This window comes from Lepidochelys kempii, chromosome 2 (genome assembly GCF_965140265.1).
Source record: "Lepidochelys kempii isolate rLepKem1 chromosome 2, rLepKem1.hap2, whole genome shotgun sequence".
Classification (NCBI taxonomy): domain Eukaryota; kingdom Metazoa; phylum Chordata; order Testudines; family Cheloniidae; genus Lepidochelys; species Lepidochelys kempii.
The window spans coordinates 186,093,455-187,198,422 of NC_133257.1; the positions used below are offsets into that span (position 1 = coordinate 186,093,455).

Below are 1,104,968 nucleotides of genomic sequence, written 5' to 3' on the forward strand. Positions count from 1 at the left end.
GAAGCCAGAGGTGAGCCATTTCCCTTGGAACGGACATACGACAGCAAGGGGTTGCTGAATCAGTATCCTCAGCCAGAAAGTGCAGCTCCCGCGGCTGGAGCTGGATGCACTCAGACAACAGAAGTCAGCTTTGTGCTCCCGCCTTATGGACTTGCATAGCCCAATGGAAGAGGGAGAACAATACCTTTACGAATATGCTTGTGGGGGAGGGGAAAGAGGGCTGATTCATTATGGGGCGGGGGGTGTCAGTGCTTGGGGAGTGGAGAGGGGGTTGACTGCCCTGCAATGACTTATGAAAGACTTGACCACTTATCAAATGCTGGCAGGGTTGAATCACAGTATGGATTAACGTACAGAAGCAACTGAAGTATGGACTGATGTAGCTAACTATACTGAGAAATATAGTTTGTATACTAATTCCTAATTGCCCCATATCATGTCTTAGTTTACCTTTGTTATTTTAATTACACATTTTGTATGAGGTGATGCAGTGATAGCAATAAACTTTTTTGATAAAATAAAAGGCTTTATTTATAAACATGTATTGAAAAAGTACAACATTCACCCATTGCCACACAGGCCAGCTGCCATTACCACACAAAAACACCAGTAACAACAGAATCTTAAAAAAAATAAAATAAAAATCAAAGTGCATAAACAAGGGTAAACAGTGATACCATGTACAAGACAGAACCCCACTACTGTTGCATGTTGCCTGGCCCCAGGGGACAGGGATGGAGGAATCCACAGGGGAAGGGATCAATATTGAGAACTGCCTGGGGCAAAGTTGCCCTCTCTCGTCACTCCTGGGGCCTGATTGCATGGGCCACTTAGCCACTGACTTTTCCAAACTGTTTCTCAACTCCATCACAGGGGATGCAGGTTGTGATGTGAGTGATGCAGCAGGAGCCGGTACTCTTGCAGCCATTAGTGTCACCAGCTGCTCATACAGTTCTTTCTGCTGAGCTCTGTCCTCCTCCCATAGCTGTCACTCCTGTTCCAGGAATTATGAAGCAAATGCCTCTTCCCATGTTGAACCTTGTCCTCAAGCTGTTCAGCCAATCTGAGTCTTTCCTCTTGCTATGACTTTCCTCTAGCTGTAAGTCCCCATCTTTGGTCCTCAACCTGCTTGTTGGCCCTGTCCAGAACTTCACCATAAGTTCATCATGGAAACGCTATCTCTTGGAACAGTCCATGAAGGCCGAGTCTTCTGCTGCACTGTGGGCAAGTTGTGGGGGTACTGCAGGCTGTAGAAGTTAAGGGGCCTGGAATAGGACAAGACACAGCGTGTTATTGTCTCAAATAGCTCAGTGCAGGAGCACAGAAAATATCCTTGTGGAATTTCAAGGACATAAAATGTTACTTTTCCAAACTGAACTTCAATATATTGAATATATCTCTATTGAGATGGCCCTGGAGAATATGCCCTTCCCATCCTCCTCAACTTTCTTCTCCCCCAGCACATTGCTGGACAAAATTTCAAACTCCAGTCAAATTTGGGACATATGAATGTGTCACCTATGGACTGCATGGACTACATTTAACTGAAACGAACCCCCTCCCGACCATCACCATTTTGAACTGCACATGGGAGCCAAGCCATTGGGAGACAATCCATCATTAGCAGATACATGCTGCCAGTTAGGGTTTCTAATAACTTTTGCCTTAGTTCACAGAAGGAAAATCCCTCTTGTTCTGAAATTAAAAAACATTAAAATAGAGCCAGAAACTTACCAGGCTCTGGGGCAGCTTCTCTCCCTTCTGTCTCTCCTGCAGGCTCTCCAGCAGGCTGTTCCTCTGAGGGGACACCTAAAAGCTCCTTCAAGTATGACTCCAAAATGTGCTTCTGCGGCTGCTCCTGTGGCAAAACCTCCTCAGGGACCAGTTTCAGCAACAGAGTCACTTTGCGGGACTCATTCAGAGCCTGCTGCTGGTTCCCATCAGTCCCCATGCTGGATTCTGGGGCCAGCAGGGCACCATTCCGGGTGACTGGGTCATCATGCACCACTGTCGGCTCCTTGCTCAGAATAGGACCCAGCACACAGGTCAAACTCCTCATAAAACAGTCTTGATGTCAGCAGGTTACTCAAGGTGCAGTTCTCATCCCTGGTTCTCCTGTATTAAGTCTTGAATTGCTTAAACCGCTCCCTGCACTGGTCACTGGTCCAGCAAATTTGCAATGCTGCCAGCTTCTTCACTATTTGCTGGTATGCATGATCACTCCTGCTACTCTTACTAAAGTCCACTGGTTTACTGGCCTCTCAGCAGACATTTACCAAAATCTGGCTGTGCTCCTGTGACCATGAAGCCGCACTCTTGGCAAAAGACTTCTTCTGTTCAGTCTCCATTGCAAACACCGAAGGTTCTCTGATTATGTGTTTGCAGCTCAGCGGTTAGAAGACAATGGAAGGGTTAAATGCTGACTCACCAAGCTGCTGCATTACTCAAATGGGGGTTGCTTCTGTTTCCCTGCAGTTGATTGATGATTCTTGGCATAGAGAGGACAAAGTTGGCCCATGGGACTGTAGGGCACTTCTGGCAGACTCCCAGGAGTCTGTGTCTACACTTTAAAGCAATAGGGCTCAAACTCTGGGTCCCAGCTTGACTGAGGCTCAAATCTTCCACCCCCTCAGGGTCCTAGGACCCCTAGATCCGAGTCTGAAAGATTTGTGTGCAGATGGAAGGGGATGGGTTGGGCTCAAGCCTGAGTCTGAGCCCAGACGTACACTGCAGTGTAGACATACCTTCACAGACCCCAAATATTTCTGGAATTAACTTACTACACCCACCTCAATAAATTTCCTCCAAACAAGAAGGATCTGAGATAGTCCTGGTAACTAATCCGATTATCCCCCTGAGGAATGATTTCATCAATGAGGGTAACACAACTGTTTCTTTAACAGAAGCTGGCATCTCTTCCTCCACATGGAGGTGTTGATCAGAGTGGCATCTATCAAACTCACATGTTACAGCCCACACATCTCTCCACATTTACAGAACCTCAGTGAGCGACAACACCCCAGCAAAAAAGACTCTGACTCCTCTAGGCACATTTCTGCTAGCAGAGTCTCAGAGTCTGCAAATTCCTCACAGCAATAAATATCCAGCTCTCATCAGATAAAAACTACTGGAACAGTTCCTGCTAATCAGGGCTTTGCTGGTGCTGTGATGGAAGTGAGGAAACCCATCTTTGCTTTTTGCACAGCCATGGCACAAGCTTTCAAAAATGATGTTGCAGCTGGTCAGATAGAGACAAAGACTTCCACCAGTTGGTGCTCTATTGTTCTGCTTCACCTGTCACAGATCATGTGTATATTACAGTGAACTAGAAAGCCACCGATAGAGAAGAGGGCATTTTGGTGCCATTGTACTCATCAAAAATAAGATACAACTTTTGGAACCCATCTGCCATGAGCAAGGGCCAGGTTCAAATAGTTTTAGGAGCGACCCTTAGTTAATAAACATTACCAGCTCGAGCCCCCGCACTCAGAATTTCTGAGAGCACTGCCTGTTCCTTGAGTCATGCAAGGTTTGGTGCCAATATGGAAATAAACTTGTTAAAAAAATACTGTGAATCCATTAAATTAAGTTATGCTGTATATAGTTTAACCCCTCCAAGGCAGGGGGACGTGCCCCACAGTTTGAAAACCAATAGTTTAACTGGTATGTATCTCGACTCCGACCTAATCTGCTCCATACAACTGAAATATATCATGCTAGTTAGTGCAGATTGCTTGTTACTACTATAAGTTAGTACAATAATAAAAGATAGACCCACACCAAAGCACTAAAATACAAATATCCCCAATTTGGGAAAGGTCAGAGGAATCAGAGTCTGGATTTTGCACCTCAGACTCATTTCTAGCAATGATTCACGATCATAAAGAGCCTCATCGAGAACTTAGCAGCTCTTGGAAAACATCCAGCTGATTCAAAAATAATTGTATTGAATCACCTTGTGCAGAGCAAGCGATATGCTGTACTGGTGCATGGTTATACAGCTAGCAGCGCATAAAGAAATGCCTAAAATACCTGTCTTGAGAAGACAGATTTAACAAGTTTCCTGTTTATTGTCTTTATCTTCAGATTTCCCTGAACCATTGTCCTAAATTCTGATAAAGCTGATATATCCAAATTAAGAGGAAAATTGAGATTTCCCACCCTCCCTCCGTTTCTCCAAACTGGCAAAAATTGAACACCTGCAGAGACAATTCTGTCTTCAGAGAAGAGTGCTCACTGACGTGCTCATACAGCACCCCCTACTGACCATACAGTATTTTACTGTAATCGTATTCCCTTTGTTCATGGCTCTTACTCCGCAGGAAACGTCATGCAGAGAAAAATCAAATCTTTCCTTGGACAGCTTATTTAAAAATAAAGTACCTGATTTTTTTCAAGAGAGGACGATATTACAACAATTGATACTACAGTAATTTGAAGTTCTATTGCATTGTGCTGCAGTATGCAGTGTCTTGAGGGTGCATGCTGTATATTTCTCCAAAGATGTATGGTACCAAATATTCAGTACAGACAGCATCGCGTGTACAGGCAGCATCCCTCCCAAGATCTTGAAAAATAAGTGAATGGCCCAAGAGGATTATCATGGCATTAACTACTCTGATTGTATTCCCTACAGTTTAATAACAAGATAACTATTATTGCAGTTGTATCAGCAGAACTGTAGATTCTTGGAGCAAGAAGAATTGGGGATTATTAACAGAATGTGAGAAAAGAAAAGGTCACTTGTTGAACTGTGCATCTAAGGATGCAGTAGACCTAAGTTCTGTGGGGCATAAATAACCTGCTTTCCTAACACAGTTCTCAGGAGATTCATGACACTAACAGTGACTCTCTTGGGGTGGCCCTAGATTTATTTCATCTTATTATGACAGTGTTTTGGCTGAGAGCTTAAAACCATAAGTCTGGCGACAAAAATTTGCAGTATCGGTCTCTTTTAAATATTATACTAATTGCTGGAACATAGTTTGTTAAATTACATTTTATCTGTAGATAGCTGTAACAATTGTACATGGCTCACTCTTTGATGTTTCCAAAACATCAATAACAGAAAGAATAATATATGTTTATGGAAATGAAAATGGGATCTGAGCAAAGTAGTTGCTATTAACTGCATTGTTCTTCCTTCTTTTTAAATGTTTTCCCACAGGAAATGTTCTCTCTCCATAGGAGTTTTTAGGTTTGTAGTATTTTATGCGAGAGAGAGAGAGAGAGAAAAGAGGTAATGGAACAAACTTACAGCTAAAATTACAAGCTACCAATGAGATTAAACATCTCCTTCCTAGGCACATTTACTGAAGATAATACAGAAGTTTCCAGTTCTGTTGTTCCAGCTCCCTGGGCTTGTTAAAGCGCAAAAGACAATCTGTACTTGCTTATTTTGTATCTAAGCAACTGTCAGACTCCATATCTACTAATAAGAAAGGGTATAATTATATGCTGCTACTTTAATTAGTAGCAGATGCCTATGTTTATGAAATAAAATGTAAGATTTTCTGCAGTGCAGAATCTTACTTATATGCAAATTGCAAATGCACTTTTGCAAGTTTTAAAAGCGTTGCATGACCCTGGCTATATGCATCTGTTGTTTATGATAGATTATGGGTTCAATACTCAATTGCACTGAGCAACTGATCGATGGAGCTGAGGGGTGGGACAGGTAAAGGTGGCTCTACATTATTTTTCTTCCTCCCCCAATCCTGGGGCTAGCTGGAGGTCTATGGACTGGCCCCCTAAAGACCATTATGCCAGCAAGGATTGCCAGAGCACACTGCACTCTGGCCCCACCTCCTTTGGTTCCAAAACACTTCCTCTGAGGGCTGGCTGGGGCATGAGGTGTAATGCAGAGCTGATTACACCAGCTTTACACTAATTGAGGATTCTCCCATGCAGAAGGAATCCTTAACTGCCCACTTAGGGAAGTTTTAAGGCTTCTGTGCTGTTCTAGCAGTGCAAAATGATGTTAGCAAGGCTGAAGATTTGGCAAGAGCTCTTTTATAACATTTTTCTTTAGGAGAAATAGCAAAGACAGGGCCTAGTGCAAAGGTTTGTTCTTCGTTTATCAAAGCAAACCATGACTAAATTAAAAATGAAAGCCACAGCCTTCTTCACAAAGCAATGTAAATGTATATACAAAAGATACTGTATGGGGCAATCCGGCACTGGTAGGAGCCTGGAAAGGATAGTCTAAAAAAGTATATTCCACCTCTAACTTCTATGATTCTACACTTTTTTTATTAGAAGACAATATCTAACACCAAAAATGGTATGCCCATTTACTGAGATTTCTAGTTAATAACTGCAAATTGCAAGCCTCCATGCTTGCAAATTAGAGATGCCAACAGAATAATTGATTGTTCTGTCTTTATTGGCTGTCAGTCCTTTTTCTTGTCCTACCCTGACATTTATAACTGCCATTCATACAACTAATCAGGAATTTTGTTAAAACCAAACCAATTAGACTGGTCAGCAAATGTTGTCTTCTTTGCTCTTCCATAATTGGCTACTTGTTACATACTCTATGTCTTAGAATTTATGTGGATTAAGTAATGATTACTGATCAAGATTAGGGATGTCTTACATGAATCCTGAATGTCTCTCTGTTGCTGTACTTCATACTTCCTAGTCCTTTAGCATTTCTTTGCACTCACAAATTGCTCCTCTAGTCCCATTACTCGTTAATCAAATTACAAGAATGAAACTTTGTTACACTGCACCTCAATAGTCTATAATGGCGAGTGACTGTATAATTTTTGCCTTTGTATTCTTTTTACTTCTCCTTTAAATCTGCAGGGAGTGGCAACCATTTTTGTGTTCGCTGCCCTGCAGCCTATCAGAGAAGAGACACATGGAGCACTTTCCCCTGGAGACTTGATTTTCGTTCTTTCTTGTTTTGTGGTTCTCAGTTGAAAGTCAAGGCCATTCTGACTGAAAATACCGGTTTGCATTTTGTGTGTGGAAAACCATGACAACAAAGCATGCACAGTAACACCACCATAATGATTATTTCTAAGAACATGTGTGGAGGCAGAAATGGTCTTGTTGAATGAGACACCTGGTAAGAATTTGGAACACAAGTAGTTAATCAAAACCTTTAGTAACTAGTTTATGAGCTGGGATATTTGCCACCAAGACAGTAATACTTGCTGTATACATACTTCAAAAAGCCAAATGTCTCACTGCCTCTATCACCTAGTTCAGCCATATAAAACCACTACAAGGTGCACGAGCCAGTATTTTAGGAAAGTAAACAGTAACTTTATTTAAACCTATGATAATTTTTAAGTGATTGTCGCTGGTGTTTAGCAATACTTTAAAACTCTCCTCTATGAGAAAAAAGACTTTGTACCTTCTGCTACACACTCAGCCATTTCTTAGGATCCATGCACAAGCAACACTCAATTAGACACTAAGAATTCATGAGTTTATACTAAATATCAGCACATTTTTGCTACATTACAGCTATTATAATACACAGACACTGTCCTCCCTCCCACCCCCCGCCCATGCACAGAAGGTAGATCCCTCAGGTAATCCCAAAATATGCAAAACACAAGTGGTGTTGTGCAAAACTGACATAACCTTTCACTTACATTGCCTTGATCTGATGGCTGCTCTGTACATGCCCTGCTCTATGTTGTATTAGAAAAGCTCTAAATTATACCAGCCTATACTTCAACAAGAGGCCAAATCCTAGGCCAGGATTTGCATCGTGTAAATTCACCCTAACCACGTCCCCTCTTCAGTAACCACACCCACTTTCCTGCTACATCACCGAAAAAGATGGAATATAAAAGTCCCAATACCAGCTGAACACTGCTGCAGCAATCAATCAGCTTCCATTGGTGTGATCTTTGTGGGGCCACTTACTTAGGTTTTGTGGACAAAGTTCATTAGTGGAGTGGCACTGTGCCCAAAGAGCTGGCCCACAGGGTATGTAAGAAAGATGGCATAGGGGATAAGACAATTTATATATGAAGAACTGCCTTTTCTATAGAGATTAAGATGAATGCCCTACCCTCTAATATGCAGACTTGTATTAACTGATGCCACAGGAATACTGCTACAGTATATCAGTATTTCAACCTAGCTATAATTCTTCTGCTCTTCTGTGTCAGTTGGTGAGCTATTGGGTTGGGTATTTTTCTCCATTAGATTTTTATATATATAAATTCCCACAGACGTAGCTGCTAACAATCCTGTGGTGAGGTACCACGTATTTAAAATAGCCAGAGGCAAAAAGTAAAACAATTGCCAAAGCCCAAATATCTCATTCTGCAAAACTAGCTTCTATAGATTTATAGGTTGTGTCCAGGTTTTGCTAATATATTCCCAACAATCTCCTTTTATAGCCTTTATTTTTCTTCCTTAAGCCTATATCATTTCATCTTGACCCTTAACAACACTGTTCAAATTTTTCCACACAACCAGTGATGCTACTGAGATAGAGGTTTAACAGCAGTGCAGTATATGCTGGACAACTCGGTATAATAATCAGCCCATTTCTTTCCATATAATGCCACCTAGTGTTAGCAAATTACCAATTACCCATAGGAATGAAAAGGCTCTTTCCTATGTATATAAAAACAGGGGGTCGGGCACTGAAAAAAGTTGTTTTTATTTTACTGAACTGAAAATAATTGGTTAAAGTTGGCAATATGCACACACTGGAAACCAGCACAGCAGTCTGGCAGCTTAGTCACCATGTTCTCATCTGCTAACGAAAACCTTGAGTAGATTCATTTCCCTTTCTGCTTAGGGAACTAAACAATTGCAGGCATCTGCAGACTAATGGAGAATTAATTGACAGATGATGCTGAAGCAGCGTTCTGTGGATTATCAAAAATATAATTAGTAACAATAGGTAGGGTGCATAAAGAAATGTGAAGAAAAATCTCCATCACACTCTTCTTTATGTTGTTGTCATCTACCACCAGTCCCTACGCTCCCCCATTATCACCTGGCTTTTAGATTTTGATATCTGGACACACACACCTCTTTCCCTCTCCTCACAGACTTAAAATTTCATATTGCTCCTAGTCCCTGGCCTCCTTGCCCCCAACTTTACTTACTGATGATGTTCAAGACTGGGTTACTTTCCCCACTCACCATGGTAGCTGACTCCTTGGACATTCCCATTCCTTATTTTCAAACTCTGATTCCCTCCTAAAACCCACCTCCATGCCATTTGTTTCAAATAGAAACTGATGTGATATGTTGTGATCATCTTTCCTTCCAAGACCATTCCTCCTTTGCCTGTCACTAGTTCCAAGGTTTTTTACCACCCATTTGATCCTACCCCTTCAGCTGCTAACTTCCTTTGGCCGTCACTTTCACCCCCCTCCCTCCCCAGTAGCCTCACTTTCTTCTGACTCTTTCACATCAAAATAAAACGGTGTGCCCATTTTCCCTCACCCTCAAAAGGCTACCTGTGAACCCTACCTCTCCAGCTACCGCCCCGTCTCCCTGCTTCCCTGTATCTCTAATTTCACTGAAAGAGCCATTTACAACCATTGCCTCAAATTCCTCTCCTCCAGGTACATCCTTAAACTGGTTGAACCTCGATTCTGCCCTCCTCACACCACTGGAAACTTTCCCAATGTGGTTTCTTATTATGTATTACTATTGGAGAATAAGTCTGAAATCAGCGAGATAAAATTCAATAAAGAAAGGCAGGTGCAATGTACCTGGCAGAAAGAAAGGCAGGTGCAATGTACAGGTTGGGCAAACACCTCTCAGGGATGGTGTAGGTTTACCTCAGTGCCTCATCACAGGGAACTGAACTTCATGACCTCTCAAAGTCCCTTCTAACCCTACATTTCTATGATTCTATTATTCTCCTTGGCCAAATCTCAGGATCCCTACTCCATCCTCATCCTACTCCACCTCTCTGCTACTTCCATACTGTTGATCACACCCTTCGCATCCTGTCCTCCCTCAGCTTTCATGCCATTGCCCTCTCCTGGTTCTCCTCCTATCTCTCTAACCACTCACTCCTTCACTGGGTCTTCCTCTCCCCAGTCTCTGTCCTTAGTCCCATCCTTCTCTCTCTCTTTTCACCCTTTCCCTGTATTGTATCATCTGCTCACATGGTTTGAACTGCCATCTCTACACTGACAACACACTCCTTACTTCTGACAGTCCCACATCTCTGCCGGTCTGCCATCTCCTCCTGGATAGCTCACTAACAACCCAAACATGGCCAAAACTGACCTCCATATCTTTCCTCTGAAACACTCTCCTTTCCCCTCCCTGCCACTGTCAACATTACCACTACTGCATTTCCCATTTTAGCAGTCTCCAGTTTTTTGAGCACTTCAAATCCATCAAATGTTTTGCAAAAGCCTCTTGGTAGTGGGATGCAGAGCTTTTCAAGAGGTTAAGGATGAGCATGAAGACTGATCATTCCTCTCGTCTACAGAGGATAATGCTCCAGGTCAGGCTTCCTGCGCACTGGTAGAGTGGAGCTGGGAAGTTTAAACGGGTTCCTGTGCTGTAGCTGTTCTGTGGATAAACCAGAGGTGAAAGTAAGCTGGTATGCCTGGTACAGCAGAGCAGTGGCTGGAGCCCCAGGCCTTTTAAATTGCCTCCAGAACCCCGCTGCTGGAGCCCTGGGGTAGCAGCTGCGGGGCTCCGGCGGCTATTTAAAGGGCTCAGGGCTCCCCTGCTTCTACCGCCCCGGCCCTTTAAATAGCTGCCGGAGCCCCGCCACCGCTACTCCAGGGCTCCAGGGGCTATTTAAAGGACCAGGGTGGTAGAAGCAGGGGAGCCACAGGCCCTTTAAATAGCCCCCAGAGCCCTGAGGTAGCGGGGGCCCCAGGGGCTATTTAAAAGGCCGGGGCTCCAGCTGCCTCTGCCGCCCTGGTCCTTTAAATAGCCGCTGGAGCCCTGCTGCATCCCCAGGGCTCCAGCGGCTATTTAAAGGACCGGGGCAGTAGAAGCAGGGGAGCCCCGGGCCCTTTAAATAGTCCCCATAGCCCTGGGCTGCTACTGCCGTTGCTACCCCAGTGGGGAAGAAAGGGAGGAGGAGAAGAAGAAGGAGGGGGCACTTACCTTACAGGGTGGGCTGGGGCTGGCTCGGATGCCCTCAGCCCCGCCCCTTCCGCCCTAGGCCCCAACCCTTCCAGGGGCCAGAGCTGGCCCCAACGTACCGGTAAGTCATTCGACTTAACTTGCACCCCTGGGATAAACAGACAATTCTCCAGGGCCATCAATCTGGCAGCTTCCCTGAGCACGACACATTCATTTAAATAAAACTTGGCATTGCTTAATTAAAGGTGATAGTCCCTCCTTTCCACCTCCTTAAATCATACAAAGCTGCCCCTTTTATGCATACATCAAGCCAAAAAGACCAGTTGATAATGTGCAGCAGTTTTCATTGTTAAATGATACCAGACTGCCCTCTACTGTAGATACAGTACTTAGCATCTTTCCAAGTGAAAAACTTCTGTTGTGGTTCATTATCTGTTAAACGCCAAGTATTTGAAAATTTCTAGTAACTATCGAGACTAGCTCTTATCTAACATGTATAAATATGACCCTTCTTCATAGATTTCCAGACAGAAACTTTTGTGGTCGGCATAATTGTAAGACATAATACAGAAATAAATTTCTTTTAGTGAAATGATCTGTTTGCAGACTAAGAAAAACTCCAAAATAGGTTAATTTACACAGATAAAAAAGGTCCTGCATGGCCTGACAACACTGAGACTTAGAAATCCTTTGTGAACACATAACAGAACAACAAATGGGAGCTGTAATGATCCGTAGCCACATCCATAGACTGATAACACAGTCATTAGCTGCCAGGTTATAACAGCACCTTCCATTTATATGGCACTTTCCATCCAAACTGCTTGTATTAGCTTTCAAGGCCCTTTACAATCTATCCCCACCCTTTCATCTCTCATTCACTACCGATGCTCACCTCCAATCAGACATCATGCCAGCCTCCACTGCCTGCTTTTAAAATTTTCAAACAAGCACCATCATTCTTTCTCCTATGCTGCCTCACAAACTTGAAGGCTCTCTGTAAAAATCCACAAAGCTACCTCATTACTTACTTTCAAATCCCTCCTCAAAACTCTTCTTTGCCGTGATGCCTTCAAAACACTTGTATTGTAGGCTGCTGATGGGCAGATACCACTCTGTATCGCAGATACACAGCATGATTGTCTGATTGTTTTCTTGTACTCCTCTGTTTGTGTCTGTCTGTTGCCTCTTGTTTTATAGTTAGATTGTAAGCTCCTTGGGGCAGGGACTGTCTTTTTGTTCTGTATTTGTACAGCACCTAGCACAATGGTGTCCTGCTCCCAGGTGCTATTGTAATACAAACAAACTTTGTATTGTAGCTTTTTTAATTTAAATTGAATTTAGTAATTTTGTACTAAACTACTATGGGTTCAGCTCCTGTTGCTACAGTTTCAAGCTTAACAGAGTGAAAATCACCTCTAGTGCTTTTTTCAAATTTGGAGATGCCAGGAACCCATGAAGACCAAGGTTAGCCACCACAGACACAATCACAAGTGCAAAGTCTTATTTGTACTACAAGTGTTATTAAAGCAATAAGTTACCATTACCCATGCATATATAAATCATACAAAAATCCACACTGGGACTAAGACTGTATTCATACTCCCATCTTCAAAGATATTCAAGGGTCTGATGGATCTCTCAGTAAATGATCAACAGAGGGAAGGTTCCTGCTGGGGTTTCCAGTGGGGTCATTTCTTGGGGTCTTCCACTTTTACCCAATCAGGGAACTTTTCTTATATTGTTGTTCTGATCATACCTCACACCTTATGCATATGCATGAGGTTTTCAACCCTCTTTTCCTTATCTGTTCTTCCACAGCCCATTAATATTGGGGTGTCCCATTTTTATAGCTTGTTTCTTAGTTCCTCTTATTCTCATTAGCATTTACGCACAACATGTAACCTGCGGTCAGGACAGGACAAAGTTCCATGATGTTACAATTAGGTGTCTTGTGATCTTGGACAATACATGAGCTGTAGCTCACGAAAGCTCATGCTCAAATAAATTGGTTAGTCTCTAAGGTGCCACAAGTACTCCTTTTCTTTTTGCGAATACAGACTAACACGGCTGTTACTCTGAAACCTATTGCAATCTAGTTTCTTATAACATCACCTAAACTGTGACTTTACTGGCATAGGGTTCTTTCTAGGTCACCCACTCAGGTCAAGTATTCTTAAATCTATGGCTTAATATGGATAAGCTAAAATCTTACAGGCCTCAGCATGTGGACTTTGCATTCCAGCCATGGTTTACTTATATTCCTAATACACACTTATCACTCCTAATTTCTTCTCAATCTTATACTTCTTTAATCCTACAATTTAAATCTATTGAGTTTACATTAATTATAAGGATAGGTCCATCAATGGCTATTAGCCAGGGTGGGCAGGAATGGTGTCCCTAGCCTCTGTCTGCCAGAAGCTAGCAATGAATGACAGGGGATGGATCACTTGATGATCACTGTTCATTCCCTCTGGGGCACCTGGCACTGGCCACTGTCAGAAGACAGGATACTGGGCTAGATTGACCTTTGGTCTGACCCAGTAGGGTCATTCTTATGTTTTTATATATGAAATAGCATATGAATTGACAATAACACGATGATAAATGGATGATAAAATGAACTAACTGGCTACAAATCGAACAACTAGGTTTTGCACACAGCAAATCACTTTATCTGCCACTGGAATGCAGGCTCTTAGCATCTTATTAGAATAAACAGAATCTTATTAGAATAAAATAAAAAATAATTAGCACTTTTCTTCCATTCATTTCAAAGTACTTTATAAGGTGCGTGTGCCTTATCCCCGTTTTACAGGTGGGGAAACTGAGACAAATAGGTTGATTGATCACATCAAAACTCAAATTTACTTCCATATATTCCTGCCATTAAATTAATTAAGAGTGTACAGTGATCACACTAGTGCAGGGGTGGGCCAACTTTTTGGCCTGAGGGCAGCATCAGGTTTCAGAAATTGTATGGAGGGCCGGTTAGGGGAGGCTGTGCCTCCCCAAACAGCTAGGCATGGCCCGGCCCCCACCTTCTATCTGACCCCCCCTCCTTCTCGCCCCCTGACACCCCCCCCAGGACCCCTGCCCCATCCACTTCCCCTGCTCTCTGTCCCCTGACCGCCCCCAACTGCCCCCCGCCGCCCCATCGAACCCCCCCATTCCCGACTGCCCCCCCGGGACCCCTACCCCATCCCAACCACCTCTTCTCCCTGACAGCCCCCAGACCCCACACCCCAAATGTCCCCCACTGCTGCCCCCCACTACCCCATCCAACCACCCCTCCTTCCTGACTGGCCCCCCCAGACGCCTGCCCCATCCAACCACCCCTTCTCCCTGTCCCCTGATCACCCCCAGAGCCCCCACCTGACTGCCCCCGGCTGCCCCATCCAACCCCTTCTCTCATTTCTGACTGCTCCCCCAAGGACCCCTGCCCCATCCACCCGCCCCACTCCTTGACTGCCCCCCGCTGCCCCATCCAACCCCTCCTCTCCTTCCTGACTGCCCCCCGGGACCCCTGCCCCATCCAACCACCCCTTCTCCCTGACCATCCCCAGAACCCCTGCCCCCATTCAACCCCCCTGTTCCACACCCTCTGACCACCCCGACCCCTAGCCACACCCCCAGCCCCTGACCACCCCCCAAACTCCCCTGCCCTCTATCCAACCCCCCTCCCCTGCTCCCTGCCCCCTTACTGCGCTCCCGCGCCAGCCACACCGCCCAGCTGGAACCAGCCATGCACTGCACAGCAGAGCCCCGGGTCAGGCTGGGCTCTGCAGCCCCGCTGCCCACAGCATTGCGCCCGTGGCGCAGTGGGCTGAGGCTGTGGGGGAGGGGCCGGGGGCTAACCTCCCAGGCCAGGAGCTCAGGGGCCAGGCAGGAGGGTCCTGCGGGCCAGATGTGGCCCCACGGGCCGTAGTTTGCCCTCCTCTACACTAGTGCAGAGATTCAGCACATTCATTTCAAAAGGCACTGTGGATAAGAATTGAGTGTGCTATATAAGAGATCTGATTAAATTATTAAATTAAATTATTTTTTAAAAATAGGTGAATGATGCATGCTTCCTAGGATAGCAGTGTGGCACCTTACTAAGTAAGGGCTACGAAGTGCACAGAATTAACACTAGTCAGTAGAAGAGTTGAGATTAGACTTCGTTGCTTCCAGTCCAACACACATTTTTCTAAGTCAAAGGGGGCAGAGACTGTACTTCCGGTCTAGAGTTCTGGTTTTGTGCCTGCCAGGTATGAGAGTCAGTGTGGGTTGAAAGACCATGCACTGCTGTTGACTCATAAGAAGCACTTGGAGGCTGGAGAATGCTCAGTGCAGATGAAATGTTTGGATATTTTAACAGCAAGACTCTAACCAACTACTGAGCATGTACAAGTGACAATTTTCAGAGGCTTATGAATCAACAAAATCTGAGCAGATTTTCACTGGGACAGGCAAAGGTACCCTCCTGTTCACCCAGCCCTACCCATCCTCCAAATTTCATGTTCTCGCTTCAAAGTATGGAGGTGCTAGAGCTCTCCAATGAAACCACTAGGAAAAAATGTTAACATTGGAAAAAATTCTATTTTTCCTTAACCTCATTCTTGAAATTAGCTAAACAATTTTTGCTGATGAAGAGGTACAGAAAACAGCTAAAGTCTGGTAAAGTTATAAGCAATTGAAAAGAGGGGCTTATAATTAAAATTGTTAAGCAACTTTTATGATGGGTATAACTATCTTGCTCTGCCGATAATGCTGATTTAAATAGTTTTTCAGAAAGAGTTTCCCAAATCAGTTATTTCATATCCACAGGAACAGAAGTCTGTAAGGAGTCAATGTGTGATCTCACAGCACCAGAATTCCATAATAACTTTACTTGGGAAAAAGGCCTTAACATTCAAATCTAATGTAACTATTATTGTAAGACTATTTGGAAAAATGTATGTGCGTATGTCACATTACAGTAGCAGCGGTGTCAAATCTTTGTATTTTATGTTCAGAGAAATTCTTTACTAACAGAAACACTAGTTTCCCTTAATTTAGCAATAATACTTCACTTAATAAACAGCACTGACTAAATGGAAATACTACACAGAAGCCTTAGCAATAAATGAACAACATGACTAACTGGTGGAGTTCTTGTTAAAACTATGAAAAAAATCAATTGGCAGTCATACTTAAGGTGACCAGATGACAAGAACAAAATATCGGGACACAAGGGGGAACAGCCACAGGCTCACCCCCCAACCAGGGCCGGTGAAGCAAAAAAAAATAAAAGCCAGAGTGTCGCTGACATCGGTCGGGACGCGGGACAAACAACTAAATATCGGGACAGTCGATTTTATCGCGACGTCTGGTCACCCTAGTCCTACTAGACAGTGGTGACTAATATGTAACAGCTCTGTTTCAGAAGCCTTTTCTAGCTGTACTCTTGTTTGATTCAATGCCATTTTGGGAGGTGAGGGAGAAATCTATGGAAAATTAGTGTGTAAAGAAATATTTTAAGTGATAGTAAGGCAAAACAACCAATGTTAATTATATGGAAAGTAACTTACATATGCATATACACTGTTTGTAGATAGACATACCTTTTTGCTGGTTTTATGAGTGGCAAGATTGTAAGATCTTCGGACAAGGACCATGTTATCCTATGCATTTGTACAAAAGGTTCCATAGCTGACTGGGGCCCCTGGGCACTATCACTATAGCAAACTGAGCAGTTTATAACCCAGAATTAAGTTAATTTCCTTGAGTTTATGGATCAAGACAATTATGTGATGTTGCCTTTCAAAATATTTACCACTAACGAATTGTAAGTATGTAAGTATAAAGTTAATATCACAATGTAAGAATTGAGATAGATGCCGAATTTGAGCATTTATTACTCTTGGTAGAAGACTAATTTCTTTCTCATGACAAACTGTGCTGTTAGACTTCTCAGCAGGAAAATTGAAATGAATGAGACCAAGATATTAATAGTTTTCCCCATGATACCTTGAGATAGCTGTAAATGATAGCTGTGTTGATTAAATTTGTACCCCCAGAATGAACTGAAAGATCACAGAATAAATACTGCAAGTGATTAGTCTCAGCCAACCTTGTACTGACCCTGCTACTGGCAGTAAAGTCTCATCTGTTTCCTTTTCCTTTTGAAACTGCCAGTAAAAGGAACTAACTTTTGCGGACATTTTTCTGACACCCCAGTGACTACTGAACTGTGGAGCAAGTTCACTTCCATGAGATTGTTAGGAAATGTTCTCCCTCTAATCTTCTTACAAGGACTTAAAAACACAGTCCCCTTTTTAATCACTTTTCTCCACTGACATACCACTGGCTAGCAATGAAAAACTATTAAGTGTAGCAATGGTGTCATAATCAGTTTTTTCCAATTCTATTGTAATAGTATTATATCCACTGATTGTAACAAGAAGGTAAACTTTAGGAGCCAAGACCTATCCTGGGAAGCCTGCATGCAGCCACTGATGCCAATAGTATGCACAAACTTGTATCAAACAGTATAATTTGGCCCTAATTATAAAGTTTATGGTGATTATTTTGCCATAAATAAGCTACACCAAGGCACAAAATGAACCATTTAACACAAATGAAAGAGTCTGCTTTAAAACATAAGAAACCACTATCACAGTTAAAGGCAACTGCACTTGTATTCCCCATCTATGGTAACCAGGGGACTGTCAGGTCTCTGGCTCCCCAACTGTCACCTCTCTTGGGTGGAGACACATGTCTCTCTCTCCCTTCTGATCAGGCTGCACAGTTCCCTGTCTTCACTATTATCCCCAGCAGAGCTAGGCCTGCTTGCTTTCTCTTCAGAGATGGTTAACAGTGTGAACCCCCATAGTTATAATTACCACACCGCTCATTTTATGCGCTACAGAGAAAACATAAAAAACAATAAAAACGTATGTGCAATAAGCTTCCCAGACATCACCCCAATCCTAACATGAGCTCTGGCAGTAGCAGTTCTTCAACACCCAACGCAAGGGGTTTCCTTGTAGTTTCAAGTTCATCACAGCTTCAACTCAGAACAAGCATACAGTTTTAGGGGGCCCAGTCCTTCCAATCCTTCCCTAAGGATTGGGGCCCTCTGTGGACCACAGGTCCTGTCCGATTGCTGGATCAGGAAAAAGGCATTTTAAAACCAGGCTATTTATTCAAAATCCTTTCTTTGTCTATGGGTACCTGGAGAATCCAGTCTGAACTACTATATGCAGACCTCACTGGGTGTCGGGGGTGGCTTCAAAGGGACTGATATCCAGAGGAATTACATTAGCATCCCCCTCCTCCATCTCCCTGACCACTGCCACATCAGCATGGTTCAATTTGTGTTCTGAAGGTTAGTATCTGTTGTGATAAGAAAATTCCAGGCTCCCTGTCCGTTCAAGTCTTTGCCCTTTTGCCCAGCTTAACAACATTTCCCTCTATTTACGTCAACACCTGCCCACCAAGAGCTATTGAAACAACTTCATTTTGATAGGACATTTCTACTAGCAATAAAAGGGTCTTACTGGATTTATAAGAGAGAAGTACTTCACAAAATAGCTGAGGGGATATTCCAAATCAACCACTTTGAACTGCAACAAAGTAGCTCTAGGCTGACGCACAAGTACAGATGATAAAAGTATTGGGTTGTTGTTGTTTTTTAAATAAACTACACCGGAGCAAAGTAACATTTAACCAACAAGAAAAGGCGTACTAGTGGCACCTTAGAGACTAACCAATTTATTTGAGCATGAGCTTTCGTGAGCTACAGCTCACTTCATCGGATGCATACTGTGGAAAATACAGTGAGGATATTTATATACACACAGAACATGAAAAAATGGGTGTTTATCATGCACACTGTAAGGAGAGTGATCACTTAAGATGAGCTATTACCAGCAGAAGTGGGGGGGAAACCTTTGTAGTGATAATCAAGATGGGCCATTTCCAGCAGTGAACAAGAATGTCTGAGGAACAGTGTGGGGGGGGATAACAAGGGGAAATAGTTTTACTTTGTGTAATGACTCAACCACTCCCAGTCTCTATTCAAGCCTAAGTTAATTGTATCCAATTTGCAAATTAATTCCAATTCAGCAGTCTCTCCTTGGAGTCTGTTTTTGAAGTTTTTTTGTTGAAGAAGAATAGCCACTTTTAGGTCAGAAATCCTAATTTAGTGACCAGAGAGATTGAAGTGTTCTCCGACTGGTTTATGAATGTTAAAATTCTTGCCATCTGATTTGTGTCCATTTATTCTTTTACGTAGAGACTGTCCAGTTTGACCAACGTACATGGCAGAGGGGCATTGCTGGCACATGATGGCATATATCACATTGGTAGATGTGCAGGTGAACGAGCCTCTGATAGTGTGGCTGATGTGATTAGGCCCTATGATGGTGTCCCCTGAATAGATATGTGGACACAATTGGCAACGGGCTTTGTTGCAAGGATAGGTTCCTGGGTTAGTTGTTCTGTTGTATGCTGTGTGGTTGCTGGTGAGTATTTGCTTCAGGTTGGGGGGCTGTCTGTAGGCAAGGACTGGCCTGTCTCCCAAGATTTGTGAGAGCGATGGGTCGTCCTTCAGCATAGGTTGTAGATCCTTGATGATGAGTTGGAGAGGTTTTAGTTGGGGGCTGAAGGTGACGGCTAGTGGTGTTCTGTTATTTTCTTTGTTGGGCCTGTCCTGTAGTAGGTGACTTCTGGGTACTCTTCTGGCTCTGTCAATCTGTTTCTTCACTTCAGCAGGTGGGTATTGTAGTTGTAAGAATGCTTGACAGAGATCTTGTAGGCGTTTGTCTCTGTCTGAGGGGTTGGACCAAATGCGGTTGTATCGTAGAGCTTGGCTGTAGACGATGGATCGTGTGGTGTGGTCAGGGTGAAAGCTGGAGGCATGTAGGTAGGAATAGCGGTCAGTAGGTTTCCGGTATAGGGTGGTGTTTATGTGACCATCGCTTATTAGCACCATAGTCTCCAGGAAGTGGATCTCTTGTGTGGACTGGTCCAGGCTGAGGTTGATGGTGGGATGGAAATTGTTGAAATCATGGTGGAATTCCTCAAGGGCTTCTTTTCCATGGGTCCAGATGATGAAGATGTCATCAATATAGCGCAAGTAGAGTAGGGGCATTAGGGACGAGAGCTGAGGAAGCGGTGTTCTAAATCAGCCATAAAAATGTTGGCATACTGTGGGGCCATGCGGGTACCCATAGCAGTGCCGCTGATCTGAAGGTATACATTGTCCCCAAATGTGAAATCAACCATTATTTTCTAGTGGAACCAGGATTAGGCCCTAATTGTTGGTTTAAAAATGCAGTTATCTACTCTACTTTTTTCTGGTCTATAAAGAGCCTGTGCCAACCAGATATGAGACATTGCCCTCCCTTTCGCCTTATACTGTATATTCATTAGAAAATTTAAATTCAGGAATCATGTTCCTCTCCATTCAACTGTGTTTGTGGAGAAAAAACACAAAGCGCCCATCTTAAACTCAGGTGTGTGGGAAGTGTGATTTTCACTTATATTCTACTTTTCCTGTTGCCCATCAGCGTCTGAGCATCTGCAAGTGGTGCTTCCTGTAGTTGAAACCCAATTCACATTTAACTTTTACACTTTCCCTTGGTAACAGCTAGGCAAAAAGGACACAGAAATTCAGATTTTCTAGACAGACTCATAGATTTTAAGGCCAGAAGTGACCATCATGATCATCTAGTCTGACCTCCTGCACATTTCAGGCCACAGAACCTCCTCGCCCACCCACTCCTGCAATAGGCTCATAACCTCTGACTGAATTACTAAAGTCCTCAAATCCTGATGTAAAGACTTCAAGTTACAGAGAATCCACCATTTACTCTAGTTCAAACCAGCAAGTTGCCTGTTCCCCATGCTGCAGAGGAAGGCAAAAAACCCAAAGGGGTCCCAGCCAATCCGACCTGGGGGAAAATTCCTTCCCAACCCCAAATATGGTGATCAGTTAGACCCTGAGCATGTAGGTCAGACCCACCAGCCAGATACCTGGGAAAGGTGAAGTAACTCAAAGTCCTCCCCATCTAGCGTCCCATTTCCAGCAGCGAGAGATATTTGCTAATAGCAGTCATGGAACAGACCATGTGCCATTGTAGACAGTATCATCATACCATTCCCTCCATAAACTTATCAAGTTCAGTTTTGAAACAAGTTAGGTTTTTTACCCCCACTACACCCCTTGGAAGGCTGTTCCAGAACTTCACTCCTTTGATGGATAGATGTCTAATTTCTAGCCTAAACTTGTTGATGGCCAGTTTGTATTCATTTGTTCTTGTGCCCTCTCTCTAATGGAAATACTTCACCTCATACGTCCTACGACTGTATCAGCCTTTTTCATGGCCACATCACATTGGCAGCTCATAGGCATCTCATGATCAACCAATACACCTAGCTCTTTTTCCTCTGTTGCTTCCAAATGATACGTCCCCAGTTTATAGTAAAAATTCTTGTTGTGAGTCCCTAAATGCATGCCCTTAACTATTACATTTCATCCCATTTCTATTACTCCAATTTTCAAGGTAATTCAAATCTTCTTGTATGATATTCCTGTCCTCTTCTGTATTGGCAATACCTCCCAATTTTGTCATCTGCAAATTTTATTAGCACACTTCCACTTTTTGTACCAGTCATTTGTTCTCCAATCTATATATGGAAAATTAAAGTCTCCCATAATCACACAATTCCCCATAGTATTTATTTCATTAGTCTCTCTCAAAATCAGATCCTGGGGTTCTGTAGGCAACCCCAAAGCATTTTTCTAGTGGAACCGTTACCTTTCATCCCCCTCAGTAAAACAGATTCCATTTTATCCATTCTGTCACTTCTAATTTTTTTACTCTACCTAGTCATTAATATACAACACTATTCCCCAACCTTTACCTTTATTTCTTTCCTGAACAGCACATACCCTTCAATACCTGTACTCTAGTCATGACTGCTATTCCACCATGTTTTTGTTATCTCTGTAACATCTGGTTTCACTTCCTGCACCACTCATTTTAATTCACCCTTTTTGTTATCCAGGCTCTTTGCATTGGTGTTCAGACATCTTAGTGGTTGCTGATTGGCTTTGCCCAGATTCCTTGATGCAGCATAGTGGGAGCGTTTGCACACAATATATGAACCTTGCAGGGAGAGAGAGAGAGAGCAAGCGCGCGAGCACAGGGTGGGGGGGAAGCATACATGCATATAACAGGGGTGGCCAAACTTAGTAACCCTCTGAGCCACATATGGCAATCTTCAGAAGTTCAAGAGCTGGGGCGTGCCTGCCAGGGCTTCAGCCCTGTTCCTGCTGAAGCCCAAGACCACAGGCACTGATTTTTGTTTTTGCTGGTGGATCCTTTCCACCTTCTAGTTTCACTGTGTGTCATGTACATGCTCCTGCCACCTCCCCGTGGTTTGTGTATGCTGACCATCCTCTACTGTTTTCAGTGGGTGCTTGAGCCCCCAAGCACCCACGGAGTCAGTGCCTATTTCCAAGACCCCCCTCCCCATGGGGCAGAAGCCAGAGGTGATACATGGGGGCAGGACATGTGGCTCTCATGCCCCTCCCCCTGCAGATTTTTGCCAGGGTTTGCTAGTCCTGCTTGGTCACATGGTGCCACTAAGGCCCCTCCCTGCACAGCCACTGCTGGAGCTGGTAAGCTAGGAGCTGCAGCCATGGGGAAAGGAAACTGCAAACAGTTGAGAGCTGGAGGAAGAGCCACTGCTTTTGCTGCTGCCTCTCCCCATGGAGCTAAAGCAGTAGCCCCTCACTGCAGCTTCCAGCTGTTTGCCACTGCTTCTCTACCCAGAGAGAACGCTTGGGAGCTGCAGGGAGGGGCCGCTGAGGTTAAGAGGGAGACATGACTCATTGTGTTGCAAGGTAGAGGAAAGGGAACGAACTTTTAAATTGTGTCCTCCCACTCTCAGCAGGCATCAGTCCTCCCTGGCAGAAGCCCTGAGATGCCTCCCCCCTGCCTGTCTGGTAGGTGGAGAATGGGGGTGAGGAATGTAGGAGGGCGCAGCATGCCACACTAACTGTAGAAGAGCCACATGTGGCTCGCGGTTTGGTCACCCCGGCATATAATTTACTCAGAAAAAAAAAAGTTTAGGAAAGATTTAAGATGTTTGCACTCAGATGGCATGGTGACTGGTACTCTCAAAGGCAATAAGGTTTTAATTAAAACATGCCTTAATATTTTAATCATGTGTTTATATCAGATATTTAATTTGAAAAAGTGGTAAGTTATAAAAAGTGGCAATAGAAAGATCTGCGTTAGAAGGGATACATTGTGTGAGGCAGTTCAGAAAATCTAAAATAAGTTGAGCCATGGCACTATTGCAGGATACTGTCATACTGTGGACTAAACAACAACAATACAGATTATCCAATCCCTTATCAAACATACCTCTAGAAATGCAGGCTGTCCCAAAGACATGGTTAATAGATGTTTCACAAAAACCATGAACCACAATCAACTTCCTCATACAAAATGAAATGTAAGCCTACATATATCATTGCTGGGGAAGGAAACTGAGAGTGCTGCTTCCCTTGTGTGTTCCCGCCTTGCTTCAAAGCCTACAGAAGCCTCTCAGGTCTCAGTTATGTGGCTTTAGACGGGTAGGTGAGAACACTGCAAGTAGGCCAAGCTCTACAGGAATATTCCCTAACCCAAAACCATGAGCCAAGAACAGCACATTACTATAGATTTACACTTGCCCCTTGGGAAGATCATTCCAGGTGCAGATGGCTGGAGAACCTCGAGAGGGAGCAAAGGACTGAAGAAGAATGCAGCTCAGCAGGGAATTGAGGACTGTCAAGCAAGCTCACTTTTTAAAAGTCTCCTCTTTTCTCATGCTAAAACAAGTGTTATAAAAATAATCTGTGGTGACCATTCTTATTTTTAAGATGTCTTAATTTACGAAGTTTTTCCACAAAAACTGCATTGATGACAAGCTCCCATAGGGAACTGTTTAGCCTTTTTCTTTGCTGAGAGACCTCAAAATGTAAATGGTAGAGTCTTTTTATAAAATATGGAAGATGAGTACAGTAGTCATCAGATCCCTATTTTAAGCCTGGAGTAGATGAGCCATGAAACATTGACTATCTTGTTTTGAGAAGTTGATTCTGATCAGCCCATCTTTGGTCCTATGCCCATGCCCCTGACCTTGAATAGGTGAATGCAGTGAGCAGCTAGCTCTCCTGACTTTCTGGAGGTTTAGGGGTGGAGGGGGCAGGAGGGAAGTGAGGAGGCCCTGAAGTGGCAAAAACTTCAATTCAAAAAGTATCTTAAACAACTATTTTGAGTGTGTCCTAACTCAAATCCCTTGCCAATTTCACTTCATGTTTGGTAGACAGATTCTACTAGACTTAGTCTAACCAATGCTGAGCTGGTTGTTCCTTGGTTTGCTGATTAGCAGGTGGAATAAATGGAAACTCAGTTGCAATCTTAACTATGGAACAGCTGCTTCAGTTTCGTAGACCAGCAGAAGTCAAAGGACAAATTCACAACAGTCACACAAAACATCTTTTTTATAGTAATGAGAATAGCAAAATGTTTAACAAATTTTAAACTATTCTTACCTCATTTATTTTTTATTTACTTATATGATTTACAAGGCCTTGATTAGACAAAATAGCAACTTGGTAACTAAACTCAAAACCAAAAAGAGATACAAACCAACAGAATATAGAAGGAAACCCCATGTAGTTCTGTAAAATATATCACACCCAATGCACGCACTGTTCAAATATTCCCATTACTATTGAAATGAAGATTTTTGTAAAGAAACATTTTGGTTTAGTTCAAGTGCAGTTACAGTTGAATTATGCTGTAATTTAATTCTGATCACATCGGGCCTAGTGTTTGGACTGCAGCAGCAGCAAATCTCTCAAGAGGTTTAGTGCAGTCAGAAACTGGAATACAGCTTTGAGTATTTAACAGACAGGAGCTATAGACTGCATTCAGTAGAGTATGATACATTAATTGGAGCTAAAGTTTTAGTATGCTTATTGCAAGTTTCTCTCATTTTTAACGAGCAGAACTTCTTTGCAGACATGTTATTGCTGTGGGTAATAAGGCTGTTGAGGGTAAGGGTATCCAGGTTGCTGAGGTCCTGGGTATGGTACTTGTCCAGGGTTCTGATACATTTGTGGTGCATATGGCAGATTATACTGGCCATAGGTGTAAGGATTGTAGCCCATTGGCATTGGCATCTGGCAATACCTGTGGAAAACAGCACCCATTAATTGCAAAAATTACAAGTTAAATACTGAGGTAGCAATAAGATGCAGCATGAGAGAGAAAGCTAAAAAGGCAAGGAACCCACGGCAGACAGTTGCAACTTGTTTCCCCCTTTACAGCATTTACTACTGCACATAAACCTCTAGGAAGCATGTATTAAACCAGCACAATACCTTGAAGTGAAATTCAGCAAAAGGAGAAAAACAGCAGCTTTTCATAACTAGGAAGACCATGACCCTGCTCTAAACCAATTCCCCCCCCCCCCTTCTTAGAAACAATGTTGAATATAATTGTATTTATTAAGTATTTTTAGACTGTGCCAACTCACCTGGTTAAGACAAGGTCTGCCTGGATAGCACTGTGTTCAATCAGGGGCAGTACTCAATGCAACAACAAAGGTGACTAATAGGAAGAGAGTCTGCCTCGGAAAGGGAGATATCCCATTCGATCTACTGGCTACAACAAGGTGGAAGAGAGACAGGAGTGGGAAAAGTCCACAGGGGGATAGGCAGGCATTAGCAGGAGCTGCAGCTGACAAATGACTCCCAATTCTGGCTATGCTCCTAGGGTGCAGGGGAAAAAAGTCTCATCTCGTGAGGTCATCCAGATGTTTGAATAGGATTCCCTTACTAGCCTCTTCTCCCCAGTGTCGGCTCTAGTTGCTACTTAATTCTCCATTCTTCCTTTTACATTTGTGTCTGGGGCAGTTAGAGGATATACAGGACATACATAGCAGCAGGTACCAGAGGAAAGGCTGACAAGAGGTCGTATATATATACTGCTGGTGATGACCACAGGAAAAGTAAGGGGTTCTTGGATGATGAAGACTCCTTCCCTTTGCTCTCCTGGCAGCTTTGCAGAGTGCCAGAACAAGCTATCAAAGGCTCCCTCCTGCTCTTGCTAGAGTCTTCACAGTTCTCCCCAACAAGACTCAGTCCCCACCCTGAGAGAGGCCACATGCCATCTTTAAGAAGCAGGATCACAAAGACTCTTCCTGACAGTTGACCCAGAACTGCTAATGCTGCACTCTATAGGCAGACTGTATGTCAACCAGAAAGCCAAGATAGAATCTGAAAAAGCTAAATACAATTGCAAAATTAAAAGAAATTTATGTTTTTTAAAAGAGGCTCTCTGGGATTTTAAGAGTGTAGGGTGTTGCCAATTATATAAGTGTGCTGTCATTAAGGGAGTGGCAATACCAATTCTTCAGTTCTTATGCAAAACGTACTACTTGCAAGAGCTAAATGAAAAGATGATTTTTTCTTCACGAATCTTCCCTTAGCATGTAGCAATACAAAACTCACTACATAGCTCTCATGTCAGGAGGACAGAATTGAAGGCTATAAGCTACATTTATCCATCCTGCACTCAAATCAAGTAAGGGTATTTCAGGAGGTTCCCACAGTATAGCTACTAGTCTTAAAGAGAGAAGGGACATAAGATATAAAAATGAATACCCAATACTAATTATAGAACAAGAAGCCAATATTGCACACGGAAGAGAGATCCGTAAAATTCTATTAATGCTTCTTCAAATAAGCCTTTACAAGAGCATTTCAAACTCTTCCCATCTCCCCCCTCAAAAAGTGCATTAATCAAGTCTAAAGCAGCATCGTAGACCATCATGAGTCCTCACATTTGCAACTACATGACATTGCTCTAGCAATCATTATATGTTTTAGCAGTCTTTAATACGATGCAAGAACTAGAAGCAAGGAGAGCAAGCACTTTGTGACTAGTCAGTTAAGCAAGGACCCCACAGCAGTCCACAGACCAGTTTAAGAATTGCTGTCCTATACTAACATGTATCTGAACTGTAGACGTGACAAATCGAAGAAATGTCAGATCTTAACACAGAAAAGGAAACCCCAGTGTCCACTAAAAGCAGCTTATTTAAATTCAATTCACATTTAACAAAATAGGCATTTTTTGGTGTTGTAAATTAGATTATCTATGAAGTACTTAAGCATTCTGATAGTTTACCCTGGGTATCCTGGATAGGTTGGGTAAGGGGGTCCCTGTGCCTGTGATGGTCCAGTGCTAGCTACAGATGAACCAACTGGAGAAGCAGTAGCTCCAGTGGCTGTTGATACAGGAGGGGAGAGAGTATTTGCTGTAGAAATCACTGGTGGTGGAGGGCGTGCTGGTGGTTGTGGTTTACTAGACTTTAAAAAAAAAAAAAAAATCAATTAGACCAAGTTTTTCAAGGCAAGCACCAGGTTCAATTCTATAATTTTTTTTTTGGTTTTACACAATGTTATACATTTATGTTGCTGTATAATTGCTTAATTCAAACTTTTTAGAAAGTTTGAGACAAAATGAAAGATGATAAAATGGAAACAAAGTTAACTATAAACCTTATTACTTGCAACCACTGACATTTCCTGAATGCTTTCCCGGCCCCCCCGCCCCTCCTTGATTTGGCAATAGATATTAAAATATAATACAGTAGAACCTCAGAGTTATAGACACCTCGGGAATGGACGTTGTCCATAACTCTGAACAAAGTGCAGTTCAGGCTCCAGATCCAGCAGCTGAGACTCCAGGCCAGGTTTCAACAGCAGCTGAGCTCCCTACTCAGGCCTGGAATGCATGATTGTCTCCATTCAGGCCTGCAGAGCTGTGTGTGTGTGGGGGAGGGGAAATGGGGGGGGGGGGGGGGGGGAGAGAACAGTGTGTCCCCCTCTCAGTGTGGGGAAGGGTAAAAATGGGGGTGTGTGTGTGAGAGAGAGAACCCAGTGCAAACCCCAGCTGCTTCTGCTCTGCTGGCTGGCTCTGGCTGCCTTGGGTTAGCAGCCCCAGCGTCTTGCTGTGAGTGGGTGCCCCGTGCATGTGAGGGTGGGGTCAGGCCCAGATGTGCCTACCTTTAGATGCAATTCAGGCACAGTACAGTAGCGTGTGTGCGCGCTGCCTGAGTGATTACTTCCAGTTTCATTTTGTGTCCAGTTGATCGGGCAGTCCATGACTGGTGTTTCTATCTTTAAGGTTCTACTGTACCCCAATACATTAGAGAGACTGATATGCAAAAGTTCTGATAATCAAATACTGTTACAAACCATGGCCTATCTGTAATCAACTTGTATATAACACAAGCCTTTACTTACCACCATGGTTCTGGGTGCTGGAGTTGGAGTAGTTGATGCAGCAGGTTTACTTCCTCCAGCTGCTGCAGTTTGGTATGCAGGCTGTGAAGGAACAGAGGGAGCACTGGGTTCTCTAGCAATGCTTTGTTGTAAGTCTCTGTTAAAAAGAGTAAAAGTATAGTTTAGATTTTAGCTGATTTTATATTTCTGTTCACTAACAACCTGAGGCAAGACAACTCAGGATCTGGCAGTGTCAATCTTATTTTAAAGCGTAACACTTAATATTGGACCCACTTTTGACTGGAGAATGATCTCACCTTGTTCAGTCCTTCCTCCAGCCAATCCTTTTAACAACTTGCACAGCTATTTCCTCTTCGGGCCCTTACTCAAGCTCCAAATCCACCCAGAATATAGTTTATTAAGTGAGCCAAGCTTTAGGAAAAATATACTCCTAGAAAAATCAGGAACGTTTCAGCAACTTTGAGAGTCTCTGAAAGTATGTCTACAGCCTATCTCCTAGCCCAGGCAGACAGACGCGCACAACCTTGGCTCAAGCTAGCTCATTAAAAACAGCAGTGTGGATTGCAGCAGTGGCTAAGGCTAGCTGCTCAAACTCAGACACCACCACTCCCCACCATCCTCCGTCCAAACTGGGTAGCTAGCCCACCAAGTCCAAAACTCCTATTTTTAAACATACTAGTTCAAGCTAAGCTACTGAGAATCTCTCTACCAGTGTAGATGTACTCTTGGGTTACAAAAGGTACCTCAAGACTAGGACATACTGATAAAAAAAATCTTAAGCTCTTTACTCTGCAAAGTGATTGTTTCACATACAGAGGACAAATAATTTCAGATGACATACATTTTTATTTAATTTAGGGCAAGACCGACCATGTTTCAGGGTACGATGGAAAAGTTAGTCTGCTAGATACTCCAGTGGATATGATCTTCTGCACTAAAATGAACAGTCCAAGGTTCATTGTCTACACTGGTAATTTACAGCACTGCACCTTTCTCGCTCAGGGGTGTGGAAAACACTCTTCTGAGCGCAGCAAGTTTCAGTGCTGTAATGCGCCAGTGTAGACAGTGCACCAGCTGGCAGCTAGATCCAGACAGTGCTGGGTAGCTACACCCCTCGTGGACGTTTCTTTAAAAAAAAAAAAAGTCCTGCCACAGCGCTCTGCCATGACGACACAAGCCACGTTAAAGCACTGCCTGTGTAAACTAGCCCTAAGAAAACTGGGGCAGTGGGAAAACACTTGAATAATGCAAACTGCCAGAAACTCGCAGCTCTCAGAACACTTGTTCTCACGTTCTTCAGCATGCAATCTCTATTTCTTGAGTTAAACTTTACTAAGCAAGCATCTTAAAAAGATACATAGAGAGTTCAGAAACTATAACATACTAAAAGAAACACCAAACAACTACCCTTTTCTTAGGATATCAGAGTTCCTGGGAATTCCAGCCAGAAATTTGGGGATTGAAGTCAGGTATTCTAAGAAATGTAGCATATTCAAAGATGTTGGGATAATGCTAAATATTTGAGATTTGGCCAATTCTACTGAGAGACTTTAGGAACCATTTAACATTTAAGGGAAGTCTACTTCACATAAAAGTATGTTAAATTAGGTAAAATCCAAAAGTGTCACAGCTGGAAATTTGTACGTGGCATTTTGAAACAGAAAACTGAAAAAGAAAAATGTATCATTCTCTCCAATCTCGCTAATAATAAACTAGAGTTTCATACTATAACAAATATGAATGTCAACTCAGAAGAGAGATAAAACTGGCCAACTATTGGTCTTGCTGGTTAAGTGAGAAAGAAAATTGTCATTGGAGTTAATGGAATGAGAGATCTCTTGTGAACAAGAGATCAATACTGTCTTGGTGGGTTTTTATAAAAAAAGGTTATATGAACAGCCAAACTCAATTTGCTGCAGACAGTGGAACTACTATTTATTAAATACCACATCCCAAAAGTGTCACAAACAGAATGCAACATCTTAGGTGAAGGGATTTCTAGGGGAGAAATCCAACAACTAACTAGCATTTCTTCTCTAAAGTTAAGCCCTGCACATCTGCAGCTTAACTTTATGCTTAAAAGAATTTAGGATATTTTAGCCATCTTAAAAACAATTTAAAGACTAAAAACTAGCCTTTCAAACTACAAAGTTCTTACAGTGCTAAAAGTAAAATCCATTTTAATGTTCCTCCTATACCCTGATTAACATGAAAATGAAAACTGTCAAATTATGGCTCCAAAGGTTCCAATGCCAAACAAGAAACTACCTGGGGATTTTGCGGGGTGGGTGGTGGTGGTAGGTGTTTTACTGACAACTAGGAATTTAGATTTTGCATAATGCAGAAGAGTTTTTAGTAGAGATGTACTACAAACATCCTGAAAAGTCTGATCATCTTACCCTGTCCTACTACAACTTTCTGATGGCGATCAATTCTTAGTACAAGCAACAACAATGCTAGTGACACTAACCAACTACTGACAGAATGGTAATATTTTGTTTGCACTAATTTTATAGCTTTAACCGTACACTGAGAAAGTGAGACTGTCAGACTTAAGAGGGAATTTGGTAATCCTCACCTCAAATATACCACAGTGGAGAGAGAGACTTTAGGTTTCTCTTTGTTGGCTTGATGGTGTGGGCAGGCAAGCAAACTCCACTATTAAATGTTAAGATTTACTTTACAAGCACAATTTCCACATAAAGCACTTCTTAAAAAAAAGGATAGGATAGGATTTGGGGATTAAGTGTTAACAGGGCATGTGTATTGATTAAAGTAATACATTCCCCAAGTAGTTTCAGTATCAAGCAGCCTTCACCAATGCTTTGGTGAATAAGATGATTTGGTTAGAAAAAGATAGAACATATGTGGCTTTGATAAGCTTTCTTAAGCAAGAAAAAGGCCAAGTGATTATGACCCTCAAAAAGCATATTACTGCACTAGCCTTATCCATGTACATAGCACTGTTGCAGCATGATACTGTCACCCTACATATGAAGGCTGAAAAGCTGTGCTGTTGCCAACTGTTCATGGTGTGCTTGATTAAGCTACATAACATAACTGTCACAAGATCAAACGGCAGTCCACCCTGGTACTTGGGTCTCAAGCACTTGACAATGCTAGCTTATTCACCGGAAGGAGAGAGATTAAGGCAAAGAGTCAGTCAAGGATTCTGTGATTTTTATGAGACCTCTAAAACTTCCTCAAAATTCCATTAATACAAACCTGGGGGGGGGGGGGGGGGGGAGCACTCCTTAGTTTCTGCCCTGGATCCCAGACAGTCTAATGCCTGACCTGGTTGTTGCTTATCCAATAAGGTTTTTTTTAACTGAGCAGTAAATCATGAGGAGCACATGTGTCAAGGTTCCTTCCCCACTCTGAACTCTAGGGTACAGATGTGGGGACCCGCATGAAAGACCCCCTAAACTTATTTTTACCAACTTAGGTTAAAAATTCCCCAAGGCATAAAGTCTTTGCCCTTGGATTAGATAAAACGCTGCCACCACCAAATGATTTAAACAAAAAAACAAAACAATCAGGGAAAGGACCACTTGGATTTCCTATTTCCCCAAAATATCCCCACAAGCCGTTATACCGCCTTTCCTGGGGAGGCTTGAGAATAAACAAGGTGAGCACAGACCAGTCGGATTTTTAAGACCCAAAAAACCCAATCAGATTCTTAAAAAACAAAAAACTATTAGAAGAACAAAAAAAAAAAAAAAGATAAGAACTCTAAGATCAGAATGGAAGATAATCTTACAGGCAGTCAGATTCAAAATAGAGAAACCCTCTAGGCAAAACTAAGTTACAAAAAGACAAAACCAGGAATACACATTTCCTCCAGCACAGCGAATTTCACAAGCCAAAACAAAAAAACCCTAATGCATTTTCTAGCTAGATTACTTACTAACTTTACAGAAGTTGGAGGGCTTGCATCCTTGATCTGTTCCCAGGAAAGGTACCACACAAACAGACAAAAGCCTTTCCCCCCCGCTCCAGATTTAGAAGTATCTTGTCCCCTCATTGGTCATTTTGGGTCAGGTGCCAGCCAGGTTACCTGAGCTTCTTAACCCTGAGCTTCTTAACCCTTTACAGGTAAAAGGACTTTGCCTCTGGCCAGGAGGGATTTTATAGCAATGTATACAGAAAGGTGGTTACCCTTCCCTTTATATTTATGACAACATGCGTGAGCTTTAGTTGAGTGAGAGAAAAAATGGCAACGCTAAAGTACACTGAGGAGCAAAATGAACAAAACTGCTAAGCAGAGAAGGAGTAAAATACCCAAATGGAACATTTCATGAAAGTGGCGGACTGATGTTTTGTACCGCATGCAACATTCTTGTAGATTACATGCGAAAAGCAAGCTGTGACAAACATACAGAAAGTGCTTTGCATAAACATACGGTACAAGGCCTTGAATCGGGTCTGGGCAAGAAAGCTCAACTATGAAAAATAACGAGTGACCTGTTTACTGTAAAGACCAAAGAACAGATGCATCGTAGGACAGTTGTTAACAGAGGGTTTCTGCACTGCTAACATTCTGCTACGTGTCTTAGACAACTCTGCTAAGAAAAGCTATCTGGAAAGCTCTATGAAGACTATACCTACCTTGGATCATCTCCAAAAAACATACTTGCCAAAGCTTTTTGAAAGACATGTAAATGACCTGAAAACTGCTGAATCAAAGTTTTGGAATTGGTCTCATAGCAGGTGAAACTACTGATGTAGAAGGGTGCTACATAGCGAATATCCCGGTTTGTCTTTTGCAGACACTTCAAGCCGACAAGGGGAAGGTAGTTTGGAATTGAAGTCTTTACTAATAGGGTGTGTTTGAAGATTTAACTTTAAAACTGAGTCACACAGTGGTGGAAACAGTTCAGAAATATGGAGTTCTTTTTGAAAAAGTCACTGCTTTTTGTCACTGACAATGCTGCATATATGAAGAAAACCTTGGAACAGTCAAAGCACTTTTTCCAAATGCAATGCACGTAACATGCACAGCACATCTTCTCAACTTAGTGGGCAAAACCTAGATAAAATCATTTGGAAAAAGTAAATGAAGTTGTCATTGCCATAAAAAGGGCATTTTATTCCTGCCCTGTGCACAAAACATGGTTCAGTCAATCGTTGCAGCAAAAGGAAAGTGCCTGCAATTCCAACTTCACTGGTAACCATATGGTGGAACAGCTGGTTTGAAGCTGTCCACTTTCATACCAGCCACCTGCAGGATTAGGTGGATTTTTTTTTTTTTTTTTTTTTGGAGGAATAGGAGTGAAGCTGTAATTCATCTGTTGAAGATGTGGTCACGCAGTAAAATCAATGGAAATAAAAGCAGCTATTGTAGCATTAGAACTGTTTGCACCAAGAATAATGGCAACTTGCACTGCTTATGAAAAACCAGAAATCAGATCACGTAAAGTGGCAAATGACTTGGCTGATCTTGCCAGTTGGCAAAGTCCTTCAGTGGCATGACTGACAACCTGTTAGCTAAGAAAGCCTACATGACTGGTACTAAATGGTTTTGTCAACCAGCTGCAGTTTTTTTAAAGCCTGCCGAGTGTTTGACCCCCATCAGACCACACTTCTTGATGTTGCATCACTAAATGTACTTGAGTCTATTCCCATGTTTGAAAACGAGTTGGCAAAAGCAGAGTTTTATAGCTACAGCAGTGCAGTTTCTGAAATGAAGTGCCCTGACGTAAAATTTTGGTGCAACTTAAGATCATTTTCCAAGTTTGGCCATAATAGCTCTGAGAAGTTTGTTGGTGCCCGATAACAGTGCGGACTGCTAGAGATCATTTTTGTCTCAAAGATATCTTGAGAGATGACAGACACTCAAAGATGACAGCCTGGAGAAATACAACAAGCTGTTTCAGAAACATGGAAAGCTCTAACTGTTAGCAAACTACCATTTTACACTAACAATCTTGTCAGTAGTCAAAGTTATATATGGTTTAACAGGAAATTTAAAAGCTTCTGTATTCTTGTAGTGAAAACTGCATTACTGTGTACATATTTGTTTATGGCTGGCATCCTGTCCATGACTTAAAAATACCCATGACAAAATCTTAGCCTTACATAAGATCACCAGAATGAATTAGACTGAATGGGGAGCATTAGGTTTACATTAATGGGCACACAGGGGGCAGGAGGATTTCCTGATGCCAGCTGATGATCACCTTATGACCTGACGCTTTCAGCTTGAATACTTCCCTTCAGAAGCATAGCAAAAATAAAAAGATCCAGAGAAAGGAAGGAAAAACCACTAGAGGCAACAGAGGGGTTGTGGAAGAAGCAGTGTTCTGAAAGTGAACAAAGTTAGTTTAAGAGTATATGGAATAGCAGTGTATCAAGTGACTAGTACAGAGAAGTCCAATTGGGTTATCATAGAACAAAGGTCACTTAAAGTTAAAAGGCAACACGACAGAATTTTCTCAGGGGCTGGTCCAAGATCATGGCATCAACTCCCCAGGAATCCCCTCATCACCTTTTACCCCAAGTGTGAGGGGCATTTCTTTGATCTTGCTTTCTCTAACATAAATACATAGCAACATGCATATTAAAAAATATCTGTAAACAAGACACTCCATTGCACATGCTTCTCACCATGGGGAGAGGATGAGAGCACAAAGATATGACAGAAAGGTAGTCAACGCTTAATGCGCTACTGGAATGTGCACAAACACTATGATGAGGGTGGTAAAAACAATCTATACAAAAGTAGAGCATGAAACAGATTATAGGAAACACTTTTTCATTTTACAAAGTACCGCTTGAGAATTCCCTTCAACAGGATACATTGAGAAAAATTGTTTCGTACAAGTGAACTCCAAATATCTGTCAGAGGACATCCAAAGTATTAGGACAACTGTCGTTTCTGACAAACAAATAATGAATTCTGGGGCAATGATCTTCAGCTTTAAATGGTATTTATCTGAAAATTTTAAAAAAGGGGTGGATACCAATATGAATAAGGCTAAATTATGCAGACAATAGCTAGGATAAAATGATAAACAGCATCTTGTGAAGAGATTTCTGGAAGTTTCATAATTTGTTCAACTGCCCTCCCTTTACCATCCTTTTGATGATCCTTTCAAATAATTTTAATGTGTTAGAAAGGCACAACTTATTCTTGTGAGAACTGTACTTTATCCAGAGAGCCATCCTTCCTTTCTTCCTACTCTCAGTTAAGTACCACAGTAAGCACAACCGTTGTACTTGTTATGACTAATATAGATTATTTTCGTTAATGCTTAAACAAAATACTAGATTCTTACTTTAGAAGTTCATCTCTTTCAGTCTTACGGGCAAAAACGATGTCACTGCATTTGTTTTGGAATTTCAGCAAGATTTCTGTCAATTCATTGTAAAACTATCAAAGAAAAAGTGAACACATTGCAATGAATACAGTCTTAAGAGCTGCATAAGCATAATTCACACCCCATTTAAAAAACAAGTTAATGTTTAACATTATGCATGTTTTTATAAATTGACTCAGTTATGAAGAGACATTTCATAGCCCAATCTTCTGATTCTAGTAAAACGACAACACAGAAATACATCTGCTCTCTGTTTGGAAAGCACTAGATCAATGGTTCTCAATCTACTTGAATACCACTGCAGGCCCTGCCTGAAGGCCCCTATGCCCAGTGCCCTCTCTGAGACCCCTTCAAAGAGTGGGGCCAGGAGAGGACCCCACTGCAGGGTGGGGCAGTTCATGGCAGCCCTGGACCCTGCTGCGCTGGGTGGGGCATGGCAGCCAGGGCCTGGGCTGCACCAGGGGCCCAAGATCCCGCCATGCCAGCTGGGCATCCTGGCAGCGCAGACACCAGCCACGCAGACCCTGCAGCCTTTAGCACACAGCTGGGCCACAGCTGTATGTTAATTGGGCCACGTGTTGAGAACTGCTGCACTAGATTAATCAACTAGTCTCGGCAACTGCAAATATATTATATAAATGGAAGACAAATTTGTTTCCGCTCAGAGATCAGAATATTTAAACAGGAGGTACTAGTTTAATAAAATTTTAAAAGCAGACTATTACATAACACTAGTAGTCAATACTATAGTGTTAATCTCTTACTGGTAAGCAAGCAAGACAAATTGTCCAGGAGACAACTTTCCAGTACCAAAAGTCAATATAAAAGACAATTGAGTATGGCCTTCCTGATCTCTCTCTAGACTACACAGAGAGCAATGCATACAAATAAAAGTTATATAAAGTGACCTGACATCACTTTAGATGGAGGGAAAAAAATGCCCCAAATACTAGGGCTGGTCTACAGTCTTGCACTGAATTAACTAAATCTAACTAAAAAAGATGTAATTCACACCTTTTGTTATTCTGGCACAAGTCTGTGTGTGTTAGTCTTTATACAAACATGACAAAAAAGTTTTACAACTGCAGCAATTCAAAGTTATACAGATACACATTTTAGAGAAAAGACTAAACAGTAAGCCAAAGAAAGGAATGCATCTGACAAAACTGAAAAGTTTGCTGTCATTTATTGCTTAGGTACAGTTTTGCATGGACACAGCAATGTACCCTTTCTGGCTCCGTAAGGGTTACTATACCTTTGTGCCTTCTTTTAAATTAGCTACAAGTTCCACAAAGTTGTCATTTGCTACAGCTAAATTCTTCAGAACTTCTTCTCTTAAATTAGATTCACTGTTTGATTGTTTCATCTTTGAAAATTCCTGATGTGCATTCTGCAAAAAAAGAACGAACAGTTTTGGTCCCACAGGATGCCTAAAATTCCTGAAATTTAAAATCCAAGGCATTCAAACACAGCAGTATCTCTGAGGATTAAAGGCAATTATGTGTGTTGTATTTAAGAGACTTTTGCATTTAAAATATTGGATAAAACGTTTTTGTGGAGAGATGATACAAAGAACATGACAGAGGTTCAAAATGAGGGTCCATTAAGGACATCAGCATTGCACTGAAATCCCATGTAGGAAAGGGCTCTTCAAATTGGGAGAAACAAATGAATTAATCCCTTCAGAAATTTGGAAATGGTTGGGGAGCAGGGAGGTGAGAAGAACCTGAAGGTGACAGAGATAGTGCCAATTGACAGACCCAAATATTGTAGGGACAATAAATAATCCAGAACAGAATACTCCACCAACTGAGTATGACTGATTAGCCCCTAGTGAGGTGGGTTTCCTTTTACCCCCGTGCCAGTCCCATAGCTGGATCAAAAGCTCTTGAGGATTCAGATTAGCCAGATAATTTTCTTGTTGTGAGCTGTGGAGATTTTAGCTCCAGGTGTAGCACCAGGCCTCGGTTCTGTGAAATGATGTCCAGGAGGACTGGAAGCAGACAAGGTTGTCAGATAAGGTGAATTAGGTCAGAGAACGAAAACGGATACGCCCACACAGGTGCTATCAGTGTCATTTGAATCTTGTCTTGACCTATCTTCCTGAAGACTTTGGGACTAAACAGTGTGTGTGGGGGAAGCATAAAGCAGCTTCTAACGCCCACCAGATCAGAAATGCATCTGAAGAGCCCAGACGGACTCTTCATAAAGAACGAAATATGGGACACTTCTTGGTCACATCCGTGGCAAATAGGTCTCATAGGAACCCCCAATCCCAAAATACTTACCCATGAGTTTGGACAAATGAATTCAGTGATTAAGTAAGCCCCTCCTGCTTAGGTGACCCTCTAAATTGTTCTGGACCATGGCAGATAAAGGCCTTGGAGGAACTTCTACCGATAAGTCTAAGCTGCACCTGGTTGAGTGACAAACCAGTCTGAATCATCCCTGAAGAGGGCAGAGGTGCCATCTTGCATATGGAGTCATGGAAGTACAAGTTGTCATGTGAGCCAGAATGCTTAGGCACACTTTCACTGAGGTCTTTCGTTGTGTACATAAGTTTGAAATATGAGTCACAGTGCACAGCCTGTCCTGAGGAAGGTATGTACTGACTGATACAGAATCCAACTCTGCCCTTATAAACTGTAGATTGAGATGGGGGGGGGGGGGAATGGACTTCTAGCTGATTAGGAGACCTAGATGGACAGAGAAGTGAACACCACTGTGAATCTCTGACAACTTGCTGAGCAGAGTGATCTCAAAACTCAAGCATCAAAATAGGGGTATTATTTGAAAGTCTTGCCTCTCAGGTAGTAGCAACACTCCTGAGACAACTGGCAACCATCCTTGAGGAAGTTAAGATCAAAAGGTCAAACTCTGAATTGGTAATGATGTCCACTGCGCACAACTGACCTCATTCTTCTTAATGAACCCTTCTGATAACACCTTGATGCAGGCAGAGACAGATTCTCTCCTTCAGCGACTGCAATCAACATGGTGCCTCCAGAGTACTGCAACTGAGGGCTCTATTCCCAATACTTCCTCATTCCAAAAAGGAGAACAGAAGTTGGTGTCCAATACTGGACTTCAGACCTCTCAATATATTCATCCATTGGACAAAGTTTCAGATGTTTACCCTTTCCATCATTAATTCCATCCCTAGAGCCTATGAATTGGTTCACAATTCTTATTACAGGACACTTATTTCCATGGTGCAATCCACTCAAATTCTGGATGTGACTATTTCTTTTTAAACCCCCATAGCGGAATTTGGTGTTTTCAGTTTGCTTTTTTAGAAGTTGCCAAGATCAATGCAGGGCTCTGTCACATATCTTTAGAGGATTTGAGGGCATTCATTGGCACAGCCCAGTGGTCTTATGAGACTAGATGTAAAAATGTCAAAATGTGCAAGATGTTTTTGAGTAACTTCAAAAAGTATCTCCACCATTCGTTTAAGAAAATCCTGAAATGCCTTAAAGTCAACTATTGTGCAAAGAGTAGATGGAATAATTGCTTCATCTATGAATGAAGATGCAACACCCCAGACAATTGACCCAAGGATGCTAAGCCAGTTTCCAAGAAGAATGAAGTGTCTTAAGAGATAGGAGACCTGCTACTTCCCAGAACAGCATTTCTGGTAGCCAGAGCACTGGTAGACATCAGTTTTAAAACAGGTTGTTTCCGATGAGGAACTTGAGAGTCTGACACTCCTCATTGACTTCTCTATCAAGGATACTTTTTAAAACAGGCATCATGAACTTGCTGTGTACATTTAGAGAAAGATTTACAAACTGAACATTTGCCTGCAATATGCGACTACCCTAAACAAAGACATTTAGTATGTCAATCACTTGCAGACAAAGGCGATTTGAAAGTAGGGCATATTTTAAAGCCCAGAGACCAAGACTCAGCCATGACGTACACCTTGGTACCAAGAGGAGAGCCAGAAAACAGGGTGTTTTTTTTTTTTAAACCAACAGGCACAAATAAAATAGAAACACTAACTAGAAAGAAGTATCTTAACACTATTTAAGATACAACAGGGAAATAGATGGACACTATGTAACTCTGTCTCAGTCATGGGCACTAAGATGGAAATGCGTGGCAGCTGGGGCTGCTCTGCCCTTTATGACTTGGGAGTGGAGGTGCGAGGACATACAGGGCATATGCGCTGACTCAACAGACGCTGCTGGCTAAAATATTCTCGACACACATGAGGTATATCCACCTACAACTGGAACCCACGTGGAAAAATGCTCGAAGAACGTAGTTTCTACATGGGACGTAGTCAAGAAAACAACTGTCACGGGCTCGAGAGACATGTTTCCTTCTGCTTGTTTTACCAGTTCTGCTTCCGGCACCACCTGCTTTTTGATGTATGAAACTAGGATGGAATTGTCAGAGTGAATTACAGTTTGAAAGTTATGAACTCTAATTTGCATATGACTGGTGCAACTTTATACCTTGGTGGGCTTCAAGAGTCTGATGATGAAGTGTCTAACTATAGCTGCTGGTTAGAAGGGGTGAGCTGTACCTCAGAGCCCAAATGTGTCTCTCTTACCAGATAGGATGAGACAGTGTAAGTGACAGTAGAGGCAGAACAGCCCTGTTACAGTAGGCTTCTTCCTTTAAGGAGCCATCACAATGCTGCTGAACTGGAGCAAGGGAAGGCCTTGAAGAGTTCGCAACGGAAACCTGTGGCACAGGCTGCTGGAAAACACCTATATTTTTCCCCCATTCTCATTGGGAACTATTTATCAGTCAAAGATCACTTGATCAGCTATTATTCCAGCATAGTGGGAGTCCTGAGCAGGAAAGAGCGAAGAATAAAAGGTTAAGGTATCTGCGGTCCTGCTATCTGAGAAGGTCCTGTGGGTCTGGGAAAGCAAATGAGCTAGTACTGCCAAGTTTATAAAAAAAGTCACACGGAGAAACCTACTGTTAATGTTTTGTACCTGAATGTCTTTGAGAAGTTCATCCTGCTTTTTCAGGGTCTCTTGCACTTTGTGTGTTAAACTTCCATATATCCGGTCCAATTCGGTGACAGAGATGGCTTCCTCATTTATAGCACCATCCTGTGCAAGTGCAGTCAGAAATTTGCTTGTCATGTCAAAATTTACAGATTTTAGGTCGTTCTCAAGTTGTTCTCTCTCCTTCTTCACCTCATCCAGGCGAGCTAGTAGAGATCTTAAGACACTAACAACCTATGAAAAAATTAAATTAAGTTAATATTTGGACTTAGTTTTGAAGCAATTTTGGCAAGCTGTACTCCATTACTCATCTTGCATTTCTCACAGATTATTCAATATTGGTGACCTCTGATATTCAGTTTACATTCTGAAACAACTTTCGCTACTATATCCAGTTAATGGGGGAAGCCAGCTCACTTGTGCAATACTTCATTTTCCTTTAGAAGTCTTCTCCATGATTGACAGGAGTGAGAATTTCAACATGGATCAAATGGCTTGACTAACAACCTTAGTTATTCCATAGCATATTAAATTTAAGTTATGACACTACAGCCACGAGAGTAATATCAGGTTACATGGACATTATGTATTGAATGAGGTTTTACTTTCAAAGCATGAGCTACCAGGATAGAATACTTTAATATTTTTGTTTCTTTGTATATTTAAAGCAACATTCTCCTTTAAACATAAATATCAAAGTACTAGGAAGGATTTTTAAGGATCTATCAAATAGCAGCAAACATTTGCAAAAATGCTGTCACACATACTGCATTCAAACTGCTCCATAGTAGGCAACTGATCATATTGATACAGTTGAAATATGGCTATTCTGGAAATAGAATTAATCCAATTGCTTAATACTTTATGTTGGGGGCTCTCAAGTGTTTCCATACCATGGTCATCTTAATAAACATACTGCGGATCACCTCTGTTCCCACATGCTGTCAAACAGATCACTTTTGGAACTTTTGATTTTAGGTAAACAAAAAAGAGTGAGCAAAATAAAAATGAGATCCGCAGGTTACTAGACGATAATTTCTGTAGTCATTTCTGGGAGCAAAACTTCCTTGATTTTAGTACCAGCTGTTTAACTTCCTTTTACACTCTAGAGAGGAATTAGTCTGGGAAGGAAGCAGGTCAGTTCTAGCAGTCCCTTTTCCTAACCCTTAAGGGGAACCCCAAATACTGTAAAATAGTGCAGTTTCATACACCATACCAGTGTTATCCTGTGCAAGGCAACTTATTCTAAATGTTGTCGAGATAATTGTCGATTTAGTTTCGTATAGATCCACTTTTTTTTTCCCCTTTAAGAAACTATAGACAGTCTCTAAATAACTGTTGTCCCAATGCACTGCCATTCAGTGTAGCCACTAATGTGCAACCTTCAATTTTCTTGCCTTACCTCACTTCCCTGCATCGTTTTTGCTGGATTGGCAGAAGGAATGGCTGCATTCAATTCTGGCTCTGGTTTACAAAGAAGTGAAATTGTATCCCGATGAGTCTGATAGCGTTCTTTAACATGTCCATCTGCCTGTATAGCTTTATCCAAAATATTACTGAAATTGGCTCCCTCTGGCAATAAAACAAAGGAAATATTTAGACTACTACAAAGCCGTGATTTAATCCAAGTCTTATACTACAGCAACATTTGTACCTATCAGCAATTCATTATAAATTTTCACAGAACAACATTCAAACAGAAGTCCTGTTCATGCAATGAACGTTTAAAATATCTAAATTAAAATCCCCATTTGTTGATTATTTAAGGAATTACTAAGAAAGCACATCAAAAAGTTCTGTGGTGTGAATTGCACATCAAATTTTAAACCTTGCATGTCAGTTCAAAGTTCCAAAATAATACAAATCAGGACTCAGAACATGGTGATGGGTGATAAGTGCAGTGTAAGGAACAGCTGTTTAAAAATTGGATTTTTACTGACAAAATTCCTTCAGAAAAGGGCAACAAGTGACTTTTTATAATCCATCCTAAATTTAATAAAAAGCAGCAAACAGTTATTAAAACCTGAAACATGAAGTCCGTTATACTCAAGAGTACAGACTATGTAAGTGACACAATAAGCCAGATATTCTGTCAGAAGGCCAGCCTCTTTTCACACCGCTAGTGGGATCTGGCTATACAACTAGCACATACAGACAGATAATTAATAGCGCCTTGTGTGGATACAAAATTTGCATCAGCATCTGATCCACAAAAATGATCCACGGAGATAAAGTGGATATCCGCAGATTTGCAGGGCTCTATGAATTAACGTTGTGCAAAGAGAGTGGGGGGTGTGAGGAAAATCAATCCTCTGGTGGCACAGAACCAGCAAAGAGGCTCCTATGGCTACACCCCCAATCTTGGTTCTAGTGGAGTAATGAGAGCAGACAGACCTTTCTTCAACTGAATTGATCTTGTTGGAACTAGCAGTCCCAGGACCAGAGAAGTGAAAAGGTGAGATTTACCTGCCCTCAAAGGTTTGTAGAGTTCACTGGATGGTGTTCTTTGCCAACGCTCTTTGAATTTTGTTCTTAGATCATTGTCTGTGGCTTCCTCTTCACCCAATAATCTTAGTGACTTAAAGAATTAAAAATGTGTTACATACAATATAATTTTTCCTAACTATGAAACGGCTTTACAACTATAAATTGTAAAGATAAATTTTAGAACCTAGAATAAAGTTGAAAAAAAGACTTACTAAACCTAACAGTCCAACAGTTATTTCAGTGAATAAAACTGAAAAGAGGTTACTCACCCTGGGCAGTAACTGTGGTTCTTCGAGATGTATCCCACTATGGGTACTCCACTCAAGGTGTACTTCCGCTCCATGTACCTCAGATCAGAGATTTTAGGTAGCAGCGTCCACGTGGCCTGCACATACATCCCCCGCAGTTTCGTGCCCTGCACCAAGGCTATATGCAGCTGCGCAGGCAAACTGCCCTCAGTTCCTTCTCTACTATGGAGCTCGTTGAAGAGCTCTGAAGCAGAGCGGAAGAGGACGGGCAGGGGAGCATCCATGGGGGACATCTCGAATAACTACAGTTACTGCACAGAGTAAGCTTCTTTTCTTCTTCAAGTAGTGTCCCTGTGGGTGCTCCACTCTAAGTGACTATGGAGCAGTACCCTCTGTGGAAGGGTGGGGCTTTCTTCAATCCTAGACTTGACTTCAAAGAATAGTAGAGCCAAATATGGCATCAGAGGATGAGGCATGAGTGACTGCACACTATTCAGCAAAACTATGAATGAATGTACAACTCTACATATTTCTGTGATGGGAACATTCTAAGAACTGCTACTGAAGTAGAGAGAGATCTTGTGGAGTGAGTTAATAATCTAGAGGAAGGTTGAAGATCCTAAGACTGATAGCAGAAGGTAAGGCAGCCAGATATCCATCTAGAGTCTTTGCTTGGAAATTGGAGATCATTTAGTTCCACCCGCAATGGAGACAAATCTGGGAGATTTCCTAAAGGGCTTAATCCTGTCTAAGTAAAAGGCTAATGCCTTCCTGACAGAGTATGTAAATGTCGCATCTCCTTTATATTGGTGTGGCTTAGGGAAGAAAACTGGAAGTTGATGAACAGTTGATTTATGTGGAAGATCAAAGATACCTTCGTCATGAACTTGGGATGCGGCTGCAGTGTGACTTTATTCTGTTGCGGGGGGGGAGGGGGCGGAAATGCCATGAGAGCTCCATCTCACCCATTCTTCAGAAGTCATGGCTACTAGAAATGCAGCTTTCATAAACAGGTGTAAAAGTGAGCAGGTGACCATAAGTTCAAAGGGAGGCCTTATAAGACATCAGAGTGCCAAGTTAGGTTCCATTCCGGTATAGGGCATCTGATTTGTGGGAGAGATTTCCAGTCCCTTAAGAAACCTTGTAGGATAAACGAAGACTGAAAAAACTACCATATGTTGGAAGGTCATAACAGCTGCCAAATGCTATTTTTCAGAGCTTAAAGATAATCCTATCACTTTTAGCTCTGAAATGTAAACTATTACAAAACAATAATGGAAATAATGTAGTTGAAAGATGTTTCAGGTCACACCAGTGTTTGAATATAATCCACTTTTGGTATACATGTCACGTTGTAGATTGTTTGCTGCTATGTAGCAGCACTCTCTTCACCCTCAGAACAGTTTGTTTCTAACCCTGCCCTGCAACCCATCTACAAGCCATGCCTTGAACTGAAGAACTGCAAGGTTGAGCTGACTGATTTGATTGGCATCCTGAGAGAGAAGATGGGAGACGGTCCGGAGAGTGATTAGTTGACAAAAACAACACCACGCTGAGTGAGGTAAGGCAACCACATTTGTCTTGGCCATGTTGGAACTACAAGAATAACCTTGGCTTTGTTTTTCTTTATCTTGAACAGCATGGGAAATGCAAACAGAAGGCCTGTACTCCGAAGAAGAAAGGCATCTCCCAGGAAGTGGTGACCCAGACCATTTCTCAAGCAGAACTGGGAGTACTTCTTGGCTGTGGTGACAAGTTCTATCTGTGGGACACCCCAACATTGAAGTATGCAGGGAAGTATAGTGGGATCCATCTCCCACTTGTAATCTTGCAAGAAGCATCTGCAGTGGTGTTTTGTATATCCAGAATGTAAGCTACTGATATTGATCTGGTTTTGTTTGCACCAATTCCGAAGTCTCACTGTTTCAGTGCAAGGGAATGTGATCTTATTCCCCCTTGGCAGTTTATGTAAAACATGCATTACATGTTGTCTGTCATTATCTTTATGTATTTGCCCCAAATAAGTGTGACGGAATGGATACAGGCCTGCTCTAAAGTTCAAGCAAGCTGATATGTAAGGTGGACTCAAGAGACCACCACCTTCAACAGTGAGTGTGTCTAGGTGAGCCTTCCTCATCGCAGGAGGGATGCATCTGTTATTACTGACTGAAATGGTTGAGCAAAGGGTACCCCTGTGCAAAACAGTGTGTTCTTCCACCAGAAGAGGGATTTTTTTTTTTTTTGACTACCAAAGGCATGGACAGTAGTTTGTTTAAACTTTGTTTGCTTGGTGAGAAAACAGTTCTGAGACTCCCTTGGAGGCAGCGCATGTGAAGTTTCGAGTGATCCATTACCAAGGTGCCAGTTGCTATTTGTCCCAATAATTGAAGACAATTTCTGGCCAACGTCTGAGGGCTAACTTGGACTACAGTGACTAAACTAGGTAGGGTTATGAACCTGTGTGAAGGGAGCAGTGCTTCAGCCACAACTGTATCGAGGTCAACTCTTATGAACTCCAGACTTTGTACTAGGGCTAAGGTGGACTTTTGAATGTTTAACTGTAGTCTGAGAAATAGATGTACTGCCCTCTGGGCGGCCACTAAAGCTCTGTTGAAGGACCATCCTTTGAGCAACCAATTGTCAAGGTATGGGAAAATTAGAGTTCCTTGTTTGTGAAGATGAGCCGCAATCACAGAAAGAACTTCGGAAAACACTTTGGGTGCAGACAAGAGACTGAATGGGAGCATCATGTTTTTAAGTGCTCTTGAAGCGTAGGAGGGATGGATCGCTATATGGAAGTAAACTTCTTGAAGGTCAATGGCTAAGAACCAATCCTCTTCGTCCAATGATGACACTGCTACAAGAGTTACCATTTTGAACCTCTGAATCTTTTATAAATCTGTGAGTAACATTAGATCTAGAATAGTTCTCCAACTGCTATTCTTTTTCGGAACCACAAAGTACCTGGAGTAAAATCCCCTACCTATCTGTTGGCTCTTTGGCACTTAGATTCCGGACAATTGATTTCCTGTTGCAAAAGGCGGTCATGAGAGGGCTCCCTGAAGAGTGATGGGAAAAGGAGAGAGGCAAGGTGAATGGATTATCCTGTTGAAATGATCTCCAACACCCATTTGTCCATAGTGATATGTTCCCAGTTCTGACAGAAATGAGAAAACAGTCTCCAGAGCAAGGGAGACATGCAGACTGTTGCAGCAGATAAGAATGGGTATGGTAACTCAGTACCTCAACTAACCCATCCAAATTGGTGTTTCAGAGTTGTGGGTTGCGAGGTCGATGTTTGACAAGCCACTGGTCTCTTCTTCTGGAGTGTTGTCATTTACACTGGGGTTTGTAATGTCTCTGGGAGGCAGGAAACTGGGTGGGATGAGACCGCTGTGCTGTCTAGGACTCAATGAAATTTTTTGTGCAAGGGTGTACATTCCCAAAAAGCACAAGGTGGCTCTAGAGTCAAAGTATGCAGGGATTCATCTGTTTTTTTTCTGCAAACAACTCTGAACCATCAAAAGAAAGGTCCTCAACTACGTTTTGGACTTTCCTTGAAAAACCCAAGGGCTGAATCTAGAAGGCTCTACCAGTGGTGTCCAAAAAGGCCTGCAGAGATGTTCTTGTGAGCACAGTTGGCCCGCAATGATGATCACCTGAACTACTCCCTCTGCCTGTTATTCAACTTTGAATAGTTAGGATGTCTGCATTTCACCAGGAGGGCTTGATAATTGACAAATCTAAGTTGTTAGGTATCCTATGAGCATGACTTATGGCCAAAAAAAAAATCAAGATACTTTAAAATTTTTATCATATGGAATCGATTTAACATGATTCTGTCTGCCATGTTCGTGCACAACGTCAACCAAAAGGGAGTTGGGGGAATGTATGCAAAAATAAAAATTCGGAGTCCTTGGAGGGGATGCAATATTTTTTGTCCACCTCTTACAGGTCCCTCCTCACTTGGTAGAGGTGGAGCAGTCAGAGATAGGTGGAGATAGGCCTGTCAGAACTAGGCAAATCTCCAGGGAACAAGAGATGGTCAGTACCAAGAACTCATCAGGAGAGATTCAGGCTTTTCTGTTACTGCCAAGTCCACGGAAATCAAAACTGTTGCATATTGGAACAGTGGGTGGTACTGATGAGGCAAGGTGAGTAGCGGTAACAGTGGCAGAAGGCACCTACGGTACTGAATGATCAGTAGGCGTCAGTTTGGTCTTTTGCAGAACCAAAGTGCTGGGTACTGAGATCCTTGTAGACTCAGTTGGTACAGATGTAGAAGAGCTGGTCTTCTCTCTATTGCTCTGACTTGATAGTCCTGATCTTCAAGAGCCAGAATCCTTAGTCCCTTGCTGATGGTCATGGTACTTGAGGAACCTGCAGACTCGTGGGTACTGAGTTGGATATCAGTAGGTGGCGAAACAGGTGTTTGAATTGGATACTGTCTTTGAGATAGATTCTCTACCATAGGACTTGAAGATTGCTTTCTAGGGTCTTTTTGAGAGGATTCCAGAGTCTTCCTCTTGATTCTCATGGGGACTGCTGCATCAAGCCGACCTGTTCGGAGACTGTTGTACAGCAGGGGCCGCTGCCTGGGGTCAGAAGCTGGTTGGCACAAACCCTCCATCATAAAACGGCATAGTTTAAGTTCCCAGTTCTTTCTTGTCCTCAACTTTAATTTCAGGCAGAAATTACACTTTGTAGGGAAGTGCGACTCCATAAGGCAGTGGACACACTAGGAGTATCCATCATGGACCAGGATAGCCTCTTGGCAAAAAAGGCAATGTTTAAACCCAGGAGAACTGGGAAGACCCTCCCAGAATTTCAGTTCCCCTGAGGCGAAGAAACACAGAAAAATAGGTGAAGGGACAATGGTCCTTAAGCTAAAAACGTAAGTAAAAAAATTTCTGAAGATTTTTTTTTTAAACGGTAAGAATTACTATAGCTAGCTAACAAAGGAAACTAAGAGCTAACGCTTTAAGAATCAGGAAAATACAGTTGAGTTAAGCTCACCTTTGACTCTGAGGCTCTGTCTCAGGCTGAGGCAGCTGAGAAGGAATGAGGGTGGTTTGCCCACGCAGCTCTATATACCCTTGGTGCAGGGCATGAGGCTCTGGGGAGAGCATGCGTGGGGTTGAACAGACACAGCTACCTAAAATCTCCGATCTGAGGCACACTGGGTGCAAGAGCCCCTAGAATGGAGCACCCATAGAGACACTACTTGAAGTAGCAGTAGTAGTAGTAGTGACTATAATAGGAAACATGTTCTTACTTTTACCAGTTTCCCTCCCCACCATAATCACAAACTGAAAAAAATCTGTCAAGACAATACCACCTTGACACAGGACAATTGCAGATAAAGTGTCTACCAACCTCCAAGCACATCTTTGGACTTCACACTTAACAGATAAAACCTTCACAAAATCAAGCGCTTTTATCATGTCACTAAAGTGACAAATTACTTTAGACAAATGCAAGTTAAAAAAAATTAACTATTAGAACATGCACGCTTTACTATTTAAAGAAGCTGAGTTAGATTCATAAAGTTGCACATTTTAAAGACTATTTCAGTTGTTTCCAAGCTTACTTCATCTAAGATCTCTCTGTTTCTCTGTAGCAGTTCTGGTAGATCTTTGATCAGCTGATCAATGGTCTGGATGCCTCCCTGTTCAACAACAGACTTAGACTTCTGCAGAATAGACTGAGGAACACTATCACCAGACACATCTTCAATGGCAGCAGGCAGATTGAGAGAAGCCAATACTCTGAGAAGGTCCACGTATTGCATTACAATTAGTACACCACAAAAATCACAGCATCAAAAGAATAATTTTGGTATCCAAATTAAACAGGCCATAAGAACAAGAAAATAAAGGAAACAGGGGCATAATGTAATCTTGGATAACAATTTAAAAACTGGAAAAGTTTAAAGATTATTCAAAGAACATACTTACCCAAAAAAAGCAATAGTTTTAACATTTTTAAAAAGGTAACTTAACTTGTCTATCATTTTTCCTTTGTATTTTAGTGCTTATAAAGCCATTTTAAGCAATATACAACAGTTTAGAACACAAACTGTTTATCTACTTTCATCCAGAACCTTGGCTTTATATTTAACTTATATTTACTTTTTAAGGCAAATTCTTGTTTCAAGGCATTGAAACAATATTCAAGGGCTTGAAATATTAATTTATGCAGGGGAATAGTAGGGACTTTTCCTGAGCAAGCAACATCAGCCTCTAAGAACCTAAGTTTAATTTTAAAAAAATGAAATCTTTAGTCTCATGCTTTGTTCACGAAGAAAGCCTTTAAAACCATGAGTTAAATGTAAAACTGCTCTTTTCTTATGTCTGCAGAGAAAAAATGCTAATGACTCTGATGCTTCTCATAGTTTTGCCAAACTACTGCAGAGTGCTTGCCAATCACTACTGTGATTCAGATGCCTGCAGGAAGTAGGGAGACTAAAGAATTAGGTCAATTTCACTTCAACTTTGCTCTGGAAAACAGAAGCAGAGACAGACACATTGGAACTATTTAATGGGGAGGTTTACCAAACACAGATTTGGGAAAGGGATAATGTATTGGAGACTCCCGCCTTGCAGCAATCAGAAAAAGTGGTTCTCTGGTTAATGCAAAAATTAAGGTGTCCCTACTGCTATATCCCTCTTCAGCCAAGCCATATAGCACAGAGCTGCCACTAGGAGTCTTTGAGGTGACAAGGATGAGAGAGAGAGAGAGAATGTTCCTCTTAACAGCCACAGGTGGTGGGTGGGGGCTTCAGTTTACAAGACACCTACTAACAAGACAAATACAAAATCAATGGTGCTCACAAACAGAATGTAAGGACAGCACTATGGAAGGTTACTGAGTTTCTGCCATTTCCCAGAAGCTTAGGAGGGGAAGGAAGTGGCTTCACACTTGGATGTTGCCCCTAAAACAGTGGAGCCCTCAATCTTTTTGTATCCATATGTGGCTAATGGGATTTTAGTACTCCACGCCCTATTGAGTGGCAACCTGGTTTACCTCCTACAACAGAAGAAGTCTAACTATTACAGTATTTACTGGCCCAGTCCTGTCAGATGCTTACTGCGAAGTGCTGAGCCAACAGAAATTAGAAGTGATTAATAACTTTGCGTGACTGGAACTTTATTTTAAATTAGTATTCACATATTCCCCTCCATCACCTAATTTTTGTCTAAACCAGAGATTTAAAAAATCTGAACAAAATACTTAAATAAATCTTCACTGAAGTGGATAAAAGTAAGGTTTTGATTATTACAGACAGACAGACATGATTAAAAAATGTTTTGTAAAAGATTAGAAGTCTGAATAACCAATACTCACCCATTTGCCAGATTGGTGGCTTCTCTCATCTGGGCTATGGATCTATTTACCAAGTCTGCCTTTCTCTGGTTGTAGAGGCTCAGAGACTGCTGCACTGCCAAAGGAACCATCTTCTCAAACAAATCTGTGATTAAGGCAGTATAATTATTTTAATGCAACTATAAAGGTGACCAAAAAACATGCAGCTTCTTTATATCTTTTGCTGTATCCTTAGAGAAATTTCACAAATCCAAGTTTCTAAACTGAGTGGGAAATGTTGGATCATATTAAAGAAGTTCTGTATTAAAATCACAAATGAGTTTGATTCCCCATAGTTCAAATCCCAGGGTATTACTAATTAAGAGGTCTCTTGGTTTTTGGTACTGTTTCTCTCCCTCTATGTGTGAAACTTGCAAGCTGCTAATTGTGTTAGTACATTCTAAGACAGAGTCTGTTCTCAAAGCAATTCACAGAGAGAGAGACTCAAAGCAATACTCTAACAACAGAAACAGCACCCAGAGACTCCCCACCCTTTTGTTGTATTAACAATTGTGATTAAAATAGAGATAGAGGATGTATGTGGATGGATGCTTGGTGTAGATAATAACTGAATGATCAGGGAGGTGCCAGCCTAAGAATCCAGTGTCCATCGGCTGAAGAAGGCGTCAAGTGGAAATAATCAGAGGACCCCCCCCCGGAGGGCAGACTGGAATCCACCCAACAGCCTCAAGAATGGGAGAACCAAAGAACAAGATAACATCTTGGAGCCGTCAGGAATGTGCTATCTGCTGATTGATTCAGCAACAGCATGATGAAGCAATTCCCATAGACTGGCATAGGAAGAAATTCCTATAAAAATAGACTCTAAAAAGTGAGAACTTTGGGGTCTGATTCTGCAAACCAACTTCCAGGAGCATCAGATGAGCATCTGACAAGGCCCTGCTCCCTCCTCATATCCAGGCCACCTGGCCAGTGACTTGGCATGAGCAACTCTAAGACTGGTAACTATGATAACAACCTTGCAGAACCTGTGTGTGTGTCTGTGTGTGTTTGTATGAATGAATGTGTGACTAAATATGAGATTGAATGGAATGTTATAGCTATAACTAACTAACTGCTTACTATGATTCTTTCTGTATTCACAATAAATGTGGTATTTTGCCTTTTTCCCTTTAATAAGATCCTGCTGGTTTTTATTTTATTGGTACAACATTTTGGTGGAGAATTGCGAAAGGGGGAATATTGGTAAAAAACCTCAGTTATTGTAAATATTGGTGTGCACACCGCCAGCTCTAGTGAGCTAGGCATTTCTATTAGATTAAACCAGACCTGCTGGCCTCCGGGAAGGTAGCAGGGGACCTGCTGGCCTCCGGGAAGGTAGCAGGGGACCTGCTGGCCTCCGGGAAGGTAGCAGGGGACCTGCTGGCCTCCGGGAAGGTAGCAGGGGACCTGCTGGCCTCCGGGAAGGTAGCAGGGGACCTGCTGGCCTCCGGGAAGGTAGCAGGGGACCTGCTGGCCTCCGGGAAGGTAGCAGGGGACCTGCTGGCCTCCGGGAAGGTAGCAGGGGACCTGCTGGCCTCCGGGAAGGTAGCAGGGGACCTGCTGGCCTCCGGGAAGGTAGCAGGGGACCTGCTGGCCTCCGGGAAGGTAGCAGGGGACCTGCTGGCCTCCGGGAAGGTAGCAGGGGACCTGCTGGCCTCCGGGAAGGTAGCAGGGGACCTGCTGGCCTCCGGGAAGGTAGCAGGGGACCTGCTGGCCTCCGGGAAGGTAGCAGGGGACCTGCTGGCCTCCGGGAAGGTAGCAGGGGACCTGCTGGCCTCCGGGAAGGTAGCAGGGGACCTGCTGGCCTCCGGGAAGGTAGCAGGGGACCTGCTGGCCTCCGGGAAGGTAGCAGGGGACCTGCTGGCCTCCGGGAAGGTAGCAGGGGACCTGCTGGCCTCCGGGAAGGTAGCAGGGGACCTGCTGGCCTCCGGGAAGGTAGCAGGGGACCTGCTGGCCTCCGGGAAGGTAGCAGGGGACCTGCTGGCCTCCGGGAAGGTAGCAGGGGACCTGCTGGCCTCCGGGAAGGTAGCAGGGGACCTGCTGGCCTCCGGGAAGGTAGCAGGGGACCTGCTGGCCTCCGGGAAGGTAGCAGGGGACCTGCTGGCCTCCGGGAAGGTAGCAGGGGACCTGCTGGCCTCCGGGAAGGTAGCAGGGGACCTGCTGGCCTCCGGGAAGGTAGCAGGGGACCTGCTGGCCTCCGGGAAGGTAGCAGGGGACCTGCTGGCCTCCGGGAAGGTAGCAGGGGACCTGCTGGCCTCCGGGAAGGTAGCAGGGGACCTGCTGGCCTCCGGGAAGGTAGCAGGGGACCTGCTGGCCTCCGGGAAGGTAGCAGGGGACCTGCTGGCCTCCGGGAAGGTAGCAGGGGACCTGCTGGCCTCCGGGAAGGTAGCAGGGGACCTGCTGGCCTCCGGGAAGGTAGCAGGGGACCTGCTGGCCTCCGGGAAGGTAGCAGGGGACCTGCTGGCCTCCGGGAAGGTAGCAGGGGACCTGCTGGCCTCCGGGAAGGTAGCAGGGGACCTGCTGGCCTCCGGGAAGGTAGCAGGGGACCTGCTGGCCTCCGGGAAGGTAGCAGGGGACCTGCTGGCCTCCGGGAAGGTAGCAGGGGACCTGCTGGCCTCCGGGAAGGTAGCAGGGGACCTGCTGGCCTCCGGGAAGGTAGCAGGGGACCTGCTGGCCTCCGGGAAGGTAGCAGGGGACCTGCTGGCCTCCGGGAAGGTAGCAGGGGACCTGCTGGCCTCCGGGAAGGTAGCAGGGGACCTGCTGGCCTCCGGGAAGGTAGCAGGGGACCTGCTGGCCTCCGGGAAGGTAGCAGGGGACCTGCTGGCCTCCGGGAAGGTAGCAGGGGACCTGCTGGCCTCCGGGAAGGTAGCAGGGGACCTGCTGGCCTCCGGGAAGGTAGCAGGGGACCTGCTGGCCTCCGGGAAGGTAGCAGGGGACCTGCTGGCCTCCGGGAAGGTAGCAGGGGACCTGCTGGCCTCCGGGAAGGTAGCAGGGGACCTGCTGGCCTCCGGGAAGGTAGCAGGGGACCTGCTGGCCTCCGGGAAGGTAGCAGGGGACCTGCTGGCCTCCGGGAAGGTAGCAGGGGACCTGCTGGCCTCCGGGAAGGTAGCAGGGGACCTGCTGGCCTCCGGGAAGGTAGCAGGGGACCTGCTGGCCTCCGGGAAGGTAGCAGGGGACCTGCTGGCCTCCGGGAAGGTAGCAGGGGACCTGCTGGCCTCCGGGAAGGTAGCAGGGGACCTGCTGGCCTCCGGGAAGGTAGCAGGGGACCTGCTGGCCTCCGGGAAGGTAGCAGGGGACCTGCTGGCCTCCGGGAAGGTAGCAGGGGACCTGCTGGCCTCCGGGAAGGTAGCAGGGGACCTGCTGGCCTCCGGGAAGGTAGCAGGGGACCTGCTGGCCTCCGGGAAGGTAGCAGGGGACCTGCTGGCCTCCGGGAAGGTAGCAGGGGACCTGCTGGCCTCCGGGAAGGTAGCAGGGGACCTGCTGGCCTCCGGGAAGGTAGCAGGGGACCTGCTGGCCTCCGGGAAGGTAGCAGGGGACCTGCTGGCCTCCGGGAAGGTAGCAGGGGACCTGCTGGCCTCCGGGAAGGTAGCAGGGGACCTGCTGGCCTCCGGGAAGGTAGCAGGGGACCTGCTGGCCTCCGGGAAGGTAGCAGGGGACCTGCTGGCCTCCGGGAAGGTAGCAGGGGACCTGCTGGCCTCCGGGAAGGTAGCAGGGGACCTGCTGGCCTCCGGGAAGGTAGCAGGGGACCTGCTGGCCTCCGGGAAGGTAGCAGGGGACCTGCTGGCCTCCGGGAAGGTAGCAGGGGACCTGCTGGCCTCCGGGAAGGTAGCAGGGGACCTGCTGGCCTCCGGGAAGGTAGCAGGGGACCTGCTGGCCTCCGGGAAGGTAGCAGGGGACCTGCTGGCCTCCGGGAAGGTAGCAGGGGACCTGCTGGCCTCCGGGAAGGTAGCAGGGGACCTGCTGGCCTCCGGGAAGGTAGCAGGGGACCTGCTGGCCTCCGGGAAGGTAGCAGGGGACCTGCTGGCCTCCGGGAAGGTAGCAGGGGACCTGCTGGCCTCCGGGAAGGTAGCAGGGGACCTGCTGGCCTCCGGGAAGGTAGCAGGGGACCTGCTGGCCTCCGGGAAGGTAGCAGGGGACCTGCTGGCCTCCGGGAAGGTAGCAGGGGACCTGCTGGCCTCCGGGAAGGTAGCAGGGGACCTGCTGGCCTCCGGGAAGGTAGCAGGGGACCTGCTGGCCTCCGGGAAGGTAGCAGGGGACCTGCTGGCCTCCGGGAAGGTAGCAGGGGACCTGCTGGCCTCCGGGAAGGTAGCAGGGGACCTGCTGGCCTCCGGGAAGGTAGCAGGGGACCTGCTGGCCTCCGGGAAGGTAGCAGGGGACCTGCTGGCCTCCGGGAAGGTAGCAGGGGACCTGCTGGCCTCCGGGAAGGTAGCAGGGGACCTGCTGGCCTCCGGGAAGGTAGCAGGGGACCTGCTGGCCTCCGGGAAGGTAGCAGGGGACCTGCTGGCCTCCGGGAAGGTAGCAGGGGACCTGCTGGCCTCCGGGAAGGTAGCAGGGGACCTGCTGGCCTCCGGGAAGGTAGCAGGGGACCTGCTGGCCTCCGGGAAGGTAGCAGGGGACCTGCTGGCCTCCGGGAAGGTAGCAGGGGACCTGCTGGCCTCCGGGAAGGTAGCAGGGGACCTGCTGGCCTCCGGGAAGGTAGCAGGGGACCTGCTGGCCTCCGGGAAGGTAGCAGGGGACCTGCTGGCCTCCGGGAAGGTAGCAGGGGACCTGCTGGCCTCCGGGAAGGTAGCAGGGGACCTGCTGGCCTCCGGGAAGGTAGCAGGGGACCTGCTGGCCTCCGGGAAGGTAGCAGGGGACCTGCTGGCCTCCGGGAAGGTAGCAGGGGACCTGCTGGCCTCCGGGAAGGTAGCAGGGGACCTGCTGGCCTCCGGGAAGGTAGCAGGGGACCTGCTGGCCTCCGGGAAGGTAGCAGGGGACCTGCTGGCCTCCGGGAAGGTAGCAGGGGACCTGCTGGCCTCCGGGAAGGTAGCAGGGGACCTGCTGGCCTCCGGGAAGGTAGCAGGGGAAAAACGCATAGATTAAGCTATGATTTCAGAATCTAGGCTGTGTCACTTGCTAAGTAAAACCAGCAGTGACAAAGAGATTGAAATATCCATGTTAAGATGTTTAAAAGAAAACAGGGTAAGCCAGTACCAGAGGGAGGAATGGAGTCAGAAGGAACTCCAACCTTACCTTTTGTTAAAGAAATTACACCTTTTAAACAAATCCTTCAAAAATGTGGGCACAGTCCTTGGACTAAACAAGCCCTAGCTGATGTCTGCACTATTTCGGACTTAGAGGATAGATTGGCTCAGTATATCCTCATATACAAACCTTCTAGTGCTGCCAAAAGAGATGCAGCAGCAATTTGGTTGTTGTGGGAGGCATGTAAGGCTTCTTCCCTCCGCTTGTCTTCATGTAAAGAGGAAAAGGCACAAATGGAAAAGGGAGCAGACAATTGGAAGGTGCTGGCTACAAATATCCAAAGCCAGCTGAAAATAGTGAAAGAGGCACTCCAGGAATACAAAAAGAGTGAAAAAGTTAACTCTGCAGAGGCTGGAGGGAGGCAGGTAAAGGGGGAGAAGGTCCTATGTAGGGCACCCCCAGGCATAATTACAAAGAGAAAAGAGAGTAAAAAAAAAAAAAGTTAACTCTGCAGAGGCTGGAGGGAATTAAGCAGTTAAACTTTGTATTTCACCCAAACAACTTTTAACTGAAAATGTTAAAAAGGAAAAGTGTTAGAGCATTCTTGGTTTCTTTGCAGCCATTCTGAAAGAAAAATGGGCCCTTTTCCAAAGGAATGTCTGTAAATTAGCCAGGCAAAAATAAACTGATTAAAATCATTTGACTGGACAATTTAGTCAAATTTGCTAAAAGAACATAAGAGGGTTCTATTGGAACTTAACTGCCTCAAATGTATAAAGGGACTGTAAGATGTAAAAAACAGAGCAGTGTGGAAGGGATGTTAAGGAAAAGAAAATGTGTATGTATCTGTCTGAGTGTGTGTAAATATGTAAAGTTCTAAGGACCAGTTAGTTTTGTTTTTGTTTTAAATAATGCCACTAAAAATCCATTTGACTCTTTAATTCAAAGTTGCAAAACTGACAGACCTTTTTGCTAGACACAGGTAATTAGTGTTGTTTGGCTTTGGGATTTGGCATTTAACCCTTAAAAGGTAACTCAATGCTTTACAAAATTTAAAATGTTTTTAAGTTGTGGCTGCAGCAGGGCAGTCAAAATCCGGAGAATATAAAAAAAAATATTTTGGATTCTTTTTGTTTGTTTTTTGTTTGTTTGTTTTTGTAACAAAATAGCAGATGAGAGTTGTAGTAAAAAAAAAAATTAAAAAAAAGACAGTGCCTCTCTGAAGCAACAGCAGGGGTGAGGTGCACAAAACAAAAAGAAGCAATGTTAGAAACACTGAGTCTTAAAATGGCTCTGAGTAATCAGACTGTCACTTTGATAAAGGTACATGAAAACTCTGTAAGCAAAAAAAAGAAATAGTGACACCTTATGTAAAAATGGATCTGGATAATGTTATAGAAGTTAAACTATGGAAGGAATGTGCATTTGCCCCAGAACATGTGCAGGGTATATTGTAGAAGGGGCAAAAGAAATGCAAACATACCATGCTACTTAATTAAAATGCTATTAGGGCTCCAAAGGGAGCCACAATAGGTTGGGTTTTCTTTTTCAGATTGCTGTGTGTTTTGGAAGCAGAAGTTAAAAGTAATCAAAACTCTGGTGAAAGTTGATTGTGTCCCTTTTAAGATAGACTCTCTGAGCTGCTGATGGCTTTAAATCCAAAAGCAGGAAGTTTCTGTGAAAATGCAAATTACCTAAATGATAAAGGAAGGAAAGAACTAGCAGCACAAAGGAGCTGCAGATAAAGGACATACCTGGTCAGCAAACAAATTGTCTAAATAAAAGGCATGGGATAACAAGATAATTTTAATAAATTTAATGATAATAAGTATCCCTGTAACAACGTATAGTGTGTATGATTTTTGGAAAAATCCTTTAAGGTCGTATGGTAATGATGCTTCTCAGTTATTACCTGTAAATAAAACTTAAAGCTTAACACAGCAGGAAAAACATTATAAACTTGGTCTGCTGTATAAGAAGGAAAACTCAGGGATTTAATGACTAAACAGTGGGATAATTTCCCCATAACCCTTAAAAGATAAAAGCCATTGAAACCTGGCCTGCCTATAGAACAAAAACAGGAAAATATGGGGGCAATTTATCTGTTTTGCCTGCAATCAGCAAGGGTATTTGTAAAAGCCAGGAGCATCAGATGAGCATCTGACAAGGCCCTGCTCCCTCCTCATATCCAGGCCACCTGGCCAGTGACTTGGCATGAGCAACTCTAAGACTGGTAACTATGATAACAACCTTGCAGAACCTGTGTGTGTGTGTGTGTGTGTGTTTGTATGAATGAATGTGTGACTAAATATGAGATTGAATGGAATGTTATAGCTATAACTAACTAACTGCTTACTATGATTCTTTCTGTATTCACAATAAATGTGGTATTTTGCCTTTTTCCCTTTAATAAGATCCTGCTGGTTTTTATTTTATTGGTACAACAGAAATACCACTGAGGAAAGTTAACATCTCCATAGGCCTGGTACCAACATTCAAAACTTGCAACTTCAGATTTATCACTTAAGACTCATGGTAGAGGACTGTATAGGATTTCAACATATTGTGTTAGGCAAGCTGTAAGATTAACAGTAGGGGCTGTCTTCTAGTTAAATCTGTACAAGAGCTCTTCAACAAAACTCCTTCAGAGACCAGATTGTGCTTCATTCAAACATTTTGAGATAGAACTAGCGCAGATTTGAATAACTAAATTGAAATTGCAGATTTACCCTTTACAGGGGCCTGTCAGTAATCTTTTTGACACTAAAACCAATGGCTTAAGGCACAATACAACCTTTGCTTAACTGTTGTTCTTAGAGATGTATTGCTCATGTCCATTCCATTCTAGGTGTGTGCGCCCACGTGCACAGTCGGAGATTTTTGCCTTAGCGGTATCCATAGGGTTGGCTGTTGCACCTTTGAGTGCCACGCTCATGCACTGGTATATTAGGCACTACCGATCCTACGCCCCCTCAGTTCCTTCTTGCCAGCAATTCTGACAAGAGGGGTAGGAGGGCAGGTAATGAAATGGACACGAGCAACGAATCTTGAACAGTTAGAAAAAGCAATTACCTACCTTTTCATTCAAGTGCTTGCTCATGTCGATTCCATTCTAGGAGACTCACAAGCAGTATCCTCAGAGGTGGGCTCGGAGTTCACAGTCTACCGGCTTGCAGTACTGCTCTACCAAAACCAGAATCATCCCGTGCCTGTTGCGTAAGTGCATAATGGGACGTGAACGTGTGGACGGACATCCTGGATAGGCACTTGGGCTAGGAAAGCTGCTAAGGAGGCTTGCGTCCTAGTTGAATGGGTAGTTACAATCACCAGAAGTGGCATCTTTGCCTGCATTCGCTGCTGTTACGATCAGGCAGTGATCCAAGAAGAAATTTGAGCAGGCACTGGACAACTTTTCATCCTGTCGGCCACCACAACGAACAATTGTGTCAACTTGTCTTTGTAGAAGACTGTATAGGGTGGTTCCGAGGTAAGCACCCTAAAATCTCGGAGACCTGGCGGGCGGATATTATTGCAACTAGGAATGCAACCTTTCAGGATAGGAGAAAGAGCAGGAAGCCAGAGGCTCAAAGGGGGGGTCCCGTGAGCTGTGACAGCACAAGATTCAGGTCCCATGATAGAATGGGGCCCCTGATGTGCAAGCGGGGGGCGGGGGTGGAAGGGAGGGTTGGCCATGAACTACAGGATGTAGCCTGAAGATATGTCAAGCACCCAACGGTCCGAGATCAGCCGCAACCAAGCTCACTGGAAGGGGTGCAGGTGATTGAGGAAAGAGCAGGGGAGTGGATCATGGAAAGTGACTGGGGCGCTGTCCTCAAGATGCCTGCTTCTGGCTTTCTTGGCCGCTGGAAGAACCAGACTAGGTGGAGGAATGGGAAGATGAAGGGTGATGCAGTTTAAATCCTGTGTCTCGGTCCTTCTTTCTGTAGGAGCTGTACCAGGGACAAACCCAGGGCCTTGATGAAGGTGGACAGAAAGGCTTTCTAGCCTGCTGAGTGGTGTGAAGGCCCAATGAATGAAGAAGTGTTTAAGACCATGGAGCTGTGCAACAGTCAGCTCTGAAAAGAGCCTTGGTCCCTCAAATGGAAGGTCCTGAAGGGTAGTCTGCATCTCCGGGGACAGCCCAGAGGACAGCGCCTCATGGCCACCACAGAGGCGACTATCCTGGCCGCCAAGTCCGTAGCATCCGAGGCCATCTGGAGGGAGTCTCTCACCACTGCTTTGCCCTTGTCCACCAAGGCGGCAAACTCCTGGCCACAGTCCTGTGGGAGGCCCTCCTTAAAAACTTGCTGATGGAGTTCCACAGGTAGAAGTTGTACCTGCCTAGCAGGGCCTGTTGGTTAGACACCCAAAATTGCAGGCTGGCCAAATAAATTTTCCTGCCAAACAAGTCCAGCCTCTTGGCATCTATTTTTCGGTGTGCTGCTCACCTAGCCCTGCCTGGCCTTTTCACTGATGGTGGACACGACCAGGGATCCCGCTGGAGGGTGACAGGTACTCAAACCCCTTTGCAGGGACACAGTACTTCTCTTCTGCCTTTTAGAGGTAGGCGGAATGGAGGAGGGTGTTTACCACACAGACTTGGCAATTTTAAGGACCTCTGGGTGGATGGGCCCTGTGACCTGGGCTGAGGTGGAGGAGGGAATAACATTAAAGAGGTTGGACTCCTCCGCTAGCTCCTTGACCTCCAAGTCCTCCTTGAGCCTGGCCTGGTGCTCCTTGAAGTTGTCAAGGGAGATGCTCGTTTGCAAGGGGCCTGCCACCACTTCATCCAGAGACAATCAAGATCCTGCACAACAGGGGGAGGGGCGTCTTCCCCTTGCTCACTGGGGACAGCTCCTTGGGCATCAGGGCCTGCTGTGTTGCCCGGCGTGGGTTTCGATACCGTGCTCCAACTTGGATGCCGGCCATGCCAGGGCAGCTTGTCCGATGCGACCTGGGAGGAATGGTGGGAGCACAGGACCAGCATAACAGGTAAACTCCAAGGGTTCCAGTACTGCCACTGAGTGGGCCATTGACCCTGCCTCCACACCGCTGCTGCAGAAGCCACCCCAGTCTCAGAGGCCGGTGGCTATTTGCCTTTTATAGGCGAAGGGCTGAACTCCCCTTCAAGCTTGGACCATTGCCTTTTTGGTGACCAGGGAGGAGCTGTAGATACCCAAGTCTGCTGAATGATGCTCATCAGCAACCAGTAAGGAGAAGGACTGGACTGGTTCTTGCCCGAAGTTTGTACCAGGGAGCCGGAGACTGGTGCTGTGACCAGGAACGATCCTGCACTGGGGCAGAATTGATGCCTGGGAGACCACCTAGGAGATAGTGATCTGCGCTGTGGTGAACTTTGGCGGGAGGCCAGACGGTACCATGGGTACGGGGATCAGCGTCGCGACTCAGGTATCCCATGCCATGTAGGTGAAGACCTTGGCATCAGGGACCTGTGTCTTCTAATCAGGGACCGAGGCCACAGTGATGGAGACCAACACCTGTGGTCTGGAGATCGGGTATGCTCTGCTGTTTTAGGGGGCGGTCCCATAACCGGCTTGCCCGTAGATGCTGGAGCCTTGGTGGAGTCTGTTGCTTGGCTTTGTGTCTGCAGTGCTGGTTGGCCTGCTTGAGGCACAGATGACCCTACTGGGGCCAGTACCCCCTACCACTCCCATGAGTCAGATTCTGACTCTAGTGGTACGCTCAAGGAGCTTCAGTGCGGGCACATGGCTTGACACAGGTCTTTTGCCCGACGTACCCTTTTTCTGCAGTGCCACCGGGCCTGTTGACTTCGACCGCTTCTTCAGCACTGGGGAGGTGGAACGGTACCGGGAGGGTTCTGGTGCTGGTGGTGTGCTGCATGCTGACATACCAGGTGTGGAGTCCAATCGAGAGGGCTCCGAGATAGGACAAAGCACAGCCTCCATAAGGAGAGCCCTCAAGCGGATAACTCGCTCCTTCTAATTTCAAGGGTGAAAGTTTTTGCAGATCCTGCACTTGTCCTTTCTGTGGGATTCCCCCAAACACTTTAAACAGCTCTCCTGGGGGTCACTAATGGGCATTGACCAGCTGCACGATTAACACGGCTTAAAGCCTGAAGAACAGGCTATGCCCCGCTCAGAGTTTAAGTCCCAGCCAGGACTCTTAACTCCTAAACAACTACTCCAACTAAGGTCTAACTAAGTATCTATCAACTAACAACAAAGGAGACAGAACAGTGGACTGTTAGAACCCCTAACCTTCTTGCGATGCAAGACAAGGCACTCCAACCAACCACCATGGGCAGTAAGAAGGAACTGAGAGGGCATAGGGTTGGCAGTGCCTAATATATCAATGCATTAACGCAGCACTAAAGAGGGCTCCACAGCCGACCCTACGGATACCCGCTAAGGCAAAAATCTGACAACTGGGCATGTGGACAAGCACACACCTAGAATGGAATCAACATGAGCAAGCACTTGGAAAAAAAACACTATTGGAAAATGAACATTAACTTTAATATTGTACATCTAAATCACTTAGAGCTACGGTTGAACTTTGGAGCCCATATTAATATGATATACAGGTAAGATACATTTCACCTCTAAATCTTCTCTGAATATTTTGCTTACCAGTGAACTTCTGGCTGATAGGGACAACAACTGAGGTAGATTTCACAAGACTGGCTTTGCCAATGGGATCTAGATCTTTCAAGTCAGGAACCCGGTCATGATAAATGAAGTCATTGTCCTTCTTCGCAGCTGTAAGAGCGCGGTTGATTTTGTCAGACAAATCTTTTACATTTATGTATTCATCATAACGAGATGCCACTGTTTTTACCAAGTCTGATGCATGCTAAAAATCAAAATACACACAATTACAACTCAAATAGTCTCTCCACCGAGCCCTCTTCCCAGCAGCACTCCATGTCTTTAACACAAACAATATATAAGAAAACAGCCAATTGTCTTAGTTAGCCAACTAAGGTTACTGCAAAGGCATAGGATTCAGCATTAGCAGCTCCCTGCCTACTAAGGGAATGTCCCCGTCGAAGGGTTTTGAGAAGGATCAGCACAATTAGTCCTTGCAATAAACTCACTGACCTTATATACAGTACTGTCATTACTGGGATCATGAATCCTCTGCAGTTTATACTAAGGCCTCGTCTACACTGCCACTTTACAGCGCTGCAACTTTCTTGTTCAGGGGCGTGAAAAAAACTTCCAAAGATCTGACTGAAACATATACTTTGGAATACAGACATTTCTCACCATTCCAATATAGAAGTTCAAAGAACTTTTCAAGAAGTATTTAATGTGTGGGGTTTGGGGTTTTTTTTTAGGAAACCTGTCAATCTTAACTATCTGAGTTTTGCAACTCAGAGTATATTAGATTTGTCATAGGTAGAAATTTTAAAAAAAAAGTCTTCCTACATTTAAGAGGTCTGCCCCAACCCACCTGTAGTCTCCCAATTTCTTCACCAAATTTCTTCTGCTGCTTTGCCAGGATAGACTGGTGATACTCTGCATTGGCCTGCATAATGCAGTGCTTTGCAGCCAGAACAGGAAACACCTCCTGGAAATAAAAATACTGACCAGGGGAAAGTCCAACCACATAAACCACCACAGACAACATGGGATGCAGGAAGGAAAAGGAAGAAGAAAAGGAAATTAGAATCACCCAATTAATGGTTTAGATAGGTTAAAACATTAGAAGTAAATGTTAGAGACATGTGACTGCATGGGTTGAATTCAGTCAAAATAAAAATATTGCTCTGGTAAAATTATTTCAATTGTTTAATGTTGATTTGGGGATTGCACTTCATTTAATTAAAGCCATGAAGTCACAACATTTACTTTACAAAGATTAGAAATTCAAATATGCATTAGCAAGAATAGTAGAGAAGACACCAAAGATCCCAAGACAAAGTACTTTCAAAAAGTATGAAAGAATATTTAGACCACTTCATTAACCAAGCCAGCATACTTTAGATGTAGAACTATCACTTCAACATCTACTTTTTACCCCAATGACCATTAATAAGGATAAGAAAACAATTATCCAGCAGAAAACAATGCAATAAGTTTTCATTTACAGTGACCCAAGAGTACTTAAATTATCAGTAGACCCACAAAAATAATAGTTCTTTTAAACCCCATTAGAAAGCATTAGTTTGAAAAACAAATTTAGTAAGATGTTAAACAAGCCATCCCTAAATACGCTGTCACAAGCTAACCCAAAGTAACAGTTTAATAAAATAGTATTTCAAAATAGAGTTATTTTAATACTAAAGTGATTAGCTTTCAATGAAAACTGAAGTGTGCTTCTGACAGCTGACAATACTTGAACTGGAAAGTTTTTTTCCTGGAGTCTTACAGTTACTCAAGAATTCCCAGGGTTTTTTCCCCCCCTCTTGCTACAAAAGTGTGATCATAAAAATGCTTGAGAAACCATCTTAGAGACATTTATAGAATATAATACTCTGAACTAAAGTTATGTTAGTGTATTTTGTATTTTTTTATTAGCATTACTAACCTTGGGCAAAGTGTCCTTATATTGACACTGTTTGAAAGCATCACCATAATAATCTGCAGCTTGATTAGCCAGTTTAGCTATGATAGCATCTTTCATTTTATCTGGAATTAAAAACAACAAAAACACAAAAAACATTAATATCATGAAAGGAAAGGTTACTTACCTGTAAGTGGAGCTCCGGAAGGACTCTGCACATTCACACTCACAGGATGTGGTGGCAGTGCAGCTCTGACAATAAAATACTTCATAGCAATCTCCACTAGGGACAGAAGGGGCATTGCTATGAATACGATTAAGTAGACATGCTCCGGACCAAGTTTTCAAGTTCAGAATATTCAAATAAGTTTAAAATCGCAATTGAAAGAGGCAATATTGCTAGTTTAAATTCCATTTAGTGCTGTGTTGGAAGTGAATGCTACACAGAGGTCTTCTAATGAGATTATTTAGCTAGAACATCTATTTGAACCAATGTTGTATGCAGTGCAGTTATAGCTTTATCAGTCCCAGAATATTAGAGACACAAGGTGGGTGAGGTAATATCTTTTATTGGACCAACTTGTCTCTCTCACCAACAGAAGAGGGTCCAAAAAAAAGCTACTATGTCACTTTGTCGCTTTGTTTTAGAGAAAGCATGAAAGCTTATGCTCAAATAAATTTGTTAGTCACTAAGGTGCCACAAGTACTCCTTTTCTTTTTTGATAATAGAAAGAATGATTGCTTAAATTATAATGATGCATCTTGGATACTTTTCAGACAGTTCTTTGTTAAAATCTCCTTTATGTATGAGGTTGCCGACAAACGCTCTAACTACCATGAAAGACAACATCTTTACTGTACAGAGGTCAGAAAGGAATCCATGCCTGTAAACCAGATTTCTCAGGAAGAAAGTCAGTCTCACCAAGACCTACAAATCCCAATGTGATTTGTCGCTGCCTGTGATCAGGAGGAAGATTATACATGAACATTTTGGTTCAAACGTGGGTCAGGAATATAGGTGGGAAAAATTTTGGGGGGAAAACATTAAATTGCACAAAAATATGCATATTTTCACAGGCTGTATTTGGCAAAGAGACCATTTTGCAACAGCATTTTGTTTCAACTTTTACTTTTGAAACGCATTGTGATTTGAAATTTAGGACACCCAAAAAAAAATTTAACACCTGATGACCCAAAACCAAAAAGGATTTAGTAGTTTCAAAACTTTTTGTTTGACTCAAAACTTAGTTTTTGTTTCAGCAAGAGGAAAACCCAAAAATTCAGTTTGGGTTCAAACCAATTATTCTCTTTCCCCCCCCATTTCGGTCCCCATATTGAAAAAATAATTTGTTCACCTTTAGTGAAGAATGTACTGGTAAGTTTTTGGGTGTATTCTACACAATGCACCCAAGACCCCTAGGTTATACTGTCAGTAGTTATGAGTGTAGCAAGACTGAGAGGCATCCCTACTTATTTTTGGGAAGCACCATTCTGGTCACCCCGCTTCTCACTGCAAGGAAGTGCTGCAGACCCAACGTGAGCAGAGTCTGCTCTAGCAACATACTTTAACACTGTAAATTCTTCATTTGAACATTCCTGACAGATGTTATAAAAACTTAGTTTTGCAGTTTACTAGCTGATACTTACATTATTTTCAGTATCTCATAAGATGTTATTAGTTGTTTTCCTTCAACTCTGCCTCTCTGCAATATCCAGTTTTTTAAAAAAAAGCTAGCACAACGTCATTCCTGTAGATTCAGGGCACTGAAGCATTTTGAGAAGTGAAATGTACCATTTCATCATCCCTTCTTTCTCTTCCTGAGTCTTACCAGGACTGAGCATGCTGCCTGAGAAGTGACCATGTTCATGCTGGAAATCTATCCAAGGTTTTGCATGTGGCATGGAGCACGATTTACTAGATTACTGGATGACTTGAATTCTGTTTTTCAATTTAATTTTCCTTGATAAAAATCACAACCTGACAACTGATATTCACTATGACAAGGGGTATCAGAAGGAGGAAGAATTAAAGAGAAATGTTAAGTTTTCACACAATCAGTATTTCCATTACAGTGAAAAGAACAGTTCAGGGATGAATGAGGAAGTCCTGAAAAGCCCACATAATACTAAACTTCATTTATCAAATTAATAAGTCAAAAATCAAAACATTTGTGGAAGTTGTGAAGAACACTTAAGTACATTTGTAAAATGTAAAGTTATACCTCTTGTTGCTTTTAAGAAAAAAACCTCTTGAGCTTGAGCCAACATAATAAGACTAAGGGTTCCAACTGTATCTGGAGAGATGTCCACTGTAGGCTCTCTATTCAATGCAGACAAGACCGTGTCTTTAATGTGTTGGAAGGCACCACTAGCAAACTGAACCAAAACAAAAACGAACACATTATTCTTTCTGTATTTCAAACAAACTTGTGCTTATAGAAAAGGTACAGCACAAACAGATGTCAGAGAAACAAGCTTACTTTTATAGTTAACAGCAATGTAGAGGCCAGAAAGGACAAAATTTAGAATATGGGTGTTAACTCTTGAGATCCCACCTGTACTAAGACAGCTGAACAAGGCTGACTGAGAGGATATAAACCAAAGCTATAAAGGAGAAGAGTATATAAATATGGAAGATATAATGGACTCAACTGAGGGTATGTCTACATTATAAACTTAAGTCAACCCATGTTGGGTTGACTTACACCGCTGTAATTATTGCGGTGGTTCATGTGCACACTGCCCTTCTTCTGTTGATGGTGTGCACCACCACCAGGAGTGCTTCCACCAACTTAAGAGGGGCAGGGGGTGGGGGGGAAGGGCTGAGAGACAGGGCTCTCAGCTCCATGGGCAGCTCTTCACCAGCAGCTGAGCTCCCCGCCAGCAACAGAGCAGACGCAACGGGCTTCTCGGCTCCTCACTAGGAATGTGGCAGCTGACTGGACACCAGGCATCAATCCCCCTGCCGGGAGCCCAGGTTCCCACCCCAGCCACCCCTGGCTCTCTACTCCTCACTTCTCACCAGAAGCACAGGTGCGCCCGGCGTGGACCAGGGAGCCAAGTGCCTGGGCAGCAGCCATGAAATTGACAAGAATGACAGCCAATAGATATAAGTAATGCAATGTCTAAAGGGACACTGTGTCGCCTTAACTACACAGACATAAACCCTATGCCTCTCGTGGAAGTAAAGTTATGTCAGTGTAGCTGGCCACTTACAGCGGCAGAAGCAAGGCTATAGAGTGTATACTGCCATAATTAGGTCAACGTAGGCTGCCCTATGTCGAACTAACGCTGTAGTGTAGACCAGGCCTAAGTCAAATGAAGAGGAAAGTTAGGATTAATATGAATTATATTAAGAGCATGGAGATACTGGCTAAGACACAGACTATTAAACCTCCAGGTGCAGGTTATAAAGGTAAAAGTTTGCTGTCATGGTATTGTATTCCATAGTTATGGGCATTCTATGGACATGAATAACTTCCTCTGAAGCATCTGGTCATGATCAAATAGGATACTGGTGTAAGTGGACTATTGGTCTGTTCTGACACCGCAAAGTCAACGCTTCTAAATGAAACTACTGACATGGAATTAAGGTGGCCTTACAGCAATGCTAGAGATATATGAAATAAGCAGTAAAAACAAAAGGTTCTCATGGTTGTACATAATTGAGTTTGCATTACAGCAGCATGGTATAATAAACCATGACTGAAAAATTACCTAGAGGGCTACCATCAGAAAGGAAATGAGGTGGTATAATAAGAGACAGATGCATGTAAATACTGAAGCAGGAGGGAAGGAAGCATGAAAATTAATGGATTAGCTCTGTTAGAAGTATCAACAACAGTCTGGGGAGAAGAGTTCCAAAATACAAATAACATTAAAACTGGGTTACCTAAACAGACTTTTCTGAATCTATTGTCTCTTAAAATGATTCTATGAATAAGACCATTTAAGACCCAGAAGATATACACTATCCGTAATCATGGTAATAGACAAATTGAAGTGGCTGCAGGGTTTGTTTGTTTTTTGTTGCTGAGGTGATTCAATTGCCAGGTTAACTATTTACAAACTATTGAACATGTATATATCAATTTCAGTACAAGTATAGGTTGACAAAACAGCATATACCTTTTGTCTAATGTGTACATCATCCACAATACATGCACATCTAGAGAAAGCTGTGTACATTTGACATGAATTTCAGAAAAGTTACCTATGCTTTCCACATTATGATAAAGATCTTGAGAAATACAGTTTAAGTGTTATTACACAATTTTTTTTGTACTGACAATACAGCTATAGAAGACAGGAGTACTGAGTAGTTAATGTTTTGCCTGCTGCTTTCCAACATGAAAATTCTTCAGAATTTACATACAAACTTTCAGACCAGTTGTCACCTCTCTCATGTTACTTTAAGTATTCCTCATGCACATTAGAGAAGGCACTTCTCAGTCTAGAGGCAGTGTGGAATTCTAGATATTGGGGTTCTATAGCCCCAAATTGGTCAGGGACCTACTGAGTGACTCTGGACAAGTCATGCCTCCATCTCTGTGCATCTCTTCCTTCTTCCACCCTTAGAATGGTTTTATCTTCTTAGAGAACAAGCTCTTTGGAATTGCAACTGTCTGCTGAGTTTTCACAAATGGGGCCCCGATATCTGGCTGACACGTTAGCAATGGTACTACAAATAAACTTCAAAATCAGAGTTGCACTCCTTTGAAATACTGATGACTGTACTCTGTTATCACTCCATACCTCCCAAAAAAGGGCTGTCTGAACTAAGAATAACTGACGAAACAAGTTATGAAAAATCTAATGTTTTTTTACAGCTGTTATACTTTTAGGAGAATTTTTTTTTTAAATGGGCAGTAAATTGGTATTTTAAGATGTTGGAGAACACAAAACTACATTTTTCTTAACCCTTGCTTCCCAGACACCATTTTTATGCCCCACCTCAGCTTTCTATTATAATTCACCACCTACAGTTCCAGCCCTTTGACAGGTCATTACTGTGTTACAAAACATTCTAAGGCTGACCCTAGCTGGAAGCAACACTGTATTTTTGCTGAAGATATCCTCCAGTATCCCAAACTTCCTTGTTTGACCCAAAACCAGGCAAAGTTTAATAAAGAATTCTCTTACCACAGCCAGCAAACCCAGTATTTTGACAGAACACTTGAGATGGCCCATATATTTTCATAACAGTAAAAGCAAGTCCTCAAAAATACTACTACAGATTCAAAGTTCTGGATGTGGTGGGGAATTAAACATTGTTGCAATAAACAGATTTCTTTGGACTCCTAATTTTGGAGAGGGGAGATGTGACAAACTCAATTTACAGATTTTGAAGAACTTATTACTAAGGACATAGCCAATATAGTTCAAAGGCTTCAGCAAACACAAAGATAGTTTGCCATCTATTTAGGATTCTCAAGGAACTTGCAAACGTAACTTATTCAACATAGCATTAAATCATACTTTAAAAAAAAAAGGAGTAAATATCAGTAAAGATCAGCTGCTCAACAGACCATTTAATGAAAGGCAGGGACTGGGGGTGGGGTAGAGTCATGTTTACAGGTTAAAATAGAAGATGTTTATTTGGGGTGTTCCGAGTTTGGCCAATTACAGTTCTGGTATTCAGTCAGAGGTCAACAGTTTCAAGCTTTTCTTAATGGGAGGTTAAGATATTATTTTCTTACCTGGATATTTTTAATTTTAAACATTTATAGTTACAATGTTTTGAGTCAGTACAGAGAGACTTTCACACCTGATAATGTTTAGCAGCAGTTTTCAATCCTTCATCATTATCCAGATTCTGCTCTGTTGCAATCTGACTAGCTAATGATCCACAGTTGAACAAAACGCAAGTCTTCTCATATCCCAAACTTGCCAGAGCTGAAACCAAAAAAGCCAGAGTGAGCATTCTGTACGGAAAATAAGCTTCAGCATTTTGCCCTCCTAAAGACAAGAAGGCCAACACTTAAAGAGGGTAAGGACCTTCCAAATTTGGAGACACCACCAGTAGTTTCAAACAAGAAGCTAAGGAAGCAACTGTATGGAACTTTTAACACTCAAATCACTCTGATCCTGCATGTTAAAGAGAACCACAATGGAATAAGAGTCCTTGTTTATCCAGAGAAGGCTGAACCTTGCATCTAGCACAGCATTTCCCCAACTTTTGAAAGATAAGCCCACCATTAGGAAAAATGAAGTCACAAATCTTCAGTTCCAGCATGCATTACTGTTGAAGTCCTGCTCAAAGTGAGCAGTTGCTTAAGAGTAGATTGTGTAGCTGTGCATGATACTTCCTCTTGGATGCTTTAAACAATCAGTGAAATAGTCAATTATTAACATTTAAACTATCATCACTGACATTTAAGTTAGCACCTACTGAAATGAATGGAGCATTTCAGACCCAAGAGCTATTGTTTCACGATCACTGCAAATTCTGGCAGATCTCTTTGCATTAGTTGCACTGGTTTCATGTTGTCTAGATTCTCTTTACAACCATAACAGCTAGAGACTTAGGGTATGTCTACACTGCAGCTGAGAGGTATGATTCTCAGCACAGACAGTTACTCGCACTAGCTTTGCTTGAGCTAGAATGATAAAAATGGCAATGTGGACATTGCAGCGCAGGCAGAGGCTTGGGCTGGCCACCTGAGCTCTGACCCAGAGGGTTGGTGAGTTTGTACTTGGGCAGCTAGCTTGAGATGCTGCTTGTGTCACAATATCTACGCTGCCTTTTTTTAGTGCATTAGTTTGAGCAAAACTAGCATGAGGGACACCACGCCCCAAGCGTTCCTAATCTCGAACTGTGAGTGGCTGGGACTGGATGATGGGACACATCACTCCAAATTGCCTTGTTCTATTCATTTCCTCTGAAATATCTGGTCTCTGACAGTGGCCAATGCAAGATGCTGGACTGGATGGACCATTGGTCTGACTCAGTATGGCCACTCATGAGTCAGTCATCGGAGTTGGGTATTGTACCTCCCAGCCACAGGGTAGACACATCCTTATTTAAATTAAACCTTCACTCTGGAGAACTGAGAGGCCTGTCCAACCCCCAGCAGTTCTTCACAGCCCAAGAGGATGTACCTAATCCACACATTGGGAAACACTTGGCTCTGAATATCAAGCAGCCAAGCCCATTAGTAGCCTTGGAGAAGTTATTAGTCATATGCTGCTGCTTTGTGATGTGAGATAGGGTAAACTCACTGCTGCTGGAAGTGCTTTCTCCCACCCACTTGCACTGCGCTCTTCTCTGCTCTGAACAAGACTTTCCCTTTCCCACACAATAGAACATTTTATAAACTGGGGCAGGACGGAGAAGAGGAAAGAAAGGGGAGAGAGGTCCAAAGTGATAAGGTTAGAACAACGCAGCGGCAGGAGGGAGTATATTGTTCCTTTCTTCCCCTCCCTTCTAGTAGTGACCACGAGATTTAAAATGTTTCCTCTCCATCAACTGGTGAAGTATGGCCCACCAGGACACCCCTAACAGTGAGAAGTACTGTAATAACTGCATCTGTAGGGCTTCAGTAATAAACCAAAAGTAACATACTGAGGAAGAGAGGAAGTCAGTCTTATTAATCCAGCTGAACACGGTGACTGCACGTAATGCCAAGTGGAATGGGGAAAACTTTTGTATTTTATGAAAAAATGTGAGACTTGGTTTCACTTTTGTAATATGACCTTCTAGGACTGAAGGGTTTAAATTCTTCTCTAGGACAGGGGAATAAAAGATGGGTGTTGGTCATGTACATACATCTGGGTTGGTAAGAATGGACCCCCAAGAACTGTCAAACACACTGAATTACCTCGAAGAAAAAGTGGAGGGCCAACTGCCAGACAACTTTCAACAACTACCTCCCTTGGCCAGCAGAACACAGGAAAAAAGCAAGAGTAGAGCTGGAAACAAAGAACTGATGTGTCAGGAGCTGTAAAAAGTATTCTGCTGCCCACTGCAGACACACAATCCTGGATAGTGGGGGCCAGAGAGGAAGGTAGTGCTGCCAACATGGTAACACATACAAGCTTGGCTTTTTTTTTTTTTTTAAATGAAAAAAGGACCCCAAAAATACTGTATTCCAATCAGTTAATAAAAGCTGCCTTGTTTTGAAAAGACTGTCCTGCATTGCTGCAAACACCTGCTAGTTGCATAGCTCCAAAGGGATAAAATCTCCAAGGGGAGTTCTAGTGCCTGGACTCACTGAAACAGCCACACAGTGAGAAATGGAGATGTTGAAAAGCAGGACACCATCAATATATGAATATTTTCAAAATTCATTATTAGAATTACCTACCAAGTTTGACAGATCCTCCAAAAAGCGACCCTTTATCAAAGGCATCTTTCCATGTAAAGGTCACACAGATCTGAAAAAAGGGAAGGAGAATGCACTGCATTTCATTTTAGAAAGACTTATTTTAAGAAGACATCCAGCACACAGTTTTATCTGTTTCATTCTAATTAAAGCAATGTTACAAAAATTCTATGAACCTTAAGACAGTCTTAAGTTTCACTTATACATTTTCCTACTCAACTTTCTATCGGAGCTTACAAAAATTTCTTCAATAAGCAAGGTTCACAGATTCTCACAACAGGTTTTAATGCTCACATTTTGGAAGCAGAATTATACCTGTGAATGACAGGGCAGAACCTCCTTCCCCTGAAGAAAGAAAAGGAGTACTTGTGGCACCTTAAGAGACTAACGAATTTATGTGAGCATAAGCTTTCGTGAGCTACAGCTCACTTCATCGGATGCATTCAGTGGAAAATACAGTGGGGAGATTTATATACATAGAGAACACGAAACAATGGGTGTTACCATACACACTGTAACGAGAGTGATCACTTAAAGGTGAGCTATTACCAGCAGGAGAGCGAGAGTGCCAATGTGAGAAATTTCCAAAGCTACAAGGAAACCTAACCATTCTCCAAAGTAAAGTACACTGACTTTTCTTTTTATTTAAAGACCTGTGATGGATTTGAAGATGCTCTACAATAATTTATGAATATCATATCTTGCCTGGATGATTGTGCTGCTTATGCGTGCATACACTGATTTAACTCAATAGTAGGATTGTTTGGAAATGCACCCAGGAAGGAATGTGTATGTGTGAATCCTGATACACGCTTCCCAGCAAACAAACACAAGAGCCATTCACTTTGAATTTCCACTTCTGAAACTCTACTGCACTCAACTGGTTTTGCGAAGCAGATCCAAGATCAAGGAAAAGAAAACTAAAACTATCTGGATTTTAAAAGGACACTCCCTCAACAGCAGGGGGAGAGAGAGTTAGGAGACTGAGATGCAGACACTCAGAGGTTAGGGGCCTGGGGCAAACTAGGCCTGCCTAGGAGTCTGAGTGTAAGAGACCTGTGTCTCGACCGTTTGTTGTTTTAATAAATCCTTTTTTCTTATGTTAATGTTTTGTTCCTACTGTTAAGAACAAAAAATACTTTGTTATAGGAAGGATTGTTGTTTGGATCCCTATTCACAACTGGTCAGACTCCCACAAAGAACCACCACTGGCTGCCAGCTCTGACTGAAGCTATTCTGGGAGATTCCCCCCCCGCAACAGGACATAATTTCATTTTCTTAAAATATCCTATTAAAATCTCCTGGATTGCTTTCAATAGCCACTGGGATATCAGTGCCGATTCCAGGAGACTCCCAGCCAATCCTGGAGGGTTGCCAACTCTACTGGTACCTGTATCTAGTTGGACCTGCCAGGAAAGCAGAGTCAGTACATAGGGCCTATATCCTAGTACCCAGTCTAAAAGAGAGAGAACCATAGGATTCCATCCCAGGAAAGGCCAAGTAGGAAGCCTTAGTCCTAATGGAGGTGCTCTCAGAGAGAGCAGAGAAAGGGTCAGAGGTGTAGCTAGCCTTGTAACCATGACAAAAATTACTAATACAAAATCTTTGAGAATTTCCCACTCTGAGCAAGTACTGAGAGTGTTGGATCATATTAAAGAAGTTCTGTATTAAAATCACAAATGAGTTTGATTCCCCAGAGTTTAAATTCCAGGGTATTACTAATTAAGAGGTCTCTTGGTTTTTGGTACTGTTTCTCTCCCTCTATGTGTGAAACTTGCAAGCTGCTAATTGTGTTAGTACATTCTAAGACAGAGTCTGTTCTCAAAGCAATTCACAAGAGAGAGAGACTCAAAGCAATACTCTAACAACAGAAACAGCACCCAGAGACTCCCCACCCTTTTGTTGTATTAACCATTGTGATTAAAATAGAGATAGAGGATGTATGTGGATGGATGCTTGGTGTGGATAATAACTGAATGATCAGGGAGGTGCCAGCCTAAGAATCCAGTGTCCATCTGCTGAAGAAGGCGTCAAGTGGAAATAACCAGAGGACCCCCCCCCCACCCCCGGAGGGCAGACTGGAATCCACCCAACAGCCTCAAGAATGGGAGAACCAAAGAACAAGATAACATCTTGGAGCCGTCAGGAATGTGCTATCTGCTGATTGATTCAGCAACAGCATGATGAAGCAATTCCCATAGACTGGCATAGGAAGAAATTCCTATAAAAATAGACTCTAAAAAGTGAGAACTTTGGGGTCTGATTCTGCAAACCAACTTCCAGGAGCATCAGATGAGCATCTGACAAGGCCCTGCTCCCTCCTCATGTCCAGGCCACCTGGCCAGTGGCTTGGCATGGGCAACTCTAAGGCTGGTAACTATGATAACAACCTTGCAGAACCTGTGTGTGTGTGTGTGTTTGTATGAATGAATCTGAGAATAAATTTGAGATTGAATGGAATGTTATAACTATAACTAACTGCTTACTATGATTCTTTCTGTATTCACAATAAATGTGGTATTTTGCCTTTTTCCCTTTAATAAGATCCTGCTGGTTTTTATTTTATTGGTACAACAAGAGCAGAAAAGGGTACCTGCCATATTTTATCCCCATGGAGTGTGGGATTTGTAGGCCTTGCTTCTTGAAGAGAAGAAGGTTTGAGAAACTCAGATAAAGTTCTTCAATTCTTCAGCATGGCAAAGTGCGAAGATCATCACAACAGAATTTATCATAGAGGGCAGTCCCATGCCAGAAGTTGCACTATATACAAAAATATATTCTCCCCTGGGTTCTCTTTACCATCACTTCCAATTATTTCCCCTTTACTGAGCCATCCTACCTTAGAGCACCCTTTACAGACGTCAGTAGATGCTCTCTTTGAATAAACCTTGTAGAACTTAGAACTTTTAAAAGAAGGATTAAGTTGCTGTCATACAAATCTCTTTGTAAGAAGTATGTCAGTCTTTTTGTCAAAGACATCACTGTCCAAAAGGAGCAGGCCTTGAAAGAAGCAGAAATGGTGACTTTTGCCCTAGACACTGGTACAGCCAACTCGAAATGGAGGACTGATGTCTTCTTACACCTCAAAGACTGATGTAGACCAAACAGAGCTAAAAGAACTCAAGATCTCTTTGCTCATAAAGAAAGAATTTGCAACCCTTATTAAAAATAAATCAGGTTTAAATACAGAATTTAAAATAGCGTACACTAGCAAATAAGGTGATTGCAAATGAACCCTATAGCCCAGGGGTAGGCAACCTATGGCATGCGTTCCAAAGATGGCACACGAGCTGATTTTCATTGGCACTCACACTGCCCGGGTCCTGGCCACTGGTCCAGGGACTCTGCATTTTAATTTAAATTTTAAATGAAGCTTCTTAAACATTTTAAAAACCTTATTTACTTTACATACAACAACAGTTCAGTTATATATTGAAGACTTATAGAAAGAGACCTTCTAAAAACGTTAAAATGTATTACTGGCCCGTGAAACTTTAAATTAGAGTGAATAAATGAAGACTCAGCACACCACTTCTGAAAGGTTGCTGACCCCTGCTCTAGCTGAATAAGTGCCACTGTTATTGATGGACCAGATCACAGTGACCTCCAGAAAAATCACATTTTTTCTGAGCCTGCATTTGGGCATCTGTAAAATGAGAGCAATGATAGCTACCACAGGTGAAATCTCAAAGTATCAAGATTAAACATATCTACAACCACAAGTAAGGAGACAGAGAGAGAGAGATTAATGTCTTTCCTGGGAGAAGCACTGCCTTAGACATAGGCCTAAAAGGAGTAGAAATAATATTAAAAAAAGAAGACATCCTGGTTTCCATGAACCATTGTCCCAATATAGTATATGTGAAGCCAATGCAAGTCTTTTACACCTTACCTGATTTTCAGAAAATGGAAATTTTGGCTCTATGGAACATAGCTGATCGTAGTATCTAGAGCAACAGACAAAAAAGCTGAGTTAAATACCAGATTAAGAGTTGTACTGGTTTTGTTTACATTGAGGAAGAAGGGAGGGTTGCCTCCATACCTAAATAATGGAACTCCCCCACTAATTCTGCAACATCTTGGGAGAGATAACTAGAACATGCAATGTGCCTCCAATGTGGCAGCAGCCACCATGGATCTAGGAGGGGAGGTGGATGGAAGGCAAGGGATACAGAGGACAATGTGTCTTTTCCATCCCTTCCTACATGTGGTAGGAGGAGGAAAGAGATCCTTATGCAAAGGGTCCACTGTAGGAACATATGACAGATAAGGAAACAAATTTCCCCTTGACATTCATGATCATGTTACAGAGAATTAAATTAAATTTAAAAGATCATAACATTTCATAACCATCACCATGCCGATTCAACTTGTATGTTCTCTCTCTACCTGCAACCATTTGTCTATTTTGATTGCAAGCTCTTTGGTCACTATGTTTGCCTAGCACAACGGAGCCCCATTCTCTGCTGGCCTCCCAGAACTACTTTCGTAATGAAAATAAACTAGAGTGTTGCACACTTCTATACACGGAGCTCACTGGACACACCAAGGGCTCCTTGTTTCCTTCCAGTCACCCCCGCAAGCTCCATGTGTGCCACACTCACATTCTCCTCTACTTAAGGGATTCCTTGAAAAACCCTCCACCTCCTTCCCTCATAACAAGGCCTCTGTCTCTCTCTCCCCGCCCCCTTTTTCTTCCCCTCTAATGTACCCATCTTTTCCTTGAACTGGAAGGGAGGCGCCCTCTCCTTCTCACCCCTCCACTCCAACCGAACAGGGTTTGGTGAGGCAGGGCATTAGAAAAGAAGAAATAAAGACTCTTATTCTCCACTCCCTCTGCTGGCTAAGCATCCACCCCACAGCTGTGCAAGCCTCTTTTCTAGTTTACCCAATTTTCACCAAAATCTATAGGGTTCTGCCCACTCATGCCTAGAACACTCCCTGAAGGAACTAATTTGAAACAGTGTTCAGAAGTTATGTTACACCAACAAACAAATGTCATCACTTTTGAGTAGGGCCTCACTTAGCCAATAAATACTGGATCACGGTATGGGACTTGGTTTATTTAGTACTAAGCTAAAGCAAGGAAGACAATTCTAAAATGAGGGACTCACAAATGTAAGACACTAGATTTCATGATCCACAAATTCTAGAAACACACCTTACACAAGTGGAAAGGGTAGAAATTAGCTTCTCTCTCTCGATATTTCCCTCTTGGCAGGTGACAAAACTTAAAACCAAGTCACTCAGAACAATGGCTTCCTTCTTTCCCTCAGTAACACCTCCATTATTATAGGAATGTAACAGGCTCTCTAAAAGTGCTAGTTAGAGATTAATGCTGTATACCATTTGCAAACTGGACTTCCAGGTGGATTGCAGATGACAAAGCAAGTTATTTCTAGCATTTCAAGATTGCAGTTACTAAAAATATCTTTAAGTCAAAGTAGCTAGTGATGACAGAAGTGATTTTAAAGTTCCAAAATCACACAGCCTGCTGAAGTATTTGTACTTAATTCCTGTTCACTTCTAGGTGCAATTCAAAGCGTTAGCAATTAATTTATATTACATCCTTAAAAAATACAAGCCTAGTCTACACATAAAAATTAGATTGACCTAGCTACATTGCTCAGGGCTGTGAAAAAGTTTGCACCTTCTGTGGAGTAGTTATGACAACCTAAGCCCAGTGCAGACTCAACTGGGCTGTCAGAAAAATTCTTCCCTAGACCGAGCTACCACTTCTCGGAGAGGTGGATTTCCTAAAATAGATGGAAAAACCCCTTCCATCACTGTAGGAAGCAGCTACACTACAGTGGACAGCTGCAGCACTGTAGCTGTGCCACTGCAGGGTTGATATATCACCTAGCTACCCTTATCTTTAAGTCCCTAAATGTCCTACAACCTGGCACCTAAAGTCAACTGGCCAACTCTCACCATCTTTGAATCAAATACTCTGGGAATGGCTGTGGTAGATCTCTCAGTCTATGACCCTTACACTCCCTTTGGAATTCCACAGATATACCCCTTTTTATGGGCTTCTAGAGCCTAAATCTAATCAACTACACAGCGGAGTGGGATGTGAATTTATTTAAATTTAGCAAAAAGAAAAGGAGTACTTGTGGCACCCTTAGAGACTAACAAATTTGAGCATAAGCTTTTGTGAGCTACATCTCACTTCATCGGATGCATTCAGATGAATGCTTCCGATGAACTGAGCTGTAGCTCACGAAAGCTTATGCTCAGATAAATTGGTTAGTCTCTAAGGTGCCACAAGTACTCCTTTTCTTTTTGCGAATACAGACTAACACGGCTGCTACTCTGAAACCTTTAAATTTAGCTTCTGTCAGATAGCCCGCTTTATTTCCCTACAAAATGTTGATGAATATAGTATGAAAATTGTTATATTAAAAAGGGATACAGTCAACTTGATTTTTTAAAATTAACTTAAAGAAATTCCAGTTTGATAGAAATAGGCATGTCCTTTTTTAAAATTCCTATTGAAAGAATTATTCTTTCTGCCTCCATGTTGATGTTTATAAACATTTTTTCAAGCAAAGTCAATGCTATACAGTGAAAACACTATGACTATAGATATACACAAAATCAACTGGAAAAAAAAGATTTCCTTCCCTTTCTATATTCTTCAGTTATAGTAATCGTAAGTGTTACCAAAGTAGGCACAAAATTCTCAGACAAATGAGAATCTCAAATTGTTGTGTCCCTGGCAGAGAGTTGCTGGCTCCTTTAAGGCAAGCATAGGCCCAGGCTACCCTTGCAAGACTCATTCCTCTTAAATTTGCTATTCAATTAACTGCCTAGATAAGCTAACACCAGAGCCTGTTAAAAAGCCATCAGGGCTAAGCTGCAGGATGGTGCTTGTGACACATATTGCCGTGCCATGCAGTATCTCTGGAGACCATGATGTACCAAGTGTGTGTATCACTGTTGGCCAGGAATTGTATGCAACTCCAGAGGATAAGGTTTCACAGCTCCCCGCAAGAACCAAAAGCAACCAAAAGCAGTGTGGGGGGAGGATGATTAATCTGAATCATTTTGATTGTAAACACCTCCAGAGAGATGCCAACCCATAGGGAGGCTTGCATACACTGGCTCAAACTGGGTTTTCCAGAGACCAACACAAAGAAACATGGACTTTTGGGACAAAAAGGCTGCATTGTGGACAGTCTGGAAAAACTCTGGCCTACAAAGGCCCCATAAGACTGATGTGCAACCTCTGGAAAGCTTTTAGCATGCAAATAGGAACTTTTGTTGTTATTATGTTTTCTCTGTTATGTTTTTACCTAAAGAATAAATGTGCTTCCTTAGAGAGAGCTTGTGGTAAGCGGTAACTGCTGATAATACGCAGTTCATAGCCCTTGTAGAGAAAGTTTCCCTTGGTGTGATCTTTGTGGGGTCACTTAGGTTTTGTGGACAAAGTTCATTGGTGGAGTGGCACTGTGCCCAAAGATCTGTAAGAAAGGTGGCACAGGGGATAAGAATTTATATAGGAAGAAATGCCTTTTCTATAGAGATTAAGATGAATGTCCTAAACTTTAATATGCAGGTTTGTATTAACAGATGCCACAGGAATAGTGCTACCGTTTTTCAGTATTTCAACCTAGCTATAATTCTTCTGCTCTTCTATGTGAGTTGGGAAGCTATTGGGTTTTTTTGTGTGGCTAAGTTAAAGCATCAGTGTAGACACTACCATTCATTATATTGCCAGATCTGGCCTCCTCCAGCATCCCACAACACACACCATAACTGCTCTGCTCACTGTTTTGCACTCAGCTGCCCTACAGGCCTGCTGACCTGGGGGTGGGGAGGGGGAAGAATTGCCAAGGGGCCCAGGCCATTTGAAAAGGCCAGAGGGCCCCGAGCCACTGCCACAGTAGCAGCAGGCCCTTCTAAATCGCCCAGCCCGGCTGCCCTAGGAGCTCACGGTGTGGTACCAGCAGCAGTGAAGGCAGCCAGGGCAGACATGTAGAAGCCCAGCCATGCCGGCAGCAGCTTGCTGGGCACCAGCAAGCGCAGGCGGCAGCACCGCCCAAATGTCAGACAGGCTGTTCAGGCCTGGCCCCTCCCCTTTCAAAGCTCTGGGAAGTCCTGACAGCTGAGCATACAATTCAAGCAGCAAACAGCAAATCATTACCATGGAATTTCAGCTCCCCCGCCCACTAGGAACACAACAGCAGGCATTAAGGGGGAAGGTGGGGACTGATGAACTCAGCTGCCCTGCATCTAGCTATGTATACATGCACCCCTCCCCTTTCAAAGCTCTAGGAAGCTCTGACATTTCTCAGAGTGGAGAGCTCACAGAGCTGCTGAGGATGTTGCTCCCAGCAGCTGAGGACACTGTGGGAGAACTCAGAGGGAATCACAGAACCACAGGCAAGCAGGCAGAGAGGGATGCTGCTAGGGGGAGAAGTGTCCACATACTGTTTCTGTCTCTCCCCACACACACCAGTCCCTGTCACACTCTCCCCACATACACTTCAGTTGAAAAGCAGCTGGCAATCTACTAGGATGCCCATGGAAGGATGGGATTGAGAAACCTGCATCATGTGATGCGGTACCTTCCCCAGGAGGCATTGCACACCCTTCCCAAAGCACCCTGCGGCCCCCTTGCACAGTGGGATAACTACCCACAGTGCACCTCTCTTGTGTTAATGCAAAAGCTGTTAGTGGGGATGCACTCTGTGGACACAAGGAACATAGTGTGGACGTGCAACAGTAGTTTAATTCAAGACATTTAATTAAAGCGGTATAACTTTTGTCGACAAACTCTGTAGTGTAGACAAGGCCTAAAAAGTTAGTATCTTCAAATTCTGACCATTTGTGTGGTATGTTTTACTGCGTATACCTGGTTACTTTCAACATTAAAGCATCATGTAGAAGACACTGGTTTTCAAATAATGTTTTCCATTACCACCTTCATGAGAGTCTGGTGAGTTAAAGACTCAGGTTCTTTCATTTACTTCCCTCCCTCTGAGATTTCATAGGGTACTTTCAGAACGAAGTATACAAAACACTTTGGGGTACTGATTTCTCCTTTACTATTTTGTAGTGTAAGCCTTAGGTTGGTCTAATTCACATTTCAGAGGTCTGTACCTCATATAGGCCCTTTTACAATACCTTTCGCCTGTGTAACTAGACTTGCTCTCCTGGCTGTCAAAGGAGCTTACTATTTGTGATATTTCCGAGATCTTAAAACAGGGATTTTGCACCATTAATGCAGTACTAACAATTTGCCAAAGGGCTTCACGCCATTCCTTCAATTTAGCAATACCTGTGTTACAAACTACAAGTCCCAGCATGCATGGTATCATTTGGCACGCTGAAACCTGTAATCAACCCCCACCTCGGTGTTTCCCAAGCAAACTGTGCCTAATCCAGGGGGGATGGAGCGCTTCCACGGGTAAAGGCGCAGGTGGGCGGCACGGCATCCCCAACAGTTGGCACAGAAGCAACTCAGGTGTACAGCGCTGCAGGGTAGAGGCAGCACCACAACTGCCCACGGTTCCTGTTTCTCCTTCGCCGCTCACCTAGAGTGCAAGAGTCGCGGCACAACAGGGCCAGACTCCCCTCACACCCAGCAGCGCCCACAGGCGCGCGCTGCTTGGGAAGCCGGGAAGGGGCGCAACACACACAAGATAACAACGAAAAGTTAAGAAGCAACAAACGCGACAGAAGCGAGGAGCAGGAAAACAGGAGGCGGCGACGTGAAAACCGCTCAGCTCACGGCACGAGAGGATGCGGGCCGGGGGGGAGCTGCAAGCCACAGGAAGGGGGCAGTAAGGTCCGGGACTACCGCCCGGGGCAACGGGCCGGAGACAGTGGGCGGAGAGCGGCGCCGCCAGCGCCCACGGGCTGCCCCGCTCAGGCCACCGGCGCGACGCGACGCCGCCTCGCCTCCCAGCACGGCCAGGGTGCCCCGGCGAGATGGGCAGGCCCCTGACGTCACGCAGAAGACGCCCAGGCGGCGCGAGCACATCCCAGGTAAGAAACCGCCGCTCTGTGAACGCAGCCGGGGTGGGGGCAGAAACCCCGCCAGCCCACGGCGGGGGGGGGGGGGGGGGGGCGCGACGCGCGGGGCCTCGCGGGGAAACACCGGGTCCGCTCTGCAAGGGCTTCCCACCGGTAACCCTACCGCCTGCCACCCCCCACCCGTCCCTTGCAGTTCCTGCCCGCCCGGCTGGCGCCCAGCGCCGACCTCTCCGGACGGGGCCGGGCGTCGCTCTCCTCCCCCGCTACAGTGGAGCCCGCGCGCGCTCCCCGCCTCACCGCATCAGCGTCTCGAGCGAGCTCTCGTGCTTGTCGAGCGGGCGGCCGACCGCGCTCTTGCGCAGCTTGTTGAGCTCCTCGGCGGCGCGGCAGTGCTCGGCCTGCGCGTCCCCGGCCGGGTAGGTCTGCTGGATAAACTTGCAGAGCGGCTTGGCCAAGTCCACCTCGGAGGCCTTCTTCGACTGCACCGAGATAAAGGTCGCCATGTTTCCTTCCTGCTGCCTGCGCTTGATGGGCCTGTCTGTCCGCCCGCAGCAGTACAGAGAACTGCCCGCGCCCACCCGCTGCACTTCCGGGATCTGCGCAAACTCTGACCTCAGCACGTCACGTCAGTCACGCGCCTTCCCCCTCCCTAACTCCACCCGGTTCTCCTTAGCCCCGCCCCGCCCCGTCATCGTCGAGCTCTCTCTCCCGGCCCCGCCCACTTCCCCTCCTTGCTCGCCCCGCCCCCGCCCCTCAAATTCTTCTCCCTCCCTCTATAGCCCCGCCTCTCTGTCCTTGCTGGCCTCCCGCCCCAACCACTCAATGGTCATTCAGCGCTAGGTGCCTGCGCAGTGACGCGTCCCTTCTGCTCACCTGTTCTCCGGAAGCCAGGGCGGGCGGAGCTGAGCTGAGCTGAGCAGAGCCACGCAGGCTGCGTAGCTTTTTTGTGAGCCAAAGGAAAGCTGGACCCTGGCATTATTCTTACACGGCTGTTCTCATGCCCTCCCCATGCCCCTATGTTGTTTGTTTCATCTACTTTTATGTTTCTTAAATAAGATTGCAAGCTGAGTGTTTCTTACTAGATGGGCCTTGGTCTGTTGAGTGCTAGTGTAATGCAACTAATAAAACTGAAGGTATTTTTATTTTAAAATTTGTTTTTCTACGTTATTTACTATATTAGAGAAGGAGCTGGTAATGACTTATATTTAGATTGTCTAACATTTTTCATTAAAAATATTCTTGCAATCTTTTTTTGAGACGCTCTAACAACTCCGTCCATTGTTTGCAGTTGGCTTCAAAATTCAGCAGGGAAACAAAGCCTCAAGTTAGAAATGTGCCTTCCCACTACCCCCACCCTTTGAAATTTCATTCTGGTTTGGCTGAGTTATAAACTTTTGAAAATCGCCATTTCACTTCTGTCTTTCAGAACATTTGGACACCACACTAAAATAACAACAGAAACATTTTACCCTGTCTACCCAGCACACTAAACTGTGAACACCTGGAAGCTGCTGGAGCAGCAAATGGTGGGGGAAAGAACCCAAATGGGCTCTCAGAACCCAACCCCAGCCTGTGATTCCAGCATCCCATCACATTCCATCCCCTCCGCTTGAGACACCACATGAATCAATGTCTCCTAGCTCCCATCAGGAGAGACAGCTGGGTCAGGCTCCCCTAACATAACCCCCAGGACCTCGCATGTAGTCCCACCAGTTCATCTCCATTCAGGGAACATCATATGGATCAGGATGTCTCCTATTATTTAGTTGAAGGGAAGGGAAATACTGGGCTGGGTTGGGCTTCCCTTAACCACCACTGAATGGAGTATATGGCACCAGTAGCTCACCCCCAGCTCCCACTGGGATAGTAGTCTTCTTCTGCTCCCAGCTAATAGTCCTGTAGCTTGAGTAGTAGCTATCTGTGCTGAAGGTTCATGGTTTAAATACTGCTGATAGGGGAAGGGGGGAGACTGTTACAGTGATATGTAACATAATTTTTTGTTATATTTTTCTTTTTAAAAAAAACTATAAAATTACATGTAAAATTAAAAGAAAGTTATTTAAAGCTGCAAAGTCAAGCACTCAAAAGATAGGAAATACCAGAATTCCAGTTGCTCATGCAACTTTAATTTGCTTTCCTTGTGCATATGCACTATTATACAATCTTTAACTACATGATCACATGCAGTTTTTTCCACAGGACTCCTGCCTAATTCAGTGCAAAGGTTGGACACATGATGAGGCAGAATTAAGTATGCACAAGCAATCAGAAATCTGGCATTTTCTAATTTAACATCACTTGACTTTACAATCTAAATAACTTTATTTTAACATATGTTTTGTATGCAATTATTATTAGTTATTTATCCAGCACCATAAGTGGGCATGATGCTTTCTTTACAGACAAGTAAAAGACAATGGGCCCAATCCTGCATCTACTGAATTCAGTGTGAACTGTGATACTGATGTGATGCTGGCAGACCAGGTGCCAGTTCATGCCAAGGCCCAGGCATGACAAATGCATAAATGGTTTACCTGTGGGTTAGTATTAGGGCTGTCAAGCGATTAAAAAAATTAATCGTGATTAATCGCACTGTTAAACAATAATAGAATATTATTGGATGTTTTCTACATTTTCAAATATATTGATTTCAATTACAACACAATACAAAAAGAAAAGGAGTACTTGTGGCAGCTTAGAGACTAACCAATTTATCTGAGCATTTAGTCTCTAAGCTGCCACAAGTACTCCTTTTCTTTTTGCGAATACAGACTAACACGGCTGTTACTCTGAAATACAATACAAAGTGTACAATGCTCACTTTGTTTTTTATTACAAATATTTGCACTGTAAAAAACAAAAGAAAGAGTATTTTCAAATCACCTAATATAAGTACTGTAGTGCAATCTTTTTATCATGAAAACTGAACTTACAAATGCTGAATTACACCTCTACCCCGATTATAACGTGGTCTTCGGGAGACAAAACTGACTTTGGCCCCCCCGTTCCTTGTTCCCTGACCGCCCCCTCCAGAGACCCCCATCCCTAATCATCCCCAGGACCCCACCCCATACCCAACCCCCCTGCTCCCTGTCCCCTGACTGCTCTGACCCCTATTCACACCCCCCGTGGTGGAGTGGAGCAGGCTGGGGCTGGGCTGGGCTGCTCTGCTTCCGCTGCTGCCGGTGAGTGTGGGCGGGGATCCCTTCCCCGAAACCCTCTCCCCCGAGCGACACGGCTGGGGCCGGGGCGAGGGAAGAGGAGCGGGCTGCTCCCAGGCCTCCGCTAATCCCCCAGGCCACTCTGGGACTGTGGGGCCCCAAAAGTGCCCCCCCTAGCTTCTGCCTCCCAGACCTTGTGGGGGGGAGCCCCTGACCACTCCCGAGACCCTCTGCCCCTTATCCAACCCCTCACCCCGGCCTGGCACCCTTAACACGCTGCTCAGAGCAGCGTGTCGGAGCTTTACCGCGTTGTATGCGAACCCGCGTTATATCGGGTCATGTTATATAGGGGTAGACGTGTATGTACAAAAAAAAATGCATTAAAAATAAAACAATTTAAAACTTTAGAGACTACAAGTCCACTCAGTCCTACTTCAGCCAATCACTCAGACAAACAAGTTGGTTACATTTCCAGGAGATAATGCTGCCCGCTTCTTGTTTATGTCAACTGAAAGTGAGAACAGACGTTTGCATGGCACTGTTGTAACCGGCGTCACAAGATATTTACATGCCAGATGCATTAAACATTCATATGTCCCTTCATGCTTCAACCACCATTCCAGAGGATATGCATCCATGCTGATGATGGTTTCTGCTTGATAACAATCCAAAGCAGAGCAGACCGATGCATGTTCATTTTCATCCACCACAGAAGGTTGATGCCACCAGCAGAAGGTTGATTTTCTTTTTTGGTGGTTCAGGTTCTGTAGTTTCCACATCTGGGTGTTGCTCTTTTAAGACTTCTGAAAGCATGCTCCACATCTCGTCCCTTTCAGACTTTGGAAGACACTTCAGATTCTTAAACCATGGGTCGAGTGCTGTAGCTACTTTTAGAAATCTCACATTGGTACCTTCTTTGCATTTTGTCAAATCTTCAGTGAAAGTGTTTGTAAATCAAACAACATGTGCTGAGTCATCATCCGAGACTGCTGTAACATAAAATATATGGCAGATTGCAGGTAAAACAGAACAAGGGACATACAATCTCCCCCAAGGAGTTCAGTCACAAATTTAATTAATTTTTTTAACGAACATCAGCATGTCTTCCAAAATGTTGGCTGAGCCATGAAGGGGCATACAAATGTTTAGCATATCTGGAACATAAATAACGTGCAACGCCGGCTACAGAAGTGCCATGTGAATGCCTATTCTCACTTTCAGGTGTCGTAAATAAGAAGCAGGCAGCAGTATCTCCAGTAAACGAACTCGTTTCTCTTTGCAATTGGCTGAACAAGGTGTAGGACTGAGTGGATTTGTAGGCACTAAAGTTTTGCATTGTTTTGTTTTTGAGTGCAGTTATGTAACAAAAAAAATTTACATTTGTAACTTACACTCTCATAATAGAGATTGCCCTATAGTACTTGTATGAGGTGAATTGCAAAATATTATTTATTTTATAATTTTTACAGTGCAAATATTTGTAATAAAAATAATATAAAGTGAGCACTGTACACTTTGTATTCTGTGTTGTAATAGAAATCAATATATTCAAAAATCTATAAAAACATCCAAAAATATTTAATACATTAATACAGGAAAAACAACATTAATTAAGGTAAAGTGCTGGTCCTGCACACAAGATGGACCACTGAAGGCAAATGAGGCATTGTGTAGCATTAAAGGACAGAGACCTTATTGATTGTATTTCCTACTCCCCATGCCATCAGCTTAGATTCTGGGCTGAAGGGGATAAAAATCTCCGACAAGGAGAAACTGGGATCTTTATGCTGTCTGAACTCTGGGGGCAAAGATTCCAAAACGTAAGCAAGAGATCCCCATGGTGCATGGGTCAGCCCTAAAGGACATACAGAGCTGCTTATAAAACAACTTATATTACCTTTTTAAATCTAAGACTACTCATTTGTATGTGTATGGTTCCTGTTTTAACCTTGTAAATAACTTCCTTATTTATTTTCTTATTGTTAATAAATTTTTAGTTAGGTTATTACAGGATTGACTGTAGACATTGTCTTTGGTTTGAGATCTGAGTACAATTGATCTGGGGAAAGTGACTCGTCCTTTGGGACTGGGAGTAACCTGAATATTGTTTTGGTTTGTGGTGTAAAGTGACTGTCTGTCACACAGTCCAGCTTGCTTGGGTGGCAAGATAAACTGGAAAGCCCAAGGGGACTGTCTGTGACCCCATGGTAAGACTGTTATTGGGTTGGTGAAGTCTAATTGTAGAAAGAAGGGACAACTGGTTTGGAGTTTCTGTCCTGCTTTTTGACTGTGTCCCTTGAGGATTGCATTCACAGTCATGAGCCACTCCCGACAGTGTGACAACTGACTTCAGTGGGAGTAGGATTAAGCCAAATGTCCCTGCCTCAAAGAGTTTGCTATCTAAGTCCCCAGTCCTGCAAATGCTCATAATGTGCCTTATTACTGACAGTAGCTTTATTGGAATCAGTGGGACTACTCATGGTAATGTAGCTCTCTACGCTCAGTAGTAAGTTTTTCCAGGACTGGGACTTAAATTAGTATATGCCATGATGAAGAAAAATAAATGTTGAAAGGGCATGGAGGGCAAAGGGCAAAAACTACAGCAATGAGATCATGCATTGCTTTCGAGCCCTAGTGACCTTTTGCTGGACATTGCTTGACTAATCCATTCAGTGGTTAGTATTCCTAAATCCCTCCTGACAGAACCACATAAATTATATTAGATGATAGTATAAATCACTAGAGCTTCAGACAAACCTATATACCGACACATGATTTGCTCCCTTGCCATGGATTTATTAATACTTCTTTACACTTCTGTAGTGCATTCTTTCTCAAAGAATTTCAAAAATCTCAAAGAATTTTACAAACAATGATTTGCCAATTGCCTCCTAACACCCCTGAAACTATAAGTTTCAGAGTAGCAGCCGTGTTAGTCTGTATTTGCAAAAAGAAAAGGAGTACTTGTGGCACCTTAGAGACTAACCAATTTATTTGAGCATAAGCTTTTGTGAGCTACAGCTCACTTCATCGGATGCATTCAGTAGAAAAAAAAAAACGTGTTATATAAGTGTTATTCCCAATTTCCAGATGGTTAAGCAAGACACAGGGGGTACATCTACACAGAAGCTGGGAGGTGTAATTCCTAGCTCAGGTAGACATTCACATGCTAGCTCTGCTTTAGCTAGCACCCTAAAATGGTAATTTGACCATGGAAGTGCAGGCAGCAACTCAGTGTAGCCACGCAAGTACAATCCTGTCTGAGACCGTAGGTATGTACTCAGGCAGCAAGCCTATGCCACCAATCATGCTACCATGGCTGTGCTGCTATTTTTAGGCACTAGTTCAAGCACTAATTACAACTCCCAGCTGCTGGGTAGACATACCCTGGGAGATTAAGAACTTTCCCAAAGCCACTCATTTACAAACAGAATTCAGATCTTCTGACTCAGAGTCTTATGCTTTAAACAATAGACCATATTTCCTTTTTTTAAAAGATTATATGTACTAGAATTAAATGCAAATTTATCATGGGACCTGGTTACAACACAGTCTTTTCCTAAAATAATTAAAAACTGTGCTGGTTTTTTGCAGCACAAACAGGATTTAAACATGTTTTTAGCATTATGCCAGAGCCATGGATACAGTGAATTTTAGTGTAGATCAATCATTAGATGTCCCCAGATCTCCTGTCTTCCTCCCCCAACCTAAATTATGTATAAAGAGACCACAGACCAAAGTGGTCTCAAGTGTTCTGTCCTTTTTGAAAGACAGATTTGGTTCTCATCTGAAGAAGTGTTTTTTTTACCCATGAAAGCTTATGCCCAAATAAATCTGTTAGTCTTTAAGGTGCCACCGGACTCCTTGTTGTTTTTGTGGATACAGACTAACACGGCTACCCCCTGCTACAAGAGAAATAAGGCATCAAGACTGGCACATTTCCACCGTACAAGGGGGTCCTAGCTGCAGACAGGATAGATTGGGGGATTGTGACAAGTCTGTCACGTTAGATTCAGATTCATTCCAGTATCCCAGAATTAATGGGTGCATGAAGCCTTTGGGAGCTTGGTCACAATAACCAAAATGAGCTACCCATAGTCAGACTCTACGCTGAGTATTCTAAAAAGCTGTGAAAATAAATGAAAATAGGGTGGGGTGCTTTTTACATAAGAGTCTTCCTGGTATTTTCTTGCCTTCTCCCAGCAAAGAGCATATGTCTTCTACTGCACATTATTCAATAATTCATGATAGCCTGCCCAGCCGTACTATATTGACAGTTCCTGCATTTAGAGCACATCTCTCTCTTCCTTCTGCTCAGAGTGAAAGAATGTTTAAACCTGTCCCTGACAATCCTAAAATGGCATCTATACATTACATAGGGACCTTGTTCCCCCCTTCTATACTACCATACAACTGGTATTTGAAGGAAGCTGGGTGGATAGGGGAAGGGGATGTGGCTAGTGGAATTGTAACTATGAAGATCTATTGACCAAAACATTTGTGGAAGATGGGTGTGGGGATTGTGTCTGAAGCTGCAGAAGCATAAGAACATAGGAATTGCCATATTGGATCTGACTACCATGGCCCATCTACACCAGATGTTTCAGAGGAAGGTGTAAAATTCTCATAGTGTATGAGTGCAATTTATTTCTAACCCCAGGAGGTTACTGTCCTGTAGCATGAGGGACCTGTAGCCCAGAGGAAGAGTCTATCACTTCTTCTTGCACAAAGCCCGTTTACTTATGGTTTTCACAGAACACAAGATTTGCCCATAAGGAATTATAAATCCTCTTTCACTGCATTTTAATTGATATTTATTATTGTTTTATAGTACTCAAATGTATGCTCAGCACTTAACAGGAGACAATAAGATTGCAAGCTCTTCAAGGCAGGGACCATGCCTACCTGCGTTTGTACAGAACCTAGCATAATGGGTATGTCTACACTGCAATTAAACATCCATGGCTGGCCCGTGTCAGCTGACTCAGGTTCACAGGGCTCAGGCTATGAGGCTGTAAAGTAGTGATCTAGACACACAGGCTCAGGCTGGAGTGGAGACTGAGCTCTGGAACCTCGCAAGGAGGGAGAGTCCTAAAGCCCAGGCTGCAGTCTCAGCCCAAACATCTATAACACAGTTAAACAGCTCCGCAGCCTGAGTCCCGCTAGCCTGAGTCCCGCTAGCCTGAGTCAGCTGACATGAGTCAGCCACAGGTGCTTAATTGCAGTGTAGGTATACCCGATGAGGCCCCAATTCTCCGTACTACCACCATAGAAATGCTAAATAATAAGGCATGTTCCCTTTTCCAAAGGGAAAGGAGTACTTGTGGCACCTTAGAGACTAACCAATTTATTTGAGCATGAGCTTTCGTGAGCTACAGCTCACTTCATCGGATGCATACAATGGAAACTGCAGCAGACTTTATATATACACAGAGATCATGAAACAATACCTCCTCCCACCCCACTGTCCTGCTGGTAATAGCTTATCTAAAGTGATCATCAAGTTGGGCCATTTCCAGCACAAATCCAGGTTTTCTCACCCTCCACCCCCCCACACGCAAACTCACTCTCCTGCTGGTAATAGCCCATCCAAAGTGACAACTCTCTACACAATGTGCATGATAATCCAGGTGGGCCATTTCCTGCACAAATCCAGGTTCTCTCACCCCCTCACCCCCCTCCAAAAAACACACACACACACACAAACTCACTATCCTGCTGGTAATAGCTCATCCAAAGTGACCACTCTCCCTACAATGTGCACGATAATCAAGGTGGGCCATTTCCAGCACAAATCCAGGTTTTCTCACCCCTCCACCCCCATACACACACAAACTCACTCTCCTGCTGGTAATAGCTCATCCAAAGTGACCACTCTCCCTACAATGTGCATGGTAATCAAGGTGGGCCATGTCCTGCACAAATCCAGGCTTTCTCACCCCCCCCCCCTTTTTTTTTTTCCCGGGGACACACACACACACACAAACTCACTCTCCTGCTGAGCTATTACCAGCAGGATAGTGAGTTTGTGTGTATGTGTTTTTTGGAGGGGGGTGAGGGGATGAGAGAACCTGGATTTGTGCAGGAAATGGCCCACCTTGATTATCATGCACATTGTGTAGAGAGTTGTCACTTTGGATGGGCTATTACCAGCAGGAGAGTGAGTTTGTGTGTCAGGGGGGTGGAGGGTGAGAAAACCTGGATTTGTGCTGGAAATGGCCCAACTTGATGATCACTTTAGATAAGCTATTACCAGCAGGACAGTGGGGTGGGAGGAGGTATTGTTTCATGATCTCTGTGTGTATATAAAGTCTGCTGCAGTTTCCACGGTATGCATCCGATGAAGTGAGCTTTAGCTCACGAAAGCTCATGCTCAAATAAATTGGTTAGTCTCTAAGGTGCCACAAGTACTCCTTTTCTTTTTGCGAATACAGACTAACACGGCTGTTACTCTGAAACTTTTCCAAAGGGTTTCCAGTCTAAATACAGGATGTGATCTGAGTCAGGAAAACAAGTTGGAGAGACAGGGGTGTAGCAAAATAGGGAACAGAGCAGTATGATCACGTGGTTACTTAGGTTAAGCACACATACAACATGGTAGTTCAGATAAGTTTTTCTTTTTTATACGATTCAAAACTAAAAAAGGTAATAAATATTCTTGACATGTTTATTGTGAGCATTGCACAAAAGGCAAATTTTCAGGATAGATTTAAATGAGGAGAGGCTGCTGACTTTGTGAACTGGAATACGAAGGGCATTGCAGGTATAGGGTATGATGTGAAAAAAAGGTGCAGAGATGCTTGTTGGAGATATAAATGAAGGGGAGCAAAGTGGACTGGAGAATGAAGCAATAAAAAACTAGATCAGGTAGGGAGGAAGAGGTGGAGTTATACAGCACCTTAAAAGTCAGGATAAGATGTATATATTTGATACAATGGAGCCATTGGAATAATTCAAAAAACAGGGATGATCTGGTACAGATAGATGGGTTAGGAAAATAATTTTATCTGCTGCATTTTGAATGGAGTGGAGCAGGAATCAAAGAGTCATACATTGACAATGATATTTACATGAAATAATTAAAAAATATTAGCTATAAACAGAATTGTTTCTAAACAGAATGTTGCTCAAAGTGTTCTATGAGGTGTCAGTAGCCTCCAGAGGCAGGCAGTATTACTGATTAGGTTACCGCAATGCCTGCATTTGTTATTCAAATTCGCTATGTACTGCGGATTCAAAAATACAGGAAAAGTAGCTCTTCATTAAATCACAATGCCAGCTGTAATCTTGGGTCTCTGTAAACTAATACAATCTAATTTATTTTTAAAATACTTAAAAAGAACAACCTATTCAAAAGATTTGTAGTGAAACAGTGTCAAACTCAGGTTTTTTTAATTTGTTTTTGTTTTGTTTTGCATACTCTTAAACAGCAACAAAGTAAGTACTGTACTCTTTACTGTTCTGATACAGTATTTCATACAGTCTCCATATTTTCATACAAAATTTACAAACCAAAAACCTGGTGGAGGACAGCAACAGTTTTCAGCTTAATTAGAAATAATTCAGGCAGGTACTGTCAAACACAGCGTCGTTTTTTGCAAATGTCCATATAAAATGCAAATCTGTTTCTTAAAACAAAGGATTTGGATAAACCTATTTGTAATTAGTTGTACTGATCTGATCTGATATTTGCTCCATACTAGTGAAGGATCACATTCTTCTCTCTGATACGCATGTCCAACTTAAATGGAGTCAATGAAGGACTTGTCTACATGGGGAGTATTCAGGAAGTTATACTAGCATAAGGCAAGGTGTGAATCTATACTGCAGGAGTTATACTGGTATAAATTCAAGTTAATTAATTAAACTGTAAAAAGGCCACTTTTATTCCGAAAGAGAGCATCCACATGGGGAGTAGTACACCAATAACTACTGCAGTATAGATTGACTGCTGGCATAACCCCGTAGTGTAGACTGAACCTACAATGATGGAAGGGGTTTTTCCATCACTTGAGAGAAACAAACTCCCCAGGGATAATAGTGTTATTCGACTGACCTAGCCACATCTACACTGGGGATTAGGTTGGCAGAGCTATGGTGCTCAAGGTTGTGGATTTTTCACAGGCCTGAGCATTCTAGCTATTTCAACCTAATTTTTAAGTGTAGACCAGGCCCTTGCCGTATACCAGTATGACTTCCTGATAACTTCCAGTGTAAAGAAGCCTGAAGTCATTCATAAGTATCTGGGCTTGAAATCTCTGCAGTCAACATGTATTTAGGATGTGAGCCCACATTTCTGGTACACCTAATCTCTTACATTAGTGGAAGTTTTGACTGCAAAAGGTTCAGGGCATTGGAATGTAAGTTCCTTAGAGAAGGAAAAAAGTCATCTATGTTTATTGATTGCTGAACATGCTGAAGGCCCTCAATAAACCATGAATGCTGCTACTTTGCATATATAAATTATATGTTTTAAAAAATACAGGTTTACCCATAGGACTAACTGGGAGATAAGAGACCTGTCATATTGCAATGAGGCACATGAAAAGTAAACAAACAAACAAAAACCCAACTTCCTGTGATAGTGTACTCAAAATTGCCTTACAATTCTCTTATTCTTTCTACGAACATTTCCTTGAAATATCACATAATTTCAGCAGCCCCAAACAGGGGATGAATATTATAATCCCTTTGTTATTGTTCAAATGCTATACATCTTCAAGTAAAAGTTACAAAAATAAAAGATTAATGGCACTAAGGAGATGCAACCTTTTTTAGTGTACTGTTTGGAAAATCTAGTTCCTATAATTTTGCTGTATTTTTAGGGTTGATCAATGCATCTGAAAAAATGAAAGACTGCAGTGTTTTAGTACATAGTCATTTATTCATTCAATTAAAGAGATGAATTTTTGATTTTACTAAATGCTCTATCAAACTCAGCTAATACCCCTTGAGATTACCTGTCAAATAGCTACTTTGAAAGTCAGAAAGTGTCCACTTCAAATTCCCTTGTCCATGTTTTTAACAATGCTTATGTATTAATAACTGTAAGTCACTTTTTACAATAATTGCGAAGCAATACCCCTTTGACTCTCTTAATTGTTGCACTATGGGATGTATTTAAAGCAACAGCTACATTGGACACTGTGGGACACATTTAAAGCAACAGAAAGATCCCTTTATAGACCCTATAAGGCATTTGTCAAAATGCACCAGCAATTCAACTCAAATGTTTCCTACTAAAGTTTAGGGTGACCTCCAAAGAGATGGAATGAGTTTGTTCCCTTTTTTCTTTCTTTATGAAATATAAAGAATGTCTGAGGAATTTTTCTTTGTTTGATTTAAGAAAAAAAAATTTCCCCTGTTTATATTAGAATTTCAAGGAGAACTAGGAGGGTTATGACATCAAAGATACCAACAAAATTAAACCTGATTAATAGTGAGAGGTCCTTTACAGGTCACCATTAACCCAAACTCTCATTTTAATAATATTTTACATTTATACATACAGTAATTTTCATCCCAAAATATTTTGCAAGGTATACATATAAGAATCACTTCACCCACACTAAAATACAGCCGGCATGGGGGTCAGCAACCTGCAATCAGCCTTTACATAGCTCACTACTCAATGGTTGGAGAGGAGGAATCTTGGCTAAGGACTCTTCTGAAAAATGGCACATGATGCAGACTGGAGGTCCCAGCAAAAATACCTTCACACATTAAATTACATGGAACTCAGAAGGATCAATCTCAACACTGCATGAGATTCAGTCCTGTGGTTCCAAGGAATCTGTATTGAAAACCAGAGTTTTGGGCAACTAAGCAGTCTGACCATTGGTAGTGAACTATTTCATTTTCAGCATTTTAAATAGAGATGGGTATGAAGTAAACCCCAGCTCCAAATATCCACTGCCTGCCGCTTCACTGCATGAAGCAGTCTTGTGTCCTGAAACCACAGTAATAAACATTGGTCTTCCTGTGGGTTGCACATATTTGCCCTGACTGAAACAAGCATGTTGTTTATGTACACAAGCCAAGAAGCATCTGTCCTGCAGTGGGAGTGGGAGTGCCAATATCCTTGTTTGGTCAAACATACAATCCACATTTTGGCTGTTGCTAGGTTGCCTTCCTCCCAGTCATGATAAACAGTGAAAGACTGTAGTCTGTCCACTCAGTAAGGCATTTTGTAGGGTAAAGGTAGAGTGCTTGAACAGAGAGAGTATTTTCAAAGGCACACAAGCAATTGTCCTTGGAGCACAGTCCTTGGGTCCACCCCCCAACAGCCTCATTTGTGCAAGGTTTGCTTTATGTCCATTGATAACTTAGGTTCACAACTTGACAACCCCACCTCTCAATGAAAAAAGAGAAAAGGAGAGAGAAAGTTGTCATTACAAGTAATTATTTACATGTAAAATCTTTACAATAAAATTAATACGCATTTATAGATGCTTCCCTGCATGTAGCATTTGCTGTCTTTCTCTACAGGTATAACAGGTTGGACTTGGTCTGTAGTTTAGCAAACGTTTTAAACATATGTTTTAGGAAGCAAGAAAAACATCATGACTCAGCCATTAATTGGGGCAAGTTAGAGAGTAACTACATGAGCCATCCAATGCTGTGACATTTCACTGTAGTTAATGACTTCGCAAGATATGTCAGGCCAGAATTTGGCTTATTAGTGTTCACACATGACTCATCCATGTGATGTAGTTGCTAAAAAGGCTACTATCATTCCTGGACGTATTAACAGGAGTGTCAGATGCAAGACACAGGATTTAGTTGTCCTGCTCCACTGAGCACTGGTGAGGCCTCAGCTGGAGTACTGTTTCCAGTTCTGGATGCCAAACTTTAGGAAAAATGTGGACAAATTGGAGAGAGTCCAGAGGAGAGCTACAAAAATGATAAAAGGTTTAGAAAACCTGATCTGTCAAAAAAGGTTAAAATAACTGGGTATATTTAATCATGAGAAAAGAAGGCTGGCGGCGGGGGGTAGGGGTGGGGTGGGGGTGGCCTGGTAACTGTCTTTACATATGTTAAAGGCTAATATAAAGAGGAGAATGATCAATTGTTCTCCATGTCTTCTGAAGATAGGACAAGAAGTAGTGGGCTTAATCTGCAGCAAGGGAGATTTAGGTTAGATGTTAGGAAAAACTTTCTAAACTACAAGGATTGTTAAACTCTGGAATAGGCTTCCAAGGGAGATTGTGGAATCCCTGTCTTTAGAGGTTTTTAAAAATAGGTTAGACAAACAGCTGTCAGGGATGGTTTAGGTATACTTGATCCAGTATGTGTATGTTTGTGTGTGTGTGTTTGGGGAGGGGCTGGACCAAATAACTTATTGAGGTCCTTTCCAGACCTGCATGTCTATGATTCTATGATCCTGGCCTATAAACATCATATGAAACATCTCAATGGGGCTTGGCTAATATTAGCAATGTTAGTGCAAGGAAGCTAGGATGCAAATTGTTCTATGAGCTTGGAAGGCTATGCCTGTACCTACTGCATGTACTCACAGCAGTCTGACCTGCCCTGGTTTTGTTTTGTTTTAAGCTGAACTTTCAGTATGCTACATAGCGTCTTATATGTGCCCTAAGATTTCTTAAATGAGTAACCTTTAAAGGAAAATATTTCAATTTTCTTATCTGAGATGTGAGCTTCTCCTGAATCTAAAGGAGCGACATGATTTGTTTATACAAAGACTTCTTTTGTTTCCAGTGAGTAACATACAAAGCTCCAATATGGCACTCCTTTTAATACGGAACTAGCAATTCTTAGTCAACTGTCACACTCATCTACATTGTCTACACTACATTGGTCTACACTACAAAGTTAGGTCGACATAAGCTGCCTTGCATCGACCTAGTTGTGCGTGTGTCTACTCTTAAATTTGTCTCCTACGTATGTAAGTGCCATGTTACAGCAACTCAGTAATACCACTTCCCTGAGCAGCATTGAGCCATGGTCAATCGACTAAGGTCAATGCAGCACGAATGTAGATGCTACATTACTTATGTCAACCCTAACAGTCCTCCAACAGCTGTCCTGCAATGGCTGATACTGACTACTCTGGTCACATTTGTGAACTCCACTGCCCAGAGGTCACAGAGAGTGGAAGGCACCCTTCCCCTTTAAAGCCCCATAAATTTTTTAAATTCCTTTTTCTGATTGTCCATCTTGGCAAGCACACCAAACAGCTGCCCAGCTGAGCATGCTGGCTATACACTCCACACATGCTCCAGCCTGGAGTGGACAAGAGATATTGTATTTCCTGGGCCTGTGGGGAAAAGAGGCTATTCAAACACAATTACGGACTAGTAACGGAAATGTGGACATCTACAAACAGATTGCCAGGGGGACGCAGGAGAAGGGGACCAGCAGTAGTGCTGCATGAAAGCAAATGAACTGCATTGGGCATATCAGAACTAGGGAAGTCAACAGTGCTGAGCCACAGACTTTTACGAGGAGCTGCATGTCATACTTGGCAGAGACCCCACCACCACCCCTCAGACCACCGTGGCTATCTCTGAGGAGCCCAAGTCACAGGCCTCCGGTGTGAAAAGTGAGGAGGAGAAGGTTGGGGGACATGCAATCAGTGGGTCCAGCTATGCTGCGGACCAGGACATGTTTGAGACTCCATCACAGTGCAGTCAGTCCCAGCAGTCAAGCATGGGTTAGTTGGAGGCAGGGGAAGGAATCTCGACTAAGTGTGTAATTGTATTTCCTGTGACAAAGATGTACAAATGGCACCTCCAGCTTAACAGGACACAGCTATCGACTTTTCATTAATTTACTTGTTCTTGAAGAGGTAGCAGTACAACAAAGAGAGGTGGCTTGTTATCTGCTTTTCATTCCCCTGTAGAGTTAGGCAGGAGGGGGGCATGCAGAGCAGTTTGTTTATGTACACAGCCAGGGCCAGATTAACTTTTTGTTACAACAACAAAACCAAACTCAAGATTTATCAGAGCTGCGTACTTTCAACGCTACTTTTTTATAGTCCAGAATACTGGGAAATGAGAAAGTATGACAAATCCAAACAGTCTACATTCCCTACAACCTGCCTCAGAAAAATCCTCCCTATCTTTTGGCCCAAAACAATCTCAAACCAAGATCTATTCACACAGTGCAGCCAAAAAGATATGGGCACCATCATTGCCAGGAGGCGTTGGAGATGTATTGGCCAACTGGTAAAAGTGCCAGGAACTTCATTTTTTAGCTACAGGATAAAGCTAAAATAATATACTTCATGCTGTGCCTTTGATGTAGTTCCAACTCCAGCTCCGGAGCACGCACAGAGTCGGCGCCTATGTATATATATATTTTAATTTATACTAGTGAACTGACTTGAAGTTTATATGCCATTACTGTATGTAATTTATTCCATTTAACCAATTCTAGCTGTCATCTATATCTTTTTCCTTTTATGAATAAACCTTTAGATTTTAGATTCTAAAGGATTGGCAACAGCATGATTTGTGGGTAAGATCTGATTTGTATATTGACCTGGGTCTGGGGCTTGGTCCTTCGGGATCGAGAGAACCTTTTTTCTTTTACTGGGGTATTGGTTTTCATAACCATTTGTCCCCATAACGAGTGGCACTGGTGGTGATACTGGGAAACTGGAGTGTCTAAGGGAATTGCTTGTGTGACTTGTGGTTAGCCATGGGGGTAAAACCAAAGTCTTCTCTGTTTGGTTGGTTGGTTTGGTTTGCCTTGGTGTGCATAGAAACCCCAGCCTTGGGCTGTAACTGCCTTGCTTTAAGCAATTTGTCCTGAATTGGCACTCTCAGTTGGGTCTCGCCAGAACCAGCATCGTTACAACAGGTTACGTGCAATAAACAATAATTCAAGGAAACCCGTGACCTTGTCCCTGACTTTCACTAAAAATATCCCTGACAAAATGGGGAGGTGGGTTCAGCACTCACTGCTACTGGGGCTCCTGGGTTCCCCACTACTGCGGTGAGTGGGAGCTCTGGGGTCTCCCTGCCGATCAGGGCTGGGCTGCTGTGGGATCCCCTCATACTCCAGGGTAGCTGGGCGCTGAGGGGGGTCCCCCGCCGCTCACTGTGGCTGGTAGCTGCAGGGTTCCCACCTCCGCCTGCCACGGCTGGGCAGCTGCAGGGAGTTCCCCCGCTGCAGCTGGGCATCTGTGGGTGGTTCCCCTGCCGCCTCCCTTGGCTGGGCAGCTGCAGGGTCCCTCCACCAGCATGGGGTCTGGGAGCTGTGGAGGGGCTGGCGGAGAGCTCCAGCCCCCAGGGCAGAAAATTTCATGGAGGTCAATGGAAGTCATGGATTCTGTGACTTCCATGACATAATTGTAACCTTAGGTATGGGCCCATTGTGGTTGGTTTAAACAATTCTATTTGACTAACCATTTAAAAATTTTACTATTACAAAAGCAGCCAATATAAAGCCTAAAACAAACACCATTCATTCAAGTATATATAATTTTAAAAAAACATCTTGGAACCAACAAAATACATGCAAACAGCAATCCCATGATCTTCCATTATAACCTTTGTTACCCCTTCTCATCCCTTTTCCTGATGTTAAAATGATAACTGTGCTATTAATGTTACCAGAGCCGTGCCTTGGGTATGGCGAATCAGGGCGACCGCCCTGGGCCCTGCACTTTGGGGGGCCCTGCACCTTGATAAAATCATGAGAAGGCAGGCAGGGAGGGGTGGCGGGAGGCGGGCGGGTGAGCGGAGTGAGGAGGCGAACTGGGAGGCGAGCGGCAGGTGGGCAGGGGGTGTTTGAAGGAGCCCCCCTACCAGAACCTCCCCCTCCCCCCCCAGCGCCTCCTGCCTGCCAGCGGGCCCCGCAAACCAGCACTTCCACTTCCCCCTCAGTGCCTACCACCTGCCGTGGATCAGATGTTTTGTGGTGTCAGGAGGCGCTGGGGAGATGGGAGAGGAGTGAGGGTGCAGCATGCTCATGGGAGGGGGCGGAACTGGGTGGAGAAGAGGGAGGGTGGAGGTAGGAAGAGGCGGGGCAGGGGTGAGGCCTTGGGGGAAAGGGTGGAGGGGGGGCAGGGCCTGGGCAGAGCTGGGGGGAGCATCCACCGGCAGATTAGAAACTCAGTGCCTATGTCCCTGGCCCTGCACCCTCCTAGGAGTGGCCCTGAATGTTACACTAAACTCTGGGGTCTTTATTTATTTATTTAGCATTTACAGCAATATGCTGGACATTCAAATATCTTATGTTTTAACTTTTATTCCTAATGTTTAAAATTCACCTCGTGGCAGAGGGTCAGCACAGATGCTGTACAATAACTTAAATTTAATCCCTTGGGCCCTGATCCACAAAGGGACTTAGAGAGTGTGACACTGAGCATCTGAGAGCTTAACTTTTAGGGACCTAGAACAGGGGTGGACAAACTACGGCCCGTGGGCCATGTCCAGCCCATCAGCTGTTTTAATCTGGCCCTCAAGCTCCAGCTGGGGAGTGGGGTCAGGGGCTTGCCCTACTCTGTGCATGCTGTGGCTCTGCGCGGCTCCTGGAAGCAGCGGCATGTCCCCCCTCCAGCTCCTACGCGTAGAGGTAGCCAGGGGGCTCCACATGCTGCCCCTGCCCCAAGCGCTGCCCCCGCAGCTCTCATTGGCCAGGAACTGTGGCCAATGGGAGCTGCAGAGGCGGCGCCTGCGGACAGGGCAGTGCGCAGAGCTGCCTGGCTGCACCTCCATGTAGGAGCCGGAGGAGGGACATTCCGCTGCTTCCGTGAGCTGCTTGAAGTAAGTGCCGCCCAGACCCTGCACTCCTGACCCCCTCCCAGGCCCCAACCCCCTGCCCAAGCCCCGATCCCCCTTCTGCACCCCAAACCCCTCATCCCCAGCCCCACCCCAGAGTCTGCACCCCCAGCCAGAGTCCTCCTCCAGACACCCCAACCCCCTGCCCCAGCCCTGATCGCCCTCCTGCCCTCTGAACCCCTCGGTCCCAGCCCAGAGCACCCTCCTGCACCCCAAACCACTCATCCCTGGCCCCACCCCAGAGCCCACACCCCCAGTCAGAGCCCTCATTCCCACACCCACTGCGCCCCAACCCCTGTCCCAGTCCTGTTCCCCCTCCCGCACCTTGAACTCCTCATTTCTCACCGCAACCCCAATTTTGTAAGTATTCATGGCCCACCATACAATTTTCATACCCAGATGTGGCCCTCGGGCCAAAACATTTACCCACCCCTGACCAACTAGATCACAAGAACAACACTCTGATCCACAAAACTTGAGTGAGATGCCTACGCTTCTGTACAATGAATGGGGAAATATATGTGTCTTAGACTGTGATCCACAAAGTTTGAAACCATGTCTCTCTCATCAACAGAAGTTGGTCCAATAAAGGAGATTACCTCACCCACCTTGTCTCTCTAATATCCACAAAGCCAGCATGCTAGGCAGGGGGCTGCCTAAACTAGCCAATAAGCGATGCTGCCCTGGGGGGGAGGGGGTGCTAAGCCACGCCCCTCTCTTAGAGATAGGTACCTAAATCTGGCTGCAGGGAAGCTCTTATCTCTGCTTGCAATCCATTAACTGGGGGAAGGTATGCATTTGGCTGCCTAAGTTGTGGGCAGAGTCTGAAACAAAACAGCCCAGTGTGGAGGGAGGCAGGTCCTCCCTTATAACATCCAGCCTAATGGATAGGGTACTCATTGTGGATGGAGGAGGCATCCAGTTCAAGTTCTGTGCCTCCTAAGAGGGAGAAGGGATTTGTTACCATTCAGGGAGTACCCTAATCACTGGACTACCAGATAGTCTGATATAGATCTCCTGCAATGTCTCCTGTTGAACTTGTTTCACTTTAATTTAACAATTAAATATTAATTGGGCCAGAGAAAGAGTTAGAATGACTCTATAGCCTAGTAGTTAGTGCATTCACCTGTGAGGTAACGATTCTCTTTTCAAATCCCTTGTTCCCCTCAAGAGAAGGGTGGACTTGAACTGAGGGCCTCCAACATGCTGGGTGAGTACCCTATCCACTGGCTAAAGGTTATAAGAAAGGGTCCCTTGCCCCAGGCTGTTTTGTGTGATCTTACCCAAGGGGTCTGATCTGCTACCTACTAGATCAGGCCCCTGCATATGACATATGTCCAAACACCTGTCTTCCCTGGTTTGCGAATTGCTCTGGGGCTTACGGAGGAGGGAGGCAGCAGTAGGCATGCCCAGAGGAGGCAGAAAAATTTAGGCATTCAGTGAATTTAGGTGCTTACAGGTTTAGGTAGCTGCCAAGCAGTTTTGTGGATTGCAGTGGTGCCTAAAAACATGATGTAGGTGCCTAACTACCTTTGTGGATTGAACCTGAGGGCTAAGAGCCTGTGATCCTCCTCCAGCTGCAAAAACTGTCTCTGCACTATCTGACATTGAGTAGAGGGAAGTATAGCAATATGTGTGGGCCAGCGGTGAGGCACGGGATTTTGTGTTCAGGTAAATCCCAGTGCCCCCACTGTGTTACACAAAGGGCTCCCATGAGTTATGGCTGCTACATCAGTCCACCGGCACTGTGGCATCACACTGCTGGCCAGGAGGTGGGAGTGACTCTCACTTCCCCTCCCCATCTGTACTTCTCCCACACAGAGTGAGGTTGCATGGGTAAAGTGGGTTTCACTCAAGCTTAATGTAACTGAATTTTAAATTGAGTTTTTTCCCTGAAAAGTGACTGCAAAAATAGCACTTTCTTACTCAGCAGATCTGCCCCTTGTCTGTATTCAGTCACATCTGCTTATGTGTGAAGGAGCAGAGAGATGGCTGCCAGGCACAGCAGGGGTTAAAGAAAACCTGTGGGTTCAGCTAGCCCCGCCCCATTATACCTGCAGCCAATGCCAGGCCTGGAAGAGGGAGAAAAGAAGGGAGCCCGGGTCAGTCAGGGGTTGGCTGGTGAAGAGGTAGGAGCTCTCTCTGTGTGTGCTGAAGGCAGGGATGCAACCTGCCTACCAATGCAGCCACTGCAAGCAAGCAAGCAAGTCAGTCTTCCTCAGCAAAGGGGAATCTACTGCCAAGCCCCAACTGTGGGGAAACTAGACTATCAGGGCCGTGCCCCAAACTAAAGGACTTATGTAGGGAGCAGCTCAGACAACAGGTCCTGAGTCTCCTCCATGCCCCCCACGATTGGGAGCAAGATCCATCTCCCCTGTCTAGGGGTGAGAGTGGCCCAGGACTCTTGAGCCAGGAGCTAAGGTAAAGGAGGGCAGGTCCCCCCTAACCAGTGATCGAGCCTTAGGCTGCCCAGGCATTGAAGGCCCTACCACATTATGTCCATGACAAAATAGGTTTTTTACTGCAATTAGCTCCTGTTTGTCCTGCGGAGCCAACCCAGCTGAAAGTGTGAACTGGACACAAAGCTCTTTAGCGCAGAGATTGTTTCATTTACTATGTTTGTGGAGCACCTAGTAAAATGGGTCCATGATCTAGTTGACCTCTAGGGACTAATGCAATGTTTGTATTAAATAATACAATCTTGTGTACAAAGTTGTTGACTAAATTCCCGTTACAAGACTAATTAACTGCACTTTTGTGAAATCTCATTGAATGCCATGGGAGTCCATGTTTATTGTCTGTTTCCATGTCAAATGAGGCATTTACAAGCAAAAAGGTTATTTTTCTTTCAACTGCCAGCCCTGCAAACTCTGACTGGATTCTTTCATTCTCCTACATCAACAGCAGTAATAGACTGCAGGTCAAACTCTGCCCTCATTTTGCCATGCAGGCTGTAAAAGTTGTACAGTTACAGTAGCCAGTAGAGGGAGCTCTCATACAGCCAGATAAATTGAACACGAATGTTGAAAGCGTCAAGGAAAAGAATATAAAAGTTATGTAAGTCCCAAAGAATTCACTGTCAGCTTAAATTCAGTGCAAGATGTTAATGCACATGAAGCTTAAAGCAAAATTCTGCTAAATTTATTATATATATATTGCTTCAACAATAGAATTAGAGCAAAAACCTTTTTCTCTCATTGGGACTCATCCTGCAACCCATGCTCACCTGAGTAATCCTTTCTCAAACAGTACTGTTCCTGTAAAGATTACTCAGGTGAGCAAGGGTTGTAGAATCTGGCCCTGTATAACAAGTAAAGCGATGGTATTGGCCCACGAGACTGATTACACACACACTTCCCCCGCCACTCTTATTTCTCAGCAATGGGGAGACTTGGTCATGTTGGATAAATCTCTCTACTCTGTTTCAAGAACTGCATAAGTATCAGTATCATGCATGCTAATGCACGCTCATTGGTTTCAGAAAACAGCAGATACATAATTAAGAATGTATAATCCCATATCACTTTGTATGTTAGTCATCACATACTGTACAAATGATGTATGCAAGACCTTAAAAACTAACATCCTGAATGTTTTATATAGATCAGAGATTCTCAAACTGAGGTCCGCAAGCTTCATTCAGGTGGTCTCCGGATAGTTCTCTCTAAGGTGCACACCTCGACGGCTACACACAAGAGACTGAAGGGCCGCCCATCTAATTAGTGGCTCCAATCAGATGCCTGGACCCTGGAGAAGATGGACATGTAAGGTGAGGAGGTGACCGGGGGGGCGCAGTGGGTGAGAAGACGGGGTGGGGGGGAATTTAGAATGTGCAGGACTATGGCACCAGAGAAAGAGGCAACTTTCCCCAGCTCTAGGGCTGTGGCTGCCGGGCAGAGACCCGCCCCCTGCTTCCCAGCTTGGGGGCTGCCGCAATGGGGGAGAGAGCCCCATCATCGCATTCGAAAGGTAAGACTACTGGTATTAAAATATGAGTTGTGTGCTTTTATTTATAGAACAAAAAAAGTTAATTATTACTTTTTTTTAATACATGGTGCTTTTATCAAAAGCAGTCCAGGGGTGGGACGGGGGAGTTTGAGAACAACTGATATAGATGTTAAAGATTCCATGATACTTTTTGCAAGCATAGGGGTTTTGCTGGAGTCCTTGATGAAATTTTTAACTTCCCCTAATGCTGTGCCGCATAGTGACTACTGACTGGCTCGTGCCTTTCACCCCTCAGATTGTAGTAGTAGGATTTTATGTTTGTATTTTGTCTAATTTAGAGTGAAGTCTTCTGCATTGTAATTTGATGTTCCTGTTCAAAATGTTCTGTGTAAATTAATTCTGTTTTGTGTGTGAATGAGGAATGGGTGTTAAGAGAAGTGTGAAGGCCATCACTGAACCAGATGTTCTAGGGAGCACTGGAGACAGACGCAAGGGCACCAGGAGGCTGCAACGCACCCCTATAGAAATGTCTGAGGAAGGCAGATTGACGACTCTAAAGATGAGACAGGCACCTATCAATGGGGACAAGATAGCTGTGATCAAAACCAGCCTGGGATAACTCCCTGAGAGACTTGATGAAAGAACAAGATAAACGATGAGAAGGACAATTTAAGAAAACAAGCACTTGTCAAACAACAATTGATTACAGCATAATGGTGCAAAACTCATCAGTCCCAATGAAGGAAAATCACTATATAAACAAAAAGAAAAGGAGTACTTGTGGCACCTTAGAGACTAACCAATTTATTTGAGCATAAGCTTTCGTGAGCTACAGCTCACTTCATTGGATGCATACTGTGGAAAATACAGAAGATGTTTGTTTTTATATACACACAAATCATGAAAAAATGGGTGTTTATCACTACAAAAGGTTTTCTCTCCCCCCACCCCACTCTCCTGCTGGTAATAGCTTATGTAAAGTGATCACTCTCCTTACAATGTGTATGATAATCAAGGTGGGCCATTTCCAGCACAAATCCAGGTTTTCTCCTCCCCCTCCACACACCCACTCTCCTGTTGCTAATAGCTTAACTAAAGTGATCACTCTCCTTACAATGTGTATGATAATCAAGGTGGGCCATTTCCAGCACAAATCCAGGTTTTCCCCCCCCCCCTCCACACACCCACTCTCCTGTTGGTAATAGCTTAACTAAAGTGATCACTCTCCTTACAATGTGTATGATAATCAAGGTGGGCCATTTCCAGCACAAATCCAGGTTTTCTTCCCCCCCCCCCCCAAACAAACCCACTCTCCTGTGGGTAATAGCTTATCTAAAGTGATCACTCTCCTTACAATGTGTATGGTGTTCTGTTATTTTCTTTGTTAGGCCTGTCCTGTAGTAGGTGACTTCTGGGAACTCTTCTGGCTCTATCAATCTGTTTCTTCACTTCCGCAGGCGGGTATTGTAGTTGTAAGAATGCTTGATAGAGATCTTGTAGGTGTTTGTCTCTGTCTGAGGGGTTGGAGCAAATGCGGTTGTATCGCAGAGCTTGGCTGTAGACAATGGATCGTGTGGTGTGGTCAGGGTGAAAGTTGGAGGCATGTAGGTAGGAATAGCGGTCAGTAGGTTTCCGGTATAGGGTGGTGTTTATGTGGCCATCGTTTATTAGCACTGTAGTGTCCAGGAAGTGGATCTCTTGTGTGGACTGGACCAGGCTGAGGTTGATTGTGGGATGGAAATTGTTGAAATCATGGTGGAATTCCTCAAGAGCTTCTTTTCCATGGGTCCAGATGATGAAGATGTCATCAATATAGCGCAAGTCACCGACTACAGGACAGGCCTAACAAAGAAAATAACAGAACGCCACTAGCCGTCACCTTCAGCCCCCAACTAAAACCCCTCCAATGCATTATCAAGGATCTACAACCTATCCTGAAGGACGACCCAACACTCTCACAAATCTTGGGAGACAGGCCAGTCCTTGTCTACAGACAGCCCCCCAGCCTGAAGCAAATACTCACCAGCAACCACATACCACACAACAGAACCACTAACCCAGGAACTTATCCTTGCAACAAAGCCCATTGCCAACTGTGCCCACATATCTATTCAGGGGACACCATCACAGGGCCTAATAACATCAGCCACGCTATCAGAGGCTCGTTCACCTGCACATCTACCAATGTGATATATGCCATCATGTGCCAGCAATGCCCCTCTGCCATGTACATTGGTCAAACTGGACAGTCTCTACGTAAAAGAATAAATGGACACAAATCAGATGGCAAGAATTATAACATTCATAAACCAGTTGGAGAACACTTCAATCTCTCTGGTCACGCGATTACAGACATGAAAGTTGCGATATTACAACAGCAAAACTTCAAATCCAGACTCCAGCGAGAGACTGCTGAATTGGAATTAATTTGCAAATTGGATACAATTAACTTAGGCTTGAATAGAGACTGGGAGTGGCTAAGTCATTATGCAAGGTAAGATGAAGTGAGCTGTAGCTCACAAAAGCTTATGCTCAAATAAATTTGTTAGTCTCTAAGGTGCCACAAGTCCTCCTTTTCTTTTTCTCACAGTAAACTAAGTGATGCACAGCATTATTTACATATACAATACCCTGAACAATGAATATGTAAAGATAGAACAGAGTGAATTCATAAACAAGTAACCACTTGACATTGTTTTCTTTTTGCTCTATATATTTGTGTCTGTAACAAATGTATATTGCTCTTCTTTACCCAGAACTTTGTGATGAGAGTTTCCTGAACCATTGTAAAAAGAATCTGACATGTATATGAGAAATCAGAAAAGCAAATAATTAAAGGTACCTCAAAACCAAGTTTGTATCATTATAATTGTGTACATGTCTAAAAATGTTTGACACTAAGGGCCAAATTCATGCATGAAGTAATCCACTGAAAACAGGGGAGTTATACCAGATATTAATCTGTCCCCAAATATTTAAATTAAATTTATTTAATGCAACAGGGGAAAAATATCAGACTACAAGTTTGAATTTTTGAACATTTCACAAGCAAGCATTCGTGTTCAAAAATGTCAAAACATCTATAATATGAGTTTCAATTCAAGAGACAAAGTGAGTGAGGTAATATCTTTTATTGGACCAATTTCTGTTGGTGGAAGAGACAAGCTTTCAGATTTAATAATTTTATTAAGATAATGTTGAAATAAGAAACGGTACAGAGTTCAAGCATAGAAGTTTCTGGTTGTCAGGGGATAAGGTACAGATTATCAAGGGGTACGAAATTCGATTTAGAAGCTGGTGGAGTAAGGATTACATAATAATCTGCAATCTCCCTGACTGGGGTAAAAGTTTAACCGGTCAGAGTACAGACATTGAGATATGGGGGTAAGTTATCCACATAACGGCTATGTTCAGGTGCGGAGTATAGTGAGTGGATATGATGGTGGGGATGGGTCTACCCTCATTTGGTGGGATTTAATGTTCAGTGGGTTTATGGTTCCAGTTCATACGGTCCAATGGGGAAAGCCTCTCAGTCCCTTTCCCACAGTGGGTACACAATGTCGTACCGGCTCACTCCTCCTGGTACTGTCGGTGGCTGGTGATGTGCTCGATGTAGATGTCCCTGGACCATCGGATGGTGTCCAAGACCATGAGGCGCCGCATGAGCCATGCGTAGCGTCTACCGATCCCGCAGGTCCACAGCACACGCTCGTTGCAGGGGTCCCAAGTGCCCAGGGCTCCGACGATCAGGGCGTCCAGCTGCACCTCGTAGCCCTTCGCTCTCAGGGTGTCGGCCAGAGGGGCGTATTTTTCCAGTTTCCGAGCTTGGGCTTCTCGGAAGGCCGGGGTCCTGTTCTCGAAGGGGACTGTGATGTCGACGAGGATGATCTTTTTCTGGGCCTTGTTGGTGACGACCACGTCGGGTCACAGCGGGCTGTCGGTACCGGGGATGGCGCAGTTCACGGCGACCTCCCCCAGGCGCGGTGCGATGGCTTTCACCAGGCGGTTCTGGATGGCATTGTGGCGCAGCTGCCAGGCTCTGGAGTGGGGCTTGCAGCTGCACAGGACGTGGGGCAGGGTCTCGTTGGAGTAGCCACACTTCCTGCAACGCTTGTCTCGGTTCCCGTGGCAGACGGCTCCGTTGAGCGGGACGCAGTTGAGCCAGGCGTGGTGAATGAACCGCCAGTCGGCGAAGCGGGTGAAGCCGCCCCCGGCGAGGAAGTAGTTGCTGGTGTCCCACTTGCTGGTCAGTTCGAAGGCTTTTCCCTGGTCTGGCTTACGCTTCACGGCTTCTATGTACAGCGAGTGGATGGCTGCCTTCAGGGTCCTCTCCAGCAGGCCCCTGGCGCTCAGGGTGACGATGGTGTTGTCCTCAGACCTGATCTGCGGCACCAGGACTCCCAGCTCCTGGCGCTCCTCACACCACTCCCAGTGGCAGCCGATGCGCTTCCCTAGGCGGTGCGTGGTATTGCGGGCGTGGGACCACAGTGAAGCGATGTTGCCCCCATCTCGGCCAAATTCACCATCCAGGGAACTGCTCAGGAAGCTGGTGGTGTCTTGGTTGGAGGGGGCTCTACTGATCCGCTTTTGTGTTGCGTCATGGAGGGCTTTTGCTGCGATGCTCCTTACCATGGCGTCGGGACATGTCAGCAGGCGGAAGGCGTGGGTGATCACCGCGATGTCACACAGGTCACCCATGCAGGGGACATTGGCACCGCCATGCCTGTGGGTGATATAGACTAGCTCGTTGCTGGCTCTCTGGGGAAGGAATAACCATTTCTTCACCAGCTGCCGGATGATCTTGTCTGCCTTGTTGAGGGGTACCTTTGCCACAGCGGATCCCCTTAGGACAAACGAGATGCGGGGGATCAGGAAGGTGTTCAGGGCGTTTATCTTTTGCCACGGTGCTAGCAGTGAGGTGTCGATCTTGGAGGCATCCTGTAAGATCTCTTGGATGGTGTCCTCGGGTGTCTGTTGGACACAGAAACCCATCGGTGTGCTGAGATGTCGGTAGGCCTGCCCCTCTGCCAGGGGTTACACAGAGCTCTTCTTCAGATCTGGGAAAGGTACTCAGAGTGTCACAGCTAAATACAAGGTGGAACAGATTGTTTAGCATAAGGAGTTAACACATGTTGCAAGAGACCATTTAAGGGAAGTGGGCAGTTAACACCTCTGCCGTTCTAGGACAAAGGAGTGTTAGTAGGTTACAGATTGTTGTAATAACCCATAAATCCAGTGTCTTTATTGAGTTCATGATTTTTAGTGTCTAGCAAAGTTACGAGAATCTCTCAGGCTCATCTTTTTAAGCTGTTGTGCAGGTTTCCTTCGAAGATGAGGACTGAGAAGTCAGATATCAAGTGCCCATTTTGTGAAAAGTATTCACCCACAGGTGACATGGCATTTTTGTCTTATCATTTTTCTGTGTGATTATATTTTGAGAGCATAGTGATTGCCTTGTTTCACATGGTTGTTATTGGGCATAAAATGCCCCAACTGAGGTACACTACATGTTGTGACAGGCATGTGTAGGATCCATGGATCTTGAAAAATATATTGTGGGAGGTATGGATCATCCTTAAGACTATGATTGTCACGGAAGTCATGGAATCCGTGACTTCCAGAGACCTCTGTGACATTTTTCACTTCAGCCCTGGGGCAACGGGGCTGGAGCTGTCAGCCTCACCCCACCCCCACCGCCGCAGTTCACAGCCACCAGGCAGCAGGAGGACCCCAGCAGCTGCCCAGCCACCAGGGGTGGGGGTCCCCTAGCCGCTGCCCAGCCCCCACTTTGGCAGGGATATTTTGAGTAAAAGTCAGGGACAGGTCACGGGGTTCTGTGAATTTTGGTTTATTGTCTGTGGCCTCTCCCTGACTTTAACTAAAAATATCAGTGACAAAATCTTAGCCCTAATCACCGTAGTAGTGGAGATGCATCTACAGATTTTGCATCTGTTTTTCTGACAGGGCCTGGTGCCACTTTGAGTTGGTATGTCCTATTCTGGGGGAGCTTGCTTCTGATGAGCTTGGAGAGGTTCGGGTGTTACTCCCGGAGGAATTCTGCGCATGCGCAGAATTCTTGTCGTCTGCAGATTTCTTTGCTTCCCTGCAGAAAAATGACTTTCTGACAGGGAAGCTGGCAGAGCAGTCACGCACCACTCCTTAGCTGCGCAGGTACATTATTTCAGGCACCTGGAGCAGCCAGTGGAGAGGTAAATCACCATAGAGCTGGGGACACCTCAGCCAGTAGCTCCTACCCTGAGCCGGGATCAGCTGCTAGTCCCAGCTGGGCTGGAGGCAGGAGAGGATGGGACTTTCTCTTCCCCTGCAAGGAAGCTCAGCATCCTGCCCTGCTTCCTGCCCCCACTGCGCCTCAGCTGCGGGGGGAGGGGTCACTGTACAGGGAGCTGCTCCCCCATCTGCCCAATCCCTGTGTACCCAGACACTGGTGCCAAGCCTCACCCCATACACTCAGAAACCCCCTTGCCCTCCACACCTGAACCCCAGCCCCACTGAACCTCAACCCCTTCATCTGGACAGATCCCGTGCCTCCAGACCCCCACTGAGCTCCCTGCACTCAAAACCTGACCCTGATAAGTTCCAGCCCCCTGCACCACCCTGAGCCCCCACTTCCAGACCCCCATGCTACTGACCCCCAACTAGCTGCACCCAAACCCCCACTCCCCCAGCACCCCTGTTGATACCCCCACACCCAGACCCCTCTGCTGAGCCCCAACCACCTTCACCTGGAAGCCCCTGCAGTCCCATTGCACCTAGAACCTCCACACATACACGCACAAGCCTCTGTGCATCCAGATCCCCTCACACCTAGACCCCACACTGCGCTGCCTGCACCCAGATTGTCCCACACAGAATCCTCTCACCCCACACCTGGATCCCCCCACAATGAGCCCCTCTGCACTTGAATCCTGCTGGGTTGAACCTGTCTGCCCCACACCCGGTACACAGAGGGGCAGGCCCAGGCCTTGTGCTGTGTCAGGGTCAGGTGCAACCTCACCACTGAGTCCGTGCCCTGGCAGTGAGGGGTGGAGGGGCTGCAGGGTGATCTCCCACCTTTATGGAGCCAGTGGCCTGTGCTCCCCACTGCCATGCTGAAGCCTCTGCATTAATTTACTGAAAAATAAAACCTGCAGAATTTTCAAGTACGGGGTGCAGAATTTTAATTTTTTGGTGCAGAATGCCCTCAAGAGTAGTTGTTTGAAGGCCAAAAGAGGGAGTTCAGGAAAGATTTCTTTCAGGATATGGTTCCCATCCAGTATGGGTTCCAGTGTGGGATAATAGGGGGCAACTAGGGGTGTGCGGTTGGAGGGTTCTTCTCCTTCCTTCCCCATACTGAAGCAAAAAGAAAAGAAGTACTTGTGGCACCTTAGAGACTAACCAATTTATTTGAGCATGAGCTTTCTACAGCTCATGCTCAAATAAATTGGTTAGTCTCTAAGGTGCCACAAGTACTCCTTTTCTTTTTGCAAATACAGACTAACACGGCTGTTACTCTGAATACTGAAACAGGTGCTTTTGTGATATTTGGGTGGCATGCAGGGTGTAAACCTCTGTTCAGAAGGTGGAGTTAGAAATCAGAGCATGAACCCTTAGTGATGATATATCAACAGCTGAAAACACAATTTCAGCTCAATTCATGCTGAACATTTTGTGAAGGAATTGGCAGTCTTTTAACTAGCTTGAAACACTATCCAAAGAACTTTCCTTGGCACATTGATTTTGAAATTATACTCAAGACAGCATTAACCAATTCTCTATTATGTCCCTCCTCATTTTAAAATGAGAATATCAAACGGTGTTTTTAAACTAAATATCTCCAACACAGATAAAATAGTCTGAAGTCATCCAACTTTATCCTGTTACAAATGATGAAAGAAAAGAGCAACTAGTAGGAAAAGCTGCTAAGTAAGATGGTACTCAATGAGAGAAACACAGATCAAATACAGAGATGAGTAAAAAGTATTACTGAATACATTCAAGCTACCGAGAGAGGCTATCACATGGGCTCATATCATGCTGTCAGTTTTTAAGCAGAACTCTTGACTAATTTCTGCTTAAAACCTAATAGCACAATATTCCCATGGTACTTTACATCATGAAATCAGGGTGAGAAAGGATGCCTGAATTCAGATAGTACTCTTTGCTTTATCTAACTAAAATAATAAAAGAATGTGATAAATGTTTCCAGGATACCATCTGAGATATTAAATAAGCAGTTTGTCACATCATTATGAGTAAGAGACTCTTGTATGTTACCATCACAATTGCTCATGAATCTGAGAGGAAAGTGGGGGAAAAAGAAAACATGCTCATAGATCACTGTAAGCTTAGTGTCAAGTATTGTATCTGCTTAAAATTATGAGAAATTTACGAATACAGTGATTCTAAGTTATCGTCTGTCAGCACCTTCAAATACAGATTATCAGGATTTTAATTTGGTATTACCGAATGAAGACTAAGCTCTTCCTAAATATGACAGAATGATTCTTTCATAGACTGGGTTAGAAGTACTGTAAATGGCTGCTTGTTGGAAGGAATTGCCTGGCTTGTCAAAGGAGACAGGATGTCAATGGAAGTAGTTGGATTGTTGGAAAGATTATGACAGGCCCAATGGAAGGACTGAGTTGAAGTTTAAGAGCTAGTTTGCACAAGGTTTCAGGCTACTTAATCTATTGCTAGTAAGGAAAGTATGATAAAACTGAGTATGAAGTATGAAACACCCTTGACACTGGATGTCATACTGCACCCCAGTGTCAAGGGGTGACACTGCACCCCATATTCTTCACAGTGATATTATATGATTATGGCATGGTTATGATGTATTTTATGCAAGATAAGTTATGTGAGATGTCATTGGAAAGATTATGATTAGCTGAATGATTATTCTATTTGCATGCATGCATACTTTGTATATCCAAAGTTATGAATATTGACTATGTTAGTCTCTAAGGTGCCACAAGAACTCCTTTTCTTTTTACAGATACAGACTAACAGGGCTCCTACTCTGAAACCTATCTTTCACATGTAGCTCCTTCTGGGCAACAGGCTCTGAGTCTAGATGGCTGGCTGGGAAGGGCCCATTGAAGTTAAAGGGCCATTAGGAAAACAATAAGCCTTAGGAGAAGCTTATCTCTCACCTGGGGAGCCTTCCTGAGAAAGCTACAACCAGCCTCCAAGTAATGGCTGCTGTGGCACTACAGGGACATGTGACCAGATCACCTGGTGCTGGACTCCATCTTGGGATATCAGTATTTTTTCACTGGCTGGCATGGGAACCAAGTTCTGAAACAAAGGGTTCCTGCCATATGCAAAAGCTCTAGAAGGCAGGGGAGTGATGTCATTTGGGTTCTTTACTGACTTCCCCCACTCAAGAAGACTCCTGGAAACATCTGAGGAACAAAGACTGAACTGGGGGGAAGTGCTAGACTCAGGCTAAAGGGATTTTTAGCCTGCAAAAGGAACATCTGGAGATTCCAAGCTGTAAACAAATGCAGCGTGCCCCTTAAGAATATACAGCCTGCTTGTATCATCACTGAGGGTGAGAGTTTGCTATTCATATCCAATATATGAAGTATATTAAGCTTAGTTTGGGATTTTTATTTGCCTTGATCTGTTTGCTATTCCTTATCACTTAATCTATTTTTTGTAGTTAATAAACTTGGTTTTGTTTTCTCTAAAACCAGTGTGTGGAAGTCATAACTCAGGCAGAAAATTGTTGCATATTCTTCTCCACATTGAGGGAGGGGCGTGAATTTCCTGACTTACGCCGTACAGTTCCCTGTGCTGCGCAAGACTGTATAATTTTGGGTTTACACTCCAGAGGGGGTGCGTGCCTGAGTAGCTGGGAAATACCATAGCTGGAGCCTTCCCATGCAGTAGCTGGTCATAGGGGCTGCATGTAACTGCAGCTGGGTGTGTCCCTACCTGTATGTGTGCTGGTGAAAGTGCAGTCTGGAGCCTGGAAAGAGCTTGGCAGCTTGTCTCAGTGTAAAAGGGAGCTCAGGCTGGGTCAGGGGGGCTCAGAGGTACCCCAGTGCCAGGTGGTACCTCAGGGAGAACCCTCTTGTCCCAAACTAAGAAAGAGTACAAAATTTACTGTTCCCACCCCCAGAATATTTTTCTATACGTTTTCTGCCTTTTTTTAGGACATGCTGTGGTTCTGTAACACACTTGTATGGGATGGGGGTGGGTACAGTAGGAGAATAGATGTGCAATTCAGGTTGGAAATCCACCTCATAGGGTTAGTGTGGTTTACCTAATGATTTTAAACTTCTGGCTGTTGTAGTAATGTTCTTCATCTGTACCTCCAATCCAAAAGAAAGACTGACTGAGAATTTGATCTTGAACTCAGGTGCATGGGACAAGTGTTTTCTAAAAAAGCTATGCTGCATGGATGCATAAATGCATCAGGTTTTACCACAGTTTGCATATCAAAAGGCAGATTCAAGTTCAAAGATGACAATCACCTGACTGAGAATGAGACCCTTTCACAGGGCCCTGAACTGAACAAACTGAACACAGAAGGCTTCTCTTGGGAGGCAAGCTAATACTTTCAGCTATGAAAACAACTTGGCTCCTGTGAGACTATAATGAAAGTTGAGTTTCAAACTCTGCTTTTTCCAAAAATTTGTCTGATGGACTGAAACATTCTACAAGTAGTGGTAGCCCAACAGTGCATTTTTGGAAAATTAAGCAAAATCTAGTCATCTAATCTTTTAAAACATCTGGAAAAAATAAGGAATGTACTATTTTTACTTACTTTATTATGTGTAGCACTATGGAACGTCACAACTCCCAAGTACTGCACTGAAGAATATCCTAGTTCAGGAGCTGTTTTTTTTTTTTCTTGTTTGTATATTTATTTTATCCACTGATAAGATGCACCTATCAATTAGTCTCTCAAGGCTCATTTATAATAAAAGCAATTTAAAAACTGCACCAAAAGTTTTCATAACCTAGTTAATCTTAGCTAATACAAACTCCACAGCTAGGATAGCAAACACCCAGTCACACCAAAATTAGGCGCTACTTAAAACCGCATGAAACTGTGAAGCTATTTTGATGGGGAGATCATAGTCTTCTCAAATTTAGAATTACAATCAGCTTTAATTTAAACAAATGAACTTACCCTATTTTTATTTGTGTTTATGATGATCATGCTTAGCAACCAACCAAGAACAGAGGACCATTATGCTAGGCATTGTACCCTCTGCCCCAAAGAATGTACCATAGAAGTAGACAAGACAGACAAAGGATAGGAATGAACCCATAACCAGAGTGAACTATGTGGTGACAGCAACTGTCATGTTTATTCCTGCTTTTTTTTTGGCGGGAGGGGAGAGTGTCCTTCAATCCTTATGGGTGTAGACAACTCGGGGTTGGGGAGTGACTATGGTTTGCATTAATAAATAAAGGAAACACTGAGTTTGGAACAGAAGTTCATTTATCTCACTTTAATAAAGTGGACAAGTTTAGTCATGGTACAAACTTACTCATTAAAGCAATATGCAACAGCTCTTTTTTTTATTACTTTTTAATGCTCACCCCTCCCACCCAATAAAAAAGTGTCCATGCCCCTGTCTTTCAGTGGGGTTCTACTGGGAGGGAATTAGCTATCGGTTCTCAAACTGTGAGTTGAGACCCTGTTTTAATAGGGTGACCAGGGCTGGTATTAGACTTTCTGGGACCCAGGTTTGCAGCAGAAGCCTGAGCCCCACTGTTCAGAGCTGAAGCCAAAGCCCGGGGGGTTATAGCCCCCCCCCCAGCCTAGAAATGAAGACAAGCCCTTGGACTTCAGCATCCCCCCCACTGCAGCGGGCCTCCCCTCCTGGGGTCGACAAGGGGGTAGCAGTGCAAGGAAGTTTGAGAACCGCTGGATGGAAAGAACGACAAAAGGAGGGGATGAGAGCCCATCAGCACTGGGGAGAGAGCTCTGCAATCTGTTTGATATAAAACGTCAGTGAGACAAGGTGAGGTAATAGCTTTTCTTGGACTAGTATTACCTCACCCAGCTTGCGTCTCTAATATCCTGGGACTGCCAGGGCGACAACTGCACCGCATCCATAAAACATCAGGGTCACCTCCCCGCTTGCACTGCTCCGGCACCGGGGCTGGCCCAGATTTTTCCTTGTAGCTTCTTTTCCCCCCGCCGGCAATGCTGCTCGTCCCCAGGGTGGCGGTGGTGGAGAGCGGAAATCTCAGCTCTGGGGCCAGGGGACTGTCTGGACCCCATCTGACCCCTGGCCGCGCTCCATGACTTTGGCTTTGCGGCTGGAGAACGTGTCCGCCGAGCCGGCGGTAGGGCCGCCAGAGTGCAGCTCACTCAGCCCGCCTCTCGAGGGACTCTCTGCTCATGCAAACTTATCCCTCGGTCCCCCGCTCGCCCATGGGGGGGTGGGGGAGTAGGGGATTATTGCTGCTGCTGCTGCTGCTGCTACCGCCCCCCCCCTTTCGCTGGCGTGCGCTGCCCTCTTATCACGCCTCCGCCCGGCCCCAGGGGACTGCAGCAATGAGCGCACAGCTGCCGCAGGGAAGCTAGCTGCGCGCCGGGGCTTTTAAAGCAGCCGCAGGACCCCTCCCCAGGGGTGTCTCCTGCACTGCCTGACAGCCACGGCCGCTTTCAGACCGTTTCATCTCGGTCCGGCCGGCTTTATCCTCCGCGATTTCTCTCTTCCCCGACTCAGCCCGCCCGCTGATTATTGAGGAAAAGGGCGGTACACAGGCCCTGCGGAGGCACGTAACGAAAGGGAAGGACCTTCGCTCCTCTGCCTGGGGAGGTGGTGGCCGAACAGTCGCAAGCTCAGCAGCCCACAAGCGCATGCGCCTGCTGACGGCTGTAAAGGTGGGGCCGCAAGACCACGCGCTCGCCCTGCCGCGCGAGTCGGGGAGAGGGCGGAGCGTGCGCACGCTGCAGCGCGAGGCGGGAAAAGAGGCGGAGGTCAGGCAGGGGACGCTGTATCGCGCGCACGCGGGTTTCTGTGGGTTGGACTTGTGCCAGCGGAGGGCGCGCGGGCGGCCGGCGGCGCGGGGAGCGAGCCGGGCTCGGTACTGGGAGCTGCCGCCGTCGCAGGGGTGCGCGCGGGCGGGTCGCGCGCCCTGAGAGCAGCCCGGCGGCGCGGAGGAGCTGGCGGCGGCTCGGGGAGGAGCGGGGCGGGGCCCGGAGGGTGAGTGACACCCGGAGGCGGGCGCCGGCTGGGCCGGGCCGGGGCGGGGGCCGCAACCTTCCACGGGCCCGAGGAACCGCCGCAGGCAGGAGACGCGACTGAGCGAGCCCGCGGGGTGCCGCGGCTGCCGCCCCCCCACCCTCTCAGCGAAGACCGAGCAGAGGACGCGCCAGGGCCGCTGCGGGGCGAGTCCGGAGCGGCTGAAGTTTAGACCGGGCGCGGAGCCGCATCCATCCTCGGGCCAGGGAGCATGAAAGTTCCGCTCCGGCCCCGCCGCTGCTTCCGGCTGCGATCGGCGACGGGGAGCCGCTGCCCACTGCGCTGAGAAGCGGCGGCGGCGGGTCCGTGCCGGGCCTGCGGGCTGGGGAGAGACGCCAGCAGCTCCACCGCCGGCCTCTGGGGATCTCCTCAGAAAGTGCCCGTGGCGCTGACGCCCCCAGTTGGAACTTCGCAAGAAAGGAAACTTGGGGGGGAAATCGTGAAAAACACTGAAAACTTGAATAAAAAGCAGTTCCCCGAAATCAGAGGATCCTGCAAACATCCCCTCCCCGACTGCGTCACCAGCAGCCTCACAAGGGAATCACTGGAGATTTAATTTAATGCATTTGAAAGGATTTTTGTTTGTGTGTTTCTTGGTTAAGGGCCTTGTCTTCACTTGGCGGGTTTGTCTGCGGAGAAGAACAGGAGAAAACCTCCTTTTTGCTGGGCAGGACTTGGAGGTGAAACGGTGGTGGCTACTTTTCCAGCTGGGCACTTCTCTCCACGCCACTCCTCACTTTGTGTGTGTGTGTCTTGTTTTTGGTATTGAAGCAGTTTGATTCTTCTCCTAATAAACTTTTTCGTTCAAATCCACGATGGAGTCTGGCAATATGGACTATTTCTGTGATCAGGTACAGCAGAAAGATGTGAGCCGCAGGATGCAAATCGGCCAAGAATTGCTGGAGTATCTGGCTGACCCCAGTAGATCCACTGACATAGAGCAGGATCAGCAGCGCCTTGATAAAATGATTGACGAATTAACAGGATGGGTCAACTCTAGTAATTTTAAGGTAAGAATGTTTTGTGCAGTGGTTGTAACAGGATTTTTCATGTTAAAAAGGGTTGGTGCTCTTAATTATCTTTGAATCATAAATGAGCAGAACAGGACCCCAGTTTTTCTTGCCTAACATATCTCGTTTCTTTCTTCCTTCCACACAGAGAGGTTTTTCAGAAAAGTGGATTTTGTTGGTTGGAAAGATTGTTTTACAGCGTATTTCTGGCCTATAAGAGGTGTTCCTATTTTCTGCTTTCATGTTGGATAAAAATAGTACTAGCATTTGTCATTTAAAATATTGCAGTAAGAAAAGTAATTTATGGAGAGATGTTTTGATGCATCTTTTTTTGTGTGTGTGTGGTTCTTGATTATGTTTTTCTCACATTTTATGTCATCCTGTTTTTTGACCCCTCCCATTCCATACGCCCTATATTCACTCAGGTACATATTTTATGGGGTTGCCTTTATTTTTTGTGGGCCATACAAGTGATCTTTCACTAAATGTGTATTTTATAGGGGTTAACTAGTGATTGCTGTTTCAGGGTCCATGTGTAAATTTGAGTTTATCTATGCCATCTTTTGTATAGTTTTCTCAGTATGAATAGTTATGTTGTATCTTTCTGGAGGTCTGTGATGACTCATGTTTCAGATTTTTCTTTATGTATCTTTAGCTAAAGTGTACAAGAAAGTGCTAATTCTGGGTGCATGGAGTGAATGTAGTCAATTCTCTTGCTTTTGGATACCCAGGAGAAACACTGGCAACATCGTCATATTGTCCACTTGGGCGACTATTTAACTGCAGGTTTCAGAGTAGCAGCTGTGTTAGTCTGTATTTGCAAAAAGAAAAGGAGTATTTGTGGCACCTTAGAGACTAACCAATTTATTTGAGTATAAGCTTTCATGAGCTACAGCTCAGTTCATTGGATGCATGCAGTGGATCCGATGAAGTGAGCTGTACTCACGAAAGCTTATGCTCAAATAAATTGGTTAGTCTCTAGTGTGCCACAAATACTCCTTTTCTATTTAATTGCAGTTGCTTTGCGCTTCAACTGGTGGCAGTGTTGGTCTGTAGTGCTGGACTCAAGTCTGTTAAGGGAGCATCAGGATTTTTTGTTTTTGTTTGCAGGGGTAGTTCCATATAAAAAAAATTGATTGCTGTGTACTTACGACTTTATCAGTCATTTTGAAGTGCCTCTCAAATTATTTCTGTTGCTTCAATAGTTCTCTGAAGATTACAGCTCAACAGGCAAATATCAGAGCAGTTTGTACAGTATAGTAGTACATGTTTGTGATGGTGGCACAGTAATTAAACTTTTTTTTAGCATTTATGGATGTTACAGATCTGTGAATTATTTTATAACATTTACGCCTGTTTTTTAGGATTGAGCTCTGAACACTATCAGTTTCAGCTATTTTCACAAGCACATCAATTATTACAGGTCATGTTAGTGTAGAGATGGCTCCTTATTAAATATTTAGCATAATTGTGTGTTCTTGGCCTTAAATTGCTTATTTTAGGGTAGAGCTATTTCATATAGGCACATAGCAAAATTGGGTAGGTTTGAAAGAGATAATACTTTCAGTTTGGATGATGAGCAGCTGATAACATTTTTCTTAGCAGGATGGTAGTTTAAAAAAAGTGTACACTTAAGATAGGCAACAAAGACAAGCATCACCTCTGTGTGTTCTATATAAAAGCTCATAAAAGATACCATTAGCTACAGATAAATAATGCTCTTTTCAAAGTGTAATTTCTTTCTCACATCAGAATGTTCTGTTTCCTTTAGATGTAAAGATGACTGGGTGCCTTGTTTAAGACTGGTAGAAAGGCAAGAAATATGTAGTATTTTAAATGATCAAATACTGTACTGTACAAATAGGACTCTTACAGAGCTTAATAGACTTTAATAATGTAAAAGGCTTGCAAGCTAATTAGAATTCAGTTTTGCTTTCCCTAAGTGCACATTACTCCTATTGACATTGAGTTTTATACACACAAAGGGCAGCATTCCCTCCCCACTCGACCTTTCAGAAACAAAATAAAACAAGTATGCTACATCAACACAAGGGTAGTAGGAATGTAGGAATTGCAATACTGGGCTAGTCCAATTGCTCAGTTAATCCAGTAGCCTCTGTCTATGATGATGGTCACCACAAGATGCTTTAAAGGAAGATTAAGAATTTTCTCCTTGAGCTTGAGGAGTTTGTGTCTTCTATACTTATTTTATCTGATGCAACAGCGGAAGTTATCCATTTAACTGTTTTAAGTTTATTTTAATCATACTAGACTCTTGGCTTGAATGATAGTCCTGTGTTAATGAATTCCACAGGCTAATTGTGTAAGAATATGATTTTATTCATTTTCCAAGGGACTGTCATCTTGATTCTTTCAATGTTGAATGCATTTAAAAAATCTTAATCCTTCTGTACAAAGTCATTTAAAGTGTGCCCTTCATGACCTTTTGAGCTGTGAACTGAATGTAAACTGATAAGGTGTTGGATTCATGAGACCACAGATACACAATTTCAGTGTGGTTGCTGCTGCATCAGTAGAGTGAATTGCCAAGACACTAGTCATCTTCCTTGCAGCAGTGAAACTGAGGGGAAAAAAAACTTCCTATTTATATTAATTCTTATGGGGAAATTGGATTCGCTTAACATCGTTTCGCTTAAAGTAGCATTTTTCAGGAACATAACTGCAACGTTAAATAAGGAGTTACTGTACCCCGATTTAATTTTTTTGTGGAGAAGCCTGTGGCCTCAGCTGCATGTGTGTGGGGAAGCCCCCGAGCTGCGGCTTCTGCCGTTGCTCCTGGGGCCAGCCGCATTCGCTGCTGCTCGGAGGGTTCCTAGAGCCAGCTGCGCAGTGCAGCTGGCTGAGGGGCTGCCCGAGTAGCTGGCTGCAGAGCCTCTCCCAACAGTGTCTGGTGTGGCTGTCCCCAGGACCAGCTGCTTGGGCTGTCCTCAGGTCAGTCACGCTGGCTGCTGTAGAAGTCACGGAGGGTCGCAGGAAGTCATGGCATCTTTGACTTCCGCAACCTCTGTGGCAAACACGGAGCCCTAATGATGATGCAGAAAAGGCAGAAGTGTTCAGTAAATATCTGTCTTGTATGTGGAAAGAAGCAGGATGAGGTACTCCTATCATATGATAAAGTGCTTTCCAGTCCATTAGTAATTGAGAATGTTAGTTAACATCTAATAGGGATATACATTTTTAAATCAGCAGGGCCAGATAACTTGCACCAAAGAATCCTAAGAGTTGGCTGCAGTCTTTGGTCTGATGATTTTTAATAAATTTTGGAATATGGGGGAAATTTCAGAAGACTGGAAGAATGCTAAATGTTGTGTCAGTATTCAAAAAGGGCAAGTGGGATGACCCAGGAAACTGGAGGCCAGTTAGCCTGACATAAATCCTGGGCAAAATGATGGAAAAGCTGATAACGGATTAAACTGATAAAGTATTCAAGGATAGGAATATAGTTAATGCCAGTCAACAACATAGTTTTACGGAAAATAGGAGTTGTCAAACTTGATTTCATGTTTTGATGAGATGACAAATTTAGTTGAGAAAGGTAGCTGCATGGACGTAATATACTTACTTTTGTAATGCATTTGACTTAGTATCACACGATATTCTAATTAAAATGTTAGGAGAATATCAATAGAGCACAAGTTAAATAGATAAAGAACTGGCCAACTCACATCTCAAAAGTAGTTGTCAAAGGGGAACTATCATTGAACGAGGGTGTTTCTAGTGGGCATCCACAGGGATCTGAAGCTATTCATCATTTACATCTGTGATCTGAAGTAACTATAAAGTTAGTGAAGTTAAAATTTGCAGATTATGTAATGTTGGCAGAATGGTAAATGATGATGCCAGGCAGTCATGCAGAGCTGGAACCATACAGCTGAATGTAAAGTTACACATTTAGGAACAAGAAATGCAGGCCAAACCTACAAAAGGGGGGAATGCATCCTGGTAAGCAAGAACTATGAAAAGGATTTAGGGATCATAGTGAACAAGCAACTGAATGTAAGTTCCCACTCAGATGCTATGGCAAAAAAGGCTAATGCTACATTTGGATGTGTAACAGGGGTGTAGCGAACAGGAATAGGGAGAAGATTTAGTCTTTATGGCATTGGTGAGACAGTTCTGGTATCCATGTTTTAAAAAGCATGTTGACAAATTTGAAGAGGGTGCAGAAAAGAGCCACAAAAGATTTGAGGGCTGGAAAAAATTCCTTAGTTACTTGATTAGTGTGTAGGTACCTTCACGGGGAGAAAATATCAAGCACCAAAGGGCTCTTTAATCTAACAGAGAGAGACAACAAGAACCAATGTCTGGAAGCCATAGTCAGACACATTCTAACTGAAAATAAGGCACAGTTTTGTAGCAATTATGGTAATTGACCATTGGATCAGATTATCAAGGATCTCTTGACGTAGTCATATAAAGATATACTTTAGCCAAACACAAGTTTTTGGGTTCCAATACAGGAGTAACTGGGTGAAATGTAATGGACTGTGTGATATACAGGAGATCAGACTAGATGATCTTATTATCCTTTCTTGTCTTAAACTCTACAGATCTCTGATAAAATAGTTTCCCTTGGTTCTGCCTCATGTCCATTGTATGAAGTGCCTCTTCTGGAACCAGAATAAGCGTTCAATACTGGGGTTACTGAATCATTTGTAGATTCTAGCCTCAATCGAGGGGCAAAAACAAGTAGTCTTTTTGTTTCTGTAAAAGTAATCCTAGAGTTCCTGATACAAGGTTTTTTCACAAAGTCTAAAAAGCTTTACTTCAGTTTGTCTCAGTACCGTATTGTGCCATGCACCCTGTTTTCTCCTATTGCCATGTTCAGTTGTATTTTTCACTCCTTTGTAATTTTGGCTCTTATCTTTCACTAATAGTTGTGGAGTTAGGATGTTCTAAAGTGACACTTCAGGTCTTTAGACCTGCTGTAATAGCTGTCTGGTGTCTTCCCGTTTTCTGACACTCGAGGTAATCTTCCTGCCAGAGTGAAAGCCATGAGAAAGGATTGTAGACTTTCTATTTCATTGTAGATTCTTATTTTCACTTTTGTAGGTAAAGTGATCTCTACAGACCATTTCTGCACTAAGCCCAGTTTAGAATACTGAACTTTGCAAAAAGCAATTGATCTCTTTTCCTTTATTTGGGTCATAAGCCTTTTGACCAGTGAGAAATATATTTTCATTTTCTGTGAGTAACCTGCACTGTAGCCTTCATATTAACTATGCTAATTTGTGGAAGTTCTGCCTTGTGTTTTAAGCCCCATGGAAGGACCACAAAACCCTTCAACTTCTCTTTTGCCAGGTGGATCAAATTATTCTATTTTTCAGCTAGATAAGTAATCTAGGAATCTGCTTTGAGATTTTGGTACTCATTCTGTCAAAGATAGTGTAATGTTTTGAGGGAGAAATGTCAGCTCTTACGAAAAACTGCAAGGATGTTTCCCGGTGATCAGTGTTTTTTCTAAACATTTAGAAATTTGAGTTGCTATCCTCTTAGGATATAATTTTTGGGTAACAAAGCCTGTTGTCTTTTCTTGCTGTCTGTTGGGATGAAGCTGTACATTGTATATACATTAAAAACAAATCCTTTAATTGTTGAGTTCAAAACAATGTGAGTAGCTTTTGAAGCATCTTTTAAATCTCAGGCTAATTCTAGTATGAGGGGGTTAATCAGTGGATATGTTTTGATCCACAGTTGCTTCTTGACTTCCTGTATTTTTACTGGTTATTTTTGTTTTGACAATTTTGTTATCTTCTCTCTATTGTTGATGGATAAATGGGCACTGCTGATCCAAGACAGGTGAGAATCTAGGGAGAATTCTGTAAGGGGTAGTAGGACAAGACATGATACTCTGAGAGCATTCCTCTTGGTACCCCTCTTATTTGTTCCCCACTTTAGTACTCCTATCCTTAGCAGTGTTGGCCTTACTGGATGCCCTGGGTTGTACAGCCTTATGTACACAATCCTACATCATCTGTTGTCCCCAGGATTAGATCCTCCTCCTCCCCAAAGAGGCAATATAGACCATTCCAGCTAAGTGAATTAGTGTAGTCTCAGATCCTGAAAAGACAGGAGAAAAAGGCATTCCAGGACCTCATCAGATGCCTTGCAGAGGCTGTGTGCGTTTCTTTGCTCAGCAGGTCTGCTATGCCAATAAATGAAGGACTTTTGGAGCCTGCATATAACCTATGGCATATTCCATCATCAATACTGGCCACATGCAAGTGAGTAGACCAAATGTCTCTTCCAAGGGGTTTGAATAGTTTAATTTCCACTCAGTACTAGGTTTGCTTATAGTGGCTGTGGCCAAGGCGTGTTCAAAACAGCAAGGACCTCCCGTGTCCACATCCAGGAAGAAGGACCTGAAGAAACTAGGCCTCTTTAGGAGCAAGGTTTACTCACTGGCCAGCCTCCAGATGTGCATGGATAATTATCGAGCCCTATTCTCCAAGGATACATTTACGTTGCAGCCAGAAGTGTGCATCCCAGGTTGCATAGACAGACAAGCTCACAGCTAGCACAAGATAGTGTGCCAGTAATAACAGTGTAGCCTTGTGTGGCAGCTTGGGTTAGCCTCCTGTGTACATAACGAGCGGGTCCAGACGGATTCAACTACTTGAACTGGGAAAAGCTGTCTCAATTCATAGACAAGCCACCACAGGAACATTGAGAGGAATTGAAAGCCATTGTAACTGAGGGTCACTTGATAGGCCGCACTTTCCTACGGGCTGTGTTGTATGTGCCTGATATGGTGATACATACTATGACAACATTGGTGGCCATGAGGTCTTCCTCGTTCCAGGTGTCGGGGATCCTCAGCATGGTCCAAATTACAGTCAAGGACTTTCCTTTTGAGGGCAGTGAACCCTGTAACAAATGAGGTCCACTGATCGTTAAAGGACTCCATGGCTACTTCATGTTCACTGACCCTAAATGTTCCAGCGCCAAGGACAGTAATCTTGCTTCAGGCAACGTCCCTCTGCCCAGTACTATTACCAAACCCAGAAGACCTTAGAGCCACCGAGAAAGAAAGTTCAGTGTAGGTGACCCTTTAGTTTATTCCTCTGAAGATGCAGCTCTTCAGCCAGGCAGTAGGTTCGATACCTGTGTTGAGAGTCGAGCAGAATCTCTTGAGGATTGATTCCCTTCTCTCCCCTCCTCACCCAACCAGCAGCTGCCTTTTATTTTTCGGAAGTCTGGACTTGATCATTTATGACCAGTGTGTCCTGGAAATTGTAAACAAGGGCTATTCTATCCAATTTCAGTCCTTTCAAGTCCCTTACCCTCTTCCGCATCCCTTTTCAGGGACTTTTTTCACAGGATACTGTTACAAAAAGAGGTGGACGCCCTTCTTAAACTTAGAGCAGTAAAGGAGGTGCCTTTAGAATTCAGGGGCAAAGGTTTTTATTCCCATTATTTTCTCATCCCAAGAAAAAAAGGGTGGGCAGCGCATTCTGGACCTTTCACATCTCAACAAATTATCCACTGTTTCAAGTTCAGGATTGTGAACTCATTCCCTCATTAGATCCTTATGACTGGCTTGTGGCTCTCAACCCACAAGCTCCTGTTTTTACAACTCCATTCATCCAGCCAAATGGAAATATCTCCAATTATTAGTAAGAACATCTCACTAGCAATACAGTCTCTGATCTTTCCACAGCACAGAGTATTCACCAAGTGCTTGGCAGTCATGGCAGCTTGTCTAAGGAGACAAGAAATCCGGGTCTACCCATGTGTCAACAACTAACTGATTTGAGGAAGACCACCTCAGCAAGTGACCAACTTGATCCAAGAACTCTTAAAACTCCTCACTGCCCTGGGCTTTAAAATCAACAGAGACGTTCATGCTTACTCTGACTCAAAGCATAGTTCATTGGAGCAGTGTTAGATTCCAGATCAGTGAGTTTACCATAAGAAAGATTCCAAATGATGATGAACCTCATCAACCAACTTAAAGATTACCCCAAGACACTAGGAGTAATGCCTCTCTCTTGGGACGCATGGCCTGATACACCTGTGTGATGAGATTTGCCAGACCTCACCTATGCTCCATTCAGGAGCAGTTGAAATCATTGTGTCTGTCCAGCAGGCATCACATGAACAATGATACTCGCAGACCAGGAAGAACTCCTCATAAAACTGGTGGAAAGACCTCTTCAGGTGTGGAATGGAATACCTGTACTTACTAAGAAGCTGGTGACACACACTTCCATTTAGGGATAGGGAGTTCCTCTAGATCACCTTCAAACTCAAGATACATAAAGTAAACATAGGTCCTCCCTCTGCTTCTAATCCACCTACAGCTCAGAGCCATCCACCTGGCATGCAAAGCATTCCTATCCGAACTCCATAGATCCATGTAACTTCATTATAACTAGGCATTATGCCAGCTGATGAGACAGCAAGATTGTCTCTACTCTGTTAGGAGGCCATTTTGACTTTGGGATTGGTGCACTCTGAATTGGATCACACCAGTGGCTCTGTACCTTCCCAGTGTTCAGAATATGTTGGCAGATCAGATCATCAGGCAGTTCTCAGGCAACCATGAGTGGCCCCCAAAGACAGTCCTACAGAACATGTTTCATAAGTGGGGGTGTCTATCAATATACCTCTTTGCCCCGTAGACCAGAACAAATGTCACATTTTATTTCAGAGGGCGTGCAAGTCCAGGGCTCCTTGACAGACATTTTCTCATCTCTCAGACATCTAAGCTAATTGTATGCCTTTCCACCAATCCCTATGATACTGAGGGTTCTGAGGAAGATATTACATAGCACAGGAATGATGATTATGATTATAGCCCAAGGTAGTTCTGATATTCAGATCTGACGATCATTTCAATACAGCCCCTCTTCATCTTATCTGCCCTGCCTGTGTCTCACAGAACAATGTTCAGATGAAGTTGGATAGCTGACATGCTGGCTGGATGATGTCCACCACAAGAAGCTGTTGAGCTGAAGGTCAGAACATTTTGCTCCAAAGCAGAAAAGTCTTAGCTGGTGGGAAAGGAATATAGTGGCCCCTTTAAGGGGTCACCCTCTTGGTGTGGCTGCAGACTAGGGATGGTTAGGGCAGGACGTAATCATCTGACTAGGTGGGTAGGCTGGTGGGATTCATGTAACCCATTGGCCCCATTGGGGGAAGGTACATAAACTCTGTTCCTCCATCTTGAACCAATGTCACACCTAAATTAGCAGCACCCACCATCCCACCCTGTTTTTTTGGTCTGGTGAGGAAGTTGTGCTAGTTTCCTTTTTTGGGATTGGGGAGAAGTTTTTTTCTCACTGCTGGATGGCTGGTTTTCACCTTCCTAGCAGAAGCTCAGTGATCCTATGGTGTACGTCAGAAGGTAATGTTAGTGTTGTCATAGTTTAGCACATGTCAGGTGTCCAGTGCGGGTACTGATTTCATGGGTGGTCTGGTTCCTTGATAAATTGGAAGTGAACTAGAGTGGAAGGCATCCTGCAAAGAGGCTGTGTAATGGATTTGGGGCTCCTAATATCTGGTACTCTGAAGAGACAACTCCCTTTCTCTTGCTTCTTGACCATCGTATTAGAGGAGGGTGTTTTGGGGTCCAAGCAACAGGTTGGGGATCAGTTTTGTGTGTGTCTGAAGGCTGACTGCAGCTCTTCATCTGGAAACGGTTAGAAAGGAATCATGACCCACACTGTGAATTATTGCTGGATAGTTCCCAGAATAGTTAAATTAATAAAGATGCAGCCTAATAAAATATCCCTTACATCTTGACTGTTACATGTCCAGGACAGTATTTTCTTTGTATCTGCGGAAGAGACTACTGATGTCAAAAGCTGGTTTAGCGCTTCAGTAAAATCTGATTCCAGGTGCATAACAAATTACTTACACCAGTTCAGTGCCTTAACTTTTTAAAACTTCAGCAGCAAACATATACCACTTGAATGGTTCAACTCCAACCTTGAAAATAATTATGGGTGATGTGATTTGATAGCTGAGTGTAGATGTCCATGTTATAATAGCATCTTCCTCTTCAGGAGTTAGGCATCTACCCTGGTAATTTGTGTTGAGGATATTGGCAAGAAAATGAGGTGGGTAAGTGCTTGCTCCATTTGCTTCTTCACTGCCTGAAATTTAACTTTGTTTAGTGTTGCTTCCTGCAGCGTTGCTTAAAATTATTTCCAAATTTCAACAGCATCAGCAATAGAGCAGCTATATTTCTGTAGATTGTACAAAGCTTTGGAAACAGGTTTCAGTATATTAAGCTTATCTTCTACATTTCACTTAAGTCCTATGTTGACTACTTTTGCTGTGTGTGATGAGTTCCCCGGAGTGCAACCTGAAACTGGGGTACTGCTGAGCCTTCTGGTGTACCAACCTGGGCGCTCTCTCACACTGTGATGCTGTGACAAGCTGCCAACCTCTCCAGCTACTGTACATACACAGCCATCTAAAGGCAGGGATACACCCAGCTGAGTTAAATGAATGTTTCTCTTACCCGCTCATGAACTAACAATAAAGAGAGTCCAGAGAATTCCCACAGATCCCCAGCCCAGGACCCCAGAGCTGTATCATCCTGCCTTGGTCAGAAGCCTGACCAGTGTAAGTTTGTACCCATTCTGCCCATCCCTCAATGTGGAGAGGATGTGCACCAGCTTTTGCATGCTGCACAGATTTCCCAAGCACTTCAACCAAAACACACTGTTTTAGGTAAAATATTAAACAGATTTAGTAACTACAGAAAGATAATTTTTTTTTAAGTGATCATAAGTAATAAACATACAGATCAATTGGTTACCTAAGAAATAAAAGTTAAAATTGCAATCTGAGTTCTATAAACTAGACAAGATTTGAATCAAGGAGTGTCTCACCCTGATGGTATAGTGCCTTAATACAAGCTAGGATTCTCCTTTCCAGGCTGGGACCATCTCCGCCATTCCAAATCTTTCTCTACCAGACGTGCTTTCACGGAGTTGGTGGGGGAGAGAGGCCAAATGATGATATCGCTTCTCCTTCTTTATAGGTTCTTCCAGCTTGCTGAAGCAAAGTGATTGTTAGAGAAATATTTTATAATTTGAATGTTTTACCTTACTCCTGGCATCCCTGAGTGTTTGGCTAAATTTTTTTAATTGCATGATTACTCACAATTAATTTTTTTAATTGCGTGATTAATTTTAAGATTGGGAAACAGGAATAGAAATAATCTTAAAAGTACTTGAAAGTTCTGGCAAGTACAATAAGATATTACTAAGTGATCTTCATGGTTAAAGATAGGATGTCCACGTGTGCTTTCAACTGCATAGTGAAATGCCTACGCAGCTGGCCAGAATGCTTTTAAAAATGACCTCTTTAGTCCACAGGTCATGTGACCTAGAGTGATCATAGGGCTGGGAACCTTACATCAATTATGTTTCTACGTCTGCTACTGACTGTATCTGTTGTTCCTTTAGCAAATTAATTTTAAGTAAATCATTGTCAATTACAAATGCAAAAATTAGATGACTCATTTGAGTTTAAATCCATTCTAGGTGAAAATATGAAAATGTTGCATTCCTAAAAATTGCTCCCTTTTGGCTGAAGAATGCAAAAGGTACTGAAAAATCCAAAGTGCAGCATATTATGTAAACATACTAGATCGAGCCTAAATATAGTATTAAAATTATTCACCTTATATAAAACCTTTAGAAAGTAATTGTCAGCTCTCTAATTCGAATATTGATCTGATGATTCAACATGGGTGACTACATCACTTGCCAGTTAAGGTATTTATAGACAGATTAGAATATATTTTAAAGAACTGTCTAGTGATATACTATATATATCTAATACTTTCTTTTATTTTCTACAGGTGGCGTTAGTTGGATTAGATGTCCTAGGTGCCTTTGTTGACAGACTATCAGGACACTTTAAATCCTATGTACCAACTGGTGAGTGAAGTACCAGTCAATTCTCCTTTTCCTTCAAAGAAAAATGTAGGAAAAAAGTGTTGTTTTCTTAGTAAACATTCTTATTTCAGTAACTATGTCTGACACATGGCTGAGAACTTTTGGAGGTAACTATCACACTAATCAGGTAAACACACACTCACACTAAAAAGCATATATCTGCAGGATGAGGGCCTATATGCCCCATTAGGGGTTGACTTATACATACATAATATTGACAAGTTAATATAAGTATGTACTTTACCTTAATATTTTAAGACAGCTATATCGTGATTCTTCAAGATTCCAAGAATTTTTTGGCATCAATTTCTTGCTACACAGTTGTTTACTCTTCTCCATTATCTAAAGTTGTGTAACAACTTGATTGTATTACTTTAAAATTGCATTAATAAATTGCAGTTTCTATTTGTACAAGCCTGTGTATGGCTTCATGAGCCATGGCATTAAGGGGTAGGCTGGGTCCCCAAGGATAACTATAGGCATTTCAACATCCCCAGCAGTTATTTACTGGTCTGGGAAGTAAGTCCCTTCCTGCAGCTGTTCAAACAGACCAGAGTTCTAAAGATGCGAGCGTCATGTACCTTTCCCGGCCATCCCACGTTGATGTCGGTGAAACGTCCCTTGTGATCCACCAGTGCTTGCAGCACCATTGAAAAGTACCCCTTGTGGTTTACGTACTGGCTGCCAGGGTGGTCCAGTCCCAAGATAGGGATATGCGTTCTATCGCCCCACGACAGTTAGGGAATCCCATTGCAGCAAAGCCATCTACTATGACCTGCACCAGAGTCACCACCCTTGATAGCAGCAGCTCAGTGATTGCATCGGCTACTTGCATCACAGCAACCCCCACAGTAGATTTGCCCACTCCAAATTGATTTCCCGCTGACCGGTAGCTGTCTGGCGTTGCAAGCTTCCAGAGGGCTATCGCCACTTGCTTCTGAACTCTGAGGGCTGCTCTCATCTTGGTATTCTTGTGCTTCAGGGCAGGGGAAAGCAAGTCACAGAGTTCCATGAAAGTGCCCTTACGCATGTGAAAGTTTCGCAGCCACTGGGAATCATCCCAGACCCACAACACTGTGCGGTCCCACCAGTCTGTGCTTGTTTCCCGAGCCCAGAATCGGCATTCCACAGCATGAGCCTGCCCCATTGCCACCAGGATGTCCAAATTGCTGGGGCTCGTGCTTTGAGAGAAGTCTGTATCCATGTCCTCATCGCTCTCGTCATCGCGGTGCCGTCTCCTCCTCGCCTGCTTTTTCAGGTTCTGGTTCTGTACATGCTGCAGGATAATGCGTGAGGTGTTTACAATGCTCATAACTGCTGTGGTGATCTGAGCGGGCTCCATGCTTGCCGTGGTATGACTTCTGCGGGAGAGCAGAGTTGCAGCGGAAGTGGTGGCTAAAGACGGATGCCACGAGAATAGATATTTATAGAGAACGACGAGAGGACCTGCGAGGTGGATTCATGAGAGCAGAGTTTCAGTGGAAGAGGTGGAGGATGACATTTCCAGAGGAAGAACACATGTACCCGGGAGCCCATGACAGACAACACGGAGAAGTTCACTATTGAGACAATAGCAGGAGAGCAGAGTTGCAGCGGAAGCGGTGTATGACGATGATTAGCAGCACCCGGGAGGATCAGAATGGATCCCCTGAGCTGCAGGAGAGCAGAGTTGCAGGGGAAGTGGTGGATGACAGTGGTTAGCAGACCTACTGTACCGTCTGCTGCCAGCAGCACCCAGGACTCAACAGCGGTGGTGTCGGTGAGCTGAGCTGAGCAGGCTGCACGCTTGCCGTGGTATGGCATCTGCTCGGAAAAAAGGCGCGAAACAATTGTCTGCCTCTCCTTTCACGGAGGGAGGGGTGACTAATGACATGTACCCAAAACCATCCACAACAATGTGTTTGCCCCATCAGGCACTGGGAGCTTAACCCAGAATTCCAGTGGGTGGCAGAGTCTGCGGGAACTGTGGGATAGCTACCCACAGTGCACCTCTCCATCAGTCGATGCTAGCCACGGTAGTGAGGACGCACTCCGCCGACTTAATGTGCTTAGTGTGGACATACGCAATCAACTGTATAAAATCGTTTTCTAAAAATCAACTTCTATAATATCGACCTAATTTCATAGTGTAGACATACCCTTAGTTGGTAGCTCTCATCTCTGGGCCAGAAGGTCAGGAGCTCAATGTCGCACTAAGATTTTGAGTCGTTGCCGATTTTGACAATGCAGAACAGTAAATAGTATAAATATTAATTTGTAGATGCCTATAAGTACATGCATCTGGGAGCTTTAAAATATAATTGAAAACATGATAAAAAGGCAGCTTTCTAAATCCTAGAGCATGAACACCTTCCATCATACAATAAGACAACACACAATATACTTAATATAAGAAACATGCTTAATGTAAGAAATGAGTATCAGATGTATTTGTCTTACATTTAGGGAGCGTTCTGGAGTTATGCAATAAATCTTCATTGGAGAAGGCCTTGCTTTCCATCATCTCAGGATTAAACCTGGGCTTTAATGTGATTTTTATTTTTTTTATTTATTTTTATATCCTACTTTTGGTGTGCACAGTTGAACAGATATGTAAGTCAAGTCTTTGCTCAGAAGAGTTTACAATTTAAATATTTTACTATGTTGGTGTTGGAATAAAAATAATGCCACTCTACCCTAAGCTGTGAACCCTGCATATCTGCTCGGTGCAAACAGCATAAGTAGATGCTGATAAGTTTTCCCCAGCCCACCTGTGATGCATTTTATCCAAGTTGAGCATGAGAGCTTGTCTAAACTTAACTTTCACCGGTTTAATTCCACTTAAAATGGCAGCTTCAGTTAAACCGCTTCTACTTTATGTAGAGCAGGCCTTAAATTGCCAAGTGAAATCTGCTTTGGGAGAACCATGGGAATTCCAGGAGAGGACAGAACTTTTGCCTTTATGTGTATTCACTGTTTATATGCCAGGTTGATGAGAAATAAGTTTAACCAAGAGCCAGTTTTTCTCCAGTCCATCCATGTGCAAAATCACTTCTGTGGTTGTTAATGAAGAAGGAAAGAGACCTGAATGACATGACCCTAGTAACAGGTTTCAGAGTATCAGTAGTAGTTTCTCTTTTCAGCCATCTCTCTGTAAAACACTGCTATGTTGTTGCACTGTATATTCAGTGTTAAAAGCTTCTTGCACACTTGTGCATAACTAAGCCTGAACTAGTCAAATAATGCTCTCTTGGGTGTGACCATACTGTGTTTAAACAGTCTGGGTTATAGAAGAAAATATTTCAAATCCATATCTCGGCTCTATGAATAGCAGTACTGCTTATTTGAGAGGGTGTAGGACTAGGAAATCATCCTATAAACTTTGTGGCTGAACCCAAAGCTCCCATGGTCAAGCAGTGGGAAAGAATCAAAATTATGATTCTTTGCAAACTCCAGCTGTGACATTTTAACAGATATGGCACTGCCTGTTATGGTCATAGTTCATGATGTGTGCTGATGGCCAGTTGTGTATTGCAGATTTACACTTCAGGCTGGCAGTGTGATATGGGGAGTGAGGAAGGGCTTCTATTACTAGACAGGAGAATATTAAGGGAGAGAGAAGAGCATAAGATCTCCAAATAGAAGACAAGATGGCTATAGCAACATTGAGTCTTTTTCTTAGCAAATGTGTATGTTCTCTAATATGCCTCTTTCAGTCTATGACTTTGCTGGATCTCATCATACATATAGATTAGAGATGGAGAGAGCTTTTCCAATCAACTCTTAAATATTACTTTGAAAATTGAAAATGCTGATGCAAACCATTAACTTCCCCCTCTCCTTTTTCTTCATATATATACTCCAGGACGTAGTCTTTGTGGTTTGCCATTCTTACTCGAAAACAGTGTCACGGTCTTAATGTACTCAAGTATGATCACTTATTATATTAAGCACCATTCTGTCCCATTATTGTGAGATTAAATTGGTACTATTTTTTATATAATAGTGTTGGGTATTTTTTTAAATCCACCTTATCCCAACTGGAAATTTCAGTCTGCTTTTTTGGTGTATATTATTTTGTTTAATGAAATAAGAAATTGAAGGGTTTGTCATCTGCCAAAAAAAAAAAAAAATCCTGCATTTTCTCACTTCGTGCCTTGTGTTTTTGAGATATTGGAATGTTCCTATGCATGATACTTACACTCCCAGTAATAACTGACCTAACGCATTACCTAAGCATAACCTGTCAAAACATGGGCCTGCAGTTACATTGGAATGTAGTTCTTTAAAGGTGGGGCAAGGGGAATAACTGTCATTTAAGACATTTGCTCACTTAAGAATAAACAAGGGTTTTGCTGAGGAGTGAAAGCAAAACAAATGCATTGTTACCTATATAGCTTTATGAACTACCTATATCCCATAAATTAGTTTTAGCCAGGGTCACTAACATAGGCATTTTAATATGACCTGAATTGCACATTAGTAACCTTTGTATGGAGATATACCATAGGGTAAAGGAGAATGAATTCAGTTTCCTAGGCAACAATCTTGCATTGTAGAGAGTGTGTTTTACCCTTTCTTTTCAGATTAACCATATTACACATTCTTTGCAGCTATCATTAATATTGATATTTCTGGGAGTTTTGAGAGAGATGAAATGCTGAAATGATTTTTATAAATACCTTCATTGAAGGTGATTGAACTGTTTCACTACCAAAGAGATTATTGTAGAAGTCTAAGGATACCTGGTAATAAGAACAGAGAGGTATGTTCTGGAGAAATGAAGCAAATTAAGCAGCATTTTTTAAGAAGTGTCTGTCTTTGAAACAGTGTAGGGCTCTATTGTAATTTAACAACTACTTCATGAAGATGTGATTAAAACAAAATGCAGAGATTACATAAACATGCATTTCTATTTTTTCCACCACATTCCATGGCTTGCAAAAATGATTGAAGTATTTTTAAAGGAGTGGTACATAAGAGGACAAAAAATAAGAATAAATGTATGGAGAAATGTCACAAAAATAGTGCTTTGAAACTCTGTATAAGTCCTCGTTCACCAGAGTTAACTCTGTTTTTTCTATGCTGCACTGCTCACAGCCAAAGATCAAATAAGAGTCCCAACATCTGTGAACTGCTGAGATTCTTCAGTACAGTGATTATGGTTAGAGGAAGGGGTAAGAATTAATTTGAGGGATGAGGTTAACGGTTTTGCCTCCTTTTGGGGGGAAAAAAATGTTCTTCTGAGAGTACTTAATGAAGACTATAGCTTTCTAACATACCGTCAAAGTTAAGACTAAGGTGTGCAGAAGTGACTAGTGATTCTGGGTGCCTCAATTTTTCTGTAACCAACTTGAGACGTATGAAAGGGGCCTGATTTTCAGAGAGAAGGTTCTCAGAAAATTGGGGCTTCCAGAATTGCTAGCCATTTTTTAAAATCTTGGCCTAAATCATATCCTGCTTGAATGTCGCTTTTCCTCACCTAGTAGTTCAATATTTGTTAATATGGAACCAACGTAACATCAAAATATAGTTAGGAAACAATTTCTGGTTAGGAATTCTTTTGTTGTTGCCACAGATAATGGAGAGAGTAAAGAATAACAATAGAGGACTAATTAATATATCCAACCTTTCTTAGTAAATATGAAACCCTGCCTTGAACAAACTTCTTCACTTGCATTCCAGAATCTGTTAGATTATTTCAGCTTTAATTTACAAGAGACTTTTCTGTGTTTATTAAATTGTTCTTGAGGCTGTGATATGATATTTCCTGTTAAATTCCATGTGCAGCCTTACAAGACTTGTCATGAAATACGTCTTAAGAATCTGCAAACTGAGTAAGGGAGAAACAGAATGAACCAGAAATCATTTTAAGCACTGTGTAAAAACCTCATTTTATTATAACAGCTTGAAAATTTATATATTTTACCATCCCAGGTACCATATCTACTTGTTAACATTTTACTTATAATTCTGATTAAAAAAAAGTCTTAATACTTTTTAATGAAAAGGAAATGTTTAATATGGGCTAGTAGATGAGAATAATCCTTTTAGGTTATATATAATTGTTGCTTGCTTCAGAGTGAGACAGCAGATGCTGGATATTTAAGTTTTCTGTAACATGTTGTAGGATAAGCAGTCATTGGATAAGAGGGAAGGTCCTCCCACGTATTGATAACTGGTTAAAAGATAGAAAACAAAGCGTAAGAATAAATGGACAGTTCTCAGAATGGAGAGAGGTAAATTTTGGTGTCCCCCAGGAGTCTGTACTGGGACCAGTGCTGTTCAACATATTTATGAATGATGTGGAAAAAGGGGTAAATGGTAAGGTGGAAAATTTGCAGATGGTACAAAATTACTCAAGATAGTGGAGTCCAAAGCAGACTGTGAAGAATTACAAAGGGATCTCACAACACAGCGGCAGATGAAATTCAGTGTGGATAAAGGCAAAGTAATGCACCTTAGAAAACATAATCCGAACTATCCGTACAAAATGGTGGGGTATAAATTAGCTGTTACCACTCAAGAAAGAGATCTTGCAGTCACTGTGGATAGTTCTCTGAAAACATCTACTCAACATGCAGCAACGGTCAAAAGTAACAATGTTAGGAACTGTTAAGAAAGGGATAGATAAAACAGAAATATCATAATGCCACTGTATAAATCCATGGTATGCCCACATCTTGAATATTGCATGTAGATCTGGTCTCCCCAACTCAAAAAAGATGTATTAGAATTGGAAAAGGTACAGAGAAGAGCAACAAAAATTATTAGAGGTATGGAACGGCTTCCATATGAGGAGAGATTAAAAAGACTGGGACTTTTCATCTTGGAAAAGAGATGAATCAGAGAAGATATCATAGAGGTCTATAAATTCTTGACTGGTGCAGAGAAAGTGAATAAGGAAATGTTATTTACTCCTTCACATAACACAAGAACTAGGGGTCACTTAATGAAATTAATAGGCAGCAGGTTTAAAACATACGAAAGGAAGTATTTCACACCACATAGTCAACTTGTGGAACTTGTTGTTGGAGATGTTATGAAGGCCAAAACTGTAACAGAATTCAAAAAGGTTTCAGAGTAGCAGCCATGTTAGTCTATATTCTCAAAAAGAAAAGGAGTACTTGTGGCACCTTAGAGACTAACAATTAAGGTGCCACAAGTACTCCTTTTCTTTTTGAGAATTCAAAAAAGAACTAGATAAGTTCATGGAGGATCAGTAGAGCCCTGCACAGATACAAAATTTATATCTGCAGATATAAATTTTGTATCTGTGTGGCGCTGTAGGGATCTACTGGGAACCACAGTGGCGAAAGCAGCAGCCTATCAGGCCGCCACTCCCAGGAGCCAGCGCCCCGAGCCGGCAGCTCCTCCGGCATGGCTGTACTGGCCCCAACCCTGCTCACTGGCAGCTGTCCCTGGTTGTGTTAGTGCATTGGGTCGGGCTGGGGGCAGTATAGCCATGCTGGAGGAGCTGCTGGCATGGGGTGCTGAGTCCTGGGTGTGGCAGCAGGCTGCTACTTTGGAAATTGTGGTTCCCAGTACAGCCCTGCAACTCCAGGGATGCTGATTTATATCTGCGGATATCTGCATCTGTGGACATAAATTTTGTATCCGTGCAGGGCTCTAAGGATAAGTCCATCAGTGGCTGTTAGGCTAAGATTTAGTCAGGGTATTTATAGTACAAATCATGGACAGATAATGGGAAATAAAACAAAAATTCACATCCTGTGACCTGTCCATGACTTGTACTAAAAATACCTGTGGCTAAATCTTAGGTGGTCTGGGGGGGCCCTTTATGGTTGATGCTGCTCCGGGGCAGGAGGGGAGCAGCCTGGGGGACTGCTGCTGCTTTCTATTTTTTACTGTGTTGTTTTAAAGCTCTTAGAGTCCTACACTTGCCAGTCAGGTGTCTCTTACTGTTGAGAATCAGTTTTTCTTGAAATGCTTCCTTCCAGAATGATAGGTTCTCAGCTAACTTCATCTGCTTTTAGATCTGTTGTGGATGAACAGCTCAGTGAAGACATCTGCCCAAATGATGTAGTGATAATTAAAAAAACAAATATGATGCATAAAAACGTATGACATCAAATAAAATGTTCTTAAATGACTTTCTTGATTTTGATTTGATTCTAATCACCATTATTGCTTGAAATATTTCTGCAATAGTTTAAGGGCTTGTCTATACTACCGCACAGGGTTAATCTAAGATATGCAGCTTCAGCTACATGAATAGCCTAGCTTACGTGATGTACTTAGATCTGCTTACCACGGTGTTTTCACTGCGGTAAGTCGACAGCTGATACTCTCCCGTCGACTCTGCTTGCCCTTTTCATTCTGGTGGAGTACTGGAGTCAACGGGAGAGCGCTCAGCGGTCAATTTCTTGCATCTATACTAGACATGATAAATCGACCCCTGGTGGATCGATCACTGCCCGCTGATCTGGCTAGTAGTGTAGACAAGCCCTAAGCCTAGTCAAAAAGCTGACATTTACTTGTGCCCTGCGCTGTCCCCCTTCTTTCTAGTCTCCTGCTGGTAAGATACATGCTCATCAACTTTATGGTTGAAGACCTTGCTCTTGTGCTGGCTAACCCCGTGTCTTCCCAAAGGCCACACATCCATTACTTAATACATTAATCCTCCCTTCCCCCCAAATAGTGCTAGGCAGTGTCCTCCCCAAAAATGGATTTATGCTTATACCACAGAGTCTGCTGCTGCAATGGAAGGAGGCCTTATGCACATAGTACCCTCTGCTGAGGTGTCATGAAGCTGAGATTTCAGTCTTCCGGTCCCAGCCCCTATCTTCCAAAAGAAGAGCAGTGGGCTAAGGAGCAGTTATGTCCTGGGCAGTCTGAAGACCTGTGAGAAGCTCCCTGCTACGTTGTTGGTCTTTTGTATTGGGTGGCCTTGCCAAGATCAGTCTGCCAAGCAGAAGGTTAAGTGTATTGGCCCCTGCCATCAGCCACCCCAGCAGACCCTGTGGTGGGGTAGTGGGATCTTTGCAGTACAGAGCCCTCTGTGAGCCCTCCCCTCTTCCCATGCATCTTACTCAGAATAGCAGTAGCTGCTCAAGGTGAAGAGGCAGCTGGCAATCTCCCCTCTTTCTAGTAATAACAGTCATCTCCCACTGTTGTATGCAGCATTGTTGTAACCCTCTTGGTCCCAGGATGTTAGAGAGACCAGCTTCTGTTGGTCATAGAGATAAACTTGGGCTTGCACAGAGCTCTCTTTCAGGTCTGGGCTGAAGAACAACTCTGGGTGAGGTTCTGTGGCCTGAATTATGCAAAAGGTAAGGCTAGATCATAATGGTCTCTTTTAGCCTCATCTATTCTTTAGCTCAGAAACTGAAGTTGGCACAGAAGCAGCAGTATAACTCGCCAGGTACCCATAGTAGATTTTAGATCACAGTGACTTCCAGGTGGAGTTCCAGGAGTTGGATATGAACTAAAAAGCACTAGATGACTTGGTAGCTGCTTAACTGAGAGACTGGCTCTCTCTCAATCATACCACCACAGCTGTGATCAGCACTCTTGAGAGAGAGCTGCAGGCAGAGCCTTCTATGTGTTAGCCCCTTTGACTTTGAAGAAGTTGCTGAGACCATTGGATAGGAGAAAATGAGTCTGCTACAGAACACATTTAGGTTATGAACAGAGTACTGGGAATCGGCATAGCAAGATAACTTGCATAGTTTTGGTCTAGCAGTTCACCCAGGAGGTTGCTGCATAATCTTAAAACTCTGTTGTGTTGCTGCCTTTTAATCAAGTGTAAGTTGCAATTTGGTAACACAGCTAATCAAAGATTTTACAGGTCTGATATTTATTTCCATTACAGCTTGTTGAATTTAGGACTTGAAGATAGTCACATTAGTTCAATTAAATAGTAGTAAGGATGCTTGTGCTCAATATTGTGCCTTCTTGTACCCTGATTCTTGTGGGAGATAGAACCTTATTTCAATAATACATTTTGTCATTCTGTATAGATTTTAGAATTACTGAAAATGGCATGCATAATTAGAAGAAAACCGCATCTAAAAACAATTTCCAGGCTAGCTTTTTGAGGTCTGGCAAAGTGTTCTATTTCTGAAGCGTTACCTGCACACCTTAGGGCACCCCACCTCTTCCCAGTCTGTAGGGCTCCAGTCAAAAAGCACCTACCCTTACCCAATTCATAGGGCTCAGGGTGTAACTAACTTGGTCAATTTTAAGTACCCACACCCTTTCCCAATACGTTGAGCTCTGGGTGTATACTACTTCTCCAGGTGTGCAGGACCTTTTACCAGTGAAAGAGCCTTACCCAGTAATATGCTACATAACCTCTCTATATTAACAGTCACCAAAACAGACTGCACATGCTACATACACAATTCTCACCACTCCCAATAAGACAGATGAACTTTTCTTGATGGTCAGTCAGGATCAGGTCCATCTGGGGGACTCCAGTTTCTGCACGCTGTCATTGGCAGATTGTTGAGGTCTGGCAGTTCTGATCTTTGGGGCTGTGTCCTGGAGTTGGTGTCTCGGGTTTGGTCACAGAGACTCCCTGCGGACTGTCACCTGATGTGCTGAGACTACCTCTAAGCCCCTTTTCTCTGCCTGTTTGGGCCTCCAGAACCCTGTCTTGTTGAGCTAGATAAGTTAATCTGCTGCAACACAGACTCAGACAAGCTGCAGACTTAACTGAAAACGGCTTAGCAAGTGCTCGTGTTTCCAGCACCAAGACACCCAGCTCCCAATGGGATCCGAACCCCAAATGAATCCGTTTTACTGTGTATAAATCTTATACAGGGTAAATTCGTAAATTGTCCGCCCTCTATAACACTGATAGAGATATGCACAGCTGTTTGCTCCCCCAGGTATTAATTACTCACTGTGGGTTAATTTAATAAGCAAAAGTGATTTTATTAAACATAAAAAGTAGGATTTAAGTGGTTCCAAGTAATAACAGACAGAACAAAGGAAGTTCCCAAGCAAAATTAAAACAAAACATGCAAGTCTAAGCCTAATACATTAAGAAACTGATTACAGAGAAAATCTCACACTCAGAGGTGTTCCAATAAGCTTCTTTCACAGACTGGAATCCTTCCTAGTCTGGGCCCAATCCTTTCCCCGGTACGGTTCTTGTTAGCCTCACCTCAGGTGGTAACTAGGGGATTTCCCATGACTGGAACTTCCTTTTTTCTGTTCCACCTGCTTATATAGCTTTGGCACAAGGCGGGAATCTTTTTTGTGTCTCTGGATCCTCATCTCTCCTTCTAAATGGAAAAGCACCAGGTTTAAGATGAATTCCAGTACCAGGTGCCATAGTCACATCCTAGAATCATAGAATATCAGGGTTGGAAGGGACCTCAGGAGGTCTTCTAGTCCAACCCCCTGCTCAAAAGCAGGACCCATACCCAATTAAATCATCCCAGCCAGGGCTTTGTCAAGCCTGACCTTAAAAACTTCTAAGGAAGGAGATTCCACCACCTCCCTAGGCAACACATTCCAGTGTTTCACCACCTTCCTAGTGAAAAAGTTTTTCCTAATATCCAACCTAAACCTCCCACACTGCAACTTGAGACCATTACTCCTTGTCCTGTCCTCTTCCACCACTGAGAATAGTCTAGAACCATCCTCTCTGGAACTACCTCTCAGGTAGTTGAAAGCAGCTATCAAATCCCCCCTCATTCTTCTCTTCTGCAGACTAAACAATCCCAGTTCCCTCAGCCTCTCCTCATAAGTCATGTGTTCCAGACCCCTAATCATTTTTGTTGCCCTTCGCTGGACTCTCTCCAATTTATCCACATCCTTCTTGTAGTGTGGGGCCCAAAACTGGACACAGTACTCCAGATGAGTCCTCACCAATGTCGAATAGAGGGGAACGATCACGTCCCTCGATCTGCTCGCTATGCCCCTACTTATACATCCCAAAATGCCATTGGCCTTCTTGGCAACAAGGGCACACTGCTGACTCATATCCAGCTTCTCGTCCACTGTCACCCCTAGGTCCTTTTCCGCAGAACTGCTGCCTAGCCATTCGGTCCCTAGTCTGTAGCGGTGCATTGGATTCTTCCATCCTAAGTGCAGGACCCTGCACTTATCCTTATGGAACCTCATCAGATTTCTTTTGGCCCAATCCTCCAATTTGTCTAGGTCCCTCTGTATCCTATCCCTGCTCTCCAGCGTATCTACCACTCCTCTCAGTTTAGTATCATCCACAAATTTGCTGAGAGTGCAATCCACACCATCCTCCAGATCATTTATGAAGATATTGAACAAAACCGGCCCCAGGACCGACCCCTGGGGCACTCCACTTGACACCGGCTGCCAACTAGACATGAGACATGACATCCTATGAGACCCAAAGCCTTCATTCTTTCTGGCCTGACTCACAGGAAGTCTTGCAAGTAAACAGTCATTTACAACCAGTTGCCGTAGTTGCTGGGAGCCATCAAGATTCCAGACCACCATTAATGACCCACACTTTGGATAATTACAATAGGACCTCAGAGTTATATTTCATATTTCTAGTTTCAGATACAAGAATGATACATTTATACAAATAGGATGACCACACTCAGTAGATAAGATTTGTAGTGATAACTTATAAGAGAGATTTTGCATGAAGCATATTCCAGTTACATTATATTCACACTCATTATCATGTTTTCATAAAATCATATGGAGTCCAACATCACAGTTGGTTCCCAAAGAACTTCCTTTTGGACCCCAGTTTAAATAGTGAAATTTGAGTCCTTTTTAGCTGTACCTTAACCAATCATTATACTACAATTTTACTAACCAGTTCTAACATAGTGTAACAAAATTCTCTAACCAATCCTACCCCACCACCGTAATTAATTTACACCTAGCAAAAATGATTATGTAACAGACAGAAACAATTAAAGAACCAGACACATACCATACAGATAAACAATAGGGGAGTAGGGACCATAATGACAAAACAATAAAGAAATGAGGATTTCACAACCACAACTATTGATAAAAGAAAAGGAGGACTTGTGGCTCCTGAGCATAAGCTTTCGTGAGCTACAGCTCTCATCAGATGAAGTGAGCTGTAGCTCACGAAAGCTTATGCTCAAATAAATTTGTTAGTCTCGAAGGTGCCACAAGTCCTCCTTTTCTTTTTGCAGACACAGACTAACACGGCTGCTACTCTGAAAACTATTGATAAGTGATTTCTTGACAGGATGCTATCAGACTAAGTTTTCTTTAACCATCTTAAGATCTGTTTCTTTATCTGGTGATAGTGGGTGCTACTAGGACAGGGTCTCCTTCTTAACAGCCTGATATCACATTGCTTTAATGTAATATAGATGTAATGTGAGGATGTGACTTCCTACTTCTCAGCTAATGACTGCTGCTTGGCTGCTCTTTTAATCTGGTTGCAGACGGATACCTTTGGCACCAGGCCTTACAATATGGCTGCAGACAAAGGCCTTATCCTTATAAAGTAATATCGGCTGAGAAGCCTTTGTCTGACATTCTTTTTGAAGATCAAACTGAAGTAATGTATATAGTTGGCAAGAAGGGAAATATTATCTGTGGCTTAGTTATTTTGATAGCATTCTGCTTCTTAATTCCAGTCCAACTCATTGTTCTTAAACATGTGACAGAAAACTGATTAGCGACTCATTTAAATAATTTTTTTTTAAAAATCTTTCTTTAAAATATTTTGGACTTGTTTTGGACTTGTTTTCAGTCGTGTCTTGATTTTTGAACTAGAAAAATCTTAATTGTTCTCTAAGAAACATTTCTTAGAAACTTGTTAGTCTTAAATTGATTAATACATATTTTGTTAATCCTTTTTTTGGTCCTCTAGTTCTTCTAGCATTGATTGATCGAATGGGAGATGCCAAAGACCAAGTTCGAGAGCAAGCACAGACTCTTATATTGAAATTAATGGACCAGGCAGCACCACCAATGGTATGAACACTTCTGGAAATTCAGAGTTAGGCTCTGATCTTACAAACATTTACATGTGATCTTAACTTGAAACACAAGTCATTCCAATGAAGTCAGTTGTTAAGTGTGTGTGCAAGTTTTAGCTGGATCATTGTTTTAATGTGTAAACAATATTGGATTGTTTTGCATTAACTGAAGATACAACTCTGACACTAAACATACTGTTTTTACGTTATATAAATCAAAAGCAGATGTTTTCGTACTAGGATGGCAGAAGTATTTTAATTAAACATGTTTGAAACTTCCAGATGGGCTTGAATTTTAATTAATACAATGGAAATAAGCTTGACCCTCAACTTTCCCAAAATCAAATTAATTAAAAGCCTATAGGGTGAATAATACATCCACATAAGGATAGTCTTGTGGTTAAGACGCTGGATTACAGCTCAGAAAATCTGGGTTCCTGGATCTGCCACATACTTCCTGCCTGACCTTGGGCAAAGCAGTTAATCTCCCTGAGCTTCAGTTCCCCACGTATAAAATGGGCTAAAAATACTTTCCATCTTTTGTCTGTCTTGTGTACTTAAGCTATGTCTACACTGTGCACCTTACAGTGGCATGGCTGTGCTGCTACAGCCGTGCCTCTGTAAGGTACACAGTATGGCTGCTCTTTGTCAGCAGGAGAACTCTTGCCTGCCGACAAAATAAAACGACCCCCAACAAGGATAAGTAGTTTTGTCGGCAGGAGAGCATCACCTGCCAACAAAGCACTGTCTACACAGGTGATTTTTGTCAGTCAAACTTTTGTTGGTCGGGGGTGTTTTTTCACACCCCTTAGTGACAAAAAGCTTTACAGATGAAGGTGCAGTGTAGACATAGCCATAGACTGTAAGTTCCTTGAGTCAGAAACTGTCTTTTACTATGTGTTTATGCAGTGCCTTGCACAACGGGACTCTGTTTATGGTTGGGTTTCTGGGTGGTTCTGTAAGACTCCTATTAATGTAAGTCTGAAAAATGAAAGATTGCCTAATAGGATTTATCACTTAAGCAGTATTATTGTGGAGTCTTGGAACAGGGGTCATCAATAGGAATGCTATTGTTACTCAACTACTACTAATTCCCTCTTAAGGAAATCCTCTTTATAAGTTTAGATATGGAGATGAATAGGGAGACTCGTTTAGTTTTGCAAACCAGAGCAAGGTACTTTAAACCTCTAAAACTGGCATATGTTTGTTCAGAGATGTGGGGATGAATGTGCAGGGAACTTGGATCTACAAATCGCATCCACAACTAGAGATAATGTTTGAAAATTTGTGAGACAAAAAGTATTCTGGTGTAATTTAAGCAACCTTAAAAATGCATAGTTCTCTCCTGCACTCCTCCTGTCCCTTTTCCTCAACCAAAAAAGACTTAGTCGCATGTGTTTCTTACTGAGCATTTAATCACTTCTATAATAGCCTGTTCCCAAGGATCTGTTGAGTTGCTTGCTGGTAAACTTCCTTTTCTTACATTGAGATGTTGAGGATGCTTATTTCTGAAAAGTAAATAAAATACAAAAAACCCAAAAGCAATAAAACACAGAACAAAACATGGGAAGATATAGTAGCATAATTTTAAAAATACAGCAAGTAAATGCATGGGTTTGGTAAACCAAATACGAGAAGGAGATGTTAACTATTGCTAGAGAGCAGATTTCTCAGAGACCTATGTGATTAAGTCCCTTTTTGGAGGGATGAGTGGTAGTGGAGGGGGTAGCCTAAATAATCCTAAATTTCTGTTTGAAGATGTTTGTTTTACTACCCTACAATGTCTTGCAGTTACTTCTCTGCCTATTTCTTGTCTGTCTGTCTGTCTGGCAAGAAGACTTGCTTATTTTCTCTCTTACCTCAGAAGATGGGCTAGTTGGAGATGGATGTTTTCTTTCTTGCCAGCGTATGCTTTATTGTTCACCTGTGCTGTTTTGGCAAGGAAGTAGTGCTTGTCTTCTCTAGTTTGTTCTCTTTACAATTTATACAAGGTAAAATGTAAAATTTGTCAAGTGAAAATTTATTTAAAAATTTTGATTACTGTAACCTTCTTATAGCTATTTTAAAATGTGCTACATAATAATGAAAAAGGATGTTATCTAGTGTTTAGTACTTCTTACACTACCTCTTTTTGATTAGCATTGTTGCTTTCAGTAACATGAATGCAATTTGAATAGTTTACATAGGTATGCCACAGTGTGCTGTTTGGTGCAACTATGCTACATCAGAATTGTGGTACTTGGAGAGGCTTAATTATAGAATGCTGCATACACTGAAAAATATGCTATTCCTCAGGCAGTGTGCAGTCGTTGCTAGGCGACATTCTCAGATGCCTGCTCAAAGATGGCAGCATTGCAGCTGAAGGGGCTTGCAGTTTGTGTCTATGCACTTGCTTTTAAATATCACTGGAATTCCAGAGTTTTGTAAGCTCCAAGTTGCAGCATTAACAGATGATGTAGAGCTCCAGAACTCCTGGAAAATGGAGAATTAAAAAAGATAAAACGAGAAGGGAATTAATAAAGACAGATAAGACACTGAAAAATAACATGCAGGAGAGCAGATGAGGGATTGTTTAGTGTAAGAAATTCAGTGTAAGAATTTGGTGTAAGAAAGTAAAAGAAATGGCAAGAGATCAACGCAAAGCATACTGAGAAGAAGAGACAAATGGAATTGGAGAGAAAAATAGAACCAAGATAAATGAATGGGGAAAAAATTAAAATATAAAATGAAGAAATGCAGAAGAAATTTAATGCAAGTGTAGAAGAATGAGTACTGGAAGAGACTAAAAACTGGGAATGGGAGGAGATTTTGATCGGGAAATAAGTAAACTATTGGACAAAATAAATAAAGAAAAACCTTTGCTTTAAGCCACAGTAGTAAGTTTTAAAGTTTTGCGTTGGCTTTGCAGTTGAGTTACAAAAGGAAAAATATTTCAAAATATATAGAATTAGGGGAATGAAATATTGGGAGTGTATAAAGACAAACCATTTTAGAAATGTTTCTGGTGTGAGATATTTTCTGTTGCTTATTGTAAATAATCCAATGATTGGGAGAGGAGGCGGAGTTGGTTAGTGTTCCATGTTGTAAAGCCTGTTTTAAAAAAACCCCCAAAACCTCATTTTTGTTCAAAACTTTCCTCTACTTTACAAAACAAAACTTCAGAATATTATCATCATATCAATAGTTTCTGATGAAGTTTCGATTTAAACATTATAGACGGTGAACAGGTTGTATTGTGCTACTAGTGATTCAAAGCAATTGTTTTTGTTTTAATAGTGTATTTGGGACCGTCTTGCTGTTGGTTTTAAACACAAGAACTACCGATCCCGAGAAGGAGTGTGTTTGTGTCTTGTTGCAACCTTAAATATGTAAGTTTTTTGTTTTTATGGAGACATAAAATATTAAAATTAGCATTCTATCCTGTTTTGTTTCTGAATGACTTTTCCATCTGACTTTATACTGTAAGGTGCCTAATGCATTTAAAAAATGCTCTTACTAAATTGGATGATCTGAGCAATTGACTCGTCCAAGCTTTCTGGAGTTAGCTGAAAGAATGTTCTTTTGGCGCGTGCGTGCATATGTGTATGTATACTGTGACAAAGTTCCTGCTCTACCTTGGTGGGTCTTGCACTTATTGGCGGATTTGGTCGCCTGGGAGCTTCACGGCAGCCCTCAGCTTGGCCGTTTTTCTGAACCCACAGTCCAGGTCGACTCCTCCTGTGTCTGACCAGGAGTTGGGAGGATTTGGGGGGAACCCGGGCCCGCCCTCTACTCCGGGTTCCAGCCCAGAGCCCTGTGGAATGCAGCTGTCTAGAGTGCCTCCTGGAGCAGCTGTGCGACAGCTACAACTCCCTGGGCTACTTCCCAATGGCCTCCTCCCAATACCTTCTTTATCCTCACCCTAGGACCTTCCTCCTGGTGTCTGATAATGCTTGTACTCCTCAGTCCTCCAACAGTCCGTGTTCTCACTCTCAGTACTTAGTGCCTCTTGCTCCCAGCTCCTCACATGCACACCGCAAACTGAAGTGCGCCCCTTTTTAAAACCCAGGTGCCTTGATTAGCCTGCCTTAATTGATTCTAGCAGCTTCTTGATTGGCTGCAGGTGTTCTAATCAGCCTGTCTTAATTGTCTCCAGAAGGTTCGTGATGGTTCTGGATCCTTCCCTGTTACCTTACTCAGGGAAAAGGGACCTACTTAGCCTGGGGCTAATATATCTGCCTACTGTTACTCTCCTGTAGCCATCTGGCCTGACCCTGTCACAATACATCTATCTATCTATCTATCTATCTATAATACACACACACACAGTGTGTGTGTATAAATATATATACACACTCTGTGTGTGTGTGTGTGTGTGTATGTGTGTGTGTATATATATATATATATATATATATATATATGCGCACCAAGAGCTGGCGATCCATGAAAATGTTTACTTTAGCAATGCTAAGCTACAAAGTAAAACTTCTGTTTTGGTGTGGAAAAAGTGTTTTTCTCTTTCTTAATTGATTTATTTCATTTTTAGTTATGGTGCACAACCACTAATCCTCAGTAAGTTGGTACCACACTTATGCATCTTGTCTGGAGACTCCAATAGTCAGGTAAGGATTTTATTGCTATATATTACTAGTACAGTGTGCATTTTGATATTAAAAAAACATGGTAAATTGATGTTATGTCCTGAAAGAAAAATCTTTATGGATCTTTTTTATGCTGTCTTTTAATTCCACCTATTCAAGCCTTACCTGTTGGCTTTTTCTCCCTGAGCCTTATGTGTTGCCAGATGGACACAGTGTTGTGGGAGAACCGTTACGGTGTGCCTGCCTCCGTGGGGCCTGTTGGCTCTCTCATCTCATTTGTTTCCTGTCTCCAGTAGCTTAAATCAAATCACTGTTTGATAGTCATTTTCTGTAGAACATATTCAGAGAAAAGCAACAAAAATAATTGAATGACAGGAAGGATTAACCTCAGATGGAAGATTAAAATGAAATTTGTATAGCTTGACTAAGGAAACATAACAAGTACAAAGTGAACACATCTTGCAGAATGCAGACAGGTGAGGCGAGATATTTAGGGAGGTATAAGGACTATAGCCAAGGCTAAGATTTTGTCAGGGTTATTTTTAATAAAAGTCATGGACATGTTGCAGGTAATAAACAAAAATTTGCAGAAGCCATGACCTGTCTGTGACTTTTGCTGCTGCGGCTCAGTGGTTTCCCCCCTGGAAGCTTCAGGGAGTCCCCTCTCCACCTACTGCGGCTGGAAGCTGCAGGGGTGACCATATTTCCCAAAGAGAAAACTGGACACCCCCAGCTGCTCGCCCGAGACGTTCCCCCTCCCTGTGCTAGGCTCTCGCTCGTTGATGGAACCCTGAGGAGGGCCCCCTCAGGTGCATGTCACCTGTTGCTGGAACCTTGAAGGGGGCCCTGTTGCCTGTCGTTGGTGTTGTCTGTCCTGGAGCCCTGCCAGGGCATCGCTGGCTACCAGCTCTAGAATCCTGCAGCCCCAGAGAATGTCACAGAGATTTCTGAAGTCACGGATTTCATGACCTCCATGACATAAACATAGCTTTAACTACAGCTAGTAAGGAGATGAAATTAAGCAAAGAGATCGCTAAAATGAAAATGAGGAGAAAAGTTCTGAATAGTGACATCTGCACTATTGAATAGCCTTCAGATTGAAGTGGTTGAAGCCTCACTTGTGGTTTGTTTAAAATAGGACTTGAGAAAGCACTAGAAAATACAGTAAGGAAAAAAGTTTTGATAGGGTACCGACTAGATTAGAGGTGGGCAAACTACAGCCTGCGGGCCACATCCGGCCAGTGGGACCGTTCTGCCTGGCCCCTGAGCTCCTGGCCTGGGAGGCTAGCCCCCGGCCCCTCCCCCACACAGCATCAGCTCACTGCGCCAATGCTGTGGGCAGCAGGGCTGTGAGCTCCTGGGGCAGCGCAGCTGCAGAGCCTGGCCTGACCCGGTGCTCTGTGCTGTGCGGTGCGTGGCTGGCTCCAGTTGGGCGACGCAGCTGCCTGTCCTGGTGTAGTCGTGCCGCCAGCCACCAGTGCTCCAGGCAGCGTGGTGAGGGGGGTTGGATAGAGGGCAGGGGAGTTTGGGGGGTGGTCAGGAGCTGGGGACGGTCAGGGAGAAGGGGTGGTTGGATGGGGCAGGGGTCCCTGGAGGGGGTGCAGTGAGGAAGGATGGAGGTTGGATGGGGAGGCAGGGGGCAGTTAGAGAGAAGAGGTGGTTGGATGGGGCGGGGGGGGCAGTTAGGAGTGGGGGGTCCAGGGGCAATCAGGGGGACAGAGAGCAGGGGGTGTGGATGGGGCAGGGGTCCCGGGTGGGCTGTCGGGGTGAAAAGCATGGGGGGGGGCTGGGCTACGCCTGGCTGTTAGCGGAGGCACAGCCTCCTCTAACCTGCCCTCCATACAATTTCTGAAACCCAATGCAGCCCTAAGGCCAAAAAGTTTGCCCTCCCCTGGACTAGGTAATGGGTCTTCCATCTAATTTATATGCTTTTGCTTTCAATTAGGCTGGATTCCTGTCTCCTAATAGCATAGGGAGTTGTTTTGAAGTCTGAAAGAAGCTCTGGCATTTTGTGGCTCCTTTTTTTTTTTTTAAACAAGTCATGGTATGGGATATATCTTAATAAAGTGAGTGTGTTGTGGACCGCCTGCTTTTCTGTTCACCGATCAATAGGGTTCCTGAACCAAGTACATTAAAACTTTACATGGAATAGTAATACAGTATTAAGGAATTGTTTGTTTTTAGCTATCTTTAATATGATAGGTATGATGTAGTTTTTGGAGATACTCTTTCTTCTTTCTCTTCCCCCACTCCTTCTCTGCATATATTTCTCTACTAGCTGGTCCCCTTATTCTTTCCCTACCTGTGATTCTTTGTGGTGGTGCTATTAGTGGAGGCAGGAAGGCTGGCTTTTGCTTGTTTCTGGCTGCTTTTTCAGGCAATCAGGTTCTTATTTATGGTGAAAAGCAAAACTGGATTAGAAGCAGCTGGCAACAGAGGAACCAGCACTATTTGATCAGAATATATGGAATAATGTTTGGGATTGTTGATCTAGTGTAATAGGACTTTGAAGAAATTACTTCCCCCACCCCGCCCGTTTGATATCTGTGTCATCCCCTCCAGTGTTTCTGTTTGTAGTGTCACTGGGATGGCCACCTCCCCAGTGCCCCCTCTTGGCTAGAGGTCACTCTGCAGGTGGGCCTGCCTCAGTCTCCTCCTTCCCCTTCCCCCTTTCAAGGGGGTTTCTTGGCTTTTTGAGAGTCCAGTGAAACAACCCTGCTTAGGGTATGGGTTTATTAACTTAGAGTTCAAAACTGAACACAAAAGCCTTCCCCCAGCTTTAAGCTGGCCACAGCCTCAAACTCCCCTGGTGTCTCAGTGTCATTCCTTCCTTAGCAGGCTACTTCCAGCCTTCCTGCCCCCATAACTGAAGCGACTTCCCTGGTCTCAAGATCTTCTCTGCAGAAGCCTTTCTCACTCTTTTTGTAGTCTTTCTAAGCATTCCCCCATCTTTGCTGCTTCCTGCTGCTCTTTATAGGAGAATCAACTTCTTCATAGCCAGTTGGTTCTACTAATTAACCCCAGGCCGCATTCCAGGTGTGGTAGGCTAATTGAATGGGGAATGGCTGGAAAGGTCCTTGAAATAGCTTTTTGTTAGCCACCTCTTCCATCCTCATGCGTCCAACTATTTGTGGGGCAAACCTGCATGTTTGGTTGTCATAGGGGCTCTGGAAGATTGCTTATTCATTGTGTTACATCAAATATGATCTTCTATAATTTTTTAAAAATCTTAATTAAATATGCATTCACAGGTGAGAGATGCTGCATTATTGGCAATTGTGGAGATTTATAGACATGTAGGAGAGAAAGTAAGAGCAGACCTTAATAAGAGGGGAATTCCCTCTGCAAGGTAAGTAATTTTTTTTAATTTTGACCACTTAATTATTTTGATCAGTGCCTAGAATGCATTAAAATCCTGCTGCTGTTAAATATGCAGTGCCATTTTTTACACTGTCTGACAATTGCTTTTGTTTATATTATAACATCATTGCTGTTCCTAATTCTGCTTGTTATGTAACAAATTATATGTAACCAGAATTGAAAACTCCTTACTTACTTTTCTGCTGGAAGATGCATGGCCTATATGATGCAAACAGCTTTACATCCAACAATCAAATCAGATTTTTTTTAAAGTAGACCTGGGCAAATAATGGGGAAAAATCCTTTAATGTAATAAAAAAAATCATAATGAACTTTGAACAAATTATTCAAATATATTGTGTCCAACTGTAAATTTGGGTGAATAGTTGTGTGAGAAATTATTCATTGGAAAATATTTGGAAATCATCCAGTAACCTATTCTACAAATATTATTTAACCTGTTCTAATTCTAACATATTAGCAGAAGGATTTCTTTCTTAAGGATTAAGAGTACAAAAACTGGAGAGATTTGAAAGAGTTGCTTAATTCATATTCCCAAACAGTTCAAAAGTTGATATTTAACTATCCAAAGTCACAGCTTGTCCGCACCAGGTAATTGGAATAGGTAGGAGCAAGACATGGCTCAACTAAACCCCTTCCTGTGTCAAGACAGGATTCAAGGCATCCCCATTCTGATAGAAAGGATAAGCATAAGCTAATAGGTGACAGTTAAGACCATGCTGCAAATGGTGGATCTGATGACTGCAGCTATATTCCTAGTACCCGTCTCCTCCACATTTTCATGAGAGGCAACCTAAGTGGACCTTAAGTTCCAAGTGGAAGCAAACATCAAAGGGACTTACGTTTTATCTGGGTGATAAATTATCTTTTGGTCTCTCTATCCTGGTGACAGTCCAGGGACAAACTGCAATTAGGAACGTATTTCCGAATTCCTACCTTTTAAATTGTAGTGACTATGGATGTGTCCATTTTGAAATGGGTAAACCACACACAAATATTCCACTCTCAGGGAACTTGGTTTCTCCAGGAGCAGCATCTGCATGTAAATGTACCTGAGATGAGTGGATGCACATAGGACCAATAGCTTCCTGTTTTCCCAAAAGGTTTTCCTGGTTCAAACGGGCAGTTGGACCATCATGTTTTGCAAAAACTAGCAGAGAAGTACTGGTGCTTCTTATGAAGCCCTTCAGGGGAGGGGAGTTGGCTCTGTTCCACAAAACATTTTACAGCCATTCTGTATCTGGCATGCAAGGAGAATACAGTAGTAGCTCTTGCAAGTGGTCGCTGGATCAAAGAGGGGTAGATGAAATCATTCCCCTCAACATAAAGCTATCATTTTCTGCTCTGGTACTGACAAAAAGCAAAACTTCTGTGTGCCTGTCTATTCCAGTAGCAAAACTCAGGAAAGACAAACGTTAAATAATCCTGGTAAGTTCTATGCTGGTTTAGACTGACATGGTTCTCGGTTCTGTTTGTAAATAGTGAAGGCCAATCTTCATCATATTGAGAGTCTGACAGCTGATCATTACTCTTATAGAAACTTATTTTTACTGCTGTGTGGATGATTAACTTTCATTATTTTAAAGTACTATAGATGGTCTACAGTTTGAATACAACTACTTTAAATTGACTCATTCAGAGCTTCTCAACTATTCCTTTATGACAGTGACTTACAAAGTGGATCATGAAGTTGTAAAGTTAATACGTAACTGAAAATGTTTCCCTTTAGTATTTGTACACATATATAGTTTAGAATGTCTGTATTGTTTTAGTGTGTGTGTGTACCTGCTTAGTTTGCATAAAAAATTATTCATGTAAAATCTTACAGATGATGCTTCAGTTCACTCTGCTCTAAAGCACTGGCAAAGCAATGCTTGCGTCCTAAGTTGAGGAAGGCAGAAAAGTTAATTAAGCGCAGTTTGTAAGAAATTTTGTGTAACTTCATTAATATACGGGGCATATCACATGTAGATAATGCCAAACAAAGTTTGTAACACTTCTAATTAAGATTCCACTAGGTTTAAAAGGTCCAGTAATCTGTGTTTTGGGGTTTGTTTTATGTCTGTCTGGTGGTTCATTTTTGCATTAAATATGGAGGGGCTTTATAAAAACTTAAAAATTTTCACGTAAAGTACAGCTCTCGGTTGTTGCAGGGTAATTTGTATACAAGGTTGTTTGCACCTTCTGCCAGGCTGGATCTAAATTCTGTGTTAAGACTCTGGTTTCTAAGGCAAATGGGAAAGTCTGCAACGTTTTCATTGAAATGAAGTAATGGAGATTTTTATTGAATTAAACCTGAAGACCAATACAGTCAGTACAGTACACCACCTTGTGTTTGTTGTAATACGAAATGCAGTTTATTGTACTAATCCATCACAGATTTCTGCATGCCACAGATTTTTGTATTGGCAACTCATAATTGTATCCAAGAAGTTGAAGGGAAGCTGGGAATTTTGACAGATGTGTTGAGGGCATTGTTGGGGCTTTTGACACACACAAAAAAAAGGCTTGGGTGGTTTCAGTTATGAGGTAAACACATAGGTTGGGTACTTTGCTGAAATAATTTTGTTTTTAAATTTCCACCATTCAGGCTTCAGAGATTACCCCACTGAAATAAATGACACAGCTTAAACCTTTCAGAGCTCTGTTTCAGGCGGTCTGCATACTTGGGAGGACAGCTCAGTATAAGTTTGCATTGAGAGTTATCTTCTCACCCATGAATGAAAGAGAGCCACTTTTTAAAAATGAAGGCTGTAAATTGTGGCGCAAGCTTAATTGTGGAATATAGTGTCCTGTTCATGTATAGAATTGGTCAGGGTGGATTTGATTTAAATCACTAGTCAGAAAGACTCAATTTAATCATGGATTTCTACATAAAAGTGCATTCTTGTTGGTTGTTATAACCTTAATACATATTCTTCACAACTCCGAGATAGATGTAGGTTTCATTTTTAGAAGGTACTCATTATATATTTTTTAAGTGATTTATTCTGAAAACTTTTCAGATTGGTTTTACAGCTATATCAGAAAATGAATGATTGTTTGGTTATTTCATTTACCAAATGTAATTGAAGCAGATATTTATGAAGTCATTGGGAGGTGAACTATCTCCAATTCAACAGGTTAATCATTAATATTTGGAGGATTTTCTTGCCATGCTGTATTAGGAGGAGAACATCACCAGACAGACATTTAAATTTGTTTAACTAAAACAACAAAGTTATGTATTCTGGATTTTTTTCTTCAACAGCAAACCTTAAAATATTAACCAAAGAAGCATATGAATTTTTGAATTTAGTTAAACATTCACGTTTTTTAAAATCAGGTTTGTTTTTGTTAAAATTCTTTTAAACTAAAATAGTTAAATGAAATTTAAAAAACAAAAATCAACATCAGCCAGGTCAACATAAGAAACTTAAAATATTGGCTTCTGCAGCTAACTCAGTCATCTTCACCTTCATTTTCTTGTTTGTTCATAATCTGGAAAGAAAATCAAGATTTCCTGCTTTTTCAGGTTCCCAGTGATTTCTGAATTTGGCATGAATTAGTCCAAAGGAAGAAAATATTCTTTCTACATCAGCAGAAGAAACTACTGCTGTTAAAAGTGAGATTATCACTTCAGCGGTCTCTAAATCCAAGTGCTTAAGTGAATTCCACCAGTTCACTGGTGTGACTTCCTTTAAAACATCAGCAAACATATATTTCTTGAATGGTTCACCCTTAGCTCTGAAGTTTATTATAGTTTGCATTATGGAGGGATGACGGCAGTTAAGGTTTGACCCTGGTACCAAGTGTTGAGAATATTTGTAAGACAATGAGCTGGAGATAGTGCTTGTCCCATTTGTTTTTTTAATACTTGTAATTTAACTCTGTCATTGCATATTTCTCTTTTTAAGATCTCACTCAGTGCCTTCCAAATTTCAACAGCATCAGTAATAAAACAGCTATTTCCCTGCATTTTGTTCAAGGCTCCGGAAATAGGCTTCAGGTTACTCAGCATGTGTTCAGCATTTCTCTTAAGCCCAATGTTGAGAACTTTGGGTGTGACCGTGCCATCTGTTTTTTCACAATTTTGTTCGCAAACTGTCATCAGATTAGGCCAGTTCTTGATCTAGTGCTCAAAGCAGTCCACTGCTGAGTTCCATCTCACATCTTGTGGGAGAGTTAGCTTCGTTCTTTCCACTTTTTTCAGAACAGCTGCTGCAAAGTAGTTGTTGTGGAAGTATTTTGCAATTTTAACGTTAGCCTTTATTTCTGGAACACTGAAGTCTTTGGTTAGGAGGTGCATCAAATGAGCACTGCAACCATATGTTAGCTTGGGACTCTCTTCTAAATAATTTCTTCTCATCTTGGATACATTTGTAGCATTGTCTGTGACCAAGCTGTGTACTAGACATTTGAATTTTTTTTTCACAGTTTGTTATAGCTCTTACTGCTGCTACTTGTAAGTATTCTGCTTTGTGAGCATTTCCTGACATATTGATGTTTCTGTAAGGAAGACATTCCCTTCTTCTGTGGTCACACAAGCACATACAACTGGATCATTGTGGACGTTGCTCCACCCATCAAGACTCAGGTTAACAATTTTACCCTCTAGACCTTTTGCACACTGCTCAATTTCTCTTTCATACACTTTATCCAGCAATTTGCCTGTGACATCTGTTCTGTTGGATGGCCTGTATCCTGGTTTTCATGACTGAATCATGTTAATGAAGTGTGGGTTATCAATCATCTGGAAAGGAGAGTTTGTAGCATAAACAAACCGGGCAATTTTTTCATCAATTACCTCTTTTAGTAGTCTGCGGTTCTTGTCACAAACTTATCTGTGGTTGTTTCTGAATGATGGAGATTTTTTTTTTTTTTTTTTTTTGCTACAGGTGATACACTGTGGCTATGTGACATACATGATGTGACTGAAACACTATCATTGGTAGATAACTCTGAAACTGTAGAAAATGATGGTGATCTTGAAGGTGGATAGTCTTCAGAATCCTGTATGTTGAGGATGGATTCTCTTAAACAAAATAAGTCAATGCAGTTATTTAATTATTATTCCCATACTGCTCATTTAGTATTACTCAGTACTACTTTAAAGGTGAAATTATAAAAGGAAGATTTGCCTATTTCAGCTATTTTTTTATCACAACTGCATCTAAAATGATAGTACCATAGAGTAACAACTATATTTTTTGCTCAAACATGAGAATTCAAGAGTAGTCCAGAAGGAAGACAGTCAGTCCTTAAGGAAGAAGTATGGAATAAAAAAGTTTACCAACCTGAAGATCCTGCATGTTCAGACATGTTCCTTTCATCATCTTCAACACAGCTTCCTCCTGAGAAGGAACGCTTCTCATGATGTTTCATTCGGGCAACCAGGCCTTGCATTTCTTTGTTGCACTGTTTGCATTTTGCACGCATGCCTGTCTCATCCACAGGTAGAGGAACTTCATTAAAATATTCCCAAACTGGGTCTCTTTTACGGTAGGCTACCATTATAGGTTTTCCCTTCTGGTGAGAAAAGGGTATGGTAGATCTCAAATCCAATGAAGGCTACATTCAGAAAGACCTCAAGACTTCTGAAATATGCTGCTCAAACAGTGTCACTTTTGTTTATACTGCCTGTCCCTCCGTTCTCACTTTTATCTCCAGACTTCTCATTGTCCAGATCTCTTTGAACTTTTTCATTGAACATTCATTGAACTTTTTGAAACTTTGCACTTTTAGGGAGAGGTAAGGGATTGACTCTGTGTACACAAATTTGCAGAGGGACAGTAGGGTTGAGGTCTGTTATTTCTCACCTCTAGCTAGTTATTTATTTATTTATTTTAAAACTTTTTTTTGCTGTAAACAAGCATGTTATGTCGGGAGACACAAATCCACAGTTTGAAAACTGCAAAACTAAACATCTCTGATGGTATCTTCCAGACTGAGCACTGAGTCCCATTGGGTAGATAGAAAGATTAACCTAAATAATCTATACAGAAGCCTCTGGAACCCGATAAGATTGGTTCCTAATCCATAAACTATTGGAACTCATTTACAAAACTTTTCGTCAACATTACATGAATATATTGTCTCATACTATAGAATTAGAATTTATAATCCCTATTCCATGATGATATATCTTTGAGCTATAATGTATCTTAATTGAAACTATCTTTAGATTGGATTTTTTTGATAAAACGCTTTTTGACGAAAAAACCTATTTTAAATAAAAAAAAATTGATTTTTATCCACCCTGGAATGGGTTATAGTAACATTAGCATGTGAACTTTCTGTGCTAGAAATATAGACAAAAAAAATAACCAGCACGTACATGATGAAGGGAAAGACCGATGTAAAATGCAAGAGGTGGCAATAATTGACCCTTCAGCACTGAAGTATTAAATTACATCTTTCTTAGCAAGAGTTGCTGCCAAATCTAGGATAAATTTTCATTCCAGTATAGCCTGCCAGAGGTGAGATTAGGGATATTTCAGGGTTTATCTATCTGGGGATATTAATCAACAGAATTCTAGCAATATAATTATTACTCTAGCTATGTTGGTGTAACTCCCCATGTAGACACTCTTCTTAAACCCAAAAGAAAATAGAATAGTTGTGTCAGTGCATGTATGTAAAGAGAATCTTGGAAAAAACACTTGCTTAAAAATTATTGCATAGGTGGTTGAACCAACATGAAAAGAATTGAATGTAGTTATTCTGTATAGTGTATTAATTTTTTTATGAACTTGCAGCTTGAAATGCTTTCGTAAAAATTTCTTTGAGGTCACACTGTGACCTAATTAAAAATGTGAGGTTCAAAATTAAAACAGCATAATGTATGGTTTTTGTGAATTACTGTTGTCTCAAACATATTGTTCTTGTTCTGATGATTACAGTGAAGTGACTGTTCCAAAATGAAGAGTTGTGCGAATAAATCAGAAAAACTGTGCAAACCTACTGCAAAAGAAAAATTAGATAAAATTTTGGATGAGGTGGAGTTAAGGTCGTAAAACACACACAACCTTTCCCGCCCCCCAAGAATATTGGATATGGAACACTGCCTAATATAATATAATATAATTAATATACGTGAAGAACTGTATGAAATGTGGCAGGTCTCTACCTCATTCTGTGTAATCTTATATTGTGCCTTCTCAGTGAGTACACATGGAGAGCAGGACAGGGTGGAGCATTCCACTGCTGTATAGTAAATAGTTCAATATAAAAATATTAATAGTTATTTGATTTTTTTTAAAAGGTTTATTCTAGGTTAAAAAAACGTTAAGATTGCAAAGTCAGAAAATGCTGAAGTTAAGGTTTTCCACGTGCTGATAACTTTGTCCTTGGCTCTTTATACACCATGAATATGTTCTTTGAGTATATGAATACTTTTTTTAACCACGTGATTTATTCATTATTCAGTGTGCAGGTTGGATGGTGAATGAAATGGGTATGCGATGAATGAGGTGAGGGTCGAAAGGCAACTTTCGTCATGAATTACAGAGGTTGAATTGTGTACAGTGAATGGGCCCACATGTTGAACAGTGAGGAAAAGTGATGCATTCATAAGTCAGGAAATGCCAAGTTAAGTTTGCTCCTGCAGTGTTAATTCTGCCTTCATGTGTGTATGCAAGGTAATAGTTTTCAATTACATGATAAAATACTGTTTTTTAAATAAGACTGCCTCATTCAATGCACAAATGGATTGATGACTAGGAAGTATTTATTCTTTTAACATACGTTTTGTATGAAGTAATATGTTGTTGGGAACTGTTGACATTTGGCCGTAACTGAGTTGTGCAAATGTACAGCTGCACAAGGTGTCATGTAAGTTATGGTTGTGCTTAAAACTAGGATTCAAGGTAACCAGTATTACATCTAAAATTGAGGCTTATGTTAGACTCAGTTACCATATTGAGACTAGACCATTGATCCATTTAGTTGGGTATACTGTGTCTAACAGTGGCTATCAGTATGAAGAATGATTCAGAGAAAGGCATAAAAATCAGTCTCCAGTTGTGCAATGTTATTCCATGGAGGCAGATTTCTTCCGAAACCCATCTAGCCATCAGTTTCTGTCCTGAAGTATAAGGACTAATAAACCATTGAAGTTTTATTCTAGAATAGATATACAAGTCTCTTCTGTTTTGCATAAACATCTCACCCTTATTTAATCTTAGTAAGTTTTAGAGGGTGAGTAATACCGTGTGGCATTAAATTTCACAAGAAGGTTGCCAGCATTTCCGTAGGGATATCTAAATTTACTAATTGCTAGTAAGGTCAAATGGTACATGTGAAAATTCCATAAAAGGTATGATACTATCATGGGTAGTAACTCAGGGTTTTGTCTCATTCTTTCATATATACCTGACATTTGTCACTGCTATACTTTTAGTAATGTCACTTAAGTGTATATGTAGTCTGAGATTTATGTGCATAACAGGGTAGATGACCATGTACACACCCATACGTGTTCTTCATACCCACACCAAATGTCCACGTATGCTGTGCTGGATATGGGCAGAATGCTTTCTAAACACATATTCCCACATTCACACTGCTGCTTTCGCTAGCCAATGTTAGCGCTGTCATTTCAGGGCCAGTATTCTGGGATACTGTGCATCGCAGGAGATGCTCTAGGAACCACATGGCTGTGTGGTCTTGGTACTGGCTACCTCCTTCACACATTGGCCAGTGGCAATTCCTGCTCACCTTTCCCTCCTGCCAAACTATATGGAAGAGATGGAGCAACTGAATGATCATCTGGCTCTACTCTTGCTCCTTATTGTGGGACTAATGTTTATGCAACAGCATAGGTGACCAGCAAGATGCTGGGTGGAATCTAGGCAGAACTTTCTGACACGCCAAAGATGGGAGGCCATGAAGTTGAGTGACATTCCGTTCAGGTCCCTTGAAACAGATATGGTGATTTCCAGTATTTCCCACAGATTGCTTCTGGTACAGGAGAATCACCACAGTGTAATAGGATCAAATTGTTTTGGAAACCTGGGATGACAAGCAGTGGCTTCAGAACTTCTGAATGAGGAAACAGACCTTCGTGGAGCTGTGTGAGGAGCTTGTACCACACTTCCAGTGCTAGAACATTTGATTGAGGAAAGCCATACCAGTGCAGACAGGCTGGGAAGTCCACTGTTGGGGTCGTGATTGTGCAGGTTTGCAAGGCTAGTAATGGTGTGATCCCATGAGTGGCTCCCATAAGCAGAGTTCTTCCAGTGATTGCACATGTGCATTCTTCTCTAGGTGTGCGCATGCCCACCCACAGTTACCGTAATTTTTCCCTCTGTGGTACCGGTCTCGGTGGTTCAAGTGTCCTCTGTTGCCATGCAACTTTAGTACCGGTATAAAGCACCCAGCTGACCCCGCATCCTCTCAGTTCCTTCTTACTGCCTGTGATGGTCACTGGAACTACTCTCCTTGCATTCACAAGTTCTTTCAGTGGACTTCCTTTGTTGTACATAGTTTTAGTGAAGTTTAATAAATTAGTTACCATGTTTTTCGGGGTTTTTTTGTCTGTTTCCTGGTGCTAGAGAATGCCTTGGTCACCAGGAGTCAAGCTCTGCACCTCTTGCAACAAGGCTATGCCCCTGTGTGACCCACACTCAAGCTATTTGAAGTGCCTGGGGGAAGGTCATATTGGGGACTATTGCCAGATTTGCAAGGACTTTAAGCCTTGCACAAAGGAGGATTGGGAGGCCAGGCTGATGTTCCTGCTCTTTGAGGTGGCACTGAGACCTCCATCTGAGCCAGGCCAGTCAGACTCGGCACCAAGTGCCTCTGTGCTAGTCAGAAGTGCTGCTTCTATTGTACCGGAGTCCTGTCACTGATCACCATGCATAGTGCCTGAAAAAGGCATAAGAAACAGCCTGCCAAAAGGCGGCGATTCCTGGCACCAAATATTGCCAGTTACAGGGGTCAGAGTAGAATAATATCTAAGCCAAAGCACTTCTTTGCCTTGGTACTACAGAAGCAGAAATGGAGAAAGAGCACCCACATCTAGTGCTGGCCTCCTCCTAACAAGACAGTCTCCTCGGATGACTAAAGGGCGTACCAACAGTTAGAGAGTGGCCTTAGATCTGGGCATACAGATGGAGGTAGTGAGAGTGTCTGTCTTCCCGGAGCCTGGTTGACATGTTAGCCACTGTGGGCCCTTCAAAAGTGAGGGTGTTGTAGATTCAATTAAGTCTCTTGCATCCCTTTCCCCTACTTCAAAAAGGGCTGAACAAAAATACTATGTTCCCCAAGGTTGAGTTCCTTTACACCTCCTCTTCCCTCCCTCCCCCCCGAGATCCCTGTTGGCATCGGCTGTCAGTGAGAGAGGGTCCTTAGGGTACCACCACGAACTCAACAAATTAGACTTGTTCAATAGGAAAGTTTATTCTATCATGGGGTTATAACTCAAAATTACAAACCGGCAGTAGCTGCTGGGCAGGTACGATTTTAATGTGGGACTCCATGCAAAACTTCAAAGACTTGCTCCCACAAGAGGCCAGGCAAGAGTCCTCCTCACTAGTGGACAAGGAACAATCATGGCGAGGGCCTCATAGCTGGTCCAACAAGACTATTCAGGATCCGCCTTTCGAAGGAGCTTTGCACTTTTTGTAGCAGACGGATTTGAAGCTTCATGGACAAAGACTCAAGAGCAACCGTTAAGTCCCTTGGGTTGTATACCAAGCACAGTAGAAGTGGGATACACCCTCCAGTTTATTTCTAATCCTCCTTCCACTCTCCCTCATCGTTCATCTTCAGGGACCCCTCTCATGAAGAACTTTTGGTCCAGGAGGTTCAGTCTCTTCTTTGGGTGGGAGCCATGGAAGAGGTGCTGTGGAATTTGAGGAAGGGGGTTCTACTCCCATTATTTCCTAATTCCGAAAGACAAGACCTATATTATACCTTCAGCAAGTCAACCACTATGTTAACAAGCTAAAGTTCCACATGGTCACCCTGGCATACATTATCCCCGCTCAGGATCTCGGAGGCTGGTTTGCCACCCTCAGTTTGAGATGTTAATTTTCATGTGTCAATATACCATAGTGAACCACTCACACTGCCAATTCATGGTACCCCTGTTCGGCCTGTCTGCAGCTCCTTGGGTGTTCACAAAATGTATGGCAGTAGTGGTAGCTTTCTTGAGGACCTTAAGGGTGCAGGTCTACCCTTATCTACGTGACTGGCTAGTCAAGGGCTGCTCCAGGGCTTAGGTAGGGTCCAACGTTCGACTTATCCAGTTGACATTCAAGGTAATAGGCCTTCTGATAATTGAAGTCTACCCTCTTTCCAGTGCAAAGGATAGAGTTTGTTTGGGCTGTGCTGTGCTGTACTCTACCCAGGCCAGGGCCTACCTCCCAGAGATTCAATTCCAACCAATCCAATCCTTGGTAGCGCATCTCAAATGTCATCCAATCACAATAGCCTGAAATTGTATTAGGCTCCTAGGTCATATGGCCTTGTGCACATATGTGGTACAATATGCAAGGCTGCATCCCAGATCCCTCCGGATCAGTGTATTCACCAAGCTATAGCCATCTGGACAGTGTACTTGCATACCTCCACATGTTCTCCTGTCCCTAAATTGATGGTTGGATCATCTTCTAGTTTGTGTGGACATTCCCTTTATACGCCCAAAACTGTCAATGAGTTTGGTCTCAGATGTGTCAGTGTTAGGATGGGGAGCTCACCTACAGCCCCTCGGAACTCAGGGCCTTTGGTCTTTGTTAGAACTTTCCCTTCACATAAACATCAGGGAACTCGGAGAGGTTTGCCTTGCCAGACAGGCCTTTCTGCCCCACATTAGGGGTAGAAACTTTTGTCTCACAGACAACACTGCAGCCATGTTTTATGTCAACAGGCAAGGAGGCGCTTGCTCTTCCCTCCTTTATCAGGAAGCAGTGCAGCTATGGGAATTTTGCATAGCCTATTCAATCAATCTTGAGACCTCTTATCTTTCAGAGGCACAGACTGAGCTAGCAGATCACCTCAGCAGGTATTTCTCCGGTAACAATGAGTGTTCTGTTTTTCCGGATGTGGCGAGAGTCATTTTCCAGCAGTGGGACACTCCCCAAATAGACTTATTTGCAAACAGATACAACAGAAAGTGTCAGCAATTCTGCTCCCTACAAGGCCACAGTATGGGTTCCATCACAGATGTGTTCCTGCAACCTTGGATGGGGCAATTTTGATTTGCTTTTCCACCTGTCTTACTCATGCACAGAGTACCGCTAAAGATCAAGCGGGACCAGGCCTGGGGTATTTTGATTAGTTCCAGCATGGCCCCACCAACACTGATATGCCACTCTGCTAGACCTCTCAGTGGCGACTCCATTCCCATTTCTGTTGCACCCAGACCTGATCTCCCAGGACTATGGTCAGCTGCTCTACTCGAACCTGAGCTCCTTTCATATGAGGGCCTGGAAGCTTCATGGCTCAGTCTCAGAGAGCAAGCTTGATCAGAGCAAGTTTATAAGGTTCTTTTAGGCAGTAGAAAGCCCTCCACCAGAGCTACTTACCTCTTGAAATGAAAGCGGTTCTCTGTCTGGGCATCCCAGTGTTGAGTCTCGCTTATGCGTTAAGCCATATAAGACATACATAAATATTTATTGCACCTGAAACAGCAAGACTTAGCAGTCTCTTCTGTCAAGATTATTCTGGCAGCAATATCCACTTTCCACCCTCAGATGGATAACCAAGCTGTTTTTTCAAATGACTGATTCCTCGAAGGCTTAGAAAGGTTTTTACCTTCAAGTAAGGAAGCTGGTTCCTCCTTGGGACCTGATCCTGGCCTTGTCAAAACTTGTGGGACCACTGTTTGGGCCTTTAGCAACATGCTTCTTCTTATGCCTCTCCTGGAAGGTGGTGTTCTTTGTTGCTATCGCTTTGGCCAGAAGAGTGTCAGAACTTCGTGTTCTGACATCAGAGTCACCGTACACAGTCTTCTTTAAAGATAAGATGTATTTACGTCCTCACCCCAATTTTCTCCTGAAAATGGTTTTACATTTTCAAAGCAATCAGGCAATTTACCTATGTGTCTTTTACATGAAACCCCATGCAAATAGGAGTGAATAATGTCTTCACTCATTGGATGTTAGACAGATTCTAACTTTCTACATAAAAAGAACTAAACCATTCTGGAGGTCCACCCAACTGTTTGTGGTCATAGAAGACAGGATGAAAGGTCTCCCAATATCTTCACAGACAGTTTTGTCCTGGATAATTTCATGCATTTTTTATGTTCAGGCAGGTGTTTTGCTGCCAACTAACCTGACTGATCATTCCACAAGATTGCAAGCATCCTTGGAAGCATTTTTTAGTGCAGAGCTCTATTCAGGAAATGTGTAAAACAGCAACCTGTCTTTAGTGCACACCCTCTCATTACGCCATCAGTCAGCATTCAAGAGATGAAGCCAGATTTGGTCGAGCTGTACTGCTGTCTTTGTGTATGTGAATTCTGATTCCTCCGCCTATTTAACTGCTTGGAAGTCACCTAGAGTGGAATGCGATTATTAACCTTTTGTAACGGTTGTGCTTCAAGATGTGTTCCACTTGTTCATTTCACAACCCACCCTCCTACCCCTGTACATAGAATCATAGGACTGGAAAGGACCTCAAGAGGTCATCTAGTCCAGTTCCTTGCACTCATAACAAGACTAAAGATTAGTCGCATAACACTCATCTAGACCATCCATGACAGGTGTTTGTCTAGCCTGCTCGTAAAAATCTCCAATGATGGAGATTCCACAATCTCCCTACGCAATTTATTCCAGTGCTTACCTACCCTGACAGGAAGTGTTTTCCTGATGTCCAACCTTAACCTCCTTTGCTGCAATTTAAGCCCATTGCTTCTTGTCCTATCCTCAGAGGTTAAGAGAACAATTTTTCTCTCTCCTCCTTGTAACAACCTTTTATATACTTGAAAACAGTTATCATGTCCCCTCTCAGTCTTCTCTTTTCCAGACTAAACAAACCCAGTTTTTTTTCAGTCTTCCCTCATAGGTCATGTTTTCTAGACTTTTAATCATTTTTGTCGCTCTTCTCTGGACTCTCTCCAATTTGTCCACATCCTTCTTGAAATGTGGCTCCCAGAACAGGACACACTACTCCAGTTGAGGCCTAATCAGTGTGGACTAGAGCAGAAGAATTACTTCTCGTGTCTTGCTTACAACACTCCTACTAATACATTCCAGAACGATGTTTGCTTTTTTTTGCAACAGCATTACAGTGTTGACTCATATTTAGCTTGTGGTCTAGTATGACCCCCAGATCCCTTTCCACAGTACTCCTTCCTAGGCAGTCATTTCCCATTTTGTATGTGTGCAACTGATTGTTCCTTCCTAAGTGGAGTACTTTGCATTTGTCCTTCTTGAATTTCATCTCATTTACTTCAGACCATTTCTCCAGTTTGTCCAGATCATTTTGAATTATAATCCTATCCTCCAAAACACTTGCAAGTCTTCCCAACTTGGTGTCATCCGCAGACTTTATAAGTGTACTCTCTATGCCATAATCTAAATCATTAATGAAAATATTGAACAGAACTGGACCCAGAACTGATCCCTGAGGGATCCCGCTTGTTACGTCCTTCCAGCATGACTGTGAACCACTGATAACTTTCTGGGAACAGTTTTTCCAACCAGTTTTGCTCTCACCTTATAGTAGCTCCATCTAGCTTACATTTCCCTAGTTTGTTTGAGAAGATCATGTGAGACTTAACTGAAGTCAAGATATACCACGTCTACTGCTTCCCCCCATCCACAAGGCTTGTTTCCCGTCAAAGAAAACTTATCAGGTTGGTTTGACACGATTTGTTCTTGACAAATCCATGCTGACTGTTACTTATGTTATCTTCTAGACATTTGCACATCGATTGTTTAATTATTTGCTCCATTATCTTTCCAGGTACAGAAGTTAAGCTGACTGGTCTGTAATTTCCTGGGTTGTCCTTTTTCCCCTTTTTATAGATTGGCACTATATTTGCCCTTTTCCAGTCTTCCATGACTTTTCAAAGATGATCGCTTATGGCTCAGATATCCCCTCAGTCAGCTCCTTAAGTATACTAGGGTGCATTTCATCAGGCCCTGGTGACTTGAAGACATCTAATTTGTCCAAGTAATTTTTAACTTGTTCTTCCCCTATTTTAGCCTCTGATCTACCTCATTTTGACTGGCATTCACTGTTACATGTCCAGTCACCAGCAACCTTCTTGGTGAAATCTGAAACAAAGAAGTCATTAAGCACTTCTGCCATTTCCACATTTTCTGTTATTGTTTCCCTCCCCCCCTCGCCCCATTGAGTAATGGTCCTCCTCTGTCTTTGGTCCTCCTCTTGCTTCTAATGTATTTGTAGAATGTTTTCTTGTTACCCTTTACGACTCTCACAGCCAAGGCATGTACTTACCCCTCAGGTGTACTAGTTTACTGTCCTCTACTCCCCTTGCTCCCTTCTACTTACATGATTCTGGGGTTGAGATGTGACCGTAAGGGGATTATGACACAGCTAGGTGTATGGATAAGTGTACAGTCACTAGTTTAGATGTACCTAATTATTCTGTGCTCTATTCTTTTTGTAAAAGGTTGACATATTATACTGATATATTCCAAGCCTGGAAAATGTAAATATGATTTTAATTATTTTATATTAAACTGCAATTGCCATCCATTGCGTTCACGTTTGTCTGTTTCAGTAATACATAGATACAAGTACATTTTATCTCATAGCACTTTGGACTAAATGAGGAATATGGACGATACTAACTGAATAGAGTAAAAATTTTGTTATCCGGCATGTTGCAGAAATGGGGGTGCCGATAAGTCAGAAATTCCAGTTAGTTACTAGGGAAGGAATTTGGGCCTGGGCGGGAGCTCTGGGCTGGGGGCTGGGGCACGGGAGGGGCTGTGAGGTGCTAGATCTGGGTGGCGCTCGCTGCAAACGGCGACATGTCCCTGCTGCTCTTAGTCGGAGGTGCAGCTAGGCTGCTTTGCTTGCTGCTTCCACCTGCAGGCGCTGCCCCCGCAGCTCCCGCTGGCCTTAGTTCCCGGCCAATGGGAGCTGTGGAGCCACTGCTTGGGACTGGGGCAGTCCCAGGAGCAGTAGGGACACGTTGCTGCATGCGGGGAGTTGCCGAAGGTGAGCACCACCCGGTCCAGCACCCCGAAACCCCTCCTGCGCACCAGCCCCCTGCCCTGAGCCCCCCTCCTGCACCCAAACTCCCTCCCAAAATGCACGCCCCTTCTCACCCCCTACCCCCCCGTGAACCCCTCGTGGCCGTTCCTCCACCTAGGAGCAGCAGGGACATGTCTCTGCTTTTGAGGAACCACATGGAGCCAGACAGGGAGCCTTCTGGCCCCACGCCAACTGGACTATAAACTGGGGTTTCAATGAAGATCAGAAATGCTCGTTTATAGAGCTTTCCGGTTGGTAAAGTGCCGGATAACAGAGCTTTTACTGTAGTTTCTTTTACTGTCTATTTACATGCACTTAGAGCACTCAGCATATTTCTGTTATTTTTGTAATCCTACATAAAATATTGTTACCTTTTACTTTAATAAGAGTAAAATGTTTAGTATGTTTTGAATGTGAAATATAACTACTTTTTTCCTACTACTGGAAAGCAAAACTACTCTTACGAACAATAGTTTTATTAAAATAAAACAGATTTTTGAGAAATCTGTTAATTGCCTCCAAATAAATTCAATCTTATCCTTAATTTTTACAGTATACCCCCTACTTTAAAATAATTACTTTTTAGAGCTTTACATAAATATGCTAGTATGTTCACATAAAGCCTAATGTATGCCATTAATATAAATGTAATGTAGTAATAGACTTCTATTTTTTTTAATCATGTTATTTGGAATATACAATGTTAATTGCTAAGTGAATTTTGTTTTTGTTTGAATATGTTGAATTTATTCAAGAGGAAAAGTTGTTCAGATGTTGTTTCCATAGATTTCTGCTGGCTGGAATGATAAACAGCTTTAGTTTTAACCATTCATCTATAAATCTGCTCATGAAGAAAACACAGTTAGAGCTGAGTTGGAGTTTTTAGTTTTTATTTTTCATTTTGGGGGTTGGGGAAATATCCCTACTTCATTCACATAGACGTTAAAATTGATCTTTTCCCTTATTTCCAGATTACAAACAATATTTGCAAAATTTGATGAAGTGAGAGACTCTGGAAATATGATTTTAAGTAACATCAGTGGTAAGTATGCACCTATATATTGCTATTCAAAGTCGTAGGTTAATGTAACTCAGATTTAACCTTTGTTAAGCACTGTAATCTGTTTTGTGGAACAACTAGCATTATAAAAGTGAAGTTCAGGTTAATCTGTTGTAGAAATATGCGTTTAAGCCACAATCTTAAAGTTAGACATTAGTGTAATTCTAACAAATGCTTACTCTCTCATACTGATGGTCTTTTCTTGAAGTCATTGTTTAATATCTTTTTCTGCACAGCACTCTTGTACCCCACTATGTGAATGGTTAAAATGTCTGGCAGTGGTAGCAATAATTTCATTACTTACTTCTCTGCACCATTGCAGTGTGAAGTTGGTAAAAATGGTTAATTTGCAGCACCACTAAAAGCAATTTATGTCCTCAAAATATGTTCAGAATAATTACTTTTGTGCTCAGTAAGGGGTAATGAGAAGATTTCAGAATAGCGATCTAAATAAGTGTGTGTAATTCCTTATTACATTTTCATACATTACATATATTTAACTTAGATCATGTCTCTCTCCAGGAATTAAACATAAATGTATGGACAGTTTTTTTTTCTTTAAAAGAAAAATATTTCAGTGTCTATAAACAATTGTAAGAGCATTTTGAAACTGTTGTAGCTATTAGAAAACTTGGCGTGTGTTGAAGTAAGGACTCTGTGATGTTACTCAAGTTCACTGTACTAGCAATTTACTTCACTACTTCACTGTTAGTTTTGATTCAGTTCAGTGAAGCAAACTGGTGTGCATTGAATTCCAGTTGTAAATTCCACATTGTGGTTCTAGTATAGTGTTTGGTTGTAGTGAAAGAACAGAAGCATCACTCATTGTTTTAATTAACAAATTACTTTGAGCTTTGTGTTTTAAGTGAAAGCCAATTTATAAAAATTAATACTGCAACTAAAAAGGTGCTGCATCAGTGGCTTCAATAAAACTGTTTTTTGTAGCTTTTAACATTCTTGTTGTGTCTCATATGAAAGAAAATCCTGATTTATATTTATAGGATTTTTCTGATCGTTTTTTGTGACAAACCTAGATTGCTTTAAGAGGGCATTCTAATATAATTTTAAAAAGTAAAGAAATTAGAGTTAATTTCACCCTGTTTTATTATATATAAATACATTTTCCAAAAAGTAGTATTGTGATACAGCAGGGCCAGGGAGCAGTGAGAGAGTGGTAGACGGGAGATAAATAAGCTGTAGGCTAATTAAGGTGTGGTTCCCTGTGGACTAGGAAAGGTTACTACAGGCTAATTGGAGCACCTGTAGTCAATTAAGGTCCTGTCAGGAACCTAATAAAAAAAACCCTGCTTCAGGCAGTCAGGGTTGGTACAAGGAAGGAGAAAGGATCCAGGGTAACCCTACCCAAGGGGGCAGAGGGTAAGAAACCCGTAGGGGTTGAGAGGGGCTGGGCTCAGAGTGAGGAGCAAACCCAGACCCCTTCCCCGCTTCCCTTCTCTACCACCTTCCCGGGTCACTAGCAGGGCCTTAGGCGCCCAAAGACCAGGGACAAGGCGTGGCGTCCTAGCCCCCCACCAAGAAAAGCGCACGACTCCTCATACCAACATTGGCCATTTTGCCACACGATGTATTCACTTCTGAAATTACCGTATCTAGTCTAAATGAAAGCAGAAGACTTCAGAAAACCTGCCTCCCTATGAATTGTATCTACATCTTTTCCCTCTGCCCCTTATTCTCTATTGCCCAGGGGTTTAGGTGTGCTACATCATGAGATGAACCTAAATCTTAAAGGTCTTGTAGAACAGTAAAAGATATTCTCTAGAGAGGAATCACTTAATTTGTTTTCAACAAATCCCTGTTGGAAAACTTCTTTTCCATAAACTGTATTGTAAAAGCAGGCCTATAAATGACCACTAATGTGGTAAACAAATTTATTTTGCTATGAAATAGATACCGCTTGAGAAGTTTTCAGAGTTACATTTTGCATATCTTTTTTTTAATATATATGGAGAAAATGTCAACCTTTCTGAGGAGAGCTGTAGTCTAGTAGATTGAGCACTTGAGTGAGACTGATATATATATCAATACATTTAGGATATGTCTACACTGCAGTGTAAGCCTAGCATTCAAACGAAGCTCCAGTCTTCACCAGCCTTCTGTCGACATACAAATCGCGCTGACCCATGGTCGTCCCCCCCACCTTCCCCAGGGGCCACAGGGATGTGGTGCCAGCCGCTTCCGGGAGTGGCAGGGCCAGGACAAGCAGGGAGCCCTCCTTAGCCCTGCTGTGCGCCGCTGCCACCCCGGAGCCTCCACCCTGAACCCATCCTGCACCCCAACCCCCTGCCCTGAGTCCCCTGCTGCACCCTGCAGCTTCCTGCACTCCAACCCCTTGCCCTGAGCCCCCTGCTCTGAGCACCCTCCTGCACCCCAACCTCCTTCTCTGAGCCCCTTCGTACACCCCACACCCCTCTTGCTCTCCAACCCCTTGCCCTGAGCCCCTTCCTGCATACTGCACCCCCTCTCACACCCCACACTCCCTTCCCCACCCCAGCCCTCTGCCCCAGTCCTACATTCATGACCCTGCATGCAATTTCCCCACCCAGATGTGGCCCTCGGGCCAAAAAGTTTGCCCACTCCTGGTTTAACAGTTCCTAACCTGGAGTTAGAAATAAGTCTAGATGCCGAAGCCCCAGGTTAACAAAACCCATGGTCTGCTAATTTGAGTTCTTCTAACCCTGGGCTTACATTGCAGCGTATACATAACCTTAGGGCTCAGACGCCTCCTGGGGTCATGCCTTTACAGCGCCGGTTATAGGGCCTTGCTGACCCGCCACGCCCTCATTTCCTTCTTACCTCCCATGATGGTTAGCCGGAATGCTTGCTCTTACTTTGGTAGGCATCTCTCTAGTAGTTGAAGTTTCATTCTTGTATATAGTTAGTTGATATAGTAGAGGGTAGTTTTACATACAAGTTTCATTTGGAGGTTTGCCTCCACTTTCTTCCTGGTACCAGGGCATGCCTCGGTCTCTGGGTTGTAAACCCTGCGAAGCCAGTGGCCAGCTTATGCCCAAGAGGGACCCCCCGTTCTTCTTGTTTAAAGTGTTTCGGGGAAGCTCATCAAAAAGAATGCTGCAAAATTTGCAGAAGTTTCTGTCCAAGGACACGGAAGGGGAGAGATCAGTGTCTCAAGTTAATCCTCACGGAGGCAGCTCTCCGTCTGCAATTGGAGCCAACCCCGAGCATCTCATCATCTGTGTGGAGCGCACTGGCCCTGCTGACGTGTGAATCGGTGCCGAGGAAGGACTCGAGTAGAGACCCTCGGCACCGACAGGACAGGAGCTAGCACTGCTCACATTCACCGGTGCCTCATAAGAAAAATAGACCTGAAAGGGGTTGCTGCCCTATGCCCAGACGGGCGCAAAAGGAGCCCGCCGCCCTGAGACCCATGTCGGGCTGCACGACTTCGGTCTCGGCTTCAAGGGTCACGTCGACTCCTGCCCCTACGTGGGACCAGTCGAGTCCAGGCCCCCAATCTTTCACTGGTCAGTGAGGGCTGTGATCTATGGATACTATACATGCCGGAGGCATTCAAGGTGGCAAGAGACCTTATCGCCCTCACGGTGCTGCCCTCCTCCCCTTCCTGGTCTGAAATGGGACAGGGCGTGAGGTCCCCGGTGCCCTCCAGGGGTAAACCCACAACGATTCTGCGCCAGTTGCCATTCCCTCGGCCCCAGTCTCCGGTGCCATTGACGAGCACATGCACGGCAGAGCCTCATCGGTCACCTAACCCTAGATGACGTTTTCCGGAACGGAGTGGCACCGCTCCTCCCTGGTCCTCCTGTACAGAGTCCTCACAACTGGAAGTGGAGTCCTTTCAATCCATATCCAGGAGAAGCAGGAGCTCCAGATTGGACAGGCGGAGATGACACCAGCTGGCTCCGTGGCCGAATCAGTGGTAGCCCCCTGCTCAGTGGCCTTTTTGGACCCCCGGGGCTTTCCGCCAGAGCCAACAGTCCTACTTCAAGTCGGCTTCCGTTGCGTCAGCTGCTTTTTCTGCTCCACCATCCCGGCGCGACCAGGATATTACTGCACTGGCACCAACGCAGTTGGCAACGCCTACATTGATACCAGCGTCCCCATCAACCAAGCTGGCTCGGACGTCGTTGCCATCAACTGCGCCAGCTCTGGCACGAGGGGCCGCACCGGAACACTGAGTGCCCCGAGATCCCCTCGGTGCCTAGGGCAGGGAACAGGACCCGCTTGTAGCCAGCGCCTCGTCCTCTCCCGATGAGGCAGTTGCAGGAATGTCAACGGCCCCTGCTCTGGAGGATAGCAGAGTGCTCCAGCAACTTCTCAGGAGGGTGGCACAGAACCTGGCAATGCAGGCTGAGGAAGTGGTGGAGGCATCGGACACTGTGGTCGACAAACTGGCCTTTTTGGGTCCCTCCTGTTATGAAAACAATTAGTGACAGCACTAAAACTCTCTGGCAGACTCCTGCCTCTTTGCAAAGAGAAATGAGTGAAAGTACTTTGTTCCCTCTAGAGCAGTGGTCGCCAACCCTTCAAGTGCGACCAGCTGGTCTTTCATGGGGAGTCTCCCAGTTGATCGTGATCTCTGGCTGCGGCAGTGCAGTGGGGCTGCCAGTAAGGCAGGCTCCGTGCCTGCCATGGCCCTACGCTGCTCCTGGAAGCAGCCAGCACACCCCATGGCAGGGGTCTCCCTACGCTGCTCCTGCATGCAAGCACTAACCCCGCAGCTCCCGTTGGCTGGGAATGGGGAACTGTGGCCAATGGGAGCTTTGGGGGCGGTGCCTGCAAAGAGGGGCAGTGCGCAGAGCCCCTTGTCCCCCACTCTTCTCTCCCCCGGGACCTCAGGGGCGCGTTGGCCTCTTCCGGGAGCAGTGTGGGGCCGGGGCAGGCAGGGAGCCTGCCTTAGCCTCACTGCGCTGCTGACAGGGAACTGCCCGAGGTAAGTGCCGCCCGGCGGGAGGCTGCACCCCAACCCTGAGCGCCCTCCCAGATCCAGCACCCCATACCCCCTTTTGTACTCTGAACCCCCTCCTGCACCTTGAGCCTCCTCCCAGAGCCAGCACATCTCCTGCACCCTGACCTCACTGCCCCAGCCTTGACCCCATACCTCCTCCTGCACCCTGACCTTGCTGCCCCAGCCTTGACCCTTCTTCACCTTTGCCCCAGCACCCCCTCCTGCACCCAAACACCCTCCCAGAGTTTGCACCCCATACCCCCTTCTGCACCCAGAACCCCCTCCCATACTGCAAACCCCTAGGGCCCCAGCCCAGAGCCCACGACGCCTCCCAAACTCCACCCCCCTGCCCCAGCCTGGTGAAAGTGAGTGAGGGTGGGGGTGAGCGAGCGATGGGAAGAGGGAAGGATTGAATGGGCGGGGCCTCAGGGAAGGGGAAGGGTAGATCCTGGGTTGCCCTTAAATTGAAAAAGCGATCTGGGGCGTAAAAAGGTTGGAGACCACTGTTCTAGAGGCTGTGAGTACCTTTATACCCACCTACCCTGCCGGCGATGTTCCCTCTAATTTTTTCCATCCATGTGTGGAATACATTTTATGTGCATCAAGGTATGTCCAGATGTGCGACACCAGTAGAAACAAAAACCCTAGAATTAATGTATATTTTAAAAAAGTTGCCATTGGGATAATTACTCTAGCCAGGACAGGTTAGGTATTTTAGAACTTACTACTGAAAATTAAATTTAAGTGTAAAAGAAATAAAAATTATGAAATGCATAGACCAGTCAAAACACGGAAGTAACACACTTCGAAAGAATAAAATTACAAAGAATATTTGTGCATTGCAGGAAGTACCGAGAAGTAACAACGATAATAATACAAGTATGTGGTTGGAGGTGAGTGTGAAAGAAACTCTGTGTGGTGGGTGTGTATGTGCGTGTGGTGGGTGTGTATGTGCAGAGACCCTGTGTGCGTGCGTGACCCAGAGACTGTGTGGGCACGCTACTGGGGAAATCTCAAACAGTGCACTGCCTCTTTAAGAAAGGCGCTCAGTCACTCAGCATTCACCACAGCAGCTCTGAGTCTTGAGCCAGGCTGTCCCCTCTCCCTGCCCTGCAGAGATAGGGTGCAGGGGTGGGGGAAGAAGGACACACTGACATCAGTGCCTCCCCTCTACTTCCCCCACTGTGCACAGCCAGCAGGAAGGTCCTGGGAGCAGCTGCAGGACAGAGGAATGTGGGGGGAAGAAGCACCTGAACACATGGTGCCAGCTGTGTGTGCTCTGCTAATCAGCTGGGCGGCATTTGACTCTCTCATGGGCAGCGGCCCAAGCATGCAGCTTACAGGGAACACAACCGGCCGGACTCCCTAGTGGTGACTGCGGCAAATGAGAGGGAGTGCGAACACCTGTCCACAAAAAATTGGGAAGCAAAAAAATTGGACCTCTTTGGGACGAAAATGTATCCAGCTCCATATATCTAACCGCCGCGCTGTCCTCAGCAGGTACACCTACAACACCTGCAGAGCGATGGCCAAGTTTGCGGAGCTGTTACCAGAGGACTCTAGGGTGGAGTTTTCCTCACTCGTGGAGGAAGGGTAACTGGTTGCCCATGCTTTGCTGCAGGCAGCCCTTGATGTGGCTGACTCAGCATCCCACACTGTGGCCTCAGGGATAGCCATGAAAAGGAGCTCCTGTCTCCAGGTCTCTAGTCTCCCTTACGAGGTCCAGCAGACAATACAGGACCTCCTCTTTGGGGGTTCGGCCCTGATTTCAGAGAAAACAGACTCCTGGCTCCATAACCTGAAGGACTTGGGTCACCCTCAAGTTCCTCGGCCTTCATACTCCGGCTAATCAAAGGAAACACTTTAAGCCGCAGTCCCTGCCTCATTTTTACCAGCAGCAAAATAGGCAAGACTTCTTCCACAGGAGGAATAGAAACAATAGAAGGAGGCCTCATCCTTTGTCAGGCCAGGGCTCTGGTCAGACAAAGCAGTCCTCTGGCCAGAAGCAGAACTTTTGAAGATGTGCCCAGGGGCGACGTGCCAGTCTGGATACTGGATCCATCCCGCCTTACCTTTTTGTGCCAGCTGTCCCCTTTCTACCCTGCGTGGGCCCGTATTACATCAGATCGCTGGGTACTCTGCACAGTAGAAAGGGAATAGTCCCTCCAATTCTATACCCTTCTGCCCTTCCACCCCTACTTCCCCGTCCCTCTTCAGGGACCCTTCTCACGAGCAACTCCTTGCGCAGGAGGTGCACTCACTTCCAATGCTGGGGGCAGTGGCAGAGTTTCCTCAGGCGCTAAGGGGCAAGGGCTTCTATTCCCAGTTTTTCTTAATACCGAAAGCCAAAGGCAGCCTCAGGCCCATCCTAGACGTGCAACATCTCAACAGGTTCATGGAGAAACTGAAGTTCCGCATGGTTTCTTTGGTCTCCATTATCCCTTCCTTGGATCCAGGGACTGGTATGCTGCCCTCGACTTGAAGGATGCTTACTTTCATATTTCAATCATGCCGTCCCACAGAAGGTACCTTAGGTTCATGGTGAACCACAATCATTACCAGTTCAGTCATCCCTTTCAGCCTGTTGGTGGCTCCTCAAGTATTTATCAAGTGCATGGCAGTTGTGGCTGTGTTCCTGTACAAGCGTTGTGTGGAAATCTTCCGTACCTCAATGACTGGTTAATCAAGGGCCGCTCCAGGGCATAAGTGCAGGCACAAGTCAGCTTCATAAGGGCTACTTTCTATGACTTGTGCCGCCTTCTGAATGTACAAAAATCAACCCTATACCCTGTGCAGCAGATAGAGTTTATAGGGGCCGTATTGGACTTTACACAGGCCGTGGGGTACCTCCCGGAATTGTGATTCCCATCCCTGGGTGACATCATTCAAAGCCTCAGGCAGTTCTCTACCACCACAGGAAGGAATTGCCTAAAGCTTCTGGGTCACATGGCTGCTTATAGCTATGTAGTAGAACACGCCAGGCTGAGATTCCGGCCTCTTCAGGCGTGGCTGGTCTCGGTGTATTGCCTGGTTCGGGATGGTCTAGACGAGGCTGTCACTCTACCATGTCCTGTCCTCGAATCCCTCCTGCAGTGGCTTGAATCACAAGCCATGTGCGCCTGGGTTCCCTTCACCAGACCACAACCAGCCCTCTCACTGGTGATGGACGTGTCAGCGTTGGGGTGGGATGCACTCTTGGGAGACCTCAGGACACAGGGCCTCTGGTCTCAGGCAGAGCTCTCACTTCACATCAACATCAGGGAGCTGAGAGCGGTCCACCTAGCATGCCAAACATTCCAAGTTCATCTGGAAGGGAAGTGTGTATCGGTTATGACAAACAATACAACAGCAATTTTTTATATAAACAGACTGGAATGCACGTTCCTCTCCCCTGTGCTAGGAAGCCCTCAGACTGTGGGACTTTTGCATAACTCACTCAATACACCTGGAGGCATTGTACCTCCCCGAAGTACAGAACGAGTTGGCGGACTGTCTCAGCAGGTCCTTTCATGGCCACAAATCTGTCCTTACGCCTGGATGTCGTGAACACTGTCTTCCAAGAGTGGGGGTTTCCCCAGATAGACTTGTTTGCCATGCAACGCAACAGGAAGGTCCTGAAGTTTTGCTCCTTCTTGAATGACAGCCCAAGCTCCATCATGGACACGTTCCTCCTTCTCTGGAACGGACATCTCTTGTACACGTTTCCTCCCCAATTTCTGGTTCGCAAAGTGCTCCTCAAGGTTTGGAGGGACAAGGCCTCGGTGATATTAATAGCTCCATCCTGGGCCCGTCAACACTGGTACATGTCTTTCCTGGAAATGTCCATGGAAGCCCCAATCACCTTGCCATTCTTCCCGGATTTGATAAGTCAGGATCATGGCTGTCTCCAGCACCTGAACCTTGAATTGCTGCACCTAATGGCTTGGAAGCTCCATTGCTGAATCCAACGAAGCTTGTATGTTCGGACCCAGCCAAACAAGTCCTCCTTGGTAGTAGGAAACCTGGCCAAGTGGAAGAGATTCTCAGTTTGGTCTTCACAATACCTTCCATCTTCAATTCTAGCATCTATACCTATCATTAGATTACCTTCTCCACCTCAAACAGAAAGGGCTTACCCTGTCATTATTAAAGGTACACTTGCCCGCTACCTCGGCCTTCCATTCAGGCGTGGAGGGTCGGTCGGACTTTGTCAACCCGATGGTGAGTTGTTTCCTAACGTTTCCTACTCTCATGCACAACAGCCTGTCCCAGCCTGGGACCTTAACCTGGTCCTTTCCAGACTGATGGGGCTGCCCTTTGAACCGCTGGAGCCATGTTCCTTGCTGTATCTCTCATACAAGATGACATTCCTGGTAGCGATAACATCAGTCAGCAGAGTGTTGGAGCTCAAGGCACTAACTTCTGAGCTTCTGTACACGGTGTTCTATAAGGACTAGGTTAAGCTCAGACCTTATCCGGCAGAGTACTGAATCCTGCTAAACTGAGAAGAAAACATTTGGGCATGACCAGAAATATGCTGAAGTACATATTTAATGCAGAGATTTTGCCTCCATGATGACAGAGTTGAAAGGAATGTAATAATTTGCACTCATATAGCATTTGCTATCCATAGGATCTCAAAATCCTTCACCAAGGTGCATAAGCATTAAAAAACGGTTACTTACCTTCTCGTAACTGTTCTTTGAGTGTTCATGTGGTGGTCATGTACATTCCAATTAGGTATGCATGCACCACGTGCACAGCAGCCAGAAAGTTTTTCCCCTAGCACTATACATTGGCTCAGGCACCCCCTGGGGTTGCGCCTTTATGGCGCTGGATATAGGACCCTGTCAACCCGCCATCCCCTCAGTTCCTTCTTGCTGGCTGCTCCAACAGGGGGGTAGAAGGATGGGTATTGGAATGACATGAACACCACATCTTAAAGAACAAAGTAGAATTAAATTTGCTTTAAGAACCTCTGAACTTTTTTTCAAAAATGTTACAGGCCTTCTTTATCAAACCGTAAACAAGCCAAATAAATAACCCCAGTCTTTTCCCTTTTAAAACCTTAGGGGCTGTGTTTCTACCAAATAACATCTCTGTTGCATTGAATAAGAAAAAACAGAGTTAGAGCTGACATAAAATAATTTTGCTGTGGATGTGAACTCTCTTTCATCTCCTGCCCTATCACGTTGTTTCCCTGTCCTTCCAAAAAAAGAACAAAAAACAAAGCAAAAATCTGATAACATCAGTTTCAACCACCCTAACCCAAATACTAGCCTAAAAAAGTAATCTGAGGCCTGGTCTACACAAAAATTTGCACCAGAATAACAAAAGGTGTGAAATTACTTAGTTATTTCAGTACTAGTCTGTGTTGACACGAGCCACTCTGATTCCAGCATAAGTGTTCTCACATGCCCTTGCACTGAATAACCTATATAATTTCAATCCACATCTTTTCTACTTCAAGGATGGGTGTTGTGGTGAAGTCAATGGTAAAGAGAGGCAGAGAGAGTTTTGTGGATAAATGAAGTTCTGGTTTTGTCAACTTTAAATTGATGCTATGATTCAGAAGAATTATATAGAAGCCAAGACAGGGGCTTTTGGAAAGAGAGAGTTAGGAGGATGATGACAAGTTTAATGACATAAAGGCAACAATCAGACATGTGACGAGGTGAAATCACTAAGGGAAAGGATGTAGCAGGAGAAGAGGAGTGGACCACGGACAGAATTATGTGGCATCCTCGTGAGGTGAGAGAGCTGAGGAGGACCCACTGAAATGGGAAGTGAAGCAGCAATAATTGGAACGGAGTCTCAAAAGCCAAGGGAAGGAAGGGAAGAATGAAAGGTCTTGCATAGGCAAGAGAGCCAAGGCAGAGATATATAGTGTTTTTGCTTTTATCAAGGGTCTTGATCCCACTTGTCTCCAACCTTAACTGATGTTGTACCATTCATTCTGTCTTCAACTGAGCTTTTCTTTTCCTGGCTATGCCTCCAGTAGTACTGCAATCATTCAGTGGTTTCTTTCCTGTCTTCTGTCAGTCAGCTATTTGGTAGGTGATAGAAATAGGCATCTTTTCTGCAGCATGTATAATAAGGATGAATTAGCTACTATGAAAACCTTTACCTTTGTGATTTGGGTTTTTGTTTACATTTGTAGTATTAATATTGCAGTTTTGTGCTTAATACTATGGTGGTATAAATTTTTGTCAGTTATACCAACTCATAGGTTTACTGCCAGCTTTTACTCTCCTTCATTCCCATGGAAATCGATGTTGTATCGCTTCAAGCTGGAGAAGGTGATTTAAAGCACCTCCCCATTTTCAGCGAATAATTGACCATTTCCATGGAAACAGGAGCGACAGCCAACACTAGAGCTGTTAGAACACTTGTTCTGCTGGCTTAGGTTTGTAAATGTGATTTCTTTGAGGATCTGACAGACTTCTAGTTGGGAAATGTAAATGCTGAGAAGAGGGAATTAAAGTAAAAGTAATTTAAAAAAAAACAACCCCAAACTTAACGTTCTTTATTTCTTTCTCCTCTTCAGTGGGCGAAAAGATTTGAGGGTAATCTGAATTGGCTGTCTAGACACAATCTTTGCAGTTATCCCACTTAAGAGCATGTCTCCACTCATAATGCCCATTTTATAAAAATAAAATGTGATAGTATGAGGTGGTGTGTTTAAAGCTTTCTGTATTACAATTTTAGGACAGATATGAGTGGAGAGGCGATGGATGAGTTTATATAGGTTTTTCCAAACAAGTGTCAATAAAAACTTTATAGTATCCCACATCACAAATATGTTTGTTTTGCCACTTATTTTGATTATTTTTAATCTTTTCCTGTGTTTCTCTCTATTGTCTCCATGTAAGTATAGTTGCTGTGGAAGCATTGATGTTACTGATATTTGCAAAGCTCCCAAATGTGGTACAAAATGCATTTATATAAAGGTTTGGGAAATATAGGCATTTGCTGAGACTGCCATGGCTATATGTGTGGTATAAATTATTACATTCATTTTATGACTAGCAAACACAATCCAAGTGGCCAAGAGGTAGTCATGTGATTTTTAGTATTCATTGTTGTTGTCCTAGCTAGCTAATAGTTTTAGGCATCAAAAACTATTGATCAGCAAGACATTAGCTGAGACAGGTTAATGTAACCCTGTGACAAAATATAAAAAAAGACTCTTGGTCTGAATTTTTTTTCTTCCAGAGTTGCTGAATACCTGCATCTCTCACTGATGTAATTTTAATTAAAATTGTTCAGAACTGTCCTTAGTAAATCAGTGCCCCTCCCTTCATATTTGAGATATTTAAAATTATTCCACAGTTAAATGCATATTACACTTGAAGCACCTCTTCTTTCAGGTTTGTCTGCCATGCCATAGGAAACAAATTGGGTGTTGGGGTCAGTTTTTGTTTAAAAAAATATAGGGAATGTACCTTTTAACTACTTACACATTTATTACTTTTTTACAATATTACACTCTTTATACCTGTATTCTTATATTATGTAATATGGAATGTAAGAATATTAAAAAATAACTAAGGACAATAAGTGGAAATAACTCACTTTTCCAGTAGACTTCTTTGGTAGATACGACACCGTTGTAGTCTATATGTATCAAGTGGGAGCGAGCAATCTGTTGCAGGTCTCATTTGAAAAGAAAGGGAAAGATTTTCTTAAGTTTCAAGTAGATTTGAATGCCCCAAATTAAATTATTGTGCATATATCTCTTAAAGCAGTTTGCTTTAAAAAAAAAAAAAAAAAGTTTGCAAGTTGTCATCTTAAAAATGCCTATTTTAATAAAGGGACTTCAATATCAAATTAGAAGAACCTTGTATCACTTTTTTGGGCACAAATTTTATATAAAAATCAGATTGTTTTTTCTTTGTATGTAGTTGAGTAGCATGAAGTGGCGTCCTTGTAAATAAGGAAACAAATAGCTATGTTCTTCCTGCATGGAGGCAGATTTGTATGCATTTTTGATCTTTTCTGCTACGAAGCACTTGTCTGTCTGTATGGTACTGGAAAATAAAACTGTTTTGTTTCTTTTTGACAAAAGGTATATTACAGACTCTCTGCAGCTGCATGGTTAATTGAATTTCTGTCTGTCTCCACCAGAAGCAATTCTTGCTTAATGTGACACAGCTTTTGTGCACACAGAAAAGCCTTTGACAAACTGCCTTTGACGTGATTTGTTTACAGCAACCAAAATATTTTTACACAATAAGAGGTTAATTGAGAAGATTTGGAATATTATTTGTGTGCTTCTTGTTTTCTATTTGTAAATAGTAAAAAATAATTATAAAGGCATAAGAATGCCTTTTAAAAGCTGCAAATCAGATAATCCATCAGATCATGTGATGGTCATTGACTGCAAAGGCATCTTTAGGGAGTAGATGCAGAAAGTGATTACTGAACACATGCCTTGTGTTTTGATGATTGCATTAAATGCTTTCTATGGGACAACGTTCATTGGCTATGAGAGATTTATTTAAATAAAAAACAGGCCAGACCCTTCGTATAGTGGAGGAAAAAAAGAACCGAAATCTACCAGTCTGTGCACCATTATTGTTTAAGATAGAATGATAGTGGATATGCTAGTTTGAAAGCGGTTTTCTGCAAGAGATAGGACTTGTATTTTGAAATGGTGTAGCAGCTGTTGGCTATTGCAGCATAGAGCTGCAGATCTGACAGGGTCACACAGTACTCTGTCTTTATGCTGCACTGGATTGAGGGTGGCGCAGGCACCTACAGTCACTCAGATAGTTGCCGTTACCTGATCTGTTGGTTCATTCAGAAAGCTCCAAGTAGCATCTAAATTGTATAATGGCTGTTGGGGATGGTGAGTAAGATTTTATGGTTATACATGTCCACTTTTTGTGTATGCTTATGTGAGCTGAAACCACCTTTTAATCTTTAAAATATTTTGGACAAATACTAATGTATGTTTTCTGTGGACTGATTGTTTTTTGTAGCTTTGCCATTTTTAGTATATTTAAACTGATAAAATAGAGAATAACCATTTGATTTGCAAGCCAAATACTTAAGTATGTCATTATTTTGTGTGGTGGTTGGGGGGAATGGGGCTGAAGAGGATGTGTTGTGTGTATGTAAATGATGGGGAAATATCCAAATGCTTTATAGTGAGAAGACAGCTTCTGAAGCAAAACCCGATTCTTTTGAAGCAAGGTTTGACCGTATTAAGTGCATCAAAGTCTTCAGTATGCAGGTTGACATCTTATCCTGATGTGCTTAGCATCAGCTGAAGTCCCATCATGCAGGATAATACAAACACCTAAAGGGTTTCTTTAGACACTAAAAATTTTAACCTTAATAAAATATTTTGGTAAATTCTTATTGTAAAATCAGGTCTTTGGACTTTTGTGGCATTTTCTGTAATTGGAATAGTTATTTTAAATAGGTTAAATGTTTCCCATGTGCATTTTGTGTTGACAGTTCTGTTCAACAAATAGAAAAAATGCTACTACCTAAGTGTTTATCTTAACAGAACTGGGTGACATCTGCTGAATCTACTGTGTTAATAAAAAACATGTAAAAGGAGAAGAAAAAAACGTAACCAAACCAATGGTTTACTTTTAGAGCTAAGATATAAATACAGGAAATAAGTGGCAAGTGCTGCTGTATTTTCTTCAGCTACAATAGCATTGTTACATAAACCATTATGAATGGACCAGTATTACAAGAAAGATGCAATAAGTTGGTTATACTTTGATTTGATATAGTGCATGTGGATAAAAATGTGGCATTGCTTGGCTTTGTTTACTTTTGCAGTTTTTCCTCAGGTGCTTGTATAATTGGATAGCCTTGGTAACCTTCTTCTGATTGTTCAGACAGACTTTTAAAAGGCTTATCTGACTTACAATAGATTTTTATATCTCAATACTCAAATTTAATTTAATTTAAATATTTATGTGCTTCTATGTGTGAATATGCATATGTATACTTTTAAAAAATCGTCTTAGAAGACAAGCTTATACTTTAACCTTGCTAAAACATCTACATGTGAATCCTGAAAGAGATCTTCTCCTTTTCTAAGTCACCCTGAAAGTTTTCTGTAGAATTTGAGCTTTTTGATATTCACCTTTTCAGCTAGTACAGTATTGCAATCAGAATAGTAATTAAAATGGCTGTATTATATTTCTAGAAATATTGTCTATTACTTATTAACATAAAAGAAAAACTATTCCAGTTACACTTGTTAGATTTTTTTTTCTTGAGCATGAGGGACACTTCCTCTCCCTCGGTCCCCACACCATTGATTCAAATTGATTTTGACCTTTAAACACTGTTGTTTTACTTCTTCTCTGTAACACCGGCAAGCTCCATTATTTTCCTCAGAAAAAGACCATGGTTTTATTTATGGAACTCAGATTGTAAACAGTTTCACTCAGGTTTTTATATGATGTACCTTTAATTATATTTGTTTTTCATGTAAGGTATCTCTCATGCATATTATAAAAATGGTTTGTGGTAACTTATAGTTCAAGGGCACAAGCCGGAGCATGTTAACAAATAACCATATTCCCTCAACAAGGCTACAGGATTTTTGCAGCTCTATGATGAATGCAGGTTTATAGAGTTGGGGGTTGTTGTGGAGCTCTTTTCTGTATAAATTCATTAGTCATTAACACAAGAACTAAGAACAAAGTACTGTTCAAGCAGGCAGCTGACATTCTGTGTAGGAGCTTTGAACAATAATGTCAGATACAATTAACAATGTGTAGGATGATTATGTAGCAGTTTGTCTTGCTTAAATCTACTGCTTCATACGTTTATGAGGAATTCAGTCTTCTGATATTGCATAGTGGAATGATTAGGATAAAGAAAACATTAGTAACTGTGCAGTCAACTTGATCCTTTTTAATAATTTAAATTTAGATTTTGCCATGTTGATTTTGTGTGTTCTAGATAACTTGTGCCTACGGGCTAGTAAACACTTCGAATATATTTTTAAGAAACTAAATGTAATCCTGGTTTTAAATCCTCATGCTACAGAATATAAACTTTTTTTCTTTTGCAAGAAAGAGAAGGAAATATATTTCACTAAGTCAGTTGGAATATTGATTTTGTTTATTTGAAATTTGTGAAGATCTATGTTAAAATTCTGGAAAATGTTCTACAAATACAGAGAATATTTATTAAATTCACTGTCCTGAATTTGTACTGTTGAATCAGCTTCAAATTGGATTAAAAGCAAACCCTGCGATATCTGATATTAAAGTTCAGCTATAGATACATTGTAAAGATAAGGTGATTATCTTACAAATTTTATTTGGGATACTGGTATTTCAGAAATGAATCTTTGGTGGGCAGTCTGGCTTATTGCAGTAGGTTTTTGGCAATTCTGCAGTTTTGCCCAGAATACAGACAGAAAGGTATATTTAAAATATGTGATTACTAAATTTTGAGCTATAATCTTATTTGCATTTACAGTTTTAATCACCGTAATGGATGTGGGGGAGAGTTAGGGGTTTTTATTTATTTTCAAGTCAGTTGTCTCAAGCTCTCCAGTGTTTTGTTTGTATGCAAATCTAAAAAAAAAAATTACAGTATATCTCAGACAACATAAATGTTTCAATTTTCAGTGTATGGAAAGAGTGCCAACATGACAATAACGTGTCTTATTTCTGAAGGCATTTCACATATTTAGGTGATTGTAGGTGCATGATTGCTTTGCAAATCAGATTCTGAGGCTGCTGAGGAGAATAAGTCAAGAACTGTTTTTGGCACTGGATTTCTTGTGAGCTGTTGCTTGAAGAGGATAATACAGCTGTCTTTATCTGCTGGTAACCAGATTAGGGCTTTTAGTATGTAGCTAATATACTTGTTGTGTACTACATCATCAATTTAGGGTGGTACACACCCTTCTTCCTAGTTTGTACTTCAGTGGTTTCGTCAAGATTTTGTCACAATATTGGCTGCTAATTAGTGCAGTAGTTTTTGTCATTTCAAAGGCACTGGGCTGCCTTGCTCAGATTTGAACAGAAAAATTGGGATATGGATAAAAATTCATTCACAGATAAAATTAGATCTGTGAAAGCGGGGAGGGGATTAAAGCCACACTCTGATTTTCCTCAGATAATAGGTCAAACATATTGTACTGACAGACCTAGGGCATTGAGGACTATCTAAAAACATAATCAGATTTGTGAGAGAACGCATTTGTCCACTCTAATGTATTTTTATTATACTTTACTTTTGTTGTGCTACACAACAGAATTAAAATATAAGGGGAAATGTATCTGCTGATCAATGGGATTTCTTAGTAGAATTCCATCTTACTTACAAGATACTTCAGTGTTAACTTTTGTCAGTTGTCACATGCCAGAATGTATGAACTCTGAGTATAAAGTAAGTTCATGCACAATTGGTTTGGGGAATATGGAAATTTACCTTTAAATCTAACTAAATATACTTGAAATATATGTAACAATTTATGCTTTCCCCTACTTTCAAAAATATTATTGTATTAATACATACGTAATCCTAGAGCACAAGTGCACTTACCTCTTATCTTACTGTATCCTGATATTCTTTCTTAAACAGCAGTGACTTTAGTAAGTCCTTAATCTTATTTACTGCTTTCTGTAAAACTTGGATGCTGTACAGTTTAATGATATTTTATTTCTGGTTGTAAATATTTTACATTAAAGATTTATGTAGCTTTACATATATTTGAAGATTTTATTGGAATTTTTAAAAAGCATCCAATGGGAATGCACATCAAAAATGGACATAGCCTAGAAGTTATTTCATTGGGAGAGAAGTCAGTTCCCAGACAACGGAGTTCACTTTATGTGAAAGAGGGGTGTAATAATCTCTTCTTCATGCTTGTACTAAAGTATATTTATGGGACATAGCTATGTTGCTAAGGACCAGCCCCAGCTCACTTTCTAAAAAAAATATTGCAGATAATGGAAATAAATCAGAAAATTCCCACTTCAGTTCAGTTCTTTTATAAACATGATGTTCCCTACCCCGCTCTCCGCCGCCACCCCGCCCCACACGTGTTAATTGTGCTTACACACTAGTATTTTCCCTAAAATATCCTTCCATTGCTACCACTGCTGCAGCTCCCTCAGTGTTAGCAATGCTGGAAGCACTAACGTTGTAAAAGGCTCCAAGGTGGCTGGCATTTTAACCATCCTGTCTGGAGCTGCAGGGCAAGTCTGGATGACATCAGGTTTGATCCTGCTCGAGTACAAGTTAGAAGAAAAACTCCCATTGACTCTAATGGAACAAGGATCTTATGATGATTGGAATGCTGGTTGCTGCTGGCACCTTGACTATACTAGGGCACCTACAATTGCTGCCAGCAATGTAGCTGCACAGGGGTTAGCAACAGTGTAAGAACTTGAAGGAAAAAAGTGTGGTGTAAACGAGACCAAAGGGAGTATGAAGATTTATTGAGCTAAAATTTTAGTTAGAAATAATTATTGAACAAATAAGCATATCCATTTACAAATATTAATATGAATGTAACTTCTTCCTTTTTCTAATTTTTTATGTGTAATTAATAATTATACCCTGAGTAGCAAAGTAACTGGAAGAAAAAGGAAAATGTATTCTGACAAGTTCCCATAGCTCCAGGCTTAAAACATTTGTATTTCATGATACAGTGAGGGAAATTATTCAGAATATTATAAAAGTGTAAACAATCTTTGTGGAATTAGACTAATTCAAAATTATTGATTTTGGTGTGTATATGTAATGTTTTAAATATAAGATTTCTTGATGAGTGAATTAAACGCTTAATTCTTTATCACAAATTCTACTTATTCCTATCTATGGAAACACTAAGTTGCACAGGAATTGTACTTAAATAAATAAAAAGGATAAAAATAGGGGGGAAATCCCTCAGTTAATTCTGTGGCTTTGTTTGAAAAATTTCCCCTATTCTCAAGTCCTTAACTGTCTCATTCAGAGGGTAAATTTACAAGTTGTGTAGCAAGAAGAACACTTACCAGTATGTATGTTGAGAGAAAGGCCGGTGGGACAGAACGGCATGTGCTGAGGAACCTCTCTTCTAGAAATGTTGCAAAGAGCACAGGGCTAGAATATAAGAGTAGTCAGCATCTTTCTTATTCCTAAGTGTTTTGTTTTGTTTTTTTAAACACAGTGGAACCTGACCGAACTAGAGGTTTCTAAAATACTCTGGCAAATCCTTGTTTCTGCTGTCAGTTTTCTAGTCTGCCTTTTCATTGCGCTGAACACTCATCCTCTGAAAATCAGGCCACATTAAGGTGAGTCTAGTTGGGCATTGAAAAGTACTAGTCACTTCTGAAAATTTAGGCCAAATTATATGGGGAGAAAATTTTTTAATTTCTGCCTCACCTTATTTAGCATCTTTTCTAGCCTTAAAACATCCATGTTTATTTCAAAGCTTTAATTTTCAAAAACTTTGAAAAAATCTGTTTCGCTCTGCATCTCACTCTTTTAATTAAAAAAAAAATAGTTGAGGATATTAGAGCAGAATAGGAAATGGTTCACACAAAATACATCTCCTATAGGTAGGGCCTACTTAATTTTTAAGCTTTTATCTATTATAATTGGAGCCGTTTAATTATTCTCTCTAGTACAGTATGTAAGGGGTGATATAAAACTAGGGCAACTGGAATTGGGTGAAATCTGCAGCATTTTTAAAGCGAATTAACTCAAAGCACATACGAAAAACTACTTCCTTCAAAAACTATGTATTTGAATAACTTCTAAATAAAATTTATATATTTTGATCTTGTCGTTTTTTAAAAAAACAAACAACCTCAATCCTGACAGCTTTTGTTTTCCTCCTCAAAATTTTCCTGCAGAGACCTTGTAATTCCTGTACCTCTTTCCATCCCCTCCTTCTGGCAAGTTTATAGTGCTCTTAGATGATCATCTTCCTTTCCAGAGTACTTGGGGGGAATGGGGATTGAGGGCACACCATGTACATGTTACAGCATTCTCTATATTTGTATTTTAAAATTTACCTTATTCCAGAGAAACATTTTTTTCAATTAATTTAGCCACACTGATGCATACCATCTAGATACCTCTAGCAGAGATTACCAGCAGTGAAATAGCTAATTTTGAGTTTTAAATGGTTATTATGAGGTAACAAAGTCAACACTCATTATGTAAAATGGGGCAGTTCAGACTTTTCTAGAGCTAGTGTTTCTACCTGCAATCTCACCAAGGCAGAATGTAAATCCTGTTTAATAGTCCTTTTTAGGACTGACAAGAAACTTAGATTTTAAGTGCAAAATAACAGTCAAAATGGTGTTTGGGGCATTGCTGTTTCTTTTAGTGACTTTCATATGAAATTTACTCTGTTTTCAAAATATAATCTGATTATTTTGAATAGCTAACCCTGCAAACTCAATATGAGATCTGAAAGTTGACAGCTATTGTTTGATGCATGTATAATCTACAGCAATTGTTTCTATGAGCCATGTTCTGCCCTCAAAAAGAAAAGGAGTACTTGTGGCACCTTAGAGACTAACCAATTTATTTGAGCATGAGCTTTCGTGAGCTACAGCTCACTTCATCGGATTATATTTGTGGAACCCCAATGGGATGAGAGAAGTCTGGCCCAGCTCAGTCTCCAATAGCTTTCTAGCTGTACAGAACTAAGGAGCAAATCTGTTGAGGAAGAAATTGCTGTTGATATTAAATAACATTTTAGGATAGGAACATAGGTTAAATTTTGAAGAAAACATGGGGAATTCCACAAATCTATGGAGAGAGAACCCACATCCACACGCTAGCATGGATTTTCTGTGACACTTGTTTCAAGTGGCCTTGCTTCTGACCAGCTGTGTAGTTGCTGTGTAAAGGCAAGGCTGGTCGTTTATGATCTAAGAAATAAGAGTAGCTCACAAGCCTCCCCATTATTATACAGTGTCCCAGTTATCGAATAATCAGATGGTAAGACCCCTTAGTCCTTATTGATATAGGTCAATTTAGAATACCTTGTTTAGGTGTGAAAGTTCTTTACAACTTTGCCTGTCTGAGCCATAAACTCCACTGAACATACCACATGATTACTTTAGAAGTATTTTAGCTTTAAAGGATTGAGTACAGGATTTTGTATGGCTTTTATAGAATATCCCCACCACCCCCAAACAGACAAAATAGCATACAAGTTGCTATGGGGAAAGCAAAAATGGTCCATTCTGTAATAGCTTCCTTTGAAGAACAAGTCCTTGTAGTCTCTTAAGACACATTTTTTAAAAAAGACTGTGTGTGTGTCTAAAACAAGTATTTGTAATTTGTGAACCAATAAATATTTAAATAGTCTCAAGTTTGCAACACGTATGGTGGCATTTTTGCGGCCATTGGCATGTTTTCTTCTGTCTGTTAGCTTTCATTTTTAAAAATAATGGTAATATGTGTTAACCAAAAAAGTCTTTACAAATAATTAAAAAATTACACATTTAAAATGTTTTCTATTCATTTAAACAAACAAACCCAGAGAAGCTTAGACTATTGATGGTTTTTGGGAAGAGGGACTGGGTTTGGGAATAGTTAACTAGAGCCTGAACTGTTCGGCATCTTTCAGTGGGAATTGTACTGGTGTGCATTAGGCCAGGTCTAGACTAGAAACTTTTGCTGGCATAACAATGTTAGCTAGAGGTGTGAGGGTTTTTTGCAAAATTTGTATGTTGGCAAAAGCCTTCGTGTAGATGCAGATATACTGGTTTAAAGGTGCTTTAGTCGGCGTAGTTTATTTTGCTTACCAAACTGGTATAATCTGTATTGGCAAAAACACTTTTTTTTTTTTTGGCCAGTATCAGCTTTACCTACACTTGGAGGGTTTTGCCAGATATCCATAAGGCCAAACTTTTTAGTGTAGATTAGGCCTGAGTCTGAAAACCCCTGTATATAGAGTGGTATAAGAAAGATAAGGTATGAAACAAACCTTCATTAAGCAACTGCTTAACTGATGGCCCATATCACCTTTCTTACGGGTCTTTTAATTTTGACTGCTTAACTCCTGGGAAAAAAAGGAGTTGAAAATGTAATTTAGTTCTATAGTTTTATGTTTTGTGTTTACAAAGGTGAAGTTTTATCCTTAACAGAGCTAATAGTATAGGATGTATAAGAAGACAAAAATAGTATTGGTCTATGATTCAGTAAACAGAAAAGCAGAACAGTTGGTCATATTAGCCATTCAGGTTTTCAGAATTAAATTACACAACCACAATAGAAAATAACACTTATACTCAGTTGCTGTCTGGGGAAGGTGACTTTGTTTAGATTTTTGACCAAGAGTTCCTCAGAATAGGGGCTCACTTGTGCCAACTGATCATCATCTCTGGTGGTGTTAACACAACAGAGAAAAAACAATTCAGGCCAGCTCACAAGACGGTTTGGTTAATTACTTACATGCCAATTTACCAAGGTCTCCTTCCCAATGGATTTATAATAGTCAAACCTTTTAACTTATTTTCCAATTATATTAGCCCCAGGATTAGATTAAAACTAACTACCGGAGACACACTCCTGCATTTGACAGACTGCATAGACTGAGGACAGTTCAAGAAGCTTACACACTTGGTGTCCTCTTATATTTGTATACACCTACACCTTGAAAGGAAGCTTGAAATCATTAACTATGATACACATGTACAGTGTTCTAAAATCTTAGTTAACAATAACCTGTTCTGCTTCATAGCTACAATCTTGATTGGAACCTGTTACAAAACAAGGTCATACACTGTAACTCTTTGACAGTCTTTAAAACACAAGCATGTGTGCTTCCTTACTAGTTAAGAACCCAGTTTCAGGGAGTAATCAGTTGACTGATTTGGGTCATTACTCAAGAGAAGGTCTCTGTGTTACTTATTGCCAGAACTTTCTCCAGCCATCAGCTTTTAGCTCAGTTGTTGTTCACAGCAGGAGTTGATACTGCAGACACGGGTGGAGCAACGGATGGACACGACTGTAGTCTTTTTCTTGTGCACTAGCCGGCAATGTGAATTGCTGGAAAATAGAAAGAGCCAGTTAAAGGTGTCTGTCTGAGATAGGTACTTGGTGTCGCAAGGAGGACTCCCAGGTGGCCACCCAGGACTGTAGTCTTCTCCTTTCCAGGTGTCTTCAGCTTTTGGAAAGTGATCTGCTGAAGGAGACAGGTTGTTTTATCCTATTTCGTTTTGGTGGTTTCATAGTTGTTCCTTTTCTTGGAGGTGCTGGTGTGAACCGGTGAGATGGTGATCCATACTTACAAAGGTTTAAGATGTCTAGCTAAAATGAGTCATCCTCTCTCACTATCCAGTCAGGGAATGAGACATTAATTTTTGGGTTCTTGCAGCTGGGACTGGAATTTTCCAGTGTCTGTGCAATACATCTTTTCACACTAGCTTGTGTAAGGCAAATTAGGCCATAACTGTTGGTACAGCCATATTGTAATATATCTTGAACACCATAGCAATCTGCCCTTCCCTCTATATGATATTCATATTTTGGTATTCCAATACTGAATAAAAATATTTATCCCATCCCTAAGTTAAAGTGAATTAAAACGAATAAAAATAAATTGGCTTCCTTCCTTCTCCTCTTCCCAACTATCTGCCACATTGATCAAAGGAAGTTAACAATTTTTAACATGTACATGACTGTTCATTGTGGCATGACTTCAAACTGCCAATTAGATTACTCTTCAAGCTTGTTCGTTCTTCTTCTTTTTTTTTTAGCATGCCGTGTATGTTAAAAAATCTCATACTATAATATCCCTTTAAAATAAGGGAAACAAAAACATTCATTTTGTTACTAGAGGAATGCTTTTACTCATAAATTGATATGCTAGTTCACACTTTCAGCATCTGTGCAAACTTGAGTTTGATTTTATTTAACTTCTCCTTTGAAATGGTCCATAATTACTCTATTAATTGAGGCTGTGAAAGATCAATTTAGCCTGTCTGCACAGATATTGTTGAAAACATCTTGTAATTTTAGTAATAAAAAAAATGATTTATGGAAGCTGTGTTTGTAAATATTAACACTGATTTTATCATGAGATATTTTGTCAGGGTAACAAGCCAGAAAGATTCTTAGCAGTGTTTTGAATAAAGTTGCTGTGGCTGGATTGCATTTGGCAAAGCAAGAGAGGAGGAGATCACATTGGTCAAGATGCAAAAGGAATTTTAGCTTTGGGGACTGAGGAAAGGCAGGACTGTAAAGATGTTTTGTGGAAGGATTTGGAGACAAGGTAGGTGTGTGTGTGTGTGTGTGTGTGTTGAAAGTGCTGAGTGAAAGAACCCCCAGATTAGACCGAATGAAAGTAATAGTATTGTCTATTGTGATGAAGAAAGGAGAACACAGTACATAACTGTTTTGTCATAAAATTGCAGTGGGTTTAACTTTTTGTTGCTTGGGAATGTAGTGCACGTGCTTCACTCTCTTTACCAGGCTTAATAATTGGGGTTGTAGGTGTGTGGTAAACTTGTAAGCAATGACATGGAGAAAGACTTCTTTGGTAGGAATAGAGAGGAAAGGTTATCTTTTTGCCAGGGTTATAGAGGGAAAAGTGATGGAATGTTGAAGCTTGGATGTGTAGGAGGAAGAAGAGATGATGTGTTTAATGCTAATAAGCATGTGGTACTGGTAAGGTGCTTATGAGTTTGGGAGGAAGATGCGATTCAGCATGCCAGGTCCTGTTATTGACACTTGGATTTAATCTCACCAAGTTCCTGTTGTCTGTGTAACTACTCTGTGGCAACCACTTCTCCAAATTTGCATCCTGGTTATCAGGCAAAGCATATTTTTACTGCATTCCGTCAAAATCAACTGAAGTATGGTGAAAGAGGCATGTGTCAGCCATGCTTATCTTTATGTGAAATCTGAATCCAGGTTTATCAGAGTAGTTTGGAATATGGCAAAGAAATACTCGAGGAGGAGATGGGGATATATTTATTAAAGATATACTGTGGGAGGGGGGAGAGAACATATTTACTATAGTGTGTTACCAAATCTATTACAAACCAACCAAAGTAAAGTTGCCCCAAAGAACTGGGTTAAGAATCTTTGATAAACTGTGTTTCCAGCAGTGGTATTGTAATTTGTCATTCTCCCTCAAGAACTCCAAGCAAGAATGAACATGGCAAGGTGAAGTTCAGGAAAAATGTACATTGTATTTCATCAGCAATTTCCCAGAGCCTGTAATTAACAATGGGTGAAAAATCCATTTGTGCATTGAACTCCAGATCTGCAGCACATAGACAGTCAAAGCCATACTTTAACTCCCCCCTCCATTTTTGATATGATTTTTCAGTAGGCCATGCTGAGACAGATATTGTGCTCAATGCATCAAATGAAAAGGATAGTAACCTCTCTTCAGTGCCTTGTACTGGACCAAGGCAAAACAGGGCAGAGCCCTTTAACTACTGTAGGAATATGCCATAGGAAAAATATTCATTAAACTATCCAGGGGAAGAGAAACTGACAATGAAGATGCAGTTGGAAAACAGAGAGAATGCAGGAATATTATATTGAGACAACTCCTTTGTGTTCTCAGCCTACTCATGGTCCCCCATGCACATGCTTCCTATTCCAATCGTCCTCATATTGTTAGGACCCCACAGACCTCCGTGACGTTTATGTAATAGAATATTTCTTCTGTTAAACCCACTGTGATTTTTCTTCTTTACTGGGATTGTTACAAAATTGTGTAATTTTGACAGATCAACAGAAAATGCTTTCATACATGAAATGTTTTTATAACTGTCAAAGCAGTGCAAGAATTATACCATTCTCTTGCTCCCACACTCTTCTTCATATGAGAATTAAACATAATCAGGAAGCTGGTGATAAATTAATACAGACACCTGCTTAACTTATGTCCCACAACAGCTATGGCTTGCAATGGATATCAGTTTTTCTTCTTTGAGGAGTGTCCTTGTGGGTGCTCCATTTTAGGTGTCTTGACGCCCTGCACTCGTAATCGTAGATTTGTAGTAGCAGTGCCCGGTTGGGTCGCGCACATGGTGTAGCCATCTCGCGCCACTCAGAGCGGTTACATAGTGGTGCACAGCCAGCCGTCCCCCAGTTCCTTCTCTACTGTCTTTGGCTTGAGTTGGAGCGATTAGCAGAGCCCTCTCTTAACCTCTGATAAGATTTATAATAGGTGGTTCATACTGATAGTTTTAGCTTAGTTGTAGTTAGTTTCGCTATCCACTTGCCTTACCATAATTTCTTTAAAAAATTTTTTAAAAAAAAAATCCCTTTACAATCCCTATCTACCCCTACCTCTCTAGCAGGTGTACATCCTTAGCCTCAAACAGAGTTTATCCCTTTTTCTCCTCTGAGACTGACTCTCTCATGCACGGTCGGCTCACCTGGCTTTAAATGCTGCCTGACTTGCAGACTCTCCATACCAGTCTCTGACAGTCACACTCAGTGTCTGCTGCCTTGGCGAGACGCACGTTACTCAAAAGTGCCCACACTGCAGAAAACTAACAGCTAGGACAAGAAAAGCCAGGGATCTCCAAGTGAAGCTCCTCATGCTGGGGAAATCCCTCAGACCAGCCTCTGACCCAAAGTTTGAGTCACCCCCTGGCCAATGGTCACCAGCAGCAGACTCTGACAGGGGTGTTTCACTTGAACAATGGCTGCCAAAGAGCCTACTTCTAGAAAAGCTACCAAAAGTGGTCGCAGACATCCCTGCACTGAGAATCGCCTAAAAGAAAGTGATCTCCAACTGAAAAATCTGCCCTGGTACTGACCGCTCCGAGAGCTTGACTGTGAGGCACTGTGAACGTCCGATGCTGACAGTTCCCAAAAAGCTAAAGACCCTATGCAGGCAAGCTCTAATGAAGGTTCGCACACTAAAGTTAAATCTTCCAGCTTGGCACCCAAGGAGCTGAAGAAGATCTTGGCACGGAGCACTACAATGGCACCACCTGCTGTACCTATGCCTCACAGCTTCAACTGATGCTCCTGGTCTGTCCACAAAGCTGTATCTGGCACTGAGCTTCATGGTTCTGCAGCAATTCATGAGGCATGCGGACCTGATAATGGCCTCAACACCTGAATCTCCTTTACTCAGCATGGAGGATACCCCATCCAGATCAGTACCAACCCAGATGACTGCTCCCCTTTCATTACTGCAGATCAGCCCCCCCCAATCTCCAGCGATGAGGAAGAGGATGATGATGCAGTAATATATACTCCTCACCTCTCTTCACCCAAGCCAGGACCATCTCATCACCAACCATCTGCAGATATACGACGATGATATGATCACCCCGAGGCACCGTCCCCCATACTATTCCCACCTAACTGGTCATACTGGGATACATGGGCAATATATAGGGCCCAAAACTGCAGGCTCCCTAACCCACCTAAGTCCAGAACATCCCCGTCCCCTTCGCTAACTGTCCCGGCACCCTCAGAAACACAAGAGGAAGACGCTGAGGAACCTGACGCCACAGCTGAACATGAGACTTTGTCACCTACTCACCTCTCATCTTTGTCACCGGACAAAACCACAATGCGACCACCATGGGGGATGATTTCAAATCCTTTCAGGACCTCTTCAAAAGGGTTGCTGAATCCATGGACGTTTTGTTGGCTCAGCTACCAGAAGCTCAGTACAAGCTCACAGACATACTCCAGACATCCCCATCGGCAAAGATAGCTCTGCCAATTAATGATGCAATCATGGAACCTGCAAAAATAATCTGGCAGACACTTGCTACAGTACCACCCTCATGTAAAAGATACGACAAAAATTGTTACATGCCCGCAAAAGGGGCTGAGTTCCTATTTACACACCCTGCACCAAACTCTTTAGTAGTAGAGGTGGTCAATCAAAGGGGGAAACAACACCACTCTCGAATGACCCCATATAAGGAGGACTGGAAAAAGCGACACGTTTTCGGGCAGATAGCTTACTCCTCTGCTATACTTCAGTTCCGCATAGCCAACTATGTGGCCCTTCTAGCCAAATATACACACAATCTGTACTCCAAAATGTCAACTTTCATTGAAAATTTACCAGATGTCAAAAAAGAAAAGTGCAAACCTTTCCGAAGGGGGTCTCATCAACAGGATGGCCCTCCAGGCCTTCCTTGACTCCGCAGACATGGCAGCACAATCCATTGCGACATCTGTGGTCACGTGCCATGCATCGTGGCTCCACCTCTCACCCCAAGGGAGGTCCAGGCAACAGTCAAGGACTTACCCTTCGAGGGGAAGAAAGTATTTCCAGATAAAAACTGATGTCTTGTTACACACCCTAAAAGACTCAAGGGTGACCTTAAAAACCCTTGGGATTTACCTACTTGCAAACAAAGAAACAGAGGAGCTTTTACAATCAGAGATTCCGGTGTATGCCATACTCTCAGCCCCAAAGACAGTACAACCTATGGTGTAAACAAAGACCGAACAGACACTGGCAGAACCAAGATCAGACTTTGATGTGTCAACTATCCACTTCTAGACAATCATTTTGAAGCGTGGTCGAGGGCATGAGACCTCCACACTCTCCTACTCCAGAACCAGAAACGGTCCCCCGCCCATTTGGAGATGGTCTTTCACCATACTATCCAGTCTGGCACACCATCGTGACAGACAAGTGGGTTTTAGAGATTATCCAGAAGGGCTACTCCATCCCCTTTATTTCTGTCCCACCTACCCACCCACATGCCGCGTCCATCTTCAGGGACCCATCTCATGAGTACCTGTTACAACAGGAAATAAATGACTTCATACAATTAATTGCCGTGGAACCCGTACCATCACAACACAGGGGGAGAGGTTTTTATTCACATTACTTTCTAATGCAGAAAAAGACTGGCAGGTGGAGACCCATCCTGGATTTAAGAAAATTCAGCAGATTCATGAGAACACATTTCAAAATGGTGACTCTAACCACAATAATTCCGGCATTAGAGAAGGGAGATTGGCTCTCAGCCCTTGACCTTCAGGACTCTTATTTTCATCTTACCATCCAACCGTCTCACAAGATTCCTGAGATTCACCCTAGGGAAACAGCATTTCCAATACAGAGTACTACCTTTCAGCCTATCCACTGCCCCAAGGGTTTTTTCCAAGGTTCTCGCTGCTGTTGCAGTTCACCTACGCAGTCAGAGTAATGATATTTCCATACTTGGCCAACTGCCTCATACAAACACCAACATGGCAAGAAGCTATAAACGCCACGCAGAGCACAATAACCCTTTTCACAAACCTAGGGTTGCAAATAAATGTGCAAATGTCCACACTGGTTCCTGTCCAAAAGTTGGAAGGCATAGGAGCCTGTCTCAACTGTCTAACAGGAACACTACCCCAACAGCACATCCTCACCCTAGTCAGCCTAATTTCAAAAGTGAGGAATAGCCAACAAACATCCGTCAGAGCATGTTTACAGCTCTTGGGGCACATGTAGGCAACTACGTTTGTTGTCAAACATGCCAGATTCCACATGAGATGCTTGCAGGCCTGGCTTTGAACAGTGTGTATACCTCACAGACACACACTCACCAGACGCCTCACAATGCCACGCAGAGTAAAAGACTCATTAACATGGTGGACAAAACCAAAGAATGTCTGCTCAGGAGTCCCTTTCCAACAAAGAACTTCAACCATGACAATCACAAAGGTGCTTCTCTAATAGGTTGGAGGGTGGGGGGGGGTGCACATCTACTCAACAATACGGTCAAGCGGAGTCCAACCTGCATGTAAACTTACTGGAACTAAGGGAAGTTCGAAATGGATGTGAGCACTTTTGCCGTCTAATCAAGAACAATGCCATTAAGATCTTCATGGACAATATAGCATGTATGTTTTATATAAACTACCAATGGGGAGTACGATCATACTCCGTATGTACAGAGGCACTATGCTTTTGGAATTGGTGCATCACCAACAACATACAGATATCAGCATCCTATCTGCCCGGAAGCCAGAATACAACAGTAGATGTACTAAGCAGGGATTTCTCAAAAACCCACAAGTGGGAGATGGATCCCGGAATTCTCAAATTCATATTCAAACTATGGGGGTTGCCCAACATAGGTCTATTTGCAACTCAGAACGCCAGTTGCCCACAGTATTGCTCCAGAGCGGGATTGGGACACCACTCCCTAGGCGACACCCTCCTCATAAAATAGGAGGCGCTACTGATGTATGCATTTCCTCTGACCCCACTCCTAAGACGAATCATTCACAAGATTATGCAGGACAAATCCAAGGTTACTCTCATAGCGCCCACATGGCACAGACAAACATGGTTCCCATACTTGCATCACATGGCAGTGAAACTGCCTCAAACCCTTCTCTTAGTACCTCACCTTCTATCACAAGATGCGGGACGTGTCCGTCACCCAAACCTCGCAGTACTGCACCTCAAGGCCTGGTTACTCCATGGTTGACTTGGGTCGAGAAGGCCTGTTTTGAGGAAGTAAAAGATATATTACTTAGCGGTCGGAAACTAAGTACAAGTAAGACACATATCTATAAGTGGAAATGATTCTGCACCTGGTGCCAAGATAAACAGATCTTGCCACAATCATCCCCCCTACCACAGATCCTGGACTATATACAAGGACTTAAAAAAGTGGGGCTATCCACAAGCTCCATCAGAGTACACTTGGCTGCTGTTATCTCCTTCCATGACAAGATGGACGGGGTCACTGTTTGCTCACCCGATGATTAAATGCTTCTTTAAAGGCATTGAATACACTTATCCCACAATAAGAAACCCTACACCCATGTGGGACTTCAACCTTGTTCTACGTAGACTCATGGGAAAGCTATTTGAACACCTTGCAACCTGCTTTTTGTTGCACTTAACCATGAAGGTGGCTTTCCTCATTGCCATCACATCTGCCAGACGGGAGGGAGAATTAGGTGCCCTAATGGCACACCCACCTTATATAACATTCTTTAAAAATAAAGTAATCCTATGACTGCATCCTAACTTCATACCCAAAGTCGCCTCCCCCTTTCATTTAAACCAACCTATTTTACTTACCGGTATTTTTTCCTAAGCCACATGTGGATGGGAAAGAGGCCTCACTCCACACATTAGATGTTCGCAGAGCATTGAAAGAACAAAAACATTTAGAAAATCACCTAGACCAAACCATCTCAAAACAGAAACTATCCAAATGGATATCAGGATACCAAAACAACGATAAAGGGTGGGGTGGACTGACTGCATCCCCAGTTCCTTCTCACAGCTGCATGGTCTGGTTGGAACTTTCAGTGATCATGTCTGTGACACATTTCAAAAAGATCATAGTTGTCGTTAGTTTTACCAGTTTTATCTGCAGTTTTTTACTAGTTTGTCTTTCCTAGTTAATAGTTACGTTAGTTTTAAAATAGCTTTGGGTTTTTTCCCCTACACTGAACCTGAGTGTGGGTGCTGGACTATGCCCAGTATCCCAGGCTTGAAACTTTGTTCCTCATGCCCACCATCTTTTTTGGTCAGCGACGACCATCAGCGCTGCCTCTACCGCCTGGGAGAAGCTCACATCGTGGCTAGGGGTAGTATTTGCTAATCCTTTCCGAGACGAACCCGAGAAGGCTGAGACCTTCATCTCTGAAGAGCTGGCCATGAGACTGCATGTGGACTTAGACCAGGGAACCCCTTGCGTACATCGGCTTGATTCAGTGAGGAGCTTGCTTCCTGCTACTACATCCAATTCCAGTGCTGGTAAGATCACCCCCACTGACCCCAGGGTGGGGGCTTAATCAGGAAGTTTGAAAGCACTCCTACAAGCATGTAGCTACATCTTCATCTAAGTCCAAGAAAATGGACATTCCCTCCACTAGCTCAGGGATTGAGCTCATTCCAAATGCCACAGGCATGAGAAGAAGACTCAGAAACTATGGGAGCCAACTGTCCCAGGCATTGAACCGCCAGTACTGCCATCACTGGCACCCCACAAGGCATGAGAACTTCAGGGAAAGTCATTAGTGCCAGTACTAATGTCTGGGAAGGAAAGAGTGCCCCTCACACTGGGAAGATCCTGATCCATGGCTGAATCCCAAGAGGTCTTTGCCTTATCTGACCCAGTGTCCCTCCTTTGTTGGCTGCCTCCCTTCCAAGGAGATCATATCTCCTCCATGGGATGTGCCTGGGGCAGGAGTGGGAAAACTATGGCCCACGGGCCAGATCTGTCTTGCCAGCCATTTTAATCTGGTCCGCAAGCTCCCCCTGGAGAGCGGGATCTGGTGCTTGCCCCGCTCTGGCACTTCAGCTGTGGAGCAGGGTTGGGGGCTGCTCCATGCGGCTCCTGGAAGCAGAGGCATGGCCCCGCTCCACCTCCTATGCATAGGAGCAGCCAGGGGGCTCTGCTCTGCACATTGCACAGCCAGTGGGAGCTGCAGGGGCGGTGCCTGCAGACAGGGCAGCATGCAGAGCCGCCTGGCTGCGCTTCCGCATAGGAGCCAGAAAAGGGACATGCCACTGCTTCCGGGAGCCACTTGAGGTAAGCACTGCCCGGAACCTGCACCCCACGCCCCAACCCCTTGCCCCAGCCCTGATCCTCCTCCTGACTTCTGAACCCCTCGATCCCAGCTCGGAGCACTCTCCTGCATGCCAGAGCCTGCACCCCTTCCTGCTCCCCAGCCCCTTCCCCAGCCCTGATCCCCTCCCACCTGCTGAAATCCTTGGTCCCAGCCCAAAGCCCCCTCCTATACCCCAAACTCCTCATCCCCAGAGCCTGCATCCCCAGCTGGAACCTGCACCCACCCTGAACCTCACTCCCCCACCCCAGCGCCCCCTTCTGCACCCTGAACTCCTAATTTATGGCCCCACCCTGGAGCCTGCACCCCCAACCAGAGCCCTTATCCCCTTCTGCACCTGAACCCCAATTTTGTGAGCATTCATGGCCCGCCATACAATTTCTATTCCCAGATGTGGCCTTTGGGCCACAAAGTTTGCCCACCACTAGCCCAGGATATAGCATCTCTTGCCCTCCTCACAGGTACTATATTCGGTTCCATCGGCTCCAACAGCGCCGCCATTAGAACCAGAGTCCGCCTTCTCCCCTTCTGATGAATCAGAACCAGGAGAAGAACAACCTCTTCCATACTGCTCCTATACGCCATCACTGAGACATGCACATCCGAGGGAACTGCTACCCCCATATCCTCCTCGGAACCACTGTTACCCCATGCCATGGGGCCCTCTGCAACCTCTGGTGGATCTGGTTTACTGACCATATTAGGGGCACTGGGCACAGTATCCTCTCTCAGAACCTGCCTGACCTGCAAGAGAATCATTTCCTGCTTCCCCCCCAAAGGGAACTATCAGACAGGTTCATAAATCCAATAGCGGAGGAAGAATTTTACACCCTGGCCTGGCAGTTCTACTGGAGCCGACCAGGGTTCCCATCCTCCTCACCGGATGAAACGGTAACTACATTATCTCCCTCCCCACCAGGTGACTTCCTAGAGTTCCAGGAGCTTCTAAGGAGAGTTGAGGGAGAATTACACATCCCACTGGAGGACATTCAAGACTCTGTGTAAGCTCCTGGATATCCTACACACCTCAGCACCTGCAAGAATAGTGCTCCCAACTAACAATGCCATATTGGTTCCAGCCAGAGCTGGATGGCATACTCTAGCCACATGTTCTAGCCTAAAGGAACTAAGAAATGTTACTGTTACCAACCAAGGGGTCAGAATTCCTCTTCTCTCACCTTGCTCTGAACTTGCGGATGGTTCAGACTGCTTCAGAGAGTACCAAGCAGCAACACCCTCCATCTACTGGGGGCAAGGAATGGAAGTGCCTCAATCTTCTGGGGAGGAAAATCTTCTCTTCCTCCAGTTTGCAATTCTTGATTGGCAATTATCAAGCACTATAGGCTAATATGCCCTAGTATAACCTGCTTCCAAACCCTTGTCAAGGAAGGGAAACTCAAAGCTAGAACTGCCCTCCATTCGACAATAGTCACTGCTGATACCTCCTCTGGGGCCATGGCCACAGCTGTCATGATGCATAGGGAATCCTGGCTTCATGCTTCTGGTTTTCCTAGGGAGATCCAGAACACCATCAAGTACCTCCCCTTTGAGAAATCCCATCTTTACAACCACAAGACAGATGAGTCTTTACATACATTGAAAGATTCTCTGGCTGCCCTCTGCTGGTTGGGCATATGCACTCATGCCCCAAAAAGGAAGTTCCACTCCCCGTCATCCACACACAGGTACAGGTCTCCTCAGTTCTATCACTAGAGGCCTTACAAACCACCACAAAAATGCCATCTTGCCTCGTTGGCTTCCTCGTCTCAAACCCAGCCTGAGGCCAAGAAGTATTTTTGATACAAGCTCAAGAGCTGCCAGCCACAGACCTAACACCTTGTGACCCCTCTCTCTTTTATCACTCGTGGAGTGCAATACTAATGGACAGATGGGTGCTTAATGTCATCCGCCACGGCCATACAATCAAGTTTGTCACACTATCTCCTCCAAACCCTCCCTCCCTCATCCCCCTTTGGGGACCACTGTCATGACAGTATTCTCGCCCAAGAAGTGCATTGGGGAGCAATTGCATTGGGGAGCAATAGAGCACATTGCTCTGGAATTTCAAGGAACAGGGTTCTACTCCACTTACTTCCTGCCCCCCTCCCCCCCCAAAAGGGCAGTTGGAGACCAATCACCAACCTCTGCCACCTCAATTGCTTCATCTGCAAACTCAGGTTTCACATGGTACTGCTGGCAGTTATAATTCCATTCCTAGAAAAAGGCATGTGGTTTACGGCTCTCGATATGAAGGACACTTACTTCCATGTTGACATTCATCCCACCCACAGACGTTTTCTCAGATTTATGGCGTGTGCTGATTTCCAGTACTGAGTACTTTCCTTCGGAATAATTACCGCTCCCAGAGTCTTCACCAAAGTATTTTCCATAGCAGCAGCTCACATCAGGTGTTATGGTTTTCTTGTTTTTCCATACCCCGACAACTGGCTCCTGTCAGCCAAGCCCTGCCGGGAAGCCCTTGTATCAACCTCCAAACTACTCGACTTCCTCGCTTCACTTGGAGTCAGCGTCAACATTGAAAAATTGATCCTTAACACTATGCAGTCACTAGACTTGATTAGGGCTACCATAAATTCTATCATGGCGCTGGCGTACCTGCCCACAGACAGGTTTGGGGTGATGAACACCATCATATCTCACATCATGAACAACCTACATATACCAGTCAGGACTTGCCTGTCTCTTTTGGGCTACGTGGCTTGCACCTACATGATTCCTTTTTGCAAGACTTCATTTTTGCTGCCTTCAGACGTGGCTCCAGTCTGTGCACTTGCTGAACTGCCACTCTGTGGACCTCAGGCTTGACATTTCTGGCCAAGGTACTGTCATCCCTTCTGTCATGGACAGACCCACATCACATGCTCCTGGGAGTTCCCTTTCTTTCCTTCTCTCAGAGCAGAATTATCACCAACATGACCCTGGTAGGCTGGGGAGCTTGTATGGACAACCACACGGGGCAAGGCATGTGAATGCATTGTGAATCCAGGATGCACATCAATATCCTGAATCTTTGAGCAGTGTGAAAGGCATGCAAATCCTCTCTCCCACTCATTCACTCTCATCATGTCCTCATCTTGTCAGACACCACCACCATGATTTTCTATATCAAGAAACAAGAGGGAAGGGAGATCTTCGGCTCTCTGCACAGAAGAGATCAATCTCTGCAAAGCTATAGTGACTGTTACAAGATATATCAAATAATATGAATTTAAGGCCAACTAGAATAGTTTATATTTTGGTAACAGCTGAGTAGCCCTGTCGTCCTTGTCCGTTCCCTTTGACAAAACAGTGTTGATACTTTATTCTGTTATTAAAAGATTTCATTATTCTGCTGTCCCCAGACTTCTACATATCCCTCATCGTTTTATAATGAAAACATCATCTTGCTCTGTGTAATAATGTTACTTTGAAAACAATAGATTTTGGAAAAGATCTTGAATTATTTGTGAATATCAAGGTCAATTGTAGCTGCTTATTTTCTGGTATATCTGAATGCCTTTTAAATCACATGTTGCATGTTCAAAATTTGGCAGTTTAAAAGCTCACAAGTACCACTACCTCAAGATTACAGCATATTAGTCTTACTTTAAAAACTTTCCATTGATTTCTATCAGTCACATTGATTTTTTTTTTAAATTTGAATTGGTGTTTAAGACTTCATATGGACTTGGTCTGTAACATTTGCTCTGATCTTTTTTCAGTTTATTTTCAAAATTGGCCTGTAAGATCCAACTTGACCAATGACCGCAACACACCTTAAGTGGGGGAAGGGCATTGTCTGACTTGCTGGGGAAAGGGGTATACCTCTTTAAGGGCAGGGGCATAAATGTTGCTTGAGGATGCTGACTCATCCCTCCCAGCTGACTGAAAGAGGGCGGAGAGTACTAGGTGCAAGCAGGGCAGGGGAAGCCCTCTTTTACTTGGACCAAGCAGAGCAGCACCCATCCTCTGAACCTTGAAAGTGGTAAAATACCAGATTTGGTCAGGATCTGCTGTAGGCACTCTGCTACCTACTCCTTTCTTGTGGGGGCTAGGAAGGAATTTTTCCCTCACCGCCAGGTTGGCTAAGGAAAAATGGGGGGATTATTTTCCCCACTGTGAGTTTGGGTGGGGCTTATTTGTGGCGAGCATGGAATGGAGGTCAGACTATGATGTCGCAACTCATTCTGTAAACGAGGGGCAGATATCCAGTGCAGGTGCTCCGTAGGGAAGGGAAACAGTGATCAGATAAATGGTTTGGTGAAGGATTTAAAGGAGGTGTTTGTTAAAGGGGCAGAAACATGGAGGTTTGTGGCTTCTATAACTGGAACGGCAGGGAGACTACCTTCCCCTCCTCCTTTATAGCCCACCTTACCCTTCATTTGAAGGGGTGGGAATGGTAAGGGCCCAGCAGTGTGTTGGGTGGGACCAGGTTGGAAAAAAGGGGGGCACTGATGGAAGCCCCCCGGGTAGATATTGAAATGATCATGGAGTTACTGACACTGTGTGTACACTCTTTATCTGCCAGGTACTCCCAGACAGTTGTTAATAATGTTGCAGCCTCATTAAACCACATCTAGTGTCTCCTGGCCTTCTTTCGGTATAGTCAGACAATTGCCTATTTACTTTGCCCTGAATTTAATCTCATGATGATAGAAGCTAGTGTTCTGTGATTATGTGCTTGATCTGTGGCATACTCTTCTTCCAGCTATTAGAAACTGTCAAACTCATTCTGTGCTTGTTGTTGCTTTCAGTTGTTCAGCCTGTATTGTAGAAATATACAGGACTTCACAGGTGCCAGGTGACTCATTACATACTGTGTATGGTATAATAGTCATGGGCAGCAAGAACAACTCAGGACAGTCAGTCCATGCTAATTGCCATGTCTGGATTTTAATTAGGTACCCAACTGTCACTGAATTTCAATGGGGTGTTGGGTGCCTAAAGGCTTGTCTACATGATGGGGTAATGCACTGTATGGGAATGTAATTTCTAAAGCGTACTAACACGTTGCCCATGAATTGATCCATGTCGATACTGCTAGTGTGCTTTAATGTGGTGTTTGAAGTAGTACGTTAATGCACTGTAATGAACCTTTAGTGCACACCAGCAGGGTCTACATTAACCTACTCTGCATAACACATTATTGCGCTTTAGAAATCATACCTTCCTAGAGTGCATTACCCCACTGTATAGACAAGCCTTGACTCCCTTTCTCTTTAAATAGCTCACCTGTATTGATTTAAAATAAAGTTGCTGAGTCACCAAACTGCAGTGAGAGAAATGACTGAAATTTGAATTCTTTCAACCCATTAATTCTCCATTTCCTTTGCAACTTAATTCTATTCATTGCTTGCTTCCTGAAAATTTGATACCTTGTACAAATGAATTGAACATGTGTATTATTATAGAATATCAGGGTTGGAAGGGACCTCAGGAGGTCATCTAGTCCAACCCCCTGATCAAAGCAGAACCAATCCCCATTTTTTTTTTTGCCCCAGATCTTTAAATGGATCACTCAAGGATTGAACTCACAACCCTGGGTTTAGCAGGCCAATGCTCAAAACCACTGAGCTATCCCTCTGTACGCTACTCTATGTTATGGCAACATTCTCTATTTAAAGTTATGGATCAGCTTGCATAACTCCTGCTTTCAGTAACCTCCAAGTTTCTGGAAAAAATATTATTTAGGGTTCTGGTTTCTTGGTCCCAAAATGAATTGTGTGTGTGTGGTATTTTGTGTGTGAAAATTGTTTGGCCGTTTTGTGGTATCCCAGAATGGAAGAGCTGTTTTTGTTTTGTCCGTTGTCCACCTCCCCCCCTTCACATCCTGAGGTAATTTTTCAAACAATTTAACTTTAAAACTTCATATATACTTTAGATATTATCCCCAGTTATTGCAAGTTCCTATACTTAGTGAAGAAATTTTACTTGGAAATAGTGAAATTAATTTAAAAATGAAAAATAATAAAATAAATTTGAAAACTGCATGCATAGACATGACTCCACCAGGGCTGCTAATCTCAAGATGACCAGATGCAGTGTTTCAGCTGTACGCAGTAGGCTAAATTATGGCCAGGAGTAAGTGGATTCAACTCAGCTGATTTTTGTGGAATTATACCCTGCTGAAAAAGGTGCCCAAATCCAGAGTGTTGCAGATGGAAATATATACAGGTGTATTTATTTTCATGATTCGGTACTCAAATGTCTGTGTATATATACGTGTGAAAAATGTGAATTTTACATAATACTTGAAGTAAATGTAATACATTTATAGAAGCCTTGACAATTTCTGTAAACACAGATTTGAAGCTTTGGATATATGCAAATGCTGTTGTATGTCTTTCTAGAACTGGAGCCTCCCTAAAGATCAGTGGGGGTTATATTGTTAATAAATTCCAAAGACACAAAAGCATAAATACACAAAAGGCTGGGGGAAAGTTGCAATTCCTATAAAAAACTATAATTAAATTTTGACTTCATATATTATAAAATCTTAAATGTAATTATTTTATCTGAGATTTAAAATTTCTTATTAAACTAGGTATTGTTTCATATTCAGTTTATGTATTTGTAAGATTATAGAGTAATTTGTGTGCATTTTTAGTAGAAATCTGTCCAATATTCTTTTTAAAGTCCTTGCAGCTTCATATATACCCTGGAATAAGAACCTTTACAAATGTAAAATCTTACTATTACTTTTTAATTGCACTGGAAACAGTTTTATTTTTTATAAAAATTGCTTTCTCATACAATATTTGCAACTCAGACTGCAGTATTGTTCTTTTGACTGACAATATGAAAGTCTAGCCTGTTTTCACAGTCAAAGCTGAAAAAAATGCAGTCTGTATGTATTAACAGTGGAAAATTTAGAGTTAAATTTTAATAATCAGCTACTTCTGGTATCATAATTTAAGAAATTTTAGGTGGCTATTCATCGTATTGTTTTAAAAAAGACGTTAAAAATTGGCTTCATCTACAGCCTGTTTTTAATACTATTTTGAAGTTACGTTGTTTCCCTGAGTCAGAATCCTCAGTGTTAATCGCTACCATTAACATTTATTTCATGCAGCATTAAGTTTATAAAACTTAATCATGTGATTAGATTAATGGATGTAAAAGGTTTTTTTTTTAAATGGTGATGTTTACAATTACATTTTTAAGACACTAAGAGTTAAATCAGTGTCTTTTCTTAGTTAGAACTGAAGTGTATTCTCCCAGTTCTTGTGTGAGGACTGAGTACTGTTTCCATGGAAACTCCTGGAATAGTGTGTGTTTCTTCACTGCCCTTCCTCTTGCATTCTGATTTGCTTACATATCCATACACAGAAGTATTCTTAATCACATTCTCTTAAATGGTGGTTGAAAGGAAACAAGCATGTTGGAGAAAATTTTCAGATACACAGTTACTGATATTTTCTAGGTTTTTGATTGTAAATGAAAGTAGAGATTAATAGTGCTATAAGTTGTTTTGGTTAAACAAAAATATTTCTGAAGTCATACTGTCGTTAGGAAACTAAAGTAAACCCCAGAATGTTCAGTGTTTTTACATCAGCTGTCGCTATAAATGCCATTTGGAAAAACATGTTTGCTTTGATATGATAGTGAATGTGTCTTCCCCCAGGAGATTCTTTTTAAATATAGTTCATTTTATAGGGAACAGTTTGCCATTCAGTGTACACCAAGGTTAAATAAACATTAAAATTCCTGAAATAAAAGCAGTGCTGTGATATTTTTTAGAAATGGCAGATTACAGTGAAGAAATATTTGCTAAATTGGCTTATATCATTGTTATGCAGCTGCGTGTCAGCCTCACCCATCTTGTTTATGATATGAACTACAGGTTTGTTTTTACGTGCATTGCAGGGCTCTAGATAAATCCAACTTTTTCTACTAAATTAATTACAAAATGGTCCCAGTTTGCTTCTGGAATTCTTTTTTATTAAAAAATTAATTTAAAAACCAAGTGCAGCACATCCTTTTGAGAATATTTTAACTGTTAGCTGGAGATGAGTTTCTGACTTGACTGAACAAAAGACAAGCCCTTGTATTTTTGGGGTACGTGTGAAAACCCTTGAGCAAAGTATGGGTATGAAATTTTTAAAGGGTTGAAATTGTGGCTGCAAATATTGTGTGTGGGGGAATGAATTTATATGTATGAAGAATTTTCACCTTTTCATCTGGCAGTGGCTACCAGAAAATGATGTCACCTTGAAGCTGATTGGTTGTTTCAGCACCTAGTGCAGGGAAGAGAGAGGAAGATGCCGGCACAAATCTCAGTGGTGGAGCTATGGTGTTTTCTGACAGTTTTGGATAGAATCTTTGATTGGTATTGAGAATCTATTGTGTGTGGCCATGTGAGGTATTGGGAGCATCCTGGTGTGAGGGGAATTAAGAGCTATCAGAGGAATGAGGCGGTTGATCTGCAAGCGGATCTGTGATTGTAAGTTGCAAGATCTGGGTGGAAGGAATAAGACGGAGTGTTGGTAGACACATTATGGGAGGATGTGTAGCAGAAAATGCATGCATGAGTAGAGGAAAAGGGAGAAGCATTGCTCTTGGATAGCCTGGAATGAACTGAAAATTATATTCATTTTTGGGAAGATGATGGACAGGACACATTTAAACTGTGCAGAGAATTTTTCTTTTTGTGATGTTGAATATGTAGGATTCATTTTTGTGTTTAATACTGTAATAATTGCGAATCCAAAGGCAGTATTGTATAAAATCTTGTGGTGTTAAAATGCTTTTTATTTTTCTTTGTCATCTGTTTCCCATGCCATAGACAAAGGGCAAAATAATTAGTATTAAATTTTATTTGATCTTTTGGTAAATTTCTGTGAAAAGTGCAGCAGAGCAATTTTTTAAAAAAACCCTCTGTTCTCCTAAGTAAATTTCTTTTATGCATCCTTTTGTAGATAAAAGCTTTGATGATGAGGAGTCAGTGGATGGAAATAGGCCATCGTCAGCTGCTTCAGCTTTCAAGGTTCCTGCACCTAAAAAACTCGGGAATCCTTCAAACAGTGCAAGAAAACCAGGTTCAGCTGGTGGGCCTAAGGTTGGAGGTAATATAAATCTACTCACACTCTGATATGCTTTTCCTCCAATCCTGACATAGCGAGCACAAATCAAATAACTTTGGAGGGTGATTGTTTATATACAATTAACAAAGCTTTATTAATGAATTCTTGGTTTTGCTTATTCAATGGATGCAGTACTTTAGCTGCTATATATGTGGGTATATAAGCATACAGTTAACACATAAAGGGCTACAAATGTTTATCTGTCATAGAATGGGTGTCATAAATCAAATGAACATGTTGAAGGTGGAAATCAGATTGATGAAAGCTCTGAATAGATGTGTGGGTCTCTGTTAACTCCCAGGACAACCAATTATTGCAAAAAACATGCTTATAAAATCTGCAATAGATTTGTAGAATTCAAGTTGTAATGGAGGCCCACACCTTTTTCAAATGGTTGAAGAACCTTCATGTACCTCAACAAAACAGAGGGGCGTGTGTATCTAGTACACCTTTAGAGTTTTTTGCCTTCTTAAACTGGCTACGATAACTATGAAGTATATTGAAAAACAGAAAAAGCTGGGCAATATACAAAACTGTTATCATGATTTATGTGTAATAGAAGTAAGCAGTACATAGCTTGTTCTTATTATGTATGGAAGTTAATCATTTTGGTTAGAGAAATGTGTTTGTGATCTGTGGTATCAGACTCATTGCATGGAGTTCATTCCAATTCTGTATCTAAGATCTAACCAGAAACATAATTATTACTTTTTTTCAACCATTTTACGTAAGAATAAAAGTGAATATTTACTGCTAGAAGGATGACAGTTGTCATATTTGCCCACTCATGTATTCAGTAAATGATATAGTTTGGGAAAACATTTTCCATTTCTGCTTTGAAGTACCTGAAAATTAAAAGGATCTGATTTCAGCCTGCTGAGAGTGAAATTTTTTAATATGCCAGTTTTTAGATATTAAAAGCTATGAATAGCTAATTATTTTTAAGTGTTGGTTTTTTCAGATAAGCATCACTGTTTTGTTTGCTACAGCCTGTCTGCAAGATTTTTTTTCAATTCTAGGTTGCTCATCTAACATTGTTAAATGTGAACTGCCCAGTGAAAATGAATTAGCACTGATATATGATTTACATGTACTCACCAACCAAGTTGTGAGGTTCATTAGCATACCAATAAGATACAACTAATGTATATATTTTCTCCCTTCCAATATAATCTTAGTACTTTCTTGTTCACTGAAGATATTCCCAAAAGATGACATCATATGTACTGGCATAACAGTTCAATTTACGATGATGTCAGAGTGAACCAGGAAGTACGTAAACAAAAGGATTTCACACTTGTTTTATTTTTTAAAGTTGCTTAATATTTACCTTTTTTTGCTGAATACCTTTCTCATGCTGGTTCTTGTGGACATTTCGTATGGGTATCTAGACTTAATTAAAAATTTAGTTTTTTAGGTCCTTTATAGGTCCTTTTTATGATAAACTGATTTTTAAAAGGAACAGGTTTGTACATTAAGAGCATTGGACTATTTTTTTTTCTTTTCAAATGTTACACAGATGTGGTACTAGAACTGAAGTTTTAAGATCCAAATTCCCTCCGTTGCAAAGTTCTTACCAAGCTTTTAAAACTGTAATTCTATTAACTATAGCCACTCTACTAGTATAGTAAACAGTTAACCACTCTACTAAACTATCTAAAACTTCATCACAGAAGAAATATTAACTATAAAATAATAAATTTTAAATCGCTGAAACTTTATTTTGCTTTCTTCCTTTTCCTGATTGACTGCCACACTTTAAAAAACAAGTTACAGGAAATTAGACTGTACAAAAGTAATAGCACTAATTTATCAAAATTGAGACATGTCAAAAATAAATGTAACAGTTACTTTGCTTTATATATTTGCCTTTTCTATTGGTCTTCCTTTTTCAGTTCTGGGAACCGTAAAGGTGTTTCTTCTCTCTCTTTCTGTATAGAATCATAGAATAGAATAGAATATCAGGGTTGGAAAGGACCTCAGGAGGTCATCTAGTCTAACCCCCTGCTCAAAGCAGGACCAGTCCCCAATTTTTGCCCCATCCCTAAATGGCCCCCTTGAGGATTGAACTCTCAAACCTGGGTTGAGCAGGCCACTGCTCAAATCACTGAGCTATCCCCCTCATACCTATAGTCAAGGTTTTGAATATGTTTTTAAAAAACTGTAGGCTGGCATATCTGATGGAATAACTTAGTCTTCTCTCAGAGAAAGATTATACAGTTACTGGTTTCAGAGTAGCAGCCGTGTTAGTCTGTATCCGCAAAAATTAAAGGAGGACATGTGGCACCTTACAGACTAACAAATCTATTTGAGCATAAGCTTTCGTGAGCTACAGCTTCATGGATGAAGTGAGCTGTAGCTCACGAAAGCTTATGCTCAAATAGATTTGTTAGTCTCTAAGGTGCCACAAGTCCTCCTTTTCTTTATACAATTACTGTGAATGCAGAAATATTCCTAGTACACACATACTGTTCCCATTCATTTCAGGCTGCTAAAGATGACAGAGGTTCTTGGCTTTTTTGGTTTTGTTTTGGTTGTGTCTTTTTTACTGTAATCAGGCTAAGGATTTTTTGTCACCTTGGTCATGCGAAAAGGAAGTGTTGCCTCTAAAAGAAGAAAATTAGCCCTGGTCTACACTACAGAATTAGATTGATGCAAGGCAGTTTACATCAACCTATGTCTGTAAGCGTCTACACTAAAATGTTGCTCCCGCCAATGTAACTCAACCATTATGCCGACTTAATAACTTGACCTCCACAAGAGGCGTAGCACTTAGGTCGATGTAGTTAAATTCCATTACCTGTTTGCACTGCGTGGAGAGCTCACATAGCAACTGCCCAGCTGACCATGCCAGCGCCACGTAGCAAACGCCCTCCTACCTGGAGTACACAGAGGTAGTGGATCTCCTGGGTTTGTGGGGAAAAAGACTGTGCAGGCATAGCTCTGATCCAGCAGTAGAAATGCCAATATCTACGAGCAGATCGCTCAGGATATGGGGAGAATGGCTACAACAGGGATATGCAGCAGTGCACATGAAAATCAAAGAGCTGCAGCAGGTGTACCAGAAGGCAAAGGAGGCTAACAGTCACTCTGGAGCAGAGCTGAAAACATGTTGCTTCTACAAGAGACTGCATACCATCCTTTGGGGAGGCCCAACTGCCAAGAGCCCTTGGATACTTCGGGGGGGCCCCTGTATTGCACAGTGACGAGGAGGTATTGGATGAGGAAACGGAGGAGGAGTATGGGGAACAGGTGACTGGAGGATTCAGTGGTGTGGCAAGCCAGGAACTCTTTCTGATGCTGGAGCACTCGAGCCAGTCCCTACCGTACAGCACTGGCAAGCCTGATGTAGGGGAAGGAACTTCTGGTAAGCATGCAGTTTGCTTTGATATTGCAGTTCATTTACTACTTTTTAATCAGGGTAGAAGATGTAGTGAGATAATCAATAGAGGTAGACTTGCTATCTGCTTCTCGTTCTCCGATATAGTGAGGTAGAGGGGGTCCTGGAAAATAGTTTGTTTATGCGCACCAGGATGTCCCATGAATCCTCAAGGAAACTTTCCTGGAGGTAGTCTGCAATCCTCTGCTGAAGGTTTTGGGGAGGGCTGTCTTATTTTTTCCACCATGGTAGGACACTTTCCCAAGCCAGTCAGTAATTACTTCAGCTAGCACCATTTCAGCACACAGGCTAGCAGCATATGGACCCGGTCTGCGGCCAGATGCGTGCAGGGGGTGTTCCCTTTCAGGAGTTACCCTTAGGAGTGAGATACCAGCTAAAATCACCACCACCTGTGGAAAACGGTGCCAGGATTCAGTTCAGTTGCCCTATTCCACATATGCTGGTGCCCATGTGCTCCCCCACACTTACTGTCCCAAATTGCCCCCTTCTCCCTGAGCTGTACTCACTATGGCTGCAGCTGCCACCGTGCTCTATGAATCCCAAGTGCAAGTGAGACTGTAGTACTTGTAACTTTTGTGGATCAAGGGGAGTGAAAACACTCTAAATAGTACCTCTGTGCATTGTGTCTTTTTTAGCTGGAAATGTGGCTTTGAGGGGTCTCGCCATCCACACCAGTGGAGTGGTTCAGCCAGATAAGGAGGAAAAGAAAGAGAGCATGGGATGATATGTTCCAAGAGATCCTGCTTGGAGGAGCACCCTTCTGGACAGAATGGGAAAGGAGAGTGCGGAGAGGAGAAACGTGCTGCAAAAGGACAGATGCAGCAAGATGTGACAGTGCTTCTCAAGACCGGACGGACATGCTGGAGACTCTTACAGACCTTCTGGTCTAAGTGACCTGTGGTGGTCATCTCCCACTGCAGCCTATCGATAACTGCATTCTGGGACCTCCCTATCCATCCCACCCGCCCCATATGTTCCAGGGCCGCTGCAGTACCACTAACCCTCCATCCTGAGGAAAGAGTACAGACAATCACAGCCACACGTACTCTGACCTGAGAGAGAGACTGTTGGTGTATTGTTTGAAATGAGAACGAATGTTCTTTCCCTTTCAAAGGTTCTTTTCCCTGTATTTACATAGTTTCGTTCAGTTACAATTGTTTTTGTTTGCATATGTTTGGAATAAAAGTTGGTTTATGGAAAATTAATTCATCTTTATTAGTTGACAGCATAAGGTGGCGGGGGCTGACCTCATTAAAAGATAATAGCAATAGGTGCATTCACAATATTATGTTATCACACACAGAGCACTTTTTACAAGGTTTGTACCAGGGTTCTAAAAAACAATGCCCAGCAAAGCACACTACAACAACAACACATTACTGTGGCTCACTATTGAAATCATCTTTCAAAGCCTCCCTGAGCTTTATAGCTCCCTGTTGAGCTCCTCTTATAACCCTAATATCTGGCTGCTCAAAATCAGCAGCCAGGCATTCCACGTCTGTGCTCCACCCTGGTGGAAACATTGCTTCACAGTTATTATGACACACACAGCAGGCAGCTATAACCATGGGGATATTTTTTTCACTAAAGTCTAATTGCGTGAGTAGACAGTGCCAGTGCCCTTAAAAACGGCCAAAGGCACATTCAACAGCCATTCTGTACCTGCTGAGCGTGTAGTTGAAGCGTTCCTTGCTGCTGTCGAGGTGGCTGGTGTACGGCTTTGTGAGCCACGGGAATGAGGGGTAGGTTGGATCTCCAAGGATCACTATTGGTGTTTCCATATCCCCAATGGAAATCCGCCAGTCTGGAAAGAAAGTCTCTGGTTGCATCTTTCTGAATAGCCCTATGTTTTTAAAAATCATGTGTAATGCACCATCCCTGCCCATCCCACATTGGTGCTGGTAAAACATCTCTGGTGATCCACCAGTGCTTGCAATGCCATAGAAAAGTTGCTCTTTCTGTTGATGTACTCGTTGGCAAGGTTGTCTGATGCCAAAATAGGGATAAACATGCCATCTATCGCCCCATCACAGTTCAGAAACCCCATTGCTGCAGAACCACTCAGAATGTACTACACTTTAAGTGTTACAGTCCTTTGCAGCAAGACCCAATTAATGGGCCTGCACATTTGCATCACAGCAACCCCCACGATGGATTTCCCAACTCCAAATTGATTCCGGACTGATCGTTAGCTATCTTGCGTGGCCAGCTTTCACACAGCGATTGCTTCTTCACCGTGAGTGCAGCTCTTTTTGGTATCTCTGTGCCGGAGGGTGGGGGCAAGCTCTGCACACAGTTCCTTAATGTGTCCTTGTGCATCCAAAAGTTCTGCAGCCACTACTCGTCATCCCAGACCTGCATAATGATGCGATCGCACCAGTCTGTGCTTATTTCTCGGGCCCAGAACCAGTGCTCCACCATCTGCAACTGCTCCAAATGCCAACAACAACCTTGAATTGTTTCTTTCTATATCTGTCAGCAAGGCAGCCTGCAAGGCATTGTCATAGCCCTCGCGGCTTCTCTGGCAACTCTTAAAATGCTGAAGGACCAGGCGTGTTGTGTTCGTAACGGTCAACAAACCACTGAAGAGCAGTGCTGGATCCATGCTTTTCACAGAGATGGCAGATGCATGGGTTTGTGGGGCTTTTGAAAGAAGATGCAAAACATTATGGGATGCAGATAATATGGGATGGAGAAAACAGCAACATTGGCTGTTGAAACCGAGTTCCTAGTCACCCTTGCGTGACTCATTTGCCACCATGAGGCTTTGCAAACCATTCTCAAAGCAGCCTATGCCAGATAGTGGCAACTTGCATAGTGGGATAGCTACCCATGGTGCACTGCTCTCTGCTTCGCTGCAAGTGCTGCTTGTGAGGATGCACACGACCGGCAAAAGGACCTTAGCATGGATATGCAAAAGCAATTTAATTATTGCGGTGGCTGTGTGTCGACGCAGCTTAGGGTGACTTAATTTTGTCGTGCAGACTTACCCTTAGTAATAGTAGAAGATTTAATCTGAGGATATGTGTAACTGTCTCCTTTTTCTTTATTCTTTGGTGACATGAAAAAGAGCTAAATTTGTCACACAATATCTGAGCAATAGCCATAGTCTCTTTTCTGCAGCCCACTCTCTCCCACAATTTTGAGACATATGAGCTGTTGCCCTCCTTTCTACAGTTTGTAATGTTCTAATGTACCCCATGTCGGCTGCGCCTCCTCCTCCAGCTTGCCATCAAATCTTCTGCCTTTATGGCAGTAGTTAGTGTTGGTTTGCTTTGCTTCTGACCATTTCTTTTGCGAGCTTACTTCTATATTCATTTTTGCTTCTCATCCTCCTCTCCTGGATGGGGTAATTAGCAGTGTGGGGGTTGTCAGCCCACTGATTCTGGCACGGCAACCCCTCCCTTTCAAGATTCTTCAGCCCGTCCCCCTTCAGCATGGCTGAGCTCTCCTGCGAACACCAAGCTAAATCAAAGTGGTGGTCCGTATGTGAGGCAGCATTCACCAGCTCTTCAGTAGGCAAACTATGTCCTATCTGTTCACAGAAGAGCCCTGCAACAGGACTGGGATCCCGCAGGAACCACTACCATAACAATGGGAGCGGGTAAAATCTACTTTGTTGCAGGTGGGATAGGGTAGAAAAAATAGACTGAGGTAATTTGCGGGAAAACACCTTAAAACTTTGTAATACTTAAATTCAGATGAGGGCTAAAAAGAAATTTTATGTCTATTATAACAGGAGTTATATTTTTTACATAGTTTTTTTTACATAGTTTAAACACGATTTGTTTCATTTTTTAGTGGTAAAAATTGTGTCTGAATTCAGTGTGTGTGTGCGCGCGTATGTATGTGTAATTATATATATAAAAATAAAAAGACTCCTGGGATTTTTTTTTAGCAACCTCTAGCAAGAGCACTTGAGTTTTTATGCCCGTGACCTGACTCTTGTCCCAGCAAGTTATGTCTTTTATTGGAACCAGTGGCAATAGGTTTCTTTACTACTTCCAATTGATTCATTTTGTCTATCTTCACTTGGTTGTAATCAAAGGCTGCATGTCTAATGCCCCATAAGTAACTTGTTTTTCATGTGGTAAAGCTGTGAGATCTCTTGGACCCAAGTCATCTCTCTGTGCCTTAGTTTTTCTACTAAGAAAATGAAGTTCATACACTTACTCACTGTGCTTGACTTTCCAACCTTAATATTCTTATAATGTAGCTTTTTAATGTGATCACGTGCAGTACTTGAGTCTTACACTACTTAATTTCTAATCTTAAACTGGATGGGATCAGCTGAATACCAGTGGGGGCATTCAGAGCACAGGATAGACAGAGCCCCTGCTCTCAGGTTCTGTGCCCAGTGCCACAGCTTCCTGCAGCAGCTGGGATGAACAGTTGCAGGAAAAGTCCTACTCAGCCTCTGCTGCCCTGGGATTCAAGATGCTCAGTCACTTGGTGGGGATGGTGCATGCACAGTGTGGTTGGCACATGGGAACTGTGAGGGAACAGGGCATGTCCAGTGCAAGCGGAGTCTTTAGAGAAGTTAGTTGACAACCTCTAAAGTCTCTGCACAGCATGAGTGAAATCAGATTTTTCAGAGGCTTATATTTGAGAGGCATTTCACAGGAACAGCAAAAAGCACACCTCTGTCACAAAGGCAGCCAATTACCTGCCAAATTTTCAAGTCTATGCTTCAAAGCATGAAAGTGCGTGAGCTTCTCAGTAAAAATGTAAGATTTTTTTTTTAACATGGAGAAAATATATTTGTCTACAATCTTATTCTCAGAAACAGCTGAACCATTTTAGCTGAAACCTATATCAGCCGTAGGCAGACATCCAGCATGGTAAATCTCAGCCCAAATGGTTCAAATTTGGCAAAGTTATAAGGAACTGAAAATAGTCTTACAGTGAGCAGTGTTGGGCAACCTTAATAGGTGTTGCTACCTGCATTGCCTATAGTAATCAAGATTACAAAATTGGGGAAGAAATGCGTATAAACTCAGCTCAACAAGTTCTTGCTATTTAATTTTATTTCACTTAAGTTTAAGGGTGGTTGATTTTAGTTAAGTTTGATTTTTTCTTAGAGAATTAAACCAGAGTGTAAAAAGTGTTTTACACAACACTTTAACAACATTGATTTAAAACTGTACCTTTAGCTAATCCAGTGCTAGCTTGTTCTTAAGCAAGGCTTTAGACAAACATAAAGGCTAGTCTACCAGTGTAACTTTCTTGGGTATAAATTGAACTGGCTTTTAAACCAATACAAAAGATTCTCTGGACACTCCTGTATCAGTCTGAATGACTTACTAGGTTTATCTTAAAACCATTCCTTACTGACTTATACTAAACTGAAGTAATGGCAGATTTCAGAGTAGCAGCCGTGTTAGTCTGTATCCGCAAAAAGAAAAGGAGTACTTGTGGCACCTTAGAGACTAACCAATTTATTTGAGCATAAGCTTTCGTGAGCTACAGCTCACTTCATCGGATGCATGCAGTGGAAAATACAGTGGGGAGATTTTGTATACACAGAGAACATGGAACAATGGGTGTTACCATACACACTGTGACGAGAGTGATGAGGTAAGGGGAGCTATTACCAGCAGGAAAGAAAAAAAACCTTTTGTAGTGATAATCAAGGTGGGTCATTTCCAGCAGTTGACAAGAACGTCTGAGGAACAGTGGAGGGGGAAGGGGGAATAAATATGGGGAAATAGTTTTACTTTGTGTAATGACACATCCACTCCCAGTCTTTATTCAAGCCTAATGTAATGGTGTCCAGTTTGCAAATTAATTCCAATTCAGCAGTCTCTCATTGGAGTCTGTTTTTGAAGTTTTTTTGTTGAAGAATTGCCACTTTTAGGTCTGTAATCGAGTGACCAGGGAGATTGAAGTGTTCTCCGATGGTTTTTGAATGTTATAATGCTTGAGGTCTGATTTGTGTCCCTTTATTCTTTTACGTAGAGACTGTCCAGTTTGTCCAATGTACATGGCAGAGGGGCATTGCTGGCACACGATGGCATATATCACATTGGTAGATGTGCAGGTGAACAAGCCTCTGATAGTGTGGCTGATGTGATTAGGCCCACCTATGATGGTGTCCCCTGAATAGATATGTGGACATAGTTGGAAACAGGCTTTGTTGCAATCCACAGCCTCAGAAACAACTCTGACATCATAATCAAAAAGGCTGACAAAGGAGGTGCTGTCGTCATCATCATGAATAGGTCAGAATATTAATAAGAGGCTGCTAGGCAACTCTCCAACACCACATTCTACAAGCCATTACCTTCTGATCCCACTGAGGGTTACCAAAAGAAACTACACCATCTGCTCAAGAAACTCCCTGAAAAAGCACAAGAACAAATCCACACAGACACACCCCTAGAACCTGAGACTGAAGCACATTTGTTGTTTTTGTCATGTATCCTGTCATTAATGCCATATTCTGCCATTTTATGTTTTTAAATGCAGGGCCACAGATCATCTTTAAGTACATTTTACAACAGTATGTCAGATGTGGTGGCTACGTACTTCTCCTTCTGGTGGGCCTGGTAACATCATCTCCGTCTTTTAAGATTGCAAGACACTTCCCATTATAAGACCCCATATTCAGTTGCTTATAACTTTGCCAAACTTCAATAATTTGGGCTGAAATTTTCTATGCCAGTTGCCTGCTTCAGGCTGATTGGTTTTTTGTTTTTTTTTGCGGGGAGGGGGGGTCAGCCAGAATGGTTCAGCTGCTTCCGAGAATGATGGTGGGGTAAAAACAATAGGGAAAACTTTTGTTTTTTTAAAATATTTTTTTAAAAGATCTGGTGTCTGCCTTTGGAAAGCTCCAGGGCCCCCATGCTTTGGAACAGGAGCTTGAAATTTGGCATTGGGGTGGCCTCTGTCAGGGTTGTATGATTTACCATCCCTGTGAAATCTACCCAGACCTGGCCAAATTACAAGCCTTTGAAAAATTGCAGTTAGCATTTGCTCAGTAGATAGTTTCTAGAGCTTAAAAGTCAAAATCTCTGTAGAGTCTAGCCTCATTGAGCATGCTTCATCCCCTCACTGCTCCTAGTGTGAACCGGACAGTGCATGCAACACCCCCCTGGATAGAGTAAGTGAGCATGCTTTAGCCCAGGGCTACAGGGGTAAAGCCTTACTTCTAAGTAATGGCTGCTCTCTGCTGGATTGGGTCCAGACACCAGAATTGAGAGCAGGGAGCTTTTATCTCACAGAAGCACCCCAGTTGTTGGGATCCTACCTTGTTTGTGGAGTCAGCAGGCATCCATCACTGTGCTGTCAGTGATCCCCACTGTTGGTAACCAGGCAGTGTGGAAGAGGAAGCAGTCTGATTCAAATGCTAAAGAGACAAGAGCTCGACATAAGGCATTATAAGGAAGGGCCGGGGAGTAGATTGGAATAAGGTGCCCGGGGGCAGGGGTGAAAACTGGGACTGGAAGCTGGTGGGGGGCAGATTCTAGGTCTGGAGGCCAGGGAGGGAAATGAGGGGAGACAATGTGTGGAAGGGGAAAATTAATTGAGAGCAGCTGAGGAGCTAGGGAGGAAACTGGGACTGGGAACCAGTATTGGGAGGGAGGGAGACTGATCTGACAAGGAGCCATGGTCCAAGGGGGAACTGGGACTGGCAGGGAAAAGAGACAAGGAGCTGGGGGAGGTGAAGAGACAGAGATTGGATGAGAAGCCCTCAGAGGGAGACTGAGAGAGTGCGTGTCCTTAATTACATGTTCACATGCTATTTTTTCTACCCTGCTTTGGGGATGAATCACAGTAGTGTACTGAAAGAGACTGTTGTCTGTAGGATCCCTGCCTCAGTTGTTGCAGAAGTTGGAAGATGTAAGGTGAATGAGGCACAGGATTGCATGAAAAGAAGGGATGGTCTTATAGCTTTGTCAGTTGAATACCATCCTGGAGAATGTAATTCTATTCCTGCCTCTGCCACATATAACTTTTGTGATTCTGGGCAAGTCACTTAAAGCGAACTTCTCACAAGTGATCGCTAATTGCATGATAATTTTTAATTGCTCAACTTAGGACTCTAGGGTCTGATTTGCAGACATGTTGATCATTCACAGCTGCAGTTGAAGTCAATGGAAGCTGTACTTTGAATATATTAAGGTCCTAAGTGTCTGAAGTTGTGCACCCAAAATTAATAGATACTTTTGACACTGATCTTTGTGTGTCTCAGTTTGCCATCTGTAAAATGGAGCTAATACCCAGTCATCTCACAGGTGAGTTGTGAAGATAAATTAATGTTTGGGAAGCACTCAAATACTGTGGTGATGAGAACTGTAGCAAAAGCCTATTAAGAAATTAATAGATCTGTTTACAGCCCACCGTTAGTTACTGCACGCTATTCAAAGGCATTGAGCCACATATGGAATGTCGAAGATGAAGCAAAATATTGAACAACTTCTCATTAAATGGGCACTGTCTGTTTTGAGGACTGAAGGAGGCAGGGGTTCTATTGAAAAAATAGTATGTAATGATGTAATTAGACTATATAAAAATGCATATGTACAAGAGTACTAAATTAAGGTTGCACAGGTAACCTTAATTCTGGCATTTCTCAATTTTTGAGTGCTTAACTGTCATAAATATAAAGGGAAGGGTAAACCCCTTTAAAATCCCTTCTGGCCAGAGGAAAAATCCTCTTACCTGTAAAGGGTTAAGAAGCTAAAGGTAACCTCAATGGCACCTGACCAAAATGACCAATGAGGAGCCAAGATACTTTCAAAAGCTGGGAGGAGGGAGAAAAACAAAGGGTCTGTATCTGTCTGTATGCTGCTTTTGACGGGGACAGAACAGGAATGGAGTCGTAGAACTTTTAGTAAGTAATCTAGCTAGGTATGTGTTAGATTATGATTTCTTTAAATAGCTGAGAAAAGAGCTGTGCTGAATAGAATGACTATTGCTGTCTGTGTGTCTTTTTGTAACTTAAGGTTTTGCCTAGAAGGATTCTCTGTTTTGAATCTAATTACCCTGTAAGGTATCTACCATTCTGATTTTACAGAGGTGATTCCTTTACTTCTATTAAAAGTCGTCTTGTAAGAAAACTGAATGCTTTTTCATTGTTCTAAGATCCAAGGGTTTGGGTCTGTGGTCACCTATGCAAATTGGTGAGGATTTTTACCAAACCTTCCCCAGGAAGTGGGGTGCAAGGGCTGGGAGGATTTTGGGGGGGAAGACGTGTCCAAACTACGTTTTCCCAGTAAACCCAGATAAAGTTTGGTGGTGGCAGTGGAAATCCAAGGGTAAAATAATTTTGTACCTTGGGGAAGTTTTAACCTAAGCTGGTAAAAGTAAGCTTAGGAGGTTTTCATGCAGGTCCCCACATCTCTACCCTAGAGTTCAGAGTGGGGAAGGAACCTTGACATTAACTTTGCAACTTCAATAATGTTCTTTGAAAGTTGTGTTCTTGCATATAATTTATGTGAATATGCCAAGCCCTTTACGTATATCAAGTTGATTTAGCTGATTCAGTGGTTATTTAAGAGAAGACTGAAAAGTTTTGAAAATATGAAATCTGTGTTCAGTATAAACTTTACTCCATACTTCCCAAAAGCCTGTGAAATAGGCTTGCAGTTTGTTCTAAAAGTCTACAAATTTGGTGTATTTCAGACCAATGGAGAATGTAACTCCAGAGCCTCCATTAATTGTATCTGTGGTGGTTTGGCATCTGGAAATGGGAGTTTCTCTCGAGCAGGCAAAACTTAAGCCATTTAGAACTTTATAGGCCAAAACCAACATCTTAACTTCCACTCTGGAATCAAAAGGCAGCCAGTTCAGATCATGAGAAACTTGTGATGTATGTTAGAATCATAGAAGATGAGGGTTGGAAGAGACCTCAGAAGGTCATCTAGTTCAACCACCTGCTCAAAGCAGGACCAACCCCAACTAAATCATCCCAGCCAGGGCTTTGTCAAGCCAGGCCTTAAAAACCTCTAGTGCTGGAGATTCCATCACCTCCTAGGGTAACCCATTCCAGTGCTTCATCACCCTCCTAGTGAAATAGATTTTCCTAATATCCAACATAGACCTACCCCACTACAACTTGAGGCCATTGCTCCTTGTTCTGTTATCTGCCACCACTGAGAACAGCCAAGCTCCATCCTCTTTGGAACCCCCCTTCAGGTAGTTGAAGGCTGCTATAAAATCCCCCCTCACTCTTCTCTTCTGCAGACTAAATAAGCCCAGTTCCCTTCGCCTCTCCTCATAAGTCATGTGCCTCAGCCCCCTAATCATTTTTGTTGCCCTCCACTGGACACTCTCCAATTTTTCCACATCCTTTCTGTAGTGGGGGCCCCAAAACTGGATACAGTACTCTAGATGTGGACTCACAAGTGCCGAATAGAGGGGAATAATCACTTCCCTGGATCCACTGGCAGTGCTCCTACGAGTGCAGCCCAATATGCCATTAGCCTTCTTGGCAACAAGGGCACACTGTTGACTCATATCGAGCTTCTCATCCACTGTAATCCCCAGATCCTTTTCTGCAGAACTATCACTGAGCCAGTCGGTTCCCAGCCTGTAGCAGTGCATGGGATTCTTCCATCCTAAGTGCAGGTCTCTGCACTTGTCCTTGTTGAACCTCAACAGATTTCTTTTTGGCCCAATCCTCCAATTTGTCTAGGTCACCCTGGACCCTATCCCTACCCTTCAGCGTATCTACCTCTCCCCCCAGCTTAGTGTCATCTGCAAACTTGCTGAGGGTGAAATCCATACCATCATCCAGGTCATTAATGAAAATGTGGAACAAAACTGACCCCTGGGGCACGCCGCTTGATTCTGGCTGCCAGCTAGACATCGAGCCGTTGCAACTGACAGAAACTATTTAATACGTTGGCTGTTGTGTTCTTCAACCAGTTTTTAAGTGTATTTAAGGTGTGTTATTTAGAGTGTATTGCGGTTCTAGTGAGATGAGGAAGGCATGAATTCCAGTAGCAAGGTCTCCATATGAAAGAAATAGGTACAATTTCCAAGTCAGACAAGATGGAAAAAAACATTCTTGTCATTGCTTCTGTGTGATTGTCTAATGGCAGCTAGGAATGAAGTAATTCCTAAACTGCAAACTACTGACAAATGGCAGGCACATAAATTCAGTCAGAAGATTAGATATGCTCTTTGCCATATCTTCCTGTTGCTTCATCCCAACTGCTAGTATCACCACAGTCTTGGCCAGATGGAGCTTCAGACAGACAAAGCCTTCACTCCCATTCCAGTCTCTGGGCCAGATGTTTGACAGCAGTTGTTCAGTTAGGTGAGATACAGTTAGAGAGCTGGGTGTTTTCAAGGGTACTGAAAACACTGGAGCCCACACCTTACTAACCTTCTCCAAATACATGTTGAAGAAAGGGGGCAAAATAAGATGTGGAACTACGGAACCTTTAGGGATGAAGAGCTATTGTCCAATACCACTCTCTGGCAAAGTTCATTGGCATATTTATCTCTGCATTTGGGAATTACATTTTGGATTGAACATATTTCTGATTCCGGGAACTCTGTTTTTTAGGGTGACCATTTAAGAGGGAAAAAATGAGTTAGAAGTAGTTTAAAGGACTACAGCTGCCCTAAATTCCGCTACCAATTTTTGTGTGTTTTTTCAGTGACATTTTCCTATTTTAAAAAAATGATTTTTTCACGGATGCATCCATTCAAAGAGGAGATATTGAAGAAAGGGGATACTGTGAAACTAATATCCAGTGGTGGTATATATGCAAATTAAAAACAACTTTTTTCTCACTTTTATTACAGTACTCATAGGTATTGTAACAATAGTAAACTATTTTCAGTCAGAAGTGTGGTTTTAAATTGACTCTATGCATTTATTCAAAACAAAAATGTTACCAAAAAAGTCATTTATGGATTGACATGTCCACTGACCTTTTCTCATGTATTGAGCTCCATTTCTGAAGTCTTTAGAAGCAGCTAGAGCTATGAAGACATGATGGCAAAAATAATAGAACTCATTCCAGTACTTAGTAATCAGAGGTTCCTTTCTCTGCAGGAACTGGGGATAGCAACTCTAGAACTCCAATTTTATTTGGACTGTATTTGCTTTTGGAAGAACTCAAGAGACTCCTTCCCACTTCTTTTCTCCTTCTCCTCCTCTGTACTGTTGTCTTCTTCCCTCTCTTTCACTTCACAGCAGGGAGTCTCTGTCTGGGGAAGCTGTATAGCCAGCATCAGGTTGGTAGAGAATGGACAGTCTTATCAAAGGCAGCTTTTATATAACAGAAGCACCCAATTTGTTGAGATCCTACCTTGTTTGTGGAGTCAGCAGGCATCCTTCTCACAAAAGGTTCAGAAATTCCTGCATAACACTTGGCACATTTTTGTACACTGAGTCTTTGAAAAATAGTATGTAAACTCAGAGCCTTCCATGTTGATGGCAGAACACGTGAAACATACTTCAAAGGAAGAGTCCTAGAGACACACAGAAGGCAAGAAATCTGGTAACTTGAAGATTGCTCTTCTAGTACTGTCCAGGAAGTAAGACTTGTTTTCCTCGGCCCTGTGTCAGATCCCAAGCACCTCAGGAGCCATCTTCATTCCTAAACGACAGCCTAAATTATGCTGTCAAACCTTTATGGCAAAAGCAGGATTTGTTCCTGGTGCTTCAGCCTGCTCTTCAAATGCTACCAATATGTAATTTGGGTTAGAGTTGATCCATCATTACTAGGGCTAATGAATTCCTTAAAATACCAAATGCTAAAACCCCCTTAGAGCTAGTCTACACTGGCAACGCTGAAGCGCTGCCATGGCAGTGCTTTAATGTGGCTTGTGTGGTCACGGCTCTCTCCCAGTGCTCTTAAAAAACCACCTCCATGAGGGGTGACGCTACCAGAACTAGGAGCTTGGCTCCCAGCGCTGGTGCTCTGTCTACATTGGTGCTTTACAGCACTGAAACTTGCTGTGCTCAGGGGGGTGTTTTTTCACACCCTTAAGCAAGAAAGTTGCAGTGCTGTAAATTGCCATTGTAGACAAGCCCTTAAAGGCAAGGGATTCTTATTCTGAATAAACTTATTTTCCTAAATCTAAAAAAACCCAACCTCCATACACACATGAAGTGCAGCAAGAAATTCAAGATGCATAGGACCTCCATCTCTAGTTCTTCACTTCTGAATTAAAGAAATTGTCCATTTTGAGGCACTGAATAATCTGGAGCTAATGCTTAGAACAGGCATTCTCGTTCCCCAGTAAGAATGAAGATGACCAGCCAAGTCGCCCTGGTCTTGGGTGTGAACCAACCGCTGAGCAAAATTCAAACAAATTCCTCCAACCAGGATTACTTTCCCTGAAGGAACAAGAATGATCCAAGGAAAGCAATCAAATCAGAATGGGAGCAACCAGCAAAGGGTAGGCAAATGAATAAAGTAGTGATGAAGTTTTACTCAAATATAGCACTGTCCCTGACCTAACTTACAAAATTACATGTTGCTCTGGCAGCATCAAGCATGGAAATTGTTACTCTTGGGAGGAGAATTCTTGCCAAAATAGTTTTGACTTGGTTTTCTTTTATGAGGCACCTGCTAAGTGTGTGCAAGCCTCATCAGATATTTTCTAAGTAGGGGTAATCATGATCTAGTTTGAGAATCTAAAAGAACTATTGCTGCCCAAGGACAAGCTTTTAGGCCATCCTTAATAAAATCTCAACCACAGCATAATATGTAATGAATGCCACAATGGATTCTGTCAGGTTTTCCTCCATGGTTTTGGTTTTTAACACACTAACTAGGAGATGCTTGTGGCTCCAGGCATGAAAGAGAAACTACTTGTCTGGATAATTAGTGAGCTCCACTCCATTTCTGGGAGGGACTCTTCTTGGGAGTCCTTCTTAGACAAAGTGGTAAGGGGGAAATTCAGGAAAAAATATTTGATATGATGTCCCCTATTACCAATACTGAACAAGGAAGAGTACAGTTCATGAATAAGAACTGTTATAATTTTCTGCCTGCACATTCTCAGGATTCAACAGAAAGACTAGACTCCCACTGGAGGAAGATCAGGAAATGTGGATATTATTAGAGGAAGGCTGAAGACAATCAGTTTTCACCCTCAATAGCCTCCAACCATTTGGCATAGCTACTGTGCTCTTAGTAAGGACCCTTCTCACAGTTGGTCCAGCATACCAGCTATTGTTATCCAGAAAAATTAAAGTGGAAATAAGAATCACAGTCATTAACCAGTCTCCAACTCTCTTCTTAAGCTAGTAGAAAATTGTTCATCCCATTTAAAGAAAGGTGAAACTTCTTGTATCTTAATGCAGTTCTGCCAAACACTTAATTGCAACTCATGCTAAATACAGTGATCTGATGCTTTTGTCAGCCAATAACATCATCACACCAATATTGGTCAGTAGGGTAGGACCAAGGGAACCACACTGCACCAATAAAGTATGTACATTTTCCAAAGGGCCTTTGACTGCCTGGCTGAAAAAGGGATGGCGCAATTTCAGTATCTCTATTGCTTTTCAGTTACAAGTAGCAAAATAATAATACTTACTTTTTATGTGTAAACTATTGAGTCTATGCTGCTTTTCTGCTCGATATCAGATATTGTCTCTGCTGTTAAAACAATATTTGTTGCATAATTCTGAAAAAGAATGTTGATAGGAACCTTATAGAGTTACTGTTTGAAAGTGTTACTGAATAATTTTATTTTGGTAACAAACTACAGAAGCCCTCTATAAACTATGGTACCATGTGATCTTTAAAATTTTATTTCAGAAGTACAAGTAGATAAGCTCAGACAGCCTTTTGAGCACATGGTTAGATTGTTAGTTTTAGCTTGTTTCTTAAACTTTTTTTGTTTGTTTTCACTTGTGTGTGTTATTGCTGTGTATTGAAATGATCACAATTAGTCTAGTCTTTCTACATGCAGCTTTCCCTTGACTTCAGTGGGCATTGTGGAGTGGCTGCAAGATCGGCCCTATATTTTGAATCTTCATAACAGGGGAATTACTTAAAATGAAAAGTTTCAGAGTAGCAGCCGTGTTAGTCTGTATTCGCATAAAGAAAAGGAGTACTTGTGGCACCTTAGAGACTAACCAATTTATTTGAGCATAAGCTTTCGTGAGCTACAGCTCACTTCATCAGATGCATACTGTGGAAAATACGGAAGATGTTTTTATACACACAGACCATGAAAAATTGGGTGTTTATCACTACAAAAGGTTTACTCTTCCTCCACCCCACTCTCCTGCTGGTAATAGCTTATCTAAAGCGATCACTCTCCTTACAATATGTATGATAATCAAGGTAGGCCATTTCCAGCACAAATCCAGTGTTTAACAAGAATGTATGAGGAACAGTGGGGGGTGGAGGGAGGTGAAGGAATAAACAAGGGGAAATAGATTACTTTTTATAATGAATCAACCATTCCCAGTCTCTATTCAAGCCTAAGTTAATTGTATCCAATTTACAAATTAATTCCAATTCAACAGTCTCTTGCTGGAGTCTGTTTTCGAAGTTTTTTTGTTGAAGGATAGTCACTTTGAGATCAGAAATCGAGTGACCCCAGAGATTGAGATGTTTTCCGACTGGTTTATGAATGTTATAATTCTTGCCATCTGATTTGTGTCCATTTATTCTTTTACGTAGAGACTGTCCAGTTTGTCCAATGTACATGGCAGAGGGGCATTGCTGGCACATGATGGCATATATCACATTGGTGGATGTGCAGGTGAACGAGCCTCTGATAGTGTGGCTGATGTTATTAGGCCCTGTGATGGTGTCCCCTGAATAGACATTTAACGTTTAACGTTCTTGTTAAACCCTGGATTTGTGCTGGAAATGGCCCACCTTGATTATCATACACATTGTAAGGAGAGTGATCACTTTAGATAAGCTATTGCCAGCAGGAGGGTGGGGTGGAGGGGAGAGAAAACCTTTTGTAGTGATAAACACCCAATTTTTCATGGTCTGTGTGTATAAAAATATCTTCTGTATTTTCCACAGTATGCATCTGATGAAGTGAGCTGTAGCTCACGAAAGCTTATGCTCAAATAAATTGGTTAGTTTCTAAGGTGCCACAAGTACTCCTTTTCTTAGAGACTAACAAATTTAAATAGGATTTTTAAATCCACTGTTAGTTTATTGTGTGATACATGTTCAAGGAAAACCTCTTTTATTTCAGTAGATAGTGGAGGCATTCTGTACAAGCATGTTGTATGGTGATGGGTGTTCTAGGGATTAAATATTAGAGCAGGTTGGAAATGTTCAGGGGATTTTTTTTGGCAGAAAATGTGGTTTCAGCAAAAATGAACGTTTTCACTGTAAAATGTTGACTTTTGTGGGGAAATTTTTTTCTATGGTAAAATGGAAAAAATATTTTATATTCGGTTAACAAATCTAAATGTCTCAGTTTGAGGATGTTGAAATATTTTGTTTTGGTTGAAAATGTCAGAAATTTGACATTCCCACATCAAAATGTTTTGTAACTTAGTATTTTATGAAAAGTTTTGGTATTTTGATTCTGTCCAGATTAAAGATGAAAACAGATGTTAGAATATTAAAATTTCCTATATAGTAGAAATTCCGTGTTTATCAGTTCTATGAAATTTTTCACCTTGCCTTACCAGGTACTAAAGATTACACTATAACTAAAGTTAAATATAAATTGAATATATTTGAACTGGAAAATCTTTGTAAATTTGAAATGTATTAGACAATATTAAGCAGTTTTTTGTTTTAAAACTTACATAGGTGCATCTAAAGAAGGAGGAGCTGGAGCCGTCGATGAGGATGATTTTATTAGGGCATTTACAGATGTTCCTTCTGTACAGGTAAGACATTGTCATTCGTACTCAATTTTATTTTCAGAAGAAATGTCTTATTTTTATGTGTTTTGATTTGCAATACTGTATGTCAAAAAGCCTCTTTAATCGTTAATTTTTTTCTAATTATGCTTTGTTGTCATGAAATGATCCGCCTTAGCTGGGTATTGTTAACATTTCCCCTTCAAATTATTGCAAGTGCCTGCACATACATACTAAAAATGGGTGTTGGCTTCCATTATATTTTTAGGCTAGAATTAGAAGTTAGCTATAAGATTTGTTCTGCACTGAACTTTGGTATATTGGTCTGGTCTAGGGAATTAATATTATTTCTAACATAGGCACAGGACAGTTTGTCCTGAGTGTATTAAAAAACCTAAAATAGGTTTGTTTGTATTTTTGGTAACAGCTTTCTTGTGTAATTTGAGTCATGGAGGGTTTGATTTTTAAAATAAGTTGACAAGAGGTTTGATTCACATTGCTAGTTTCCTTTCTGTTCTTCGTGAATAGTGGATTACAATTTACCCAGACATTAACTTTAGGAATTGTTTAATACACTCATACAATGCCTGTGTTTACATATGTCTGTCATTACTTGCATTCAAAATGAACATGTAAACGTTCTGTGTCACGATCCCTATCATATGAATACAGGTACCCTCTTTTTTTAAAAAAAAAAGTGAAAATATGTATTTTTTGGATACAGCAGCTAATCATGGAAATATTCGCTTTGGGAATAAGTGCAGATGTATAATTGAGTCCAGTTTTGCGTCCTAGTAGGATCGATTCCATCATCATTGCATTGTTCCTCGTAAATAGTGTCAAATTAGTCCTCAAGTTTTCCATTGATGGTTATTTCCTAGCCTCTCTTGGAAACTGTTTGTTTCAACTATTAGTTACTAATTAACCTTTATTTTTCCTTTTCAGGTTCAAGCCCATTGTTGTTTTACTAATCTTTTCCCAGTAACTGCTGAGAGAAGTGACCTTGTTCTCATTGAAGTGTTACTTTACATGTTTAATGCCGATACATGATGTGAATGAAAGACAGACATGATTTTATGGAAAACCTAGGGTTGTAACTTTATTAAATGCTGAACTAGACAAATGGTTTAAAAAAGCAAGGCTAATGTTTTCCAAGTTGGGTGTCTAAAATTTGGGACCTGAATCTAGCACACACAGACAGATTGTCAAAAGTGCTCATCTCTAACAGAACTCTTTTGAAAAGTCTAGCCTCTTACCTGAGTGCCTAAATTAGGGGTACTGAGTTCTTTCTAATATCTGACCTTTAATTAAGTGTTCTGAATTATCAGAGTGCTGAACTATGGGTATTTGGTGCTTTTTGTGGTTGGGCCATTTGTTAAGTGCACTCTTGTTGGAAAAAAATTATCTAAACCCCCAACGTATAGTAGAACACTGAGAACTCATTGCAGGTTGTGACCACCGTAAAGGATCCTCTGTATGACCGACCCACAGTGGTGTACAGTGTTCCTTCCATATGACAACACAGCTGTTTGTTAGGTATGCTTCTGGGAATATCTGTAGGCAAAGATGCAGCTGCCCATTTTTGTGAAGGGAATAGTTTATTGCAGGTATCTCCATAACACTCTGACCCCACCCGTAAGCAAATCTTTGCAGAATTTCAACCCTTATGCTGCAAGAGTGTTTTGTTTTTGTATCTCCCCCCTGCCTCCCCCATTTACATCTTGCTACTGCATGGATGATTTTGAATGCAAATACACCACTCTTTCTTACTAGCATTTATCCCCACTGTGTTGGAAAGGGCCATGCTCTGCAGCACAGGGTTTGGTCAGTCTGTATTGGTTCTATAACACTTACTATCCTAGACAGATTCTTCTAATGACTCAAGAGTATCCAAATGGTAAATATCAGAATCTAATTGAAACAGATCATCCTCTCTGGGTTGTATAGGTCGGGATAGCGGTTCATGATGTTAGCATGGCAAATGAGATGGTCTCCCTGCCAAAAGACAAAGTGTCATGTGTATTGACCATTTCCCACAACTGCATAGTGTGACTGGAATGAGGATGCCTCTCTAAATGTAATATGGTAGCAGGCAGACTAAATAAGAATATTTTCTCCTGCAAGTGCTTGTTGGAGAGTTTTAGGGTTTATCTACACTGCAGCTGGGAGTGAGCATCCTGGCTGAGGTAGAAAGACTCCGGTTAGTGGAGCTTGTTCTAGCGTGCTAAAAATAGCTGTGTGGACATTCCAACACTGGCAGAGGCTCTGGCTAGCCACCCAAGCATGGATCCATGAGGTAAGGTAGGCTTGGTTTGAGTTCGGGTGGCTAGCCAGTCTCGTCCAGTTCCATCATATCCTCAGAGCTATTTTTAGTGCATTAGAGTGAACCCCGCTAACACTAGTCTGTCTGCCTCAGCTGGGCGGCTCACTCCCACCTGCAGCATAGACATACCTTTAGCAAGCAGTACATGTTGGGACGGTAGTGTTAAACAAGGTTTGATATACATAGACCTCAGCCTGTTTAGTACCATTGCAAACACTCCGTTAAAAATCCTTTTAACCTTTTATTAAATATACAGAAAAGAAGGAAAAATAGTTAAAGCATTTGAAATGTAAAGCATTAAATAAAGCTATAATTTTAACAACATGCCCTGTTCCCTTTCCCATTAGCTGGAGATAGTCTTCAGAAGGAAAAACCCTGTTTGACAGTCTCTTCGATCAGGGGTGGGCAGAATACGGCTCCGGGCCGGATCCGGCCTGTCGAACATTTCTCTCCGGCCCGCCAGCTCTTTGGCTGCCCCCTTGTGATCTCCATGCTGCTATAAGTCCCACGGCGCAGTGGGGCGCTCAGGCAGGCTGCCACACCATTCCCAGAAGTGGCAAGCTGCTGCTGATGGCATGTCTTTGCGGGCCCCTGGTGGGAGGCAGGGAGGGGAGGTGGCTCTGTGCTCTGTGCCAGCTCCCAGCACTGTCCTCACAAAAGTGGCCAATGGGAGCTGCGGGGGCATTGCTTGTGGGCGCAGGCAGCTCACGGAGACCCGCTGCTCCCCTTCCCCCAAGGGACGCACAGAGACGTGACATGGTGCTAGCAACCGGCCGCTTCCAGGAGTGGCATGGGGCCACGGCAGGCACTTAAGCGGCTGCCAGCTGGGAGCTGCCTGTGGTAAGTGCCTCCCCGCCAGAGCCTGCACCTCGCACCCCCTCTTGCACCACAGGCCCCTGCCCCTGGTCAGAACCCCCTCCTGCATCCCAAGCCCCTGCGTCAGCCTGGAGCCCCCTCCTGCACCAAACTCCCTCCCAGAGCCCACACCCCTCACTCTCTCCTGCACCCCAACACTCTGCACCAGCCTGGAGCTCCCTCCTGTACCCAAACTCCCTCCCAGACCCCACACTCCCTCCATTAATATAGTAGAAATGTGCGGCCCATGACGACTTCGTGGAGTGGTCCCTCTGCAAAATTTATTGCCCACCCATGTCTCAGCTGGTATTAAAGATGGTAGTAATAACTGTCCTTTTGGAGAAAGGAGAAGTTGAGTGAGAGAGACTGGAGCTGTTGCTGCTTTTCTAAAAGTCCAACCCTGTTTCCTAAAACACAGAACAAGACAAATGCACACAAAACGTAAGAGAAATGAACAGCAAAGCTAGACAATGCAGCCTCTGTCTCTGGTGTAGGCTCACGGCTTGATCTCTCCACTAGACTTTACTGACCTTGGGCCAGGCTGTTTTGGTTCATCCTTATCCAAAGGTTGACTCCCCTTTCAGATTTGTCCACAATGTCAGCCTCCATCACCCGTTGGTTAGTTTTTGAAACAAGCACCTTTCTCCCATCCTGCCTCTTGTGCCTGGGAAATGCTTCCCATAAGAATCTGCTAAACTTACTCATTATCTTTCATGAAAATACTTGTTAAAATTCTCCTTTGCTGAGAGGCCTACAAAAAACTTGACAACAGTTAGGTGCTGAGACCACATGATGCTGACCAATATTGTCTCATTGTTTCGTTGTACTTTTCCGTTGGTCTGTCTGTATCTCGTGTCTTATGCTTAAAACATCAGCTCTTTGGGGCAGGAACTGTTTTTTTCATTCTGTGTTGTACAGTGCTTAGCACAGTGGGATCCTGGTCCATGACTAGGGCTCCTCAGTGCTACAGTAATACAAATAATAATGTTGATCACTCTATATTTCTGTTCTCTAGAAGAAATTAGCTTTGTTTTTTGTTCCGTATCTCACCTAAAGAACAGTTGTAAACTCATGTATGCTTCTGTGTGAATTTTGCTGATTTTTTTTTTTTTTTACAGTGAAGCCAGGATGACTATGTTGTTAGAGCCAGTTGGAAAACAGGGATTTCATTTCACAAAGGATTTTGAAATTTTTTGTTTCAATATGGAACAAAACCAAGGCCCTTTGAACTTTTTCATGAAGAAACTTGAGAGAGCACCCATCCCTCCCTAACATCGCCTGTAGCCACCCAGGTGGTTAGGACACTCATTTTGGATGCGAATGACCCATGTTCAGGTCCCTTCCCTTTCTGATTTGAGGCAGGGACTGGAATCTGGGGCTCGCAAATGCAGTTTCTGCCACTCCTTCACTCCTTGAACTCGTGAGAGACAAGAGCTCCATATATGGAAGCACCTCGTGGAGCAGGCTATGAGGCTGTATTCGTATCTGGGCCAGTAGACCTCCTGTATAGTGGCCTTAGATTGCAAGCAGTGCTGCTCCGAGCATGATCTCTGGAGTAGACAGTAAGACTGTTAAGCCTAGAAATCCTCACGTGAGAGCAGGCAACATGACCATAGATATAAGGACAGATCCCCATCCAGATCTGCCTCTTAAGAAAAAGGATCCTTCCCCATCTCAGTCCAAGGTTGAGTCCTCGTGCGCAGCTCCTAGGGAGTTAGGTCTGCATAAACCTGCCATTCAGGTTTGCCTAAGAAGGCGAAGTGCGAAGGAAGAAAGATCTGACCGTCCCAGTTTTGGCTTCTTCCCACAAGCCAAAAGGCGGGTACCAACCAGACCCATCTGGGAGTTCCACCTTGGGACTCCATTCAATGGTTCCGACATACTCTGTGTGGGATCCTTTGAGTACTAGACCTGGATCTCCCAATCCACTTCTCAGGGGTTCCCCAGACATCAGGGAGGACCAAAACCTTTACCTCATTTGAGGATATTTTCACTCTGTTGTATCCACAATATCCTCTTTTGTTGGTCCTGGATCTCCTTGGAGAGATCCCTACACCTGAAGAAATCACCTTGAGAGGAAGAGGCTCCTTTCCTAATGTGTCCACAACTCACATTTTCCTCCCATTGGTATCGATGTCACCTCCAGTAGAGCAGGAGCCTATTATTTCATCAAGAAAATCTGTCGTTCCAGATGATGCTTCCCTCCCACTCTGAGGAAAACAACCATAGATAGAACCCACAAGAGGTATTAGATCAGTCTGCCTCCTTCAGAATACAGCTACCCAGAGAACCACTTCCCAGCAGGGAAGTCTGGCCGGCAACTCTATTCCGATTCAGTCTTCTTGCTTCCTGAACCTGTTGTCAATCACAAAAAGTCTACTTTAATGCCCACAAGATCCATAGATTTATTAGGAGCCACCTAGACTCGACTACAGTAAGAGCCTATTTCCCCCTTGGGAGATTTGATGCCATTAATGATCTGATAAAGCAGGTCACTGGAGAAATTCAGGTAGGAGTTCCTTTCCTCACACCTTCACCTGAGAAGACTGTTGTTACCCCTGGGAAGCCCAGATGAACAATCATACTGCAGAAGGCAGGTGGACTCTTCAGGAGACCAGGGTGCATATTAATTTACTAGAATTCAGAGCGGTCCATTGGGCCAGCAACACTTTGGATGTCACTCATCCAATCCTGGCATATCCAAGTAATGCTGGATAATATGATGGCTGTCTTCTACATAAACAAACAAGGGAGAGCAAGATCCCTCTGTGTGTAGAGATTGACTATCGGAAGCCACATAACCCTCTCAGCAGTATACCTATCATGTGCATGGAACTCACTAGCACTCAGTCTCAGTAGGCATTTTTTCACAGGCCACAAATGGGAGATTCATGATTCTGTTCTGAACAAGATCCCCAACCAGTGGGAAACACCATTTTGGGATCTTTTCGTCTTGCAAAAGTACAAGGAACTGCTCCTGTATTGCGCTAGAGCAACTCTGGGCTGCAGCTCAAAGGACGATGCCCTGTCACTACCCTGGACAGACCACCTCTGATACTTTTCCTCCCATCCCCCTAATATAGGAAGCCCTGTAGAAGAACTGGGCTTGGGTAAGCCTCGTTGTGCCCAATTGGCCAAGACAGTTCTGGTTCTTGGAACTCCTGAGATTTTCACCCCCATCCTCCCATTAACATCTGACCACTTCCAGGTCTGCTGACACAACGACAATGCTATAGTCAGGCACCTCAGCCCAGTACACTACATCTCAAGGCGTGGTCTTTGAATAGGGATCAGATGCAGAGCATACATGTTCAGTGGCAGTTCAATCCATTCTTAACCAGAGGAAGGTCTCTACCAAGAGAAGTTCTTTGACCAAATGGAAGTACTTCTCTTCTTCGTTACAACAACACCAGCCATCTCCAGATCCTCTGGAATCCCTGTTTTTGTAAAATACCTACTTACCTGTAAGACATCAGACCTCTCTATCAGTTCCCTTCAGGTAAACCTGCAGCAATCAGAGCTTTTCATCCTCTAATTGAGGATTATCTGTACTCAGCCCATGATGACTAGATTCCTGAAGAGACTTATTAGAACTTTTCCAGCAATGGTGAAACCAACACTTCTGTGGGACCTCAACCTCATCTTTCTGGTTCTCATCAAATCTCACTTCGAACCATTAGCCACCTGTTCTTTGTCCCATCTCTGGATGAAAGTTGTCTTCCTAGTCACCATCACATCAGCCAGGAGGATGAGCAAGCTGGGAGCACTCATGATAGATCCACCATAGACCATCTTCCATAAAGTCTTTCTTTGCCTCCATTCCTAAAGTCATTTCAAAGTTTCACATGTATCAGACTATTCACTTATCAGAATTTTTTCCCCAAACCACATGCCTCTGATGCAGAGAGAAGGCTTCAATCCCTAGATGTCTGATGGCCTTTTATCTGCAAAGAACAAAAGAAATTAGAAAAACACCTAGGCTTTTTATTACCGTAGTAGAGTGATCGAGGTGTAAAGGTCTGTCTGTGCAGAGACTCTTTAAATGGATCTCAGGCTGCATGGAGGAGGTGAAAGTCCATTCAATTAGCGCTCAAGCAACCTCTGCAGCATCTCTGTAAGACGTACTTTTACTAGATGTATGTAGGGATGTAACCTGGAGCTCCATACATGCCTTTACAAGACATTATGCATTAGTCTAGACCGGGGTGGCCAAACTGGCTCGTGAGCTGCGTACGGCTCTTTTACAGTTAGTGTGGCTCCTCCTCTCTCCGCCCTCCCCCCCCCGCCTTTTCTGCCTACCAGACTGAGGGGGTGGGGGGAGCTTGGGGCTTCTGACAGAAATGACTGGTGCCAGTTGGGGGGAGGGCACAATTAAAAGGTTTGGCCCTCCCAATATCTTGAGTCACACACCCCCAGTTTCACCTTCCTCTTTCGCTCAGCGTCCCTTCCCTTCCGCTCCCAGATGTTAGCTCTGTGTGGAAAGGTAGCGGCAAACAGCTGGGAGCTGCACGGAGGGGCCTCTGCTTTAGCTCCTTGGGGAGAGGCAGCAGCAAAAGAAGCGTCTCTCTCTGCAGCTCCCAGCTGTTTCCCGTTACCTCTACCCAAGGCAAAGCCCCCAGCTTGCCAGCTCCAGTAGCTGCAGTGCAGGGAGGGGGCCTGGCAGCACATGACCCCACATGTCCTCCTCACACATCTCCAGAGGCGGGCCTCAGCTCTCAAACTTCTGAAGATGGTCATATGCGGCTCGGAGGGTCAGTAAATTTGGCCATCCCGGTCTAGACTTTTACTACAGTAAACGACCTCAGTTTTCAACATACTACCACTTTCCAGCAACAACAAAATTTGTCAAAAAATTATTGCAAGTTGCTTAAGAGGAACTTACTCAGAGCTCTGTCTCTGACCTACTTCCCTCTGTTGTCTGGAGAAAAACCTGAACTTCAATTTAGCATGTTTCATGAAGGTAGAAAGCAGCATGTTCTGGTTAGATCTGGGGAGCAGAGAAGGGTATGTGAGTGTAGGGGATGGAGTAGAGCAGCGTTTCCCAAACTTTTTTGGCCATGGAACACTTTTTAGCCTATTACGGAACACTTATTATTTTGTAGTCTTTTTTCAAATAAATTGCGTTATTTATGCTCAAATATATTTTATTTTATAAAACAAAGCAAAAATACAAATTTAAAATAACTTGAACTAACAATTTCTAACTGGAAAGCACATATAAAGTAGTACAAAAGTGCAAGAGTCAAAATTAAATTCTAGATTCTTTCGCGGAATACCTCTTCACATCGTGTGGAATACCAGTGTTCTGTAGAACACAGTTTGGGAACAGCTGGAGTAGAGAAATCAGAAGGACTTTGTTAACTTGGTTGTATATGAAAGTGGGTGCTTTCATCACAAAAATTTTCTTAAGCTTCTAATTTTCCTCCTTGTGAAATCTTCCTTATACGTGAACTCTGGAATTGACAGCGTTAATTAACAAGTTGATTTTTGTTTTGTCGAGTTGTTGATTTGTTGGTCAGTCAAACCTTTTTTTTTAAAGGTGAAAAGGTAACCCAAACTGAAAATAGAGGCCTTCTTCAAAATGTATTTTTAAAAAATGTAATACATGTACTAAATGCATTTATTAAAGGAATGTACAAAAGGAACATTGAAAAAAACCCAATTCTAGCTAAGCATCACTAATATACATATTCCTCACATAGATGTGACTGAGATTCTTAAAGTATTTTTCAAACAAATTGTTGGTTTTATTTGTGTCGTAGAGTGCCTAACAATTCAGTCAGGGCTCTATATGTGTACTATATACACATAATGACAGGTTTCAGAGTAACAGCCATGTTAGTCTGTATTCGGAAAAAGAAAAGGAGTACTTGTGGCATCTTAGAGACTAACCAATTTATTTGAGCATAAGCGTTCGTGAGCTACAGCTCACTTCATCGGATGCAAACTGTGGAAAGTGTAGAAGATCTTTTATACACACAAAGCATGAAAAAAAACCTCCCCCCACCCCACTCTCCTGCTGGCAACAGCTTATCTAAAGTGATCACTCTGCTTACAATGTGAATGATAATCAAGTTGGGCTGTATCCAGCCCAAATCCAGGTTTTCTCACCCCTCCTCCCCCCAACACACACACACAAACCCACTCTCCTGCTGGTAATAGCTTATCTAAAGTGACCACTCTCCTTACAATGTGTATGATAATCAAGGTGGGCCATTTCCAGCACAAATCCAGGGTTTAACAAGAACGTCTTGGGGGGGGGGGGGTTAGGAAAAAACAAGGGGAAATAGGTTACCTTGCATAATGACTTAGCCACTCCCAGTCTCTATTCAAGCCTAAGTTAATTGTATCCAATTTGCAAATGAATTCCAATTCAACAGTTTCTCGCTAGAGTCTAGATTTGAAGTTTTTTTGTTGAAGAATTGCAACTTTCATGTCTGTAATTGCGTGACCAGAGAGATTGAAGTGTTCTCCGACTGGTTTATGAATGTTGTTATTCTTGACATCTGATTTGTGTCCATTTATTCTTTTACGTAGAGACTGTCCAGTTTGACCAATGTACATGGCAGAGGGGCACTGCTGGCACATGATGGCATATATCACATTGGTGGATGTGCAGGTGAACGAGCCTCTGATAGTGTGGCTGATGTTATTAGGCCCTGTGATGGTGTCCCCTGAATAGATATGTGGGCACAGTTGGCAACGGGCTTTGTTGCAAGGATAGGTTCCTGGGTTAGTGGTTCTGTTGTGTGGTATGTGGTTGCTGGTGAGTATTCACTTCAGGCTGGGGGCCTGTCTGTAGGCAAGGACTGGCCTGTCTCCCAGGATTTGTGAGAGTGTTGGGTCATCCTTCAGGATAGGTTGTAGATCCTTAATAATGCGTTGGAGGGGTTTTAGTTGGGGGTTGAAGGTGACGGCTAGTGGCGTTCTGTTATTTTCTTTGTTGGGCCTGTCCTGTAGTAGGTGACTTCTGGGAACTCTTCTGGCTCTATCAATCTGTTTCTTCACTTCCGCAGGTGGGTATCGTAGTTGTAAGAATACTTGATAGAGATCTTGTAGGTGTTTGTCTTTGTCTGAGGGGTTGGAGCAAATGCGGTTGTATCGCAGAGCTTGGCTGTAGACGATGGATCGTGTGGTGTGGTCAGGGTGAAAGCTGGAGGCATGTAGGTAGGAATAGCGGTCAGTAGGTTTCCGGTATAGGGTGGTGTTTATGTGACCATCGTTTATTAGCACTGTAGTGTCCAGGAAGTGGATCTCTTGTGTGGACTGGACCAGGCTGAGGTTGATGGTGGGATGGAAATTGTTGAAATCATGGTGGAATTCCTCAAGGGCTTCTTTTCCATGGGTCCAGATGATGAAGATGTCATCAGTGTAGCGCAAGTAGAGTAGGGGCGTTAGGGGACGAGAGCTGAGGAAGCGTTGTTCTAAGTCAGCCATAAAAATTTTGGCATACTGTGGGGCCATGTGGGTACCCATAGCAGTGCCACTGATCTGAAGGTATACATTGTCCCCAAATGTAAAATAGTTATGGGTAAGGACAAAGTCACAAAGTTCAGCCACCAGGTTAGCCGTGACATTATCGGGGATAGTGTTCTTGATGGCTTGTAGTCCATCTTTGTGTGGAATGATGGTGTAGGGGCTTCTGCATCCATAGTGGCCAGGATGGTGTTATCAGGAAGATCACCGATGGATTGAAGTTTCCTCAGGAATTCAGTGGTGTCTCGAAGGTAGCTGGGAGTGCTGGTAGCGTAGGGCCTGAGGAGGGAGTCTACATAGCCAGACAATCCTGCTGTCAGGGTGCCAATGCCTGAGATGATGGGGCGCCCAGGATTTCCAGGTTTATGGATTTTGGGTAGTAGATAGAATATCCCAGGTCGGGGCTCCAGGGGTGTGTCTGTGCGGATTTGATCTTGTGCTTTTTCAGGGAGTTTCTTGAGCAAATGCTGTAGTTTCTTTTGGTAACTCTCAGTGGGATCAGAGGGTAATGGCTTGTAGAAAGTGGTGTTGGAGAGCTGCCGAGCAGCCTCTTGTTCGTATTCCGACCTATTCATGATGACAACAGCACCTCCTTTGTCAGCCTTTTTGATTATGATGTCAGAGTTGTTTCTGAGGCTGTGGATGGCATTGTGTTCCGCACGGCTGAGGTTATGGGGCAAGTGATGCGGCTTTTCCACAATTTCAGCCCGTGCACATCAGCGGAAGCACTCTATTTAGAAGTCCAGTCTGCTGTTTCGACCTTCCTCAGACATTCTTGTTAAACCCTGGATTTGTGCTGGAAATGGCCCACCTTGATTATCATACACATTGTAAGGAGAGTGGTCACTTTAGATAAGCTATTACTAGCAGGAGAGTGGGTTTGTGTGTGTGTGTGTTAACCTGGATTTGGGCTGGAAATGGCCCAACTTGATTATTATTCACACTGTAAGGAGAGTGATCACTTTAGATAAGCTATTGCCAGCAGGAGAGTGGTGTGGGGGGAAGTATTTTTTCATGCTTTGTGTGTATAAAAGATCTTCTATACTTTCCACAGTATGCATCCGATGAAGTGAGCTGTAGCTCAGAAAGCTTATGCTCAAATAAATTGGTTAGTCTCTAAGATGCCACAAGTACTCCTTTTCTTTTTGTATATACACATAAGAAAAAGAAGTCCCTGCCCCAATATTATTTCCATAGTAGAACAATTTTATATTCATACTGGGAAATTAGATTGAAATTTAAACACAATATCATATTGACCTACTGCCTAAACATTTCACTCATGTTGAATTGTAGCTGAATCAAAAAATTAAATTACTAAAATTAGTAAGTCACTGGGGTTGGTGATTTACTTGTTCTATAGACTGAGACTGAAATCTTTCCTGAGATAAAATGTTTATTACAAAATCAATGTTAAACGTTTGTATTAGAAGGCCTTGAATTACAGTTATGTATATAAATAAAAATTTGTGCTAAAATGGACACTGCATTACAAGCTGCCTATGTGAAATTTTGTCCTTAATGTTTTCAAAATTATAGTTCAATTGTTGTCTCTCTCCTCAGGTAAACATGGAAATATTAAGTATCAGGGGATAGCTGATACAGTGTTAGTCTGTATCCACAAAAACAACAAGGAGTCCGGTGGCACCTTAAAGTCTAACAGATTTATTTGAGCGTAAGCTTTCATGGGTAAAAACCCCACTTCTTCAGATGCATGGAGTGAAAATTACAGATGCAGACATAAATATACTGACACATGAAGAGATGAGGAGGTGTCAATTCCAGGAGAGGCAAAACTGTTTTTGTAATGAGCCAGCCACTCCCAGTCCCTATTCCGGCCCAAATTAATGGTGTTAAATTTGCAAATGAATTTTAGTTCTTCTGTTTCTCTTTGAAGTCTGTTTTGTTCAAGTGTAGCTACTTTCAAATCTGTTATAGAATGTCCAGGAAGATTGAAGTGTTCTCCCCCTGGCTTTTGTATGTTACCATTCCTGATGTCTGATTTGTGTCCATTTATTTTTTTACGCAGGGACTGTCATTTGCAAATTTAACACCATTAATTTGGGCTTGAATAGGGACTGGGAGTGGCTGGCTCATTTCAAAAGCAGTTTTGCCTCTTCTGGAATTGACACCTCCTCATCTGTTATTGGGAGTGGATTACATCCACCCTGATCAAATTGGACCTGTCAGCACTGGTTCTCCACTCGTGAGGTAACTCCCTTTTCTTCATGTGTCAGTGTATTTATGTCTGCATCTGTATTTTTCACTCCATGCTTCTGAAGAAGTGGGGTTTTTAGCCATGAAAGCTTATGCTCAAATAAATCTGTTAGTCTTTAAGGTGCCACTGGACTCCTTGTTGTTTTTATGGAAATATTAAGTCTACACTTTATTTGTTTTTAAACAGATCTATTCTAGTCGGGAGCTTGAAGAAACATTAAACAAAATCAGGGAAATTCTCTCAGATGATAAACATGACTGGGATCAGCGAGCCAGTGCGGTATGTTTTTTATCCAAATAGATTGTCCAAACATTGTTCTAAAAAAGCTTTCACAAAATGGTGAAGTATTGACAATTAAGATTAATTCAAGAATTTTTCATGTTAGATACACTTTTAAAGATTGAATTGTTTCTCATATTTTTAAATGGTGTTTGTGTATTCTTACAATATCAGTTTGAAAAAAATAGCCAGACTATATATAGAAATATATTTCTAATGGTGTTTAAGTGGTAATTTTTCCAAAGGACCTCTTCTGAGTCTGTGTGTGTATGCACAAAATTATGTGCACACACATATGTATATGTGCCTTGCAGGTAGCGACACTTGCCTGTAGGCTTTACATATTTTAAAACCTCTGTGTCTGTGCAGTCAGGATAACTGTCTTAATTTTGTTGTAGCTCAAGAAGGTTCGGTCGCTGCTTGTTGCTGGAGCTGCACAGTATGACTGCTTTTTCCAGCATCTACGGTTGTTGGATGGAGCTTTTAAATTATCAGCTAAGGATCTCAGATCCCAGGTGGTTAGAGAAGCATGCATTACTGTAGCGTAAGTACTTGCTTAGTTTTGTATGACCTCAGTTTCAAATGGCACTAGATCTAAATAAGGTATATGGTTAATAACATCAAGATTTAAAAAAAAAAAAAGTCTCAGCTGTGCCAATGCACCATCAGCTAAATATCTGTGTTGAGTTCCTGTGTACAATACCTGTTTGGAGAGTGAAGTCAGGATCTGAAGCTGTAGAAAAATGCATATAATCTAAAGCAGCACTCTTCATTGTAACTGTGGGTGTATTCCATGATGTAGAAGATATGCTATACCGTGGCTGAATAAGACATCAGCTTGAAAGGAGAGGGTTTATATAGAAGAGCAGGGGAATATTTTAGTAAATGAAATATTTTTACACTTAGTAATTTACTAAAGCTGTTCTGAAAAGGTGCATGAATGTATTGTGAATTAAGCATATTAATAGTCATGTTAGCGTTTCATTTGAATTTTCTATTGAGAATAATTCATGTGCTTTATATTTGGATAATGCCTTGTCAAAATGATTTTTTTTGAACAGCAGATGAAGTGTTGCGTGACCTTCAGTGTATATTCACTTAGGTTGGGACAAAGTTTATGTTCTCTTTAGATCATAAGTGCAATTCTTTCATAGAAAAGAAAATCACTTATACCAAAACAAATGAGCCATCATTTGAGTTATGCATTTCAGTCCTTTTGATAACCAAAGTGGATGTGTTTACACATTACAGTCATCACTGTTTACTCATAAAGTTGGGTTCCAAGCCTGAAAACACTTACTCCTGCGTGCTTGTTACCATGACTTCAGTGCGACTACTCATGGTAACAAGCACTGTGCCCAGTAGCATTTTCAGGAGCAGGCTCTTACATTTAATAGTCTAGTCAATTGATTGAAAATAGAAGTAAAATGAGGAACTTCAATATCATATCATATACATGTAAGTGGTCAAATATATTTAATGTAGAGCTGTCAGTTAATCACAGTTAACTCACACCATTAACTCAAAAAATTAATCGCAATTTAAAAAATTAATCACAATTAATCGCACTAAATAGAATACCAATTGAAATGTATTAAATATTTTTGGATGTTTTTCTACATTTTCAATATTGATTTCAGTTACAACACCAAATACAAAGTGCACAGTGCTCACTTTATATTATGATTTTTTTAATTACAAATATATGCACTGTAAAAATGATAAACCAAAGAAATAGTATTTTTCAATTCACCTCATACAAGTACTGAAATACAATCTCTTTATTGTGAAAGTGTAACTTACAAATGCAGATTTTTTTTATTATATAACTGCACTCAAAAACAAAATAGTGTAAAACTTTAGAGCCTACAAGTCCATTCAGTGCTGCTACTTGTTCTGCCAATCACAAAAACAAACAAGTTTGTTTACATTGACGGGAGATACTGCTGCCTATTTCTTATTTACAGTGTCACCTGAAAGTGAGAACAGGCGTTTGCATGGCACTTTCATAGCCAGCGTCACAAGGTATTTACATGTCAGATATGCTAAACATTTGTATGCCCCTTCCATGCTTCGGCCTCCATTCCAGAGGACATGCTTCCTTGTTGATGATGCTCATTAAAAAAATACTGCATGAATTAAATTTGTGACTGTACTGCTTGGGAGGAGAATTATATGTCTCCTGCTCTGTTTTACCCGCATTCTGCATATATTTCATGGTATAGCAGTCTCGGATGATGACCCAGCACGTTATTCATTTTAAGAACACTTTCACAGCAGATTTGACAAAACATGAAGAAGGTACCAATGTGAGATTTCTAAAAATAACTACAGCACTCAACCCAAGGTTTAAGAGTCTGAAGTGCCTTCCAAAATCTGAGCGGGATGAGGTGTGGAGCATGCTTTTAGAAGTCTTTAAAAAGAAAAAAGAAAAAGAGTACTTGTGGCACCTTAGAGACTAACCAATTTATCTGAGCATAAGCTTTCGTGAGCTACAGCTCACTTCATCGGATGCATACTGTGGAAACTGCAGAAGACATTATATACACAGAGACCATGAAACAATACCTCCTCCCACCCCACTCTCCTGCTGGTAATAGCTTATCTAAAGTGATCACTCTCCTTACAATGTGTATGATACACATACAGTCATACACACTGTAAGCTATTACCAGCAGGAGAGTAGGGTGGGAGGAGGTATTGTTTCATGGTCTCTGTGTATATAATGTCTTCTGCAGTTTCCACAGTATGCATCCGATGAAGTGAGCTGTAGCTCACGAAAGCTTATGCTCAGATAAATTGGTTAGTCTCTAAGGTGCCACAAGTACTCCTTTAAAAAGCAACACTCTGATGCGGAAACTACAGAACCCAACCACCAACAAAGAAAATCAACCTTCTGCTGGTGGCATCTGACTCAGATGATGAAAATGAACATGCGTCAGTCCGTACTGCTTTGGATCATTATCAAGCAGAACCCATCATCGGCATGGAAACATGTCCTATGGAATGATGGTTGAAGCATGAAAGGACATATGAATCTTTAGTGCATCTGGCATGTAAATATCTTGCAACGCCAGCTACAACACTGCCATGCGAATGCCTGTTCTCACTTTCAGGTGACATTGTAAACAAGAAGCAGGCAGCATTATCTCCTGCAAATTGTAACCAACCTTGTTTGTCTTAGTGATTGGCTGACCAAGAAGTAGGACTGAGTGGACTTGTAGGCTCTAAAGTTTTACATTGTTTTATTTTTGAATGCAGTTATTTTTTGGTACATAAGTCTACATCTGTAAGTTTAACTTTCATGGTAAAGAGATTGCACTACAGTACTTGTATGCGGTGAATTGAAAAATTTCTGTTTTTTTTACAGTGCAAATATTTGTATTCAAAAATAAAGTGAGCACTGTACACTTTGTTTTGTGTTGTAATTGAGATTAATATATTTGAAGATGTAGTAAACATCCGAAAATATTTAAAATAAATATTGTTGTTTAATAGTGCGATTAATCACAATTAATTTTTTTAATTGCTTGACAGCCCTAATTTAATGTTCATGGTATTCTCAGAGATGCACAAACAGAAATAAACATTTTTTTCTATGGTGCTGGGGGCTTTCCCTCAACAAATTAAGAAAAAAAAATCCATATTTTACCACAGGGTAGACAGACACACTTCCTTTTAAATGCGTCTTCACAAAATACATTATTTAACCCTTTGGTACTCAGCATGTCACTTGCTTCTGATTACAAGCGCATCTTGCATTTGCTCTGCACTGGTGAAACCTTTGCTCTGAGCAGTGGAGAGTTAAATTGCTATGAGTATGGAAATCATCATCTACTCTGAACTTATGGCCACAACCCTTGAATAAATGAGATGGGGAGGGACTGCAGATTTCATGCATGGGTAACTATGACACATTTTATAGTTTGCCTGTGGCAGGATAAATTATTATGTGAACTCAAAATGTCACTTAATGTCATTAGAATAAATACTGTGTTAAATTACTTTTAGATTTCAATTTTAATATATTGCATTTACAATGAATGCTTTATGTCCTTGAGAATAGTCACATGAATGTTTTGTTTTCCAAGTTATACTGTCATGGTATGGTGAGAAACAAAAATAACACTGTAAGTCCTAAGTAACTGTACACATTTAAACTTCAAGTTTTTAAAATGTGATATTTTATATGTAATCTTAATTGTGAGGAAGCCTAAGTCTGAGAGAGAAAATTACTTATTAATGTTTAAACTTTCAAGTTGTCTGCAAGGTAAACAATGTGGTGTTCATGAATTCCATTGTTTGGAAAAATCAGTCTTTAAAATGTGTGATTAACTTTCCATTTCTTATTTTGAGGCCATAAAATTATTTTTATTAACTAATTTTATTTCATTTCCTGAACAGTCATCTTTCAACAGTTTTGGGAAACAAGTTTGACCATGGGGCTGAAGCCATTGTGCCTACTCTTTTTAATCTGGTCCCTAACAGCGCCAAAGTTATGGCAACTTCTGGCTGTGCTGCAATCAGATTTGTCATTCGTGTAGGTATTCCTCTGATGGTATTTTATGGATTTGTTTGATAAAAAGTAACTCTACTCAGCTAGTCACTCCTAGCAAAAATCTGTTGCCAGTTTAATATATATTCCATATTTACATAGTCATTGTTTTAAAGACTGAACTGTAAGTTTTGCCCTGGACAAGTAATTTTTTTGACAGATGAACAAAATGTCTTTATTCATCATCCATCACCACCATCATGGTAAAGGGAGGGCGAGGAGATATTGTGAAGGGCAAGTGCATTTTCATAGATGCATAGATTCATAGATATTTAGGTCAGAAGGGACCATTATGATCATCTAGTCTGACCTCCTGCACAACGCAGGCCACAGAATTTCACCCATCACTCCTGCAAAAAACCTCACTCCTATATCTGTGCTATTGAAGTCCTCAAATCGTAGTTTAAAGACTTCAAGGAGCAGAGAATCCTCCAGCAAGTGAACCGTGCCCCATGCTACGGAGGAAGGCGAAAAACCTCCAGGGCCTCTTCCAATCTGCCCTGGAGGAAAATTCCTTCCCGACCCCAAATTTTTTGTTGTTGCAGTGTTTGCATACCCTAAGGCACTTCTGAAAAACCCCACCCTTAGGCATCTAAATAGGGACTTAGGAGCCTAACTTTAAGCTCCTAGTTTTGAAAATATGGGCCACTATCTTTTTTTTTAATTGAAAATTGAGAAAATCTGCACCACTTTGTAGTCCTCATTCATTAACATTTTTGTTTCACTGTGGCCTTCATGACTGTTTTGCGAGGCTGGGCTATCTGTTAAGTGTATACCAAGAAATAACATTATCTTGAGGGAATGGCAAAGTGAATTAAACTGTGGATTCGCTAGTAATCAAAACATCCATTTTATTTAAATAAAAAAAATTGGACTGTCTGTAGTTTATATATAAAAAGCTCTGACCCTCTTTAGCTTTTACAAGTAGTACTTACTATTTTACACTGAGCTTATCCACACTACAGCTGGAGCTGGGGTTGTTTGTTTTTGTAAACTGTTAGAGATCCACTCAGCTTAACTAGCTACAAGTGCTTCTGTGGCATCCACACCTAGTACTCTTCCTAACCATGGAGTATTCTGGGACATCCTGGGCAGCTGTCTGTTAGAACCCAAGGAACAACTGCTTGTGCTAAGGACCATGGGTGGTGGTCTTCCAGAGCATTCTGGGATGTCTAACTGCACAATTGGGAGAGGAGGAGGGAGTAGTTTTTCCAGTTACAATGGCATGAGTTGGGGTGTCTGTACACCCCAAAATTATTATTTCTGGTTGCTCACAGAAGCCAAACTATATATCAGGCTAGTTAGGTGTCAGGGGGTAAGATACAAAAAGTGAATATAACCAATGATTTGCTTATAGCAATTTAATGGGGGAAAAAGCTTATGACCGTGCTTAAACTTACGTCCACATAAGAATAACAGATGATAACATACCAGGTAATAAATTTGACAGTCAGATAATTCCCATCCCAGTGTGCCCCTAAGCCTTATCAAACAGATAGCTTTTGCAGTGTGCCTTTAAGGTCAGCAAATTTGAGCTCTTTTGTACCAGACACTGGAAATGAGCCAAAGGACCCTCACAGAAAACACCCTACCCTCTGGCTTGTCTCTGTAATCACGAAGGGTCAAGCACCTTGACTGATATTATTCATGGCGGTAGGGTACGGGGGGGTGGGGGGAGGTGATCTGTCGGGGCAGGTCCCAGGCTATTTTGGACTTAATAGGTCAAAGCTAACACTTCGAACACCTCCTAAAAACCAGCTGGCTGCCAGCGTAGATGCTGGGGTACTGGTGTCTTGTGCTGTTAGTGAGAGATCCCACTTATTCTGCAGCAGTTTCAGTCACTGAATGGGCTTAAGGAGATTTACTCCCACCTCCAGTCTTGTTTGCCCTTTCATTGTGTTTCCTGTTCTCTGCCTTGTCAGTGCTTAGTGTAGTCTGTTTTCCCTTTGAAAACCAGTAGAAGCAGATCATGGCAAGAGTGGACATCAGGGTGAGGAATCTTTTCCACCACCAGAGAGGTGGGACTTAGCTCAGGCAGTTGAGCACTGGCTCCAGTGTTTAAGCTGTTGAAGTGGGATTCTGTTAAAAATAAATGTATCTGTGGACAACATTAAAGTTGTCTTATTAATGCAATCTTGAAGTCCAATTTAAAGGAAGCCCTAGGCCAATGTTCCATGTATTTCAGAAATATTTGATTACCTAAATAATTTTGTGCATTTTTCTAATTCCTCTGTAATGCATTTTTCTGAAAGGCCTGTGTCATGATGTAAATAGCTCTAGAGACCAAATATTGTAAAACAAGGTTGTTGCCTCTATTTAAAACATCGTGTTCCTTCCCCAGTAGGGTCTCATTACCACATGCCTTATATGTTGATCACATGCCCTTATTCATTGATGAAAACAGTACAAAGTACTAATGAATTGATATTAATTTTTAAAAGTCAATGTTAAGTGAAAAATACAACAAATCAGTTGCTGTTCTGGAATTTTCTATGTCTGTGTAATTTTCTATATTTTTAATGTTGAAAGTAGGCAGTGCATTGAAAACTGAGAAGAATCCTGCTGTTATGAGAGGTTCACATGGTCATGTGTCACATTCACAAGCTATGGGGAAAAAAATACCATGCACTGAATGGGTTGCTGATAATACAGTTTAAAAAAGGCCATGCAGTCTTTATATTATTTATAACAGTTTACTTTTTATGCTACACTTCTGCATGCTTTACTAGGCACTGCCTTGAATATTTTCATATGCATTTAATAGGTTAATTTACTTTTACATAGGATGTATTTACAACCCTACCAAATTCATGGTCCATTCTGATCAGTTTCATGGGCAGAGGGTTTTAAATTGTTCAGTTTCACGTTTTCACTGTTTACATCTGAAATGTCATGGTGTTGTAACTGGGGTGTCCCGACCCAAAAGAGGGTTGTGTGTGTGTGGGGGGGGGGGGTCGCAAAGCTGATGTAGGGGGATCATCGGATTGCCACCATCACTTCTGCCCTTCTTTCAAAACTGGTCTCTGAAGGCAGCAGCCATGCAGCTTGCTGCAGCTGGGGGAGATTCCTGGACGTCGAGGTGGTGCTGGGAGCACCCATGCTGTGGGCTCCTAGCTGCTAGACCTGGCCAGGCTGGAGAGGACTTCCTCTAGCTCTGCACAGCTGCTCTAGGGGGGAGATCAGACCCACCTTTGGGTTACCTCCCCCAGCTGCAGGAAGCTCCACGACTGCGCTGCTTTCAGAGTCCAGCTCTGAAGGCAGCAGCCACCTAGCTTTCTGCAGCTGGGGGAAATTTGTGGAGGTGGGTCTGATCTGCCCTGTGCTGCTGGCAGCAGCCACAGAGCTTCCTACAGCTGGGTAAGATACCGGAAGGTGTGTCTGATCTCCCCCCGAGAGCGGCCATGCAGGCGAAGAGGAAGTCCCGTGCCCTCCCTGGCTTGGTGGACTAGCAGCTGGAGCCTGGTGAATGGTAGGAGCTCCCGGCTGGGGCACCCCTAGCCCTGCCATTCCCCCACCCCCTCCAATAGCTAGATTTCACAGGGGAGGGTCTGATTTCATGGTCCTTGACATGTTTTTCACAGCCATGAATTTGGTAGGGCTCTAGATATATTACATGTAGTTATTACTTCAGTTATATATTTGGCAATGAGGTAAATTCAATCTTTTAACAGAATGACCTCTCTTGATTCTAGCAAAATGATACCCATAAAACGTTCCAAAGTACCTTCATTTACTTTTCTGCTTTAATGTTTTACTTGTATACCTCACTGTCGTATCTGTTGCTGTTTCATTAAAGGTGTTGATTAGAATAATATCTGAAATTGTATGGAAGCAACATCAATTTAGATTTTCTCTGGAGAAACAGATATGGTACATTTGAGCCTTTAAAGGTTTCTTTTGGTGGCTAAATGTTACATAAATGAGAAAATTGGGTTATAGTCAAAAATGTTTTTCCTTAGATTTTTTTTATATCTTAATTTTACATATGTTCATGACCTAGTTAGGAAAGTGTACTTTTACAGACATTCTAAATTTGGATTAAACAATTAACATTTAAAATCCTATATTTTATTATCATTATTTTATCTGTTGCTGAAAAACTATTTACTATGTTCATTTGAAATTTAGCACTCTGATTTCAGGAATGTTTTTGGCATTGGCTATGTTGTGTTATAACATTTATGGATTTTTTTCAGCATACCCATGTGCCCAGACTCATACCTTTAATAACGAGCAACTGTACTTCAAAATCAGTTGCTGTCAGGAGGTAAGTATTTTATAAATAACAAATTGTTAAAACTGTTAGTTTGTATTCCTTAATTTTATAATAGACTACTAGCAAAATTATCTTCAAAATGGTATATTTTTATTGCAGTCACTGTAGATATAATGTGAAAATCTGTTATCTAATATGCTACCACGCACTACAGATAATTGAGATTCAACAAAGTAAGCCACTTGTCCACATGCTGATAATGAGTGAAAAACTTTCCCTAGCAAATATGTGAGGGGGCCTCAACTTTCAATTTCTGCAGAATTGAAGCTTTCATTTTTTTTTTTAAGTTTCAAGCTTATTTTACGCAAAAGTAACCTTCCAAATGGAACCTAAATGTAAATAAATAAAGTTTTTTCCAAAACTGCAGAGCTCCAGTGCTTTTGCTGCCATAGATTTCCTAAGCAGCAGTAGACTGAAATTAACATTACTCTGGTCAGTTTTGCTGCTGCGGTTCAGAACCCACTGAGCAACCGTGAATGTGTCAAATTTATGTCACTTTTGTGCTAATGCCACTACTTTCTAAATCTGTGAACAGCAGCAGAGGCAGACACAGAGGTTATTCATGGGGGAAGGGACAGCTTAGAAGCATTATAGATTTTTGCCTCCCACTCTTACAGCTCCCTGAAGGGCTTCAATGGAGTAGTGAGACCTGCCCTTCTGTGGAACAGGGGAGGGATAGAGTAGCAGAGACCCTCCTCCACTTGAAGCAGTCAGAAGTTTATGCAGGGGGACAAAAAGATGGAAAGTTCCTTGCATCTTTCAGTGCGTTGGTGATTGGACTTTTAAATTTATAAGACACCAGCTAGCTACAGACTGTTACAAAAGATGATCCTACCAAGCAAGGAACAGGACTTGCTGTCTTGTCAAAAACCCACCAACCTCCTTCTCCTCAACAGGTTTGGTGTGGTTGATTTTTCTCACTGGGGAATTGCCATTTGACTTAGCTGGTGGGCCTTTTGTGCTAAACATGTTAAAGCAGATGTATTTGTAGTAACGCCTGTTGAACGTCAAGTGGTCATATGAACCATTTCTGCTTTTTAAAATGTAATGTGATTGCATATAAAGTGGTAAAATATAAACAGTGTGCAAAGTAATAACATTTTCTACCATTACAACATAAGAAGCCAAACAATTTCCTAGTATGCTAAGTGTGAGATATTTTATTATATGCAGTTATTATTTTCCAGGAGGAAAAAGAACAAAGCTATCACCTATTATTTCAGCAAAGTAGAGAACTGCAGGTTTAAAAAAATTTTTTTTTCTATTTTGTTTTAGACGCTCCTTCGAATTTTTAGACCTGTTACTGCAGGAGTGGCAAACTCATTCACTGGAAAGGTAGGAGCAGAGTGTTCCTTTTTGTCATCTAGAAAAGTTTTCAATGAATTTCAAAAGAAAAATCCCTTCATTTGAATCCTACAACTAGACCACTTAACTAATTTGTGAAATAGTATAGTTATACAGAGTAAAAGTCTATTTGCTCTTATGAGTTGTCCTATCAGTGTTTTATTGCTGCTGTTTAAACTTACCTTGGGATTTAGAACTGGTATACAAATACTTACCTGAAATTAAAAGGTTTGTTTAAATTTTGTATTCATAGATTCATAGATACTAAGGTCAGAAGGGACCATTATGATCATCTAGTCCAACCTCCTGCACAATGCAGGCCACAGAATCTCACCCACCCACTCCTGCGAAAAACCTCTCACCTATGTCCCGGCTATTGTTTCTCTTAGCATTAATGTGATGAAAACATCAATTTATGCTCCAGTAAAACAACTGTATTTTGAAGAGAACCTATTTTTCTTCAAGTTATTGTCCCTAGAGGTGTTGTATGTCATATGTGTGCACACCCATGCACTTTACATCAAATTTTTTGTCAGCATGCCCTCATGACCATGCCTTTGACCTACTCATCTGTATGCTCCATTACAAGTATATATAGGGAGTGATGGTCCTCCTCAACTGCTTGCAGCTTGAGACAGTGTTGTGGTATCTGCTATATAGCTACACAGCTTGTTTATTGTTTTATGAAGTATTTCTTTTTGTTAGTTAGCTTTTCATTTATTTTATAGTCCAAACGTGTGCTTGGCGGGTGGGGGGTGTTCCCTCTTCCTTTTTTGTGGTCGGGGCCTCTGTTGCCCTCAGCCCATGTTTTTTTGTAGCCTTTCCTACACGGATTATGAAAACTCAGGACGTCCATTAGTGTTTGTATTAATCAGTGTTCTAGTGATTTTAATTGTAATTTGGTTGTTGAGATGTTAGCTATGTTTTTTTTTTTTTTGTGGGGGGGGGAGGGGGGATGCAAGAAGGACCTGTAATCTCTTTAAAACATTATTACTATTCCTTCAATAAATAATGGTTACAAATTAAGTTCTGATGATACAGTGTCTCTGGAATTTTAATCCTAACCTTAGAAAGAAAAGAAAATAATACAAAATTCAATCTTGTTATTACCAGAAGTGCTTTCCAGATTGGTATTGTTGTACAATCTGTGTGTTTGGCTGCATAGATGCAAGATTGTTCTATCTTCTCTCCCAATAAACTAAACAGTTACACAACTTTTTTGTATAGAGCGCAAAATAGGATCATGATGTTGGAAATACTGTGACTGAATATTTTTTCTAAGGAAAAGTATGTTACGCACCAGTGGCCTAGATTAGTCTACAGTAAAATGAGCTGGAAAATATTTTACACTTTACTCAGTGATACACAATAGACTATGTATTGCTAGCATGTTGAATCAGAGAGGTAAAAATATATCTCAGTTCCCTAAGAAAAGACAAAATCACTATTTTGCTGTGACAGTATTTGATAGGTATTATACTGACTGACAATATTCAGTGATTTTAAATCCAGTCAGAAAAGGATGTAAATAAAACATATTAAGCTAGGTACTTAATCACCATAATCACAGTAGTATCTGAGCATCTACAGACTTAAATGTATTTAACCTCATTAACACTCTGGTGAGGTAGGAAAAGTAGTATTTGTCACAGATGGGGAGCTGAGGTACAGAGCGATTAAATGATTTGCCTAAGGTCAAATAGGAAGTCTGTAGCAGAGCTGGGAACTGAACCTAACCTCCTAAATCCTTGTCCAATAACTTAAATGCAAGATCATCCTTTCCTAATACTGTGGTGATAACTTATAAGTAATGAGAATTCTTTGCTTTCAACTAGTAGTACAGTATTTTTGAGTAAATAATCATTTTCAATCCAGTAGTATGGTATTTTTATTCTGCAGTAATTGATTGATTGATTCAAAAGACTGATTATTCAAAAACTAATTTTTAGGGAATACAATGGACAGACACTTTATCTTTGTACTTATTCAAGATAAGAGAAGGGTTTATTAGCCTATTTTCTATCACTGTTCAATATATTGACTTCTTTACTATACATGCATCTCCTTAAAATTGAAAGGTACTTTCAAGCATACCTGTCTTTAACAATGAGCCCTAGTCAGCAAGCAGGCACAGATTCCATCTTCCGAAGCAGGAATAGCTGGGGCCTGACAGCCTACCTGTGCATCTTAAAAAGGGATTGTTATGTCATTATGGCTCTGATGCCTTTCGTGACTTGCATCTGCGAGAAGGAAGGTCCAGGCCCAATATCAGGATCACTGTGGGTTGGTCTACAGTATAATAAAAGACCTTTGGCACAGCCGCAGCAGGTCCAGGTCAGTTGACTCATGCTGTGGGGCTAAAAATTGCAGTGTAGATGTTTGGGCTTAGGCTGGAGCCTGGGCTCTGAGTCCCCGCGACGGGGACAGGTCTCAGAGCTCAGACTCTAGCCCGAGCCTAAATGTCTATACTGCAATTTTTAGCCCTACAGCTTGAGCCCCTTCAGCCTAAGTTATTTGACCCAGCTCCGAAACTTGGTGCTGTGTGTTTTTAATTGCAATGTATATGTACTCTGTATGACTTAGAGAAAATGAATTTACAAGTATGTAATTACTTTGATATAATTAAATTTGTAATAGTAAAAACTAGTATGAGATATGTTTGTCTTCTAGGCATGCAACTGTCTTGGTTGAAACCATCAAGAAGGGCATTCATGATGCTGATGCTGAGGCAAGAGTGGAGGCAAGAAAGTAAGAATTTTGAGTGAACTTGTAACCTTGGTTGAAAGATTCGACATTTTATGCCAAGGGGACGGAAGTCTATGTATTGTAGTATTCTTAAGGTATTTAACTGTTAATCTCTGAATAATCTGGTTGAAATTGATCATTTAATATAATACCAAAATGAACATTTGTTTCCATGCAAAGCTCCCTACCTAATTTAGTAAAGCTTAGAACAGTTACTGGTTTTTGTTTTCGAAAATCTGATGACTTCAGTAAAATAGGAGTATTGTGGATCAGTATTTCTGCCTAATCGGTCCCTTACATCCATTAGTACAAAAAATCATTGAACAACTAACAGTTCTTCTGTTAAAACAGAAAATAATTCTGCTCATCCTCCTATGCCTGTTTTCTGCAGGGACAAGAAAATAAAATAAATTATACCTATCTATATTTTGTCAATAAAGGTAACGAACAGTTCTTTGAAATATAATAAGGAAGCATATAAGTAGCATGAAAATGACCATTTAACGTTGGTACCTTTTTTCATGCAAGGTTTTAACTTGGAATCTGCCCTTCTTTGTGACAAGAATGCTTTTTATTTTCTGTTATAAAAGATGCTTTTTTCTATAGGTGGTTCACTGCTTGTCACATATGGAGTCATACAGTTACACAAGAATAAAACACAAGTATAAGAAGTAAAACTGAAAATTAATGGATAAGGCTAGTGTTCAACCCCTACTCTTTTCATAATCTGTTTCAAATACATTAAAACCAAATGCACAAAAATACCCTTCATCAGATACTAAATTTACAGATTTAAATGCTCAAAGTTTAGTAAGTGAAAAAGTTAAAATCCTTATTGCAGCACTACCTCACATAGCACACACTTTTAATTTCTAGTTACTGTTAAATATAAACTGAAAAATGTACGGTGTGTGCAATGTGAGAGTTTCTTAAAGAACCATAAGTTTATTTTCTTTTGGTAGATTAAATCTGTGAACATAATGTGTATCAACATAGCTTTGTGACATTTAATTTCCTTGCTTTCATTTCAAGAACACTGAGCAGGGAAGACAAAATTACTCCTACTTTGCCTGTCAGCCGGTGGTGGTACAGACCCATGGAACATGTGTGATTGGCACAATTTTCACAAACTAGCTGGCCAGGCCTGACAGACCATTTGGTTTGAAATCAGAGTTTTCCTTCTCCTAGGTGAACTGCCTGTGCTGGGGGATGAGCTCCATCTGCCTGATAGAGGCACAGAGAGGTGAAGTGACTTGCCCAAGGTTACCCATCAGGTCAGTGGCAGAGCCAGGAATAGAACCCAGGTGTCCTGAGTGCAGTCCTGTAGCCTCTCCACTGTACCACCTTGCCTAGCAGTGAAAATAAAACTTCCAGTACTTATTGTTAGCATTCAAATGGTCCCAGTTAGGATTTGAAATCCTCACCTGATTGTGATAAATGGAACTGGGGATGGCTAAATTCACTTCTGATGGCTGCTTTAGTTTGGCTGTAGACCGTTAAGGCAGACCACTGCTGCAATGCCACGAGGCCAGTCTTTTACATTTGGGTAATGTGCAATGAATTCTGAATTACATGAAAAGTACATCTGTTTAAAATGCAGAATCAATATCTAGTATTTCTCAATGTTATTTCTCAAGCACCTTCTGTTTTCCAAAATAATAATTTACTTCAAAGGCAAACTCTGAAGCAAAATTAAATCACCATAAATCTTAACTAACATTTAAAAAAAAATTCCCTTTTGAGAAAAGCCCTTTATATTCTGCTGGTTCACTGAAAGTTTCTTAAACTGGATCATTCTGTGACATCATAGATACTATTGACTGCTAATATTTGATGGTGTATTCTGGGGTATCTTCAGTGAGCAGGAAATATCAAAAGAGTTTCACAGAGAATGTGATGGGAGGACAGAAGTTATTTTGGAAAGATTAGTTCAGACTTTCGTGCTAGATGCCTCCATAACCTGGCTAGTGGGGAAGCATTCAGCACATATTTCAGTGCTGGTGTGACTGGGGTCCCGGGGGAGCCACTCTGAGATTGCTCAATTAGGGCAAACTGCAAAGAATGGGGCAGAGAATCCCCAAGACTGGTGGTTATTCTGATACTTAGATTTACCAACCCAACAACAGAACAGCTTCTGCAGTACCTTACTGGTTACCCAGAAGCCAAAAACAGTTCCCTAAAAGCAACCCAGTCTTTGGGCTCCCAACCAGACAGCCAAGTCAAATATGATGAGGTGTATTGAAAATCTTGTACATCATCTGAAAAGTTCTACGATTCCCAAAAGATCGGACACATTACCCACCAAGTTAATGAATATTTCAGATCTTACCCAAATACATGCTTGTAGCCCATTTCTTATTAACTAAACTAAAATTTACTAACAAAGAAAAGAGAGACTACTGATTTAAAAGATCATTATACATACAGACATGAATGTTGTTGTTAGGTCAATTTCGTAGTGGAGATGGTGAGCTTTAGAGTTGTACAGAGTTCTTTTAGAATTAGTCCATAGGTTCAGTCCAATGTTCAACGTCAGGGTGATCCAGATTGCACTGGAGATCTCAGTCTTGTGGTCCAAACTCCCCCAATGAAGCATAAGCAAATTTGAGATGAAAGGATCAGGTCCCAAGAGTTTTTATAGAGATTTTTTGCAGCCTCTTGCCAGCCTGCAGTCCTTGTGTGAACAACAGTCTTTTGAAGTAACCTTCTCTTTCCTAAGCATCACTGGTTGTTGGCTACATTGATTAGTATAAGATAATTATTAATTAAGCAGTTCATAGAAGGTTTACTACTAACTTCAAAGTGAAATATAGGCAATGACGTTGTCACATCCAAGTTTCATCTAAATGTTAATACTCCCTTTTGATCTCTGAATCAATAGAAACTGTCTGTTTACATGGTTAACATTAGCAAGATATAAGTAAACACATTCAATTAGTATTACCTCTAATTCTCTAACAATACAGGTTTCCATTTCAAAGCTCTAGTCTATATAACATGAAATGGCCCTAATTACCATTTACATACTTTTTTAATGTGTTTCTAAAGGTTGAATTTGGGTCAGTTAGCCTACTAGTTGTGTAACCCTTTCTAGCCTGTGTCACAGCTGGATTTTCATTTTTTCTTAGTAGTTTAAAAAAAAAATTAACAAACAAAAAACAAACCCTGTAACAATTCTACCTGGCTATTCTTTTATTTTGTAGGACTTACCTGGGTCTTAGAAGTCACTTTCCTGGTGAAGCAGAGGCCCTGTACAATAACCTTGAGCCGTCATATCAAAGAAGTCTCCAGACTTACTTGAAGAATTCTGGCAGTGTAGCATCTCTCCCTCAGTCAGACAGGTCATCTTCAAGTTCACAGGAGAGCCTCAAGTAAGTGTCAAATGATTCCCAGTTTGAAAGAATAAAAATTGTCTGGTTCTAATGTGCCTACACTTCATCTGAACAGTGGAGTAGTGAGAGTTCCATGATGAACAAAAATGAGTTAATTTTATCTTCTCAAGTACTGCTTCAGTTTTCTTTTTCAGTATTGTTCTAATTGCCAAAATGAAGTTGAAATTGGCACTTAGCTGAAATTGACACAGTACTGCTATCCTCAATAGGTACACCTTCTCTTCATTTAGAAGCCTCATGGGAAAAGGACTGGCCTTCATAAATAGAAGCTGCATGTGGTGATGGAAAGAGTAGTATGTGGTGGTTCTATCCTTCAAATTATGGAAGACATCCCGAACATATGAGGTTCTGTTCTTAGATCACATCTTCTATAGGCTACAAAAGAAATCTGTATGGAAAACAAATATACCATTTCAGTTCTCAGAACCAATCTGCTAATGGTGCCAAATTTTGGGAAAACGAAACTGTCAAGACCTTAGTCTAGATAAGTGATTTCCTAAATGAGTTAACTTGATTTCACTGATTTTGTTTGTGGGCCAAAGGGGAGTAGAAAACATGCCCACCCAAACACTGAAACGTTAATTTTTTGGCAGCAATACTTTTGACTGGTAGCCTTAAAAATTGAGTTCCTTCCCTTTATCCATTCCAAATTTTAGCTGCAATATGTCATTTGTAATTATCTAAACATTTTTAAATAGAAATTTATAGGAAATGGTGTTGGCAACACTGTATCTTCAACAATGAATATGTACATTCACAGATGGTTTGCTTACCCTTTGCTTAAGCTAATGCATAATCACTACTAGGAACTTCATTAGTAATTAGTTCATGAAACTTGAAGGGTTGCATGTGGACTGAATATTAAATTATGGATAAGATGGAATCTTATCAAAGGACTTACCCTTGCTGGGTAGTAGCTTTACATCTGTGTTTTGGAAGCCATGTAACTCCCAAACTATTTAAGGTAAATTGTGTAGGAATGTTGGGAGCTGGAGGAGGAAATACGAATATTAAAAGCAGTTGAAATAAAAACAAATGAGTGATTTTTTACCTTTTTACCCTGAAGTTACTACTCTGGCTTTTATTGTGATTGTTCACTTCCCTCTTCCCTACACTGAGCTTGGGAGTCTGCCAAATCAGTATGTCACCTTTTACCAGTATATGTGATTCTCTGTGGTTTTCAACATTATTAACTTACAAGAATCTTAAATAAATATAAATCTTACAGATCCTTTGGGCCCAAGATTAATTGTACAGTATACTGTGGGCACTATTGTTCTGTGAATAAGTGATATTACTTCTGCCAGCATCCTTACTAAAATAGATTCGCAAGATTGTAAAGTAAATTTTTGATGTGAAATTTTGATTACCTACAAAAGGAGAATTTTAAAAGTTAGAAGGATTTTTAGTTTTAAATGTCACATTTCTCCCCGCCCGCCCCATTTAATTAATAGCCTCTAGTATTAATGTTATAATTTTTTGTCATGGAAAAAATGTCCTGTGTAGTTCATCCAGTAGCCAAAGGAGTTGAGAACTAAATATTTTCTTTTTTTCAGTTATCATGTCTCTTATTATAGAAGCTTTACAAAGCTTGGTAAATGGATTCCTTCAATCTTACAAGGAAACTGATTTGAATTAAATTAATTAGATCACTTCAGAAAGGGAAGATCTGCAACATACTAATCAAGCTACTCCGAGACCAGCACTTACCTAGATTACCTTCCTGACTATGCTGTTTTAACTTTTATGATCGTGGCAGTTAGGGGTAGAATTGTGTGGGGAGTTGCAGAGAGTACTCTTCTGAGTTCTGCTCACAAAATAAGCTTCACCCATGTGAGTCATTTAAAAAAAAAAAAGACATTAAATTAGATTGTGCAAGTGTTCAAAATAAAATTGGGCCTCCTGACTAAACTCCACTGGGCTTCCTGAGCTTGGCTCCCCCTCACTGGGGCTGAATATGCCCATATGCTCTGCTTGGCTCCTTAAGTTTAGTTGGCTAAAATAAATGGCAGTATCTTCCAAACACCACCTAGCTATGTCACAAAAATGAGATGTCACTTCCAGTAAATTGTGCAGATCTGCGATCTCCATTTCCTTTCTCACATGAGGAATGAAATAGTTAATTCTGACATTTAAATTATCACTGGACATCTGAATTATCTCCTGAATCAAATGTATGGGTCAATTCACAACCTTTCAGAGCTATTATTCCAGGCTCTGCGCACTTGCATAGAAATCTCTGCATCACTTTAAATACTTGCATATTTGAGGTTTTCTTTGCAACCAAAACAGTTAAAGATTTTCTTATAAAAGCAATATAGCAACTTGACACAGGTGTCAGTACACCATACTGTCATGTACCAGCACAATACAAGCCCTACCATACTGCCAGCCAGCTTAAAGCTTAGGAGCTGTATATATTTGTCTTGAGTAATAGAATATTCATAGAATCATAGAATATCAGGGTTGGAAGGGACCTCAGGAGGTCATCTAGTCCAAACCCCTGCTCAAAGCAGGACCAATCCCCAATTAAATCATCCCAGCCAGGGCTTTGTCAAGCCTGACCTTAAAAACTTCTAAGGATGGAGATTCTACCACCTCCCTAGGTAACGCATTCCAGTGTTTCACCACCCTCCTACTGAAAAAGTTTTTCCTAATATCCAACCTAAACCTCCCCCACTGCAACTTGAGACCATTACTCCTCGTTCTGTCATCTTCTACCACTGAGAATAGTCTAGAACCATCCTCTTTGGAACCACCTCTCAGGTAGTTGAAAGCAGCTATCAAATCCCCCCTCATTCTTCTCTTCTGCAGATTAAACAATCCCAGTTCCCTCAGCCTCTCCTCATAAGTCATGTGTTCCAGACCCCTAATCATTTTTGTTGCCCTTCGCTGGACTCTCTCCAATTTTTCCACATCCTTCTTGTAGTGTGGGGCCCAAAACTGGACACAGTACTCCAGATGAGGCCTCACCAATGTCGAATAGAGGGGGACGATCACGTCCCTCGATCTGCTGGCAGTGCCCCTACTTATACATCCCAAAATGCCATTGGCCTTCTTGGCAACAAGGTCACGCTGTTGACTCATATCCAGCTTCTCGTCCACTGTCACCCCTAGGTCCTTTTCCGCAGAACTGCTGCCTAGCCATTCGGTCCCTAGTCTGTAGCGGTGCATTGGATTCTTCCGTCCTAAGTGCAGGACCCTGCACTTATCCTTGTTGAACCTCATCAGATTATTGTTTGTGTTTTTCTCCGCCAAGCTGTGTCCTAACATAGAAATGGTTATAGATGAATCAATGAACAAATATCCTGCCATCAGATGTCGTCTCATTTTGTTAGTGTTCTACTAGTCTCCTTTTGTCTTTTAGTCTCTCCTTTTCTCACTTGTGAAGCATATAGCCAGAACTGGAGGCTGAGCACTAATAAAGGGAGTGTTCCTTGCTCTTGAGAACAAGAGAACTGGTTTTTGGCTCCTTACTCTGTGCCTGTGTGCCTCAGGGAGAGGAGAGAGTTGACAATTAGTGATTGAGGGAGAGGAGTGCACCAGAAAATTTTGTTTGTGCAGAACTACTCACCAAGGCAGGATTGGAAGAAAATGTGGAACAAGAGTTGGAGCAGGGAGTAGGTTCAGAAGAGATTTTTTTTTTTAAAAAAAAGTGGGGTTTATGTGTGAGGAGGTGTGGAAAGCAAAGCAAGAGAAACCGAATCGAGCCACCTTCAGCACCCAACATATTTTCCTCAAGCTTCTGGATGGATCTTGATAGTTCTGTATGCCTGCCGTTTATATTAAAGGGTTTATATTATGTCTGCAGTCACCAAAGTATTAAATAATACTATAGCAAGGAATTAATTTTGTAATGTGCAAAAGCAGATGATGTATTAGGATGAGCATGCTTTATGCGTCGTTCTATATAGTATGTGTGTTACACGAAAACACTCCAGAAAGTAGAAACAGAAAATGGAGGTAAAAAGATGAAGGACTGAAAAGTGTTTTCGTAATTTTCATTTCTTACTAATATAGTTATTGTTTGCTTTTCTTTCAGTCGTCCTTTATCTTCTAAATGGTCCACAGCCAGCCCAGCAAGTATAGCTGGCAGAGGTATGCTCTCATTGCTATACAATTCACACAAATAGACTTGTCTTATAAATTGACCATCTAGAAAGTTATGTTCCTATTTTAAATTAGACTTAGCTGTAATTTAAGATTTTTTTTGTATTTTTCTGTTTATTCGAATACAGAATTGCATTATTATATGCATTGATGCCAGTTCCACCTGTAGTTTAGACTGCTATCATTTTTCGTAAGACTCTATTTTTTCTGTAATAGAAAAATGAACACATCAATTATCTATGTACCCAGCAAAAATAGACCCTTAGATATGTGGCTACCATATTCAATGCTTAAAGTATGTTTGCCTGCCAAAAAAATGCACACCTGCCAATTGTCTTAATATTAATGTTTGATAGACATGCCTGATTTGATAAATATGAGCAATTGGTAGTTTCGCTCAGTTTAATAAAGTTACCAGAAATATCACATCCTGGATTGTGTAAGGAGGCTCACTCTGTAATAAGGTAACATTCTGTTAGTGAGATTTGAGGATTATATTGCTGCGTAATTTTTCTCTAAACAAAAAAAATAAACTCACTGTTGTAATTATCCATTTGTTTCTGATATTTGCATGACTGTGATTTGTAAACCTGTTAAACTTTCTAAATAAATAAATAGATTTAAAAAAAACCACCACCCCCCCATATTAGGTTGAAACTGTAAAGTTCAAAGGGTGGTTAAATGCAAGAATTTAAGTTACCTCTGCTACCTTAGTTTACCATCTTGTGTGTATGCGTTGATAAGAATCTCATACTATTCTTTTATGCAGGACCACTGCGTCATTCAGTGAGCAAGATGGACCTGATCAGGGAATGAGTCAGGGTTGTGTAGTGAATGAGACTGTTGTTGTCTGTAGGACTTTTGCTTAATCTAATGCAGAAATTGGAAGAGTGTTTTGAGTGAGGCAGGAGACTACAGGAAGAGAAAGGATAGTCTCATAGGCAAGGTAGTTGAATTGTGCCCTAGAAAATCAAATTCTATCCCTGTTTCTGTCACAGAGATCCTATTTGATGCTGTCTAAGTTACTTAAACCACACTTTTTTACCGGTGGCCATTATGTCTCTCATTTTCTGGATGCCAAACTTGAGACCCAGTGGTCTGATTTGCAGAAATGCTGAACACTCACAGCCATACCTGAAGTGAACTAGAGCTGTGCTGTGAATATATAAAGTGCTAGAAAAATGCTAAGTACTCTTAAAAATCTGGTCCTAGTTGTATCAAGTTGCGCGTTTTAAATCAGTGGACAAATTTGTCCTTCTCTCTTTGCCTCAGTTCTTCAGTTGGAAACTGGAGATGATAATATCACCTAATCTCACAGATAATGTGAAGATAAATTAATGTTTATGAAGCACTTGGATACTATGATGAATGGACCACAGAACTGCTTATGTGGAAATTAGTGCTTTTGTACTTCGTGCACAGGGCAGGAAGATGGAATGGTGTGTATTAAATAAGGCCTGTGACAGTGCATTGAATGAGGAAGATAAAATAAATGAATGATCCCCCTTCCGTGAGCACTGTCTATTCTATGCACTGAATAAGGCAGGGATCCTACTGGAAAAAATAGTATGTGATTCTGTAATTAAAGATTATATCGTAATACAGGCACACAGAGGGGCCGAATTAAGGGTGCACAGGCAACCACAATTCTGTCATTTTAGTACCTTTTGTGGGCTTGATTTTGCAACCTTAGCCTTCTCTTAATATAGTTACTTTTTATATTATTTAGGATTGTATTGAATGTATTGAATCAAGTTAACCGTATGGTTTATAAGACCATATACTGGATAGAGATGGAAAATCTTAACCTAACTTTTGATAATAAGTGGGCTTAATTTAGATTTAATTTTACCATCTTTACCCTTTTTAGTTTCAGGAAGTAGCAGCAAGACTGCTCCAAGTCCAGGAACACTGCAGAGGTCCCGCAGTGACATTGATGTTAATGCTGCTGCAGGTGCAAAGGCACGCCATGCTGCTGGACAGCCAACAGGAGCTGGGCGCTTGTCTGCTGCTGGTCTACCTCCTGGATCCTATGCTTCACTAGGTGAGAGATTCTGTTTTACTGTAAACTATTTCTTGGAGTTCATAGAAAGCAAATGGTAATGAAAAAATACTTCCGTTATTGGAAAGTACTGTGTATGGATATTTGGTGCACGCATAATAGTAGTACCTAGGCACCAAGTGCTTGAATTAAGAGACATCAATATTGTCTGACTAGGAGTTATTGTCTTGGCTCCATTTTTTGATTAAACTGGGTTTCTATGGATGATTTTAAGGGAGAGCTAATTTTGAGGCATGGAAGTGTTCTTGATGCTTTAGAGCAGTGTTTCCCAAACTTGGGACGCCACTTGTACAGGTAAAGACCCTGGCGCGTCGGGCTGGTTTGTTTACCTGCCACGTCCGCAAGTTTGGCAGATCGCGGCTCCCACTGGCCATGGTTCGCTGCAGCAGGCCAATGAGGGCTGCAGGAAGCAGCGTGGGCCGAGGGACATCCCAGCCACCGCTTCCTGCAGCCCCCATTGGCCTGGAGCAGCGAACCACGGCCAGTGGGAGCTGCGATCGGCTGAACCTGCTGACACGGCAAGTAAACAAACTGGCCGGCCTGCCAGGGGCTTTCCCTGAACAAACAGTGTCCCAAGTTTGGGAAACACTGCTTTAGAGCTTCCATTATCGAAGAAGGTCAGTGCAAAGAGTGTTTTCATTATGTTCTTAAAGTATATGAGACACTCTCATTCTGATCTCCAGCGACAGATAAATGGACTGCAAAAGCTTTCAGTAGAAGGGAGCAGTCATGGTTTCTGTCAAATTTTAGAGGCAATATATCAATCACTGTTAGAAATCTCAAATTCCCATTTTATTTAAAAAAAAAATCTAAAATACTTTTGTAACTAAGGCATGGTGAAATGTTTCAAGCTGTATTCCATATTTTTCACTGTTCTGTACAATTGTGTACAGTGTTGGTTTGGAAGAGTTGGTTTTCCAGCACTTCTGTGTATATTTTCACCTAAGTTGCATTTTTGTCAATGAGTAACACTACTTCTGTCTGTTAGACGTAAGAAGTGCTACCATGATATCTTTCTGAGGAGAGGTCTATCACTGATAGCACTTCTGGTGTTGGATGCTAGAAGTGTTGCGAACTCCAAACATGAACTCTGAGTCATAATCTGTCCATGATCTGCTCCTGGATGCAACAACAACACATTCTTCTTCAGGGCTCAAGGCAAGGCCGAGATTTAGCCTTACTCTACAAGCATTGTGGGAGGGAAGAGCAAAGGAAAGAGGCATGGTAGAGACAGAAGAAAGAAAAAGAAAAGGTCAAATTAAAATAGTGTTGGAGGAAGAGATACAGAAGAATGACGTTATCCTGCCTATGATAAAGTGAAAGGATTACTTTGGTCTTTTGCTAAATTAAATAGAAAAAATAAATTTTTTGGTTAGAACAGTGTTGTGCTTTCAGAACATATAAAGGACTACATTTTTCATTCCCAACACCACCTAGATAGGAGTTTAAAAGAACACACAAATTTTCAAGAGGGTAAATGCTGGAAGTTGTATGCAGGGGAATGACTAGGAGGAGGATTTACTCGTGCTGTTAGTTTCATAGCTATTCTTTTAGTGGATATATTCGGGATCCGTTCTAACATATTCTTTAAATCTTGCTTTGATTAGCTGGAAAGTATTGTCTCGCTGGCAACTGTCATTTGGAGTCTTTTTAGAAAAACAAACCAACCTATCCCTTTGTGACACACCTGGGGCACATTCCAGACTAATGAGTAGCTGTGTTACCCTCTAACCTGGGGTGCCCTTTACAATGGTTTGCTGCTGTAGCCTCCAGCTTAGAGACTGCTCACAATCAGCCTCCAGCATGTAAGTCACTCCCAGCTATGTCTGTCTGTCTACTGCAGCCAGTCTGCCACACCTTGGCTCTTACCAGCCTGGGTTATACTGCAGGGTTTCCCCAACACACTCCTAGTCTTAGATTTCCCCCCAGAAATGTATGCCCTGAACTGCCCAGTCTTCTCCTGGACCATACATATTTATATAAAGTCCATTATTTCTTTAATAGAAATAATATGCACAAAACCTGCCACCCCAAATGGAATTTCCCAGACACTTCATTTTAAACACATTGGATTAGATTAAAAAAAAAACAACCCCACAAGTTTATTAAGTACAAAGATAGAGATTTTAAGTGAGTACAAGTAATGAATCATAAAAGTCAGAAATGTTTACAAGAAAAATAAGATAAAATGCAACTAGTGCCTAACTTAACAAACTATGTTAAATTCAAAGCCAAGTTTTCTCACCACATGCCTTCAGCAGTCTCACTGACAAAACTTCTTAGGTCAGCATCCCATCTCCCAGTGTCCAACAAATGCTTCTTTCGTCACTTCTGGTGCTGTGAATGTGATGGGCAGGGAGAGAAAGAGGGGTGCCTGGGGGTGTTTGTCCCTCCTTTTTGGAGTTGCGGTTCCCCTCTTGAAAACCATTTTTCGCTGGGTAACAGGAGACAAAAGACTATGGGGAAGCTTTTCAGTTTCCTTTGTTTCACTTCCTGCTTGATGGCTCTGTTTACTGCGTAAATGAAAATTAAGTAGAGCACACGTTCCTTTGTTTGAGACAGACCTGTTTGCCAACCTTAGTTTGGAACATGTTAATAACACCACACGGTGGAATCTTATAACTTCACATGCAGTGTTGCCACAAACATTTTATGATAATAATGACCACCAAATTGAGTTTTCAAATGATACTTCACAAGGCGTACATTCTACAAAGATTATTACAATGGTGTGTAGGGTGTGGACACGAGTACATTCTGTCACACCTTCTTAGATTAAAATGGAAAAAATGAACATTGAGATGTATGTTTGATGGAAGAATTCCGATAATACTGTTCGTGACATTGGTCTAGGGGGTTAAAGGTAAAACAGAATATGAATGTACATTAGTCCAAATGGAATAGCTATTATTTTGTCTTATTCTCTTTCTCTGAATGATTAGTGTTAACTAGTAATGCAAATTAGAAAGTGTTCTTATAATCAAGCAATAATTGTAAAAAGGTTGTTTCAGCCCTTTCTTTGTGTTCTGGTAGTGCCAAACAATAGATTCAATTAATAGAGAAATCTTACACAAGAAATATAATTTAAAATTCTACATATTTTTATTTTTGTCTATGGTATGACATTCTTATTTATGGTGTGTCTGAATCTGTGTAGTATCGTAATAGCACTAATAGGCTGAGGTATTTGAGTTTATTATGGTATCCTTGTACTTTTAAAAATATAGTGTTTATAAACTGAAAATGTAGAAGTCTTAGAATTGTGAAGGAAAGAAGGGATGAGGGGAGAGTAAGAAAAATGTACCACATACTGCAAAATATTTTTTCTTTATTGTTCTCAGCATATAATTACGATTATACATTTTTTTTATTTTCCTTGCCACATGTGGGTTCCTTGTAAATAGGTCTTAAACTATGTTCAGAATAGCTGGCAGCTTCTCATAGAGAGAATATTAAATGCATAATGCCAACTATACTGATGTGAAGGAAAGATAGGAATAATAATGAGAGGCCAGTATGGCTCCATCAGGAGCTCTTTAATGACTTGAAAACTAAAAGGAATCCTTCAATAAATGGATTTGTCAAGAACAAATCATGCCAAACCAATGTAATTTCCTTGTTTGACAGGGTTACTGGTGTAGCTGATAAGCAGGAAGCAGTAGACAAGATCTTGATTTTAGTAAGGCTTTTGATACAGTCCCACATGATGGTCTCATAAGCAGACTAGGGAAATGTGATCTAGATGAGGGTAGGTGCACAGGCTGGTGAATAAACCATATTCAAAATATAGTTCTCAATGGTTCTCAGTCAAATTGGGGAGGATGTATCTAGTGGTGTCCCGCAGGGATAGTCCTGCATCTGGTCCTATTCAATATTTTCACTAATGACCGTGATAATGTCATGGAGTGTGTGCTTATAGAATTTGTAGGTGACACAAGGCTGGGAGGGGTTGCAAGCACTTTGAAGGAAAGGATTAGAATTCAAAGTAACCTTGACAAATTAGAGAATTGGCCTAAAATCAGCAAGATGAAATTCAGTAAAGTCAAGTGCTGAGTATTACACTTGAGAGCTCTGGGATCCTTCCAGACCACAGGGTCCAGCCTGAGCCTGACAGTCCACATAGCAGTTAAATAGGTCCGCATCCTAAGCTCCATGAGCCTGAGTTGGCTAGCATGGTCCAGCCCTGGGTGTCTAGTTGCTGTGTAGATGTATCATATAAGGGTAGTTAAACCCTGGAATTAGGTTTCTAAGGGTGGTTGTGGAAGCCATGCCTTTGGAGGTTTTTAAGAACAGGTTGGTCAGGGACACCTGTCAGGGATGGTCTAGGTTTACTTAGGCCTTCCTCAGTGCAGGGGATGGATTTGATAGCCTCTCAAAATCCCCTTTTCTATGTTTCTGTAAAATATTAAGAGAATACTGTCTACTTTTTATGTTTTAAATTTATTTCATCGTACTTTTTTTTTTTTTTTTTTACAATAACCTCTTAAAATAAAATGTTTTTCAAGAAATTACCATTTCTGGGTCTATGCTTGCAGCATGACTGATAGGAATTTCTGAAGATTCAGAATTCTAAAACTTAGTAAACTACTGCAACAGTGGGTGGTATGTGCCTGCCCCTTCTAAAGATGTGTGACCTGGGATCCATATATTTGCTGGCTGTGGATTCACCGTAGGATCTGCCTTGCAGGAAGGTGCTCCAGAGTCTCAGCTCTTGAAAATAAATAAATAATTTAGTACTCTTAGTTAAGAAGATACCCTTGAAAATATGAACTGAGTGTAAACTGAAGCAATGTAGCATGCCAGAATGTGCTGGAAGCATGAAACAGTACTGAGTAAACTGTCCCTTTCATCTCAGTGGGGTGGTTGAAACCTAAAATGACTGTTTAAATGGGCAAATTTGTTAATTATTTCATTGCTGAGCATCTTACCAGAAATGTCCTACAAATGTGCTTATCCTGCTTCCAGTTTGGTTTCTGTGTCTTTCCATGTGGAGAGTTTAATATAAAAATAAATACCAGGGCCACTGTACTGACAGTGTTGTTCGTGTACATATTTAATTATTTAATTAGAATCTTTTTTTAAAATTTAAAGTAGCTGTAGAAATCAGGACCAACTTACCGGAGCACACAGGTCTCTACTTACCTCTACCTGTCATTGCTTGTTGATTATTGATGAAAAAGGATCTCCCCTGTGCTGTTACTGCATTAGAACATATGTTTGTTTTTGTAGCTGTAGAATCAGGAAGACATTCTCTGCCAGACTTTAGCCATTTTGAGGTTAGTTCTGCTGTGAGGCCTGAAATTACTAGCATCCTTATAAGCAACATTTAGCGGATTATACATATCTCACTTGTACAGGGGTTCTCACAACAAATTTTTTGGCAGCCTCTGAGTGCAGCCACCAACTCTGGTTGGTGGACAGTCTGACAATTTATTTCCTAAAATACTTAAGTAACTTCAGGAAAAACAAATAAATATGCATATTTATGTGTCCAAATCATTGTAATTGATTGTTGTAGGGTTTTTTGTAGACTCAATAGTAAAAATAATTTACAGTTATAATTTGGTGCCCCTGGCCCCCTGCTGCCTTCCTGGCCCCATTGCTTCCCCCCCTCCCGCATTGCCTTAGGCTCCCTTCCATGGTCTCAGACCCCAGGCTCACCCCATTTTTTGCCTCTGGACCACAGCGCCCGGTAAGGCCGGCCCTGCAGAAGCCCAGAGCCAGAGCCCCATGGGTGGAGTCGGGGATGGGCTGAAGCTCCAAACCCACGGGCAGAGCCCTGCTACTGTGGGGAGGCTGAAACCCAAAGCCCTGAAGTTGGTGGGGGGGGGGGCGCTGAAGCCCACCTCAGGAGGCCTGCAGCTGAAGCCCGCTGCCAGAGTCCTACCCTGTAGCCAGGTGACGGGGGACTATGGCCTGTCGCCCGAGCCTCTGGCTGAACCGGGGGGGAGGCTGAATTCCACCCCTGAGCACTTCAGGGTGGGGCTACTGCTTTTCCTCCTCCCCCATCTCTTCACAAGAGGCTGTTGTGGCCGCAGGAAAAAAACTCTGGTGGCTGCATGCAGTCATAGTGACCACATTTGAGAAACACTGCACTAGTAAGTATTGTAGTGGTACTCAGCCTTTATTTTGCTTATATTATACTCAAAATCTGGGTGCTCCTTTTTTGCAATACACCACACTCCATGCCAAATGAGTAGAAAAATCTTTAATTGCTTTTAAGCTGTATGTACTAGTCGACCTTCCTTTTTTTCTTCCTTTACTGTGCTGGCCTGTTTTTTCTTAAATTTCTACTGCCTCCCCTTCTGAGGTTTCAAGTTAAGTGGCAGAATTTCAGAAGTGGGGTCACTGTGGTTCAGTAACACTATAAATGTATGTAAATTTGAATTCTCATTGACTGTTGAGCACCAAGCAGTTGATGTATCCTGAAAAAGTTCATAAAATTTGCTTCCAGAGTTTGCTCAAATCTAGATAATGCAAATAGGTTCCACATCTTTTTGAGGGGGTCTTGTACCCTATCTTATATTTTTGCATACATTAGGTTGGGAACCACTGACTTTTCTAGAGTTTACACACATGAATTAGATCTACAGATGTTCGCAGTGTTTACTATTAATATAGTTTCTTTAATGAATGTTTTATGACTCTGTGTTATGAAAGTCTTCATTCTAACACACTAAGTTTTCCCTGTTTCTTTGCCTGCTCTATCAACAAAGAGGATACTTCTGACAAGATGGATGGTAAGAACTTGTTTTGTCTGCCCTCTTCTAATGCTACTAAAACATTTTTGGAAATTGCATTTAATGTAAAGTTCTTGATGTTTGTACTGCACAGCTCTATTGATTAATATGCAAAATGTCTTCATTAACCCCTCTGTACACTAATTTTAGTCTTAAAGTGGTTGTCTTTCGTATTATTACTGTATTTGTCAATATATCTTGACGTTATGGATGTCAGGTGTCCAGCTTTAAAAGAAACTTCGTTTATCTTAAATCTGATGTTATTTCTGTAATGACCAATCATTGTGAATAGAAGCTTTTGTCCTTCTTTATTTAGATGCTGACTTTACCAGCTAGGGTACCATCAACTTGAAAACTTAATCTTTAAAGTTTTGTATATGGTACTGTGAAAAGTTTGTGTATTTGGCAGTACCTTGTGTTTCAGAGGTTCAGGGGTTTCACAATTTCTCCTGTATTGTCAGTCAGTTTCTTTTTTGTGAAGAAGACCTTTATAAACATCAATAAGGGAGCAGAAAATTATTGTAAAATATTTTAGATCTTTTAAAAATCAGATGTATTATGTAAAGAATGCTCTGTCCATACCTATATTTTAAAATAATCAAATTAGGAGACGTTTAACAAGACACTGTCAACTTTAATTAAATTAATTCTTTTTAAAGATAATTATTGCTGAGTAGGCCTACATTCATGGATTACGTAGCCTCCAGCATGTTTAACAGAATGTTTTAAAGGTTTATAGACTTTCCCTCAAATTGCATTTTAGTATTTATTTGTTCTAGCTATGTATTAAACCGTCTTTAGCTAGTTGTCCGCTATATCTCCTGTCATAATTGAAAAGGCCTTCTGAGAAGCAGAATTCTTCTAGCAATTGTTACTATGCTACAGCTAGATGCTTCCAATAAGTAGCTAGAACTAGTGCTTCATCTGTTTCCTGCCTTGCCATAATAGCTGAGTTTGATATTTGTTCAAGGATGTTACCATTGGCCATGTTGGCTTGAAAGATGCTGAAAACTCTTTATATAAACTTTTGCCACATGTATTGTAACTATATCCCAGTGTTTAGAAAAATGAGGAACAATAGCTACTATCAACAAAGCAGGCACCATTCCCTACCGTCATCCCTATCTTTTCATCCATTATTGAGTCAGATGAGCAAATAATCATATTAAATACACACTCATTTTGAACCACATCGTAAAGGCCATCAGAGTCTAGCAGACTTCAAGAGGGATTGAATTCCAGAACCAAGGTCTCCATTGAAAATGCAGTTAGGTGGCACACAGGAGAAGAGATTAGTAAAATACCAGAATCCCAAACCATTTGAAGAATTATGGATAACGAGCATGGTGAATTGCACTTTGCAGCTAATTGTAAGCCAGTAAAGATCATGGAGTACAAATGATGTTCTTCAAGTGGCTTTGCATATTCCTATTTACGGGTGTTGCACCCATTTGTGTTGCCTTGCGGTAGAATCCACCTGCAGGAATATCAGCTAGAGTGCTCTTGCACCCCATCCCTCCACTTGGCATCCTGATGCACCGAAGGTGGAGGCTATAAAAGGGGTGGAATGCCCTTCTCGCCTCTGTTCCTTCCAATTACATGCCAGGATGGATGTGAACTCTCCAGTTCCTTGAAGCCAAGAGTTTTCTCCTCAAAATTAGTTAGTGTTAGCTTTCAGTTAGCTACTAACAGTTAGGGTACTTCCCCAGTTCTGAATAATGGTGGAATCGAGGAAGCCAAAGGAACCTGATTTAAGAGATACGCTTTCTGTCCAGCCATTTTCCTGGTATCAGATGATGACATGTCCCTAAAGTGTCTATGTGAAGGTCACTCGCCATCTGGGTGTTTTGATTTGCTGGACCCTTACCCCCAGAGCCCTCCAGGATGGAACGATTCATCTCCAACTACTGCTTTAAGGAGGCCCTTAAGGTTAGACCCTCTTAAGGTCAGACTTTGCTTCCAAGGACTACCAACCTCTGTGCTGGTGGTCTCTGGAGGTTCCAGCAGACTGCAGGGTTTCAAAAAGCCACGTCATCTGACAGGGCTGGATTGGTTCCTGTGCCTCTCCCCTTCAAACCTTCAAGGACATGTGTGTCCAAATCAAGGCCTATGTGATCACATCCCTCCACCTCGGTTATAGAGAAAATGTCAAGGACCAGTCTGGCCGCCCTCACCAGTGCAGTATTTCATGTCTTACAATGGTCCAACTCTGACTGGGCCCCCACAGCTGCAGAATTGGCTCCGACTGCATCCTCCAGGATCTGGAAGATGGACATGAGTGGTACCTCTGAACAAGGATCGTCAGCCTGAGATGCTGTGGCACTGAGGAAAAAGAAGCACAGGACAAAGACTGCCAATGTTAGCAGTGCCAGTTCCCATGCATCAGAGTTATTGGTTCTGCTTATTTCAGCTAGCACTGCTATGGTTCCTAAGTGGAGATCAGCCCCATCCCCAGTCACAGCAGTGAGGGAGATTAGCCCATGTGGACCATTGGATTCAGTGTCACAGCCAGATCTTGCTCCTGTCTTGACCCCAAGTACCTTCCTAGTTCCAAAGAGTTCCGCCACGGTGATGGCCCTAGTCCACCCTCTAGCTCCGGAGCAGGTCTCGGATTTTTGAAGTGCATGGCACGCAAGAGGGGAGGCATGTGCCTTCAGTTCATGGATCCTCCCCTTCATCCCCAGTTATGAATTTGAGAAATTAGGCAGGGTAGCTCCAGCAGCTTGCAAACTGCCCCAAGTAAGTGCAGGTGCCATTGCTGCAGAGTTGATTGCCAGCTCCCATGTGCCGATGGATAAAGACATAAGGCAGCAAGTCCACAAACAACTTTACTGCTCAATAAAGTAGTGCCAGTTGTATTCACCCCTTTCTGCCCCTTAACAGTAGATTAAACGGACAAAGGTCTCTTCAACACTAAGCCCAGGAAAGCAGTAGGTTTGGATGGATTCCTGAAGAACCTGGGCCGGGTACTGGCCTTAACCAGCTGCATAGAATCTGTGAAATCTATCAGTTAAAATTAAAAACAGCTGCAGGATTAATTGACCTTTCTTCTGCAAATAATACTGTATGGCTCAAAGGTCTCTGGCTGAAGTTGGCATGAGAAAGCTAATGATAATCAACAATACTCTCCTCATTAAGATGCCGAGTAATAGAAGATTCACTGTACATGTTGGTGAATCTGCTAGCAAATCACAGAGATTGAACAGTGGCCTTCCACAAGGATCTGTTTTAGCACCTGCACTATTCAGTCTCTATACCAGCGACATTCTGGTCACATAATCCTGTAAATTCATCTATGCAGATGATATTGCACATTGCTCATGATGCCCCAGAACATTATAACCTCACTAGACTGGTTGTCAGACAGGACCAACGAGCTCAAAGGTATACAGTTCAATCCCTCGGATCCATCCCAGACAGTGATTTCATATGGATCATCCAAAAGTTATGGGGACATAGAACCACTTAATGGTTTAAGGACATTTGTCTTCTCAAGAACGTTTCACATCAACGTACTGGAACTAAGAGCTGTTCATCTGACCCTCAGATTGTTCCTCCCTCACTTTCAAGGGAAGGTCACGCAAGTAGTAGCGGACAATATGTCAGCAGTGTATTATATCGTCAGACAGGTGGGTGCTCACACCACCCCTTCTGCGTGGGCGGTAAAACTATGGAATTGGTGCATCCGCCATGACGTTTGCGTAGCAATACATTTGTCCGGGAAAGACACTGTAAAGTCAGGCCTCGATTTACACTGTGGTTATGTTCTTAAAAAAACAGCGTGCAAATAGAAATCATGTAAAAAAGATACCAAGGGTCTATGGGAAATAAGGGTTTAGGTTTTAGGCTCACAAGATGACCTCCCTAATTTATACAATACAGTACAGTACTACAGGTTTTATTTAAAAAATTTAATGAAATTCAAACTCACTACAGTACAGGTACTAACCTTTATTCATGTTGAGGATGAACTTGATACAGTATCAGCATTATCATCATGTTATTGAAGTCAGAACTCTGAGGGTTCATCTGGGAAGGTTGGGGAGTGTGGCGCATTGGGATGGGCAATGACGGGATGGAGGAGGGGAGGCAGGAAGGATCGGGGATGCCTCCACTCACCACCTCCAGGCAGCTGTGTGGGGGGCCATGGACACTCTGGCAAGGAACCCCCCAGGCATGCTCCTGGGGCAGAGGGTTGGAGCGCAGGGGTTTGCACTGCTCTGCCCAACCGACTGGCTCTCCTGCCAGAGAGTGGGGTTGGGGGCTTGCCCCACTCCTCCTGTCCACCTGGCGCTCCAGCCAGGGAGTGGGGTTGGAGGCTTACACTGCTCCACCCGGTGTTCTAGCTGGGGAGTGGGCTCAAGGGCTTGCCCCTCTCCACCTGTCTGGCGCTCCAGCCAGGGAGTAGGCTTGGGGCGTGGAGTCTTGTCTGCTTCCCAGCTGGAAGGCCAGGCGGATGGAATGGGGTAAGGCCCCCGACCCTGCTCCCCAGCTAGAGCGCCGGGCAGGCAGACTGGGGCAAGCTCCCAACCCCGCTCCCTGGCAGATGTGCTGGGCAGAGTGGGGCAAGCCCTGGACTCCACTCCTTGGCTGGAGCGCCAGGTGAGTGGAGCGGTTCAAGCCCCTGCACCTTGACCCCACACCTGGGGCCCCAGGCCAGCATTTCAATGGCCCCCACAAGGCTGGCTGAAGAGGGGGAGGGGGAGGTGCCCCATCCCTCCTGCCTTCCCTCCCCCACCCCCATCATTGCCCACCCACCCGAAGTTGGGGCCCACCCGGTGTAGGGTCCTGGCTAGGCCACTGATTTGTGCATCTTGGTAACAGCACTGCACCATGTAAACGTGAATCTCTACTGTGTACATATATAAAGGGTCACAATTAATTGACCGTGCGTAAATGAAACCTTGCCAAAACAAAACAAAAAAAATATGTAAATCGCGGCCTGACTGTAGTTGCAGATTGCTTCAGCAGGAATGCCTTCCTGAAGGACCAGTTAGTTCAGACCCTTTTTTCCAGATGGTGTCAACCAATTGTGTATCGGTTCATGACAAGATTAATCAGAAAAAGTGTCATCTTTTCTGTTCTTGAGTAATTAGGGATAGTCTGTCTTTCTTGGGTGCTTTTCTTCTGCACTGTTGGAGGGGTTTGATATATGCCTCCTTTTCCCGGATACAAAAGGTGACAAGGAAGATACATCTGGACAGAGCAAGGAATAATACTGATTGCCTTGGCTTGGCCACATCTGCAGTGGTCCACAGCTGTCCGGCAAAGTCTTTATACGTCTCCCCCTGTCTCCAGATCTTCTGTGCAAGAAAGGGAGCAGGATTTTTCACCTGGACCTGCAGACCCTTCATCCGATGGGATGGGTGAACAGACTTTGACTCTGTCTGCACTTGAGCAGTCGTGTTCTTCATCTGTGCAGTATATAGTGGTTAAATCCAGGAAACAGTCTACAGGAAACTGACTGTCCCAAATGGTCTAGATTTCAGGCATGGATGAAGAGGAAGCCTGATCCTATCTAATTCACTGATAAAGGTTCCTTTGGCGTCCATCTCCACATATCATATTTGAGCTGATGATAGATTGCTGTTTGTTCATGCTTCACGTAAAAAGGTTTGTCAAATGTGTACCCTTCTGCTAAAAAACGCATCCCTTCTTGGGACCTCGGTTTGGTCTTCACCACTTCGATGAAATCCCTCTTTGAGCCCATAGCTGAAGTATTCGTTGCATCATTTATTCCTGAAAGCTGCTTTAATTATTGCCTTTACATCAGCCAGTAGAGTGAGTGAACTGAATGCACTCATGTCTGATCCACCTTTTACTCTAGTTTCAGAAGGAAAAGGTAGTCTTTAGACATGGTCCTTAGTTCTTGCATAAGCTGGTAGCTGATTTCCACATTTAAAACTTCTAGACTGTTCTTCTCAATATTATGAGGCATTATGAGTTCTTCCCAGACTATTTCATGGTGAATCAAGCTTCTGTATCTTTTAGTGATATGCTAGTGAGAGTTCCCGTGCCTGTTTCAATCAGAAGACATTATGCTACAGCTGTGGCTACTTCCTTTGCTTGACTGAGGCTGATGCCAGTTGCTGAAATCTTCAGAGCTGCAACCCAGATATTTGTACACACCTTCACCAAGCATTGGCCTCTGAATTTAGTTTCTAGAGCGGATGCTGGGTTTGGCAAGGTGATACTTCAGTCTTTATTCAACTAGGACTCTGTTCCCATCTCCAGACTCTGCGCGGGTCTCAGCACTGCTTATCAATCTATCCTATAAGTTGGAATATGCGGAGCCACTCAAAGAAGAAATGAAGGTTACTTACCTGTCACTGGAGTTCTTTGAGATGGCGCTGCATATTCACAATTCCCACCCTCTTTCCCCTCTCTGTCAGAGTTCTTGTAATTATCTTCTCTGGCTGTATGGTGGAAGGAACTAAGGAGCAAAGGGTGCTCTGTCCCCTTTATAGCCTTTCCCTCTGTCCTTTGGGACGCCAAGTGGAGGGGGGATGCGAGAACACTCTAGCTGATACAGCTGAAAAAGGCTGCCGCCGCAAGGTGGTTCAATACCTATAACTGGGAATATGTAGAGCCCACTTGAACTCCAGTTACAGGTAAGTAACTGTCACTTTTTGCTTATAGCAGTCCAAATTCCATAAGGTATTGGTCTGCCCTATTAAACAATATTGGACGGTTCTGTATTCTTTTCTCTGATTTCCAAATCAAAATTTGATTAGGTTGCATATAACTTTTATAATTAGCAGCATCCCATATTCACCCTGAACTCTTGCGATCAAGCTGTTTTTTTTGTTTGTTTGTTTTTTCCATTTTGTGTATCATCACAAGTAATCTGGGCTCTGCAGGCCAAGTTCTGCTGTCAGGTAGACCTGTGCAACCCTTTGGTCTTTAGTGGATTTTCAAAGGTGTCTGGAAGAGAATGGGACTTCAGATATATCTGAAGATATAATGTGCTCTTCAGGACTTCTGTTACTTGTGATGATTTGCAAGATGGAATAAACACAACTTGATAAAAGTCCAGGATGAATTTGCAGCACTGGCAATTTTTTTAAAAAATATTTATATGCAAACTGGGCAGACTTGATTTGGAAAACTGAGAGACACTCCCAAAACTCGATTTAAAAAAAGTCATTATTAGGATAGGGTGGCACTTTAAAAGACCAGGAGGGTTGCAGTTTGTACTAGCTGTAGCTTCTGAGGCTTCAGTGGTGATCCTGCTGTGAATAAAGTGTATAGAGTAGCTCAGTCTAGAAACAGCAAAAGCATGCACAGTCCTAGCAAGGTTTGCAGAGAGGGTTAACCTCCCACAACCTCTAGATGAGGTGAAGATGCTGAATGGCTTTTTTGATTACTATAGTCATCTCAGTATTCAGAAACAGCATTGGATTAGAAAAAAATTACCAACCAATAGCGGGAATATTTTTACAAATCCTGTCACTTCCCGAATATATTCACCCAGAATCTGCAGACCATGGTTTCAAGGGAGCCTCAGTGCAGGGTGGAGAAATGGTGCTTCCACAGCTTTTCTCCTCTTCCCACGCTTTGGTTTTTAGGGCATTGATGTGTGTTTTACCTCAGATTTTGTCTTAACTGTCATGTATGGGTATACTTTGCCTCATTAAACTAGCATACACACTCCAACTGTGACCCATTTTCAGTAACCTTGTTTTTCTCACAGCTCACTCTTCCAGGCAGGACTTGGTCTAAAAGGGTGTACATTTTTTGAGGCATCAGATTGAATTTTGTTGGAATGAATCTTCCTTTCTAACATCTTCCATCAGCTTCTCTCTGCCCAATGTTTAATGCACTGGGTCTGTATTGCTTACTTCAACCTGGAGCTTGTATTGGAATTCTATATGCAAATGTGCACCATGTGCATATGTCACCGACTTTCCTTAGCAGTTGCTTATGATAGTATGCTTGATATCAAAGTCTGTTCTTGATATGCTACTTAATTGTCTTAAACTCATATGCATGATTAAAACTTCAATTTTTCTTCAATATTCCATGTTTTTTCAAAGAAAGTTTGGCGTCTAGCAGTGCATTATGTATTTCTACAATCAGCTCACAATGTAGCCTTTGGCTTTCCATTGTAGTTTAATGATGGAGTTGTAGTGCAAGAGAGCAGAGGTTAAGATCCATTCTTACATAAACATATTTTGTCAAGGTACTCTAATTTCATATAAGTAGGAATGAAAAGGAATTGAATCAAAGAATAGTGCTGTTTGGAATATCATTGTTTTATTATTTTTTCTATTAGGAACAGCTTCTGAAGATGGTAAGAAAAATTAATCTTTTGTTAGAATAGCAAATACTTTCATCTTCATGCTTTCATTTATACGAACTAAGTTCTAGAAGTAGAATTAGCTCATTGTGGTGGTTGGGGGTCATTCCATTTGGCTTACACATCTAATATTTGGTTATTGAAGTATATTTTTGTAAATTCTTTTACATTGTGATTTTGGTTCTCAGGCAATCATTTTCAATAAAAATGTCATTGCTTAACATTTTACTATAAAATTACAGGAGTATTATGTTTTGATCTTTTAAATTATAAGCTAATTAGGAAAAACTCATCTGTTGAACAGATGTGCTCACACTCAGGAAGCAGGTGCTATTATTAATTATCTATTTGGAACATGGAAGAACATATTAAAATGTATTGTTAAAACCCTTCTAAGCTAGCGCCAGAAAACATTGCCTCATAACATTCAAAAAGATTTTTGTTTTTTATTTTAATGGAAATTACATCAGGCCTTTAGTGATAATTCAGCATCAACCAAATTGGTGGTGCACTATATTCCTAAACTCTCTGGGCCAGATTCTGCACAGAAACCCTGAAACCTCATTACAATTAGTGGGGAAAATATTGTCAATGCATGGGGTGACTGAGGGTAGAGTTTGTCTCAGTCAATTTAACCAGTAATGGTAATACATTGCTTTCTAGTAGCTAAGTGAATAACCTCCTTTATCCTGGCTCTCTTCCCATAGACTTTCTTCTGTGGACTGTTCCCTCTACTTGGATGAATAATATTAACTTGGCTGGTCTTGAAATCCTGCTGTGGAAAGCCTAAAGGGGCTGGAAACTAGATATAATGAGCCTGTGTGCCTAATTCTTCTGGGTCAAGGATTGACCCTATATGTCTGCAAAACTTTTTTATTGTTAAAGTTAATGCAGTCTTAAAGTGAATAAATTGTTGTGCTAGAATGTCACTTCTCAAGCAGTTTCCTCTTGCAACCTTCCAAAATTGTGTCCAACTTGTTGTTTCTAGGTTTTGTTTTTGTGTAGCGCTGTCATGTTGGTTTAGGACCTGTATACAGAATTCTGGCTATTCACTTTTAAGAGTAATCTGCCTAATAACTGTCATTCATACTGTTGGAATCCTCCCTTCTTTGGTAATTTCATTGTGTTGTCTAAACGTTGAGGAGTAGAGATGATGTCACACAAAAGATGATCTTATCGGTTGGCAGTCTGGAGAGAGCTGAATTCTATTTGAGTTCTGCCATAGACTTCCTGAGTAACTTCAGACAAGTCCTTAAAATCTCTGGGTCTCAGTTCTTCGTTCTGTAAAACAAGGGTAGTATTTCTCTACCTCATATGGATGTTGAGACTTATTCATTAGTCTTTGCAAAGTTCTTTTGAAAACCTTGTATGGAAGGTGCTATAAAGTATAAAGAATTACTTTTGTGTCCACATCCATGGCCATGAGTATAGTGGTATCCTGAGGTACAGAGAAATTAGATGGCAGGTCTCTGAAAAACGGAGCAGTGCTGCTCAGAATTGTTGGCAAGAATCCTCAGTGGCTTGTTCAAAAGATAGCCAGGGATGGTTTTGTTACCTAGAGGACGAAAAAGGAAAGTTAGTAAAATTATAGCTTTCAAGTAGTAGTGAGTAGAGTTTGATATTTGTTACATTAGGTACTTCTCTCCTCTTAAATTATAAAATATTTTCCTTGACTCTCACTTCATAAGCTTTACTTTTAAAAAATATAAAATCAGTGTATTTCTGGAGAAAACTAGAGTTATCTAATTTGGTGTTGATGAAGACGAATTAGTTTTAATTTTAAAAATTGATTGTATATAAATTCTTTATTGAAGTACTTACAGTCAAAAAGAAAAGTGTTCGTTTCTTAACTTGCAGTTAAATCTATTGCGGTATTTAATTTTCTACTCTGAATTGTTTTTTTTCAAGTGAGGTTTGGATAATTGAGTTTTCCAGTATGTAAATCTTCAGTTTTCAACTACAGCAACGTAATAAAATATTCATTTACACTATGAGGTCTCTGTTCATGACGAAGACTATTTTCTTAATGTCATTTTTACTTTATAGGTCGTATACGAACAAAGCTTTCAACACCTTCTGTTGGAATTGGAAATTCAAAGACCGATTCTAGAGGACGTAGTCGAACGAAAGTGGTCTCTCAGTCTCAGCGTATGTATTGTTCATTTGTCAGTAATATTTGATCAAAAGATAGGCCATATGCTTAGCATACATTCATTGACCAATGGCTATGGTCAAAGCTTATTTAAAAAACATAAGCCGCATACTGAGTTGTTGTTCTGTGCCTTAGGTTCATCATCGCCAGACAAAAATGAAGGTATTTTTTTTTTCGGTGTTTTGGGTCAGTAGTATTTGCATGCTTTTGAAATAAATCTTTGATGATTTGTGTTGTCATACTCTTTTGGAGAAAAATTAGGGCTAATGGGAAATAGGTTGTGTAACAGGAAATTAAATCTACCACTGAGGCCAGTTTGTAGTCTTAAAAAATCCTCAACAAAATCTTCTGTACTAACTATCTACAAATCTTAGAAATGTAATATCAGAAATTAGGTAAAGTGGGGGGTGTCTTTTTGTACTTATAGATGACCTGAAAATCCTAGTTCTTCGGTACCCAAATCCTCTTTTTTTTTAGTTAATAATAGTCTAAAAGTATAATTCAGTAATTGTGTTTTCCCCTCCACCTTTCACGATAAAGTAGACACTGCCATTCTCACATGAGTGCACTCTAGTTTCCCAAGTATCGCCAGTATCTTTACTCCTCAAATTTCCTGTTGTTTTGCATTTAATATTTCTTTTTAAATTCTTCACTGAGGGTTTTTCACTGGGACTTTTTTCTACCTCAGCAGCAATAGAAATAGTTTAATTTTGGAGCGAAGATGCTGGTTGTTTAAAATATACAATGTTTAAAAGTGATTTATGCTATCTAGGCTTTAAATGATTTCTAAAATTGTGAAATGACAGTGCATTCTTCAGGTTTGAAACTGACAATATGTGTAGGTTTGGAAGGATTAGATATTTATCAGTAAATGTCTATTTCGCTGTATACATATAAACCAATGAAAAAATATTTCTACTGATGATGATTAAAACTTACAGACAGACACTAAGAAAAATGCTATTTGAGAATTTATTAGTGTTTGACTTAAGGATATTTACTTTGCATATTTTGACATGTGATGTTGACAGTTTGTTTTTTAACAGTTATAAATATTTAACTTCTTCGAGTGATGGTCTCTGTTGTATTCCACTGAGGGTTTACGCATGCATCCAGAGCCAGAGAATTTGAAAGTAGTGTCCATTGGTCCATGCGTGAACCCTGGTTTGCCTCATGGTTTTGTCAGAGGTGATAAAAGGCGAGGCGGAGCAACTTCGTCTTCAGTTCCTTCTCATCACCACCTGATCCAGATCAGAACTTTCAGTGTCCTTGTCTCTGAAGCACCTTTAAAAATATTGTTGTACGTAGTTTTAGAATTTTACAATTTATAGTGTTTTTAGCTGTTTTGTCATAGTTTATCGTAATGTTTGTGATTAGGATAGATAGTTTAGGGGGGTGTTTTCCCTACCGTCCCTCCTGCTCTTCCCTGTACTCTCACGCAGGTACAATGCCTAAGATGCTGGGCTTCAAATTCTGTGCCTCCTGCCCATGTTCCTTCTCAGCCAGTGACAAACACCAGTGCTGCCTCTACTGCTTGGGAGAAGCTCACATTGCATCACGGTGCAATATTTGCCAGTCTTTCTGCAGCTGTACCCGAAAAGGTTGGGGCCTTTTCCTCTGGAAGCACCTTATGGAAGTCTCCATGAGGCCTCGCTTGGACTCTGGCTGGGGAAATCTGCCCCGCCCCACCCTAGTGCATCGGCCTGAAACAGCTAGGGGTGCATCTCCTGCTACTGAGTCCAGATCCGCCACTATGGACCCCACACCAGGGACTAGTCTGGAGGTAAGGAAGCATTCCCATAAGCGTGGCGTTAAGTCTTCCTTGAAAACAAAGAAAGGGGATGCTGCTTCCATGAGCTTGAGTCATGGAGAGGGCGCGCATTCTAAAGTGCATAAACAAGAAAAGAAGTCCCAGAATCAAGGGGATCAGATGGTCTCAGGTATCAAACTGCAGGTACTGTCAACATTGGCACCCCATAAAGTGTGGGACCCGTTCAGTCCAGGGAAGTCCACTACTCCACCACCACTTACCCCGAACATCAGGGAGATTGGGAAGAGCACGCGAGCCCCAGGATATCTTTATTTTAGAGGAACCGAGATTGCCTTGCATGATGGGACCCTCAACCTCTAGGGAGACTCTTTCTCCCCCTCATGACATGCCACCCCTTGCCTCCTGCTCCAACGGTCTACACACGTCTGCCGACTCCGATGGTATCACTGAAGAAACTGTAGTCCACCTTCTCATCTTTGGAAGAGTTGGATGATGGAAAGGGACCATCAATCCCCTATAGCAGTACGGGTATTCGAGAAGGCAGTCTGGATCGTGCAATACCATACAATGCAACCACCATGGACCCACTGGTTACCCATGCCAGGGGATCTGCCTCAATTCCCTCCAGACTGAGCATACTGGCCTTATTGGGGGCCATGATCCCAATACTTCCCTCTCAGAACTCACCTGGTCCACAAGGGAGACTTTACCTGTCTCCCTGTTAAAGGGGCCGTTGAGTAGAAGCTCAGATCCAATCTTGGAAGAGAAGCCCTTCAGCCCGGTTCCGACAGTGCCACTGGAATCAGAGAGATTCCCTTCCTCTTCCTGAGACAAGGCAATGACTTCAGCGTCCCCTTTGCCTTTAGGTAATTCCGGGATCTCCTGGTGGGGGAGCTTCACATCACCTTGGAGGAAATCCAGCATATACAGCATAAACTCCTGGATATTCTCCATTCATCTGCACCAACTAGTGTCACACTGCCCATCGATGCCGTCCTTGAACCCTTTAGGATGGTATGGCACACAATAGCCACATGCACACCTACCTCCAAGGGGGCAGAAAACCAATGTTATGTTCCAGCGAAGGGGTCTTAGTTTCTTTTCTCACCCACCCCCCCCAAACCCATTTGTGGTTCAAGCAGCAACTGAACAATCCAGGCAACAACACCCACCTTCCACATCATCCATCAGAGAGGGCAAGCAATTGGACCTTTTGGGCTGTAAGGTCTTTTCCTTTGTCAGTCTCCAATTCAGGATTTTGAACTATCAAGTATTACTAGCCAAATATGTTTTCCCGAATTATGGCAAACTGGAGGCATTTGCTGACAAACATCCTCCGCAAGACTGGGCTCATTTCCAGGTGATCATAGAGAAAGGGAAGCGGGTGGCAAGAACAATGCTCCAGTCAGTGGTGGTTGTGGCAGATACTACTACTAGGACTATTGCTGCTAGCATAGTCATGTGGAGGGGATCTTGGCTCCACTCCTGTGTTTTCCCTCAGGAGGTACAGAACACTATAGAAGACTTCCCTTTTAATGAATCCCATCTTTTTAATCAAAAGACAGATGATTCCCTTCATACTCTCAAAGACTCCAGAACAACACTATGTTCACTGGCTATGTTTATGTCTGCTCTGAAGTATAAGCTCCACTGCCTGCCACCCGCACAATGCTACAGGTTCTCCCAGTTTTTCCACCAGAGGCCTTATGGGCCTCCACTGACAAGACAAAAGACAGAGATCCCACCCTCTGGGACCACCTTCACAGGAGATGCAACCCCCAGCTAAAAGGTATTTCTAAGATATTCTAGAGAGCCGTCAGCCATTTTGCGTACTGCCATGCAACCATCTTACCCCCTTCAGAGGCACTCTTTTTCTAAGCTTGGAGTGCAATAACAGACATGGGTGCTAAATGTCGTCCACCATGGCTGTATGATCGAATTCATCATGCTACCTCCTCCACAGCCCCCCAATCCCTCCTTGGGGACTACTCTTACAACAGCATCCTCACCCAAGAAGTGAACTTCTTTCTACAACGGGGAGTGATAGATTGTGTTTCCCTGGAATATCACGGGACCGTATTCTATTCAGTTTACTTCCTGATACCCGAGAAGAAAGGCGGACAGAGACTAATTCTAGACCTCCAGCTTTTCAGTCACTTCATTCGCAAGCCCAAGTTTTGTATGGCCACACTAGCAGCAATCATCCCATCTCTGGAAAAAGGCACGTGGGCTCTCAGTATGCAAGACACTCTCACATAGACATCCATCCAGCCCAGAGATGATTCCTGATGTTCACGGTCTGTTCTATTTCCAAAACAGGGTTCTCCCTTTCATGCTAACGACTGCTTCCAGCATTGTCGTCAAGGTTTTTGCAGTCATGGTGGCCTACATCAGACGTCATGGAGTCCTGGTAGTCCCATATTTCAACAACTGGCTCCTGGCTGCTCAGTCCAGATGCAAAGCCTAAGTTTGAACCTCCATGTTGTTCAGCCTTCTTTCGTCCCTTGGGGTCAGTCTCAATGTTGAAAAATCAATCTTGGACCCCACACAATCCCCAGATTTTATAGAGGTCCCATCAACTCAGCCATAGCACAGGCCTACCTATCAAAGGGTAGGTTCCATACACTGAGAGAACTCATAACTTGCATCGCTAACAATCCTTATGTCCCTGCCAGGACTCGTTTGTCTCTCCTTGGCCACATGGCTTCTTGTACATATGTCACCGCCTTCACTCAACTCCACCTTCGCTGCCTCCAGATTTGGCTTCAGACTGTTTACTTGCCCAGCCATGACGCCATGGACCTCGTGCTGACAGTTCCTCCAGGATACTCTCAGCCCTCCAGTGGTGGATGGAACCACATCGTGTCTGCATAGCTGTTCCCCTCCTTCCCAGACAAGATGATCATCACCAATGCATCCCTCATAGACTGGGGAGCACACACCCAGGCTGTAAGAAAAGCCTTTCTCCCTTTTATCTGTTCCCATCATGTTCTTATCATGTCGGACAACACTGCCACTGTTTTCCACATCAACAAACGGAGGCAAAGGTCAGCTGTTCTACGTGTAGAAGCAGTCAACCTCTGGAATTGGTGCATCACCCTCTTGTCTGTAGACTCTTTTCCAGGGACACACAACATGATTGCGGACTTGATTATCAGGCAGTTTGCAATCGACCACAAGTGGGAACGCCACATCTGCATAACTCACTACATCTTCAACCAATGAGGGATGCTGACCAGAGACCTCTTCACCTCTCACATAAACAGCAAATGCAACATGTATTGCTCTGGGGAGGTCTCAGTCACCATTCTCAGTGCAATGCTCTCATACTGTCCTGGTCAGACCAAAATAACTGTTCCTCACCTCCTCTATTGCTCCTACCACAAGTGTTCCACAAGATCAGACAAGACAGAGCAACAGTCATTCTGATAGCCCCCTGCTGACCCAGGCAATTCTAGTTTCCCAACCACCCATCCATCAATTCCCATCCCCACCGTCCCTGATCTGCTGATGCACTACAACAGCTAGATAGACATCCCAATCCATAGGTGCTCCACCTCACAGCGTTTTATTTGATTGGGCATCTTCTCTAGAACCGGCCTGTTCCGCAGACGTGCAAAACATCCTCTCCAGCAGCAGGAAAGAATGCAGTAGACACTGTTACTGGGCCAAGCAGAAATGTTTTGCCTGCTGGGCCTAGCAAAAGGAACTTCCCCCAGAATTGGTGGAGATCCCCCTCCTCCTGGATTACCTCCTGTCCTTGAAGGCATCGGATCTCACCCTCATCTCTCTAGAAGTCCACCTAGCTGCGATTAGCACCTTCCACTCTCCTCCCTCCCCCAATGGAAGGGCACTCCGTCATTACACACCCGTTAGCTGTTAGTTTCTGGAAGGGCCTCATCAGAACCTTCCCGTCCATCAAACCCTTCGCTCCCCAGTGGGATCTTAACCTAGTTCTATTTGTACAACAAAACCACCCTTTGAACCGTTGGCATCGTGTTCTGTGGTCCTCCTTTCAATGAAAGTCGCCTTTCTTGTTGCTATCACTTTTGCGAAAAGGGTCAGTGAACTTGGGTCCACGATTGTGGAACCCCCTTTCATGATTTTCCATAAAGATGGAGTCTCCCTGCATCCCAAATTTCTACCAATGGTCGTCTCCCAGTTTCGCATTAATCCATTCACTTACCTGTTTTCTTCCCGAAGCCACACACATCTGCAGAGGAAGGATGATTCTACTCCCTAGACATCCAATGGGTCTTGGCCTTCTACCTACAGAGGACAAGCCTCATCAGGAAGTCCCCCAGACTGTTGGTGGCAGTAGCAGAAAAACTCAAGGTCAGGACTTGACAGCAGATTCCTCCTTCAGCACAGCAATCCTCTGCTCAACAGTTCTATCTTCATCCTTGCATCCTCCTCCGATTTAGGTCCTCCTTATTATTCACCCTCAGTTGAATACAATAGGGACCATCACTCAAAGAAGAGGAGGAAGTTATTTACTTGTAACTGGCGGTTCTTTGAGATGTGTGGTCCCTATCTGTATTCCACTTTCCACCCTCCTTCCCCTCTGCTATGTATCTGTTGGATTCGTGGTGGAGAAGGAATTGGAGCTGCTGTAGATCCACCTTACCCTTTTATCACCTTGGATGAAACTATGAGGTGAACCAAGGCACATGCGCGGACCAACGGATACTACTTCCAAAGTCTTCGGCTCCAGACACATGGTGCACATGCAAAACCCTCAGTGGAGTACAGATAGAGAACACACATCTCGAAGCCCGTCCAGTTACAGGTAAGTAACCATCTCTTTTTGGAATCTCAGCGTCTGTTGTAGTTAAATTATTGTCTGACTCCCCATTGTCTTACACCCCCCCCCTTAATTTCCCACAATTGTAAACATTTAAAATTGATAAAAAATAAAAAATGCTTGAAACCCATATTTATGCACAACTATGAAAACATAATTTGATAAAATAATGCTTAAAAATAAACAATATTATCCATGAAAATTATTAAAAAAATCAGATTCTGCCACACCTAAATATATGTGGTCATTAAATGGGCGGGGGGTCTTTTTACATTATCAGTTTTGATTTAAAAAATGTTATCCCATTCCACTCCATATGCATTTTTGTACTAAACATTTTTTTAAATTAACAATTTGGGGCCTGATTTTCAAACATGCACCTGCACTTATATATGGCTAATTACTATGCAGTAATCAGGACAGCAAAAACAAATACTGGTCAGGTGTCAGTAGTCAGTATGTAAACTTTTTGTGAGTAAAGTTGGCAAGCTTGTTATGAAAATGGTGAGACGTACGACATCCCCCCATATACTTTTAACCACTTCTCAGAGTAGAAGGATGCTTTAAAATGCACAGAAAGTGTAGTAACTTTGAAAGGTCATTAGTCCATAACATACCCTTCTTTAGATAGTTATGGAATAGACTAAATTAAAAGCGAACAAATTCATTTGATTATCAAATCTTCCTTACTATAAGTTTGCATTAATTTTTCAGTAACAATTTCCTGAAGGCCTTTTTATTTTCAAAGGGATGCTGGTCAAACTTGGCCCAGAATTTGCAGATTCTGTGAAAACAAGCTTTTACAAAATCTAAAGACCAACAGACATATGCATTATACTTCTAATAAATTCCCATAATAGAGCTTTATTAATTAAGAAATTTTGATGGGAAATTACTCAAAATAAATGGCAAAAAAGGGTTATGCCTAAATCATTGATGGATATTCAGTTTCTACAGAGGTGGTCACTGTTAAGAGGTTTGTATTCTAATTCAGTTTTAGATAATTAATTCTTCACGTTCAATAAAATGTAAACTTAAGCATTTAAATTGTATTTTACTGGTGATAGTGGTGGTATGCAAAAGAACTCACTTTCTGTCTGGATCAGAGCCTGAAGGGATGAGTTGGGTAGAACTCCCTGATGTTCTACTGAAATAATTGGATGGTTTTACATATGGTGGTATAGAAAAGTAAATCCCCCCCCCGACTGGCAGCCGTCCTTCCACTCGGAGCTTAATCCTTCAGCAGAGCTCATTGTTTACAAATCTCAGGAGTGTGACAAATAAGAATTCCTAGACAATGTAAAAGAGGACTAGTAAAGCAAATAAACATAAGAACATAACTTAAGAACGGCCATACTGGGTCAGACCAAAGGTCCATCCAGCCCAATATCCTGTCTTTCGACAGTGGCCAATGCCAGGTGCCCCAGAGGGAATGAATAGAACAGCTCATCATCAAATGATCCATTCCCATTGTTGCCCATTCTTCACTTCTGGCAAACAGAGGCTAGGGACACCATCCCTGCCCATCCTGGCTAATAGCCATTGATGGACCTATCCTCCATGAATTTCTCGTTCTTTTTTGAACCCTGTTATAGTCTTGGCCGTCACAACATCCTCTGGCAAAGAGTTCCACAAGTTGACTGTACTTTGTGTGAAGAAATACTTCCTTTTGTTTGTTTTAAACCTGCTGCCTATTCATTTAATTTGGTGACCCCTAATTCTTGTGTTATGAGAAGGAGTAAATAATTCTTTCTTATTTACTTTGTTCACACCAGTCATGATTTTATAGACCTCTATCATATCCCCCCTGCTTTGTCGTCGTCTTTTCCAAGCTGAAAAATCCCAGACTTATTAATCTCTCCTCATATGAAAGCCGTTACAGACCCCTAATAATTTTTGTTGTCCTTTTCTGAACCTTTTCCAATTCCAATATAAATAAAAGTTCACAGGAGAGGGGCAACTGAAGCACAAGTGTGCCTGATGTTTTGTGGCATAATTTTTCTAAAATTCTAATTTAAATGAGAATTATTGACATGAAACTGTGAGTGAAAAGTTCCAGACTAGTCAGACCATTTTATAATGGGTTACATATTAGACTTAGATTCCCACCTTTTACAAACAATTGTAGTACAGCGTTCCCCTTCTGTTGTCTTAGACCAAGTGTCCATATTTTAAAAATAGGTCATTTTAAAACAATACATTGTCTCATCTGGCGGGATAAGTTTTTTTGAAACCAAAACCATTGTGCAAATTTAGGGGTAGAGATGTACTTCAAGTTTCAAGGATATGGGTTTAAAGGCTACGATATTTGACTCATACTTGCACTCGCAAGGTTGGGTAGTTTTGGGGGGGAGGGCAATACATAATTGTAACTAGGGATTTTGGAGGAACTTTCCTCCTACTCCCACCCTCAGAGTTATTTGTAAATAGACAGTCGTATTAAATACATGTATACAGATCTGTACTGCGGTTAAGTCATGAATAGAAAAGTGGCTACTCTTGTTTTCAGTTTGGTTCCGGCTAATTTATGAGGGTTTGCATGGTGTTACTATGTTTATCTCTATTAGAGAAAAAGAATAAATTTTCTGATTTGAAAAATTGCTTTTAACCCTCAGACGGATTATCATAAAGGAAATAATAGAAAGTTAGAATGACAACATTTAGTTAAGTTTAAACTTTTTGACTTATTTTATAATTATCTGAAAGTGTCTTGTCAGATTACAAATGTGTACCTGTGCTTCCCCTTTTGGAGCACCCCACTCCCAGCCAAATTTTCCATCACTGTTTTTGTCTTGAATAAGAAAATATTTGTGGCCTTTCATGAAAATTGCTTTCTTCAGTTTTTAAATCTTTATTTTTTTTTGCTGTCTAATAATACTTGAAAATATTCTGAAAGTTGAGTTCATATTTAATTGAAAATAATGTAATTCTTTAGTATTATGCAGTTAGAAAGATGGAAACTTGTAATTTGCTTTTGCAGCTTTGCTTCATCTGATTTATACACAAGCATCTGAACCTAATTCTTTAGTTATGGAAGCTACTAAAATGCCTTGCTTTTTGCATAACACTTTTGTGGCTTTTTTCTCCTGTGTGAACTGACTAAAGCTTTCTTGTTTCCATTTGCCATCCATTTTTAATCTGCTCTGCTCCCTCCCTCTTCATGGATTATAAACCTTTACCCTAATCCTGCCTTTTACACTTGTTCAGGATCACAGTCTGCTAACCCCATTGGTGGTAAGACTCAAAATTTGTGTGTGCATTGTTGTTTGATCATTTGTCTACATATCCTTAACATAGAACCCTATTCAGCAGAAATTCCAGCTCACTTTCCATGGTCCTACGACTACTTAATTTAATGTAATTCTTAGAAGGAAAAAACATTTCTTCTTTGTAACTGTGGAGTATCATCTTTGTAACTTTTTTCTTCCACTATCAAAATAGCACTGATTGCTTAAATCTGCAACTGCTCATGCTACTGTGTGTAAGGTGGACAGTTCTGAAGATACCAGACTTCGCTGAACATGTTAGGAGAGTCCAGTGTACCACACAGTAGTGGTCAAGCAGATGTAACAAACATCTATACACAGCAGAGTGATGTATATAACTTTATATTGATCGAGCACATTTTTTGCATTTAGCGAAGGGGAAGGGTAAAGGATTATCAGGTTTTGCAAGCTACTTCAGGGAATCTGCTGGAAATTCTCTAGTACAGAAGACCGTTATTCTGTATTCTGCCAGGTCTTTCTGAATCAATTGGGATGGTCTGAATGATATGCAGAGGCTCTGCATGAGCTCTTAATTCTCACAAAACTACACAAAGCTGGTAGAAATGTCGTCTGTTCATCTCAGTAACAGAAGCTAGAAATATCATCTGTTCATCTCAGTAACAGAAGCTAGGTTCGTGACTTCGTGCTGCACAATATTGCATGTCTCATTTTTGCTGAATAGGCCCATAGATAGAAAAGGGCATTTTGCTAAATAATCATTTCAAGTCTCAATTCAACCAACAAATCATATAGTTTATGCATGGTGCATTGTTTTCAGTCCCCTCCCCCCGCCACACACATTTTTTCAGTCATTTCTTGCTATCAAGCTTTAATCATCTTGTGGTCCTAAAATATGCCTGTGGACTTTTTATTGTTATAGCATCTTTGCTTTTTGGTTGACACTGGTAGTCCTTGTAATGTAAGAGTACTATGAAACGTACTTAAGCTAATAGACATCTTATAGCGTTCCTATGCTTACACTGTTTTCTTCTTTTAAACAGGGCTAGAAAAATTATTATAGGCTTCATTTCACTAAGCTAATTTTGGTTAAAAATAGCTTTGCTTTTTAATTAAGATTTTTAGGTGAAATTGTTTTTATTCTGCATTTGGCAACAATGACATATAATTAAACTGATTATTGCTATAAAATACAGTTTTAATTAGAGTATCAGTAAGGGATATGAATGGACCATTTGTTAGGTATTAAAATGTAAGTTCCCCACAGCTGAAACTTCGAAGGATGAAGATAGTCTAGGTAAAAGTGACCAATTTCTTCCAGTGGATGCAATATGTTAAAATCAAAGATCAAATTTCTAATAAATGTATAATTTTTATGAATAACGTTTGCTAAGACACTTCAACAAAGAATTTTAACATCTTGATCAGGTGTGTTTTTTCATAATGTGTTCCAAAGGTTGAAAATCTTAGTTTTAAAAAAGCTTTCTAAATTAAATTTTTAGAATAACTTCCATGGAAGTCAGTGGGATTCTTTCCATTGTCTACAGTCAGTGTTAGATGATTGGGCTCCAAGAGAGTAGGATTTGAAGAAATACCAGGGCCTACTTCATCTTTTACATGTTTAAAAAATACAATAGTTATTTGTTGTGTTGTGAAAACCAAGGTGATCAGTCCAGGGATGTTACAGAACAAAATTATCTATTTGGTTTAACTGTTGGTAGTTCAGAAAACAGCAATATGTGACCAACCATCCCATATAATTTTAAAAATGAACACACAGTTGTTGTTCTACTATATGATCCCTCTGGGTGCCCCACCATAGGATGGGCATATGCCTGTGCACTCTCAGTCAAAGACTGTGAAGCGTCCATGGGCATGCGCAGAGAGATGCCTCGTGCTTTAAACAGGGAACGTAAGGAGTTGCAAGCCTGCCACCACAAAGTTCCTTTTCAGCCACTTGTGACTCAAAAGAGTCTGCTGTATTCAGCTTCCTACCTTCACTTTGTGAATTCTTTACTTTGTTTATTTGTTTCAGTAATTCCTTTTAGTTATCTATTTTCATTGTTACCTTTATTTTGCATAGCAACTGTTGCGTTGGTTGGGGGCAGGAGAACTTCTTCCCCTCTTCTTCCATCTTCTGTTTTGTGTTGGAGCACAATTTGTTATGCCCCAAACCCCAGGGGTTGAGACTTGCCACAAGCCCTTTCCCCATATTGATGGACACTTGAGCTGCCTGCGGTGTTTGGGGGGACTCTCACAAGTCACAACCCTTCTAAATGCAAGGTTTGTCTGGATTTCAAAGGCAGATCCAAGAGGACAGGAAGACTAGACTAGGACTAGACTTAAGCTCCTGTTAGTAGGACTTGCCCTAGCTCTGGAGGTGTATGCTTCTCCCCCTCCAAGTCCCAGTACCTTAGCTTCTATGTTGCAGACTGCCTCAGTCACAGTTGCTTTACAGCCCTGGACAATAAAAAAAGTGTACAGGAGGAGCAAGAGTCTCAGGCTGAGGAGATCTCACCTCCATCTCCAAAGTCCTCTTCATCTCCAAATGAGGTGCTGTTGCCACCACTGCCCTCCTATGCTGATGATTTTGGCTTTCCTGGATCTCATGAAAAGGCTAGTGGATTCACTTCAAATCCCACTAGAGGAAGTCTAAGAATTGGTGAACAGAGGTCCAGGCAGCAATGTCCAGTCCATTAAACACTATTCCCATCTTTGGGACTCCGCATCAACCACAAAAAATACACACTATCTGCAGTACAGAGAGGAGACTTTATAGGAGTTACTCTGGACTTCACAACAGCAAGATCCTACCTACTGAGGAGAGATTCTTCACCCTATCCAACCAAATCTCAACATTGCAGTGTAGCCTGCAAACAACAGTGAGAATTTGTCTGTAGGTCTTAGGCCACATGTCAGCCCCCAGGCATGTGACACCCCATGTGAGGATGCACCTCAGGTTGCTTCTATACATGGATAAGGACAGCATATATTCCAGACTGACATAGCCTTTCCTAAAGTATCACAATGTCTTAGAAGGTGTTGGACTGTCTTACATGATGGAGGGTCTGTATTGGAACCCCATTCTTTGTATCCAGCACCTTTGAAGACCCTCACAATATATGTATCTTTGGGATGGGAGCTCATCTACAGGGAGACTTAGCACAGAAATCAGTGCTCCAAATCAGTGTTCTGGAGTTAAAAACTGATCGATATGCTTGCCAACACTTCTCTCTCACCATACAAAGTCACTCAGTCATGCTGGAGTAATGCTGGACAAAGGGGCACCGATGTATTATGTCAATTGCCAGGGCAGAGCAAGACCCCAGTCCTTATGTGCATAGTCATTATGGCTGGAATCTGGTCTCTCTCTCATCAGATAGAAATATCGGCAGCCTGTTTACCAGGTCTGCACAATACAATCGCAGACTCCTTGAGCAGCCACTTCTGGCAAGATCATGAATGGAAACTCAAGGACTCTGTCTTCCACAGGATCTGCCAGACCTGAGGTATACCGGTCGGTAGACCTCTTTGCTACCCTGAACAAAATGAAATGTTTCCTGTTCTACTCCAATGGAAGTTACAGCCATGACTCTCTGGGGAGTTATGATAACAACATGGCCTTGTTCCCTTCTTCGTGCTTCCTACCTATATCATTAATCCTCAAGACTCTTCTCAAGGAGTGAGAGCTAGCTTCGTATTATCTGCTTGGCTGAGACAGGTGTGGTACTCAAACCTCATCCACCTCTTGGAGGTAACATTGCTCAGATTTCCTATTACAAAAGACCTATTGACAGAGGTCTTCATCCATCCCATCCCCTTCTCCCTGAATCTGAAAACCTGGCTGCTCAGTGACTCTCAAGTATGGAATTGACCTTTTTGGATAGAGTTTAGTCAGTTTTCTTATCTAGTAGAAAGCCTAATACTCATAAAACTTGCTTGCAAAGGTGCAAGCACTTCCAATCATTGTGCTCCCTCATATCTTCTAAAGCCTAGAAAGTTCTGCTTTCTAAAATGCTGGGCTACCTATTTGAATTAAAAACATAGGGTTTCTCAATGAGCTCTATCAGAGTACATCTGTCATCATCACAGCCTTCCACTCACCTATTCAGGGCTTCTCAGTCTTTGGCCCACCCTACAGAAACCAGATTTCTTCAAGGCATATACAGCTTGTTTCTGCCCATTCGACACCAGGCTCCCAAGTGGGATTTCAACCTGATTTTGAGTGCCCTAAAAAAATCCCCCTTCAAACCAATGGCAGCCTGCTCTCTCACCCCAAAATTTTGTACCTAATTGCCTTCACCTCAGGAAGGTGAATGGGTGAGTGGGAAGATCTCCTGGTGGACCCACCATATACCACCTTCTACAAAGACAAGATTATATTACATCCCCATCCTTGCTTCCTCCCAGACGTTATATTCCTCCCTTGGAATATGACATTAACCAGGAAATTCGCCTACCAGTTTTCTGCTCAAACCTTGTGCCTCCAGAGAAGAATCAAGCCTTTGTCTGCTGAATGTCAGGAGGGCCCTTTCTTTCTATCTAAACCATTCCGGGTATCTCCCAGACTATTTGTATCAATTGCAGATAGGATGAAGGGTCAACCGATTTCCACACAGACTGTCTAAGTGGGTTTTGAATGCATCCTGACCTGCTCTGAAAATGCTGGTGTTCACAGAGTAACAGCACATTCCATTAGTGCTCAGTCCAGATCTGTAACTCCACTGAAGGATGTTGCCAGAGCAGAAATCTGCAGGACTGCTATTTGGTCTTCTGTACATGGCTTTACCAAACACTACTTCATCTTATCTGCTTCCCGAGATAACTCATTCAGTAATGCAGTTTTTTTGTATGTCCTGGACCTACCTCTTCACTGAGCTTCTGCTTGGGTGTCTCCTACAATGGAGCACCCATAGGGACATATTCTCGAAGAAGGAAAGGTTACTTCCTTACAGTAACTTGAGTTCTTTGGGATATTTTGTCCTTAAATGTGCTCCACCTCTGGTCTTCCTTCCCCTCTGCTGTGGAATTCAGCTTCGCTTTCAAGGTAACTGAGTGGTGGCAGGCTGACGTCTCCCTAAATGCACTTGTTCAGAGCAGGAGGAAACACTCTGTAGAGGCGGGGTTCACAGACACTACTTTGCAGTCTCCAATCGAGAGTGCATGGGCTTGCATATGTCCTAGGGTGGAGCACCCATAGGGACAAAACTTCTTGAACTCAAATTGCTGTAAGGTAGGTAACCTCTCAATCTTCGGATTCAGGAATATTGGATGCTTTTGAAAATACTAGTGAAAAGAATAATTTTTTTTTTTTTTTTTGGTGTGCGGTTACAATTGCTTGCTATGGTGCTCATATAGTCCTAAATACCGTGATAAAGTTTTCAGACTTGCACAGATATTTTTATCTATACCTTGTGAGAGGTGCTTTATTTTTAAGACTAGATGTAGATCTTACAGATTTTCTCAAATTTTACATTTTATCTTGGAAGTTCTTCCAAACTCTTTTTTCGAACCATTTCAAACATGTTGTTTTTCTGTCTTTTTATCCTTGCTATTTATCTGAAGTTATTTATTTTTACTTATTTTGCCTTCAGCTGGTAGTCGATCTGGATCTCCTGGAAGAGTTTTGACTACAACTGCACTTTCAACTATGAACACAGGGGTTCAGAGAGTGTTAGTCAATCCAGCAACAGCACAAAAACGGAGCAAGATCCCACGAAGCCAAGGATGCAGTAGAGAAGCAAGTCCTTCTAGATTGTCAGTAGGTAAGAACGATCAAGTAACATTCTTTACAGATGATGTTACTTTATGCATTTAGTGCCTAGTTACAGATGGTGGGGCTGGAAAACCCATAATTGAAACTCTAAAATCTGACTGGGGACCTGCAGAGCCAACTCCCAAGGGAGGCCTACGATTTGCAACACACTTCATATTTAAGGTGGGACTATGAAGTTTGCTGTTCTCGAAATGCACTGATCTATGCCTCCATGCTTACTCTTAAACTCCTCCCAAAAAGAGGAAGGAGCAAGTGAATCGGGCCCCTATAAATATTCAGCATTGTTGGGAACCCTCAAAATCTTTATGGCAGCCTGGAAACACTGAAAACTGGGAAGAAGACATCAAGACAGTTAGCATCCTTGAAATACTTGTTTTATATTGTGTGTGTGGTGTAAAAATGAATGTATTATGCTTAATATTTCCCCCAAGTACAGCCTCATGGTATAACTCAATTATCTATACTCTCTTGAAATATGTCAATAAATAAAACTGAGGTTACTGCTATCCGTAACCTGATTTTCTGTAGTATTTTTATTTAATTTTACCTTACCTTTACCTTAAACTGAATTATTTTCCCCTTTTTAAATAGATTGTTGTACTGTACTTTAGTGTAGCAAAAGCAATATTTATTTCCACATTAAAAAAGAAAGATTAGCTGGAACTAAACTGAGTAAGTTCTGAATGAACTACTGTTTGTATGCTCTTCACAGGCTGTACTGATCAATGTTTCAACTATAATCTGAAAAAAGTTACCATTCTTTTAAAGCATTTTTCAATTTTCTTTAGAGAGATTCCAAATTCATGTTAGTTTATGTTGTGGAGAAGATACTTTCATCTGAACTGGCTTCATTTAGTGCAATTTGTCAAATTCATAGAATGTCAGAAGATAATACTGTAATGCTACATGAATAGAGGCAACGTCTGTTCTTAGAAATACATAATTGATCTGATTTATTGCACAAACAAAATTACATTAAAACTACAACTTTTCTTGTGTCTTCTCCCTTTCTGTGCTGCTGTTTCTCTGTACACTGAATCATACTAGCACGAGGCAGCCGCATTCCTCGACCTAGTGTGAGTCAGGGGTGCAGTCGGGAGGCCAGCCGTGAAAGTAGCAGGGACACAAGCCCTGTCCGCTCTTTTCCACCCCTTGGTAAGTACTTGGAGACTTTGTTGTGCCTATTTATGCCTTTCATTATCTGCATCTAATGAACCCATGCCTTCTTCGTTTAGCTTATAGTAGGTAACCATTATTTTCCCTTCCTTTGGACTCATTTGCCATTTACTTTGCTAGAGTATCAATCAACACGTGAATGAAATGCACATTAAAAAAGTAAATGTCACACTGGTGTTAGTCTTATCCTTTACACCAAGAACCCGGGAAGATAACCTCGCCACACAGTTCCTAGATTGAGACTTTAGAAAGAGCAGTTCTGCTCAGAAAAGTGACAGTAAAAATGGCATTGTAAGATTATAGGTTTTTGTCTTGATTTCAATATCAAATGCTTACATATAAATAAAAACCTTACTGTGACTCTGTTTTCTTGTGCTCAAAACCTGGGGTTTTCTTCCTGGTCCCTGGATCAGATAGAGTGGATTGATAACTGGTTTTATATTACAGGAATAATAGGAATTATAGTGCAGTTACTAAACAATTCTGTTGATGGAAAAGAAAAAAATATTGCTATATTGTCACTCTAGTGCTAATAGAAATAAAACAAAAAAATTAAAATTCTATTTTTTGTCACTAAAGTAAGTCAGTATGAATCTCTGTGCAAATTGGTAACAGATCCATTGAGTTAGAAGATGCCAGTTTCATGCAATCATTTTTCAAAACAGACTTTTACTGTAAGAATAGTCTCTACATTTTTTGGAAATAAATGGAAGCAAATAGTAAGGGCTCTTGCCAGAGTGGGTGAACCTAAATCCAGTTTTGAAACCTACCTTCAGCGTCTCAAAAACAGCATAATGCACAATTAACATAGGTCGCTACATGGGGGAGAGGAGGCTGGCAACTTCTTTACATTTCAGATTTGCACAACCACAGATACTTCAGACTTCTTTCCTAGAGCTACTGTAAACAATGACACAGCTTTCACATGTAATACTGCAATTTACTGGCCTGACACTTAAAATATTTGCAAGTGTCAAACTGACATCTCTTTACAAAACCCAAATGGAAGTACGGGAAGCACATAGTTGGCTTTAAAAAAAAAATCAGTAGATTCTAATCATAAATCATTACATCTGGATGAAAGTTGCTATGATTTAGGTAGCAAAATTTTCTTCAAAAGATTATTTTAGTTGGTTTTGGGCTCCTTCTGTAAGGTAGAAAATGTATCACTTGAAGGTTCTATTTGAAATTTACCTACTTTGTATGAATTTATAATAGATTTTTAGTTCCTTTTTAATTTCTTCCCAGTTCAGTATAGTCTATAGCAAAGATACCTTGCTTCCAATTCCTCAGCTCACTCCCAAAATAAGATCTTTACTCTATTTTCAACCTCAAATTGAGGCACCCCAGTATGTTCCTTATTAGCATCTGAAAGTCTGATCCTTATTTTGGGCTGTTAAGGCAATTTGCTCCTGTCAGCTGTATTTTTACTGGCAAAGAGTTGGGTAAATAAATGGAAGCTGTCTCAGTATCTGATGCTAATTTAACCAGATGCTATTTAATCAGGAAACCTAATGAATGGCAAGTTATATAGGATCCACTAGTCAACTCTTCATTAAAATGCAACTGATAGGTTCTGTGGTGCATTACATATATGTTTTCAAAAAGCAGAGTGTTTTCAGATACTTCTGTGCTGCTTTTGCTACTCCGCAGCTTGAATTTGAACAGTTTAATTGCTTGCATGTTGTATATAATTGACATGTTATGCCAAGCCAAATACTCCATATTTTTAAGACATCGTTATTAAAATAACTCCATAATGTTGTTAGACATTGGGTTACTGGGAGAGCTGTTACTTGAAATGTTATTTCTGTTGTTGTTAATGAAGTTTTTAACCTCTGTGTTCAGATGCCAAATACCACGAGTAGGTTGTATCTATTGCTTGTATCAAGAATGTAGAATAACCTCTATGGAAATCAAGATTTAGTAAAAATGTCTGTTCCTGAAATAAATATCACAGGACTTCTTACCTTTCTATTTCCTGATTTTTGTTTTCAAATTTCCCTAGTGATTAGTTAAGCCAGTTTGTCTTCTTCCATATAATTAGTCTGTTGTCAAAAATGTATTTCTTTAAATAATTCTGCAGACCTTAGTCTCTCGAAGTTTCCACTGATTCCAATGGAACGTAGATTTAAGTAATCAATTGTCTCAGTGATTAGTTTTCTTTTATAATGTATGTGACAGTTTTACATATAACCCTTCTACAACTGTACAGTGTTGTTAATGGCTCCCAAAAAAGAATATTTTGTTTGTGTAATGTCCCAAGTTTATGCCATCTCTATGTATAAACCTTTTTGTAATCCCACATCACGGTGGGATTACAGATGCTGATATCAAAGAAGTGAGGGGGGGCACCTATTTTAATTCACTGCTCTGAGAAACAAGTGATTATTGATTTATTATATACAGTTAATTTTAAAGGTTTATGTTTTTCAAGATTGCCTTCTAACTTCTTTTGACCAGAAAGTACATTATTTTTTAGTCCTTTTCAACATTTATCATTATAACAAATCTTTAAAAATTTGGTAGAATAATAACCAAATTGAGTAATTCGAGATGGTCCATTATAATATCAGGAGTACAAAGAACACTCTTGAAGAAGAGATCGTGGAATAAAGTCACCTTTACCTGTTATAATAGGTTACAGCCATATTTTAGCATATTTTTGGCTTGCTTGTTTGATGTATTTGTGGAGAGAGAGGTTGTTTTAAATAGAATTCCTAGTGATATTACGAACTCTTAATTCATATCCTGAGTGGAAGAATTGAATTTTCAGTGGAAGATTGTAGAGAAATTGGTCCCAATATTGCATGTGTTCAAAGCCCTGCAGATAGCATGTGTCGCTGCCATTGATTTTTTGTTGTCTTTTGTACTGCTGAGTGTCTAGTCAAGTATGCTGGCATATGATTGCCAAAGAACCAAGCATACAATAATATAGTTAGTGGGGGAGAAGAAACCATACTTCATAGTTAAATAACATAAGCATATTTATGTTGATGCAAAATATATTAATCATTGCTTAGTGGATTACAAAAAATATAATGAAAAAATGTCATCTATTGCATACTAAGGAGGCTTGTCTTCACTGTAAAGTTATAAGTGGAATGTTACCCATAACTCGAGTCCTGTCCATACCAGGACTGATTGATTTAAATAACAGATTTTATTCATTATTTAAATCAGCGAGCAGGGAGGGAGGGGCGCCTGTGAGGGGATGTGGATAGGGGTTGGGGCAGTCGGGGGAGAGGGTGGTTGGATTGGGGTGGGAGTCCCAGGGAGGTTGTTGGGGATGGACAGGGGTCGGGGCAGTCAGGGGACAGGGAGCAGGGGGGGTTGGATAGGGGGTGGCATTCCGGGGCGGGGGCAGTCAGGGGATAAGGAGCAGGGGGGGTTGGATGAGTTGGGTTTCTGAAGGGGGCAGTTAGGGGGCAGGAAGTGGGAGGGGTGGATAGGGGGCGGGGGCCAGGCTGTTTGGAGAGGCACAGCCTTCCCTACCCTGCCCTCCATACAGTTTCACAACCCCAATGTGGCCCTTGGGCCAAAAAGTTTGCCCACCCCATCCCAGCCCCTAGCCCCTCGCCCGGGGTCCTAGTCTCCGACCCCAGGTCCTCCCCATCCTTCCTGAAGCTTGAACGTTCTGAATCAGCTGTTTGTGGCACTCCGTCAGCACTGGGAGGGAGGAGGAGGAGGAGTTGGTAAGGGTGGGGCCACCAGCATGCAAGAGGGGAGCGGGGGAGCTTGGCGCTTGGCATTGATGAATGCTCCGCTCCCACTAATTTTTCCTTGTGGGTGCTCCAGCCCCGGAGCACCCATGGAGTTGGTGCCTTTGCCGGACCACGGATGTTGCTGGACCAGGGAGTGCCGGATTAGAGAGGTTCAACCTGTACCAATATGCACTCCATTGTAAAGACTGAAAATAATACAGATCCTTAATGTAATACGTGACATTGTGACGTATTTATAAAACTTGAGTTGACTTCAGAAATTAAAGAAATTTTCACCTGATTCTAAATGTAATTTAAAAAGCAGCACTCTTTAATCTCATTAAAGTTTGAAGAGACTAATTGATTTAGCATATATTTATTTATTTAAGTAGAATAATTGTAAATTTAGGCCTTAATAGAGGTTTTATTTTCAAATTTAATTTTAGAAAGGTTTATTTTTAATACTTTATTTTTTAAAATTAAATTAAAAGTGATTTATTAAAAAAAACCCCACAACACTTTTTAAATCATTTTTTTTATCCAGGCACCAAAAAAACATTAATTTGAGCCTAGTGGTAATTTTAACTTGAGTTAGCTAGCCTTTTCAGGGTATAGGCTACAGCTCAAGCTAGCACAACTTGTCAGCTGTTAATACAATAACTCTGTGCAGTAATCTAATTAATCTGTGCAGCTCTAGTATTATTTTGCAGTGTGGCTGCTGTCATTCAAGCTAGGCCCTCCAGGGTAGACAAGTCAAGTTAACTTTGCAGTTAAGATACAGACTTAGTGAGCTGTTTTGAAAGGTTCGTATGGGGTGTATATGTGCGTTTTGCTTTGAATTAAAAAAAGGAATGTTGGCTTTTAATTTTCTTCAGCATGAATTGGCTTCTGTACAATAAGCCACTGTTATGTAGTTGAAGGACTTGTTTTCTGAAACTTTATTTCATGTTTTCTCTGTTAATTTGTTCTATTTCATGCACTATTGCTACATCTGTTTCCTAAAAAGTATTCTCTTTTATCTATACAGTTATCACTGTATCTTGCTTCCATAATAATAGATAGGGTTTATATGATCCTGTTATTGCAGCTTCCAGGCATCACTCCAGATCTACTGGTGCCCTCTACACTCCAGAAGTATATGGGGCTACAGGTGAAGGATGAGTACACTTTGCTGTCATCTGTGCAGTCATCCTGGATATTTTTTCCCATTTGGTTTTCCTTACAATCCATTTTTAAAAACCATTATTTACATTAATTTGAGTTCTGTGTTTTTGATAATGAAGGTAGATGTGTACGTATTGCAAGTTTTTCTTTCCCAAGGTCAACCCTCCGCGCCCCCCACCCCCCCAACTCCCCACAATAATGTATTTATAGTTATTTTTACTGGCAGATGTATTTTATTTTAGTTTCTTATTATTTGGTATTTGTAGCACTTTTTATGCATGTAGTTCTCTAACATAGCACTGTTGGTAGACCTCCTTTTATATTTGCTTTTTATTTAAAAAAATAATTAAAAAAACCCAAAATGATTAATATATTTTGACAGGTGCTCTTCAAAAGAAAAATAGCTCTGTAGTGCAGTCCCGACACCTCAGTTGAGTCTCTTGATTCCTTTCTCTCATAGTACAAATATTTATCAAATATTCTATTTAATCATTGATTAATTTTAGTTTATTTTTCCCATTCTTTTGCTGCAGAAATACAAATCAAGTAATTGCCACATAATTTCATTTAACTGAAAATTTAAAAAAAGAATTGAAGTAGATCAGAGCACTTGTCATTTACTATCCTTCTGGTTGGGTTTTTTTAAGTGACTAAAATTCTATTTTCCATGTTGCTTTTCAGATTGAAATTTTTATTATTTTCTTATTCTGTTATGACAGGTACAGGTTTTGGGATCAGTCAGTCAAGTAGATTGTCATCATCGGTTAGTGCTATGAGAGTTCTGAACACAGGTTCTGATGTAGAAGAAGCAGTAGCAGATGCATTGGTAAGAATCCTCCATTTATCATTTTAAGTAGACTATAAACTTTGAATTATGTGATCACTTATGTAGATATATATATAATATACAATTTATAGTGTTTATATGCATTCTGAACTGTGAAGCAGGTTTAGTTCCTTAGGTTTGAAATTACATTTGTTTACCTGAGCTAGCTCATTGAAGTGGAATTTTGATTAAATGATAGCATGAACAGCTAGTGTAATAAAAGACGAGTGATTGAAATTTGTTTCTCGTTGAATAAAAACTAAAGCTCTGAACAAGCAAATTAGTGATGTGTCCAAAATCTGAAACTGTTCCAATATCTTCTCTAGATTGTAGATTCTTTGGGTCTGGTTTCCATTTTCTGTGTCTTGGCTCATAATTATGTTAACTACAGAAATTTAAAAAATAAAAACAAATGTTGAAAGTTAAGTTGCTCTGCCATTGTAACTCTGTAGAACAAAAGGCAGACTTGTTATTCGAAGACAGACTTGGCTATAGTTTGATATCCCAGCTATTGTCAAGTTTACCGATCCACATGGTACTCAGTCTGCAAGGAGATCCGTTTGGAATTTGCCATGATAATGACTGTCAAATTGATACCACAACTTTAAACTTATTAAAACATGGATAATAGGACACCTGTTTACCTTGTAGATCAGCACAATACAACCGGAAAATAAATATATATGCATATAAATTTGGTAACGTCATATTTATCGTATGCTTTCTAGTATCTAAATGTATTTTGCCTGTTATACAAAAAATGAAGAACCTGTTTACTGGAGCTAAGCAGCATTGAGATTTTTGTTCCATGAAGAATTCTAGATTTTGAAAAAATTTCCATTCTGTAGCAGAATCGAGTAAAAAAACTTAAAATATTTTGTGGGGAGCTGGCCAGGGGGTGAATCAGTCAGACAGGGAACTGGCAGCTCACCTCCTCAAGAGGCCCCAGCTCTGCAGTGCCCGATTAGGCAAGCTAGCGGGAGCTGCCAAAGAGCTGCAAGCCTGGGAGCCAGGGGCATGGAAGTCTGGGCTCCACAATTATCTCCAGCTGGGCTGCCAAGGAGCCCAGCAAACAAGCTGGCAGAAAAACAGGTAGGTGGGTTTCTGTTGGAAACGTGCCTGATTTTCCATCGGAATGTTAACAAAATGGACACAGTCCCACAGATGTCTCAATTTCAACTAATTGACGCTTTCTGATGAAAGAAGTTCCATTAGTGAATTTCCAACTAGTCCTACTTATTTACCTTTCTTCGATATCTTTAACCACCCAAAAATAAGAAGTTGATTTAATATTTTGAAGGGATTTTCTTTACTTTCTTCCTCTGTTAAATCAAGTCAGGTCTAGGCATATTTTACTTTTTTGTTGTTTCTGTATTTTGTTAGCCTTAATTTCACATTAGCAAATGTTCAAATTCAGATTAACCTGAAATCAAAGGAGGTCTACTGTGTTTTGTCTCAAGTTGGTATTTAGCATGTTACGTATTTAAGGCACCTGTTGCCAAGGTATCTAACTGCTGTGTGGAACTTCCACAGTTTTATGGCAGACAGATTGGTGTTGTTTTTTTTAAATAGTGTTTTAAACAATGTGCAAACAAACTGCAAGCATTTAAATACTGTTGGATCCAGTTTTGAGTTCTCAAAGGAAAAGTAATTTGCATTGAAATCCCATTCTGTCGAGGGCCTGTAGTACGCCACTTATATTCATAAAATCATCAGTTAAATGACTCCTTGCTTTGTTTCTTTCCTATCCATTACTTTCATCGGTCATTGTGCTTTATAGATTAAATGTTTGGAGGACATAGGTTGGCAGAAACCACTCTGAGTCAAAGTTATTGTATCATAGCTTTTTAAAACTCCTATACCTGTACCTTGGCTGAGATAGAAGTCAAGAAAATTTTCTCCCCTTCCTCCATTGCATCTGAAATCCTGTCAAGCAAAACTGTTCAGAGTGTGACTGACAGTTTGGTAAATCCTGGCTACCTGCACTCAGAAACTGTCCAGTACCTCTGATAGTGCAGAACTTTCTGTCAGCTTCATGGATAAGAACAATTAAGATTCGGTTTGTCCGTGTGTGTGATGGGAGGGTGGTGTCTTGCAGGGAGTCAGGTTTATGAATGTCTGTTCCTGAATTTTGTCTTCTGCTACTGTTTCACTCACTGAGGTTTTAGAAGGCTGCCCACCTGAATGAGAAACTTCCAGTTTTGTGCTTCTGGTACTAGGAGATCACACTAATAAGGAATGCCTCTCCAGCCACTGGAGAAGGAAATGTCATCTGTACGTCTATCCACCATAACTTCTTGTAGCAATGCCCCGGTATGGGTGGTCCCCAGTCTTGCTCTGATTGGTAGTGACTATCCATTTGGATGAGAATCTGGCTTTGAGTTTATTTTGCTCTGATGCAGTACAGGAGTCTATCCCTCTTCAGGTTCTTGAAAAGGTAGAACTCCAATGTCATGACATCTATTTGTAAATATAAAATATTTGTAATGTAAATGGACCTAATTCACTCCCCCACCCCACAGAACTGCTACACTACCATTTCAATTGCGAGGCAGATTTATTGCATTGCCGTTTATTTGGCAACTTTTTTGGGCTATCATGGATCAGTTGAATTTAAAGAAGTATCTCTGCAGAGCTTGATCATGTGATTCACGTGGCTCTTTAACAAGTTATTTCTAACATGTAATTAATAAGCCCCCCTCCCCCCCCAAAAAAAATACCAGGTTTCTTTTGCAGAGGTGTGGTTTTTTTCCTCTAGGGTGATAAGTCTGTTTTTCTTAATCCCTTGGCCTGTTTGGGTTTCATGTTTTTGGTTATTTTTGGGGGGGAGGAGGGTGTTTATTGTTTTTTGTTTTTGTTTTTTTGTATTTTAAAATTACTTCTTATAAGGCATTCTAGTAATTTGCTTCTATAGGGAGTCTTTGCAATTCCAGAATTGGGTGGAAGTTTCCAGATGCTGAGAGCAGAGCTGGTCAGAAAACTTCCACAATAAAAAAAAGGGGGGAAAACATTTTGACAAAAAATTCCAAAACCAGGAACATTGGTTTTGTTGGTGCTGAGATAGTTGACTGTACATAACAGGGTCCTCAAGATGAATTACCATTTTATAAGAGAGCCAGAAAGCTTTAAGCAGGGAAGTTTGTGTCTTATCTTGGTTTGTGAAGACCTAAAAAATTATATTATGATGTATTTTTCTGGAAAAGTATACATGGGGTAAAATTTCTTATTGGTAATGCATGATATGGCAGTGTTACATATTTTATATCAGCGATAGTGAGGACAAAGAATAAATAAAGTTGCATGCTAATAGCCATTGTCTTCAATATATTTAAAAAAAAAAAACTGTTTCTACTGACAGGTGATACCATAATGAAAATTAGTTATAGTTCTAATACATGGCAATTATCCTCAATGTTCTCAATTTCTCTGTTTCTCTTTAATAATTTACTGCTATCAGCTCTTAGGAGACATACGGACTAAGGTATAGAAATCCACTGTTTTCCCCTTACTTCTGATAGTTTAACATTTTAATATAGTATGTACTAAGATTGTACAAAACTAAATATAAATAAAGAAGTAATAGAAAATGTCATTTTAAACTCAATATTGTTTGAAGTTGTGTAAGGTTGAGTGACATGACTAAATTTCAATATCTCTGTTCTCCCTCTATTATGATAAATATTCGTATTTTTCACAAGTAAAACTTATGCAGAAGAAAATTGATTAGGTGGATAACCTGTCATGTGCTATTTGCTTCATTTTTACTTTTGGAATTCTATATAATCAATCTGGCGTTAAGATATTAATGTTGCTTGACTTGTAGAACAATGAAATTGGAGCCATAACGTCAATGCAGGTGATCAGTGAAGGTGTTAGCCTTTGTATAGATCTAAGTTTGTGCAAATACAAAGTTTGACACCTCTTTGTGATCATTGCTAATCTGGGAGTCTGTATGTGATAGAAAAAGCCTGTACGAAGGAGGTACGAGTCGTATGGAATGTACTCCGATGATGATGCCAACAGTGATGCATCCAGTGCCTGTTCAGAAAGATCATACAGCTCTCGCAATGGCAGCATACCTACATATATGCGGCAGACAGAAGATGTGGCAGAGGTCCTCAATCGCTGTGCTAGTTCCAACTGGTCAGAAAGAAAAGAAGGTCTTTTAGGTCTACAGAATTTATTAAAAAATCAGAGGACTTTAAGGTAAGAAAATGTCTTTTACACAAGAACAGTTTTCCTGCGGGGGCGGGGAGGAGCAGGGCCACTGTTTTGCAGCTGACGCTCATTTTCTCAGTCAGCTTTGTGTTGATGTAGCCTTCATTGTATTACAAGTAGAATTGGAATTTCAAATTACTGAAATAAGCAAAGTAGTATATTCTTCTGAATAAATAATGCAGATTGCAGTGTTTCTGTGAGATCTCTTTGCATTATCCTGTAAATGGACAAAAATGATTATGATCAGTTTCTTGGCATGTATTATAAGATTAGGTGCATCACTTATCACCATGTAAAAAAAAGTATCTAATTTCTTGCTTTCTTGGGACAATTTTTCAGAAACACAGCTAAAAACCTAAAGTTTTTACTTGCTGAAAATGTTGACTTTATCCAAAGTAAGGTTTCCTTAGCTGTTACTTTCCTGGCATACACATTTGTGGATGCCCAGAGCAAGGTCCATGTCTTTCATTGACGTAGCCTGGAGGAACCTGTGAATGTAGATCTAGATATTAGATTCACACAAATCAAACTGTATGAACTGTGTAAAATTCACCAGTGACAAATTCTTTTAGCAAGGAGGAGGACAAGGTACTTGCAGACACAGAAGAAACTGCAAAAACTGGCCTCAAACCAGGGAGGAAACATGCTTAAACCCTTTTACCTGTACAATAAGTACCAGAGATCCTTGTCCCTCATCCCAATACTCTTAGGCTATCGAGAGTTGAAATTCTGGAAATTACCATCATCTCCCATTGCTCAGAATGGAGAGTTAAGCCAAGCTACCCTCACAGAAGAGTGAGGATTCTTATGTGTTGGGATTCCCTCTGAAAGTGTTTCCACTTGGCTTATCCAGAACACCTTGTCTAGTTCTGGGAGAACACTTCATCCAGTTCTCTGGGATCCAAATCACTCAGTTTGACACCAGATTTTGTCGTTCAGGTTCCTGTATTTGTCATACAGCAAAGCTACACCGCGTTAATCAGACTCAAACATAGGGCTTGGATTTAGGGCGTACCACACATCCAGAGTTGCACAGAAAACCTCTTTTTATATACATTTACACGTTACATTGCATTTTCTATACATTACATCACATCACATATTTTTGGATTGGCTTGGTTATTTTGCAGGAACCAATCCCTGTGCAGCATGTTCTGTCCATGTGCTGTTCATGCAGAACATGATCTTCACATTCCAGGTTTATCTTGTCCATTGTCACTATCATTAAGGTTTTGCTGCTTATTTTAGCTAGTACAGACATCCCGACTCCAGCATACTGCTTGTCAAGCCTCTGTTTACAACTTAACTTTCCATTCACCTTCCCAATCATGCCCAGTAAGAAATGAGGCAAGTTACTTCTGTCAAGCTAGGCCTACACTATACTATTTTCAGGGAGCTAGTGGTTACTTCAAAAAGGCAGCTTAGGACAGCTGTGGCTGTTGTTTCATTGAGTCCAATAGAAGATGGGAGCCATTTTGAAAAGGGCATATCTTGAAGAAATTATTTGTAGAAGAACACTATTCTTTAGCTCCTGTTAAAGAAGAAATGCTCAGTTATGAAAAATAATGGCAAAAGTGACTGTTAGTCTTAAAAAAAAATTTTTTTAAGTACCCTTGTACCAGATTTACTCAACAAGGAGAGCAGGAGGGGAAGTATTGAGGGGCGATGTGCAGGGGAATTTGGAGCATAGGAGAAAGGGGAAATTGGGGAAGGGACAGGAAGGAGGGAAAAGCTGGTATGTATGTTCTGTCTGTTTTGTGCTCCTCCAAAGTGAGTAAGTCATCCAGCGCATGCTGGTTAATCTGGTCAGAAAAGTTTAAATAAAATATAGATCTTGGGGTTATGCTGCAGATCTTCAAATCAATAGAAATACCACATGGTTAACACTATTCGTGGGATTTTTTGTTTAGTGAGCAAGTATGAAGGTTTTTTTTAAAAGTGAATCATAGATAAGAACTTAGATTAAATTGTAGTTAAGTTTGACTGTATATTAGTAAGGTGAGGAAAAACATTACATGTAAGTATCCCAGAAAACAAGCAGTAGAAACATAAGAGATTCAGATTTAAGATTAAATTTAAAAAAAATCCAAACATGTTAAAATATGTAAATACAAAGTTAAGGCACCCAAAGAACCTTATCTCTGCCTTGTAATGACACCATGATGGAAACATTTAAAAAAAATGATCAGATGTCTTTAAAAATCAGTTTAGTTTAATCTGGGACTGTAATGCAGTATTCATAATTGTTAGTCATCACAATGATATCTTTACAAAGCAGAGTTAAGGTTTTTTTGTTTACTTAACAGCATTCCCATACCTTAACATGTTTCGATTTCTTTTAAATTTACTCTTCACTCTTATTTTTCTGGGTTTGTATTGCTTATATGGGGGATAATTACAACATCCCGGTAATATTTTTATCTTTAAGTTACTGATATATGTTCTAGTTTAACATAATTTTTATCTGGGAACCTTGTACGGTGTTGAAATTATTGGTGGCACTAAAGAAATAATAAATAGGGGTAGAAGTCCTTATTTAATAGCATTAGAGACCAAATTTAAACCAAGAGCTCCACAAGACAGAAAAATTCCTAATCTGTGGAGTCCTAATTTGTGTCAACTGGAGATGCAATCCTGTGTTCAGCAGAAACTATTTGATACTTCTAGGGTATATCTACACAGCTGCTGAGAGGGTGCTTCCCAGCACAGGTAGACAGACATACACCAGCTCCGCTCAAGGTAGAGCACTAAAAATAGCAGTGTGGTCACAGCGGGCCAGGCTGTGGCTTGGACTCGCCACTTGAGTACAGTACAATGCCACCTGTCCCTCTGGGTGTGTAGAATGGATAGCCTGAGCCTCCACCAATTGCTTTCATGGCTACACTGCTATTTTTAGCATGCTAGCTCAAGCAGAACTAGTTCATGTCTGTCTACTTGCTTTGGGAAGCACCTTCCTAGCTGCTTTGTAGACATATCCCTAAAGACTAAGAATGTCTCTAAATATACCCTGTTTCATATTTTAGTTGTCATAAGTGGAAATTTAAACAATGTTTTGGTTATATAACGTTTTATAAGTGTTACTATAAAGGGACATTATTGGATTGTCATATTTAAAAATAAATTTTATCTGTATTAACATTAGATTATTAAAACTGAAAATTTTAAAATGACCTGTATTATTTGAGATGTTTAATAGCTACCACTTTCACTTGGGCTTGTAGTCCGTTTCACTGGTTGTTCTGTGCTAGTACAATGCTGTGTTATTTTGGTTGCAAATAGTGCTTAAGAATATTTAAACTGAAGTTAAACTTCATATTAGATTTTAAGCAAAAATGAAATATTTCTATTGAAAAGGTATTTTTCAAAACCTCTTAACCTGAACTTTGGGCTTGAAGTATCCAGTCTGTGTCCTTTTAAAAGAATTCCTTACAGTAGCCCATAGTTGACTAATTGTTACATCATTTTAACAGTCGCGTTGAATTGAAAAGATTGTGTGAAATCTTCACAAGGATGTTTGCTGACCCTCATAGCAAGGTATGTTTTATTTTTTTCTTTTGATATTCCTCTGTTTACTTGTAGTCAGCACATTGAAATCTCGTAGATTAATACTACAGAACAATTTCTGTAAATGATATTAGTAAGTATTCATTTGCACACTTAAAATATTTGCCATAAAGGTATATTATAAGCATTGAATTGTGAGAGGTAGTCATATGAGTTATTTAGGAGCTCTTTGCAAACAGGTGGTGAGGCATAGGTATGTGTTCTTAATTTTCACTGATAGTGTTAATTGGTAGAATGTAAGGAAACTGGTGCTTTGATCCACTTAATTTGAGATTTGAAACAAGTTCTTTTTCTTTTATTGATACAGGATAATTGAGATAAAGTAAATACTAATTTATTGTATGTAAATAGAAATTTATTCAACATTTAGAGAGTGTTCAACATTCTTAAATATTCTTATAAGCTCATAGTGTTTCTTGCAAAGGTAAAATGAAAAGTGATTCTCACTCAGGTATATATTGAGTTGATCTGATGCAAGAAATATTTCAGTTAAATTGTACAAAATGAGGCAGATTAGGAACCCCAAGTGTATATTTCAGATGCTTTCTAGCTTATATGTTTTTGAGTGATAATGCATTATAGTGTGTGTCTTCCTTTATTCTCATTGATAAATGACTGGTTGGAAATTAAGGCTCTACAGATAGTTTATATGGTTATTAATATTTAGTAAAATACACGTAAAGAATATATTGCTATCAATAATAAAACAATATCATGTTTTGTTCACATTATATGACTTTTTACCAGGCAAATATGAACCAGTACCTCATAAATCAGGATGACATTGTAACAATTATAATATTCTTTTGGGTTTCTAAGAGCAATTTTAACTAGCTTATTTTACTGAATCTCCACTTGTGCGTTATATTTTCAGTTTTGGTTGTTTGCCCTCTCTCTCTCTCTTTCTTTCTCTCTCTCTGTCTCTCAAGTAGATGGACCACTGTGCCTTATTTAATGCTCCATTAAAGAACTTAAAGTGAAATGTCTCAGACAACTGGGCACAGCAGTACAGTTGCTGATATGAAATAAATATAAAACATTTTTAAAACTTCATGTTTATTTATAATTTAGGGCTTATCTTGAATTGTAGGTATTCTGCCTATTGAAAGTAATAGGTACTCATTTTGTCTGAGATAACTTCTGTCAATCTGTCAGTATTGATTAAGTGATAGCAAAACACTCATAAAGTTTCACAGCAAAACAGAAAGTAGTTCATCTCAGTATTTTACAACTCTACTATAAATGTGTCAACTGATGGCTGCTGCTAATAGAATACTGAAAAATGCCCATAAAAATGTTAATGTACACTTGATAAACCTTCAGAACTGGGTGATATGTTAACTGTACTGAAATCCTGACTAATTTAAAGTAACAGTAAAGCACCAAATGAACTTGTCAAATTTTGTCTGCTGTTTGCCCTTTTTACGGATAAGGCAGAGTAGTAGCCACCTGTGGCAAGATTAGAAATTTGGGAGTTTTGGGGTACACATGAGAACAGAGGCCTGAACATGAAGCGTAAAGGCCTTGAGGATCATAGGAAGTCAAGAGAGGAGGAAGCAGTGAAAAGGGAAAAAGTTGAAGAACAGATGCCCCAGAGAGATCAGGTGAACAGCCGGAAGTAGAAGAGGGGAGAAAGAGAGAATGACCCCCCCAAAAAAGTACTGAAAAATATAGAATTCCAGGAGATGGATAATGGTGGTGGGTACTGCTGAAGCAAAGCAGTAAATGTATGAGATAAGCATCTTGTGTAAACTTAAGCATTATTTTGCTTGGTCATGCATATACAGTTTTCTTTTAGCAATATCGATCTCTAGAGCATTTATGTAGATTCCATAAATATACCAATGTTGATGAAATGGCATATTGCTGATTTTTTGTCACTATTTGACTTGGAAGCTAGTTAATAAGAGTTTGGATTCTGGATTACAAACATTACATCAGTTCGTATATTGAACTAATGTGTGAAAATTTTCTTTATATTAAAAACTTTCTTTCCTTTGCAAAATATGCAGAATTAAAAGTATTCCAGCTTGAAATTGTATATGCGAAATATAGCATTTAAATTATTTCATGACAAGAATGTACAAAAAAACCAGAAGTGACATTATAAGCATGCATGACATCTTTTTTGGAATGAAGATTACTTTAAAATAGACACTGAGATGTCATAAAGAATTATCGCATTCCATATGTATATAATATGTCTCTTCTTTTCATGTTTACTGGACACATTGATATAACACGTTTTGTTTTGTAAACTGAGGTATCATCCATATTATAACTAAACCAAAGTTTGTAACTGTACAGTAGTGATTTTAAAATATTTACAATTAGCTCCTAGTTCCAGTCACTGACTGTGTTGCCACCACTGGATATTACCAACCATTAATTGTCCAGCAGCGCATTTCACAGCAGGATACCCCAACTTTAAGCATCAAAGAGTTAATGGACAATTAGGTTTTTATATTTATGTGTGAGGTGACCATATAAAATCTTTTCCAAGAGTTTTTCTCCCAGCTTCTACAGGAATTATTATGACTACAGTATGTAAAGGTGTGAATGTCTAATTTTTTTTAATGTGTTCCAGTACGTCTTTAACCTAAGTACAGTAACTCCTCGTTTAACATTGTAGTTATGTTCCTGAAAAAGGCGACTTTAAGCGAAACGATGTTAAGCGAATCCAGTTTCCCCATAAGAATTAATGTCAATAGGAGGGGTTACGTTCCAGGGAAATTTTTTCACCAGACAAAAAACTACACACAGTATAAGTTTTAAACAAACAATTTAATACTGTACACAGCAATGATGATTGTGCAGCTTGGTTGAGGTGGTGAATTTAGAGGGTGGTATATTTCCCAGCGAATGCCTTACTACTAAATGAAGAACTAGCAATCAGCTGAGTCCTCAAGGGTTAATACATTGTTGTTAATGTAGCCTCACACTCTACAACAGGGGTCTCAAACCCGCGGGCTGGGCTATTTTCTCCGGTCCGCCAGCTCCCCATGGCCCCCCCACCCCCTCCAGCATTTACCTAGAGTGGCTCCGGCTCGGCGCACACCGGGGACAGGGCAGGCTCCCTCCCTCCCTGCCTGCCTGCCCTGCCTCTGTCCTGCTCCAGGAAGCGACCGGGACCTGGGAGGGTGGAGGGGGGGGCACAGGGGTCTGTGTGTTACCCTGGCTGCTCTTCCAGGTACTTCCCCCGAAGCTCCCATTGGCCACGGTTCCCTGTTCCTGGCCAATGGGAGCTTATGGGGAGGTACTTGAAGGAGCTGCCAGGGCGACACACAGACCCCTGTGGCACCCCCTCCCCCAGGTCCCGGCTGCTTCCCAGAGTGGCTGGCCCGCACCCGCCCCCCAAACTCCTCCTGTAGCTGAGCCCCCTGCTGCACCCCACACCCCGACCCCCTTCCCTGAGCCCCCTGCCACACCCTGCACCCCTCCTGCACCCCAACCCCCTGCCCTGAGCCTCCTGCTGCATCCTGCACCCCTCCTGCACCCCCTGGGGGCAGGGAGGGGATGGAGTTGGGGTGGGGATTTCAGGGAAGGGGTTGGAATGGGGGCAGGGAAGAGGTGGGGAAGGAGTGGAGTGGGGGCAGGGCCAGGGCAGCAGGGGGGTGTGGTCAGTGGCACGGCCCTTGGGCCAGTGTGGCCCTCGTGGTCATTTGAGTTTGAGACCGCTGCTCTACAAGGCAGCACGAATGGAGGGAGGAGAGATAGCATGGCGGACAGAGATACACACCCTGAGTGTGGGAGAGAGAGATGCGCATTGCCCCTTTAAGTATGCTGACCCGACTCTAAGTACATTCCCTTTAAAAAGATCCGAAAGTTGAGACAGCAGATGCGGTCCTTCCATCCTGAGCCCTGTCCTGTCCCCACCCTGCTCCATATGGAGAAGGGGTAAGCGGGGGGCAGGAGTAGGGGGAAGAGGGACTCCCTGACATTAGCCCCCCTCTGCACAGCAAGCAGGAGGCTCCCAGGAGCAGCACATGGCAGTGGCGGGGGGGGGGAGGGAGGGAGGGACAGCTGAACTGCTGGCAATTGGTAGCCTGCTGAGCAGCTGCTGCACAGAGAACTTAGGGGAGTGGTGAGCTGATAAGGGGGCTGCCAGTCCACCCTGGTTCCAGGCCCCACTAGCTAGCTGCAACTGGCTTGCTCTTCCTGCAAGCAGTGGACAAATCAGGCAACTGTCAAACAACATTGTAAGGGAGCATTGTACAGTTTTAAATGAGCATATTCCCTAATTGATCAGCAGGTAACAACGTTAACCGGGACGACTTTAAGTGAGGAGTTACTGTACAAGGAATTGCATAGGGAAAAATTAATGTTGTGGTGTTCTTCTGGAAAAAAAAATTGGTTTTAAGGAGAAAAATAAACGGGAGCAAACCAACTACTTATTTCCAAACTATTCTAAGAACAGTTAGAAACATAATTTTAAATTTACTGTGCAAGTTTGAAATACCTTTTTTATTTTTTGTGTTTTTTTCTTCCATACAGGAACTTTGCATTGATGGCAACTAATTTGTGTGTTTTTATCTTTTTCCCCCTTTTTTCTTTTTGCATGCTGTCCCCTGTGTTGGAACTCTCTTTAGAGAGTAAGTTGGATCAATATTTGCTGGAAACCTAACCTTATTGCATGATTGTGAAATTAACGCTTTTTCTCTATTTTTTTCCTCCCCCAAAGAGTTCATGCAGTGTCAAGCCTTTCGCAATTCATATAGAATTATGCGTGGTAATGTTTTGAGATGTGTTTTTTCTACTAATGAACTGACCTTATTTGGTTATGCACTCCTGTTCTACATTGTGGTGATTGGCGCATCTGAAACTTAATTCATTTTAAAGAAAGATCTCAATTATACTTATTTTTTCTTACAGTATCTGTTTATTTCTCCACTATCAACATGTGATTAAGATGACTGATTTCAGAATTTAAAATTGAATCATGAAAACAAAGACTGTATCTAGAGAAACTATAGCATGTGTGGATTGTTCCCACTATAATTAAAGTTTGAATTCTAGCTTCCACTCTAATCTCACTCTTTTGTTTTGATGCTCATAAAAGTTTCTCAAACAAATTGTCCATGCTTTGTCTCAGATTCAGAGGTGTGTGGGTTTTTAGTTTTAGGGTTTTTTGGGAGCCTTGGGGGGGAGACTTAGACAAGACAAGGTTTGAAGATAATTCATTAAATTTAATATGAACATTTATTTTGGGCAATCTGAGGTGCTCTATGAGCATATAAATGTTTAACCAACTTATTCAGCCTGCAGATTTCAGTATAAGAGGTACCAAACCAAATAACTCCAGATCAAGAAATTTATGAACTCCTGTGACAAAGAAGGCAGAGTTTGTCAGCTCCTGGCTCAATTTCTTAATCTTTAAAAACCACAAAAAAAAAATCCACAATTAATTGTTATGATGGAGTATCAAGCACTCAGAAGTTAAGGTTTCCCATAATAGTTGTCTGTGCTTTATATGTGTTGTGTTTCATATTTCTGTTTGCATTGTTAAATGTAAATATTAGAATATTATTCTTATTAACAACTACTATTCTATAGGGAGATCTGGTAGTGACCGCTGTATTTAATTTGCGTTAAACTTCTCATTATAATAGATACTTGTGACCTTTTTGTTAAGAAGCTCATAACACTTCCATTGTTTGCTGCAGGCCTTTGAAAGCCTTTGTGTAGAGAAGTCTGGCTTTGGCCCTGCACCTGCCTCAGTTTTCCCTTCTGTCATGTGTCAAACAAAACACCGTATCTCATGTTTTCACAATACTGCTTCCTCTTCTGGGTGTGGCTTAGTACCATAAAATAATATACACAATCTTCTAGCCTTCTTTTATGGGTTCATTTAGTCCATTCAGTTTATAATGGGCTTTGAGATCCACATAACCCTCCATCTTGGCTTAAAAGTTCTTCCTGTCCTTTACCCGGGCTTCCCCTTCCTAACAGACCTCAACGTTCTAAATCCTTTACATTTCTTTCTCCCTGCAGGTCCCTCAGCTGACGCTTGTCCCTCAACAAGCTGGTACTGTTCTTGCAGTTCTCTCTTCTAGGCCTTTTGTCTGGGAGCTCTGAAGAGTTGTCACCTCCCCAGCAAGCTTTTTTTCCATACTCTGACTGAATTCAGGCTGCCCTGATATTCCCCAGAAAACCTAGTTTCTAGTCAGATTCTCCCCTAATGGTGACCCCTTATGCCTTTCTCTTAGGGGAGGTAACCTAAGCCTAGCACAGTTGAGGCTGAGTCAGAATCCTCTTAAAGGGCCAGCGTACCCTGTGACAGTATTATAGTATGCAAATTTAGATTCTGCTAACTGGTAGCAAAAGAGGTATCTACCAAAACAGTAATTTTGACTTTTTTCCAGTAGTCCCTTATAAAATTAATTTCTTACTTTTCTATGACGTCCAACAAACTGAAATATGCATCTTGTCCTTATGAAAGGACATTTGATGTAACAGTGTGCTTGATTTTAAACTTAATTGTGTGTGTACATATATGTATTTACAAGTAGTAAGACAGAGCAAATAATTTTGTGACTATCTTTACATTATTTCTTCAACTTCAGAATAACTGAACTTGAAAATTCACATGCACTGTACGACATGGATCTTGCTTCACAAAGATCAGTCACAATTTTCTTTGAGTTTTCCCCCCCAACCAAGCTTCTTCTTCTTTTTTTTTTTTTTAAGGAAGGAAACTCAGACAAAACACTTAATGTAATGTCATGGTTGAGAATTGAAAATGTACAAAAGCCAAGAAATTGAAAGCTATAATTTCCCCAGCAATTCTAACTCTATCACACTGCATGTATATAATGGTATAGATGTGTACACAGCAGTACAAAATATTAAGTATGTGCTGGTGTCAGATTTATAGTTGATGTGGAAACCATAACTTCATAAACTCCTTTTGTACATTTAATTCTCAAGCATGACATTAGCAGAGTTTTCCCCTTCCCTCACATTTAATAAATTGGGCTAGATGAATTCTCCATTGGTAAAAGGAGAGGTAAATTTCACCTCCCTTCATCATGAAGGGCCATACCAGCAACAGGAAAATTCATCCCCTTGGAAAGGACATAAGAATTGCCATACTGCATTAGACCTGAGGTCCATTTAGTCCAGAAACCTTTCTATGAGGGTGATCAATGAGCTTCAGAGGAAGGTATTAGAACCATGCAGTGGGCAGATGTGTGGTAATCTTTCTCCAACATTAGGTTTCATCCTTTTCTATAGTTAGATACTGGCTTAAGTCCTGAAAAATGTTATTTAATATCCCTTCTGTAATTTATCATAAACTATGACAATTCCAGATATTCTTGCTGTCTGTAGCAATGTCCAGTATCCTTTCCTTTTTTCAGTCTTGCTAAATTCTTGCCCTCAACAGTTTTGTGTGGCAATGAGGAAAGGCAGGCAGTGTTTCCATGGAAGCACTCCCTCCTTTAGGGAACAATAGTTTTAACCTGTGCTGTGTTCCTTATTTATTCCCCTGGCTATAGTGGGAATGCACCAAATCAATAAATGCCCAAATCATAGTGTCTAATACCTGGTCTACAACGTCAACACACCTTTTTGGGGTTGGCTGTGTTTCCCCTAGCAAAAAAAAAGTTGTGTTCAACCATTGCTGTTAAACCATTTTCTGAGACCAATGGAAGCTGGTGTAGACTAATGAATTTCTACAATGCAAAACAAAAAAAAAGGTAGTGTTAACATACGGTTAAGTTTGAGAAACAAACATTCAGAAGTCAGGTAGTTCCAAATATTACAGCTGAGAGAACAATCTTAATTCAGCCATGTTGCACATCCTATCTATATATAGATATTTATATTTACAAACAGAAATGCTACTTTAAGGGTGTTATTTAGATTCCAAAGTTAAATGCTCAAAAGTTAGGAAATGCCTGATGTAAGGTTAACCATAACCCCTTAATTTTTCCTCCTTGGGCATCCATCCTGTGCACTGAGGCAGGGGTCCTGGGGGTCGGGGGAGTGGAGTATGGGATCAAGTAATAAAGGACTGTGGATAAAATTTTCAAAAGCACCCGAGTCCCATTTTCTAGAGTTTTTATAAGTCTATGTAGAAATTTAAGGCCCATGGATTATCAAAATTTCAAATTACAATTTTACCCTTACTATAATGTACATGTACAGGGAGCAGAATTCCCCAATTGATGTTAAATATCACATTTCTGAACTTTTGCATGCTCAACTTTGCAGTTGAAGTAACACTCTTTAAAATAGTTTTTTGTAGTAATTTTCTAGGTTTGTTGTTTTGTGTTTAAAGAGGAAAAAGGTAAAGATGGGCAACTGGAGCTCTGTGTTGGGCCTGGGGGGAGACCAGCTTGGCCCTCTTACCACCCTTTTCCCCACTATAGCTATTTTGACAGCTATTTTGGTATTCCCAGGGATGTGTGCACTGCTGCAGTGGTAGCATGGGTCCAGCTCTTTAGAATGCTCATGTTCTGTTATTTTGACATGTTGCCAAAATATTCCTGAAGAATGCAAGTGACAGCAGGGAAATAGTGATATTTTAACGGTTGGTATTTCAGCCAAATCTAATGGAGTTTCTGGGACAAAGAAAAGGCACTTGGAAAGCCCTGTTACAAATCCAGTTTGCTTATAGTTATATGTAACTCAGACAGATTAATTGACATAATTTGATCATTTGACTTTCCAGTACTACTGTTTGGAGATTTGTATATCCAGATACAATAATTCTACAAAACACATTTAGAATGGCCTACACAGAAATCTGTGTGCTATTGCTTATGTGGAATCAGAGTTAAAGTCTTGAGCTTGATAGCTTATTTTCTTGTTTTCAGAGCCCTGGAATTATCAGTGGGTAGGAGTGCTGGGTGTGGGGATCTTCTAATGTGGTTCTTGAGTAACTGCCCGACCAGGAGCAGCACTGGAGTAATGTTCAGCCTTCACCCAGTGAGAGAAACATCAAGGACAATAGATGGAAGGGAGGAGAATATACCCTACAATATTTCATTTTAGAGTGGGAAGAAAATGTTTTCTCTTGAGGAACCTTTTACCTATTTGGGACAGGAAGATGGTTTTTAATAGTTAAAATATTTAAAGTAGTCCTGAAGATTATACTGTTTGGTGTCTGTAGGATCCTGAGAGAATTTGAATGTATATGGCATCCAGTGCCTATTAATCAAGTGCCAGCCTCAAATACCTAATAACGGACACTTGTAAACTAATCATATGGATTTGCACCTTTAGTGTGTTGGGCATATTTACCTTAATGACCTTATGACATCGGTGTTAAAAGTAATTTTAGTGAACTTATGCAGCAGTATGTGTTATGGCCTAGATTAGGCTGGAATTCTGGCAGAATACATACCTTTGAAATTGTATATCTAGAATATGTATGTTCCACTCCAGCATAAGCACACACAAATCCAAAAGCTAGTGAAAGATCCTAAAAAGAAAAATAATGCCACCTAGCGGTAAATTTTATATACAGACACTTAAAAAAAAACAAAAAAACCCAACCCTAAAATACTTCTTGATCTTAAGGTTGTACTATAAGTTTAGAAATTTGTAAAAAAAAAAAAAAAAAAAAAATTGTCATCCACACTCACATTTGGTGCAGTTTGCAATGTACAAATTGACAGAGGGTACATCTACACTGGATAAAAAAGTGCAGCAGCAATTCTCAGCCCGGGTCAACTGACTTAGGCTCATAGGTCTTGGGCTAGTAGAGCTGAAAATAGTGTAGATGTTCCCACTCAGTCTGGAGCCCAGGCTCTGAGATCCTGGCTGAGTTTCAGAGCCCAGGCCCCAGCCCAAGTGGGAACATCTGTGCTGCTATTTTTAGACTCAGAGCATGAGCCCCACAAGCCCAAGTCAGTTGACCTGGACTCTGAGAATTGCTGCTATGGGGGGGTGGGAGGGGCACCATGCAGCATAAATGTACTCATAGATCATTTTCATGAATATTTGCTTCCCAACACCACTCTTCCAAAATGTCATAGATAGTAGCTAATATGTTTTTAGAAAGATTAACATTCCATATATTTCCAAAGGACATCATAATCAGAAATGTACTGCCGTTTTTCCTCTACTGGTGTGAATAATTTGTTTCAGAATGCTGCAAGAACAGAGGAGCCTGTTCCATTCTCCAAATCTTCTGTGGAAAGGAACAAGCATTCTCTTGATGCAGATCTCCACAGCTCATATTTTAATTAAGCTTTCTGTGGCCTCTTTGCTTTTTTTAAAAAGAGAAGCCAATTTTATTGTCAACGTAGAACTGACTTAATTACATAAAGCTTGAAGTGGAAAGAATTTTAAAATTAAAAAATAAAGTTGTGCCAGCCATCACAGTAAACATTTCTTTACCCAATGATACTGCATGGAATAGCTAATTGTCAAACTTCAGCTGAAGTTGAATAGCAATATTCTCTTGTATCACGGAGACCAATGAAAAGCAAGACAGATTGTTTTCCTGCTTGGCTGCAAATCACTGCCTCTGTTTGCCTTTGATTCCCCTACTGCTTTCTTCATCATTTGTGAGTTCAACACAGGTCAATGTCATTTCCTTTTCTTCCCCCCACCCCTCTCTCTTTTTTCCCTTCTCTGCCTCCTTTAGGTGTTCAGCATGTTTTTGGAGACCTTGGTCGACTTCATCCAGGTCCATAAAGAAGATCTACAGGATTGGCTGTTTGTGTTGTTGACACAGCTGTTGAAGAAAATGGGTGCTGATTTGCTTGGGTCTGTACAAGCAAAAGTTCAAAAGGCACTTGATGTCACAAGGTAATACATTGCTGACAAAAATGTGCATGCAATTTTGATTGGCACCAGAGTATATTCCCACACCTCTCTTACTGTACTGTAAGGATATTGGCCCCAAAACAGAATCTGTTGATGGCTTTAAAATGTAACAAATGTAATAATGGTGGTTTTCTAAATATCAGCTAATTTAAAGAATTCAGATTGTCCCGGCCGTTTTGAATGCTCAACATTGAAAGATGAATACAGAATCAGTTTTGTAGATTATGAAATGCACATCCTAGCAGGATTGGATTTAATAAGCCATACTCTCTTCAGAGAGTTTTAGTTTGTCTTACATGTTATCACATGTAATTGCTTGAAAGAAGTAGGATCTTTTGATATATGTTCTTTCTACGTTAGCTGAATATTTCTGAAAGTATGATATAGCATATCTACCCAGTGATTAAAACAAGTAGGCGTATATTGTAGTTTGAAAGGGAGATGAAGTTTTGATTAGTTAATATAGAGAGAGCCTTTAAGTTAGAGCGACCACCTCTACAGTTACTAAATGCATGCCCTGTGCAAGTAATGCATTTTGCCTGATTTCTTTATTTTGCAGGGAATCTTTTCCAAACGATCTCCAATTCAGTATTTTAATGAGATTCACTGTCGACCAGACCCAAACACCCAGCTTGAAGGTAAGAATTTACAAGTCTAAATTGCAAATGAAATATTTGTTGATAGAAATTTGCTTTCTCTTACTATTTGAATTTGTATTGTAAAAAAGGTTTTCACTTGGTGGATTTTGTTTTTATAAACTTTCAGACAGTCAAGCCAGTGCTGCAGGACCAGCTTCGCTCTTTTTGGAGCTCCAAGGTTTTTTGTCTGCATTATTGCCTTTTTTAACCCTATGTAAAAACTTTACAATGTTTGATAATTTTTATTTGTATGCATCTGTCTATGGCTACTAACCTTTGCAAGAAACTTTAAGCATGCAGATATTCAAGTTCAAATGATATACTAGTGTCAGAGCATTTGTTGCAAAAACAGCCCTGATAAGACCACACTTCAGTGAATACAGAAGCAACAAAAATATGGCCGCCTAACACCAAGCTGGTTATGCGAACTCACTCTATCAAGTCTTTTCTCATTTTATGTTTGTGATTTCCCAATCTTCTTTTCTGGATGTAGTTCTGACAATGAAGGTTTTTCCCTAAACTACTTTCATCTTGTAGGTTATGGGCATATTTAAAATTTAAATGTTAATATTAACACATGTACCTAAATTTTCATTCAAAACATATTACTTTTATATTTAGTGCATTATTTTATTTGTTAAGCTTTTCTAAAAGTAATGTGTTGCATTATATATGCACGCATTTTCACAGCTTAAGAATATGTTGACATAGAAATGGTGGTACAACCTAAAATTAACTGATTTCTGTAGGACGTGTACAATTAGAGAAAAGGTTGACTTTGGTATAAATGCTGTAAATCCTAATAAGATTTACAAATAAGGCAAATTGGGGAAATAACAAGCATATACGAAACTGGAATTTTCTGCTCTATCCTGCACGAAATTTTTTTACACAATTTGGAATGTTATGCAACATAACAATGCACAAGATTACACTTTTTTCCTGTACACAGTGGGGCTGAAGTCACATGCAAATACCTCATTTTTTTGTTTTTGTTTTTGTTTTTTGTTTGCAGCACAGTAAAATGTATACTATTACTCACTCTGAGGACAGTTCATACTTTGACTACTATTACTTTGTGGTGGTGTATTAAACAGCGGGTGCTATCTCATGATCTGATTAGAGTTGTTGAAGAAAACAGATGAAGTAGTAATGAAATCACACAATTTGTTCTGTAACATGTCCTTAAGACAGAGGTTTATTGCAAGAAGATTAATGCGTCGATTGCTGAGAGTTACTTTCTCCATAAAATTCTGATGTAATTACTAAAGCACGATATGCTCCCTTTTGTGAAGCTTATGCTGTAGATTTGAAAGAAAGCATGGACTTCCGGTATGAGGATGAGGTCCAAAGAGTGGAATTCCTTAAAGACTTGGAGCCAGAGCTTAAGACTGAGGAAGCCAAGGCCAAGACCATTCTCCTGATGACAGAGAAGAAAGTTTAAAAAAAAAGACTGATTTAGGGAACCAATATTGAGCAGTTATCATAAAGATTCATCAGTGTTAGAGAAATCTTATATTTCTCTAATAGAAGTTGGCTGGAGAAGCCACCTCTTTCTTAGAGCTGTGGCTTCAAATGATTGTCTCAATAGGAGTAGTTTCAAACAGATTTTTAAAGAATTTTTTAAATATTGCCTTTTTTGTAAAGTGTGCCATTAACAGGCAATAATCTTGTCTTCAAAAATCCAAGAACTTATCATACCCCATTCCCTACCCCTCAACTTCTTCCTAAAACTTACTACTATCACTGAAGAGCCAGAGAACATACTTATTAGAAGTAATCAAAAATGTAATATAGTAATAGTGTTAAGGATTCTACCTACCTGTGTTAGTATTTTGTACTGGTACCGATCCCCATAGTACCAGAGTGCTTCCTAGGGTTAACTGGATTGGCATAGCAAGATTCCTTTTGAACTTGATGGAGTCCAGCTCTTCTCCCTTCTCTGGTTTTCAGAAACTCTTCTTGAAGGGATGGTTATGTACCGGTGAGAGGGAGTGGACTTTGTTGGAAATATCATTCTTGTTATGATGGCAAAACTATATCCAAGAGGAAAGTCTTTTAGCATGACCTACTTGTGATCAGATTCTGGATAGCTCATCTCTTCTGGAATTTGTTTTACAGCCATATCTCCCTGAGCCAAGAGTGCCTTGACTGGCTCACACACCGTGTGTCCTGGACTTTGTGTTCTGTGTTTTGTTCAAAGGAGCACAGCTGTCTCCATGGTTCATAGCTATATGGTTTCTGTTGAAGCTGGGACATGACCCATTAATGGCTTTGAAAATTAGAAGCAGGACCTTGAACTGGCCTCAGAGGTAGACTTGGCAGCCAGTGGGAGATCCAGAAAACAGGAATGATGTGCTTCTGCAGACTCAGTCCAAGTAGGAGGCAAACAGCCAGGTTTTGTACCAGCTAGTGTCTTTACAGTATTTTCACATTCAGCTTCACATACAATGAATTAAAGAAATACAGTTTGAAGGTGACAGATACATAAAAAATACTGGCCAGGTCTGGAAGGAAAAAATGAAGGTTTTTAGCAAATATTACTTGATCAGGGACAGTGATAAATCATGTAGGACCATTTTGGCAAATGCATCATGCTTATGTAGTAGTTTGAATAGGATTTTAATCAAATAAATAAAATGCATGACCAGGACTACTCAGTGTATTTACTTTACCTCTAAGTAAGTTGTTTTCCCAGATTGAAGTTTTGAGAGAGGAGCCATTCTAGTATGCTTTTATGGATTTATTACAAAAATAAGAAAACAAATACAAATAAGTGATATATGTTACTAATTAATTTACTTCCTATTTCTCTAAACTAATCTAATCTAACACAGTGCAATGATCAGCTCAAGATTACAATTGAAATACAGTCAATAAATCAGTGGTTCAATTTATCTGGCTCCTCCCCAGTTACTATAATGATTAATTAAATCAATGTATAAGATTAATAAAAGAATAACTTCAGTACTTCACAAGAAAATTAAAGACAAAAACCTTTCTTAAATCCAATCAATTGAGCTAAGAGCTTGCTAAAGACAGAGGCGGACTCTTGTTTTAAGGAAGTATAGCACTTAGAATGATTTCTGTGTAGTTTCCCACTTTAGTGTTCCACCTTAAGTTTCTCTGAACGTACAACCTGTGTTAAAAACTATTTACTTAGCTTATTCCCCTTTCTACACTAATAGTGTCTGTTGTCTTCCTGACACTGTTACATAAATGCAAAAGTGATTCTTAAATCAAGCACTTAGCAGTTTTGGAGCTTGTAACCCAAACTAACTTTTTGTACTAATAAGATTTGTGTTTTTTAGTGTCTACCTGTAGAAACTGCTAGTGACACACACATACAACCCTGTCTTTACTGGAAAGTTGGAGAATTCAGACATTTCTAAAAATCTAAACGAAAACACTTTCACATCATTGGCGTCTTAGAGTCTCTAAATCATGTGGTTGATTTTAGTTGAGAATTAGTTGTTGCAAATAACTTCAGCTTGTTTTGCATGTGGGGAAGTAACTTCAGGCTTTGTTTAACTCAGGGGTCTTAAAGACGTGGCTGCCCGCAGAGTTATTTCCTGCGGCCTGCCATAGGCACCGACTCCACCGGCAGCCAAGCTCTCCTCCCTGCCCCCTGTTTGGCAGCACTTAAGACTTTCCAGGAGGGAGGAGCGGGGATTCGGCACACTCAGGGGAGGAGACAGGGCTGGGGTGGAGATTTGGGGAAGGGGTTGGAATGGGGGTGGGAAAAGGTGGGTCAGGGGCAGGGCCTCATAGACTAGATGAGCAGTCTGAGGTATGAAGTTCAGCATGTTTGATTCTTTGCTGTGAGTAGTTGGGAAGAATGTTCGTTAAAAGTGGCAACGTATTTTATATGAAAAGTTACTTTAAAAAGTTCCTGCCATTACAGCTATGTTGATAGACTGTTAGTGTAGATCATCATCAGTGTTACAGACCACATAAGGAATAGTTACAGCTGTTTATATTTTATTAAAACCCCTCTTCGCATTACAGTTTTAAAAAAATTAATACAGTGACTTTTAATAACATACTATATTATTCTTCATTTTTTTCATTTTTGACTATACTTTTGTATCGTTGTATGAAGAGGTTTCAGTGATGCAGCCCTCGGGTCAATATACTCGTCCTCATGTGACCCTCATGGTGATTTGAGTTTGAGAACCCTGGTTTAACTGATTATTAGGGTCTTTCTCTTCCCCTTGTCTGGTCCAAGGAAGAGAGCAGGATACAACTTCAGGTGTCGTTCGTGTGAGAGCCTCCACCCCTCCCTTTCTTTCCATATTCTTAGTCTTTTGAGGGTTCAATGTCCGCTTGCTTCGCCTCAGGGACAATCCATGTTCAGTTAGAGATTTTAACATGTTGGCTGTACTCATCATGGACCAATAATTTTTCTCAATCGGAGGTCAGAGTACAAGATTCCAGTCTGAGGTGAATGCTTTCTTGCAAAATTTCTTGGTGACCACAATCAGATGTCCTCTTCGTGAGCAGGACATGTAGAGGACCACATGAGAAGGGATTGGTAACATATTTCCACTTAAGCCAGACATAAGTGTGTTAATTGTTTAAAAATAAGTAATGGCTAGTCAGCATTACACATTCCCACATATTGTCATTATAGTAAGCATAGTGAGGGGAAAGGGGCTCTGAGAGGTAGGGGCTCAGTCTAGGGTTGAGTTTCAGCCAGCTACTCTTTATCCAAGAACTGATCTCTTGTGTAGGTATTGTGACATATAAATAATGGCATTTTTTGAATCTGTAGAAAGAGATACACAACTTAGTGCTGCCAGTATTTAGTTGGCAACAGAGCCAATGACATCTCATCTGTGGCCTCATGTGGAAAGCTATTTGTTAAATGCTCTACAATAGTTTAAAATGCAGCTTGTTTATGTATGAGTAATTACAATATTATGGAGGTGCTGGTAACAGCTTCCTGATTATTATTATTTATTTGTATTACCATAGTGCCTAGGAGCATTAGTCATGGGCCAGGATCCCATTGTGCTAGATTCTGTACAAAGAACAAGAATATGGTCTCTGCCCTAATGAGCTTACAATCCAAATATAAGACAGGAGACAACAGATGGATACGGACAGATCATGGGGGAGCACAAGGAAACAATAAGACAATATTGGTCATTGTGATAGGCGGTGGTCTTAGAATACCAGTAATAGTTGTCAAGTTTTTTGTAGGCATCACATCAAAGGAGAGTTTTAAGGGGGAATTTGAAGGAAGATAATGAGGCAGCTTTGCATACAGGGAGTGTCTACCACAATTGAGAGGTGACATGGTAAAAAGCATGAAGGTACTTGTTCGGGGGGGCGGGGGAAGTATTTAAATTTGAGTTGAGCTTTGTACTTAAAGCAAGCATGTGAGGAATACACTGTCTTCCCCAAACCTACAGTATATAATTCTTTCAATACTGAATGAATTATCTGAGAATAAAATTTAATTTGAAATTGGGTTCTTTACAAAATGTAGCACTCTTATATACGTGTGCATACATTTTTTGGGAGGGGTGGGGGGGGTCCAGAATGATCTCATGTCAGGAGTTGTATGTCTATCAAAAATTGGAAGAGAGGTGAATATTGCATAGATATGGTACAATGGGTAGTATGTTTTTTTTTCTTCAATAAAATTTTAGATTCTTCTTCAGGTGATGTCCCTATGGGTGCTCCACTTCAGATTCATATGCCTGAACATGGAGCCCCTGTGCTGATGAGTGAGAAAAGACTCTTGGTACAAGAACCTTGCCTGTCTCTAGTATCACATCACCCCTTGGTAATGGGACGTTCTCTGGTACACTCTAGGGCAGACATACTCCATATTTCAATGCCCCGTCTTCTTCCTCCCCTCTAGAGCAGCAGTTCTTAACCGGGGGTCCATGGCCCCCTTCGGGGGCTGTGAGCAGGGCCACATGAGACTGGTTCGGCCCAGGGCAGAAAGCCAAAGCCTGAGCCTTGCTGCAGTGGGGCTGAAAAATAGTTGTGACGCAGGTGGGCCCTGGAGTTTTTATACCATGTTAGGGAAGGGGCTCAGAAAGAAAAAGGTTGAGAACCCCTTCTCTAGTAAATGACGAGGGCAGCTCCTCTGACCCTCCAATTACTGTCCAGTGTTTGCTCAGTTATCAACCTAGAGCTCAGTCTCTTGACACTTGGTCTGTGAGGGAAACTTCAAGGCATGGGTCACCTTGCACTCTTCCTGGTTTGAACAACCATGAGTTACTCTCCCTGCCCCCTCCCTTTCCTATATAGGGAAATAGTCGTTTTAGGATCTGTGGGCAGCCTATATGGAGCAACTCTCCAGAGCACCCAGTCCCACTTGTGGGGAGCATCAGAGAAGACATCATGTATTCTTCTCTGTCAGCCTCTCCAGGAATAATCCTTTGAGGATCAGGAAAAAAGGGCTAATGAGGAAGCTGCAGTACAGACTAACATCTCTTCCTCTCCACCCTGTGATGCAATAATGCTTTCACCGGCATCGTATGCAGATAATGTCAAGCAGTTCCAGGAACTGATGGGGAAAAAATTCATATCCCTTTGGACTCGTGAGATCGAACACAAACTAAGAGTTGTTCTCCATACTGCCTCCTCTGGTAGGTTAGCCTTATCTGTAAACATGGCTTTGCTGGAACCAGCCAAAATCACTTGGTAAACCCCAGCTATTGTACTCCCAACTTGTAAGAGGACAGATGAGAAATACTATGTTCCTGCCAAGGGTTATGCGCTCCTGTTCATGCACCCAGCCCTGAACTCACTGGTGATCGATGGTGTGAACGAATGAAATAGACAGCACTGCTCTAGATCCACACCACAGGACAAGGATCAATAACAGCTAGACTTGTTTGGCTCCAAATGTTGCTCTTCTGTGTTGTTACAATTTAGAATAGTCAATTATCAAGCCATACTCACAAAATATAATTACATTAATTATGGAAAGATCAATTTTTTTATTGACCACTTACCACAGAAGCAGTGAGAGCAATTTCAAGTGATCATCACAGAGGTACAACTGTTGGCAAGGACTTCGTTGCAAGCCTCCCTGGATACATCTGGTATCTCGATACATAGTGCCTCGATCTAGATGTATGGTGATTATAGATACTCACGGTATCTCGCATCAAGCTAGCTCAAGTATAAATAGTAGTATAGCCACGATAGCATGGGCAGTGGAAACAGAAGCACAGCTAAGCCATGCCAAGTACAAACCCATCTAAAAAAAGTGGATATGTACTTGGCAGGGCTCAGCCATGCATCTCCTGTTGCTACCCGTGCTGCCGCGGGTACACTAATGTTTATACTTGCACTATCTCAGTGAGAGCTAGCTTAAATACGTGTACACAAGCAGGGGAATCACTCCCCTAGCCTTAGCATCGATCCCTTGAAAGGACTTAAAACCACTAGATTGGTGGAAAGTTCCATACGTGGTCTGCACAGGAGTCCCCTTCACACTGCCTCCCCCCACAGTGACCATAGAAATAGATGCACACACTAATAGGATGGGCAGCGCATCTTCATTCATACCATTGAAGACAAATATACTGCTTAGGAATCTACTCTCCATATCAACTTGGTGAAGCTCAAAGCAGTCAAATATGCATGCAAATATTATCCAGCTATGATCAAGAGGCAATCCATCAGAATTATGACAGACCAACAGGACCAGCATTGACTACATAAGTCACCAGGGAGGAGCAAGATCCTCTTTTTATGTAGAAGCTCTAAAGCTGTGGAACTGGTGGGAACTGGTGCATTGCCCATCAAATCTTCATCTCAGCCATACTTACCAGGTCTCCAGAATACTATAACAGACAAACTGAGCAGGTACTTCTGCCAGGATCACAAATGGGAACTCACTTAAGGGGGAGATAACTTATTTGGGGCTATCTGGGAATAGATCTCTTCACCACTGCCACCAACAGAAAATGTTTGCATCATCATGGCCAAGACAAATATTGTTCCTGTACTTTGGTTCCCTTCCTCTCTCATCCACCATTACACTTAATAATGACTTGCTGGCTCAAGACTTGGGGAAAATTAATCTCAACCTCGCAGCACTCACCTTAAGGGCTGGCTTCTAAATGGCTCTTACCTTTTTGAAAGAAGTACAGGAGGTGTTGCTGAACAGTAGGAGGGCTCGTACTAGGAAAACATACCTGCAGAAATGGAAGAGATTCCACCAGTGGCATACCCAGTGGCATCTGTCCCCTGTTGACTATTCCCTATTACACATTCTGGATTATCTTTTGCTTTGAAGAACTCGGGTGTCTCTCTGAGTTCCATCCATTTAACAGTTGTCACAGCTTTCCATTGCCCAGTTGAAGGGTTTTCAACATTTGCTCACCATACCACATCTTGATTCATCAGAGGGTTAATGAACCTTTTTCCCCATGTCACTGAACCCACCCAAATATGGGATTTGAATCAGTTCTCTAATGAAACCACCCTTTGAGTCACTAGCTAGGTGTTCCTTTCACCACTTGTCCATGAAGAGTGCCATTTTGGTGGCTATTACCTCGTTTGGCAGAATCGAGCTAGGGACTCGTATGTCTGAGCCCGCCACACCATTTTTTGTTTTTATAAAGAAAAGGTACTTCTCTGGCCACAGCCTTAGTTTTTACCTATGGTAACCTTGGATTTCCATATCAGTCAGGATGTTTAGCTGCCACTTTTTATGCTAAGCCTCACCAGACTAGAGAATAAGGCACGCTTTACACCTTAGATGTCAAGAGAACATATAGTTTTTTTTATTTGGACAGGACTAAACCCTTTAGGGTCTCCCCAAGATTATTTGTCTCTTTCATGGACAGAGTTAAAGGGACCCCACTCTCACCCCAAAGACTGAGTGGTTTCTGGTTGAATTCTTTCTTTCTATGAGGTGACTAATGTCTGTCCTCCTCCTCAGGTTATAGTCCTTTCTACAAAATCAGTGTTTGTCGCTATCTCTATTAAATGTTCCCATTGCAGAAATCTGCAAAGCTGCCATATGGGCTTTGATTCGCACCTTCTCAAAACATTACACTTTCATGCATGCCTTTAGGGCAGATGCTGCTTTTGGTACTGCTGTTCTTCAGCAGTTGTTGACTGCACTCCAAAGCACCCATCTCCTTTAGGGAGTACTGCTCAGGAATCACCTAAAGTGGAGCACCCATAGGGACATTACTCAAGGAAGAAGTTACTTACCTTACACAGTAACTGGAGTTCAAGTCATTTGTCTTTTGTCCTTGACTACCTGCCATATTTCCCCTCTGCTTTGGAGTCTTTGCTTTTGCGGGACTTTGTGGTAGAGAAGGAATTGAGGGTAGCTCGTCTGACACTGTCCTATATACCCTCAATAGAGGGCACAAGGTTAGCTAGGGCACATGTGCGGACTGAATTGGCACTACCAAAAGTCCCCAATCAAAAGGCTCAAAGGGAGCATGCCTGCCTGAAGTGGAGCACCCATAGAGACAAACATCTTGAAGAACTCCAGTCACTGTACAATGTAAGTAACTTATCTCTAATGGTCATCTTTTCTTGTTCTTCAACATAGAAAGTTTCCAGACACCAAAGAATAATGTTCTCTTTCAAAAAAAAAATTCATGAAGAACTAACCTCTTTCAAAATGACTGCCATCTTTTATTGTTCATAATGGGACTGAGGTCACAAGCTGCCCTTTCGATGGTTCCTACTTCTGCTCACCTGCTATTCAGTACTCCTCCCGGTCTGTAGACCACATAGGGGCCACCATCTTTCCTGGAGACAGTTTGACTCTACTTCCATTGGGAGTGCTTTTCTTCACAGTTTTTAACTGTTAGTAAACCTTATATCTTGTTCTTAGGAATTTTTGTGTACAGATAGCTGGGTGCATTTTTGCACCGTGTTATCATTGGTTTCTAATTGCAGCATCTGGTTTTAAAGGTATATATACATTTAAGATATCATTAGCAGATGGACACAGCAATGTCACAAAAATGCTCATTAGCCTTGTGGGGGAGGAAACAGTATATGCACACAATTATATTTGATTGGATATTAGAACGGAGATGTTTTGTTTTTAGTATGTGTTTTGAAATCTACATTTTGCAAAATATAAGTAGTTTTAAGATTTGTATCTCAAAAGGAAAAAATTTTAGCTGCCAGGTTCTCAACAGTATTTTCCTTTGATTTATGTATCAGAAAAAGCTTCAATTCTTGGGTTATGTGTAACTTCAAAGAAGGCAAGACTTAACAGCCAGCATGAGGGAGAAAAAATTAATATGGCTAAATTACATCTAGTTTCATTGCCTGCCACTAACATATTTGTCACTCAGTGCATTGACACACTTTATTTTTTATATATCTGAAATATTAGGATGACCAAGGGAAGCTTTTAAATGATCCAAGTTTATTCAGAACAGTTATCAGTGCAAGCCATAAACACATTTTTTAAAAAAATCTTTCAGATTTTACTGTGCACAATCTCAGATCTAGCACCAGAATTAATGGAGATAGAAACAGCTAAAAAGTTAAACCAGATCATCCAAATAATCACCCACCCCGTTTCCTTGTCTCATTTTTGCCTATTCATAAACACACTGGCATTCATTAATGTAATGAATTCCGTCAAAGAAAAGTGTGTGTACTGATTGCCATGTGTATTGTTGCTTGCTTACTGGCACTGCTTTATTGTAACAGTTATATTTCCCTTATGGTTTATTTTTAATAGGAAGATGTTTTACAAAATTTATCCCCTAACAAAGATGTTTAATGCTCAGCATAGATTTCTGCTGCTAAAGGGACTGCCAGGGGATTCTGAGTGCAAATTATATACCGTTTACTGGAGGAAGCCAATTACATCTGTATATATCCTCTCCAATTCATCAGGTGGTGCTCCCTATGCCAAATATAAACAAACTAAATACAAAGTGAATGGCTAAACACTTGCACATGCAGTATGCTAGTATTTTTATTTAATGTTAGTGAGAATTAAGATGTCTGTTAGTACAGAAGACTCGTTTACAGATTATAGATATGATATGGATATTAAACAAAAACATTGACTCCAGGTAATTGGTTTTAAAATCAGCTAAAAGACTTCTGATAAAATTGCCAATATTTAATTCACTTTAAAAAAGTATCTCATTTTGTCCCATTATATTAGCCATTCTGGATTATTTGTTCTAAATAACTAGAACCCTGTTTCTTGAGTACACTCACATTTGCAGCATACTTTTGTTTTTATCTATTTACCTGACTCTGCTTACCGTTGCAGGTTAAAGTTGCAATTCTTAAATACATAGAGACTCTTGCACAGCAGATGGACCCAGGGGATTTCGTAAATTCAAGTGAAACTAGGCTGGCGGTATCTCGGATCATCACCTGGACAACAGAACCGAAAAGTTCAGATGTTAGGAAGGTATGTCCATTCATGCTAAAATATGTAGTTAGTCTTTCACAGTTTTTCTTCAGTAGTTTTTAAAGCTGAAACTTATTCTGATTGTCCTATCAGAGTTAGGAGGTATTTGTATGTGGGTTGTTACCATATTCTTAACTAATGCTTTAACAAAAAAAATTTCTTAGGGTTTTGTAGTTTGACAATTTTTCCAACAAAAGACTCCTACAAAAAATTCTTTGTAGGTTCATTCTTCAAAAGTATGGAGAACCTACTCCATTTCACGATACACAGATTACATTAAAGCATGTCGTGTCAAAATAGATAAATTAAAGCCATGTCTAGACTAAGATAAAGGTGTGTTTTTTAAAATATTTGAGCTTAAATGTCATACAGTTTAAAGCTCTAGACAGTACTAGTTATATTTTAGGTGGTTGGGAGGAACCTATCTTAGGGTAAAAGGAATACTATTGTTTAAAACACTTTGTATGACAGTTAAATTTACTTAAGTGGCCGTCTCTAGACAGCTTTAACTAATATTACTGCAACAAAGGCCACCTTCTAGCCCGGTAATAATACATTGATCACAGGAGGGGTGAGTAAGAAACTAAAATTATAGTTCATCTGGTTGAATGTTTGCATCTGGTTTTGCACATTCTTTGTATTTGACAAAAGGATCTAAGGAGTAATTGTTGAGTTGGTGACAATAGGAAGCTGACATTTTAATAAAACTACTACTTTGGCATCAAAGAACTCTTCATACAAAAGCTACTGTTGGTAACATTTGCTGTGGAAAACTAAAATACACATTCTACAGAGATTTTTTGCAGGAAGTGAGAGGGGGTTGTGTTTCCCAGTAAAAAATTGATTAAAAAGAAGAGATTTGGTTTTCACTAACAGATTATTCTGTGTTGTTTATCTTTTTGGGTGACCCCTTTCTTCTTGAGATTTTATGCCAACTTCCCACCACCAGACTTCAGAGACTTCTCTGACTGCTCCTTTGACAGTTTCTCCATCCCTTAGAGCTTGGCACCTCTCTCTCTTTTTTTTTTTTTTTGTCTTTTGCTGGGGAGACATAATCTGATCACATGATTACAATTATCTGGTCTTTGCTGATCATTTGTAGATCTACCTCTGCTCTTTCTCGCTTTTTCTTCATGGCGGACCTATTACTAACCTACATTAAAATAATTTCTCCTCAACCTACCCTTTTCTATTCCTGTTAGAAACTCCACTATCATCGTTGTCCCTCTGGCGCTGACTGTCTTAGTATCATTTTTCTCCCATAAGCATGTAAAAGTATACAAATTTACAAAAAGAGCAGATTTCACAAAGTCTGTAAAAAGAAACTTCATTCGTTGTGTGCAAACAAAAATTGGTGCTGAACTTTAGGAAACTTGGTACATTTCTCTGTGAACTAGATCATCATTTAGCAAGAAAATGGAAAGTAACTTTTTTAAAAGGCGAGTATTGTATTAGCGTATAGGTTTATGATATTCAATTATGTTCCTAATTTCGGTGTCCTCTTTCAATCATTTTTTCCACTTCTTCCCCCCTTTCCACTTACAGTAACTGTTGAATCCTATTTTTCCTCAACTGCTCAAAAAAGTCCATCATTCCGTGCCATTCCCATTGTTGAGTCTTGTCCAAGGCTTTATCACCTCAACTGAACAATCCCTACTTGCCTAACTCTAGCCTTATTGTCCATCAGTCCATCCAAAACACTGCTCCCAAAATCATGTACTTTGCCTGTTGCACCAGCTCTGTCCAGACTCTTCTTCAGATCCCTTTTCTTAGCTTTCCTTGTCCTCCCAGGTCATGCTGAAACTCCTAGTCTGTTAAGCTACTGAGAATCTGGAGATATTGAAAACAAAGGATGTGGGGGAGTCTAACAAAATGCTCCTGCTTACTGGACAATCAGCTGAATTAAACTGCTCATTAAAATAGTGAGGAGGATCTCATCAGTCTACTCAGTCATCAAAATATATAGCAGTATATGGCAAAAAGTTGGTCAAGCAGGCGTTCTCCAGACAAGCATAATATTCTTTAACCATTAAGACTTCATTGAAGTTGCTTATCACTCCCCCCACCTTTTTTTAACTAACTTTATAAAAGGGGAGGGAGTCATTTTAGTAAAAGATGAGGTATTTGAATCCTTTTCTAATTTTGTATGATATATGCTGATATCCAGCAGTTGTTTTTAAATGAACTACATGTAAACCCTTTTTGTCTGTTACAGTTTTAAATCTTTTTTCAAACATTTTCAGAAATTTATTCTCCTGTAACTTGGTTGCATAATAACACTAGCTAGAGCCCATTAAAGAACACTAATAATAAATAACAATCAGTTTGAAAACTTAACCCAAACCTACAAGTCCAAGGATGAAACATACTAACCATGTGAAAAATACTTATGCTACCATACCTCCTGAAATTTAAAAGAAATAAAAGTTTGTTTTGTCCTTCGTTTAATTGTAATGGATTGTCGGTCAACTTTCTTATTTATATAGACTTTCAAGAAATCTTTGGCAAGGTTTCTCACAAGAGGCTACCAAAAAACTAACTAGTCTTGGGATGAGAGGCTAAACAGTACCATGGTCAAAAATTATCTAAGAGACAGGGAAAAAATTATAGGAATAGATGGTCAGTTTTCTTCATGGTAAAAAGTTAACAATGGGCCTCAAGATTCCATATTAGTTTCAGTGTTTTAATATGTTTAGTAATGACTTAGAAAGAGTGTATTTAAAAAAAAAATGAGGTGACACAAAGTTAATCAGTTATTCAAGTCTAGAGAAGGTTGAAGAACTTCAGAGTGTGACTTAACCAAGTTTGATGAATGGTCAACATGATGGCAAATGAAGTTCAGTGTTAACAAATGCAAAGCAGTGCACACTGGCGGGAAGACGTAAACTACTTTTACACCTCACAAGGTTCTCAATTAACAGTATCAACTCAAGAAAGGGACTGGCAATCATTATGTAAAGCTTAACGAAGACTTCTGTTTAATGTGTAGCTGTGGTCAAAAAAGCAAGCATTATGTTAGGGTGCATAAGAAATGGCATGTTGAATAATGTGGAAAATATTGTAATGCCATGATACAAATCAGTGGTACAGCCTCATCTGGAATACTGTGTGCCATTCTGGTCACCCCTTCTCATAAAGGATATTGCAGAATTATAAGTGGTTCAGAGAATAACAAATAGTTAGAGGTATGGATAAATTCCTATGAAGAAAATGAAAAAAATTGGGATTGTTTACCTTAAAAGAAAGAGATTATTAGGGGGGAATATGATAAAAGTAGCTGGAAACAAATTCTGTTATTAAAGATTCCTAACATTTCCTGCCCCAGCGCCCTGTTTTAAGTTGCTTATAAATTTGCCAAGCTTTGAGTTTTTGGACTGAAATTTTACATGCTGGGTGTCTTCCTCAGGCTGAATATTTTTGGAAAAATTCAGCCAAAACTGTTCAGCCATTTCCAAGAATGAGGTAATGCAGAAATACATTTTGCCCATGTTAAAAATTTCTGGTGACCATTTCCTTGAACAACATTAGTGTCCATGGGCTTTGGAGCAGGGGCTTGAAATTTGGCAGAGGCGTTTGTTTGTGTCAGGGATATGCCTTTCGCTGTCCCTGTGAAAATCTGCCCAAATTTGGCCAAGTTATAAGCCTTTGAAAATTGTAGTTTGCACATGGCTGATTTTGGCAGCTAAAATCTCCAAAGATTCCATCCTCGCTGAGCATGCTTAAGCAGCTCACAGCTCCTCGTGCTCACCAGACTGAGCATGCACCATCCTCACAGAAAGAGAATGTGCTCCAGCCCAGGGCTGTGGGGATTTAAAAGGACTTTTCTTGTAATTGCTATTCCCAGGTGGTCCATTCCAGGGTGGTGTTGGGCATTAGAATCAAGAGCAGAGATGTCACAGCTTGGTTGGATGCCCAGCTTGAGACTCTGTGATCTGATATGCTGAAGTGTTGAGCACTAACAGCAATGTTTAATTCTGTGGAAAGCTGTGTTTTGACCATATAAAGTGCTTAATACTGTGAAAAATCAGGGTCCAATCTTCTCAGATTAGTGGTAACTTTTTACCTTAATCTTGCTGCCTTAGTTCCCCATCTGTAAAATGGGAGTAATACCCCCTCATCTCAACGGAGTGTTGTGAAGTTAAAATTAATGTTTATGTGAAGCACTCATCACTATAGTGTCTAAGTGCCATAGAAAAGCTCATGAGGAAATTAATAATTCTGTCTTGAGAGCAGTTCGAATAGTGTGCAGTAAAAGCATGGGGCCACACATTGAGCAATGACTAGAAAGCAAAATACTGAATAGCTCCTCATTAAGTGAACACTATCCATCATGTGTACTGAATGAGGCATGGGCCTTGTGGAAAAAATAGTATGTGACCATGTAATTAAAGATTGTGTCATAATACATGTGCACTGGGGGGCAGAATTAAGATTGTGCTGGCATTTCCTTACTTTTGAGTACTTGACTTTGTAACACTGATGTTCTTTTAACATAGTTTTTTGTGTGTAACATATAATAAGAAATGGCATAGAGAAAGTAGGTTGGGAGCTTCTGCTCTCTGTCTCATAACACAAGAATAAAAGGACATTCAATTAAACTAAAAAGTACGAAATTTAAAAAATGCTAAAAGTAAATGCTTTTTCATTCAGCATGTAGTAAGACAGTAATACTCATTACCACAAGATGTTGTTAGGCCTGATATTAGAGAGTTTCAAAGAGTTTAAAAAGTATGGATTGGATGAATGGACTGTAAGGTGGATAGAAAGCTGGCTAGATCATCGGGCTCAACGGGTAGTTATCAACGGCTCACTGTCAAAGTTGGCAGCCGGTATCAAGCAGAGTACCCCAGGGGTCAGTCCTTTGGCCGGTTTTGTCAAACATCGTCATTAATGATCTGGATGATGGGATGGATTGCACCCTCAGCATGTTCATGGATGACACTAAACTGGGGGGAGAGGTAGATATGCTGGAGGGTAGGGATCGGGTCCAGTGTGACCTAGACAAATTGGAGGATTGGGCCAAAAGAAATCTGATGAGGTTCAACAAGGACAAGTGCAGAGTCCTGCATTTAGGATGGAAGAATTCCATGCACTGCTACCGGCTGGGGACCGACTGGCTCAGCGGCAGTTCTGCAGAAAAGCACCTGGGGATTACTGTGGACGAGAAGCTGGATATGAGTCAACAATGTGCCCTTGTTGCCAAGAAGGCTAACAACATATTGGGCTGCATTAGTAGGAGCATTGCCAGCAGATTGAGGGAAGTGATTATTCCCCTCTATTCGGCACTGGTGAGGCCACATCTGGAGTATTGCGTCCAGTTTTGGGTCCCCCACTCCAGAAAGGATGTGGACAAATTGGAGAGTCCAGCAGCGGACAAGGAAAATGATTAGGGGGCTGGGGCACATGACTTATGAGGAGAGGCTGAGGGATCTGGGCTTATTTAGTCTGCAGAAGAGAAGAATGAGGGGGGATTTGATAACTGCTTTCAACTACCTGAAGGGCATTCCAAAGAGGATGGAGCTTGGCTGTTCTCACTGGTGACAGATGACAGAACAAGGAGCAATGATCTCAAGTTGCAGTGGGGAAAGTCTAGGTTGGATATTAGGGAAAACTATTTCACTAAGAGGGTGGTGAACCACTGGAATGGGTTACTTAGGGAGGTGGTGGAATCTCCATCCTTAGAAATTTTTAAGGCCTGGCTTGACAAAGCCCTGGCTGGGATGATTTAGTTGGGGTTGGTCCTGCTTTAAGAAGGGGGTTGGACTAGATGACCTCCTGAGGTCTCTTCCAACCCTGATATTCTATGATTCTATGACTTGGGCATTTATATGGATAACAAGAATATCCAGAATTATTACATTTAATGCTAACACATTTTGGAAGGAATACAATTAATAGAAAAACATTTTTAAACAATGTTTGGCAAGTTTCAGTGGTATTTTTCAAAGACTATATTTGCAAGAGTAGTTTGACACACAGTATATTTGTCAAATAAATTATTTGGCAAATACTAGTGAAATGCAAATACAGTAATATAATCTCCAAGTATTCAGCAAGTCTACTTTTTTCGTCTCACTTGTTTTGGTTCCTGTCTTATTTCCATTCCTGGTTAAACTTCGCTTTTTCTTACTATAGTAGATCATACTGTTTCTAATCTTGCGTTATCTTTATTGTTTACTTTTTTTGTCCTCCGCAACTGTCTCTCTCCCTTTACCTCCTCTTCAGTATTTTTCTCTCACCACGTTTCTTCTGCTTCTCTCTCTCTCTCCAGAATCTTGCTGCAGTATTTCTCTGTTCTGATTTCTCATGTTTGAAAATGTCAGATATCTACTAGCCACAAACTAATGTAAAACACTGGGGGTCTTACTGCCCATAGGCAGTGCCCAAATGAGAAACCAGTCCCTCTAGCATCTTGGAAGGGGGAAGTTGAGGATTGTATTCCTCCTGGGTGGTGTCTCATAATGCTAATTATTGTTCAGATTTGCCTCTGTTTAGGTGTTAGAGCTGCTTAGGTTTTCAGTCATTGAACACCGCAGGCTGCTGGAAGGGAAGAGGAGACATGCGTACTCTGGTTCTCTTCCCCCACGCTGTCCTTCCTCCCCAAAACCTTAGTTGTTACAAGGCTAGGTGGGATTCTGCAGTACTTGACTCCATCTCAGTCTCCTTTTTTGATTCCTCGCCTGCATCAGCTAGCTCCAGTGCTTGCCTCTGCTTCTGCTCAGAGCTTTCAAGCACCAGCAGAATGAAGTATGACCCTATGCTTGTAGATCTCAGAGCTGCACACAGGACTCTTAATAACATTAATGAAAACTGATCAGACTCTGGTCAATTTTCATTCTGCTTTCGCTTGGCAAAGTTTTAAGCATGGGAGGTACAGGAGCAGACTGCTGACTAAGGGAGACAGCATTAATTCACTTTGCGCTTGGTTTGCATTTGGGATTTTAACTTCAAAACCGCCGAAGCCTAGAAACATAAGCCAATCATTTCAGAATCGGGTGCCTGAAGTTAGGTTCCTATGTTCATATTTTAGGCACCTAAAGTGCCTGATTTTTTTGAGGAGTAGTGACCATCCAGTAGATCCATAAATAATTATTTAGAAACCTAACTTTAGGCATCATTTTTGAAAAACCTGGACTTTATCTTTTTTTAAATGAAAGCTTAAGATTCTGTAGGGTTTGGTGGCACTTGCCCAGAGAAGTTTCATATTCACCCTGAGCTAGTGAATTTTTCACGACCTGATAACACTTTTCTAGAGCTTTATATTCAGGGGTCTCTTTCACCTAAATCAGTAAAGTTTAAGTCGTAAGGCACGTGGCATTCTATCTGATCTGATGATTAAAATCTCTCGTATGGGTTCTTATGTCAATAGTTAACTGAATCATGGAGGAGCTGCCAATGAGCTTTATCATCTGGAACACTACCTAGTTTTTGTTACCATCAGAGAGCCACTTGCAATAGCCAGTTGCCCTGAGCTTCAAGATTACACCAATAAATATTTGAAAGTGATATCCTGACATTATTAAACTATGGTTTTTAAATGCTTTTCACTTAAATAGATTTGAATGAAAAATTAGATATATCATATCATAAACATTCACAGCAACTTTCTCTATTTTTAATAGGTGGTAACTTTTTTAATGAACTTTTCTATTATATTAAAACAAAGCAGCTTTTTTTCCACCTACTTTGTACAAATGACCTTTTCCCAGTGTGAGCATTTCCAAAGGACCATTTGCTATTGGTCGTTGAACTGGGACTTTTCTCTGGAGGCTAGCATTCAGTGCTCCAGAATCTCAGTTGTGTTTTGAGTTTTATTTTGGGTTTGTTTTTGTTTTTTTTAATGAAAAGTCTCTAGCAACCTAGTTTCTAAGGTCAAATTTTTAAGGGCTATAGTACATAAACCAAAGCAGTGATATGTGCATCAATATACAGCCAGCCTGAAACAATAGTTGCGAGAGGGGTGGTTTACTATGAAGCAAAATAATGATTAATTAAACATCAAAATTGATAACTCTTTGATTGGTGGTCAAAGCATGTAAGAAAAAAAACAGACAATCACATTATGAAAATCTGCTGTGAATGTAGCTCCACTTGAGACACCAAAATAAAACTTCATTTGTGGGGAGACCTTGGGAATATCATTTTTATTTCCCAATTTGACCCCCGATTATAGGAACATGTTGACACATGCTACTTCTCAAAGTCGCCTTCAGTAGCCAAATGTGCATAATTAGAAGCCACACTACCTCGAGATGGCAGGATATGAGCCTTATAGTGATGGGCTCTGTACAAGTACAAAATACAGTTCTACCCCAGAAAGCTAAAATTCTAAATCATTTTGAATGATGCCTGGGGGTAAGGGCTTAGAATACAACAGAGAAGAGAGAGAAGATAAGAGTGACAGTGATAACACAAGGTTACATATAAGATTAGCAACAGGTACAATCTGGAAACTTTAAAGTTCTGGGGGGATTTATGTCTCAACTGGCAGAGAGATCAGTGAATCACTTCTATTCTAACCAGTTAGGAGTTGATGAATCTGTCAGTTTCCCTTTGTTTTTTATTAACTCAAATTGCATTGAAGTGAAGAGACTAGGACAGGAATGAGAAAGAGATTTAAACATGTAGCAATTCACCAGTGAAGAGCAGTTGTTCACAGCAAATTTATGTTTAAGATTTTAATGTTTTACTTAATTATATTTAAACACAACCATGAATATGTGCTGATGTATGTTTTCAATGTTAGCTTTCCACTTAATTTAAAGTTACTACAGTTCATTACTCTGGAGAGAAAAAGAGAGAAATAAATATCTGAAAGAATTTTCTAAATTACTTGTTTAAATATTTTGGTACTTAAGCAAGTTGTCTATCATTTTTTCAAACATTAGGCGCTTGTTCTGTCCAGTGCATGGCAGACCTTGTTGGTGAGCTGATAGATTTAAGTAGTTAATCTGGAATCAGCTTCATACCAGAATTAAAATATTAAATAAGTCTGTGTAATTCAACAATATCCTGCCTTTCATTGATATGTGACTGGCCTCTTGCCACACTGACAAACCTTTTGGCCTCTCTAATCAGCACTGACTAAATTGTGTAAATGATACTAAATCAGCTAAAAAAAAGTTAGCTAAAAATACACTGCATAACTAATTACATTCTACTGTCATTAAAGAGATGTGCTTTTGATACAAGACAAGGAAAACAATTTTAAAACACCAGTTTAAAACCAAGTATTTACTCTCTAAATGGGGGGAGGATCTATAAATTGCCTAACTAATAAAAACTTAAAATCAGAAAAATTATGCAGCAAGGCAGATGCTCTAATATTAATATTTCAAATTTTACTTTTAATCTTCAAAGTGTTTTCCAATTTGCTAAATTAATTCTAATGACATTTACCTCACAAGGTTATTGTTCATTTTTTATAGATAAGGGAAACTGAGGAAGAAAGAGTTTAAATGACTCCCCATGTGATCTTGGGGGAGTCTGTGTAAGTTAAAGACCTATGATCAGACCACAGAACTATGCCTACTGTACTCCAGGTTAACACATCTATTTGCTAAATTTTAAAATAAAAAATAAGGATTCTCAGTTGATAAACTTGTGGGTCACAACCACTTGAGAGCTCACCAGAAAGTTTCTGGGGAAGAGGCAGATATAGCAAGCTGGCTCCCATCATGTCTGAGGTATACTGCTAAATATGAGTCTTCTGTCATTTGGAAATGATTCTGTTTTAATGCCAAAATCACTTATAAGTCATTATGCCATTTTCTTTGTCATTTCATTTGTCTGTTGTTACGAGCACAAAGCACTCTGGGAGAATATCTCAAAATGACTTGTTGCTAGGAGGATCATGGGAAGTAAAAGGCTGAGGATTCCTGACCAGAATCATCAGTGTGTGACCAGCAAATGTCCATTGTTGGTTTTTTAATCCTGTCTGCCGATACCTTTATTCTTGAAGTTTTTATCTAATTAAAATAGGTAATCAACATTGCATTTCTTCCATCATTTTTGATTACTCCTTTCTCTGGAATCCATACTGGTCAAATAAAGCAATTTTCAATATCTAACATTTTTAAAACAAAAATTCACATATAGTTTTCATTAATATTTTTTTGCTCTAGGCTGCACAGTCAGTGCTGATTGCCCTATTTGAACTCAATACCCCAGAGTTCACAATGTTACTGGGTGCTTTACCAAAAACATTTCAGGATGGAGCAACAAAGCTTCTCCACAACCATCTCCGGAATACGGGCAATGGTGGTCAGGTATTTACACTTTTTTTTTTTTGGCTCTGAAGTTACTAATACATACTTTCATCTTCGTCTTAATATAGGTTGTTCTTCTTCCTGGGCTTGCTCATATCAATTCCAAGTAGGTGTGCGTGCGCTGCGTAGAGTCATCAGAAGACTTTCCTCTAGCCATACCCGTTGGGTCGGCTGTGGAGCCCCCTGGAGTTGTGCCTTCGTGGTGGTGTATATAGGTCCCTGCCAACCCGCCGTCTCTTCAGTTCCTTCTTACCGCCCATGACAGTCTTTGGAGCTGCGTTTTTCTCAATCCTCTAGTGGTCTTTCTCTTTGTATCTGTAAATAGTTAACTTAGTGTTAGTGTTTCAAGTAGTTTTTATAGTTAGATATGTTTCTGTTGGGGTTTCCCCTACTCCAGGTCCTGCCAGAAGCCTATGCCCATGGTGACCCCAACAACTCTTGCTTAAAGTGCTTGGGGAAGGCCCAACAGACCAACAGGTACAAGATTTGCGAAGATTTCTGCCCAAGAACCAAAAAGGAGAGAGACTTTAGGTTAAAACTACTCCTCATAGAGTCATCTCTCCATCCTCAGCCGGCACAGCCCACATCGGACTCAAAATCTAAGGAGGCAAAGAAGCTGAACCTCTTTGGCTAAAAGGTCTACTCTAACAGAGGGCTCCAGCTTCAGATTTCCAGCCAGCCACTACAATTTCAATTCTTGGAACACTCTCTGACTAAGTTTAAAGAGTTGCTTCCAGCTGAATCCCGGTCAGAGTTTAGGGTCATCATCAAAGAGGGCAAGGTTATAGCAAGGACCTCATTGCAAGCCACACTTGACTCAGCAGACTCGGCAACCCGCACGAAGTCAACCAGTATAGCCATGTGAAGGAGCTCGTGGCTGCATAGTTCAGGCCTCCCACATGAGGTCCAAAAAACAATTCAGGACTTGCCCTTCAATGGATCAGGGCTGTTCTTGGAGCAAATGGACTCTAAGCTCCAGTCTCAGACTTGCAAGTGACATTAAAATCTCTTGGCACCATACACTAGCCCCACAAAGGAAGCATTTCAAACCTCAGCGTCCCCTATGCTTCTGCCCAACTCATCCTAGACAGGATTACAACAGGAGGCAGGGCAGAAATAATAGGAGGAGGCCACCTCAGCCCTCTTCCACCCAGAGCCAGGGCTCGGTGAGGCAGTCTTCTGACCCCAAGCAAAACTTTTGAAGGCGCACCTGGGGGCGACCAGGCAAAATCCCGGATACTTTCCTCCATTTCATGAACTGTCTATCCCATTTCTACCATGCCTGGGCCCAGATCACCTTGGATCAATCTGTCGTATGCATGGTCGAATTGGGATATTCTCTCAAATTCTGTTCCATCCCTCCCACCCATTCCCCTTCCCTCTTCAGAGACCCTTCTCACAAGCAACTTTTCATACAGGAATTACAAACGCTCCTATAAGCTGGAACAGTAGAGGAGGTCCCTCAGAATTTCTGGGGCAAGGGGTTTTATTCCCAATATTTCCTAATCCCGAAAGCAAGGGCAGGCTCAGGCCTATTCTAGACCTGTGAAACCTCAACAGATTCATGAAAAAGTTAGTTTTTCATGGTCTCCCTGGCTTCCATTATCTCCTCCCTGGATCTGGAGGACTGGTACACCCCCCCTCAACTTGAAGGACACATACTTTCATGTGTCGATATTCCTGTCCCACAGGCGGTTCCTCCAGTTTGTGGTCAACACCACCCATTATTTGTTTATGGTTCTCCCCTTCGAGCTATTGGCGGCCCGTTGGGTGTTCACCAAATGCATGTAGGTCGTAGATGCCTTCTTGAGGAGGCAACAGATACAAGTATTCCCATACCTAGATGACCTGCTAATCAAGTGCCGCACCAGAGCTCAGGTGGAGGAGCATGTGAACCTCGTACGGTTAACTTTTGACAGGCTCTGGCTGATCCTGAATGTGACCCAGTCAACTCTAACCCACACTCAGAGGATAGAGTTCATTGGAGCTCTCCTAGACTCGGGTCAAGCCACAGCAGTCCTTCCGGAATTACGTTTTCTGACCATGGGTGCCATTAGGGGGCTTACAATGATACCCCACTACTATGGCAAGAAATTGCCTGAAGCTGCTCGGTCATGTGGCTGCTTGTACGTATGTAGTTCAGCACGCAAGAAGACACTGGCTCTACAGGCCTGGCTGGCCTCAGTATACAGGCCAAACCGAGACCACCTAGATACAATAGTCAGCATTCCTCCTTCAGTTATTGAGTCCCTCCTGTGGTGGCTCAACCCGCAAGCGGTGTGTGCAGGAGTACCCTTCTCCAGGCTCCAACCCTTGCTGTCTCTAGTCATGGAGGCATCAGCAATGGGATCGGGGGGCGGGGGGGGGGGCAATACACTCCAGGCTCTCGGAACAAGCTGGCTGATCATCTCAGCAGGTCCCTTCATAATCATGAATAGTCTGTCCTTCCAAATGTCGTGATCAACATCTTCCAACGATGGGGGTTTCCCCAGATAGACTTGTTCTCAACAAGGCACAACAGAAAGTGTCAGCAGTTTTTTTCCTACCTGAATCACACCCAGGGCTCACTCACGGACGCTTTTCCCCTCACTTAGAAGGATCACCTGCTGTATGCATTCCCGCCCTTCCCACTTGTATACAAGGTCCTGCAAAAGGTCAATGATCTTAATAGCACCAGCATGGCCACATCAACACTGGTTCACCTTGCTCCTAGGCCTGTCAGTGGACACGCCCATAACCTTGCCCCTGGTCCCAGTCTTGATCACGCAGGACCACAGCCGCCTCCAGCATCCCAATCTAGAGTCTCTCCATCTCATGGCTTGGAAACTCCGTGGCTAAACCCCTGGGAGCTCACATGTTCAGACCTTGTTGGGGAGGTTCTCTTTGCTAGTAGGAAACCATCCACTAGAGCCACTTATTTGGCTAAGTGGAAGAGATTATCTATTTGGTCATTACAAAAGGAAACTCCGCCTTTACAGTCATCAGTTCCCTTTATCCTGGACTATTTACTACATTCGAAACAGCAGAGCCTGTCAGTATCGTCAATAAAGGTGCACCTGGCCGCTATCTCGGTTTTCCATCCCGATTTGGCTGGCCGGTCGGTTTTCGCTAATCCTATGGTTGGCTGCTTCCTCAAAGGACTAGATAGACTGTACCCTCCAGACAGCCAATCTCACCATGGGATCTCAACCTGGTACTCTCAAGACTGATGGGTCCTCCTTTGAGCCCCTAGCAACGTGATCTCTTCTCTACCTTTCCTGGAAAGTAGTGTTCTTGGTGGCTATAACTTCAGCTAGGAGAGTTTCTGAGCTTAAGACCTTAACTTCTGAGCTCCCATATACTGTCTTCTATAAGGACAAGCTGCAGTTGCACCCCACCCACCTTTTCTCCCAAAGTTAGTTTCACAATTCCACATGAACCAGGATATATTTCTTCCAGTGTTCTTTCCTAAGCCACATGCTAGCAACTGGGAGTGAATGTTTCACTCCCTGGATGTCAGACAAGTGTTAGCCTTTTACATCAAAAGAATGAAACCATTTGGGAAATCAAGATAACTCTTCATTGAGATTGTAAAGCAAATGAAGGGGCTTCCAGTGTCTTCCCAAAGAATCTCTTCATGAATCACGGCCTGCATCAGGGCATGCTACGACCTGGCAAAGATACCTGCCCCCGCGCTGATGGCATATTCCACATGGGCCAGGCATCCTCAGTGGCGTTCCTAGCACAAGTCCCTATTCAAGATATCTGCAGGGCAGCGACGTGGTTATCGATCCACACCTTTACATTGCACTGCGCCATGACGCAGCAGGCCAGAGACAATGCCGCATTTGGCAGAGCAGTCCTGCAGTCTGCAATCTGCTAAACTCTGCCCCCTTCTCCTAGGAGATGCTTGGGAGTCACCTATTTGGAATCGACATGAGCGAGCACTTGAAGAAGAAAAAACAGTTAGCTACCTTCTCGTAACTGTTGTTCTTTGAGATGTTGCTCATGTCCGTTCCAAGGAGCACCTGCCTGCCCCTCTATCAGAGTACTCCGAAGAAACTGAAGAGGCGATGGATTCACAGGGACCTATATATACCGCCCTGAAAGCACAACTCCAGCAAGCTTCACAGCCAACCCGATGGGTACTGCTAGGGGAAACTCCTTCTGTCAACTGTGCACATGGCATGCGCACACCTCCTTGGAATGAACAAGAGCAACGCATCTCGAAGAACAGTTATGCAAAGGTAGGTAACTAGTTTTTTTTATTATAATAATAATAATAATAATTATTATTTTGTTAAGTTTGGTTTTATTTATTTGCAAGTGGCTTCTAATTTGGAGTCTCCTTTAATTTATAGTTAACAATGTTATTTTAAAAAGAGGTGTGTATATATATATTTCAAAAAGTTGAGAATTCTCAGCATTATTACTTTTAAGTAAACTGATCATGTTAGCTCTTGGTGCTCTTAACTTTCACAAACAGTAATATATCTCATGCCTATTTCTTTAGTTACTGAAATTACTTATATCTCGCTAGGTTTCAGGGTGGTATCCATGTTAGTCTCTACCAGCAAAAACGAGGAGTCCTTGTGGCACCTTAGAGACTAACAAATTTATTTGGGCAGAAGCTTTCATGGGTTAAAACCCACTTCATCAGATGCATGGAGTGGAAAATACAGTAGAGAAGTATAAATACACAGCATAGGAAAAGATGGGAGTTGCCTTACCAAGTGAGGGATCAGTGCTAGGGAGAAAATTCAATTGAGGTGGAAGTGGGCTATTCTCAACTGTTGACAAGAAGGGGTGGAAATCGCTTTTGTAGTGCTAATGAGGCCAGTGTAATCAAGGTGGCCCATTTTAACAGTTAACAAGAAGGTATGAGTATCAGCAGGGAGAAATTAGTTTTTGTAGTGACCAATCCACTCCCAGTCTTTACTCAGGCCTAATTTGATAGTGTCCAATTTGCAAATTAATTCCAGTTCTGCAGTTTCTCGTTGGAGTCTGTTTTTGAAGTTTTTTTGTTGAAGAATTGCCACTTTTAAGTCTGCTATTGAGTGTCCAGGGAGACTGAAGTGTTCTCCTACTGGTTTTTTAATGTTATAATTCTTGATGTCAGATTTGTGTCCATTTATTCTTTTGCATAGAGACTGTCCGATTTGGGCAATGTACATGGCAGAGGGGCATTGCTGGCACATGATGGCATATATCCCTGGACACTCAATAACAAACTTGCTGATACTAACACCTTCTTGTTAACTGTTTGAAATGGGCCACCTTGATTACATTGGCCTCATTAGCACTACAGAAGTGATTTCCACCCCTTCTTGTTAACTTTTGAGAATAGCCCACTTCCAACTTATTTGAATTGGCTCGTTAGCACTGACCCCTCCACATGGTAAGGCAACTCCCATCTTTTCATATGCTGTATATTTATACCTCTCTACTGTATTTTCCACTCCATGCATCTGATGAAGTGGGTTTTAGCCCACGAAAGCTTATGTCCAAATAAATTTGTTAGTCTCTAAGGTGCCACAAGGGCTCCTCGTTGTTTTTATATCTAGCTAGCTAATCTCAGAACTTTTCTGGTGTTAAAAATTAAATATAACATAAATTTAAAAGGAAATATTATTTTTTACTAGAATACCATTTTTTCATAGGGGTCAATGGGAAGTCCTTTAACAAGACCTACGCCACGTTCACCAGCCAGTTGGTCCAGTCCTCTCACTTCCCCAACCAATACATCACAGAATACTTTGTCACCAAGGTAATATAAAGCTACGTTATAACTTTACATGATAACTTGGTGTTATGGGTTTTTTGTGTGTTCTCCTGAATTCCAAACCCATCAAAAAGTGCAGAAAGACTTTTACCCAGTTAAATCAACCACTGGATACTTAGAATAATCACTTATTAAAAACTATTAACTCGGACTAATCACCAGACAACTTAAAATTCTGGAGGGTAAAAGGCACTAACCAATGAAATGCTCTACAGCTTAACTGCCATTTCTACCAGTCTAGAGGATTTCATAGGTCATGTTTTTGATGGTGATGGATTTAGTAGTTTGACGTTTTAAATGTTAAAATTGTAGGCAAGTTCACTATAGTAGTTTATACTTTATATTTAATAGAGAAACTCTGCAGAAGCTCAAGGCATTAATACTTTCAGCAGTAGAGAATGGAGCAACAGTCTGCTTCCTCCTGCTGTTGTTCCTAAATAAGCAGACCCCTTGTTGGCCATTCAGTTCCACCACTTGAAGAAGTCCCAAGTATCAGTCATTGGTGATCTCCTTGTCAAAGGAGGGGAGGGGTGCCATTGAGAGGCAGCCACCACAGATCACACAGGAGTGTGGTTCCACTCCTGTGGCCTCACTCTCAGTAAAATACCAGAAAATAAATTGAACCTTTTATCCCCTTCTTCCATGTTTCCCTGGATCTACAGTGCATTCGATTATGACACAGAAAACATGAATTCTGAAGATATTTATAGTTCTCTTCGTGGAGTCACTGAAGCCATTCAGAACTTCAGTTTCCGTAGTCAGGAAGATATGAATGAGCCTGTGAAACGGGATTCCAAAAAGGACGATGGTGATTCAGTGAGTGTTTGAATGACAGCCAACGCGAGGAGCTGATTTAGTACAGCTGAATTATCTTTTTAAATGGATTTGTATATCAAGGGTAGAATTTTCAGAGCACCTAAGTACCATTTTCAAAAGTGCCGTAGGCCTTTAGGATCCTAAATCCTGTTGACTTTCAGTGAGACTCAAGCTCTTAAATGCCTATCCATGCTTATCAACCTTTTGAAAATGGGACTAAGGCTACTTAAGTGACTTAGGTGCTTTTGAAAATTGTGCTCCTGGTCTTAAAGTAAAGTAACCTGTTTATGTTAGAGATGTCAAATTTTAATTACAAAAAGCCATGCTGCTAATCAAGTCTATGTAGAATGCCAGCACTTTAAAGCCTGTTGGACTATGGCTTTAGTTTTAACTTGCAGCTGCTTATTAGTGTTACCTGTTTTAGACAGAACGGTCTGCTTTATATTCTTGCTGTTGTACTGGAAGGAGACTGTATGATTTCTGTCCCTGAATAATGTCATTTGAATAAAATATGTCTTCATTAAATCTCTTCCAGAGAGCAAAACTTTGAGGAAAAAGAATTCTAGACACCTTTTGATGTGTGTCCCTCAAAAGGAGCAAGTCCAGACAAATGCTTTATAGTGTCTAAAAGCTGTGGGCAAAATTTTCAAACTTGGATGTCTATGGTTCTGAAACTCAGGCTCAATAGAACTGAAAATCAGGCTAATTATTTAGGTGCTTAAATATGGATTTAAGTCCCTAACTTTAGGCTTCCGCTATGAAAATGTTGCTGTTTTTGTGTTCAGTTCAAACACCTAAGTCCGTTTTAGGCAATGTTCATACTCACCATTTGAGACAAAAGCTAAGCTTTCTGAGAATGAACACTTATTCTCATTTCTCAGTTCACAGCAAAGTAGCATTTAAAGCTATCCTGCACTAGCGTGCTGTGGATCTAGGAGTTTGTTTGGACCCTACTTCTGTGCACTAAAAGTTCCCTAGGGCAGTGGTTCTCAAACTTTTTTTTTTTGTGGATCACTTGAAAATTGCTGAGGGTCTCGGCAGACCACTTAATGATCTTTCCAAATGTTGTTTGTACCAATAGCTAACTATTGTAAAGAGCTTTGGATAAAAGCACTATATAAGAAAAAAACTTAATAATAATTAGCCATTTACTGTTCTACAAATAAAAGCACACAACTCATATTTTAATATCAGTAGTCTTACCTTTCTAATGTGATGAATGTGCCCTCTCTCCCCTGCTGTGGCAGCCCCCGAGCAGGGGCTGGGAAGGAGTGGGGGGGTCTCTCCCCCACCACAGCAGCCCCCAAGCAGGGGCTGGGAAGGAGGGCTGTCTCTCCCCGACAGCCGCAGCCCTGGAGCTGGGGAAAGTCACCTCTTTCTCTGGCCGCTGCAGCTCTGCACATCCCAAATTCCCCTCACCCCTTCTTCTCACCCCACTTCCCCCTCCCACCTATGCCAGATTCCCCCCCCCCAAAGCCACCACTTCACCAAACGTGCATCTTCTCCAGGGTCCAAGCACCTAATTAGCGGAGCCATGCCTGAGCGGCTCCACTAATTTGGTAGATGGCTCTTCATTCTCTTGTGTGCGGCCGCCCAGGCATGCATCTTAGAGGGAACTATCCACGGACCACCTGAATGGAGCTTGCGGACCACTGGTGGTCCATGGACCACAGGTTGAGAACCTCTGCCCTAGGGTGCTCAATGCATGGCAACAGGGTTCAGATGGACACTTAGTGAACGGCAAAGTAGTATAGGGTAGGTTTACAACTCAACCTGCTGCAATCTAAGTGTTCATTTACATAAGCCATAAGTGTTGAGAAACAATGAGCCAATTTGAGATGTATGTTAGTACTCTGTGGCACCAGTGGAACCTTGCAAACTTTGTAGCTTGTCTTTGATATTGTCTACATGAGAACTTAGCACACAGCAATTTTAGGGTGTGCATTTACAGCACACTGCCTACTCTGTACAACCCCCACATGTGGACACTGTTACTGTGTGCTAAGAGGGCCATCAAGCGCTTTAGCTTACTACCGTTTAGTGTACTGGATTTTAAAGTATAAAGAGCACTTTTAGTGCACAATAGGAGTCTCCACAAAAGAATTAGTGTAGAGTAGCCAGAGTGTGGTAAATTGACACCCAGCTTGCTGCACACTAACTTCCCTATGTAGAGAAGACTATTATTTGCTACTGTTAACCTAAGAGGAACAGTGAACTACAAAGTGAGTGAGATATTAAATATGTTTATGGGGAGGGGTGTTTTTATTTTTTCCTGGCAGATTTGCAGTGGCTCTGGAATAGCGGATCTAAGAGCAGGAGGTGGTGCAATTGATACAGGCCGAACAGCTCTTGATAACAAAACATCATTACTTAACACAATGCCTCCCCACTCTTCTCCACGTTCACGAGATTATAACCCGTACAATTACTCGGATAATATCAGTTCTTTTAACAAATCTGCTTTGAAAGAAGCTATGTTTGATGATGATGCAGAGCAATTTCCTGATGGTAAGTTCTAGATTACATTCTTTGTTAGAGGGAAAATCATAAGATTTGTCTACATTTGTTGCGTATAGTCTTTAAGGTTTTTATGTAGTAAATAGAGGCTGAGCTAAATTAGCTATACATAAAAGTATCTGAAGGAACCAGACTGCTGATGCAGTAAATCATGTTTTTCGGACTAGGTTTATTGAATTGCAAATCCTATCTGAATATTGTGAAAAGCAAGCAGTGTTACAAAAGCTATCAGACAGAATTGCAATGTAATGGAATATTCCAGCATTAATGTTCTTCCTCATAAATACAAAATTATAGGAAAAGTAAGGGACTGGAATAAGAGAATTGCTAACTGTAGCGTATACTGTATATTTGGACTTAAGTTGTAGTAAGTATATTTTAGTGTATGACAGTCCAAAAAGAAAAAAAAAATTTGTAGATATGTTGCTTTATCTAATTTTTTTCAGTTTGTCAAGGGAAGAAAAGATCTTTGTGATTACCCAGTTTCTTTTTTCATTATGTAAAACTAGTTTTGGCTACAGATGAAAGATTAACAGCACAGAGTTTTGGTGGTGAAATATTTTTATTTGAAACACAAGTCTGGGATATTTTGTGTTGACTAAACATTTTTTTAAATGCAAATGCTGAAAAAGGAGGCTGTAGTCAGACCATTTTGACATAGTTATTCAACTTGCTGCTTTATAAGCTTGTTAAGCTAAATTTTAATCTTTTCCAGTGTATTTTCTTGTAATGTTTATAACCAAATGTTTTATTTTGCATTTGTTTCCTTCACTTATTCTTTCTTGCTCATTTTTCTTCTCCAATTCTGTAGCTTATAATAACGTTTTCTAGAGATATGGTACTGGCTGTGAACTTTATGTTCCCAATTATTAACTAGTCTGAATTGAGGCAAAACACTGATGACCAGCTGAGGATCTGGCCCCACATTCTTGAAACAAAAAGATGATGACCATTAAGTTATCATCCTATTGAGAGTTTGGTTTGAAGCATGTCCATATGTCCCCAGGATTATGCAGCACTGCTTTGTCTACCTTGCCTTCTCTTAATCACTACTTTTTCATCCATGTCAATCAGTACAGTATCCTCTGTTATTTATTTATATTGATATTATATTCAATTTATTTTACATTACCCCCAGATATTCAGTGTGCCCATTTTTGTATTGAAGTTGCTTGGGTTGGGGGGAATGGTGGTTTAACAACTGGATAGGGAACAGTTGTGGCTTTTGGTATTCCGTTCCAGTGTAGAATATGCACAGCTCAATGGTAGATGGGCGATAGCAGTGGATTGTGGACCAGTGGAGAGATTCCTCTTTAAGTAAAGGAGAAGGAAGCTTGTAGTACATGTACAAGTTTACTAGTGGCTGGCAAACAATCTTTACTGTCCTACCAAGTAGACCTGAGACACTTAAGTAAAATTATAAATGATTTGAATTACTCTTTCCTTTTGATCAATACCTCATGTTCATTAAAAATAAATTTATAAAAGCTTTAAAAGTCTAATTCTAATGGTGTTTACCTTATAAACTGCTATCCATGCTCAGAAACAAATTCAAGTAGGTAGAAAAGTTATTTTGTGAAATTTGTTCATGATGAAATTATTTCATATTAAGTTGAATACACAGATTTGTAATGAAGTCTTAACTTTTCACTTTTCTTTAACGTTGAGCATACACCAGCAAAAGTCCGCTGGCCTCTTGACACTCCCAGTTGTACATGCTGTACACCTTACTGAAAATCTCAAGGAAACCTTGAAAAAGGTGATGGCAATGCAGAAAAACTGGTAGGGGGGATTGTTACTGTATTGCTTCAGAGATAGCGAATATTTTGAAATGAGTATTCAGTTATAGTCTAATCTTTATTATGTTGTTAGAGCCTGGTGAGAAGGGAATTCTTGCTTCTGTCTCAACTGTAGTTCTGTTATTAAGCAATGATTTGCCATAGGAACTACCTGAAAGAAAACAATACACTCTCTGGCATTGTTTGTATGCAGATTTAGTAATTGCACTCAGAGTGAGATTTACGAGATTCTCTACTTGAAAAATTTACTCTTATTCAGCTTTATTTTCTTGAAACGTCACCATTTATATAGCTAGTTGTCAGCATTAAGAGCCACTGTCAGTCTTCAATTATATTTTATGTAAGATAAAAAGATATGATATGTACTGGATCTAACCTAAGTGCAGTTCTACTTATTGACATAGCTTTTTGCCAAGTGATGTTTGGGGTAAGTAAATGGCCAATGTTCATGTTTTACTATTTACATGGCCAAATACAATTTTATTAATTATGGGAAACCCAGTATGTTTCTGGAACATTACTGGAAATACAAAAAGAACAGATTCAGACCATTCTTAGAGACAGTCAATTAATGGCCAGACTGATCCTAGAGACACCACTGGATGTAGCTGTTACAGCTGCCCGCCCGGTCTCCATGACAGTGGTACTGAGGTGGATTGTGGGTTTTTTTTTGTTGGCTACGCCTCTCTAGATTGCCCAAAGAGCTACAGACTTCCAGTTTGAAGGGCCATAGTCTTTGCGGAAAAGATAGATTTTTCTCTCCACATCCTGAAGGATTCTCGGACCATGTTATGCTCCTTAGGAATCTACACTATGGGACAGAAGAGAAGATGTACCTCTCAACCACACCACAGGTCACAATCTTCTCAATACCCACCATCTCAGTGCTGTTATGAGCCACAGTGTAAGAGGCCCAGGGCTCAAAAGTAGGAACAGTCTGCACCCCAGTCCATGACCTCTCAAACTGCCTCTTATAAGCACTTCTGATGAGCTGGTTGAGGTCCTGAACAATGATACCTTACGGCATCAGCTGCTATCTATACACCTGTCACGCCACTCAGTGCAATCTATAGAGCAACGACTTGGGCCTCTGCCCATACTTTCGCAGAACATTATGCGATCACTGAAGATTTGGCCGCTGACATCATCTTCAACTCCACAGTACTCTCTGTAGTAAAAGATTCCACTTCAAAGTTCCAGCCTCCAGTGGTGGGTACTGCTTGGGAGTCCCCTAATGTGGAGCACCCATTGGGACACTACTCAAAGAAGAAACAACGCAACTTGTGCAGTAACAATGGTTCTTAGAGATGTGTGTCCCTATGGGTGCTCCACAGCCCACCCTCCTCTCCTCTACTTCGGAGTTCTCTATAGGGGTGTGTGGTAGAGAAGGAAGTGAGGGGGGTTCGCCCATGCAGTGCTAAATAGCCTTAAGGCAGACCATGAGGGAGGAAGAGCACATGTGCGGGATCAACAGGACACTGCTGCCAAAAATCTCGATTAGAGGTGCAAGGGCACACAGGCACCTAAAGTGAAGAACCATCGTTACTGCACAAGGGAGTAACTTCCTCTTCTGATTGTCCTGACATTTTATTGACTGCTTGGTAAACATTTTATTTGTCCTCAAAGTCCTTTTTTTTTCTTTTTTTTTTTTTTTTTTGTGGGTAAGTAAAATATATCCTGAGCTGTAATCTAATCCCATTGTGCCACTTTGGCACAGGAAAAATGTGAGAAGGCACATAGATCTTCCTAGCTGATTCCCTTACTGTCATTTATAAGGCTTTACATCACTGTGGCAATGTAAGGTCCTTAAAACATTTACAGGTTTTATGCTCCTGGAGGAATGGACTAAGAATGGGAACAGTTAACGAACAATCGGAACATTAACAGTGTTACTATGCAGGCAGGCTGCTACATTTCTGACTCAGAGAATGAGATCTGTTAACTAGCAGGCAGGCTGCTATTTTCTGGCTCGGGGAAAGAGCCTTCCTCCTCCATAATAAAAAGACCTACCCCTGCACACCCCTGGTGAGCCGCAGTAGCTAGCAAGAGGGACAGAGTCTATCTCGTTTGTTGGCAGGCATGCACGCCCAGCTCTGCCCCCGACAGATATCATCTTCCCCACAGGGACGCACGCCCAGCCCCTCTCCCCCTGCAGTGATTTGCATCTCTGAGGCTGCTCTGGGTACTCTGGAACAGAAGTGCTGCCTGGGCTGCTGGGGAAGAGGCGCGTATCCCACCGCAGATTTGCATTTTTCTGCACGGGGGGCACAGAAATATGCGGGCCATACGAATTCTGCACCCCCACAGGGGCACGGAATTCTGTCAGAAGTAAAAATCATCAAATCTCTCTGTTTAGCAGGATGTTACCGTATTACAGAGTGAGCCTCTTTCACCACTCAGGACATGGTGTTTCTGGTAATTTTAGTAAATTGAATGAAACTACTGACTTGACTTGCATTGATCATTCCAGGCTTTACTTGTATTGATCATTCCATCATAGTAACATTGTTAATGTTCCTAATGTCTGTCAAACATTAGTATTCCAAAAAATTGGACAGGCATGCTGGATTTTTTTTAGCATAACATAAGAATGGCCATACTGGTATGGTGGCAGGGAGGAGAGGAGGCATTGGTAGGATAAGACTGAACTCTTTTCAGGGGATGGGAGATTGATTACATTTGCCTGGTGGCCAGTTTCTCATGAGAATGGGACTGGGGATTTGGTTCCTTCACCCCTGGGGATATAGGATCTGCTGGTCTGGTCCATACATCTGGCACCACCATGCTGCCTCAGTAGGACTTTTTGCCGCTTTGGTTCTGTGAGCTAAGCGGGTTTTATTGTTTTTAAAGTAGCAGTGAGCTTTTACTTTACTTCCAGGATTCATCTCTAGCTGCAGCAGCCACTCCTCTTGGCAGTTCTTATTCATTGCCTGAGGTGCTTACTGCTGTTTAAACAATAAACATAGGAACTGCTCAAACTTGTTTGTGTGAAGAAGTGAAAATGGGGTGGCAGATTTTGCAGTCTGATTCCTGCCATTTTCTTCCTGTCAGGGTGAAAAAGCCAACTGAGAGTCAGGACTGACACCTTGTTTTATTGTGTGAAAAAAGGACAGAGATTTCTCAATTAGCTTTAACTGCTGCTTGCCATTATATGTTTTCCAGGATCCATGAGGGGGTCAGGGCACTTGAAAAGGCCGTTTTGCGGGCTGCCTGCATGTCAGCTATCAGGGTATATCAAAAAACCTGTGACTGACATTTTTTATTCCCAAGTTTAATGATTTTAATTAGGTACCGTTTGCATGTTCAAACACCATCTGGCACACAGTGGAAAACATGCTCCATTTTCTTTAGAAAGAAATTGCAGAAAAGTGAAGGGCTTTTTTCAAATACGTTGTTTTTTTCATTTGCTTGGTTTCAGGGATTTGGCTGGAAGGGGATGCGTGCGTGGTGAGCAGGGAGGGTGAGGGAAGAGAGGAGAGAGACAGTGGGGAGGGGGTGGGGCTTGGGGGAGAGCAGGGGTGGAGTATGGGTGGGGCCACAGGCAGAAGAGGCTGTCTGGGGAGCTACTGCCTCTCCAAGTGGAAGCTTCACCCACCGCCCATGTTCTTTACTATAGTTTCAACCATTTTGCCTGGTACTGAAGTTATGCTTAGCGCCCTGTAATTTGCATGATCGCCTCTGGAGCCTTTTAAAAAAATTAGCGTTGCATTAGCTACCAATTCATACTATGCATTTAATTTATTTGTTTGGTACCCAGAGCAGTATTATACAATGTCAGTCCTTCAAAAACTGCTAAATTTTTTAGGACATGAACTTATGCAATAACCTTTGAATGTGTGACATCAGCAAGGTTGATGAGAATATCATGCTGATGAAATTTATACTGTGGAATTAACCTGTCAGGGCAGAGTATATGCCTCATTTCCCTAATATAATGTCAATATGTTTTCCCAGTAATAAAATTTATCATGGGAACTTATCTTCAGTGTGTGTGGTAGGACTTGCTGTAGCTCACGAAAGCTTATGCTCAAATAAATTGGTTAGTCTCTAAGGTGCCACAAGTACTCCTTTTCTTTTTGCGAATACAGACTAACACGGCTGTTACTCTGAAAAATGTAATAATAAACTCAGACTGATTAACATGTGATTTATCTGTATGTGATGTCATAACAAATTTTGTTGCAGAAATATTTCACTTGTAGCTTAGTGTCAACATAAAATAGTCCTAGAGAAAGGTACAAGACTGTCTCTGCTTAATCGCCATGTTTTGCAGATGTGAGAAAATTTGACTCCTTCCATTATGTGCCTTGTAAAATAGAAGTTTATTTGAGAGAGAGATTTTTTTGTTTGTATCTTTTACCTTTTTTCCTTCAAAAGTACTGTGAGGTTCTTAATCTTCTACCTGGACAGCAAGACACAGGCAGAAGAGTTCCCTTTTCAAAGGCCAGAGATGTTTTACTATTTGGTAACGAAGTAAAGACAACAACTTGATGTTTGAATTTACATTGGAGACCAGGTTTTATTGAAGTTTTGCAGGCATCTTGGGTTGACTGCCCAGTCTGTATAAGTATCAATCTAGTTATTCATGCCTTGCTCATCATTATGGTATCCCTCCCGTATATTTTTTAGATTCTCCTACACAGAGAGAGCTTGTCCTAGGGTCAGCAGCGGCAGCCCTGTGGAATTCTTAGTCTAATCAGCTTCACGTACCTGTTCAGTCATTGGAAGATTCAAGCTGCAGTCAGTTCATTTACAAGTTGTTTTTTGCCATGATGCCAGACATTTGTTGCTCAGGAATGCTGACCACACTGAAAATACAGTATTTGTGTTCATTTTGAGAGTAAAAATGTCCTTGCAGACAGAGCTGAGAAAAAGAAAATAGTTTTAAGGCCTGTCAGCCTAGAAAGTATCACTGCATTATGTGATAGGAGTTACTTTTTATCAACTCTACAGTTTGAGGAATATGTCCATTTATTCCTTTTTAATAGAGCCTCCCATGGACCATTCTGATCTGGTTGCAGAGTTACTGAAGGAATTGTCAAACCATAATGAGAGAGTTGAAGAAAGAAAGGCTGCTTTGTATGAGCTTATGAAATTGACTCAAGAAGAGTCCTTTGGTGTTTGGGATGAGCACTTCAAAACGATACTACTTCTGTTACTTGAAACTCTTGGGGACAAAGAGGTAAGTTCAGACTAACCCAAAGTTGACCATGCACGGAAATTGCTTTTGACATTAGGATCCATTCTTCAATAACACTTCACATGGATGAAATTCATATTGCGTTTAAATGGTATCTCTAGGAGGGGATAGACAAGTATCAGGTAGCAGTAAAATGCTTTTTAATGACAATCTACAAATGGCACTAAGAAAATGCCATTAAATTTCAAATAATCTCAGTGCCCCAAAAAGTAAAAAGAGGCAGTCCTCATGTTTACTTTACAGGGTTTTTTTGTCTTTTGGGTTCTCCCAGTGTCCAGTCTTGTTGACTCCAACTCTGTCCAGTGTTCTGTGCATTAGGCATATACAATCTAGCATCTGGTAATGGACTGGATAGGGGTCAGGTACATGGCTTTTTCTCCATACTACATATTTATGTTGAGCTAGCAATTTAAAAAAATAAAATAAAAAATAACTGAAAAATATACACCCTTTCGTATCAAAAGGGCATTTCTCTGGTTCTCCCTCCCCTGCTTCCTATACTGGCTTCATGTTTCAGGTGATTTTTGTGGTGGATGACAGTATAATGCATATTATGCACAGTGGGTACTATTCATTTGAACTGTGGGATGGGAGTTATGGAAGCTTAAAATTGGTTGCTCATCCTTTTTTTACCTTAGGGTTGGGGATATTCAGCTAATTACTATGAAATTCAAAGTATTCTTATTTGTAGATCACCTTCTAAGTGGGCCATGCAAAGCTTGCCTTTAAAGAATGTCTAAATAAGAAGTGTGTGTATAATACGGACGTAAATATCGTTTAGAAAGATCACCATTTAAACTATAAAATTATATTGTTTAACCGGATAGCCAATTAAAAGGAGAGGGGACCAGGTACCTAGTTTGTCCCGATGCAGCCAACACAGTCACTCCATGCCACCCCAGCAGCAGCTTTCCTTCCCTTCACTGACCAGTGCGCCATCCGCCTCCGCAGCCGAACCCTTCCAGTGGCACTGGGAGGCCGGGGACTACTTTACACACCCCTTCTTCCCCCCCCCCCCCCCCGACTGGGCTGGGGGCCGCTGCTGCCAGCACAGCTGGGGCTTGGGTCAGTCTCTGTTGCAGGAGAATTGGTTGAAGACCTGCACGAAGCGGATTAACGGTTACGGTGGGTTAATGGTAAGACTAACACTTACCAGTTAACCATTTAACCATTGAATATTTTACATCCCTAGTGTATACATCTCCCTCCTATCCCATATTCTCCTCTTTTGGAAAGGAGGTTTCCCTAGCTTTCTGGGAGGATACGAAACAGCTTTTGCTGGCCCCTGCTATGTTCCAAGGTATAAAATCCTAAAACACGTACAACATTATGTATAGAAAATAAATTTTAAGTACTTTTGGAGGTTTCTAAAATGTAGTTGTTATAATTGGCAAGTCCCTTTCAGTCTTGTATAATTAGACTTACTATAATTAGTATGCCATAGTTAGACTTGTAAGTAGACATGTCTTCTCAATCAGAGGTACTCAAAAATTGCAATAACATTTTTGAAAACTAAAATATTTCTAAGCCATTTTTTGGTAAAATAAGTGGTTTAGACAAAATATGGCGGTAATGTTGTGTAAAGGTTTTATTAGCACTCGCTTGGGATGATCTGCATATGTTGCTTGTGATTTTGCAGGCATGCATTGTATCTACATATATTGCTTAGTAAAAACTTCATAACTCCATGTAAGATATATGTATAGAGAGGGGGTGAGAATATGGGTTGGGATGCTGTAAAGATTTTTCTGAGAGTTCCATGTGCTTCGAGCTTGAATGAATAGGCTTGTACTGTATGCATTTGGGGGGAGCTTATTATAATTTACATTATATTTCCACTATCAAACATGTTTGTGTCCAATTGCTGAGCTAATATTAAAAGCACATTGTCTGTTCAAAGAGAAATAACTCAATTATATACAATATTTAACCTTTAGCATGCAATCAGAGCTTTGGCATTGAAAGTTTTAAGAGAAATTCTAAGGAACCAACCAGCAAGATTTAAAAATTATGCAGAGCTTACAATTATGAAGACACTAGAAGCTCATAAGGATCCTCATAAGGAGGTTAGTAAGTGGCTCTGTGTGTTTTGTGTATTTGAGGATATGACACATGTCAAAGCACAAATCAAATGTAATGTTCAAAGAATATGCTTGATAAATGATTCAAATGCCAGTGGGGAAGTAATTGGTTTGATAGTCAAGGATTCAGTAAATATTGGTTAATAAAGGCATGTTATAGTAGGAAGAATTACTGATTTATGGACCCTGAAATGCACAATTTCAACCCAAATAAAATGGATACCTACTTAGCTATTGTCCCCAAATGAGAGACACATGCACCCAACTCTGAGCATCAGATGGATCACTTTCAGGACTACTAGAAGGATAAAGAAGATTACCTTCCTTTTAAGCTATAGGTCCTGGAAGAAATGTGTACACAGGGAAACATTTTTATATTGTATCATCACCATCATGTTTTTGCTTTTCAAAGTGTATTTCTCAGAAAAGCAGAAGCATTAAATGTATGCTACATCTAGTTCAACAGAGGGAAAGGTGAAAAAAGATACATCTTGATATAATTTTTGTAAACAGAAGAAAAGGAGTAAATATCATGGTTGTCATCATTTTGGTATGTCTCTAAAACAACTAAATTAATCTGACAGCAAGTTGTGTCTAATATGCCACCTGGAGATGTAACTGCTCTTTAAAAGTAAATGAAAGGTGTCAATGGAAAACCCTATGAGAATCTACTTGTATGGCATGGTGTTGTTGCAAACATCATATATGATGATCAGAGATAGAAGAATTACCAGGTTCTATGTCCATTGATGAATTCTAAAATGTTTTGTAGCAACATGGTTAATCCAGAGCCTGGTAATCCATTGATAATCCGTTTTAATAATATACAGAAATGCTCTCAATTATGCATAAAAATACCAACACTTTAGAAATTCCTTGACATGTTGTTTGCTGTAACATAGTGCTGTGAATAGTGCAACTTCATAGTTTTAAACTGTTTGTGCAGTCCCGGGGGTCATGCAGCTTTAAACATGCCCCTTCAAACAGAAGAACGCTGCCCTGCCACTGGAATCAGTGCGGCATGGGACCTCAGCTTTTTCCCTACCTAGTATCTTTGGCCAATTAGTGGCTGGGTAGAGTGTTGGGGGAGACAAGTAATTTCAGGGGGACTCTGCACGCTGCCCCGGCCCTGAGCTCTGGCTCCACAGCTTCCACTGGCCGGGAACCGCAGCCAATGGGAGAGGCGGGGGAGGCCCCAGTGGGCAGAGGTAGTGCACAGAGCCACCTGTGCCTAGGAGCTGAGGGACATGTCACCACTTCTGGGGAGTCGCCTGAGGTAAGCGCCACCCGGAGCCTGCACCCTGAACCTGCTGCCCAAACACTGAGGCCTCCCCCACATCCAAACTCCCTCCTGGAGCCCGCACCCTGGCCCCACCCAAGAACCCTCACCTCAACCCATTGCTCCAGCCCGGTGAAAGTGAGCAAGGGTGGGTGAGAGCAAGCGACAGAGGGATGGGGATGAAGTGAGTGGGGAGGATGGCCTCAGAGAAGGGGTGGGGCCTCGGGATGGGGGCAGGGCAAGGGTGTTCAGTTTTGTGTGATTAGAAAGTTGGCAACCCTACATAAAATTAAGCAATTCACATAAATATTGCTTTTGAGGTCGGCAGACAAAGAAAGAAGTAAACATTCCTCTCATTTTTTAAAACTTAACTTTCACCAGTGTTTTTTTTCCAAATTTTTTTTTACACTGTGTGGAACTAATTGATTGCCTGAGCTCAAGTTTTTGAAACTTGTGACTGCAATCTCTCCCACGCCCCTGCCCTCTCACATTAGTCTCTCATTGTTTCCTCTTTTTCTTCCCTCCCCATTTATTCCATACAGTATATTCATTATTACATTCTCTCCATCACTTGTTTTCACTTCCCCATTCCACACCCTTTCCCTAGCTGTGTTCATGAAAGAGAGAAACAAAGGGAGAAAGGGGGCAGAGTTGGGGACAGAACGAGAGCTTTGTAGACTCTTCCTCCTCACCACTCCCGTGAGTCCCCGCACACAATCGCCAGAAGTGGCAGGGAGAGTATTGGTGCATTCACCCCTCCTACTTCCCTGGAAGTGGACAGGGAAAGTGCAAGCCCTGGCATGTGAGTTCAAACTCACCCTACCCCCTCCCAGAAGCAACCAGTGAAGGGGGACGTTCTAGAGCTTCACGTAGCAAGCAGCACTCTGTACATCACAAACCTGGCTGTGTGTAGTGCCATCCAGCAGGGAGCACAGTTGCAGAAGCATGCCTTTTAGGGTAGAAACCTGTCCAATATCCACATTTGTATCCACATCCTCTTGATCTGCAAGCTGTTAGCACACAACTAATTACTGTTTTGTTCCCTTACTAAATCCTCTATTAGTTGAAGATTCTGGTGCTAATTTTTGCTATTTTTTTCTAACTTTTATGCCTAACTTCTAGACTTAATTTCTAACTTTTATGCGTAACTTCTAGACTTCTAGCCAACGTAAAAATATATGTGCTGTTATCTAAAATAATTTTCTTGAATGAATGGAAAATCTGTCTCTCTGATCAGCAAGGACCTACAAGAAGTAGAGACTAGCAGCTGTGTTAGTCTGTATCCGCAAAAAGAAAAGGAGTACTTGTGGCACCTTAGAGACTAAGCTTATGCTTAAATAAATTAGTTAGTCTCTAAGGCCATGTCTACACTACGAAATAAGGTCGAATTTATAGAATTCGGTTTTGTAGAAAGCGTTTTTATACAGTCGATTGTGTGTGACCCCACACAAATGCTCTAAGTGCATTTAGTCGGCAGAGTGCTTCCACAGTACTGAGGCAACCGTCGACTTCCAGAGTGTTGCACTGTGGGTAGCTATCCCACAGTTCCCACTGCCCATTTGAATTCTGGGTAGAAATCGCAATGCCTGATGGGGCAAAAACATTGTCGCGGGTGGTTCTAGGTACATATCATCAGGCCCCCCCTTCCCTCCCTTCCTCCATCTGTGAAAGCAATGGCAGACAATCGTTTCGCGCCTTTTTTCCTGGGTTACCTGTGCAGACGCCATACCACGGCAAGCATGGAGCCCACTCAGCTCACAGTCACCGTATGTCTCCTGGGTGCTGGCAGACGCGGTACTGCATTGCTACACAGTAGCAGCTCATTGCCTTTTGGCAGCAGACAGTGCAGTATGACTGGTAGCCATCGTTGCCATACTCCAGGGTGCTCTTTTAGCCGACCTCAGTGAGGTCGGTCAGGGGCGACTGGGCAAACATGGGAGTGACTCAGCCGGCCATTTCCCTTTTAAGTTTCGTCTCATGGCAATTCAGTTCTGCCGGCCGTCCTACTGCACCGTCTTCTAATGAGCAGCCAGGAGATGACCGATGGCTAGCAGTTGTACTGCACCGTCTGCTGCCAGCAAGATGTATAAAGATAGATGAAGTGGATCAAAACAAGAAATAGACCAGATTTGTTTTGTATTCATTTTCTCCTCCCTTTCTTCCTCCTTCCGTGAAATCAACGGCCTGCTAAACCCAGGGTTTTGAGTTCTATCCTTGAGGGGGCCATTCTGTTTCTCCTTGATGCAAAGCCACCGCCTTTGTTGATTTGAATTCCCTGTAAGCCATGTTGTCAGTTGCCCCTCCCTCCGTCAGAGCAACAGCAGACAATTGTTTTGCTCCCTTTTCCCTGGATTGCCCAAGCAGACGCCATAGCACAGCAAGCATGGAGCCCGTTCAGCTCACCGCAGCAGTTATGACCATTGTAAACACCTCGCGCATTATCATGCAGTTGTGCGGAACCAGCACCTGAAAAACCAGGCGAGAAGGCAACGGCAGCGCAGTGATGAGGACATGAACACAGATTTCTCTAAAACAGCGGTCCCCAGCAATTTGGAGATCATGGTGTTACTGGGGCAGGCTCATGCCGTGGAACGCTGATTTTGGGCCTGGGAAACAAGCACAGAGTGGTGGGACCGCATAGGGTTGCAGGTATGGGATGATTCCCAGTGGCTGCGAAACTTTTGCATGTGTAAGGGCACTTCCTTGGAACTTTGTGACCTGCTTTCCCCTACCCTGAAGCGCAAGAATACCGAGATGGGAGCAGCCCGCACAGTTCACAAGCGAGTGGTAATAGCCCTGTGGAAGCTTGCAACGCCAGACGGCTACCGGTCAGTTGGTAATCAATTTGGAGTGGACAAATCTACTGTGGGGGTTGCTGTGATGCAAGTAGCTAACGCAATCATTGAGCTGCTGCTATCAAAGGTAGTGACTCTGGGAAATGTGCAGGTCATACTAGATGGCTTTGTTGCAATGGGATTCCCTAACTGTGGTGGGGTTATAGATGGAATGCATATTCCTATCTTGGGACCAGACCACCAGGGCAGCCAGTACATAAACCGCAAGAGGTATTTTTCAATGGTGCTGCAAGCACTGCTGGATCACAAGGGACGTTTCACCGACATCAACATGGGATGGCCGGGAAAGGTTCATGATGCTCGTGTCTTCAGGAACTCTGGTCTGTTTAAATGGCTGCAGGAAGGGATTTACTTCCCAGACCAGAAAATAACTCTTGGGGATGTTGAAATGCCTGTAGTTATCCTTGGGGACCCAGCCTACCCCTTAATGCCCTGGCTCATGAAGCCGTACACAGGCACGCTGGACAGTAGTAAGGAGCTGTTCAACTATAGGCTGAGCAAGTGCAGAATGGTGGTAGAGTGTGCATTTGGACGTTTAAAGGCGCGCTGGCGCAGTTTACTGACTCGCTCAGACCTCAGCGAAACCAGTATTCCCATTGTTATTGCTGCTTGCTGTGTGCTCCACAATCTCTGTGAGAGTAAGGGGGAGACGTTTATGGCGGGATGGGAGGTTGATGCAAATTGCCTGGCTCCTGAATACGCGCAGCCAGACACCAGGGCGGTTAGAAGAGCACAGCAGGAAGCGCTGTGCATCAGAGAAGCTTTGAAAACCCAGTTGCATGACTGGCCAAGGTACTGTGTGACACTTCTGTTTGTTTCTCCTTGATGAAAACCCGCCCCCTTGGTTGCCTCTAAATTCTCTGTAAGCCACCCACCCTCTCCGCTTCGATCACAGCTTGCTTGCAAAGGAAATAAAGTCACTATAGTTTAAAAAACATGTATTCTTTATTAATTGATTATAAAAATAGGGAGATAACTCACAGGGTAGCCCAGGTGGGGTGTGGGAGGAGGGAAGGAAAAGGCCACTTTAAAACTTGTTGAATGCCAGCCTTCTGTTGCTTGGGCTGTCCACTGGGGTGGAGTGGTTGGGTGCCCGGAGCCTCCACCCCCGCGTTCTTGGGCGTCTGGGTGAGGAGGCTATGGAACTTGGGGAGGAGGGAGGTCGGTTAAACAGGGGTTGCAGCGGCAGTCTGTGATCCTGCTGCCGTTCATGAACCTCCACCAGATGCTGGAGCATGTCCGTTTGATCCCACAGTAGCCCCAGCGTTACCTCATGCCACCACCTCTCCTCACGTTCATCGGCCACTTTCCTGTACTCTGCTATTGTGTACCTCCACACATTCTGCTGAGCTCTGTCAGTGCCAGATGACTGCATGAGCTCAGAGAACATTTAATCACACTTGCGTTTTTTTTCACCGCCTGATCTGAGATAGCCTTTGGGACAGAGGAGGGAGGCTTGAAACATTTGCAGCTGCTGGAGGAAAAAAGGGGAGTGAAGTATTTTAAAAGATACATTTTACAGAACAATGGGTATACTCTTTCACGGTGAACAACACTATTCACATTACGTAGCACATGTGATTTTTGGTACAAGGTCGCATTTTGCATCTTATATTGAGTGCCTGCGGCTTTGGTGTTAGAGATCTCACACACACAGTGCTAGGCAACAGAATTCGACTTGCAGGCGGCCAGGGTAAGCCATAGTCTTTCGGCTTCTGTAACCTTCATAACAGGAGCGCCCTCCTCTCCCATACCAAGCAAAGCACGTTGAGTTGGCCATTTAGTGCTGCAGTTTTCCTGTTAACGTGCAGCAGCAGAAACCAAACTAACCCCCCCCACCCATCCAACTTTCTGGGATGATCGCTTTACCCCTCCCCCCACCGCGTGGCTGGTATCAGGGAAGATCCCTGCTAGCCAAATGCGAACAGCTCAGCGCCAGTGCCACGCCCCCGCCCCCCCCGGCGTGGCTGACTGCGGGGAGGATTTCTTTTCAGCCACAGGCCACCTCTGAATGTTCCCTTAATTCCCCTATTTCAACCAGGTTAACATGAACGATATCACTCTCCTGAGGATAATACAGACAGATAAAGAACGGATGTTGCTTGAATGCCAGCTAACACCGGGACCATACGCTGCCAGGCTCTGTCATGCAATGATACCAGATTACTTGCTACTAGCATGATGTGGTAAAGTGTCCTACCATGGAGGACGGAAGAAGGCTGCTCTCTCCAGAAACCTTCTGCAAAGGCTTGTAGAGTACCTCCAGGAGAGCTTCATGGAGATGTCCCTAGAGGATTTCCGCTCCCTCCCCAGACACGTTAACTGACTTTTCCAGTAGCTGTACTGGCCACGAATGCATCCCAAGTCCTCAGGACTACTTAATCATTAAAAAACGCTTGCTTTTATAACATGTATTATATTTAAAAAGGTACACTCACCAGAGGTCCCTTCTCCAGCTTCGTTGGGTTGGGAGGGTATTTCAGTCAGGGTGAGAAAAAGATCCTGGCTGTTGGAGAGAATGGTGTGCAGTGTGCTCTCCTCAAGCTCATCCTCCTCCTCATCTTCCCCATCGCAAAGTCCTCAGGCATGGCGGAGAGAACCCCATCATCAGAATCCACGGACAGGGGTGGGGTAGTGGTGGTGGCCCCCCTAGAATTGCATGCAGCTCAGCGTAGAAGTGGCATGTCTGGGGCTCTGTCCCAGAGCATCTGTTTGATTCTTTGGTTTTCTGCTAGGTTTGTTTGAGCTCCTTAAGTTTCACGCAGCACTGTGTTGCGTCCCTGCTGTAGCCTCTGTCCCTCATGGCCTCGGAGGTTTTTTTAAATGTTTTGGCATTTCGTCTTTTGGAACGTAGTCCTGATAGCACGGATTTCTCTCCCCATACAGTGATCAGATCCAGTACATCCCGTTCGGTCCATGCTGGGGCTCTTTTTCGTTTCTGGGACTGTATGGTCACCTGTACTGATGAGCTCGCCTGGCCAAACAGGAAATGAGAGTCAAAAGTTCTCGGGGCTTTTCCTGTACACCTGGCCAGTGCATCCAAGTTCAGAGCGCTGTCCAGAGTGGTCACAATGGTGCACTGTGGGATAGCTCCCAGAGGCCAATACCTTCGAATTGCGTCCACACTAACCCTAATTCGAAACGGCGATTTCAGCGCTAATCCCCTCGTTGGGGAGGAGTATGGAAATCAGTTTTAAGAGCCCTTTATGTCGAAAAAAATGGCTTTGTTGTGTGGATGAGTGCAGGGTTAATTTGATGTAATGCTGCTAAATCCGACATAAACTCGAAGTTTAGACCAGGCCTAAGGTGCCACAAGTACTTCTTTTCTTTTTGAAGAAGTAGAGAGTTACAGTAGGGAAATTGTGTGTTAAAAATATTAACTGAGACTTCAGCAGTCTGTCAAGGGTGAATGTGGAATAGCAATCACTAAAGAGATTCCAGGCTTGACTCAGCACCTATTGCCAGGGAGACGTGGGGAATGTTGATGTCTGTATTGCCACAATGCAGAAGTTAGGCCTAGATTATTACCCACATTTTCAGAAGAGCTGCTTCCATTTAGGAACTGCTGGGTGCTGAGGATTTTTGAAAATTTGTTTCCAATGGTCTCTTCCAGTCCAGATCATTTTACAGTACTGTAGAGCTGTAAATAAAACTAAATAAAAATATATTGATTTCACTGCAAGGTTCAAGAGCAGAACTGTCAGAATTTAGACTGCACAAGCTTTTTTTAAAACTATTTTCTCCATTGTTTTATTTAATCTTTTTTTAGGTGGTGAGATCTGCTGAAGAAGCTGCTTCAATGCTGGCGACTTCCATTAGCCCAGATCAGTGCATCAAAGTACTTTGTCCTATTATCCAAACTGCAGATTACCCCATTAATCTGGCTGCAATCAAAATGCAGACAAAAGTGATAGAGAGAGTATCTAAAGAAACGCTTGCTCAGCTTTTACCAGAGATTGTGCCAGGTCTAATACAGGTAAGAAACCATAGCAGATGTAAAGAATTAAGCAGAAGTTTAAATCTCTTTAGCATATCACTTAGCTCTCATGGAAAACTTTGATCCGATGAAGTGAGCTGTAGCTCACGAAAGCTTATGCTCAGATAAATTTGTTAGTCTCTAAGATGCCACAAGTACTCCTTTTCTTTTTGATTTGGGTAGTAGATGGTTGCATTTGTGGCCCTGTGATGGGGTATACAAAGCCCACGCTGGCCCAGGAATGGTTAGAGAGAGCTTGAGAGCTCCATCTGGTATACCTGGAGAGGGTGTAGTCAGGTTGAGGGAGGAACTCGAAAGAGTGTGACACAATCTCGTGGGAGGAGAGGCTGTATAAGGAAGGGTGGGGAGTGGGAGAAAGGTATAGTTGCAGGAGACAGCATTAGCTATGTAGTGAGCCCAGTGAAGGGGTAGTACTCGCAGGAAGTTTCTCTCAGGAGATTGAGTCACAGGGAAGAACAGAGAAATGGAGAGGCAGAAACTTCAAGCCCAGCAGAGGTGAGACAGGTCCAGTGGTATTTATAGTGTAGACTCTATTTTTGTTGGAAAGGCGGACCAAAGGGAAGCCTTTGGGGTTTGCTGTATTTGTTTCAATGCTGGTGTAGGACATTATTGCCCTGGCAAAAGCAGCACTTTAGAGGAATCTGCCAGAAGCCCAGGTCCCAAACACAGGAGACCCTCAGAAAAAAAACCACAATGGGGTGCTCAGAGATAGGTCCAAAATATCTTTGTTGTTTGGAGCAACGTCATTCTGATTCTCAGTCAGCTAAAATTAATGATAACTGTCTAGGATTTTAAGAAGATACATTAAAATTTAATGTGTTCCTAAAGAATAAAACTATTAAATTAAATTTCAGCTTTTGGGGCTGCTATTAGATTACTTTTAAGTAGTGGTTCTCTTTGTGTTTCAAAACTGCCCTGTAAAGCTCTCGCTTCATTTCTTAAAATTAAATATTTTAAGAACGAGGGGGGCAGGATTCGGTTTTTGGAAAGAGAGTCTACTAGGTGACTTTTTTTGTGTAAAGTTGACCAAAGAATGAAAACATTGGAGAATCTGTTTTGGGGCAACTGAAGTCTGGTTTTGTATTGATGTGCAGAATAATCTAGCAGTCATTTTACCAAATTTAGTTATTTGCAGTTTTTAATTGTGCCGTTGATTAGAAATGGCTCTCATTTACTTCAACAGACCACAATGCATGGAAGCCCTAAGATCTTAGAAACATTAAAAAACATTTATCTAGATGCAACACGTTTTCAGCCTTTAGAATAGATTAGATGATTTGAAACCGTTTTAGTGATACTTTATTTTCAGGAAGATTTCACATTTCTTAATCTAGTGGCCGGTGATGATATACATTGAAATTAACATTTGAGAAGTCCTGGTTCATGTTAAATAAATAATATTATGCAGTCATCATATTTATGGTTCACATGCTGATCTCTGCTAAATCATTAAGAATCTTGATCCAGTGAGGTTCTGAGTATCACCTATTAGATGCTCAGCACATTGCAGGATCTTATCCTACATTTGGGTGACTTAAATTGGCTCTACTAATTCAGTTTAAATGCTTTGTATATTTAAATACCATGTAATATTTTTCCCTGTTCCTTTAAAATAATTTTTATTTTCTTTTTTATAAAATCCACTGTTTTAAAAATGAGAAAGAAAAGAGAAGACAGGGCCCCAAAGCATGTGTCTACACTGCAATAAAACATCTGTGGCTGGCCTGTGTCACCTGACTCAGGCTCTGAGATCCCATGACGGGGAGGGGCCCAGACTCCAGCCTGAGCCCAAACATCTATACAGCAATTTTATAGCCCTCCCAGCCCAAGCCCCTGTGAGTCCCAAGTCAGCTGACACAGGCCAGCCATGGATATTTTATTGCACTGTAGACATACCCAAATGGTCTCATAGCCGAGCTGAGGTTTGGATAGGGCAGAGCTGAGGTTTGGATAGGGCAGACTGAAGTATAGCTTAAATGTTTTTAAACTTTGCTTTATGTTAACCTGTGTATTAAAATGGAAAATATTGTACCAGTTCAGCTGTGCTTCTTTCCAATATTACTTTTTTGGCACAAAAGATACTTTTACAGTGCCATCATAACCCTCCTTATAGGAAGTGCAGAAAATGTTGCCACAGGTAAGGTTGCCAGATACTTTCCATTATAAGAACCTGTTTTCAGTTACTTATAATTTTGCTAAACTTAAAAGTTTGGACTGAAATTTTCCGTGCTAAGTGTCTCAGGCATGTGTGTGTGTTTGTTTTTTGTCTTTGTTTTTTTGGTCAGGGAGGGGAGTTTTAGTAAAAATGATTCAGCGGTTTCCAAGAAATAGATTAGGGAAAAGTGCATTGTTTTGCCCATTTAAAAAAAAAATCCTGTAACTGTTTTGCTCCATGCTTTGGACCAAGGACTTTAAATTTGGTCCTGTTGAGACGGGAGGAGTCGCCCTCTTGTGAGGGATCCTTTTTTTGCTATCCCCATAAAAACTTGCCCATATATGGACAGGTTCTGAACCTCAGAACACTTCTATTTGCTCATGATCTGGAGAAGCTTGTTAGACTTTAGCTAAATTCTCCAAAGATTCCACCAATACTCGGTATATTCTAGCCCAGCTCCGCAGGAAGATAGAAGTGAAGAGCGGGATACAGACAGCGGGAGCTGGGGAAGGGCAGGAATAGAGGAATGGGGGTAAGAGCAGGAGCCAGGGAAGGAATAAGAGCAGAATTGGGGGATAGGAGCCAGATGGGGATGGGGGGGAAGAAGCTGGAGAAGAGAGGCTAAGAACAGAAGAGGACAGGGAGAGGCTGAGTGAAACGGGGAAAAGGGTCTCTAACCACTAGCAAACACTCCCTTCAGAACCTGGAACTTAATCTGGTAGTCCTGAGTCTGCATTCTTCTGCTGTCAGCTGTGAAACCTACTGGCAAAGTGTGTGTGTCATCCTACTCTAGTGTTGGTCCACATGGAGGATGTCAACCTGCTGCTGCTGCCAGTTACTCCGTGAGCTCAAGTAGTAGATATCTGTGGACCAAATGGTCCAAACTCTGTTGATGAGTTAAGTTGGGGGTCAGTCTGATTCCACAATATTTGGTGGGGAGTGTTTAAAAGAATTAGAAAGTTACATTTTAAAGAAACATACATTTAAATGGGCATTACAGTTAATAGATTCATAGATATTAAGGTCAGAAGGGACCATTATGATCATCTAGTCTGACCTCCTGCACAATGCAGGCCACAGAATCTCACCCACCCACTCCTGCAATAAACCTCTCACCTATGTCTGAGCTATTGAAGTCCTTCCTTACTCTTTTCATCCCCCTTCTACTGAATATTTGCATTTAACTCATTGCTTATATGTAATACCAATTATTTTAGTATCAGGAATGAAGACTGATCTTTACACAGGCAAATATAAATGTCAGAACAGTAAGCCATAGCATCAATCTTCTAACTTTTGAGTGCAAGATTTTACCACCTTAAAAATGTGGAGGTTTTTTTATATATATAATACCACTTTTTATTAATGTGCCTATTCTCCAATAGAGAAAATCAGAATGGCTGAGCTCCAAAGAGCTTGAATATTTGCTTCAAGCAAACAATGCCCAACTTTATGCTTCAGACAATTTTGTCTTCACATCCTTCCCACAGTGACCTCTATCTTCTTCTATGCCAGCCCTACACCTGGAAACGTCTTCCTTGCGTGGTCCACAAGGTCATCTCCCTTTCCAAATACAAATCCCTTCTGAACTACTTCCTCTGTGAAGAAAACAACTGTCTGCCAAGGCCACAGAGCAGTTGGGGAGTTGTCATATTTATATAAACAAAAAATCATTTTATCAAGAATTTTATCATCAAAAGTGACTCTTTATAGCTGACCACTCTTAATTTTGTGTTTTAGATCAAACCATCTTTTCAAGCATCACTTTTTATGTAGTATGCAGTGCATTGATATCCAGCTTGTAGTCCAGAGGTCACTTGTGGCCTTTGGGGCTCTAAATTGTGACTTCTGAGGGTGAATGTATGTATTAATGAGTATTTGATAAGGTAAAACTTGTGCTCCCACAGCCAAGCTCTGCAATGTTAAAATAGTTGTGACGTCAAGCTCTCAAAGGTTAGGAAATTCCAGAAGTAGGGTTGCACAAGCAACCATGTGGTTACCTCCCTCTTTGGGGACCTCTCATAGGAGAGAATCCCTTTGTAAGATGCTGATTCCCTTCTTAAGAAGAGAGCCAAAGTTGAGGTTCCTTCATAACACCAAGGGAAAGGATTTTACATCTATTTCCTGATCCCCAAGAAGAATGACCGTCTGACACCCATTCTGGACCTCAGAAACCTCAACAAGTACATAAGAAAATTCAAGCTCATGACGCTAACTCCAGGGGACGCTATCCTTTCCTTGTTCCAGGGAGATTAGTGTGTGACTGTCAACTTAAAGAGTGCTTACTTTCATGTGGCAGACAACATTTGCTTCAAGGGCCTGAGGCACTGTGTGGAGATGTGATTTATTAGTTCAGTCTTTCCTGTTGGCTTGTCCACAACACTGAAAGTCTTCACGAAGCACCTTCTGGTAGTTGATGTGCTCCTCAGACATCAGGGGAAATTGTGGTCTGTACCAGTTGTTTTCTGAGAGTAGTCACTGAGGAAAAGCCCTGTTGTGAGCGGTGCTTAGCAGCCAGTTGTCCCAATATAGGTAGACAAATATTCCGAAGGCTATTAGAGCTGATAGCCTTTTTGACCAACATCTCATTCTTTGCTTGCGTGAATATGAACAGATCATTACACACCAAATATACATGACCTTTGAAGGAGACTGTTCCTCCTAGAGTGCTCAACAGCTTGATTGATGAGAAAACAAGGACAACAGCCACTGGGGGCGGGGGAGAGGTATCCTTTGCTCCCCACATCAGTCGCCATCATTGCCTCCAGCCTAGACTGGTGTGTGCATTTTGCCAAAACCAGAAGTTCTCAAACTTCATGGCACCGCGACCCCCTTTGGACAATGAAAATTACTCCCCCCTGGTTGAAGCCTGAGCCAGCCCAAGCTCCCAGATGGGCGGGGAGGGCAAAGCCCAAAGACTTCAGCCCCAGGCAGGGGGCCTGTAACTTGAGTCCTGATGCCCAGGGCTGAAGCCCTCAGGCTTTGGTTCTGGGCCCCAGAAAGTCTAAGTCAGCCCTGGCAACCCCAATAAAATGGGGTCCCGACCCACAATTTGAGAACTGCTGGCCTAGACCATCAGGTATGTGGCCTTTAGAACACCTGGGAGTCCAGACTTCATATGAGTGTACTGGAACTCAGTGCACTGCAGTGATCCCTCAAAGCTTTTCAGCTATCTCTGCATCATCATGTAGTACAGGTGCTTACAGACAACACCACGGCCACATACTTCAGCAATAAACAGGGAAGAATGCATTCTTAGTGGAGGTAAGAAAATTTTGGATGTGGTGCATGCAGGTCCAAATCCACCCAGTAGCTCTTGCATCTTGCTGGGCAGAACACGAAGGCAGACTTCCTCAGCAGGAGGTCTCAGGATCAACTTGAGTGGTCCTTGAAACCACCACTAACCAGTGCCATATTTTGCAGAAGGAGCTACAGGGTAATAGTCCGGTATGCTTGCAAACAGAACAAATGGCAAGCATATTGCACAAATGCACACAGATAAGTGCTGTCTCTGAAATGTTTCCGCTGGACAGCACCAACTTCCTATTAATAGCCCCAAAAGGTATGTCTACACTGCAATTAAAAACCCACGACTGGCCCAGGTTTGGGCTTTGGGGCTGTTTAATTGCAGTGTAGCCTTCTGGGCTTGGGCTGGAGCCCAGGCTCTAGGACCCAGAGTGGTGGGAGGGTCTCAGAGCTTGGGTTGCAGCCTGAGCCCCACAAGCCTGAGTCAGCTGGCATAGGCCTCACAATGGGGCCTTGTGATCGCTAGTATTCTGATCCCCTGAAGCTAGTCAGAGAAACCCTGTACTTATTGCCTCTGTCTTCAGCCCTCCTGTCTCAACCGCAAGAAAGGATTGTGCAAGCCAACCCAGACACTCCCCTTACAGTGTGGAGGATAACCTGTTGACTTATGTGGATCATTTCTCCTCTTGGAGGATGCAGGCCATCCTCCTACAATCCATGAACGGTTCTACCATAAAATGCTGTAAACAAAAATGGAAAAGGTTTAGAATCTGGGCCACTGGTAGAGGACTCACGCCATCCTGAGCTGGAGTTCCTGCACAGCTAGAGTTCTGTACCTGATGTCTCAGGGCTTATCCTTAGCCTCTTTAAGGTATCTGCTTGCCGCGATTACGTTAAGGATAAACATCTTCTTTCATCTTGTTGTCGCTAATTTACTTATGAGCATGGTAAATGCATTTGCCCCCATTAGGCAGCCCCCACCTTCATGGAACATAAATCTTGCCTTAACAGAACTGATGGTTTGACCCTCTTGCTTAAGCGTCTCTTGAACATTTATTGATCAAAATGGCCTTTCTTACAGCAATTACATCTGCTCGGAAGGGGACTGAGCTTAGTGCTTTTGTGTCTGCTACATAATGAAGCCCCATCCAAGTTTTGTGCCTAAAGTGGTCTCAGATTGCCACCAATCTCAGTATATTTCTCTCACTGCGTTCTTCCCCATTTCCACCCTGGGAAAACTTTTTCTCCATACCCTAGATGTAAAGAGGGTGCTCTGTTTTTTACCTGTAAAAGATCAAGCCCTTTAGAAAATCCAGTAGGTTATGGGTAGCATATGGGAAGAAATGTCAGGAAGTACTCATTACCAAACAGACTTTCACATTGGATTCGGAGATGTAAGGAACACTGCTACATTTTATCTGGAAAATCAGTATCCTGTGGTTTTAAGTCCCTGTCCATGAGAACCAACACAGCTTCTATGGCGTGCCTTAGTAAGGATCCCCTCATGGAGACTTGTAAAGCAGCAAGTTGGAGTTGAGTGCACACTTTCACAAAGCACTGCTCCTCAGGCTTAGGCCTGGTCTACACTGTGGGGGCGTGAGCTAAATCGGTCTAAGTTACACAACTTCAGCTACGAAAATAGCATAGCTGAAGTCGACGTACTTAGAGCTACTTACCGCGGTGTCTTCACTGCAGTAGGTCGACTGCTGCCGCTCCCCCGTCGACTCTGCCTATGCGTCTCACTCTGGTGGAGTACCGGAGTCGACGGGAGAGCGCTCGGCGGTTGATTTATTGCGTCTTCACTGGACACGATAAATTGACCCCCGCTGGATCGTTCACTCCAGAGGTAAGTGTAGACATGCCCTTAGAGTTGCATTCAGATGCTCAGTTTGGGAGAGTAGCACAACAGTCCATATTTAACTAAGAACTCCTCACCCACCAACATCCTGCTGATATCCCACAAGTGGGAGTTTACAGAGACTCTTGATGAAGAAAGAGATTACTAACCAGTAACTATTGTTCTTCAGAAGTCACCTCTGTATATTTATACTACGTACTCCCTTCCTCTCTACCTCAGAGTTCTATATAACATCCAGACTCAACAGTTAGAGAGAAGGAATTGAGGTGGTTGGTGGACGCATTCTTGTCGAGTAGGGAGATGATGTTGCACGCATGCAAGATCTCTCATGCTTCTCAATGGACAAGAAGAAAAGGAGTACTTGTGGCACCTTAGAGGCTAACAAATTTATTTGAGCATAAGCTTCCATGAGCTATAGCTCACTTCATCGGATGCGCTCACGAAAGGTTATGCTCAAATAAATTTGTTAGTCTCTAAGGTGCCACAAGAACGCCTTTTCTTTTTGCGGTTACAGACTAACACGGCTGCTACTCTGAAACCTGTCAATGGACAAGGATTTTCAAGGCAGTTCCACAGTTCTATGCTTGGGGCACCATATTCCACAAGTGTAAATGCACGGAGGTGACTCTCAAAGAACAACAGTTACTGATAAATAACCTCTCTTTATCTGGGCAAGTTTAATTTTGGCATTTTCTAACTTTGGAGTGCTTCTCTTAGTAACCTTACCGTTCATTTAGTGTGATTTATTTTTTGGGGGGAATGTATCTATAAAAAGAAACCTCTCTTGGAATTTTAATCATATGCTAGCTATTAATGTTAATTTTCTTGCTTTCCAGGGTTATGATAATTCGGAGAGCAGTGTTCGTAAGGCTTGTGTTTTCTGCCTTGTAGCTATTCATGCAGTAATTGGTGATGAACTAAAACCACATCTCAGTCAACTCACAGGCAGTAAAGTAAGTGGAGGATGCCATTTACAGAAATCCTAGTCCCTAATTGCATGTATATGTTTACAGTGTGAGCAACTATTAAAATATTTAATATTTAATATTTAAATAACAACTAAGAAAATATATATATGAAGGAATAATAACCCAGGTTGCTGAAGCTACAAGCAAGCAGAGAGGATCAAGGTGACTTTCATACGTGAGACTTAAAAATATGCGAGACTCAAAAATATGCAAACCATAAATCCAGTCTTCATGCAAGTGAAGTTCTCATTGATTTATAAGAAATGCTGAATTAGGTCCCATGTTTTGCTGTGTTAGATTAGATTTGGTTATATTATAAATTAGCTCAAAAGCACAACTGTGCCTCAAAATATAAAAAAAAAAAATCTCCTTGAAAAATTAGATTAAGGAACCTTTGCATAAACATCCTTAAGATGGTTGAGAGTACACCTTCAAAATCAGTGTATTGACTTAATGTTGTGTATATATTATACGAGATGGTAGGTAATTCCACAGTGAACATAATCAGTGTGCTGACTTTCATCTCCACCATTGCTCCATATGGTGGTTTGCCTTTTGAAAATTTCATTGTTTAGTGGGAGATAAATACACATTAGAAGTAAATAAACCAATTATGCTTCTCTCTGTTCTCCTTAATTAATTTGCATGCCACAACCTTTTTAGTACATTTTATTTTTGTATTACTTGAAAAACAGAAAATTTTTACTGCATCTTTTTGGATGGCTGCACATTTGCAGAAAATTTTAATTTAAAAAGAGACAATGGAACATTAATTATATATGATCTTGTCCTCAGAAATACATAAGATGACTCACTTTTATGCATTATGATGCATGATAAGATCCAAAACTTCAACTGTGTGGATATTGCCTGCTTTTATTTTACATGGTTTTACCTAGGGTGACCCAAAACAGAGGATTTTTTAGGGAATAGAAAACCCCACTTACCCTGAGCATTAAGGGCTCCCAACACCCTACCAGTGACTAGAATCAAAATGGGTTTTCTCCGATACAGATAACACCAACTTATTCACAGTGCCTCTAAAATTGAGGAATAAACAACATTAACCCCAGCTCAACTACTTCAGCTCCCCTTTTTTGTGTGCGTTTAATATAACTTGAGCAATATAACTCCTTGTGAAGAATGTTGGTCTGTTTTGAGGTTTTCATTTGCAGGTACATAAAAAGATACTTCTTCCTTTATTTTAAATTCACCACCTAAAGATGTTTACTTTCAGTGAAGGGAAAACAGCTCAGTTATTAAAGTTGGATGAATATTTTTGGTTACTTAGACCTCCCTTATAATCTTTAGCTTAATGGTTTAGGGTACTGTGCTGAGTGTGGGAAACTCAGGTTCAATTCCCTCTACCTCATGAGGATCAGTGACTTGTACTTGGATCTCTCACATCCTAGGTTGGGTGCCCTAACCACCACACAAGAGTCGTTCTCACGCTCTTTCCCTGGCAAAATGACTATCTATTGTCATAAATGACCATGAATATCTATTATAAATGACAATGGGTAATCATTGGGCCAGGGAGAGAGTGTGAGAATTACTCTATAGCCAGGTAGTTAGGTCATCCACCTTGGATGTGGGAGACCCCCAGTTCAAGTTCCTGTTCCACATCAGGAGAATTGAACCTGGGTCTCCCATGTCTCAGGAGAGACCCTAACCACTCCGCTACTCCTGGGGGAATTCTGTGCCACTGTGCAACGCAGAATGTTGCAGAAAATAATGTTGTGGACACAGAATTTCCTTCCGCCCCCCACAGAAATAGGCTCAGAGCTGTTGGCCACCACTAGGGGCTGCTGGACCGGGCAGAGCCCAGCTCACAAATAGAAGACAAGGCTGGGGGAGAGGGAGGAAGAGGGAATTGGAGGGTTACCAGCAGCTGCAGTTCCCAGAACACCCTGAAGGAAAGAAGTAGTGGCGCGTGGAAAACTCCATCCAAGCCTAGGACCCAGCATCAGGCTGTTTCTCCCTCTGGATTCCTGGACTCTAGGGGGTAGGGGGTGTGAGTGTCATGGGGGGGGGGGGGGGCTCAAGGTGGAGGAAGTATGGGTGTCTTGGCTGGTAGGAGGCATGGCTGGGCTCTGGGGGACGGGGGAAGTTGTGAGTGTCTGGCCCCCCGGCTGGGCTCTGGAGGGAGGAGGGGGCAGAGGAACTGGGTTATTGTAGGGTGTCTTGGCTGGGAGGAGGCATGGCTGGGCTCTGGGGGGCGGGGGAAGGTGTGAGTGTCTGGCCCCCCGGCTGGGCTCTGGAGGGAGGAGAGGGCAGAGAAACTGGAATTGGGTTATTGTAGGGTGTCTTGGCTGGGAGGAGGCATGGCTGGGCTCTGTGGGGGAGGAGGTGTGAGTGTCTGGCCCCCGGCTGGGCCTGGGAGGGAGGAGGGGGTGGAGAAACAGGAAGTGGGTTATTGTAGGGGTTTCTTGAACACTCTACTTCTGGGGGAAATTTTGTGTGTGTCTGTATTGTTACACACATACTTGCTGACAGCTGTTCTGAAACAAATTACCAGTTGAAACTGGCATGATTATATAGTGTTGTTCTGAAAAATAAAATTTGCAGAATTTTAAAATATTGTGGGCAGAATTTTTTGGTGCAGAACTCCCCAAGGAGTACACTGGGGCTAGAGGTTATAAAAGAGGTCCTCTTCTCCCCTCTCCTCTCCCCCAGGCATTTTGTGATTCTAGTCCTTTATTTTTGTAAAACTGCCCAAAACTGAAATGAAAAATGTTGGGTTAAACTGAAACGTTTTGTTTCAACTTTACTCTAAATTTTTCAGACTTTTTGATTCGCCAAAAAAATTCATTTTCAGTTTGACCTGAAACAAAATTTTTTTGGGTGTTTCAGAATTACCAGCGAAGCAAAAAGGCCATTATTCACTCAGCTTTAGTTAGAACTTTCTTCACTGTATTCTTACCCATGCTGATAGACTGTTTTAGAATTTTTACTATTAAACTGTTTCTGATAAATGTTAAACGAATGCATTTCTGAATTAAATCTGCAGATGAAATTATTGAACCTTTACATCAAACGTGCACAAACAGGCTCTGGAGCAGGTGACACAGTAGCAGATGTTTCTGGACAAAGCTAATGAAACTGACGACAGTGAACCAGGTCTCCTAAAGAAAGGACAGGCACTCTGATATCAGTGAAAGGAAAATTCTCACACACGTCTTTGGAACTCTTTTTTTTTTTTTTTCCCCCCCCTTCCCAGTTTGTTTTTTGTTTTGTTTTGGGTTGTTTTTTTTTTTTAAACTGATGGCTACCCCTCAGCCTGCATGCAACTGTTGCAGTAGAATGATTCAAATCCAAAGAGAAAACAGTATTAATATCAGCTGGTCAAAACACAATAAATTTTAAAAATCTAATCCATCACTTTTCCTGTTCGCACTCCTCTGTGTGTCTTCCCATTAACTTTTACCAGTGTTATGACTGTATTTAAAAAGAATTTTTAAAAATGCTAATTAAACAGGAATGCTTTAAGCTTTAAAAGTTAAAATCTAAATTCTTTTGCTTTTTTATTTTTGGCTGCAGAATAACATGCCATTTTTATTGCAGTTTTGTTTAAATATCCTATCCTTTCCTAGAAAGCAGAAATTATATGAAACAAGGCAGGACTAGTCTGAACTGGAACTAGACTCAGTCACTCTGTGGGTGGCACATTATCATATTTGCATCTTGTTTGGGATATTCTGGAATATGAGAATTATACCCATAAAAAAACTGGATTGATCCAGTTCTTTGAAAGTGATATTGTTCATTGGTTGTATGTTCGTCCCATAAATAAGAATTTAGTGTGAGCAATAGAGGACTAGTACAGCTAGCACATCCTAATGTGGAAGACAGCCCAGTTCAGGGTCCAGTGTTGCAGAACTGGTGATAGTGTGACAACCTGCTTTCTAGCAGCAGAGAAAACAATTACTTGATGGACCTGAAGCATCCTTGTCACCATCCTTTCTTTAAGCAGGATGCCTCAGAGTGGAGTGCTCTGCCCAAGCATGCTCAGTATGTATTTATCTTTATCACTAGAATGTTTCCTCTCAACCTAGTTGCTGGAACCAGTAGTGTTGTATTGTAACTCACATGGGGGGGTATATGACAACAGTGCAGTTCATTGGTTGTCTTTTTAAAAGCACTACAACATTCTGCACTGAATTTTTAGGGTTGGGGGAGAATCACAAGCACTATGAATCTTGCCACTTTTTCAAAAAAAAAAAAAAATGTTTTGGATGAATTGGGAAAGATGCACCAAATTATTTGCATGGTTTTCTTGAATAGCATCATCAAGACCCATCTGGATTTAAGGCGTGAAAATGTTTTCAAGTTGTTGTTTTATTTTTCAAATTTTAGTTTATTGTTAATAATGCTTCTTTGTATTTATAATAACGGAAAGAGAGAACAAAAATCAAGTAAATATATGTCCTTGAATGTCTTCTGTTTCTCAGATGTAATCAACAAGCTACTTAGCTGAGAGATGGGGTAAAACAGCACCCTGTCCAGGAATGATGGAACCTGGGTTTTTTTACTATGGTATGGTCTAGTTTTAGGAAATGTGTCCTGGTAAGAGAGAAAATAGCAGTGCCAAGGATGATGTTCTGTGCTAGACTAAAATTCTCTCTACTTCTTCAGGGTGATTACTTTTGACTGAGCTGCTGCCCATAGTGTCTTGTGGAAAAACTGTCTATAGAAATCTTTTTTTAATTATTTTTTCAAATCACCATTTGCTACTGTGTATTCGAAGCCCTGTTCTTTATCATGTAGCCAAATATAAGGAACTGCTAGTGTACTTCAATTGCTAGTTACCTTGAAAGACAAAACTGAATAAAAGTGGAGCTGGATACTTGCAATTACATTCTTTGAGAGGTCATTTTCACTTAATCAGAAGTGAAACTGACAGAGAAAGTTGAGACATGGTTATTAAAGAAGCAGTTTGCTGTTGTTGCAGAGATTTGTTTTCTTTGGGCAGGGGGAAATGTAGAAATGTATGTAAAAACTTTAAAAAAGGAAAATTCTCATGATTTGTCACTGGCCCTTTTTTTTAGCAGCTGCATCAGGAAAGTAGTGTCTCCCCTTTCTCTCCTCCCTTGTGTGCAACATTCTCTTTGTTTTCTACTGTTTAACTACATTGTGTATTTATAGTTCTTTGCTTACCATTGTGCATATACTGGCAATAAAATGTACATAACATTACTTGAAAAAAAATTAACAATGTATACGGGCTATTTTTCTGTTTTATTTAATCATGTTATATGAAAGATTATAGATGTCATAGGCACCAATATTGGTTTCAAAAGATTCTGCATAATTGCTGTGTGTGCGGAATGCTGCTTTTTTAGACATTCTAAGTATCCCATTTTTTATAAAGGATTTTGCTATCTTTATTTCAGTGGTACAGAAAACCCCTCTTTTTTAAAATTGTCACTCAGATTACAGTTTAACAGCTCTACTTTAACCCTTCTTCATAAGTGTGCATGTATAAGGTCTTAATTCTGTTTGTTCTGAAGATTGTTCTTTTAAGGCTTGACCTCAGGAGGACTTTGCTGTTTCCATTCTTTCCGAACATGGAGTCTGTCCTATTTACACTACAAAAATAACCCTCTTTAAATATGTTTATGGCCTAATGTTATAACTCTTTTTTTCCTTAATGGTGTGGACAGGGAAAAAAAAATAAAAATCAGTCCCTTTGAGAGAGAGAGAGAGAGAGAGAGAGAGAGAGAGAGAGATGTTATCTTCGGTACACAGATAGCAAGGCTAAAAGTTGGTTCTTTACTTTTTTGGCGGTGGGGAGGAATTGTTTATCTTCACAGAGACAAAGAAATCTTGTTTTTATAAGAAGCTTGGACCACAGTCATGTGTCACACCATATTTAAACATCCCATGTCCTAAAAAAACTAAACATAAATTTAAAATTTTTTAAACATTTTAAATTTATCAATAGTGACCTGATATCAACTTGACCATATCTGCTAATCACAGGGAACAGATTGCTGAGCATGCACTTTCCTGTGAAAAGCATTTTTTATATTCATTTAATCATAGGATAGGAGTGTGGAAGTTTACAATAAAAATGCATGCTGCTCCCATTAACATTGGACAAACTACAATAATCCTTTACTTGGGCTTTATTTCCTATATTGTAAATAAAAGCTAGCTTGGTTTAATTGCAACTGTAATCAATGGTGTCTTATACATGTTAAACTGGAGATCTTTAATGAATGCACATAAAGATGTAGTGCAGTGAAAAGAAATTTTACAGTGTTGTTGGTCAGCAAAAAGTTCAGATAGTTCTAAGGATGATGTCATCTCTTAATAGCCTTTCTTTCCTTGTAAGGTGATAATGCAAAACTTTTAAGCTGGAAGACATTGTATTGTACCTGTGGTTCTTAAAAAGTTTGATTTTGGGGGTAGAATATCTATATTTTGCAGTTGAATGTAAAAATGAAACCACAATATATCCAGAGTCAGAATAATAAATGTAAAGGTCATTTGACATGCCAATTGTCTTAAAATAAAATTTGATTGTTGTGTTGTGCTCAACCTAAGCCCCAGCCAGGAAGTTGGGGTAATTAGTTGAAGGCACACTGTAAACTTAAATTGTGTTGATTTTTAATTTTGTTTATAATGTTCCTTTAAAAACTACAGACTACAGATTTGTTTTCAGTGTTTTAAGGGCTGAGTCCTAGGATAAGGATTAAATACTTGTGTTCTGGGAAAAAATATTTCAGGAATATCCATGCTAGCCTTTACACACGTGTTAGTTACCTTGAATTAATTGGCAATAAATTAATTCAAGGTAAAAAGTCTATTGAAGACAAACCCCAACTGTCAATTTTCAGTAAAGGAAGCATTTTAAAAGAATTCTCAATTATAAATTTCAAATATAATGTTTTCCTTTTGAAAACAAATACATGCAAGGCAAAGCCAGACTGAGGAGTAAGTCTGGTGAATTACGCAGCAATAATTGTATTTGATGCTTAATGGTAACAGGAATTTTCTGTTTGTTGTGGTAATGTTGTTGTGGCGAGGTCAAATCTTTTGAGCCATAGACTTAGAATATGGTAAACATTAAACTAAGCAAGAAGGAAATAAAGTGGGGAATTTGTGACCAGCAAGGTTATCAGGAGAATGAAAACTAGTGTTTTTCCATTTTAGCAAACTCTTACCAGTTTTGCAATTGCAACTATCATAAAATAGTCTAGTGCCACTGAATTTTTAATTAGTTTGTTTTCATAAAAATTTTCTTCTAAATAAATTGTAAATAAATACCTTTCTAATTGTCCAGTGTAAATTTTGCCCCCAACCTTTCCAGGCATGCAACTTTGTAGACTGAAAAGATGTACCTCATTGATCAAAAATGTTCTCTTAAAATTCATTGAATGATATATAATTTTAAAAAGTTTGTCTACCTAAATACAGGGAAGATTTTCAGAAGGACTTATAGGATATACAAGCCCCATTTGAATCTTTATGCTTCTTAATACCTTATACACTGAATATTTCACTACACACCTTTAATAAATGTTTGTCATTTACAAATGCCCCAAATACATGTTTCTGGACTGTTTCAGTCTCATGTAAACCTTCCAAAACTATGGAAGTTAATGTTGAGTTCAGGATGAACTCAGCCTAAAACTGTTGAAAATAGCCAAAACATCACTGTTTCATAGATTAGGGGACTGGTAATGCAATACAGAGCCTAGGTTGCCAGTCAAAGTCCACTCCAGGTTAATGATGAGAGATTGATAGAAATAAATTAATAGTCTATCTCCTACATATAAATATTTATATTTCAAAAAATGCTGTCTGCATCACATTGAGCTCCTGTGCTGATAATTTCTGTACACATGCCATGGACTGAATGGGTAGAAATTGCAATATCCTCTCACCATTAGAGATCATTTCTTCAAGTCAGTCTGAGGCATTTTGATGTAGTCATGTGGGAACATTTGAGGCTGCCCAGGCCTTATTTGTTTTATAGATTAACAGAGCATTTCACATTGGCTTCTTTCCCTGACACAAGCTCTAATTTGGTACCCACGTTAACAAGTGCCATTTTTCTCCACAAGTCCTTTTCGCCAGGTTTGTCTCCCTCTGCAGTGGATTAGGAGATAGCACAGCCAGTCTCTTCCTCTTACCATCCATACCTCTTCTGGAGACCCCATCCTGAATTTGGAAAGATGGAACAGATAATTGACAGGCAAGCAAGAAGAAATCCTTTTCCTCTTACTTTTGTTATAAGTATAAAGCATTTCTGTATGTATATTTGTGAAAACACTGTCCCAAAGAAAGTTTTACATGTTGGCTAACCTCAGCTATGTAAACAGTTTCAGAAGAATGATTGGGACAGTAATGCTTACTCCCTGTTAAGTACTGAAGCAAATTTCCAGGTGGGAAACTTCCAAGTTTATTAAGACTGTGACTGCCACATTATTTAACTACCGTAAGACAAAGCTGAACAATTATTTTAATACTGTCAGATTTCAAAGAGGTTTGTAATCAAGCTAGATCCTCTGAGAAACTATTGCAAGAGTATACACTTTTTATAACTAGTTTTAGAGTTCTTAAATGATTAATTCTGAAACTTTGATCAGAGACCACCGTCAAAAAATCACCAGTGAAAATTGATTGTATTCACAAGTTTTAGTAAAATATATATTATGGGATGATTTAGTTGGAAAATTCCTATAGTGATATTTACAAAAGCATTCTTTAAAAAACTATCAGTGGTCTGTTACTGTTAAGCAGTAGTGACTGATAAGAACATAAGAATGGCCGTGGTGGGTAAGACCAATGGTCCATCTAGCCCAGTATCCCAGCTTCCAACAGTGGCCGATGCTAGATGCTTCAGAGGGCGTGAACAGAACAGGGCAATTACCAAGTGATCCATCCCCTGTTGTCCAGTCTCAGCATCTAGTAGGCAGAGGTTTAGGGACACAGAGAGCATGGGGTTTTGTCCATGATGACCATCTTGGCTAAGAGCCTTTGATGGACCTATTCTCCATGAACTTCTTGTTCTTTTCTGAACCCAGTTATATTTGTGGGCTTCACAACATCCCCTGGCAACAAGTTCCACAGGTTGACTGTGCATTGTGTGAAGAAGTACTTCCTTATGTTTGTTTTAAATCTGCTACCTATTAATTTCATTGGGAGACTCCTGGTTTATGTGAAGTGGTAATTAACACTTTCTAATCACTTTCTCCGCACCATTATTTTATAGACCTTTATCATACCCACTCTTAATCTCTTTTCTAAGATGAATAGTTCCAGTCTTTTTAATCTCTCCTCATATGGAAGCTGTTCCATACTCCTAATAATTTTTATTGGCCCTCTGTATTTTTTCCAATTCTAATAGATTTTTAAGATGGACCAACCAGAACTGCACACAGTATTCAAAAAGTGGGTGTACTATGGATTTATATAGTAGCATTATGGTATATTCTGTCTTACTTTCTATCCCCTTCCTAATAGTTCCTCACAGTCCTAGCTTTTTTGACTTCCGCTGCACATTGAGCAGATATTTTCAGAGAACCATCCATGACGACCTGAAGATCTTTCTGGAGTAGTAACTGCTAATTTGTAACGCTTCGCAGTCAGCTGTGGACTTAACTATCTTGAGTAGGTTAGAACTGTCTGCAAAATTTGCCACCTCACTGTTTACCTTTTTTTCCAGATAATTTAAGAGTATGTTGAATAGCACTTGTCCCAGTACAGATCCTTGTGGGACCCCAATCTTTATCTCTCTCCTCTGTGAAAACTGACCATTTATTCATGCCCTTTGTTTTCCTACCGTAACCAGTTACTGATCCATGAGAGGAGCTGCCCTATTATCCCATAATTGCTTACGAGCCTTTGGTGTGGGACCTTGTCCAAAGACTTTCTGAAAGTCCAAGTACAGTATATCCACTGGATCACCTTTGTCCACGTTTGTTGACATCCTCAAAGAATTCTAATAGATTAGTGATGCATGATTTCCCTTAACAAAAGCTGTGTTGACTCTTCACCGACATCGTGTTCATCTGTGTGTCTGATAATTCTGTTCTTTACTATAGTTTCAGCCAGTTTGCGTGGTACTGAAGTTAGGCTTACTAGTCTGTAATTGCCAGGTTCACCTCTGGAGCCTTTTTTAAACATGAGTGTTATATTAGCTATTCTCCAGTCATCTGGTACAGAGGCTGATTTAAGCAATAGGCTACATACCATAGTTAGTAGTTCTACAATTGCATATTTGAGCTCTTTCAGAATGTTTGGGTGAATACCATCACCTCCTGGTGACTTATTACTGTTTAATTTATCAATTTGTTCCAAAAACTCCTCTATCAACACCTTAATCTGGGACAGTTCTCAGATTTGTCACCTAAAAAGAATGGCTCAGGTGTGGGAATCTCCCTCACATCCTCTGCAGTGAAGACTGATGCAAAAAATTCATTTAGCATCTTTGCAAGGCCTTGTCTTCCTTGAGTGCTCCTTTAGCACCTCAATTGTCCAGCGGCTCCACTGATGGTTTGGCAGACTTCCTTCTTCTGTTGTACTTTAAAAAAAATTTTCAGTTAGTTTTTGTGTCTTTTGCTAGTTGCTCTTCAAATACTTTGAGAAAATATTATAAAAGGTATAGTATGCTAAATGTGCTAATGTTTAGAGGCACAGAGATAAAGTATTAAACACTTGTGTAATTTCCATCAAGTATAAAGTTTCTGCAGATCTTAGTGTGTTTAGAAACCTTTGTATCTGTGTTTGAACTGAGCCTGTTTCAGGGAAGTGGCAATGGAATAAATAAAGGGAATGTAGAGAGTTCTGGGGAATATCCTTCTGGAGGGGAAAAAAGTAAAATACGTGCCACTTTTGGTGCAAATTGGCATGTTCTACATACAAAAAATTTGCTTATCAAATGTACCCTTATAATCTAAGAATGAGTCCTCACTGGCAAGGGATTAGAAAGGCAACTGAAGTCCATCAGAGACTTAGAAAGTTCCTACGTACTCCATCTGCTTCATTTTGAACATTGCTTTGTAAATAAGCACTATGTACAGTTGATTGTTTTATGTTCTTATGTATCCAGTTATTATTCGAGTGCTTGCTCATGTTGATTTCATTCTAGGTGTGCGCCCGCCCACATGCACGGCCGTCAGCTTGCCTCAGCATGACCCATAGGGCCGACTGTAGTGCCCTCTACAGTGCTGTGCTCATGCCGCGGTATCCAGATGCTGCCAGCCCACGCACTCTCAGTTCCTTCTTACAGTCCATGGTGTCAGTCAGAGCGCCTCTCTTGCTTGTCAAGAGCTAGCGGTTTCTCCTATTGGACTTCAGGCCTTTGTTCGATTGTAGTTAGTGTTAAGTAGTTGTTAAGTGCATAGTTAGCTGATAGTTAAGGTCCCAGCGGGCACTTTGCCCCAAGCTCCCGAATTTAAGCCCTGCTCAGTCTGTGGCAGGCCTATGCCTGTGAGTGACCCCCAAAATAGCTGCTTTAAGTGCTTGGGGGAATCACAAATCAAGGAGCGTTGCCAGATCTGGAAGAACTTTCGGTGTCTCATCCAGAAGAAGAGGGACATTTGCCTCAGGGATCTCCTGGTGAAATCTGCTCTCCTCCTAGCTTCCGAGCCCTCTATGCAGGCTGCACCGAGTACTTTGGCCTCCGTGTGCAGTGCACCATGGCACCCGCACCTCTTGGTGCCAGCACCAGTGCTGAAGAAGAAGGCGAAGAAGTACTTGCCAGCACCAGGCAAGAAGGACGCTGGGGTCATCCAGTAGAGGGATTGGGCCTGTCCACCAACCTTCTCCAGAGTATGCCTCCCTGGCTGGGGCTCTTAGCACTCTTAAAGGTCTGTCACTGATTCTGGTGAGCAGTATGGGACCCACCATCCTGCCTGCACCATCGTCCTCGCAAGCCCAGGCGCAGGAGCACAGGTCTCCATCATCTCCTGTGATGTCTCCGTTGCCACAGGACCAAGCTAAGGCGCCCTGAGAAGGCAAGCCAGCTGTTAAGACCCCTCTAGGGGTGGGGGAGCGCTGTAGGTCGCTGGACAAGCAATCCTGTGGCAGGTTGCAACCGTGCCACCAGTCGCCCAAACTCTCCCACCCCGGATGCCGAGACGTTATTCCCCAGTGCGAAGTTGATGCTCCCCATATTATGATGGGCACCGTTCGCCTTCTCACGGATCCACATCTAGAGGTTGGTCTCGATCGCCAACACCGTGGAACAACTCGCCCCTCATGTTACCGGTCTCCGCAGCACCGTTCCCACTGATGCCGATGTCCCTGGCACGGGGACCGTTCTCCCCAGAATAGCCACTGATCACACCTGGTCAGCGCTCACCACTAGCCACAACCAGTAAGCAGACCCAGGCGTCGATGGCTCCTCCCTGGTCACTGGAGAGTGGTTCCTCTGAGGCAGAGGCCCAGTTCAGCCCATCGCTCTGGTCTCTGTGATCGGACTGGGCACCAGAAATTATTCTGCCATCCACAGTACCGCAGTGGCAGCAAGGCCAGTGGCCAACACCATGGCTGTATTGAGGCGCATGGGGCGTTCCGGTGTGCCAGCCAAAGGTTTTGAGTACTTGTATACCCACACTCCCTCGGGCTCGCTGGTTGCGTTGGCAGCCAACAAGAAGGATAAGCAGGTCCCCACCGCCTCTACCCCCAAGTACAAAGAAGCCGAGAAACTTAATTTATTTGGCAGAAAAATGTATTCAACAGCCAGCTTACGATTCTGGGTGGCGAATCATCAGGCCCTGCTGGGCCAATACAATTTTAACCTCTGGGACAGCCTCCAGAAGTTCCAGGACTCCCTCCCTCAGGGTCAGGCTCAGAAGTGTGGTACCCTGTGTGACAGGGTCAGGCCAGATGGCTACAGGAGAGTGATAGAAGGCAGATATATTAGCCCCAGGTTAAGTAGGTCCCTTTTCCCTGGGTAAGGTAGCAGGGAAGGAGCCAGAACAATCAGGAACTTTCTGGAAAAAATTAAGGCAGACAGGCTGATTAGAGCACCTGCAGCCAATCAAGAAGCTGTAAGAATCAATTAAGACAGGCAGGATAATCAGGGCACCTGGGTTTTAAAAAGGAGCTCACTTCAGTTTGTGGTGTGCATGTGAGGAGCTGAGAGCAAGAGGTGCAAGAAGCTGAGAGTGCGAAAGCATACTACTGGAAGACTGAGAAGTACAAGCATTATCAGACATCAGGAGGAAGGTCCTGTGGTGAGAATAAAGAAGGTGTTGGGAGGAGGCCAGGAGCTGTAGCTGTCACGCAGCTGTTACAGGAGCCACTGTAGACAGCTGCAATCCACAGGGCCCTGGGCTGGAACCCGGAGTAGAGGGCGGGCCCGGGTTCCCCCCATCCCTCCGACTCCCTATTTGATACCGGAGGAGTTGAACTGGACTGTGGGTTCCACCAGAGGGGAAGATCTCTGGCCTGTTCCCCGATTCACTAGGTCCACAGCAGAGACTGCGGGGATTGTTCTTCCTTTTCCCCATGCTGGCCAGCGATGAGGCTAAGTGAGTGAACAGCAGTTTTGAGCCATGAAAGTGGCCAAACTGAGGGCTGCCGCGAACCTCTGAGGCAAGCAAATCCGCCAATAAGCACAGGACCCACCAAGGCAGAGGAAGAACTTTGTCACACCTGGTAGAGGAAGGGACCTCGGCAGCCATATGTTCCCTGCAAATGGCTTGGGACTCGGCAATGAGGGCGGTCACATTGGCAGTGGTTATGCGACGAAGCTCCTGGCTCCAAGCAGCGGGCCTTTACCAGGAGGTGAAGGCCTCAATTCAGGACCTTGCCTTTGACAGAGTTGGGCTCTTCTCCAATCAAACGGATGCCAGGCTACACAGGTTGAAGGACACTAGAGCTATGTTTTGCTCATTGGGCATGCATACCCTGCAGTCTGCCAGAAAGCCATTCTGGCTTCCACCACCATCGAGGCCTTGGCAAGCACATCAGGTATCTGCAAGGAGAAGGGACACCAGGTTTAGCAGTCACTGCCCTTCCTTCTCTTGCTTGCCAACCCAGCCTGGACCCGCTAAGCACCCAGGGGGCCAAAAGAGATTGTTTTGAGGGTGCGCTTGAGAGCCCCAGTCAGCTGGCCAGATCCTTCCCATCCTTTCCTCAACTGCCTTTCTCTCTACTGCTTGGCCTGGTTGTGGGTTACCTCAGACCCCTGGGTCCTGGACACAGTAGCTTGGGGCTATACCCTACAGTTTGTGGATACCCCACCTTTCTGCTCCCCTGCTTCCCTGTCCCTCTTCAGAGACCCTTCTCACAAGCAACTCCTGGTTCAGGAGGTCAACAGGCTCCTGCAGTTGGGGGTTGTGAAGCCAGTTCCTTGGGACATGGAAGAGGATTCTACTCCCAATACTTCCTAATCCCAAAGACCAAGTGGGGCCTCAGACCCATCCTGGACTTGCGTGGCCTCAACAAATCTCCCAAGAAGTTGAAGTTCCACATGATCTCCTGGCTCTATTATCCCTTCCCTGGATCCAGGGGACTTGTACATCACTCTCGACTTAAAGGACGCTTACTTCCATGTTTCCATATTTCCAGAACACAGATGGTTCTTGCGTTTCTTCGTGACAGGGCGCCACTTCCAGTTCATGGCACTACCCTTTGGCCTCGGCCCCCAAGGCATTAAAAAAATGCATGGCGCCTGTAACGGCTTACCTCAGACGCCGGGGGGGGGTCCAGATCTTTCCGTACCTTGGGGAAAGATACCGGAGACCTGGTTCATCAAGGGCAGGTCTCCGGTACAGGTGCAGAGAAACCTCGATATGGTACGCTCCCTTTGCAATGACCTGGGCCTGTTGATAAGCACGGAAAAATCCACGTTAACGCCGGTCCAGCGCATAGAGTTTATCAAAGTGGTTCTCGATTCCACGTGAGCCAGGGCCTATCTTCCGGAAGCACGCTTTCAGGCCATGGTGTATCTCATTGCCCACGTGAGGAGACATCCGATCACTGTAGCCCACACTTGCCTATGGCTGATGGGCCACATGGCAGTGTGAACGTACATGGTCAGGCACGCCCGGCTTCATCAAATGGTTCAGGACTGTTTAGAAAAGCTGGATGAGCACAAGTCCATGGAGCTGGATGCACTGCATCTGAGGGTGCTAAAGGACTTGGCGGATGTGATTGCAGAGCCATTGGCCATTATCTTTGAAAACTCATGGCGATCGGGGAGGTCCCAGATGACCGGAAAAACGCTAATATAGTGCCCATGTTTAAAAAAGGGAAGAAGGAGGATCCGGGAAACTACAGGCCAGTCAGCCTCACCTCAGACCCTGGAAAAATAATGGAGCAGGTCCTCAACGAATCAATTTTGAAGCACTTCAAGTTGAGGAAAGTGATCAGGAACAGTCAGCATGGATTCACCAAGACCAAGTCATGCCTGACTAACCTAATTGCCTTCTATGATAAGATAACTGGCTCTGTGGATGAGGAGAAAGCAGTGGACTTGTTATTCCTTGACTTTAGCAAAGCTTTTGATATGTTCTCCCACAGTATTCTTGCCAGCAAGTTAAAGTAGTATGGGCTGGATGAATGGACTATAAGGTGGATAGAAAGCTAGCTAGAAAGATGGCTAGATCATCGGGCTCAATGGGTAGTGATCAATGGCTCCATGTCTAGTTGGCAGCCAGTATCAAGCGGAGTGCCCCAAGGGTTGGTCCTGGGACCAGTTTTGTTCAATATCTTCATTAATGATCTGGAGGATGGCGTGGATTGCACCCTCAGCAAGTTTGCAGATGACACTAAACTGGGAGGAGTGGTAGATATGCTGGAGGGTAGGGATAGGATACAGAAGGACCTAGACAAATCAGAGGATTGGGCCAAAAGAAATCTGATGAGGTTCAACAAGGACAAGTGCAGAGTCCTGCACTTAGGATGGAAGAACCCCGTGCACCGCTACAGACTAGGGACCGAATGGGTCTGCTGCAGTTCTGCAGAAAAGGATCTAGGGGTTACAGTGGACGAGAAGCTGGATATGAGTCCACAGTGTGCCCTTGTTGCCAAGAAGGCTAACAGCATTTGGGGCTGTATAAGTAGGAGCACTGCCAGCAGATCGAGGGATGTGATCATTCCCCTTTATTCGTCATTGGTGAGGACTCATCTGGAGTACTGTGTCCAGTTGTGGGCTCCACACTGCAAGAAGGATGTGGAAAAATTGGAAAGAGTCCAGCGGAGGGCAACAAAAATGATTAGTGGGCTGGAGCATATGACTTGAGAGGCTGAGGGAACTAGGATTATCTAGTCTGCAGAAGAGAAGAATGAGGAGGGATTTGATAGTTGCTTTCAACTTCCTGAAAGGGGGTTCCAAAGAGGATGGCTCTAGACTGTTCTCAGTGGTAGCAGATGATAGAACAAGGAGTAATGGTCTCAAGTTGCAGTGGGGGAGGTTTAGGTTGGATATTAGGAAAAACTTTTTCACTAGGAGGCTGGTGAAGCACTGGAATGGGTTACCTAGGGATGTGGTGGAATCTCCTTCCTTAGAGGTTTTTAAGGTCAGGCTTGGCAAAACCCTGGCTGGGATGAGTTAGTTTGGGATTGGTCCTGCTTTGAGCAGGGGCTTGGACTAGATGACCTCTTGAGGTCCCTTCCAACCCTGATATTCTGTGATTCTATGATCTGCGACCCCTGCAAACGTGGCTAGCAACGGTCTACTTTCCCAGTGGGCACCCCCTAGACTGAGCGGTTATGGTGCTGACCTCGTCCTCTTGTCCTTGAACTGGTGGCTAGACCCCAAGTCAGTGCTGTGGGGAGTTCCTTTTGTGTCCCCCATCTCCATCACTCACCCTGGTCTCGGACATGTCCAATCTGGGCTGGGGAGGCCACCTGGGTGAGCTCAGCATCCAAGGTTGCTGGATGGAGCATGACCTAGCTCTTCATATGAACGTCAGGGAGCTCAAGGCAGTGCACCTGGCCTGTCAGGCGTTTTTGCCCCACCTGAAAGGCAAGGTGGTGCAGGTCCTCACAGATAACACGGTCACAATATATTACATCAACAGACAGGGCAGCGCTTGATCCTTGGCCCTGTGTCAAGGGGCACTCAGCCTCTGGGACCTTTGTGTGCAGAATGCCATCCACCTCGTGCCACTTACTTACCTGGAACCAGGAACGTCCTGGCAGATCACCTCAGCAGGACTTTCTTCTCTCATCACGAGTGGTCACTCCATCCAGAGATGGCCAACCTGATCTTCCGATGGCAGAACAAGGAAGTGCCACATGTTCTGCTTCCTATACAGCAAGGACAAGGGTTCCCTGTCGGATGCCTTCCCGCTCCCATGGTTGGAAGCGCTGATGTATGCCTTTCTGCCAGTGCCACTTATCCACAGAGTCCTGCTAAAGGTGAAGCAAGACACAGCGAGGGTCATTCTCATTGCCCCAGCGTGGCCTTACCAGTACTGGTTCAGCATGCTGCTGAGTCTTTCCGTGGCCAACCCACTGCAGTTACCCTCTCCAACCTGATCTGCTGTCCCAGAACCACAGCAATCTGCTGCACCTGAACCTGGCATCACTGCACCTAACAGCATGGCTGCTCCACGGCTAAGCACGGACAAGCAAGAGTGCTCCACGGTGGTCCAACAGGTCCTGCTGGGCGGCAGGAAGCCTTCCACCAGGGCTACCTATGTGGCCAAGTGGAAACGCTTTGCATGTTGGACCTTCAACAAGGTTCGTCCTGAGGACATTGCCCGACATCCTGGACTATTTGCTGCATCTAAAGCTCCAGGGCTTGTCGCTGTCTTCGGTCAAGGTGCACCTGGCGGCCATTTCTGCATTTTATCCGCCGCTTCAGGGCCGGTCTGTCTTTGCCCATCCCATGATGGCATGATTCCTGAAAGGTCTATAGCACCTATACCCGCATGTCCGAGACCTGGTTCCCGCGTGGGACCTGAATCTGGTGTTCTCAAAGCTCATCGTCCCTCCTTTTGAATTCCTGCTCCCTCCTGCTCCTTTCCTGGAAGGTGTTCTTCTTGGTCACTGTAACATCAGCACAGCAGGTGTCCAAGATCAGGGCATTCACCTGAAGCTCTATATTGTCTTCCATAGGGACAAGGTCCAGCTGCGCCCGCATCTGGCTTTTCTGCCCAAGGTTGTTTCCCAGTTCCACACAGGCCTGGACATTTACTTACCAGTTCTGTGTCTGAAGCCTCACGCATCAGATGAGGAGCTCAGGTTCTATATGCTGGACATCAGATGGGCGCTGGCCTTCTACATTAATAGAATGCGACTATTCAGTAAGTCAACATAGTTCCCCGCCCTCCTGCCCCTCTGTTGGAGCTGTCAGCAAAAAGGAACTGAGAGAGTGTAGGGCCGGCAGTGCCTGATATACCGTTGCATGAGTGCAGCACTCTGGAGGGTGCTACAGCCGGCCCTACAGGTACCGCTAGGGCAAAACTCTTGATGGCTGTGCACGTGCGTGTGCGCACACCTAGAATGGAATTGACATGAGCAAGCACTCAAAGAATAACTGGATACATAAGAACATAAAATAATCAATTGTACATAGTGCTTATTCACAAAGCAGTGTTCAAAATGAAGGAGATGGAGTGCATGGGAACTTTCTAATCCCTTGCCAGATAAAGATATGTTTGAGAAGCAAATTTTTTCTCTGTAGGATGTGCCAATTTGTACCAAAAGAGGCATGTATTTTATTTTTTTCCCTCCAGGATATTCCCCAGAACGCTCTACATAGCCTTTATTTATTCCATTGCCACTTCTCTGAAACAGGCTCAGTTCATACACAGATACAAAGGTTTCTAAACACACTAACATCTGCAGAAACTTTATACTTGATGGAAATTACACAAGTGTTTAGAACACAGTGTCCAATACTTTCTCTCTGTGCCGCTAAAGATTAACATACCTAGAATGGAATGGACATGAGCAACAAATCTCAAAGAACAATTACGAAAGGTAGGTAACCGTTTTTTTAAATTGTTCATTTCCTAAATGGATATAGCATAATTAGGGTCACAGATTTATTTTCTTAGCTCTCAGTCTTGTATTGGGATCCACAAGCATGGACCCCTGTACATGCATGAAGTCCTACTGAAGTTAGGGTTCTGTGGTGGTAGATCCTGACACATGGCTGGGGACTTAGGGCTTGTCTACACAGGAAAATTAAACTAGTATAACCTAAGGTGTGAATTTAAACTGATATAGTTATGCTTGTATAATACCCCCTGTGGACACTTATTCTGGTATAAGTGGACCTTTATTCCAGTATAAGAGGGGCTTTTCCAATTGAGCCTATGCCACTTGGGAAGGGTTTTAGCAAAACTGAAAAAATTCACTCTTACAGCAGGTTATAACTTTCCTATATAGACAAGCCCTTAGTTTCTTCATCCCTCAAATAACAAATGTAACCATACCTGAAACCATTAAGTGAAACCTTTTTGAACCCACCAATCCTAATTGTTCCCTTAAAGGAGGTTCCATAAAACACTATATACCCTATATTACCATGAGAGAGAAAGAGAGGGGGAAAATGTTATCAACTGTTATATGGAGTTTAATTGTTAAACTTGAATTTTTTTAAACATTTTATTCAGACCCTAATGAATCTCATTAAGTTTATTATCCTTTTGATAGGTACCTAACATTCCTACTTGGGGGAAATAGACCCCACATCTTGAAAGAACCAAAATTTGACATTTTATATGCACTATTCATTGTCTTATAATTCTGCTTGAGAACTAAGTACTTTTATGCTGCAAAAATGTACTTCTGTCCAAGTCAGAAACTAAACTAAACTATCATTCTAAGTTGGTATTGTAAAAAGCAAAATATAGATGTTACGTAGCTATTTCACATTTGTATAGTTCATAATGTATTTTTTCATATCTTTTTTTCAATATAAATTAAGTCAAGGTACAAATATTGTTTCTATGTACTTAAATTTTCACTTCTGCATTTACAGGCTGTGTTGTACTCATTTATGTTTTGTATTTGGCATTGTTAATTTTGCACTTTCTAATTTTCTTTGGAAACAGTATTGCTGCAAATGATTTCAGTCAGTATTCTGTTTTGAAAATAGCTTATTATTATTTTTTTATTAGTTACTACTGTAGGAATTTTCTCCATTGTTTCCTTAAAATATCATTAAATGGAAGAAGGGAGGGCAGGAGAAATGGGGATAGAGTTCTCTTCTATCTCATCATTCTGTGTTTTTCCCCTTCACCTGCCCCTATCCTCCTCCATGCAATATTCAGCCCTTCTTTGACACAGAGCAATCGCTTGGTGGCTTGTTGCAGTCTAAGGGTATGTCTACATGACAACTACTTTCCCAAATTCTCTCAACACGTAATTTCAATTAACGCTATTATCAAGGATCTGTATAGATTTCTTATTAAATTGTTGCTGATAATAAACAGAGATCCACCTACAAGTAACAGTGTAACATAGAACCTAAACATTCACCTCTGTAAGTGAATCATGGTACTTGTGTAATCTGTAATTAATGTGTCTGCCAATTCCATCTAAATTCTGGAAATGTTTTGCCTACAAACAGGAATTTTGCCTCACTTCTTGCTGGAAACCTCCTCTCTTGGTCATGATCTGTCTGTCAGACTTTTTCAGCTGCACCTCTTTTCCTGAAAATACTGCAGGCAGTCCAGACTTGTCCATGAGCCTCCAGCAATACAAACAGCAATGGTTCGGAGCTCTTGCCTTATCCATTGCAAATCTTACTTAAAACAAGCAGAACCTCTCCTCTTCTCTCTCACCCTCGCTCTGAATAAGTTTCCTGGCTGAACACCTCTCTGTTCACCCCCTGCCCCATGCTCCTCTCAGCAACAGAAACAGAGCAAGCTAAAAGTCAAAAGATGCTCCAGTTGCAAAGAGACCTTTCAGGAGCCAAAGAAATGGAGTTGTGTCATAACTGCTCCCAGCCCATGAGCACTTGCTGTGCCATGGGAAGGTGCTCAGATGGCTCATTGTAGCTTCTGCTTCCCCCAACTGACACACACTCCCCCCCAGAGGGGAGTCTGTCAGTCATCTTCAGTGATTAAGACTCAGAAAGTAGGACCATCTTCACTAACTGGTAGGACATATCAGGGGTAAATCCCAAACTCCCTCTGAATCCTCAAATCCAATAAAAGCCAGTTTCCTATGCTAGGTTATTAAATGGATAATTGAGTTACCTGGAGCAGGATCTGACATAAAGGACTGAGTGGCCCAATTGCCACTCAGTTCCTTCACTATTGCAGAATCTGGAATTATAGGACTCCAAAGTAGCAGGGAAGGAGAGCAGGTTGTAGGATACACAGACAACACATCTTAAAAGAACTCCAGTTACTGTAAGTGAAGTAACTTTTTTCTCTTCATTTCATGCTTGTCTGTAAATTCTCCATTCTTGCAGAATCCTAGAAAGGATGGAAAGGAGGGTGATGGAAAGGAGGGTGGGTTGGGGTGCTTGGAGTCCACTTAGATCGTGGCACAGTTCTGGCAAAAGAAGCATCAGGCCTCAATGATTCTACCCAGGAGCAGTGTTTTAGTAAAAGTGTGTATTGAACTGCAAGCGGATGTCTGATAGGTATGCTTGTCAAGGAAGCCACAGAAAATGCCTGGGACCTACTGGAGTAAGCCCTAAACTGATCTGGGAATCTAAACAAGCTAATTTTTAGCAGATTTTAATGCATCCCAAAACCCATTTGGGTGACCCCTGGGCTAATGTCATTTGACCCTTCATTTTGTCCACAAATGTTACAAATAGTTTAAGTGAAGAGCTAAAGGATTTGATCCACAGAGCCCTATGAACATCCGAAGCATGCCGTCTAACCTCCCCTGGGTGAGAGTGCAGGTTAGGGAAGAATATCGGTAGAGCAATCATTTTGATTTAAATGACAGTCCATAACTACCTGACGTAAGAACTTGGGATAGAGTCTGAGTAATAATTCAACCCTGTGAAATATAGTATAGGGAGGCCTGCCAAAAGATCTGTAGCTTTCAGCAGGAGAGGATGATATGCCGAAATGGCTGCTAGGTGCACTCTCTTAGAGCTAACTGATAGTCCAGAGCTTTTTAGTGACCATAAATAGTCCAAGACAGCAAGATTTTGAGAGTCATCCCATGGTAGTTGATACTGACCACACCAGATCCCAAATTATATCCAATTGGCAACATAGACTTGTCTAGTTTGAATCTTTTCTACTTTGCAGTGGAATGTTTTGGACATCACCTTAATACAATCTCTCTGTCTGACATCCATCCAGTAACCAGGCCATGAGATGGAGGGAGAATGCAAGATATTCCCATGGCCATTAGATGTTAAGTCTGGCGGAAGGAGTAATGGGTTCAGTGGACAACTTGATAAGATCATCAACTCCAGGTACCACAAGGGGCTCAACCAGGCAGGAGCTATCATGACCCTGCCAGCATTTTTTCTGACCTTTCTGAGTACTTTGGAGAATTAAGAATTGGAGGGACACATGCTTCCTCTAAACAAAAGAGGCATTTAGTGTGCCTCTCATTTACTGGAATCGCCACCTCATAGGCGTGTATCAATACTTAAATCCAGGAGACTTAAGGTGGGGCATTAATAAATCCCAGTACCAGAAAACTCCATCAGAAAACAAACAAAATAAAATAAGGAAGTAAAAACTTCCAAAAGTAGTGAGAAAAAAACATCTGCCATTGGGCAGTTATGGCTCAATATATTCACAGTTATTTACAGGTAAGAACAAATAGGAATGTGAGAAGATGCAGACCCTGAGGAGCCCCATCTTGCTGCCACAGGCAGTGAGAAGAGACTGATTGGTGGTTGGGCCACTTTGGCCATTGTACCCGCAATATAGGAGCATGAGGACACTGTGTGCATGTGTGCACCCCCAACAGACACTGCTGGCCAAATGACTGATCTCAGGCACATGTGGTGCGTGGAATACATATGGACAAGCACTTGGAGAAGAAGCCACTCTTACACGAGATATCTGAATCTTCTTCAGCAGCCCTTAGAGTCTCCCTGGCTGTCACATGCTTTGCGTAGGCCATAATGTTGTGATGCAATTACCTAAAAAGCATTGACCTCCAGAACCATGATGAATTCAAGTTTGTAGTAAATCAGATGTCCCTAAGCACTGTATTAGTGGCTGGTTGATCTGTGGATTTCAGGAGGCTGGCAGCAAGAGCCAAGGCAGCTAATTCAATGGCTGGGCACCAGCTCTGGCTTTCACCCTAGACAACAGTTAATTCTTCAGAGAAATCATGTATGTCTCAAAATTCTCTTGTAAAAAATTAAGGGGGAAACATGATTACACATGAACAGAGACAAGCCAAAGCATTTGTTCCTCACTCTAACAAAGCTGCAGTCCATCCAAGAAAGCTTCTATTCTTAGTGGACCTGGCAGAAGCTTATTAGTGGGTTTTATGCAAGCTATGTCAGTGGGTGAATCTTTGGTTCACTAATGCAGTGGTTCTCAAATATATTTGATCGCGGCCCCTTTCTTTGTATCTGTAATTCTTTATGCCCCTAGTGCCTGGCCGGCAGCCGCTGCTCTCTGACTGCCCAGCACTGAAGGCAGAGTGGAGAGTAGTGGGTGCTCCGGGGCTGGAGCACCCACGGGGAAAAATTAGTGGGTGCTCTGCAGCCACCGGCAGCTTGCCCCCGTGCCCCAGCTCACCTCTGCCTCCGCTCCACTCCACCGCCTCCTTCCCTGAGCACGCCACTGGGTCCTGCTCCTCCCCCCTCCCTCCCCGCGCTTGCACCACGAAATAGTTGTTTCATGTGGCAAGCCTGGGAGGGAGCGGGGAGGAGGGGAAATGCGGTGTGCTTGGGGGAGGAGGCAGGGATTTGGGGAGGGATCCAGTGGGGCAGGTGGGGGTCAGGGGGTGAGCACCCACAAGTGCTGCCAAAAGTTGCCACCTGTGGCTGCCTTCAGAGGTGAGCGCCCTGCCAGCAGCCGCTGCTCTTCAGCCGCCCAGTTCTGAATGTGCACAGTAAGTTATTTTTTTTCCTAATGCATCTCACACCCCTTTCCCCCCCAAAATATATGTTGAACCCCCCAATTTGAGAACCTCTGCGCTAATGGAAATCACCCCTTTAAAAATATTACTTCTGAGTTTGTCCCGACTTATATGTTCACAAAAGAGAAATGTTTTAAAGCTTTCTTGAACTTTGAACCCTTATGGCTAAAGATTCAGAATCCTCCATATGAAAAGAGAAATGGGAGCTCTGTTTATAAAGACATACATCTTCCAGATGGACTTTCTGCATTTTTCAGTAGTGAAGAACAGAGTACCATCTAACTACATTAGCAAAATGTTATGTGGTAGAGACATTTCAGTTACTGAGAAAGGACTACATCATTCACATATCCAGAAATACATTAATTGAGGGACTGGATGTTTCAGGCCACTAGGAATAAGCTACAATCCCATTTACTTCTGTGTATTCCCAATTCAAATCCAGTCTAGGCTAATGCCTAATATCATGATTACCTGATGGTTATTCAGTAGCATATGTGAAATTAGACCATAGTCTCAAACCAGTGCCTAACTGATAGGTATCTCCATCCCAAAACTGCCATCATAATTGGCAGTAGTTTCGGACAATTTCAAGAAAAAGCCCAAAGACTGAATGGGGACAGACAGAAATAGAACTACTTCCTCACCTCCAGGCCTGGTCCACCCCACATTACAGTTGAAGAACTGTGCCACACTGCTGTTGCCCGTGCATACCAGTTCTGTGTTTAAATAGAACTGAAGTTTCTAGGACTGTCAGTCCAACATCTTTCCATTGCAGTAAAAGTTGCTTAAATTACAATTAAGTAAATTGTAAAAATAAGCTTCAAAATGTCTGCATCATCCAGCCACAGCTAGATGGATTATAAACTGCTCTTGACTGGTTTAATGATGGAAATTTACATAATTTCCTAAGCTCTTCAATGTGGTGTGAATATAGTAATTGTTATAAATATTCAGTTTTAAATCTCAGTGAGTATTTAGTGTCCAAACCTCCAACTGCCAGAAGCTGGATCACTCAAAATTGCCCTGTTGTTTTCGTTCCCTCTGAAGGATCTGGTGCTGGCCACTGTTGGAAGACAAGATACTGGGCTAGATGGACCATTGGTCTGACCCAGTATGGCTGTTCTTATGTTCTAACTGTCGTTTCATAAAAAAGAGCAATCTAATAATCAGCTGAAGACTGTGATCAGTCTACTGGTTCCACATACAAATGGATTCCACAGACTCAGTATGACACATAGGTACGGCTACAGTTCTGTCAAAGTGGTCACGGATTCCATGACTTTCCAGGATCTCCATGACTTCTTCTGGGGCAGGGCTGGAGCAACTGTCAGCCCTGGGGGCTGCTGGAGCAGCAGCTGACTGAACAGCTGACTGGCGGCCAGCGTCAGGGCTGCCGGAATAGCAGTCCACGGCCAGCAGGAGCAGCAGCTGAGGTTGGATGAGTGCTCCTGGGGCTGGAAAAGCTGCTGTCAGCCCCTGCCACAGGAGCAGCTGCAAACCCCGGCGGCACTGTTTGTCCCCCATCACTCCCACCCAGGGTATTTTTAGTAAAAGTCCGGGATAGGTGAATATTTTTCTGTGAATTTTTGTTTGTTGCCTCTGACCTGTCCCTAACTTTTACTAAAAATAACTGACAAAATCTTAGCCTTACACATAAGTAGACAGCAACACATTTGAGTCAAACTCCTGGGGAAAAATCCAGCCATTAAAACTTTCATACACTGTCACTGAAGCACGTACAGAACTACATGTCCACCTATTCACAAAACATTCTCACATCTTGGATCTGAATCTTTGTTTACAAAACATAAGCTTTATAGTTAAAGGTGTTTTAAATAAACAATGCTTCGTTGTTGATGTATACAGTGCTCCTTTGAAGAAATGTATGTGGTTTATAGCCTTCCCAAGAAGTGCTATAAAACAAGAAAAGTCCTCAAACAGTAAACAGGACAAAGCTAAGAACTTACTGTATGTTCATTCTTATTTGTCTCCAAACATCAGGACAGGCAAGAATGAAAGTTGTTAAAAAAAAAAAAAAATAGCAGCTTTCCTTTATGTTTAGAGGTTAGTCGAGCAATAGGAAGTGTGTGCAGTTTTTCATACCGCAGTACTCCAAAGAGGAGTAAATAAATTAAAGTTGGAGGCAGAATAGTTTATCCCAATACAAAGTAACTAACATTTTGTTGGCGATAAGTGCTGATATATTGTTATGCTATTTTGCTATAACAATGAGTCAAAACAGAGGAATTTTAATTAGAAGAAAGTATTGAAATAGTAACCACTGATCAGCTAGACTGTTCCATATGCTATTGCTCAGTGTTCTGTTGTACCACAATAGCATTTTACTTTGCAGTTTTTATAGTACCTTTCCTCTGAGGATCTTAATACACTATGAACAATGAATCAATACTCTCAACACCCCTGTGAGCTAAAGAAGAATTATTCCCATTTTACAAAGGATTACACAGGCTGGGAATTGGAAACTAAATATTCTGAGTCCCAGGTTTCATACTATAATCTCTAGACAATACTCCTCTAATTTTAGACCATCATATTATGTATCAATGGTACTCTTTAGGTTTTCATGTGTATTTTAAAAAGACTAAACATATAATGGTTCACTGAATTGTAATATACGTAAATAATACAGTCTGAAGCATCTATTCCTTTATTGACTTGAATGGGAGTTGGGGTCATAGTATTTGAAATTTTTACCTACACTGGCTCATTGCCCCCCCCCCCTTGTAATATACATGCACACTGCTACATATCGTGTAACCACAGAGGCCCTGATGCAACCAAACATTTAAGTGCCAGCATATTAGCAGTCTCATTGAAGTATGTTGTTTTACCACATGGTTAAAGTTGGCATGTGCATAAATGCTTGCCTATGACATGATTATATGAAGTGCTGATGAGCACCTCTGAGTTCTGTTGAAGTCAGAATCAAGGTCTTACACAGTGGTGCAGATAGATCTAGCCTGGTATTAATACAGGGCTCAATTAATATCTGCGGGCAGTTAAAACTGTACATCATGGTTAGGCTTGGGAAGGATTAGATTTTTATTGGTAAATGCTGATAAATTTTGAATTCACCAGACACACACAAACTGATGAAAAAATAGTTCCATCAGTAATAATTGAAATGTATACATAAGAAATGAAAGAAAAATGCTGCTTGAGAGCTTATTAGATTTTGATTTAAGGTTGGTTTCTTTGTATATTTTGACATGTGATGTTGACAATTTGTGTTTTTGATGGCTTATAAAGCTTTAGCTTTTTTACTCTCAACATCTACTGTCATTAAATAATTGTCGGACACCCCCACAGTTGCCTGACCTCCCCCCATAATTTCCTGTAACTGTGAAGGAGGGAAGAAGACGAAATGCTTAATTTCCATAATTTTGTGCAAATTTGAACATTTAAATCGATAAAAATAAAAAGCTTAAAAATAAGCATCATATATATTGGTCAAACTTATTAAAAATAAAAATTGAATTCTGCCAAGCCTCATCGTGGTGCTTGGCTGTCTACACCTTTGGCTAGAATATTTTGCGTCTAATACAGGAGTTCTAAACTATATTTGTGAAAAAGAGGAATAAGAAAAAGGCATTAGAGGTAGAGACTAGCAATGTAGATCCAAAGAGAGGGAGAACCACTAAAATCAATGCATAAAGAGATTGAAACAAGAGACTTTTCATGTTCCAAATAGGAACTATTTTGTTAAATAATCAGAAATAATAACTTTTGATTAAAAAAAAATATGCTTAACCCTAGGGGAGAGGAAAGAGATGGTAGAATTGTGTTACACTATGTAGTAGCCTGCCATTGAAACATGTAGACAGTGAATAGATACAAGGGATAAAGTATCAAACACTATAGAGAAGGCAGATCCTAGGCAAATATTCGGTGCATTCTATCTGCCTCAGATACCTAAGGCTTCCCATTTCTCTCATTTCAGCAGTATTTTTGTTGCTTATGTTGATCAAGTATTTTTAGTGGACTGCACAAAGGGAGAGCTGCAGCTATAACACTGGGGTCTGCAGCTTCCCATGCCTTGTTGGGGAGAGATCAAAAGCTACTTTCATTTTTCCTTTATCCTCATCCGTAGTGAAGTGGCAGCAACTTTGCACAGGGAAGCACTGAGAGTGAGGAATAGAGGGGAGGAGATCAGTAGCTGGATGCTGCTGACGTCTGGGCTGCACCTGATGACAGCATAGCTAGTAATAAAACGTGGCAGCTGAGAGCAAAACAAACTGGTGGAGAGCGGGGGGGAGGGGGGGGGTAGAAGGGTAGAGGGAGAAACGGCTGTCGCACTACTGCTGCCTGCCTTCCTGCCCCAGAGACAGTGACCCCTGGCAAACTCACTAGCAACAGCTGAATTTAACAGTGTAAGAGGAAATCAGCCAACAGCTTTAATCTGAATTTATTTCTGACTTTGCTTTTCTTCTTCCTCATCACAGCAGTGACCATCTCTTAGTAGAGCACAGTGCATCATCTCATCCTAAAATGCTTTTCTGGCACAACCAGCCTGAACACTATCATCATCACCAGTATCCCACCAGTAACAGCAACTCTCTGTGGTAAGGAAACAATGGACAGGGGTTCTTCATTTTTAAAAAATGAGGGTTTTTTTTCCAAAAAAGTACATGTATAGAAGAAAGTGAAATATATACTAAAAGAACCCTCCAAATCCAGTAATTCATATAAGAAATCAGGTGGCTTTATTCCATTTACCAGAAAAGATTTAATAGCAGTCTTTGTAGTGGAGTCTTTCATTACTAGAACTTCATTGTTTTTGCAAACCATACCACAATACATATGCTAGTAACAGGAATATCGATATTTTGCCACTAAATATATTTATAAATATTTATGTGTGTGTGTGTATATATATATATAACTAATCGTAAAATTTAATTTACAACAATTGAAACATACAATATGGGCTAATTCCATATCCAGTTTATATGAAGTGTGTGGGTTTTTATGTATATGGAATAACCCTATAAATTCATAAAAACACTGAGATTTCATGTGTACTGTGGAAGTGCATATTATTTATTGAAATTCAATTGATCTGCAGCAAAAGTATGTGTGGGAGGGTATAATGTAAAGTTCAACACATGCCAATGGAAATTGTACATAGTGAAATTCTGATGCAATATATAGCCAGTTTCATCAGAATCCTTCCACAGGCTATGAATTTGCTTTACCTGTTCAGAAATTAAATATTTTCTGGTATTCAAGCTGTTTAAAACTAAAAATTAATATTTCTAATAAAAGGAGTAAAAGCTTTTAGAAGAACTCAGATAAGTTCCTTTTTATGCAACAGACTTCCTGTGTGATTGTGGGAAAATCCCTTTGCTCATCTGTAAAATGGGGATAATATTCCTATTCTCTTCCACCTTTGCCTGTCATGTCTATTTAAATTGTAAGCTCTTTGGGGCCATGAGTGTGTCTTACTATGTGTATGTAAAGCATCTTGCACTGTGAGTCCTCGTTCTTGGTTGGGGCCTCTAGATGCCACTCGAATACAAACAGCTTGTATTAGACAGGCAGTGGAGAGCTCATGCTGCCCAAAGACTTGTATTGGGCTAGTTTGGCAAGGAACAGATGGTAGAATTGAAAAGAAACAAGGAGGTGGAATAAATGCTGAAAGGCGCCCTGAAAACTAATTCTGTTTTAGTTCGTGTAATGGCGATGATGGTGACAACATATCTGGTTGCTCCATTCTTGTTATGTAATACATACGGTATGTGGAACAGATCACCTGTATGTGAGGTTCTCCTTCTCGTATGTTTCAGTCTGGATCCTACTGCAGGTGCACATATGCCTCGTGCCCGTGAGATTGGATTTTTTTTTAATAGCAGTATTCATTGGGGCGGCTTAGGCACCTCGTGTCACCTCGTGCTCCTGTGTGAGGGCGTAAAGGACAGAGCAGGTGAAACTGTCCCTCAGTTCCCTCTTGCCACCCATGGCAGCGAGATGGAACCCACCGAGTGTCCCACCCTCCTATTTTTCTCGGAGGTTCAAACTCGTCTTCTAGATTAAAGGGGAAGGGAGGACTTGTGGCACCTTGGAGACGGGCCAATTTGTTTGAGCGTGGGCTTTCGTGGGCTACAGCATCCGATGAAGTGCGCTGTGGCTCGCGAAAGCTCATGCTCAGGTGGATTGGTTGGTCTCTTGGGGTGCCACGGGTCCTCCTTTTCTTTTTGCGAATACAGACTAACACGGCTGCTACTCTGAAACCTGTCTTCTAGATTAGTTTGTGAAGAAATACTTCACCCATCATACCTTTGTTAATTTTTAAAATTTGGATTCCTTAAAAGAGCCATCTAAACAGAAATATATCTCCCTGTGAAACGGGGCAAGGTGCCTTGTGCCAACCTCCATGGTGGATTCTAAATCAGACCCAGAGGAGACATGCACCTCCAAGGAACCAAAAGGGTTGTCTGTGAGGATGACCCCATAGGGTGCTGGTCTAGTTAGGGTCCAGCAGCAGAAGGAAGTCAGGGAAGAAAACACAGTTGAAATTGATTTCTGGTCACATTGATGCTGATCACCCTGGCACCAGGGCATTCAGCACTAGTGCTGGCAACCACTTCAGTACCAGAACTAGAACACTTGGCACTGACCATGTGTCATTGGAGCCAGCACCACCACCCCAATCTTGGGGCAATGCCAAGAGGAAGGGCTGAATGAAGACCAGAGATGGCTCTGAGCATAGAAAGGCACCGCCTCTGAGAGAGGAAAAGAGGCATCACTCCTCTAACGATAGGTGTCTACATCCAGTGCCAAAGGAGTGGTGCAAAGTATGCTGACACTGCTGGCATCAGCACTTGTAAAGACATCAGCACCAACCTTCAGCTTGCTCCAATTATGGGACCAAGGTATGCCTTAACAAAACTGTCAAGATCCCCGCTGGGGACAGCATTGGCATGGGAACTGGAGCAAAGATATTATTGAGACATCATGCTCAAGGAGACACACATCATCTATTTCCTGTGTCATCCATGCTTGACTGTCATCCAGTTGGGAGCCAGTCTTTGGTAGCTACCTTGCCCCTTTCCATCAGGCTTGGTCCGATATCTCCTCAAACAAATGATGGTTTGAATGTAGTTGCCCATGGATGTTCCAGTCATTTCCACAACCTTCTTCCTGCCTAATCCCTTTCCCTATCTCTTCAGAAACCCTTCTTACAAGAAACTCTTACAAAAAGAAGTGGCCTTGTCACTTCATCTAGGATGTTCCTCAGGAGTACAGGGAAGAGGCTTCCACTCCTAATATTTTTTTTTTCCTGAAGATGAAAGGAGATCTTCATCCTATCCTAGACCTGCGAAGACCAAACAAATATATACACCACCGCAGATTCAGTGCTTGCCTCCCTCATTGCATCTCTGCAGGCTGAAGACTGGTTTGTGTCATTTGACTTACAATATATATATCTTCATATAGTCATCCACCTGGCCTACAGGAAATACTTGATATTCATGATGGGATCAAATCATTACCAGTATAAGGTACTGCCATTTGGACTCTTCATGGCACCAAGGGTTTTTATGAAATGCCTAGCAGTGGTGGCAGCCCTCCTGAGAAGGCAGGGCATTCATCATACTTGGCTGTTGAGGGCAGATTGTAGTGGGAAATGGTGGCAAGCTGGAATGTACGCTAGTCTTATTCACCCATCTGGGCCTAGTGAACTACAAAAAATTGTCACTCACACCATTCAAGATGATAGAGTTCATAGGTACTGTGATTGACTGGAAATTGGAAAAGGCACACCTTCCCAATTTAGTGCTTCTGAGGCTCATGGAGCCTGTCTTCGAACCACTCTCAAAATGTTCTTTTCATCACCTTCCTCAGAAGTCAGTCTTCTTAGTGACTATCACTTCAGCAAGGAGAGTGAGTGAGCTTCAGGCATTTATAGCCTGAAAGACAGAGTAGTGCTGCAGCCCCACCCAAAGTTCGTTCCTAAAGAGGTCTCTGATTTTCATCAGAACCAGTCAAATCGCCCGACTTTCCTTTTCCCCAGAGACACAGTCAGCATAAGGAAAAAAGAAATTACACACATTAAATATATCCAGGACTTTGCTTTATTATAGTGACAGGGCCAAACCATTCAGTGTGTTGCCTTGTCTGTTTATAGCTATAGCCAGACAAAGCCCTGGCTGGGATGATTTAATTGGGGATTGGTCCTGCTTTGAGCAGGGGGTTGGACTAGATGACCTCCTGAGGTCCCTTCCAACCCTGATATTCTATGATTCTATGATTCTAAGTACAGTGTCTCAGGATAGTCTTGCCTATTGTATTTGAATCACAATTTATAACTTGGTTTACTTTTATTCGGAATAAACTTTAATTTACAGTGGTGTTGAATATAGTGTTCCTTTACTAAAGGTTTATATTATATACATATCTTAAAATATGTTTCTGAAAATTCTCAGACCATGTAAAATGCTATTTTATATCACAACAATTTTACCCTTATCCTTTTTGGACTATTGAATAAGATGTTTCTATTAGAAATGTGTTTATAAATTTACATGATTAGAAATGTAAAAAAGAAACCCATATTTGGATCCTGATAACAAAAAAGTGGAATTCAGATGGTCTGTTACAGAATCACCAGAATCATTCAGTGAGATTTTATATAATCAAAATTCATTTCAATACAAAAATTTCAGGGGATCTGAAATTCAGGTAATAGGAATTTGGCTAATAAGAGTTTTCCTGTACTATATTAATAAACATACAATGTAATGGGTGAGGAGGTCCTGTACAGAAGGGCTACTCACATGTGTTAAAGAAAGCACATGCATAGATCTTTTCAGAAACAGGGCCTAAGCTGCAGCGTTAAGTACTCAAAATAGTCCGGAAATGAAAAAGTCAAGGCAGCCTGCTCAAATTTAGGTTACAGTCCTGCAAGTTGCTCTGCACTGGCAGGCCCCTGCTGAATTGTTGGGCCCCAGTCCTGGAACTGGAAGTCAACAGGGTTCCCTGAGGAAGCAGCGGTGCAGCTACACAGACTCGATTGAAAGTTCAGGCTGCTCCCATGTGAGAATGCATTATGAAAGTCTGTAACTACATGATCCACATTATTTCTCAATTATATTTCATAAAATCTTTTCTTTGACCTTAGGGATACATATGTAGCAATCTGTTATATTACTAAACTCTGTGCGGGTGGGTGGTGATGGTGTTGTATACTTATGCTATCTACTTTATCAGTATATCTTAAATTATTACTACTTTTTATATAAATAGTCCTCTCTCTTATGTTAATAATCAGTGGTCTGATCCTGAAACCAGTGGCAATAGGATCAGGCCTTTAGGCAACAACCAGATACTCTCTACATTTTCTTTTCATGCAGGAGCAGAGCACAGCTTTCCTTAGGGCAACTGATGAGCTGAAGTAGTTAATTATACAGCTATCAGACCTTGACTAGATGGCAGCGGTATGTAGGGTTTGTGTAGCTACCTGTCACACTGCAAGGAAAAGCTGCATCCGTGCTCACTGTGCTACATAGCTACACGTGGCAGTGAAAGGCTCCGGCAGTGGGGAGGCAGCAGGATACTACACTGCTAAAAATAGCACTTAGACGTGGGAGGCCCTGCTTGGCTGTGTAGAGAGCCATGTAGTGTGTATACTCTAGAGTTCAGGCATGTAGGACACTCTACTTCACTTGCCTAAGCCATGCCTCACTATCAAAGCTGCTATTTATACCCAGGCTAGCTGAGCGTGCAGGTCTGTACTCTACATGCTGCTGTAAGTGTAGACGTACCTTTAGATGTAAACTCAGATGGCCTATGTATACTAGCAATTTTTCACTATTACTCTTGATTGTTACCCTTAATCTGTATATTACTGACCTCAGTTTGGTGGGGAGCAGGGTATGAATCCTGCACCTTCACAATAAAAAGCATGAGCCTCTGGCACTTAAGCTAAAGGACTAAGTCCTGTAGTGGAAAGCTCATAAACCTCTTATATAGGCAAACCATTAGAGTGGGACAAAGACCCGTGTTCTCCTAGTATGTGTTTTATGTAATAAGTGATGTAGGTAGTGTTCGCTGTGTGCTGTTCCTAAATATTTTTTACTGATTCACTGGCATACACGTTACATCTAAAGTTGTAGGGGAAAAAAGTATGTTTGAGAAATAGTATGTGATCATGTAATTAAAGACTGAATTGTAATGGCTATGCATAAGGAGGCAGAGTTCAGCTTGAGTGTGCAATTTCCCAACTCCATGCTTAATTGTGCAACCTCAATGCTCTCTTAATCATAGAAGCATAGGACTGGAAGGGACCTCAGCAGATCATCTAGTCCAGTCCCCTGCACTCAAGGCAGGACTAAGTAATAACTAAACCATTCCTGTTTGTCTAACCTGTTCTTAAAACCCTCTAATGACAGAGAGTCCACAACCTCCCTAGGCAATTTATTCTAGTGCTTAACCACACTGACGGGAAGTTTTTCCTAATGTCCAACCTAAACTTCCTTTACTGTAATTTAAGCCCATTGCTTCTTGTCCTATTCTCAGAGGTTAACAAGAAAATGTTTTCACCCTCCTCCTTGTAACAACCTTTTATGTACTTGAAAACTGTTACCATGTCACCCCCTCAATCTTCTCTTCTCCAGACTAAACAAACCCAGTTTTTTTCAATCTTTCCTCATAGGTCATGTTTTCTAGACCTTTACTCATTTTTGTTGCTCTCCTCTGGATTTTCTCCAGTTTGTCCACATCTCTCCTTAAATGTGGTGCCCAGAATTGGACACACTACTCCAGTTGAGGCCTAATCAGCATGGAGTAGAGCGGAAGAATTACTTCTCGTGCCTTGCTTATAACACTCTTGCTAATACATCCCAGAATGATGTTCGCATTTTTTGCAGTGGTGTTACACTGTTGACTCATATTTAACTTCTGATCCACTATAACCCCCAGATCCCTTTCTGCAGTACTCCTTCCCAGGCAGTCATTTCCCATTTTGTATGTGTGCAATGGATTAAGTGGAGTACTTTCCATTTGTCCATACTCAATGTCATTCTGTTCACTTCAGACCATTTCTCCAGTTTGTCCAGATCATTTTGAATTTTGTTCCTATCCTCCAAAGTACTTGCAACCCCTCCCAGCTTGGTATCGTCCGCAAACTTTATAAGTGTACTCTCTATACTATTACCTAAATCATTTATGAAGATGTTGAACAGAACTGGGCCCAGGACCAATCCCTGTGTTTTTCCATGTGGAATTTATTATTTTTTTTTTTAAGAAATGAGATGTGGGGCAAATATAAACATATAAAGGAATTTCGTTCTTACACATTTTTTTTCATAATGTGAATAAATTCTGGTCTGGTACTGCTAAACTGTCATCACCAGAACACCCTGATTCCTGGGCCACAGGAGGTCTGGAAGAGAGAGCTCCTCTCCTGTGAATTGTAGGTGCTGCAGAGTTCTAAAGATGTATCCAAGAGTGGAGTTCCCTCCTGCGCACCTTATAAAGTACATAGAACCCTCCCTCGACCCCTTTGTTCCTGTTCTTAGCCTCACTGAGTACTTTGAGTTTAGACTCCAATCGTGCAATATGATTTAGTTCAGACCCCTCCTGTGTCACAAATTTAGTGGGACTCTGTCTCGGTATAAGAGTTAGATTGTAGGACTGAGATCTTATGAGGAAATGCACACAAAATGTGCTACATGTGCACAGTATATGATTTCCTAAATTTTGTAATTTAGTTAAATCAAATCCAGTTTTCATTGGAACACTCAGTCACTTCTAAATTATGACTATTTACATACTAAGCTTAAACTTTCTACTCCATCCCCCCATTCTAGCTGCAGAGCCAGTCCCCTGTTAACCAGTGTGCACTCAGTGCACTTGCACAAGATCCCCCTCTCAGTCCGTTTGTGTCTGAGCCTGCGGAGCCACATGTCCACTTGCACACAAGAGGTCAAGTTCACCAGGTTGCGCGTGCGCCTTCTTGAGATGTGGCTCAGGATGGTTTACTCCTCTGCCCTGCATTACCTGGACAGATTGATTCACCTTCCTCAACCAGTCCTAAATTCCTTGTGCTGGTGGGAGTCCCCATGCAATGTGTGCCAAGGAGTCCCCTTCACTCTGCCCTCTCTGACTAAGTCAGTGGTTACTGATATTTCCCTTCTGGGTTAGCGGGCGCATCTGGACTCATGGAGGGTGCAGGGCTTGTGGCTGGAAGAGGAAGCCTCACTTCATATCAATATGCTGGAACTTCGGGCCATCCACAATGCATGTTGTGCCTTCCAGGACCGCATCAGACACTCATTGGTTCACATACTCACTGACAATACTACCATGATGTACTATGTGAACAAGCAAGAGGCGGTGCATTCCAGGTTACTCTGCCTGAAGGTGATCAACCTGTTGAAATTTTGCATCAAAGAAGACATCATCCCAATAGCAATCCATTTTCCAGGGGTTCAAAATAGTCTCATGGACCATCTCAGCAGGGTTTTCTCCCTGTGCCACGAGTAAAGGACAGTATTCTCCAGGTCATCTTTGCAACATGGGGCAGCCTCACAATCAATCTGTTTGTGACGAGGGAAAACAGGAAACGTCGACTATTCTGCTCTCAAGAGGGCCTCAGCTGGGGCTCCCTCTCAGATACCTTTCACTGCAGCTGGTTGTCTGAATCTTTTGTATGCCTTTCCACTTTCTCCAGTCATTCCTGAGGTCGTCCTAAAGCTCAAAGCAGATTGGGTCAAGCTCATCCTCATTGCTCCAGCATGGCGAAGACAGTGCTGGTTCTCAGATCTCCTTCCTCTGTCAATTCAGCCTCCCATATTGCTTCCTCTCCATCCCTATCTGCTCACTCAGAACCACTGCTGCACCCTCCATCCTGCAATCAGCTCCCTGCACCTCACAGTATGGCTGCTGCATGGCTAAATGAAGAGGAAGAACAGTGCTCGGGGACTGTCCAAAAAGTCCTACTCAACAGTAGGAAGTCCTTCACTAGCACGGTCCAGTTAGCAAAATGGAAGAGGTTTTTGGTGTGGTCATTGGCCCATGGGACCCAACCAACAGACGGTTCCATCCAGGACATCTTGGAGTACCTGTAACATCTTCAGAAATCAGGCCTTGTGCTCACTGAAGGTGCATTTGGCAGCAATATCAGTGTTCCATCCGCTGATACAAGGGAAGTCAGTTTTTTCCAATGCCATGGTGATCAGATTTCTGAAAGGGCTTCTCCACTTACATCCTCCGGTCCAAAAACATGGTTCTGTTTTGGGACCTATACAAAGTTCTTGCAGCTCTGATGGGCCCTCTGTTAGAGCCCCTTGCATCCTACCCACTGCCCCTCCTGTCTCAGAAAATCATGTTCCCGATAGCCATCATATCAGCAAGAAGAGTATGAGAGTTGCAGGCCCTAATGGCTGAGCCACCTTACACTCAGTTCTCCAAGGATAAGCAATGCTGTGATCACACCCACAGCTTGTGTTCGTGTCTTATGCGGACCGCATAAAGGGACCAAGAGGTCTCTGCACAGACCATCTCTAGAGGGATAACATCCTGTATCAAAGCTGTGTATGAGATAGCTTTGGCTACGCCTCCTTGGTGGATACGGGCTCTCTCCACGAGGGCAGAAGCAACATCAACAGTGACATCCTCGGTGACATTTCCATATTGGACATATGCAGGGCAGCCATGTGGTTGTCCATACATACATTTACAGACCATTATGCTATTACCGCATCTTCCAGAGCGGACACAGACCTTGGAAGGGTGGTCCTGTGATCCCTATTGCAGTAGACTCCAAGCCCTGCCTCCAGACTGGGGAATCCTCATGAGTCACTTGACTACACAGCTAAGTGGACTACACATCTGCATCGACTCAAAGAAGAAACCATTACTTACTGTAACTGTAGCTCTTTGAGATGTGATGCAAATGTGTATTCCATGACACATCCTCTGTCCTCTCCGCATCAGAGTCTCCTCTCAGGGGCTTTTGTTGCAGAGGAACTGAGTGGGGTCGGGATGGTGCTGCCTCATATATAGTCAGGGGAAGGGAGACGGCCATGAGGCGCAAGTGCCATAAGTGCTGACTCTGTGGGTACTCTGGGGCTGGAGCTGGTGAAAATTAGCTGGTGCCCCGCACCCACCGGCAGCCAAGCTCCCCCCTCGCCGCCTCCTCCCCCACTGAATGCACCGTGTCCCTGCTCCTCCCCCTCCTTTCCACCCACGCCACCAAACAGCTCTGTGGCGGCACTTAGGATTTTCTGGAAGGGAGGGGGAAGAGCAGGGATGCGGCACGCTCAGGGGAGGAGTCGGGGCAGGGGATGGGAACTTTGGGGAAGGGGTGGAATGGGGTTAGGGCGAGTCAAGCACCCACCGGGCAGAGGGGAAGTCGGCGCCTACGGCAAGTGCCACCCCTCTGTAGGTATTGCTCAGCAAAAGTCTCTGGCTCTGGCACACTGGGCGCACGCACACCTAAGTGGAGTATGTGTCTGCATCACATCTTGAAGAAGCACAGTTACAGTGAGTAACAATTTCTTTGTCTGAATGCTGTTTATTTTTGCAGTAAGAAAACAATAATAGTATTGCCAATCCCAGGCATTCATAAATCATGCATCAGGCCCCCAAAAATCATGAGATGGGTTTACAAATTCTAGATTTTTTTTAATGGGTTATTTTTATTTGCCTTTTGAACCATTAGAGTTCATGTTTTCAAACTTTTCTCCACAACAAGGGCTAGAAACTTATTTTTTCTTTGTGAGAATCTCAGCTTTCTTTAAAATCATATAATTTGAGTAGCTAAGGATTTAAGAAACACACCAGGTATCATAAGCATTACAGTAACATTACAAGAATTGGCCACATTGAAATACAATATGTGAGAGAACAGAAGTAAAGTCTCCAGGAGAAAGACCACAGTGTGTCTTGTTTGAAAGTCTGGTCTGAGCTCTAAAAAACAAAACGGCTGCTGCTCACTATTCTCAGAGCGGGGATGATATACACATAGGCGCCAACTTCCTCTCTTTCCCGTGGGTGCTCAATGCCTCCTCTTCCCCAGGCACTGCCTCCACTCCACCCTTTCCATGAGGCCCCGCCTCTTCCTGCCCCGCCCCCATTCCAACCCTGTCCCCAAATCCCTGCCCCGGCCCTGCCTCCTCCCCAAGTGTGCCACTCCTTCCCCACCCTCCCAGAGCTTGCTAATGCTGCCAAACAGCTGTTTGGCAGTGGCCGGGCAGGAAACTCTGGGAGCGGGAGGTAGGCGGAGGAGCGGGGATGCGGCATGCTCAGGGGAGGAGGAGGTGGGGGTGGGGTTGAAGGTGAGGGGAGCTTGGCTGCCAGGGGGTGCAGAGCACCCACTAATTTTTCCCTTTTGGTACTCCAGCCCCGGAGCACCCACGGAGTCTGTGTCTATGGATATACATTTAAATTAGCAATACACAGAAAACAAAAGGCATCACAGTTTCATAGCTACATACATCACATAGGTAACCAACCATTAGGGATGCACGAGGAGTCACTAGGGTCCCTAAGCTGTGTCAGCCACATGCCTTTAACGGTTGGGAAAAAATTAATGTTGGTATCAGAAGGTTTCATAGATGACATCTGGAACTGAGCAGTTGGTGAGTGAGAAATCTAAAGTATAGTGATCGCTGCAGGACCTCCCTGAGAAGGAGAGTCAGGAAAGTGTAAATGCAGTGAAAGTGAAAAATAAAGACTGAGTGAGCAAAAGAAGAAACTAAGAGAATAATAGAGGGAAAAGCAAGATGAGAAATTCTCCTGACAGGATACAGTGAATGAGCTCCTGGTGTGTGTGCTTGCTCTTGTTGCCCTGAATTAAGAGTTTGAGTTATATAATGAATTAATGAGGTGAATCTGCTAATGTCAGACAAGATTCTGCAACTGCCCCTGACCTCCTGACCAAGGGATGATGGATCACCAGCGAGGAAGAGCTCCATGGTAGTTGGGAGAGGGCGGTCACAGAGGCAGACAGTCTGGAGCCCTGCAGAGAGCCCCTGAAAGCAACTGGGGAAGGGCATATTTGGACCCACTAGGTGTTCAGGCCAATGAAGCCTTAGCTGCTTAAGCACCCCTACAAGACTTCCTCAGCTGTGGTACACTTGGCTTTCAAGACAAGACCCGGTGTGTATCCGGGCTCTTGAGACCCTGCAAGAGGCCGACGCTTACAGCTGTTTGACCCATCTTTTGTGTAAATTTTGAAATGAAAACTACTTTGTTTACTGTAGTGAGTAAATGCTTACAAGTGCCTTCTGTAAGGCTGTAATTCTGCTGAGAGGGGTCAAGAGGTTGAGGGGATAAAACTATTAGTACTGAGGTACTGATACATTATGGTTTGGGATAAAGAGTTGCAGCCCTAACTACCAAAATCGAGTACTCCTCCTCATATATGTTGAGTTACAACTTGGTGTAGTGCTCTTGGTGATATCTGGACTTAGGGACTGAAATTGATGTGGGGATAGGAGAGGAACAAGTTTCTGCAACCTGAAGAGAGAAACCCACAGTACATCTGAATGCATGTCCCTCTCCCATTCCCACCCTCCTTCCCCATCCCTCTTCAGGGACTCTTCTCACAAGAACTGACTTCACCAGGAAACAGATCATCTGTTATGCCTACTGGCCATAGAACCAGTCCCTGCACAACTCAGGGGCAAAGGGTTTTACTCCTGTTATTTCCTGATTCCCAAGGCAAAGGAAGGCTGGAGGCCCATTCTAGATTTAAAAGCATTAAATAAATATGTGAAGGTGCAGAAGTTCAAGATGGTCATGCAGCAGCCATTATTCCAGCTCTAGAGCAAGATTGGTTTTTGGCCCTCAACCTACAAGATGGCTACTTCCACATTTTGATATGACCATAGCACAGGAGATTCCTGTGGTTTACCTTTGGGCAGGACCATTGTCAGTACAGAGTGCTCCCATTCAACCTCTCGTCTGCATCCAGAGCATTCTCCAAGGTTCTCTCTGTTGTAGCTGCACACCTGAAAACATTGGTCATTGTGATTTTCCCGTGCTTAGATGACTGCCTCCTCAGGCCTCCCTCATCTCAGGATGCCATATGAGCCACTCAGGTGACCACGCACACATTTGTGCAGCTGGGTCTACAGCTCAACTTACAGAAATCAACACTGACCCCAGTACAGTGACTGGAGTTTATCAGAACTGACCTCGACGTTGTACAAGTGAGAGCATTCCTCCCACTACACAGACTAACCGCCCTTACGAGTCCCATCCAGGTTGGCCCTCAAACATCAGCCAGGAACTGCCTGCAGCTGCTAGGTCATATGGAAGCATGCAACTTCATCACCCCAAATGCCCGGATGTTCATGAGGTGTGTTCAGATGTGGCTCACTTCTCTCTATTCCCCAAATAGGGACAGACTAACCAGACTGCTATCACTGCACTCCACAGTAAGGCACTCCCTGGACTGCTGGAAAGACCCATCCAATGTTAGAGCAGGCGTTCCATTCGTGCAGCCATCACCGACGCGGACTCTGAGGGATGCCTCTCTAAAAGGATGGGAAGCTGACCTACACGACTGCAAGGTTCAAGGCAAGTGGACTCCCACAAAATCAACCCTCCACATCAATCTTTTGGAGCTAAGGGCCATCAGAAACATCTTTGCACACTTTCTGCCTTTCATCAAGAACACCCACACAAAGTTCATGATAAATAATATGCTCTTTATGTTTTATATAAATTGCCATGAGGGTGTCTGACAATGTTCTCTCTAATTTTTTACATCCATGCGTGGAATGAATTTTGTTATGTACACAGATATGGAGGTAATGTGTGGCGGTGTTGGGGCTGAGGGGTTTGGGGAGCAGGAGGGGGCTCAGGGCTGGGGCAGAGGGTTGGGATGTGGGGGGATGAGGGCTCTGGCTGGGGGTGTAGTCTCGGCTGGGGCACGGGTTTGGGGTGTGGGAGGGGGCTGGGGCAGGGGTTTGGGGTGCAGCAGGTGAGGGCTCCGGCTGGGGATGAAGGCTCTGGGGTGGGGCCAGGGATGAGGGGTTCAGGGTGTGGGATGGGGCTCAGGACTGGGGCAGAGGGTTAGGGTGCAGGGGCGTGGGGGGTGAGGGCTCTGGCTGGGGAGTCCAGGGATGAGAGGTTTGGGGTGCAGGCTGCCCCAGGGCTGTGGCAGGGAGAGAGGACTCCCCCCAGCCCTCTCTTGCTGCAGCAGCCTGGGGCCGGGGGAGCGGCGCCTCTCCCCACCTGTGCGGCCCTTGATTGCCGGCTGCACAGCTTAGAGGGAACTTAGGTAGCTGATGTCCTTCCCTCTGCGAAGAAGCATTCAAACTTTGGAATTGGTGCAACCATCGCAATGTGCTCATCTCAGCTGTCTGTCTACTAGGAATACAGAAGATGACAGCCAACAGTCTCAGTTGGAACTTTTCTCATGACTACAAATAGGAACTGGACTCAGAGGTGCTTCAAGACATATTTGCCATTTGGGGAACCCCAACTACAGATCTCTTTGCTATTTACCGGAACAAGAAATGTCCTCATTACTGTTCCAGGGCCAGCCTGGGGAAACATTCACTGGGTGACGCTCTCATCTTCCTATGGAACAGGGACCTCTTGTGTGTCTTTCTTCCATTTCCTCTTCTATCCAAGATCCTGTTGAAAATTTGACGAGCCAAAGTGAGAGTTATTCTGATAGCCCCCTTCTGGCCAAGACATGTCTGGTTCCTTTAACTGACACAGATAGCAATATGTCCTCTGGTTCCTCTTTGGCACATTCCCGACATGCACTTTCAAAGTGACGGGCTGATCCTTCACCCCTGTCTGCATCCTCCATCTCTAAGCCTGGCTCCTTCTTTGTTCCAAGACTTAGAGATAGAATGCTCTGATGAGGAGAAAGACGTGTTGCTGTACAGACTAAAGTTGATCACTGATGTACTTATCTACAAAAATGGGAATGATTAAAAGTTTGGTGTCATTCTAAGCATCCAACCTCATCTTCCCTCCCTCTTACTTTACACTACATTTTAGACCTCAAAAGGTCAGAACTCTCACTCAGCACCTTTACAGTACATCTTGTGGCCATAATGGCTTTCCACCATCAGATAGACGGATACTCTGTTGTTTGCTTACCCGCTGATGCGTAGATTCCTTAAGGGCATTGGAAATCTCTTCCTGCACATGAGACCACCTGCTCCAACCTATGATCTTAACCTAGTTCTCAGAGTTTTGACTAGACCTCCGTTTGAGCCCATGGCAACTTTCTCTCTCTTACACCTGTCCGTTAAGACAGCATTTCTAATTGCCATCACCTCAGATAGGTGCATAGGAAAAATGGGGGCCCTAATGGCACACCCACCATACATGGTCTTTTTTAAAGAAAAAGTAACCAAGGCTGCATCCCAAGTTTCTCCCTAAAGTTGCCTCCACTTTCTATATGAATCAACAGAAGCATCTTCCTGTTTTTTTTTCCCCTAAAGCCACATCGTGACAACAGGGAGGCAATTCTGCATATGCTAGATGTTAGAAGAGCACTAGCATTCTACGTGGACAGGACTAAGAACTTCAGGAAGTCCCCATAACTCTTCCTTTTGTTCACAGAAAGATCCAAAAGCTCTGCAATATCAGCTCAAAAACTATCCAAATGGGTCTCTGTGACGTTCCTCTCTGCTGTTATCTGGACCGGTGATCTGCTAGGTCACGCCAATCCTCAACTCTGGAAGCCAGCCTTACCTTACTCTGCTTTGAGAACCCCCACTGCTGGGCTGTTCACACACAGCCTCTGGCATGTAAACTGCTCCCAGCTACTTGCAACCGAAAGACACTAGCCGATATCTCCGGTCCCAGACACAACCTTAGGAACCTCCGTCTTGCAGTGTCCAGTTATGCCTGCTGGACTCTGCAAGTTTATATTAGATCGTAAATTTAACAAAGAAATTGATACATAGCAGGCTTGTTACACAGTTCTTTCTCAAAACTTGGGTCACAGGCTGAGTGCCTGGGTGCACAGATGCTGACTCAGCCATCCTCACAGTGTCCTGGGCATCCTGCCCCAAGTGACTAGTGAGGAGACATTCCTGTACCCCCATTATTCCTTCCCCAGTTTCCTCCTCTGGGCCACCTCCTAAGACACATTTCTCTGTGCTCCCTTGGAAGGGTTCTGTCTCTTGTTCATCTGCAAAACTCTGCCAGCTAAGAACTGGGACAGTTTCCTTAATCACTGACAACACCTCTCCTGCCCCTGTGCCTAAGGGCACGTTGGCTTCTGCTAGAAAGAAGCTGGTCTCAGCCCCTCCCATACTTGGAAGCACACTGCTTCCCTGTGGTACAGAGTCGCAGGAATCCTCACCCACCTCAGTTATTTCTGAGATCCCCTGCCCCTTCTCTGGGTTCTCCTCTGGGACACATTTCTCTATGCTCCCTAGAGCTGGGTTTATCTCCAGTTCAGCTGTGACCTGCGGGCAGCCAATAACCTGGACACTTCCCTCCCTGGCAGACATTACACCCCCGTCCCTTCCTGAGGTGGTGTTGCCTCAAGCTTATATTAGTTTGTCAATTTAACAAAGAAATTAATATATACCAGGCTTGTTATGGACACTGCAAGTCTCTGACACTCCTCAAACCAAACGCACTGCTTCAGGTAGAATAAACAAATTTATTAAGTAAAAAGATAGATCTTAAGTGATTATAAGTTAAAGCCCAACGAGTCAGATTTGGTCAGATCAGCATTCTAAACTGATCTCAACACTTTCAGTGCCCTTTACAAACTTAAAGATGCTTCTCACAACCTGTCTGAAGGGCTGGCTGGTTTGATCAGTGCTTCAATCGCTTTGGTTGTGATGTCTGTAGATGGAGGTGGGAGAGAGAGGAAGAGCATGGCAAATGTCTCTGCCTTTTATCATGTCCTTTCTTCCCTCTTGGCTTTGCCCCCCCTTCAGAGTCAGGTGAGCATTACCTCATCGCAGCCCCAAACTGACCAAAGGGATGGGGGTGACTCACTTGAGAGCCCAACAGATCCTTTGTTTCTCTGAGGCTGGACTGGGTTTGTCCCATACATGCCCTGATGAGGTGTGAACTTCCCCTCTGCTCTTGGAGAGTTTTTGCTTGGGCTTGCTTTAAGCCATGAGGACACATTTTCAGCCTCATAATTATATACATGAAATTACAACCTATAACATTACTATAACAACTATTACTATGACAACAATGCTCAGTGCATTATGAGCCTTCCGAAGACACCCGACATGACAAACTTTGCATTGAATACTACACAATCATATTATAAGGATGAACACGGGGGTGTTCGGTGTTCCCCCGAGGTACAGAGCATGTCAGTCTCAGTTTGCATTAATCAGTGTTATGAAGGGCACAAACCTGTTGCCTCCATCTGGAATCTGTACACATTGCACAAGGTTAATTTCTACTTCTGTTGCATTCCTTAAACCTGTCCCTATCTTGGAAATCTGCAGAGCAGCGACGTGGGCCTCTGCCCACACTTTCGCAGAACATTATGCGATCACTGGAGATTCGGCCTCTGATGTCATCTTTGGCTCCCTAGTACTCTCTCTAGTAACAGACTCCACTCCCAAGCCCCAGCCCTCCATGGGTAATACTGCTGTGAAATCACCTACAGTAAAGCACCCATAGGGATACTACTTGAAGAAGAGGAATTTACCTTGTGTAGTAATAATGGTTCTTAGAGATGTCCCCCTATGGGTGCTCCACAACCTGTCCTACTCCCCTCTACTTCAGAGTTCTCCATAAGGGGTTTTGCAGTAGAGAAGGAACTGAGGGGGGTTTGCCTGTGCACTGCTAGATAGCCTCAAGGCAGATCATGAGAGAGGAGAACACGAGTGGGCTGAAGGGACACTGCTACCTAAAATCTACTGTGGCGCTTCCTAAGGAGGACACATCTCAAAGAACCATTGTTACTGCATGAGGTAAGTAACTTTCTCTTGTGTCATACTACAGAGTCGGCAATGAATTATCCGCCGGTGATCATGCCTGAATGTGGCAAGATGCCTCTAGCAGAGGAACTGGAACCATAGAGATATAACTTGAACAAAATAGTGGCAGAGCATGTAGACCAACTCGAGTTACAGACTTTACTTTTCAAGCATGCGGATGCCTTTGCCAAACACAAACTTGACTGTGGATGTATGACCGTCATTATTGTTGTGGAAGGAGGAAATGTACCAGTCCCAAAACAATATCTTTACCAGATCAAGCCAACGATACATAGACAAGACTATTAAGTCCTTTCTGACCCAGCAAGTTCTACATCGATGTACTTACTCTGCCAATTCCCCTATTTGGCCTGTTAAGAAACCAGATGGTTCCTGGCATCTAACCATTGATTAGGGATGCCTAAATCAGGTCACCTACTTGTGCCCCTACGGTGGGCAAGCTGCCAGATCTCATTAAGTCCTTTGATCCAGAGGCCACAGCGTTTACTTTCCTCAACATCAGCAATAACTTTTGGATGTTATACTGGCCAACGTTTCCTAGTACTGGTTTGTGTTTAGTTTTCAGGGGGTCCAATATTCCTGGAACCATTTATACCAGGGGTACAAAAATTCCCCTGCGTTATTTCATGCTCAAATTAGGCAGGTACTGTCACAATTTTCTAAACCAATAATGGTTCTATTCTAGTACGTAGATTCTGTCTAGTGACCCATCCCAAGAAGTAGTATCTGGAAAGGCTTGAGGAGCTGTTGCGGATCATAAAGAAAGTAGGCTTGAAGTGCAATCCTGCTAAGGCACAGTTAGTGGCCTCTCGTGTCTCTTTCTTAGGTCTCACCCTGACAAAATGGGGTAGAACCTCAGTGCAACAGAAAGTGGACACAATCCAAAAATTGCCTCAACTGAAGGATCCAGTGGCTTTAAGATCCTTTCTGGGTTTGACTGGGTACCACAGAGATTTCATTCCCAATTTTGCTTCCACTTAGGTACCTTGTACCAAGTGCTGCAGAAGTGTGTTCAATGGGAATGGACTGAGCAATGCACAGAAGCAGTGTCCCCGTTGAAACAGGCCATTGTTGTGGCTCCAGTGTTGATCACTCCAAATCCTCACACTTTATCAGCTGGAGCTGGCGGTGAATGTTAATGGGTTGGCAGTTGTGGCTTCACAAGAGAGAGGCATGGGAAAATCAGACCTGTGGCCTATGCCTCACAGTTAATGTCACTAGTAGAGCTCAATATGACAATTGTGAAAAGTTACTTACTGGCCACTAATTGGGTCATACAACATTTTTCTTTCCTGATTAACCTCAGCCCAATCCTATTACACTCATCACACACTCCCTGTTAGAACACCATAGGTGTTACCAACTGACCTTCTGCACCAAGGACAGCCACGTATGTCTGGATACTGACCAATTGAGTTTAAGGGGGAAGGCGAAAAGGAAGCTTTTTCTACCATTGATTCAGTAGAAAGATTCCTTCAAAAGGTATCATTTCTTTGTAGATGGCTCTAGTTATTACAATCAAGAGAAACCTTATTTTGGGTTTGGGATCTATACCGTTCCACCTGAGGGAAAAAGGAGAGCCTTAATGTAATGTAATTATATATTTTTTTTCTTTCTAGACGAACACACATTTACAGAGTTATCTGGAAAATGAATATTGTATCCCAAGCCATCACAACCTCTCTCCCTCGATAAAAATTTGCATTTTCTGTTTTATTTCTGTTCTCTTCAAGGATTCTGAATCTGGTATCTGTGTAAGGCCTCATGACTTCAGTATACTGTGATATTTTAACATTCCTACCTCTTTTGCCATGTTTCTCTGTCCTTACTATTTTTAGAAGTCATTCCTTAAACCCAGCACAATATTCCAAAGCTCTCCAAAGGCTTGCTGTCAGTTCAGCTTCTTTTTACAGCTTATGTATTAGTTGGCTTTAGAACTACCCTTTCTCTTGATTGTTGAATAGTATTTTATCCAGTATATTTTAGTAGTACCTCAGCAGTAGGCTGTCAGTGGTTTTCAGTAAACTAATACGTAGTGAGCTGACCTAGCTCTAAATAAGCATTTGTTTCTTATTGTTAATTTGCTTCCTTTTATTTATATATATATATAAAACTGTTTACACTTTTTATTCTAGAGTGGATAATAGCTGCCTGTACCTAGTTGACCATTGCCGGAGATGAAGATGCCCAGACGTTCTGATTTTACAGGGACAGTTCAATATTTGGTGCTTTGTCTTTTTAGGTGCCTATTGTCCGCCCGCCCGGCTCTTTGGTCATCCTAGGGGAGACGAGGAGGAGGCGGCACATCCCTGCACCAGACCCAAGGCACAGCCCTCCCTGCGGGGGGGAGAATGACACGCTGCCTCCCCCGTGCACTGAACTGGACGCGCTCTCAGCCCCGCCCTTGCTGTAGCCCACAGGCGCCCTGGTTGCCAGGCCCTGCCCCACGCAATGACTTACCCAAGCTGCTCTGCGGAGCTTCCTTTGCACGTCGCCCTACTGCCGCCCGTTTCTTTTCCAGCATGGATTGGTTTCTGCAGCGGTCAGTCTTAGGCTCCAACCAATAGCGAGGGCAGGGTTAACGCAAGCGCTGTCCGTGCATATACGTCACAAATCAGCGTCGTCAATGAGGGCGGGCTGTAATACTGGTCACCATGGCGACAACAGTTCCCTGCACGCCCCGAAGGCTTATCGCGAGGCGTGGGGCACTGCCTTTTGATTGGCTACCGTCAAGTTTGCCTTTCTTGGAGGTCCCAATTGGACAGTCCTGCTGCCCGCCAACAAGCTCTAGCCAATCTTCCCTCTCGCTATGGCTAAGCCCCGCCCGGGGACCTGAACGGGGAAGGGGAAGTAGCCAACCGCCATGTTAGTATAGGTTCTGTAGCCGCGCTGGAGCGGAGACCCCAGAAGAGCCCAGTCCCCCGAGCGCCTGACAGGGAGCAGGGCCGCCTCTCGGAGCCCGGCCCGGGACGCGGGGACAGCGGCAGCGGGGCCGGGTCCCCGCAAGGGCTGTAGCCGGCGGCGGGTCCCCGGGCGGGGGGCGGTGCTGCTGCCTCTTCTCCCGTGAACGATGCGGCACCAGCCGCTGGGCTGGGTCGGAGCTCGGCCGGCGGCGGCCCCTTGCTGTGTCCGGGCCGAGGCCGCTGGGCCTTGGGCCCCACGCGGCGGCCGGGCGAGCGCAGGATGCTGAGAGCGGCCCCGCGCCCTGGTGCTGCTGCCGCGGGGAAAGGGCCCCCGCGGGGCTGAACGCGGACTCTCCCCTTCCTCTCCCGGGCTCTCGGCGCCTCCCCCGGGCCCTACCCGCCCCCGCCGAGTCACCGCCTCCCACAGGAGTAACAGCGGCGGTGGGTCTGCTCCTCCCCTCCGGCCGCGCCGAGCGGCGGAAGATGGCGTGGGTGCTGAAGATGGATGAAGTGATCGAGTCCGGGCTGGCGCACGACTTCGATGCCAGCCTCTCCGGCATTGGGCAGGAGCTGGGAGCCAGCGCCTACAGCATGAGGTACCCGCCCCGCTGCGCTCCCCGGCCCGTCGCGGCCAGGCAGGCCCCGCTCCGCAGTCAGTGTTGTACCTACCGCTGCTGCGGCGCTCCCGGTGACTGGCCACATGTTAGCGTATGCTGGGGTGGGGACGCGGACGGGCAGATGGCACCTTCTAGAGTAGCCCATGTTTGCAGAGACTAGTATAGGGTTGCTCTTGTGCAGCTTAGCTTTAAACGTTTCCAGGGATGGGACTTCTGTAACCTGGGAACATTTCCTATTAAGAAGTCTTTCCAAAGTGAAGTTTTAGATCTGTGGTCTACCGTAAATCTACCTTTCTTGGTTTTTTGCATCCTTCAGAGTGGTAGTCCGTCATGTTTCCCAGAATAGGTGTTACTCAGTTAAGCTGTTGTTTAGTGTTTCATTAACTGTCTTTTCCAGTTCCCTAATAACTTTTATTGCTCTTCAATGAGCTCTGTAATAGCATTTTTTTCAGCATAGTATCTAGTTGTACTTTTATTAGGTAGCTCATCTTTTACTTGATGATAGTGACTGTCTCTGTGCAACCTAAAATAGTGATGGCTTTTATTGTTTGTTTTTTCTACCAAGTCACTTTTCCAATTCATACCCAGTTTTACAGTCTGTTCTCATTAGGTATATTTCCCCATTATGGGCTTCTAGGTGTTGTTTTCCTCTGAAAGTGTTTAAGGTGCCCATCACGATGGCATCTGGGTGCACTTCAAATTTAAATGTTTATTTAGAATAAATAGGTTATATTCCATCTTCCCTCCTTTACTAGTAACACCAATCTAGCCAACCTTGAAGGGCAAAGATGGAGTAGTGGAAAACCAAGCCATAGGCTCAGTGCCAAGAGGTTCCAGAACTTGGTTGGGAAAGCTTAGACAGAGACAGATCTCATATTGGTCAGTAAAGGCAACCAGGCGTGGACATGTATCCAATAAGACCTAATTTCAGAGCTGAGGGCCTCCTGTTGAGAATGCTGTCCTCCTGTGCATATCATCTTTGGACCAGACAAAGTATTTTGATAAAAACAGATTACGTACTGGTGCATATGTGATAACTGGATTTTATTCAGTTTAAGGTTTTGTCAAGTAACAAGTACCTTGAATTTAATCTACGATAGAATTGGTATCGAATACAGTATGTAAAGCACAGGTGTTTATATACTCTTGGTAGCTTACCCTAATCAGAAGGTGTGTGGCAAAACTGAACATTAGCTGAAGCTTCTGAGTGGTCTTCAAAGTCCAGGTATTCTAGTGTGTATACCTTTTAAGGTGATTTTCATTTAACTCACTTATCTGCACTTTTAAATAGCAATTTTTGTTAAAGGTCTGCCAATCTGAAAAATTAGATACTTTTTTTTTTTTATCATCAAATTCACAGGTAGCTCCTTTCCACTTGAGGTTGTTGGTATTTATTCACTCAGCTCTCCTGTGTAGTAGCCCATTTTTCTGTCAAGATCTGAGATGTTTCATTTCATGGGGATGAAGTTGTGTGCCAAGTGGTGCAGGGCCTGCAGCGCTTGCCTGAGCTGTTTTTGTAATAAATTATTTCTGTGAGGTCTATTTTCTTATTGTCCATCTGTTTATTTTTCTTAGTTAAATTATTTTTTTTAATCATTTATTTCCTGAAGCTTATTAGTTGTTTGGTTGCTCTTCTCTCAGGTATGTTTTTAAACACTTCTTATTCCCTGTAACCAGTCTGGCTAGCATTAACTCATTCTCCTTTTTCTTTATTTTTTAAGATTATTGTTCATGCTTCCTCTCAAATGTCAGCTGATTTTATATGCCCATTTTTTGGTGCATTTTCTTGTTTTGTTTGAAAGAAAAGGTGTGTTATAGGTTTAAAAAACAGACTTTTGAGTAGTCATGTTAAAATGCGTTCTCTTCTGGTTCTTTGTATTATCTTTCTGAGGAATTCTGATCTGAGCGTTGTTTATGATGCCTCTCCTTCCATGCTTATAGATTTTAATACTTCATATTGAATGGTATTGTTTCTTAGCTCCAGTACTGCTGCATCCTGTGAATCTATTCCTTACTATGCTAATGCTCCTCTTTTCCCAGCCACATCTTCCTTTGTGTTGGGTACCCATCCTTAGATTTTGCTGTTTATAGATGATATAAATCATGATCTCATAAGAAGTTATCACTCAAATAGTAGCCATAGCAGCAGCACTTAAAACATTTTAAAATTAAAAATGTGTGAGTTGTATGTAAGAATTTAAAGTCAATATTGCATATATTTTTAGGGTTTCAATAAAGCACAAACTAAGTATTTTTGGATAACCTATGGGCAAAAATATTAGCATTATTTTGCAATTTTCATCCGTAAGCATATGATCAAAGGAATTATCTAATTGTATTATTCTTTGGGTAAAGTTCAGAGTCAGTTACCCAAATATGCTGGGTTTTTAGGTACCAACAACAGATATGTTAGGTGTTGTACCTGCAGTAGGACATAGGGTATGATTTGGGTTAATGATGGTGACATAAATGGAAAAATAAAAGCAAGTGATGGAATGTAAAGAATGTGACCATATGAGTCTCATTCTGTTGTGCCTGTTTTCTTATGAGAAGTCCAATATTTCCTGTAATCTCCGGAAGGAAGTGACAAAAGAATGTATTCATCTTCTGAAAAATAGGCTTGCTATATAGAAGTAAGCCTCTAGATCATATGTCCATGCTCTGCACCTCTAAAGGAAGACTAGCATGGGCTTCCTGCCCCATTGCCAGTCTTCATTATATATTTGGTTTCAGAGTAACAGCCGTGTTAGTCTGTATTCGCAAAAAGAGAAGGAGTACTTGTGGCACCTTAGAGACTAACAAATCTATTTGAGCATAAGCTTTCGTGAGCTACAGCTTATGCTCAAATAGATTTGTTAGTCTCTAAGGTGCCACAAGTACTCCTTTTCTTTTTGCGAATACAAACTAACACGGCTGTTACTCTGAAACCTGTCATTATGCAAGGCACTGCATTTAGCCGTATGGAGTGGAAATCTATCAACCGCATGAAAAAGCTTGTACAGATATAGACAGACATCTTCCTTTCCAGCAAACAGATAGACATCGTACCAAAAGGACTGAAGGTAAAAAATCCATTACAACCTGTATACCACACAGACTATGCTGACAGCTTGTGCCACCGCTCTCAAAGAAACTGCGGAACCACCTGATCAACATCCTCTATAGCAAACAGGGAAAGATAAAGAATGAGCTCTCAAAAATGGATACTCTCATAAAAAAACAACCTTCCACACAAACTTCCTCATGGCTGGACATTATATATTTGGTCAACTGAACACTATTTTTCTGTGTGGGGATTCTCACCCAAGTTGATGGTCAGTTTATGTCCATAAGTATAAGTTGTCAGCCAGTCCAGCATTTATCCAAATATAATAAATGTGGATGTCTATTGATCAATGACAGTAGGTTTTAAAGAGATGTTGTCAACCTGAAATTGACTAATTTTAAGAATTTCCAGGTTTTAATGATACTCTTTAAATAGTAGATCATGAAATTTAAAAATATATTTAAATATCTTTTTCTGATCATCTGTTTAAGCATCTTTTATGCTACAGAGAAACTGACTCTACATATGAAACAGTGACACTTGATATGTACCTAGTGCTGTTAAATGTGCGCGCGCACGCGCACACACGCGCACACACACCCTACCCCTGAACTGGGGGACGGAATCAAATATTTTTTGCTAAGTTCTTTCAGTGATGATAATTTTGCCTGTTACAAGTAACTATACTAGGTATGATACTCTCACAGAAACATGACTTAACTGATTTTAAAGCAGGTCCTGTCAAAGTTCATGACCAAAACCAGTATAGTTCTGCAGCCCTATGAAAACTGCATAACCTCTGTAAATGCTTAATAATCTGAAAGAGGGATAATGTAATCCAGATGTAAAAAATTTGGTTCTTTTGGGGTAAATGAGGTATTTTTTTGTTGTTGGGTTTTTCTGTTTTGTTTTGTTTTTTAATAAGGTATCAGGTAGTGAAGGCTGTGTCAAGAGAGAAAATGTTTATCTAAGAAACTACTCACTGTTTCTGTGGTGGAATGAGAATTTTTTTCTTTCCATATCATAAGAGCCTTGAGCCTTCATTTAAATTAAATCAGAGTGCTAATATAGTTTTTTTTTTTTTTTCATGTTTTATACTTAGTTTTTTCATAACTGGCTAATTCTGTTTAAAAACTACAGTTTTCAGTATTCATAACTTACCTGCCAAAATATGGCCTACCATTTGGGGATTTGTATATTTAAATGCTTTAACTGAGAGCCAACTATAGCCATTAACAGTGGGCTAGAAAAAGAAATCACGTAAATTCATGTGGGAAGTGTAATGCTTGTCAGTTAAATTGCTACTATTCAAAACTTTGTGTGTGGTAGAGAAACTAAGGTTTTGTCTACCTTTGGAAATTTACCAGAACAGATATTCTGAAATAGTTACTTTGCTATAAACCCCATGTGCAGATCTTTATTCTAGAAATGGATTATGCTAAATCAGGAAAAAGTACTCTTACTCTGGAACAAGAGTCTTCCCACCAGAGTTTATACCAAAATAACTATTCTGGTACAGCTATTTCAGTGTATTTCCAATTGTAGACAAGCCCTTAAAGGATCTGTTCATCTTGACTTTGCTGCAGCTTGGGAAAGTTAGGAGTGGCCTTGGGGTTGGAACTGGGTCTCTTCTTGGGAATAAGAACCAAAACAAAGAATGGAGGTTGAGGAGCTTAAATTAACAGTCACTCTTTCACCCTGACAGTATCTGAGGGAGCTCCTTACAGCCTGGGGTGTTGGAGATTTGTGGAACTTCAAAAATAATCTATTCCCTTGCTAAGCAGAGGCCTTGCAATTGAACAAGATCCATGGACGCTAGCTGGCTAGGACTCCCAGTCCAATTCCCCACTAATAGTGTGTGTGTGTGTTTGGATCTCACAGTTGGGGGTCCACCCTCCCCTTGTCGGTTATGTTGGTGCCTGATAAACTTTTCAAGCTCTGCACTAACAAAATAAAAAATATAGGCAAGTGATTCAGTCCACTCTTCTCCTATGTATTTGCAGGCACTGTTACTTTTGACAGATCAAATTACTGTTTAATATAGTTCCTATAACATTACATCTCTTTCTAAACAATCTTGAATCTTTGTCCAGACTTGTATAGTTACTCACACCAAATTTTCTAAGTCAGCAATTCTCAAGCTTTAGCAACCCGAGGACCCCCATTTTGATTTTAAATTTTTCGAGGACCCTCAAGCCCCTCACTAATCCCCAGGCCCCGCCCCCATTCTGCCCCTTCCCCCAAGGCTCCACCCCATCTGTCCCTCTTCCCCTTTCTTTCCGCCCCCTTGCCCAGTGCACCCTGTCCCCACTTCTCCCCCTCCCACCCGGCGCCTCCTGCATGCCTCTGAACAGCTGTTCCCCAGCATGCAGGAGGCGTGGGGGTGGGGGTGGGGGGAGTTGATCAGTGTGGCCCACGGACCCCAGTTTGAGAAACAACTTTTGCACTTCTTTTCTTTAAATATTATTTTTTGTGTTTGGCTATTTTCTTCCACATACAAATGTAAAGCACAATTTATATGAATATAACCTTATTTTTATTGTGGTAGAGCCAAAAAGTCCTGCTCCAATTAGGATTGCAGTTTCGTTATACTGGGTGCTGGCAAAACATAGACACAATCCATGTCCTGAAGAACTTACGATCTAAAAATGTATAGTATAAAAATGTCATACATAAAACAATATTCATTACATATTACAAATACCTTTTTTATAGAATGATAAATTTGTTTACATCTTTTGTTCTGTTGTACATTTTTATTTATGGTAAAGACACCTGTGTTCTAGATCAGTGGTGTCCAACCTTTTCAGCCTGATGGCTGAACACATTTCTAAAAGGCTCAGGAGACACAGCTAGTACTTTAAGACAGATTCTGTTGAGCTTGCCTAGCTAGCTCCTATGCCTCCCTCCTTACAACCCCTGATGAAAGGTGTGTGTGGGGAGCAGAGTGGCTGTTGCATACTGCTTTTCAGTATCCCCAGATGGCATTGATCCCATGACCATAACCAGCTGGCACAAGTTGGGGCAGCCAACTGGTTTCTCTAACCTGTGCTGAGATGGGCAGAGAACAAGGGAGATTTAACTGGTGGCTGATTCTCAAATTCTCCTTGCTCCTTTTCTTGGGTTGCTATGGGTTGTATGAGAAAGGGGAGCCATCCTTTGCTAGGTGCTCTCCTTGGCTCAGGCTCATAGCCAGTTGAGTTTCCATCCTGCTGTCTCTGAAGCTCCCGCAGCCTGTCAGGGAAGAAGGCAGTGGAGTAGCCAGTGTTATTGTCCTCTCCTCTATAATGCAGCAGGGGACTTTCTCAGCAGCTGCTACAGGGAAGGGCTAGGGGCTGCTTACTCTGAGTGCTCCCAACTCTCATCAGAGCTGTTCCTTGGGCTGCAGGGAAAGAAGCTTTGGGAGGATTTGGGGATGTGATGCTTTCTACCTCCTTCTCGTAGTTATGTGGCTGATTCAAGCACTTATTTTAACATTGCAGAGCTTGGCTGTGGGAGCACAAGTTTTACCTTATCAAATACTCATTAATACATACATTCACCCTCAGAAGTCACAATTTAGAGCCCCAAAGGCCACAAGTGACCTCTGGACTACAAGCTGGATATCAATGCACTGCATACTACATAAAAAGTGATGCTTGAAAAGATGGTTTGATCTAAAACACAAAATTAAGAGTGGTCAGCTATAAAGAGTCACTTTTGATGATAAAATTCTTGATAAAATGATTTTTTGTTTATATAAATATGACAACTCCCCAACTGCTCTGTGGCCTTGGCAGACAGTTGTTTTCTTCACAGAGGAAGTAGTTCAGAAGGGATTTGTATTTGGAAAGGGAGATGACCTTGTGGACCACGCAAGGAAGACGTTTCCAGGTGTAGGGCTGGCATAGAAGAAGATAGAGGTCACTGTGGGAAGGATGTGAAGACAAAATTGTCTGAAGCATAAAGTTAGGCATTGTTTGCTTGAAGCAAATATTCAAGCTCTTTGGAGCTCAGCCATTCTGATTTTCTCTATTGGAGAATAGGCACATTAATAAAAAGTGGTATTATATATATAAAAAAACCTCCACATTTTTAAGGTGGTAAAATCTTGCACTCAAAAGTTAGAAGATTGATGCTATGGCTTACTGTTCTGACATTTATATTTGCCTGTGTAAAGATCAGTCTTCATTCCTGATACTAAAATAATTGGTATTACATATAAGCAATGAGTTAAATGCAAATATTCAGTAGAAGGGGGATGAAAAGAGTAAGGAAGGACTTCAATAGCTCAGACATAGGTGAGAGGTTTATTGCAGGAGTGGGTGGGTGAGATTCTGTGGCCTGCATTGTGCAGGAGGTCAGACTAGATGATCATAATGGTCCCTTCTGACCTTAATATCTATGAATCTATGTCAGAATTAAGGTTGCCTGTAAAATGAGAGTTTTCTTGGCAAAAAGTAGAGATTATGACTGCCACCTGTGTGAAAAGTGTAGAGTGTCCAGAGTGGTTAAAAAAACCTATGCTTTTTATTGAAATCAGATTTTTTTGTTTTATTTTCTTTAAAAAAATAAGCTTGTTTAAAATTAAATTTGAAATTTTGACTTAGGTGCTAAGCTTATGGTAATGTATAAATAAAAATATGTTGAATTAAGGTAAGAAACCTAGAAGAGGATAATAAAGTGAACCTGAAACCTGTAATAGATGGGTGTAGGGTCAAACATGTACATAGTCCAGGAATAAAACAAATTTTTGAAATTGTAAAATACTTCTGCAAGTCACTTTGCTTCTGCTTCACTGAAGACAGGAGGAGGATCAAAACTAATTCTCCCCAATGATGCAAGATGGAATTCAGAGGTTGACTATTTTGAGCTGTTTATTAAAAACTTGCCTATGCAGATGAAAATTTGTGAAGAAAAGCAGGGCAAAATAGACGGAACTATAGCAGCCAAAAGTAATCAACGTAAGACTGAACATAAGACTACAGAGAAATGTAGAAGATATGCTAAATATACTGAAACCTGTTTCTGTAGCCTTGGACAAATTGCAGAAAGATAGTTGATCTATTGCTGATGCTGTTGAAATTTGGAAAGACCTTCAAGCAACACTGCAGGATATCCAACAACAAATTTAAATTTTGTAGTCAGTGAGCAAGCAGATGGAGCAAGCATTTATTCCACCTAATTTTCTTGCTAGTATGCACAACACAAAGTACCAGGGTAGATGCCTAACAGCCAAAGAGGAAGATACTGTCATAGATCTGAGCATCTTATAGTCATCCATCCATCCATCTTGCCATCCATAATAAATACCAGGGGTGGAAGGGACCAGTGTTCAAGCAGTACATGTATACTACTGAAGTTCTAAATTGTATTTAGAAATACATTGTATCCTGGTTAGCAAAAAGCATAAAACTTAGTGTGAAGTTAGTTAAATTTAATTGCAAAGCAAGGTTTTAATGATTAACAAATGAGAATGAACTTTTCTTTAGAAAAATTAAAAAGTGCAAATGTAAAAAGAGATTAAAAATGAAGGCTTATATCAAGGTTTCTGCTTGCCGGTTTAAATCATTATTATAATTGGCAATTTAAATCACTTTGATTTAAACCAGTCCATTCTAAAAGCTTTAGCAATTTTTTTTTTTTTTTTTAGCCAGACTCTTACAAATTGTAACTGAGGTTTACTGGTCTATGAAGTTATGGATTCTTTCCATGTGGGCATGGTTTCCAACCCCGTCTCTGCGTTAAATAAAACCTGTGGGAATATTCAGTCATAAAAACTGTGAGTAGTAAATAGCATTGCTTCCTCAATTATTGTGGAGAAAAATTTGAATAGCAGCTAGCCTTAAAGGCGATTTGTAAAGCTAAAACAAAAACAATTCATGCATGGATGCATACTGAATGCCATCACTAACCAGAGTATGGAAGGCTTATATAAGGACATTAATTTAATTTACCTTGGGGGGGTGGGAGAAGGAGCTTCCTTCTAAGTATCTTCTGTGTTTTGTTTTTAAAGCTAAGCTATTAACCTACATCTGTACTGTCTGGCTGCTGGAGGCATTCAGTTTGTATTTTCTGGGCTTAACTAAATTTTCATTGGATTTATCCAGTTCACCTTTAATTATTGACAAGCTCTTTGCCACTGATAAGCATTAGTCCCTGGATTCTGACATTGTCAGCACCAAATGCCAGATTCTCGGCTTCTGATAATTCCTCAGCACAAAAAACAATGTAGTACATATTAAATGAATTTTAAAAAGTTGCTAACTGATAGATCTCAAACAGTAATTGTATATTGTTAATCGCCATCTCTTGGAGGTAGAAAAAAAGACATGTTTAAGTGATGGTAATTATCTATTTGAACAAATAACTGAAAGTGTAGTGGATTCTCCGTCACTTGAAGTCTTTAAAATGAAATTGTCTTTTTAAAAAAGAAACTGTGGCTTAATCAGAAGTTATGGCTTTGTTGCAAGAATTATGGAGTAAATTTCTGAGACCTGTGTTGTGCAGCAGATCAGAGTAGAGTATCATAAATGGGCCCTTCTGGCCTTCAACATATTTGAATTAATACATCTTTTCCTAAAAGGTGCTTTCCACTATATGTAGACCATGTGTATGTAAGCAATATTTTAACAATGGCACAAGTTGCTACCTTGCAACAATAATTTTTTTTAATATGGCACCTCTAGATTCTAAAATTATCTGAACTTTTTTCAGTTCTGAGTGTGAGGTTACTGTTACCTGGGTATTGTTGTTTTTGCCTTCCATTTCCCCTCAAAAGGATTGTATGCCTTATGGGATATCCTTGTGGATTGTGGGGCAGATGGCATTTCTCCATCTGTCTTCAGCTTTTAAACTAATGGTCTAAAGATATCTTGAGTTAAACACTTTCCATTACAGTAGAACCTCAAAGTTATGAACACCTCAGATATGGAGGTTGTTCACAACTCTGAACAAAATGTTGTGGCTTTTCTTTCAAAAACTTTTACAACTGAACATTGATTTAATACAGCTTTGAAACTCTACTATGCAGAAGAAAATGCTGCTTTCCTTTTTTAGTAGTTCACGTTTAACACAGTACTGTACTGTATTTGCCTTTTTTTTTTTTTTTTGGTCCCTGCTGCTTGATTATATACTTCTGGTTCCAAATGAGGTGTGTGATTGACTGGTCAGTTTGCAGTTCTGGTGTTTGTAATTCTGAGGTTCTAATGTATTTTCTTTCATCACTTCCTGTTCCTTTTCTTGATCTGGGAAAGCCTTTATATACCTAGAGTTGACTGTTTTAGACAAGAATCAGCAGAATTTACTAAACACTTAAATGAAAATACATGCTTGGTAGCTGCATCCATATTGAAGGTGGCCTGAGTAGGAAGATTCACCTAGATGTGTGTAAGTGACTGCCATCAACCTTTGTTCAAAATTATGGGCGGAAAAGGAGCCTTCAGTTGGATTCTTTTGTATTTTCTGAGCCGTATTGTCTGTGATTGCCACACTGGCAAGGTAAATCATCTTACCAATTTAGTGTATGTACAGTAAAGCAGGCCACAAACTTCTTTCTTTCTTGATGTTCACTTTGAAGCTTGGCGTCCTAACTTCCTCCAGTAATCCTTCTTACTGTCTTTGGCTGCTGAAGTTTCACTCATTACTTGTCCCTTTAAACCTTGTCTATGCTGTACTTCTAATAGAACCTCCAGGAACTTGGTTACAGCCTGTTTCCAATTTATAATGTAGATAGTTTCTGTTTGTCTCTGTCTGTTTGGCAGTAATTTCACTAGGAAAGGGACTGTTGGTTTAGGTGCTTGAGATAACAAGTTGCATTGTAGGCGCTGTGACAACACTCTTCTTATTGCAACTATAATGGCTTTAGAAATTTGAACTTAGAGTTTTTTCACCTAGGAGTGTGAACCCATAAGCAGTATATCTTATAGAACCATTCAAGTAGGCATAATCTCTTAACCTTGCTTCCCAGATGGAGAAACTGAAGCAGAGCAGTCCAGTGACTTCAGAAGGCCAAAGTATATTAGTGGCAGATGAAAGAATAGAAACCATGTCTCGTGACTCCCTCCCCAGTTCTAGACCTAGTCTTATCTGCATTGGTAGTTTTGGGGAAAGCTTCCTGTGTCTCACTTCCATCTGTCCAGCTCCACCAGAGTCTAAAACTAGCAGATCTCATTCTTCTATACACCTCAGTTTTATTCATACATTGGAAGGGGAAAACAAGTTTTTTCACTGGATCAGCTCTCTTTAGTTTCTTAACTTTGAATGATCCTAGTCCAGGGGTGGCCAACCTGAGTCTGAGAAGGAGCCAGAATTTACCAATGTACATTGCCGAAGAGCCACAATAATACGTCAGCAGCCCCACATCAGCTCCCCCCCCTCCCCCCCATGCCTCCTGCCTGCTGTGATCAGCTATTTTGCATGCGCAGGAGGCCCTGGAGGGTATAGCGGAGGAGGGAGAGTACAGCATGTTTGGGGGAAGGGGCGGGGGCGTTGGAGGAAGGGGTAGAGTGGGGGCAAGGCCTGGGGCAGAGCAGGGAGTTGAACAGTGAGCACTCCCAGGCACACTGGAAAGTTGGTGTCTGTAGCTCCAGTCCCGGAGTCAGCGCCTATGCAAGCAGCCGCATAATTAACCTCTGAAGAACCACATGTAGCTCCGGAGCCACAGGTTGGCCACCCCGATCTAGTCAGTGACTAGTTAAATGAACTGCAATGAAGAATGACAGGTTTCAGAGTAACAGCCGTGTTAGTCTGTATTCGCAAAAAGAAAAGGAGTACTTGTGGCTGTTTCATATTCTCTGTGTATATATAAAGCCTGCTGCAGTTTCCACGATATGCATCTGAGGAAGTGAGCTGTAGCTCACGAAAGCTCATGCTCAAATAAATTGGTTAGTCTCTAAGGTGCCACAAGTACTCCTTTTCTTTTTGCAATGAAGAAAACATTCTCACTAAACCTGCACAAGAGGCTACTGCTATCAAAAGCTGATTTAGCACTTCAGCAAACTCTGGTTCCTGGGGCTTGGCCAGTAACTTCAATCAGTTGAGTGGTTTGACTTTCTTTAAAACTTTGCAGCAGACATGTATGGCTTAATATTTTTTAATTTTAATTTAAATTATTAGATTATGCTAAATGTGGGCCTCATAATAGATTATCATTTAAATAGATTTATTTTTAAAAATTTAATCTCTATTTAATTTTTAAAAAATCTGATTTAAGTATATTTCTGATTTTTTTAATTGATTTTTATCCACTCAGCTTTTTGAAAATATTTTTCCTAAGGTGGTGGTGGTTCTAATTTTGCCTTTGTTTTGTAAGATAAATGCTTCTTTCAGACTGACATTGTCGGGTTTTTGTTTCAGTGATGTTTTGGCACTGCCAATTTTCAAGCAGGAAGATTCCAGCCTTCCACCAGACAGTGAGACCAAACATCCACCGTTTCAATATGTTATGTGTGCTGCAACATCTCCAGCAGTAAAATTGCATGATGAAACTCTTACTTACTTGAACCAAGGTTAGTATGCGTCTTCTGCATATGTTTACCGTGGATGTAGCTTGATGAATGTTGGGATGCTGGAAAGTATAGGGATGGTATCTTCATCTTTAGAATTTCCATGTGAAAATGAAAGACCAAGAGTGTTGGGGGAGGTTTCTGCTTACAGCTTATAGCTTTGGCTGTCAATTTCAGTGACATCTAGCAGTGCTCATGGTATTCCTCTTATGTCTTTCCTGACTGGCATGCATGCCAGTATGTCCGACCCTTGTGACATAGGTCCATTTCAGCAACTTACCATGGTCTAAGGGCAATATGTAAATATGCATTTTTTTAATTAAAAAAATAAATGTGCATTGCATCATATTTGCTTTTATCTACATATTCCTTGATAGTTTAATACAAATTGCTTGAATTTACCAACAATAAAAACGTACAGTTGGATCATTTCTTTGGTCTGCAGTTATATGATGAAAGTGGCCTGCGGCTGTATTCCATCACTTTTGTTATGACATTACTAAAAAGTTACAGCATGTCTAATGTTCAAGTTGACTTCAATGGGAGCTGCTTGGTGCTTCACACTGTAGAAAATGAGGTAGGTAGGCAGGCATCTAACTACAGGCACCCAATTATGAAAATCTTGATATTGATGTCACAGATATCTGATTCGTCATTCTGCGTTTCTGCTTGTGGAGGGATACATAAGCAAATCCTCATTAGATGAGTAACTCTCAAGACTGCACAGGATGCTACTAAAATAAGGCTTTCGCAACCGCTACATAGGGATCAGATAGGACTTGCCACTACCGATCGTATTTTAATGTTCTGTTCCCCATTGGCTTCCTAGGAAGTCTCCTTCTACCTTAAACTTAAAGCCCAAGCACTAGACCACTGGGACAATCTAAGAACAGGTAAGAAGAGGTGGTAACAAAATGCATCATGAAATTTCAGGGTTGGGGGCAGAGGAGTTGGAGAAGCCAGCATATATGCAGAGGGTAGTAACTAAACGTCCAGAAGGTTAAAAGTGCACCCAAAACAGTAAAGTAATCTTTTAGGTATTACTCTACAAAAGTATTTTGGTAGCTACAAAGCAGTAGGAGCACCTAAAACCAGAGAAATCTAAAAATTTAATATTAATTTAAGTTTAAAGGCGGAGGGAATCCTTCTGGGAGGGGAATGTGTAGGGATAGAAGAAATACCACTACTAAGAGGAGACTCTGCAAGTTATTGGAAAAAGATACTGAAATTATTTTGCTTCATGGAAAACAAAGGTCAAGCTTACTTATATGTAATGAACTAGATAATCAAGCTTAAAAGACCTGCTACCGTACTAATATGACAGTGAAGTGTTATTTCACATTTTAAAAGATACTGTGAATTTTTTTGTACCTGCAGGTAGCACTCAAAATGAATATAAATAGAAAGATTTGGTATAGGTGGGATACTTCACAATTTTTTTTAACTTCATTCATTTGACAACATTTTATATATAATAGGTTTACTTGTCTCCCCTTTTTAGCTGATCAGTTTCTCTTTGTGTGGTTTTTCACCCAACAATAAAGGAAAGAGACATCATTTTTAAGAGTATGAAAATGTGATTTGTAAATGCCCTCAAATGGGGAAGGAGACATAGGGACAGATGTTACTATCTGAAACTAATTTTAATTAAAATTGAAAAAATTGACTAGACTTTAAGGTGGTGTCCTTTTTTATATACGGTTGGTTAGGTTAGTTACTTGGCTTTTTGTATTGAGTGTTTGTTTTTTGAGATACTTCAAAAGTTAAAATCATTGTGATCTTAAATGGCAGTTAGCCAGGGCTCAAACATCTGTGTAACAATGTAGGTTACTGTCAAGTCTTGGAAAGCTATTTATGTCTAACGTATATTTGAAAGGTAAATGCAGAATGTTCTATCTGGGCAAATGTTTACACAATAACACCAAAATAAAGTACTTTACTGTCTGTCTCACTTATAGGAAGCCAGTTAGATTATTTGTCATGCGAGTCTCGCCATTTTATCTAGTAGCCTATGATAGAAAGATCTGGGGAAGGCCTTTCCACTAAACTTCACCAGTGAGTAGACAAATTTGGGAAGTTTTTCTCTTGCTGAGCTTAAGGGAAGAAATGCTGCCATAGTGGGTAAGTTAAAAATAAAACCTATAAGCCAGAGGTTCTCAAACTGTGGTCCGTGAGCTCCATTCCCTCTAAGGTGCGTGTCTGGGCGGCTGCACATAAGAGAATGAAGGGCCACCCACTTAATTAGTGGAGCTGCACAGACATGGCTCCACTAATCAGGTGCCTGGACCCTGGAGAAGAGACACGTGTAAGGTGAGGTGGTGGCCTTGGAGGGCAATAAAGGGCAGGTGGGAGGGGGCAGTGGGGTGAGAAGGGGGGGGGGGGAAATTTGGGACATGCAGGGCTGTGGCGGCCAGAGAAAGAGGCAACTTTCCCCAGCTCCAGGGCTGTGGTGCCAGGGAGAGACTGTCTCCTTCCCAGCCCCAGCTCAGGGGCTGCTGCAGTGGGGGAGAGCGGGCACATCCGTTGCATTAGAAAGGTAAGACTACTGATAATAAAATATGAGTTGTGTGCTTTTATTTGTAGAACAAAAAAGTTGTTTATTATAAAGTTGTTTTTTATATATATATATATATATATATATATATATATATAGCGCTTTTATCCAAAGCGCTTTACAATAGTTAGCCAACATTATAAACAGCATTTGGAAAGATCAGTAGGTGGTCCGCCGAGACCCTCGGCAATTTTCAAGTGGTCCGTGAAAAAAAAGTTTGAGAACCACTGATATAAGCCATTAGCAGTCTACTAATACCTTATGCTTTTTGCTGCAAGAAGGTAGCCTTTTGCATTTTGTTATTTCCACGTCATATGATGGTTTGGTGCTTATTGTTTTGATTAAAAGAAAAGGCAAGGAGAATTAGATTTCTTTCCAGTGATATTCCCATTTTTTTGCTGTTTGTTGGTTTTGCAGTTTTGGTCCAATATTCTGCGTGAATACAGGTACAGGCTTTAAATCTGTGAACAAATTGTCAGAGTTCAGCATTTCTATATAAATAAAATGTCTTGACTTTTTTTTTGGCCATTCACTGATACCAGCCTTCTGTGTTTGATTGTGAGACAGTTTTACTGTTACTAAATTCTTCTGTGTAGTCAGTTTATCTTTGTATGCTATCTATTAAAATTTAAAAAGGGTAATAGAACAACCAAGCCGGGTTAGGAAGTTTCCTTTGGTGTGAGGTCTAAGTAAACTGTTGGTTTTACTCTTGCAGTTTTCGGAAAGGGTGAAGGTAAATTTTTCTGAGTGGTGGTTCACCTTCACAATATCTTGTAAGTTCCAAGGTTATTCCCTTTCCTCCCCTCAAGTTCGTCTCTTCAGGAACCCTTTTTAGTGTACCTAAAGTTATCCTTTCATGATCTTTCTAGTAGGCTATTAAAAGACCTTGATAAATGCAGTAAACTTATTTTGAAACCTTATTTGAAGTGAATGACTGATACAACCACCACTGTGCTCCTCCGTGTTCTCCTTTTTTTGATATTTGCCTTCATCCCCTGCTCCAGTTCTTCTTATTCCTGCTATGTCTGTTAGTTGATCTTAGTGCTTGTGTTAGGACATGTTTAAGTAGCATGAGACTGTGCTGTTGAAATTCAAGTTAGTAGATGGAAATGTTTTTAACTGTCTGAGGCCCAGAATCTATGTATGCAGACTGTACCTACATTTAATACTGGCATGATGACAGATGATATCTTCGGATTTCCACATGAATAAGGTCACTGTGGATCTCATCTTGTGGTGTTTATATTTATAACCTACTTTCTCTGTATTTGTTTTAAGCACCTTGAGAGTAATAGCAGTTTTTACGTGATTTGAATACAAGACCATAATATATTCTCTGTGTTATGTAAGAGGTCTGATTAGATCATAATGCTCCCTTCTGACCTTACAATATTTGGAGTGGGGTATGTGTGTACTGCATGTATTTGTTTTGGATCTTCCAAGATGGAAGGGGCCACATATAATCAAGAAGGATTTAACTGAAATAAATGCTTCTAAGAAAATATTTTACATGTAAGTACATTGTTTGGGTTCTAAGTACAGAATGTGAAAGGGAATTTGTGTGGGACTATCCTGTCTGGGTCTTTCAGATTGCATTTCCATCACTGGTATCTCAATGAAGAATATATGTAATTTTTTTATGAATAGTTCAGGAAAATACCTAAATTTATTATAAAAGCAATGGGCAATATTATGAAGGGGCTGTGTTGTGCTAGGTGTTGCACAAGGTTAGTAGATATGAGGTCCTTGCCCTAAAGAGCTTAGTCTAAAAGAAATATAAATTGTTACAGCTTTGTGTAGTTTTGTAAATAGCTTTGTTGGCTAGTCATACATTTCTTTTGATCCTCTAAGCTAGTGTTTTGGAATCCAAATGTTTAAAGTTATTTGTCTTTATAAATACTTGATTAAAGTTTCTGGGATAGACCAACCACTAATTGAAAGGGTTCAGAGAAAACTTCCTCCGTAATTGTCCATTGCAATGTTCTTACATTTTCCTTTGAAGCGTCTGGTACTGGCCACAGTCAGTGTCTCAGTATTTGATAACATGGTCTGATTTTCTGTGTAACAACATTCAAGCACTAAAAGCTTTGCTCCTGGACTTCTTTGGAGTAAATGTAGTAACGTTTAATGTTTGATTAGATTACTGGGTGTGAGTATACATTAAAACTTTCAGTGATTTTAATCTAAGTGAATTCTATGCATCTTGGGTATTAATATGGTACCAGTCACTGTAGTATCTAAGCAAAGGAACTGAGCTGTGAATTTAGCTGATTGTCAGTTATGTCTTAGTTTCATACATCACTGGTTGTCCTGAATATGTGGTTAGGAAATGCCAAAGCATGGTAAGTTTTTTGCCCTGAATCTGCTAGATATGGCATCTGCTAACGTAATCCTTAGATAAACCCAGACTTTACTCTTAATTACATAATGCTTCATCCAACCCGACCAGCTGACAAGGTGATATAGGCAAGTCTGATTCTCAGTTGGTGCTGACTGAAACCTCTCCGGGCTTGCCTACACTGCAAAGTTAAGGCAACGTAAGGCAGCCTACGTCGACATAACTATGGAGTTGTACAAACTGCAATGTTCCTCCCGCTATTTTTACTGTTCTACTGTGCCGACATAATAAAACCACCTTGACAAGAGGCGAAGCACTTAGGATGACATAGTGTCAGTGTAGACACTGCGTTGCTTATGTCACCCTATGTGGCCTCCAGGAGGTGTCCCACAATGCTCACTGTGACCGTTCTGGTCACCATTTTGAACTCCGCTGCTCTGCAGCCAGTATACAGGCATGCACCCCTATCCTTTTAAAGCCACAGGAAGCTTTGAAATTGCTCTCTTTGCTTGGTGTGAAGAGCTCATATAGCTACTGCCCAGCTAAGCATGCCAGCTCCACACAGCAAATGTGCTCCTGCCAGGAGTATACAGGAGGTGCTGGATCCCCTGGGTCTGTGGGGAGAGGCGGCGCTGCAGGCAGAGCTCCGCTCCAGCCGCAGGAACTTGTTCGGGGACTGGAGGAGAAGCCCTACAATCGGGACATGCAGCGGTGCTGTGTAAAAAGTCAGAGCTGCGGCAGGCATAGCAGAAGGCAAATAGTCACTGTGGTGCAGAGCTGCAGACGTGCCGCTTCTACAAGGAGGGGTCTGGGATCAGGATTGTGGAGTTGATGGGAGGAGCAGTCGGGGTGCTTAACCTCTGCCTCTGGGAAAAGAGGCATGGTTTTAAGGAAGAATGAAAAGAAACAGAATTAACATTCCCTGGACAAGTAAAAACAGACATCACTGGCATTCACGTTTTCAAACAGATGTCAATTGCATAGGGTTAACTTTCTGATGGATGGAGGAGGTAACACAATGCAAACAAACAATACCAGACTCAGCACCCTACAGCAACACACATTACTGTGGTTCATTGTTAAAATGCTCCTTCAAAACCTCCCTCAGCCAAATAGGTCCCTGCTGAGCTCCTCTTTTATAGCCTGGTGTTCATAACACTCAACAAAATACTTAAGAACAGTGCAGGATCCATACTTTCTGGCAGAGATGGCTGGCCCGCAGGTTACCAGAGCAGTTGAAAATCAGCTGGAAACCTAGTAGGATGCCCATGGAATGATGGGATTGAGAAACCTGCATCATGTGACATTGAGCCTGTCCCCATGAGGCATTGCAAACCCTTCCCAAAACAACCTGCGGCCAGTTGCACAGTGGGATAGCTACCCACGGTGCACTGCTCTGTGTCAGTGCAAGAGTTGCTACTGTGGATGCGCTTCACTGACATAAGGAGCATAGTGTGGACATGCAACAGCAGTTTAATTACAGCGGTGGCTGTACGTCAACATAACTAAGGTCAACTTAACTTTGTATTGTAGACATAACCTCAGATATTGAAACAGTCCTGGTTATTGCCTCCTGGGATTTTGAAAGGCTCAGATGAAAGAGGTAAAATTAAGATCTACTGAGTAAATCTGTTAGGGTAGTGGCTTAGAGGTGTAGGTGGGAATTTTCTGAGTTGTGTGCTTTGCAATAGGATGTGGGCTGGATGGATAGACTCCAGAATGTTGTTTGATCCACAGATTTCATGTGAATGCTATGAAGGGTAAGCATACTGCATGAACACAAAGTTCTTTGGCTTCCTTAACACTGCTTGCCTAATAGCTTCTGTGAAGGCAAAGGAAGGTTTGATTTTTGTGTGTTTATGATAGACCCAGGGACTTCTTGTTATGTTGCCTTTACTCTGGTGGTATGAAGAGTGGAGATGGAGTACAGGGAGGGGCAGCCAGTAAGACCAGTGCTCCTCCCAGTGCCCTTCTAACTATACGAGTGGATGTGTGCCCAAAACACTCTATATAAAATTCCCCCAGTATAGGTACAGCTGCACCATTGCAGTGCTGTATGTGTAGACGTGGCCTTAAATTTTGTTAGAACAAAGTAAAAGATACATTTGACTTCGATTTCAACAAAAAATAGACTACTAGGTGTGATTGAAAGAAGAGGTAGCAAAGGGTATTTAAGAAAGAAAGGAAATTGTTTTTAGGAATAGTATGGATTCATTTTCCAATTTACTGAATACTGTAACATTTTAAACTACTAGATTTACTGTAACAAATGCTTGATCTGCTTCTCTGGTACACATAACATCATAAAGTGCTTACAATGTGAAAGACCACCAGTGTGTGTGTGTGTGTAGAATATATATATAAAATAAAAAAAAATACAGGGTTCTGGTGTACACTAAGTGTCACGCTTTTTTAACTGGAAACTCATAGTGGGGAGTAATTTCTTCCTAAAAGTTACGGAGCAGCGGCATGAGTGTGGGATGAGGAATTGATTCTCGAATTACTTGTTCTGCTCTTTCACTGTTTATGAAGGATGTAAAGCTGATGCTTTTCGCTTATAGCCTTTGCTGGTGGTATCTGGTAAAACAAGCCAGTAAATATGATGTTTGTGCAGTTGATGTTGGGGAATAAAGAAAGTTTAGGAGAACTCAAAATGGTGGAATAAATCCAGTGCATCCAAGTGAACCTTTTAAGATCTCTGTTTACTCCTGCCTCCTTGAATAGGAACAAATTTAGCCTTGCCAAATATGTAGTGTTTCAGTCTAGGAGGAAAAATGCTCCTTATCAGTTTTAGATAAATTGCTCCTAGCTTCTTTTGTACTGAGAAAAACTCAGTAAAGCACAGCATGACTCATCAAGCTCTTGCTTATTGAAATAACTCTTTTAAAGACTGCCACTTTTAGAAAGTTATAGGAAGGGATTTTACCCCATAGGCAGCATGTGTTTAAGGCAAGTTAAAATACAGGCAATCAGTACATAAATGCAGCTGTAAACAGTATACATGGTACTTGTGAGAATATTCTATTTTGTCATCAACATACTGCCTTTCAGCTATTTCAGATAAAAAGGAATTCAGCTTTCGGTGTGGTCTATGTTCTTTTCTTCCAAATAGGAATAAACACTTGCACTAGACATAAAGTAGGATACCTAGGGTTTGGAAGTATCAGTAGTTTCAGCAATATTGTAAAAGTTTCACTTTATTCTTATGCAACCAGCTAGAAACTGAAAACTCCCTATGAGAGTTCCTTAACCTTATGTTACTACAACATGCTGAATATAAACCAAATGTTCTCTGCGTTAAACAGAGAGAGAAGCTTTGTATGTCACCATATCATTGATACAAACTTTTTTCTCTAAAGGTCAGTCCTATGAAATACGGATGCTAGATAATCGGAAGATTGGAGACATGCCGGAGACCAGTGGAAAGCTAGTGAAGGTGAAGTAGAGTTGTTCTCTAGATAATAGTAATGAGATTGCTGCTGGTTGCCAAGTTAGTCCATGGTTTTCAACTTTTTTTCTACTCTTACTCCACATTGCAACAGGAAAAAAATTTGGAACCCTTTCTCCCCCAAACCTCTTAACCTAACCATAAAGAAAGTAGAAGCAGTCACAACCTGCAGGTTGAAAACCTCATAGCTTACTCTGGTTGGGAGCCAGGGAATATTAAAGGAAAATTAAGTATTTTCCTTCTAGTTAACATGGCTGGATAAAATCAAATCTGAGTGACTTGACATAACAACACTTAAGTGGTATCTTAAATCCATGGTGTGCACGCATGTTTCATACTCTGTCCACTTATAGTCGCCCCATCTCAAAGGATATAGTGGAACTGGAAAAGGTTCAGAGAAGAGCAACAAAGATGATCAGGGTTATGGAAGCTGTTCCGTTGTGGGAAAGGGAAAATAACATTTGTCTATTCACTTTTTCCACTCTAGTCATATTTGTTTAGACTGCTATCATATCCCATTTTAGTTGCCTGTCTTTTTTTCTAAACTAAACAGTCCTAATCTTTGTAGTCTCCCCTGGTATGGAAGCTGTTCATATTTTGAAGGAATGCTATCAAGATGGTGGTTCTAAAAATCAGATATTCTTTTGGTCTGCATATTTGGTTTTTACCTTCAACTGACCTGCCCTGCTGACAGAAGAGAAGAACATCCTATATGTATATAGGAAGGCCCATAAGAAGGCAGTTTTAAAAAACCCTAAATGGTGTCTCACCTCTTAGATTTCCATTGCAACCCATCTTCTATCTTGCAGGATTCAGTCTCTTTGGGATAGAGACTTCATTATTTTGATTACTGTGATCGTGACTGTACATTGTCTGCTCTGAATAACAAATAATTTTTTTAATCACAGTTGAGCATTATTAGGGAGAACGGTAGCTGCTCCATAGTTAAGATTGAAGACTTGTTTTCTATTATAAGCCAGTTAAAGGGCTTTGGAATTTGCAAAGTGCAAGGTAGCAGGCATCAGCAGGAGCCCAGCATAGGTAGCTTACAGAGCTCTGCATACTTTTTCTGGCACCAGAGGATCAATCAGTCGTGCAGGTCTCTGGACCTAATTCCCAGATGGCTTCCATGAGCCCCTACTTCCCTTTTACTTAGAAGCTTTGCAGGGTGTTCTCCTCCTTACCTCCCTGTAGCTGTCATAAATATTTAAAAAGAAAACAATGAGGAAACCAGACACAATCATTGTTTGTTTAAAATTAATATTGAGAGTATGTCATAACATACTGTTTTGTTTTTTTTTATGTACAAGACTGTTGTAGTTTAAACAAAAAAAACAGACAAAAGCCCTTTGGAATTCAGAACTGAAGTTAAACTTCAAGAAACCTAAACGTCTGAAAGTATGAAATTAGCACTTTGACTCTGTCCCGTATAAAGCTTTGTGTTTTGCTGTCAGTTATCGCATTTTGCAGATAGAGGAAGCTGAAGCACAAAGATTTATGGGCTTGATTTTTTTCAGAAGTGCTAAACACCTGCAACTTCAGTTGAAGTCAGTTGGAAGCTGTGAGTACTCATCACCTTAGAAAAACAGATCCTAAGTGTCTTGCCGAAGGTAACGCAAGGCAAGGATATGAATTAAACCAAAACACCGTATTTGAGTGCTTTGTGCATTTGGCAGCCCTTTGTGAACCGGCAATTTCTCTTTCCCCCGTATAGTAACTTTCCCTGTTCCTGTACATGTTCACACAACTGGGTAGAGAGAGACTTTTGTATTTTTTGAGAGAGAGAAGATGTGGTTGTAAAACCACAGAATTTAGCAGGGCTACTCAGGGGCATGCATAGTATTTGAAACCTATTTTTAACTTCTTAAAAAATTGTCTAGATTTCAAAGTAATGGTGTCCTTTTGTAATCTTTTAGGTGAATATTGTATCTAGAAGAGTGGGAATAGTTCTAGAATTGGCAGTTTGTCAGTGCTAACTATAAATTGAAGTCCTCCTTGTGTAGTACAAGGTCTTAATGTTTATCTAGTAATACATCTTTTTTACACAAACACATTGATTTATCCATTTATTAATTTTCTGAACTGTTGGAGTCACAATTATACTTTAAATATTTCAACTAATGCACTCCTGTTTAGAAATTGTACAAAACACTTCTTTGCAGATTTTTAGGTGACTCATTTAAGTTTAAATATTGAATTTTGTGGATTACTGCAGGATTTTACCTTTATTTCTGATTTTTCCAGCAAATTCTTCTATAAATTTGGTTCAAACCATAGATTAGTGCTATTCAGAGTGAGTGAGTGAAACTGAAGTTATAACCTTTCTGGTTGACCTGTTCTATGATTTTCCTAATGCTTGCCTCACTCTATCCATGTAATTTGGCCACTGCGCTGTGTGAGAGCCTTATCCTCTGCAGTTCACATAATCTGTAACAGCCTTTTCGGGCAGTGTCTGCCTCAGCTCTCCATTTCACTTTATATTGCAGCTGAACCATACTCTGTTTCTTGTCCCTTCTTTACACCTTTTGTTTCTGTATTACTTAGTCTAAAGTGTTCTGAGACTTTATACTAAATAAAGTTGGATTAGGTGCTTCCCATGGATTTTGTTCTACAAGTGTGTGGTATTTATCACTGGTACGTATTTCAATCTCCTCTTTAATGTGTACAGATTCTAAGACTAATCTTTAACTTTCTTCCTCTGACTAGAGTATCATAAGAGTTGTGTTCCATGACAGAAGGTTGCAATATACAGAGCACCAGCAACTGGAAGGTTGGAAGTGGAATCGCCCTGGGGACAGACTTCTTGACTTAGGTACGTCTCTCAGTTCCCTTATTATCTAGGGTTAAAATAAGAGACTCAGTCTTTATATGAATAGCATCAATTTATATATCAACAGTGGGGATAGCAAAAGCATACATACCAATGTCTGTATGCTGCTTGTTGTGTTAGGATACTTGAGATTTATATAAATGTTTTCAATAATGTTACATTGTGAATTTTCCATGAAAACCTCTAATGGCCTTCATCTAACATTACAGAAAACAACAGCAACACTAAATAATTCAATTAATAACCCTTTTGTTCTTTGAGAGCAAAATGTGTTCTGGTAGTCAGGGGAACACGAGAGAAATCTCTTTATTGCTAATATACTGTAAAAATGTAATTATTGTAATTTCATAAGATTTACAGTAAAACCCATGAGACCACCTCACATTATTCCCCAGAAATTAAGTACACATCTCCATCTTTATCAGAAAATCACTGTCATTAAACAACCAATTTTTGTCATCCCTTGTGTGGTAATTTACAGTACATTTCACTGTAGATGAGTTTGCAGATTAATGGGTTTTTATTCGAAACAAACCATTCAAATCCTCGCTGTGTTCCTATAGCATATACTTTCATTTTTATGTAGATATTCCAATGTCTGTTGGAGTAATTGATCTAAAGACAAATCCAAGCCAGCTCAATGCAGTCGAATTTCTGTGGGATCCTGGAAAGCGTACATCTGCCTTTATTCAGGTTTGAGATTTTGCTTTACTGGATGTGTACTGATTTGGTCTTTGTCAGGTCATGAATGTGATGGTAGTTGTGCTATGTGATTCTTTCCTTTATAGATCCATCATTTTTGGAAACTTAGATCCATGCAACTGCTTCTTCTGTAGGTGATGCTAGCTGAGTTTTCATCTTGATATGAGAGTTTTAAACATAGCTTAGAACAGAAGCAGCTTTTTAAAACCGATCAATAAAATGAATATGAAAGTGTGTTTTAACTGAAAATTAATGATTAGCTCTTGCATCTTGTATGGATAAATATTTAGGGAGGTGTATTTTCAAAGCAGTTTTTGTAAATAACTGTTGTTACTTCAGTTCCAGTTAATAGGGCTCCTGTATGAGGACACAAACAGAACTGAATCTGCTTTAACAATAGAGAAAGCATTTGAAATCACTGGATTTCAAAGCAGATTTTCAGTTCTCTTATTTACCTGATTGATAAGATGTTAGCTTCTTGACAGATTGTTTATTATATTCAAGACAGGTTTTTTTTCTAAGTGATTTATTCCATGGAATTAGATTTCATTAGAATCCTTTGTATTATGCTATAGTCTTCCTTCTGGATAATTTTATCTCAAAAATCAGGCATTGGTATGAAGAAAAGTACAAAGCGAGAGGTGGCAATATTCCTTAGCCTGCTAAATCAGGTAGATTGTTTCCACGTTGGCAGTAGATAATGTTGTGCTACTGTACCTTGACAGTAATAATTCTTCCTTTTGTCAAGGAATTACACAATTGTTACAATGTCTGCTTCCATGTCAGGCTTTGCTGCAAGGGAGTAAAGAGTGTGTAATGAGCCATCCATTTTATGTTTGTTTGTACAGTTATATTTTCAACCATTCAGGATGTGCTAACAGCATGAAGAAAAGCTTAGTCAACTCTTACTGTTTGGAAGGTGGGAGTGCGCAGTGTGGTGGCATTGGTGATATACTAAGTATTTAATGCCCTACAACATTGTAACTGTTGTATTGTTTCCTAGTATAGCACTCTGTTCTTATTGGACCTTTTTACTGCCATGGTATTCACATGTCTCATTAAACCCAATGCCTTTATTCTGGTATTTTCAAAAAGCTGTAGGGAGTTGGGTATCAATTCCCACTGCCATTCATTGACACTTGGGCACCTACCTCCATTAGCATCCTTTTTGAAAATCCCAGCCTCAAATCAGATTTAAAAATCGTTCCAGTAAATGGTTTTGATAGAAATTGCAAGACATTATATTAAAGAAAATATACTTACTGTTCAGGCTAGCTAAATTATACCATTGTATACTGGAAAAATCTTTGAATTTATTCATCATGATTCATGTAGTTGTTCTGCTCTTATATTTGTCTTAAAATCTTGTATGAGAACTTGAGAGGGATTATTTTAGTTACATTTGATGAGGATCCACAACAGTTCTTTAATTTTGTGAAAGATATAGGAGTTAAAGTATTACTTTTTTGGGATTATATAGGTGATGTATTGATAGGTTTAAACCTGTCCCTATTTACTGACTTCCAAGCCTGTGCGGCTGGCAAAGATACAGGAATTTGTTCTTACCTGCCTTGGATTTCCAGTTTCATTTCCTGGATAAGCCATAAATTGTTGCTCACCCTGTCAGAGAAATTTATATAATGATGGTGGCAAAAGAATTAAGAATATGCCCAGAATGGAATACAGGTTCACTTTGTTTTTCAGGTACATTGCATCAGCACTGAATTTACCCCACGTAAACATGGAGGTGAAAAAGGAGTTCCTTTTAGGATTCAGGTTGACACTTTTAAGCAGACTGAAAATGGAGAATACACAGATCATTTGCATTCAGCCAGCTGCCAAATTAAAGTTTTTAAGGTAATAGTTGTAAATAATGGTCCCAAATAAATTTTTTGTTTACATTATAATGGCTGATTTTTAGGCCCATATTTCAGTTGCAAAGCTGTTTTCTGTCTGCTTGCTCATGTAACTATTCATTTTTAGCCAAAAGGAGCAGACAGGAAACAGAAAACAGACAGAGAAAAGATGGAGAAGCGAACTGCACATGAAAAAGAAAAGTATCAACCTTCGTATGACACCACAATCCTCACAGAGGTAACAAGATGGAACTGCATGTATTTATGAAGAAAATTTATCTAGATACAATATAAGAAATATTAGCAGTAAATTATATTCTTAAAAAGGGGGGAGAATTACAGCATAAACATATAGACAGAGGTAGGCTTTTTAATATAACAAACTTGTCCCAAAGAAAAACACAAGTAACCTTTAAGATTCTGCTGATAAATTTCACTTGGCTGTATAGCAGATATGGTACTCAAATACCCTTGGCTAGAGCACTGTTTGTGCTAAATTCTAAAACAAGTCTCATGTACAGATCTAAAAACCTTGCAGCTAAAAAACAAAACCTGGGGTTTAGGATTTATTTATACATGTCAAATCTGAGCTCAAAACCCTACTTTTAGAGACTACTGAGTTTATGGCTAGAGCCTCACTGGGTTTTTGCATTTTCTTTTTATTTAAACACCAGTGAGTTCTATACAGTTTTCTAAAGATTGCAAAAGTTTTTAAAAGGCTTTTAGATCTTTCCTCACTGTATAATGAAAAGAAATTGATCCAAATCTTTGGTGTTTGTCCAGATGAGGCTTGAGCCTATAATTGAAGATGCAGTTGAACATGAGCAGAAAAAGTCCAGCAAGCGGACTTTGCCAGCAGACTGCGGTGATTCTCTGGCAAAGCGAGGCACTGTAAGGGACTTCTGCTTACCTTTTCATTGTGCAAGATACCTTGTGCAGTGTTAGATATAGGAGAAACTTCCATGATCAAAAATAAAAACATATTTTGACTGCCTTGGCTTAATTTCATTCACTCTCGTTTACACCAATTACTCTGTTTCAGTGAGGAATGCTTCCTAAATCTAACACTTAAGACAAATTGTTGCAGAGGGACTGCGTGACTCTTTTTAAAAAAACCCAAGAGCTTTCAGTTTACACCTGCATTTCTTTATTGAAATAGCTAGATGTTTTTTAAAAGCTATTTGCTTTCTTTATATATATGTAATCAGTGAAAGTAAAGGTAATAGCAAAATTTAGTTAAAGCATGTATGTTTTGTCCCATATTTCCACCTGTGTTTAATGTAAGTTTCCATATACATCTGTACTTTTAAAGCCCTATGTATTGTTGCAGAGAGGTTGTCTATAGTGATATTACTTTGTTTCCTTTGGCCATTTGCATCTTGTTCTCCTCATGCTTAAGTCAGATACAGCGAGGCTTAATGTTATTGAGCACTACTTTTCTCACAGAATGTGGACCCTCTGTTTAATCCTGTATCTATCTGCTTTAAAGAGGCAAATATGTATATTTTACACCTTCCCTATCAAGTTTTAACCTGCCAGGTGTTTAAAATGACACTTATGGTGAAAGATAAATATTTTCCGATATCTTTATTTCTAAGGTAGATCTTAGCAACTTATTTGTTTGGGCAAGTCATGGTCCTGCATCTGCCTCTTGGTGAATTTGGTCATATGTTAATGTCCACCCGTGAAAGTCAATTATTTGACTTAATTCACTGAACAAGCAAGTTTTGTTCGTATTTCCTTGACCCCTCTTCTTCAAAATCACTTATGTGACAATTAGCTGACTTTTGTCTATCAGTATTCCCTTCCCCACTTTGTCATCCCTTTGTGTGCTATTCAGAATTCAGCTTGTACATTTCTCAAGGCAAGGGACCTGTTCATTCTTTCATTATGAAATGCCACTCACAACTGAGGCACTATAATAAAGCGAACACTGTAAACAGTAGGATGAATTCTTTGGAGAATTTTGTTTTACTTGATGCTGTAGTAAACACTGGGCTGTCTGGAATTACTTAAAGTTCATAGTAAAATACTGGCAACCTGGAATATGTAGTTCCTTAGCTGAAACTGTTACATTTCTTCTGCAGTATCCTTGTCAACCCAGACATTCTTCTGCTGTTGGGCAGGATGTCCATCAGCAGATGTATATAGGGAAAAAAAAATTGGTGCTCAACATGTGTCTCTCCTTATAAAGCATGTTAACATTTCTAATTAGGTGGAGGCAGCTCTTCAGATGGCAAGGCTCAACTTCCAGTGTGTGTTTGTTTTTCATCTTTTTCCTTTCTGACTAAATTAGGCATTTTAGAGTATGGTAATGCCCAGGGAGTTTTTTCTGCCTGTACTCAGCAGGTGCTAAGTGCATGTTGCTGCTGCTGCTAGTTGTCAGGCAGGTGTCGTCCTGTGGGAAGGAGCTCTCCAGTTTGCATCCCTCTTAAGTGTTGGAAAGCCAGAGCTTAGTCTCTAGAAGAGAAAGACAGAACTTTCCTTACATTTGGCAAGAATAGACCTAGCCCTTTTCATAATGATTTCATTAGGTCTTCACTGCCCTCTTTCTTCCCTTGTAGTCAACACTCTTTAAGCCCAGGAGACACTTCTTGTTTTAATCCTTCAACTCATGTCCTCTCTGTCTCAAGGGAGGTCATGTAGAACTACGGGCTGAAGGCTTTCAATGATTAAAGGGCTCTATATTATGAGCCATACTCCTCGAACTTTATAATCTTTGCAAATGTGGAGTTTATAATATGCTGAACGTTAAGTTTTGCAGGTGTAAGGCTTGTACTGTACAGAGCTTAATTCTTTTAAACAAAAGTTAATTGAAATACAAAATTAGACTACAAAAACTTCAGTTCATAGTACGCTTCACTTTTTGACTTGGTGTTTATGTAATGGGGAACATGGGCTGCTCATGCAATATTGTGTCTAACTATACTGCACCTCAGCTTAGCTCTTTGCTGAAGCCCAGGCTAGAGTTCTGTCTTTTAATGACTTCAAAAAACATGACTGTTAAAATTCAGGGCTATTTTATGTAAACCTTGATAAATGGATGCGAATAGTTCCCAGTCAGCTTCAGAGAGAGCACCATACCTTTTCTTAGTAAAACAAACATTTAATGTGCATAACATGGTAAATAGTATTTGGAATGCTGTGAATAATTTTTAAATAAAAGCTATTAAACCGTAGTCTGCTGGTGTTCCTTATACAGACTTCCCCCTTTTATTTCTGTTACAAACATTCAAATACAAGGTTTTAACATAATGTTTTCTGTACATTAGTGCACCTATCAAAACACATTCCCCTCTGATCTTCAAACAGGTGCTTTCTCGCTCTTTGTAGTGTGACCACAGTATGTCACCTGGACTCTTCAGAGCTTGAGAAATGGCAGCATTTCAGTCCTTTCAAACACTTCAGAACCCTGTCAGCAAACAGTGGGGGCCTCAACAGCTAGCAGCATTGTAAGCCTTGGGTTAATAGCTGACAGGTGCTCTCAGTTGTGAGGAAACGGAAATCTGCAGCCCATGTCCAAAGTGGATCAGGGCTTGGGACCTAGCCCTCACAGCAGATAGTCTCTTGGTTCTGTGTCAGTCACCTGTTGAGTCCATGGGGCCACTTTTAGCACCTCTGTTTATGACCACCTCATCTAATGCTTTATGATTGGCTCAGCTCTCCAAGGGTGACTAAAGTATGATTGCTGGTGAGTAGCCCACAGTGAAAACTTCCTATACAGCCTCAGAACAGCAACCGAGTGTCTGATATCTACTACTCTGTTCTGGAAGTTTCTGGGTCTTTCTGAGTTACTATGCCGTACTCTCTGCACATGTGCAGACACTCAGTATCCAAGTAAGATCCTCCATGTTACCATATCTCCTTCCTCCACACTGCTGCATTCTCTTCTGCTCCTCTGGAGAAACAAAGCCAAATGATGCAGTATAAAGCATATGTGTGGGTTACACTTAATTTTAAGGTTATCATAGTAACCTTTGGTTGGCTCTATCGCATGTACCTCGTACTTCTTTGTGTTTGTTTCTTCTTAAATGTATCTTTTAATATATCCAAGTTAAATGCCAAAAGTACAGGATGTGCAGCATAGCTGATTTAGCATTATGGGGACAGTAACTTCCTCATTTTCTGGCTCTGTGTTTAAAGTAACTTACAACACAAACAGAATTTTTACTTTTATATGGTCATGTTAGACTAAAAGCTATTTGGGACAGGAACCCTATATTTTTATATGTTCTTTGACATGCCATTATGGGGGCTCTATAAATAGTCATGCTGATCAAGCAGCACACACTCTTAAATCTGAAAAGTGACTTTGTTCCTGAGAATAAGGATCTTATTTAGGGTAGTCATAAAAAGGCCTCTAATTCTTTTTTCATTCATTGCTGTAGTTATGATACTTCGGATAGGGAGTGGACTTCTCCCAGGACCCACAATCTTTGACTTTTTAGGTAACTTTGTACCTTCTCAAAACACAAATTCAGAGTGAATTTCAGTGTTTTGGGAGTAGGGAGAAAACAGCTCTGGGAAGTGGCTCCAAAGGACCTGATGAACTAGAAGGTATCTGCAGTGCTTAAGAGTTTGTGTTCAGGGGCATCTGTGTGCAAATGGCTCTCTGACACATCCTGGACCTTTAAAAAGGTAGTTACAAACCTTGGAAGATGATGTTGAGCCTTCTTTCTCCAAGGCTGTCTTCATTTTAGATCAGATGGCAACTTCTCAAGACCCTAACTGAGGTATTTGGGGCTTCCCACTGTAGTATGGCAGCATCTCTAAGTACTTACTGTTTGTTTGTTTTTCTGACAATGGATTTGGTCCAGATTTTGTCAAGAGCAGTCTTTCTATTTTCTCTGAGCAGAATACTACTTTTGGGGAATTACTTAGCTCAGATTATGAAATTTAAGAATCTGAGCATGGGCTTTTAGGTCCTCTTAAGGTTAATCCTTTTGTCCATGGTCTGAGCCATGATATAATGAAGGGAACCAGAGTCTTAGTCATGTTCCTTCTCATTTGCAAATGTATCTTTGTGCATTGCCTAAGTCAAAGGGGAATTCCAGCATCCTTATTCCAAGGCTGCAATAAATCCATCAGAATATGATCTCCAAATTTGTACAGCAGTATCCTCTCTGTAATCCTGAGTTCAGACAGCACTGCTGTCAGGGTCACTTCAGTGCTGCTTGCTTTTTATTTTTTTTTTATTTTTTTAGAAATTTCACTTTCTATAGCATGGAGGCGTTTCATTTGGCAAAAACCTCAGTTCTTAACCAAAACATTTGAAACGTTTATTCTTTTGATATAATACGAAAGGTGCCTTCTTACTTGGCATCCCTTTGAGTCTCATCTTGTAAGTTGGTCTCCAAGCACCTGGGACTTCAGATCTTGGTTAACTATTTCATCATGTTCCTGCCAAAGCTGTTCAGCTAACTTCAGTTTCAGTTAATATTTCAGAATGCCCGTGTAGTTCTGAATTTGCATAATTCTGTAATGCAAGCAAATGGTAAGAAAATGACCGAAGAAAGCTGTGAACCCATCACCCCAGGTCTTTAGGAAACTGAAGGACTGATTAATCTGGAAGACCTCAGGGGGGCCCTCCAGCTGCAGTGGGAAGCCCTTACTGACCAATATTCTCCTCCTATTACCTTACCTTATCTATTGTGGAGGGCAGCCTGCTATGGCACAAGGGTTTATCTGTTGAAGGGTTAAATAAACAAACTATGTCTGTATTACGATCCCTTTGAGTTGAACATTCCAAGGAAGGTTAGGAAAAGAGAACCTACCTTCAGGGTGCACGCTACAGAGTTGGTTTTTCTTGTCCATTCAGTTGCCCTTATTTTAGAGATCTGAGCATTCTTTTAAGTGTTGATTAAAAGAGGGGGAGGGATAGCTCAGTGGTTTGAGCATTGGCCTGCTAAACCTAGGGTTGAGAGTTCAATCCTTGAGCGGGCCATTTAGGGATCTGGGGCAAAAATTGGGGACTGGCCCTGCTTTGAGCAGGGGGTTGGACTAGATCTCCTGAGGTACCTTCCAAACCTGATATTGTATGATTCTATTTGTATAGTATTATCTGGTAACAGGAACGAAGGCAGCTCTGCAGCTGCCCATTGGAAGACTGGAAAATAGTTAAATTGTCTAATTCTGGCTTTTAGTTATTTGCTGATGGTTAATTGGTGGCACCTTTATTCATGGTATGGGCAGTAAGGTGTGTTAATTAGGGGCGGAGCAAAGGGAGGAAATGTATACATAAGAGAAGCTGCGGGGGGCGGGGGAGGGCGGGTGCTTACACTTGGTTGGAATATTCTGCCCTCTCCCAGGAGTGAATTTAAAAGGTTTGCAGTCAGACCTCTAGCTGGGACCGAGCAACATTTGAATGCAACTGGTGCCTTGGAGTGGTTCAGAAGTTTATTAAGACAAGACCAGGCACAGGACAAGTTCAGGTTCTGCCAAATTACCTCTTAAAGTACCTTTTAAAATCTACATTTATTCTTCAATATGTAGATTGTCTTCTTTAACCTACTAGAGAAAATGAAAGAGGCAGAACATGCTAATGCCGCATTCCATGCAACTCTCGAAAATTTTTGTGCAATAGCTGGGAATAAACAGAAAACATACTCCACACTGCTTCTAGAAGCCCTCATTATGAATGGGAATTATGAATGGTCACTTAATAGACCACAATTCCCAAGAGAAAAAACAGAGCTCTTAGCAAAGGGCAACAGAGAAGATGAGAGTTCGATCATTTGCAAAATTATGCAATTATCACCGTATGTGTATCTCAACAATTTTCATCCCTCAGAATGATGAGCTGCTGAAGCTTCAGACTGCAAAAACTTGAACAAAATTTCACTAGCAACTTTAGTTGCTGAGATTAACTATATGGAGCAGAATTTGGGTTTGATTGCTGGAATGAGACTCCAAACTAGAGATTTACAACAAACTACTGCTTGGGTGGGAAAAGAACTCAAAATGACTAATGGTCTTTCTCTCCTTGCACAGACTGGATCACTATAACAGAATATCTTTTCTGTTTGGGGAGAATTCTTATCAACATCCCAACCCTGTAATTTGTAAAATTCTCTGTAATGCTGCTTGGTTATCATGTCCTTTGATATTTAAACTGTATTTAAAAGAAATACGGTCAACCAAGCAGCTTTATTTCTGATAGCCTTATTCAACAGGACCTGATGTTCTTGTGAAGGAAATTGAGGCTCTTTGGTCAGGCATACTTGGACCCCAGAATCTCAAAAATTAAAGCATGCTCTTGCAATTCTATTTCCAAGCAACTGAGAATGAGTCTTAACAGGGTGGATTTGATTTAAATCCTGATTTAAATCACTAGTCAGGAAGACTCGATTGAATCATGGATTTCCACATAAAAGTACATTCTTGTTGGTTGTTATACATACCTTAATACATATTTTTCACAACTCAGAGATAGATGTAGGTCTCATTTTTAGAAGGTACACACTATACATTTTTAAGTGATTTATTTTGAAAACTTTTCAGATTAGTTTTACAGCTATATCAGAAAATGATTGTTTATTTCATTTACCAAAAGTAATTGATGCAGATAGTTCACCTCCCAATGACTTCATAAATATCTCCAATTCAACAGGTTAATCATTAATATTTGGAGGATTTTCTTGCCATGTTGTATTAGGAGGAGAACATCACCAGACAGACATTTAAATTGTTTTCTTTAACTAAAACAATAGTGTTATGTATTCTGCATTTTTTTCTTCAACATCAAACCTATAATATTTTAACAAAACAAGCATATGAATTTTTGAATTTTAGTTAAACATTCAAGTTTTTTTAAAATCAGGTTTGTTTTTGTTAAAATTGTTTTTAACTAAAATAGTTAAATGAAATATTTAAAAAAAAAAATTAAATAGACTGTCAGCCAGGTCAACATGAGAAAATATTGACTTCTGCAGCTGACTCAGTTGCCTTCACCCTCATTTTCCTGTTTGTTCATAATCTGGAAAAGTAAAGCAAGCTTTCCTGCTTTTTCAGTTCCCAAACGATTTCTCAATTTGGAATGAATTAGTCCAAAGGAAGAAAAGTATTCTTTCTACACTGGCAGAAGAAGCTACTGCTGTTAAAAGTGAGATGATCACTTCAACAGTCTCTGAATCCAAGTGCTTAAGTTATTTCCACCAGTTCACTGGTGTGACTGTCTTTAAAACGTCATCAGCAAACCTATATTTCTTGAATGGTTCACCCTTAGCTCTGAAATTTATTATTGTTGGCATTATGGAGGGATGATGGCTGGATGTCCATGTCAGAGCCAACTCCTCTTCTTCAGCAGTTAAGGTTTGACCCTGGTACCGAATATTAAGAATATTTACAAGAAAATGAGCTGGAGATAGTGCTTGTCCCATTTGTTTTTTTAATGCATGTAATTTAACTCTGTCATTGCATATTTCTCTTTTTAAGATCTCACTCAGTGCCTTCCAAATTTCAACAGCATCAGCAATAAAACAGCTATTTCCCTGCAATTTGTTCAAGGCTTCAGAAAAAGTTTTCAGGGTACTCGGCATGTGTTCAGCATTTCTCTGAAGCCTAATGTTGAGAACTTTGGCTGTGAGAGTGCCATCTTATTTTTTCCCGTTTTTGTTCACAAACTCTCATCAGATTAGGCCATTCTTGATATAGTGCTCAAAACAGTCCCCTACTAAGTTCCAGCACATGTCTTGTGGGAGAGTTAGCTTGGTTCCTCCCACTTTTTTCAGAGCGGCTGCTGTAAAGTGGTTGTTAAGGAAGTATTTTGCAATTTCAACAACATTAGCCTTCATTTCTGGAACACTGAAGTCTTTGGCTAGGAGGTGTATCAAATGAGCACTGCAACCGTATGTTATTAGCTTGGGACTCCCTTCTAAATTTCTTCTCATATTGGATATATTTGCAGCCTTGTCTGTGACCAAGCTGCGTACTAGACATTTTGAGGTTTTTTTCCACAGTTTGTTACAGCTTTTACTGCTACTTCTTGTAAGTATTCTGCTGTGTGTGCATTTCCTGATGTATCAGTTGTTTGGAAGGAAGACATTCCCTTCTTCTGTTGTCACACAAGCACATACAACTGGATCATGGTGGACATTGCTCCACCCATCAAGACTCAGGTTAACAATTTCACCCTCTAGACCTTTTGCACACTGATCTATTTCTCTTTCATACACTTTATCCAGCAATTTGCCTGTGACATCTGTTCTGTTGGGTGGCTTATATCCTGGTCTTGATGACTGAACCATGTTAATGAAGTGTGGGTTCTCAATCATACAGAAAGGAGAGTTTGTTGCATAAACAAACCGGGCAATTTTTTCATCAATTACCTCTTTTTGTAATCTGCTGGTTCTTATCACAAACTTATCTATGGTTGTTTCTGGATGATGGAGATTTTTTGCTACAAGTGATATACTGTGGCTGTGTGACATATATGATGTGACTGAAACACTATCATTGGCAGATAACTCTGAAACTATAGAAAATGGTGGTGATCGTGAAGGTGGATAGTCTTCAGAATCCTGTATGTTGAGGATAGATTCTCCTAAACAAAATAAGTCAATGCAGTTATTTAATTATTATTCCCATACTGCTCATTTAGTATTACTCATTGCACTGACACTCAGTACTACTTTAAAGGTGAGATAGGCAGATCTTCCTTTTACAATGTCCGCTTTTTATTTTTTATCACAACTGCATCTAACTGTACTGTAGAGTAACAACTATATATTTTGCACAAACATGAGAATTCAAGAATAGTCCAGAAGGAAGACAGCCAGTCCTTAGGAAAGAAGTATGAAATAAAAGTTTACCAACCTGAAGATCCTGCATGTTCAGACATGTTCCTTTCATCATCTTCAACGCAGCTTCCTCCTGAGAAGGAACGCTTCTCATGATGTTGTTTCATTCGGGCAACCAGGCCTTGCATTTCTTTGTTGCACTGTTTGCATTTTGCACGCATGCCTGTCTCATCCACAGGTAGAGGAACTTCATTAAAATATTCCCAAACTGGGTCTCTTTTTCGGCAGGCTACCATTATAGGTTTTCCCTTCTGGATCTCAAATCCAATGAAGGCTATACTCGGAAAGACCTCAAGACTTCTGGTATATGCTGCTCAAACAGTTTCACTTTTGTTTTTACTGCCTGTCCCTCCGTCCTCACATTTCTCTCCAGACTTCTCATTGTTCAGATCTCTTTTGCCCCAATAATCTTCTATTCATTGAACTTTTTGAAGCTTTGCACTTTTAGGGAGAGGTAAGGGATTGACTCTGTGTACACAAATTTGCAGAGGGACAATAGGGTTGAGGTCTGTTATTTCTCACCTCTAGTTATTTATTTTAAAACATTTTTTGCTGTTAACAAGCGTGTTGTCTCTGGAGACACAAATCCACAGTTTGAAAACTGCAAAACTAAGCATCTCTGATGGTATCTTCCAGACTGAGCACTGAGTCCCATTGGGTAGATAGAAAGATTACCCTAAATAATCTATACAGACCCGATAAGATTGGGTCCCTAATCCATGAACTATCGGAACTCATTTACAAAACTTTTCTTCAACATTACATGAATATATCTCATACTATAGAATTAGAATTTATAATCCCTATACCATGACGAGATATCTTTGAGCTATAATGTATCTTAGTTAAAACTATCTTTAGATGCTTTTTGAGGGGGAAAAAACTATTTTATCCAAAAAATTCGATTTTTTTTTTAATAATTGATTTTTATCCACCCTGGGATATTACAAAATGGAATAATGAAGGATTGTTCCATGGATAACATTTTTAGTTATTGCAGATATGATTAAAGCAACTCTGGCTTGTTGGAAAATATTTCTGGTTCTTCTGCAAGACGACACAGTTGTATATAACAATGCTGACCTCTATCTTGCTGTTGTCATGTAATATTAATCCATTCTGATACAAAAAAAACTTTCTATAAACAAGGCTTTTTAAAGAGAAATGAAGTTCATGTGAGACTCTATAGTCTGAAGTCAGTGGCTTAAGAGAAAGTAAGGGTGAATAAATATTAGGCCATTGAAAGGTTGAGAATGTTTAATTGGTTGAAATTAGGGATATCATTTGTTTTACTATTTTGATATCAAATAGAAGATGTTTAATAAGTAGCAACCACTTTACTGTGCAGTGGTGGACACAAATATCCTTGTCTTGCCTCTGACTGGCTGTCTCATTTATTCATTTTCTTGATCATCTTAATATATTATGAACAGTAATTGCAGCATGGCTTAATGTAAAGTGCTACAGTGAGAGCAGCATACAACTCTTAATGTGCATATTGTGTAACTATTAGGGCTGTCAATCACAGTTAACTCATGCAATTAACTCAAAAAAATTAATCTTGATGAATCGCACTGTTAAACAATAGAATACTAATTGAAATTTATTAAATATTTTTGGACGTTTTTCTACATTTTCAGATATATTGATTTCTATTAGAACAGAATGCAAAGTATACAATGCTCACTTCATATTTTTTATTACAAATATTTGCACTGTAAAAATGATAAACAATAGTATATTTCAATTCACCTAATACAAGTACTAATGCAGTCTCTTTATCATGAAAGTTGAACTTACAAATGAAGAATTATGTACAAAAAATAACAATGTAAGACTTCAGAGCCTACAAGTCCACTCAGTCCTACATCAGCAAATCGCTCAGACAAACAAGTTTGGTTACAATTTGCAGGAGATAATGCTGCCCACTTCTTGTTTACAATGTCACTTGAAAGTGAGAACAGCATGGTGCAGTTGTAGCCGGCGTCACAAGATATTTATATGCCAAATGCACTAAAGATTCATGTCCCTTCCTGCTACAACCACCATTCCAGAAAACATATGTCCATGCTGATGACGGGTTTTGTTCAATAACGATCCAAAACAGAGCAGACCAATGCATGTTCATTTTCATCATCTGAGTCAAATGTCACCAGCAGAAGGTTGATTTTTCTTTTTCGATGGTTCGGGTTCTGTAGTTTCTGTATCTGAGTGTTGCTCTTTTCAGACTTCTGAAAGCATGCTCCACACCTCGTCCTGCTCAGATTTTGGAAGGCACTTCAGATTCTGAAACCTTGGATCGAGTGCTGGATCTATCCTTAGAAATCTCACATTGGTACCTTCTTTGGATTTTGTCAAATCTGCTGTGAAAGTGTTCTTAAAGCAAACATATGCTTGATCATCATCTGAGACAACTATAATGTGGCAGAATGTGGGTAAAACAGAACAGGAGGCATACAATTCTCCCCCAAGGAGTTCAGTCAAAAATTTAATTAACACTTTTTTTTTTTTAAGGAACATCATCAGTATGGAAGCATGTCCTCTGGAATGGTGGCCGAAGCATGAAGGGGCATATGAATGTTTAGCATATCTGGCACTGTCCTTGCAACGCTGGCTACAAAAGAGCCACGCGAACACCTGTTCTTACTTTCAGGTGACATTGTCAATAAGAAGCAGTCAACAGTATCTTCCGTAAATGTAAACAAACTTGTTTCTCTAAGCGATTGGCTGAGCAAGAAATAGGACTGAGTGGACTTGCAGGTTCTAAAGTTTTACATTGTTTTGTTTTTGAGTGCAATTATGTAACATAAAAAAAAATCTACATTTGTAAGTTGTGCTTTCACGATAGAGATTGCACTACAGTACTTGTATGTGGTGAATTGAAAAATGCTATTTCTTTTCATTTTTACAATGCATATATCTAATAAAATAATATAAAGTGAGCACTGTACACTTTGTATTCTGTGTAATAGAAATCAATATATTTGAAAATGTAGAAAACATCCAAAAATATTTAAATAAACGTTATTTTATTGTTTAACAGTGCGATTAATCGAGCGATTAATTTTTTTTAATCACTTGACTAAATATTCCTCATTTTGTGGGGGGAACCTTGAAAATTTAAGCAAAACAAATATGTTGTAACTATGTTCAGAGTACTGGAAAAAGACTGAGTAAGCATTATCACTAGTGCCCTACCAAATTCACAGCTGCGAAAACATGTGTCAGACCCTGAAATCTGGTGTTTTGTGCACTTTTACCCTATACTATACAGATTTCACAGGGGAGGCCAGCATTTCTCAGATTGGGGGTCCTGACCCAAAAGCGAGTTGCAGCAGGGTTACAAGGTTATTTTAGGGGGGGTCCTGGCATTGCCACCCTTGTGCACTGCCTTCAGAGCTGGGTAGCTGGAGAGCAGTGGCTGTTGGCTGGGCACCCAGCTCTAAAGGCAGCGCCCTGCCAGCAGCAGCGCAGAAGTAAGTGTGGCAATACCATACATATAATCTTTACTTCTGTGCTACTGCCTTCAGAGCTGAGTGGCTGGAGAGTGGCAACTGCTGACTGAGGACCCAACTCTGAAGGTAGCACCGCCGCCAGCAGCAGCACAGAAGTAAGGGTGGCAGTACTGCAATCCCCCCTACAATACTTTGCAACACCCCCCCACCACCACCACCACCCTGCCTCCATAACTCCTTTTTGGGTCAGGATCCCTACAATTACCACACTATGAAATTTCAGATTTAAAGAGCTGAAATCATGAAATTTTAGATTTTTAAAATCCTGTGGCCCTGAAATTGACCAAAATGGACCACGAATTTGGTAGGGCCCTATCATATAGTATTTTATCACAAATTATGGTGTCAGAAAATTCAGGTTTTTTGAACAATAACTCTTCAGGAAAGCAGCCAAAGAGTAAGACAGATGTAATTCTTGTCTTATTTGTAGTGGAGTCTCTTGGACTTTGGAGGATGAGAATTTGAGAATCTTCAAAGGAAATTACCCCACTGTCCCAACTGAACTGAGTGGTTTTTTTATTTCTCCTTAAAGTTAGTCAAAAGCCCACTGTGCAGTGTTACTTCCAGAACTCCAGAGTCTCAGGGTATTCTGATTTGGTGTAAATGCTAAAAAGTTAAAATTAAAAAATCTTTGGCAGCTTTAACTGAAGAAATTCACTATAAGCTGTATTAAAATCAAAACCGTTCAAAAGACAATGTCCCAGTGGTAAGTATATACAGAAAATTGCCTCACTAGAGCACAGGCAGGAGGTAGTATCCTGGCCGTGTGATGTTTTAGGGATGTCAGAAACCTTCCACCCTCTAAACTTTCCTCTTAGTGCTAGAGAAATAGATGGCTCGTTAGTTTTATTATTTGTATTGTGGTCGTACCTAGAGCTCACCATTAGAGATCAAAGCCCCATTGTGTTAGGTACTGTACACGCATATAATGGAGTCCTTGTCCCTGAGAGCTTAGAGTCTTAGTTTATGATGAGAGGCGTCAGGTAGATATGACAGAATGGGTGGGGGAGTACTGGGTAACAGTGAACGATCATGTTTAGTATGAGTGAAGTCGCAGTCTAGTATGCCAGCATTGGCTATATCTGTACACGGTAACAATGTGACATTCTTTGTATTAATAAAATGATAAGATCACAAATCCACCTCTAGAGTGAGTCCACTTTATATGCGATTTCCAAGTTTTCCAGCTTTTGAGGCCCCAAGCCAGTGTCTCTAGGAACGTTAGCCGGTTTTAGGATTTTTGGTGTACCCATTGCTGGCAAGTGAAAGCCAGACTTCTCGTACAAAACCATTAATAAGCATGTCAAAAAAATGTGCAGGCAGCATAAGATTTTTCTCATGTTATTGTGGTTCCTAGTCGATAAAAGGACCTTTCAGTACTCAAACCTATGAGGCATTTCAAGTTCACTGAATCTTCCATTTTGAAGTGTAGACTCCTGTTAAATTCTGGGACTCACTGTTTAGCTCTTGCTTCTCAACAAATAGCTTTAAAAACTGCCTTAGAGAAACTTTAGCTGATATTTGGGTTAACAGACAATCTTGGAGAGTGTATCAGAAACCTGTGTTGGCATGTCTAGCATGGTCTTGACCTTCAGTTCATTTAATCTCTCTTTGGCTGCTTGTTTTAGAGTTTATCCATTTGTCCTTGCACGTTTCTTTATTAAAACCTAAATCTTTTTTAAAAATTAATTTAATTTTTAATAGATTATGATAAAGCATTTGGAGCACTAAAACCAGTGTAATTTTAAAGGGCCTTTATCCTGGCTGGTAGATTTTTTTAAAAAATTGACCTAACTTGACAGTGGGTTTATCAGTAAATGCTTGTGATGAGTTACTTCATGAATGAAACTCCCAGCTTAGCATGAAACTTAAGAGAAAGCAAAACTGCATGGGGGCATCAATTTAGTCATATACTAAATAACTTTTAAATTTCAGTCCAAAGAATGATAGTCTGAAAAAGAAATACTGCTAGACATCTCAGAGTAACAGCTGATGTAAGCACTGTCAGGGTAGGCACATTTTAAGCTTATTGACTGAGTGCCATTTTGAAATCTAGTTTCTCCGCTTTGCTTATACTCACTATTCCTGAACCTTCTGTAGCCATTTGCAGCCGACTGGGGTTGTTTTGTGCAGATTTCAGATGTGTTCATTTTAAAAAAATTTTTTTATTAACTGAATAATCTCTGCAGTCCTTCCATCAGCTCCATCATCACCACCTTCATTGTGTCATTAGAAAGCAATAATCAAGTTGTTAATAAATAGGAATTTCCTTCATGGAACAGGGAAAAAAAAAAAAAAGCTTTGTTTTAGTTAAAATTCCTGGTCAGGATCAGATAGATGCATGGAACAAGTGGGGTGGAGGAAACTTAATTAAAATTAAGGTTAAAATTCTACAAGAGTGAATTTAGGGCTTTTGAGTGTAAGACTACATGCCAAAGTGACATAGGTTTTAGGATAAATGTATTGTTTAATTCTTTTCTGTATCATCAGTGCTCACCATGGCCTGATACTCCTACAGCATTTGTAAACAACAGCCCTACCCCAACACCAACTTTTACCTCTGCTCAACATAGTACCTACAGTGTCCCAGACAGGTAAGTTTCTTTTCTGTAGTTTAATCTGAGGTATTTTTAAAAAAATCAATCTTATGCTTAAAGCATTTTCCTTTAATTTGAATGTAGATCATATATAAATATGAAAGCTTGATTACCCGTCCCCAAAATTAAGCTGCAAGGGGGGGGGGGGGGAATGTAAAACTGTGGCCAACATTTTTCAGAACTCCGATACTTTTGGCATTTTTTTTCAATTGTAAAATTATTCCTCCAACCCCAGGAATCATATTTTCCCTCCTCAGTATCCACTGCTGGAAACTTTAATTTATTGACCCTAGCACAATTAATAGTAAATATCCCAGTTAAAAGGAAAAGTACTTGCTAAGGCCTTATCTACATGAAAGTCGGACCACTTAAACTGTATCAGTGAAGTTATAGCAGTACAACCCCCTCTCGTGTGGACAGTAATATTGGTATAAAAGTGCTTGTACCACTATAACTAATTCCTGTAAGAGAAGGGGGATATTACAGTAAATCTAATCTAAGAAATTCAAAGTGAAATACCAGGAATAGCTGCTAAGTAGTTAATCAATCTTCCTTCCTTCATTTAAACCAAGGGGAGTCAGGTGAGATAGCACAACTAAAGATGAGGGACCTAGGGGAAGATTTATGATCAAGAGTGTTGTCTTTCTCTCCATGTTTTTCTTTTGTCTTTCTACTTTTTTATCTTCAAGGGTGGTGGCTTACTGGTAGTAGGTGCTGTAGTTGAAGCACTTACAGAAAACATTTAATATGCATCTCTTTGCTTATGATGGTATTTGGGAAGGAGACGCCATGACAGTGACAGATTACAGATTTTACCCTTCAGACCTGGCCTAATGGGGGTGTTGGGGGGGGAGAAGAATGTTTGACAGAAGCATTTTCTGCAGAGAAAAGCTTTAAAAAGTACACAGGTTAGCTCTGAAACCTATAGGCTCTGCTGGAAACGATTGCTTAGTAATCTAAATATCAGGTTTTAAATATTTCATTTGTCTTGTAGACATGTGTTTCACATTTTGGTATGGTTGGCACATCCTTAAGTCTAAGCCTCAGAATAGAACTCCAGGCCAGTATCTATATCAGTCTTTCAGATTAGACTTTAAAAACGGAACCTATCTGAGCTGAATGTTATGTAAGAGTAGAGGTTAGCCTACTATTCTATCTCATGTTTTGCTCTGGTTGACTGATGCCCTCCTTGTCAGAGGCCTCTGCAGTGGTGCCATATGTATAAAATACAAGCAACTGGGTTGAAAGGTGCTATATAAATGTAAAGTATTGGTGTAATTTACTGTCACTAATGCAACATTCAGGAGAACCACTAATTTTTTTCAGGGTGTTCAGAAAGCTGATCCTGGCATCTCTACCTTTTTTGTGACTGACCTGTGCATCAGAGGATGGACAGCACCTCTCTTACCTCTTCAATCCTGTGACCACTATTCATTTCTTCCTTTTAAGATAGATGGTTGGATGTGTGAGTTTATTATGGGTGCTGCTTTTTCAGTTGACTAGCAGGGATTAGATTAGGAACCAAGTGATTTGCACAGTCTAAGTGATGATATTCCTCTTTCTTACAGCATATCTCCACCAGACCAGTTTATTCCCTAAGTGGTCTTTAACCTAGGAATCATGCTGCTGCCATAAAATAGGGATTTTTTTTTATCATTTTGGAAATTGAAGGTTACTTTTATCAATAATGCTTGAATGGTTTTATTCTCTTAACTTTTAAAAATCCAGTAATATCATTATTTTTGTTCCACCTCTCCACCATAGCAATTCTTCCTCCCCAAATCATCAAGGAGATGGAACTTCTCAAGGGTCTGGAGATGTGAGTATCTAGTTTCCTGTTCGGTCTTCATTACACAATGCAAACCTTGTACCTAATTGCTGAATAATCGGTGAAGTGGAGGCGATTCATACTGATTTAATTATTGCTGTGTTCTGATGAAAGGAAATTAGATACTTAATTGTTTTTAATAATGTAAAAAAGTAGTTGATTTTATTTGTTTTATTAAAAAAAAATTAACGTCAAAATTGTCGTCTTCAACCCTGTTTCTCACAGCAACTTCATCCTTCAGCCACAATCCAGGAAACTCAGCAGTGGTTACTCAAACATAGGTTCTCTACCTATACAAGGCTTTTTTCAAATTTCTCAGGTATTTTTTTTTAATGTCTATTTAGAGTTTTCCCTCAAGTTTTGAGTGAGAGTCTTCTCTGAAAAATTACTCTGTAAAAATGGGGTTGAATAGTTACTGTCTTTCTGATTTCTAGGCCAAACATTCAGTTTACAGGGGAAAAACTGCCTTTAACTGCCAGCTCTACAAACTCAACCTGACACTGAAAGTGAAACTGGGTTCTTTCTTCTGCATTACCACCAGTAATAATGGTTCACAGACTCAATTAAATGATGATTCACTCCTTATTTAGGAAGAAAATGAATTGACACACTGGATTAGATCCGTGGTCAGTGTCCTGTCTCTAACATTGGTCAGCACCATGTTCTTCAGAGGAAGGTGCAAGATAATGTAGGCCCTTCTTCTCCCCAGTTAGGTCTCTTCCTAATTCCTAGTAGTTACAGATTGGTTTAAGCCCTAAAGCATGAGGCTTAATCTCTTCCCAAAATTTGTTAGCATTAACTAAAACAACTCTGGATATTATTATTCTTCATATGTATAGCTGATCACTTTTTGAATGTTAATATTTTTGGCTTCAACAACACAATGTAGCAGTGAGTTCTAGTTTCATATGGTGTGTGAAGAAGTATTTTTTTTTATTGCTTTTGAATTTCCTACTTCTCCATTTTATTGAAATCTCCCTTGTTCTTAGAGCATGTGTCAGTGTAGATCCCACTGTAGACATGCATGTGACTGGAATTTCTTGAGTAGCAGTGTCTGTTGGGGCTTCATGTACACCCTGTGCCACACCATGCTCCCATCTGAGCGCATAAAGAATGGAATAGCCAGTCCGTTCTTACCACCCGTGGCAGCAAAATGGAACATGGTGAATGTCTGACCATAGATGTGGCTCAGCCTTCTTCAAATCTTGTGAACTTCTTCAGAACTCCTTTGATTATCTTCCTCTTCAACTGCTGGGATATTGGAGATTATTGGAGGTCAACCCGCCCTCTAAAGAGCTCCTTAACATGACAGACTTGAAACCTGCAGGCTTCAAGCCCTGTTCATGCTGCGCTGGACTAGTCCCCCTAAAAGATTTAATGCAGTAGGTGTCTCTTCTGCCTTGGAGAATCACACATACCAAGAAGATGTTCAATGTGCCTGATGTTTCTTGCTAGATTATGTTAAGTCATAAAACACAAGGTTCAAATGCCACTTTCCAGAACAATCCATAAAGGTCTGTCTTAGGGCCTGAGGAGAAGAGTTCCAAATCCTGCTAGAGGACAAACCAGGCTCATTCAGCACCCTCTGCAGCAGACAAGATACCAGTGTGAACAAAACAGCACCACAAAAGAAACAGGGCACAGCTGCTATGGCACCAAAGCACATATCAGCATCAAAACAGGGACCACCAACTACAGCGTCAAAGTCTAGCACCAACAGGTTGCTTAAACCATAGTGGTAGAGACTCCAGACAGAACTTTTGGTGTCCTCCCATAAAGACAGTAATGCAAAGCCTCTGCAGAGAAATCCACCAGGTCTTGCATTGCATTGAGGGCTAGGGAAATGGAGCAGCCTATGGCACCCAAGACCACACCAGCACTGACCCTGGCTCCAGGACCTACCCCCTCAGCATCAACACCAACCACGGTGAACGAGCCCAAGGTAGACTTGGAAAAACCACCAGTGCCGAAGCACCTGCTGCTACTGGTACAGACCGTGGTACTGAGAGTGCCATGTAAGTCGTTGTTGCTCGTAGAGGAGGTCGTCTCCTCCTCACTATAACCTGAGCATACATTCTCCCCATCTTCAAGCTGAGAACCCCTTCTCCTCAGAATGGAGGTCAATACCATGGAGTGGCTTGCCAAAATCCCCTACAGGGATCAGCCACCACCACAAGACTGGCAGTGGACTGGTCAATGCCCAAGAGTCAACAGTAATGCCACCATCTCAGGCATTGGGGAACCGGTCTTCACTGTAATAGAGGAAGAGGTCACGTTCCCAGTCAGCATCTCTGGCTAGACCATGTATGCTGGAATATTGGGAGGAACCAGATCCTAGGGTAGAGCAACACCAGCACCCCATATTGCCACCTACGGAACCTCTTAGCTTCATCTCCTGAAAAGGCAGTATCCTTGGCATTGGTACCAATGCCTGATGACTTTAAAGCGTTCTAGGCACTCCCTCTGGAGATAGAGACAGCAGTGGTAGAAGAGAAATACCAAATTATATGACATCTTATCAGTTCTTGGCCTGGATAATATTACCATCCCAAGAAAGAAGGGGCTGCTTGATCCAACCAGGCCCTGTGGCAGGTGCCAGCCACAATAATGCCCACCATGAAACAGGTTGAGAAGAGGTACCAAATACCTTTAACAAGGTTTGAGTATTTCTGTACTCACCCCAACCCAGGCTTCTTAGTTCTGTTCGTGGTACAGGAAAAAATCTGAGTTGAGCAAGAGTACCATCCAAGACCTGGACTTGAAAAGGCTTGACCTCTTTGGGAGAAAGTCTCACTTTTCTGCCTCTCTCTACAATTGCATGCAGCCAACTGCCAGGTCTTACTGGCCTAATATAACTTCTTAACGTAGTACAAGGTGACCCCCCCCCCCCTTCTTCCAGTGCTCCACAAGATGCCAGAGAGGTGGTAAGAAACATAATCAAGGGTTGAGGTTGTGTCAACTGGTAGCCTGGATGACACACCAAGTAACAATGAACATCTCCAGCACTGTGGTGAGATCTGTGGTAACCACAGTGATGTGCAGAACTTTGTGGCTCCAAGTATTGGGTATCCCGAGAGAGGTAAAAGTCACAATGAAGGCTTAACCTTTGTGGGCACAGAGCCCGTTAGCCAGCAGACTGCTCTGTACTCATTAAGACTCAAAGGCCACCTTAAATTCCCTGGGGAATATCACAAGCCATACATCCCCATATCACAAGCCATACAGTCCTCACCTGCAGATGAGGCCTTGGATGCCTGCATACCAGCACAGGCATCCTGAATACCAGGCACAGAAAATACCACGGTATGACAGAGGGGGGCGCCAACCTTCTTCCTCTTCAGCAATGCGCACCACTCCCATGACATGCCAGCAAATTTGATTGCACAACTGGGAACCACATCAGAACTGGTCAAATGAAGGTCAAACTACCTTCCAAAGCCACCGTCCCTGTTCCACTGGGCATGGTCTGCCATTATATCGGACAGATGGGTGTCAGAGATCCTTTCCATGGCTACCCCATCTAATTCCACTCTTGACTCCACCCACCACTTCTCTGCCCCTCTCATGCAATCAGAGGTGGCCTCATTGCTTTTAGGAACCATAGAGGAGGTTCCAAAGGAATGCAAGGGAAGAGGCTTCTACTCTCAGTATTTCCTAATTCCAAAGAGGATGAAGACCTTCTCCTTCTTACCTTAGACCTGAGGAGACTCAACAAATACAGACACCATGGCCCTTCAGTGTCTTCGTGGCAGCTAGAGTGCAAGGCAGTAGTAGGAACATATTTGAGGCGAGGGAATCCATGTCTATCCTTACTTGGATGTCAGGCTGATCAGATGCAGATCCCAACAGGAGAGTGCAACAGCCTTGGATAAGTTTTCTCTCTGTTCCCCCAACTAGAACTCCACATGAGTAATGAGAAATAATCCCCAACAACATCTCAGATGAGAGGGTTTATAGGAGCTGTGATCAACTCCCTATTAGTCAGTCTACCTGCCATAGAGCAGAGTCCAGTGTCACCAGTTGATGGTAAACTACCTGTAGTCAAACCCAACTATGATTGTGTGTGCATGTCTGGAGATCTTAGGCCATATGTTGCCAGGTATATATGTAACACTGCATGCCAGAATTCATCTTCAGCCCTTACAACTGTGCCTAAGGTCTGTGTATGCCCTGTCTGGACACTACATGAACAAAAAAGTCACAGTCCTGTCCCACATCCTACAAGAGCTGATGTGGCTGGATCCAGTGAACATACAAAAAAGGATCTGACTCTGTCCCCTCCCTGACTGACATTTATCACAAACAATCCAGGGACAGGGTGGGATGGCCTCATGAACCACCTGCAGGTCCAAGACACACGGGTCCAGGATCTGTGATTATATTTGACCATCTTGAAGCTGAGGGCCATCAGTCTAGCCTGCATAGTGTTCCTGTCCTCCTTTGGAATTCCATGGTACCAATCCTCACAGACATGTCTGCTATGCACTATATTAAAAACAGGGAGGAATGTGGTAATCCCCTCTCTACCAGGAAGCCATCAGGCTCTAGAAACAGTGCCATCACCACAGAATTATCCCATTGTCTATACACCTCCCAGAGGTCGTCCTCAACCTGGGAGACATTTTATGGAGGCATGCAGTGGTCAGATATGAGTGCTAGCTGAAGTATGTTTTAGATCTCATATTCCATCAATTAAGAACCCCTCATTGTTCACAGAAGACAATACCAAATGCACGAACTTCTATTCCAGAGAAAAAATTAACCCAGGCTTGTTGCTGGATGCCTTTCTTCTCTGGTGGTCTCTGACTCGTATATGCCTTCTTGTTCCCTTTAGTCTGTAGTGATCTAGCAGACCTCACTGATTCTTTTGCAATCTTTCTGCTTCTGATGTACTAAACTTTGTGTTTGTTTTTACATATTTAGCTATTTGCTCTTTGAAATCCATTTTGGCTCTTCTTGCCTGCTATAATTTATGCTGCTGTCTGACTAGTGTCAAATTTCCAAATTTTGAAGGATAGCTGTTTTGGTTCAAGTAACTTCATTAACCTTATCATTTCACCATGCTGCTTTACACTTTACTGCCTGAGTTCCCTTTTTGTTCAGTGGCATGCAGGTCGTCCGAGTCTATTGTTTTCTTTAGTATGCATGCCACTTCTAAGGATTTTACTTTCTTTAAGTTTTGCCTTTAGGGACTTTTTGACTACTCTCAGTCTATTAAAATCGGTCTTTCTGAAACTGTCAGTGTGTCACTTTTTGGTATCTTGCATCCCCCTAGAATTTTGACTCTAATTCTATTGTGATCACTCTATTACTTAGCAGCACAGCTAATGACACTTTCGAACTAACTCTTGTGTGTTGTTTGAGAGTAAATTGAGAATAGCGTCTCCTCTTGCGTTCCAGAAATAAGCAATCGCTTAAAATGTTGAAAGTGTTTCTCTAAACTTTGCCCCATTGTGCCATTTAGTTTATATGTGAATAGCTGAACTCTCACTTTATTATTTTTTTAGGTTTTGCTGCCTCTGTGTTCTCTCAACATTCTGCATTAGGTTTCCTTTTTTGATCCAGAGGCCAGTAACATAGCTGTACTAATTTATTTACATTCTTAAAGCTTAGGATTTCATATCAATACAAATTCAAATGCATGGTCCTCTCACTTAGAATGATTATCTCACTAGACTCTATGGAATCCTTAAGATGCAAGACTACTACTCTACCTAATTGGCCTAGTCTGTCTTACATAGTTTATAGCCAGGTATTACAGTATTCCACTAACTTTTGTCATTCCACATCCCTAATATCTATTATATCAGAATCGTCTTTTGTTCTGAGGAATTCTAGGTGACTTACTTTTGCTTTTTTAGCTTCTCATTTGTACATAAACACTTGTAAGGTGGTTGTGGGTTTTTGGGTTTTTTGACATTTTGTTTTTATTATTATTCTATTATTATTTCTCCAAAGTTTCCTCTGGTTTTCCTGTCCCTCTTCTAGATCAGTTGCATTTTGTGCTACCCTTTATTGGCTACATAGTACTATTCCTTATAATTACTGATATCTTTGAAAGATGTCCCTGTACTGCTCGGCTCCTGTCCTCTTCCCCCAAGCTCCTAGTTTAAAAACTCAGTCAAAACCTCATTTATTTTGTGCCATCAGTCTGGTTCCATTTTGATTACAGAAGGAGTGGCTCCATCTTATAGCTTCCCTTGGCTAAAAAAATCCCCAGTGTCTAATAAATGTAGACCTTTCTGCACCATCTTCTCCACTACACATCAAGACCCTGAAGTACCTCTGCCAAGCTGGAGCTGAATTTTCAGACTATGCCCTCAGTGACATTTGTGTAACCTCTTCTTCAGTAGATTTGCAGAGAGACCTAGGCCTTAAAATCAAATTCAATACACAGTTCTGTTGCCCAAGAAAGAAATGGAATTGAACATGTTATGTTACTGCTGTGTTGGCTCTGCAAGGCTAATAGGATTAAAAAATGGGGAGGGGGGGGAATTGTCATGTAAGATGATCTGACTCTGAATACACCCTAGGATGCAGCTGTGTCTATTAGGAAGGTGTCATTTTTGCATAATCATTTTTCAGAGTAGAACTGCACTTAACATTGTGGTCTTTTTATTGGTTGGCAGATGGTAGAAATAGTTATTCCTCTGTAAATGTGGATTCTTGATACCATTTGTGAGACTGTTCTTTGGTAACTGACTCAAATTAGAAAAGGTTGGAGGTAAAGTAGACAGCAGCTGATCTTGTGATATAGCATTCATTACATGTTGCCAGAATTTGGTAAATATATGCTGAAGCCCTACTCTCTGAGGTTCTTGATACAGTTAACATATGGACATCTAGCGACTGTGGTGGGTGTCAGAGGAACTTCTTTTTCATCCAAATTTTCTGATATGCATAATGTTTCTAGTGAACAGCAATGTAACCAGAGCATTTTCAGTGCACACAGTCTAAAATAAATGGTATCACAAAAGCTATACTACAATACAAGGATCAGCAGGCCGCGATAAAACAATACTTCTACTGGTGTATTTTTTCCTCCATTTTGCATCTGACTGAAACATTAGCCCAGGTGTAAATCTCTTAACCTTTTCTTAAGCCAGTTAAACTATGATTTATCTATAGAGCAGTCTAGTATTTTAAAACCATTTTTACTAAAACCGGTGACGTTTTGCAGTCATATTACCTGATTTTCAAGGGTGCTGAATTAAGCTGGAGCTAGGGGTGCTACTTTCTCTGAAAATCAGGTAATTATTTGTTGTGTGTTTTGCAGTGTTATCAAAATCATCTTAGTCTTTACTGTTGATGTTTATCTTTCAGTGTTGCATTGTTTTTCAAGGGCCAATTTTGTAACTTGTTTTTAATGAATATTGGATTCTTTTGAGCTTCCTTGTCCTAAAAGAAACTAGCTAAATCCTGCTCTTCTGAATTTCTCCAGGTGCTGATTTATTAAAGCTGACAAGAGAGGACCTGGTACAAATTTGTGGTCCAGCCGATGGTATTCGGCTATATAATGCACTGAAATCCAGGTAAAATGCCAAGTTTACATTTAAGTGTTTTTGTCCAATCACAGTAATGTGCCTTTCTTAGAATAGGGATTTGGGAGATATGAATTGAGAATTAGGGTGGCATATGCCTGTTTAGCTGTCTCAGGAGTTGGCAGTAATGTGCTCAAAAGAAGACTGTTTTGTGTACACCTTCAGGGCAGGCTACAGATATGATGCAGGCACTGATGAGTTCAAAGGTAGACTGTAAGACTGGTAGCAATGCAGTTGGGCAGTACTGATTTCTTGAAGACGGATGGGTTTGTTGCCAAGAGACAAAACTTCTCATTTAGGTGAGCTATAAAGAACCTAAATTTTTTGAGGTCATGGCTGCTAAATAATTAACAAATACAGAATTCTAATGACAAACGAAACTGATAATACATATTTAGTAACATACTGTCTTTATAAGAGCTGTAATTATTGCTATTCAGTAGCTGTGTTCCAGGATTCTGTTGTAAGCAAGTCTTGTGTCTGATTTTAAATTGTTGAATTAATTTTTAAAATTAAATTTACCAGCATCTGGCATCTCAATGGTTCTGAGACTAGACCATTAGATTAAGCCACTGGTGACAGTTTGTATGAGGTGTTTTTTGTTTGTTTTTAAATAGCTTGTAAAGCGGCGAAATTTTAAATACATTGTTAATGCAAGGAAACTGAAATAAGATGGATATAAATCTTCATACCGTTTTTGGGCAAGTGTGTTTGTTTTTAAAATTATATGTATCCTTTGTAAATTGCAGGTCCGTTAGGCCCCGTTTAACAATCTATGTCTGCCAGGAGCCACTGAGGAGCATACAACTGGAAAGGCAGCAAGATGCAGCCAATGGTGATAACAGCAATGGTGCAATATATGGTATGATCATACAGTGCTCTTTTTATAACTTACTAAGCAATGAAAAGGTTTGAAATAAACACGAGGAGAGGAAAAAGAGGAGCTGAGAATAGATTTTCAATGAAATATAATAGTTTAGACTAATTTATAAACTGCTAGAATTATGGCTTTACTCATGTGCATAGCATCAATAAAAATGTATCCAGAAAGTGAATATGCAGAGGAAAGTGGATTAATGGTGACGCACAGTTTTAGCATTGCAGAGATGACTACACTCCTAAGACTTTAAGCCAGAAGTAGTAGATGTGCTTCTATGGTGGTACACATCACACCTTCAAGAACAGAAAATTCAATATAAACTAGGCTTTTAAGTGGCTTGAAAAAAAATTTTAGGTTTTGTTTTTGTTGCATGGATAATGTAGTTAATGAGCATTCAGATGATCCATGGTGGTCTGCCAAGAAATTCACTTTAGGTGAATGTACAACTGTAATTGAAGGAACTTATGTTCATATCCATTTCAAACTGATAGGACTTTATATACTTGAAATGAAACTAGTGTGGTTTGGATAAGGAAAAATAGCTGAGGAGTATATTAAAGCATGTGATCTTGCTAGTGTTTGTCTGGCAGGTAACGGCTCTGTTTCCACCACTACTGAGAATGTAACTGAGTACGTTACAGAGCAATCACATTAAAGAACAAGTAAATCCACATTGCTTCTATTATTAGTCACTGGAACTACCTGAAGCTACGCTTCTCTTTCACTTATATCAACTTTTTGGAGAGAGTGGAGACTTTCCACAGAAAATCTGATTGGGGGTGAGGCTGGGGGGGGAGGGGGAGGAGGAGGTGGTATGACTGACTGAAGATCGTATACCAGCACTTAAACGTTTCCCAGTCAGGAAACTGGGACAGAGAGAGGCAGTATCTGTATGGAGTACAGTAGAACCTCAGAGTTACGAACTACCTAATCAACCACATCTCATTTGGAACCAGAAGTACGCTATCAGGCAGCAGCAGACACCACCCACACCCAAAAAAGCAGCGAGTACAGTACTGTGTTAAACATAAATTACTAAAAAAATAAAGGGAAAGCAGCATTTTTTCTGCATAGTAAAGTTTCAAAGCTGTATGAAGTCACTGTTCAGTTGTGAAACTTTTGAAAGAACCACCATAACATTTTGTTTAGAGTTACAAACAACCTCCGTTCCCGAGGTGTTTGTAACTTTGAGGTTCTACTGTATGTCCTATGTTAAATAAGCTAGAACTTCCTCTTGGATAAGTGTAGTTCCTCATTAAATTTGATAATGGCTAACACATCCAAGGTTCAAAATTGCTGTGAAAAAAGGAGGGGGGGGAAGGCATAGCCAAATATGTAACTGCTAGACACTTCTGCCTCTTTTCATTTATTAGAGCATTCCCAGCAACATGTACAACAAATCTGACCAAAGATTGATATCAGTTGTTAAGTGACATTGGAATAAAGTTTTTTTTTTTTTTTTAATTTTCATCTCTGGGAACCCACAATTGTATAAATCTGTAACATTCAAAACCAAGCATTAAACTGCCCACAGCCATGCTGCTGTTTGGAAAATAAGAAACTTTGACCATGGTTTATTTTGCTGTACACCCTCACTTTTACCATATCAAGTTATATAAAATTGAAGGGGGAAATCATCTGGGTGGACTCGGTAGAGAGCTTTCTTTGCAAGAAAACTCATGAAGCAAAGTGATTACAGTCTTGTAGCTCAGGCCAAATTTATTATCTGCCTTAAAAATAGAATATGGTAGATAATGTGATGGTTTAAAAGTTTTCCAGTAATTTTTGTAGCAGAACTAAAATGGATTTTTTAAAGGTAATTTTATACATGATACTGTAAAATTTGTCCTACGGATGCTTTGAAGGTGGTTTCAGTATCAAAACAAACGCAAACTAGCCCTATTCATAGAACTGTGCTGAAAATTGATCACTCTGACGAGATTAAAGGAAAAGTCATGGTTGTTTGTGCACATGAATGAACTAGAGAATGGGAAGAATCAGTGTTTGCCAAACAAAGGACAGCACTGTAGAAAAAGGTATTCAAGTTTCTAAGAAGGTATTGCAGACCAAGAACAGTTTAAAACCAACCCAAAAAAGGTGAACTTTAAAGTGGGGGGATGTAAATTTTACAACCCTACAGGAATGTGTTTTCACCTAAATGATTATCAATGACAGTATAATTCTTATTAAAAGTAAAAAGCTTTTTTCTTCTAGTTTATCATGCAATCTACTTAGAAGAAATGGCAGCCTCAGAAGTCACTCGCAAGCTTGCTTTGGTGTTTAATATTCCTTTGCATCAGATTAATCAGGTTTACAGACAGGGTCCTACTGGTATCCACATCCTCGTTAGTGATCAGGTAACGAAATTTTTTTGTTTTTAAAAACTTTTCCATTGTTTCATTTGTTTCTTAAAATAAATTGTTATTTCAAAACTGACAAGTTTACAAATTAAAAGTTGGTAAGTTTTAAGAGTTGTGGTTTATTTTAAAACACATTTGTATCCACACTTTCTTTAGGCAGGTTTCTCTGAGCAGCACTGCTTTTTTCTCTTGCAGAGTATGTAGCACACCCTTAATGTCTTCTGATACTTAGACCTTGTGTTTTTCATAGCAACAGTGTGACTGGAACGAAAGATTGAAGTTCTCCTTTCTTCACTCCCAAAGGTCAAAAAGACATTCCATAAAACTCAGAGTAGAATGTGGCTTAACCAGATTATGGTGTGAGTGGTTATCCTAGTACAGAATTCATTACTGGCAGTATAGTAATGACTAGGGCACAAGGGATCTGAGAGAAGGTCCCAGTAGTATATAATATTTGAACATTAATATTTTCATGATGTTGCATGTACATCAATTGTAATAATATGAAGTCTTTACCTTGCAACAGTAAAAAAAAAAAAATCGAAGAGTTAACTGACACTTTGGTTTGTGTAATTTATCTCTTCCTCACAATTAGTAATTTAAGAACTGAAAGATTATGGGAATGAGATTTACTATGTAGGCAGTTAATTATGAGATGCAATTTGTCGTCTTGTCTAGATACGTATTGAAGAAACATAGTATGCAAGTAGCAAGGTTTATTGTTAGCTGCAAATTACTTAAGCAGTTCATGCAGACAAAGATCCTAGCCACATAATGCTGGAGCCCTTTAAGTAGTGATGTTGTAAATGAAATATCAATAAATTATGCTTGTACTTAGACATTTTAGTAGCTCCTTTTGGGGAAATCTAGTACGTTGTACTAGTATGTTTTGTCTATAACTACATATACTGAGAAAAATATTATGAAAATAGTTGCATAGAGTGCCTGTTTAGAAATATTTATGGATCACTTTGGCATTCAAATTGCTTAACTGGCTTGCTGGCCTCCTAGATCAGGGGTGGGCAAACTATGGCCTGCAGGCTGGATGCGGCCTATCAGGGCTTTGGATGCCCTGGTGGGATTGCCATCCCAGTGGCACCGCGGGCTCTACACTGCTCCCAGAAGTGGCCGGCACCATGTCCCTGCAGCCCCTGGGGGGGCAGAGGGCATTGTGTGTTGCTCTTGCCTGTAGGCACAGCCCCTGGCAGCTCCCATTGGCTGGGAAGGGGGAACTGCGGCCAATGAGAGCTTTGGGGAGGTACCTGCAGGCAATGGTAGTGGGTGGAGCCCTCGGTCTCCACCCTGCCCCTCTTCCTGCGAGGTGGCAGGGATGTGGTGTGGGCAGTTCCTGGGAGCAGCGCAGGGCCAGGGCAGGCAGGGAGCCTGCCTTAGCCCTGCTGCACACCGCTGCCACCCTGGAGCTGCTCCAGGTAAGCGCCTGAACCCCCTGCACTAAGCCCCATGCTGCACCCCTCCTGCACCCCAACCCCGTGGCCTGAGCCCATTCCTGCACACTGTACTCCCTCCCTGCCCCAGTCCTACATTCATGGAATTGCCCCACCCATATATGGCCTTCAGGCCAAAAAGTTTGCCCACTCCTGTCCTAGATGGTACAAAATTGGGATTTTAATATCTCCTTTTTCTTTCTAGATGGTTCAGAACTTTCAAGATGAGAGTTGCTTCTTAGTCACTGCAATAAAAGGTATATTATTGTTTGTAATAATGGAGATAACTGGTCTAAATAGCTTCTAGATTTTAACTAAGAGGCAGAGTTTTGCTCATAGACATGCCAGCAGTGTTGTTTCTACAGACAAGTAACAGTGCAGCCAAGTAAAGTAACTTGAGGGAAAGAGGTGGAAACTATTGCTTTCAACTCCAAATTAAGAGATTTTATAATATGAAAGGTCTAATGCTTTTTCTTTTAGATAAACCTTCATCTAGAGATTGTTACTTATTAGATATAAATTCATGCCAGTACAGCTGTCTTGAAAATTTGAGTGAAGTAACCTGATCCAAATCTAATCCCCAAATGTCACTTTAAAACTAACAGTTCACAGGATTTAAGTGTGATTCTAAAGCACTGTTGTATCAGTGCTCACTAGTGTTCGAGATACTCCAACAGTACTTTAAGTTATATAGGGATATATTTTAAAGTTTCAAAGATAGAAATATGCCACAGTGGGTAATAAAAATTGAAGGTTGCAGCCTGATGCAGGACAAATTTACAACGGTTAGAGAGCCAACAGATGGAGCATTATTTTAGGTAGGGTTGCTACAAATCCCTCTTGTGATCTTGGTGTATATGCTACTCTAGCTGGCTGTCCCAATTCACATTTGTATAAAACTAAAAAAAAAAAAAAATCATTTAGTGGCTGCACATGCTTAGGCTGGCATTACATGCATACTTCTTCCTGCTTTCCAGCTTGCTTCATCACTATCCCTAGTCTGGTCTCCTCACACTTCCTGGTGTTGCTTACATGCCTCAGATGTGTTTTCCAGCCCCCATTCCTTCCATATTTGCGCACTATATACCATGTCTTACAGCTAATACATAACACATCCAAATGCCTTGGATTCATCACTTTTACATCTACAAGGTGTTAAAATTTATTTGTAGGGGGTCTCTTAACATCATACCAGGAGGTTTGTGTCTGTGGCTTGTCATTAATCAGATCTCTCTTACATTCAGATCTTCTGGCTAAAAATAAAAAATAGCAGCAGGTATCTGTCATAAATCCAGCTTTTCCCCCAAAATTTTGTGGTGTTGTGTCTGTAAATATATTCAGTCACTAATTTCTACTCCTAGTGAATCTGCGCTCTTCTACGGATATTAACATTGTTTTGAAAAATATTTTTCAGAAGTTCAGTAACTATCTACTGCATTTGTTTCAACAGGCCCACTGCTTTATCTGCATCCTGATGTTCTGGGCTACAGGGCAAATGGGCTTCTTCCTATTCTATATATTCACACACTTGTTTTGCTAATTTACCTGCTTTATTTTAGGATAACTAACCCAGAACTGATGAGAGAGATCAAAAACAGGAAAGAAGGAGGACTGCGTGCATTGAAATGGGAATAAAAGTTGTAGAAACAAAAGTAGCAAAGCAAGTGTCTAGATATTTAAAATTACATTCAAGATAATTTGAGCTCAAGTTATTAGTGTGTCAATATTGTTGGAAAGTGGTGCAGAATGTGTTCTGCTGGGAAAGTTTGCTGTTTTTATTCCCAAAATGGTCTGGTCATACGATAACACAGTATCAAATTAGTAGTTAGAAGTTTGCTTTTCAATATGAGTGTCAATAACTTACATGAATTTTAGACTGTTTTAATACACTGGTTAGTATCTGGGGTCTTGGATAAAGGGATGCCATTCTTTCATCTAAACCTGTGCTTTTTCTTCTCTGCAGCTGAAAATGGTGAAGGTTTCCATATAATTCTGAAATGATGTCATATATATATATAGAGAGAGAGAGAGGATATATACTGGACTGATATTCCAATGCAGAATGAAGTTATGCTTAATGACGATGAAGAACATCCAAAAACTCTTAGGATTGGACTTCACCATATAAAATGTTTCATATTGAAAACACAAGACCTTTCTAATGAGCTGTTTGATAGGTGAACTTTCTTATCACTGCCATAGCTAAGTGTCCTCATAAGAGGTATAATGCCATGACAGCCTATGTACAGGCATGGAAGACAATATAAGCAAAGGTGCTTGCCCTTTACCGAAATAAGGCAAATTATGGCCAGTAGATACAGTTTCTAGAAGCAGTATTGCTTTCCTATTATACTGTGTCCAGTTTGGAGATGAATGTAAACTTATTCTGGGGCATTTACCTTTCTGTGCCAGTTTGTCTATTACTTGCTTGTATCTTGCTGATTTTATTTTTTGATGTTAGCAGAGCACATAGTAATCTGTGTGGAGATGAGTAGTTAAGATGATAGTGATCAGGTTGTTGGGTCTTTGAGAGGGAAATTGTCAAAACAGCTTCCCTGTGTAAATTGTGTATGTAAGAAATGTAAATGCCAGAATAGGATTTTAATAAGTCCTAGCCAGATGCAATATATGCATGCAGCAAACTGCATTATTGACAGTACCTTGTTGAAAGGATTAACATAAATCCTGTGGGGTACGAAGTAATTGTTTTGCTTTTAACAAATTTAATGGAAACATAATTGCCTATGCATCCTTAATTTTTAGTTTCCAGTTTCTCTAAGAAGCACTGCTGCAGGGTGGTTGTTTTTTGTTTGTTTTTTTTTTTTTTCTTTTTAAAATGGTGGATTTAAAAACAACAAACTGCCAGTAATGATGGGGGGTGGGGGGGAGGTTGGTTTTTGGGGGGGAAATGTGACCCACTGGCACCAAGGGGCTACAACACAGCTTTAAGTACTGTCAATTACATTGCTCAAGAAACACTAAATATACACCACTTAATCTCTTTAGTAGCAGGTATGTCTTGCTATAATTACTCTTTATGGGCAGGTATCTTGACCTTTTCTGTGATTTCTTTATTCTCAGATTGATACTGTAAATTTTTTTCTTACAGTGCCTCTTCCATATGACCAAATAATTATTTTTGAAATAGGCAATGTGCTTTTCAAAATTGAGTTTTTCCTTGAAATTGTCCAATGTATGGCACTGCTATTCAAACATTTAATATTAATGTCCACTTATGAGTATGTATTATTATTTTGGTACTTTGGGGAAGATTTTTCAAAGGCAGAAAAATCCCCCTTTTACTCACAGTATCCCCCCTCCCTTTAAATCAATTTGAAAGTTTTGAATGCTGTAGTGCAAAATCATTTATAGAGAACAAAAACTACTACAGCATGCAAAATGCTACTTTGATATTATTTAATTCCTTCTTTAGCTGGGTTAAGTGCTTACCAAGAAAACCTTTTTAAAGCTGTAGTAATTCTGCAAATTTAAATGTTTTTCTACACTGATAAAATGGAATTTTGTGGACTTAAGTTCAAGTTTCTTCTGCCTATAAATTGTTCATCTTTGGGTACTGGTAGTTTATTGAACTGACAGTTGTCATTTCACCTCAGCACCATTTTCAAATCCCAAATGTTTTATAAGAGTGGAAAAATCCTTGATTGGAAAGTATCCAACTAAATTTAAAGGAAGTGTATAGTAGTTTGTCCAGCTCACTTGAAATTGGAATTAAATTATGGCACCAGCAAATTGCTTTTATTTTAAGATGTACACATTTCAATTTAAGTATAATAAATGTTTTTCAATAATTTTGTAAATGTGCTTATTTTTCTGTTAAGATAGAATTAACATTGTTAGTAGGAGCAATGCACTTCAGAGCAGGTAATTCAGCTCCCCAGCAATATTTTAGAAAACAAATTGAAAGAACTCATTAATTTCAGCTTGACCAAAATCACACTCTTTTTTTTTTTAAAAAGAGTAAAATATTAATGGCTTTCAGTGAAACAGAAGTTCAAGTAAATTATCAGCTGATTGTTTATTTGTTTCCTATATCATTTTTCTTAGTGTAAGCATATGTTAAATTTTGGTTTTTGTACAACTTTAATGCCCTCACAGTAAGATCCATAAAAATGAGCCAAACCTAAGGCAACACACAACTACTCATTCTGACAAGTTGCACTGAGTTCACATTTAATTTTGGTCTTCCCCCAATGTTCTGCTAAGAAAATTCCATAAATGAGAACCTTGATAATACAAGTATATACATAATATGAAAACTAATCCAGGAATTTTTGCTGTTGCTGCAAAGCTGAACCCCCCAAAGTTTAATACTAGGTCTTTATACCATATTCATATAGATTTTCAGCTATGTCAGTATCTTAAGTTCACAGATCTGCATACAACAGAAGTGCAGCTGTCAAAAGCTGCCTTAAATTTTCACATAAACGTTTTAAAACATAGTTCTAAACATTCCAGATTAAGATCAGTTTTAAGGGTGAGGTGTAAACGTACATACTGCATTCAGCTATGTTTTGCCAATAACTTAGGCTACACATACTGGAAATATTGCCTTACCATTAAGGGGGGGAATGTCTATTAGTTTTTGTCAAATTACATTACATCATTTTCAGGACTTATACACTATATCAGTTGACCAGTCTTTTTTAAGCCCAAGATATTTTCCTTTCAGGGGCTAATGTTGAGCTTGGGTGCCTAAGTGAGTATACAGAGAAAGTCCGTGCACACTAAAAAATGTAGCTTCCCCCTTAGACTTGTAGTTTTACATTCAGATTTCACTCTCCTTTGTAGAAGGCTTAAATCTACAGCTGAAATTCTGGCCTGCTGATGTCAATGAGGCCTTGATGTCACCCTACCAGATTAAAAAAAAGGTTAAAGGTATTAATGTAATTGTCATGTTGAACGCTCTCTGTTTCTGAAAAGTCTGGCTTCAAAACTTTCCTTCTTTAAGGAAACAAAAACCACTGCTTGTTTGGGCTCTCAATCTGCTCAGCCATGTCAACTACATTAAATTACTTAACCCAGTGATTTTCAACCTTTTTTCAGTTGCAGACCCCTTTGGAAATCTGAATAGTCTATGGCCCCCAAAGGGGGTCCATAGACCACAGGTTGATAACCACTCAGCTCATTGGTTAGGGTACAGGCCTGGGATGCAGGAGCCTAGCATTCAGTTCCTTGCTTTGTCACAGATTTAGGATATGACCTAGGGCAAATTAAGTTAACTCTGTAAAAAAGGTAGTAATCCCCCCCCCCCCCCACAAACTGCTGTTTAGGACTAAATATATTAAATGGGGAGATGCAATGCAGGAAGTATAAGTACCATACACAAATATTCTTTCAGCCACTATTAGTGTAAACAGCTCTACCTACTCAGCTAGAGCATATAAAAAGACCTGTGAACAGGGCACAAACTGCCATACCTTTCTTAGCCTAACCTACTTGGTAACACTTAAGACTCTTTAGAGAAATATTCAACAATTTGAGGAGTGCTCTTTCGTATAAAACAAAGTTTAAATTAAATTAAATAGTTTTCTGGAGGTTTACTACCTCTTAACATGGTGGGGAGTTTTTGTAGAAATTAAAAACTGTAGCAAAATAGGAAGCTATTTTTCATGATTACTTTCCCTTTTTTGGTCAACTTCTGCTAAAGCTGATTTGTCCTTAAACCTGATGATGTAATTGGTTGTGTGTATTGTACAACAGCAGTTTGGACTCTCATGCTGGATTGAGACCCTGAATTATGCTTACAAATAGGAACTAATATTCCAGTTTAGTGAGGCGTACAGGGTTGGGGCTTTCACTGAGTATCTACAACTCTGCAATACCCCACTCTACATTAGCAAATGGTACTCGGATTGTCCTATCAACAGCAGGGATGGTGGAGTAGATGTAATTAAAAAAAAGAGAGAGAGCATCAGTTACTCCACATCCGCATGTAACATTAAGACTTTTTACCTGTGAAAACACCTTTGAGTACCAGCACAAAATTGGGTGACGGCAACATCACTCCTACGGCAGTTAAGAAACTGACACTCTGCAAGCCATTTGCAGTCTGATTTTGTTTCCACAATCTTCCTTTGCTGATGCTCCTACTGTCAAAGAATAATACAGCACCTGCAGAGTCGCTGTCGACTACCTCCTACAGAAGGAGGAGGGGTGACTGGAGCAAAGTAGGCGTGAACTTTCACATCAGGTAAATGAGCCTGTAGATGAAAATTCAAATGAAAAATGTAACCACAAAGTATGAAGGGCAAAACCAAACTATTGCTGACAGATCACACTACTGTCAAAGCTTTTCTTCCTGCTCATATCTACAGATAGTGCATCCAGGCAAGCCATGTTTTAAAAAATGGTTTACCCTGCATTACGTGGATGCCAAGTCCCAGTGCTTACGTCCAGTAAAACTGGACAAGTTAAGGCACTGTAATAATCCAGAACCTGGCCATTCACTCATCCAAAAGCTATCATCTTAAATCTCAGTGTATCAGCGACGGTTGAACTGGTATTTACACTGCAGATGTGGGCTGGCTAACTTTCATTCTGCTGTTAATCACTAGAGGGTGGATTTCTTGTCAGTGAAGAAATAGAAGCAAGACTTTTAATTATATGTCTCCCCTACAACCATGCGTGCCTCAGCCCAGAAATCAGCAGGGCAGGGAGTGTTGGTACCTTTAGCAGCTCCTGCAAGGGCAAGAGGCAGACTTCATCGGTGCAAACTGATTAATTTGAAAGTGAATTAGCACAGCATTACTGTGTCCATGGATCAGTACTATGCCCTAAATATTGCCACATGCTCAGCAGAAAAATTCCTGTGCTTAAAACACAGGGAGTTACATAGAGGAGGGGAGACAGATACTACAAGGGCAGGGGATGTTAGGTCTGCTGTTACTAGGTAGATCCACAGGCCTAACTGCCCCTACTACCCAAATGTCCTATGCTTCATTATATCTGCATTGTAATGAGTATGCATGGTTGGTAGAATTTAAAGAATTCTACAGTCCTACAAAAACACAACTGTCACTTAACAAAACCCTGAGGGAATGGGAAACAAACATTAGAAAATAAACGAAAAACTACAGCTGGACTTTACATCAGTGGGAGAAAAGATCAGCATGGACAATTATTCTGATACCAACAGTAGCTTGGACTAAAACTGGAATTAGGCACCACATGGTGATTTTTCATCATATACCCATGGTACTTCTAATGCCTAAAGTTGGGGATCTTATAAAGTATGTTAATCAACATCCTTAGTCCAAAGCAAGGGAAGGTACGATGAAAACTCTGTTAAGCTACTGTAAGTGTATCCGATAGGATCAGGCTCCCTTGACTGCACAAATAACTGTCTCTCCCAAAGCTGAACCTTTAAAAACACAACACATACTCTTATTCTTTTGATTCCTGCTCGTGTGACTTGCTGACAGTCATATAACTCAATTCTCTCCAAACTGTGGCAGTTCTCCAGGTGCTCTAGGGTCACATCGGTGATAAGAAGACAATTGTCTAACTCGAGGACCTGGAGCCTTTCATGACCACAGGTACTGTTGCTCAGATGCAGAATCCCATCATCTGTGATCAGCTCACAGTGAGATAAGCTCTACAAGACAAAAGGACAATGTAATGTTTCAGTCCACACTCTTTTTTTAATTATTATATCTAATGGAAATGATCAGGACTAGGAACAACCTCAAGCGACTCTGTATTTTTGGATTACCCTGTTCAAAATACTTGTACTGTTAGCTTCTGCAAAAGGATTAGTAATGAAATGGCACTAAGAGGCATATTTAAAATGCTATCTCCTTAAACCTGAAGAGCAGGAGAAGCAGTTGCCAAAATGAGCCGCTTAGGGTTGCAGCAGTCAGAAAGGCGCACTTAAATCATAATTTGACTTCATCATTCCAGACCCAGGGAAGGCACTTTGTAGCAACGGCCAAACTCAGCACTCCCCCTTTGCTCTCTAGAGATGTAGAAATTCTGTTTAGGTTGTTGCACAGTTGGGTGTCTGTGATAAGCCACATGAACACTGCATGCATGTATTCGTGCATACTCTGTGTATCCATGCAAACAATCACCTCAAAGACCCAGTTACTATGCTGAAGTAAAAGACAGTTACCTGTTCCGTAACTGGTGTTCTTCGAGACATGTTGCTCATGTCTATTCCACTGCAGGTGTCTGTGCACGCCATGTGCACCAGTGCCGTAAGTTTTTCCCTTAGCAGTACCCGGGGAGGGGGGGAAGCACCGCTGCTACCCCTGGAGTGGCGCCTCTATATCATGCTATAAGGAGAGTGGGGAGCTACAAGATTTACAGAACAGTTTAATCCGATCCACGTAGAAGGCCAGTGCCCTGCGCACATTGAGTGTGTGGAGGCAGCGTTCCTCATTGAAGGAATGGGGCTTGGGACTGAGCATGGGAAGGAAGATGTCCTGTTCCATATGGAAGGCAGAGACTACCTTTGGGAGGAATGCAGGGTGTGGGCGAAGTTAGACCTTATCCTTTTGGAAGACTGTACGTGGAGGTTCCAAGGTCAAGGCCCTGAGCTCTGAGACACGTTGGGCCAACGTGATTGCTACAGGGAAGGCTACCTTCTCGGAGAGGTGAGACCAGGAACACATGGCTCAGGATTCAAAGGGAGGCCCCGTGAGGCAGGACACCACCAGGTTTAGGTCCCATTGCAGTACAGGGGATCTAGCATACAGGAATGAATGGTCAACCTCTCAGGTAGCGGGAGGTCATAGTATGGGAGAAGACAGAGTGCCCTTGCACCGGTGGGTGGAAGGCCGATATGGCTGCCAAGTGTACTGATAGAGGCAGGAGCCAGCCCTTGGGTCCTAAGGGACAGGAGGTACTCAAGGATAAGCTGGAGTGGTGTGGACAATGGGGAGACTCCTCGCTCCCTCGCCCACCTGGAAAATCTGGACCACTTCGCCAGGTACGTCCAGCATGTGGACGGCATCCTACTTTCCAGGAGGACCCGCCTGACTTCCTCAGAACTCCTCATCTAGCCACTGAGCAGCCACACTGTCAGGTGAAGAGTGGCCAGATTGGGATGAAGGAGGCGGCCCCCGTTCTGGGAGAGGAGGTCTGGGCGAAGCGGCAACCTCCTCGGAGGGGCCGCCAACAGGTCCAGTAGGGTCCAGTACCAGTGTTGATGGGGCCAGGATGATACGTGCCTTGTCTGTTTTCACTTTTCTAGAACCTTGCCTATAAGGGGAAATGGTGGAAAAGCATAGAAAAGCTGGTCTGACCACTGCAGGAGGAAGACATCTGAGATCGCGTCCCTTCCCAACCCCACCCCGGAACAAAACAGGGGGCAACGCCGGTTCCGGCAGGTTGCAAAGAGGTTCACGTGGGGAATTCCCCACTCTCGGAAGAGCCGGTGAGTGACCTCCGAGTGGAGCGACCACTTGTAATGGAGGGAGAAAACCCTGTTGAGGCAATCGGGCTGTGCATTGCGGGCGCCCAGTAGGTGGAAAGCCCTCAGAGAGATGTCATGGACTATACAGAACTCCCATAAGCTCAGGGCTTCCCAGTTGCCCTACGTTGCCTATTGATGTAGAACATCGCAGCAGTGTTGTCCGTAAGGACTCTGACCACCTTGCCGTGAAGCTGCGTGATGAAAGCCACACATGCGAACCGTATCGCCCTGAGCTCCCTGACACTTATATGGAAGGACACGTCCGAGGTTGACCACATCCCTTGGGTTTGCATGTTCCCTATGTGGGCTCCCCAGCCCATGTCCGACACATCAGACACCAGGTCTACTGACGGGGCCGTCTCCCAGAAAGGAACCCCTTGAAGCATGTTGCCCAGGGAGGACTACCATTGTAGGGAGGCAATTACCAGGACCATGAGGACCTTGTCCAGGCCGTCCTGTGCTTGGGAGAAGTGGGAGGCTAGCCATAGCCGGAGGGGCCTCATTCGGAGCCTGGCATGCTGGACCACATACGTGCATGCTGCCATGTGTCCCAGGATCTGAAGGCATGCCTTGCTGTTGTCATCGGAAAAGCCGTGACTGAGGCGATGAGACCTTTCAGGATTTCAAACCTGCCCACTGGGAGAGAGGCTGTGGTCCTTAAGGAGTCCAGTAGTGCCCATATGAATTCTATGCGCTGCACCGGGACCAGCATTATTTGGTCTCGTTTACCAACAGGCCGAGATTGGCGCATGTAGACAGGAGCAGATCCACACGGGCCCTCACCTGAGACAGTGAGTTGCCCTTGAGAAGCCAATCGTCCAGATATGGGAACATCTGTACCCCTTCTCGTCTGAGGTAGGCTGCCGCCACCACCATACACTTTGTGAATACCCTGTGCACCGTGGATAGGCTAACCGGGAGAGCCGTGAACTGGTAATGATCGGGCCCCACCAGGAAACGGAGGAACCGCCTGTGCCCTTCAAAAACATGGATCTGGAAATACACGTCCTGAAGGTCCAGGACCGTGTACCAGTCCCCCGAGTCCAGGGAGGGGATAATAGAAGCCAGGGACACCATGCGGAACTTGGACTGGACCATAAACCAATTGAGATTCCGCAGATCTAGGATGGGCCTGAGACCCCCTTTCGCCTTTGGGATCAGGAAATATTGGGAGTAGAAGCCCCTGCCCTGGAACTCTACTAGCACTCTCTCCTCCGCCCCCAGGCGTAGTAGTGGTTCCACCTCCTGACCTAAGAGGTGAATGTGCTCTGGGTCCCCTGAGCCCGCCAGGGACGGGGGGTGGTTGAGCAGGGGTGAACTGAACTGCAACATGTAGCCCTTGGAAATGGTGTTGAGGACCCAGCAGTCCGAGATTATTCGTGACCATTCCCCATGGAAGGCAGAAAATCGGTTGCTGAACACAAACTTTATTAGTAGGGGGATTTCCATGGCAACTACCCTGGTGCCCCCCTGCAAATAGTCAAAACCGCTTCTTTTCCTGCCTCTTGCCCTTAGAAAGCCCAGGCTGTGGGGCAGAACGGGACTGTCACTGAAGCCAGCACTTTTGGTCTCTTGGCCTCTTGTAAGGGGGCTCATATCTGCTCTGTAAAAAGCTGACGTCTGTGGTTTGGCATTGTCCTTAGCCGGAGGGACGTATAGGCCCAAGGTCTGCAGGGTGGTGCGAGAGTCTTTCATCCTATGCAGCCTAACATCCATCTGTTCGGCGAACAGGGCTTTCCCGTCTAACAGCAGGTCCTGCATGAGGGACTGGGCCTCTGCCGAAAACCTGGACAGGAGGAGCCATGATGTCTTGCGCATGGAGATCGGGGAGGCCATCGAGTGAGTTGCTGTATCCGCCGCGTCCGATGCTGCCTGCAGGGCAGCTTTGGCTGTCATCGCCCCCTTGTCCACCAATGCCTTAAAGTCCTTCCTATCCCGCTCTGGGAGGAGTGGCTCGAACTTTGGCAGGGACTCCCATAAATTAAAATCATATCGGCTCAGTAAGGCCTGATGGTTGGCCACCCTGAGCTGGAACTCGAAGAAGAGTAAAGTTTTCTACCAAAAGAGTCTAGTCTCCTGGTGTCTTTATTCTTGGGGGTGGGTGCAGGCTGGCCCTGCTGCTCCCGGTGGTTCACAGATTCCACCATCAGAGAGTTAGGTGCTGGGTGGAAGTAGAGGTATTCATGGTTCTTGGCCGGCACAAAATACTTCCTCTCAGCCTTCTTGGAAATCGGGGCCAGAGAGGCAAGAGTTAGCCACAAGGCGTTGGAGATGTTGGCTACTCCTTGGTGAAGGGGTAAAGCCACACAGCCAGGCACCAAGGGGGACAGTACATTAAAGAGGGAATCAGACGGGCCCTCCATCTCCTTGGCCTGCAGCTGGAGGCTTGACGCCACCCGCTTTAGCAGGTCTTGATGCGCCCTGAAGTCTTCATGTGGAGCAGAGGGCAGCAGTAATGTGATGGTGTCATCCAGTGCAGGAGAGGAGGCTGGCACGGGGTTGTGGGCCTCAGCTGGTGCCGGGGGATCAACCCCCAGGTCGGAGTCCAGGCACGGAGCCAATGACTCATGACCTGTCCACTTGTCCCTCTGCCTAGATAGCGAGGCCAACAGGGCCTCGGACGCCCTTGGGTTCCTGCCTGGGTGGGCATCAGCAGCCACGGTGCCCATTGACACCACTGTCCCTGCCATGGGGCTCCTTGCCACTGACCATGCTGTGGGCCCGGTAGCGCTATCTGCTCCGGCTGAGCGGTATGGCCCAGTGAGGGGCGGCTGGGTGCCGAGGCAGAGGTCACCACCGACCGAACAGTACCATAGGAGTGGCGGTGCCTACGATGCTGTCTTCCATGGGACCGGGACCTCGACATCGAGGACTGGTACTCGCTGGAAGTACTGTCCCGAGACTCGCTTTGGCGCCTGGAGCTGCGATGCCAGTGACGCGCGGCAGGAGCCCCGTGTGCGACGCCTGACAGAGCGGGAGCTTAAGCAGGAGCGTTTACGCTGGTCACGCTGATACCAGCTACGATAGCTGCATCGTGAAGAGGAGCGCCTTCGACACCTATCCCAGTGCCTGCATCCGCTGCAGTATAGCATGGAGGGACCCGGGGACTCCTGCCCGGATGGAACCCTGGTTGGCATCGAGGGTGGTGGACGTGAGCTGCGTGTGGACCAGTTGCTGCGTACTGAACAAGGCAGAGAGTGGTCTTCAGAGTGAGAGCTGCACTGTGCTGGGGAGGCCTGTCGAGCGCCCAGCGGTGGTTTGCCTCGGGACCAGGGGCCTGCCACCAGCAGCGACCGGCAAGCTCAGAATGTCTCGTATGGCCTGTAGAGCCTCCAGCGTCTATGGCATCCTGACCGCAGGAGAGGCGGGTGTCGGCGCTGCTGGGCTACTCCGCTCAGAACGAGTCAGAGATTTCAAGCCTGGGGACTGGGGGGGGGGGGGGACAGGGACGGACCGAGGGCTGCCCAACCTGGGACCAGCCTCTTCCCCCTTCCTTCTCTTGGCGCCGCTGCGAAGTCTAGCTCTTCCTTTGTTTCTTGGAAGGGGAACGGTGCCGACTGGTGGAGCGGGCTTCGCTGCGCACCGACCATGTGGTGCCCGGTGTCGAGTCTGCACAGCGTACCGGAGTTGGAGTGAGCACTGATTCCATGAGGAGAGCGCGAAGCCTGATGTCTCTCTCCTTCTTAGTTCGCAGCTTGAAAGATCTGCAGATCTTACAGCGTTCACTCACGTGAGTTTCACCCAAGCAGTGAATCACTCCTTGGCATGGAACAGCAATAGGAGTCGTATGCCTTGAAGCTAAGAACTGAGAAACTACTTTCCACGAGTTACTAACAACTAGCTAAAGGTACCACTAAGATCAACTGGAAAGGCTGCAGCAATTTTGGAGCAAGATGTGCCTTCACTGGCAGCAAGAAGGAACTGAAGGTGGGGGGACCTCGCGGCTCCCCTTATAGCATGATATAGAGGCGCCACTCCAGGGGTCGCAGCGGTGCTCCCCCCCACCCCCACGGGTACTGCTAAGGGAAAAACTTCCGGCACCAGTGCACATGGCACGCATGCACGCCTACTGTGGAATACACTTGAGCAAGCATTCGAAGAACTACTGCTCTTTTGGGAGAGTTTTCTCCTCAGCCTTTTGTTTTAGCTTTCATTTACTTATAAAACTCTAGTTTTTTCACCAAGGACTTACTGACACAGGCCTTATACTGAAGGTGGTAAGAGTAGGTTTAAGAATTGTATTTCAAGCATTCAAAGCACGGGCATTCCCTTAAAAGATGCCAGCTTGCATATGTTTACCTCTCATGTTTGAAGAGAATGGAAAAAGCCTCAAGTCCCCCACTCCAGAAAACCATTTCAAGCTGAGCTGGCTCCTGCCTCTTTCAGAGGATTCATGACCTTCACAGAAGCATTGTCAGGATAACAAGACACCCTTGAATTTTCACTGCAGATACTTTGAGGCCATTGTCAGCTACCTATAAAACAAATGCTCTGCACTGTCATCACCTCTGCAGAAAGTCTTGATGTGTTGAGTTGATTCCATCTTTCACTCTGGGCTCTGACCCAGCTCAGCACCATGAATTGTCCAGAGCTACCTGCTCTGTGTGCCTTTTTCCTTGTCTAGAGAGAACTTCTGTCAGAGCAACTCTGGTGTGGAGACAGTGAATGGAAAGTGAATGGAAAGCACTGGCAGGACTTGGCAGTGAATGGAAAGTGGGTACACTTTCAAAATCCTCACCAAAGGCAAACAGCAGCTCTTAACAGTCCTTTAGATCCAGCCACCTCCCACTGAAAGTTCAGATCCAACAATTGGGAGAGCTATGGGCTACCTGTATCCTTACCTCAGCCTGTAGCACGTTAGACCTTTTACTCCAGCAGGACAACAAATTTTGAGGACTACTAGTCTGGCACTGGCTGGATAAAAATGTATTTAAAAAATAAAAATGGGATTTTATTAATTTAAATTAAATACAAGGTTATTTAAAATAAACCTATTAAAAATCCACTTTGAAATGACAACCTATTGTAAGCACTAAATTTACTATAATCTTAAAATCATTTAAATTAAATAAAAATAATATTAAGCAGTATGTTTTCTGCCAAGATTTAAAGAAAGTCAAACCACTGAACTGGGGGAAATCTCTGGCTAAGCACCTGGAACCAGAGTTTATTAAAGTGCTAGTCAACTTTTGACAGCAATTAGTCTCTTCTGCAGATACAGAGAGTATATTTGCTTCATTTCAGTTTATTCAACAAGTTCAGTTCAATGGCTAGTTCATTCAAAGTTAAGAAACCAACTGAGAGTTGAAAAAGCAGAACAGCTTGTTTTCCTCTTCTAATCAATGAATAAAAATTAGGTGTGAAAGAATGAGATCTATCAGTTCTAAAATCTGAAGGACATAATGAATTGAACTGCTTGTTTCTAGTTACTAACTACAGATATTTTCTTTGTTTAATCAGTTTTAAATGGAAAACGTGTTTTGATAAACTGATTTTCTTACGTATTCAGCGCTTTTAAGGTAGTTTTATTTATTAAAAAAATTAAATGGTATATTTTAACTGAAGTTGAGTTTCCATCCAAATAGAGCTTGACAAGGTGGGTGAAGTAATATCTTTCTTTCATTGTGGCTTGAAAACTTGTCTCTCTCACCAACAGAAGTTGGTCCACTGAAAGATATTACCTCAACCACACCTTGTCTCTCTAATATCCTTGAACCAACATGGCTGAAACTATACTGCATCCACCAATCATCATTTTCTGTAAAAATTAAGAATCTGAATAAAGGTAAATTAAGCTATATAATTGCTTAAATAAAGGCATATAGATAAATTGTATCCTCCTGATTAACAAAAAGAAGTACCTAATTTTAGTGTGAAGTTTATAGTTGCAAACATATTTTAATGGTTACCAACCTTTATTGGTAATGAACCTTTGCTTAGCAAAATAACTTTAATTTATTTTAATTGTGATTTATAGTTGTACTTTTTAAAGTTGCTTATTTAAATCATGATTTACAGTGATAATTTGAAACTTTTTGATTTAAATCAGTGGTTCTCAAACTGATTTGATTGTTTCCCCCTTCTTTGTGTCTGAGTAGTTTAGGCTCCCCCCACCACACAAGTACATAGACAGTTTTTAAAAAAATTCAACATGCAGCTCTCACTAAATATTAAAAACAGTAAGGCATTGATTCAAACAGAGCCACCGATCCACTGTAATAAGAGCAAAAGCAAAACTGTGATTGTGGTCAATGCTTACAATTAAATGTGCTCACTGCGTCATAGCAAATGAGGACCTGATATGTCTGGAAGAATCAGCTTTGCTAGTTGTTCATTGCTGTGGGTAAAATGTGCAAAATATGTTTGTTTTTCCCCCCTAAAGCTTCTTCCCCCTTGCCCCCCAGTTTGACCACCTCTGATTTAAATCAATCCGTCCTGCTGTGGCAAACCCTTATGTACTTGCTTTGGTTTATGAGGGATTCTTGGCCATTAACAGGCAGACACTAGCCTGTATATCAGGGGTGGGCAAACTTTTTGGCCTGAGGGCCACATCAGGGTTCTGAGACTGTATGGAGAGTAGTACCCCATAAGTAGCACATTCCTAAGGGGAGCAATTTAATACACTACACCTGGGTAGGGAAGGCTGTATCTCCCCAAACAGCCTGTCCCCTGTCCCCATCCATCCCCTCCCACTTCTCACCCCCTGACTGCCCCCCCTGAGAACCCCCGACCCATCCAACCCCCACTGCTCCTTGTTCGCTGACCGCCCCCTCCCAGGACCACCTGCCCCTAACCACTGCCCCCCTGGGAGCCCACCTCCTATCCAACCCCTCCTGTCCCCTGAGTGCCCTATCCCCACCCCTGCCCCCTGACAGGCCCCCCCAGATTCCCATGCCTATCCAACCCCCCTGTCCCCTGAGTGCCCCCCTCCCCAAACCTCCGCCCCTTGCTCCCTGTCCCCTGACTGTTCCCTGGGACTCCATGCCCCTTATCCAATCCCCCCGCTCCCCACCCCCTTATCATGCTGCTTAGAGCACCAGGACTGGCAGCTGTTAAGTAGTACACCATAAGTAGCACATTCCTACAGAGAGCAATTTAATACACTACACCTGGCTTCTCTCACAGCCATGCTGCCTGGCAGGAGCAGGCAGCCCTGCTGCCTAGAGCCCTGGTAGCATGGCGAGCTGAGGCTGCAGGGGAAGGACTGGGAGCTTGCCCACCTCTGGTGTGAGTAGCATCCTCCTCATCTGTTTTTCCCCTTTACTCAAAGTTGCAAAGGAAGAACAGAAACCAGAAAGAGAGGGAGGACTCAGAACTCTCCAGCTCTAGAACTTTCACTGAATCAGTCTGATGGAGCGAAGGGGGATTTCATCCACTTCTCCAGAGGAACCATCTCAGCATTTCCTCTTCAATTCCAGCTGCTCTGTGTTGTATTTTCATTTTCTTCACCCAACAAGGTGCAGCATTATTAATGTGTTGTGTATTAGCACATCATGTAATGTATGCATATATTATTATTTTTTAAAAGTCACAAAATGAAAGTGCTTACTCCTGTCAACTCTCTCTTATCTTAAGGTCTGCGTTTACATTCTTATCTCCGGTTCAGTCTTTGGATGTTTTGGATCTCATATTTGCCTTCTCTCTGTATATACTTGTATACAAATCCTCCTGAGCACTTATTTGGCTGGCAACCTGGAAATTATCAGGCATCTAAGGGTTAAAAGCACGGGGGTTTGTGTCCTCCACGGCAAAGTCTATTTAAAATAGACCTGTGGTTTCAAGGAAGGAGGGAAGGTTATATGAAGACAAATGTGACCTTTTGGCTATGGCAACAATCTACTGCCTAATTAAGAGAGTTTCACATCCTATGAAATAAGCAGCTTATAAAATTCAGGTTTCCTGAGAGATTGTACTCCAGTGACTTGAAACTGAATAAGACAATCAAGATAGACAGCTGAATTTATGAGGCAAACATACAATAAATTGGTTAGTCTCTAAGATGCCACAAGTACTCCTTTTCTTTTTGCAAATACAGACTAACACGGCTGCTACTCTGATACCTAATGTAATATTCTGTATTAAAGCACAAGATCCTTCAGACTTGATAAATCTGGTGGACATAGTTAACAAGGTAGAAAGTGTCAGGTTTACAGTTTTAAAATCTGACCAGCCTTCTTTATTCTATGTACAAATTAAATTAAGACAAAATTTGTTGAGCTAGCTGAACAATGAATTATTAACAAACAGTATAAACAAAATAACTGATGAGATAAGATTATTTTTCTGCTGATGGAATATCCATAGGCCAATTACAATTTCTCTAGTGTATTTATTTGTTTAAAAAAAATCACATAAAACTGTCAAATGCTTCTGAACGTCTACGAATTGATTAGATAAAGTATTGGAGTGTTTGAATTCTGCCAAGTAAGTGTGTGTCTCTGTTCCCTGATTTGCTCTGTAAGGAAACACTTCCAATATAAATACTGGTGAATTTAAAATTTGATTTCTGCAACTTGGAAATGCACTTTTGTAAATATTTGTGCCACTAACGTTCAATTGGATACATGTTCACAGAAAGCAATCACAAAGAGTTCACAGCATAGTTAAAGTGAATTAATTTAAAACTTTAAATTCAGATTACTGAGCTTCCCCCCACTCCCAATTCACCTGGTGGTGTTCGCTACACAATCTGCCTGAACATTTTGTAATGTTCTCTGCTACACACAGGATAGCACTGGGCAGGAAACTGAATTTTTATTACTAAACAATCACAGAATACATGCTTTCTGTACTATAAAGATGCCAAAATATATATTAACATTGTACCGGTTCTCAGCCAATGGACTGTGACCTCCAAGTAGGTCAGCAGCGGTTGTCTGAGGCACAGGATATCACAATGGATATCACAATCCTATTACCTGTGAAGTAGATTGTTAAAGGAGGAATAACATCCAGAAACCATGACTGCTAATTCCTATGACATCTCCTTTGAAGTACTGGGAGAGGCACCAAAAAATCCTGTATGTACCTAAGGAGGACTGGTTATAAATGGGATTATGATATAAAGAAGAATACAATGCTGTGATTTCTATAGTAATTGCTCCTCTCCATTCATTTTGATCCCTAAACTGCGTTTTATTTCTAAACTTCCTTTTCCATTTCAAGTAAGTGATGCTATAGCATATCGTTCCCAGCCACAGGGACAGATGGCTTTATCAAGAGTTCTTTATAAAATGCTATCTCTAGTCATACCAAATAGATAATTTGATACAGTCTAAGTAAGGCTACAATGAGACTATCAAATGGAACAGTAATTCTTTAAAAAGTAGATTCCCTCTACTGAATGTGATTTCTAAATTACAATATATGTTCAAGTCCACTATTTAATAGGAAGCCAATGAATATTTTGGATTGACTGACCAAGATTTGTGCAGTTTAAAATATATATTTGGATATAAATGATCCTATGAAGATTCAGAGATGGGACTGAAGCCATTTTCAATACCGTGGCGCACACAGGCAAAATATTCTTATAAAGGCTCACATGTAAACAGTTCCTTGTCTGATTGGTAGACTACTTAATTCACTGAACTAAAGCGTACGGTATGTGGAATTATGACCTAGGAATGGGATTGGATGATTAATCTGCATATAGTAGTAAATTCGGTTCCTTTTTAAAGCCAAATCTCTTCCTGAGCCTGCTGCTGCCTTAGTAACACACTTCCTCGAGCTGAGGGTGCGGAGGAAGTCAATGACATGGCCACACAATTAATGAAGAAGTAAACATTTCCTTAATCCCTTCTAAGCATAGATTATAAAGTAGATCTATTTTCTTCAGGTAGATTTAAGGCAGTATATCATAGTGAACAGTGACCTGCCACACATGAAATACAACACCCTTCCTTATGCCAAATGGTAGTGTGACAGTTGGCTCCAAATGCCTAGGCCTAAATTTTCAAAACCCACTAGTGATTTGGGGTACCTCAATTTCAAAGTGGCCAATCTGAGTCACTTTAAGTGGCCTGATTTTCAGAAAATGAGCACCCACCCTATGAAAATCAGATCCATTAAAATATCTCAAGTTGGATTCTTTAAAAATGAGGTACACAAAATCCCTAGTCACTTTTGAAAATGTAGGCAACAAAAACTGACATTAGATACTATAAACCCACTGCTGCAAAAATCACACACATGACCATTTACAGGATTGGGCCATATCTGTATACACTTTTGCTAAGCAATTATCCTTTTTTTAATTAATCATTTGATCTGTTTCAAAATATACTGTATATTAAAATTTCATGATTTCCTAGAAAAATCTTTAGAGGTAAAATATGTAAGACAGCATCTTTAAATATTTTTAAACTGTCTCATGTAGCTTTTTATTCTGACTAATTGCTCACAAGTAAAGGACGGTTACAGGTTCCTTATAACATTTAAGCCATTTTTCTGATTATGTTGGGATTCATAGGTTGCTTTGAGACAACCTACTTACAGTACTTGATGCCATATTTAAAACAGTCTTAGAAATAAGCTTCATATAAAACATATTTTGTAAAAAAGTATAAATTGTACAGTGTTGCAACACAACAAAAAACTAGTAGCTACAGGCTGAGAGCTAATCCTTATTTTGTATGTTTTTTTAAAAATATTTCATTAATAGATACATTATAAGAGTTAAACTCACCAATGCTTGCAGTTTAGGACAGTGAACAGAAAGTTGTATCAATGTGTTATCGGTTATCTAGAGAAGAAACCAAACAATTGGCTACATAAATGCAAAGTTATAGACTGGCTTATACATAATAATAGAGCTGACTAGCTGAAAAAAATCCACTTTGTTCAAGTAGCTTAACATGTACACTGGGGTTTAATTTTATTCCATTCATACCCTTCTGATCTATAAACCCATAAAGAGGATAAAAAATAAAGTCTTCCCCTTTTCCCAAATTTTATCTGAACAGATGGATGAAGAGCTTAAAACATGGTAGCTTTCAGGAAAACAGTCACTACATGCTGAATTGAACTGAGTCTACCACCAAGCTATCTGGATAGATTTAGTTCACCTTGCCAATTGTCAGAGAAGACGTGAGATGAAAAAAAACCCGCCACCCTTTTTCCAACAAAGTGAGTTTTGTAGACCTTCTTAAAGGTCCAGTACACTCTGCCACGTTTTGTTCCTTTGCTCATTTTTATCATTTGATACCATAAACAACAGATTTGTAACCCAATCCCTACATCAAAGTTAGGCATTTCTCTCTGCCAGATGAAGGTTCTGAAATAAACTCGTTTATTAGACACTTCTCTGGGAAATGGATAAATGTTTGTAATCACCTTTTTTTGAATTCCCCTTTATACAGACCTCCCAATAATTATCTGCATTTACTATCAGAAACAAAAAACAAAAAAATCCACAAAGCACTGATGTTCTGAATGGCATTACAGGTTCTTATAATGGACTTATGATGAATACTCCTTGTAAAACTGATTCTCACCAGAATGCACTCTTCTAAGTCCATCTTTTCCAGTTCATGGCAATTCTAAAAAATTAAAATAAAACAAAAAAATACCACAAGTAAGAGGAAGGGTGGCAGTTTGATCTTGAATTCTAACAGATGGTCCTAACCGCATCACCATTAATACTGGGGCACAGACAAAGGGAGAAAGAACATTTGATTATTACAGTGTTTCAGGCATCCATGCATGCTTTTGCCATTATAAAAATGGTTACATACCTATTCGGTAATTGTTGTTCTTTAAGATGCATTGTACATGTCCATACCACTTTAGGCAAAACTTGTTAGGGCAGCACATGTGACCTCTGCACGCTTCTGCTGCTAGCTGAAAGTATAACAATATGGAGCTGCCCTGACTCCTCCCTCAGTTCCTTCACACTGGAAGCAAGTAATTGCTGTACCTCCAATGTACAAGGGAAGGAGGAAAGGTCGTGGAAAGAACACATGAACAATAGTTCTCAAAGAACAATAGTTACTGAACAAGTACGGAACCGTGTTTTCTTCTTTGCGTGATTGCACATGTCCATTTCACTTTAGGTGGCTAACAGGAGTCTGATGGAGGAGTGTATCAGAGTCTACTTAAACAAGGACTGCAGCACCACTCTCCCAAACTTAGCATTGTACCTAGAGGCCTGGAAGAGAGCATACTGAGCAACGAACATATGAGCAGATGACCAAGAGACAGTCTTGCAAATGTCACTGATGGGAACATGACCCAGGAAAGCAGCCAAAGCTGCTTGACCTCTTGTAGAGCGTGCTAAAACACTTTGAGGTCGTGGACCATTGGCAATATCATTACAAGGATGGGGGAGGGAGGAGATCCAGGAAGAGATCTTCTGTGATGTAACGGGCTATCCTTTCACCCTATCAGCAGAGGCGGCTAATAACTGCAGTGTCCTAAACTCTTTAGTCCTGTCCAGGCAGGAAGCCACAGCTCTGCAAACATCTAAGTATGGAGCTTTTCCTCAACTTTGCATGAGTGAGGTTTGGAGGGAAAAAGTTGATAAGTAAAGTCTGATGCATATGAAAATCCAAAAGCACTTTCGAGAGAAATTTAGGGTGTTGATGCAAACCAACTTTGTCCTTGTAAAATAATATCTAAGGAAGGTCAGCCATCAAAGCCTAAAGTTCTCCTGGCCAAAGTAATAGCTACCTGGCATGCTACATTCATCAAGAGGTGAAACAATGAGCATGTAGCAATAGGTTCAAAGGGGGCCCCATTAAAACTGAGAGAACCAAATTTAGCTTCCAGGATGGAGTTGGGTCTCAAATACATGGGAAAAGCCTACCCAAACCTTTCAAGAACTTTATAGTTATAGGGTTGAAGAAAACAGCATTCCACTATCCTATAGATGAAAGGGTTAAGATAGCAGCCAGATTAACCCGCAGGGCACTGACAGAAAGACATTTCTCCTTTACGTGAAGCAGGTAATGAAGAATAAACTGAATGGGAACCCATAAATGAAAGGTATCTTTCTGCTGGGACCACACAGAAAACATCTTCCATTTTATGAAGTGTACCTAGTGGAGGGCTTTCCGCTATCAAAAGAATGTTTCAAATTGCAATAGAACAAGTAGTTAACTACTGAGTAGTTAACCACTGAACATAACCAATCAGGTTCAGGCTAAGAGGGTTGGGATGCAGTTTGGCCATGGTTCTGGGACACTATGTCTGGGACCCGAGGAAGGATTATGGCAAGGGTGGCCAACCTGTGGCTCTGGGGCCACATGCAGCTCTTCAGAAGTTAATATGCAGCTCCTTATATAGGCACCTACTCTGGGGGTGGAGCTACAGGTGTGCTCACTGCTCAACCCCTGGCTCTGCCCCCACTCCACCCCTTCTTGCCCCATCCCCTGAGCCTGCAGTGCCCTCACTCCTACCTCTCCTCACCAAAGCCTCCTGCCCCCCACAAAACAGCTGATCAGGAGGTGCGGGGAGGGTGGGGGAGGCACTGATCAGCGGGACTGCCGGTAGGCGGGAGGTGCTGGGAGTGGGGGGCGGGAGCTGATGGGGTGCTGCTGATGTATTACTGTGGCTCTTTGGCAATGTACATTGGTAAATTCTGGCTCCTTCTCAGGCTCAGGTTGGCCATCCCTGGATTATGGGATTTCAAACTGAAAGGTTTAACAGGTCTGAAAACCAATGCTATCAAGGCCAGGCTGCTGCTATCAGAATTAAACAGCATGATCTTGCCTGAGTTTGCCCACCACTCTCAGCACCACAGGGACTTGGGGGTGTGGGAGGGAAGCATTAAAAAGTTTCCCCTTTCAGGATAGTAGAAAGGCATCTGATACACACCTTGAACCAACACTCATCCTGAAACAGAACTGGTGACATTTCCTGTTCTGTCAGGTAATAACCATGTCCATTTCTGGCATTCCCCATATCTGAAAAATGGACTCTGCTATGTCAGGTCTGAGGGGACCATTTGTAATCTCTTCTGAACAATCTCCTGAAATGGTGCACTAGACAGTTCTGAGACCCAGGAAGGTGAGCTGTTTTGAGCATAATTGTGTTCTTGATGCAAAAAGACCAGAGGTTCATTGCTTCTTGGCAAAAGAGGTCTGATCTGGTACCTACATGCTTGTTAAGGCAGAACATAGCAGCAGTGTTGTCTGAGTACTTGTATGGAACAAGCCACAATGTGGGAAAGAAAAGGAGAAAAATGCATCCGATGAAGTGAGCTGTAGCTCACGAAAGCTTATGCTCAAATAAATTTGTTAGTCTCTGAGGTGCCACAAGTACTCCTTTTCTTTTTGCGAATACAGACTAACACAGCCGCTACTCTGAAATGTGGGAAAGAAATACTTAACAGGCCCCAAAATTACTGCAATAAAATCAAATAACCCAGAGACAACATAAATACAACAAGAACTAACTGACCTCCCCATATAGATCATATAGCACTATTATCCAGCCCTACCAAACCCTGCACATGCTAACAAATTCGGGATATTACAGCCCTGATAAGGAAGCATGTTCCAAAGGTCTAGAGAGTACCCTGCCAGCTGCCCCCTATGCCCATGGAACTAAAATAGCTCTTGTTCATATCAAATGTTTGTTACACGACTCCTATTTAAATAAAACCATTTTTGTGCTTCGTTATATTTAAAAATAAACCTTACAAATGTTATAAAAGAGTGAAACAAAAATTAGATCCATTAAAATAGAAACCTTTTTCCTTTAAATATTCAGTTCCATCCAGTCCCTAAATCAACACAGTAAGTCTGCATCTAACTTTAAGTGCTATAGAAGTGTCACTGAAGTCAATAGGCATGAGTTAAGGCTTAACTGAAAATATTATCTAGATATATTTTGCAGCAATAACTGATACACAGAACAATCTGCTATAAGGAGACTTTCTGTACTTAGGAAGCCTGCTTGCATTATATTTTATAGCTTTCGGCTTTAAAATTATTGTTCTATGTATGAAAAATACAGGTGACTATATTTAAATGCATTTTTAGAAAAAAATTAGAAGAGCAGGGGCGGGGAAGGGAGAAAGCCACTCTAAAAAATATTCCAAGCTCCAGTTATTTGTAATTACGTTCCAGAAATAAAATCAATTATTTTGGTTCTTTTCTGGCCACCTCCTGTAAGGAGCCTCCCTTCTACTCTACTTTCTTCTCATCCTCCCCAGCATGACTGGATAAATTCAGATATGTACAGTAGCAGTGAAAATTAGGTAAACTGTACATTTTTAAAATAATCCTTACCCGTGCTAAAAGTGTAAAACCTGCATCCGTCAGGTGGGAACATCTTGCAGCTTCCAAAATCCTGAAAAAATAATTGTTTTCAACATAAAAATATTACTGATACAGTAATGAAAAGCAATTATTTCTTTTTATTTCAATATATTGTCAATATATTGTAACATAAAACTGATTTAGAACCAAAGTCGTAAGTCCATTTTCATAGTATTTTGCAATTTTAAAAAAGGCAGGACTAATTTTTGATTTAGCTAATCAGAAAGATGTTCAGGCTACATAGCACAATTAAATTATGTACAATTAAAAATTATACCTATGGACATCTGTAAAGAAAAAAATTTACAGTGAATTCTTGTACTTCTAAGGCTATGTATATACTTATTGTAATTCTAAAACTGTATTTGGAAAAATACCATTTTCACTGCATATCTTATTCCCGATACACAAAGAAATAAATGCATTAGACAGTTTGTTGAGTTTGTATATTGTGGAAGAGTACAGAAAGAGTATAGGGAGGAATTTAGGAAAGTGCAGGTCAAGCCTTCACAATATGCCTCCAATGTTCTATTTATTGTCAAGTTCTTATATTAAGCATTTTGGCTTCAGGTATCAGAAAGCAAGGAGACAAACAGCTGTCAAAACCAAAACGTAAAGCCAAACCTACCTGATTCAATCTTCCAGAAACAGATATAGAAATATATTGGGAAAAAACTCATTACCTGAGAAGCAGTCCCTTAGGAGAGGTGTGAGTGAAGTAAGATAAGAGAAAAAAGGAAACTATAACAATACCAGTACGTATAGTTTTCATTGTAGTACTTCCGCTCTTCCCTTGTTCAAGTTTACACTAAGCAGATGGTAGTGAGTAGCGAGACTAACAAGGAGAGAATGTCACAGAGTAACCACGTGCACAAACTCTCCCATTCAACACAACAGCCATTTCCTTTATGTTTGACACACAAATTCATAAAGGAGAGATAAAGGAAATAGACTAAGAGACTGCTGATTTAGATTTCTCAGTATAAACTAGCATAGGTATCAAAGCTTAGAGGTAGGCTATCAAAATGTGCCTTTCTACCATAATGCATTACACATCTAGTTTTCAAAGTGCTAACCATAAAGCACTATTCAGAAATGCCTCAAAATCTCATCTCCCTCTCAGTAGGGTCACTGAGTAAATACTCTCTTAGTACAGAAACCCTCTTCTGTCAGTAGGGTTATATTGAACATCCATATGACCTTCATAGGCTTCTCAGGCCCACATTCTTCTTCAAGTGATGGTCCTTACATGATTCCAAACATGGGTGCGCAGTTTTTGTAGTAGTTTGCGTTGACCTGCACATCAATGTGGGTCATCCACATGCTCGCATCTGAGGCGATCAGAGGCCGTGAAGGTTGACACCGCTCCAGTTCCCTCTTATCGTCGCATGGCCAGAGTCAGAATCCCTGTTCCTCAGTGCTCCTAGCCTTGCTAAAAGACACGCTTGGCTGTTTTTCCAGTAGCTAGAGTTGTATATAGTTGTTTATAGTGTAGATATTATTGTTTAGATTCCTAGGTGATTAGTATCCTCATTGAACCCTTCCCCCATCAGGGAGATCCTCCCTCCAGGGATTATGCCCTGGCAACCAGCTTCAAAACCTGTGCTTCTTGCCTGCATTCCTTCTCTGTGAGTGACAAGCACCAACGGTGCCTCTACTGCCTCAGCAAAGCTCAAGTCATCACCTGCTGCTCCATCTGCTGCTCATTTCTGCTCAGAATGAGAGAAGTGAGAGAACTTCGCCTTCATAGCTTTCTAATGGAGGAGCTTATGTGCGCACATGCACAGTCAGATCCAGACTGGCAGATCTGCTGGAATGACTCCCATCACCACCAATGAGTGCCTCTCCATCTTCGTCCAAGGCACCAAACCCAGGGGTACCGCCGCAGCAGCCCACTGTGAGCTTAAGAAACACGGACATGGGCATAAAGTTGGCTCCCCAACAGGGACTGCCCCTAACCACAGTGTTGCCTTCCTGAGCCATGCCAAGTCGGGTGAGAAGTCATGCACCGACCCAAACTGCTCCAGCTCCCAAGAAACCCCAGAGAGAGCATAAGTTGAAGTACCGATCCGATCTGCTGGTGTCGCCTCCAGCCGTGGTCACTGGTCCGGCTTCCTCATCACTTCTGGCACCATTGATGATGCCAGGCCCCTCCAGGCCACCATGCATAGGTCCCTGCGCACCTGGAACCACTGATGCCTACTGCGGAGCTGTTGCTCCCATATGTTCCCAGGTTCCCCGCTACTGTCTGGTCCCCCAACCACCACCGAGCTCCCTTCTCTGGTGGATGAACCCCTCCTTCTTTTCCCAGCACAATGCATATCTTCCACCCACCTTGCACTGGCGGCTCTGCCCCATTGGACCCGTCCTCCAACTCAGAGGACTTTTCAGAGCTGGATTCCCTCATTCTCACCTGCACATATCCCAGGCACCGACCATCCTATCTACTGGTGTATGACCTTACTTCCAACACATGGCTCCACTATCCCTGGTGCCTGCCAATGCCCGACAACCTGTACACTTGGCCTCACTGGCCTTCTTGGGACTGTTACCAGGACTGTGGACTACCACTGGTAGCCTCTTAACAACCTTCCCCGGCCACACACCAGGCTTTTCTCAGTTGACAACAAACCAGAGGATGCTACAGTACAGCCGGTACTATCCGTACCACCGGTCCCACTGTAGCCTCGTTGTCACCGGACGAGGCACTAATTCTGCCTTCCCTTTCCCCGCTGGATGACCATAAACAATACCACAACGTGCTTCAGCAGCTCTTGGCCTCCTAGTGGAGGAAGATCAAGACACATTAAACCAGGTCCAGAATATCCTGAAACTGCCGGGACCCTCCCGCACTGCCCTCCACATCCATGAAGCCATGCTGCAACCAGCACAGTTGGTCTGGCATACACTGGTATACACCCTACTCCTTTAAGCAGCAGAGTGATGCTACTTCGTCTCATCGAAAGGAACAGACTTCCTTTTCACTCCCCCACCCCCAACTCACTGGCGGTTCACGTGGCGATGGAATGCACTCACCAACACCACCTGAAGTCCACCCTTACACACACTCACAAAACCCCAGACAGAGCGGCGAAGAAGCTGGACCAGTCCTGCATCACCAATTACGAGGCCATGTTGGCAAAGTACAACTTTCTCACGTACTCCAAACTTTCATAGTTTCAGGGTTTTCTTCTGCCAGACAAACAACATGAGTTCCAGACACTATTTGATGAGGGCAAACTGGTTACTAAGGTGAGCCTCCAGGCAGTGGGTGATGCTGCTGACATCACCTCACGCTCCCTGGTGACCGGAGTCATACTCCGATATGAATCCTTGCTCCAATTGTCCAGACCTCTCTTGAGGACCTCCCCTTCAATAACCAGAAACTTTTTAGTGACAGGACGGAAGAGTCCTTGCACTCACTCAAAGGCTCTCATGCCCCTCTGCAGTCACTTGGCATTTACACCCCAGACTCTTCCCTCTCTACTTCCAAAGACAACAAGTGCTATCATGACATCAGCAGCATGCTCAATAGCCCCATTACTCTGCCACTACAACCTCTGCTCTCTCAACCGTCCTGCTATGTCAGTCTAAGCAACAATTTTGACACTCTCACCAAGATCCGTAAATGTCTCCCTACCCCTCCGTCTTGCCCTCTTTCCCCACAATTGGGGCAAGACCATCACAGACCACTGGGTACTGGACATCATTCACCAGGGGTACTCTATAGAATTCCTCTTTCCCCTCCCCCCCCCCGCTGGCTGTGGAGATCTTCTCTGAGAGGAAGCAGATGCCCTTCTCATTGGAAGCTTCTCCACTTTATGGTTGGTCACTCCCACTGTCAGTTCCATGACCTTCCCTTCGGTATCACCACCAATCCATATGTATTCACAAAAGTCTTCCCCATTGTCACAGCCCACATGCTATGCCTCCGCCACTCCGGGTTTCCCTGCCTAGACGACTGGCTCCTACTGGCCAGGTGGTTAGGTGGTATAGGTGGTTAACAACCATTAATGAAAGGTCTAAGTGTGTGACAGAGAGCACTATATGGCTACACCTGCCATTATCATATGCAGTTGAACAGGAAACACAAACTATTCCCCCCTTTTCAGCTAAAGTATAGTAGATCACTGAGGCAACCACCTCCTCTGAGCTATACAGACTCTTTGCGATATTTATTTATTTATTGGGGCATGCCTGGACACTCTGGTGGGCCAGGCTTTCCTCCTGGCAGATCCGTTTACCATCTTTACTTCTCGCATCACTTTACGCCACAAACCACACACCTGCATCCACGAATGCCTCTCTCTCCTCGATCACATGGCAGCCTGCACCTCTATAATTCCCTATGCCCACCTCCATATGCACTGCCTTCAACTATAGATCAGATCAACCTACAAACCGCAGACAGACCCCTTGGACAAGTCCGTCCCTCTCCTCTGTTTCATCCTGGCCTCCCTCACCTGGCAGACTGACTTGCCCAAGGTACTGATAGGCACCCTGTTACACCTCCTGCCTCCTGCACCACTCTAACTATGGACACCCCCTTACAGGTTGGGGTGCCCACCTGGATGCTCATACGGCCCAGGGCCTCTGGACACTAAGAGTGGCCAGGATGCATATCAACATCCTGGTTTTGCGAGCTGTCCATTTTGCCTGTCAGGCATTCCTTCCTCTTACACAATCACATCACATTCAACTGCTATCCGACAACATGGTGGCAATTTTATATATCAACAAGCAAGGCAGTGCCAGATTGCCCCCTCTGTGTGTGGAGGCCATCCAACTCTGGAACTGATGTATCAGATAAAATGTCATGATACAGGCCATGTACTTTCCAGGCGCCAGCAACTCCCTCGCGGACATGCTCGGCAGGTCATGCTCAGCGGGTCCTTCTATGCTAACCACGAGTGGGAACTACACAATCCCACACTATGCTCAGAATTCCACTGCTGGGGCACCTGGCGTCGGGACCTGTTTGTGACCAACAAGAACCAAAACCTCCCCCTCTTTTGTTCCAGAGCAACACTTGGGATAGACTCACAGGGCAATGACTTTCTCCTGCCCCCCAGTGAAGTCCACTATGCCTTTCTACCCATTCCCCTCCTGCACAAGATTCGATAGGAACAAGTGACGTTCATACAGATAGTCCTCTTTTGGCCTTGCCAAGATTGGTTCATGGACCTCCTCCACCTCTCTGCTCATCACCGGATCCACCTCTGCCCTCACCCAGATCTCCTCACACAGACGCTAGGCCAACTCTGACATCGCAACCTGAGCCTGGTCCATCCCACGGTATTTGGATGGAGCTCGCAAGCAAACAGAGCATGCTCCACCCCAGTGCATGACATTCTCAAGCACAGCAGGAAGCCACCCACCAGGGTCTGCTATCAGGTGAAACAGAAGTGTTTCACCACATGGGCACGCTGACAACATCAGCCACTAGACTCCATCTCCATTCCTATCCTCCTGGACTACCTTCTCCAACTTGAGATGTCGGGCCTATTTGGCTTCCAATACCCACCCTCCATTGCCTCTGCTATGGCCTACTTTGCTTACCGGTAAGAGGGATACTGGAGCAGCAGCAACCCACATGGCCTCTTATAGCCTCGGATGCGAGCTTGCGGACAATGTGCTTGTGGGTTAATGGACACTACTAAAAAAACTGTTCCGGCTCCAGCACAGGGCACACACGCACACCAACGTTTGGAATCCAAATAGGGACCACACATCTCAAAGAAAGCTCCAGTTACAGTAAATAACCTCCTCTTCTGTAGTTTTGAGCAGCTCATCATAGGTGATTAGCAATCCTTAATGAAAGCCTGGATAGAGCAAACACATAACTGGTGCGAAAATTATTTAGAATGTCAAGCATAAGGGGAAACATGTTTTAGGATCACCCATGTGTTATCCCTTTCTTTGTCTGCATACCACTTATCTTTTTTTTCAATTCTAATTATGTGTGTTACCTCTGCCTCTCACCAACCCTGCAAACCTCTTCTCTAATGCTCCATAACATAAAAACATGCAAAGTGATGGGATATGCTTTAAAAAGAAAGAGCAATCACGCAACTTACTTGCTACACATCTGGTTGAAAAGCACTGAACACTGGTGCACGGGCAGCAGTGGGTGAGAAAGGAAAAGAATGGCAATTCCACCTTCAGATTTGTTGTCCCTGGATCTAATGACGGGGTGTGGAGAGGTGAGCTAACAGCTGTCCTACTGTGTCATTCAGCTAGGGAGCCATGATGCAGACTAGGTTGGGCAATAATACTGGGGCATACTGATCACAGACATTGCACTGATAAGCATAAGGGTGAGTGAGGTTCTGATGTTGGTCTGTTTTGCTGATTGCACCAGATTTGATGCGGCGGTCTAGTGAAATCCTTTCTAGGCAGTGGCTGACATTTTCTCTGTTTATTTCTTTATACTGTGACTAGTTTTGGAGGGGGATGCAGGTGAGTGGCCATCTTAACTGGCAATGGTGTGTGACAGATACATAGATACTGGAACTGAGTTATGGTGCACTCTTGGTGAAGATCTGAGGACACTGTTTTTAGGAAACTACAATTACAGTTAAGTAATTTTCTCTTTCTTCCAAGGTAAGCATCCTCAGAATAGTCATACTCTTTGGAAACTACAGAGGTAAAGTGAGGTACCTCTGCTAAGGAAATAGAAGAAGAAAAACCAGGACAGACAGACACAGTGAGAGATTCCAAGCTATGTAAGACAAACCAGAGGGAGGAAAGAGTTGTAACTAAACTTGGAAATAAATATTATAGATTAAATTTTAATTCATTCATGACACCTGAATAGCAGTGCATAGGGAGCAGCCATGACTGCCTTGTAAGAGTAGAGCTATCACTGAAGGCTGCCTAATGTCACGTGTGTGTCAGAATGCATTTATGATTAATACAATTCTTGACTGAGATCATTCTAAATAATCCTTACACAGGTAAGGTTTAAGTAGTTGTGTGTTTCAAAGTGCTAACCATAAAGCACTACTCAGAAATGCCTCAGAATCTCATCTCCTTCCCAAGTCTACCCAGTGTAGGGTCACTGAGTAAATACTCTCTGTAATACAGGAACCCTCTTCTCTCAAAAGGGCTATATTGAACATCCATGAGCAATCCTTTATAGGCTTGTTAAGTCCATGTTCTGTGATCTTGAGCAGCTCATCATAGGTGGTTAACAACCGTTAATGCAAGGTCTAAGTGTGTGAGAGAGAGCACTATATGGCTACACCTGCCATTGTCATATGCAGTTGAACAGGAAACACAAACTATTCCCCCCTTTTCAGCTAAAGTATAGTAGATCATTGAATGCTGATTTTACTCTATTAAGTACATAGGATATTTTCTACTTAGAAGTATTGCAGAGTTGGTAATACTTGAACTGTTTTCTTCCCTTTCTCCTCAAGAGAGGGTGCATGCATTGCCAAAGCACCTTTCTGATTCATTGGATTCCTTACTCTTTCCTAAAGTAGAGAGAGAAATAGATGCTAAGAGCGTGAATAAGAAGCAAGGCACTGGCAATCATGATCTGAGTTTAATCACCATAGTACATTTTTGTTCCCAGCCTCTTGAGGTGGTCCCAGCAACTAGATTAATTGCAAACAGAGAGGAGTTGGAAAGAGCTGAGATCCAGGACATCCTGGCACACAGGCATCAAGCGGATTTAAATGTGCCTCCCCACCAAGACATATGACTCTATCTCTGCTTCCAAGATGCTTCAATGCCTCAGTCTCTGAACTGGAGTTAAACATCACCAGGGCCCTTCAGCTCATCATAGCTCTGCTTTGATGTACCAGTCTTATATGCAGTCACACTCAACTCTGCTCTCCTTGAGAATTTCTTCCATCAGACTTTACAAACCAAACTAGTTTCAGACATCTGGGGAACCCTGAAGGAGACTGTAGCGGGGTGGCCACCCGCTCCTGCCTGGAAGGGCCTAAAACAGCCCTGGGAGAAGGCTGGGGCAGGGGAAAAGCTGGGCTGATTGGCAGAGCAGCCGTAGCTGGGTGCCACGCCCCAAATGGACCAGCGGGCCTTATAAAAGTCAGGGAAGCCAGGAGCAGAGGAACTCCCTCTCTAGCCCTGAGAGGGAGGGACCTGGCTGCAGAGACCTGAATAGAGGACCTAGTTTGGAGCAGGGCTGGGGAAAGGCCAAGGGAGCCGGGGAGCTCTGGCCTAGGAAAGCCCCAGGCTGCAGGCCTGGGAAGGCCTATTAGGTACCTATTAGGGAGTTGCAAGGGCAGCCACAGGTAGGCAGAGGCAGCAGGTCCAAACCCCTCGCCTGTGATGAGTGGCTTATACTGCAGTCTGCCCCAGGAAGCAGGGGCTAGTTGGTGACTGGCAGTAGCCTAAGACTGAGGCAAGATGGGGATAGTGGAGGGGGTTCCCCTGGGAGGGGGAGACCCAGAACTGTGGGGGTACTGCCAGGGAGCAGCAGGTAAGGGGGCACCGGGATCCTGAGAGGGACATGGGGGCCAGCAGTGGTGGTGAGACACCGGCCTGAAAAGGGCGCTCCGGAGGCTGGAATGTTAATTCCCTGAGATGACCAGCAGGAGGCGCTGCCGGTGACTCTGAGCCCGAGCCCGGTTACAGAGACCAAAGCACTTGTCAGAGGATCTGACGGCTCAAAGTGATAACCTACAGCAGATCCCACACCTCATGCAAGTCATGATCATCCCTCAGGCAGTACAAAGACCAGACATGTTCACTGTTGGCAGGCATTTTGTCTGTTGAGGCATCTCTGGAAGTCAGTGTGGAGTTTCTCCATTCCTGTTAAGACAACTTGAACTAGAGGGAAAAAACCCACTAACAATAATCTGAACTGTCACCTTGGATAAGCCAAGCCAAACAAAGGCATTATGGAAGACTAGTGCAGGGTCACATCAGCAAACCAGCTGAACTTAGACAAATACCAACATTTTCTTTAAAAGAAAATAGAAAAAAATACAAAAAAATTGAATATCAGCACTTAGCTGAGGGAAGAGAGGTGGAAAGGGATATCTAACCAGGTTAGCACTAAATATAGAGCAGCTGCTCAGTGGAGTTCTGAACCATTATATGGAAAGAAAGGAAACTGGCTAGAAGTTATTGGCCACTGGATTGGGCAGGAAGTTATGTGGCACCAGCTGGTAAGGTGGAGCTTTGAACTTCTAACATCTGATCTGTCATGTGCCAGAGACGAGATCCACACAGTGGGGAGAGGGGAGCACTAACAAATGGTAATTCTGCAGAAAGCCTGAGAACAGCATGCGGAGTTGTAAGACTGATCTCTGGATAGCAAATATTCTTATAAGGCCTGCCCCTAAATTGGCCAGTGAGTAGATCAGCTGATCCAATTTTGGGAAGAGAGTTAGAAAGTTTCTGCAGGTTTTCTAGTTCTTGAAAAGATGTCATTTAGGAGGTACAAAGAAGAAGGGAGTTGTATCTCCAGTTGATTCCCCAACATGAAAATTTTAATACAGTACAATTTTAGTACATAGTCTTGAAGCTCAGTCTATGGCAATTTGCATTATCCTTACTTTGGATGAGAGACGGATCTATGGGGTTCATTTTGTCAGATTCATTTTCCTTGCTAATATCTTGTTACTGTATGAGAAATGGCTGAAGCCTGTCCCCTTGTGGCACTGAGGGAGACTAACAAGCTACAGGATAGTAAATCAAGCTTGCTTAGCTAGCAGTACATTTTATGGTGCCCCACGTTAGATGCTTCCTTACATTTTTCTTGAGAGATTTCTCATGAGAGTTGTCTTTCCCTTGAAAGGAGGAGTGTGGGACTGATAGGTATTTTAGGCCTCTTTCTTTGCCTTAGAAAGTGAGCCAGGAATGATTTCAAAGTACCTATATTTTTCTGACATCAGTTAGAGAGAGAGAGACTCAGATTTGTCCTAACTAGTGGCAATGGGTTTAGATTTTTTAAGGAGTGTGACAAACCAGTTTGAAAATACTCTTGTGACTGAAGCAAGAGCATGCATAAGCACTCATAGCTATTTGCATAAGCAGTCAAATTTGGATCAGATACAGACATTGACTTGAGGAGAGTCTTTGTAAATTAAACAAAAGCTCTTTTTTTTTCCTACCGATCACGTTAAAAATGAACTTGGCAGAATGTGCATGGTAATTACACACAATACTGGCATCCAAATATAGTTTGTCAGAATTCTTTTTGATACAAAGTTTACTGATATATATATTTTCCCTAATGGTCCACAATTAAAGTTTAATTGGTCAGCATCCCTAAGAACTGTTATGACTCTTGAATCTGTTTCTGTCATAATTAAGGTTTTAACTTCATCTTAAGAAGCTTAATATTTTTGTATTAAAAAATCAACCTTTAATTAAAAGTGTAAGATATTTTCCTTTTGAGTTGCCCCATAACAGAAATCTTCTTCATGACTAGGGTGGAGGCAGATATCCATTTCTGCGTTAAACAGATTCTTCAAAATATTGAGAAATGAGGATTAACTGTGCAGTGTTACCATACACTATCAAATAGCTATATTTCACTCCTGAGACGGCTGCATTTTCGTGGTTCGTGAAATAAAATCTATGTTGGAACTGCCCATAATTGCAGCACCTAACATGCACATAGAGGTTTGTGGCTTGAGATTACTCTTAATACCATTTATCACTTTAAGAAAAGTAGGGAACCCAAGGAAAGGAAACTATAGTGAATACTTACCCTTTAGAGAAAGTTTCCTTAGCATTAAGAGTTACATGAAATTATTTTGGTTCATATAGTGGGCAAAGTGCAGCTAATACCACTATAATATAAAAAGTTAACAGCAAATTTATATTGTTTCTGAATTGGCAGATAATTTACTTATAGTAATAACATTATGAAGATAAATTCAGATATACTGAACCAGATTATTTTCCTTGTTCCAGACCCTCTGTGTTGCTCTGGTGGTGTAAAGGGGCCAAAAGCAAAAACATCTCTAGAGCTGAGCATTGTCCCATTGTGGGAGAATCACCAGCTGGCTTTAGGGCAGGCACGGCCAACACCTGTGCCATTCCCACTGCAACCCTCAGCGTAAGGGCATTACAATCTGAAGGAGGGAGAGGTGTAGCCCAAGTGCTACTATACTGTAGCTATTCTTGGCTGGCATATTGGACCTAAAGGCTGTTCTAAGTACACTAGTGCCAGGAAAGAACAAGACAGAGGATCAGGGAGTTGCAACTAGCTTCATTTTGAGCCACCCCACCTCAGCTGTGCCCATCAGATACTGGGTATAGATGACAATTTAGCCCATTGTGCATTTAAGTCTAACAGTGCTGGGCAGCATAGCATACTAATGGCAAAACACACCTAAAATGTCACCTTAGTGTAGTTCTAGTTAAGTATTTCAGGTATGATTAACAGTACTATTTGTAAGGCAAAAGAAGAAGATACCGAGCCATAAAATGTAGTATCTATTGGACAGATCCTCAGCTCATGGAAATTGTCATATGACAACTCACAGCAGCTGAGGATCCTTTGTATGTATCTATGAAGTAATATAGAGTCAGTTAGTAACTGTGACTTAATTCTTTTTCCTCTTTTCACATGATATGCAGGGGTTGGGGTTTTGCCCTGATGCTGAACACCCTTAACTCCAATGGAAATCAATGGAAGTTGAAGGTGCTCAGAATTTCATAGGAGAAACTTAATCTCCCAGGATCAGGCCAATGAGGAATACAAAAATTGTGACATACTCACTTCAATCTCGGACAGTTTAGACCAAGGGCTGTGAGAGAAGCATCTGTAAGGTTGCTACAACCAGAAATACACAGTGACTGAAGTCTGTGGCATCCTCTACAAATTTTTACAATGCCTTCATCTGAAATTTGCTGCAACAAATAAAAAAGGTTGAAGTTTATCCTGCTATCAAGTAATTTGTCTAGGAATAAAAATAGAGCCATGCAATATGACATCAGATCAACAGTGTGCAACCATGATAAGTTGTCTATTTTCATCCACAAAACATCAGCAGGAAATCACACACCAGGAAAGCACACACTGCTTCTTTGAGACAACCACCACACAGGATTCCTGCTCACCCACATCTTTTTGTAGATTTGAGATTCTGTTCTAAGGCAGTGTGAAGCTAGGTTTTCTCCCATCGTTGGCATGGTTTTCATATGGTAAATATTTTAATTTACAATCACATGCAGTTTGTATTTTTAGGGGAGCTTTTCCTTCCCACAAATTTAGGGATTAACTAAGAAATGTCTAGAGGGAGTTGAGGCACTAGCAGTTAGAATGAAAGATGAGGGAGGGGCTCATGCCCAATGCCACAGACTGCCAAAAACTAACAGCGATTACCACCTGTCTTGCACTGGGGATGCAAAACCCAAGAGTGGGAATCCTATAGTATGGTATCTTCAAAGAAACAGAATTACAGGTCAGCAGCTATTCCTTATCCCCATTTTACAGAAGGTATGTTGAAATACAGAGATTTGCCCCAAATTACCCAGGAAGCCTGCAGCAGACCCAGGAAAAGAACCTAGACCTCTCATTTCCCTGTCCTTTGAGTTAATCTTTCATTATAGTGTTCTGGTTTAGCCACTCTGATAGAGAGAACTAACTTATGTTCTGAATTGCCTGCTGTTGAATTTGCATGGTCATTTTCTGAAACAGGCATAATTGAAAACAGCTCCTCAATACTAGTTGCATGCATGATATGAATAGTCTTCTAGGACACAATGAAAGATTATAATATTTAGAAACAAGATGAATTGTGTCAGTTCTTCTGGATCCTCCTGTCTGAAAGAAGTGTTTTTCCTACTTTGGTAACTTAACATCTTCCAAATAAATTATCCTTTGTGTTAATACAAGCTCATTCCTCTTTTGATTGTCATTCCCATGTGATGAAAACAGTGATTTCTCCTGCCTTTTGAGATGACTGTGTTTATTGTTTTTATGAGCCTATCATCTAGATATGTTTATATGACCTTATTTCTGAAGCTAACCACTACCACAAACATTACTTTAGGTAGCAAAAAAAAACCCAAAACCAAAAACACCCCAAAAAACAGTCTTGGAACTTAGATTAGCACAGCCCAGAAAGATATGCATTGGTAATATACTATATTTTCCCATCTGAAAACCTGAAGCAGTTTTCATGATTCCAGAATACTAGCAGATTAAAAAACAGGTACACCTCATAGCTACACCTGATGTAAATCCCCCTGGATCCACAGACAGGAGAATAGATTTTAGAGTTTCCATCTTGAACCATTTTAATTTGATAAACATATTGAACCATTTTAGACTTAATATTGGTCCTGCACCTTCTGGCATTGTGGCAAGAGTGTATATCTTAAATTCTTGACTGAATGGCTCCTACTATTTTACTTGGCGCCAACGATCTAGAATTTTTCTTATTTTTGTCTTTGAAAATGATATTATTGTGACAGTAGTAAGAAGATAATTGAACTTGATTCGGTGACCACTGGAGAAGGATACATTAATCCTACATTAATTTGTAAACCAAACCCCCTCTCTCTGAAATTATCCAAGATTTCACAGCACCTAGTTCCTTTTCATGAAAGAGCATAATTAAATCCACAGTGCTCATAAAGATGTTTGCAATCCACAGACCATATAAATTCTAAATACAATACCTCTTGAATATGAGGTATAATAATAATCTCCATGGGCAATGCCAGTTCACTTTATTACCAAGTCAATGCCATGCTAACTTCCAAGAACCACAAAAATGAACCTGCAATCTTGTTAGGGATGGATCGCACTTCTGAGTTTAGTAAGCTCCATAGTGCTAACCTGTGAACCATGTAAGCAACAGGCTGCACCAGTACCTCTGAAAACATGCTTCATAGCAGTAAGCTATTGAGCCAGATTCTTCAAAGCAGTGCAAAACCACCAGTCCAATATGCCCCAAAATTGACAACCAGCTTACGGAGAATTACCCTACTGTAAAGGTAATCTTCCAGTGACAGAGTCAACGTAGGGGCTCTTATAAAACTCATACTTTCAAGTACTAATACAGCAGAGAAGATGAGCGGGCATGGAATGTCATGCACTACACTGGATCTTCAGCAGCACTTTGGGGCCCCCTGTGGCTGTTGTAACCTAGTGTAAGTTAGCACAGAATTCAGACAAGTCCAGTTGTCACCAACCAGTCGATCACAATCGACTGGTACATCCTGGAGACTCTCCCAGTCAATCACGATCTCTGGCCACTAAAAGTCCGGCAGTGCAGCGGAGCTGTCTCTACGGCAGGCTCCCTGCCTGCCCCAGCCCCATGCCCTTGCGGCCCCAGGGGAGAGAGGGGACAGGGGAATCTGTGTGCTGTTCCTGCCTGCAAGCACCACCCCCGCAGCTCCCATTGGCCGTGAACGGGGAACTATGAGCAATGGGAGCTGCGGGGATGGTGCCTGCAGAGAGGGGCAGTGTGCAGAGCCATGTACCTCTTCCTGAAACCAAACTCCTTTCCAGAGCTTGCACCCCTCATCCCCTCCTGCACACCAACCCCCTGCCCCAGGCTCAGCCTAGAGCCCCCCCCACATGCCGAAGCCCTTGACCCCAGGGCAGAGCCCACACCCCCTCCTGAACCCCAACCCCCTGCCCCAGCCCACTGAAAGTGAGTGAGGGTTGGGGGAGAGTGAGTGACGGAGAGGGAAAGGATGGAGTGAGTGGGGCAGGGCCTCAGGGAAGGGGCGGGGTAGATCCTGGGTTGCACTTAAATTCAAAAAGTGATCTTGTGAGTAGAAAGGTTGGAGACCACTGAGCTAGTCTAACAGTTGCTGAGGGACCAGCCTGCACAGAGCTACATCAAGACCAGGTAAGGCCCCCAAACTGGTGCTCCATGTAGGCTAGCCACATCCCAGGATCTGGCCCATTGTTTTGTGAAGCTTCTTAATTCCTTGAATCAGAATATTTGTCTTACTGAGGTTTACAATCTCTGCGGATGTATTATGCTACTTGAACTAAAGATATTTGATTTATGAAGCTTAGAAACTATTCCATGAAGCTTCTAAACACTTGTGGTGAATGCATATTCATTCAATCAAATTTAGTTTTATAAATTTTATTTATTCTGCTTTTGAATGCAAAGCTTTTAAGTTCTTTGAAGCGTACCTCTTGGATTAGAAAGGTTATCCCAACTCTTCAAGCAGCAATTGAAGAATCTCTACATTCTGCAGAACTCCAGAAGTTCAAATAGTCAAATTAGCCACCCAATCTTAAAAAAATAGTCCTATGCATTAAATCTTACAGAGGACAAAAAAATCAATTATGAGGGTCCCATTTTAGAAGCCAGATTGCCAAAGAATACTGAATTATTTTTGAGTTTGAATTCAGATCCCATATAGGCTGAAGAAATAGTGGAACGGTGATATCACAAAAGTTTAGACACTGAATGTTTAGCAGCTGAGCAACTGAGAGGGACAGATTCTTAGTCAGACTTCTTGGGTTTTGTTGTAGTAACATCTAATTATGTGACTAACATTTTAGATGCAGAAAGATTGTTAAAAGCTTCTATACCCTTGTCCCTTCAGTTAAGATGTTAGAGTTCACAATAAACAACCATGAGACCTCCCAGAGGTCCTGCAGCAAAATCAGATTCAAACAGAAAAAAAAAGTTCAGACCTCCTTTATATGGCAAATAAAAAAGGAGAAAAGCTCCATTTCCAACCTGAACCTTTAAAGAAAATAAGCATGCAAAACTTCAAGAAGAAATGGATAAGTTGTTTTTGCTGTTTTTTAAGAAAGTTAGAGACTGAAAGAAGTAAGGATTGTAATGGAAATTGCCTCACCGTCACAACCTAGACATTCATCTCATGGAAGGCACAAGCTCTGCATTCACAAAGTTTTTAACTACTGCAAGACTTCTAATATAGCTTATAATGTTTGCAGTGTTCTAAGATATTTAAGACTTTAGCATCTAATAAGTCCACAATTTCCCATCAAACCTTAATACAAATGGTCCCATGCTGGAGTACTCATTGAGGAATAATGAATAAAACAGATTTGAAGGTTTCAGACCAAGTAGTTTTTGTGATATGCTCTTGCAATAAACAGCAGAAAACTTTTTCAAAAGTAAAAAACTACAGTTTTTCATAGTTCTGTAACCAAAGAACGGATGGGCCAATTCACCTCCCGTTTCTCTCTCTCTTTTTTTTTTTTTTTTTTCAGTTCTCTTCTCTGAAAGTAACCATTAGAAATTTCAGGCAAAAAGGAGACTTCCCCCATCTTACAGAGTTAGATTGGAGTAAATCAGGCTTATAAAATGATACCATCAAACAAATATATTTTCAGTGCAGTGTGGGATGCACTGAATTAGATAAACAGCAGCAATTTCCATTCATAGGTAAATGAGCAACATTATGTTGAGAATATATGCTTTTCTCTCCTGCTATCAAGGACTGTCCTGACATAATCTAGCAACTGTAATGCTACTAGATATTTTTTTTTAAACTATCCAGCACACAAGAATGTGTTTAGCACCTCATAGACATGGTCTCTGCCCAAAGAACTTACAATTAAAAATGGACCACAGATGACAGACTTTGGGGCTTGGGGCCTGGAAGAACAGGATAACATAACATCAGTAAGACTGCATGGTTACTTTGATTGTATACAGTCCATGGTAGTTGACTGATTCCAGTTACTAGTTAAAAGCTAAAGCTATCTACAACTAAAAATAATGGAATGCCAAAGGTTCCAAATCTTCATTCAGCTGTGGAAATATTCAGCTGGTTTATGGCCTCCAGGCAGCACAGGCCATGTTCCACTCAGCTATTTTATCAACACTGTGACTGAAATATTCTGTGACTTGTAGAAACGTGCTGTCCCAACTATGCAAAAGCATAAGACTTGAATTCATCAATGTCTGAAAAACATTTTGAGATCCTTAGATAAAAGGTGCTATAAAAGTAGAATGGACTCTTTCAAAGCTTAAAATACATACTGTGCATGACTGCAAGTTCAGGATTATAAGTTCACGACAGTGATTTTGAATGTGTTTCAGTGCTTCGTCTTCCAACTGTATTAATGAAAAAAAATAGCAAGAAAGGCATTAAAAGTTAAAAGCACTACAAATGTACACACCTTATAGTGTTAAAAACAAAAAGACACTAAAACAAAAACATCATCATCTAAATTCAGGGAGGTTTTCAAAATACCAAAATATAAAGTGTACTCCTAAAGGATTATCTTGACACGCAAGCAGTTATGTACCTGTGTGCAACCTCTAAGAAACAGTGCTTTTAGTCCACTGCACCCTTTCACCAGTGCTTCAATACCATCCTTCGTAATCTGATCACACCAGGAAAGATTCAAATGTTCCAGATTTCTGCAACCCTCACTGGGAGAATTTAAAAAAATGCATAAAGTTAAATCCAACCTTAGAATGGTGATAACAGTGAAAAACCCAAATGAAACACGGTGTTACAAATTCATGATGGAGAACTGTGCCAGGGCTCTACAGAAAAGACATGGGAAAAGACCACACATAAGCACTATACATTACACCTTTAGAAATGCTAGGTATAGTGCATATATGAGGCTGATACATAGTATTAAGTTTCAAGACATATTGAGAAATTTGTGATTTCAGTAAAATGTTCTTCAAAATAGTTTTTTAACATGAATAAATATTCTTACCTTAAACCTTTCAAAGAGCTGTTTGTAATAGATACACACGATGTCAGATCCAGATGTTTCAGCTTGGAACAGAATTTGCTAAGGCTATAACACGTGCTGCAAAACAGCAGACACTCTAAAAATATCTTCAGCTACTTCTCTTTTCAAATTTCACTATCACATGAAAAAAGCTTTTCACCTACCTGTCAGTAATTTTTGTACATCCGTTTAGATTTAAATGTTCAATGTTTCTACAGTTCTGTGCAAATGTCCTAAAACAGCAATAAAAAGTTAATGAAATTTTATATGGAGTAAGTTATAATTGAGCCACTAGAGCGCACTCTCCCCTCAACCTCTTCTAAAATACAGAAACAGCCAACAACCTTGAGATGTGGGCCACAAAGTAAATTTCAGATCAAATTGTCACAGGGGCTGCTTCTTTCTTTTGCCAGAGTTCTTTTGTAAGTTTTTGTCTCTGTTAACTGGCAAAACCAATGTAGTTCCTATCATTTTCCCTCAAACTTGATTTTAGGGAGAAGTCTACTTCTGTTGTCTCCTAGATCTGTCCTGCTTTACACCTATTAACTCAAAACATTAACAGGAATAGGAGAGAGCAAGTATCACCACATTTGGATATTTGACTCTAGTTAAGCCGCTGGGCAGAGGATCACTCATTTTTCTGTTGTATTACTGAATCCTCAAATGGGTCACATTAGGGGCCGATCCTTCCTAAGTCAAAGGGAAGTGAAGATGCCCAGCAGTCTACAGGATGAGGCCCTGAAGCTACTGGATTATCCATGTAGGTCCCCTAGACCTATACTTTGGTCATTCATAAACTATAATATATGCAACTGGATGAAGTACTACCATCAGCTGGGTCTGAATTGTAAAGATGATTGTTGTCACTATCGTGTTAAAAACCTGTATAGAACATTACCCTAATTACCTGGAGGAAATACATAAATATCAGACTGCACAGATGAAAAGAAAATTTACAGCTACACAGCCTTTGAGAACAGTATTTTTATATCTAGGTTTCCTCCAACTTTATTAATTTTATGGGCACAGTTGGAGGCACACACACAAGAACAGCTCTGCCTGGAGTTTTGCCTTGGTTAACAGATGCAACTACACACACCGCTGGTAATAGTTGCTGGCTCTCCAATGTGGATTGAAAACAAGGGGGTTGGGGGAGAGAAGAAACAGCTGGTAGTTATATGGTTGATAGTTTCCACTTGAATCGTCAAAACGGCTATTCCAAAGTTTAAGTATTTACTGGAGGGAAACTTACATTTATGAGACAAACGAGACTTCTGTAGATTACTCTCAACATTTTCTCCAGTCTGCAATAAACTGTAGGAATAGTAAACCTATTGGGAAAATTGTGTCCTGCAAAACCCATGTGTGGATACAGGTACCTCAACTAAGCAATATTTATGCATCTGACACCTCTTTCAGTGACTGGGAATTATTTTTAACATAAGCATGGTAAAACAAAAGGGGTGAGAAAGCAGATCTGAAAACAGAACAGCACTTCCTAACTATTTCCCTAAAGAAAGCTTAGATCACTTACTATTTACTGGATTTTCTCTGACTTAGAGTGTATACAGACTACTCCTTTTCCCACTAGTTGCTGTCACCAGTGCAGCTCCACCAATGGTAGTCACTGTGGAAACACTAGGGTACGCGGGCCACCAGCATGTAAACCATGTCATCTAACTCTCTGTTATTTCCTGTTTGCATCATTTACTTGAATGAGCTCATGAATATTCTGTGTACTTCTTTAATTTATCTGTATAACCTCATACATCTTTTCAGCACCTGCCTGTAATCTGAACCACAAATAAACAGTTATAAATGTCAACACTGTTAGTATTCATAACAGGGAAGGGGCGGGGATGGTAGGGAACCTGATTCTCTCAACAAATCCCAACATTTGAAAAAAGACTAAACCAGCCTCAGGATTTGAAGAGACTCAGTGAGGTTATTTAAGTACTCTTAAATGAAATTATGGCCCATCTCACTTCTCTGCTATGGGCCTCACGGCTCATCCAAATGGAAGCACACTAAGATGTCAAAGTTACAGTGCAGATAATTGACATAAAGTAAGTTATTCCAGAAGGATAAGAGCTTCTCACTGGAAAAAAAAAATAAGGAAAAACTAAGGTTTCCTCTTGAGAATATTTTAGTAAATTATAAAGTTATTCAGTTTTTAAAACAGTTGCAAAGGTTGAAAAAGTTTCCAGACATCTTCATAGAGAATATTAATGTTAGGTTTAACTGGTCTTTTCCTTTCCTTTTTATGCTCTGGAAAACAAGCTTTCCTTTTATAAAACATGGCTTTTTTCCTTAAAAGACGTTGTTTTGTTCCTACATGATTTTTGTTGTAAGTTTTATATTTTTATTGATTCCAACATAATTTTTCATTTTAAATAGGAAATTTTTGACTGATTCCAGCAATAACTTTGTTTTACAAAGCAGAGCATGTTCTATTTGAAACAGAAAATTTGGTTGCTTCTTGTTTTTTCCCCTACTCTTTATAAAGAAATTCTGTTACTAGTATGGGTTTTTCATTTTGAAAAGAATGCATTGTTTCTTGCCAACTCTTTTTTTTATGTTGAAAAGAAAATTTGGTTGGTTCTATATATGGCTTAGCTATTTAAAAGCAACAAGGCTTCTATTGAGAAAACACAGTTTATCTTTTAAGACTAGTCATGAAAAGGAAAGAAATAAACTGTTCACCACGAATTTGTTGAATACTTACTCCAGAAAACTTTTTTTTTCCAGGTGCAAACAACTAGTCAGCAGAAATATGTTCCATTGTTAAGCATTTAAAATATTCAAAATCAGTAATAGCTGGGAAAACTAAAAATGATCTCTCACTCTTCTCGTTACTTAATTCATTTCAAGAAAATATTAACTATTCTCTGCCCAAACTGGAATTCACATTGAGTGATTACATTAAGTCAGAAAGATTTGTACAAAGATGTCTAAATCAAGTTGTGGATAGATTACTTACTTCAAAGCGGAGTCTCCAACACCAAGACATCCTCTCAAACTAAGCTGTCTCAGGAACCCACCACACCTTTTGGAAATATTTTCCACCACACGACCCTTAAACCATATAAAAGTAAAGTTTTAATAAATGCTGTTTTGACACACCTAATATTATAAACAAATATGAAATCTCAATGCTGAGTTCCCACCCCTGCCATCCTCCTCCAGAAGGAGATTTCTAAAGTATGTAAGGAAAAAAGTACTTCTCACTAAAGATCTGTACCAACTCCAATTGAAGTAAATGGCCAAACTCCTGCTCACTTCAGTGGTTTTGGACTGAGACTTCAGGCAATCTGGTGAAAAGAACTACTATTTGCTTCAGCAAAACTCAATGGTAATATATTGCTGAAACAGTTTTTTGAAACAGATACTTGTACACTTAGGCCCCAATCCTGCAAACACTAATGCACATTAGTCATCTCATTGAGTTATTATATATTTAAGACCTTGTCTACACTACAGCACTGCAGCTGTGCTCCTGTAATGCCACATGGTAAACATTTCCTACAGCAACAGAAGGGATTTTTTCACTGTAGCTAATCCGCCTCTCCAAGCGGCAGTTCCTAGGTCGACAGAAGAATCCTTCCTTTGACCTAGCCGCATCTACTGCGGGAGTTAGGTCAGCTTAACTATGGGGCTCACACCTGTGTTTACAAAATCTGATTATTACTGCTAAGCTTAGGTTTAAGTCCTCAAAGATACACATACTTTATACACCTCTCTGCATTTCTAAACTTACAGGCATTTGCTCCAGAACACTATTTATTCATGTCTCTCTACTGAATGGCATGATTCAACATGCAGACTGAAAATAGCATTACCGTTAAAAAATGCCCCTTAAAGAGAATTATGGTATTACACCCCTCTCTTCCACCCTGATTTTTTTTTTTTAGTGGGGAGGAGGGTGATACATTAGTTCAGCGGTTCTCAAACTGTGGTTTGGGATCCCAAAGTGGGTCTCAACCCTGTTTTAATGGGCATGGGCTGCTGTTAGACTTGCTGGGGTCCAGGGCTGAAGCCCAAGCCCAAGCCCCACCACCTGTGGCTGAAGTCCAAGCCCCACTGCCTAGGGCCAAAGCCCAAGGGCTTCAGCCCTGGATGGCGGGGCTCAGGTTACAGGCCCCCTGCCTGCCTAGGGCTGCAGCCCTAGAGCTTCAGCTTTGGCCCCCAGCCTGGGGTGCTGGGACTCGGGTGGGCTCAGGCTTCGGTCCCCCCCTCCTGGGGTCGTGTAGTAATTTTTATTGTCAGAAGGGGGTCGCGGTGCAATGAAGTTTGAGAACCCTACATTAGTTTATACCAAAAGGCAGAAGCATTATATATTGTTGACCACACCACCACTTTGCTAAGTACTTACTAAGTGGAATAATTTTAAGGGAGCAATTAAAACTTTAATAACTATAGAAGCCAAAATAAATATAATTACAAAATTGATCATTTTATTTATTAAACAAATGTATATTTAAGTGCACAAGAAAAGCAAGCATTTTTAAAAACAAAACATTTAAAAATTAGAGCAGATCAAATACACAAAGGTTTTATGTTCCTTCTCTATCTTGAAAGGAAGTTATACTGAAATACGGGCAAACAGACAACTTCCCCAAATACAGTATTTTTAATATTTTATTATTCACTGCTAATCCAAAAGTACTGGCTAACATTATGTGAAAACATTTTACTCTATTATGAGGCATCATTTCTCATTGTTAAGCAACAGAATGTTTAAATTCTATACGATTTCTAGAGTAAAGACGACAAACTAAATTTGATAATACACTTCCTGAGATGCTCTGATTTTTTAATCTAGGCTCAGATTAGTCACAACTGCTTCCTAACTGAAGCTAATTACCTCTAATGAAAAGAAGAAAAAACATCACCAAAATAAACGGAATATAGTGTAGATACATAAACCACGAAAATGCACAAATGCCAACTGTAACATGTAATTATTGAAGAAAAAGCTCCAGAACAATAATATTTCAGATTTAATCTAAAGTTAAAAGATGCACAAATAAAAATATATTTTAAATTTTCCAAACCCAACTGTTTTAGGAATGTTCAAAATATTACCAACTAAGCTGTATATGGTTGGCCACAGAGTTGTGAACCAATAGGTCATAATGACATGGCCCCAGAGTGCTCATTGTGTACAATGCTTAAATTGAATTATAAACCTCATACTAAAAGTTGCCTCATGATGAAAGTTATTAAAAATATGTTGCATCAGTTATTGATTCTGTATTGAAAATATCTTTCAGATAAGAGAAAGGCAACATATAGTTCTTCTTGAAATACAGTCCCACTTCATTAGTGGCCTCAAAGTATAGATTATGGATCTACAAATTTAAATATATCCACATGATTTTTAACACGACTAGCTATAATTACTGCCTTGTGGGACAAACTTTCAAAAATATATTCTAAAGACTTACCTGAAATTTTGCACACGAATTTTCATGACTAAACTTGCATATGTAAAAACCATATTTGTCTGCACAAACCTGGTATGTCTAACTACCCAATCTGGATACACAAAAGCTTAGACAAGAAAACATCGGAATGGCCATACTGGGTCAGACCACTAATTGATCTAGTGGACTATCCTGTTTTTTAACAGTGGCCAACGCCCAGATGCTTCAGAAGGAACGAACAGAACAGGGCAATTATTTAGTGATTCCATCCCTTGTTGACCACTCCCACCTTCTGGCTGTCAAGAGGTTTAGGGACACCCACAACATGGGGTTGCATCCCTGACCATCTTGGCTAATAGCTGTTGATTGGACATACCCTTCATGAACTTCTCTAATTCTTTTTTGAATCCAGTTAAACTTGACCGTCACAATATCCTCTGGAAACGAGTTCAACAGATTGACTGTGCAGTGTGTGAAGTACTTCCTTATGTATATGAATTTTATTGGGGGACCCCTGTTTTTTGGGGGGGAGGTATTTAAAGGGATAACAACACTTCCTCCACACCATTTCTAATTTTATAGACCTCTAGCAAATCCCCTCTTAGTCTCTTTTCTAAGGTGAACAGTTCAGAAGAGGGGGTTCAGGGAAAATTTTCTTTCAGGATGGGGTCTGCATCAAGTATGGCCTTCAAACAACCCCTAATCTCTCCAAGCTCATCATCAGAAGCAAGCTCCACCCAGAGAGGGACACATCAACTCAAAGTGGCACCACACCCTGCCAGAACAACAGATGCAAACCCTGCAGACATATCTCCACAGCTACAACGATCAACAGCCCCCCCTCGCCCCCCCCCACACCTTTCAAGATCCATGGGTCCGACACATCCTTATCAAAGCATTTGGTGTACCTCATCCAGGGCTCTAACTGCCCCAATAGCAACTATGTGGGTGAGACCAGACAATCACTATGCTCTCAAATGAACTCACACAGAAAATTGATAAAAGACAAAAACACTGTCACTTGTGGGTGAACACTTTTCATAAAGTGATCACTCTGTACCTGATCTATCAGTCCTCATCCTAAAAGAAAACCTGCACAACACTTTCAAAAGATGAGCCTGAAAGCTTAAATTCATAACTTTGCTAGACACTAAAAATCATAGACGGAATAGAGACACTGGGTTTATGACTTACTACAACAAACTGTAACCCACCAACAACTCCCACCCCCAGTTATGTCTCTCCTCTCCCCTTCCCTTTCCTCCCTATAAATGGAGGAGTGTTAACAGGCCTCTTCACCTTGAATAATCCCTTGAAATGTGAGTTATCTGCTTATGCTAAACAGTCTGTTCAAATACTTGTATTTGGCAGTGACACTTTGAGTCAGTTTCCCAGACCTGAAGAAGAGTTCTCTGTAAGCTTGAAAGCTTGTTTCTCTCACCAACAGAAGTTGGTCCAATAAAATATATTACCTCACCCATCTTCCCTTTCCAATATCCTGGGATCAATACAGCTACACCACCACTGCATTATGTGGAGTAATTTTGTACTGTCTTCAAACTTCGTCACCTCCCTATTTATGCCCTTTTCCAGAACATTTATGAGGAAGGCTGCGTGTCTGTCACGGAAGTCACGGATTCCATGACCTCTGTGACTTCTGCAGCAGCCAGTGTGACTGGCTCTGGGGCTCAGGCAGCCCCTGGGCCAGCAGCAGCAGTTTGGCTGTGGGAGGGGGCTCAGGGCAGGGGCAGGGGCTTGAGATTCGGGGCAATGCTTACCTCGGGGAGGGGCTCCCCAGAAGTGGCCAGCATGTCCCTGCAGCTCCTAGGCGGAGGGGTCAGGGGGCTCTGCATGTTGCCCCTGCCTGCAGGCACCGCCCCTGCAGCTCCCCTTGGCTGCAGTTCCCAGCCAACGGGAGCTGCGGAGACGGCACTTGTGGCGGGGCCAGCACATGGAGCTCCCCTAGCCTTCCCTCCCCCTAGGAGCTGCAGGGACATGCTGTCTGCTTCCAGGGAGCTGCATGGAGCCGGGCAGGGAACCTGCCAGCCCTGCCAACCATGCCTCCCAGCACCAGCAGGGGTCCCAGCCTGCATGCCGCAGCCTGCCCCCGCCCCCAGCACCAGCAGGTGGTTCCGGGCAACCTCCTCCAAAACGTGCGGAGCTCCTGGATGCTCTCCCAGAGCACCCGCAGCCCCCTAGCCCAAGTTTTAGTTAGGGGTATACAGTACAAGTCATGGACAGGTCATGGTCCATGAATTTTTGTTTCCTGCCCGTGACCTGTCCATGACTTCTACTAAAAATATCTGTGACTAAAATGTATCCTTATTTATGACTAAGGCTTAGTTTTTGTCATGCATATTTTTAGTAAAAGTAACGGACAGGTCACAGGCAATAAAGAAAAATTCATGGAAGCCCGTGGCCTATCTGTGACTTTTACTAAAAACATGCATGACAAAATGGGGAGTTGGGGGGGTCCCCACACCACCTCGGGGGGGTCCCCCACTGCTTGTGGCTCCAAACTCGGGACACCCCCGCCGTCCACGGTGGCTGGGAACTCTGGGGCAATCCCGCCACATGCAGCAGCGTGGAGCTTGGGGCCCGCACAGTTCCCAGGCACCACGGGCAGCGGGGGGCCTTGTAGCTCCCATACGCCGCAGGCTCAAGTCACAGAGGTCAAAGAATTCTAATAGATTGGTGAGGCATGATTTCCCTTTACAAAAGCCGTGCTGACTCTTCCCCAACATATCGTGTTCAGCTGCGTGTCTGATAATTCTATTCTTTTCCACAGTTTTAGTCAATTTGCTTGGCACAAGCTTAGAGGATGAATTAAGGCCCCTTTGAAAGACTATGCTGCAGTGATGATCTGTAAACAGGTGAATTAAGCTTTTGTGGGGCCCAGGGACAGAGCAAGTGGCGGCCCCTCCCCACCCCTTCTGCCTGCAGTCCCCCCACCAGGGAAATAGGGTTGGGGCACGGGGACTTGCCCTGCTCCGCCCAACCAATGCTCCTGCCGAGGAGTGGGGTTGGGGCGCGGGGACTTCCCCCACCTGCACTGCGCTCTTGTCAGGGAGCAGGGTTGGGGCACAGGGGGCTTACCCCCACTTCCCGGCAGGAGCGCCAGACAGGCTGAGTGGGTTGGGGTGCAGGTGAGCCCATTTTTCCGGAGCCCCCAATTGGCCGGGGCCCCTGGGAACAGGCCCTGTTGACCCAGTAGCTAATCCGTCACTGTCTTCAAATGTATTTAAAAACAGACAGGCAGTTTCAGTATTAAGAATTAAACGCCCTGAATAAAACATGAGGTATTTTGGCGCATTATTTTAAATTTACTTTTTTCCTGATGTTTGTTTATGAGACCAGCAAAGTGCAATTCCCTCACCATCGCCAGCTAGCATTCAGCACCACACCCCAGCACACACTCTTTGGCATAAGATTGATAAATCCTTAAGACAGACGCTTATAAAGGTAAGGTAGTCTATTTTTTTTTCCTCTGGTATTATGTATACAAGACCAATATGTATATTTGTTTTATACATTAAAAAACAGTGTACTATCTTAACCCAATGGCAGACTCAAGTCTTTGATATTGTTCGATGGTGTATATGATGCCAACAAGGGCATATTGTGAAGTTATGCTGAGCAAAAAGATCGTGTGTACAGGGACTTTGCAATTTGTGGTCCTCAAACACAGTAATCCAAACAGATGCTGTTTTGAGATGGAAAGACATCAAAAGAGCTGTATTTCTTCTTCTGAGATCACTGGCCCTGGGTGGGTGTCTGTTTAATATTCTATTAAAACTACTTTTAAAAAGTTTTTTTAGTGTGCCTTAGATAAACAGTGAATAAATGAATTAAAAGGTAAATTTAAATTACTATTGAGCTGAAATTCAAAGTATAGCAGCCACTGTATTGTTCTAAATCTAAATGATAAAGGGATAATCTATACTGAAAATCAACTACATCCTGCGACCAGGTTATAACATGGTTGTCCCAGGACACATCAAGAACACAATACTGACTTGTAGCACATAGGTTATGGTACAAATCCATTATATATATAATCAAGGAATTAGAAAAACTATAGCATATGAAAAAAGTATGTCCCAAACCAAAAGCATAATAATCCAGTACTATCCTTCTAAAAAACAGAATCTGCAAGCATCATATACGTTTATCAGATAGAAAGTTCATAGTTCTAAAATACATTTATTACTGCTCAGCAAATAAGAAACAAAAATATTTTCAGCCTTCTATGTGCAAATAAACAGGAGTAGCAGTTAATCCCTCCCAACCTGTACAGATATGTTTAAATGTTTGCAGGCTCTGGAATCTGTTCTCCACTTCAGTACAGATCCTCTTAATAAGCAACATCTATTGTTGGCTTTTAAAGTACCAAAAAGAAGCTGACAATGAAGTTTCAAAGTGCTGTTGACAGAATTTACCTCTAAGTTAAATTAGTGAATTTCTATGCTTTGTATGTTTGGACAATGTTTAGCAAAATTTATCCAATGATTACCATATAGATTTTATTCATATAAGACGAATTTAAATATGGGGCAAGAATGCCAGAGGAGAATGAGACTATTTTCTTCTAGGTTTTAATTCCTAATATGACTCAGTAAATATACCATTAATGTGTCAGTGAAGTAATTTTCCACAGGATTGGTTCCTAAATTTCTCTCAACACTAAAAACATTCAGAAGAGGTCTTTTTTTGTTACATACATTAGAAAATTTTAAGGGGAGGCCTAATATAATGGCAGAGGGCAAGCATCAGCGTTCCTACACTGTAGAAGAAAAGCTAGCTGCAATAGATCAAGTAAATAGCGGAGAAACCCAGGTCAAAGTTTCAAAAGATATTGAGATTGCCGAATCTACTCTCCGAGGATGGCTAAAAAACTAATCTAAACTGAATGGCTTTGTACAAAATATCGATTCTGCCACGGGGCTTAAGCAAAAATGTGCGCACTATTCAGCAAAACCCACAATAGACAAAGCCATGCACACGTGGTTTGCTCAGAAAAGGCTGAAAGGAATGCCGCTAAGTGGGCCAATTCTTCAAGCCCAAGCAACAAAATTTGGAAATTTAACGGGGGATGAATCATTCCAAGCCACCAAGGGGTTTATAATTTGTTTTAAAAAGCATCATGGTATAGTGCAGGTATCGATTTCTGGAGAAAGCCGATCAGCCAATGAATCGGCCACGAACACATTTCCTGTTGAGTTAAAATCTATTTTACAAAATGAAGACTACCATGAAGAAGAACTTTATAATTGTGATGAAACAGCTTTATTTGCAAAACTGCTACCTGATAAAACTTTAGCCTTTAATTACGAGACACAGAAAACAGCTGGATTTAAGAAGATAAAAGATCGTGTGACTCTTTCTTTTTTGTAGTAATAAGATGGGCAGCCATACGCTTGCCCCTCTTCTCGTTGGCCGCTGTCATAACCCTTGCTGCTTTAATCACCTCAACAGAGCCAAACTGCCAGTAATATATGCTAACAGCAAAAATGCTTGGATGACAAGACACATTTTCGAAGACTGGTTCCACAACAGCTTTGTTCCAGCTGTTTGTAAGCATCTGCAATCGAAGAAACTCGAAGCCAAAGCACTTTTGCATTTGACAATTGTCCAGCCCATCCTCCAGCCAAATCACTGGTATCGAGTGATGGAAAAATTTGAGTGCTATACCTACCATTCAACACAACATCAAAAATTCAACCTTTAGACCAGGGCATTATTCAGAATTTTAAAAACAATTATCGACAGGAACTGATTTTGGCGATCGTGTCATGCACATCTTCAGGCATTTCTGAATTCCTGAAACAGTTAAACATGAAAGAAATTATTTATTTAGTTAAAAAAGTTTGGGACAATGAAGGCTCTCAGTGATGCCTTTTCTGTCAAAGATGGCTCAGACTCGGAAAACTCCAGCAGTGGCATTGATTCAGAGCCAGACTTTGAAGGATTTTTGGAAGAAGACGTCCTACAAACATGCACACAGACAAAAGAGGGTAACGGTAAACTTCTCTTTCAAATGATAAAAGATTTTAGTTTGGATACGTTGCTGAAAATCATTACTGAGTGGCTGGAGATGGATGAAGATTGCACAACTTCAGAATTTCTGTCCGAGGAAGAAATATTAACGGGCTGCGAGACTACGTCAGACCACGAAAGTGATGGCGAGGATGTCGTTGAAAAGGTCAGAATTTCGCCCACAGAAGCCCTTAGTGCTGTAGAAACTGTTGTAAGATTTATGGAGGCACAAAATGTGGAAAATATCTAAATCATTCATCTGCGGCGAATGACAGACTTCATAAGAAAGAAAAAAAGTGCGAGCCAGAAAGAGCAGAAAATAACAGCGTTTTTTTCTAGGTGAATCAGAGACACTTTTTTCAGCATGGCCCTCTTAACCCACAGTCTGTTAACATGCGGTCATGATGGCTTGACTCCCGACATCCGCGCGTAAACGGGTCTGTACTGTAAATGGCGCTCTCAGCTGAGAGGCCAGAGAGCCAACAGACATGGAAATTAAACTACCCTCTCACTCCCAGAAGTAATTCTGAGAGTCTCAGTCAAGACTGAGGAACCTTAGAGGGACATTTTCACTGTCCGTATGATACCTGTTTTATGAACAGAAGTCTTGAGTCTCCGGAACAGTCAATCCCATACCTTTTGTGAACAATGTGTGCACATGAATTACTTAAACCAAAATAAATAAATTATTTGTCACTTAGCTGAAAATCAAAACTCAGATACAATTCCAAGGTAAAAAGTGAGCCAAATACAATTATCTGCTTTTTCTACCTGTTCCTTCACAGCATTACCATCTTGTATTTTAAGACTGAGATATTTGTACTGTGAATAAGGTCTCTGGGATAATTAAGACAGTTTATCCTTTTAACATCCAATGTAAAGACAAAAAAAAAAAACTATAGTACTAACCTCTATATCTGTCTGAAAGTTAAAAAGATCTATTCTTTGCCAGTTACTTCCATCCAGAGCCAAGACATTCCATGCCTAGAAAAAACATACATATGTTTAATAAATCTTCTCTATCAGGTACTTAATAGCCCTCCCCTCATCACTATAGTATGAGTGTCTTGAAATCACAGACATGACACAAGTATTCCTTCAGAATGCATTATTTTGTATGTAAATCAAAAGTAATTTAGGCATTGAGGCTTATGAAAAAGTAGATTGCTAAAAACAGATTTTGCTGGACTGATTCTTTTAAATCCTGGGATTGCATGTTTTCAGACTGTAAGGGCCAAATTCTGCCCATGGATACGTGCATGAACATTGACTTAAATGCAAGCCACACGCATACACAGTATAATGGCAGAATTTTAACCTCATCATTTAAAGCAATTTTAGTAAGTTCATTGTTCAATAAATTATTTTTATTAGAGCTGTATGTAAAGAAGAAGAATTTAAAACTTAGCTGCTTCTAGTCAAAGAATAAAAAGGAAGAGCTGGGAATGCTGAAATAAATGTATTTATATAGAGGTTTTCAACTCCAAAATTCTTTATAACCTTTACAAACTATTGGCTCAGTCCTGAGAGGAGCAGAATGCCTTCTGCAAGATGCTGGCTTCTGAACCCCCCTATTTTCATGGGAATGGAGGCATTCAGCCCCTCTCAGGATTGGACCATATTTCATTATATAGTACGCACATGCACACAAATTTCTTCATCACCACTGGGATGAAACATGGCAGCTGTTAAACAGCACACATCATCTCTACACAACAGTTCCGGCTAGAAAGTGAAAAGGCGTTCCTTATTCAATAGAAACTGCTGGGACATGTGGTTACCCAACCAGTTCAATACTGACTCAGAGGGAAGAATACCACCTACTGATTCATCAGCATTATTTTCTGCCGCACCCTAGGTTTTAGCTGGAGCTATTGACCAAGATTGATGCTGCTTAGCTTATTAAATCACAGTTTAGGGTGGGATGGAAGCAGGAATAAAAGAGTTATGTTCTGAATTAGAAAAAAAAAATTTGAATTTCACTGAAAAAAAAAGTGAAGTGAAGATTTAAAAGCCTGCCTTTTGAAATAATACAGAAAAAAGTTCACTATGGTAGTTTGGTTGCATATAAGGTTTGTTTTTGTACACACTTCATGTAAGAATAAAATCTATTTTATTTTAATTCAAGCAAAACCACCCAGATGAACATAAAGATGTATTTAGATATGCCTTTTCAATTGTCTTCACATGAGTGCCGTTTTCTCTATTAGTAGTAGATTTACTTAATACCTTCAGCATTTGGCAAACACCATGGATACACTTCTTAAACATATGTTGAATATTAACAGAGCTACATGGACTTTTAAGCACAAAATACTTCTGAAAAATAGTGTTATAAAGTCACAAACTTTAAATAGCAAATGCCACTATGCCAAAAAAGGCCTAATTCTTTCTGCAGATACAAAGCATGTATCATTGTACATCTCTTGCCCCGACCCCGCCACCCCTTAAGAGAAAACTCCAGACACACAGTGATTCATTCTGCATATCTGATTGCAGGATTGGGAGCTCAGTTTCTTATCCACTGCTCAAAGTCAACGGTAAGATTCCCTTTGATTTCTAAGAGCCTAATCTAAAGCTCATTTTTTGCTGGTAATTAATAAAATAGTCCTTCCCAATGCACAAAATGACCCAAGTAAAGCAAATACTGTACCTTAGAAACTTGCGCACATCGGCACAAAGTAACAATATCCAAGAAGGAAAATATTCTAGGAAGAAAAGGAACAGAATCAAATTATGCTGATGTTTTATTACTAATCCAGTCTAATATACAGGTTCACAGTTTCATAATCATAGGAAAAAATTCAAGTTACATAAAAAGCTAAATTACATTTAACTCTGCAATACTACAAAATTGTACTGGATAGGCTGACAACAGTTATATATACACTGACTAAGAACAATCATTTGGAAATAGGATACATATGCTATTTTTGATCAGCCCCCAGTTGAAAAATCTAAATACTATTGAAGAAAAACAGTCCAGTTTTCTAATAAGTCACATACTGCTCACTAAGCCTGTGAAATTCAATCATTTAAAAAAATTAGATTTACTCTATAAGAAAGAATGACACAGGAGTTCAGTATTCACCATTACTATCTAAACACGATACCATTTCTGTAAACCTGCGTACTCTAACTGTTCAGTTCTGAAGGAGATTTGCATTGGCAAGATGAACACAAGTTCCAAATATCAATAAAGACAGCTCAGGGGATGTTCTCAGGGGAGGAAAGGATATTGGTGTAAGCACAAAAATGCAGATTCTTTTCCAAAACTATTTTCTACAACAATCACTCACAAGAATATATACTAAAGTTAAAAAACATTACCTGCTCACAAGGCCATCAACCTTTTTTATGCTCAAAATTATGAAAATCTTAACTTGCTATCAGTATCATCTTGTACTAAAATCTTAACACCGATGAGTAAATACAGCTGATTTGTTGGTGAAGAGATAATGATTAATAAAAATGATCTAAAAAAATCTGACCAACATTTTCAAACTTCGAAGCTTAAATCAAGGCACCTAAACCCATAATTAGGAACCTAAATAAGTTGCCAAATGTTCAGTTCAGTACCCATGGAAGTTGACAGGATCTACAAATGCCACTTGGATGCCTAATTTTAGACACCCAGGTTTCAAAATGGTCCTGATATTCAATGATATTCTATTATCACATTTGAACACATTCTATTTTTCAATACATAAAAATATACATGAATTAAAATAGATCCATTTACCATGCAAACTCAGAAGAATGAGCACCCTTGTAAGGTATGAATTGCATTTTTTACAAAAAAGCATTTTTGACAATATTTATTGTGATTGGAACACCCATTTGAAGCTCAAGGCACTTTATAAAACTAAATACCAACACCATGTGAATGGATTTCGAAGGTCTCAGATTTATACATTCGCATTTCAAAACAGTTTTCCAAATTATTTCAGTAAATTTGCCTTCACATTCTATCTAGTCAAAAAATAAAGGGCGGTGACAAACCATTTTGGGGCACTCTTGTTTTGAAGGGAGAGGAGGAGGACTGTTTTGGCTTTCATATTAGCCTTATTCATTTTGTCATAGGTAACATTATACAGAGATCTGGGAACAGGAGAAGGGGAAAGGAGTTTGTAGATCCCATTACTTTGAATTGTCTAATAGTTTGTCCTAATGATAATCACTATTTATGATGGTGCACATTAATATATCGATATTCTCTTTTAAAAGAAGGAAAGAACACAAAGGGCAAACATACAGTTAGGCTTTTATTTCTTTTTCCTCTGGCAGTTGGCCATTACTTTAGCGGAGAAAACTTTCTACAGGGAGTTGCTTTGCATTACAAGGAGATTCTCTTTGATTTAACCTTCAATTGGAGAAGTTTTTAGTTTTATCTGATGAAGTCAACTTTTCTTCCATCCTTGGAAGTCAGTCAAGTTGTCCCCATGAAACAGACAACTTAAATAATGGCAACAACAGAATATATGCATCATACCTCATCTTTTCTTTACAGGCATTAATGCTTGTCAGCACTCTGAAGATGTAAAGTGCTATGCAATTGTTATGTATTATAGCTGATAGCATGAGATACCATTGACATGTTCAGCTATAATTGCTATGAGTCATTCCACCAATGCCATAATTTATCCACTGCCATTCTTTTTGCTTGAAATATTAAGCGAAAAGATTTCAATTCTTCTTGCTTATTTCATTCATATCATCTTGAAAAGTCAATTATCTGCCTTCCGTATTATTGACCAATCTAACAGAAATTTGTTTCTGCAGATACTGCTATAAATGTCTGATTCAGAGTTCATTGAAGTCAATGAAAAAGCCCTCAGTAACTTCAAGTAGGCTTCTGACCAGGTTCCAGGCCTCCTGGAGTTGGCTAATCTCTATCCTAAATAGGGACTCCCTTCTCCCACTGTGTTTGCGGAATGAATGCCAAATTAGGCAATTAATGCCATCTCCTTCTCAACAACAGAATCTAAGTAATTTCTCACCTAGCTCAAGTGCAAAATATAGCAAATAAAGTCTTGGGAATGACAGCAAGAGACTCCGTGAAATGAACAGAATCCAATGTGCTCAAAGTCAACAGTCAACCATGGCAAAAGCTACTCTCATTTCTGCCTATTCTCCTATTTTTCCTCCTTCCCTCTGTCCAGTTCTCTCTAACCTCTCCATTTGTCTCTACCACACTGCAGTTTTAAAATGATTTTAAAGACCCTTTTGACTAGAAGAGCTTTATAATTCCTAACACCAAGCCCTGGTCTACACTAGGACTTTAGGTCGAATTTAGCAACGTTAAATCGATTTAAACCTGCACCCGTCCACACAGTGAAGCCCTTTATTTCGACTTAAAGGGCTCTTAAAATCGATTTCCTTACTCCACCCCTGACAAGTGGATTAGCGCTTAAATCGACGTTCCCAGCTCGAATTTGGGGTACTGTGGACACAATTAGATGGTATTGGCCTCCGGGAGCTATCCCAGAGTGCTCCATTCTGACCGCTCTGGACAGCACTCTCAACTCAGATGCACTGGCCAGGTAGACAGGAAAAGAACCGCAAACTTTTGAATCTCATTTCCTGTTTGGCCAGCGTGGCAAGCTGCAGGTGACCATGCAGAGCTCATCAGCACAGGTGACCATGATGGAGTCCCAGAATCGCAAAAGAGCTCCAGCATGGACCGAACGGGAGGTACGGGATCTGATCGCTGTTTGGGGAGAGGAATCCGTGCTATCAGAACTCCGTTCCAGTTTTCGAAATGCCAAAACCTTTGTGAAAATCTCCCAGGGCATGAAGGACAGAGGCCATAACAGGGACCCGAAGCAGTGCCGCGTGAAACTGAAGGAGCTGAGGCAAGCCTACCAGAAAACCAGAGAGGCGAACAGCCGCTCTGGGTCAGAGCCCCAAACATGCCGCTTCTATGATGAGCTGCATGCCATTTTAGGGGGTTCAGCCACCACTACCCCAGCCGTGTTGTTTGACTCCTTCAATGGAGATGGAGGCAATACGGAAGCAGGTTTTGGGGACGAAGAAGATGAGGAGGAGGAGGAGGTTGTAGATAGCTCACAGCAAGCAAGCGGAGAAACCGGTTTTCCCGACAGCCAGGAACTGTTTCTCACCCTAGACCTGGAGCCAGTACCCCCCGAACCCACCCAAGGCTGCCTCCTGGACCCAGCAGGCGGAGAAGGGACCTCTGGTGAGTGTACCTTTTAAAATGCTATACATGGTTTAAAAGCAAGCATGTGAAAGGATTACTTTGCCCTGGCATTTGCGGTTCTCCTAGATGTAGTCCTAAAGCCTTTGCAAAAGGTTTCTGGGGAGGGCAGCCTTATTTCGTCCTTCATGGTAGGACACTTTATCACTCCAGGCCAGTAACACATACTCGGGAATCACTGTAGAACAAAGCATTGCAGTGTATGTTTGCTGGCATTCAACCAAAATCCGTTCTTTCTCTCTCTGTGTTATCCTCAGGAGAGTGAGATATAATTCATGGTCACCTGGTTGAAATAGGGTGCTTTTCTTCAGGGACACTCAGTATAGCCCATTCCTGCTGGGCTGTTTGCCTGTGGCTGAACAAAAATGTTCCCCGCTGTTAGCCACAGGGAGGGGGGAAGGTTGAGGGGGTAGTCACGCGGTGGGAGGAGGCAAAATGCGACCTTGTAACGAAAGCACATGTGCTATGTATGTAATGTTAACAGCAAGGTTTACCCTGAAAGAGTGTAGCGACTGTTTTATAAAATGTGTCTTTTTAAATACCGCTGTCCCTTTTTTTTTCTCCACCAGCTGCATGTGTTTCAATGATCACAGGATCTTCTCCTTCCCAGAGGCTAGTGAAGCTTAGAAAGAAAAAAAAACGCACTCGCGATGAAATGTTCTCCAAGCTCATGCTGTCCTCCCACACTGACAGAGCACAGACGAATGCGTGGAGGCAAATAATGTCAGAGTGCAGGAAAGCACAAAATGACCGGGAGGAGAGGTGGAGGGCTGAAGAGAGTAAGTGGCGGGCTGAAGACAGGGCTGAAGCTCAAATGTGGCAGCAGCGTGATGAGAGGAGGCAGGATTCAATGCTGAGGCTGCTGCAGGACCAAACCAGAATGCTCCAGTGTATGGTTGAGCTGCAGCAAAGGCAGCTGGAGCACAGACTGCCACTGCTGCCCCTCTGTAACCAACCGCCCTCCTCCCCAAGTTCCATAGCCTCCACACCCAGACGCCCAAGAACGCGGTGGGGGGGCCTCCGGCCAACCAGCCACTCCACAACAGAGGATTGCCCAAAAAAAAGAAGGCTGTCATTCAATAAATTTTAAAGTTGTAAACTTTTAAAGTGCTGTGCTTAAAGTGCTGTGTGGCATTTTCCTTCCCTCCTCCACCACCCCTCCTGGGATACCTTGGTAGTCATCTCCCTATTTGTGTGATGAATGAATAACGAATGCATGACTGTGAAGCAGCAATGACTTTATTGCCTCTGCAAGCGGTGATTAAAGGGAGGAGGGGAGGGTGGTTAGCTTACAGGGAAGTAGAGTGAACCAAGGGGCGGGGGGTTTCATCAAGGAGAAACAAACAGAACTTTCACACTGTAGCCTGGCCAGTCATGAAACTGGTTTTCAAAGCTTCTCTGATGCGTACCGCGCCCTCCTGAGCTCTTCTAACCGCCCTGGTGTCTGGCTGCGCGTAACCAGCAGCTAGGCGATTTGCCTCAACCTCGCACCCCGCCATAAACGTCTCCCCCTTACTCTCACAGATATTGTGGAGCACACAGCAAGCAGTAATAACAGTGGGAATATTGGTTTCGCTGAGGTCTAAGCGAGTCAGTAAACTGCGCCAGCGCGCCTTTAAACGTCCAAATGCACATTCTACCACCATTCTGCACTTGCTCAGCCTGTAGTTGAACAGCTCCTGACCACTGTCCAGGCTGCCTGTGTACGGCTTCATGAGCTATGGCATTAAGGGGCAGGCTGGGTCCCCAAGGATACATATAGGCATTTCAACATCCCCAACAGTTATTTTCTGGTCTGGGAAGAAAGTCCCTTCCTGCAGCTTTTGAAACAGACCAGAGTTCCTGAAGATGCGAGCATCATGCACCTTTCCCGGCCATCCCACGTTGATGTTGGTGAAACGTCCCTTGTGATCCACCAGAGCTTGCAGCACTATCGAAAAGTACCCCTTGCGGTTTATGTACTCGCCGGCTTGGTGCTCTGGTGCCAAGATAGGGATATGGGTTCCGTCTATAGCCCCACCACAGTTAGGGAATCCCATTGCAGCAAAGCCATCCACTATGACCTGCACATTTCCCAGGGTCACTACCCTTGATATCAGCAGATCTTTGATTGCGTGAGCTACTTGCATCACAGCAGCCCCCACAGTAGATTTGCCCACTCCAAATTGATTCCCAACTGACCGGTAGCTGTCTGGCGTTGCAAGCTTCCACAGGGCTATCGCCACTCGCTTCTCAACTGTGAGGGCTGCTCTCATCCTGGTATTCATGCGCTTCAGGGCAGGGGAAAGCAAGTCACAAAGTTCCATGAAAGTGCCCTTACGCATGCGAAAGTTTCGCAGCCACTAGGAATCGTCCCAGACCTGCAACACTATGCGGTCCCACCAGTCTGTGCTTGTTTCCCGAGCCCAGAATCGGCGTTCCACAGCATGAACCTGCCCCATTAGCACCATGATGCATGCATTGGCAGGGCCCATGCTTTCAGAGAAATCTGTGTCCATGTCCTGATCACTCACGGGACCGCGCTGACGTCGCCTCCTTGCCCGGTATCGCGTTGCCATGTTCTGGTGCTGCATATACTGCTGGATAATGCGTGTGGTGGTTGATGTGCTCCTAATTGCCAAAATGAGCTGAGCGGCCTCCATGCTTGCCTTGGTATGGCGTCCGCACAGAAAAAAGGCGCGGAACGATTGTCTGCCGTTGCTCTGACGGAGGGAGGGGCGACTGACAACATGGCTTACAGGGTTGGCTTCAGGGAGCTAAAATCAACAAAGGGTGTGCCTGTACATCAAGGAGTATTTCAGGCAGGACTGCACGGAGGGTTCCAATAAGAAATGGTGCACCAAAGTTATCGTTGTTATTGGAACAAGGAGGTTAGCCTGGCCTCTGATTGATACATGGCTAGATTAACCTCGCTGCGCCTTCTCTGTGACTGACTGCAGTGTGATCTAGACAGGGGAGGAGGAAAATGAGTACAAAACAAATCTGGTCTATTTCTTGTTCTGACCCACTCCATCTATCCTTTACATCTTTGGCTGGCAGCAGACAAAAAAGGCGCGAAATGATTGTCTGCCCTTGCTTTCATGGGGGGAGGGAGGGTGGGAACGGGGTCCTGACGATATGTACCCAGAACCACCCGCGACAATGTTTTAGCCCCATCAGGCATTGGGATATCAACCCAGAATTCCAATGGGCAGCGGAGACTGCGGGAACTGTGGGATAGCTACCCACAGTGCAACGCTCCGGAAGTCGACGCTTGCCTCGGTACTGTGGAAGCGCTCCGCCGAGTTAATGCACTTAATGCACTTAGAGCATTTTCTGTGGGGACACACACACTCGAATATATAAAACCGATTTCAAAAAAAACGACTTCTATAAATTCGACCTAATTTCGTAGTGTAGACATACCCCAAGTAATTTCTTTTGTAGCCTTCTAATCCTGCCATAAAAATCTACATCATTCATGAAGCCTCACAAATCTGATGCAATCACTAACAAAGTTTACATGCCATCTTGCATCTGAATTTAATACATATTAAATTTGTTCAAGTTCGATTTGAGTTCCTCAGAGTAAGGGCTTTGTCCTTTATGCACTTGCAAAACACTGTGTGCTTTCACACTGACTCTTCCTTAGCGGACAATTCCTTACCAGAATTAACCAGAGACAGCCAGAAAAAGGACTTCGGCATCTGAATGAAAAAAAGATTGAGAAGTACAGACTCTCTCTGCACTTAAGTGTTTTTTTGTTTGTTTTAAATGTAAAATATACACAATAGGACAGCTGATAGACCTGCAGCACACCTGTCCTTCACAACCAGAGCTATGCAGAAGTTAATGCAGCCAGCAGGAAGATTAATTTCCTCTTAGTACTTGGACACGGATTAGCACAGGGGTGCTGGAAATGAAGTTCATGTTGCATAGATTCTCCTTTCTCCTGGACAGCTCCATATCTGAACCAATGGGCAGATCTGGGTGGATAGTTCTTTACATTACTTCAACACATCAAACTGTGTAAGGTATGGAGTGAGAAGCTGAGTTGAACATAGGCAAAACAGCCTCTCCTCCCAGGCCCCTGAGGACTCCTCTCAACTTGGGGCCACCTGAAATCAAAGTTTCTGCAACTTGTCAAAACCAGCCCTGCATACAGTAATTATTCATTCTCTACAAAAATAGATTTTCTAGTGCTAACTTGTGCTATGCATAGGTGCACCATTTGCCTTAAAAACAAAATAAACAAAAGTATCAAACATGTACATGCATACACCACCGACCCAAATTTTGGTCTAAAAGAGCCCAAATTTGACATCTTTCTGGGCACAATGCAAGAACTATTTACTTTGTTTTGTTCTAAAGAAGTGGTCTGAATTGGGACAGTACCAGTTTTCTCTTTTCTTTGGCTGATTTGGGAGTAGTTTTTCCCCCCATATTAATTTGGATTATTATTTTTGAATGCATGTGAAAATCTGTATTGTTCTTACGCCTGGAGTGATGGCACAAACTATAAATCCAAATATCAAGACGCAGCAATGGTGAGATGTGACTGACTTAGTCAAAACACAAATATTCATAGTATATTTCAATGATATCTCTTAGGAGTACCTCTTCACTCCATTCACTAACTAATCGAACTCTGGACTGTGGATGATGAGAAATATCAAAGTTGAAAGTGTATGGATATTTGAAACCAAAAATTGCCATTCACCTTTTAAGGTTTAATTTTTATAATGTTTACCCTGGTTACGTCATTTTCAGTACAGATGCATCTGAAAAAGCTGACATCAGCCTTGAGTCTTAAACTGTATACTCAATTTTTCCTGATAGGTGAAAATAAATATCCATTTTTATAGGGCACTGTGGATACTGTGTAGTTTGTGCCTAGTAAGCATCAAAGGCAGCTACTGTTGCTGTGCAGTGTTGACGGGGGTCCAGCTCCCTCTTCCCTTTTAGTTTTTAGTTTGCCGGAAAATAACAGTTCAGAGTTCAGTTTGCAGGCAATTGATGGGTTTATTGGGGCTAAACAAGCAAGCATATTTTGAAGCCCTTTACATTGACTGGGCTATTTTTATACGCCGATAGAGTTTAACCATACTTCGAACCCCTTCACACCAGTTGGGTTTATTTGTATATGCCAAAAGAGTTTTCCTCTTCCCCTCCCACAACTACAGTTCTATACGCCGATAAAACCCCCTTCTTTTCCTAACCCCTAGCTCCATACGCCAACGGAGCTCCCTCTTCCCCTCCCTTTTCTTGGCAAACTTAATTATACTTGTACTTGTAGTGTCCCTTCCCTGGTACCATCCCTTTCAATATATGAATCATAGAATCATAGAATATCAGGATTGGAAGGGACCTCAGGAGGTCAGCTAGTCCAACCCCCTGCTCAAAGCAGGACCAATCCCCAACATATGGTTCTGTTCTGTTCTCGGGGGATCTTTTTAATTCTACCTTTAAACTACGGATGCTGACCTTTTTAGTGTATCCAAGAAATAGGCCTGTTTATAACAAGCATGATGCAATGACATGATCTCATAAGAATGGCCATACTGGGTCAGACCAATGTTCCATCTAGCCCAATATCTTGCCTTCTGACAGTAGCTAATACCAGGGGTTTCACATGGAATGAACAGAACATGCAATCATTGAGCGATCCATCACCCATTGTCCACTCCTAGCTTCTGGCAGTCAGGAGCTAGGGACACTCAGAGCATTGAGTTGCATCCCTGCCCATCTTGGCAAACAGCCATTGATGGACCTATCCTCCATGAAATTATCTAATTCTCTTTTGAACCCCATTATGCTTTTGGCTGTCACAACATCCCCTGACAACGAGTTACACAGGTTGACTGTGAGTTGTGTGAAGGAGTTCACAGTCATACAGCTTGCAATACTGCATTACCAAAGCCAGCATCGTCTCGAGCTTGCTGGATAAGCGCATAATACGATGTAAACGTGTGGACGGACGACTAGGTGGCAGCCTTGCAGATATCCTGGATCAGCACTTGGGCTAGGAAAGCTGCCGAAGAGGCTTCTGCCCTGGTTGATTGGGCAGTTACAATCGCCGGAGGGGGCACCTTGGCCTGGTTGTAGCAGTAGCAGTTACAGGCAGTAATCCAAATCGAGATCCTCTGGACCGACTCTGGATGATCTTTCATCCTGTCAGCCACTGCGACAAATAACTGCAGCGACTTATGAAAAGAATTGGTCCTCTCAATGTAGAAGGCTAGCACCCTTCTGACATCGAGCGAGTGCAATCTGCGCTCCTCCGCCAACTTATGAGGTTGAGGAAAGAATACAGATGAGAATATGTCCTAAGTCATATAAAAAAACGAAACAACCTTGGGTAGAAAGGCCGGATGTGGTCGAAGTTGGACCTTGTCCTTGTAAAACAGTGTGTAGGGTGGCTCCGAGGTAAGTGCCTTAAACTCGAAGACCCTGCGGGAAGATGTTATTGCCACCAAGAAAGCGACCTTCCAGGAGAGGAGGAGGAGGGATCAGGAAGCCAGAGGGTCGAAGGGTGCTCCCGTGAGTCGCGACAGCACAAGATTTAGGTCCCACAGAGGGTATAGGTACACTAGGTGCTTGAGGAACCTGACCGTCATGTTGTGGGTGAAAACTGACCTGCTCTCGAGTGGAGGATGAAAGGCCGAAATAGAGGCCAAGTGGACCTTAACAGATGAAAGAGACAGACCCTGGAGTTGAAGATGCAGGAGGTAATCCAGGATTAAATGCATTGAGGGCCTCTCAGATCAAATGCCTTTATCTGAAGTCGGGCATATAAACTGTTTCCATTTGGCCAGGAAGGTTGCTCCAGTAGAGGGTTTTCTGTTGCCCCGCAGGACCTGGACACCAGCTGAGCACAGCCGCTCAACCACATTCAACCATGCAGCAGCCAGGACATCAGGTGCAACGCTGTCAGGTTCGGATGTAACAGTCTGCCATTGTCTTGAGACTATAGGTCTGGCCAGAGTGGTAGCTGTAACGAGGCCAGCTGTAATGAGCTGTAGAGGTCCAGCAATGTGCCAAACAAGTGCTGGCGCAGCCAAGCCGGCACAATGAGGATTACTTTTGCTCTGTCCTGCTTGATCTTCATGAGAACTCTGTGAATTAATGACACTGGAAGGAAGGTATACACCATAGTCCCCGACCACAGGAGCAGGAAAACGTTCAACAGGGTGCCTCTGTCAGCTCCCCCGAATCAAACAGAAAGCATGGCACTTTCTGTTGTGCCTGGATGCAAACAAGTCCACCTGGGGAGTCCTCCACCTTTGGAAAATGATGCTGACTAACTCAAGATGGAGCAACCACTTGTGGCAAGACAAGATGGTCCTGCTGAGGTGATCTGCCAGAGTGTTCCTGTCCCTGGGAGGTGAGTGGCCACAAGATGAATAGCGTGCTGAACACAGAAAATTCCAGAGCCTGATGGCTTCTTGGCAAAGGGCTGAGGACCAGGCTCCGCCTTGCTTTTTGGTATAGAACATAGTGGCAATATTGGCCATCAGAACTTGAACCACTCTTTTATATGAGGCAGGAAATCTTAACAGGCCAGGCTTACCACTTTGAGCTCCTTGACATTTATGTGTAAAAAGTGATCATGACTCAACCAACAACCTTGCATGCCGAGGTCATCCAGATGGAATTCCCACCCCAGATCCAAAGCATCGGAAACCAGGGTGACCGACGGGGTTGGGTCCACAAAGGGGACTCCCTCCAACACCAATGCAGGTCTAATCACCAAGCGAGTGACGACAGTATGTGGTCCGGAACCTTGACTAACTGGTCTATGTTGTTTTTGTTGGGGACATAGACCAATGCCAACCACGCCTGTAGGGGCCTGAGATGGAGCTGTGCATGCCGAATCATGTAAGTGCAGGCCACCAAGTGGCCCAACAGCCTCAAACACATGTGAGCGGTGGTGAGAGAGTGGGTTTGCATATGTGAGATTAGGTCTGACATCACGCGGAATTGGGTTTCAGGGAGGAAGGCCCTGGCCCGAGTAGAGTCAAGAACCGCTCCTATGAACTCTATGCATTACACCAGAACTAACTTTGATTTTTTCTCATTTATCAATAGACCTAGATCGCAACATATGGAGCAAACCAGCCCAAGGTGCCGCCTCACCTGATGCCAAGACCGACCCTTGATCAGCCAGTTGTTGAGGTACGGGTAAATTTGAACACCCCGACACCTCAGGTAAGCATCCACTGGTGCCATGCACTTTGTGAACACTCTCGGGGCTGACGAGAGACCAAAGAGCAGCGCCGTGAATTGGAAATGGCACTGGCCAAACACAAAACAGGAACCAGCTGCGTCCTGGGAAAATGGAAAAATGCATCATTCAAATTGAGGGCAGCGTTCCAGTCTCCTGGAATATGCGAAACTTCAAGTTCTTGAAATGCTTGTTGAGGCAACGCAGATCCAGGATGGGTCTTAAGCCCCCTTTTGCTTTCGGGATTAGGAAATACCAGGAGTAGAATCCTTTTCCCTTCATATCAGGAGGGACCTCCTCCACCGCGCGCAGCCTTAGGAGGTTTTCCACCTCCTGAGCAAATTGCACTTGAGAAGGGTCTCTGAAGAGGGAGAGGAAAGGGAGGGACAGTTGAGAACTGTAGGGTGTAGCCCAAGGATATTGTGTTGAGCACCCAACGGTCTGATGTCACTTATAACCATGCCAATTGGAAGGGGAGTAGGCGGTTGAGGAAAGAACAGGAGGGTGGATCCAGGTACTTGACTGGGGCACTGTCCCCAGTCACACCTTCAAAACACTGTCTCTGGCACCCGTGGTGTTTCAAAGGGCCAGGTTGAGCTGGTGAGCAAGAATACGAAGGGCAGCGGCGCTTAAATCCTTTTCCTTTGCGCTTTCTCCTGTAGGACACCTGCTGGGAAGATCCCCAGGACCAAGATGGAGGAGGAGGAGGCCAGAACTGCTTTCTGGCCTACTGTGTAGCGTGGAGGCCCAGCGAATGCAGGCTTTCAGGCCATACAGCCTTGCATCAGTGAGCTCAAAGAGCCCCGCGCCCTCAGACGGGAGGTCCTGGATTGTGGCCTGCATCTATTGGGATAACCCAAAGACTGCAGCCAAGAGCTGCACCTCATGGCCACTACCGAGGCAACCACCCTGGTGGCTGAGTCTGTAGTGTCCCAGGCCATCTGGAGGGCACCCTTCACCACTGCTTTGCCCTCCTCCAGGATCATGGCAAACTTGAGGGCTAGTTCCTGTGGAAGGGCCTCCCTGAACTTCATAAGGGAGTCCCATAAATTAAAATTGTACCTGCCCAACAGGACTTGGTGGTTGGATACCCGGAATTGTAGGCTGGCCATCGACTAAACCTTTCTGCCAAAGAGATCTAGTTGTTTGGCATCTTTATTTTTTGATGTTCCACTCACCTGGCCCTGCCTGGCCCTCTCGTTAACAGCGGACATGACCAATGACGCCGCTGGTGGGTGCATATAGAGATCTTCAAACCCCTTTGCAGGGACAAAATACTTCTTTTCCACTCTTTTGAACGTGGGTGGAATTGAAGATGGGGTCTGACACAGTGGTCTAACAATCTTTAGGACCCCTGGGTGGACAGGTAGTGCAATGTGGGTCAGGGTGGAGGACAATATGACATTGAACAAGTCGTCTGATTGTTCCTCCAGCTCTTTGATTTCAAGGTTCAAGTTGGCAGCCGTCCTTTTAAGGAGAGCCTGGTGCTCCTTAAAGTCGTCGGGGGGACTGCCAGACCGGGACGGCCCGGCCACCGTTTCATCTGTCAATGAAGATGATGAGGGCAACACGGGGGAGGGAGGGTTCCCCCTACCTTTCTGGAGACAGGTCTTTGGGCGTTTGCACCTGTTGAGTTGTCCCCACAGTGGATTCCTCACCGTGTTCCGAACCTGGTGCTGGCGGTTTGTTCGAGGCGGCCACAGAAGAGCGATGAGAATATAGAACTGGCATCACCGGTACTCCCCTCCTCCCCGCCCCCCGAAGGCTTCCAAGACAGCCATTGAGCAGGCTACTGTCCCTGCTGCCACGCCGCCGGCGTCATGCTGGTCTCATGGGCTGACAGGGATTTGTACTCCACTTGGCAAAGGGCTGAACCCCGGCTCCAACTCAGACCAGTCCCCTTCCAGTGACAACGGTGGGGCTGTGGAGGCCTGCATGTGCCAACTAACTCTTGCCAGAGACCAATGTCTAGAGGGCGGGGATTGCAGCCTGTTCCTCAAGTGGTAACGAGGCAGTAGAGATCGGTGCCACAATGGTGAGTAGTCCCACAACGGTGGTGATCAGCACCTACGAGACCTCCTGGGTGATAGATCTGCACCAAGGTGTTCTTAGGTAGGAGGCTGGTTGTTATCAGGACTGTGAGGACTAGTGCCTTGATTCCAGCGATCCATACCTCATGGAAGGAGAGTGCAGTGCCGGAAACCTATGCCATATAGCCAGTGACCAGGGTTATGGGACCGGTGTCCTAGGCTATGGGGACAGGGATGAATGCCTGCGATCCAGGGACCAATGGTACTTCCCTGCCCTTTGGCGAGGTCCCATGACCGGCTTGCCCTTGGGCTGCAGGGCCTTAGCCATTTCTGGCACCTGGCACAACATTTGCAGTACCGTTAGGACCACCAGGTCTTTGGCCGCTTGGGCCGTCCCAGACAACGAAGGTCTCTATGGAAGCCAGGATATCCCCTACCACTCCCAGGAGTCAGAGGCAGATCCTTGGCTAGGCAAGGGGGTCCGATCTTAACGGTACTCCCTTGTAGCTCTGGGGAGGGCATGTGGCCTGAACTGGGTCCTTTGCCCAAAGTTCCCTTCCCCTCTTTGGACGGTGCCAGGGAGCCTTTTTTCTTCGGCTGCTTCTTGGGCATTGGCAAGGGGGGGCGGTGCCAGCAGGATCCTGGTGCCGGTGGGGTGCTCTGCACCAATGCTGAGGTGCTACGAGCAGAATCCAGTCAGGAAGGCTCCGACACTGGGCACAGCACAGCCTCCATCAGGAGGGAGGGTTCCCCCTTCCGTTCTGGAGATGGCTCTTTGGGCATTTGTGCCTGTTGAGTTGTCCCCACGGTGGATTCCTCACCGTGTTCCGAGTCCAGTGCTGGCGGTTTGTCCGAGTCGGCCACAGGGAGTATGGAACTGGCATCATCAGTATTTCACAAGGCTTCCAAGACAGCTCTCAGGAGGGTTCTCAAGCGGATGTCCCTTTCCTTTTGGGTTCTGGGATGAAAGTTTTTACAAATCCTGCACTTATCTTTTACGTGGGATTCCCCCAAGCACTTCGACAGCTGTTGTGAGGGTCACTGATAGGCATCGGCCTGTTGCAGGACGAACACAGCCTGGAGAACGGGGCATGCTCCACTCCAGAGCGAAGTCCCAGGCAGGTCTCTAACCACTAAACTAACAACTACTTAAAATGCTAATCACTTACTTAAAATGCTAATTAAGTACCTAAAACTAAACAGAAAGGGAACAACAATGGGCTGTTAAGAACCGCTAACTCTTTTGCTATGCAAGACCAGGCACTCCAACCAACTGTCACAAGTGGTAAGAAGGAACTGAGAGAGCATAGGACCGGTGGCGCATAATATACCGACGCATGGGCACAGAACTCCAGTGGGCATCACAGCTGACACTATTGATACCATTAAGCCTTTGTTTTAATCAACTTTTCCTTATACTGTAAGACCGATGTCTCTATTGATAGTTCAGACACTGCTTTTAAAGAGTACAGAGCTCCACATTACAATGCCCTAAAATAATGTTTTTGCTTATAAAATTAATGTATACTGTAATATTAAACCTCAATATGTACAGTAACTACAGCTTTAACATCTAAAGTTCCAAAAGCTCTAACAATATATTTGAGAAAAGGATTTAATACTCCATCTGGTCAGTCCATCTTATGACCAAGTACAGAGTATCAGAAATGCTGTATATATATATATGAAATGAATGCAGTATCAATTCTACACACAATGGAAACCCACTAAGTTAAGCAGATCAAAGCTGAAGTGCAGCTGTAGTCTGAAAGCTGAGCACAAAAGGCATTATAATAGGTTCCATCTCCACTGACTTTTAATGGCTTTTCAAATTCGTTCAGTTCACAAGTAAAAACACACTGGAATACAACTAAAAAGCAATACTTAATCCAACTTCAGACAGGTCAGAAAAACTGAGCGGCAAAAATTAGGTACACTTGATTTCTTACTGCTCAAAGGTAGTGATTTTAGAAAAGAACCTCAAATATATTTCAAACTAAAAAATTTAGAAGTTTCCAACAGGAGTACTGGAACAATTTTTATAGTGGGGGTGCTCAGAGTTATTGAACCAAACTGTAAACCCTGAATACAGTGGAAACCACTTCAAGTCAGAGGGTGCAGCAACACCCCCAGCTCCAGTACCTATGGCCTCCAGTGATATTGGTTGGGAAGCTCATGGGAGTGTTTCCAAGAGGGAAACTCATTAGTTAGTACTGCCTCTAGAAAAAAAAGGGTTCAAAGGAACACATTAAGGCAGAAATAAAAAACTGAAAATTCCCACAAATGCATTCTAAAAATATAGTCATGGAACTTATTATTAGATGCCATCCATTTAAGTGTTACTTTTCAAAAAGGCATAGGGTGTGATCCTGTGCTGTGCCTCTAAGAGGAGCAGCCCAGGACTCACAGCCCAAGGGTAGAGGAGCTAAGGTGACTTCAAACCACCTTTGTGTCCTCACGATCCTGGGCTGTGGTGAGGGCTGGAAAGGCCCACAGTGTAACTTTGATAACCCTGAGGGCCTGTAAATTTACAGCAGTCTCCCTGGGCAGTGCTATGAGCCTACTGTGGCTCACAGAACAGCTACAGCAAGCCTGTAATTTCCACAACATTGCATGTTTCAACTAATTTCATTCTTAACTTGGATGATAAGATTTTTGCCAAAGTTCCAGCTACGAGGATAGAACCTATCTTACCTAGATTGGTGAACAGAGATCAGACCTGTTCTTTTCAAGGCATCAACTGGCACACAATGTAAGAGGTCGGCCGGAATGATCCATTGAGCTCAGTTGTAGGTCCCTAATATGAAGAAAAGTCTTTAATCAAGTTGTTGAATTATTTAAAGAGGGAAATTCAAAGCATAAATCTGGGGGATATAATGCACCAGACTAAGTTACTACACAACACTCCACAGGCAAGGTTATAGTTTGGGCACTAAAACAAATTAATTGTTTGCACAGTGGAACTGGGCAAGAGTATCCTTTGTCACTTCTTTTTGCTGTATTGACAGAACTCTTTGCACAGATAACTAGGAACAAGAGTGGCATTCCTGGCACATAAACTAGAGGCTCAGAGAATAAATTAGCTTTATATGCTAATAATGTTTTATTGGAGACACCTGAAACCTCAGTTTTGATACCTGCTGTTAAGCAGAAATTGTGGAGTTTTAAGGTGGTTTCCAGTTTCAAGGTAAATTATTAAGGCTCCAAAGTGATGGAACTAGGCCTTGACTAGTGAACTCAAAGATTCTTCAGTTTAAATTTAAATGGGCAAAGTAAAACATAAAACACCTAAATATAGAGCTTATGTACCTGGCAGTGATCTATTTGATATCAATTTTTCTACCCCTTATAATACAGTTTAAAAGTATCTCATCAACTGTAACTTTCTCTCCAGTATTTGTAGGATCACAGCAATCAAAATGCTTACAGCTAGACACTAGAAATCCTGTCACCTATGGTCTGTTTTCTCTTTCACGCAAAATTCCCATAAAAGTACTCTGAGAGTTTCCCTCTATAGTAATACAAAATTGGCGAAAAAATAAGCTTGCAGTTACCTCATCTACGCTGAATATGTGTTGCCATTAAAAAAAAGGTGACGTTTCAGTGGTATCTTTCTTGCTCTCAAATTAAAAAAAACATGTATTAAAGTTCCTATGATGCCTGTTAGAAACTGCATGAGAAAATATACCTTTCTCCATACCTGGTGGGAAGGTTCAAAGATGGCCAATTTCTCGTGTATCTTAGATTAAATTTCTGAAACCACTTGATCTAGACTGCCCAACTAGTTCTCTTTCAAACTCCGGTAGGAAAAGAGCTGACCTACTGAAAAACTACTCCAGACTAATTTCTTATCTTCTGGTTGGGGAAAGATTATCTTTAACTGAATACTGAAAAAAAAGGAAACCGCCACCTAATATTAATTGAGTTAAAAGAGTCTGAGGCACATGGAGAAACTCAGATATGAAAATAACTAGGATTTTTTTAAAAATCAGGCTTCTGTTAGACTATGAATAAAATAATTTCTCAAACATCCATGAGGACAAATACAAATGCTTCACTTTATTAGGATATATACATTAGGGCTGTCCAGCAATAAAAAAAATTAACCATAATTAATCGTGCTGTTAAACAATAATAGAATACCATTTATTTATATATTTTTGGATGTTTTCTACATTTTCAAATATATCGATTTCAATATCAGAATACAAAGTGTACAGTGCTCACTTTATATTTACTTTTGATAACAAATACTTGCATTGTAAAAAACAAAAGAAATAGTATTTTTCAATTCACCTAATACAAGTACAATAGTGCAATCTCTTTGTCATGAAAGTTGAACTTACAAATGTAGAATTATGTACAAAAAAAACCTGCATTCAAAAATAAAACAATGTAAAACTTCAGAGCCTACAAGTCCAATTAGTCCTACTTCTTTTCAGCCAATCGCTCAGTGACACAAAAGTTTTTTTTACATTTTCAGAAGATAATGCTGCCTACTTCTTGTTTACAATGTCACCTGAAGGTGAGAATAGGCATTTGCATGGCACTGTTGTAGCCGGCATCACAAGGTATTTACATGCCAGATGCACTAAAGATTCATATGTCCCTTGATGCTTCAACCACCATTCCAGGGGACATGAGTCCATACTGATAATGGGTTCTGCTCAATAAAAATCCAAAGTAGTGCAGATAGGCGCATGTTCATTTTCATCATCTGAGTTAAATGCCACCAGAAGAAAGTTGATTTTCTTTTTTGGTGGTTCAGGTTCTGTAGTTTCCACATCAGAGTGTTGCTCTTTTCAGACTTCTGAAAGCATGCTCCACACCCAGTCTAGATCAGATTTTGGAAGGCACTTCAGATTCTTAAATCTTGGGTTGAGTGCTGTAACTATCTTTAGAAACCTCACATTAGTACCTTCTTTGTGTTTTGTCAAATCTGCAGTGAAAGTGTTCTTAAAACAAACATGTGCTGGGTCATCATCCAAGACTGCTATAACATGAAATATATGGCAGAATGCAGGTAAAACAGAACAGGAGACATACAATTCTCCACCAAGAAGTTCAGTCACAAATTTAATTAATGCATTATTTTTTTAATGAGTGTCATCAGCATGGAAGCATGCCCTCTGGAACGATAGCCGAAGCATAAAGAGGCATATGAATCTTTAGCGTATCTGGAACGTAAATATCTTGCAACGCCAGCTGTAACAATGCCAGGTGAATGCCTGTTCTCACTTTCAGGTGACATTGTAATTAAGAAGTGGGCAGCATTATCTCCCGTAAATGTAAACAAACTTGTTTCTCTTAGAGATTGGCTGAAGAAGAAGTAGGACTGAGTGGACTTGTAGGCTCTAAAGTTTTATATTGTTTTGGTTTTGAGTGGAGTTCTGTAACAAAAAACCCTACATTTGTAAGTTGCACTTTCATGATAAAGAGACGGCACTAGAGTACTTGTATGAAATGAATTGAAAAATACTATTTATTTTGTTTATCATTTTTACTGTGCAAATGTTTGTAATAAAAAATAATATAAAGTGAGCCACTGTACATTTTGTATTCTGTGTTGTAATTGAAATCAATATATTTGAAAATACAGAGAAACATCCAAAAATATTTAATAAATTTCAATGGGTATTATATTGTTTAACAGTGCAATTAATTGCGATTAATTTTTTTATCGTGATTAATTTTTTTGAGTCAATCGCGTGAGTTAACTGTGATTAATCGACAGCCCTAATATATATACACATACACATATGTTATGCAGACAACACTACACAGGATCATTTCAGGGGACAAGACAAGATGTCACGTTTATTATAACACAATTTGATTTAAGACCAATAACTAATATCTAATACCTATGTATATATATACACACACACACACACACACACACACACCCCAAATGTTCTGCAGCTGCTGTATAGTTATCAGTCCTAAATGTAGCTTGAGTTCGTGGCTTGGGTTCGTAGCTTGTGGCTGCTAACTGGCCAGGAAAGCCAGGCACAAGGAAGAACTGGGTCTCTGTTGGGCATGCACTGATGCCCTTCCATGTTGGCAGCAGAATGTTACCCTCCAAAATCTTCCATCTCACCCATCCTTTTTGTAGGCTTTAGTTTGAATCCAGAGCCTATAGGTCTTGCTGTGTCACGCTGCCTCTGGGTTCGGTGTGATTGATCACCCGTGAATTGCAGACATGACTTTCAGCCTAGGACCTGGCTTTGATGTTTCTTCAATTGTACTTTTGTTCTTTTCTTTTTAGCGTGGACTCTTCTTGCTTTGTCAGGGCTGTTGTCTGCATCTTCAGCCGTTGGTGTTTACACTTTATTTCATCAGGACAGGCTGGGGCTTGAGGCTGATTCCATCAACCATACATTTCATTCACACATCTAAACTAAACTAATAAGATTACAGCAGGGTTTAGCAAAAATGAAGTGAGCATTTTAAAACGGAGTTTGGGACAAGTTAAAATGGAGTTTGAGTTACAATATGGACAAGTGTAAGGAATGCAAACAGGGAACAGAAGTTCCAATATAGACAAATATAATAAATGACAAACAGTGAACAGAAGTTACAATGTTGAAGCAGTGCAAGTTTTAGCGATTTAAGCAGCAATTGGATTGAAAGTGAAACTCAATTAGCCAGTTATTAGGGTAACCGGTTTTATGAATTAATGTTGTTTCATTCATAAAACTTTGCTTATGAAGTTACATTATTAAAGTGAACAATTAAAAACAATTTCATTGATCATTTCTACACATACACCCATGCATATACACATTTCTCCTGTTAAGTTAGGAGATTCCACATTTGTATTTGATTTCTCTTGTTTTCATACCTGTTACATTTTATAGATCTGTATTGTGTCTCCCATTCTGCTCCAGCATGTTCTTTCTTTAAAAAACTAAAAATAAAAGGAATAAAAAGCTTCTCACTTGCTTAAATGACCAAAAAACGCTTATACCGCTTTTTATTCCTGTTAGGCCTGTAGAGCCAACTAAGATAAGAAAGCGAGCTGCATCATCAACAGAATTGTAAAGTAGGGTCTGCTTTACCCCGCAGAACCTTTACCATCAGTGATAAAAAAAAACCCAGGTTGATTCATGGAGCCCAGGTAGAATTTTCAAGGCTGGCAGTTAGAAAAAAAAACTTTACTTGTTAACTGAGCATATTTAACCAAAATAACAGAAAATAAATATAGGTTTCAGAGTAGCAGCCGTGTTAGTCTGTATCTGCAAAAAGAAAAGGAGTACTTGTGGCACCTTAGAGACTAACCAATTTATTTGAGCATAAGCTTTCGTGAGCTACAGCTCACTTCATCGGATGCATTCAGTGGAAAATAAATATGGATCTCTACAATTTCAGTTCTACTTTTCAGAATAGAAAGACATAGGATTAAACATAGGATTTTGAGTAAATCAATGTTTTTTCAATACCTAATGTATCAGCTTGTCATTTACGTATATTCCTTTTTATTCATTTTGATTTGTTTTAATATCAAGATTTGTTAGTACCGTGCGTGAAGTGTTTTTACAATAAGAATTAACAATAACAACAACAACAACAACAACAAAAAAGGACATGAATTGCTAAGCACTAATTGATCAACTTGCAACTGAAAATAAGACCAACACAGACAAGCTCCATATAAAGGTGGCAGGAATTCCAGCATGGAGACAATTCATAGATTTTTGCATTAGAAAATCTATTCTCTTATAAAAAAAATTAAATAGAGGGTCTAAACTAAGACAGATGATAGGGTTCAACAGCAATGGAGAAAATCTGCAAAAGAAATTGACCTGGAATTCTTGTTCTTTACATTATATTCCTACGTTGACCCAATCCTGACAATCAGAAGCTCACTGGCTAAACTGTAGATAATCACTCCTACTGTCAGGTCAGATAATCACTCTTGCTGGCAGTCCACCTGAGGCCAAGTATGGTGTCCTTCAGAGCATAGATGAAGAACACACAGAAAACATGACGTCTTTGTTTAGTGCAGCTTTTGGTTGCATTAATTTTGGTTTTGGTTTTGCTAGATTTCGTCAGAGTAACACTACCAGTTTATTTGTGGCCAGTGGTCTGCTCTGGTTTCCAGCTGCCAGTTAACTTTCTATGACGTTTCAGTTAAAAACAACTCAAATGGTGCAGGATCATGCCTTTGAAGTTAATGAGTTTTATCACTAACTTCAGTGGGAGCAGACTGAATCCCAAGGGAACAGAATAGGCAAGTGAGGATTATGTAAGTAGGAACCAGTGTCTTTTGCAAATAATCACCATGGGTATAAAGTTCTTTTTATTCCAAAAAAAGGTGAGAGACAATGGATCATTGCTTTTTAGCAACTGATAAGCTACAGAAGTTTCTCCATAGCCATTTGGCATTATTTACATATTATGTATTAATAAGAGTTTATCTGAAATATGTACATTTGACCAAAAAAAGATGATGGGATGGCAATGGAAGGGAAAAGAGTAATGAGCTTTTAAAAACAAAGCTATAAAACCTCATATCAAAATAAGTTAATTATGCGAATTGTCTTCATCAGGACGAGTCACAGAAAAGTCTGAAAAGTCAATATTTGTCATGTTATTTAAAAGCCGTTTAATTTACTCTACAATGTTACACAGTAAACAGGGCTTCAATAAAACTGAGTGAAAAAATCTGGGAAATATTAGTGCATTTGGGCACTAAAACAAAATAAATTCTCACTGACCACACAAGATGGAGGAAGGAGTGGTTAAGAGACTAGCATTTTACCACTTTCGAAGACTCTCAATATATGGATTAACAGATAAAAAAGCACATCATACAAAACAATATGTAGTGCCTGAATTTCATAGATAAACCAATCATATTCTGAGAAGCATCCCATATGCCAATGTGACTAAAGTGATATTTTCAGCTATGCATTTTGTAAGATAATCTATGCACACAGTCTTTCAGCATTGTAAGTATTAGACAAGTAAGTTTCAGACCACGCATACAGTTATATTTATCATAGCAGTTTGTGCTAATTTAAAAATGTTTAAAATAGGTGTTTGACATCTAGACAATCCTACAATGTTCCTACAAAGATGATTTACTTGTCAACCACTTATGCTGTTTCATTTTCCTACTTCAATAGACTCAAATAACACAAGGCACTGTTTCATGTTCTGGTCTGAATGGTGAACAGAGCTATGGGAATGCTGAAGTCCCAACAAAGCCATTTTTAATTCTCATGAAAAGACTGGTTATGTTTTAGAATATATATACATGCATAAAACCAAATCACAGAAAGACCCTACCTAATAGTGTGGTGTATATGGCTTGTCTACACAGTTTTTGTACTGATTTAACAACTATCAGTTCTAAACACATGTAAAGTTGGTTCAATTCCCCAGTGAGAGTGCAGTTATACCAGCACAAAAGGTGCTTATATCACTAAATAGTATTTCCATTAAATGGATACAAAAATTATGTGAAGACCAGGCTTAAGATAACAGCTTAAAATGCTTTTCCTGCATTAAGAATTAAGCCAGACAACAATGATAGGATGCACATAAGTATATTAGGACTATTAAAGGTATATCAACTTCAATTTCACTTCTCCTGTACACTCAGCCCTGGTCTACACGACGAGGTTAGGTAGAATTTAGCCATGTTAGGTCGATTTTATAAGCAATGCAACTACACAACCAACCCCGTTCCATCGACCTAAAAGGCTCTTAAAATCGACTGCTGTACTCCTCCACAACGAGGGAAGTAGCACTAAAATCGACCTTCTTGGGTCAAATTTGGGGTAGTGCAGATGCAGCGTTGTGCAATTCGACGGTATTGGCCTCCGGGAGCTATCCCAGAGTGATCCAGCATGACCACTCTGGACAGTACTTTCAACTCCGATGCACTAGCCAGGTACACAGGAAAAGCCCCGGGAACTTTTAAATTTAATTTCCTGTTTGGTCAGCGTGACAAGCTCAGCAGCACAGGTGACCAGGCACTCCCAGAATCGCAAATGAGCTCCACCATGGAGCAAACGGGAGACACTGGATCTGATTGCTGTATGGGGAGAAGAATCTGTGCAGGCAGAACTCCAATCAAAAAGAAGAAATGCTAATATATATGCCAAAAACGCACAGGACATGGTGGAGAGAGGCTACACGAGGGACACACAGCAGTGCCATGTAAAAGTTAAGGAGCTCAGGCAAGCCTACTACAAGACAAAGAAGGCATACGGTCTCTCTGGGTCAGAGCCCCATATATGCCGCTTCTATGATCAGCAGCATGCCATTCTAGGGGGGACCCTACCAGTACCCCATCACTGTCCGTGGACACCTGCAAGGGAGGAGTCTCACGCAACACGGAAGAGGATTTTGTGGATGAGGAGGAGGAGGAGAATGCGCTGCAGGCAAGCGGAGAATCCATTCTTCCTGGCAGCCAGGATCTTTTCATCACCCTGGAACCAATATCCTCCCAAGGCAGGTTCCTGGACCCTGAAGGCGGAGAAGGCACCTCTGGTGAGTGCACATTTGTAACTACACTACAGGGGTTAAAAGTAATTGTGTTTCATGTCTGATTTGCCCTGAAGAATTGGGATGCATTCGCGGCCAGTACAGCTACTGGAAAAGTCTGTTAACATGCCCGGGGATGAAGAGGGAATCCTCCAGGGACATCTCCATGAAGCTCTCCTGGAAGTACTCTGAGAGCCTTTGCAGAGGTTTCTGGGGAGGGCTGCCTTATTTCATCCTCCACGGTAGGACACTTTACCACGCCAAGCCAATAGCAAGTAGTCTGGAATCATTGCAGCACAAAGCATGGCAGTGAATGGTCCTGGGTTTTGGTCACATTCATGTAACATTCGGTCTTTATCTTTCTGTGTCAGTCTCAGGAGAGTGATATCATTCATGGTCACCAGGTTGAAATAGGGGAATTTTTGTAAGGGAACAGTAAAGGACCCCGTTCATGCTGGGCTGTTTGGGCTTGGCTAAAGATGATTCTCCAGATCATCCAGGAGAATAGCCATGCAGTGGGAGGAGGGGTGTGCTGCGCATCCAACCCAAATCCGCAGCCCCTCCTTTTAAATGGCAAACCCAATCGGCATTGCTTGCTATGGCAAAGGAGGGTGTTGCAGTTTAAAACCATTCCCATATGTTATGAAGGCGGAAGAAGCCAACCCTGCGTACCCTTTGGCTTACCATGGCTGCCTGGAAAGGGAATTCTGTTGCCCAGCCATGTGTGATGTGTCACCATACCGGCAGGCACTCAATATAAGAAGCAAAATGCGACCTTGTAACTAAAGCACATGTGCTGTCTGCTGTGAATTGCTTGTTTCACTGTGAAAGTCTCCCTTTTGTTCTCAGAAATTTATATTCTTAAATTTTACTCTCCCTTTTTATCCCCCTGCAGGTGCAAATGCTTCTATACTCCCCGTATCAACTCCGTCCCTGAGGTTATCACAGATTGGAAGGCAAAAAAAAAAATGCACTTGCAATGACATGTTTTCCGAGCTCATGCAGTCCTCCCGCACTGATAGGACACAGCTGAATGCATGGAGACATTTGGTGGCAGAGACCAGGAAAGCATTCAGTGAGCATGATCAGAACACGCAGGAGGAGATGCTGAGGCTAATTGGGGAGCAAACTGTCATGATCAGGCATCTGGTGGAGCTGCAGGAAAGGCAACAAGAGCACAGACCGCCCCTGCATCCATTGTATAACCCCACCTGTCCTCCTCGCCAAGTTCATATCCTCCTCACCCAGACGCCCAAGAACGCAAGGGGGAGGCTCCAGGCACCCAGCCACTCCACTCCAGAGAATGGCCCAAGCAACAGAAGGCTGTGATTCGAACAGCTTTGATTTGTCGTGTGGCTACAATAAGCAATGCAGCCTTGTCCTTCCCTCCTCCCCCATCCCACCCGGGTTACCTTGCCAGTGATCTCCCTTTTTAAAAATAATTAATAAAGAATGGATGGATTCAAAACAATAGGGACTTTATTTCCTTTGCCAACTGTGGTCGAAGGAGGGAGGGGGATTGGCTTACAGGGAAGTAAATTCCACGAAGGGGCGGTTTTGCGTCAAGGAGAAACACACACAAATGTCACACTGTAGCCTGGCCATTCATTAAACTGTTTTTCAAAGCCTTTCTGATGTCAGCACACCTACCTGTGCTCTTCTAATCGCTCTGGTGTCTGGCTGTTCAAAATTGGCCGACAGGCAATTTGCCTCAACCTCCCACCCCGCCATAAATGTCTCCCCCTTACTCTCTCAGATATTATGGAGCACACAGCAAGCAGCAACAACAATGGGAATATTGGTTGCGCTGAGGTCTAACCTAGTCATTAAACAGCACCACTGAGCTTTTAAACATCCAAAGGCACATTCTACCACCATTCTGGACTTGCTCAACCTACAGTTGAACTGCTCCTTAATACTGTCCAGGCTGCCTGTGTACGGATTCATGAGCCATGAGAGCAAGGAGTAGGCTGGGTCCCCAAAGATAACTATTGGCATTTCAACATCCCCAAAGGTAATTTTCTGGTCTGGGAAGTAAGTTCCTTCTTGCAGCTATGCGAACAGCCCAGAGTTCCTAAAGATGCGAGCGTCATGCACCTTTCCCAGCCATCCCACGTTGATGTCAGTGAAACGTCCATTGTGATCCACCAGTGCTTGCAGTACCATTGAGAAGTACCCCTTGCGGTTTATGTACTGGTTGGCAAGGTGGTCCGGTGCCAAGATAGGGATATCAGTTCCGTCTATCGCCCCACCACAGTTAGGGAAACTCATTGCAGCAAAGTCATCCACTATGACCTGCACATTTCCCAGAGTCACTACCCTTGTTAGCAGAAGGTCACTGATTGCTTTGGCTACTTGGATCACAGCAGCCCCCACGGTAGATTTGCCCACTCCAAATTGATTCTCGATTGACCAGTAGCAGTCAGGCTTTACAAGCTTCCACAGGGCCATCGCCACTCGCTTCTCAACTGTCAGGGCAGGTCTCATCTTGGTATTCCTGCGCTTCAGGGCAGGGGAAAGCAACTCACAAAGTTCCATGAAAGTGGCCTTATGCATGCGAAAGTTTCGCAGCCACTGGGAATCATCCCATACCTGCAACAGTATGCGGTCCCACCAGTCTGTGCTCATTTGCCGGGCCCAGAATTGGCGTTCCACTATATCAACCTGCCCCACTGCCACCATGATGTCCCAATTGCCACAACCTGAGCTTTCAGGAATGTCTGTGTCCATGTCCTCTTCACAATTGTCCTCACAGGCGTCTCCTAGCAAGGCTCTGCACATACTGCAGGATAATGCACAAGGTGTTTACAATGCTCACAACAGCACCGCTGAACTGAGCAGGCTCCATGTTGCCGTGCTATGGCGTCTGCACAGGTAACCCAGGAAAAAAGGTGCGAAATGACCGTTTGCCGTTGCTTTCAAGGAGGGAGGGAGGGGAGACTGACGACATGTACCCAAAACCACCTGCGACAATGTTTTTGCCCCATCAGGCATTGGGAGCTTAACCCAAAATTCCAATGGGCAGCGGGGACTGTGGGATAGCTACCCACAGTGCACCACTCCGTGAGTCGATGCTAGCTACGGTATTGAGGATGCATTTCACTGACCTACTGCACTTAGTGGGGACATACACAATCGACTGTATAAAATTGCTTTCTAAAGATCAACTTTTATAAAATCGACCTAATTTCGTAGTGTAGACATACCCTCAGTTACTTAGTCCTTCTGTTTGCATGGGTCTTTCAGACTGCACCAAGGAAGTGTGAGATGGTTTTGTTTGCAGGTGGGGGTAATGTTTTTTTTTTTAAAGGAAAACATGGTTATAAAATGACAAAAACTGGCAAGCTAACATACAGGTAAAGCTTCTGAAACTACTCTTAACTAAATATATTGAAATTACTATATTAAATCCACAGTGTCCCTTTATTATTGTTTATACAGCACCCTAGAAAACATACTACGTGCTTTATAGAACAAATAGGTGTTTTACACAGTAAATACCCTAATGGGATTAACAATAAGGATGATACCATGAGGAAGCACCAGGGTTACATATTCAGTTCCATTAACTATTTAAAAATTCTTTAACACAGTTTTTGAAAGTGACAAGGAAGAACTGTTATTAGGTTGGATATGAATGAAGAGAGCATAATGGCTTAGTGAACTGGAACTTGTATGGTGTTTCAGACATGAGAGGAGGGAACAAGAAACACAGATAGGAGTAGCAAAAGATGAAGGGATGCTCTGGCTAACATCACAAGGAGAGCAGAGACAGCAAAGGAAATACAATAGACAAGGTCAGAGTTGCATTTGGGGCCTTGAGAACAAGAAATTTGATTGGACAAATGAATTTAGCAAACTGATCATGAAAGTCAGATCTTGCGAAGGCCTTTAGAATTTAATTTAATGTTTTATTCCTAAGAGTTTCTCTTCTGGCTACAGCACTGGAGTGCATAAACCTATAAAATAATCACTTAAGTTCAGAGATCTGACTAACTTCTATTTCTGTGCAAGGAATAAAACAAGAGAGGATCACAGGAGAGGCAGAATGCTCTAGCAGTTCAAGCACTTGTGAAACCTGGGTTCAATAACCTGCTCCAGAGACTTCTTGTGTGACCTTGGGTATGCCACTTATCCTCTCTGTGCCTCAGTTCCCCATCAGTAAAATGAGGGTAAAAGCACTCCTCTATCTTAAAGGAGTGTTGTGAGGATAAATACATTAAAGATAATGAGGCACTCAGAGATACTAAAGTGATGGGGGCCATATAAGTAACTAAGATAGATAAGAAACACTAAGTGCATTATGACATTTCTTACTGTATCCTGCCCCAGAGATCACTCTGAAAAGAGACAGGAAACAATTTAAAATGATTAACATCAGTATGATAATATACCACTTAAATACAAATTGTAACACTACACTTTAGCTCACTTTATGCCTCTATCAATTTTTCCTCTTTCCAATAACAGAAGTAATAAGGAAAAACTGAACAGAATGGCAAGTTGAAGTAATGAGAGTATGAACAGGAACAGAACATGGAAGCATATGTACCATTTAGTAAGGCACTTCAAGAGCAGTATACTCTCACATACAAGAAAAATCACTAGCAGTTGTCAAAAGGAGAGTCCATCTACCCACTTGGGTCCCATGGATGTATTTCTTTTGCGGATTGTAAACCTTTAGCTGGATAGGCCAATTTTGACTCTGATGTCTAAGGTATGAGACCCAAGCATAAGTATCTGTTTTGGATTGCTTACCTTTGGATAGCCCAATGTTTTGTAGGGCATGTAGCTGAATCTATGTTTTTGCAGAGTTTATAAAGATCGATAACTTGGAGTCATGAAGGAACTGAAAAGCACAATTCAAGTAACAAAGGAAGAGCTGTTTCCTACAGATATTGACTCTGGTTTTCCCTTCTTGACTCTCAAGCTTTCATGTCAAAATAAAAAAATAAATTGTGAAAACTAGGAAAACTGAGGGAGACTACCTCAGGATAGTTTAGGCTTTATTAGTAAACCCTTGACCTTTGATCAGTGCCTTGCTAAAGGCCATGAGACTCTAGCCCCTGGACCTTTCATCAGCCCAGCTGTTTGAAGTCTGTGTGGTTAATCACTACTTGGTGGTCAGGGTCGGAGCCTACCTAAGCAAGGGAAACTTGGTATAAAAAGTGATGGAATGGTGGTGACCCACAACAGATGTCCCATGTTCTCTTTTCTGCTTGAAGACAGAAGCATTTCCTGTGCATAAAGTGTGAGTTGGGGCTGTGCTGAAAGAAAAGATTCATGGATTGGAGGGACAAGTTGCAAAACTGCTAAGAATCAAAGAAGCTGAAGAGTTCCTAGACAACCAAGTTCATGAAACACCAATACCTCAGATTCAAGAAAGAATGGAGCTGGCCACAAAGGAATCAGCGAGAGAGGAAGTCAGAGAGGAGGCCTGGTAATTTGTAACCACCAGAGGCAAGAAGTCATGGCAGCACTCTACATGGTTGGAGACAGATGAGGTTAGGCAGACTATGGCCAACAGAGGACAGGGAATTCTACACAGTTAGAAGTTTTAAATCAATATCAGGTCCTGAGCATGGAAACTATGGATGATAACTCAAGATCCAACAGGTCTAAGGGAACATAAAATGTAGAGGATACGTGTGGATGGCAGCTCAGACCAACCTGTATGAAAATCAAGCTTACCTGCAAAGAGTTTTCCAATCATCCAAGACAGACTATTCTTGTTGGAGAATCAATAGTCAAAAGAATCGAAAGAAAATTCTGCAAGGGACAGGTGGACAACAGGACAATGTGCTGCCTTCCTGGAGCTAAGACACAAGATGTCACTCTAAGATTGGATAAGCTTCTGAAATCTATAAGCAAGGATCCACTGGTGATGGTTCATATCAGCACTAATGACACTATGTTGCAGGATATCTCACAGATGACTTCAGGGAACTCAAAAACATGTTGAAGGAGGATATCTAAGCAATCTTTTCTGAGATCCCTCCTGTCCCACAAGAAAAAGATGACAGAAGGCGGAAGATTCTGAAAGTTACTCCTGGGGGAATTCTGTGCCACTATGCAATGCAGAATTTTGCAGAAATTAATGTTGTGCACACAGAATTTCCTTTTCCCCCACAGAAATGGGCTCCAGTGCTGCTGGCCGTCACTAGGGGTTGCTGGACCTGACAGAGTCCAACTTACACATAAAAGACACCGCCGGGGGCAGGGGAGGGAGCTAGAGGGAAGGAGACAGCAGCATGCAGGAAACTCCACACAAGTCTGAGACCCAAAGCTCTGAGGGGTAGAGAGCGGATGTCTGGGCTGGGGTACACGGCTGGGCTCTGGGCGGGAAGGGGAACCCTGCAGCTGGTCTCTGCGGGGAGGGGGTGTGGGTATCTGGGCAAAGGGGGCCCTGCAGTTGGGCTCTGGGAGGAAGAGGATGGTGTCTGGGCTGGGGAGGGGGCCCTACAGTTGGGATTGGGTGGGGAGGACTGTGGTATCTGGGCTAGGGGGACCCTGCGGCTGGGCTCTTGGGGGGTAGGGGGTGCGGGTATTTGGGCTAAGGGACCCTATGGTTGGGCTCTGGAGGGAGGAATTGCAGTTATCTGGGCTGGGGGGACCCCCAGGGCTGTGTTCTGAGGGGAAGGGGTTGTGGGTGTCTGGCCCCCTAGTTGGGCTCTGGGGGGGCATGGGGGGAGAAGGGGGCAGAGAAACAGGAACTGGGTTGTCATAGGGGTTTAACTCTCTACTCCTGGGGGGATTTTTGTGTGGGTCTGTATTGTTACAGACATACTTGGTGACAGGTATTTTGAAATAAATTACCAAAATAATTGAAACTGGTGTGATTATGTAGTGTTGTTTTGACAAATAAAACTTGCAGAATTTTGCAGTATTTTAAAATACAGAATGTTTTATTTTGTGGCACAGAATGCCCCCAGAAGTAGAAAGTTCATCACTGGCTAGGTAAGTGGTGTAGGGTGCAGGGCTTTGGTTTTGTGGAACATTGATCTACCTACTATGGAGAGAGAAGGCTGTATGGCTGTCACCTCAGTAGAAGGGGGACCAATCTCCTTGGGGAGAGGCTGGCCAGAGTAGTCAGGAGTGGGTTAAACTAATAGCAACAGAAGAGGGTAAAAAAAAGGAAAGATATGAGCACTCAGCACAAAACAGATCTTGAGAACAAAATTAAAAAAAGGACATGAAGAGAAGAAATTCCTGAATTGCCTATATGCTAATACTATGAACATGGATAACAAACAGAAGGAATGGGAATTGCTCATTCATGAGCATAAATTTGATCTAGCTGGTATTACTGAAACCAGGTGGGGTGATTCACACAACTGAAAAGTTAAAATCAATGGTTATAACCTATTTAGAAAGGACCGAGTGGGCAAAAGAGGAGGAGAAGTTGCACTCTACATCAAAAATGGCCTTACTTGTTTGTGAGTCACAGATAACTCAGAAGAAAATCATCTTGAATGCTTACGGATCCATGTCCTAACAAATAAACCAGAAGAAGGGGTACTAGTTGGTGTCTACTACAGACCATCAAATCACATTTGGAAACAAGATGAACACTTCCTATCTACAATGTGTACAAAAAAATCTGAGATCATGTGGAACTTCAATTTGAGTGACATATGCTGGAGGTCTCATGCTGCCAGTACTAAAACACCCTTGGAATTTCTAAACATGATAGATGATAATTTCCTAACTCAAAAAGAGTTGCCTTCCCAACTCAAAGTGTTGCAGCCGACACAGGGGAATTCTACATTAGACCTTGTCCTAACACACAAAGAGGAATTGATCACAGAACTAAAACTGAATGACAGGTTTCAGAGTAACAGCCGTGTTAGTCTGTATTCGCAAAAAGAAAAGGAGTACTTGTGGCACCTTAGAGACTAACCAATTTATTTGAGCATGAGCTTTCGTGAGCTACAGCTCACTTCATGGGATGCATACCATGGAAACTGCAGCAGACTTTATATATACACAGAGAATATGAAACAATACCTCCTCCCACCCCACTGTCCTGCTGGTAATAGCTTATCTAAAGTGATCATCAGGTTGGGCCATTTCCAGCACAAATCCAGGTTTTCTCACCCTCCACCCGCCCCCACACACAAATTCACTCTCCTGCTGGTGATAGCCCATCCAAAGTGACAATTCTTTACACAATGTGCATGATAATCAAGTTGGGCTATTTCCTGCACAAATCCAGGTTCTCTCACATCCCCCTCACCCCCATACACACACAAACTCCGTCACAGCACGTTTCACGCTCGGTGGCAATTCGGCGGCAGGGACACAACTCTTCTTCGGTCGCCGGCAGCAATTCAGCAGCCACACCATCACTCCGCCTCTGTGTTCGGCAGCAAGGTTTTTTGTTTTCTCTTTTTGTCACTTGGGGCGGCAAAAACGCTGGAGCCGGCCCTGGCCAGGGATCAATACCGGAGAGACAGAAGCTGAATGCCAGAATTAGAGGGTAAGAATCGTAAGCCAGAAGCAGAGCTGGGGATTGAAGCCAGAAGTCTGAGGCCAGAGGGGAGCAGGGACTGGAATAAGGAGTGGAACAAAGCAGGCGCAGGGACTAAAATAAGCAGGAGCAGGGACCGAACAAGGGCAAGAACAGCTGTGGGCCTGGTATGTGTTCAGCAGCTGCTGGTCTGCTGTGGGGGCTAGGCTTCTAAGCAGGGCTGATAAACCAGCAACTAATGGGGGTTAAGGCCACTGTCAGGTCCAAAGCAGCAAAGGGCTCACTAACTGCGCTGCTAGACAATCAGTCAGGGAGCAGGCCAGCAGCTGGCCCTAGCTGGTCTGGTCCCCAACAATACAATAGCACAAGGAAAAGAATGTCCCTGGCCAAGTGGCAAACTAACAACACAACAGCTGACAAATATGGTAATTTTTCTTTTGGCTTGGACAATGGCATTAAGCAGCAATTAACAATTATAAAAGCAGCTTGTTTTCTTTGCAGAATAAGTCTACCCAAATATCGGTTTAAGATCATAATGTCATTAAACAAGAAAAGGTACACAAAGTAGACCACTTTCCACATAGATCAGCCTCCTTCCCACCTGGAATTGAAACAATGATATCCCTTGTCACGGTTCCTTCCCCACTCTGAACTCTAGGGTACAGATGTGGGTACCTGCATGAAAGACCCCTAAGCTTATTCTTACCATCTTAGGTTAAAATTTCCCCAAGGCACAGATTTCTTTCTTGCCTTGGGAACCAGCTTAGGTTAAAAACCTGATACGCTGCCAACACCAAGAGATTTAAACAAAGAACAGGGAAAGAGACCACTTGGAGACGTCTTCCCCCAAAATATCCCCCCCTCCCCCAAGCCCTACACCCCCTTTCCTGGGGAAGGCTTGATAATAATATCCTCACCAATTGCTTCAGGTGAACACAGACCCAAACCCTTGGATCTTAAGAACAATGAAAAATCAAGCAGGTTCTTAAAAGACGAATTTTATTTAAAGAAAAGAATCACCTCTGTAAAATCAGGACGGTAAATACTTTACAGGGTAATCAGATTCAAAACATAGAGAATTCCTCTAGGCAAAACCTTAAGTTACAAAAAGACACAAAAACAGGAATATACATTCCCTCCAGCACAGCGAATTTTACAAGCCAAAAAATTTTCTAGCTAGATTACTTACTAACTTTACAGGAGTTGGAAGGCTTGCATCCTTGATCTGTTCCCAGCAAAGGTATCACACAGCCAGACAAAACCCTTTGTCCCCCCTCTAGATTTGAAAGTATCTTGTCCCCTCATTGGTCATTTTGGGTCAGGTGCCAGTGAGGTTACCTTAGCTTCTTAACCCTTTACAGGTGAAAGGAAAGGATTTTATAGCACTGTATACAGAAAGGTGGTTACCCTTCCCGTTATATTTATGACATCCCTCCATACAAAGAATGTCTTCTTGGAGACACTCATTCCCTCCACATGTCTTCTTGTTGCCCTGCCCAATCCTGTGTGTCTGCATCCAATGACTTGAAGAGGTCTGTTTGATTTCCACCTCAGACAGACCTTCCCCCCACTCAGTACGGCTGAACTTTTCTGTTATTTACAATAAAGTGTGCTAGGTACTTTGTAAATCAAATATAAAGACAGTCCTTACCCTGAAAAGATTACAGTCTAATTTCAGATGCGACACAAGTGAGGGGAGCATGGTAATGAAGCACAACATATCCGGTAAGAAGATCGCTTGGTTACTCTGTCGTAGCTGAACATCTTAGAAGCTATTTTTTTTAACTGGCACCTGCTTCTCCTAAATACTATGTTAGAAGTGGAGTTTTAGGTGAAATTTTCATGAGGAGAGGGAGATAAGTAGTTTCATGAAACAAGCTAAGTTTAAAGAAAAAAGAATTCAATATGAATAAAAACAAGATTTTGATTGTCTTCTGTTTATACAGTCCAAATATATCAATATTGTAAGAAAATACAATAGCTTTTATTTTTAAACATTACTTTTTTTTGGACATGTGGAAAATAGAGAACGGTCAATATCATATTGTTATAAATAACTATAAATGGGAGAATAACTAATTTTGTTATGACAACTAGCAATAGAGCATTTGATATCACTTTACTTTCAGCAGTACTCACTGTCTAATTCCTAAACAGTGAGCAAAGTCTTTCTACTAAGATTGAATTACTCCTTAATTAAAGGAGGTGATATAGAATTAATTTAGTGAAAAATAATGAGGATGTTAATTATAGTCTGTAGAGCAATTTGGAGTCTCTGATGGTGTAGTAATACCGAAAAACAATAAAAAAATTTAACACTACACACAGACACAACCTGTGCCTTTGGTTTTTCAGACTGTGTATATTTTGGAGAACGTTAGTTATCTTAACTGAACTTTCTGAATGCTGCTGGTTGATGTCAATATTAATTACACTATTTTTGGTTCATAAATTTATAAGACTTCAAATAAATGCTTATTCTTGGTTAAACCGATAATTATATACATTTTAGAAGGTATGATCTTTACCAGATCATCAAAACAGTTCTTTAAGAACAGTATATGTTGGCCATGTTAGTAGTTGACACACCCCATAGAAAAAAAAATTAAACCCTATAAATAAGACACACTTCTTTATACCCAACAGTCAAAATCTGTTTTCGAAATCGGAAATTCTCAGATTGACATGGGAGACCATTTTCTGTAGTTTCACTGGCATTATATAATTTTGGGAAGTGGAACAGAAGATTAATGACCTTAAAATCAAAAAGGAATCCTACAATATGTGGATACATGGACAAATTGCTAAAGATAAGTATAAAAGAATAGTGCAAGCATGTAAGGATAAAATCAGGAAGGTTAAGGCACAAAATGAACTATGCCTAACAAGGGACATAAAAGGCAATAAGAAGAGTTTCTATATATACACGTTAGCAACCAGAGAAAGCCAAAGGAAAGTGTACATCCACTCCTAAGCAGAGAAGGAGAGCTAACAATAGATGACACCAAAAAGGCAGAGGTGTTTAATGCCTATTTTGCTTCAATCTTCACTAAAAAGAGTAATGATGACCAGATACTCGACAATTAGTATTAATAACAAGGGGAAGGAACACAAGACAGAATAGGGGAAAACAGGTTAAAAATATTTAGATAAGTTAGATGTATTCAATTTGGCAGACAAAATTCACCCCAGAGTACTTAAGGAACTAGCTGAAGCAATAGTTTTGAAATTACCTTCAAAAACTCATGAAAGATGGGTGAGGTCCCAGTGGATTGGAGAAGGGCAAATATACTACCTACCTTTAAAACAGAGAACAAACACAACCTGGGAAGTTATAGACAAATCAGCCTAATTTTAATACCTGGAAAGATACCGGAACAAATTATTGAGCAATCAATTTGTAAGCACCTACAGGATAATACATTATAAGCAGTAGTCCACACAGATTTGCGAAGAACAAATCATGCCAAACCAACCTAATTTTGTCTTTGACAGGGTTACTGGCCTAGTGGATGGGGGGGAAGTTGTAGATGTGAGACATCTTGATTTTACTAAGGCTTTCAACACAGTCTAACAGGACATTCTCATCAGCAAACTAGGTAAATGTGGTTTAGATGAAAATACTATAAGATGCATGCATAACTGATTGAAAGCCCATACTCAAAGAGTAGTTATCAATGATTTGCTGTCAAACTGGTAGGAGTTTCTTGCAGGGTCCCACAGGTGTCTGTTGTGGGTCTGTTACTATTTGATATTGTCATTAGTGACTTAGAAAATATACTTATAAAATTTGTGGATGACACCAAACCAGGAGGATTGCTAGTACACTGGAGGACAAGAATAAGCTTGCTGTGCCACTGAAGTTGCTGACATCTCTTTCCCTGTCTCCCTTCGATTTCAGCACCGGAAATCTGGTCTTCTCTTATTGCTTGTGGTACTTCTGCTTAGGAACCGGGGACGGTGATCAGCACGGAGAGTCCTGGATCACTGGAGGAGCACTCCGCACCGAAGCTGAGGTACTTAGTGTTCAGTCCAAGCGCAGCTCCGAAGCCGGTCTTAAGGCTGCATCCATGTGGAGGACCTTCAGTCAGGCTTCTTGGTCATTTTTGGTCTGGAACCTGAAGTCCCAGCAGATTTGGCAATGGTCTTTCCCATGAGCTTTCCCCCAGGCACTTGAGACAGTTCGAGTGAGGGTCGCTCAAAGGCACAGGCTTACCACAAGCAGTGCAGGGCCTGAAACCTGGCAACCAAGGCATGCCCCAGCACCAGGAAGGCAGACAAGCCTGCAAGTTAAGTGCGGAGGCGTCCAAGCTATCTAAAACCTAGAACTACTAAAAACTACTCTAACCACTAACTATAACAATTATTTACATTAAAACTGGTATGAAAAACCACTAGGAGAGAATTGCCTAAGCAATGAAGGATTCCAGCCAACATCACGTGCAATAAGAAGGGACTGAATGGGAACGGGGTCAGGACAGCCCTTCATAGAGGGCACTAGAGCCGACCCGATGAATACAAAAAAATTTCTGTCAACTGTGCTCAAGGTGCAAACAAACCTATGTGGGTAAAGACATGTGCAAGCACTCAAAGAAGAATGTGGTAGCACTGCCTGGTTAGCAAGCAGCTCCCTCCCCTACTCCTATTTCTTGCCTTGGGCTCACCCTGGTGGGCCTGCCCTGTACCCTTGGTGCTACAAGCCCCAGCCCACAGCCACCTCTCCCCAAGGCTCGCCCTGCTCTCTGCACTGCCTGCCAGGCTCCAGAGGAAGCATGCAGCAGGGAGTGGCCAAGAGTCTGCCACTAGTGCCCATTCCTTCCCCACCCCTCAAACTCAGGAGCACAGCTGTGGACAAAGCTTGAGTCACTTCAGTGGGCACACGGTGCAGGCTGCAGCTCTTTAAAACTGAGATGCTCCTCCAGAGTGCAGCGTGCCAGCAGCAGCTCAGGCCCCGACCACACGTGCTGACTTTCCAAAGTGCCAGGAAGTGCTTGACCCCCAGCTCTGCCCCAGGCCCTGCCCCTATTCCACACCTTCTCCCAAGGCCCCACCCTGCACCACTCTGCCTCTTCCTGCCCAGTTCCATCCCCTCCCCTGAGTGCGTCATGCCCTTGCTCCTCCCCCATCCCCCCAAACCTCCTGCCTGCACGCCACAAAACAGCTGATCATGGTGAGTGGGAGGCGTGGGTAGAGTGGGGTTGCACTGATCCACAGGGCCCGCAGGCAAGCAGGAGGCACTGGGTGGGGTGGCGGGAGAGCTGATCGGGGGGCTACCCATTTTTTTCCTGTGGGTGCTCCAGCCCCAGAGCACCCACAGAGTCAGCACCTATGGCTCCAGCAGCTCAAGCTCCAGGCCAGGTTCTGCTCCAGCTGCAAGAGCAGCAGCTCCCGCCCCTTGCCGCCTCAGCAGCTCGGTCTGTGCCAGCTTCTTTCCCGGGCTTGGAGTGACCTGTGCAAGCTTGTTCCCCTCCGGGCAGAAGGGGGGCGGGGGTGGAAACAGTGCCCACAGATTACAGGAAAGTGGTGCAGACCACAGTGCTGCTCCTGCTCTCCCTGCTCAGGCTGCCTTCGGCTGGCAGTGGGGGCTCAGCGAGGCCTGCTAGAAGGTGGCAGAGGAACTGCCGCCCCTGTGTCACTGTGAGTAGGACAGGATGCTCCTCAGAGCAGACTGCGTGGACTGGGGGGCTCACAGGCAGCTGGTTTTAGCCCCCGAGGCTGATAGTGCACCTGGAGAGACTGCAGGCGACAATCTCAGAGCCAGTTTCTTAACAAGAGTGCCGTGAAAACCCAGATGTGCCTACCTTTAAGATGCAATAGAGGTACAGTACAGTACCTGGTTGTATTTTTCTCCGCTGCTGCCTGATTGTTTACTTCCAGTTGCTCACTTCCGGTTCCAAATGAGGTGTGTGACTGACCAGTCAGTTTGTAACTCTGGTGTCCATATCTTTGAGGTTCTCCTACTGACCTAGGCTTCAAAGGGAGATTGTGGAATCCCCGTCATTGGAGTTTAAGAACAGCCAAAAACCTGTCCAGAAATGTCCATGCTTACTTTGTCCTGTCTTAGCACAGTGAGCTGGATTATATGACCTCTTGAGGTGCCTTCCAGCACTACATTTGTATGACTGACTGCACATCAAATCAATATCTATACTGTAAAACAGGCAGACTACACACTGGAAATGATTGATTGGTTGTTAGGTGATTAGCTAAGAAAATATTATTTCGGAAGGGAATAGTGGCTGCAAGGAAAAAGGTGCAGGAAAGAAATTTTGATAAGTGGGGTGTGACCAGGCATGAAAGTAACATTCAACACTTAACGGTATGGGGGGCAGCTCCAGCCCTTGGAAGGGGCGGGGCCTCGGGAAGAAGGGGCAGGACTGGGGGCTAGCTTCCCCCAGCCAGCCCATCCACACTGCCTGGCCCGCACCGCCCGGGGCTCCAACGGCGAATTAAAGGGCCCGGGACTCTGGCAGCTGCTGCTGTAGCAGCCGCCGGCCCAGAGCTGCAGGCCCTTTTAAATCGCAGCCCCAGGGCAGCTGCTCCTTTTGCCCCCACCCCATCGGCAGCCCAAGGGGGGTGCAAAAGGGTTAACGACATTAAAGCATGGTCCTTTGCTGCCACAGCACTTTAATGTCGCTGCCCCTTTTGTGCCACCCCTGGGGCAGGGCCACTGATTGGGATAGGGGGGCACAAAAGGGGCAGCGCTTTAACCAGGACCTTAAAGCCCTGCCGCGGCAGCACTTTAACATCAGCTGAGTACAGACCGGTACCACCAGCCACTTTTTACCTATACACCGTACCAGCTTACCTTCCCCCCAGGTGTGACAGCAGTGGTCTTGAGGCATCAGGAAAGATACCTGGTACAGTGATGTGTTTGGTTATTGCTATAATAAAGGCAAATATATTTGGAATGCAGAACTGAAAAAGGAAATGGGAAATCATGAGACTCATAATCTTACTCTGAAGATACAATTGGCACATGGACTATTCAAAGATCACTGTATCAACTTTATAAATGTTATGTGTATCTTTATGAACGGGCTCATAATTGCATTGCTGGCTCAATGAATAAGCTAAAAATTAGTTTCTGAATGAAATAAAATCACTGGAGTGGTAATTAATGCAAATCCCTTATGCAGGTAACAAATCTGTAGAAGTCTTTTTCCCTGGGAAAATAGCATATACTGGTATGACCTGGTTCAAGAAGCCTCGCAGATAGAGAAACTGAAGCCATATAAAGTTACTGCCCTGACCTAGGGAGAGAAGTCACTCACCACTCTATCCAAGAACTGATAGAAAACTGTACAAGAGACAGGCCCTACAGAACGGGCCTGAAATACATGAATTCTATCAGGGTCTCCATGTGGAAAATGGATGACTGCCTGGTAAGCTAGACCTACATGTAAACTGTTTATTGTTTGTATTACATGATTTCTCTGTAATGTTTTTGTTCTCAACAAACAGTACTTTGCTTAGTGAACAATGGCTAATTACCGGACTGCGGGTGTTAATTAAAGTCAGACCTGCTGAGATAATCATAATGAATTGCAGAAGTCTGCTGCTTAAGTCCCTGGTCTGGAGGCAGAGACTTGTGAGATCCTACCATAAGAAAGATGAGGCCTGAGACTTACGTGGATGCCCTCAAGGAGGGCATGAGAGGGTCAGATGTGCAGGTATCTCAGGAACATGACAAATCTTAAGATGTAAGTATCTGCTAGAAGGAGGACAGGACAAATTATATTTTAACAAGTAGTCCATATACAGTTATGATGCTTTCTTGGGGTGCCTAAGAGAGTCACCTTGTTACCCTCCTGCCTTCAGTGAGAGACAGGCTCGCTCATGCTTAAATGTGTGCCAGCATCCTGACACCACCAAACTGCTAGCCATGGACAGAATCTCTTTGGGGCAATGATAGCCCTCACTTTGCTTTGCAGGTCAGCAATAGGTATACCCCAACCCCCAAACCCCTTTGAAGCATTCCCCTGTGATATCCAACCCATCACTGGCTACTCACAGAAATACCAAGTTTGCTATCCCCAAGAGAATAGTGTACACACCAGCTTGTTTGACTCAACTGAAGATAAGCTCCTATATAATATCACAGCACTGAGCTACATTTATAGTGAAAGCAAATCATAAGTAAGACTCTACTTAACTTGCTATACTGCAGAAATTGTGGATTCCACAATATTAGGCTTCCATAGCAATTCTGACAGTGGGAGCCCCCACTCTCAGCCCCTGGGCGGCCAACAGTGGAAACCTGTGGAAAAGTAATAATGGACTTTACTATCACAAATAATAAGGTCCATTGTTACTTATCCACAGCTCAGCCTCAATTTTTTTGGCAATCATCCTGCAATTCAAGTAGGGCCCTAATCATAAAGTTTGTCATCAAAGGTTAAGACTTAAGAGATCGTGAGTATAGATAATGGAAACAGAAAGTTACATATAAAACAAAATCAGTGTATACTTTCTCAACATTAAACTTAACAGGCTAACTTTCTGCCTAAAGAAGTTTCTCTCACGTCAGAAGTCTTTCACAGTGCTTTCAAACAGTGCAGGTTGGGATCCGGTTATCATGAATGTGATCGTACTCCCTGATTACTTCCTCAGGTGCAGGATAAAGAGGTGTCTTTTTGCCTTACCCTTACATTTCTCAAAATCATTGTTTGTCCCCAGAGTTAAGAAGACCCCCCCTATTCCCTGGTGTGCTGTCTCCAGGAGGACTTCATATTCTCATGTTGACTTTGTATGCTAACAAGGCTTGGCTTCCATGGCGTTGGCTTATGATGTTTAATTTACACGTGAACCAAGGCAGAAAGGTGAATATACATCCTTTGTTTTGCAGAAACCCCTTTGTCAACTCTGCCTTGGATATAGACTTTAAACTGTATTTTCAGTACATACACACAACTCCTTAAATATCATCTGTAAATACATGTCACAATCATTCTGAGGATCAGTATGAGAAACTTTTATTAGAGACTTCACATGACATAATTTATGGATAAATACCATGAAAGCAGTATGCTAGCTATAGTGAATTTGTCAGGCCTGTTAGGAATTGCTGTTACAGAACTTTGAACCTTCTGACAGCTGGCACTAATGGGCCTCTGGGTCACAAGTTTGGAATGCAACAATACAAAATGAAATTGTTGGAAATTTGTTCTCATATCAAATCTCTGCAATTTCAAGATGTGAAAAATATTTATGACAATAAAAAATGTTGACAAATTGAAAGTTCATATGCAGACGTGAAATATTTTAAAATGTATTAATATAGCACACTGTGAAATGTGCTGTGTGTTAATATAACAGCCAGAGATTTTCTAACAAGTCTGTAGATGCAAGCTACACCACGTTCACTGTGAAGAATTAATTTTTCCCTTAAAGAAAATTCAAGCTTACTTGAAAAAAATTAGTCTAATTTCTTTAAACATAAATTAGTTTCTTTGTTGCCACAAGAATAGCAGTGTTCTAGCCAATGGACACATTTGAAGCATGCATAATATTTTGGGAACAGTCCTTTTAAAACAAGATAGAAAATACAAAGCATTGCAAGCATTCTTCCACTTAAAATTCGGAAGGACGTGAGGACACATTGGTTAACCTATGCCTCTCTTCAATGTATGAAGGCTGTAGTGTGAACTCAGTGCTAGTGACACCGCCACAAAGAATGGCAACTGCACCAAAGTATATATTGACAAGTTAGCATAAAGGAAGTGCTGTAATGAGAACTACAACCATGTCAAGCAAACTACTGAGCTGTCTGTTTCAGGCCAGGTTTGGCTTCATACAAAAATGGAATGTCTTCAGATATTTCAGCACTGGATGTTGTCATTATAGGTGGTTAAAGTTTTATTTGAAATAAAGTTCAATTCAGGTGTGAGAGCTGGGACATCCATCAATTCTTTAACCACATATTGTATTTTTTGAGTATACACTGTAGCTAACTCCTGTCCAGAAGAGACAACGACACTCCAGCAAGTCTAAGGCTGGCTGAATTAGCATGAATAAAATCTCAGTCTGCTTGTTCTCTCTTTTCATTCCCAGTCTGCTTGAACTATATGTAGCACACAGCAACAAAAAAACAGTTACAGGAGGTGTCTCATTAAAAGAACTTTTTGAAAGCTTTCATGTTTTCATTTATTTTTAATAACAAAAGAGATTTTATAACAAAAAGCCCAAACAGCCACTGGAATAATTGCATTAAGGACAGAATGCTATTCATATAGAATATGAAGGTAATACTGTGTGACAAGGAAAAGTTTTTAGTCTATTCAATATGCAGTTAACAGAGCAGACAAACAATATCTGCACTTTTGTTAGATCCCCAAAAGTTTGGGTTTTTTTGTTTTTTTTAAGAATCCTGTATCAACCAAAGCTTTCCAAATATAGTCTCTTACTGCTTTATCTGATAATACGACCAGATTACCAATGCATAAATTGGCACTTAACAGTATAATGTAATTACCATACTTTAAAACAGATTTCCGGAGCAAAGCCATATATTTTGCTACATTCTCCATTCAGAATAAAATGTAAGTTCAAGGACTGTCAAAAAATAAAATCAGATGAACTATTTATTTTGAATCATAGACTTACATAAGAACAGTATATTTCATTTCACTAAGCCATACAAATCTAAGCATCACATTCAAATTGTAACTCTTTATGCACAAGTTAACTAGAATTACCTTAACAGAAGTTCTTTGGGTAACTTTTTGTTAATGAGGGCTTCATCATTGTTTGAGAAAACCTGAAAAAAGAAACAAAGTACATTATGAAAAAAACACTAGTTCATTAGGCCAAGAAGAAAATTCATGCATTGTGTCTCTCTTTTTTTTTTTTAAACTCAACAAATTCTGCAAGTTTAGGCGACATCACTATACCTAGTATCTAATAGCCTCCTTTTGATACCCATAATTAAGGCTAAGATTTTGTCACAGTTATTTTTAATAAAAAAGTCACAGACAGGTCACAGGCAATAAACAGGTTTCAGAGTAGCAGCCTTGTTAGTCTGTATTCGCGAAAAGAAAAGGCGTACTAGTGGCACCTTAGAGACTAACAAATTTATTTGAGCATAAGCTTTCGTGAGCTACAGCTCACTTCATCGGATGCGTTCAGTGGAAAATACAGTGGGGAGATTTATATACATAGAGAACATGAAACAATGGGTGTTACCATACACACTGTAAGGAGAGTGAACACTTAAGGTGAGCTATTACCAGCAGGAGATCGGGGGAGGGCGGAGGAACTGGTGAGTCACTGACATCACAGTGTGTCCTCGGATTTCCTTTTTCCTGGTCACTTGTGTTTTCAGCCTGGGTATGGAAACAATGCTATACTCTTGTGGCTGTCCTGTCAGTGGATAACTGTCACTGGTTCACCATGATTCTTTCAGGTGTGTTGTCCCCCTTCAGTAGCCCTCAGAGATGTTTCAATAAGCTTCTATCACAGACTGGACTCCTTCCTAGCTTGGGTCGAATCCTTTCCCCTGGTACAGTTCTTGTTCCAGCTCAGGTGGTAGCTAGGGGATTTCTCATGACTGCAGTTATATATACATTATGCATCCGATGAAGTGAGCTGTAGCTCACGAAAGCTTACGCTCAAATAAATTTGTTAGTCTCTAAGGTGCCACTAGTACTCCTTTTCTTTTTAGGCAATAAACAAAAATTCATGGACGCCCATGACTTGTCCCTGACTTTTACTAAAAATAACTGTGACAAAATGGAGATGGAAGGGGGTCCAGCACCCACCACTGCTGTGGCTCCAGGGTCCGTGTCCCCCCCCACCTGCTGGGAGCAGTGGAGTCCCCCCCGGCTGACAGCTCTGTTATACCAATAAAATAAAAATCAGCAGGATCTTATTAAAGGGAAAAAGGCAAAATACCACATTTATTGTGAATACAGAAAGAATCATAGTAAGCAGTTAGTTATAGCATTCCATTCAATCTCATATTTATTGACACATTCATTCATACAAACACACACACACAGGTTCTGCAAGGTTGTTATCATAGTTACTAGCCTTAGAGTTGCTCATGCCAAGCCACTGGCCAGGTGGCCTGGACATGAGGAGGGAGCAGGGCCTTGTCAGATGCTCATCTGATGGTCCTGGAAGTTGGTTTGCAGAATCAGACCGCAAAGTTCTCACTTTTTAGAGTCTATTTTTATAGGAATTTCTTCCTATGCCAGTCTATGAGAATTGCTTCATCATGCTGTTGCTGAATCAATCAGCAGATAGCACATTCCTGACGGCTCCGTGCTGCTAGATGTTATCTTGTTCTTTGGTTCTCCCATTCTTGAGGCTGTTGGATGGATTCCAGTCAGCCCTCCGGGGGGTCCTCTGGTTATTTCCACTTGACGCCTTCTTCAGCCAATGGACACTGGATTCTTAGGCTGGCACCTCCCTGATCATTCAGTTATTCATACACCAAGCATCCATCCACATACATCCTCTAACTCTATTTTAATCACAATTGTTAATACAACAAAAGGGCGGCGAGTCTCTGGGTGCTGTTTCTGTTGTTAGAGTATTGCTTTGAGTCTCTCTCTCTGTGAATTGCTTTGAGAACAGACTCTGTCTTAGAATGTACTAACACAATTAGCAGCATGCAAGTTTCACACATAGAGGGAGAGAAACAGTACCAAAAACCAAGAGACCTCTTAATTAGTAATACCCTGGAATTTAAACTATGGGGAATCAAACTCATTTGTGATTTTAATACAGAACTTCTTTAATATGATCCAACAGCTCCAGCTCTGCTGCCCCAGGACTGAAGTGGAAAACGTCACATAGGTCTCTGGAAGTCACGGATTCTATGTCTTACGAGACCTCTGTTACATAATCTTAGCCTTACCCATAACACACACACACACTACTAGGTCTGAATAAGGCTGCTACAACTCCTGATTCCATCATGGATTGTTACCCAGATCTCTGAGACCTAGCTAGATAATGTTGCCAGCCCAATTTTGGCACACACAGGCCAGGTAAGCATTGTATCATCCACCACTCTTATAAAAATGAAGAGTATGATTTTTTTCTGTTCTTGCTTGCAATGTGTACTGGGGCAAACAGCAGATGCAAGTTTATTTAAGCATCCATTCCATTTCTTGTGGCTCTGGAGCAGGGGTAGCCAAACTGTGGCTCAGGAGCCACATGCAGCTCTTTAGAAGTTAATATGCTGCTCCTTGTATACATACCAACTCCAGGGCTGGAGCTTCAGGCGTCAACTTTCCAATGTGCCAGGGGGTGCTCACTGCTCAACCCCTGGCTCTGCCACAGGCCCTGCCCCCACTCCACCCCTTTCCGCCCCCTCCCCTGAGCCTGCCCTCACTCCTCCCCCCCACCCGCCCCAGAGCCTCCTGAATGCCACAAAACAGCTGATAGGGCGGTGCGGGGAGGGGAAGACACTGACTGGCGGGGCTGCTGGTGGGTGGGAGACGCTGGGAGAGGGTGGGGAAAGCTGCTGGGGGGCTGCTGACGTATTACTCTGGCTCTTTGGCAACGTACATTGGTAAATTCTGGCTCCTTCTCAGGCTCAGGTTAGACACCCCTGCTCTGGAGAAAGACTCTGTGGGTGTACACAGACTAAAACGTCACATGGAAGATTTCCAGTTCTGAGATGCTGTTGGAATTATTATGAATTACTGTCCTTTCAGATGTCAGACTGCACATTGATCACGGTTCCAGTGGGCCAGCCCCTGCTACCCAGGAAATGATGGACTGTAGATTTTACTCTCAGGGCTGAGAGCAACTCCAGCAGGACTGACCATACACTCACCCTAATCTTTGATTATTTCTAACCATCAGGTCACTGCTGTTGGGTGGTTATTTTCAGCTCCTTGCACTGAAACACTATAGACCTCAGATATCAGTGCCTAAGCTGCTTTATTGCTTCAGAAGCCTTGAGATTAAATACACATATGTCAGTGTCATTTTTAGCCGCTAACGTGGTAAGTAGCCCATAACACATAATCATCTACTAATTTGTATTATAGCAGCATTTAAAAGAACCAAACAAGACTCAGGCCCTATTAGGCTAGGTGTAGTTCATACAGATAGTAAAAAATAATCCTTGCAGCAAAGAACTTAATATAAATAGACAAGACAGTCAAAGAGTGAGAGAAAGAAAGTACTATTCCTGTCTTACAGATGGGGAAATGAAGCATAGAGAAAACCTGAGAACTGAACCCAGATCGCCTGATTTACAGTCTGGGGCCTTAACTACACCACCACTTCATAATTCTATATCTGCAAAATTCTTCCAGAAGAACTGTAACACCAAAGAAGAATGAGGCTGAAAGAATGACACTTCTTGTTATGTAGGATAGAACCACCAATTTACATATATGTGCCACTATTTTGTTGTATGCAAACGCTGACATTTATTTACCATTTAACCTAATAATTCCCCACATGTCCATTAATATGGGCACACACTTCTTTTATGCAAATGCATGGCATTTAAGTAAATAAGGCATCAGAATATTAATACATATTTAAAGCAGCTAAAACACATGGCTCAGTACTTCAGCAATTTTTAATTCTCCATCACTTTCTGTATCAAAAAGCCATATCATTATTAAAGACATACTACAAATTTGGGGAACTAAGCAATTCCTCTTTTAGATCTTAAAAATCTAAAACTGCATTCAAAATTTCTGGCAACGCTGCAAGGAAAAAATACTTATAAGATGGATTTTTTAAAATTTACAGCTAGATTGACAAATTGTACATCACATTTCAGCCCAAAGTCATCTATGGGGGCCAAGACATTAATCTTCAGGAATCCTGGTTTATAATGGAAAAAATGTTCAACTTTTAGTATTGCACATAAGAAAGTTAACCTCCATGAGTGGTTCAACTACAAGTGAAGTATCCACTTATATAGTACATCTGTTAATGAAAAGTAAGTCATACCTCAGTCATTCTGTTACAAAGTTTTCTTTACATAGTAACAGGTTTCAGAGTAACAGCCGTGTTTGTCTGTATTCGCAAAAAGAAAAGGAGGACTTGTGGCACCTTAGAGACTAACCAATTTATTTGAGCATGAGCTTTCGTGAGCTACAGCTCACTTCATCATGCACCTTAGAGACTAACCAATTTATTTGAGCATGAGCTTTCGTGAGCTACAGCTCACTTCATGATGAAGTGAGCTGTAGCTCACGAAAGCTCATGCTCAAATAAATTGGTTAGTCTCTAAGGTGCCACAAGTACTCCTTTTCTCTTTACATAATATGTATTCTTGTGTGCCTCAGTTGCAAATGTCATATAATATAGTATTGTTTTTGTGGATGCAGAATATGTAGCTGAATGAAAATAAACACTTAAAGTGCTCTTTTACTCTGAAAAATATATTTTAAAAGATCTACAAAAATGGTATTATGCAGGGCTCCACATTTGTGATTCAGGGACACCAAGATCAAATCTGCTCACTTTGCAAGCAAAAAAACTTTTTAAAACCTCAAGTTCCCGATATCCAAAAGTCAAGTTACGCTCTCTTGCTCATCCATTGACCAGTAATCCTACCCCAACTAATACATACTACAGGTGTAGTCATGGGACAAATGAGGTAGAATTCTTTAACTAGAATTTAATTAACTTATTGATGTGAAAGCCTGAAGAAGGAAAAAAAAAGTATATTGCCTCTGTAAACATGTCCTGCAAACCTAATAAAATCAATTAAGTCAAAGCAGCTATTTTCTTACTGAAATAAACAAATACAGTATACGTGCATGATTATTTCTGACTTGGAACAGATGCAATCTGTTAAAATAAGAGATTAAGAATGGAAACTATACCCAAGTAAGAAAATGTTGGCCTACAGGCCTCAAGTACTTAGAGCACCAGTTTTCTTTAAAAGACAGTTTTTTAAAGAAAGCCAAAACTACCTACAAAATTATTCTTGCAGTTTGTGGTGTCAGGATCGTGCAGCGTCACCTTTAATGTTTCAAAATTTTCATATGTAATAGTTAACTGTTGTATAACAGGAATACAAAAAAATTAAGTAAGAAAAAAAGTAACTTTTACAAACCTCAGCTGATATAGATCCCTCAGTCTTCTTCATTCTGTATACAGACATTAAAAACCATGGACTAAATAGAGGCACCACTTGTTTCATGGCTCATTACAACCATTTGCAATGTGCACTACTGCCTGATAACCATTAATTGCCCAGTTCATTTTAAGTGGTCACCTACAGTATGCATGATCCCCCTGCACTTAACAATCTGTCCCAACTTTAATTTAGCTTAACCACTCTGGTTAACTTCCCCAGACCTGAAGAAGAGCTCTGTGAAGCTCGAATTCCTAAGAGCCTTTGGATGAATAACATCTGGTCCTGCCAAACTGATAAATAAACTGTAATCAATTTGAATCAGAGATAACCCTGCTGATATGACCAGGTAAAGAGTGGAGTTGTCAATTGTGATAGAGAAAGTATGGAGAAGAGAAGGGGCACTGAGTCACTGATATTGAGATGACATTAGACTACAGGAGCAGAAGTCACCCACCGGGCGGGGCATATAGGGAAGGAGACTGATCAGTTGTGGTGGGTGGGAGAGAGATAGGGAAGGAGGGGCAAAAGGATCTATCCAAGGCATGGCTGAAAGAGCAGTTGTGAAGTTACGAACAAAACTAGGGAAGGGTCAGTGTAGTAGAAACCAAAGGAGACAGGATATTGAAATTAAATGCATAAACTTCCCTTCCCCTGCTATTGACATAACAGCAAAGTTGATAGCAAATCACTTAAATGTTAAATATTCCAGTATGTTAACAGCATCAAATCTATGAGGTAGTCACAAGTAGGATAAGCATTGCAATGCAATAAGCTGTTTGTATTTTGAGTGTCCCGACAACTGCCTATTTTAGTAGAAGGGTATATTATTTAATATTTGTAGGGACACTATCATACTGAATTTTTAAAAATAAGTATTTAAATAGAGCACCCTATAAATAGTATGTACTGAAAATCCTCTTTAAAATGGTTAAGTATTCTTTTGTTGATGTTCAGAACTGCAACAAACATGATGCAGAACCTCTCTCTGCTCTCTCCCCTCCATTTCTGTGCACTTGTCAGATTGCTGCCTATTCTAATTGTGCTTTGCTGCTGGTGAATTACCACTTTTAGACACTGACAAGAGAGTAGATTAGCTCCCCCAAAGTCAGTTCATGAGAGTGATTAAATTAACCAATAATAGCATAGTGAAACCGTCTATACACAAAGTTGGCAAACAGATAAAAAAAGAAAGCATTTTTCTTTACTATACATTAGAAATCAGACACCATGGATCCCCACTTGAACCTGACAAGTAAATGATGCAGCAGATTTAGGCAGAGAAGCAGAATCATTTACTGCCATTCTGAATAATATTAATAAATAGATTCATAGATATTAAGGTCAGAAGGGACCATTATGATCATCTAGTCCGACCTTCTGCACAACGCAGGCCACAGAATCTCTCCTGCGAAAAACCTCTCACCTATGTCTGAGCTATTGAAGTCCTCAAATCGTGGTTTAAAGACTTCAAGGAGCAGAGAATCCTGCAGCAAGTGACCCGTGCCCCATTCTACAGAGGAAGGCGAAAAACCTCCAGGGCCTCTTCCAGTCTGCCCTGGAGGAAAATTCCTTCCCGACCCCAAATATGGCGATCAGCTAAACCCTGATCATATGGGCAAGATTCACTAGCCAGATACCCAGGAAAGAATTTTCTGTAGTAACTCAGATCCCACCCCATCTAACATCCCATCACAGGCCATTTGGCCTATTTACCATGAATATTTAAAGATCAATTAATTACCAAAATCATGTTATCCCATCATACCATCTCCTCCATAAACTTATCGAGTTTAATCTTAAAGCCAGATAGGTCTTTTGCCCCCACTGCTTCCCTTGGAAGGCTATTCCAAAATAAATGTAACAGCATCCAGGCTTCAACAGGAGTGCTGGTCAAGAGAACAGACATATAATCTGATTGCTTATACTGAAAACAGAATTGTAGTAATTTATACCAAACCCGAACAGTTGAGAGCATGATGAAATCTCATTACAACTAAATGAGAATATATGATAAAAGCTTCTTGCATAAACAATAAGAAAAAAATATGGAAAACAAGACAACCTCTAACACCAGCACCATGTGAAAAAAATTCAGGCTGATAGCCTTTCAAAGATAGTGGAGTCAAATAACTTGTCATTTTTAAAAAAAGAAAAGGAGTACTTGTGGCACTGTAGAGACTAACAAATTTATTTGAGCATAAGCTTTCGTGAACTACAGCTCCTTTTCTTTTTGCGAATACAGACTAACACGGCTGCTACTCTGAAACTTGTCATTTTTAGTGGAATGGGTACCACAGCTCTTTAAGTTAAACATTATGGAGAACAGTATATAATATATAAGAGAGCCAGCAAGTGGATGAGTATGCATCGTATGTCAAAGGAAGGTGCACAGGTAAGATAAGGACCTGGACATCAGCCTATTGTTTTCACACACTGAAATTTACATAAAAAATGGTGGTTGGCTGCAGCTGAAAACCTCCAAGGCACTGTCTACTTCTACAACCAACACAAAAGACAAAAATATTAATTCCTGAATCATAGTTCTAGCAACCAAGTAAAAACAAAGCATCACGCACACTTTCTTATTCATTTATAAGAATCTCCCAAGCCCTACAAACCCATTCCCTGCCAGACTCATTAGTTTGGGGAACATTGGGGAAAAGGAGCCTGCCACTAAATTGCTGATTAAACAATTCCAGCTTCAAAATAAGTTTGACACGTCTAGTCTTACCCTTAGGCCATGTCTACACTACAAAGTTAAGTCAACTGCATGTAAGTCGACATCAAGCCTCCAATTTAAGCAAGTCGATTTTGCATGTCAACACTACTCATTGTGTCCGCAAAGTGCATCCTCACTACCAGGGCTTGCATCGACGCACGGAGCACTGCACTGTGGGTAGCTATCCCATAGTGTACGTAGCCAAGTGGAATTTTGGGTTGGGCTTGCAATGCCTTATGGGACCAAAACATAGGCACGGGTGGTTATGGGAACATGGCGTTAGCCTCCCATGATGCACTTACCTCCCTCCCTGAAATCAACGGCAAACAAACCAAGCCTTTTTCACACCTTTTTTTGTAAGCCTGGATTATCCGTGTGGACACCATAGCATGAAAAGCATGGACCCTGCTCAGTTGTACGCTGTTGTTGTGAGCATTACAAACACCTCGAGCCTTATCCTGCAGTATTTACACAGCTAATACAGGAGCCACCACACGGAACTATGTGATGCCACGCAAGCAGCCCTCCTGGAAGACAGAGCAGAGCAATTCACAGTTGCTGGTGACATCACCTTGACATGGTTGAGTGCCATTTCTGGGCCCATGAAACAAGCACTGACTGGTGGGACCGCATCGTTATGCAGCTATGGGATGACAAGCAGGGGCTGCAGACCTTTCGAATACATAAGGCCACTTTCCAGGAACTATGTGAAGGGCTTTCCCCAGCCCTGAAGTGCAGCTATACTAAAATGAGAGCTGCTCTGACAGTGGAAAAGCGAGTGGTGATAGCTCTGTGGAAGCTTCCAGACTGCTACCCATCAGTGGGGCATCAATTTGGAGTGGGTAAATCTACTATGGGATCTGTTGTGATCCAAGTTTTCATGGCCATCAACAGACTTCTGCAAAGAGGGTAGTGATGCAGGACATAGGGAACCCATCACAGCAAAAACATCCACTAACTGTGGTGGGGCGATAGATGGAATACATATCCCTGTCTTGGCACCAGACCACTTTGTTAAAGAGCATATAAACCGAAAGGGGTACTTCTCAATGGTATTGCAAGCACTGGTGGATCACAGGGGCATTTCACCAACATCAATATTGGATGGTCAGAAAAGGTGCATGACGAGTGCATTTTTAGGAACAAAGATCTTCAGAAAGCTGCAACCAGGGACTTTCTTTTTCAGACTGCAAAATAACCATTGGTGACATTGAAATGCCAATCATGATCCCCAGGGACCCAGCCCAACCCTTGCTCTGATGGTTCATGAAGCTGTACAAAGGCAGCCTGGACAGCAGTAAGGACCCGTTCAACCATAGGCCGAGCAAGTGCAGCATGATAGTGGAATGTGCCTTTGGACATTTAAAAGGTTGCTGGCATTGTTTGCTTTCTCAGTTAGACTTCAATGAAAGCAATATCCCCATTGTTATTGCTACCTGCTGCGTGCTCCATAACATCTATAAGGCAAAGGGAGAAAAGTTTCTGCCAGGGTGGGTGGTTGAGGCAGATTGCCTGGCAGCCAATTTTGAGCAGCCAGACACCAGGGCAATAAGAAGAGCACATCGAGGGGCTCTGCGTCTCCATGTGGCTTTGAAAAACAGTTTCAGCAAAGAGCCAGAGTAATGTGATACTTATCTGTGTTGTTCCGTACCAAACTGTCCCCTCTATTGCATTTTCCTCCCTGTAAACTCCACCCCGATCAACCACTGTGTGTTCAATTAATAAAGAGCCTTTTCTCCTCAATCCATTAGGATTTACTATGCACACAAACACACAGAGACAGCAAAGAAGACTAAAATAACCTGGGGCAAAAGGACTGATAATACTGGGGGGGAAGGAAGGACAAGGACAGCTTGCTTACAGATGCACTGCAATAACAAAGGTGTGGGAATAGGCACCTTCTGGTCCTTGGACCCTCCCCTGCTATTGAGTGCAAGGGATAGCGAACTTTCCCCCCACCTCACAGAATGTTTCAGGGAGGAGAATGTAGAACTGGGTGATGATGGCATCAGGTCCAGCATAGGCTGCAGAGGGACTCTAGCATCCAGCAGCTGCCTTTCTTGAACCTCAAGCAGATCCCTCAACATGTCTGATTGCTCCTTCATAATGTGCAGAATCTCTTCCCATGTGGCATGCTCTTGTTCCCTGCATGTTCTCCTGTCCCTGTCCACGTCCAGGTTGTCGGATAGTGTAATCCTCCATACTCTGAGCTCCATCTTGTCACTCTCGAAGGCGCGCATTAACTCATTGAACATGTCCTCCCAAGTCTTCTTTTTCTGCCTTCTAATCTCAAAAAGTCTCTGTCCCAGTGTGGAGGATGCATCAACGGACAAGGTTTCAGCTGCAAGGAATGCAACTCACAAGGGTAGCATTGACAGCGCATACATTGTTTCTGATGCACAGTTAATATTTTTAATTAAAAAAAACACCCCTCAGTACACTTCACTGCAAGCCACAGCGTAATCACAACTGCTGGTTATTGGAAGAGTCAGTTTGCTGCTCTAGCCATGGTGAGTAAGGCAATGAGGCATGGGCAAGAGGTCTTCTGCTGCTGCTTTTGTGAAAACATCCTTGCAATCAAAGGCTGGAACTTGAGAAAAGCCCCCTTTCCCCTGGATGGTGCTTGAGGACAGGCACCAGCATAAAGCCCCCCAAACAGTTCATTTTTTACAGAAGCAGCACTGGGTTTGGGGGGGGTGGGGACGGAGACAAACAGGAAGCCGCTACCACAGCCCCCCCCCCCTTTTTTTAAATGCTGCTTGCAATACGCAGTGATCCCTTCCAACCACAACCATGGCATATTTGGGAAAGCGTGATTGTGTGACCCAGATTTCACCAAACGGGGCCAATTACTTGTTGAATTGTTTGTGGTTTAAGGGCTAGCAATGAAGACTTTCCCCGTTTCCCCTAGGTGATTCTGTGTGATATCACTCTCCTGAGGGTAACAGAAGCTGCAAGGGAGCAGATGCTGCAAGCGTCTGGGTACAGACCTGGTCCTTATCCTGCAATAGTGTGTGTTGCAATGATGCCAACAGAATTAATACTGGAGTGGCGTGGGAAAGTGTCCTACCATGGTGGACGAAATAAGGCAGCCCTTCATGAAATCTTCCTAGAGATCTCCAAGGAGGATTCCTGGGTCATCTCTGTGCACATAAACAGTCTTTTTTGAAGAGCACCCTCTGCGTAGCTGGAGTGCCAACAATACCCACTACACCTACTTTTTTGTTCAGATTTAACATAAAAAATAATAGCACATAACCCCTACAGCTTGATTGGAAATGTGTATTCATCAGATGTGCCTTCCCGGGCATCACGCTCCGCTGCCAACTGCTCCTGTGAAGGGATGGGCTCCAGGGTTAAAAACAGTTCTTGCCTGTCGAGGAGGATCGATCCTCCATCTACCTGCCTCAGATTCTCCTCCTCCTCTTCCTTGTCAACAATGTCCTCATTGTTGCTCAAGATTGCCTGGGGTTCTTAGGAGGTATCCACAGATCATTTTGGGGTAGTGGTAAGGTCGTTGCCAAGAATCGCATGCAGCTCCTCATAAAAGCAGCACGTCTGTGGGGCAGAACCAGAATGACTGTTGACCTTTGTTGTCTTCTGGTACGCTTGCCAAAGCTCCTTTATTTTCATGAGGCACTGCTGAGTCTCCCTAGTGTAGCCCTTCTCCCCCTTGCCCTGTGCAATCTTGGCATAGATATCAGCGTTTCTTCTGCTGGATCGGAGCTCTCCCTGCATAGACTCTTCTCCCCACACAGCAATAAGTTCCACTATCTCCTGTGTACTCCATGCTGGAGCGTGTTTGTGGCCTTAAGTCTCCATGATCAGCTGTGCTGGCGAGCTCTCCACACTGATCAAACAGGAAATGAAAATTCAAAAGTTCCTGGGTCTTTAACGGGGGAGCTACTATTTCCTGTGTACCTGGCTGACGTGCAGTGGAGTTCAAAGTGCTCTCCAGAGCAGTCACAGCGGAACACTATGGAACACCTCCTGGAGGCCAATTTCATTCAAATTACACAACACAGTGTTTACACTATCCCCATATCAACCCATGGGTGTCAAATCAAGCACTATGCCTCTTGCACAGGTGGCGTACAGAAGTCGACTTTACAGGCCACTTAGGTCGGCGGAAAGGACTCAGTAGTGTAGATACATAAATTATTAGATCGATTTAACGCGGCTTATGTCGACATAAGTTTTTAGTGTAGACCTGGACTTAGACTCAGATTAGTTGCCTTGTAAGCCATAAACATTTAGTTAGTCAGATTTACAAATATCTCCTTTTTCGTACCCCTGTTGTGACAATGTTTTATATAGTTTTTATTTTTTTTCATGATGTCAGGGCTCCCTCCCCACTCTGAACTCTGGGGTACAGATGTGGGGACCCACATGAAAGACCCCCTAAGCTTATTTCTACCAGCTTAGGTTAAAAACTTCCCCAAGGCACAAATCCTTCCTTGTCCTTGGATGGTACTGCTGCCACCACCAAGTGAGCAAGACAAAGATTCAGGAAAAGGACCACTTGGAGTTCCTGTTTCCCCAAAATATCCCCCCCAAGTCCCTTCACCCCCTTTCCTGGGGAGGCTGGAGAATCATATACCAACCAAATAGGTAAACAAGGGGAGCACAGACCAGATCCTTGGGTTTTTAGGACACTAAAAACCAATCAGGTTCTTAAAAGCAGAACTTTATTATAAAGAAAAAAGTAAAAGAAGCACCTCTGTAAAATCAGGATGGAAGGTAATTTTACAGGGTAATAAGATTTAGAACACAGAGGATTCCCCTCTAGGCAAAACTTCAAAGTTACAAAAAACAAGAATAAACCTCCTTCTTAGCACAGGGAAAATTCACAAGCTAAAACAAAAGATAATCTAACGCATTTCCTGGCCATTGCTTACAATTACCGCAATTTTAGATGTATCATTTCAGTAGAAGCTGGATTACTTGCTTGGTCTCTCTCTTTGTCTCGAGAGGGAACACACAGAAAGCAAACAAAACCTCCGCTCCCCCCCTCCCAGATTTGAAAGTATCGTCTTTCCCCATTGGTCCTTCTGGTCAGGTGCCAACTAGGTTAATGGAACTGATTAACCCTTACAGGTAAGTGATTCTGTACCTCTGGCCAGGAGGGATGTGATGTTACTGCATATATAAAGGTTGTTACCCTTCCCTTTATATGTATGACACATGGCATCAGTATTATTGTTTAAATCAGGTGTTCAGATACTCTGGTGATGAATACAGTATAAATACCTAACAGTAACCACAATTATCTACTGCTACCAGAGCTCAAGAAAGCTCTTTCTTCAGTTCTACTCAAAATGCATACCACTCAGATTATCAAATTATTTTAGAACATGTAAAACACCCACAGTAAACAAGACCAGATGTCCCCCTAGACTCTCTTTTCCTGTATAGTGGAAAGAAGGTTATTGTACTTATAATACCAGATTATCCAAATGTATTGGGAGGAGGCGGCAATCAGAAACTATTGATAATCAGAATTTCAGATAAATTTAAACATTCTGTGGGGAGGGGGTCCGAGTGTTAGGAAAGGGGGGCCCACACCTGGCGTCTGGCGGAGGTGGGGATGCGAGTGTCTGGGCTAGGGGGTACCCCGTGGCTGGAATCTGAGGGGCAGGGGTAGGGAGTACATGAGAGTGTCTGGACTGGGGGGGCCCCACGGCTGGGATCTGGAGGGTAGGGGGTGCATGCGAGTGTCTGGACTGGAGGGCGCCAAGCAGCTGGGCTCTGGGGGGAGGGGAAGGGGTGTCCGGCCCCCTACTGGTCTCTAGGTGGGGTTGGGGACAGAGATACAGGAACTGGGTTGTCGTGGGGTTTTCCTTAACTTTCTATTCCTGGAGGAATTATTTTGTATCTGTACTGTTACAGACATAGTTGTTGGGACATATTTTGAAATAAATTACCAAAATAATTGAAACTGGTGTGAATATACAGTTATTTTGACAAATAAAATATGCAGAATTTTAAAATACTGTGCGCATAATTTTTTGGCGCAGAATTCCCCTAGTAGTATATGTATACATCTTTGCAGACAAGAGCTGCTGCAGATATATACCAAACTGTGGACAATGAGGGATAATTGAATCTTCATGACTGCTCGACAAATATGCTAAGAGAATTTGTTGGGAGAAGACACTTCCTCCTCTGGTCTTGGGTGAGAGAGGAGAGGAGAGCTGGCAGAGTGGAAAGTTACTGAAACACAGAACAAAGAAAGCTAGGTGTTGGAAGGAAGTTTGGGCAGGAGGAAGGGAAGGAAGAGCACGCACAGACAGCCAAAGTGAGAGGAAGTGAGCTGGGGGAGAAGAATCCATGTTTCAACACACAAACCATGCTCTGCAGCAGAAGGATCTGAACAACCCAGAGGATCGAGCCTCCATCCCAAAGCATGCTCTGGAATGGTGTGAAAACAGGTAGGGAAGTGTGTATAGGGTTTATTATTTTGTATGGACCTGTGTATATCTCAGCCTACTAAAGAGCAATAATGTGTTAGACTCTGGGCAAAGAATGTGCTGTATGCTTTACACTTACCACAGGCCTCCTAAGAGTGTTAAAAGTTAACCCAGAATGTTCACACCTTTAGGTGGAGTTCTGGGAGAGGGTGTGTTTAGGCTACAAGGGAGTCAGGCTAGGGAGCAGGACCATTGGTTCCAGCACTCAGGAACAGATGCTTTAACAGAGTAATCTTGGTGCAGAGAGGGAAGAACTACTAGATATAGCAGTCATCTTAACTTGCTCTAGATATCTAATATACTTTCACAAAGTTATTTAAACAGCACCATAATTCATTTAAACTGCAAAGGAAGGGCTTATTTAGCACGTTAGTCTTGTACACATTGATATAAGCTGAAGAGGCATGAAACAATCATACTGAAAGTTATATACATTTTTCACCATTACTGTGTTAACTTTTCAGGAGAGAGCTGTGAATAATTAGGTGACTGATTCAAAAGCAGTCTAGGTCAGTAATAACCAATATTTAGTACCATTTGACTGTTTGGTGGCCTACGAGTTTCAGTTGTGGACCTCAGACCTGTTCCTAGTACTACAGAATCCACATCAGTACTGTGTTACCAATATTTTAAACAACGGGCTCTCAAAAAATTTTCCCGTAACCTATAAATCTACTCTCTCTCTCATAAACAAGGAGGGAGGCAAAATAAGTGGGCATATGTTTAATATAGGACATAGCATACTGGATCAGACCAGTGGCCCATCTCATCCAGTATCCTGTCTCCAGAGACCAGCATAATAACTCTGCAGTCGGCATATGTGAAATAATCTGTCCCCATACAAAGATTTCAACTTGATGTCTAATAATTAGGGATTTGTTTAAGCCCTAAAGCACAAGTTTTAAAGTTACTGTCATTACTTATGATTGTCATAGTTTCAGGGTTAAGTGCATCTTTGACACAAACACCCCAGGTCTTCCTTGAAGGCACCCACTTAAGGTTTTGGGCTTCCCAGCCATCACCTCTCTGGGGACAGAAACCCATTTCTTTCCTCCTTCAGACCAGGGGTTTAGGCTTGCAATCCTTCTGCACTTCAATACGAGTTTGAAGCAGGTCTGACCTGGTATCAGCACCTGTGGTTATCTCTTTCTCCAAGGGCTAGCATAGTGTACACCAATTACCAACCAGTCTTCAAAGCATATTACATGTATTCTTAGGGCAAAAGCATTACAAAGAAAACACCTAAAAACCTACATGCATGCTGAAAGATTACCAGAGGTCATCTCTAAGTCCAGTGTAGGACTCTAGTAGATATCAGTCTTTCAAATCCCAAAACTGAGTTTGCCCCCTTGATTACAAGTTCATATCAGTGTTTAGATCAGGAACCAGACACCAACTGGACAGTTCAGCTATTTCTTTATACAGTTCAGGCTGCTGATGTCCAGTCTCAAGGAACAGGTAATCACTAGTCAATGGCCCTATCCTCAGGATGGAGCTTCAAGATGCTGGGTTTTTGCATAACTGCAGTTGTGTAATTTGCATAAACTAGTCCCTAGGGATTTCCCAGAAAACCCATTTTATACTTATTACTCCGGAAGTCCATGCTTCTCTTGCACATTTAAATATAGTAGTTGAACTTACACTCTGAGTTCTCACATCTGTTGCAATGTGATTTTTGGATATTTTTAATATCTATGTAAATATCCAATTGTTTTTGAATGGTGTTAAGTTCTTGGTTTCAATGACTTCCTCTGGCATTGAGAGCCACAGTTTAATTACATGTTTGTGGGAAAGTATTTTGTATTATCTGTTTTGAATTTCCCACTTTTTAATTTAATCCAATGTCCCCTTGTTCTTGCATTACTCTTCTACTCTTGTCATTGCTCGTGTTTAATACTTGCTGAAATGTTTACACATTATTCCTGAAAAACAACAAGTACAAATTTCAATACAAGTAATCTGCTCTGTGCTGGCAGAGATTAAAGGGACATTTGAACCTGGAAAGTTTATTTACATGTTTTGTTTTGCTTTAAACAAATGACCCTTAAGATTATGACTGAAAAAATAGACTAAAAATAACTTCAATTTTTTTTTGTTTACACAAAGTGCTGTTAAGTGCAGGAGTTTTGTTGATGGTCAGTTGTACCCATCTCATGTAAACAGCATGCCTCCATACATTTCTAATGCACAGCTCTGGGGATGAGACAGCTCACATGCAATTCAACTTGACAGTCCCTATAAGGTCAAGGCAGCAATAGGGAAGGGGCAGAATCCCTCCCACAGAAGATTTTTTGAAAAATAGCTTATTACATTTCAGAAGCAAAGAGCATATATTCTTCAAAAATATTTTTTCTGAGCCCCAAATATAAAAGTGTCATTCGTTACAGGGATGATTCTGCACTATCCAGAGAATGACTGAACCCCAGAAGCAGACAAGTCATCCCAACTGTCCCTTAGGTTTCAGAAGAAGCTTCTCTGACCACACTCTAAAACATCACTGATCCACTTTACAAACTCACCACTGTAACTCACATCCTTGTTGATACTGAAAGCAAGGATTGAACTGGTAGTGTCCTATTACTCTTACCCCTTGTCATAAATATAAAGGGAAGGGTAAACCCCTTTGAAATCCCTCCTGGCCAGGGGAAAGCTCCTCTCACCTGTAAAGGGTTAAGAAGCTAAAGGTAACCTCGCTGGCACCTGACCAAAATGACCAATGAGGAGACAAGATACTTTCAAAAGCTGGGAGGAGGGAGAGAAACAAAGGGTCTGTGTGTCTGTCTATATGCTGGTTTCTGCCGGGGATAGACCAGGAATGGAGTCTTAGAACTTTTAGTAAGTAATCTAGCTAGGTATGTGTTAGATTATGATTTCTTTAAATGGCTGAGAAAAGGATTGTGCTGAATAGAATAACTATTTCTGTCTGTGTATCTTTTTTGTAACTTAAGGTTTTGCCTAGAGAGGTTCTCTATGTTTTTGAATCTAATTACCCTGTAAGATATCTACCATCCTGATTTTACAGGGGGGATTTCTTCATTTCTATTTACTTCTATTTTTATTAAAAGTCTTCTTGTAAGAAACTGAATGCTTTTTCATTGTTCTCAGATCCAAGGGTTTGGGTCTGTGGTCACCTATGCAAATTGGTGAGGCTTTTTATCCAACATTTCCCAGGAAAGGGGGGGTGCAAGTGTTGGGAGGATTGTTCATTGTTCTTAAGATCCAAGGGTCTGGGTCTGTAGTCACCTAGGCAAATTGGTGAGGCTTTTTACCAAATCTTGTCCAGGAAGTGGGGTGCAAGGTTTTGGGAAGTATTTTGGGGGGGAAGGACGCATCCAAACAGCTCTTCCCCAGTAACTAGTATTAGTTTGGTGGTGGTAGCGGCCAGTCCAAGGACAACGGGTGGAATATTTTGTACCTTGGGGAAGTTTTGACCTAAGCTGGTAAAGATAAGCTTAGGAGGTTTTTCATGCAGGTCCCCACATCTATACCCTAGAGTTCAGAGTGGGGGAGGAACCTTGACACCCCTAGAGGTGGTCCTTTCAGAACAGGAATCTGAATGAGCAGGGTAGTGTGAACCTTGCACTCCCACAACCCATGGTTGTGACATTATCTGATTAAAATATGACCATGTAGATCATTATATGATCATTGTTATATAATTGCAACATCTCTTGTACAAAGTATGTCATGTAAGGTGTCGATGAAAACTTATGATTTGCTGAATGATTGTATGCATGTATCATTTTTGTATCTGAAGTTATGAATATTGACTATGTACCTGCATTTCAAATATGTTTGTTCCTGTGGTAATACCCACAAGGTAATTTACACACAGTCTAGGCAGCACATTGTGAATGGAGTATTCAAGTTAATGGCCCATCAACAAACGCAATGGGCCATAGTAGACGCCTATCCCCACCTAATGGGCTTTCCTGTGGAGGATTCTAGCTAAAATATGGGTAATGGCTCTGCTATGACTCATTGAAGCATGCAAGGACATGTGACTAGATCATGTGATACTGAACTCCATCTCATGCCTGTACTTTTCCACAAACTGTGCTGAGGGCTTTGCTTGGAACAATGAGTTTCCCTCCAAATGGCAAAAGCTAAAAGGCACGGGAAACAACTCCATTTTGCCTCTTTCCTGTTCTGATCTCTGGACTATGGACTCATACTAATGGGAGCATTCTAACCAAATGACTGAGGACCTTCCACTCATCTGAAGCAACCAGAGACTTAACTTGAGCCAGCAGTTTATGCATCACTGCTTCAATCCTGATCTAATAACTTTGCAATTGTTGTATGTATTTGAGTCCCTTAACCAATTTTAGCTCTCACTTCTTTCTTCTTATAAATAAACCTTTAGATATTAGATACTAAAGGATTGGCATCAGCATGATTATTGGGTCAGATCTGAGTTATATACTGACCTGGGTATGTGGCTGCTCCTCTGAGAGCAGAACCCCCCCTTGGTTGATGAAATTGGTTTTAAATAACCACCCATCATTAAGTCATATCTCTAAGGAGGCTGGCTAACAAGTCAGAAATTCAATGTGGTGAGATAGAAGTTTACTTTTGTTGCTGGTTTAGTATACCATATGGAAGAATAACCACCAGTTTTGGGTTGTGCCTGCCCTCTTTCTTAGCAGTTTGTCCTGAATTTGGTATTCTCAGTTGTGACCCACTGAAGCACAGTCACAACGGTATACTCATTCTGCCTATAATATAATGGCCCTCAGTTACAAGGGCACCTTTTCATAATCACAGAGAAATCACAAAATAGAAATTCTGACTGACATCACTGGGAGCAGGATCAGACTCAAGCTTTCAAAAAATATTTTTAAAACACTCCAACAAAGGTAAGAAATTGAGAATTGGAGGAAATGCACAACTTTTATGTAACTTTTTACACAGTTGACCTTTGTCTAAATTCCAAGGCTCTGAATGGTAGAAATAAAAGATCCTAGTTATTCTTGCCCTAACCCCAATATAAATAGAGACAAGTTTCAGAATTGCAAGCACACTAAAATATTATATCCCTTTACATTTGACTAGCATTCCTATTCCACAGCAAACTGAAGTCATAAAATGGAAGGAGATTTTTTCCTTAGTGAAGCTCTGACCTCAGTTATCAGCCTCTAAGGATATCTACACTACAGAGTTTTTTTTGACAAAAGTTATGTCGACTATCAAAAAGCGCTATAATTTTATCATTGTATGTTCACATTACGCTCTCTGTTGGCAGAGCACGTCCACACTTGGTGCTCTAGCATCGACAGTGAGAGCAGTGCACTGTGGGTACCTATCCCAGTGTGCTACTTGCCACCTTCTGCAGCTAGGACTTGTGGGAAGACAGAGTGGATTGCATGACATTATGGATGTTGAGTCAACGTCCCATGATGCATATTTTCTGTCCCAGCATTCCAGTCTTCTGACTTTTTTTAAAGCATTTTTCAATGGCCCCTGTTTATGGTGTGCCCGCCATCTCTGTATGAAAGGATGGATCCTGCACTGCTCTCTACTGTTGTGGTCACTGTTATTAACACATCACAGATGGTAATGCAGTTAATCATGAGCTACCAATCTTACCAGGAATCAGAGTTGCCTGACCTGCTTTGTGCGATGGAAAGAAGCAACACCAGATTACTTTTAGCATTCATGGAGCAGCTGCACACAGTGGACATCGCTTTTGGGCTCAGGAAACAAGCACTGAGTGGTGGGACTGCATTGCTATGCAGGTCTGGGATGATGAGCAGTGGCTTCAGAACTTTTGAATGCAGAAAGCCACCTTCCTGGAACTGTGTGTGGAACTCACCCCAGCCCTGAGGCACAAGGACACCAAAATGAGAGCTGCCCTTTCAATGAAGAGGCATATAGAGATCACTGTGTGGAAGCTGGCAACCCCAGACTGCTACCAGTCAGTCACGAATCAGTTTGGAGTCAGGAAGTCAACTGTGGGGGCTGCATTAACACAAGAGTGCAGCACCATTAATCACATTCTGCTAATCACATGACTCTCTGCAAAGTGCTCTGAAACAGTGGATGGCTTTGCAGAAATGGGATTCCGTAACTGCAGCAGGGCAACATATGGAATGCATAGTCCAATTTTGGCCCTGGACCATTTTGTGACAGAATATGTCAATAGAAAGGGGCACTTCTCCATGGTATTGTAGGTGCTTGTGGATCACACGGGTGTTTCACGGATATCAATGTGGGGTGGTCTGTGAAGGTGCATGATGCACACGTCTTCAAGAACATTGGCCTCTACAGAAAGCTGCAAGCAAGGGACTTTCTTTCCAGACCAAAAGATTACACTGGGGGGGGATGTTGAAATGTCCATAGTGATCTTGGGATACGCAGCATACCCCTTACTCCCACAGCTCATGAAGTCTTACAGGGAAACCTGGACAGTAGCAAGGAGTGCTTCAACAACAGGTTGAGTAGGTGCAGAATGACTGTGGAATGTGCCTTTGGCAGATTAAAAATGTGCTGGTGCTGCCTTCATGCGGGTTAGATCTAAGTGAGGAAAACACTTGAATGGTCATAGCTGCATGCTCCATAATCTTTAGGAGGCTAAGGGTGAAAAGTTTGCCCTGAGTGGAGCTCCAAGGCGTATCACCTGGCTGCTGATTTCGAGCAGCCTAATACAAGGGCTATTAGGGCGGCACAAGGAGGAGCAATTCGAATCAGGGAGGCTTTGAGGCAACATTCTTACAATGAGCACCAGTACTCTGCTTTTTCTATACAGCAGTCTGCCATGCATCATTAAGCTCAGTCATCTTATTTGGCCTAGCACTTGTGATGATTCCTGACTGGGATTTGTAGTAAGCAAATTATTAGAATCCATGTATATGTTACCAGCAGCAGCAATCACTACATGTAGGACACAAATAAAGATTGGTTATCTTTCAGAGAGTTTGTTTTTATTAAACACCAATTAACTCACACGAAAGGGTTGGTGGGAATGGAGGTAAGAGTGCTGAGCAGTGGAGGCTCTCATAGCTGTGCATAAATCCAGCTATCATTTTGGAAGGTGTCTCAAGGGCTGGAGTGAACAGGATATCGAGATGTTCGGGGAAGTTGCAAGGAATGTATGGGAGGAGTTTGGGGAGGGTGTGGAAAACAGTTCTGTATAGGCTGAAGGGGGGAGGAGGGGTGAGCATGCATCTATTCTGCCTGGAGTGTGATTAGGGACTTCAACATCTCTGTTTGCTCCTCTATCTCTTATCTGCTCATGGGCCTTTCAAATGCACTCCTCACTATACTTTCTATCCCGTCTTTCCATTTCTCTCAATTCCATGGTGCTCTCTTTTTTCTAACTCGGAGGATTGGAACACCTTTCTGAACATGTCCTCCTTGCTCTGTCTTGGTTGCTTCCTTATCTGGCAGAGGCGCTCTGCCAGTGTGCAGGGGGTTCCCTTGAAGGCCACATCTGCAGAAGCACAAGAAAATTCACAGAAGCATGATTGTTAGTTCACTCACAGCACTGAATCATTACAGTAAAATACACCTCTTAACTTATCACTTTCTCTCCGTCCCTTGGCATGCACACATCTCAACGAACACCCTAAACTCTCACAGCTCTTCGGAGACAGACCAGTCCTCGCTTACAGACAGCCCCCACAACCTGAAGCAAATACTCACTAGAAACCACACACCACACAACAAACACACTAACCAAGGAACCTATCCTTGCAACAAAGCCCGATGCCAACTCTGTCCACATATTTATTCAAGTGACATCATCATAGGACCTAACCACATTAGCCACGCCATCATGGGGCTCGTTCACCTGCACATCTACCAACGTGATATATGCCATCATGTGCCAGCAATGCCCCTCTGCCATGTACACTGGCCAAACCGGATGTCTCTACGCAAAAGAATAAATGGACACAAATGTGACATCAGAAATCATAACATTCAAAAACCGGTAGGAGAACACTTCAACCTCTCTGACCACTCAAGAAAAGATTTAAGGGTGGCAATTTTGCAACAGAAAAGCTTCAAAAACAGACTCCAACAAGAAACTGCTGATCTTGAATTAATATGCAAACTGATACCATTAACTTGCGTTTGAATAGAGACTGGGAGTGGCTGGGTCATTACACATATTGAATCTATTTCCTTAAGTTAAGTATCCTCACACCTTCTTGTCAACTGTCTAAATGGGCCATCTTGATTATCACTACAAAAGGTTTTTTCTCCTACTGATAATAGCTCATCTTAACTAATTAGCCTCTCAGTTTGTACGGTAACTTCCAACTTATCTGTATGTATGTATGTGTATATCTTACTATATGTTCCATTCTATGCATCCGATGAAGAGGGCTGTAGCCCATGAAAGCTTATACTCTAATAAATTTGTTAGTCTCTAAGGTGCCACAAGTACTCCTGTCCTTTTTGCGGATACAGACTAACACGGCTTCTACTCTGAACCCTAAACATGGTGAGTTTGGCCTGGGTGGACATTCAAAATGGGGCAAGGGTGTTAGTGATGCTTTCAGGGGATCAGTAAAAGCGACTGGGGACAATATTTTAAATTCTGCCACCATTTTCCACAGGCAGGGGTCACTGAAGCTGATCTCACTCCCGAGGGTGAGCAAAGATACATCTACCGCACGTGTCTGGGTTCAGACCCAGTCCCTATGCTGCTCACCTGTGTGCTGCTTTGGTCCCTGCACAAGCAATTGCAGAGTGGCACAGGAAAGTTTCCTACAATGGGGGAAGGAGCAAAGCAGCTTTCCCACGGAACCTTCAGCAAAGGATCACCAAGTACCCCCAGAAAAGTTTCCTAGAGATCTCTCTGGAGGGTTCCCGTGAAATCTCAGTGTGTATCAATACACAGTTCACCACACTGCTTAGCTGCGCAGGGAAATGTGGAGCACACTGAAACACAGCTAGTCTTGTAAATTTCTATCCCTTCCTTCACCCACTTCTACAGTATTCAGAGCAAAGGACAGCTGTACGCCATGTAACCAAACAGCATCAACTCAAAAAGATTACTTACCAGGGTCTCCGCTCCTGCATCATGCTTGCCGGAGACTGAGTGCTGGGACTGGCTACACCCCTCCGGAGTAGGAGAGTTCCTGACCCACGTGGTACCGGACCACCCTGCAGTGGGCTCCACAACGTCCTCCAACTCCATCTCCTTGTCCACAACTTCATCCTCGGGGTTAGGTCCACTGTCCTCTGTCTCCAATCCCACCAAAGTGTCCATGGGCCTCTTGGAGGTAGAGGTGGGATCATTGCAGAGGATGGCGTCCAGCTCCTTGTTGAAGCGGCAGCTCTTGGGTGCAGCAGCGGAGTGAAGGTTTGCCTCTCTTGCCTTCTGGTATGCCTGGCTCAGCTCCTTTATCTTTGCTATACACTGCACCGTGTCCCAATCATAGCCCTTCTCACACAAGCCACAAGAAATCTGCCCATAGGTATTGAAGTTCCTACAGCTGGAGCGGAGCTGGGACTGGACAGCCTCCTTTTCCCATATACCCAGCAGATCCAACAACTCTGCAGTGGTCTAAGTGGGAGAGCGTTTGCCACATGGAGCTGCCGTGGCCAGCTGGGAAGATACGACATGAGCTCTCCAGGCCAAGCAAACAGGAAGTGAAATTTCAAAAATTCCCAAGCCTTTAAAGGGGGGAGCGGTGGATGCTTGTTTGCCCAGCTGCAGGGCAGCAGAGTTCAAACTGCTGACCAGAGTGGTCAGGATGGGCATTGTGGGACACCTCCTGGAGCTATTTACAGCGACAAAACCATGCACGGTGTCTACACTGGCACTTTGTGGACAAAACTTTGTTGCAAAAAGCTCTCTCTCTCTCATTGAGGTAGTTTTATTTTGTTGGCAAAACAGGAGAGTTTTGTCACCAAAAGTGGCATTGCAGCTTGTACACCTCCACTGTTCTGGCATCAAAGCTTTCTTTTGTCAAAAAATCTCTAGTGTAGACAAAGCCTAAGGCCATGTCTACATTACAGTAGCAGCACTATGGTGCTGCAGCAGTGCTGCTGTAGCATAGATGCTTTCTACATCGAGAGAAAATGTTTTCCATTGATGTAGGCAATCCACCTCCCAAAGAAGCAGTAGCTATGTTGGCGGAAGACTCTTAATCAATCTAGCTGCATCTATAGTGGGGTTATATCCACCTAACTATATCACATGGGGCATAAACTTTTCACAGCCCTGACTCATGTAGCTAAGTTGATCTACTTTTCAGGTGTAAACCAGACCTTAGAGACAGAAGTCTGGAATACTGACTGAGTTTAGCAATTATGCAGAGCTCCTGATGGCTGCTTATTGATTTAGATTTTCAGGACAGAACTGGTTAGCCAGTTTATCACTAATAAAATCCAACAGAGAAAAAAACTTCTTGTTTCAGTCTGAAACAGGATAGGAAAAAAAAAACACACTGGGGCAGGAAATATTTTTCCCCAATCAAGAAGCATCTTTTCACAGAAATTCAGAAAGTGATATTTAAAGCCTTGTGTACTCCCACACAGTTTTTTTCCTAAAGGCAAGTATACTGTAGACAACGATGGGAGATGACGTAACCACATGAGGAGTCAAGGTGACAATAAAAAACAAGTTGCACCCTGAACCTTAAGAAGTGTTCAAAAAATTAAAAAGTAATATAAATTCAAAGTGGCACTTGGCAACTGTTGGATTACTCTATTGTAAAGCAGAACACCACACAAAACTGTCCTTTGTAAATGTTGGTCCTTATCTGTGTCTTGATTGGGCTTTTACCTTTCCTTGTGCTCCAAAGAAAGAATGGAGGAATCTGACTTTAGCCCCTCTCTAGTAATGGCCAGAACTCTGCTGGGAGCATTATTATCTAGAATCAGGAACAGTAGAGCTCCAATAAACATACTGAAAACCTGTGTTTTCTTTTAAAGGGATTATGCTGATCTGACATTGTCAATCAACTCCTGAGAAACCATACCCATGAAGTAAGTTAGTACTCAGAGCAGCATTCAGTATTTAACTTATAACAGCATGTTATTCAAGTGAGCGGTCTTCCACACTGGAGCACCTTCATGCCTCCCAATAAGGTGACGTAGGTTAAGGTCAAACTCCATGTATAAAAATGATAACTTTTATTCCAGATTTAGGGTTAGATTCCACAGCCACTGAACTCTGGAAGCCATTGAAATAATTTTGTTATTGATTTAAAAGCAGCAATTCTGGCAGAGAAGTCATAGTCACTAAGAGAGAGAATGTATATATAAACTCACACACTTGCTATGCATATATTCTAATATATTCCCCCCCAAAACAAAACATAAATCGTATCTTTAAAGCACAGATCTAATGGCAAAAAATTTAGTCCCAATGTACAAACACACTCAACTGTTTTATAGTTCTTTAAATCAAAGATAGCCCATTAAGATATGTTTGTTTTATTTGGGGAATGACAAGTAATCTACCAAAAACGAGTCGTAAATTACAAATCTGTTTTAATTTCCTATTTCAGCTTTTAAAATGGGATATTATTCTCAAATTATAACAAAACCTCAACAATTTCCCATTTTACAGTATTTGGTTTGATTTTAGCAACAGCAATTTGTTAATGTTTTGAATCTTTTTAGATTCAGCTGATTAAATTGAAGTCACACTAACTGCAATTAATAATTTTGATCATCTAATAGTCAAGCAAGGGTTGCATGATTCTAGAACCTCTCTTGCATCTGTTATCAGATTCCATTAGTTTGATTTTCTATTCTGACCAATAATGATAAATTGAGTAGACTAAAATTAAAAACTTATGTACACCTGAATCTGGATTTCAAATATTTGAAGATATTTCCATTGACCGTTCAAGAAACTTTATAAGTACAAAATGAATACTTGTTATGGTATCCAGTTTCAGAAGCAATCTGCACCAGAATGCTGTTCAAAGGGACTATAATAATCAAATCCCAAGGATCAAAAATAGTCTAACATCAACTTCAGCTGCATGAAAACATGCCATTTGCACATCCTCTCACATTCATAGCATTTTACAATACTGAGCAATGGATCAGAGAGCATGCTTTGTTCTTCATAAGCAATCAATAAAATATTGCACTCTTTAAAAGAGAACTTTTTAAAATATCACTAAACTCCAACTTTGCATGAGTTAAAACAGGAAAGCTGGATTACGTCACTATTTCAGATGACAACTGGAAAAATCAGTTTTACAAAATGCATAAGTACTCTCAGAACAGGGAAAGTAATTTTAAATAGGAAATAAAAAGGTTATTAGAAACAAACAGATGTGGCATTTCACTAGAGAATGAAATTAGAAATCTATGAGAAATATGTATTGTAAGGAATGTACATGAACTGAGTGGCTAATTGGCTGCAAGAGCTCCAAGATGAATCATTATGAAAAAACTCACTAATTATGAAATCCATCTCACTCAACTCTTTGTTATCTTCCTTTTCTGTATCCAAAAACTCACATGAACAAGGGCAGAATTATTGTACATCTAGTTAACAAGTTATACCAAGTTATTGACTTTTAGTTCACAAAGCACCTGAAAGACTGCTAATATTCACCACTTGAGTGATCTAAGATTACCATTCAAAACAACACTGCTATAATTCTGAAATTAGTGTTGCTTTTCTAGACCAAGCTAAAAGAGCTGCTGTGTATCAGTGGAAATCTGACTCTGGCTCTCATTTAAAAAAAAACACACACACAGCTTTCCACATTTAGCAGCCCTACCTTATCTCAGACTAACTCTAAAGGCACTTCTATAGCCCTAATTTACTTCCCTTTTACTATTTTGCAGGGAACATCATTGTTTCATCATTTTAACACCTGGTGTTAACTGGTCAACATAATTTCTTGCTCATTCGATTTAACAGCAAACTATTGAAATTATGCAGATCTGAAAGAAAGTGGGGAAACAACAGCCTTACTTGTTATAATCTTTATAAAGAGAATGGTCCATGTAAAGGTGTTCACACAGTGACTACTGGAAAATTAAAAACAATATATTCCATTCATTAATAGACCTTTTTCATTAGCCTTCCAATTAAAAGTATGGGGCTGCCCAACAACTAGACTCAAATTAGAACAGCAAGAGGGCTTATCTAGCATCATTAACTTGATTTCACCTGTGAACTACATTGCCTGTTTACTTTCCAAATCACATGTCTGTTGCAATGAGACTGCAAAAAACTTTTAATTAGAACCTCTACCACCAGCAAAGAGGGAAAATCCCTTACGACATTCTTCAAAGAAAGTCTATAATTGAATCTCAGTAGCTAGAAGGCATCTACTTACACAATACATTCATTTATACGTTAACGTTTTATTTTCAAAATCTTAGTTTTCCCTACATTTAGAAGATGAGTTGTGCCTATTTTAGACTTATTTGGAAGCACTCCATCAATGCAGCTCCTCTGTTGGAAGTGATAATGAAACACCAGTGTAGACAGGACACATTTTTCGAGGGGGAAGTGGAAGGGGTGCACATCAGGTCATCGAATACTGCTCTTAGCAGCACTACATGAAATGGTAGGAAAAGTGTCAGCAAACATCTGAAGTCTGTCTGGTAGTGGTGTAATGGAGATTTCCAAATCAAACCTAGCGTAAAGAAGGCCTCCACAATTAACTGTTTTCCTCCCAGAAACAAAAATGATTACACAGAACAGTGTACTGCAGCCAAAGGAAATCTCCTTTTTTCCCCCCCAATAGCTTTTTATTTTTTGTTTCTTTTAAATGAATACACATTTAAAATGTACAGACTAGTAGCAGGGTTGGAGAGAAGGAAGAGAGGATGGAAATGCTTGGGTGTGGAGGAAAAGGAAAGAAACCTTTCACCAGTTATCACTAACTAAAAGCCCTATAGAGAATCAAAGGCAACAACATACAAGATACATCCACACCTCTCTTCTTCCTAGAGCTCCTCCTACCATTTAGATTTTTCACACATATGAGGACATTACAGGATTATATACAACCTCTGTGTATATACCACATTTGATTAAACCTGTACAGATCTCTCGTTATGCAACCTTCTGCCTTAGAAGACAAGAGTATCCTCAAGTATATCAAAGAATGGCAGAGTTTTGCTCCCCTTCAACAGGAAGCAACCACAGTGAAAACAACTGAGGTTCAGGATCCCTTCCAGGAGTCAGTAGAAAAGGGCTTCATACTCACACCTTCCTCCTCAAACACAGAGATACATACCACAGTGCACACAGCCCTCCCAGGACATAAACATACTCCCATTCCCTTCCCTCCTACTCACTTACCGCAACCCCTTCTCACTCACCCCTGGCTCCTCCCCTCCCCCCCAACACCCCTCAGCCTTCCCCGCCACACCCCTCAGCCTTCCCCCCCTGCACTGTACCCCTCCCCCCACCTCCCCTCAGCTTTCCCCTCCCACTTCCCCCACACGCCTCAGCCTTCCCCCCTGCACTGTACCCCTCCCCCCTCAGCCTTCCCCTTCGCACCACCCCCCACACGCCTCAGCCTTCCCCCTCGCACCGCACCCCCCACCCTTCAGCCTTCCCCACCCTTCAGCCTTCCCCCTCGCACCGCACCCCTCCCCCCAACACTGTGCCTTCCCCCCAGCCAGGGCGCTCGAGCCGCGGAGTGGGGGGAGGGAAGACACTCACCATGGCAGACGCACTACGGCGGGGCCGGTTGTCCTGGTGACAACGAGCCCAAAGCAGCCACTGCCAGGTGCAGCGTCTGCGCGCGCAGCCGAACCCAGTGGGCGAGCCTCGTGGGGCACGTGACCGGGAACACCCCTGCTGATTCGGCCCATCCCCTTCACGTGACCCGAAGGGGCGGAGAGGGGAAGGGAGAGAGGGGTGGGGTCGGGGTGTCACGTGCCCACATCAGAGGTCACGTATCCGCGGGGAGGCGGAGCCCGAGGGAGTTGGGCGGGGCGGGAGAGGACACGCGGCTTGAATGCAGGGTGGCCGGCGGGGCAGGCACTCTGCTGGCCGCAGCGCCCCCTAGAGGTCTCTGCAGCTCGCCACAATGAGCCGCTGCGGGAGGGGACGCGCCACGTCTCATAGGCGCTAGGCAAAGGAGGCGCGGGAGTCCCAGAGGCGAGCGCGTTCCCGGGCCAGGCGCACGGGCGGTTTCTCCCTGTCCCCGTGAACCTGGCACCTTGTGCCCGTGTAATCCTGTACCAAAGATGTGTAACAGCAGGGGGCCTGTTGGGACCTCCTTTGTGCCTCGCCAGGATTTCCAGGCGCCTGCCCTCCAAGGGTTTTCACTCTCAGGATTTGAAAGAGACCCTCTAATAAGCAATGTAGGGGTCTCCCCCACGGTAGGAAAGATGGGGGCTGGGGGGAGGGAATATCTTTTATTGGACCAACTTCTATTAGAGAGAGAGAGGGAGAAGCTTTTGAGCCAAAAACATCACTTCACCGACCCTCAGCACCTTAAGATGGCTCAAGGGCTAAGTAATGACAGGATAGTGTGGGTACCCTATGCATAAAACTAGCATTAAAGCCTATGATAACATTCCCGTAGGACCCTTGCACCTTACATCCATTTGGTGTCCTTGCAGGCATCTTGCTAGGGCCTAAAGTCTGAAATCTGGGAGATGAGGCTGGTAGAGACAATAGGTCTTAGCAGGTGTTGGTCCATCTTGACCTTTACATTTTTAAGAAACAAAAGACCACAAAAGAAATACACGAACTCACTATTCCCACTTAGGAATGGATTTTTATTCATTCCCTTTACATTAATTAACAATACAAATAGTTTTGTATACACTAGGCCAGAGTCCATAGGGAAGTAGCCTGTGTAACCTTTGGATGGGCTAGAGTTCATTTCATTGCCCTTCTCTAGAGCTTAAAAATTCCAGCTAGGGTTGCTAATTTTCTAATTACACAAACCCAAACATCCTTGCCCTTCCTAAGGCCCTGCCCCACCCCTTCTCTGAGGCCCTGCCCGCATTCACTCCCCCTGCCCTGTCGCTTGCTCTACCCCACCCTCACTCACTTTCACTATGCTGGGGCTGGGGGGCAGGAGAGGGCTCTGGGCTGAGGCCGAGGGGTTTAGAGTGTGGGAGGGGGTTGGGGTGCAAGAGGAGGTGAGGGCTCTGGCTGGGCAGCGCTTACCTCAAGTGGCTCCCAGAAAAAAACGGCATGTCCAGCTCCTAGGTTCGTGGGCAGCCAGGCAGCTCTGCATGCTGCCCCTGCCTCCAGGCATCACCCCCGCAGCTCCCCGGCCAATGGGAACTGCAGAGTCAGCGCTCCAGACAGCACACAGAGACCCCCTAGCCACCACTTGCCTAGGAGTCCAAGGGACGTGTCGGTCGCTTCCAGGAGTCGCACGGAACCAGGACAGGTAGGGAGCTTGTCTTGGCCCCGCTGCGCCACAGACCAGACTTTTAGCAGCTTATTAAAATCTCCTGGATTGCTTTCAATAGCCACAGGGAGATCAATGCTGATTCCGATAGACTCCTGGCCAGTCCAGGAGGGTTGGCTACCCTAAATCCAACTCCCATAGAAAAGCAGCTGCAGACCCAGAATTTAGCCTAAAGAAAAGGAGTACTTGTGGCACCTTAGAGACTAACCAATTTATTTGAGCATAAGCTTTCGTGAGTTACAGCTCACTTCATCGGATGCATACTGTGGAAAGTGTAGATCTTTTTATATACACACAAAGCATGAACAAATACCTCCTCCCACCCCACTCTCCTGCTGCTAATAGCTTATCTAAAGTGATCACTCTCCTTACAGTGTGTATGATAATCATGGTGGGCCATTTCCAGCACAAACCCAGGGTTTAACAAGAACGTCTGAGGGGGAGAGGGAGTTGGAAAAAACAAGGGGAAATAGGTTACCTTGCATAATGACTTAGCCACTCCCAGTCTCTATTCAAGCCTAAGTTAATTGTATCAAATTTGCAAATGAATTCCAATTCAACAGTTTCTCGCTGGAGTCTGGATTTGAAGTTTTTTTGTTGTAATATCACAACTTTCATGTCTGTAATCGCATGACCAGAGAGATTGAAGTGTTCTCCGACTGGTTTATGAATGTTGTAATTCTTGACATCTGATTTGTGTCCATTTATTCTTTTACGTAGAGACTGTCCAGTTTGACCAATGTACATGGCAGAGGGGCATTGCTGGCACATGATGGCATATATCACATTGGTGGATGTGCAGGTGAACGAGCCTCTGATAGTGTGGCTGATGTTATTAGGCCCTGTGATGGTGTCCCCTGAATAGATATGTGGGCACAGTTGGCAACGGGCTTTGTTGCAAGGATAGGTTCCTGGGTTAGTGGTTCTGTTGTGTGGTATGTGGTTGCTGGTGAGTATTTGCTTCAGGTTGGGGGGCTGTCTGTAGGCAAGGACTGGCCTGTCTCCCAAGATTTGTGAGAGTGTTGGGTCATCCTTCAGGATAGGTTGTAGATCTTTAATAATGCGTTGGAGGGGTTTTAGTTGGGGGATGAAGGTGACGGCTAGTGGCGTTCTGTTATTTTCTTTGTTAGGAGACTTCTGGGAACTCTTCTGGCTCTATCAATCTGTTTCTTCACTTCCACAGGTGGGTATTGTAGTTGTAAGAATGCTTGATAGAGCTCTTGTAGGTGTTTGTCTCTGTCTGAGGGGTTGGAGCAAATGCGGTTGTATCGCAGAGCTTGGCTGTAGACGATGGATCGTGTGGTGTGGTCAGGGTGAAAGCTGGAGGCATGTAGGTAGGAATAGCAGTCAGTAGGTTTCCGGTATAGGGTGGTGTTTATGTGACCATCATTTATTAGCACTGTAGTGTCCAGGAAGTGGATCTCTTGTGTGGACTGGACCAGGCTGAGGTTGATGGTGGGATGGAAATTGTTGAAATCATGGTGGAATTCCTCAAGGGCTTCTTTTCCATGGGTCCAGATGATGAAGATGTTATCAATATAGCACAAGTAGAGTTAGGGGCGTTAGGGGACGAGAGCTGAGGAAGTGAAAGAATTCAGCCTAAGAATTTTCAGCAAGGATTGCACAGGGTCAACCTCCCTCCCCACATTCAAATCTCCAAAAGAACAAAAAGAATTAAGTATCAACATTATAAATCTTAACATAAAGAAAAAAACAAATAATAATAACAATGTTTACAACATATCATGGCTATTATCTTCAGTTATACATAAACTTAAAGAAAACTAAATATAAACAGGTCAGTCCCCACAGAAACACAGTGAGAAGAAACTCAGAGTTCCCAAAAGTTTTTGTTGAGCTCACTTGAGTCTCAGTTAGAGTCTTTGATCACCAAATCTATACAATCTGCTGAGTCAAAAGAAAAATCTTCCCTCCATTTGCTTGTAGGAATCTTCAGCTGCAATCCAAGCAGACTCTTCCACTTCCTCTGCTGAAATCACTGTTAGCCAGTCAGCTAACTGATTATCAACCACTCAGTTATGTGTATATATATATATATTTTTAAACACCTGTTACAAGAAAATACAAAACTGAGAGTAGCAAAATATAAATGACTCTGTTGCCGGCACCCAGTGCCGAGAGGCAAAACAACAGCAGGGGTTGGTTCGCTACCCGGTGTGCTTCACCCAATAATCACAACGGGGTGGAGAAGCAGAAAAGTTTATTTGACGCTTCAAAAAGGTACAGGGAGAATAGAATCTCAAATCCTGCACACAGAGCAAGAAGTTACACAGGCTTTTATACATCCTTTCTTCAGCATACTTTTCCAATAGCAAGCTGCCCTAAGTATCCATATAGCCAGCCAATCCAGTTACCAGCTAGTTCCCTTGTTTTTTGTATAATTTGTTAAACTATACATAAAGCTGCTTTATTCAGCATTGTTCTTCCATATCTGCCCTGTTTGGCCTTGTTTAGTTTTGTTGCAGATCCTCAGCATAACTGCTGTGAGTGCCTCCCAGGCGGGGGGGCCAAGGACACTTGGACCTAGTACACAGAGCTGCTGCGAGTGCCTCCAGGCGGGAGGGGGTGGGCCAAGGACACTTGGGCCTAGTGCGAGGGGGCTTCATCGACACTCGTGGTCTTCCATCCCCTTGAGTTACCTAGTGGCCATGCCCCAGTGTCCCCACCAACTCTTTCCTTATTATCATATTAAAGAGAAGTTGGTGAATCAGACTAGCTGAGACAATTTAACTAAAACAGTTTGGCTAAAATCAAACAACATTCAAAGTGTACAATTAAAATAAAAAATGAATTTTCCCTCCCAGTTTCCCCTTTCTATAATTAACATTGCCCATGCTTTCCTGTTGGAGGGTTAACAATAATCACTAACCTACTTCAAAATGCATCAGAGTTAAGGTAAACAGCCTGCTTTCTACTCCTGGGTTCAGCTTCTCTCAACTCGCACAGGGCACATGGCCTTTTGCAAAGTAGCTGCCTTGATTACTTGCCCTCATAGAGTCTGATCCCAGCAACAGGGAACCTAGTGGAGCATATCCAAAACCACCATACCCAATTCCAGCAACTTCTGGGTGTGGAGTCCTAAGTCTGCCTAGCAACAAAGACCCAGACACAACTCAGTCCTACCCAGCCTCCCACCATAGATATCTTAAAGAGATATCTCCCTATTAAGCACGTGGGTTACACATGCACACACCATACAGCTACCTTTCTAAAGCCAATCTCTTGTTTTCCAGAATCTGAATTTTCATTTAATAGATTCATAGATTCCAAGATCAGAAGGGACCATTGTGATCATCTAGTCTGTCCTCCTGTATAGCACAGGCCATAGACCTTCCCTAAAATAATTCCTAGAGCAGATCTTTTAAAAAAAGATCCAGTATTGATTTAAAAATTGTGAGTGATGAAGAATCCACCATAATCCTTGGTAAACTGTTCCAATGATTTACTATCCTCACTGTTAAAAATGTACCTTATTTCCAGTCTGAATTTGTCTAGCTTCAACTTCCAGCCATTGGACTGAGTTATACCATTGTCTGTGACTGCTAGATTGAAGAACATATTATTAAAGTTTTGTTCTTCATGTAGATAGTTATAGACTATGCTGAAGTCACCCCTTAACTGTCTCTTTGCTAAACTTAATAGAATGAGCTCACTATAAGGCATATTGTCTAATTCTTTAATCATTCTCATGGATCTCCTCTGAACACTCTCCAATTTATTAACATTCTTTTCTAAGTGTGGACAACACAATTGGACACAGTATCCCAGCAGTCACACCAATGCCAAATACAGATGTAAAATAACCTCTCTGCTCCTACTCAAGATTCCCTTTTATACACCCAAGGATCACATTAGCTGTTTTGGCCACAGCGTCGCACAGCGAGCTCATGTTCGACTGATTATCCCCCATAATCCCCAAGTCTTTTTCAGAGTCACTGCTTCCCAGTATAGAATCCCCCATGTTGTAAGATTGGCCTGCATTCTTTGTTCATAGGTGTATACATTTAGCCACATTAAAATGCATAGTGTTTGTGTGCAATCAGTTTACCAAGTGATCCAGATCCAGTGAACTCCCCTCTTCATTTTTTATCACTCCTCCAATTTTTCTCTCATCTGCAAATTCATCAGTGATGATTTTGTTTTCTTAAAGGTCACTAATAACAATGTTAAATAGCATTCCTGTGGCACCCCACTAGAAACACACCTGCTTGATTATCATTCCCTGTTTACAGTATTATTTTGAAACCTATCAGTTAGCCATCTTTTAATCCATTTAATATATGCCATGTTCATTTTGTATGGTTCAAATTTTTTTTAAAAGTCTCTAGCTCTTATAGTTGGGAGAAAACCTCAGAAATGTGAACCAAGTAGAAATAATGCGGAGATATTTAGGAGACCTTAGACCAATAGCTCTGATGTGTGAACTGCTCCATTCATCTCAGTGAGGTGTTAAGTCAGACACACAGTGATAATTTAGATGTCAAAATTGTTAACTATTTCATTCCTCCTGTAAGAAAGACCTGCACAGTTGACTAAGGCCTTGTCGACACTATACAGTTTTGTCAACAAAAGTAAATTTTCATTGACAAAACAGTGGAGGTGTACACACTGAAATGCTCCTCCCACCGATGTAATTCCCCTACTACACCGACATAATAAAACCACCTCAATGAGAGGCGTAGAGATTTTTGCAACTAAGCCCTGGTCTACACTGCGGGGGGAGGGGGTGGTATCGATTTAAGTTACGCAACTTCAGCTATGTGAATAGCAATGTACTTAGATGGACTTACCATGGTGTCTCCACCACGGTGAGTCAACTGCTGCCACTCCCCCGTCGATTCTGCCTGCGCCTCTTGTGGTGCTGGAGTACAGGAGTCAACAGGAGAGTGCTTGGGGGTCAATTTATCACATCTAGACTAGACGCAATAAATCTATCCCTGCTGGATCGATCACTGCCCGCCGATGCGGTGGGTTGTGAAGACATACCCATAGTTAGAGCGACACAGCGTCAGTGTCAACAGTGCACTCGCTTAGGTTGGCCTCCAGGAGGTGTCCCACAATGCTCATCATGACCGGTCTTGTCAGGAGTTTGAACTCCACTGCTGTGAAGTTACACAGATATGCACTCCTCCCCCGTGTAAAGGTCCGGGAATTTTTGAAATTCCTCTTCCTGTTTGCTTGGCCTGGACAGTTCACACATCATCTTCCCAACTGACCATGCTGGCTTTCTGCCTCAGAGACACTTCAGCGTGGAGTACAGCAGAGCTGTTGGATCTGTGGGGAGAGGAAACTTCGCTTCAGCCTTAGGAACTTTGATACTTACAGGTGAATTGCTAGTGGCATGCAGGAGAAGGGGCGTGAAAAGAACACGCAGCAGTGCTGTACGAAGATCAAGGAGCTGAGGCAGGCATACCACAAAGCAAAGGAGGCCAACCATCGCTCTGGTGCGGCACTGAAGACATGCCATCCTTTGCAGCGATCCCACCTCCACTGCCAAGAGCCCCATGGATACTTCAAGGGGATTGGAGGCAGCAGCCAGCAGAGTCAACCCTGAGGACAAAGTGTTAGACGAGGGAGTGGAGTTGGAGGAGGATGTGAACACACGTCAGAGTCGTCTTGTGGTGCAGTGTGTCAGGACCTCTTTTTGACTCCAAAGGGGTCTAACCACTCCAACTCTGGTGCACATGAAGCAGGGGACACAAGCTCTGGTAAGCACACATTTTGCTTTGATACTGCATAGTGAGAAGAGATTGAGCTGTCATGTACTTTGTTATATGGTAAAAGAGGGATAAGGAACAGAAATTAAAAATAGAGCCTATGCAGCGGGGGCCCGGTGGAACAGTTTGTTAATGTACACCGGGATGTCTTAGGAATCCTCCATAGAGAACTCTAAGAAACTTTCCTGTAGGTATTCTGCAATCCTCTGCTGCAGGTTCCTTGGCAGAACTGCCTTGTTTATTCCCGGCTGTAGGAAACTTTGCTGCACCAACCAGGATTATTTCTGCAGGGACCAGAGCGGCACACTGGCAAGCAGCATATGGAGCTGGCCTAAAGCCACATGCATGCAGGAGACGTACCCTTCCATTCTGCGTTACCCTCAGGAGTGAGATATTGGGTTCAACTACCCCAGCTGTGGAAAAAGATTCCAATATTCAGAATAATGTCTCTAGGGGCTTGTAGGAACCTCCTTTGCAAACCACCCAGACGCTTTGTCCCTTCTTGCCCATTTCCCCTTCTCACCCACTCCCCCAGTGAACTCACCATATTTGGGACTCATGCTGACTCTTACCATTTTTCATTTCCTGGACTGCATTTCTCACCACCTCCTCTTATCTTATGTTCAGGCACCACATTAGGATCACAAGTTGGCAACTCCACCCTAAAGGGATTTATCTCATTTAAGAGACTCTCAAAGTATTGTTTCCATCTCTCCTTCACTTGTTTAGGTGTTACCAGCAGTCTCCCTGATCATCATTTATATTTCCATACTTCTCTTTGCATCTCATTTTTGCAATGCTGTGTATCTTTTTGCCAGCCAACTGTGTGTTGTTTAAAAGCTTGGCATACTAATTCTCTAGGGCACTCTTCAGCCTCCTTCACTGCCTGCCTGGCAGCTCACTTTGCTTCTTTGTATTTGTTTACACTTGTTTACAGTCTCAGTATATAAGCAAGCTGATGTTTAACAAGGTGCTTAAATACGTAGACTGATTTCACTTGGAATACTCTCATAAAGTTGGTTTTACTCCTGGAAAGAAAAAATCTCTCTTAACATAAGCATTGGTCAAATAAACTAAAAATCAAGCTGTGTTGGCCATCAAAGGTAAACCATGATGAAACTTTCCTGGATAGAAGTGGAAGAGAAGAAAAATGTTAGACTTTTGAGAGGGCAATGAACTATATTATGTATGAATGCGTCAGCAAAACCTCTATGCTTGAAATACCTGCCATTACATTGGTAGGACAGACATTTTTATCCTTCTACCATTTCCATTATTATTTCTTAAGCACCTTTACAAGACACAAAGGTCCTGATCCAAAGCCCATTGAAACCATTACGCTTTGGATAAGGCAAAGGCCAGACAACACAGAAAAGACAGGACATACTGGAGAGCCTAGAGGAAGGAATAACCTGGAGGTTGTTTGTTACGTTGCTTTGACTGGTTCAGAAACATTGCTCATTTCAATAATGTTTGCTTCCCAAATTAATAATTTCCATTGGGTGTGGAAATGCTTTACTTTCTTTTTTTAAATCTCCTTGCATATTTCATCAAGTTTAATTATTCTTAAAGTTCCATAACAGAGATCCCAAGGGCCTCTTACATAATTTCTGAATAGGGCTACATCACAAAACTCACTGTAACTTCTACTATGTAGCATAAGCAACTAGATAAACAGGTTGTTTTGTATTATTTATTGTGGTATGATAGTGTGTTCTGTACAATTGGCTTTTGGTGATTGAAATATTAAGTAAATAAATAAAGATTCTTTGCATTGATTGGGCCTAATTTTCAAAACATAATTTGTATGTGTGTGCAAACAACTTTGAACACTCAATCACTTGGACACAATTTCTGTACACTAACACTTTTGCACACAAATGAAAAAAATGTACACACACAAACCCATGTTATGTGGACAAATGAAGCACAAATGGATTTTACATATAAAAATGCTATGACGTATATGCAAGTTATAGTATATGCTCCTTAGGACAGGGGCCATCTTTTGTTACACATTATGTTCAGTATAATGAGAACCTGACTGGGGCCTCTAGCAACTTCTGTAATGCAAATAAAAATACTTACGAGTGCAAATATTGTGCATGCATAAATGAAGGCTAGGCTAAGGTTTCTGAAAATTTTACCTTTAAAATAGTGCTTTTCAATCCAAGGATCTCAAAGCATTTTGTCAAAAGATAATTAATCAATCCTCACAATACCCCAGTGAAGTATGCAATTTATATCTGTTTTACACCAGGGTAAAATGACAGAAAAGAGATTATGTGACTTGTAACAGCAGGTCAGAGGCAGTGTAATAAGCCCTGGTCTACACTAGGACTTTAGGTCGAATTTAGCAACGTTAAATCGATTTAAACCTGCACCCGTCCACACAGTGAAGCCCTTTATTTCGACTTAAAGGGCTCTTAAAATCGATTTCCTTACTCCGCCCCTGACAAGTGGATTAGCGCTTAAATCGACGTTCCCGGCTCGAATTTGGGGTACTGTGGACACAATTCGATGGTATTGGCCTCCGGGAGCTATCCCAGAGTGCTCCATTCTGACCGCTCTGGACAGCACTCTCAACTCAGATGCACTGGCCAGGTAGACAGGAAAAGAACCGCAAACTTTTGAATCTCATTTCCTGTTTGGCCAGCGTGGCAAGCTGCAGGTGACCATGCAGAGCTCATCAGCACAGGTGACCATGATGGAGTCCCAGAATCGCAAAAGAGCTCCAGCATGGACCCAACGGGAGGTACGGGATCTGATCGCTGTTTGGGGAGAGGAATCCGTGCTATCAGAACTCCGTTCCAGTTTTCGAAATGCCAAAACCTTTGTGAAAATCTCCCAGGGCATGAAGGACAGAGGCTATAACAGGGACCCGAAGCAGTGCCGCGTGAAACTGAAGGAGCTGAGGCAAGCCTACCAGAAAACCAGAGAGGCGAACAGCCGCTCTGGGTCAGAGCCCCAAACATGCCGCTTCTATGATGAGCTGCATGCCATTTTAGGGGGTTCAGCCACCACTACCCCAGCCGTGTTGTTTGACTCCTTCAATGGAGATGGAGGCAATACGGAAGCAGGTTTTGGGGACGAAGAAGATGAGGAGGAGGAGGAGGTTGTAGATAGCTCACAGCAAGCAAGCGGAGAAACCGGTTTTCCCGACAGCCAGGAACTGTTTCTCACCCTAGACCTGGAGCCAGTACCCCCCGAACCCACCCAAGGCTGCCTCCTGGACCCAGCAGGCGGAGAAGGGACCTCTGGCGAGTGTACCTTTTAAAATGCTATACATGGTTTAAAAGCAAGCATGTGAAAGGATTACTTTGCCCTGGCATTTGCGGTTCTCCTAGATGTAGTCCTAAAGCCTTTGCAAAAGGTTTCTGGGGAGGGCAGCCTTATTTCGTCCTTCATGGTAGGACACTTTACCACTCCAGGCCAGTAACACGTACTCGGGAATCACTGTAGAACAAAGCATTGCAGTGTATGTTTGCTGGCATTCAACCAAAATCCGTTCTTTATCTCTCTGTGTTATCCTCAGGAGAGTGAGATATAATTCATGGTCACCTGGTTGAAATAGAGTGCTTTTCTTCAGGGACACTCAGAGGTGCCCGTTCCTGCTGGGCTGTTTGCCTGTGGCTGAACAGAAATGTTCCCCGCTGTTAGCCACAGGGAGGGGGGAAGGTTGAGGGGGTAGTCACGCGGTGGGAGGAGGCAAAATGCGACCTTGTAACGAAAGCACATGTGCTATGTATGTAATGTTAACAGCAAGGTTTACCCTGAAAGAGTGTAGCGACTGTTTTATAAAATGTGTCTTTTTAAATACCGCTGTCCCTTTTTTTTTCTCCACCAGCTGCATGTGTTTCAATGATCACAGGATCTTCTCCTTCCCAGAGGCTAGTGAAGCTTAGAAAGAAAAAAAAACGCACTCGCGATGAAATGATCTCCGAGCTCATGCTGTCCTCCCACACTGACAGAGCACAGACGAATGCGTGGAGGCAAATAATGTCAGAGTGCAGGAAAGCACAAAATGACCGGGAGGAGAGGTGGAGGGCTGAAGAGAGTAAGTGGCGGGCTGAAGAGAGTAAGTGGCGGGCTGAAGACAGGGCTGAAGCTCAAATGTGGCGGCAGCGTGATGAGAGGAGGCAGGATTCAATGCTGAGGCTGCTGCAGGACCAAACCAGAATGCTCCAGTGTATGGTTGAGCTGCAGCAAAGGCAGCTGGAGCACAGACTGCCACTGCTGCCCCTCTGTAACCAACCGCCCTCCTCCCCAAGTTCCATAGCCTCCACACCCAGACGCCCAAGAACGCGGTGGGGGGGCCTCCGGCCAACCAGCCACTCCACCACAGAGGATTGCCCAAAAAAAAGAAGGCTGGCATTCAATAAATTTTAAAGTTGTAAACTTTTAAAGTGCTGTGCTTAAAGTGCTGTGTGGCATTTTCCTTCCCTCCTCCACCACCCCTCCTGGGATACCTTGGTAGTCATCTCCCTATTTGTGTGATGAATGAATAACGAATGCATGACTGTGAAGCAGCAATGACTTTATTGCCTCTGCAAGCGGTGATTAAAGGGAGGAGGGGAGGGTGGTTAGCTTACAGGGAAGTAGAGTGAACCAAGGGGCGGGGGGTTTCATTAAGGAGAAACAAACAGAACTTTCACAGCGTAGCCTGGCCAGTCATGAAACTGGTTTTCAAAGCTTCTCTGATGCGTACCGCGCCCTCCTGTGCTCTTCTAACCGCCCTGGTGTCTGTCTGCGCGTAACCAGCAGCTAGGCGATTTGCCTCAGCCTCCCACCCCGCCATAAACGTCTCCCCCTTACTCTCACAGATATTGTGGAGCACACAGCAAGCAGTAATAACAGTGGGAATATTGGTTTCGCTGAGGTCTAAGCGAGTCAGTAAACTGCGCCAGCGCGCCTTTAAACGTCCAAATGCACATTCTACCACCATTCTGCACTTGCTCAGCCTGTAGTTGAACAGCTCCTGACTACTGTCCAGGCTGCCTGTGTACGGCTTCATGAGCCATGGCATTAAGGGGTAGGCTGGGTCCCCAAGGATACATATAGGCATTTCAACATCCCCAACAGTTATTTTCTGGTCTGGGAATAAAGTCCCTTCCTGCAGCTTTTGAAACAGACCAGAGTTCCTGAAGATGCGAGCGTCATGCACCTTTCCCGGCCATCCCACGTTGATGTTGGTGAAACGTCCCTTGTGATCCACCAGAGCTTGCAGCACTATCGAAAAGTACCCCTTGCGGTTTATGTACTCGGCGGCTTGGTGCTCCGGTGCCAAGATAGGGATATGGGTTCCGTCTATAGCCCCACCACAGTTAGGGAATCCCATTGCAGCAAAGCCATCCACTATGACCTGCACATTTCCCAGGGTCACTACCCTTGATATCAGCAGATCTTTGATTGCGTGAGCTACTTGCATCACAGCAGCCCCCACAGTAGATTTGCCCACTCCAAATTGATTCCCAACTGACCGGTAGCTGTCTGGCATTGCAAGCTTCCACAGGGCTATCGCCACTCGCTTCTCAACTGTGAGGGCTGCTCTCATCCTGGTATTCATGTGCTTCAGGGCAGGGGAAAGCAAGTCACAAAGTTCCATGAAAGTGCCCTTACGCATGCGAAAGTTTCGCAGCCACTGGGAATCGTCCCAGACCTGCAACACTATGCGGTCCCACCAGTCTGTGCTTGTTTCCCGAGCCCAGAATCGGCGTTCCACAGCATGAACCTGCCCCATTAGCACCATGATGCATGCATTGGCAGGGCCCATGCTTTCAGAGAAATCTGTGTCCATGTCCTGATCACTCACGGGACCGCGCTGACGTCGCCTCCTTGCCCGGTATCGCGTTGCCATGTTCTGGTGCTGCATATACTGCTGGATAATGCGTGTGGTGGTTGATGTGCTCCTAATTGCCAAAATGAGCTCAGCGGCCTCCATGCTTGCCTTGGTATGGCGTCCGCACAGAAAAAAGGCGCGGAACGATTGTCTGCCGTTGCTCTGACGGAGGGAGGGGCGACTGACGACACGGCTTACAGGGTTGGCTTCAGGGAGCTAAAATCAACAAAGGGTGTGCCTGTACATCAAGGAGTATTTCAGGCAGGACTTCACGGAGGGTTCCAATAAGAAATGGTGCACCAAAGTTATCGTTGTTATTGGAACAAGGAGGTTAGCCTGGCCTCTGATTGATACATGGCTAGATTTACCTCGCTGCGCTTTCTCTGTGAGTGACTGCAGTGTGATCTAGACAGGGGAGGAGGAAAATGAGTACAAAACAAATCTGGTCTATTTCTTGTTCTGACCCACTCCATCTATCCTTTACATCTTTGGCTGGCAGCAGACGGTGCAGAAGGACTGCATGCCATCCACATCTCATGGCTGCTTGGCAGAAGATGGTACAGTACGACTGCTAGCCATCTTCATCTCTTGCCTGCCTGGCATAAGATGGTACAATACGACTGCTAGCAATCCTCATCTCTTGCCTGCCTGGCAGAAGATGGTACAGTACGACTGCTAGCAGTCCGTATCGCCTGCCCGCTCACCATAAGACGGTTCAATAGGACTGCAGGACTAAAGAGAATGACCTGCTCAAGTCACTCCAAATTTAGTCCCTGCGCCCATGTCTGCCCAGGCGCTCCCAGCCGACGTGGCCAGGAGCACCTCGGACACGACGAGGACGACTACCAGTCGTATTGCACCGTCTGCTGCCAGAAGGCAATGGGTTGCTGCTACTGTGCAGCAAAGCCGTACCGCGTCTGCCAGCACCCAGGAGACATAGGGTGACGGTTACCTGAGCTGGCTCCATGCTTGCCGTGGTATGGTGTCTGCACAGGTAACTCATGAAAAAAGGCGCGAAACGATTGTCTGCCCTTGCTTTCACGGAGGGAGGGAGGGAACGGGGGCCTGACGACACGTACCCAGAACCACCCGCGACAATGTTTTAGCCCCATCAGAGTGCTCCATTGTGAGTGCTCTGGACAGCACTCTCAGATGCCCGATTGTTTGCCATTGCTCTGACGCTGGGAGGGGCGCTTACAGGGTTGGCTTCAGGGAGCTAAAATCAACAAAGGGGGTGGCTTTACATCAAGGAGTATTTCAGGCAGGACTTCACGGAGGGTTCCAATAAGAAATGGTGCACCTAAGTTATCGTTGTTATTGGAACAAGGAGGTTAGCCTGGCCTCTGATTGATTCATGGCTAGATTTACCTCGCTGCACCTTCTCTGTAAGTGACTGCAGTGTGATCTAGAAGAATGAGTCCCCTAGACAGGGGAGGGGGGGAAGCAAATCTGGTCTATTTCTTGTTTTGATCCACTCCATCTATCTTTTACATCTTTGGCTGGCAGCAGACGGTGCAGAAGGACTGCATGCCATCCACATCTCATGGCTGCTCGGCAGAAGATGGTACAGTATGACTGCTAGCAGTCCGTATCGACTGCCCGCTCACCATAAGACGGTTCAATAGGACTGCAGGACTAAAGAGAATGACCTGCTCAAGTCACTCCAAATTTAGTCCCTGCGCCCATGTCTGCCCAGGCGTTCCTGATCGACCTCACAGAGGCGACCAGGAGCACCTCAGACATGACGATGACGGCTACCAGTCGTACTGTACCGTCTGCTGCCACAAGGCAAGGGGTTGCTGCTACTGTGTAGCAATGCCGTACCGCGTCTGCCAGCATCCAGGAGACATAGGGTGACGGTTACCTGAGCGGGCTCCATGCTTGCCATGGTATGGCGTCTGCACAGGTAACTCAGGAAAAAAGGCGCGAAATGATTGTCTGCCCTTGCTTTCACGGGGGGAGGGAGGGTGGGAACGGGGGCCTGACGATATGTACCCAGAACCACCCGCGACAATGTTTTAGCCCCATCAGGCATTGGGATATCAACCCAGAATTCCAATGGGCAGCGGAGACTGCGGGAACTGTGGGATAGCTACCCACAGTGCAACGCTCCGGAAGTCGCCGCTTGCCTCGGTACTGTGGAAGCGCTCCGCCGAGTTAATGCACTTAATGCACTTAGAGCATTTTCTGTGGGGACACACACACTCGAACATATAAAACCGATTTCAAAAAAACCGACTTCTATAAATTCGACCTAATTTCGTAGTGTAGACATACCCTAAGAAATAGAACACAGAAACCTAGAATGTGGTATAGACTTGTAGCGCAAAACTATGTAATGTCAGAATGTCTTCCCCAAAATCAAACAAATGCTTGCAACCTCCTGCAGACTTTTATAACCAGGTAAAGTGCCTTCAGGAGGACTATGGTAATAAGCACTGCACACAGTAGCAAGTGTTTTCAGGATGGGTCTCTAAATTATTTCTGATGGCATACAAACAGAACAAGAATTATGAAGACAAACAACTGCTAAATCTGTTACTAATGGCTGACTGGAAACATTGCAACATATCAAAAAATGCTTGCAACATAGAAAAATATGCAACATGAAAGCCAAGACGGTATTTTTAAACAATTCCCATAATCTACAAATCTTTATGGAACAAAGTACATTTGAAATATTGAATAAATGGGATCTAAAAATAATTTTTATTTTCTGTTAAGTTAAATCTTGGTAAAGTCCTAATAACAAGTTCTTCAGATGTCTGCCCTAAAATACTTATTAATAAAGAGTATAATAAATTATACAAGGGGAATCACATTAATTTCAGATTGGATACATTGTTAGGACAATTTATGGATCCCTACAGAATATATTGTTGCATCTTGCAGACAGTGGTATTGTAATCTATTCAAAAGAATAATGAAGATATGCCAATATATCCATATTGTGCTTTACCAGCTTCTTTCTTGGACAGTCACAGAGATAAATTAATCCCTGTTATAACTCCATTGACGTCAATGGAGTTAGTTCAGGGATGAATTTGGCCCATGAATTTCCAAAAAATTCTCTTAGTTACATTTTATGTGGAAAACACTGACAACCAATCAATCATAAGTGATTTCTTAGCACAATCATGGAGGTTTCAGCTTACCTACTAACTTGCTCAGGAAACAGATCCAGCAGAAGCTATTCCTTACTTGTCTGGCACATGTCTAAAGAATATGTGGTTGTAAGAGGATGGCCTTTTAAAATGAATTGGGAAAATGTAGATGATTTACATGAATAAGGCCTCTTCTGAAATACAACAAATATACAGTATGTAAAAATATAATGAACCCTTAAAATGTATACCTGAAAGGGCCTGATACTGTAACTTCTCTGCAGGCAAAATCATGATCCCATGAAGCCAATTAGCAAAACTACATTGATTTCAATGAAACCAGCATTTGGCTCTGTGTGTGGAACTCTCATAGAAGTTCATGGTCATTATGCATATGGTGTTGCAGAACCAGATCCTTTTCTGCAGTACTCCTTCCTAGGCAGTCATTTCCCATTTTATATTTATGCAATTGATTATTCCTTCCCAAGTGGAGAACTTTGCATTTGTCCTCATTGAATTTCATCCTATTCATTTCAGACCATTTCTCCAGTTTGTCAAGCTCATTTTGAAGTATAATCCTGTCCTTCAAAGTGCTTGCAGCCCCTCTCAGCTTGGTGTTATCTGCAAACTTTAGAGAGTACAGTTATATGACATTATCCAAATCATTTATGAAGATATTGAAAAGAATCAGACCTTAGACAGATCCCTGTGGGACCCCACTTGATATGCCCTTCTAGCTTGCCTATGAACTATTGAAAAGTACTCTAAGTTTGCTTTTCCAACCAGTTGTGCACCCACTTTTAGTAGGTTCATACAGGCTATATTTCCCTAATTTGATTAAGAAAAGATCATGTGAGAGAGCACCAAAAGCTTTATTAAAGTTGAGATATATCACATCTACTGGTTCCTCCTATCCACAAAACTTATTACCCTGTCAAAGAAGGATATTAAGTTGGTTTGACATTATTTGTTCTTGATAAATCCATGCTGACTATTACTTATCACCTTATTATATTCTAAGTGCTTACAAATTGATTGTTTGATGATTTCCTCCATTATATTTTTGGGTACCACAGTTAAGCTGACTGGTCTATCGTCTACAATCAGCACTAGTTAATATCATGACTATGCAAAACTCCTGAGATCCATTCACTGGAGACCCCATCTTGTATCATTTCTGGCAGTATTACTGTTGACTTCAGTAGGATCAGGACTGGGGCCAAACATAGTAATTTCCTTACTATACTATATATTAATGTATACTTTGATTTTATGTGATAAGAAAACAATTAATTTTATGCCCTGTTCTATAAATCCTTAAAAGATGGCAAACAGGATGATTTTATTTGATGGAGGAAAAAGTACTGTATTTCATTGAAATTACATCATCATTTACAAAACATTACTTTTTATAGAGTTCCACCTTATCTACTCTTTATGATGTATTCACCATGATTTTATACAATTGTTCAGGGGTAATCCACTGTGATCCCTTTTCTGCATTCCTGACGCTCATTGACTGCAATACAAGAGTACAGGGTGGGACTGCAGGAGTGGGGGCAATGGGGAAAGAAGGTGAAAGGGTCACAGAGCTTTATAACTTTCTCAAGAGGACCATTTATGTACCTTTATCAACTAGAAAGATAGCCCTGATTTTACATGATTCCTGTCATCCTTTTCCAGATGTTCACCAACTCCAAGCTTGCAAAATTAGCTTGGGGTACCTGAGAATTTGGGGACATCAGAATACTAGTTTAAAATAATTTAAATGAAAGCACCACATTAAGCAACTTTAAGGAACATTGAAATGCAAAATTGCCCTGCATTTAAACAAAATTCACAAAGTTTCCAAAAACTAGTGTAAGCAGTGTCAGGGTGAGCTCCACCCTGACATCTGGTGGTGAGGTGTGGCAAGTTGTGGAAAAGAACTTCAGGGGCTGATCTCATTTGCATAGGCACACCCACCCCACCTAGAATGAGGCCATAGCTGCCCAAATGGTCACTTTGGCTGCTGTGGGATCCCCAGTGTCTCTGTTATTGGGGCAGGAAGAATAAATTATTACCCTGATTATAGGACCTGTGCTTGGAACTGTACTTGGCCTTTTGTTATGATGGAGGGACTCACCATCAACTAAGTGGCACTTGCTAGGCAAGGGTCATAGGTTCCAAAACTCTGTGAATGGAGAGAGGTTGGGGACAAGTACTAATACTTGGTGGCATGGGCCCCTTGGTGAGGGCCTTACATGCTAATTGCACTTCCTCCTCTCTCCACTGTGGAATATCAGAGCTAATTTTGATTCTATTAGGAGTCTAGTTACAGACTGCTGAGCTCACTTTGGGCTAATAGTGCACCAGCACTGAGGCTTCCCTACTGCAAGCTGAATTCACCTAAGAGCTAAACTGACTAAGAGCTGAAATCCCTGAGCATTGTGTTAAGTAGTGGGGGAGCCTGAAGATATATTGTGGAGCAGTTTGTGGGACAGCTGGAGTGCCTCGTGGACAGGCTGGTGGAGCAGTTCGTAGGATGACGGGAGCTGCTTGTGGGCCGCGGAGCGAAGGAGTTTGTGGGGCAGCTGGGGGAGCGGAGCGAAGGCCTATGGAGCTGTGGGGCGGTCAGCTTCAGATCATGTAAGGTGCCTCTTACCCCCGTCCCATCTCCACCCAGGTTGGGAGGTAAAGCTCCGCAGATAAACTTTCAAACTCTGGGGCTGCCCTGACCAGGGACAGAGACTTTTGGGTCATTGGACTTTTGGGACTTTGGGTGATTTGGGGTTGCTGGACTCAAGAACCAAAGGAAAAGGGGCATACCCCAATTTGCTTGGGGTGGGGTTTTTTGCTCATGGGTTGTGTTATGAATCCTGTTGGTGATGTTTCCCCAACATAATGCCACATTGTTTCTCTCTGTTATTAAAAGGCCTTTTGCTACACTCAGACTATGTGCTTGCGAGAGGGGAAGTATTGCCTCTTGGAGGTGCCCAGCAGGGATGGTATATATTTGTCCCAGGTCACTGGGTGGGGGCTCGAGCCAGTTTGCATTGTGTTATTGGAATGGATCCCCTAGATATTGAACCCGGCCCTTGTTGCTGCCAACTCTGATGGGCAGAAGGGTTACACTAGATTCTAGGTGTTCACCAAAAGCTGTATGTAATAATTTACATGAGCATTAACTGTATCTGTCATGCAAACATCTGTTTGTATACACAAATCAGAGAGGTGCCCATCTATCCAGTTTCTACATGTAAAGCACTATTTGTGTAGACAAATGAAGTAGTTACACATACAAATAATTGTACACATAACATTTGTGGATGGACATTTAAATCAAGGTTTTAAAAACAGGAATAAATAAATTAGGCTCCTAAATCCATATTGAGGCACCTAAGTAGCCTGAATTTCAGAACTGCTGAATACCCAGGAGCTTCCATTGATTTTACCACAGTGGAAGACTCTGCTTAACATCTTAGATAGCTTTATACAAATGCAAGGAGAATGGGAAATAAACAGGAAGAACTGGAAGTCTTAGTACACAGAGTAGATTATGACTTAATTGGCATCACTCAGACTTGATGGGATAAATCTCATGACTGAAATATTGGTATAGAGGATTATAGCTTGTTCAAGAAGGACAGGCAGGGGAAAAGGCAGATGGTGTTGCATTATTCATCATCAAGAATATATTTCCTTGTTTTGAGGTCCAGAAGGAGGTGAGAGGCAGATCAGATGAAAGTCTCCGGGTGAAGATAAAGGGGGGAAAAAACAGGGGTGACATCATGGTAGGGGAGTCCAATAGACCATCAACTCGGGACGAGAAGGTGGATGATCCTTTTCTAGAACAAATAACAGAAATATCCAAATCACAATTACTGGTAGTAATGGGGGACTTTAACTACCCAGACATCTGTTGGAAATATAACACGGCAAAACACAAAATCTATAATAAGTTCTTGGAATATATTGAGGACAACTTCTTGTCTCAGAAGGTGGAGCAAGTAATGGGGGTCAGCCATTTTAGGCTTGATTCTGTCTAACGGAGAAGAATTGGTTGTGACTCTGAGGCCTGGTCTACAGTACGCGATTATATTGAAATTAGCCATGTTATATCGAATTAAAACTAAATCAGTCCACACAACCAACTCGGTTTTGTCGACTTTTAGGTCTCTTAAAACCGATTTCTGTACTCCACCTTGGCAAGGGGAGTAGCACTAAAATCGACATCGCTGTTCCATATTTGAAGTACTGTGGACGCAATTCAACGGTATAGGCCTCCAGGAGCTATCCTAGAATGGTCCATGGTGACCACTCTGCACAACACTTTCAACTCAGATGCACTAGCCAGGTAGTCAGGAAAAGCCCCGGGAACTTTTGAATTTCATTTCCTGTTTGGCCAGCATGGTGACCTGATTAGCACAGGTGATCATGCAGAGCTCACCAGCGCAGGTGACCATGCAGTTCCAGATGCGCAAACGAGCTCCAGCATGGACCAAGCGGGAGGTACTGGATCTCATTGCTGTTTGGGGAGAAGAATCTGTTCAGGCAGAACTCCATTCCAAAAAAAGGAACGCAAACATATTTGTGAAAATCTCCCGGGGCCTGATGGACAGAGGCTACACCAGGGACACACAGCAATGCCATGTGAAAATCAAGGAGCTCAGGCAAGCCTACCAAAAGACTAGAGAGGCAAACGGGCGCTCCGGGTCACAGCCCCATACATGCCGCTTCTACGATGAGCTGCATGCAATTCTCGGGGGGATGCCACCACTAGCCCACCACTGTCCATGGACACCTGCAAGAGGGGACTCTCACGGAGTAGGGAGGATGATTTTTTGGAGGAGGAAGAGGAGGACAGTGCACAGGCAGTAAGCAGTGAATCCGTTCTCCCCGTCAGCCAGGAACTGTTCATCAACCTGGAGCGAATCCTCCACCCCCTCCCAAGGTGGGCTCCGGGACCATGACACTGGAGAAGGCACTTCTGGTGAGGGTACCTTTGTAAATATGATACACGGTTTAAAAGAAAGTGTGTTTACGGATTCATTTGCCCTGAAGACTTGGGATGCATTCATGTCCAGTACAGCTACAGGAAAAGTCTGTTTGCGTTTGGCTTAAAGGGTCAGAGCCCCGCAGTGCGGGGAAACCTGTCCACGCTGACCTGTTGGTGTTTGGCCTAAAAGGCATGTGGTGGTGTGTGTGTGTGTGAAGCGATCATCCCAGAGAGATGGCAGGCCCTCCTTTTAAATGGCCAACCCACCAGGCATTGCTTGGTATGGGAAAGGAGGGTGCCGCAGTTTGAAAGCATGGCAGTGAATGCGGAAGAAGCAGAACCCCGCATGCCCCTTGGGTTTACCATGGCTGCCTGCAAGCTGAATGCTGTTGCCCAGCCGCGTGTGATGCAGTCACACCAAACTGGCAGGCACTCAGTATAAAAGGCAAAATGCGACCTTGTACAGAAATAACGTGCTCTGTACTATTAATTGCTTGTTTCACTGAGAAACAGTCTCCCCTTTGTTCTCTAAAATGTATCTTTTAAACTTCTGCCCTCCCTTTTTCTCCTCCCACAGGTGCAAATGTTTCAACGCCCCCCATCAACTCCGTCCCAGAGGCTGGCCCAGATTAGAAGGCAGAAAAAATGCACTTGGGATGACATGTTTGCTGAGCTCATTCAGTCCTCCTGCACTGATAGAGCCCAGCTGAATGCGTGGAGGGAAACCATGGCAGAGTCCCGGCAAACAATCAATGACCACAATGAGAGGAAGGAAGTGCGCGATGAGAGCAGGCAGGATGCCATGCTCAAGCTGATGGGGGAGCAAACTGACGTGCTCCGCTGTCTGGTGGATCTTATGAGGGAAAGGCAGCAAGAGCACAGACAGCCGCTGCAACCCCCATATAACAGCCCTCCCTCCTCCCCAGGTTCAATAGCCTCCTCACCCAGACGCCCAAGAACTCGTGGGGGTAGAGGCTTCGGGGACCACCCACTCCACCCCAGAGGATTGCCAAAGCAGCAGAAGGCTGGCATATCCTAAATTTTAATTTGTAGTGTGGCCTTGTCCTTCCCTCCTCCCCCCCACCCCACCCGGGCTACCTTGTGATTTATCTCCCTGTGTTTTTAATCAACTAATAAAGAATGCATGGTTTTGAAATAATTTATTTTTTCCTGTAAATTGGCTTACAGGCAATTAGAGTCAAGAAAGGGGGCGGGTAACATCAAGGAGAAACAAACAGAACTGTCACACCGTAGCCTGGGCAGTCATGAAACTGGTTTTCAAAGCTTCTCTGATGCACAGCACACCCTGCTGTGCTCTTCTAATCGCCCTGGTGTCTGGCTGTGCGTAATCTGCCGCCAGGCAATTTGCCTCAGTCTCCCACCCTGCCATAAATTTCTCCCCCTTACTCACAGATATTGTGGAGCACACAGCAAGCAGCAATTACAATTTGAATACTGGTTTTGCTGAGATCTAACCTAGTCAGTAAACTACGCTAGCGCGCTTTTAAATGGTCAAATGCACATTCTACCACCATTCTGCACTTGCTCAGCCTATAGTTGAACTGCTCCTTACTACTGTCCAGGCTGCCTGTGTACTGCTTCATGAGCCATGGCATTAAGGGGTAGGCTGGGTCCCCGAGGATAACTATAGGCATTTCAACATCCCCAACAGTAATTTTCTGGTCTGGGAAGTAAGTTCCTTCCTGCAGCTGTTCAAACAGACCAGAGTTCCTGAAGACACAAGTGTCATGCGTGGAGCCCGTTCAGCTCACCGCTGCAGTTGTGACCGTTGTAAATACCTCACACATTATCCAGCAGTATGTGCAGAACCTGCAAAACCGGGCGAGGAAGCAACGACAGCACGATTATGATAGTGATAAGGACATGGACACAGACATTCCTAGAAGCATGGCATGTGGTGATTGGGACATCATGGTGGCGTTGGGCAAGGTTCATGCTGTGGAACACCAATTCTGGGCCCGGGAAACAAGCACAGACTGGTGGGACCGTATAGTGTTGCAGGTCTGGGATGATTCCCAGTGGCTGCGAAACTTTTGCATGCGTAAGGCCACTTTCATGAAACTTTGTGACTCGCTGTCCCCTGCCCTGAAGCACAAAGATACCAAAACGAGAGCAGCCCTCACAGCTGAGAAGCGAGTGGCGATAGCCCTCTGGAAGCTTGCAATTCCCGACAGCTACCGGTCAGTTGCGAATCAATTTGGGGTGGGCAAATCTACTGTGGGGGCTGCTGTGATCCAAGTAGCCAATGCAATCATTGACCAGCTGCTATCAAGGGTAGTGACTCCGGGAAATGTGCAGGCCATTGTGGATGGCTTTGCTGTGATGGGATTCCCTAACTGCAGTGGGGTGATAGATGGAACGCATATCCCTATCTTGGCACCGGACCACCTTGGCAGCCAGTACGTAAACCGCAAGGGGTACCTTTTCAATGGTGCTGCAAGCACTGGTCGATCACAAGGGACGTTTCACCGACATCAACGTGGGATGGCCGGGAAAGGTGCATTGCCGTGCTATGGCGACTGCATGGGTAATCCACGAAAAAAGGTGTGAAACAAAGGAGAGCAGAGTTGCCACAGAAGTGGCGGCGTACAGTTTACGATGGCTTTCAGGCCTTCTGTACGAGTTGCAGGACAGCAGAGCTTTGCAGACCTACTGCACTGTCTGCTGCAGGAAAGCAGGAGAGCAGAGTGGCAGCGGAAGTGGTGGTGTACAGTTGACAATGGCAGAAAAAAGGCGCAAAACGATTGTCTGCCATAGCTTGCACAGAGGGAGGGGTGACCGATGACATGCACCCAGAAACACCCGTGAGACTGTTTTTGCCCCATCATGGATTGGGAGCTTAACCCAGAATTCCAATGGGCGGTGGAGACTGCGGGAACTGTGGGATAGCTTCCCACAGTGCACCGCTCCAAGAGTCGATGCTAGCCTTGGTATTGTGGATGCACTCTGCCAACTTCATGCACTTATTGGGGACACACACGATCGACTGAATAAAATCTCTTCCGAAAAAATCAACTTACATAAATTCAATATAATTTCGTACTGTAGATGTACCCTGAGAGTAGAAGGCAATCGGAGTGAAAGTGACCATGAAATGATAGATTTCATGATTCTATGCAAAGGAAGGAGAGAGAACACCAGAATAAGAACAATGGACTTCAAAAACACAGATTTACAAACTCAGAGAACTAGTAGGTAAGGTCCCATAGGAAGAAAATCTAAGGGAAATAGGAGTTCAGGAGAGCTAGGAGTTTCTCAGAGACAATATTAAAGGCTATCTTTATGTAAAGGATAGATAGAAAGAATACTAAGAGGCCAATAGTTCTCCATCAGGAGCTCTTTAGTGACCTGAAAATCAAAAAGAAATCCTACAAAAAAATGGAAACACAGAAAAGAATAGTGCAAACATATAGGAACAAAATCAGAAAGGCTAAGGCACAAAATGAGTTATACCTAGCAAAGGACAAAAGGCAATAAGAAGAGGTTCTATAAATACATTAGCAGACAAAAAAAGATGAAGGGAAGTGTAAGTACACTACTTAGTGCAGAAGAAGAGCTAATAATGGATGACATCAAAAAGGCTGAGGTGTTTAATGCTTATTTTGCTTCAGTCTTCCCTAAATAGGTTAATTGTGATCAGATTCTTAACACAATTAATATTAACAAGGGGAAAAAACACAAAACAGAATAGGAAAGAACAAGTTAAAGAATATTTTGATAAGTTAGGTTGATTTAATTTTGTAGTGTAGACTTGCCCTTAGGGTGAATTTTGTCAGGCCCTACCAATCTGAATACACCTAAGTTACGTTGACATACAGCCACCTCAGTTATTGAATCAGTTTTACACATCCACACTATGCTTCTTGTGTTGGTGGTGCATGTCCACACCAGAAGCACTTGCACCAAGTTAACTGCCAGTGTGGAGCATCGTGGGATGGTTTCTGAAAGGCAGCAACAATCAATGTAAGCAACACAGTATTTACATTGACACTGCGTCAACCTAACTACATCAATTTAAATGCTATGCCTCTCAGGGCAGTGGAGTTAAGTCGGTGTCGTGGGCAAGTTACATTAGTGGGAGTTACATTTTAGTGTAGATGCTTACAGAGCTAGATCAATGTAAGCTGCTTTATACTGACCTAAGGGTATGTCTACACTACGAAATTAGGTTGAATTTATAGAAGTTGATTTTTAGGAAGCGATTTTATACAGTCGATTGGGCGTGTCCCCACTAAGCGCATCAAGTCGGCGGAGTGCGTCCACAGTACTGTGGCTAGCATCAACTTTTGGAACATTGCACTGTGGGTAGCTATCCCACAGTTCCCACAGTCTCCGCTGCCCATTGGAATTCTGGGTTGAGCTCCCAATGCCTGATGGGGCAAAAACATTGCTGCGGGTGGTTTTGGGTACGTCGTCAGTCACCCCTCTGTGAAAGCAATGGCAGACAATCATTTTGTGCCTTTTCTCCCGTGCAGATACCATATTGCTGTCAGCAGACGGTGCAGTAGGACTGCTAACCGTCATCATCCACTGCGTCTGCTGCAGCTCTGCTCTCCTGGTGCCATGAATCCACCTTGCAGGTCCTCTCGTCGTTCTGTATAAATATCTATTTTCATGGCATCCGTCGTCATCCACCGCTTCCGTTGCAACTCTGTTCTCCTGCTCTCCTGCAGACGACATACCACGGCAAGCATGGAGCCTGCTCAGCTCACCGCTGCTGTTGTGAGCATTATAAACACCTTGCACATTATCCTGCAGTATGTGCAGAACCTGCAAAAGCAGGCGAGGAGGCGATGACAGCGCGATCACGATAGTGATCAGGACATGGACATAGACTTCTCTCAAAGCACGGGCCTTGGCAATTTGGACATCATGGTGGTAATGGGGCAGGTTCATGCCATGGAACGCCAATTCTGGGCCCGGGAAACAAGCACAGACTGGTGGGACCGTATAGTGTTGCAGGTCTGGGATGATTCCCAGTGGCTGCGAAACTTTTGCATGTGTAAGGCCACTTTCATGAAGCTTTGTGACTTGCTGTCCCCTGCCCTGAAGCACAAAGATACCAAAATGAGAGCAGCCCTCACAGCTGAGAAGCGAGTGGCGATAGCCCTCTGGAAGCTTGCAATGCCTGACAGCTACTGGTCAGTTGCGAATCAATTTGGGGTGGGCAAATCTACTGTGGGGGCTGCTGTGATCCAAGTAGCCAATGCAATCATTGACCAGCTGCTATCAAGGGTAGTGACTCCAGGAAATATGCAGGCCATTGTGGATGGCTTTGCTGTGATGGGGTTCCCTAACTGCGGTGGGGCAATAGACGGAACGCATAACCCTATTTTGGCACCGGACCACCTTGGCAGCCAGTACGTAAACCACAAGGGGTACCTTTTCAATGGTGCTGCAAGCACTGGTGGATCACAAGGAACGTTTCACCGACATCAACGTGGGATGGCCGGGAAAGGTGCATGACACTTGTGTCTTCAGGAACTCTGGTCTGTTTGAACAGCTGCAGGAAGGAACTTACTTCCCAGACCAGAAAATTACCGTTGGGGATGTTAAAATGCCTATAGTTATCCTCGGGAACCCAGCCTACCCCTTAATGCCTCGGCTCTTGAAGCAGTACACAGGCAGCCTGGACAGTAGTAAGGAGCAATTCAACTATAGGCTGAGCAAGTGCAGAATGGTGGTAGATTGTGCATTTGGAGGTTTAAAAGCACGCTGGCACAGTTTACTGACTAGGTTAGATCTCAGTGAAACCAATATTCCCATTGTTATTGCTGCTTGCTGTGTGCTCCACAATATCTGTGAGAGTAAGGGGGAGACATTTATGGCAGGGTGGGAGGTTGAGGCAAATTGCCTGGCGGCAGATTACGCACAGCCAGACACCAGGGCGATTAGAAGAGCACAGCTGGGTGCGCTGTGCATCAGAGAAGCTTTGAAAATCAGTTTCATGACTGGCCAGGCTATGATGTGACAGTTCTGTTTGTTTCTCCTTGATGAAAACCCACCCCCTTGGTTGACTCTACTTCCCTGTAAGCCAACCAACCTCCCCCTTTCAATCACCGCTTTCAGAGGCAATAAAGTCATTATTGTTTCAAAATCATGCATTCTTTATTATTTCATCACACAAATAGGGGGAAAACTTGCAAGGTAGCCCAGGAGGGGTGCATGAGGAGGGAAGCACCGGATGGGGTGGTGGATGAGGGGAGGAGGGAAGGACAACGTCACACTACAATTCAAAACTTATTGAATACCAGCCTTCTGTTGCTTGGGCAATCCTCTGGGGTGGAGTGGCTGCCTGTAGCCTCCCACCGCGTTCTTGGGTGTCTGGGTGAAGAGGATATGGAACTTGGAGAGGAGGACAGGCGTTATTCGGGGGCTGCAGCGGCGGTCTGTGCTCCTGCTGCTTTTCCTGCAGCTCCACTAGACGCCAGAGCATGTCAGTTTGCTCCCCCATTAGGCTCAGCACTGCATCCTTCCTCCTCTCAGCATGTTCCTCCCTCCTCTCATCGTGTTCATTAATGCTTTTTTGGACTCTGCCATTGTTTGCCTCCATGCATTCTGCTGAGCTCTTTCAGTGTGGGAGGACTGCATGAGCTATGAGAACATGTCATCACAAGTGCATTTTTATTGCCTTCTAATCTGCACTAGCCTCTGGGACGGAGATGATAGTGGAGCATAGAAACATTTGCAGCTGTGGAAGGAAAAAAAGGGAGAGTAGTATTTAAAAAGATACATTTTGGAGAACAAAAGGAAGACTATTTCACACTGAATCAAGCGATTCACATTACATAACACATGTGCTTCACCCCCTCCCCTCCACCGCCTGCCTAGTGTCAGGGAAGATCCCTCTCAGCCAAACGCAAACAGCTCAGCATGAACGGGCCTCCCCCACCGCATGACAAAGGCTTTTAGAGTACCTCAAGGAGAGCTTCATGAAGCTGTCTCTGGAGGATTTCCGCTCCATCCCCAGACACGTTAACAGACTTTTCTAGTAGCTATACTGGCCACAAAAGCATCCCAAGTCTTCAGGGCAAATTAATCATTAAACATTCTTGCTTTTAAACCCTGTATTCTATTTACAAAGGTACACTCACCAGAGGTGCCTTCTCTGGCTTCATGGTCAAGGAGCCTGCCTTGGAAGGGTTGGGAGGGTATTGGCTCCAGGGTGATGAACAGTTCCTGGCTGCTGGAGAGAAGGGATTCTCCGCTTGCCTGCTGTGCGCTATCCTCAACCTCCTCCTCCTCATTTTCCTCATCCACAAAATCCTCATCTCTGTTGCGTGAGACTCCCCCCTTGCAGGTGTCCATGGACAGTGGTGGGGTAGTGGTAGGGCCCCCCCCTAGAATTGCATGCAGCTCATTATAGAAGTGGCATGTATGGGGCTCTGACCCGGAGCAACTGTTTGCATCCTTTGTTTTTTGGTAGGCTTGTCTCAGCTCCTTAACTTTCACACGGCACTGCTGTGTGTTCCTGTTGTAGCCTCTGTCCATCATGCCCTTGGAGATTTTGGCAAAATATGTTGGCATTTCATCTTTGGAACGGAGTTCTGCCTGCATGGATTCTTCTTCCCATACAGCAATCAGATCCAGTACCTCCTGTTTGGTCCATGCTGGAGCTCTTTTGTGATTCTGGGACTCCATGGTCACCTGTGCTGATCAGCTCGCCACGCTGGCCAAACAGGAAATGAAATTCAAAAGTTCCTGGGGCTTTTCCTGTCTACCTGGCCAGTGCATCTGAGTTGAGAGTGCTGTCCAGAGTGGTCACAATGAAGCACTCTGGGATAGCTCCCAGAGGTCAATACCATCGAATTGCATCTACACTACCCCAAATTTGACCCAGCAAGGTAGATTTTAGCGCTAAACCCCTCACCGGCGAGGAGTACAGAAATCGATTTTAAGAGCTCTTTAAGTCGAGAAAACAGGCTTGGTCGTGTGGATGGGTGCAGGGTTAAATCGACTTAACACTGCTAAATTTGACCTAAACTCGTAGTGTAGAGCAGGGCTAATTCTGTAGCATAGACCAGGCTTAGGACATGTAAGGAACTAGCTGATCCATTCTTGGAATTGTTAGTGATTATCTCTGAAGCTCATGGAGGATGGGTGAGGGTCCAGAGGACTGGAAAAGGGTAGACACAGAACCTGTCTTTAAAAAGTGGAACAAAGAGAACTTATAGACCAGTTAGGAATTATAGACCAGGGGAATTATAGACCAGTTAGCCTAACTTCAATACCTGGAAAGATACTGGTACAAAATATTAATCAATCAATTTGTAAGCACCTTGAAAATAATAGGGTTATAAGTAATAGTCAACATGGATTTTTCATGAATAAATCATGCCAAACCAACCTTATTCCCTTCTTTGATAGGGCTATTGGCCTAATGGGTGGTGGGGAGCTATTGACTTGATATATCTAGATTTTAGTAAGGCTTTTGACACAATCCCACAGGACAATTTCATAAGCAAACTAAGGAAATATAGTCTAGATCAGTGGTCCCCAAACATTTTACCTCATGACCTCCTTACCCCACTCCACACCCCTCTACTCCCAGCCCCTGAGCTGGGGTTAGGAACCAGGCCACGGTTGTGGCTGGAGCCATGGCTGGGAGCTGGGCCACAATTGGGGCCAGGGGCTGAGGCTGGAGCTGTGGCTGGGCTAGGAGCCAGAGCCACAGCTGGGAACAGGGCTGGGGCTGCGGCTGGGCTGCAGTTGGGGCCCAAGGCTGGTGGCAGGGCTGGAGCTGTGGCTATGGCCAGGAGTGAAGGCACAGCCAGGCCAGCAGGCAGGACCACACCCAGGTACAGAGCTGTGGCCAGGCCGGGAGCCAGGGGATGAGGCAGGGGCCGCAGCTTGGGGTGGGGCAAGGAGTGGAGCAGGAGGAGAGCTAGGGGATAGAGCAGGATTGGATGGTGTCCTCTTTCCCCTTGGGGGCTAGCCTGGGCCTTGCCACACGCTCCCGAATGTTCCTCCATTACCCACTAGGGGGCATGACCCACAGTTTGGGAACTACTGGTCTAGATAAAACTACCATAAGGTGGATTGAAAGCCCATATTCAAAAAGTAGTTAATGGTTTTCATTCAAACTGGGAGGACATATCTAGGGCGTCTCCCAGGGAGTCTGTCCTGAGTCCAGTACTATTCAACATTTTCATTAATGACTTTTACAATGGAGTGGAAGTATGCTTATCAAATTTGTGGAGGATACCAATTTGTAGGTTGCAAACACTTCGGAGGACAGGATTCAAAATAACCTTGACAAATTGGTCTAAAACTAACAAGATGAAATTCAATCAAGACAAGTGCAAAGCATTACACTTAAGAAGGAAAAAAAATCAAATGCACAAATATAAAATGGGGGATAGCTGGTTAGGCTGTAGTAGTGTGTCATGGGCCAGCCCCTCTTCTTCTGGGCCTGACTGCCCTCACAAATAAGTCCAGGGGGACTTCAGCTCTGTGCAACACTTGTGTCCTTTATTCTTTAAGCTTTTTCCCCACCACCAGCGTCTAACTATATACAATCCTTATATGTTTCTCACCTACCATAGGCTGGGCAGTAACCAACTCGAGGACTTCTGCTTGCTTTTGCTTTTTCCCTCCCTCTCCTTCCCAGCCTTTGTAGCTCCTGGCCTATCAGGCTGGCAGGTGTTGCATCGTCCCTTGTCTGTTGGGTAATGGCATAGTGTGACGTGAAGGTGTGGATGGAAGACCATGTTGCTGCCTTGCCTACGTCCTGGATAGGGACCTCCACCAGGAATGCTGTAGATGAGACCTGCATTCTCATGGAGTGTGCCGTAAGCAGAAGGGCTGGAATTTTTGCCAGGTTGTAGCAAGTCCTGATACAGGATGTGATCCATGATGAAATGCACTGGGATGAGATCGGGAGCCTCCTCATCCTTTCTGCAATTGCAATAAAGAGCTGTGGTGACTTACGAAATGGCTTTGTGTGCCCAATGTAGAATGCTAGGGCACGCCTAACATCCAGGGAATGGAACATGCATTCTGTTATTGGCATGGGGCTTAGAGAAGAACACAGGTAAAACTATGTCTTGGTTCACATGAAACTGGGAGACTACCTTTGGCAGAAATGCAGGTTGAGGGCATAGCTGCACCTTGTCTTTATAAAAGACCATATAGAGGGGCTTGGAAGTCAGCACTCTGAGCTCGAATACCCTTCTGGCCAAGGTTATGGCCACCAGAAAGACCACCTTCCAGGAAAGGTAAGAAAGAGGGCAGGTTGCCATGGGCTCAAAAGGGGGCCCCATGAATGCAGACAGGACCTGGCTGAGATCCCACTGGAGAACGGGCCGTTGTACCTGGGGATAAAATCTGTCCAAGCCCTTGAGAAACCTGCCCACCATGGGATTACCGAAGACTGACCTACCTGCTGCCCCTGGGTGAAAGGCCGAAATGGCAGCCAGGTGTACCCTGAGAGATGATATTGCCAGCCCCTGCTGCTTAAGGTATAACAGGTAGTCCAAAATAAGGAGAATTGGCACTAGCTGCAGTTCGGTTCCCCTCTGCAGAGACCAGATGGAAAAACGCTTCCACTTTGCCAGGTACCTGGCATGAGTGGAGGGTTTCCTACTTCCCAATAGGACCTCTCTCACTGGGTCTGAACACTGAAGCTCAAGAGGGGTCAGCCATCGAGTTTCCACGCCATGAGGAGGAGGGACTCCAGATTGGGGTGTTGCAGACGGCCATGGTCCTGTGTGATTAGGGTCGGGCACACAGGAAGTGCTACTGGTCTCTCCACTGAGAGGTTCCTCAACATGGTGAACCAGTGCTGGCAGGGCCACGCTGGTGCTATGAGGATCAAGGAAGCCCTGTCCCAGCGAGTCTTGAAGAGGACTTTGTGTATGAGAGGGAAGGGCGGGAACGTGTACAATGGGTGACTCGTCCATGAAAGCTGAAAGGCGTCCGCAATGGAGCCTGGGCTGTGGTTCAGGAAAGAGCAGAATCGCTAGCACTTCCAGTTGCTCTGTGTGGAGAACAGGTCTATGTAGGGAGAGCCCCACCTCTGGAAAATCGAGTGCACTATGTCCGGCCTGAGGGACCATTCATGACCATAAAACGAGCGGCTGAGACGATCAGCTAGCTTGTTTTGGGCTCCTGGAAGATGCGATGCCTCTAGGTGTATCGAGTGGGCAATGCAAAAATCCCACAGCTCGAGGGCTTCCTGGTACAGGGGAAAGGAGCGAGCACCACGCTGTTTGTTTATATAGAACATCACTGCAGTGTTATCCGTCAGTAGCACCGACACACATGCATAGGTGCCAACTTTTTCCTGCGCCGGTGGGTGCTTGCTTCCTGCCCTGCCCCCCAGCCCTGCCCCGACTCCACCCCCCGCCCCACCCCCTCCTGCCCCTGCCCCGCCCCCATTCAACCCCTTCCCCAAAGTCCCTGCCCAAACTCCTCCCCTTCCCTGCCCCTTTTGGACTCCTTCCTCAAATCTCTGCCCCAGCCCAGTCTCCTCCCTGGAGTGCGCCGCGTTCCTCCTCCTCCCCCTTCCCTCCCAGCATTTGCTGCCGCTAAATAGCTGTTTCATGATGCAAGCGCTGGGAGCTAGGGGGAAAAGCGGGATATGGTGCATTCAGGGGAGGAGGCGGAGGTGAGCTGGGGGGCGGGGGGCGAGCTGCCGGTGTGTGCAGAGCACCCACCAATTTTCCCGTGGGTGCTCCAACCGTGGAGCACCCACGGAGTTGGCGCCTATGCACACATGCACCCTGCAGGAGGGCTGGAATGCTTGCCAGGCCAGACGAACTGCCCTCAGCTCCCTTACGCTGATATGCAGCAATAGTTCTGTGTGGGACCATAGGCCTTGGGTTCTGCTATTGCCCAGATGCGCTCCCCAACCGCGAGCCGAGGCATCCGTGACTAGGGATAACGTAGGTTGGGGTTTGGCAAAGGGTATTCCCACACAGACAACTTGCAGTTGCAGCCACCAATTGAGAGACTCGAGGATGGGAGGGGGGAGGGTAACTATCGTGTCCAGCGGGTCCCTACCCGGCCTGTGCACCCGAACCAACCACGCCTGGAGGGGCCGAAGGCATAACCTGGCATGCTGGACCATGTATGTGCAGGCTGCCATACGCCCCAATAGTTTCATGCAATTTCTGGCCATGGTTGTGGGAAATCGGCGAAAGTTTTCAATAATGTCCATCAGTGCTTGGAAGCGCAGCTCGGGCAGGAATGCCCTGCCCTGTGTGGAGTCCAAGAGAGCCCCTATGAATTCTATTCTCTGCATTGGGGCTAGTGTGGATTTGGGCACATTCAATGTGAGGCCTAGCTTGCGGAATGTGGCCCAGGCCAGGGACACATGCTCTGAGGCCCATGCTTGTGACTCGGCCTTGACGAGCCAGTCGCCTAGGTACGAGAATACTTGCAACCGTCATTTGCGGAGGAAGGCTGCCACAACCACCATATACTTGGTGAATACCTGGGGAGCCACTGACAGCCCAGACGGGGGCACCCTAAACTGATACTCCTGGCCACTGACCACGAATCTCTGGAATCGTCTGTGGGCCAGGATAATGGATATATGGAAGTATGCATCTTTCAAGTCGAGGGCAGCATACCAGTCCCCTGGATCCAGGGAAGGAATGATGGCGGCCAGAGAGATCATGCAAAACTTCACTTTCCTTATGAATATGTTGACATCTTGCAGATCCAGGATAGGCCAGAGCCCACCCTTGACCTTGGGGATGAGGAAATAGTGGGAGTAGAACCCCTTGCCCCTGAACTCCTGAGGAACCTCCTCTATTGCCCCTAGAGCGAGAATGATTGCACCTCCTGCAAGAAGAGTTGTTCATGAGAAGGGTCCCTGAAGAGGGATGGGGAAGGGGGGTGGGAGGGAACAGAACTGGATAGAATATCCCACCCCTACTGTGCTGATGACCCAGTGATCTGATGTGATCTGGGACCAAGCATGGTAGAAGTGGGAGAGTTGATTCACAAAGGGAGGATAAGGATCTGAGACTGAAACTGATGCTCCATCCTCAGGCGTATCTTCAAAAGTTTGGCTTTGGGACAGGGGGCTGTTTGGCTGAATCCTGGCCTTGGCCTGAGGAGCACTGTGGTGGGCGCCTCTTATTATTTCTGCCCTATCTCCTTGACGAGTCTTGCCTAGGAGGCCCAGAATAGGAGCAGGGTAGAAGCAGGACAGGGGCTGAGGCTTAAAAAGCTTTCTTTGAGGTGCAGGAGTATGGATCCCCAAAGATTTCAAAGTTCCCCGCGAGTCCTTAAGGCTGTGCAGGCGAGAGTCTGTATTTTGGGCGAACAGGCCCGCACAGTCAAGGGGAGGTCCTGGACTGTGTTCTGGACCTCAGGTGGTATCCCAGAGACCTGGAGCCATGCACTGCACCTCATTGTGATAGCAGTGGCCATGGTCCGAGCCCCCCAGTCCGCCACGTCTAACGCGGCCTGGAGGGAGGTTCTGGAGACCACCCTCCCCTCCTCAAGGAGTGCACTAAACTCCTTGCGCGAGTCAACCGGGAGCAACTCCTGGAACTTGCCAGCAAGCTCCAAGAGTTGAAAGCATAGCAGCTGAGTACCGCTTTCTGGTTGGCCACTCAAAGCTGGAGCCCCCGAGTCAAGTAGACCTTTCCGCCGAAAAGGTCCAGCTTCTTAGCGTACCGTGACTTAGGTGTGGGACCTGGCTGTCTTTGCCACTCTTTGTGATTTGCCATATCGACCACCAGAGTCCCCAGTTAGGGGTGGGTGAAAAGGTGTTTGTACCCTTTCTGCGGCACAAAATAGAGTCTTTCCACCCCTTTAGTGGTGGGCGGTATAGAGGTCAGAGTTAGTGATGTTTTGGATTGTTCTTATTAGGGGCAAGGCCATCCTAGAAGGACCCCCCGGGGCAAGGACCCACCATTAGGTCAGACTCCTCCATGACCTCTTCTGCCTGGAGATTGAGGTTTAGGGCCACCCTCCTAAGAAGGTCCTGGTGTCCCTCGGTGTTCATCACTGGTAGGGTGGTGGTGGTGCCTGCCACCGCCTCGTCTGGCGAGGAGGAGGCTGGTGGGACAGGGTCTTCCTGCCCTTCTGGATCTCTGGAGGCTGGATCAGGAACCTCGGAGCCTCCCATGACTGGAGGTGGCTCTAGTGTCACTGAAGGCCCTGATTTGGGTGCTGCACCTGAGCGTGATAGCCCAGAGTCCCTGTCTCGTGCAGGGTCCTCAAAAGCCCTGGGAGTGTGGCAAGCCAGTGACGTTGCTGAGGGCGGGACACGGGGTGCAGATGCCACTGATGCCAGCCTGGAGCCCTGACCCTGAGCCTGAGCCTGATGGTAGGCCCAAGGGGTCCAAAAGGACCATTTGACTGGGCCCTGCCACTGGGGCAGCCAGGCAACTGCTGGTGCCAATGGTTCCACTGGTCTGCGATGCCGGGACCAGTGCCAGGACCAGGAGTGGCAGTGGCTGCGTCGAGAGACAGAAGATTCGGTGTCTGACTTGGACGAGTAGTCTGTGCCTGACCACAGGGCAGCGGAGCCTGACAGTGCAGGGAAGCAGTACTAGGGAGATGGTGAGCGGCGTCATAACATCATAGGCTCGCCACAATGATGAAACAGAGGTGCCGCAAAGGGTGGCGGAGCCACATGCAGTGCCGGGACAGACGCTGCAGCCGGTATTGCTGCCAGTGCCTTGGCTTGCGGTGCTGGGGCCCGCACCTGCGGGGCCAGGACGGAGCCGTCATGGCAACGAGGTCCCGTGCTGCCTCGTAGATGTCTGGAATGGAGGGAAGGTCGAGCTTTTCATCCAAATCCTCCCAAGCTGGGGAGTCCACCAGCACCAGACTCAACGGGCCTCCTGTTGGGGCCAGAGTCAACGGCGCCGGGTCTTGAGGCCCAGACCTTGGGTGTCCCGCCAGAGGACGCACCCTGTTGGAGTCCCCTTATGGCTTCTTGACAGAGGAACATCCCCTGTCTGCCTTCTTTTTCTTATGCGGCACCGTGGAATGTAAGCGGTGCCACCTGGTGGCACTGGCCTTACGAGTCGGGGAGCGGCACTGGTGCTCCTTGGAGGAGTCCTTCCTCGGTGCCGGGGTGCTGTGCACCGATGATGCTGGTGCTGCTTCCCATGCCAGCTGTGGGCGGAGGGCCGACTCCATCCGGAGGAGCTTCAAATGATAGTCCTGCTCTCTCTTAGTTCTGGGTCTGAAGCTCCTGCAAATTGGGCACTTATCTGTCTGATGGCCCTCTCCTAAACACTTGAGACAGGCAGCGTGTGGATCGCCTGTGGGCACAGGTTTTGCACACCTCTTACACACCTTAAATCCCTGTGACCGAGGCATGCCCTGATGCCTGGGGAAACTAGGGCATGGGGGAAGCCCCCCGAAGTAAGTCCAACTAGCCACAAACTACTATATAACGAACTAACAACTATGTGGAATGAAGAACAACAACAATGAAGAAAAGGGAACCACTAGGTAAGCAGTGAATGCAAGAGACTGAACTTGTGAATGCAAGAGACTGAACTGCTCCAATGACCATCACTGGCAGTAAGAAGGAACTGAGCAGGCAGCAGGTCGGCCGGTACCTATATACACTACCATAAAGGCGCCGCTCCAGGGGTCTCCACAGCTGACCTGATAGGTACCGCTAGGGGAAAAACCTTCCAACGATCATGCACATGGCGCATGCCTACCTATTGGAACCTATTGGAATGCACATGAGCAATCACTCGAAGAAGAACTTATGCTGCTCAGGAGTGTGAAAAAAACACCCTCCCAAGCGACATAAATTACACCGACACAAGCGCCGGTGTGGACAGCGCTATGCTGGTGGAAAACGCTCTCCCACCAACATAGCTACCACCACTCGTTGTGGTATTTTAATTACGTCGACAGGAGAGCTCTCTCCTGTTGGCATAGAGTGGTTACATGGGAGATCTTACAGAGGGGCAGCTACATCGATACAGCTGTGCCACTGTAAACTCTGTAGTGTAACACTGAGATAAATCCCAAGAAGCCGATTAGTTTGGAGAGAATCAGAGCCATAATTTGAGTCCCAGGTGTGCACAAAATCATGTTATATAAATCAGGTGATTTTGTAAAGTGCTAATTTGTGGCGGGGGAGCTGTATCTCAAGAACCACTTATACAAATGACCACACATTTGAACTATTAATCCTACCCCACATCCCATAAGACACAGTAAATCTCAAGACAAATAAAGCATGTGGTTTGTAGAACACTTAGAACTAGGGGTGACCAGATAGCATGTGTGAAAAATCAGGACAGGGTGGGGGGATTAAGAGGCGCCTATATAAGACAAAGCCCATAATATCGGGACTGTCCCTATAAAATAGGGACATCTGGTCACCCTACTTAGAACAGTTGTCTTTTAAACAGTAAATGAATCTTAATATTAACTATAGCCAACTGCCACTCTGCTATTATGACAGGTTTCAGCGTAGCAGCCGTGTTAGTCTGTATCCACAAAAAAAAAAGGAGTACTTGTGGCACCTTGACAATGCATGGATCGAATGAAGTGAGCTGTAGCTCATGAAAGCTTATGCTCAAATAAATTTGTTAGTCTCTAAGGTGCCACAAGTCCTCCTTTTCTTTCTGCTATAATACAGGCCCGGTTCCTAGTGCTCTGTGCAGCACTAGAGGGCAGCATTAACTCTGCTAATGAGAAGTAAAGGATTCCTTAAAGTAAACCACTACACCTGAAAGAACATTTGTTACTCTAGTTTCATTGCCCATGCTGAGTGAAATGCAAAAAAGAAATCAACGGATGAAAATAAATTAGATTTTTAAAAAACTTTCAGTTTTCATAATTTAAGGATTTATTATAAAAGCGCAAAATAGTGTTCTTATTAATACCTTTCTTCAAATGATTTCAAAACAATTTACAAATATCAAGCCTCCTCATCACATCCCACTGAGGCAGGCAAGGGTCTGTGCACTCTGTGGCACAATGAGACCGTTTGGCCCCCTGATTATTACAGGTCGAGCCCGACTGGGCAGAGGGTGTAGGCGGGTGGCTTGGGAGGCGCTTGTAGCCCTTGGCTCATTTATGGGGCTGGTCCTGTCGAGGCTGACTCCCTTGGCCCCGTGGCTGCTGCAGTTTGAACCGCTTACGCACCAGGCTGGGACGTAGAGACCCAGGGTTTTTAGGGTGGTGCCAGAGTCCATGAGGCCATGCGATTTGCTGTCTGTTTTTTCTGCAAATAGGGCCCAGCCATCGAAGGGCAGGTCCTGCAATGACTGCTGAGCCTCGGTAGACAACCCAGAGAGAGCAGCCAAGAGGCTCGTCACATGGAGATAGTGGAAGCCATGGTGCGGGCAGCAGCATTCACAGCATCTGACGCCGCTTGAAGGGCCGTCCTGGCCAAGGTCATGCCCTCATTGAGGATCACTCTGAACTCCTTCTTGGAAGACTCAGGGAGCGCCCCTTCGAACTTGGCCATGGCTTCACTGACATATTGAAGTCATATCGGCCAAGGAGGGATTGGTGGTTGGCCACTCTCAGCTAAAGGCTGGAAGACGAATAAAACTTTCATCCAAAAAGATCCATCCTCCTCAAGTCTTTATTTTTGGGGGTGGCCCCAGGTTGTCCCTGCCTCTCCTTGTGGTTAACTGCCTCAGCTACAAGGGAATTGGGGGCTGGGTGGGAGTATAAGTTCTCATGCCCTTTGGTTGGCACAAAGTACTTGCATTCGGCCCTTTTAGAGATGGGGCCAAGGAAGAGGGGTTCTGCCACAGGGCATTAATGATCTTAGAAACCCCTTCATGAAGGGGTAGAGCCACCCTGGCAGGAGCCGAGGAGCAGAGGACGTCGAACAGAGAGTCAGGGAGCGTGCACTATGATTCGGTTAACTCCCCTTCATAGGAAAAGCTAGAGAGCAAGAGGCTGCTGCAGGAAGGTCCAGCAAGGCAGGAGCACAAAGAAACAAAATGTCAGGTGTTTGGGGAGGCATATATCACAAATTCTTAGAAAAATCACAGATTCCACAAGCGGAGCATTGCAGAGTCCACAGAGCCCTGATTGGGGCAGCTCACAGCTGTGGAGCTGTTGTTCCAGGCTGTGTGCAGACTTTGGTGAGCATCACTGCACTGGTTACGCTTTGTTTGCATTTTCAAAGTTCTGTATGCAACCAAAAGGACTAAAACCATTATTTAAAAAAATGAAACCTGAGATTCTGGAGCACAATTCTGGTGCATGAGGTGAACTCCCTGGCAAATGCAACAGAATCCATGAGGTTCTAAGGTGAGTAGTATTATATTCATAGAATCATAGAATATCAGGGTTGGAAGGGACCTCAGGAGGTCATCTAGTCCAACCCCCTGCTCAAAGCAGGACCAATCCCCAACTAAATCATCCCAGCCAAGGCTTTGTCAAGCCTGACCTTAAAAATATCTAAGGAAGGAGATTCCACCACCTCCCTAGGTAACGCATTCCAGTGCTTCACCACCCTCCTAGTGAAAAAGTTTTTCCTAATATCCAACCTAAACCTCCCCCACTACAACTTGAGACCATTACTCCTTGTTCTGTCATCAGGTACCACTGAGAACAGTCTAGATCCATCCTCTTTGGAACCCCCTTTCAGGTAGTTGAAAGCAGCTATCAAATCCCCCCTCATTCTTTTCTTCCGCAGACTAAACAATCCCAGTTCCCTCAGCATGTCCTCATAAGTCATGTGTTCCAGTCCCCTAATAATTTTTGTTGTCCTCCGCTGGACGTTTTCCAATTTTTTCACATCCTTCTTGTAGTGTGGGGCCCAAAACTGGACACAGTACTCCAGATGAGGCCTCACCCATGTTGAATAGAGGGGAACGATCACGTCCCTCGATCTGCTGGCAATGCCCCTACGTATACATCCCAAAATGCCATTGGCGTTCTTGGCAACAAGGGCACACTGTTGACTCATATCCAGCTTCTCGTCCACTGTAACCCCTAGGTCCTTTTCTGCAAAACTGCTGCCGAGTCATTCGGTCCCTAGTCTGTAGTGGTGCATGGGGTTCTTCCATCCTAAGTGCAGGACTCTGCACTTGTCCTTGTTGAACCTCATCAGATTTCTTTTGGCCCAATCCTCTAATTTGTCTAGGGCCCTCTGTATCCTATCCCTTCCCTCCAGCGTATCTACCTCTCCTCCCAGTTTAGTGTCATCTGCAAACTTGCTGAGGGTGCAATCCACACCATCCTCCAGATCATTTATGAAGATACTGAACAAAACCAGCCCGAGGACTGACCCTTGGGGCACTCCACTTGATACCGGCTGCCAACTAGACATGGAGCCATTGATCACTACCCGTTGAGCCTGACAATCTAGCCAACTTTCTATCCACCTTATAGTCCATTCATCCACCCCATACTTCTTTAACTTGCTGGCAAGAATACTGTGGGAGACCGTGTCAAAAGCTTTGCTAAAGTCAACGAACAACACGTCCACCGCTTTCCCCTCATCCACAGAGCCAGTTATCTTGTCATAGAAGGCAATTAGATTAGTCAGGCATGACTTGCCCTTGGTGAATCCATGCTGACTGTTCCTGATCACTTTCCTCTCCTCTAAGTGCTTCAGAATTGATTCCTTGAGGACCTGCTCCATGATTTTTCCAGGGACTGAGGTGAGGCTGACTGGCCTGTAGTTCCCAGGATCCTCCTTCTTCCCTTTTTTAAAGATGGGCACTACATTAGCCTTTTTCCAGTCGTCCGGGACTTCCCCGGATCGCCATGAGTTTTCAAAGATAATGGCCAATGGCTCTGCAATCACATCCGCCAACTCCTTTAGCACTCTCGGATGCAGTGCATCCGGCCCCATGGACTTGTGCTCGTCCAGCTTTTCTAAATAGTCCCAAACCACTTCTTTCTCCATGGAGGGCTCGTCACCTCCTCCCCATGCTGTGCTGCCCAGTGCAGTAGTCTGGGAGCTGACCTTGTTCGTGAAGACAGAGGCTAAAAAAGCATTAAGTACATTAGCTTTTTCCACATCCTCTGTCACTAGGTTGCCTCCATCATTCAGTAAGGGGCCCACACTTTCCTTGACTTTCTTCTTGTTGCTAACATACCTGAAGAAACCCTTCTTGTTACTCTTAACATCTCTTGCTAGCTGCAACTCCATGTGTGATTTGGCCTTCCTGATTTCAACTCCTGCATCCCCGAGCAATATTTTTATACTCTTCCCTGGTCATTTGTCCAATCTTCCACTTCTTGTAAGCTTCTTTTTTGTGTTCAAGATCAGCAAGGATTTCACTTTAAGCCAAGCTGGTCACCTGCCATATTTACTATTCTTTCTACACATCGGGATGGTTTGTCCCTATAACCTCAATAAAGATTCTTTAAAATACAGCCAGCTCCCCTGGATTCCTTTCCCCCTCATGTTATTCTCCCAGGGGATTCTGCCCATCAGTTCCCTGAGGGAGTCAAAGTCTGCTTTTCTGAAGTCCAGAGTCCGTATTCTGCTGCTCTCCTTTCTTCCCTGTGTCAGGATCCTGAACTCAACCATCTCATGGTCACTGCCTCCCAGGTTCCCATCCACTTTAGCTTCCCCTACTAATTCTTCCTGGTTTGTGAGCAGCAGGTCAAGAAGAGCTCTGCCCCTACTTGGTTCCTCCAGCACTTGAACCAGGAAATTGTCCCCTACCCTTTCCAAAAACTTCTTGGATTGTCTGTGCACCGCTGTATTGCTCACCCAGCAGATATCAGGGTGATTGAAGTCTCCCATGAGAACCAGGGCTTGCGATCTAGTAACTTCCGTGAGTTGCAGGAAGAAAGCCTGGTCCACTTCATCCCCTGGTCCAGTGGTCTATAGCAGACTCCCACCATGACATCACCCTTGTTGCTCACACTTCTAAACTTAATCCAGAGACACTCAGGTTTTTCTGCAGTTTCATACTTGAGCTCTGAGCAGTCATACTGCTCCCTTACATACAGTGCAACTCCCCCACCTTTTCTGCCCTGCCTGTCCTTCCTGAACAGTTTATATCCATTCATGACAGTACTCATATTCAGTTTGCTGAATGAGAAACTGAGGGCAAAAATCCATCCCATTGCAGAAGACCTGCACGTGCTTTATGCCCCAAGACTCCTAGTCCTATTTTCTAACCACTAGAGCATGCAACTTCCAAATTTGTAACAGAGGCCCTCATAGCTTCCTCTTGCAAGAAAGCCTGTAGCTGCAGGGAGCTAAACTGGAAATACTTTGTTTGAGAGTTTCCTCCCAGATATTTCTCCCCAATTGTTTAGGGAGGAAGGTGTGGCTTCATGCTGGCTCTGGGTCTCTAGTCAATTCCGCATCTCTGTGCCGCAGCAAGGGTGCTATGTAGACAGACTACTGCAATCAAAAACTATGCCCACGTATCCCACACCGCACAGATCCTTTAAAGGGATTCCCAGCAAGGCTTGGACTAGAGCTGGGTAAAAAATGGTTTTCTCTATATTTTTTTTGCCATTTTGCATCAGGATGAAACTGAGACCTTTCAAAAATTTTCTCAGTGAGTGCCCTAACCACTGGGTTATTGGCTGTTCTGATCTCTCTCTCACACTTGGTCCTTGTGACAAGAAATTCAATTCTGGAGCTGAGGAACCCTCCCAGAGAAACTGATATATTGCCACAAAAAGTTTTGGTTTTGATGAATCAGCATCTTCCAACAAAACAACATTTTGTTAGAAAATTCCCGACCAGCTCTAGTTGGAACCTGCCCAAAACTGTATTACCTTTTTGCCCTGACTGTTACAAAGGGGAAGTGGGAGGATGCAATGCATCCCCTTGACTTGCCCACTCCTCGTCTGACTCACTTGCTGCCTCCGCTCATCCCCAGAAGCCAATGAATTCCTTTCCAGGGCCTAGGGAAGGGGGAAACAATGAAATAGAGGTAGCTGACCCCTCCAACCTCCACAGAGGAGGAGGAAATTCATGTGCAGAAGGTGCACAGAACTAGGGGATACAATTGGGTTAAATAAAGTACCTTTTAAAACGCTGCATGATTTTCATCTCTTTTAACCTTCTAAGAGGATATTACAAACAATGGAGAGGAAAGCAAAGTAAAAATCTAATAACAAACAAACAAAATAACCCTGATAGTGTCTTGTACATTTATGTTCTTCAGCAGATTAAACTGATCTCAATAAAAAACATGTGAACTTTATATTTTTAGTAATTATAGATTATTATTAATATTATTGCTTACTGGCCTGGCATCCTCTGCTTTCTCTCCCTGAGTCTGCTCAGTCTTCCAGGAATGAAGTGTGATTTTTACAGTTTACATTGCATTGCAATGATTTATATGTGGGTCCTGGCCTGTCACATGATGTCCTTTGACCTGTACAACATGATGTAAGTGTAAGAATCACACCCATTCTCACAGAACCAAAACACAGTTTTCACCACACCACCCACAAACTGGGGTACATGCCTTTTTATTTTATTTTTGGCAGCTCCCTGAATTACTTTTAGGTACCTCTGCACGTTCCTACTTTTCATTTAACGAGGTGCAAACACTCTGTATAAATAAAATAAAAAGCTCCCTGTGGCTAACAGACTGCTGCTGACTGCCACACACTGAAAAATGTTTGTCTCCATTGCTGTTGCTTAATAATTCAAATTTTATAAACAAAGAAATCATTCTCTCTTTCTCTCCCCCTCATCCCTCTCATCTGGTTTTGGGGGTTAGAAGCTTGGATATAGCTGCAAAAAAACCTTCAGCTGACAGTATACAGTGCTATCAATGCATACAATAGTTGTACAGTACTACCAGAGTTTTCCGAGTACCTCAGGCACACAGGCTCCACATCCCTTAGGATCCATATGTCCACCATTGCAGTGCTTGTATGTTAATGCTGCATTGTCTGTCGGATATTTCAGTTCCCTTTACATAAGATTTGCCATCCAAGGCCAGGCACTTTCATTATTGTCTCATATCCTGTTTCTGGCATCAGCTGATGCTGGAGGCTTCAGAAGGTAAAAATTTGCCACAATAACAATGTAATATTACTGAGTTATCGATTAAGATGCCCAGACAGGTTACATGAAGTTACACTGAGAGTCAGTGACACAATCAAGAATAGAATCCAGCTCTTCCGGGCTTCTATTCCTCTAACTACTAAAAACTACTATTTCTCAAATCTCCTCATAGGTGATTAGGGGGACCAGATGTCCTGATTTTTTAGGGACAGTCCAAAATTTTTTTTTCTTATATAGGCTCCTATTACCCCTGTCAGGGTTCCCTCCCCACTCTGAACTCGAGGGTACAGATGTGGGGACCCACATGAAAGACCCCCTAAGCTTATTTCTACCAGCTTAGGTTAAAACTTCCCCAAGGCACAAATTCTTTGCCCTTGGAGGGTACACTGCCACCACCAAGTGATTTAACAAAGAATCAGGGAAAGGACCACTTGGTGTTCCTATTCCCCCAAAATATCCCCCCAAGCCCTTCCATCCCCTTTCCTGGGGAGGCCTGAGAATAATATCCTAACCAATTGGTTACAAAGTGATCACAGACCCAAACCCCTGGGTCTTAGGACAATAGAGAAATCAGTCAGGTTCTTAAAAGAAGGATTTTATTTTAAAAAAAGGTAAAAATCACTTCTGTAAAATCAGGATGGAAAATAACTTTACAGGGTAACAAAAGATTTGAAAACACAGCAGGACTTCCTCTAGGCATAGTTTCAAAGTTACAAAAATGGGAATAAACCTCCCTCCAGCAAAGGAAAAATTCACAAGCAAAACAAAAGATAATCTAACACGCCTTGCCTGGCTTTTACTTACATTTTTTGTAATATGAGAGACTTTTAGGATGGTTTATAGAAGGAGTTTTCTGACCTGATGTTTCTCTGCTTCCCAAGAGAACACACAAAACAACCCCCCCCCGCCCACAAGATTTGAAAGTATCTTCTTTCCCCATTGGTCCTTTTGGTCAGGTGCCAACCAGGTTATCTGAGCTTCTTAACCCCTTACAGGTAAGGAGGAATTCTAGGCTACCCTTAGCTGTATGGTTATGACAACCCCCTATTCCCATCCTGATTTTTCACACTTGCTGTGTGGTCACCCTATTGGTTATCAAATCTCTCCATCCAAGGACTAGAATCTTTCACAGGCCCTTGTTTTCAAAGGCATCTATTTTCTAGATAACATTTTAATAGGTCTTCAGCTCTTGCTACCATATGTTAGCACTGAGATTGCATTCCAGTTGAAAATTCTGTTTTGTTTTGGTACTGTGTATCTTTCATGTCCATATGTTGTTGAATTTACTGGATGCTGTGGATGCCTTTCCTATTCTTAATGTCACTTCTTTCTTGAGGTCTCCATTCACTAATATAGTAATGACCAAGTAAATGAACTGTTTCAGCCTTCTTGATGTTTTTGCCTTCTATCTTCCCTTTTTGAGAAAGGTTATTCAGAAGATGGTGATTGAGCAGCTTCAGTCCCATCTGGAAACAATTATATTTTCTGACACCTTTCATTCTGGATTAGATCATCCTACACCATGTAGAAAGACCTTAACATGATGGATCACCTTCTCCTAGCAATGGACAAAAGAGATATGTCTTTGCTACTAATGCTATATACAGGCTTCCACAGGAGGTTGTGGAATCCTGTCACTGGAGGTTTTTAAGAACAGGTTGTTAGACAAACACCTGCCAGGGATGATCTAGATATATTTGGTCCTGCCTCAGCACAGGGGCCTGGACTTGATGACTTCTTGAGGTCCCTTCCAGCCCTACATTTCTATGATTCTATACCAGCAAGAGAGAAAATCATAGGGTTTTGATATATAAAGGCTGCCCAATAAGGGGGAGAGAAGGGCTAGAAGGTACAAGTTATGACATGCCCTAACACAGTGGCTCTTAACCTTTCCAGACTACTGTACCCCTTTCAGGAGGCTGATTTGTCTTATGTACCCCAGGTTTCACCTCACTTAAAAACTACTTGCTTACAAAATCAGACATAAAAATACAAAAGTATCACAGCACAGTATGATTGAAAAAAATGCTTATTTTCCCATTTTTATCATATAATTATAAAATAAATCAACTGGAATATAAATATTGTACTTACTTTTCCATGTGTAGTATATAGAATAGTATAAACAAGTCATTTTCTGTATAGAATTTTAGTTTGTACTGACTTCGCTAGTCCTTTTTATGTAGCCTGTTGTAAAACTAGGCAAATATCTAGATGAGTTGGTGTACCTCCTGGAAGACTTCTGCATACTCCCAAGTGTACATGTAACACTGGCTGAGAACCACTGCCCTAACAGATGTGTGCTGGAGATAAAATTTCTTGACAATAAAACAATATGCATGTGTTAGGACATAGTGAAGCCTAGCTTCTTGTTTCCTCCAGATGTGATATGACTCTTTGCATTGCCCAGAGACAAGCCAGGGCCCCTTACCAATGGGACATCCTTAACATTATTATTATTACTAATAATAATACCTAGTTCTTATATACCACTTAAGCACTGTATATTTGCATGTAGCTATATATGTGAATCATCACTGTCGGTATACTGTTCTGGAATATTTAAAAGGTTAACAGCACACTAAACAAGTAACACCTCAATTCTGCAGGTCTGATGGATGATCTTCAATTTAGCATTTTAAAAGAGTAGCAAACTCCTCTTTTGGAGGCAGGAGCCAGGAAGGAATTTTTTACTGATCTTGTTTTTACCCACCCACAGACTGGCGTGCTTATTCTCCTTTGGCACAAAAAGATTTTAGAAGTTTAATAGAATGTTTGTTAAGGACTTAAAGATTTTAAAATTAAAAATGTACAGGATACCATTTAATTACTATCTCATGCAGATGTAAAATTTAATACTTTCTAATGAATTTTTTAAAAATTCCAGGCTGCGAAACTAGTCCCCAAGAAGGCAAATATACATATACACGCTCCCCCCTGAAATAATTTAAATAGTTTATACCTAAACATTGGTGGTCTGTCTTAAGACAGATGGCCAAATCCTGCACACTGTAGTTATGCATGTATTTTGGGGCCAATAGGATTTTTTTTTTTGCATGAGTAAGACTACCAAAATATAGGCTCCTTTAGAAGGTTAACAAATAGCAAATATCAGGTTTGTTTTATTTCAGTAGCTACATCATTAGTAAAAGAATCAAATGAATAAATCCAAAGAACTCCAAAAGGTTCTTTTTCCCCTTGCTATCATGTTGTACATTAATATCTGTTATATTTAGCACACATTTGCTGTAATAAATAAAGTTATCAAATAATGACATTAGGCCAAGGACTGAATGGGCAGGAAACTGACCTAACTTCTAACCCCTAGTAGTGGTTGTCCTTCCAGGTTAGGTTTGAGACAGCTTGGCAGAGCAATGTAGAGAAGCTCCCTTCTATGTGTTTTCTGTGCATAAATAGAAGACTTCAAAGCTATCAATCAAAACCCTTTGCAAGGATAAATTCACACAAGCCAGAGAGAGAGAGAGAGAATGCTGAGGGAGAGCATTATGTATCTAGATTAATCAAATCCATTCTATTTAAGATATTTCTAGGGCATCCAGCACCAAAGTCTCCTTTGAAGCTCACACACAGAGACTCTTGAGCTTGAGCCATTCCAACTAGACTGTGAAAATAACTTGCTGCAGGTTCAACACAGTAGCAACGTAGTCTGCACTGCAGCTAGGTATCAGCCCCCTTTCATTTACTACACTGGGGGAGGGGGAAGGCAGCGCTGGCCTCCGCTTGCTGTTTCCTCTCTCGATGGCTCTCCGTTTCTCCAGCAGGCTGGCGCGTTCCTGCCCAACCTCACATGTCTGGGGGGGGAGGGGGGATCTTAAGAAGCCGAAAAAAACCCATCCCCAAACGAGACTATGAAAAACAACATTTCTGAGCTCTGCTCAGTTCCAATAGCAACACGAAACTATGTGCCGTTTATGTATTTCACGAAATGGCTCCTGGCACAACTGTCAGTCCCTTTCGGTCTGCATCCATTCCTGGGGGCTTCCTTTTAGTCTTATTTGGGCACGTGCTAGGGTGCGGGAGAATAAGGGACCGAGGAGTGCTGACAGAAGCTGCAATCTTCCCACACAAAGCTCTGTGAGTGCCCTTCATTCCCCAGCGGCCCTAACCCGTTAGTCTGTGCATAGCTGGCTGATATACTTCTATCTTGATCTGCAGCCCTCACCCCAACCTCCCCTCCAGACCTCCAGCCAATGCACCTGGCTCCTGACCTGCACTAGCCTCTGCTCTGCCCTTTCAGTCCTGGGTTCCCACACAATTTAATCAATTCACCTCAGCCTGACCTGCAGCATCCCTCCTGCTATTCCAGCCCTAGGAATCCACGGTGCTCAGCCCAGGCACTCAGCCCTGATAACAGCACCCCTTGCTATCCCAGACCTGGACCTCTTCTGAGCTGAGGCTGCCAAACTGCGTGGTGATGATTATGCGGTGCCGACCACACAATCTCCATACATTTGAACCCAAATCTCCAGAGATGAAAGGCCCCTCCGTGAACTCACCACTCACAGCACCACCCGCTATCTAACTCCCCTTCTCCTTTCAGGCAGGGATTTCGCCCGCTTGATGCTTGCAGCTTCCCCCTTTCTCTCCCTCTGGGCTTTTATATTTCTTCCACTCTGACCCATTAAGTATTTACTGACAGCGCCATGTGACTTTTAACACCGGTCCTCCATGTGCACTGCCCTGCAGAATTGGGCCAGATAAAACCGCTCCCCAAACCCAGCTGGCGGGACATTTTCCTCCCCCTCCACTCTCTCACTGTAGCAGCCAAGCGAAGGATTCCTCTTTCTTTCCCTCTTTCTTTTCCCATCCCTCCCTCCTTTCGTGCAAGCCCAACACGCAGGATCCTGCCGAGGAAAAGTGCCCATTGAAATCATCACCACCACCGATCCTGCGCCTGAGGCTCATAGAAGAAATAAAACCCCTTTATAGCCAACCTCCTGCGGCTGAGGACTTAATAGCATGGCAATGGCTCCAGGCTCTAAGAGATTCACACTCACCTTTGTCCAGTACATGGGATCTGTCTGTTTCCTCCTCCAGATCGTCTCTGTTGAGGCTGATGGTGAGTTCAATGCAGTTCGGGCTGAGTTAGTATTAGTGGAATCCGATTGGTATGCTGTTATTGAAACAAACAAAAAAACAACTTAAATATACGCCCCATTCCGGGTTAAGGAACGTCTGATTCTATTTTTTGAAACTCTCCAAATATCCTGGGGTTAAACAGAGAAAGGAATTAAGATCTCATAAAGATGAGATTATGGTATTAGAACAAAATTATGTGACAGGGAACTTGTCCGGGGGAAATAATAATAAAAAGGCAGGATAAGAAGAAGAAGAAGAATTAGTTAAATTTTAGAGAGCTTCTCCCACAACCAGTAATGTCTCCCCAAATACCGAACTTGACATCTCAGTACAGGTCCCTCTGGGTTGTAAGCATCAGGTACCTGAAAAACAGGAAGACAAAAGTCAAAGACTTTCCCCTGTACCGTCTTCTCTCCGTTACTACACACGCTCACGACATCTGCCAACCTTACTGCATGAGCGTAAATTGCTTCATTTCACTGCGAGGTGATTTCAATGGAACATGAATTTGGCTGAAAGCACCAGCTACTAGCTACCCTGAAATGATCCGTTTTGCTGTCTGACAATAATCTGAATGGACTGTACGCTTTTCCTTCCTAAAAGCCTGTACAGTTTTAACTATTTCACCTTAATTAATGGTGATCAAACTGCCTTAACAAGAACATGATTTATTTTAAAAACAAGTCTGTTTTCCTGGGAGAGAGCAGTGCTGAATGGCTACGCTTGTTTCTTCATGCTCAAAATCAGGGTAGAGTTATGCCTGATTTCAGTTTTTTAAGTACACTAACCTCATTCCACTGATGTTTGCTATGTGATTACAGAGGATGTTAAGACAAACATTATTGAATAACAAGAATGTTTTCATTTTGCTCCGAGAATATTTCGTCTCAGTTTTTTGTCTTCGATTTTCATTTATTTCATTTGATAATCGAAATAAGAGAAGGAAGAAAAAATGGAGACAAACTTTCCTTGCATGTGTACGTTTATTGCATGCGGTGTATAATAAAGGTTTATGTAGCAGAACCCACTGTCATAAATTTGGTGACAATGAAATTGAGTTAAGAATGAAGAAGGAAAGGTCACATCCTTTCAAAGCACTGCAGCTTGCAAAACTGCAATTCCAGTTTTAGTGAAGGAACCTCTTATAGCAAAACTGCTTTGTGGGGAGAAAAAATACTTCACTATATTTGGAAACATGGAGACAGAGAAAAGAATAATTATTTTGCTTGGTTAAGAAAGCTTTTTCTTAAGTATCCGTCAGTGGTAGCTATCCCAGAGACCTTCTGGTTCCATCCTAAACTGACCTCCTCTGAGATAGCCAAGAGAAAAGGTGGGTGAGATAATATCTTGTATTGGACCAACTTTTACTGGTGAGAGAGACAAGCTTCGGAGCTTTTACACAGAGGAAAAAATGTTGTTGAACAGTATTTCAGTGACCATTTCTAAAGGCTTACTTAAGGGAGTTCATGACATATTTTAATGGGCATTCAATAGTTTGTCACATTCATCTTACACATGAAATGTACACAGATATGGTAAAATAATTAAAAATTACAGGGAAGAAGATGTAAAGAACAATATAAGTGCAAAGCATTATTATAAAATGATAAATAGTCTCCATTTTTATTTAACTTCTTCTAAATGACATTCTGGAAAACTTGTTGGTTCATTATTACCAAGCTATTCAAAGTGTTTTCTTAATATCGTGATTTAAGCCAACTCCTGTAATGCTGAGAAATCACTTTATGTGAAGTTATGTCACTATGTAGAATTGCCAGGTTTAAATAAATCTGAGAGTATAAACCAGGAACAATATTTCCTTTCATAATAGATTCTGAACTGGCCTGAACAGGAAACCATCTTCTCATTTGTGAAAATTATAGATGAAAATTTAATTTTGCAGACAATTCCTGCTCTGTAAGGTTTGCAGATGTGAGTGGTGACATGACAAGGAACAATTCTGGATAATATATATATTTGTTACTTTTAACAAAAAATAACAATGTTTTGCAAACTGCTCAGGGGATTTAGAGTATACTTTGTAAAAACCTCATGAAACCAAGCCTGGTCTCTGTATAGGCAAACCTCAGAAACTTGTTACAATATATTACCCTAAGGGAGACGCTGGCTTTATTCTCTGACATGTAAATAATGACATAGTGTAGACAATATAACTAGAGATCATACAGGCCTGGTAGAGGTGTAAAGCCTCAAGCATTTTTTGATCTCTTTTGACTAATAGTTTTCCACAACACACATGGACGTGGTGTAGCTAGAATCCATGAAGATGTAGGTAGAAGCTAAAATAAAATATAATTTAGGATTTCTGTGTGACTTTTATAAGTTGAGGCTATGTCTACACTGGCAACTGAACAACAAAACTTTTGTCTTTCAGAGGTTTTAAATACCTCCACCTCCAGAAAGACAAAAGTTTTGCTGACAAAAAGCACCAGTGTGAACAGCTCTTTGTCAGCAGGAGCACTCTCGTTGGGGATGGAAGTTTTTTGTCGGCAGGAGAGTGACAAACAGCGGCTACACTGTGTGCCATTTAGCGACACGGCTTCAGTGACACAGCCCTGTTGCTAAAAGCTGTGTAGTGTAGACATAACCTAAATGTGTCTGCTAATGGCACCTGGACTGAGGTCAATCAGCTAGAAGCTTCCCTAAGACCATTTATCCTTTAATTTACACTGGTGTAAATCAGGAGTATTTTAACTCCATTAGAGTCAGTGGAGTTACTACAGAATAAAACAAGGGTAAATAGAGAACTAAGCCCTAAGGCTGTTCATCCATGACAATCACAGGTAGATTCCAGATTTGTACATGGAGGGAACGTATATTCACAAGGATTTACATGGATAGCTTGCATTAGTACAACTACCTGCACATCAAAATAAACTCTAACCCTCACCCTTGTAAAGACGGAGATTCTAGCTATGTCATTATGATCATGACTGGCCTCAGCTATACCAGTATAAATGGGGAGTAACTGGAGTTTGCATTTACACTGAGTTAAATGAATCAGGCCCTGTGGAAGCTGTATAAGAATTAACACTTTTACTCTGTTTTACCTTTTTCAGAGCTGCCAAAATGTCCATATGTACCAACAGTAGTTTTCCATAGAACATTGGTCAGATGAACAAAATGTTGTAACAGTGTGACAATAATTAATCAGTACAATTAATATAATATTGAAGTGAACATCAGTAGTTTACTTTTGGCAAAAGCTTGCAAAATTGCTCCAGCAAGAAATAATTTTATTTTTTAAGTTTTGTGTTACATGCAAAACATTTTGCCCACTCCACTAATTGGGTCAGTACATAGACTGCAAGTGGAAGAAATTCCAGGAATTCTGAATCCATAAAGTTAGACACAATTAGACACTGGCCTGAGCTACAAAATTCTGACCTCAAACCATATCTAATGTTTCTAAAATTAGGCTTTGTGGGACTCAAATATGGGGTTTTGGTTCATTTCTCAAATACAATTGAGAGTATTCTCATCTCAATATGTGCTTACAAAACTGTCATTAATGTTCACACACACACAGAGAGACAGAGTGCAGGTTAGACCCCACTATTTCAAATGTCAGGTTTCTTCTTATGGAACCATCAGTAAACAAAAAAGCCAGAGGAACTAATGGACAGATGAAAAACTGATACATTTCAAAGAATAAGGGGAAAGTAATAAGAAGCAACTTCCTGTACTGAAAATGGATTAAGAAAGCTGTGACAAAGGCAGCTTCCAGTTCCCTCCTGAGCACTTGGTTCCTGTTGCTTTTATCTATTTAGATGGAAGGGGAAATTATTTTTAAAAAAGGTAAAATAATAATAATAAAAAAAGTGACACTGATTCTTTACATTTAGGGTGTAAATCAAACCCAAGAGAATGAATGGGAATTTTCCTTTATCCTATTCTAGATGGTTTAGTGGTCTCTTCTGGCCTCAAACTCTATGATTCTATTTTTGTTTTATTATCTCCAGGCACTTGTGCATGAGCAGCACATGCAAGCAATTCAGGTTTCCATTTACAAAGCACAGAAAATAAGTTTGTCAGCTGCATCAATAAATAAATAAAAATCCAGCCCTTATTATGGTAAAACAGAAGGTAAAATTGAATTTACCTGAGTAAGAATTGCAGAGTTGGTCTCCCACTTTGCTATTTCTCCAATTATGCAATATTTTAAGCAGTTTGAATTAAATAAGAAGCAATCAATCCTTTTAGATCCTTACAGAAATAAACTCTCCATTCATGAACAAGCACAGCTGATAATTGCCAAAATCTTGCTGTCTGTATTTGAACGCTCCACCCTTGCTATTACAGCCAAGGCCATTGTACTCCATAGCCATAGAAACAGCAATAAAATTGCTTTCTCACTACAGATGGAATAATGACCCCCACAAAATGTACCTCTCTCCATTTCCAAATGGTCACCACCTCTGGTTTGGTATATAACTTTAGGGGACCAGTCTGCCGGCATCAGGTCATGGGGTCAGCAAACTAGGTGGGCATTTTTGGGGAGTCAGCAGGTCTGCATTGGATAGGCACAAACTGGGGGTGGGATTGGAGGAATCCATACCACTGGCCTACTGGTTTTTGGAGATTAAGCAGGAAAGGGGCTGTATTATTGTTCAATGGAACTGCTCTATGGTTGGGAACCCTCTATAAAAATGAGCTGCAAAGGATTTTTTGAATGCTAAGTTTTCGGCTTTTCTTGCTTTGCTTTTCTCTAATGCATAAAGAAAGCCTGAAAAGTGTTGGTCAAAGAAACAGGGTTTTTAATTGTTGTTGTTTTATTTTTGGCTTTTTTTATCTTGGAAATGTTAGGAATGTAAAGTCTGTTCTGGCCTTAAGTCATACCCAAAAGAGCTCAATCTATTTAGCTCATCAAAGAGAAGGTAAGGGCAATTTGATCATGTCTGTAATCACCGGCAGAGGGAGAAGATGTCTGGAAGTAGAGAGCTCTTTAATCTATCAGACAGAGGCATAAAAAGGTTCAGTGACTAGAAGTTAAAGTCAGCAAATTTCAAATGGAAATAAGGTACAGTGCATGTAAGGACCATTGGAACAGATTACTAAGGAATGAGGTGTAAATTCTTCATTTCTTGGAGCTTTGAATCAAGGTTGGATGTCTTTCTAGCTGACATATTCTAGTTCAGCCACAAATTATTGGTCTGGAGACAGGAGTCACAGGATGAAAGCTACATTTTGTTACACAGGAGGACAGATTAGATTATCATAATGGTCTCTTCTGGCCTTAAAATCTATATATCTCTGGATACTCCAAGGCATCTTGTCTTCTATATATCAGAATGCATTATTTTTATTGTAAACTATTTGGGGCAGATATTATCTTTACATTTGTGTGCTACAGGGTGTTGAATATATTATTCATGCTAATCAAATAATAAATAATAACTTTCATAAGAACATACATAAGAATGGCCATACTGGATCAGAACAATGGTCTATCTAGCCCAGTATCCTGTTTTCTGATAATGGCCAGTGCCAAATGCTTCAGTGGGAATGAACAGGGCAATTCTGAGCGATCCTCCATTCCCTGTTGTCCAGTCCCAGCTTCTGGCAAAGCTTTTCTTTTTCCAACAGATCAAAAGCTAAAAACAGAATAGTGTAATAATATCAGTACATTTACAGTAGAGGCTAAAAAACCAATGCAATGACTGTGAAAACGACTCACTTACCTTTGCTTTATAAGATGCAAAGTGCAGCAAATTAATCAAGCATCAAGAACACTACAATTGTCAAAAACAAAGGCCATTTAAAATACTTAATAATTTTGATACATATGCTCGTGTTTTTGTGAACTGTGTTGTCTTATGCATTAGGACAGAGAAAACAAAAAATCTGAAGCAGAAATCAGCATCTACTACAATGGGATTTGTTATGTTTTACATACACAAAGAGAGACGTACATCACAGAATCCAACAATACCTGCTATCAGGATAGACCTTTACGTGCTGTGAAATTCTAAAGGTCCTAGACATAACACCTTTTCTTATAAAATGCTCCCAACTATATCTAACTGGCTGCTCTTACTATAGAAAAATATTGCCTGTAAATGGAAAGTCATTAAATATTAATGTCTTGCACTGTTTACTAAGGCTAGACTCCTACTGGCTTCAAGAAGGAATCTTGCCTGAGTACTAAAGCACTGAGCCCATTACTACTGATTAGTGATTGGAAGAAGAGACCCAAATTTTTGCCCAAAACTTGAAATCAGCTTTTTGAGGTTAGAAAAAGGTTGGTTTATGTCTCTACTCCTACTGGTTTCAGCTGGGACCTGAAGAGGAAGTACCAAAATACTGCAAGAAAGACTATTCTCACGGTATTTCTGAACTTGCCAGAACCAAGAAGTACATGAAATCTCTTGAGAAAGTCTCACAAGAATTCCAGATCAATTTCTAGGCCAAAGAGGGGTGACTAGTTTGAACAGGCTAAAAATAAGCATGCAAAATTTAGGGAGGGATTCTGTCTCCACACTAGTCCCCCTGGCTAGCCCTGGTGTGGGAGCATGGTGGGACAGAGATCAGATGTGAGGAAGCATGTTAGGGGTAAGAAAGAGTGGGGGAATAGCACCAGAATGCTAAGAGGAGTTCTGGGCTGCTCTAAGTGCACAGAACACCTTGTGGCTAACTAACTGATGCCAGAGCCATATTGATGGCTTAAAGCCACCTTTGCCTCCTCAGCCCATGGGCTATGCCTTTTGTGCTGTACCTCCAGGAGGCTATCTAAAGCAGAATGAACATGTGAACCTCCTGAGGTTATCAATTCAAAAGGATTAACTCCATCTATCTAGTACTTCTGTCACAATATTTTAAGCTCTCAGCCCTAATGTCAGTATTCGTGCCCCCAGAACATTAATGTTTTCCTCATTTACATTTTATGTGCATATGAATTTGCCCCTGATAAAAGTGAAGGGCTCATAAGCAGTTACTACACTGGTGTAAAAATCCTCAATGTAGATAAGCCTTTTCAACCAGCAACCTGAAAAAATCAAAATTTTATTAATTATTAATTATTATTATTACTCTAGTGCCCAGTAGCCAGAGCCCCGCTGTGCTAGGTGCTGTATAAACATATAACAAAAAGGCAGGCCACGCCTTAAAGAGCTTGCAGTTTCAACAGGTGAAGATGCACTTGAAATTCTATTCATATATATTTTGCAAGCCCTCCATTAGAAATGTTTCTAGGCCAGATTCTGTCTTGGGATATGTGCAAAAGCCATCCACTGATTTAAGAGCTGCAATTTTGTACTTGAGGGCTGAATTTGACCAAAAGCTACTTTTACAATTTTGATTATTCATTTCAGTTATCAAATGACGAGGCTCCCAAGAATGCCCACCTATAAAATAAAATTATATGTTGATAGCCCCAAAAATTTTTGTAACACCATTATAAGATGTGGAATTCAAAATCAATATCGTAGTTTTGATTTATATAAGGGAACTTACCAAGTAGGTGTACTAGTATATTTTTTCTTTCATTCCCCAAAACACTGCTCTAATGTGACACTACTGTGAATGATGTAGACACATTGGAAATGCCAACTGTCTTGCAAGTCAAATACCAGAGGATTAAAGCTTATTCATTTTATTTCATTTTAAATGAGAAAGCAAATAAAACTGAGAACGCTTGTTGCAAATTAGGCAGATAGCCATAATGTTCTTGAAAACTTTAGAAAAAGTATATAGGTCAATCTGGTATCCAGGTCAGTCTTGTTTATTTGTACCCCATCTAACCAAAGCTTCCTAGTAACTTTCCCCAACACAATGGATCAGTCCCATGTCCCCCATAAATCTATTTATCCAAATATTTTGGACATCCACAAAACCTTTCAGACAGGTAGGACTGTATTATATTTAAAAAAAAACAAAAAAACTAAATAGGCTGTCAGAATCTTCAGAATTTTCAATAAAGCCTCATTGAAGAGCAGTGCTTGATTAGCCATAATTACCAGCACACTAATAACAATAAATAAGGAAAGTTGTCCTTTAGCTCTCAGTCTTGGTTGGCGGAAAAGGAAACAACCTTTGCTGCAATCCTGCAAAGCTGCAATTGATAGGGACGGCTGGTAAAAAAATTAACGATGAGCGGCACTACCTCAGATTACATTTTGATGGAGCCTGATCACTTACCAACTTAGTCTTTTCCCTTATTCATTTAATTAAAATGTTTGTGGATGAAAGTAGTGCTTATTAAGGAGGAGGACTAACACTTAGTGCTCAAGCCAGATGCTGCATATGATTGCTCCAGACAACTCTGCTGGTGTACCTCAGTCCTGAACAGAGACCTTCAACTATGCTGACCTGTGTGATGGCTTGTAATGTGGACAAATTCCCTGCTGGAGGAGAGATCCCCGATGGTGAAAACATGCTCTTCTTCCCTTTGGAGGTCTCACTGGAGACATTATCACTGCTAGATTTTCAGGTGGCAGCTGTGGCACCTTTTTTTCAGGCCATAGTTGGTCGCAGGTCTGCCAATGTCTCCTCTGACCAAGACCGTGACACAGTCATCTGCATATTTGTGACCATCAGGCTACATTACTGCCATGCATTCTATCTGTTGCCTTTGAAAAGTATTCAGAAGTTTCAGTAGTAGAAAATATAGAGGCTTGCTGCCATCTCTGCTCTGCCCTGGCTCCAGCTCATTTCTGATGGGAATTCAAGGTGTATATACAGTGCCTATCACATTAGAGACCAAATCTTTGATTGGGGTCTCTGTGTGTTACCTGAAACATAACTCAACATTTCTCATTGCAGGAACTGTGATCCTGTTGATTGATCTCATTGTCAGTTACTGAGTTAAAATCTCTGCTGCTGATGGCAGGATGTTGTCAGTCATACAGCCACATCTCTGGAAGTTATTCCCGCCAGCAGTCTGCTAGAGCCAAAGTTTCGTTAGATCCAGGTTGGGGTTATCTGTTTGCTAAAGCCAGAAGTGCTTGAGGAAGGTGATGGGCCTGGCATACAATGTAGGATGGATCACCTGAAGGATTCCTGATTTAGTTTAGTCAGGGCCCATGTAATCTGGGATGAGGGAATTTGCTACCTAATGCCCCAATTGCTGTCGAATTGTGCAGCAGAATCTAAGATTTTATTTAAATAAAATGTTACTTACGATAACAAAGAAGCCCTTCCTGACATAAACTGTTGTAATCTGATGTACTGCTGTCTTCCTGGGTCTGCCGACATCCAAAAACAAATGCTCCGAGACTTGCGTTAACTCAGTGGGGTGTTAACTTCAAAACCTAATTATGAAAATGTAAATGTCAACATTGTTAATTATTTTGCTGCTTATCATTTTTTGCGGAATCATCTAGCAAATATGCTTATTCTACAAATCAGTCATGACCTAGGCTGCCTTTGATGCAAAACCCTACCTGCCCTCTGCCCAACTGCTACAACCTCCAGCTACTACCCCGATAAAGTCCACAATGCAGGAGTGAGTTGTAAGAACAAAAATCTACAGTGCACTGAAAATTTAAAGTCAGGGTAAAATAAACTGAGTTTAAAACAAAATCAAACAGTAAGGAATACTCTGCTGATTCTATTAGTCATTTTCATATTTCATTCAATAAAAGCCTTCCACTTTTTAAAAATGTACTTGAAAGTTCTGCATAATTTCCAGTCTGCAGCTCCAGTATGATATGAAAACCATGGTGATTTGCAGCAGAATTTAGGTCCAGGTTATTGCAAAGTATATGAAACCTTTCCTTTCCTAGCAGAGACTGGGAATTAATTTGTTGCTGATATGGAAGAGCGAGTTACATTGCTAGCTTTTTAAACTGGTATTTGTTATTTTATAAATTTGATTGATTTTATAAATTAAGTGTAAGGCATCCAGGTGCCTTTGTAATGGTTTCCGTTACCAGTTCCTATGGGATAGATTCTGACTCTGACTATACACCCATATAAGGGATTAAGAACCCCTATTTACACTTCAAGAGCTGTACAGACTTTGGATCCAGGCATGTAGGAGTAAGGGGAGCCACTCACCTGGATCAGAAATATGTGGAAACTTAGCCCCACTTCTCTAATTACTGACCAAGGTAGCTAAACCAAGCTATGTGTATGTGTGCGTGCACACGCTTGTATACAGGAGTAGTAATTTACTAGTGGTACAGGCCAGAAGCAAGGACCAGATCCTTGAAGGTGTTTAGATGCCCAGTTCCCATTGATTTCAATAGACATTAGGCACTTAAATATCTTTGAAGATCTAGGCCTAAGTTACTAGCTCCCAAGATCAAGGAGCTCAGTTAAAATTAAACTGAGATCATAAAAGAAAATAAGTTTAATTTTGCAGTTGATAGGTTTGTCACAATCCACAATATATTTGTGTATTTATTTAATACAACACTGTGACATGTGACACATTTTGTTGTTATGTATGTCTGTCTTTGGTGCTGCAGGGAAGTTGTTCACAGTTGAATCCAGAAACAGCTCTCAGGGTCTGGACCTAACCGCAGCTCAGAAATTGTGTGCTGACCTGGGCGCTCGCTTAGCCACTGCAGAGGAACTGAGACGGGCTGTAGTGGACTGTTCTTTTGCCGCATGCACCAGAGGTTGGCTGGCCGACGGTACCATTGGGTAAGGAGAATGGAAGCAGCAAAATCCACCCTAACCAGCATGAATGATTGCTCTCAAACAAGCTTTCCCACTTTGGGTAATATTATTACCGAGAAACACTGGGCACAAAGAAATGCTTATGTAACCAAGTCTCGGGTGTTTCATTCAGATAAGCTAACTATGCTGTTACCTTGCACAAAATCAGTCACGTACAGCTGATGCTGCAGAGATGTGAGTGTACATAGATCACCTAATACACAGTTCTAAAATATATTCATCTTCCTTTTAATCTTAGAAATACATTGTTTCAATCAAATTCCCTGTGGCCCACAAAATATCTTGTTTAAATCCAGAAAATATTGAGTAGCTAGCTGTCAATATCTTGGATGTTGTCATTCGCTATTATTTGTTGAATACCAACAGTGTACCAAGCTCTAAAGGAATGTAGGCCCAGATCCTCAATTTAACTCCCATTCTGAGAGTTAGGTTAGGTACCTAAATGCTTTAGAGGATATGAGCCTTACACTTTACAGGCCCAATCCTGCGGCCACTGAAGTCAATGGAAAAGCTCTCATTGACTTCAGTAGTGCAGGGTCGGGCACCCTGTGGACAAAATAAATAACAAACACAGGGTCTGATCCAAAGCCCATTGAAGTCAATGGGGGCCATGCAGCGTAAATTTATTAGTTATTATTAATTTTTATAGTGCCCAAAGGAGTGTTAGGTTCTTCACAAAAACAAATTGAAAGACATGTTCCCGTCATAGGGAACTTACACTTAGAGCTGACGTGATGAGTGCGGTTAACAAACCGGAGGGAATTGGATGAAAAAGGACATTGCTTCAGCTATATGATCACACAGTGACTCAGTTTAGGCATCTTGATGGTTTAGATAACTGTGATAATTGATGGACTTCTTGTGGGCACTGGGAAGAACTACACAATTTTTGATCAGTGGACCAAAATTTACAGGTGTAATTTATCTAGATGGTAAAATTGTTGGGGCAAGGGTGCCAAACTATTGGGCCTAACATAACGGGGACATTATCTCACTTGAGGTCTCTGGGTGTTCATGTTTAAATGGAGTCACTGTGTGATCATACTGCTGAAGCAATGTTCTTTCTCATCCTATCCCCTCCTGTTTGTTACCCTCACTGGTCACATGATATCTAAGTGTAAGTTCCCTATGACAGGACCATGTCTTTTTATTCATTTCTGTGAAGAACCCTAGTACACCTTTGGGCACTATGAAAATAACAAAACAAATAATAAATATTAAGAAGGGTGTATTAGGGAGAGACTCTCAGAAGAATGTTGAATGCATGGTGGATGAGGTCAGGGAGCTGGTCCCAGACATGGGAAAGCCATATGGAAAAAAAAGCACAAAGACAAAAATGGAAGAAGGGGAAAGACTGGATAGTTATGTCAGGGACAGGCAAGCTGATAAAAATAAAATAGAGTTCTCAAGTGTCAAATAAGTTTCTTCAGGAAACAAGAGAGCAGTAAGTTAACACTTCAAAGCCTTTGAATTTCAAGGTGCTTTGCAAACATTCAGGAACCTTCCCAACACATGATGTGAGGTAAGGAAGTATAGTTACCCTCATTTTATAGTTAAGAAAACTGAGACATAGAGACTTATTTAATGGTACATATCTATGTAGTCATTAGCGACATGGGAACAGAGGCCAGGTTTTTTGGCTCCAAATCATGTGCGTTAAGCACAAAGTCATTCTTTCCTTCCCTCATCTAGTAAACCATCTGGCCTTCATTTTCAGAGGTCCTGAGCACTCAACAGTTCCCATGGACTTCAACAGGAGTTGTAGGTGCTCAGCACTTCTGAAAGCTAGACTTTGAGTGTTTACCATCTTCACAACAAGCAAAAAAGTGTATTTTCCTGTATGATGTATGGATTGGGACACTTTAAATTAGGTTTGGTTTAATCTAGAGTGTTTTACTATAGTTCTATTGTATACAAAAATAACTAAAATTGACACATGGGAACAGGGACCGATGTACCTGACTGAATAAAACAGGCTGGTGTACAGCCAAGGTCTGCATGGTGGAGGCTCCCTAACAATCCCTCCCTACCCCAAAAAAACCCTGATCCATCCTTCACTCACCCACACCCAACAACCTTCAAGTTCACACCCAGGCTCTTTCGCAGCAATTACTTCCCTCTCCCTCAGCTCCTCCATTACCCCTGTCTCCCCTAAGCCTTTGCACTGCTTCTGAGGGGTGCAGGAAATATATTTCTGTATTGTAGTTTAAATGAATTATTACTCAAAGTTCTGTATTAATATGCCTAGGTTGGAATCTATTTGTCAAAAAATATTTCCTGAATCTTTTTTGTTGTCTGTATTGTTACAGACATAGTTGCTGACGGGTATTTTGAAATAAATCACCAAAATGATTGAAACTGGCATAATTATATTGTGCTATTTTGACAAATGAAATATGCAGTATTTTAAAATATTGTGCACAGAATTTTTAATGTTTTGGTGCAGAATTCCCCCAGGAGAAGATATAGGTTAGTCTTATCCCTATTTTACAGATGCAGAAACTGAAGCACAGCAACATCAACATGATAATCCCACTTAAGAAAATGGAAGAGTGCAAAATTCTGTCCTCCTGGACAGAAACATAGCCACATTTATTTTTGCATGTGGCACATATCAGTAGATACAATACTATGGCCAGTGGTGCATTATAACAACATAGGAAAGAAACAGTGACTTGCTCAAAGTCACACAGCAATTCCATAGCAAAGCCAGGAACAGAATCCAGGTCATCTGATTCCTAGTTTTGAGAGTTAACCACAAGAACATCTTTCCAACTTGTGAACTCTGCCTTCAGCTGGTTTCTCACCTCTTTAACCTTGCTCTACTCTACTGCTTCCTTCAATTTGTATTTGCAAAGTTCACTTGAATAAAGTACATTAGCCCATTTACTGTCAGTGTCTAGTGTTGACAAAGTTATGTTTTTCCACAGAATACTGTCCCCTTAAAAATTCTTAAACTTTAGGGAATTATTAGCTTTGGTGACTGTTATTAGTTATTTTAGATAGCATTGGGCTATATGCATTTTTAATGATAAAATACAGTTTCCAATTATTTTTTTCCAAAGGATAGAAAATTTTACTATAAATGAAAAAAACTTCAAATGAAAGTAATTATTTCCGGCACTCTGTTTTGTCCAAATGAAAGTATTTAAAATTAATTTTAAAGTACTTTTGAAATTAAAAAAAAATCCAGTTTAAAAAAAAAAGGAATAAGATAGGTTCCGTCACTCAAACTTTCTCTTTTTTTCTCTTACCAACCCAGTCCCTGAAATAGGTTGCAGGCCTGAAAGCCAAGAAAACTATTTTCATCCCGACAATGTACATGGCAGGATTATTAAACGGGTCCTTTTATACAACTTTTCAGTAGTATTAAATGAGGAAGTGGGGTGCGTGGGGTGGGTGAGACAAGAAGTGTCCCCATTCTTCCCTCTAAGCACTGTCAGCATTTTAAAGGTGCAAGAAGACAAAAATATTTTCTATTTTCTGAGCCACAATAGGCTGACAGGCTGATCTCAACTGCTCATTGAAGACAATGGTGCTATGACAATTTACACCAGTTGGGGATTTGCCCTGAGTACGTGATTATGAAGAATGCTAAACTATTCATAATTAACAGCAGTTTGCTGCAGCACATCAGAATGCAATAGCTCTGTAGGACTGAATACCAGCAGCTCCCATTAAAATTACTAGGAACTGCTGGATCCTCAGCACTTTTGAAAAATTAGGCCACCTGTTTAGATGTTTAAATAATTTAGGCACCAAACCTTGGTCTCACTATGTAAAATATTAAGAATACAAAGAACCCCCAAAACAACAAAAGCATGTCTTGAAGCATATGGAATACATGTAACTCTTATTTTATGAGGGAAAATAGGACACTAGGGTCATATGGCAAACCCTGACAGAAAAGTACAATTAAGATGTGTTTCTTAAGAATTAGAGAAAAGAAAACAAAAAATGCAAGTCCCAATGAAGTAAATGGTCGCTCTTAAAACCATTACTCTGCTTTATACCTGAGGGGGGCTCTTTTTTGGTGAGGACTCCCACTGTGTTAGACACTGTATAAAGACATAGTAAAAGACTGCCCCTACCTCAAAGAGCTGATAAGAAAGGGGAAAGAGAGACCCAGAGAGGTGAAGTAACTTGTCCAAGCTCACCCAGCTAGTGAGTGGCAGAGCCAGGAACAGAACCGAGGTCTTCTGCATAGGGCTAGGTGGAGTGGAAAGGGTCTCATTCTCTTCAAGAAGACAATGAAAATTAGGGAAGGAGATGACAGCTGTGGTGGGGATGAAAGGCAGCTGTGGAGAGGGGCTGGGAATGAGTATATTTGCCCTGAGAACTTCAGTACAGAACACCGAGAATGATTATAGGGTTTTCACTATAAAGAATAGCTATTTTATAATATACTGTATGTGAGCCCCACCATGCTTGATCATCAGAGATTCGAGGAAGACAGAATAATCTGTGGGATGTTCATTTTCCAACTTTCAGAAACCTAAAAATAAACACAAAGAAGAGGCTGGAATGAAAACCTAAAGAACATACTGTACCGTGCTGGAGGGCTTCACACAGGGCTTTCAGATTGAATGTTTAAATCCAAAAAGTAGTTGCAAAAGATCATCATGCCTTCAGAAAGCATTGCACCTCTTTCTTCCTTTCATTCACTGGCAGCTCACTTACTGCTTTTATTGGGTCATTAATCTGACAAGCAAATATGTCACAAGAGTGTCATTTTGTTGCAAATAGCTATTAGCACTTATTCCAAGATGACAAATGAGAATTACAGCAGGGAGGCTGGAAAACTTAACACCACTTCACTTCCTAAAATATAAAAATGTATACTACCTTATTTCCAGAAGGTGCTAAATATTTTAGAATTCATTTTAGAAATGTTTGTGAGCTTTTTCTTTGAACCCACCAAACACCACTCTAAATCTTCACATGTGAAAAACGGATTTTCAAAAATTAAACTGACAGTAACCTGAAAAGCATCGGCTTGATCTCTCTTAAAACCAAAGTCCTCTATTTATCCACACAACAGGTAAAAGGCAATGGCAGTGCAAGCTCCCCAATGCTGCCCTGCTGATGTGCCCCAGTCCTAAAAAGAGCCAATTTTGGGAGTGAGAGGGTTTCTGTGAGCTTTGAATCCTTGATACATATCTGCTGAAATTACCAATTTCAATTGTGGACATCAATTTACTCGGAACTGAACTGTGACCACCCATTAAGATTGCAGCATTGCTATCAGATGGCAACAACTTTTGGTCACTACCAACCTGGGCTAAATTTGAAATAGTGATCTGGAGATGAAAGGATCCACATAATATTGCTTGATGTAATGTTCTGGTATGTGTGTGTGTGTGGTAGAAGGAGAGAAGGATGTGTCACGAAACCAATGACTTTTTTATTTAAAATGAAATCAGTCATTCAGACTGTTTCTTTTCTGCTCTGGCTGCCAATATCTAATCTAAGTATTTCCCAAAGGAGCACTAGGCACCAAATAAATATGTAAAAATATTTTCTTTCCAAAAATAGGACCTAGACTTTTCACTCTGCCCTCACATCATGTTCATTGTTGTTGTCTAGAAGGCTAAACCATTTTGTATAGCTCCACTACTGGAAGGCTTGACTATACAGAAGGGTCTTAAAAGTAGTAAGGTTTGGGATCGTCCAGATCTTTGTTGGCAGGGAACACTGCAGCTCGGGCTCCCCCTCGAGAACACCCTGCCTCCAGCATTTGAATTTCATCTCTGGGACTCCCAGCTGCAGTACCTTTCGTGATCAGAGTTATCCCGTGTCACAGAATCAGTGCTGATCTCTGAGACAGATCAGACCTAGACCCACCAGGGATTTAAAGATTAGGACAATACCTTGAATAGAATATTGAACTGGCAGTTAAGAGGGCAGAATGTGTGAAGCAGAAGATCCTCCCGAGGCAGGATTTTACAAAGTTGGTCAGCAATAGATTGAGGTGTTCCCTACTGGCTTTCACTATCAAGAAGGACATGGCTCTTTTTGACCATGATGGCACAGTTTGTCAGGAAATTCACATCATCCAGGTGCCCTGTTCCCACACCCCACCACCAGGGAATTCAGTCTTTTTTTTTTAATCCGAGGTGAAGGGATCATGGTTGTTGACACTTCTCTCTGGTTGAATTTCCCAACTTGGAGTGGTCTGTGGGAGAAACAGGACAGTCAATGTGGTGCTCCTCGTCTGATAGATCAAGGAGTGTTCTGTCAGAAGTTTGGACAGGACCAGCCATCACAATTTCTGAGGTCAGGGTCATATCAGCAGATGGTACATGCTGCATCCTCTGACTAGCAAATGAGGATGGCTCCATTCAGATATCCTCACTCTGTCCCCATCTTGGATGTCAAAAAATGTATTTCTCAATATAAGAGTGAGAGCATAACAGGAATAACTGGCAAATAGGTAGTACTCCATCTGATCACCTGCATTTCAACATCATCAAAACTATTCATGGCATCCTACATACTGAAGTCCTCCTCTTGCAACAAGCTCATGCCTGTTCATGTTAGGGTATATGTACACTGCAATTAAAAACCGAGGGCTGGCCCATGCCAGCTGACTCAGGTTTGCGGGACTCGGGCAAAGCGGCTATTTAATTATGGAGTAGACCATCAGGCTCAGGCTGGAGCCTGGGCTCTAGGACCCTGCAAGATGGGAGGGTCCCAGAGCTAGGGCTGCAGCCCAAGCCCGAACATCTACACTGCAATTAAACAGCCCCTTAGCTCGAGTCCTGCAAGCCCCTGTCAGATGGAATGGGCCAGCTGTGGCTTTTTAATTGCAGTGTAGACATACTCTTAGTGTCTCAGACCTACCCATTGCTAAACCCTAGCCTCCTCCAGTAAAAGCTGCAAGATTAAATGGGCATTATTTGGCTACACATAATCTTGTTTCAGGGTTAAACCCACTTCCACATGCTTCCTTCTACAGTCATTGATATTACAATACTGTATCTTGTATATTGCATACAACTTAAAAGATTAGATTTCTTTAAATATATAATAAAACAAAGATGAAGTATAATTATACTGCAATATAACATTAAAATAATCATTATTACGTTAATCAAACATTCTTAACTATTCCCAGACAAAAAGCTAAGGCAAGACAGAATGAAGCTTGAGGGTAGTTTGAAGGTAAAAAGATCACCACAGGAAGTTTTCAATTATCCTAAAAGCAAGCATTACTAACCCAGTGAATTCAAAGGTAAGGTTAAACTATTAAAGATTCCAAACATGTTAAAGTATGGAAATACAAAATTAAGATCCTCAAACAATTCTGATTCTCCCCTATAGTGATACTATGAAGGGAAAATATGGTGAAAAAAATCTGTACTATCTTTAAAAATAAGTTATGTCTAATTTGAGGCCACAAACACTAAAATGTCTTAATCATAATTGTATGATTATTGAATGGCATCAAAACTTACTAGCATTGCTCTTGGGACATTATTTCCACCGGGTTGATCATTTGATACTTTTATGATATACACTACAACACAACCACAATAAAGTTAACATTTAACAAGTAAAAGAGGAGTAGAAAATACATATGTGCAATTTAGCTGAGTTAATACAGCAGAAGCAGCCTTAACTTTTCAATTTCTTGACTTGGGCGTGCTTGATTTCTCAAGCTTAACAATGAAGTATTTTTATATTTAGTTATCTTGTTTCCTTAAAGGAAAAATGAAAAAAGAAATCTGGAGCTATTTGGCATGGGGAGATTACAAGCTGCACTTGATTCACTTCAACATTCCTTGAATAGGGCAAGAACTATAGTTAGCACCACTGCCACTAAAACGTCTTCATCTCATATGCATGTCTCAGCTAAACTCTCAGTTTAAGGGCACCACTAGAGCTGAAGGGCTGATTGGCAGAACCAACATTTTAAAAGCTCCATGACAAACCTTAAATAAAAATTCTAATGCCTACGTGTGAAACCGGCATCTCTAAATGCTCGTAACTGTAAAACCACAGAACCATATTTTGTCTTCAAATTTGGCTTGATTTTTTTACTTTAATTGAGATGTACAAGACAACCACAGAGTGAACCTTCTACTTGAAACTATTTTGTTATTTATATAAGTGAGTTAATTATAACATATAGGAAAAATATATTTTTCACATTCGGGTAACTAAGGAACAATTAAAACAACTTTCCTTTGCAACCCAAAAAAGAATTTGTTTGAGAGAGTCATGAGCAACGGAAGAAAGTGGAATGTACATATGGAATCTGGATTTAATCCAATATGTTATTAGTGCCCTCCAGTGATGAGCTGCCAAAATCTGAAGAACCGGTTCCTTCAGTCACTCTGGGTCTTCGGCGGCACTTCAGCAGCATGTTCTTTGCTTTCTCTGGGTCTTTGGCAGCACTGAAGCACCCACTGCCAAAGTGCCGCCGAAGACCCGGAGCGTGGCCGGGTGAGTAAAAATTAAAAAGGGATTCTCAGCCAGGGAAGCCTCCCCAGCCAGGAGCTCAGGCGGGCTGGACAGGACGGTTCTGTGGGCCAGATGTAACCTGCGGGCTGGAGTTTGCCCACCCTTTAACAACCGGTTCTAAACCGGCTTCAAAATTTAACAACCGGTTCGCGCAAACTGGTGCGAACCGGCTCCAGCTCACCACTGGCGCCCTCTATATAATAATTGTATGGATGTTTTTTTCCCCTAATGATGATTGGAGGAACAGTTTTTCTGTATTCATGGTATAGTAAGAGGTTTTCAGAAATAGCTGACATCCAGGTCAGATGTTTACCAAAACACATAATTATTACAGCTGATCAGTATTCTCACTCATTCTGTTCCTTTTATGTATATCTAAGTGTTACACAGACCTCTGCAGAGAGAAGAAAAATTGTACCTACTTGTGAAATAAATGGGTACAATCACACAACAGACTGAACTAAGAAACAGACTAAAGGACATGCTAAAAAGATGTAGAATTCCACATACATCTGGGCTCAAATCAGAACTGAAATAATCCACTCAAATTCAAATCCCACAGGGTATGTCTACACTGCAATAAAACACCTGTGGCTGGCCTCAGTGAGCTGACTCGGGCTCATGGGGCTCAGGCTGAGGGGCTATAATATTGCAGTGTAGACTTTCAGGCTTGGGTTGGATGCTGGCCTCTGGGACCCACCCCCCCTCACGAGGTCTCAGAACCTGGGCTCCAGTATGAACTCAGATGTCTACGCTGCAATTTTATAGCCCCCCAGCCCGAGCCCTGCAAGCTGGAGTCAGCTGACCCGGGCCAGCTATGGGTTTTATTGCAGTGTAGACATATGCAGAGTGACCCCCCTCTTCCATTCTATTCCGTATTCAGAGTGTGGCATGCATTCGATGAAGTGAGCTGTAGCTCACGAAAGCTTATGCTGAAATAAGTTAGTCTCTCAGGTGCCACAAGTACTCCTTTTCTTTTTGTGGATACAGACTAACACAGCTGCTACGCTGAAACCTCTTAACCATTGTGACTCTTAAGCAGCAATAGTTCTAGGACTGGGAACGGTAAATAAAAAACATACTGTGTTTCAAGTTTTACCATCTCCTATGAAAGTGCTGGAGCTAGTCCAAAAAAGTGGCAAACAATTAATGGGAAAAGTATATGATTTTCACACTTTCTGGCTCTGATTTCAGCAAAGCTTTGCTGTTTTTGCACAAACCCTTTAAAATAAATTCATATATTTTAGTCCCAAAGGGAAAAGTTTAACAAAGGTACAAGCATCTGAAAATGACCCTTTAGAATTGAGATACATGTACAGCTTTTGTTATCAGCTCTGCTACATGCTTCACCAATAACTGTTTCTATAGCAGTTGGCACTTTACAGACATGTAGAAAGACATATACCCATCTGTGACAGGCGTCGGTCGGTCCTCCGAGCCCCTAGGGGCGATGGAGAGCAATGGTCTCCGTGGCAGGCCTCGGCCCCACCTCCCGGGCATTGGGGAATTAGCGGGAAGGTGTGCCGGCCGAAGTCAGTAGCACGCCCCTCCGGCAGGGGCGTGCCGGCAAGAGTCAGTAGCGCGCCCCTCCGGCAGGGGAACGCTGGGGTAGGGGAACGCAGGCCCACCCAACTCCACTGTGTTCCAGCCCAGGGCCCTGACAGTGGCGGGAGGTGAAGGTCCCGCCGCTGGGTCAGCGGGGCAATCCGCACCCGCTGACCAAACACACCCACCCCACGGTGTAGTTGGGTCACTGGGCTACTTCCTACCCGGTCTCTCTCAGGCGGGTCGCTCCGGTCCCTCCATCTCCTCCGGGTATTCCGCTGCGGGCAGCTCCGGATCATCCATCTCCTCCGGGTAATCCGCTGCGGGCAGCTCCGGTTCCTCCGGGTATTCCGTTGCGGGCCACCCCCACTCCCCCTCGGTATCAGACTCACGCTGGCCCGGGCTGCAGTCAGGCCCCTCCAGGTCCTCTGGGTATTCAGCGGCCGGCAGCCCTGGTTGCCACAGGCCTTCCCCCCGGTCAGGCTCCTCCTTGCCCAGGGCTTCGCCTGGGTCAGCAGCAGGATCGCAAGGGAGGAGCCAGCAGCCTGTGTCTGTCTCCCTCTCTGGTGCTCTCCTCATTGGGCAGAGGGCCCCGCCCTTTGTACTTCCTGTCCCACTCTTCCCCTTCCGGGGATTGGCGGAAGCTTAGCCTGGCCCCGCCTGCTCAGACTCAGAGGGTGGCTCTTTACCCTCTGGTTCGGAGGGGAGCCACCCTGGCTCCCTACACCATCCCAAAGAATTTACAGAAAAGGCCCTGATTTTGCTACTCTCACACAAGTAGGCCTATTGACTTCAAACAGTCAAGTAAGGCTTTATAGGCCAGCTGGATCCTTAAACCCAGTGGTATAAGGTGCTGAGCCCTCTCATTTGAAGGGCTCAGTGGGGGTTGAGTGCAGTCAACACCTCACAGGAAATGCTCAGCACCTTGCAGGATTGGGCTCTAGGCAGGAAGCATACAGACAGAGAATGTGGAGTTGGAAGAATCAAATAGGCTTTTGTTATTTCCCTATTTACATGAGACAGGATTTCTTCATTCCCAGAGAAATTGTATCTGGATGTTTTCAATTTTAATCAAAACAAATTCATAATTCTAATTTTATAATATACAGTACCAAGTTAAACTCTTAAGTGCAGTGTCACTTAAAATCTTGTTTGAAGCAGGAATGAATTAATCTACAGGAAGAGCATTTCATTTTTTAAATGTAATGAAGGAACATGGTTTAGCTATAAATCCAACCGTTTGGATCTTTTTGTAAGGGATTCAAAAGGTCAAACACACTGGAGTCTTACTTTGTGTATAATGGTAAAAATTACTTACTTCATAGCCTTTTTATTAAGTCTTATTTCTATCAACAGTAACTAATAAATGCTATTCTAAGAATTAACAAGTCAATGTACTATATTAGATTTCCATCACCTATATCCTTGCAATAGCAAACCACACAGGAACTTTATATGGCATCTGAAAAAAATTAAAAAGCACTTTGTTTTTTAAACACACAATCCTACATATGATTCACAGCATCCTATTTTGGACATGATAGCAAAATTCCAAGGATCCATCAGCCAAAGAGAAATTTTTAGTCTATCCCAGAAATAGCACACTGACTAGTAGTGCTTTGGGCTGCAGTAGTGGATAATAGCTAGAACAGAGGATTAAAAGTCAGAAAATGCAGGCTCAAATTTTCAGAACTGGATGCCTAAGATCAGGCATTGAGTCCTTACTTAGGCACACACAGAGTACGCCTACACTGGAGATGTAAGGTGTAATTTCCAGCTGGAGCAGACATATCCGTGCTAACCAGAGTGGTGCAAGTGGCACTAATCACGTGAATATATATCTAGGGTCTTGGATGAGACTGTATTCCGGGCAGTGCCCATCCTGCCACTTGCACCACCACACCTACCTTCTGTTTTTAGTGCTCTAGCTTGATCAGAGCAAGCGCAGGTATGTCTCCTTGAGCTGGAAATTACACCTTCCAGCTCCAGTGCTGTCAGAGCCAAAGGGACATGGATTGATTTTCAGAGATCAGGAGTGACCAAAATTCCCACTAAATTTACTGTGGGGCAAATTTTCACTCTCTAATTCTGATTGCCTCAGATTTTGGGCACTAAACTTTAGACACATAGATCCAGACTTTTAAAGATATTTAGACGTTTCGCTGCTCAGCATTGCAAAGCCTAAGTGATTTAGGCAGTTAAATCTAATTTTCGTCCCAATGACTTTCAGTGAGACTCTGTTTGCATATAAAATGATGCAAACAAATTGTTACAGTTGAAAGGAGCAAACAGCTAGGCACAGACGTTGCAAGACTAATTTATTACCATGAGTAATTCCATTTATTTCAATAGTAAAGTTAAGCATGGGCATAAGTCTTGGCAGGACCATGTCCTTATACAGTAGGAGGGAAAATCTAAAGATTTCCTTCCTACTCACACATGCATGTGTGAATGCACATGCACACGCACACATATGAATGCTTTTTATGTAAAATGAGCCCATTAAGTGCAGTATTGTTTCTCCAGGAGGAAAAAATGCATCAGAAGGGTGGGATGTGGGGTGTGTGTGAGGGGGACTTTCTGATGAGGTTTTCCAAGTTTTCATTTTTTTGAACTTCTGTATGATGAAATATTTACATGAACATAACTTGTATTTTGTTTATGGTGCCAGAAATTAGATTCTGATATCAACTCGTAAATGACATTTTTAACTATTCTAGAAAGTTAAAAGGAAGTAATGAGACCATCAATTTTTGTGATGTAGTATATTTGAATAGTTCATTAATATTGTTTTAAGTTTGTAAGCATTCAAAACAATTTTTAAGAATAACAATATTTTGAACACGTAAAAACATATACACATATAAGTATGATAGGAAGACTTATCAGTCTCCCCTCAGGCTTCCTTTCTCAAGAATAAATATAGCCAGTTTTCTTTTTAACCTATCCTCATAGGTCAGGTTTTCTAAACCTTTTAGCATTTTTATTGCTCTCCTCTGGTCTTTCTCTAATTTATCCACATCTTTCTTAAAGTGTTGTGCCTAAAACTGGACACAATACCGCAGCTGAGGTCTCACTAGTGCCAAGTAGAGTGGTACAATTGCATAGCCCCTGCATCTTTGGGATGGAGCATACTCAGTGAAGATGGAGTCTTTGGAGAACTTAGCTGCCAAAGTCTAACAAGTCTCTGCTAAGCATATGGGAAAAGATTTTTCAGAGGCTTTCAACTTGGCCAAATTCAAGCAGATTTTCAAAAGAACGGCAAAAAACAGAAAACAAAACCGACCCCTGCCATCTAGTGTATCCTTGCCAAAATGTCATGTCCCTTCTCTAAAGCATGAAGGTGCTACAGTTTCTCAATGATTTTTTTTAGCTTGGGCAAAACAGTGTATTTTTCCCTAATCTAATCCTTGGAAATGTCTGAACCAATTTTTGCTGAAATTTTCCAAAAAAATTCAGCCTAAGGTAGACACCAGCATGGGAAGTTTCAGCCTGAACAGGTAAAGTTAATCAAAATTATAAGCAACTCAAAATAGGATCTTATAATGGTAAGTGTTGGGTAGCCATAAGTATAGGCAGTGCTAACAGCTTCATCTATAATATACTACTGATTGCTCCTCTTAGTTCTGTAGAGACACCATATCTAAGAGGGAGAGAGATGGATTCTATGCCCTTTTTTGTTCAACATCAACATAATTGTATACTTAGTTCGAATTTGTCACTTTTGTTAAAACTCATTTAAGGCAATAGGATGGAATAGGTGTTACTGAGGGCCTAACTGGAAGATGGTGGGATTGCATAAGTGCCAATGAGGACATAATTTGTTCTACAGAACCTTAATTGTTGGTGAGGAAGATGTATAAGGAAAAAAAGAGATTAGCTTGACTACAGGGTCTCGAGCTGAGTTTTCAAGGCTTGCAGGGAGGGAAAAACAAAACACATATTCTGCTTGTAAATGGAGCATATTTGATCTGAAATCACAGACACTAAAAATGTGGGTGTCAGTTTTCAAGAGTCACTTTTCACAGTAGAAGTGCACTTTGTACCATTTTTGTGCCTATCCACTCACCCAGTAATGGCCCCTAAGCACGTCTTGTATCAGTCTTAGAAAGGTTTATATTGTTTCCCAGATTCACAGCTGCAGTACAATAACAACTACTTGTCTTTACTTTTAAGACCCTCCTTTGACTATTCACCCTATTTATCATTTTTCATATTCTATCAGATGTATATTCCCATCTCCACTGTCTGATGCCAGACTTTATTGCCTAATTGTCTAATTTTCCACTAAGCACCTTCATGCTCTTCTGTCCCCCATTACACTTAGAAAGAGCACCCTGTAAAAATCTGCAAAACCACCACGTTGCTTCCTTCAAATTGCTTCCTAAAACTCACCTCCGCTTCAACACCTACAAAAAACTCAACAATGGTTAGCTGGTGTGCTCTGACTGCTGCTTATCACGTTGATCATAATTGTCTCATTGTTACCTTTTATTCCTCTATTTGTTTGCTTTCTCCCCCTACTGTAGGATAATCCAATAGTTAAAGCATTGCTCTAGGACTCAGGAGATGTGGATTTAATTTTCTACTCTGCCACAGACTTCTTGTGTGACCTTGGGCAAGTCACTTAGCCTCTCTGTGCTTCAGTTCCTCTTCTATAAAATGGGGATAATGGCACTGCCCTACCTCACAAGGGAGTTGTGAGGTGGTCAGATACTACAGTGAGGAAGGCCAGATCTACTTAAGATAGATTTTGACCATCAGCTTTTCGGGGCAGAGATCACATTTTTGTTATGGAGCTGATGCCTTTAGACATTAGAGATTAATTAATCCTCACAACACTTCTGGGATATAGGTAGGTGAGTAAATATTATTGCCATTCTATAGGTGTAGTAACTAAGGTACATATATGCTGCAGCTGGAGGTGTAATCTCCAGTTTGGGTATACAAAAACACACTAGCTATAATCCAGGTAGTGCATTAAAAACAGCAGCTTAGCCAAGGCTGCACAGCTGGTGGCATGGGGCAACCTTGTGAGTATACACAAAGGATCTTGGAGGAGATTATACTTGGGCAGCTAGCCCATGCTGCTGCTTGCGCCACTGTGACTACATTGCTATTGATAGCATGCTGGCTTGATCAAAGCTAGTGTATATACATCCACTTGAGCTGAAAACTGCACAGTGTAGATATACCCTGAGACAGAAAATTGAAGTGACTTGCCTACAATGTTGCAAATCAGTGGCAAACAGGGATTAACTGAACAAACATGATAAAATCCTAAAGGTATTATTTTAATAAATTATTTTGAATTATTGGTGATAATAGGAAATCCTGGAATCTTTACCTAATTTGTACTCAGACAAAACTCCTATTAAAGCCTATTAAACTCCCACTTTAATAGGTGTTTACTTGAGTAAAGAACTAAAAAAGACAGAAGGCCAAATTCTGCTCTGATTTAAACTGTTTTCAATCTGGAGCACACTGTGGAAGCCAACATTGTTGCTGTGGATTTACACTGTTGTAAGTGAAGCAAAATATGGTCCTTAGGCAGGACTTGGGATTTGTCCCAATGTTTAGACATACTGTGCACAAACTGAAATGTGCTATCACTCTTTCAAATGCCAGTCCTAAACTTTTAGTGCTTCCTGTGGCCTTGAATTAATATATGACCCGGCATTTTAAAAAATTACTTGTCTCTCTTATCTATTCTTTCCCAGAATGGTCTTTTCCACATTAGTACCCCAGTGCAAGCCCCTCAGAAGTTCAGTGCTGACAATATAAAGACGGATGCAATGCTATTCCCTGACTGAAGTGATATAAGGCCAACCAATTTCACCTATATGTGCAGTACACTTCCTGCAGAACTTCTGATTTTTTTCTCCTTCTTCTCTATTTTAGGACAATGGTGTGCAGTAAGACAGGCAGCAACCAGCAGAGTGTGAAAGCTATCGATGTTAACATTGAAAATGATCCCTCTCCAGGTGGCAGATACAATGCACTTTGTGTGAAAGATCAAGGTCAGCACTAATATGTCATTGAAACAATGTACTGTCACCAGTAAAAAGGACTTTTTTCTTAAATTTTCCTATTAGTGGGAGCAATGATGGGAAATTTTACAAAATAAATCCTTACAGTGTGTCTCCATTAAGTGAGGAATCTGTTGCAAGGACATGAGTTGCATGACATGATGGTCAAACTTATTCTTGCAGGAATTTAGCAGGTTCACACAGCAACAAAGCTTCTGACAGAACCATTTTGGTGTTCACATAACACATCTTACAACCTGAGCTGGGCTAGTTCTTTCTGTCCAAAACTTTTTTCTGCCAAAAAAATTCAGATTCAGCAACACAAACACTTTGCAAAGTAGTTTGCTAAATTGTTCATGTCAAAAAACAAACAAAATCTCAAGAATCTGAACATTTATTTACATTTGCAAAATTAAATGTTTTGATTTTTTGGTTCCTTTAGAAATTGCCTTCCAACTTATTTTTAAAACACTCAAAATTGAAATTACACTTTTCTTTTCAGTATGAACAAAATACCTCCCCCACTTTTTTCTTCTTACTTTTTGATTTACTGAAAATTTCAAAACATTTTTTCTGTTTGACCCAAAATGATTTCCCCCCCCCCCCATTTTTTTGGAATTACCCATGAACAAGGGCTGGCTCCAGGCACCAGCATTCCAAGCAGGTGCTTGGGGCGGTAGTGCAGCAATTCGGCGGCAGCTTCTCCTCTTTGCCGGCTGTGGTGGCAAATCGGTGGCAACTTCTTCCTTTTGCCATCCGCGGCAGCAGTTTTTTTCAGTGCTTGGGGCGGCAAAAACTGTAGAGCCGGCCCTGCCATGAACCAAAACAAATAATTATTCACACAGCTCTACTTACAAGCATGGTTGTACCAATACGTTCTGGGATTCCTGAAGCACTAGTAGTGCTCAGCTGTGTTGTTGGCAGCAGAGGTTTTTGGATAATTTCCCAACACAAAACATTGCATTGTTGGTTGGAGTTAGTCTAGGAAGAAATCATCCAATACTACACAGCTAAAGACCTCATCTCAGGTATAGCAACAAACCAGTACAACTAATATTTGTGAAACACTTATGATGGCTATTATGTGTTGGCATGAGGTGCTGCACGCATGTTATGATTACAAGGTATGCCAGTCAGTTGGTATAGACCAGGCCTGCTTTGGGGACTCTGGATGTCATGGTTCATGCTGAATGTGAAACTAAAGTACTGTGCTAGAGGTTAACCTCAGTTGTAGATACTCAGATCCCAGGGCCCACCAGTAAAGATGTATTATGAGAAAAATATTTTTATTGATAGTAAACTTATCATACTTTCAAAAACCAGTTTCCAGAATGGAAATTCAGTCTAATTCAGCAGTACACGGAACTGGATAAACTCAGGAATTCAAATTCTGTGCAGTTGGGAGTCACACTGGCCCTTACAGCTACTGGAAGACTTTGGAAGCTAGGGAGTCAATATTCTGAACTCAGCATGTGGAATTAAATCTAAAATCTGTGTTCCTCATTCAGACAAAAAACTGAGGGACAAATTGTGCTCTCAGATACACCCTGTACATCCAAACTAACTCCATGGATATTAGTGGATTTTCTCTATACATATGCTTGTGTAACAGAATAATTTGGACCAGAGAATTCTTATGTAAAATATAGACTGTACAGTTGAGATGACGGAATAGTGGGGATGACCTGTTAAGCCCACAATGAGGTTTTGTGTGCCACTTCAAAGAAGGACAGAGCTAGGCAGATGGCATTGACTGACACAGTACTTGAAAAACAGTAAACTCACACAGCACTTAGGGTGTTTTAACAAATCTTTAGTAGGGCTATTGATTAATCGCAGTTAACTCACACAATTAACTCAAAAAAATTAATTGCGATTAATCGCACTGTTAAACAATAGAATACCAATTGAAATTTATTAAATATTTTGGATGTTTTTCTACATTTTCAAATATATTGATTTCTATTACAACACAGAATGCAAAGTGTACGGTGCTCACTTTATATTATTTTTATTACAAATATTTGCACTGTAAAAATGATAAACAAAAGAAATAGTATTTTTCAATTCACCTCATACAAATACCGTAGTGCAATGTCTATCGTGAAAGCGCAATTTACAAATGTAGATTTTTTTTGTTACATAACTGCACTCAAAACCAAAATAATGTAAAACTTTAGCGGCCACAAGTCCACTCAGTCCTACTTCTTGTTCAGCCAATCGCTAAGACAAACAAGTTTGTTTACATTTATGGGAGATAATGCTGCCTGCTTCTTATTTACAATGTCACCTGAAAGTGAGAACAGGCATTCACATGGGACTTTTGTAGCTGGCGTTGCAAAGTATTTATGTGCCAGATATGCTAAACATTCATATGCCCCTTCCTGCATCAGCCACCATTCCAGAGGACATGCTTCCATGCTGATGATGCTCATTAAAAAAATAATGCGTTCATTAAATGTGTGACTGAACTCCTTGTGGGAGAATTGTATGTCTCCTGTTCTGTCTTACCCACATTTCATGTTATAGCAGTCTTGGATGATGACGCAGCACATGTTCGTTTTAAGAACGCTTTCACAGCAGATTTGACAAAATGCAAAGAAGGTACCAATGTGAGATTTCTAAAAATAGCTACAGCATTTGACCCAAGGTTGGACTTCAGTACAAAATCTGAGAGGGATGAGTGTGGAGCATGGTTTCAGAAGTCTTAAAAGAGCAACACTCCGATGCGGAAACTACAGAACCCGGACCACCAAAAAAGAAAATCAGCTTCCTGCTGGTGGCATCTGACTCAGATGTGAAAATGAACAGGCATCAGTCCGCTCCGCTTTGGATCGTTATTGACCAGAACCCATCATCAGCATGGACACGTCCTCTGAAATGGTGGTTGAAGCATGAAGGGACATATGAATCTTTCACGCATCTGGCACGTAAATATCTTGCTATGCCGGCTACAACAGTGCCATGTAAACTCCTGTTCTCACTTCCAAGTTACATTGTAAACAAGAACCAGGCAGCATTATCTCCTGCAAATTGTAACCAACTTTTTGTACATAATTCTACACTTGTAAGTTCAACTTTCATGCTAAAGAGATTGTACTACAGTACTCGTATTAGGTGAATTGAAATATACTATTTCTTTTGGTTTTTACAGTGCAAATATTTGTAATAAAAATAAATATAAAGTGAGCACTTTACTCTTTGTATTCTGTGTTGTAATTGAAATCAATATATTTGAAAATGTAGAAAACATCTAAAAATATTTAAATAAATGGTATTCTATTATTTTTTTAATTGCTTGACAGCCCTAATCTTTAATCAAGCCTGTGAATATAATGACATGACAATATCATGCTGAAGTGACAAAAGGTGTGCAGCATATCTGATCTATTGTTAGACAATAATATATTGCAACATTTGACTTGAAAAGGGTCCAGTTTTCTATCTATTCAATAACTTCTGCAAAGATCATTGTGTACTTCATCACTTTGACCATGTCAATCCTGTCTTTGAATCCTTCCACTGGCTCCCCCTTCTCAATGGCACCAAACACAAACTACATGTCTTCACTTTCAAGGCTCTTCACAGCCTATCCCCAACCTTTCCTATGATTTGTCATGGATTATCACAATGTCAACTTTCACCTGCCGCTCATTGATGCCATTTTCCTCACCCAATTGTTGCATTTTGAAACAAGCACCTTTCTCCCATGCTGCCTGTCACACAGAGAAGCTCTCATAAATATCCACCCAACCATCTCATCTTCCTTCTTCAAATCCCTCCTTAAAACTCTCCCTTGCTGTGTGGCCTATAAAAACTGGGCAATGGTTAAGTAGTTGGGGTACTGATACCACTGCCTGTCATGCTGGCCAATACTGTCTTATTGTTTCATTGTGCTCTGCCTGCCTGTCTCCACCTGTTGTCCCTTGTCTATAGTAAGGTCTGTGGGGCAGGGAGGGACTCTGTTTTGTGTTTGTAGAGTGCCTAGCCTAATGGGGTCCTGGCCTGTGACTGGGGCTCCTAGGCCCTACTGCAATACAAATACATCATAAAAACGATTTTTCAAAACATGGAAGAAATTGTTTTAGGACACTGTGGAATTGCACAATGAAAACTGAGGGAAATGAAATATTTATACAGAAGAGACCATTTCTGAGCAGCTCATTTGTGCGGGGCAGGGAGGCTCCTGATGAGAGAAAGGAGGACTATAACAACACACTCATCTAACAGTGTTTAATTCAACAATATTTCCAGATGACCACAAGGTGCCCTCATGCTTGAATATTCAACAGATATTGGATAAACAGTTTATGTTTTAACAAGCACTCTTAAGTAAAGGTTGGCTGGCCTGAGACCTAAGCCTCTTCATAACAAATTGTTCCACTTGGCTGGTTGCCTGTGAAGTTCTTTTCAAAAAGTTGAAGCCTTTTCACACACAATACCCTTTGTGAAGTATATTAATTAGCATAAAACAGGGCTGCTCACTATATTTCTGCATAACAGCTGTATGGAGCCAATCACTGTTTCAGTCTGTTGCTAATTGTCTGAAATGTAATATCAACATTCTAATGCTTATATGATTTTTACCTCTTTTTGAAAAAATGATTTTAATATATGTTTGCTATGGGAGAGTTACAAAAAAATACTAAAAGACAAATCCTGATCCTATTAAAATAGGGCAAAAGCCCACTGGCTTCAATGGCTTTAATAATTTAGCTCTAACCTGTGGAGCCCTCTTTTTAATCTCCTATCCTGAATATACTAGATGCACAGAGTTGCCCAGAGCTGGGTTTAGTGTTCGTATAGTTTTTTGTGGATTGACGCCCATCAATCCTCATCCCTGTGCTATTTCATGTTTTATCTAACCCTAGGCCCAAACGTATATACTCCGATTCTTTTCTCACTTATGCTGGTGTAACTCAGAAGTAACTCCACTGAATTCACTGGAGTTAGAATGGTGTATAACTGGTGTAAAATGAGAGAAGAATGATTCCTGTAGGATATGGGACCTGAGTACTCACTGACATCAATGAAAGTTGAGCACCTTCTGTCCTCCCAGGAGGCGCTCAGCACTTTGTAGGACTGGACACCTACAATGTAAGATGGGACTGTATCTTTTATTTGCATATAAAGCATTATGCACATCTGTGACACTGTATAAATAATAATGATAGTAGTATTAAGTAACTGAATTATTGCTAAAAGAATATCCTAGATTTCAGAAGCAGCAGTTTCACCCCAGGAGAGTAAAAACACTATATTTATTATATTATTAATTATTATTATTATTATTATTATTAAGCTCCTACAAATATGCTAGGTACCTCACAGTAACAACTACAGACATGGCCCAAGACCAACCTGTTTTGCAGTTTTGTCAAAAAGACTAACTACAGGTCTAAATGTTTCAATTATTTTACTTTTCACTGAAACCTATTAACTAAGGTTTTGTCTACCCTAACACTTTTGTCGGTCAGAGATGTGAAAAAAACCACATCACTGACTGACAAAAGTTTCACCAACAAAAGCACTGGTGTGGATAGCACTATGCCAGTGGGAGACGCTTTCCTGCAGACATAGCTACCCCCACTCACTGGAGGTGGTTTAATTATGCTGGTGGGAGAGCTCTCTCTCACTGGCATAGAGCAGCTACATGGGAGACCTTACATCGGTGCAGCTGCATCAGTACAACTGTGCCGCTCTAAGGTCTGTAGTATAGACATAGCCTCACTTGTTAGAGAAATATCATCATCACCTTTAATCAACAGGATTTTAATAGTGTTGAGGCAATATAATCATTAATGTTAAATGAATAAAGCTGGCAGACTTTTAAGCAGAGTTCAACCTTTATGGATTAAAATAAAATCTTTAAAAATAAGGCATTTTCCAACCCTTAATGCTATATAAAACGCATTTGAGAGAGTCACAACAGATTCCAGTGTAAACCATTCCAAAATTTTCTTCTAAGACCCTGATCCTGCATTCACTTATACATGTGCTTAACTTTAAGCACGTGACTAAGTTCAGTAGGACTGCTCACATGCATGAAGTTTGGCCCATGTATAAGTATGTATTTGCAGGATTGAGGCCTACGGACCATAATGCTCCATTCCTCGCACACTCAACGCTCATTAATGAACTCAGTAACAGTGTTCTCTAAAATTGAAGAGGAGTTTTGAGTGTAGAAGGAATGCAGAATCAATTACTAAAATTTTCTGAATCAGAACCTTTCCCTCTGCACTTCTAGAATTCAGATCTATTAAATTGCACAAAGTCAGGTGGCAGTCTTTGACACTGAAGGTTATGTTTTACCAGTGAGAGATGTAGCTGAAATATTTTAAGAATGCTGTTTTCACAGCAAAGTGAGGTATATCTCATCATTGTGGCATTTGCTGTCAAAAAGACCCCTGTATGGAATGAAAAAGACAAACGTAATAGTTTGAGGTTTACTGCAGCTCTGAACACAAAATATGTTTATGTGTATCTGCAGACAGCCCCAAAAGTAAATTTTAAATAAGTACAAAAAATAGGTGTTAATGCAAGAAAAAATAATATATTGTAATGGCTAGAATGGGAAAGAAAAGAAAAGCCAAGAAGAAACAGAAGAGGAAAAAATTACCACCCTCGTGTTATATTTCTTTATATGTACTTAGGGTCTTGTCTATACTGGCAAGTTTCTGCGCAGTGAAGCAGCTTTCTGTGGTGTAACTCCCGAGGTGCACACACTGCCAAGCCACTTAGTGCGCAGAAACTGTGCAGTTGCAGCGCTGTAAAAAAACCACCCCGACGAGAGGCGTACGGCTTTCTGCGCCGGGCCTTCAGCACCACGGTGCCAGTGTAGACACCCTGGTCGATTACAGCGCTGCGATTGGCCTCCAGGAGGTGTCCCACAATGCCTGTTCTCACCTCTCTGGTCATCAGTTTGAACTCTATTGCTCTGCCCTCAGGTAACCAACCATGAGCCCCACCTCTTAAATTCCTTGGGAATTTTGAAAGTCCCCTTCCTGTTTGCTCGGTGACGCATGCAGCGGTCTCAGCGCATCGTTCCAGGTGGCCATGCCTGTTCCACGCACCAGGCGATCCCCCACTTGGAGTAATGCCGAGCTGCTGGACCTCATCAGCATTTGGGGAGAGGAGGCTGTCCAGTCCCAGCTGCACTCCAGCCGTAGGAATTATGATAGCTATGGACAGATTTCACGATGCATGACAGAAAGGGGCCATGACCGGGACACACTGCAGTCCAGGGTCAAAGTGAAGGAGCTGTGGAATGCCTACCACAAGGTGTGGTAGGCAAATGGCCATCCAGTGCTGAGCCCACAAGCTGCTGGTTCTACTAAGAGCTGGACACAATACTCGGTGGCAACCCACCTCCACTGCAAAGGCCACTGGATACTTCAGTGGCTCACGGGCCAGTCAAGGGTTGACTGAGCCAGGAGGAGGAAATCTTGGACGAGGATGTGGAGGGGGACCCAGAGTCAGAGGATAACTCAGAGGTCAGAGATGCATGCAGCCAGGAGCTCTTCTCTACCCTGGAGGAGGTTAGCCAGTCACAGCAGTTGGAGCTTGGTGAAGCGCAAACAGGAGAGGAGGCCCCTGGTAAGTGGCTTTGATTTTAGGAATCGTTGAAGCAAGTTGTTGGAGGCAGGAGGGTTGCAGAAAGCAGGCTTGTGTCTGTATGATGCGCATACCACCACATGCCTAGTTGGAGCGGCGGAACAGGGTGTTGGTTGACTCACTCACTTCACAGGAATCTGCCTCAGAGATCTCCACAAAACTCTCATGGAGATACTGGGCAATCCGCTGCTGCAGGTTCTTTGGCAGAGCTGCTTTGTTTCTTGCCCCATTAAGAGTAACTTTCCCACGCCACTCTGCCGTCACAGGGGTGGACGGTCCATTGCTGCACATAGGCGAGCTGCATAAGGGCCAGGGTGGAAGCCGCAGTCTTGGAGAAGACCCTCCCTTGATTCCCTGCTCACCCTCAGCAGCGAGATATCTTCCATAATGAACACAGCCTGTGGAAAATGTGGGGACAGGAATGATTATAAGGCCCCACCCTACAGTGCTGGCTCTCCCCAAGAGCCATGTGCCCAGTGTACAGTTCGGTCCTGGAACTCTGAGTTCCCCTGCCCCTGCAGTTACTCACCATTTTCGGGGTCTTGTGGCTCATGTGTGCTTGCCTGGGTCAGCCAGTTAGTGACAAGTATGTAAATAGTGGCTGTGTTTTAAATCACTGAATCAGCAGTCTGCTTCTGTAAAATGTTGCATTTTGGCTTCACAGAGAGGACCTTGGGAGCCCAGCCTCCCATTTTGTTATCGCTGGCTGAATGGCTGCGTAGAATTAGAAAGAGGCCACAAAAAACTAAAGAGGACTTTCTGCGTGATGTCATGCTGCATTCTGTGGCCGAAAAACAAGAATCAAAGGAGTGGAGGGACAGCGAGAAGAGAACGCGGCACACCAGAATGAAGCCACGGAGCGGCTTTTAAACGTTATGGAGCCCCAAGCGGACACACTCCAGGCACTACTAGCACTGCAAACCAAGCAGCTCCGCACCCACCCTCCCCTGCAGCCACCGTTGCAAAACTCTTTCCCATGCGCCCCCCAGACCCCGCCAACACACTCTTATCAACCTCCTGGCTCCAGTCTGTACCCGCTGCATTCCACTCCTCCCCCATCACAGTCCAGCCCTGCGGACTCCCAGTACCTACTGCACTCAACACTCGTCCCTCTGCAGTTTAGCCCTGCTGAAGTACAGTACCTGCTGCACTCCAAAGGACAAGATTGAATATGATCCCTGGACATACATAAATCTTTAACCGTCCCGGGACTCCACCTCTGCCTGGGACCCTCCCTTCCCCCATTCCCCATAGTGCTGATGTGTTTTTTTATTTGTCTCTGTGCTCCGGTTGTTGTTTTTTAATAAAAGAATTGTTTTGGTTTGAAAGCAACCTTTATTCCATTAATTGAAAGCAAACAGAGACCTGCAAAGCAACAGGCAATTTTCTTACACCTTCATAGTGCATCATCTTCACCAATCACAGTCACCTCCTAGCATTACAAGTACTGCACTCCCGAGCAGAGCAACAAATATTAGTGGCTTTCAGCTTCAGATTGCTGCCTCAAGGCATCCCTGATCCTTATGGCCCCACCCCGCGCCCCTCTAATAGCTCTGGTCTCTGGCTGTTCAAATTCAGCCTCCAGGCACTGAGCCTCAGCAGTCCAGCCCTGAGTGAAGCTTTCAGCCTTCCCTTCACAAATATTATGGCGTGTACAGCACGCGGCTATAAGCAAAGGAATATTATCATTGGCCAGGTCCAGCCTCCCATATAGGCAGCGCCAGTGGCCCTTTAAATGGCCAAACGCACACTCAACAGTCATTCTGCACTTGCTCAGCCTGTTGTTGAACTGCTCCTTGCTACTGTCAAGGTTCCCCATGTATGGCTTCATAAGCCACGGCATTAAGGGGTAGGCAAGGTCTCCCAAGATCACAATGGGCATTTCAACTTCCCCTACAGTAATCTTCTGGTCCGGGAAGAAGGTCCCTGCTTGCAGCTTCTTGAACAGGCCAGTGTTCCGAAAGATGCGTTTGTCATGCACCTTTCCAGACCAGCCTGCGTTAACGTCCATGAAATGCCCACGGTGATCCACAAGCACCTGGAGAACCATACAGAAATACCCCTTCCGATTAATGTGCTAGGTGGTCTGGTGCCAGAATTGGAATATGCGTGCCATCTATCACCCCTCCGCAGTTAGGGAAGCCCATTTGTGCAAAGCCATCCACAATGTCACGCACATTATCCAGAGTCATGTTCTTTTGGAGCAGGATGCGATTAATGTTCCTGAACACTTCCATCAACATGAGTCCAACGGTCGACTTTCCCACTCCGAACTGGTTAGCGACTGATAAATAGCAGTCTGGAGTAGCCAGCTTCCACATTGTAATCGCCACGCGCTTCTCCAACGACAGGGCAGCTCTCATTCTCGTGTCCTTCCACCGCAGGGCTGGGGCAGGCTCATCACACAGTCCCATGAATGTGGCTTTCCTCATCCAAAAGTTCTGCATCCACTGCTCATCATCCCAGACATGCATGATGATATGATCCCACCACTCAGTGCTTGGTTCCCAAGCAGAAAAGCAGCGTTCCACTGTGGTCAGCACCTCCGTGAATGCCACAAGCAATCTCGTGCTGTAGCTACTACATGTGGCGAGATGAATGTCAAACTCCTCTCTTGCCTTTGTAGTTTGAGGAATAGCTCCACTGTCACTCGTGATGTGTTAGTGAGAGCGAGCAGCATGTTGGTCAACAGTGCGGGATCCATTTCTGCAGACCAAAGAGGCAGAGTGCACAGTACACAAACCACTGAAAGATGGCGCCAAATGTGGACGGAAGCACAGGGATCGCTCGGATGCGAAGCAATGTATCACGGGGCATTGGGAAAGGACCCAGGATGCCACGCAACCCCCTCCGTCTTCCCACAACTCTTAGCGGCAGAAGAGGAAGAGATGCTCTGTGGGATAGCTGCCCAGAGTGCACTGCTCCGAATACCGCTGCAAGTGGTACAAGTGTGAACACACTATTGCGCAGGCAGCTGACAGTGTGAAAACACAACAGCGGTTTCCCTTCAGCACTCTCTGAGAGGTGATGTAACTGCCAGCGATGTAACTATGCCAGTGTAGACATACCCTTAGAGTACTATTCAGGGTGCTTAGTTTAGTAAGGGTATCTGAATTACATTATTTACATCACTGCAGGTTGCTGGTATTTTTAAAGCTTCAAGGGTCAAATCAAGCTCACACCTCAGTCACTGTTTCACGCTGTCTGCAGACTCAGGATGGCAGCTCATTGATTTATATTCAATTCACATTTGAAAGGTTATCTTCTCAACACTTAGGGATAGAAACTTCTTTATTTTTTTTTTAAAAAGAGATTACATTCTGCGGGTTCCAGATATGCCATGTGATCCTCATGCAGGCCAGATCTGGCCCAGAGGCTGTATGTTAACACAATCTGTTTTAAGCCATTCCACAGCAAAGTTCACAAGAATACACATAAATACAGAAGAAATAAATAAAACAGGAATAATCATCGTAGGGTTCTGCTATCAAGAGGACTTTTCCCCAGGGAAACATAACATGAATTTTCAATATCATATTTAAATAACAGTTTTGGTTCACTCTAACTTTCCTGTGTAATTAAAAAACAACAAACAACAACAACAATAGAAAGACACCACCACCTCCACTACCTCCTATCAATAGTTCCTGAGCTTTACTGGTTCCTTCCTTGTTTGAATCATTGATTTTATAAGCAATGAGTGAGATCTCTGTAGTGTTCCACTGCAGACATGCAAATGAAATTTTGTTAGGCATAACCTCTGACTCCAAATATTCATCAAAAGTTGATGGATTATGTAGTTATCTCAATTTGTTTTTTCTTCTGCAATAAAGGGAAAATGAAGTTTTGGTTGGAATGTTCTAAGGCAAACATTTTAAAGTTTACTTTAAAAGAGTAAACTGTAGATTGCTGTGTGTTCATGCTATTTCATTTTATTTTCTATGCTTTACCGTGAATATGGAGGTTTTTAAATTTCTGTAGTTTTCTTTTCCAAAGCTTTGCATTTAGCTGCCAGTGAATTTCTAGCTACCTGGTGATATCATTTAAACTAATAAATGAAGTTATTTTTACCAGCCATTCTCTGATGAAAGAGGTATTGGCATCCCAACAGCAGTAGCTTACAAGGAACACTTATATTGGTTGTGTTTCGGTTCTTTGCATTTCATTTTATCTCAGTGTTTATCTGGAAAAAGGAAAATTCTCCATTCTTAAGTATCTCCAAGATCAAGAAGGAAAGTAAAGCAGCCACCCTCATCTTTCAAAGAGATTTGGCATCAAGAGTGAGCTCTTCTAAACTCTTAATGATAGGACAACTCATCACAAACCCCAGAGAGCTCTCTGGGAAAATTCTCCTGGCTGATCTTCAAAGAAACCAGAAGACAGATGTTTCATGGTAGCCTCCAGAATCTGGGAATCAGTGAAACATATGGAATGGTAACTGGAAAGATTACTAATCCTCCCAAAAGGAGATTTACTTGTACGAGGAAACTGAGGTTTGTGTCTTTATTGAGTTATTTGTTTGTTTATTTCAGATTGTTCTTTATTTGCATATTTAAGTTTAGTCAAGATGTCTCAGAAAACCTTTACAGATTCAACAGTTGCATCTAATTTAAGTCAAGAAAGTTTCTTCACTCGAAACTTGGGATTTCTTTTACCCTATAGAGACTTACATGAATGCTACTGAAAAATCACCTGCCACTAACCTCTTCCCAGGAATGGTTTGGGGTTAACTTTCTTCAGATGGTCATTACTCCTGAGGTGCAAGTCAAGACTGAGTATGCAGTCTGAAGTAATTCAGGTCTCTTAAACCTCTTTGTAAAGAAAAGGCTACTGAATCTATTGCGTTCTGTAACCAGAGCTATCACTGGCCTTAACTGATTTGTTGGTGCCAAACAAACACTCTTAGGGTATGTCTACACTACGAAATTAGGTCGAATTTATAGAAGTCGGTTTTTTAGAAATCGGTTTTATATATTCGAGTGTGTGTGTCCCCACAGAAAATGCTCTAAGTGCATTAAGTGAATTAACTTGGTGGAGCGCTTCCACAGTACTGAGGCTAGAGTCGACTTCCGGAGTGTTGCACTGTGGGTAGCTATCCCACAGTTCCTGCAGTCTCCGCTGCCCATTGGAATTCTGGGTTGAGATCCCAATCCCTGGTGGGGCTAAAACATTGCCACGGATGGGTCTGGGTACATATCCTCAGGCCCCCGTTCCCTCCCTCCCTCCGTGAAAGCAAGGGCAGACATTCGTTTCGCGGCTTTTTTCCTGAGTTACCTGTGCAGACGCCATACCACGGCAAGCATGGAGCCCGCTCAGGTAACCGTCACCATATGTCTCCTGGGTGCTGGCAGACGCGGTACTGCATTGCTATACAGTAGCAGCAACCCATTGCCTTGTGGCAGCAGACGGTACAATAGGACTGGTAGCCATCATCGTCATGTCCGAGTTGCTCCTGGCCGTGTCAGCCGGGAGCGCCTGGACAGACATGGGCGCAGGGACTAAATTTGGAGTGACTTGATCAAGTCATTCTCTTTAGTCCTGCAGTCAGTCCTATTGAACCATCTTATGGTGAGCAGGCAGGCGATATGGATTGCTAGCAGTCGTATTGTACCATCTTCTGCCAGGCAGGCAAGAGATGAGGATGGGTAGCAGTCGTATTGTACCATCTTCTGCCGAGCAGCCCTGAGATGTGGATGGCATGCAGTCCTTCTGCACCGTCTGCTGCCAGCCAAAGATGTAAAAGATAGATGGAGTGTATCAAAACAAGAAATAGACCAGATTTGTTTTGTACTCATTTGCTTCCTCCCCCTCCCCCGTCTAGGGGACTCATTCCTCTAGGTCACACTGCAGTCACTCACAGGGAAGATGCAGCAAGGTAAATCTAGCCATGTATCAATCAGAGGCCAGACTAACCTCCTTGTTCCAATAAGAACAATAACTTAGGTGCACCATTTCTTATTGGAAGCCTCCGTGAAGTCCTGCCTGAAATACTCCTTGATGTAAAGCCACCCCCTTTGTTGATTTTAGCTCCCTGAAGCCAACCCTGTAAGCCGTGTCGTCAGTCGCCCTTCCCTCCGTCAGAGCAACGGCAGACAATCGTTCCGCGCCTTTTTTCTGAGCGGACGCCATACCAAGGCAAGCATGGAGGCCGCTCAGCTCACTTTGGCAATTAGGAGCACATTAAACACCACATGCATTATCCAGCAGTATATGCAGCGCTAAAACCTGGCAGAGTGATACCGGGCGAGTAGGCGACGTCAGTGCGGTCGCGTGAGTGATCAGGACATGGACACAGATTTCTCTGAAAGCATGGGCCCTGCCAATGCATGCATCATGGTGCTAATGAGGCAGGTTCATGCTGTGGAACGTCGATTCTGGGCTTGGGAAACAAACACAGACTGGTGGGACCGCATAGTGTTGCAAGTCTGGGACGATTCCCAGTGGTTGTGAAACTTTCGCATGCGTAAGGGCACTTTCATGGAACTTTCTGACTTGCTTTCCCCTGCCCCGAAGCGCATGAATACCAAGATGAGAACAGCCCTCACAGTTGAGAAGTGAATGGCGATAGACCTGTGGAAGCTTGCAACGCCAGACAGCTACCGGTCAGTTGGGAATCAGTTTGGAGTGGGCAAATCTACTGTAGGGGCTGCTGTGATGCAAGTAGCCAACGCAATCAAAGATCTGCTGATATCAAGGGTAGTGACCCTGGGAAATGTGCAGGTCATAGTGGATGGCTTTGCTGCAATGGGATTCCCTAACTGTGGTGGGGCCATAGACGGAACCCATATCCCTATCTTGGCACCGGAGCACCAAGCCACCAAGTACATAAACCGCAAGGGGTACTTTTCAATAGTGCTGCAAACTCTGGTGGATCACAAGGGACGTTTCACCAACATCAACGTGGGATGGCCGGGAAAGGTACATGACGCTTGCATCGTCAGGAACTCTGGTCTGTTTCAAAAGCTGCAGGAAGGGACTTTATTCCCAGACCAGAAAATAACTGTTGGGGATGTTGAAATGCCTGTATGTATCCTTGGGGACCCAGCCTACCCCTTAATGCCATGGCTCATGAAGCCGTACACAGGCAGCCTGGACAGTAGTCAGGAGCTGTTCAGCTACAGGCTGAGCAAGTGCAGAATGGTGGTAGAATGTGCATTTGGACGTTTAAAGACGCGCTGGCACAGTTTACTGACTCGCTTAGACCTCAGTGAAACCAATATTCCCACTGTTATTACTGCTTGCTGTGTGCTCCACAATATCTGTGAGAGTAAGGGGAAGACGTTTATGGCGGGGTGGGAGGTTGAGGTAAATCGCCTTGCTGCTGGTTACGAGCAGCCAGACACCAGTGTGGTTAGGAGAGTACAGGAGGGTGTGGTACGCATCAGAGAAGCTTTGAAAACCAGTTTCATGACTGGACAGGATACGGTGTGAAAGTTCTGTTTGTTTCTCCCTGATGAAAACCCCCGCCCCTTGGTTCACTCTACTTCCCTGTAAGCTAACCACCCTCCCCTCCTCCCTTCGATCACCGCTTGCAGAGGCAATAAAGTCATTGTTGCTTCACATTCATGCATTCTTTATTCATTCATCACACAAATAGGGGGGTGACTACCAAGGTAGCCCAGGAGGGGTGGTGGAGGAGGGAAGGAAAATGCCACACAGCACTTTAAAAGTTTACAACTTTAAAATTTATTGAATGCCAGCCTTCTTTTTTTTGGGCAATCCTCTGTGGCGGAGTGGCTGGTTGGCCGGTGCCCCCCCACCATGTTCTTGGGCGTCTGGTGTAGAGGCTATGGAACTTGGGGAGGAGGGTGGTTGGTTACACAGGGGCTGTAGCGGCGGTCTGTGCTCCAGCTGCCTTTGCTGCAGCTCAACCATACACTGGAGCATACTGGTTTGATCCTCCAGCAGCCTCAGCATTGAATCCTGCCTCCTCTCATCACGGTGCCGCCACATTTGAGCTTCAGCCCTGTCTTCAGCCCACCACTTACTCTCTTCAGCGCGCCACCTCTCCTCCCGGTCATTTTGTGCTTTCCTGCACTCTGACATTATTTGCCTCCACGCATTCGTCTGTGCTCTGTCAGTGTGGGAGGACAGCATGAGCTCAGAGAACATTTCATCATGAGTGCGTTTTTTTTTCTTTCTAATCTTCACTAGCCTCTGGGAAGGAGAAGATCCTGTGATCATTGAAACACATGCAGCTGGTGGAGAAAAAAAAAGGGACAGCGGTATTTAAAAAGACACATTTTATAAAACAGTGGCTACAGTCTTTCAGGGTAAACCTTGCTGTTAACATTACATACATAGCACATGTGCTTTCGTTACAAGGTCGCATTTTGCCTCCCCCCACCGCGTGGCTACCTCCTCAACCCTCCCCCCTCCCTGTGGCTAACAGCAGGGAACATTTCTGTTCAGCCGCAGGCGAACAGCCCAGCAGGAACGGACTCCTCTGAGTGTCCCCTGAAGAAAAGCACCCTATTTCAACCAGGTGACCATGAAATGATATCTCACTCTCCTGAGGATAACACAGAGAGATAAAGAATGGATGTTGTTTGAACGCCAGCAAACATACACTGCAATGCTTTGTTGTACAATGATTCCCGAGTACGTGTTACTGGCCCGGAGTGGTAAAGTGTCCTACCATGAAGGACGCAATAAGGCTGCCCTCCCCAGAAACCTTTTGCAAAGGCTTTGGGAGTACATCCAGGAGAGCCGCGAATGCCAGGGCAAAGTAATCCTTTCACATGCTTGCTTTTAAACCATGTATAGTATTTTAAAGGTACACTCACCAGAGGTCCCTTCTCAGCCTGCCGGGTCCAGGAGGCAGCCTTGGGTGGGTTCGGGGGGTACTGGCTCCAGGTCCAGGGTGAGAAACAGTTCCTGGCTGTCGGGAAAACCGGTTTCTCCGCTTGCTTGCTGTGAGCTATCTACAACCTCATCATCATCATCATCTTCTTCGTCCCCAAAACCTGCTTCCGTATTGCCTCCATCTCCATTGAAGGAGTCAAACAACACGGCTGGGGTAGTGGTGGCTGAACCCCCTAAAATGGCATGCAGCTCATCATAGAAGCGGCATGTTTGGGGCTCTGACCTGGAGCGGCCGTTCACGCCTCTGGTTTTCTGGTAGGCTTGCCTCAGCTCCTTAAGTTTCAAGCGGCACTGCTTCGGGTCCCTGTTATGGCCTCTGTCCTTCATGCCCTGGGAGATTTTGAGAAAGGTTTTGGCATTTCGAAAATGGGAACGGAATCCTGATAGCACGGATTCCTCTCCCCATGCAGCAATCAGATCCCGTACCTCCCGTTTAGTCCATGCTGGAGCTCTTTTGCGATTCTGGGACTCCATCATGGTCACCTGTGCTGATGAGCTCTGCATGGTCACCTGCAGGTTGCCACGCTGGCCAAACAGGAAATGAGATTCAAAAGTTCGCAGTTCTTTTCCTGTCTACCTGGCCAGTGCATCTGAGTTGAGAGTGCTGTACAGAGTGGTCACAATGGAGCACTCTGGGATAGCTCCCGGAGGCCAATACCGATGAATTGTGTCCACAGTACCCCAAATTCGACCCGGCAAGGCTGATTTAAGCGCTAATCCACTTGTCAGGGGTGGAGTATGGAAATCGATTTTAAGAGCCCTTTAAGTTGAAATAAAGGGCTTCATCGTGTGGACAGGTGCAGGTTTACATCGATTTAAGGCTGATAAATTCGACCTAAAGTCCTAGTGTAGACCAGGGCCTAGGCCTTGTCTTTGATGCACAGTTGACTGGAGTTGACACTTGACTGGTGCCTCTGACCCAAGTTCCGTCCATACACAAAAACCTCTTGTTCAAGCATGATAGTACTTTTCACTGAACATCAGCTGGCCCAAGAGGCAGTATAGGCTCTAGTACTGCTAACACTTGAGCTATGAACATAACCACTCTGCAGTGTGAACATGGGCCTAAGCCCTCGAGTGCTGTTAGTTCTCCAACGTCTTCCCACAATTCCACCTGAGTTTAGGGTTGCCAATTTTAGTTGGATGTATTCCTGGAGATTTAATCACATGACATAATCTTTAGTTAAGGATTAATCTTTAATTCCTGGAGACTCCAGACCAATCCTGGAGGGTTGGCAACCCTATCTGAGCTGCATTTTCTTGCCAGATATTCACTCCCTACCTGTGCACCAGAAGTCACCTACCAACGTATTTAGCCTGGTTTGGTGTTTGACCCCCACATTCACAGGCAACTCACTGCACCAGTACCATTGCTTGTACAGGAAATGGTGTCCAGGAGGTTGTCTTCCAGCGTGCTGCCAGCTGGTGACATGGGGGTTCTTGTGGATCTCTGGTGGGAGGCCCGCAAAGGCTATGAATTCAGGACCAGTACTTGAAATTCACAGTTCGATTATGTGCTTTCTAGGAAGCTGGCAGAGCAAGGGATCCACCAGACAGGACCTCAGGACAGAAGGGAAATAAATATCAAGTCCATAAAGATCACATATGGGAAGACCAGGGACCACAGTGCTCAGTAACTCACTGAGAACAGGCCAGTTCTATGAGGAGATGGACTAGGTGATCAGCAATGTCCCAAGCACACAGTCCTATTTCAGAACTGCCAGTCAGCATAGGGAGATTCATCGGCTATTAAAATCTGCAACAGCTGTCCCCACTCCTCTATTTCTACATCCATCTTCCATGATCTCCTTAGTAAGGCATATTGCTGCTTTCTCCTAGTGACCCCCATTCTCTCACTGAGACAAGCTGCTGCAGAAACACCCTCTACCGGCTTTCATGCCCTATACCTGCGTCCTCTTTCCAAAATGAAATTTGCATTAATGCCAACATTTGGTACAGACCATTGTTCCAAGTTGAACCCAGGCCTTCCCACCCGCTGGAACAGTGGCCACAGAGAGAAGTCTGAAGCATGCCAAGCTGCAGTGGTTTACTTTAATGAGTTGCTAGCCAAGACCACTTCTGCACAGGTGCCCAGAAAGGACAGACAAGTTATCTCACAATACAATGAAAGAATTCAGAGGAAGCAGCTCAGATTAGTGCAGCTAGAAGTCCTGCTACCTCACACAAATGAGTGCAGCACCTTTATGGATGCAGTAATTCAAGTTTGTCTTTGCAGCATTGGCTCTCTCACTCAAGCTAAGCGAATTTGAGTGGTCACACTCAGATGCCCCATCACTCGAGTGAACTGGCCAGTGAAGGCAAGACCATGGAGCACAGTCTCATTCCAAGGGTTCACATATTCCACATCCAGGGTTTGTGCATCAACATCACCAAGATCTGCCCCTTTTCTTTCCATTCCTACAGCCAATTCTTTCATGCAGGCCCTCATTATACTCCACGTTGACTACTGCCGCCTCCTTTGAGGTCTGGAAACCCTGCTTTACAGTGAGAGATTAAGGGCATGGCTACACTGGAAACTTTCAAAGCACTGCGGCGGGAGCGCTCCCGCGGCAGCACTTTGAAGTGAGAGTGTGGTCGCGCGCGAGCACTGGGAGAGAGCTCTTCCAGTGCTCCTGGTAATCCACCTCCATGAGGGGATTAGCTCAGAGTGCTGGGAGCGCAGGTCCCAGTGCTCGGAGCCTGTCCACACTAGCTCTTTAAAGTGCTCAGACTTGCTGCACTCAGGGGGGTGATTTTTCACTCTCCTGAGCCAGCAAGTTAGAGTGCTATAAAATGTAAGTAAAAGTGCTATAAGTAAAAGTAAGTAAAAGTAAGTAAAAGTAAGTAAAAGTAAGTAAGTAAAAGTAAGTAAAAGTAAGTAAAAGTGCTATAAAATGTAAGTAAAATGTAGACAAGCCCTAAGAAGCTCAATCAATTTAGTTTAACAAAGAGAAGATTAAGAGGTAACTTGATCATGGTCTCTAAGTACGCACACAAGGAGAAGATTTCTGACAGCAGAGGGATTTTTAACTAGCAGACAAAGACATAGCAAGATCCAATGGCTAGAAACTGAAGCTAGACAAATTCAAACTAAAAATAAGGAACAACGTTTTACAGTAAGAGTAATTAACCACTGGAATTACTGACCTAGGGATGTGGTAGATTTTCCCTCACTTGAAATCTTTAAATCATGATTGATGTCTTTCTAAAAGATATGCTCTGACTCAAATCAGAAATCATGGGCTTGATGCAGGAACTACTTGGTGAAATTCTATGGTCTTTTTTTATACCAGAGGTCAGACTAGGTAATCATAAGGGTCCCTTCTGACCTTAAGATCTTGAATCTATTAAGCTTGACCCCCCGTTCTTAAACAAAGAAAGGTGTTTTTGCTGGTGTTAATGTGCTTTAACATCTTGAAAGGCTGGTAGAACTCTCTCTAACTTTACTCTTCAGGAGCAAGGTAAAGTATAGAAAATTTCCCCATAATAAAAAGAGTTACTGACCTGTATTTAAAAAGGTCTTTTAAAGTTATGAATGATTGCTGGATGTACACTCACTTGCATTATCCTTTTCTTTGGGAGTTGGTTACCAACTGCTTAAGGTAGGATGTAGAGTGACATCTCAGTGCATCTATCTTAGGTATTTCTAGGGCACCCATCACTATAGTAATTTACTTTTACATAGCATTGCACTTGGACGATATCACAGCTGACTGTGCTCTTCAAGAACCTTGCCCAGGTTCTTGAAAATTCTCTCCTTTTTTTTTCCTTTTAAATTGAGTGTCGACTAATTCTTTGTTTACGGTAGACAGGTTACGGGAAACAAGCAGACTTTGCAGCATGCTCTGAGGAAGGACAGGCTCCATTTTATCTCCTCCATTAGGCTGTTCTGTAGCTAGGGCTGTTTTTAGGGTTGCCAAACTTCCAGGATTGGCCTGGAGTCTCCAGGAATTAAAGATTAATCTTTAATTAAAATTATGTCATGTGATGAAATCTCCAGGAATACATCCAACCAAAATTGGCAACTCTAGCCCTTCAACTCTATCTCCTGGAAGGATATAGTGTGCATATCAAATATGTTAAGCATAAGGTATATTTAAAGTATGGAGATGCTAATTCTCCCTCCGCCCCATGCCCCTAAATTAAGCAACATGACTGTAGGTTAGGATACCTTCAAATAAGTAACTCTATTACTAGAATGCTTTGGGATCAATTCTTTTCTCAGTGCAAACACATAACTCTCTTCAACATTAATTAATGTAACTACACAAATAGAGTACACCTATTCCAGTGGTCTGTAGCTTTCCCATATGGCAGCCAAATATTTTTTATTCCTTTCATCCATGTCAATCTAATCACTCTTATCAGTTCACAGGAAACACATTAGCTGCTAACGGCTCTGTACTTCCTCAGGCGCTAAGCCTAAATGACACAGAGCATAAACTGAGCCTTGTGTGGCTCAAAGAGGTAGGTGTTCCTATCAATAGATGTATATATAATTCCCACTAACTTCTGAAACTTGAATGCTGTATGTGTGTATTATAAGGGAGAATAAATTCCAAAGCTTTAACCTTGCTCATGTCTCCTCTAAATTAGTGGCTGATGGTCTTGCAGCACACCTGATTCAGAAAGATTTAGTGAGGGCCATAAAGCATCCCCATACTGAAAGAAAATGCTGTCAAAGGAGTATCCCTCCACTGAATGCATCTTCATGTAGCAATAGTATTTTCTGTATGACATTAAGTTCCACAATAAGGCTAATAATTCTCAACATAAAAATTATATATCATTAATAACAATGTATTTCCCTATAGCCTGTATCATAACCTGGATAGCCAGTAGAAATACCCATGGGAGTGGATCTAGGGGCAGGAAAACTCAACAAGGATCTTGTGGGATTTTCCTAGGATTGTTGAGGTGTCTTCTCCTGCAGGATAACCAGTGGTCCTGGCCCCACAGGCTACAGGTCCCATAAGATCCTCAAGAACAGTGCCATCTGCACCAGCTCCTTGATAATGTGGTTTCAGAGTAACAGCCGTGTTAGTCTGTATTCGCAAAAAGAAAAGGAATATAATGAGGGCCTGCATGAAAGAATTGGCTGTAGGAATGGAAAGAAAAGGGGCAGATCTTGGTGATGTTGATGCACAAACCCTGGATGTGGAATATGTGAACCCTTGGAATGAGACTGTGCTCCATGGTCTTGCCTTCATTCCACACAAAGATGGACTACAAGCCGTCAAGAACACTATCCCCGATAATGTCACGACTAACCTGGTGGCTGAACTTTGTGACTTTGTCCTTACCCATAACTATTTTACATTTGGGGACAATGTATACCTTCAGATCAGCAGCACTGCTATGGGTACCCGCATGGCCCCACAGTATGCCAACATTTTTACGGCTGATTTAGAACAACGCTTCCTCAGCTCTCGTCCCCTAAAGCCCTTACTCTTCTTGCGCTATATTGATGACAACTTCATCATCTGGACCCATGGAAAAGAAGCCCTTGAGGAATTCCACCATGATTTCAACAATTTCCATCCCACCATCAACCTCAGCCTGGTCCAGTCCACACAAGAGATCCACTTCCTGGACACTACAGTGCTAATAAACAATGGTCACATAAACACCACCCTATACCGGAAACCTACTGACTGCTATTCCTACCTACGTGCCTCCAGCTTTCACCCTGACCACACCACACAATCCATCGTCTACAGCCAAGCTCTGTGATACAACCGCATTTGCTCCAACCCCTCAGACAGAGACAAACAGCTACAAGATCTCTGTCAAGCTTTCTTACAACTACAATACCCACCTGCGGAAGTGAAGAAACAGATTGATAGAGCCAGAAGAGTTCCCAGAAGTCACCTACTACAGGACAGGCCTAACAAAGAAAATAACAGAATGCCACTAGCCGTCACCTTCAGCCCCCAACTAAAATCCCTCCAACGCATTATTAAAGATCTACAACCTATCCTGAAGGATGACCCAACACTCTCACAAATCTTGGGAGACAGGCCAGTCCTTGCCTACAGACAGCCCCGCAACCTGAAGCAAATACTCACCAACAACCACATACCACACAACAGAACCACTAACCCAGAAACCTATCCTTGCAACAAAGTCCGTTGCCAACTGTGCCCACATATCTATTCAGGGGACACCATCACAGGGCCTAATAACATCAGCCACACTATCAGAGGCTCGTTCACCTGCACATCCACCAATGCCATCATGTGCCAGCAATGCCCCTCTGCCATTTACATTGGTCAAACTGGACAGTCTCTACGTAAAAGAATAAATGGACACAAATCAGTTGTCAAGAATTATAACATTCATAAACCAGTCGGAGAACACTTCAATCTCTCTGGTCACGCAATCACAGACATGAAGGTCGCTATCTTACAACAAAAAGCTTCAAATCCAGACTCCAGCGAGAAACTGCTGAATTGGAATTCATTTGCAAATTGGATACTATTAATTTAGGCTTAAATAGAGACTAGGAGTGGCTAAGTCATTATGCAAGGTAGCCTATTTCCCCTTGTTTTTTCCTACCCTCCCCCCCCCCCGACGTTCTGGTTAAACTTGGATTTAAACTTGGAGAGTGGTCAGTTTGGATGAGCTATTGCCAGCAGGAGAGTGAGTTTGTGTGTGTGTGTGTGTGTGTGTGTTCCCCCGGGGGGGGGGGGCGTGAGAAAGCCTGGATTTGTGCAGGAAATGGCCCAGCTTGATTACCATGCACATTGTAGGGAGATTTCAGAGTAACAGCCGTGTTAGTCTGTATTCACAAAAAGAAAAGGAGTACTTGTGGCACCTTAGAGACTAACCAATTTATTTGAGCATGAGCTTTTGTGAGCTACAGCTCACTTCATCGGATGCATACCGTGGAAACTGCAGCAGACATTATATACACACAGAGGTCATGAAACAATACCTCCTCCCACCCCACTGTCCTGCTGGTAATAGCTTATCTAAAGTGATCATCAAGTTGGGCCATTTCCAGCACAAATCCAGGTTTTCTCACCCTCCACCCCCCACACAAATTCACTCTCCTGCTGGTAATAGCCCATCCAAAGTGACAACTCTCTTCACAATGTGCATGATAATCAAGGTGGGCCATTTCCTGCACAAATCCAGGTTCTCTCACCCCCTCACCCCCTTCCAAAAACCACACACACAAACTCACTATCCTGCTGGTAATAGCTCATCCAAAGTGACCACTCTCCCTACAATGTGCATGATAATCAAGGTGGGCCATTTCCAGCACAAATCCAGGTTTTCTCACATCCCCCCCACCCCCATACACACACAAACTCACTCTCCTGCTGGTAATAGCTCATCCAAAGTGACCACTCTCCCTACAATGTGCATGGTAATCAAGGTGGGCCATGTCCAGCACAAATCCAGGCTTTCTCAACCCCTCCCCCCTTTTTTTTTTCCCGGGGACACACACACACACACAAACTCACTCTCCTGCTGGCAATAGCTCATCCAAACTGACCACTCTCCAAGTTTAAATCCAAGTTAAACTTGGTCACTTTTTAACAATGTGGCTTCGTTGAAGCTATTCTGTCAGCGGTATCCCTGAAGCCATCAATGCCTCTGGAGTGAGTGAAGGGAAGTGTGGAAGGGGCTATGGAAGAGTTAATATGTCCTGCGGCTGTATTCACTGTCCATTGTGGTTTTGGTAGGGCTTGGCCCGACACTTTTGGCCTTCCAAGGGGGGCCTATGGAATCTGAAGCAAGAAGGGATGGTGACATGGATGTGACTAATCCTTCTCTTACAGGATGTTCGTGAGGAGGGGAGAATCTGCAAGGAAAGGACACTCTGTGTTCTTATTACTACCTGAATAGTCTGGCCCTATGCTATTGACACCTTCTTAGATTATTAAAACTGTATAAATTTTTAAAATGCAGTTTGCTTTTCACTATGGCTGTTGTTTATTTACTGTTTGCATTTCTCTCAGGTAGAAAAAATAAATTAAGTCAATTTCATGTATGTTTATACTGTATTCATTTTCACTTTCAGGTTCTCAGTGCTGCATACACAAGTACTGTCAAATGAGTTATCCAATTAAATGCATTTTATATTTTATTTCCTGACAAACATGTTGATTTAGCATCTCAGCTTTCTCACAGGAGAGTTCAGCGCTTTTTTAACCCAAACTGTCTTTGTGAATTTGAGAACACAGGTCACTGCTTCACAGGTTAGGTTTCCCCTTTGGAAGCCAATTTGAGATTGTAAATGAGTTCCCGTTATGAGAAGGAAAAGGTTAATGAGAATCCTGTAGATTATGTATGCTGTTTGGTAGGGGACTGGATGGCTCAGAAGACTGCAAGCGGCCTATTGAGCTTGTCATTGCAGGTTTTAACTTGGCTCAAGTCAGATCTCACCAACTGACAACTCTTTAGAGGACTATATAGAATGAGCTGGAAGTCTCAGTCCATTTCCAAGACTTTGTCTTGACTCAGAAAAAAATGGTTGAGTTTATGTCAGGCTTAACTAACATGCTATCTAGGCCTGACCAAAATTAGTGTTGATACAGGATAAGACTTTGTAACCTTGATTTAGTTGGTTGATTTATAGTGTAGGCAAAAGCCCTACTAGATATGGGTCCACACACATCGCCATCCCAACAGGTACTGACACGTCCCCAGCAAAGAACCCAAAATTGCATGGACATGAAGATCAGACTACTCTTTTAACTCTACATATGCCTGTCCAGGGCATGACTGAAGCATAATTATGAAGTACTGTGGGGAGCGTGTACCATATGTGGTGAACAGTGTATGTGTTCTGTGGATATACAGGCGATGGTATCTAGACTTACCAATCTAACACCATTCTTAGCAACATACTTCAATATATTACATTTTCTCCTAACGATACTTGTTTCTTTTTCTTCTCAGACAAACCATGTGGAGACCCCCCATCCTTTCCTCACACGATCCTGCATGGTCACACTGGGTTTGAAATGGGGGATGAGCTGCTTTATGTTTGTGCTCAGGGCTACGTCATGGGCAACAAAGAGGCTGCTTTTACGCTGCTCTGTGACAGCTGTGGGGAATGGTATGGGCAAGTTCAGGCCTGTGTCAAAGGTAAGCTTATCTAGCATACACACCAAGACTCCTCTCAACCAAAGCTGTCAGCAAGTCCTGGTCTGGCTGATAGTATCCCAAATGGTACCAGACATTTTCAGTCCCCAGGACTTGACTTCAACTGTTGAAGGTGTCTATAGCACTGCTGTGTAACAGTGCTTCTCCAGCTGCTTATGCACCAGGTGATCCTCCACAACTTGCTCTCCCAGTGGCCCTCAGAGCCTTTAACCATACAGTAAAACCTCAGAGTTACAAACACCAGAGTTACGAACTGACTAGTCAATCACACATCTCATTTGTGTACTTTGAAACCAGAAGTACACAAATCAGGCAGCAGCAGAGACCAAAAAAAGCAAATACAGTACAGTACTGTGTTCAATGTAAACTACTAAAAAATAAAGGGAAAGTTTAAAAAGAAGATTTGACAAGGCAAGGAAACTGTTTCTATGCTTGTTTCAGTTAAATAAAGATGGCTAAAAGCAGCATTTTTCTTCTGCATAGTAAAGTTTCAAAGCTGCATTAAGTCAATGTAAACTTTTGAAAGAACAACTATTACGTGTTGTTCAGAGTTACGAACATTTCAGAGTTATGAACAACCTCCATTCCCGAGGTGTTTGTAACTCTGAGGTTCTACTGTACCAAGCCAGTCACCTCTTGGATATTTTCAGGGGGAGCTCAGGGCAACTGCTTTCACTGAAGCTGTGCAGCATAATGTAGGTGCTGGGCTGGAGTGGGGAATATACACTCTATACTAATATCAGAAGGCTGGGCTCAGAGCTACATTAGGCAGCAATAGGATACTCCTCCAGAGAGGAAACAAGGGTGTGGGGAGCACAAAGTAAGGGCTAGTGAGAAAACAAATTGAGCACAGCAGGGGTGCTGTGTGGAGGGGAGCACAGAGGAGTGCTATGAGAGAAAGTATGGGAAGCATTTGAAATAATCAAGGGACAGTTTGTCAAATAACCTGGTGGTCTGGAAGGTCACCTCAGCATTCCACAACACATTGGTTGTTTTCTCTGCCTCTATCACCCTTATACAAGGAATAATTAGGAAAAATGATATAAAATTCCCCAGGATGCACACAAAGGTCTACAGCAACTCCCAGACCCTACCTACCTACCTCAAGACCTCCACCGTATCACTTTATCATCAGACCATAATAAAATGCATCATATAAGCAAGATAAATGGAAAAATGGACTAGTGGATGCACTCAAACTTAACAACATAAAGTATAAGCAGCTAAATAACTTAATTTTCCCAGGCAACACTTTAAACACAGAGTTCCATATCACTTTATAATATGTCAAAAGTTCCAGGGTGACCATGTCTTCTAGTGTTTGTTCAACAACCAGGCACTGTGGGGCCCCCAGTCATTATTAGGGCCTGTGGGAACTACTGTTACACAATTAATAGATAATAACAGTAACAAGGCAGAGTGTTAAATATACTAGTACCAGTATGCTCTGAAGTCATCAGCAGAAGCTTCCTTTATGGGAAGCAAAGACTAATTAAAATTAAATATTTTAATCTTTAGTGCTATGTTTATCCCCGGTGCATAGCCTTTAAAACCAATGGAGCTACACCAATGGTGAATTTGGCCCTACAACTTACCATCTATGTATTTTTTGCAAAAGAGTCTGGATCAAACTCTTCATGCTGTTGCACAGCGAGGTGGAATGGGTGTAACTAAGTGCAGGATTTGGCCCTACATATTGTTGGGATTCCCTCCAAGACATCTTTCCATTCCGCTTCCAAAGAACTCAGTTTGACTCCACCCTTTGTCACTCAGGTATCTTTATTTGGCATACAGCAATGCTACGTTGAGTTGATCAGACTCAAACACAGGGGGGAGGGAGGGTGGCAGTGGATGGATGCAGGGTACATCACAGCTCCAAAGTTACAGAGAAACCTTTTCCCTTTTTATACATTACACATCTCGTTGTATTTACAATACATTGCATCACACATTTTTGGCTTGGCTTGGTTACTTTGCAGGAACCAATCCCTGTGCAGCACATACTGACCATTATTCAACTTCCTCTTTACCTCATCTCTACATTCCTTGTCCCTTGTTATCTAGTTCATAGTAAATAGTTCCCTGCATGTTCTCCCTCTTATCTTAGGCTATGTTTACACTACAAACCTTACAGTGCACAGTTGTACCTCTGCAGCTGGGCTGCTGTAAGGTCTCCAGGGTAGCCGCTCTATGCCAGCAGGAGAGAACTCTCCCGCCAGCATAATTAAACCACCCCCAACGAGCGGCGGTAACTATGCTGGCAGGAGAGCACATCCCACTGACATAGCGCTGTCCACACGGGCACTTTTCTTGGTGAATCTTATGTCAGTCAGGGGTGTGTTTTTTGATGTTAGAACCAGCCCCTTAGTAGTGATCTGCTGTTTATTATTTTGTATTTGCTACTTCTGATGTGGGACGTGACTCATAGGTCTTTAACATACTTGTTTTATTTACTTAAGGAAGGGAATTAACTGCTGATGTTATAACAAAATCAGAGGTTCATTTTTCAAAGCAGTTCAAGGTAGTTAAGCCCAGAGACTGTTAGTGAGCCAAATACATTGTTTACCAGATACAGTGCACAAGATGTGAATGCAGTATTTTGTATGTCTTGTGCTATGTTTATTTTCCACACTGAGCACCAGAGTTGCTACAGCCTGGGGTACTGGAATGAAAAACTGGATTTTGCATGTGCCTTTGGATACTTAAAGGAAGTGTACAGTACATATCTGAAAACCCTATATCCTTTCATAGTAAAGTTGCAAGAGTTGCATATATAAAACATGGTTCTCTCAACTATAGATATCGCTGTGTTATCCATACCATTATTATGTTGTCACTGTTCTAATATGACTCCATCTTGAAGCCTGTCAGAAATTTGTGCAGAATTTGTGTGAAATTTGTGCAGAATGCACCTGTCTGCTAATTTTTTTGGCCCAATCCTGCAAAGTGTTCAGTTTCTTCTATAAAGAGCTTAGTGCCTTAGCTCCCATTAATTTTAGAGAGACTTGGGGCCTGATCCTGTGAAGTGTTTATTACCTTTTTATTACTCTCTAGAAAGACCTGGGCAAACTGGAGGGAATTCAGAGATGCTCAGAATTAAATCCTACAGTCTAGGTTTGGAATCGCCAAAGTTGAGCAGATTCTCTCTTTGAATACATCCCAAAACCACATCCATCACATTTGTGGTGTTATATTACATTGCAATTTTATTTTAAATTTGTTGTCCAGTATCACCTCTAGGTTTCTTTCAGGATTACTGATTTCCAAGTATCAACCTTCTAATAAATCTGTGTTCCATATTGTTTTTTTCAAGATTAGCTTGCTTGCATTTGTCCAAGTAAAATCTCATTTTGTTATTTCTTTCCTGTACTTTTACCTCATCTGTGACACTTCACATAATTTCTCTGTCCTCATCTTCCAAATGAGTCTTCACTGCAAAGCTAATTAATACACTTTACTCCTTCTTCCAGTGCATTAATGAAGATGCTAAATGAGACCAGACCTAAAATTGATGCATATCACCCCTCTTTAGACATCTCTCCTGCAAAAACAAAGAGCTCACAGTTAGACCTGGTCTACACTAGGATATTTGATCTAAAGTTTCTCAGGCTTTGTTTACACTGGCAACTGAACAACAAAACTTTTGTCTTTCAGAGGTGTTAAAAAAACATCCCCCTGAAAGACAAAAGTTTTGCTGACAACAACCACTGGTGTGAACAGCGCTTCGTGGGCAGGAGCGCTTTCCTGACGACAAAGCTAAGGCTTCTCGTTGAGGGTGGAAGTTTTTTGTCAGCAGGAGAGCCGACAAACAGCAGCTACACTGTGCACCTTTTAGTGGCATGGCTGTAGCGACACAGCCGTGTCACTAAAAGCTGTGTCATGTATACATATTCTCAGATATTCAGCTCCACCAATGATAGGAGCACTAGTGTAGACAATGCACCATTGACATCTTAAGCATTTTGTCACATATTTCTGCTTCCAGCAGGCTTAGACAACACAGTTCTTAAAATGCTTGCAGCCCTTTCTACTCTAATGCTTTCATTATTGCCATTGCCAGTGGGAAATTTTGGGGCAATATACACACCTGTAGACAGCCAACCAAAGCTGGGGAAACTGAATTAGTGTTTGGGAAGGCTGAGAAAGAAAGGAGGGTAGAGGCGCAGAGAGAGAAGAACCAGGCATCTTCCACCAATAGATTTTGAATAAAGTTTGCACAATTTTCTGAATTTTAGAAAAGTTATAAAAACTTTAAAACTTGGAACCAAAAAAAGTAAGCTTATCTATATCTGTACTTCAATAAATTGCCACGTGGCCAAAATTTGTTCCTTTAAAATGCTAATTTTCCTGCACCAGAACTAGCACACCCACAGGGTTCTTAATACTATCATACATTTCTCATCAGATGCACACAGAAACACAGAAAAATATACTGAAGAAGTCAGCATCATTGTTAACAACAAAACAAAGCATGTTACCCCCATACATAGGATACTGGGGTTCTAATACCCATAGAACCAGACCAACCAAACACCCCTGCTTCCGTACAATCATATCACGTGAGGGTTCCTGCTATATAAAAATCAAAGTGTTTTCAGGTAATCTTCTGGCACTAAGCTTTCTTTAAACTTATAGTAATAAATCCAAACAAAACGTCAATTGTATTGGTTTTCGTCACTACTTATTTTCCTTCAATTATACATTGCCTGTGTAGTCTGTGAGGTCTTTAGGGCAGGCACCTTCAATTTACACCAGTCTGTAAAGTGCCTTGCAACTATTGGTGCTAGCCAGATAAGAATAATAACTTACTGTGTCTCCTATGATTTATCTTCTATTCCTTTTCAACTGTCATTCAACATTTTTATTTCCTTCTGTCTCTTCATCTGTCTCTTTCTTTCTGTTATTTTCAGCATTTGTTTTTCTGCTGATTAATTTTTCTGTCCTTCCCTCCATCCCTCCTCTCTCTTGCTGCCCTATTCTCTTCCCTCCCACTAGGTTGCATCACTGTGGTCTCACTCCATCTCTTTCCTCCTGGAATCTCTCTCTTCACTGACAGCCTCTTACTGGAGTGTCTCCTCTTCTAGGGGTCTGCCCTAAGTCCCCTTCCCCCACCCACTCGGTTTCATTCCTCTCTCCCTCCTTGGGTACTTTTCACCATTTGATCATCTGCTTCACTGCCTCATCCTTGTGGGTCTCTCCACTTCCCTCTCCCATTGGGTGGTGGCTCTCACCTCTCTTTTCCCCCTTGGGGCTCTTTTTGCAGTTGCTCTCTTCCTCCCTTTGTAAGTGTCTCTCCTTAGGTCTGATTAGAGGTTCCTGTCCCGCTCTGGGGTCTCTCTCCACTGTCTTCATACTTGGCTCTCCTCATGGCATTCCCCACTGGGGGCAGGGTCTCTCTTTTCTTCAGTGGAATCTTTTTCCACCCTGTTCCACACACTTGGCGGTCTCCATTTCCCTCTCCTGCCCCCCTATTCTCCTTAGAAGTTTGTTTTATTAGCAGTCTCATGACTCATTCACAGGTGCGGGGAGGGTCTCTATTCCCCTTTCTTTTGCTCCTGAGGGAGGTGTCTTATTCCGCTTCACTGCCTCCACTTGAGAGGCACTAATGCCCCATCAGAGGGTACCCAGCTTCACCTCCACCCCATGGGTCATGTTCCTCAGCTGCTCCCTTGTTGGAGAAGATGGAGAGAATTTCTGCATTTTTCCTCCCTGTTCTCCCTTCCCTCTGGCACTCCCCTACATTTAGCACCCTTTTACTGTGGGATAGGGAGCCTCCCTCAGTCTCTTATTCCTGGGGGTGGGCTCTCAGATGTACCCCAGACTGTCCCTCTTTGCCGGGGGGGGTCACTAGGTCCTCTCGTCCCATCCATTCTTCTCTAGCTGGGAGCAGGTGGTCACCTTGTGGTGCTGGGTTGCCCTTCTCTGCTTTTCACTGACAGGAAGCAGAGGGAAGAGTCCAGGAAGGAGCAGCACCACAATGCCCCCTGTTGCTAGGAGGCCGAGGAGCCGCATGCTCAGTGCTATCTGCAGGACCAAGGCAGCTAAGTGCGGTTACAAAGCGAAGCAGCAATGGCCAGACTACACCCCTAGAGCTTCTGTCATAGGAACAACCGTGCACCCACCTCAGTTTCCCCTCTCAGGTAACCCAAGAGTTCTACACCAGGCTCTCTTGCCTCCACTGAACACACCAGTGCATGTAGTCATGAAAATCCCAAAACATCTCACCCTTTGATGCCTCACGTACCACACATCAGTGCCTCCTACCACACCTGGACTCTTTTTCAGTCCTCTTCTGTCTTTCTGCTAGGGTAGCCTCCCCCCAGCCCTTCCAAATGGAGCACAACCCCACTGGGAACCACCATAGCCTCTCTGCTGGGAGATCATCCTAACCAGGGGAGCATCCCCCACTCCTCCAGCCCTCTTACTGTTACTCTGGGCCCAGCTCTCTGGTGTGAGACATCAGCAGGTAAGCCCCTCCACTGCCCCTCTGCGTTAAGTCCTTTCTGGCCCTCACCTTCAGCCTCGGTATATACGGTAGCTACGCTTAAAATGCATCAGTGCCACAGCTGTAGCACTTCAGCGTAGGAACTTACTACAGTGACCGGAGGGATTCTCCCATTGTTGAAGGTAATCCTCCTCCTCCTCCTCCTCCCTGAGAAGTGGTAGCTAGGTCAACAGAATGGCTAAACTCGAGGTTAGGTCATCTTAATGATCTCTCTCAGGGGTGTGGATGTTTCCATGTTTCTCAAAATAAATGAGTTTTCAAATAATAATAATTTGCAATTATTCAGCACCTTAGATTGGAGGAGCTCAAGTATTAGTCATGCCAAATATTCCTGTGGATAGGCTTTATTCCAATTTTATAGGTTGGGAAAGCTAAGACACGGATAACTTAACCTATGTGCCCAGGTCTCACAGGAAGTCTGGGGCAGAGTCTACAGTAAAACCATTCCTATAATACCAGGCCTAGAGAAAAGGGGGGAAAGGGGTGAAGAAACCCTAGAGCCACCTCCTCCCAGGCCTGGGAAAGGGGAGAAAAGCACCTGCAGTGTCCCCCCCTCTCCCTGGACTGGGAAGGGGGTGAAGGACCCCAGAGCTGGTGTGGGGCCTGGGGGGACAGGCAGATGTGGGGGCTAGAAGTGTGTAATTAATTACTGGGCAGATGGACAGATGTGGAGATGACGGGGTATGGACTTAACTAGAATGTTGGGGTTTGAGGAGAAGCTGGAAGCTCTGTGCCATCAGGCAAATAGGGATTGGTCCTGAAGTGGGAGCCAAAGTCACTTTACTCAATACATTTGAGAGAGTGGGCAACACTAATTCTCTCTCTCAGATATAGTGGGTATGGGTATGGGGAGTTCAGAAATCAACAGACACCCCTCATAAAAAAGACAACAGTCTTTTTTTAAAAAAGTCTTGTGATTTTTGGGGTCTGGCTCATGATGTTTTAACTTTTAGGGTTGACAATGCTGCACTAGTAAAAATCTTGTCTTAAGTAGGAGCAGAATTAGGCCAACACTCATCCCTCTTGGAAATCCCATCCTACACATCCTTGCCCCATTAAAGTCATTGGGAGATATGCCATTTACTAGAATGGAGCCAAGATTACACTGTTGGCTTTTAACCTTTAGAAAATGTATGGTGTCTCGTAACTAATACTTTCAACTAGTCTACATAGTATCTTATCTCAACCCCTCCACCATTCCAACATGAAGTTAACATACCCCCACCTGCAAAAATCATGAAATTAGTGCAAAAATCATGAACTTTTTTAAAATTAGGATTCTTTTTATTTTCCTATTTTCTTAAACATTTAGAATAGACTTGGGACATGTTTTCAAAGCTTTTCTGTGCAACCACAAAGGCTAGATATTTCCTTTTTTTCAAAGTGAAAGCGGAGATTCTCACTAAGTGACATTACTCCAGGAATTAGTGCTTTAAGAAAACAAATGAAACATTGTAAAACTCATGATAAAATTATAAGAAGTGCTACTGATTTAATTTATTCTAGCTGAGGATCTGTCCCCGCAACCAGCTTTATTTCTAATTTAGATAAAAATAACTCAGCCAAAGTGACCCACTGCATACAGTTTCTGACATAATTTTCAAATGAGTTCCTTTGCTTTTTTTCTCTACTTTTGTACATAATTCCATTCAATAACTAAAGCTTGGGACTGGAACAGTATTCAGAATTTCCTTGTCAACATTTCACTGCTTGTTCAGAGAAGTATCAAACTTCTAAGAAATTATTTCTGGCAGAACTTTCCACTTCTTTAAAAAAGGATTGGGCAGTCATGACACAACTGGGACCAGACAAGTAAAACAGAAAGAGCCTCTCAAAATTCCAAATGGAATGAAAATGGTCTACACTGATTGGCATTACTGTCCCCATTTCAGAATACACATGCCTGGAATGTTTGGGATCTGCTCCGTTATTTAATGTCATGAATAGACACCAGCAAATACTGGGTAAAAAGGAGGAAAAGTCAAAGCAGTTTTCCGTAAAAGTGAGTCATCACTAGTACTACAGCCGTTACATTTTTGAAAGTGCCCAAGTGATTTGGGAACCCAAGGCCTTGTTTACGTGAGGAAACTTTAGTGAAATAAACTAGGATGTGATTGTAAAGTGCAATAGCTATTCCTCACTAGCTCTGCATGTAGACACTCTTATTCTGGACTGAGTGCTTTCTTGTGGATTAACTTAATTCACAAAGGCTCTTTTACTGTGGAATAAGAATGTCCACATGAGGAGATAGTGAGGAACAGCTATTGTGCTTTACATTCACATATTACCTTTTTTCACAATAGCTTCCTGTGTAGACAAGCCCTTAGGCTCCTATATGCATAAGTCACTTTTGAAATGTAATTTAGGCTTCTGGGATGCCTGTTTTGCAACCTTAGAATTAACTATAAAAAAATTGAGAATTTAGTATAAAGAATTAATCAAAAGAATTGAATTAGAATTAAAAGGAAGCTGGGTTATATGTGGTTGTTGATATTTTCTGGTACAGCAGAGAAAAATAATCACTAAATGTTTTTGGGGAACATGTTCCAGCGGAGGACCATGAACAGAGCTTTTCAGATGCTTTGATGCTGGAAAGTGATTCTATTTCAGTGAAGGTTTACTTTTGGAAACATGTATCACAACTTTTATTGCACCTGATTCCTGTCAGAGACAGGAACCACAAAAAAGATACTGTAATGCATATCTAATTCCTGTGTGGAAAAACTGTTACATTAAAATGACATTTCCCAAACAACTGGCTTGATTCTGAAACTGCTCTGAGTGACTAGATACATAATCAGCCTTAATGCTTTTACACATAGAGGCCACATAGACCAATAGGGAGGACACAGGTCTGATAATCAAAAAAACAGGTTGTTAGTCCCAATTCTGCCAATGACTCACTCTGTGAGTTTGGGTAAATGACTTCACCTCCTTGTGCCCTTTTTTTGCCTCCATCTGTAAAATGAGAATAAATTATTCTCACCCAGCTTTGCAAAACATTTTGAGATTTCTAGACAAAAAGTGCCATGTAAGAGCTACATAATATTATGATTACTCTACAAGCTTTGTTTGTCATATATTACTATTGCCCAGCTTAAAAATAATTAATTAATAAGGGTACAATCTGAAAGATTTTGGAAGAATTAGCACAAGCGCATTGAACAAAATAATCTTAAAGTTTGACATTTGGTTGTCGTCAATGGATTATGGATACAATGAAGTACATCAAAAATTAATAAAGAATATGCTGCAAGAGGCCTAAAATGTTTTACACACTTGAGGTAATGCACTATACTTTTTAATCAAGATATTCTTGAGGGAAAAAATGCTTCTATATAGTTACTGTTTCTTGCCATTTCCCACTATGAAAGGGCACTGTGTTAAAACTGAAAACACAGGAATTTCAACCCAAACAAAGCAACCTTAGGCAGAGAACAGGAAAATACATTTTTGCAGTTTATTATTTTTTCTTCTGCAGTGAAGAGAATGTATTTGTTTCAGAAAATATATCCTGAAGCTTGGGATTGTAATAAGGATCTGAAAGCTGGTATTGTGTGACATACTCTGGCTGTCTTAAAGGGGGAAAAGGAAACCACCACTTGCTAAGTGACAATGTTCCTTTTTTCTGCCCTAAACCATTGGTTTATTATAGACCAGTGGTTCTCAAACTGAGAGTTGGGACCCCAAAGTGGGTCACGACCCTGTTTTAATGGGGTTGCCAGGGTTGGCGTTCGACTTGCTGGGGCCCAGGGCCAAAGCCCGAGCCTATTACCGGGGGTCAAAGCTGAAGCCCAAAGGCTTCAACCCTGGGTGGTGGGGCTCAGGTTACAGGTCCCCTGCTTGAGACTGAAGCCCCAGGCTTTGGCCACCCAAGCCACAGGCAGTGGGGCTCAGGCTTTGGCTCCCCAAACAGGGTGGTTGGGCTTGGGCTTTGGTCCCTCCACCCGGGGCAGCAGGATCTCAGGCGGGCTCAGGCTTTAGTTACTCCTGCTGGGGTCATGTAGTAATTTTTGTTGTCAGAAGGGAGTCACGGTACAATGAAGTTTGAGAACGCCTGTATACACACAAAACTGATACGAGCATTAACATTTACATTGTGAAAGCTCCTAGAGGCCTCATTGTACCTGGCACTGGTCAAACAGAATAAATACCTCCAAAAGCTTATGTTCTAAAAAACAAGTCATAACAGATATATGAGAAATCATATCAATTCCCTGTCCCCAAATTTGAACTAAAATGATGCTTGCCAGCCTTTACTTTTATCCTTTTGCTTGTATATTTTATTGCTTTCCCTGGTCTGTTTTTTTGTCCTTTTAGACTGTTAGCTCGTGAGAGCAGAGATCACATCACCTCTGCTTGAAAAGGACCCATGCTGGGCACTAAAAGAAACATACAAGGTGGGGTTTTCAAAAGCATTCATCTTTGACCTGGCTTTGTTCCCTTTGGAGTAAATTTTACCATTGACTTCAGTGGAAGCCGAATGAGGCCAACACTAAGGGTATGTCTTCACTACCTGCCGGATTGTCAGGTAGTGATCGATCCAGTGGGGATCGATTTATCGTGTCTAGTCTAGATGTGATAAATCGACCCCTGAGCGCTCTCCCATCGACTCCTGTACTCCAGCGCCACGAGAGGTACAGGCAGAGTTGACGGGGGAGCGGCAGCAGTCGACTCACCATGGTGAAGACACCACGGTAAGTCGATCTAAGTACATCAACTTCAGCTACATTATTCACGTAGCTGAAGTTGCGTAACTTAGATCGATCCCCCCCTCTAGTGTAGACCAGGGCTAAGTGTTTTTGAAAATTCCACTCATAATAAATATCTGTAACAGCTTTCATCCCAAAGCACTATGGGCCAGATTCTACAACCTCACCCTTTCTAGCATAGTCCCACTACAATCATTTTTAAAAACTAAGATTGTTATCAATTCACATTAAGGCAGAATAGGATGATGAATAAAAGTCAGTACACTTTTTTATTACTATTATTTTGGGACATGTTGGGACAAAAGTCTATTCCTTTGTGGGGGGGGGTGCGTAGGGGGAACAGGGTGGTATAATCTCACAGGCAAAATATTTCACAGGCCTGTCAAAAAATATTGTTATCCATGGTTCCTGTTTTCAGCTCTGCACTCACTCACTTTGTGGCCTTAGACAAATCACTTCACAGCTCTATACCACAGCATGATCACCTGTCAAACAGATATCACTATACCCATTTCAGAAGGATTGTAAGAGACTTAATTCATTAATGTTTGGAAATCAATTTGGGATTTAGATTAAAGGTACCGTATAGAAATGGAAGGTATTAATTATTATGATTTCCATAGGGTGAGATTCTGTTATCCTTAGTCACATTAAGTAGTCCCTTACTCTCATTAGTCCCTGAGTCCCCAGCAGTAATGTGGGGGGCAGGCGTTTGGGACTCTGAATAAAAAAAGACTTGGATCTTGGACCAATGCTTTTCAATACGAGCATTTTTAAAGCCAAGTCTGCCTAAAAGGAAAGGTACAGCCACTTTAAAACCAGCTGGTAATTGGTTTAAATGCAAGTAAATAAAGGCTACAGCTGTTTAAATAAGGGGTGGACTTTGGTCACTACTCTTCAGTTATGATCCTATAACCAGGAAGGTAGAAAGCTCCAAAAAGTGTTTAGGTAGTGGGCAAAACTGAGTGTAAAAAGTAAGCTCCAGTGCCGGCAACATAGGGCCCACAGCTGCTAAAAAGGCTGTCCTCATAACATTAACTTGCTAAATACCAAATGCAGGCCTCATCTAGAGGTCTAAAACCAAGAAGAAAGAATGGGCTACTACTACTACTACGGGAAGCAATCCAGGACTATATGAGGCCAAAGCTTCAGGGCAATGCTTCCTTTGATGTTTAAAGAGATTAATAGATCCTTTCATTCTGGCATCCCCTAAGCTAACATTAGTTATGTATATAGTCTTCTTTGCTATAAACTGTACAAACACCAGACACTGCATATGAGAATATGCTATAGCAGCTTTACAACCTGGACCACAATGATTATCTAAGGGCTTGTCTACACTGGCAATTTACAGTGCTGCAACTGGGCCCAAAGAGAACAAATTCTGGGTCCTTGATAGGAGACCAACATTTTATCAAGAGCTCATGCTATTACTTGGCTTAGATATTTCAGTAGGAAAATCCTTCTAAAGAACAGAAAATGTATTTCAAAAGAGATTCTGAAAAGACAGAATTTCACTTTATGTAGCAAGGCCATTTATTACTATTATTTAGCATTGACAAAGTGATCTGTCAATACACAAAATAAAGCTGTTCAATACACAAAATAAAGCTCCTGGCCTGAAGAACTTCCTATCTGAAAAACAGATAATGATGCTACACCACCCACAGAAAAAGAGAGAGAGAGAGAGAGTACGGAGAGGGTGGCAGATGGGTTGGTTAAACACCAACATATAAAATCAATGTTACACCCTCACCTCACCTGGATTACTGTGGTCCCCCTATCTCAAAAGGGATATTTTAGAAATAGAAGGCTTTCAGAGCCAGGTGTGAAGACTGATTAGACACTTGTAAAAATTTCCATATGAAGAGAGATTGGGACTGTTTAGAGAAGAGATGAGTGAGAGGGAATACAGGCTTCCAAAATAAATAATGGCAGACAAGGTAAACTGTGTGCTCCTATTTGCCCTGTTTCATATCACAAGAACACGGGGACATAAAGCGATCAAGCATGCCAGTGGAGCACACTGCAGAAAGAGACAGATTGTGTGGAAGTGCTTCTCTCTCTGTGTGAATCAGAGCCATCTATCTCCACGGGCCAGCAGACTGGGCTGGAAAGAGAGAGAGAAGGCAGGAGGGACTCTGCCTAGCCTGAAACACTGACAGGACCTGCTCTGCCTCACAGAATGGGTGAGATCAGACCGGGGTGGAGCAGGAGCTGCATCTCAGGACTTTTATTTTGCAAAAATCTGTTAATCTCTAGTGCTTTTTAAGAACAGGTTAAGAAATTCCCTTATAAATTTGTTAGTCTCTAAGGTGCCACAAGTATTCCTGTTCTTTTTGTGGATACAGACTAACATGGCTGCTACTCTGAAACCTAATAAATTCTGTGTTCCTTGCCTTCCTACCACACTTTCCCCAAAAGAATTAAACTAGAAGTCAGAGTGGATCTCTGGGGTGGTGGGGGAGCATGTGCAGGCAAAAAGGAGGAAGTCTATACAGCGTTTTGGACCCCCTGGGAGCAAACCTGAGAACCTGCATTGACAGACTCAGATAAGCGGGCCTCTAAAAGTAGTTGCACAGACAACGTTTTGAAGTTTAGTGTTGGGGTAGAGCTTAGACTCTAAAGCCCACACCCTTCCCTATGCTTAAGGGTTGCCAACCCTCCAGGATTGTCCTGGAGTCTCCAAGAATTAAAGATTATGTCATGTGATGAAATTTCCAGGAATACATCCAACCAAAACTGGTAACCCTGCTAGGCTTCAGAACTCCATCCCAACCTGCAACTTCAAAGTGCCGTCAATGCAGCTACTTTTAGAGCACCCAGCATGAGTCTCTGGGCTAGGAGGCGCATTCCCACATGCTCCAAAACGCTGTGTAGACAGGCCTAGGGGGCTCAGAAGGTCTGAGGTCCTGGTTCCAGGGTCTGGGGCATGTAGGGTTGCCAAATTTCTGACTGAACAAAACCAAACACCCTTGCCCTGCCCCTTCTCCGAGGCCCCAGCCCACTCACTCCATCTTCCTGCCTCCCTCTGTCGCTCGCTGCCCCTCATCCTCACTGCAGTTGGATTGTGTAGTCTACAGTGGCTTAGAAGCATGTTGGGTCTACTTACAGAGGATGACTGGGCCAGGTTGTAACAGGCATCACACAGAGATTTTTTAGGAGGGATTTGAATAAGTAGGAGGTGGTGACTTGGCAAGCTGGCGTGAGGCATTCTTTCCAGAGGGCACTGTGGTAAAATTCATGAGTGGGAGAAGGGAATTAAGGCATCGAGGCTGGCATGTTGTAGCTGTTTTATATTTTGTTGACAGTTTATATGTGATTTTATTTTACAAACCTGTTGATTAAATATTCTGGTAATCTTCCAAATACCAGTTAAGATATGAAAGATTGCACGAGCACATTTTTATGAATAGTTAGAAGAATTTGTGTCCTACCAGAAATGTTTGTGCTTCAAAGGGCTGAATTCTCCTGTCTGCTAAATCCACTCTGCATCGCATGGAAGTTTTCCCATGTTTTCAACTGACCAGAGAGGGCCATTGGAGAAGTTTCTCTGTCTGGGGAAAATTCTCTGCTGGTGTATCGGCTTCCTACACCAGACACATCCTAACCCTTTGTTATGAGGGGAAGCAGGGAGCGTGTTGGGGGAAGGGGTTCGGGAGAGTGAAGCTACACATTACCCTCATAGTGTAAGTCAGCACAAGGGTGCAGCTCTCTTACATGCTTTGGGTCCAGGGATGGAGCCCATGGAGATTCTGTCACTCAGAATCTGAGAGAGGCCCCAGTCAAGAATCTCACCCGAAATTGTTAGCCTATAACAAGACAGTAAAAACACAAGACTTTGTACATTATAGACTGATGCATTGAAAGTTTCCTGTTATTGATTTCTTTCCTGCCTCTCGCTAGGCTCAGGTTCATTGCTTCAGTATCTCCACTGAAGGTTAAACAGTCTCTGGTTTTTCTGCTTCAGTTTAGTTTCCAGGCTTGTATGCCAGCACGAACCAGGAGCAATTGCATCTACTTTCAGTTGAGTAAAACTGATGTGAGCTCAAAATCAGGCATCCTGCCTAGATAGCAAAATTTTCATTGGACTGTAATTATTTCTCAAATAACAGCAGAAATATAAATAGTAATGCAGTCTTCTATTTTTTGTCTTTAATTGAAACTTTTGTTTAGTGTTGTAAGCCTTGATTATTTCAGGCTGTTGTGCAATGAGTAGTGGGGATGAAAGGGCTGGGGGAGTGTCTCTGTATCAAACTCAAAAATGATGTTATTTCCTCCATACTGCACTTGATTGTTCTTTGGTAACCATAGGTGCTGGAACTAGGAGTGCTGGGGGTGCTGCAGCACCTCCTGGATTGAAGTGGTTTCCATTATGTACAAGCTTTAGTCTGGTTCAATGGCTCTCAGCACCCCCACAGTAAAAATTGTTCCAGCAGCCCTCTTGGTAACAATCTATTTATTGAAATAGATGTGTAGTCCAAATGGTGATGGCTGAGGGTATTATTCTGAATTCTAGGTATCAGTATTTAAATACCTGGCACCATAGTTTTACATCCCAGCAGGCAAGCCTTTCATTCTTCTGAGGTGCATAAATACAGCTCCATATCACATACAGTGAGTGTTTTCCAGATGAGGTCCTGTCTGCTCTGTATTGGACAAAGTCCCATGGCACATATCAGAAGATCAAAGGTTTCTCTGTGTATCCCTAGCCAGAATTTCCCCTACTCTGTTATTGTGCAGAATGCAAAGGGCCCCAGGGCTGCTACCCTTCCACTAAAGAGCTGACTGTATTTCAGTGGCAATATCGTTCCTCTGTGTTTATAGGGCCTAATCTGATAGTCCTTTTTGAGGCACACTCCCATTGACTTCAATAGTCAAGACTTAGTTTGACTCTTCAGGTCAAATACATCAAATACTACACCTCTTCAAAAGTAGATTTTTAGCAATGTATTCTAGAAATTGTTTTAGTCTTTCCTTGAAGGATACCTTGATAGGAGCAAGCTGTTTTTATACAATCAGCAGTTATATACTTTTTGTTGCATACGGTGGTCTAGCATTAGAGATTCAGAGTGAAATCCTGACCCTTTAGAAGTCAATGGCAAAACTCCGATTGACTTCAACAGGCCCAGGATTTCAACACCATCCCTTTGTCTTGTTGATATTTGGTATAAAAACAGCATCAGGTTTGACTTTTATAAATTTGGCAGTGCTAATCATTGGGAAGCAGTTTCTGACAATGGAATATAGTTCCCAGAAAAAAGCTTTAAAGAGGTATTATGGTTGGTAATATTAAATCCCAACACTAAGAGAACATTTAATTGAAATATCAGTGTTGGCAGTGTAAGGCTTCAAAGTAAAACACTCAGGGATCAGGAAATGCCTGTAAACCTTAACTTTACCTCTTTGCATGTATACATCAGTCAATTTCCAGATCACATATGGATGAGAAATTCCTACCAATTCACATATGCACAAGCACAGTGTCAGTGGAACACTGGGACGTCATTAAAAAAAATGATAAAAATTGTGCATAATAGACGACATTATACACACACATATATTTAAACCTTCATAAATTGGGCAAATAAAAATTAATTTTCACCAGACCACTGGAAGGCATGTGTCCCAGGGAATATTTTCCTGTAAATATTTAGGACTATTTTTAAAAATTTGAAACTTTTGAAACAAAAGCAGAACAGTCTCTTTTCCTCCCATTTTCCCCTCTGCTTGAAAATGGCTGAACTGTTTTGCTCAAATTTTTAAAAATGTTGCCCTCAGGGAGCAGAGTTGGAAAACAGTCCAAAAGGTGAACACTTGATAAAATTATAAGCAACTGAAAAGGCTCTTTAGAGTGGAAACATGTATGCAACTTTAACTGGGGGCATAATAAATTGTGTGTGTTTTTTTAAGAGTGTTGGAAAGTCAGTAAATTTAAAGTTAAAATTGTAGCAACTTTATCCACACTGTATATAACTTGCTATAATATATCAGAGTTGTGGTGATCACTTATATTTCAAGGAAAGGCAGAACTACATGTAAAATATGGTAAGCCATGTTTTAAAGGACACCACTGCACAACACTTAATTCAAAGCATAACAACAAGTCCTCATTCCAGGAGCCCAGTGTTTTTTCTACCAAATTAAACTTTTTTAAAAAACTTTTTCAGATGAAACTGAGGCACACATTGACTATGAAGATAATTTTCCTGATGACAGATCGATGCCTGTGGCTGAGCATGAGGAAGAGCATGGCGAAGAGGAAGGGGTGGAGGAACAAGAGCAGGAGTTTTCCCACCCTAAAGATACAGAGGCAGAAAGAGTTGGAAGCAGCAAAGATGTTACTCAGGATATAGATTCTACTGAGAAAGGAAGCAAGGCATCAACTGAATCACCTGTGTCACTGCTGAGCCAAAAACACTTGTTTTGGTTCCCTGCAGAGTCTTTCAATGAGCCTGAATCTGACAAAGACACAAACGATGCCACTAAAACACAATTTTCTGATGGCAACAACCACATTGTAGTGAAAACCATCTATAATGAACCTGGCAACAAAATGATTTATGACAGCAAGGATTTCCCCATTGGACCTGTTCTTGTGAACAATGATACAAAGGCAATGAAAGATACAGTCACCAATACTGATGAATCCTGGTTAGATGGTTACCCTGTAACTCAGGAAGCAGTGGAGGATGACGAAGAGGAGGATAAGGTTGATGGATCGATGGGAACAGAAGATGACATTATCCTTACAACTGATCAACCAAATCATGTTGAAGTTAGAAAAGCAGGCAACAGTAATCCAGCTCCAGACAAGGACTTAACACAGATCATGGCAGCCCCAAAAAGGATACGTGATTATGGGATCAAAGAAGTACCGTTAGTACTAACACCAACAAGTGCTCCCGAGAACGTGAGTGCTAGCAAGGGCTCTGAGGATGTGATCAGGTATCACCCAACTACATCTTTGGGATTTGTGACTCAGGAGTCTACTACAACAACTACACAGCATGACTACCCCACCTTGAAAACTGCTACATTGAAAACCTCTACAACAGTCAGTCCCATTGACCACATTCCATATCCAGAGGCAGAAAAAACAACAGCATACCCAACACAAGCAGCAACCACTACACCAACTCGGGATGTCTTTTCTGACTCATTGTCTAATGAATTACTTGAGCAAGAAAATCTCACTTATGGCACAGGAGAAAAACTTCTCCCCACTTCTGAACCTTGTGTAGGAGAGGATTGTCCTAGCCCAAGTAAAGGTCCCATGATAGCTATCACTGTGATTGTTCTATGTTTATTACTGTTTGCATGTATACTGGCAGTGTGGTGTTTCAAAAAACGGCAACAGAAGAGTTCTGTATATAAATTGAATGGAAAAGGTCAGGCTAGACATCCCCATCACCACCAACAGATTGAAATGCAGAAAGTCTAACCTGCTACCTGTTTTTGGGCAGACACTACAAAGCAAGAAAAAAAGTCACATGAATGGTGGACACTAAAATCCATCAGTGCAGGAAACAGGGGGCAAAAAAAACCCAAACAAAAAAACCTGTGTGGGACATAAGGAAGTTCAGCTGTTCGAAATAACAACTTAATATATCTTGACATTTCAGTGTTAAAGAAACTGTACATTTTTACCACAAGGGTCTTTTTGGAGATCTCAGCAAAAAAGAATGTGTTTGGTAGCGCAACTGGAGATCATTCAACATTTACATTTTGCTCATATTAATTAATAAAAGCAAATTCTTTGTCTATGACATTGTCTGGTTACAAGCCAATGGCGTGACTGGTCAGACCTTTCTGCTTTACTCTCAATGAAACAAAAGAGATGGGGGGCAAAAGTCTCTCTTTGAGCTACCACATATGTTGGCATTTGTTATTTCTTTTAGAACTAACCACATTTGTCAGGGTAGACCAAAACCAATGATTACATGGCATATCATGTGAGGAAAAATATTTGGTACAGTATGTTAATGTAATGGGTGATATTGCATTTGGAGAGATGATCACTAAGGTACTTTTCTTCAATGTTGTGAAATTTTCTTGAAGCACATTAACCAAACATGTAGGACATTAGGATACTTTGGGGTTGGTGGGTGTTGTTTTAACCTTAGGAAAGAAGTGCCTTTTTTTATATTAATCTTTTTTTGTGGAAGTAATGCTTTCTCACTGGAATTGAGATAATACAAATACTAGAAAACTCCATTCTTCCTTTAAAATAAGTAAGCACTGTGATAGTCAGTGCACTCCTCCTTTCAGGTGCTATGAGTAGCCCCTTACTCATCAAGGAGTCAGACAGGAATAAAGCCCTTGGCAGGAAAATACATCAAAAGTAATTTGTTCTTCTGAGTAATAGTGCTTTAAGACCAACTGATCCAGATGTTGAATTTAAATACACAGTCTATAACGTATGAATTAAAAATGTTATGTAGAATATATTTGCCACATTATTCTGTGGGATGACTGAAGTACACTTGTATATTCAAATATGGTAAAAAAAAAAAAAGATCTTGGGGTCATCACGGATGGTCCTCTGAAAAACTTCTGTTCAATGTGCAGCAGCAGTCAAAAAACCTAACAATATTAGGTACCATTAGGAAAGGGATAGATAATAAGACAGAAAAATAATGTCATGATATAAATCTATGGTACTCCAATACCTAGAATACTGTGTGCAGTTCTGGGCATCCCATCTCAAAAAAAATATTACAATTGGAAAAAGCATGGAGAAGGGCAACAAAAATTATTAGGAGTATGGAACAGCTTCCAGATGAGGAGAGATTAAAAAGACGAGGACTAGTCATCTTAGAAAAGAGAGGAGTAAGGTGGGAGATGTTAGAGGTCAATAAAATCCTGAACGGTGTGGAGAAAGTAAGTGTTATTTACCCCCTTTACCTAATACGAAAACCAGGGATCTCCCAATGAAATTACGAGACAGCAGAGTACTTCTTTGCACAATGCACAGTCAACCTATGGAACTCATTGCTAGGTGATATTGTGGAGACCAAAAGAATAACTGTTCAACAAAGAATGAGATAAGTTCATGGAGAAAAGGTCCATCAGTGGCTATTAGCCAAGATGGTCAGGGAGGCAACCCTGTGCTTTAGGTGTCCCTAAACCCCTGACTGCCGGTAGCTAGCACTGGACAATTCAATAATTGCCCTGTTCTGTTCATTCCCTCTGAAGTATCCAGCACTGGCCACTGACAGAAGACAGGATGCTGGGCTAGACGGACCACTGGTCTGACCCAGTATGGCCATTCTTATGCTTTTATTCTCTGATGAACTGAAGGGGAGTAGAAAGTGGTCAAAGAGATTATGTGGAACAGTGGGAGATACATACGTTCATAAAAACTGCTTATTTGGTTTGAAATATAAAAACAAACCTAGGCAAGAAAGATCTTGCCTAATTGTTACAATGAAAACTCTTGCCTTTTAGATTCAATGTTGTTTCAGTTATTGCAAACATGGAGGCTCTTCCAACATAACATCCTATTTAGAATTGTTAAGAATAAATATGGGAGTGAGAGAGATAGAATATGGTTTCTATCATCCCTGGAATAATTTTGCTTATTTAGGAATGAAAAAAATTTTACTGTTTGTTCTTACTTGTCCTAATGACAAAAGTAGTACTTGTAACTATGAATAATCTGCAGGTAAGAAATGAGCTTGTCTTCTACTCCTTACAGTGCAGTCTCAGCCAAAATACTCAAGTTATTAAATAGATCAAAGCATGAAGGGGGAAAAAGGTGAAATATTGAAAGATTAATCAGTGGAGATCATATAGGACCAAATTCTGTCTTCAGTTACAGTGGTGTATATTCTGAGTAATTTTGGCCCCATGTTGGGTAACTCAACCCCTATATACTGGTAACAAAAATTAAAAACAGGATTTTAAAAATATAGCTACACATTTTGTGAAAGAATATGACTTTATAGAGAGCAAGAGGAGTTGAGTATTGTTGCCTGGATATAGACAGCAAGAACAGAAACTGTGTAAATAGTGTGTTTCCTGTTATACTGCATGATTTTAATGTGTTCTAGAATATAAAATAAACTAGGATTACAGTTGTAAAATATTTTTATGAGGTAACTTTTTTTAAACAATGGATTTAGCACTAAGTAACTTTATGGAGTCTGTTAACTCAACTAAAACATACTGTGTTATCTGTGTGGAAATATACTGCAAAATAAATGCAAAAAACATAAATTTTTAAACTTTTTTTAATCTTAAATTACCAAATCAGTGTTACAGTTTTGCATAGTGTTATTTGAATGAAGTACAGCTCAACAAGCTAAGTAACAAAGTCAATACTGTTAGTGTCAGGAAACGTACATGATGTAAAAATCATACACAAATAAAGTTACAAACACAAACTGCATGGGGCTCTTGTGAGACTCTCAGATGCTTGTTATTCATGAAAAGGAACAAAATGTACATTAACATAGTACTCTGAGGTATCTACAAAGGCAGGGAGGAGAAGGATGGCAGTGTGTGGTGTTGTTCAAATAACTGACTAAACAAATTTGTTTGTAGAGGAAATACTGGTCTATCTATCAAGGATTTCTTGGAGCAGATATTTTGATATTAGAATTAGTCAAAAAGTGTTAAGTCCAGGTCATCAGCCCAATTCTATTCAGCAAAATGGCTTTTCCTCCTGAAATTTACATCCTGAACTAGAATGCTGTTTGCACTTGTGGGTACTTAATTACCAGAGAGATACTGACCAAAATAATGGGGGGCGGGGAGTAGGGGAAGGGGAGGAGAAGAGGAAATCAAACTTTCCTCTCATGTGTAGCTTGGCTGATCAACTAAGGCAGGGTGTGGAGAGCATAATAAATACAAATACTGGAAGGATGAAAAGGCAAAAGTGAGGGGAGAAATTACTTAGCATAGTAAAAGTGTATAACTAGCAGCAATGGGCTGAAATTAAGACAGGGAAAATTGAGGTGGAATATCAGGAAAAACAATGACAGTGATATCTGGTAGCTGGCAGAGCAGTCTGTCTTCTTATGTGACCATCGCTGTAGTGTTTTCCTTAAAGGAAGCTCTACAATTTGACATTTTAAAACTAGATTGGACAAAACACTAGAAGATTTACACAAGGGAAACTGGGAGGGAAACTGAATAGATGGCCTATAAATCAATCTCCCGCCCTCCCTTATCTTTAGACTCTATAAGGGTATGTCCACACTGCAAAGAAAAACCTGCAGCAACAAGTCTCAGAGCTTGGGTCAATTCATCGGGGCTCAGGGTTAAGTGCAGACGTTCCCACTTGGGCTGGAGCCTGGGCTCTGAAACCTGGTGAGGGGGGAGGGTCTCAGAGCCTGGGCTCCAGCCCGAGTTGGAACATCTACCCTGCTATTTTTAACCCCGCAGACCAAGCTCCGTGAAGACGAGTAAATTGACCTGGGCTCTGAGACTCAAGACTCTGAGACTTTTCTTTGCAGTGTAGACATAGCCTCTGACTATGGACTCTGGACTCTGAGACTTTTCTTTGCAGTGTAGACATAGCCTCTGAGATCTACTTCTTGTCCTCCATTCTATAAAAAACAACTCCCAAACAGTAGAGGCAAGCTATCCTGAAAATATTTACCACCACGAAGAGAGGTTAATACTTTGAGGTGTTCCACTGAAATTAATGAGGTTCCTCACAGGAGCAAACCCTAGTTCTGGTAAGGTTTGTGGGATCAGTCTCTTTAGTAGAAAGGGTCATGCTCTCTCCTCCCCTAAACAAACATATAAAAAAACCCCGATCTCTGGACTCTCTCTCTGTAGTTGTCTTAACATTTACTGACCATGTCACAACACATTATTTACCTCATTGCACAGCTTCATGAAGTAGTAGGAATCCCCCAATATGTACCCATATCTACAGAGAGATTTTTATGGGCTTCTTGCTAGGGATGATGGATTGATAAACTGCATCAGTTTTTAAACTGTATAGACCTGGATTTACATATTCACTAATTTGTAATGCTAAGAAACAACATGGTGCTATCAATGGAAGATCATGTTAAAATAGTTAAGACAAAAACTGATGAGGCAAATATATGACTCGTCATTTTACAGGATTATGCTCCAGACTGCAAATAAATGTCCCAACACTTTTTGCAGATAAATGGTAGAGAGACTGACACATAGGAACAAAGCCAATTTTAAAACAGTAGTTAACAGTTATATGCAGTTACAGCTCTGACTCCCATAATCCCATTATTTTAAAATAAGTAAAAATTCCATGGCTTTCCAAATGTAAAAATTAATCATATTAATCACTTAATGCCATTTAAACAGACCAATCCAAAAGCTATATTAAAGGGGGTAGGGAGGAGGTCAAAAATAATCAAAGAAACTTCTACCCAAAGGTTAGCATTTATAAGCTTTAAAAACCAAGAACTCAACAGAATTTTGTTTCCATATATCACCAAACGCTTTTAGAGAGGAGAGGGGGAGGAGAGTCTAAGCAATTTAATATCTCCTTTAAAAAAAAGTCTCCATTTATTACATTTTTCTGTAGGCACTGAAGAGGAGTTAAGATACAAAAACCCGATCTGCTGGTGTGTGTAGTCTGATTTACAAAACTTTTGGCTATTTCTTACTAACATCTCTTTTTGTATGTAGCTTAAACTCTCCACACTAGGTCATTCACGCATTGAGTCACCAGAAAAAAGAAGTCGCTGTTTAAAGGATGGCAGACAACCAAAAGTTCAGACAGCAGCAATGAAGGATTAGTTGTGGGTTTTTCTCACTGCCCTGCTGCAAACTGCATCACAGCTCTATGTTCAAACATTATTAAATGAGTATGTTTTCTCTGGCATCAGCTACTTCTCTCCACAGTTTAAGTATTGAATTTTTTTCTGAACTGAAGTAGTTTTGGTTTACAGCCCACATTAGAACTTAAAAAACATATTTCCATAGTAGCTGGCATATGCAGGCAACTGTTTACCCTCAATTGCAGCCATCATAAACATGAGTACATTTACAGTCCAACACATCTTTGTCTGTTTGTAACTCAGTATTTAGAGCTGTAAGAAGTGCAGGTTATTAAAAATCACTTTTTAATGTAACCCCTTTAAAGGGACAGATTTCCTGTGTTCGCCTTTGCTGTCAATATCCACCAATATTAACTTTCTTGAATGCAGGGATATGCAATGGAGGTTAGTTACAGCAATGGGGTAAGCCATTTAAAGCAGAATGTTCTAATATGGTTTTAGACGGAATAAAGGAATAGTTTGTTTGTGAGGCACATCTTTAGTTATATCTGTGAGTGTGGGTCTATTCTGTAAAACATGAATGTAAAAATGGCACTCTCTTAGTCAGAAGTATTTCCCCAGAGATATTCAGAATCACATCTGCTTTAATTATTAATTAATTTTTTAGTCTTGGTAGCATTGCAAAGCAATACAGCTCAGGGGGAGAGAGAAAGGGAGAGAACTGGATTCTGTTTTGCCTCTGAATTGCCCAACAGAATCATTAATTAAGGTTTCATGGCAGAATCTTTATTGCTGGCAGTGTGAGAGAAAGAACCCAGCTTAACTTTCAGATTCCAGGTTGAATTTGCAGGAACTGACAGTTAGAAAAAGGTTTTTTCCTTCTAAACTGAACATATTTAATACAGAAATCATTGAGACACAGTAAATATGAAATCCATTATGCCATTGTATAGTAGCTTTTCAGAACATAACTACTCTAATGTTTGAACAATACAAGAAACCACCACCACCATTATCTATTTTATTTGAATGAATGTTGAAGCTTATGAAAGTAAGTTACTTAGAAGCAAGTGAGGCACTGTAGTAGCTAGAAAGAGTCCATGCTAGAATACTCATTACAGCTCTGCCAAATAAACTCACTCCCAACTTGCAATACTGCTAATAGTCCAGTCCTGATTCACAGTCTACAGATTAATAGAGATTGTCACTATACCCAACTGTCTGATAGTTTAGACATGTGGACAAATACCCATTGGGAACTAGACTGTGAAAGCCAAAGTCTGTGACCCAATTTGAGCTAAAACTTCCAGGAAACTCACTATCCTGCAAAAGGCCTGTGCAAAGCCCTCTGTCCAACATAAGATCTTAACATAGAGCTTAAGTGGGGCAGAAGGCCTGGTGCTAACCATACCCTCTGGGATCAGTTTCATTCAGCGTTCACCAGTAAATGCTGACTACATTATTATTTGTGTAATCCGCAACAGGCTATTACATAACTGCTTGTGGGCAGCAGGAGGCGGCTCAGAGAGACTAAGAGCAATCATCCAAATATCTTGCTGGCTTATTAGAAAAAGCAAGCAATTATAAAAGGCTTGATACTACAGTTCTGTCACAGGCAAGACCACCACAGAGGTCAGTTGAGTTATGCCCACATATGGGTGGTAAGATGAGGTGCAAGATGGCTATATGCACCAATGCCACATGTTAAAGTGATATGGAACACACTTCTGTCAAAACTCCCACATGTACACAGTAGCTTGAATGAGATGCAGTCCAAGAGAAGGAATGGAGCATAAAATAAGCCTTGAATAAATATTAAAAGAAAATGAAGATAAAACACCAAAATCTCACCAACTAGGCAGAAGCTGCTAGGACAAAGGCACTTGCAGGAATTTTTTGTTGTTGTTGTTGAGAGCAGGAGTGGAGGGAGGGGGCACTGCCCTGCCCACCTCCTGACCCCAAGAAGAAATGCACAGATTTATTGCAGTAACACAGTGTTGGCATTTACCAATAGAAGCAGAGGAAAAATCACTTGAAAGAACATGAGAATGCTGAAAAAAGCTGCATTAAGTACTAAAGGACTGGAAGAGCAGCTATTTCTCATTAGAAAAGAGCTGGAGCTTGAGAACTCCCTGTACTTGTTAAAATTGAACTGGCTTGAGACCATATGTAGTGGAAATTACTAAAGTCATAAAAATGCACATGAACGAAATGAAAACAGATCATTGCCATTTTAGAAGGGTACATGCATTTTTACATACCTAGTTTACAGTATAGAACAACACTCATAGATAAGGCTCAGATTTTGTCATGGATATTTTTAGTAAAAATCAGGGACAGGTCACAAGCTTCCATGAATTGTTGTTTATTGCCCGTGACCTGTGATTTTTACTAAAAGTATTAAGGACAAAATGGGGAGGGAGGAGGGTCTAATCCCCACCTGCGCGGCTGGGCTGCTGTGGAGGAGTCCCCCACTGTGGCTGGACTGCTGCAGGGTTCCCTGCTGCCCGCCATGAGTGGGCAGCTGCATGGGAGCTCCTGCCTCCTGCTGTGGCTGGGCAGCTGCGGCAAGCCCAGCCTCCCGCAGCAAGTGGGAACTGCTGGGGGCCTCTGAGAGAGAGAGCTGTTGCCTGCCGACAGCAGTCTAGCCCCGGGGCAGAAAATGCCACAGAGGTCTCTGGAAGTCACGGATTCCGTGACATAATCGTAGCCCTACTCATAGATAGAACTAAAGATGTACATCATAAACAAATAAATTGTGGGGAAAGCTAAAGGGAAAAAGACCAAAATGATCACTTAGATGCAAATAAAATTGGAAAAATCAGTCCCAATAAGTCAAATTGTGGGCATCCATTCCTGAAGAGGTCTTTAAGGCACTTTATTATTTATTTATTTTTGTATTACAATAGCACCTAGAGGCTCCACTCAAAGATTAAGGCTCACTGTGCCAGGCATCATACAAACAAGTAACAGGAAGACAGTTCATGCTCCACTGACCTCACAATGTAGGTTTACGAAAAGACAACAACAAGAGGGAGAGAAGAACTGAAAACATAATTAACAAGAACAAGACAACATGCATGGAAGTATCTATCCCAGAACAGCCCCATATGACTCACATGTGATTTCTGAAGGAGAGGCTGAGAATCTCACTGAGGAGAAGGTATTTGGGCAGATGACTTTAACCTTGGATGTCAAGTTTCTAATAGGAGAGATTGGAAACTCTCCTTCCATACATCTTTGAGAGTCAGAGGATACGAGATAACTCCAGAGTAGCAGCCTCTCCTCAAGATCTTGTACTAAGCATACATAAATTTTCTAGGAGATAAAATATCCCAGTAGGGTACAGGCACTCATATACCATGAGGGGTATATTTTAGTGTGGAATGAAAACTAGCTTATAATAAGCTGCTACATATTTTAAAAGCAGAGTTAAATTCATGCATAAACATACAATAAATAAACCCTAACATTGTGAAGCACAAGAAGAAGTGTATGGAAATCTGAAACATTCCACATATGCTAAAGCACCCAGGCAAAGAGTGGGCCAAATTCTGCTCTCTTTACAAGGGTAGCTGCACTGAAATTAATGGGGCTATTACGCTGGATATACAACTGTGTAACACAAAAGAGAACTTGGTCCATTGACTTCAGTGGATTAAATTGGGAATAAGGGATTGCTTAAAAGAACATTCAGCAACAAACTGGGGTATGAATCTACTTCACCAGCCTGCTGTGAACTAACTGTTCATGTGGACCCTGCTGAAAAACTTTGATTGAGTCCTCTTTGAAATGAGACTATATCAAAGTGCATTAACTAACTGTTAATACAGGTCAGCAGGGTCCAAACAACAATTAACCTGCAGCAGATTAGTATGAGGATTCACTCCCCAGATTGCAGCAAACTAAATGTGCTTCTAGAAAAGCAAGAGAAACAGCAGACAGAATCTGACCCTATACATCTTTGGTTATATTTTAAGGGTTTGGTTTTTTTGTTTTTGTTTTTTTTATGACTAGGGATTGCCGGACAATCTAAAATGATTCCTCAACTGTGGATTTCCTTTTTTATTCCTGATACAGCTTGGAGCTAGCGTATAGCTGGTAAATGTGCAGTAATGACTGTTCAGCTAAATAGCAGGGTTCAAGTTATTTTTACTGACCATGCTTCTCCAAATTTACTAGCACATACTGGAACTCCATAGCTGAGTTAGGGCTCAGCCATAAAAGGGGCTGAATGCCCATGCCTCCCATTGAAGTGAGTAGATCTCAAGCACTTGCAGGTTCTAGCCCTTAAAGAAAGACCTGATATCCTGGCTTCACTGAAGTCAATAGGACTTTTGCCATTGACTTCAATGGGGCCAGGATTTCACCTATTATCTTTAAATACAATATTTTTCATGGTCTTCAAAATATTTATTTATAGGGCAGGATCATATACATAACAAGGAAAATACACTAGTGAAAAAGATAGGAGTTCAGTTTCCCAAATAGTCGTCACACCTATGGTCAAAAGTTGGTATAGATGTATTCTTCATGATCACATCCCATCTACCATCAACAATGGGTACAGAGATTATGATTACATCTCAAGTTTGCTCTTAATAAAGATAAATGGTTCTTCAAACAGATACCTTTATCTCTACTTCCTTTTGGGTATGAAAATATGCACATTGCCAATCAAACTACAGAGCATGAAAACCCTTATCTAGATGAGAGAATACAAAAACCATATTTTTTTACCTGATTAGCTCTTACTCACACAAGAAGAACCATTTTAATTCAGTGAAACTACTCACATGGACAAGGACTACTTGTGAGAGCAGAGGTATGCAGGATTGGGCCCTAAAGGAGCAAAAATTGAGAAAGAGAAATTTAACTACTTATTGCATTAATTCTGACTGATCTCCTGCTTCATACCATCGAACCTAGTGCAATTTTCAAGACAGATCAAAACTGCTGACAGAAGGAACTTCTCAGAACAGTTTTTAAAAGGCCATTAGTTAAGTCAGTGTAGTTGTAGCCCAGTCAGTCCCAGGATATTACAGACAAGGTGGGTGAGGTAATATATTTTATTAAAATAAAAAAAATACTACCTCACCCACCTTGTCTCTCTAACTAGCTAAGTCAGTTAAACAAAGCACATTTCAGTTATTTTTTTATTATTATCATATTGCCTGGGAACGCTAGGTATGATCCAAGACCCCACTCTACTAGGGATTGTACAAACAGAACAAAAGGAGAGTCTTTGCCCAAAAAGTTTACAATCTAAATTATGGAGTAGTCTGTTTGATGCATTAGCATCTTCTGATTCACTGAAATTTAGTGTAAGTTTGTTACTCATCATGGGGAAAGCCATATACAAAATACCATTACATGCCTCAGAAAAATCTGGAGAGTTGGTATGCCCTATTCAATTGCTTGGTCCATATTCTGGCAAAACCTCTTCAGAATTTAGCCAAGCTGTTACAATTTAGCTGAGCAGACTGAAGGAGGCTCAGTGACAGGTGAGAGCATCTGAATAGCTCTCTTTTTTTAAAGTACCATTTTAAAGAAATCAAACACAAGATTATACCACATATGGCTCAACTTTGAGAGCATACAATGAAAAACCACACTCATGAAAAGATCAGTGCAGTGTAGCAGTGATCTCACAGGAAAGACTCATGACATTTGACTGAGGTTAAAGATACAGATTTGAGGTATCTCTAACCTGAGCTACAAATGATTATATGAAGGCACAACAGTGGGTCTTTATTTTTTAAAAACTATGCCTTGTTTTTGTTCATCAGGATTCACTGTTTTCATCCACTTCAAGGAGTTCATCAAGGAATTCCACAACTTCACCCTAAGAGAGATTAAAAGATAGCAGGACACATGTTAATTACTTACAGTGGAATGGATGGAAAAGGCTTTACATCTTATCCTAGAATTAGATTGTAGCAGAAATTGTCAAGAACAGACTGATTTTATATAGTACCTTTCATTTGCTTAAGATAGTGCAAAGAGCCTTCAAAAGTAATGAGATAGCCTATTTAAGTGTAGAGCACATGGCTGTAGTAATGACTCCATAGTTATGTGCCAGATTTTACAAACTCAGGACCCTGAGTAGTCCACTGACAGATCCAGATTAGTTTACTCATTAAGGTCCTGATTGAGCAAAATACTTAAGCATAAACTTAATTTTAAATATGAGTAATTCCACTGACTTCAACAGAACTACTTGCATGACTAAAGTTAGGCATGTGCTTAATAGTTTTTGGAAAGATGGGTAGTTAATTTTACAGTTATATCAATCTTTGGACTTTAGAAAAATACCTCAGATCTTAGCAGAGGTAACAAATTTCAAAAGCCTAGTGGAATTAGAAGCTCTGCCAACCAGACCACTTGGGTTCAGAAAGGTTACAAACCCCTCCGCGCTAAATCATTGATTAGAATACTGTGCCGTCTTGTTTTTCATTTAACATATGTTGTTTTTACACTTGGTCTATAATTACAGCAAAATATAGACCTTATCAGAAGAAAATATTACAGTTCACAGCAAGTTTTCATAAATAGTTTTCTGTAGTTAAACACACCTGGGATACGTCTACACAGCTGCTGAGAGGGTGCTTCCCAACACAGGCTGACAGTCAGGCACTAGCTCTGCTCACACTAGCATACTAAAAATAGCAGTGAAGGCAGTGTAGCATGGGTGGCGGTTTGGACTAGCTGCCTGAGTGGGTACTCAAGGGGTCCAGGTGGGTTTCTACTCAGATGTCTACTCCAAGCTGCTGATGGACTGCTATTTTTAGTGCACTACCTTGAGTGGAGCTAGTCTGTCTGTCTCTACGTGCACTGGAAAGCATCCTCCCAGCAGCAGTGCAGACACACCCTTAGGAAACTCAGATTAAAAATGCAGCAGAATGTTCTTTAAGGATGCATTAAAATATCCATTAAATTTGGACGGACGCATCAAGGATTCTCATATGCTGCTCCTCCTCCCCACCTCTCTTGCCTTGTTTTCCACCACTGACCTTTGTTCCTGCACGACCTACTCTTCTTTTTACCTACCTGCTAGAGCTGGTCCAATATTGGAATTTCTGTTAGGTGTGAAATTCCAACTTATTTTGAGAAAAAAATATTCCGAATCAGAATGAAAAAGTTGAAATTTCCCATAAAATGAAATTTCCAATAAATAAATAAAAACATAATTTTGGGACAATCAAAACATTTTGATTTTGACTTATTTAAAATTTTAAATACAAAATAAAAAATAAAATAACTTTCTAAACAAAATGTTGTTTTGAAATGAAAAATCTGAACACTTTGTTCTGATCAGGTTGAAACATTTAGTTTCAATTTCCACCTTCTCCCCCAAAAATGAAATTTTGTTGAAATTTACACATTCCTGTGGAACATGGTTTTGATTAATGACATTTTCCAACAGAAAAACAATGAACTGGAAAAAATTCTGACCGGCTGTGCCTCGTTCTCAGTTTTTAAAAATCAGAATTTATAAGATTTGTTTTCAACACATTTATTTGAATTCTCCTCTCTCTTTTTTGTATTCCCATTCTTTGTTCACTATGTTCATTTTCTAGTTTGTCAGATGTAAACTTTAAACTGTTTGGGGCAGGGACTGTTTTTCCTTCTCTCTGTGAAGTGTCATGCTAAATTATGGTACTACAAAATAATAGTTTAAAACCTTAACTAGATTTTAACCAAGTTTCTGTCTGGGAATTTATGCATTGGGCACACAGCACACCCAAGTTTGTTTCTCAGCCTGGATATTGCTGCAATCTTCTGTACAGATGGGAAAAGGGCATTATATCCTCTGTGGTCAGTGAAAGGAATTTAAAGCAGAAAGAGGCTCTGTTTATTTTTAATGCAATAGTCACTGTGGCCAGGATTAAAAAAATATCAAGTTCTTCAGAAGTGTGAATTACTAAGGACAAAAAAACCTCCAAAAGTGGGATGACAGCTAGCTGGAATAACTGCTGCTCCTATTCCCAAATTCACAGTTCCTTCTTACAGCTGTGTTGGCGTTCAAGCAAACTGTGAAGTGATTTCAGCAGCTTCTGAAGGAAGACAGTTTATTTTGCATTTCGCTCACTTGAAACATAAGTATCCAAGTCAATAAAGGTGCAAGAAACAAACATTGCCAGTTCTTTTATATTCTCTATTTGTCTTTCTGTAGGCAAGCAGTTTGGAGTTATGGAAAAGGGCATTAAAAACATCTCTGCATAGCAAGGAACTAGTTATTCTTTGTTAAAAATAATAATTTGCACTTCTGTAGAGCCTACCATTTGTGGACCTCAAGATACTTTATAAATGTGAATGAATAAAGCCCCACAACACCCTTATGGCGTGAGCATTATCATCTTCAATATGGAAACTGAGGCACAGAGAAGTTAAGGCCCAAATCTTTAGGAATGACAACACTACATAATGTATTTGTATCTTTACTGTGGAAAACTCAATAATAATATATAATAAGTAATCTTTTTTAAAGAAAAGAAAGTACTTTGTAGCAAGTTGGCGTTAATATTTTCTGTCACTCCAAGTACATAAAATATTTGAAACAGAGGTTTTCATTTCCTTGTGTAAAAGCATTAAAAAAGTAACATGAATGAGGCAGTATTTCTTGTAGTGACATATGCAAAAATTATTAGTGCATATTCAGGCCTCTAACTATTGCATTATATTGTTAAACAAAACAACATGTTTGCACTTGCTTTACTACTAGGATTTAAGACGTGCTTTGTTTTGGACAGGAGAGCACTGCAGAATCTAAATAAAGAGCTAAACGATTTGAGAGAAAGAGCACAGTCCATCTAGGAAGAGGCCTACACCCTATTAATCCCTTTGGCTGGGAATCATTCACTCAAGGACTGATGAAGTGGTTTTCTTCCAAGGTTACAGTAGGGGGTTGGTGGCTTATAGCTCACTATAAAGACAGCAAGCTTGGTCCAGTACACTTCACAGAGATGTGGTCCATGTCATAAGACACTTGCAGATGAAACAGATGGACAAGCGCAAAAGGAAGATTCGTTCCCCCAGCTCAATTTTTAATATAACGATTTTTCCTGTAACATATCCCTATTTAATGTTGTCTTCTACTTTACAATGTTTGTATAGAATAAACTGTCCTGTCAATACCGGGTGAAGTTTTTGAATTTTCCCAGCCTGCTTGTTTCCAAGTTCTCTTTTTTTTAAGGACTTCCTCACTCCCATCCCAGCCATCCTTAATCAGGTGGGCAAGACATGGAGCACCAGAGGCCTTGCATCTGTCCTGACCAGCTATTTTCTTTAAAAACAGACTGTTTGCAAACAAACTCTTTGGCCTGGATCCTCCCAGAGACCTGTGCACAGAGGGGACTCCCCACATGCAAATCAACTCCTCCTGGCATGGAAGGTGGATTCAGTCACCTGTACCGCACCATCTCCCTTTCTCTAGACCTTGCAGCCTCTGTCCTAGAATCTGTGTAGGTGGAGAAGTGGTGACTGGAGGGGTTGGAAGAAAACATAACCCTCCCCTTGACAAGCAGAAATGCTGTTTTATCTTTTCCATATGATCTCTTCTGGGGATCTCAGAAGCAGCAGTGACCAGGGAGAGCTCCTGGTAGCCAAGGACATAAGGGGTAAACCAGTAGAGGCCAGAACCAATGCAAAAGCAAATGGACTTCGTGTGGATGGCCTTGGCCCCCTGTCGGTTCCTCAAAATCTGTAAGGGAAAAAACTGAAGGGTTTCCCGGTCAACCATGGAAGGAAGGGAATGATGGCCCATATTGTACAATGAGGATGTATTCATTTATTTGGGGATAGCGGAGGAAGACATCTTTGAAGTGATCTTCAGAGATCACATGGCCCTTGATGGTGCTGGTTTTTACCCAAAATGTAATGCCCACTAAGAGTTTAAACTAAGGTCCTACTGCACCTGCCAACAAAGATTGGCCTGACCACCTCCTACAGAACCCAAATGCAACCAGAAAAAGGTCATTCACTGTTTTTGGATTCATAGATGTCAGGGGCAGAAGGGACCATTTTGATCATCAGCACAAGCAACAGAACTTCCCAAAGTAAGTTCCTAGAGCAGATCTTTTAGAAAAACATCCAATCTTGATTTTAAAATTGCCAGTGATGAAGAATCCACCATGACCCTTGATAAGTTGTTCCAATGGTTAATTACCTTTACTGTTAAAAATGTACCCATTATTTCCAGTCTGAATTTATCTACTTCAACTGTTGGTACATGGGATCTGTGATCAAGTCGCCCCTTAACTTTTTCTTTAAGATAAATAGATTGAGCTCCTCGAGTCTATCACTATAAGGCATGTTTTATAATCCTTCAATCATTCTTCTGGCTCTTCTCTGAAACCTCTCCAATTTATCAATGTCCCTCTTGAACTGTGGGCACCAGAACTGTACACAGTATTTCAGCAGCGGTTTAACCAGTGCCAAATACAGAGGGGTAAAATAACCTACCTACTCCTACTCAAGATTCCCCTGTTTATGCATCCTGGGGTTGCATTAGCCCTTTTGGCCATAGCGTCACATGTTCAGCTGATTATCCATCATGACCCTCAAATCTTTTTCAGAGTCCAGCTTCCCAGGAGTCCCCTATCCTGTAGTATGACCTACATCCTTTGTTCCCAAATGTATACATTTACATTTAGTGACATCAAAACACCATTTGCTTCTGCCCAGCTTCTCAAGAGATCCATATCCCTTGAATCAGTGACCTGTCCTCTATGTTACTTACCACTCCCCAAGTTTTTTGTCACCTGACAAACTTTATCTGTGATTATTTTTATGTTTTCTTCTGGACATTGATAAAAATGTTAAATAGTGTAGGGCTGATCCATATTGGACCCCACTAGAAATGCACCTGTTTGATGACGATTTCCTGTTTATAATTACATTTTGAAAACTATCAACCATCTTTTAATCCATGTACTGTATGCCACGTTAATTTTATACTGTTCTAGGTTTTTTAATCAAAATATTGTGCGATACGAAGTCAAATGCCTTACCGAAGTCTAAGGACATTAAATCAACACTTGCCTTTATCAACCAAACTTGCAATCTCAGATTTCAAATTAGTTTGACAAGATGCATTTTCCATAAACCCATATTGATGGACATTAATTATATTACCCTTCTTTAATTCTTAATTAATCGATTCCCATAACAGCTGCTCCATTTTCCTGCCCAGGATCAATGTCAGACTGACACGCCCATAATTACCAGGGTCTACCCTTTTTAAAATACTGGCACAACATTAGCGTTTTTCGTCTTCTGGATCTTCCCCAATGTCCAAGACTTATTGAAAATCAACATTAATGATCCAGCGAGCTCCTCAGTCAGCTCTTTTAAAACTCTTGGATGCAAGTTATATGAACCTGCTGATTTTAAAATGTCTAAGTTTATTGGTTGCTGTTCAACATCTTTCTGAATGGAAAGAGTGTTACTATCATCAGTCATATAAACTGCATCATCTATTTTTTTCCCAAATAGAAAAATATTTATTGAACACTTCTGCCTTTTCTGCATTATTATTGATAATTCTACCATTTCCATCTAGCAATGGTCAATACTACTCTGCAGATTCTTTTTGTTCCTGATATACTTTAAAAACTTCTCCTTATTGTCTTTAACTCTGTTGGCCGTAGATTTCTCCTTGTGTCCTTTTGTATCCATTATCAATTTTCTAAAATTCCTAGCCTGATTTCTATTCGTTACTGTCAACTTCCCCTTTCTTCCATTTTTTTTTTTTTTTTAATAGCTGCCTTCACTTCTCCTCTAAACAAGGCTGGTTTTCTAATATGGCCTTCTTCCTTTATTGAAGCTTTTTGAGCATCTAGTAAAGTGCTCTTAATCAATTTCCAATTATCACTCACATTTTTCAGCTCATATTCTTCCTCCCAGCTGATTTACCTCACAATTGTTTATCCAGCTTTGTGAAATTGGCCCTTTTAAAGCATAAAGTTTTAGGGGAAAATTTAATGAATATATTACATTACTGAATGAATTCAAGGAACAACAGTCAACAACTATTCACTCCCATTTATTCTATGTACTGTGCCTAGGGTGATAGTTTGTCTCCATAATTTCTGCTCTAAAAACACACCTTGAAGACCATCATGGAGGAATGCTTCTCCACCTCCTTCATTACCCTTCCTTTCAGTTATAGTAGCAGATGCAAAGTGAGAGAGAAATTACAAAAGAAATTTATTTTTATGTCCAACATTAAACTTTATGGGCTAAGTACAGTATTTTACGAGTCAGCTGGGAAACATAAAAAGTGCCCAAATGTTTGCAATCTCTGAGAAAACCAAAAACACTCTACAGATACAGGAAAAATACCTTTTGAAATAATATATTAACCAAGCAAGATCTCTAAATCTTACCTAAACTTAACCCTATAGAGAGCCTTACCAAGAACACATCACAGAGATAGATCACAATAGAACAGTGGTTCTCAAACTTTTGTACTGGTGACCCCTTTCACATAGCAAGCCCCTAAGTGCTTATAAATTAAAAACACTTTTTTATATATTTAATACCATTATAAATGCTGGAGGAAAAGTGGGGTTTGGGGTAGAGACTGACAACTCACAACCCCACATGTAATAACCTCGCAATCACCTGAGGGGTCGTGACCCCCAGTTTGAGAACCCCTGCAATAGACATCTTCTGGGCAGTCTTTTCAAGCTTTCTACAGTCCAATCTTGGAATGGAGCTTTACTTCTAGTACAGGTTTTTAGGTCACTCATATAGGTGGCATTGCTTCTAAGATGTAAAATATTTATCCTTTCCTTTGTGTCACACACAGTCAAAATCACAAGGTAACAATTTCATTTTATAAAATGGTACACCTTCCCTCCATTTTCAGTTCTAATGAGGGCACACCCTAACAGTGGTCATTGCAAGGAATATTTATCCTAGTTATATGATAGGTTTCAACCTAGTCCTAGGCCAAATATTTTATACACTGCATTTATTTTGATGCCATCAGTGGGCCGTTCCCTAACTTTAACAGAAAATTAAAACAAACATATCCTTTCTGCCTGAAGGGTATCTTCTTTAAACACATGATTTATACTTTAATTCCAGCAGTGGGGAAGAAAAAATTGGTCTCTCAACAATTTAGCCATTTTTCCTGCACTGAAGAAAATACATAAATAATTTCATACCTCATAGTAGTCAATTATGTATCATTTGTTCATGAACTCTAAGCAATTAAGAAATAAGACTTGATGACCAAAATTTAATGGTGTAATAAGAATTAGCAAAGATAACAGGACTATCTGCTGAAGAAGAGTTAAATTTTAAAAAGTGGTTATTTCTAGACAAAAATTAGAATAATAATTTTTAAATCTAGTTTTAAGTAGATTAAAAAAGACTAAGAAAATGTCAAGTTTAGATATACAAGCACCAGCGGCGTATTAATGCCTAGGCCAACAAGGCCTTGGCCTAGGGTGGTAAATTTGTAAGAGCAGCCAGAGGCACCAACTTCCCCTGGCAGTGGTGGGTGCTCATGCCCCCCCGGCCCAGCCCCAACTCCACCCCTTCCCTGCCCCTATTGGTCCCCTTCCTCAAATCCCCGCTCCGGCCCCACCTCCTCCCCTGAGTATGCCACGTTCCCGCCTCTTCCCCCCTCCCTCCCAGCTATGCAAAGCTGTTTTGCGCACAAGTGCTGGTAGAGAGCATGGAGAAGCAGGACCCGGCGGCGTGCTCAGGAGAGAAGGCAGAGGCAAGCTGGGGTGGGGAACTGCCGGGAGGTGGGCGGCAATTATTTCAGGGCCTAGAGGCGGCAAAATCATTAATCTGCCGCTGACAAGCACCACTTTTGTGCCCCCTGGTGCTCCTGTTTTGAAGAGCAGAAAATCTTAAAGTCATTTTTGTCTGCTGAACATATATAACTTCTACATTTGTGTCAACAGTGTTACTTTCCCATATTATTTAAAAAGATACATATATACACTAGATTTTCTGGGTCTTTTTCTATTTTCACTTGTCAAAGAACACTATGATAATCTGGATAATTACTTTCTTTACAAAAGAGCATTTTGTCATATCCTATGCATGCCACAGAATTATATCTATGATACCTTATAAATATGTCACATATCACATTTATTTTAGTGTCACTAGTGGTATATATTACTATACCGTCAGTGCTCAAACACTCACCTCATCATCATCCATTATATGCCGCTTTGCAAATTCGTACATTTCTGTCTGAAGTGTGGTTATGTTATAATATCGAACTGCTTCCTATCAGAACAAAATGTCCAGATTATTTTTTAGGGCAATAAGACATTGTGAACTTATTTCTGAATTTCTCCCAAGGCATCAGACATCACCTGTGACTCTTCCAGCAAAGCCAGTTCCAAACTCAGCACTATTCTGGATTAATTTCAAGATTGCCCCATGTTTGTGAAAGAAAGATGGAAGTAATGAATGAACAAATATGCTAAGCAGAATATATAATATTTTCTGTGAATCCTTCAAATTGTGTCATCCTTTTGAATCTTCTTGCTGTCTTAAAAATTGGCCAGTTTGAAACTAAATGAATGAGATCTCAAAGTAAGCAGCTATAGGGTCAGAACATACCTGGCCTTAGTGTACGTGTTCATGAAGAGACACAAAGTGAGTGGTCAGTGCGCTTGACGAAGCCCAGGTCTCCTTCCACATCATTCTATATAAAAAAGAAAAGGAGTACTAGTGGCACCTTAGAGACTAACCAATTTATCTGAGCATAAGCTTTCGTGAGCTACAGCTCAGTTCATCGGATGCATTCAGTGGAAAATACAGTGAGGAGATTTATATACACACAGAACAAGAAAAAATGGGTGTTATCATACCCCGGGGAGGGGGGGAGAAGAAAACCTTTTGTAGTGATAATCAAGGTGGGCCATTTCCAGCAGTTAACAAGAATATCTGAGGAACAGTGTGGCCCACCTTGCTTATCACTACAAAAGGTTTTCTTCTCCCCCCTCCCCGCTCTCCTGCTGGTAATAGCTCATCTTAAGTGATCACTCTCCTTACAGTGTGTATGATAACACCCATTTTTTCTTGTTCTGTGTGTATATAAATCTCCTCACTGTATTTTCCACTGAATGCATCCGATGAAATGAGCTGTAGCTCACGAAAGCTTATGCTCAAATAAATGTGTTAGTCTCTAAGGTGCCACAAGTACTCCTTTTCTTTTTGTGAATACAGACTAACACGGCTGCTACTCTGAAACTTATCATTCTATGGAGTTGGCCAACCATGGAGAGAGATGCATGCTGACAGTGGCTCTGGAACACTTTTTATAGTTGGCGTACCGAAAGCCAGCTAATGAAGCTGCAAACCATGTGTGTTCAAAAGCAACTTGAAAAGCGCAATTCCTGCTCATACCACACGGGTGCAGCACAGCTCTGGGATTCTCAAGAATCACAAAATAATAGTAGCTTTGTTCTGACAGCACCAGCAAACTTTTCACAGTGAAACCTGGGGGTGCTGCAGCACCTGCCACACCCCTAGTTCTCACGCCTCTGCATGTTGAGGTATAGTGCACTGCCCTCTACTCAGAGTGGTGGCTGAACATCACAATCTATCTTATAGTAAACAGTTGCTATGTTTGGTGGTATTACCAGCATCTGCAATGTTTGGTCCATATAACTCTTTCAGGCAGGGTAACAGGAGAAAGGATTCCTCCTCCTTCACAAGGGTGTCCAAAGCATAGCGTAAGGTCAAAATGCAGCCCCAGGCCAACTTAACCCTGTGCAACTCCTAGGGGAATGCAAAGCAGGTCAACTGTGGGATTTTCTGCTGGGCAATTCAAACAAAAAGCAATTTCTAATAATTTTTGGAGGATCAAAGTACAAGCACAATGTAGTGGTATACATTTAAAATAGTACATAAACATAGAGGTGCTGCAGGATTTGAGCTCCTGGAAAGCAGTCAATGAATCCTACAGTCTCAAAGTATGGGTGTCTGTGCTTCTTTCTCTGCATTCCACATCCTAAATGCATTTGCAGGTGGCTAATTTCTTAGAAATTTTACTTTTATGGCCATTACATAAGTCACTCCCTATGGATCTCGCAGCCATGTTGAAGACCAATGCTGAAGTTCACGTCTACTTTGAAACGGGACTACATAAAAATGGCACCTTCTCACTCACCAGATCTGTTCCCTGTGTGAGCTGAGACTCATATTTGCTGACTGTAGAGACAATGAGATTTTACTGCATTTTGCTCCTGTTAGCCCTGCAAAGCCAGCACAGTTCAGGGCTTGTCTTAACTACAAAGTTAAGTCGAGGAATAACTCGCGTGTTGTTCCAACTCAAGTCTCATCCACACACAAAACCCTTAAACTCGAGTGGTCATGCTTTTAACTTGAGTTTGTTGACCTGAGAGGAGATATAAGCTCAAAGTTCAAGTGAACACAACTTGTCAGCTGCTAACATGATCACTCTACAGTGTGGATACAGGCTAGTGTCATTTGAATACCGCTTTTCCTCCAATGCCTTCCCACAATTCTCCCCTATGTGCCCAGAAAGGACAGACAAATTCTCCTACAATTCATGGAGCGGTTCAGGTTATTGCAGTACTAAGAATCATATGACATGCACCTAGATGTCTAAGTGACACACATGAATGAGAGCAGCACCAGTGTGGATGCAGCACCTTGATTGTTGTTTCAGTGTGGCTGCTCTCACTCCAACTAGACTAACCCAAAGTAACTGCAATGAAGACAGACCCTAAGTGAGTGTGAGCCAGATTCTATTCTGGATCATGCATCATCAACAGAAATGTTAACTGAATTCCAGTCAGTTATACATATGCAAACCCACTGAAACTGATGTGGTTGTGCACGTGTCACTAATGATGTATTTTGCATGCAGAACCATTGTACTGGCAAGAAGGCACAAGAAAGAACCAAGCTTCATTCTTGGTTCCCAGGCTGAGTTTGCAGAGCAAACAGTCTACAAGTAAAAAAAAAAACACAACAACAAAGTTTTTTACTTGTAAATTGGGAACATTGGATCTGGAAGTTAAGCTGAAGCTAACAACACAGAGCCCCATTATACCATTTTTACAGAGTCACTTTTCAAAGTATTGCTGCACTTTATCTTGGTTCCTTGCTAAACTGAATTATAACATGGCTTGGCTGCCCTGTTTGGAGGAAAGCCACGTTAAAAGGTTTTTCAGAAGGCATTCTAGGTTAGGTGGCTAGGTGTAATACACCATAGGTATATCCCAGCCACCCTGGCTATAAAACTGCTTTCTGAAAAACCTTTTTAATGTGGTTGTTCCTGTCCACAGCAACCAGACAAATGTGTTCTGAAATGGTTTGTGGAAAATGGTGTAAATATGGTTATTAAATATAGCTACATTCCAGTGCTTACAGAACTTAGAAGAAAAACAGGCAGCCTTCATGACCTGGGAGTGATCTGTTGACAAGCAGTAAGTGACCAACAAGAGTCCCAATGCTGTTGTGGTGCCACTTAGTTTGGAAGTCTCCAGATCTTCAGTGACTGGTTAGGTAGCCCTCGCAGGCAGATAAAATAAACAAGTGTAGATAAGGTGGTAAACATGCATGTTTGATATCTCAGTGAATTAATGTGTACCTCACTATACTCCAGCAGAGAGGGAAGAATTGTAAAATCCCTTCTCTACACAATATACAGATATTTTTACAACTCTCTGATTCTAGTAAGTGAATTGTGTTCGACACAAAAATCTCTAAACAATCCTTCTCTGCCATAACTTCCACTCTGTTGGATTCTGGGGTAACATTAGGAGACATCTTGCAAGCAATTTACCCACTCAACTTACTGGTCTGGGCTGGAAATCTTCCTCTGTGAGTCCCCATTTGTCTTTATGGTATTGATAATAGACCATGTTCTGTTTCATCACTTCATCTTTCTGGTCGAAGAGCATGTAGCTAGCAACACAAGGGGCTGCATTCTTCATGTCATTCACTGAATTAATAAAACAAACATAAGCCTGCAGAGAAGGTAAATGAGCAACAGCCCACATTTCCCTTTATTATCCAAACTCAGGAAATTCAGGTGACAACAGGTGCAGTATTTCTCCCAAATCTTCCTTCTCAACTGTATAAAATAAACAACCCCCCATAAAGGACTTAAAACACAAAAACAAAAAAATCCCCATCCTGGCTGACTCTGAAAAGCTTTCACAGAACATTACCTGGCTACAACTTTGCCCAGTAACAGGATGAATGATGTGTACCACTCAGAGGTTATTTCATGAGATGACAATATGCAAGGCATGCTCCAAAGAGCCCACTTCTTAACTCTGGAGATTGTTTGAAAGATTTACAATTCTCTCACCATAAAAATACAAGAGATAATCTTAAATCAAAAGTCTACGATCAACACAGAAAAAACTCTGCCATGATTTGATTTTTATTTTTTAATATTATATAACAACCAAAAACTCTTCCCTGCATTCCAACAACCAGGGCAGTATTGACCTGTATTGGTCATCTTCCCCATTTTGTGGCATTCTTTATGGTAAAACTGAGTTAAGAGGGTGAGGGAAGAGGAAACAGGAAGGTGGATAATCAAATGGCAAAAGACCTCAACTCAAGCTGAATTTTACCCTCTGACGGGAGTCAGCAGAAGCTAAGCATGCATCCAAAGGCAGAATTTGGCTCTTAAAATGCAGGTCTTTGCCTAAAAAGAGACTGTAAAATTCTCAGTGATCTTCTTACTAAATGTGTTCCTTCTAACTACCAGCCCTCAATGTGGTCTTGGAAAGTCAAGCCAGGCTCTTTCCTTTTGTCATGGGGTGCGTAGCCCATGCAGATAAGGAATAGATTAATGTGGGCCTGCAAAGCCAATTATACTACCTGTTTGCACCCAGAGGATGGGCCTGTCTTAATTAAAGCTGAAGCTCAGCTGGGGAAGGAGCTGGTCACGGTGATTATAAAGAGTGGAAGCATATCTTAAAAGGAGACTTTCTTGGTGTTAGAGAATGGAGAGACCAGCAAGGTCACAGGTGAAGGCCAAGGGAAGAGTTAGCCCAGGGGATCCTCTCCTGAGTAGTAAAGTCTAGCAAGAGGCCAGGAAACATACAGAGCAGCCATCAGGCTGGCACAAGCTCTGGTGAAGAGGTCTGATAATAAGGCAGGATCTGGACTTCCACACAGAGAGCCCTACAAGGTATCCCACTGAGGAACAAAGAGGGATGGAAAGTCACACCTGAAGAGGGCAGAAGGCGATTTAAGTTGGTACTTTTAGCTTGGGGATTTTGTTGTGGGATTCTGGGGTGGGAGAAAGAGTCCTGCAAGTCCTGGTCCTGAGAGAAGGGTAAACCTGGAGAAGCCTGCTGACAGGCTATGGTAAGAAGAAGTCTAATGAGGCAGCATGAAAGGAATTGGATAGAGCAGACCTTGGCTGCTGGTTACAGGGTCCCTGGAATGAAACTCACAGTAGTGGGAAGGCCTGGGTTCCTCTACCAGGTCCTGGGGAGGATAGTGACAGGCACCTGACAACCCCAAGAGAAGGGTGGTGAGGACTACCAGGGCCCACTGGGGCCAAAGCCCTTTTGTAAGGATGCTGAACTTTTTCCATTGGACTTTGTTACTCTGGAAATGGTGAAACTAAAGCATGACCTGGCTGGAGGGCTGAGTCACAAGAAGAGGCAGACTACTACAAGGCCAGAGTGGCTGTCAGCAATGAGCACAAGAGGAGGAGTCTGCTGTGCCATATCCAGCCATGACTGGGTGCACAGTATGTCAACCCTTCTACACCTTTTCACATATCCACAGCAATAAAAGTTCAGCTGGTCAAATTAGGATTTTGTTACACCTGCCTTCAGAGGGCTGCAAAGGTGTAATTGACTGGAAATTAGTAAACAATAATTTTCTGAACAAAGAACAGAACCTAGCTCAGTCTCTCAGCTGCATTGTCTCTGCAGAGTTGGCAGAAATTTAAAAAAAAAAAAAGGCAAGGAAAATTCTTCTAGTCACTGAGTCAGCAGATGTGATTCTGAATACATGCAAGGAGAACATCTGCTGAGAAAGCAGGGGCAATGTTTACAAAATCACTTTTCAGAATACAACTGCACTTTAATAATTGAGGAGTATTCACAGAGTCCTCCAAAGACAAATGAAAAAATATCCATCATAGAAAGTGTGCAGGGAAGCTTCCATACACAATTGCGGCCATATCAGCAGTTCCCATACCAAGTACACCATATGAATACCTCATTTACCCAAATGCCTTTATAAGAACTATCATTTCTGATACACAGTTTTCAATAATAGGTTTCCTCTTTATGCATGTCCCCAGTTCTAGTCAGATGAATGAGGTCCTACTATGAAAAGAAAAATGTATGGAACAGTTTACAGTCCCTTGTGATGGAAAAAATACTACTTGTATAATTAATTTTCAATGGTTTGCATTATATTTGATGCACTGCCTCTAGGTCATAATTTCTCTTCTTCCTAGCTGTAATAGTTGGAAGTCCCTATATAACAAAAAAAGCTCTCTTGTCTTGGTAAAACAGCACATCTCTCTATTTAAAAAGGCTTTGCGAGCCACAGTGTGGGACTGAAGGCGTGTCTGTACTGTATAACTATAATAATCTAGCTGTACCAAGGCAAATGCCTACTGTACATGCGCTGCACCTGTGTAAATAATAGACTGCACTGAGGCAGTTTAACCCAGAATGCACCAATGCCAGCCACTGTACATTAGAGAAGCTTGTCTACAATAGGGGGAGAGGAAAGAAAGGATAGTGAAGTGGTCGGGACAGTGGCTTGACTACTCAGAAGACCTGAGCTCAACTCCCGCTTCCCCATACACTGCCCATACTACCTTGGGAAAGTCGCTTGGTGTCTCTGTGACTCAGTTCCCTATCTGTAAAATAAGGATAACACTATTTCCCCACCTCACAGGGGTACTGAGAATAAATACATTAATGATTGTGAGCTGTTTACGCACATCAGTAATGAGGGCCATATAAGTACCTAAGATAGATTGGTACAGAAGTCCGCAGTGTAGATAAGTGCTGAGAAGGACCAGTAGATTGTACCAACAGGAGTCAAAGGGCTTGTCTACACTGGCACTTTACAGCACTGCAACGTTCTTGCTCAGGGGGGTGAACCCCCTACCCAAGCACAGCGAGTTTCAGCATTATAAAGCACCCGTGTAGACTGTGCTGGGAGCCGCTGGGAGCTCGTCAAGGTGGATTTTTTACTTTCTCCCAGCGCTCTGCTGCAGCCACACAAGTCACATTACAGCGCTGTCACAGCAGTACTTTAGTGTTGCCAGTGCAGACTAGCCCAAAGGACTGCAGCAGAATGTGACAAATCAAGTCATGCTTATTCTGTAATTGTCTAAGATGCAAGTCTTCATTTCTCTAATAGAAACCTGATTAGAGACCATTAACAGCCAAGCACCTCCTACAATTTCTGTCACTTCAGTGGGAGTGGAGCGGGCTCCGCACTTGACAGGATCAGGCCATAAAATGCTTTTCTCCCAAATCAATTTCATATGGGGGCTATTCACCTCTCCTCACATAGGTTTGTCTCGCATAGATATCAATGGCACTTACACATGCCCGGGGAGAAAGAGGAGACTAGAGGTCTCTGACTTTTAGGTTCAAAATAGATTAATTGCAATTTCAAGATGCTATAAATAAAATATTCTAAACCATTGTCACTGGAGGAGGCTTGCCAGTACCATCCTAAGCTTATTTTTTAAAAAGACCCAAAACACTACTTACATTTATAATAGGCAAACTGTAAGTAATGGTACATGGTTGCCACAAACTTCTCTACAACAAAGCCTCCTATGACCGGAGTCAGGCTACTTTCACACTGCAGTTTGCACTCAAGGACTTCAGTGTAGTGATCTAAAGGAAAACAGAGATAGAACACAGTTAGCTGTTTCAGAAGCACTCCTGCAGCCAGCTCCCCTATACATCATGGCTCCATATCACTCCCCTGGGTCCTGGACACCAAGATCCTGATGTTCAGAGATCCTGAGCCCTCACAATTCCAGCTGAAGTCAATGAGAAGTGTTTGTGCTCAGCACTTCTGGAATGCAGGCCCCAATGACTTCAGACCAAAAGCTTCAGTCAAAGTAAACAGCTATGTTATGTTTTACAGACACATACAGGCAGCCTGTGTTGACACATTTTATATACAATGATATTTATATCTATTAAATTATTGAAATGGAGTACTGCTGTATTTCTACCTGTGACCTTAATAGTGATTTTTTAAAGTAGTTGATACCTTTGCAGTCTTATTTAATTGTTTTGTCACAAAATAAAAGCTGATACTACTGGATATTGTCATGCCAAGGAGAAAGGTAAAAGGTATTCCAAAACAACCTTACAGTTTGTAGCTTTTTGCCTTTCTCCGGTATTTGGTCTCAAGAAAATAGATGCAAATATGCTAACTTATTCACAGAACATCTTTCATCCTATAAGATCCTAAATTCAAGTTCACAAACTCAATTACAAACCACTCAACAGCTCAAAACAGGTTAGAACCAGAAGTAATAAATCATGTTGAGATATACTTCTTACAGAGCCTTTTAAAGGATCTCAAAGTCCCAAACATTAATAACTCTTTAAAACTCAACACCTAGGTAAAGTAGATATTAGCACTTCAGTTCCTTTGTCAGCAAAATGGAAGTGACAGGTAATACAGTGAGTCAATGACAGACGGTAAAAGATCAAGAACTTGGCCCCTCAGTTCCTTTTCTCTATCCGCTAAGCCCCCTTTCCTCCCAGAAGTGAAGACTACTGTATCCATTGAAAATACAGGATGAACATGGGAAGGCAGAATGTAATTACCCACATCAGAAATTGATTAGGACATCAGGGCTTATCACTCCTACTTTCACAAGAGATATGGTATCTCTGAACGCAGTGGTTAGCAATTTGGTGTTATGTCTTATCTAAACGACTTGAGGCAATCAGCAAATTGATTTCTGGGGCGCATATCTGTATACAACATATCTGTATGCACATTCATGCATCCGATGAAATGAGCTGTAGCTCACTAAAGCTTATGCTCAAATAAATTTGTTAGTCTCTAAGGTGTCACTAGTACTCCTTTTCTTTTTGTATACAACTATTATCCATAATTCAGGACCCCCCAATATAAAAGTGTTACTAATAAAATTAGGAACCCACTTTCCCATACTTGTTGTCAATTATAATTCAATTAAAAACGTTATCTTCACTGGTGGTGCTGAGACATTTCAGGATACAAGGTCAAGCTAGCAATCCTTTTGGCAATTTAGAAATTCTGCTGCATTTCTAGTGCTGTTATCAGACACCCACCTTTAAAAAGAAGCATGTCTGCAACCACTTTACTGAGGTTCACATAGTTCTGGGGATGGTATTTATTGCCATTGTTACTGAGAAGCAAGGGAAACTTACATATGCCATTTTGATAACACAAAAACTGTGGCTTTTCTAATTATATCCTGTGAGATGCAGCATTTTAATTTTTTTTCAAAATTATATGAGGAAAAATATTCCTCCTCAATGAACAGTCCATATCTCTACTGCAGAGCATGCAACAGAGATTCACAATACAAACTCGAGAGGAGAAATTTTCCAGGTCAAATGTTGAGGCTGTGATGTTGTCTAGCAGGTTTCCAGCTCAAATCAGAGCTAAAGGTCAATTCACTTGTGTTAGCTGAGTTGAAAGGGAATGTTAATGGCATTGTCTTCACTCATCTATAAGTGGTTGATTGCAATCGCATTACATTATGTATGTCCCTGTAATTAAATAACCCCAGATTAAAGTGTATGTATATTCAAGTGTCAGAACTTCCTGAATGCTAATAAACACTTGTATTGTTTCATTTATCTATCCCTATTATAATGTAATGGCAGGCAACTGCATTATGTATATCACTGTATGGCTTTGTCTATCCTTAAAACTTTTGTCAATCAGGGGTGGGAAAAATACACACCCCGACCAACATAAATTCCACTTACAAAAGTGCTGCTGTGGACAGCGCTATCCTGCCAACATAGCGAATGCCACTTGTTGGGGTGGTTTAATTAAAGAGCGGCTACATGGGAGACCTTACAGTGGCATAGCTGTAGCGGTACAGCTGTGCTGCTGAAAGGTCCGTAGTACAGACACAACCTGACTAAATTACTTGTGAATGTCAGGAAACAGAATGTTGACTTGAACACAATGACCCTTGCTTTGAATAATGGAAATTCAATCTGCAATTGCTACTCATCAAAACCCACTTGGGTGAGGACACTGTTCAGGTGGTCTTCTGTGAGCAGAATCTATAAATACTGGTTAAAGGGAATGATACTGCATCTCTGGATTGATGGATTCTGACAGGGTGGAATACTGAGTGACTGGACAGAGATCCCCAAAGTTATTTTGGGTAACCCTGAGAAACTTATAGAAAATTAGCAGATTACTACTTCTCTGCTATCACCTTGAACTTACAAACTTGGACTCACCTATAATGTATTTTATCTGCTTTAACCTCTCAATAATTCTAATTTCTTTTCCTTAGCTAATACATCTTTAGCTGGTTTACTAGAGAAATTAGCTGTCGGTGTTGTCTTTGGTGTGAGATCCAGAGTATCCACTGACCTGGGGTAAGTGACCAACCCCTTGGAGTTAGAAGTAACCAAAATTGAGGTGACTTTTTTTCATTTCAACACAAAGTCTAGTTTGCCTGGGTGGTAAGGGGACTGTCTGTGGTTCCATGGTAAAACTAATATAGTGATCCAGGAGTGCACATTTGTTACCGGCTTGGTGAAATCTAATGATAGAATATACTACCAGTTTGAGGTGTCTGCCCTGTTTCTTGACAGTCTGACCTGAGACTGGCACTCTGAGTTGTAAGCCATACCAGGCAGGGTGACAGAGGCTCAACAGCAAACAAAGTTACTGGTGAGAAATGGGTCTGGATTAATACTGCTAATTAAACAGAGAAATTCCTACCATTTCCTAGAAGGCTACTCAGATATTTAGAAACATCAACACATTTCACTTTAATATTTTTCTCTATATTAACGCCGTCCATTATGGATTTCCTATAGTACCTATGTTTTCCAAGGACAAGATAGCCTATTGATGAGGCCAACTATAACTCTTCTTTAACATAGGCCACAATCTAGCATTGATGAGGCATCATGTTGTGTATGTCACCATGCAGAACAAGGAGCATGAAAAGCAACACCAACGACACTCATTTAGAAACTAAAATACGTATTCAAGACTCCTTGTCTGAGAGCAGGGGTGAACAAACTATGGCCCGTGGGCCAGATCCGGTCCGCAAGCTCCTGCTCCAGTGCTCCAACCGGGGAGCAGGGTTGGGGCTGCTCCACGTGGCTCCTGGAAGCAGCGGCATGGCCCCACTCTGGCTCCTATGCCTAGGAGCAGCCAGGGGGCTCCGCTCTGCATGCTGCCCCTCCCCCAAGTGCTGCCCCTGCAGCTCCCACTGGCTGGGAACCATGGCCAATGGGAGCTGCAAGGGCAGTGTTTGTGGACGGAGCAGTGTGCAGAGCTGCCTGGCCATACCTCCGCGTAGGAGCCGGAGAAGGGACATGCCGCTGCTTCCGGGAGCCGCTTGAGGTAAATGCCACCTGGAGCCTGCACCTCTGAGCCTCCCCCCTGCCCCAGCCCTGATCCCCTCCTGCCCTCCAAACCCCTCGATCCAAGGCCAGAGCACCCTCCTGCACCCGAAACCCCTCATCCCCAGCCTCACCCCAGAGCCCGCACCCCCAGCCAGAGCCTGCACCCCTTCCTGCACTCCACCCACCCCTGCCCTGTCCCTGCACCCTGAACTCCTCATTTCTGGCCCCACCACGGAGCCCGCACCCCCAGCCACAGCCCTCACCCCCTCCTGCACCCGAACCCCAATTTTGTGAGTATTCATGGCCTGCCATACAATTTCTATTCCCAGATGTGGCCCTTGGGCCAAAAAGTTTGCCCACCCCTGTCCTAGAACTAAGGTGCTGCCGAACACGAACCTGCTATTGAAAGATAAAAGTCTTTAAAATCTTTGATCTCCCGGGAGCCTTCACAGGCTGCAAGGCAGTCTTCATAGGCTTTGAAGAAATCAGGAAGTGCCAGCTCCATATCGGAGATGGAGGTCCTCCAGTTATCCCCATTGTATGCCCTCACAGCCCTGACAAAGAGAGTCTGAAAAACAAGCAGGAGTGAGAAGTAGCAGTTTTTAACCTGTGGAAAAAGTAGTTGCACTATGGGCTCCAGTGAATAAAAAGAAAATGTTGAATTATGGGGATTCAAATACAATGAATGCCACTTATTTCTCAATCTTAATACAATCTCATTTATCCAAGTAACACGTGGGAATAAGTAAGTAAATGTAGATAATCAAGAGAGATTTCAAGGTATTTACTAGAGTGAGGGACATGATCCTATTTCAGATAGCTGATAGATAAGTTTGTGGAAGAGAGATTTCAGTGTGACCCTGATGTTAGAATACAGATCTTTAAGCCTGTTTGTAAAGGCCTATACTTTAAGAATTTAGGTATATGTTTATTATTTAGCTAGTTATAGAGGTATAAAATAGAGAATTTGTGTAAGGGCCTTTTTTTACTGTGACAGTTTGAGGCCCCGTTTTTAGACCCTGTTAGGCTAATGCCTTTGGCCAAGCAGCAGAGGCAGCCATAAGCTGGGAAGTGTATAGTTACATTTTTACATTTTAAACTAGTTATATTGAAATAAGGCAATCTGGGGTTGTTAGGAAGGTGATTTGATTTATTACCTTTAGAGAAAGGGAAGAGCCTAGAAGATGTAAAAGGAAATTTAGTTTGATAGTTTTTTTATTTGGTAAGAACTTACTTATTAATAGACACAGCTGGGAAACCCTATGTCTTTATAGATGTAGTTGTGAAATTTTTACTTTTGTATTGTTTTGTTATTATAGTTTTTACTTTTCTATGTTTATAGTTTTTCTCTGGTTTTGTGATTGTTTTTGTTTGCTGTATAATTAATTTTGCTGGGTGTAAACTAATTAAGGTGGTGGGATATAATTGGTTAGCTAATTATGTTATAATATGTTAGGATTGGTTAGGTAAATTCAGTAGAATGATTGGTTAAGGTATAGCTAAGAATATTACTATATAAATTAGGGGCAAACAGGAAGTAAATTGGGATTTGAAAATAAAGAAAAAGGAACTTGGATTTAAGCTTGCTGGAAGTTTACCCCAATAAACATTGAATTGTTTGCACCTTTGGACTTCAGGTATTGTTGCTTTTTGTTTAAGTGAGAAGGACCAGGGAAGTGGGAGAATGAAAGTATAAGTTCTCTAACACCTGAGCCACAATCAAATTTTAAAAATATATTTTTTCAGCAGGGTCCAAATGACCTAACGAGAGTTCTAGGATATGTCTACAGTGCAAAGAAAAACCTGTGTCATTGTGTCTCAGAGCCCAGGTCAACTGACTCCTACTTGCAGGGCTCAGACGGCAGGGGTAAAAACACCAATATGGAGTTCCTACTTGGGCTGGAACTTGGACTCTGAAACCTGGCAAGGGGGGGAGGGTCTTGGAGCCCCAGGTTCAGCCCAAGCGAGACCATCTACACCGCTGTTTTTAGCCCCACAACCCATGCCCAAATCAATTGACCTGCGCTTTGAGACTCGGTGCTGCAGGTTTTCTTTGCAGCATAGATATATTTCCTAATTGTTTTAGGCCCTGATCCTGCACTTACACACCTGAATAACTTTGCATACTTGCCTAGTCCTGTTGAGTTCACTACTCACATGCACAAAATTAAATGGTGGTTAAATCTTAGCAGGATCTGGCCCTCAGCTTGCACACTATTATATAAAGGCTGCTTTGACTTCATGGTTTACTATAAGAGAGTTGGATGACACTCCTACGGGCATAAAGTTCCAGGTCAAAAGGAGCAAGCTTTCAAATCAATGTACTAGTGTTGTAGCTACATTAACTGTAATGAGGTGAGGGTACGAGACAGCATGCTTGAGATAAGTTATAAAAAGGGATTTGACAGAGGAGAAAGGAGATTTTTGGCAGATGAAAAAAAGGAGACTGCCCCAGACACAAAGGATAATATAACAGGATGTGAGGAACAGAAAGTAGCAAACGGGTGACTGGGAAGATGAGAGGGAATGGGATGGAAAATAGAGATAGAGTTCAGAGCAAGATTATATAGAAGAACGAGAACCTTGAATCTAATGCAATGAGAGAGAAAGTCAGTGGAGGTATTCAAGGAGAGCGGACTGCAGGTAGAGAACTTACTTCATATGGCTTTGTCTCCAAGTCTTTAATATGCTCCTCGGCATCAGGCATGCTCTTGTAATAAGCCATATTCCTCTGCATCATCTCGTCATTTGGGTGCTTCAGCAGAAATGTATGAGCTGCTGCAATGGCTTTTGGAAAGTTATTAGCCTAAACAGGAAGAACAACACACAACAAGCTGCTTTTTTAAGTTATTTGATTTTTGCCAGCAAACTTTCCTTCCATCTCATTGTACATATATTTATTTCCACTTTGCAGAATCGATGAATGACCCCTGGAGACTTTTCACTCTGCATGCAAAGCAATACAACTCCAGAATCAGCAAGTTCATATAACTGACTGGCTACGAGAACCAGAAGGTAGATTTAGTGGTAAATACCGAACAAAAAGATGTATTTATTTAAATAAAGAGAACCAACTTCAACTCTGAAGGAGAATAACACACACATTAAACATTTTCTTTGCAGGTCTGAAGAGGAATTGTACCCAATGTTCTTTTTCAACAAAACTGTGTGGTGTGGAGTTACACTATTTAAAAAAAAAAAAAAAAGTGACTGATTCCTGGCATAAACTGGAGGAAAAAAAATGTGCATTTACCATGTGTATTTACCATGAATTCACACCCTAAGTGTTGCAAGGCACTAGAACATGCCATATTGCTCAATTACAATAAATCACTCCACTGTTTGACTGCTTAAAAGCCACATACTCCAGATCATTAGATTTCTGGATGCTATTTTGTAATTCAAGTTTTACATTTGCTCTGGTGTCTTACTTTTTATTTCTTAAACACCGATAATCTGCTCTACAATCTACTGTACAAAACCCAGAAAAAAAAAAACCACTGTCTATGAGCTAAGGAGCTCACAATCTAAATAAACTGCAGTAAGGTGTTACATTGTAGAACATGAAGAATTTAATCAGACACCCACTATGCAGAGAACAAAAGATAATGGTGGGAAAGGAGGGCAATTAGTGAGGCCACAGCTCCAGTGGGTCTGCTCTGCTACTCGAAAGCATTGCCAAGCATCAGCAGAGTAAAGGTGACATGATTCTGGTGAGTTTTACTGCTACCAACACAGTTCTGAACTGTTCATTCTGTCTTAATGGTTACTACCTATTGTTACAAGTAGCAGCTATGATTATTATAAATCAAAGAGACCGGCAATTTAAAAAAAAAATGTTTTCTCCCAATTCATATAACGGTCAATGCATAACATTAACAGTTTCCTTTGCATAGGGCTTAATCCTGCACCACATTTGTGCATAAATGGATGCTGAATTGGGCTCAGTCTGCCAGCTTCCTTGGCTGTTTGTGTAATCATTCACACAGCAACAGGGGACAGAAAAATATTAAAAAACAAACAAAAAAAAGCACCTAGGAAAATCCTGTTATAAACCCACAACAATTGGGTAGTGGACTGATAGGCCAATACACTACCTGGTCATTTCTTTAATTGACCAGATTTCAAACTGACATTGTCCCTTTGAGCCACATCAGAGATATTTAGCTGGAAATGGCCCACCTTGATTATCACTACAAAAGGTCCCCCCCCCACCCACCGCCCGCCCAGCTGGTAATAGCTCACCTTACCTGATCACTCTCATTACAGTCCGATGAAGTGAGCTGTAGCTCACGAAAGCTTATGCTCAAATAAATTTGTTAGTCTCTCAGGTACTGCAAGTACTCTTTTTCTTTTTGTGGATACAGACTAACATGGCTGCTACTCTGAAAACTCTCGTTACAGTGTGTATGGTAACACCCATTGGTTCATGTTCTCTGTGTATATAAAATCTCCCCACTGTATTTTCTACTGCATGCATCCGATGAAGTGAGCTGTAGCTCATGAAAGCTTATGCTCAAATAAATGTGTTAGTCTCTAAGGTGCCACAAGTACTCCTTTTCTTTTAGCAAAATATGCATTTGGTACCTAGAACAATTTATATGCCAAGTTAGCTGGAGGCGGGGTGCGGGGGAGGGAATCATCTCACATTTCTGGAAGTGCTAAACCATTTTCTCCCCATCCCATGCTATGATAAGCTAAGATCCTGGCCAGCACAATCCAGTGGGCTCTTCACAATGTCTGAAGTAGCTTATGCAAATATACTTATGAAAAAAAAACCCAAAACAAACATGCACAAAACCCCAACATTTTTGCTTATAGGAAGAAAAATTTCATTCCTACTGACTAAAACAAGAGGAGAAAGGGCACAAAATTGCCAGTCCCACCGTTAAGTATATCCTGGCTGCTGTGAAGCTATAACTGTCAAGGAGCTGGAATGTTGCCAGTAGCATTTATTAGCCTTCTCCACATATTATATGTGTAATCAGGCCAGACATAGCAAAGGCCAAGAATAAACTCAGCTGCACTTTCGTCAAATGTCCAGTTCTGCTTTGTTTCTTGTGCTTTACTCTTCAAACCTGTTTGGTGGTTAGGCTGATCTTTATTTCTCTTTTGCTTAGTCCATGATTTATTTGTAATCTCAGTGTGCTTCATTTAAAAATAAAGTTATATACATATTGAAGAAAGTAAACTCAGCAGAAATGAGAAAGACAAACCTGACCCTTCAAAGGAGCAAATGCGGGAATAAGAATATCTGCTCCCAGGAGCTGAGACGTGGCAAAGTTTCTTTTCTACACTCACATGAATAAATACTAAGTCACCTGAAAAATTTCATCCAAAGTTTCCCGTCAGTGGTGTTATGGAGAAAATAAATGACAAACATTCCTTCCTTAACAATCAGTCAAGAAATGGCTTGTGGGGCCTTCAGTGATCTTTAGCTGCAAGATGCCTAGAATGTAGAAGCCACGTAAAGCTCTTAAAGCTGATGACTGAATCAAATTGCAAATTATAATATATTCTGCAAATGATCTCTCATATACTTTTGTTGTTGTTTGAGTTAAGGCACTGACGTTCTCTAGGAATTTACTGAATACTTTATGCATAAACATTTTATGAATCAGGCATGCTTGCTATCGTGATCAAAAGCACTTTGTAAAGACTGCATGCTCTGTAAAGGGAATGGGTGGTGAAGACAGGTTGGGGGGACAGGTGGATAAATTAGGCCTGGTATGGTCAGGTATATATTGGTTTGGGAATTAGGAGTGTGAATATGAGTTGAGGGAAGAAGAAAAGGAGTACTTGTGGCACCTTAGAGACTAACAAATTTATCTGAGCATAAGCTTTCGTGAGCTACAGCTCAGTTCACTCCCCATTCATTTTTAAAGAAATGTATTCGGTACCTCATGTCCTGCAACTTGTATCTAATAAGGAGTTACTACGTTACTTCTCTACACTTGAATTTCTGTTTGTTTGTATTAGGTATGAATTTAAATCAACCTAGTTATGTCGAAATAGCTCCCCACCCCTGCATGAACACTCTTATTCTGACATAAGCGTTTTGTTTTTTGCCAGTTTATTTCATGACAATTCGGAAGATTTCTGGTTTAGGTTGTTACTTCACAAGGGGTTTAGCTTATACTAGAAGAAGCCATTCTTATAATGGAATAAGAGTGTGCACACAGGGTGTTATGCTGGTGTAAATGGTAGAAATTTCCCATGCAGACGAATCCTAAAAAGCACTTTATCAGATAAAGAATATGCTTTCAAGCAGCAACCACCAAAAAAAAAAAAAAAATCATATCATGTACTACAAGTGATCCTCCTGAATAAAACATTATAGGGCAGGGGTTCTCAAACTGGGGGTCGGGACCCCTCAGGGGGTTGCAAGCTGTCAATCTCCATCCCAAACCCCGCTTTGCCTCCAGCATTTATAATGGTGTTAAATATATAAAAAAGTGTTTTTAATTCATAAGGGGGGTCGCACTCAGAGACTTGCTATGTGAAAGGGGTCACCACTAAAAAAGTTTGAGAGCCACTGTTATAGGGTGATGTCTCTGAAAAATAAGCTCCTCTTTTTGATATTGTTGTCCTATTTCCTTGAAATAGGAAACGTGAAATAGCCGCATCTTGCCCAGCACAGGACAGAATGTGAGCATCCTGGCTCTCGCTGTATTTGGCCAAGGGAATGAGAACTTGGAAATCCACTCCCCTGCCCCCACCCCCTCCTCCCTTGGGCCCTGCAGCCAGGCCTGGGTCTGCTGTGCTGCCTAGCTTGGGGTGAAGAGTGGCGGGGACAGGGATGCCCAAGGGGGTGGGAAATCAAAAATTCTTCAAGAAAAAATAAAATTCTGCGAGGAACATGAATTTTGCACAAAGTCTGCATTGCGCAGTGGTGCAGAATTCCAGCAGGAGTAAGGCAGTTGGTGAGAGAAGACCTGAGTGGTGTAATGCAGGTGGGGTGATTTGGGGGAAGACTGAGAAAATATGGGGTTGTGATGAGAGCTGCATTATATTATAGGGGCATGAGATGGGAGCATATGGGAGTAGTGGGCTACAGGATTTGAGGGTGAGATGGCACAGGGAAGTCAGAGAGTGGGGACAAGGGATAGGATGGCCTGGGGAGCCAGTAGGGAGATAACATGTAGGTAAGGCAGTGAGAAATGGAGCAGGATAACCTGTGGGAGAAGAGAATTGTGGGGACTGGGGTGGGATAATCTGAAATGGTGGGGGGGAGGGGGGAAATGTATGAGAGAGTAGACTAGGTTATTTGAAGTTCAGCTGGCCTGGGGGAGGCAGTGCAAATTGGAATGGGATGGCCTGGGTGAAGGCAGCGAAGAATGAGATGATGCAATAGACGGTAGGATGGGATGGCCTGGCAAAGGCAGTTGGCTGAGATTGAGGTGTAACTGGTAGGATATTGGGTACACATACTTGGCATTGGGGTGTACAAGAAGCCAGTAGTAGGATATATATGGGGAGATAATGGGCAGGGGTGCAGTATTACCTTCAAGAAGGTGATTGGGTGAGGGGGACAGGCAATAGGTAGGAAGCAACCCAAGTACAGGGAGGGGTGTGTGGGGGTGTGCATCCAGGGGCACATTGAGGTGTGCAATGAGGCGGTTGGACATCCTGGGAGAGGGAATGTACAGAGGGCGGGTGCAGCATTACACTGAAATACAGAGTGGAGTACATGAGATAGGAAATGGGAAGGGAGGAATGTGAGTTCAGGCAGAGTGTGCGTGTTTGGAGGAGGGTGTAGAAGACATTACACTGCAAAATGAGACTGTGGTATAGGGCTGGGGGAGGTAGTGGGGTGCAGGGCCAGGGAGCACTGGGGTGTATGACAGGGTGGGGAGGCAATGGGCACAAAGTGGGGTGAGGGCAGTGGGGACACTAGCTGGATGGTAGGGCAGTAAGTGCATGACACAGCAGCGACCATGGTGTGTGTATTGTGGCAGTATAAGGTGGTAAGCAGCACTGAAAATATGATGGGGCAGTGGTCATGGGCGGTAGTGAGTCTGTGACGGGTGGGAGGCAGTGCAGGCACTGTGGGTGAGATGGGCACTCAGGTGGGGGCACAGTATCTGTGATGGGGCAGAGGGGGCAGTAAGTGTGTTGGGACACTGGGTGTGTAATGGGGCAGTGAGGGACAGAGGGAACACTGGAGTGTCATGGGGCAGCAGGTGTGGGGGCAAAGGAGGGGCCATGGAGGTGCAACAGGGATGGTGGGTGTATGATAGGGCAGTGGGCACTCCAGGTGCACAGGGTTGTAAAGGGGGCAGAAAGTGTGTGGGGCACTGGGTTTATTCTAGGGCAATGGGGCATGGGTGGGCAGTGGGGCACTGGGTGTATGACAGGGCAGTGGGGCACTGGGTGGCAGTGAGGCAATGGGTGTATGATGGGGCAATGGGACACTGGGTGGCAGTAGGGCACTGGGGTATGACGGGGCACAGAGCACTATGGGGTAGGGTAAGGCAGTGAGGCACTGGGTGTATGACAGGGCAGTGGGTCACTGGGGCACTATAGGGTAGGGTAAGGCAGTGAGGCACTGGGGGTATGACAGGGCAGTGGGTCACTGGGGCACTATAGGGTAGGGTAAGACAGTGAGGCACTGGGGGTATGACAGGGCAGTGATGCATTGGGGAGCAGGGGGCAGTGAGGGTACGAGAGGGCAGTGGGGCACTGGGGGGCAGTGAGGGTATGACAGGGCAGTGGGGCACTGGGGGAGCCCCGGGGCGGCCTCACCTTGTAGTAGGCGTACTGCAGGAACTTGTAGGGCTCTCGCCTCTGGAACTCGTCGAGCACCTCGCGGCTGGGCTGGGACTGGCGGAAGGCGGGCAGCCCCTGCTTGCAGCGCTTGAGGCACTGCGCCCGATGCAGCACGTCTGCGAAGAGGCGCAGCTCCGGGAAGCCGTCGAAGCGGGCCGGGGAGCCGCGTGGCGGCAGGCGGGCGGCGCTGCAGTTGAGGTGGCAGAAGGCCTCGCTGTCCCGCAGCAGGCGGTGCAGCCGCATGCTCACCTCCAGGTAGCTGACGCTCTCGGGCCAGTTCTCGCTGCTGTACTGGTCCAGGCCGTAGCGGTACGCGGACTCCAGCGGCATCAGCTCGTCCCGGGGAAAGCTCTTGAAGCTGTAGCGCTCGTACTGCGCCCGCGCCCCGGCCAGCAGCAGCCCCAGCAGCAGCCCCAACCCCATTGCTCCCGGCCGCTCGCAGCCCATCCTGCCCGCCGCCAGCACTGCACCCCGACCCGGCACCACAGGACAGCGACCAGCCCGGGCGACGCTCGGAGAGCGGGCGAGGCGGAGCCTAGGAAAAATGGACAATAGGCCGTCCGCCCGCTTTGCACGGGGGGAGGAGACGGGCCGGTAGGCAGCAGGGGAGGGGAAAGAAGCACTGCGCCTGCCCGTCCAGCAGATGAGGTGTCAGAGCCAAATATGGGAAGGGAGAAGAACCGTCAGGCACCCTACTGCTGATCCTACACAGCAAGAGACACCTTAGCAGTACCAGGTTTACAATGGCACCAGTGGCTCTATGGAGCCTTGCCCATGCTCAGAAAAAGCCCTGGTCTGCTCCACTTATACTGCACCCTGAGACCCCGCTGGCTCCCCACCCTACTTGCTCCTCTGAGCCTGGCCGCCAGCTGGTCAAGGCCTCCTAATCTCTGCCCCCCTGGCCTCACGCCGCTGCTCCTCTCTGCCCCCTCGCCGGACCCCAGTGAACCTCTGGCTCCAAACAGTCACTGCTACCTACCACTTGTGGGACAAACCTGTCTGCCTGGAGCTGAGCCACCTCGGACTGCTGCAGACGCCTGGCCAGTCTCAGCCAGGTAGCGGGTGGGGGGCCAGTGGACAGTGTGGGGGGCTTGGCTAGGCACCTCCAGGTAAGAGCGTCTTGAGGGAGCTGAGCCCAAAGCAGACCCACGCTCAGACCGCTACCCGGCTGCAGGTCTCCCTCCGGTCACAGGCTTTTGCCGCCTGGTCCTCGCTTACTTGCGCAGAGGTCTCGCAGGCCGTAGCCACCTCGCCCGCCGCAGCCCAGGGCGAGGGCTTGGGGCGCCCGGCCCCGTGGCGTCTTTGTTTTTCTTACCAGGCAGCGCTCTTGCCCCCTTGGCAGCAGGTGTGGGAGGCCAGGTGGCCGAAGCGGCGGCAGGCGCCCCAAGGCCTGTCTGCCCTCACGCTCCCTGCCCGCCTCTGGAGGCTGGGAGAAAGGAAAGCCAGAAGCCTTGCCGTGCGGCGCAGCCCGGGCCTTTGGGCTGGCTGGTTGAGGGAAGCCCTTTGCCAGCCTGCCTCCTTGGCAGCTGGCCCTTTGAAAGTGAGGGGAGGGAGGCAGCCGCTGTCCTTTTGGCCGGGAAGGCTGCCTGCGGGCCTGGAGCAGTCCCTGCCTCGGCTTCGAGGCCGGTAAGTGGGAAAGGTGGGTGCTGGTCGCCTCTGGGCTGGTCTCCCTGAGGAGGCGGCGGTGGCCCATCCTGCCTCCCCCGGGGCCTTGCGAAGCGGGAGACGGGTCAGGGGGAGGCCCCCGGGGGGCGCGTCCCGGGTTTCCCGGAGCGAGCAAAAGGCAGGCCAAGTGCGGGAGGGCGTCCCCAGGGAGGCGTGAGAGCTGTGTCGAGGACCGGGAGCTGTGAGGAAAGGCGAGCGGGCTGTGCGGGAGCTGCCCCTGCGAGGTGCGTGCAGGTGAGGGGCGGGAGCGGGCGTGCGGGCGGCAGCCCCGTCCCGGGCGGTGCGCTTCCCCTGGGGGTTTTGTGTCGGGGTGTGTGCGTGCGTGTGTGTGCGTGCAGTTTGTGAGGGCGTCATGTGAGGAGGGAGTGCGTGGTGAGAGGGGAGCGGGGGTGTATTTGTGGGGGGTGGGGAGGAGGGTTCGTCGCGGTGCGTGTGGGCCGGGGGTCGTGGGGTGCGTATGGTGCTGCGGGGCGTGAGCCTGGGTGTGTGGAGGCTGGGGTGCGAGGCCGGTGTTGCGTGCGTGCGTGCGTGCGTGAGTGAGCGCGTTGCGGAGCCGGTGTGGGGGCAGGGGGTGAAGGCGTGGAGCAGGCAGGGCGGTGTGTGTGGGCCCGCTTAAAGGCAGGCAAAGCGGCAGGCAGCAGCGTCTACGGCCATACCACCCTGAACACGCCCGATCTCGTCTGATCTCGGAAGCTAAGCAGGGTCGGGCCTGGTTAGTACTTGGATGGGAGACCTCCTGGGAATACTGGGTGCTGTAGGCTTTTGCCGGCCCCTGCCGCTGCCCGGCTGCAGGTCTCCCTCCGGCACAGGCTTTTGCCGCCTGGTCCTCGCTTGCTTGCGCAGAGGTCTCGCAGGCCGTAGCCACCTCGCCCGCCGCAGCCCAGGGCGAGGGCTTGGGGCGCCCGGCCCCGTGGCGTCTTTGTTTTTCTTACCAGGCGGCGCTCTTGCCCCCTTGGCAGCAGGTGTGGGAGGCCAGGTGGCCGAAGCGGCGGCAGGCGCCCCAAGGCCTGTCTGCCCTCGCGCTCCCTGCCCGCCTCTGGAGGCTGGGAGAAAGGAAAGCCAGAAGCCTTGCCGTGCGGCGCAGCCCGGGCCTTTGGGCTGGCTGGTTGAGGGAAGCCCTTTGCCAGCCTGCCTCCTTGGCAGCTGGCCCTTTGAAAGTGAGGGGAGGGAGGCAGCCGCTGTCCTTTTGGCCGGGAAGGCTGCCTGCGGGCCTGGAGCAGTCCCTGCCTCGGCTTCGGGGCCGGTAAGTGGGAAAGGTGGGTGCTGGTCGCCTCTGGGCTGGTCTCCCTGAGGAGGCGGCGGTGGCCCATCCTGCCTCCCCCGGGGCCTTGCGAAGCGGGAGACGGGTCAGGGGGAGGCCCCCGGGGGGCGCGTCCCGGGTTTCCCGGAGCGAGCAAAAGGCAGGCCAAGTGCGGGAGGGCGTCCCCAGGGAGGCGTGAGAGCTGTGTCGAGGACCGGGAGCTGTGAGGAAAGGCGAGCGGGCTGTGCGGGAGCTGCCCCTGCGAGGTGCGTGCAGGTGAGGGGCGGGAGTGGGCGTGCGGGCGGCAGCCCCGTCCCGGGCGGTGCGCTTCCCCTGGGGGTTTTGTGTCGGGGTGTGTGCGTGCGTGTGTGTGCGTGCAGTTTGTGAGGGCGTCATGTGAGGAGGGAGTGCGTGGTGAGAGGGGAGCGGGGGTGTATTTGTGGGGGGTGGGGAGGAGGGTTCGTCGCGGTGCGTGTGGGCCGGGGGTCGTGGGGTGCGTATGGTGCTGCGGGGCGTGAGCCTGGGTGTGTGGAGGCTGGGGTGCGAGGCCGGTGTTGCGTGCGTGCGTGCGTGAGCGCGTTGCGGAGCCGGTGTGGGGGCGGGGGGTGAAGGCGTGGAGCAGGCAGGGCGGTGTGTGTGGGCTCGCTTAAAGGCAGGCAAAGCGGCAGGCAGCAGCGTCTACGGCCATACCACCCTGAACACGCCCGATCTCGTCTGATCTCGGAAGCTAAGCAGGGTCGGGCCTGGTTAGTACTTGGATGGGAGACCTCCTGGGAATACTGGGTGCTGTAGGCTTTTGCCGGCCCCGGCTGCAGGTCTCCCTCCGGCACAGGCTTTTGCCGCCTGGTCCTCGCTTGCTTGCGCAGAGGTCTCGCAGGCCGTAGCCACCTCGCCCGCCGCAGCCCAGGGCGAGGGCTTGGGGCGCCCGGCCCCGTGGCGTCTTTGTTTTTCTTACCAGGCGGCGCTCTTGCCCCCTTGGCAGCAGGTGTGGGAGGCCAGGTGGCCGAAGCGGCGGCAGGCGCCCCAAGGCCTGTCTGCCCTCGCGCTCCCTGCCCGCCTCTGGAGGCTGGGAGAAAGGAAAGCCAGAAGCCTTGCCGTGCGGCGCAGCCCGGGCCTTTGGGCTGGCTGGTTGAGGGAAGCCCTTTGCCAGCCTGCCTCCTTGGCAGCTGGCCCTTTGAAAGTGAGGGGAGGGAGGCAGCCGCTGTCCTTTTGGCCGGGAAGGCTGCCTGCGGGCCTGGAGCAGTCCCTGCCTCGGCTTCGGGGCCGGTAAGTGGGAAAGGTGGGTGCTGGTCGCCTCTGGGCTGGTCTCCCTGAGGAGGCGGCGGTGGCCCATCCTGCCTCCCCCGGGGCCTTGCGAAGCGGGAGACGGGTCAGGGGGAGGCCCCCGGGGGGCGCGTCCCGGGTTTCCCGGAGCGAGCAAAAGGCAGGCCAAGTGCGGGAGGGCGTCCCCAGGGAGGCGTGAGAGCTGTGTCGAGGACCGGGAGCTGTGAGGAAAGGCGAGCGGGCTGTGCGGGAGCTGCCCCTGCGAGGTGCGTGCAGGTGAGGGGCGGGAGCGGGCGTGCGGGCGGCAGCCCCGTCCCGGGCGGTGCGCTTCCCCTGGGGGTTTTGTGTCGGGGTGTGTGCGTGCGTGTGTGTGCGTGCAGTTTGTGAGGGCGTCATGTGAGGAGGGAGTGCGTGGTGAGAGGGGAGCGGGGGTGTATTTGTGGGGGGTGGGGAGGAGGGTTCGTCGCGGTGCGTGTGGGCCGCGGGCCGTGGGGTGCGTATGGTGCTGCGGGGCGTGAGCCTGGGTGTGTGGAGGCTGGGGTGCGAGGCCGGTGTTGCGTGCGTGCGTGCGTGAGCGCGTTGCGGAGCCGGTGTGGGGGCGGGGGGTGAAGGCGTGGAGCAGGCAGGGCGGTGTGTGTGGGCTCGCTTAAAGGCAGGCAAAGCGGCAGGCAGCAGCGTCTACGGCCATACCACCCTCAACACGCCTGATCTCGTCTGATCTCGGAAGCTAAGCAGGGTCGGGCCTGGTTAGTACTTGGATGGGAGACCTCCTGGGAATACTGGGTGCTGTAGGCTTTTGCCGGCCCCGGCTGCAGGTCTCCCTCCGGCACAGGCTTTTGCCGCCTGGTCCTCGCTTGCTTGCGCAGAGGTCTCGCAGGCCGTAGCCACCTCGCCCGCCGCAGCCCAGGGCGAGGGCTTGGGGCGCCCGGCCCCGTGGCGTCTTTGTTTTTCTTACCAGGCGGCGCTCTTGCCCCCTTGGCAGCAGGTGTGGGAGGCCAGGTGGCCGAAGCGGCGGCAGGCGCCCCAAGGCCTGTCTGCCCTCGCGCTCCCTGCCCGCCTCTGGAGGCTGGGAGAAAGGAAAGCCAGAAGCCTTGCCGTGCGGCGCAGCCCGGGCCTTTGGGCTGGCTGGTTGAGGGAAGCCCTTTGCCAGCCTGCCTCCTTGGCAGCTGGCCCTTTGAAAGTGAGGGGAGGGAGGCAGCCGCTGTCCTTTTGGCCGGGAAGGCTGCCTGCGGGCCTGGAGCAGTCCCTGCCTCGGCTTCGGGGCCGGTAAGTGGGAAAGGTGGGTGCTGGTCGCCTCTGGGCTGGTCTCCCTGAGGAGGCGGCGGTGGCCCATCCTGCCTCCCCCGGGGCCTTGCGAAGCGGGAGACGGGTCAGGGGGAGGCCCCCGGGGGGCGCGTCCCGGGTTTCCCGGAGCGAGCAAAAGGCAGGCCAAGTGCGGGAGGGCGTCCCCAGGGAGGCGTGAGAGCTGTGTCGAGGACCGGGAGCTGTGAGGAAAGGCGAGCGGGCTGTGCGGGAGCTGCCCCTGCGAGGTGCGTGCAGGTGAGGGGCGGGAGCGGGCGTGCGGGCGGCAGCCCCGTCCCGGGCGGTGCGCTTCCCCTGGGGGTTTTGTGTCGGGGTGTGTGCGTGCGTGTGTGTGCGTGCAGTTTGTGAGGGCGTCATGTGAGGAGGGAGTGCGTGGTGAGAGGGGAGCGGGGGTGTATTTGTGGGGGGTGGGGAGGAGGGTTCGTCGCGGTGCGTGTGGGCCGGGGGTCGTGGGGTGCGTATGGTGCTGCGGGGCGTGAGCCTGGGTGTGTGGAGGCTGGGGTGCGAGGCCGGTGTTGCGTGCGTGCGTGCGTGCGTGCGTGAGCGCGTTGCGGAGCCGGTGTGGGGGCGGGGGGTGAAGGCGTGGAGCAGGCAGGGCGGTGTGTGTGGGCTCGCTTAAAGGCAGGCAAAGCGGCAGGCAGCAGCGTCTACGGCCATACCACCCTCAACACGCCTGATCTCGTCTGATCTCGGAAGCTAAGCAGGGTCGGGCCTGGTTAGTACTTGGATGGGAGACCTCCTGGGAATACTGGGTGCTGTAGGCTTTTGCCGGCCCCGGCTGCAGGTCTCCCTCCGGCACAGGCTTTTGCCGCCTGGTCCTCGCTTGCTTGCGCAGAGGTCTCGCAGGCCGTAGCCACCTCGCCCGCCGCAGCCCAGGGCGAGGGCTTGGGGCGCCCGGCCCCGTGGCGTCTTTGTTTTTCTTACCAGGCGGCGCTCTTGCCCCCTTGGCAGCAGGTGTGGGAGGCCAGGTGGCCGAAGCGGCGGCAGGCGCCCCAAGGCCTGTCTGCCCTCGCGCTCCCTGCCCGCCTCTGGAGGCTGGGAGAAAGGAAAGCCAGAAGCCTTGCCGTGCGGCGCAGCCCGGGCCTTTGGGCTGGCTGGTTGAGGGAAGCCCTTTGCCAGCCTGCCTCCTTGGCAGCTGGCCCTTTGAAAGTGAGGGGAGGGAGGCAGCCGCTGTCCTTTTGGCCGGGAAGGCTGCCTGCGGGCCTGGAGCAGTCCCTGCCTCGGCTTCGGGGCCGGTAAGTGGGAAAGGTGGGTGCTGGTCGCCTCTGGGCTGGTCTCCCTGAGGAGGCGGCGGTGGCCCATCCTGCCTCCCCCGGGGCCTTGCGAAGCGGGAGACGGGTCAGGGGGAGGCCCCCGGGGGGCGCGTCCCGGGTTTCCCGGAGCGAGCAAAAGGCAGGCCAAGTGCGGGAGGGCGTCCCCAGGGAGGCGTGAGAGCTGTGTCGAGGACCGGGAGCTGTGAGGAAAGGCGAGCGGGCTGTGCGGGAGCTGCCCCTGCGAGGTGCGTGCAGGTGAGGGGCGGGAGCGGGCGTGCGGGCGGCAGCCCCGTCCCGGGCGGTGCGCTTCCCCTGGGGGTTTTGTGTCGGGGTGTGTGCGTGCGTGTGTGTGCGTGCAGTTTGTGAGGGCGTCATGTGAGGAGGGAGTGCGTGGTGAGAGGGGAGCGGGGGTGTATTTGTGGGGGGTGGGGAGGAGGGTTCGTCGCGGTGCGTGTGGGCCGGGGGCCGTGGGGTGCGTATGGTGCTGCGGGGCGTGAGCCTGGGTGTGTGGAGGCTGGGGTGCGAGGCCGGTGTTGCGTGCGTGCGTGTGTGAGCGCGTTGCGGAGCCGGTGTGGGGGCGGGGGGTGAAGGCGTGGAGCAGGCAGGGCGGTGTGTGTGGGCTCGCTTAAAGGCAGGCAAAGCGGCAGGCAGCAGCGTCTACGGCCATACCACCCTGAACACGCCCGATCTCGTCTGATCTCGGAAGCTAAGCAGGGTCGGGCCTGGTTAGTACTTGGATGGGAGACCTCCTGGGAATACTGGGTGCTGTAGGCTTTTGCCGGCCCCGGCTGCAGGTCTCCCTCCGGCACAGGCTTTTGCCGCCTGGTCCTCGCTTGCTTGCGCAGAGGTCTCGCAGGCCGTAGCCACCTCGCCCGCCGCAGCCCAGGGCGAGGGCTTGGGGCGCCCGGCCCCGTGGCGTCTTTGTTTTTCTTACCAGGCGGCGCTCTTGCCCCCTTGGCAGCAGGTGTGGGAGGCCAGGTGGCCGAAGCGGCGGCAGGCGCCCCAAGGCCTGTCTGCCCTCGCGCTCCCTGCCCGCCTCTGGAGGCTGGGAGAAAGGAAAGCCAGAAGCCTTGCCGTGCGGCGCAGCCCGGGCCTTTGGGCTGGCTGGTTGAGGGAAGCCCTTTGCCAGCCTGCCTCCTTGGCAGCTGGCCCTTTGAAAGTGAGGGGAGGGAGGCAGCCGCTGTCCTTTTGGCCGGGAAGGCTGCCTGCGGGCCTGGAGCAGTCCCTGCCTCGGCTTCGGGGCCGGTAAGTGGGAAAGGTGGGTGCTGGTCGCCTCTGGGCTGGTCTCCCTGAGGAGGCGGCGGTGGCCCATCCTGCCTCCCCCGGGGCCTTGCGAAGCGGGAGACGGGTCAGGGGGAGGCCCCCGGGGGGCGCGTCCCGGGTTTCCCGGAGCGAGCAAAAGGCAGGCCAAGTGCGGGAGGGCGTCCCCAGGGAGGCGTGAGAGCTGTGTCGAGGACCGGGAGCTGTGAGGAAAGGCGAGCGGGCTGTGCGGGAGCTGCCCCTGCGAGGTGCGTGCAGGTGAGGGGCGGGAGCGGGCGTGCGGGCGGCAGCCCCGTCCCGGGCGGTGCGCTTCCCCTGGGGGTTTTGTGTCGGGGTGTGTGCGTGCGTGTGTGTGCGTGCAGTTTGTGAGGGCGTCATGTGAGGAGGGAGTGCGTGGTGAGAGGGGAGCGGGGGTGTATTTGTGGGGGGTGGGGAGGAGGGTTCGTCGCGGTGCGTGTGGGCCGGGGGCCGTGGGGTGCGTATGGTGCTGCGGGGCGTGAGCCTGGGTGTGTGGAGGCTGGGGTGCGAGGCCGGTGTTGCGTGCGTGCGTGCGTGAGCGCGTTGCGGAGCCGGTGTGGGGGCGGGGGGTGAAGGCGTGGAGCAGGCAGGGCGGTGTGTGTGGGCTCGCTTAAAGGCAGGCAAAGCGGCAGGCAGCAGCGTCTACGGCCATACCACCCTGAACACGCCTGATCTCGTCTGATCTCGGAAGCTAAGCAGGGTCGGGCCTGGTTAGTACTTGGATGGGAGACCTCCTGGGAATACTGGGTGCTGTAGGCTTTTGCCGGCCCCGGCTGCAGGTCTCCCTCCGGCACAGGCTTTTGCCGCCTGGTCCTCGCTTGCTTGCGCAGAGGTCTCGCAGGCCGTAGCCACCTCGCCCGCCGCAGCCCAGGGCGAGGGCTTGGGGCGCCCGGCCCCGTGGCGTCTTTGTTTTTCTTACCAGGCGGCGCTCTTGCCCCCTTGGCAGCAGGTGTGGGAGGCCAGGTGGCCGAAGCGGCGGCAGGCGCCCCAAGGCCTGTCTGCCCTCGCGCTCCCTGCCCGCCTCTGGAGGCTGGGAGAAAGGAAAGCCAGAAGCCTTGCCGTGCGGCGCAGCCCGGGCCTTTGGGCTGGCTGGTTGAGGGAAGCCCTTTGCCAGCCTGCCTCCTTGGCAGCTGGCCCTTTGAAAGTGAGGGGAGGGAGGCAGCCGCTGTCCTTTTGGCCGGGAAGGCTGCCTGCGGGCCTGGAGCAGTCCCTGCCTCGGCTTCGGGGCCGGTAAGTGGGAAAGGTGGGTGCTGGTCGCCTCTGGGCTGGTCTCCCTGAGGAGGCGGCGGTGGCCCATCCTGCCTCCCCCGGGGCCTTGCGAAGCGGGAGACGGGTCAGGGGGAGGCCCCCGGGGGGCGCGTCCCGGGTTTCCCGGAGCGAGCAAAAGGCAGGCCAAGTGCGGGAGGGCGTCCCCAGGGAGGCGTGAGAGCTGTGTCGAGGACCGGGAGCTGTGAGGAAAGGCGAGCGGGCTGTGCGGGAGCTGCCCCTGCGAGGTGCGTGCAGGTGAGGGGCGGGAGCGGGCGTGCGGGCGGCAGCCCCGTCCCGGGCGGTGCGCTTCCCCTGGGGGTTTTGTGTCGGGGTGTGTGCGTGCGTGTGTGTGCGTGCAGTTTGTGAGGGCGTCATGTGAGGAGGGAGTGCGTGGTGAGAGGGGAGCGGGGGTGTATTTGTGGGGGGTGGGGAGGAGGGTTCGTCGCGGTGCGTGTGGGCCGGGGGCCGTGGGGTGCGTATGGTGCTGCGGGGCGTGAGCCTGGGTGTGTGGAGGCTGGGGTGCGAGGCCGGTGTTGCGTGCGTGCGTGCGTGAGCGCGTTGCGGAGCCGGTGTGGGGGCGGGGGGTGAAGGCGTGGAGCAGGCAGGGCGGTGTGTGTGGGCTCGCTTAAAGGCAGGCAAAGCGGCAGGCAGCAGCGTCTACGGCCATACCACCCTGAACACGCCCGATCTCGTCTGATCTCGGAAGCTAAGCAGGGTCGGGCCTGGTTAGTACTTGGATGGGAGACCTCCTGGGAATACTGGGTGCTGTAGGCTTTTGCCGGCCCCTGCCGCTGCCCGGCTGCAGGTCTCCCTCCGGCACAGGCTTTTGCCGCCTGGTCCTCGCTTGCTTGCGCAGAGGTCTCGCAGGCCGTAGCCACCTCGCCCGCCGCAGCCCAGGGCGAGGGCTTGGGGCGCCCGGCCCCGTGGCGTCTTTGTTTTTCTTACCAGGCGGCGCTCTTGCCCCCTTGGCAGCAGGTGTGGGAGGCCAGGTGGCCGAAGCGGCGGCAGGCGCCCCAAGGCCTGTCTGCCCTCGCGCTCCCTGCCCGCCTCTGGAGGCTGGGAGAAAGGAAAGCCAGAAGCCTTGCCGTGCGGCGCAGCCCGGGCCTTTGGGCTGGCTGGTTGAGGGAAGCCCTTTGCCAGCCTGCCTCCTTGGCAGCTGGCCCTTTGAAAGTGAGGGGAGGGAGGCAGCCGCTGTCCTTTTGGCCGGGAAGGCTGCCTGCGGGCCTGGAGCAGTCCCTGCCTCGGCTTCGGGGCCGGTAAGTGGGAAAGGTGGGTGCTGGTCGCCTCTGGGCTGGTCTCCCTGAGGAGGCGGCGGTGGCCCATCCTGCCTCCCCCGGGGCCTTGCGAAGCGGGAGACGGGTCAGGGGGAGGCCCCCGGGGGGCGCGTCCCGGGTTTCCCGGAGCGAGCAAAAGGCAGGCCAAGTGCGGGAGGGCGTCCCCAGGGAGGCGTGAGAGCTGTGTCGAGGACCGGGAGCTGTGAGGAAAGGCGAGCGGGCTGTGCGGGAGCTGCCCCTGCGAGGTGCGTGCAGGTGAGGGGCGGGAGCGGGCGTGCGGGCGGCAGCCCCGTCCCGGGCGGTGCGCTTCCCCTGGGGGTTTTGTGTCGGGGTGTGTGCGTGCGTGTGTGTGCGTGCAGTTTGTGAGGGCGTCATGTGAGGAGGGAGTGCGTGGTGAGAGGGGAGCGGGGGTGTATTTGTGGGGGGTGGGGAGGAGGGTTCGTCGCGGTGCGTGTGGGCCGGGGGTCGTGGGGTGCGTATGGTGCTGCGGGGCGTGAGCCTGGGTGTGTGGAGGCTGGGGTGCGAGGCCGGTGTTGCGTGCGTGCGTGCGTGCGTGCGTGCGTGAGCGCGTTGCGGAGCCGGTGTGGGGGCGGGGGGTGAAGGCGTGGAGCAGGCAGGGCGGTGTGTGTGGGCTCGCTTAAAGGCAGGCAAAGCGGCAGGCAGTAGCGTCTACGGCCATACCACCCTGAACACGCCCGATCTCGTCTGATCTCGGAAGCTAAGCAGGGTCGGGCCTGGTTAGTACTTGGATGGGAGACCTCCTGGGAATACTGGGTGCTGTAGGCTTTTGCCGGCCCCGGCTGCAGGTCTCCCTCCGGCACAGGCTTTTGCCGCCTGGTCCTCGCTTGCTTGCGCAGAGGTCTCGCAGGCCGTAGCCACCTCGCCCGCCGCAGCCCAGGGCGAGGGCTTGGGGCGCCCGGCCCCGTGGCGTCTTTGTTTTTCTTACCAGGCGGCGCTCTTGCCCCCTTGGCAGCAGGTGTGGGAGGCCAGGTGGCCGAAGCGGCGGCAGGCGCCCCAAGGCCTGTCTGCCCTCGCGCTCCCTGCCCGCCTCTGGAGGCTGGGAGAAAGGAAAGCCAGAAGCCTTGCCGTGCGGCGCAGCCCGGGCCTTTGGGCTGGCTGGTTGAGGGAAGCCCTTTGCCAGCCTGCCTCCTTGGCAGCTGGCCCTTTGAAAGTGAGGGGAGGGAGGCAGCCGCTGTCCTTTTGGCCGGGAAGGCTGCCTGCGGGCCTGGAGCAGTCCCTGCCTCGGCTTCGGGGCCGGTAAGTGGGAAAGGTGGGTGCTGGTCGCCTCTGGGCTGGTCTCCCTGAGGAGGCGGCGGTGGCCCATCCTGCCTCCCCCGGGGCCTTGCGAAGCGGGAGACGGGTCAGGGGGAGGCCCCCGGGGGGCGCGTCCCGGGTTTCCCGGAGCGAGCAAAAGGCAGGCCAAGTGCGGGAGGGCGTCCCCAGGGAGGCGTGAGAGCTGTGTCGAGGACCGGGAGCTGTGAGGAAAGGCGAGCGGGCTGTGCGGGAGCTGCCCCTGCGAGGTGCGTGCAGGTGAGGGGCGGGAGCGGGCGTGCGGGCGGCAGCCCCGTCCCGGGCGGTGCGCTTCCCCTGGGGGTTTTGTGTCGGGGTGTGTGCGTGCGTGTGTGTGCGTGCAGTTTGTGAGGGCGTCATGTGAGGAGGGAGTGCGTGGTGAGAGGGGAGCGGGGGTGTATTTGTGGGGGGTGGGGAAGAGGGTTCGTCGCGGTGCGTGTGGGCCGGGGGTCGTGGGGTGCGTATGGTGCTGCGGGGCGTGAGCCTGGGTGTGTGGAGGCTGGGGTGCGAGGCCGGTGTTGCGTGCGTGCGTGCGTGCGTGCGTGCGTGAGCGCGTTGCGGAGCCGGTGTGGGGGCGGGGGGTGAAGGCGTGGAGCAGGCAGGGCGGTGTGTGTGGGCTCGCTTAAAGGCAGGCAAAGCGGCAGGCAGCAGCGTCTACGGCCATACCACCCTGAACACGCCCGGTCTCGTCTGATCTCGGAAGCTAAGCAGGGTCGGGCCTGGTTAGTACTTGGATGGGAGACCTCCTGGGAATACTGGGTGCTGTAGGCTTTTGCCGGCCCCGGCTGCAGGTCTCCCTCCGGCACAGGCTTTTGCCGCCTGGTCCTCGCTTGCTTGCGCAGAGGTCTCGCAGGCCGTAGCCACCTCGCCCGCCGCAGCCCAGGGCGAGGGCTTGGGGCGCCCGGCCCCGTGGCGTCTTTGTTTTTCTTACCAGGCGGCGCTCTTGCCCCCTTGGCAGCAGGTGTGGGAGGCCAGGTGGCCGAAGCGGCGGCAGGCGCCCCAAGGCCTGTCTGCCCTCGCGCTCCCTGCCCGCCTCTGGAGGCTGGGAGAAAGGAAAGCCAGAAGCCTTGCCGTGCGGCGCAGCCCGGGCCTTTGGGCTGGCTGGTTGAGGGAAGCCCTTTGCCAGCCTGCCTCCTTGGCAGCTGGCCCTTTGAAAGTGAGGGGAGGGAGGCAGCCGCTGTCCTTTTGGCCGGGAAGGCTGCCTGCGGGCCTGGAGCAGTCCCTGCCTCGGCTTCGGGGCCGGTAAGTGGGAAAGGTGGGTGCTGGTCGCCTCTGGGCTGGTCTCCCTGAGGAGGCGGCGGTGGCCCATCCTGCCTCCCCCGGGGCCTTGCGAAGCGGGAGACGGGTCAGGGGGAGGCCCCCGGGGGGCGCGTCCCGGGTTTCCCGGAGCGAGCAAAAGGCAGGCCAAGTGCGGGAGGGCGTCCCCAGGGAGGCGTGAGAGCTGTGTCGAGGACCGGGAGCTGTGAGGAAAGGCGAGCGGGCTGTGCGGGAGCTGCCCCTGCGAGGTGCGTGCAGGTGAGGGGCGGGAGCGGGCGTGCGGGCGGCAGCCCCGTCCCGGGCGGTGCGCTTCCCCTGGGGGTTTTGTGTCGGGGTGTGTGCGTGCGTGTGTGTGCGTGCAGTTTGTGAGGGCGTCATGTGAGGAGGGAGTGCGTGGTGAGAGGGGAGCGGGGGTGTATTTGTGGGGGGTGGGGAGGAGGGTTCGTCGCGGTGCGTGTGGGCCGGGGGCCGTGGGGTGCGTATGGTGCTGCGGGGCGTGAGCCTGGGTGTGTGGAGGCTGGGGTGCGAGGCCGGTGTTGCGTGCGTGCGTGCGTGAGCGCGTTGCGGAGCCGGTGTGGGGGCGGGGGGTGAAGGCGTGGAGCAGGCAGGGCGGTGTGTGTGGGCTCGCTTAAAGGCAGGCAAAGCGGCAGGCAGCAGCGTCTACGGCCATACCACCCTGAACACGCCCGATCTCGTCTGATCTCGGAAGCAAAGCAGGGTCGGGCCTGGTTAGTACTTGGATGGGAGACCTCCTGGGAATACTGGGTGCTGTAGGCTTTTGCCGGCCCCTGCCGCTGCCCGGCTGCAGGTCTCCCTCCGGCACAGGCTTTTGCCGCCTGGTCCTCGCTTGCTTGCGCAGAGGTCTCGCAGGCCGTAGCCACCTCGCCCGCCGCAGCCCAGGGCGAGGGCTTGGGGCGCCCGGCCCCGTGGCGTCTTTGTTTTTCTTACCAGGCGGCGCTCTTGCCCCCTTGGCAGCAGGTGTGGGAGGCCAGGTGGCCGAAGCGGCGGCAGGCGCCCCAAGGCCTGTCTGCCCTCGCGCTCCCTGCCCGCCTCTGGAGGCTGGGAGAAAGGAAAGCCAGAAGCCTTGCCGTGCGGCGCAGCCCGGGCCTTTGGGCTGGCTGGTTGAGGGAAGCCCTTTGCCAGCCTGCCTCCTTGGCAGCTGGCCCTTTGAAAGTGAGGGGAGGGAGGCAGCCGCTGTCCTTTTGGCCGGGAAGGCTGCCTGCGGGCCTGGAGCAGTCCCTGCCTCGGCTTCGGGGCCGGTAAGTGGGAAAGGTGGGTGCTGGTCGCCTCTGGGCTGGTCTCCCTGAGGAGGCGGCGGTGGCCCATCCTGCCTCCCCCGGGGCCTTGCGAAGCGGGAGACGGGTCAGGGGGAGGCCCCCGGGGGGCGCGTCCCGGGTTTCCCGGAGCGAGCAAAAGGCAGGCCAAGTGCGGGAGGGCGTCCCCAGGGAGGCGTGAGAGCTGTGTCGAGGACCGGGAGCTGTGAGGAAAGGCGAGCGGGCTGTGCGGGAGCTGCCCCTGCGAGGTGCGTGCAGGTGAGGGGCGGGAGCGGGCGTGCGGGCGGCAGCCCCGTCCCGGGCGGTGCGCTTCCCCTGGGGGTTTTGTGTCGGGGTGTGTGCGTGCGTGTGTGTGCGTGCAGTTTGTGAGGGCGTCATGTGAGGAGGGAGTGCGTGGTGAGAGGGGAGCGGGGGTGTATTTGTGGGGGGTGGGGAGGAGGGTTCGTCGCGGTGCGTGTGGGCCGGGGGTCGTGGGGTGCGTATGGTGCTGCGGGGCGTGAGCCTGGGTGTGTGGAGGCTGGGGTGCGAGGCCGGTGTTGCGTGCGTGCGTGCGTGCGTGCGTGCGTGAGCGCGTTGCGGAGCCGGTGTGGGGGCGGGGGGTGAAGGCGTGGAGCAGGCAGGGCGGTGTGTGTGGGCTCGCTTAAAGGCAGGCAAAGCGGCAGGCAGTAGCGTCTACGGCCATACCACCCTGAACACGCCCGATCTCGTCTGATCTCGGAAGCTAAGCAGGGTCGGGCCTGGTTAGTACTTGGATGGGAGACCTCCTGGGAATACTGGGTGCTGTAGGCTTTTGCCGGCCCCGGCTGCAGGTCTCCCTCCGGCACAGGCTTTTGCCGCCTGGTCCTCGCTTGCTTGCGCAGAGGTCTCGCAGGCCGTAGCCACCTCGCCCGCCGCAGCCCAGGGCGAGGGCTTGGGGCGCCCGGCCCCGTGGCGTCTTTGTTTTTCTTACCAGGCGGCGCTCTTGCCCCCTTGGCAGCAGGTGTGGGAGGCCAGGTGGCCGAAGCGGCGGCAGGCGCCCCAAGGCCTGTCTGCCCTCGCGCTCCCTGCCCGCCTCTGGAGGCTGGGAGAAAGGAAAGCCAGAAGCCTTGCCGTGCGGCGCAGCCCGGGCCTTTGGGCTGGCTGGTTGAGGGAAGCCCTTTGCCAGCCTGCCTCCTTGGCAGCTGGCCCTTTGAAAGTGAGGGGAGGGAGGCAGCCGCTGTCCTTTTGGCCGGGAAGGCTGCCTGCGGGCCTGGAGCAGTCCCTGCCTCGGCTTCGGGGCCGGTAAGTGGGAAAGGTGGGTGCTGGTCGCCTCTGGGCTGGTCTCCCTGAGGAGGCGGCGGTGGCCCATCCTGCCTCCCCCGGGGCCTTGCGAAGCGGGAGACGGGTCAGGGGGAGGCCCCCGGGGGGCGCGTCCCGGGTTTCCCGGAGCGAGCAAAAGGCAGGCCAAGTGCGGGAGGGCGTCCCCAGGGAGGCGTGAGAGCTGTGTCGAGGACCGGGAGCTGTGAGGAAAGGCGAGCGGGCTGTGCGGGAGCTGCCCCTGCGAGGTGCGTGCAGGTGAGGGGCGGGAGCGGGCGTGCGGGCGGCAGCCCCGTCCCGGGCGGTGCGCTTCCCCTGGGGGTTTTGTGTCGGGGTGTGTGCGTGCGTGTGTGTGCGTGCAGTTTGTGAGGGCGTCATGTGAGGAGGGAGTGCGTGGTGAGAGGGGAGCGGGGGTGTATTTGTGGGGGGTGGGGAGGAGGGTTCGTCGCGGTGCGTGTGGGCCGGGGGTCGTGGGGTGCGTATGGTGCTGCGGGGCGTGAGCCTGGGTGTGTGGAGGCTGGGGTGCGAGGCCGGTGTTGCGTGCGTGCGTGCGTGCGTGCGTGAGCGCGTTGCGGAGCCGGTGTGGGGGCGGGGGGTGAAGGCGTGGAGCAGGCAGGGCGGTGTGTGTGGGCTCGCTTAAAGGCAGGCAAAGCGGCAGGCAGCAGCGTCTACGGCCATACCACCCTGAACACGCCCGGTCTCGTCTGATCTCGGAAGCTAAGCAGGGTCGGGCCTGGTTAGTACTTGGATGGGAGACCTCCTGGGAATACTGGGTGCTGTAGGCTTTTGCCGGCCCCGGCTGCAGGTCTCCCTCCGGCACAGGCTTTTGCCGCCTGGTCCTCGCTTGCTTGCGCAGAGGTCTCGCAGGCCGTAGCCACCTCGCCCGCCGCAGCCCAGGGCGAGGGCTTGGGGCGCCCGGCCCCGTGGCGTCTTTGTTTTTCTTACCAGGCGGCGCTCTTGCCCCCTTGGCAGCAGGTGTGGGAGGCCAGGTGGCCGAAGCGGCGGCAGGCGCCCCAAGGCCTGTCTGCCCTCGCGCTCCCTGCCCGCCTCTGGAGGCTGGGAGAAAGGAAAGCCAGAAGCCTTGCCGTGCGGCGCAGCCCGGGCCTTTGGGCTGGCTGGTTGAGGGAAGCCCTTTGCCAGCCTGCCTCCTTGGCAGCTGGCCCTTTGAAAGTGAGGGGAGGGAGGCAGCCGCTGTCCTTTTGGCCGGGAAGGCTGCCTGCGGGCCTGGAGCAGTCCCTGCCTCGGCTTCGGGGCCGGTAAGTGGGAAAGGTGGGTGCTGGTCGCCTCTGGGCTGGTCTCCCTGAGGAGGCGGCGGTGGCCCATCCTGCCTCCCCCGGGGCCTTGCGAAGCGGGAGACGGGTCAGGGGGAGGCCCCCGGGGGGCGCGTCCCGGGTTTCCCGGAGCGAGCAAAAGGCAGGCCAAGTGCGGGAGGGCGTCCCCAGGGAGGCGTGAGAGCTGTGTCGAGGACCGGGAGCTGTGAGGAAAGGCGAGCGGGCTGTGCGGGAGCTGCCCCTGCGAGGTGCGTGCAGGTGAGGGGCGGGAGCGGGCGTGCGGGCGGCAGCCCCGTCCCGGGCGGTGCGCTTCCCCTGGGGGTTTTGTGTCGGGGTGTGTGCGTGCGTGTGTGTGCGTGCAGTTTGTGAGGGCGTCATGTGAGGAGGGAGTGCGTGGTGAGAGGGGAGCGGGGGTGTATTTGTGGGGGGTGGGGAGGAGGGTTCGTCGCGGTGCGTGTGGGCCGGGGGTCGTGGGGTGCGTATGGTGCTGCGGGGCGTGAGCCTGGGTGTGTGGAGGCTGGGGTGCGAGGCCGGTGTTGCGTGCGTGCGTGCGTGCGTGCGTGAGCGCGTTGCGGAGCCGGTGTGGGGGCGGGGGGTGAAGGCGTGGAGCAGGCAGGGCGGTGTGTGTGGGCTCGCTTAAAGGCAGGCAAAGCGGCAGGCAGCAGCGTCTACGGCCATACCACCCTGAACACGCCCGGTCTCGTCTGATCTCGGAAGCTAAGCAGGGTCGGGCCTGGTTAGTACTTGGATGGGAGACCTCCTGGGAATACTGGGTGCTGTAGGCTTTTGCCGGCCCCTGCCGCTGCCCGGCTGCAGGTCTCCCTCCGGCACAGGCTTTTGCCGCCTGGTCCTCGCTTGCTTGCGCAGAGGTCTCGCAGGCCGTAGCCACCTCGCCCGCCGCAGCCCAGGGCAAGGGCTTGGGGCGCCCGGCCCCGTGGCGTCTTTGTTTTTCTTACCAGGCGGCGCTCTTGCCCCCTTGGCAGCAGGTGTGGGAGGCCAGGTGGCCGAAGCGGCGGCAGGCGCCCCAAGGCCTGTCTGCCCTCGCGCTCCCTGCCCGCCTCTGGAGGCTGGGAGAAAGGAAAGCCAGAAGCCTTGCCGTGCGGCGCAGCCCGGGCCTTTGGGCTGGCTGGTTGAGGGAAGCCCTTTGCCAGCCTGCCTCCTTGGCAGCTGGCCCTTTGAAAGTGAGGGGAGGGAGGCAGCCGCTGTCCTTTTGGCCGGGAAGGCTGCCTGCGGGCCTGGAGCAGTCCCTGCCTCGGCTTCGGGGCCGGTAAGTGGGAAAGGTGGGTGCTGGTCGCCTCTGGGCTGGTCTCCCTGAGGAGGCGGCGGTGGCCCATCCTGCCTCCCCCGGGGCCTTGCGAAGCGGGAGACGGGTCAGGGGGAGGCCCCCGGGGGGCGCGTCCCGGGTTTCCCGGAGCGAGCAAAAGGCAGGCCAAGTGCGGGAGGGCGTCCCCAGGGAGGCGTGAGAGCTGTGTCGAGGACCGGGAGCTGTGAGGAAAGGCGAGCGGGCTGTGCGGGAGCTGCCCCTGCGAGGTGCGTGCAGGTGAGGGGCGGGAGCGGGCGTGCGGGCGGCAGCCCCGTCCCGGGCGGTGCGCTTCCCCTGGGGGTTTTGTGTCGGGGTGTGTGCGTGCGTGTGTGTGCGTGCAGTTTGTGAGGGCGTCATGTGAGGAGGGAGTGCGTGGTGAGAGGGGAGCGGGGGTGTATTTGTGGGGGGTGGGGAGGAGGGTTCGTCGCGGTGCGTGTGGGCCGGGGGTCGTGGGGTGCGTATGGTGCTGCGGGGCGTGAGCCTGGGTGTGTGGAGGCTGGGGTGCGAGGCCGGTGTTGCGTGCGTGCGTGCGTGAGCGCGTTGCGGAGCCGGTGTGGGGGCGGGGGGTGAAGGCGTGGAGCAGGCAGGGCGGTGTGTGTGGGCTCGCTTAAAGGCAGGCAAAGCGGCAGGCAGCAGCGTCTACGGCCATACCACCCTGAACACGCCCGATCTCGTCTGATCTCGGAAGCTAAGCAGGGTCGGGCCTGGTTAGTACTTGGATGGGAGACCTCCTGGGAATACTGGGTGCTGTAGGCTTTTGCCGGCCCCTGCCGCTGCCCGGCTGCAGGTCTCCCTCCGGCACAGGCTTTTGCCGCCTGGTCCTCGCTTGCTTGCGCAGAGGTCTCGCAGGCCGTAGCCACCTCGCCCGCCGCAGCCCAGGGCGAGGGCTTGGGGCGCCCGGCCCCGTGGCGTCTTTGTTTTTCTTACCAGGCGGCGCTCTTGCCCCCTTGGCAGCAGGTGTGGGAGGCCAGGTGGCCGAAGCGGCGGCAGGCGCCCCAAGGCCTGTCTGCCCTCGCGCTCCCTGCCCGCCTCTGGAGGCTGGGAGAAAGGAAAGCCAGAAGCCTTGCCGTGCGGCGCAGCCCGGGCCTTTGGGCTGGCTGGTTGAGGGAAGCCCTTTGCCAGCCTGCCTCCTTGGCAGCTGGCCCTTTGAAAGTGAGGGGAGGGAGGCAGCCGCTGTCCTTTTGGCCGGGAAGGCTGCCTGCGGGCCTGGAGCAGTCCCTGCCTCGGCTTCGGGGCCGGTAAGTGGGAAAGGTGGGTGCTGGTCGCCTCTGGGCTGGTCTCCCTGAGGAGGCGGCGGTGGCCCATCCTGCCTCCCCCGGGGCCTTGCGAAGCGGGAGACGGGTCAGGGGGAGGCCCCCGGGGGGCGCGTCCCGGGTTTCCCGGAGCGAGCAAAAGGCAGGCCAAGTGCGGGAGGGCGTCCCCAGGGAGGCGTGAGAGCTGTGTCGAGGACCGGGAGCTGTGAGGAAAGGCGAGCGGGCTGTGCGGGAGCTGCCCCTGCGAGGTGCGTGCAGGTGAGGGGCGGGAGCGGGCGTGCGGGCGGCAGCCCCGTCCCGGGCGGTGCGCTTCCCCTGGGGGTTTTGTGTCGGGGTGTGTGCGTGCGTGTGTGTGCGTGCAGTTTGTGAGGGCGTCATGTGAGGAGGGAGTGCGTGGTGAGAGGGGAGCGGGGGTGTATTTGTGGGGGGTGGGGAGGAGGGTTCGTCGCGGTGCGTGTGGGCCGGGGGCCGTGGGGTGCGTATGGTGCTGCGGGGCGTGAGCCTGGGTGTGTGGAGGCTGGGGTGCGAGGCCGGTGTTGCGTGCGTGCGTGCGTGAGCGCGTTGCGGAGCCGGTGTGGGGGCGGGGGGTGAAGGCGTGGAGCAGGCAGGGCGGTGTGTGTGGGCTCGCTTAAAGGCAGGCAAAGCGGCAGGCAGCAGCGTCTACGGCCATACCACCCTGAACACGCCCGATCTCGTCTGATCTCGGAAGCTAAGCAGGGTCGGGCCTGGTTAGTACTTGGATGGGAGACCTCCTGGGAATACTGGGTGCTGTAGGCTTTTGCCGGCCCCGGCTGCAGGTCTCCCTCCGGCACAGGCTTTTGCCGCCTGGTCCTCGCTTGCTTGCGCAGAGGTCTCGCAGGCCGTAGCCACCTCGCCCGCCGCAGCCCAGGGCGAGGGCTTGGGGCGCCCGGCCCCGTGGCGTCTTTGTTTTTCTTACCAGGCGGCGCTCTTGCCCCCTTGGCAGCAGGTGTGGGAGGCCAGGTGGCCGAAGCGGCGGCAGGCGCCCCAAGGCCTGTCTGCCCTCGCGCTCCCTGCCCGCCTCTGGAGGCTGGGAGAAAGGAAAGCCAGAAGCCTTGCCGTGCGGCGCAGCCCGGGCCTTTGGGCTGGCTGGTTGAGGGAAGCCCTTTGCCAGCCTGCCTCCTTGGCAGCTGGCCCTTTGAAAGTGAGGGGAGGGAGGCAGCCGCTGTCCTTTTGGCCGGGAAGGCTGCCTGCGGGCCTGGAGCAGTCCCTGCCTCGGCTTCGGGGCCGGTAAGTGGGAAAGGTGGGTGCTGGTCGCCTCTGGGCTGGTCTCCCTGAGGAGGCGGCGGTGGCCCATCCTGCCTCCCCCGGGGCCTTGCGAAGCGGGAGACGGGTCAGGGGGAGGCCCCCGGGGGGCGCGTCCCGGGTTTCCCGGAGCGAGCAAAAGGCAGGCCAAGTGCGGGAGGGCGTCCCCAGGGAGGCGTGAGAGCTGTGTCGAGGACCGGGAGCTGTGAGGAAAGGCGAGCGGGCTGTGCGGGAGCTGCCCCTGCGAGGTGCGTGCAGGTGAGGGGCGGGAGCGGGCGTGCGGGCGGCAGCCCCGTCCCGGGCGGTGCGCTTCCCCTGGGGGTTTTGTGTCGGGGTGTGTGCGTGCGTGTGTGTGCGTGCAGTTTGTGAGGGCGTCATGTGAGGAGGGAGTGCGTGGTGAGAGGGGAGCGGGGGTGTATTTGTGGGGGGTGGGGAGGAGGGTTCGTCGCGGTGCGTGTGGGCCGGGGGTCGTGGGGTGCGTATGGTGCTGCGGGGCGTGAGCCTGGGTGTGTGGAGGCTGGGGTGCGAGGCCGGTGTTGCGTGCGTGCGTGCGTGAGCGCGTTGCGGAGCCGGTGTGGGGGCGGGGGGTGAAGGCGTGGAGCAGGCAGGGCGGTGTGTGTGGGCTCGCTTAAAGGCAGGCAAAGCGGCAGGCAGCAGCGTCTACGGCCATACCACCCTGAACACGCCCGATCTCGTCTGATCTCGGAAGCTAAGCAGGGTCGGGCCTGGTTAGTACTTGGATGGGAGACCTCCTGGGAATACTGGGTGCTGTAGGCTTTTGCCGGCCCCTGCCGCTGCCCGGCTGCAGGTCTCCCTCCGGCACAGGCTTTTGCCGCCTGGTCCTCGCTTGCTTGCGCAGAGGTCTCGCAGGCCGTAGCCACCTCGCCCGCCGCAGCCCAGGGCGAGGGCTTGGGGCGCCCGGCCCCGTGGCGTCTTTGTTTTTCTTACCAGGCGGCGCTCTTGCCCCCTTGGCAGCAGGTGTGGGAGGCCAGGTGGCCGAAGCGGCGGCAGGCGCCCCAAGGCCTGTCTGCCCTCGCGCTCCCTGCCCGCCTCTGGAGGCTGGGAGAAAGGAAAGCCAGAAGCCTTGCCGTGCGGCGCAGCCCGGGCCTTTGGGCTGGCTGGTTGAGGGAAGCCCTTTGCCAGCCTGCCTCCTTGGCAGCTGGCCCTTTGAAAGTGAGGGGAGGGAGGCAGCCGCTGTCCTTTTGGCCGGGAAGGCTGCCTGCGGGCCTGGAGCAGTCCCTGCCTCGGCTTCGGGGCCGGTAAGTGGGAAAGGTGGGTGCTGGTCGCCTCTGGGCTGGTCTCCCTGAGGAGGCGGCGGTGGCCCATCCTGCCTCCCCCGGGGCCTTGCGAAGCGGGAGACGGGTCAGGGGGAGGCCCCCGGGGGGCGCGTCCCGGGTTTCCCGGAGCGAGCAAAAGGCAGGCCAAGTGCGGGAGGGCGTCCCCAGGGAGGCGTGAGAGCTGTGTCGAGGACCGGGAGCTGTGAGGAAAGGCGAGCGGGCTGTGCGGGAGCTGCCCCTGCGAGGTGCGTGCAGGTGAGGGGCGGGAGCGGGCGTGCGGGCGGCAGCCCCGTCCCGGGCGGTGCGCTTCCCCTGGGGGTTTTGTGTCGGGGTGTGTGCGTGCGTGTGTGTGCGTGCAGTTTGTGAGGGCGTCATGTGAGGAGGGAGTGCGTGGTGAGAGGGGAGCGGGGGTGTATTTGTGGGGGGTGGGGAGGAGGGTTCGTCGCGGTGCGTGTGGGCCGGGGGTCGTGGGGTGCGTATGGTGCTGCGGGGCGTGAGCCTGGGTGTGTGGAGGCTGGGGTGCGAGGCCGGTGTTGCGTGCGTGCGTGCGTGCGTGCGTGAGCGCGTTGCGGAGCCGGTGTGGGGGCGGGGGGTGAAGGCGTGGAGCAGGCAGGGCGGTGTGTGTGGGCTCGCTTAAAGGCAGGCAAAGCGGCAGGCAGCAGCGTCTACGGCCATACCACCCTGAACACGCCCGGTCTCGTCTGATCTCGGAAGCTAAGCAGGGTCGGGCCTGGTTAGTACTTGGATGGGAGACCTCCTGGGAATACTGGGTGCTGTAGGCTTTTGCCGGCCCCGGCTGCAGGTCTCCCTCCGGCACAGGCTTTTGCCGCCTGGTCCTCGCTTGCTTGCGCAGAGGTCTCGCAGGCCGTAGCCACCTCGCCCGCCGCAGCCCAGGGCGAGGGCTTGGGGCGCCCGGCCCCGTGGCGTCTTTGTTTTTCTTACCAGGCGGCGCTCTTGCCCCCTTGGCAGCAGGTGTGGGAGGCCAGGTGGCCGAAGCGGCGGCAGGCGCCCCAAGGCCTGTCTGCCCTCGCGCTCCCTGCCCGCCTCTGGAGGCTGGGAGAAAGGAAAGCCAGAAGCCTTGCCGTGCGGCGCAGCCCGGGCCTTTGGGCTGGCTGGTTGAGGGAAGCCCTTTGCCAGCCTGCCTCCTTGGCAGCTGGCCCTTTGAAAGTGAGGGGAGGGAGGCAGCCGCTGTCCTTTTGGCCGGGAAGGCTGCCTGCGGGCCTGGAGCAGTCCCTGCCTCGGCTTCGGGGCCGGTAAGTGGGAAAGGTGGGTGCTGGTCGCCTCTGGGCTGGTCTCCCTGAGGAGGCGGCGGTGGCCCATCCTGCCTCCCCCGGGGCCTTGCGAAGCGGGAGACGGGTCAGGGGGAGGCCCCCGGGGGGCGCGTCCCGGGTTTCCCGGAGCGAGCAAAAGGCAGGCCAAGTGCGGGAGGGCGTCCCCAGGGAGGCGTGAGAGCTGTGTCGAGGACCGGGAGCTGTGAGGAAAGGCGAGCGGGCTGTGCGGGAGCTGCCCCTGCGAGGTGCGTGCAGGTGAGGGGCGGGAGCGGGCGTGCGGGCGGCAGCCCCGTCCCGGGCGGTGCGCTTCCCCTGGGGGTTTTGTGTCGGGGTGTGTGCGTGCGTGTGTGTGCGTGCAGTTTGTGAGGGCGTCATGTGAGGAGGGAGTGCGTGGTGAGAGGGGAGCGGGGGTGTATTTGTGGGGGGTGGGGAGGAGGGTTCGTCGCGGTGCGTGTGGGCCGGGGGTCGTGGGGTGCGTATGGTGCTGCGGGGCGTGAGCCTGGGTGTGTGGAGGCTGGGGTGCGAGGCCGGTGTTGCGTGCGTGCGTGCGTGAGCGCGTTGCGGAGCCGGTGTGGGGGCGGGGGGTGAAGGCGTGGAGCAGGCAGGGCGGTGTGTGTGGGCTCGCTTAAAGGCAGGCAAAGCGGCAGGCAGCAGCGTCTACGGCCATACCACCCTGAACACGCCCGATCTCGTCTGATCTCGGAAGCTAAGCAGGGTCGGGCCTGGTTAGTACTTGGATGGGAGACCTCCTGGGAATACTGGGTGCTGTAGGCTTTTGCCGGCCCCGGCTGCAGGTCTCCCTCCGGCACAGGCTTTTGCCGCCTGGTCCTCGCTTGCTTGCGCAGAGGTCTCGCAGGCCGTAGCCACCTCGCCCGCCGCAGCCCAGGGCGAGGGCTTGGGGCGCCCGGCCCCGTGGCGTCTTTGTTTTTCTTACCAGGCGGCGCTCTTGCCCCCTTGGCAGCAGGTGTGGGAGGCCAGGTGGCCGAAGCGGCGGCAGGCGCCCCAAGGCCTGTCTGCCCTCGCGCTCCCTGCCCGCCTCTGGAGGCTGGGAGAAAGGAAAGCCAGAAGCCTTGCCGTGCGGCGCAGCCCGGGCCTTTGGGCTGGCTGGTTGAGGGAAGCCCTTTGCCAGCCTGCCTCCTTGGCAGCTGGCCCTTTGAAAGTGAGGGGAGGGAGGCAGCCGCTGTCCTTTTGGCCGGGAAGGCTGCCTGCGGGCCTGGAGCAGTCCCTGCCTCGGCTTCGGGGCCGGTAAGTGGGAAAGGTGGGTGCTGGTCGCCTCTGGGCTGGTCTCCCTGAGGAGGCGGCGGTGGCCCATCCTGCCTCCCCCGGGGCCTTGCGAAGCGGGAGACGGGTCAGGGGGAGGCCCCCGGGGGGCGCGTCCCGGGTTTCCCGGAGCGAGCAAAAGGCAGGCCAAGTGCGGGAGGGCGTCCCCAGGGAGGCGTGAGAGCTGTGTCGAGGACCGGGAGCTGTGAGGAAAGGCGAGCGGGCTGTGCGGGAGCTGCCCCTGCGAGGTGCGTGCAGGTGAGGGGCGGGAGCGGGCGTGCGGGCGGCAGCCCCGTCCCGGGCGGTGCGCTTCCCCTGGGGGTGGGGTTGCCTCGGGTGTGGTGACGGTGTGTGTGAAAATGGCATGCTGAAATTGCCAATGTTTGGAATCGTAGTTTCGTTTCTTCTGGTGTGTACCGGGGCCGGAGAGGTCCCGGCTTTGGGAATACCTGTTAGGGGAGGGGAAGGAAGCGAGGCCTTGGAAGTGTGGTGCTGTTAGCTGCTCCCGCCTTCCCTTTCCTTTCGATCAGGAGCTGCAGTGTCCTTTGGGCCACGTGCGGGGAGGTGCGGATCCCTCTGTCCCGCCCCGTGCTGTGCGTCTGTGCCGGGGGCTTTTATAGTCCTGCCCTGGGTGAGCGGCGCGGCGCGGCGCGGCAGGCAGGGGGGCGGCGCAGCCGCGTCTCCCCGTCAGCTGACTCCGGGGAGTCCGGAGACGCGGCTGGGATGGGGCGGGTCCCAGCGGCCGGCGGCTCCGGACGACCATGCTTCGCCTTCTGCTCCGCGCCGCCGCGCTGGTCGTGCTGCTTCCCGTGGGGCTCGGCGGAGCTGTAAGTGTTTCCCCGCGGAGTGAGCGCGCAGAGCTGCCGTGCTGGGGCGCGGGGCTCCCGTCCCTGGCTGGGCTCCTGCGGAAGCGGGCACGGCCCGTGCCGTCCCCTTGCGCTGCGGGAGGTGGAGGGCGCCTTGCGGGTGCTGAGTTGCTTTGAGGGCGTCCGTGGCTGCGCAGGGGGATCATGTGTAGAGACGCGGCTGGGGAGCAGGGGAAGTACTCCCTGGAGAGGAATTTGGAGCCCCATCCCCTCCCATTTCTTTTTATTTACACGCACTGCAAATATGGAGGGGGCTGAGTTGGGGCCTAGGTACAGTTGTTTGGCTCCCCACCACCTCCTCCTCGGGGCTGACTGCAGGAGGTGGGGTGCATGAGTTGGATGTGTGGCAGGCACTCCTCGTGTCCTCTGAGCCCAGATTCCATTCTCTACCTGGTGGGTTGGCTAGAGGGTGTAAAGCATATGGAGCAGGGTAGTGTCTCGGGGCAACCAGGTCTGTGTTTTCCGAGAACAGGTGTGTCTGTGTCTCCCCACTCCTCAAGCTGTGCAAATGTGCAAGGGGCTGTCTAACTCTCCACCCAAGTCCAATAGGGACCTGATGCCTGAGGAGATGGCTGGAGCCTACTGCTCCTTTATTCAGCTTGGTTGGTGGACAGGACAGATGCGGGTTGCTACGGCCTTGTCTACACTGCCACTTTACAGTGCTGCACCTTTCTCGCTCAGGGGTGTGAGAAAACACCTTGGTGAGCGCTCCAAGTTTCCGTGCTGTAAAGTGGCAGTGTAGACCATACCGCAGCGCTAGGAGCTGCTCCCCTTGTGGGGATGGTGTTTTGGTTTTGTTTTCTTACACAGCACTGGGAGAGCTCTCTCGCAGTGCTGGTGCTGCGACTCCACAGCCATGTTAAAGTCCTGCTGTGGCACGGCTTTAATGTTGCCAGTGAAGACATATCCTTAAACACTGTTACTTTTCTTAGTAGAATCCTGCCCACTTTCTCCTCGCTTGGTTATGAAGCTTTGAGGCTGACCTTTTTTGAGGCAGTGTTTGCAATTTTTTGTCTTACAGCAAGCAGATTTTGTGGCACCTTGTTTAGTGATACACTTAGGGTATGCCTACACTGGCAACTTTCTGCGCAACAAGTTATATGACTTTTATGAAAGTGCTGGAATTAAACCTCTGTTGTGTGTCCACACTGTGCTCCTTGTGATGGTGGAGCGCATCCACATTAGCAGTTCTTGCAATGGCAAAGAGAGCAGTGCATTGTGGTAGCTATTCCACTGCGCAACTGGCCCGCAGGGTGCTTTGGGAAGGGTTTCCAATGCCTCATGGGGCAGGCACAGCATCACATGATGCAGGTTTCCCAATCCCATTGTTCCATGGGCATCCGACTACATTGTGAGCTGCTTTTCAACTGAAGGCGGGGCTGGGGCAGAGTGTGACAGGGAGGGGGGGTGTGTGTGTGTACAGAGGTGGGAGGAGAGACAGTGTGTTTTGGGGGACAGTGTGTGTCAGCAGACAGTGGCAGGAAGCAAGCAGTCCTGAGGCAGGGGGTGGGGGAAACCTTGATATCAGCCCCCGCCTCCCTCCCCAGCTTGGGAGGGGTGCGGGTCTCCAGCAGAATTCAAAACAATGAGCAGAGCAGCCACAACACTTCCGGAGGCCAATTGATTGCTTTGTGCGCTGTAATGTGTTTACACTGCTAATACAGTGCAAGAGCTTCTGAGCTTTAAGGCTTACAACTCTCATCAAGGTGGGTGTTTGTGGGTGGGTTGTGGGGTTTTTTTTGTTTTCTTTTTCAACGCTGCAACTGAGGAACTTCGGCGCACAAAGTGGCTTGGCAGCGTGTGCACCTCAGGAATTACACCGCAGAAAGTTGCTTTACTGCGCGGCGACTTGCCAGTGTGGACAAGGCCTTAGCTTTGCTCATTGCTTTCTGAACTCTCATCCAGAATAAAGAAAAAATCGAGGATATCCTGAAAGCCATGAATTGTCATTAAAAAAGCCCCCTGCCTCTTGGTAGGCATATTTTAGCCTTTATTATTCAGAATCTATCGTGACAAGTTATACATTAGATGACTCTAGATCTTTAATTGTCTGTCTTGAATTTGTTTTTGTGCTGTTCTGCACTTGTCTGATGGTGTCAGAGTTCTGACAATATACCAGGTAGAAAACATTAATTTACTAGCGTGGGTTGAGAACGGGGAAGGGTATCTGCCTTTTCTCTGCCTTTTTTAACATGCTTTATCATGCTACTTGCTCTTTCTATATAGATTTGCATCAGATTGCATCCAGAGTTACACAGTCTTGCTAATGGCCTATATGAGTTGCAATACTTAAGCTTAAGGCCTGAGTGAAGAGTACTATGGGAGTTCTAATGCAGCATTTCTTCTGGGTTTATGCATTTGAAGTAAACCCTTAGCATTTTTTTAAATAATCGTCTGTTTTAATGTTGTATACATATTCTAAAGAATGTTAACACACAATAAAAAGCAAAGTAACTCCATGAGAAGTTCTGGTTTAAACTGACAGCAGCTTCTAACACAGTATGTGGTCTTTTTAATTATTTTGAAAAAGCAAACACTAGTTTAAAACTTTAAATAATCAGTGTCGTGGCCTCTTGGCTTAAAAATAAAAAGGGGGTGGGGGAGAGACAGAATATCATCAGAATGCATATAAATGGGGTTTATTTATTGAGGCTGCAGGGTATAGACAAGGATGGTCTAGGTCTCAGTAGTTCTTTAGCTCCCAGACCAGGTTGATACAGAGTCTCCATAAATCCTGGCCTAGAATATGCAGGTGTGGAAGGGACTGGTGACCGTACTAATTATATAATTTAAACTAGCTTTCAAAATTCTGCTCACCATAAATGAGTAAACTATCATCTTGAGAAGTGCAGGGCTGTATATTTTTCGGCCTGGGCTGGCAAATTTTCATAACAACTTTACCAGGCTGTCTCATAGGGATTTTTGTGCATGTGCAGGTCTCATTTTTTCCCCTATGGCTCATCTGAAGAGCAGAAGTAAGGGATGAGCTGTGGGAAGTGGTTTGCATGCTCTGTGTTTGTGCTCCAGTGATCCTGAATGGCTGAAGGCTGGAACTGAATGATTGATGGTTATGTCATTATTCTGAGGTGAATGTAGTCACCATCATGGGTCAGTGATGATTTTTTTTTTTTTTTTTGGTTGGGCTCTTGAGACCGCAACATTATGTACCAGTGACACCTACTCTCATGGAATGGTGTCGTGTTGGAATGGAGATGGTGTTGTGCGAGGGAAGCAGATTAGGTAGTGAGTGCAAAGTGTTAATTAACTGTAGCTGTGTTTCTTGGATGGAGTAAGCAGGGTTTGGTAATATTTTATTGGTTATTGGAAAGCAATCATCACTGTATGATTTGTGAGACAATATCCCGAAATTGTGAGGAGAATTCTTATTACTGGTTTAGTATTCACAGGTTTTTGTGCTAACTTATCAATGGGAATGTTGAGGATGGGAGACTATAGAGATCAGGACTGGGTTGTCAGAGTTCTAGATGCTTTTTATTCTAAGTTGTTAAATCTTTTATAGCTATCCTTGATAGTGATAGTGGTCTCTCCACCAGCCTTGGTGTCCTGGGTGGTGGGTGCCAAATAATATCTCTCTCTGGTTTCTAGACTGGGAAGGGGGGATTGTATGTCTTAATATCAAAAAGCTGTTGTTGGTTCCTGGTTGCAGGCCAAGTTGACCAAGAAGTCCCTTCACAACCACATTCTTACCTACTGGAAACTCAAACAGAACAGGAAGGTGCAGGGACTGTCAATCGGTAGAGATGATCTCCTTCAAGCAATTGCCGCTTGAAGCAAAGGCTGCAGTGGCTGCTGGAGTTGTCTTCTTCTCCATGATGATATCCCAGACCTTCCTGGCAGAGCAACTTGAGTTCGGTACACAGAGGTGGCTGCGGAGATTACAGATGGCACTGTTTGTTAATGCGCTGATGCTCATAGGTTCTCTTTACATCTGGAGATGTATAGTGACCACATTCTACAGGCTTTCAGCTGCTTACTCCTATTGTTTCCTACCATGGAAAATAGCTGTGCTAACGTTTCTAGCTTTGGCACACTCAAGCTTTTTTACATTGCTGTTTCTTGTTGCAGAAGAGCCCTATTTCTTTTCCTTAGCTTCTTACACATGTCTAGGAGCCTATATAATCCTTATTTTCTTTCTCTTCACTCTGGGCTCTGTAGAGCAAGTTTATAAACTCTTGGTCAGCAGAGGTGCTAAGACAAGTGGTATCAATAAGAGTAGTAAAACTGTGATGAAACCTGTTTTGGTTGTTATGGTGACAGTTGCTCTGACTGCTGTTGGGTTGTTGAATGCCTCCCAGCCTCCTGCAGTGACCTCAGTGGTGATTCCTGTTCACAAACTGCCTTTGTCCATGGATGGCCTGAAGGTGGTGTTGCTATCAGATATCCACCTGGGACCCACTGTAGGGAAGACTAAACTTGCAATGGTTGTGCAGATGGTCAAAGCTTTAAAACCCGATATCACTGTGATTGTAGGTGATCTATCAGATTCTGAAGTGATGGCCATCCGACCTGCTGTTGAACCTCTTAGTGAGCTTAATTCCCCATTGGGAACTTACTTTGTCACTGGAAACCACGAGTATTATACTTCTGATGTCAACAGCTGGTTTGAATTACTGAAGTCATTTAACATTCATCCACTCCACAATGAGAATGTGAAGATCTCTTCTCCAAGGAGCAGCAATGATTGGTTCTGTCTGGCTGGGGTTGATGATATTGAAGCTCAGGTTATGCGCTATTCTGGGCATGGCATGGATTTAAAAAAAGCCCTAGTTGACTGCAGTGCTGATCATGCAATAGTACTTCTGGCTCATCAGCCACTGGCTGCAAAATGGGCTCTCCAAGATCGCCCAGACATAAATTTGATTCTTTCTGGCCACACTCACGGTGGGCAAATATTCCCTCTGAATGCTGGTGCCTATTTGCTGAATCCCTTCTTTGTTGGCTTGTATAAAGTTGGGCAGAGCACTTTCGTATATGTCAGCCCGGGGACTATGTATTATGGAATTCCAATGAGGCTGGGCAGCAGAGCTGAAATAACGGAGATCATCCTGCACTCTCCCTGAATGGTCTGCCAACTTAAAAATTCTGTGTCATCTATCAGCCAGTATAACTGACGGTTTGATTCATAAGTCCCCAAGCCAAGTCCATCCCTGATGTAACTCCGGGGAAGCCAGTGAAGTTAGAGCAGTGATGGACTTGGTTCTGTAAGTCTGATGCTGATCTTTGTGCAGAAAGCACTGTTTCTTCTGCCACATAGTAGTAAGCTTATCAAACACCCATCACAGATGAGTGGAAGCGATGAATAAATCAATCAGATGAGTTATTTGTGCTATTGATATCCTGCATTTTAAAGAGATCACCATGAGATCAGTGTTTCGTTTTAAGTGTGCTTACTGTGCATGTTTAATATCTGTAATCTGTTATTAGTTCACATTCCATTTTTCACTTGTTTATTGGTGGAGTGCCGCCTAACTCATGATGATGATGTAGAGTTCACCCACTGGGAAGTGTGGTGAAACTGTGGATGCAAATTTTGCACAGTGCTCTACAAAGTCTTCATTGAGGTTTATCGAGTTGTCCTACAATGGGAAGTGAACGGGGTATTTTTAGGTGATAACAAGGATTCTGTTTAAAATTTGTATGGGGTGCCTGTAGGTGCTACTGCAAAATGACCAGTAAAGTACGATGCCTGTGCTAGGGTTGCCAATTTTGGTTGGATATATTCCTGGAGGTTTCATCACATGACCTAATCTTTAATTAAAGATTAATCTTTTAATTCCTGCAGACTCCAGAAAAATCCTGGAGGGTTGACAACCTTAGGCCCTGTGCATTTGCTCCTTTAAAATCTAGATAAAAACCTAAATCATAACAATTGGAGAGACTTTTATAGTGGGGCCGGGTGGAAACAGCTTCCTTGTTTTGCCTAAATGTAACCGGTCATCTAGTGAGTATCTAATAAAGGTCTTATAAAAGGGACATTGTTAACTTAAAACTCCCACTTCAGTGTGAGCATTCAGTACTTTACCATTGGTATGAGTAACACTTACGCTATGTCTACACTAGCCCTTTTGTCGGTCAGGGGTGTAGAAAAAAATACCCCCGACCAACATAAGTTTCACCAACAGAAGCTCCAGTGTGGACAGCGCTATGTTGATGGGAGACACTCTCCTGCCGACGTAGCTATCGCCACTCGTTGGGGGTGGTTTAATTAAGCTGACAGAAGAGCTCTTTCCTGTCAGCATAAAGCAGCTACACAGGAGACCTTACAGTGGCACAGCTGCAGAGGTACAGCTGTGCCACTGTAAGGTCTCTAATGTAGACATAACCTTAAAATCTACAATTGAAAGAATTAGTGGTGGGGACGGGACTTTTTTTCCCCAGTTATATTATTTGGGTAGGTTTAGTTAGTTTCTTTCCATTGTATATAGTAAGTTTCTTCTTTCTGTTTTGGGTAGGTTTTTTTTACCCAGCAACTGGGGAGAGAGAGAACTTAAAAACAAAGCTGCTGTGACTCAAAGGAAAGGTACTTGAAACTTTGAACTTACTTTAACATTATCTAGATTGTAAATTAATGTTTTCCCTTGACCAGAACTAGATTAGATAGCAAGTACAGTAGAACCTCAGAGTTATGAAAACCTCGGGAATGGAAGTTGTTCAAACTCTGAAATGTTCAAAATGAACAAAACGTTATGGTTGTTCTTTCAAAAGTTTACAACTGAACATTGACTTCATACAACTTTTAAACTTTACTATGCTGAAGAAAAATGCTGCTTTTATCCATCTTAATTTACATGAAACAAGCACAGAAACCTTTTCCTTACATTGTCAAATCTTTTTTTTAAACTTTCCCTTCATTTATTTTGTAGTTTACATTTAACACAGTATGTATGGTATTTGCTTTTTATTTTTATGTTTTTGTCTCTGCTGCTGCCTGCTTGTGTACTTCTGGTTCCAAAATGAGGTGTGTGGTTGACTGGTCAGTTCATAACTTTGGTGTTTATAACTCTGACGTTCTATTGTAACTTCTGTTTGTGTATAGACTTCCTAGCGCCCTGACCTCTAATTGTTCTGCTATGAAAAAAATGGCCTTTTTTTGTGTGTCTCTTTAAAGAGCACTGTCTAGAGTTTGAATCCGTACTTCAGTCTGGCATGTTTCTTAGTGCAGTTTAATATAGATAAAAAATTAATATTTGTTTGGTTTTTAATATAAATAAAACCAGGTTGTTTTCGGTTCTCCCACATTTTTCTAGGGCATGAGAATCAAAAATTGAAGTAGAATTAATTTATATTTACTGTCCAAGCTGACTGAAGTGCAAAAATAAATAAGACTTTTTTTCACTGTTTTCCCAGGTATTCTAATCTGAGATGCTATTAGTAAGTATAGATAAGGGATTTTTAATTTTTTTTAAATCTGACAGTGTCCCTTTAATTCTTTAAGCTGATACAGGATTCTCTCTCCTCATATAAACACTGTCCAGCTATTTCTCTATTCTGTTCCCACCCACCAAAACTGTGCACCCTCTTGTTCTTGAAAATTGGCTCTGGGCAAACCAACATCTTTATTAAATGGTTCTGTGCCTCTGTCTAACTCAGATGGCCCTCGTTATTGGGGTATCTGAAACACCTCACAATCTTCCTCACATCAACCCTGTGAGAGTAGAGAAGTTCTAGCAGATGAGGAACCGAGACAGAGGAAACTTGTGGCAGAGATGGGGAATTGAATCCAAGTCCCAAGCTAACCCCCTAACCACTGGACCACTTCTCCCCAGTTTACCAATGTCTAAAACAGTGATAATACACTGCACCTTCACAAAATGCTTTGTATTCATAGATTCATAGATACTAAGGTCAGAAGGGACCTTTATGATCATCTAGTCTGACCTCCTGCGCAACGCAGGCCACAAAATTTCACCCACCCACGCCTGTGAAAGACCTGGAACACCTTTCATCTGAAGGATCCCAAAACATGTCTGGGGCTCAAGTTATATCATACACTTTTTGTGTGTGTGCCTTATGTTTCTCTGACTGCTCTTTCCCTGGCTGACTTAGTGTTGCTGCTACCTGACCAGCATGAGATATGTAGATAGCCCCCAATGATAGCCTCCAGCCCCTGTTGTTTAACTCAGTGAAAGACCTGAGTTAAAATCCATATCTCCCCCTTGGTAGTGCAAAGCATTCTCTCTTGACCACTTTTTTCTAATCATTAAATTATTTGAGGATTATTGCTATGTTATGCAGCTAATTGTCTAGCTAATTACCTCCCATGGGAGGTGGGCACTGTGGTTGTTTCTGTGTTTGACATTTCAGTGCTCACTGAGAAACTGTTTATCTAGATTCCTCTCTTGCCCTTCCCAAGAAAACACATATGTGTACAAAAATCAGTATGGAAAATTGACTCCTACCACAAATAAGTAGGTGATTTTTAAATTGTTCTGTGAATATTTTCACCATTTTTTGAACATTTTTCATCTATTTTTGTTGTTTTTAATTGTGACTGTATTTCTTTGGGGTTTAATTAAATATTTTTGTTGATCTTGATTTCTTTTCTACTAGAATGCAAAATTATTGAAAAGGCTACTCGGAGCACCATTGCAGCTATACCCAAATCCTACAATCAATTTTTGTGAAAGTTATATTAGAAACCATATAAATTGGAGAATCAGTATGCATGTTTATAAATCCATAGTACTGATATAATGAATGCATTTGTTATGCTTATAAAAAGCACACGGGATCTTTTCAGGGGAGAAGGCAATATGCCGCATTTACTGACAATATAACAGTTCGCATATGCATGCACACGCACACGTCCTGCAGATGGTCTTAATAGTTACCAGGCTGTCAATCTAATGGCCAGTTAGATTGGGCACGAGTGAGGAGTTGGGTTTTGTCGGTCGTGATCCAAAGCTCCGAGGCTTTGGGGAACTGAACCCAGAATTTCATGGCAAAACTTCCCATCTTTATAGTTGTAAATTCCCACTTGAGACCATGCATTTTGTAATGTCATCCTGTAACAGCAGACAACCCCAAGATTAACACCATTTAAGGACTAATGATTACAGGATGACATTGCAAAATGCATGAACTCAAATGGGAATTTACAGCTATAAAGATGGGGTGTTTTGCCATGAAATTCTGGGTTCAGTCCTGCAAAGCCTCAGAGCATTGGGTTGTGACGGACAGAACCCAGCTCCTCACTCGTGCCCAATCTAACTGGCGATTAGATTGACTTGAGGTACAACAGCCTGGTAACTATTAAGACCATCTGCAGGACCTGTGTGTGTGATTGAATGCATATGCTGACTGTGTTATTTTCAATAAATGCGGCGTATTGCCTTCTGCCCTGAAAAGATCCCATGTGCTTTTTATAAGCATAACACATTGAATGCTAAGATTGTTACTGTGCCAAGCAATTAATAAAAAGTTAATATTGTTCACTGGTGGAGACAAGTGTCTTCTGTAATGATCATTCAATTTACTTTGGAACTGCCTACTGATATCTATTTAGGAGTTACCTTTTTAAAAAATATTTTTAGTGCTACAATTAAACTTAATCAAGCACAAATGCAAAGTAATGTACCATGTGTCCAGGCCACTCTATGTGCTGAAGGTTTTGATATTCCTGAGTGCAAGTGAAAAGGGAATGTCACTGTATTAAACCTGTGTGTAACATGGAACATCCAAGCTGAGAACAGTGAGTCCAATGTTATCAGGTTGAGGAGATGAGTCATGTAATGTGATTGCAGGGACGGAGATGAGGAAAATTGAAGATCAAGGGGAGGGAGAGCAGAATGCATGAGTGGTTCTTAGTTGGGTTTTATATTTGAGTGGTGGTGGTGAAGACAGGCTGAGGGGGAATCTCTCTGTTGTTAAGGAGGGTATCTAATGTGTTGTGCCTGGAGTTGGATCATATGTTGTTTGATGGTCATAAAAAAGATGGCTGCATCCTCTTACCACACCTCAGAGCATTAAACAGAACAGTAGGAGAGGCAGATCAACATGTCCATGTTGATTGATATGGTAGGGGCCATATTCTGCAGGAAGAATTCCATGGACTTAAATGAGAGCTATGCCTATGTAAGGACTATAGGATCAGCACGTAAGAAGATCGTCCCCATTAATGGAATAGCTCACGTGAATAAGGTTAAGCATGTGCTTAAGTGTTTTCAGGATCAGGGCCTAAATAGCTTCCATTATCCAACTATTCATTGTCTCCTTGTCTATAGTCTTGCTTTAGAGGGAGATGAGGTGGGTGAGGTAATACCTTTTATTGGACCAAATTCTGTTCACATCCTATGGATGGGTTTTTGATTGATAGGAGTTAGATGGGAAAAAGACCCATTTGATCGTCCATTCCAGTTCCCTGTCAATACAGGATCACTTTAGCCTATCTAGTTTTAAATCTTCTCTCAAGTGATGGGGCTTCAGCTACTTCCCTTGGGAGGCTGTTCTAAAGCCTGGTCTACACTGCAAAGTTAGGTTGACATAAGTTACCTTGCGTCATGTTATTTGTGCATGTGTCCACACTCCAATTTGTCTCCAGCTGACATAAGTGCCCTGTTATATCAACACAGTCAAACCACTTCCCTAGATGGTGCGGAACCATGGTTGTCCTACTGAGGTCAATGCAGTGCGAGTGTAGACACTGCATGGCCTGTGTCAACCCTAACAGTCTTTCAGCATCTGTCCCACAATGCCCCATTCTCTGCAACAGTGACCACTCTGGTTACAATTTCAAACTCCACTGCCTAGGGGTCACAGAGACCAGAAGCCACCCCCACCTTTCAACATCCTCCCTCCCCATCCCGTGTTGTTGAAATGCCTTTTCCTGAGTGCCGATGTTGGCAAACGCACCTTGTGTTAGCCCAAAACAGTTTAACTGTGGTCTATGCAGATCAGAAGATGGGCTGTCTGCAGATGCCACCCCCTCCTGCATCTATCATTGGGTGATTTATTAAGACCGAGGCAGAATAAGATGTAACACACAAATATTTATTATGCTACTAGTCAGTAAACTAGACAAGGACACCCTTCAGACAAGCTAGCTTGAACTGTGTGGGCCACTGGCTGCCACTGAGATGGACAGTCCTGAGTGACAAGCGTGCCACTCACTAAATAACTTGCAGTTGCGAGGCAGATTATGGCTGTCACATGACTCTAATTTCCCTGACCTTTCCCCTCCTTGATTTGAAAAAGGCTGAAAGGGCACTAAATCATCCGAGGAGAAGGGTATCCAAGATGGAGGCTTAGCTGTCCTTTTTACAAATCCAAGATGGACATTACATAAAACAGATCAGAAACAGATTTTACCCAGCACTAGCAGCTCTCCCTTCTTGTGTGCAGCTACCCAGCCGACTGTGCTGGCCCCACACAGACTGAGAGGTACTAGATGCACTCCAGCCTGGAGTAGACAGGTGCTTTGGATCTCCTGGGCCTGTGGGGAGAAGAGGCTGTGCCGTGTGAAAGCAAAGGAACTTCACGGGATGCCAGAAGCCCAGGGAGCACCACAATAGATCTGGTGCTGTGCCTCAGACCTGCTGCTTCTACAAGTTACTGCATGGCATACTTGGCGGAGACCCCACCAGCATCCCACAGACCTTTGTGGGTACCGCCAAGGAACCCAAGACTGAGACCCATGGTGTGTACAGCGTGGAGGAGGAGTGTGGAGGAGACACAGCAGGGGATTCCAGCCATGCCGCAAGCCAGGACCTGTATGAGACTCTGACGCAGTATAGCCAGTGCCACCAGGTGAGCGTTGATGAGCCTGATGACGGGGAAGGGAACTCGGTTAAGTGTGTACATGCATTTTTCTGTGCATTCTTTAAATTTAATGATGGGACCTGGCCCAACCCCAAGTTAACAAGACACCGGTATTGACTTTTCATTTGCTCATACAAGAGCAAGTAGTGGTACAAAAAACATAGGTGGACTTCAGACTAGCAGCCGGGTTAGTCTGTATCCGCAAAAAGAACAGGAGGACTTGTGGCACCTGAGAGACTAACCAATTTATTTGTGCATAAGCTTTCGTGAGCTACAGCTCCCTTCATTGGATGCGTTCAGTGGAGTTATCTGCTTGTCATTACCCTGTAGGGTTAGGCTGGGACATGTGGAGCACCTTGGTTTTGTGCATAGGGATGTCCCTTTTATCCCCCTGAGAGATCTTGATGAAACTTTCATGGAGGTACTCTGCAGTCCTTTTCCAGTGATTGCTAGGGATGGCAGCCTTATTTTGTCCTCCATGGTAGGACGTTTTCCCATGCCATTCTGTGATGACTTTGGCTGGGACCAGTGGTGGGCTGGAGCCTGTTTGCTGGAACCGGTTGTTAAATTTGGAAACCCTTTTAGAACTGGAGGGACAACCGGAGCTCCAGCCCTGGAGCACTCACGGAGTCGGCGCCTAAGGCGCCACTTTCGATGTGATCAGTGGGGGGAGCGGTCGCTCCGCCTGCTCCCCCCCCAGCTACGCTCCCCCGCCCCTAGGAGCCAGGGGACCTGCTGGATGCTTCCTGGGAGCTGCCCCAGGTAAGCACCGCCGGGACTCCCCACCTCGCTCCCTGGCAGGTCCCTCTGGCTCTTAGGGGCGGGGCGTGGTGGGCACCCACTACGGTGGCCCACAAGACCCTCCTGCCCGGTTCTGGGGGCAGTCAGGGGACAGAGAAAGGGGGTGGATGGGGCAGGGGTAGGGGGGGCGTCAAGGAATGTGGGGGGTTGGATGGGGAAGGGGTCCCAGGGGACGGGCGCGGGCCACGACCCCCTTGTGGGGTGAGGAGGGAACCGGTTAAGATTTTGGCAGCTCATCACTGGCTGGCACCATTGCAGTAAACAGGCTAGCAACATACGGGTCTGGGTCGCTTCAGGAAGCCAGTAGTAGCTGTGCTCTCTGTGCCTTTGATACCTTCCAGAGTGAGACATCCGCTTAAATCACCACTGCCTGTGGAAAATAGTGCCAGTCGCTCGGTGCCCTATACTCCTACTTAGGGAACAGGGACCAAAATTATATAGCTTTATACGACAGAATGTCCCCCGCCCCTGACAGGCCACTATGGCTGGGATTGGAGAGTGGTGCTGTGCAGAGGTGCTCCACAGCCGAAGGGCCAATAAGCATGTATTTTAAAAATGTTTATGGAGAATAAGGGAAGGGAGTTTTGAAACTTATCTTTCCCTTTCCCTTGTATCTGTAAATCCAGTGGTACATCTGTCTGTTTTTATCAGCACCTTCTAGGGTGGTGGTCTTGAGGAGTTCCCCCTCCACACCTGCAGAACGCGTGATCCTGATGAGGAGGAAAAAGAAGAGGACTGGGGAAGACATATTCTGCAAGATCCTGCCAGCCAGTGCTGCATCGGACCACAAACAAAGGGCTTGGAGGGCTCATACAACCAACAACATGGAGAAAGACAGAGAGGACAGGAAAAAGGCCCAGGAGTCTAAGCAGGATAAGGAGTGGGAAATGCGCTAGGACATAACGGATCTTCTCAGGCAGCAGACTCAAATGCTGCTGGTTGTCCTACAGGTCCCAAAATCTTGGATTCTCCATCCTTTGCACTATTTGGAGAACTCCATGGTTACTGTTCCCTACACCCCACAATGTATCATGGTGCGGATCATTGCCTCTATCTTTCCACACGGGGGAGGAGGGAGGTGGGGCAGCAAAGGAAACAATAGCTTCACATACACTGACCTATGAGAACCATGACTGGTATGCATGTTTCCACAATGGACTACATTTGTGCATTCAAATGGACATAAAATTAAAAAGGAAGTAAGCCTTTGTTTTCACCTCGTTATGTTACACATTTGTATTGCATTGCTTGTGGGGATTTTTTGTACATACTTTTGTTATGTTTTTCCCACTTAATAAATGTTTGTTTTTGGGAGAATCAAATGATCTTTATTAGTTCGCAACAAATATTGCAGAATGCATAGCGGTACTCAAAGCAAACAGTCCTTGTAATTGTACAGCAAGCACCATAGAATTCACAACTTCAGGAAAACACCCAGTCATATTTATAACTATACAGCAAGCACTACACAGTTCTGAGCAGCACCTAAGATTCGAGGCCCAGAGAACGCTATATCACAGAACACCACTGTGACTGATTGCTAAAGGGCTCTTTCAAAGCCACCCTCACTCCATAGTGCCATGTTGAGCTCTTGTAATAGCCCTTGAATCTGGCTGTTCAAATTCGGCATGTAGCTGATCCCCGTCTGTCCTCCACCCTAGCAGCAGCTAATTCCCCTTTGTCTCACAGCTATTATGCCAGACACAACAGACAGCAGTAACCATTGGGATGTTTTTCTCACTGAGATCCTATCTAGTGAGTAAACACAGCCAGCATTCCTTCAATCTACCAAAAGCACCTTGAACTGTTGTTCTCCGTCTGCTGAGCTGGTAGTTGAATCTTACCTTAGTGCTGTCCGGGTGGCCTGTGTACGGCTTCATGAGCCAGGGGATCAAGGGGAAGGCTGGGTCCTCCAGGATCGCTCTTGGCATTTCTGTATTGCCAATGGTAATCTGCTGATTGTGAAAGGAAGTCCCTGCTTGCATTTTTCAGAATAGTCCTGTGGTTCTCAAAGATATGAGCATCATGCCCCTTCCGTGACCAGCCCACGCTGTCAGTGAAGCTCTCCCCAGTGATCCACTTGTGTAACCATAGAAAAGTAGCCCTTTCTGTTGATGTACTCTGGCAAGCTGGTGCTGCCAAAGTAGGCATGTGTGTGCTGTCTTTGGCCCCACTGCAGTTTGAATTCCCCATTGCTGCAAATACATCGGCTGAGTCTTGCACATTGCCAGGAGTCCCTGCATAGCAGGACGTGATGCAACTGTGCAGGGCCATGAATGACAACTGTGTATTTCCCAACTCTAAAAACTATTTCCCACTGACCTGCAGAAATCCAGCACTGCAAGCTTTTAGAGCGCATTCGCTACTCAATTCTCCACTGTCAATTCAGCACTCATTCTGGTGTCCAGACGCTGGGGGGCTGGGGCAAGCTTGCCACACAGATCCAGGAATGTGGCCTGGAATTCTGCAGTCATCCCAGATTTGCATTATGATGCAATCCCACCAATCAGTGCTTGACTCTCAGGCCCAGAAGTGGCACTCCACCCTCTGAAGCTTCTCCATGACTGCCGCCAACAAGCTTCAATTGTTTTTCACTCTGTCCCTTGGCAAACTGTCCTCAAAGCCATCCTCATGTCTGTGGTGGTTGTGGTACCTCTTGCAGATCTGCAAATACAGGAGAACCATGCGTCCTGTATTTGCAGCCTTCATGAGAATAGCGCAGAGCTCTTCAGGCTCCATGCTTCTGTCAGAGATGGCAGACACCAATAAGTGCCGTGGGGGTTTGTGGGACTTAAAAAAAAAAAAGGGGGGGGGGTGCTGAAAATTAGAGCATAGGGATGGCATTATGGAATAATGCATTTTGGAAACTTGACCCCTAGCTTCCAGAGAGCCCTGAGTGAGTCATTTCCATCCCACAACATATTGTGAAAATTTCCCCAAAGGCATTGCACTGGATAGCAGTGTTTGTCACACTGAAATATTTACCTATAGTGCACCGCACTTTACATCAACACAAGCACTACTGGTGGGTAAGCGCAGCAGCAACACAAGCAACAAAATGTGCTCCTGCCCCAGCGATACACAAACTTCAGTGGTTGTACATCAAGGTAACTTTCATCAACCACAGTTTGTAGTGTAGGCATGGCCTCGTTCTGAAGTGCTGCCCGGATGTTTTTCCTCAAGTTCATTTTAGATTTTCCTTATTTGCACTCTTTTATCCTACAGCACCTCACTACATCCTCCCCCACCCTTGGAATTTTGCACTCATCACATTTCCCACTCCCTAAGTGGTACTCTTGAACTGTGTGTGTTTGCCTCTCAATCTTTCCCTTTAGCATTCTGAGAGTTCTTGTTGCTCCTCTGAGCTCCTTCCACTTCATCTTTGTTGCTCAGTTGCACTTCAGCTCATCTACTACATGGAGTTGTTCCTGATTAACTGTGAAAGTGGTTAAAACTAAATGGGAACAAAGCACTCTAATTCCATTTGTGGGCACTCTTTTTTCTGGAGTGATTTAGGAAGAGTGATTTAGGAAGAGCTATTGCACTGTAAATTCACACCCTACCTTAATCCCCGTTAACTGTAAGTGTGGCTAGGCTCTTTTTTCTTTCTAGTAATATTGTGTCCTGCACTGAACATACTCCAGGCGCTGTCATACCAGAGCCATGTTAATTGTTACCTTTTTGGTCTGTGACATGTTGTTTGTGTAGACAGCCTGAAAGCGCATTGCCTCCTTTTGCTGTCATGTTGCATTGCAAATACACATTTAATTAGCTGTTCATTATTATCCCACCCACTGTCTAGCCTGTGGACTCCTGGAAGGTTGGTTGGCTTTTAAATAGTGACATGCAGGGATCCCAAAGTACCCGCCTGCACCCACAACAATGGGATCCTAGAACTGGCCCAGTCCCTAGGTTTCTTTCTCTAGTGCTCCCATCACCATAGTCTCTCAGCAGCTCTGTTTCCAGGTTACTCCTGCCCATTGAATGTACATATTTGACTCATTCCCTTCCTTCCCCTCCCCAGTGTACTAGATTTCATTTGATGCTCTCTCTCTCTTCCCTCCCCAGCCCCCCAAAACCCTTTTCCTTCTTATTTCCTTCACTTCCTGCTACAGTCTTCTCTCAAAATAGACTTTTAGGATTTTTTTATTTAGGTAATATGGTCCCTTATTTCCTGATAGCCGCAGTAGAGAATTTTAAAACACAAACTACACTTAAAAAGAAATTGGTACTGCTCTTGATTGGAGAGAGTTTGCTTGTTGGAGAACTCTAGAGCCAAATGCCAACAGGGAGAAGACAGCAGTAACTTTTGAGAAGCCTGCAAAGGTTAAGAATCCATCAGATATCCACACCAAATGCACTTTAGTTCCCACAGATGTCAGCCATGATATTGACACTGTTTTTGTGAAGTTCTCTGGCAACTGCCCTGTTTTGCAGCATGGGGAAAACCTTAGTACATGCCTACCTGCACCAGACCCTTGTTCTGCCTCCTGCTGAGGTGCTGGCTGCACTTCCCCACATCTTTTCTTTTATGGATTCCTTGTCTGTGGCCACACAAAGTCATGGGACCACCACATTCACCTCCTGGCATTGGCCGGGATGGCCATCTATGTCTGGGAGTGGATGCTCAGTGGGGAGGTTTTCTGTTGCTGTGGGGCCTATTTCTGTTCCCTAATTGTCTCTCACGTCTGGGCAGAATTCCACTATCTCCTTTGTGGAGCAGTTCGTGGTGTTTAGGGTTCACTACTTGGTGCCCCCATCCAGTATCCTTTTTTTAATCTCTCCTCTCTCCCCCCTCCCCCCACCAGCTTTCCTGATCTACCATTTATTGTTCCACTGAATCTATTTTCTGTGGTCTGTGGCCCCTCCCTCAGTTGAGGGTGTGAGCATTTTGTCCTATGATGACTTAGGCCCATCCTTCCAGAATTAAAGTAGGCCATTGCCTTTCAGCTGCATTAAATTCACTCAATTTAAAAGGTCTGTTTCAACTGGACAAGTATGCTGCTTATTTGTCCATTTTGTGTTTTGACGATTTCTGACCTACTACCTGATGCTACATGAAGATCATATTTTGTGTTTGTGTGCGTGCATGTGTGCAGAAATGTGGAAAGGGTCATGCTTGAAGGTGAATGACCTAAAAACAATACCCTCATGCAAGGAAACTGGTTGAAAGAAGGAAATAGGCGTACGTGGGAACAGGAAAGCGTCTGTCTAGTGGTTAAAGTGGCACTGTTAACTCAAAAGTAATATGTTGTAAACAAATATCTGTATCTTGGGGCTAACAGCTTAGACTATTAAAAGTGAAAATTATAAAAATCCAGTTCATTGGTCAGTTTGTTATCCTCTGCTTAGAGAATGGAAATAAACTCAGTATCATTTTTATGTGCGCAGTCAGTTTCTCTTTCAGGTTCTCAGTGTTGCAGGGTTTCAGACACTCTGGGGAGGCAAAGTAAAGGGGTTGATAGCCTTAAAAATATTTTTAATTGATTCCGCCCCCCCCCCCTCAAAAATACAAAATTTAAAATGCAGTGTCTCTTTACAAGCACAGAAGTAGGATTGTAGAACAATCTGGATTCTGTTCCTGGCTCTGCCAATGACTTCCTGTGTAATCAGTTTTTGCCAAGTCACTTAAGGTCAGATTCTAGTACCCTTTCTGAAGCTGGGTAGCACTTCACTAAAGTCAGTGGAAGCCCTTGAGGAGTGAACCTATATTTATGGAGTTAAGGTATCAGAATCTGTCCCTTAACTCTGCTCTAGTTTTTCTGTCTGCTAGATGGAGCTATTACCATACAAGGGTGTGATAAGGCTAAGCTCACTGCTTGTAATTGCTTCGAGATCCTCAGGTGAAAGGGGCTACAGAAGTACCCAATATTACATGGAGTGCTAGTGGAAATGTATTAGTAATTGTATAATGTAGGGGTTTGGTTGCAATATACATTGCTTTGTCTTTCTAATTTCATAGATAATATATCTTATTTGGCAGAAATTTGCTGTCTTTTTTTGGCTGTGTGTCTGAACAACTCTCCTTCCATCACCTCTCCTGAAAATTGATTAAATTGTTTAATATAGAGACTAATAGAAATTTAAGAGCATGGGCAACTGAACAGCCCCCGACCTATTAGAAACTAAGCTCTTAAACCCTTCAGATAACATATTCTTGCACATGGAGTTTGTGACATGTCTGTGTCAGTACTCGGGGTGGTTGTGCCTTTTAGTTTTCAATGTGAAATTTAGCAGGTGAAGGGTCATTGCAATTTGTTTCCTTTCCAAAGTGTGAATGAATTGATCAGTGACTCGATGTGTTGAACGAGTCTTTAGAAGTCTCTGAATCAGTTCAGGTTCCTTGATCCTGACTCTTACTGTCCTGTACCTTGTGCAGTCCGGTAGACCTGTGCAAAGTGATGCTACCAGCACAGAGTGGTGATGCTTTACGTTTGCTTCATGCAAATGAAAGACTATCCAAGGTGTAAGGCAGTAGTGGAGAACCAAACCACTTCAATGCAGCATTAAATATTGCCATCACTGCTTGGCCTACATGTCTGCTATGGTTCCTTTGATCATGCTTAGCTCAGCTCATTTGGCATGTGCTGGAAGCAAATCTTGGGAGCTTCATATTAAAATTCTGTTGCCAACTGGAAGAGAGGGGTGGGATGGTTTGTCAGCCTCTGAAGCAGTCCCTTGAAATAGTACTGACCACTGAAAGGTCTTAAAATCGTGTCCTACTGAAGAGCAACATCTTGCCTTTTTGAAGTGGATCAAATTGCACCAAATGGGGCGAGTAGTCCAAAAATGCCCCCCAGAAATGGAGACCCAGGAGTGACCATTCCCCCCCCCCCCCGATCTCTGCAGAACATGTGCCCTAACAGGCTGAGTCCACTAGGTGAAAGTGGATTTTTTTTTTTTTTTTTTTAGCAAAGGTGGGGTGGACAGGATCTTGTATTGTCAATATGCTATCCCTGCAGGTCATGCTTCAGAACATTCCAGAGACCTAGAGTACTGAAGAGTTTAATAAGCAGGATGTTTTAACAGAAAACTATTGTCCTTTTCATGGAGGTTGAAGCTCACACCTGGTAATCTTCTTGATACACAGAATGCACCCCAGAGGAGTTTTGGGATCGATTATGACAACAACTATTTCCTCAAGGATGGGAAACCATTCCGCTACATCTCGGGCAGCATTCATTACTCCCGTGTGCCCCGGTACTATTGGAAAGACCGTCTGGTGAAGATGAAGATGGCGGGGCTTGATGCTATTCAAACGTAAGTAATTATTGACTTTTGGGAGCAGTCTTAAACTAGAACAATGAGGGAGTGGTAGGTAAGCTAAGTGTACAAGGCAACCTCTTTTAGATTATAGCTGACAACACCCTAGAGAAATATGGAGCTGAGCTGAGCTGACAAATGCTCCACTTCAAACTCTGTGTTTTGAGATATGGGTGCAGGCCTTCTGTAGGCTGAATTTTAATTTTTGTTTAACTCAAATATGAGCAATGTTGATCTGGAAAGGAGTAGTTGGAAGCTACATACATTTGTTTCTTATTCCATAATTCTTGTCTGTCCTACCTCGCTAATATTGCCTCCATTGTAGGTCAGGCAAGGTCACAGAACATAACAGGCCTGGGGAACGGGGCTAAGACTTGTGTGAATCCTCAACAAGGGAAGAGGTGTTGTGGAGCGATTTATGGCATTAGGTTAAATCCACTTGAGACTTGCTTAGTTTTGGGGATCATTTGTACCTAGAACTCAAGGATTGTGAGCCCCCTGCAAACTGAAACAAAGTTATATAGCACTCTACTTCTAATCTACAAAGCTTTTTATTATTTGGATCCTGTATCTTAAACTGCTTCTCTCCTTGTATTACAACTTGGCAGTTGAGATAAATTATGACACTCTAGCAGACAGTCAACAGATATGTTCATGAGCAGGCATGGTTTGCTCAGTGGGGAGTGCCTGCATATCTGGAACTTACTCCCTCTCATCTGAGTCCGATAGTTTGTTGACACTGCACAGCTTGTCTGTTTTCTAAGGAGCCCTCTGAGGGGGATGGGTGAATGAGTGTAGGTGAGTGGATGAAAAAAGAGAGGATTTGTTTGATGGTTCCGGACTGTCTTGTTGGGGAGGTTGAGTCCATCTTTATTTTGTGAGTTACAAAAACATGCTTGTGCTTCCAGAGCCGTTGGACTGCTGCTCTTTTATTAATCTAAGCCAATAGCCAATGACTCCTGTCACGCAAAAAAAGAGGGATTAGTAGAGAAGTTGCTGGGTGGCTCCTGGAGATGTTGCTTCAAGGTGTACGAATAGTTACTTTTAAATTTGGTTCTAAACTGCAATAACAGTAATCTCAAATTGTTAAATTAATCTATACAATGTCAACAGTTGGTCTGATTGCTCTTCTTTTCCTCTGTTTCCTAATCTTGACTACCAACCTAGGTGTAGTGCTATGCACTGTCTCTACAGTTCATGATCTCCAGAGTTTCTTATATGTTCCCCTTTGATTCTCTCTCACTTTTCTGCTCTGTTTCTTTCCTTTAAACCTTTTTGTTTCTTTCCTGTTCTTTCAAATGCTTTCTCTTTCCTGTTCCTTTGAGATCCTTTATCTTCTTTCTATTATTCTGTACAATAGGTCATTGGTTTTTCTGGTGGCTCTTCCTTTGTGTGATGGACTGGCAGATGGGTGGCTCCTTCATACCTCTCCTCATAGACTTTAAGGTCAGAAGGGACCATTATGATCATCTAGTCTGACCTCCTGCACAACGCAGGCCACAGGATCTCACCCACCCACTCCTGCAATAAACCTCTCACCTATGTCTGAGCTATTGAAGTCCTCAAATCATGGTCCTCAATAAGGATAAGTGCAGGGTCCTGCACTTAGGATGGAAGAACCCAATGCACAGCTACAGACTAGGGACCGAATGGCTAGGCAGCAGTTCTGCGGAAAAGGACCTAGGGGTGACAGTGGACGAGAAGCTGGATATGAGTCAGCAGTGTGCCCTTGTTGCCAAGAAGGCCAATGGCATTTTGGGATGTATAAGTAGGGGCATAGCGAGCAGATCGAGGGACGTGATCGTTCCCCTCTATTCGACATTGGTGAGGCCTCATCTGGAGTACTGTGTCCAGTTTTGGGCCCCACACTTCAAGAAGGATGTGGATAAATTGGAGAGAGTCCAGCGAAGGGCAACAAAAATGATTAGGGGACTGGAACACATGAGTTATGAGGAGAGGCTGAGGGAGCTGGGATTGTTTAGCCTGCAGAAGAGAAGAATGAGGGGGGATTTGATAGCTGCTTTCAACTACCTGAAAGGGGATTCCAAAGAGGATGGCTCTAGACTGTTCTCAATGGTAGCAGATGACAGAACGAGGAGTAATGGTCTCAAGTTGCAGTGGGGGAGGTTTAGATTGGATATTAGGAAAAACTTTTTCACTAAGAGGGTGGTGAAACACTGGAATGCGTTACCTAGGGAGGTGGTAGAATCTCCTTCCTTAGAGGTTTTTAAGGTCAGGCTTGACAAAGCCCTGGCTGGGATGATTTAACTGGGAATTGGTCCTGCTTTGAGCAGGGGGTTGGACTAGATGACCTTCTGGGGTCCCTTCCAACCCTGACATTCCATGATTCTATGGTTTAAAGACTTCAAGGTGCAGAGAATCCTCCAGCAAGTGACAAATGCCCCACGCTGCGGAGGAAGGTGAAAAACCCCCCAGGGCCTCTGCCAATCTGCCCTGGAGGAAAATTCCTTCCCAACCCCAAATATGGCGATCAGCTGAACCCTGAGCATGTGGGCAAGACTCACCAGCCAGATACCCAAGAAAGAATTCTCTGTAGTAACTCAGCTCCCACCCCACCATTGGGCCTATTTACCACTAATAGTCCAAGATCGATTAATCCTCATGCTGTGTCCTGGCAAAATTATTGCATTTTTATCCTGCCATTTTCTCTTTCGTCTGTGTTCTTTTTCCCTACTTATCTTTTTAAAATTTCTCTGCATGTTGGTTTTTTTCGCTGCTTTCTTGTTTTGTGCCTCCCATCCTTCCCTTTTCCCTCACTTAGCAAAAGGTACACAGGATGTTTGGAGTGCTAGTGTCCATTGGTGGCTCTATGAGGCATATGCTCTTAAAGAAAGGGAAGTAGGGCTGCAGAGGTATTGTCTGAGTATGTAGCGGTTGCTGCTAGTTCAGGGATGACTGATAGGTACCTTCTTAAAGTACTTTTCTTACCTGTGCCGCAGGACCACGTTTACAGTGGGATGTGGGGTCACACACAGGTGCTGACTTCTGTTTTTGCCTGTGGGTGCTCCTCTCCGCTCCCTCTGCTCCCTTCCCCCGGTGCGAGTGCAGGCCTCAGAGCGAAGAGGCCGAGCAGAAAAAGAGGTTGGCGGGGCCATGGTCCGGGCTCTGTAGCCCACGAAATATTAATCCAGCTCTGCAGATGCTGAGTACCCCCTGAAGCACCCATGGAGTTGGTGCGTAAGGGGGTCACATAATTTTACTGCTCTTTTCCATATGCTTTCCTTGGACTAGCCTCAGGTGGGTGGGGCTGCTGCCTTTTAGGTTGGAGGATGTCTGCAGTAAGTCCCAGGAACTCTGTTGCCGTTGTCTGTGTGTGTGTGTGTGAGTGTCTGTGTGTTTGTGTGTTTATATATACAATCAATCAGAAACTTTGCAGTTAGCCAGGCAAGCAGATTTTGATTAACGGGACTTGGTGGTAACTTTTCACACTGACCAAGGAAAACTTGGATATGGCTTCTGTGGGTTTTTAGTTAATGGGAGGGTGGGGAGGAAGATTGAGTGGATTTCTTTTTTTCTCCACTAATAAAACTTGGCTAAGATGAGTAAACTTCAAACAGATTTTACAAACTGTCCCCCTGTGAAAATTAGTGCTTAGTTCTAGTTTTACCATTAAGTAAGTACTTTACTGATTTAGTTAACAATGTAGACTGTGTGGAGAATTATTTTTATGGAAGCTCAAATTCTAAGGGATGTAGCTGTCCTCAAGGAACTCCTTGCACGCCCAGCAGAGCTTCCATGTTTCATGGGAGGAATGGCTGCAGCTTGATTCTTGGAACTTCAATATTCCATGGAGATTGCAATTGCAGCTTGACATTGATCCCATAAATTACAATAGGTGCTAGATGTGCTTGTTTTAGCTTTAGGCCAGGGGACTTGGCTGGTCCTGGCTACAGAGCAACTCCTAATGCAGCTCACCAGGGAAGAGGAAACTGAATCCTTGTGCTGTGTGGTTCCTCATGAATCCCTTTCAGTGAAAGTAAAGCAGACCTTCCCTTCTTCTCATTCCTTTCTGCCTCCCTTCAGAAATGGCCAGCCAATCCTTGCTTTCCATCTTGACCATGACTATGCAGGTTAGCTGTCTGAGGCTCTCAGAGAAGAGAGAGAGTTTAGTAAGCCATTAGTGTACCTCCAACCTGTAAACAATGACAACAGGACATAAGAGAGCACCTGATTCTGCAAGTAGATTGGTCCTGTAGTTAAGGTTTTAAATCTCCATGATAAAATTTCAAAAATGCTTCCAAAATAACTGATTAAAGTTGGATGCTATAATCCTGGTGATATTTCAAAATGTAATGGTGTCTGAAGGGGTGAGAGGGTAGGGAGAGTTGAAGTATAGATTAGTAACACTATAGTCAAAGGTTTAAAAAGGTCCAGTTTAATTGATATTAACTTAAACTGACTATTTCAGACTCTGTAGTGTGATGACTGGTGTGCCATAGAGAACTGCCTAGCCACATGTGCCCATTGTCTTTGTTTCCGGCTGTATTCAAAGACAGCTAAAAATAAATACTTTCCTGACATTGCCTTTCTGTGTAAACTGTTGGTGTAGTTGCCAAAGGGTTGTTAGATGATCGTGAACTGGAGAGAAGATAGCATGTGTATTCATGCATTGGAGAAATATTGGTCCATAAGACAATCTCTCTTACAGTGTTGTTTGCACTATAAAAAACAGGAGTTTGAAAATCCCTGGCTGAGACTACAGGTGATTTTTCTGAAGATGCAGTTAAGTAACTAACCACTAGATGGAGCCAGATATTTACAACACAGGATAAAAGAAAAGGAGTACTTGTGGCACCTTAGAGACTAACTAATTTATTTGAGCATGAGCTTTCGTGAGCTACAGCTCACTTCATCGGATGCAAGGAAACACAGGATAAATTAGTAGCAAAAAGGCTTCTTTGAAGAACCAATGGATACTGTTGGCTGCTCTGAATTTATATGACGGATGTTTGAACATTATAGTCTGTTTTTTTGGGTTTTGTTTAAATTTTGTTAGCTGGTGGGCAGATACATTTATACCTTTTGGAAACTCTTTCTCCAAGAAACAGCTGCCTCTAGGAACCTAAAGTTTCAGTACTTTTTTTTTTTTTAAATGTAGATATTAGTTCTTAAAATAATTCCAGGAGTTTTGTAAAAACCCTTGTAGCCTTTTAAGGGCTTTAATGTTGCTCTGTTGGTTTTTAAAGTGACTACCCCACTTTGTAGGCAACTGGAAGAGAGAACATAGAACAGATATTATGTGGCTGGTTCAGCAACCTGGGATGTGCTACTGTTCTCCACTTCATAAAGCATATAGTCTAAGCGACAGCAAAGTGTTTTAATGTAGAAAGCAAAAGAACCCTTTTCAGCAGTAGTAGTGACCTTGTAAACGATGAAAAAAACACTGATTCATCACGATAGTGGTGGTGGTGTATGTGTTCTTTCAGTGGCTTTAACTTGTGGAATGGTGGATGTGTTTTAAAAGGAAGGGTGTAACTTTTTATTTATTTATTGTAATTGTCAGCTTTAATGATCCTATCTTAAATGGAAGCAGTCAGCTTGTACCTCACTTGCCTTTAAAATCCAGGCAAGAAAACAAAACTGACATTGAACGTGTTTCCATTCATATTCAAATCCTTGGCTATAGAAGAGCCAGGTAATAAGGATATTGGAAACATTATAGATAGGTTGGGAAGGCAATTAAAATTACTTTGCAAAGCTGAAAGGATGGAGCTCGGCTGCACAGAAAATTGGGCAGATTCCTCCCTTGTGTTACAAATCTGAGAATTTCTGTATCCGAACACAAGACAGTGTCTGTTATAGCATCTGGACACCTGTGAATAACTGCTTTAATTAAAATGCTTGAAATTGTTGAAGATTTTGATATTTTGTAGGTAGCATGTAACTTTTAAATACATACATTTATGTAATCCACGCATGTACTGGTTCTTGTTTTTCCTCTATCGACAAAAGGTATTATTGGCACTGCATTGTTCTCTTGTCTTGTTTTAAAAAACATAAAATCTCTTTTAAACTTTTAAAAAAAAATCCTAGAAGTGCTGTGTGAGAGGCTTTCTGCTTGACTACCTACCACTTCTGTTTCACAATGACTTTTCAGAGTTATGAAGCAAGATAACGAAGCACAACTAATTATTTTTGCCTTTAATATGTTTTTATGACATTGATGCTGTTAGAAAGGAAGAGTGTATGGAAAAAATACATGACTACAAGAAAAAATAGAGACATCTGTTTCCCGTCTAAGTGCCTGATCATACTTGGTGCTAATCTTAGCACCTTCAGCTTCTAGAAGTGCCTTACAGGAGCTAGGTCCTAAATTCATTTTGTATTCCATTAGTTTGGAAGTAAATGCACCTCAACTTTACAGTTCTGTAAAGATGTAAATAGTTTGTTTCCTTGGAATTAGATTAAGTCATTATTTGGAGTTCCTTTTTCATTCTAGTCTAAGTCACTTCTTATGGATGGTGTTTTCTTCACAGGTATGTGCCATGGAACTATCATGAATTCAAACCAGGAGTATATAACTTCTATGGTGACAGAGATATAAAATATTTCCTGGAGCTAGCTAATGAGATTGGCTTGTTGGTAATACTAAGAGCTGGACCTTATATCTGCGCAGAATGGGATATGGTAAATTTGTATTTAAACTTTCTAATTTCTAGGCAGAATTAACATCTGATCTCTGTCTAATGTAAGTGTCCTCCCATTTGTGGGGGGAAGTAAGGGGGGTACAGTAGTAAAAGGATTCCCTACCGCTGAACATATGGCACAAGGCAGGATTCTTCATCTAGAATACTAAAAGTTGTGGGTTCAAGTCCTGCTTAAGTGACTTCCCTTAGCCTCAAGCGCATTGGTCCTTAAATTGTGATAATTTTTTAATATGATCTTGGGTACTATAGGTCCCCAATGACTAGTACTTAATTGGTAATATCTATATAGTTCTGGGATAGCTGGTTAAACTTATCCTTCTAATTCATGAAAATGGTAATTGAAATGGTTTGCTTTCCCTTCATAGGGGGGTCTTCCAGCATGGTTATTAAAGAAAGAATCTATTGTTCTCCGATCTTCTGATTTAGGTAAGGAGCTCAAAAGGATTTATAAAAATGTTTCAAGGACAAGCAGACTTGGTGGCCAGACTCTCGGGTCAGGCTGTATTTTCAAGAATGGTATTGTGTTACTGTTTCTACTAAAAGTTTGGGAATAACAAATGTGAATGCTCTCTGAATAAGGTTTTCTTACTCCTTTTGCACTGTGCATAAATATATGGACAGAATAAGGTTGGAACAGGGTGGAAAACAGCAAGACTACTTGTGTAAGGATTTGCAGGGCTGGACCCTTAAATTGTAAAGGATAATGTTCTTGAAGGTAACTGTATATTTTTCTGTTGTGTGGGGACATTACCACCTGTTTTTAGATTGTACTATATTGGAATGATTTGGGTGTGGTCTTTGAAGTCACTTGACTTCCCTACATACCGAGAGGCTGAAGTTATGAGCAAGTACAGAATGTCATCAATTCATTTTTTGTTGCTCTTATACACATTGTGCATACCCAGTGTACTGGTTACAAAAATATCCCATTTGTAGTTTGTTTTTGTTTTTAAAGTGGATAAACTCTGGTCTGCCCACAACTTTCTCTTTGTATATTCCAGATTACCTGGAAGCTGTAGACCGATGGATGGGCGTCTTGTTACCCAAAATGAAGCCTCATCTCTATCAGAATGGAGGGCCAGTTATTATGGTGCAGGTAATCCATTTCAAAAATCAAACAGGAACACTAACTATGTGAATGTAGAAGGCCTTTTGGTCACCATTATTGAATTATTAACAGTGCTTCCACAGGTATGTTTCCAGTAATGTACATGGGTGCTCTTTAAAATTTAAATCATATTTGCTCTCCATGATAACTGGAATTAAAATTAGTTTAAACTATATCACAAACAAAAGGGTCTGGTGGTGGTGTGAGGTACCTGGAGATAATATTCAATTTTAGTATGTTATCCTTGCATCTCCAACATTTTAACAAGTGCAGCTTTGAGTTTCAGCTTTTAGTCCTTAGTGTAGATGTCTCTTTACCACTTGGAAAGAGACTGTGCGTGAGGCTGAGGTGAGCATGGCTACTCACACAAGTGATGTATTACTAGCCAACCTGCTTGCCTGTATTGTTGATACATAGCTCATGTTGAAGCAGCTCAGCTGAAGCCAGCACTTCCTGAGACTCAGGGACTCTTGAATCCAACAAATTTCTTAACATCTCTTCTGCTTCCCCCTCTCCTTATTCCCCTTTTCCTTACTACATACAGAATCACCTGCAGGGCTTCCCTGCAACTCCCCACTGAGAGTATGAAATGCTGGCTCCATTGAAGTCACTGGGAGTTTTGCTGTTCACATCAGTGGACCCAAGATTTCACCCCAGGTCTTTTTCCCCTGAGGCCTGTTGGAGATTTTCTTGCCAAATCTTCTGTGCACTTGCAATCCCTTTATCTTAAGTCACTGTGCAAAGCTGGATTAGTCATGTTATCACCATTCTACAGGTTGGGTAGATGAGGCCCAGAGAATGAGTAGCAGAGTACGAGTAGAACCTAAATCTCCCAGCTTTGTGATCAGTCCACTTTAATGGGTTTGTTTGTTTGTTTCTTTCTCCTCATCTTGTAGTATCTACAACTTTGTTAAGTGCTTCACAGAGAAGACTAAACCACAGCTGCCCTTCCCTTCCCTCTTCCTTTGCCTCCTGCCACCCTCCCATCACGTATTCCCTTGTTTCCTCCCATCCCGCCCTGCATGACTTTGTCATTGTTTGCAAGAATTGGCAGTCCCTGTTTAGAACAGGAGTCAAGAGTACAGCAAGCCTGCCTCAGGGCATGTCTACGCTTACCTCCGGAGCAGTCTATCCACTGGGGGTCGATTTATTGCTTCTAGTGAAGACGCGATAAATCGACCGCAGAGCGCTCTCCTGTCGACTCCAATACTCCACCGGAGCAAGAAGTGTAGGCGGAGTCAACAGGGGAGCGTCAGCAGTCAACCTACCGCAGTGAAGACACCACAGTAAGTAGACCTAAGTATGCTGACTTCAGCTACCTTATTCACGTAGCTGACATTGCGTAACTTAGATTGATACCACCCTCCCCCCACAAAGCGTAGACCAGGCCTTAGAGTGCTGTGGTAAAGCCATGTGGGGAGACAGGTATAGGATAATCCCCCACAATGCTGGGTTCTAACCAGTGCCATCTGTTTTAGTAGCCCCGGCACCACAAGTTACTCAAAAAAAGAGGCTGAAAGCTACACCGTGACACAGTTCAGTGCTTTTTATTGCCATTAAATGGAACATTCTCTTTACTTAGCTTGCTAAAGGTCTAGAGCAGCAGTTCTCCACCCACAGGCCGCATGCGGCCCAATGAGCACACAGCTGCGGCCCAGCTCAGCTGTGTGCTAAAGGTTGCAGGCTCCGGGCTCTCGGCTGACTTGCCGCGGTGCCCTGGCTGCCCTGCCACGCAGTGGGCTCCAGACTCCCAGCAGGGTCTGGGGCCTGGGCAGCTGGCTGCCACATGCTGGGGCTTGGGGTCTGGGCAGCCAGCTGCTGCCCGGTCCCACACAGTCGGGGGGGGGGTCAGAGTCCCCATGCAGAAGGGTGCAAGGTCAGGGTCCCTGCCCTATGCCCAGCTCTCCACACCTGGCCCCACTCTGTGGCGGGGTCTCTGGGTGGAGGGTGCTGGGCATAGGGGTTTGTGTGTGTGGGGCGGGGGTTAGGAGGGGGACACCGTGGTTCTCAACCTGCAGCCCAGCTAATACTTTCTGTGCCACATCTGCATCCCACAATGATAGATAGGTTGAGAACCACGGCTCTAGAGTATCTAGCCTGACAAGACCTGCTGTAGCTAGGAATGAAAGAAGAATAAAATACCTTAAATATTTGGCCCTGGTGCTTCCATTGGTTATTACACTGAACAGATTAAGCATTAAGGTTCAGATTTTGAAAGAAGGTTTCAAAGACTCACTTTCAGGGTGGATTGACTTAAATCAGCAATTTAAATCATGATTTAGCTCACCCAGTGGAAAACCTCGATTTAAATCATCCAATTGAATCAATTTTTCAATTTGTACTTCAGTTATTTTCTAAAGAAAGGTGCATTTTCATTGGTTGATATAACATAAAACATGTTGATTTACAACTAAATTTGGTCCATCTTTTTGCTACCTAGGTGGGTACACTATAACTCTATATATTTATTTATGCAGTTATGTAGCTTAACATTTTCAGATTCTTATTAACTGTACAGTTTTAGTATGTTAGAAAATAGTGAATGATAATTAACTTTTTGCTCATGATTTGTGTTAAGCCGCATTAGGGTGGTAACTGGAATTTAATTAAGGATGCAAAACAGCACATAACATTTATTTTTATTAATCAAAACAACCTTTAGGTGGTTTGGATATATAAACTTCACTTCTCAAAACAGGTTTCACATTTACAACTAAATTATGTTTAATTTACCCTTAACATATTTTGTATTATATTCAGACTTAATTTTAAACAGGTTTATTTTTAAAAATATGGAAACATGGAAACTCTGCTCCCACCCCCCCGACCCCCACTGGCTTCAGAACTCCTCCAGAGCTCTGTTGTGCAGAGGTTTGTACTCCAAGTTGTCCAAGTGTTAGACCTGCAGCAGGAGTCTCCCTATGAGATAGGGGAGCAGGCAGATAATAGATACAGTGTTGGTATATAATCCACAAATACTCTTTATTGCTTACAAAATAAATTACTCACTCCACATTCATAACCCAAGCAGACTACACCAGAGTCTGAAGATCAGAATTGAAGTCCTGATGGCCAGTCGACGTTCAGTCTGATCACAAGATGCGGGGAGCCAGCATTACCACACCTTAATCTAAACAGGGCTCTGGATCCATGAATGACTCCAAATTGCAAGTGTATCGAACATCATTTATAATCCACTCGGTCACGTCATCAGTTTTGTTGGCAATTTCAAAGAAACGGTTCTGGGCAAATTGCCAAAACCCAAGATGTTTAGAAACAGTCCCAGGCCCAAGATGTTCTTCTTTGGTTAGTTCTGCTTTACAACTGCAGCGGATACATTGCAACAGATGCATTGTCATGGCAATACCCCCAATATTTCCTTATCTGGTATTTCTCCATCTTTCTCATTGTAAAGTTATTTTTCACAAACAGCTCTTGACCACCTAAAACCTCAGATTCTTGCTTTGGTTGTCAACATGCAGCTCACATCAAGCATACTTCATCTACAATAGGCCTATAACATATTACATGGATATATGGATTATGTATATATATATATATCCCAACATTTGGTAACAAAAATTCAAATCAAACTGTTATAAAGAGTTGTTTTTATAAAAAACGTGTAAAAGGGTGACAAAAATACTGAGTCAGACTAAACAAAAAAGTCTAATACCACCACCCATGGACTGTGTTAATATCATGATTGGTAAACAAGAGGCGAATGGAACCAGAAATGAATTAACTAAAACTGGTTAGGCCTAATTGGTGAACAAAATCATGAGGGGATGGGTTACTCCACCGTTTACTCCCTTTTGGAGTGCTTAAAAAGAGACTTTGGGGAGGCTCAAATAGGCTAGAAGATGGGTTGACTGAAAGGAGCGAGCTTTGTTATCATGACTGCCAACCCCACCATCTCCAGGGACCCTGGAATGTGCCATGACGCTGTTAGACCTTCACCGTCCTGATTCTGAGAGAGGTCCTGACTAGACCAGGCCAGAGAGGGGGACCCAGATGACATCACCACCTCTGGCTAAATCCCTAACGCTACCTGGCACTAGGAATTTTGGTTTCTGCTGTCACTGCGCTCTATGTGTCCTTTTCCTTCCCCACCTTATTTCTTCTTTTCCCTATCTCTCTCCCTTTGCCTTCTGTGAGTTTGGCTTAGCCAAACAAGACAGCATCTCTTGCAGCAATGCTGTGAGCTTTTTCCCAGTAAGGCAACCAAAAGCAATGCCTTAAACAACCCACTGCTGGTACAAGTTTTCCAGATCTTGGAGTGACTATGTGCTGTGCCTGTGTTTCTCCAGTAGTGAGGTTGCAAGTGAAAATCAGCACCAGAGACAGAAGTTGCATTTTCTATCTTTGCTGTTCCTTTCACTCCCATTTTGCATGTGTGCCTTGTTTTGTCTTTACGAAAACAGGATTGGACTTCAGCAACAGCAGTAATAACAACAGCTGCAGCTCATCTCAACAAGCTTCTCTTTTCCTCAAAAAGAATAGTTGATACCATCTAAAAACTGGCAAATGGGTTTTTTCCCCTATAAAAGCTCTGTACAGGGAATAAGGGATATTGTAAAGTATTAAGTAAGGCTTTAATTTGGACATTTCAAATGCTATTACTTTTTTTTCCTTTCCAGTATCTTTAATACTGAAGATTTTTAATATTGGTGTATTTGCCACAGAACTAAGCAGGCCGAGATCTCTGTACTTGAACCCCCGAACCATGTTTAACTCTCTAGTGTTGTGCAGTGACAGGATCGTGTTAACTTCTTTGACTCTCTAGGCCCATTTATTCCATCAAAATTAATACAACATCTCCCATCCCCATGTTAGCAGAACTACAATAGAGCTTTGTCTGTTGTACTTGGGGCACACCGTTTACGAGTGAGATAGTGCTTAAGCTAACATTGTTGAAGCCAGCATTAACTGAGGCAGGGCATTCTTGTGGAACTAGGAGGCTGATGCTTTGGAATACAACCCCTCTCCAGATAGGGGTGGAGCTCCTGCAAGAGAGGCTTCTGGGAGGTGAGAAGAATGATGCTGCCGGTGTGGCATCTTCTCCCCACATCCCATGCATCTTCTCTGGACTTTCTGTTGGGCTTTCATTGTCTCTCTGCAAGGAGGAGGCAATCCAGGTTAGGCTTTTATGGTGTCATGTTGAGTGGCTTTTTCCATTTTCAATACGAAAAGTCTTCTCCCTGTGATGGGTGCAGGCCTGGTTATCAGATGTCAGCTTTGCTGCTGATCTATTATTTTTATTGCATAGGTTGAAAATGAATATGGAAGCTACTTTGCCTGTGATTATGATTACCTTCGTTACCTTCAGAAGCTCTTCCATCACCATCTTGGAGATGAGGTGGTACTGTTTACAACAGATGGGGCAAGCAAATATTACTTGAGATGTGGAGCTCTGCAGGGTCTTTATGCAACGGTGGACTTTGCACCAGGTTAGTGGCAGCGGTTCTGTAGCAAGATAACCAGGCCAATGTTTGTTTGCTTGTAGCAAAGTTGATGGTCTCCCTGACTCCTGGGTTTAAGTGGTGATCTACATATTGCCATTTGATATATTCTTAAACACATAGAAGGAACCAGCTGGTGCTATTCACTAGGTAGTCACCTCTGGGACTATCAGTGGCCAGTTTGGTCTGTTTACAGTGCAAACCTACTGAAAAAATATAGCCATGCTCAGCAGTTTTTCAAGGGCTCTTAGTCCAGCCCAAATTCCAGCTCCATCAGATTATCACCGTGCATTCCTCTGAAGAAAATCTAGAGGCAGAACATAGTTAAAATGGGACACATTGCCTCAGTCTGTGGTACTGTAAGCATGCAGAATTAAGTGAGTGTCGTGCTTGTGAAAAGTGCCCCGTCCGAATAGGGGACTTGATGTAATTTATCCCTAGAAATGGCACAGTGTGGGAGGTTTCCTGGGCCTCAGTCCAACATGAGTGTAGTCCAGTTTCCAAGTGCCTTCAACCTGGGACCTCCCTTGTGAATTGTCCTTTGTAGTAAGGTATGTTTGTAGTCTCAGTCTGTTTATTAATGGAAAAAATCCACATCACACACACCTCCTACTTCCTGGAGGTCATCCATCAAATAGTAATGACTTTCAGTCACTCTTGGCTTTCAGACCAATGACTTAGAGGTGAAACTCCAAGTCTGGTTTGCCAGTTCCCTGACTTTTACACTTCCCACAAATAAATCTACTTTAAACTAAGGCCGACGTTTTCCAAAATCACGAGTGATTTTTGGGTGCCTTCGTTCTTGGTGTTCAGCTTGAGGCTCCTGAAAGGGGCATGGTTTTCAGAAAGCACTGAGCACCCACACTCAGATAACTAGGCCCCTTTCTGGTGTCTCAAGTTGGGCACCCAGAATCATTAGCCTCTTCTGAAAATTTAGGCCCAGATTTCCACCGAGGTTGTTGCTGATACAGGAGGGGAGAGGTACAGCATCCCAGCTTCTGTTCCTGAAGGCAAAGGACTGAAATAGGATGGATATTACAGCTCAGTTTTGTGTTTTATTTGCAGGTGGTAATGTCACAGCAGCATTTTTAACTCAAAGAGGCAGTGAACCCAGAGGCCCCTTGGTATGGTGTTTTTTTTTTTTAAATTTCCATATAGTCTTAATTTTATGATAGTAATGAAAACCGAGGGATTGACAGCAGCAGTACATTGTGCTTCTTGGGGTGCCTGGGTTCATGGGACATTGGAACTCTTCTTGCTTCATGGCGAGGCAGAGGTTGGGGACAGTGTGTACATGTCTGTGCCACGCTGCTGTTCTGTGATCCCTGACTGCTGTTCTGTGGAGTAATTTTTGGCCTCAGAAGATCCCAATTTGTCTTGATTTTACCCAGCCTAGGAAAGTACGTAGAAAGCAGCCAAAGCAGTAGAGTTGCTTAGACGAGTGACTCAAGTGTGTGTGGGAGTGGAAGTTAGAGGCAGAATTAATAGGGTAGGTTAAAAATCTGCATCCTGTTTTTAAGTACTATAGATTTTTACACAAGTTAATGGGATGTGAGCTGATTAGGAGCCATTTTGATGCCTTAGCCACTCTGAGAGAAGGACTTAATCTTAGCTAAAGGGCTACCTCATCTCCTGTGGGTGGCTAGCTTTTAACATATTTCACTGTATTTATAGTAATTATTTGAAAATGATTCAAATGCACTTAGCTGATTTTTTTCTTATTGCTAGTGACATAAATTGAGTATAAAATAACTTAACCTCTAATTCTGATATTACTTCCTTTTTATATTCCTCCTTCTCCCCCGCTTTTCATGTTCTCTCCCCAACTCTCCACATTTCACCCTGGGCAGGTAAACTCTGAGTTCTACACTGGCTGGCTGGATCACTGGGGTCACCCTCATTCTGTTGTGCCAACAAATACGATAGCTAAAACTCTTGATGAAATCCTGGCACGTGGTGCTAACGTTAACATGTAAGTGCATGTTCATGAGAGGATTTGTTTTTAATGAAAAATGTGAGTAAGGTGGCAGTCAGCAAAGCCTGGTTTGAGTGGCTTTATTTGTTTTTCTTTTTAGGTACATGTTTATAGGTGGAACCAATTTTGCCTATTGGAATGGTAAGAAACAATTAGAGAAAAGTGACTTGCTTTCCAATTACAGGTGAGGCCTACACCTGTCATTTACAGTATATTACAAATTACACACACTCTAAACTTTCAGCCTTTAGGTCTGCCATGTCCTAAATCAGTTCTGTATTCATTTTCTCAAGACACACAGATAAGTATTCTAAATGCCAGTGGGGAAGGAGGATTGGGTGCCAAGGAGCCCTTGAATTAAAAAGTTCCAGAGCATATCACCTCCTGTACTTCAGCAGCATTACATCTCTGCTAATCACCACTTCATTATCCAAAGCCCTCATTCAGGAACACACTTAAGCATATGCATAAATCCATTCCAACTGAGGGTGTTTCTTAAGCATGTGCTTAACTCCAACAGACTTCAATGAAATGTAAGCAGGTGCTTAAGTTCTGTCCTGATTAGGGATGGTTTCCTGAAGGGGACCCAAGCTGAATCACTAGACTTAGAGATGCTATGAACAAAGAAATTTGTGGGTGGAAAGAAACACGTCTAAAAAACTATCCCATTGGGGAGGGGACTGGAGAAGCTCCATCAATTGTTTTTGATTTCTTAATTTTTGATTTTCACAGGGGCAAACATGCCATATTCATCACAGCCTACTAGTTATGATTATGACGCTCCACTGAGTGAAGCAGGGGACCTCACCGACAAATATTTTGCTCTGAGAGAAGTCATTGGTAGGGTGAGTGTTTGTAAAAGACATGGCTTTTAGAATGTTTCTTTAAAACCTCACTAGCTTATTGTGTGAGCTCTCCTGGTTTTGCATTGGTGTGGATTGCCTAATGCATCCTGATTTATTACTAGGTTTGGAAGGTTTAGGTTTTTTATCAGTAAATGTTGATTTCACTGAGCACACACAAACCAATGAAAAAAGATAAGAACAGAAATGTACAGATAGGCAAAGTTAGAAAAGTGCTACTTGAGGACTTATTTAGACTTTGATTTAAGGACGTTTACTTTGCATATTTTGACAGATGATGTTGACGATCTGTGATTTAGAGGTTATAAAGCTTTAACCTTTTGAATCTCAATCTCTGCTGTCTTTAAATAGTTATTGTCTGACTCTTCCAAAATGCCCCCAAGTGTGAAAAATTTAAGTAGATAAAAATGGGGGGAAAATGCTTAAAAACAAACATGGATGTTATCTGTCAAAATTATAAAAAAAAATTCTGCCAATTTATTTATTATCCACTTCAGGCACTGAAATATGCTGCTGGTTTTTGCTGCTGCTGAGTTCTTTGATTATTGTATAAAAAATCACCCAAAGTCTGCTTCCAAACTTTATGTTGTGCACTCTGGTGTTTGGGGTCTCTAAGAGTGGGAAAGCTAACTCCGATGAACAGACTTGCCCTTCATAACTTTACAAACAAGAGATGAGGCTGAGCTGCGGAATTTGAATCTGGTCTTTGAACACCCCAAAATTCAAGACTGTTCAATCCAAGTATTTGCTTTGGGCCCCTGTCTGTGTTTAAGCACAAGTCAAGTTGGGTTTATTTTTGTCTCCATTGAAAGGCTACTGTAGAACATTCTCATAACCTTCTCTATTGTTCCCAAGCTTAACTTGCCAAGTCTCATCATAGTTTGATAGCTTTATATTGCCTCCCTTAGAGTATAGTTCACCTCAGTCCTCACATCTTTGTGGCTTCCCTTGCCAATGAACTTCACAAAAAAAGTACTGCTCTTGAGTTCCTTAATTAAAGCGAGTGCCTATCTGAAATGTGAGCTTTAGTGTTTGCATGCATGTGAACCGAGGGAGATACGACTTCATGCAGAGAGCTGGTTTTGATAGCATCTGAAGTGTTGGCGTAAGCACTGCCAATTTCGGTAGGCCAGACTGGTGTATGCAACTTTTACACTGTGGTTTGTTTAGCTTTTCCCTGCATATCCAGAGCATCTAAACAAAGTCTTCCTGTCTGTGCTGTGGGTTCTAAACCAACAAGAGTCTGTCTGCTCAATCACATTTTGAGGTAAAGTTATGTTTAAAAAGCGAGTTGTCCTGTAATGAATACCTGCTTTCAAAATGATAAGATTTGTTGTAAGCTGTCAAGGTTCCTTCCCCACTCTGAACTCTAGGGCACAGATGTGGGGACCTGCATGAAAACCTCCTAAGCTTACTTTTACCACCTTAGGTTAAAACTTCCCCAAGGTACAAACTATTTTACCCTTTGCCCTTGGACTTTCGCTGCCACCACCAAACGTTTATCTGGGTTTATTTATTAGGAAAGCGTTGTTTGGAAACATCTTTCCCCCCAAAATCCTCCCAACCCTTGCACCACTTCCTGGGGAAGGTTTGGTAAAAATCCTCACCAATTTGCATAGGTGACCACAGACTCAAACCCTTGGATCTTAAGAACAATGAAAAAGCATTCAGTTTCTGAAAAGAAGGATTTTAATAGAAGTAAAAAGTAAAAAAGAATCACCTCTGTAAAATCAGGATGGTAAATACCTTACAGGGTAATCAGATTCAAAACATAGAGATTCCCTCTAGGCAAAACCTTAAGTTACAAAAAGACACACAGACAGGAATATCCATTCTATTCAGCACAACTTAATTTCTCAGCCATTTAAAGAAATCATAATCTAATGCATATCTATTTAAAGGTGTTTACCCTTCCCTTTATATTTATGACATAAGCATAACATGTAGTGAGCCCCTATAGGCTTTTTTGCGGGGGGGAGATCATTGTCTGTTTTCCTGACCTAACAGGCCTCTTTCAGTTTGCTTATAACTTTCTGCTTTTGGACTGAAACGATCCATGTTTGGTTTCTTTCCTAGTGTGAAAATTGTTTGGAGTGGATTTTATGAAAGCTTGAGCAGAACTGGTTGAGCCATTTTCAAGTACAAAGAGTGAGGAAGAATTGGAGTTATGCCATTATCTAGGGATCTAAATAATTCTTTTTTTAACAGCTCTACCAATTAAATGGTTGAAACTTGGCAGGGAGATATGTCAGATGTAGGGATTGCTTTGTCATGGTCTAGTAGACAAGCTGCTTCAGTTTGGCTTTTAAAAACAGGCTACTTGTTCTGACTGTCTCCTGGCTTTTCTGCCCCTGATTCCCTTGGTCTGTTCTGGTGCTTCTTTGCTACCATTGCTGGCCATGTCCATACTATGGTGACTATAGTGGCACAGCTACAGCACCATAGCTGTCCAGCAAAAATGTTATGCTTATAAGAAGAAGCACATGTTTTTTTCAGGGGAAAAGGCAATGCACCACGCTTATCGAAGATACAACAATTAGCATATGCATTCAATCACACACCACACACACACTCTCTCTCTCTCTCTCTACCCCCCCCCCCCCCCCGCCAGTCAATATTATACTTACCGGTCCAGAGTCCGGATCAGTGTAGTGGCCAGCTAGGTTGATCACGGGGAGGTAGGAGCTGGGTTCTGTCAGTCGTGACACGATGCTCTGGGGAAGTCTTGGCAGATGAACCCAAAGTTTCATGGCAAGGCCCCCTGTTCATGTTGTGATTTTTCTTCATTGGGACTAATGAGTTTTGCACCAGCATGCTGTAATCAATTGTTGTTTGACGAGTGGTTGTTTTCTTAAATTGTCCTTCTCATCCTTTATCTTGTTGTTTCATCAAGTCTCTCAGGGAGTTATCCCAGGCTGGTTTTGATCACAGCTATCCTGTCGCCATTGATAGGTGCCTGTCTCATCTTTAGAGTCATCAATCTGCCCTCCGCTGACATTTCAACAGGGGCGTGTTGCAGTCTCCTGGCGCCCTTGCATCTGTCTTCAGTTTCTCCCTATACCATCTGGCTCAGCGATGGCCTTCACACTTAACTCTTAACTCACACGTTCCTCATTGACACACAAAACAGAATTAATTTACACAGAACATTTTGAACAGGAGTATCCAATTGCAGTGCAAAAGAAAACAACCACTGCATTCTTTTGCTTATTTTAAAATGCTAAACCTACAACTAAGTGGTGACCCTAAAAGGTCTGTCACTGCCTTGAAATCAGCACAACCACAGATTCTGGTTGATGCATCTCTCCCAATGACCCATTAGGCCATTCCTTTCTGCTTTCAGAAAGGATGGCTGGCAGGATATGGTCAAATCATACACCAATACATGCTACATTATTATTCTTTATCCTTCATTCTAAATTATACAAAATACTAACATAAAACCCTACTATTACATAACATAGCTGCAGACTGCATGGACGGAAGGAGTTTTTCCATCGCTGTATGAGCTCTGTCTCTTTGAGTAGCAGTAGTTCAATTGACGGAAGCATTCTTTTGTCAATATAGGTGTATCTGTACTGGGAGTTAGTTCGGTTTCAAACCCACTGAGTGCTATAGCTATGTCAACCTAACTTTTCAGAGGAGACCAGACCTTGGTCTCTTTCTGTGGCATTACTCCCGCTCTTTGAGAGACACACAGACCTTCACAGAACAACAGCCAGCGCAGCTTCTTTTGCTTACCTGTGTCTTTGTTTTGGGCAGTAAGGTGTGCCTTTGTGGCGGAGGCCGCCATTGTTTCATTCATCTGGTTCCATAAAGGAACTTAACTGTTTATTACAACTATCTTAAATGAAGGGCAGCAATTCTTCAAGTAATGTCCCTATAGGTGCTCTACTGTAGGCATATGTGCAGGTGCGTCCCCGCGGTTCTGATCAGAGACCTTTGGTAGAGGTGTCTGTTTGGCCTGCACATGCACTCCAAACTCTCCCCCGCATGCTCTGCCTCGAGGCTAATTAGTATTTTGCAGGCAAACCCCCCTCAGTTCCTTCTCAACTGCCCCTGGCTAGAGATGGCGCAATTAGCAGTCCGTTCACGGATACTTTACTTTAGAAATGCTTTCTGAGGTGGTTTTTAGTACTTTTGTTCTTTTCTTACTTTCTTTGTGTTTTTTTCTTCCCCTGTTTAAAAAAACAAACAAACTTAAAATAAGTTATTTACTTTAACACTCCCACCCCCACCCCCCCACCCCATAAGAGACCTTCCCGGTTTAAGAATTCTCTCCAGCAGGGAGGCCATTCCAGTATGGGACAGCCATTCCCCCTGTGTCTTTTGCCTTGTTGAGAGCTGCGTTCCACAGACATGTCAGCAGCTGAAGGCCAAATTCTGAAAAAAACGGAAACTGAAACTGCTCCTTATGGAGGGAGCTCTTCATCCTGCGACTGACCCGCGGCCTGTCTCTCTCAGGTGATGTGAGTGATCTGTGCAACCTTCCACTTCCAAGGACGGTGAACCAAGGAAGAAATCCTCAGATTCCCTATGTAAGACCTCTTAAAAAGAAAGCTTCGAGCCCCCAGAGAGAGAGCCCTGAACCAGCCAGAGGAGATCCCTGGCACGTTCAGTCTCCTTGATACTGAAGGTGTCTAAGCACGGTACCCACAGATTGTGTGGGCCTTCTCCTACGGATGCCGCTGGTAAGCCTAAAGAACCTATGGGCACAGGCACTGAAGCACTGGTACTGCAGGTCAGGAAGAGAAGCCTAGATCATACCGCCTCCGGACAGATGGCACCAGTAGGGACGCCCCCGGTACCAATGACTCCAAGACCATCATAATCGGACCATTTCGTGTGGCCAAGGTTTCTGGTCCCTTTGGTACCATCGACTCAACACCAGCAACTGGCACCAGTTACTGCTGCACTGCAGGAGTTTAGATTCTCTAAGAACCTCATGGTATCTGAGGCACCAGAGTCTCCTCTGCTTGGTACCAGGGCCCCGGCATTGGCTCCACCACTTTCCAGTGGAGATTCGGACAGTGTCCAGGAGGAGGTTCTCTCTCGTCACTCCCACTATGCTCCCTACCCCTACCTGCTGGCCCTTCCCCATCATATCCTCACTCTGGATAACCCCCATGGTATGACCAAGCATGGGGATCTGCCACCCCAGTGGCCCTACTGGGATCTGTGGGTGGCCTATAGGTATCATGCCTCCTGGGCGTCTAGTGGCACACACCAAGAGTCTGTGAGGCGTTCTCCCACAGCCACCACATCTATGGCTTCAGACCCTCCTGAGGAGATCCTGGAGGAGCAGGAGGTTGGACTAGAGGGGGATGTTAATCACATACTAACATCTCTTCCTCCCCTTCAGAAGAGACAGTTATGCTCCCTCCACTATCTATGGCAGATGATTTTAAGCTCTTCCAAGACCTTACGAAGAGGGTGGCAGATACTTTACTAATACTTCTGGAGGAGATAACAGACACTCACCATAAGCTGCTGGATATTTTACATACATCCTCCTCTTTGAGGATAGCTTTTGGACCCAGTTAAGCTTGTATGGCAACCACCAGCATCGGCCACACCAATAGGCAAAAGGGCCAATTAAAAAGTACTATGTACACCTCCTCCCCCCCACCCCCCCCAGATACAGAATTTCTTTTTTCCCACCCTCCCTCTAATTCCATCGTGATATAAGCGGTTAACTCATGTGGCTGCCAACATCGTTCCAGATCCACCCCTTATGATAGGGATTGGAAGTGCCTTGTCTTATTTGGAAGGAAGGCCTGCTCTTCTGCTACTTTGCAATTCAGAATTGCAAACTACTAGGCCTTAAGGACAAAGTACGTCTATATGAATTATGCCAAATTCAGCATCTGTATTGACCATCTACCGGAGTCACAACGGGAACAATTCTGAGCCATTATCGATGTGGGGTAGGTGGTGGCCAAAACAACACTGCAGACAGCACTTTATGCAGCTGATACAGTGTCCGGTTCCATCTCAATGGCAGTTGTGATGCGGTGAGCTTCATAGTTGCATCTTTTGGGTTTCCCAAAGGAGATTCAGACAGTTGTGAAAGACCTCCCCTTCAAAGGCTCTAAGTTGTTTGCTGAGAAGACCAATGAGTCGCTCCACACTCTAAAGGACTCCAGAACCACACTTTGGTCAGTGGGGATCAATGCACCCGGACAAAAAAAGACTGTAGCCCTCAGTCTTCTCACAAACTGCGTACACCGCAGTTCCCCACCACAATGCTATTATGAACCACAGAGGAAAAAGGTCCAAGTTTCTGAGGTGCAAACCATCAAGCCCTCAATTTTCAACATTGCAGTCTTCCACCTCAAAACATCAGTTTTGACACCTTGGTCAAGGCCCTGAGAGATCACTGCCTTTGACAGCAGCTGCCACTTTCCAGGTTCTCTCGTCCTTCTGGATACGGCCTTGCTCTGTTCCGTCCCAACTGGGAATCCATCCAACAGATGGGTTTTGGAAGTAATCTCCCATGTGTATTCAATCCTCTTCAGGGATGCTTCTCATGAGAGACTGTTGTGACTGGATCACCTCCTCTGCTTAGAAGCCATAGAATCCATCCCACTGCATCTCTGAGGCAAAGGTTTTTACTCTCGATATCTCCTGATCCCCGAGAAAACTGGAGATTGGAGACCCCTACTGGATCTCAGAGCACTGAACAAATATATCAAGGCTCAAAAAGTCAAGATGTGTCACATTAGTGGTGATTATTCCATCTTTGGAACAGGGAGATTTGTTCTCGGCCCTCAAGTTTCAGGACATGTATTTCCACATATTGATCCTGCCGTCCTACAGACAATTCCTCCAATTTACTCTGGGTCAGGATCAGTACCAGCACAGAGTACTCCCTTTTGGCCTCTTGTTGGCTCCCAGAGTATTTTCCAAGGTCCTCTCCATAGTGGCAACCCACCTGCGTACTCAGGGGATCATGATCTACCCAGTCTTAGACAACTGTCTCCTTCGAAGAAACCCTACGGGCCACCCATGGAACTATGGACGTATTCACGAAACTGGGCATACGAGTCAACATCCAAAAATTGACTCTAATTCCAGTGCAATGCTTGGAATTTATAGAGGGCGATCTCGACTCACTGGAAATGAGAGTGCTCCTTCCACAGCACAGATTTCCCAGCTTGTCGGCACTTAGAGAGACAGTGCAAACTAGCCCTCAAACATCGGCCAGACATTGCCTCCAGCTTCTGGGGCACGTGGCGGGGGGCATGTTTGTAATATCTCCTGCCAGACTTCACTTGAGGTGCCTGAAGACGTGGTTCAGCTCAGTTTACAGGCCAAGCAAAGGCAGGTTAGACAAACCTCTCTCAATGTCTTTCTGGGTCAAACACTCCCTGGATTGGTGGAAAGACTCAACAGCCGTTTGCACGGGGGTCCCACTCACACAGTGCCCCTGATACTACTAGTCACGACGGAAGTGTCCCTGATAGATTGGCATGCACATCTCAACAACCTCATGACTCAGGGCAAATGGTTGCCCATGGAGGCGACTCTCCACATCAACCACCTCGAACTCAGAGCCGTCAGGAACACTTATGTTCATTTTCTTCCACTGATCAGAGGTACACGCACAAAAGTCATGACAGACAACATCGAGTGCACGTACTATATAAATTGCCAGGGAGGCACCAGATTGTCCTCCCTCTGTGCAGAAGTGCTAAAGCTCTGGAACTGGTGCATTTCCCATAATGTTCTATTATCCGTGGCCTGTCTACCGGGAGTGCAGAACGCAACAGCAGACAGTCTCAGTTGCAAGTTCTCACACGACCACAAGTGGTAAATGAACCCAGTAGTACTTCACAGCATATTCAGTCAATGAGGCACACTGACGATATACTGGTTTGCCATTTACCGGAACAAGAAATGCACACGCCACTGCTCCAGGGCTGGCCTTGGACAGCACTCATGAGGGGACACTCTTCTTCTTCCAAGGGATGAGGGCCTTCTATACTCCTTCCTCTCGTTCCTTCTGCTGCTGAAGGTCCTGTCACACATAAAAAGAGAAAAAGCAAACATCATACTGATTGCTCCCAACTGGCCAGGACTGATGTGATACCCATAGCTGTCACAGCTGGCGGCGTGTCCATCAATCCCTCTTCAACCCACTGCTTACCTCCTCTTGCAGAATGAAGGATGCACTCTCCATACCAACCTGTGGATACTCCGGCTCTAGGCTTGGCTTCTTCAGGGTTCCAACACATAGAGAGCTTCTGCTCTGAGGAGATACAGAAAGTGTTACTATACAGTAAGACATTGACTGCCCATTGTACTTACCTGCAAAAGTGGACCAGGTCTCAAGTTTGGTGCAATTCCAGGCAAATTGTCCTGGTATCTGCTACTCTCCTTGTGGTGTTAGACTACATACTCAAGATGTCAGGGTTATCTCTGAGTTCGCTCAAAGTATGCCTGGCGGCCATACTGGTTTTCCATCAACCAACAAAGGGATACTCAGTTTTCTCACACCCAGCTACAAAGAGATACCTCCAGGGCATAGCGAACCTCTTTCCTCAACCCAGACATCCCATATCAACATGGGAACTGAACTTAGCTTTAAAGAGCCTGACTAGACCGCCCTTTGATCCTGTGGCCACTTGTTCGCTTACACACCTGGAAGACAGCATTGCTGGTCACCATCACCTCAGGGAGGAGAAATGGGGGAGATAGCAGCACTGATGGCGCACCCCCGTTTACAGGTTTCTTTCATGACAAGGTTACACTCAGGCTGCACACAAAGTTCATACTCAAGGCAACCTCATCTTTTCACATGAACCACCCGATTCACCTCCCAACCTTTTACCCTAAACCTCACTGCAATAGCAGAGAGTCCATACGTCACACTCTGGATGTTAGGAGAGCCCTGGCCTTCTACTGGGACAGGATGAATGCTTTTAGGAAATCTAAACTCTTCCTTTCCATTCCCGATAGGTCTAAAGGCACAGCAATATCGGCGCAAAGACTCTCCAAATGGGTCTCGAACTGTATCAAACACTGCTATGAGGTTTGCAATGTAGTACCCATCTGGAATCCCCACACACGTCACGAGGTCACCTTCCTCCTCGGTCACCTTCCTCAAGAATGTCCCTATCTTGGAAATCGGCAGAGCAGCCACCTGGGCATCCATGCATACCACTGCAGAACACTACATGATTACTGGGGACTCTGCTGCCAATGCTAGCTACAGCTATGCGGTATTACTATCCATAACAGACTTGATTCCGAAGCCCCAACCTCCCATCTGGGATACTTCTCGGGAGTCACTTCTAGGGACACTACTCAAAGAAGAAGAAGGAGAGGAAGCTATTCACCCTGTGCAGTAACGATGGTTCTTTGAGATGTGTGTCCCTATGGGTGCTCCACAACCCACCTTCCTCCCCTCTACTTTGAAGCTCTGAACAGAAGGAACTGAGGGTGGTTTGCCCACTCAACACTAATTAGCCTCGAGGCAGAGCAGGGCGGGGTGTGTCGGGGGGAAGCGTATGTGTGGACCAAACAGACATTGCTACACAAATCTCTGATCAGAAGCGCAGGGACACACACCTATGGTGAAGCACCGATAGGGGGACACATCTCAAAGAACCATCGTTACTGCACAAAATGAGTAACTTCCTCTTATGCCCACCCTATACCAACTAGGGTGCCTGGTGTCTGGTTTTCAACAGGAACGCCCAGTCGAAAAGGGACCCTGGCGGTTCCGGTCAGCACTGCTGACCGGGCTGTTTAAAAGTCTGCTCGGTGGCACAGCAGGGCTAAGGCAGGCTCCCTGCAGCTCCCAGAAGCTGCGGCATGTCCCCTCTCTAGCGCCTAGGGGCAGGGGCTGCCTGAGGTAAGCGCTGCCCAGAGCCTGCACTCCTGACCCCCCCACATCCGAACTCCCTGCCCCAGCCCTGATCACCCTCCTGTCCTCTGAACCTCTCGATCCCAGCCAAGAGCACCCTCCTTTACCCCAAATCCCTCATCCCCAGCCCTACCCCCAGCCACAGCCCTCATTCCCCCCGCCACCCCTGCCCCAACCCGGAGCACCCTCCTACACCCCAAACCTCTCATCCCCAGACCCACCCCAGAGCCTGCACCCCCAGCCACAGCCCTCATTCCCCCCCGCCACCCCTGCCCGAACCCGGAGCACCCTCCTACACCCCAAACCTCTCATCCCCAGCCCCACCCCAGAGCCTGCACCCCCAGCCACAGTCCTCACCCCCAGCCCCAGAGCACCTTCTCGCACTCTGAACCCTTCAGCCCCAGCCTGGAACCCCCTCCTGCACCCCAAATCCCTCATCCCCAGCCCCTCACCAGAGCCTGCACCCCCAGCTAGAGCCCTGATCCCCCTCCCCCGCACTCCAACCCTCTGCCCCAGCCTGGAGCCCCCTCCCACACCCTGAACCCCTCATTTCTGCCTCACTGCCTCACCCCGGAACCCCTATGCCCAGCCCAAAGTCTGTACCCCCTCCCACACTGCAACCCCCTGCCTCAGCCCAGAGCCCCCTCCCATACTCTGAACCCCTCGGCTCCACCCTTCAGCCCAAAGCTACTTCCTGCACCCCCAGCCGGAGCCCTCACCCCCCATGCATCCCAACCCACTTTAGACCTCAACCCAGAGCCCCCTCCCATACCCTGAACTCCCCATTTCTGGCCCCACCCCAGAGCCCGCACCCCCAGCTGGAGCTCTCACCACCTCTCGCACGCCAACTCCCTGAGCCAGCCCGGTGAAAATGAGCAAGTGAGCGTGGGAAGAGCAAGCGACAGAGGAAGGGGAGATGGAGTGAGCGGGGGCGGGGCCTCAGAGAAGGTGCAGGGTCTCGGAGAAGGGGTGGGGGAGGGGGGTGTTCAGGTGTGTGTGTGTGTGTAGAAAGTTGGCAACACTAATACCAACATTTTGTGCATGTGCAATTATTGTGTTTTTCAAATTCCATGAGCTATTTTAGTATCTCCCAACAGTCTATTAGTATTGTGCATGCAGAAGTAGGTGATATGAATGAATTTTTACCTCCACAAGTGCATAAGAGATGAGGCAGAGCTTTGAGCATGCATCTTGTGCAAGACATAACAGCCTGGTGCTGAATAGCAAATAGGTTCACAAGATGGAATTTTTTATTTAAAAGAAAACAACAAACCTAGGAAACTTAAAAAAAAAAAAAAAAGGTATTAAGAAATTTAAAGATGCAAAACTAAGGACTCCAAAGTGAGGAAATGGTTAAGGCTGTGCAGGCAATCGTAATGAGGCCCCCTCGTGCACATGTAAGTATGCATCTCTTCTTCTGGAGTTCTGCCTCTTCAGTGCACAAGACAGGATCTTGTTCAATGAACAAGGCAGGGATACAAAGTGAATGAAACGGGTTCTGCAGAGCTCTGCCTTATTTTTGAACAAAGTCTGTTTGCAGTTGCCACTGTGCTTGTCTGGAGTAAATAAGAACTTGTCTGGTGGCACTGAGAGTGGATTTTGGCCCTTAGTGGACAGAAGGCGTGATGTGTATTGGATGAGGCAGAGACTTATAGAGACTCTGGCAGGCCCAGGCTAGGTATCATAATGTACAAAAACCTGCTCGGAAGACTAGATGGTTTCGCAAACTGGGAATGATTTACATGAGATTTGAAGAGAGGGCAGTCTCAGACAACTATTTGTCTATTTATCTAGGTTCTTATGAAGGCTCCCATTTCTGAGTTACTGTTGAAATCATGTGTAGTATGTAACTAAATCAGGTGGATTTTAACACTTCTGTTTTAAGATCTACTGCAAATGCATTCCTACAGCTCTATGAAAAATTTTACTTTTGACCAAATCTGTCTTTAGTTTGCTGTCTTTATTCCCCTTAAGTTACAAAATGTTAGATGAGAATTTGGTTACAATGTGTTTCAGATTCAAGTTTCATGTGGTCTCTTTTATTTTACTAGTATAAGCACTTACCTGAGGGCCCTATCCCGCCAACAACACCCAAATATGCATATGGGCAAGTGGCAATGGAGAAGGTAAATGTTCATTTGTTACCCTGTAGGTGTATCTGTGCATGCATACTTTTTTCTTCGTAAGGAACATTTCTATGAAGTTGGAATGTCCATCTACGGGCACTATATAAAGGAGCAGGGAGGAGAGAATAGAAACTCATAGATAAAAGGCTTCTTAACCCTCTTGAGGAGAGGAGGATATAGGGCATGAGACTAGGAGAAAGGCTTTCTGACTTCTCTTCCTGGCTCAGCCATTTTCTTGCTGTCTGACTTTGAGTAAATCAGTGAACCTCTGCCTCTGTTTCCCCTTCTGTAAAATGGGAGGATGATAATTTTGTTAACCTGTTTGAGATCTGCAGATGAAAAGCGCTATGGAAGTGCTAAGCCATAGGACTAACACTGCTTTGCCAAAATTAGCTGTGTTAAAATCGGGTTTATTCAGTTTGACAAGCATTTTGACTAATAAAATGCAATATTTATAATATACACTGTGCTGTGTGTTAAGTCTCACTAAAATGAGTGATATTTGTATAGCTGTAGTTATCCAGCCTTTGGATAACTCAAAGTTTGGGTAAGCCCTTGGGGTTTATTTCACAGCCTGCTGAAGAGAAAAGTTTAAGGAGAGGCTGCTTTAGCTGCTGGTGGATTGAAAAGAAAGAGAAGGATGGGAAGAGAGGAGGTGCTGTGTGTTGCAAATAAATACTCTATATGCCATAACAGACATTTTTTTTGTTTGGGGGAGTTGGTAAGTTGGATGTAGTAATTCGTAAGTTTGGATGGGGCTCTGTAATTCTTTAGTTTTGGCCAGACAGCATTTTTGATTGATAAGCCTGATCCATTTGGCTATGGCATATGAAGTGTTGCAACATTCAGTACTGATAACAGATAATACAGCACAGCCTGTCTTAAGTCATCCAGCTCAAGTGGTCTGCAGAAGTGAAATTTTTCACAGAAATGACTATCCAGTGAAGGTGAAGCAGAACTGCCCCATCTGTCTAAGCATACTTTAGGGTGGTCCCAGAAGACAAGAGGCTGCCTTATAAGGTTTCTCTGAGCTAGTATATATTCAATAGTGAGTAATATTACACATAGCTATGTGTACATCGTGGCGGGCCGGAGAAGCCCCAGCACCAGCCTCGCCGGCCGGAGCAGCCCCATGACCTGCTGGCTGGCCGGCCAACGCCATGGTGATGTGCATGCCATAGAACTGGTAAATTATAAAATTTTATTGTATGAATAACCCACTTATATCCAGACTACTGTCTTTGAGTAGTCACTCTATTTTTATGTACAAAATAGGCCCAATGGCCTGTGATGGGATGTTAGATGGGGTGGGATCTGAGTTACCCAGGAAAGAATTTTCTGTAGTATCTGGCTGGTGAATCTTGCCCATATGCTCAGGGTTTAGCTGCTCGCCATATTTGGGGTCAGGAAGGAATTTTCCTCCAGGGCAGATTGGAAGAGGCCCTGGAGGTTTTTCACCTTCCTCTGTAGCATGGGGCACGGGTCACTTGCTGGAGGATTCTCTGCTCTTGAAGTCTTTAAACTACGATTTGAGGACTTCAGTAGCACAGATATAGGTGTGAGGTTTTTTGCAGGAGTGGTGGGTGAAATTCTGTGGCCTGCGTTGTGCAGATGGTCAGACTAGATGATCATAATGGTCCCTTCTGACCTAAATATCTATGAATCTATGAAAATCAGTGCTCGCACGTGAATAGATGGTTCAGGTTATCCTATGGCACGTGTAGGAACGTGCATACATAATGTTGATGTTTGTTTTTAATGTTGCATTCTCATCTTTGAATGTGCCTGTGCAAAAGCTTGCTCTTTTCTTATTTTGAAACACCCAGCATTTCATTGTTGTCTTTTTACTGTGAATTTGTATAAAATATATATCAAATTCTACAACATTTGAAGTGCTCTTTTTTGTAGTGGCTTTTCTGCAGCACTACTTGAAAGCAAATACTGACTTTTTGGAAAATATTTGGAATCACCAATGTACAATTTACACTGGGCCCGTGGAGACACTTGTGTAAAATAGACTAAAATTCTGATGCTCTTATTCAAAAAATCCCAAAACACTTGAACCTTTGAGCCTATAGAGGGTATTATGCATATTGTGTGCCTCCTGACTAATACATAGAATCCACAGCAAATGTTGAGAGAGAAACATAGTCTGAAAGAGAGCTCTTATCATCTCAAAAAGAGATCAGAGGGCACCATAGGTATGTTAACCTGCAGTATAGTTGTGCCTATTGGACCGATTCAGAAAGGTACTTAAGCACATGTTTAACTTTAAACTTGTGCATTGTCTTAATAAAGTCAGTAGACTGATTGCATGCTTAAATTTCAACTTGTGCCTAAACATCTTGCTGAATTGGGGCCTTACTGCTTCAAAAATAAATGTGGGTTCAGTTATTTTAAAAGTCCTCTTAGATGATACTTGACAGAGCCAAATTCTGCTCCGAGCTACCTCAGATAATAAATTTGGAGTAATTCATTGGAAGTCAATAGTTACATCAGATTTACAACAGTGTAACTGAGAGCAGAATTTGGACCATATTGTTGTCTTATTTAGCTACTAATTAAATATTGAATTTTATGACCAGTCTAAATCTGCTTTTCCTGCATTGCAGCTAGGCACAGTAGCAGAGCTTCTTGATGACCTGTCACCCTCTGGGCCAATAAGAAGCACTTACCCCTTATCCTTTGTTCAGCTGCAGCAGGTAAGACTTAGAATCATAGGCTATCAGGATTGGAAGGGACCTCAGGAGGTCATCTAGTCCAACCCCCTGCTCAAAGCAGGACCAGTCCCCAATTTTTGCCCCAGATCCCTAAATGGCCCCCTCAAGGATTGAACTCACAACCCTGGGTTTAGCAGGTCAATGCTCAAACCACTGAGCTATCCCTCCCACAATAACTCCTCATGTAACTACTAAGTGATCATTTTCCAAATCTTATTACATGAAATTTAGCCTTGATATCACTGCATTGGGGTGAAAGGTCTTAAACCAAGTCTGAACGTGGTCCTTTAAATCTTGCAGTGTTGTACTTCTTACAATAGTTGTTCCCAAGTTCCTTGGGTTGGAGACCCCTCCGCATTTGTGACGCCATCTGTTCCTGCGGCCACCATATTTTTGGCTTCACTGCTGAATCTCACTCGGGGTTTTTTGGCTCATTTTCTCTCTCCCTCTTTCTGTATTTTTGTTATCTCTACTTTCCATTTTTTATTCATCCTCACTATCTTCCTCCATTTCTCTTGCTCTTTCTCCCCCTTTATAGTCTCTCTGTGAAGCACTCGGTTTCAAAGATCCCTTCCACCTTGTTCCTCCCTGTTTTCTAGATTTTCCCCACTCTTCCTCTCTGTCTGTTCTTTCTTTCTCTCTGATGTATAGTTGATGCATCAAAACATCTGCCAGGGACAATTTTCTTGATAAACAGGGCAGGAGATCTGTGGGGGCGGATGGGAGGAGGGTCACAAGGTTAATGTTTTGTGGGTATCTTATTCATTTTTACTTCCTTTCCTCTTCAGAATGTAGGTAGAAAAAATTCTGAGAGTAGTCACCCAGAACTCATCAGAGTGCACTCATCCCATTCACCAGGGGGCCTCTACACCACTGGCTGATTTAGAAAAATACCCCTTGAAAAAGCATCTTGCTCCAATCTTCCTCTTCTTGCCATGGCTTCCTCCTCCTCCTCTCCCCACATCTTTTGCCCCTTCTCCCCGACTTCTTTTCTGTTCCCCTCCTGGCTGCTCAGTGGCCCCACCTTTCCGCTGCATGCGTCTGGCTCCCAGATCACCCCTTCTGCTGAGCTATGTACAGATTAGGAGCCAGTTACCTGCAGCTGAAAGAAGCAACCACTAGGAAACGTGTGGTGGGCGGGACTGTTGAGCAGCTACCTGCCCCATAGTCCCAGGACACTGGATGGGATGGGTTCAAAACCCAATTCTGAACGTTAGCTGGGCTGGGTTCAAAACCCAGATCTGCCCTGGCCAAGCTACAACTACTGGCCAGTAAGCTGGATGTCTTTCCTTCTCTGCCTCTACCTGCACATACCAGAGGGATCCAGCCAGGAGAGAGAGGCTCAGGAGCTGTCCTGCTACTTGTGTGCTTCTGTGGGAGCAGAGAGCAGGCACTCTAGTCAGCTGCTGAAAGACCCTATGAAAAGAAACCAGGCAGGCGGTTTAAAAGGAGCCCCTGACCAATCAGCTCCCTGGTTTCAGCATCCCCGCTCATGGGGTGATGTTTCAAATAGTTCACCCTCCATGCATTGCTTCTCTTCTCCACACTCTGCTGGACTTTACAGCTGTTACACCCTGTCACCTGCCTTGGTCTCATGGGAACCTCAGAGACACGTCAGGAAAAGGGGCGGCCCAGAATGGTCACAGCCTCCTCTGTTTTGTTTTTTCCTGCCATCTGTGCTGCTGGTTGAATGCATTGGTGGTCACATGTGGCTGGCTCGAACTGCCATGCTCCCACCTCTTCTTGCCCCAGAGGCTGGGAACCAAGTTAAAATCCAATTCATGTCAGACAGTGGTGTTATGTTAATGCTACTGGGGAAAAACCGAATGGTTTCAATGTGTTTGTTTCATTTCTTACAGGAACAAATCCAGCAGCTCTGATTTTATTGTCCCCTGATGGCAATATGTCACATGAGAATATTCCTAATTGTTCCAGTAACATAGCAGCTGGTTCTCCTATACAGGCAGTACCGGCATCAGTTTTTGGCTATAGGGTGCAGTTTTTTAGCTTGTTATCTAAGCTTCAGTTGCAACGTTTTTTCCAGTTGTCATTTTTATCAATTTTCAGTGAACTAATCAATGGATTCAGTTCATGACCCTTTACTCTTATTGAGGTGCAGAGGAGGAGAAATCTTAACTAAGATCTTCATCTTTAAGGTCATGTAAAGATATGTAGGAAACTTTACGAAATTTACATTGAGTATTAAAAATTGAAATCACTTGACAAGGTATTAACTAGGACATCTGAAACCTTTTGTGATTATCGCTCCAGACAGGGTATGAAAATTGAAATTACTCTTCCAGTGTGTAGGCCGAAATTCTGGTTATTGGTTTCCATTGTGTGACCTCAAGTGTAGCCTCAATGACTTGGTTCTCTGATTTTTTTCTTCCAGTATTTTGGGTTTGTGCTGTACAGGACTACCCTGCCAAAAAATTGTAGTGAGCCAACACCACTCTTTTCACCTTTAAACGGAGTCCACGACCGTGCTTATGTCTCTGTAGATGGGGTAAATATTGACCTTACAACTACCGATATCCATGTCTGTCACTTGCCTTCTTTGGGTAACTATGATTAATAATTGTATTGTGTACTTTGTGGCTTTTTTCCCCATGTACACAAATACAGTTTAGTTTATTTAATTTAATATGAAATGTAAAGAGAAAGAAAGGGATCATACAGTTGGTACATTCTACACTTTAGTAAAGTTTTTAAAACATTCAAATCTGTGCACACCATTTCTATGGTCTACTTGAAAGTCTTATAATTCGTATCAAGACAATTGAAAATTGGTCTAGGGTCTTCATACAAGTAGAAAAAAAAATCTGTAAGCTGGGTTTGCTTCCTACTGGTTTGATACAAATTAGAAGTTGACTGTATTTGATCAGCTCCTGCAGGTTGTTTCAATTGATTATTGCAGGAAACTTGAGTCTACATCTTTGCTTGTGACATTGGGTTATTGACCACAAATTTAAATTTTTTTTTACAGGATGTAGATTCCTCCCCCGCTTTCCTTCTTGAACTGTGTACAGCACAGCTTCGTTCCTGCTCAATAAGGAGAAAAATCAATTTATGGACTGTCAAAGCGCAGCTTTCATTCTTTATTCCGGCATATTGCTTTAATGAACTTTGTTTTCTATATAATACATCAAGGATGTATTGTATAGTAAGCAGTAGAGTCTCTATTGGCAAAACCAAATTATTGTTTGGTTTTCTATTCAGAATCTTAGTGTTTTTACAAAAAAAATGCATCAGAGCTTAATCTGAGAATGAGTCATATTTCACCTATAAAGCGTGCAAACTGTTTTCAGTCATCTGAACAGACCTTGACAACTTGAGTTTTTTAGGAATGAGAAGCCTTGCAGAGCTTTGAAATTTAAAAACCAATAGAATTAGTGAACGAAGTGTACCACACTTTTGAGGAAACTGATAATTTTCCATTATTTGAATAACTGAAACACTACTTAGCTGAATATCTTACTGATCAACTTAAATGATAGTTGAAGGGGTTGAGGTGAGCAGGGCAGCAGGGGGATATTTTCCTCTGTATAAGCCAGTAAGTCTCAAAAATGAGTAATCCAGTTTTGTCCTCTGTTTGAGCCTTACATTATTTTCTCCTTTTGGTGTTATGCTTACAGGTTCCTCAGGGAGTCCTTGAACGAGGCAAATCATACATGATAAATATAACCGGGAAGGCTGGAGCAAATCTGGATGTGTTGGTAGAAAACATGGGTCGAGTAAACTATGGTAGATACAACAATGACTTTAAGGTAAATTTAGTCACTAATGATTAGACAATGGAACTTGTCAAAGCACACCAGAGATCAGCTTTTCTTCTATTGGTAAAAGAAAATCTTAATGCAATAGTAAGAGCAAAGGGTTCGGGAATATGCTGGTGCAACTCTACCTAACTCAAAATACAACTAATACTTTTCTTATGAGTCCTGCTCTCATTGAGGTCAAAGTGGCATTAAAAGCAGACAGACACCCTTTAACTTTTGGTGGTTTTATATCACCCACAGGTCTCTCAAGAGGTGTTGAGTCTTCTAATGTATCATCTAAGGATGCATGAACCAGTTCAAATGAATTAAAAACAGCTGAAACATCATCTAGAACTGAAGCTCACTGGAGCAGCTTGATTTTAACGCTGTTTTCTAGTCTCCACGGTTGCAGAGAAAAGCTTGAAAATGTGACCCAAGTGTATCCTAAAGGCTCAAAACCCAGAAAGCAAATAAAAATGAGGGGTTCCTTTAGGGGTTTTTTGTTTTGTTTTTGCTTTTTTAAAGCTAATCCTTAATTTTGGGGGACCTGACACATGCGTTTTGAACACTTGGGGTTGGCAATACTGGTGACTACTGTAGTTCAGCCAAGTTTTTATTTCTCTTATCTGTTTTGTACTCAGGACAGTTGGAGATAAATAACTGTAATGAGATGAGATTATTGATTTTGTTAACACATTTAATTTCTTTGCAGGGTCTAGTGTCAAATTTATCTCTTGGCCAAGTTACACTCGTTCATTGGGAGATCTACCCACTAGACATAGACAGTGTGGTGGGCCAAGGCTTAAACGGCAAAGGTGGTGAATCAAAAATGTCTGGTGGTAATCCCTCAAGCTATGCAGCTCCTGCTTTTTACACTGGCAGATTTTCTATTCCCAGTGGAATACCTGATTTACCTCAAGACACCTATATCAAGTTTCCTGGCTGGACAAAGGTAGGTTTCTTTTTCTAAGATGTTTACCAAAAAACCTGAATCTGATTCTAAAGTCACCTTAAAATTGCTATTAAAGGTCAAGAACAGTCCTTTATTAGGGGTGGAGGACTATATAACAACCGTGTGGTCGTTTTGAAGGGTCACTCACATATATCAAATGATATTCAGAGATGTTGAGATCTTATAAGTGACTAGTCAAGATTTTAACTAAATCTTGAATAAATCTGGGGATAGGAAACTAAGATGAGGGAAGCTCATATTAAGTAGTCATTCAGTGACGTTGGCTAGGCAAATGGTGTGCCACGTAAGTATGCAGCTATTATAGATATAGTGAGTAGGACACAAAGATATGTTTGGTCAGGCCTGTTTAGAATACGGCATTCAGTTTTTGTCTTTTTTTCTTGCGGGAATGGAGAGAGAGCTGCCCTCTGGAGAAGGGAAGTGAATACAGGCTTTTTAAAGGCTGCTTGTTCTGGAGAAAGTGTGGTACTGGAAGTTGGCCTTTTGGGGAAGAGTGGAGTCAGGCTGGCTGAGCAGAAGTAATAAAGGACATAATTGATGAAGTGGTGCTAGGAAAACTCTTCATGCCGAAGAGTGGAGAAAATTAGCCAGTGTCTTTGTATGGAGAGTTTAGCTTTTTAAAAAAAATTAAAAATTGCTCATTAACAAAGGACACAATTCTGATGGAGTCAGAAGATGAGACTTGCTAGCTCAGAGGAAGGGTCCCAGCAGGAACAGTCATGACCTAACTTGTAACAAGGTTGCCTAAATGATTCTAAAACCTGTCGTCCCACCCACAGTACCCACAAAAAAATCCCGTTGGAATGCAAAAATCCCTAATTGTGTGTCACAACTGGACATTGGCATGGCTTCAAGTTCTGAGCCACATTGCTCCCCCTTCCATCAGGTTGGTGATTGCAGCTGGTAAGCTGCTTTATAAGATAGGTGCTGATCCCTTGTTCAATGATCTTTTAGCCCACCACCTACACATCTTTCAATGACCTTTTAGCCCACCACCTACCACTGTGGTTGAGGCTGCCACGCCAAGATGTGACAGCAGAATCCCTGTGGTGGGAAGACTGGTGCTTAACACCAACCAGTTCCTCGTCACAGACCCTACTGCTCGCCTGCCCGGCTTCCACCTGCCAGTCGTCAGGCCCTTCTTATCTGATTCCTGACTGGGCAAAGCCTCTGTGCAGCCAGCAGCACCACTGGGGTCTTCGAGACAGTCCAAGCTGTGGCACAGGTTGAACAATGATACACGTTGTCGAGGAGCGGCCACTAACCAAATTCAGCGGTGGGCTCCGAGAGCTGCACTTGGCCACTAAGAATGCTAATGCTTGGCTCGGTGAGTACACAAAGGCTAAATAAATAAATTGGCATGGTTAAATCTGAATGGGTGGGATTTCCAACAGCTCTCACTGCTGGCTTCTCTCTGCTTCCATTGAAGCCAATAGTAGAATTTACATTGACTTCAAGGAGTGCGAGAGGCCAGTGTTAAGTGTTTATGGAAATTGCACCCATAGCATAGCTGGGCCCTTTGGTTTTGATTACAAGCCCCAATTTCTATAGGGATTTAGAACTCCATTTTAAATCCCCATCTAGCTGAGATTGTATGTGAGCTGGTGGCATGCAGCAGTTATCTATCTTCTCAAGGAAATCACTTGGATTGGTTTAGCATCCTCCCCCAACAATTATTTCCCCCTTCTCCCCCATAGTTCAATTTTATGTCCCCCTCCCTGACTGAGCAGGCCCCTCACTTTAAAAATGGACTCTGCAGATAGTGAGGCTTTCTCTGTACCTAGGAACAGCAGTTCAGTGATCCCAGGACATATGAATGGCCCAGTGTGCCTGCTCCAAGGTTTGGCCCTTCCTGGCCTGCACAGTTGGTTTGGGTTGTTTTGTACCGATTTGTTCGATGTGATATTTAGACTATCCAAGTAGCTGCATCAGACCCAACTCCCTAGTATGGATGCACCTGTAGCTGTATAAAGATGCCTTATACCAGTACATCTGATTCCCCTTCCCATATGGGAATAAGCTATACTGGTATAATCACCTTTATACCACTATAACTGCATCCATGCTAGAGGGGTTGTACCACCTTAGAGGTCTGCCCAGACCTAATTTTCAAGCCTGACCTGGACTTGAACCCAGCCTGAGCACAGCCAAGCCAAACCTGATCCAAAAGGGTTAAGTCATTTTCAGGCCCGACCCACACCCAACTCTCACTCCATCCCACTCCCGAATCTGTTTCAGTGCTGTCGTGTGGGCTTGGTGGGTCATCCCGGGCCTGCAGTCTGTTGCCAGCCACCTCCTGCCCTTAGGGTTGGTGCAGCAGCAGCTGCGTGAGCTGCTCCTGCCGGCCGCCACCTGACTGTGTGCTGTGGAGTGAGTGTGACAAGGAGTTGCAGCACCTCTTACCTGGCAGCACACAGAGCAGTGAGGTGGCAGGAGCAGGGCATGCAGCTGCCACCGTGCCAACCCTGCAGGCAGGAGGAAGTGATCAGAGCTGACCCGAGCCTGAGAGTGTGGGCTGGTTTCCAACCCAACCCGAACCCCACACTTGTAGTTGGGTCCTGTTGGGTTGCAAGGCTCTGTATCACTTTACCTATATTGGTATAGTTAAAGCAGTACAATTTTGTGTGCAGACAAGCCCAGAATTTCTCCCTAGCTGAGGGGAATGAGTCCTGGGGATGGCAGTCAACTGACCAGCCAAAGTACATAAGGAGAGCCAATAGCCCACTTTGAGAGTGGAGGTGGGGAGAAAGCATGTGCAGGGTGAAGGTTCCCCCTAACTCCCAGGCAGAGGGCCTGGGGAGCGAGAGTGCTGGGAGCAGAAGCCTGCTGGGAGAAGACTCAGCTGAGAGACCCTGGGAAGGGGGTTTATATAGAGGGGAAGCTAGAGGAAGGCTTATGGAGGAATATGGCCTGGGGAAAACTGAAGGACAAGGCTAGAGCTTGAGTGACTAAAGGCAAATAACCCAATTATAAGATGGAACCTGTAGGAGAGGGTGGGCATTAGTCCCCTTCTGTGCTGCTACTATGGGATGTGGGAAGATTAATTAGAGGCAGGAAGCTGAGCCTGGTGGAAGGGCTGAAGATTGCCTAAGACCCTCGGGGAGAACTGCTGTGACCTGGAAGAGTGTAGGGCAGAAGACTGTGAGTTGCCACTGGACTTTGTTTTTGATGCTCCGGAAGTGGTGAACTCTGACTTAGCCAGAGAGCGAAGTCACCTCAATGCTGCAATGCAGTAAAGACTCCTGCATGCAAGCACTGCAGCAGCCTACAGGTTTCTGAGAGGGGAAACTGGAGCAGTGGAGATGCCTAATGCTGAACTGGTTAAGCCCCAGCTATCTTGGGATTCAGCCATAGCAACCTGTGTAGCTGCACCAGCACAAGCCCTAATTGTAGTCAAGAAAAACAGTGATTTGCATGGATTGAGGGTTACACAGGCAACTGGTGCAAGTCATGGCTCTCCTTGGCAACACTTGGGGTTTGCACGGATGCAGGTATACCAGTTGCTGATTTGGAGCTAATCTCGCACCTAGAGGAGGGCATGTAGGGTGATATGTTTTCAAAGAAGGAAGCAGAATGACCACAATGATGCGTCTTTATAAAAGAAAATGTGGATCTTCATTTTTCACTCTTCAAAGTTCAGGCCATTCACAGGTTCCAGATCTTTTGTTTATCCCACAAATGGAAACATAGGCCAATTGCTAAATTCTGATTTGGATTCTAAAACCTACTAACTCTCAAATTTTGGATGAACTTAGATCCAGGGTTTTTGTTTGGAACAGAACCATTTAAAAGTGCCGAAACCTAATGCTTCTTAGGTAGTTTCCACAACCTTTCTGTCTTTGCCATTGAATGACATGAATGTGATTTGAGAGATTCCTGCAAATTCAGTAGAATTAGCATCATGGCCAAAGATTCCACATACCCACCCTTTACAATGTCATGGTTCACTATATATGCATAACCGTGAATTTGTTAATGAAGGACTGTAAGGATTTTTTGACATTTTTATCAAGTCCACAGGAGCCTTCAGAATAATACAGTATTGGTAGAAGTTGAAAATAGTTTTCTGCTATGAAATTTTTGTATACTTCAGAGCCATTATTGGGCAATCTTAGTCTGAATGAATAAAATTTTAAAACTTCATTGAAAACAAGTAGCAATTGTTCATCGTGAGTGAGATTTTGAAATCGCTATGAAAATAAGACAAAATAAAAGTACCTCCCTCCAAATGAGTGATAGTTGCAACTCTGTGCTATATCAGTGTACTGTGCATGGTCAATCATCATTACACTGGCAGTCTTTTTCTTTCATACAGTACTCTTGAGAATTTTTTTTTTTAAATGTGTAAGACTAACATTAAGAAACGGATTGCAATAACTGTATTAGTGGCCAAAAGAGTTATTTTGAGAAAATGGCGCTCTGCAATTCCTCAGTCGTACACAGACTGGCTTAGTGAGTTCTCTATTACTGCATTCATGGAAAAGATGACTCTGTCTAATAGAAATGCTTGGAAAAAATATGAGGCTGTCTGGTTACTCATGAAACTATTGCATATTTGTGCAGTTTAGTATATATTAGTCCTCAATACTCATAGGTTATGTTCTCACTTATTTATCTATTTAGTCACTTTAATAATTGATGCCCTGCATGATCTCTACAGGTTGTTTTTGTTTTGTTTTGTTTTTCCCCATGTTTTAGAAATAATGTTGTATTTTGTTCTTTATATGCTTGTGCTTGTATTTATATATGTTTTGTTTCATTATGTTTTAATATTTTATATAAAAACAATAAAGATAAAGTTTAAAAAAAGTCTAAGACTGTCAATCTAGCACTGTCAGTGGTATTGAATTTACTCCTAAAAAATTGCACAGGCTTTAATTGACCGAGTGCAAAGTTAAGTTGTTGCTGTGTTGTAGCATATCAAGGGTGCTGTATCTTGTTTAAAAAACAACTACAGTGGTTTAGAGACTCCTGTCTGTTGCAGAACTTAATGGTATGGTCTAAAGAAGGGTTTTCAGAGTTGAGATAGTTCACAACTCAGCAGAAGTTTCTAGTTCAATATCTAGTCATATAAAGGAAGTTTTCTGTTTCTAATTGCTGGTTCTTCCGTTTTTATTTTGTATAACATATTATTTAGTCTATATGGATGTTATAAATTAGTAGATTTGGGGGCATATATGGACATATGATTTCATAACCATGCTGCATAATCTGTAAACTTAAGAACAGCTCCTTGCAAATTAACCTTTGAGCTCATATTTTCCAAGAAATTGTATGAAGTAAACAGTCAGACTTGAAGATCAGAAGGGATCATTATGATCATCTCATCTGACCTTCTGTATAGGTCTTAGAATTTCCCCCACTAAGTCCTGCACCAACCCACAAGTTCTCATTGAGCTAGAGCATATTTTACATTACAGTAATGAATTCATCCTGTGTGTGGAACAGTGACTTATAGCAATTCTCATGCCCTCTTTCACTCTAAAACGATCACAGAAGTAAAGCACTGAGGCAGAATATTTTCTTTCTCCCTGCAGACCGCAAAAACAAGCCACAGAATGAGATTAATTTGATAAAAAAAATGTTTGGGGTTAAAGTTTATTAACACCTTGAGCAAGATAGGATCTTAGGCCACAGAAGCAAATGGAAAGTTGCACTCACCCTCATTTGCGAATTTACCGGCTTTTTGAGAAAAATTATGAATTTGACATAAATTGATTTATAAAGATTTTAAATGAATTTACAGAAACACAACTGCAGTATAACCTTTTTCTTTTTAATATTCTACTAATGATCAATGTTTGAGAGAATTTGCCTTTCATTTTTCATTGCAATTTCACCTACCCTAAGTTTTTCGGAAGCCACCAACGATGCTGTTAAAGTCCTACCTTCCCAATGCCTTATAGAAACCCTTTTATTTAGTCATCATTCTTCCTTTGTGCCGTGCATCTTATATTTTTTCCCCCTGGTCTTAACTTAAGAATATTTTATATGGGGGAAAATTGATGCTTTAATTCACCTGCTCCTGTTGAATTCTCGTCCATTGAAGTCCCAGTGTTCTGAGCCAGTAGCTGACTAACACAGAAAGGGCGTTCATGAGACAGTGGAGCTGGGTGGCATGTTAAACCTCAAAAACACGTGGAACTTTCCTTTTTGTTATGAACTCAAAACAGCCCAGTTCAGTCGAAACGTTCATGAACCGAGATTCAGTTTTGAGTGAATGTGGGTCCATTTACAATTCCAGTGAAATGGTATGAAATGTCACAGTTTTAAAGATGACTTACAAAGATTTTTTTCTAAAAATAATGAGCTTGGGGGTATTTTTTTTCTGCTTTATGATGTGTTTAAAAGATGAAATATTTTGAATGGCTTTCTTAAGCTTGTTTTTTTTACGTTAGAAACATCAACAATGTCAAGTCATCCCTCTTTTTGCAAGAGGGCTTCTTGGAGGTCTCAGATGCTTGTGTGAGATCTCGCATTACCAGATGCGGTCTGGGTCTTTCAACTTTAACAAGAGTATTATTTTTTCTCCTAAGTCTTGGTGGTCACTAGAACCTATCTTTAACCAAACAACAACAAAACCCACCAGAAACACAGTTTAACAGTCTAACTAAAAGTTTAACTTTTTCTTCACAGTTGCTCAGGTTTCTCTTTTGTGATGTTATTTGTCAAGTTCTCCTGTTGCCATAGAGACTTTGAGGGTAGGAAACGCCTGAATTTCTGATATCCAAAACAAGCTGCAAATAAATACTTTTTTTGCACAAAAACTCTCAGACCTTTGTTCATTGCCCTTTTTCAACAAGTCCCCTCCCCCCTCCTTTACCAGTTACCTTTAAGCAAATATAATTTTGTTTTCAGGTTTGTTTTAACCTGAAACTTAAAGCAAAGTCAGGGCTGGGAGAGGGGAGGACATTATGTAGCTCCCTCTTGAAATAAAACCAAAGGGAAGATTTTCCAGAAGCTCCTGACGACTAAAATATTGAGCTTCACAGAGCTCTGCAGAGAATGGCTTCAGGTGAGACACAAACTCAACAGCCAGAAATTCTGTTGCTCCCAAATGTCTCCAGTTAAACTTGCCAAGAGTCACTTTTTCAAGCTTCCCAAGAAGTATTGGCTGGCCTGGGACACAGTTGTTCTCTGTCTCCTTGGTCTTTTATGCATACTGCTAATTTATTTTCTTGGCTTGCAAGTCTTCATTTTTTAGTAAAGGTAAATTTTCTTTGAACATCTCATTTTTAAATGTTGATGCTGTTTTTAATTAATCAAGGAACTATGATTGTTTTGCCTGTTTTTAAAGTATGTTTTGATCAGGATTTAAATCCCAGCATATTTTATCCTGATCAAAATATAGTGTTTCATTATATGAAACATGAAGGCTCAATTCCTGTCCACAGTATAGTAGAGGTTAAATAAGCTATTAATTTAATAATTTTTATTTGACTTAAAAATTTTTTTTGTTTCTCTTTTGGCAGGGACAAATTTGGATCAATGGCTTTAACCTTGGTCGTTACTGGCCAGTCCGTGGTCCTCAAGTGACCCTATTTGTTCCAAGCAACATCCTAGTTTCATCGTCACCAAACAATATCACAGTGTTGGAACTGGAGCGGTCTCCTTGTGGCATTCAGAAATGTGCCATAGAATTTGTAGACAAACCTGATATCAATGCAACACTGCAGTATGAAAGCAACACCCGGAACCTGTTCACTAAAGATTTATGGCTGGACCCTCTATGATTATTTAGGAATGTGTCCCCTTACCTTCTCCTGTTTTTCTTCCCCACACTCTCAAATCCTACATTCTTCGGGGGGAAAATCAGTGTTAAAAATCGATAAGTATGTTTAACTGTGGAAATTTTTTCAAAGCACTGAAAGAATAGCTGTTTGGTAACAGGAGATACTAAATACAGGGTCTCCTTTAAAAGTGAAGATTCTAGCGTAAGTTGTTGTGCATGAGACTTGACTTAGATGGAAGATAATATTTAACATCAAAGTCTTAGTAAACAGATAGCTTTGGGAACTATGACAGCATGAAAAGGAACCTCTTAAACTAGTCATTTTACCATCTTCTGTGAACATAGAGAAATTTACCTTGCTAAGAACTGAGTGGCCCCACTACCATGCTTATAAACATTTAATGTCCACAAACAAGTATCCAGAGGGTTTGTGTGTGCTAAGTACCATTTGGATTTGACTTGTTTCCCTCCAGGCTTAAATACCTGGTTAGTGTAGCTACTGTTTCAGTCTGCAGTAGCTTACTGCCAGCATGATCAGTCCTCCCCCCTTCCCACACCTTTAGAAACCTTCCCAGTGACCTTTAGAATTCTCCCAGAATCTGCTGCTTCTGGGACCTGTGACAGGAATTGTGGGGTAGATACCTAGAGTGCATTGCAACTGAAATGGTGAAACAGCACTGATGTGGATGTTAGCAAGTGGCTTCTGGTCACAGGTCTGCCTCAGTTTCCCCTTGGGCTAACTCACTGACTCCCCTGCAGGTCCCCCAGCTCCAAGTCCTGGCATGATTTAGCTGTTTGGCTAAGTGACAAAGTCCACTCCTTTTGGAATTAACAAAACAAATCCACAAACAGGGTTTTTGAACCAGTTAGTCTTACCTGACTTTAGCATTCAAAAATCATGAGTCTAAAATCATGATATTGGTGTAATCATGAGACTTGAAGAAAAAACTACTTTTTCTCCCCGTTTTGGCTTCTGGTTTTTGACCTTTGAGGTACACTTGAGTCACGTTCTCAAGCTTTTCTCTGCCACCATGGGGGTTAGATATCTTGAAACCTGAGCTTCATGTAATAGTCTCCAGGAGCGGAGGCTCTTAGAAAAATACCCAATAACATAAGAATTGTGATAAAATCACAAGAGTTGGGACTCGCTGGGGCTCAGTAGTCCTCCTCCTGGAGGCACTGCAGAGTTGAAGAGGAATTTCCACGCCACCTCTAGTTCCATGCCACCTCTAGGCGTTCTCTCTACTCTGGGTTCTAGTTAGGTGACCATTCGACAAGCAGAGAAAGTCCACTTACACGCCTTGTTTCATCTCCCTAGGCCTCTCTCTCTGTCTTTCCTACTGTCCTTTCCTGGACTTGCTCTCACTGTCTCTCTCTTTCTAGGTCTCCTCCTTGGGCCCACGAAGGGTGGTGACCCCCTCCCAGGTTCTCTCCCAAAGCCTGGTCTCTGCAGGTCCCAGCTGGTTTGTCAGTCAGCCTTCTGCAGTTTTTTCTAGATTGGCTTAGCCTCTAGACAGCCTTTTCCTGCTCCTGTCTCCACCCATGACTATCCCCATACTATCAGCCCCAGATTGTTTGTTATGCTGTTGTAGTTGGTCACCTGACCCACCTCCTTAATCCCTGGGGTAATGAGGTCTGCTTTTAAAGAGGCTACTTGGCTCTGGTACAGTGGACATTAGGAGCTGGTTGGCAAATTATGACCTTTGTCTTGTCAGAAAAATTGACAAAAACAAAATTAACTTTTCTTTGTAAACCCCCAAACTGATTTTTTTTTTACATAAACCTGAAAATGTTGACAAAAGCAGGGGCGGGGGAAATCCACATAGTCAAAAAGGCATTTTCTTTCCAAAAAATGTGTCGACAGAACATTTTTAAGCGGTTTTAATGGGCATGAAGCAAAACTGCAATGGTTCAGAACACAAGTAAACATGGCTAGTGTGAATTCAATAAACTGTTTATGCTTAAACCAGGGCAAGCTGGTCAATAAAAATAGGTTCCGTTCTCCAGGGCGCGCACAGCTTATGGGCCTCTTTCTGGTATCCTTTACGCTGGTTTCATGTCCGTGTAACACTGCTGACTTTAAGGGAGTTGCTTCTAACATACAGTAGTGCAAGGGAGATCAGATCAGGGCCCAAGTGTGTCATTGCTGTCCGGATGGAACATCCATGGCGTTGTGATGAGACACACTGTCACAATGAAACCGATGACTGACTGGAAACGTAAAGAAAAAAATTTTTAAATAGGCCTGAAACGTGATTGTGTTTTCCATCGTCTGATGCCACAGATGAAGAAGATTTTGCATCCAATAGTTTTCGCTCTTCCTCTGGGAACATATTACAAATCACTTGTTGGGGTCTTCCATTCTCTTCCAGTTAATTACTAATCATGATGTAAGCCCCTGATTTTTGTTTGCAACCATGCAGAATCTTTTCTTGTTGCTGTCAGTGAAAGCTGGCTTTCTATAGCAGTCTATGTCTCTACTTATTGCTCCCCTTTGGTTTTAATTCAGTCTTGCAAACTCTGTGTGAAAGGAGGAGCCTTAAAGAACAAAGGATTGAGATAGTGACTTTAAATGTTTTAATAAACTATCAACTTGCTTCCTTTGAATTTATCCAAAGTGAGTCAAGTCTCTTTCTTTAAAGAGGGAGTCTTCCCTCAACTGTAGGCATGCTGAGAGCAGAGAGAAAGCAGAAAGAAGATGAGGACTTGATGACTTGTGTAATCTGCACAATTTATGAATTCTGGTTCATCTGATGAAATTGCTGTATCATTGAATCCCTCAGTGTATATGAAGTCAGCCATATGGTGTTGGACTGTGTCACATATTCCCTGGACCAGGGACAATGGAGAGTTGTTAAATCTTGATGAGATGGTCACATAGGTAAATCCAATTTTCTCCAGCCTCACTGCATGGGGACTAGGGTTTGGAACAGTGGAATTTTCCCACAAGCAGAACAAAGAGATCAGGTGTTAACACTGGATCTTAAAAAAACAGAAATTAAGGGTAGGTCTACACAGCAAAGAAACCCCACTGCAGCAAGTCTCAGAGCTCAGGTCAGTGGTCTTGGGCTCCTGCTGCAGGGCTAAATATAGCAGTGCAGCTGTTCACACTTGGGCTGGAGCCTTTTAGAGCACTGAAAGAATAGAACAGCTATTCTTTCAGTGCTCTGAAACCTGATGAGGGGAGTCAGTTGACCCAGGCTCTGAGACTTGCTACAGTGGTGGGGTCTTTTGCTATGTAGAAGTACTCCGAGCAACTTGGATGGAGAGACTCGCAGAGACAAGGAAGCTTGGGCAGGAGCAGAGGGGCATGCTTTCATGGCAGAGGGGTCCTCCTGAACTGCAGGACCATCCGAGGAAGAGGGAACCTGATTGCAGCGGACTCCATAATTGAGAGAAGAAGCCATGTGCAGGAGGAGGGATCCTGGATTCTTTGGACTCCGACCTAAAACCAAAGAATGCTCAAGCAGGGAGGAAACTGAGACAGGGAAATGCATACAGCTGTACTGTTGTGTCTAGATTTGTCTATTTCTTGCGCTAGCTAAAGTAAAGAGCAGTTGTATTTTGAAAGTCTTACAAAGCATATGTGTCTGTCTGCTTCCACTATCATGTGTCCTAGAAGAGGTGGAGTGTAAATGCAGCGTACCCACAAGGTTGGAAATGGTTTGCTTACTCTATTGGAGAATCTGGGGGTCAGCAGTGGTCCTGGAGACCTAAAGCAACAGGGTTGCAGGGTCCTGTTTCTTTGAAGGGGTAATAGGCAAGAGAGTCTGGTCCTCAGAATCATGCCAGAGAGACCAAGAAAAGATATAGTGCTATAGCCTACTCAGTTGAAGGGAAGCTAAGGAGCACCCAAGCACAGCAGCCTGGTGAATGTGCAGCTGGGGGAACTCTGTCAGGGCTGTGGCAGGGCCCTTAGAGTAGTGTGGGAGGAACTAGGTTTAGTATATCTAAATATAAGGTGCTCAAGGAACATTTTTGATTAATAGCTGCATTTATAAGATTTGTCTAAAGCAAAGAAGAACAATAGGACTGGGCTGCGGAGGTCCAGGAATGGTTGCTGTGTCAGGAGAATCATAGAATATCAGGGTTGGAAGGGACCTCAGGAGGTCATCTAGGCAAACCCCCTGCTCAAAGCAGGACCAATCCCCAACTAAATTATCCCAGCCAAGGTTTTGTCAAGCCTGACCTTAAAAGCATCTAAGGAAGGAGATTCCACCACCTCCCTAGGTAACCCATTCCAGTGCTTCACCACCCTCCTAGTGAAAAAGTTTTTCCTAATATCCAACCGAAACCTCCCCCACTGCAACTTGAGACCTGTTCTGTCATCTGCTATCACTGAGAACAGTCTAGATCCATCCTCTTTGGAACCCCCTTTCAGTTAGTTGAAATGCAACTATATGCCCTCTCACCTAGTGGTGATGGCTACCGATTTCAGTTACTGTCTTCTCCTCTAGTCAATGGCTCTGTCCTGTCCCTGCCCAGAGATGCATGTGAAGAGAGAGCAGGAACGGAATGATGCCTCTCCTAGTGAAGGTCCTCTAGTCCTCAGTGTTCTAGTTTTGTAACAGTCCTTTTCCCTTCACTAGCAGTTGACCTTCCTCCAGATACTCTGGCCATTGTTGCTTTCAAAGTTCAGAAGGCTCCAGATAAGGTGGACTGGATAGAGAGTCCCTGAAGTTAACATAGAAGGGGTTAATCCCTTTATGTGCAGTCCTTCATATGCAAAATACAATGGTTTAGGGACTGTTTCACATGTTGGCCCCTGGAGTATTTAATTTTGGGGATACAGTGTTCCCAGTGTTTTTTGTGGCACCTGTGTCTGTACAGGTCTTGGAACATATACTCTGAGTTAAAGAAATGGTTAAGTGTTATTAATACATCAGAGCCACATTTTGAGAGTACGGAATGGAACAGAATGAGTTTCACACCGGTTGTGGGTTTTGTGGGTACAAGTGTTCACAGAATTGCACTTCCATTTAAATATATTTTCATAGCGATTCAGCACTTTAACTATATGACAGCCATATGGCAAATCATTCCCAGCCATGAAAGAAAATATGTGCTGGGACATAAATGTTGGGAGGCTAATGGTGAATAATTCCAACACCTAGCTCTTGTAACGGTTGCCACTGGAGATACTGTTAAATCTCTCAGATTATTTGGCTTCATTTTATATGCTGTGTGCGAAGCATAATATAATACCTATTACCTTGGGCCTTTACTCAACATGTGGCCTCACACAGGCATTGCCCCAATGACCTTACAATCTAATATTGACAGATACAAACAAGTATTAGGTGTAAGGGAGGGTATGATGTTTTACATGTAGGAAATAGACATAATTTCAGCTATTTACCTGCCCCACTCATTGCTGTTTTCAGTGTGGACTGTGATTTGTTGTTAAAGAAGGGAACTGTAAAGTGGGGGCCCTGGGTTCTATTTCTACTTCTCTTGCATGTAACACTATTAGGAGACATCAGATGGTGCTGTTACAGATAGTAGTACAAGTTTTATTAATCTGAACATACAGAATTTAGACCGTGATGAAATGCCTATTGTCAGATGTGGTACAGTTTTCCTTTCTAGTAATATGCTCAGAACAGATTTTAGGAGCTGCTTTAATGTCTCTTTAAGTCAGAATCACTTTCTTAACCTATAGGCAGAAAGTATACTTATGTCCACATACATAACTGAAATATTACAGTCCTCAAAAATTACATCACTGGCTTGCTATGTGACCTAGTCCAAGTCCTTGTAGCCTCTCTCTGCCTTTTGTTACCCTTCTGTAATACAGGGATACCTACCTAACTACCTCATAGTGGTGTTGCGATGTTTACTTAATGTGTCTTAAAGCTTTGTGCAACCTTTGGATTAAATGGTGGTTGTTCAAATATGTCTGTGTGCTCCACTTCAGGTGCACGTGTGCCCCATACAACTTTGATCAGAGATTTTTGCTAGCAGTGTCCTTTGAGCCCGCACATGTGCCCTACACAGTCTTGTGTCCCACCCTTAGGCTGTGTGGCAAACCGCTCTGTCCCTTTACAACTGCCGTGGCTTGAGAGGGAGCTTTAGTGTGTCTGCTTTGAACCTGCCTCAGCTAAAAGTTTTTTTTCTCCTGGTTGTTGTTTAGTTTTAATTAGCTAAATTGAGACAATCCATTTTATTCCTCTCCCCTCCCTCCGGGAGTCTTGCCTTCATTGGAAGGGCATACTCAGCTCACTGGGGTTGAAATGCTACCTCACTTGCTGGAAGCTATCCCGATTAGTGACACCCACCCCAAGTGCATTCGCTGCCTTAGAGAGTCACACATTCCTCAGAAGTGTAATTTAGGTCTGGCCCTTAAATCCAAAGCAAGGAAAAACTGGGAGATTAAGTTGAAGCTACTAATGGTGGAGCGCTCCCTTAAGCTCACTTCAGAGCCAGGTGAGGAGAACCGCCCTGAACACTGGTCTCTGGGCAGATCCAATATCTCTGTGACCTTGGCTCGCCTCTCCCCGGTAAGGGAAAGACTCAAGGGACCTCATAAGAAGAGGAGCTCTGACTCACTTCCTAAGGAACCTCCTCCTAAAAGACCGCTTACAAGCTTAAAACGTCTCACCTTGAACGTCCACCAAGACCCACTCGATCACCATACTCCCATCTATCTCTGGTACTGTCTGATTCACCACCCTTTTCGTCTGGGGCTCCTCCACTGGACAACACATCTAGGGGACAATGATAGAGAGCTCCTTTTGGTCTCTTCTGTCTCAGTGCAGGGCTCTCCTACCTGTCCATACAGGAAGCCACTCTTTGATACCTGCAGAGGGAAACAATACTTTTGGAAAAGACATCATAGGTAGAGGGACTAGCCTTAGATGCCACCTCCTCTCCCATATGGCCCCCCACAATGGCCATACTGGGACCCTGGGTGGCATACAGACAACAAGTTTCCAAGGCTCCAAGTCTTGCCCACCAAGAAAAGAGAGAGATACACAATCCCCCTTCACCCCAGCCCATTCTTCAGGATAAGATATTTGAGGAGCAGGAATCCAGGGCAGATAAAGAGGCTACCACTCCAACTTCTATATCCTTGTCATCTCCATATGAGGTGGTTATGCCTCCACCACTGTTTGTGGCCGATGATTTCCAGCAATTTCAGGTCCACATAAAACAGGTGGCAAATGTTCTGCAGATACCACTTGAAGAGTCAAAGAATCACAACATAAGCTGCTGTACATTCTACAGCCGGCAACATGCCCCAGAGTTGTGTTACCTATCAATGAAGTGTTTTTGGATCCAGCAAAGCCAGTTTTTGGCAGACCCCAGCAACAATACCGCCAAGTTATAAACACACAGATAAAAATATTATGTCCCCACCTAGGACTCCAAATTTTTATTCTCTCACAGCTCCCTCTTCCCCCGACACCTAATTCTTTGGTGGTGGATGAATAAGGGAAGCAACCCACACCAAGGTGACCCTCTGTGAGAAAGACCAGGAGCACTTGAACCTTTTTGGATGGAAGTCCTACTCATCTGCAACCCTATAGTTTCAGAGTGAAGTACAAGGAGATCATGAAAAATGTAATTACATAAGTTAGACAAAATTTACTGCTTTTATTGAGCACCTTCCAGTGGTGCAAAGAGAGCAATTTCAGGCCATCATTGCTTAGGGACGGTTACTGGGCTGGACATCCCTTCAAGCAGCCCTAGATGCAGCAGACACCTTAGCATATTCCATTTCTATGGCAACGGCAGTTATGCACAGGGTGTACTGGCTCCAACTGTCTGGCTTTCCCAGAGAGGTCCATAGCACTGTAGAGGACCCTTTGATGGTCTGAAGTTGTCTTAAGAGGCAACAGATATGGCCCTGCATGCTTTGAAAGACTCCATGGCCACATTATGATATCTGGGAATTTACACCCCTGTGAACAAAAGAAAATTCCTGTCTGGTTCAATTCTCTGAGTTCCAAAGACCCACTAAACCCCCCAGAAAGAAACATAGATTCCAGAGAGAGAGAATCGCTCATCCACCTGGCCCAAATACTCAGCTGGCATCAAAACATCAGTTTTGATGAGTTGCTCAGGGATTTGAATCTTCCCCATTCTTTATCTGAGATCTGCAGAGCTGTTACACCATCTTCAATACATACCTTCTCCAAGCACTGTGTCTTGGTCCATGCCTCTAGATCTGATGTGGCAGTTGGCAGTGTGGTTCTGTCCTCAGTTCCGGACCCAATTCTGCAGCTTACTCCTCCCTGAGGAGATACTGCTTTGGAGTTATCTGAAGTGGAGCACCCAGAGTGACACTGTGACCCCTAAGTATACCTATATTCACACCCTCCACACTATTGTATTAATCTTTGCACCAAATTTGCCTAGCGTGGTGTCATTTGAAAACTAATAACATCTTGGTCAATAATATGTAATGAAATGTAAGTAGCAACATTATATGTAAAGTTATGAACTCCCCTGTATGATGATACTAGCACATGTTCAAAACCAGATAGCTTTGCCTAGGTAAAGATGCGAAACAGGTCTATCCTAAACAAAGGAATGTAGGTTTGCCCTAATTTGCATATTAGCAGTAAACAGGGCCATAAAACTAGCAAGGGGAGGAGATGGCAAGAAACAGAACAATTTGCATTTTAGCAAACACCAGTGGGGGCGGGGGGGGGGAGAGGAGAGGAACAGCATGGAGCTTCCTTCAACATCAGACTCCATGTCGCCTTTTGCACAGCTTGAATAAACTTTACTTTGAGGGGTAACCTTCAGAAGAATCCATTTCAAAGGTTCACTGGGCTATAAAAGAAAGGGGCAGAGAACCCCAAGTTCTCTCTTTTACCTAGGAAGACAAAGGAACCAACGCTTTGGACTTCTGGAGGAGATCCTGACCAAGAGGGTTGTCAGCCATCTGGCTGGGGTGCCGTGGGTGAGAAAAGTAATCTTGAACAAAGTCTGTACCTTGCTAAATTAAGTTTTAGACTCTTAGATGTGTGTTTTCATTTTTATATGCTTGTAACCATTTCTAACTTTATCTTTTATACTTGAACTTGCTTAAAATCCTTTCTTCTTTTGTTAATAAACTTGTTTTACTTTTAATCTAAACCAGCCATGCTATGTTTGAATTAAAGTGAATGTTAATTCTAGTTAATGTGGCAAGATGTTGGGTTTTGTCTCTTTAAGGTAACAAATGGACCTTATTATTCCTCTGAATGCTGCAAGAGAGAAGTGAATATTGCAAAGCACATGGGTTTGGGAAAGTTAGGGACTGGGGGTGTGTTGGGGTCACCTGCTAACATTAACCAAGTCTGATAAAGACAAGTGTGTGTCTGTGATGACTACTGGCAGGTTGTTGGATTCAAAGTGGTTGAATCAGAGCTATACAGCTACAGAACACAGAGTGTATGCTGGCTGTGTGTGTGTCCCAGCCTGGGAGCCACAAGTATCAGAAGCATTTTGGGGCATCCAGGGTTATAGTACAAGAGGTGACACAACCTATCACTGGGCTGAATTGCATCCCAAAGTGTTACACTACGCGAAGAAGAAGATAAGGTTTCTCACCCTGAGCAGTAACTGTGGTTCTTCCAGATATGTCCCCCTATGGTGTTACCCACACACTCTAGGACACCCACCTTTACCTTTCCATGGGCTCAAGGCATAACCCCATTGATTTAGGCACCCCAATTTACCTTTCCTTTCATGGGCTCCAGCTGAAAGGAACCCACCCTTACCTGTCCTGGGCTCAGGGCGTACTCTTCTGCACGATCTTTCACCGGTGAAAGAAACTTACACGTTAATATCTTTATTCTCTGTTTATTAACAGTTACCAAAACAGAATGCACATGCTAAGCATACAATGCTCACCACTCCCAATAAGGCAGGTGAACTTTTCCTGACAGCCCATCGGGATCAGGTTTTCTGGGGACTCCAGCTTCTGCACAGTGTAATTGGCAGGGTGTTATCATAGAATCATAGAACTGGAAGGGACCTCGAGAGCTCATCTAGTCCAGTCCCATGCACTCATGGCAGGACTAAGTATTATCTAGACCATTCCTGACAGATATTTGTCTAACCTGCTCTTAAAAATTTCCAGTGATGGCGATTCCACAACCTCCCTAGACAACTTATTCCAGTGCTTAATCACCGTGACAGTTAGGACGTTTTTCCTAATGTCCAACCTAAACGTCCCTTGCTGCAATTTAAGCCCATTGCTTCTTGTCCTACCCTTTGAAGTTAAGAACAGTTCTTCTCCCTCCTCCTTGTAACAACCTTTTATGTACTTGAAAACTGTTATCATGTCCCCTCTCAGTCCTTTTTCCAGACTAAACAAACCCAATTTTTTTCAATCTTCTCTCATAGGTCATGTTTTCTAGACCGTTAATCATTTTTGTTGCTCTTATGTGGACTTTCTCCAATTTCTCCACATCTTTCCTGATATGTGGCACCCAGAACTGGACACACTACTCCAGTTGAGGCCTAATCAGTGTGGACTAGAGCGGAAGAATTACTTCTCATGTCTTGCTTACAACACTCCTGCTAATACATCCCAGAATGATGTTTGCTTTTTTTGCAACACTGTATTACAGTGTTGATTCATATTTAGCTTGTGGTCCACTATATAACCCCCAGATCCTTTTCTGCAGTACTCCTTCCTAGGCAATCATTTCCCATTTTGTATGTGTGCAACTGATTGTTCCTTCCTAAGTGGAGTACTTTGCATTTGTCCTTATTGAATTTCATCCTATTTACTTCACATCATTTGTCCAGATCATTTTGAATTTTAATCCTGTCCTCCAAAGCACTTGCAACCCCTCCCAGCTTGGTATCATCCACAAACTTTGAGTGAACTCTCTATGCCATTATCTAAATCATTGATGAAGATATTGAACAGAACTGGACCCAGAACTGATCCCTGCGGGACCCCACTCATTATGCCCTTCCAGCATGACAGTGAACCACTGAAAACTACTCTCTGGGAACAGTTTTCCAACCAGTTATGCACCCACCTTATAGTAGATCCATCTAGGTTGCATTTCCCTAGCTTGTTTATGAGAAGGTCATGCGAGACCGTATCAAAAGCTTTACTAAAGCCAAGGTATACCATGTCTACTTCTTCCCCCCTATCCACAAGGCTTGTTACCCTGTCAAAGAAAGCTATCAGGTTAGTTTGACATGATTTGTTCTTGACAATTCCATGCTGACTGTTACTTATCACATTATTATCTTCGAGATGTTTGCAAATTGATTGCTTAATTATTTGCTCCATTATTTTCCCGGGTACAGAAGTTAAGCTGACTGGTCTGTAATTCCCCGGGTTGTCCTTATTTCCCTTTTTATAGCTTGGCACTATATTTACTGTTTTCCAGTCTTCTGGAATCTCTCCCGTCTTCCATGACTTTTCAAAGATAATTGCTAATGGCTCAGATCTCCTCACTCAGCTCTTTGAGTATTCTAGGATGCATTTCATAAGGCCCTGGTGACTTGAAGACTTGTCTATGTAATTTTTAACTTGTTCTTTCCCTATTTTAGCCTCTGATCCTACCGCATTTTCGCTGGAATTCACTATGTTAGATGTCCAATCACCACCAACTTTCTTGGTGAAAACCAAAACAAAGAAGTCATTAAGCACATTTCCACATTTTCTTCTATTATTCCCCCCCACACCCTCCATTGAGTAATGAGCCTACCCTGTCCTTGGTCTTCCTCTTGCTTCTAATGTATTTGTTTTCTTACTACCCTTTATGTCTCTTTCCAGTTTGATCTCGTTTTGTGCCTTGGCCTTTCTAATTTTGTCCCTACATACTTGTGTTTATTTCTTTATATTTATCCTCTGTCATTTGACCTAGTTTTCACTTTTTGACTTTTAGATAATTGAAGATCTCGGTCTCTTGCCATACTTCCTATCTTTCCTACGCAGTGGGATAGTTTGCTCTTGTGCCCTTACTAACGTCTCTCTGAAAAACTGCCAACTGTCTTCAATTGTTTTTCCCCTTAGACTTGCTTCCCATGGGATCTTACCTATCAGCTCCCTGAGTTTACTAAAGTATGCCTCCATTGTCTTTATTTTGCTGTTCTCCCCCCTACCATTTCTTAGAATCATGAACTCTATCATTTCATGATCTTGTTAGGGAAAAAGGGTTCCCCTCCCGTCTAGGGTTAGGAGGGTAGCCTTCCCTGGACTTCTGTATTAGCCAAACAAAACACAGAGTCTTGGCTCTTTGATAAAGTGAGGCACTTTATTGCTAGCAAATACGACAGCTGAAGGGCTCACCAATTCCTTTTCAGAGGAAAATGGTGAAGCCCCGAACAAAGAACAGGGATGAGCTTTTATAGCTTGGTTCAACATACATTGTGATATCTCTTCCAGTTCGAACCGGTTAACCCAGTCTGTTTGAAGTTCTGGGGTAGGTACGAGCATGGAGGCTTATCTGTATAAGGAATTCTCTCCCCAAAAGCAGGGAGTGCAGGTTACACACAGTTCACATTCTTTCTATCCATAAACAAAGTAGAAAGGACAGATAAGCATAGAAAAAAGACAGCAGCGTAGCTTTACATGATTATAGGGTCGTTTTCTGGGGTTTTTTTCCTATCAATCTCATTCACCCAAGTTGCCTTCCACTTTCAAAGTCTCAAACAATTCCTCCTATTCGTAAAAATCACATCTAGAACAGTCTTTCCCCTAGTATCTTTCTCCACCTTCTGAAATAAAAAATCATCTCCAATACATTCCAAGAGCTTGTTGGATAATCTGTGTTCTGCTGTGTTATTTTCCCAACAGATGTCTGAGTAGTTGAAGTCCCCCATCACCACCAAGTCTTGTGGTTTGGATGATTTTGTTAGTTGTTTAAAAAAAGCCTCACCCACCTCTTCTTCCTGGTTAGGTGATCTGTAGGAGACCCTACCATGACATCACCCTTGTTTTTTACCCCTTTTATCCTTACCTAGAGACTTTCAACAAGTCTGTCTCCTATTTCCATCTCAACCTCAGTCCAAGTGTGTACATTTTTAATATATAAGGCGACACCTCCTCCCCTTTTTCTCTGCCTGTCCTTCCTGAGCAAGCTGTACCCTTCTATACCAATATTCCAGTCGTGCATATTATCCCACCAAGTCTCTGTGATACCAACTATGTCATAGTTGTGTTTATTTACTAGCATTTTGAGTTCTTCCTGCTTATTCCCCATACTTCTTGCATATACAGACATCTAAGATACAGATTTCCCCCCAAGTTTTCCATGTTCTTAACTTACCTGTGGTCTTTGGTCACCTGCCCCCTTCAAATCTAGTTTAAAGCCCTCCTCACTAGGTTAGCCAGTCTGTATCCAAATATGCTCTTCCCCTTCCTCGCTAGGTGGACCCCATCTCTGCTTAGCAGTCCTTCTTCCTGGAACAGCATGCCATGGTCAAGGAAGCCGAATCCCTCCGAGCAACACCATATTCGCTGCCAGGCATTCACCTCCAGGATTTATCTGTCTCTGTCTCTTCCTGGGCCCCTACCCTTGACTGGAAGGATCGAAGAGAACACCACCTGCACTCCCAAATCCTTCACCCTGATTCCCAGAGTCCCATAGTCATTTCTGATCTGCTGAGGGTCATACCTCGCAGTATCATTAGTGCCCACATGGATGAATAGCATGGGGTAGTAATCAGAGGGCTGGATGATCCTCGACAATCCCTCCGTAATGTCTCGGATATGGACCGCTGGCAAGCAGCATACCTCTGGGGAGCCTCCGTCCCCCTCAGAAAAGAGTCACCAACCACCACTACCCTATGTTACCTCCTGGGAGTGGTGGCTGTGATCCTCCCAACCTTGGGGGTACATGTCTTCTCCTCCTCCACCTTTGGGGTAATTTCTCATTGCTAGTTGCCAGAGCAGCATATCTATTTTCCATCACCATCGTGGTTGGGTTGGGAGTAGGGGTTGAACATTGCCTGCTGCCAGAAGTAACCAGCAGCTGGTATCCTTCCTGTGACAGAGCCATATCCTCCTGCCCCGGTGGTGTGACAGCAATCCTGGATTGTAGCTGGATAGCTTCCTCATCCTTGGATGTCTCTATGTGAGGAATTCCTCATGGGCATGGATGCTCCTCAGCCTAGCCACCTCCTCCTGTAGCTCTCCCACGTGCTTCCTGAGAGATTCCAGCAGCAGGCACCTTTCATGCTGGATAGTCCGTGTTCCCCTTCCCCCCCACCCCCCGGCTTCCTGAGAGTGGGAAATGCAGGCCACAGTCTCTGCAAATCCACACCAGGATCTGGGTAGAGGTATCCATGGTTAGGTTGTCTGTCTGGATGCAGGTGGAGGAGACAGGAGCAGCGTTGGCACTGGTGATGCGGCCCTTCCTAACCATAGCGATTATATTACAACTCCAACTCCCTCTCAAACTCCCCTGTTGGCGGACCCTAGTTGGCTAGCTCCCTTTGGTTGCTTAGCCTCTGGCTTTTAAGGCCTTCTCTCCTAGGTCAGCCCTACTCCCTCGTTAATCACACAGGGGGAGGGTGATCACAAAGCTGACTGAAGCTGATCAAAGATGATCAAGGATGATCCAGGGAACAAAGGCTCAAACAGTCCCCAGACACACAATCCCAACTGACCCAGTAACTGAAATAACCTGAAAGAGAGAGAAAAAAACAAACAGCCAAGCAAACTCGCTCACTCCAAAGTTAGTACTTGCGTCTTGTTAGTGCAGCAGGGGGATCTCCTTCTCTCCCTCTCACACATGCCTGTTTGCGGTCCTCTGTTGAGGTCTGGCCGCTCAGAACTAGGGGCTGTGTCTTGGAGTAGGTTCCAAAGAACTTCCTTTTGGACCTTCCTTTGTGGGATTTTGTAGTAGAGATGAAAGTAATGGCTGTTTGCCTTATGTAGGCTTGGTGTGGGGCACGAGGCTGGGTAGGGCACATGTTTTGGCTAAAGGGACACTGCTAGCAAAGAACTACAGTTACTGCACAGATGAGTAACCTTTTCTTCAAGGGTGCACACATGTAGGCCCACAACTTTAACCTTTTAAAACCCGTGAGACTTGGCCAGGGGTGACAGAAACTCCCTTAAAGGTGGGAGAGCCACCGGCGCCCGAAACGTGGCCCTGCCCTCGCACTGTCCCTTCTCTCTGAGGCCCTGTCTCTGCCCCATCTCTTCCCCCAAGACCCTGCCCCCCGCTCACTCCTCTTCGCCTCTTTCACCCTGTCGCTCAGCCTTTTGGCCAGTAAAAAGTGGTGGAGCCATGGCCCCTGGTCCCCTGTGTTCCGGTGCCCCTGAGCTTGTCAGTAATCACTGCAGTCCAGACAGATGGCAGCTTGGACACTTAGAGAATGGCTGTTACCAAAACAATAATCTTTGTCAATTAAAAGCTCCAAGCCACATGATGTCAGTATTGCCAAAACTGGTCATATGGAAAGCTGAACACACACATTTTCCTTCAGCCAGTAGTTTTTGTGCCTAGAGAAGTCCATGTGAAAAGGGGATAGCTCACTTTGTTATAATGAGATCACCAGCTAGAATATTGGAAACGTGGGATATTTTAATGTTTTAGTCATGTCAAAACCATAAGTGTCAGAGGTAAGTCAAGTATCAGGGGGTAGCCGTGTTAGTCTGTATCCACAAAAACAACGAGGAGTCCAGTGGCACCTTAGAGACTGACAGATGTATTTGGGCATAAGCTTTTGTGGTTAAAAAACCACTTCTTCAGCTGCATGGAGTGAAAATTACAGATGCAGGCATTATATAATGACCCCCCATGTGTCATTATATAATGCCTGCATCTGTAATTTTCACTCCATGCATCTGAAAAAGCTTATGCCCAAATAAAAGAGGTAAGTCAGCAATTCTCAGTTGTGTATCATGTGAACATTCTGCTTTTTATCCTTTGGAGCCCAGTCCAGACAGAGCTATCTCTGTTTAAATCTGAGTACATGATCCAAATTTTGAGCCAACAGACTGCGTATAGTGCTGATGGAAGCTAATCAGATGCTCTGTGGGTGACTTGTGCTTGCACTGGGCACAGTTCTCTTTACCCACAAGAACGGATATTGCACTTGAAAGTAGTATTTGTTTGTTTTGGTCCTGTGGCTTCATAATCACACTTCACCCTCTCCTCTCCATCACGGCTTACGAATACTACAACAGACCATTTCTAAAAAAAAAATACCAGGCCAAAAATGGTACTGAAGCCTTGATTCATGCGCTCTCACGTTCTCCTTTACTGGTGTATGGTGATGTATAACTTCCTCCTTTACTAGTGACTTAGTGTATGTCTACATGTATTGATGTTGAACTGCAAACTCAATTTTGTTTTGTGAGCACCATTTTGGTTGTGGGACTGTCCTGGGCCTTCTCTGATGTCTTTTTGCCTCCATCTTGGACTGGAATTCCACGAGGTGTTGAGAGAGGGTGAATAATGCAGCGTGTTCAAGGTCACTAACGATGAATGACTTTGCCCTGGCAATACGACTATGCTAAAGAGGGTGGCCAAGCTGCAAGAATCCAGTTTTTCTTGTCTGGACTTTAAGTGGGTGGTAATCAAGCAATGAATTACCTGATAGTAGCTTTGGGGCTCACCAGGGGGTCCAAGATAGAGGGGCCTGGAAGTTATAAAAGGACATGGCTTGCTCTTAGTAGGTATCTCTTACCAACCAGAAGAAGGAGGCAAGACTAGGCAGGAGAAGAAGAGAGACTTGGAACTGTGAAAAGACTGACCCAATCTCAAAGGGCTCTTAGAGTGGTGAGGACACTAAAGGGAAGAGTTTTATGTACATTTGTTTATTTTTGCCTGCATCTGTAAGGCTCTCATGCTTTATCTCACTAAAGTGTGTGTTTAGAAATCCGTTTCCAGAATCTGTTACTTGCTTTCATTGTCACACAGTCCCCAAAGAGGGAAACAGTAACCGAGTGGGTCCACAGCTTTGGTGGAATTCAGGAGCATGCCCCAGCTACTAGGGAGGTTTGGGAGAGCTGGCACTAGTTGCAGGACCCAGGCAATTTGACCACATGGTTCCCACTGCCAACAACTGGGTCAGATACAGGGTCTGCACTTGGAATGTGTGCCTAGAGGTCCAGAGCCTAAACTCTGCCCAGCCTCAGTACGTCCCTCGGCCCGTGCCGCTTCCAGCAGCTCCCATTGGCCTGGAGCAGTGAACTGCGGCCATTGGGAGCCGCGATCGGCTGAACCTGCAGATGCGGCAGGTAAACAAACCAGCCCGGCCCGCCAGGGGCTTTCCCTGCACAAGCAGCGGAACAAGTTTGGGAACCACTGCTCTAATGTATTTCTATTAAGTACCCTTACAGTCATTGTAATGGTTCTTAGTCCTGTATTGTACCATATGTTTTTACTCAACATCTTGTCAGATCTCCTACCTTCCTAGTAAATCTAGCTGAGAATTCACAGTGGTTCCTGAGGAACTGAGCAAAGAGAGGGTCTGAGCACAAATTGCACGTCAATATGCCAAGTAAGATGCCGAGCAAAGGGATTAAATTAGTGAAAGAATCAATTGCCAGTGGTCTCTTCTTCCCATTTCTCTTTAGAGAAGCTGATTCTTCCCATTGCTTTTGGGAATGAAAAAACTGATTTGGGAAAAATGAAACTCTTTTTTAATGTTTTTCAGTCCTACAAACTGAAACTGAAGCTATGCCTACCCCTACCCTATCCGTTTGTATTTGGTTGGCTAAAGATCTCTTTGATCCTTTCTCCCTCACTCCCTGCATGCCTGTGGCCCCTTCTTTCACCCTCAACTCAACTCTCAGGTCCTAATATGCATTCTCACAACTCCCCTTACCCCTGGAGATCTCATGGTAAAGTCCAGCGTTTGTTAGCTAGTTACTGGTCTCTGGATCTACTTTGGGGTATACAAACTCAGCATGCAAAAAATTCACTCCCTAAGCCTAGTAAAAAGGCTAACCAAGCTATAGTGCTTTGCAATGGGTTTTTCAAAGGTGTATGGAATCTCTAAGTGGAAAGTGTTGAACAGAGGTGGGAATAGTGAAGGTGGGGAATATGTTTATTGCAGGATTATCAGGGGCAGGAATGTAAAGTCGGAACAGCTGCGAGGCATTTCTTGATTAGGAGGAAAACTAAGTGGTTTTAGCTTATTCAGCACTCCTCATGCCATGCCTCAGCTTTCTGGACATGGGATCACTGAGCTTAAACAACAATTCTCTGCTTATTTTCTTCTCTGCATGGAAAATTTGGAGCTAGATACTATGGGACGCTTCCCTCATGGTAGCCTGAATCAAGTTAGCAAATCATGTGCTCTTGTGGACATCAGGAGGAAAATTCATATAGACTTTTTTGGCCATCTACATTTTTATGTAGCACTCACTTGAATTTTAACTCTGGACACTATTTTCCTTTATACCAGGAAAGTCTGCCATTGGATCATTGGTTCAGAGAGCTGGAGAATTGTCCTACCCTCAACAGCCTGTAGGTGGCCACTGCAGACTTTCTAGCTTTTTTTTTTAAAATGGCCTTTCAGTTTTAGGATGTGGTTTGTAGTTCTCATGAATATGCAAGTCTGATAGCAATGGGTACAGCCAAGCATGTGAACCCAGAGCTCAAGTCATGCAAGGTTAGTGCTACTTTCTGCACTATTTAGCTCTACTGGTGAAGGTTACTTCAGGGATTTCTGCCGCAACAATCCCTTCCTATGATACTATTCTTGCCCTTTTGATCCACAGCCCTATGCACTTTAAATATGAAGGACAAGGTTGTATAAACCATTTAATTAAAGCCATATTTGGACACCTGAATAAATGGCCTGATGTTGAAAGTTATTGAGGTCAATATAATTGTCTGGCATCTGTTGGGGCAGCCTCTTGTTTAGTGCCTAACTTTGCCCATCCAAGTTTGTCCAGTTTGGTTTAAGCTCCTAGGTATGGCAACATTTTCCACATCTAAAGGGATGAAATATTGCAAAAAGCCTGATTTGAAGGTTCTGATCAGTTCTAGCAACCCTACATTTATCCTTCAACTGTTTGTCATAGACTTTATGGTCAGAAGGGACCATCATCATCATCTAGTCTGACTTCCTACACATTGCAGGTGATAGAACCTCACCCACTCACTCCTGCAATAGACCCCTAATCTCTGGCTGAGTTACTGAAGTCCTCAGATCATGATTTAAAGACTTCAAGTTATAGAGAATCCACCATTTACACTAGTTTAAACCTGCAAGTGGCCCGTGCCCCATGCTGCAGAGGAAGGCAAAAAAAACCCCCAGGGTCTCTGCCAATTTGACCAGAGGGAAAATTCCTTCCTGACCCCAAATATGGCAATCAGTTAGACCCTGAGCATGTCAGTGTAACCCTTCTGCCCATCAGAGTTGGCAGCAACAAGGGCCGGGTTCAATATCTAGGGGATCCATTCCAATAACACAATGCAAACCGGCTCGAGCCCCCACCCAGTGACCTGGGACAAATATATACCACCCCCACTGGGCACCTCCAAGAGGCAATACTTCCCCTCTCGCAAGCACATAGTCTGAGTGTAGCAAAAGTCTTTTAATAACAGAGAGAAACAATGTGGCATTATGTTGGGGAAACACCACCAACAGGATTCATAACACAACCCATAAGCAAAAAAAACCCACCCCAGGCAAATTGGGGCATGCCCTTTTCCCTTTGGTTCTTGAGTCCAGCAACCCCAAATCACCCAAAGTCCCAAAAGTCCAATGCCCCAAAAGTCTCTGTCCCTGGTCAGGGCAGCCCCAGAGTTCGAAAGTTTATCTGCAGAGCTTTACCTCCCAACCTGGGTGGAAATGGGACAGGGGTAAGAGGCACCTTACGTGATCTGAAGCTGACCGCCCCATAGCTCCATAGTGGCGCTCCACTCCGCCAGCCGCCCCACAAACTCCTTCGCTCAGCTGCGCTCCGCTCCGCTCCGCCAGCCGCCCCACGAACTCCTTCGCTCAGCTCAGCTCCGCTCCGCTCCGCCAGCCGCCCCACGAACTCCTTCGCTCAGCTGCGCTCCGCTCCGCTAGCCGCCCCACGAACTCCTTCACTCAGCTCCATGGCCCACAAGCAGCTCCTGCCATCCACACACTGCGCCTCATCGAACTGCTCCACAATATATCTTCAGGCTCCCCCACTACTTAACACAACACTCAGTGATTTCAGCTCTTAGGTGAATTCAGCTTATAATAGGGGAGCCCCAGTGCTGGTGCACTGTCAGCCCAAAGTGAGCTCAGCAGCCTATAACTAGACTTCTAATAAAATCAAAATTAGCTCGGATATTCCACAGTGGAGAGAGGAGGAAGTGCAATTAGCATGTAAGGCCCTCACCAAGGGGCCCATGCCACCAAGTATTAATACTTGTCCCCAGCCTCTCTCCATTCACACAGTTTTGGAACCCATGACCCTTGCCTAGCGAGTGCTACTTAGTTGATGGTGAATCCCTCCATCATAACAAAAGGCCACATGCAGTTCCAAGCACAGTTCCCATAATCAGGGTAATAACAATTTATTCTTCCTGCCCCAATAACAGAGACACTGGGGATCCCACAGCAGCCAAAGTGACCATTTGGGCAGCTATGGTCTCATTCTAGGCGTGGTGGGTGTGCCTATGCAAATGAGATCGGCCCCTGAAGTTCTTTTTCACAACTTGCCACACCTCACCACCAGATGTCAGGGTGGAGCTCATCCTGACACTGCTTACATCAGCAAGGCCCACTAGCCAGACACCTGGAAAAGAATTCTCTGTAGTAATTCAGAGCTTTCCCCATCTAGTGTCTCATCAATGGCCACTGGCAATATATGCTGCTAGCAGTTGCAGATCAGCTACATGCAATTGTAGGCAGTCTCATCACACCATCTCCTCCGTAAACATATCTCAGTCTTAAAGCCAGTAAGGTCCCTCCGCCCCCACGTTCTCCTTGAAAGGCGGTTCCAGAACTTCACTCCTCTGATGGTTAGAAAACATCATCTAATTTCAAATAAACTTGTTGATGGCCAGTTTACATCCATTTGTTCTTGTGACCACATTAAATAATTTCTCTCTCTCTCCCTGGTATTTATCCCTTTGATGTATTTATAGAGAGCGATCATATCTCTCCTCAGCCGTCTTTTGGTTAGGCTAAGCAAGCCAAGCTCTTTGAGTCTCCTCTCATAAGGTAGGTTTTCCATTCCTTGGATCATCCTAGTAGCACTTCTCTGCACAAGTTGCAGCTTGAATTAATCTTTCTTAAACATGGGAGACCAGAATTGCACACAGTATTCCAGATGAGGTCTCACCAGTGCCTTGTATAATTACTCCTGAGGGAATTCTGTGCCACTGTGCACATGCAGAATTCATGTCCCCCGCAGATTTTTTTTCTCCACGGAAAATACATTCTGCCAGAGAGGTGCTGTCATTATGCTTTTTACTCATCAGGAGCTGCTGTGGTGCCAGAACAGAGATGGCTGGAACAGCCAGCAGCTGATAGAGAGGAGGAGAGGCTTCTTTCCTCACAGGTGGAGGATGAACAGGATATTGGCAATACTTCCCAACTTTGTGTCATCTGCAAATTTTATTAGCACACAACCACTTTTTATGCCAAGGTTAATAATAAAAATGTTAAATGAGATTGGTCCCAAAACCGATCCCTGAGGAACTCCACTAGTAAACTCCCTCCAGTCTGACAGTTCACCTTTCAGTATTACCTGTTGTAGTCTCCCCTTTAACCAGTTCCTTACCCAACTTTCAATTCTCATATTAATCCCCATCTTCTCCAATTTAAGTAATAAGTTCCCATGTGGAACTTTGTCAACTGCCTTACTGAAATCCAGGTAGATTAAATCTGCTGCATTTCCTTTGTCTAAAAAAATCAGTTATCTTCTCAAAGACGAAGATCTGGTTGGTCTGGCATGATCTACTTTTTGTAAAACCATGTGGTATTTTATCCGAATTACTGTTCACCCTTATGTCCTCAACTACTTTCTCTTTCAAAATTTGTTCCAGGAACTTGCATACAATTGAAGTCAAACTAACAGGCCTGTACTTTCGTGGATCACTTTTTTTCCCTTTCTTAAAAATACGAACTATATTAGCAATTCTCCAGTCATAGGGTACGACCCCCAAGTTTACAGATTAATTAAAAAGCCTTGCTACTGAGCTTGCAATTTCATGTGCAAGTTCCTTTAATATTCTTGGATGGAGATTATCTGGGGCCCCTGATTTAGTCCCATTAAATTGTTTGAGTTTAATTTCCACCTCAGATGTGGTAATTTCTACCTCCAGATCCTCATTCCCATTAGCCATCTTGCCACTACCTCTAACACTTAGCCTTATTAAAAACTGAGGCAAAGTATTTGTTTAGGTCAGTGGTTCCCACACTTGTTCCGCCACTTGTGCAGGGAAAGCCCCTGGCGGGCTGGGCCGGTTTGTTTACCTGCCGCGTCCGCAGGTTCGGCCGATCGAAGCTCCCAGTGGCCACGGTTCGCTGTTCCAGGCCAATGGGAGCTGCTGGAAGCGGCGCGGGCTGAGGGACATACTGGCTGCCACTTCCAGCAGCTCCCATTGACCTGGAGCAGCGAACCGCGGCCACTGGGAGCCGCGATCGGCTGAACCTGCAGACGCAGCAGGTAAACAACCCGGCCCGGCCCGCCAGGGGCTTTCCCTGCACAAGCGGTGGAACAAGTTTGGGAACCACTGGTTTAGGTGTTGGGCTATGCCTAGATTATCTTTAATCTCCACCCCATCCTCAGTGGTTAGCGGTCCCACTTATTTCCTTGTGTTCTTTTTATTTATATGGCTATAAAACCTTTTACTATTGGTTTTAATTCCCTTTGCAAGTTCCAACTCCGCTTGGCTTTTAGCATTTCACACTTTATGACCTCCAAGAGGTAGCTTTCCTTGCTGATCCATCCCATCTTCCATTCCTTGTAGGCTTTCTGCTTTCTCTTAATAACTTGTTTGAGATGCTTGCTCATCCAGGTTGGTCTGCAACCCTTCTCTATAAATTTTTTCCCCTTTCTTGGGATGCAGGCGTCAGATATTTTCTGCAACTTTGACTTAAAGTAATTCCGAGCCTCCTCCACATTCAGATCCTTGAGTTCTTCAGTCCAGTCCAGTGCTAACTAATTCCCTTAATTTTTTTAAGTTTGCCCTTTTGAAATCAAGGATCCTAGTTGAAGACTTATTTTTGTTTATCCTTCCATTTAGTTTAAACTGAATTAGCACATGATCACTCGAGCTAAGGTTGTCCCCTACAACCAGTTCTTCTATGAGGTCCTCACTACTCACCAATACCAAATCTAAAATGGCATCTCCTCTTGTTGGTTCAGTGACTGTTTGGTGAAGGAATCTGTCAGCGATTACGTCCAAGAAAATCTGAACCCTACTATTATTAGTAGCACTTGTCCTCTAATCTATACCTGGGAAGTTAAAGTCTCCCCTAATCACACAATTCCCAGTAGTATTTATTTCCTTAAAAATATTAGAGGTCTCTATCCATATCCAAATCAGATCCTGGGGGTCTGTAGCATACCCCAAGCACTTGCCATGGGGAACCTCTAGTAGCTTTCTTCCCCAAAGTGATTTTGGCTCAAGCAGACTCTGTCTGATCCATTCCATCACTTCTAATTTCTTTACAGTCTATCTCATCATTAATATCTAGTGCTACTCCACCACCTTTACCTTTATTTCTGTCTTTCCTGAACAGCACATACCCTTCACTATCTGTACTCCAGTATTCCCCCATGTTTCTGTTATCCCTGTAGTATCTGGTTTCACTTCATGCGCTCCTAACTTTACTATTAATAGACAGGCATGTTGCACTCTCTTACCTTTTATGCCACCTTCTTTATCCTTGTGCTGAAAAGAGTATGAAACCCAAACACTATGCCATGGGAAATCTGTGGTATCAAAGGTAGAAAATGAGGTAAACTTGGTTTGAAGCTGTCAGTAATTCAAGTGCACAGGCACAAGCCGATGACGGGTGACTCTCCAAAAGATTAGTTGCTGTAACTTTTCCAAATGAGCCTGTGCTGCGGACATTGCCATCTGCCTGCATCCACCTGTTGGCTCTAGGCTCCTACTTGGAGTGTAAGCATTTTTCAGTAGAGGCCATCATTTTGTTCTGAGTTTGTACAGCACCTAGCACAGTCAGGACCTGGTCCAGGACTGGGGTCTGTAGGCACCTCTGAAATAGAAACAATTATTAATTTTCATGGCTCTAGCTATAGTCCAGATAAGAAGGCATGTGAAGGTTTTTTGGTGGGTAGAGGGGAGCAATGTATCAGGATGTGATGGGGTGTCCACCCCACAGAGGACTGGAAGGGGTTAAGGTAGCCAGGCAGGCCTATTAACTCCACAGGCTGCACCTGGTGGAAGAGCCACGAAGCAGAGAATTGACTGAAAGCATGTTTAGGTGTGCAAGAAGAGGTGGGGGCTACAAAGCCAGGAAACTGGCAACAGATGTTCTGTGAGTGGGAAAGTCTGCAGTCACTCCCTAGGATAAGGCAGGTGCATTTGGGCTGGCAAACCCAGAGAGGGAGAAGCCAGGAGAGTAGGACAAGGCTCAGGGAACAAGCCTTGATTGCTGGCTAGAGGTTCCCTGAACTGAAACGTGGGGTGGAGGTAGGGCTCGGGTGCCTCTGCCAGCCATTGAGGGAGTGGCACTATATGTCCGTGAATGGGAAGACTACCCAGGATTGCTGAAGGAAGACTTTGATACCCTGAAAATGGACAACAGAGATAGTGACCTGGCTGGAGGGCTGAGTCATGAAGAGGCAGCAGCTGCTCACATAGTGAGAGAGGAGCTGCAGACCCCCAGAGAGAGGCTGAGAGACAGCGTGCAACGGGTGTTGACCTTGTGAGCTATTGACCAGGAGGAGGTGCCATCCTAGCGGTGAGTGGAGCACCCTGTCACACAGGGGATTAGTAATGGCTTAGAGATTCCTTTCCCTTTAGTCTGCTGGCTCAAATCTAGTTCAGGTTGGGATTGAGCAAAAATCAGTGACCTTTTCTGATGCCTCCTACTTACATAAGAATGGTCCTACAGGGTCAGACCAAAGGTCCATCTAGCCCAGTATCCTGTCTTGCGACAGTGGCCAGTGCCAGGTGCCCCATAGGATATGAACAGAACAGGTAATCATCAAGTGATCCATCCCCTGTCGCTCATTCACGGGTTCTGGCAAACAGAGGCTAGGGACACCATTCCTGTCCATCCTGGCTAATAGCCATTGATGGACCAATCCTCCATGACTTTATCTAGTTCTTTTTTGAGCCCTGTTATGGTCTTGGCCGTCACAACATCTTCTGGCAAGGAGTTCCACAGGTTGACTGTGCATTGTGTGAAGAAATACTTCCTTTTATTTGTTTTAAACCTGCTGCCTATTAATTTCATTTGGTGATTCCTAGTTCTTGTGTTAAGGAAGTGTTGTTTACTCCTTCTCATCTCTACTTTCTCTACACCAGTCATGATTTTATAGACCTCAATCATATCTCCCCTTAGCAGTCTCTTTTCCCAGCTGAAAAGTCCCAGTCTTATTAATCTCTCCTCATATGGAAGCCATTCCACACTCCAATCATTTTTGTTGCCCTTCTCTGAACCTTTTCCAATTCCAATATATCTTTTTTTGAGATGGAGCGACCACATCTGCACGCAGTATTCAGGATGTGGGCATACCATGGATTTATATAGAGGCAACATGATATTTTCTGTCCTATTATCTATCCCTTTCTTAATAACTTCCAGCATTCCACATTGAGTGGATGTTTTCAGAGAACTATCCACAATGACTCCAAGATCTTTCTTGAGTGGTAACAGCTAATTTAGACCCCATCATTTTATATGTATAGCTTTCCAATGTGCATTACTTTGCATTTATTAACATTAAATTTCATCTGCCATTTTGTTTCCCGGTCACCCAGTTTTGAGAGATCCTTTTGTAGCTCTTTGCGGTCTGCTTGGGTCTTAACTATCTTTAGTAATTTTGTATCATCTGCAAATTTTGCCACCTCACTGTTTACCCCTTTTTCCAGATCATTTATGAATATGTTGAATAGGACTGGTCTCAGAACAGACCCCTGGGGGACTCCATTATTTACCTCTCTCCATTCTGAAAACTCCATCTATACCTACCCTTTCTTTCCTATCTTTTAACCAGTTTCTTCTACCCAACTCCCAGGGGGTGGCCCTGAACACAAGTGAAAGGTCGAGGGTGCATGCTGTTTGGCTGCTGCTTTCTGATAACATTTTCATGGCCAGAAAGGGGGAATTCAGGCTAACAGAAGAGCAGTGGGTTACGGGTGAACAGTTCAGGGCTGTAGGCTGGATGTGGGATGGGGAAATTTATTCAAAATGTATATAAACTACATTTGTGTGGATATGAGAACCTTCTCTCTGTAATAATCCTACTTCTCTTGGGTCTTGGCTTATCCAGATTGTAAATTCTGGTGTAGGGAATGTACCTTTCATGGTTTTAGGTGTTCAAAAACTAGCTAGACTGGCTGATGCCTTGTACCAAAATGAGTTGGTCTCACTCCAATACCCAGTCAGCGTAATCAGAACCACAACTGGTGAATCACTGGCTCTCTCGTTAGAGAGGTGACAGAGTGAATGGGTGTGGAGCCTGAACTGTTCTCTCCAGTAATTCCAAGTCAGGTTCTGACACATTGACGGAAGAGTGTGAGGTTGCTTGCACATGTATCTGTTTGGATAGCGGACTTCAGTACCCAGATACTCTGTTGATAAGAGTGACGGTAAACCCTAAGAAAGCCAGACTACAGCCTTGAGGGCGGACTGGCATTTTCTGTGGGTCTCTCATGCATGCTTAGAAGGGGGGAAAAAGGCTCGTTTTTCAAAGATACTAAGCACTCACAATTCTAGGTGAAGTCAGTGAGCGCTCTGTGCAGGGCTGGATGAACTTTTTGTGGGTCCAGCGCCAAACATATTTGTGGGCCCCCCCGGGGAATGGAGGGGACAGGGGCAAGAGCACAGCAGGCAGGGTGGATTTGATTTAAATCACTAGTCAGGAAGACTCAATTTAATCATGATTTTCTACATAAAAGTGCATTCTTGTTGGTTGTTGTAACGTTAATACATATTCTTCAGAACTCAGAGATAGATGTAGAAGGTACACACAATTCATTTTTAAACAGTGATTTATTTTGAAAACTTTTCAGATGAATTTTACAGCTATTTCAGAAAATGAATGATTGTTTGGTTATTTCATTTACCAAAGATAATTGAAACAGATATTTATGAAGTCATTGAGAGGTGAACTCCAGTATCTCCAATTCAACAGGTTAATCATTAATATTTGGAGGATTTTCTTGCCAGGCTGTATTAGGAGGAGAACATCGCCAGACATTTAAATTGTTTTATTTAACTAAAACAACAACATTAAGTATTCTGGATTTTTTTTTCAACAGCAAACATAATATTTTATCAAAAAAGCATATGTCCCTCACTTCTCACATTTATCTCCAGACTTCTTCTCCTTGTCCAGATCTATTCTGCCCTCAATAATCTTCTATTCATTAAACTTTTTGAAACTTTTCACTTTTAAAGAGAGGTAAGGGATTGACTCTGTGTACACAAATTTGCAGAGGAACAATAGAGTTGAAGTCTGTTATTTCTCACCTCTGTATATTTATTTAAAATATTTTTGCTGTTAACAAGCCTATTACCTCTGGAGACACAAATCCACAGTTTGAGAACTGCAAAACTAATCATCTCTGATGGTATCTTCTAGACTGAGCACTGAGTCCCATTGGGTAGATAGAAAGATTAACCTAAATAATCTATACGGAAGCCTGTGGAATCCCATAAAACTGGGTCCCTAATCCATGAACTATTAGAACTCATTTACGAAACTTTTCTTAAGCATTGCATGAATATATTATCTCATACTATAGAATTAGAATTTATAATCCCTATTGCATGATGAGACCTAGTTTTTAATTAAGATACATTATCTTTATATAGGTGTTTTCCTCAAATCCGATTTAAATAAAAAAATTGATTTTTATCCACCCTGACAGCGGGGCATGGTGAGGGGGAAGGATTGGTCCCCAGCTGGAGCAAGGCAGGGGCCAGGGGCAAAAGCACAGCAGGGCAGAAGCTAGGGTTGGTTCCTGGAGCAAGGGAGGGGCTGGGGGTAAACTGCAAGGGCAGCAGGGCTGGGGAGAGGGTAAACAGGATCCCCCCCGCCCCTGCCCACATAGAGTGGGTACCTACCTTCTCCCTAGTTCTAGCCCATTCTCTTAATCTCTCTCTGCACTGAGCTGAGGGTGGGAGTGCACTGAGCACAGGGCTGGGGGTGCAGGGTCTGGGAGGGAGTTAGGGTGCAGGAGCAGGTTGGGGTGCAGGGTCTGGCCAGGAGCTAGGGTGAGGGAGGGGGCTCAGGGTTGGGGCAGGAGGTTGGGGTGTGGAGCACTTACCTGGGGCAGCTCCCATTTGGTGTGAGGGGTGCAGGTGGGAATGTGGGGGTGTGTGTGCAGGAGCTCCCATTTGGTGCTCATGGTAGGTGTGGGGATGTGGGGGGGTGCAGGAGTCAAGGCATGGGCTGTGGGGGAGCTGGGTATGTGTGGGGGGGTGCAGGGGTCATGGCTTGGGGGTGTGAAGGGGTGCGGGAATCAGGGCACGGAGTGGGGGGCTGGGTATGTGTGTGAGGGGGGTGCAGGAGTCAGGGCAGGGGTCGTGGGGGTGCTCCCAGTCCCCTGTCCTGAGTGGCTCATGGCAGGGGGCTGGAGGGGGTATGCCCCACTCCCACCCCCCTTCCTCAAGGCCCCGCTCCGCCTCCTCCCCTGAGTGGTGAGGACGCTGCGGCTCCGCTCTTCCCCCTCCCTCGCGCGGGCGATCAGTGGATCGATGGCAGGGAGAGGGGGAGGGGCGGGAACGCAGCACGCCGGGGGGGAAGAGGTGGAAGAGGAGCTTGGGCTGCCAGCGGAGTCTGCCCTGCAGCAGCAGAAGCCCCAGGAGGGGGCAGCACCAAGCTTCTGCCCCCGCAGGCGGGGGGCGGGGAAGAGCAGGCCGGGCCGGGGTAAATCTGGCACTGGCTCTGTGCTCTCACTCGCTTCAATGCTCTCAGCTGCCATTCAGCGGGGGATACTCCGCTTCTGCAGTTTCCACAGTGTGCATCCAATGAAGTGAGCTGTAGCTCATGAAAGCTTATGCTCAAATAAATTGGTTAGTCTCTAAGGTGCCACAAGTACTCCTTTTCTCTTTCCGCTTTCATTGCTGATTGAGCTGTGAGGGGTTCCATGGCCATGACTGAGTTGGCAAAGCCCTAGCTGGCCTGTTCAGGAATAGAGTAGCATACTCAAGTGTTTTCAACCCTGACTTTTTTTCTAAAAGCCGAGAGCTGTGTCACCCAGCACATTCTGGCTTTCGCTCATTTCTGTGTTGGTGGCTTTTGAGATTTCACAGTGAAAATGACACTGACCTGATTCAAAGGGAGACAACCCTGAGGTTCTTAGTAAGTGCTCAGTTCTTCCCCGTTACCTGTTTAGTGTGGTCATGCAAATTGGCAAAAACCCCTGCTGATAACAAATGTCAGACGTTGAGCAGTACAGCATGCAAGTAGGGTGAAGAGGATTAGATATTTATGTTAAAAACATCCACAGTTACATTAGACAGGATAAAACTGTTATGGACCTTCATGCTTCAGGGCACAAGCCAACAATTAACTGATTGGAGGTGGGGGGTGTTAGGAAGAAACTTCCTCAATGGGAAGGCTCTTATAGTTAAGGTGACAAGATAGCAAGTGTGAAAAATTGGGATGGGAGGGGGGTAATACTTGCCTATATAAAACAAAGCCCCTAGTAGTGGGATGGTCCCAATAGTATTGGGATGTCTGGTCACCCTACTGGTAATACTCCAAGATGAAGTTGCTTGCACTTTCCTCTGAAGCATCTGGTGCTACTCATGACAATCTGCACCACAGGTATGACTTGGCATGGCAGCGTCCTTATGTTCCTAAGTAGTGAGATGGGATAGTCTAGCCCTGAGCACACAGATTTTGCCCTTTTAAAGGAACTTTAGACCAGGAATGTGTAAAGAATGTAAGTGAATGTGCTGCAATCTTTTTCTCAAAGTGCAGCTCGACTCTAGAGAGTGACTGTGTAAAAATGGCACCTTCCTGCTCCCAACTGTGCTCCCTGTATATTTGGAGTCCTGGCTATTATTTCTGTTACAGTAGAACCCAAATTGTGCTCGGCACGGTACAGACATGTAGGAAGATACAGTTCTTGCCCTAAAGAGGTTACAACCAAAACACAACCGACGATGGCTGGGGAAAGATTTGCACAGCACAGAAGCAGCGCGGTCAAGGTACTGCCTGGCACTAGGCTTGTTAGTGCCACATCTTAATGTCTTTTCAAAATGTTCTCTGCTTTCACTTCAGCTTTTCTCCTTTTTTGGGGGTGCAGCAGATCCTGAATGTTGCTTAGTCCTGTTTGTACTTGCAGTTAAATTGCAGCGCTGCTTCAGCGTCACCCTCTTCTGTTACCTATTGTCAGCAGCAAGTAAAAAGTGCTAATATAGACAAAGATTAGAGGGTCCCTAGTGGAGATCTAAAAAGTCCATGTCTGTTGCATTGATTCCCTTCAGCTGATATGCCCTGCTTATCTCCTCTTTACTGACAAGAATATGTTGCTCTTTTGATTTTGTGTTTTTAATCTTCTTTTCCCTTAGTTACACTGATCTTTTTGTCTCTGATTTTGCTAGACCAGATTTTCAGTTAGACACATGCAAATCTTTGTGCATTTAATGACGACAGGTTTCAGAGTAGCAGCCGTGTTAGTCTGTATTCGCAAAAAGAAAAGGAGGACTTGTGGCACCTTAGAGACTAACAAATTTATTTGAGCATAAGCTTTCGTGAGCTACAGCATCCGATGAAGTGAGCTGTAGCTCACGAAAGCTTATGCTCAAATAAATTTGTTAGTCTCTAAGGTGCCACAAGTCCTCCTTTTCTTTTTGTGCATTTAATGTATGTGCACAGATATCTGATACCCATGTATAAATCAGACACACCCAACAGACATTCAGGTACATACATCAGGCAGATATTTTCACATACCTAACTGGAAATCTAGTCCATGTTTAGTCATAGTGTTGGGTACTGTACAATATAGACAATACCAATAATTTTGTTGTAAAATGGTTTACAATAAAATTATCAAAATCATGTTTATAATATTGTTTGTGGTTTCACTGTACATGTGCAAAGGCATTCCTGCAATAGAAATTTCATATAAGGAAAATAAATTCTGCATCAGATCTAGTAAATAATGAAATATCACATGGGGATTATTGACATTTTACATTGTGGCTCTAACAAAATCACCTGTTAAATGCAAAGCCATCTAACGTTTTAATATTTCATGTAAATTTGAGGTTTAGATCACTTAAATTTTCTGCACACAGTATCATTTTTTACATAATCTTCAAAGCAGAGACTTTTCAGAGCAGCAGCAAACAAAGTTAATTTGCTTGGCAGATTCTTTTGAACAAAAACAGAGTGGGTGGCTTTTGGTAAAATGTAACAGTCCTAAATCTGCTCTCTGGGACTCTGCTGGTTCTTCAGCTCTTCCACATGAAAAATCTATAACTCAGTTGAAAAAGATGTGTCCGAAAGAAATTTTTTATCCTATGAGTCATCTTAGTGCTGTTCTATTACTGCAGGCAGATAGAACTGACTGCTAATGCATTCACAGTTTTATGCAGTAAAATTATTCCACCACTGTATAAATTGAATAGCAACAATGAAAATATAATTTCCTTTTTTAAAAATTTGTTTAGTTAAAAATTTTTACAGGCTCACAAATCAGTGCCATGTAAATATCAGAGACAAAATGATGATCACTGTAACAGGGAGCTTTGGTTTGTGGAAACATTTTACGTTAACGTACATCAGATATCTCTGTTTAACAAGTTTACCATATTGCTGAGTGAGCCTCTGTGCTATCCAGAATATGTTGTTTCTGCTGATTTAACTAAAATGAGTAAAACTTCTGATTACTGTCTTATCAAACGTTAATATTAAAAAAAATTGGACAGATGTTCTGGGTTTTTTTTCCAGGTGAATGTGTTTTGTTTGAGTATTAAATAAATGGTAACCAAATAGCTAAGTATTTGTTTTCTGTCTGTTTTGCTGGGTACATAATTGGGACATTAATTTTTTCATAACCTCCCAAAGTTTTGTTTTTTAACCATTCCTCTAGGGTCAGACCTACTGGGTTTCTTAATGTTCTTTACATATTTTTAAAAGTGAATTTAACGTGCAATTGGCAACACTAAAATCCTCTAGCCATAGTACTGTCCTCAGTTCCCAACCTGGCATCTTTTCCTCCTAGGTTTCCAGCTCCCCTCCTTCCTAAATGAAGGGGTTTCACTTGTGAGTTTTTTCCCCCCGTAGGCATGAAGAGAGCTATCAGTTTTGAGAACATATCCATTTTATGTGGTCCTCAGGCCATCAACACTGCCTGCTTTGCCTATTTGTAATCTTTGATCTTCCCTTGAAACAGCCTGGAATGAACATTGGTAAACATTATTATGAGATTGCGTCCCATTTTGGGCCCCCCCACCACAGAAAGGATGTGGATGAACTGGAGAGAGTCCAGCAGAGGGCAATGAAAATGATTAGGCGCCGGGGGAACTTAGTCTGCAGAAGAGAAGAGTGAGGGGGGATTTGATAGCAGCCTTCAACTACCTGAAGGGGGGGTTCCAAAGAGGATGGAGCTTGGCTGTTCTCAGTGGTAGCAGATGACAGAACAAGGAGCAATGGTCTCAAGTTGCAGTGGGGGAGGTTTAGGTTGGATATTAGGAAACACTATTTCGCTAGGAGGGTGGTGAAGCATTGGAACGGGTTACCTAGGAAGGTGGTGGAATCTCCATCCTTAGAGGTTTTTAAGGCCCAGCTTGACAAGAGGTTGGGCCTGCTTTGAGCAGGGGGTTGGACTAGATGACCTCCTGAGGTCTCTTCCAGCTCTAATCTTCTATGATTCTATGATAGTAAACATACTGTGGGTAGAGCTGGCACGAAAATGGAATTTCCATTCTGCAGGCGATTCCAATGCTTGAAATTTGTTTTGTTCTGCAGGAAATTTTTACTTTTGTACCAATTTAGAACAGAAACTCCAAAACAATTATTCTGAGAAACATCAAAACGTCTGGTTTTCATGATGTCACAACATTTTATTTAACATTTGATTATATATTGAAATATGCAATATTATAACACTGATACCAAATTAATCAAAACAATAGCCAAGTTAAATGTTTTGACGTTATCAAAAGAGGAAATGATTCTTTTTACTTTCTCCCATTGAAAATTTGGCTAAAATCGGCACGTTCCTGCAACATGCTTTGATTTTGATGAAACTGTATTTTCCTACAGAAAACTGTTCTGTCAGATTTTTTTCAACCAGCTTTAACTCTGAGTAAAAAGGTTTAAGGGCCAGTGGCTGATGCCTTGTAGAGAGAAAGGCACTACTGATAAGTTGTGGAATGCTGCTGGAGAAGCATGTAAGTCAATGTTACATTGGCATGTATGCTCCCTTACCTCAACCTCCCCCCCTTTTTTTAAACACATTGTTTTCTGCTTGTAGTGTTGAGAGGATTTCTTGCCCATATCATTGTATTTTTTGTTTTACCCTCAGGTGGTTCTATTCTGAGAAATGAAGAAAGGGAGATTGCACTGATAGGGAAGCTGCAGAATATGAAGCAATTCTTGCTCAGCGTTGGGGTGCCAGCAGTCATGCTTATAGGAGACTAAGAGTTCGTTATTCTTGTTCCTTTCAGTCTGTCGTCCTTGTTTCTTCTTTTCCTGTAATCCCTCTTCGGTGTTAATTCCCCATTTGCTTTCAGTGAGTACGTGGATCATAAGCATTAGGGAACGTTATCCCCTCCCCCCAATACTCATGCTCCTTCCCCAGGTGCTTTTAGTAGCAAAATAGCCACTCTTCCTCATATGCAGGTTATGTTTATCAGCCGTACACTCAAAGTTGTGTATACTGGTATACTGGAAGGACCAAGCACAAGTGTCCACCCCTGGCTTTATCTTGGTTAAGTCCCTCTAAAGGCTTAGCTAGCCAGTGCTGCTTTGTTGGTTCCACAGTGTTTACTTAAGGTTGCAGCATATTTTCAAAACGAAATAGAAACGAAACCAAACCAAACAAACCCAGGACATTTCTGTGGAGATATTTTGAGGGTCAAGCAATGCTCCCTAGGAGAGTCACATACTTTTATAAGGCTATGGCTACACTTGCAGATGTAGGGCTCCGGGAGTTAAACCAGCCCTCGGACAGAGCAGCAGTGTGTTCACACTGTCAGCTGCAAGCGCACTGGCGTGGCCACATTTGTAGCACTTGGAGCAGCATTAGGAATGGTGCATTATGGGCAGCTATCCCACAGAGCCCCTCTTCCCATTCTGGCCCTGAGGCTTGTGGGAAGGAGGGGGGGGCACCGGGCATCCTGGGTCCTGTCCCAATGCTCCATGATGCATCGCTTCGTATCCCAGCAATCCCTGTGCTTCCACTCGCATTTGGAGCCACGTTTCAGCAGTTTTTGTACTGCGTGCTCTGTCTTCCCTTTCTGTCTGCGGGACTGGAGCCCGAACTTGTGAGGAATATGCTGATGGGTCTCGCCAGCACATCACGAACTGCAGTTGAGTTACTCCTTAAGCTACAAAGTGACAGTGAGGAGTCCAATGATGATGTTGACACGCATAACACATACGACACGAGATTGCTTGTGGCATTCATGGACAGGCTCACCACCGTGGAATGCTGCTTTTGGGGTTGGGGTAGGGAGGAAAGCACTGAGTGGTGGATCACATCGTTCTGCAAGTCTGGGATGACGAGCCGTGGCTGCAGAGCTTTTCGATGAGGAAAGCCGCTTTTATGGGACTGTGTGCTGAGCTCGTCCCCACCCTGTGGTGCAATGACACGAAATTGAGAGCCACCCTGCAGGTGGAAAAGCATGTGGCGATTGCAATCTGGAAACTGGCTACTCCAGATAGCTACCGATCAGTCGCTAACTAGTTTGGAATGGGCAAGTCTACCATTGGAATTGTGTTGATGCAAGTGTGCAGGGCCATTAATCACATCCTGCTCAGAAGAACCGTGACTCTGGGCAACATGTGTGACATTGTGGCTGGCTTTGCACAAAGGGGTTTCCCTAACTGCAGAGGGGCGATAGATGGCACACATATTCCAGTTCTGGCACCAGTCCACCGAGCCTCCAAGTACATAAATCGGAAGGGGTATTTCTCGATGGTTCTCCAGGCACTTGTGGATCACTATGGGCGTTTCACGGACATTAACACAGGCTGCTCTGGAAAGGTGCATGACGCACGCATCTTTTGGAACACTGGCCTGTTCAGGAAGTTGCAAGCAGGGACTTTCTTCTTGGATCAAAAGATCACCTTAGGGGGAGTCAAAATGGCCATTGTGATAGTTGGAGGCCCCACCTACCCTTTAATGCCGTGGCTCATGAAACCCTACACAGGGAGCCTTGACAGTAGCAAGGAACAGTTCAACAACAGGCTGAGTCAGTGCAGAATGACTGTTGTGTGCTTTTGGCCATTTAAAGGGCCGCTGGCACTGTCTGTATGAGAAGCTGGACCTGGCCAATAACATCCCTACAGTTATAGCCGCGTGCTGTACCCTCCATAACATTTGTGAAGGGAAGGGTGAAAGCTTCACTCAGACATGGACTGCTGAGGTTCAATGCCTGGAGGCTGAATTTCAACAGCCAGAGACCAGGGCTATTAGCAGGGCACAGCACGGGGCCGTAAGGATTAGGGATGCCTTGAGGGAGCAATTCGATGCTGAACGCCACCGGTAGTGTTTGGTGCCCTGCATGGGAGTGAAGTGTAGTGGTTCTAATGCTAGTAGGCATCTGTGTTGGCTACATATGAGGAGGCACTGACTAGCAGCGCCTGTTGCTTGCCTGGGCTATGCTATCTTTTACTTAAAGCAATAAAGAATGTTTCCAAAGCCAAAAAATAATTTACTGAAAAGAAACCCAACTACTTGAGAAACACACATGGCATGACAATCTGTGCTGTGTGGGAGGAGGGAAGGGGGTGGGGTGGGGAATGGAACAATCACAGATTTGCGTATGTCCTGTTATCGTATTCAGCCTTCCTGTCTGGAGCGCTGTGCAATGAGTGCTGCACTGCAGGCTGGCTAAAATGCATGGTGATGGGGGTTGAGCACAGTGGGTAAGGATTGTAGTCTGCAGGGTGGGGCGGTGAAGCTACAGGTGTTGGAGGCAGCTGGTGGTGATAAGAAACAGGATGTTGGGGAAACTGGGTTGGCGGTGACATGGGGGGTGCAAGGGAAAGAGTTCTGGAACAAGGGCTGCAGGGGTGGGTAGGTGCGGATCTACTCCGTATGCAGAGCTACAAGCGCCTGCATCAAATCCACTTGGCGCTCCATAATGCTTAGGTGCCACTCTATGGTTTGTTGCTGGTGATCCGCATTCTCCTGGTGGACCCTCCTTTTGGTCTCCCACTACTTCTGTGGTTTTTGATTTTCAGTAAGGGACAGCTGCATGACTTCATGCAGAAGGTCTTCCTTGCTTCTTCGCGGCCGCTTCCTGAGTCTTTGCAGGATTTCAGCCATTGATAACAGGGACGGCTGGGATCTCAAGGTTGCATCTGTAAAGCCAAAATGCAACATTTAATAGAGTCAGCATTGTTAACACTAGACAGAGGAATGATTCTGCCAAACTTAAAGACCAGCACAGTGCACACAATAGCACAAGCTGCCTGTCCCAAGATGAACGCACATAACCCACAAGAGTCCCGAAAAGGTGAGTAACCACAGGGGCGGGGCAGAGGGGGACTGATTGTTCCAAGGCTGTACTGTCCTCTGGGGTCCTGTGTCTTGGAGAGAGCCAACAGCTGCAGGGGGCCCTTATACTCAACACTGTTCCCACATTTGCAACAGGATGGGTTCGTCCTGGAAGATATGTCGCTGCTGAGGATGACCTGGGAAGCAAGGGAGGGTTTTTTGTAATGATGCAGTTTCCACCCTGGCCCTTATGCAGCTTGCCTGTGTGCACCAATGGTTCCTCCACCCCTCACGGCACAGAGGTGTGGATATGTTAGGCTTACTGGGACAAGGAGCACAGTAGCTCTCCCAAGGAACCTGCGCAAGTAGATTGCCCAGTTTCTGCATGAGACCTTCGATGAGATCACTGAAGCAGATTACTGCGATGTGAGAGCACATCAACGCCCTATTCCGCATCTAGGTATGCACACAGCCCTAACCATTCTTTCTGCAATCCTCCTCGCCCCAACAGCCCGCACCCAGCAACTCCCTTCTCAAAGTAAAAGCTGCTTAGCGGGCACCTCCTCTGCTGTTTGTTCTTCCCCAAGCACCGTCTGCTGCAACTGGCTACCTTCTTCCTGGCTTGAAAACAGCTCCTGGCTGCATGCATCTATGGATGCTGGGCCATCCCCTGATTCTGGGTCCCTCTCCTTCTCAGCACCCTTGCTCCCACTTTCCTCCTCCTGCCTTTTTGCACTCTGGGCTGCCACAGCCTCTGAAGTGTCCCATGCGCTCTTCAGAGTGGAGCTGGGGTCGGCCCCAAGTATTTCGTCCAGCTCTTTGTAGAACCGGCAGGTCACAGGGGCAGCACTGGAGTGGCTGTTTGCCTCCTGCGCTTTGTGGTAGGTGTTCTGCAGCTCCTTCACTTTAACCCTGCACTGCAGTGTGTCCCAGTCATGGCCCCTTTCTATCATGGCCCCTTTCTATCATGGCCCTTAATATCTGCCCGTAGGTATCGCAATTCCTACGGCTGGAGCGCAGCTGGGACTGGACAGCTTCCTCCCTCCAAACACTGATGAGGTCCAGTACCTCGCCATTGCTCTATACTGGGGATCGCCTGGTGTGTGGAGGCAAGGTCATCTGGACAGATGCGGCGAGCACTCCATGCCTTGCTGAGCAAACAGGAAGGGGACTTTCAAAATTCCCAGAGAATTTAAAGGGCGGGTCTGACAGTTGGTCACCTGAGGGCAGGGCAGTAAAATTCAAAGTGATGACCAGAGTGGCTAGAACAGGCATTGCGGGACACTTCCTGGAGGCTGATCAGAGTGCATTATAGAGCAGGGCATCCACACTGGTGCCGGGGCACAGCAAGCTCTGTTCTCGTGGAGGTGGATTTCCAGGAGTGCTCTAGCCGCAGAGTCCAGGTGCTCTATATGCCTTGCCAGTGTGGACACCTCAGAAGTTATGGCACCCGGAGCTGATTTAATGCACTTTAACTTGCAAGTGTAGCCAAGCCCTAAATGTCTGCAGGTGTTGACTGCCTGGCTTCTGACTTAGTAGCAACATGTGTGAATTTCTCAGCATAAAGAGGGTTTTCCTCCAGTACTTTAGTATCTATGTTTAACATGAAATCCTGAGTGGGTGTCACTGACATACATTTGAAGCAAAATAAAAAAGCAGCTTTGGTAATGTCTATACTTATTCAGCTTTTCTCTTCACTTCACTTCAGTCCCTGCTGATGACACTAAGCACTCACTGCACTAGTGACTGTCCCTGGTAAACAGAGAGCATATTCTTCTCTTTGTAGCAATATATCTTAAATAGTTTTGCAGTTATTTAAAAAACAAACAAGCAACCAAACAAAAAACCCCCAGTCATTTTTGATAAAATGAAAAACTGACACATGTCAGTAACCTGGGAATTTTGGGGAGTGGGTGTGGGGGGGGGCGGGGAAGAGTGTTGGTCCACCTGAAATCATGTGAAAAACTGAAATGTGTGGTTACTGTACACAAACTGCATCCTCTGTATTGCTCAGAAGCAAAAAGTTAACACCTGTCAAAACTTCAGAAGCAGATTCTTCAAGATTAGTTGAAACGGAACCACCAAAACAAAAAGATAAGCTCTTTCATACTATTAGCTGTGATAATTGACTCATGCATAGAAAAGAACTGGCAGGTGCTCCGTACTGAGCAGAGGATGAAATGATCTCTATCCCATATACATACATGCAACAATCCTGGCCCTGGCTTACTTGTACATTCTAAAGTCAGGCAATACCAGTAAAACACACTCAACACTGATTTTAGTGGGAGGTAGGTTTACCCAGGGGAGTGGGCAGATTTTTTCCCTGCCTTTTTTTTTTTTTTTTTTAAAAGCATGTTAAATGTAACAAGAAAGTGGCCGTAGCCACAAAGTTTGGCTTCTGAGTTCAGGGAAGCTCAGATTTGTGGTACCAGTGAGGGTTCGTTCTAGAAAGAGACCTGATCAGCAAATTTTGGTGTCAGGGGTCCAGATCTGAATCAACAATGCCCTGTTGTGTTCTTGGTTGCCTACGTTTCTGGCAGTGGCATGTGCTTTCACTGTTTGCTGTGTTACAATAAGATTATCAGCATTACTATGGCTATGATGTGGTGACAAGATTTTCTGCGCCTGCAATTTTATAATGCTTATATCAACCATTCCTTTCCAGTCTTGTGCTTATAATAAGCCCTTAGTGTCTTTCTCTAATGAAATCATTGAGGTGCTTTTATGCATTTTAAGTGCTTTTCTCAATAGTTTTAAATGCTGTTGCCAAATAACTTTTAATTTATAGCAATAATGGCACCTAACTGGCTTGAACAAATAACCGTATGTTTAAACTCAAGCTAAGAAACCGGGTGGTGGAGGGGGGAGATGCTGCTCTAAACGCAAGTGTTAGGAGTCCTGGTAGAAAAGGACTATGTATGTCCTGGAGTTGGGGCATGTCACAGTTATGGGTCTCCTGCTGATGACAGAGGAGCACTGATTTTGCTGAGGCAGCCATGCATCCTCACAATCTAGCTAAACAGATGACAGGACAAAGGCAAGAATATGGGCATAAAATGAGCAATCTAGGACAAAGAATTGGATAGAAACTTTGGCTCCCAATGCTGGAATTTCCCCTGGCTGACTATAAGGGCTTCATCGCAAAATCAAAAGGGACAGATACAATGTAATTTGGTTGTTCAGAATAAAATTTATATTGCTGTAACTTTCCTTTGGTTTCTGTATAAAGAGTGCCTGAAATGACGCAAGCTTCTGGAAAAACCATGCCAGAACCCCCTGTTTCTAAAACCACTGCACTTAGGTTTCTGTACCTTCTTCACATGGTCTTCAAGTCAACTAAGGAGAGGATTAAATACTACATAAAATACCAGATGAGTGTTCTGTGGAACTGAGATGTAGAAACACCAGTCTAAGAATAACTCACTCAAGCATCTGCTATTGTCCTTTGTGGTTCAGTAGCTCTGGACACAAAAGAATGAACTGCTTGGAAACTATTGTGCAGTTAAAGTGATTCTTCATTCATGTTCTTAGTGATAGTGACACATTGAAAGCCACGCTTTATTTTCGGAGCTGTTCTTAATACCTAGCTCTTATATGGTGCTTTTGAGGAGCAGGTTGCCAAGTGCTTTACGAGGAAGGTCACCATCATCATCCCTATTTTGCCAATGGGAGGGATGATCATCTAGCTGGGACAGAGCCAGAAATAGAACTCCCGTCGCCTGAATTCCAGTTCAGTGCTCTATCCACTAGGCCACTCCCTCAGCTGTACAGAACTCTGGCTGCTGATCCAGCTGGTGCAGTGAATAATTGACTCTGATCACATCATTCAATGGTGCCCTCAACACTCTCCAGTCATCCTCAAGAAAAGCTGACAGTGCCCAGCTTTCACATATGTAGGTTTCTCTAGGATCAGTTTTACAGTGCTTAAAATTCTCTCTCCACTGAACAGTTCGGTGGTTGTCAACTTCATTGGCACCTGTGGTCCATTAATTACTGTGGCTGACATTCACTCCAGCAGGGAGATTGCACACAAAGCAGTCTCTGTGCCAGCTAAACCCTGTCATGCCCCGAGTGAGTGTGTGAGGGGTCAGACTGAACTGCCATGGAAGTGGTTGCCTCTGAGTTCTGGAAAAAAAAGGCTCTATTCAAGTCAGTGTTGAAATGGGAGGTCGGTGCAGGCCTAGGGAAGGGGTTGCTGATTCCACATGTGTGGATCCAGTGTTCCAAACTCTCCAGAAGAGTGTGTGCAGAGGGACTGTTGCCCGTATTCTGCTCATAGGCTGGAAGAGCAGCTGTTGAGCGCCTGGATTTCATTCCCTGGTGGAGCTCTGGGCACAAGACCCTTTGATTTGGTGATTGCACAGTGATGAAGGAACTTCAGTCTGTGTGAATAATAATCCCACATTGACTGAGTGTTACCATCCATTGTCATCTGCTTATAGTCCATTGATTTCACTAATCCTTATTTTACTATGAAGGGTAGCAAGTGCATGATTTTTCTCAGCAATAAACAAATTCCATTATCAGCCCCAGATTATTTACCTTTCCAAAGAGCATGCTCACCCTTTTTTCACCTGATTATAAGGGTTGCAGAGTTTGGTCCAGAGAGAATAATTCTATCTTGCAGTCCTGCTTGCAGGCTAGTCTTATTACAAAACTGGTAAATGAATGTATGCAGATCAGCATTTACCGTGGAGTTAATATCATGGAACCAATGCATCATTGGTGTCTTGCATGTGCTTAGGAACATATGAGTTGCCCAAGTGGATCAGATCCATGGTCCTTCTAGCTCAGGATACTGTCTTTGACAGTAGCCAGCATAAGATGCTTCAGAAGAATGTGCAAAAAACTTACTGCTGGTCACTTATGAATTAACTTGCCCATAGTGGAGGTTTCTTCTTAACCCAATAGTCAGTGGTTTGCTAATGCACTGAAGCATGAAGGGCTACAGCCTTTGTTCAGGAAAAACATTCTATCTAATGCGCAGTAACATACTACATGGAAATTCTCATTGTCCATATGATATTCTAATCTTTATGTGGAGATCTTGGTTTCAGTGGTATCTGATGGTATCACAGGTTAATTCTGAAGTGGTTTTTTTTTTTAAGTCTTTTAATCAGTTTAAAATCTGTTGCTGTTGAATTTAACTGAATAGCCCCATGCTACAGGGTGTCACTGGCCCTTTAAAAGGGAAGAGACCAGCGCCTATGACAGTCAACTGACCTCCTGTTAGACCTCAGGCATCTGGGCCCTGGAGGGAGGAGAGCTGGGTGAGTCAGACAGGAAATGGGCAGAGAGAATTGCTGACATGGGGCTCCCAGTGCTGCTCCCTGGGAACAGGGAGACAGGCCAGAAGCCAGGAGACCTGGGTAGTGGGAGAAGGAAGCGCTGGAGCAAGAGAGGCCACTGCCCTGCTCAAAGGGCAGGGAGCTGGGAAGGCTCCCAGGAGAGATGTGAGACTTCTATTATGCCCAAGGACAGAGTTTGCATTAGTGACTTGTTTGAGCTTTTGCACATTGGTGGATAACCCTGGGAGCCCTCCAGCCGAAAGGACAAGTGAGACTGATGAAGAGCCTGGTGTCGCAGAAGGTGGTGGAGCCAGAATCCTTTGAGTCATGGTATTGAGCTTCAATTTGTGATCTGAGGTGTCAAAATTAATAAATTAACCTGTTGCAAGTTCCTGTTGAAGCTGGAGATTCTTGAGGGGCCCCAAGAAGGGGAAACTGATGGTGGGATGCCTGCAAGACCACCCCACACCAGAAGAAGGCCTTTCCAGGTGGTAATCCTATGACAGCCTGTCTTGTGAGAGAGGATAGATAGTAGGGAGGGGCGTTGTCCCCCAAATTGTATAGATTGATGGGGGGGGGCAATGTAAAGGTTCGGCTGCCCCTGAACAGCTCGAGTCACATACAGGCCCCGCCTTACCTTCAGTCTTCCCTCCTGGAAAGCAGCGGCCCCTCCCTGCACTGCCCAGCTGTTGCTTCCCACAGGCAGCTCGCAGCACATTTCACCCAGTCTTCAAGGTCACTTATCCCATGTCATTTTATTATGTTTATTACAGTAGTGCCTAAGGGCAGCTCCAGAAGGCTAGGCACTGTGCAGGCAGAGTAGTGGAAGGTCTCTGTCTCTAAAGAGAGGGTAGGAGAAGGATTCTAGCCCGCCAGCAGAAGGACCCATGTGATGGCAGCAAACGCCAGGTTAGTGGCACCATTTTTTTTAATGGTTAGGTTTAGTTAGTCGGGGATCAGTTAAATGGGAAGGGGATGAGGGGGGCAGGGCAGGGGAGAAGGGGATAAGAGGGGCATGTGTGAAGTCACGCTGAGGTGAAGAGACTGTGAGGGAGAGGAAGGGTTGGAGCAAACAGCACAGGGCAGAGAACGTCCAGTCAAAACTGCAGAAAGTTCTCTGAATGTCTAAAGGTCCCTGCTTCGGAGCAGAAGCAGCCAATTAGCTGTGCCAAGGCCACACTGGGCCGGGGGGGGGGGAGGGAGAGGCATCCCCTAGGTCCTGGTCTCTCCTGCGCAGTACTGGGTCCAGGGGGATGCTCGGAGGAGGGGTGACCCTGGCTGGGCCCTCTTTTCTCCCTCACCCCTAATGCAGTGGTCCCTACTTTGGCAGCTTCTCCCCCTACCAACTGGAGACTTTTGTTGCTTGCTGTCTTTTTGTGAGGGGGCATTTTTCAAAGGCTTCTTAGTCTTGTTTTTTAAAAAGGGTGTTTAAAGTAATTTCACTTAGAAATGTGACTAGGAACAAGATGTTTTAAATGATGTGCATAGGATGCATTGTAGGTTTTTAAAAAAAGCCTCATTTTTTATTTAAAAATATTTCTGACAATGTCCATGTTAATTATTATATAAAACTGCTATTCTAGGTAACAACATGATGGCAGGTTCATTCAAAATGTCTATATATGTGTGAAGACTTGTATAAAAAAGTATACATATGTGGTATAACATACTGTACAATTTAGGTCTTGGTGAACAGCAAGATTTTAAATATATCTTGTTTCCGTTTTCTTAGACACAAAGTATGTATTATCTAGGAAATATTCACCGAGAAAGCGTGCTAAAGAGACAATTATACTCTAGGACTCTGCTCTAACAAACCCTATGCCAATAAGTGGATTGGGCCCAGTACACTAAATATGATGATCCCTGAATATGCCAAGATTTCCAAAGCATTTTGTTAAGACTGTTGATCTCCGCCCCCTCCCCTTTTTCTCCCCCTAGTGGGGCTCGCTGTTGGTGCTGATGAAGAGCAAAAGGCACAGCATAGCACTGTAAATGCAGGTGGTGTTACCACTTGTTGGCACTGATTTGTAATATGAAATGAATTTTACATTTCCAAAAGCCTAGCCTAGGTTCCACTTCTCAAACATTTTTCTCTTTTTTTCTCACTACATTCAAAAAATTCCAGAGGCAGGACTGAAAGCTTATGGTCCATTTATTTTAAGGTGCTGGCTTATTTTTAAATGCACATCTTTTCAGCTTAAATGAGACCCTTTTTAATGTTGTGGTGATTGTTAGTTTTTCTTGTAACTGTGGTAGACACTGCAGGATCTTTACAGAGCATCTTGATCCCTAGTAGACTGTGTGTGGAATGAACTGGTTGATTCGGCGTGGTAAGTGGTGAGAAGTCCACAGCGTTTAAAAAACATTCTAGGTACCCCCCAGCTCTTAAAGAGCAACTTCACATACTTCTTGAATTTTTCCCCCATAAAGAAATAGATAATGGGATTGAGACAACAGTGGAAAAAAGCCAGTGTTTCTGTCCCTTGCATTGCATAGTCCAAATCTTTGCTGATTTTACACTTTGTAATGAAACCCAGGTCTAGCAACAATTGTAAGAAAAGCACAATGTTGTAAGGGGTCCAAAAAACAAAAAACACAATCATGACAGCAAAGATCATCTTCACAGCCTTATTCTTTTTCTCACTTCTACAGTACAGCAAGGTTTTAATGATCATTGAGTAGCAAAAAATCATAACCACTGAAGGTATCATGAGCCCTAGGACATTGACTTCCAAAGAGGAGAAAATCCTCCAGTTTGTGGAATTACCAGGGTACCGTGGTTTGCAGGTGGTATGATTGCGTTCCTTATAGGATTCACTAAATATCAGCTCTGGAACTGAGGCTGAAATGGCTACTAACCATACAATAAGACTGGTAAAGATGCCATAGGTGACTGTTCTTGCTCTCAAGGCAAGCACAGCATGAACTATTGCCAAGTATCTATCTATGCTCATGAGCATAATAAAAAATATCCCACTGTAAAACCCAACCAGATAGATCCAAGAAACGATTTTACACAATCCGTTCCCGAAAACCCACTGATCTGCTGCATAATAAGACCAGAAGGGAAGGGAGAAAACAAACAGCAAATCTGAGATTGCGAGGTTGAGCAGATAAACGTCGGTCATGCTCTTCAGCCTCTTGTATTTTAACAGGACCAAAATGACTAGAGAGTTCCCTACCAAGCCAAGCAGGAATACCAGAGAGTAAAGAGTGGGCAGAAAATGTGATCCAAACTTCTTGATGCCTTCTTTACTGCAAGGTTTTGAAGAATCATCATAAATGTCAACATAGACATATGGAAACGAATAGTCATAGACTGTTGGGGTTGTTCTTTTCATTTTCCACTTCCTGAGAAGAAGCAGATACAAATGTTAATAGATTCTCAAGGGGGAGTTAAAAATCTTTACCTGAAATAGAGGCAACTTTGAAACAGTATCACCAAAAACAAAAGGAGTACTTGTGGCACCTTAGAGACTAACCAATTTATTTGAGCATAAGCTTTGCTCAAATAAATTGGGTTAGTCGCTAAGGTGCCACAAGTACTCCTTTTCTTTTTGCGAATACAGACTAACACAGCTGTTACTCTGAAAAAAGTATCACCAAAGAAGTCTTTGAAAAGAACTTGAATAAGAATGAAGTCTTTGCAGTTCTAATGCACGTTTCGTCTGAGGTTTGAAACTCTAGGTTTTTGGTGGATCCAGATCTCAGTTAGCATTAAAGATTTACAAATCCATACTGGACAGAAATGGGGGCCATTCCCTGATATGTTAATGGACACTTCTAGCACTATTTAGCGCTACATAAGAGTTTAGGGCAGGGGTGGGCAAACTTTTTGGCCTGAGGACAATTTGGGTTTCAGAAATTGTATGGAGGGCTGGTTAGGGGAGGCTGTGCCTCCCCAAACAGCCACACATAGCCCAGCCCCCACCCCCTATCTGACCCCCCGCCGGTTCTCGCCCCCTGGTGGCCCCCCCCCCAGGACTCCTGCCCCATCCAACCCCCCTGTCCCCTGATGGCCCCCCCGGGACCGCTGCCCCATCCCTCCCTCCCTCCCTTTCCCCTGACTGCCCCCCACCACCCCATCCAACCCCTCCTCTCATCCCTTGACTGCCTCCCGGGACCCCTACCCCATTCAACAGCCCCCCCATTCCTGACTGCCCGGACCCCTATCCACACCCCTGCCCCCTGACCACCAACCCGAACTCCCCTGCCCTCTATCCAACCCCCCCACTCCCTGCCCCCTTATCACGCTGCCCAGAGCACCAGCACAGGCAGCCGTGCCACCTGGCTGGAGCCAGCCACGCCACCGCGCAGCACAGAGCCCTGGGTCAGGCTGCAGCTCTGCAGCTGTGTGGCCCAGCAAGAGCTCGTAGCCCCGTCGCCCAGAGCATTGCACTGGCAGCGCAGTGAGCTGAGGCTGTGGGAGAGGGGAAACAGCGGAGGAGGGGCCGGGGGCTAGCCTCCCGGGCCGGGAGCTCAGGGGCCGGGTTGGAGGGTCCCGCGGGCTGGATGTGGTCTGCGGACTGTAGTTTGCCCACCTCTGGTTTAGGGCATGCAGTGGGGCTGTTTGTTTTCAGTTGAAACTGCAGCTTGAAGGGAGGCAGGTGGAGTTTAATTAGCAAAATAAGTGACAGAAATCCTTCAAACCTTGGAACCAAATCATAAGAACTGAAATCCTAGTCCCAATGAAGTAAATGATAAAACTCCAATTGACTTCCACCCACTGTATTTACTCAAGCAAACGTTGACTAAGGACGAGTGAAAAATAAATGCAAAAAGAAAAGGAGGACTTGTGGCACCTTAGAGACTAACCAATTTATTTGAGCATAAGCTTTCGTGAGCTACAGCTCACTTCATCGGATGCAACTGTAGCTCACAAAAGCTCATGCTCAAATAAATTGGTTAGTCTCTAAGGTGCCACAAGTCCTCCTTTTCTTTTTGTGAAGACAGACTAACACGGTTGTTACTCTGAAACCTGAAAAATAAACAAGGACCTGAGCATCTGACTCATTTTTAAAGCACTACTCCTTTTTAATGCAATGTTTATGCAGTTCCTGAATATCAGCAATAGGTCTCTCTTACGTAACAGTACCAGCACTTAACTTGCTGTCCAGAAAATATATATATGTATTTTCAGTAGTCTCTTTCTTCAGTGGCCAAGTGAATTTGTCACATTAATATGCATGTTCTGTTTTAATAGATGTATTTTAATTGGCATTATTTTAAAAAGGCTACACTGCTCAGTTGGTGAACACAACATAAAAAGACTGCATGTGAAAAGGTAACAATAGCATTATTCATCCAAGCATTTCCTAGCTTTTTGCCAAAGTGAATTAAGTCTCTCCACATTTTTGGAGGTTGGTAAGTATCCCCATTTGTAGAAAAGGAGAAAATGAAACTGAGTAGAATTAAGTGTCTTGTCTAAGGTTGCACAGTAAGTTCGTGCTAGGACCAGGGACAGAATCTGTAATGGCTGTTTCCAAGTTTTATGCTCCAGGCAGAAGAGATAACTCCTGTCCACCCTGTAGTTGTGTTATATTGCAGATAGATATTGACTTCTTAAGCTGAAGTACAAATTTCATTAAACACCAATAAGGGGAAAAAAGAAGGACTTTTAAACCAGTGGTCTATAATTGCTTTTAGTGCCAGAGTATATAAACTGAACAACTCACAAGAATTAGTTAGGAGTCATTTCAACTAGATTCAGACATTTTAGTTAATTTTAAAATGCAAATTCTACCCTTTTGTAATAAAATAAAAACTAAACATGAAAATTTTGATTATGCCCATGTTTGAAAATTGTTCAATTTCAAAGTAAGCAATAGCAGAAAGAAAACTCCTTAAAGTATATGAATACTTGCATAATCATATATACAAAACAAATGTATAAAATATACAAAATCACTGTTTCTGAATTGCATTTTGTAAATTGTACCTTTTTTCTCCCCCTTCACAATTGATCTGAAGAAACCCTTTGCCTGAAAGTGCAGAATCTCCTGTTTTCTGGGTAAGTAGGTGGCTTGCTCACTGCAACAGTGAATGTGATGTGGCATAATCTGAAAGGAAGTTCAAGGTTTTCGTTGGGGAGTCCGTCCCAGAGCAGAAACATCTAATTCTTGTGATAATGAGATGAGATAATGTGCCTTTAAAATATATGTATTGAAACAACCTTCACTTCCCTGTGAATGCCGTGAGGCAGGGATTAGTGTGTCTTATTCCTTCTAGCTTTCTCCATTTCCAACTGGTGATTGGTCTTCTGCTTGTGTCTCTTTCTGAATTTACTTGAACACAGTTGCTCCCTTGTTTTCATTTCTCCCAACTATTCCTCAAGGACCTGAGAGGTCATGAAAGTTTTATGGGATCTTCCTGATGTGAGTAGTTCATTGACTCCAGTGTAATATCGACCCAAGAGGATTACTCCTATGAAAAGAGACTAAAGGATGAGTTAATTAAAAGCTGAGAAAAGTGCCTATAATATACACTTTGAGCTGTTTAATAATCTGTTTGGTTTTATTTTTGCACTTGGGCTTTCCACATTTTGCTTTAACATAATTCTCTAAAGCAGGGGTTTTCCAATGCCTTCCATGTGTGTACAATGTCTTAATAGGGAGATTGCCACCTGGTTCACCTAGCATGGCATTGAAAAAGCATCGATCGCCTCCCTCTTATTTATGGTGGTGTGGCCACTTTTCCCTCATTTACAAACACATCTAATTCCTTTGGCAGCTGCAAGAATTGCTTAAATGGAAAATAATATCAAGAAATTACTGTGTATTTCTAGCTGGCTTTAATGTAATACGTCGTGACTGAATGCTCCCCTGTATTCACACCCTAGTCACTATTGTAATAATCTTTGTACAAAATATGCCTTGTGAGGTAGCATTTGAAAATGAATAATGTGTTGGTCAATAATATCATGGTGAAATGTACATTGTCATTGTCATCATGTTCCTATTACGCCTCTGGAGTTTAGGGCAGTGACGAAGCTCCTCCACGGCTGTCGGTTTCTGGCAAGTCTTTCAATGGTTACCCAGCTGTGCCCCAGGTTTTTCAGCTCAGCTTCCACAGCTCTTCACCATGTTGTTTTCAGGTGGCCTTGTTTTCGCTTGCCTTCAGGTGTCCATCTTATTGCTAGTCTGGTGATGGAATCAGTTTCCATCTGAAGCACATGACTGATCCATCTCCAACGCCTCCTGGCAATGATGGTGCTCAGATCCTCTTGGCTGCATTGTGTCAATAGATCTTGGTTTGAGATTGGTCTGGGCCAAAAGATACGGAGGATTTTTCTGAGGCAGGTTGTATGGAATGAAGACAGTTTGGACATGTCATACTTTCTCATTCCTTAGCATTCTGCACTATAAAATAGTGTTGAAAGTACGCAGCTCTGATAAATCTTGCGTTTGGTTTTGGTGTTGTATTTTGATGATTTCCAGACTGTATTTGAGCTCCTGAAGGTGTTCCTGGCTTTATTGATTTTGTTCCAGATGTCCTGTCTTGTCCTGTCGTGGATGATGGTGCTGCCCAAGCATGTGAATGTTTCCACACTGGTGAGAACATAATCATCTATCCATACTGGTGATGGTAAGGCAATATTAAAAGTCATGATATCTATCTTCTTATTGCAGTTGATTTTCAGTCCAATTTACTGGCTGAATGCATTGAGTCCAGTTGTTTTTTCTTGTATGTGGTGTTGGGTATGTGATAGGAGAGCAAAATCATTTGCGAAGTCCAGGTTTTCAAGGGATGAGAAGGGTGTCCATTTAATGCCTCCTGGCATGTCTTCTGTTGTACGCCGCTGTGACGTTCCCCTTTGGCGTTATCTGGTCCGGTGATCTACTATACCTCTACAATCCTTGACTCTGGGAGCCAGCCTTACCCTGCTCTGCTGTGAGAACTCCCACTCCTGGGCTGTTCATGCACAGCCTCTGGCATATAAGCTGCTCCCAGCTACTTGCAAACGACACTAGCCAATATCTCCAGTCCCAGTTACAACCCAGTTATGCCTGCTGGACGCTGCAAGCTTATATGAGTTTGTCAATTTAATAAAGAAATTGATATATACCAGGCTTGTTACCCTAAGGGGAGCCTCTGGCACACTTCAAACCAAATGCACTGCTTCAGATAGAATAAAAAACAAATGTATTAACTGTAAAGATAGATTTTAAGTGATTATAAGTCAAAGCATAACAAGTCAGATTTGGTCAAATGAAATAAAAGCAAAACGCATTCTAAGCTGATCTTAACACTTCCAATGTCCTTAAAAACTTAGATGCTTCTCATCACAGGCTGGCTGGTTACTTTTCAGTCAGGCTTTCCCCTTTGATCAGAGTTTCAGTTGCTTGGTGGTGGTGGTGGTGCCTGTAGATCTAGGTGGAAGAGAGAGAGCATGACAAAATGTCTCTCCCTTTATTATGTCCTTTCTTTCCTCTTGGCTTTGCCCCCACCCCCACCTTCAGAGTCAGGTGAGCATTACCTCATCACAGTCCCAAACGACCAAAGGAAGGGGGTGACTCCCTCAAGGGTCTAACAGATTCTTTTGTTGCTGCCTAAGCCAGTGTCCATTGTTTCTGTGAGGTTGGGCTGGGTTTGTCCCATCTATGCCCTGATGAGGTGTGAACTGCCTCTCTTTTCTTGGAGAGTTTTTGCATGGGCTTGCTTTAAGCCATGAGGATACATTTTCAGCCTCGTAACTATATATATAAAATTATAACCTTACTGTAACAATTACTATAACATCACTATAAAAACCATGCTCAGTGCATTATAAGCTTTCTGAAGTCACCCAGCATGACAAACTTTGCATTGGATACCATACAATCATTTTATAAAGATGAACATGGGGATGTAGGATGTTCCCACGAGGTACAGAGCATCACAGCTGCATTACCCAATTGATGGCAATGTTGAAGAGGATTGCAGACATGACACACCCGTGATGTATTCCTGTTTTGACTTCAAAACTGAGCTCACTGTGATCAACACTATATGTAAAGTTGAAATAGAAGCTGTCAAGGTTCCCCCTCTGAACTCTAGGGTACAGAAGTGGGGACCTGCATGAAAGACCCCCTAAGCTTATTCTTACCAACTTAGGTTAAAAACTTTCCCGAGGTACAAACTTTGCCTTGTCCTTGAACCGTATGCTGCCACCACCAAGTGTTTTAAACAAAGAACAGGGAAAGAGACCACTTGGAGATGTCTTCCCCCAAAATATCCCCTCCCCCCAAGCCCTACACCCCCTTTCCTGGGGAAGGCTTGATGATAATCCTCACCAATTGGTACAGGTGAACACAGACCCAAACCCTTGGATCTTAAGAACAATGAGAAATCAATCAGGTTCTTAAAAGAAGAATTTTATTTAAAGAAAAGGTAAAAGAATCACCTCTGTAAAATCAGGATGGAAAATACTTTACAGGGTAATCAGATTGAAAACATAGAGAATCCCTCTAGGCAAAACCTTAAGTTACAAAAAGACATAAAAACAGAAATATACATTCCATTCAGCACAACCTATTTTACCAGCCATTTAACAAAAGGAAATCTAACGCATTTCTAGCTAGATTACTTACTAACTTAACAGAAGTTCTGAAGAGCATTCCTGATCTGTTTCTGGCAAAAGCATCACACAGACAGACAGACCCTGCAGTAGACCTCCACAGACTACCAACAAATGATCCGCGGACCACAGTTTGGGAAACTGTGCTCTAAAGTGAGCTGTAACCTAAACCCATCCAATGGGTCTATGTACACTGTGTATTCATCGTTGTGTATAGCTTTAATGTATGTGTAGGTGATTAACTGAGTTTAGAAGCTACTGTACATGGGGGCATGAGAGGTATAGTTTCAATAAAGGGAGGACCTCTTTTAGGAGCAAGAGGCTATCAATCCCTTCTCCTCCAGTTATACTCTGGCTGTGACTTCACTAGGAAAAATGGTTTGTTCTTAACTCGAGTTAGATTAATATAACTAGGGCTATATCTTTGCTGCAAAGTTAACTAGAATGATCTACACTGGAGTTACTCCTCTCAAGTCAGTCCAGCATCACTGAGAGTGGCCACATTGTGACATAACACTCAGGTTTCTGTGTTTACACTGGCACTGACTGAACTCACTTGTGTGTGGCACTAAGACTTCTGGGGACACACCCCACAATTCTTAGCACTGCAGTAAGCTGAACTACACTATGACTCATTTCCCAGTAAATTATGAAGGAACTTGTCTGTCCTTTCTGGGCACACGAGGGAATTGTGGGAAGGCACTGGAGGACTAGCAGCACTGGTTGTGGAGCTAGCTTGCGTCCACACTACAGAGTGGTTGTGTTAGCTGATCATAAATTGTGCTAATTTGAACTTTAGAGTATAAGCCGGATGGGTCAGCTAACTTGAGTTAAAAGCACTACCACACTCAAGTTAAGAGGATGGGACTCAAGTTAGGGGCAACACTTGAGTTAAAACCTGAGCTAACTTTGCAGTGAGGACAAGCCTAACACAAGGTAAAATCCTAGAGAAGATAAGGCAACTTGCAGTTTTCACACGAGTTAACAAATCAAGTTGAAGACTGTGGAGGAGCTTAGGGTTTATCTTACCCTTGTAACTCATACTTAAAATTTTTATTAAAGCTAATGTTAAAAAAATTATATCATACATAAAAAAAGTGTCTGTACGCTGAGTATAGTGCTTAGATTATCCACAAATACAAAGTTTGTTTTTAAAGTCATTAGATACATATAGTGCATAATCAGCAATGACCCAGATGTAGGTGAATGAATTTAAGGATACAGTTTAGATATTTAGCATCCATGCATTTGGATATATTACTCATGAAAAAAGTTATACAGAGAGTTGGTTGTGGAAAGCACATATATCAATGAGTGAAGATTGTCCCTCCGTAATTGAGAATTTAGGGTTGGTTGTCCATTTAGAAAATACAATCTGTCAGGAAAGTATATGAGTTACTTTCCCAAGTGCGCTTCTCATTGGCATTCCAGCTCATCCCTTCTGGTGTTGCCAATGTCTGGTGATGTGTTCTATGTAGATGTCCCTTGACCATGTGATGGCATCCGACATCATGAGTTGCCGCATCAGCCGAGCATAACGTTGACTGACTCCACATTCTCTCAGCACTCACTCATTACCAAAGTGCCATGCACCCAGGGCTCTGACGATCAGTGCATGTGTCTGAACCTGGTAACTCTTACGTCTCAAGGTTTCGGCCAGAGTGGCGTATTTCTCCAACTTTTGAGACTGGGCTCGTGGAAAGCTAGGGTCCTGCTTTCAAAGGGCACTGTGGCATCCACCATGATGATCTTCTTCCGGTCCTTGTTGGTGATGACGATGTCTGGTTGCAGTTCGCTGTCTGTTCCAGGGATGGTAGAGTTTATTAAAACTACAAACTGACTTCACTAGGATTTTACCTTGTATTAGCTAACACAAGTTAAGAACACACCCTTTTCTTAGTGAAAACAAGGACCAAAAGTTTTTGTTTCATTAAAGAAAGAGAAGATTGAATTGGTGGTTCACTGGCCCATTGGCCCCTCATTTCGAGTCACAGAATTAAGGAAACTCAGTAAAACCTGTGACTTTGGGAGTTGACCGTCTCAGGTTAAAGAGAGAATCATTTGTGGCCTTAAAGATAATGTGTTAAGAGAGAGACTGCTCTGTGAAGGAGATCTAATTTTAGAAAAAACTTTCCAGACATGCAGGGCAGCAGAAACTGTGAAAGCACAAGCCAAAGAGCTGAATTCACCAGAAGGACTTATTCGTGTACTGAGTACAGAAAAATATAGCCAGAATAGGTCAAATCAAAAAGTCCAACCACTTGCTACTAAAACAATTGCTAGGGTTATGTGGAAGGTGTGGATCACAGCATGGCCCCAAACAGTGTGTTGCCTTTGGGAAACTCTGTCATAAATGCGGGGGAAATAATCAATTTTCAAAATGCTGCAGATCCCAAATGCAGAAAAGATAAGTGCATTCAGTTGAAGACAACCTGGCTGAGGAGTTTTTCATAGACGTACTGGGATCAAGCAGTCCTGGTGAGAGGCACTGGATACTGCCCATGAAAGTGAATGAAACAATTATTCCACTGAAACTGGACACAGGAACTCAGGTTAATATTCTGACTGAACAAGATTATGAGAGACTGAAAATAAGACCAAAACTGGGAACAACAAAAATAAAAGTAACTGGTTATTCTGGAATAAATATACCAGTCAGGGGGAGGTGCGTTGCTAGCATCCACCATAAAGACACTATGTACAGGTTCCTGTTCATTATAGTGCTAAAGGAGGTGACACCAGTTTTAGGCCTGCCTGCTTGCATGTGGAAAAAACTCAGTCTGGTAAAACAGGTGTTCTCACTACAAGGTCATATTGAATCTGGCTATGAGGCACTCATTCGGGAATTTCATGATCTGTTTCAAGTGTTGGGTTGCTTGCAGGGTGAACATAAAATCCAGGTAAACAAGCAGGTCCCTCCAGTTATCCATCCATGTAGAAAGGTCCCATATGCACTCAGAGATAAACTCAAGGCTGAGTTTACAAGATGGAAGCGATGCAAGTAATACAAAAAAATTGAGGAGCCAACAGAATGGGTGAGCTCCCTAGTCATTGTGGAGAAAAGTAATGGCCAGCTACACATATGTTTAGATCCAGAAGACCTCAACAAGGCTATAAAAAGAGATGTTTCAAAATACCAACCAGAGAAAAGACTATGGCTCAATTTGCAAATTCACAATATTTTAGTAAATTGGATGCATCTTTGGGTTTTTGGTAGCTAAAATTAACTGAAGAAAGCTCAAAACTATGCATGTTTGATACCATTTGGAAGGCACAGATTATTAGGCTTACCCTTCCTTCAACATAACTTCAGCACCAGAAGTGTACCACAAAACCATACATATGATCTATGACCAAATTAATGTTTTTGATGCCACAATGGATGACATCATCATCTGAGGCTCAACAAAAGAGGAGCATGATTGTAGACTTTGGGAAGTCCTGGATGCAACTAGAGCTGCAAACCTCAAAGTAATTATAGAACTGACTTTTGTTGGGGACATTATTTCCAACAAAGGTACAAAACCCAATAAGAGGAAGATTTCAGCCATTGAAATGATGCTACCTCCCCAGTCAAAGAAAGATGTCCAACAGTTACTGGGAATGGTTAATTATCTTGCAAAATTCATACCCAAGCTATCTACCAAAGCAGCGGCTTTGAGAAAACTTTTAGAGAATAAAATTGAATGGTAGTGGGGTGCAGAACAGGAGGAATCATGGGAAGGCTTAAAACAACAACTGATACAAGAACCAGTGTTGAAGTTCTATGCACCAGGAAGGCCTATTAAAGTCTCAGCAGATGCTTCACAGTTTGGGTGACATGCAGTGATTTTATAGAAGCATGAGGATTGTTGGCAACCAGTAGCGTATGCATCCAAATCACTGATTGAGGGAGAAACCAGATATTCACAGATTGAGAAGGAGCTTTTGGGAATATTTGCCTGTGAGAGATTCAATCACTATATTTATGGCCAGACAGTGGCAGCTGAAATGGACTGCAAGCCCCTGATAGTGTTATTTAACAAACTGTTCAATGACTGTAACTTAAAGATTCAAAGAATTATGATAAAGCTGCAAAAGTATGATTTGGTTGTGACCAACACGCCCAGTAAATTCATGCTCACTGCAGAGGCACTTTCCAGAGCAGTGACTCCCACTATAAAATTAGAGAAGACTTTAGAGATAGAGATGCAAGCCTATGTTAAGTCATTTCCTGTAGCTAACAGGAAACGGAAACAAATAAGAGGGGAAGTGAAGACAGATCACTCTTTGGGGATCATTGAAGAAGTGATAATTAAAGAGTGGCCTGAAGAAATAAGCAGTTGCTGTCCAAGTATAAGAGACTATTGACCCGCAGACATGAACTTACTGTGATAAATAGGTTGATTTTCAAGGGCAACAAGGTTGTAATTTCAATGAACCTCCAAAAAAGAAATGCTCCAGAAGATCCATGAGGGTCATTTAGGAATTGGGAAGTGCAAACAACGAGTATGAGAGGTGTGGTATTGGCCGCAGATCAATCACAACATCAGCGGCACTGCTATAGGTACCCGCATGGCTGCACAGTATGCCAACATTTTTATGGCTGACTTAAACAATGCTTCCTCAGCTCTCGTCCCCTAGTGCCCCTACTCTACTTGCGCTACATTGATGACATCTTCATCATCTGAACCCATGGAAAAGAAGCCTTTGAGGAATTCCACCATGATTTCAACAATTTTCATCCCACCATCAACCTCAGCCTGGACCCGTCCACACAAGAGATCCACTTCTTGGACACTACGGTGCTAATAAGCGATGGTCACATAAACACTACCCTATACCGGAAACCAACTGACCGCTATACTTATTTACATGCCTCCAGCTTTCATCCAGACCACACCACACGATCCATTGTCTACAGCAAGATCTACGATACAACCGTATTTGCTCCAACCCCTCAGACAGACAAACACCTACAAGATCTCTATCAAGCGTTCTTACAACTACAGTACCCACCTGCTGAAGTGAAGAAACAGATGGACAGAGCCAGAAGAGTACCCAGAAGTCACCTACTACAGGACAGGTCCAACAAAGAAAGTAACAGAATGCCACTAGCCGTCACCTTCAGCCCCCAACTAAAACCTCTCCAGTGCATCATCAAGGATTTACAACCTATCCTGAAGGACGACCCATCACTCTCACAGATCTTGGGAGACAAGCCAGTCCTTGCTTACAGAAAGCCCCCCAACCTGAAGCAAATACTCAACAGCAACCACATGCCACACAACAAGAACACTAACCTAGGAACCTATCCTTGCAACAAAGCCCGTTGCCAACTGTGCCCACATATCTATTCAGGGGACACCATCATATGGCCTAATCACATCAGCCACACTATCAGAGGCTCATTCACCTGCACATCTACCAATGTGTTATATGCCATCATGTGCCAGCAATGCCCCTCTGCCATGTACATTGGCCAAACCGGACAGTCTCTACATAAAAGAATAAATGGACACAAATCAGATGTCAAGAATTATAACATTCAAAAACCAGTCTGAGAACATTTCAATCTCTCTGGTCACTCAATTACAGACTTAAAAGTCGCAATATTACAACAAAAAACTTCAGAAACAGACTCCAATGAGAGACTGCTGATTTGGAATTAATTTGCAAACTGGACACCATTAAATTAGGCTTGAATAAAGACTGGGAGTGGATGTGTCATTACACAAAGTAAAACTATTTCTCCATGATTATTTCCCCCCACCCCTACTGTTCCTTAAATGTTCTTATTAACTGCTGGAAATGGCCCATCTTGATTATCACTACAAAAGGTTTTTTTTCTCTCCTGCTGGTAATAGCTCACCTTAACTGATCACTCTCGTTATAGTGTGTATGATAACACCCATTGTTTCATGTTCTCTCTCTCTCTGTGTGTTTGTGTGTGTGTGTGTGTATATATATATATATATATATATATATATACACATCTCTCTTCCTACTGTATTTTCCACTGCATGCATCTGATGAAGTGGGTTTTAGCCCACGAAAGCTTATGCTCAAATAAATTTGTTAGTCTCTAACATGCCACAAGTACTCCTGTTCTTTTTGCGGATACAGACTAACACGGCTGCTACTCTGAAACCTAACATTACTAATGTGGTAGGAAACTGCTTTTCATGCTTGAAATACAAGCCATGCCAAAAAGCAGAGCCACTGAGACATCATCCAGTTCTACAAAGACCTTACAAAGTGCTAACTTATTTACTTGGCAATCAAAGGATTATTTAGTAGTCACAGATTACTATTTTCTGTATCCAGAAGTTTGCACACTGCTCAGTACTAATAGTAAGTCAGTGATCGCCGGCATGAAAGGAATCTTCTCCAGACATGGAATTCCAGATGAAGTCTTTAGTGATTGCGGGACACAATTTTCCAGTGCAGATTTTAGGCAATTTGCCATAGATTGGGATTTTCATCATAAAACATCAAATCCAAATTATCCTCAATCAAATGGACTTGTGGAAAGATCTATTCAGACAGCAAAGAACCTTATGAAAAAGATTTTCGACAGGGGACATGATTTGTATAAGGCTTTATTGGTTTACTGAAGTACACTTCTGGAGAAGGGCTTTTCTCCAGCTCAGCTGTTAATGGGCAGAAGGATCAGATCTAATTTACCAATCACTGGTAACTTGCTGAAATTTCATGACAATGAAACCATATGGATGATGAAAGAAAATTAGAAGTGCAAGCAGAAATATTATTTTGACAAAGGGGCCCATGATCTCTCCATCTCTTACCCAAGGAGATAGTGTGCCTGAGGAATATCTTGTCTAATATTTGGGGCCAAAAGGGTACCATTAAAGAACAGCGGCATTTAAGGTCTTATGTAGTAGAGACAAATCAGGAGGACACATTAAAGGGGTCTAAGAATAATCCCAGAGTAGACTGTGGCATTTCTCATTTGACTGATCCTTTATCATCGACACACAGAGGAGAAACCATCGAGGAACAAGAGAAAAACTCAGGGTATGTCTAAACTTACTGGGGATCCATGCTGTGGTGATTGATCCACCGGGGGTTGATTTAGCAGGTCTTCAGTAGACCCGCTAAATCGACTGCAGATTGCTCTCCCGTCAACTCCGGTACTCCATCAGAACGAGAAGCATAAGATAAATCAATGGGAGAGTTTCTCCTGTCGACCCAGTGCGGTGTAGACACTGCAATAAGTCGATCTAAGCTACGTCAACTCCAGCTACGTTATTCACAACTCCAGCTACGTTAGTCACGTAGCTGGAGTTGAGTAACAATTTAGGTCAATTTAGCCCCATAGTGTAGACCAGGCCTCTGACTCTAATGAAAGGCTGATACTGAGACAATCAGAGTGAAAGATTAAATATCCTGAAAGATTCATAGAGACTTGCTAACCTGCCTAGAGAAGGAGTATTGAAGAATGTGAGTGGTAAAGACTCAGGGCTTGTCTACACTGGCAATTTACAGCACTGCAACTTTCTCGCTCGGGGGGGTGAAAAAACACTCCCGTGAGCGCAGCAAGTTTCAGTGCTGTAAAGAGCCAGTGTAGACAGTGCCCCAGGGGTAGTAGCTACTCTTCTCATGGAGGTAGGTTTTTTTTTTTTTTTAGAGCTCTGGGAGAGCTCTTTCCAGTGCTCTGCCGTGACTACACAAGACACGTTAAAGTGCTGCCGGTGTAGACTAGGCCTCGCTCCAGAGTGACGTGCTGGTAACCTCTGCTCTCTAGGTAGTTGATACATTGGGTTCATGGAAATGTACTGGATGGGTTGAAAATTTCGCTTATGTGTTGTTAGATACTTGTTAGCTGTTTATATAAGAGCTAGTTGGTTTTTCTATAACGGGGGGATGTAGAGAGATGTTTGTGGAAGATTATAATTTAGAGACACTCTGTCAAAAGGGATAATATTATGAATATAGGAATTTAGAGATGTGCTCTGGAAGCTGAGGGGGTTGTTGTTTAATGACCCCCAAGGTCACTACATTGGGTAGTAGAGTGGCACGGGGATGAAAGGGGTAGAGAGGGGTAGTGTGCATGACCCAGCAAGGGGAAACTGCCTGTTCATTTTCAGGAGCCAAGGGGTGGTGGTCCTGTTGGGGGAGGGGAGGAGCCTGGGATTAATAGATTTTAGGGGCAAAAGGGACTATTAGATCATCTAGCTAGAGCTCCCGTATAACACAGGCCATAGAATTTCATCCAGTTAGTGAACTCGATAGCATCCTGTCTTCATGTGAAGTCAGCAAGAGATGGAGGATCCATCACTTCCATAAGTAGTTTGTACTGTGCTTAATCACCTTTATTGCTAGAAATTTGTGCTTTGTTTCTAATTGAAATTTGTCTGGCAAGAAGTCCCACTCCTTGTTATGCCTTTTCCCCACTAGATTAAAAGAGCCCTTTAGTACCTGGTATTTTCTCCCCATGAAGATTCTTGTGCACTTTAATCAAGACACCTCTTAATCTTCTTTTTGACAAACTATGCAGACTGAGTCCTTTAGGTTTCTCACTGCAAGGCATTTTTTCCAGCCCTCATATCATTTTTGTGGCTCTTCTCTTCACCATCTCCAATTGTTCACTCTTCTTTTCAAATTTATGGACAACAGAGCTGTACACAGTATTTTAATCTCAGTCTCACCAGTGCCACATACAGAGGTAAAATCATCTGCCTACTCCTATTCACTACTTCCCTGTTTATACACAGGGATGGCTCTAGGATTTTTGCCGCCCCAAGCAAAAAAATTTTTGGCCGCCCCTGCTTTTTTTTTCCATGCCCCCCCCCCCCCCCGGCTCCACTCCTTCCCAACCCCTTCCCCAAATCCCCAGCCCCGCCTCCTCCCCCAGGCATACTACATCCCCCCCCCCCCCGCGCATTGCTTCCTGGAGCTCCCCCCCTGCAACCCCCCAATCCACTCCACCTGCTCCCCTGAATGTGCTGCCGCTCCGCTTCTTCCCCCCTCCCTCTCAGGTGAGGGAGAAGCAGCGCGTTCAGGGGAGCAGCGGAGCGGAGGTGAGCAAGGGTGGGGGGGGGAGAAGCAGGAAGTAACGGGGGGGACGGGGAGAGGAACCGCTCCCCGCCCCAGCTCACCTATGCTGCACCACCACCGCCGACTCCCCCAAGCGCGCCGCCAGTCGGCTTCTCCCTCCTTCCCTCCCTCCCAGGCTTGCTGCGCAGGAAACAGCTGTTTCGCACGTGGCAAGCCTAGGAGGGAGCGGGGGAGAAGCCGAGCGGCGGCGGTGCGCTCAGAGGAGCAGGCGGAGGTGGAGTGGAGGCGAGCTGGGGTGGCGGGGGCACATTTCTAGGGGCAGTATGGCTGGCGCCAGAATGCTGCCCCCAGAAATGTGCCGCTCCAAGCACCTTCTTGTTTTGCTGGTGCCTAGAGCAGGCCCTGTTTATACACCCCAGGATCACATTAGCCCTTCTTGCTACAGCATCACACTGGGGGCTCATGTGCAGTTGCTTGTCCACTATGACCCCCTAATTCCTTTCCAAAGTCCGACTTTCCAGGAGACAGTCTTTCATTCTGTAGGTATGGTCTTTCTTTGTTCGTGGGTGTATGATCTTGCAGTTGGCTACATTAACTCACATTTTGTTTGAATGAGCTCAGTTTACCAAGAGCTCCACATCACTCTGTATGACTGCCCAGTTCTCATAATTATTTATCATTCTGCTAATCTTTGTTATCCACCAGTGTTCTGCTGATAAAAATATACAGGATCTTTTCAGGGGACAAGGCAATATGCCACGTTTATTATGAGAACACAATTTGATTTATAACCAATAGCTAATACCTACCTACACACACACACACATCAGATGTTGTGCAGCTGCTGTATAGGTACTAGTCCTGAATGTAGCTTGAGTCCGTAGCTTGGGTTTGCAGTTCGTGGTGGCTAACTGGCCAGGAAGGCTGGGCACAAGGAAGAGCCAGGACTCTGTCGGGCGTGCGTCAATGCCTTTCGATGTTGGCAGCAGAACATTACCCAAAATCTTCCATCTCACCCATTCTTTTTATAGGCTTTAGTTTGAACAAGAGTCTGTGGGTCTTGCTGTGTCATGCCACTTCTGGGTACTGTGTGATTGATCACCCGTCAATTGCAGCCGTGACTTTCAGCCTCGGGTCCGACTTTGATCTTGTTTCAATTGCACCTTTGTTCTTTTCTTCTAGGGTGGACTCTTCTCACTTTGTCAGGGCTTTGTACTGTGTCTGCATCTTCAGCCATTGGTGTTTGCACTTCACTTTATCAGGACAGGCTGGGGCTGGACGTTGATTCCATTATCCATGCATACCTCATTCACACATCTGAACTAAGTTAATAAGGTTACAGCAGGGCTTTGCAAAATGGAGTAAGCATTTCAAAATGGAGTTTTAGTTACAATATAGAGTCTTATTAAAACAAGTGTAATGAACAATTTACAATGTTGGGAGGCAAACAATAAACGTGTTACAATGTTTCAATAAGCGTGAACTGTGGGAACTTAATGAGCGGCTTTATTGCCATTTAGCTGGTTATTGCAATAGCCGGTTTTATGAATGAACGCTGTTTCATTCATAAAACTTTACTCATGAAGTTCTGTTTGTTCATTTGATACAAAATAAAGTCATATTAATAAAGTCTTAATAATAATAGTAATTAAAAAGGAACAATTTCATTCTTCAGCTCTACACCAGTTTGTCAGCAGTAATTTTATATTTCCTTCCAGATCACTGAAGAAAATATGGAATAGAGTTGGGCTTAGAGCTCATTACTGTGGAACCCCAGTAGAAACAACCCCATTCATTGCTGATTTTCCACTGACTACTACTTTCTGAGCTGTCAGCCAGTTCTTAATCCATTTAACATGCTTTATTTCATAGTACTAATTTTGAATCAGAATTCCATGCGGTACTGAAGCCAAATGTCTTACAAATATTAAGTATATTACACCTACGCAGTTGCCTTTGTCAGCTGACTTGTAATCTCATCAAAGAAAGAAATCAGGGTTGTCCAAGAAGACCTATTTTCCATAAAACCAGGTTGACTGGCACTAATTATATTTCCATCCTTTAGTACTTTATGGATTGAATCCTGTCTCAGCTTTTCCATTATTTTGTCCTGGTCTGATGTCAGGCTAACTGGCCTGTTGTATCCCACTTGCCCGTTTAGAACTTTTGGCACAGCATTACTTCTCTTCCAGTGTTCTGGAACTTCCCTAGAATTGTTTAGTTGGTTGGCTGATTGTATTTGGTGGCAGTGTTGTAATTTCTGTGGGGTAGGGATTTGGAGGATGGAAGGGTCTCTTGTCATCCGTCCCAGTTCCACCACTTATTTTGGCACCAGCCACCACTGGGCTGTGGAAGATAAGCCAGGTGGCAAAAGTAGTGAGAGAGGCTCACCCAGATATGGAAATCCTCCATAGAAATAGATACTAAAGATGTCCATGACCTTTGATAAGAGATGATAAGCTTGTGGGTGTGTATTCAGAGTTCTTGAAAGAAACAAAACACCCCTCCCCGCCAACTCCCCTGAAACGTAATGTCCTACACAAGATGTAAACAGTGTTTGTTTTTGCCAAATTTTACTAAACATACAAATTCACTGATGCAAAAACACAAGCTGTACTCTTGTGAAATGCCTTTTAACCACATTAAGATCTTTATTTGTGGTTGCTCACTGAGGCTGTATCTACAGAAAGATAAAAGCTACACTACCTCCCACCCCGACAAACTATTGACAATAAACACCTGAGATACAGGCTCTTTTCCTCACTGGACACTGCCCAAAAGCTACTATTTAGGTCTGAGGGCAGTCTACTTCATTCGCTGTTTCCTTTCTCTTTTTCTACAGAAGAGTTTAATTCTTTGTCAGGAGGGGAGCTGAAATTTTTTTGGATACAATAGGCTGCTGGTGTTAAAAAAACAAACAAAAAAACCCCCAAACGAAAAACAACAACAACAACAACAAAAACAGGTGGGGCTCAGGGTGTGGTGGTTTTTTATTATTTTGCAGTATTGAGTAGGAATCCTAGGCATGGAGCAGGACCTGATAGTGCTAGGCATTGTACAAAAAGACAATCTCTGCTCTAAATAGCTGCACAATAGGTGTCTGTATTAACTCCATGTACCCGATGTTCAGTGGGGACTTGAGTCAAGATTTCAAAAAAGTAACTAATGTGAATATTTGTATTGAATCAAAACTGATGGGGATCCCAGGGCATCACCTTGGCGATACCAGTTATTGGTGGAACACTTTGGTATGTGGTAATGCAGACCTAATTACTGTAATATAATGTGCTAAAAACCATTTCAGTCTGAGCTCTACTAGTGTCAAAATGGGGTAGATAATATGCACACCAGTTTATTTCACTTTACTATAGAAGAAGCAAACCACACAGTACTGTATTGCATAACTGTGGAATCTGGTAGGAACAAAGGGAAATGCTTTGTGTGAATGTGTTGCCTTTTAATGCAACTTAATTCGTTTGTAATTCCTAGGAATTTTCAAGTGCTAAATTAGCTGCAAGTGGACTCCCCAGTCATCTGCAGAACAATAGAAATTTTCTACCTATCCAGCCTGGCATCTATAGTGAGCCCTCTCGCCTTGGTTAGTAACCAAAGACTACACGAGTGAATGACAATGACCACTTTAAATCTGTTAGAAATATTAATTCAAGTTCAGTTGTAACAACTTTTTCTTCCATTGGTGAGATTTATAGATTAATTCTTCCTACTTGTATAAAGACAAATATTTTTAAAAATAATAAAGCTGTGCAAAAATTACTCTCGCCATAAGACACTCCAAATCCAGCTGTCCTGTTTGTTAAGGGATTACTATTAACTACTGTTGTAGTTGGGTAAGAACACAGTCAGGTCTGCCGGAGTTTAGCAGCACCATCTTGTGGAAAAGCACAGAAAATAGCAGCACTAGAGGTGACCACGGTGAACCCTCAACACAGCAAAGATGTGGTTTGAGCAAACTTGAAACAAAGGGTGGTGAAATGAGCAAGATGAACTCCAAGAATGAGGTGAGATTAATGAAAGTAGGTGTTAATGCTGGACGGCCTGTAATAGCTTGAACTCTTTGGCTCTAAAATGAAAAGAAAAGGAGGACTTGTGGCACCGTAGAGACTAACAAATTTATTAGAGCATAAGCTTTCGTGGGCTACAGCTCACTTAATCTTTAGCATTAGATCAAAAGGGAGCTTTTGATGGGATGCACTAGTGTCAGCCCCTGGTCTCTCTGCTGCTCTGAGGCTGCATCACTTCTTCCACTCCCTCAAACTAGCAGCTTTCATTCATTTCATGTTTCCCTCTTCTGGCTCCATCTCCCATGTTCTCCCCACTAGCAGTATCCTTGCTTTAGCTCACCCCTCTCTAGTTAATTCATAGAATCCTAGAAATGTAGGGCTGGAAGGACCTTGAGAGATCCCCTAGTCCATCCTCCCTGAGAGGCAAGAACAAGTAAATCTGGACAGATGTTTGCCTAACCTGTTCTTTAAAACCTTCAGTGACAGGGATTCCACAACCTCCCTTAGTCACCTTTTCCACTCCACCCTACCCTCACCTTAGCTACCCTTCTAGCTAGAAAGTTGTTCGAGGTATCTACACTAAATCTCTTTTGCTGCGGAATAAACCCATTACTTCTTGTCTTACCTTCAGTGGACATGGAGAACAATTGATTACCATCCTCTCTATAACACCCCTTACCCTATTTGAAAACTGTTCTCAGGTTCCCCCCTCAGTCTTCTTTTCTCAAGACTAAACATGCCCAGATTTTTTAACCTATCCTCAGTTTTAAACCTTTTATTATTCTTATTGTTCTCTGGACTCTCTCCAATTTGTCCAAATCTTTCTAGAAGTGGGGCACCCAGAACTGGATACAGTACCTCAGCTGAGGCCTCTCCAGTGTCAAGTAGAATGGGTCAATTACCTCCTTTGTTTTACATACAGCACTCCTGTTAATATACCCCAGAATAATATTAGCCTTTTTCGCAACTTCATCACATTGTTGGCTCATATTCAGTTTGTGATCCACTATAACCCACAGATCCTTTTCTGCAGTACTACCGCCTGTCCAGTTATTCCTCACTTTGTATTTGTGCATTTGATTTTTCCTTTCCTCCCACTGTTCTGCTCCATTGTTCACAGGCCTGGACCACAGTCAATCTTCATTCTTCATTGGATCCAACACTCCTCACACTTGGCACTCCATACAACACTGCTGTTCTTTCTGATGAAGTGAGCTGTAGCTCACGAAAGCTTATGCTCAAATAAATTGGTTAGTCTCTAAGGTGCCACAAATACCCCTTTTCTTTTTGCGGATACAGACTAACACGGCTGCTACTCTGAAACCTGTCCTTTCCTCAGACTCTCAAGAGTGGCCAGACCCAACTGCTCCTTCCATTTCCCCCAGGCTGAGGCGCCTGCAGCTAGAATCTCTTGCTCTATGCATCTTTACTCTTCCTTTCTCTGCAGGCTGCTGCTTAGGGCTCCCTTTATATGCCTTCTCCTGTTTTTCCATTGCTGCTGTCCCTCTTCTTAGGTCTTCCATGTCCCACCCACTCACGTAACATTTCCCACTGGAGCTGGCGCCCATATAGACTCATCTGTATTAAATTCAGGAATGAGGGGGTTAATGAAACAAATGACAATTGGATGACTGCTTACCACAGGGTGAAACCTTTACAAGCCTAGTGAATGGCAGAGAAGTATTTGTGTATTCTCAGAATGGCTGAAAGATAACTGTGATAATGACTCTGTATAGTGGGTTATTAAGCCGCTATTACAACATGGCTTAATTTCTGAAGGAGAACTCTATTTATTCTTGGAATTCTGACCTTCTTTAGGAGCCGGTAGCAGGCTGAGTCTTCCCTAGTGCCCAGCTACATTTAAATCATGGAAGTAAAGTTTTATGATTGCTCTAACATTATCATTGAGCAAGCCAGTCAAAACTGATTGAAAGTTGTTCAGTTCAGGCTGGTATTTTAGTACAGAATCTGCCTCTCTGATACAAAGATAATTCAAAGATGAAGATACTTTGCATGCCCCAGGAAGTCCTGTGGAGTCTCTCTAGGTTTCTGAGCCACCTTAGTGAGTTTTTGGTAGAGCTCTGGGCCTTTGTTTTGATAACGAATTTGAAGGATCAGTTGGGCAATGTGAGATCCTTGCCCTACAAGCAGGGCTTAAATTCAGCCAGAGCCATCTGGAGAGGAGCCATCTGGTAAATATTTTCAAACCCACGGGAGCCCAGGCATGCCCATCTGTGATTTCTGACCCAGGAAATCCCATCTTTGGTCCATTTTCAATTGCTATTCTAGACTTTTTTGGTCTAGAATTTTTCGTTTGTGGTAGAGTTACCAATATGCTCTGTAATTCTAGAATTTATTCTACATTATAATGGCAGGTTTGGTTGGATCTGAGACTGTTTTTTTCTGTAATAGTTTCACTTTGAACAGGCTGTGTTGATTCAATTTGGGGCAGTTTAGCTTTAATTTTCTCTTTTTGTTGCAGAAACATTACTTATTCCATATCCTGCCACTGTTATACCAATAAAATAAAAACCAGCAGGATCTTATTAAAGGGGAAAAGGCAAAATGCCACATTTATTGTGAATACAGAAAGAATCATAGTAAGCAGTTAGTTATAGCTATAACATTCCATTCAATTTCATATTTATTCACACATTCATTCATACACACACACACACACACACACACAGAGGTTCTGCAAGGTTGTTATAGTTACCAGCCTTGGAGTTGCTCATGCCAAGCCACTGGTCAGGTGGCCTGGACATGAGGAGGGAGCAGGGCCTTGTCAGATGCTCATCTGATGGTCCTGGAAGTTGGTCTGCAGAATCAGACCCCAAAGTTCTCACTTTCTAGAGTCCATTTTTATAGGAATTTCTTCCTATGCCAGTCTATGGGAACTGCTTCATCATGCTGTTGCTGAATCAATCAGCAGATGGCACATTCCTGACGGCTCCATGCTGCCAGATGTTATCTTGTTCTTTGGTTCTCCCATTCTTGAGGCTGTTGGGTGGATTCCAGTCTTCCCTCCGGGGGTCCTCTGGTTATTTCCACTTGATGTCTTCTTCAGCCATGGACACTGGATTCTTAGGCTGCACCTCCCTGATCATTCAGTTATTATCCACACCAAGCATCCATCCACATACATCCTCTCTCTCTATTTTAATCACAATTGTTAACAGAGCGAGATGAATACAACAAAAGGGCAGGGAGTCTCTGGGTGCTGTTTCTGTTGTTACAGAGTATTGCTTTGAGTATCTCTCTGTGTGAGTAGTTGTTGTTACAAAGAATTGCTTTGAGAACAGACTCTATCTTAGAATGTACTAACACAATTAGCAGCTTGCAAGTTTCACACATAGAGGGAGAGAAACAGTACCAAAAACCAAGAGACCTCTTAATTAGTAATACCCTGGAATTTAAACTATGGGGAATCAAACTCATTCGTGATTTTAATACAGAACTTCTTTAATATGATCCAACATCATGCTAGCAAGTCTTCAGCCTACAATTCTTCCTGACCTCTAAGAACTTACACAGTTCAGACAGGAAGCAACAGCTTCCTGCAAGCTCCCTCCTCTTCTCCCTGACATTCTGTCCCTGAGCCCTGTGACTGTCCCCTCCTCCACTTTGTGGAGAGGGGGTACGGAGCCGGGGAGGGGGGGAAAGGCAGGAACAGGGGGACATTTTTTAAGGTCAGGCTTGACAAAGCCCTGGCTGGGATGATTTAGTTGGGGATTGGTCCTGCTTTGAGCAGGGGGTTGGACTAGATGACCTCCTGAGGTCCCTTCCAACCCTGATATTCTATGATATGATTCTATGACATTCTGACATTAGCATCTCTCTCCCACAGCAAGCAGGAAGCTCCTGGGAGCAGCTCCAAGGCAGAGGGCAGGGCAGGAGCAGCACAGTGGTGGGGGGCGGGCCACCTGAACTGCTGCTGAGCAGCTGCCAAGCCACATACCTTATAGGGAATTTAGGGAAGCTGATGGCAGGGAGGGGGCTGCTGCTCCCCCCACCCCCCAGTTCTAATCCCCAAAAGGAGGGGCTGCTCTTCCAGAGAATCCTGCAAGCAGTGGACAAAGCAGGCAGCTGCCAAACGACGTTATAAGGGAGCATCGCACAACTTTAATGAGCATGTTCCCTAATTGATCAGCAACGAAACAACGTTTACTGGCATGACTTTAAGTGGGGAGTTCCTGGAGCACAGTCATTAACACCCAGTCAGGGTAAAGTAAGGCATGGTGTACCTGTAGGGCCACACCTGGCCATGACGGGGCTCTTGAGGGTGGCTCCTCCCTTTACAGGAGCCCTTTTCCTCCCTGCTTTGAATATGAAAAAAGTTAAATGTTCAGTTCAGGGATGGACAAAGGTTCAGGGCAGTTCTTATTTTGTGGGAACGGTTTTAACCATCCATGCTGTAGAGAATGTATAGGCTTATTGATGTGCATGTTTACCTCTGTAGGAGCCACTAACTCCCATCATGAACTTCCCTGGTGGTGGTTAGAGGAATGTCCTGCAGATATGCAGGACCTGTGAATATTCAGTGAGCAGTCAGGGACCAGCTGGCAACATCTCTCAGTAGGGCGTGGTGGGGTAGTTGGTGGCATGGCTACCTTTATAAAATGCCACTTACGCCCTGTCAAGGTAAATAAAGGTGAGGATGTCAAGGTAAATAAAGACTGCCTTAAAATAAACCTTTCTGGGGTGGGTGGGGCTTGTCAGCCTTGGCAAGAAGCTCTCCTAGGAGAAGGAAAACTCCAGCGTCAAACTAAACTTGTCAGGCTTGCACAGCCGACCTGTAACGTTCATCCAGTAGATATGCTCATGTGAACTGATGTGCAGGTAAAGTGTATCCCAGAGGGCTAGGGCATTCCCCACAACCAACCTACAACAGCCTTGCCTGACATAACTGGCCAAGGGCTGCTAAAGTTAAAGAAGTGAGTGAATATGCTGAGTAGCTGAGATCTGCAGGTTGGAATGCAGGAAGGCTGATTGGAAGCAGCTTGGAGCTATGTGAGGTCTGAAGGAGGAGGAGAGTAAATGTGGCATGTGTACAAACAGCCAGATGGAAAGGTTGCAATGCCATGATGCTAGTGGAGGGTTACACAATCTATTACTCAGGGAATTCAACCTCCTAAAATAGTGTTGGCATTATTCTGGATGAAATTAAGCAGAGGCATGTGATAGAGGTTATTAGAAGGTTATCTGATAACTGATGATGTGTTAAACTGTGTTGGGAAGAGAAAACTATTAGGGCTGTTGATTAATCATAGTTAACTCACATGATTAACTAAAAAAAACAATTGTGATTAAATTAATCACGATTAATCGCATTGTTAAAGAATAGAATACCAATTGAAATTTATTATATATTTTTGGATGTTTTTGTACATTTTCAAATATATTGATTTCAATTACAACACAGAATACAAAGTGTACAGTGCTCACTTTATATTTTTTATTACAAATATTTGCACTGTAAAAATGATAAACAAAAGAAATAGTATTTTTCAATTCACCTCATACAAGTACTGTAGTCCAATCTCTGTATCATGAAAGTGCAACTTATAAATGTAGCTTTTTATGTTACATAACTGCACTAAAAAAAATGTAAAACTTTAGAGTCTACAAGTCCACTCAGTTCTACTTCTTGTTCAGCCAATTGCTAAGACAAACAAGTTTGTTTACATTTACGGGAGATAATGCTGCCCACTTCTTAATTACAATGTCACCTGAAAGTGAGAACAGGCATTCGCATGGCACTATTGTAGCTGGCATCACAAGATATTTATGTGCCAGATGTGCTAAAGATTCATATGCCTCTTCATGCTTCGGCCATCGTCCAGAGGACATGCTTCCATGCTGATGACGCTTGTTAAAAAAATGTGTTAATTAAATTTGTGACTGAACTCCTTGGGGGAGAACTGTATGTCTCCTGCTCTGTTTTACCCACATTCTGCCATATATTTTATTTTATAGCAGTCTCAGATGATGACCCAGCACGTATTGTTCATTTTAAGAACACTTTCACTGCAAATTTGACAAAATGCAAGGAAGATACCCATGTGAAATTTCTAAAGATAGCTACAGCACTTGACCCAAGGTTTAAGAATCTGAAGTGCCTTCCAAAATCTGAGAGGTATGAGGTGTGGAGCATGCTTTCAGAAGTCTTAAAAGAGCAACACTCTGATGCAGAACCTGAACCACCAAAAAAGAAAACTAACCTTCTGCTGGTGGCATCTGACTCAGATGATGAAAATGAACATGCGTCGGTCCGCACTGCTTTGGATCATTATCGAGCAGAACCCATCATCAGCATGGACGCATATCCCCTGGAATGGTGTTTGAAGCATAAAGGGACATATGAATCTTTAATGCATCTGGCATGTAAATATCTTGCGACGCTAGCTACAACAGTGCCATGCCAACACCTATTCTCACTTTCAGGTGACCCTGTAAACAAGAAGCGGGCAGCATTATCATCTGAAAATGTATACAAACTTGTTTGTCTGAGCGACTGGCTGAATAAGAAGTAGGACTGATTGGACTTGTAGGCTGTAAAGTTTTTGTACATAATTCTACATTTGTAAGTTTAATTTTATGATGAGATTGCACTACAGTACTTGTATTAAGTGAATTGAAAAATACTATTTTTTTACAGTTTAAATATCTGTAATAAAAATAAATATAAAGTGAGCACTGTATACTTTGTATTTTGTGTTGTAATTGAAATCAATATATTTGAAAATGTAGAAAACATCCACAAATATTTAAATAAATGGTATTCTATTATTGTTTAACACCGTGATTAATCACTATTAATTTTTTTAATTGCTCGACAGCCCTAGTAACTATCCATATTGTAAGTGGTTATGCAATACAGTTAGGAGAGGAGTAAAAGGTAAAAGAGGATTTTTTTGGTGAGTAGTTGTGCCTTACTGGAAACATACTATCCAATGAAAAGGTAATTACTGAAGCAGCTCTAAATGCATATGTAGGCACTGCAAATGCTGGACATGACCCAGTCCCCGGAGGCATAGGAGCCAGGAACTCTGAGGGGGATAATGTCTTTCCGACTTGTCTGGCACTGGACTTGGTGGTTGCAAACACACACTTTCAGAAGAGGGAAAGCCATCTCATAATTAATGCCAGTGGAGGACACTAGTCCCAGATTGACTTATTTTTAATAATAATAAGAGGGCGATCACAAGTAGTTAATTGTTAGGCGATACCTGGTGAGTACATTGTGAGAGAGCACAAACTTCTTCTTATAGACTTCAGAGTGCAGAGACCTATGAAGCATCCGAAACCCTGCGCACAGGAAAGGCCTAATTGGTGGAAACTTTAAAGATGGGAACAAAAAAACTTTCAAACAAGGAGGAATGTGTCTACTTGCTGACCCCACACAAGGATGTGCAGAGAGCAACTGGTTCAAACTAAAGTCAACTTTGCTGGAAACGGCACATGAAGTCCAAGAGTGATGAAACCAGCTCTGAAAAGGTTAAGTAGGGAGACTTGGTGGTGGAATCCTCAAGTTAAAGAATCTATTGAGGGGAAAAAAGGTAACCTTCAAAAAATGGCAGGCCAGTGGGTTGAGCAGTGATAAGATGGCACAAATGGGAGCCAAAAAAGGAGGCCAAAAGATGCGTCATGGCAGTTAAAAATGTGGACGGTGCTGCGCTGTATAACTGAGTAGGACATGAGGGTCAGCCCACCCCCTGGTTATTTTTAGTAAATGTCAGGGACAGGTCGTGGGCTTCCATGAATTTTTGTTTATTATCCAAGACCTGTCCATGACTTCTATTACAAATAACCATGACAAAATCTTAACCTTAATGATGAGGGATGTGAATGAGTTTGCTTACATTAGAAAGAAGTATGGTATATTGCAAATGAATGGTGAATCAATGAACAAAGTTTGGAGTGATTATTTTGAAAAAAATGATGAATAAGGAGAACTGGACGAGGATGAGCAGGACGTCAACCTGGGCCCGAAGCAACCAATCTCCACACTGCCACCCAGTGGCAGCTATAATCTGGCATGCAACCTCTATGGATTGTGGGTCAAAGGGAGCAGACCGGTTACAGCTGCTACTGGGTAGCAATATGAGGAGGTTGGTTGCCTGGTAGCCACAGTCCCAGATTCCAGTCTTGTGGAGACTTACAGAACCCAAGGGAGGAATTGAAAACATGTAAGCTGAATCAGGGCATGATAGATTTCATACAGGACAAAGAGATTGCAGAGGCTTTTGGGAAATGAAAAAGAAGAAATGACCTGAGCCAGATGAAGTACCAGTGGATGCAGTGAAGTCACTGGGAAGGGAAGGCACCAAGTATCTTCTAAGTTTGTTCCATTATATTCTTAAGAAAGGGAAAATGTTGTATGAATGGCATAAAAGCTTTGTGGTGCCTATTTTTAAACACAACGGAGATATTACACATACACTGTGTGCTAATTATCACCCAATTAAGCTGACATCACATGCTATGAAAGTATGGGAGAAGATTATTCAAAGGCGTCTGTGTGGAATGGTTGAAATTTGGAAAGGTTAGAATGAGTTCATGCAGTGAAGGAGCACAACTGATGCCATCTATGCACTTTGAATCCTCTTGGAGACATTCAGGGAAAAGAGATTGCAACCAGGATGGTCTTTGTGGACCTGGAGAAGGTGTATGATAGTGCACCAAGAGAACCAGTTTGGAGGAGTTTGTGATGGAGAGGTGTGCCAGAAGGATATATCCATTTTATCCAGAGTATGTGTGACGGAGTGACTACTGTAGCTCTCCACCACAGAAGTGAAGATGTTGAGATGGTCAAGTGATTGGATACTCCATGTCAGGAAACAAAATGAGGTTGTAAGGGGCACAATGTGGGTTGCTCCAATCGAAGACAAGCTGAGGGAGGCTAGGCTATATTGGTATCGGCATATCCAGTGGAGACTGGAGCACTATATTGGTAGGATGGCTCTTGCAAAGATTGTGGATGGAAGGCAACCAAAGAGGAGTCCACAGAGTTGGTGTATGGACCAGGTATTAGTGGATCTCAGAGAGACCAATCTAGGTGACAGACTGGCATATTATCATGAAATTTGGAAGAAGATACAAAAGTCACCGACCCCGAATAGGGAAGTTGCAAGAAAAAAGATGATTGATGTGCATGTTTAGAAATAAAAGCAGTTTTAAACTGTTTTAACTTTACCAGAAAGAGAGACAGTGCACATCACCTGTCAATATAAAAGGAGTACTTGTGGCACCTTAGAGATTAACCAATTTATTTGAGCATAAGCTATCCGATGAAGTGAGCTGTAGCTCACGAAAGCTTATGCTCAAATAAATTGGTTAGTCTCTAAGGTGCTACAAGTACTCCTTTTCTTTTTGCGAATACAGACTAACACGGCTGCTACTCTAAAACCTTGAATTAATATAGTGCCTGATCAGTGTTAGAATGGTGCCACCTAGTGGCTCCTGATAGAACGGCAGTGTGAAATTTCTTTTTGTCTCATTTGGAAATAGATGATCTGATTTGTCTCTTGTCCTGGTGTGAACAGTGAATCACAAGCAACTCCACTGAAGTCGGTGAAAAACAGAGGTGTAAAACCAGTGTAAGCGAGAGGAAACAGGTCCTTTTGCATTGTGCTATTACTTATTTTTACTTTAGAGCAAGAAATGGAAAACATATGGGCCAAATTCAGACTTAATGAAGTGAATGCATGGTTTGACCTGCTTGCCTTACATCTAAATTTTGGCTCTATTCCAATGTAACTAACTTTTAAAACCTAAAAGTTCCTGGAGTCAGGTGATTACACGAGAATCGCATATTTTACTAAAAATAAAAAAGTAAGCTTCTAACTGTCATGCTTATAGAGAAAAGCTTGATATCATGAACCCTAAAGGCTCAATAACCAGAGGGAAAAAAAATGACCCAAACATTTATTATTTTTTTAAATCTCATGATTTTGGAGGTTTTAACTAATGATTTTCATGCTTGGGGTTTTCATGCTGCAAGTGCTTATGCTAAAAATTTAGATCCCATTAAAATTAGTTTTTACAAGATGAAATATTAATATAAATGTCTTAAGGAAAAAAGATCTTTTAAAAAAAGGTCTGGGAAGGCAGTTTTCTGTTTGTCTTATATAAACCTTCCACAGTACAATGACTGAAACCCAAACATTGTATTTGCTTGAGAATCAAAGTATGAAGCGGTTTAGGAACAAAAGTGCAACTGATTAGTTTATTTCAGTGCTGAAGCAGAGAGAAATGCAAAAAGCAAACAAAGTGAAAAAACAATGACATATAAATTAGTTTAAAAGAATTCTTTAGATTTTAATGATCTAAATGACAAAGCAAAACTTTGAGAATTCTCAGCACCTAGTAGGATCCATCCCTATGTGTGTAAAGAAGATACACACCAAGGACCACCCAGTAGTTTTCTCATCTATTCCTTGTCTCCAAAATCCTACCCTTGGATGAAGGTTAGGAAGATTCCTTTCCTGAAATATGCAATAGGCTGAGGAATACTGAAAAAACCCACCCTGGATACTTTGGTTCTAGTCAACCACTGCCCTGTGTCAAACCTTCTTTTCTTGAGCAAGCTCATAGAGAAGCTAATTAAAGGCTGTGACTACAGGTCCATGTATTGGAAGTTGTTATCCTGGATGATAAAAACAGCTTCAGTCTCCTGTGGTCGATGGGTGTCTGCCCGCCATCCATTTTTCTCCTGGACACCTCTGCAGCATCCAACACAATCAACCATGTGACACTGCTGTCTTGCTTGAGAGTAGCGACAAAGGTTCCGGGTAATGCACTGAAATGGTTCAAATCCTTCCTGGAGGGGCGCACATCCAAACAGTAGTGACGGGAAAATACATCACCACTAGACCTGTCACTTGTTCAGTCCCACAAGGATCAATTCTTTCTCCAGTTCGATTCAACAGCTTCATGCTGCAGCCACTAGTTGATCTGGTCAAACAACAGGGACTCAAGTGCCAATAATATGCAGATGATTTATCACATACATCCATACCTCTGCGACCAAGTTGGCCCAGTGTTTGGACAAGATCAGCTTATGGGTGAAGAACAGCTGGCTGAAGCTAAACCCAGGCAAGACAGAAGTGATTCTGTTGGGTGTTGTGGTACCCTGTTGTGGAGTTGACTGTATTCCAGGCCAGCAGTATTGATTAATGGTGATACTCTGGGGGTGTAACACCTAATGGCAAGAATCCAAGGGTTGATTTCCCTGGCAGTTGTGGTAGTGTTGCCCACTGGTGAGAGGGGGGAGGACTGGGGAACCCAGACCCACTGTACTCTACCAGGTTCTGACCTAGTGCCCTTGGAAAGAATAGCTCTTGCACAGAACTCCAGGCCTGATGCCCCTAACTGCACTCACTGAGTCGCTTCCTACCTTTGTTCCAGTCCATTCTGACGTTGGACTTGGGGTCTCCCCTCTGATTCATCCCCGGATTCTCTTCCATTGACCACAGTGAGTTATCACCCTCAGCTGCCACAGTCTACAAGATTCCAGTGAGTCCTCTATGAGGCTTGGTCCCAGTGGTGTGGAGCTCAGATGGCTTCCCGGCAGGAGGCTGCTGCACCCAACTGCTCTCATCCTCACTCAGCCCAGACAGAGCTGAATTGCTCCCTTTTAAATGCTCCCTCCACAGGGAGCATACTCAGCAGAGGCAAGCAGGTGTGGCCTCTTGGGCCCAGAGTAGCTCTTTAACCCTCGCCTCACCAGTGTGGGGTCGGGACACCCCATCACACAGCCTCCAACTCAGTTTAGGATCCAGTGGTGGTCCTGGTCCCTGCTCTTCCCCTCCCACTTATGAGAAGAAATTGGTGTCAGCCTGCACCTTCCCCGGGTGGTGGAATACTTGAAAGTTGTATGGCTAGAGGGAGAGATACCATCTCAAGATCTGGGCATTGGTGTCTTTCATTTAATTGAGCCAGTGAAGAGGGGGCCTGGTCTGTAATGAGCTGGAAGGGGTTTCCTAGAAGGTAGTACTGCAGGGCCTCCACTGCCCACTTCATGACTAGAGCCTCCTTTTTGATTGTTGAGTATTTGGTTTCCAGAGGGAACAGCTTCTTGTTCTGGTGCAGCACTGGGTGTTCCTTGCTGTCTACCTCCTAGGACAATACGGCCCTGAGGCATCTATCTGGAGGAGGAACTGCTTTGTAAAATCAGGGTGGAAGAGAACGGGCCCCCGACTTAATCGGTCCTTCAAGGTCTGGAAGGCTCTTTCGCAGTCTTCCATCCATTGCACCTTCTATGGTCTAGTACCTTTTATGAGGCCTGAGAGGGGGACGGCTATCATGGTGAAATCGGGTACGAAATGCCTAAAATAGCCTCCCAGACCAAGAAACTGCTGTACTTGTTTCGTGGTTGTGGGGACTGGGCAGTCACTCAATGCTTGCAGTTTGTCCATGAGGGGACGTAGTTGTCCGCACCCAACGTACATTATCTCTCTTTGCCCCAAGCAATGTTTGGCTGGGTTCACCGTTAGTCTTGCCTCCTCAAGGGCTCTCAGCTGGCTGTAAACAACTATGTCCATCAATATATGCGGCTGCATACTGGCCATGGGTCATAGCAGTTGATCTGTTAGGTTCTGGAAGGTGACAGCTGCTCCATGCAGGCTGAATGGCATTGTCATGAACTGGTAGTGCCTGTAGGGCATAGAAAAAACTGTCTTCTCCCTGGATACCCTTGTCAGGGAGATTTGCCGGTACCCTTTCATCAGGTCCAGAGTGGATATATATTTGGCATAGCCCATCCTGTCTAACAGTTCATCTACCTGGGGCATAGGGTAGGCATCAAAGCGAGATATAGCATTAACTTTCCTGAAGTCAATGGAAAATTTTGTTAAGCTGTCTGGTTTTGGTACTAGGATGAGTTTCTCCACTTGCTCTGGGATTCTTCAAGGACCCCAGGGCTAGCATTGCCTCAAATTACCCATGGACTGCTCCCCATATTTTCTTCGGCAAGGGTCGATGGTGGTCCCAGACCTTCTGTCCCAGAGTGGTGGCAATCTGATGGTGAGTCAGGCTCATCCTCCCTGGTTGTGTTGAGAATACCACAGGGAAGGCCTGGTACAGAGGACTCAGTTGGGCTTGTTGTTTTGGGCTGAGTTCCGGACGCACTGGTAAGGAGGTTATGTCTGGTAGGGCCAATGCTTGATGTCCCAGTTCCAGTTCCGGGTGGTATGGGGTTATCAACAAACCTTCCTGGGCTTTCCAGGCCTTCAGGAGGTTGATGTGATAAATCCGCGTCTCCTTCCATCGCCCTGGCAGGATGATTTCATAGTCCATGTGCCCAGCCTCTGGATCACTTCAAATGGCCCTTGCCACTGGTCCAGGAGCTTTGATTCCAAGGATGGGAGTAACAGTAATACCCAGTCACCTGGTTCAAATGGCCGCAGTCGGGTCCTCTGATTGTATAGGTGTTCTTGGGTTTCTTGGGCTCTCAGTAGGTTCTCCCTAGTGAACAGTCCAAACATCTTGTGTCATTCCTGTAGTTGGAGTATATACTGTACCAAACCTATGACCTGGGACTCTTGCTCCTCCCAAGTCTCCTGGAGGAGGTCCAGAATCCCCCCGGGCTGCTGCCCACACAGGAACTCAAAAAGAGAAAACCTCATAGGGGCTTGGGGTACCTCGTGTACGGCAAATAATGACACTGGTAGTAGCCTATCCCAGTGTCGTGGGTCAGTGTCAACGAATTTCCTTAGCATGGACTTTCAGGGTGCCATTAAATCGTTCCACCAGCCTGTCGGTCTGTGGATGGTAGATTGACATTTGAGGTCCCGGATTTTCAGTAATTCACACAACTCTTTCATCAGCTGAGACGAGATGTTGGACCCTCTGTCCGTCAGAATTCCATCCCTTGTGAAGACCTTCATTTGCTCACCCACTATGGCAGGCACCTTCATCATGCTGAGTGGGCTGGCCTCTGGATACTAGGTAGTGTAGCCTATGATCACCAGTATAGACCAGAACCCAGACACACGCTCCTCCAGGAATCCCACCAGGTCCATTCCTATTCACTCAAACTGTACCCCCACTAGGGAAAGTGGGATCGGGGTGCCTTATTCATCCTTTTGGACCCCATCAGCTAGCACTTAGGGCATAAGACATGAAAAGTGTGTACCTCCTTGTGGATGCCTGGCCAAAAAACCTTGAGGGCTACCTATTGCAGAGTCTCCTCCCTCCTTCAGTGTCCAGCATGTGGCACCAAGTGGGCCAGGTGTAAATAGCCCCCACTGGAACCTCTTGAGAACTCATAGCTCCTGCAGGGTCTCCTGGGTTTAGAGGTCTTTTGTTACACAATACAGTCACTTGTTGTGGATTTTGAAGTGGGGTCCCTATGATATCTGAGGGGCACCACTCCCCTCCCTGTCAGGGGAACTGTTTCCAGGTGTGACTTAGAGTCTGGTCTTCTTGCTGCTCCCACACAAAGAACCCATTGTCCATCAATCATTCCTGGCCTGTCTTGTCTAATACCTTTATGCCCATGAGGCATGACACCAGCAGCTCCTCCTGGTCTGAGGGACCCTCTCTTGGGTCCTCCATCTTCCCTTGGCTCAGGAACCCCCTCACATGTGGGCCTGGGTTTGTTTCTGTGTGGGTGGTTGCTGCTTCAAGATCTCCCCAAACCACCTTCAGACCCTTCCAAGGATTACAGGATAGGCAAAGGTGATCACTAGGCCAACCCAGCATGTTTCCTCCTGGCCTTCTACTTCGAGCTGTACCTTGGTCACTGGGAAGGACCATACATCACCTTGGGTGCACTGGAGGTAGATGGGGGCACTCACTGTGTCAGGGGATCCCACCAGTCTGGACCGGAGAATAGTATGGCTGCAACTGGAGTCTACTGTGCCTTTGACCCACACTGGAACAATAGCCTGGATGGGCCCCTCTTCTGAGCTTGGGGTCCTGCAGCCCATGCCTGGACATAGCTACAATCCATAAAGGGGGCACTCCCGCCTGAAATGCCCCTCCTGTCTGCACTCGAAGCATTGGCCGCTTGGGGGCCCCATCAGCGTGCTCCTTCCTGGGACAGTGAGCCCCCAGGTGGTGTGTTTTACTCTTACCAGGGTTCTTGGTCTCCCCTTCATAGCACCTCAGTACTCAGATTCTTCCCTCTGGCTCAGGGTACCTCCCACAGGATTGGTTGGGTCAGTGGTTCCCGTTGGTTTCTCCTCACCCGGCCTCTGCTGGAATTCGTGGCCTTACTCCCAGGGCTTCCTGGTCTTGGGAGCTGAGGGCTGGGTCCTTGGTGGCCACGTAATCTACCATGAATATCACCGCCACAGACAAGGTCACTGGCTGATGGCATTTCACCCACTCCCTTCTTCTGGTAGGGAGAATTTGGGCCAACTGCTCTACCACAATCCTCTCTGCTACCTGCATCCCAGTCTGTCTCTTGGGGTTTAGCCAGCACCAGCAGTGGTCCTACAGACATTGGGCCACCATATGGGGTCAAGCTCCGGGGGGTACTTCCCCTGACAAAACCTCTGTTGGAATATTTCTGGACTGATGCCTAGGTGGTTGAGTATGACTGCCTTCAGCTTGGCATAGTCCAGCTCTTCCATAGTGTCTACGTTCTGATAGATGACCAGGAAGGCCTTGGGGTCATGGGCCCAGGCCCATCTTCATGAGCCGTACGGGCAGCCTAGGAAAAAGGCTGTCTCCTATTGACCCAGGCTTGGCAGTGTGGGATTTCCCTTGTGCTGATATCTGTTGGATCAGATGTTCTTGCTGCAGCTGGTGTTGGGCCACGAGCTCGCACCTCAGCTGTTGCTGCTGTTCTTGTCGCTGGGCCACTTGTTGCTGCTGCTGCTGCTGGGCTGCAGTCTGTTGTAGCAGATCCTGCTGTGGCTGTTGGGCCCCCTGTTGCTGCCGGCTCTCCAGCAACCCCTTCAACAGCTTTTGTGTGTCCATGATTTCCTTGCCACTCCATCTCCTCAGCACTCTCTCTTTTCCCTTCTAACAGGACCTGGCTGGTTCCCACTGTGACGGGTTGTACCAGATGTGGTACAGCGTTGTGGAGCAGCCACCACTGAAAATGCCAAGGTCAGGGCAGGCTGCAAAAAGGAGAGTAGATACTCCCACCACTAAAGTTAAACTCACCAACCAGTCACAAACTGTGCTCCTGATCCACCCGCTGTTTATTGACAAGCTGAAAAAGAAATCACACAGTCCACTTTATTGCATGCCAGTTCTCTGGCTCCTGATCCGCACCTAGGTCCAGTACAGCGAGAAGTTATTTAAAAAGGCTGCTCACATATACAAAATGTTCTTCTGACCCCAAAGGGCCAGCCATGTTACCAGGTCAGTATGAGTTTGGATCTTACCCAAAATACCATGCTGCCAGGTTTAGTGTCTAAAACTAAAGGTTTATTGTAAAGAAAAAAGAACAAAAAGAGAGTTGTTAAATAGTAAAGCAATCAAATATATATAGAAACTTCAAAGTCCATATATCAGGTTCTTAGCAGTATTGGTGAGTTTTCTGGTTTGAAAGTCTCTCTGGAACACGTTCACAGCTTGGATGGGTCATTCAGTCCTTTGTTCACAGTTTCAGTTTGTAGAAAAGTCACTCCAGAGGTAAAGAAGCAGGATTTAAGATAAAATGGAGATGATGCAGCTGCCCTTTATATTCCTTTTGCCATGTGGCTTGTACTTCTCTCTGTGCCCCAAACACAAGCTTCACAGCACATGGCATGGAGTTTGCTGTCCACAGGCATACCCCTACAAGTCCTGCTGAGTCATAAGGTGTACTTCTGGTTCCTTTCAATGGGTTCATTGTACAGTTGATGACCCTTGATGGGCCATCGAACAGGCTAGGCAGTGCTGATGCTAATCCATCTGGGGGTGTCACCCAGAAACACAGCACAAGGTTGGAAATACGGATATACCATACATATCTATAACTCACAATACAGAAGTGACACAAACTTTTAAACAAGATCATAATACTTGGCAAATTATAATGTTTTCACAGATACCTCACGTGGCATATCTGTTTAGCTTCCTTGCAATTTTATAATATTGGTATCAACAATATCATCAAGTGTCTCCCATATTCCATACAGTGTTACACTGGGCTCTTTAGGGTTGTCAACCCTCCAGGATTGTCCTGGAGTTTCCAGGAATTAAAGATTAATCTTTAAAGATTATGTAATACAATGAAATCTCCAGGAATACGTCGAACCAAAATTGGGAACCCTACCATTGAGGGCCCCTGCTGGAAGTCTTGTGGTCCTCCCACAGCCCACCCCAGAAAAGGAGCAGTAAAGGTAGGTCTGCCAGACCTGTCTAGAAAGGGTGCAGGGAAGCAGCCAGTCAGCACCCACCAGGCTCAGATAAGAGTTGCTGCAGGGGCTGAGTAGGTCAGTTTCTGGCTGGGACCAGAAGGTGGAAGAAGGACTGGAAGGCTGCAAAACTCCACAGGTAAAGAGGCCTGAGAGAGACCTGGCTCAAGCAGGAAACAGACAGAGAACCCTGAAGTAAGGGTAAAGAGGAAAGGCCTATGTGTGAAGTGGCCCAGGGAATAGCAGCATTGGACTTAAGGGAAGCAGCATGGGACTGGTCTTTGTAGGGTTCCTGGGTCAGGACCCAGAGTAGTGGGCAGGCCCATGTTACCTGACCGGCAGGGCTGTCCTTACCCGTATGCAAAGTACGCAGCTGCGTAGGGCACCAGGAAATTTGCACAATTTCCTGGTGCCCTGCGCAGCTGTGTGCTACTCCAGCTCCTGCCCCGCCTCTTCCCCAGGGCCCCTGCTTCCCCCCAGCCCTACCTCTTCCCACCTCTGCTCTGCCCCAGCCCAGCCCCCACTCCACCCTTCCCCAAAGCCCCCGCCCTGCTCTTCCCCCTTCCTGCCCTTGCTCCGCCCCAGCCCTGCCTCTTCCCACCCCTGAGGTCTGCAGCAGGTCCGGGCCTGCACTCACCGGCAGCAGGAAGTGCAGCGACCTGACCCCAGCTGCACCGCCAGTGAGTGCTGGGGGGTGGTTCTCCCCTGCCTCCCAAGCCAGCGCCAAAGCTCTCATGCCTCCCTGGGGACGCCCTCCCGCACTTGGCCTGCCTTTTGCTCGCTCCGGGAAACTCGGGACGCGCCCCCTGGAGGCCTCGCCCTGCCCTATCTCCTGCTTCGCAAGGCCCCGGGGGAGGCAGGATGGGCCACCGCCTCCTCCTCAGGGAGACCAGCCCAGAGGCGACCAGCACCCACCTTCCCACTTGTTACCGGCACCCAGTGCCGAGAGGCTGAACAACAGCTTGAGTTGGTTCGTTACCTGGTGTGCTACACCCAATTATCACAACGGGGTGGAGAAGCAGAAAAGTTTATTTGAAGCTTCAAATAGGTACAGGGAGATTTGACTCTCAAATCCTGTACACAGAGCAGGAAGTTACACAGGCTTTTATACATCCTTTTTCCCAGCATACTTATCCAATAGCAAGCTGCCCCAAGTATCCATATAGCCAGCCAATCCAGTTCCCAGCTAGTTCTCTGGTTCTCTGTATCATTTGTTAAACTATACATAAAGCTGCTTTATTCAGCATTGTTCTTCCATATCTGCCCTGTTTGGCCTTGCTTAGTTTCAGGCAGTCTGACTCTGAAGCATATTGTTGCAGATCCTCAGCATAACTGCTGTGTGTGCCTCTAGGCGGGGGGCCAAGGACACTTGGGCCTAGTACGCAGAGCTGCTGCGAGTGCCTCCAGGCGGGAGGGGGGGGGCGAAGGACACCTGGGCCTAGTGCGAGGGGGCTTCATCGACACTCGTGGTCTTCCATCCCCTCGAGTTACCTAGTGGCCATGCCCCAGTGTCCCCAACAACTTCCCCCTTTGAGAACACTCAACAGCCTTGGCTCTGAGTTTTCTCACTTGGGCTACTTATTTCTTTACAGTAGGACTTCGCATAAGCACTTTGTGATAGCCCTGAAGAGAATGACTTATTAACTTTTGCAAAAGGGCCCTAACACATGATACTGCACAGCATAATATCAGTAATACAAGCAATACAGGAAAGAGAAGTTTCAATAACAGGCTAAATAAACCACCAAGCCAAGACGACAAACCCCAGCCTGAAAACAAGGTTTGCAACCAATCGTTCTCTGGGGCAGTATAGGCAACCTGTGCTCTGGCTCGGGCATGGGCCTCAGCCTGTACCACCTTTTCATAGATCTCATAACTGCTATCATTTACATATACACAACATTGGGGCCCGACAAGGGCACAAACCCCTCCTTGGGATGACAAGAGATAGTCCAAAGCCAGCCTGTTTTGGAGGGAAAACGTCCTGAGCTGCTGTACCTCTTTATTTAATGTTTTTACTGCTGACCCTAAATCACTAACTGAGTCCTCTAACTCTAAGGCCACTTTCTCAAGTACCATCTGCAGCCTTATAGTATAGCGGCCTATGCATGCCATGGCTGGCCCGGAAACCAGTGGCGCTATTCCCAGTACAGAGCACCCTACAAGCTTCTCGGTTGTGAGGGGATTCTTCATATTGCCCTCCAATGCCTTAGTCAGTCGCCGCAGGGTCTTTTCTCGTGACTTAACAGAGGTGTCTCGGGCATTTCTAATCTTTCCTTTGGGCAGTGTGGCAGTTATGGAAAGATGAGGAACTCCGTGAGCTATATAATAGCTACCTGTCCAGTTGGCTGGCAGCACCTTGTAAGCCTTTCAGCCACATACAAAATAGTGACCCTGTAGGGCCCAGTAAGGACTGTTTCTTAAGGGGATTCCTGGGATATTTAAGGCTGCTTTGGCTGCTTTTTTAAACAATTTATATACCCCTAAGGGGCATCTTATTTTTTTGATTGGGTACAAGTGGGGGCGTTTCTAATTGTGCTGTTCAAATTACACTTGCCATAGGGACCACTACAAACCCACCATTGGCTTGCTACATTGGAGATGTTAACTGGACGGCAAGTTACATTTCCAAATCCCTCTTTTGTGGTAAGATTATTTGTAAGAGTTTCCCTAAAAGGGGAGGAACCATTACACCCACACTGTTTGGCCTCCCCTGTTGGTCTTTATCCAATACCCATCAACCCACTGTGTAATAACACAGGAGCTTTTTCCCCAGGACGCCCATAGTGATCAGATTGGTTTCGGGTAAAACATAACACTCCCTCAGTGAGTACTGCAACTGAATACTCCTGGTCCTGATAGGTGGCATGCTGTAAAGAGGTCTTATTCCAGAATGGCGAATCCGTTCTTTCCTGCTCTTGGTGGTGGCTAATTCTACTAGGGTCAGGGGCAGCATGTCAAGGGGCATTCCCGTTTTGGGGGACAGTGGAGTTGGAGCACATACCCAGCAATCAGTCTGGTTTGTTAAAGTAGCAACATGGTGCGCAAGCGAAACAAAGGAGTTATGCTCCCGATATGCACAGTTTGGAAATACCAATACAGAGAATAACAATGTTACCCAATTAATTATCACAAGAGTCTTCCCAACCCAGGGTCTCCAGTACCTGGGTGGGCCCATTTTAGCATTAAGGTGCCCGCTATTTGTGTCTTTTAAACAGTAGCTTTAGCCCGAGATCATCACTAGATGAGGAGTCAGCAGTTTGGACGGTCCACTGTTCTGCTGACGAGGGGGCGGGTACTGCCTTCAGACGAGAGTGATGGATCCAGTTCTTGTGTCCCTCGATCTTTGCCGCTGTATGGGAGATCAGCAGGACGGTATAGGGTCCTTTCCACTTTTCCTGGAGAGGCTCGTCTTTCCAGGTACGAACAAGCACAGAGTCACCGGGCTGTAAGGAGTGAATGGGAGAGTCCAAGGGGAGAGGCTGGGAATCCTTGGTATACCTGCGAAGAGACAAGAGAACAGCAGACAGGGAACACATATACTGTGACAAAAACCATTACCCAACTCCCATTCCCCTGACAGAACCGGGGTGCCATTCATAGGCCATGCCCTTCCAAACATAATTTCAAAGGGACTGAGCCCTAATCTACCCTTTGGGAGAACGCGGATACGGAGTAGGACGAGGGGCAAAGCATCAGGCCATCGCAGTGATGCTTCTTGGCACACTTTTGAGAGATGCCGTTTAAGGGTCTGATTGGTACGCTCCACTACCCCACTGGCTTGCGGTCTCCAGGGCGTATGGAGTTTCCAGGGGATCTGTAAGGCAGGTGAGATGCTTTGAATGATTTTTGCCATGAAGTGTGTCCCGTTGTCAGATTCCATCCACAAGGGGAGTCCAAAGCGAGGAATGATCTCCTTACCAAACTTGAGGGCCACTGTTCTGGCAGTGCAGTTATGGCATGGGAAGGCTTCTGGCCATCCGCTGAACCGATCCACTATAACAAGGAGATATTTGAACCCTTGGGTCCGGGGAAACTCAGTAAAGTCTGTTTGCCACACTTGTCCAGGGCCCGGAGTGGGTTCTAGGGCAGCTGGTGGCACAGGATGTCCCGGTCGGGGGTTATTCTTTTGGCAGACTAAGCAGTCCACTTGTACCTGGGCAGACAGGGGTCAGAGTCTGGAAGTGATAAAGTATTTTCCCATTAGTTGGATAAGTGCTTCCCTGCCAGCATGAGTGGTTTGATGTAGTTTCTGCAGCACTGTCCGGATTAGGCCCTTTGGTAAGAGGACCTTCCCTTCTGGGGAATGGAGCCATCCCTCCTTTTCCCGGAGACCGAGTTTGTCAATTAGCTGTCTCTCCTGTACTCAATGCTTTTTTTGCCTCTGTTTTCACTAACAAGGTCAGCTCCCAGACTGCTGCGCTGGGCATCACAAAATGGGGAAGAGATGGCCAGCCCTCTGTGGAGATAGAGGTGGTTAGGGACTATTTAGAAAAGCTGGACGTGCACAAGTCCATGGGGCCGGACGAGTTGCATCCGAGAGTGCTGAAGGAATTGGCGGCTGTGATTGCAGAGCCATTGGCCATTATCTTTGAAAACTCGTGGCGAACGGGGGAAGTCCCGGATGACTGGAAAAAGGCTAATGTAGTGCCAATCTTTAAAAAAGGGAAGAAGGAGGATCCAGGGACCTACAGGCCAGTCAGCCTCACCTCAGTCCCTGGAAAAATCATGGAGCAGGTCCTCAAAGAATCAATCCTGATGCACTTGCATGAGAGGAAAGTGATCAGGAACAGCCAGCATGGATTCACCAAGGGAAGGTCATGCCTGACTAATCTAATTGCTTTTTATGATGAGATTACTGGTTCTGTGGATGAAGGGAAAGCAGTGGATGTATTGTTTCTTGACTTTAGCAAAGCTTTTGACACGGTCTCCCACAGTATTCTTGTCAGCAAGTTAAGGAAGTATGGGCTGGATGAATGCACTATAAGGTGGGTAGAAAGCTGGCTAGAGTGTCGGGCTCAACGGGTAGTGATCAATGGCTCCATGTCTAGTTGGCAGCCGGTATCAAGTGGAGTGCCCCAGGGGTCGGTCCTGGGGCCGGTTTTGTTCAATATCTTCATAAATGATCTGGAGGATGGTGTGGATTGCACTCTCAGCAAATTTGTGGATGATACTAAACTGGGAGGAGTGGTAGATACGCTGGAGGGGAGGGATAGGATACAGAAGGACCTAGACAAATTGGAGGATTGGGCCAAAAGAAATCTGATGAGGTTCAATAAGGATAAGTGCAGGGTCCTGCACTTAGGACGGAAGAATCCAATGCACCGCTACAGACTAGGGACCGAATGGCTAGGCAGCAGTTCTGCGGAAAAGGACCTAGGGGTGACAGTGGACGAGAAGCTGGATATGAGTCAGCAGTGTGCCCTTGTTGCCAAGAAGGCCAATGGCATTTTGGGATGTATAAGTAGGGGCATAGCGAGCAGATCGAGGGACGTGATCGTTCCCCTCTATTCGACATTGGTGAGGCCTCATCTGGAGTACTGTGTCCAGTTTTGGGCCCCACACTTCAAGAAGGATGTGGATAAATTGGAGAGAGTCCAGCGAAGGGCAACAAAAATGATTAGGGGACTGGAACACATGACTTATGAGGAGAGGCTGAGGGAGCTGGGATTGTTTAGCCTGCAGAAGAGAAGAATGAGGGGGGATTTGATAGCTGCTTTCAACTACCTGAAAGGGGGTTCCAAAGAGGATGGCTCTAGACTGTTCTCAATGGTAGCAGATGACAGAATGAGGAGTAATGGTCTCAAGTTGCAGTGGGGGAGGTTTAGATTGGATATTAGGAAAAACTTTTTCACTAAGAGGGTGGTGAAACACTGGAATGCGTTACCTAGGGAGGTGGTAGAATCTCCTTCCTTAGAGGTTTTTAAGGTCAGGCTTGACAAAGCCCTGGCTGGGATGATTTAACTGGGAATTGGTCCTCCTTCGAGCAGGGGGTTGGACTAGATGACCTTCAGGGGTCCCTTCCAACCCTGATATTCTATGATTCTATGATTCTATGATTCCTCCCCAGAGTACTGAGGGGTTGGAAGCTCCCCTACTGATGGGATAAGGGCATGCATATGGGTGTTCTCAGTTTGAGGGGATGGCAGGGTGGCAACATGCTTAGCCTCTCTATCTGCCTGGGCGTTACCTCTGGCCACATCTTGATCCTCCCTTTGATGGGCTTTACAGTGTACCACCGCCACTTCCGAGGGAAGTTGTACGGCTTCTAGGAGCCGGAGGATTTGGGGCCCGTACTTGACTGGGGAGCCTTGGGCTGTCAGCATTCCCCTTTGCTTTCATAGGCCAGCATGAGCATGCAGCACACCAAAAGCATACTTTGAATCAGTAAACATGTTGACCTGCTTTCCTTTTGACAGTTCAAGTGCACTGGTCAGGGCTATTAGTTCGGCAAGCTGGGCAGAGGTCCCAGCAGGCAAACCTTCAGCTTCCACAGTGTCATGGAGGGTCACAACAGCATAACCTGCCCTCCTTTGCCCATCTATTACAGTACTGCTACCATCAGTGTACCACTCATAATCTGCAATTGGGAGGGGTACATCCTTTAAATCCGGACGGCTGGAGTACTGGACATCTATGATCTCTAAACAGTCATGTTTCTGTTCCTCTGTTTCTGGCAAGAGAGTGGCTGGGTTAAGGGAGGGGCAAGGCTGTAAGGTGACTTCAGAGTTCTCTAAGAGCTTAGCCTGGTACCGAGCAATCCAAGCCTTGATGAGCCAAAGCCCTCCCTTTGCATCCAATAAGGCTCGGACCATATGGGGAGTATAGATTTGCATAACCCCTCCCAATGTTAGCTTCTCGGCTTCCTCAAGCACTAGGGCAGTAGCTGCGACCGCCCATAAACATGCCGGCCAACCCTTTGCAACCTGATCCAATTGCTTAGACAAATAAGCCACCGGACATCTCCATGCTCCTAACAGCTGTGTGAGCACTCCTAGGGCCACCCCCCTTCGTTCATGTACACACAACTGAAATGGCTTAGAGAGATCTGGCAGGCCCAGAGCCAGGGCTTCCATCAATTTTCTTTTCAGGATTTTAAATGCCCTGTCAGCCTCTGGGGTCCAATAGAAGGGGTCATGATCTGCTCCTTTTACACAGTCGTACAGGGGTTTAGCCCACAGTCCAAACTCTGGGATCCATATCCTGCAAAAGCCTGCCATACCCAGAAATGCCCTGAGCCGCTTATGGTTACTTAGGTAGGAACTTGACAGATAGCTTCCTTTCTTTCGCTTGAAAGCTGACGCTCCCCTTGCCATATGTGAAACCCGAGGTATCGTACCTCTGGGAGAGCAATTTGAGCCTTACTCCGTGCTACCCGATATCCCCGGAGTCCAATAAAATTCAGGAGGCTCATGGTGGTTTTAAGGAAGGGTGTTTGGCCCACAGTGGCAATTAACAAATCATCTACATACTGCAGAAGGAGGGCCTCCTCATTATCCCACTTCTCTAGGTCCCTGGCCAGAGCCTGGCCAAAGAGGGTGGGGGAGTTTTTAAATCCCTGGGCCAACACTGTCCAGCAAAGTTGCTTTTAAACCCTTTTTCGGTCCTCCCACTCAAAGGAGAAGATCTCCTGTGACGGGGTGGCAACTTGGATGGTAAAGAAAGCATCTTTCAGATCAAGGACTGAAAAATGGGTATACTGTCCCCCTATAGAAGCCAATAAGGTATACGGGTTAGGGACAAGAGGGTGCAGAGTCTTAACCCGTTCATTGACTGCCCGTAGGTCCTGTACCAGCCGATACGTGCCATCAGGCTTCTGTACGGGTAGAATGGGAGTGTTCCAGGCTGACTGACATTCCCAGAGAATACCATACATAGGAATCGATCTATAGTTTCCTGTAAACCTTCTCTGACTTCCCTCTTGATTGGATACTGTTTTACTTGCACTGGGCCTTTCCCTGGTATGAGCTGAATAGTAATGGGGGTCTGGTGGGTGGCCTTTCCTGGAATCCCTGATGCCCACACGAGGGGGTACACCTGGTCTTCCCACGGGCTCCATTCTGGGGCTTGCATGGCTGAGGGCTCAACTGCAAGGGTCATGATCCATGCATTCTCAGGGGGTAAGGTAAGGGTTATTTCATCCTCAGTAAAATGCAGGGTGGCACCGAGGCGACAAAGTAGATCCCATCCCAGCAGAGGTGTTGGACACTCAGGGAGGTATACCAGCTTGTGGGATATAGTCCTATTTCCCAAAGCGCATTCCGCTGGGGCGTACACTGGGCACTTAGTGTCCCTGCCTGTGGCTCCCACCACAGTAAGGGAATCTGCTACTGGCAACTGAAGAGGCTGATTTACGGCAGTTTGGGCTGCTCCAGGGTCCACTAAAAAATCTGTTTCTGAGCTTCCCACCCACATCTTTACTCGGGGTTCCGGGGGTAGGGTGGTCCGTCTCCCCTGACACCCCTATTCCTGCTCCGCCATCGCCATCATAGGGGAACCCCCCTTTTCTTTCCTCTTTGGGCACTCATTTTTCCTGTGTCCCTCCTGTCGACACAGGGCACACTGGTTGCGACCCAGTCGTCTCTCCTGTGGGCCCGGACGGTCACGTCCACGCCCCCTTCCTCCCCGGCAACTTCTCTTAGTGCTGGCCTGTACCGCTGTTACCATCAATCTCACTTGCTTTCTCTCCTTCTCTGTCTCTCTCAGGCTATAAGCTCGGTTTGCAGTCTCTAAGATTTGTGCCATGGTCATGCCCATTAAATCCTCCTTTTTTTGTAACTTTCTCTTCATATCAGGGGCTGCTCTGCTCGTAAAAATTCCCTTAATAATTGACTCAGTTGCCTGATCATCGGGGTCTGCATTAGTGTTCTGTCGAATGGTGTCCCGAATATGCTGTAGAAAGGCCCCTGGGCTTTCTTTTAAATCCTGCATTACTTCATATGGCTTTGCCCAATTATTATGTCGGACAGCCGAGTGACGGAGTCCATGCAAAAGCAACTCCTTATAGGAGGTAAGGCGGGTCATATCCCCATGATCATTTGGATCCCACCTGGGGTCTGCTCGGGGGACTTGTGCATCCGGGTCAGGGACATTAATATGATCCCGGTCGTACCGTCTCTGCGCCTCCTCCCTTGCCTTGGACACAACCTGTTGTCTTTCAACCTCAGACAATAGGGTTCGCAGGAGGACGTTACAATCATCCCAGTCCGGCTTGTGACTACTGAGGCACCCCTCAAAGACTGATATAAACCTGCTTGGGTTGGTGGAAAACTCTTCTGCCTGTGCTTTGAAAGCAGCCAAATCCACAGGATTAAAGGGCACATGAGTATAAACCTGCATAGTCGTGGCCGGACGCCTGTCTGATCCACACCGGGCGACTTTAGTTTCGGTGATTAAGGGGTATAGGCCAATCATTGGGGACTTACAAGGTGTGGGTGTAAGGGCTGAAGGGGACACCGGCTCTGCCATTACAGTGGGGGTGGGGGTCTGGGGACTAACATTAGCTGCTACTGAACCAGTCGGAGTCAGATTGCAGTGCTGTAAAATATCTGGTCGAGTACATAAAGTCAGAAACAAATGCGCATACATATGTTCATTCCATTTCCTTGTTCTCTGACAAAACAGGAGTAACTGAAGGATCATGTTGTAATTAATTGACCCTCCTGGTGGCCACCACTCCTGGTCCTCTAGTTGATATTGAGGCCAGTCAACTGTACAGAATCGTTTTAATTGGCTCTTAGTCATCGGATCCGCACCAAATACCTTCCAGTTTGCTAGAATGCACTCTAGGGGCATACACCGTGCCCTAACCCCTGAGCTCTGTCCCTGTCCCATACCTACAGGGTAACTCTGGGCGTCCCCAGGTTCCAACAGAGCATACAATCCGGATTTAAAAAGGTTCCTACCTTATCCAAGGGACCAGTTCTTCACCGTTGTGCACCACAGCTACTTCTCCACTATATGAGTGCGTTGCACTGTTGTGCCCTTCGGGGTCGATCAAATTGCGTCTCCTCCGAGGCCCCGGTGAACTCACCGGTGCGCACTGGGAGTCGGTTCTCGCCGCAATCCTCGACCTCCAGGAAGGGTCCGGGCAAGGCTAAATTGCAGCCTCGTCGCTCACCCAGGGACGCCAAAAGCTGTTACCGGCACCCAGTGCCGAGAGGCTGAACAACAGCTTGAGTTGGTTCATTACCCGGTGTGCTACACCCAATTATCACAACGGGGTGGAGAAGCAGAAAAGTTTATTTGAAGCTTCAAATAGGTACAGGGAGATTTGACTCTCAAATCCTGTACACAGAGCAGAAAGTTACACAGGCTTTTATACATCCTTTTTCCCAGCATACTTATCCAATAGCAAGCTGTCCCAAGTATCCATATAGCCAGCCAATCCAGTTCTCAGCTAGTTCCCTGGTTCTCTGTATCATTTGTTAAACTATACATAAAGCTGCTTTATTCAGCATTGTTCTTCCATATCTGCCCTGTTTGGCCTTGCTTAGTTTCAGGCAGTCTGATTCTGCAGCATATTGTTGCAGATCCTCAGCATAACTGCTGTGTGTGCCTCCAGGCGGGGGGCCAAGGACACTTGGGCCTAGTACGCAGAGCTGCTGCGAGTGCCTCCAGGCGGCGGGGGCGCGCCAAGGACACCTGGGCCTAGTGCGAGGGGGCTTCATCGACACTCGTGGTCTTCCATCCCCTCGAGTTACCTAGTGGCCATGCCCCAGTGTCCCCAACACATTTACTGGCCCTGAGCCGAGCCAAAGGGCCACCTTAGGGAAGCAGCTGCCTCTCTCCCCTCACTTTTAAAGGGCCAGCTGCCAAGGAGGCATGCTGGCAAAGGGCTTCCCTAAAGCAGCCACCCCAAAGGCCCAGGCTGTGCCCAGGGCCGGTGCAAGGCTATTTTGCGCCCTAGGTGAAGCTTCCACCTTGCACCCCATCCCCCCACACATTGGTTCATTGAGGGGCAAATCCCTACAAGCCTTTATAGCTGTAACTGCACCTGTTACCTCTTGATTATTCAAAAGATATTTCTTAATGATCCGTGATGAATACAATCATACAATACAAGGGCAGAGGGAATATTTTATTATTGGATTATAAATCTTTTTCTCTTATAATATAAATCATACAGGCTGCTAAGAAGGAAGGTCTTGTGTGTGCGTCACATGCCTAGGAGTGAGCAGATCCATGTTCTATTCCCAGCTTTTCCTCAGAATTCCTGCAACACACAAATTCTTCTCCCTTGGAAGGCAACTCAGAGGAACATCTAGAAGAGCTAGCTCTTACATAGGCATATGCTTGGGCCAACATGACACCCATATGCCTCATTTGCAAGTGAATAGGCACATTGCCTCCCAAGAACTCCAGAGAGCAGGGATAGGGCATGTGCATGGCACACCATCCCTAGAAGACATGCTACCATATTTGCAACCAATGTAGAGAAAGGTGTAAGGGGAACATGACCAAGTCTGCCCCCCAGCACCTTTTGAGGGAACTTGTGCACCAAGGGTCCCCACAGTGAGTCCCTGAAGCAGGACTACTTGCAACCATGTACTATGTGTCCTAGGGTGCAGGACAACACAAATCTGTCTGTTTGTGGTTAAAGAGCACTTCAAATGCCATTGCATTTACTAACTGATGATTAGACAATACAGCACTGAAGCGCTTGCATAACTTCAACCATGTGAGTAGTCCTGCTATGTTTAAAGTTACTCATATGCTTCAATGTGTGTAGCATGGGGGCTGGAAAAATGCTGCTACTCTGGATAGAGTTATGTATTACCCTTCCCATGGCACTTGTGTTTTAAAAATATTAATATTAAAGATGTATATTTCCAGAGGAGTCAACCAAGTTGGGGCCCCATTATGCTAGGAACTAAATTGATTCATAGTAAATGATAGTCCCCAGGTGTTTACAGTCTAAAGACACAACAGGTGCATAGACAAACAACTGGGCAGGTTGTCAGTGGTGCGTATGGCTATGGGATGTTTCTTTTAGAATGAAATCCAAATTAATAAATAAAGTCACTTGGCATAGCCTACCAAGAATCAACTTTGCAGTTGACAAATCCCACTGTTAATTGCTCATCTAACTTTCATGAAAATTTAGGCTCTTTATCTCTTAGATAAAAAATGTATTTCTCTCTCCCCATCCTCTTGAAACTTAAGTACTTGGTGGCTTAGTTGATATGAGTTCATTGTTTTTCATTTGACTTTCAAAATATGCTGTGCAAATATTTGAGTAACAGTACCTCAAAAGGCAGAAAAGGGCAAAAAAACCCCAAAAAACAGGTTGTTTTTCTATACTCAGCTTTCAAAATCATTTTCTTTCTTTGTGAATTTTTAACAATATTAAAGTTAGTAAAACGACTTTTTTTAAGATGTTATGGTCCAAGTATAAACAAACTCACTTTGTATAAACACATTAAAATACTTTATATTCACTTCTCAACCATGTAACTGGTCTTCTATCTGAAAAATATTCCCATCTTGCAGGATAAGCTATAATCTAGGGCTTCGTTTGAATTCTGTACCATTGTTCTGGAATGTAACCAAGATTTTCAATGGTGAACACAGAATCTGCTTTTCAAACACAAAACACAAAGGGCCAAAAATGCAATGTTATGGGATATCAAGTTATTGAAGAACCCTAAATACGCATTTATGCACCGGCCCCCGTGCACCCCCCCGGCTCTCCCCTCCCCATGCTGGGGCTCTGCGGCTCCTGGGCATGTGAGCCGCCACCGGGGCCCTGAGCCTGCTCCAGGAGGAGCAGTGGCGGCTCACACTCCCGGGAACAGCAGAGCCCGAGCGCGGTGAGAGGGGAACTGGGGGACACACGCCGCAGGCATCCGCTACAGGAGCCCCCGGGGGGGGTTGCCGGGCCGCGCGCATGCGTGAGGGATCCCCCCTCACCATGCTCGGGCTCTGCGGCAACAGGGAGTGTGAGCCGCCGCTGCCCCGCCCAGAGCAGGCTCAGGGCCCCGGCGGCAGCTCACATGCCCGGGAGCTGCAGAGCCCGAGCGCGGCGAGGGCGGAGCCGGGGAGTGCACGGAGGCCACCACCTGCATGTATCTGCTGCAGCCTGCAGGAGCCCTGTGGGGGGCGGGGGGTGGAGAGCACCGGGCCGAAGCCTGGGCAGGAGGGGCGGGGGTCGCAGCTGCTCCCCGCTAGCGGTGCCATGGCCTTTGCAGGGCTGCTGCCCCCCCTGTGCCGCAGCGGCTCCTCCATGGCTGGGGCTCGCCACCCCCGCAAGCTGACGCTCTGGCTCTCCGGTGCCTCCGGAAGGCGGCTTCTCCCTGCCGAGCCAGGGCACCGCTTTTTGGCACCCCCCAACCACTTGGTGCTCTAGGTGACCGCCTAGTTCGCCTAGTGGTTGCAGCGGCCCTGGCAGTACTGCACGGCAAGGCTTCTGGCTTTCCTTTCTCCCAGCCTCCAGCGGCGGAGCTGAAGCGGCGGGCAGGGAGTGCGAGGGCAGACAGGCCTTGGGGCGCCTGCCACCGCTTCGGCCAGCTGGCCTCCCACACCTGCTGCCAAGGGGGCAAGAGCGCCGCCTGGTAAGAAAAACAAAGACGCCACGGGGCCGGGCGCCCCAAGCCCTCGCCCTGGGCTGCGGCGGGCGAGGTGGCTACGGCCTGCGAGACCTTTGCGGAAGCAAGCGAGGACCAGGCAGCAAAAGCCTCTGCGAAAGGGAGACCTGCAGCACCCAGTATGTCTCCCATCCAAGTACTAACCAGGCCCAACCCTGTTTAGCTTCTGAGAAGCAACAAGGTCAGGTGTGTTCAGGGTATTATAATCCTCGATGCTAATGTTAGCTGCTTTGCCTGCCTTTAAGCGAGCCCACAGATGCTCCCTGCCTGCTCCATACTGCTGATCCCCCCCCCAGACCCACAACGCGCTCACACACGCACCACCAGCCTCACACCCCAGCCTCACCACACCAAGGCTCACGCCCTGCAACACCATCCGCAGCCCCCGACCCCTGGCCCGCACGCACCGCACCTAAGCCTTCTCCCCACCCCCCTCACAAATACCCCCCCCGCAGCTACTCCCTCACCACGCACTCTCTCCTGAGATGGGACCCTCACAAGGCCACCACACCCACCCCCGACACAAAACCCCACACACCACCATCCCCAGACGCAACGCACTGCCCAGGACGGGGCTGCCCTCTGCACACCTGCTGCTGTGCCTCACCTGCACACACCCCCCAGGCCACCGTGGAAGTGACCTAAACCCCAAGAAGGGGATAAGACTCAGTACTAAAAGCCCAAGAAAGGGGCTGGAACTTAAACATGACATCCGAGAACCACTGAGGACAAAGAACCTCCAGGGAGAAAGCCCTGGGGACAGTACTTAAAACAGAGCAGTGAGAGACTTAAAGCTAGCCCAGAAGTGGCTGAGAACTAAGCCAGAAACACAACTGCAGACACCAACCAGGGCATGGTGGTAGTCCTTGTTGACCTTTGTTCCCTTGGAAGGGGTTCATCCATTTTAGACTGCGCATGACTCAGCCAGAGGCTGAGCCACTGAAGACTTATCTGACAAGCGCAACAGCTGGCATGCGAGCAGAGAGTGCAGGTTTGCACCCAGCTGACAGGAGGCGCTCAAAAGAGGTGAGTGAATCACTGTCTTGGGGAGGCTAGCCTCCAGCCCGGCCCACCCCTTCTGCCTGAGGCCCTTCCCCTTTCCCCTATCCCCCTGAATCCTAGAGGTTCCCCTCCCCATGGCCACCAGCTCTCCCCTGAAGCCCCAGGTCACGCCAGTGCCTCCAGCCCCAGAGCACCTTACGGGCAGTGCATTCCCCCCACCCCCAAACCCGAGAGCACCGGGTTAGTGGGCAGCGCACTTGAGCACCCAGCAAGCAGCCCTCCTTCCCCCTAGGCCTGGAGTGCTGGGCAGCCCCGGCCGCCCCAAGTCCAAGCCACCCTAGTCCTAGCCCCAGCCCCAGCCCCAGCCCCAGCCCCAGCAGGCTTTCCGGAAGAAGAGCAGCCTGTCTGGGGTGGGGCCAACTAGCAGCAGGAGGGGACCTCAGGGTGGAGCATGGACGGGGCCACGCAGGGCTGTTTGGAGAGGCAGAGCCGTGTAATGCCTTATAGCAAGAGTCCAAAGGTCAATTTCCCTGGCAGTTGCAGTTCTGGGTGGTGTCACCCACTGGTGGGGTGGGGAGGAGGTAGGGGAACCCCGGGCTCACCCTACTCCACCAGCTTCAGACACAGGGCCCTTTGAAACAGTGGCCCTTGCTCAGGACCTGATAACGCTAAGCGTGTTACCTGGGTCACTTCCTAGCTTTGTTCCCGTCATTCAAACATCGTCACGGGTTGGACTTGGGGTCCCTCCTCTGTTCCATCTCTGGAGTCTCTTCTGCTGGCCACAGTGAGTTGTCACCCTCGGCTCCCATGTGTTTCCAGTGGCTCGGCTATGAGGTTTAGTCCAGGTGGAGTGGAGCTCTGATGTGTTTCCTGACAGAAGGCTGCCGCACCTGACTACTCTAGTCCTCAGTCATCCCAAACTTAGGCAATATCTGCATTACAAAATTATGTCAACCCAAGTTACGTTGGCATTCAGCTGCCACAGTTATTACATCACTTGTACATGTCCACACTACACTTCTTGTGTTGGTGGTGCATGTCCTCACCAGGAGTGCTTGTGTCAATGTAGAGTACAGTGCACCATGAGTAGCTATCCCACCTGTGCAGCTTGCTCTCATCCAGAGCAGGGTGTTTTGGGAAGTTTTTGCAAGGCCTCCTGTGGCTGAAACAAGTAGCGCAGGGATGACTGGGAGCATGGGTTCAACTTCCCATAATGCAGTGTTCTCCATCCCATAATATGCACCACATAATACTTCTCACTTCTTTTCAAAATCACACACACCCACATGTCTCTCCTCACTGTTTGTTGTCTCCAAAAGAAGCATGGAGCCTGCACAGCTCTGCACTATTGTCATAAGTGTTGTGAGCATGGGCCCCCTGATCCTGCAATATTTACAGACCTGCAAGAGGAGCTGCGGGAAACATGTTGATTCCTTAGAGGCTAGATTGCGATTGGACATAGAAAGAAACAATTCAGGGTTGTTGGCGGTATTCACAAGCAGCTTCAGATGGTACAGTGCCGGTTCTGGGCCTGAGAAACAAGCACTGACTAGTGGGATCGCATTGTCACACAGGTTTAGGATGATGAGCAGTGGCTGCAGAACTTTTGGATGTGTAAGGCCACATTCCCGGACCTGTGTGTTGAAATTGCCCCACCCCTTCCAGTGCAGCGACACCAAAACGAGATCTGCCCTGACAATTGCTACTGATCAGTCGAGAATCAATTTGGATTTGGAAAATTCACCACGTGGGCTGTTGTGATGCAAGTGTTTAGGACCATTAATTGCATCCTGATATGCAGGACACAGTGGATGGTTTTGCAGCAACGTGGGGTTCCCAAACTGCAGTGGGGCGATAGATGGCATGCACATCCCCATTTTGGGGCAGAGTACATCAACAAAAAGGGCTACTTTTTCATGGGAGTGCCAGATTAGCAGCCAGATACCATGTTTTATGATAATGCAAGTGCTGGTGGATCATCAGGGATGCTTTACTGACATCAGTGTGGGCTGGTTAGTGAAGATGCACGATACGTGCAACTTTGAGAACACAGGACTGTTCAGAAAGCCCCAAGCAAGGACTTTCTTTCCTGACTGTGAGGTCTGAGGTCTTTTTCTTTAGTAAACAGCCACAGCCACATTAGGGCAGCAGCAGCCATGAGCTAAGAAGCAGAAAGTCACATCTTCACATTCCATCTAAATTACATTGAAACAATGTAATATCAGACTGTTAAGAAGTCCTCCTTTTCTTTGTCCTAATTGTGTATGCCATCCCCAGATAAAGAAACAGAGCTTAAGATCTTTAAAGAAAACTTTGTTTGATAGCATTCTGTCTGGCAAGAAACCTCTTATCAACAGTTGTGATCGTCAAATCTATATTTTTATTGTTTTGCTGTTATGGTTCCCCACTTCTCTACTGTTTATCTGTGTGGTCTCTGTCTGATTCTTTGAGTTTTCTGTCTGTTGCATAACTAATTTTACAAGATTGAAATCAACCAAGGTGGTGGGGTCTGATTGGTTAAAGAATTGTTTTCCTGATGGGCTAGGATTGGTGAAAAATACTGTTTTGTAGCACTTTAGTTTAAAATGATTGGTTAAGGTACAGATAAGCAGGAATCAAGTTTGACTAAATAACCTGGGGTCTGAAAGGAAGTTCTTTGAAACCAAATTCCAGGACACAAGATCAAAGCTACCAGACCTCAACACCCTGCCAACCATATTGTGCAGAAGTTGGAGGAACCACAGATGACCTATCCTGACTGGCCACCAGGAAAAGTTTGTCTGCCTTATTGGGAGTGGGGAGCATTGTATACTTAGTGTGTGTATTCTGTTTTGATGACTGTTAATAGATAGAGGTTAAGGATATTATGGTGTAAGGCTCTTTCACTGGTAAAAGGCCCCACAAATCCACAGAAGATTATGACCTGAGCCCAAGGAACTGGGTAAGGATGGGTACTTAAATTAACCAGGTTACACCCTGAGCCCTAGGAACTGGGTATGGGTGTCCCTGAGCTCTAGGAATTGGGAAAGGGTGGGAGTGCCTAAATTAACTGTGTTACACACCTTGAGCCCACAGAAGGGTAAAGGTGGGGTGCCCCTGAGTGTGCGGGTAACAGACTGGCAGATTACCATTGGTGATGTTGAAATGCCAATAGTGATCCTGGGAGACCCAGCTTGCAGGGCTCATGAAGCCGTACACAGGCCACCTCGACAGCACCAAGGAGCTCTTCAACTAGACGCTGAGGAGGTACAAAGCGACAGTTGAATGTGCCTTCGGTCGTTTGAAGGCTCGCTGTGCTGTCCACTCATGAGATTGGACCTCATTGAAAAAAATATCCAAATGGTTAGCTGTCTGCTATGTCCTGCATAATATCTGTGAAGCAAAGGGGGAAAGTTTCTGCTAAGGTGGAGAGCAGAGGTGGAGCAGCTGCTTGCTGATTTTGAGCTGCCAGTTACCAGGACTGTAAGAAGAACTCAGCACAGAGCTATATGGCATAGGGGGGTTTTGAAAGACCATTTTAATAGTGAGCAAGCGTAGTGTGTGTTGATGTAGTGTGCTCTGCCTATCTTTGCTCGTTTGCAGGCCTGTATGAACCCAGTGGTGAATGCTGTGTATGTAGTAATATAACATTGCCAATGCACCTATTAATATTGCTTGTGACTGACGTTAGCACCAGCTACCATACCTTGTGAACTAATAAAAATGAATTATGTTTCCAAAAACAGACTTTTATGCCATAGTAATGCAAATAGAAAAACATTTATAACTTAAGAGACAAGAACTTATGAAGGGGAACGAACAGTCATTTCCATTTCAGATACACATACACCAACCATACCTTTCACGGGTCTGTGTGTGTGCGGCTGTGAATGTCTTTAACGTCCCCAGGGGTGGAGTGGTAGGAGTAGTGCAGGGGCCCCTGATGCCATGCTGACTGTGGAGGTGGTGTATGTAGGGAGGTCCCGCTATGCAGTTCTCTAGGGACTGCAGAGGGAGGCAAGCATGGGATTGTTGAATCTGCAGGTCCACCTGTGTCTGCAGCATGTTTGTTTGCTGCCTGAGAAGTGCAAGCATCTGCTGCTGCGCTTCCCTCTTCCTTTCCTGTGCCTTTCTCTGCTCCACTCTATCCCGGGTCATGCTGTCTGCGAGGGTGATCCTCCAAGCCCCGTGCTTGTTACCTGAAGCAGCAGAGCCTTGCAGGCTCTCTTGGAACACGTCATCCCAAATCCTCTTCCTCTTCCTTATCTGGCTCCGCCATTCCACTGGTGTGGATGGAGAGACCCTCAAGGCCATATCTACAACTGCTGAAGATACAATACAGAGATACCATTGTCAATGTAGTCATAAGATAAATCGAAACTTAGGATACTGAACTCACTCCCCTTGATCCATGCATGGTGTAAGCACTACAGTCTCACCTCTCCTTGGGATTTATACAGCACCTGTCATGGTGAGTGTGGCTCTGGACACTGCGGGGCTTGGGGATATGAGGGGGGATAGCTCATGGGCATGAGTACATGTGTATAGGGCAATTGAACTGAATACAGGCACCATTTTTCACAGATGGTGGTGATTTTAGCTATCTTACGCCTGAGGGTAATGGAGGCTGAAAGGGAACAGCTCCTGCAGGTATCAGGATGCTGCCCAGGACCATATGCTACTAGCTTGTGTGTGCTGCAATGGTTCCCGCTGAAGTAATCAATGAGTGGCTTGGGAAAGTGTCCTAGTGCGGCGGAAGAAATAAGGATGCCCTCTCCAGGAACCTTCGGCACAGAATTGCAGGCTACCTCCAGGAAACTTACATCTACGGAGGATTCATGGAAACATCCTGGTGCACATAAACAGAGTGTTCCTCTGCCTAACTCTAGAGGGGGATGAGAAGCAGATAGCAACCTTTATTGGTTATTTCAGTGTCTCTTCTTGCATAAGTAAAATAGTGTAAATCAACAGATGTGTCCTGCTACCTAGGGGGTTCCATCCCTGTAATTTCAAACCAAACTGCATACTTGCCAGAGGTTGCTTCTCCTGCATCAGGATCACTCCTACTGGACTGTAGTGACTGGCTGGATGGCGTTGGAGTCAAAACATGTCCTGGCTCGCTGAGCTGGAGTCAAAACATGTCCTGGTCATAGAATCATAGAATCATAGAATATCAGGGTTGGAAGGGACCCCAGAAGGTCATCTAGTCCAACCCCCTGCTCAAAGCAGGACCAATTCCCAGTTAAATCATCCCAGCCAGGGCTTTGTCAAGCCTGACCTTAAAAACCTCTAAGGAAGGAGATTCTACCACCTCCCTAGGTAACGCATTCCAGTGTTTCACCACCCTCTTAGTGAAAAAGTTTTTCCTAATATCCAATCTAAACCTCCCCCACTGCAACTTGAGACCATTACTCCTCGTTCTGTCATCTGCTACCATTGAGAACAGTCTAGAGCCATCCTCTTTGGAACCCCCTTTCAGGTAGTTGAAAGCAGCTATCAAATCCCCCCTCATTCTTCTCTTCTGCAGGCTAAACAATCCCAGCTCCCTCAGCCTCTCCTCATAAGTCATGTGTTCCAGTCCCCTAATCATTTTTGTTGCCCTTCGCTGGACTCTCTCCAATTTATCCACATCCTTCTTGAAGTGTGGGGCCCAAAACTGGACACAGTACTCCAGATGAGGCCTCACCAATGTCGAATAGAGGGGAACGATCACGTCCCTCGATCTGCTCGCTATGCCCCTACTTATACATCCCAAAATGCCATTGGCCTTCTTGGCAACAAGGGCACACTGCTGACTCATATCCAGCTTCTCGTCCACTGTCACCCCTAGGTCCTTTTCTGCAGAACTGCTGCCTAGCCATTTGGTCCCTAGTCTGTAGCTGTGCATTGGGTTCTTCCGTCCTAAGTGCAGGACCCTGCACTTATCCTTATTGAACCTCATCAGATTCCTTTTGGCCCAATCTTCCAATTGGTCTAGGTCCTTCTGTATCCTATCCCTCCCCTCCAGCGTATCTACCACTCCTCCCAGTTTAGTATCATCCGCAAATTTGCTGAGAGTGCAATCCACACCATCCTCCAGATCATTTATGAAGATATTGAATAAAACCGGCCCCAGGACCGACCCTTGGGGCACTCCACTTGATACCGGCTGCCAACTAGACATGGAGCCATTGATCACTACCCGTTGAGCCCGACAATTTAGCCAGCTTTCTACCCACCTTATAGTGCATTCATCCAGCCCATACTTCCTTAACTTGCTGACAAGAATACTATGGGAGACCGTGTCAAAAGCTTTGCTAAAGTCAAGAAACAATACATCCACTGCTTTCCCTTCATCCACAGAACCAGTAATCTCATCATAAAAGGCGATTAGATTAGTCAGGCATGACCTTCCCTTGGTGAATCCATGCTGGCTGTTCCTGATCACTTTCCTCTCATGCAAGTGCTTCAGGATTGATTCTTTGAGGACCTGCTCCATGATTTTTCCAGGGACTGAGGTGAGGCTGACTGGCCTGTAGTTCCCAGGATCTTCCTTCTTCCCTTTTTTAAAGATTGGCACTACATTAGCCTTTTTCCAGTCATCCGGGACTTCCCCGGTTCGCCACGAGTTTTCAAAGATAATGGCCAGTGGCTCTGCAATCACAGCCGCCAATTCCTTCAGCACTCTCGGATGCAACTCGTCCGGCCCCATGGACTTGTGCACGTCCAGCTTTTCTAAATAGTCCCTAACCGCCTCTATCTCCACAGAGGGCTGGCCATCTCTTCCGCATTTTGTGATGCCCAGCGCAGCAGTCTGGGAGCTGACCTTGTTAGTGAAAACAGAGGCAAAAAAAGCATTGAGTACATTAGCTTTTTCCACATCCTCTGTCACTAGGTTGCCTCCCTCATTCAGTAAGGGGCCCACACATTCCTTGGCTTTCTTCTTGTTGCCAACATACCTGAAGAAACCCTTCTTGTTACTCTTGACATCTCTGGCTAGCTGCAGCTCCAGGTGCGATTTGGCCCTCCTGATAACATTCCTACATGCCCGAGCAATATTTTTATACTCTTCCCTGGTCATATGTCCAACCTTCCACTTCTTGTAAGCTTCTTTTTTATGTTTAAGATCCGCTAGGATTTCACCATTAAGCCAAGTTGGTCGCCTGCCATATTTACTATTCTTTCGACTCATCGGGATGGTTTGTCCCTGTAACCTCAACAGGGATTCCTTGAAATACAGCCAGCTCTCCTGGACTCCTTTCCCCTTCAAGTTAGTCCCCCAGGGGATCCTGGCCATCCGTTCCCTGAGGGAGTCGAAGTCTGCTTTCCTGAAGTCCAGGGTCCGTATCCTGCTGCTTACCTTTGTTCCCTGCGTCAGGATCCTGAACTCAACCAACTCATGGTCACTGCCTCCCAGATTCCCATCCACTTTTGCTTCCCCCACTAATTCTACCCGGTTTGTGAGCAGCAGGTCAAGAAAAGCACCCCCCCTAGTTGGCTCCTCTAGCACTTGCGCCAGGAAATTGTCCCCTACGCTTTCCAAAAACTTCCTGGATTGTCTATGCACCGCTGTATTGCTCTCCCAGCAGATATCAGGAAAATTAAAAAGAAAAGGAGTACTTGTGGCACCTTAGAGACTAACCAATTTATTTGAGCATGAGCTTTCGTGAGCTACAGCTCACTTCATCAGATGTTTACCGTGGAAACTGCAGCAGACTTTATATACACACAGAAATCATGAAACAATACCTCCTCCCACCCCACTGTCCTGCTGGTAATAGCTTATCTAAAGTGATCAACAGGTGGGCCATTTCCAGCACAAATCCAGGTTTTCTCACCCTCCACCCCCCCACACAAATTCACTCTCCTGCTGGTGCTAGCCCATCCAAAGTGACAACTCTTTACATAATCAAGTCGGGCTATTTCCTGCATAGATCAAGGTTTTCTCACATCCCCCCCACCCCCATACACACACAAACTCACTCTCCTGCTGGTAATAGCTGATCTAAACTGACCATTCTCCAGGTTTAAATCCAAGTTAAACCAGAACATCTGGGGGGGGGGGTAGGAAAAAACAAGAGGAAACAGGCTACCTTGCATAATGACTTAGCCACTCCCAGTCTCTATTTAAGCCTAAATTAATAGTATCCAATTTGCAAATGAATTCCAATTCAGCAGTTTCTCGCTGGAGTCTGGATTTGAAGTTTTTTTGTTTTAAGATAGCGACCTTCATGTCTGTGATTGCGTGACCAGAGAGATTGAAGTGTTCTCCGACTGGTTTATGAATGTTATAATTCTTGACATCTGATTTGTGTCCATTTATTCTTTTACGTAGAGACTGTCCAGTTTGACCAATGTACATGGCAGAGGGGCATTGCTGGCACATGATGGCATAGATCACATTGGTGGATGTGCAGGTGAACGAGCCTCTGATAGTGTGGCTGATGTTATTAGGCCCTGTGATGGTGTCCCCTGAATAGATATGTGGGCACAATTGGCAACGGGCTTTGTTGCAAGGATAAGTTCCTGGGTTAGTGGTTCTGTTGTGTGGTATGTGGTTGTTGGTGAGTATTTGCTTCAGGTTGCGGGGCTGTCTGTAGGCAAGGACTGGCCTGTCTCCCAAGACTTGTGAGAGTGTTGGGTCATCCTTTAGGATAGGTTGTAGATCCTTAATAATGCGTTGGAGGGGTTTTAGTTGGGGGCTGAAGGTGACGGCTAGTGGCGTTCTGTTATTTTCTTTGTTAGGCCTGTCCTGTAGTAGGTAACTTCTGGGAACTCTTCTGGCTCTATCAATCTGTTTCTTTACTTCTGCAGGTGGGTATTGTAGTTGTAAGAAAGCTTGACAGAGATCTTGTAGGTGTTTGTCTCTGTCTGAGGGGTTGGAGCAAATGCGGTTGTATCGCAGAGCTTGGCTGTAGACGATGGATCGTGTGGTGTGGTCAGGGTGAAAGCTGGAGGCATGCAGGTAGGAATAGCGGTCAGTAGGTTTACGGTATAGGGTGGTGTTTATGTGGCCATTGTTTATTAGCACTGTAGTGTCCAGGAAGTGGATCTCTTGTGTGGACTGGACCAGGCTGAGGTTGGTGGTGGGATGGAAATTGTTGAAATCATGGTGGAATTCCTCAAGGGCTTCTTTTCCATGGGTCCAGATGATGAAGATGTCATCAATATAGCGCAAGTAGAGTAGGGGCTTTAGGGGACGAGAGCTGAGGAAGCGTTGTTCTAAATCAGCCATAAAAATGTTGGCATACTGTGGGGCCATGCGGGTACCCATAGCAGTGCCGCTGATCTGAAGGTATACATTGTCCCCAAATGTGAAATAGTTATGGGTAAGGACAAAGTCACAAAGTTCAGCCACCAGGTTAGCCGTGACATTATCGGGGATAGTGTTCTTGACGGCTTGTAGTCCATCTTTGTGTGGAATGTTGGTGTAGAGGGCTTCTACATCCATAGTAGCCAGGATGGTGTTATCAGGAAGATCACCGATGGATTGAAGTTTCCTCAGGAAGTCAGTGGTGTCTCGAAGGTAGCTGGGAGTGCTGGTAGCGTAGGGCCTGAGGAGGGAGTCTACATAGCCAGACAATCCTGCTGTCAGGGTGCCAATGCCTGAGATGATGGGGCGCCCAGGATTTCCAGGTTTATGGATCTTGGGTAGTAGATAGAATATCCCAGGTCGGGGTTCCAGGGGTGTGTCTGTGCGGATTTGATCTTGTGCTTTTTCAGGAAGTTTCTTGAGCAAATGCTGTAGTTGCTTTTGGTAACTCTCAGTGGGATCATAGGGTAATGGCTTGTAGAAACTCGTGTTGGAGAGCTGCCGAGCAGCCTCTTGTTCATATTCCGACCTATTCATGATGACAACAGCACCTCCTTTGTCAGCCTTTTTGATTATGATGTCAGAGTTGTTTCTGAGGCTGTGGATGGCATTGCGTTCCGCATGGCTGAGGTTATGGGGCAAGTGATGCTGCTTTTCCACAATTTCAGCCCGTGCACGTCGGCGGAAGCACTCTATGTAGAAGTCCAGTCTGCTTAAAGTCACCCATGAGAATCAGGGCATGCGATCTAGTAGCTTCCGTGAGCTGCCGGAAGAAAGCCTCATCCACCTCATCCCCCTGGTCCGGTGGTCTATAGCAGACTCCCACCACTACATCACTCTTGTTGCACACACTTCTAAACTTAATCCAGAGACACTCAGGTTTTTCTGCAGTTTCGTACCGGAGCTCTGAGCAGTCATACTGCTCCCTTACATACAGTGCTACTCCCCCACCTTTTCTGCCCTGCCTGTCCTTCCTGAACAGTTTATAACCATCCATGACAGTACTCCAGTCATATGAGTTATCCCACCAAGTCTCTGTTATTCCGATCACGTCATAGTTCCTTGACATCACCAGGACCTCCAGTTCTCCCTGCTTGTTTCCAAGGCTTTGTGCATTTGTATATAAGCACTTGAGATAACCTGTTGATCGCCCCTCATTGCCAGTATGAGGCAGGAGCCCTCCCCTCACAGACATTCCTGCCTGTGCTTCCTCCCGGTATCCCGCTTTCCCACTTACCTCAGGGCTTTGGTCTCCTTCCCCCGGTGAACCTAGTTTAAAGCCCTCCTCACTAGGTTAGCCAGCCTGCTGGCAAAGATGCTCTTCCCTCTCTTCGTAAGATGGAGCCCGTCTCTACCCAGCACTCCTCCTTCATGGAACACCATCCCATGGTCAAAGAAACCAAAGCCTTCTCTCCGACACCATCTGCGTAGCCATTCGTTGACTTCCACGATTCGACGCTCCCTACCTAGGCCTTTTCCTTCCACGGGGAGGATGGACGAGAACACCACTTGCGCCTCCAACTCCTTTATTCTTCTTCCTAGAGCCACATAGTCCGCAGTGATCCGCTCAAGGTCATTCTTGGCAGTATCATTGGTGCCCACGTGGAGAAGCAGGAAGGGGTAGCGATCCGAGGGCTTGATGAGTCTCGGCAGTCTCTCCGTCACATCACGAATCTTAGCCCCTGGCAAGCAGCAGACTTCTCGGTTTTCCCGGTCAGGGCGGCAGATAGATGACTCAGTCCCCCGGAGGAGAGAGTCCCCGACCACCACCACCCGCCTTCTCCTCTTGGGGGTGGTGGTCGTGGAACCCCCAACCTCAGGACAGCGCATCTCATGCCTTCCAACCAGCGGAGTCTCCTTCTGCTTTCTCGCCCCAGACATATCATCTGGTCCACTCTCCGCAACGATACCTGTGGAGAGAACATGGTATCTCCATGAGAACATGGTCACCTGTCCCCCATACTCCTCCTCTTCTGTCTTTTAGTTCACTGGCCTGTTTACTAATCCTAGCACAAACATTCTGTTTTTAGGCTGCTGATCTCGCTACCTCCCTAATCCTGTCTTCCAAGAAACAAGGCCTCCCTGTGTTTAATACTCGTGCCAACCCAGGCCTACAGTGGGCAAAAGAAAGCATTTTGAAGAGTTTACAGACACAGTGCAGTCTCCTTTGGTGAAGGCATGGACCCACAATTCAGTCTGTACTTTAGGAGTGCTCTTGCTGACATCCATGTCCCACACAGTAGCATCCATGAATAATGCTTTTTATCATTTCCGGTTGGTGAGGAGATTCCTGCTTATCCTGCGGAACTATGACCTGGCCTTGGCTATGCATGCCTTTGTCACCTCACCTTAGATTACAGCAATGCAATATTCCTGGGAATGAAGCCATCAGCACATCTCCTCAACAGCACTGGCTATAGTGTGCATATCACATCTGGCCTCTTTTCTCTACACTATCTTCTCATACGGTATTGAGTCAAGTTCAATGTCTTGGTCCTTACCTTTAAGGTGCTCAGTGGCTGACGCCCAGCATATCTAGAAGATCACCTAAAGCTCTGGATTAAGGACCATGCTTGACAACTTCTCTCCTTAGTCACAGTGGCTTCCTACCATAAGGGTAAAGCTCATCTCTGAGGAGACAGAGCTGTTTTGGGGGTTTGTGTGGAATGAACCTCATTATCATTCCAAGTGCCAGGTACATATCTTCGACCTGTCTTCTCTAATACAAACACAGAGCAGCGTGCACATATTTTAAACAAACAGCCCCCATCCCCCAACAGCAAAAACACTACACTGCACACAATTCTACCACTGCGAGAATGATCCGCATGAGACAGATGTTAGTCATATCACTTAATGCACCACTGGAAGGTGCTCAAGTACTACACTGAAGATGGTATAAGACTCTCTCTAAAACGGAATAGAAAGTAGAAATCTTTGCATTTCTGTAGCATTGTTTGCCTAAAGGTCTCAAAGCACTTCACAGACATTAATTAAGCAAGCCCCAAAACACTTCTATAAAGTGGGTAAGTATTGCTAGACCCATTTAATGACAGGCATGTTGAGACAGTAGTTAAGTGACACACGGTGTCAGAAACAGAACCTAGAAGTGCCTACTCCCATTCAGCACTCTGTCCACTAAAACAGTGTGAGTCTTCAGTGGTGTCCAAATGGAGTGGTGGGGGCGGGGAGGGGAGGGGAAGAGTCTGCTCTGATCATTGGGGCAAATTTGGGCAACACAAACCTTAACAATAGTTTTGGAATGTGCATATAGCCCTGCCCATTCCCAGCTTACAATGAGGTTACTGAGCATGGAGCTCAGTGGTGGCATTAGTGGTAACATGCTGGTGAGAGGGTGTGGTAAACTGCAGCACTGGTTGTGTCTGTGGTAAAAAGTAGGCATTTAAAATGTGCAAAACACATGTTATCACGAGTAACTGGATGTTGGCCCCTGCTCAGAGCAAGTCTCCCAAGGTGAGAAACTCGAGCCCTCATGTGATGCCCAAAAGCTCTGATTCGCTGCCTTGTAAAGGCCTGAAAACATTAAGTAAGGTGGGGTGAGTTGTGGCCCCTGCTTTAGGGAGCAGCCAGCTTCGTGTTTGTCTGGCTTTGGGTTCTTGTGCTGAGGTTCTGGATTTTAAGAAATCTAGTGTTATGGCCTTCCAGCAAGAGTATTCTTTGGTTTTATCTCCCTTCTCTGTTTGCACGCTGTGAACATAATCCCAAATTTATTATGTTTACAATCTCATGATTTTAAAGCCAATATCATGGTTTTGGGGCCTGAAACATGATTTTTGAATGCTTGGGATTGGCAATGCTGAAAACACACATTTCTCTCTGCGTGCCCTGGTCCCAATTATTCAACGCTGCTGCTTCTCACCCCAGTTACAAGTACAGTAGAATGAAGAAGTGCTATTACTGCCACGGCACTGTAGACAGACTAGCTGGGAAAATGTTATATAAATAAGAGTCTAGCAACCTTTGAAACAGGAACAAATATGGGTGATTAAAGAAGAAAATCCATGTAGTTGCAATAGTATTTCCCTTTTTTTAAAAAATTGCTTAATTTCCTGTCTTCCTTTCCCCAAATACAGAACAACTAATATACATCAAAGTTGTGGTGGGAAGAGCAAGGGTGTGTATTTATAGTTTACTTGCTAGAGCTGGTTGGAAAATACTTTTTCCCACCCCCTGGAAAATTTCAGTTTCTCAGTGAAAAATTGACAAACTAGATCAACGCTGGTGCTGCAAGGGACTTGCAGTTTGGGTGTGTTGTGCTCCCATAGTCATCTGTAGGCCAGGCTCCCTGGCTGGACTACGTATCCTACAGTGGCGGATTTAGAGTTAGTGGGGCCCTGTGCTCAGCTTCATTTTTGGGGGCCCCTGATGGGACCCAGCCAAGAAAAAGAACATTCTCTCTTCTCTCCCCCACCTCTGTTTTTCATTCTTTTTTTCTTCATCCTCCTCCTATATTATAAGCAATAGGAAGTAAATGAAAATAAATTGTTTTTGTAGTCTAACTTTTTTTTCACAGACCACTTGAAAAGTGCTGAGGGTCTCGGTGGACCACTTAATGATCTTTCCAAATATTGTTTGTGTAACCCTTCTGCCCATCAGAGTTGGCAGCAACAAGGGCCGGGTTCAATATCTAGGGGATCCATTCCAATAACACAATGCAAACCGGCTCGAGCCCCCACCCAGTGACCTGGGACAAATATATACCACCCCCGCTGGGCGCCTCCAAGAGGCAATATTCCCCTCTCGCAAGCACATAGTCTGAGTGTAGCAAAAAGCCTTTTAATAACAGAGAGAAACAATGTGGCATTATGTTGTGGAAACATCACCAACAGGATTCATAACACAACCCATGAGCAAAAAAAAACCCACCCCAAGCAAATTGGGGCATGCCCTTTTCCCTTTGGTTCTTGAGTCCAGCAACCCCAAATCACCCAAAGTCCCAAAAGTCCAATGACCCAAAAGTCTCTGTCCCTGGTCAGGGCAGCCCCAGAGTTCAAAAGTTTATCTGCAGAGCTTTACCTCCCAACCTGGGTGGAAATGGGACAGAGGTAAGAGGCACCTTATATGATCTGAAGCTGACCGCCCCACAGCTCCATAGGCCTTCGCTCCGCTCCGCTCCACCAGCCGCCCCACGAACTCCTTCGCTCAGCTCCGCTCAGCTCCGCTCCGCGGCCCACAAGCAGCTCCCGCCGTCCCACAAACTGCTCCATGTCCCACCAGCAGCTCCCGCCATCCTACGAACTGCTCCACCAGCCTGTCCGCAAGGCACTCCAGCCGTCCACAAACTGCTCCACAATATATCTTCAGGCTCCCCCACTACTTAACACAACGCTCAGTGATTTCAGCTCTTAGTCAGTTCAGCTCTTTGGTGAATTCAGCTTGTAGTAGGGGAGCCTCAGTGCTGGTGCACTGTCAGCCCAAAGTGAGCTCAGCATCCTGTAACTAGACTTCTAATGAAATCAAAATTAGCTCTAATATTCCACAGTGGAGAGAGGAGGAAGTGCAATTAGCGTGTAAGGCCCTCACCAAGGGGCCCATGCCACCAAGTATTAATACTTGTCCCCAGCCTCTCTCAATTCACAGAGTTTTGGAACCCATGACCCTTGCCTAGCGAGTGCCACTTAGTTGATGGTGAGTCCCTCCATCATAACAAAAGGCCAAGTACAGTTCCAAGCACAGTTCCCATAATCAGGGTAATAACAATTTATTCTTCCTGCCCCAATAACAGAGACACTGGGGATCCCACAGCAGCCAAAGTGACCATTTGGGCAGCTATGGCCTCATTCTAGGCGGGGTGGGTGTGCCTATGCAAATGAGATCGGCCCCTGAAGTTCTTTTCCACGACTTGCCACACCTCACCACCAGATGTCAGAGTGGAGCTCATCCTGACACTGCTTACATCTGTACCGTTAGCTAACTATTGTAAAGTGCTTTGGATAAGAACACTTTATTAAAAAAAACCCCAAAACAACCTTTCCTCAGTCCACCAGAATGGAGATCTCGGATCACAGTTTGAGAACTTCTGGTCTAGATGAAAGCTTGTATTTGCATTAAACTAACATGAAAAATGCGTAAAAATAAAAAGTATAGGATGAATGGAAAAATAAAAGTTAACTTCCTCTGAAGAAACTTATTCAATTTGAAAAAAAATATTTATTCAGATAGCTTGTTTTCTACACTTTTTCTTTACAAAATCATCAATTAAGTCAACATAAGTAATATTTCGTAAAGAGGCACTTTCAATTGTCAATGTTGCTGAACTTGTCAAATGTTCCTGACTCATCATATTTCGCACATAGTTTTTAACTCATTTCAATACAGAACAAGAATGTTCACCAGAAGCATTTTTGACAGGTATTGTTAAAAATATTTTCAGAAAGGTTTCTACGTTTGGAAAGGTTGCCTGCAAACTGTCACATACAAGTCTATACAAATCAACTGGTGATCTCGAAGCACAGACCTCATCATTTTCGATAAAATGAATGAAATGTTTCATTTCATCTTCAAAAAGATTTATGTCTATGTCCTCTGGGTAGAATTCACTTAATTTCTTACTATAGTGGCTTTTAGCATTTTTGTCCATACTTCTGTCAAAAAACATGCAAAATAAATCAACAGTTTCCTTTAGAGATTCACCTCAACTCTGCAATTGAACTATTATTGTGTCACAAATAACATCGACTGTCTCAACAATGATCTTCTCTTTCCCTTTTAAATTGATTTCACTGTCTCTAGTTTCATCGAAAAATAACTTCCTGTTTTTTTTACGCTTCTCATCAGATATATCAGAGGAACCTATATTTTCTGTTAATGTCAGTACCTTTTCCACCAAGCTGTAGTCATTTCGAACTTCCATGACAATTCTTGTAAGTGAGGCTAACAATTGTGCAGCATTCAATAAATTTGTATCAACCTTTTTCAGCGATTTGCTGATGGCATCAATTCTTTGAAGTAAATGGTTCCACAAAAGAGTAAAAACAGCAATATCACACTTTTCAAACTTTTCTGCTAAGGATTTTGCTTCAGTTTTCGCATGTGGTTTTTCAGAATGTGATGTGACGATGTCTAATAAGGTTTTCTTTATAACGTCATAGCTCATATTCAAAGCCAAAACAGCATCTTCACGAGCAGACTACTTGGTGTCACAAATTGTTTTGACTGTCAAATGTTTTCCATTTGCCTGCTCCAAGCATGATTGTAGCATACTCCACCGATGTGTGGAAACTGTAAAAAAGGCATACATGTTTTGAACAAAGTCAAAAAAATGTGTAGCTCCCTCACAAGATTTGGCTGCAGTGTTGCAGATTAAACTTAAGGAATGGTTGGAACATGGTATGAATAAAGTGGAGGGATTTGCATTGTTCAGTCTTGCCTGTAGGCCTGAATATTTTCCTGCCATATTTGCGGCATTATTAAAGCTCTGCCCATGGCAATTTTTGATGTCCAAACCTAAATTTGCAATGATTTCCAAAACAGTTGTCTCTGGACATTCAGAAGTGTGGGATTTTAGCGGGACAAAACAAAGAAATCACTCTAAGACTTCACCATTGCTGGTCACATATCTTAAAATTAATGTTAATTGGTCTACATGACTCACATCTGCTGTTAAATTGACTTTTATGGAATAGTACTTGGCATCCTTTACTTCATCAGTGAATTGGTTTCTGAGCTGTTCTGCAGTTATAGTGATGAATTCATTGTAGGTTTGGTGCATTAAAAAGTTGGTCTTCCCTGATACTGAGAATTTTTCAAATGTTCATTGAGAAAATTGTCAAATTCACTAAGATATTCAAGGCAGGTTAAAAAATTACCTTTTCGATTTGACAATGATGAGTCATCATGTCCTCTTAGAGATAGTCTCAAAGAAGACAGCAGTTTGACTGTGGCAACAACACGTCTCAACACTTTCCTCTAATAAGAACACTCCTTTTCAAACTGAGCTGGTAACACAGAATCAATTCTTCCAGATACTTTACACTTTTGAATGAACTTACACATGGCATTAATCTGAGCTTTGGAAGTTTCATGATTAGCAACATGTCCTGCAATATTTTTCCAGTTATAGTGCCCGTTGACAAATGTTTATTTTCTTTTACTATGGTCAGGGAATAATTTGCAAACATAACAGTAGACTGCCTTGGTGGTTTCCGAAAAAATCAACCAATTTCTCATTTCTGTCGTCCCATTTTTCTTCATCCTCAGAAAATGGGACTCATGAAGACCTCTAAACTGCTTTCGTCCTCCAACCTCATACTCTTTTCTCAAATTTTCCATATTACCTAAGTTTTTCGGTTTATTTACTAAGAAAAATTCTATCATATCCAATGAAACAGATTTTGGCCATAATGCAATGTCTTCAGGGTAGACATTGTCTTCTCTTACTTTGACAAAATTACCAATATTTTGTAGTTCCATTGACACTTTAGAGTCCACTTGTTCAACTTTTGCAGTCATTGTGGTATCCGCACAGCTCAGCAAGTGATCAGGTAATTCAGATGTGTCCTTGCCCATACATTTTGATGAATGGCCACTATTCAATACTTCAAGCTTTTTAAAATAAGATGACAAACTATCTTTTTGCTTAGCTTTGTCTTCTTGCCTCACCTTCATTTTCTTGCTTTTTTGACTGCCAGACTCATAGTGTTGCTTCATTATTGCTAAAAAACTGACCTTGATTTTAGGCAGATTAAGAATGTCTGAAAGAGCAGAGGTGTAGACATAGGTGGACCTGGGTCAGCCATGGACCACTCAAATAGGTTTAACACCAGTGGCACTGGAATGTTTTTAATAGTGGGGTGCTGAAAGCCAGCCCCTGTCCCTCCCAGGCACGGGTCCAGACCAAGGCGCAGGTTGCAGGGCTGCAGCCAGGACCATAGGCACAGGAACTAGGGGTGCGGGCAGGGCTGCTGACAGAATTGCCAGGCTCCTGGGCAAGGTGTCAGGGGTTGGCTCTGGGCCCCCAGAAGGGGTAGGGCTTCAGGTGGAAGGGGCAGGGCTGGGGGCCCAGCACATGAGCAGAGTCACCATGGAGCTGGAGAAGAAGACACGAGAGGAGAAACCAAGATCTCCATGGCCACCAAGGACAGCTTTGGGTGCCCTGGTGGCCCCACGCTGGCTGGCCCAGAGAAGCAGGCAGAGACCCGAGTGGGGGGGTGGGGGTGGGCACAGTTCCATCGGCGGCCACCTGAGCGTCCTGCTGCCTCTGTGTGCTCATCTCTGCTCGCCTCCTCCTGCTGATCTCCCCTGCCCGTGGGCTCTGTGCCAGTTCTGGTGGCCAGCCCCATTTCCCCCCTCCCCCCCATGTGCGGCACCCAGCAGCCACTCACCAGGCAGGAGAGCAGGGAACGAGGCTCACCTGCAGCCTCAGGAGAGCAGGTGGGAGGTACGGGTGGCGGTGAGCAGGACGAACACGGGCCGGAGGACTCAGGAGGAGCAGGGGACAGCCACGCAGCCGGTGGCCAGAGAGAAGCGGCAGTTTCCCCTTCAAAGTGCCGCTTCTCTCCAGCCAGCTGCATGGCCGCTCTGTGCTCCTCCTTCATCCTCTAGCCCGCGTTCATGCTGCTTGCCACCACCCATACCTCCCGCCTGCTCCCCTGAGGCTGCAGGTGAGCCTCGCTCCCTGCTCTCCTGTCCCCCACAGATTCTGCCCCCACAGTCCACCCCCCTCACCCATGGAGCAGGCTGTCCAAGTGCCCAGCCATGGGGACCCCTGTCATTGGGGCCCCCGTACCAGGGCATGGTATGTTTCATGGTAAATCCGCCCCAGTATCCCATGATGTACCACAGTTTCCCCCACTTGGTAAGGGGAGTCAATGCATCATGGCAGTTGTATGGCCATAATACATCCTGGAAGATGTAGTCAGATTAGGGAGCCTGGCCCATAGAGATCAATGGTGTTATGCTTATAAGAAGCATACGGGATCTTTTTCAGGGGAAAAGGCTATACGCTGCATTTATTGAAGATACAACAATTAGCATATGCATTCAATCACACCACACACACACACACACATACACACTGTCCCGTCAGTTGATGTTATTGTTACCAGTCCAGAGTCCAGATCAATCTAGTGGCCAGCTAGATGATCACAGGTAGGTAGGAGCTGGGTTCCGTTGGTCGCGGCACGATGCTCCAGGGAAGTCTTGGCAGGACAAACCCAAAATTTCATGGCAAGGCACCCTATTTATATAGTGATTTTTCCTTCATTGGGACTAATGAGTTTTGCACCGTCATGCTGTAATCAATTGTTGATTGATGAATGCTTGTTTTCTTAAATTGTCCTTCTCATTGTTTATCACAGCTATCTTGTCCCTATTGATAGGTGCCTGTCTCACCTTTAGAGTCATCAATCTGCCTTCCTCTGACATTTCAATAGGGGCGTGTTGCAGCCTCCTGGCGCCCTTGCGTCTGTCTCCGGCTCCTACCTCGTACATCTGGCTAGTGATGGCCTTCACACTTATCTCTTTACACACATTCCTTATTCACACACAACACAGAATTAATTTACACGGAATATTTTGAACGGGAACATCAAATTGCAATGCACAAGAAAACGATCATGGCATTCTTTTACTTATTTTAAAATGCTAAACCTACAACAAAATAGTGACCTTAAAACATCTGTTACTGCCTTGAAATCAGCCTAGACACAGATTCCAGCTGATGTGTCTTTACCAAATGGCCCATTAGGCCATTCCTTTCTGCTATTCAAAAAGGGTGGCTGGCAGGATATGGTCAAATCATACATCAATACATTTAATACATGCTACATTATTATTCTTTATCCTTCATTCTGAATTATACAAAATACAACCATAAAATGCTACTACTACATGAGGCAGCATGAGGCACTGTGGCAGCATTTCAGTATCAAAATATTTTGGGGGTTGACTGTAATGTGTTTTTGGATGAAAAGTGAAAATGTTTTGGTTTTCAGGCATTCAGTTTTTTTGATGAAAGGTCAAAAATTTCCATGGAAAGCACACACTTTCCATGGAAAAATTTCTTTATTTGAAAACATATTTTCCCTGAAACAGGGTCAGTGGAAACCTTTCAACTACCCCCGTTACTCTGCTTCGTGCTGGCACTTAGCTTTCATAGATCAGAAAGAGTATGTGTGGAGTCGCTCCCATTGTTGTGGAAAGTAGTGGGGATGCGGCTGCAGAAACTCAGGGCTGTCTTCCATTTTGGAATACACAGTGCTAGCTGCAGCTTACCATGGGCTCTGATTGCCCGACTGTGTAAAGTGTACATAAAAATAATGCAGTGGTCAAATACAAGCTCATGGTGCCTTAATAAGAATCACAGAAGGTCTAGGGAAGGGTTTCATAGCCATGAAATCGCTGGCCCAGTTAATACTAGATTTGATATTATACATTCACATGGAAGGAGAGTTACATATTTAGGCCAGGATTCTGAGTTGCACCTCCAAGAAATGCAGCCTGGTCCATGCGGTTCCAGGGAGGAAGTGAGCAGGTAAAAGTGGCTTTAAGCCATCATTTGAAATCTTCTGTTCTTACCTTACCACAGGCTGATGTGGCCCCTGGAGTAAGGTAAAGTGCAAACAGGAGCTGCCATCTCCCTCCTCCTGCCCCCCCACCCCATGGGGTGTATATTACAGGGACTCCCCGCCTGTTCCCAGCCCTGCTCCCAGCAAGTGCCCTGTGGCCCTTAACATATCCGACCAGCTCCAGCATGAGGACACTTGGGATAGCCGGATGCAGTGTCTGCACGTGGAGCGTTCTCCCCCTGCTGGCTGTAGAGCTTTTATAGCCCTTGTTGTAGGGCAACAGCGGGTGCCAAAATCTGCCCGTAATCTATGGCAGGCAATCAGTACTTTATCTGATCCTGCCGGAGTGCTTCATCTGTTCACACTCCACATTGCAGTATGTAGTGGGTTGGATACTGGCTAGGCCTGGTCCTGTGGGGTGAGTGTTGATCCTGGCTGGTCCTCAGGGTTGAGAGAATCTGTGCTAGTGAGTCAAGTTGCTTTAAATTTGCTGCGTGAATGTCTCAGTTGGTAGGTTTTAAGCTTTAAGTAACTGAATTAGCACACACCATTTTAGCATCGTGATGATTCTGAAAGAGAGCTAACTTCTTTGTGTGAGGGTTGCTTGTTATTGAGAGCATGATTCAAAGCTCACTGAAGTCAATGGAAAGATTTCAAGTGAATTCAGAAGACTTTGGATAAGGCTCTAAATACATAAAGAACATATTGGGGATGGGAGCATGGAATACAGAATGAGCAGAAATGCACGTAAGCGTGCAATGTAAACAAACTCCTTTGGTTATTGGTTATCTTTATAGTGGAGATGTGTTAGAAAAGTGGTGATAACAGCAGCACTTTTACTGCTAGAGCCATGAACATTGTGCAAGCAAAGCAAATGTAGTTATTTTGGGGGAAGCGGGGGGTTCGCCACTTCTCCTGGTATGAGACATTTCTGAGATTTCAACCAAGCGTCACTGTAGTAAAAATGAGTGTCTGTAAATGGAACCAGCATTTTCAATCTAGCAGAACACTTGCCCTCTTGTAGCACCTTCCCTCCAAGGCTCTCCAAGTACGGTACACCAAATTTGGTGAAATTAGCTTCATAAAATCCCTGGGCGATTCCTGTTTCACAGAGAGGTAAATGAAGACACAGAAGGGTGGTAGTATCATTTGTCCTTGATAAGTGTAACTAAGGGCATGTCTACACAGTCCCACAGCTCAGACTACAGGAGTGTGTGAATAGAAATGCACACCAAAGTGCTGCACAATAACTCCCTCGTGTGAACATTGCAGGTGTGAATTAAAAAGTTCCTAGTTCACGTTAATGTAATCGGAAGAGGACTATATTAATGCGAACTAGGAACCTTTTAGTTCATGCCTGGAGCAGCCATGCGAGGGAGTTACAGTGCAGCACTTCGGTGTGCACTGCTATTCACACACTGCTGTAGTCTGAGCCCTGGTCTACACTAGGACTTTAGGTTGAATTTAGCAGCGTTAAATCGATGTAAACCTGCACCCGTCCACATGATGAAGCCCTTTTTTTCGACTTAAAGGGCTCTTAAAATCGATTTCCTTACTCCACCCCTGACAAGTGGATTAGCGCTTAAATCAGCCTTGCCGGGTCGAATTTGGGGTACTGTGGACACAATTAGACAGTATTGGCCTCCGGGAGCTATCCCAGAGTGCTCCATTGTGACCACTCTGTACAGCACTCTCAACTCAGATGCACTGGCCAGGTAGACAGGAAAAGAACCGCGAACTTTTGAATCTCATTTCCTGTTTGGCCAGCGCGGCAAGCTGCAGGTGACCATGCAGAGCTCATCAGCACAGGTGACCATGATGGAGTCCCAGAATTGCAAAAGAGCTCCAGCATGGACTGAATGGGAAGTACGGGATCTGATCACTGTATGGGGAGAGGAATCCATGCTATCAGAACTCCGTTCCAGTTTTCGAAATGCCAAAACCTTTGCCAAAATCTTCCAGGGCATGAAGGACAGAGGCCATAACAGGGACCCGAAGCAATGCCGCGTGAAACTTAAGGAGCTGAGGCAAGCCTACCAGAAAACCAGAGAGGGGAACGGCTGCTCCGGGTCAGAGCCCCAAACATGCCGCTTCTATGATGAGCTGCATGCCATTTTAGGGGGTTCAGCCACCACTACCCCAGCCGTGTTGTTTGACTCCTTCAATGGAGATGGAGGCAACACGGAAGCAGGTTTTGGGGATGAAGATGATGATGATGATGAGGAGGAGGTTGTAGATAGCTCACAGCAAGCAAGCGGAGAAACCGGTTTTCTCGACAGCCAGGAACTGTTTCTCACCCTGGACCTGGAGCCAGTACCCCCCAAACCCACCCAAGGCTGCCTCCTGGACCCGGCAGGCGGAGAAGGGACCTCCGGTGAGTGTACCTTTTAAAATACTATACATGGTTTAAAAGCAAGCATGTGAAAGGATTAATTTGCCCTGGCATTCACGGCTCTCCTGGATGTACTCCCAAAGCCTTTGCAAAAGGTTTCTGGGGAGGGCAGCCTTATTGCGTCCTCCATGGTAGGACACTTTACAACTCCAGGCCAGTAGCATGTGCTCGGGAATCATTGTACAACAAAGCATTGCAGTGTATGTTTGCTGGTGTTCAAACAACATCCGTTCTTTATCTCTCTGTGTTATCCTCAGGAGAGTGAGATATCATTCATGGTCACCTGGTTGACATAGGGTGCTTTTCTTCAGGGGACACTCAGAGGTGCCCGTTCCTGCTGGGCTGTTTGCCTGTGGCTGAACAGAAATGTTCCCCGCTGTTAGCCACGGGGAGGGGGGAGGGTTGAGGGGGTAGCCACGCGGTGGGGGGAGGCAAAATGTGACCTTGTAATGAAAGCACATGTGCTATGTATGTAATGTTTACAGCAAGGTTTACCCTGAAAGAGTGTAGCCTCTGTTTTATAAAATGTGTCTTTTTAAATGCCGCTGTCCCTTTTTTTTTCTCCACCAACTGCATGTGTTTCAATGATCACAGGATCTTCTGCTTCCCAGAGGCTAGTGAAGATTAGAAAGAAAAAAAAAACGCACTCATGATGAAATGTTCTCCGAGCTCATGCTGTCCTCCCACACTGACAGAGCACAGATGAATGCGTGGAGGCAAATAATGTCAGAGTGCAGGAAAGCACAAAATGACCGGGAGGAGAGGTGGCGCGCTGAAGAGAGTAAGTGGCGGGCTGAAGACAGGGCTGAAGCTCAAATGTGGCGGCAGCGTGATGAGAGGAGGCAAGATTCAATGCTGAGGATGCTGGAGGATTAAACCAGTATGCTCCAGTGTATGGCTGAGCTGCAGCAAAGGCAGCTGGAGCACAGAGTGCCACTACAGCCCTGTGTAACCAACTGCCCTCCTCCCCAAGTTCCATAGCCTCCACACCCAGATGCCCAAGAACGCGGTGGGGGGGCCTCCGGCCAACCAGCCACTCCACCACAGAGGATTGCCCAAAAAAACAGAAGGCTGGCATTCAATAAATTTTAAAGTTGTAAACTTTTAAAGTGCTGTGTGGTATTTTCCTTCCCTCCTCCACCACCCCTCCTGGGCTACCTTGGCAGTCATCCCCCTATTTGTGTGATGAATGAATAAAGAATGCATGAATGTGAAGCAACAATGACTTTATTGCCTCTGCAAGCGGTGATCGAAGGGAGGAGGGGAGGGTGGTTAGCTTACAGGGAAGTAGAGTGAATCAAGGGGTGGGGGGTTACATCAAGGAGAAACAAACAGAACTTTCACACCGTAGCCTGTCCAGTCATGAAACTGGTTTTCAAAGCTTCTCTGATGCGTACCGCACCCTCCTGTGCTCTTCTAACCGCCCTGGTATCTGGCTGCGCGTAACCAGCAGCCAGGCGATTTGCCTAAACCTCCCACCCCACCATAAATGTCTCCCCCTTACTCTCACAGATATTGTGGAGCGCACAGGAAGCAGTAATAACAGTGGGAATATTGGTTTCGCTGAGGTCTAAGCGAGTCAGTAAACTGCGCCAGTGTGCCTTTAAACGTCCAAATGCATATTCTACCACCATTCTGCACTTCCTCAGCCTGTAGTTGAACAGCTCCTGACTACTGTCCAGGCTGCCTGTGTACGGCTTCATGAGCCATGACATTAAGGGGTAGGCTGGGTCCCCAAGGATAACTATAGGCATTTCAACATCCCCAACAGTTATTTTCTGGTCTGGGAATAAAGTCCCTTCCTGCAGCTTTTGAAACAGACCAGAGTTCCTGAAGATGCGAGCGTCATGTACCTTTCCCAGCCATCCCACGTTGATGTTGGTGAAACGTCCCTTGTGATCCACCAGAGCTTGCAGCACTATTGAAAAGTACCCCTTGCGGTTTATGTACTCGCCGGCTTGGTGCTCCGGTGCCAAGATAGGGATATGGGTTCCGTCTACGGCCCCACCACAGTTAGGGAATCCCATTGCAGCAAAGCCATCCACTATGACCTGCACATTTCCCAGGGTCACTACCCTTGATATCAGCAGATCTTTGATTGCGTGAGCTACTTGCATCACAGCAGCCCCCACAGTAGATTTGCCCACTCCAAATTGATTCCCGACTGACCGGTAGCTGTCTGGCATTGCAAGCTTCCACAGGGCTATCGCCACTCGCTTCTCAACTGTGAGGGCTGCTCTCATCTTGGTATTCATGTGCTTCAGGGCAGGGGAAAGCAAGTCACAAAGTTCCATAAAAATGCCCTTACGCATGCGAAAGTTTTGCAGCCAGTGGGAATCATCCCAGACCTGCAACACTATGCGGTCCCACCAGTCTGTGCTTGTTTCCCGAGCCCAGAATCGGCGTTCCACAGCATGAACCTGCCCCATTAGCACCATGATGCATGCATTGGCAGGGCCCATGCCTTGAGAGAAATCTGTGTCCATGTCCTGATCACTCACGTGACCGCGCTGACGTCGCCTCCTTGCCCAGTATTGCTCTGCCAGGTTCTGGTGCTGCATATACCGCTGGATAATGCGTGTGGTGTTTAATGTGCTCCTAATTGCCTAAGTGAGCTGAGCGGCCTCCATGCTTGCCTTGGTATGGCTTCCGCACAGAAAAAAGGTGCGGAATGATTGTCTGCCGTTGCTCTGACGGAGGGAGGGGCGACTGATGACATAACTTACAGGGTTGGCTTACAGGGAATTAAAATCAACAAAGGGGATGGCTTTACATCAAGGAGTATTTCAGGCAGGACTTCACGGAGGGTTCCAATAAGAGATGGTGCACCTAAGTAATTGCTCTTATTGGAATAAGCAGGTTGGTCTGGCCTCTGATTGATACATAGCTAGATTTACCTCGCTGCACCTTCTCTGTAAGTGACTGCAGTGTGACCTAGAGGAATGAGTCCCCTAGGGGGAGAGGGGGAAGCAAATGAGTACAAAACAAATCTGGTCTATTTCTTGTTTTGATCCACTCCATCTATCTTTTACATCTTTGGCTGGCAGCAGACGGTGCAGAAGGACTGCAAGCCATCCACATCTCATGGCTGCTCGGCAGAAGATGGTGCAGTAGGACTGCTAGCAATCCGTATCGCCTGCCTGCTCACCATAAGATGGTTCAGTAGGACTGACTGCAGGACTAAAGAGAATGGCCTGGTCAAGTCACTCCAAATTTAGTCCCTGCACCCGTCTGCCCAGGCGCTCCTGATCGACCTCACAGAGGCGACCAGGAGCACCTCAGACATGACGATGACGGCTACCAGTGCTACTGTACCCTCTGCTGCCGCAAGGCAATGGGTTGATGCTGCTGTGTAGCAATGCAGTACCACGTCTGCCAGCACCCAGGAGACATACGGTGACGGTTACTTGAGCGGGCTCCATGCTTGCCGTGGTATGGCGTCTGCACAGGTAACTCAAGAAAAAAAAGGCGCGAAACGATTGTCTGCTGCTGCTTTCACGGAGGGAGGGAGGGAGGGAATGGGGACCTGACAATATGTACCCAGAACCACCCGCGACAATGTTTTAGCCCTATCAGGCACTGGGATCTCAACCCATAATTCCAATGGGCAGCGGAGACTGCGGGAACTGTGGGATAGCCACCCACAGTGCAACGCTCCAGAAGTTGACTCTAGCCTCGGTACTGTGGAAGCGCTCCGCCGAGTTAATTCACTTAATGCACTTAGAGCATTTTCTGTGGGGACACACACACTCGAATATATAAAACCGATTTCTAAAAAACCGACTTCTATAAATTCGACCTAATTTTGTAGTGTAGACATACCCTGAGGGCCTGAGCCTATATCCATTGACATTTAATGGGAAGACTCCTATTGATTCAATAGGCACAGAATCAGGCTCTGTGTGTCGGGTGTACACGCAAAATGGAAGTGATTGCATTATCAAGTGTGTCTTCTTTGCTCATGTCCAACCACATTTCATGCATGTGCACAGAGCTTTCCTAACATTTATTTTTAACCTCTTTACTTTGGTGTAATTGTCTTTGCCTGGGAGAGACTTCTCATTTTACCCCGGGTGTTTCCTCTTTTTTCCTGCACATTCATCATGTTTTAAAAGGGAACTATTTGCTTTGGGGGAAAGGGCAGAGATCTCTTATCTGGCTTGTTTAAACATTTAGGCCAAAATTTTCAAAGTAATCGAAGATATCTGGACACCCAATTCCCATTAGAATGAATGAGAATGGGTGTCCACATGCCTGTAGTCCAGTGGTCTCCAAACTGGGGTGCGCGAGATGATCCCAGGGGGTGCGCGGCAGCAGGAGTGCCGCTGGACGGCACTCTGCCTTTTTTTTTCTTCAGCAGCAGCTCTGCACGTCCTCAGCTGGTGTTCCCCTCCGGCGGCCCACCTGCGGCAGGTCTTCCATTCTTCTTCCATCAGCAGCACGTCTGCGGCAGGTCTTCCGGTCTTCACCCTGGGAGAGCGTGAGCCAAAAAGTTTGGAGACCACTGCTCTAGTCAATGTCTAAAACATCAGCTGTAATATTTTGATTAAATCTAGTGCATTTAATTAGAAATTTTTATTTCATTATTAATCTGTGCTGGTTACACAATTGCAAAAATGGGATATTAGTAAAATTACATGTAAAGAAGAAAATATTCCAGGTGGTTCTGTGGCTTTAAAGTATCATGTTTATAGGTGGGTCCAGATCCTAACTTCCTTGCGGTTCAGCGGTGATGAGCTCCAGAATTTTGGGTTCCAGTTCTCCAACTGACTCTGCATAGGCAGATCTCTGAGCCCTCCCACAGCCCCATGAAAGCCAATGAATGCAGCTAATTGAAAAATGGGAACTTTTTTTGTGTGGAAAAGAAAATTTCTGTTCAAAATTAGACATATTTTTGGACCAGCTGTATCAACGAGGATCCATGAAAATGCAGGGGTCCACCGACGTGGGCTCATTTTGCAGGACTGGATCCTTGGTTTTGTCAGACATTGGCTCAGCTGTATTGGAACTGTATTGGAACTCTGAAGAGATTAAGATTCTAATTGCACTACTTCTTGTTACTCATCACATTTACCTATATACTGTTCATATATTATTGTGTTGCCATTTATTCAGATCATTTTTATAAGTGCAATGCATAAAATATGTTAGCTGACTCTTGGGCAGGTAGTACATGCCATAAATCCAACAGATCTAAAATGCTCCTTACACACTCAGACTTCAGACAGAAAAGTTGAAATCTGTAAATACTTTAGGGTTCACATGTATCCTTGGTTCCAGAAAACTGTGGTGTTGGAGTTGCTTTAATCTCTTAAAAACAGTCCAATGTGATATTTAAAGTGATTAGCGGGGCATGATTAAGAGTCATATATTTACAATGCCCTGAATATGGCCCATTTCCTCTACTCTTGAATAGCTGGTGTGAACTCAATCATTAAGTTTATAACTTAAATGATGATGCTTTCAAAAATATCCCAACCTACTTATCCCCGCTCCAGGTATGTCTTCTGTGTGTCAGCTTTTATTCAACAAAGCGTTTAAGCATGTGCTGCAGTGCTCGGCTGAATTGGGGCTTAGGGCTGTAAGGCCGTGATCCACAGCCATTGAAGTCGATGGAAGGACTCCTTTTGATTTTAAGTGGGTTTTGGATCAGGAAACAACTTAAAGCCAGTCTCTGTCCTCATTTTTACATATTGTATAGTGCTGAGCATATTGTTGGTACAAAACTAATAATAATAGTTAAAAAGAACTTTTTAAAACCATTAGTATTTTATTAGCTATGCATTAACAAATAAAATACTTGTAGCAACCAGCAATAAGTAATCCAGAAATAAAAAAAAATTCTTTACACACTGCTTTAGAAATGTACTGGGTGCTTCCCATAAGACATAAGAAGAGGTTCTTGCCCCAAAGAGCTTTCAAACCAAAAATATACTTATATACAGTATAAGAGAACATGCTGCTGTATCAGAAAGAGTGGAAAAACAAAGGCATTCCTCAGTTTACACTGGCCTCTAAGAGTAACCCAATACACAGTATATCAAATATTCCCCATTACTATCAATCAGCTGGACCATTGACTTTACAGAGATTGCTTTTTCCTTAAAAGTGTGCATGTGTATGCATAGCGGTATATTTATATTCACAAACACACTTTTATTGTCTACATTTCTATCAAATTATCTGTCCTTAAATTCTTCTTTTCTTCCTGGTGCTGTTTTTTTCTTTTTTTCTTAACTCCTCTGCAATATTATTTTTATGTGTTGTTCAGTTGTCATCATTAAAGCTGTACTTTTAAAAAATAATTAATGCTGAGCAAAAGAAATACCCGGCATTCAGGTACACTCACATGTTATATTTGACTCCCATCTTTTCATGTGCTGTATATTTATTCCTGCTTACTGTATTTTCCACTCCATGCATCTGATGAAGTGGGTTATATCCCATGCAAGCTTATGCCCAAATAAATGTGTTTGTCTCTAAGGTGCCACAAGGACTCCTCGTTGTTTTTATTGATACAGACTAACATGGCTACTCCTCTGAAGCCTGGACAAGGTGTATTTCTAAAGGTATGCTAACAAAACCTTTCACAGAAGGGCAGAGACATCCTGGTCACTGGTATTCTGGGTCTGGTTGCCGCTTAGCATGCTTTCTGGAGTGGTAGTTAGAGAGCTAGCCTGGTATTGGTGGCAGGGCCCACAGGGGCACATGAATGAGCAACACTTTAGAAACAAATGACAAAGGTACTTCCTGAATTTTTCCCCAGCAAAAGCATAGATAAGTGGATTGAGACAACAGTGACTGAATGCTAGTGTTTCAGTCACATGCATTGCATAGTCCATAAATTCGTGGCATTGGTTAACCAATTTATAGTGTCTTAAAGTTTCCAGAAAAATCAGTACATTGTATGGGGTCCAAAAGAGGAAAAACACAACCACCACCACTAAAATTAGTTTGATGGCTCTTTTTTTTTTGTGATTTTTGCAGGAGAGCAATGTCCTGATGATCCCAAAATAGCAAAAGCTTATGACACAGGCTGGGATAAGGAACCCTAAGACATTCATTACCACATTGCAGAAAATAGGCCAGATTTCCTTAAGATCATCAGGGTACCTAGCGGTGCATTGTTCCTCTGTCTCCTGGGTGAACACAAATTGTGGCACTGAGACTAAAATGGCCACCATCCACACCCCAAGAGTGGTAAGAGAGCCATGGCTGACTGTTCTGGCTTTCAGAGAAAATGCTGCCCGAACTATGGCCAGGTATCTATCAATGCTTATGACAGTGATGAAAAACATGCCGCCAAAGAAACCCACATAATAAAGCGAGGAGATGATTTTGCATGGAATGTTCCCAAGCATCCATCCACGCATCACATAGAAAGTCCAGAAAGGAAGCGAGATCACGAAGAGCAGGTCCGAGATAGCCAAGTTCAAGAGAAAAATGTCTGTGATGCTCTTCTCTCGGCTGCCCTTCACGATGGCAAAAACCACCAGGAGATTCCCCACCAGGCCAAGAACAAACACAGGGGCATATAAGGCTGGCAGAAATACTTTCCCAAACTCCTGGATGTTTACTTGGTCACAAACAGCAGCTGCTTCATCATAGGTAAATTCAGTCGTCACCTCAGGAAATTCCTGGGTCATGATGAGTGATTGCCTTGCAAAAGAAAATATAAAAGGAGGAAAAATAGTTATCAGAGAGGTAAATCTAGCAACCTTCAAAATACAGTTAAGTGAGCAAGGCAAGTTCTCTTCCTGGAGACAGTGAATCAAGAGTTGGCCCCCACAAATAATGCCTTAAATAAATCTGTTTGTCAGCATAAAATGTAGGACACTCTGAGCGCTGGTAGATGTAGCATTTAAGGATTTCTACAACCAATTCTGTTTGTGGGGAATGATTAAAAACCAGTGAGGTGCCCACACTGCTTGCATAAAGCATGTGTTATTTTAATGGGTTGGTGCCTTTGTTTGATTGCAAATAACCATTTTTTTAAAATGTAGGAAACTCACAGGAATTTTGTATACCAAGAATACATGACACAGAAGCCTGGTAACATAACACAGAAAGAATGGCCTGTGAAAGCCCATGATGAAGGGGCAATTTACTGGTGTTCAAACCAATCTCCAGCTCAGAGGAGCTACCCCCTGAATCATGCTCCCACCATCCTCTGACAAACAAAAAGAAAAGGTAGATTGGAAATTTGCATGCTTCATTGTTGTTCATTTGTATAGCAGTGTTGCCCAGAGGCCCCAGTTTAGATCAGGCCACGTTGTGTTAGGTGCTGTGCAAATGTAGTAAAAGACAAAGGCTTCAGATAGTTCAGTAGAAGTCACAAGAAACTGCACTATTGACCATTAGGAATTCATTTGCCCACAGAGGATGTTTCCTTGTAATGCCATGTCATTGGTGATTGATTTCTGCCATGCAGCGGGAGGTTTAGCTCTTATTTTGTAATAATTTATCAGCTATTTTCTGTGCTACCTGGAAGCTGTGGCTTTGTTTTACAACATCTCACTGTGCAAAGTTCAAACCTGCTCTACTCCAAAACATTTGACATGAAAAGTCCTCTTACACATTTAAAACCTCTTTGGGGTTTTGACACAGGAAAGCAGGCTGGAGAAAAGCTAATGACGAAGGATTCTCTGACTGCTGCTAGCTGCAAAGCTAGAGCTGGGAGTAGGTGCGGCAATGTTAGTAATAAGCAGAAATCACCCTTAGCCTGCTCTTGAGGTGCCAATGCAGGCAGCATTCTCACTTAAATCAATGGGCTGGCCTGCAGAGCCCAAACAGCAGCCACATCTGTGTCGCTGTATTTTAATTCAGTAGTCTCTATGCATTGATCATTCTATGAAAACTTAAATGGGGAGAAGAAATCTGTTGCTAGCAAAGGCATAGTAAGCACCAATGAAGTTAGAAAAATTCTAACTGGAAATGCGCTGTAAATCTTCTCCAGTGGGAGTAATTATTGGAACAGTTTACTAAAGGGATATGATACATTCTTCCTTACTGCATGTATATGCACTAGTTCCGCCACAAGGTATGGGGATGCTGTAGAAATTACTGAGAGAAATCAATGGCCTCTGTATGCAGGAGGTTAGACTAGGTAATTATGATGGGCCCTTCTCATCTGATCTGATTTTTTTTATTTGGTTACACAGCTCTGTGATGGACATTGCAACATCCTGGATGGCAGGGTGAACAATGGCTGTAATGCTCAAATCATTCTCTCTGACACCATAGGAAAAGTGATCTTTTCTCTGCTCTGCCTGGTCTCATGATGCTGAGGCTTCTCTCGGACGTCCGCCCATCACACAGTAAGTCACGTATTACTCTGATCTATGGGGTAAGTTCATCCAGCTATTCCCAAATATATGATCAGTAGAACTTGTAAATATGGCTAACTCCTGAAGCTGAATCTTGAGGTTTAACAGCATCTGCTGGCTACCCCCTCATCTCTATGCTGCATTTGATCCCCAGGTGTGTCGTTTGACATTCACTATTTTGAGATAGGGAACTTGTGGGTTTTTTTAACTTTCTCTCCCCCTTTATGGGCCTCAGCTGCGCTGACCCTCTCTTAATGATACAAGCTTAACCACTCTGCTTGTGGGTTCCTTTGGAAAGTTTCAATACCATGCCGCACAAACAGCTGTGTTTGACAGACAGTGGCTTTCACACCATAGGGCATGCTGAGTCTTGGGGGGAATTGCAGACCCAGGCGGATGGTTGTACACTCACTTACCCATATTGCACATGCAATTGGAATGTGTGTGTATGTAGTCACCTCCTTGTGTCCTCCCACAGCTTCCTATTTTGTGTACATAAAGTGGGCGCCTCTTTTTTGAAAAATTGGCTCTTATGGTAACATTGTATTCAATTAGGCCAGTGCCTCTCAACTGGTGGTTCGTACCCGCCCAGGAAAGCTCATTATGATGAGTAGTACCAGTCTCTAAGTTTGTTAGTCTCAAAGGTGCCACAAGTACTCCTTTTCTTTTTAGTAGTACCAGTAGGTATTTATTTATTTATTTATTTGTGTTATGAAAGGCAATCAGGGAGGATGCTGAAAATGTTATTACAGCCTAAAGCTAAGAGAATCTCCCTCTCCCTGCACACCCTTACCCTTTGCAGTTGGGATTCTTGGTCAGCCCCTTGAAACACACACAGGTAAATTCTAGAGGCTTATCATTGCTATATTTATTGCAAATGTAAGGGCATTTTGAAAAATGTTGATCCCTAGTAAGGGCTCCCTAATTTGAAGAGGCTGAGAAACACTGAACTAGCTATAAATGTTTGTAACAACCCCTCACGCAAACACTTGCCCCAGTATAATACAGGAAACATTAAATCAGCTTCTGCTTCTTTCTCAAACCATCTTTCTTCCTTTTTTTTTCTCCAGCTCATTTTATCATAGTCTACTTCCTCTGGTCCCAACCACAGCCCTGCTCTATTTTGTGCCTACCAAGCTTCCAGAAACATAGCTGTAGAGTATATTCTGCTTTTGGTTGCAGGTAACAGGTGATATACTGCCTTGCCAACCAGGGCCGGATTAAGGCAGGGGCTTTAGGGGCTGCAGCCAAGGGCCCTGGCTCAGGGGGGGCCCTGCAAAAATAAATTAAAGGCAGTGATCTCCAATTCTGTGCCGCTAAAAGTCCCGCGGTGCAGTGGGGCGCTTAGGCAGGCTGCCTGCATGCCGTGGCCCCACTCCACTCCCGGAAGCGGCCGGCTGCTAGCATGTCTCTGCGGCCCCTGGCAGGAGGCAGGAGGAGGCAGCTCCACGTCCTGCCCCTGCCCCCAGCACCGTCCCCGCATCTCCCATAGGCTGGTTCCCAGCCCATGGGAGAGAAGGGCTAGCAGCTGGCTGCTTCCAGGAGCAGCGTGGGGCTCTGGCAAGCAGCTTGCCTGAGGCCCGCTGCGCTGCTGTCTGGGAGTCGCTCTGGTAAGCACCTCCCAACCAGAGCCTGTACCTCACACCCCCTTCTGCACCCCAATCCCATGCCCCAGGTCAGAATCTCCTCCTGCACCCAAACTCCCTCCCAGACCCCACACCCCCTCCTGCATCCCAATTCCCTGCCCCAGCCCTCTCCTGCACCAAACTCCCAGCCCAGGAAAACGACTTGTATATAGGGGCCCCACAAAGTCTAATAGCCCCAGGCCCACAGGAGAGTTCATCCGGCCCTGCTGGGAACACACTCTTTCTCACATCAGTGATTATCAAGCATTCTATCCTGTAGTGTAGTGGTCTCCAACCTTTTTATGCCCAAGATCACTTTTTTGAATTTAAGAGCAACCCAGGATCTACCCCGCTCCTTCCCTGAGGCCCTGCCTCTTCCCCAAAGCCCCGCCCCACTCACTCTCCCCCACCCTCACTCATTTTCACCAGGCTGGGGTAAGGGGTTGGGGCTGGGGTTGGCGAGGGGTTGTGGGCTCTGGGCTGGGGCCGAGGGGTTTGCAGTGTGGGAGGAAGCTCTGGGCTGAGCCTGGGGCAAGGGGTTGGGGTGCAGGAGGTGGGGAGTGTGGGCTCTGGAAGGGAGTCTGGGTGCAGAGTGTTGGGGTGCAGGAGAGAGTTTGGGGTGCTGGCTCCTGGAGGGGGCTCAGGGCTGGGGGTTGGGGTGCAGCCTCCCACCAGGCAGAATTTACCTCCGGCAGCTCCCAGTTGGCTGTGCAGCATGGCTGCCGCTAAGCCAGGCTCCCTGCCTGCCCGTCCCCACACCACTCCTGGAAGGGGCCAATGCGCCCCTTCGGCCCCTGGGGGAGTGGGGTGTGGGGGCGGGTGGCACATAGCTCTACACATGGCTCTGCAGCTTCGATTGGCCACAGCTCCCCGTTCCTGGCCAATGGGACGTGCGGGGGCAGTACGTGCAGGCAGGAGCAGCGTGCGGAGGGAGACCCCTGCCCCCCATCCACGGGGCCATGCTGGCCACTTCTGGGAGTGGCGTGGGGCCGGGGCAGTCAGGGAGCTTGTCTTAGCAGCAGCCGCACCGGAGATGGCTATTGAGCGGTTGGTGACCACTGCTGTAGTGTGTATGTGTATAAATGTAAATATACACACATACTATATAAATTGTTTTGCAATCTGTAGTGGCCATGAACCACACGCCTGGTGAAAAGAGCAAACCCAGTTTTTATTTCTCATCTTTCCAGTCAAATTGCTCACTCATTTCAACATAACGTTACAAACACTCATGCTAACCACTTTTAGACCATGCTAAGAGCCTGTAGGGGTTGTCTCTATGGTACAGAAATGTGCAATACGGGGGCATGATTTCTACATCTCACTAATGTGTTAGGTATTAATTGGTCCATGTAGACCATGCTGGTGTGCACTAAAAGTTCCTTAGGGCTCTTTAATGAAGTGCTGTTGTATTATGTTAAAATGCACAAGGGGACTACAGATCAATTAATGAGCAAAATGTTAGTGTGCTTTAGAAATCACAGCTCTGGAGAGCACATTATCCCTCTATGTAGAGGTGCCCTGAGTTACAGACATTACTGCTGACAAGTCAAAGGCAGACCTTTTAGCCAAAGGGCTATTTTAGATGTTCTCAGTTGGGTGCTAATCTAACACCCTGCTGAGACAGCGAGTGTAGCACTCAGAAATGTAACCCTAAAGGATTTTTCACACCTCAGTCACACCCTTCACACTCTTGTTTGATTTGCTCATCTAAACAAACCATGGCTTCAGTGCACCCAGAACAGATATGGGTTTTCTCCCTGAGACCGGGTTTCATAGCAGGGAGGTATATTTAGCTAATGCCAAATAATTTATGCATGCAGTGGCCCTGAACAAGCCTTAACTTATAGTGGAGATGTATGTGAAGACATACGGATGCCTAGCCAGTCCCACCCTAGTTATTTTCTGCCACCACCCTTCCCACACACAGATGCACCCGCTTCTGTATTCTCCCAACTACACCCATCCTCCTCTTGCCTGCCTGAGAACAGCTTGCAGGTCTAGTGTGTGTTTCTCTTTCACTACTTGATGATATGGCTTCTGGTGACGCCTCTGTGATGCTGGCAGGCCAGGTGCCAGCTCTTGCCAAGGCTGCAGGCATTATCTAAGAATGGACAAACTCCTAGTTGGAGACCAGACCAGTTCACCTGTGTGTGTTGAGTTGCTCAAAATAGGTATCAGTTTTAAAAGAATGTATGTAGTATTTAGACTCTATCCAATGCTTGTCAGTCGCTGCATGCAGTAATCTCACTTGTACTGTCTGTATTCCATGCTAGAAGGAAATATGTAAGTTTTGCTATATAGCTTTTTGAAAATGTTTGTTTTAAACCTGTGAACTCAGATGGGAAGAGTGATTCCCCTTGCCTGTCCAGAAGAACTGTCAAAATCAGGTGGGCCGCCAAGAACCAGTGCAATACAAAGGATTGGATAATGGCCTATCACACCTTGGAAATGCTACATGCAAGGAAGCTCATCCTTGGGACTTAGGCTATGTCTACACTGGCAGTTGAACGATAAAACTTTTGTCTTTCAGAGGTGTTAAACCCCGCCCAAGACAAAAGTTTTGCCGCGGCAAGTACCAGTGTGAACAGTGCATTGTCATCAGGAGCGATCTCTTGCCAACAATGCGAACGCCACTCGTTGTGGGTAGAAGTTTTTTGTCGGCAGGAGAGCCGACAAACAGCCGTGTCGCTAAAAGCTGTGTAGTGTAGACATAGCCTGAGAGACTGAATGAAGGACTAAAACAAAGACACAGGAAAGTTTTCCATCTCTTTGCTGTTTGAACTCTCACAAGGCCAGAGACACTAAACTGAAGTCAAAGATCCCCAGGGGTTACTCCCTGGATCCACTGTGAAAGACACTTCGACTTGATAAATCACTACAACTGTCACTTTTAGGATTTAGGCTATGGCTACACTATGCAGCTTTTAGTGACACGGCTGTGCCGCTTCCACCATTTCGCTAAAAGGCTCGCAGAGTTTTAGATGTCAAAGTCCCATCTGCAAAAGTAACTTAGGGTAGGTCTACACTTAAAATGCTGCATTGACGCCGGTGTGCCGCTGTAGTTCTTAAGTGACGATGCTTCTCCCATTGGTGTACTTAGTTCCCCTCCCTAAGAGATGGTAGCTATGTCAATGGGAGAAGCACGAGGGGTTAGGTCGACCTAATTACATCGTTCAACTATGTGGATTTTTCACAGCAAGTGGCGTAGTTATCCTGATATAGGTCTGTAGTCTCTCTTGTGTCTCATTGACAGTCAGTGGGACTTAGATTCCTAAGTCCCAAAGGATCAAATTTAAAGGTATTTAGGTGTCTAAAGATACAGATAGGCTCCTGATGGGATTTTTACAAGCACTCATGCACCTAATTTCCATTGATTGCTTGATAATTCCATTGAGGTGGTTGGTGTTTTGTTGTTAGCCTTACAGGATGATAATTGCTAGGCTCACTCCGCTTTTCTTTTTTGAAAATGTGAACTCTATTTCAGTGGTTCAATGGTCGGGGGGATGTCTAGAGGGCCCAGCTCCCTCCTCTCCCCCTATTGGCCACTGACCAGAGCTGGGAGGCATAACAGCAGAGCCCCTTCCCTGCTGGGATGACAGCGGGTAGCCAGGCTAAATTTGAGGGGCATTGTGAGCTCGTGCTCCTGCTTGGCCCCCACACCTTTGACATCTTTCCTGCACCTATGGGCACTGGGCACCCCCAGTCTCTGTGGAGAAGAGGAGCAGGGCCACTGGGAAACCCCAGACAGGTGGAAGGGTTGGATCTGGGCTTTTGGTGCTTCCTAGGGAAGCAGAGAAACAGAAGTCTCCCAGAACTGCCTGGCCCCTGGTAGGGGTGGTGCTATTCAGCTTGACTGCCCCTCTGGGTAGGAGCTTGGCTGTGGGGGTGGAGAGACCACTGGGCTGGGTGCAGATGGGAGATCTTGGAGCTGGGTGCAGGGCAATGTGAGGGAAAGAGTGTGGAGCTAGGTATGGGGCAGCAGGAGGGGATCGTGTGTGGAGCTGGGTGCAGGGCGGAGAGTGCGGGCTGGTTGCAGAGGCAGTGTGAGAGAGCTCAGGACTGGGGTAGGGGAGCAGCAGGGGGAGTGCTCTGGGCTGAGCAGTGAGGGGAGACTGTTGGGCCCCCTCCTTACAAAATTTCTGGTTGTGCCCCTGCTACATTTGTTTCCCCCAGTCTGCTGACCTCCCCCGAGCAGTCCATACTTTTTAGAAATTAATTTTCTGTGGGAAATATGTATGTTGGATAATTCCTTGAATGCTTTTAAGATGCATGTAGACTGGATGGGCCAATTCATATAGATTCAATTTTTTCCCTGAGTTTATCTTACCTGCTCTTTGTCAGTAGTTCTTTTTACAGGGTCTTCCCTCCTCTCTAATCATTCAGCTTTCTTTTCTATGTTCTGTTGAAGACAAGTTTTCACATGGAATTCATTATCTTGCCCTTTTGCAAGACTGTTAATTCCACCCTCTCATTCTTCCTTAATACTGCACCTACTTACTTCCTTGCCCCTCTTTCCCTTGTTGTTGTTTGTATGATCATTTGAAGGATGCCACCCTTGAAATTAGAGATGAAAGACTTGTTAAGTCAGCTACTTCATCTGCCTGTCAATGAGGTACATTGCAGCCTGTCTTTTCCAGAACTGTCTGCCCAAGTTTTCAGTAATGGGGATTCCAACCAATCCTTCCTTTTAGGGATTATTCCACCATCTAATAGGAATTGAGAAATCTTTCTTGGTATTCAGCCTTAACTTTCCTTAAAACAACTCCTTTCCCTTCTTGGTATTTTAATGAGAGACTTGTAGATAGTGACCGCATTTCTCTTTCGTTATAGTTTAACCAGTTCACTGCCAGTAACCACTACTACTTCGCTTATTGGTGGCTTGTCGCAAGGGAACATATTTGGAAGCACTTATTCATCTTTGTGGAGGTGCATCTATCTGACCTACATCATCATATTAGAGAAGCATATCACAAACATAAATACATGTATCTCCACAACCCCCTGTGAGGTAAGCCTGCCTTTATTTATTAATTATCCCAGTTTTTAGAGATGGGAAGCTGAGTCATAGATAGATCAAGCAATTTGCCCAGGGTCACATGGAAAGTTTGTGGCAAACCATGAATCAGATCTTCTGGGTCAGTGTCTATACCGTAAGATCATCCTTCCACACCATGCTTTCTCGCTTCCTTTCTCCTCTCTGCCATCTTCTCTGTATTAAAGGGACTTGCGTAGATTGATGTTGTGTGGTGGTTGTTTTTTGGACCATGTTGGGCAATAATATACCCTGGCACCTTGTGTATTTGTAAAATCTTAATACAAATCTAAAATAAAAACAATACCCAGAGACTGTCAGATGACAGGGTAGACGGGTCCTTCAGTCCATCCCTCTGCTCTAGTGCTGGACTGTCCTACACACTAAATCCATGAGTGTTTCAATGTGTCCTTAAAGATCTATGGTGGTGGTGCTTAATTATTTCTCACGGCAAATTATTCTACTGTCTATCTGATCTCACAGCAAGATTTCTCCCCTCCACCTCCATAATGACTAACCTAAACTTCCCCTTTTCTAGTTTCTTGTTTGTTACCCATTATACTGTCACCTTTAAGAACCTTAAATGTCAACTCCGATACCGGGAGGTTGGTACCTACAGAGTTCCTTAGATACATAAGAGACCATTAGTAAATATCCCTCTTCTATGGTGTCGCCTTCAAATTCTGCATAAAGCATAATTCTCTCTTACCTGAGTGTATGCTGCCATGGAAAGTGAATATGTTCTTCTAGCTGACCCTGATTGTTCCTTAAAAAGATTTCTACTTCTTCTGTTGTCCTTTTGTGGTATTGGCACTGCACAGCAACTACACAACCAGCTGACAATCAGCAGGGGAAATGAACATTTCCTGGGCTGAACTGCAAAATGTTCTTGGGCTATTCATCTACTCATGCAATAATGTATTGCAGAGTCAGCTCTCTGCTCAGGTCCCACACTGGTAGTAGGTGGAATAATGAAGCAAGGCGGGTGTCATGTTTTGGGGTGTGACCCAAACCAGAGAGAGGTTCTGCCACCACTTGTCCTGTGACCCCGAGTGCCTTAAAATGCTCTGCTGCTCTAGCTCCCTGTCTGGATGCTCCCAGCCAGTGTACAAGCATGCACCGAATGTCCGTGTGTTAAGCAGCCCTGGTTCAGCAACTCTGGCTCCACCAGCCTGCTCAGAGAATAAATATAAAACATTAGAATTAGCTTAAGCTTGGTTAGAGAAATGTGTGTTGTAAAGAAAAGCCCTAATTAGCAAGTAAAAGGCCTTGAAAGTAATGAGTTGTAAGATGAGAAGGAAAGAAGTATGGAGGAGGTCTGGTTCCAAGACTAATGAAATAAAGGGAAGCTTCTAAACAGAAGGCCTCTGACCAACAGCAGTGACTGAAGATGGTTTTAAATAAGACAGAGAATCTGGCTTAAAAAGAGCCAGCATGGCCCTTCCCACCCCATTTAACAGTGTTATCTCCAATATTAGGGCCTATGTGAACCCGGGTGCAAAGGGAAAACTGTTGGTCACCAAGGAGGAGGGAAGAGATAGGGAGGAAAGGCCTTGAGGAGAAAAGGAGATGATAAATTTTATCTGGATTAATACTGAAAATAAAGGTGAATTTTCTCCAGTTGTTTTTTAGCTGAAGTCAGTAATTGGCAGTGACATCATTGCTTGTTAAAGGGTATAAAAAAGTAAACTCTTAAAGGGTTCATTGCTAATACCTGCCTGACCAGGTTGGAGCTGACCAACAAGGGTCTAAGAACCCCTGGGTACAGTCCAATTTGTAAGTACCTTATCAAATGCTTATAAACGTTTTGCTACCGTTCAGATGTAGTAATTGCTTGTAAGTTCAGCTTTTTAGGCATGTTTAGAGCAATTGTGTAAATACCATTCAGACTTCATATTTAATAACAGAATTTATGGTTACATCAGTGTCATGATAATATCCTGCATCAATAATTATAAGTCCAACATGGCTTGTTACACTACAGCCATACTCTGGTCTCCACCAGCCTTGGTTATTACTAGCCAAGTGACCCCCCTCCGGGGTACCACCTGATGTATTGGGGTACCACTGAGCCCACCTGTTCCAACAGCCTGAGCTTCCTTACACTGTCCTGCTGAACCAGGCCATCAAGCCTCCTCCAGCACACACACCCAGCTGCACAAAGACAGAGACACTGAAATCAGCACTGCATGGGAAGGCTTCAGCTAAGAAATTGCCCATCACTTAAGTGCACCCCTGCTCTGGAGTGCAAACGCAAAATCGTATTGTGAAAATTTTAAGTGAAAACTTTCTTTAAGTGAAAGCTTAGTGCTGCCCAACTCTCTGGCAAGGGGTAGGTTGCAGAGTGCATGGTGCCCTGACCATGTGTAAGCTATTTTATAGGCACTGCTTTCCCCCTTTCTTTTGCATACTGCAATCATCTAAGCCCTGGACTATATGGTATCTTGTTCAAAGTCACCTGAAGTAATCTCAGGTACAAAGTGCCACAGTTCAGGACAACTGCAGCTGTGTTCCCCCTCTGTGGTCCAGCAAGGGCACCTGCTCTCAGGCTTCCAGCTCCCCAGCCATCACCTCTCTTGGGTGGAGACCCACATCTCTCTCCCTTCTGACCAGGGTATTTCCAGGCTGCACAGTTCCCTGATTGCACTGTGAGTTCTCCAGCAAGACAGATGGCACACACAGGCAATGTCTCTGCTTTGCTTTCTCTTGGAAGGCTACAAAGAGCATAACTGCCACAGTTGTAAGTTATCACCCAACTCTTTCTAAGCAAGCACATTTATTTTTAAGGTAAAAGCATTATCATAGAATCATAGAATATCAGGGTTGGAAGGGACCTCAGGAGGTCATCTAGTCCAACCCCCTGCTCAAAGCAGGACCGATCCCCAATTAAATCATCCCAGCCAGGGCTTTGTCAAGCCTGACCTTAAAAACTTCTAAGGAAGGAGATTCCACCAACTACCTAGGTAACGCATTCCAGTGTTTCACCGCCCTCCTAGTGAAAAAGTTTTTCCTAATATCCAACCTAAATCTCCCCCACTGCAACTTGAGACCATTACTCCTTGTTCTGTCATCTGCTATCACTGAGAATAGTCTAGAGCCATCCTCTTTGGAACCCCCTTTCAGGTAGTTGAAAGCAGCTATCAAATCCCCCCTCATTCTTCTCTTCTGCAGATTAAACAATCCCAGTTCCCTCAGCCTCTCCTCATAACTCATGTGTTCCAGTCTCCTAATCATTTTTGTTGCCCTCCGCTGGACTCTTTCCAATTTTTCCACGTCCTTCTTGTAGTGCGGGGCCCAAAACTGGACACAGTACTCCAGATGAGGTCTCACCAGTGTCAAATAGAGGGGAACATACTCTAGAGAAAACATATTAAAAACAATAAAACAACCTGCTGCACGCATGCTAATAAGCTTACCAGAGATCATCCCACCCCATCTCCACAAGGGCTCTGGTCGATGTCAAGCCCTCCACCACTTCCCTACAGATTGCCCCTTCCTCCCGCGTTGGCCAGGAATTCCTGTCTGTTTGCTGGATCAGAACAAAGGCCCTGAGTCAGGTTGAACTCAGGCTATTTAGCCAAAAGATCTTTCTGTGTCTGTTGGTCTCTGAAGAATCAAGTCTGAACTAGGATATGCGAGCTTCCCCAGGGGATGGAAACTCTCTCGCTGGAGGGACAAGTGGTTGCAATCTGTCTGATTTGCCTTAATCACTTAATTGACCCCAAGTATCGTGTCCAGCTCTTTGTAGAAACGGCAGGTCGTGGGGGCAGCACCGGAGTGGCTGTTTGCCTTGCGGGCTTTGTGGTAGGCATTCTGCAGCTCCTTCACTTTAATCCTGCACTGCTGTGTGTCCCGGTCATGGCCCCGTTCCATCATGTCCCTTGATATCTGCCCGAAGATATCATAATTCCTATGGCTGGAGCGCAGCTGGGACTGGACAGCTTCCTCCCCGCAAACACTGATGAGGTCCAGCACCTTGCCATTGCTCCATACTGGGGATCGCCTGGTGTGTGGAGGCATGGTCACCTGGAAAGATTCACTGAGAGCGCTCCATGCCTGGCTGAGCAAACAGGAAGGGGATTTTCAAAATTCCCAGAGAATTTAAATGGCGTGTCTGACTGTTGGTCAGCTGAGGACAGGGCAGTAGAGTTCAAAGTGATGACCAGAGTGGCTAGAACAGGCATTGTGGGACACTTCTGGAGGCCGATCAGAGCGCACTAACAGACCAGGGTGTCCACACTGGCGCGGCAGCGCTCCAGCGGGGGTGCACAAAACTTTATTCCACTTGCCGAGGTGGATCACCAGGAGCGCTCTAGCCGCAGAGTCAGAGCACTCTACGTGCCTTGCCAGTGTGGACGGGTAGTGAGCTAGTGCCCCCGGGGCTCCTTTATTGCGCTGTAACTCGCAAGTGTAGCCAAGGCCTAAGGTTTCAATCCTGCTTCCATTGACTTCAGTGGTGCCAAATTGTCTTATCGTCTGCTGCACTGACAGGAATAATCTCCTCAGACAGAGATCACCAGAACATGACACACTCTAGTCATAATCCACCCTACTTCTAGCTCTCCCCTGACAAACACGCTATCCTGGGGGAAGTAGCTGATATAGCAGATACTTCAGCTTTACACCACCAGGGGATTCTTCTGCACTAGGGTATTGCCCACCAGTCCCATTAGGGTAGCTCTCCAGCTACTTGATTGTCTTTGAGCAGTGTCTGGCTCTGGGAGTCTAAGGGCATGGCTACACTTGCGAATTAGAGCACATTAAAGCAGTCCCGGGTGCCCTAACTCACGACCTGTCCACACTGGCAAGGCACTTAGAGCATCTGGATTCTGCAGGGCATCCACCTCCACAAGAAGCATAACGCTTGGTGCGCCTCGGCTGAAACGCCCCAGTGTCAGTGTGCACAAGGTATTGCATTACTGTGCTCTGATCGGCCACCGGACACGTCCCATAATCCCCTTAAGTCAAATGGCCACTCTTGTCATTGTTTGGAATCGGCTGTAGGAATGCGGATATGCCCTTTCAAAGCTCTGTTTCTGACAGCTGGCTGCTTATCTGCTCTGGGACAAAGCAACCATTCATGTGGAATGTTGCTTGAGAGGCGAGGGGAGGGGGGGTCTGCTGCTGTCTGAACTTACAAGACAGCATGCTGACATGCTCTCAGCCCCCCAAAAACCCACCCTCTCTCCCCCCCACATACACACAACACACTCCCTGTCACACTCCACCCCACACCCTACATTTGAAAAGCACGTAGCAGCCACTTGCATGCTGGGATAGCTATCACAATGCACTGCTCTCTGTGGCCATTGCAAGAGCTGCTAATGTGGCCACGCCAGTGCGCTTGAATCTGACAGTGTGGACAGACTGCAGCTCTTTCCCTACTGTGCTCTCCGAGGGCTGGTTTAACACACAGCACTCTACATCTGAAAGTGTAGCCATGCCCTAAATCTATTAAGGAGATAGTTGGTCCATGCCAATAATCTCACACAGCTGGGAGTTAACACAGTGAAATATTCAACATGGTATGCTGTACTTTGTAAACTGTCTCACAGGTAGATGCCAACATAAACCTGACATGAAGAGTATTTTGATATTGTCTTTTTTTTTTTTATCTTAGTGCGAAACAAAGAGAATTTTCAATGGAAGTGCCAATGAAAAATAATGTTAAAAAAAGATAAAAAGTTCTTATATCTCCTCTATGACTTTTATACTGTAATAACATGCAATATGGAGCATTTGCTTGATTTAATTAAAACTTAACTAAAATAAAGACAGTATTGGGCCAACATCCAGTTAAGTTAGAGAAGGGCCTAAGCTGCAAAATTTGGAACAGGATCTCAGGTTTCGGTTCAGCCCAGTGTTTCCCAAACTTGGGACGCTGCTTGTGCAGGGAAAGCCCCTGGCAGGCCGGGCTGGTTTGTTTACCTGCCGTGTCCGCAGGTTCGGCCGATCGCGGCTCCCACTGGCCGTGGTTCACTGCTCCAGGCCAATGGGGGCTGCGGGAAGCGGCGGCCGGTATATCTCTCGGCTCGCGCCACTTCCCGCAGCCTTCATTGGCCTGGAGAGGCTAACCGCAGCCAGTGGGAGCCGCGATTGGCCGAACCTGCGGACGCGGCAGGTAAACAAACCAGCCCGGCCCGCCAGGGGCTTTCCCCGCACATGCGGCGTCCCAAGTTTGGGAAACACTGGTTCAGCCAATAGTAGAGATAGAGACCAGCTGTGAAATTTTGATCCTTATCTGAGTTTGGATTGTGAACCTGCCTCCTCCCATTCAAAGTTCAGACATGTTCAGATTCAGACTTTTAGTTTGGGTCCATCTCTAAAATTCAATAATTTTCCAGAGCACTTAGGTTAGGGGCAAATCTCCCCTTGCTCTTCTGCAGGCACAGGGGCCGTGACTGCAGCCAGACCAATAAGGTTCCACTGCACAGGGGTTATGACGGGATATGGGGACTGTATGCTGGGGGTTTGCATCACAACACTGAGCTGTCCCTGGGTGTAGTTATGGATAGGGTTGGCAGAATTAAATTTTTATTTTTTTATAATTTCCTGATAATATCAATGTTTATTTTAAAGAATTTTTACTATTGTTAATCAATTTGAATTTTCACAGTTGCAAGAAATTATGGAGAGTCAAGCAAAAATGATTTACATTATTAAATAACATCAAAAAACGTGAGTTGTAGAGTGTTGGCAGACTAAAGAGGAAGGAAGGAACAAGAACTTAAATGTTTCCCATTGACTCAGCAAAATGTGTATGTTCTGAAAGAATCATTCTGTGTGTGTGCGTGTTTGGGTTTGAGAGAGAGAGAGAATAACCACACACAACATATAGTGATACTTGTATGTATATGTATTTTTTGTATATACCTATTTCATACCAGGTTTTCTGTCCTTAAAAGCGAGATGTATGAGTGGAAGAATAAACAGCAATAGTCATTTCTTGAGTTATTCACATTTTTGTTTTAATATAACAGCCCATTTTCACATTTTGCTTTTGCTGTATCCAATTAATTCGGGTGAAATTGGAGAAACAGGTGTTCCAGGGGAATCTGGATCCAAAGAGAACAGAGGAAAAATGGCAAGCACCCTTTTATAGTCTTTTATGAATATTGATTTTTCTTGAGCTTGGCTTGTTAATATATTGCAGAAATCACGTCTTTTTACATCCTCAGGTGATAGAAATCTGCTTTGAATGGATATCTTTTAACATGCTGAATATATGTGTATTACATCTATTGTAAGCACAATAGTCCAGATCCTGCACTCTTGCAGTTGCTTTGTACACCACTAGTATGTCTAAAACTGGTGTAGCCAGCTATGGAAGATCAACCTAGTACAAGAAGCAGCCTCCAGTGTCCTATAGCTGGATGCCATGTCTATCTCTTGGGACCAATGTAATGGGCTACTGCCTTGAATGGTCCGTTACAATATGTGCTAACTACTTATGCTAAACAAGCTGTTCCACCGTGAATTTTGCTGTGACACAGGGAGTATCTTTCCCAGACCTGAAGAAGAGTTCTGTGTGGCTTGAAAGCTTGTCTCTCTCTCACCAGCAGACTATCTTTCATTGGTCCAATGAAAGATATTACCTCACCCACCTTATCTCTCTTGGTACCAATGGCAGCCTGAATAGTTTACACTGAAAGACTCGTGTGGCACAGAGCTGGCTCCAGATCAGGGAAACACAAAGTCTATTTGATAGAAATCCTGTGGAGGGCTGAGGTTATGGGGAAGTCGGTGGGGTGGGCGAGAGTATTTTTGTTGCTGTTTTTACTGGCTGAGATGTTGTATTTTGCTCCTTATGAATAGTAAGTTTAATTTTTCTCTTATCTCTTATAAGTGATTTTATATTTTAAGTTGAAATGATAAATAAGTTACCTCATAGTTACTAGTTTGAAAGAGTCTGATAGATGGCCAAGTCTTCTTCATTTAATAGGCTAAGGTAAACAAAACACTGCTTTTGTGGTAATTGTTTCCGGTTGAACTGTGTTTTCAGCTCCTCTGACAAAGGAAGGGCAAAGTCTTAGGCTATGTCTACACTGGCGCTCACACTTTTATCGCTCAGGGGTGTGAATAAACACTTCCAGGAACGAAAGTTTTATGCCGGTGTGGGCAGCGCTTCGTCATCGGGAGCTGCGTTCCTGTCAACAAAGCTACCGCCCTTTATGGGGGTGGGGGGTGTTTTTATTTTCTTGCCAGGAGAGCTCTCTCCCAGCAATAAAGAGCAGCCACACAGCGCACTTTACAACAGCACAGCTGCCATGGCACAGGTGTGCCATTGTAAGGTGTGCTGTGTAGACATAGGTTTAGGATTAGTGGCAGTTTTGTATTATAAGTTAGCCAGGCATATTTTCAGCTCTTGTTTTTGTAGTTATTACACTATGACCTATTTTTTTCTCACTTCAGCCTGATCTTGCTCCTTCTGAAATCAAGGAGAGTTTTGCCTTTAACTTCAATGGGAGCCGGATTGCGTCCTTGACTCTTTTTGTACATGTAAAATGTTATTGATTAGATATGTTCTACTATATTACACATGACATGGTACCCATTATCCGTTAATTTCTAACACAGGATAAAATATTCAAAGGCACCAGAGCGATTTAGGAACCTCAGTCCCTTGAAAGTCAATTAAATATATGCTCCCAAAGAACATAGAGCCTTATAAAAATTTTGCCACCAGACATTAATAAACTAGGCTAGGCAGGAAAGGCTGGGTATGCCATTGGGGTTATAAATTGTGTTGTGCACTGTGTTAGGACAGTTTAATTGGTAACACTGTCACTTCTGAGCCAGAAGAAGCTTTTCTGAAGTACGGTCAGTTCTTGCCAAGGGTCAGGTCCTTGGTCATGCTAAGGTCACTGTGCACTGCTGAAGCTCTGCAATATGACCTTAAAACGATGTTCAAATGGTGTGCCAGCATGGGAGGAGAACCTTGAACCAGCATCGCTGGCTTTACTTCCGCTGCACTCGCCCCCCTGGTGCAGAGGTTGTGTTAGGGATAGCTGAAATTGATTAGGGGTGCATAGCTAGGGATAGAAGGGGTGGGACACTTCTGTAGCACCTCCTATCCAAGGATATCAAAGCACTTTTCAAATCTGAATGAATTTAGCCTCATGGTGTCTTTGTGAGGTGTAGGCAGGCAGTCAAGTGTTGTTGTTTCCATTTTACCACGAGGATACTGAGTCACAGAGAAGTTAAGTGACTTTCCCAGGGTAACCCAGAGTCCATAGTAGAGGTGGGAGTAGAATCCCTAACTCCTGAGTCACTGTTCAGTAAGCATTGCTAGCATTCAGCTGAACCGCACAAAGAAAAGCAGTAATATGATGCCATCTTGTCTATTTTTCTTCTTTTAAAAATGGTTATGTGTGAAAATATATGGGGCCTGATTCTCTTCTCACCCAACTATAAATCAGGAGTATATCCACTGAATTGACTGGAGTTAAACTAGTGTAAAACTGGCATTAATGAGATGGAGAATTGGGCCCTAGAGTAGAGAAGTACGCAATAGTATCAAAACTGCTCTATATACCATTTGTAGATTGTCTGTCTGTAATGTATGCCAGTGTTTCCAGGGTGATGCAGGTTATCTTGGTCAGAAGGGTACCCAGTGATATCAAGGACACAAGGTAGGAATTGACCAAAAAAAGTGGTATGTAATTTTATTTGCATGAAAAGCTACTCACTTTAAATTTGAAGGTGATTTTTTTCCTGTCTCAGGCTACAGTGTATGTTCAATTGTCTAAATCATCAATACATTTTGGAGGCCTGGGGGTGTGTAAGCTGCTTGATTATGTCACTTTGAAAATGCTACTTCTGTATTTTTGCCAGCAATATGAAAATAAGTTTTTGTGTTAGTATGCATATCAAAGTATCTTACAAATACTTTGAACTAAAATTCTAAGGGTCAGATTTTCAGAAAAATAGAGAGCCAAAGTCCAAGCATGTAATTGTGTGTCTACATTTCCACATCACTACAGCTGCGAGCACAATCAGGTATTTGCATGTTCAGATGACTATTTAGATGCCCAAATCTAATTTTTCATGCCAATTTACACATCTATTTAAATACCTAATTGTACTTAAAATATAGGTGCACCTTTTTCATTTGGATCTTGGGCCATTCCTGAAAATTGGCAATTAAAGAACAGTACATGTTTGGCATTCTGTGTTGCAATATTTTTAAAAAAATTAGGAACGTATATCTGGTTTTGGAATTATTTCTATATGTTAATTATTTATGTTTGAAGTTTGCAGCTTACGGCTGTTTTCAGATACTTTTGTAATCATAGGCTGGAATTAAAATATCACAATAAAAGTGAGCTGAGATGTCACTCGTCTCAGAAATTAAACTTGGACTCCACTCAAATCTAATTCTTGTTTGTAATCTTGTTTGCAGCTTATGTCCCAGTAATGTCGTATAAAGATACATTGGACTGATTATTAGGGGCAGCAACATAACACCAGCTTTTCAAAGGTGCTGAGCACTTTGATTCCCATATATGTTAATTATTTATTCTTCTCTCTCTTCCCAGACCCCATTTAAATAAAACACCCAAACAGAATCAGTAACAGTTATCATGCTCCCACCATTCTGGAACTTAAATTGCCACAATAGAACAATACATATTAAATGAAAAGAGATAAAATACATAGTACAATGAAGTTCTGCTATGATTGTCTTGTCTTACAAGCCATTCTTGCATTTTAACAGGTTTCAGAGTAGCAGCCGTGTTAGTCTGTATCCACAAAAAGAAAAGGAGTACTTGTGGCACCTTAGAGACTAACCAATTTATTTGAGCATAAGCTTTCGTGAGCTACAGCTCACTTCATTGGATGCATTCAGTGGAAAATACAGTGGGGAGATTTATGTACACAGAGAACATGAAACAATGGGTGTTACCATACACACTGTAACAAGAGTGATCAGGTAAGGTGAGCTATTACAAGCAGGAGAGCGGGGTGGGGAGGGGAAACCTTTTGTAGTGATAATCAAGGTGGGTCATTTCCAGCAGTTGACAAGAACGTCTGAGGAACAGCGGGGGGGAGGAGGAGGAGAAACGGAATAAACATGGGGAAATAGTTTTACTTTGTGTAATGACACATCCACTCCCAGTCTTTATTCAAGCCTAAGTTAATTGTATCCAGTTTGCAAATTAATTCCAATTCAGCAGTCTCTCCTTGGAGTCTCTTTTTGAAATCTTTTTGTTCTAATATTGAGACCTTTAGGTCTGAAATCGAGTGTCCAGAGAGACTGAAGTGTTCTCCGACTGGTTTATGAATGTTATAATTCTTAACATCTGATTTGTGTCCATTTATTCTTTTACGTAGAGACTGTCCAGTTTGACCAATGTACATGGCAGAGGGGCATTGCTGGCACATGATGGCATATATCACATTGGTAGATGTGCAGGTGAACGAGCCTCTGATAGTGTGGCTGATGTGATTAGGCCCTATGATGGTGTCCCCTGAATAGATATGTGGACACAGTTGGCAACGGGCTTTGTTGCAAGGATAGGTTCCTGGGTTAATGGTTCTGTTGTGTGGTGTGTGGTTGCTGTTGAGTATTTGCTTCAGGTTGGGGGGCTGTCTGTAAGCAAGGACTGGCCTTGTCTCCCAAGATCTGTGAGAGTGATGGGTCGTCCTTCAGGATAGGTTGTAGATCCCTGACGATGCTTTGGAGAGGTTTTAGTTGGGGGCTGAAGGTGACGGCTAGTGGCGTTCTGTTATTTTCTTTGTTGGGCCTGTCCTGTAGTAGGTAACTTCTGGATACTCTTCTGGCTCTGTCCATCTGTTTCTTCACTTCAGCAGGTGGGTATTGTAGTTGTAAGAAAGCTTGATAGAGATCTTATAGGTGTTTGTCTCTGTCTGAGGGGTTGGAGCAAATGTGACTGTATCGTAGACTGTAGACAATGGATCGTGTGGTGGGGTCTGGATGAAAGCTCATCAAGGATCTACAACCTATCCTGAAGCCGCTAAAAGTCCCACAGTGCAGTGGGGCGCTCAGGCAGGCTGCCTGTATGCCGTGGCCCCACTCCACTCCCGGAAGTGGCCGGCTGCTAGCATGTCTCTGCAGCCCCTGTGGGGAGCAGGAGGAGGCCACTCCGCGTACTGCCCCTGCCCCCAGCACCGTCCCCCCATCTCCCATAGGCTGGTTCCCAGTCCATGGGAGCTACGGGGGCTGCGCTTGCGGGCGTGGGCAGTGCACGGAGATAGGCTGTCCCCCTCCCCGCCAGAGACTGCAGAGAAGGGCTAGCAGCCGGCCGCTTCCAGGAGCAGCGTGGAGCTCTGGCAGGCAGCCTGCCTGAGGCCTGCTGCGCCGCTGTCTGGGAGCCGCTCTGGTAAGCACCTCCCAACCAGAGCCTGCACCTCGCACCCCGTTCTGCACCCCAATCCCATGCCCCAGGCCAAAATCTCCTCCTGCACCCAAACTCCCTCCCAAACCCCACACCTCCTCCTGCATCCCAATTCCCTGCCCCAGGCCCCTCCTGCACCAAACTCCCGGCCCAGGAAAACGACTTGTATATAGGGGCCCCACAAAGTCTAATAGCCCCGGGCCCACAGGAGAGTTCATCCGGCCCTGCTGGGAACACACTCTTTCTCACATCAGTGATTATCAAGCATTCTATCCTGTAGTGCAGTGGTCTCCAACCTTTTTATGCCCAAGATCACTTTTTTGGATTTAAGAGCAACCCAGGATCTACCCCGCTCCTTCCCTGAGGCCCTGCCTCTTCCCCAAAGCCCAGCCCCACTCACTCTCCCCCACCCTCACTCATTTTCACCAGGCTGGGGTAGGGGGTTGGGGCTGGGGAGGGGTTGTGGGCTCTGGGCTGGGGCCGAGGGGTTTGCAGTGTGGGAGGAAGCTCTGGGCTGAGCCTGGGGCAGGGGGTTGGGGTGCAGGAGGTGGGGAGTGTGGGCTCTGGAAGGGAGTCTGGGTGCAGAGTGTTGGGGTGCAGGAGAGAGTTTGGGGTGCTGGCTCCTGGAGGGGGCTCAGGGCTGGGGGTTGGGGTGGTTGGTGACCAGTGCTGTAGTGTGTATGTGTATAAATGTAAATATACACGCAATCAGTAGTGGCCATGAACCACACGCCTGGTGAAAAGAGCAAGTTTATATTTCTCATCCTTCTAGTCAAATTGCTTGCTCATTTCAACATGATGTTACAAACACTCATGCTAACCACTTTTAGACCATGCTAAGAGCCTGTAGGGGTTGTCTCTATGGTACAGAAATGTGCAATACGGGGGCATGATTTCTACATCTCACTAATGTGTTAGGTATTAATTGGTCCATGTAGACCATGCTGGTGTGCACTAAAAGTTCCTTAGGGCTCTTTAATGAAGTGCTGTGGTACTACGTTAAAATGCACAAGGGGACTACAGATCAATTAATGAGCAAAATGTTAGTGTGCTTTAGAAATCACAGCTCTGGAGAGCACATTATCCCTCTATGTAGAGGTGCCCTGAGTTACAGACATTACTGCTGACAAGTCAAAGGCAGACCTTTTAGCCAAAGGGCTATTTTAGATGTTCTCAGTTGGGTGCTAATCTAACACCCTGCTGAGACAGCGAGTGTAGCACTCAGAAATGTAACCCTAAAGGATTTTTCACACCTCAGTCACACCCTTCACACTCTTGTTTGATTTGCTCATCTAAACAAACCATGGCTTCAGTGCACCCAGAACAGATATGGGTTTTCTCCCTGAGACCGGGTTTCACAGCAGGGAGGTATATTTAGCTAATGCCAAATAATTTATGCATGCAGTGGCCCTGAACAAGCCTTAACTTATAGTGGAGACGTATGTGAAGACATACGGATGCCTAGCCAGTCCCACCCTAGTTATTTTCTGCCACCACCCTTCCCACACACAGATGCACCCACTTCAGTATTCTCCTAACTACACCCATCCTCCTCTTGCCTGCCTGAGAACAGCTTGCAGGTCTAGTGTGTGTTTCTCTTTCGCTACTTGATGATATGGCTTCTGGTGACGCCTCTGTGATGCTGGCAGGCCAGGTGCCAGCTCTTGCCAAGGCTGCAGGCATTATCTAAGAATGGACAAACTCCTAGTTGGAGACCAGACCAGTTCACCTGTGTGTGTTGAATTGCTCAAAATAGGTATCAGTCTTATAAGAATGTATGTAGTATTTAGACTCTATCCAATGCTTGTCAGTTGTTGCATGCAGTAATCTCACTTGTACTGTCTGTATTCCATGCTAGAAGGAAATATGTAAGTTTTGCTGTATAGCTTTTTGAAAATGTTTGTTTTAAACCTGTGAACTCAGATGGGAAGAGTGATTCCCCTTGCCTGTCCAGAAGAACTGTCAAAATCAGGTGGGCCGTCAAGGACCTGCGCAATACAAAGGATTGGTTAATGGCCTATCGCACCTTGGAAATGCTACATGCAAGGAAGCTCATCCTTGGAACTTAGGCTATGTCTACACTGGCAATTGAATGATAAAACTTTTGTCTTTCAGAGGTGTTAAACCCCGCCCAAGACAAAAGTTTTGCCGCGGCAAGTACCAGTGTGAACAGTGCATTGTCATCAGGAGCGGTCTCTTGCCAACAATGCGAACGCCACTCGTTGTGGGTAGAAGTTTTTTGTCAGCAGGAGAGCCGACAAACAGCCGTGTCGCTAAAAGCTGTGTAGTGTAGACATAGCCTGAGAGACTGAATGAAGGACTAAAACAAAGACACAGGAAAGTTTTCCATCTCTTTGCTGTTTGAACTCTCACAAGGCCAGAGACACTACACTGAAGTCAAAGATCCCCAGGGGTTACTCCCTGGATCCACTGTGAAAGACACTTCGACTTGATAAATCACTACAACTGTCACTTTTAGGATTTAGGCTATGGCTACACAATGCAGCTTTTAGTGACACGGCTGTGCCGCTTCCACCATTTCGCTAAAAGGCTCGCAGAGTTTTAGATGTCAAAGTCCCATTTGCAAAAGTAACTTAGGGTAGGTCTACACTTAAAATGCTGCATTGACGCCGGTGTGCCGCTGTAGTTCTTAAGTGACGATGCTTCTCCCATTGGTGTACTTAGTTCCCCTCCCTAAGAGATGGTAGCTATGTCAATGGGAGAAGCACGAGGGGTTAGGTCGACCTAATTACATCGTTCAGCGATGTGGATTTTTCACAGCAAGTGGCGTAGTTATCCTGATTTAGGTCTGTAGTCTCTCTTGTGTCTCATTGACAGTCAGTGGGACTTAGACTCCTAAGTCCCAAAGGATCAAATTTAAAGGTATTTAGGTGCCTAAAGATACAGATAGGCTCCTGATGGGATTTTTACAAGCACTCATGCACCTAATTTCCATTGATTGCTTGATAATTCCATTGAGGTGGTTGGTGTTTTGTTGTTAGCCTTACAGGATGATAATTGCTAGGCTCACTCCGCTTTTCTTTTTTGAAAATGTGAACTCTATTTCAGTGGTTCAATGGTCGGGGGGATGTCTAGAGGGCCCAGCTCCTCCCTCTCCCCCCATTGGCCACTGAGCAGAGCTCTCCTGCTGGTAATAGCTCACCTTACCTGATCACTCTCGTTACGGTGTGTATGGTAACACCCATTGTTTCATGTTCTCTGTGTATATAAATCTCCCCACTGTATTTTCCACTGAATGCATCCAATGAAATGAGCTGTAGCTCACGAAAGCTTATGCTCAAATAAATTTATTAGTCTCTAAGGTGCCACAAGTCCTCCTTTTCTTCTTGCATTTTAATTATCATAATTATCCACACAGTTGAAAGCTTGAAATTATCTAGTAATCTGCAATCCTGTTCTTCTAGGGTGCTAAAGGAACAAAGGGAAAGCACCCTTTTTCCATATGTATCTCTGGCATATTCTATATACATTTAGAAATAAAACACTTCTCAACTAAGAATTCCTTTCTTTCTCCTTTTTTTGTTTCTGCTCTGCAGCCATGTGAACTCATTAACTATGTGCACAACAACGAATGTAAGTTCTATATCTTGCTTTATAAAATTGCATCACCACAGGGTCAGCAGTTAAAGTGATATTTTAGGGGAAGAAAATCAAGAAAATCAAGTTCTACCTATCATTTACTTTTCAATATCCAGACTTATCTGCCATGTACCTGCAAAAAAGAGAGTAACTGCTTGACAGCTAAACAGCCTTCATTTCAGAAAGAGTATATTTTGCTCACGGAAGATCCTTTTTATGGTGCTGCTTTAGCGGTGTTTGTAGAGTGTACAAAGCGAATGGGCAAATGTCTGTTGATTCTAGTAATCAGTTGGTAACTCTGCATGATCATCTCTAACATGCTTCTTTGATTTCCTTTGCAAGTCCACAAATTACAAAACAAACAAAAAACCCTCTTTTGAAATATAAGACTATTTTAAATGGCAATAGCTGTTATTGGGATCTGTGTTCCCTTTGTTGTGTATATAATAACCTTCATGGAAATTAGGTGCATGGGGTACATGGAAATGGCTAGTGTCTGTATGAATAATGAAGATTCCCTGAGTGTCCTTAAGGGAAGATAAGTGAGTAAATTACATTATTTTTTGTAAATCAATCTTAAATACAGATTATGGACCCTTACTCATGTGACTAGTCTTGATCTTCAGCTGAACTTGTCTAAGCAGAGAATATTTGGGACAATATTAGAATGTTTCAGTCCAGTGTCTGCCAAAACTCAAGAGTTTGGATAATTTGCTGAGTTACATCTATTTCCCTAAACTCTGTTAGAAACCAAGGCCATAGAAATCTACAATAAGAATATACAATGCAAATTAAGGAACAGAAGCTGAACTCCGCATGCACCTAACAGCTTCCACTGAAACCAGTGAGAGGTGCTGAACATTCTGCATTTCCATTCAAGGCAGTGGGAGATGCGGATGATCAGCATCTCTGAAATTTAGGCCATTACTGTAAAGATACTTAGGGCGCATCTCTCTGGATTACTTGCCTTTTAATAATTAAAACTGCGAATTATGTCACTTACCCTACAGCCCTCACATGAGTAACTTTTGTCATGGGAGCCATCCAACTGACTTTAGAACAACAGAGGTAAAACTTTTATTCATGTTTGTGAGAATTGCAGGATGATTTGGCCTTAAAACTCCATTCGTCCTCCTCAATATCTGATGAAGTATCTAGCATCAGAGGCAACTTTGGAAACAAATATACTTGGAGATGATCATCAGGTCCCTTGGGAAAACCTGCCCCATTGTTTTCTTTTCCTCTCACTCCCAGAAGTTCCCATTGACCTTCTCAGAGTGCTGCTTTTATAGTCACAATTTTCAAGGCCCTACATTGAGTCCTCCACTGTGGGATAAAGGGGATTGGATGTGTGATCAGAAAGGCACCATCAGTGCTTCTCTTTAACTGGTCAGAGTGATTGGTATGTGTTGTGATATTCCCAAGGCCCTGAAATCTCTGTGTCCACAGCAGGAGTGAGAAACCAATATTCTTCCTTTAATCAAGAATTTCTTCACGTCGAATGTTAGCCTTGACAACTATTCACACTTAAGATTTTGTTGTCCTCACAGTCTGCATATATTTGCAGTTTCAGATGCATTGGAGTTGGTAGGATCATGTACTGAATCAAAAAGAAGGATATATTCTTCTTTTAGTTTAATTTCCACAAATCTTTTAAGTTTATGGTCCAGTATATAACTGATTCCCATTGTATGAATGTTTTCAGCTTATATTTTCTTGGCCTTTTCTTGCATGTTTCCGACTTGCTTCTTGGTGTGTTAGCATCCTCAATCCTTTGCATCATTCGTCTTTGATATTGTTAAAGCCCAATATAGCTAATCTCCAGGAATGTTACTATTACCAGTTCCAAAGCAGTATATAGTCTTCTTTTGTATCTTTTCTTTCTCTTGTATCATTTGTCATATTGTTATCCTGTGCTGTTCTCTCTCCTTTTTTTCTTTTTCTAATCTCTCAGACAGGGACACAGACAGGGCTACACTTCGTGACCCTACACATTCCAACAGTGCCTCACTTCCTCAAACTGCTGATGAATTTTGTTCTCTGACTCTGTGACATACCCAGGTTACAATCCAGATTGAGTAGCTGTGTCACCCCTGCCCTCTAACCTGGAGTGCCATTTGCAATATTTTACTGTTGTAGCCTCCAGCCTGGACTCTTCACAAACAGCCACCAGCATGCCAGCCACTCCCAGCTGTGTGTGTGTGCTGCAGCCAGCCAGCCACGCCTTGGCTCTTACCAGTCTTGGTTTTGTACTTCAGGGTGACCCCAATATACTCCCAGTCTTATATTTCCCCCCAGAAATGTATGTCTTCTACTGCACAGCCGTCTCCTGCACAATCCAAATTTATATATAGTCTGTTATTGCTTTAATACAAATAATATGCCTAAATGGCCTTTCCCAGACACTTCAATTTAAAACACTGGCTTAAATAAAACAATAAAACAAGTTTATTAACTACAAAGAGAGAGACTTTAAGTGAGTGCAAGTAATGAGGCATAAAAGTCAGAAATGGTTATAAGAAAATAAAGTTCAAATGCTACTGGTGCCTAACTTTGCAAACTATATCAGATTCAAGCAAAGTTTTTCATCACATGCTTTCAGCAGTCTTACTGATGAAACTTCTTAGGTCAGGATCCCTTCTCCACTCCCACAAATGCTTCTTTTGTTGTTTCTGTTGCCATGAATGTGATGAACAGGGATGGGGGAGGTCTTGGGGTGTTTGTCCCTCCTTTTTAGCCCCCCTCTTGGAAAACATTTCCAGCTGATATTCAGGAGACAGAGTCTATAGGGAAGGATGTTCCCTGCTGCACCTTAGTCACCTTTTTGAGCGCCCTTTGTTTCCCTTCCTGAGTGATGACTCTGATTACTGCTTAAATGCAAATTAAGCAGAGCACAGATTCCTTTGTTTGAGACAGATCTGTATGCCAATCTCAGTTTGGAACATGTGTTAACACCATACAGAGGAATCTTATAACATACAATGACATACAATTTTGCCACACACATTTTATCAGGACAATAATGACCAGCAAATTATGAGTTTTCAAATGATACCTCACATGGCATACTTTGTACAAAGATTATTACAATACAGTATTGTGTGTGGACACAAGGGTACATTCTGTCACACTCTCCTTTTCCAACCCTCCTTATTTGTTCTTATCTTCACCTGCTTCCACGTCTCCTTGCTGCTTTATATTCCACTCCCAAAAAACCACCCCTGAATGATATTAACCTCTTTTGCAACTGCATCACATTGTTGATTCATATTCAATTTGTAATCCACTGTAACCCCCAAATCCTTTTCAGCAGTACCACCACCTAGCCAGTTATTCCCCATTTTGTAGCTGTGCATTTATTTTTCCTTCCTAAGGGTAGTATTTTGCACTTGTCTTTATTGTATTTCATCTTGTTGATTTCAGACCAATTCTCCAATTTATCAAGGCCATTTTGAATTCTAATCCTGTCCCCCAAAGTGCTAGCATCGCCATCCAGCTGGTGTCATCTGCAAATTTTATAAGCATACTCTTCACTCCATTTTCAAGTTATTAATGAAAATGTCGAATAGTACCGGACCTAGGACAGACCCCTGCATGACCCAACTAGATATATCTCCCCAGTTTCACAGCAAACCATTGATAACTGTTCTTTGACTATAATCTTTCAATTAGTTATATACCCTCCTTATAGTAATTTAATTTAGACCATATTTCTCTAGCTTGCTTCTGAGAATGTCATGTGGGACTAAGCCTTACTAAAATCAAGATATATCACGTGTATTGCTTCCCCCCATCTGTGCATTTTAATGGATTTATGTTAAGTTTGCATGGCAGTATACAAAAGTTGTTGCCATCTGTATGTTAATCCGTTTGCTCGGACATGGTGTGCACATTTAATTGTAATCATCGATCACAATCACAGTTTTGCCTTTGCTCTTATTACAGTCGATCATCGGCTGTTTGAATCAATGCCTTACTGTTTTAGTGATTTAGTGAGAGCTGCATGTTGAGTTTTCTAATTGGTATATGTACTCGTTTGGCAGGAGTCGGGGGGGCGTAAACTACTACAGACAGAAAGGAGGAGGGGCAATCCCATAAGTTCGGATCCAATAAGTCCAATAACCACTAGACTAGTCTACAATTCCCCGGGTCCTCTTTGTTCCCCTTTTTAAAGATAGGCACTGTGCTTGCCCTTCTCCGGTCCTCTAGGACCTCATCCAACCTCCATGAATTCTCAAAGGTAATCACGAACGGTTCCAAGATTGCTTCAGCCTAGTTCTTTAAGTACTATAGGGTGAATTTCATCAGGCCTTGCTGACTTGAATACATTTTACTTATCTAAATCTTCTTTAACTTGTTCTTTTCCTATTTTGGCCTCTGTTTCTTCCTCCTTGTTGTTAATATTAATTGTGTTAAGTATCTGGTCACAGTTTACCTCTTTAGTGAATATTGAAGCAAAATGGGCTCCACCTACTCCACCCTTTCCCAAGGCCCCACCCCACCCTGCCTCTTCTCACCCTGCTCCACCTCTTCCCTGCCTCTCCCCAGTCCCTCTCCCAAAGCACGCCCCATTCCTGCTCCTCCCCCTCCCTCTCAGTGCCTCCTGTACGCCAGTGAACAGCTGTTCCCCAGCATGCAGGAGGCGCTGGAAGGTGGGGAGAAGTTGATAGGCAGGGCTGCCGGTGGGCATGAGATTCTGAGGGGAGGGGGGAAGCTTGGCTGCTGGTAGGTGGTAGTCACCCACTAATTTTTTTTCCATGGGTGCTCCAGCCCTGGAGCACCCATGGAGTCGGTGCCTATGGCCTTAACCTTTCTAATTTTGTCCCTACATGCTTGTGCTATTCTTTTCTATTCATCCTTAGTAATTTCTCCATATTTCCATTTTTTGTAGAATTCCTTTTTGACTGTCAGGCTAGTAAAGAGCTCCTCATGGAGTCATGCTGTCCTCTTACTATTCTTCCTATCTTTCCTTCGCATGAGGCTAGTTTGCTGTTGCGCTTTTAGAACTATCTCTTTGAGAAACTTCCAACTGTTCTATGAACTTCTTTTAGTCCTTAGATTTTTTTTCCCATGGAACCTTATCTACCAGTTCTCTTAGTTTGTTAAAGTCATGTTGGTGTTTCTCTTTTCTCAGAGTTTCCTCTTATGTTATAACAACCTTTGTCTGGGTACCATCATGGTCCTCTTCATGGCCTGTACCATGAGCTTAGATTACAATTCCTTTCCCATTCACTAGCTTTATTTTCAGCTGTCTTTCCGAACATCATGTGCCTCTACTACCATTTGGAGCCACTAAACGCACTGAAATGTATTTAATCACAGACGCACCCCATGCTTTTCCAAGGCTCAGTGTTGCATTTAAATAAAGTACAATAGACATGGTAGGACCCATTGTGCCTGATGAGCATGGAGCTGGGGGCAGTACAGAACCACGTTACCACCGGGAGCGCTCCAGGAGTGATTGTGCCTCAGGAAATGCAATCCCTTCTGGACCTTCCAGACAGGAAGGGAAGTGCTCCATAATCCCCCCTCTGCACCCCGCCAGCTTTGCAAGCCTGTATATCGCACGGTAGGGGGCAAGACTATGAATCATAGAATCATAGAATATCAAGGTTGGAAGGGACCTCAGGAGGTCATCTAGTCCAACCCCTGCTCAAAGCAGGAGCTATCCCCAATTTTTGCCCCAGATTCCTAAATGGCCCCCTCAAGGATTGAACTCACAACCCTGGGTTTAGCAGGCCAATGCTCAAACCACTGAGCTATACTCTAGCTTCCCCCTGCCTGCCGCTCCCTTCCCCCCTGTTCGAAGGAGTACAGGAACTAGAGTTGTGTCCAGCACATGCACTCCTCAGTGCAGTGTCTGAAAAAGTCTCATTGAGTTCCTGAACCGTGCCTCAGCACGACTTCCCCTTGTATCATTTTCTGTATAGTGCGTCCCTAGATAGCCCGATATAATATTGCATGCTATCTAGGGAAAGCAAAATTAAATAGTTATTAATCACTGCAAAATAGCTTGCATTTTTTTATCTTGTGTGATTTGTATAACAACTGTTTTTATCTTCTAGGAGAACCGGAATGCCCAGTATATCCAACAGAACTAGTGTTTGCTTTGGACATATCCCAGGATGTCACACCCCAGTTACTTGAAAGAATGAGAGAGCTTGCAATATCAGTAGTGAATGCCACCAAAATTAGAGACAGCAACTGCCCAGTGGGAGCTAGAGTCACTGTTCCAATACTCGTTAGCTGATTCGCTTCTCCGAATTCTACAACAAGAATCAGCTCCTCAACAAACTTAAAAATCTGGCTTATGAGAGATCCTCAGGTGAATGGGATATTGCCAGAGTGATGCAATTCATTGCCAGGAATGTTTTCAAGCAAACTCTCCAAGGTCCTAATGTGAGAAAAGTAGCAGTGTTTTTCAGCAATGGCTGTCTGCAGATGACTTTTCTATTAAAACAGCAGTTCTGGAGTACACTGCATTTGATATTGTTTCAGTCGTTCTCGCTTTTAATGAAGTTCCCCACATCAGTTATGCTTTCGCGGTAAGAAATCCACTAACATTTTCATTCTGATGTTCAGAAACAAGACTTCGTATTTCACAGCCTTCAAAACACAGTGTGCCACATTCATCCTTTGGTGTAACTCCATTATCTTCAGTGGAGTTACACCCAGGACAGATCTGGCTCATTGGATTGGCTATTTGAGATTATATATGGGGCCAAATCCTGCAGCACTTACATGAATAGTTCTTATTAATGCTAGTCATCCCATTCAAGTCAGTAGAACTACTTGTATAAGAGCTGTGCATCCTGTGAGTAAGGATTGTAGGACTTGGTGCTTAATGGGAGTATTTTATAAACCTAAATTCAAGAAAACTGGCCTGATTCTCCCCTGCCTTACACCTTACACTGTCTGTCATTTACTCCTGTGCAAAATGAGCTCGGAATGGCAGTAAAACAGTACCAAACCAGAACAGTAGTATTTTCCACTCACTCTGCTTGGGGGAGCTAAATGACGACTACACAAGGAGCAAGGCAGTGGAGAGTCAAACCCAGTGTGCTTGAGAACTGTAGAGTTCACTACCAAAGCAATGTTTTTGTGGAACTATTAGCATTTGTGACAAGAAAACACTCTAAATAACAGTGGTTGACTCAAGGAATGGTAGCGAGAGTAGGGTAGTTTATGAAGAAAAAATGGATTCTTAATTATATAATGGCTTGCAGAGGTACCACTGATAACATAATCTAATGACAGTGGGGTTGCATAGTTGTAACTGAGGGAATAATTTGCCCTGCAGAATCTTTATTAACGCTGATGGTGTGTGAAATGGAAAGAACCCAAGTTGACTGTCAACAACTAAACTGAGTTGGTGGGAGGCCAGACAGAAAAAGTATCTTCTTGCAACTGTGCAGACTTGGTATGAAAATCATTGAGGCACACTGAATATGGAAACCCACTTGTTAGTCATTTTTTAGGGTAGCAGAGCAATTTAAGCTCTGGATTTAGAAACAACAAAAATCAAAGAGCAGATCTGTACAATGTGGCAAAGTTTGCGTAGCTATAGGCAAATAAGTTTTGGTTTTCTATATTTTTTTCTTATTTTAACAGTCAGTGCAACTTTAATGTTGCTCTAACGTGGTTTGGGGCGCCTAATATTAGGTACAGTTCCTGTCCAGCTATCTAACTTGTTCTGTGATGACACTTCCAGTTACCACAGTACGATTATAAGATAACACTTTCTTGGCCCAAATGCTGATCACATGAGCAAGATGAGCAGGATTCAACCTCTTACAGCACTCATTACTCGGTGTCTAAAAGTGTGTTCTGTGCTTAGTTGTGCTGCAGTACGTTCTATGAAGAGATTGGTTTTTTGCAGCATTTTTTGTTGGAAGGGAGAAAAATCAATTGGAATTTTACAGCTTCGACATTCCGTGCTTTGATGTTATGGTAAAAATTACTTTACAATAAAGCAGGTTGTCATGGATTTCCTTGGAAACCCAGTAATCTCTATTAAGGAGAAAGACTAGAAGCTAAATAAAGATATAGTTGAAGACACTATTAAGAGAAATCAGTTTAACAAATGGATGTGGGGTAGGACAACCTGCACTCCGGGAGCCATCCAGCAGGATGCTGCATGTGCCTCAGTTTCCTCTTGGAATCAACCTGTGCAAAGGAACATTGTCTCAGTGGCAAATTCAGATCCTTTTATTAATATAAAGAGGCACAGTCCACAGATCCCTTATAGTAAAACAGTTCTTCTCAAAACCCCGAAGTTAAACAAGGTTAAAATGCAGCAGCTCGTCAATCCCATGCAAAGGTCACCATTCCCCAGTCACACAGCCGAGAGTCACTAACCACTCTGTCCCAGTTCCTTTAGCCCCTGTTCCAGGGCCCCACTCTCCGGGGCATCTACCTGGGTGTTCCAAGACCCACAACTCTTCTCCCATAGCCCCAAGACAGGTCTCCTGGGACGGAACTCTCAGTCATGTTCCACTAAGCCAGGCTTCCCTCCCTGAGAGTCCTACCCCTGTTCAGGGAATGTCCCTCCAGGACAACCCCCTTGTTTTGGGCTCTGCTTCCTGCAGCCCTCCTCTCAGGCTTGCTGCAAGGGGGCTTCCCCTAGTGTTCTACTCACACAGGCCTCTCTGACTGTGACCTCTACCGCTACTCCCAGGATCCAAGACCCAGCGTCAACCCTTCTTGTTTTGGGTTCAGCTTCTCCCAACCAGCCTGGTTCTTCCCCTTCTTCATAGGGGCTTCTGCATGAGCTCTCCTTTAGCTCCACAGAGTTCCCCAGCTCTGGCCAGGCCCCACCACTGACCTTTTGCTCCTTCCAGTGGCTCTCTGTACAGCTCTCCATTGCTGCTGTTTCTCCCTGTCTCTCTCCTCTCCTCCTCAGGCAGCTTGCACCTGCCCTTCTCTGTCCTTTTCAGTCAGTGCTCTTGAGTAGCTCTGACTCACTGGGTCTCTCTCCCCTCTAAGGCCAAAGCTGAGGTGCCCTCTTTTAAGCCTAATTGGGGGTTAACTGACCAGTCACAGGTACACTGCCCTCTTCTCTCGTAAAGGGCCAGTGTTACCCTGTGACAGGGTGTTTTGTTTTATTTTTTAAACCTACAGGTTTTAGCTTAAGAGTAGTTTAAAGGGTGAGAGATGGGAGCATGGAGTAAGAAATTGGTAGTTCAGGGATACATGACATGTTTTTTAATTTGTCAGACCCAATAATCTGACAAATCAGCGTTGGCTAAGAATAAAAATTCCTAAGCAATCCCAGAAAGTGGGCATAGAATTTTTCTGACTCACCCATTTCTCTATCACTTCTCCCCAGTTTTGTCACTGTCCCTTCACATAATAAATCCTAACTTGTGTTATATTACTGTGGCGGGACCCCCCAGAGTGTAACATGGGACCGTGGGACCACTGTGCCCCCTTTACTCACTATTCTGGCTTGTCTCTGACAATGCTTTACTGGTGGCAAGCAGCAAATCCATCCAAGTGCTGTTACCACTCAGTACAACCGTATGTGGAGTTCCACACCCAGTGGATTGCCTGAATGCTCCCTGAGCCACTCACGATCACACAAAGAAAGGCACTAGCCAAATCCCCCCAGGTCCCAGCCTTGTACCCTAGGAATATACCCGCTTGCACTGCTCAAGACCCTTTCTTGAGCAATGCAAGTTTATTGGTTCACCACTTCATCAATGGAAAGTGGACATACACCAGCCTTTGTAACCTGAGCAGATTTACTCAGCACTTCAGTCAAACTCACTGGTAAGGATAAACATTAAAATAAATTTATTGATTACAAATCTGAAAATCTGGTCCTAGAATGGTCCTTGAGAAATGTAAAGTGCATGAAATATCAGCAGAGCTGACACACGTGACTCAGGCAAGACACCTGCCTTCACACTTCGTGTGGTATTTTATAATGTTTTCTATAATAATAAGATTAGGAGGTATATGTTACAGCAGTTTTCAATGTGCATGCCTTGTCAGTGGAATGACTTCTTATTCCACTGGAAAGAAGACTGATTAAGAGGCACTTTAGATTTCTTGGTGATGATTTTTTTGGAATTTAGTATGTAATTCGGGAAGGTACTGAGCACCTTTAGCTCTACAGGAGGTGTGGTGTGCAGCATCCTGCATGATCAAAATGTGGAAATCTACATGGAAAATTGCACCCAGAGTGCTTATTGGAACACTCAGTGTGGTATTCTTTGAACAAAGAAATTTCTCCTTTTAGTTATTTCTCATTCAATAAATATACACGTTTTTCCCAAATAACAATTCAGTGATAATTTCTAGTAGAATTCCAATGTATATTTTGCTACAATGAACTCTGAACAGTTCCTTACATATTTCTCAGTGCTGAGATAAATGTTGTTTTTAGAGTATTGTGTTTTAGGGTATTTATATGTATTACAAAGTGGCTTCTGGCTCTAAATTTGCATCAAAGTAAATATTGCCACAAATGTCACCAGTCTCCTAGAACAAGTGAATGGGAGGGAATGTTAATGTAATAAGGCCTAATTTTGTGAGGAGAGGATTATTTCACAGGATCAGGCCCTTAGCTTTCTGATTTTAAATGTAACCCTTCTGCCCGTCAGAGTTGGCAGCAACAAGGGCCGGGTTCAATATCTAGGGGATCCATTCCAATAACACAATGCAAACCGGCTCGAGCCCCCACCCAGTGACCTGGGACCAATATATACCACCCCCGCTGGGCGCCTCCAAGAGGCAATACTTCCCCTCTCGCAAGCACATAGTCTGAGTGTAGCAAAAGTCTTTTAATAACAGAGAGAAACAATGTGGCATTATGTTGGGGAAACACCACCAACAGGATTCATAACACAACCCATGAGCAAAAAAACCCACCCCAGGCAAATTGGGGCACGCCCTTTTCCCTTTGGTTCTTGAGTCCAGCAACCCCAAATCACCCAAAGTCCCAAAAGTCCAATGCCCCAAAAGTCTCTGTCCCTGGTCAGGGCAGCCCCAGAGTTCGAAAGTTTATCGGCGGAGCTTTACCTCCCAACCTGGGTGGAAATGGGACGGGGGTAAGAGGCACCTTACGTGATCTGAAGCTGACCGCCCCATAGCTCCATAGCGGCGCTCCACTCCGCCAGCCGCCCCACGAACTCCTTCGCTCAGCTGCGCTCCACTCCACCAGCCGCCCCACGAACTCCTTCGCTCAGCTGCACTCCGCCAGCCACCCCACAAACTCCTTCGCTCAGCTCCACGGCCCACAAGCAGCTCCTGCCATCCACACACTGCTCCGCGTCAAACTGCTTCACCAGCCGTCCCGCAAACTGCTCCACAATATATCTTCAGGCTCCCCCAATACTTAACACAACACTCAGTGATTTCAGCTCTTAGGTGAATTCAGCTTATAGTAGGGGAGCCCCAGTGCTGGTGCACTGTCAGCCCAAAGTGAGCTCAGCAGCCTATAACTAGACTTCTAATGAAATCAAAATTAGCTCTGATATTCCACGGTGGAGAGAGGAGGAAGTGCAATCAGCATGTAAGGCCCTCACCAAGGGGCCCATGCCACCAAGTATTACTACTTGTCCCCAGCCTCTCTCCATTCACACAGTTTTGGAACCCATGACCCTTGCCTAGCGAGTGCTACTTAGTTGATGGTGAATCCCTCCATCATAACAAAAGGCCACGTACAGTTCCAAGCACAGTTCCCATAATCAGGGTAATAACAATTTATTCTTCCTGCCCCAATAACAGAGACACTGGGGATCCCACAGCAGCCAAAGTGACCATTTGGGCAGCTATGGTCTCATTCTAGGCGTGGTGGGTGTGCCTATGCAAATGAGATCGGCCCCTGAAGTTCTTTTCCACAACTTGCCACACCTCACCACCAGATGTCAGGGTGGAGCTCATCCTGACACTGCTTACATCATTATACATTAACTTTCACAGAGGTAGAAGATTGTTGTTAATACTTTAAGGTTACACTCTTTCATCCTCTCCAGAACTGAGAGCTCAGATGACATTTCTCTTGTCATACTTTCAGTTACTTCAAAAGGGAAGTGCAAACTAATTTTCTGTTTATTTGCAGACAAATGTAGACCAGATGACTTGTGAACGCCGCAGATCCCGATCACCACCGGCATATGTGGATGCTGCTTTCGTTTTGGATAGCTCACAGAAAATGAGTGGTGCCAAATTTGAGAAAGCGAAAGACTTCCTGGGTAGAGTACTTGATAACTTTGACATTTCCTCTGAGCCTATGATTTCTTCCACAGGTGATAGGGTGACTTTGGTGAGCCATGCTCCACCAGGTTTCAAACCCCACACAGGGAGGAGCCGTGTAAAGGCAGAGTTTGACTTTGTCACCTACAGCAGTAGACAGTTAATGAAAAGACATATCCAATGATCTGTTCAACAGCTAAATGGAGCAGCTGCTCTTGGCCATGCCATACAGAGGACAGTTGATAATATTTTCTTAACTGCACACCACCCAAGACAACACAAGGCTATCATTGTTATATCTGCTGGAGAAACAAGTCAGTGGGACAAAGAAACATTAAAGAATACGTAAGGATAAGGCCTTTGTCAGCAGCCATATTGTAAGGCCTAAAGTCTAAGGCCTTCATCTGCAGCCAGATTAAAAGAGCAGCCGAGCAGCACCATTAGCTGAGAAGCAGGAAGGCACATCCTCACATTCCATCTAAATTACATTAAAACAATGTGATATCAGGCTGTTAAGAAGGAGACCCTGTCCTAATAGCACCCACTATCATCAGATAAAGATACAGATCTTAAGATGGTTAAAGAAAACTTAGTCTGATGGCATCCTGTCTGTCAAGATATCACTTATCTATACTTGTGGTTGTGAAATCCTCATCTCTTTATCGTTTTGTCATTATGGTCCCCACTTCGCTATTGTTTATCTGTATGGTATGTCAAGATATCACTTATCTATAGTTGTGGTTGTGAAATCCTCATCTCTTTATTGTTTTGTCATTATGGTCCCCACTTCCCTATTGTTTATCTGTATGGTCTCTGTCTGGTTCTTTAATTGTTTCTGTCTGTTACATAATTAATTTTGCTAGGTGTAAATTAATTGAGGTGGTGGGGTAGGATTGGTTAAAGAATTTTGTTACATTATGTTAGGATTGCTTAGTAAAATTTTAGTATAATGATTGGTTAAGGTACAGCTAAAAAGGACTCAAATTTCAGTATATAAACTGGGGTCCAAAAGGAAATTCTTTGAGAACCAACTCCAGGACACAGCCCCAAAGATCAGCGCTGCCAGACCTCAGCACTCTGCCAAAGACACTGTGCAGAAACTGGAGCCCCCAAGATGGACCTAATCCTGACTGGCCATCAAGAAAAGTTCATCTGTCTGTCTTATTGGGAGTGGTGAGCACTGTATGTGTCGCGTGTGCAGTCTGTTTTGGTGATTGTTAATAAATAGAGCTTATAAACGTAGGATATTACTGTGTAAGGCTCTTTCGCTGGTAAAAGGTCCTGCACACCTGCAGAAGTAGTATACACCCAGAGCCCTATATATTGGAAAAGGATGTGGCTACTTAAATTGACCAGGTTAGTTACACCCTGAGCCTTATGAACTGGGTACGGGTGGCCCTTAGCCCTATAAATTGGGTAAGGGTAGGTGCTTTTCACCTGGAACCCTACACATTGGGAAAAGGTAGGGGTGCCTAAATTAACCGGGTTAAGCCTGGAGCCCTGCGGACTGGGAAAAGGTGGAGTGCCCTAATGTGTGCCCTAACAAAAGAGCCAAGTGCCAAGGATACGCTCTGTTTGTAATTTCGTTAAGACATGCATATAATGACAAAGAATTGGAAGAGGTGGGTAGTGTTCTCCTTGAACATCATTTGGTTCAGCTGGGCAGAGTTCACAAGCCTGAACTTGAATATGTAGTGAGGTTTATGAAACCATTTGTGCATCTCCTCAGGCGTAAGTTATTATGTTAAAGCTGTTTCACTGTTCTTCAGTGAATTAGATCCACAAATGTGTTAAGCCTGGAGACTTCAGTGCAAGTTTTCTATTCCAAAGTCCCTCAGTTCTGTCTTCAGTGGAACAATTTAAATCCTCCAGGGGCGAAAGGGTGGTTCAATTCCATGCTTGTTCATTCCTAGGGCTCTCTATTGAGACTACTATCAACACCGGGGCTCTCAATAGGTTTTATGATGGGAAACCTCTTTACTAGGAATTGAACGAAGGCCACCACCTTTATTTCACATAGACCTCCTATCAACTATCATATGGCAGTGACTTTAGGTCACCTCTAGCTTCTGCTGCTGCTTGAACCAGTGACCTAGGCTGAGGGCTTGATGTCCTATTATCAGTTCCCTGGGCCTTCCATGTATTGAATAAACAGAGAAAATGCTGACCTAGTAGTAGATCAACCCAGTAATATGTCAGAAAAGTTGTGGTGTTCTTGGATCACTTGATTACACATCAGAAGAACCTGCAGATTTAGTACAATATATACTGCTTAAACATCACATCAGACCTTGCAGACTTGCTGATGGAATGATACTGGAGGAGGCTGCAAAGTATAATTGGACTATCATCCTGAAGTCCTCACCTTAACGTAGACAAATTGAATTATTTTTAGATTCCCTAGACAAAAGTAAGCTTTTGAGAGACCGAATTGCAAGGGTGAGAGAACAAATGTACTATAAATTACTCATAGCTTGTAATAGTATTATGGTGTGAATGTGTCTAAAAAATGGTGCCAATGCATAAAGAAACAGCAGGTATTTAAACTGAGTTTGCCAATGGCCCATCTCTCATTCTCTTGTTAGAGCAGTGTGCTATAAGAAATGTTATAATTAATGTACCAACATTACTGTTAAAGCTTAAGCATACTAGAGAGTTGCACTTGTTACTCCTATAGTCCAGGCACACAACTCACACCAGGAGCTCCTTGTATCCCTCCATTCCCCCTCCCCTCCACACAGGATCCTTGTGTGCCACCATCCTATCTCCTATTTCAGAAACTCACTGCAAGTCCCCTCCTTCATACCTGGAGCTCTAATTTGCCCCATCTCAGGGGCTGCCTGTGTCCCCATTCCAGGGTCCCCCATTCTTCCCCCTCCCCCTCATTCTGATTCTATTTCTCTCTCTCTTTCAAGGAGTCAGCATTTTAAAACTGTATTGGGAAGATGGGCAGAGCTGAGGTGGGGGTGGGGTGGGGGTATTGTTATTATGATGGAAACTATTAATGCTGGCCATCAAGTAGTTCTTTGATTTGTAGACAATTACAGAGGTGCCTGAAGCTGCTAGGTCTGCATTAAGATGTCAGGGACTACGTGGCATTCCCTCTGCCCCCATTTTCCCCCTTTTCACACAATTTTCACCAAAATCAACAGGGTTCTGCCCATTGATGTCTAGAATATTCCTGGAGATTTTGGAATCACTTGGATGTGACATCCAAAAATTATTGTTTTACATCCAAACAGAAATACAAGCGGCGTATAAGATCTTGCAAGCTTTACCAGTAATGCTTCTTACTGGCTTCAGTGTTTAGTACAAGCATGCTGGCTGAATGAAGTCTGTCTTGGTAAAAAGATACATGGGGGCAGAAGAGGAAAAGTGTGAAAACAATTTCAAATTGCATTTGAGTTGATACATTTAATTACTATGTCTTGTTTTCTTGACAGGTGCAATCAACAAATATCCACCATTAGCGCTCAGGAGAAATTGTAACAGAATCAGCTCTTAGGGCTTGGCTACGCTTGTGAGTTAGAGCGCATTAAAGCAGCTCCGGGCGCCCTAACTCATGATGTGTCCACACTGGCAAGGCACATAGAGCACCCGGACTCCGCGGCTAGAGCACTCCTGGAAATCCACCTCGGTGAGTGGAATAAATCTTGATGCGCCCCCACTGGAGTGCCAGGGCGCCAGTGTGGATGCCCTGCTCCGTTAGTGCGCTGTGATCGGCCTCCAGAAGTGTCCCACAATGCCTGTGCTAGCCACTCTGGTCATCACTTTTTGAACTCTACTGCCCTGCCCTCAGGTGACCAACCATCAGACCCACCCTTTAAATTCTCTGGGAATTTTGAAATTCCCCTTCCTGTTTGCTCAGCCGGCGTGGAGCGCTCTCAGCGAATCTTTCCAAGTGACCATGCCTCCATGCACCAGGCAATCCCCAGTATGGAGCAATGGCGAGGTGCTGAACCTCATCAGTGTTTGGGGGGAGGAAGCTGTCCAGTCCCAGCTGTGCTCCAGCCGTAGGAATTACGATACCTTCGGGCAGATATCAAGGGACATGATGGAAAGGGGCCATGACTGGGATGCTCTGCAGTGTTAAAATGAAGGAGCTACGGAATGCCTACTGCAAAGCCTGCGAGGCAAACAGCTGCTCTGGTGCTGCCCCCACGACCTGCCGGTTCTACAAAGAGCTGGACGCGATACTTGGAGGCGACCCCACCTCCACTCCTAGTACCACCATGGATACTTCAGAGCCGAGTTCAACATGGTCAAGTTCAACAAGGCAGGAGGAGGAGGAGGAAAGCAGGAGCAAGGGTGCTGAGGCGGAAGAAACCCCAGAATCCCTAGCCGCATGCAGCCACCAGCTGCCTCCGACACCTGTAGCTTCACCACCGAGCCCTGAAAACTACGACCCTTACCAACTGCACTCAACCCCCATCACCATGCAGTAGAGCCATCCTGAAGTGCAGCACTCATTGCACAGCACTCCAGACAGGAAGCCTGAGTATGAGAACAGGACATATGCAAATCTGTGATTGAACCTTTCCCTGCCCCACCCCCTTGCCCTTTCTGTTTCCCAAGCAGTTGTGTTTCTTTTCAATAAATGAATTTTATTTTCAATAAATGGATTTTTTGGCTTTGAAAACATTCTTTATTATTGCATAAAGTAAAAGATACCTTAGCCCAGGAAAGCAACAGGCACTGCAAGTCAGCGTATCAAACACAGATTCCAACTAACATTGGAACCACTGCACTTCACTCCCTTGCAGGGCACCAAATATTACTAGTGGCTTTCAGCCTCAAATTGCTCCCTCAAGGCATCCCTTCTCCTTGCAGCCCCACGCTGGGCCCCTCTGATAGCCCTGCTCTCTGGCTGTTCAAATTCAGCCTCCAGAGTTCCGAGTTCCATGCGTGAGTGAAGCTTTCACCCTACCCTTCATAAATGTTATGGAGGGTACAGCACGTGGATATAACCGCGGGGATGCTGTCATGGGCCAGGTCCAGCTTCCTATACAGAGAGTGCCAGTGGCCCTTTAAATGGCCAAAAGCACACTCCACAGTCATTCTGCACTGGCTCAGCCTGTTGCAGAACCGCTCCTTGCTGCTCTCAAGGCTCCCTGTGTAGGGTTGCATGAGCCACGGCATTAAAGGGTAAGTGGGGTCTCCAAGGATCACAATGGGCATTTCGACTTCCCCTACGGTGATCTTCTGGTCTGGGAAAAACGTCCTGGCTTGCAGCTTCCTGAACAGGCCAGTGTTCCGAAAGATGCGTGTGTCATGCGCCTTTCTGGGCCAGCCTGCGTTAATGTCAATGAAACGCCCACAGTGATCCACAAGTGCCTGGAGAACTATGGAGAAATACCCCTTTTGGTTAACATACTTGGAGGCTGGATGGGTTGGTGCCAGAATTGGAATATGCATCCCATCTATCGCCCCTCTGCAGTTAGAGAAACCCATTTGTGCAAAGCCAGCCACAATGTCATGCATGTTACCCAGAGTCACGGTTCTTCTGAGCAGGATGCGATAAATGGCCCTGAAAACTTGCATCAACACGATTCCAACGGTCAACTTCCCCACTCCAAACTGGTTAGCGACTGATCGGTAGCTGTCTGGAGTTGCCAGCTTCCAGATTGCAATAGCCACCCGCTTCTCCACCGTCAGGGCAGCTCTCAATCTCATGTCCTTGTGCCACAGGGTGGGGGCGAGCTCCTCACACAGTCCCATGAAAGTGGCTTTTCTCATCCAAAAGTTCTGCAGCCACTGCTCGTCACCCCAGACTCGCATGACGATGTGATCCCACCACTCAGTGCTTGTTTCCCAAGCCCAAAAGTGGTGTTCCATGGTGGTGAGCATGTCCGTGAATGTCACAAGCAATCTTGTGTCATACGCATTACTCGATTCGATATCGTCGTCAGAGTCCTCATTGTCACTTTGGATCTTAAGGAGTAACTGGACTGCCAAACGTGACGTGCTGGCGAGACTTGTCAGCATATTCCTCAGCAGTTCGGGCTCCAGTCCTGCAGACAGAAAAGGAAGACAGAGCGCGCAGTACAAAAAACATTGAAAGATGGTGCCAAATGTGGACAGAAGCACAGGGATTGCTGGGATGCAAACCAATGCATCACGGGGCTTTGGGACAGGACCCAGAATGCCATGCATCCCCGGCCCCCTTCCCACAAGCCACAGTGCCAGAATGGGAAGAGGGGCTCTGTGGGATAGCTACTCATAATGCACCGCTCCCAATGCTGCTGCAAGTGCAGCAAAGGTGGCCACACCAGTGCGTTTGCAGCTGTCAGTGTGGACACACTGCAGTGCTTTCCCTAATGCGCTCTCCGAAGACTGGTTTAACTCATAGCACTCTACATCTGCAAGTGTAGCCATGCCCTTAGAAACAAGTATATGTGCCAAGGGGCTAATGACCTCTCTGAGTATAGATACTTATTTTATGATGACTTCTTGTTACATATGGGCAAATTGATGAGAGCGCCTAGAAGTTCTCCTTGGTATGGATTCCTATCAAAAGCCCTGAACCTGCGAACACATATGTGCTTCACTTTATGCATGTGAGTAGTTGCACTGGGACCTTAATGTTGGGTAATAATTTCATTTTCTGTCATCAAAGGTATCAGCCAAACATGCCATTATAAAAAAAAAAAAAAAAAAAGAAAGAAAAGAAAACCATATAGAACTGCAACAAAGATTTTAAAATTTATAATTAAAACCAGATGCAAAATTCCCCTCCTGTCTGATTTCTGCCTGTCTTGCAGAGCTCATTTGTGCAAAGCACCATTTGCCCCAACTCCAGTGGTAGAGTGTGTAATCACAGAGCTAATTTTCAGAGTAACAGCCGTGTTAGTCTGTATTCGTAAAAAGAAAAGGAGTACTTGTGGCACCTTAGAGACTAACCAATTTATTAGAGCATAAGCTTTCGTGAGCTACAGCTCACTTCATCAGATGCATATCGTGGAAACTGCTGCAGACTTTATATATACACAGAGAATATGAACCAATACCTCCTCCCACCCCACTGTCCTGCTGGTAATAGCTTATCTAAAGTGATCATCAGGTGGGCCATTTCCAGCACAAATCCAGGTTTTCTCACCCTCCACCCCCCCACACAAATTCACTCTCCTGCTGGTGATAGCCCATCCAAAGTGACAACTCTTTACACAATGTGCATGACAATCAAGTTGGGCTATTTCCTGCACAAATCCAGGTTTTCTCACATCCCCCCCACCCCCATACACACACAAACTCACTCTCCTGCTGGTAATAGCTCATCCAGACTGACCACTCTTCAAGTTTAAATCCAAGTTAAACCAGAACATCTGGGGGGGGGGGTAGGAAAAAACAAGAGGAAACAGGCTACCTTGCATAATGACTTAGCCACTCCAAGTCTCTATTTAAGCCTAAATTAATAGTATCCAATTTGCAAATGAATTCCAATTCAGCAGTTTCTCGCTGGAGTCTGGATTTGAAGTTTTTTTGTTTTAAGATAGCGACCTTCATGTCTGTGATTGCGTGACCAGAGAGATTGAAGTGTTCTCCGACTGGTTTATGAATGTTATAATTCTTGACATCTGATTTGTGTCCATTTATTCTTTTATGTAGAGACTGTCCAGTTTGACCAATGTACATGGCAGAGGGGCATTGCTGGCACATGATGGCATATATCACATTGGTGGATGTGCAGGTGAACGAGCCTCTGATAGTGTGGCTGATGTTATTAGGCCCTGTGATGGTGTCCCCTGAATAGATATGTGGGCACAATTGGCAACGGGCTTTGTTGCAAGGATAAGTTCCTGGGTTAGTGGTTCTGTTGTGTGGTATGTGGTTGTTGGTGAGTATCTGCTTCAGGTTGCGGGGCTGTCTGTAGGCAAGGACTGGCCTGTCTCCCAAGATTTGTGAGAGTGTTGGGTCATCCTTTAGGATAGGTTGTAGATCCTTAATAATGCGTTGGAGGGGTTTTAGTTGGGGGCTGAAGGTGACGGCTAGTGGAGTTCTGTTATTTTCTTTGTTAGGCCTGTCCTGTAGTAGGTAACTTCTGGGAACTCTTCTGGCTCTATCAATCTGTTTCTTTACTTCTGCAGGTGGGTATTGTAGTTGTAAGAAAGCTTGACAGAGATCTTGTAGGTGTTTGTCTCTGTCTGAGGGGTTGGAGCAAATGTGGTTGTATCGCAGAGCATGGCTGTAGACCATGGATCGTGTGGTGTGGTCAGGGTGAAAGCTGGAGGCATGCAGGTAGGAATAGCGGTCAGTAGGTTTCCGGTATAGGGTGGTGTTTATGTGACCATCGTTTATTAGCACTGTAGTGTCCAGGAAGTGGATCTCTTGTGTGGACTGGACCAGGCTGAGGTTGGTGGTGGGATGGAAATTGTTGAAATCATGGTGGAATTCCTCAAGGGCTTCTTTTCCATGGGTCCAGATGATGAAGATGTCATCAATATAGCGCAAGTAGAGTAGGGGCTTTAGGGGACGAGAGCTGAGGAAGCGTTGTTCTAAGTCAGCCATAAAAATGTTGGCATACTGTGGGGCCATGCGGGTACCCATAGCAGTGCCGCTGATCTGAAGGTATACATTGTCCCCAAATGTGAAGTAGTTATGGGTAAGGACAAAGTCACAAAGTTCAGCCACCAGGTTAGCCGTGACATTATCGGGGATAGTGTTCTTGACGGCTTGTAGTCCATCTTTGTGTGGAATGTTGGTGTAGAGGGCTTCTACAGCCATAGTGGCCAGGATGGTGTTATCAGGAAGATCACCGATGGATTGTAGTTTCCTCAGGAAGTCAGTGGTGTCTCGAAGGTAGCTAGGAGTGCTGGTAGCGTAGGGCCTGAGGAGGGAGTCTACATAGCCAGACAATCCTGCTGTCAGGGTGCCAATGCCTGAGATGATGGGGCGCCCAGGATTTCCAGGTTTATGGATCTTGGGGCGCCCAGGATTTCCAGGTTTATGGATCTTGGGTAGTAGTCTTGTTACATGCTGCAGAGCTGAAATCATGATACCTAGGTCTAAGCATTAGACCTACTTTGGGCTAATGGTGCACCAGCACTGAGGCTCCCCTACTACCAGCTGAAATCACTAAAGAGCTGAAGTTACTAAGAGCTGTGTTAAATGGGGGGAGAGGGGCTAGCAGGACAGCTGGCGGAGAGGAGCAGCTCGTGGTGAAGTCTGCAGCAGAACCCCATGGAGAGGCATGGCAATCGGCTGTCGACATGAGCAGCAGAGCACGTAAGGTGCCCCCATTCCTCCCCCCCTTTCGCCCAGGGTGGGAAGTAAACTCTGCAGAGGAACTTCTGAACTCTGCTGGGGGGCTGCATTGACTAAGGGCAGAAACTGTGGGAGGAGTGACTTTGGGTTGCTGGACTCAAGAACCAAAGGAAGGGACATGCCCCAATCTGGTTGGGGGTGGGTCTTCTGGTTCCTGGTTTGTGTTTATGAACCCTAGTTGTGGTGTTTTCCCAATTTAATGCTGTGTTGTTTACCTCATGTTATTAAAGATTTTTGCTACACTGCGACTCTGTGCTTGTGAGAGGGGAAGTATGGCCTCTTTGAGGTGCCCAGGGGTGTGTGTGTAATTTTCCCAGGTCACTGGGTGGGGGCTTGAGTGGATTTTGCATTGTATTGTTGAAAGGGAACCCCTATGTACGGAACCTGGCCCTCGCTGCTGTCAACTCGGCCTGGCAGAAGGGTTACATCTATAAATTAACAGTGCCATGAAATCAGGAATTGAAAAAGAGAATTGCTGAAACTGTCAGCCTTGTCAGGCAACACCAAACTGTTAGAGGTGAGCCAAAATTCAGATCCCCATGTCACTCCAAATAGCACTGTTGAAGACAACAAGACTTCTCACAGGAGTATGAAGCACATAAATTTAGGCCTGCAGTTGTTGTATATATTACAAAATACTATGCATTAGTTCTGAGAGCCATGTACACATATTGCACTGAATACAATAGTTCAGATCTGCTTAGTGGTTTCACACTTGTCTCAGGTTTTTTTAAAAATAACCATGCTGCATCTTTAAGTGGCGGGGGAAGGGGGGGAATTTGTTTGGCTGGCCAAATGAAGTGAATGGTGCTTTATGGCTAGGGGGAAGGGGGGGGGGGAGAGGCAAACTGCTGCAAAAGGGGCCAAGAGGCCAGTGTGGTGACACCGACTCATCCCTTGGGAACTGGGTGGGAGGGTTTAGAAGGGGCAGCCCTGTGCGTGAAGCCCCCTTTTACACAAAGCAGGCTCAGGCAGCACCACCACCCCCTCCCCTTTAGATGGTAAAACACCAGCTTTGTGCAAGAAAAAGTGTATAATGGAATAAGAAAACATTATGCAGCACTCATTCTGTGGCTTACGCATTCATTACAGCCGAAGAGAGTGTAGGGAAGTAGCAAGAAGTGCTTAAAAGGTATTTCGCCCCTGTCATAAATATAAAGGGAAGGGTAAACCCCTTTGAAATCCCTCCTGGCCAGGGGAAAGCTTCTCTCACCTGTAAAGGGTTAAGAAGCTAAAGGTAACCTCGCTGGCACCTGACCAAAATGACCAATGAGGAGACAAGATACTTTCAAAAGCTGGGAGGAGGGAGAGAAACAAAGGGTCTGTGTCTGTTGGTATGCTGGTTTCTGCTGGGGATAGACCAGGAATGAAGTCTTAGAACTTTTAGTAAGTAATCTAGCTAGGTATGTGTTAGATTATGATTTCTTTAAATGGCTGAGAAAAGAATTGTGCTGAATAGAATAACTATTTCTGTCTGTGTATCTTTATTGTAACTTAAGGTTTTGCCTAGAGGGGTTCTCTATGTTTTTGAATCTAATTACCCTGTAAGATATCTACCATCCTGATTTACAGGGGGGATTTCTTTATTTCTCTTTACTTCTATTTTTATTAAAAGTCTTCTAGTAAGAAAACTGAATGCTTTTTCATTGTTCTCAGATCCAAGGCTTTGTGTCTGTAGTCACCTAGGCAAATTGGTGAGGCTTTTTACCAAACCTTGTCCAGGAAGTGGGGTGCAAGGTTTTGGGAAGTATTTTGGGGGGAAAGACGTGTCCAAACAGCTCTTCCCCAGTAACCAGTATTAATTTGGTGGTGGTAGTGGCCAATCCAAGGACAAAAGGTGGAATATTTTGTACCTTAGGGAAGTTTTGACCTAAGCTGGTAAAGATAAGCTTAGGAGGTTTTTCATGCAGGTCCCCACATCTGTACCCTAGAGTTCAGAGTGGGGGAGGAACCTTGACAGCCCCCCTGCACAATTGAGCTTTCAATCCTCTTTTATATAACATGCTCAAATAAATATGACATTTGCCTGCAAGTGTGACACAGTAAAGCAGAAGCCTGGCAGGTTTCAAGGTTCAGCACATCATAGACATAAAGAGACAATAGATATTGCAGACAAAACTACTGTACAAGTAAGCTCAAACGGAGTTCATTCTCCGGTATTAACTATATTTAGCAGAGTATACATGGACATGAGTGCAACAAATTCTTTCATTCCCCTTCTCAGATACAATGTAATAAAAGTCAGACTTCATAAATACTGTCTATGTAGGAGTTAGCAGCTTTCATTATGTTTATAATTTGCAACATGAGATTTCATAAACTATTTTCTTATAAGTTCCTGAAGACTAGTATGGTTACCACTCGGCTAAAGACAATTTCTTCATAAACTGCTTCTGCTTGTTACTTTCAGAAAGTGCTACAGAAACCATGCAGCTGTAATAAAATAACTGAAAGGGCCTTTAAACAAGCTTATAATAATCATAGTGACTGATGTGTGGTCACCTTCATGTTCTTCAAAGTCAGTATAACATTCTTTATTAGAAATATTTACATACTATACATTAGTGCAACTTTTACTTCCACACTTTAACAATTCCAGCTCTTGATGAGGTTACTATAAACCCTTGAGTAGTCTGGAAAGTAGCGATATCTGTGATGATATTATGGAGTCCAACTAGTAGAGACTCATCTGTGGGACCCATCTTCTGCTTGTTTTGAATTTCCTGTTTGAAAGTGGAAGTATTAAAATAAAACAAGTCTCCCAAATTACATAAATTTAAAAGAGGACATTTCATACTCTGGCAAACTAGAAAGACCATTTAAAAAAATCAACATAAGTTGCCTTTTACCAGAAGTTCTCCTCCTATTACTGAAGGTGGGGGTGTGTATATAAGATCCCTCTTCCTTCACAATCTAGCTTCTTGATCCTGCTCTGAAGTCACAATTCTATATTAGTGCTAAGGGGAACAAGACTGGTGTCCCAAATTCAATATTACAACTTCAATGTACACTGTACAATATTACAATGTACACTTTTAGCCCATCTAGAATTTTAAACTAACTGATCTCCTGTATATCACAGGCTATAAATGAACATTTCCACATTGACAATTTCCATACGGTTCCCAAGATTTATTAAAAACTAGATTGTTCTAACTGCACCTGCTGAATCGGTGATCATAGTACACGTAATGGTATAAGGTGGGCATGGGCCAGTGGTGCAGCACCCACTTTGTGACTATGCTACAAATGCAGTTGCATGGGGCCATAGTCACCCAAGGTCCCTGTGCACTGATATCATCAGTCTGTCAGCCACAGTACCACTTGCACTTTCTGGGCTCATTTATTCTCTTGCCTCATTCTCCTCTTTATTTCCCTCTCTGACATTTAGGCTCCAAGTCGCCTCCCACTGAAGTCAACAAGCCTGTCCCTTGACTTCAACATGAGCTGAATTAGACCCCAAAGGTATGTTGACACTGCAATAAAAGACCCATGGCTGACATGGGCTGTGAGGCTCAGTGCCAGGGTTTTTTATTATGGTGTAGCTATACCCTCAGAGAGTACCCAAAAACACAGGATCTAGATGCTTCCTCTCATCCCAATCCTGGTTCAGTTCCTTGAATTGCTTGCCCTGCGGTTGCATCGAATGATGTCCATGTGTGGTGTTGTGCTGGTGATGGGGATGGGGGTTATCACGCTGTCTGAAGTGGCTTATGATCATGACTGCCTGCCTCAGGGCAGATTGTCAAAAACAGGGCAGACACCCCCAAACTGGTGGTATGTCTTATAATTAGGTGTCACTAAGTTAGGGACAAATGAGAGCTCCTGGATCACTATAAACAGACAATCCCCTTAGACTCCGCAGTCTATCTTGCCACCCAGGCAAGCTGGACTTAGTGATAAATGGTCACTTACACCAAAAACAAAACAAAAACAACCCACCCCCAAAATATTCATGTTGCTTTTCATCCCAACTAGGGTTGCCAACTGTCTAATCTCACAAACCCAAACACCCGGGTCCCACTCCCTTCCCCGAGGCCCCGCCCCTGCTCACTCCATCCCCCCTCCCTCTGTTGGCTCACTCTCCCCCACCCTCACTCACTTTCACCGGGCTGGGGGCGGAGAGGTTTGGAGTGCCAGCTCTGGGAGGGAGTTAGGGTGCAGGAGGGGGCTCAGGGCTGGGGCAGGGGGTTGGGAGGAGGTGAGGGGTGCAGGAGGGGGCTGGGGGTTGGGGTGCGAGAGGCATTGCAGGCTCCTGCTGGGTGGCACATACCTCAGGTGGCTCCTGAAAGCGACTGACATGTCTGGCTCCTAGGTGCAGGGGCTACCAGGGGGCCTCTGCGTGCTTCCCCTGCCTGCAGGCACCACCCCCGCAACTCCCATTGGCCATAGTTCCCAGCCAGTGGGAGCTGTGGAGTCAGCACTTGGGGCAGGGGCAGTGTGCAGAGACCCCTTGGCTGCTCCTGCGCCTAGGAGCCAGAGGGACATGCCAGTCACTTTGAGATGCCACGCAGCCACGTAGGTACTTGGGAGCCTGCCTTAGCCCTGCTGTGCCGCCCACTGGACTTTTAGCAGCCTAAAATCTCCTGAATTGGTTTCAGTAGCCACCGGGAGATGGATGCCAATTCTGGGAGACTCCTGGCCAATCTGGGAGGGTTGGCAACACTACAGACCAGTCACTTACCTCAGATCAATTGGTACCCTAGATCTTACATCAAAAGCAACTCCTGAATCCAGTCCTGTAATAAACTATCTAAAGGTTTATTAACTAGGGAAAGGAAATAAAGTTAAAGCAAGCAAACTTTTACACACAAATGAGTGCAATCTAAATCCTAAGAGTGACACAGTTGTAATGATTTATCAAATCAAAGTGTCTTTCAGGGCAGATCCCAGGGGTAACCCCTGGGGATCTCTGATTTCAGTTTAGTGTCTCTGGCCCTGTGAGAGTTCAAATAGCAAAGAGATGGAAAATTTTCCTGTGTCTTTGTTTTATTTCCTTCCTTCAGTCTCTAAGTCCCTAGGACAGGCTTCCTTGCATGTAGCATTTCCAAGGTGTGATAGGCCGTTAACCAATCCTTTGTATTGCGCTGGTCCTTGATGGCCCACCTGATGTTGATAGTTCTTCTGGACAGGCAAAGGGAATCACTCTTCCCATCCGAGTTCATAGGTTTAAAACAAACATTTTCAAAAAGCTATATAGCAAAACTTACATATTTCCTTCTAGCATGGCATACAGACAGTACAAGTGAGATTAATGCATGCAACTGACAAGCATTGTATAGAGTCTAAATACTACATACATTCTTATACGACTGATACTTATTTTGAGCAACTCAAAACACACAAGTGAACTGGTCTGGTCTCCAACTAGGAGTTTGTCCATTCTTAGATAGTGCCTGCAGCCTTGGCAAGAGCTGGCACCTGGCCTGCTGGCATAACCAGAAGCCATAGAACTTTATCAAGTAGTGAAAGAGAAACACACACCAGACCTGCAAGCTGTTCTCAGGCAGGCAAGAGGAGGATGGGTGTAGTTAGAAAAATACAGAAGTGGGTGCATCTGTGTGTGGGAAGGGTGGTGGCAGAGAATAACTGGGTGGGACTAGCTAGGCATCCATCCGTCTTCACATGTCTCCACCCAAGAAGACATTCCTTCTGCCCCTGCCATGCCCACTCTCAATAAGCATGACAGGATTATAAAGACAGAAAACAGGCTGTCAGGGTTCCCTCCCCACTCTGAAATCTAGGGTACAGATGTGGGGACCCGCATGAAAGACCCCCTAAGCTTATTTTTACTAGCTTAGGTTAAAAGCTTTCCCAAGGCACAAATTCCGCCTTGTCCTTGAACAGTATGCTGCCACCACCAAGTGATTTAGACAAAGAACAGGGAAAGGACCACTTGGAGTCCTATTCCCCCAAAATATTCCCCCCAAGCCCCACAACCCCTTTCCTGGGGAGGCTTGAGAATAAACAAGATGAGCACAGACCAGCCTTAGATTTTTAAGACCCAAAAAACCCAATCAGATTATTAAAAAGCAGAACTTTATTAGAAGAACAAAAAAAGATAAGAGAACAACTCTGTAAAATCAGAATGGAAGATAATCTTACAGGCAGTCAGATTCAAAACAGAGAATCCCTCTAGGCAAAACCTTAAATTACAGAAAGACTCAAAACCAGGAATACACATTTCCTCCAGCACAGCGAATTTCACAAGCCAAAACAAAGAAAACCTAACGCATTTTCTAGCTAGATTACTTACTAACTTTACAGTAGTTGGAGGGCTTGCATCCTTGATCTGTTCCCGGCAAAGGTATCACACAGACAGACAAAAGTCTTTCCCCTCCCCCCTTCAGATTTGAAAGTATCTTGTCCCCTTGTTGGTCATTTTGGGTCAGGTGCCAGCCAGGTTATCTGAGCTTCTTAACCCTTTACAGGTAAAAGGACTTTGCCTCTGACCAGGAAGGATTTTATAGCACTGTATACAGAAAGGTGGTTACCCTTCCCTTTATATTTATGACACAGGCTAACTTACAATGCACCTGGAGTAGTTAGTGAAGAAGTGATACACTTAGCTCACAGACTTGTGGCAGCCATAGTGGGTTTCCTCAGACCCTTTGAGAAGAACTCATGTAGTTTGTATAATCTGGAGCGTGATTTGCCAGGACGACAAATTCTCGGCTGGTGGGAGGATGTAAGCAGGGTCTGAATGAATTCTCTCCTGACAGCTAGCTGGGACGGGGAAACACTTGAGGAGCAAAACTGTATTTACATGAACACACCTACTTTCCTTAGATATCCAGCTGATAGAGCAGTGTTGCTCAAAGTGATCAACTTTGGCTGGTGTTGGGTTACAAATCACTTTAGTGCTGAATGCAGGGGTAGTGAAATGCTGTTATCAATATTGTTGTCATTATTGTATGAATAAAGGGGAGCAAAACTCTGCTTAACCTGCCCCAAATGAGCAGCTGAAAAGACCTCGTTAAGCCAAGGGCACAAGGCTCTGGCGTTCGAGAAGGTAAGAGGGGTGAGGACAGGTGTCCCAGCTAGCAGATGCTGACTCTCCCAAAGCATCCCTGATCTGGTTTAACCTGTTTCTCCCCACTGTTCAAAGAAAGAGCTAAATAGGCTCCATTAAGAGCCTCTGTTATTTTAAGTGCTCAATCAGAGCTGAAATCATTCGTGCTGGGATTATGTTTCTGCTAAAAGCTAAAAAGCTAACAATCACTGAGCGCTGCAATCACTTGAGTTGGGGCAGTGTTTCTGCCCTACCTGCAAAAAGCTGACAATCACTAAGAGACTGATGTGCAGAGTCACAGCAGAGAGGCAGGTGGCAGCAGAAGGTGACTGACAGTCAGCTTGCGAACGAGTGGCTGGTGAGGCAATGAGGAATGGCAGCAAGTCTTCCTTCCCCTTCAAACCATCTACTGTAGGCTTTCCTGCTGGAGGGGTTGATCCAGCCCTTTTTTCTGATGCACACTGAAACAGACTTGTTCTTCAAACATTATTCTGGCCTCTGATACGTGACTACTTCATTAACATGCCTTTGTTCAAGGTTAGCTCTTACATATAATCTCTATTTTCATTCTTACCATTTTTAGTTTTCAAAAATCATGAAATATTAATAGTTGGAATAGACCTACTACTAGATAGAAATGCTCATCAGGCCAGATTCTCTGATTTGTCTGATTTATGATTCTCTCCCAGGTAGAGCAATCTGAGGGAGGAAAGGCCTACACTACAATTAACCCCTTTAGCGCTGGACTGTGTTACGGACTGTCTGTGGAATTCTGAGATGGCCCTTTGGAATGTCCAGAACTTCAAAGGGGATTGTCCTGGGCTGTATGAACCCCAAGCTGGCCCAGCGACCAAAGGGTTAATACAGGCACTGCTGGCCACTGCTGACTGTAAGCCTCACAGCTGGGAGGATAAAAGGGCTGGGAAGCGGGGTAGGGGGGTGGTGGCCACCAGAGGAGTGAGCAGTCTGGAGAAAGGAGCTCCTGCCAGCAAGCTATGAAAGAGCTGCCCAGAGACAACAGCCCAGGAGGGGATGAATTTCCTGATAGGCTGGAGAGCCTGCAAAGACCCAGGGGTGGGGAGGAAGAAGCACAGGGCACTGTCAGAGTCGAAGAACCATGATCGTGCTTATCTAGCTCGAGGCCCTGAGCTGGAATCCAGTGGAGTGGGTGGGCCTGGGTTTCTCTGCCAACCACCTGATGGACTTGGGAGTGAAGAAAGTGGTTTTCAGACTTCTGGGCACCAGGAATAGGCTGACAGCCCCACTAGGCCATGTGAGCCCAGGGGACATGCCATGCCTGGCCAGAGAGGGTGCAATTGCACGGACGCACAGCCTCACAGGGCTGTATTGTATTTGGTCCATGGGATAGCACTGAAGTCCACAGGGTTTTTTCCATTTACTTTGATGGACTTTAGATCAGACCTAAGGTGCATTTTGTCTATGCTTTGAGCTGGAAGTGCCATTTCCAGCTTGGGTAGCCATACACATGCTAATTTTGTTCAAGCTTGCTTGCTAAAAATAGAAGCATAGCTGCAGCCTCAGGAGGGGCCTGCTACCCAAATTCATACCTAGGGTTTCGGACAGGATTGACCTTTCCTGGGTGGGGGCGGTAGCTAACCCCTCATGCCACTGTGGCTACACTGTTTTTAGCACGATAGCTTGATCAAGGCTAAAGCATGCATGTCAACCCAAGCTGGCAATGGCCCCTCCAGTTCAAAGTGTAGACGTATCTGTACATGCATTTGGAAGCAATTAATTTGTTCAGGAGTGCTTGGTCTCTAACCCTAACCCCAGACTTGGATCCCATCCTGTTTCACCCTAACCTAAGTCCAGGGCATCACACCTTCTTTAAGCCTAGCCCAGGTGTTGGGGACACTGGGCACTACACTAGGTAACTCAGGAGGGTGGAAGACCACAAGTGTCGATGAAGCCCTCCTGCTCTAGGCCTGGATAAACCAAGGCCCCTTGGCTTCTTGAACCCTCCGTGATCCTGCATAACACTGAGGAAGCTAGCACACAAACAGACAGGTTTGCACACAGCTCGCCAGCCAGCTTTGGCCTGGGAAACAGATAGATAAGGCAGAAATGTTTAGCAAAAACTGGTAACAAATAGGACCAAATAAGGCAAGGCTCGGGCAATGCTACTGAGGAAAAACACAACTGGCTGCTTTAGCTGATTGGCTATGGTATTGTACGGGGCAACAGGTAATTGGTTGCATAAGCTTGTGTAGTGAAGTAGGAAAAGGTATAAAATGTATACTGGAATCTGCTGCATTGCTGCAGGATTTGAGACAGCTCGGTCTCCCTGCGCCCTATTTGGAGCTCCAAATAAATCTCTCTGCTTCTCCACCCCGTTGTGGTCATTGGTGCGACGCACACCAGGCAACGAACCCAACTGTTGCTTGCCTCGGGCACTCTGTGCCGGCAACACAGGGAAAAATACCAGCCCAAGCCTAGCCCTACTTTGTGTAACCTTAACCCTTGCCTGGGGATCCCTACCAGCTGGGACCTTAACATTAGCCTGGGGAGCCCTAAATTTTGTGACCCTAATGATACTGGGGCTTTATTTCTGTCAGCTGACCACCTGTGTAAACAACTATTGTTCCAGTATTTCTTGCACTGAGACCAGCGACCTGTGGTTGAATTGGGGCCTTGTTTATTTCATGCAAACTATTGAATCTGCAACAGTCCAATAGTTTTGCTGTAAGCCTGTAAGAAACTCTGTAAGCCTGAGCACAAGCAGGTATTGACAGACATTGAAAATGAGCTGAACATGTGCCTTCTATAGTCACATGCCTGTGTGTATGCTCGGGCTATGGGAGTTTGTGTGCTGGAATGTGTTTCTTTTAAGGTGCTTGTTTTTCTTTGGCGTTTGTTCTTAAGAAAAACCTCAAGCCTTTTCATTTCACCACAGTGTTGTTTGGTTCATGCCTTCCTTTTCCCTTTTTTTGTGTAGGGCTCATACGTATGTCTTCTCTGACTGTCACACTGTGGTGACACAAAATGAATTGCTGAGTCTACCTACATGCCTCCAGCTTTCACCCAGACCACACCACACGATCCATCGTCTACAGCCAAGCTCTATGATACAACCCCATTTGCTCCAACCCCTCAGACAGAGACAAACGCCTACAAGATCTCTATCAAGCATTCTTACAACTACAATACCCACCTGCTGAAGTGAAGAAACAGATTGACAGAGCCAGAAGAGTACCCAGAAGTCACCTACTACAGGACAGGCCTAACAAAGAAAATAACAGAACTCCACTACCCATCACCTTCAGCCCCCAGCTAAAACCTCTCCAACGCATCATCAAAGATCTACAACCTATGCTGAAGGACAACCCATCGCTCTCACAAATCTTGGGAGACAGGTCAGTCCTTGCCTACAGACAGTCCCCCAACCTGAAGCAAATACTCACCAGCAACCACACACCAGAACCACTAATGCAGGAACCTATCCTTTCAACAAAGCCCGTTGCCAACTGTGTCCACATATCTATTCAGGGGACACCATCATAGGGCCTAATCACATCAGCCACGCTATCAGAGGCTTGTTCACTTGCACATCTACCAATGTGATATATGCCATCATGTGCCAGCAATGCCCCTCTGCCATGTACATTGGTCAAACTGGACAGTCGCTACGTAAAAGAATAAATGGACACAAATCAGATGTCAAGAATTATAACATTCATAAACCAGTCGGAGAACACTTCAATCTCTCTGGTCACTCGATTTTAGACCTAAAGGTCGCAATATTAGGACAAAAAGACTTCAGAAACAGACTCCAAGGAGAAACTGCTGAATTGGAATTAATTTGCAAACTGGATACAATTAACTTAGGCTTGAATAGAGACTGGGAGTGGATGTGTCATTACACAAAGTAGAACTATTTCCCCATGTTTATTTCCCCCACCCTCCCACTGCTCCTCGGACGTTCCTGTTAACTGCTGGAAATGATAAATTCATCCAGCTGCATCTAAATTAGGTATCCATGTTAGATTATCACTACAAAAGGTTTTCTCCCCACCACCCCGCTCTCCTGCTTGTAAAACCTCATCTTAAGTGATCACTCTCCTTACAGTGTGTATGGTAACACCCAGTTTTTCATGTTCTGTGTGTATATAAATCTCCCCACTGTATTTTCCACTGAATGCATCCGATGAAGTGAGCTGTAGCTCACGAAAGCTCATGCTCAAATAAATTGGTTAGTCCCTAAGGTGCCACTAGTACTCCTTTTCTTTTTGTGAATACAGACTAACAGGACTGCTACTCCGAAATTAGTCTAATGTCCTCACTCATGATGTTAGCGTCAAAGCTCAGTGTTTCAGCACCACCTTCAGCGAGAGAGGGACAACAGCAGGGATCTGTAAGCTTGGAAGGTGCCATTAGCTGTTGATTTCCCTGCCCCTAGTGGCTGAGCTCAGGCACAGTCGGGGAATGTATGAATAGTGACTCCCATGCAGAAATCCAGGAGTCACCTGAAAAATCAACCAAAATCTGGGAATGCCTGTGTGATGGAAGATCCTGGGATAGTAATAGGTTGGGTCAAAGGACTAGGAGAGGTGAGACCTGGGCTCTTGTTTTGGCTCGCTAACAGACTCCATGTGTGACTGTGGGTGCCTCAGTTTCCCCATCTGAAAAAATGGGGATCATTTTTTTACCTCGGGAGTGGGGTTGTGAGGATTAATCATTAATCTTTGTAAAGTGCCCAGGGTCCTCGGATGGGAGGTACTATAGAAATGCGAAGTTTACAGAGATCTTGCAAGCGCATACATATATTTTGGTATTGCTTAGGTCTGCCTGTTTCAGAATCTAACTAAAATATAATGGTTAACAAAAGACAGCATTACCTGGGTGGTTCTCATCATGTTGGTTGCTAAGAAAATAATAATAAAACATGAGAAAATGATCAGACAGCCAATAGTTCAAAAATAGCTTTTATTTCCTTGCAGAATCATTCAAATATGACAAAAGCATTCATAGGCTGATAGTAACTTTGAAGGCATCTGGAGGATGTTATTTGAAATGCTGGGATAATCAAAGAATATCGTCCTTTCTTCCCAATTACTCTAATTTTATGTACCCCAATATTGGAGTGCCTGAACGGATACATCTTGGACGTAATTTTCAGAGGGGCTGAGCACCTACAGTTCCCACTGGCTTCCGTTAGAATTATGTCTGCTCAATGCCTCTGAAAAAAAGTTTTTAAAAAGTATTTAGGTTCCTAAAGATGCAGATAGGCACCTAGAGGGATTTTCAAAAGTGCCCTAGGCGTCTAGTGTACGGTAAATAGTTGTCATACCACAAAGGTCAATGAAATTGCTGACAGATCACGACAGAAAGATTAAATCCCAGCGTGGATTGCAAACACTCCAAATGTAGAGGGTAATCAGATGGAGGGTTTGGTTCAGGTCATTGGCCCAATCCAGGGATGTTTATATCTGTGGGGTTCAGGCCCACCTATAGTTTATAATAATCAATTGTTCTTTAAGTATCATAGAATTTCTATGCTAATAGGCTAAATTCATCCTTATGTTAAAGCCACCCACTGCACTATGCCACAGGGATAAATTCATCCAGCTGCATCTAAATGAGGTATCCATGTTAGACACCAACCTACGGCAATGTGTCACTAATTCTACTGTGGTAGGAAAATGTCCCCATACGTCTAGATGTCGATACAACAGAAGCACCAGTGGGTGACAGACAAAGTATATCAAGGGGAAAGATTATTTCCACTGATACAGTGCCATTAATATCACCTCCAAGTCAGAACCAAAGACACAGGGCCAGATTCTCCTATCACTTCCGCCACTGTACATCTGGAGTAACTCCAGAGGGGTGAGTTACTCCAGATCTACACCACAGGGATGGCTGAAATTGGCCCAGAATATCTAAAAATGTTAACAAGAATGGGTTCGAGTGGTCACTTCCTGCATGGATGGAAGCAGCGTGCTATCGAGACTGCTCTATCTCTGTGCCTGGTGAAAGTGGAAAGCAGCCTTCCGACTCCTCTCGTTTTCTTATCTTATAACCTTAAATGGTGAGAAGGCATTTTACTCCACAGGCATCAGGCTGAAAAGAGCAGATGCTTGTAGGGTATAACTCTGTATAATGCAGAAAATGCAACCCTTAATGCTCTCTCTCTCTCTCTCTCTCAAGAGAGAATCCACAGTAAAAAGGCTCAAAGGGTTAAATATATACAAGGGCCAGGTCCCAAAAACTTTTGTATTTTCAAATCACTCACATTTGAAAACCCCTCCAAACACATGCCTAGCTCCTGTGCAGTGCTTTTGGAACCTGTTTATCTCAAAGGAGGTAAGTATCATTATCCCTCTTTTACAGATGGAGCTCCAGGGAAGTGAGGTGACTTGTTCAAGGTCTCAATTGCCCAGAAGGCCATGGGCAGAACTAGGACTAAAACCCAGGCCTCTTGTGGGCTAATCAAAGGCCTTATTGACTGAGCCACACTGCTTCCCAGGCTGCTGTTGCCACAGCTCAGCTTAGGCTTTAGTCAGCCCATATCGAACACAACTTCCCTCCTGCAGAACTCTCTCTGCACCCTGGGTGCTCAGGGCTTAATTTGTAATGAAAAAGGTGCTGGGGCTCAAGCAGTTTTTTTATTTTCATATTTCATGCCAGAGTTGCCGGGGCGATGAACTGCCAAGCCTAGAGATGCTGGGGCTCAGCCCTGGCACTAATTAAGCACTGTATGTACTGCATGCAGTAGTTGGGGTTCCATGACTCCCAGCTGCGGTTTTCCGCCGTTAATGCATTTCACTTGGGTCATGTCATTAAGAGTGGAGCAGCATGGGTCACGGGTGCGTTTCCCTCTCCCTGGATCCTGCTTTGTGCTACGTTAGGTTCAGTTCACTCACAAAGTATAACACCTGCCATCTGATCTGAGAATACCAATGAGCTTACCAAACATGAACAAATTAAACCACAAAAGAACACTGTGATGCAGTAAATAGCATTAGCCCCATTTTACAGATAAGGAGACTAAAGCACAGAGATGCAGCTGTGGAAAAATGTAACACCACGCCATACCAGAAACCTATTGACCACTGTACTTACCTACATGCCTCCAGCTTCCATCCAGGACACATCACATGATCCATTATCTACAGCCAAGCCCTAAGATACAACCACATTTGCTCTGATCCCTCAGACAGAGACAAACACCGACAAGATCTCTATCAAGCATTCTTAAAACTACAATACCCACCTGGGAAAGTGAGGAAACAGACTGACATAGCAAGAATGGTACCCAGAAGTCACCTAGTACAGGACAGGCCCAACAAGGAAAAAAATAGAACACCACTGGCCATCACATACAGCGCCCAGCTAAAACCTCTCCAGCACATCATCAATAATCTACAACCTATCCTGGAAAATGATCCCCCACTCTCACAGACCTTGGGAGGCAGGCCAGTCCTTGCTTACAGACAGCCCCCCAACCTGAAGCAAATACTCACCAGCAACTACACACCACACCACAGACACACTAACCCAGGAACCAATCCCTATAACAAACCCCATTGCCTTCTCTGTCCCCAAATCTGCTCTCGTGACACCATCAGAGGTGCATTTACCTGCACATCTACTAATGTGATATGCCATCATGTGCCAGCAATGCCCCTCTGCCATGTACATTGGTCAAACCAGACAGTCTCTTTGTGAAAGAATAAATGGACACAAATCAGACATCAGGAATGGTAACATACAAAAGCCAGTAGGAGAACACTTCAATCTCCCTGGACATTCAATAACAGATTTAAAAGTAGCCATCCTTCAACAAAAAAAAAACAAAACTTCAGAAACAGACTTCAAAGAGAAACCGCAGAGTTACAATTCATTTGCAAACTTAACACCATTAATTTGGGCTTGAATAGGGACTGGGAGTGGCTGGCTCACTAGAAAAGCAATTTTCCCTTTTTTGGCATTGACACTTCCTCATCAATTATTGGGGGTGGACTACATCCACCCTGACTGAATTGACCTTGTCAACACTAGTTCTCCACTTGTAAGGTAACTCCCTTCTCTTCATGTGCCAGTACATTTATGCCTGTATCTGTAATTTTCACTCCATGCATCTGAAAGGGTTTTTTTCCCACGAAAGCTTATGCCCAAACAAATCTGTTAGTCTTTAAGGTGCCACCAGACTCCTCATTGCTTTTGTGGATACAGACTAACATGGCTACCCCTCTGATACTTAAATTCCATATAATTTTTCAGCAAATCCAAAGGTCTTAAAGTGGCACCAAGGCCTTGTATTGGCTTTCTGCACAGTGAATGTCACTGACAGACTATACTCATTCAACTGAAAACAACAATCCAAGAGGAAACAATTGAAAAAGATGCATCTTGCCAGCCCCCTAAAATTGCCCTTGTATGAGCTCTGAGGCAAAGATAGGAAACAAGTTACGGAGCAGAAAAAAAAATCCTTTAACCCCTTTTTGACCCAAGTGGTTAGTCAAAGTTTGGGGCCCTGCAGGTTGTTTCCATTAGGAGGAGAAAGTGATGATGAAGCCAGGTGTCTTTGGTGCAATCCTGTTTACAAAGAATGTCCAAAGTCCTGTTTCACTGAACACAGCAGGAACCAAACAGCAGGTGACAGTTTCTTTGCTCACAGTTCCAAGCGCCTTTCAGTCAGCACTCAGCCCAAAACGGTTCTTTCTCTAGGGTTTTCTCAGAGCCACATTACTGGTGCTTGCTCATGCTGTCTGGAGTTTCCTTGACATTTCTCTGGTGATTCTCTCCCCCACACAGACACCTGCACCAAAAAATACCCAGCAAAAAATCCTCCACCCACAAAGCAGATTCGCATCTGCCTCGGTTTTGGGCAGTGACATTCTCCCGGCTTGTGGTTTGAGGTCCCTAAATTGTTTTTCACATTTATCCCAAATGAAGGGCAGCTATTATGCTCACCAGCTTCAATGAGGTTTAACTCAATCTATAAGAACACAAACTAAATCAAGGGGACTAACAGCCAGAGTCCTGCAGCTGTCAGGGGCCGAAGGAGGAGAAAGATGGTTTCTGAGACTGCTGGATCTTAGACTATTTGGGACTTTATAGAAATGTATAACATTCACTGGCCCAAGTTTCCTTCAGGGTCCATCCACTTGGATCTCTCTTTCTCCCAATCTACTTCACTAGATTCTGCAGACTTTTCAGTAAATGGACCATAAATAATACTTTACATCTTCACAAGCTCTACTTAACTCTGTCCCCTTGTTAGATTCCCTTGGAGATGCTACAGCCATATTTTTCTCTGACACTGCTCCTTTCTCTACTCAAGTTTCTGGTCATTTGCACATCAGGCAGAGAGAGGCACATAACAGACAGGTACAAGTAATGAACTTTCCTTCTCTACTTGATGATGTATACAAAGGACAGAGTTAGCTTGAACAATATCTTCAAGCCTTTCCTTCCGTGGTCTAATGGTATGAGCAGGGGCTGAGGAATCCAGAGTTCTGTTTCAAGTTTACCATGAACTCACTGATCTCCTTGAGCAAGTCACTTTATCCCTATTGTAAAATGAGGATGATAATCCCTACCTCTATAAGAGTCTTGTAAGGGTTAATTGATATTGGTAAACTGTTTTGAACTCCTTAGGAGAAAGGCACTGCTCCATACACACATAGAGAGTTATTACTGATGCCTGAAAGGAAAGAGACCCTATAATGTGGCTGGTCAGTAAGTCCAACTCTGTTCTCAGTTTATATCAGTGTAACCTTCACCAGAGTTTCACTGATGCACCTTCGAGCAGAATTTGTCCTCTTATGAAGCATCTTCATAGAAACCAGGCAGTACCAGCATGTCAAGTCTGTTTTTAACTGCAGATATGTGTTAAAATGGAAACAGAAGTGAGAAAACGTTGATTTGAATGCAGATTTCAAAACCAGAACTTTAAACTGTATGGGCTAGCTAGAATACAGGGAGCTGAATCATGCTTCTCTCCTGAACTTCACAGGTGGGAAATGGGTTCAGAGTTGAGGTTCCAGATGGCACCCCTCTTGAATCACAATACAGCGAATAGATTTAACACTCTTATCACCCATATGCATGTACTATCAGTGCACTAATATACATATTTCCTACCACTTACCAGACTTCCTGACTGAGAATAACCGCAACAGTCAAACAGTTAAGGTGTCAGAAATGAGGGGGTAGTGACTTTATCCAGTGCGCACTAGAAATAATATCTTCACTTTGTCACATCATGAGCTGAAGTTAGAGATCAGACCGATCGGAAGTTATTTTGAAGCAGGGTTATTATCTCTCAGGGTCTGATCCAAAACCCATTGAAGTTAATGGAAAGACTCCCATCAATTTTGATAGGCTTTGGATGAAGCCTTAAATTTGCTTTGCTAATCCATGTACTTACTCCCTGCGTATTGTCCCCTCTTGAATTCTCCAGTACCATGGATATCACAAGCTGCTGATCCAGATCTCTTCCTATTGCTACACTACTACCCTATGCAGGACTGAAGTGTACTTTAATAATTACTGAAGATAATATCTCACATTTAGGTAGCATCTTTCATCCAGAAAGACCCCAAACTATATGCAGAAATCACTTCACCAAGAACTGACACTGGTCTTTTGTGGAAAATGGCACACTGTAGTCAAGAGCACACAGAAACATTAGACTTATTTAAGCTGCATGTTTCCAGAAATCCAGCAGCAGAAATCTTATTTAAGAACAGATGCTAATGATACATGTGCTAATGATAAGTAGGCCATGCTGGAAAATTGAGTAACAACCAAATCCCCAAATGATCTTGTTTGTCTCCATTTCCTTCTAATCAAATAATTAATACATAATAGTACACATTATTCAGTACATTTGAACGCAATACCATGACAGGTCAGAGTTAGGAAGATTGCGGTATAACGTTGAGTTGCATGATGGTAGCTTGAAGTTGCCCCCTGCGAAACATACTTAAAATCTCCATAATGCTGCCTAGTGACTTGGTAACAGCTTTCTTTCTTGCTCTGCACCAAGCTCCTACACTTGTTTCCTTAAATAAAAACTGAAAATTCCTCTGATAATCAGTAGGTAGTTTTTCTCCTGCCCACCTCTCATCTAGTCACTTGAAGTTATTTCCATTAATGTACTTGTTTACTCAGTAAACTGCAAAGAACAGGTCAAATTCAGTACATGTGTATGCTAAGGTACAACTCCAGGGAAGTTCTTGGGCTGAAGCAGACCTAATATCTGAAAAAGGGAGAGGGCTCTGTTGATAGATATTCGGCTGCATGTGTGTGTTCTCTCTGTGCTCTCCCTGTGTGCTGCCTCAGCTCTGTACAGACAGCCAGCACAGCAGACCTCGAGCAAACCGCCCAATGACCACAAGATTCGTAAAGGTACAAAGGCCAGGTTTATTGTCAACAAAGCATGGTACTTGTATCCTGTAGACTCTACTGGACCACTAATACATGTAACAATGGACCCACTCTGTGAACAGCAGGACTTTCCGTTCCTCCCTAGGCTAGACAAAGACGCTCCCCCTGAGATATATCTTTATACCCCAATACAAACAAGTTACGTACTGCTCCTCAGACATAGCTAGTTACTGCCTCCTGACGTGGCTAGTTATCACTCATCTCCTTGTACATGTTGGTTTGATCAAAACATCTCTGTTACGTACTGTCATCCTTATGCAACCCTTCTGCCAGGCCGAGTTGATAGCAGCAAGGGCTGGGTTCAATACACAGGGGGTCCCTATCAAAGCAAATGCAAAACCGGCTCGAGCCCTCACCCAGTGACCTGGAAAAATCTTACACACACCCCTGGGTGCCTCAAAGAGGCAATACTTCCTCTCTCACAAGCACAGAGTCTCGGTGTAGCAGAGAATCTTTAATAACATGAGGTAAACGACATCAGCATTAAATTGGGAAAACACCATAACTAGGGTTCATCATCCAAACCATGAGCAAAGACCCACCCCAGCAAATTGGGCCATGTCCTTTCCCTCTGGCTCTTGAGTCCAGCAACCCAAAAATCACCCAAAGTCCCAAAAGTCCAACAACCCAAAAGCCCAGCCCCAGAGTTCAAAAGTTCATCTGCAGAATGTTACTCCCCAGTCTGGGTGAAAATGTGTGTGTGGGGGGGGGAGAGGAAAAGAGGTAAGGGGCACCTTACATGATCCGAAGCTGACTGCCCCGCAGCTCCACAGGGCTTCACTCCGCTCTGCTCCGCAAGCAGCTCCCGCCACCCCAAAAACTGCTCTACCAGCCGGTCCGCGAGCCTCTCCAGCCATCCCCCAAACTGCTCTGCTCAGTTCCCTCACTGCCCAACAATAGATCTTCAGGCTCACCACTACTTAACACAGTGCTTTCAGCTTGTAGTAGCGGGAGCCCCAGTGCTGGTGCCTCATAAACCCAAAGCAAATTCAGCTCAGTACCTGTAGCTAGACTCCTAATAGACCCAAAATTAGCTCTGATATTCTACAATGGAGAGAGATAGAGGTATAATGGATGTTTCAAGCCCTCACAAAAGGGCCCATACTACCAGGAACCAATCTCTACCCCCCTCTCAATTCATTGAGTTTTGGAATGCATGTCCCTTGCCTAGCGAGTGCTACTTAGATGATGGCGAGTCTCTCCATCATAACAAAAGGCCAAGTACAGTTCCATTGTCCTTGATTCACATAACAATTTATTCTTCCTGCCCCAATAACAGAGACACTGGGGATCCCACAGCAGCCAAAGTGACCATTTGGGCAGCTATAGGCTCATTTCTAGGCGGGGTGGGTGTGCCTATGCAAATGAGATCAGCCCCTGAAGTTCTTTTCCACAACTTGCCACAACTCACCATCAGATGTCAGGGTGGAGCTCACCCTGACTCTGCTTACACTTATCTTTTAGGAGGGGTCAGAGTGTTCCTGTTATCCTTGGGGAATGTTTTTGTACCATCCTTGATATCAGGATGTTCTAATACCACTTGATATCAGGATGTGTTTGCATGAGTACTCTGTGCCTAGTACTTCTTAGGAATGTGTATTTCTGCAATATTGGCCTTGTTCTTGCCAGATCCTGTGAGCAGGTCCTGCCTCTTACTCACAGCTTGTCTTTGCTTTATATCAGTGAAGCTTTGACTACTACTTTAGCCAAGGCCTCAGACCAGGCCTCTGATACAAGGGCTTATGTCTCAGGCTCTCTTCCTACTACAGGCTCTTTTATAGTCATTGAAATGGCCTCTGCTTAGAATACCAATCCCTTTAGTATCTCTGTTCAGGATGAGAACTACCTTTGGTTTTTTGAGAGGCAACATCACACCTGCTTGTCAAGTGATTTTGGTTAGTTTTTATTGAGAACAGTAAAAAGAAAAGGAGGACTTGTGGCACCTTAGAGACTAACCAATTTATTTGAGCATAAGCTTCCGTGAGCTACAGCTCACTTCATCGGATGCATCTGATGAAGTGAGCTGTAGCTCACGAAAGCTTATGCTCAAATAAATTGGTTAGTCTCTAAGGTGCCACAAGTACTCCTTTTCTTTTTGCAAATACAGACTAACATGGCTGTTACTCTGAAACTTGTCATTGAGAACAGTGTGATCTTACCAGCTCATGTTCCCACAGATGACCTAGGTAATAGTTCTGATTAGTTACTTATGTGCCTCTCTTGTACTGCTCTATTTTCTGAAGCTACTGTGTTGGTTTTATTTAGTTAATTTATTTATTGGGTGTTCTTGGTGAACTATGTCTTTGCAGGTTTCAGTAATTTTGTCCTTCTGCCTATTGCTCTCTGGGTGTGATTATCTGTGGTATAGTGTACAAAGCATCATCAGAAATCAGGCACTATATTCAACCAAAATGCTAGCCATATTTGCTTATTTTATTCCCTGCTAAAGTTCAGCAAATGCTATAGCTCACCTTTGTAACACAACATTCCCAATAGAACAAGCAGAAGATGGGGAAAATAACACCAACTAGTGCCATTCCAGGATAGGTATGTTTTTCCATTCTGCCAAAACTAATGAGTCGAGAAGATAGATTTTCTTTGGTCAGTCCTTGAAAATTTTAAGTTAGCCTTGCCTGCTAAAATTAAACCTGAGTTCTTTTCGCTGTCTTCTGCAAAGGTCTTCGTTATGAGGTATTCTTGGTGATAGTTGCAGTGAAAGATGTAAAGGTAGATAAGCAGTAAAGAAAAACCATTGTTGTCTGCTGCCTGATTTCCTGCTAGCGTTTATTATTAATAAATGTCACACTATTTCTTTCTTGGTGTCAATCTCCATGTTCTTCAAATTGGTTAAAATCTTTGGAATGGTAATGTCTCTTTTTTAGGAGCTCTCATCAGAATAAACCAATTCTTTTCACCCCCATCTTAATGACTTATATTGCCTTTAATTATGAAGAATTCCAAGCAGTGTTTTACAAGCCATTAGCTCAGTTTTCAATGGGAACGTCTCAGTAGGATTTCCAGATTCTGCGCTTGGACTGATCAACACTTAGCAAGAGCTTAAATATCTATTTTACATGCCTACAGAGTCAGTTTTGAATAGCAGCTGTCTGCAGAGTGTAGATGTCCTTTAAGGCGTCTTTGCTTGAAAAAGGGTCATGTATACACATAAGTGATTCATTTCACCCACTTCTGAAATGCTGTCACTTCTGGTGTGGAACATGGCAGTTGTTTATGATTATTATTACAGTAGGGCCTCTGGGTCCTCAGTGAGATTGGGGCTCCATTGTGCTAGGCACTGCACAAGGAAGAGACCATCCCTGCCCTGCAGAAGGCAGACAAAGAATGGGAGAAGGGAAATAAAATAAGGCGAGAAAGGTAGCATTATAATAGTCCCATTTTTACAGATGGGGAACTGAGGCACAAAGAGATAAAGTGACTTGCTCAAGGGTTAACAGCCCACAGAAACTCTAAGCAGTAGTTTAGAACAGAAAAAGAAGCATTATATACTGTATCCAATTACAACATCCTGGAGAACTTTAGGGAGGCAAAATGTGATTACACAGAGGAGAACCTGGGCAGAACTCCAGGGCTGATATCTCTCTTCTAGAGAAAAGGACCAATGTTAAAGGCTAGGACCTTGGTTTTGTATCTTTTGTATGACAGGAAGAACCTCCCACTTTCTGGGACCCACTAACACTAGACTGTGGCCTTGCTTGGTACCAGCTATTTCCCCACAAGTGGGATGCCACACAAAGGTGGCTCAAGGAGGTGGTCATTGGGTCACATCCCACTGGTCACATCCCACTGGTTCAGAATCAAATAACCTCAGCAAAACCTGAAAGTGGTAGGACCCAGTAGGAATGAGAGAAGTAGAAGCTCCCTTCCTCTGTGCTGCTGCTTTCCCAGCTCAGTACGGATCGTCTGATCCACACCCTACCTTGACTGCTGCACATGGAGGGCATGGGTCAGCGTTCACGTTGCACTCCCCATCAGTACCCAGCCTGGCCCGGGGAAGCTAGTGATCCAACCAGCAGACCAAATGCAGGGATTAATCCTGGTCACATACCACCAGAGGCACGTTGCGCATTTGCTAAGAAGACTGCAGCACCACTGCTTCCCATGTGACTGAGCATTGTGTGTGTTGGGGTGGGATGAGGAGAAGCGAGATGCGGGTGGGGAGGAAGCAGACATGCACGGCAACTCCAAAGACTTTCCAAAGGATTTGGGGATTTGGCATTGTGGCAAGAAACAGCAGCAGAGGAGTGGGCAAAGATTACCATTGATGTCACATTCATTGATTGGGCCTATGGAGAGCTATGGTGTTACTAATTAATGTTGAAATGATGCTTGGGAGTGACAGGGTGACAAAACTATCAACACTCTGTGAAACAAATTTAGCAACTGAGGCTTTTCTCAGGGCAGGTCTACACTTAAAATGTTTTAAGCCACTGTAGCGCTTTAATGAAGACACTCTATGCCAATGGGAGAGAGCTTTTCCATCAGCATAACTAATCCACCTCTCTGAGAGACGGTAGTTATGTGGGCAGGAGAAGCTCTCCTGTTGACATAGCACTGTCTACATGCGGGGTGGAGTGGGGGTGGATTAGGTTGGCATAACTACATTGCTCAGGGGTGTGGATCATTCCCAACCCTGAGCAATGTAGTTATAACAAAGAAATTCTGTAGTGTAGACCAGAGCTTCAACAGGAGTTTGCCTGATTAATAAGAACAGCATAAGACCATAGTCATGAAATACAAATTGTGCCAAGAGAATACTTCAAAAGCTGCATGGTATTCAGCAGTATCATTCTTGTATTGTGTTGTACTATATGTTAAGGCCAATGGAACAGAGTGTCCTCTAAAAACCTGTTTTGTTCCATTGACGCCACTGACTCAGAGGAGAGATGAACCAAGATGGCAAATTCTGTCACCAGCCACCAAGGAAACTTCTGGGCCAGGAGTGGCCTCTAATCTACAATCAGCAGAGGTTGTGGAGGCAGTGTCACATCAATGCTGGCTTCTGAGTCAAAAGTTGGGGATTTCTGCTGCACATCTCAGTACATTTTGTGACGTAGCAGCGGTAAAGAGAAATGTACATTTATTCTAGAATGTACAAATGTGCACAGCCAACTAAAACCAAAGCCCTATGTCACTGGTGTAGGATAGCATCAGCAAAAGCTTGCAGTATGACCCAGGCAACTGCAATGAAGCCAGTGGAGCTGAACGTCCGCATAAAGAGGTCAGGACTTGGGCCCAGTAAATGCAGAGTCTGCTAATGTAAAGTTCGCTTCTTAAAAAGCACAGTGATTAAAGCGCATGCTTAAGCTTGCTAGGTCAAGATTTTCCAAAAGTGAGACTTCTAGGCTGGCATTTTCCTAGGTACCTAAATAAATAGGTTGATTTTTCAAAAATGCTGAGCACTCAGAAGCTCCCACTGAATTCAGTGGAAGTGCTGGATGGTTCAACAGCTTTGAAAATCGGGCCTCTTACACTGGGCCTAACTATGGATTTGAAAACCTAAGTTTAGGCAACTGCTTTTGAAGATCTTGGCATTAAATATCAAGTTAAAAAGAAGAAACCAGCCAAGGTATGATTGAAATCTCTTTTCCACAGGGACTGTTATTTTGTTCTGTTTGTTCAGTGCCAGGAACAACTGAGTCTGGTTAATGACTGAAGCTCTTAGAGGCTACTGCAATACAAATTAATAATAATAATAATAAATCTTGTGGTCATTCCCAATTTTATTTTATAAAACACACCAAAAAGTTTTGGAAAAAATGAGATTTCAGGCATCTGATAGCGTTATGTTAAAGCAGTGATCTGGGACCTTCTTCTGGTTGATTATGGGCATATTAAAAGTAAGTCAATATATCTTTAGTCGCTGTGGCTTAAATGTCACAGAATTTACCGAATTTGCTTCAGGATTTCCCCATACTTGATGCAGAAAGTAGCACCAATGTGACATTGATTTCTATAGACTGATTGTCATGCAGATTTTATAACACGAATTGATGACTGTTTAATTTTAAATGTTTATTTTGAATTAACTTTGCGTCTGCAACCTTAAAATATATGGGGCAGCCTTTATGTGCCTTACTCCGCACAACTCCAATAACTTTTGAAAACTACTGACATGAAATGTGCACCAGGGTCTGACAAGATTTCTCTGGGATACCTACTCTGCTAAAAATGATGGATAGGGCAGCAGCCACAGTCTCAGCTGCTATATTAGATGGCGCTGTGGCTTCAGGGTACCTCGTGGCAGAATCCACAAGTATATATTTCTTTCCAATCCTGGAAGGTTTGGAGAGGCGCCCTGCAATAGCTAAAGACGCTCTGGCAAACACTGCCTTAATGATGGGCAATAGCTGCAAAGGTGATTTGTAGGGTCCTTTTAACCTCTCACGCTTTTGACATAAGTCACAACTCTTACAGTAATTTTTTACTGTCTCAATCATGTGAGGCCAATAGAAATTCTATTTAAACCTGTCACAGGTTCTTTCTACCCCTAAATGTCCAGTAGATGGGCACTCATGGGCTAACTGCAGCAACTCTGTTCTGTATTTATCAGGCACAAGCACCTACTTGCAAATCTCACCAGAATGCCTCTTTTTACCTCTGGGAGCGGCTCAGTACAACAAACCTCCAAGAAAAAAATCTACCCTTCCCTTCCCCCGCCAGGTAGTATTCTAAGCAGCAACTCTCTCCTGGTGCAAGGAACGATCAGCACGTTGAGCCTGAAACTCCTTTTAAGTTTCACTTAAGTTCAGAGCAGACTCTGGAAAGACAGTGGAATTTTCAAACCTCTCCTCTGAGAACAGGCTGCTACCTTCAGCTGACAAATGACTGTGGGCATTTCCCTCCCCCTCACAACCTTCCCTGCTGTCCACAGATAAAGCCGGTGAGTCAGATCTAGCCTCTTTAGGCTATGAGTTATGACGTTAGCCTGTTTACACATGGCTAAAATATTGTTGCCCATTAAAATATCCATAGGAACCAGATTTCTGATGCCTACATCTCCCTTAAAATCCTCCCTCTTGAGGTGAACCTCACCCAGAGGTACAGTTACACCGAATTCAGCCAAAGCTAAAATATTTGAACTCTTTCTAAGGAGTTTATCTTCCTTCCTTACCAAACTTTCCTTGACCTAAATGAGTTGGGACACTGTGTCCCTTCTTACAATCTATGCCATTTACTTCAGGAGCCTTAATAAATTCTTCACCACCTTCCCAAGACTCATTCTTAATATAGTTCACTGGGTCTTCCACCTTCTCTGCTGGTATGTTTGTGGCTATGGTAGCAGCACTCACACTCGGGGGTGAATTGTGGGGTTCCTCTAAATTTTGGGCAATTTGGATTTTATATGGCTGGGAGCCCTACAGTGATAGCAGACTACCTGCCTTCCCTTAGGGTAGGGGGTTTTAAAACCTGGGCTCCCTTGGGTTTTGTTTTTTTTTTAAATCAAAGTTGGGATTAAGTTTATGCCCAGACCTCTCTTCCCTCTTAACCTGGGGGATAGGGAGACTTCCCCTCCCCTGGGATTTGTGCCCTCCATTAATCCTTGATTCAACATATTCATCAGCAATTTCTGCAGCCTCCAAAAGGGTGGAAGGTTTTTTGTCACAGATGGCTGCTTGTACCTCATCTGTAACTATCCATAACAATTGCTCCTGGGCCATCAGATCAAACAGTTTTTCATAATCACCTTCAGCCCCTACCCCCATTATCCATTTTCTCGTAAAATTACACTTCTTATGCACATATTCAACATGCGTGATGTGGTCAAACATTTTAGGATCTCTATACTTCAATCGATAGGTTTCAGGGGTAATGGAAAACCTTTCCAATACATTTTCTTTAAATTTCTTATACACCATAGCATCACCCTCCTCCATATAATTAAAAACTTGTCCCACCTTCCCCTTAAATCTGACGAAGAGGATAGGCATCCACTTACCCTCTGGGATCTTGTGGATCCCATACAGTGTCTCAAAGGAGAACAGGAACATTTCTATATTGTCAGTCTCTTGGCAAATTGGGCACACTTTCTCCCATACCCTTGTGTGTTGTGGGGTGGGGAGAAAGTGGGGGGGGGTGTACTCACTGGATGGAGAGTATTTGCTGCTCCAGTATTTTGAGCTGTATTGTTTGAGCTTCCATAAGCATCCTCTGGGATCTCTCTTCTGCTGCCTTGATTTCTTTGGTCTCTGTGATCCGCCCTTCTGACATCAGGCTCTTGTGATCCTGGTCCTCTCAGGCTCTCAGGTGCTGCAGTTGGGCCAGTTCCATTGCAGTGGTCTCTGTGTCACCAGGGCAGGAAGGTCCTTGGACACCTGGTCAGAACTTATGAGCAAAGCTGTCAGTTCCAGATATGGGGTTTTCTTTTTATGGGATATTCCCCTGTCCTTACATAACTTTTCAAGGGCTTTTTTTCTCAAGACAATCATATGACTGTGATTCACCCATTGTGGCTGATCTTTAATGTTTAACGGTTGTATGTTCTATAATTATATTTCACCAGTTCAGTGACAAGTGTGAACACCTAAAGCACTATAACAGTCTTACCATAGAGTCACAGACAGTCCCCTTGGGCACTTCCTCCCAGGCAAGCTGGACTTTGTGACAGATGGTCGCTTACACCAAAAACCACAACAATATTCAGGTTACTTCCAGTCCTAAAGGGCCAGTTACTTATCCCAGGTTGGCTATACTTTAGATCTCGAACCAAAGACAATGCTTGTAGCCAGTCCTGTAATAAAATAACTAAAGGTTTATTAACCAGAAAAAAAGAAATACTAGAGTTATTGACAAGTTTAAAGCAGGTAAAGATACACACACAAAAGAGATATGGTCTTAGGTGCCAAAAGATGATAGTAGCTGCTATAACATTCATGCTTTATAAGTCTCTTAGGGCTAACCCAAGCTAAACAGCTGGGGACTCCTTGTTTATGCTTAGAAATCCTCATCCCTCAGAGTTCAAGCAGCATATGAATAACATTTCTCCTTAACAGGCATTTTTATTCTCTCCCCCCAACATTGAAGCTATGATGGGAAGGGGGCTTGAGCCACATACCCTCTTCAGGGGTGTGTGCGGAGTTTGAACTCCACTGCCCCGCAGCCAGGTAAACAACCATCTGCCCCTCCCCTTTAGAAGCCCTTTTTGAAATTCCATTTTGTGTTTGCTTGGCATGGAGAGGTTTCATCACATCTTCCCAGGTAACCATGGCAGGCTATTGCAGCAAACGCTGTCCTGTGTGGACAGCTGCAGATCTGCTGAAGAGGAGGCTGTGCAGTCCCATCTGTGCTTGAGCCGTAGGAATTTTGATACCTACAGGCAGATTTCTCAAGGCTTGTGTGAAAAGGGCTATGATCAGGACACACTGCAGTGCAGAGCGAAGATAAAAGGAGCTGAGGCATGTGTACCATAAGGCAAGGGAGGTTATCCATCGCTCCGGTGCTGCACCTAAGACCTGCTATACGGAGCAGAATGCTATCCTCGGTGGTGACCCCACCTCCATCGCCAAAAGCCCTGTGGAGATTTTGACAGGCCTGGAGGCGGTGGAAAGAGGACCTAACCCGGAGAGCGAAGTCATTGATGAAGAGGTGGAATTAGACGATGATGTGGAGCTCCTGGGGGGGGGTCTTCCAGTGGGGTAGGCAACCAAGAACTGGTCACCACTCCAGAGGTGTCTAGCCAGTCTCAGCAGTTGCTCTCTGGTGAGCAAGAGGCAGGAGAGGAGATGTCTGGTAAATGGCTGTGGTTTGTGTAGTGCAGAGGTGGGTTCAGAGTATAGAAATGTAGAAGGCTGGTTGTGGTTCTGACATTTCCCTGTGTAACTGATCAGTACAGTGGAACAGGGTGTTGATGCACACCAAGAGCTCACAGGAATCCTCCAAAGAGATCTCCAGAAAAGCTTCCTGGAGGTACTAGCTAATCCTCTGCCGAAGGTTCCTTGGCAGAGCTGCTTTGTTCCTCCCCCCAATGTAGGAAACTTTTCTGTGCCATTTGGCAATCACTTGTGCAGGGACCAAAGTGCACACAGGTGAGCAACATTCAGAGCAGGGCAGAAGCCACAAGCATGTAGCAGATGTACCCTTGTTTCCCTGCTTACCCTTAGCAGTGAGATATCTGCTAGAATGACCCCTACCTGTGGAAAAGTGTGGGAGAATTCTAGAATTCCCCTAGTCAGCTGCACCACAACCCTTGCAGAGTGTTCTTTTCCCCATGTAGAGCAACCCCACCACCCCCGCCAACACTCACCATACTCTGGGTCTTTGCTGAGATGTGCGCCTGCCAAGGGTCAGTGAGAAAGCGATTGTTATGTTACAAAAGGTATATTTTACTGAAATATTTCAACGGTGTGCTTGAATTTTACCATTATGCTTCTGTGCATTGTTCCTTCTGCTCCAACAGATGTAGCCTTCAGGAACACCCCACACATACCGGCCGAGTGTCTCTGCCAGATAAGAAAGCGCCCAAGATGGAGCAAAGAAGACATGTTCCAGGAGGTACTGCACTTCTCCAATGCAGAGAAAAGGGAGTGCAAGGAGTGGAGGGAAGCTGAAAGGCAGGACAGAATAGAAAATCAGCAGTTTGTTAAGAATGCTACTGAGCGGAAGATTAAAGTCATGGAGGAATAAACACAGATACTGAAGTCCTTAATAATGCTGCAGACTGACCAGATGTGTGCCCGCCCTTCCCTGCATCACATTCAGAACTCTTTTGCCTGCCCTCCCCCAAACTCCACCTGCACAGTCCTTTCCGCTTTCCGGGACTTCTCGGTTTCCCTTTCACTCCACCCCCTCGGACAACTTTCCAAATGATAGCTGGACCTACACACAGCTCTGAAAGTCTGCCCTTCCTTGGTGCCTCCATTCCCACCAAGCATCTTTGTGTGTGTTGTTTCTTGTGCAATAAAAGCAAAGATTCCGAATGGTAACTCATCTTTATTTGTTTCCTATACATTGAGATAGCAGGCACTATCAATACATACACAGGCAGTTTAATCGTTTGGTTACTGGAATGTAAGGCCCCAAATGTCACCATCCCTTCCTAGGAAAACTACATGTAATGTAACATTGCAGCACCAATCACAGAGATATACTTACTGGTTCTCATTTTCAAAGTGTTGCCTCAAAGCCTCCCTGATTCAAATTGCTCCCCACTCAGCTCCTCTGATAGCCCTGGTATCTGGCTTGCCAAAATCAGCAGCCAAGCAGTCTGCCTCAACACTCTGCCCCTGAGCAAACCTTTCATCCTTAGCTTCACAAAGGTTATGCAACGTACAACACTCGGCTATGACCATGAGAATATTTTTCTCACTGAGGTGTAACTTGCCATAAAGGCATCGCCAGTGTGCCTTTAATCTGCCAAAGGCACATTCCACAGTCATCCATCACCTACTCAGCATGTTGTTGAACCACTCCTTACTGTTGTCCAGGTTTCCCATGTAAAGTTTCACGAGCCATGGCTGTAAGGGGTGCGCCAGGTCTCCCAGGATCACTATGGGCATTTCAACATCCCCTACTGTAATCTTCTGGTCTGGAAAGAAAGTCGCCGTTCATAGCTTTCTATACAGGCCAGTATTCCTGAACATGCATATGACATGCACCTTCCCAGACCACCCTGCGCTGATGTCAGTGAAACACCCGTGGTGATCCACAAGTGCCTGCAACACCATGGAGAAGTACTTCTTCTATTGATGTTCTCTGTCGCAAGGTAGTCTGGTGCCAAAATTGGAATATGTATGCCATCTATCGCCCCTCCACAGTTAGGAAAACCCATTTCTGCAAAGCCATCCACTATTTCACACACATTTCCCAGAGTCAAGGTCCTTCGTAGCAGGATACAATTAATTGCCCTGCACGCTTGCATTAACGCAGCCCCAACGGTTGACTTCCCAACTCCAAATTGATTCGCGACTAACTGGTAGCAGTCTGGAGTCGGCATCTTCCACACTGCGATTGCCACACGCTTCTCTACCAATAGGGCAGCTCTCATTCTGGTGTTCTTGTGCCGCAGTTCTGGGGCAAGCTCCGCACTCAGTTCCAAGAAGTTGGCTTTCCACATCTGAAAATTCTGTAGCCACTGCTCGTCATCCCAGACCTGTATGACGACAGGTACCCACCATTCAGTGCTTGTTTTCTGAGCCCAAAAGCAACGGTCCACCCTCTGCAGCTGTTCTGTGAATGTCAAATGTAATCTAAAGTTGCTCCTATCCTAATCACACAGCATGTCAGGCAACTGGAAGTCTTCTTCAGTTAGGAACTTCGCGATTAACTGCCCTGCCATCCACGATGTCTTCATGACAGTTATCAGAGCATAGGAGGGCAGTATGGGGTCCATCCCTTCTCACAAAGATGCTGGGGTGCATAGCAAAGAAGGGCTGTTGAAAAATGCTGCAGAAGAAAACTGGAAGCCCATGGAATGTTGGGACAGAAAGCAGTGCATCCCAGGACATTGATTCCACTCCCAGGATGCGCCGTGATCTGCTTCACCTTCCCACAAGACCTAGTGGCAGAAGGTGTAGAGTTGGACTGGGGGATAGGTACCCACAGTGCATTGCTCACACTGTTGATGCTAGGGCCCCAAGTATGGATGTGCTCTGCTGACAGAGGGAGTGAGTGTGAACATGCAATACCGATTTTTATTATAGCGCTTTTTGAGTGTCGACATAACTTTTGTTGACAAAACTTTGCAGTGTAGACAAGCCCAAAGTTTTTTGTCCACACTGGCTTGTCTGATGCCTGTAAACCTTCTTTTGTTGGGGAGGAAATAACACCTCTAGTGGTGAACTAGGTATTTCACACTTGGTAATGCTTCTCCCTTGACTGTGGGGGAATTTACAGTCTTAGGCCTTGTCTACACTACAGAGTTAGGTTGACACAAGGCAGTTTCCAGAAGTGTCTACACTTAAATTTAGTTCCTGCTGATGTAACTGCCCCACTTCGCCAACTTAGGCCATATCTACACTAAAAAATTATGTCAACCTAAGTGTGATGGGGATACAAACCTCACACTGGACTAGAAGGAACTAAGGAATTAGTTTGGGCCCAGACAGCCCCGCCCCACTACACCTGCAGCAAATGCTCCATCTGGTGGAGGAACTAAAAGACAGGGAAACAGCTCATTTGGGGCAGACCTGGAAAAGTGTAGAGCTGCAACCTCTGGTTCCTGCAGTGCAGCACAGCCTGAAATCTCTAATATAGCTGCCTCAATGGGCCCTCCCTGAGAGAGGGGGGACCCACCCCAGAAACAGTCAGAGAGAGAAGCATTCCCTTAGTAAAGCTATTGATACTGTCTCGCATGACCTTCTCATAAACAAACTAGGGAAATGCAGCCTAGATGGAGCTACTATAAGGTGGGTGCATAACTGGTTGGAAAACCATTCCTAGAGAGTAGTTATCAGTGGTTCACAGTCATGCTGGCAGAGCATAATGAGTGGGGTCCCACAGGGATCAGTTCTGGGTCTGGTCCTGTCCATCTTCATCAATGATTTAGACAATGGCATAGAGAGTACACTTACAAAGTTTGCGGATGATACCAAGCTGGGAGGGGTTGCAAGTGCTTTGGAGGATAGGATTATAATTCAAAATGATCTGGACAAACTGGAGAAATGGTTTGAAGAAAATAGGATGAAATTCAATGAGGACAAATGCAAAGTACTCCACTTAGGAAGGAACAATCATTTGCACACATACAAAATGGGAAATGACTGCCTAGGAAGGCGTATTGCGGAAAGGGACATAGGGATCATAGTGGACCACAAGCTAAATATGAGTCAACAGTGTAACACTGTTGCAAAAAAAGCAAATATCATTCTGGGATGTATTAGCAGGCGTGTTGTAAGCAAGATATGAGAAGTAATTCTTCCACTCTACTCCGCACTGATTAGGCCTCAACTGGAGTACTGTGTCCAGTTCTGAGCACCACATTTCAGGAAAGATGTGGACAAATTGGAGAAAGTCCAGAGAAGAGCAGCAAAAATGATTAAAGGTCTAGAAAACATGACCTTATGAGGGAAGATTGAAAAAAACTGGGTTTCTTTAGTCTGGAAAAGCAAAGACTGAGAGGGGACATGGTAACAGTTTTCAAGTACATAAAAGACTTTATGTCACAACTAGGCAGCCGACTTTTTTATTTTATAGTTCAGTTTGTGATTTTGAACATTATTGACTTGAGATGTTTATTATTTTTTATGTAAAAGACTATTCTGATGCCTGTTGTATAAGAAGATTGATGTTTAAAATAATAATAATACCAACAATAATAATAGCGTGTGCATTTATTAAGACATGTACCTTTCTTATACAGTAAACGCATGTACACAGACGCTCCTTCTGAGAGACACTGTGAGATAGCGTGCTGGTACGCGTGCAGTGTGGATGTGGATACAGATAAAACACGAGTGTGGGTCATGGATCGGATACAAGTTGATTCTCATGGAAGCGGACTGGATGCAGATCCAGATTTTTGTATCCACGCAGGTCTCTACTGGACAGTACAGAGGCAGATGGTTTGGGGGAAACTGGGAACTCGCTTCCGACTTCTATTAATGGAGCGGGCAGGGAAAGCAGAGCTCTTGAGAAGACTGTTGGGTGGGCAAAAAGGGTGGAGTAAAGAGAACCAGAGTGGTTACAAGCCTGCACCTTGTGGGAGTCATTTATATCTGTGGAAAATAGTAGTAAAACTCTACTTACATTTCTGATGTTGCCGAATGAGCAAAATGCCAGATCTTATCAGATTGAGGTGTGCCTCTGAGATGAACACTCACAATCTTTAGCTATATCGGTATTTATATTCTCACCGCTGACGAGTGAAAGATAACTTATTTGAATAGCTGTTATCCCAATTTTATAGCTGTGGTACTCGAGTAATAGATAAAGGAAGAAGAAGACTATAATTTTTAATTGTGAAGATAAGGAGCTCACTTATGAAGTGGCACTGAAACAGAAACCTCAATAGCGAAGGTAAGTATGGATGGTAGGGGGGCATAAAAAGTTACAGCCAACTGTCTCGTAATTCATGTATTCTCCTCAGTGTGGATAATGCAAGTGGCACAATGTACCCAAAGTATCAGAAAAGGAGTAAGAGTCAGAATATTTTGCGAAGTTAAAATTGCAAACATAAAATGATAGCTCATTACGGTTAAGAGAAAGCTCACAGATACCGTTTGATCGCACGGGTAGCTGGATGCCTTACGTGGTGTTTTCTATCAGGTTTCAGTAATGTGGGAGGCAGGTTACTGGAACGATGGACAAGTGGCTTGATCTGCTGTGGCAAATGCTATGACCATCCTTTGATCAAGGCTGTGCTTAATTTATTCAGTGCTATGGCTACGTCATGTGATTTAGTGCATTGCTGGTGCAGAGAGAGAGTAAGGGTGTGTCTGAACATATTCAAATACGTGTGTGCTTAACTTGGGTTAGCTAATTCACGTTAGCTAACTGGGGACCAAACAGCACTGAATGACATGGCAACTCAGCTTTTAACTCAGAACAGCAGCTCACATTAAAACCTACGAGGGAGCCTGCACTTGAACTTGAGCTGCTAACTCAAACTGTTGTGTGTCACTGCTGTTTTAACCGAGGTGAGCTAACCCAAGCAAAGAACACACCTTTTCTTTGCAGAGTAGCCATGCCCTCAAACGGAATGTATTAATGGCTTGGCTAATCTTAATAAGAATTGTCTTTAATTGAAGCTAGTGCTGCTGGTATGCAAGAAAGGACATCCAATCTTTTGCAATATTCTTTAGAAGTTTCTCACTGGTGCTGGTGGGTGTTCATTAGCATTTTAGCACGTTCTCCACTGGATGCATGAGAACTGCATGTGTAACCCCCTCCGCACTGAGATGTGACTGTGTTCTGTGCAGCCAATCTGACAGTCAAGTGTTGGTTTAATGTGTGATATGGGACTTTGTGATCAAAATTTTCAAAAGCATTTGCTAATTTTAGGTGCCTCCATTTTGCAATGCCTTGTGACAGGGATGCAGCCCTCTGCTCCTGTCCTGTCGTACAAATGGCTCCAACACCTCTGGTTTGTAAACATCAATGTGTAGTTTATTTGTTAACTCAACCACCACCTTTTACAGTCCCATGCAGCAACTGTCTTTACAGTGACACATAAGCATCAGGACCCTTTGCCATAGAAGAGTGAGATTTCTCCACTAAGGGATCTCCTTTTACTGTGGTCTTGCTAGCATCACCCACTCTCTCTCCCTCCCCCCTTGCACTTTCTATTTTACTCTTCCAGTTAATGGGCTAACTAGCTCCTTAAATCTCCCCAGCTCAGATTGATCTTGTGGTTAGCCCCCAGCTTCCCTCAGTCAGGTCCTTCTCCAGGGTAACTAGAGGAAAACTGAAGAATGCGTTTGCTGCCTTCTTCATCAGCTGTGTTTCCCCGTCCCTTCTCATTCTTGATATAAGGGCAAGAAAGACAGTTTATTTGGCTGCAGGGGGCATGATGGAGCAGAGCCTCTATTACTCCTGAGCCATCTTTGACCTAACTCACAGAAGTGGCAGAAGTTAGAGCTGGTCCCCTGCTGTTCTAATGTTCAGAGGGGTCTGTTGGCCAAGGATCAGAGAGCTGCAATGCATTCCCTGAAGCTGCCACTCTCCACTGCAAGCATAACTGGGACACAGTGTAGAATCGAGGCTTTTACCTTTATTTATATTTGCCAAGATGATACATTGCTGCTCTGTAGCCAGATTGGGACTTGGTGCATGAAGCAACTTCAGGAGACTTTGGAAATTCGGAATCAAGTTTGTTTGTATTGACCCTTATTGGTGACTGGGTTATCTGCGGGAATTACATTATAATAAATAAGCTAGATAGGTCAAATTTGCCTTAAGTTAGGTATCTACATCAATATTTAGGTATATTTAAATAAAAATGACCAGGTTTTCAGCGATGCTGAGCACTCACAGTTCTTATTGACTTCCAGAACAGTTAGCAATGCTCCTCTATTTTGAAAAACGTCAACTTTTATTTAGGTACTAAATGCAAACATAGGTTTGGGCACCCAGATGTGAAAATTTTGGCCATGTATGTTTTAAAAAAATCCTTGACAAGAATTGGCAACTGCAGATTTAGTGTTTGTCTCTGCCTATACAAGAGAAAGAGGGTGAGTGCATTCAAATTAACACCTTGACTCTGTAGTGGGGCAGCTGCCCCACTCCTGGAGAACAGGGGTTAAAAGCTGCCAAGCTAGGTTGATTGAGGAAGCAGCCACAGCTGTGGACAGCTCAATCAGGGCCCAGCTGGCCTTTATAAGAGGGCTGGGGGCCAGGAGCTGAAGAAGTCTCATTCTAGTCCTGGAGTGGGAAGGGTTAGCTGCCTGGGAGCAAGGAAGGCAGCGGCAGCTGGGGAGCTCCAGCCTGGCAAACCTACAAGCCTTGGTGAAGGCCTACAAAGTTCCTGAGGCTACAGAGGTGCAGCCTGGGAATACACAGAGGCAGCTGGTCCAACCTCCTTGCCAATGATGAGTGGCCATGACAGACTGCAGTCTGCCCCAGTGGGTGGGGCATAGATGATGACTGGCAGTAGCCACTGAGGCAAGGTGGGGATAGAGGGTTGGGGGTTGCCCTGGGAGGGGAGACCTAGAATGTGGGGGCACTTCCAGGGTGCAGGACCCCAAGGTAAAGGGGCACCAGGTTCTGGGAGGGACATGGGGGCCCTAAGGCAGGCGAGACACCCACCTGCAGAGGGCGCTCCCAAGGCTGGAAAGCGCTAATTCCCATGACAACCAGCAGGAGGCACTGTGCCGGTCAGTCTTCCTTTCGCTACAGAGTCTATAGAAACTCCTCCACACATGCTATAGATGCAAAAGATAACTACATCCAGAGTGCAGAGCTTGTGTTGGATCATATTAAAGAAGTTCTGTATTAAAATCACAAATGAGTTTGATTCCCCATTGTTTCAATTCCAGGGTATTACTAATTAAGAGGTCTCTTGGTTTTTGGTACTGTTTCTCTCCCTCTATGTGTGAAACTTGCAAGCTGCTAATTGTGTTAGTACATTCTAAGACAGAGTCTGTTCTCAAAGCAATTCACAGAGAGAGAGACTCAAAGCAATACTCTAACAACAGAAACAGCACCCAGAGACTCCCCGCCCTTTTGTTGTATTAACAATGGTGATTAAAATAGAGATAGAGGATGTATGTGGATGGATGCTTGGTGTAGATGATAACTGAATGATCAGGGAGGTGCCAGCCTAAGAATCCAGTGTCCATCGGCTGAAGAAGGCGTCAAGTGGAAATAACCAGAGGACCCCCCGGAGGGCAGACTGGAATCCACCCAACAGCCTCAAGAATGGGAGAACCAAAGAACAAGATAACATCTTGGAGCCGTCAGGAATGTGCTATCTGCTGATTGATTCAGCAACAGCATGATGAAGCAATTCCCATAGACTGGCATAGGAAGAAATTCCTATAAAAATAGACTCTAAAAAGTGAGAACTTTGGGGTCTGATTCTGCAAACCAACTTCCAGGAGCGTCAGATGAGCATCTGACAAGGCCCTGCTCCCTCCTCATGTCCAGGCCACCTGGCCAGTGGCTTGGCATGAGCAACTCTAAGGCTGGTAACTATGATAACAACCTTGCAGAACCTGTGTGTGTGTGGGTGTGTATATGTGTGTGTGTGTTTGTATGAATGAATGTGTGGATAAATATGAGATTGAATGGAATGTTATAGCTATAACTAACTGCTTACTATGATTCTTTCTGTATTCACAATAAATGTGGTATTTTGCCTTTTTTCCCTTTAATAAGATCCTGCTGGTTTTTATTTTATTGGTACAACACTTGTAATTTACAAAATATATTTGTAAAGTTAACTGTTCATCTCTAGGAAATTAGAGAGCTGCATATTATAGCATGGCACTAGCAAGGCTGAAGTCATGGGGGGAAATGGTTGTCACCTACAAAGAAAAAAATTCAGATGCGGGTTTTTGTGTTTTGCACTCATAGCTCGAAAGAGACTTTGTGTGAAATCTCAGGCTGGATGTGTGAAGTCCTCAGTAAGCATAGCTGTCTCTGCCCTTTCTGAAGAAAAAATAATTTAGAAACTAGGAATAATAAACAATAGGGTGCTTGGCATATTCACTACCTCCATTTTATTACTGCTTTAATTATGCACCATGAAATAACCCTGGTTCCTTAACCCCCTGCACAGGATGCTCAGTGATTGGGAATCCTCATGAGTACCATTCATTCAGGCTGAGCACTGGGGACAGGATTTGGGCCTCAGTGCAATTTTCTAGATAACTAAATTCTTCTGCTCGCTAACATACTATTGGGTGTTCTGCTTCTCATGGAAACACACCACATCCCTGACACGCCAGCCAGGAAAGTCTGCAGAAGAGAAGAATGAGGGGGGATTTGATAGCTACTTTCAACTACCTAAAGGGGGGTTCCAAAGAGGATGGATCTAGACTGTTCTCAGTGGTAGCAGATGACAGAACAAGGAGTAATGGTCTCAAGTTGCAGTGGGGGAGGTTTAGGTTGAATATTAGGAAAAACTTTTTCACTAGGAGGGTGGTGAAGCACTAGAATGGGTTACCTAGGGAGGTGGTGGAATATCCTTCCTTAGATGTTTTTAAGGCCTGGCTTGACAAAGCCCTGGCTGGGATGATTTAGTTGGGGTTGGTCCTGCTTTGAACAGGGGGTTGGACTAGATGACCTCCTGAGGTCCCTTCCAACCCTGATATTCTGTGATTCTATGAGAAGCCCAGAGGTGTGGGAGCGATGAACTGCCAGACCCAGCAGTGCTGGGGCTCAGCCCTGGCACAAATTAAGCACTGGGGAACAACCTTTCTCATGGGATTTTGGCAATAATAACTGAAAGTGCAGCTGCTCACAAAAGAGAAATCTAATGAAACCCAAAAGCTAGCCAAATATTTTCAAACCTCAAAAAAGCTTTGATTTGGTTTAGGCATTGTATGAGGGCGTATGACCGGAGTCCCAGGGGGAGCCAGCTGAGGTCACTCAATTAGGGTGAACTGCAAAGAATGGGGCAGACAATCCCCAAAGCTGGTGGATATTCTAATACTTAGATTTACCAAGTCAGCACTAAACAGCTTCTATAATACCTCACTGGCTACCCAGCAGCCAACAACACAGTTCCCTTAAAGCAACCCAGCCTCAGGCCTTCACCTAGTTACCCAAGTCAGACATGATGAAGATTAATGAAAATCTTATTTCTAGGGCTGTCAAGCGATTAAAAAAATTAATCATGCTTAATCGCTTTGTTAAACAATGATGGAATACAATTTATTTAAATATTTTGGATGTTTTCTACATTTTCAAATATATTGATTTTCATTACAACACAATACAAAGTGTACAGTGCTCACTTTATATTTTTATTACAAATATTTTCACTGTAAAAAAACAAAAGAAATAGTATTTTTCAATTCACCTCATACAAGTACTGTAGTGCAATCTCTTTATCATGAAAGTTGAGCTTACAAATGTAGAATTATGTACAAAAAATATCTGCATTGAAAAATAAAACAATGTAAAACTTTAGAGCCAGAAATCCACTCAGTCCTACTTCAGCCAATCACTCAGCCAAACAAACTTGGTTACAATTTGCAGGAGATAATGCTGCCTGCTTCTCGTTTACTGTGTCACCTGAAAGTGAGAAACAGGTGTTCACATGGCACTGTTGTAGCTGCTGTTGCAAGATATATATGTGCCAGATGTGTTAAAGATTCATATGTCCCTTCATCTTCAACCACCATTCCACAGGACATGCATCCATGCTGATGATGGGTTCTGCTCGATAATGATCCAAAGCAGTGCGGACTGATGCATGTTCGTTTTCCTCATCTAGGTCAGATGCCACCAGCAAAAGATTGATTTTCTGTTTTGGTGGTCAGATTCTGTAGTTTCCTTATCTGAAAGTTGCTCTTTTAAGACTTCTGAAAGCATGTTCCACTACTCATCCCTCTTAGATTTTGGAAGGCACTTCTAATTCTTAAACCTTGGGTCGAGTGCTCTAGCTATTTTTAGAAATCTCACATTGGTATCTTCTTTGTGTTTTGTCAAATCTGCTGTGAAAGCGTTCTTAAAATGAACATGTGCTGGGTCATCACCTGAGACTGCTATAACATGAAATACATGGCTGAATGCAGGTAAAACAGAGCCGAAGACAACGAGTTCAGTCATAAATTTAATTAAGGCATTATATTTTAATGAGCATCATCAGCATGGAAACATATCCTCTGGAATGGTGGCTGAAGCATGAAGGGGCATATGAATGTTTAGCATATCTGTTTAGCATACATAAATACCTAGCAACGCCCGTGACAAAAATGCCATGCGAATACCTGTTCTCACTTTCAGGTGACATTGTAAATAAGAAACAGACAGCAGCATCTCCTGTAAATGTAAACAAACTTGTTTGTCTTAGCGATTGGCTGAACAAGAACTAGGACTGAGTGCACTTCTAGGCTCTAAAGTTTTACATTATTTTCTTTTTGAAAGCAGTTATGTAACAAAAAAATCTACATTTGTAAGTTGCACTTTCATGATAAAGAGATTGCACTAGAGTACTTGTATGAGGTGAATTGAAAAATACTATTTCTTTTGTTTATCATTTTTACAATTCAAATATTTGTAATAAAAAGAATAATATAAAGTGAGCACTGTACACTTTGTATTCTGTGTTGTAATAGAAATCAATATATTTGAAAATGTAGAAAAATATCCAAAAAATATTTAATACATTTCAATTGGTATTCTATTGTTTAACAGTGCGATTAATCACGATTAATTTCTTTTAGTTAATCGCATGAGATAACTGTGATTAATTGACAGCCCTACTAATTTAATCATGTAAAAAAGTTCTACCAATCCCAAAGGATCGGACACATTGCCTCCCAGGTTAATGAATATTCCAGATCTTACCCAAAAACATGCTTACAACTAATTCTTATTAACTAAAATAAAATTTATTTAAAATGAAAAGAGAGTTTGGTTAAAAGATCAATATACATGAAGTTCAGAGTCATAGCAGAGATGGTAAGCTTTATAGTAGCAAAGCATTCTTTTAGATTTTAGTCCACAGGTTATAGTCCAATGTCCAATATTATATTCAGGGCGGACCAGTCAGAACTGGGATCTCAATCTTGTGGCTTAAGCTTCCCCTGCATTGAAGCATCAAGCAGATCTGAGATGACAGCATCAAGACTCAAGAGTCTTTTTATACAGTGTTCTAGCATCCATTTGGCCATACAGTCCTGGGCAAACAATAGGCTTTTGATGTAACCTTCTGCTTCCTAAACACCACCAGTAATTAGTTACACGAATTAACATAGGGCAATTTATTCATTTAGACAGTCTATCACAAACTTCAGAGACATATAGACAATGACATTACTTCACCCAAGATTCATCTAAATGTTCATATTCCCTTTTGATCTCTGAATCCATAGCTATAGTGACAGACAGGAACTGTCCGTTTACATGGCTAACATTTATGAGTACACATATACAATTAGTATCACGCCTAACTTTAACAAGATAGGTTTGCATTGCAAAGTTCTAGCCTATCTAGCATCGAATGGCCTTAATTATCATTTCTAACATGTCTCTACAGGCTGATTAGCCTGCAGGATGCTTAACCCTTTCCGGCCATGTGTTACACTCTTTATAAGATTTGTTGCAGGTATATAACCATGGTAGAAATAATGATTTGCATGATTATATTTCAATTAGATAACGTCACAGAGCAAAGTGTTCTTTTATCTGAACAGGCTAGCCTGTCCTCAGAACCAAATTCTACCCCTTTACAGCCTGTGCAGCCCTGTTGACTTCAGTGGGGTTGTGTGGGGTATCAGGGCAGAATTGTGCCTATATACTAACTAAAAAATAGGATTGTTAGATCATATTAAATTCTGTGTTCTTAAATAGGTCACCTCATGATGAATTATTCAACTGAGTCAAATCTTCTCTCCACTTTTTATGATGATTATTATCCTGAGTTGGGCTCCGTCTGCAGCACACAGAATATCAAGATCTTTGGATCAGTATTATTTTTCCATTTCTTTACTGTGTGGTGTTCGTGTTCGGCCTGGTGGGAAACAGCTTGGTCATTTTCGTTCTGATAGTTTGCAAGAAACTGATGTGTATGACTGATGTGTATTTGCTGAACCTTGCCATCTGTGACCTGCTTTTTGTTTTATCCCTCCCCTTCCTGTCTCATTATGCTTCAGACCAATGGACTTTTGGAAATGCAATGTGTAAAACAATATGTGGAGTTTACTACATTGGCTTCTACAGCAGCATATTCTTCATAACCCTCATGAGCGTAGACAGGTACTTAGCTATCGTCCATGCTGTGTATGCTCGGAGAGTTCGAACAACCATGCTCAGCATTGTTATAAGCCTTGCCGTTTGGTCAGTGGCCATTTTAGCTTCAATACCAAATATTTTCTTTATCCAAGAACTGAATGAAGATGGCATTATGAAGTGTGCTCCTTATTACCAGGATAATAGGGCTGCTTGGAAACTTGTAACCAATTCTAAAGTCAATGTTTTGGGTCTCTTGATCCCACTTGGCATTCTCATTTTCTGCTACTCCCACATCTTGAAAAATCTGCAGAGATGCATGAACCGAAACAAGTATAAAGCAATGAAGCTGGTTTTCGTTGTTGTGGTTGTGTTTTTCCTCTTCTGGGCACCCTTCAACATTGCACTTTTTCTAGACTCTTTGCGAAGCCTGCACATCATAGATGACTGCGAGACAAGCAAAAGCCTAGACCTGGCCCTGCAGGTGACTGAAACCATCTCCTTCATCCACTGCTGCCTGAACCCAGTGATCTATGCTTTTGTGGGTGAAAAGTTCAAGAAATACCTTCAGGAAATACTCAGAAAGCATGCAAGATTCTTATTGATTTGCAAAGACCACAATGTCTTTCAGAGTCACTATAGTACCTCTTTCATGCGCACCCAGTCCTCACATTCTTCTGTCATGTAAAATAGAATGGGGCAAACACAACCATTCAAGCATGTATTTGGTGTGTTATAAGTATCAGTGACTTTGAAAGCAAATACTCCAGGCAGCTCAGTAAATACATAAAAAGCTATAAAGTATAACAGCTCAGACAATGTTATAATTTTAGTGTCCTTAAATATATCAATTTTAGCTTCATATATATAATATGCTACCTTACAAGGAGAACCAGGCTGTTATCAATATTATTATTTTTAATCCTAACCCTCACTCAAGTGCTCAGGGACCTATGGACATGTATAAGACATGTAACTATCAACTTAATTTCTGAGCTTGGTTTTGTAATATAATTCCAATTATCCAAATTCCCTTTATCCAAAAATCCTAATTACCCAAATCTACAGTGTGTCCATCTTGTAGCCTTATGTTAGTTCATCACACACACAACTTCTCAATTAGCCTCTTTGCATCTGTAAGCTCTAATCAACAGATTTGTATTTTTTATAGCAAGTCTCAATAAAGTTATTTTTTTACTCTTTTTAATAAAGTACAAAGCACGACGCTAACATTACCATTACTCCCTCTGTTCCCTGTATTTCTGTATCAGTGACAGTGCACCTCAAAATAGCACTTCCAATTATCTAAACACCTCGTTAGTCAAAAGATTGAGATGTTCCCCAAACCACTGGGATTTAACAGTAATGTACGTTGTCACTGGTGCTTTTAAAAAAAAAGTTTCCTGATGTATACTGCTTTTTTTCTGGTTGAGTTTAATAGCCGCTCTTCTTAAACATGGACAATAGAAACTGAGAGTTACAAACCCCAAAGTTATGAACTGACTGGTCAACCATACACCTCATTTGGGAGCAGAAGTATGCGATAAGGCAGACGCAGAGCCAAAAAAAATAAAATAAAAAGCAAATACAGCACAGCACTGTATTAAACGTAAACTATTAAAAAAAAAAGTAAAGTTTTAAAAAAAAAGATTTGACAAGCCAAGGAAAATGTTTCTATGCTTGTTTCATTTAAATTAAGTTGGTTAATAGCAGCATTTTTCTTCTGCATAGTAAAGTTTCAAAGCTGTATGAAGTCACTGTTCAGTTGTAAACTTTTGAAAGAACCACCATAACCTTTTGTTCAGAATTATGAACAACCTCCATTCCCAAGGTGTTTGTAACTCTGAGGTTCTAGCCCCGGCCCCTCCCCTGCTGTTCTCCCTCCGCTGCAGCCTCAGCTTGCCCGCCACCAGCGCTCTGGCCCGTTGCTCCTGCTGGACAGTGCGGGCGGTGTGGCTGGCTCTGGCCAGTCAGTGGGGCTGCGAGCTCCTGCTGCTCTGAACAGCATGGTAAGGGGCCAGGGAGCAGGGGCGTTGAATAAGGGGCAGGGGGTCCCGAGGGCAGTCAGGGGATGGGGAGCAGGGGGCGGTTTGATAAGCGTGGGAGTCTCGGGGGGGCTGTCAGGGGGCGGGGATGTGGATAGAGGTTGGGGCAGTCAGGGGACAGGGAGCAATGGGGGTAGGATGGGGAGTCAGGTCCCGGGGGGGGGGGCGGTTAGGGGCAGGGGTGTGCATAGGGGTCAGGGCAGTCAGGGGACAGGGAGCCAGGAGGAGGTTGGATGGGGTGGAGGTTTGTGAGAGGCAGGGTCAGGGCACAGGGAACAGTTGGGGTTGGATAGGGGGTGGGGTCCGGGGGACAGTTAGGGGTGGGGGTCCCAGGAGGGGGTGGTCAGGGGACAAGGAGCAGGCGGGGTTGGATGGTTTGGGGGTTCTGAGGGGGGCAGTCAGGGGGTGAGAAGTGGGAGGGAGAGGATAGGGGGCAGGGGCCAGGCTGTTTGGGCAGGCACAGCCTTCCCTACCCAGCCCTCAATACAGTTTTGCAACCCCAATGTGGCCCTCGGGACAAAAAGTTTGCCCACCCCTGCTCTAAAGTCTTAAAGAGGGTACATACACATGGCTGGTAGAATCAGCATTTCAGTGGCATACTGAACATTCATCAAACACTGTATATGAGTGGTACTAAACCTTTAAAAAAGGAAGGGCCACTTTATTTATGTTTCTGTTTTGGTTCATCTCTGTCATCTCCTCTACTGTCTGTCTTTCTATTCTCTTTCCTTTCCCAGTTTATTAAAAAAATAGAAAGGCATTAAAAGTACACAGTCTATTTTTCCCTCATTTTTTGCTCCCCCATCCACATAGATCAGAAGGCTCCTCAGGGTGGTGGAACATACATTGGTGGCTCTTTGGTTTACTAAAACCAGCCATACCTTATACAGAAAACAAAACACGGATCAAATTTGTCTCTGAAATAACACTCAGCCACTCGATGTTACACAAAGTTTAATTTGGTTCAATAATTCAAAATTAGAAGCCATATTTTTCATTTTAAAATATCATTGCATTTCTTTCCCTGTGACAGAAGAAAACAGAGTAGGGACACAAACAGGAAACCACACATAGATAGATAGATTAGATAGATCACTGGAACAGTCAGTCTTGGAGAGAGACTCAAACATTTTAACATTTGGGTGTTTTCTTCAGCAACAAGTTATCTATTTTCCTCACAGTTTTTTACGTGAATTGCACAAAAAGCAAACAGTGAATACCAATAAAATAAATACAGATAATAATGTTTAAAAAGTAAAGTTGAATATGATAATATACTACTGCTATGTCCCCCCTTTTTAAAAAGGATTAAGTGACCATATTACTTTATCTCAACTTCTTAATATTAATATATTGTGATATAAAACTTACTGAGGACAATGCATTGTTCACCATGTTTGCTGATTGGATGGGGATGTAATGGGATTCCTGCATGTACTTCAAAGAGAAACAAAGCCCCCCATCCCCAAAGAGAGAGAGAAGCGTCACATAGACCAACACATGAGTGTTGGAATGCATCCGATGAAGTGAGCTGTAGCTCACGAAAGCTCATGCTCAAATAAATGGGTTAGTCTCTAAGGTGCCACAAGTCCTCCTTTTCTTTTTGCGAATACAGACTAACACGGCTGCCACTCTGAAACCTTCTCTGTAGACAGAGGGGAGAGGGTATATAAGATCTTGAAAAAGGGAAAGCAGCTGTGTGCAGCTCATAGCCTGTGTATGAAAGAGGCAAGCTCCTGCAAAAATTAAACACTGGTTGGGTGGCCAGAGACCACTCACCCCCACCTGCACCCCTCACCCTTTACCCCCCTTCTGTACCCCTTTCCTGCACCCACGCGGGGACACTGACCCGGAGTCATGGGAGAGCCGGTCCTTACTCCTTTCTCTCCCGCCTCCAGCCCCCAGGGGCAGGCCGGCTCTAGGTTTTTTGCCGCCCCAAGCAAAAAATTTGCTGCCCCACGCTCAGGCGGGGCTTGGGCTCACAGGCGGCGCTGGAAGCGGAGGGAGTGATGTCACCTTCTCTCAGCGCCTGCAGGGGCTTTACCCCCTCCCCCACCCAGCTGCACAGAGAAGCCCCAATATAAGGGGTGGCACAAGGCAGCGCAGCAGCCCGTGTGCAGATAAGGCAGCACAGCCCCGGCTCCCCGGCAGGACGTGCCCTCTCCTCCCCAGGTAGCGGCTGGGCCCTGGCAGCTCAGCATCCCGAGCCTGGGGCTTCCTCTTTCTGCTGTGGCTGGGGGCGCAGCGCCCTCATCCCGTCTAAGTGGCGCAGCTCTGAGAGCGCAACTGAGGAGGGGTGACTACAGGTCAATCAGGTTCAGCTGAGAAGGGGTTATCAGAGATCAATTAGGATCAGCTGAAAGGGAGTAACCTGAAGTCAATTGGGATCAGCTGATTCCAACTAAGGGCTGCCTGAGATCTTTTTAAAACCTTCCCTGTTCGGAGAAGAGGGGTGAGAGAGAGAGAGAAGAAATGGACTGCCCCTGTGCAGCCAAGAGGGACTGTTTTTCACCAAGCCTGTCTCACCAACGCTAAAACCAGCACAGGCTGATGAGACCAAGAGGGTGCCTTGCCACACCATTTTACATGGTATGCACAGGCATATCCCACACGTGAGCAGAGGGCCACCACTGTTGCTCGAGTGTTGTGGGAGAAATATTTTTCAATGTATATTTTTCAGACACTCTGACTAGGGAAGGGATTTTGAGGGTTGCCTCCTGAAGGAGGTGCAAAGGATGGCAGGAATTAAGAAGTTCAGAACAACATCTCACCACCCACAAGGTAACCCTCAGCCGGAGAGATTTAATCGGATTCTGTTGTATATGCTGGGGACTTTATGTCCAGAGCAAAAGGCAACCTGGAGCCAGCATGTAGCGTTTTTGGTGCATGCCCACAATGCCAAGAAGAACGAAGCTACAGGAGTCACCCCATATCTCTTGATGTTTGGGGAAGAGCCAAGATTACCCATAGACCTGTGCTTTGGGGTATCAGAGGATGGAGAAAGCTATGAGACACCTCTACAGTATGTTTCCTGACTAAGGGCTTGTCTACACTTACATTTTATAGCGCTCTAACTTGCTCCCTATCACCCCCCTGAGTGCAGCAAGTCTGAGCGCTTTAAAGCGCTAGTGTGGACAGGCTCTGAGCTAATCCCCTCATGGAGGTGGATTACCAGGAGCACTGGGAGAGCTCTCTCCCAGCACTCGCGCGTGACCACACTCGCACTTCAAAGCACTGCCAAGGGAAGTTATTACTGCTTGCTGTGTGCTCTACAATATCTGTGAGAGTAAGGGGGAGACGTTTATGGGAGGTTGAGGCAAATCGCCTGGTCGATGATTACATGCAGCCAGACACCAGGGTGATTAGAAGAGCACAGCAGGGTGGGCTGCGCATCAGAGAAGCTTTGAAAACCAGTTTCATGACTGGCCAGGCTACAGTGTGACACTTCTGTTTGTTTCTCCTTGATGAAAACCTGCCCCCTTGGTTCACTCTACTTCCCTGTAAGCCAACCGCCCTTCCCTCCCCGCTTTGATCACCACTTGTAGAGGCAATAAAGTCACTGTTGTTTCAAATTCATGCATTCTTTATTAATTCGTCACACAAATGAGGGGATAACTGCCAAGGTAGCCCAGGAGGGGTGGGGAGGACCGAAGGACAAGGCCACACTACACTTCAAAACTTATTGAATGCCAGCCTTCTGTTGCTTGGGCAATCCTCCTGGGTGGAGTGGTTGGGTGCTTGGAGCCTCCCACTGCGTTCTTGGATGTCTGGGTGAGGAGGCTACAGAACTTGGGGAGGAGGGCGGTTGGTTACACAAGGGCTGCAGCAACAGTCTTTTCTGCTGCCTTTCCTGCACCTCAACCATACACCGGAGCATATCAGTTTGATCCTCCAGTAGCCTCAGCATTGCATCCTGCCTCCTCTCATCACGCTGACGCCACCTCTCCTCTCGCTCGTCCCTCCTGTCCTCTCACTCATCCCTCCTGTCCTCGCGTTCATTTTGTGCTTTCCTAGACTCTGACATTGTCTCCCTCAACACATTGTGCTGGGCTCTTTCAGCGTGGGAGGCCTGCATGAGATCAGAGAACATTTCATCATGAGTGCGGTTTTTTTGGCTTCTAATCTTCGATAGCCTCTGGGATGGAGATGATAGGGGGAGCGCTGAAACATTTGCAGCTGCAGGAGGGAAAAAAGGGAGATTAGTCTTTAAAAAGAGACATTTTAGAGAACAATGGGTAGACTCTTTCATGGTGAACCAAGCTGTTAACATTACATAGCACATGTACTTTCTTTACAAGGTCACATTTTGCCTCTTATATCGAGGGCCTGCCGATATGGTGTGAGAGATTACACACGCAGGGTTGGCGGGCAACAGACTTCGGCTTGCAGGCAGACATGATAAGCCATAGTCTTATGGCTTCTTTAACCTTCCTAACATGTGGGAATGGTTTCAAACAGCAGCACCCCCATTTCACATACCAAGCACCCATTGGGTTGGCCCTTTAAAGTGGGTTGGCCATTTAAATGGTGGGGCTGTGGTTTTTGGGTTAATGTGCAGCACAAACCCAACTAAACCCCACCGCCTCCCCCCCCGCCACAATTCTCTGGGGTGATCGCTTCACCCTCCCCCTCCGCGTGGCTAACAGCGGGGATGATTTCTGTTCAGCCACAGGCAAACAGCCCAGCCAGAATGGCCACCTCTAAATGTCCCCTTAATAAAATTCCCCTATTTCAACCAGGTGACCATTAATGATAGCACTCTCCTGAGGGTAACATAGAGAGATAAAGAACAGATGTTGCTTGAATGCCAGCAAACACCGGGACCATATACTGCCGTGCTTTGTAATGCAATGATTCCAGACTACGTGCTGCTGGCCTGCCGTGGTAAAGTGTCCTACCATGGAGGACGAAATAAGGCTGCCCTCCCCAGAAACCTTTTGCAAAGACTTTGGGAATACCTCCAGGAGAGCTTCATTGAGATGTCCCTGGAGGATTTCCACTCCATCCCCAGACACGTTAACAGAGTTTTCCAGTAGCTGTACTGGCTGAAATGTATCCCAAGTCTTCAGGGCAAATTAATCATTAAATATGCTTGCTTTTAAACCGTGTATTATATTTACAAAGGTACACTCACCAGAGGTCCCTTCTCTGCCTTCTAGGTCCGGGAGCACGCCTTTGGTGGGTTGCGGGCCTTTTCCTATCTACCTGGCCAGTGCATCTGAGTTGAGAGTGCTGTCCAGAGCTGTCACAATGGAGCACTCTAGGATAGCTCCTGGAGGCCAATACCATTGAATTGCATCCACACTACCCCAAATTGGACCCAGCAAGGTCGATTTCAGTGCTAATCCACTTGTCGGGGAGGAGTACAGAAATGGGTTTAAAGAGCCCTTAAAGTCTGAAAAAATGGCTTCATAGTGTGGACGGGTGCAGGGCTAAACCGATCTAACGCTGCTAAATCTGACCTAAACTCGTAGTGTAGACCAGGGCTAAGAGACTGATGTGCAGAGGTCACAGCAGAGAGGCAGGTGGCAGCAAAGGTGACTGACAGTTGGTGAACGAGTGGCTGGTACAGCAGAGAGGCACGATGAGCGGCCAGCAGGGTGGCTGGCAGAGAGAGGCGGCGAGAGAGTGTCCGAGCAGCGGAGCAAGTAAGGTACCTCTTTGCCCCACCCAGGAGGGAGGTGAACTCTGCAGACGCACCTCTGAACTCTGGGTCTGCACTGGCCAAGGACAGCAACTTTGAGTGGGGTGCAGAGAAGGGTTGGGCACATGAAAGGGACTTTTGGGTTGCTGGACTTAAGAACCTGTGGGGAAAAGTACTCTGCCCAACCTACTTGGGGGGTGGGTCTTTTACTCATGGTTTATGTTTATGAACCCTGTTTGCAGTGTTTTCCCAAATTAACACGAGTTACTTCCCTCCTTTTATTAAAAGTTTCTTTTCTACACTCAGATTCTGCTTGCGAGTGGGGAAGTATTGCCTCTCAGAGGCGCCCAGGGGTGGTATGTAAATTTCCCAGGTAACTCAGTGAGGGCTCGAGCCAGTTCTGTGTTGTATCAATGGAAAGAACCCCTTAGATATTGAACCCAGCCCTGGTTGCTTCTGGCTTCACCTGGCAGAAGGGTAATTCCATAAGTTCCTTTTCATAACAACAGGCATAATTACCCATCATGCCGCCCGAAGGCCAAGGTAGATGGCAGCAATATTGATGCTTCTGTTTCACCCACCCCAGTCACAGATTCGGCCAAGTTCATAGGCGTCCACCTACACAGCCTGGGACTTTTTGCTTGGGCAGACGGAATACTGAACATAACCCTGACCTCTGTTTTCTGAGGAAAGACAATTACAAGGTACTTCTGCGAGCTTCACGAATAGTGCTTGGAAACTTTCCTTGCAGCTAACACTGCCCTATTATTCTACATGTTGGCTTTGGAGTTCTGCTGACTAAATCAACGCTTGAAACCGCACTGGAATTTCCGCAAAGTGAACTGGGTTGCATATACCGTAGAAACTGAAGACAGGATACATCGTATTAAGCCGATCTCAGAAAACTATGACTGTCTTGTTCACCTTCTTATTAAAACTGCCATAAAATACGTTCTGTGGCTATCGCAAGGTCTCTTCTCCTTGCTGGCAGCTGAATACAGAAGTACCCTGCAATGAGCCTGAGAAGAGCGGTGATCCAGACACAGCAAAAGCACTAGCAGTCATTGAATTCTGCCCACCTGAAGAGATGGAACAAGTAGAGCCCTGGAAATCCATGGTTATCTGCATCCGAAGCCATTGTATTTGTTCACCACATTTGCGGATCGTGGATTGGATGTGAATATAATGAGATTCCTATGTCATTCCTGGGGGAATTCTGTGGGATCACATGCCCACAGATTTCAGAGTAACAGCCGTGTTAGTCTGTCTCTGCAAAAAGAAAAGGAGTACTTGTGGCACCTTAGAGACTAACCAATTTATTTGAGCATGAGCTTTCGTGAGCTACAGCTCACTTCCCGCAGAAAACGCCTCCCTCCCCCTGCAGAATTCCTGTGCTTCCCTGCAGAAAACAGCAGTGAAGCAAAGGGAAGCCACACGGGGAGAGGAGATGACCACGGGTGCAGTTTTTCTGGGGGGATTGCCCCCCCAGTAGAGGTGAGGCATGGAAGGCCACATTAAGTTACATGCCACTGCCCACCTCCTCATGTCTGCAAGCACAGAACTGCCCAGCTGAAGGAGGCTGTGTCTTGGCTTCACTAACTCTGCAGCTGAATGCCACCTTCTGAGTCCTAGAGCCAGTCATGGTCCCCTTCTGTGTGCTGGGAGCCTTCCTGTTTTATGTGCAACAATGAGTGCCAGCAGTGGGGCTGGGTAAGGGAGGGAGGGGGAACGGGGAGTGGACGGGGGTGGGGGGAAAAGGCAGTGTGGAAGGAAGGGAGGTGGATTAGGGCAGGGGAGGGGAATGTGTGAGTGAGGAGAGGGTGATGGGCAGCTGGGAGGGGATGAGATGGGAAAGAAAAGGGGACAGGGGAATCGTGAGGGGAAGTGGGAGCCCAGCATGCAGTATCCCCTTGGCAGCAGCTGGGGCTCCCCCTTTAAGCAGGCCCATCAAATCTTCACCCTGACAAGCCCTACCCGCCTACACCTGGACCCCCCAGACAAGCCCCCCACACCCATACCCCCACCCCATTGAGCCCCAACCAGCTTCAGCTGGACCCCCACCCCATCAAGCCCCATCTCCCCACACACAGACAGCCCCTGCTGAGCCCCAACCACCTTCATCTGGATCACCTACAGAATCCCATTGCCCCTGCACCCGGAACCCCCATGCGAGCCCCTGTGCATCCAGATCTCCCACTGAGCCACCCGCATCCAGATTGCTCCCCACAGAAACCTCTCACCCCACACAACCCCCCTCCACACTTGGGGATCCTGCTGGGCTGAGCCTGCCCACCCACACCTAGTGTGCCTGGTGCAGAGGGGCAGGGCCCCAGGGTGTTTTCTGGGGCAGGCCTGGCCCTTGCACTGTGTCAGAATCAGGTGCAGTCTCACTGCTGAGTCCCTGTACCATGGGAGGTGGGGGCTTCAGGGTGATCTCCCACCTCAGTGCAACCAGTGGCCTGTGCTCCCTACTACCATGCTGGAGCCACATTTATTTATTGGCAAATAAAATTTGCAGAATTTTAAAATATTGTGTGAATAATTGTTAATTTTTTGGAGCAGAATTCCCCCAGGAGTATTATACACACTGGGAGCTGCTGCTGATTACTGCTAGGAAGCCAGAAGCTGCTGCTGAGAGCCTGCAGGGGCTTTCATAGAATCATAGAATATCTGGGTTGGAAGGGACCTCAGGAGGTCATCTAGTCCAACCCCCTCCTCAAAGCAGGACCAATCCCCAACTAAATCATCCCAGCCAGGGCTTTGTCAAGCCTGACCTTAAAAACCGCAAAGGAAGATTCCACCACCCCCCTAGGTAACACATTCCAGTGCTTCACCACCCTCCTAGTGAAAAAGCTTTCCTAATATCCAACCTAAACCTCCCCCACTGCAACTTGAGACCATTACGCCTTGTTCTGTCATCTGCTACCACTGAGAACAGTCTAGATCCATCCTCTTTGGAACCCCCTTTCAGGTAGTTGAAAGCAGCTATCAAATCCCCCCTCGTTCTTCTCTTCTGCAGACTAAACAATCCCCGTTCCCTCAGCCTCTCCTCATAAATCATATGTTTCAGTCCCCCGTTCATCGAGCAGGGAACTTCAGAGGTGGTTGGTGGCTTCACTGTAGCCGGGGAGAGACTATTGCTGTGCCTGGAGCTGCCTGAGGTGGGCCTGCAGTGAAGGAACTGTGAATACCCCCACACTCTTGTTTGGGAAAGTACTTGCAAGGGAAGGGGCACAGCAGAGAGACTGAGTTTGAGGACAGGCAGAGTGATCGTCCCATTGAACCAGGACCCAGAGCTGCTGACATTTGATGGGGCCAGCTCCAGTCATCAGAGGGGTTGTGCAGCTTGTTGCCTTGGCTGGGCTGATACACAGAACCACCAGAGTGCTGTCTGCAGCTGCAGATCTTGAAGCGCTCTCACGCAAGCGTCTAGGACGCTGAAATCCAGAGGAGTGTACGCTCCAGGGTGGGGTAAATGGTGGCAGTGTAAATCCCAGTTAGGTAAATTTCATTTATCACTGTATGCTGTATTTGTTATTTGATTTTATTCAACTGCTCCCTGTGGATTTAAATTAGTGGTGACATTTAATTTTAGTCTGTTATACCCTGTTTCTTTAAGTTGTTAAGCAAAGCTGTGAAAACTCTAATTTAAGTACCTTGGATGTATATTATTTATAATTGGTATTTTTTGAGTTAGACCCATGTCACACATTATTATTATTAGAATAGGCTTATTCTTGGAGGTTCCCAAGGCGTGCCATTGAGTGTGTACAGGAGTCAGCCTGGTGGAGGCACTGCCAATTTTAACTTCCTTTAGTAGTAAAAGGACTGCCGCAGAGGGGTGGATAGAGGATACCTGCCTATCCAACATCACCACTGGGATACCCAGGATCTCCTTTAATGTCAACAACATCAGGCACCCAGGCACACAAGTGAGTGTTGTCTGGTCCCGAGTAACCCAGGGAGGAAAGGGGGAGTTACACATGCTTCCACCGGGAGAACAGACTTCCTGTCCCTCGCACTATCTGGACTATTTAGAGTATCATCAGCTTCAGTTACCTCTTTATTAGCACCTCACACTTGGCAATGCAGATAATCCCTTCATCTCGTCGGGGGCGGGGGGTGGGAGGGTGGGGAGAGGGCTGAGGGGAGGCTCTGTGATCTTTAAAAAACCCAAGCAGCTTGCCAGAGGAACTAGTACTCATGGTATTTTCTTTCTCAGCATCACCGGTAGCAGCTCAGTCTTGGAGCCCAGCACCAAATATTGGGCTCTGCCTCCCTTTAATGGAATGGGCAGGGACAGCAGAGCTCCTGAGGAGACTGTTGGGTGGGGGAAAAGGGTGGAATAGAGGGAACCACAGAGGTTACGGGCCAGCACCTTGTGGGCATCATTTACACCTGCGGAAACTGAGTTAAAACACTACTGTCCATGACGTTTCTGAGGTTGCCTAATGAGCAAAATTATCTGACAGATCTTAAAGAGATTGAGGTGTGATTCTAAGGTGAACACTCACATTCTTTAGTCAGATCGGTACAGTATTTATATACTCACTGCTGAAGAGTAAAAGATAATTTATTTGGATAGCTGTTATCCCAATTCTATAGCTGTGGTACTCAAGTAATAGACGAAGGAAGAAGACTTTATCATTTTTAATTGTGAAGATAAGGAGCTCACTTATGAAGCGGCACTGAAACAGAAACCTCAATAGTGAAGGTAAGTATGCATGGTGGGGGAGGGGGGCACAAAAAATTACAGCCAGCTGTCTAATAATTCATGTATTCTCTTCAGTGTGGATAATGCAAGTGGCACAATGTACCCAAAGTACCAGAAAAGGAGTAAGAGTCAGAATATTTTGTGAAGTTAAAATTGCAAACATAAAATGATAGCTCATTACGGTTAAGAGAAAGCTCACAGATACCGTTTGATCGCACGGGTAGCTGGATGCCTTATGTGCTGTTTTCTATCAGGTTTCAGTAATGTGGGAGGCAGGTTACTGGAACGATGGACAAGTGGCTTGATCTGCTGTGGCAAATGCTATGACCATCCTTTGATCAAGGCTGTGCTTAATTTATTCAGTGCTATGGCTACTTCATGTGATTTAGTGCATTGCTGGTGCAGAGAGAGAGTAAGGGTGTGTCTGAACATATTCAAATACGTGTGTGCTTAACTTGGGTTAGCTAATTCACGTTAGCTAACTCGGGACCAAACAGCAGTGAATACCCCTTGAACTTGAGCTGCTAACACAAGTTGCTGTGTCTTCTCTGCTCTTTTAATCCAGGTGAGCTAACCCAAGCAAAGAACACAACACACCTTTTATTTGTAGTGTCGCCATACTCTAAAATTGAATGTTTGAGTGGTTTGGCTAATCTTTAATAAGAATTGTCTTTAATTGAAGCTAGGGCTGCTGGTATGCAAGAAAGGACATCCAATCTCTCACAATATTCTTTAGGTTTCAGAGTGGTAGCTGTGTTAGTCTGTATCAGCAAAAATAAAGAGGAGTCCTTGTGGCAGATACAGACAGACAATGCCCAGATAAATTTGTTAGTCTCTAAGGTACCACCAGAAATGTTTTTTAGAAGTTTCTCACTGGCGCTGATGGGTGTTTATTAGCATTTTAGCACGTTCTCCATTGGATGCCTGAGAACTCCTTGTGTAAACATCTCTGCACTGAGATGTGACTACCTTCCTTCTGTGCAGCCAATCTACAGTAAAGTGTTGGTGTAATATGGGACTTTTTGATCAAAATTTTCAAAAGCATTTGCTAATCTTGGGCGCCTCCCTTTTGAGATGTCCTGTGACAGGGACGCAGCCCTGTGCTTCTGTCCTCTCCTACTGGCTCTAAAACCTCTGGTTTGTAAACACCACCCTTTATAGTCCCATGCAGCAACTGTCTTTACAGTGACATACCAGCATCAGGACCCTTTGTCATAGAGGGGAGAGATCTATCCACTAAGGGATCCCCTTTTACCTTGGTTTTGCTAGCATTTCCCTCCCTCCCCTTGCACTTTCTTCCTGTGTGCCTTTCTACTCTTCTAGTTAATGGGGTTAACTAGCAGCTTAACTCTCCCCAGTGCAGACTGATCTCGTGATTAGCCCGAGCTTCCCTCAATCAGGCCCTTCTCCAAGGAAATTAATTGGACTTACAGTGACCAGAGTGCTGGTTCAGCTGCTCGTTCTCACACTGTCCCAAACCTCCCCCTTGTATGGCAGAAAAGTTCCTCCTTCCCTGGGTTCTTACTCCTTTACTGGATGTGATACTCTCCTGGTGTTGTTCTTTGCCCCCAGGGTGGTCCTCCATGGTCCCCTGATGGGGTTTACTCATTCTCCACCTGCAAAAACCACAATTGGTTTTCTGTCTCAGCCCATAGGTCTTCATGCCAGGGGCAACCCAGTGGGATACTCTCCCTACTCTTGCTCCCTTTGTTTTGTGGCAGGGTTGTTGGCACCCCTCACCCTCCTGGTTACCCAGGATCTCCAGTTCTCCCAGGCTTCCAAACTGCTCCTGCTGTCCCTCCTCCCATCGTTCGGGTGGCGGGGTTCCAGTGATTGCCTAGCCCCCGCCAGTGACCTCTGGTTGTCCTTATCCTGCAAGGCTAATTCTATCCTTTCTTCCTTCTCCCCCACTTTCTCTAGGGGTCCTCCCTTCCCTTTCTACCTGGCTAATGTTTCTCTGTCTAATGTTTTTCCACTCCCCCTACCCCCCATGTCTAGCTTTGGCTTCCGCTTCCACAATGATTTTATTTTTTTCCAACCGGGGCCCCAGATCCCCGTCTGATTCCCTAATGGGAAGGGGCTCCAGTCAGTGCCTAGTGAAACAGGATGGAATATGGTCATCACTACCCCAACCCCATTCCATCTAAACTTCCCCATAACTTCCAGAGGTACCTCGGCCACACGGCCATCCCTAGCTATTCTGGGGCCCAACACAGCATTCACCGGCATTTGCCAGTGACTGCAGGCCCGCATGCTGCAGAGCTCAGGGGAGTGGGGGCAGGGCTGTGGCGGAGCAGGGGCAAGAAGAGGCAGGGCTGGGGTGGGGAAGAGGTGGGGCGGGGCAGAGAAGGGGCGTGGGCCATGGGGAAGAGGTGGAGCAGAGGCTGGAGCAGCACGCAGCTGCGCAGAGCACCAGAAAATTTGGTGCCCCAAATTTCCTGGGGCCCTACACAGCTACGTACTTTGTGTCTAGGTGAGGACGGCCCTGCTCGGCCATGGGGCAGAGTTTCTTATCTCCATGGATGCATTCGAGCCACAACCTTTCCCCCTGGAGTATCTAATGAAACCCAAAAGCTAGCCAAATATTTTCAAACCTCAAAAAAGCTTTGATTTGGTTTAGGTATTGTATGAGGGCATGTGACCGGAGTCCCAGGGGGAGCCAGCTGAGGTCACTCAATTAGGGTGAACTGCAAAGAATGGGGCAGACAATCCCCAAAGTTGGTGGATATTCTAATACTTAGATTTACCAAGTCAGCACTAAACAGCTTCTATAATACCTCACTGGCTACCCAGCAGCCAACAACACAGTTCCCTTAAAGCAACCCAGCCTCAGGCCTTCACCTAGTTACCCAAGTCAAACATGATGAAGATTAATGAAAATCTTATTTCTAGGCTGTCAAGCGATTTAAAAAAATTAATCGCGATTAATCACGTTGTTAAACCATAATGGAATACAATTTATCTAAATATTTTGGATGTTTTCTACATTTTCAAATAAACTGATTTCAATTACAACACAGAATGCAAAGTGTACAGTGCTCACTTTATAATTATTTTTATTACAAATATTTGCACTGTAAAAAACAAATGAAATAGTATTTTTCAATTCACCTCATACAAGTACTGTAGTGCAATTTCTTTATCATGAAAGTTGAACTTACAAATGTAGAATTATGTACAAAAAATAACTGCATTGAAAAATAAAACAATGTAAAACTTTAGAGCCTACAAGTCCACTCAGTCCTACTTCAGCTAATCACTCAGCCAAACAAACTTGGTTACAATTTGAAGGAGATAATCCTGCCCACTTCTTGTTTACCGTGTCACCTGAAAGTGAGAACAGGAGTTTGCATGGCACTGTTATAGCTGACGTCGCAAGATATTTACGTACCAGATGTGCTAAAGGTTCATTTGTCCCCTCAACCACCATTCCACAGGACATGCGTCAATGCTGATGATGGGTTCTGCTTGATAATGATCCTGCTCAATAACAATCCAAAGCAGAGCGGATGGACGTATGTTCATTTTTATCATCTGAGTCAGATGCCACCAGCAGAAGGTTGATTTTCTTTTTTGGTGGTCAGGTTATGTAGTTTCCGCATCAGAGTGTTGCTCTTTTCAGAGTTCTGAAAGCATGCTCTATGCCTCGTCCCCCTCAGATTTTAGAAGGCACTTCTGATTCTTAAACCTTGGGTCGAGTGCTCTAGCTATTTTTAGAAATCTCACATTGGTATCTTCTTTGTCTTTTGTCAGATCTGTTGTGAAAGCGTTCTTAAAATGAACAACATGTGCTGGGTCATCATCCGAGACTGCTATAACATATATAACAAAAATATGGCAGAATGCAGGTAAACCAGAGCCGAAGACACACAATTCTCCCCCAAGGAGTTCAGTCACAAATTTAATTAAGGTATTATTTTTTAATGAGCATCATCAGCATGGAAACATATCCTCTGGAATGGTGGCTGAAGGAAGAAGGGACATATGAATGTTTAGCATATCTGGCACACAAATACCTTGCAACACCGGCAACAAAAATGCCATGTGAATGCCTGTTCTCACTTTCAGGTGACATTGTAAATAAGAAGCAGACAGCAGCATCTCCTGTAAATGTAAACAAACTTGTTTGTCTTAGCAATTGGCTGAACAAGAAGTAGGACTGAGTGCACTTCTAGGCTCTAAAGTTTTACATTATTTTGTTTTTGAAAGCAGTTATGTAACAAAAAAATCTACATTTGTTTTTCTTAGTGATTGGCTGAACAAGAAGTAGGACTGAGTGGACTTGTAGGATCTAATGTTTTAATTGTTTTGTTTTTCAATGCAGTTATTTTTTGTACATAATTCTTACAGTTGTAAGTTACACTTTCATTATAAAGAAGATTGCACTAGAGTACTTGTATGAGGTGAATTGAAAAATACTATTTCTTTTGTTTAATTTTTACAGTTCAAATATTTGTAATAAAAAGAATAATATAAAGTGAGCACTGTACACTTTGTATTCTGTGTTGTAATAGAAATCTATATATTTGAAAATGTAGAAAAATATCCAAAAATATTTAATACATTTCAATTGGTGTTCTATTGTTTAACAGTGCGATTAATCACGATTAATTTCTTTTAGCTAATCGCATGAGTTAACTGCAATTAATTGACAGCCCTACTTATTTCATCATGTAAAAAAGTTTTACCAACCCTATAGGATTGGATACATTACCTCCAGGTTAATGAATATTCCAGATATTACCCAAATACACACAGCCAATCCTTATTAACTAAACTAAAATTTATTTAAAAAGAAAAGAGAGAGAGAGAGTATAGTTAAAAGATCAATATACATACAGACATGAGTTCAATACTTGAGGTTCAGATTCATAGCAGAGATGGTAAGCTTTATAGCTGCAAAAAGTTCTTTTAGATTTTAGTCCATAGGTTATAGTCCAATGTCCAGTATTATATTCAGGGCGGACTAATCAGCACTGGGATCTCAATCTTGTGGCTTAAGCTTTCCCTGCGTTCAAGCATCAAGCAGATCTGAGATGACATGATCAGGACTCGAGGGTCTTTTTATACAGTGTCCTAGCATCCACTTGACCATACAGTCCTGGGCAAACAATAGGCTTTTGATGTAACCTTCTGCTTCCTAAACACCACCAGTAATTAGTTACACAAATTAACATAGGGCAATTTATTCATTTAGACAGTCTATCACAAACTTCAGAGACATATAGACAATGACATTACTTCACCCAAGATTCATCTAAATGTTCATATTCCCTTTTGATCTCTGAATCCATAGCTATAGTGACAGACAGGAACTGTCCGTTTACATGGCTAACATTTATGAGTACACATATACAATTAGTATCACCCCTAACTTTAACAAGATAGGCTAGAACTTTGCAATGCAAACCTATCTAGCATCGAATGGCCTTAATTATCATTTCTAACATGTCTCTACAGGCTAATGCTGGGTTAATTAGCCTGCAGGATGCTTAACCCTTTCCAGCCATGTGTTACACTCTTTATAAGATTTGTTGCAAGTATATAACCATGGTAGAAATAATGATTTGCATGATTATATTTCAATTAGATAACATCACAGGGCAAAAAGTGTTCTTTTACCTGAACAGGTTAGCCTGCCCTCAGAATCAAATTCTACCCCTTTACAGCCTGTGCAACCCTGTTGACTTCAGTGGGGTTATGTGGGGTATCAGGGCAGAATTGTGCCTAGATACTAACTAAAAAATAGGATTGTTGGATCGTATTAAATTCTGTGTTCTTAAATAGGTCACCTCATGATGAATTATTCAACTGAGTCAAATCTTCTCTCCACTTTTTATGATGATTATTATCCTGAGTTGGGCTCCGTCTGCAGCACACAGAATATCAAGATCTTTGGATCAGTATTTTTTCCATTTCTTTACTGTGTGGTGTTCGTGTTCGGCCTGGTGGGAAACAGCTTGGTCATTTGCGTTCTGATAGTTTGCAAGAAACTGACCAACATGACTGATGTTTATTTGCTGAACCTTGCCATCTCTGACCTGCTTTTTGTTTTATCCCTCCCTTTCCTGGCTCATTATGCTTCAGACCAATGGACTTTTGGAAATGCAATGTGTAAAACAATATGTGGAGTTTACTACATTGGCTTCTACAGCAGCATATTCTTCATAACCCTCATGAGCATAGACAGGTATTTAGCTATCGTCCATGCTGTGTATGCTCGGAGAGTTCGAACAACCATGCTCAGCATTGTTATAAGCCTTGCCGTTTGGTCAGTGGCCATTTTAGCTTCAATACCAAATATTTTCTTTATCCAAGAACTGAATGAAGATGGCATTATGAAGTGTGCTCCTTATTACCAGGATAATAGGGCTGCTTGGAAACTTGTAACCAATTCTAAAGTCAATGTTTTGGGTCTCTTGATCCCGCTTGGCATTCTCATTTTCTGCTACTCCCACATCTTGAAAAATCTGCAGAGATGCATGAACCGAAACAAGTATAAAGCAATGAAGCTGGTTTTCGTTGTTGTGGTTGTGTTTTTCCTCTTCTGGGCACCCTTCAACATTGCACTTTTTCTAGACTCTTTGCGAAGCCTGCACATCATAGATGACTGCGAGACAAGCAAAAGCCTAGACCTGGCCCTGCAGGTGACTGAAACCATCTCCTTCATCCACTGCTGCCTGAACCCAGTGATCTATGCTTTTGTGGGTGAAAAGTTCAAGAAATACCTTCAGGAAATACTCAGAAAGCATGCAAGATTCTTATTGATTTGCAAAGACCACAATGTCTTTCAGAGTCACTATAGTACCTCTCTCATGCGCACCCAGTCCTCACATTCTTCTGTGATTGACCCTGTCATGTAAAATAGAATGGGGCAAACACAACCATTCAAGCATGCATTTGTTGTGTTATAAGTATCAGTGACTTTGAAAGCAAATACTCCAGGCAGCTCAGTAAATACATTACTTCACATTGTAGTTGGGAGGACTTAGCTTTCAATTAAAGCTCTCTATTACCCTAGTAATGACTGTGGTATTAAAGCTCAGATAATGTTATAATTTTAGTGTCCTTAAATATATCAATTTTAGCTTCATATATATAATATGCTACCTTACAAGGAGAACCAGGCTGTTATCAATATTATTATTTTTAATCCTAACCCTCACTCAAGTGCTCAGGGACCTATGGACATGTATAAGACATGTAACTATCAACCTAATTTCTGAGCTTGGTTTTGTAGTATAATTCCAATTATCCAAATTCCCTTTATCCAAATATCCTAATTACCCAAATCTACAGTATGTCCATCTGGTAGCCCTATGTTAGTTCATCACACACACAACTTCTCAATTAGCCTCTTTGCATCTGTAAGCTCTAATCAACAGATTTGTATTTTGTATAGCAGGTCTCAATAAAGTTATTTTTTTACTCTTTTTAATAAAGTACAAAGTATGATGCTAACATTACCATTACTCCCTCTGTTCCTCGTATTTCTGTATCAGTGACACTGCTCCTCAAAATAGCACTTCCATTTATCCTAACACCTGGTTAGTCAAAAGATTGAGATGTTCCCCAAACAACTGGAATTTAACAGTAATGTATGTTGTCAGTGGTGGTTAAAAAAAAAGTTTCCTGATGTATACTGCTTTTTTTCTGGTTGTGTTGAATAACCCCTGTCATAAATATAAAGGGAAGGGTAAACACCTTTAAAATCCCTCCTGGCCAGAGGAAAAGCCCTTTCACCTGTAAAGGGTTAAGAAGCTAGGGTAACTTCGCTGGCACCTGAACAAAATGACCAATGAGGAGACAAGATACTTTCAAAGCTGGAGCGGGGGAGGAACAAAGGGTCTGGGTCTGTCTTTGTGATGCTTTTGCCGGAGACAGAACAGGAATGGAGTCTTAGAATTTAGTAAGTAATCTAGCTAGATATGTGTGAGATTATGATTTCTTTCAATGGCTGAGGAAATAAGATGTGCTGAATGGAATGGATATTCCTGTTTTTGTGTCTTTTTGTAACTTAAGGTTTTGCCTAGAGGGATTCTCTATGTTTTGAATCTAATTACCCTGTAAGGTATTTACAATCCTGATTTTATAGAGGTGATTCTTTTTACTTCTATTAAAATTCTTCTTTTAAGAAACTGAATGTTTTTCATTGTTCTTAAGATCCAAGGGTTTGGGTCTGTGGTCACCTATGCAAATTGGTGAGGATTTTTATCAAACCTTCCCCAGGAAGAGGGGTGCAAGGTTTTGGTGAGGATTTTGGGGGGAAAGACGTTTCCAAACAACTCTTTCCCAGTAACTGGTTAAATGTTTGGTGGTGGCAGCGAAAGTCCAAGGGCAAAGGGTAAAATAGTTTATACCTTGGGGAAGTTTTAACTTAAGCTGGTAAAAGTAAGCTTAGGAGGTTTTCATGCAGGTCCCCACATCTGTATCCTAGAGTTCAGAGTGGGGAAGGAACCTTGACAGCCCCCATTCTTAAACATGAACAATAGAAACAGAGTTACAAACACCAAAGTTATGAACTGACTGTTCAACCATACACCTCATTTGGAATCAGAAGTATGCAATAAGGCAGAAGCAGAGACAAAAAATATAAAATAAAAAGCAAATAAAGCACAGTACTGTATTAAACGTAAACTACTAAAAACAGTAAAGTTTTTAAAAAAAGATTTGACAAGGCAAGGAAAATGTTTCTTTGCTTGTTTCATTTAAATTAAGATGGTTAATAGCAGAATTTTTCTTCTGCATAGTAAAGTTTCAAAGCTGTATTAAGTCAATGTTCAGTTGTAATCTTTTGAAAGAACAACCATAATGTTTTGTTCAGTGTTCCGAGCACTTCAGAGTTACGAACAACCTCCATTCCTGAGGTGTTTGTAACTCTGAGGTTCTACCATATTTAATACTATGTACTTGCTTTAAACACATGGGTAATGGAAGTATGCTTACTCCTCAGATTAATTATTACTTGTGAATAGTTTAATCTACATTCTTGAGACAACTTGTATGAGTAAAGGTTTCCAGGAATTTGCTCTAACTGAGAAGACAAGGAGGAGTATATCTAAGGATATGTCTACACAACAAAGAAAACCCCATGGCTGAGACTGGGGCTCGCAGAGCTCAGGCTGTGGGGCTGTGTCATTGCTGACTAGATTTCTGGGCTTGCACTGGAGACTGAGCTCTAGGACCTTCCCATCCCGCAGGGTCCTAGAGCATGGGCTCCAGCCTGAGCCTGAAAGTCTATACAGCAATGAAACAGCCCTTCAACCCAAGCTCTGCAAGCCTGAGTCAGTTAGTACAGGCTATTGCTGGGTGGACATATCCTAAAGCTCTAAAGCCTTAAATATGGTACTTATGGCTGGTAGAATCAGCATTTCAGTGGCATACTGAACATGCAGTACACACTCTTTATCAGTGGTACTAAACCTTTAAAAAAGGTAGGGCCACTTTATTTATGTTTCTGTTTTAGTTCATCTGTGTCATCTCCTGTTCTGTCTTTCTATTTTCTTTCCTTTCCCAGTTTATTAAAAAATAGACTGTGTACTTTTAATGCCTTTCTATTTTTTCCTCATTTTTTGCTCCCCCAGCCCCATAGATCAGAAGGCACCTCAAGTTGCCGATCAGATGCGGATATAATGAGGTTCCTGCGTGTACTTCAAAGAGACACAGAGCCCCCCATTCCCAAAGAGAGAGAAGTGTCACATAGACCAACTCACAGCAAAGTCCACCCCTCTCCCCATAGAGACTAAATATTCCCTCTCCACTTCCTGCCCCTTATACAGAGAAAGGAGAGGTGATATAGATCAAGACAGGCAGCAAAATCTCCCATGCTCCTAACGGTGACCCCTGCTGTTTAAGCAGCCAAGCCTCTGGAAGGCAGCTGCTTCTGCAAAGTACAGTAAGTCAGTGTGGCTTCCTGACTTACTTTGCAGAAGCAGCTACCTCCCACTCCAACTGCCCATCGGGAGAGGTTTCCTAAATTGTTTGGCTGCTTTAACTGCATGATTAGGAGCATGGGGGATTTTGCTGCCTGTCTTAATCTATATCACCACCCCTTTCTCTGTATACAGAGGGGAGAGGGAATATAGGATCTTGAAAGCGGGGAAGCAGCTGTCTGCAGCTCATAGCCTATGTATGAAAGTAGCAAGTCCCTGAAAAATTAAGCACTGGCTGGGTAACCAGAGATCACTCACCCCTACCTGCGCCCCTCACCCTGCACCCCCATCCTGTACCCCTTTCTTGCACTCCTATGGGGAAACTAACCGGGAGTCATGGGAGTGCCTGTTGTTGTTCCTTGCTCCCCCCACCTCCTGCCTGTGGGGGGGCACGGAAGATGACCTGCCAAGCCCTGAGGTGCAAAAATTAAGAACCGTAGCCCTGTGATAATATTCCCGTTGCATGCTTCCCCTTTCATGTGCAGGCATAGCTCTGCTCCAGTCCCAGGAACTTGCTCAGGGCATGGAGGGGAAGGGCTATGATAGGGACACAAACACCAGTGCCGTGTAAAACTCAAAGAGCTGTGGCAGGCACAGCAGAAGGCAAGGGAGGAAATAGTTGCCTCTGGTGCACAGCTGCAGACATGCCGTTTCTACAAGGAGGGGTCTGGGGTCAGCGTGGTGATGAATAGCCCCCCCTTTCCGCCCCTGCTCCCGTTGAACTCCTCTTATAGCCTGGTGTTCATAACCCACAGCACAATACAGAAGGGCAGTGCAGGATCCATGCTTTCTGGCAGAGATGGCTGGCTCGCAGGTTACCAGAGCAGTTGAAAATCAGCTGGAAACCTGGTAGGATGCCCATGGAATGATGGGATTGAGAAACCTGCATCATGTGACACTGACCCTGCCCCCACGAGGCATTGCAAACCCTTCCCGAAACAGTCTGTGGCCAGCTGTACAGTGGGATAGGTACCCACAGTGCACTGCTCTCTGTGTCCATGCAAGAGATGCTACTGTGGATGCGCTGGCTCCGCCCACACAAGGAGCTAGTGTGGACATACAACAGCGGTTTAATTATAGCAGTGGCTGTATGTCAAGGTTACTTCAGTCGACTTAACTGTGTATTGTAGACATTGCCTATGTCAATGGGAGAAGCTCTCCTGCTGCCATAACACTGTCTACACGGGGGCGTAGGTCAGTATAACTATGTCATACTGGGGTGGAGTGGATTTTTGACCCCCCTGAGTGACATAGTTATACCAATATAGGTCTGTAATGTAGACCAGACCTCAGAAGTCATGGATGTAACACGTTAGTTACCCTTTTATCCAAGGTGCAAAGAATTCCTTGAAAATGTTTTTTAAAACCATTCTTATTTTTAATGTTATAAATGACCATCTTCAGGTTCAGGCCAACATGTGATACATTCTGGCTTGGGCTAAAATTTTCTCAGCCATAATTTCTTCCTTCCACTGCAACATGCTTAGTTCATGCCTAGTACTAC

The 1,104,968-nt window shown here is 43.7% G+C and overlaps 13 protein-coding genes, 3 long non-coding RNA genes and 18 other non-coding genes across 101 annotated transcripts; 28 read left to right on the top strand and 6 right to left on the bottom strand.

Moving 5' to 3' along the window:
- Positions 1–24,562: 24,562 nt before the first annotated feature.
- Positions 24,563–83,389, bottom strand: PDCD6IP (programmed cell death 6 interacting protein). Of its 2 annotated transcripts, none has more exons than XM_073333071.1 (18): positions 83,068–83,389; positions 76,679–76,733; positions 72,769–72,838; positions 70,230–70,357; positions 66,685–66,838; positions 64,487–64,587; positions 63,410–63,526; positions 62,584–62,806; positions 50,768–50,891; positions 49,011–49,188; positions 43,152–43,263; positions 42,088–42,257; positions 40,671–40,919; positions 36,971–37,105; positions 35,674–35,768; positions 28,397–28,532; positions 27,276–27,457; positions 24,563–25,274 (listed from the first exon to the last, which is right to left on the bottom strand). In XM_073333071.1, exons 1-18 carry the CDS (start codon positions 83,271–83,273, stop codon positions 25,109–25,111), a joined length of 2,601 nt encoding a protein of 866 aa, XP_073189172.1. In that variant the 5' UTR covers positions 83,274–83,389; the 3' UTR covers positions 24,563–25,108. The 2 variants fall into 2 exon arrangements, with proteins under 2 accessions (XP_073189172.1, XP_073189171.1); XM_073333070.1 differs by having other exon boundaries at positions 63,410–63,541.
- Positions 82,235–106,406, top strand: LOC140907342 (uncharacterized). Its single transcript, XR_012157466.1, has 3 exons — positions 82,235–82,782; positions 105,284–105,449; positions 106,048–106,406. It is a non-coding gene; the product is annotated as an uncharacterized lncRNA (long non-coding RNA).
- A 12,160-nt stretch (positions 106,407–118,566) lies between these two features.
- On the top strand, positions 118,567–389,803 carry CLASP2 (cytoplasmic linker associated protein 2). Of its 46 annotated transcripts, XM_073333022.1 has the most exons (43): positions 118,578–119,858; positions 131,701–131,779; positions 145,602–145,705; positions 148,987–149,078; positions 150,236–150,311; positions 153,542–153,639; positions 170,801–170,871; positions 212,215–212,361; positions 232,492–232,571; positions 245,603–245,695; positions 246,094–246,239; positions 250,100–250,235; positions 254,447–254,517; positions 255,802–255,861; positions 258,541–258,618; positions 261,819–261,986; positions 266,050–266,105; positions 267,988–268,161; positions 274,896–274,919; positions 283,195–283,212; positions 285,265–285,366; positions 285,506–285,532; positions 295,153–295,179; positions 300,764–300,934; positions 301,993–302,100; positions 306,913–306,975; positions 307,709–307,815; positions 311,273–311,296; positions 311,777–312,021; positions 315,504–315,567; positions 326,195–326,358; positions 326,936–327,014; positions 327,142–327,192; positions 338,260–338,403; positions 348,528–348,671; positions 354,311–354,417; positions 355,095–355,248; positions 357,528–357,756; positions 364,553–364,746; positions 366,702–366,830; positions 374,749–374,955; positions 383,072–383,188; positions 386,214–389,803. In XM_073333022.1, the coding sequence occupies exons 1-43, from the start codon at positions 119,664–119,666 to the stop codon at positions 386,298–386,300; spliced, it is 4,710 nt and encodes a 1,569-aa protein (XP_073189123.1). In that variant the 5' UTR covers positions 118,578–119,663; the 3' UTR covers positions 386,301–389,803. The 46 variants fall into 46 exon arrangements, 44 of the variants coding, with proteins under 44 accessions (XP_073189156.1, XP_073189142.1, XP_073189123.1 ...); XR_012157456.1 differs by lacking the exons at positions 383,072–383,188; positions 386,214–389,803 and adding an exon at positions 373,021–373,407 and having other exon boundaries at positions 118,567–119,858; positions 374,749–374,818; XM_073333041.1 differs by lacking the exon at positions 366,702–366,830 and having other exon boundaries at positions 118,574–119,858.
- Positions 389,804–390,414: 611 nt separating this feature from the next.
- On the bottom strand, positions 390,415–432,650 carry LOC140907341 (uncharacterized). 2 transcript variants are annotated; one of them, XR_012157464.1, is made up of 4 exons: positions 431,539–432,650; positions 425,636–426,054; positions 424,035–424,131; positions 390,415–391,372 (listed from the first exon to the last, which is right to left on the bottom strand). It is a non-coding gene; the product is annotated as an uncharacterized lncRNA (long non-coding RNA). The 2 variants fall into 2 exon arrangements; XR_012157465.1 differs by lacking the exon at positions 424,035–424,131 and having other exon boundaries at positions 431,539–432,649.
- On the top strand, positions 431,907–491,698 carry UBP1 (upstream binding protein 1). Of its 8 annotated transcripts, none has more exons than XM_073333080.1 (17): positions 431,909–432,577; positions 444,981–445,132; positions 453,381–453,457; positions 456,176–456,281; positions 456,886–456,992; positions 458,706–458,858; positions 458,985–459,095; positions 459,641–459,748; positions 474,660–474,763; positions 476,531–476,585; positions 476,820–476,913; positions 484,036–484,126; positions 484,885–484,997; positions 487,230–487,372; positions 487,626–487,678; positions 489,026–489,077; positions 490,784–491,698. In XM_073333080.1, the coding sequence occupies exons 1-16, from the start codon at positions 432,465–432,467 to the stop codon at positions 489,060–489,062; spliced, it is 1,617 nt and encodes a 538-aa protein (XP_073189181.1). In that variant the 5' UTR covers positions 431,909–432,464; the 3' UTR covers positions 489,063–489,077; positions 490,784–491,698. The 8 variants fall into 8 exon arrangements, 7 of the variants coding, with proteins under 7 accessions (XP_073189179.1, XP_073189181.1, XP_073189185.1 ...); XM_073333082.1 differs by lacking the exon at positions 487,626–487,678 and adding an exon at positions 441,277–441,405 and having other exon boundaries at positions 432,489–432,577; XR_012157460.1 differs by lacking the exon at positions 490,784–491,698 and having other exon boundaries at positions 487,571–487,678; positions 489,026–489,068.
- FBXL2 (F-box and leucine rich repeat protein 2) lies at positions 473,362–667,277 on the bottom strand. 6 transcript variants are annotated; one of them, XR_012157458.1, is made up of 17 exons: positions 617,900–618,010; positions 612,302–612,808; positions 588,734–588,795; positions 545,273–545,327; positions 543,529–543,603; positions 534,138–534,232; positions 531,322–531,390; positions 531,140–531,235; positions 530,714–530,840; positions 530,445–530,519; positions 525,230–525,360; positions 513,490–513,550; positions 509,752–509,796; positions 508,944–509,000; positions 496,223–496,435; positions 494,794–495,041; positions 473,362–474,385 (listed from the first exon to the last, which is right to left on the bottom strand). XR_012157458.1 is itself a non-coding variant. In XM_073333073.1 (16 exons), exons 1-16 carry the CDS (start codon positions 617,900–617,902, stop codon positions 494,934–494,936), a joined length of 1,779 nt encoding a protein of 592 aa, XP_073189174.1. In that variant the 5' UTR covers positions 617,903–618,010; the 3' UTR covers positions 491,609–494,933. The 6 variants fall into 6 exon arrangements, 4 of the variants coding, with proteins under 4 accessions (XP_073189174.1, XP_073189177.1, XP_073189178.1 ...); XM_073333073.1 differs by lacking the exon at positions 473,362–474,385 and having other exon boundaries at positions 491,609–495,041; XR_012157459.1 differs by lacking the exons at positions 473,362–474,385; positions 494,794–495,041 and adding an exon at positions 502,556–502,731 and having other exon boundaries at positions 496,360–496,435.
- On the top strand, positions 548,138–549,926 carry LOC140907935 (uncharacterized). Its single transcript, XM_073335027.1, has 2 exons — positions 548,138–548,818; positions 549,406–549,926. Exons 1-2 carry the CDS (start codon positions 548,236–548,238, stop codon positions 549,924–549,926), a joined length of 1,104 nt encoding a protein of 367 aa, XP_073191128.1. The 5' UTR covers positions 548,138–548,235.
- Positions 635,635–778,404, bottom strand: CRTAP (cartilage associated protein). 4 transcript variants are annotated; one of them, XR_012157462.1, is made up of 13 exons: positions 777,853–778,404; positions 771,764–771,913; positions 769,504–769,675; positions 765,256–765,384; positions 761,335–761,480; positions 757,700–757,783; positions 749,296–749,369; positions 694,606–694,793; positions 676,439–676,568; positions 672,735–672,914; positions 667,218–667,661; positions 648,834–649,190; positions 635,635–638,121 (listed from the first exon to the last, which is right to left on the bottom strand). XR_012157462.1 is itself a non-coding variant. In XM_073333086.1 (7 exons), the coding sequence occupies exons 1-7, from the start codon at positions 778,321–778,323 to the stop codon at positions 749,310–749,312; spliced, it is 1,212 nt and encodes a 403-aa protein (XP_073189187.1). In that variant the 5' UTR covers positions 778,324–778,404; the 3' UTR covers positions 741,017–749,309. The 4 variants fall into 4 exon arrangements, 1 of the variants encoding a protein (XP_073189187.1); XR_012157463.1 differs by lacking the exon at positions 648,834–649,190; XR_012157461.1 differs by lacking the exons at positions 635,635–638,121; positions 648,834–649,190; positions 667,218–667,661; ... (1 more) ...; positions 676,439–676,568; positions 694,606–694,793 and adding an exon at positions 741,017–742,098 and having other exon boundaries at positions 742,163–749,369.
- Positions 667,180–738,262, top strand: SUSD5 (sushi domain containing 5). The gene is made up of 5 exons (XM_073333072.1): positions 667,180–667,279; positions 677,730–677,907; positions 693,856–693,974; positions 719,376–719,564; positions 736,970–738,262. Exons 1-5 carry the CDS (start codon positions 667,180–667,182, stop codon positions 738,241–738,243), a joined length of 1,860 nt encoding a protein of 619 aa, XP_073189173.1. The 3' UTR covers positions 738,244–738,262.
- A 1,779-nt stretch (positions 778,405–780,183) lies between the features above and the next one.
- On the top strand, positions 780,184–780,302 carry LOC140907968 (5S ribosomal RNA). The gene has a single exon (XR_012157683.1). It is a non-coding gene; the product is annotated as a 5S ribosomal RNA (ribosomal RNA).
- A 1,155-nt stretch (positions 780,303–781,457) lies between these two features.
- Positions 781,458–781,576, top strand: LOC140908016 (5S ribosomal RNA). The gene has a single exon (XR_012157726.1). It is a non-coding gene; the product is annotated as a 5S ribosomal RNA (ribosomal RNA).
- A 1,144-nt stretch (positions 781,577–782,720) lies between these two features.
- On the top strand, positions 782,721–782,839 carry LOC140908018 (5S ribosomal RNA). The gene has a single exon (XR_012157728.1). It is a non-coding gene; the product is annotated as a 5S ribosomal RNA (ribosomal RNA).
- Positions 782,840–783,991: 1,152 nt separating this feature from the next.
- On the top strand, positions 783,992–784,110 carry LOC140908019 (5S ribosomal RNA). Its single transcript, XR_012157729.1, has one exon. It is a non-coding gene; the product is annotated as a 5S ribosomal RNA (ribosomal RNA).
- Positions 784,111–785,254: 1,144 nt separating this feature from the next.
- LOC140908021 (5S ribosomal RNA) lies at positions 785,255–785,373 on the top strand. The gene has a single exon (XR_012157730.1). It is a non-coding gene; the product is annotated as a 5S ribosomal RNA (ribosomal RNA).
- Positions 785,374–786,517: 1,144 nt separating this feature from the next.
- On the top strand, positions 786,518–786,636 carry LOC140908012 (5S ribosomal RNA). Its single transcript, XR_012157722.1, has one exon. It is a non-coding gene; the product is annotated as a 5S ribosomal RNA (ribosomal RNA).
- A 1,144-nt stretch (positions 786,637–787,780) lies between these two features.
- LOC140908030 (5S ribosomal RNA) lies at positions 787,781–787,899 on the top strand. Its single transcript, XR_012157736.1, has one exon. It is a non-coding gene; the product is annotated as a 5S ribosomal RNA (ribosomal RNA).
- Positions 787,900–789,066: 1,167 nt separating this feature from the next.
- Positions 789,067–789,185, top strand: LOC140908042 (5S ribosomal RNA). The gene has a single exon (XR_012157744.1). It is a non-coding gene; the product is annotated as a 5S ribosomal RNA (ribosomal RNA).
- A 1,156-nt stretch (positions 789,186–790,341) lies between these two features.
- On the top strand, positions 790,342–790,460 carry LOC140908013 (5S ribosomal RNA). The gene has a single exon (XR_012157723.1). It is a non-coding gene; the product is annotated as a 5S ribosomal RNA (ribosomal RNA).
- Positions 790,461–791,604: 1,144 nt separating this feature from the next.
- LOC140908011 (5S ribosomal RNA) lies at positions 791,605–791,723 on the top strand. The gene has a single exon (XR_012157721.1). It is a non-coding gene; the product is annotated as a 5S ribosomal RNA (ribosomal RNA).
- A 1,167-nt stretch (positions 791,724–792,890) lies between these two features.
- Positions 792,891–793,009, top strand: LOC140907974 (5S ribosomal RNA). The gene has a single exon (XR_012157688.1). It is a non-coding gene; the product is annotated as a 5S ribosomal RNA (ribosomal RNA).
- A 1,152-nt stretch (positions 793,010–794,161) lies between these two features.
- LOC140908014 (5S ribosomal RNA) lies at positions 794,162–794,280 on the top strand. Its single transcript, XR_012157724.1, has one exon. It is a non-coding gene; the product is annotated as a 5S ribosomal RNA (ribosomal RNA).
- A 1,152-nt stretch (positions 794,281–795,432) lies between these two features.
- LOC140908015 (5S ribosomal RNA) lies at positions 795,433–795,551 on the top strand. Its single transcript, XR_012157725.1, has one exon. It is a non-coding gene; the product is annotated as a 5S ribosomal RNA (ribosomal RNA).
- A 1,155-nt stretch (positions 795,552–796,706) lies between these two features.
- Positions 796,707–796,825, top strand: LOC140907985 (5S ribosomal RNA). The gene has a single exon (XR_012157696.1). It is a non-coding gene; the product is annotated as a 5S ribosomal RNA (ribosomal RNA).
- Positions 796,826–797,980: 1,155 nt separating this feature from the next.
- LOC140907996 (5S ribosomal RNA) lies at positions 797,981–798,099 on the top strand. Its single transcript, XR_012157707.1, has one exon. It is a non-coding gene; the product is annotated as a 5S ribosomal RNA (ribosomal RNA).
- Positions 798,100–799,243: 1,144 nt separating this feature from the next.
- On the top strand, positions 799,244–799,362 carry LOC140908007 (5S ribosomal RNA). The gene has a single exon (XR_012157718.1). It is a non-coding gene; the product is annotated as a 5S ribosomal RNA (ribosomal RNA).
- A 1,163-nt stretch (positions 799,363–800,525) lies between these two features.
- LOC140908017 (5S ribosomal RNA) lies at positions 800,526–800,644 on the top strand. The gene has a single exon (XR_012157727.1). It is a non-coding gene; the product is annotated as a 5S ribosomal RNA (ribosomal RNA).
- Positions 800,645–801,788: 1,144 nt separating this feature from the next.
- On the top strand, positions 801,789–801,907 carry LOC140908010 (5S ribosomal RNA). Its single transcript, XR_012157720.1, has one exon. It is a non-coding gene; the product is annotated as a 5S ribosomal RNA (ribosomal RNA).
- Positions 801,908–802,301: 394 nt separating this feature from the next.
- TMPPE (transmembrane protein with metallophosphoesterase domain) lies at positions 802,302–809,726 on the top strand. 3 transcript variants are annotated; one of them, XM_073333093.1, is made up of 2 exons: positions 802,302–802,378; positions 806,927–809,726. In XM_073333093.1, the coding sequence occupies exon 2, from the start codon at positions 807,021–807,023 to the stop codon at positions 808,338–808,340; it is 1,320 nt and encodes a 439-aa protein (XP_073189194.1). In that variant the 5' UTR covers positions 802,302–802,378; positions 806,927–807,020; the 3' UTR covers positions 808,341–809,726. The 3 variants fall into 3 exon arrangements, with proteins under 3 accessions (XP_073189194.1, XP_073189191.1, XP_073189193.1); XM_073333090.1 differs by lacking the exon at positions 802,302–802,378 and adding an exon at positions 803,137–803,220; XM_073333092.1 differs by lacking the exon at positions 802,302–802,378 and adding an exon at positions 804,974–805,231.
- On the top strand, positions 803,136–875,498 carry GLB1 (galactosidase beta 1). 3 transcript variants are annotated; one of them, XM_073333089.1, is made up of 17 exons: positions 803,141–803,220; positions 809,733–809,800; positions 822,929–823,098; positions 829,599–829,749; positions 830,135–830,195; positions 830,771–830,865; positions 836,147–836,327; positions 837,405–837,463; positions 838,190–838,311; positions 838,415–838,455; positions 839,047–839,159; positions 851,100–851,174; positions 853,787–853,876; positions 856,287–856,400; positions 857,530–857,661; positions 858,365–858,604; positions 866,098–875,498. In XM_073333089.1, exons 3-17 carry the CDS (start codon positions 823,067–823,069, stop codon positions 866,356–866,358), a joined length of 1,767 nt encoding a protein of 588 aa, XP_073189190.1. In that variant the 5' UTR covers positions 803,141–803,220; positions 809,733–809,800; positions 822,929–823,066; the 3' UTR covers positions 866,359–875,498. The 3 variants fall into 3 exon arrangements, with proteins under 3 accessions (XP_073189188.1, XP_073189190.1, XP_073189189.1); XM_073333087.1 differs by lacking the exon at positions 809,733–809,800 and having other exon boundaries at positions 803,136–803,220; XM_073333088.1 differs by lacking the exons at positions 803,141–803,220; positions 809,733–809,800 and adding an exon at positions 810,628–810,651.
- On the top strand, positions 814,910–817,258 carry LOC140907345 (uncharacterized). The gene is made up of 2 exons (XR_012157467.1): positions 814,910–815,025; positions 816,490–817,258. It is a non-coding gene; the product is annotated as an uncharacterized lncRNA (long non-coding RNA).
- Positions 875,499–909,917: 34,419 nt separating the features above from the next.
- On the bottom strand, positions 909,918–914,436 carry CCR4 (C-C motif chemokine receptor 4). The gene is made up of 2 exons (XM_073329504.1): positions 914,282–914,436; positions 909,918–911,694 (listed from the first exon to the last, which is right to left on the bottom strand). The coding sequence occupies exon 2, from the start codon at positions 911,682–911,684 to the stop codon at positions 910,614–910,616; it is 1,071 nt and encodes a 356-aa protein (XP_073185605.1). The 5' UTR covers positions 911,685–911,694; positions 914,282–914,436; the 3' UTR covers positions 909,918–910,613.
- A 77,594-nt stretch (positions 914,437–992,030) lies between these two features.
- On the bottom strand, positions 992,031–1,002,778 carry CX3CR1 (C-X3-C motif chemokine receptor 1). 2 transcript variants are annotated; one of them, XM_073329505.1, is made up of 3 exons: positions 1,002,696–1,002,777; positions 1,001,282–1,001,353; positions 992,031–993,659 (listed from the first exon to the last, which is right to left on the bottom strand). In XM_073329505.1, the coding sequence occupies exon 3, from the start codon at positions 993,644–993,646 to the stop codon at positions 992,588–992,590; it is 1,059 nt and encodes a 352-aa protein (XP_073185606.1). In that variant the 5' UTR covers positions 993,647–993,659; positions 1,001,282–1,001,353; positions 1,002,696–1,002,777; the 3' UTR covers positions 992,031–992,587. The 2 variants fall into 2 exon arrangements, with proteins under 2 accessions (XP_073185606.1, XP_073185607.1); XM_073329506.1 differs by lacking the exon at positions 1,001,282–1,001,353 and having other exon boundaries at positions 1,002,696–1,002,778.
- Positions 1,002,779–1,080,762: 77,984 nt separating this feature from the next.
- CCR8 (C-C motif chemokine receptor 8) lies at positions 1,080,763–1,081,817 on the top strand. Its single transcript, XM_073329658.1, is given in 2 exon segments — positions 1,080,763–1,080,885; positions 1,080,888–1,081,817. Coding segments are annotated over 2 exon segments (1,053 nt in total).
- Positions 1,081,818–1,093,466: 11,649 nt separating this feature from the next.
- On the top strand, positions 1,093,467–1,100,476 carry LOC140906013 (C-C chemokine receptor type 8-like). Its single transcript, XM_073329507.1, has 2 exons — positions 1,093,467–1,093,532; positions 1,099,320–1,100,476. Exon 2 carries the CDS (start codon positions 1,099,328–1,099,330, stop codon positions 1,100,393–1,100,395), a length of 1,068 nt encoding a protein of 355 aa, XP_073185608.1. The 5' UTR covers positions 1,093,467–1,093,532; positions 1,099,320–1,099,327; the 3' UTR covers positions 1,100,396–1,100,476.
- The last annotated feature ends 4,492 nt before the right edge of the window (positions 1,100,477–1,104,968 follow it).

Coding starts and splice junctions, on each gene's coding strand:
- CX3CR1 (XM_073329506.1), bottom strand. CDS start 993,646: ATGACCCAGGAATTTCCTGAGGTGACGACTGAATTTACCTATGATGAA.
- GLB1 (XM_073333087.1), top strand. CDS start 803,155: ATGCTTCGCCTTCTGCTCCGCGCCGCCGCGCTGGTCGTGCTGCTTCCC. Junction 830,196..830,770: donor TCTCCGATCTTCTGATTTAG/GTAAGGAGCTCA, acceptor TGTATATTCCAG/ATTACCTGGAAGCTGTAGAC. Junction 857,662..858,364: donor GATACAACAATGACTTTAAG/GTAAATTTAGTC, acceptor ATTTCTTTGCAG/GGTCTAGTGTCAAATTTATC.
- LOC140907935 (XM_073335027.1), top strand. CDS start 548,236: ATGCAGAGCTCATCAGCACAGGTGACCATGATGGAGTCCCAGAATCGC. Junction 548,819..549,405: donor AGGCGGAGAAGGGACCTCTG/GTGAGTGTACCT, acceptor TTTCTCCACCAG/CTGCATGTGTTTCAATGATC.
- CCR4 (XM_073329504.1), bottom strand. CDS start 911,684: ATGAAAAGAACAACCCCAACAGTCTATGACTATTCGTTTCCATATGTC.
- FBXL2 (XM_073333073.1), bottom strand. Junction 588,796..612,301: donor ATGCAGGAGCGGAGACCCTG/GTAAGTAATCTT, acceptor TTCTTTTTTCAG/GTTTTCTCAAACAATGATGA. Junction 495,042..496,222: donor CAGGAATCAAAAGAATAAGA/GTATGTGTTGTG, acceptor TTTCATCTACAG/GCTCATTTACCTGATGTGAA.
- SUSD5 (XM_073333072.1), top strand. CDS start 667,180: ATGGCAATGGCTCCAGGCTCTAAGAGATTCACACTCACCTTTGTCCAG. Junction 677,908..693,855: donor CTGGCCGACGGTACCATTGG/GTAAGGAGAATG, acceptor TCTCTATTTTAG/GACAATGGTGTGCAGTAAGA. Junction 719,565..736,969: donor AGTTCAGGCCTGTGTCAAAG/GTAAGCTTATCT, acceptor AAACTTTTTCAG/ATGAAACTGAGGCACACATT.
- TMPPE (XM_073333093.1), top strand. CDS start 807,021: ATGATCTCCTTCAAGCAATTGCCGCTTGAAGCAAAGGCTGCAGTGGCT.
- CLASP2 (XM_073333022.1), top strand. CDS start 119,664: ATGGAGTCTGGCAATATGGACTATTTCTGTGATCAGGTACAGCAGAAA. Junction 266,106..267,987: donor AGCAAGTATAGCTGGCAGAG/GTATGCTCTCAT, acceptor TACCCTTTTTAG/TTTCAGGAAGTAGCAGCAAG. Junction 315,568..326,194: donor TTGCTGACCCTCATAGCAAG/GTATGTTTTATT, acceptor TGCCTCCTTTAG/GTGTTCAGCATGTTTTTGGA.
- LOC140906013 (XM_073329507.1), top strand. CDS start 1,099,328: ATGATGAATTATTCAACTGAGTCAAATCTTCTCTCCACTTTTTATGAT.
- CRTAP (XM_073333086.1), bottom strand. CDS start 778,323: ATGGGCTGCGAGCGGCCGGGAGCAATGGGGTTGGGGCTGCTGCTGGGG. Junction 769,676..771,763: donor TGGAGACAAAGCCATATGAA/GTAAGTTCTCTA, acceptor CTTGTTTTTCAG/ACTCTCTTTGTCAGGGCTGT. Junction 757,784..761,334: donor AAGATTTCCAGCCCAGACCA/GTAAGTTGAGTG, acceptor TTGTTCTGATAG/GAAGCAGTTCGATATTATAA.
- UBP1 (XM_073333078.1), top strand. CDS start 432,465: ATGGCGTGGGTGCTGAAGATGGATGAAGTGATCGAGTCCGGGCTGGCG. Junction 453,458..456,175: donor CCAGTGGAAAGCTAGTGAAG/GTGAAGTAGAGT, acceptor TCCTCTGACTAG/AGTATCATAAGAGTTGTGTT. Junction 476,914..484,035: donor GCTTTTTTCAAATTTCTCAG/GTATTTTTTTTT, acceptor GAATTTCTCCAG/GTGCTGATTTATTAAAGCTG.
- PDCD6IP (XM_073333070.1), bottom strand. CDS start 83,273: ATGGCGACCTTTATCTCGGTGCAGTCGAAGAAGGCCTCCGAGGTGGAC. Junction 70,358..72,768: donor TGGAGGATCTGTCAAACTTG/GTAGGTAATTCT, acceptor TTTTGGTTTCAG/CTCTGGCAAGTTTGGGATAT. Junction 43,264..49,010: donor ACAGAGAGATCTTAGATGAA/GTAAGCTTGGAA, acceptor TAATTCTTTAAG/TCACTAAGATTATTGGGTGA.